The sequence below is a fragment of the Meles meles genome, chromosome 15 (assembly GCF_922984935.1).
Source record: "Meles meles chromosome 15, mMelMel3.1 paternal haplotype, whole genome shotgun sequence".
Lineage (NCBI taxonomy): Eukaryota > Metazoa > Chordata > Mammalia > Carnivora > Mustelidae > Meles > Meles meles.
Window position 1 is genome coordinate 76,496,259 of NC_060080.1, and position 1,153,433 is coordinate 77,649,691.

Here is a 1,153,433-nt window from a genome sequence, read left to right on the forward strand (position 1 = left end):
AACCCTGGGAGGGACCTGACACGCGCGCACTTCCAGCATGCTCGCAGCTAATGCCAGGGCCACCTGTGCCCGGAGCACACGGAGAAACAACTTGCCGGCGGGCCAGCGGACAAAATGTCTTCTCTCTCACCACCGAGAAGAGATTGATCAGCAACAGTCTGGCAGCCACGGAGTGGTGCTTGACTGTCAGGAAGATCAACAGCCAGGCAGGGCTTTGTCCACCCCCACAGGCCTCTCGTCCTCTTCTGCTCCAGAGTATAGGGAGGCAGGATGGGAGGAAAGACAGTTTGTTCAGCTTTGGAAGCTATATGCTGAGCTTGAGTTCCTTTCTACCTAGTAGCCTGGGCACTCCTAGGCTGCTTCCTCTGTGGCCGCTATGGAAGGCCATTCTCAACAACAGTGCTTGCTTCCCATGTTCCGGGATACAGGGCAGAAAGCGATGGAACACAAGCGAGTCACAGGGAAGTGACCACGTTTGGCCATGGAAGCTTGAAGGTGTGAAAGACCATCTCTTGCCCTAGGTTCCCTTGGTCAGAAACCTTTCAGCAACCACTCAGAGGACAGACAGGCAGGTCCATAGCAGGGATGGGGATCCCTGAGAGCCACTGTGGACCGAACCTGGTGGGCTCTTCACCACAATTCGCACAGACCAAGATACTGAGGTAAGACTTAGCATCCGTGGGTGTTTTGTGAACATAGGTTTGGATTCAGGTGTGACTTTTCAGACAAAGAAAAGAAGAAGAAAGGGAATAAGGCAAGAGAGGCTCAATCAAAAAAAAAGAGGCTCAAATCTAGAGAACATCCTGGAGGGAACCGGGTTGGGGGGATGGGTGGAAGAGGGGGTGGGGATTAAGAGGACACTTGCTGTGCTGAGCACTGAGTCATATACAGAACTCCAGAGTCCCTACTGTTCACCTGAAACGACGATAACACTGTACGTCAATTAGACTGTATTTTCAACAATTTCTTTGAAAGGTGGGCATTAGGAGATCAAAGATGAGATTTTGCTCTGAGAGTTTCACACTCAGGTCTCCTCAGGCTGAACGTAAATGTACATTAAAGATCAATGAGAAAGTCCAAAGACAGAAAGTGAAGTCTCTTGATATGGAAAGGCAAGTGCCGACCTCTGGGTTCGCAGGAAAGATACCTTCCTACGCTGTTGGCTGTTGTCAAAGCATTTCACTCACGTCCCCTTGGAGCTACGCTCCTCTGGTGTTTCCGTTCTCCTTGGTTGTGTGTCTTCGTGAAGTAGTTGGAGGAATTATTCCTATCCCGTGTTTCGTGGACTAAACCCCAGTTGGCTCTTTCTAGCCCCTGGAAGATGGGAGCTGGAGGGCCTTCTGGAAAACACTGCCCAACTGGATCTCTCATCGTTTTCCAGAGAAGGAAAGGGAGGCCCCACAAGGGCACCAAGGGCACAGTAACACAGAGGAGGTTCTCCTGACACCCGCTTCAGGATCCCAACTCACTGAGCAAGAGCGAAGAACCCCCACCCCCCCCACCCCGTTCCCTCCAGACACAATGGACGCAACACTGGAATGGGTCATTTCTCAGGAAAGGTGAAATGCGGTCAAACACGGAAAGATGCAAAATAACATCACTGAAAGAAAGCCCACTGTGATCCCCTGCCCTGCGTCTTAAGTCCCACCCATGCGTGAAGCCATCTGAGAATCACAGGGGAAGGGAGGGAAAACTGAATGGGAAGCCACCCGAGGGGGAGAAAACGGATGAGAGGCTCTTACCTAAGAAACAAGCAGAGGGTGGCAGGAGGGGAGGTGGGTGCGGGTATGGGGCCATTTGGGCAGGAGCATAAAGGAGGGCATGCGATGGGATGAGCACTGGGGGTGATACGCAACTCATGAATAATCGGGCACTACCTCAGAAGCTAATGAGGTACTGTAGGGTGGCTAACCGACTCTCAACCACCACCACCACAACAAAAACAACACAATGCAATCCAAGGTTCTGTGTTTTCTTGATGTGCAATGTGGAAAATACTGGATGATTTCTTTTCTTCCCTCAGGCAAGGAAAAGAGAGAGCCTACTACTCCTGAGGAGGCAACACTCTACCTGTTTCAGCCCTAAAGAGGTTTTCAAACATGCTTTCGCCAGTTGCAGTCCTCATGCCCTTCTAGTCAATTCGGAGCACTCTGGACAGGGGGTCAAACACTTTTGTTCTTCAAGGTGACTCACCCCAAGCAGGGAATATCCCTACTTGCCACAGGAGTTACCACAGGTGTGCCCCCTCCATCCCTGACAAGGGCCTCCCTACAACTTTTCCAGAGAGGTGGCATGAACACTAGTGGCTGGAAGCTGGATCCTGGATGACGTCCATCCCTTTGTTCACTTGTGGGATGACTAGGGGCAGGGTCTCCATCTCAGTCGTGGAGCTGCCAGAGCTCTCCAGCTCACCTTCAGACACGGCCCTCCCCTCTCTCCCATGGAAGAACCTGCAGAACTACGTGACCATGAACTGGGAACACACAACAAGGGTACAAAGGTCTTACCTGAATTCAGCTCAGCATGGCAATGACAGGCTGGTCCCTCTTGGAGGTTGCTCTCATTCGAGCCTTCTTGGCGACGGACTCCAGACAGTGGCTCACCATGAGACAGGGAGGAGAAGTTCCTCGGAGACAAGTGTCACCACACCACTGTCCTCACCCTCGGTCGTGGAAGAAGTCTGTGTCCCTCGTCGGGTTAAGAGACTCTTCCAACAGGACTGGAGCAGAGTGCAACAAAAGGCTCCCTTGAAGAAGGGCTGAGCATGGGGACACGTCCAGTCATATGTCTCACCGCTCCCATCACCACACAGGTGGTGCCCAATGTGGGCAGGGTACCATTTCCAGTGCACGGCTCCTGCTCGCCCACCGTACCTATTCCTATCATCACGCCATCGCGTCTGGTCAGGACCCCAGCATCAGGCCTGTGCTTCTCCAGTTCATGCTGCTGCCTGCCTCCACCCGTGAATGATCCTGTTTCACCTCTGAATTTGGAGCTCCACAGCATTCATCTTCATCTGCTTCACAAAACACGATTGGGCAAGGATTTCATGGAGACGACCTGCAAGGCACAGGATGGAAAAGAAAAACAAACTCACACACTGGACATTCAGAATACTTCAAGCCTTTGTGACTTGAACGACACGATCAACCAAGGGAAAGCACAGTCCAGAAGTCGGGAGAGCATGTTTGCAAACCATGTATCTGACAGGTTCTTAATATCCACTATACGGAGAGATCCCAGAAACTCAACAACAACAGAGAAACAAATCCAATGTGACGTGTGAATGTACAAATGGGGAAGAGACCTAACCTCAAAGCTATACGCATGGAAGGAAACTGGAAAAGATAGTTCCCATCACTCCGTTTTCGGGAAATCCTAATTAGAACAAGCAATGAGATACCATTACGCATCCATGAGGTTGACTCCGCACAGAAGAAGAAAAAGAGAACAAGACGAAACAAAAACAAAGTCTCAGGAGAAGGGGAAAGATCAAGTGTTGGCAAAGACAGAGAGAAGTAGGAACCTTGCTGATTGTGCGTGGCAGGAACGCTGAAGGGCATGGTTGTGAAATCAGTATGGCGGTTCTTCGCAGAAATCAACTTTAGTGGGACGCCTGGGTGTCTCAGTCTGTTGAGTGTCTGCCTTCGCCTCCAGGCCTGGTCCCAGGATCCTGGGATGGAGTCCCGCATCCAGCTCCTTGCTCAGCCGGGAGCCTGCTTCTCCCCTGCCTGCTCTGCCTGCCACTTCTCCTGCTTCTGCATGCCGCTTTCTCACGCTGACAAATGAATCAATAAAATGGTTTTTTAAAAAATCGACTTCAGAATTGCCATGTGTTTTAGCACTTGCCCTTCTGCACTAGATACCCAAACCGATGAACAGTATGGTCTTGAAGACTTATCTGAGCACACCTTTTCATGGCAGCATTGTTCCTAAAAGCTAGCCCAGGAACGCAATCCAAGCATCTGTCCAGGGAGGGACAGATGTTGTATAAACAGATGTTGGGATAGCATTCATTCTGTAAAGAGGACGGAAACATTGACGTGCACCACCCCATGGGCGCACGAACCTTGAGGATAGTAAGCTCAGTGAGAGGAGTATGCATGAAGATACCAACTTTGACTCCACTCTTGGGACCTACCTACAGTAGATTCCAAAGGAGGGAAAGGAGAATGGTGTTTGCCAAGGGCTGGAAGGAGGCGCTCATGGGCAAGGGTCTGGCTCCTGCTAAAGCGCTTTAGGTTGACAAGATGCAATGAGATGGGAAGGTGGGTTCCAGGGAGGTTGGACAAAGACATTCATGCTTTTAAGACATTTCGAATGTACTCCGTGAACTACGTGGACTTCGTGACCTAACAGTAAATGACACTGAGAAGCTGCACAGATGGAGAAATGAACACAGGACCGGTTCATCTGGCCCTTTACACCCTTTCCAGGTAGGTCCTATCTCAGCCATTCGACTTCAGCCATTTTCCTTGAGACAACATGGAACAAACAGAGTGTTGTCCTTCTGTGCCTACCTGCAGGTTTAAAAACAGAATTGCCCCGCCCGGGACCACTTTATGCGAGAAGAAGGTATTTTTCCGAGTTAATTTCTTGAGACCCTTCACTCCTTGATCATGTTTTGAAACAGAACCCAAATTGAACATTCTACTTCATCTGCTTGATTTTTCCTTCACTGATTTTCCACTCAGAATCCATTGTTGAGGCAAGGGGCTTGGATGTTCCTACGCCTATCAAAGTCTACCGACTGTAGCTTCTGCTGTTTCCAGTTTTGCTTACGTGTCATTCCTTGACCAAGTCAACTTTCCTGAGGCTCATTATGAATAGTAAAATATTTTGGGCCCCAGTTGTGTTGAAAGGATTGACACTGAGCACTGTGCACGTTTCAGCTACACAACAGAAGGATTTCATTTTCCCAGGCCCTAAAAGTCTGGATGACCAGACTAAGTTGAGTTCACTGCCATCCTCTCTTAGAGATAGAAAGAGAAAGGCAAGAGCAAAGAAAGGAAAGGTTCTTCTTTTGTGAGATGAGATCTCTCCAAATGGGCTCTCTTAACAACACCTCTCTAACACGCCACAGAGCAGTATGCACTGTAGTCATAAGGTTGGTACCTTACATCCCCCTTACAGCTTTCTCTGAAAAGGGGAAGTGGGTACCTTTGCACGATTCACTCCATCCCGGCCCCACCCTCTGCCCTCTGCTTCTGGTTCCTTCCATCTGAAGGCTTTTGCTGAGTTCGCGTCTCTCCTTTTCTCTTCTTGGTTTCAGAGGCCACCTAGAAGGGGAAAATATCCATCTGTCATCTATCGATAATACCCATCTATCCATCTATCTTTCTACGTATCTACCAATCTCTCCAACTATCTAAACTAGTATCTCTCTATCTATAGCTCCCTACCTACCTCCAGATAGTACTTGCCTTCCACGGTCTCACTTGTCTCCCTTGGCATAATGCTCGACAAGTCCATTCCTGGACACCTGAGGGACTCAGTGGGTTAAGCCTCTGCCTTCAGCTCAGGTCAGGATGTCAGGGTCCTGGGATGGAGACCTACTTGAGAATGCGCTCAGCAGGGAGAAGGTTCCCACCCTCTCTCTACCTGTCTCTCTGCCCACTTGTGATCTCTCTCTCGGACAGATAAATAAATAAAAACCTTTAAAAACAGAAAAAGCCCGTTAGTATTTTCACACTTAGCAGCATTTCCTCTCCTCATGGCTGATTTCCTCTCTTGATGGCTCCCGTTATTCAGGCGAACACTTCTTTATCCAGTCAGCACTAAAGGGCCCTGATGTTTTCGTTGTCTTGACTGTTGAAAACAATGTTTCTTGAACATGGGGGTGGGTGAAGGGCGTTCTTGGACATATTCCTTGGCTGTCTGTGGGTATGTTCCCAGACGGGGAACTCTGGGATCCTACGGTAGACTGTCTGTTTCTTTCTTTGCTTGTTTGTGTTTGCCAGGACCCTCCATACTGTTTTGCATAGTGACTCGTCCCAATGTGCATTCCCACTTTGGGTGTCCAAGGGTTCCCTGTTCTCCATATCCTCACCGGCATTTGTTGCCCTGATGTTCCCTGGGATCGCTAATCCAACTGATGCAAAGGGCTATCCCGGTATGCACCTGGTTGCATTTTTCTGATGCTTAGTCATGTTGAGCACCTTTTTCCCCTGCCCGTTCCTCATGTGTTTATGTCCTCTGGGAAAATGCGAGAGCACTGGACACTGTGTCCGGGGCCCAGCGACAAGACTCGTCTCCATGAGACCTTCAGGGTTGTCCCAGGCACATCCAGGGGTGGGTGCAGAAGCACTCTTCTGGCTGAGGTGAGGGTGCTGGACTAGGAAAGAGGACACTGTGGGAGTGGACAGAAAAGGAGGAAAGAGGGGTTTCTGTCATCCATTCTTTTGCCCTTAGAGCCTGGAGATTGTGCTCCTTTGCTCCTGTGACTCTGGAAGGCCCACGCTTGTGGGACTCCTTAACCACCCCCCCAACTCAAGAAAAACAAGCAAACAAAGAAACAAAGGCAAAAACACACCAAAAAATCAGCATCTCTTTCCTAGACTTTCTGGGGGCCTCAGGCTGTCCCAAGACAGCTGGAGAACAGGATGCAGAGCATACCCCATCCTCGGTACCTAGGCAGTACTGCTGGAGGACATGGAGCAGGAAGAGTCAGGTTGAGGCCCTTGTGGTGGTTCTCCTGTGCAGAAACAGCTTGGAACGTGGAGTGGCACGTCTCAATGCAATTGAGGCGCTTTCACGGGGAGGTGGGCTCCAAGACCATCTCAATGATTCATTCGCAAACTCTGCACTACAGCACTCCCCTATGCCAGGGACCTTGGTAGACTCAGGCACGGCACTGGAGATACCTAGGGCTCCTTCCCTTAGGGAGCCCACAGTGTAGAGATGGGCCAACGCATGAAACAGTGCCATGCGAAAGCAAAGAGCAAGCGTTCCATGTGACAAACGAAGTGTGCTCTGAAAGAAGGCTGCAGAGTCACTGGATAGAAAGGCCTGAGAGGCCTCGCTGGAGGTGTCAGTGCGGAGGACAGAATGAAAACAAGGGAGCTAGTCCCGCACAAGTCTGGCTGCCCTGTGTCATGCAGAAGGAAGGCACCTCTGCCTTAGAGCCTCACTACCAGAAGCTGGATTGGCCAGAAGAGAGGAAAGGGGCACCCAGTGTGGCTGGAGGGCAACTGGGAGCAGAGCAGAGGGGCGTGAGGAAGGCAGGGAGAGGGCCTGAGGCCTGGGAGACAGGTAGCGATCTCTTGTCCCTCGGGAACGGCATTGCCCCAATACCCTGCATCTTCAAACGCAAGGACCGAATGCCCCGCAGTTGTCGCAGAAGAGGAATGGAGGCACAATTTCGCATGCTTCCTCAACGTCACCATACTTCTGAGCCCGTGTTTGTGGCTGAGGCTGGACTAGCAGAGGCTTTTCCCCCAAGTTAGCACCCATCATTCGGGGAGCCATTCGACTCAGAGTCTGAGTTTCTGGGCGCATGTTGGCCTTGCCACTGCCACCGTTCCTGGCACTGTGAGCCTCGATGGATGGCAGCCCCAACCACCCCTGGGCTTCATTTTTGCTTCAGGGTGAGAGAAGAAAAAGGGAACCAGGGAGAAGGGGAACATGAGAAAAGTAACTAGGAAGTGCGAAACTCTTTGCATGACATCGAGAGAAGCACGAGGCATGCTATGTCATCACGTTGAGGACATCCCGTGGCTCAGAAGCCACTCGCTAGCCACCTAGAGCTTGCAGAGTGATGCCTCCACCACAGGTCAGGATCCTGGGAGCCACGGTGAAGGCTGCTCCCCTCATAGACCAGAACGAGGGAAAGAGATCTCATTCGAAATCTATGTGGGAAACAACTGAACCCTTTCACTACCGAGGATGACAAATTCTGCATCTTCGTGCATTTCCACCCCATCATGGTGCCCCAGCGTCATGACGCCAGGAGGGAAAGGGACCGTTCCAAAACGACACAAAGCCGGGACCCAGGCCTCCTGGGAGCGTTCCTCCAGGCCACGTCCCACCCCTTCCTGCAATTCTTCTGGCCTTCCGTGTGTGCCTCTGATTCCCGTGGTACCATCACACACATACCACAAATACGATCTCCATACACCCCCAAGATGTCCCAAGGAAGTGGATTCTCCCTGGTCCCCACTATGCACGTTGGGAATGTGGGCACTAGGTGAGACACAGAATGACTGAGGACACACAAGTGGGAAAGGAAAGGAAAGAGCACAAAGGTCTGACTTCAGCTCTGTCTCCTGAAAGGGAAGACCCAAGTGCCATTTCCAGAGAATGGTGCCCCTGGCATTTTGGGCTCATTGTGTACAGTCCCGGGGAAGAGAGGTCAAGAGTCAACTGAAGGGGTTATGGGGAGGTGTGACTGAACCAAAGGCCCCAGGTCTTAGAATCTTGAAAGGGTGACCTCACATCCTTCATGATAGGCCCCAACTGAAATTAGAACTCTGGTAACCAGGCACCCACTTTCAAAGGGCAACCTGCTCTCCAGCGCACTTGAGTGGAGACCTTCGACAGAACTCGATGTTCAGTTGTTGTCTTCCTACTTCCCGGGGCGCTGGGCCCAGGGGAGCCCAGAGCCAGAGACACGACTGCAGTTGCAGACAGCGCTTCAGACCTCTTCTCCGAAGCTTCTGGTCATGGGGCAGGAGACACCAACAGGTAACACAAGGCAGCTCTGGGCAGCCCACTGGAGAGCCGGCAACAACTGTGCTCTCATCTCAGCAGGCCCACACCACTTGCCCCCTACTGAGTGGGCGTGTGTGTGTACGCGTGCACGTGCGTGCGTGTGTGTGTTGTGTGTGTGTGTTTGTAGAAGTGGGGGCAGGGGATGAGGGACATGCCCTTCCTGGGCAGAGGCAAGCTGCCTGGTGTTGGAGGTTGGACCCATCTGTCATGTTCATACCCCAGGTCATAGCAGGCAGGATGAGAAGGTGAGGGCTGACACAATGATAAGGCTCACGGTAGTCATGAGCCTTAGAGTGTCCTCTGGCTACCTCCTTGCTCGATGTCTTTTCAGCCATCCCTCTTAGCCTGAACTGGAGAACACGGTGTCTAATGGGGGTGTCCCCTTGAGGCCATGTCCCGGGAGGCTGCTAATGGCTCTTGGCCCTGTGTCGATGGGGCCCTGCCTTTTCAGAGCTGCACCCCAGAGATTGCCAATGAGCTGACTGGGGACTTCAACGACTCCAACTCGCTGGACAAGGGTCAGGTGTCCCAGGCCACCCGGGATCAGTGCTGCTCTGAGGTGAGAATGGGAAGAGGGATCTCCACACCCAGGGCCCCCACGCAACTATGGGGACAAACCTGGGGCCTTCCCATAGTGTTTCCACGTGAGGATCCCACAGGCCCCGCCCCGAAGGAACCCAAACCTCCGCACATCTGCCACCAGCTATGGGTCAGGGAGGAAGACACTCTTCACCTACGCGGGACTGGGAGAGAATAGAGTGAATGTTTTCCGTGGTTTGGAGGGCGCTTGTTTGCTTTCCTTTGGCCTCGGGTTGCTTTTCACGAAGCCATGAGTATCTTTGCCTTTTCCCACTGGTTTTACGATTTTCCGGACTCAGGCCGGCTAACCTGTGGAGAACTGGCCACGCCCTTCTAAATCTTCATACCACACAGGGTGACTGAACCTACAAAAGGGACGGTGGGATCAAGCCATTCTATAGGTCTTTCTGGAATGTATCATCTCTCACAACACGTCGAATCCTAGGAGGTCCACCAGCTCACAAGCTGTTTCCCTCTAGGTCTTCACAGTCCCCCAGAAATCAGGTGGTCTGCCACAGGGACTCAGTCTTTCAAGGAACTTGAAAGTGGAACTTTCAAGGAACTGGGACTTGATTTGGTTGCCATTCCAGCCATGCTGCTAGGAACGGGCACCGTAAGTGTCCTTCAGATGATCTGGGTCGCTCCATCTGCCAGAACTTGGACCCAAAGATTGGGTGGAAGGCCTCTGGTGCCTCCTGGCCCAGGTAGCTGGCTCTGTCTTTTCAGAGCTCCACCCAGGACACCTGGCATGAGCTGCTGCAAGGCTTCAGCTACTGCATCTCCCTTGACAGGCAGCAGGGACCTCAGGCCGCCAACAACATCCAGGGCTGGTCTGGGGTGAGAACGGGTCCAGGTTCACGGCCAGTCTCAGGACCCGGAGATGATCAGGGCAAGGCCAGAACCCAGACGAGACACAACTGGCTGCCCTGCGGCCTGCCAAGGAAGGTGGTTTTCCCCTGAACCTCTCTGCCCCTGACAGCAACAGGCCAAGCCTCATCAGCACAGGCGAAATGCCATGCAGACCATGCTTTGGACAGTTCTCAGGCCCAACCCTGATGATCTTGAGCAGCCTTGGAGGTTCTCAGCCTCTCTTTTCTCCTCTCGACAGTAGGGCTCCTTCCTCATGACTCCAAGGCATTACATACAGCTCTTCATACAGGCAAGGAAGAGACAGACATGCTATTGTTGTCCAGCTAACAGCACGTGTTGAAGCCACCAGTCCATTTAAGCCTACATGGTCCTTTGGAAGCCTACACTCGCTTGGTTTAAGGTTTTCAGCCTAGAACCTTTTTTCTGGGTGGGCACTCAAGTCCCTCGTCTTGCACAAGTTCCCAAAGGGATGGGAGGATGCAGTCTGAACTCCAGAGCCTGCTCTTCCTGGTGTTTCACGGCACTGAAGGTGACTACGGTGCCCCCCCCCCCACAACCCCCCCACCCATTTGTCTGCCTGCTGGAGAAGGAATCATCCCTGTCCCTGGATGAGGTCTGCACGATGCTGGCGCTCAGAGAAGGCACGGTACGGAATTACGGACACTCCCTGCTCCCGTCCTTCCTGGATAGAAGCCTCTCCAACCGCACCACAATGTGCTCCATCTATCAGATGTTCATGTCAGCCCAGGAGGTCCTGCATCAGCAGTCCAACAGGTGAGTGCCCACCCCATAGTGAGCACAAGGGGGAGCCTTCCGTCTACGAGTTGTGTCTTGGGAATGTCACTGCACGTCTCTGACCATCCCTTTCCTCTCCTAAAAAGTGGGGGTATCGAGAGGATGAACCTCGTAGGGCGACTGGAGAAGTCATGGGATGAAACATGGCACGCGCTTCTCTGGGGCCCGGCTCTGTAGAAAGGGCTGCTGGATGTGCTGGGCATCTTCCCGCTTTACACTTCTCTGTCCGGGGAAGACGCCTTCAGGCTCAACCCATCACAGGCCTGTGGTCCTTCAGGGTCTGTGGAAAGGAAATGGAAAGCTGGCAGCTTTCCTACCGGCAAACGACCTCTGAGATGCCATCTAGCTGGTCCTGACTGGGGTCCTTTATGTGCCGAGATCAAGGGGACACTGGGAGCAGACAGAGCAGCTCGAGGGCCACTCAGGATTTGCAAAGCCTTCTTGGGGGTGATTTCGTCCAATCCTGGATCTTAAGCACCTAGGAATGCAGGCACTCTCTAGTCACCGAGAGCAGTGAGTGGGTAAAGTGGAGACAAGGTCTGGGTCTCAATTCTCGTCCGGGGGTCAGATAGGCACTCTCCACATCCTAAGCACGCATGTCTAGCGTTCATCAGATGGGGCATCTCTGTGATCTACTCTAGGGATGAATGGATCCACCTCTCCTGGGACCATGAGGATGCACTCTACCATCAAGGAAGAACAGGATAGGTCTTTGGGTGCCAAAGGAGGGCCCGCTGCCTCCACACAGCAGGGTGGGAGATGACAGGGGTTTTTGCTGGCGACGGAAGTTCAGAACCATGGATCTCCCGGAACTCTTGATTTCCACGGGAGAGCTTAGTGGGGCGGCTTCCTCTGAAGAAGCCAGTGAGCCCAAGAGAGCTGTGGACGGGATGCCAAGCGCTGTGGGAAGCAGAGCCCACTGTGGGCTGAGTTGGTGCCTACAACAGCCATCCCTTGGATGGTCCGTTCTTGCTCCGTCTGCCCCTATCCATGTCCACCTCCGCTGGCCACCACAAACAAGTGGGGCCAAGGACAGAAAGTGTGGGGACCAGACCACTCACCCGTTGGCCTCCAACCCAAGCCCAGATACCGGTCTGCACGGACGATGCATGACTGAGGGGCCAAAGGACAGACCTATGGGAGGTCCCTCGACCCACCTGGTCAGCAGTCAGCAAGGACAGCTCCAGAGGGGTTGGAAGTGGGCTGGGGCCATTCTGTGGGGCCCACACCGAAAGAATGGTGCTGTGGGAGGAGCATGGGGAGGGAAAGGCCAGGTCTCTGACTCTGCTCCACATATGACTTCCCCCAGCACTCTGTGTCCCATCTTGGGAACCTGGCCTGAGCAGACACGGCAGGATATCGGGCAGTCCCTGCACGGTGCCCACGTGGAGGTCAAGAGGGCCTACGTGCACCTCACGTGGCATGACTGGGACCTGAACACCCATGCCCCCGTTCTGCTGAGGCAGCGGGAACTTCTGCAGCTCACAGAGGCTGAGGCGGAGGGTAAGGGGCATTGCAAGCTGGGAAGGCCATCTGGGATGGGGCTCATGGGCTGGGTATTCCTTGTAAAGGCCATGGGATCTGTCCCGTGGAGGGAAAGGCACATGGAATGTCAGTGACGTGGCCGAACCCTTCCCTTTCTCCCACCCCCGTGTCGGCCATGCGACCCGTTCCGGCAGCTGAGCCAGCCCAAGAGACACCCACGGAGCGAGAGGCAAGCCTGGCTCTGCACCAGCCATCACCTTCAGGGTCCGAGCCAGCCTCCCCTCCACCGGCTGCTCCAGAACTGGAACAGGGGCTCCTGTGTTATGAATGGTCACCGGGTCCTGAGGCACAGACAGCTGGGCCTTCGGCTTGCCTGGGAGTTTTCGGTCCAGCTGTCCCACTTGCCACTGAGCCCACTCCAGCCGCAGAGGCGTCCTGCCAAGCCAAGAACCAGCTCAGGGAGAAGGAGCCTGACCTCCTGGACTTCCCTCCCAAGCTGGTGGCAGGGCAACTCACGTACATGGATGCGGTGAGCAGCTGGGCCCCCAGGGTAGGAGGGCAAGGCCGGCTTTGCTACTGCTCTCAGCTGCCCTATACCTGCTTTTCCCTGATGTGGACTCCTAGGATATAGGGCCATTTCTCAGCTGCAACCCTCACCAACCGTGGAAACCCATCAGGGTTTTGAGACCTGAGCTTTCACTGTCCAGCTGGGGACTGTGGAGACAGACACTGAGAAGGACTGAGGCAGAGGAACCACGTAGATGCAAGGAGTCAGAACCGAGACACCAAACATGGGGAGGCTCTGGTCCTTCGGGGGGAGGAGGGCAGCTCCCTGGGGGCAGTCACGACCATGGGTCGCCCACCCATCTGCCAGGGAACCTGAGCACCCTCCACCTGGAGGAGGCATCTCATGGGCCCTGAAGGACAGGCTAGACACGGAAAGCCGTGCTTTCAGCCACCACGTGAGAACGGGCACCTGAAAGGAGACAGGGACTGCAGGGGTGAGCATTTGGAGGAGAAGATGCCCCCTTGGGAGCACCACCTGGAGCGGTCCCCTGGACGTGGAAGGATCGGGGTGCACATGCCTTCCTCCCTTCCCGTGCCTCTCTTGGCTCCTGGGGCATCCTGCACTGGCTTCCCTCAGAGAAACAGAGTGGCCTGAAACCCAGGCTCTCTAAGCAGGCTCAGGCCACACGGGCAGCCTCCTGAGCTCCAGCTCTGACCTGGGACCCCTCGCCAGGACATGAGTCTTGCATGTGCGAACATGTGTGTGGCTCAACAAACCTCCCCCTGTCCCCTAGGAGCTGTTCAAGCAGGTGGTGCCCCATCAGTGCCTGGGCTCCGTCTGGTCCCGGAGGAACAGGCCTGGCAACGAGCACCTGGCACCCACAGTCCGGGCCACCATCGCCCAGTTCCATGCTGTGGCCAGCTGCGTCATCACCACGTGCCTCGGCAACCCAAGCATGACAGCCCGGGACAGGGCCGCGGTGGTGGGCCACTGGATCCGGGTGGCCAAGGTATGCTATGGGAGGCCCAGCTCCCTGAGGCTCTCCTGAGCCTCGGGAACTGCTCTTCTGTCTTTCTGCCTTCTCAGGGCTGAAGGCCCTGCTCCAAGACCTGTGGTCCCTAGGCTCTTCCTCCCGGGGCCATGCTGACCTTCACTCGCATGGCCCAACGTTGGGACCCTCGGTGCCTACGTGACTCCTTCTTGGCAGGGAGGGAAATATCCTCCCTCTCGCCAGCAGTGTTCCTCTTTAGGGCTGACCCGTGCCCTTCTGCAGCTCCCTGGACATCAGCTTCATCCCGCGGGGCGGGGGAGCCATAAACTGAGGGGGGCACTGAAGCTCTCGAGCATCTAGGGCTCCTGCTCTCCCACGGACAGCTCCTTCTCCTCCCACCCCAGGCCTGTCAGATGCTGGGGAACTACTCCTCCCTGCATGCCATCCTCGTGGCTCTGCAGAGTGTCTCCGTCCACCGCCTGAAGAGGACATGGGACAACGTTTCCAGGTGAGTAGGCTTCTCTCCAGGGAGGGTCCAGGATGGAGGCGGGGTCTCCCACAGGCCTGTCCTTTTCCCCCCCTCAGTCAGCTTGGACCTCCTGGGAGGCAGCAGACCCTGACCAAAGGACCTGGGCCTGGGGCTGCTTCTCTCAGCCTGCCTGGGGAACAGGCCACCATGCCTCCTGCTTGACAAATCCCATTTCCTCCATGCCCCACCCTGGGCTGAGCTGAATTCCCTATTTCCACGGGGTGACTGGGCAGCCACTGAACGCTCTGCCCATGGTTCCACCAAAACCCCACCCAAACCCAGCTGTTCCATTCAGCTGGGAAGGGACGCCCAGGAGGAAGCCCAGGAGAACTCCCTCCCACGTCCTCCAAAGACCTCAGTGCTCAGAGGAGCCCAGAGAAAACCCTCAGCCAGCCCGTTGGACATGTGGGGCTTCTCCAAGAAAAGGGCCTCGCACTCTACCCTGCCACCTTATGCCTGCCCTGAGCCTCCCTTCTTTCCCTCTCTTCAGGAAGAGCTGTCACACACTCTCGGAGCTCTGCAGAGAAGACAACCCCCAGGCCAGGAAACTACTCATCAAGGTAGCGCGGGAGGTGCAGGGCTACAAGGACAGGAGGGGTGTGAGGAGGCATGATCATGTGTGGATGAAGTAGGGAAGGGCCTGAGGCATTCCTCGGGGAGCGAGCGGAGGCCTTTGGCATGAATGTGCTCACAGCCTGGGCTGAAGACTCCCCCCTGGGGCTGGGACAAGCTGGTGCTGCCCATCCAGACTCCCTAGGCTAGATTTCAGGTCTCTCTGTGTCCATCGAGATGGTCCACATGGGGGCCCATAGGAACGCAGACAGCCCAGAGGACAGGCCTCTGCTCACAGATGGAGTGGGGATGGGTTGTGGGCCACAAAAATGATGATCCTAATAGGATCCTGAAGCCTCAGGAGACCCTAGGAGCTAGGTGGAGTTCTCCCTTCTGCCCATGAGAAAAGAGGCTCAGGGAGGTCAGGCTCCAAGCACCAGGTCCCACATGGACTGGACGGGGGAGCTGAGATTGTTCTCGAAGGACTCGTGGCACGCTTCAGGAGAATGGAGCGTCGGGATCAGCAGACGTAGGTCGGATGTCTAGGGTCTGAAGTCAAAGACGGTGGGTGCAAGGGGACTGAGGCTATTCGGCTCTCAAGGATCATGTCCTTGGCCCTCCAGGAGCGGCCCTCCAATAAACTTGCCACCCTGGTGAGGCGGCTGCAGAGAGCGCGGAAGGGGCTGCCAAGGAAGGTGAGTGTGCCTGGGGGACAGGGCCTCCAAGGTCAGGGGAGAGGGGATCTGGAGGGGAGAGGACGCTGGATGCCTCCAAATCAGGACAGGTGGGACAGGAGACTCCAGCTCCACCTCCTGTTGCCACAGTCCCTCCCTGTCTCCTTTCCAGGTGACCAGGAGGAAGTAGTCTAGCAGGCTGGGTAGAGAATGGATTTGTGGCTGGGGAGGGGCCCAGGGCTCCACACCCTGAGATTCTTGAATTTCAAAAAGCAGGCCCTGGAGGGGATTAGGAGGAGTCTGCTGTTCTGGGAGGGGGTGGGGAAAGGGACTCCAGGGGAAGCAACTAAGGGTCCTAGGCCCTTCCAGGTGGGAAAGTGGGCTGGGCCAGGACACTGAAGCCTTTTCAGGGGAGGGCCCCTGTGGGCACCACAGAGCAGGGACTCACCCCAAACCTACCCCTCATGACACAGGGTGTGGTCCCGTACCTCGGCACTTTCCTCACTGACCTGGGGATGTTGGATACTGCAATGGAGGACTACCTGGAGGTGGGTGAGCCTGAGGCTTGGGGAGGAGGGACCAGAGTCCTGAGGATTGGGAGCAGAGAGTCCCTGGACTGGGCCCTGAGCTCTGTGTCCTTAGGAATCCTCCCCTCCCGACAGCCTCACAGCTGCCCCTGGGAGCTGGGGTCTCTTGCCCATCTGCGTGCTGAGGGAAGGGCTTCTGCACCTAGACACGGGTGCCCACGACTGGTGAAGCCCCAGCGCATCCTGAAGGTGAAGCTGCGTGCGCTCTGTGTGAAGGGGCCGCAGCTTGTTCCCTCAGAGCTTGCCTGTCCGGGAGAGTGAAGTCAGGACCCTGCACCTCAGCCACACTTCAGCAGCCCAGCAGGCCCTGCCTGCCTGAGGCTTCGGCCGCTCCCTTCTATGCCCACAGAGTGCTGTGTGGCACCCTGGAGCCCTTTGACCAGCCCCACGTCTTCCTTTCTCTGCACCCCAGGGCTTGCCCTAGACCCCAGTCTCATTGTGTGTGTCTCAGCGGCCCCCTCCTGTGTCCTGGCCTAGGCGCAGCCTCTGAAGGGGTGGGTGTAAGGTGCTAGGACTGACCGGGGGGGCTCCTTCTGAAGGACAATGCTTGTCTGCTTTCCAGGGCAATGAGATCAACCACTGCAAAAAGAATAAGGTGAGCAGACGCGGCACTTGCCCTACGGAAGGGGAGGCAGCCCCTATCAGAGACGCCCCTGACAGGAAGGAAGAACTTTCCTTGCTCCATCCCCTGCCCTCCCCTCCATCTCCCATTTCCTGGCACAGGTTGCTAGGAAAGAAGTGGAAGACCCATCTAGTTAGTCAGCAGGGATCCAGAAAGGCCTCAAGGAGAACTTCGCCGAGGAGGGGCTAATTCTACTTGCCTCTGAGAATAGTTTGGGACCAGATGAAGCTGCATGCAGGAGGGTGGCCATGTGTGCCAAGACCCAGGACCGGTCCCCTGTCCCGCTGCTCAGCCCTCACCTGGCCCTGTAGCTTCCCCACCCAGGCTCGGTGTGCATCCTGTGCCTCTCTCCCCGCCCAGGAATACCGAGTCCTCACGGACATCATGCTGCTCCAGGCGGCGGCAGAGAATTACTGCCTAGAGCCCCAGCATCCATTCATGGCCTGGTTCTGGTCTGTGGAGCGGCTCAGCGAGGATGAGAGGTGAGGCCCATTCAGGAGCTGGCTGAGGGTCGGGGTGGACTCTTTGTGCTGGCCTCGCCTGGGATCCTCCTCCTAGGGCCCCCTTCCTTGCTGGGAAGCCAGACACCAGCTGTGGGAAAACCCTGGGAGGGACTCCTGAATGCAGGCTGCTGCTCAACCCACACGTGTCTCTCTGTCCTTAGCTACATCCTGTCCTGCCGGCTGGAGCCCCGGTCCTAGTTACCCAGCAGAACACAAGCACCAGGACAACTGGCTTCATGACACCATCAGAGCTGAACCCGTGGCCACTGGCCGAACAAGGATTGCACCTCGGCCCCTGGGCTACTTGTGGTGCGTGAGCCCCATCTGCTGCACAACACCCCTTCCTCTCACCTATAGACTTAGATTTTGGGGGGGGGGGGTTTGCAATATTTAATATAATTAAAAGGTTTTGATTTTACCAAAAAAAAAAAAACAAAAACAAAAACAAAAGTGATATGTTTGTGAGAACCCTAGGGATTAAAGTTTGTGTTACCAATAAAAAAAGAACAAGGGTTTTATTTTCTCCTCGTCCAGCCTACATGGGTGTTTGGTGCTTTTACAACATGTACAACATGTACAGACTCTCTTATTCATTCCTGAACTCGGAAATCTTACAGAGTCATCAGCTATTCAAAGTGGCAGGAAGGAGAAGAGCCAGCCCTCCTCACTACCTACTGGTGGCACCTCCAAATCCCGTTTCCCCAGAGGACAGGTTCATTTCAGTGTCAGGCATCTGGGCAAACAGCAGAGACAGCCCTCAGGACCCCCGAGATGGAGAGGTTGCAGGTCCTTCCCCAGGAAGGCAACAGACTCTGAACAGGAGAGTCCTTGAGAGTTCTTTCCCCTCCCCAGAACTAGGTGCTGCCCAGGAGAGGGGCTGCTTCTCTCCATTCTAAAGCAAGGAGGAGGATGTCTTGCTTCCTTTGGGATATGGTGTTTGTGTTGGTGCTTGTGTTGGTGTTGGTCTGGACCCAGTATTTGGGACTGACAGTTGTCGAGTTCAGTCTCTGGAATTGCATCAGCACTCAGTAGAGAACAACAACAACAACAAAATAAACAAACATGTAAAGAGATCCAATCCTGCCTGTGGAAGCTACAAAACCCGAGGAAGATATTCTGTAAATGGAAGAAGGGCAGGCAGGACATTCCGTCCTCAGCTTCCCTGTAGGCTCTCCAGGTTCACCCTTTCCCGAGAACGGAATCCTCCCAGCATCCTCATCCATGATGTCTGGATTCCTTTTCCCTGCTTCTTTTGGGTGTGGCTGGGGAATAAAACAAAAAGAAACTGGGGGGTGTCCTTTTAAGGCCATAGCTGAGCCTGGCTCTATTCACATCTATGCTGACCTAGGAGCTAGGATGTGCAGCCATCCTGCATTTCCGGATGCAGGTCTTGGCAAGGCAGTGGCGCCCTTCAGGCCCCACCCTCCTGGTCAGGTCCATGGTAGCCACTGCTCCCTGGCTGGGGTCTGATGGAGCAGAGATTGGTTCTCCCTTGCCAGGATGAAGGTTCATACCCTTGACCAGACGATCCCCACACTCTCCTTGCTGGCCTAGGGCACTGTCAGGTCCAGGTGGTTTTGAAGTCCCTGGTCTCCAACATCCACCAGGTGACACACCCAGGTTCCACTCACTTGTCTGGAATGGGGAACTCACCTGACCCGGTAGACCCAGACACAGATGGAATGTGAGCAGGGGAGAAGCATCTATCATGCAAATGGACGCGAAATGAAGCAAGGGTAGGAAGGCTTCTCTCCAGACACAACAGACTCTTCCAAAAGGGGGGGGAGGTAGGAAGACACAAAGAAGGACACGACTTCATCATAATGGAGACCGTGGAATAAGAGAGAACATCTGGAAATATTTAGGCACCCAACACAGGAGCACCCAAAGGCATCCAACACCTCACAACAGGCCTAAAGGAACCTTTGACAGCAATACCATACAGTGGGGGACTCTAACACCCCACATCTATTAATGGAGACATGATCCACACTGACAATCAACAAGGAATCAATGGCTTTGAGGGATGCAGTCGTTTGAACACATCGATGCAGAACCTTCCACCCTGAAACAGCAGAATCCGCAGTGCTTTCAAGTGCACCTGGAACATGCTCCAGAACAGACCACACGTTAGGGCACAACCCAAGTCTCAACAAACTCCAAAAGATGGATGTCATCCCACGCATCTTCTCTGAGCACGATGCTATGGAACTCCAAATGAACCCCAAGAGCACACCCGGAGAGACCATGAATCCATGGAGGTTAGATTACAGGCTACCCGACAAGGACTGGGTCAACCCAGAATCCAAAGAGGAAATCCACAATTACATGGAAGCAAAAGGACAAGCCAAGGGTCCCCAAACATGCGGATACAGCGCAAGGGAATCTCAGAAGACAGGATCCAGCACCACAAGGAAAATCCCCAATACCATAAGCTGACACAAAAGGACCTAGCTAAAGCACCACACAGAGGTCCTGAGCAGTCAGTCGCTCAGCCTGGGCGAGTTGGAGCTCCTGCTGTTGGGTGCATGCTTAGCTTCCAGCTCCCCTCTAAGTCCCAGCCGGGGGGGGGTGTTCTTCCCTTTCTTCCAGAACCATCCCCACCAGGGCCACTGGGGAATCAACCCTTCAGGGGACTCTCGGCAGAGAGATATGGCCAAAAAGGCCCAGGAAACAACCACCCCTTCCCCGCCGGTGGATCAAGGTGGCCAATTAGCTTTCCCTCTGTAGAACATTCCACAGTGCTTGTGGGGGGACGATCCTCTCAGGCTCTGACGCCCAGGGTTTCTCGGCAAAGGGCAGAGTCCGACTGAGTAACCCTGGGAGGGACCTGACACGCGCGCACTTCCAGCATGCTCGCAGCTAATGCCAGGGCCACCTGTGCCCGGAGCACACGGAGAAACAACTTGCCGGCGGGCCAGCGGACAAAATGTCTTCTCTCTCACCACCGAGAAGAGATTGATCAGCAACAGTCTGGCAGCCACGGAGTGGTGCTTGACTGTCAGGAAGATCAACAGCCAGGCAGGGCTTTGTCCACCCCCACAGGCCTCTCGTCCTCTTCTGCTCCAGAGTATAGGGAGGCAGGATGGGAGGAAAGACAGTTTGTTCAGCTTTGGAAGCTATATGCTGAGCTTGAGTTCCTTTCTACCTAGTAGCCTGGGCACTCCTAGGCTGCTTCCTCTGTGGCCGCTATGGAAGGCCATTCTCAACAACAGTGCTTGCTTCCCATGTTCCGGGATACAGGGCAGAAAGCGATGGAACACAAGCGAGTCACAGGGAAGTGACCACGTTTGGCCATGGAAGCTTGAAGGTGTGAAAGACCATCTCTTGCCCTAGGTTCCCTTGGTCAGAAACCTTTCAGCAACCACTCAGAGGACAGACAGGCAGGTCCATAGCAGGGATGGGGATCCCTGAGAGCCACTGTGGACTGAACCTGGTGGGCTCTTCACCACAATTCGCACAGACCAAGATACTGAGGTAAGACTTAGCATCCGTGGGTGTTTTGTGAACATAGGTTTGGATTCAGGTGTGACTTTTCAGACAAAGAAAAGAAGAAGAAAGGGAATAAGGCAAGAGAGGCTCAATCAAAAAAAAAGAGGCTCAAATCTAGAGAACATCCTGGAGGGAACCGGGTTGGGGGGATGGGTGGAAGAGGGGGTGGGGATTAAGAGGACACTTGCTGTGCTGAGCACTGAGTCATATACAGAACTCCAGAGTCCCTACTGTTCACCTGAAACGACGATAACACTGTACGTCAATTAGACTGTATTTTCAACAATTTCTTTGAAAGGTGGGCATTAGGAGATCAAAGATGAGATTTTGCTCTGAGAGTTTCACACTCAGGTCTCCTCAGGCTGAACGTAAATGTACATTAAAGATCAATGAGAAAGTCCAAAGACAGAAAGTGAAGTCTCTTGATATGGAAAGGCAAGTGCCGACCTCTGGGTTCGCAGGAAAGATACCTTCCTACGATGTTGGCTGTTGTCAAAGCATTTCACTCACGTCCCCTTGGAGCTACGCTCCTCTGGTGTTTCCGTTCTCCTTGGTTGTGTGTCTTCGTGAAGTAGTTGGAGGAATTATTCCTATCCCGTGTTTCGTGGACTAAACCCCAGTTGGCTCTTTCTAGCCCCTGGAAGATGGGAGCTGGAGGGCCTTCTGGAAAACACTGCCCAACTGGATCTCTCATCGTTTTCCAGAGAAGGAAAGGGAGGCCCCACAAGGGCACCAAGGGCACAGTAACACAGAGGAGGTTCTCCTGACACCCGCTTCAGGATCCCAACTCACTGAGCAAGAGCGAAGAACCCCCCCCCCCCGTTCCCTCCAGACACAATGGACGCAACACTGGAATGGGTCATTTCTCAGGAAAGGTGAAATGCGGTCAAACATGGAAAGATGCAAAATAACATCACTGAAAGAAAGCCCACTGTGATCCCCTGCCCTGCGTCTTAAGTCCCACCCATGCGTGAAGCCATCTGAGAATCACAGGGGAAGGGAGGGAAAACTGAATGGGAAGCCACCAGAGGGGGAGAAAACGGATGAGAGGCTCTTACCTAAGAAACAAGCAGAGGGTGGCAGGAGGGGAGGTGGGTGCGGGTATGGGGCCATTTGGGCAGGAGCATAAAGGAGGGCATGCGATGGGATGAGCACTGGGGGTGATACGCAACTCATGAATAATCGGGCACTACCTCAGAAGCTAATGAGGTACTGTAGGGTGGCTAACCGACTCTCAACCACCACCACCACAACAAAAACAACACAATGCAATCCAAGGTTCTGTGTTTTCTTGATGTGCAATGTGGAAAATACTGGATGATTTCTTTTCTTCCCTCAGGCAAGGAAAAGAGAGAGCCTACTACTCCTGAGGAGGCAACACTCTACCTGTTTCAGCCCTAAAGAGGTTTTCAAACATGCTTTCGCCAGTTGCAGTCCTCATGCCCTTCTAGTCAATTCGGAGCACTCTGGACAGGGGGTCAAACACTTTTGTTCTTCAAGGTGACTCACCCCAAGCAGGGAATATCCCTACTTGCCACAGGAGTTACCACAGGTGTGCCCCCTCCATCCCTGACAAGGGCCTCCCTACAACTTTTCCAGAGAGGTGGCATGAACACTAGTGGCTGGAAGCTGGATCCTGGATGACGTCCATCCCTTTGTTCACTTGTGGGATGACTAGGGGCAGGGTCTCCATCTCAGTCGTGGAGCTGCCAGAGCTCTCCAGCTCACCTTCAGACACGGCCCTCCCCTCTCTCCCATGGAAGAACCTGCAGAACTACGTGACCATGAACTGGGAACACACAACAAGGGTACAAAGGTCTTACCTGAATTCAGCTCAGCATGGCAATGACAGGCTGGTCCCTCTTGGAGGTTGCTCTCATTCGAGCCTTCTTGGCGACGGACTCCAGACAGTGGCTCACCACGAGACAGGGAGGAGAAGTTCCTCGGAGACAAGTGTCACCACACCACTGTCCTCACCCTCGGTCGTGGAAGAAGTCTGTGTCCCTCGTCGGGTTAAGAGACTCTTCCAACAGGACTGGAGCAGAGTGCAACAAAAGGCTCCCTTGAAGAAGGGCTGAGCATGGGGACACGTCCAGTCATATGTCTCACCGCTCCCATCACCAAACAGGTGGTGCCCAATGTGGGCAGGGTACCATTTCCAGTGCACGGCTCCTGCTCGCCCACCGTACCTATTCCTATCATCACGCCATCGCATCTGGTCAGGACCCCAGCATCAGGCCTGTGCTTCTCCAGTTCATGCTGCTGCCTGCCTCCACCCGTGAATGATCCTGTTTCACCTCTGAATTTGGAGCTCCACAGCATTCATCTTCATCTGCTTCACAAAACACGATTGGGCAAGGATTTCATGGAGACGACCTGCAAGGCACAGGATGGAAAAGAAAAACAAACTCACACACTGGACATTCAGAATACTTCAAGCCTTTGTGACTTGAACGACACGATCAACCAAGGGAAAGCACAGTCCAGAAGTCGGGAGAGCATGTTTGCAAACCATGTATCTGACAGGTTCTCAATATCCACTATACGGAGAGATCCCAGAAACTCAACAACAACAGAGAAACAAATCCAATGTGACGTGTGAATGTACAAATGGGGAAGAGACCTAACCTCAAAGCTATACGCATGGAAGGAAACTGGAAAAGATAGTTCCCATCACTCCGTTTTCGGGAAATCCTAATTAGAACAAGCAATGAGATACCATCACGCATCCATGAGGTTGACTCCGCACAGAAGAAGAAAAAGAGAACAAGACGAAACAAAAACAAAGTCTCAGGAGAAGGGGAAAGATCAAGTGTTGGCAAAGACAGAGAGAAGTAGGAACCTTGCTGATTGTGCGTGGCAGGAACGCTTAAGGGCATGGTTGTGAAATCAGTATGGCGGTTCTTCGCAGAAATCAACTTTAGTGGGACGCCTGGGTGTCTCAGTCTGTTGAGTGTCTGCCTTCGCCTCCAGTCCTGGTCCCAGGATCCTGGGATGGAGTCCCGCATCCAGCTCCTTGCTCAGCCGGGAGCCTGCTTCTCCCCTGCCTGCTCTGCCTGCCACTTCTCCTGCTTCTGCATGCCGCTTTCTCACGCTGACAAATGAATCAATAAAATGGTTTTTTAAAAAATCGACTTCAGAATTGCCATGTGTTTTAGCACTTGCCCTTCTGCACTAGATACCCAAACCGATGAACAGTATGGTCTTGAAGACTTATCTGAGCACACCTTTTCATGGCAGCATTGTTCCTAAAAGCTAGCCCAGGAACGCAATCCAAGCATCTGTCCAGGGAGGGACAGATGTTGTATAAACAGATGTTGGGATAGCATTCATTCTGTAAAGAGGACGGAAACATTGACGTGCACCACCCCATGGGCGCACGAACCTTGAGGATAGTAAGCTCAGTGAGAGGAGTATGCATGAAGATACCAACTTTGACTCCACTCTTGGGACCTACCTACAGTAGATTCCAAAGGAGGGAAAGGAGAATGGTGTTTGCCAAGGGCTGGAAGGAGGCGCTCATGGGCAAGGGTCTGGCTCCTGCTAAAGCGCTTTAGGTTGACAAGATGCAATGAGATGGGAAGGTGGGTTCCAGGGAGGTTGGACAAAGACATTCATGCTTTTAAGACATTTCGAATGTACTCCGTGAACTACGTGGACTTCGTGACCTAACAGTAAATGACACTGAGAAGCTGCACAGATGGAGAAATGAACACAGGACCGGTTCATCTGGCCCTTTACACCCTTTCCAGGTAGGTCCTATCTCAGCCATTCGACTTCAGCCATTTTCCTTGAGACAACATGGAACAAACAGAGTGTTGTCCTTCTGTGCCTACCTGCAGGTTTAAAAACAGAATTGCCCCGCCCGGGACCACTTTATGCGAGAAGAAGGTATTTTTCCGAGTTAATTTCTTGAGACCCTTCACTCCTTGATCATGTTTTGAAACAGAACCCAAATTGAACATTCTACTTCATCTGCTTGATTTTTCCTTCACTGATTTTCCACTCAGAATCCATTGTTGAGGCAAGGGGCTTGGATGTTCCTACGCCTATCAAAGTCTACCGACTGTAGCTTCTGCTGTTTCCAGTTTTGCTTACGTGTCATTCCTTGACCAAGTCAACTTTCCTGAGGCTCATTATGAATAGTAAAATATTTTGGGCCCCAGTTGTGTTGAAAGGATTGACACTGAGCACTGTGCACGTTTCAGCTACACAACAGAAGGATTTCATTTTCCCAGGCCCTAAAAGTCTGGATGACCAGACTAAGTTGAGTTCACTGCCATCCTCTCTTAGAGATAGAAAGAGAAAGGCAAGAGCAAAGAAAGGAAAGGTTCTTCTTTTGTGAGATGAGATCTCTCCAAATGGGCTCTCTTAACAACACCTCTCTAACACGCCACAGAGCAGTATGCACTGTAGTCATAAGGTTGGTACCTTACATCCCCCTTACAGCTTTCTCTGAAAAGGGGAAGTGGGTACCTTTGCACGATTCACTCCATCCCGGCCCCACCCTCTGCCCTCTGCTTCTGGTTCCTTCCATCTGAAGGCTTTTGCTGAGTTCGCGTCTCTCCTTTTCTCTTCTTGGTTTCAGAGGCCACCTAGAAGGGGAAAATATCCATCTGTCATCTATCGATAATACCCATCTATCCATCTATCTTTCTACGTATCTACCAATCTCTCCAACTATCTAAACTAGTATCTCTCTATCTATAGCTCCCTACCTACCTCCAGATAGTACTTGCCTTCCACGGTCTCACTTGTCTCCCTTGGCATAATGCTCGACAAGTCCATTCCTGGACACCTGAGGGACTCAGTGGGTTAAGCCTCTGCCTTCAGCTCAGGTCAGGATGTCAGGGTCCTGGGATGGAGACCTACTTGAGAATGCGCTCAGCAGGGAGAAGGTTCCCACCCTCTCTCTACCTGTCTCTCTGCCCACTTGTGATCTCTCTCTCAGACAGATAAATAAATAAAAACCTTTAAAAACAGAAAAAGCCCGTTAGTATTTTCACACTTAGCAGCATTTCCTCTCCTCATGGCTGATTTCCTCTCTTGATGGCTCCCGTTATTCAGGCGAACACTTCTTTATCCAGTCAGCACTAAAGGGCCCTGATGTTTTCGTTGTCTTGACTGTTGAAAACAATGTTTCTTGAACATGGGGGTGGGTGAAGGGCGTTCTTGGACATATTCCTTGGCTGTCTGTGGGTATGTTCCCAGACGGGGAACTCTGGGATCCTACGGTAGACTGTCTGTTTCTTTCTTTGCTTGTTTGTGTTTGCCAGGACCCTCCATACTGTTTTGCATAGTGACTCGTCCCAATGTGCATTCCCACTTTGGGTGTCCAAGGGTTCCCTGTTCTCCATATCCTCACCGGCATTTGTTGCCCTGATGTTCCCTGGGATCGCTAATCCAACTGATGCAAAGGGCTATCCCGGTATGCACCTGGTTGCATTTTTCTGATGCTTAGTCATGTTGAGCACCTTTTTCCCCTGCCCGTTCCTCATGTGTTTATGTCCTCTGGGAAAATGCGAGAGCACTGGACACTGTGTCCGGGGCCCAGCGACAAGACTCGTCTCCATGAGACCTTCAGGGTTGTCCCAGGCACATCCAGGGGTGGGTGCAGAAGCACTCTTCTGGCTGAGGTGAGGGTGCTGGACTAGGAAAGAGGACACTGCGGGAGTGGACAGAAAAGGAGGAAAGAGGGGTTTCTGTCATCCATTCTTTTGCCCTTAGAGCCTGGAGATTGTGCTCCTTTGCTCCTGTGACTCTGGAAGGCCCACGCTTGTGGGACTCCTTAACCACCCCCCCAACTCAAGAAAAACAAGCAAACAAAGAAACAAAGGCAAAAACACACCAAAAAATCAGCATCTCTTTCCTAGACTTTCTGGGGGCCTCAGGCTGTCCCAAGACAGCTGGAGAACAGGATGCAGAGCATACCCCATCCTCGGTACCTAGGCAGTACTGCTGGAGGACATGGAGCAGGAAGAGTCAGGTTGAGGCCCTTGTGGTGGTTCTCCTGTGCAGAAACAGCTTGGAACGTGGAGTGGCACGTCTCAATGCAATTGAGGCGCTTTCACGGGGAGGTGGGCTCCAAGACCATCTCAATGATTCATTCGCAAACTCTGCACTACAGCACTCCCCTATGCCAGGGACCTTGGTAGACTCAGGCACGGCACTGGAGATACCTAGGGCTCCTTCCCTTAGGGAGCCCACAGTGTAGAGATGGGCCAACGCATGAAACAGTGCCATGCGAAAGCAAAGAGCAAGCGTTCCATGTGACAAACGAAGTGTGCTCTGAAAGAAGGCTGCAGAGTCACTGGATAGAAAGGCCTGAGAGGCCTCGCTGGAGGTGTCAGTGCGGAGGACAGAATGAAAACAAGGGAGCTAGTCCCGCACAAGTCTGGCTGCCCTGTGTCATGCAGAAGGAAGGCACCTCTGCCTTAGAGCCTCACTACCAGAAGCTGGATTGGCCAGAAGAGAGGAAAGGGGCACCCAGTGTGGCTGGAGGGCAACTGGGAGCAGAGCAGAGGGGCGTGAGGAAGGCAGGGAGAGGGCCTGAGGCCTGGGAGACAGGTAGCGATCTCTTGTCCCTCGGGAACGGCATTGCCCCAATACCCTGCATCTTCAAACGCAAGGACCGAATGCCCCGCAGTTGTCGCAGAAGAGGAATGGAGGCACAATTTCGCATGCTTCCTCAACGTCACCATACTTCTGAGCCCGTGTTTGTGGCTGAGGCTGGACTAGCAGAGGCTTTTCCCCCAAGTTAGCACCCATCATTCGGGGAGCCATTCGACTCAGAGTCTGAGTTTCTGGGCGCATGTTGGCCTTGCCACTGCCACCGTTCCTGGCACTGTGAGCCTCGATGGATGGCAGCCCCAACCACCCCTGGGCTTCATTTTTGCTTCAGGGTGAGAGAAGAAAAAGGGAACCAGGGAGAAGGGGAACATGAGAAAAGTAACTAGGAAGTGCGAAACTCTTTGCATGACATCGAGAGAAGCACGAGGCATGCTATGTCATCACGTTGAGGACATCCCGTGGCTCAGAAGCCACTCGCTAGCCACCTAGAGCTTGCAGAGTGATGCCTCCACCACAGGTCAGGATCCTGGGAGCCACGGTGAAGGCTGCTCCCCTCATAGACCAGAACGAGGGAAAGAGATCTCATTCGAAATCTATGTGGGAAACAACTGAACCCTTTCACTACCGAGGATGACAAATTCTGCATCTTCGTGCATTTCCACCCCATCATGGTGCCCCAGCGTCATGACGCCAGGAGGGAAAGGGACCGTTCCAAAACGACACAAAGCCGGGACCCAGGCCTCCTGGGAGCGTTCCTCCAGGCCACGTCCCACCCCTTCCTGCAATTCTTCTGGCCTTCCGTGTGTGCCTCTGATTCCCGTGGTACCATCACACACATACCACAAATACGATCTCCATACACCCCCAAGATGTCCCAAGGAAGTGGATTCTCCCTGGTCCCCACTATGCACGTTGGGAATGTGGGCACTAGGTGAGACACAGAATGACTGAGGACACACAAGTGGGAAAGGAAAGGAACGAGCACAAAGGTCTGACTTCAGCTCTGTCTCCTGAAAGGGAAGACCCAAGTGCCATTTCCAGAGAATGGTGCCCCTGGCATTTTGGGCTCATTGTGTACAGTCCCGGGGAAGAGAGGTCAAGAGTCAACTGAAGGGGTTATGGGGAGGTGTGACTGAACCAAAGGCCCCAGGTCTTAGAATCTTGAAAGGGTGACCTCACATCCTTCATGATAGGCCCCAACTGAAATTAGAACTCTGGTAACCAGGCACCCACTTTCAAAGGGCAACCTGCTCTCCAGCGCACTTGAGTGGAGACCTTCGACAGAACTCGATGTTCAGTTGTTGTCTTCCTACTTCCCGGGGCGCTGGGCCCAGGGGAGCCCAGAGCCAGAGACACGACTGCAGTTGCAGACAGCGCTTCAGACCTCTTCTCCGAAGCTTCTGGTCATGGGGCAGGAGACACCAACAGGTAACACAAGGCAGCTCTGGGCAGCCCACTGGAGAGCCGGCAACAACTGTGCTCTCATCTCAGCAGGCCCACACCACTTGCCCCCTACTGAGTGGGCGTGTGTGTGTACGCGTGCGCGTGCGTGCGTGTGTGTGTTGTGTGTGTGTGTTTGTAGAAGTGGGGGCAGGGGATGAGGGACATGCCCTTCCTGGGCAGAGGCAAGCTGCCTGGTGTTGGAGGTTGGACCCATCTGTCATGTTCATACCCCAGGTCATAGCAGGCAGGATGAGAAGGTGAGGGCTGACACAATGATAAGGCTCACGGTAGTCATGAGCCTTAGAGTGTCCTCTGGCTACCTCCTTGCTCGATGTCTTTTCAGCCATCCCTCTTAGCCTGAACTGGAGAACACGGTGTCTAATGGGGGTGTCCCCTTGAGGCCATGTCCCGGGAGGCTGCTAATGGCTCTTGGCCCTGTGTCGATGGGGCCCTGCCTTTTCAGAGCTGCACCCCAGAGATTGCCAATGAGCTGACTGGGGACTTCAACGACTCCAACTCGCTGGACAAGGGTCAGGTGTCCCAGGCCACCCGGGATCAGTGCTGCTCTGAGGTGAGAATGGGAAGAGGGATCTCCACACCCAGGGCCCCCACGCAACTATGGGGACAAACCTGGGGCCTTCCCATAGTGTTTCCACGTGAGGATCCCACAGGCCCCGCCCCGAAGGAACCCAAACCTCCGCACATCTGCCACCAGCTATGGGTCAGGGAGGAAGACACTCTTCACCTACGCGGGACTGGGAGAGAATAGAGTGAATGTTTTCCGTGGTTTGGAGGGCGCTTGTTTGCTTTCCTTTGGCCTCGGGTTGCTTTTCACGAAGCCATGAGTATCTTTGCCTTTTCCCACTGGTTTTACGATTTTCCGGACTCAGGCCGGCTAACCTGTGGAGAACTGGCCACGCCCTTCTAAATCTTCATACCACACAGGGTGACTGAACCTACAAAAGGGACGGTGGGATCAAGCCATTCTATAGGTCTTTCTGGAATGTATCATCTCTCACAACACGTCGAATCCTAGGAGGTCCACCAGCTCACAAGCTGTTTCCCTCTAGGTCTTCACAGTCCCCCAGAAATCAGGTGGTCTGCCACAGGGACTCAGTCTTTCAAGGAACTTGAAAGTGGAACTTTCAAGGAACTGGGACTTGATTTGGTTGCCATTCCAGCCATGCTGCTAGGAACGGGCACCGTAAGTGTCCTTCAGATGATCTGGGTCGCTCCATCTGCCAGAACTTGGACCCAAAGATTGGGTGGAAGGCCTCTGGTGCCTCCTGGCCCAGGTAGCTGGCTCTGTCTTTTCAGAGCTCCACCCAGGACACCTGGCATGAGCTGCTGCAAGGCTTCAGCTACTGCATCTCCCTTGACAGGCAGCAGGGACCTCAGGCCGCCAACAACATCCAGGGCTGGTCTGGGGTGAGAACGGGTCCAGGTTCACGGCCAGTCTCAGGACCCGGAGATGATCAGGGCAAGGCCAGAACCCAGACGAGACACAACTGGCTGCCCTGCGGCCTGCCAAGGAAGGTGGTTTTCCCCTGAACCTCTCTGCCCCTGACAGCAACAGGCCAAGCCTCATCAGCACAGGCGAAATGCCATGCAGACCATGCTTTGGACAGTTCTCAGGCCCAACCCTGATGATCTTGAGCAGCCTTGGAGGTTCTCAGCCTCTCTTTTCTCCTCTCGACAGTAGGGCTCCTTCCTCATGACTCCAAGGCATTACATACAGCTCTTCATACAGGCAAGGAAGAGACAGACATGCTATTGTTGTCCAGCTAACAGCACGTGTTGAAGCCACCAGTCCATTTAAGCCTACATGGTCCTTTGGAAGCCTACACTCGCTTGGTTTAAGGTTTTCAGCCTAGAACCTTTTTTCTGGGTGGGCACTCAAGTCCCTCGTCTTGCACAAGTTCCCAAAGGGATGGGAGGATGCAGTCTGAACTCCAGAGCCTGCTCTTCCTGGTGTTTCACGGCACTGAAGGTGACTACGGTGCCCCCCCCCCACAACCCCCCCACCCATTTGTCTGCCTGCTGGAGAAGGAATCATCCCTGTCCCTGGATGAGGTCTGCACGATGCTGGCGCTCAGAGAAGGCACGGTACGGAATTACGGACACTCCCTGCTCCCGTCCTTCCTGGATAGAAGCCTCTCCAACCGCACCACAATGTGCTCCATCTATCAGATGTTCATGTCAGCCCAGGAGGTCCTGCATCAGCAGTCCAACAGGTGAGTGCCCACCCCATAGTGAGCACAAGGGGGAGCCTTCCGTCTACGAGTTGTGTCTTGGGAATGTCACTGCACGTCTCTGACCATCCCTTTCCTCTCCTAAAAAGTGGGGGTATCGAGAGGATGAACCTCGTAGGGCGACTGGAGAAGTCATGGGATGAAACATGGCACGCGCTTCTCTGGGGCCCGGCTCTGTAGAAAGGGCTGCTGGATGTGCTGGGCATCTTCCCGCTTTACACTTCTCTGTCCGGGGAAGACGCCTTCAGGCTCAACCCATCACAGGCCTGTGGTCCTTCAGGGTCTGTGGAAAGGAAATGGAAAGCTGGCAGCTTTCCTACCGGCAAACGACCTCTGAGATGCCATCTAGCTGGTCCTGACTGGGGTCCTTTATGTGCCGAGATCAAGGGGACACTGGGAGCAGACAGAGCAGCTCGAGGGCCACTCAGGATTTGCAAAGCCTTCTTGGGGGTGATTTCGTCCAATCCTGGATCTTAAGCACCTAGGAATGCAGGCACTCTCTAGTCACCGAGAGCAGTGAGTGGGTAAAGTGGAGACAAGGTCTGGGTCTCAATTCTCGTCCGGGGGTCAGATAGGCACTCTCCACATCCTAAGCACGCATGTCTAGCGTTCATCAGATGGGGCATCTCTGTGATCTACTCTAGGGATGAATGGATCCACCTCTCCTGGGACCATGAGGATGCACTCTACCATCAAGGAAGAACGGGATAGGTCTTTGGGTGCCAAAGGAGGGCCCGCTGCCTCCACACAGCAGGGTGGGAGACGACAGGGGTTTTTGCTGGCGATGGAAGTTCAGAACCATGGATCTCCCGGAACTCTTGATTTCCACGGGAGAGCTTAGTGGGGCGGCTTCCTCTGAAGAAGCCAGTGAGCCCAAGAGAGCTGTGGACGGGATGCCAAGCGCTGTGGGAAGCAGAGCCCACTGTGGGCTGAGTTGGTGCCTACAACAGCCATCCCTTGGATGGTCCGTTCTTGCTCCGTCTGCCCCTATCCATGTCCACCTCCGCTGGCCACCACAAACAAGTGGGGCCAAGGACAGAAAGTGTGGGGACCAGACCACTCACCCGTTGGCCTCCAACCCAAGCCCAGATACCGGTCTGCACGGACGATGCATGACTGAGGGGCCAAAGGACAGACCTATGGGAGGTCCCTCGACCCACCTGGTCAGCAGTCAGCAAGGACAGCTCCAGAGGGGTTGGAAGTGGGCTGGGGCCATTCTGTGGGGCCCACACCGAAAGAATGGTGCTGTGGGAGGGAAAGGCCAGGTCTCTGACTCTGCTCCACATATGACTTTCCCCAGCACTCTGTGTCCCATCTTGGGAACCTGGCCTGAGCAGACACGGCAGGATATCGGGCAGTCCCTGCACGGTGCCCACGTGGAGGTCAAGAGGGCCTACGTGCACCTCACGTGGCATGACTGGGACCTGAACACCCATGCCCCCGTTCTGCTGAGGCAGCGGGAACTTCTGCAGCTCACAGAGGCTGAGGCGGAGGGTAAGGGGCATTGCAAGCTGGGAAGGCCATCTGGGATGGGGCTCATGGGCTGGGTATTCCTTGTAAAGGCCATGGGATCTGTCCCGTGGAGGGAAAGGCACATGGAATGTCAGTGACGTGGCCGAACCCTTCCCTTTCTCCCACCCCCGTGTCGGCCATGCGACCCGTTCCGGCAGCTGAGCCAGCCCAAGAGACACCCACGGAGCGAGAGGCAAGCCTGGCTCTGCACCAGCCATCACCTTCAGGGTCCGAGCCAGCCTCCCCTCCACCGGCTGCTCCAGAACTGGAACAGGGGCTCCTGTGTTATGAATGGTCGCCGGGTCCTGAGGCACAGACAGCTGGGCCTTCGGCTTGCCTGGGAGTTTTCGGTCCAGCTGTCCCACTTGCCACTGAGCCCACTCCAGCCGCAGAGGCGTCCTGCCAAGCCAAGAACCAGCTCAGGGAGAAGGAGCCTGACCTCCTGGACTTCCCTCCCAAGCTGGTGGCAGGGCAACTCACGTACATGGATGCGGTGAGCAGCTGGGCCCCCAGGGTAGGAGGGCAAGGCCGGCTTTGCTACTGCTCTCAGCTGCCCTATACCTGCTTTTCCCTGATGTGGACTCCTAGGATATAGGGCCATTTCTCAGCTGCAACCCTCACCAACCGTGGAAACCCATCAGGGTTTTGAGACCTGAGCTTTCACTGTCCAGCTGCGGACTGTGGAGACAGACACTGAGAAGGACTGAGGCAGAGGAACCACGTAGATGCAAGGAGTCAGAACCGAGAGACCAAACATGGGGAGGCTCTGGTCCTTCGGGGGGAGGAGGGCAGCTCCCTGGGGGCAGTCACGACCATGGGTCGCCCACCCATCTGCCAGGGAACCTGAGCACCCTCCACCTGGAGGAGGCATCTCATGGGCCCTGAAGGACAGGCTAGACACGGAAAGCCGTGCTTTCAGCCACCACGTGAGAACGGGCACCTGAAAGGAGACAGGGACTGCAGGGGTGAGCATTTGGAGGAGAAGATGCCCCCTTGGGAGCACCACCTGGAGCGGTCCCCTGGACGTGGAAGGATCGGGGTGCACATGCCTTCCTCCCTTCCCATGCCTCTCTTGGCTCCTGGGGCATCCTGCACTGGCTTCCCTCAGAGAAACAGAGTGGCCTGAAACCCAGGCTCTCTAAGCAGGCTCAGGCCACACGGGCAGCCTCCTGAGCTCCAGCTCTGACCTGGGACCCCTCGCCAGGACATGAGTCTTGCATGTGCGAACATGTGTGTGGCTCAACAAACCTCCCCCTGTCCCCTAGGAGCTGTTCAAGCAGGTGGTGCCCCATCAGTGCCTGGGCTCCGTCTGGTCCCGGAGGAACAGGCCTGGCAACGAGCACCTGGCACCCACAGTCCGGGCCACCATCGCCCAGTTCCATGCTGTGGCCAGCTGCGTCATCACCACGTGCCTCGGCAACCCAAGCATGACAGCCCGGGACAGGGCCGCGGTGGTGGGCCACTGGATCCGGGTGGCCAAGGTATGCTATGGGAGGCCCAGCTCCCTGAGGCTCTCCTGAGCCTCGGGAACTGCTCTTCTGTCTTTCTGCCTTCTCAGGGCTGAAGGCCCTGCTCCAAGACCTGTGGTCCCTAGGCTCTTCCTCCCGGGGCCATGCTGACCTTCACTCGCATGGCCCAACGTTGGGACCCTCGGTGCCTACGTGACTCCTTCTTGGCAGGGAGGGAAATATCCTCCCTCTCGCCAGCAGTGTTCCTCTTTAGGGCTGACCCGTGCCCTTCTGCAGCTCCCTGGACATCAGCTTCATCCCGCGGGGCGGGGGAGCCATAAACTGAGGGGGGCACTGAAGCTCTCGAGCATCTAGGGCTCCTGCTCTCCCACGGACAGCTCCTTCTCCTCCCACCCCAGGCCTGTCAGATGCTGGGGAACTACTCCTCCCTGCATGCCATCCTCGTGGCTCTGCAGAGTGTCTCCGTCCACCGCCTGAAGAGGACATGGGACAACGTTTCCAGGTGAGTAGGCTTCTCTCCAGGGAGGGTCCAGGATGGAGGCGGGGTCTCCCACAGGCCTGTCCTTTTCCCCCCCTCAGTCAGCTTGGACCTCCTGGGAGGCAGCAGACCCTGACCAAAGGACCTGGGCCTGGGGCTGCTTCTCTCAGCCTGCCTGGGGAACAGGCCACCATGCCTCCTGCTTGACAAATCCCATTTCCTCCATGCCCCACCCTGGGCTGAGCTGAATTCCCTATTTCCACGGGGTGACTGGGCAGCCACTGAACGCTCTGCCCATGGTTCCACCAAAACCCCACCCAAACCCAGCTGTTCCATTCAGCTGGGAAGGGACGCCCAGGAGGAAGCCCAGGAGAACTCCCTCCCACGTCCTCCAAAGACCTCAGTGCTCAGAGGAGCCCAGAGAAAACCCTCAGCCAGCCCGTTGGACATGTGGGGCTTCTCCAAGAAAAGGGCCTCGCACTCTACCCTGCCACCTTATGCCTGCCCTGAGCCTCCCTTCTTTCCCTCTCTTCAGGAAGAGCTGTCACACACTCTCGGAGCTCTGCAGAGAAGACAACCCCCAGGCCAGGAAACTACTCATCAAGGTAGCGCGGGAGGTGCAGGGCTACAAGGACAGGAGGGGTGTGAGGAGGCATGATCATGTGTGGATGAAGTAGGGAAGGGCCTGAGGCATTCCTCGGGGAGCGAGCGGAGGCCTTTGGCATGAATGTGCTCACAGCCTGGGCTGAAGACTCCCCCCTGGGGCTGGGACAAGCTGGTGCTGCCCATCCAGACTCCCTAGGCTAGATTTCAGGTCTCTCTGTGTCCATCGAGATGGTCCACATGGGGGCCCATAGGAACGCAGACAGCCCAGAGGACAGGCCTCTGCTCACAGATGGAGTGGGGATGGGTTGTGGGCCACAAAAATGATGATCCTAATAGGATCCTGAAGCCTCAGGAGACCCTAGGAGCTAGGTGGAGTTCTCCCTTCTGCCCATGAGAAAAGAGGCTCAGGGAGGTCAGGCTCCAAGCACCAGGTCCCACATGGACTGGACGGGGGAGCTGAGATTGTTCTCGAAGGGCTCGTGGCACGCTTCAGGAGAATGGAGCGTCGGGATCAGCAGACGTAGGTCGGATGTCTAGGGTCTGAAGTCAAAGACGGTGGGTGCAAGGGGACTGAGGCTATTCGGCTCTCAAGGATCATGTCCTTGGCCCTCCAGGAGCGGCCCTCCAATAAACTTGCCACCCTGGTGAGGCGGCTGCAGAGAGCGCGGAAGGGGCTGCCAAGGAAGGTGAGTGTGCCTGGGGGACAGGGCCTCCAAGGTCAGGGGAGAGGGGATCTGGAGGGGAGAGGACGCTGGATGCCTCCAAATCAGGACAGGTGGGACAGGAGACTCCAGCTCCACCTCCTGTTGCCACAGTCCCTCCCTGTCTCCTTTCCAGGTGACCAGGAGGAAGTAGTCTAGCAGGCTGGGTAGAGAATGGATTTGTGGCTGGGGAGGGGCCCAGGGCTCCACACCCTGAGATTCTTGAATTTCAAAAAGCAGGCCCTGGAGGGGATTAGGAGGAGTCTGCTGTTCTGGGAGGGGGTGGGGAAAGGGACTCCAGGGGAAGCAACTAAGGGTCCTAGGCCCTTCCAGGTGGGAAAGTGGGCTGGGCCAGGACACTGAAGCCTTTTCAGGGGAGGGCCCCTGTGGGCACCACAGAGCAGGGACTCACCCCAAACCTACCCCTCATGACACAGGGTGTGGTCCCGTACCTCGGCACTTTCCTCACTGACCTGGGGATGTTGGATACTGCAATGGAGGACTACCTGGAGGTGGGTGAGCCTGAGGCTTGGGGAGGAGGGACCAGAGTCCTGAGGATTGGGAGCAGAGAGTCCCTGGACTGGGCCCTGAGCTCTGTGTCCTTAGGAATCCTCCCCTCCCGACAGCCTCACAGCTGCCCCTGGGAGCTGGGGTCTCTTGCCCATCTGCGTGCTGAGGGAAGGGCTTCTGCACCTAGACACGGGTGCCCACGACTGGTGAAGCCCCAGCGCATCCTGAAGGTGAAGCTGCGTGCGCTCTGTGTGAAGGGGCCGCAGCCTCTCCCTCAGAGCTTGTTCCCTCAGAGCTTGCCTGTCCGGGAGAGTGAAGTCAGGACCCTGCACCTCAGCCACACTTCAGCAGCCCAGCAGGCCCTGCCTGCCTGAGGCTTCGGCCGCTCCCTTCTATGCCCACAGAGTGCTGTGTGGCACCCTGGAGCCCTTTGACCAGCCCCACGTCTTCCTTTCTCTGCACCCCAGGGCTTGCCCTAGACCCCAGTCTCATTGTGTGTGTCTCAGCGGCCCCCTCCTGTGTCCTGGCCTAGGCGCAGCCTCTGAAGGGGTGGGTGTAAGGTGCTAGGACTGACCGGGGGGGCTCCTTCTGAAGGACAATGCTTGTCTGCTTTCCAGGGCAATGAGATCAACCACTGCAAAAAGAATAAGGTGAGCAGACGCGGCACTTGCCCTACGGAAGGGGAGGCAGCCCCTATCAGAGACGCCCCTGACAGGAAGGAAGAACTTTCCTTGCTCCATCCCCTGCCCTCCCCTCCATCTCCCATTTCCTGGCACAGGTTGCTAGGAAAGAAGTGGAAGACCCATCTAGTTAGTCAGCAGGGATCCAGAAAGGCCTCAAGGAGAACTTCGCCGAGGAGGGGCTAATTCTACTTGCCTCTGAGAATAGTTTGGGACCAGATGAAGCTGCATGCAGGAGGGTGGCCATGTGTGCCAAGACCCAGGACCGGTCCCCTGTCCCGCTGCTCAGCCCTCACCTGGCCCTGTAGCTTCCCCACCCAGGCTCGGTGTGCATCCTGTGCCTCTCTCCCCGCCCAGGAATACCGAGTCCTCACGGACATCATGCTGCTCCAGGCGGCAGCAGAGAATTACTGCCTAGAGCCCCAGCATCCATTCATGGCCTGGTTCTGGTCTGTGGAGCGGCTCAGCGAGGATGAGAGGTGAGGCCCATTCAGGAGCTGGCTGAGGGTCGGGGTGGACTCTTTGTGCTGGCCTCGCCTGGGATCCTCCTCCTAGGGCCCCCTTCCTTGCTGGGAAGCCAGACACCAGCTGTGGGAAAACCCTGGGAGGGACTCCTGAATGCAGGCTGCTGCTCAACCCACACGTGTCTCTCTGTCCTTAGCTACATCCTGTCCTGCCGGCTGGAGCCCCGGTCCTAGTTACCCAGCAGAACACAAGCACCAGGACAACTGGCTTCATGACACCATCAGAGCTGAACCCGTGGCCACTGGCCGAACAAGGATTGCACCTCGGCCCCTGGGCTACTTGTGGTGCGTGAGCCCCATCTGCTGCACAACACCCCTTCCTCTCACCTATAGACTTAGATTTTGGGGGGGGGGGGTTGCAATATTTAATATAATTAAAAGGTTTTGATTTTACCAAAAAAAAAAAAACAAAAACAAAAACAAAAGTGATATGTTTGTGAGAACCCTAGGGATTAAAGTTTGTGTTACCAATAAAAAAAGAACAAGGGTTTTATTTTCTCCTCGTCCAGCCTACATGGGTGTTTGGTGCTTTTACAACATGTACAACATGTACAGACTCTCTTATTCATTCCTGAACTCGGAAATCTTACAGAGTCATCAGCTATTCAAAGTGGCAGGAAGGAGAAGAGCCAGCCCTCCTCACTACCTACTGGTGGCACCTCCAAATCCCGTTTCCCCAGAGGACAGGTTCATTTCAGTGTCAGGCATCTGGGCAAACAGCAGAGACAGCCCTCAGGACCCCCGAGATGGAGAGGTTGCAGGTCCTTCCCCAGGAAGGCAACAGACTCTGAACAGGAGAGTCCTTGAGAGTTCTTTCCCCTCCCCAGAACTAGGTGCTGCCCAGGAGAGGGGCTGCTTCTCTCCATTCTAAAGCAAGGAGGAGGATGTCTTGCTTCCTTTGGGATATGGTGTTTGTGTTGGTGCTTGTGTTGGTGTTGGTTTGGACCCAGTATTTGGGACTGACAGTTGTCGAGTTCAGTCTCTGGAATTGCATCAGCACTCAGTAGAGAACAACAACAACAACAAAATAAACAAACATGTAAAGAGATCCAATCCTGCCTGTGGAAGCTACAAAACCCGAGGAAGATATTCTGTAAATGGAAGAAGGGCAGGCAGGACATTCCGTCCTCAGCTTCCCTGTAGGCTCTCCAGGTTCACCCTTTCCCGAGAACGGAATCCTCCCAGCATCCTCATCCATGATGTCTGGATTCCTTTTCCCTGCTTCTTTTGGGTGTGGCTGGGGAATAAAACAAAAAGAAACTGGGGGGTGTCCTTTTAAGGCCATAGCTGAGCCTGGCTCTATTCACATCTATGCTGACCTAGGAGCTAGGATGTGCAGCCATCCTGCATTTCCGGATGCAGGTCTTGGAAAGGCAGTGGTGCCCTTCAGGCCCCACCCTCCTGGTCAGGTCCATGGTAGCCACTGCTCCCTGGCTGGGGTCTGATGGAGCAGAGATTGGTTCTCCCTTGCCAGGATAAAGGTTCATACCCTTGACCAGACGATCCCCACACTCTCCTTGCTGGCCTAGGGCACTGTCAGGTCCAGGTGGTTTTGAAGTCCCTGGTCTCCAACATCCACCAGGTGACACACCCAGGTTCCACTCACTTGTCTGGAATGGGGAACTCACCTGACCCGGTAGACCCAGACACAGATGGAATGTGAGCAGGGGAGAAGCATCTATCATGCAAATGGACGCGAAATGAAGCAAGGGTAGGAAGGCTTCTCTCCAGACACAACAGACTCTTCCAAAAGGCGGGGGAGGTAGGAAGACACAAAGAAGGACACGACTTCATCATAATGGAGACCGTGGAATAAGAGAGAACATCTGGAAATATTTAGGCACCCAACACAGGAGCACCCAAAGGCATCCAACACCTCACAACAGGCCTAAAGGAACCTTTGACAGCAATACCATACAGTGGGGGACTCTAACACCCCACATCTATTAATGGAGACATGATCCACACTGACAATCAACAAGGAATCAATGGCTTTGAGGGATGCAGTCGTTTGAACACATCGATGCAGAACCTTCCACCCTGAAACAGCAGAATCCGCAGTGCTTTCAAGTGCACCTGGAACATGCTCCAGAACAGACCACATGTTAGGGCACAACCCAAGTCTCAACAAACTCCAAAAGATGGATGTCATCCCACGCATCTTCTCTGAGCACGATGCTATGGAACTCCAAATGAACCCCAAGAGCACACCCGGAGAGACCATGAATCCATGGAGGTTAGATTACAGGCTACCCGACAAGGACTGGGTCAACCCAGAATCCAAAGAGGAAATCCACAATTACATGGAAGCAAAAGGACAAGCCAAGGGTCCCCAAACATGCGGATACAGCGCAAGGGAATCTCAGAAGACAGGATCCAGCACCACAAGGAAAATCCCCAATACCATAAGCTGACACAAAAGGACCTAGCTAAAGCACCACACAGAGGTCCTGAGCAGTCAGTCGCTCAGCCTGGGCGAGTTGGAGCTCCTGCTGTTGGGTGCATGCTTAGCTTCCAGCTCCCCTCTAAGTCCCAGCCTGGGGGGGGTGTTCTTCCCTTTCTTCCAGAACCATCCCCACCAGGGCCACTGGGGAATCAACCCTTCAGGGGACTCTCGGCAGAGAGATATGGCCAAAAAGGCCCAGGAAACAACCACCCCTTCCCCGCCGGTGGATCAAGGTGGCCAATTAGCTTTCCCTCTGTAGAACATTCCACAGTGCTTGTGGGGGGACGATCCTCTCAGGCTCTGACGCCCAGGGTTTCTCGGCAAAGGGCAGAGTCCGACTGAGTAACCCTGGGAGGGACCTGACACGCGCGCACTTCCAGCATGCTCGCAGCTAATGCCAGGGCCACCTGTGCCCGGAGCACACGGAGAAACAACCTGTGCCCGGAGCAACGGAGAAACAACTTGCCGGCGGGCCAGCGGACAAAATGTCCTCTCTTTCACCGCCGAGAAGAGATTGATCAGCAACAGTCTGGCAGCCACGGAGTGGTGCTTGACTGTCAGGAAGATCAACAGCCAGGCAGGGCTTTGTCCACCCCCACAGGCCTCTCGTCCTCTTCTGCTCCAGAGTATAGGGAGGCAGGATGGGAGGAAAGACAGTTTGTTCAGCTTTGGAAGCTATACGCTGAGCTTGAGTTCCTTTCTACCTAGTAGCCTGGGCACTCCTAGGCTGCTTCCTCTGTGGCCGCTATGGAAGGCCATTCTCAACAACAGTGCTTGCTTCCCATGTTCCGGGATACTGGGCAGAAAGCGATGGAACACAAGCGAGTCACAGGGAAGTGACCACGTTTGGCCATGGAAGCTTGAAGGTGTGAAAGACCATCTCTTGCCCTAGGTTCCCTTGGTCAGAAACCTTTCAGCAACCACTCAGAGGACAGACAGGCAGGTCCATAGCAGGGATGGGGATCCCTGAGAGCCACTGTGGACCGAACCTGGTGGGCTCTTCACCACAATTCGCACAGACCAAGATACTGAGGTAAGACTTAGCATCCGTGGGTGTTTTGTGAACATAGGTTTGGATTCAGGTGTGACTTTTCAGACAAAGAAAAGAAGAAGAAAGGGAATAAGGCAAGAGAGGCTCAATCAAAAAAAAAGAGGCTCAAATCTAGAGAACATCCTGGAGGGAACCGGGTTGGGGGGATGGGTGGAAGAGGGGGTGGGGATTAAGAGGACACTTGCTGTGCTGAGCACTGAGTCATATACAGAACTCCAGAATCCCTACTGTTCACCTGAAACGACGATAACACTGTACATCAATTAGACTGTATTTTCAACAATTTCTTTGAAAGGTGGGCATTAGGAGATCAAAGATGAGATTTTGCTCTGAGAGTTTCACACTCAGGTCTCCTCAGGCTGAACGTAAATGTACATTAAAGATCAATGAGAAAGTCCAAAGACAGAAAGTGAAGTCTCTTGATATGGAAAGGCAAGTGCCGACCTCTGGGTTCGCAGGAAAGATACCTTCCTACGCTGTTGGCTGTTGTCAAAGCATTTCACTCACGTCCCCTTGGAGCTACGCTCCTCTGGTGTTTCCGTTCTCCTTGGTTGTGTGTCTTCGTGAAGTAGTTGGAGGAATTATTCCTATCCCGTGTTTCGTGGACTAAACCCCAGTTGGCTCTTTCTAGCCCCTGGAAGATGGGAGCTGGAGGGCCTTCTGGAAAACACTGCCCAACTGGATCTCTCATCGTTTTCCAGAGAAGGAAAGGGAGGCCCCACAAGGGCACCAAGGGCACAGTAACACAGAGGAGGTTCTCCTGACACCCGCTTCAGGATCCCAACTCACTGAGCAAGAGCGAAGAACCCCCACCCCCCCCACCCCGTTCCCTCCAGACACAATGGATGCAACACTGGAATGGGTCATTTCTCAGGAAAGGTGAAATGCGGTCAAACACGGAAAGATGCAAAATAACATCACTGAAAGAAAGCCCACTGTGATCCCCTGCCCTGCGTCTTAAGTCCCACCCATGCGTGAAGCCATCTGAGAATCACAGGGGAAGGGAGGGAAAACTGAATGGGAAGCCACCAGAGGGGGAGAAAACGGATGAGAGGCTCTTACCTAAGAAACAAGCAGAGGGTGGCAGGAGGGGAGGTGGGTGCGGGTATGGGGCCATTTGGGCAGGAGCATAAAGGAGGGCATGCGATGGGATGAGCACTGGGGGTGATACGCAACTCATGAATAATCGGGCACTACCTCAGAAGCTAATGAGGTACTGTAGGGTGGCTAACCGACTCTCAACCACCACCACCACAACAAAAACAACACAATGCAATCCAAGGTTCTGTGTTTTCTTGATGTGCAATGTGGAAAATACTGGATGATTTCTTTTCTTCCCTCAGGCAAGGAAAAGAGAGAGCCTACTACTCCTGAGGAGGCAACACTCTACCTGTTTCAGCCCTAAAGAGGTTTTCAAACATGCTTTCGCCAGTTGCAGTCCTCATGCCCTTCTAGTCAATTCGGAGCACTCTGGACAGGGGGTCAAACACTTTTGTTCTTCAAGGTGACTCACCCCAAGCAGGGAATATCCCTACTTGCCACAGGAGTTACCACAGGTGTGCCCCCTCCATCCTTGACAAGGGCCTCCCTACACCTTTTTCCAGAGAGGTGGCATGAACACTAGTGGCTGGAAGCTGGATCCTGGATGACGTCCATCCCTTTGTTCACTTGTGGGATGACTAGGGGCAGGGTCTCCATCTCAGTCGTGGAGCTGCCAGAGCTCTCCAGCTCACCTTCAGACACGGCCCTCCCCTCTCTCCCATGGAAGAACCTGCAGAACTACGTGACCATGAACTGGGAACACACAACAAGGGTACAAAGGTCTTACCTGAATTCAGCTCAGCATGGCAATGACAGGCTGGTCCCTCTTGGAGGTTGCTCTCATTCGAGCCTTCTTGGCGACGGACTCCAGACAGTGGCTCACCACGAGACAGGGAGGAGAAGTTCCTCGGAGACAAGTGTCACCACACCACTGTCCTCACCCTCGGTCGTGGAAGAAGTCTGTGTCCCTCGTCGGGTTAAGAGACTCTTCCAACAGGACTGGAGCAGAGTGCAACAAAAGGCTCCCTTGAAGAAGGGCTGAGCATGGGGACACGTCCAGTCATATGTCTCACCGCTCCCATCACCACACAGGTGGTGCCCAATGTGGGCAGGGTACCATTTCCAGTGCACGGCTCCTGCTCGCCCACCGTACCTATTCCTATCATCACGCCATCGCGTCTGGTCAGGACCCCAGCATCAGGCCTGTGCTTCTCCAGTTCATGCTGCTGCCTGCCTCCACCCGTGAATGATCCTGTTTCACCTCTGAATTTGGAGCTCCACAGCATTCATCTTCATCTGCTTCACAAAACACGATTGGGCAAGGATTTCATGGAGACGACCTGCAAGGCACAGGATGGAAAAGAAAAACAAACTCACACACTGGACATTCAGAATACTTCAAGCCTTTGTGACTTGAACGACACGATCAACCAAGGGAAAGCACAGTCCAGAAGTCGGGAGAGCATGTTTGCAAACCATGTATCTGACAGGTTCTCAATATCCACTATACGGAGAGATCCCAGAAACTCAACAACAACAGAGAAACAAATCCAATGTGACGTGTGAATGTACAAATGGGGAAGAGACCTAACCTCAAAGCTATACGCATGGAAGGAAACTGGAAAAGATAGTTCCCATCACTCCGTTTTCGGGAAATCCTAATTAGAACAAGCAATGAGATACCATCACGCATCCATGAGGTTGACTCCGCACAGAAGAAGAAAAAGAGAACAAGACGAAACAAAAACAAAGTCTCAGGAGAAGGGGAAAGATCAAGTGTTGGCAAAGACAGAGAGAAGTAGGAACCTTGCTGATTGTGCGTGGCAGGAACGCTTAAGGGCATGGTTGTGAAATCAGTATGGCGGTTCTTCGCAGAAATCAACTTTAGTGGGACGCCTGGGTGTCTCAGTCTGTTGAGTGTCTGCCTTCGCCTCCAGTCCTGGTCCCAGGATCCTGGGATGGAGTCCCGCATCCAGCTCCTTGCTCAGCCGGGAGCCTGCTTCTCCCCTGCCTGCTCTGCCTGCCACTTCTCCTGCTTCTGCATGCCGCTTTCTCACGCTGACAAATGAATCAATAAAATGGTTTTTTAAAAAATCGACTTCAGAATTGCCATGTGTTTTAGCACTTGCCCTTCTGCACTAGATACCCAAACCGATGAACAGTATGGTCTTGAAGACTTATCTGAGCACACCTTTTCATGGCAGCATTGTTCCTAAAAGCTAGCCCAGGAACGCAATCCAAGCATCTGTCCAGGGAGGGACAGATGTTGTATAAACAGATGTTGGGATAGCATTCATTCTGTAAAGAGGACGGAAACATTGACGTGCACCACCCCATGGGCGCACGAACCTTGAGGATAGTAAGCTCAGTGAGAGGAGTATGCATGAAGATACCAACTTTGACTCCACTCTTGGGACCTACCTACAGTAGATTCCAAAGGAGGGAAAGGAGAATGGTGTTTGCCAAGGGCTGGAAGGAGGCGCTCATGGGCAAGGGTCTGGCTCCTGCTAAAGCGCTTTAGGTTGACAAGATGCAATGAGATGGGAAGGTGGGTTCCAGGGAGGTTGGACAAAGACATTCATGCTTTTAAGACATTTCGAATGTACTCCGTGAACTACGTGGACTTCGTGACCTAACAGTAAATGACACTGAGAAGCTGCACAGATGGAGAAATGAACACAGGACCGGTTCATCTGGCCCTTTACACCCTTTCCAGGTAGGTCCTATCTCAGCCATTCGACTTCAGCCATTTTCCTTGAGACAACATGGAACAAACAGAGTGTTGTCCTTCTGTGCCTACCTGCAGGTTTAAAAACAGAATTGCCCCGCCCGGGACCACTTTATGCGAGAAGAAGGTATTTTTCCGAGTTAATTTCTTGAGACCCTTCACTCCTTGATCATGTTTTGAAACAGAACCCAAATTGAACATTCTACTTCATCTGCTTGATTTTTCCTTCACTGATTTTCCACTCAGAATCCATTGTTGAGGCAAGGGGCTTGGATGTTCCTACGCCTATCAAAGTCTACCGACTGTAGCTTCTGCTGTTTCCAGTTTTGCTTACGTGTCATTCCTTGACCAAGTCAACTTTCCTGAGGCTCATTATGAATAGTAAAATATTTTGGGCCCCAGTTGTGTTGAAAGGATTGACACTGAGCACTGTGCACGTTTCAGCTACACAACAGAAGGATTTCATTTTCCCAGGCCCTAAAAGTCTGGATGACCAGACTAAGTTGAGTTCACTGCCATCCTCTCTTAGAGATAGAAAGAGAAAGGCAAGAGCAAAGAAAGGAAAGGTTCTTCTTTTGTGAGATGAGATCTCTCCAAATGGGCTCTCTTAACAACACCTCTCTAACACGCCACAGAGCAGTATGCACTGTAGTCATAAGGTTGGTACCTTACATCCCCCTTACAGCTTTCTCTGAAAAGGGGAAGTGGGTACCTTTGCACGATTCACTCCATCCCGGCCCCACCCTCTGCCCTCTGCTTCTGGTTCCTTCCATCTGAAGGCTTTTGCTGAGTTCGCGTCTCTCCTTTTCTCTTCTTGGTTTCAGAGGCCACCTAGAAGGGGAAAATATCCATCTGTCATCTATCGATAATACCCATCTATCCATCTATCTTTCTACGTATCTACCAATCTCTCCAACTATCTAAACTAGTATCTCTCTATCTATAGCTCCCTACCTACCTCCAGATAGTACTTGCCTTCCACGGTCTCACTTGTCTCCCTTGGCATAATGCTCGACAAGTCCATTCCTGGACACCTGAGGGACTCAGTGGGTTAAGCCTCTGCCTTCAGCTCAGGTCAGGATGTCAGGGTCCTGGGATGGAGACCTACTTGAGAATGCGCTCAGCAGGGAGAAGGTTCCCACCCTCTCTCTACCTGTCTCTCTGCCCACTTGTGATCTCTCTCTCGGACAGATAAATAAATAAAAACCTTTAAAAACAGAAAAAGCCCGTTAGTATTTTCACACTTAGCAGCATTTCCTCTCCTCATGGCTGATTTCCTCTCTTGATGGCTTCCGTTATTCAGGCGAACACTTCTTTATCCAGTCAGCACTAAAGGGCCCTGATGTTTTCGTTGTCTTGACTGTTGAAAACAATGTTTCTTGAACATGGGGGTGGGTGAAGGGCGTTCTTGGACATATTCCTTGGCTGTCTGTGGGTATGTTCCCAGACGGGGAACTCTGGGATCCTACGGTAGACTGTCTGTTTCTTTCTTTGCTTGTTTGTGTTTGCCAGGACCCTCCATACTGTTTTGCATAGTGACTCGTCCCAATGTGCATTCCCACTTTGGGTGTCCAAGGGTTCCCTGTTCTCCATATCCTCACCGGCATTTGTTGCCCTGATGTTCCCTGGGATCGCTAATCCAACTGATGCAAAGGGCTATCCCGGTATGCACCTGGTTGCATTTTTCTGATGCTTAGTCATGTTGAGCACCTTTTTCCCCTGCCCGTTCCTCATGTGTTTATGTCCTCTGGGAAAATGCGAGAGCACTGGACACTGTGTCCGGGGCCCAGCGACAAGACTCGTCTCCATGAGACCTTCAGGGTTGTCCCAGGCACATCCAGGGGTGGGTGCAGAAGCACTCTTCTGGCTGAGGTGAGGGTGCTGGACTAGGAAAGAGGACACTGTGGGAGTGGACAGAAAAGGAGGAAAGAGGGGTTTCTGTCATCCATTCTTTTGCCCTTAGAGCCTGGAGATTGTGCTCCTTTGCTCCTGTGACTCTGGAAGGCCCACGCTTGTGGGACTCCTTAACCACCCCCCCAACTCAAGAAAAACAAGCAAACAAAGAAACAAAGGCAAAAACACACCAAAAAATCAGCATCTCTTTCCTAGACTTTCTGGGGGCCTCAGGCTGTCCCAAGACAGCTGGAGAACAGGATGCAGAGCATACCCCATCCTCGGTACCTAGGCAGTACTGCTGGAGGACATGGAGCAGGAAGAGTCAGGTTGAGGCCCTTGTGGTGGTTCTCCTGTGCAGAAACAGCTTGGAACGTGGAGTGGCACGTCTCAATGCAATTGAGGCGCTTTCACGGGGAGGTGGGCTCCAAGACCATCTCAATGATTCATTCGCAAACTCTGCACTACAGCACTCCCCTATGCCAGGGACCTTGGTAGACTCAGGCACGGCACTGGAGATACCTAGGGCTCCTTCCCTTAGGGAGCCCACAGTGTAGAGATGGGCCAACGCATGAAACAGTGCCATGCGAAAGCAAAGAGCAAGCGTTCCATGTGACAAACGAAGTGTGCTCTGAAAGAAGGCTGCAGAGTCACTGGATAGAAAGGCCTGAGAGGCCTCGCTGGAGGTGTCAGTGCGGAGGACAGAATGAAAACAAGGGAGCTAGTCCCGCACAAGTCTGGCTGCCCTGTGTCATGCAGAAGGAAGGCACCTCTGCCTTAGAGCCTCACTACCAGAAGCTGGATTGGCCAGAAGAGAGGAAAGGGGCACCCAGTGTGGCTGGAGGGCAACTGGGAGCAGAGCAGAGGGGCGTGAGGAAGGCAGGGAGAGGGCCTGAGGCCTGGGAGACAGGTAGCGATCTCTTGTCCCTCGGGAACGGCATTGCCCCAATACCCTGCATCTTCAAACGCAAGGACCGAATGCCCCGCAGTTGTCGCAGAAGAGGAATGGAGGCACAATTTCGCATGCTTCCTCAACGTCACCATACTTCTGAGCCCGTGTTTGTGGCTGAGGCTGGACTAGCAGAGGCTTTTCCCCCAAGTTAGCACCCATCATTCGGGGAGCCATTCGACTCAGAGTCTGAGTTTCTGGGCGCATGTTGGCCTTGCCACTGCCACCGTTCCTGGCACTGTGAGCCTCGATGGATGGCAGCCCCAACCACCCCTGGGCTTCATTTTTGCTTCAGGGTGAGAGAAGAAAAAGGGAACCAGGGAGAAGGGGAACATGAGAAAAGTAACTAGGAAGTGCGAAACTCTTTGCATGACATCGAGAGAAGCACGAGGCATGCTATGTCATCACGTTGAGGACATCCCGTGGCTCAGAAGCCACTCGCTAGCCACCTAGAGCTTGCAGAGTGATGCCTCCACCACAGGTCAGGATCCTGGGAGCCACGGTGAAGGCTGCTCCCCTCATAGACCAGAACGAGGGAAAGAGATCTCATTCGAAATCTATGTGGGAAACAACTGAACCCTTTCACTACCGAGGATGACAAATTCTGCATCTTCGTGCATTTCCACCCCATCATGGTGCCCCAGCGTCATGACGCCAGGAGGGAAAGGGACCGTTCCAAAACGACACAAAGCCGGGACCCAGGCCTCCTGGGAGCGTTCCTCCAGGCCACGTCCCACCCCTTCCTGCAATTCTTCTGGCCTTCCGTGTGTGCCTCTGATTCCCGTGGTACCATCACACACATACCACAAATACGATCTCCATACACCCCCAAGATGTCCCAAGGAAGTGGATTCTCCCTGGTCCCCACTATGCACGTTGGGAATGTGGGCACTAGGTGAGACACAGAATGACTGAGGACACACAAGTGGGAAAGGAAAGGAAAGAGCACAAAGGTCTGACTTCAGCTCTGTCTCCTGAAAGGGAAGACCCAAGTGCCATTTCCAGAGAATGGTGCCCCTGGCATTTTGGGCTCATTGTGTACAGTCCCGGGGAAGAGAGGTCAAGAGTCAACTGAAGGGGTTATGGGGAGGTGTGACTGAACCAAAGGCCCCAGGTCTTAGAATCTTGAAAGGGTGACCTCACATCCTTCATGATAGGCCCCAACTGAAATTAGAACTCTGGTAACCAGGCACCCACTTTCAAAGGGCAACCTGCTCTCCAGCGCACTTGAGTGGAGACCTTCGACAGAACTCGATGTTCAGTTGTTGTCTTCCTACTTCCCGGGGCGCTGGGCCCAGGGGAGCCCAGAGCCAGAGACACGACTGCAGTTGCAGACAGCGCTTCAGACCTCTTCTCCGAAGCTTCTGGTCATGGGGCAGGAGACACCAACAGGTAACACAAGGCAGCTCTGGGCAGCCCACTGGAGAGCCGGCAACAACTGTGCTCTCATCTCAGCAGGCCCACACCACTTGCCCCCTACTGAGTGGGCGTGTGTGTGTACGCGTGCGCGTGCGTGCGTGTGTGTGTTGTGTGTGTGTGTTTGTAGAAGTGGGGGCAGGGGATGAGGGACATGCCCTTCCTGGGCAGAGGCAAGCTGCCTGGTGTTGGAGGTTGGACCCATCTGTCATGTTCATACCCCAGGTCATAGCAGGCAGGATGAGAAGGTGAGGGCTGACACAATGATAAGGCTCACGGTAGTCATGAGCCTTAGAGTGTCCTCTGGCTACCTCCTTGCTCGATGTCTTTTCAGCCATCCCTCTTAGCCTGAACTGGAGAACACGGTGTCTAATGGGGGTGTCCCCTTGAGGCCATGTCCCGGGAGGCTGCTAATGGCTCTTGGCCCTGTGTCGATGGGGCCCTGCCTTTTCAGAGCTGCACCCCAGAGATTGCCAATGAGCTGACTGGGGACTTCAACGACTCCAACTCGCTGGACAAGGGTCAGGTGTCCCAGGCCACCCGGGATCAGTGCTGCTCTGAGGTGAGAATGGGAAGAGGGATCTCCACACCCAGGGCCCCCACGCAACTATGGGGACAAACCTGGGGCCTTCCCATAGTGTTTCCACGTGAGGATCCCACAGGCCCCGCCCCGAAGGAACCCAAACCTCCGCACATCTGCCACCAGCTATGGGTCAGGGAGGAAGACACTCTTCACCTACGCGGGACTGGGAGAGAATAGAGTGAATGTTTTCCGTGGTTTGGAGGGCGCTTGTTTGCTTTCCTTTGGCCTCGGGTTGCTTTTCACGAAGCCATGAGTATCTTTGCCTTTTCCCACTGGTTTTACGATTTTCCGGACTCAGGCCGGCTAACCTGTGGAGAACTGGCCACGCCCTTCTAAATCTTCATACCACACAGGGTGACTGAACCTACAAAAGGGACGGTGGGATCAAGCCATTCTATAGGTCTTTCTGGAATGTATCATCTCTCACAACACGTCGAATCCTAGGAGGTCCACCAGCTCACAAGCTGTTTCCCTCTAGGTCTTCACAGTCCCCCAGAAATCAGGTGGTCTGCCACAGGGACTCAGTCTTTCAAGGAACTTGAAAGTGGAACTTTCAAGGAACTGGGACTTGATTTGGTTGCCATTCCAGCCATGCTGCTAGGAACGGGCACCGTAAGTGTCCTTCAGATGATCTGGGTCGCTCCATCTGCCAGAACTTGGACCCAAAGATTGGGTGGAAGGCCTCTGGTGCCTCCTGGCCCAGGTAGCTGGCTCTGTCTTTTCAGAGCTCCACCCAGGACACCTGGCATGAGCTGCTGCAAGGCTTCAGCTACTGCATCTCCCTTGACAGGCAGCAGGGACCTCAGGCCGCCAACAACATCCAGGGCTGGTCTGGGGTGAGAACGGGTCCAGGTTCACGGCCAGTCTCAGGACCCGGAGATGATCAGGGCAAGGCCAGAACCCAGACGAGACACAACTGGCTGCCCTGCGGCCTGCCAAGGAAGGTGGTTTTCCCCTGAACCTCTCTGCCCCTGACAGCAACAGGCCAAGCCTCATCAGCACAGGCGAAATGCCATGCAGACCATGCTTTGGACAGTTCTCAGGCCCAACCCTGATGATCTTGAGCAGCCTTGGAGGTTCTCAGCCTCTCTTTTCTCCTCTCGACAGTAGGGCTCCTTCCTCATGACTCCAAGGCATTACATACAGCTCTTCATACAGGCAAGGAAGAGACAGACATGCTATTGTTGTCCAGCTAACAGCACGTGTTGAAGCCACCAGTCCATTTAAGCCTACATGGTCCTTTGGAAGCCTACACTCGCTTGGTTTAAGGTTTTCAGCCTAGAACCTTTTTTCTGGGTGGGCACTCAAGTCCCTCGTCTTGCACAAGTTCCCAAAGGGATGGGAGGATGCAGTCTGAACTCCAGAGCCTGCTCTTCCTGGTGTTTCACGGCACTGAAGGTGACTACGGTGCCCCCCCCCACAACCCCCCCACCCATTTGTCTGCCTGCTGGAGAAGGAATCATCCCTGTCCCTGGATGAGGTCTGCACGATGCTGGCGCTCAGAGAAGGCACGGTACGGAATTACGGACACTCCCTGCTCCCGTCCTTCCTGGATAGAAGCCTCTCCAACCGCACCACAATGTGCTCCATCTATCAGATGTTCATGTCAGCCCAGGAGGTCCTGCATCAGCAGTCCAACAGGTGAGTGCCCACCCCATAGTGAGCACAAGGGGGAGCCTTCCGTCTACGAGTTGTGTCTTGGGAATGTCACTGCACGTCTCTGACCATCCCTTTCCTCTCCTAAAAAGTGGGGGTATCGAGAGGATGAACCTCGTAGGGCGACTGGAGAAGTCATGGGATGAAACATGGCACGCGCTTCTCTGGGGCCCGGCTCTGTAGAAAGGGCTGCTGGATGTGCTGGGCATCTTCCCGCTTTACACTTCTCTGTCCGGGGAAGACGCCTTCAGGCTCAACCCATCACAGGCCTGTGGTCCTTCAGGGTCTGTGGAAAGGAAATGGAAAGCTGGCAGCTTTCCTACCGGCAAACGACCTCTGAGATGCCATCTAGCTGGTCCTGACTGGGGTCCTTTATGTGCCGAGATCAAGGGGACACTGGGAGCAGACAGAGCAGCTCGAGGGCCACTCAGGATTTGCAAAGCCTTCTTGGGGGTGATTTCGTCCAATCCTGGATCTTAAGCACCTAGGAATGCAGGCACTCTCTAGTCACCGAGAGCAGTGAGTGGGTAAAGTGGAGACAAGGTCTGGGTCTCAATTCTCGTCCGGGGGTCAGATAGGCACTCTCCACATCCTAAGCACGCATGTCTAGCGTTCATCAGATGGGGCATCTCTGTGATCTACTCTAGGGATGAATGGATCCACCTCTCCTGGGACCATGAGGATGCACTCTACCATCAAGGAAGAACGGGATAGGTCTTTGGGTGCCAAAGGAGGGCCCGCTGCCTCCACACAGCAGGGTGGGAGACGACAGGGGTTTTTGCTGGCGACGGAAGTTCAGAACCATGGATCTCCTGGAACTCTTGATTTCCACGGGAGAGCTTAGTGGGGCGGCTTCCTCTGAAGAAGCCAGTGAGCCCAAGAGAGCTGTGGACGGGATGCCAAGCGCTGTGGGAAGCAGAGCCCACTGTGGGCTGAGTTGGTGCCTACAACAGCCATCCCTTGGATGGTCCGTTCTTGCTCCGTCTGCCCCTATCCATGTCCACCTCCGCTGGCCACCACAAACAAGTGGGGCCAAGGACAGAAAGTGTGGGGACCAGACCACTCACCCGTTGGCCTCCAACCCAAGCCCAGATACCGGTCTGCACGGACGATGCATGACTGAGGGGCCAAAGGACAGACCTATGGGAGGTCCCTCGACCCACCTGGTCAGCAGTCAGCAAGGACAGCTCCAGAGGGGTTGGAAGTGGGCTGGGGCCATTCTGTGGGGCCCACACCGAAAGAATGGTGCTGTGGGAGGAGCATGGGGAGGGAAAGGCCAGGTCTCTGACTCTGCTCCACATATGACTTCCCCCAGCACTCTGTGTCCCATCTTGGGAACCTGGCCTGAGCAGACACGGCAGGATATCGGGCAGTCCCTGCACGGTGCCCACGTGGAGGTCAAGAGGGCCTACGTGCACCTCACGTGGCATGACTGGGACCTGAACACCCATGCCCCCGTTCTGCTGAGGCAGCGGGAACTTCTGCAGCTCACAGAGGCTGAGGCGGAGGGTAAGGGGCATTGCAAGCTGGGAAGGCCATCTGGGATGGGGCTCATGGGCTGGGTATTCCTTGTAAAGGCCATGGGATCTGTCCCGTGGAGGGAAAGGCACATGGAATGTCAGTGACGTGGCCGAACCCTTCCCTTTCTCCCACCCCCGTGTCGGCCATGCGACCCGTTCCGGCAGCTGAGCCAGCCCAAGAGACACCCACGGAGCGAGAGGCAAGCCTGGCTCTGCACCAGCCATCACCTTCAGGGTCCGAGCCAGCCTCCCCTCCACCGGCTGCTCCAGAACTGGAACAGGGGCTCCTGTGTTATGAATGGTCGCCGGGTCCTGAGGCACAGACAGCTGGGCCTTCGGCTTGCCTGGGAGTTTTCGGTCCAGCTGTCCCACTTGCCACTGAGCCCACTCCAGCCGCAGAGGCGTCCTGCCAAGCCAAGAACCAGCTCAGGGAGAAGGAGCCTGACCTCCTGGACTTCCCTCCCAAGCTGGTGGCAGGGCAACTCACGTACATGGATGCGGTGAGCAGCTGGGCCCCCAGGGTAGGAGGGCAAGGCCGGCTTTGCTACTGCTCTCAGCTGCCCTATACCTGCTTTTCCCTGATGTGGACTCCTAGGATATAGGGCCATTTCTCAGCTGCAACCCTCACCAACCGTGGAAACCCATCAGGGTTTTGAGACCTGAGCTTTCACTGTCCAGCTGCGGACTGTGGAGACAGACACTGAGAAGGACTGAGGCAGAGGAACCACCTAGATGCAAGGAGTCAGAACCGAGAGACCAAACATGGGGAGGCTCTGGTCCTTCGGGGGGAGGAGGGCAGCTCCCTGGGGGCAGTCACGACCATGGGTCGCCCACCCATCTGCCAGGGAACCTGAGCACCCTCCACCTGGAGGAGGCATCTCATGGGCCCTGAAGGACAGGCTAGACACGGAAAGCCGTGCTTTCAGCCACCACGTGAGAACGGGCACCTGAAAGGAGACAGGGACTGCAGGGATGAGCATTTGGAGGAGAAGATGCCCCCTTGGGAGCACCACCTGGAGCGGTCCCCTGGACGTGGAAGGATCGGGGTGCACATGCCTTCCTCCCTTCCCGTGCCTCTCTTGGCTCCTGGGGCATCCTGCACTGGCTTCCCTCAGAGAAACAGAGTGGCCTGAAACCCAGGCTCTCTAAGCAGGCTCAGGCCACACGGGCAGCCTCCTGAGCTCCAGCTCTGACCTGGGACCCCTCGCCAGGACATGAGTCTTGCATGTGCGAACATGTGTGTGGCTCAACAAACCTCCCCCTGTCCCCTAGGAGCTGTTCAAGCAGGTGGTGCCCCATCAGTGCCTGGGCTCCGTCTGGTCCCGGAGGAACAGGCCTGGCAACGAGCACCTGGCACCCACAGTCCGGGCCACCATCGCCCAGTTCCATGCTGTGGCCAGCTGCGTCATCACCACGTGCCTCGGCAACCCAAGCATGACAGCCCGGGACAGGGCCGCGGTGGTGGGCCACTGGATCCGGGTGGCCAAGGTATGCTATGGGAGGCCCAGCTCCCTGAGGCTCTCCTGAGCCTCGGGAACTGCTCTTCTGTCTTTCTGCCTTCTCAGGGCTGAAGGCCCTGCTCCAAGACCTGTGGTCCCTAGGCTCTTCCTCCCGGGGCCATGCTGACCTTCACTCGCATGGCCCAACGTTGGGACCCTCGGTGCCTACGTGACTCCTTCTTGGCAGGGAGGGAAATATCCTCCCTCTCGCCAGCAGTGTTCCTCTTTAGGGCTGACCCGTGCCCTTCTGCAGCTCCCTGGACATCAGCTTCATCCCGCGGGGCGGGGGAGCCATAAACTGAGGGGGGCACTGAAGCTCTCGAGCATCTAGGGCTCCTGCTCTCCCACGGACAGCTCCTTCTCCTCCCACCCCAGGCCTGTCAGATGCTGGGGAACTACTCCTCCCTGCATGCCATCCTCGTGGCTCTGCAGAGTGTCTCCGTCCACCGCCTGAAGAGGACATGGGACAACGTTTCCAGGTGAGTAGGCTTCTCTCCAGGGAGGGTCCAGGATGGAGGCGGGGTCTCCCACAGGCCTGTCCTTTTCCCCCCCTCAGTCAGCTTGGACCTCCTGGGAGGCAGCAGACCCTGACCAAAGGACCTGGGCCTGGGGCTGCTTCTCTCAGCCTGCCTGGGGAACAGGCCACCATGCCTCCTGCTTGACAAATCCCATTTCCTCCATGCCCCACCCTGGGCTGAGCTGAATTCCCTATTTCCACGGGGTGACTGGGCAGCCACTGAACGCTCTGCCCATGGTTCCACCAAAACCCCACCCAAACCCAGCTGTTCCATTCAGCTGGGAAGGGACGCCCAGGAGGAAGCCCAGGAGAACTCCCTCCCACGTCCTCCAAAGACCTCAGTGCTCAGAGGAGCCCAGAGAAAACCCTCAGCCAGCCCGTTGGACATGTGGGGCTTCTCCAAGAAAAGGGCCTCGCACTCTACCCTGCCACCTTATGCCTGCCCTGAGCCTCCCTTCTTTCCCTCTCTTCAGGAAGAGCTGTCACACACTCTCGGAGCTCTGCAGAGAAGACAACCCCCAGGCCAGGAAACTACTCATCAAGGTAGCGCGGGAGGTGCAGGGCTACAAGGACAGGAGGGGTGTGAGGAGGCATGATCATGTGTGGATGAAGTAGGGAAGGGCCTGAGGCATTCCTCGGGGAGCGAGCGGAGGCCTTTGGCATGAATGTGCTCACAGCCTGGGCTGAAGACTCCCCCCTGGGGCTGGGACAAGCTGGTGCTGCCCATCCAGACTCCCTAGGCTAGATTTCAGGTCTCTCTGTGTCCATCGAGATGGTCCACATGGGGGCCCATAGGAACGCAGACAGCCCAGAGGACAGGCCTCTGCTCACAGATGGAGTGGGGATGGGTTGTGGGCCACAAAAATGATGATCCTAATAGGATCCTGAAGCCTCAGGAGACCCTAGGAGCTAGGTGGAGTTCTCCCTTCTGCCCATGAGAAAAGAGGCTCAGGGAGGTCAGGCTCCAAGCACCAGGTCCCACATGGACTGGACGGGGGAGCTGAGATTGTTCTCGAAGGACTCGTGGCACGCTTCAGGAGAATGGAGCGTCGGGATCAGCAGACGTAGGTCGGATGTCTAGGGTCTGAAGTCAAAGACGGTGGGTGCAAGGGGACTGAGGCTATTCGGCTCTCAAGGATCATGTCCTTGGCCCTCCAGGAGCGGCCCTCCAATAAACTTGCCACCCTGGTGAGGCGGCTGCAGAGAGCGCGGAAGGGGCTGCCAAGGAAGGTGAGTGTGCCTGGGGGACAGGGCCTCCAAGGTCAGGGGAGAGGGGATCTGGAGGGGAGAGGACGCTGGATGCCTCCAAATCAGGACAGGTGGGACAGGAGACTCCAGCTCCACCTCCTGTTGCCACAGTCCCTCCCTGTCTCCTTTCCAGGTGACCAGGAGGAAGTAGTCTAGCAGGCTGGGTAGAGAATGGATTTGTGGCTGGGGAGGGGCCCAGGGCTCCACACCCTGAGATTCTTGAATTTCAAAAAGCAGGCCCTGGAGGGGATTAGGAGGAGTCTGCTGTTCTGGGAGGGGGTGGGGAAAGGGACTCCAGGGGAAGCAACTAAGGGTCCTAGGCCCTTCCAGGTGGGAAAGTGGGCTGGGCCAGGACACTGAAGCCTTTTCAGGGGAGGGCCCCTGTGGGCACCACAGAGCAGGGACTCACCCCAAACCTACCCCTCATGACACAGGGTGTGGTCCCGTACCTCGGCACTTTCCTCACTGACCTGGGGATGTTGGATACTGCAATGGAGGACTACCTGGAGGTGGGTGAGCCTGAGGCTTGGGGAGGAGGGACCAGAGTCCTGAGGATTGGGAGCAGAGAGTCCCTGGACTGGGCCCTGAGCTCTGTGTCCTTAGGAATCCTCCCCTCCCGACAGCCTCACAGCTGCCCCTGGGAGCTGGGGTCTCTTGCCCATCTGCGTGCTGAGGGAAGGGCTTCTGCACCTAGACACGGGTGCCCACGACTGGTGAAGCCCCAGCGCATCCTGAAGGTGAAGCTGCGTGCGCTCTGTGTGAAGGGGCCGCAGCTTGTTCCCTCAGAGCTTGCCTGTCCGGGAGAGTGAAGTCAGGACCCTGCACCTCAGCCACACTTCAGCAGCCCAGCAGGCCCTGCCTGCCTGAGGCTTCGGCCGCTCCCTTCTATGCCCACAGAGTGCTGTGTGGCACCCTGGAGCCCTTTGACCAGCCCCACGTCTTCCTTTCTCTGCACCCCAGGGCTTGCCCTAGACCCCAGTCTCATTGTGTGTGTCTCAGCGGCCCCCTCCTGTGTCCTGGCCTAGGCGCAGCCTCTGAAGGGGTGGGTGTAAGGTGCTAGGACTGACCGGGGGGGCTCCTTCTGAAGGACAATGCTTGTCTGCTTTCCAGGGCAATGAGATCAACCACTGCAAAAAGAATAAGGTGAGCAGACGCGGCACTTGCCCTACGGAAGGGGAGGCAGCCCCTATCAGAGACGCCCCTGACAGGAAGGAAGAACTTTCCTTGCTCCATCCCCTGCCCTCCCCTCCATCTCCCATTTCCTGGCACAGGTTGCTAGGAAAGAAGTGGAAGACCCATCTAGTTAGTCAGCAGGGATCCAGAAAGGCCTCAAGGAGAACTTCGCCGAGGAGGGGCTAATTCTACTTGCCTCTGAGAATAGTTTGGGACCAGATGAAGCTGCATGCAGGAGGGTGGCCATGTGTGCCAAGACCCAGGACCGGTCCCCTGTCCCGCTGCTCAGCCCTCACCTGGCCCTGTAGCTTCCCCACCCAGGCTCGGTGTGCATCCTGTGCCTCTCTCCCCGCCCAGGAATACCGAGTCCTCACGGACATCATGCTGCTCCAGGCGGCAGCAGAGAATTACTGCCTAGAGCCCCAGCATCCATTCATGGCCTGGTTCTGGTCTGTGGAGCGGCTCAGCGAGGATGAGAGGTGAGGCCCATTCAGGAGCTGGCTGAGGGTCGGGGTGGACTCTTTGTGCTGGCCTCGCCTGGGATCCTCCTCCTAGGGCCCCCTTCCTTGCTGGGAAGCCAGACACCAGCTGTGGGAAAACCCTGGGAGGGACTCCTGAATGCAGGCTGCTGCTCAACCCACACGTGTCTCTCTGTCCTTAGCTACATCCTGTCCTGCCGGCTGGAGCCCCGGTCCTAGTTACCCAGCAGAACACAAGCACCAGGACAACTGGCTTCATGACACCATCAGAGCTGAACCCGTGGCCACTGGCCGAACAAGGATTGCACCTCGGCCCCTGGGCTACTTGTGGTGCGTGAGCCCCATCTGCTGCACAACACCCCTTCCTCTCACCTATAGACTTAGATTTTGGGGGGGGGGGGGGGTTGCAATATTTAATATAATTAAAAGGTTTTGATTTTACCAAAAAAAAAAAAACAAAAACAAAAACAAAAGTGATATGTTTGTGAGAACCCTAGGGATTAAAGTTTGTGTTACCAATAAAAAAAGAACAAGGGTTTTATTTTCTCCTCGTCCAGCCTACATGGGTGTTTGGTGCTTTTACAACATGTACAACATGTACAGACTCTCTTATTCATTCCTGAACTCGGAAATCTTACAGAGTCATCAGCTATTCAAAGTGGCAGGAAGGAGAAGAGCCAGCCCTCCTCACTACCTACTGGTGGCACCTCCAAATCCCGTTTCCCCAGAGGACAGGTTCATTTCAGTGTCAGGCATCTGGGCAAACAGCAGAGACAGCCCTCAGGACCCCCGAGATGGAGAGGTTGCAGGTCCTTCCCCAGGAAGGCAACAGACTCTGAACAGGAGAGTCCTTGAGAGTTCTTTCCCCTCCCCAGAACTAGGTGCTGCCCAGGAGAGGGGCTGCTTCTCTCCATTCTAAAGCAAGGAGGAGGATGTCTTGCTTCCTTTGGGATATGGTGTTTGTGTTGGTGCTTGTGTTGGTGTTGGTTTGGACCCAGTATTTGGGACTGACAGTTGTCGAGTTCAGTCTCTGGAATTGCATCAGCACTCAGTAGAGAACAACAACAACAACAAAATAAACAAACATGTAAAGAGATCCAATCCTGCCTGTGGAAGCTACAAAACCCGAGGAAGATATTCTGTAAATGGAAGAAGGGCAGGCAGGACATTCCGTCCTCAGCTTCCCTGTAGGCTCTCCAGGTTCACCCTTTCCCGAGAACGGAATCCTCCCAGCATCCTCATCCATGATGTCTGGATTCCTTTTCCCTGCTTCTTTTGGGTGTGGCTGGGGAATAAAACAAAAAGAAACTGGGGGGTGTCCTTTTAAGGCCATAGCTGAGCCTGGCTCTATTCACATCTATGCTGACCTAGGAGCTAGGATGTGCAGCCATCCTGCATTTCCGGATGCAGGTCTTGGAAAGGCAGTGGTGCCCTTCAGGCCCCACCCTCCTGGTCAGGTCCATGGTAGCCACTGCTCCCTGGCTGGGGTCTGATGGAGCAGAGATTGGTTCTCCCTTGCCAGGATGAAGGTTCATACCCTTGACCAGACGATCCCCACACTCTCCTTGCTGGCCTAGGGCACTGTCAGGTCCAGGTGGTTTTGAAGTCCCTGGTCTCCAACATCCACCAGGTGACACACCCAGGTTCCACTCACTTGTCTGGAATGGGGAACTCACCTGACCCGGTAGACCCAGACACAGATGGAATGTGAGCAGGGGAGAAGCATCTATCATGCAAATGGACGCGAAATGAAGCAAGGGTAGGAAGGCTTCTCTCCAGACACAACAGACTCTTCCAAAAGGCGGGGGAGGTAGGAAGACACAAAGAAGGACACGACTTCATCATAATGGAGACCGTGGAATAAGAGAGAACATCTGGAAATATTTAGGCACCCAACACAGGAGCACCCAAAGGCATCCAACACCTCACAACAGGCCTAAAGGAACCTTTGACAGCAATACCATACAGTGGGGGACTCTAACACCCCACATCTATTAATGGAGACATGATCCACACTGACAATCAACAAGGAATCAATGGCTTTGAGGGATGCAGTCGTTTGAACACATCGATGCAGAACCTTCCACCCTGAAACAGCAGAATCCGCAGTGCTTTCAAGTGCACCTGGAACATGCTCCAGAACAGACCACACGTTAGGGCACAACCCAAGTCTCAACAAACTCCAAAAGATGGATGTCATCCCACGCATCTTCTCTGAGCACGATGCTATGGAACTCCAAATGAACCCCAAGAGCACACCCGGAGAGACCATGAATCCATGGAGGTTAGATTACAGGCTACCCGACAAGGACTGGGTCAACCCAGAATCCAAAGAGGAAATCCACAATTACATGGAAGCAAAAGGACAAGCCAAGGGTCCCCAAACATGCGGATACAGCGCAAGGGAATCTCAGAAGACAGGATCCAGCACCACAAGGAAAATCCCCAATACCATAAGCTGACACAAAAGGACCTAGCTAAAGCACCACACAGAGGTCCTGAGCAGTCAGTCGCTCAGCCTGGGCGAGTTGGAGCTCCTGCTGTTGGGTGCATGCTTAGCTTCCAGCTCCCCTCTAAGTCCCAGCCTGGGGGGGGTGTTCTTCCCTTTCTTCCAGAACCATCCCCACCAGGGCCACTGGGGAATCAACCCTTCAGGGGACTCTCGGCAGAGAGATATGGCCAAAAAGGCCCAGGAAACAACCACCCCTTCCCCGCCGGTGGATCAAGGTGGCCAATTAGCTTTCCCTCTGTAGAACATTCCACAGTGCTTGTGGGGGGACGATCCTCTCAGGCTCTGACGCCCAGGGTTTCTCGGCAAAGGGCAGAGTCCGACTGAGTAACCCTGGGAGGGACCTGACACGCGCGCACTTCCAGCATGCTCGCAGCTAATGCCAGGGCCACCTGTGCCCGGAGCACACGGAGAAACAACCTGTGCCCGGAGCAACGGAGAAACAACTTGCCGGCGGGCCAGCGGACAAAATGTCCTCTCTTTCACCGCCGAGAAGAGATTGATCAGCAACAGTCTGGCAGCCACGGAGTGGTGCTTGACTGTCAGGAAGATCAACAGCCAGGCAGGGCTTTGTCCACCCCCACAGGCCTCTCGTCCTCTTCTGCTCCAGAGTATAGGGAGGCAGGATGGGAGGAAAGACAGTTTGTTCAGCTTTGGAAGCTATACGCTGAGCTTGAGTTCCTTTCTACCTAGTAGCCTGGGCACTCCTAGGCTGCTTCCTCTGTGGCCGCTATGGAAGGCCATTCTCAACAACAGTGCTTGCTTCCCATGTTCCGGGATACTGGGCAGAAAGCGATGGAACACAAGCGAGTCACAGGGAAGTGACCACGTTTGGCCATGGAAGCTTGAAGGTGTGAAAGACCATCTCTTGCCCTAGGTTCCCTTGGTCAGAAACCTTTCAGCAACCACTCAGAGGACAGACAGGCAGGTCCATAGCAGGGATGGGGATCCCTGAGAGCCACTGTGGACCGAACCTGGTGGGCTCTTCACCACAATTCGCACAGACCAAGATACTGAGGTAAGACTTAGCATCCGTGGGTGTTTTGTGAACATAGGTTTGGATTCAGGTATGACTTTTCAGACAAAGAAAAGAAGAAGAAAGGGAATAAGGCAAGAGAGGCTCAATCAAAAAAAAAAGAGGCTCAAATCTAGAGAACATCCTGGAGGGAACCGGGTTGGGGGGATGGGTGGAAGAGGGGGTGGGGATTAAGAGGACACTTGCTGTGCTGAGCACTGAGTCATATACAGAACTCCAGAATCCCTACTGTTCACCTGAAACGACGATAACACTGTACGTCAATTAGACTGTATTTTCAACAATTTCTTTGAAAGGTGGGCATTAGGAGATCAAAGATGAGATTTTGCTCTGAGAGTTTCACACTCAGGTCTCCTCAGGCTGAACATAAATGTACATTAAAGATCAATGAGAAAGTCCAAAGACAGAAAGTGAAGTCTCTTGATATGGAAAGGCAAGTGCCGACCTCTGGGTTCGCAGGAAAGATACCTTCCTACGCTGTTGGCTGTTGTCAAAGCATTTCACTCACGTCCCCTTGGAGCTACGCTCCTCTGGTGTTTCCGTTCTCCTTGGTTGTGTGTCTTCGTGAAGTAGTTGGAGGAATTATTCCTATCCCGTGTTTCGTGGACTAAACCCCAGTTGGCTCTTTCTAGCCCCTGGAAGATGGGAGCTGGAGGGCCTTCTGGAAAACACTGCCCAACTGGATCTCTCATCGTTTTCCAGAGAAGGAAAGGGAGGCCCCACAAGGGCACCAAGGGCACAGTAACACAGAGGAGGTTCTCCTGACACCCGCTTCAGGATCCCAACTCACTGAGCAAGAGCGAAGAACCCCCACCCCCCCCCACCCCGTTCCCTCCAGACACAATGGATGCAACACTGGAATGGGTCATTTCTCAGGAAAGGTGAAATGCGGTCAAACACGGAAAGATGCAAAATAACATCACTGAAAGAAAGCCCACTGTGATCCCCTGCCCTGCGTCTTAAGTCCCACCCATGCGTGAAGCCATCTGAGAATCACAGGGGAAGGGAGGGAAAACTGAATGGGAAGCCACCAGAGGGGGAGAAAACGGATGAGAGGCTCTTACCTAAGAAACAAGCAGAGGGTGGCAGGAGGGGAGGTGGGTGCGGGTATGGGGCCATTTGGGCAGGAGCATAAAGGAGGGCATGCGATGGGATGAGCACTGGGGGTGATACGCAACTCATGAATAATCGGGCACTACCTCAGAAGCTAATGAGGTACTGTAGGGTGGCTAACCGACTCTCAACCACCACCACCACAACAAAAACAACACAATGCAATCCAAGGTTCTGTGTTTTCTTGATGTGCAATGTGGAAAATACTGGATGATTTCTTTTCTTCCCTCAGGCAAGGAAAAGAGAGAGCCTACTACTCCTGAGGAGGCAACACTCTACCTGTTTCAGCCCTAAAGAGGTTTTCAAACATGCTTTCGCCAGTTGCAGTCCTCATGCCCTTCTAGTCAATTCGGAGCACTCTGGACAGGGGGTCAAACACTTTTGTTCTTCAAGGTGACTCACCCCAAGCAGGGAATATCCCTACTTGCCAAAGGAGTTACCACAGGTGTGCCCCCTCCATCCTTGACAAGGGCCTCCCTACAACTTTTCCAGAGAGGTGACATGAACACTAGTGGCTGGAAGCTGGATCCTGGATGACGTCCATCCCTTTGTTCACTTGTGGGATGACTAGGGGCAGGGTCTCCATCTCAGTCGTGGAGCTGCCAGAGCTCTCCAGCTCACCTTCAGACACGGCCCTCCCCTCTCTCCCATGGAAGAACCTGCAGAACTACGTGACCATGAACTGGGAACACACAACAAGGGTACAAAGGTCTTACCTGAATTCAGCTCAGCATGGCAATGACAGGCTGGTCCCTCTTGGAGGTTGCTCTCATTCGAGCCTTCTTGGCGACGGACTCCAGACAGTGGCTCACCACGAGACAGGGAGGAGAAGTTCCTCGGAGACAAGTGTCACCACACCACTGTCCTCACCCTCGGTCGTGGAAGAAGTCTGTGTCCCTCGTCGGGTTAAGAGACTCTTCCAACAGGACTGGAGCAGAGTGCAACAAAAGGCTCCCTTGAAGAAGGGCTGAGCATGGGGACACGTCCAGCCATATGTCTCACCGCTCCCATCACCACACAGGTGGTGCCCAATGTGGGCAGGGTACCATTTCCAGTGCACGGCTCCTGCTCGCCCACCGTACCTATTCCTATCATCACGCCATCACGTCTGGTCAGGACCCCAGCATCAGGCCTGTGCTTCTCCAGTTCATGCTGCTGCCTGCCTCCACCCGTGAATGATCCTGTTTCACCTCTGAATTTGGAGCTCCACAGCATTCATCTTCATCTGCTTCACAAAACACGATTGGGCAAGGATTTCATGGAGACGACCTGCAAGGCACAGGATGGAAAAGAAAAACAAACTCACACACTGGACATTCAGAATACTTCAAGCCTTTGTGACTTGAACGACACGATCAACCAAGGGAAAGCACAGTCCAGAAGTCGGGAGAGCATGTTTGCAAACCATGTATCTGACAGGTTCTCAATATCCACTATACGGAGAGATCCCAGAAACTCAACAACAACAGAGAAACAAATCCAATGTGACGTGTGAATGTACAAATGGGGAAGAGACCTAACCTCAAAGCTATACGCATGGAAGGAAACTGGAAAAGATAGTTCCCATCACTCCGTTTTCGGGAAATCCTAATTAGAACAAGCAATTAGATACCATTACACATCCATGAGGTTGACTCCACACAGAAAAAGAAAAACAAAACAGAAGAAAACGAAACGAAAACAAAGTCTCAGGAGAAAGGGAAAGATCAAGTGTTGGCAAAGACAGAGAGAATTAGGAACCTTGCTGATTGTGCGTGGTAGGAACGCTTAAGGGCATGGTTGTGAAATCAGTATGGCAGTTCTTCGTAGAAATCAACTTTAGTGGGACGCCTGGGTGTCTCAGTCTGTTGAGTGTCTGCCTTCGCCTCCAGGCCTGGTCCCAGGATCCTGGGATGGAGTCCCGCATCCAGCTCCTTGCTCAGCCGGGAGCCTGCTTCTCCCCTGCCTGCTCTGCCTGCCACTTCTCCTGCTTCTGCATGCCGCTTTCTCACACTGACAAATGAATCAATAAAATGGTTTTTTAAAAAATCGACTTCAGAATTGCCATGTGTTTTAGCACTTGCCCTTCTGCACTAGATACCCAAACCGATGAACAGTATGGTCTTGAAGACTTATCTGAGCACACCTTTTCATGGCAGCGTTGTTCCTAAAAGCTAGCCCAGGAACGCAATCCAAGCATCTGTCCAGGGAGGGACAGATGTTGTATAAACAGATGTTGGGATAGTATTCATTCTGTAAAGAGGACGGAAACATTGACGTGCGCCATCCCAGGGGCGAACGAACCTTGAGGATAGTATCCTCCAGTGAGAGAAGTATGCATGAAGATACCAACTTCGACTCCACTCTTAGGACCTACCTACAGTAGATTCCAAAGGAAGGAAAGGAGAATGGTGTTTGCCAAGGGCTGGAAGGAGGCGCTCATGGCAAGGGTCTGGCTCCTGCTAAAGCGCTTTATGTTGACAAGATGCAATGAGATGGGAAGGTGGGTTCCAGGGAGGTTGGACAAAGACATTCATGCTTTTAAGACATTTTGCATGTACTCCGTGAGCTTCATGGACTTCATGACCTAACAGTAAATGACACTGAAAAGCTGCACAGATGGAGAAATGAACACAGGACCGGTTCATCTGGCCCTTTACACCCTTTCCAGGTAGGTCCTATCTCAGCCATTCGACTTCAGCCATTTTCCTTGAGACAACATGGAACAAACAGAGTGTTGTCCTTCTGTGCCTACTTGCAGGTTTAAAAACAGAATTTCCCCGCCCGGGGCCACTTTATGCGAGAAGAAGGTATTTTTCCGAGTTAATTTCTTGAGACTTTTCATTCCTTGATCATGTTTTGAAACAGAACCCAAATTGAACATTCTATTTCATCTGCTTGATTTTTCCTTCATTGATTTTTCCACTCAGAATCCATTGTTGAGGCAAGGGGTTTGGATGTTCCTATGCCTATCAAAATCTACCGACTGTAGCTTCTGCTGTTTCCAGTTTTGCTTACATGTCATTCCTTCACCAAGTCAACTTTCCTGAGGCTCATTATGGATAGCAAAATATTTTGGCCCTAGTTGTATTGAAAAGATTGGCACTGAGCACTGTGCACATTTCAGCTACACAACAGAATGATTTCACTTTCCTAGGCCCTAAAAGTCTGGATGACCAGACTTAGTTGAGTTCACCGCCTTCCTCTCTTAGAGATAGAAAGAGAAAGGCAGGAACAAAGAAAGGAAAGGTTCTTCTTTGTGTGATGAGATCTCTCCAAATGGGCTCTTTTAACACTTCTAACATGCCATAGTATTAACTGTAGTCATACGGTTGTACACGACATCCTTCTTTATCTTTCTCTTACAACTGGAAGTTTGTAGCTCTCCATGATTCACTCCATCCCGGCCCCACCCTCTGCCCTCTGCTTCTAGTGCCTTCCATCTGAAGGTTTTTGCTGAGTTCACTTTTCTCCTTTTCTCTTCTTGGTTTCAGATTCCACATAGAAGGGGAAAATATATCTTTCTTGTAGTATCTTTCTATATCTCTATCCCTGCATACACTTAGTATTGGCCTTCCTCTCTCTCGCTTATTTCATGTGGCTTAAAAGTCCAGGTGTCATCACATTTGCCATGATTTCCTTTCCTTATGAATGAATAATATCCTAATATAGATTTAAACTCATATTTACCCAGTCATCATTAATGGGCATGGTTGTCTACAGTGTCTTTTCTGTTGTAATCAATGCCTGATTTAGAAGAAGAAGAAGGAGGACGACGACAAGGAGGAGGAGAAATAATTGTCTTTGAACATCAAGGTGGGTGCACAGATTTCTTGAGCATATCCCTTGATTTTTTTTTCATTATTGTGTTATGGTAGTCACCATTAAATGTCATCATTCATTTTTGATGCAGTGTTCCAAGATTGTTTATGTACAACAACAAGTACTCCATGCAATATGTGCCCTCCTTAATAACCCCCACCAGGCTCACACATCCCCCCCTCCAAAACCCTCAGCTTGTTTCTTAGAGTCCACGTTCTCTCTTGGTTCATCTCTCACTCAGATTTCTCCCAATTCACTGTTCCTTTCCTCTTCCAATGTCCTCCATTTTAATCCTTAGGTTCCACAAGTGAAACCATATGCTGTTTTCTTACTCTGCTTGACTTCTTTCACTCAGCACCATTTCCTCCAGTCCCATCCATGTTGATGCAAAAGTTGGGTATTCATCTTTCCTGATGGCTGAGTAATATTCCATTGTATATATGGACCAAAGCTTCTTTATCCATCCTCTGTTGAAGGGCATCTTGGCTCTTTCCACAGTTTGGCTATTGTGGACATTGCTACTATGAACCTCGGGGTACATATGACCTTCTTTTCACAACATCTGTATTCCTGGGTTTTCTGTATGCCAAAGCCACTTGTTCATGGACCACATGGAGAAACAAGGTGTCAGCAGTCCAATCCAAAAATGTTCACCGCTTTCAGCACAAAATAGTGATTTATCAGCACCAGTTTGACAGCAACAAAGAGCCATTTGGAACGCCAAGGAAATGAACAGCCAGGACAGGGCTTTGTCCACACCTGCAAGGGTCTCCTCATGTTCTCTTCCTCAGGTGTCAATAGTTTATGGGTTTCATTAGGCCGGTGGCTTCCCTTTCTTGTGCCCTCGTGGATCTCTGTGGTGTGTGCAGAGCACAAACTCCTTTTAAGAGGGATGGCTGAAGCTGAACATGGGTAAGGTGAGAGCCTGAGTTCCTGAGTCAGCCCTGACACGTGGGCAGAGGCAGGCGCTGGTGGCCACCCTGTGTGTGGTGCACAGGGTTACTTGGAAATCCACATGAATGGGCTGGAGGAGCTTGTGAGAGTGGCATGAGGCACTGCTGCACACTACACTGATTTCCCAAAGGATTTTACAAGTGCTCACACAAGTTTTAACCTTAACCCTCTGGGTCCTTTATGAACAGTGAGATTATAGTCAGGCATCAGAACAGCCTAAGGGTGTAGCAGAAAGACAGGGCCTCATACCTGGCTCATGAGGTCTCTGGAGGGGTGAGGCTGGCTGGGTATAGATTTGGGACAAAGGAAACAAGGAACAAATGGGCTCAGGAGGAAAAAGAGCTGTAACCTGGCAATACAGTGGAAGGAAGAATACCATTGCACTGAAAACTGAGACTGGTTTCTGAGAGTGTCCTTAAAAACTCTGAACTAGAGAAAATGGTCTCAATCCAGCCCTCAGAGGGAAAACACACACCAAAAAAAAAAAAAAAGAAAGAAAGAAAGAAAAAAAAAGACATTTATGAAGGGCTCAGGAAGCCAGATGTTCCAGTGAACTGAGCATCAATCCACAGTTGGAATCTGGGAGGGAAAAACCACTGGGTTGGCCATGACCTGAGAAGCGACCTTAGACCAGTCACATTGCCTTTCATTTTCCTCATCTGCTGGGTAAAGAGGATGACTTTCAGTTCCAAAGTTAGCAGGCCTACAGCAAAATGCACTTCAAAATGTATACCTCATTCCGTTTTGTTTACAAAAGATAATTTGGGGGCATCTGGGTGGCCCAGTCAGTTAAGCCTCTGCCTTCAGATCAGTTCATGATACTAGAATCCTGGGATCAAGTCCCATGTCAGGCTCCATGCTCAGCAAAGAGTCTGCTTCTCCTTCTTCCTTTGTCTCTCCTCCCTGCTCATGCTCTCTCTAAAATATATCTATCTATATCTCTATAGATAGATAGATTTTTAAAGATAATTTGGAATCCTTGATGGATTACCTCTCTGTGAATGCCAAGTAGGGGATAGAATTTTCCAGAATAAGAGTCCCAAATGTGCCAAATACCACACCCCCTTATCATCTTTAGGAGAGACTTTTTTTTTTTTTTTTTTTTTTTTTTGGACAGACAGAGATCACAAGCAGGCAGAGAGGCAGACAGAGAGAGAGGAGGAAGCAGGCTCCCTGCCGAGCAGAGAGCCCGATGCGGGGCTCGATCCCAGGATCCTGGGATCATGACCCGAGCTGAAGGCAGAGGCTTTAACCCACTGAGTCACCCAGGCGCCCCTAGGAGAGAGTTTTTTTAAACAAACACCATTTGATGAGATTTTTTTTTTTAAAGATTTTATTTATTTATTTGACAGAGAGAGATCACAAGTAGACAGAGAGGCAGGCAGAGAGAGAGAGAGGGAAGCAGGCTCGCTGCTGAGCAGAGAGCCCGATGCGGGACTCGATCCCAGGACCCTGAGATCATGACCTGAGCCGAAGGCAGCGGCTTAACCCACTGAGCCACCCAGGCGCCCCCATTTGATGAGATTTGACACACAGACATCATCCTCAAAAGTTCCCTGATGCCCTTATAATCCTTCCCTCCCTCAACCATCCTGTCACCAGGTAATCACTGTTGCTTGATTGCTTCCTTGATTTGTTTATTTATTTTTGTGCAAGGGTGCTCTTTATTTTTTATTTAAATTCAACTAATTATTAGTTTCAGAGGTAGGGGCCACGGATTCCTCAATCTCATATAATACCCAGTGCTCATTACATCATGTGCCCTCCTAATGTCTATCACCCAGTTACCCTATCCCCCCACCCACTTCCCCTCCAGCAACCCTCAGTTTGTTTCCTATGATTAAAAGTCTCTTATGGTTTGTCTCCCTCTCTTTCATCTTCTTTCCTTCTTCCTCTCTTCCCCTATGATCCTGTTTTGTTTTATAAATTCCTAAGATGAGTGAGATCACATGATAATTGTCTTTCTCTGATTGACTTATTTTGCTTAGTATAATACCCTCCAGTTCCATCCACATCATTGCAAATGGAAAGATTTCCTATTTCTTGAAGGCTGAGTAGTATTCCCTTATATATACCACATTTATACCATTCCATGTATATACCACATCTTCTTTATGCATTCATCTGTCAATGGACATCTGGACTCTTTCCATGGTTTGGCTATTGTAGACATTGCTGCTAGAAACACTGGGGTGCATGTGTTCCTTTGGATCACTACATTTGTGTCTTTGGGGTAAATACCTAGTAGTGCAATTGCTGGGTCATAGGGTAGTTCTATTTTTAACTTTTTGAGGAACCTCCAAGTTGTTCTCCAGAGTGCTCTACCAGTTTGCATTCCCCCCAACAGGGCCAGAGGTTTCCCCTTTCTCCTCATCCTCACCAACATCTGTCATTTCCTGACTTGTTAATTCTAGCCATTCTGACCAGTGTGAGGTGGTATCTCATTATGGTTTTGATTGGTATTTCCCTGATGCCAAGTGCTACTGAGCATTCTTTCACGTGTCTGTTGGCCATTTGCTTGTATTCTTTGGAGAAATGTCTATTCCTGTGTTCTGCCCATTTCTTGATTGGATTATTTCTTTTTTGGGGTGTTGAGTTTGGTAAGGTCTTTATAGATTTCAGGTACTAGCCCTTTATCTGGTAAGACATTTGCAAATATCTTCTCCCATTCTGTCAGTTGTCTTTTGGTTTGGTCGATAGTTTCCTTTGCTGTGCAAAAGCTTTTCATCATCACGAAGTCCCAATAGTTCATTTTTGCCTTTGTTTCCTCTGCTTCCTGTCACTTTAATTTTGCATCCCCTGAATTTTATAGACATGGAATCAGGATGTACACTCTGTACAGTATGTCTTTTTTACTCACCATAATAATTTTCAGATTCAACTTTATTGTGTGCATCAATAGTTTGGTGCTTTTCGTTGAGTAATATACCACCATATGGATACACTAAAATTTGTTCATCCATTCACCTTCTGATGAACGCTTCAGTTTTGTCCAGTTTGCTTTTCTAGATTAAGCTGCTGAATAGTCATGTCCACATTTTGTATGGACATATACCTTCATTTCTCTGAAAATAGGAAACCTACAGAATGGGAAACATACCTTTTTAAGAATCTGCCAAATTATTTTCCCTAGTGGTTGTATCATTTTACACATCTATCCGCAGACTGGGACAGTTGCAGTTGCTTCGCATCCTTGCCAAAACTTGGTGTGGCCAGACATTTTAATGTTAATTATACTTGTAGATTTTGTAGTCGTGTCTCAATCTGATTTTCGTTTGCCTTTCCTTAATGACTAAGGATGTGGCACATTTTTTCATGCATATATTTGCCATTGTAAAACCTTCTTTGGGGAAGTGGCTGTTCGGGTCCTTTGCCCTTAAGAAAAAATGGATTGTTTTAATATAGAGTTCTAAGAATTGTTTATATATTCTAGATACAAGTCTTCTTCAGATATATGTTTTGTAAACATCTTCTCCCACTTCATGCCTCATGGAGGATTTTTGAGAATGAAGAAGTTATAGCTTGGAAGGTAGATGGTACTCCCAGTCTGGTGTAATTCATTCTAGAGTCTCTGGTCATTTAGTAGCTGCTTCTGCTGCCAGAGCTTCCTCCAATTCTCTCTCATCACAGTGACATGGAAACATCAGGTCATCTCCATTTAAAAACTGCAGGTCAGTTATGGCCTCCACTGCCCACACCACCTCATTTGAAACAATGGTTCCACATTTCCACAATTTTCTTCCTTGTTTGGTAACACATAGGAACTATTTTTTCCTCATATATCAGATTATTACATTGTATGTTTTAAGTACATGCAATGTTGTCAGTTATAGCTTAGTTGAAAAAAAAAAAAAGCAACCTGTAGCAGTTACGATAGCTGCATAACAAATGACCCCAAATCTTATAGTCCAAATAAACACCCTTTGTTATTGCTCAGAAGCCTACAGTTCTACAGATAGGAGGCAAGCGCCACTGATCTCAGGTGGGCTCTCTTACATGCCTGCAGTCATACGGAGTCCCAGTCTCTCTATTTGCAAGGTGTTCAGCAGAATTCAGCCCCCATATTAGTTAACCTGCTGTTTCTGTCCCTATGTTTTCAGTTCACTGCATTGTCGTACTAACATGGCTTCCAGCAGGCTGTGGGATCTCTCTTATGAGCTGCTGGGGTCGGAGGGTTTGTAGACCTCTAGGACTGTCTTGTTTGGATTCTCAGAGAGAAAGACCCTGAGAAAAAGATTTGAGTCTAAGTAGCTTATTCCAGGAAGTAGAGAAACGGAGATGGAAAAGAAGGTAGAGGTGCAGCCAATACAGTGTCTGTGTTAATGAAGAGGCAACCACTGCGGGAAACTGGAGCACTGTGCCACTGGGGATGTGCCTCCATATTGTCCCATCCAAGGGACAAAGAATGGAACCTTCGCTGAGGCTGAGAATCATCTGGTGAGAGGTACATGAGCTTCTTTCCTCCTTAATCAGGGCTTTGACTCTGAGGGTTCTCCCTCAAGGCTTTGCTGCAAAGGAGTTGCTGGCCCTGGAGGCTGGGTCTAGTCTGGCCAGCTAGGTTCCCATTGACCTATTTTAAGTCCACAACGAGTAGGCAACATCTGCCATGTTCAAGGACCTGGTGGGTAATCAGAGTGCAAAGGACTCAAACAATACCAGTAATAAGTCGACCTGTTTTCCTTCACAGCAGAATCATCTAAAGCCATTTTGGGGAGAAACCAAGGGGGCTGAATTTCTGCATGTAAGTGTGCCAGTAGTGCACTGGCTGTGCCTGTCATGGCTTTGCTGTGATCAGTAGGATGGAATGCCCATCAGAAGCCAGTACTCCATCATCTCGAGCATGCATCACCAAAGAGAAATCTGCTTTTCATGAAGCAGCAGATATTTTTAGTGATTTATCAGGAAATGCTTTGTTACATCGGATGACAGACAACTGCAGAACAGTAGAGAAATCTCTGCAGCCTCAAAATTTGAGAGTCTTTGAAGGAATTGAAGTTGAATGCAAGCAAGCTTAACAGTAAGAAGAGTCTACAATGCCCTAATTTCTCAGAAGATATTGTGTCAAAACTTGCACAACGTGGCTTCTAACCTAATGGGTTCACAAAATGAACAAGGGCTGTGACAAATCCCTGCTTCCAATCCACACAGTCTCGCCCAGACTATGACTAAATGTTTCTGGACCTGCATATTATTCTGCCTTTCAGGTTTTCACCATCTCACAAGGCTGTGTTGGACCACCATTTGGGCTCTTGTCCCCTCTCCTGCCTATCACCAGCCACACTTTCAATCTATTGTATAGATGGATACCAATCTGAATAACTTCTTAGGTTCCAGCAGCCTTAGCAGTCTCGACATTCACACACAGGTTAACTGATGAACACATTCATTTATTTCAGGAAGTAGTGTTGAAGGTATCTCTGTGACCAATATTAGGGGGCCAGCAAACACAAAGCCCCAATAAATATTTACTTACACTGTTTGACATGTGACCCACACACACTGCAGAGGACAATCTGCTTCACTGTTCACCAGTTTAAATGTTAATCTCATTCAGAAATACCCTCCACAGACACAGCCAGAACAATGTTTGACCAAAGTATCAGGGCATCCCAGAACCCAATCAAGTTGACACATAAAATTAACCATCCAAATATTTTTCATTTCTTCCATCATCCTCAAGTATGGAGGTGCCTTAGTTCATTAAATCAGTCTCTGTTCATGGATATCTGATGATTTTTCATCTTTTGTTATTTTAAGTAGCTCCACGATGAAGAGCCCTGTGCACACATATTCCATTTGTTTGCCCCTGCATGAGTGGTTCAGCTTCCCAATGGTGGACATTCTGGGTCAGCGGGTAAATGCATATATAATTGGCCTCCCTGGGGACTATACCATTTTGCATTCTACCAACAGTGCCTGAAAGCACTTGTTCCTAAGGAAACGGGGACCCATGTTTGGTCAAGAACACCACCATTCTTGGCTATGGAGATTGGTTTAGGACCAAGCTGGCCAAGAGGAGGGACTGATGAGAGTTTTTGTGGAAGCATGAGGACAGAGAAGCTGTCTCTCCCTGGCAATGGCTCAGCTAGCCATTGTAAACCTCCCGGCTCTAGGGGCAGCCACATACAGAAGCCTGGTCAAGAATGATACCAACAAAGATGTAGTGGCCAGAGAGACAGAAAGCACTGAATCCTGATGGATTAATAGAGCCTCTGGACCCAGCTGGTCCTGTATCACAGGCTATTCCTAAACTTTGTCAGTTACAAGACCAAAAACTCTGTTTTTACACATCAAATACCATTTCACTTTTATGTAGAATCTAAAAAATAAAACAAGCACAAAGTACAGGAAAAAAAATACCCATGAATTGAAACTAGGGGCTGCCAGATGGGAGGGTGTTTGGGGACAGGCAAAATGAGTGAAGGTGAGTGGAAGGTATAAGCTTCCAGTGATGGGATGAATAAGTCACAGGGAATATAGTCAGTGGAATTGTGATAGCATTGTATGGTGACAGATGGTAGCTACGCTTGCAAGCATCATGTATAAAATTGTCCACTCACTATGTTATACAACTGAAACTAATGTAAAGTGTGTATCAACTCTACTTCCATTTTTGAAAAGTTAAAATGAATCCATTTTCCTACAACCAAGAGAGTCCTACCAGATGCAGCATGCTGCACAAAACATGATCTCTGCCTTCACGTATATTTAGAATTGAAATGAAGACATGAAAAACAATGAGAACAATGTGAGACAGAGTGGTATCAGGTGCTGTACTTCGTTACAGACTGAGTGCCATGAGTCCTTCAGAAGTCAGAGGAAGGGCAGGCAGTGGGCCTTGATAGGATGTGGGTGGGTGGAACTTTGAAGAGCTCCATAATCCTGCGCCTGCAATTGGAAATCTGATATTGTCCAAGAACCAAAAGTTTTTTTAATCGTGTTGGGGCAAACTTGTACTCAAGGTGAAAGTACAGAAACTTTAAAATGCTGTCTTAGGGGATATGGCCTCAGACCCTTCCAAGGGTCATAGATGTGTCATATTTGATGGATGTACGGTTTTACACTTCCAACGTCTGAACTATTTAAATTCTGAAACACATTTGGCCCTACAGAGTGCCTAAAAGACTGTGTCTCCGTGTTTCGTGTGTCGGGGAAGTGAGGTGACATGTTTTCTGAGGCCTAGATATTGGGGTGGTTGCCAAGGAACCTAACAGGCATGACTTGAAAGGCACCCATCCCATGAGCAGCAGGGAAAAGATAGGATGCCTTAGGCAGTTTAGATGTACAAACAATCCAGTGTCTCCAGTCGATAAGTCTCTACTATCGCCCCAGTGATACCCAGTGGGACTGCTGGGTAAAACTAGTCAGACTATGACCTTTCCAAAGTTGCTTCATGAAGGGAGCAGGTGGGGAAACATCCAAGTTGGGCCACTCTCACTGGTCACATGGACACATGGCTGCCCATTCAGCGTGTGAGTGCCCATCTTCCAATTGACTCAAAAGTGCCAATAAAGTGCCATGTGCCATGTGCTGTTTCAGATCCTTAGCCTGAGGCAGGTCAACCCCTAAAGGCAGAGCCTGAGGAAAGGATTTGAGCCAGGTGGCTAACTCGGAGGGGGCCCAGGATTTGCTGGGGAAGTAAGGCAGGAACATCAATACAGGACTGATCAAGGAGTGAGCTACTGCTGAGGGTAGCTGGGACTCACTCCTGTTAAGAACCTCTAGGAGACTATATGGAGCATGCCTCAGAATTGCCCCACTGAGCAGGGAGGAAGGCAAGGAACCTATCCACCCACTGGCTGAATGCTGCACGAGGGGCAGTGTCTTCCACCCCCCAGGAGGAGAAAAAGGGAGAGGCAAACAGGTACTGGAGGTAGGTAGGAAGCTGTCAGGGTGCACAGAAACTGCCCACCAGCTTCAGGTGAGCACAAGGTGAGCTGAGAAGATGTGGCACATGATGTCTTCTTCAGGGATCCCACCAAGAGTTCCCACCCAACATTTGCTCACCTTGATTGGCCACACTGTTCAGTTGCCTCTCTTCTCTGGCCCCATAGAAGCCCCCTAGAGTCAGGAACTGTTTCCAATCATAGCTGTATCCTCCATGCCTAGCATTATGGGTGGGTCAGATCAACGTCCAGTTAGGATTTACCAAATGAGCAGATACCACTATATTTGTTTCAGTTTCTCCCTGGGTTCTTTATTCCAATCGTTTTCCACAGAGTGCACTTCATGTAAGATGGCAGTTTCCTCTGCTGCCACTGACTGAAGGCAGGGTTGGGAAAGAATCCATTCCATGTCCCCACATTAACCACATTTCACCCTCCCTCCAGATGCTACGGCAGGAGGCCTCTGTGGCTGGACTGAGTCATTGCCCAACTTCCTGCCCACCCCTGGCAGGAAGCAAACCTTTACTTTAGGTGCCTTCTCACTTACACTCTACACAATAGCTCTTACACTTGCCATCATAAAAGTCTCAGAGCTGGTTGGCTCTCTTTGGGTTTCCCAAGATAAGCAGACTCACTGCTGCCCAGCTGTCTGGCTGGTGCCTGGTCCTTGGGTAGCTTCATTCACCAGTTTTGTAGTGATGTAAAAGGAAGCTTTTTCTGTCCGTGTAGGATAAACTTAATCCTCTCAGCAGCGACTGATTCAAAACTTCCATACAGGCAGGGCCTAGGGACAGCCCTCTGTTTGGAAGGGGGATCAGAGGTTTTATAGAGAGCTACCTTAATATGGTAAGTGCCTCAATAACACTCAGGTGGTATGATAATTTGCAATGGCTTAATGGAGAGGTTGTTAGAGTACAGGGAGCTAAAGGATGCCATCACTTGGGCCCCTATTCCTTATGAATGAGATGCCCTACGATAGAATTGGTCATGAATGGGATGGGTGAGAGGCAGAGCAAAGCCAGAGAAGACCTCAGCGTTTAGCCACCGAAAATTCATGTGACCTCTGCTGGTTTTGTTTTTAGTAACATGAGTGTTTTTGCAGGCAAATCAGGTTAAATATCTGTTAGAAAGAAGAACCATCAGTCCTGAGCTTGGATGAGTATCTTTTGTTTATAGTGGTACAATTTTCAATAATTCCCCTGGTGCAGGTGCTGCCATCCAGATCCTCAGCCCCTCAGCTGCTGGCACTAGAGAAGTGCCTCCATCTGCCTAGCTGAGAAACTGTTTACCACATCGTTGACTGATCTGTGGAGATTTTGGAATTTGTAAATCCCTGTGTTTCCCTGAATGAAATCAGACATTGTGCCAGAAACTCACTGTCAGAGAGAAACATCTAATATTGGTAAATATTATTTACCTTATTTAGCAAATAAAAAGAGGCCAGAGTTCCCATCTCAAACCAAGACTCTTCCTCACAGGATGGATGCGACTGGGTGAAGTAATGAAAAGAATTCTTTCCTTCATCTACATGTGAATTTGGAAGTGGAATTGTGTCCTTTCACAAGACACCTAGGTTTCAAAACACAAAAGATAATATGCCTTTACAGGGTTGAAAGTATGTAAGTCTTAGTACGGTGAGGGGATGAGTCAGTGGCAGATAGGAGGCGTCCTGTGGGTGGATTTATTTTTTGCTCCCCTCTGTACTGCCAACATGGAGATGCCTTTTTTCACATAGCTCGGTCCCTGAGCTATGGCCATTTCAAACTATCCCTTGCAACAGTGCCAGTCTTTGGAATGTTGGAATTTGATGACTAGGAACTGTGACTACATCACACCACTTGTGTCCCTTTATGAGAGAAAATGTTGTAGTTCAAACATAAACCCTATGATTTCAAATATCTGGAGTATGGATACCCAAGGCAAGAAGCCAAGGTCATGTATAGAATACTTCCAACTTCAAATACTCCATCCTTTGTCTCCATAATCCACTGAAACATCTCAGAAATCCCAATATTCCAAATCCAGATAGTCAACCTTGAAAGAAGTCTGCAAGCATTAGATTAACTATATTCAAAAGTCACATCAGCTCAACAATGGATTTATGACTTATTGTCAACCATGTGCGTGTTAGCCCATATCCTTTATTTGTGACTGCTGCATTTACCTGGTGCATTTGGACTTTGTGTTTTGAATTACAAACCTTACAAACCTGTCACTGATCTAAATGCCTATTCAATTGTGGCTACAAATGGCAGAGAAACTGCTGCTGATGTGCACAGGTTGAAAAAATTTCCAAGTCTGTTTGTACATAGTTTAAATCGAAGAGGGTTTCAATATGATTCCATTATAATTTGCTCTACTAGTGTCAAAATGAGAGCAAAGAACAGAAGAGAAATTGTTTTAAGGTTGCTTTATGGAAGCAATTCACTCATCTGAAACAAGAAATGACACTGAGCATAATCAAAAGATAAAATTGCTAATCGTATGATGCCTGACGTGGTTCTTCATATTCTATTGAAAGACATTCAGTTAACTGTCAAGCCTGTTAATTCAAGTGCTACAGGACGGGCATTTCTTAAATCAGTGCCATCTGGTTGCCTCAGTTTCCCAAGTGAATATGAGTGGTTAGAGTGTATTCATCCATATTCCAGTCCATGCGAATCCACAGAGCATTGCCTCTACTCTCAACCTCTCCACTCGCTATCCAAGCCTCCTGCCATTTCGTCTTCTTGAAGTAAACCCTTCTCCTCTCTCCTCAGAATCCTCCAACAACTTCCCAGTGCTAAAGAAAATGGTCTGCACTCCTTAGGCTGGTGAGCTTGGGACATCTACCCAGTATCCACTGTTCATTCATGTCTTACAACACTGATTTTCTTCCAGGGAGCCATGCCCTGTTAGAAAATAGCATGTACCAGCCTCCCTTGCAGCCAGGGGTGGTCTATGAGCTGTACTGGAAACCCTGGGACTTCCTTAAGAAAACACTTTAAGGGAAGCTATTTCACCTGGACGGGCAGGGCCTATCATCCTTTTTTCTTCTCCTTCTCAGGATCAGGCCTATAACATGGACAAGATGGTGGAAGTTCCTACTACCAACAGATAGCCTCAAGGGTGGAGAATCAGAAAGGTAGATGGAGCACAGATCTCTGAAGCTGTCATACCAGTTCTAGAGAGCCAACATCTTGACTTCTTATCCATGAGAGAGTTACCACCCAATATACTGAAGCTACAGAATTTGGATCTCTGTTGTAGCTGCTGACCCAATTACTAATGGTAGGGTTGGCATGGAACAGTCTCTATACTTAGTGCTCTAAGCTTCCCTATCAGCTTTAGCATCACTTATTTCTCAATCCTACCTCAAGATCATTCCAAACAGGCACATATCTTGGATTCCTATATCCAGGTTTGCCAGCATGCTAGTTCCAGGGATCTGTATCTTCGACTTCCTCCCAGAGACAGTCTACCAAGCCTGGTTGCTTCTTCCACACAGCCTTTTAATTTTTTTTTTTTTTTAAGATTTTACTTATTTATTTGACAGAGAGAGATCACAAGTAGGCAGAGAGGCAAGCAGAGAGAGAGAGAGAGGAGGAAGCAGGCTCCCCGCCGAGCAGAGAGACCGGCGTGGGGCTCAATCCTGGGACCCTGGGATGATGATCTGAGCTGAAGGCAGAGGCTTAACCCACTGAGCCACCCAGGGGTCCCTCCACCCAGCCTTTTAACAGATAAAAAAGGGGGCAGTGATTTATTTTACATTTGGTGGATTTGAAAAAAGCTTTTTAATGATCTTCAGAGTATATGCACCAGGGATCAGGACAGGTGGACAGGCCCTGTTCAGGGGCAGGAAGTGGGGTCTGGCCTCAGCTGCTTCTGGGCACCTGGCAAGTCACCCCCTTGCTCCATTACTGGTCACAGTGATGGAGCACCTGGATGTGGTGGACCTTTATTTTAAAGTTGTGATCACTGCAAGATATTATCTCAGTCCCCAGTAAGTGAAAGATCTTTCACAAACAATGTCATGATTGGTGAGACTCCTCCCAGAGCCCCCGGTCATAGAAGTCAGGCTGTACCTGCTAACCTCAGTCTGTCTGAGCTCCCACCTGCTAAGAAAACCCCTTATCAAATAGACAAAAGCTGCTTTAAAGAAAAATGGGTCTGTGGGTGAATCAGCACTCTAGGTGAATGGCTACAGGGCTCTATTGTCTAAACAAAATGACAGGAAAAAAGGAATTCAATTGGATAATTAAGAGGTGAAGGGGATTAAGAGCACACTTGTGAGGAGTACTGAATAATGTACAGAAATGTTCATTCAGTATATTGTACACCTGAAACTCATATAACACTACATGGCAATTATACTAGAATGAGAATCGTTTTAAAGATTGTATTTGTTTATTTGTCAGAGAGAGAGAGAGCGCGCAAGCACAAGCAAGGAGAGCCACAGGCAGAGGAAGAAGCAGGCTCCGCTCAGAGCAAGGACCCTGATGCAGGACTCAACTTCAGGACTCTAGGATCATGACCCAAGCCAAAGGCAGACACTTACCCAGTTGAGCCACCCAGGCATCCCGAATTTCTTTTTTTCTCCCCCTTAACATGCCTGACACAATGATGAGGTTAGACTTTAAAATAGGATGAAAACAAGAGGCAAACTTTTAGTGATGTCACTTTAAGGTTTGGCTGATTTGTCACTTCGCTACTATTCTGCATAATCTTTATCAACCAATTGCTGTAACCTCTCTTTATTCAAAATAGGCATATTTTACATAAATGACAGGATTCAGTCTCTACCTCTCTTTCTCTTTGCTTTTACCCCTCTTTTTAATTTGTTAGTTCCTAATTTAAGGCTCTGTATAGAATAACTATTCAATAATTCTTTGAAAATAATCTTTGTAATTGAAATTCATACCACATTCAGAAGTACCATTAATCTATTTACAGGTGGGAAGCATGACCATCAGGTTTAATGAGTTGCCCTACGTCAGAAATTAAGTCTGTCTTTGAGATTTCAAGTGCATTACAATATTTTCACTGAGCCAAGTTTTTAATAGTGCTATCTGCTGAGAAACAGATGCACATCTGCAAACTCAAAGGTGTTTATTAATTTGTCTGCTTGCTTTCCTCTCCCTCGTAAGTAATGATATCAATCAGTAGTCACATTTATGAATATTCACTCATGCCCTCTATTTAATCACATGGAAGCCCTTTCTCAATTAAAAGCAAATGATCTACCATCTCTGTTTGTCTTATAGTGGGGGCCAGACTGCTTGCCAGGATTCCAGGGCCTTCAGTCTTGGACTTGGCAGGTCTGGTAAAGGTGAGGAGTGAGGAATGGAGGTGGACACAATGGGAGGGAAGAATGTTTACACAACTTCCCCGCAGAGTCCCTCTCTCCCAGGTGCAGAATCGCCATCAAAATCTGGGGAAACTAATCTGAAAAATCTGCATGTGCTGGGAGGAGTGTGTTCTCATGAGTGGATGTTGGTGCTTCTCAAGCAAAGGTTTCCTAAATCTGGCCACTGCAGAGTGTGAAGCTTGCCTGTTGACCCTCACTTACTCAACTGTATTATCAGGTCCTGACACACCAATTACAATAACACACAGTGGGTTTCGCCATGAAGGACTGTATCTAACACTGCTTCAGGTCCTCTGGGCCTCACCTGTTTCTTGGTCCAGCCACTGCAGACCCCAACTTCATTTTCACAGGTACAGTTCAGTAATGTTTGAGACTGGCCTTATTAAATGTCACTTGATTCCAATACAGCAATAAGCACTACCAACAAACAAATCTAGGAAAGCAATGGGATTATCCCTCCATTTCCTCACATTTAATCCTTTTCATACTATTTCCACTCCTTTTTAATTGAGAGGATCATAACAGAGCCTCACAAAAACCTGCTTCAGCACACCCCCAGGAAACACCAAAGGAAGGGGAAAGATCCTTAACCACTCGGGAGCCCCAGTGGAAACCCTCAAAAGGAACGGGGAGCTCAGTGTGGTTCTTCGGGAAGAACCCCCCAGTCCTTCCTATCCCTCCATCCCTCCTGCTGCCAACTCCCCCCCCCACCAGAGAACTAAGAGCCTTCCCAGACCTGCCTACACATCCAAGTGTAAATGAAGATGGTATCATTTGCTAGCTTACACAAATTCCCTAGACAATGGCATGAAATCATGAAAGGAGGATGCTCAAGATTACAGACTTATACAGAAAAGGGGGAAATAAGCATTCAAGGTGAACTTGACAACTTAAATAAAACAGAATTTTATAAATAGAATAGCGAGAACAAGGAAAATAAACTGGTCAGACATAAGACAGAAAACACTGACAAGGATAAATGTCATTAGTGATGCACTGTTACTTAAAAGCTAATATGACTCTGGTGATTTCACCTTCTAACAACTGCCTTGGTCCCTGTCCTCTTTCCCTCTTGGGATAGTTTGTAAAAATGCCACAAATTCTTCTTTAGCTGAAGCCACACCTTTGGATGACACACACCCACAAATGATTTGGGGCATCCAGTCCTTAGAAATATGACCCAGTTATGGCTGGAGAACCTCAGGCAGTCTCTGCTCTAAGGGATACAAGGAAACTCCTGGAGCAGAGCTGGACCCAGCCCATGGTGAAGCCAACCCCAAGCAACCACCAGCCAGAGACAGAACCACCCCAACCAATGGAGACTGGTGAGGAAGAAAAATAGACACTTGTTGCCATAAAGGCCTACGTAAGTCATGGGGTTTGGGAGGAACTGTTTTTCAACATTACTGTGGAAATGTTGATGGGGAAGAAGAAACTCACACCAAGCAGCTTCACCAGCCATGAAGGTCAGCAAGCCCATAAAGAGATGACCCCAAGAATAACATAGTAATGAAAAGCAGAAAAAATGGATCTGAATAAGAGACGCTGCCCACTGATACAAACTTTCTGTCAATGATAATCCATGCTAATCAGGGTGCAGGCAAGACTCCTTTTCCTGACACTGGCCAGTAGATTTTAGAACTTCCTGTGTGTGCAGCAGACTGTGCCAAGGGCAGATGAACGACCTGGAGCTTCATACCTGGTAAGGAGGTAAAATCCACACAGGGAAGCCCTTTTGAGACTCAGCGAGCAATCAGGTCATAAGACAGCAGGTATGCTGATTGTGCTTCAGTGCTAAATCAACACTTTTATTATCATCATTATTATGAAGGAGAAATATACATTTGAAAAATGCACCTATTGACAGGTCTAAAAATGTCCCTTGTATAGATTATATGCAAATACAAATCCAAGTGTGGATGAAATACTAACTACCTAGCAGATGAAAAGGTTCAGCTCAGTCCATCAGTGCTGTGAAAGGAGATATGGTCAAAGACATGGTGGGAGAAGGCTGGTGGAAAAGGGTGAATCAGGAGTCGGGACTAGTCATCCCCTAAAGTCAGCTTGCAGGGAAGGACACCTGGTGTGACACCACACCAACTAATACACCACCATGCAAAATTATTTCCAGTAAGTTCTGGAAAGCATTAAGAACTCAAAGAGAAAAGTCCAGAACAGTCTGGAACAGAAAAGAGTCCAGACTTTTCAAAGAGAAAGTCTGCAAGCACGCTTTTTCTGATGCCACGGCGACTTCAAATTTCAGAAAAACTCTCTCAAGTGCCATGTTTTCCATCTACATCCACTTTTAGGTATTAACATCACTGGACATATTTGACATGGAATTATTCCTGGAGTCATCCAGAAGTTAAGCAACAATGGACTGAAGATAACCCTTACCCCACCCCATGCCGACATAAGGAGATGTTCTCCTTGCTCCTGCCCAAAACCCAGCCCCTATTCCTCACCTCCCCACGAGATGCCTGACACCAGAATCAATAAATACACAACCATTAGACTAGACACACAACAGGGATGTCCCCTCTGGTCTTCCACTGATTTCCATCCATGTTCCTAGAAATCCAAGCTTCCCACATGACCAACACTTCTGACTGTCACTTCTATATGGCTCTGGGCATCACTTAATCTCACCCCAGCTTCCTAACTACAACCTGTCCATGCCCTAGATCCAATAAAGCTCACCAAATCCCCTCTCCTGCACCACATCTCTTCTGGCTCCACCTAAAACATGGAGTCCCTTGAGGGGACTGCTTCCCTGTAGACTGCCAGGTAAGTCTTTCATTATTCCTACACCACAACTGCCGGGCCTAAGAGGAGGTTGGCATCCTCCCTGCTCCACACTGCACTATCCAGACCATGGCAGTGCTTCCCCTCCCTCACACCAACGCTTCTTTGCTAGTCACACAACCAGTCTGCATGCCAACTAGCCCACCCACCCGAGCTGCACAGAGTCTTTTGCTCATCCCAGCATACTCTCAGAAGATTTCAGGGCCTGGCTCACTCTTTCTCTTGTAACTAGCACTGATTTCAGCATTTCCAAAGGTCATGCCTGACTTCCACACTGCAAGGAGGCTGTCCTCCACCCCCTGTCCCACCATGCAGGCATGCCCAAACCACAGCCTAGACCCAGGCACTGCTTTTCACCTCCCCACGTCTGGGGATCCTGTCACCTGCCATTTCACCTTGTCCCTGCCCACCCTTCTAGAAAGCTAATTCCAGCAACTCTTCAACCCTACCAGGTCCTTGAACCCAAAGACCCCACCATCTGGTCACTATTTATATAGGCTCAAGCCTTCCCTTCTTTTTTTCTCCTATTTGGTTTCCACAGCCCACCTTTTTAATCAGCCCTTGCACACTAACCCCCAATGCCCTCCCTTTCCCCTTTCTATATTCACTCAAGAGAACCCCAGTCTCAATTTCGGTCTTGAATCAATTCAATGTATTTATGTGCACACGGGCCATGTGCTAGACATAAAAAGGCATTTAATAATTGTTTGAAATATTGAATGCATATGTGAAAGAATAAACTTCATAAATATGTAACTTGTGATATATAATAAAAAGAAAATAAACACTTTAAATCCACCCACCCAACCAAGCATCCAAGCCAATCAGGCTTTTGTCCCACCATTCCAGCGACCCCCATCCACACTGTTCATCCAATTTACAGTCCTCTCCAGGGCCAACAGCAGATACACATGTGCCTGTATGCCCAATCACAACCAGGATGGCCCAAGAGAAGGAAAAGGCCCCAGAGCCCTGGCATAATGATTCTGAAGCATACTGGGGGCTAAACTATATATATTCCTCCTTGCAAAAAGTGAACCAAACTCCTCTTTTAGCTTTGCTGATAGCTTTACAGCCTGTTGTATATACCAGTTAGAGTGCAAAATTTTAAATTCTTCCCTAAAAATATACACTTATCCAAAATGTTACCATGATTGATGATTTACTTCCACAGATATTAAATCCATAGATTTACTTCATAGATATTCTCCATTTAAACTGAAAAGTAACAGTGGCCTAGAGAGACACTGTCCGTTTCCCTCCAGCCCCCCACCCTATCCATTCCCACAGTCAGAACTTTCCTCTTCCTAACAGAGCCCCTACCTGCACAGGGCTCATCCTCCCCCCACAAAGACATGTCCTTTCTGGAGGCTGGCCCTAGGAGGGAAGACCTGATGCTGCTGAGCCAATTAAAGAGTCAACACACCCCTTGCCAGTGATAGGTTTAGGCTCAAGCCTGTGACCTGGCACTTCAATAAGAAATGGGAAGAATTCTGATGGAGATGTCTGGAAAAGATTCATTGTTTTTAAAGAGACACAAAGACGAAGAATTCTGCCGAATGAATTAGCTGTCTCAGGGCTCATCCTAGCTTGGGGCTGCTTTTATAGGAGAAAAAAAAATTCTTATCATTTGCATTTCGGTTTTCTGTTACCTGCATCCAAAAACATCCTTGTAAACACCGAAATAAAACCTGACAGCTGAACAGGAAACAATTATCAGTTATGACCGAAGAAGTTGTAAAAGATAGCCATCCTACGAAAATGGATTACTTTCCTATCTTTATATTTAGAAGGTAAACTAGATGTAGAAAATAAAATTCTTACAAGCCAGGAAGATATTAACCCTTTGTTATCCAGGACTGACAATCCACATGTAAAAGTAATTCTATATAAAGATGGAACCCAATTACCTAGTGCTAAAGTTTTAAAAAGTAGAGCTACCTTGTTTAAATATTTTGACATACATTTCTCAAATATAGGATCCTAACATTTTCTTTTTAACTAATAGGGAGTACCAATATAATACACAACATAAATATACACCAATGATATACAATGTTTAAGTCAAATGTGCTTCTTAGACATTTTAATATATCTATACCTTCAGTAGGATCAATGCAAAATTGCCTCTGCTTCTCTTGATCTGAATTGGGGCTAGCCTATATTACAGTCAAAACCACTCATCAGGCAGTCACTGATAGAAATAAAACAACAGATAAAGCAGGAGCTAGCTGGTAACCTCTACCTGCACCCAGCTCCAACAACTAAGGAAGTACAAAAGTGATGATGAGGGCAGAGAGAGCCATCTTACTTACGTCAAATAATTATTAATAATTATAGTAATGGCTTACAAAAGAGCTTTGATTATATTAACTTAATTAAAACTCTAGTAGCCATAGGAAGCAGGTACCATCCTTATGGTGAGTGGAAGGTCAGAGAGGTTAGGTTAGACTCGAACCCAAGCAGTCAGGCTCCCACACTGCTCTGCCATATCAATATTAATGGGAAGTAATTGAGGAGATACGGGGAAGTATAACTGGAAAATGATTTTTTTTAAAGATTTTATGGATTCATTTGAGAGAGAGAGAAAATATGAGAGAGACAGAGACAGAGAATAGGAGTGGGGGAGGGGAAGAAGGAGAGGGAGAGGGGAAGAAGACTCCCTGCTGAGCAGGGAGCCTGACACAGGGCTGAATCCCAGGACTCTGAGATCATGATCTGAGCTGAAGTCAGATGCTTAACCAACTGAGTCACCCAGGTGCCCCCAAAACATGATTTTTCTTAATCATAAAGATCTGGTAGAAGTCACAGAACTAAAGAGCTGCTAAATCTAAAAGTGGGCCGACCCAGAAGTTGGTTTATTTAGGACACCAAAGTCAGCTTGCACGTGGAATGACCTTCCTCCTGGACAGGTTACAAAGGTGCTCTTTCCCCGAAGTACCTCAGCAAAGGCTGAAATGGCCTTCCCCAAAGGATTCTCTTTACATCTGGAAATCCATCACAATGTCCCCCAACCCGCCAGCAACTACAAACACGGCCCACTGTATTCCTTACACAAAAAGCCAAAGGCCTCTGGTCACCAAGTAGCCTCTTCTCACTCCCAGGCCTCAATCTGCTAGCAGCATGGGAAAGGCAGAAACCCACAACCTGAGGAATGGGTGGCAGATCATTTGTTATAGGAGTCTAGCGGAACATAAGAAAGCCATTTAAGTATTATGTAAGTCTTCACTTACTGATGTGGAAAAATGGCCAAGAAATGTTAAGTCAAAAGTCTAGGGTTAGACTGTGCCTAATGACCATTCAGGTAAAACTGTGTTTCTGTGTGCTACGCACCCAAGACAGACATGGACAAACAGGGGGAGAGACAGAGAGAGAAGAGGACGCACATAAGCAAGGGCAAGCATAGAAAACATGCTTACCAAAACTGGAACAATGGACATTAGGAGACTGCAGAATTTGAAGAGCTTTCTCATACTTCAATTACTTTTTTGCTTATTTGTATCATTCCAATGTTTACAATGAGTACATTAAATTTCATAGCCAACAAAACTATGCACAACATAAAGCCTTGAAGGCTTTATGCTAAATAAAATAAGTCAGATAGAGAAAGACAAATATGTACTCAATGATCTCACCTGTACATGGAGTAGAAAGAAAGAAAGAAAGAAAGAAAGAAAGAAAGAAAGAAAGGAAGGAAGGAACTGATTGATGCATTGGAAGAAAAATCAGACTTGCTGTTACCAGAGAGAGGAAGTAGGTGGGAGCGGGAACCAAAGGAAGGAAAAAAAAAAAAAGAGCTGCTAGAGTGTTTTGGAGAGATCTTTTTTTCAGCCATTTTTCAAAGCCTAATTCATAACAAAGGAAAGAACAACTCAGCAAACACAACACCAAACTATAATGTTCTCCAAACCTGTCTTAGTCTTTAAAACTGAAGTACATTCGGGGCGTCTGGGTGGCTCAGTGGGTTAAGCCGCTGCTTCAGCTCAGGTCATGATCTCAGGGTCCTGGTATTGAGTCCCACATCGGGCTCTCTGCTCAGCGGAGAGCCTGCTTCCCTTCATCTCTCTCTGCCTGCCTCTCTTGTGATTTTTCTCTGTCAGATAAATAAATAAAATCTTTAAAAAAAAAAACAAACTGAAGTACATTCAAGACCCACACAATATATTAAATAGTATTTTCACCAACACCAAAATGCCCCCCAAAAAGTAAATAACTTAAATTTCTTCTGTCCAACACCGTAATAAAACTGTTATAACACATATGTTGTAGATAATACCTTGTAATGACCTGTTTGGTATCTTTAGGGAAAGCTGTGTTTCTCTAATTGTCATTTACCAAAAAGTGCAGAAAAATAACAGAGCCAGGCAGAAAGAAATGATCTCTGCCCAGCCACTCAATAACTTGTGCTGGCCCAGGGACAAGCACATGCGTGACACCCCTGAGTGGAAAAGATGATGACATTACCAATCTTGACAAGTTCATATACAAGACCTGGTGGCCTTAGCACACATTCAGTCATGTTTCTTCATTCTGTGTAAACCTGGCACCAACAAGCAACTTCCAGAACACAATCTCCATCCGGGATTCCATCAGCTAGCAACAACAGTTTATAAAAATCAGGTCTTTTCAGGTTATACTGAGCCAGAGATCAAGACCCCCTCAGGTCTTTCCATTAAGAAACACAATATAAACTACAAATGGGGCCCTAATTAAGCAGGTTCCTGAAATGAAGCCAACCATTGGCTTCTCGTAGCAATCATTTATATAGATAAATTAATATTACCCTGACCAATCAATATTTTCCTGTGCTCATTCTTTTATAGCAGCTGGAAGATCTATCTCCATTTTTTGTCAACATCAGGGGTATTTTTTTAAGAGGGAGAGAGGGAGAGAGAGAGAGAGAGAGAGTGCCAAGGAGAGGAGGGGAGCGGGAGCAGAACCAGAGGGAGAGGGTGAGAGAGAAGCTTTTGCAGGTTCCATACCCAGCATGGAGCCTGACACAGGGCTCAATCTCACAACCTTAAGATCATGACCTAAGCCAAAATCAAGAGTCAGATGCTTCACTGACTAAGCCACCCAGGCATGCCAGGGGTACTATCTAATATATCTGCTTCTTGCCTCTTATAGATATTTGGGGTAACATAGCAAGCCCACCTCCATACTGTTACAAGCATGGGCTGCTGTGTGGGCCCCATTACAAGGCCCATGGCAGTCTAACTTTCCTGTCCCATGGGCTGCAGCCAGCCCGTCTTCTCATCACTGCTCACTGTCACAGTAAGGACAGACACAGACCATGTGTGCCCACCTTCTGCAAAACTTCCTCCTCCTATGGATTCCATGGCTACTCACTTCTCTTTTCCAGCACCACTTTTTTCCCTTACCTCTTCCTTTTCTGTCTCCAGTCACTGCTCAGTATTGGGGCCAAGGATCAGACTTTTAAAAACCAAGTCAAAAGAAAAGAAAGGCGTTCTTTACAAAGAAAGATCCTGAAGGTCAACTCAGGTCACTCCCCTGCTCATCCTCCCCCTGGGGCTCCCCATCTCACCCTTCAAATAAATAAATAAATAAATAAATAAATAAATAAACCCAAGTCCTCAGTGAGACCTACAAGCCCCACCTGGTCCTACCCTTTCCTCGCCCACCCCCAACTCTTCCAACTCTATTTAGACTTCCCTTAGATTATCAAGCGTATTGATGACTCAGTGGCTTTACATTTACAGTCCCCTCTGTTTGGAACACTACTCCCATAAATAATCCCAAACTGTTCCCTGCTCAATCCAGTTCTTGACACTAAACCCCTCTTCAGGGAGGCCTTCCCTGACCCTGCTATCTAGACCAGCATACACACTCCCCGACCAAGCTTCATTTTCCTATAATCACTACCCGAAATTATACACTTATTTGTTATTTGTTTATTATCCATCTTCCCTAATAGACTGGAAAATCTCATGACACTGGAGCTTCATTTGGCCCACAGCAAGCCCTCAGTATCTACGTGCAGAACAACTCCTAAAAAGTGTATAGTGTTTAACATAGAACTCAAAGAGTGGGAAATCCATTTATTAAAAGGGAAACCCTTACTTCCCTCCAATTAGATAAATCCTCCACTATAACTCCCACAGTTTTAAGTAAAACTTATAAAATGTCATGTAAGGTTTTTTCAATGACCTAGGATTATCAACACAAAAGTCAATGCTCTCTTGATATACATGGGCATGAGCAAAGATACGAACAGTACCGTTTTATGTGGGAATGTATCAGAATGCCTTTCCAGAACTACTTTCTCAGGAATATATGAGCCAGAATGAGATTCAGTCTCTAGGAACCGGGCAAATAATATGCAGGCCAGCTAACCAGAGTATACCATCTCCTACAGGAACAGGTCCATGACCCATGGAAAGCCAATCAGTGTGGTCTCAAGACCTGGAGCCCAGAGGGGCCACACTCTTCTCAAGGGTCACTAGCTTTCAGGGACCATCTCTCCTGTACCTGGCAGAGACAGCCTGACAATGAGGCAGAAGCACAGAAAAGAAACAAACACAGAGCCAAGAGTGGAAAGGAATAATTTTCACCAACAGGGAGGTCAAAAAAGAGAGTGAACGTGAGAATGGGTGGGTGTCCTGGACTCCACTTACATCCCTGTCAACAGTCATACATACTTCAAGCCAAATGTACCCCTGGAATAGTCGTGTGTATCACTAAATCCCCCCCCTTTGGAAGTTAGACTTTCTGCCACTTACAACCAAGAATCTTGACTCATACAAATAGGCAGCTAACCCTTGAACAATGCAGGGACTAGGGGTGTCTACTCCCTGCATTTAACTTTTGACTCCCCAAAATCTTAACTCATAACAGCCTATTGACCAGAAGCCTCACCAATAACATAAACAATTAACACATATTTTGTATACACATAATATGCACATGGTATGCTGTATTCTTACAATAAAGTAAGCTAGGGAAAAGAAAATGTTATTAAGAAAATCATGAGGAAGATAAAATACATTTACATTCCTGTAGTGTTATTATTAAAAAAAAAAATCACATAAAAGTGAACCCATGCAGTTGAAACCCGTTGTTCAAGGGTCAACTGTACTATCACTTGGGTGGATTTTAAATGATTTTAAAAAGAAAAAAAGATTTTAAAAAGAAAAAAAAAAAAATCCCCCAACTGGTTAAACACACACACAAGTAGTTTCCAGGGCTGGAGGGAGGAAAGAACAAGAGACTGCTTCATGGGTACAGGGTTTTCTGTTGGAGTGATGAAAATGTTCTGCAACTAGATAGAGGTGTGATGATTGCACAGTACTGTAAATGTTCTAAAGCCAGTGAATCATTCACTTTAAAATGATTAATTTTATATTATGTGAAATTTACCTCAACAAACAAAATTTTAAATGTGAAAACAATGCTGCAATGCATTTTTTAATCGCCTTTAAGTATACCTATCATCATTTCCTAGAAAAGGAAATTAAGCCAAATGATATGTACATTTTTAGCATATTAGCACATACTAACAAATTACTTTCCAGAGAGATCATACGAAATTAGAATTCTATCAAAGGTATATTGGAAAGAAAACACAGATAACCAGGATGAATCATGAAGGAAAAAACATACACCAGGCACCTTGGTGGTTCAGTGGGTTAAGCCTCTGCTTAGGACATGACCCCAGGGACCGGGATCAAGCTGTGCATCTGGCTTTCTGCTCAGCAGGGAGACTACTCCCCCCACCTCTCAGCTTGCCTCTCTGCCTACTTGTGATCTCTCTTTCTCTCTCTCTCTCTCTCTGTCAAATAAATAAAAAGTCTTAAGGGGTGCCTGGGTGGCTCAGTGGGTTAAAACATCTGCCTTCAGCTCAGGTCATGATCCCAGGGTCCTGGGATCTAGCCCCACATCAGGTTCTCTGCTCAGCAGGAAGCCTGCTTCCCTTCCTCTCTCTCTCTCTGCCTGCCTCTCTGCCTATTTGTGATCTCTGTCTGTCAAATAAATAAATCTTTAAAAAAATAAGTCTTAACACACACACCAGCAACTTTGCTAAAATAATAGGTAAATACATTCTAATTTGTAAGTTTATATATCCTAGAGAACTGAAGTGACATTTAAAACACTGGTTCTTGTCATTTCTTCACTTGTGACATATATATGTATAATTTAAACATTTGTTCTAATTTTTCCTGTTAATATAGAGGCGCTCTCTATGTACTGAGGATATAACTATATCCTGTTCTATAAATTTCAAATATTTTTCCAGTTCATTATTTACTTTTCACTTCAGTTAAAATGATGTGTCTGCTTGTGTACATATTTATTTTAGGCGCAGAAAGAGAGGATCAGAACCATTATCTCCAAAATAAACAGGTACAATATGACACACACGCAAACACACACACACACAAGATATTATTTTACTTCTACCCCAAAGTTCATCATAAGCTCTACTACAGCAAGCCTAAATAAACCAAACACATCCTTCTCTTATCAGACATAAAATTCATGGAAAATAGAGGTTTACACTGTTTGTCTGAGAAATATGACCGCATAGAAATAAAACACGTTAATCCCTTTCAGAAGTTGTAAAGAAGCAACATATGTCACCTGTTCTCCTCTCTTCCATGCTGTCTTAAAAATACTATCAAAGATCTCATTAAAAGAGTTTTCCCCAGTTAGAACCAGACCTTTTGGAGGGACAGTGACTCCGTTTCGGTTGCTGTATATTTAAAATTTTACAATAGTGTCTCTGCAATTTGGTTTCCATGAAAGAAGCCTCACCCAAGCCTATCCTTCCCAACAGCCCTCTGGTCAGGCTGTCCCTCTCCTCCCACCTCTTTGCCTAATCTCTTCTCCTTTTCGTCCACACTTCATCCTCTCTTACAGCTCTTCTCTTTGGGGTCAGAGGGGTGGGTGTGATAATGAGTGCATGTACACAAGGGAGAAGGTCAAGGGACTCTTTCAGGAGACCTTAATTCTTGGTCTCAAAACACTACTTTAATGATGGGAAACATTGGCTTGTGAAAACAATCATTGGGGCAGGAAGGCTTTTAGAAATTTTTCAAAATATCAGGTAGCTGTTAGTCTCCCAGAGACGTACACCTGCCTATTTGGAAATCACGTTTTGGGGTTTAATTTTTAAATAGTTGTTAATTCTAGACTTGGATTGCAAGCTCTGGCAACGCCAACACTGGGTATAGCACCTGGAACATATTCTGTCGGAATAAAAAATAGTTGCTAAACGAACAACAGGACCATGGAGCCAGCCGCCTCGATTCAAACCCTGCCTCTGTCACTTACCAGCTATGTCACCCTGGACAAGACTCTTAACCTCTCTGGATCTCATCCGTAAAATGAGGAGAATATTACCTACCCCATTTGGAGGACTGCCTGAGTTAATTCACGTAAAAGTATTTCTGGCAGTGCTGGGCACACGGAAAGTGCTGATTAAATGCTAATTATTACGATTACAAATAAAGAAGTCTGTTACCAAACGAATCAAGGTGAAGAAGCAGCTCTTCAAGTTCTCAGTGTATTTATCATCCAGGAGGAGAGATCCAGCAGATACAAAGCCAAAGGCCGTAAATGCCAAACACAAAGTTCAAAATGCCATGGGAATTCTGAGGAAATATCATCGCAGGGCAGAGGGATAAAGAAAGTTTATGTGGAAAATGTAGTGTCCTCATGCTGTCTCCTGAAAGGGTTTTCGATGGTAGGATGGACAACACCTCTGGGGAAAGGGATGGCGTGTCAGTTTGGGCTCCCTGAGAGGGGGCCCCAAGACATCATTACATGTGTAGGAGATTTATTGGGGGAACTGGCTGTGAAGGGGAAAAGGGAGAGACCTGAGAAGGCATGGGGAGGCTGAACCACAATGCAGGTCTGACCCCCTGTGAAGGAGACAGGGAAGGAGACAGGAGGGCGGGAAGGAAGGATCTCAGACTCCCAACTCAGTCCTAAGAGGGTCTTGACCAACACATTGGGAGTCCTCAAGCCAGAGTCGCCCTTCAGAGGCATCTGGATCTTGCATGAGTGGACCACAGTAGTATCCTCACTTGCTCAGTAACTGCAAATAGCCCAAGAGAAGCTCAGCTTTGGCTAAGAAGCGGTGGTGAATCCAGAGGGCAGAAGCTGGAGCCATCAGTCAGTCATGATCCCCACAGCAGAAGCCCGAGTGACACATGCTCATGGTCCCACGGTGGGGCACAGGCAGTGTCACTAGTACCTATTTGTCCTTGAAACCCTGGTTGACGTTCAGTGAATATGTGCCATCACTTAAAATCAAACGCAAGACGGTATCATAGGGCTCCTTATCTTTTTTAGGCTAAAGCACAGTAGCAATAGTGAAATGAAATATTTACTGTCACAAATTACAACTACTTTTAAAATACCTTTCAGATGTGGGTTCAGTTTCTAAAACAATACAAAAGACATAAAAATGGTTATGAAATCTCTCTTTCATAAAAATCACAGTTAAAAACTTGAAATGGACATTCAGATCTAAGTCAGAAACAAAGTCTGACTAAGAATCTAAAAGTCAGTCCTTTCTGAACTGCGAGCTTCAGGCAGCATATTGATCCAATGAGAATATAAGAAAACACTGCCAAAGGGCAAGGTGCCGCACAAATATGTATAATCCCAAGACATCTTAGGTGAGGTGAAGTGGCATTCAAGGCAAAAATGGAGAAGATCAAAAATACCCTTAACAACTAGAGCCACACCCAGCAGGACAGATGGTCCCACAGAGGAGAGGCATGAAGGAAAGAAGACCACTGAGAACACAGCACTTCCCTGGGCCCACCCACTGCACTCCGGGACAAATAGTCACTGAGTGGAAGGCCAAACAATATGTACACTCCCTAACTGTCCTTGTTTTACATATATATATACATTTCCTGGCTTCAGGCCAATTACTGAATGCATAAGTTAAATGCATTTATGAGAGTGTTCCCCCAAAGAACAACACTAATCAGTAACAGGTCTTACTGATTACAGTATTTCCTTTGTTTTAAGGCATGGGAGAGGGAACAGGACACCCTCAGTTCCTATTACTACACGGGCAAGAAAAGTGGCTCAGTTGCCAGGTCTACCTCTTACCTTCACAGAGAAAACACAAGCCATGACAAGAGAGTTCCCTCCACATCTAGGACCCCATTCTTAGTTCCTCCAAGTGGCCTTAGACAAAGTGATGTCCCTCTTGTCAAGCCTGATCTCTTGCCCCACACCCTTCACCCCACAGAAGGCCCCACCTTTCTCCATTTGTATTCCCCTTCTCTGCACTGCTTCTTCAATTTTGCTCTTTCATTAGTTCCTTCTTCTACATATACACACAAGCTCAATTGGCTCAGCTCTTAAAAAATAGAAAAAGCATATCCACATATACCCACCCAACTGCCCATCCTTGACCTGGGATTTCCTCCCTCTCTTTCTGGCATATCAATCTGTATTCTTTCCATTTCAAGACCCAGAACTATGACTCAAGCTAGCTGAAGCAAAAACAGAGTGTTACTGGCACCTGCAACCAAGAAACCCAAAGTTGGAGATGGCACAGACACAGCCGGACCTCTCGGCTCACAAAGGGTCTGCTGCACTCCTCTCACCTTCCATCTCTCTGCCCCGCTTCCCTCTCATTATGGATTCCATCTGAGGTAGGTTCCCTCCACGCTGGGGAAAGATGAACGCTGGCAGCCCATGCTACACCCTCAGGGTTTGCAATCCAGAACGTGGGAGCTCACACTCCCCTGGCACTCATGTTTCAAATCTCAGAAAGTCTGAGACTCTTGGGCCAATCATCAAGGGGGCAAAACCGGATCTGGCCCCTGACCTCTACTTAGGTCTTCCTGGTTCCCAACAACTACCACACCACAGGATAAAAGCCACTGGACACTTAACTCCATGGTGGCCACACCATTACCTTCACACAAGGTCCTCTCTCTGCAAACCCCTCATCCCCAATCTGTACCCTGGGGAAACCCCATATTCATCACTCCAAATCCACCTCAGACCGCATCTCCCTCAGGAAGCACTGGCAACCTCTCCAAGAGGCATAGGTTCTGGGATTCTGCCCTATTAATATCTGAATACACAGCACCCCCGAGAAGACAGACAGACAGACATAGACTCACACACACACACACACTCACTCATACATTGTTGAGAAAATGTGTATGGAACTGAAATTTCTTTTAAATCTGAAGACAGCATAGTTGTCTACTACTTTTATATAGTATTAATTTTACAGTACAATAACACATTCCTTCTTTAAAAAATTTTAAAATTTAAATGGAATCAATTTGCCATTTTGAAAGATAATTTTTTAAAAATAAACAATTCTCTACAGTTTTATCTGTAGAAAGGTCAGTATTCTAAACAGCCAGTAAAAGGATCCATGCCCAATTACAAGTAAAACACAAACAAAATCAGGGGAGCCTGGGTGGCTCAGTGGGTTAAAGCCTCTGCCTTCAGCTCCGGTCATGAACTCAGAGTTTTGGGATTGAACCCACATCTGGCTCTCTGCTCAGCAGGGAGCCTGCTTCTCTTCCTCTCTCTCTGCCTGCCTCTCTGCCTACTAGTGATCTCTGTCTGCCAAATGAACAAATACAATCTTTAAACACACACACACACACACACACACACAAAATCAAAATACAAGTTAAAAAAAAGGCTTACATCAGCCGCTGCCTTCGGCTCAGGTCGTGATCTCAGGGTTCTGGGATCGAGTCCCACATCGGGCTCTCTGCTCAGCAGTGAGCCTGCTTCCCTCTCTCTCTCTCTGCCTGCCTCTCTGCCTACTTGTGATCTCTCTCTGTCAAATAAATAAATAAAATCTTTAAAAAAAAAAAAAAAAAAGGCTTACATCAAAATATTCTGGACCTATCAATTAACTCTTTTCTCAGAATAAAAGGAGGAAGTCAGCCTTTTTCAGTTGTCCCAAACTACACATCTGAGCTCCATTGGACTTTTATCCTCAGTTCACACTTCCCTCATCAGAAGTCCAGACATCCCTGAGCCCGAGAGGCAGGGAGTAGTGTATTTCTGATACATACATCTGTGTCCAAAGTTCACCTCACGTTCCTGAGGTTACAAATATAAAATGTTAGTAACTGATGAAAAATTACGAAAGTGAGCATTATGACAAGGTGACTTTGCTTCAAACAAGGCTAAATGAGAGAGACAAAACAAAGATGTCCTGAAGAGCCTGAAATTACACCTCAGACTTTGCTCTAGTTGTAGAGTGTCCTTTGGCACTAACAGCCATGAGAATATTTTACCACCTGCTCAGCCTGCCCAAGGCCCAGAGAGGCCAATGAACAGGAAAACACAAAGGGAGTCTTTTTATCTTCTGCCATCCTGAAATCAAGTATAGCATCAAGTCTCCCTAGAAGAATCTAGTAAAATAGGCTAGGAAGAGAACAGCACAAGTCCAAGCGATATTTTTGGGAGACATGCAAAAACCCTAGGGCTTTTGTTTCTACATTAATATCCAGTGTGGTGGGTAAATATATTTTCTGATATATAAATATGCTTTTGGGTCAGATAACCAGCAGAGGTACAGCATGGCCTTTAGAATCAGGAATCCCAGCTCTGCCGCTAACCGACTGGGTGCTGACAGACAAGCAGTTAAGCTCATGAGCCTCAGTTTCTGCACCCTCTCAGTGGAGGGTAGGAACACTGTCTGCATCAGAGGTTGCGAGAAGATGTGATCGAACCAGGATGAAAATAAACAACCATACCATAGCTTTCTACCCTACTATTATGGTCCAGACCCCCCGTCCAACAACCTCCTAGACATCTCCACTTGGATCTTGCCCTTTTCGCAAAATCAGTGCCCCTAACACTAAATTTGTCTTTCCTTATCATTAGCCAGGATCTCCTCCTAACTCCTCTGGCCCTCCTCCTGGCACTCCCATTCTCCAAGATGCCTACCTCAAATGATCAAATTACACCAATGTGTCTATTGCTAGTCGGACTACAGTGCACATGGTAGTCTCAATCCTTGCTGCTAGCAGGCTCACTGGGAGCAACATTTAGGAAATGAGAGCAGTCAACTGAGTCATAAACATGTTCAAATCCAGCAGTTTGACTTCAGTGGAATCTGTCCTAAGGAAATGACACAAATTAGAGAAAAAGCTGTTTCCCAAGATGCTTAGAGCAGTATTACCAAGATCAGAGAAAAAAAGAAAGAAAGAGAGAAAGGAAGGAAACAATTCAGCCATCCAGGAAATGGTAAGCTAACTTACAGCACACAGTTTCAACAAATGTTTGTAGTTAATAAAAATGAGAGGAAAATGCGACTCATAAAATAACTTTAAATGGCAACATTTAAAATTGTAAGTGAGGGGCTCCTGGATGGCTCAGCGGGTTAAAGCCTCTTCCTTCAGTTCAGGTCATGATCCCAGGGTCCTGAGATCCAGCCCTGCATTGGGCTCTCTGCTGGGCGGGGAGCCTGCCTCCCCCTCTCTCTCTGCCTGCCTCTCTGCCTACTTGTGATCTCTCTGTCTGCCTCTCTGCCTACTTGTGATCCAGAGAGATCACAAGTAGGCAGAGAGGCAGACAGAGAGAGGAAGGGATGCAAGCTCCCCGCTGAGCAGAGAGCCCAATACAGGGCTCGATCCCAGGACCTGAGATCATGATCTGAGCCGAAGGCAGCGGCGGCCCAATCCACTGAGTCACCCAGGCGCCCCAATAAATAAAATCTCTTCAAAAAATTGTAAGTGAATTTGTCCCTACCTAAAGTAACAAATGCTTAAAAGGAAATAGACTAAAATGGTCCACTTTACTCCATCAATATGTAGAGAGCATTTGTGAGAGACTCCTCTCCACTCTGGTTCCAAATATTGGGACCAAGCCCTGATGTCACTCAATTTGCCTTGACTGAGGCCCCTTCTCCCAGATCTCTTCTGCTTCAGACTGATCACTCCTCGCCTAGCTTCAATAAACTTGTTTCATTACTTCACTGAGACAATCACTAGTTCCCACTGCCTTGGCCCTTTGAAATCCCACCCTCCTCTCCGTTCCCGGAGTATCTTATTTCAGACCCTTGTCATTTGTCTCTTCTTTCTCTGCCAGCAGTGTCACCCAACCCATCACCACCTACCCCCAATCCATTTTCCTGGCCCTGCTGACAGCCAGGCAGCTTGCAAATCTTATCATTTGACCTGCTAAGAGTTCTTCAAGAGGGCCCTCTCACCTGCAAAGTAAGATAGGAGCTTCCAACTCAGACAAACAGGACCTTTTGTGATCTGGCCCCCAAACTGCCTCAGCTTCTGCCAGTCAGGCTGCCACTCCTCTCCCCCTAGCAAGATCCCCCAGTCCAACTCACTGTCCTGTCCCTACCCCTGGCCTACATAGCACTCCAGTCACACATCTGACACTGTGAACACCCTCAGGGCAAGAACTCTACCACTCTTTCTCATGACCAATGTTACCCTGGGACTCCCCTACTGGACAGGAGGAAGGAGCAGGCTGGTGTACCTCACCTTTCTATACCATTGCCATGTGTATTTCCACGACCAGCTTCCATCTCCCCTTGCTTGGAACTGCCTTCCTGCTGCACTTCCCAAATGCTAACCTTGCTCTGTCCCGTATGCAGCCACTAGCCACATAAAGCTACTGAGCCCTTAAAATGCAGCTAGTGTAAAATGAGACGTGCTAGAAGTGTCCAACACACACTGGATTTCAAAGACTTGATATGAAAAACAGAACGCAAAAAATAGTAATATTTTATATTGGTTACCTGTTGATATAATACAGACTAGAGCTGTGGGATTCAATAAAATGCATTATTAAAATTAATGTCACCTCTTTCTTCTTACTTTCTTAAATGTGGCTACTAAAAAATTTGAAGTTACACATGTGGCTCAGTAGTCTAGCCACCCTTCAGGGATCAGCATGAGGAAAACCTTCCTCAAAAGGCCCTTCTGTTTGTGCTACCCTTCATGATCTTTTCTGACCCTTTGGAATCCTAAAATGGAGTCCAACATAGAAGCCACTATCTAATTACATACCATACTATATGCTTCATAGTACATCATTCTTCTTGCTACATCAATACCATTTATAGATGGGGATTTGTAGTAGGGACTCAACCTTTAATTAAACATGACATCTTTGCTGGAATAAGACAGCAACACACAGAATTTTTTTGGTTTCTGTTTTGTTTGTTGACTCATTTACTCTCCCATTGATGATTTCAACAATGCAGGGAGAACTGGAAGTCAGGGGACCTAATGGCTCTTTGGTCTACCTGTAACTAACACAACGCATATAGGCCATGTGCATATAGATCCATGGCTTGGCCCCTTGTAAGGTCTATCTGGTCCTCAGTCTCCACCCTTGTAAAATAAGGTTAATGATATCTGGCCAATACACAGTCAGATTAAAGTAGCTAAACAAGTTCTAACCGGAATGAGAACTACTCTACTTTCCACAGTTCGTTGGGTGTCTCGCAGTTGTGTTGTCTTTAACACAGACTAATTTTTTAGAAAGAGAGAACAACTTTACAGCAACTATCCAAATACCAAGGGTGGTGTGGGAAAGTACCTATCAAAGTACTTTTCCTAGTCTGTTCATGATGGAGGGCCAGTAATAGGAGAGGAAACTATTACATGCCTGCTGCAAGCTGAAGTCATTTATACCTTATACTCACAACAAATTTTACAAAGTAGACACGACCATATCCATCTGACAGAGTAAAGAAACTGAGGTTCAAAGACAGGCTAAGCAACCAGCCAAAGTGATGTTGCCAACGACTGGAAATCCAGGTCAGTGGTATCATCTTTGTAAAAAAGAACATCTTTATTACTGCTTGAAGACAAAATATGTGAAAATCAAGAGTATTACAAGAAATATGCAAATACAAATACAACAATAATGTCCATTCATTTCCTTCAAATAGTTTTCTTGCTCTTGGCTAATTCTTGTCTTTCAGGTCAAGAGGCCTTTTTTTTGTTTGTTTTTTTTAAGTAGCATCATGAACTCAATGAAATGAAAAAAGAAAGTTCCTCAAAATAAAATACTGCACCTTAAAGTGAAACCACAATTACACAGAATTGAAAATGAACTACTTTCTCAGAATGGTAACAATGTACTATGCATCTCTAAGAAACCAAACTCATCTAGGTTTAATTGATTCCGGCTTTACAAAATGGGGCCAACATATTCCTGCAGACTTGGACAGAACAAAAGTTCAAATTCCCTACCACAGAAACAGTCCCCAGAGTATCAAATCTGTTCCTTTATCAAGTGTCCCTGCAGTACCATTTATCGTCACTAGAAGAACTCTGCACAAGGCAACCTGTGTGAGCATGAGATTTTACTACAGGGAGGAGACAGGTCAGTTTACCAAGGACACCACACTTCACTTTCACAACTCTTGAAAACTAATCTCTCCTAACAGTAAGTAATTAATTTACATTCATTCCAAACTGAACGAGATAGTGTAAACCTCAAGGAATCCGAGATTGTAAATAACCTCACTTGGGAACCAGGGGTGTGTGTGTGTATGTGTGTGTGTGTGTGTGTTTCCTCAGAGGTACTTCACAGGGTATAAATAGAAATAATTAGCAACTTTTAATCTCATTAACAAGATCTTTATTTAAAATTCTCACATATAAAATGAATTATTTTATGTCCTATTTCCTCAAGTGTGTTTTCTACCTCATTTTACGAATAAAAAAGACATCCAGAGGAAACAGGGTGTCCTTTACTCAGCCTCCAGAAACACTAGGGACAGCACAGGTAGCACAGGTGTTTGGTCCTAAACCAAAGTTAAGACTAAGTAGGGAAGAAAATGGAAAACAGAACACAGCCTAGCAAAGCAGCCAGAGATCACATGCAGCAGGGGACAGGAAGCCTTGGGGACACTTCACAGCCACCAGGATGAGCTTCATCCCAGGTCCCCGCAGGCCCCCTGGGCTCCACAGAACCTCCAGCCAGCAGTCCCTAAAAACCAAAGGCGGCAAAGAACTATCACTGTCATCCTGGCAAGAAAGCAGCAGCAGCCTCCCTGAACCCAGGAAAGCCACCCCTCCCTCCACAAACAGGAGGAGCCCCCTTCACACCAACCACACAAGGAAGCCCAAGCGGCGAGACCCAAAATTAAAATAAAAATGAGGAGCGCGGGAAGATAGATGACAGCTCAATTAAATTTACACTGGGAGCGCTGGGAGGCTCCGTCTCTCTGAAGACTCCGACTCTAAAGTAAAAATAAAATTTAAGGGGAGGGAGCCCACTGAACTGAGAGGACAGTTCAGTTAAGTCTGGGCTGGGAACGCTACTTCGGGTGTCACAGTCAGAAATAAAAATTAAAAAGCGAGAGGGGGAGGTGTCAGTTTATGTTGTGTGTGAGTGTGTGTGCGTGTGTGTGCGTGTGTGTGTGCGTGTGCGCGCGCGTGTCTCTGTGTAGCACCTGGAGTGCAGGATTTGCCAGGGAGGGGAAAGTGGCGGCTCCGCCGGCCTTGAGGAGACCGGGCTCAAATCCGGGGTGAGTTTACGCTCTGGGCGGCAGGGCAGAGTCCGAGGTCCAGACTGCCCGCTGTCGGGAACAGTGCTGGGCCCCGGAAAGGAAGATCTCACAGCACCCCCCCCCCCCCACCCCATGCGATGGGCATCCCAGCCCCCACCCTCCCCCGGCCCACGTCAGGGCAGAAACCCCCGAACCCGGGGTCCCAGAGCGGGCCTCACCCAGCAGCGCCCGCAGGTGCTTCAAGCGCGTCAGCCCGTCCTTCTCGGGGTCCAGCACCTTCTGAGTGGACTTCTTCGCAACTCCGTGGCTCCTTCCAAAGAACATTCCGCCGCTACGGGAAACCGCCAGCTGCCGGGGCAGGGGCGCCTGCGCCCTGCCAATAACCACATAGGATCCGGGTCCCCTGTCGCGCGGACCCCTCGCCAACCGCCGGCGGTCGACCGCGGCCTTTGCCTGCGCCGCAGCCGCCGCAGCCGCCGCAGCCGCCGCAGCCGCCTCAGCCGCCGCAGCCGCCGCAGCCGCCTCAGCCGCCTCAGCGGTGGCTCCAGGGAGGAGAGGCGGGCGGGTACTGCGAAAGTTGGCGCAAAAAAGCTGTGTCCGCGCGGAATCGTCGCCGCCGCACTGCGGGAGATGGGAGTCAGCCCTTCGGACGCCGCGCGAGCGCAGCCCACACGAACCTGCCAACGGAGGGCGCTAGTTCGCGAGTTGGCTCTGAGCTCCTTCTTGCTCCTCCCCCCGCTGTGGGCGGCAAGGCCTCTCGGGAAATGTAGTTTTTCAGGAGGCGAGGTGCGGGGTCTTTCCAGAGTCCCCAAGCTGCTGGACAGCATCCGCCTGCCCCCTCCAGGAAGAGGCCCAGAGCTCCCAATGCTTCACTCCTTGCTCTGGACCACCAGCCCATTTTCCTCTAGTGCAACGTGAACCACAAGAACATCTCAGTAAGAAAAAGTCAAGGCTTTAAAATGCAAACTATTTTTCCTTTGACTTCTAGATTCACACAAAGGAGGGAGTCCGAGTCCCTTTGACCAAACTAAAATGAAGCTCCAGCTTCACATGAACATCAGTGGCTTTGGCAGCGGGAAGATCATCCTTAGACTCTGCGTGAGGAGTCCAGCGGGTACTCTTGGTTCCTGGGATCCAGCTTCACTGGGGTATGAGGTAGCCTTGCTCAGAGGACTCCTCGGACTCTTGTCTCTTGCTTTGTAGGAAGCGCACCCACCTTCGCTGTGTTGTGCAAGGTCCCACAGCAATCCAGTAGCAGAACCAGAAATAGAACTTGAGGGACCTGACTCTCAGGCTGGTATGCTTTTGCAGATTAGGTGCCTGAAACCTGGAGCAAGACTTTGAAATGGAAAATGGCCTGGAGATTTCTTACAAGAGATCTGTAGGAATATTTACTGGCCTCTCGATTCTCTGGATTCTCTGACGCTCCAAATATGGACATTTGAGCGAGTACTTAAGCTGGCTCTTTAAAATCATGGGCTTTCCGTCCACTTGGAGCACCATTTTTCTCACTCAAGGGAACCTGTAACTTGGGAGGAAACCCAAGAGATGTGACATAACTTTGTATTCTCATAACTAGCATAATATTTGACCTCCAGAAGCACTCGCTAAAAGTTTATTACAGAAAATGGAATAAGAGCTATTTCTATCTATGCTATTTTGACAACTCTAAAAACAGAAAGGCTCTAACAACTAGAAGAAATGTGTTTGCATGCCTGGATGATAGAAATGTCCACATCCGACCTGAGGAACATGGAATTGTGACTATTTCTTAGAAAAATGATTTTTATAGATGTAATTAAGGATCTCGAGGTAAATCATCTTTGATGATCTGGGTGGTCCCTAAATCTAATGACTGTCTTCTATTTATAAGAGACAGAAGAGGAGAAGACACAAAGAAGGCCATGTAAAAACAGAGGCAGAGATTGGAGTCATGTAGCCATAAGCCAAGTGATCCCTGGAGCCACCAGAAGCTAGAAGAAACAAGGGAGGATTCTGTCAGGGAGTTGTCCAGAGGGAGCACCAACACCTTGATTTTAGACTTACAAACTTAAGAAATCAGAAAATAAATGTCTGTTATTTTAAGCCACCTCGTTTGTGGTACTTTGTTGTAGCAGCCCTGGAAAATGAATACCACCAGATGCTGGAGACAACCCAGTGTGACTGTCTAGCAAGATCAGAATGACTGATATGGATTATAAGACTTTGAATAAACAAACATTCAGGAACCCATAATGATACTCAAAAGAATGCTTTGTGATGTCCTAGGTGGGTGTTTCCAGTAGAAAACATAGCATGTACCTTTGATGATTTGGGGCAGAGTTGGGTTTTTGTTTGTTTGCTTTTTTTTTGTTTTGTTTTTAGCTTATTTATTTGAAAGAGAGAGTGAGAGCAGGGGGAGAGGATGGGTGGAGGGAGAGGGGTAGGGACAGAGGGAGAAGGAGAATCAGTCTCCCTACTGAGCAGGGAGCCCCATCTTGTCTCTAGGCCAATTATCATCCAAGGACCCTGGGATCAGGACTTGAGCTGAAAGCACATGCTTAATGGGCTGAGTCACCCAGGCCCCCCTGGGTGGGCACTTTTTAAAAAGAAGATAATGTGAGAGCCCCAGGTGTTTAAGACCCTTTCTCAGTAACAAATGGGGAACCTGATATGAACTGGGTATGTGTTTCAAGATTCTAACCAGGGAAGAGTGCAGGGCTTTAGAGCTTTATAATTCCATCCATAGGTCACATACCAGAAAGGATCATGTTTTCCTGATGACAGAAAATTGAATTCACGTGTTCCAGAAGACAGAGCCCAAGAAACCAGGACTGAGTGCGGGAAATGAGAGACCAAAAGGTCCCAAAGAATGAGAGAAACACTTAGCAACTCTTGATGTTGTCTGCAGGAGAATTTCAGATTTTTGTTTTGTTTTGTGTAAATTGTATCCAATTTACACAAATTGGATACAATTTACACAAAATCAAACCAAACATATTTACTGAACAAGTCATACCATTAAACTGTGATGACCACATAGTTTTCTACTTCCCATTCTTTTCTATTTTGCAGAAAATTTTTGTATCGAGGGCCATGTGAAAACTGCAACTCCTGCCATTATTGATGTTAAATACTTATCAAACGATTCTACCATTCCTCATTCTTGGGCTTATACCCAGCACAGGCTCAGGGTCAGCAGTCAATCACTATTTGTGGAATAAACAAAATCATTTGTTCATTAATATCTCCATGAGCATTTTTCAGGAATGTTGTTTAGTACAATGTTTTCAATTTAACTAATGTGTTATGAATCCAAATGTTAAAATTCTACCCTTCTTCCCTCAAAATCTTTCTAAAATATAAAGAGACCTCCCTGTCTTCTTAAAGAGCTTATTCACTGTTTATGAAATCATAATCTGCCCCACCTATCCACTGTGATTCCCTTCAACTCCTCTTACATGGGTGTTGCTACCAGACACAAAGGAGAATGCCTGGTAGATCTTCCCCCATCTAATTTTAACCATTTCTTGCCCCCAAATTCTGTCTCTGCTATCAGAGATCATTTGTTTACCTTTTGAACATCCATACTGGAATGTTTCTGTATGTTTAGAACTGCCAATTCTTAGTTTCCAGATAGTCTAAAAGTTAAGGTATTTTACTTTCTAATTGTCACTCATCAGAGTTTTTCAGTTCAGAAGGATTTGGGGTTTCTTCAGGTTGACTAAATTATCTTGTGCCTGCACATCAGTCCTAGTTCTCATGATTATTCTATTAATTTTAATATGTGCAAAAATTCAACTTTTGATGCAAATTTTCCTATCAGATAAGCTCATTGTGCCTGTCCTCAGAAGTAAGATCTTTTTGTATGCTAGACACACTGTGGATCTTCACTTGGATATTGCCATAGAGAGCCAGCCCCAGTGAACTTCTGTGACATAGTCTATTTTTATTGATCTTTGCATACTTATTTTCTTAAAAAAAGACAGCTATGATCTAAAAAATTAAATTTTTATATCAACTCTTACCGTAAAATTTTGAATTCACTCAATATGTATGCTGTGCTCCTGAGAATCTGCATCTATCTAAAATTCATAAGAAAAAAAGGATGCCCCTCCCTAAGGATGAAATGCCAAACTCAACATCTAAGAAACAAGAAACCCAATGTCCTCATTTTCCAGATGCTATATTACTGTAGACACCAAAAACATATTTTTCTCCTCCAGAAAGATTTCCTAATAGTCTTTTCTTTCCAAATATCTGTTAAGTGAGGAGATTTAATATGTTAAACTTGATTATAAATCATTTTATATGAGAATTTCACTTTAGGACAGACTTGAAAAAGTTTTCAAAAATATACTAGCCATTTTGATATGTCTGATGGATGCTTGATAACAAAGAAATGCTTTAAGGGGAAAAAACCTAATCATTTTTCTAAATTTACTCAAGCAGATGTCTTTGCAGCTGTGCATTTCAATCACAATGTCATCTGCTTTGGATATATTTCCTTTTTCTTTCTTTTTTTCTTTTCTTTTTTTTAACATCAGAACAGTATTAACATTTCAGTGGCGAATCCTGGTAACACATCAACATTAGAAAAATGAAGGCCATAAGTAAGTATCATAGGACCTTTTATAAATTCAAAAAATTATCTTTGAATGATAACGTTGGAGAAATCAAGAATCATGGAAACTCTCTAGATAGTAAATACAACTTGCATAGAAGGACGATGTACAAAGGCTGGAGAGAGATGAAGTTTCATAGGTGAGAAGCCTGTGAAAACGTGCTCATGACCTCACCTCTTCCCCCATTACACAAAATGCCACTATTAGGTTTAATATTAGGTAAGATGTACTCCTTAATTTAGGACCAGGTGCTAGATTTTCTACAAATGAATGCAGGAGGAGGAGTCAAGATGGCAGAGGAGTAGCAGGCTGAGATGACATTAGGTAGCAGGAGATGAGCTAGTTTATCAAACCATTCCAAACACCTACAAATCCAACAGGAGATCGAAGAGAAGAAGAGCAGCAATTCTAGAAGCAGAAAATCAACCACTTTCTGAAAGGCAGGACCTGTGGAGAAGTGAATACACAGGAAGAGAGACCGTGGGGGGAGGGGCCGGCTCCCAGCAAGCAGCTGGGCAATGGAGCACAAAATCAGAACTTTTAATGTCTGCTCCACTGAGGGACATCACTCCAGAGCCTAAGTCGGGGTGAAGCCCATGCTGGGACAGCATGTTCTCAGGTCCTGCGGGATCACAGAAGGATCAGGAGTGTCCGAGTGTCACAGAGCTCACAGGTGTTAGAGCGGTGAAGCCAGTTACAGAAATGGAGCCAAGGAGTGAGTTCTTAACTCGGGGTTACCTTAAACTGTGATCCATGGGACAGTCAGGACACTGCTCTTTGAGTGGGGACCCCACAAGATCTGGGAAGACCCCCCTGGAAGAGTGCAGGGATCTGCTGGGTTTGGAGACTCCTGACAGGGCTGTGTGCCAGAGAGAGAGAAGCTTGGCCACAGGCTGGGTGAGCTCGGAGCATGGCCAGAGGCCAGGGAGACAGGAGTGATCGAGCGCTTTCCTCCGAGGGCGCACTGAGGAGTGGGGCCCCAAGCTCTCAGCTGCTCCAAGCCAGAGATTGGGAGACAGCCATTTCATTCCCATCCTCCAGAACTCTATAGAAAGCATTCAGGGAACAAAAGCTCCTGAAAGTGAACCCAAGTGGATTACTTAGCCCAGCCCCTGGTAAGGGCGGTGAAATTCTGCCTTGGACAAAGACAATCGAGAATCACTACAACAGGACCCCCCCCCCCCCCAGAAGATCAGCAAGAAATCCAGCCAAGACCAAGTTTGCTTACCAAGCAGAACAGTGGAATTCCAGAGGAGGAGAAAGCAAAACATGGAATTCATGGATTTCTCCCCCTGATTCTTTAGTCTTGCAAAGTTAATTATTTTTTTATTTTATTTTTTTCTTATGCTAAAATTTTTTAAAATTTTTAATCTTTCCTCTTTTATCATTTTTATCTAGTTTATCTTAACATTACATTTCATAAAAATATTTTTGAACCTTCATTAATATAAGCATATTTTACCTTTCATTGTATCTAACTTGACTTTTTTATACACACAAGGTTTTCTCTTCTAAAAAAAAATCTGGGATACAACTTCTTCTAATAGATCAAAATATACCATAATCAGGCACAGGGATTTGTTCTAGTCTCCAGCCTGAGAAAATTCTCTCCACTTTCTTTTTCTTTATACTTCAAACCAACTTATCTTATCCACTCCTATTTTAGAAATTTTCTTTTTAATTTCATCTTTTTAGTCATATTCCATCCCTTCTTCATGTTTACACTTATTTTGTGTATTTTGTTTGTGTATGCATATGTATATAAATATATATATGTATATAATTAATAATTCTATAATATATATAATTATATATAATTCTATAATAATTAATAATTATATATATATAATTCTATAAAATTTTGGAAGGTAGTTTCTTCTAAGAGACCACAATACTCCCAGAATTAAGTGGGTGACTCTGTGACTCTGTTCTCTTCACCAGTGTAATATATATATTTTCCTTTTTTTTTATATTTTTCTTTTTTTCCCCTGAACTTCTTTTTACCCCCTTTCTTCCCCCCACAATTTGGGGTCTCTTCTGATTTAGTTAAAGCATATTTCCCTAGGGTCTTTGCCACCTTTTTAATGTTTTACTCTCTCCTTCATATATTCTTATCTAGGAAAAAAAAAACAAGGCAGAAAACCTCACCACACACACACACACACACACACACACACAAGAACAAGAGGCAGTACCAAAGGCTAGGGATCTAATCAGTACAGACATAGGCAATATGTCAGATTTCGACTTCAGAATGACAATTCTCAAGGTGCTAGATAATAGAGAAACCGTGTCTGGAGAAATCAAACCCATTCTGGAGAGATAAAAGAACTAAAATCTAAGCAAGCTGAAATCGAAAAAGCTATTAATGAGGTGCAATAAAAAGTGAGGCTCTTACTGCTAAGGATAAATGATGCAGAAGAGAGAATTAGTGATATAAAAGACCAAATGACAGAAAATAAAGAAGCTGAGCAAAGAGAGAGAGAAACAACTACTGGACCACGAGGGGAGAATTCAAGAGATAAGTGATACCATAAGATGAAACAACGTTAGAATAATTTGGATTCCAGAAGAAGAAGAAAGTGAGAGAGAGTAGCAGAAGGTATATCGGAGAGAAATATTGTAGAGAATTTCCCTAATATGGCAAAAGCAACAAGCATCAAAATCAAATTTCCAAGAGGCACAGAGAACCCCTCTCAAAATCAATAACAGTAGGTCCACAGACCATCATCTAATAGTAAAATTTATAAGTCTTAGTGACAAAAAGAAAATCCTGAAGGCAGTCCAGGACAAGAAGTCTGAACTTATAATGGTAAAAATATTAGATTGGCAGCTGACTTATCCACAGAGACCTGGCAGGCCAGAAAGAACTGGCGTGATATATTCAGAGCACTAAATGAGAAAAACATGCAGCCAAGAATACCATATCCAGCTAGGCTATCATTGAAAATAGGAGGAGAGAAAAAACTAAACTAACAAACAAAAACTAAAAGAATTTGTCAACAACAAGCCAGTTCCACAAGAAATACTGAAAGGGGTCCTCTAAGCAAAGAGAGACCCTAAAATTAGTAGATCAGAAAGGAACAGAGACAATATGCAGTAATAGTCACCTTACAGGCATTACAATGACACTAAATTCATATCTCTCAACAGTTACCCTGAATGTAAATGGGCTAAATACCCCCAATCAAAAGACATGGGGTATCAGAATGGATTAAAAAAAAAAAAACCCCAAACCCATCAATATGCTGTCTACAAGAAAGTCATTTTATACCCAAAGTCTCCTCCAGATTTAAAGAGAGGGGGTGGAGAAGTCAAGATGGCAGGGAAGTAGGAGGAGGCGCCATTTCAACCTGTACCCTAAAGTGAGCTGATTACCTACCAAAGAATTCCAACCACCCATGAAATCAGCCTGAGATCAGAATTATACACGTCTGGATCTCTACAGGAGCAGAAGACGCCAGTGGGCAGGTAAAGTGGACTGGGAGCGCCAGACTGATATCAGAAGATAAACAAAAGGGGGAGGGAGCCACCAGAGGTGACTGATTGGAAAGTAATACCCCAATACGAGAGTGCCCTGCATCTGGGGACCAGCATTAACTTGGAGTCTGGTTGAAAGCACTCAAAAAAAAAAAAAAAAGAGCAAAAGATCGTGGGGGGAAATTGTGGGAATCAGGGGGTTAGGGACAGGGGCTTAAGACCCCAGACCCAGGACAGCCTCCCCTGGCACTGAGCCAGAGAGAGTGCGACAGAGCATATTGGTCCCTGAGCCATCAGCGCACCTGAGAACGCGTGGGGTCCGGCTCCCATGAGGGGCTGGGAGCCTCGCCAGACAGTGTTCCTGAGATGGGTGCGCCCCACACCCTCCCCTGGGAGAGGTGCTCACAGGCGCTAGCCAGGAACTCTCGGACCCAGAAAAATGAGGCACTCCCAGCCCAGGCCAGCAGGAAAATCTCAGTGTGTGATCGCTGCTTGGAACCTCTCTGGTGGTCTGGAGCTGCCCAAACAGCCACAGCTGCCGTGGATTTGGGTACAAGGAGGAAATCCTGCATCCCCAGGGACTGTGACTCAGAACCTACTCTGCCAGCAGCTCTGCAGAGCATTCTGAGGCTTCTCTCTGAGAGGGAGGTCGTGGTGCAGTTTGCAATCCTCTAAACCTCCAAGAACCACCAAACGCTGTCAAGTGAGAGAAAACAGATGAACAAACATAAAAACCTCCAGAGAACAAAAGCCTGAAAAAACTGGTTTCCCCAGAGCCCACCCCCTTGAGGGGCGCGAGAAGGCTTAACTCAGGGAATGTCATTGACTGAAAACCGACGTGGCAGACCCCTCCCCCAGAAAACCAACCAGGAAAGAAAAAAAAAAAAAAAAAAGACAACAAGAGAACAACCACCACTACTTCATAGATACAACTTTTATTTTTAACTAGTTCCCACTATTTTGGTTCATTTTTTTATATACAGATAGATAATTTTTTAACCTATTTACCATCACACTGAGATGTCCAGTACATCAAATTCCTTAATAACCTTCTGACCTGACTTTTTGATACATACACCCATGTTTTTCATTTGCTTTTCTACTTTTAATTTTTTTTTTAATTTTAGTTTGGTTTAGTCTAGTTTATTCTTTTTTAATTTGTATTTTCTAATATACATATAGACTTAAACTTCAAGGTAATCCCCTTTCCCCAATCAATGCTACCCCTATAGGTAAACCAATTTTAATCCCCTTTATCTTAGGAAAGTTGAGTCCTTTAACAAAGACATCAAGATACATCCAGGAAGAATCAAAATAACCTTCCTCACCCACACTGAGAATTTATAACCACTCTCCCATCTTTTCCTTCCGCAACTCTTTCTGTGTATTTGTGTTTGTCCTGATAGTATATAAATCTTATACGTGGCGTTCTTTTTGTCGAGGGAATTTCATTTTCTTGCTTTTATATGTAAATGTTTTCTTTCTCTTGTCATATAATTTTATCAGTCTTTTTGTTTGTCTGTTTTTGTTTGTATACCTCATGAATCTGACCTTGGGGACCAGTTGGGCTGAGCCTTCTCTTTTATCTTCCCTTTTTTTCCTGTCTCTCTCTCTCTTTTTATTTTTCTTTATTTTTCTTTTTTTTTTTTCTCTCATTTGGGTGGGGAATCCTGATTGCTCAGAAGCGTTCCAGAGTGCACCTTGAGTGCACCACAGTTGATACATCCAGCTACATCCGTTCAGTCATCTCTCACCAAAATGACTAGGAGGAGGAATACCCAACAGAAGAAAAATACAGAGGATGGGCCTTCTGCAACAGAGCTAATGGCTATCGGCATAGACAATATGTCAGAAAAGGAATTCAGGCTAATAATTATCCAGGCAATAGCTAGGTTGGAGAAAGCCATGGATGACCAAACAGAATTGATTAGGGCAGAACTGAAAGCCACCAGGGATGATGTTCACAATGCTCTCAGAGAGTTCCAATCTAATCAAAATTCTCTAAAAGCTAAGGTAACTGAGACAGAAGATAGAATTAGTGATCTGGAGGACAAACAGATAGAGAGAAAGGATCAGGAGGAAGCCTGGAACAAACAGCTCAGAAGTCACGAAAACAGAATCAGGGAAATAAATGATGCCATGAAATGTTGCAACATCAAAATTATTGGAATCCCTGAAGGAGAGGAGAAAGAAAGAAGTCTAGAAGATATAGTGGAAGAAGTTGTCTATGAAAATTTTCCCAATCTCACGAATGGAAACAGCGTTCATGTACTAGAGGCAGAACAGTTTCCCCCCAAGATTATAGATTCTTGAAAGTCCTTGCGACACCTCATAGTAAGAATGAAGAATTATAATTGTAGGCAGACCCTCTTGAAAGCAGCTAGGACAAAGAAGCTCCTTACATACAGAGGAAAGCCCATTAGAATAATGTCAGACCTGTCCACAGAGACCTGGAAAGCCAGGAAAGGCTGCAGAATATATTCAGGACACTAAATGAGAAGAACATGCTGCCAAGATTACTTTATCCAGCAAGGCTGACATTCAAAATGGATGGAGAGATAAAGAGTTTCCATGCCCGGCAAGGCTTAAAAGACTATGCAACCACCAAGCCGACACTGCAGGAAATATTAAGGGGGGGTTCTAGAAAAGAAAAAAAATTCTAAGAATATCATTGAACAGAAATATAGAGACCATCTACAGACAGAAAGACTTCAAAGGTAACACGATGTCAATAAAAAGGTATCTATCAAAAATCACTCTGTGTGAATGGCCTAAATGCGCCCATAAAATGACACAGGGTTGTAGATTGGATAAAATGACAGGACCCATTCATATGTTGTCAACTAGAGACGCATTTTGAACCTAAAGATACACCCAGACTGAAAGTGAAGGGATGGAGAAGCATCTTTCATGCCAATGGGCCTCAAATGAAGGCCGGGGTAGCGATTCTCATATCAGATAAATTAGATTTTAAACTAAAGACTGTAGTCAGAGATACAGAAGGACACTACATAATTCTTAAAGGGACTATCCACCAAGATGATCTAACAATTGTAAATATCTACACCCACATCACGGGACAGCCAATTACATAATAAAACAGTTAATCAAGATAAAGATTCATCTTGAAATGAATACATTAATAGTAGGAGATCTTAACATGCTTCTCTCAGTAATAGACAGTTCATCGAAGCAGAAAACAGCATTGAATGAAACATTGGACCAGATGAACCTCATAGATATATACAGAACATTCCACCCTAAAACAACAGAATACTCATTCTTCTCAAGTGCACAAGGAACCTTCTCCAGAATAGACCACATACTGGGTCACAAAGCAGGACTCAACCGATACCAAAAGACTGACATTATTCCCTGCATATTCTCAGATCACAATGCTTTGAAGCTGGAACTCAATCACAAGGAAAAGTTCGGAAGGAACTCAAACACCTGGAAGCGAAAGACCACCTTGCTTCAGAATGCTTGGATCAGGATGGAGAAGCATCGTTCATGCCAATGGGCCTCAAAAGAAGGCCGGGGTAGCGATTCTCATATCAGATAAATTAGATTTTAAACTAAAGACTGTAGTCAGAGATACAGAAGGACACTACATCATTCTTAAAGGGACTATCCGCCAAGATGATCTAACAATTGTGCATATCTATGCCCCCAATATGGGAGCACCCAATTACATAAGAAAACTATTACTCAAGATAAAGAGTCATATTGATATGAATACAATAATAGTAGGGGATCTTAATACGCCTCTCTCAGAAATAGACAGATCATCGAAGCAGAAAATTAATAAAGAAATAAGAGCATTGAATGAAACATTGGACCAGATGGACCTCATAGACATATACAGAACATTCCACCCTAAAACAACAGAATACTCATTCTTCTCACGTGCACATGGAACCTTCTCCAGAATAGACCACATACTGGGTCAGAAAGCAGGAGTCAACCGATACCAAAAGACTGACATTATTCCCTGCATATTCTCAGATCACAATGCTTTGAAACTGGAACTCAATCACAAGGAAAAGTTCGGAAGGAACTCAAACACCTGGAAGCGAAAGACCACCTTGCTTCAGAATGCTTGGATCAACCAGGAGATCAAAGATGAACTTAAACAATTCATGGAAACCAAGGAGAATGAAGACACTTCGGTCCAAAACCTATGGGATACAGCAAAGGCGGTTCTAAGGGGGAAATACATAGCCATCCAAGCCTCCCTCAAAAAAATTGAAAAATCCAGAATACACCAGCTGTCTCTACACCTTCAAGAACTGGAGAATCAACAACAAATCAAACCAACTCCACAGGCAAGAAGGGAAATAATCAAGATTAGAGCAGAGATCAATGAGGTGGAAACGAGAGATACAGTAGAACGTATCAATGAAACTAGAAGCTGGTTTTTTGAAAGAATCAATAAGATCGATAAACCATTGGCCACACTAGTCCAAAAGAAAAGAGAGAAAGCCCAAATTAATAAAATTATGAATGAAAAGGGAGAGATCACAACTAACACCAAGGAAATAGAAACAATCATCAGAAATTATTACCAACAGTTATATGCCAATAAGCTAAGCAACCTAGATGAAATACATGCATTCCTGGAAAACTATAAACTCCCCAAATTGGACCAGGAAGAAATTGACAGTCTGAATAGACTGATATCTAGTAAAAAGATCGAAGCACTGATCAAAAACCTCCCAAAAAACAAGAGCCCAAGACCTGATGGATTCCCTGGGGAATTCTATGAAACTTTCAAAGGAGAAATAACACCAATTTTCCTGAAGCTGTTTCAAAAAATTGAAGTGGAAGGAAAACTTCCAGACTCTTCTTATGAAGCCAGCATTACCCTGATCCCCAAACCAGGCAAAGAACCTACCAAAAAGGAGAATTTCAGACCAATATCACTGATGAATATGGATGCTAAGATTGTCAACAAGATCCTAGCAAACAGGATCCAGCAACACATTAAGAACATTATACACCATGACCCAGTGGGATTCATCCCTGGGTTACAAGGATGGTTCAACATTCACACGTCAATCTAATAAAACAAATCTATAAGAGAACAGAGATGAACCACATGGTCCTCTCAATTGATGCAGAAAAAGCATTTGACAAAGTCCAGCATTTTTAACGCCATTCCAATAAAAATTCCACTGGTACTTTCAAAGAACTGGAGCAAATAATCCTAAAATTTTTATGGAATCAGTAGAGACCCCGAATTGCTAAGGAAATGTTGAAAAACAAAAACAAAACTTGGGGCATCACGTTACCTGATTTCAAGTTGGACTACAAAGCTGTGATCACCAAGACACCATGGTACTGGCATATAAACAGACACATAGACCAGTGGAACAGAGTGGAGAGCCCAGATATGGACCCTCAACCCTATGGTCAAATAATCGTCGACAAAACAAAAAATATATATACAATGGAAAATAGACAGTCTCTTCAATAAATGGTGCTGGGAAAACTGGACATCCATTTGTAGAAGAATGAAATTCAACCATTCTCTTACACCATACACAAAGATAAACTCGAAATGGATAAAAGACCTCAACGTGAGACAGGAATCCATCAGAATACTAGAGGAGAACATAGGCAGTAACCACTTCGATATCAGCCACAGCAACTTCTTTCAAGATATATCTCCAAAGGCCAAGGAAATAGAAGAGAAAATGAACTTTTGGGACTTCATCAAGATCAAAAGCTTCTGCACAGCAAAGGAAACAGTCAACAAAACAAAGAGGCAACCCATGGAATGGGAGAAGATATTTGCAAATGACAGTACAGACAAAAGGTTGATATCCAGGATCTATAAAGAACTCCTCAAACTCAACACACACAAAACAGAGAATCATATCAAAAAATGAGCAGAAGATATGAACAGACACTTCTCCAACGAAGACATACAAATGGCTATCAGACACATGAAAAAATGTTCATCATCACTAGCCTTCAGGGAGATTCAAATTAAAACCACATTGAGATACCACCTGACACCAGTTAGAATGGCCAAAATTAGCAAGACAGGAAACAACGTGTGTGGGAGAGGTTGTGGAGAAAGGGGAACCCTCTTCCACTCTTGGTGGGAATGCAAGTTGGTACAGCCACTTTGGAGAACAGTGTGGAGATGCCTCAAGAAATTAAAAATAGAGCTTCCCTATGACCCTGCAATTGCACTGCTGGGTATTTACCCCAAAGATGCAGATGTAGTGAAAAGAAGGGCCATCTGTACCCCATTGTTTATTGCAGCAATGGCCACGGTCGCCAAACTGTGGAAAGAACCAAGATGCCCTTCAACAGACGAATGGATAAGGAAGATGTGGTCCATATACATGATGGAGTATTATGCCTCCATCAGAAAGGATGAATACCCACCTTTTGTAGCAACATGGATGGGACTGGAAGAGATTATGCTGAGTGAAATAAGTCAAGCAGAAACCATCATATGGTTTCTCTTATTTGTGGAGCATAACAAAGAACATGGAGGACATGGGGAGATGGAGAGGAGAAGGGAGTTGAGGGAAACTGGAAGGGGAGATGAACCATGAGAGACTATGGACTCTGAAAAACAACCTGAGGGTTTTGAAGGGCCTGGGGTGGGAGGTTCAGGAACCAGGTGGTGGGTAATCGGGAGGACACGTATTGCATGGAGCACTGGGTGTGGTTCAAAAGCAATGAATACTGTTACGCTGAAAAGAAACTAAAAAAATAAAAATAATATGAAACCCTGAATCGAAAAGATATATATTCTTCTATGTTTATTGCGGCATTATTTACAATAACCAAGATGTGGAAGCAACCCAAGAGCCCATCAAGAGATAATGGATGAAGTAGAAGTGATGTGTGTGTATTTCTGAATCAGAGAAAGATGAACACCATGTGATTTCATTTATATGTGGAATCTATTAATCAAAACAAATGAGCAAAGAAAAAAAGGGACAAATGACCAAAAACAAAAACAGAAACAAAACAAAACAAACCCTTAAATACAGAGAACAAATTGATGACTGCTAGAAGATAGATGGAAGAGAGTGGGTGAAATGAAGGGGATTAAGAATATACTTACTGTTGTAAGACTGAGGAATATGTAAAATCGTTGAATCATCGTATTGTATACCTGAAATTAATACAAAACTGTATGTTGATTATACTACAATTTAAAAAACAAAAGTGAGGCGTGCAAAACAATTTACCATGCTAAGGGACATCAAAGGAAAGCTGGGGTGGCAATCCTTATATCAGATCCATTAGATTTTAAGCTAAAGAGTATAATAAGAGATGAGGAAGGACAACATAACATACTCAAAGGGGCTGTCCAACAGGAAGATCTAACAATTTTAGAAATTATTTTTTTTAATTTAGTGACAGAGAAATCAGAAGTAGGCAGAGAGGCAGGCAGAGAGAGAGAGGGGAAAGCAGGCTCCCTGCTGAGGAGAGAGCCTGGTGTTGGGCTGGATCTCAGGACTCTGAGACCATGACTTCAGCCAAAGGCAGAGGCTTAACCCACTGAGCCACCCAGGGACTCTGAATATCTAACAATTTTAAAAAAATCTATGCCCCTAACATGGGAGCAGTCAACTATATAACCCAATTAATAGCAAAATCAAAGAAACACATCAACAATAATACAATAATAGTAGGGGACTTTAATACTCTCCTCACTGAAATGGATAGATCATCCATGCAAAAGATCAACAAGGAAATAAAGGCCTTAAATGACAAACTGGAACAGATGGACATCACAGATATATTCAGAACATTCCATCCCAAAGCAACAGAATACACATTCTTCTCCAGTGCACATGGAACATTCTCCAGAATAGATCACAGCCTGGGTCATAAATCAGGTCTCAACCGGTATCAAAAGACTGGGATCATTCCCTGCATATTTTCAGACCACAATGCTCTGAAGCTAGAACTCAATCACAAGAGGAAATTTGGAAAGAACCCAAATGCATGGAGGCAAAAGAGCATCTTTCTAAAGAATGAATGGGTCAAACAGAAATTAAAGAAGAAATGAAAAAATCCATGGAAACAAATGATAATGAAAACACAACACTTCGAAATCTGTGGGACACAGCAAAGGCAGTCCTGAGAGGAAAATATAGAGCAATACAAGCCTTTCTCAAGATACAAGAAAGGTCTCAAATACACAACCCAACTCTACACCTAAGGAAGCTGGGGATAGAACAACAAAGAAAGCCTAATCCCAACAGGAGAAGAGAAATAATAAATATCAGAGCATAAGTCAATAAAATAGAAACAAACAAACAAACAAACAAAGAACAAAACAATGAAACTAGGAGATGGTTCCTTGAAAGAATTAATAAGATTGGGGCACCTGGGTGGCTCAGTGGGTTAAAGCTTCTGCTTTCAGCTCAGGTCATGATCCCAGAGTCCTGGGATCAAGCCCCGCATCGGGCTCTCTGCTCAGCAGGGAGCCTGCTTCCCTTTTCTCTCTCTGCCTACCTCTCTGGCTACTTTGTGATCTCTGTCTGTCAAAAAAATAAATAAAAGCTTTTAAAAAAAGAATAAGATTGATAAACCTCTGGCCAGACTTATCAGAAAGAAAAGAGAAAGAACCCAAATAAATAAAACCATGAATGAAAGAGGAGATATCACAACCGCAAAGAAATACAAACAATTATAAGACCATATTATGAACAACTATATGCCAGCAAGTTTGGCAATCTGGAAGAAATCGATGCATTCTTCGAGACATATAAACTACCACAACTGAACCAGGAAGAAACAGAAAACCTGAACAGAACCATAACCAGTAAGGAGATTGAAGCACTCATCAAAAATCTCCCAACAAACAAGAGCCCAGGGCTAGACAGCTTCCCAGCAGAATTCTACCAAACATTTAAAGAAGAATTAATTCCTATTCTCCTGAAACTGTTCCAAAAAATAGAAATGGAAGGAAAACTTCCAAACTCATTTTATGAGGCCAGCATTACCTTGATCCAAAAACCAGACAAAGATCCCATCACAAAAGAGAACTACAGACCAATATCCTTGATGAGCACAGATGCAAAAATTCTCACCAAAATACTAGCCAATAGGATCCAACAGTATATTAAAAGGACTATTCACCATGACCAAGTGGGATTTATTCCAGGGCTGCAAGGTTGGTTCGACATTCACAAATCAATCAATGTGATATGGTACATTAATAAAACAAAGAACAAGAACCATATGTTACTCTCAATAGATGCTGGAAAAGCATTTGACAAAGTACAGCATTTTTTCCTGATCAAAATTCTTCAAAGTGTAGGGATAGAGGGCACATACTTCAATAGCATCAAAGCCATCTATGAAAAATCCACCGTGAGACTATCATTCTCAATGGAGAAAAACTGAGAGCTTTTCCGCTAAGTTCAGGAACATGGCAGGGATGTCCATTATCACCACTGCTATTCAACATAGTACTAGAAGTCCTAGCCTTAACAATCAGGCAAAAAAAAGAAAAGAAAAGAAAAGAAAAGAAAAGAAAAGAAAAGAAAAAAAGTAATTAAAAGCATCCAAATCACAAAGAAGAAGTTGACTATCACTCTTCGCAGATGATATGATACTATATGTGGAAATCCCAAAAGGCACCACTCCAAATCTGCAAGAACTTGTACAAGAATTCAGTTAAGTGTCAGGATATAAAATCAATGCACAGAAATCAGTTGCATGTCTTTACACCAACAACAGGACAGAAGAAAGAGAAATTAAGGAGGCAATCCCATTTACAGTGGCACCCAAAACCATAGGATACCCAGGAATAAACCTAACCAAAGAGGCAAAGAATCTATACTCAGAAAACTATAAAGTGTTCATGAAAGAAATTGAGACAAAGAAATGGAAAAATGTCACATGCTCATGGATTGGAAGAACAAATATTGTGAAAATGTCTATGCTACATAAAGCGATCTACACGTTTAATGCAATCCCTATCAAAATCTCATCCATTTTGTTCAAATATATGGAACAACTAATCCTAAAATTTATACAGAACCAGAAAAGACCTCAACTAGCCAGAGGAATATTGAAAAAGCAAGCCAAAGTTGGTGGAATCACAATTCCAGACTTCAAGCTCTATTACAAAGCTATCATCACCAAGACAGTAAGCTACTGGCACAAAACAGACACATAGATCAATGGAACAGAATAGAGATACAAGAAATAGACCCTCAACTCTATGGTCAACTAATCTTCAACAAAGCAGGAAAGAACATCCAATGGATAAAAGACAGTCTCTTCAAAAACTGCTGTTGGGAAAATTGGATGGCTCCATGCAGAAAAATGAAACTGGACCATTTCCTTACATCACACATGAAAATAGACTCAACATGGATGAAGGATCTCAATGTGAGAAAGGAATCCATCAAAATCTCTGAGGAGAGTACAGGCAGCAACCTCTTCGACCTCAGCCACAGCAACTTCTTCCTGGGAACATTGCCAAAGGCAAGGGAAGAAAGGGCAAAAATGAACTATTAGGACTTCATCTAGATCAAATCCTTTTGCACAGCAATGGAAACAGTTGACAAAACCAAAAGACAACTGGCAGAATGGGAGAAGACATATCAGACAAAAAGCTAGTATACAAAATCTATAAAGGGCTCAGCAAACTCAACACCTGAAGAACAAATAATTGAATCAAGAAATGGGCAGAGGATATGAACAGACATTTATGCAAAGAAGACATCCAGATGGATAACAGACACATGAAAAAGTGCTCCACATCACATGGCATCAGGGAAATACCAATCAAAACCACAATGAGATACAACCTCACACCAGTCAGAACGGCTAAAATTAACAAGTCAGGAAATGACAGATGTTGGGGAGGATGCGGAGAAAGGGGAACCCTCCTACACTATTGGTGGGAATGCAAGCTGGTGCAACCACTCTGGAAAATAGAATGGAATTTCCTCAAAAAAGTTAAAAAATAGAGCTACCCTATGCCCCAGCAATGGCACTATTGGGTATTTATCCTAAATATACAAATGTAGTGATCTGAAGGGGCATGTGCACCCAAAAGTTTATAGCAGCAATGTCCACAATAGCCAAATTATGGAAAGAACCTAGATGTCCATCAACAGATGACTAGATAAAGAAGATGTGTTATATATATATATACACATACATACATACACACACACAATGGAATAATATGCAGCCATCAAAAAAATGCAATCTTGGGGGGAGTCAAGATGGCGGAGAAGTAGGAAGAGGCACCATTTCAACCTATACCCTAAAGTGAGCTGATTACCTACCAAAGAACTCCGACCACCCATGAAATCAGCCTGAGATCAGAATTATACACGTCTGGATCTCTACAGGAGCAGAAGACGCCAGTGGCAGGTGCTCATAGGCGCTAGCCTGGAGATCTGGCATCCGGAAAAACCAGACATTCCCAGCCCGGGACAGCAGGAAAATCTCAGTGTGCGATCTCTGGTCCGAACCACTCTGGCGGTCTGGAGCTGCCTAGACAGCCACCACTGCCCTGGTTTTGGGTACAATGAGGAACTCCTGCATCCCCAGGGACAGTGACTCAGAACCCACTCTGCCAGCAGCTTTTGCAAAACATTCTGAGGCTTCTCTCTGAGAGGGAGGTCAGGGTGCAGTTTGCTCTCCTCTAAACCTCCAAAAACCATCAAAAGCTGTCAAGGCGAGAGAAAGCAGATGAAAGAACATAAAAACCCCCAGAGAACAAAAGGCTGAAAAAAACAGTTTCCTCAGAGCTCACCCCCTTGAGGGGAGCGGGAGGACCTAACTCAGGGAACATCATCGTCTGAAAACCCACGTGGCAGGCCCCTCCCCCAGAAAACCAACCAGGAAGGAAGAAAAAAAAAAAAAAAAGAAGACTACAAGAGAACAAACACCACTACTTCATAAATACAACTTTTATTTTTAACGCTTTACCAATATTCTGGTTCTTTTTTTTTATACATACAGATAATTTTTAACGTATTTACCACCACACTGAGATGTCCAGTACATCAAATTTTTTAATAACCTTCTAACCTGAACTTTTTGATAAATACACCCGTGTTTTTCTTTTGCTTTTCTAATTTTTTAATTCTTTTTTAATTTTAACTTAGTTTAGTCTAGTTTATTCTTTTTTAATTTTTATTTTCTACTATACATATAGAGTTAAACTTCAAGGTAATCCCCTTTCCCCAATCAATGCTACCTCTATAGGCAAACCAGTTTCTAATCCCCCTGTAACTTAGGAAAGTTGAGTCCCTTAACAAAAACATCAAGATACATTCAGGAAGAATCAAAATAACGTTCCTCACCCACAATGAGAATTTATAACCATTCTCCCAATTTTTCCTTCTGTCAGTGTTTCTGTGAATTTGTGTTTGTCCTGATAATATATAAATCTTATACTTGGGATTCTTTCTGATGAGGTTCTTCCCTTTTTTTGCTTATATATATATATATTTTTCTCTTGTCATATACTTTTATCAGTCTTTTTGTTTGTCTGTTTTTGTTTGTATACTTCACAAATCTTACCTTGTGGTCCATTTGGGCTGAGCCTTCTCTTTTATCTTCCCTTTTTCCTCTCTCTCTCTCTCTCTCTTTCCTTTTATCTTTCCCCTTTTTTTTCTTTCTTCTTCTCTATTTCTTTTTCTTTTCCTTTTTCTCTCATTTGGTTGGGGAATCCTGATTGCACAGAAGCGTTCCAGGGTGCACATTGACTGCACCACAATCGATAAGTCCAGCTGCATCTGTTCAGTCATCTCTTACCAAAATGACTAGGAGGAGGAATACCTAACAGAAGAAAAATACAGAAGATGGGCCTTCTGCAACAGAGCTAATGGCTATCGACATAGACAATATGTCAGAAAAGGAATTCAGACTAACAATTATCTGGGCAATAGCTACGTTGGAGAAAGCCATGGATGACCAAACAGAACTGATTAGGGCAGAACTGAAAGCCACCAGGGATGATGTTCACTATGTTAGGGCAGAACTGAAAGCCACCAGGGATGGATGTTCAAAATGCTCTCAATGAGTTCCAATCTAATCTAAATTCTCTAAAAGTTTGGGTAACTGAGACAGAAGATAGAATTAGTGATCTGGAGGACAAACAGATAGAGAGAAAGGATCAGGAGGAAGCCTGGAACAAACAGCTCAGAAGCCACAAAAACAGAATCAGGGAAATAAACAATTCCATGAAACTTTCCAAAGTCAGAATTATTGGAATCCCTGAAGGGGAGGAAAAAGAAAGAAGTCTAGAAGATATAGTGGAAGAAGTTGTCTATGAAAATTTTCCCAATCTCACGAATGGAAACAATGTTCATGTACTAGAGGCAGAGAGATTTCCTCCCAAGATTTTAGATTCTCAAAAGTTCTCACGACACCCTATAGTTAAAATGAGGAATTATGTTTCACGACAGGCCCTCTTAAAAGCAGCTAGGACAAAGAAGCTCCTTACATACAGAGGAAAGCCCATTAGTATGACGTCAGATCTTTCCACAGAGACCTGGCAAGCCAGGAAGGGCTGGCAAAATATATTCACAGTAATACATGAGAAGAAAATGCAACCATGAATACTCTATCCAGCAAGACTGACATTTAAAATGGATGGAGAGATAAAGAGTTTCCAAGACCAGCAAGGCTTGAAAGACTATGCAACCACCAAGCCGACACTGCAGGAAATATTAAGGGGGGTCCAATAAGAGAGAAAAAATCCTAAGAATATCATTGAACGGAAATATTGGAACAATCTACAGACAGAAAGACTTCAAAGGCAACACGATGTCAATAAAAACCTATCTCTCAATAATCACTCTCAATGTGAATGGCCTAAATGCACCCATAAAATGACACAGGGTTGCAAATTGGATAAAATGACAGGACCCATCCATATGTTGTATACAAGAGACCCATTTTGAACCTAAGGATACACCCAGAATGAAAGTGAAGGAATGGAGAAGCATCTTTCATGCCATGGGCCTCAAAAGAAGGCCGGGGTAGCGATTCTCATATCAGATAAATTAGATTTTAAACTAAAGACTGTAGTCAGAGATACAGAAGGACACTACATCATTCTTAAAGGGACTATCTGCAAAGATGATCTAACAATTGTGAATATCTATGCCCCCAATATGGGAGCACCCAATTACATAAGAAAACTATTACTCAAGATAAAGAGTCATATTGATATGAGTACAATAATAGTAGGAGATCTTAATATGCCTCTCTCAGAAATAGACAAATCATTGAAGCAGAAAATTAATAAAGAAATAAGAGCATTGAATGAAACATTGGACCAGATGGACCTCATAGACATATACAGAACATTCCACCCTAAAACAACAGAATACTCATTCTTCTCACGTGCACAAGGAACCTTCTCCAGAACAGACCACATACTGGGTCACAAAGCAGGACTCAACCGATACCAAAAGACAGACATTATTCCCTGCATATTCTCAGATCACAATGCTTTGAAACTGGAACTCAATCACAAGGAAAAGTTCAGAAGGAACTCAAACACCTGGAAGCGAAAGACCACCTTGCTTCAGAATGCTTGGATCAACCAGGAGATCAAAGATGAACTTAAACAATTCATGGAAACCAAGGAGAATGAAGACACATCGGTCCAAAACCTATGGGATACAGCAAAGGAGGTTCTAAGGGGGAAATCCATAGCCATCCAATCCTCCCTCAAAAAAAATTGAAAAATCCAGAATACACCAGCTGTCTCTACACCTTCAAGAAATGGAGAATCAACAATAGATCAAACCAACTCCACAGGCAAGAAGGGAAATAATCAAGATTAGAGCAGAGATCAATGAGGTGGAAACGAGAGATACAGTAGAACGTATCAATGAAACTAGAAGCTGGTTTTTTGAAAGAATCAATAAGATCGATAAACCATTGGCCACACTAATCCAAAAGAAAAGAGAGAAAGCCCAAATTAATAAAATTATGAATGAAAAGGGAGAGATCACAACTAACACCAAGGAAATAGAAACAATCATCAGAAAGTATTACCAACAGTTATATGCCAATAAGCTAAGCAACCTAGATGAAATGGATGCATTCCTGGAAAGCTACAAATTCCCAAAATTGAACCAGGAAGAAATTGACAACCTGAATAGACCGATATCTAGTAAAGAGATTGAAGCAGTGATCAAAAACCTCCCAAAAAACAAGAGCCCAGGACCTGACGGACTCCCTGGGGAATTCTACCAAACTTTCAAAGAAGAAATAACTCCAATTCTCCTGAAGCTGTTCCAAAAAATTGAAGCAGAAGGAAAACTTCCAGACTCTTTTTATGAAGCCAGCATTACCCTGATCCCCAAACCAGGCAAAGACCCTACCAAAAGGGAGAATTTCAGACCAATATCACTGATGAATATGGATGCAAAGATTCTCAACAAGATCCTAGCAAACAGGATCCAGCAGCACATTAAAAAGATTATCCACCATGACCAGATGGGATTCATCCCTGGGTTGCAAGGTTGGTTCAACATTCGCAAATCAATCAATGTGATAGAACAAATCAATAAGAGAAGAGAGAAGAACCACATGGTCCTCTCAATTGATGCAGAAAAAGCATTTGACAAAATCCCGCATCCGTTCCTGATGAAAACGCTTCAAAGTATAGGGATAGAGGGAACATTCCTGAATTTCATAAAATCTATCTATGAAAGACCCACAGCAAATGTCATCCTTAATGGGAAAGAGCTTGCAACCTTCCCGTTGAGATCAGGAACACGACAAGGATGTCCACTCTCACCACTCTTGTTCAACATAGTATTAGAAGTTCTAGCAACGGCAATCAGAAAACAAAGAGGAATAAAAGGTATACAAATTGGCAAGGAAGAAGTCAAAGTCTCTCTCTTCTCAGATGACATGATTCTTTACATGGAAAACCCCAAAGACTCCACCTCCAAACTACTAGAACTCATACAGCAATTCAGTAACGTGGCAGGATACAAAGTCAATGTACATAAATCAGTGGCTTTCTTATACACTAACAATGAAAATACAGAAAGGGAAATTAGAGAATCGATTCCATTTACTAGAGCACCAAGAACCATAAGATACCTGGGAATAAACCTAACCAAAGAGGTAAGGGACCTGTACTCAAGGAACTACAGAACACTCATGAAAGAAATTGAAGAAGACACAAAAAGATGGAAGACTGTTCCATGCTCTTGGATTGGAAGAATAAACATTGTTAAAATGTCTATACTGCTTAGAGCAATCTATACTTTTAATGTCATTCCGATCAAAATTCCACCGGTATTTTTCAAAGAGCTGGAGCAAATAATCTTAAAATTTGTATAGAATCAGAAGAGACCCTGAATTGCTAAGGAAATGTTGAAAAACAAAAACCAAACTGGCGGCATCACGTTACCTGATTTCAAGCTTTACTACAAAGATGTGATCACCAAGACAGCGTGGTACTGGCAGAAAAACAGACACATAGACCAGTGGAACAGAGTGGAGATCCCAGATATGGACCCTTAACTCCATCGTCAAATAATCTTCGACAAAACAGGAAAAAATATTCAATGGAAAAAAGACAGTCTCTTCAATAAATGGTGCTGGGAAAACTGGACAGTGATATGTAGAAGAATGAAACTCGACCATTCTCTTACACCATACACAAAGATAAACTCGAAATGGATCAAAGACCTCAACGTGAGACAGGAATCCATCAGAATCCTAGAGGAGAACATAGGCAGTAACCTCTTCGATATCAGCCACAGCAACTTCTTTCAAGATATGTCTCCAAAGGCCAAGGAAACAAAAGCGAAAATGAACTTTTGGGACTTCATCAAGATCAAAAGCTTCTGCACAGCAAAGAAAACAGTCAACAAAACAAAAAGGCAACCACGGAATGGGAGAAGATATTTGCAAATGACAGTACAGACAAAAGGTTGATATCCAGGATCTATAAAGAACTTCTCAAACTCAACACACACAAAACAGAGAATCATATCAAAAAATGGGCAGAAGATATGAACAGACACTTCTCCTACGAAGACATACAAATGGCTATCAGACACATGAAAAAATGCTCATCATCACTAGCCATCAGGGAGATTATCATTTGTCTCCCTCCTGATCAAGAAGATGGGATCAGGAGGGAGACAAATGATAAGAGACCCTTAATCTCCCACTGATCCATCCAGGTGCCCCAAGAAACCCTTAATCTCACAAAACAAACTGAGGGTTGCTCGAGGGTGGGGGATTGGAGAGGAGGTGGGTGGGTTATAAATGTAGATTATATGATGTCCACAAAAACTATTCATTTAAATGGAGAAGTCCATCACACAGTTTTACTTCTATATCTTGTAATTTTCTAGAAAAATAAATCTGAAAATAATTCTTAGAGAGCACCAATTCTTACTAATCATGACACAAGAATGCAAATTCTTTTACTAATCTACATGTAAATGTATGTCCTAAGTGGAGACTGCTTTTACCTGGTATTTCAGGCAAAATTCTCAGTTTTAAGCAACAGAAATTGATTGGCTATTTAGGTAAAGATGACTCATCCAGAAAATGCCAGGCTCCCAAAATCAATGGAAGGTTGGAGATGCAGTCCTGGAAACCAATGAGAAAATTAGATATAAGGCAGCACTGGGAGGCCTAGAAAAGTCATAGAGCAGAACACATGGGTCAGCATACCAAGACTTCCATGACAATGAAAGAACTTCCACCGTCCTATACATCTTCAAGTTCAAAGTCTCAAGAATATCCAGTTGGCTAAGTCTTAGATGGCTGCCTAGCTCATGCGTCCACCCACCTGGCTGCTCTGGGTCAGAAAATCTGAGGTGTTAATTCTCTTTGTATGTAGGACCTCCTCCACCAAGACACCTACACAGGATAAGAAATACCCTACCCTTAAAATAATGGGGTGTATTATTGGAGGAAGGGAAGTTGATGCTGAAGAGCTAAAATAACAACAATAAGGAGTAAACAATAACAAAGAAAATAACAAGGTGAATCATCATTTAGGATTCACTTGACATAAATTAACATATGCCCTGGAATATGAAAATGAACCACTCATTGGGTTGATCTGTAATTAAGATCTTGTATTTTATGAAGATGATTTGAAGACATAGTTTGCTGCTTTCAGTTAATCTTTAAGGAAGTCTTAGAGCTGATAGATTTTTTTTCCAGATGTTAACTGGGAAACTCCTGGTATCACTTAAACATAGGATATGTGTCAATTAGGCAATTATTAAAATCATCTTAGCTAATAACTGGAAAGAATTGAATCCTATTGTTGTTTGTTTAACCAAAATTGAATAATTCAAATACCACAGAGAACATTACTAAGTACTTCCCTTTATATTATTCTTCTTCTTTTTTTTTTTTTAATTTATTTTTTCAGCGTAACAGTATTCATTCTTTTTGCACAACACCCAGTGCTCCATGCAAAACGTGCCCTCCCCATCACCCACCACCTGTTCCCCCAACCTCCCACCCCTGACCCTTCAAAACCCTCAGGTTGTTTTTCAGAGTCCATAGTCTCTCATGGTTCGCCTCCCCTCCCCAATATCCATAGCCCGCTCCCCCTCTCCCAATCCCACCTCCCCCCAGCAACCCCCAGTTTGTTTTGTGAGATTAAGAGTCATTTATGGTTTGTCTCCCTCCTCTATGTCTTCATGTTCTTTCTTTTCTCTAAATTGATGTCCCCTCCATGAGACACAATTTCATCACGTTTTAAAGTCCTTCTGAGTAATGTTTTTGATCCAATCAGTAGACTTCACTGAGTCCCTACTCTGTGCTAGTTTATGCCCAGAACTGAAGTTACAAATAGAATGAGGACACAGTCTTGATCCTCAGAAAAGTCATAGTCTAGCTGAGAAGTCAGACATTGGCCTGAGCTAGAGAGCTCACAGTCTAATGCAGGAGATGGATACCTAAGTAGATAATAATAATTAACAATAGCGATACAGGCAGGACGTTATGGGAGATACCAGGAAGGACTGGGCAGTAGAGATGAGGGGAGGATCAGAGAAGGCTCACTGGAGTAGGTGACATCTGAACTGGGGAAAAGATCTCAACACACCACAGGCAGGGCAAGGAAGAAAACACAATGGACTGTGTGAAGATCACCAGAAGCAGTCTGGTTTTGTGTGGTTTCCCCTCAGATTTGTGCTTGTGGTTGTACTCAGTGTAATGTAGGGGTTGCAGAAATATGTGTATGTTTTTGTAACCTTATAAAAACAGAGGGCCAAGTGATAGTAAAATGTGATGATGCCAAAGCTGGAAGAGATTCTGTAGAAATAGGACAGGATGAGGTCAAAAGCAGAGGGTGTGAATCCCAGTCCTTCTCCCTTACTAGCTGTGTAATCTTAAGTGGGTAACTCAATTCTCCAAGCCTCAGTTTTCTTCATCTATAAAATGGAGAGAAACTCACATTAAGCTATTCATTCCAAGGAGTAAATGAATAGAGAAAGGTTGAACACAACGCTTGGTACAAAAATGTTGTTCATTGACTACTATTTTGTTTTTCTCTTCTCCTCCACTTCCAGAAAATACAAACAAGGCAATTTCTTCTTGCTAAGATTGTGTGCACTTGATTTCTTCATGTATCACCTAGGACGGGTTGACACAGCTGAGTTTCTCATGGTTTTACCTAATTGAATCTGAACACCATCAGAATAGGTCAAAGCAATATCCAAGAACCGTTTATTTCACACATTGGTGACATGTACTCTTCAGTAACAGGGGACGTATTCACGGATGCTGCCATCACACCAGGTTAGATGCTCCTTTCTGAATTGTCAGTGATACTGGATTAGGAATGTTGTCTAAGGGAAAAGACATAACATGTGACTCAGCAGGTTGTTTGGGGCATATTTTGCTTCCTCTGCTTTCTGTGAGACCAAACCCATGAAGAGTTTATGGGTCCTTTTCAAAAGTTAAAATCACAATTCAGATGATTATAAATCATGTTATAATAAATCAAATTAATGATTCTGCTATAACAGTCATAAAACAACAAAGTAACATCCCACAGTGTAAAAGGTTTGGTTTAAATAACCTATCCAAAAGATGCCAATTGAGGTTTTTCTCCAGCACTTACATGTTCATTTTTACATCAAATAATAAGCCCTTTTTCTGAGCCTCTTCACAAGTCAAGGTTCTTCTCATTCATTCATTGATTCAAAAAGCATTAATTGAGTTTCTTTTGCTGGGCAATTATTCTAGTCACTGAATGGGTAGAGATTAAAAAAAAAGACAAAATCCTTGTTACTGAGTTGCTGTCTGGTTGGGTAAACTATCTGAAGATGACACCTTACAAAATAATGTTGAAGCTATTTTTATTTTTATCTTTCAGAAAGTATTAAGAAAACCCCCTCCTTTCCATCGCTTTTGTAAAATTCTGCCCCACTCCACCTCAGCCCTGGTTGTGAGATTGCCTACTGTAGGTGCAGGCTAAATAATTCCACTGGATTGTCAAGGGTTATCAGCAAGGAAATCCTGGAGTCTTAGAACGTCTTGAGAGTAAAATGTTCCTGACAGATGTATTCCCTCAGAATAAAATGAAAAAAATAAGAATCAAAGTTGGTTAGTAAGTGGTTGTCACCAGCACTGGAGATGGAAAGACCAACCTGAATCTGACATGCTAGTGCTGGCAGCATTAGGGTGGCTGGACACTGCCATCTCATCCCAGTACCATTTTGCAAAGCAATTTTGTGCACCTTCTTCTGTTCAGTCCTCACCACAGCCCTTAAATCTGGGGTTCTTATTCCCATTTCACCTAGACTAAGAGAAGTTGTGTGACTGCCCTAGGTTATCCAGCTCGCAAGAAGCAGGTCAAAAGGACAAATCAGAGGGACTTAGATCAGCAGAGCTCAGGCATTAAATACCTAACTTGGTTGGCCTCTTGGCAGTTGGAGATCAAGATAGACCAGCTCAAAAAGAGTGGGATAAAAAAAAAAAAAAAAAAAAAAAAAAAAAAAGAGTGGGATAGACTCATGAAAGAGAATGTAAAGACTTGCCTGGGAACTGAAACCTACCAGGACTTTAGACTCTGACTTTCAAACCAGAGGTTACTTTAAAGTTCATCCAGAAAACTTTAGAATCTGGTCACTTCTCCAAATCTCTAAAGTTAATGAATAGTCCAGTTAGGTAAGAAGTTCCAGTGTCTTGACTCCTAGGCCAGTTCTCAACTTCACCACATTATTTGCTGGCTAGAAAGGTCAGTGGAAGTTCAACTGTTAGTAAAAACTTGAAGGAGCCTAGACTTATCTTTGACGGTAGTTGTTCTCAATGAACCAAACTCCCAGTGTTCATATACCCCTGCATTTTTCCTTTCCCTTTGAATCGAAGCTGATTCTGTGTTCTTCTTTAACCCATTGACCATAGAGGAAGTGACAGGGTACCAGTTTCCATGCTAAGCCTTAAAAGGGCCTGGCAGCTTTCTTTTTTGTACACTGGAAGAAGACAGTCACTGTGGAAGAAGTTTGACTATTTGGAGACTGCCCCCCCCGAGAGATATCTAATCTAGCCATATGGAGAGACCACACAGAGAAGAACTGAGGCCCCTGGCTAACAGCCTCAGCTGAGCTTTGAGCCAACAAGTTAACACCACCTTCCCAGCCATGAGAGTGGGGCCATCTTGCAAGTGCACCCTTGAGTCCAGGTCAAAACTATCAGCCATGTAGAGCAGAGTTGAACTGTCTCAGCCAAGTCTTACCCAAATTACAGGATTGTGAACAAATAAACAGAAAGGTTATTGGAGTGAGCCACCAAGTTTGGAGACGATTTGTTACATACCAGGAAGTAGCTACAACAGTGAAGGTATGTGCTGGTGGCTCCAAGAATCTGGAACTACCAAATTCGGAAGACTTATCTCCTTAGTTGGACAGAGCCACACACTGCATCCACTGGCTTATCTCTAACATCCTTCTGGTTCTAAAGATCTTTGAGCTTGTGACTCCCTATGACTCTTCCCTATGACTCTAAACAAGCCTGCTGTCTGCATGATAAAGAGATTGTTGCCCCCCAGAAGGTGACGGGCCTGACAGGGATTGCTTTTCTCAACAAGGGTTAGAAATGTAGGTGACAAGAAGGGAGGGAGACTGGTCTTCTAGAGGTAGAGGGATACAGAAGAAGAAGCTCCAAGAATTTGGGTGCTGGCAACAAGGAGATGAAACTCAGAGTTGGTCTCCATAAAGGACATTTGGGAACATTTACAGATTAATTAACCAGGCATCCATAGAAAAAGCACCGTGCAAGCCAGAGACAGGCAGGTCAACAGAAATTGACTTGAGAAAGTAACTTTTGATTCATTCAGTATTAGAGGAAGCACTTTAAAAACTACTGGACCTGGGGGAGTCAAGATGGTGGGGAAGTAGGAGGAGGCGCCGTTTCAACCTGTACCCTAAAGTGAGCTGATTACCTACCAAAGAACTCCAATCACCCATGAAATCAGCCTGAGATCAGAATTATACACGTCTGGATTTCTACAGGAGCAGAAGACGCCAATGGCAGATAAAGCAGAGTGGGAACATCGGACTGATATCGGAAGATAAACAAAAGGGGGAGGGAGCCACCAGAGGTGACCAATTGGAAAGTACCACCCCAATATGAGAGTGCCCTGCATCTGGGGACCAGCATTAACTTGGAGTCTGGTTGAAAGCACTCAAAAAAAAAAGCAAAGGATCATGGGGGGAAATATTGGGAATCGGGGCAGCTAGGGACAGGAGCCTAAGTCCCCAGACCCAGGACAGCCTCCCCTGGCGCTGAGTCAGAGAGAGTGCGGTGGAGAAATCAGGTCTTGGTCCCTGAGCCGCCAGGGCACCTGAGCCACCAACGAGCCCGAGAACGAGTGGGGTCTGGCTCCCTTGAGGGGCTGGGAGCCTGGCCAGATGGCAATCCTGAAATGCGAGCATCCCACACCCTCCCCTGGGAGAGGTGCTCATAGGTGCTAGCCTGGAGCTCTGGCATCCGGAGAAACCAGACATTCCCAGCCCAGGCCAGTGGGAAAATCTCAGTGTCCAATCGCAGCTTGGAACCTCTCTGGTGGTTTGGAGCTGCCCAGACAGCTGCCGCTGCCCTGGTATTGGGTACAACGAGGTGATCCTGCATCCCCAGGGACCGCGACTCAGAAGCTACTCTGCCAGCAGCTCTGCAGAGCATTCTGAGGCTTCTCTCTGAGAGGGAGGTCGGGGTGCAGTTTGGTCTCCTCTAAACCTCCTTTAAAACCATCAAAAGCTGTCAAGGCAAGAGAAAACAGATGAAAGAACATAAAAACCTCCAGAGAACAAAAGCCTGAAAAAAAAAACACAGTTTCCTCAGAGCACACCCCCTTGAGGGAGGCTGGAGAACCTAACTCAGGGAACATCATTGTCTGAAAACCCCCGTGGCAGGCCCCTCCCCCAGAAAACCAACCAGGAAGGAAGAAAAAAAAAGACTACAAGAGAAAAACCACCACTACTTCATAAATACAACTTTTATTTTTAACTCTTTACCAATATTCTGGGTTTTTTTATACATACAGATAATTTTTTAACCTATTTACCATCACACTGAGATGTCCAGTACATCAAATTCCAAAATAACCTTCTAGCCTGGACTTTTTTTTTTTTTTTTTTTTTTTTTTTTTTAGTTTTTTTAACTTTTTAAATCTTTTTAACTTTTTTTTTTTTTTCTCATTTTATTTATTTTTTCAGCGTAACAGTATTCATTCTTTTTGCACAACACCCAGTGCTCCATGCAAAACGTGCCCTCCCCATTACCCACCACCTGTTCCCCCAACCTCCCACCCCTGACCCTTCAAAACCCTCAGGTTGCCCCAACCTCCCACCCCTGACCCTTCAAAACCCTCAGATTGTTTTTCAGAGTCCATAGTCTCTTATGGTTCGCTTTCCCTCCCCAATGTCCATAGCCCGCTCCCCCTCCCCCAATCCCACCTCCCCGCAGCAACCCCCAGTTTGTTTTGTGAGATTAAGAGTCATTTATGGTTTGTCTCCCTCCCAATCCCATCTTGTTTCATTTATTCTTCTCCTATCTCCTACCCCCCCATGTTGCTTCTCCATGTCCTCATATCAGGGAGATCATATGATAGTTGTCTTTCTCCGATTGACTTATTTCACTAAGCATGATACGCTCTAGTTCCATCCACGTCGTCGCAAATGGCAAGATTTCATTTCTTTTGATGGCTGCATAGTATTCCATTGTGTATATATACCACATCTTCTTTATCCATTCATCTGTTGATGGACATCTAGGTTCTTTCCATAGTCTGGCTATTGTAGACATTGCTGCTATAAACATTCGGGTACACGTGCCCCTTCGGATCACTATGTTTGTATCTTTAGGGTAAATACCCAGTAGTGCAATTGCTGGGTCATAGGGTAGTTCTATTTTCAACATTTTGAGGAACCTCCATGCTGTTTTCCAGAGTGGTTGGACCAGCTTGCATTCCCACCAACAGTGGAGGAGGGTTCCCCTTTCTCCACATCCTCTCCAGCATCTGTCATTTCCTGACTTGTTCATTTTAGCCATTCTGACTGGTGTGAGGTGATATCTCATTGTGGTTTTGATTTGTATTTCCCTGATGCCGAGTGACGTGGAGCACTTTTTCATGTGTCTGTTGGCCATCTGGATGTCTTCTTTGCAGAAATGTCTGTTCATGTCCTCTGCCCATTTCTTGATTGGATTGTTTGTTCTTTGGGTGTTGAGTTTGCTAAGTTCCTTATAGATTTTGGATACTAGCCCTTTATCTGATATGTCGTTTGCAAATATCTTCTCCCATTCTGTCAGTTGTCTTTTGGTTTTGTGAACTGTTTCCTTTGCTGTGCAAAAGCTTTTGATCTTGATGAAATCCCAACAGTTCATTTTTGCCCTTGCTTCCCTTGCCTTTGCCGTTGTTCCTAGGAAGATGTTGCTACGGCTGAGGTCGAAGAGGTTGCTGCCTGCATTCTCCTCAAGGATTTTGATGGATTCCTTTCTCACATTGAGGTCCTTCATCCATTTGGAGTCTATTTTTGTGTGTGGTGTAAGGAAGTGGTCCAATTTCATTTTTCTGCATGTGGCTGTCCAATTTTCCCAGCACCATTTATTGAAGAGATAGCCTGGACTTTTTGATACATACACCCTTTTTTTCTTTTGCTTTTCTATTTAAAACAATTTTTTTTAATTTTAACTTAGTTTAGTCTAGTTTATTCTTTTTAATTTTTATTTTCTACTCTATATATAGAGTTAAACTTCAAGGCAACCCCCTTTCCCCAATCAATACTACCCCTATAGGCAAACCAATTTTTAATCCCCCTGTAAGTTAGGAAAGTTGAGTCCGTTAACAAAACATCAAGATACATCCAGGAAGAATCAAAATAACCTTACTCGCCCACACTGAGAATTTATAACCACTCTCCAACTTTTTCTTCTGCCAGTGTTTCTGTGTATTTGTGTTTGTCCTGATAGTATATAAATCTTATACGTGGGGTTCTTTCTGATGAGGTTCTTCCTTTTTTTTTGCTTATATATATATATTTTTCTCTTGTCATATACTTTTGTTTTATTTGATTATTTACAGCATAACTGTGTTCATTGTTTTGGCATCACACCCACTGCTGCATGCATTACGTGCCCTCCCTATTGCCCGCCACCTGGTTTCTCAACCTCCCACCCCCCCCTGCCCCTTCAAAACCCTCTGGTTGTTTTTCAGAGTCCATAGTCTCTCATGGTTCATCTCCCCTTCCAGTTTCCCTCAATTCCCGCTCCTCTCCATCTCCCCATGTCCTCCATGTTATTTGTTATGCTCCACAAATAAGTGAGACCATATGATACTTGACTCTCTCTGCTTGACTTATTTCACTCAGCATAATCTCTTCCAGTCCCATCCATGTTGCTACAAAAGTTGGGTATTCATCCTTTCTGATGGAGGCATAATACTCCACCGTGTATATGTACCACATCTTCCTTATAAATTCATCCGTTGAAGGGCATCTTGGTTCTTTCCACAGTTTGGCGACCGTAGCCATTGCTGCCATAAACACTGGGGTACAGATGGCCCTTCTTTTCACTACATCTGTATCTTTGGGGTAAATACCCAGCAGTGCAATTGCAGGGTCATACGGAAGCTCTATTCTTTTTTTATATATATATATATTTTTTTTTATTTGTTTATTTACAGTATAACAGTGTTCATTGTTTTGGCATCACACCCAGTGCTCCATGCAGTACGTGCCCTCCCTATTACCCACCACCTGGTTCCTCAACCTCCCACCCCACCCCCCCACCCCCCCCGCCACCCCTTCATAACCCTCTGGTTGTTTGTCAGAGTCCATAGTCTCTCATGGTTCATCTCCCCTTCCAGTTTCCCTCAACTCCCTCTCCTCTCCATCTCCCCATGTCCTCCATGTTATTTGTTATGTTCCATAAATAAGTGAGACCATATGATACTTGACTCTCTCTGCTTTACTTATTTCGCTCAGCATAATTTCTTCCAGTCCCGTCCACGTTGCTGCAAAAGTTGGGTATCCGTCCTTTCTGATGGAGGCATAATACTCCATTGTGTATATGGACCACATCGTCCTTATCCATTCATCCGTTGAAGGGCATCTTGGTTCTTTCCACAGTTTGGCGACTGTAGCCACTGCTGCAATAAACACTGGGGTACAAATGGCCCTTGTTTTCACTACATCTGTATCTTTGGGGTAAATACTGAGCAGTGCAATTGCTGGGTCATAGGGAAGCTCTATTCTTAATTTCTTCAGGAATCTCCACACTGTTCTCCAAAGTGGCTGCACTTGCATTCCCACCAAACATGTAAGAGTGTTCCCCTTTCTCCACATCCTCTCCAACACAGGTTGTTTCCTGTCTTGCTAATTTTGGCCATTCTAATTGGTGTCAGGTGGTATCTCAATGTGGTTTTAATTTGAATCTCCCTGATGGCTAGTAATGATGAACATTTTTTCATGTGTCTGATAGCCATTTGTATGTCTTCATTGGAGAAGTGTCTGTTCATATCTTCTGCCCATTTTTTGATATGATTCTCTGTTTTGTGTGTGTTGAGTTTGAGGAGGTCTTTATAGATCCTGGATATCAACCTTTTGTCTGTACTGTCATTTGCAAATATCTTCTCCCATTCCGTGGGTTGCCTTTTTGTTTTGTTGACTGTTTCCTTTGCTGTGCAGAAACTTTTGATCTTGATGAAGTCCCAAAAGTTCATTTTCGCTTTAGTTTCCTTGGCCTTTGGAGACATATCTTGAAAGAAGTTGCTGTCGCTGATATCAAAGAGATTGCTGCCTATGTAATCCTCTAGGATTCTGATGGATTCCTGTCTCACGTTGAGGTCTTTTATCCATTTCGAGTTTATCTTTGTGTATGGTGTAAGAGAATGGTTGAGTTTCATACTTCTACATATCGCTGTCCAGTTTTCCCAGCACCATTTATTGAAGAGACTGTCTTTTTTCCATTGAATATTTTTTCCTGATTTGTCAAAGATTATTTGACCATAGTGTTGAGGGAACATATCTAGGCTCTTCACTCTTTTCCACTGGTCAATGTGTCTGTTTTTATGCCAGTATCTTGCTGTCTTGGTGATCACAGCTTTGTAGTAAAGCTTGAAATCGGGTAACGTGATGCCGCCAGTTTGGTTTTTGTTTTTCAACATTTCCTTAGCAATTTGGGTCTCTTCTGATTCCATACAAATTTTAGGATTATTTGCTCCAGCTCTTTGAAAAATATCGGTGGAATTTTGATCGGAATGGCATTAAAAGAATAGATTGCTCTAGGCAGTATAGACATTTTAACAATGTTTATTCTTTCAATCCAAGAGCATGGAACAGTCTTCCATCTTTTTGTGTCTTCTTCAATATCTTTCATGAGTGTTCTGTAGTTCCTCGAGTATAGGTCCTTTACCTCTTTGGTTAGATTTATTCCCAGGTATCTTATGGTTCTTGGTGCTATAGTAAATGGAATCGATTCTCTAATTTCCCTTTCTGTATTTTCATTGTTAGTGTATAAGAAAGCCACTGATTTCTGTACATTGACTTTGTAGCCTGCCACCTTACTGAATTGCTGTATGAGTTCTAGTAGTTTAGGGTGGAGTCCTTGGGGTTTTCCATATAAAGAATCATGTCATCTGTGAAGAGAGAGAGTTTGACTTCTTCATTCCCAATTTGGATACATTTTATTTCTCTTTGTTGTCTGATTGCCATTGCTAGTACTTCTAATACTATGTTGAACAAGAGTGGTGAGAGTGGGCATCCTTGTCGTGTTCCTGATCTCAACGGGAAGGCTGGAAGCTTTTTCCCCTTGAAGATGATATTTGCTGTGGGTCTTTCATAGATAGATTTTATGAAGTTCAGGAATGTTCCCTCTATCCCTATACTTTGATCCTTTTTAATCAGGAACGGATGCGGGATTTTATCAAATGCTTTTTCTGCATCAATTGAGAGGACCTTGTGGTTCTTCTCTCTTCTCTTATTGATTTGTTCTATCACATTGATTGATTTGCAAATGTTGAACCAACCTTGCAACCCAGGGATGAATCCCACCTGGTCATGGTGGATAATCTTTTTAATGTGCTTCTGGATCCTGTTTGCTAGGACATTGTTGAGAATCTTTGCATCCATATTCATCAGTGATATTTGTCTGAAATTCTCCTTTTTGGTAGGGTCTTTGCCTGGTTTGGGGATCAGGGTAATGCTGGCTTCATAAAAAGAGTCTGGAAGTTTTCCTTCTGCTTCAATTTTTTGAACAGCTTCAGGAGAATTGGAGTTATTTCTTCTTTGAAAGTTTGGTAGAATTCCCCAGGGAATCCGTGAGGTCCTGGGCTCTTGTCTTTTGGGAGGTTTTTGATCACTGCTTCAATCTCGTTACTAGATATCGGTCTATTCAGGTTGTCAATTTCTTCCTGGTTCAATTTTGGGAGTTTGTAGCTTTCCAGGAATGCATCCATTTCATCTAGGTTGCTTAGGTTATTGGCATATAACTGTTGGTAATAATTTCTGATGATTGTTTCTATTTCCTTGGTGTTAGTTGTGATCTCTCCCTTTTCATTCATAATTTTATTAATTTGGGCTTTCTCTCTTTTCTTTTGGATTAGTGTGGCCAATGGTTTATCGATCTTATTGATTCTTTCAAAAAACCAGCTTCTAGTTTCATTGATACGTTCTACTGTATCTCTCGTTTCCACCTCATTGATCTCTGCTCTAATCTTGATTATTTCCCTTCTTGCGTGTGGAGTTGGTTTGATCTGTTGTTGATTCTCCAGTTCTTGAAGGTGTAGAGACAGCTGGTGTATTCTGGATTTTTCAATTTTTTTGAGGGAGGCTTGGATGGCTATGGATTTCCCCTTAGAACCGCCTTTCCTGTATTCCATAGGTTTTGGACCGATGTGTCTTCATTGTCCTTGGTTTCCATGAATTGTTTAAGTTCATCTTTGATCTTCTGGTTGATCCAAGCATTCTGAAGCAAGGTGGTCTTTCGCTTCCAGGTGTTTGAGTTCCTTCTGAACTTTTCCTTGTGATTGAGTTCCAGTTTCAAAGCATTGTGATCAGAGAATATGCAGGGAATAATGTCAGTCTTTTGGTATCGGTTGAGTCTTGCTATGTGACCCAGTACATGGTCTGTTCTGGAGAAGGTTCCATGTGCACATGAGAAGAATGAGTATTCTGTTGTTTTAGGGTGGAATGTTCTGTATATGTCTATGAGGTCCATCTGGTCCAATGTTTCATTCAATGCTCTTATTTCTTTATTAATTTTCTGCTTCGATGATCTGTCTATTTCTGAGAGAGGCGTATTAAGATCCCCTACTATTATTGTATTCATATCAATATGACTCTTTATCTTGATTAATAGTTTTCTTATGTAATTGGGTGCTCCCATATTGGAGGCATAGATATTCACAATTGTTAGATCATCTTGGTGGATAGTCCCTTTAAGAATTATGTAGTGTCTTCTGTATCTCTGACTACAGTCTTTAGTTTAAAATCTAATTTATCTGATATGAGAATCGTTACCCCGGCCTTCATTTGAGGCCCATTGGCATGAAAGATGCTTCTCCATCCCTTCACTTTCAGTCTGGGTGTATCCTTAGGTTCAAAATCGGTCTCTTGTAGACAACATATGGATGGGTCCTGTCATTTTTTCCAATCTGCAACCCTGTGTTGTTTTTTGGGCGCATTTAGGCCATTCACATTGAGAGTGATTATTGAGAGATAGGTTTTTATTGACATCGTGTTACCTTTGAAATCTTTCTGTCTACAGATTGTTTCTATATTTCTGTTCAATGATATTCTTAGGATTTTTTCTCTTTTATATGACCCCCCCTTAACTATTCCTGCAGTGTCGGCTTGGTGGTTGCATAGTCTTTCAAGCCTTGCTGGTCTTGGAATCTCTTTATCTCTCCATCTATTTTGAATGTTAACCTTGCTGGATAAAGTAATCTTGGCTGCATGTTCTTCTCATTTAGTACTCTGAATATATTTTTCCATCCTTTCCTGGCTTGCCAGGTCTCTGTGGAAAGGTCTGACGTTATTCTAATGGGCTTTCCTCTGTATGTAAGGAGCTTCTTTGTCCTAGCTGCTTTTAAGACGGCCTGTCGTGAAACATAATTCCTCATTTTAAGTATAATGTGTTGGGAGGACTTTCAAGCATCTATAATCTTGGGGGGAACCTCTCTGCCTCTAGTACATGAACGTTGTTTCCATTCGTGAGATTGGGAAAATATTCATAGACAACTTCTTCCACGATAACTTCTAGACTTCCTTCTTTTTCCTCCCCTTCAGCAATTCCAATAATTCTGATGTTGGAACGTTTCATGGCATCATTTATTTCCCTGATTCTGTTTTCGTGACTTCTGAGCTGTTTGTTCCAGGCTTCCTCCTGATCCTGATCCTTTCTCTCTATCTGTTTGTCCTCCAGATCACTAATTCTATCTTCTGTCTCAGTTACCCTAGCTTTTAGAGAATTTAGATTAGATTGGAACTCATTGAGAGCATTTTGTGCATCATCCCTGGTGTCTTTCAGTTCTGCCCTAACATTGAGAACATCATCCCTGGTGGCTTTCAGTTCTGCCCTTACCAATTTTGTTTAGTCATCCATGGCTTTCTCGAACCTAGCTATTGCCTGGATAATTGTTAGTCTGAATTCCTTTTCTGACATATTGTCTATGTCGATAGCCATTAGCTCTGTTGCAGAAGGTCCATCCTCTGTATTTTTCTTCTGTTGGGTATTCCTCCTCCTAGTCATTTTGGTAAGAGATGACTGAATGGATGCAGCTGGATTTATCAATTGTGGTGTAGTCAAGGTGCACCCTGGAACGCTTCTGTGCAATTAGAGTCCCCCACCCAAATGAGAGAAAAAAGAAAAGAAAAAAGAAATAGAGAAGAAGAAAGAAAAAGAAAAGAAAAAAGGGGAAAAAAGAGAGAGAGAGAGAGACAGGAAAAAGAGGGAAGATAAAAGAGAAGGCTCAGCCCAAATGGGCTCCAAGGTAAGATTTATGAAGTAAACAAACAAAAACAGACAAACAAAAAGACTGATAAAAGTATATGAATAGAGAAGTCAAGATGGCGGGGAAGTAGGATGAGGCACCATTTCAATCTGTACCCTAAAGTGAGCTGATTACCTACCAACCACTCCGACCACACATGAAATCAGCCTGAGATCAGAATTATAGACGTCTGGATCTCTCCAGGAGCAGAAGACGCCAGTGGCAGGTAAAGCAGAGTGGGAACATCGGATGATATCGGAAGATAAACAAAAGGGGGAGGGAGCCACCAGAGATGACCGATTGGAAAGTAATACCCCAATACGAGAGTGCCCTGCATCTGGGGACGAGCATTAACTTGGAGTCTGGTTGAAAGCACTCAAAAAACAAAGAGCAAAGGATCGCGGTGGGGTAAATAGTGGGAATCTGGGCAGTTAGGGTCAGGGACCTAAGTCCCCGGACCCAGGACAGCCTCCCCTGGCACTGAGCCAGAGAGAGTGTGGCGGAGAAATCAGGTCTCTGTCCCTGAGCCGCCAGTGCACCTGACCCGCCAGCGTGCCCGAGAACGAGTGGGGTCTGGCTCCCATGAGGGGCTGGGAGCCTGGCCAGATGGCAATCCTGAAATGCGTGTATCCCACACCCTCCCTTGGGAGAGGTGCTCATAGGTGTTAGCCTGGGGCTCTGGCATCCGGAAAAACCATACATTCCCAGCCCGGGACAGCGGGAAAATCTCAGTGTGCAATCTCTGATCAGAACCTCTCTGGCGGTCTGGAGCTGCCTAGACAGCCACTGCTGCCCTGGTATTGGGAACAACGAGGAGCTCCTGCATCCCCAGGGACAGTGACTCAGAACCCACTCTGCCAGCAACACTTGCAAAACATTCTGAGGCTTCTCTCTGAGAGGGAGGTCGGGGTGCAGTTTGCTCTCCTCTAAAACTCCAAAAACCATCAAAAGCTGTCAAGGCGAGAGAAAACAGATGAAAGAACATAAGAACCCCCCAGAGAACAGAAGCCTGAAAAAAACAGGTTCCTCAGAGCCCACGCCCTTGAGGGGAGTGGGAGGACTTAATTCAGGGAACATCATTGTCTGAAAACCCAGGTGGCAGGCCCCTCCCCCAGAAAACCAACCAGGAAGGAAGAAAAAAAAAAAAGAAGACTACAAGAGAAAAACCACCACTACTTCATAAATACAACTTTTATTTTTAACTCTTAACCAATATTCTGGTTCTTTTTTTTTTATACATTCAGATAAATTTTTAACCTATTTACCATCACACTGAGATGTCTGTCGAGTACATCAAATTTTTTAATAAACTTCTAACCTCAACTTTTTGATACATACACCCATGTTTTTCTTTTGCTTTTCTATTTTTTAAATTCTTTTTTAATTTTAACTTAGTTTAGTCTAGTTTATTCTTTTTTAATTTTTATTTTCTACTATACATATAGAGTTAAACTTCAAGGTAATCCCCTTTCCCCAAAAATGCTACACCTATAGGCAAACCAGTTTCTAATCCCTCTGCAACTTAGGAAAGTTGAGTCCCTTAAGAAAAACATCAAGATACATTCAAGAAGAATCAAAATAACCTTTCTCACCCACAATGAGAATTTATAACCACTCTCCCAATTTTTCCTTCGGTCAGTGTTTCTGTGAATTTGTGTTTCTCCTGATAATATATAAATCTTATACTTGGGGTTCGTTCTAATGAGGTTCTTTCCTTTTTTTGCTTATATATATATATATATATTTCTCTTGTCATATACTTTTATCAGTCTTTTTGTTTGTCTGTTTTTGTTTGTTTACTTCATAAATCTTACCTTGTGGTCCATTTGGGCTGAGCCTTCTCTTTTATCTTCCCTTTTTTTCCTGCTCTCTTTCTCTCTCTTTTTTTTCCTTTTTTCTTTTCCCTTTTTTTCTTTCTTCTTCTCTATTTCTTTTTCTTTTCTTTTCTGTCTCATTTGGGTGGGGAACCCTGATTGCACAGAAGCGTCCCAGGGTGCACCTTGACTGCACCTCAATCGATAAGTCCAGCTGCATCTGTTCAGTCATCTCTTACCAAAATGACTAGGAGGAGGAATACCCAACAGAAGAAAAATACAGAGGATGGACCTTCTGCAACAGAGCTAATGGCTATCGACATAGACAATATGTCAGAAAAGGAATTCAGACTAACAATTATCCAGGCAATAGCTAGGTTGGAGAAAGCCATGGATGACCAAACAGAATTGGTAAGGGCAGAACTGAAAGCCACCAGGGATGATGTTCTCAAAGTTAGGGCAGAACTGAAAGCCACCGGAGATGGATGTTCAAAATGCTCTCAAAGAGTTCCAATCTAATCTAAATTCTCTAAAAGTTAGGGTAACTGAGACAGAAGATAGAATTAGTGATCTGGAGGACAAACAGATAGAGAGAAAGGATCAGGAGGAAGCCTGGAACAAACAGCTCAGAAGCCACGAAAACAGAATCAGGGAAATAAATGATGCCATGAAACGTTCCAAAGTCAGAATTATTGGAATCCCTGAAGGGGAGGAAAAAGAAAGAAGTCTAGAAGATATAGTGGAAGAAGTTGTCTATGAAAATTTTCCCAAACTCACAAATGGAAACAACGTTCATGTACTAGAGGCAGAGAGATTTCCTCCCAAGATTTTAGATTCTCAAAAGTTCTCACAACACCCTATAGTTAAAATGAGGATTTATGTTTCACGACAGGCCCTCTTAAAAGCAGCTAGGACAAAGAAGCTCCTTACATACAGAGGAAAGCCCATTAGTATGACGTCAGATCTTTCCACAGAGACCTGGCAAGCCAGGAAGGGCTGGCAAAATATATTCACAGTAATACATGAGAAGAAAATGCAACCATGAATACTCTATCCAGCAAGACTGACATTTAAAATGGATGGAGAGATAAAGAGTTTCCAAGACCGGCAAGGCTTGAAAGACTATGCAACCACCAAGCCGACACTGCAGGAATAATTAAGGGGGGTCCAAAAAAGAGAAAAAATCCTAAGAATATCATTGAACAGAAATATAGAAACAACCTATAGACAGAAAGACTTCAATAAAAACCTATCTCTCAATAATCACTCTCAATGTGAATGGCCTAAATGCACCCATAAAACGACAGAGGGTTGCAGATTGCATGAAACGACAGGACCCATCCATATGTTGTCTACAAGAGACCCATTTTGAACCTAAGGATACACCCAGACTGAAAGTGAAGGGATGGAAAAGCATCTTTCATGCCAATGGGCCTCAAAAGGAGGCCAGGGTAGCGATTCTCCTATCAGATAAATTAGATTTTAAACGAAAGACTGTAGTCAGAGATACAGAAGGACACTACATCATTCTTAAAGGGACTATCTGCCAAGATGATCTAACAATTGTGAATATCTATGCCCCCAATATGGGAGCCCCCAATTACATAAGAAAACTATTAATCAAGATAAAGAGTCATATTGATATGAGTACAATAATAGTAGGAGATCTTAATATGCCTCTCTCAGAAATAGACAGATCATTGAAGCAGAAAATTAATAAAGAAATAAGAGCATTGAATGAAGCATTGGACCAGATGGACCTCATAGACATATACAGAACATTCCACCCTAAAACAACAGAATACTCATTCTTCTCAAGTGCACAAGGAACCTTCTCCAGAATAGACCACATACTGGGTCACAAAGCAGGACTCAACCGATACCAAAAGACTGACATTATTCCCTGCATATTCTCAGATCACAATGCTTTGAAGCTGGAACTCAGTCACAAGGAAAAGTTCGGAAGGAACTCAAACACCTGGAAGCGAAAGACCACCTTGCTTCAGAATGCTTGGATCAGGATGGAGAAGCATCGTTCATGCCAATGGGCCTCAAAAGAAGGCCGGGGTAGCAATTCTCATATCAGATAAATTAGATTTTAAACTAAAGACTGTAGTCAGAGATACAGAAGGACACTACATCATTCTTAAAGGGACTATCCGCCAAGATGACCTAACAATTGTGAATATCTATGCCCCCAATATGGGAGCACCCAATTACATAAGAAAACTATTACTCAAGATAAAGAGTCATATTGATATGAATACAATAATAGTAGGGGATCTTAATACGCCTCTCTCAGAAATAGACAGATCATCGAAGCAGAAAATTAATAAAGAAATAAGAGCATTGAATGAAACATTGACCAGATGGACCTCATAGACATATACAGAACATTCCACCCTAAAACAACAGAATACTCATTCTTCTCACGTGCACATGGAACCTTCTCCAGAATAGACCACATACTGGGTCACAAAGCAGGACTCAACCGATACCAAAAGACTGACATTATTCCCTGCATATTCTCAGATCACAATGCTTTGAAACTGGAACTCAATCACAAGGAAAAGTTCAGAAGGAACTCAAACACCTGGAAGCGAAAGACCACCTTGCTTCAGAATGCTTGGATCAACCAGAAGATCAAAGATGAACTTAAACAATTCATGGAAACCAAGGACAATGAAGACACATCGGTCCAAAACCTATGGAATACAGGAAAGGCGGTTCTAAGGGGATATCCATAGCCATCCAAGCCTCCCTCAAAAAAATTGAAAAATCCAGAATACACCAGCTGTCTCTACACCTTCAAGAACTGGAGAATCAACAACAGATCAAACCAACTCCACACGCAAGAAGGGAAATAATCAAGATTAGAGCAGAGATCAATGAGGTGGAAACGAGAGATACAGTAGAACGTATCAATGAAACTAGAAGCTGGTTTTTTGAAAGAATCAATAAGATCGATAAACCATTGGCCACACTAATCCAAAAGAAAAGAGAGAAAGCCCAAATTAATAAAATTATGAATGAAAAGGGAGAGATCACAACTAACACCAAGGAAATAGAAACAATCATCAGAAATTATTACCAACAGTTATATGCCAATAACCTAAGCAACCTAGATGAAATGGATGCATTCCTGGAAAGCTACAAACTCCCAAAATTGAACCAGGAAGAAATTGACAACCTGAATAGACCGATATCTAGTAACGAGATTGAAGCAGTGATCAAAAACCTCCCAAAAGACAAGAGCCCAGGACCTCACGGATTCCCTGGGGAATTCTACCAAACTTTCAAAGAAGAAATAACTCCAATTCTCCTGAAGCTGTTCAAAAAATTGAAGCAGAAGGAAAACTTCCAGACTCTTTTTATGAAGCCAGCATTACCCTGATCCCCAAACCAGGCAAAGACCCTACCAAAAAGGAGAATTTCAGACAAATATCACTGATGAATATGGATGCAAAGATTCTCAACAATGTCCTAGCAAACAGGATCCAGAAGCACATTAAAAAGATTATCAACCATGACCAGGTGGGATTCATCCCTGGGTTGCAAGGTTGGTTCAACATTTGCAAATCAATCAATGTGATAGAACAAATCAATAAGAGAAGAGAGAAGAACCACAAGGTCCTCTCAATTGATGCAGAAAAAGCATTTGATAAAATCCCGCATCTGTTCCTGATTAAAAAGGATCAAAGTATAGGGATAGAGGGAACATTCCTGAACTTCATAAAATCTATCTATGAAAGACCCACAGCAAATATCATCTTCAAGGGGAAAAAGCTTCCAGCCTTCCCGTTGAGATCAGGAACACGACAAGGATGCCCACTCTCACCACTCTTGTTCAACATAGTATTAGAAGTACTAGCAATGGCAATCAGACAACAAAGAGAAATAAAATGTATCCAAATTGGGAATGAAGAAGTCAAACTCTCTCTCTTCACAGATGACATGATTCTTTATATGGAAAACCCCAAGGACTCCACCCTAAACTACTAGAACTCATACAGCAATTCAGTAAGGTGGCAGGCTACAAAGTCAATGTACAGAAATCAGTGGCTTTCTTATACACTAACAATGAAAATACAGAAAGGGAAATTAGAGAATCGATTCCATTTACTATAGCACCAAGAACCATAAGATACCTGGGAATAAATCTAACCAAAGAGGTAAAGGACCTATACTCGAGGAACTACAGAACACTCATGAAAGATATTGAAGAAGACACAAAAAGATGGAAGACTGTTCCATGCTCTTGGATTGGAAGAATAAACATTGTTAAAATGTCTATACTGCCTAGAGCAACCTATACTTTTAATGCCATTCCGATCAAAATTCCACGGATATTATTCAAAGAGCTGGAGCAAATAATCCTAAAATTTGTATGGAATCAGAAGAGACCCAAATTGCTAAGGAAATGTTGAAAAACAAAAACCAAACTGGCGGCATCACGTTACCCGATTTCAAGCTTTACTACAAAACTGTGATCACCAAGACAGCGTGGTACTGGCATAAAAAGAAACACATTGACCAGTGGAAAAGAGTGAAGAGCCTAGATATGGTCCCTCAACACTATGGTCAAATAATCTTTGACAAATCAGGAAAAAATATTCAATGGAAAAAAGACATTCTCTTCAATAAATGATGCTGGGAAAACTGGACAGCGATATGTGGAAGAATGAAACTCAACCATTCTCTTACACCGTACACAAAGATAAACTCGAAATGGATAAAAGACCTCAACGTGAGACAGGAATCCATCAGAATCCTAGAGGATTACATAGGCAGTAATCTCTTTGATATCAGCGACAGCAACTTCTTTCAAGATATGTCTCCAAAGGCCAAGGAAACTCAAGCGAAAATGAACTTTTGGGACTTCATCAAGATCAAAAGTTTCTGCACAGCAAAGGAAACAGTCAACAAAACAAAAAGGCAACCCACGGAATGGGAGAAGATATTTGCAAATGACAGTACAGACAAAAGGTTGATATCCAGGATCTATAAAGATCTCCTCAACTCAACACACACAAAACAGAGAATCATATCAAAAAATGGGCAGAAGAATCTTTGCATCCATATTCATCAGTGATATTGGTCTGAAATTCTCCTTTTTGGTAGGGTCTTTGCCTGGTTTGGGGATCAGGGTAATGCTGGCTTCATAAAAAGAGTCTGGAAGTTTTCCTTCTGCTTCAATTTTTTGGAACAGCTTCAGGAGAATTGGTGTTATTTCTTCTTTGAAAGTTTGGTAGAATTCCCCAGGGAATCCGTCAGGTCCTGGGCTCTTGTTTTTTGGGAGGTTTTTGATCACTGCTTCAATCTCATTACTAGATATCGGTCTGTTCAGGTTGTCAATTTCTTCCTGGTTCAATTTTGGGAGTTTGTAGCTTTCCAGGAATGCATCCATTTCATCACAAGATCCTAGCAAACAGGATCCAGCAGCACATTAAAAAGATTATCCACCATGACCAGGTGGGATTCATCCCTGGGTTGCAAGGTTGGTTCAACATTCGCAAATCAGTCAGTGTGATAGAACACATCAATAAGAGAAGAGAGAAGAACCACATGGTCCTCTCAATTGATGCAGAAAAAGCATTTGACAAAATCCAGCATCCGTTCCTGATGAAAACGCTTCAAAGTATAGGGATAGAGGGAACATTCCTGAACTTCATAAAATCTATCTATGAAAGACCCACAGCAAATATCATCCTCAATGGGAAAAAGCTTGCAGCCTTCCCGTTGAGATCAGGAACACGACAAGGATGCCCACTCTCACCACTCTTGTTCAACATAGTATTAGAAGTACTAGCAATGGCAATCAGACAACAAAGAGAAATAAAAGGTATCCAAATTGGCAAGGAAGAAGTCAAACTCTCTCTCTTCACAGATGACATGATTCTTTATATGGAAAACCCCAAAGACTCCACCCCCAAACTACTAGAACTCATACAGCAATTCAGTAAGGTGGCAGGCTACAAAGTCAATGTACAGAAATCAGTGGCTTTCTTATACACTAACAATGAAAATACAGAAAGGGAAATTAGAGAATCGATTCCATTTACTAGAGCACCAAGAACCATAAGATACCTGGGCATAAACCTAACCAAAGAAGTAAAGGACCTATACTCGAGGAACTACAGAACACTCATGAAAGAAATTGAAGAAGACACAAAAAGATGGAAGACTGTTCCATGCTCTTGGATTGGAAGAATAAACATTGTTAAAATGTCTATACTGCCTAGAGCAATCTATACTTTTAATGCCATTCCGATCAAAATTCCACCGACATTTTTCAAAGAGCTGGAGCAAATAATCCTAAAATTTGTATGGAGTCAGAAGAGACCCCGAATTGCTAAGGAAATGTTGAAAAACAAAAACCAAACTGGCGGCATCACGTTACCCGATTTCAAGCTTTACTACAAAGCTGTGATCACCAAGACAGCGTGGTACTGGCATAAAAACAGACACATAGACCAGTGGAACAGAGTGGAGAGCCCAGATATGGACCCTCAACTCTATGGTCAAATAATCTTCGACAAAACAGGAAAAAATATTCAATGGAAAAAAGACAGTCTCTTCAATAAATGGTGCTGGAAAAACTGGACAGCGATATGTAGAAGAATGAAACTTGACCATTCTCTTACACCGTTCACAAAGATAAACTCGAAATGGATAAAAGACCTCAACGTGAGACAGGAATCTATCAGAATCCTAGAGGAGAACATAGGCTGTAACCTCTTCGATATCAGCCACTGCAACTTCTTTCAAGATAAGTCTCCAAAGGCCAAGGAAACAAAAGCAAAAATGAACTTTTGGGACTTCATCAAGATCAAAAGCTTCTGCACAGCAAAGGAAACAGTCAACAAAACAAAGAGGCAACCCACGGAATGGGAGAAGATATTTGTAAATGACAGTACAGACAAAAGGTTGATATCCAGGATCTACAAAGATCTTCTCAAACTCAACACACACAAAACAGATAATCATATCAAAAAATGGGTAGAAGATATGAATAGACACTTCTCCAATGAAGACATACAAATGGCTATCAGACACATGAAAAAATGTTCATCATCACTAGCCATCAGGGAGATTCAAATTAAAACAACATTGAGATACCACCTGACACCAGTTAGAATGGCCAAAATTAGCAAGACCGGAAACAATGTGTGTTGGAGAGGATGTGGAGAAAGGGGAACCCTCTTCCACTGTTGGTGGGAATGCAAGTTAGTGCAGCCACTTTGGAGAACAGTGTGGAGATTCCTGAAGAAATTAAAAATAGAGCTTCCCTATGACCCTGCAATTGCACTGCTGGGTATTTACACCAAAGATACAGATGTAGTGAAAAGAAGGGCCATTTGTACCCCAATGTTTATTGCAGCAATGGCTACGGTCACCAAACTGTGGAAAGAACCAAGATGCCCTTCAACGGATGAATGGATAAGGAAGATGTGGTCCATATACACAATGGAGTATTATGCCTCCATCAGAAAGGACGAATACCCAACTTTTGTAGCAACATGGACAGGACTGGAAGAAATTATGCTGAGCGAAATAAGTCAAGCAGAGACAGTCAAGTATCATATGGTCTCACTTATTTGTGGAGCATAACAAATAACATGGAGGACATGGGGAGATGGAGAGGAGAGGGAGTTGAGGGAAACTGGAAGGTGAGATGAAGCATGAGAGACTATGGACTCTGAAAAACAACCAGAGGGTTTTGTGGGGGGAGGTGGGAGGTTGAGGAACCAGGTGTTGGGTAATAGGGAGGCACATACTGCATGGAGCACTGGGTGTGGTGCAAAAACAATGAACACTGTTACGCTGAAAATAAATAAAAAAAACTAATTTTCAAAAATAAAAATGGAATGAAAAAAAAACCCCACTTTGAGATACTGCCTATGTGTGTTTTTTTGTTTTGTTTTGGTTTTTGTTTTTTTTTTAATTCATTGGATAAAACTAGGCCATATTCTGAGCACTGCTTCTGGATTAAGTTACTACTCATGGCAACTAATTTGAAGAGAAAAAAGAGTTAATTCTTACTGAGTATCTGCTGTGCCCTAAAATTTTACCTACCTTCCTTAAATTAAATTAAATTCCTAAAATTTTACCTACCTTCCTTAAATTAAATTAAATTCCTAAAATTTTACCTACCTCCCTTAAATATGCAGAACAGTTCCACTTTGTAGGACCATTACCCCAATATTATAAATGAAGACATAAGATGAAGGCAATCAAATAACTTGTCCTAAGGCAACCAGCAAATACATGGCAGAGACAAGATTCAATCCCAGATCTATCTTGTTTCAAAACCCATCCATGTTTCATCGTATCAGGCTTCTTTGACTGAAGTCTATTGAAAACCTGCTCTTAGTTAAGAATTCAAATCCTTTGTTCAGAAATGTAAGATGGATTTCTGAATCCCTTTTCATGTGCATCATGTCAATATTTTGGAAAGTATATCATGCTGAGATGTTTCTTCTTACATGTTATGATTTGTTGAATAGCCAGTAAATCAGGCACCTAATCTCATCTGCCACTTTAAGCAACAGTTTCCCAAGTGAGTGTTCTGGAAGTGTTCCTAGTGGAAGGAACTACAAACTTCCTTCTATCCTTGAGTTCTGTGGCAGGACCTCAGATTTCAACTGACATATCACACATTAAGAGCAATAACAAGCATATACACTTATTTACTATTTTTTAAAAGATTTTATTTATTTATTTGACAGAGAGAGATCACAATTAGATAGAGAGGCAGCCAGAGAGAGAGAGAGAGGGAAGCAGGCTCCCTGCTGAGCAGAGAGCCCGATGCGGGACTCATCCCAGGACCCCGAGATCATGACCTGAGCTGAAGGCAGCGGCTTAACCCACTGAGCCACCCAGACGCCCCTTATTTACTATTTTTGATGTGTATTTGAAAGTCCTCAGAAGAAAAATGAAGACCTGAAGAAGCTGCTGCCTTAAAAGCTTCTGTACCTTTATACACAAAGAACAATAAACTGTGGGCTGTGACAGGACAAAGGGGTTTGAGCTTGGGGCAGTAAATTGTGGGACAGTGAAAAGCAAATGCATGAGAGAAACAGATGGAAGATCAAGGGTGATTTTAGTAGTTCTGTTTGTCCAGGTCTATTGCAGTGTTGACTCCCAGTCTTGGGTGATACCATGTTGTCTTTCTTTAGAGGAAGGGCACCTTTCTCATGGGAAATATTATGATCAAGCACTTTTATGTAGAAAGGGAAGGTCAGAGAGTCCTTCTGCATCTACAATTTCTCAAGTACCTTTGGCTCAAAATAGGCACGATGCCAAGGCAGTGTATTTTGGGGTAGCATGCTCGGCTCCCCTTCACTACTTTTTGTTTGTTATGCTTTTTAGAAGTTGTGCCAGCAGAACGTGGCTCGACCATTTGTGTTTGATTACAAACAAGTAAGACAATGGTCAATTCAGGTTTTTCGAATATTTCAAAACCCAAGCAAATAAGCTAGTCTGCTTAACTTTTCCAGGTGTTCTTCCTTTTTTGTTGTTGTTGTTGTTAAACTAGGAATTAGTATGGTAATATTCCTGAGAGAAGAGACAAAATCTTACAACCGGAATCTAGCTGAAAATGATTATGAAATACAGATGGGGTCACATTTCCCAGAGCCTGGTTCTGGTTATAATGTTCTACTTCCCTCCAGAGATAATGCGTATTTGGCCAAAAGAAAAAATTCTCCCAAGTTATCATAAGTGGTTAGTCACTACAGCAACATTTAAAAATTCTTTAAAAACTACCAGAGCAGTGTTCAAAATTATATCTATATGGTTATAGATACAGATACAGGTAGAGGTAGAGATATAGATACTACTGCAGATCTAGACTTAGATACAGATACAGATATCACACACACACACACACACACACACACACACACACACACACACACACAAATGGGCCCAATAATTTGGAACTTACCTCTTAGTTTCAAAGATATAGTACTGGCATATTTAAACTAGACAAGGGTTGCATCTCCTTTAAGATGATAAAGAGGGATTCTTTCTTTTTTGTATGTTATTTTTTAATTTTTTAAATTTTTAATTAATATATAATGTATCATTAGTCGCAGGGAACAGGTCTGTGAATCACCAGGTTTACACACTTCATAGCACTCACCATAATACGTACCTTCCCCAATGTCCATAACCCAACCACTCTCTCCCTCCCCTCCTCCCCCTGGCAACCCTCAGTTTGTTGTGTGAGGTTTAGTGTCTCTTATGATTTGCCTCCCTCCCAATCTCATCTTATTTCATTTATTCTTTTCCTACCCCCCAACCCCTCTACGTTGTCTCTCCACTTCCTCATATCAGGGAGATCATATGATAGTTGTCTTTCTCTGACTGACTTATTTCACTAAGCACAATATCCTCTAGTCATATCCATGTCGTTGCAAATGGCAAGATTTCATTTCTTTTGATGGCTGCATAGTATTCCATTGTGTGTGTGTATGTGTGTTTATATACATATATATACATATAAATATATATATAAATATATATTTATATATAAATTATATCTATAAATATATAAACATATATATATATATATTCCATTCATCTGTTTATGGTCATCTAGGTTATTTCCATAGTTCCATAGTTTGGCTATTGTGGACATTGCTGGTATAAACATTCAGATGCACATGCCCCTTTGGAACACTATATTTGTATCTTTAGGGTAAATACCCAGTAGTGCAATTGCTGGGGTGTAGGGTAGCTCTATCTACAACTTTTTGAGGAATCTCCATGCTGTTTTCCAGAGTGGTTGCACCAGCTTGCATTCCCACCAACAGTGCAGGAGGTTTCCCCTTTCTCTGCATCCTCGCCAACATCTGTCATTTCCCGACTTGTTAATTTTAGCCATTCTGACTGGTGCGAAGTGGTATCTCATTGTGGTTTTGATTTGTATTTCCCTGATGCCGAGTGATGTGTAGCACTTCTTCATGTGTCTGTTACCCATCTGGATGTCTTCTTTGCAGAAATGACTGTTCATGTCTTCTGCCCATTTCTTGATTGGATTATTTGTTCTTTGGGTGTTGAGTTTGCTAAGGTCTTTATAGATTTTGGATACTAGCCCATTGTCTGATATGTCGTTTGCAAATATCTTCTCCCATTTTGTCAGTTGTCTTTTGGTTTTTTAACTGTTTCCTTTGCTGTGCAAAAGGTTTGATCTTGATGAAGTCCCAATAGTTCATTTTTGCCCTTGCTTCCCTTGCCTTTGGTGATGTTCCTAGGAAGATGTTGCTGTGGCTGAGGTCAAAGAAGTTGCTGCCTGTATTCTCCTCAAGGATTTTGATGGATTTCTTTCTAACACTTTTTCCTACATCCATTTTAAGTCTATTTTCATGTGTGGTTTAAGAAAATGGTCCGGTTTCATTTTTCTGCATTTGGCTGTCCAATTCCCCCAACAGCAGTTGTTGAAGAGACGGTCTTTTTTTTCCATTGGAAGTTCTTTCCTGCTTTGTCGAAGATTAGTTGACCATAGAGTTGAGGGTCTATTCCTAGGCTCTCCATTCGATTCCATTGATCTATGTGTCTGTTTTTGTTCTGGTACCATACTGTCTTAATGATGACAGCTTTGAAATAGAGCTTAAAGTTTATAATGGTAATGCCAATACTTTGGTTTTTGTTTTCAACATTCCTCTGGTTATTCGAGGTCTTTTCTGGTTCCGTATAAATCTTAGGATTATTTGTTCCATTTCTTTGAAAGAAGTGGATGGGATTTGATAGGGATTGCCTTGAATGTGTAGATTGCTTTAGGTAGCATAGACAGTTTCACAATATTTGTTCTTCCAATCCAGGAGCATGGAACATTTTCCATTTCTTCGTGTCTTCCTCAATTTCTTTCATGAGTACTTTATAGCTTTCTGAGGATAGATTCTCTGCCTCTTTGGTTAGGTTTATTCCTAAGTATCTTATGGTGTGGGGTGCAATTGTAAATGGGATTGCCTCCTTAATTTCTCTTTCTTCTGTCTTGTTGTTGGTGTAGAGAAATGAAACTGATTTCTGTGCATTGATTTTCTATCCTGACACTTTACAGAATTCCTGTACAAGTTCTAGCAGATTTGGAGTGGAGTCTTTGGGTTTTCCACATATAGTATCATATCATCTGCAAAGAGTGATAGTTTGACTTCTTCTTTGCCAATTTGGATGCCTTTAATTTCTTTTTGTTGTCTGATTGCTAAGGCTAGGACTTCTAGTACTATGTTGAAAAGCAGTGGAGATAATGGACATTCTGTCCTTTTCCTGACCTTAGCGGAAACCTCTCAGTTTTTCTCCATTAAGAATGATATTCATGGTGGGGTTTTCATAGATGGTTTTTATGATATTGAGGTATGTATCCTCTATCCCCACACTTTGAAGAGTTTTGATCAGGAAGGGATGCTGTACTTTGTCAAATGCTTTTTCAGCATCTATTGAGAGTATCATATGGTTCTTGTTCTTTCTTTTATTAATGTAGTGTACCACATTGATTGATTTGTGGATGTTGAACCAACCTTGCAGCCCTGGAATAAATCCCACTTGGTCGTGGTGAATAATCCTTTTAATGTACTGTTGAATCCTATTGGCTAGTTTTTGGTGAGAATTTTCGCATCTGTGTTCATCAAGGATATTGGTCTGCAGTTCTCTTTTTTGATGGGATCCTTGTCTGGTTTTGGGATCAAGGTGATGCTGGCCTCATAAAATGAGTTTGGAAGTTTTCCTTCCATTTCTATTTTTTGGAACAGTTTCAGGAGAATAGGTATTAATTCTTCTTTAAGTGCTTGGTAGAATTCCCCTGGGAAGCCATCTGGCCCTGGGCTTTGGTTTGTTTGGAGATTTTTTTTAAATTTTATTTATTTGACAGAGAGGGAGATCACAAGTAGGCAGAGAGGCAGGCAGAAAGAGAGAGGAAAGGAAGAAGCAGCAGGGAGCCCGATGAGGGGCTCAATCCCAGGACTCTGAGATAATGACCTGAGCTGAAGGCAGAGGTTTAACCCACTGAGCCACCCAGGCACCCTTGTTGGGAGATTTTTGATGACTGCTTCAATTTGCTTACTTGTTATGGGTCTATTCAGGTTTTCTATTTCTTCCTGGTTCAGTTGTGGTGGTTTATATGTCTCTAGGAATGCATCCATTTCTTCCAGATTGTCAAATTTGCTGGCATATAGTTGTTCATAATATGTTCTTATAATTGTTTGCATTTCTTTGGTGTTGGTTGTAATCTCTCCTCTTTCATTCATGATTTTATTAATTTGGGTCCTTTCTCTTTGCTTTTTGATAAGGCTGGCTAGGGGCTTATCAATCTAGTTAATTCTTTCTAAGAACCAGCTCCTAATTTCCTTGATGTGTTCTATTGCTTTTTGTTTGTTTGTGTTTATTTCTATTTCATTGATTTCTGCTCTGATCTTTATTATTTATCTTCTCCTGCTGGGTTTAGGTTTTCTTTGTTGTTTTTTCTCCAGCTACTTTTTGTGTAGGGTTAGGTTGTGTATTTGAGAATGTTCAACCTTTCTTGCATCTTGAGAAAGGCTTGTGTTGCTATGTATTTTACTCTCAGGTCTGCCTTTTTTGTGTCCCACAGATTTTGAACCATTTTGTTTTCATTACCATTTGTTTCCATGAATTTTTTTTAAATATTTTTTAATTTCCTGATTGACCCATTCATTCTTTAGAAGAATGCCCTTTTGTCTCTATGTATTTGGGTTCCTTCCAAATTTCCTCTTGTGATTGAGTTCTAGCTTCAGAGCATTGTGGTCTGAAATATGCAAGGAATGATCCCAATCTTTTGATCCTGGTTGAGACCTGGTTTATGACCCAAGATGTGATCTATTCTGGAGAATGTTCCTGCGCATTAGAGAAGAATGTGTATCCTGTTGCTTTGGGATGGAATGTTCTGAATATATCTGTGATGTCCATCTGGTCCAGTGTGTCATTTAAGGCCTTTATTTCCTTCTTGATCTTTTGCTTGGATGCTCTGTCCATTTCAGTAGAGGTAGTATTAAAGTCCCTTACTGTTATTGTATTATTGTCGATGTGTTTCTTTGATTTTGTTTACTAATTGGTTTATATAGTTGGCTGCTCCCTTGTTGGGGCATGGATACTTAAAATTGTTAGATCTCCTTGTTGGACGGACCCTTCGAGTATGATATAGTGTCCTTACTCATCTCTTATTATTGTCTTTGGCTTAAAATCTAATTGATCTGATATAAGGATTGCCACCCCAGCTTTCTTTAAATGTCCATTAGCATGGTAAATTGTTTTCCACCCCCTCACTTTAAATCTGGAGGTGTCTTTGGGTCTAAAATGAGATTCCTGTAGACAGCATATTGATGGGTTTTGTTTATTATCCATTATGATGCCCTGTGTCTTTTGATTGGGGCATTTAGCCCATTTACATTCAGGGTGACTATTGAGAGATATGAATTTAGTGCCATTGTATTGCCTGTAAGGTGACTATTAGTGTATATTGTCTCTGTTCCTTTCTGGTCTACACTTTTAGGCTCTCTCTTTGCTTAGAGGACCTCTTTCAACTTTTCCTGTAGAGCTGGTTTAGTGTTTACAAATTCTTTAAGTTTTAGTTTGTCCTGAGAGCTTTTTTATCTCTCCTCCTATTTTCAATGACAGCCTAGTTGGATATAGTATTCTTGGCTGCATGTTTTTCTTGTTTAGTGCTCTGAAAATATCATGCCAGTTCTTTCTGGCCTGCCAGGTCTCTGTGGATAAGTCAGCTGCCAATCTAATATTTTTACCATTGTATGTTAAAGACTTCTTGTCCCAAAGTGCTTTCAGGATTTTCTCTCTGTTGCTAAGACTTGTAAATTTACTATTGGATGACGGGGTGTGGACCTATTCTTATTGATTTTGAGGGGGGGTTCTCTGCACCTCCTGGATTTTGATGCTTGTTCCCTTTGCCATATTAGGGAAATTCTCTACAATAATTCTCTCCACTATACCTTCTGCTCCCCTCTTTCTTTCTTCTTCTTCTGGAATCCCAATTATTCTAATGTTGTTTCGTCTTATGGTATCACTTACCTCTCGAATTCTCCCCTCGTGGTCCAGTAACTGTTTGTCCCTCTTTTTCTCAGTTTCTTTATTCTCCATCATTTGGTCTTCTATATCACTAATTCTCTCTTCTGCCTCATTGATCCTAGAAGTAGGAGCCTCCATTTTTTATTGCACCTCATTAATAGCTTTTTCAATTTCAACTTGGTTAGATTTTCATTCTTTTATTTCTCCAGAAAGGGCTTTGATTTCTTCAGAGAGGGTTTCTCTGATGTCTTACATGCCTTTTTTGAGCCCAACTAGCACCTTGAGAATTGTCATTATGAACTCTAGATCTGACATATTACGAATGTCTGTATAGATTAGGTCCCTAGCCTTTGGTACTGCATCTTGTTCTTTTTCTGTGGTGAGTTTTTCCACCTTGTCATTTGATCCAGGTAAGAATATATGAAGGAGGGGTGCCTGGGTGGCTCGGCGGGTTAAAGCCTCTGCCTTCAGCTCAGGTCGTGATCCCAGGGTCTTGGGATTGAGCCCCACATCAGGCTTTCTGCTCAGCAGGGAGCCTGCTTCGCCACCCCCCCCCCACTCTTTCTCTGCCTGCCTCTCTGTCTACTTGTAATCTCTGTCTGTCAAATAAATAAATAAAATCCTTTTTTTTTAAAGAATATATGAAAGAGCAAATAAAATTCTAAGAGAGTGGCAAAGACCCCAGGAAAATATGCTTTAAGAGACCCCAAATCATGGGGGGAAGAAAATGGGTAAGAAGAAATTCAGAAAAAAAAACAAAGAAAAAATATAAAAAAGAAAATATATACATAGACTGGTGAATAGAACAGGGTCGCCCACTTAAAATTGGGAGTATTTGGTCTCTTTGAAGAAACTACTTCCTAAAATTTAAAGAAAAAAATTGAAAACGTAAATAAGGGTACACATGATGAAGGGATGGAATAGGAGTATAAAGATGATTTTTTTTTTAATTTCTAAAAAGAGCTGATAAGATAAGTTGGTTGGGAGATGTAGCTCAGGGCAGACTAAAACAAAGCCCTCTGCTAGATTTAGGGTATATTTTGATCTATTAGAAGAAGTTGTATCCCAAATTATTTTGGAAGAAAAAACCCTATGCGTATACAAAAAATAAAGTTAGATACAATGAAGGATAAAATATGATTATAATAATGAAGGTTCAAAAACGATTTTTTTTCCCATTTTATTTATTTTTTTTCGCATTTTATTTATTTTTTCAGTGTAACAGTATTCATTCTTTTTGCACAACACCCAGTGCTCCATGCAAAACGTGCCCTCCCTATTACCCACCACCTGTTCCCCCAACCTCCCACCCCTGACCCTTCAAAACCCTCAGGTTGTTTTTCAGAGTCCATAGTCTCTTATGGTTGGCCTCCCCTCCCCAATGTCCATAGCCCCCTCCCCCTCTCCCAGCCCCACCTCCCCCCAGCAACCCCCAGTTTGTTTTGTGAGATTAAGAGTCATTTATGGTTTGTCTCCCTCCCAATCCCATCTTGTTTCATTTACTCTTCTCCTATCCCCCTATCCCCCCATGTTGCTTCTCCATGTCCTCATATCAGGGAGATCATATGATAGTTGTCTTTCTCCGATTGACTTATTTCACTAAGCATGATACGCTCTAGTTCCATCCACGTCGTCGCAAATGGCATGATTTCATTTCTTTTGATGGCTGCATAGTATTCCATTGTGTATATATACCACATCTTCTTGATCCATTCATCTGTTGATGGACATCTAGGTTCTTTCCATAGTCTGGCTATTGTAGACATTGCTGCTATAATCATTCGGGTACACGTGCCCCTTCGGATCACTATGTTTGTTTCTTTAGGGTAAATACCCAGTAGTGCAATTGCTGGGTCATAGGGTAGTTCTATTTTCAACATTTTGAGGAACCTCCATGCTGTTTTCCAGCGTGGTTGCACCAGCTTGCATTCCCACCAACAGTGGAGGAGGGTTCCCCTTTCTCCACATCCTCGCCAGCATCTGTCATTTCCTGACTTGTTAATTTTAGCCATTCTGACTGGTGTGAGGTGATATCTCATTGTGGTTTTGATTTGTATTTCCCTGATGCCGAGTGACGTGGAGCACTTTTTCATGTGTCTGTTGGCCATCTGGATGTCTTCTTTGCAGAAATGTCTGTTCATGTCCTCTGCCCATTTCTTGATTGGATTGTTTGTTCTTTGGGTGTTGAGTTTGCTAAGTTCCTTATAGATTTTGGATACTAGCCCTTTATCTGATATGTCGTTTGCAAATATGTTCTCCCATTCTGTCAGTTGTCTTTTGGTTTTGTTAACTGTTTCCTTTGCTGTGCAAAAGCTTTTGATCTTGATGAAATCCCAATAGTTCATTTTTGCCCTTGCTTCGCTTGCCTTTGCCGTTGTTCCTAGGAAGATGTTGCTACGGCTGAGGTCGAAGAGGTTGCTGCCTGCATTCTCCTCAAGGATTTGGATGGATTCCTTTCTCACATTGAGGTCCTTCATCCATTTGGAGTCTATTTTCGTGTGTGGTGTAAGGAAGTGGTCCAATTTCATTTTTCTGCATGTGGCTGTCCAATTTTCCCAGCACCATTTATTGAAGAGGCGGTCTTTTTTCCATTGGACATTCTTTCCTGCTTTGTCAAAGATGAGTTGACCATAGAGTTGAGGGTCGATTTGTGGGCTCTCTATTCTGTTCCACTGATCTATGTGTCTGTTTTTGTGCCAGTACCATGCTGTCTTGATGATGACAGCTTTGTAATAGAGCTTGAAGTCCGGAATTGTGATGCCACCAACTTTGGCTTTGTTCTTCAATATTCCTTTGGCTATTCGAGGTCTTTTCTGGTTCCATATAAATTTGAGGATTATTTGTTCCATTTCTTTGAAAAAAATGGATGGTATTTTGATAGGGATTGCATTAAATGTGTAGATTGCTTTAGGTAGCATAGACATTTTCACAATATTTATTCTTCCAATCCAGGAGCATGGAACATTTTTCCATTTTTTTGTGTGTCTTCCTCAATTTCTTTCATGAGTAGTTTATAATTTTCTGTGTATAGATTCTTAGTCTCTTTGGTTAGGTTTATTCCTAGGTATCTTATAGTTTTGGGTACAATTGTAAATGGGATTGACTCCTTAATTTCTCTTTCTTCAGTCTTGTTGTTGGTGTACAGAAATGCAACTGATTTCTGTGCATTGATTTTATATCCTGACACTTTACTGAATTCCTGTACAAGTTCTAGCAGTTTTGGAGTGGAGTCTTTTGGGTTTTCCACATATAGTATCATATCATCTGCGAAGAGTGATAGTTTGACTTCTTCTTTACCAATTTGGATGCCTTTAATTTCTTTTTGTTGTCTGATTGCTGAGGCTAGGACTTCTAGTACTATGTTGAATAGCAGTGGTGATAATGGACATCCCTGCCGTGTTCCTGACCTTAACGGAAAAGCTTTCAGTTTTTCTCCATTGAGAATGATATTTGCGGTGGGTTTTTCATAGATGGCTTTGATAATATTGAGGTATGTGCCCTCTATCCCCACACTTTGAAGAGTTTTGATCAGGAAGGGATGCTGTACTTTGTCAAATGCTTTTTCAGCATCTATTGAGAGTATCATATGGTTCTTGTTCTTTCTTTTATTAATGTGTTCTATCACATTGATTGATTTGCGGATGTTGAACCAACCCTGCAGCCCTGGAATAAATCCCACTTGATCGTGGTGAATAATCCTTTTTATGTGCTGTTGAATCCTACTGGCTAGTATTTTGGAGAGAATTTTTGCGTCTGTGTTCATCAAGGATATTGGTCTGTAGTTCTCTTTTTTGGTGGGATCCTTGTCTAGTTTTGGGATCAAGGTGATGCTGGCCTCATAAAATGAGTTTGGAAGTTTTCCTTCCATTTCTATTTTTTGGAATAGTTTCAAGAGAATAGGAATTAGTTCTTCTTTAAATGTTTGGTAGAATTCCCCTGGGAAGCCGTCTGGCCCTGGGCTTTTGTTTGTTTGGAGATTTTTGATGACTGTTTCAATCTCCTTACTGGTTATGGGCCTGTTCAGGTTTTCTATTTCTTCCTGGTTCAGTTGTGGTAGTTTATATGTCTCTAGGAATGCATCCATTTCTTCCAGATTGTCCAATTTGTTGGCGTAGAGTTGCTCATAGTATGTTCTTATAATTGTCTGTATTTCTTTGGTGTTAGTTGTGATCTCTCCTCTTTCATTCATGATTTTATTGATTTGGGTCCTTTCTCTTTTCTTTTTGATGAGTCTGGCCAGGGGTTTATCAATCTTATTGATTCTTTCAAAGAACCAGCTCCTAGTTTCATTGTTTTTTTCTATTGTTTTTTCTGGTTTCTATTTCATTGATTTCTGCTCTGATCTTTATGATTTCTCTTCTCCTGCTGGGTTTAGGGTTTCTTTCTTGTTCTTTCTCCAGCTCCTTTATGTGTAGGGTTAGGTTGTGTACTTGAGACCTTTCTTGTTTCTTGAGAAAGGCTTGTACTGCTATATATTTTCCTCTCAGGACTGCCTTTGCTGTGTCACACAGATTTTGAACTGTTGTGTTTTCATTATCATTTGTTTCCATGAATTTTTTCAATTCTTCTTTAATTTCCTGGTTAACCCATTCATTCTTTAGAAGGATGCTGTTTAGTCTCCATGTATTTGGGTTCTTTCCAGCTTTCCTCTTGTGATTGAGTTCTAGCTTCAGAGCATTGTGGTCTGAAAATATGCAGGGAATAATCCTAATCTTTTGATACCGGTTGAGACCTGATTTCTGACCCAGGATGTGATCTATTCTGGAGAAGGTTCCATGTGCACTAGAGAAGAATGTGTATTCTGTTGCTTTGGGATGAAATGTTCTGAATATATCTGTGATGTCCATCTGGTCCAGTGTGTCATTTAAGGCCTTTATTTCCTTGTTGATCTTTTGCTTGGATGATCTGTCCATTTCAGCGAGGGGAGTGTTAAAGTCCCCTACTATTATTGTATTATTATTGATGTGTTTCTTTGATTTTGTTATTAATTGGTTGGTATAGTTGGCTGCTCCCACGTTAGGGGCATAGATATTTAAAATTGTTAGATCTTCTTGTTGGACAGACCCTTTGAGTAGGATATAGTGTCCTTCCTCATCTCTTATTATAGTCTTTGGCTTCAAATCTAATTGATCTGATAGAAGGGTTGTCACCCCAGCTTTCTTCTGATGCCCATTAGCATGGTAAATTGTTTTCCACCCCCTCACTTTAAATCTGGAGGTGTCTTCGCGTCTAAAATGAGTTTCTTGTAGGCAACATACTGATGGGTTTTGTTTTTTTATCCATTCTGATACCCTGTGTCTTTTGATTGGGGCATTTAGCCCATTAACATTCAGGGTAACTATTGAGAGATATGAATTTAGTGCCATTATTAGCCTGTAAGGTGACTGTTACTGTATATTGTCTCTGTACCTTTCTGATCTACTACTTTTAGGCTCTCTCTTTGCTTAGAGGACCCCTTTCAAGATTTCCTGGAGAGCTGGTTTGGTGTTTGCAAATTCTTTCAGTTTTTGTTTGTCCTGGAAGCTTTTTATCTCTCCTTCTATTTTCAATGATAGCCTAGCTGGATAGAGTATTCTTGGCTGCATGTTTTTCTCGTTGAGTGCTCTGAATATATCATGCCAGCTCTTTCTGGCCTGCCAGGTCTCTGTGGATAAGTCTGCCGCCAATCTAATATTTTTACCATTGTATGTTACAGACTTCTTTTCTCGGGCTGCTTTCAGGATTTTCTCTTTGTCACTAAGACTTGTCAATTTTGCTATTAGGTGACGGGGTGTGGACCTATTCTTGTTGACTTTGAGGGGGGTTCTCTGCATCTCCTGGATTTTGATGTTTGTTCCCTTTGCCATATTAGGGAAATTCTCTCCAATGATTCTCTCCAGTAGACCTTCTGCTCCCCTCTCTGTTTCTTCTTCTTCTGGAATCCCAATTATTCTAATGTTGTTTCGTCTTATGGTGTCACTTATGTCTCGAATTCTCCCCTCATGGTCCAGTAGCTGTTTGTCCCTCTTTTGCTCGGCTTCCTTATTCTCTGTCATTTGGTCTTCTATATCACTAATTCTTTCTTCTGCCTCATTTATCCTAGCCGTGAGAGCCTCCATTTTTGATTGCACCTCATTAATAGCTTTTTTGATTTCAACTTGGTTAGATTTTAGTTCTTTAATTTCTCCAGAAAGGGCTTTAATATCTCCAGAGAGGGTTTCTCTAATATCTTCCATGCCTTTTTCTGAGCCCGGCTAGAATGTTCAGAATCGTCATTCTGAACTCTTGATCTGACATATTACCCATGTCTGTGTTGATTAGGTCCCTAGCCTTCGGTACTGTCTCTTGTTCTTTTGTTTGTGGTGATTTTTTCCACCTTGTCATTTTGTCCAGATAAGAGAATATGAAGGAGCAAATAAACTACTAAAAGGGTGGCAAAGACCCCGGAAAAATGCGCTGTAACCAAATCAGAAGAGACCCCTAATTGTGGGGGGGAGAAAGGGGATAAAAACAGCTTCTGAAAAAAAAAAGAAAAAAAAAAAAGAAAGAAAAAAATTTAAAAAATAAAACAAATAAAAAATATAAAAAAGAAAGAAAAAATATATATATTTAGATGAACTAGTCAAGAAATGTTAAAAAAGAAAAGGGTAAAAGTTTAAAAAAAAATTTAGCAGAAGAAGAAAAAAGAAAAAAAATTGAAAAAAGAAAAAAAAATTGAAGTAGCCGCAAGACTAAAGAATCATGGGGAGAAAGCCATGAGTTCCGTGCTTTGCTTTCTCCTCCTCTGGAATTGCTCTGCTGTCTTAGGAATTGAATCTGCTTTCTCCTTGATAGATGAACTTCGTCCTGGCTGGATATTTTGTTGATCTTCTGGGGGAGGGGCCTGTTGTAGTGACTCTCAAGTGTCTTTGCCCGAGGCGGGATTGCACCGCCCTTACCGGCGGCCGGACTAAGTAATCAGCTCGGGTTCACTTTTGGGAGCTTCTGTTCCCTGAACGCTTTCCGTAGAGTTCCGGAGGACGGGAATGAAAATGGCGGCCTCCCAGTCTCCAGCCCGGAGGAGCCGAGAGCCTGGGGCCCCACTCCTCAGTGCGCCCCCAGAGGACAGCACCCAATCACTCCCGTATCCCCAGCCTCTAGCCGCGCTCCGAGCTCACCCAGCCCGCGACCAGTTCAAGGTAACCCCGAGCTGAGAGTTTAGTCCTCGGCTCTGTCTCTGCAGCCGGCTTCTCCGTTCTAATACCTGCGAGCTCTCCAACACTCCGACACCCCCGATCCTTCTATGACCCTGTGGGGCCTGGGGCCACGCTTGCCCCGTGTGGGCTTCACCCCGGTTTAGCCCCTGGAGCAATGTCCCTCAGTGGAAAAGACTTGTAAAAGTCCTGATTTTGTGCTCCGTTCCTCCACCGCTTGCCAGGAGCCGGCCCCTCCCCCCGTGGTCTATCTTCCCGTCGTTTTAGATTCACTTCTCCGCCAGTCCTACCTTTCAGAAAGTGGTTGATTTTCTGTTTCTAGAGTTGCTGTTCTTCTTCTCTTCACTCTCCCGTTGGATTTGTAGGTGTTTGCAATGTTTAGATAAGCTATCGAGCTGATCTCCTGCTACCTGATGTAGTCTCAGGCTGCTACTTCTCCGCCATCTTGACTCCTCCCCCCAAAAAACGATTTTTTTAATGAAAGGTATTGTTAAGATAAACTACGTTAAAAAGTTAAAAGAGGAAAGAGTAAAAGTTAAAAAAATAGCAGAAGGAAAAAATAAAATAAAATAAATTCTCTTTGCAAGACTAAAGGATCATGGGGAGAAAGCCATGAATTCCATGATTTGCTTTCTCCTCTGGAATTCCGCTGTTCTCCTTGGTAATTGAAGTTGGTCTAGGCTGGATTTCTTGTTGATCTTCTGGGTGAGGGGCCTGTTGTAGTGATTCTCAGGTGTCTTTGCTTGAGGAAGAATTGTACCACCCTTACCAAGGTCTGAGCTAAGTAATAAGCTCAGTTCACTTTCAGGAACTTTTGTTCCCTGAACACCTTCTGTAGTGCTCCGGAGGATGGGAATGAAAATGGTGGCCTCCCAATCTCTGGCCTGGAGGAGCTGAGAGCTCATGGCCCCACTCCTCAGAGCGCCCTCAGAGAAAAGTGCTCAATCACTCCCATCTCCCTGGCCTCTGGCCGTGCTCCAAGCTCACCCAGCCTATTACCAAGCATCTCTGTCTCTTGCACACAGCTCTGCCTGGAGTCTCCAAACCCCAAAGATCCCTACACTCTTCCAGGGGGCCTCCCCGGATCTTGTGGAGTCCATGCTCGTCGAGCAGTGGCCTGTGCCACGGATCACAATTTAAGGTAACCCCGAATTGAGAGCTCACTTCTCAGCTCCACCTCTGTAGCCGGCTTCCCTGTTCTAATACCTGTGAGCTCTGTGACACTCCAACACTCCCGATCCTTCTGTGACCCCGCGGGACCTGAGACCACGCTGTCCCAGTATGGGCTTCACCCTGGCTTAGCCTCTGGAGCTATGTCCCTCAGTGGAGCAGACTCTTAAAAGTCCTGATTTTGTGCTCCATTGGTCTTCCACTTTCAGGGAGCCGGCCCCTCCCCCCATGGCTCTCCTCCCATCACTTTGGATTCACTTCTCTGCTGATCCTACCTTTCAGAAAGTGGTCAATTTTCTGTTTCTAGAATTGCTGCTCATCTTCTCTTTGATCACCTGTTGGATTTGTAGGTGTTTGGAATCATTTGATCAGCTATCTAGCTGATCTCCTGCTGCCTGATATTAACTCAGCTTGCTACTTCTCCACCATTTTGACTCCTCCCTTGCCTGCCTGTTTCTATCTTATTTGTACACTAAGTTTATGTCCTCCAAAATCAAAGTTAATCCCATTTCCCACTTAAAATGCCAACATCCCAACACAGTTTCTTCTGATGTTTCAAACTCCCTTTCTTGCTGATGAGGAGTTTCTTTTCAATCTCTATTTTTCTTAATTTAAATCCAAGTAGCCATCATCAGTTTCAGATGTAGTGTTCAATAATTCAGCATTTGCATGTAACCCCCAGTGCTCATTACATCATGTGCCCTCCTTAATGCCCACCACCAAGTTACCACATCCCCCCACCAACCACCCCTCAGCAAACACCAGGTAGTTTCCCAGAGTCATGAGGCCCTCTTCGTTTCTCTTGCTCTGATTTCTTGCCATTCACTTTTCCCTCCCTTCCCCTATGATCCTCTGCATTATTTTTTATAGTCCACAGATGAATGAAACCATATGATAATTGTCTTTCCCTGACTTTTTTCACTTAGCAAAATACCCTCCAGTTCCATCCACATCAGTGTAAATGCTAGGTCTTCATCCTTTCTGATGGCTGAGAATAATCCATTGTATAGATGAACCACATCTTATTATCCATTCATCCGTTGAAGGGTATCTTGTCTCCTTCAACAGTTTGGCTATTGTGGACATTGCTGCTATGAACCCTAGGGCGCAAGTGTCATTTTTTTTTCACTACATCTGTGTCGTTGAGATAAATACCCAATAGTGCAAATGTTGGGTCATAGTGTAGCTCTATTTTTAACTTCTTTTTTTTTAAGATTTAGTTTATTTATTTCTTAGAAAGAGAGCAGAAGCAGGGAGAGCTGCAGACAGAACAGGCATAGCAGGCAGAGGGAGAAGCAGCCTCCCTGCTGAGCAAGGAGCCTGATGTGGGAATCCCAGAAACCTGGGATCATGATCTATGCTGAAGGCAGACACTTAACCACATGAACCACCCAAGTGTCCCTATTTTTAAGTTATTGAGGAACATCCATACTGTTTTTCAGAGTGGCTGTACCAGCTTGCATTCCCACCAATGGTGTAAGAGTGTTCCCCTTTTCCCACATCCTTCCCAACATCTGTTTTTTCCTGTCTTGTTAATTTTAGCCATTCTAACTGGTATAAAGTGGTATCTCATTGTGGTTTTGATTTGTAGTTCCCTGATGACAAGGGATGTAGAGTATTTTTTCATGTGTCTATTGATGATTCTATCAGGGTCTGTAAAAATAGGCTTCTAGATCCTATTCAGGATGAAAGGGTCCTGGAGTAAGGATCCTAGAACCTCGGTGAGGTTGATAAGTTCATCAAATATTGCCCAAATGCCAACTGCTTTGTTGACAAATATAGTAATATAATTATATAGGGAAGTATTTGACAATTATTTTCCAGCCAACACTTCAGAAATTAATTTACTTGTTCCCACATTTGGCACATGGTAAGTAGTGGTCATTCCTGGCACCTCATTATATAAATGAGCAACAGAAGGCATTTACCTTTGAAAAAAATAATTAAATTTAATTTTTTTGGTGTTCCAAAATTCGTTGTTTATGCACAACACCCAGTGCTCCATGCAATATATGCCCTCCATAATACCTTTCACCAGGCTCATGACACCCCATACCACCCCCCAAAATCTTCAGTTTGTTTATTAGAGTCCAGAGTCTCTCGTGTTTTGTCTCCCCCTCTGATTTCCCCCCAACTCACTTCTCTCCATCTCCCAGTGTCCTCCATGTTATTCCCTATGCTCCACAATTAAGTGAATCCACATGATAATTGACTCTCTTTTTGACTTATTTCACTCCGCATAATCTCTTCCAGTCCCTTCCATGTTGATACAAAAGCTGGGTATTCATCCTTTCTGTTAGAGGCATAATACTCCATGGTATATATGGACCATATTTTCTTTATCTATTCCTCTGTTGAAGGACATCTTGGTGCTTTCCATAGTTTGGCCACTGTGGCCATTGCTGCTATGAACACTGGGGTACAGATGGCCCTTCTTTTCACTATATCTGTATCTTTGTCGTAAATACCCAGTAGTACAATTGCAAGGTCATAGGGTAGCTTTTTTTTTTACTTTTTAAGGAATCTCCACACTGTTCTCCAAAGTGGCTGCACCAACTTGGATTCCCACCAACAGTGTAAGAGGGTTTCCTTTTCTCCACATCCTCTCCAACACTTGTTCTTTACTGTCTTATTAATTTTGGCCATTCTAACTGGTGGTTTTGATTTGAATCTCCCTGATGGCTAATGATGATGAACATTTTTTCATGTGTCTGTTAGCCATTTGTATGTCTTCTTTGGAGAAGTGTCTGTTCATATCTTCTGCTCATTTTTTGACATGGTTCTCTCAATTGAGGCAGAAAAAGGATTTGATAAGATACAGCATCCATTCCCGTTTAAAATGCTTCAAAGTCTAGGGATAGAGGGAACATTCCTCAACTTCTCAAAATCTATCTATGAAAAACCCACAGCGAATATCATCCTCAATGGGGAAAAGCTGACAGCCTTCCCTTTGAGATCAGGAACACGACAAGGATGTCAACTCTTGTCACTCTCTTCAACATAATATTAGAAGTCCTAGCAATAGCAATTAGACAACAAAGAGAAATAAAAGGTATTCAAATTGGCAAAGAATAAGTCAGACTCTCTCTCTTCGCAGATGACATGGTACTTTATATGGAAAACCCAAAAGACTCCACCCCCAAACTACTAGAACTCATACAGCAATTCAGTAACGTGGCAAGATACAAAGTCAATATTCAGAAATCAGTGGCTTTCTTATACACTAACAATGAAAACACAGAAAGGGAAATTAGAGAATCGATTCCATTTACTAGAGCACCAAGATACCTGGGAATAAACCTAACCAAAGAGGTAAAGCATCTATACTTGAGGAACTACAGAACACTCATGAAAGAAATCGAAGAAGAGGGAGGAGGAGTGAAGATGGCAGAGAAGTAGCAGGCAGACTACATCAGGTAGCAGGAGATCAGCTAGATAGCTTATCTAAACATTGCAAACACCTACAAATCCAATGGGAGATCGAAGAGAAGAACAGCAATTCTAGAAACAGAAAATTGATCACTTTCTGAAAGGTAAGACTTGTGGAGAAGCGAATCCAAAGTGACGGGAAGATAGACCGCAGGGTGAGGGGCCAGCTCCCGGCGAGGGGCAGAGCAATGGAGCACAAAATCAGGACTTTTAAAAGTCTGTTCTACTGAACAACATCGCTCCAGAGGCTAAACCAGGGTGAAGTCCACATGGGGTCAGCATAGCCCCAGGTCCAGCGTGTTCACAGAAGGATCAGAGGTGTCTGAGTGTCGCAGAGCTTGCAGGTATTAGAACAGGGAAGCTGGCTACAGAGACAGAGCCAAGGAGTGAGCTCTCAGCTCTGGCTTACCTTGAACCAGTCGCAGGCTGGATGAGCTCAGAGCGCGGCCAGAAGCCAGGGACACTGGAGTGATTGGGTACTCTTCTCTGAGGGCGCACTGAAGAGAGGGGCCCTGAGCTCTCGGCTCCTCTGGGCCGGAGACTGGGAGGCCGCCACTTTCATTCCCGTCCTATGGAACTCTATGGAAACCATTCAGGGAACAAAAGCTCCCGAAAGCGAACCCGAGCGGATAAAAGCCCTTTCTGGAGAAATAAAAGAACTAAAATACAACCAAGTTGAAATCAAAAAAACTGTTAATGGGGTGCAATAAAAAATGGAGGCTCTCACTGCTAGGAACAATGAGGCAGAAGAGAGAATTGGTGATATAGAAGATCAAATGACAGAGAATAAAAGAAGCTGAGCAAAAGAGGGACAAAAAGCTCCTGGACCACAAGGGGAGAATTCGAGAGGTAAGTGATACCATAAGATGAAACAACATTAGAACAATTGGGATTCCAGAAGAAGAAGAAAGAGAGAGGGGAGCAGAAGGTATAGTGGAGAGAATTGTTGGAGAGAATTTCCCTAATATGGCAAAGGGAACAAGCATCAAAATCCAGGAGGTGCAGAGAACCCCTCTCAAAATCAATAAGAATAGGTCCACACCCCATCACCTAATAGTAAAATTTACAAGTCTTAGTGACAAAGAGAAATCCTGAAAACAGCCTGGGAAAAGAAGTCTGTAACATACAATGGTAAAAATATTAGATTGGCAGCAGACTTATCCACAGAGACCTGGCAGGCCAGAAAGAACTGGCATGATATATTCAGAGCACTAAACAAGAAAAACATGCAGCCAAGAATACTATATCCAGCTAGGCTATCATTGAAAATAGAAGGAGAGATAAAAAGCTTCCAGGACAAACAAAAACTGGGAATTTGAAAACACCAAACCAGCTCTACAGGAAATATTGAAAGGGGTGCTCTAAGCAAAGACAGTGCCTAAAAGTGTAGACCAGAAAGGAACAGAGACAATATACAGTAACAGTCAATACAATGGCAATACAATGGCACTAAATTCATATCTCTCAATAGTTACCCTGAATGTTAATGGGCTAAATGCCCCAATCAAACACACAGGGTATCAGAATGGATAAAAAACCAAAACCCATCAGTATGTTGCCTACAAGAAACTCATTTTAGATGCGAAGACACCTCCACATTTAAAGTGAGGGGGTGGAAAACAATTTACCATACTAATGGACATCAGAAGATAGCTGGGGTGGCAATCCTTCTATCAGATCCATTAGATTTTAAGCCAAAGACTATAATAAGAGATGAGGAAGGACACTATATCATACTCAAAGGGTCTGTCCAACAAGAAGATCTTAACAATTGTAAATATCTATGCCCCTAACATGGGAGCAGCCAACTATATAAACCAATTAATAACAAAATCAAAAAACAAATCAACAATAATACAATGATAGTAGGGGACTTTAACAACCCCTTCACTCAAATGGACAGAACATCAAAGCAAAAGATCAACAAGGAAATAAAGGCCTTAAATGACACACTGGAACAGATGGACATCACCGATATATTCAGAACATTTCATCCCAAAGCAACAGAAAACACATTCTTCTCTAGGGCACATGGAACATTCTCCAGAATAGATCACATCCTAGGTCACAAATCAGGTCACAACCAGTATCAAAAGATTGGGATCATTCCATGGGATGGGATTGGGATATTTTCAGACCACAATGCTCTGAAGCTAGAACTTAATCACAAGAGAAAATTTGGAAAGAACCCAAATACATGGAGACTAAACAGCATTCTTCTAAAGAATGAATGGGTCAACCGGGTAATTAAAGAAGAATTGAAAAAATTCATGGAAACAAATGATAATGAAAACACAACTGTGGAAAATACATGGGACACAGCAAAGGCAGTCCTGAGAGGAAAATATATAGTGGTACAAGCCTTTCTCAAGAAAAAAGAAATGTCTCAAATACACAACCTAACCCTACAACTAAAGGAGCTGGAGAAAGAACAAGAAAGAAAGCCTAATATCCAAATTGGCAATGAAGAACTCAAACTCTCTCTCTTCGCAGATGACATGATTCTTTATATGGAAAACCCCAAAGACTCCACCCCCAAACTACTAGAACTCATACAGCAATTCAGTAACTTGGCAGGATACAAAGTCAATGTACAGAAATCAGTGGCTTTCTTATACACTAACAATGAAAACACAGAAAGGGAAATTAGAGAATCGATTCCATTTACTAGAGCACCAAGAACCACAAGATACCTGGGAAGAAACCTAACCAAAGAGGTAAAGGACTTGTACTCAAAGAACGACAGAACACTCTGAAAGATACAAAAGAAGACACAAAAGGATGGAAGACCATTCCATGCTCTTGGATTGGAAGAATAAACATTGTTAAAATGTCTATACTGCCTAGAGCAATCTATATTTTTAAAGCCATTCTGATCAAAATTCCACCGGTATTTTTCAAAGAGATGGAACAAATAATCCCAAAATTTGCATGGAATCAGAAGAGACCCCGAATAGCTAAGGAAATGTTGAAAAACAAAAACAAAACTGGTGGCATCACATTACCCGATTTCAAGCTTTACTACAAAGCTGTGATCACCAAGACAGCGTGGTACTGGCATAAAAACAGACACATAGACCAGTGGAACAGAGTGGAGAGCCCAGATATGGACCCTCAACTCTATCGTCAAATAATCTTCGACAAAACAGGAAAAAATATTCAATGGAAAAAAGACAGTCTCTTCAATAAATGGTGCTGGGAAAACTGGACAGTGATATGTAGAAGAATGAAACTCGACCATTCTCTTATACCATACACAAAGAAAAACTCAAAATGGATAAAAGACCTCAGCGTGAGACAGGAATCCATCAGAATCCTAGAGGAGACCATAGGCAGTAACCTCTTTGATATCAGCCACAGCAACTTCTTTCAAGATATGTCTCCAAAGGCAAAGGAAACAAAAGTGAAAATGAATTTTTTGGGACTTTGTGAAGATCAAAGGCTTCTTTTTGCACAGCAAAGGAAACAGTCAACAAAACAAAGAGGCAACCCACGGAATGGGAGAAGATATTTGCAAATGACAGTACAGAGAAAAGGTAGATATCCAGGATCTATAAAGAACTTCTCAAACTCAACACACACAAAACAGAGAATCATATCAAAAAATGGGCAGAAGATATGAACAGACACTTCTCCAACAAAGACATACAAACGGCTATCAGACACATGAAAAAATGCTCATCATCACTAGCCATCAGGGAGATTCAAATTAAAACCACATTGAGATACCACCTGACACCAGTTAGAATGGCCAAAATTAGCAAGACAGGAAACAACGTGTGTTGGAGAGGATGTGGAGAAAGGGGAACCCTCTTCCACTGTTGGTGGGAATGCAAGTTGGTGCAGCCACTCTGGAGAACTGTGTGGAGATTCCTCAAGAAGTTAAAAACAGGTTCTCTATGACCCTGCAATTGCACTGCTGGGTATTTACCCCAAAGATACAGATGTAGTGAAAAGTAGAGCCATCTGTACCCCAATGTTCATAGCAGCAATGGCCACAGTCGTCAAACTGTGGAAAGAACCAAGATGCCCTTCAACGGACTAATGGTTAAGGAAGATGTGGTCCATATACATGATGGAGTATTATGCCTCCATCAGAAAGGATGAAAACCCAACTTTCGTAGCACTATGGACGGGACTGGAAGAGATTATGCTGAGCGAAATAAGTCAAGCAGAGTCAAGTATCATATGATCTCACTTATTTGTGGAGCATAACAAAGAACATGGAGGACACGGGGAGATGGAGAGGAGAAGGGAGTTGAGGGAAACTGGAAGGGGAGATGAACCATGAGAGACTATGGACTCTGAAAAACAACCAGAGGGTTTTGAAGGGGCAGGGGGGGTGGGAGGTTGAGGAACCAGGTGGCGGGTAATAGGTAGGGCACATACTGCATGGAGCACTGGGTGTGGTGCAAAAACAATGAATACTGTTACGCTGAAAATAAATTTAAAAAAAAGGAAAGAAAGAAAGAAAAAAAAAGAAAGCCTAAACCAAGGAGGAAAAGAGAAATAATAAGGATCATAGCAGAAATAATGAAATAGAAATCAAAAAGACAATAGAACAAATCAATGAAACTAGGAGCTGGTTCTTTGAAAGAATTAATAAGATTGATAACCCCTGGCCAGATTTATCAAAAAGAAAAGAGAAAGAACCCAAATAAATAAAATCATGAATGAAAGAGGAGAGATCACAACTAACACCAAAGAAATACAGACAATTATAAGAACATAGTATGAGCAACTCTATGCCAACAAATTTGACAATCTGGAAGAAATGGATGCATTCCTAGAGACATATAAACTACCACAGCTGAACCCGGAAGAAATAGAAAACCTGAACAGACCCATAACCAGTAAGGAGATTGAAACAGTCATCAAAAATCTCCAAACAATAGCAGTAATGGCCACAGTCACCAAACTGTGGAAAGAACCATGATGCCCTTCAATGGATGAATGGATAAGGAAGATGTGGTCCATATACACGATGGAGTATTATGCCTCCATCAGAAAGGATGAATACCCAAATTTTGCAGCAACATGGACAGGACTGGAAGAGATTGTGCTGAGTGAAATAAGTCAAGAAGAGAGTCAAGTATCATATGGTTTCACACTTTTGTGGAGCATAACAAATGACATGGAGGACCTGGGGAGATGGAGAGGAGAAGGGAGATGAGGGAAATTGGAAGGGGAGATGAACCATGAGAGACTATGGACTCTGAAAATCAACCTGAGGGTTTTGAAGGGGCAGGGGGTGGGAGGTTCTGAATCCAGGTGGTGGGTAATCGGGAGGGCATGTATTGCATGGAGCACTGGGCGTGGTGCAAAAACAATGAATACTGTTACGCTGAAAAGAAATTTTTAAAAAGTGGGAAAAAAAATCTCCAAACAAACAAAAGCCCAGGGCCAGATGGCTTCCCAGGGGAATTCTACCAAACATTTAAAGAAGAGCTAATTCCTATTCTCCTGAAATTGTTCCAAAAAATAGAAATGGAAGGAAAACTTCCAAACTCATTTTATGAGGCCAGCATCACCTTGATCCCAAAACCAGACAAGGATCCCATCAAAAAAGAGAACTACAGACCAATATCCTTGATGAACACAGATGTGAAAATTCTCACCAAAAACTAGCCAATAGGATTCAACAGTACATTAAAAGGATTATTCACCACGACCAAGTGGGATTTATTCCAGGGCTGCAAGGTTGGTTCAACATCCGCAAATCAATCAATGTGATACAACACATTAATAAAAGAAATAACAAGAACCATATGGTACTCTCCATAGATGCTGAAAAAGCATTTGACAAAGTACAGCATCCTTTTCTGATCAAAACTATTCAAAGTGTAGGAATAGAGGGCACATACCTCAATATTATCAAAACCATCCATGAAAAACCCACCCAAATATCATTCTCCATGGAGAAAAACTGAAAGCTTTTCCATTAAGGTCAGGAACACTGCAGGGATGTCCATTATCACCACTGCTATTCAACATAGTACCAGAAGTCCTAGCCTCAGCAATCAGAAAACAAAAGGATATAAAGGCATCCAAATCGGCAAAGAAGAAGTCAAAATATCACTCTTCGCAGATGATATGATACTATATGTGGAAAACCCAAAAGACTCCACTCCAAATCTGCTAGAACTTGTATAGGAATTCTGTAAAGTGTCAGGATAGAAAATTAATGCACAGACATCAGTTTCATTTCTCTACACCAACAACAAGACAGAAGAAAGAGAAATTAAGGAGGCAATCCCAATTACAATTGCACCCAAAACTATAAGATACCCAGGAATAAACCTAACCAAAGGGGCTAAGAATCTATACTCAGAAAACTATAAAGTACTCATGAAAGAAATTGAGGAAGACACAAAGAAATGGAAAAATGTTCCATGCTCATGGATTGGAAGAACGAATATTGTGAAAATATCTATGCTACCTAAAGCAATCTACACATTTAATGCAATCCCTATCAAAATCCCACCCATTTTTTTTCTAAAGAAATGGAACAAATAATCCTCAAATTTATATGGAACCAGAAAAGACCTCGAATAGCCAAAGGAATATTGAAGAACAAAGCCAAAGTTGGTGGCATCACAATTCCGGACTTCAAGCTCTATTACAAAGCTGTCATCAGCAAGACAGCATGGTACTGGCACAAAAACAGACACATAGATCAATGGAACAGAATAGAGATCCCAGAAATAGACCCTCAACTCTATGGTCAACTACTCTTTGACAAAGAAGGAAAGAATGTCCAATGGAAAAAAGACAGTTCTTCAATAAATGGTGTTGGGAAAATTGGACAGCCACATGCAGAAAAATGAAACTGGACCATTTCCTTACATCACACATGAAAACAGACTCAAAATGGATGAAGGACCTCAATGTGAGATAGGAATCCATCAAAATCCTTGAAGAGAACACAGGCAGTAACCTCTTCGACCTCAGCTGCAGCAACATCTTCCTAGGAACATCACCAGAGGCAAGGGAAGCAAGGGCAAAAATGAACTATTGGGATTTCATCAAGATCAAAATCTTTTGCACAGCAAAGGAAACAATTAACAAAACCAAAAAGACAACTGACAGAATGGGAGAACATATTTGCAAAGGACATATCAGATAAAGGGCTAGTGTCCAAAATCTATAAAGACCTTAGCAAACTCAATACCCAAAGAACAGATAATCCAGCCAAGAAATGGGTGGAAGACATGAACAGACATTTCTGCAAAGAAGACATCCAGATGGCCAACAGACACATGGGAAAGTGCTCCACATCACTTGACATCAGGGAAGTACAAATCAAAACCACAATGAGATACCACCTCACACCAGTCAGAATGGCTAAAATTAACAAGTCCCGAAATGACAGATGCTGGCGAGGATGCGGAGAAAGGGGAAACCTCCTGCACTGTTGGTGGGAATGCAAGCTGGTGGCACCACTCTGGAAAACAGCGTGGAGATTCCTCAAAAAGTTGAAAATAGAACTGCCGTATGACTCAGCAATTGCACTACTGGGTATTTACCCTAAAGATACAAACGTAGTGATCCAAAGGGGAACGTGCACCCGAATGTTTATACCAGTAATGTCTACAATAGCCAAACTATGGAAAGAACCTAGATGTCCATCAACAGATGAATGCATAAGGAAGATGTGGTATATATATACACAATGGAATACTATACAGCCATCAAAAGGAATGAAGTCTTGCCATTTGTGACGACGCGGTTGGAACTAGAGGGTGTCGTGCTTAGTGAAAGTCAGTCAGAGAAAGACAACTATCATATGATCTCCCTGATATGAGGAAGTAGAGATGCAACATGGGGGGTTAGGGTGGTAGGAGAAGAATAAATTAAACAAGATGGGATCGGGAGGGGGACAAACCATAAGTGACTCTTAATCTCACAAAACAAACTAAGGTTTGCTGGGGGGAGGGGTGTTGGGAGAGGATGGTGGGTTTATGGACACTGGGGAGGGTATGTGCTATGGTGAGTGCTGTGAAGTGTGTAAACCTGGTGATTCACAGACCTGTACCCCTGGGGATAAAAATATATTATATGTTTATAAAAAATAAAATAAATAAATATAAAAAACAAAAAGAAAAAAATCGAAGAAGACACAAAAAGATGGAAGACCATGCCATGCTCATGGATCAGAAGAATAAACATTGCTGAAATGTCTATACTGCCTAGAACAATCTACACTTTCAGTGCCATTCCAATCAAAATTCCACGTGCATTTTTCAAAGAGCTGGAACAAACAATCCTAAAATTTTATGGAACCAGAAGAGACTCCAAGTTGCTAAGGAAATGTTGAAAAAGGAAATCAAAACTGGGGGCATCACGTTGCCTGATTTCAAGCTTTACAACAAAGCTGTGATCACCAAGACAGCATGGTACTGGCATAAAAACAGACACATAGGCCAGTGGAACAGAGTAGAAATCCCAGATATGGACCCTGAACTCTATGGTCAAATGATCTTTAACAAAGCAGGAAAGAATATACAGTGGAAAAATGACAGTCTCTTCAATATATTGTGCTGGGGAAATTGGACAGCTATGTGTCAAAGAAGGAAACTCGACCATTTTCTTACACCATACACAAAGATAAACTCGAAATGGATAAAAGACCTCAAGGTGAAGGAGGAATCTATCAAAATCCTAGAGGAGAACATAGGCAGTAACCTCTTTGACATCAGCCACAGCAACTTCTTTCAAGATATGTCTCCAAAGGCAAAGGAAACAAAAGTGAAAATGAACTTTTGGGACTTTGTCAAGATCAAAGTCTTCTTTTTGCACAGAAAAGGAAACAGTCAACAAAACAAAGAGGCTGCCCATAGAATGGGAGAAGATATTCCCAGATGGCACTACAGACGAAGCGCTGACATCCAGGATCTATAAAGAACTCCTCAAACTCAACATACCTTTGAAAATTTTGATAAAAATAGCTACTGAAGCTGGTTACCAATTAAGAAGAAAGAACTTTTGTTGAGCATATCTAGGACCTGACTTCATCCAGCTTCTGATTAAAACAGACTCATAATAGTCCTCGCATCTTGTGGGTGCACTGTGTCAGTGCATTTCTTCTCATTATGTGGATTAACAGTTTTTCCAATATTCAACATTTTAAAGCAGTTGCTACTCCTCAAATTGTATGAAAGCTTAACAGCTTTGTGGTCATAATTTTTGATCCTCAGAAACCTGTCTGCAGCCTTGGGATTGGCTTCCTGCAATATTCTCAAAAGGTGCATATAGTTCAGATTACCACACCACGAACTATATAGCAACTCATGTTTAAAAGCAGTATTGTTGGTAATCATTCATACAATTCTTTAAGAACGATTTTCACTGCTTAGGTGTTCTGGAGTTGGGCTCCTAAATAAAGGATAGAAATGAATAATAAACAAATATTAACAATATTTGAATAGGTCTCTGGATTCTGATCATTCCCTAGTTCCGGGAAATCAGCAGCACTTGAATCTTGGCTCCCCCATTATTTGGAATTTATACCTTTCAAAACATGCATAAAGTCTAAATCAAGGCTTATGCTTCACTGGTTATTTCAACCTGCACAGACTTTGTAATTGTTTTATCTGATAGCCATTACTCCTAGAACCATTTATTTGAAATACTTAATCAGAGACTCCTTCCTATTATCACTTAAAACTTTATATATGCCAGTTAAGTGTTCCCAAGATTGCAAGTTCCTTGAGGTCACTTCCTAGAAGCTTCTATTTTTTTTTGTACCACTTTGTCACTAAGCACAGTCCTAATTTCACAGTATATGCTAAAGTAAAAAACAATTAAAATTTCATCTTTTTCAGTGGGCAAGGGAGAAATGATAAATCCTCACTCTTCTTATTTGGAATAATGAGAAAAAAAGTATAGTGGAATGTTGACAGGAAATCTCCCTATTGCCTAGAAATTGATTCTAGAGCATGGATTAGTAAAAATTTTCCTCAACGATGGGACCAGACTCATTTCTTCAGGGCTTAATTAAAGGGAACAAAATCTACTGAACCAACTGTCTGCATCTATCATCTAATAACTAGTCATCTAGGTATTCTTTATCTACCCCTCATTAATCATCTGTATTTGAAAAAAAATCAATTAATTACTATTTCTCATCTGTTCATCTGTCTATTTATACCTAAAGGCTCAGGCATGGAGAAAGAAGAGGGAGTCTTTAGTTTCTTTGGCCTCGGCCTCATGGGGAATTATCTATTAGTTTTCAAAGATTATCTCATTCTTTCTCTAAAGTGTGAGGGGTGTGTGGATATGGTACTCCAAGAGAATCTCTTACAAAGTTTGAAAGATGCCATCAAAAAGGGACACTGCAGTTTATTTCCCATTTGGATACATGCTTAGTTGGTAGACTAGCCTAAGCCTGTATGAAAAGGATAGGAGAAAAAGGAGGAGAAGGAGGAAGGATGATGTATCCATGGGATCCCATGACATGTAGTTAGGTTTGAGCCAGCATGTTGACACTCCATCTAGGGCCTAAGAGTAAAAACTTTGGGGGTATACTTCTGGGGGTAGGATATAAAATAAAAAAGATATAGCCAGCTTTCCTCTGGAGAGCTATGCAGTTGGGAGGCCTTGCAGTGACTTCCAAGGAACTCACCCCTGTGTCCATAAGACCCAGCATGACCTGGCTGGTGCCATAGTCCTGACACCTGGGCACAGCTGGTCAGAGAAGAGATGACTATTGACAAAATGAAGACCACAACAAGAGTTGGATAAGTTTGGTTGTATTCACTATTTTCTTTCACTCCCCTCCCCAACAGCATCAACACAGAAGAAGAACAACACTTTGCAGCAAAGGGCAGAAGATGTGTCCCAGAAACATTCACCCACACACCCACGCACACTCATACACACACATTGTAAGGAGTGACCATCCCAGCTGAAGCCTGCTCTGGAGGTGGGGGAAGAGATGCATTTTCAACTAGACTGAGTATTGTTAATGGCCAAGATGTTAAGGGAAAAGAAAAGGGACTTGACTGAGCACAACTGAAAAGAATGATAGGGAAAAAAGTGTTTCATAGCTGTAACTTACTATGTAGAACCAGATGGAGGTTTTTATTTGTTTGTTTGTTTCTCTGTTTTCTTCTCTTTGCTCTTTCCTTCCTTCCTTTTCTCCTTTCTGTCTCTCTTCTTCTTATTTTTCTCATCTTTTGATAGATGTGTCCATAAACGTTCAACTACAAGTCTTTTCATGAAATCTGGTTGTCACTGCTAGGACCTGAAGTCTGTTAGAGGACCTAGGAGACATTTTCCCAGACTGGTTCCCCAGAAGAAAATAGGAGAGAATGGTTCAACTTTAAGAGATTTATCAACAAAGTGCTTTCAGGAAAGCTAGTCAGGGAGTGGGAAGGAATGGAGAAATCAGGCCAGAAGAGAGGAGGAAGCTGAACAAGAGTGATCTCAGGCATGGCTTTGCAGGAGCTAGCTTCAACCTGATCCTGCAGAGAACTATGGACTGTGGATTCTGCCTCTGATCATCCCCATCCAAGTCAAGTGAACTGGGACTGTCCTACCCCAAAGCTGGGAGTCACCAGTTAAGGGGCACCCATGGTGGAGGCGCTGGGGTAAATACCCAGAACATCTGGATATCTGCCCTGCAAAAGAGGGCTCCAGGAGCCCATAAGCAATCCTCTTATTGGGAAACAAAAGTTGTAAAAATGAGATCCAAGAGGATATGGACAGAGAATCAACATTATCTGCTACACACATTTACCTAAAATTTTAGTGGAAGAGTACTTGGAGAATGCTGGACCATGGTATACCTTGATTAGTTGTAAGCTGTGTCGCATGCACAAACACACACACACACACACACACACACACACACACACACACACACACACGAAGATGCACACACATTCATGAACACCTACCTGTACATATGCACACACACCGATGCACACACACACACACACATGCATACACAATGTTACTACTAATAAAGTATAAACACTTGTAAATTTTTAAATTAACTTGTTTGGATGTAAGATTTTCCCTATTGTAATGTCACTCTTACTAGCAATCCCATGTGTCTCCTGTATTGGGAGAGAAAGAGTTGAAGGTACAGCTGGAACAGAGAATGGCATGTAACTCAGGACTGCCTTATTTCCGCTGCTGTTCACCCTCGCAGGATCTTGCTATCGTGCTGATGATCGTTGTGGCAATTAGAAATGATTTAGAGCTTATGAGTTCTGGTTTTATAATTACTTTGGATTTTTAAAAAAAATCTATGAATAAATGTGGTTTTATTTCTAAATAAGCCTATAAGAAGGTGTACTGCTTGCTGGAAAAAATATGCCAAAAATCTTCACCGTAGTAGATCCCAGAGAGCAGCCTAGTGAAGAAGTAAGGCAGTATATACTAATGATTAGAAGTGTGCAGTTAAGCTGCCTAGGGTCAAATCCTGGTTTTGCTAATAATAAAATATATTTCAGTGGACAATTCAGTTAATTTGTTACACTTAAATACCCTCATCTATAAATAGGAATGAGACTGGTGCTTGCTTTATCAGGCTGTTGGAGATTAAAGGACATAATGTGGGAGGAGTGCTTCAACATGGTGCTACATAGAATAAGTGCTCCATACATGTTCAGTTTTATTAAGAACATAGTTTCAGGAGTTGGAAAAGCCTACATAATTCTCTTTGTGTCCTTGGACAGGTGAGCCCAAGTTCTTCTCAGTAAAGTGAAGATAATATTAGCATGACTGGATTTCTGTGGGGATTAAATGCATAATATTTGAAATCACCTGGCCAACCTGAATTCCTTAATAAGAGTCAGCTTCCCGTCCTTTCACTGATTACACCAATACTCTCCACAGACGAAGGAGAAATGGCTGTTACATCCTCAGCATGAACGTGTTCACATTCACTCTTTCATTCAATCTCTTTTGCATATGTACAACCGGAAGCCTACTTTAATCTTTTGACTTTGAGAAGGTGACAGCAGGGACCATTCTACCTCCAAGAAGATTTAATGTTGGAATACTCTCCCTTAAATAAAGCTGAGATTTGCATCCATCTAAACATAACTCTGTTATGTTATATCCTGGAGCAATATAAACTTGAACAGTTCTGGACTTAATTCAGTTGGCCATCAGAACTAAAAACTTTCCCTTAAATTAAGAACATACTAGGAGAGATGAAGGACTCATGGGTTCAGTAGCACATTAGGTGGAGCGTTTCCTATGCCTTGACTATAGCAAGGCTTCAAGTGGCCATGGAAGCCAGTGTATCCACAGAGTAGCCCAATCTGTCATATTCCCTTCAAAACTAGACTTTGGAGTCTGCTCTATAGCTTCTGGCTAGTTGGTCCTCAGACCTCATTCTTTTTTTGGTGGGCAAAGTAGTCTGAATTTTATTTAGCAGACTGAGTTGAGGTTGGGGTTGGATAATTAGATACTTTCTTCAGAAAATTGTTTAAATGGGGGAGAAGTTGCTTAGAGTATGAAGCATAAAATAAGCCATTAGTTTTATTCTCAGTTACATTAAGGTCTTAGAACAAAACATTTCACAGGGAGCAGATTCAGGGTCTCTATTTGAATTATATGGGCAGCTGGATGTAAAGTGGACAGCCTCTGTGTTAATGACTTCCAGCAATAGTGCGACAGGCAGGAGAGTGAAGGTATGCTTCCTGGTTCATCCCTGTCTTCCCAAATACCCATTTTTATTGCAGCATTATTCACAATAACCATAATGTGGAAACAATCAAATGTCCATCAATAGGAAAATGAATAAATAAAAGGTGGTATATACATACAATGGATTTATTGCACCTTAAAAAAAAGAAGGAATTCCTGTAGAGTGCAATAACATGGATTCCACTTACAAGAGGTATCTAAAATAGTGGAACACAAGAAGATAAAGGCCACAAAAGCAAACAGAAACATGTAGGAGGATATCAAACTAAAATATTTCAATGTAGTGATGCAAACCATCAACACAATGAAAAGTCAAACTACAGACAGAAAATATTTATAAGCCACATATCTGATAAGGAATTGATATCCAGAATGTACAATGAAATCAGACATCAAAATAAATAAATAAATGAAAAAACCCATATAAAAATGGGCAAAGGACCTGAACAGACATTTTCCCAAAGAAGATATACAAAATGGCCAAGAAGTACACGAAAAGGTGCCTAACATCACTCATCATCAAGGGAATACAAATCAAAACCACAATGAGTTATCATCTCACACCTGTTATAACATCAAAAAGCAAATGATAACAAATGCTGGTGATGATGTGGAGAAAAGGAAACCCTTGTGCAGTGTTGGTGGGAATGTAAACTGTTGCAAATACTATGGAAAATAGTAGGGAGGTCCCTAACAGTATGCAGTTAACAGTATGGAGGTTCCTAAGAAATTAAACACAGTACTATATAATCCAGTAATCCCACTTCTGGGTACATATCCAAAGGAAACAGAAGAATTATGTCAAGGAGTTACACATTTACTGCCAAGTTCATAGCAGTATTACTTACAACACCCAAGGTGTGGAAACAACCTAAGTGTCTGTGAACTCTTAAATGGATAAAGAAAATGTGCCATCTATATACAATAGGATATTATCCAGCCTTACAAAAGAAAGAAATCTTGTAATTTGTGACAACATAGATGAGACTAGAGGGCATTGTGCTACGTGAAATAAGCTATACAGAGAAAGATAAATACTACACGGTATCACTTATATGTGAAATCTTAAAAAAAAGTTGAAATCATAGAAAAAGAGGAGAGAAGTGATTGTTAGGCCTGGGAGTGGGGAAATAGGGAGAGGTTGGTAAAAGGCCACAAACTTTCAATTATAGAATGAATAAAGTCTGAGGATTTAATATATAATATGGTGACTATGATAACATTGTATTGTATAATTGAAATTTCCAGGGAAATTGAAATTTTCCAGGGAAAGTAGAGCTTAAATGTTCTCAGCAAGAAAAAAAAAGGGTAAATAAGGGAGGTGATGGATTAGTTAACTTAGTGGGGGAAACCCTTTCACAATGTTTACATATACCAAATCTTCTCATTTAATATCTTACAGTTTTGTCAATTATACCTCAATAAAGCTTAAAAGAAAACAGGAAAATATAAAGAGGAAGATAGTGGGAGAAGTGGTTTTCAAAGAGACATATTCCTTAACCATGCATTATGAAAGCTACGAATCAAGTGTTGACTACTTACAGATGATCAGGCTATGGGTGGGATATGGTGTTCAAACCAGAATGGTAAATGACATAAAAATAAGGCAACAACATAGAACAGCACTGAGCCTTTGACTCAGTATTCCCTACTGGATGCCCGGCCAGTCCCTGGCCCTACATGGGGTTCTGAGGAAGGCAAGGATCCTGTTCTCTGTGAAGGCACTTTCCGAGGCAGATCAATAGAGCACACCAGTTACACAGAATGAGGTCCCATGAGGGTTTAAAGAGCCCATTTTGAACTCAGTGGACAGCGGCCAGTCCAGCTCTCAGTGTCCTGCCAGACAATGCACTAGCTGGAACGTGAAGATGAAGAAGAGGTAGGGTGATGATGAGAGGTAAAGGGCACTGTTGTCCCAGAGAAAAAGTAAGAAAAGCCACAGACGTGATAACTGCCTGATGGTGAAGATCTCCAGGGGACGTTCTGGTGTCCACGTGGAATGTGAGACAGGAGCCCAGGCAGGGAGTTTGAATGAGCAACTCTGAGAGCTGCGGATGAGATTTTAAGTGGTCCTAAAGGACCCTTGGAGAGGCTTTAAAGGACCTGTCCAGTAAGGAACCTTTCAGAAGCAAATGGCCTTAAACCTCGTCCAAATGAATGTATTGACTCTTGCAAGTAAAAATGGGAAAGGGAAAAAAGGGAAGAGAAAACTGAAGCAAGTTAGAAGTTTAACACCACCACTACCACCCCCCAAACTAAACACCATATGTAAGCAGAGTGGGAAGGTTGTTGCCAGGAGATGGGTGGAAGGGGATATTGGGAATTAATCAAGGGGTGTAAAGTTTCAGTTACGTAAGACGAATAAGTCCAGAAATCGGCTATACAACATCATGCCTGTCGTTAACAGTACTGCAGTGTATACTTAATAATGTGCTGAGGATAGATCTCATGATCAATGTTCTTACCACAATTTAAAAAAATGAAATCTTTTGTATTGAAAACTCAATGAGAGCATCAGAAGAGGTTGCAAGGAAGGCCACAGCAGGAACCTCTGCTCTGCACTCACATTTTCCTCCTTTTTTTTCAGACAAAATGGAGTAATTTGACATTCTTGCATCCACCCTTTCAATTCCTGGTTCAGTCACAGACCAACATCTAAAGCTGTGTCATATGTCAAAGATGGGCACATAAATTAGTTGATTTTCTTCCCTTTCTCTGGCCTTGAACAATCTCTCCATTTTTTACCTCCATGATAAGAACAGGAAGGTACACTAGCCATCAGGGAGATTCAAATTAAAACCACATTGAGATACCACCTGACACCAGTTAGAATGGCCAAAATTAGCAAGACAGGAAACAACGTGTGTTGGAGAGGATGTGGAGAAAGGGGAACCCTCTTCCACTGTTGGTGGGAATGCAAGTTAGTGCAGCCACTTTGGAGAACAGTGTGGAGATTCCTGAAGAAATTAAGAATAGAGCTTCCCTATGACCCTGCAATTGCACTGCTGGGTATTTACCCCAAAGATACAGATGTAGTGAAAAGAAGGGCCATCTGTACCCCAATGTTTATTGCAGCAATGGCCACGGTCGCCAAACTGTGGAAAGAACCAAGATGCCCCTCAATGGATGAATTTATAAGGAAGATGTGGTACATATACACAATGGAGTATTATGCCTCCATCAGAAAGGATGAATACCCAAATTTTGTAGCATCATGGACGGGACTGGAAGAGATTATGCTGAGTGAAATAAGTCAAGCAGAGAGAGTCAAGTATCATATGGTCTCACTTATTTGTGGAGCATAACAAAGAACATGGAGGACATGGGGAGATGGAGAGGAGAGGGAGTTGAGGGAAACTGGAAGGGGAGATGAACCATGAGAGACTATGGACTCTGAAAAACAACCAGAGGGTTTTGAAGGGGCAGGGGGGGTGGGAGGTTGAGGAACCAGGTGGTGGGTAATAGGGAGGGCACGTACTGCATGGAGCACTGGGTGTGATGCCAAAACAATGAACACTGTTATGCTGTAAACAAACAAACAAACAAAAAAGAACAGGAAGGTAAATGGGATGACAGCTTTAAATTCCAAGGTTGCCTTGTCCAAACACACACACGCACACACACACACACACGGAAACGTGTGTTTTTATGTGGAAGTCTGTGGGAACTACTGATCTACCTGAAAGTGAAGGGCTTTTGTGCAGCCCCAATTGTTTCATCAAGCATACAGCAGCCTCAATGATTTCTTGCTTCCATCATTAAAGTGCAATCTTAGTCTGCATAAGGACATAAGAAATCTTTCTGTCTCCAGGACAATTTTTATAACTGTATTCCCATATCATTTGTCTTTGTTTTGTTTGTTTGTTTATTTGTTTTCCCCCTCATAATCCTCTTGCCAACGTCTGTTTTAAGGAAAGTGGGGTATCATAGACCATTAGGTGTTCGAAGGAGTCCTGGAGACTTCTTATCTAAGAAGGATAAAGATTTACGCTCAACATAGTCACACAATTATTAGCAACAGAACTGCTTTGAGATGCCAAGGTCTTAGAAAGTCCACTCTTCCTTCCAGACATACCCAGGCTGCTTCATTTGACTGTGTCACAAAATGACCCTTCTCTTGATAATACAGCTTTCTATTGCCTTCCGTGATTGCTCTGAATGCTCTGGGTAGAGAGCATCTAGATGTTCTCAGACATCTAGTCTGAGCATCTAGATGTTCTCAGACATCTAGTCTTCTCTCTCTTATCTTCTCTTGTATTAGGGCTGATAAGCCCAGAAATCACATCATACTTTCCCTTCCAGAAAACGTTTACACAGCCTTTTCTCCTAAGAGGCAACCTGGCCGCTCAGATGGAATCCATCTGTTTTCCAACTTCCATCCTATTCTTCTGCCTTCCTCAAAGCTGCTCCCACATTCCCTGTCCCTTGGTTTCTGCCTTTCTTAAAATCTGCCACAGTATTTCAGGATCCCCACATCACCACTAGCTTTGCTTTGAAGAAAACAAAGAGGACGGTCATGAGGACATTTTAAATTCCAGAACCTTATGAGATTCTCCCAAGTCCAGTTTCCAGTTAAGTTGACTCCTTCTGTATCCTGAGACTGGAGTTTCTCAAAGGCATCCTAATTTTCCCCATTTTCTGCATTTTTGAATATGGCATACCTACTCCTTCCCCCAGAAACCTCCTTTCTCTCTATATAAGACCAAAGAAGAAACTGGAGCAGGAAACAGGGCGCGCCTTTTAATGTACATTTCAGTATTCTCAGTGAGGACAGATATTGTGCCTTTAGACAATTTCCATTCTCTTCACTAAAGGAAACTAATAGTTTTATCTTCCTGCATATTTTGAAAATAAAATATTCTGATTTTTAAATGGAAAAAGGGAGCGTATTATACTTCTTCAAAAGTCAAAGGATATATAAGAAAAGTCTAGGTCCCAAGCAGTTCTGCCACAAAGAAATGTAAGTTTATTTAAACCATTATTTACTAAGTCTGTTGAACTGATGCTGGAATCTCTGGAACCTAGGCTGTCGGTGCATATTGACATCCTAAGCCATACGTGCCTAGAAACATTTGTCTACTATAAAGGCAGTGCTGTCTTGCTGTAAGTGTTTCCTTCCTTATAATCCCATGTACCTGAGCCACTCCTTCAGAAGATAATTTCTCTACCTGAAATGTTTAGTCTCATATTTGCTACACATAAGACATGACATGTCCCAGGTATTATTTCCACTAAACAAAGACATGTGGATGAAACAATATATTGATGAGAGAGTTTCTGACTGCAAGTGAAAAACCTCTCAACTCACAGTGACCTAAGCAATTAAAGGATTTTTGTTCCCCCCTAAGGCAAGAAGTCCTAAGGCACAGGGACTCTAATCCTGATTAATTCATCAGCTCTGTGACATCATCTAGGATTGGGACTCTCTCCATTGTTCTTGTCCCATCCTCAGCATTGCCACTGTGTCAAAGGCCAGCTGATCTCAGGGTCATACATATGCCATGCCGATATGAACAACGCAGAACAAGAGAAAAGAAAGGCCTCTTTAATAGAGGAAGTCATTGTCTTTCTATCAATCCCTATCAGGAAAAATCAGACCCTCCATAATCAGCTATCACTGCAGGTTGATAATTGAAGCAGCAAAGTTCAAGTCTCAAAAAATAATTGATTCTTAATCTCTTACTGGGCTGAATGTAGGCCAACTCCTTTCTCATTCTTTCAATCATGTTTCCTTAATTATCAATATAGGGTCTGATCTCCTCTCCTGCCATGGACTTCTCCTTTGTTCTACTTAAATACCACAAATTCCCTTCCCTGTCATTAGCCACTAGGCAATTCCTTTTTTTTTTTTTTTAATTTATTTACCCGAGAAAGAGAGGGAGAGAGAATGAGCAGGGGGGAAAGCAGAGAGAAAGAGGGACAAGTAGGCTCCTCGTTGAGCATGGAGCCCAATGCAGGGATTGATGTCAGGATCCTGAGATCATGACCTGAACTGAAATCAGGAGTCGGGCATTGGACCACCTGAGCCACCCAGGCTCCCCTGGCCACAAGACAATTCTTAAAGGAGGTCTTAGTTTATACCAGTGTACTAAAGAAAGTCTACAATTTTGATGTCTTATGGAAGTGGGACTTGATCAATCCCTAGCTACTGGCTGGTAGCTTCCTTCACCCTTCATCCATCATCCTTCAGCCTCCCCATGATGAATTATTAGGAAACAATAAGGTCTAATTTAAAATTCTTAGTCTGTGGTCTAATTTCTGAGTAAATGATGGAGCACAAACAGCACTGAGATTGTATCAGCAAGAAATGAGGAGAGACTATTTGGTCATCATCCAATAACACTTGTTGTAAGCATCCTGTTATCTGAGTATTAAGCACACAAAATTAATCAGTCCCTTGAAGATGCATGCTCATACCCACTCATGTGTACCTCCCTGAACTGCCTTGAACTCAAATGAGTACTTGGTAATGAGGAAGCATTGTTACCCTTCTGAGGCCCCAGCAACAAGGATCTCCAAGAACTGCTGACCATTAGAATGAGAATACCACTAAAAACTACTAGCATGTATTTATATTGTCGTTTGGGGTTTAAATAACACCAGCTTTAATTGTGCAAATATCATATGCTGTGCAACTATAAATAAGAGTTACTTCAGGGAAGAATATCCCAACCCAAATATTTGTAGCTGAAAACATACATTTAAAAAAGAACAAAAAGGGGGAGGAGTCAAGATGGTGGAGAAGTAGCAGCCTGAGACTACATCAGGTAGCAGGAGATCAGCTCGATAGCTTATCTAAACATTGCAAACACCTACAAATCCAACAGGAGAGCGAAGAGAAGAAGAACAGCAACTCTAGAAACAGAAAATCAACCACTTTCTGAAAGGTAGGACTGGCGGAGAAGTGAATCTAAAACGACGGGAAGATAGACCGCGGGGGGGGGGGGGGCGGCTCCCGGCAAGCGGCGGAGCAACGGAGCACAAAATCAGGACTTTTAAAAGTCTGTTCCACTGAGGGACATTGCTCCAGAGGCTAAACCAGGGTGAAGCCCACGCGGGGTCAGCGTGGCCCCAGGCCCCGCAGGGTCACAGAAGGATTGGGGGTGTCAGAGTGTTGGAGAGCTCGCAGGTATTAGAACGGAGAAGCCGGCTGCAGAGACAGAGCCGAGGACTGAACTCTCAGCTCGGGGTTACCTTGAACTGGTCGCGGGCTGGGTGGGCTCGGAGCGCGGCTAGAGGCTGGGGATACGGGAGTGATTGGGTGCTGTCCTCTGGGGGCGCACTGAGGAGTGGGGCCCCAGGCTCTCGGCTCCTCTGGGCCGGTGACTGGGAGGCCGCCATTTTCATTCCCGTCCTCCGGAACTCTAGGGAAAGCGTACAGGGAACAGAAGCTCCCAAAAGCGAACCGGAGCCGATTACTTAGTCCGGCTGCCGGTAAGGGCGGTGCAATCCCGCCTCGGGCAAAGACAGTTGAGAGTCACTACAACAGGCCCCTCCCCCAGAAGATCAACAAAATATCCAGCCAGGATGAAGTTCATCTATCAAGGAGAAAGCAGGTTCAATTCCTAAGACAGCAGAGCAATTCCAGAGGAGGAGAAAGCAAAGCACGGAACTCATGGCTTTCTCCCCATGATTCTTTAGTCTTGCGGCTACTTCAATTTTTTTTTCTTTTTTCAATTTTTTTTCTTTTTTCTTTTTTCTTCTTCTGCTAAATTTTTAAAAAACTTTTACCCTTTTCTTTTTTTAACGTTTTTTGACTAGTTCATCTAAATATATATATTTTTTCTTTCTTTTTTATATTTTTTTATTTGTTTTATTTTTTAAATTTTTTTCTTCTTTTTTTCTTTTTTTTTTCCAGAACCTGTTTTTATCGCCTTTCTCCCCCCCACAATTAGGGGTCTCTTCTGATTTGGTTACAGCGCATTTTTCCGGGGTCTTTGCCACCCTTTTAGTAGTTTATTTGCTCCTTCATATCCTCTTATCTGGACAAAATGACAAGGCGGAAAAAATCACCACAAACAAAAGAACAAGACACAGTACCGAAGGCTAGGGACCTAATCAACACAGACATTGGTAATATGTCAGATCAAGAGTTCAGAATGACGATTCTGAACGTTCTAGACGGGCTCAAAAAAGGCATGGAAGATATTAGAGAAACCCTCTCTGGAGATATTAAAGCCCTTTCTGGAGAAATTAAAGAACTAAAATCTAACCAAGTTGAAATCAAAAAAGCTATTAATGAGGTGCAATCAAAAATGGAGGCTCTCACGGCTAGGATAAATGAGGCAGAAGAAAGAATTAGTGATATAGAAGACCAAATGACAGAGAATAAGGAAGCCGAGCAAAAGAGGGACAAACAGCTACTGGACCATGAGGGGAGAATTCGAGACATAAGTGACACCATAAGACGAAACAACATTAGAATAATTGGGATTCCAGAAGAAGAAGAAACAGAGAGGGGAGCAGAAGGTCTACTGGAGAGAATCATTGGAGAGAATTTCCCTAATATGGCAAAGGGAACAAACATCAAAATCCAGGAGATGCAGAGAACCCCCCTCAAAGTCAACAAGAATAGGTCCACACCCCGTCACCTAATAGCAAAATTGACAAGTCTTAGTGACAAAGAGAAAATCCTGAAAGCAGCCCGAGAAAAGAAGTCTGTAACATACAATGGTAAAAATATTAGATTGGCGGCAGACTTATCCACAGAGACCTGGCAGGCCAGAAAGAGCTGGCATGATATATTCAGAGCACTCAACGAGAAAAACATGCAGCCAAGAATACTCTATCCAGCTAGGCTATCATTGAAAATAGAAGGAGAGATAAAAAACTTCCAGGACAAACAAAAACTGAAAGAATTTGCAAACACCAAACCAGCTCTCCAGGAAATCTTGAAAGGGGTCCTCTAAGCAAAGAGAGAGCCTAAAAGTAGTAGATCAGAAAGGTACAGAGACAATATACAGTAACAGTCACCTTACAGGCTAATAATGGCACTAAATTCATATCTCTCAATAGTTACCCTGAATGTTAATGGGCTAAATGCCCCAATCAAAAGACACAGGGTATCAGAATGGATAAAAAAACAAAACCCATCAGTATGTTGCCTACAAGAAACTCATTTTAGACGCGAAGACACCTCCAGATTTAAAGTGAGGGGCTGGAAAACAATTTACCATGCTAATGGGCATCAGAAGAAAGCTGGGGTGGCAATCCTTCTATCAGATCCATTAGATTTGAAGCCAAAGACTATAATAAGAGATGAGGAAGGACACTATATCCTACTCAAAGGGTCTGTTCATCAAGAAGATCTAACCATTTTAAATATCTATGCCCCTAACGTGGGAGCAGCCAACTATATCAACCAATTAATAACAAAATCAAAGAAACACATCAATAATAATACAATAATAGTAGGGGACTTTAACACTCCTCTCACTGAAATGGACAGATCATCCAAGCAAAAGATCAACAAGGAAATAAAGGCCTTAAATGACACACTGGACAGATAGACATCACAGATCTATTCAGAACATTTCATCCCAAAGCAACAGAATACACATTCTTCTCTAGTGCACATGGAACCTTCTCCAGAACAGATCACATCCTGGGTCACAAATCAGGTCTCAACTGGTATCAAAAGATTGGGATCATTCCCTGCATATTTTCAGACCACAATGCTCTGAAGCTAGAACTCAAACCCAAGAGGAAATTTGGAAAGAACCCAAATACATGGAGAATAAACAGCATCCTTCTAAAGAATGAATGGGTTAACCAGGAAATTAAAGAATTGAAAAAATTCATGGAAACAAATGATAATGAAAACACAACAGTTCAAAATCTGTGGGACACAGCAAAGGCACTCCTGAGAGGAAAATATATAGCGGAACAAGCCTTTCTCAAGAAACAAGAAAGGTCTCAAGTACACAACCTAACCCTACGCATAAAGGAGCTGGAGAAAGAACAAGAAAGAAACCCTAAACCCAGCAGGAGAAGAGAAATCATAAAGATCAGAGCAGAAATCAATGAAATAGAAACAAAAAAAAAAAACAATAGAAAAAATCAATGAAACTAGGAGCTGGTTCTTTGAAAGAATCAATAAGATTGATAAAACCTTGGCCAGACTCATCAAAAAGAAAAGAGAAAGGACCCAAATCAATAAAATCATGAATGAAAGAGGAGCGATCACAACTAACACCAAAGAAATACAGACAATTATAAGAACATACTATGAGCAACTCTACGCCAACAAATTGGACAATCTGGAAGAAATGGATGCATTCCTAGAGACATATAAACTACCACAACTGAACCAGGAAGAAATAGAAAACCTGAACAGGCCCCTAACCAGTAAGGAGATTGAAACAGTCATCAAAAATCTCCAAACAAACAAAAGCCCTGGGCCAGACGGCTTCCCAGGGGAATTCTACCAAACATTTAAAGAAGAACTCATTTCTATTCTCCTGAAACTGTTCCAAAAAATAGAAATGGAAGGAAAACTTCCAAACTCATTTTATGAGGCCAGCATCACCTTGATCCCAAAACCAGACAAGGATCCCACCAAAAAAGAGAACTACAGACCAATATCCTTGATGAACACAGACGCAAAAATTCTCGCCAAAATACTAGCCAGTAGGATTCAACAGCACATAAAAAGGATTATTCACCACGATCAAGTGGGATTTATTCCAGGGCTGCAGGGTTGGTTCAACATCCGCAAATCAATCAATGTGATAGAACACATTAATAAAAGAAAGAACAAGAACCATATGATACTCTCAATAGATGCTGAAAAAGCATTTGACAAAGTACAGCATCCCTTCCTGATCAAAACTCTTCAAAGTGTAGGGATAGAGGGCACATACCTCAATATTATCAAAGCCATCTATGAAAAACCCACCGCAAATATCATTCTCAATGGAGAAAAACTGAAAGCTTTTCCGTTAAGGTCAGGAACACGGCAGGGATGTCCATTATCACCACTGCTATTCAACATAGTACTAGAAGTCCTAGCCTCAGCAATCAGACAACAAAAAGAAATTAAAGGCATCCAAATTGGTAAAGAAGAAGTCAAACTATCACTGTTCGCAGATGATATGATACTATATGTGGAAAACCCAAAAGACTCCACTCCAAAACTGCTAGAACTTGTACAGGAATTCAGTAAAGTGTCAGGATATAAAATCAATGCACAGAAATCAGTTGCATTTCTGTACACCAACAACAAGACTGAAGAAAGAGAAATTAAGGAGTCAATCCCATTTACAATTGTACCCAAAACTATAAGATACCTAGGAATAAACCTAACCAAAGAGGCTAAGAATCTATACACAGAAAATTATAAACTACTCATGAAAGAAATTGAGGAAGACACACAAAAAAATGGAAAAATGTTCCATGCTCCTGGATTGGAAGAATAAATATTGTGAAAATGTCTATGCTACCTAAAGCAATCTACACATTTAATGCAATCCCTATCAAAATACCATCCATTTTTTTCAAAGAAATGGAACAAATAATCCTCAAATTTATATGGAACCAGAAAAGACCTCGAATAGCCAAAGGAATATTGAAAAAGAAAGGCAAAGTTGGTGGCATCACAATTCCGGACTTCAAGCTCTATTACAAAGCTGTCATCATCAAGACAGCATGGTACTGGCACAAAAACAGACACATAGATCAGTGGAACAGAATAGAGAGCCCACAAATCGACCCTCAACTCTATGGTCAACTCATCTTTGACAAAGCAGGAAAGAATGTCCAATGGAAAAAAGACCGCCTCTTCAATAAATGGTGCTGGGAAAATTGGACAGCCACATGCAGAAAAATGAAATTGGACCACTTCCTTACACCACACACGAAAATAGACTCCAAATGGATGAAGGACCTCAATGTGAGAAAGGAATCCATCCAAATCCTTGAGGAGAATGCAGGCAGCAACCTCTTCGACCTCAGCCGTAGCAACATCTTCCCAGGAACAACGGCAAAGGCAAGGGAAGCAAGGGCAAAAATGAACTATTGGGATTTCATCAAGATCAAAAGCTTTTGCACAGCAAAGGAAACAGTTAACAAAACCAAAAGACAACTGACAGAATGGGAGAACATATTTGCAAATGACATATCAGATAAAGGGCTAGTATCCAAAATCTATAAGGAACTTAGCAAACTCAACATCCAAAGAACAAACAATCCAATCAAGAAATGGGCAGAGGACATGAACAGACATTTCTGCAAAGAAGACATCCAGATGGCCAACAGACACATGAAAAAGTGCTCCACGTCACTCGGCATCAGGGAAATACAAATCAAGACCACAATGAGATATCACCTCACACCAGTCAGAATGGCTAAAATTAACAAGTCAGGAAATGACAGATGCTGGAGAGGATGTGGAGAAAGGGGAACCCTCCTCCACTGTTGGTGGGAATGCAAGCTGGTGCAACCACTCTGGAAAACAGCATGGAGGTTCCTCAAAATGTTGAAAATAGAACTACCCTATGACCCAGCAATTGCACTACTGGGTATTTACCCTAAAGATACAAACATAGTGATCCGAAGGGGCACGCGTATCCGAATGTTTATAGCAGCAATGTCTACAATAGCCAAACTATGGAAAGAACCTAGATGTCCATCAACAGATGAATGGATCAAGAAGATGTGGTATATATACACAATGGAATACTATGCAGCCATCAAAAGAAATGAAATCATGCCATTTGCGATGACGTGGATGGAACTAGAGCGTATCATGCTTAGTGAAATAAGTCAATCGGAGAAAGACAACTATCATATGATCTCCCTGATATGAGGACATGGAGAAGCAACATGGGGGCTTAGGGGGATAGGAGAAGAATAAATGAAACAAGATGGGATTGGGAGGGAGACAAACCATAAATGACTCTTAATCTCACAAAACAAACTGGGGGTTGCTGGGGGGAGGTGGATTGGGAGAGGGGGAGGGGGCTATGGACATTGGGGAGGGTAAGTGCTATCGTGAGTGCTGTGAAGTGTGTAAACCTGGCGATTCACAGACCTGTACCCCTGGGGATAAAAGTACATTATATGTTTATTAAAAAACAAATTGGAAGGGGAGGCGAACCATAAGAGACTATGGACTCTGAAAAACACCTGGGGGTTTTGAAGGGTCAGGGGTGGGAGGTTGGGGGAACAGGTGGTGGGTAATGGGGAGGGCACATTTTGCATGGAGCACTGGGTGTTGTGCAAAAAGAATGAATACTGTTACGCTGAAAAAATAAATAAAATGGAAGAAGAAAGAAAAACAAAAAGAAAAAAAAATGACCCAGATACAGATCATTTTTTGCCTGGATCAATCCAAGTGGCTTGAAATTTATTGGCACAATCCACAAACCTAAAAGATTTTGAGCTTAAAAACATGCAAGCCCCAGATGGTTTTATTGGCTCAGACATTTTTCCATGATTATATTTTGTCAGAAAAGTCACCTAAGAACATAGATAACACTGATTTAAGTCAGACTATTCCAAATATGTCCAAAAATGATTGAATCAAAGAGAAGAACACACCAATAATAAGTTGATGTTTCATTATGAAATGCAAGATGATCTGCGTAGTTCAATAAAACTTCAGGGCCAGAAATAACTGAAATGGTAGTGGATTACAGACACCAGCTTAACTTGATCCAAAAACTTATTGGGCAAATGATGGTTTAGGGATGATTCAGATGTTTCTAGCTTCCAAATATTTGCACTTAGAAAAATGGAAAATCTGTGTATGCTGTTTCTCCAAGTCCACCTGGCTGTCTAAAGCTGATAGCCAACAAACCAAAAGGGAGTGTTCCAGTGATAGAAGGAAATTAGAATTTTTGTTGGTTGTACACTTTTTTTTTGAGAAATTTGCTTATTGTCATCCTTATAGATTCATTAATTTTATAGTTTTAGAAAAACTACTTTCTTTTTTTAAAAGATTTTATTTATTCATTTGACAGACAGAGACCACAAGTAGTCAGAAAGGCAGGCAGAGAGAGTAGGGGAAGCAGGCTCCATGCTGAGCAGAGGGCCCGATGTGGGGCCCGATCCCAGGATCCTGGGATCACGACCTGAGCCGAAGGCAGAGGCTCTAACCCACTGAGCCACCCAGGCACCCCTAGAACAACTACTTTCAATTTTGGGGCTGAAGCTTGTTTTCTTCCTTCTGACCAATCTGTATTTTGTAGAGAGTTGGGCAAAGTGCTAAGTTTATATTAAATAAATTGCTCACTAAGATACACAATCCTAGTCAAAACTGAAAAACAAGGTTCATTTGCATTCCTCAGAGTCTCCAGAAAATCCACGGGTTCTCTCTTCTATGTCTTCTTTCAGTTTTGGCCAGCCAGTTTTGCTCTCTTAGCAAAATCTCTTCTTGAGGACGGACATACAGACATATACACATGTAATACCCACATAGTGTGTATATACAATGATGTTAGCCATTTATACCTTAGTCTTAATGGAGGTTTGCATTGAAAAATCTTTTAATAATTGTAAATTAAGAGGCTTTGCATTTTCTGTAAAATAAATATAATCCAAATATTTCTGGACATCACCAGTTTTTTTTTGGATGTAGGGCAATTTAATCACAATTACAGATTAAACATATCTTGTCCTCATCTGCTAACCAGGATCTGTGATATCCTGCCAATTCTTCTCCATCTGCCCCCTCAGCTCTAGCAAGTTTTCCTATGTGTTTGTGAACTGGTCCATCAGGCACAGTCACCACTGGACCATGTGTTGTGTTCCACTTTCTTCCTGCCCTGGCCTATGTCATCTTGGTCAATATCCTTTCCGCCTGGGATTCTGGCGTGCCTAACCTCTGCCATGGCTTGTGTGGCCTGCCAGGAGATTTCTAGTGCTATGCTGAGGGTCTGTTGTCAACGGTCCCAAACTTTGCCATCCTCATGTTGGTATTTTGGTAGAAAGGAAATGGTTCTCTCTATTATTGCGACACACTATTGCATCCAGAAATCCTAAACATAATACCTACATTAGCCTTATTTCTCTTCTTCCCGAGCACCCGTTTATCATTTCCCTCAATTTCTTTGGTTAAAATAAATAAGCAAGGTCGCTATTAACTGGATTCTTGCAGTCAGGCCCTAGAGAGAGTGTCTTCTGTCCCTGGGGCATTCATCATCTTGTAGGAAGACTGGTGCAAAACATACAAAAATAACTGTAGTAAAAGGATTAACATGTGATTTTAAAGTAGATATGCGATTTGTGGCACGGTAGTGGAAATGATTTTGGCTGATGGCGCTGAAGATTTGAAAGACAGAAAAGTACTAAACAAAGAAAAGTGGACCAGCAGCCTACTGAGAGTGGACTAGAAGGAAAAGAGGTAGGACATGCGGTGTTTACGGGGCGCACTAAGTCCTCTCATGCGGGGTCAGGTCACTGAAGGAAATACAACTCGAGCGTTCCTCTGTGACAGTTATGTTCATTACATTTTGTGCCATGTCCCCAGCTCAATGGAATTTAAAGTTGATGGTTCAGATCAAAATCTTTTAAAAGAGAAAACCTTTTAAAAGAGAAAGAATGTAATTACCACAAACTGCCCAGAACAGATTCCGGGTGATTTTTGAGATACTTGAGGATGTAAGACTGTGTTTTCACTCATGCTTGGTAGAAAGGTAAGACACTGGAAATGAGAGTAGGATTTATGTAATGCATAATACGGTGCTTTGCCAATGGTGGGTGCTCAGTAAATAGTCAAAGAAGAAAGGAATTGCCATAATAAAAGATTTTGCTTAACATGACCATGGCTTGCAAAACTGTGTTCTGCAAGGGATTTGGGACCATAGAGGTATCACCTAGACAAGGCCACCTTCCCCACACTTCCCCACACACATTCACACCCTTCAACTAGAAATTCACTTTTTTTTTAGAACTTCACTTTAATATATATATATATATTATATATATATATATTATATTATAATATAATATTATATATAGAGAGATTTCCTTTAAAGGAAATAAACATTCCATGAGTTAATTGATATTCTTACAATAATTGATATTCTTACAATAATTAAATTTTGTCCCCTAAAAAGGGACAAAGGGACAAAGAATACTTAAAACATTTTAAAAAAATTCCAAGGGAATTGTGAATCTACAAAATGCGCTAACTTGATTAAGAAAGATTTAAAGTAATATTGTCAGGACAGAGAGGAAAAGAAAATGTTATGGCAGGCAATAAGAATGATATATAAAAAAAGGTTATACTGGAGATTCATAGTAACAGAAAATACTAAATGATAATTTTATCTAATTTTTATAAGTTACCCACTGAACAAATGTTTTAAACAGTTAAAATTAAAATTTAGATTCTAACAAGTAAATATGGACTTCTGCAATGCTCACATTTTGTAATAGGCATTCATTGGGTAGGAATGCAGAATGAAAGAAAATCATTTTTAGACAGAAACAGATGTACTAATAGGGGGATAGTTAATAGTGTTGTACACCAAATGCTATTCTCAAAAAATCTCTGATCTTGAGAATGGGGATTCATGTACAGAGTACCTTGTGAAAGTGTACTATAGGCAGCTGGCCCGATGGAAGCCTTGATTAATGCCCTTTTGGGGGTGGTTAGAAGGAAAGAAATAATACATTTAAATGAGTAGGGGGAAGAAGTCTGGGAAGAGGATAAATTCTACAGTGGGAAATATTCAATGAAGGTAAAAACCAGATGGAAATAATAACCATATTAAGATTAGATTGGCCTATGGTAAGGCTAAGAAATCAAGTGATGATTTCCATGGAAAGCTGGTTTGTTGATCACAGCAGAGGGGGCAACTAATACCACAGGGAACCTCATGGAAAGGAGAAGAAAACAGTCAGGATGCAGAGGGAGAGGGAGAAATTGTGAGCAGGAATTTTTTTGGTGGTTTCTGCAGGAGAGTACAGGTGAGGCAGGGTGAACAGACTTGAGATGAGCGAGGCTGAATACTTTCAGTGGTCTCTGAGGCATAGGGACTATTCCTAGTTGTCTGGTATCTGCCCCTGTGGTACTTAGGGCAGGTGGATGAGAGCCTGATAAAGCAGACAGCTGGAGTGTGGGCCCTGGATTGATTGCTTTGTATTTGAAAAGCACCCTCACTGGCTTTTCCCTATCTACATCTAGGAATATCTTTATTAGGAATCAGCTAACCCTGGGAAAGGCAGTCCCTTTAGGGTCAGCAAGGCTCTGATGTCAAAGTGTCAGAACACAGAAAATAAAAGACGTGGCTAAGACAAGTATTCGCCCATCTTTACTGCAAAGTGTAAAATGCATTTTTAAATATGAAAAAATGGTTTTGATTCCTATTACTACTGATATGATTGAGATAGTTCAGTCCAAACTTCTTCATATTATCTTTCTGATCTGCCAACAATTTTTGTATCTTCCATCATTTTTATCCCATGTCTCCTGACTCAGAGGAAGAATCATCTCTACCCTAATTGTGTATATTGGTCTTCATCTTACTGCTTTAATGCCAATTCTAAAGCAATTTTCATGAATAATTCTCTCTTCATCTACATTTTGAATGTTCTTATTTTCTCATCTCTATAGTCCCATTCTCTTATGTTTAGATTTTTGCCCAATATCTTTTCCTCTGTAGGGCTGGCCCACCAGGCAATCACCATAGCACTCTTTTCCTTCACTGTCAAAATACTGAGAATTAGTCTAAACCTGTGGCCCCTGAGGCCTTGGTTTTACTCCTTAACCCCTTACAGTCTAGTTTCTACTCCACACACATACCTGTGTTATTGTGATCAATCCAGCAAAATTTCTATCCTTCAAATCCCCTTCTTTGTCTGCAGGATTTGAGGTTTTTGGCCTCTTGCTTCAATTGTCCTTTTCTTTTTTTTATTGTGGCATCAAATGATCTAGATTAAACTGCTAGGTCACTTCCAGTCTCTTCTTGGGGCTTCACCAATGCTCTCTACTTTCTCAAGTCCAGAGTCAGACTGCATTCCACCCACTCTAGGCATTTGTCCTGGGATTTCTCCTCATGACCTTGAACTTAATCTGTCTCATTCTGGTTACAGCACCCCCTCGCCTCAGTTGGCTCCTTCTTTGGTCTTTACTTCCTATCAAAGTTATCATCTCCCCCTGGCTCAACATGTTAGCCTCATCTTTGCATCCCTTAATTCTTTCATTTGCCATGTTATACCATTCGGTGAATCTTGCCCGCTCTGCCTCAGTGAGTGTCTTCACATTTACCTCTTGTTTTGCATGCTCGCAGCTGTCATCCCTGTATGAGCTGTTATTTACTGGCCCAAACTCTTAATTTGTCTCTATGTGTTCAGTTCCTCACTTTTTAGTAATAGTCTATAAGGAATGTTCTAAATTCCTGGCACGTTCGCAGCCTCACCATTTTGAAATTTGCCATTTTCAGTGCCTGCAAGGGTGCTTTCATTCTGTAACCCTTGCCCTAGCAGAGAGTCTTCATAAATAAAAAATCAACCCTAATTCTCAGACTCTTGATATTGGGGGGATTATCAATGAAAATGATAAAGCTGATGGTCGTAACATTCTCCTAAGTCCTCCAGTCCTTAAATCACTCTTGGAACTTTTACTTCCTGCTCCCTCCCATGACTGCTTGTGACAGCAACTGACAGAACAGCAGCAGCAGGCAGCCTCTGTATTTCCTTTCTGACTTCAGTTCAGAAGAGAGAAGAGTTGGCTTCTATCCTTGCTTGATTATCATTATCATGATAATGCATATTATTCCGTTCTTAAACTGACCAATGAGTAAGTAGACAGAACCCATTTTGAGTTAATGCCAAAGAAACTGGAAGCAAGATGTGAAGAACTGAATTAGAGTCCCTGCAGTTTGGGTTCTCACCAGCAGAGCTCCTGTCAATGACGCCTCCTCTCTGGTTGCAATTTAGATGTCAGAGCAGCAATAAGGCAACAGTGATGGGAAAGAGTGGATGCTCAGAGCAACCTGCACAGTCTGCAGAGGTCATGACTGGGCCCTGGTCGCCCCTTGGCGTACCTGGTGTCCTGTTGTAACAAGGGCTCCTTAGTTATAAAAAATAAATCACTACCTAAGTGACATGTGGTTGGGATTACTAGTTTTTGTCTTTGGCAAATTTACACGGAAGGGAAGTCAACCCACGTGGCCCAAAGAGAAGGGAATGGGGAATATTCTGACATGGCCCTCATCTTCTGGCAGCTTAAAATGGAGTGATGGTTAATTTCATGTATCAACATGACTGGCCACAGGGTATGCCCATTAAACATTATCTCTGGATGTGTGTATAAGAATGTTTCTGGATGAGATAAGCATTTGAATTGGACTCAGTAAAGTAGTATGCTTCCCCCAATGTGGATGGGCATTATCCAATCTGTTAAGGTTGTAAACAGAACAAAAGATGGAAAAAAGAGGAATTAGCCTGTTTTTGCTGCCTGTATCCCTGCTTGAGTTGGGACATCTCTCATTTTCTCTGGCACTGAGGGTTTAAACCATTGGCTCCCCTGGTTCTCATGTCTTTGAACTCGGACTGAAGTATACCACCAGTCCTCCTGGGTCTCCAGCTTGCAGATGGCAGAGTATGGGACTTCTCAGCTTCCATAATCACGGGAGCCAATTCATTCTAATAAATTTCCTTTACATTTACACTGCATGTATTATAAATATATTAAAGTAAAATTAAAATTTTATCAATCTCCTACTGATTCTGTTTCTCTGGAGAAGCCTGTTTCAAATAGATGTAATGGAGAAAGGACGATGTTTTTGAATAGAGATTCCTTTAGGAGCCATATGGAGGGTCCCTGTTAACCCACTCTATACTTCTCCCTGCTGAGTTTTCAGCTAATGTTCCTATTGCTCCTTGGCTGGTCTTTTACCAAAGAGCCCACCCAACTTAACATAGCCACTTCACTCTGGCATCCGAGGCTCTCCTTGCTGTCAAAATTCTTCTGATACCATAGAGTCTTCTAGAAACCCTTATATTAAACTTACAGAAGGTATGATCACTCAGTTGATCCACCTTAGACTTTGGGTAGACCATTTTTACAGCCCCTTTCTTACTCTATAGGTGAAGGAATAGAAACATACTGCCTACATGCATGTATGTATCACATGATGGCAAAATCACATACTACTTGGTTTCAATGCCACCACCACCAATACTTATTGTGTGACCTTGGGAAATTTATCTTCAAAATGAGACATACTAATAGCACTGACCTCACAATATTGGGTGAAGATGAATCAAGTTGAAAACTGTGTGTGACACAGTTTTTTTTGAAAAACTGTTTTTGAAACATCACACAGGGACATGTGCCTGAAGAACCTGTCACACACAGTCCTCCATCATCTGGCAGAAGTTTGCTTTCACTTCTCAGGTGTTTTCTCCCAGGCCCCAGAATTGGGCCTTGGCCGTCTTTGGGGTTTCACACAGAAGACATGTGTTAAGGTCAGCTTCCAAGCAGAAGAGGGAGTCATCAAGGGAAACTGCAAGATGGGGGAGAAAATCAGAGCACTAGAGGCAGACACAGGTGGGTTCAAATCCACACATGCCAGGTCATTCCATCTTTCAGAACCTCAGTGTTCTTATATAGAGCATAAGATTGTTGGGGTGCCTGGGTGGCTCAGTGGGTTAAGGCTCTGCTTTCAGCTCAGGTCAGGATCCCAGGGTCCTGGGTTCCAGCCCTGCATTGGGCTCTCTGCTCAGCAGGGGCCTGCTTCCCCCTACCCCTCTGCCTTCTTCTCTGCCTACTTGTGAACTCTCTCTCTCTCTCTCTCTGTCAAATAAATAAATAACATCTTTAAAAAATAAGATTGTTGTAAAGATTTGATAATGAGGCCTGTCCTTATGGTGTAACTTCTAGCGCTCAGGGAGAGCCTTCTCCTCTTCAAAGTACTCAATAGAGGGAGACATCCCTTTATCAGAACTAAGATTGATTCCAGATAATTTGATCTAGTGTTCTCTTTATCAGAAAGCAGGACACTCTGGATATAGACTCATTTTCTGTCTCTCTGACCAAGAAGGCTATTTCTTGCAAACCACCTGAAAAATCCCTTTGCCTCTTATGAAGCTAGTGTTTTATACCCAATTTGCTTTTCACATATGTAGCCAAATTCTCATGTTAAGATTTTTTTTAATTAAAAAAAGTCATGCCTACCTATTATCTTAGAGAAGCATCAAGCAATTCTGTTAGTTCTGAGAAATGCAGTATTACTTCTGGCATCTAAATAGAAATAGAGATTTCAAGACATATTTTCATGATTCCTCATGACCCCTCACAGTGTGTTACTGTTGAGATGTTCTCTGAGAACCAGTCCATAGTCAGTGGCTGCTTTTCTAAGACAAAAATCTCTGTGACCTCGATGTGACCTTTCACATCTATAAGGCAGCTACAATCCAAAAAGATCAAAGTACAGAAATACACACACACACACACACACACACACACACACACACACACACACACCTTCATAAACTAACACTGTCTGTGAGAAATTAGGTACAACTCGAGTGCCGGGATTATGCTCTTTTTACAACAGGTACTTGAAATTCTGGAGTGGACACAGCATGCTTTCAAAGCTCATCACATTGCAGAATTTAAAAGATGTGGAGTTAGATCTAAACACCCTCTATGGTACATGCTGAGTTCAGCTCTTTATTCAAGCCATGGGTACTGATTTTCTTCTTTCCATATTTTTAATGCCATCTCGATTTGGATACAAGGACTCTTGTGGGCTGAAATTGATTAGGACTGATGCTAAGAAAAATGATTAAGAAGGCAAAATTTATTTTTATTGACCTTTTCCATCTTTTTATCAACACCTTTTCTCCCATGCCAGCTGCTTACACTCCAGGTTTCTCATTGCCTTCATGATGTTTAGGGCCCCCATTGATACTGGACCATCCTCCCTGGAAAATACCTCATTTTACAGCCTTGTGAAATTTATCCATTGAGTGTGGCCATCTCTCTGCCCTTGCTTAGTGACAACTAACCACTATGATTTATGTCATCCATTCTGATTGGTTAGCGAGTACTTGTCTTAATCAGCTCAGGCTATTATATAACAAGATACCATAGGCTTGGTGGCTTTAAAAAGAGACATTTATTTCTTATCGTTCTGGATGCTAGGAAGTCCAAGGTCAAGGAACCCACAGATATATGGTGAGGGCACTTCCTAGTTTGTAAATGATCATCTTCCTGCTGTATCTTTACATGGCAAAGAGCAGAGAGGCAGAGGGGAAGAAATTGTCTGTCATCTATTCTTGTAAGGGCGCTAATCCCATCACAAGGCCTCCATGTTCATGACCTCATTACCTCCTAAAGGCCTCTCTTTCAAATACCATCACATTAGGGATTAATATGAATTTCAGGGCAACACAAAAACTCAGTCCACTGCAGTACCGCTATCTTAATGAGCATTTTCTCTCTCTTCACTCTCTGGCCCTTTAAAAAATTAAACTCATCCAACTCAAATTAATTTCTCTGAATTGTTCTGAATTTCTTCTAGGAAAAGGTACTCATTATTCTGTGCTCCTATAATACTTTGTATAGGTAGTCTATGCTATTGCTTATAAGACTTTATTTTATTTTTAAAATTATTTTCGGGGTTTCCAAGTCTTTTTTTCCCACTAAATACTGAAATTTTCAAAGACTAAAATGTCAGCTTTTTTGTTTTTATGTTTCCACTACCTAGCACAGAGTATGGCACTTTGTAACTATTCAATAAGTACCTGTGGAATATATACATACACACAGTAATGGGACTTTGAAGTCCTCTTGGTTCTCCTAAGCTAGCCAGTCTTCAAGAAGTTAAAGAGAAAACAGTCTGGTATTGATCAACATTAAAGGATACTTTGAGCAGATCGTTTTCCTCAGAAACCAGCCTGAGGGCAATGGCATGCTCAGAGTCATTGTCTTTTGTATCATACATACTTTATCATGAGCCTCGGAAATGACAGAGCTCACAACCACAGATCCCTTTGTTCCAACCTTGTTTCTCTGATCAGAGTGATTCTGTACTGTTGCTCTTTTGTACCAAAGAATATTTAGCTATGCAACGTTCCTACCCAAGGACTTCATATCCCAAATCCCCTGTGAGTCAACAATAGATTCTTAAACAAGGCAGAGAGGAAATATTTTGTCATAAAGTCTATTCACTGGCGGAGTCTTTTGTCCTTTTGGAAATTGACAGCCATCAGGGATTCTGAAATCTAGCCAGCTGGAGGGCAGAATGTTTGGGGGCTGCAGGCCTTTCTTCAGTGCCTCCTCCCTAGCACATCGCATCAGCAACCATCTATGCCACCATGTAGTAGGCTATGACCAAAAACATTCCACAGACTAAAATTACACTTCAAATTCAGATGAGAAGAATCCACGGAAAATGAGATATTCTCATTGTTCATACAAATGCAATTACCTGCCAGAGTAACAAGAAACTAAAGGATAATGCATCTCAGCCTTTCATCATCAAAATTGCCTTATTCTATGTCTTAACATGATGAGAAGAGCATGATGAAAGATATTTGTAGTGGCCCTACTGGATATTGTTTCCTGTTGTTATAGAGAACTATGTTAAATAACCACTTTTGTTATTTTTGTAGCCCAAAATATGTAATCACAAACATTAGATCTAGACTTTTGTGAGAAGCCAGACACATGCTAAGTTAGCCATGAAAAACTTTGATCTTCTTTGAACCATTTGCTTTGGCAGATGTATTTATATAACTCCTAGATATTTTCAGAAACAAATATAATGTGTTGAATTGTGTAATATTTGGGTTTGTGGCTAAGAAAGCCATAATATAGGTAAATGGATAGATATATGATAAAGCAAGTATAGTAAATGTTAACAGGGTAGAATCCAAGAGGTATGTATATGGATGCATAATGTCATATTATTTCAGCTTTGCTGTAGGTTTGATACTTTTCATAATAAAATATTGGAAAAAATATTGTTCATTAAAAGTAATACATTCCAGGGACACCTGGGTGGCTCAGTTGTTAAGCATCTGCCTTCAGCTCACGTCATGATCCCAGAGTCCTGGGACCAAGCCCCATATTGGGCTCTCTGCTCCTCAGGGATCCTGCTTTTCCCTCTCTGCACACCCCCCCCATCACCTACTGCTCCCCTGCTTGTGCTCTCTCTATCAAATAAATCTTTAAAAAAAGGTAATATGCTCCTTTAAAAAAAATAATACGCTTCTTGCAACTATACAAAGAGTATTAATACATCTTAAGAAAAAGTAATATTTTTATTTATCTACTACTAATTTAGGATGTATTCATTCATATTTTCCTTGTTAAACATAAATACAAAACACTCACAAATATAAGGATTTCATATCAAATAGGATGATAATGTATTGTATTTTGTAAACTGGTTTCCCACTTTATAAATGCATCATGGATATCTTGCCAAGTCAATTTATATAGATCTGTATCTATCACTTTCAAAAAGATGTACCTATCACATTTTAAAATGTGGACTAATTGGTTCAATTATTCAGTTATTGACAATAATTGAGCCTGTCTCCAGTTCTTTGTTGCCAAAAGCCATGTGATAAATTTCTTACATGTGTATCTTTAAATACTGGTAATTTTATATCTGGTATATAAAATACCAGATAAAATAAAAATAAAATAAATTAGATACAAAAATACTGGTATTTTAGATGTAATAAGTAAATAAGTAAATAAGTAGTTAGAAGTGGAATTGCTGTTCAGATGGGTATATATATTGTAAATTTTAATTAGCTCTGTCAGATAACTTTCTACGAAGGTTGTTTACAGTCCAGCCAAGAGTGAATAAGAATCTCTTTCCCCATATTCTCACCAGCACTAGAGATTACCACTTCTGGGCATTCTGAGGGTGATCATGGGATGTTTTAGGATTTTTTTTCCAGAAGAAACAAGAGTGAAGAATGAAGGTAACTCCAGAATAAATGGTTTATTAGGACCACACAGTTTATCAAAGCAGGAACAGATAAAGGAACTGTGGATTTCTAATTTGCAACATTTACTTCCTTTGTTTGAACACGCCCTGAAGACACTAATTGAAAGCACTTATGCTGATAGTTTTCATTTTTTATCAAAATAAAAAATGTTGTTATCTTTCAGCCAAATTCAGTTCTTTCCATCTCTTAGCTTCCTGAAATTTCAGCTTTATGACCCTAATGATAGGCAGTACGGTCATATACAGAGTGTAAAATATGAGTGATGCCTGAGTGTTCCATCATGTGAAAAGGGGCAGAAGTCTAACATACCCTCCTCTCATGCTGCTTCAAAAAGGGGGGGGCAAAGTGATGACATTTAACATGGAGAATGGTCATTAAATGTACCATCTGCTTGGAATAGAGCTTCCAAGCTCACATTACAAACGTAGGCAAATCTCTCCACTTACCTGTTTGCATTTTCCTTACATGTAAAGTGAAACTTTTACATACAAGGAAACTTATTGTTGGTTTTGAAACAAATTTTGGCCAAGCCTCTAGATAGTAAAACCCTATTTCAAAAGTATCCATCCTGTGGGTTGTGTGGGTGGCTCACTCAGTTAAGCCTCTGCCTACAGCTCCTGTTGATCCCAGGAACCTGATATCAAGCCCTCCATAGACCTCAGTGGGGAACCTGCTTCTCCCTCTCCCTCTGCCACTACCTGCCCTCACCACCAAACACCGCTCACTCTCTTGAATAAATAAATAAAATCTAACCAAAAAGATCTATCCTAAAAGAAAACAAAATGAGAAAAACCAAATATTTTGAAACAAGTCCTATTGCATAATATGTCTTAGTCTGATTCTATAATATTTGAGTAATTATGTTCCATTATCCTGAATTATATATTTTGACAGTATTTTTTTCCCATAGGATGGAAGCAGCTAGTCAAATACTTCACAACAAATGGCAAGGCAATTTAAAATATGTGCTCTTCCCCCATAAAATGGTATACAACCAGTTGACTCACAGATTAAACCACTGAAAAATGTTATTTTTATAGAACTCCTTAGTTAAAACATAAAGGGACCTATACTAAACATCCTTTCTTCTCTATATTGACCAGAAAGGGTGTTTGTTTGTTTTTAAATGTGACTTGGTTGGTAAATTTTCCCAGTGTCAGAGAAGCATAGAACCAATAATAAATAATGGCAGGCCCTACAAACGAATAATTGTTGGGTCCGTTGTCAAAGGACCGAGACTGAGACAAAGTGAAAGTTATGCAAAGCCTTATTCTATGCCAAGCATTAGAAGTTAGACTGACCAGCCAGGGAAATGAGGCTGAGACAAAGTGAAAGTTATGTAAAGCTTTATTCTATGCCAAGCATTAGAAGTCAGACTGAGTGGCCAGGGCCACCTCCAAAGAGAGCGACCACCCTTTGATCTTACAGGCTAGGTTTATAGGGCACAACCGCAGACATAAACATATGTGGCTTTAGCTGATTGGATGTCTCCTACCTGTGTGTTTTAGTAAAATTACCCGGAACCGATACTAGTAACTGCTGAGGTGTTTATTAAACAACAAAATGGCCTTGTTTTAGGTATGTGTTTTAGCAACAGTTGCCTGGAACTAGTATCAGTAACTGCTGAGGCATTTATTAAACAACAAAATGGCTACCAAGGCAACATGGCGTCACTATGGCTAAGTAGGCCTAGACAGGCCCTAGGGGTTTAACAGGTTATAACGTGGAATTGGCCCCAATATTCCCCCCTTTTCTTTGGTGATTAGTCAATTCTTTGACTCTTTCTGAACTGCAAGCCAACCAGGCTCCGGTGGGGGCCTTAAGCAAGTTAGTGAAGATAGTAGGGACCATTATGGTCCATTGGGCTGTTTTAGGCTGATGAGGGGTTTCCTGGCTGCTGCTGAGTAGGAACAGGGTTCCAAGTCCTGATGTCTTTTACTTTTACTGTTGTGGGGGTGGTCAGGATGACAGTGAATGGTCCCTTTCAGCGAGGCTTTAAGTTTTTATTCAGTGGCAGCATATCCAAACCAAGTTTCCAGGTTGGTAAGGATGTGTTTCCATCTCCATCTCTGTCTCAGTGTAGGCAGCTTGGATCCCTGTGTGGGCTTTTTTTGAGACAGACTCTAGTGCCTGTAGTGACTGGAGTATAGATTTATCAGTCATTTCCGCTAGGGCAACCTCTTGTAGCCATGCGCAGAGTGGAGGGAGTCTCCCAAACATTATTTTAAATGGGATTACCTTGTTTAAGTAGGGTGTACATCGTGCCCTAAGGAAGGCGCAGGGAAGGAGATCCACCCATCCACTGCCAGTTTCCAGAATTAATTTTGTCAAGGTCTCTTTAAGAGTCAGGTTTATTTTCTCTACTTGTCCAGAACTCTGGGGCAGGTAGGCACAGTGTAGTTTCCAATTAGTGCCCATGGCCTTGGTCAATACCTATGAGACTGAACTCACAAATGCAGGGCTGTTGTTTGAACCGATCACGAGAGGCAACACATACCTAGGAATTATTTTTCCTAGTAGCTTTTTTGGCTACTACTTCTGCCATCTCATGTTTGGCGGAAAAATTTCTACCCAGCGTGAAAAGGTATCTATAAAAACTAACATACATTTGTATCCAATAGGTTCTGTTATTATCCCTAGAGAATATTAGGTAAGATTGTCTAAGCGAGTTATTGTGTAACTTCTCTGAAGTTTACCGCAAGTTGTCTAGCTTAGGTAAACAAACATTTAAAGACAACAAAATTTAGAACTTAATATTCACAAAGGTGTGTTACTGAAACATAATTTTTCTTTCTAAAATAACCGTCATTTGCAGAGATAGCCAAATCAGGACTAATTTATTTGAAAAACAAGTCCAGTTTTAACAAACTTGGCCTAATTATTTACATAAGCTCAGCAAGAACAGTGAGTGATCATATAGATCTTTTAGAATCTGCTTTGCTGGAACTTTTTATAAGGAATCTCTAGGTTGAACTTGTAATAACCTCTCCAGGCCAGAAGCCAAACCAAGTACTTGCCATCAGATATGCCTGCAGTCAATTTGGGCAAATTCCTCTTTCTGACGTCCCCACAGTAACTTGAGTTTCCTGCATCTGCCAGGAGGTGTCATTCTTTACTTGCCTTGTGAGTCTGCTGGGAACTCTGTAAGCAAGGTACCAGGCCAACAGTTTCAAGGGGCTTTATGGCTCCAGGTTTTATAAAGTCAACCTTAGTTCCTTTAAGCTTTCTGGTCATATCTGAGTCTTTCTTAAATATGATATTCCAGTCAAATCCTGGGTAAAATAACCAGCGATTCCAATGGTGTCCTGTTGCAAGGAGAACAGATTCTTATTGAACTTATGCAAATGACTGATTGCCATGGAAGAAAGAATACTTGCTGAGACCTTTTGAGTTTTAGAGGGTTCTGATAGAGAGAAAAGTTGAATGCTTTGATTTGTTTACAAATGAATATTTTTACATCTCTGTTACAGAAACTTAAGAAAAAGTTTCCCTACTCTGGAAGAGCATACATCAGTTCGTCTAGTCCCATGTTACTAATTCTGGTTTAGTCTGAATGCAGCTTTTACTTAGTTCTGGAAATTCTTACCCATTTTAGTTCTAGGATTTTTAACATATCAAATACCTGCATTTGTCCTGAAATTCCTTTATATGAATCTCTTTTGAAGTAAGAAGTATTTTACAAGAGAATTAGAACAATTATAAGTAACAAAAACTCAGAATAAATATGGTTTTACAATTTAACTGGCAAGAAAATCAGGTTACTTCTGTGATGCATAATATTTCAATAATTACAATATCAAGTGATGATTTTATCAAAAGGTTAAAACTTTAGGGAATGCATAGAATTTCTATAATAGTTACAGCATTTACCCAAATGTAACCCCAGGTTTATCATTGGTTAACAGTACTTTCTGAGTAACTTAGCTTACCAAGGAAAAGCTTTATGAGTCAAAGAGATCTCATTTACAATTTAAATCTTGTTGACAATTGCTAAAATTTAAGTTTTAGTCTAGAATACATGGAGTCATTTTATGTGTATTTATCATTCTGATGTGCTACATTTTAAAACTCATTTTAATTTTAGTCTGTCCTGACTATGCCTAAGATTTCTTTTTTGAAGATTTCCCTTTATAAACCTTTTACAACTGTTTTGTTTTTTTTGGTTTTTTTTGCATCTAGGTTTTGTTCCAAGCCATTTTTTTCCCAAACAATTGTCTCATTTAGGACAAAATTATCTTTTATCAAAATGTATTTCCATTCCTTTATTCTAATGTATCTTTTTTACATATAGGGTTGTTTTCCTTACTTCCAACAGTCTTAGTTACAGTTAGCAGAATTTTTTATTCTTAGAAACACTTTGGTCTCTAGTGATGGCTAAGTATTAACCAATTGTGAACACTTACAACAGAATTCTATAGATGGCAAATTTATGGATCAGTTAAGCACAAAACATGCTTACCAACAGTTTTTTTGCAGTAAGAAGTCAAAAGCACAAACCTGGTTCCAGTAGTTAATGCTTTAGTATTTTATCCTATTTTGTTAAGACCTAGATGTCCAACAAATTTAATTCCATTTGTCATCCAAGCAAACCTTTAAAGTTTCAGGTTAACAGAGATTTTGAAGGCTACTTTAATAATTACCCATTAAAACTTTGAGACAGACAATTAAACATCAGTTCAGTTATTTCTTTGCTAACAGATTTTAACAAATAACATGAGCTTATTTGACCTTCAGTAAACTTTGATGTTTCACATTTACTGCTGTAACTTTAAAGACATGACTATCTTAATTAAACCAACAAACTTAACTTAGTTTAAATACTGATTTACGTTTCAGCTGGACCCACTCCACTTTTAATGTTTACCTGAGACACGGATGGGAAGATCTGGAGTGGGGAGTTTTAGGTCCAGGGGGTGCTCTTTTTGTTCCTTGACAGTGAAGAGAGAAGGAGCCATGGTGCAGGAAGCACCAAGGATGGTCTAGAGGCCAGTTATGCAGGCCGCACCCAAGCTGGTGCAGAAACAGAAGGGGGAGACAGAACAAAGTGCTGCCAGAAGGCAGAGAAAGGATTCCCAGTTTTAGAGCTCATCAGCTCCAAGAGAGGAGCAGATGCCATGCTTTCCCACCAGCACGGGGAGGGGCTAGGAAGTCCAGGTTGGGCCAGAGAAGGCAAGGAACTTCCCTGAAACAAAGGGAGTTTTGGCAGCTGCTTGGGAATATTCCTTAAAGTCTCTGTCTCGAGTTAGACTAACCACAGTTGGCTCCAGTTATAGCCATTAACACAAGAAATGAGCAAGGGAGAAGTCCCACATCTCTTAGGAGGAACGGAGAGATGAAAGTCAGAGTCCTCTTACTCTCTGTTTTCCCATTTCTTCAAACACAACAAACAGCACAACAGACAAAAAAAGACAAGACACAGACAACCACAGACCCAGCAGCCCTTACCCAGAACCTGCCGCTGGTAGGGATTTTCTTGGTCCCCTACAAACATTCACCTGTGGGGATTTTCTTGGCCCCCTACAAATGAGCAACACAACAGACAACAAAAAGACAAGACACAGACAACCACAGACCCAGCGGCCCTTACCCAGAACCTGCCGCTGGTAGGGATTTTCTTGGTCCCCTACAACCATTCGCCTGGGGGGACTTTCTTGGCCCCCTACAAATGAGCAACACAACAGACAACAAAAAGACAAGACAAAGACAACCACAGACCCAGTCTCCAGTGGGGATTTTCTCAGTCCCCTGCAACCACGCGCTGGTGGGGATTTTCTCAGTCCCCTAACAACCTAGGGGGACTCAAACCCCTTGGCGATCTACCAGAAGAGGGATGGGGCTTCCCCGCATTCACTCCAGCCCTGGAGAGCAATGCTGCATCCAGCTTCTCCCTGGTGGGCCATACCCTGGAGCTCCATAACCAGACAGACAGACCGGATCTCACAGAATAAAATCTGGAGGTCTTACCTCCGGACACTTTTCCCAGAAATACTGATGCTGGCTCAGTTCTCGGCCTTTGATCTCGGACGAGCCCCCAAATGCTGGGTCCATTATCAAAGGAACGAGACTGAGACAAAGTGAAAGTTATGCAAAGCCTTATTCTATGCCAAGCCAGGGGAACGAGGCTGAGACAAAGTGAAAGTTATGTAAAGCTTTATTCTATGCCAAGCATTAGAAGTCAGACTGACTGGCCAGGGCTGCCTCCGAAGAGAGCGACCACCCCTTGGTCTTACAGGCTAGTTTTATAGGGCACAACCACAGACATCTACATTTGTGGCTTTGGCTGATTGGATGTCTCTTACCTGTGTGTTTTAGTAACAGTTACCCGGAACTGATACTAGTAACTGCTGAGGCATTTATTAAACAACAAAATGGCTACCAAGGCAACATGGCATCACTATGGCTAAGTCGGCCCAGCAGGCCGTAGGGGTTTAACAGGTTTTAACGTGGAATCAGCCCCAACAATAATGATGCTAGTAATCAAAAAGCAAGCTAGTTGTTGAAGACTTTGAATGAATCAAAGTGGAGGAAATAATTCAAAAATTTCAGGTAACTAAGCACAGTTAGTGTTGATCATGGCTGTTCTCAGACTTCGAAAGAAAAAAAAAAGATTCACTTTTCTTTAGGCCTTATCTTCAAATTCTCAGGAACCCCAATGTCTAGGGAGTACTCAGACCTTTCCAAACATTCTAAATCAAGCACTCTGCAAAGAAAGTATAGCAATTTAGCCAGAACCCAAACCCTAGGGAATGGATCTTTTTATTTAATCACTAACAAAGCTGAAAACTTAATGTTTATATGGTATTAACTCAGTATATTGGATCATGGTCATTTACTATGTCACTTGTTCCCAAGAAGTAGGAATAGGTAGACTGGGGCTACCTGGAGCTCAGAATCATTTCTTACCCTTCCTTCAACAAGCACCCCATACACAAAAACTTGAATTCTGGGAAAGCCCTGGGATAGTCAGTTAGTTCAGCTGTTTTTGTTGTTTTTTTTTTTTAATTAAGTTGCTTAATTTTAATTCCAGTATAGTTAACATACAGTGTCATATTCATTTCAGGTGTACAATATAATGATTCAAAAATGCTATACATTATTCCTCGGTGCTCATCTGCTCTTCCAAGTCTTGTCCTGCTTTTGGACTGCAGTTAAGGAGAAACAGTCCTCTGTTTAACAGTCCTTAGTTAAATCTAGCCCTTTGGTTCCTAACTGAGGGTGATCTGGCAATACCCAGAGTCATACTTGGTTATCACAAGTGAAGAGTAGGTCTACCATTGGTATCTAGTGGGTAGAAGCCAGGGATCCTACTAACCATACTCTAACGTAGAGGATACTCCCTCTCAACAAAGAATTGTCAAGTCTAACTGTCAATATGTCAAGAATGAAGAGGTTGAGAAATACTCATCTAGCCCACAGGAGCTAGAATGTCATTGATAGGCTTAAGGCCAATTACATACTTAACTTCATCATCACCATTCTCTCATCCTCCTTCTCCCCCTCTCTCTGGCCCCTTCCCCTTCTCTCCCTTCCTCCTTTGCTTCAAATATGGGAGAGATAGAGTACTTAGTTACCAACTGGAATGATTCAAATAGTGCTATCACAGCTAACTCCTCTTTAGAAATAGGACTGGTTGGCCATTTATAAAATGTCTTAGTATCTGCATTTCTTGTGAGTTGAATGAGTAAGTTAAGTGAATAATTCCAGCTTAAAAATTCACTTTGGGCCATAACTATTTGAGCTGGCCATATTAATTATTATACAACTCAATAAAAGCAACTTAAGTATCCTCAGGTTAAAGTTATCTCAGGAAAAAAAACTCAAAGTAAAATTTCAAGCCAACCCCAAAAATGGATTTCAGTTTCTTTGTACACACATAAAAGATACATTTACTTATATTTTTTGAATGTGAAGAATCATTTAGGAAAAATTTTTATTTGGCTTGACTCTGGATTGATTCAACTAGGCCAAATAGCAAGAACCAAAATCCATGTAAATCTGTGGTAAAGACAAAAACAAGGCATTCTATGGTCCAGAAGTTTCTATTTATATTAAAAAAATAAAATAAAATAATAATTACTGACAACATTTGTGACATGGCTCATATGCGAAAAGGGCATTTCAGCTACATTTATGGAGAGACTGTATCATCTGAATCGTGCAAGTTTGGTCTTTGCTATAAAAGGAAAGTACAAAAGTATTTTTACTATTCTAAAAAGGCCTGGATTTTGCAGTAAGGCAACTTACTACAGAAATCCTACCTTGGATGTCAGAAGTTGAAAAGTAGTTGAAAAGAAGTTGAAAAGAAGTTGAAAAGACGTTCCTTTTAACGTCTTAAATTATATTCCTGCTATTATAATCTTGAACCACTCCCACAGCCATTCAGTACCAGCTGCATAATTTTTGGTACCAAGTACAAAATTAAAATATGGGGTTCAGGGTTCCTTGTTTAAAACTTCTTAAGAATTTCAAGATGACACAAGAGCATCAAATGAAGTATGGGGCCCTTCTAAACAACTGCATGTTACCTGGTTATGAAGCTACCTCAGCTTCCACCCCACTCCAACCACTTTTGGTGAGGTCAAGTACATAGAAATGCCCTTTCCAGCTGTTACCTGACAGGGCCTCCCCATTCAGTTAAACAGGTTCTGCACAGCACAGCAAAAGGGCATTCACAGCAGAGGCATTCTCTGAAATTGTGTGGCATGCCACCTGCATATTCTAATGTGCCAGCCCTCAACACCAGATACACATACTATACTCTTCTCTATTCTAGCAGAGAAAGTCATAATACATAACTACTACTTTGTCATCTCCCCCAAATGAGGAAGGATTCAGTTGATCTTTAAATTCAGTGACTCTTCAGTCTTTGACCTTGTGATTTGTCACCACAGAGGGTGTTTTGCAATTATTAAACTTTGGTTAAAAGACCATAAGAAAATCCCTTTTATTTTTCTCATAAACAGACATATACATTATGATTTTCCCAAAAGGTTGAAACATAAATGTTATAGGATCTCCATGACACGATCACCCATTTATAGACTATAGTTTTGTCATGATTTGCATATTACCTGAAGAAGCACTATTGTCTATGGGAGATTTCCTGTGTCGGTCGGAGGGAGTGCCCCATGAACACTGAGCTAGCACAGATTTAGAGAAACAGTAGAGCTGAAAGTGATCTAAGAAATGATCTTTTCCCATCCTCTCCTTAGATATATAAGGAACTGAAAACTGGGCTTGCCACAGGTCCTATAGGTAGACATTGGAAGAGTGAAGACTAGATCCTAAATCCCAGGGATCTTGATTTCAAATATAATCAGATTATAATGCGTATGCTTAACTCAGACCCATCCTGAGAAAACATGTTAAAGGCTTCTGTCAACAAGAGAAAAATCAATGTCTGTGAATAATGGTAGCCGTGACTCAGGTTTGACAGATGACATGTTAGAAGTTACCCTAGTCAGGATCGTGTGTACTCATATTATGGCTACCGCACCACTGCTAGGAATGAATGCTGTTTGTCACTGCGGTATATTAGCACCTTTGTTAAGCTTCCTTATGTGTTGTCACTGAAAACCCTCTCTGCGGGTGTTTGTAACAAGCTCATAAGCATTCCATTCATATTCAGACATCTGAAGCATTAAAAACTCTCAGCAAGATTGAGTCAAGATGGCGGGGAAGTAGGAGGAGGCACCATTTCAACCTGTACCCTAAAGTGAGCTGATTACCTACCAAAGAACTCCGACCACCCATGAAATCAGCCTGAGACCAGAATTATACACATCTGGATCTCTACAGGAGCAGGAGACGCCAGTGGCAGGTAAAGCAGACTGGGAGCGTCGGACTGATATGGGAAGATAAACAAAAGGGGGAGGGAGCCACCAGAGGTGACCGATTGGAAAGTAATACCCCAATACGAGAGTGCCCTGCATCTGGGGACCAGCATGAACTTGGAGTCTGGTTGAAACCACTCAAAAAACAAAGACCAAAGGATCGCAGGGGGAAATAGTGGGAGCCTGGGCGGTTAGGGTCAGGGACCTAAGTCCCCGGACTCAGGACAGCCTCCCCTGGCACTGAGCCAGAGAGAGTGCGGTGGAGAGATCAGGTCTCCGTCCCTGAGCTGCCAGTGCTCCTGAACACCAGCGCGCCCAAGAACGAGTGGGGTCTGGCTCCCATGGTGGGCTGGGAGCCTGGCCAGACGGCAATCCTGAAACGCGCGCGTCCCACAGCCTCCCTTGGGATAGGTGCTCATAGGTGCTAGACTGGAGCTCTGGCATCCGGAAAAACCAGACATTCCCAGCCCGGGACAGCGGGAAAATCTCAGTGTGAGATCTCTGCTCCGAGACTCTCTGGCAGTCTGGAGCTGCCCAGACAGCCACCACTGCCCTGGTTTTGGGTACAACGAGGAGCTCCTGCATCCCCAGGGACAGTGACTCAGAACCTACTCTGCCAGCAGCTCTTGCAAAACATTTTGAGGCTTCTCTCTGAGAGGGAGGTCGGGGTGCAGTTTGCTCTCCTCTAAAACTCCAAAAACCATCAAAAGCTCTCAAGGCGAGAGAAAGCAGATGAAAGAACATAAAAACCCCCATAGAACAAAAGCCTGAAAAAAAAAGTTTCCTCAGAGCCCACCCCCTTGAGGGGAGCTGGAGGACCTAACTCAGGGAACATCATTGTCTGAAAACCCACGTGGCAGGCCCCTCCCCCAGAAAACCAACCAGGAAGGAAGAAAAAAAAAAGACTCAAGAGAACAACCACCAATACTTCATAAATACAACTTTTATTTTTACCTTTTTACCAATATCTGGTTCTTTTTTATATACATACAGATAATTTTTTAACCTATTTACCATCACACTGAGATGTCCAGTACATCAAATTCTTTAATAACCTTCTAACCTGAACTTTTTGATACATACACCCGTGTTTTTCTTTTGCTTTTCATTTTTTTAATTCTTTTTTAATTTTAACTTAGTTTAGTCTAGTTTATTCTTTTTTAATTTTTATTTTCTACTATACATAAAGAGTTAAACTTCAAGGTAATCCCCTTTTCCCCAATCAATGCTACCCCTATAGGCAAACCAGTTTCTAATCCCCCTGTAACTTAGGAAAGTTGAGTCCCTTAAGAAAAACATCAAGATACCTTCAGGAAGAATCAAAATAACCTTTATCACCCACACTGAGAATTTATAACCACTCTCCCAATTTTTCCTTCTGTCAGTGTTTCTGTGAATTTGTGTTTGTCCTGATAATATATAAATCTTATACTTGGGGTTCTTTCTGATGAGGTTCTTCCCTTTTTTTTGCTTATATATATATATTTTTTTCTCTTGTCATATAATTTTATCAGTCTTTTTGTTTGTCTGTTTTTGTTTATATACTTCACAAATCTTACCTTGTGGCCCATTTGGGCTGAGCCTTCTCTTTTACCTTCCCCTTTTTTCCTATCTCTCTCTCTCTCTCTCTTTTCCTCTTTTCTTTTCCCTTTTTTTCTTTCTTCTTCTCTATTTCTTTTTCTTTTCTTTTTTCTCTCATTTGGGTGGGGAATCCTGATTGCACAGAAGCGTTCCAGGGTGCACATTGACTGCACCACAATCGATAAGTCCAGCTGCATCTGTTCAGTCATCTCTTACCAAAAGGACTAGGAGGAGGAATACCCAACAGAAGAAAAATACAGAGGATGGACCTTCTGCAGCAGACCTAATGGCTATCAACATAGACAATATGTCAGAAAAGGAATTCAGACTAACAATTACCCAGGCAATAGCTAGGTTGGGGAAAGCCATGGATGACCAAACAGAATTGATTAGGGCAGAACTGAAAGCCACCAGGGATGATGTTCACAATGTTAGGGCAGAACGGAAAGCCACCAGGGATGATGTTCAAAATGCTCTCAATGAGTTCCAATCTAATCTAAATTCTCTAAAAGCTAGGGTAACTGAGACAGAAGATAGAATTAGTGATCTGGAGGACAAACAGATAGAGAGAAAGGATCAGGAGGAAGCCTGGAGCAAACAGCTCAGAAGCCACAAAAACAGAATCAGGGAAATAAGCGATGCCATGAAACATTCCAACATCAGAATTATTGGAATCCCTGAAGGGGAGGAGAAAGAAAGAAGTCTAGAAGATATAGTGGAAGAAGTTGTCTATGAAAACTTTCCCAATCTCATGAATGGAAACAACGTTCATGTACTAGAGGCAGAGATATTTCCTCCCAAGATTTTAGATTCTCGAAAGTCCTCACGACACCTTATAGTTAGAATGAGGAATTATGTTTCAAGAGAGACCCTCTTAAAAGCAGCTAGGACAAAGAAGCTCCTTACATACAGAGGAAAGCCCATTAGAATAACGTCAGACCTTTCCACAGAGACCTGGCAAGCCAGGAAGGGATGGAAAAATATATTCAGAGTACTAAATGAGAAGACCATGCAACCAAGAATACTCTATCCAGCAAGACTGACATTTAAAATGGATGGAGAGATACAGAGTTTCCAAGATCGGCAAGGCTTAAAAGACTATGCAACCACCAAGCCGGACACAGCAAGAAATTTTAAGGGGGGTTCTATAAAAGAGAAAAAATCCTAAGAATATCATTGAACAGAAATATAGAAACAATCTACAGATAGAAAGACTTCAAAGGCAACACGATGTCAATAAAAACCTATCTCTCAATAATCACTCTCAATGTGAATGGCCTAAATGCACCCATACAAAGACACAGGGTTACAGATTGGATAAAACGACAGGACCCATCCATATGTTGTCTACAAGAGACCCATTTTGAACCTAAGGATACACCCAGACTGAAAGTGAAGGGATGGAGAAGCATCTTTCATGCCAATGGGCCTCAAAAGAAGGCCGGGGTCGCGATTCTCATATCAGATAAATTAGATTTTAAACGAAAGACTGTAGTCAGAGATACAGAAGGACACTACATCATTCTTAAAGGGACTACCCGCCAAGATGATCTAACAATTGTGAATATCTATGCCCCCAATATGGGAGCAGGCAATTACATGGGAAAACTATTAATCAAGATAAAGGGTCATATTGATATGAATACAATAATAGTAGGAGATCTTAATACGCCTCTCTCAGAAATACACAGATCATCGAAGCAGAAAATTAATAAAGAAATAAGAGCATTGAATGAAACATTGGACCAGATGGACCTCATCGACATATACAGAACATTCCACCCTAAAACATCAGAATACTCCTTCTTCTCAACTGCACATGGAACCTTCTCCAGAATAGACCACATACTGGGTCACAAAGCAAGACTCAACCGATACCAAAGGACTGACATTATTCCCTGCATATTCTCAGATCACAGTGCTTTGAAACTGGAACTCAATCACATGGAAAAGTTCAGAAGGAACTCAAACACCTGGAAGCTAAAGACCTCCTTGCTTAAGAATGCTTGGATTAACCAGGAGATCAAAGATGAACTTAAACAATTCATGGAAACCAAGGAGAATGAAGACACTTCAGTCCAAAACCTATGGGATACAGCAAAGGCGGTTCTAAGGGGGAAATACATAGCCATCCAAGCCTCCCTCAAAAAAATGGAAAAATCCAGAATACACCAGCTGTCTCTACACCTTCAAGAACTGGAGAATCAAAAACAAATCAAACCAACTCCACAGGCAAGAAGGGAAATAATCAAGATTAGAGCAGAGATCAATGAGGTGGAAACGAGAGATACAGTAGAACGTATCAATGAAACTAGAAGCTGGTTTTTTGAAAGAATCAATAAGATCGATAAACCATTGGCCACACTAGTCCAAAAGAAAAGAGAGAAAGCCCAAATTAATAAAATTATGAATGAAAAGGGAGAGATCACAACTAACACCAAGGAAATAGAAACAATCATCAGAAATTATTACCAACAATTACATGCCAATAAGCTAAGCAACCTAGATGAAATGGATGCATTCCTGGAAAACTACAAATTCCCAAAATTGAACCAGGAAGAAATTGAGAACCTGAATAGACCGATATCTGGTAACGAGATTGAAGCAGTGATCAAAAACCTCCTAAAAAACAAAAGCCCAGGACCTGGCGGATTTCCTGGGGAATTCTACCGAACTTTCAAAGAAGAAATAACACCAATTCTCCTGAAGCTGTTCCAAAAAATTGAAGCAGAAGGAAAACTTCCAGACTCATTTTATGAAGCCAGCATTACCCTGATCCCCAAACCAGGCAAAGACCCTACCAAAAAGGAGAATTTCAGACCAATATCACTGATGAATATGGATGCAAGGATTCTCAACAAGATCCTAGCAAACAGGATCCAGCAGCACATTAAAAAGATTATCCACCATGACCAGGTGGGATTCATCCCTGGGTTGCAAGGTTGCTTCAACATTCGCAAATCAATCAATGTGATACAACAAATCAATAAGAGAAGAGAGAAGAACCACATGGTCCTCTCAATAGATGCAGAAAAAGCATTTGACAAAATCCAGCATCTGTTCCTGATGGAAACGCTTCAAAGCATAGGGATGGAGGTAACATTCCTGACCTTCATAAAATCTATCTATGAAAGTCCCACAGCAAATATCATCCTCAATGGGAAAAAGTTTGCAGCCTTCCCGTTGAGATCAGGAACACGACAAGGATGCCCACTCTCACCACTCTTGTCAAACATAGTATTAGAAGTTCTAGCAACGGCAATCAGACAACAAAGAGGAATAAAAGGTATCCAAATTGGCAAGGAAGAAGTCAAACTCTCTCTCTTTGTAGATGACATGATTCTTTATATGGAAAACCCCAAAGACTCCACCCCCAAACAACTAGGACTCATACAGCAATTCAGTAATGTGGCAGGATACAAAGTCACTGTACAGAAATCAGTGGCTCTCTTATACACTAACAATGAAAATACAGAAAGGGAAATTAGAGAAATATTCCATTTACTATAGCACCAAGAACCATAAGATACCTGGGAATAAACCTAACCAAAGAGCTAAAGGACCTGTACTCGAGGAACTACAGAACACTCATGAAAGAAACTGAAGAAGACACAAAAAGATGGAAGACCGTTCCATGCTCTTGGATTGGAAGAAAAAACATTGTTAAAATGCTGTACTTCTTAGAGCAATCTATACTTTTAATGCCATTCCGATTAAAATTCCACAGGAATTTTGTCAAAGAATGGAACAAATAACCCTAAAATTTGTATGGAATCAGAAGAGATCCCAATTCACTAAGGAAATGTTGAAAAACAAAAACAAACCTGGCGGCATCACGTTACCTGATATCAAGCTTTGCTACAAAGCTGTGATCACCAAGGCAGCGTGGTACTGGCATAAAAAAAGACACATAGACCAGTGGAACAGAGTAGAGAGCCCAGATAGGGACCCTCAACTCTATGGTCAAATAATCTTCAACAAAACAGGAAAAATATGCAATGGAAAAAAGACAGTCTCTTCAATAATTGGTGCTGGGAAAACTAGACAGCGATATGTAGAAGAATGAAACCCGAACATTCTCTTACACCGTACACAAAGATAAACTCAAAATGGATAAAAGACCTCAACGTGAGACAGGAATCCATCAGCATACAGAGGAGAACATAGGCAGTAACCTCTTCGATATCAGCCACAGCAACTTCTTTCAAGATATGTCTCCAAAGTCCAAGGAAAAAAAAGTGAAAATGAACTTTTGGGACTTCATCAAGATCAAAAGCTTCTGCACAGCAAAGGAAACCGTCACCAAAACAAAGAGGTGACCCACGGAATGGGAGAAGATATTTGCAAATGACAGTACAGTCAAAAGGTTGATATCCAGGATCTATAAAGAACTCCTCAAAGTCAACACACACAAAACAGAGAATCATATCAAAAAAATGGGCAGAAGATATGAACGGACACTTCTCCAATGAAGACATACAAATGGTATCAGACACATGAAAAAAATGTTCATCATCACTAGCCATCAGGGAGATTCAAATTAAAACTACATTGAGATACCACCTGACACCAGTTAGAATGGCCAAAATTAGCAAGAGAGGAAACAACGTGTGTTGTGGAGAAAGGGGAACCCTCTTCCACTGTTGGTGGGAATGCAAGTTAGTGCAGCCTCTTTGGAGAACTGTGTGGAGATTCCTCAAGAAATTAAGAATAGAGCTTCCCTATGACCCTGCAATTGCACTGCTGGGTATTTACCCCAAAGATACAGATGTAGTGAAAATAAGGTCCATCTGTACCCCCAATGTTTATTGCAGCAATGGCCACAGTCGCCAAACTGTGGAAAGAACCAAGATGCCCTTCAATGGATGAATGGATAAGGAAGATGTGGTACATATACACAATGGAGTATTATGCCTCCATCAGAAAGGATGAATACCCAACTTTTGTAGCACCATGGACGGGACTGAAGAGATTATGCTGAGCGAAATAAGTCAAGCAGAGAGAGTCATGTATCATATGGTCTCACTTATTTGTGGAGCATAACAAAGAACACGGTAGACATGGGGAGATGGAGAGGAGAGGGAGTTGATGGAAACTGGAAGGGGAGATGAACCATGAGAGACTATGGACTCTGAAAAACAATCAGAGGGTTTTGAAGAGGCGCGGGGGGTGGGGGGTGGGAGGTTGAGGAACCAGGCGGTGGGTAATAGGGAGGGCACATACTGCATGGAGCACTGGGTGTGGTTCAAAAACAATGAACACTGTTAAGCTGAAAATAAACAAATAAAAATAATAATAATAATTAAAAAAATGTGGCATGAAGAGGATTTAGACTTGAATTGTATCCCTCCACTGGAGTCATATTACATTCCTTAGACCAATAGCTAAAAGTTGTAGCATATCAGACTTTTAGATCAATATAAAAATACTTCTTGAAATATGAGGCCTCCAGAAACAGGCTGCTTTTTTATAGTGACCAGGTAAAAGTCAACAGCCAGAGAATGTAGAGCAGGGGAGGTGACTGAGGAGTTTGGTTACATTTACAGTGGCATCAGCTTGTCTCTAACTGTCCAGTCATCACACTGCTTTATAAAGAGGTAAAAGACATATAGTGATGCTGATAATGTAAAGTATAGCCCTAAGGCCTGTGAATGTTGCAAAGATGAAAAAGACATAACTGCTACCTTGAAGTTACATATAATAAAATGTTAGAGTCTGTACCTGCAGAAAGTGATGGAACATGTGATGTTCTAAAACAAATACATGGCATAATAGAGTTAAATGTACTTCTTTCTATAGCCCATATAAGGAAAAGTAAAGACTACTACCATCTCAATCAAGACTATAAAACACGTGCAAATTGTGATAGACATTAAGAAAAATCTACAGATAATGTGTATTTATTAAAATTAAGCTAATTTAATGAACCAGAGATGGAATATAAAGCCTTTTCTCACTATTTACCAATTTCAATTTAAGTCATTATGTTAGGGTGGTAGGATTAGGTGGTTTGAGCCTTTTGAGTATGACTGTGAAGTATTTTCATTTAAAAACCTGTAGGATAAAGAAATGCTGCTAATTACTACGTATATAAGGGCAGGGTAAACATCCACTGGGCTGGGACACAATTAAAACTCCTGAACTCAAGGACAGAATTTAGTTCAGATCATTTGAATTAACAGCATCCTCCTTTGTAATTGTAAGATTGATGATTGACAAGATAATTAGTATATCTGGTAATCAAGGTAACAGTCTTTAAGATGTAATTAGAGTATATTCTGTTGCTTGGAATTCATGCCCAAAATGTTAAACTAATCTTCTCTACTTAAAGATGACAGCTGAATCTTAGGAAACTAGTATGTATAGGCTGTATTCCTCACTTCATAAATAGTAGAAGGCAATGAATAAATCAATACTAGTTATGATTATAGTTTTAGAGCGCAGTAAGGATGAAGCAACTACCCTTTTAGAAAGAGCATCAGTTTGAAAACTAAAACCCAATCAACTGTCTGACTCCATGTCACTCATATCTTTTCAATCAAACTTTTAGGTATTTATTAGAGACAAACTCAGGATACTTACAAATAACAAAGCTACTCTGGTAGCTTTTTTGTCTGGTGACCAAACAAAATGTCTGTCTATGGCAGCTTAGTCTCAGATTCATATAGGCCTAGTTTGCAGTCTGTGCTATGAGACGTAAACCTTTGACAACTTTTAGAGTAAGTATTTTTGCTTTGCCTGCACACTATATCTTTGGGTCATGGTGCTTTTCTGTTCCTTTGGAGAGACCCCTTACTCTGCTAACATACAGTCTGGGTGGGACTGTAGAATTTATATTCCAAACTTGCCTGTCATAGACTGAGTTCAAGGCCAAGATGGTCAATACCTATACATCATTCCTTGCAAAGTAATGACATATCTAAAGATAAGAATGTGAGCCAGCAAGGACAAGAAGAGTACTCTCCGTGGTTGATAAAATTGCTAAGTCAATGGTGGTCATTTTGCTACTGAGACAGCATACCCAGGAAAGTTAAGCCACCAAAAGTAAGCAGAGATGAGGCTTTATATGCAAAGAAGTACATAGAGAGCTCTGTAGCATTGCTTAAATTTCAAACCTATGTCTGCCCAAGAAGTTAGAATGACCCATCAAAATTCCTAGTAAAAAGATCAAAATACTCATTTGCTTAAGCAAGCAACAAGAGAATTTTTTTTCACTTTTTTAAAATTTCTTTTCAGCGTAACAATATTCATTGTTTTTGCACCACACCCAATGCTCCATGCAATACGTGCCCTCCCTATTCCCCACCACCTGGTTCCCACACCTCCCATGCCCCGCCCCCTCAAAACCCCAAGGTTGTTTTTCAGAGTCCATAGTCTCTCATGGTTCATCTCCCCTTCCAATTTCCCTCAACTCCCTTCTCCTCTCCATCTCCCCATATCCTCCATGTTATTTGATATGCTCCACCAATAAGTGAAACCGTATGATACTTGACTCTCTCTGCTTGACTTATTTCACTCAGCATAATCTCTTCCAGTTCCGTCCATGTTGCTACAAAAGTTGGGTATTCATCCTTTCTGATGGAGGCCTAATACTCCATGGTGTATATGGACCACATCTTCCTTATCCGTTCGTCCGTTGAAGAGCATCTTGGTTCTTTCCACAGTTTGGCGACCATGGCCATTGCTGCAATAAACATTGGGGTACAGATGGACCTTATTTTCACTACATCTGTATCTTTGGGGTAAATATCCAGTAGTGCAATTGCAGGGTCATAGGGAAGCTCTATTTTTAATTTCTTGAGGCATCTCCACACTGTTCTCCAAAGTGGTTGCACCAACTTGCATTCCCACCAACAGTGGAAGAGGGTTCCCCTTTCTCCACATCTTCTCCAACACACGTTGTTTCCTGTCTTGCTAATTTTGGCCACTCTAACTGGTGTAAGGTGATATCTCAATGTGGTTTTAATTTGAATCTCCCTGATGGCTAGTGATGATGAGCATTTTTTCATGTGTCTGAAAGCCATTTGTATGTCTTCATTGGAGAAGTGTCTGTTCATATCTTCTGTCCATTTTTTTATATGATTCTCTGTTTTGTGTGTGTTGAGTTTGAGAAGTTCTTTATAGTTCCTGGATATCAACCTTTTGTCTGTACTGTCATTTGCAAATATCTTCTCCCATTCTGTGGGTTGCCTCTTTGTTTTGTTGACTGTTTCTTTTGCTGTGCAGAAGCTTTTGATCTTGATGAAGTCCCAAAAGTTCATTTTCACTTTTGTTTCCTTGGCCTTTGGAGACATATCTTGAAAGAAGTTGCTGTGGCTGATAACGAATAGGTTACTCCCTATGTTCTCCTCTAGGTTTCTGATGGATTCCTGTCCCACGTTGAGGTCTTTTATCCATTTTGTGTATATCTTTGTGTAAGAAATGGTCGAGTTTCATTTTCTACATGTAGCTGTCCAGTTTTCCCAGCACCATTTATTGAAGAGACTGTCTTTTTCCACTGTATATTTTTTCCTGTTTTGTCTAAGTTTATTTGACCATAGAGTTGAGGGTCCCTATCTGGGCTCTCTACTCTGTTCCACTGGTCTATGTGTCTGTTTTTATGCCAGTACCATGCTGCGTTGGTGATCACAGCTTTGTAGCAAAGCTGGAAATCAGGTAACGTGATGCCACCAGTTTTGTTTTTGTTTTTCAGCATTTCCATAGCAATTCGGGGTCTCTTCTGATTCCATACAAATTTTAGGATTATTTGCTCCAGCTTTTGAAAAATACCGGTGGAATTTTGATCGGAATGGCATCAAAAGTATAGATTGCTCTAGGCAGTATAGACATTTTAACAATGTTTATCCTTCCGATCCAAGAGCATGGAACGGTCTTCCATCTTTTTGTGTCTTCTTCAATTTCTTTCATGAGTGTTCTGTAGTTCCTCAAGTACAGGTCCTTTAGCTCTTTGGTTAGGTTTCTTCCCTGGTATCTTAAGGTTCTTGGTGCTCTAGTAAATGGAATCGATTCTCTAATTTCCCTTTCTGTATTTTCATTGTTAGTGTATAAGAAAGCCAAGATTTCTGTACATTGACTTTGTATCCTGCCACCTTACTGAATTGCTGTATGAGTTCTAGGAGCTTGGGGGTGGAGTCTTTGGGGTTTTCCATATAAGGAATCATGTCATCTGTGAAGAGAGAGAATTTGACGTCTTCATTCCCAATTTGGGTACATTTTATTTCTCTTTGTTGTCTGATTGCCATTGCTAGGACTTCCAATATTATGTTGAACAAGAGTGGTGAGAGTGGGCATCCTTGTCGTGTTCCTGATCTCAATGGGAAGGCTGTGAGCTTTTTCCCATTGAGGATGATATTTACTGTGGGTCTTTCATAGATAGATTTTATGAAATTCAGGAATGTTCCCTCTATCCCTATACTTTGAACCGTTTTATTCAGGAATGGATGCTAGATTTTGTCAAATGCTTCCTGTGCATCAATTGAGAGGACCATGTGGTTCTTCTCTCTTCTCTTATTGATTTTTTCTATCACATTGTTTGATTTGCGAATGTTGCACCATCCTTGTAACCCAGGGATGAATCCCACCTGATCATGGTGGATAATCTTTTAATGTGCTGCTGGATCCTGTTTGCTAGGATCTTCTTGAGAATCTTAGCATCCATATTCATCAGTGATATTGGCCTGAAATTCTTCCTTTTTGTAGGGTCTTTGCCTAGTTTGGGGATCAGGGTAATACTGGCTTCATAAAAGGAGTCTGGAAGTTTTCCTTCTGCTTCAGTTTTTTGGAATGTCTTCAAGAGAGTTGGTGTTATTTCTTCTTTGCATGTTTGTAGAATTCCCCAGGGAATCTGTCAGGTCCTGGGCTCTTGCTTTTTGGGAGGTTTTTGATCAGTGCTTCAATCTTGTTACTAGGCAACAAGAGAATCTTGACTGAAACAAGCTGTCTAGTCTTTCTATGCCTTGATTTCCTACTTTGTAAAATTGAGTATGAAAGTTATCATTTTACAGAAATATTGAAGTTAAAACAATTAAAGTTTTACCCCTATTATTATGTGCGGTGACTCTATGGAATAAGTGTTAATTTTATGTCCAGTTTAAAGATGGGTAAAGTGAAGCTTGGAGAGGTTAAAGAATTTGCCCAAAGTCATTTATTAGTTGTGGTAATCAGCATTAATTAATGTAAAAAAAATCTCTATATGCCCTATAATGAAGATGCATTTCTTTCCTATACAAGTAGAAATACATTATCTAAACAGACGTACATTGATTAAAGAAATTTAATCAATAATAGACCAAATGGTTTCAAAGGTGAATTCTACAAGACTCTAAAGGTAGATTATATCTAGTCTCTACATTCTCTTTGAAAAGATGGAAAAAGAAGGAATATTTCCTCATTCTTTTTCAGCACTTTTAAAAAGATTTTATTTTTTGACAGAGGGAGACACTGTGAGAGAGGGAAAACAAGCAAGGGGTGTGGGAGAGGGAGTTGCAGGCTCCCTTCTGAGCAAGAGCCTGATGTGGGGCTCAATCCCAGGGCCCTGGGGTCATGACCTGAGCCAAAGGCGGACACTTAATGACTGAACCACCCAGGCACCCCTTCCTAACTTTTTTCTATGAGGGCAGATTACCTTACTATCAAACCAGACAAAGAAATTACAAGAAAACTACATGCCAATGTCTCTCATGAAAATAGATGCAAAAATCTTAACAAAATATTAGGAAAGTAAATACAAGAAGGTATGAAAAGAATTATACAGCATGAGATATTAGGATTTATCCCAGGGATGCAGGTAGGTATAATGTTCAAAAATCAATTAACATAATCCATTGTCTCAACAAGTTAAATAAGAAAAATCACATTATTGTATCAACAGATGTAGAAACATCATTTAACAAAATACAATACCCATTCATGACAAAACAAAGCAAACAAACAACAACAACAACAACAACAAAACCTTGGCAATCTAGAAGAGAAACTTCCTCAATTTGATAAAGAACACCTACAAAAAAATCTACAGCTAACATTATACTTACTGGTGAGAACCTAGTTTTCCCTCTAAGATAGGAAGAAGAAGGGAAGGATGTTCTCTCTTGCCACTCTTTCTCAACATTTTGGTGGAAGTCCTAGCTAATGAAATAAGACACGAAAAGGAAATACAAGGTATATAGACCAGGAAAGAAGAAATAAAACTGTCTTTGTTCACAAATGACATGATTTTTGAAGAAATAAATCCAAAAGAATTAATGAAGAAGCCTCCTGGAAACAATGAATTCTGGAATACTGACAATAAATTTTAAAAAATAAATTAAAACAAAAACAAAAGGACGAAGCCTCCTAGAATAAAAGACGTTAGTTGCAGGGTTTCAGAGTAGAAAGTGAATATATAAAAATAAATTGCTTTCTTATATACCAGAAATAAACAACTGACATTTTAAGATTTAAAACAATTCCATTTTCATTAGCTTCCCAAAAAGAAAATACTTAGGTATAAATCTTACAAAATACAAGATCTATATGAGTAAAACTATAAAACTCTGATAAATGAGAGAGGGGAGGAGGTAAGATGGCAGAAGTGTAGGGGACCTCATTTCATCTGGTCCCTTGAATTTAGCAAGATAACTATCAAATCATTCTGAACACCCATGAATTCAACCTGAGATGTAAGAAAAGAATACCTGGGACTCTACAAGTAGAAAAACAACACTTTTTGCAAGACAGGAGATCCAGAGAAGTGAATCTGAGGGGAGATGGGAGAGGGAACATAAGTAAGCCAGGTGTCAGAAAGTCATACAGCCCTGAAGTGCAAAATCAGAACCCTTAGAAGTCTGCTCTAGTGAGAGATATCCCTGCCTGAAAGCTGCTAAGGTGTTGAAATGGGGCAGAACCCTAGGTAGGACATTGTGGTCTCAGGATCCTGGAGTAAACAGAAATAAGGAGGTACCTGAGCTGGTAAAGTTCCCAAGCACCAGAGCAAGGAAGTTGGATACCCAAGAGGGTGTTTTGAGTTCGGTTGCCCATGTACTGCAAGCCACACCTCAATTAGGTAACCAGTTTCTGAGTGGGAACCATGCAAAGAACAGGAACACAGGGCCCCTCTGCCTTCCCCTGGGAGTAGTGGAGCAGGTTTGCACAGGACCAGGTAACAGCTTTCAGGGCAGGGACCTTGTAAAGGACAGTAATGGCGATCCTCTGTCTTCCCCCAGGAGGGCCAGAGTGGGTGCATGCGCAGTTCAGAGACCATTCTTCTTGCCAGGGCTCTACAAAGTGCAGTAGAAACTCAGGACCCTCCACCTTCCATGGAGAAGATCTGTGAGGGTGCATTCTGTAGGAGTTTGCAGAGTTTGGCACACACAAACGTGAAGACCATTTATCCCCAAGGGTTTACTGAAGAGAGGGGACCACAGTCTTTTAGCTCTGGGGCTATAGATTGGGGTGCGACAACTTTAATTTTGATCCTCTAAAGAGGCAAAGAAAACCTTCAGGAAACAAATGCTACACAGAGGACCAATTTACACTGAGCCCAGCCCTCTGGCAAGGAGTGGTGAAACTCCCCTCATGGCAAAGACACCTGAGAGGCGGTGCAGCAGGCCCCTTCTCCAGAAAACCCAACTGGAAGAACCGGTGCACAACAAGTTTATGGACCACATAGGACTGTAAAACTCCAGCACTACGGGAAAATAGTATATAGGAGTCATAGAATTAGAGTTCTTTTCTCAGGATTTGATTATCTTTCAGTTTAAAATTTTCCATTTCTTTACTCCTTTTGTTCCTTTCAACTAGTTTATTTTATCCATTCTTTGTTTTTTTTTTCCCCCATTTTATTTATTTTTTCAGCGTAACAGTATTCATTGTTTTTGCACAACACCCAGTGCTCCATGCAAAACGTGCCCTCCCCATTACCCACCATCTGTTCCCCCAACCTCCCACCCCTGACCCTTCAAAACCCTCAGGTTGTTTTCCAGAGTTCATAGTCTCTTATGGTTCGCCTCCCCTTCCAAATTTTTTTTTTTAATAAACATATAATGTATTTTTATCCCCAGGGGTACAGGTCTGTGAATCGCCAGGTTTACACACTTCACAGCACTCACGATAGCACATACCCTCCCCAATGTCCATAGCCCCCTCCCCCTCTCCCAATCCCACCTCCCCCCAGCAACCCCCAGTTTGTTTTGTGAGATTAAGAGTCATTTATGGTTTGTCTCCCTCCCAATCCCATCTTGTTTCATTTATTCTTCTCCTATCCCCCTAAGCCCCCATGTTGCTTCTCCAAGTCCTCATATCAGGGAGATCATATGATAGTTGTCTTTCTCCGATTGACTTATTTCACGAAGCATGATACGCTCTAGTTCCATCCACGTCGTCGCAAATGGCAAGATTTCATTTCTTTTGATGGCTGCATAGTATTCCATTGTGTATATATACCACATCTTCTTTATCCATTCATCTGTTGATGGACATCTAGGTTCTTTCCATAGTTTGGCTATTGTAGACATTGCTGCTATAAACATTCGGGTACACGTGCCCCTTCGGATCACTCCATTCTTTGTTTTTAAGTCTTTTTTTTTAACTTTCACTTTTTACCTTTACATTTAATAGATATATTCTTCATTTTTGGCTTCCTTTCACTTTATTCAATTATATATATGCAAGTTTTGGTTTCTTTACAATTTTGGGATTTGGTGTCCTCTAACACAGAGACCAAAATATTCTCAGGAACAAGTGGACCACAATGTTTTGTCCACCCTGGGAGATTATATTCTCTCTCTCACCCCCTCCTTTTTTCTTTTGCTTTTCTTTTTTGGTTTAGATCTCTTTGGATTTATCTACCAAGTACACAGTACTTTGCTTGGGTCCTGGTTGATATTCTTGATTCTGTTCACTCGTCCATCCATTCTTCTCTGGGTAAAATGACTAGAAGAAGGAATTCAGAATGAAAGAAACACCCAGAGGTAATACACTCTGCCACAGATCTAATCGATGTGGATATAAGTAAAATGTCAGAGATGGAATTCAGGATAACAATTAAAGTTACGAGCTGGGCTTGAAAAAAACATAAAAAGGCATTAGAGGATATCTTTGTGAAGAAATGATATCTAATCAGGTTGAAGTTAAAAATGCTCTGAGATGTGGTCTAAATTAGATGTTCTAACAGTTAGGGTAAATGAGGCAGAAGAGAAGTGACAACAAGACAAGATGATGGAAAGGAAGGAAGCTAAGGAAAACAGAGAAAAACAACTAATGAGGAGAGACTTCAAGAAATCAGCAATGCCATCAAAGTAAACAATTTCAGGGCACCTGGGTGGCTCAGTGGGTTAAAGCCGCTGCTTTCATCTCAGGTCATGATCTCAGGGTCCTGGGATCAAGCCCCACATTGGGATCCTTGCTCAGTGGGGAGCCTGCTTCTCTCTCTGCCTCTGCCTGCCTCTCTGCCTTCTTGTGCTCTCTGTCTCTCTTTCTGTCAAATAAATAAATAAATAAATAAATAAATAAATAAATAAAATCTTTTAAAAAAGGAAACAATATCAGAATTATAGGGGTCCCTGAGGGAGAAGAAAAAGAGAGAGTGCGCGAAGGTATGTTTGAGCAAATCACAGCTGTAAACTTCCCTAATTTGGGGAAGAAAACGGCCGTTCCTGTCCCAGAGGTAGAGAGGACCCTCATAAAACAAAAAAATAGATCAACACCCCATCATATAATAGTGAAGCTTTCAAATTTCAAAGATAAAGAGAAAATCCTGAAAGCGGCTCAAGACAAGAGGTCCCTTACCCACAGGGGTAGGAACATTAGACTAGCAACAGACCTATCAACAGAGGCCTGGCAAGCCAGTAAAACATGGCAGCATATACTCAGGGTACTAAATGAGGGAAAAAAAAAAAAACCCATGCAGCCAAGAATACTTTATCCAGCATGGTTGTCATTCAAAATGGCAGGAGAGACAAAGAGCTTCCAGGAAAGACAGAAACTGAAAGAATATGTGAGTACCAAGCCAGTCCTGCAAGAAATAGTAAGGGGGATCCTGTAAGCAAGGAGAGAGCCCAAGAGTAACATAGACCAGAAGGAAACATAGACAGTCTACATAAACAGGGATTTTACAGGTAATACAATGGCACTAAATTCATATCTTTCAATAGTTGCTCTGAATGTAAATGAGCTATATGTTCCAGTCAAAAGACAAAGGGTATCAGATCGGATAAGAAACAAGACCTATCCATATGCTGTCTACAAGAGACTCATTTCAGACCTAAAGTCACCTCTAAACTGAAAGTGAGGGTGGAGAACAATTTACCATGATCATGGAACTCAAAGAAAGCTGGGGTATCAATCTGCATATCAGGTAAATTCGATTTTAGACAAAAGGCTGTAGTGAGAGATGAAGAGGACACTGTATCATACTTAAAGAGTCTACCCAACAAGCAGATCTAACAATTATAAGTACTTATGCCAGTAATTTGGGAGCGGCCAATTACATCAATGAATTACTAACCAAAGTAAAGAACCCCATTAAAAATAATACATTAACAGTGGGGAACTTCAACAGCCCACTCACAGAAATGGACAGATATCTAAGCAGATCAACAAGGAATCAGGGCTTTGAATGATACCTGGGCTCTTTGGACTTCACAGATATACACAGAGCATTCCATCCTAAAGAAACAGAATACACATTCTTCTCAAGTGCACATGGAACTTCCTCCAGAATAGATCACACACTGGGTCACAAATTGGGTCCCAACTGATACCAAAAGACTTGGATCATTCCTTGCATATTTTCAGACCACAAGGCTTTGAAACTGGAACTCAATCACAAGAGGAAATTTGGACAGAATTCAAACACTTGGAGGTTAACGTGCATCCTACTAAAGAATGAATGGGTCAATCAGGAAATTAAAGAAGAATTTTAAAAATTCGCAGAAACTAATGAAATTAAAACACAACTGTTCAAAACCTTTGGGATATGTCAAAGGTGCTCCTAAAAGGGAAGTATATGGATTTCAAGCCGCCCTCAAAAAAATTTTAAAAATCTCAAATACACAAGTTCAAATTTCACTAAAGGAGCTGGAGAAAGGATAGCAAATAAACCCTGAACCAAGCAACAGAAGAGATATAATAACAGTCAGAGCAGCAATCAATGAAATAGAAACCAGAAGAACATTGGAACAGATCAATGAAACTAGAAGCTGGTTCTCGGAAAGAATTAATAAGAGTGATAAGCCTCTGGGAAGACTTATCCAAAAGAAAAGAGAAAGACCCAAATTAATAAAATCATGAATGAAAGGGGACAGATCACAACTAACATCAAGGAAATACAGACAATTTTAAGAACATATTATGAGCATCTATATAACAGCAGATTAGACAATCTGGAAGAAATGGATGCATTCCTGGAAACTTATAAACTACCAAGACTGAAACAGGGATAGGTAGAACATGTGAATGGACCAATAACCAGGAAGAAAATTGAAGCGGTAATCAAAAACCTTCCCAAAAAAACAAGAGTCCAGGGCCAGATGGCTTCCCAGGGGGATTATACCAAACATTTAAAGAAGAAAAAAATAAAACCTATTCTACTGAAGCTGTTTCAAAAATAGAAATGGAAGGGAAACTTCCAAACTCATTCTATGAGGCCAGCGTTACATTGATCCCAAAACCAGACAAAGACCCCATCAAAAAGTAGAAATACAGACCAATATCCCTGATGAACATGGATGTCAAAATGCCAAGATTACTAGCCAATAGGGTCCAGCAGTACATTACAAGGATATTCGCCAGACCAAGTGGATCTTATTCTTGGCTGCAAGAGTGGTTCAAGTGGTTTGAAGGGGTGGGGGGTGGGAGGTTGAGGGAGCCAGTTGGTGGGTATTATGGAGGGCACGCATTGCATGGAGCACTGAGTGTGGTGCAGAAACAATGAATTCTGTTACTCTGATAAGAAATTAAAAAAAAGAGTGGTTCAACATTCACAAATCAATACATGTGGTAGATCCATTACTAAAAGAAAAGACAGAACTATATGATCCTCTCAATTGATGCAGAAAAAGCATTTGACAAAGTAAAGTATCCTTTCTTGATTAAAACTCTTCACAGCATAAGGAGAGAGGAGACATAACTCAATATCACAAAAGCCATCTACAAAAAACCCACAGTGAGTATCATTCTCAGTGGGGAAGAACTGAAAGCTTTGCCCCTAAGATCACGAACATGACATGGATGCCCACTCTCACCACTGTTCTTCAACAAAGTACTAGAAGTCCTAGCCTCAGCAATGAGACAACAAAAAGGGGGGGGGGGGAAGAATTCAAATTGGCAAGGAAAAAGTCAAACTCTCACTCTTCATCGATGACACGATACTCTATGTGGAAAACCCAAAAGATTCCACCCCAAATTGGTAAACACATACAGCAATTCAGCAACATGGCAGGATACAAAAACAATGCACAGAAATCACTAGTATTTCTATGCACTAAAAATGAGGCTGAAGAAAGATAAATAAAGGAATTGGCCCCATTTACAATTGCACCAAAGACTGTAAGGTACCTAGGAATAAACCTAAGCAAAGAGGTAAAGAATCTGTACTCTAAAAATTACAGAACACTTATGAAAGAATTTGAGGAAGACACAAAGATATGGAAAAACATTCTATGCTCAAGGTTTGAAAGAATAAATATTGTTAAAATGTCTATGTTACCCAGAGGAATCTACACATTCAGTGCAATCCCTATCAAAATATCATTGACACTTTTCACAGAGCTGGAACAAATAATCATAAAATTTGTATAGACCCTATGTAGTTTTGTAAGAAGCTGTGAAACTGTCTTCCATTTTGCATTCTTACCACAACTAAATGAGAATTTCTGTTGCACATTATCATCAGATTTTAAGTGTCAGTGTTCTGGATTTTGGTCATTCTCATAGACATGAATTGATGTCGTTGTTGTTTTAATTTGCATTTCCCTGAGGAGCTTTATTGTGGAATATCTTTTCATATGCTTATTTTCCACCTGTATATCTTCTTTGGTGACGTATCTGTTAAGGTTTTTAGCTCATTTTTTCAGTCAGGTCATTGGTTTTCTTATTGTCAGTTTTAAGAATTCTTGGTATATTTTGGCTATTAGATGTGTATTAGATATGTATTTTGCAAATATTTTCTCTCAGTCTTTGGCTCATGCTTTCATTATTTCTGTGCCTTTCACAGAGAAGAAATTTTTAATTTAATAAAGTTCCGCTGATCAACTCATGGATTATATCTTTGATGTTACATATAGTAAGGTCAATGTCAAGCCCAAAGTCATCTAGATTTTCTTCTACGTTATATTCTAGGAGTTTTATACTTTTGTGTTCTACATTTAGGTAAGTGGTTCATTTGAGCTAATTTTGGTTAAAAAGTTAAGGTCTGGTTTTATTTTGTTTTGTTTGTTTGTTTGTTTGTTTTTTCCCCCCATATGTGCATGTCCAGTTGTTCCAGTACTACTTGTTGGAAAATGATCTGTCTTCCATTTTATTGTCTTTGCTCTACTGTTAAAGTCATTATCTTTATGTGAATCATCTGTTCTGTTCCATTCATATGTCTGTTCTTTCACTAATACTGTTTTGTATTAACTATTATAACTTTATACTAAGTCTTAAAGTCAGGTAGTGTTAGTTCTCCAGCTTTGTTCTTCTCCTTCAGTGTTGTGTTGGTTAGTCTTGATATTTTGCCCCTCCATATAAACGTTAGGATGATTTCTTAATGTCCACAAAATAAGCCTGGGATTTTGATTGCACTGAATATATAGATCAAGTTAAAAAAAAAAAGACATCTGGACAATATTAGGTATTTCTATCCATGAACATTTATTTAATTCTCCATTGATTGATTTCATTTATCAGTTTTTTTCTTTTATTCGAATTCAATTAGCCAACATAAAGTACATCATTAGTTTCAGATGTAGTATTCAGTAATTTATTAGTTGTGTATAACACCCAATGCTCATCACATCATGTGCCCTCCCTAATGTCCATCACCAAATTACCTGATCTCTGCACCCATGTCCCTAATGCCCATCACCAAATTACCCGATCTCTGTACCCATGCACAAAGCAACTTTGTTTCCTAGAGTTAAGAGCCTCTCATGGTTTTTCTCCCTTTCTGATTTCTTCCTATCTAGTTTTCCCTCCTTTCCCTTTTTTATCTTCTGCACTGTTTCTGATATTCCACATATGAGTGAAAATATATGATTATTGCCTTTTTCTGATTGACTTATTTCCCTTAGCATAATATCTTCCATTTCTGTTCACATTGATGTAAATGGTAGGTACTCATTCTTTCTGACAGGTGAGTAATATTCATATATATATGTATCACATCTTCTTTGTCCATTCATTTGTTGAAGGACATTTTGGCTCGTTCCACAGTTTGGCTATTGTGGAAATTGCTGCTATGAACATTAGGGAGCAGGTGCCCCCCCCCCACGTCACTACATCTGTATCTTTGGGGTAAACACCCAGTAGTGAAATTGCTGAGTTGTAGGGTAGCTCTATTTTTAACTTCTTGAGGGACCTCCATACTGTTTTCCAGAATGGCTGCACCAGCTTGCATTCCCTCCAACAGTGTAAGAGGGTTCCCTTTTTTCCACATCCTTGCCAACAGTTGTTGTTTCCTGTCTTGTTCATTTTAGCCATTCAAACTGGTGTAAGGTGGTATCACATTGTGGTTTTGATTTGTATTTCCCTGATGACAAGTGATGTTGAGCATTTCTCATGTGTCTGTTGGCCATTTGTAAGTCTTCTTTGGAGACATCTCTGTTCATGTCTTATGTCCATTTCTTGACTGGATTATTTGTTTTCTTTTTTGGGTGTTGAGTTGGTAGGTTTTATAGATCTTGGAAACTAGCCCTTTATCTGGTATGTCATTTGAAAATATCTTCTCCCATTCTGCAGGTTGCCTTTTAGTTTTCCGACTGTTTCCTTTGTTGTACAGAAGCTTTTTATCTTGATGAAGTCTCAATAGTTTATTTTTGCTTTTGTTTCCCTTACCTTTGGAGACATCCTTAGCAAGAAGTTGCTGTGGCCAAAGTCACAGAGGTTGCTGCCTGTGTTCTCCTCTAGGATTTTGATCTCACTTTGATGTCTTTCATCCATTTTGAGTTTACCTTTGTGTATGGTGAAAGAGAATGGTCCAGTTTCATTCTTCTGCATGTGGCTGCCTGATATTCCCAGCATCATTTATTTAAGAAATTGTTCTTTTTTCAGTAGATATTATTTCCTGCTTTGTCGAAGATTGGTGACCATAGACTTTAGGGTCCATTTTTGGGCTCTCTATTCTATTGCACTGATGTATGTGTCTGTTTTTTTGCCATTACCATGCTCTCCTGATGATCACAGCTTTGTAGTCTGGCTTGAAGTCAGGAATAGGCATGCCCCTACCTTTGATTTTCTTTTTCAACATCCCTCTGGCCGTTCAGGGTCTCATACTCTTACCATATAATCTAGCAATCACATTTCTTGGTATTACCCAAAGGAGGTGAAAACTTACATTCAAACAAAAACATGCACATAGATGTTTATAACATCTTTATTCATAACGGCTAAAACTTGAAAGCAACCAAGATGTTCTTCAGTTGGTGAATGGATAAACTCTAGTACATTCAGACAATGAAATATTATTCAACGTGAAATGAGCTACCAAGTCTTGAAAAGATATGGAAGAATCTTAAATGCATATTATTAACTGAAATACACCAACCTGAAAAGAATACATACTCTATGATTCAAATTATATTACAACCTGTAAAGGCAAAACTATGGAGATAATAAAAAGATCAGTGGTTGCCAGAGGTTTGAGGGAAGGATAGATGTACAGGCAGAGTACAGAATTTTTAGGACAGTAAAAACACTATAATAGTGGATACATATTATAATATATTTGTCCAAATCTAGAAAATGTACTACATTAAGAGCAGATCCTAATGTGTGAACTATGAACTTCAGGTGACAATGACAGGTTACTGTAAATTCATCAATTGTAACAAAATGTACCACTCCTTCCAGAGATGTTGATAGTGGGGGAGACTCTGCATGTGTGGGGGCAGAGAGAATATGAGAACTCTATACTTCCTGCTTAACTTTTCTATGAACTTAAAACTTCTCTAAAAAATAAGTTCCTTCTTTTTTAAAAGGGATATGGTCAGACTATATTTAGTTCAAGTTTTCTGCAATCCTTAAAATTCTCCAATCTTTCACAGAAAATTTACTTTTTGTTATCTTGAGTGTTACCCTATATTAGTAAAGAGTGAACCAATGATGAATAAATAGCCACATAGAAAGACTAGAAATTACTCTACAATCCAATATTTTATAAACCCAGTCCAAAGTAAGTCTTTTAATATCACCATTTTAGGATACCACTATAATCCTTCTTACATTCAGTTTGTTACAAGTAAGGTGTTCATATTTCTAATCCATGACATTCCTACAAATACCCACATACACGTTTCAACTTACCAGTGCCTACTCAACTTCTGCCACATTTTCCCACCAAATCCAGTCCTTGAGGAGACAGTCCATAGAATAAGAAGAGAAAACATTCCACTGAGCTGAATTCACCAATACGAGATGATTTTCTTCTATAAGTAACACTGACTTTCAAATAAGTGTAACTTTTCATTAGTAAAGGTTATTTTCTTTCTTTGTTTCCTTATTTCCCCCCACTGGGGAAGGCAATAAACTCATTTATTTATTTATTTATTTATTTATTTATTTATTTATTTAACAATTCAACCAGCAAAAAAGATTTCACTTTTATTTGAGAGTGAGTGAGAGAGAGAGCATGAGAAGCAGGAGGGTCAGAAGGAGAGAGACAAGGGAGCCTGAAGCTGGGCTTGATGCCAGGACTTTGGGATCATGACCTGAGGGGAAGTCAGATGCTCAACCTACTGAGCCACCCAGGCACCCTAATAAAAGTTATTTTCATGACTGATGTTTCATTCCAGAAATACACTTGATTTTTGCTCTGTAATTTTATTTTGTGGTTATATCTTTTTCATAATGATTTTTTCCCCATTTTATTTATTTTTTCAGCGTAACAGTATTCATTGTTTTTGCACAACACCCAGTGCTCCATGCAAAACGTGCCCTCCCCATTACCCACCATCTGTTCCCCCAACCTCCCACCCCTGACCCTTCAAAACCCTCAGGTTGTTTTCCAGAGTTCATAGTCTCTTATGGTTCGCCTCCCCTTCCAAATTTTTTTTTTTAATAAACATATAATGTATTTTTATCCCCAGGGGTACAGGTCTGTGAATCGCCAGGTTTACACACTTCACAGCACTCACGATAGCACATACCCTCCCCAATGTCCATAGCCCCCTCCCCCTCTCCCAATCCCACCTCCCCCCAGCAACCCCCAGTTTGTTTTGTGAGATTAAGAGTCATTTATGGTTTGTCTCCCTCCCAATCCCATCTTGTTTCATTTATTCTTCTCCTATCCCCCTAAGCCCCCATGTTGCTTCTCCAAGTCCTCATATCAGGGAGATCATATGATAGTTGTCTTTCTCCGATTGACTTATTTCACGAAGCATGATACGCTCTAGTTCCATCCACGTCGTCGCAAATGGCAAGATTTCATTTCTTTTGATGGCTGCATAGTATTCCATTGTGTATATATACCACATCTTCTTTATCCATTCATCTGTTGATGGACATCTAGGTTCTTTCCATAGTTTGGCTATTGTAGACATTGCTGCTATAAACATTCGGGTACACGTGCCCCTTCGGATCACTCCATTCTTTGTTTTTAAGTCTTTTTTTTTTAACTTTCACTTTTTACCTTTACATTTAATAGATATATTCTTCATTTTTGGCTTCCTTTCACTTTATTCAATTATATATATGCAAGTTTTGGTTTCTTTACAATTTTGGGATTTGGTGTCCTCTAACACAGAGACCAAAATATTCTCAGGAACAAGTGGACCACAATGTTTTGTCCACCCTGGGAGATTATATTCTCTCTCTCACCCCCTCCTTTTTTCTTTTGCTTTTCTTTTTTGGTTTAGATCTCTTTGGATTTATCTACCAAGTACACAGTACTTTGCTTGGGTCCTGGTTGATATTCTTGATTCTGTTCACTCGTCCATCCATTCTTCTCTGGGTAAAATGACTAGAAGAAGGAATTCAGAATGAAAGAAACACCCAGAGGTAATACACTCTGCCACAGATCTAATCGATGTGGATATAAGTAAAATGTCAGAGATGGAATTCAGGATAACAATTAAAGTTACGAGCTGGGCTTGAAAAAAACATAAAAAGGCATTAGAGGATATCTTTGTGAAGAAATGATATCTAATCAGGTTGAAGTTAAAAATGCTCTGAGATGTGGTCTAAATTAGATGTTCTAACAGTTAGGGTAAATGAGGCAGAAGAGAAGTGACAACAAGACAAGATGATGGAAAGGAAGGAAGCTAAGGAAAACAGAGAAAAACAACTAATGAGGAGAGACTTCAAGAAATCAGCAATGCCATCAAAGTAAACAATTTCAGGGCACCTGGGTGGCTCAGTGGGTTAAAGCCGCTGCTTTCATCTCAGGTCATGATCTCAGGGTCCTGGGATCAAGCCCCACATTGGGATCCTTGCTCAGTGGGGAGCCTGCTTCTCTCTCTGCCTCTGCCTGCCTCTCTGCCTTCTTGTGCTCTCTGTCTCTCTTTCTGTCAAATAAATAAATAAATAAATAAATAAATAAATAAATAAAATCTTTTAAAAAAGGAAACAATATCAGAATTATAGGGGTCCCTGAGGGAGAAGAAAAAGAGAGAGTGCGCGAAGGTATGTTTGAGCAAATCACAGCTGTAAACTTCCCTAATTTGGGGAAGAAAACGGCCGTTCCTGTCCCAGAGGTAGAGAGGACCCTCATAAAACAAAAAAATAGATCAACACCCCATCATATAATAGTGAAGCTTTCAAATTTCAAAGATAAAGAGAAAATCCTGAAAGCGGCTCAAGACAAGAGGTCCCTTACCCACAGGGGTAGGAACATTAGACTAGCAACAGACCTATCAACAGAGGCCTGGCAAGCCAGTAAAACATGGCAGCATATACTCAGGGTACTAAATGAGGGAAAAAAAAAAAAACCCATGCAGCCAAGAATACTTTATCCAGCATGGTTGTCATTCAAAATGGCAGGAGAGACAAAGAGCTTCCAGGAAAGACAGAAACTGAAAGAATATGTGAGTACCAAGCCAGTCCTGCAAGAAATAGTAAGGGGGATCCTGTAAGCAAGGAGAGAGCCCAAGAGTAACATAGACCAGAAGGAAACATAGACAGTCTACATAAACAGGGATTTTACAGGTAATACAATGGCACTAAATTCATATCTTTCAATAGTTGCTCTGAATGTAAATGAGCTATATGTTCCAGTCAAAAGACAAAGGGTATCAGATCGGATAAGAAACAAGACCTATCCATATGCTGTCTACAAGAGACTCATTTCAGACCTAAAGTCACCTCTAAACTGAAAGTGAGGGTGGAGAACAATTTACCATGATCATGGAACTCAAAGAAAGCTGGGGTATCAATCTGCATATCAGGTAAATTCGATTTTAGACAAAAGGCTGTAGTGAGAGATGAAGAGGACACTGTATCATACTTAAAGAGTCTACCCAACAAGCAGATCTAACAATTATAAGTACTTATGCCAGTAATTTGGGAGCGGCCAATTACATCAATGAATTACTAACCAAAGTAAAGAACCCCATTAAAAATAATACATTAACAGTGGGGAACTTCAACAGCCCACTCACAGAAATGGACAGATATCTAAGCAGATCAACAAGGAATCAGGGCTTTGAATGATACCTGGGCTCTTTGGACTTCACAGATATACACAGAGCATTCCATCCTAAAGAAACAGAATACACATTCTTCTCAAGTGCACATGGAACTTCCTCCAGAATAGATCACACACTGGGTCACAAATTGGGTCCCAACTGATACCAAAAGACTTGGATCATTCCTTGCATATTTTCAGACCACAAGGCTTTGAAACTGGAACTCAATCACAAGAGGAAATTTGGACAGAATTCAAACACTTGGAGGTTAACGTGCATCCTACTAAAGAATGAATGGGTCAATCAGGAAATTAAAGAAGAATTTTAAAAATTCGCAGAAACTAATGAAATTAAAACACAACTGTTCAAAACCTTTGGGATATGTCAAAGGTGCTCCTAAAAGGGAAGTATATGGATTTCAAGCCGCCCTCAAAAAAATTTTAAAAATCTCAAATACACAAGTTCAAATTTCACTAAAGGAGCTGGAGAAAGGATAGCAAATAAACCCTGAACCAAGCAACAGAAGAGATATAATAACAGTCAGAGCAGCAATCAATGAAATAGAAACCAGAAGAACATTGGAACAGATCAATGAAACTAGAAGCTGGTTCTCGGAAAGAATTAATAAGAGTGATAAGCCTCTGGGAAGACTTATCCAAAAGAAAAGAGAAAGACCCAAATTAATAAAATCATGAATGAAAGGGGACAGATCACAACTAACATCAAGGAAATACAGACAATTTTAAGAACATATTATGAGCATCTATATAACAGCAGATTAGACAATCTGGAAGAAATGGATGCATTCCTGGAAACTTATAAACTACCAAGACTGAAACAGGGATAGGTAGAACATGTGAATGGACCAATAACCAGGAAGAAAATTGAAGCGGTAATCAAAAACCTTCCCAAAAAAACAAGAGTCCAGGGCCAGATGGCTTCCCAGGGGGATTATACCAAACATTTAAAGAAGAAAAAAATAAAACCTATTCTACTGAAGCTGTTTCAAAAATAGAAATGGAAGGGAAACTTCCAAACTCATTCTATGAGGCCAGCGTTACATTGATCCCAAAACCAGACAAAGACCCCATCAAAAAGTAGAAATACAGACCAATATCCCTGATGAACATGGATGTCAAAATGCCAAGATTACTAGCCAATAGGGTCCAGCAGTACATTACAAGGATATTCGCCAGACCAAGTGGATCTTATTCTTGGCTGCAAGAGTGGTTCAAGTGGTTTGAAGGGGTGGGGGGTGGGAGGTTGAGGGAGCCAGTTGGTGGGTATTATGGAGGGCACGCATTGCATGGAGCACTGAGTGTGGTGCAGAAACAATGAATTCTGTTACTCTGATAAGAAATAAAAAAAAAGAGTGGTTCAACATTCACAAATCAATACATGTGGTAGATCCATTACTAAAAGAAAAGACAGAACTATATGATCCTCTCAATTGATGCAGAAAAAGCATTTGACAAAGTAAAGTATCCTTTCTTGATTAAAACTCTTCACAGCATAAGGAGAGAGGAGACATAACTCAATATCACAAAAGCCATCTACAAAAAACCCACAGTGAGTATCATTCTCAGTGGGGAAGAACTGAAAGCTTTGCCCCTAAGATCACGAACATGACATGGATGCCCACTCTCACCACTGTTCTTCAACAAAGTACTAGAAGTCCTAGCCTCAGCAATGAGACAACAAAAAGGGGGGGGGGGAAGAATTCAAATTGGCAAGGAAAAAGTCAAACTCTCACTCTTCATCGATGACACGATACTCTATGTGGAAAACCCAAAAGATTCCACCCCAAATTGGTAAACACATACAGCAATTCAGCAACATGGCAGGATACAAAAACAATGCACAGAAATCACTAGTATTTCTATGCACTAAAAATGAGGCTGAAGAAAGATAAATAAAGGAATTGGCCCCATTTACAATTGCACCAAAGACTGTAAGGTACCTAGGAATAAACCTAAGCAAAGAGGTAAAGAATCTGTACTCTAAAAATTACAGAACACTTATGAAAGAATTTGAGGAAGACACAAAGATATGGAAAAACATTCTATGCTCAAGGTTTGAAAGAATAAATATTGTTAAAATGTCTATGTTACCCAGAGGAATCTACACATTCAGTGCAATCCCTATCAAAATATCATTGACACTTTTCACAGAGCTGGAACAAATAATCATAAAATTTGTATAGACCCTATGTAGTTTTGTAAGAAGCTGTGAAACTGTCTTCCATTTTGCATTCTTACCACAACTAAATGAGAATTTCTGTTGCACATTATCATCAGATTTTAAGTGTCAGTGTTCTGGATTTTGGTCATTCTCATAGACATGAATTGATGTCGTTGTTGTTTTAATTTGCATTTCCCTGAGGAGCTTTATTGTGGAATATCTTTTCATATGCTTATTTTCCACCTGTATATCTTCTTTGGTGACGTATCTGTTAAGGTTTTTAGCTCATTTTTTCAGTCAGGTCATTGGTTTTCTTATTGTCAGTTTTAAGAATTCTTGGTATATTTTGGCTATTAGATGTGTATTAGATATGTATTTTGCAAATATTTTCTCTCAGTCTTTGGCTCATGCTTTCATTATTTCTGTGCCTTTCACAGAGAAGAAATTTTTAATTTAATAAAGTTCCGCTGATCAACTCATGGATTATATCTTTGATGTTACATATAGTAAGGTCAATGTCAAGCCCAAAGTCATCTAGATTTTCTTCTACGTTATATTCTAGGAGTTTTATACTTTTGTGTTCTACATTTAGGTAAGTGGTTCATTTGAGCTAATTTTGGTTAAAAAGTTAAGGTCTGGTTTTATTTTGTTTTGTTTGTTTGTTTGTTTGTTTTTTCCCCCCATATGTGCATGTCCAGTTGTTCCAGTACTACTTGTTGGAAAATGATCTGTCTTCCATTTTATTGTCTTTGCTCTACTGTTAAAGTCATTATCTTTATGTGAATCATCTGTTCTGTTCCATTCATATGTCTGTTCTTTCACTAATACTGTTTTGTATTAACTATTATAACTTTATACTAAGTCTTAAAGTCAGGTAGTGTTAGTTCTCCAGCTTTGTTCTTCTCCTTCAGTGTTGTGTTGGTTAGTCTTGATATTTTGCCCCTCCATATAAACGTTAGGATGATTTCTTAATGTCCACAAAATAAGCCTGGGATTTTGATTGCACTGAATATATAGATCAAGTTAAAAAAAAAAAGACATCTGGACAATATTAGGTATTTCTATCCATGAACATTTATTTAATTCTCCATTGATTGATTTCATTTATCAGTTTTTTTCTTTTATTCGAATTCAATTAGCCAACATAAAGTACATCATTAGTTTCAGATGTAGTATTCAGTAATTTATTAGTTGTGTATAACACCCAATGCTCATCACATCATGTGCCCTCCCTAATGTCCATCACCAAATTACCTGATCTCTGCACCCATGTCCCTAATGCCCATCACCAAATTACCCGATCTCTGTACCCATGCACAAAGCAACTTTGTTTCCTAGAGTTAAGAGCCTCTCATGGTTTTTCTCCCTTTCTGATTTCTTCCTATCTAGTTTTCCCTCCTTTCCCTTTTTTATCTTCTGCACTGTTTCTGATATTCCACATATGAGTGAAAATATATGATTATTGCCTTTTTCTGATTGACTTATTTCCCTTAGCATAATATCTTCCATTTCTGTTCACATTGATGTAAATGGTAGGTACTCATTCTTTCTGACAGGTGAGTAATATTCATATATATATGTATCACATCTTCTTTGTCCATTCATTTGTTGAAGGACATTTTGGCTCGTTCCACAGTTTGGCTATTGTGGAAATTGCTGCTATGAACATTAGGGAGCAGGTGCCCCCCCCCCACGTCACTACATCTGTATCTTTGGGGTAAACACCCAGTAGTGAAATTGCTGAGTTGTAGGGTAGCTCTATTTTTAACTTCTTGAGGGACCTCCATACTGTTTTCCAGAATGGCTGCACCAGCTTGCATTCCCTCCAACAGTGTAAGAGGGTTCCCTTTTTTCCACATCCTTGCCAACAGTTGTTGTTTCCTGTCTTGTTCATTTTAGCCATTCAAACTGGTGTAAGGTGGTATCACATTGTGGTTTTGATTTGTATTTCCCTGATGACAAGTGATGTTGAGCATTTCTCATGTGTCTGTTGGCCATTTGTAAGTCTTCTTTGGAGACATCTCTGTTCATGTCTTATGTCCATTTCTTGACTGGATTATTTGTTTTCTTTTTTGGGTGTTGAGTTGGTAGGTTTTATAGATCTTGGAAACTAGCCCTTTATCTGGTATGTCATTTGAAAATATCTTCTCCCATTCTGCAGGTTGCCTTTTAGTTTTCCGACTGTTTCCTTTGTTGTACAGAAGCTTTTTATCTTGATGAAGTCTCAATAGTTTATTTTTGCTTTTGTTTCCCTTACCTTTGGAGACATCCTTAGCAAGAAGTTGCTGTGGCCAAAGTCACAGAGGTTGCTGCCTGTGTTCTCCTCTAGGATTTTGATCTCACTTTGATGTCTTTCATCCATTTTGAGTTTACCTTTGTGTATGGTGAAAGAGAATGGTCCAGTTTCATTCTTCTGCATGTGGCTGCCTGATATTCCCAGCATCATTTATTTAAGAAATTGTTCTTTTTTCAGTAGATATTATTTCCTGCTTTGTCGAAGATTGGTGACCATAGACTTTAGGGTCCATTTTTGGGCTCTCTATTCTATTGCACTGATGTATGTGTCTGTTTTTTTGCCATTACCATGCTCTCCTGATGATCACAGCTTTGTAGTCTGGCTTGAAGTCAGGAATAGGCATGCCCCTACCTTTGATTTTCTTTTTCAACATCCCTCTGGCCGTTCAGGGTCTCATACTCTTACCATATAATCTAGCAATCACATTTCTTGGTATTACCCAAAGGAGGTGAAAACTTACATTCAAACAAAAACATGCACATAGATGTTTATAACATCTTTATTCATAACGGCTAAAACTTGAAAGCAACCAAGATGTTCTTCAGTTGGTGAATGGATAAACTCTAGTACATTCAGACAATGAAATATTATTCAACGTGAAATGAGCTACCAAGTCTTGAAAAGATATGGAAGAATCTTAAATGCATATTATTAACTGAAATACACCAACCTGAAAAGAATACATACTCTATGATTCAAATTATATTACAACCTGTAAAGGCAAAACTATGGAGATAATAAAAAGATCAGTGGTTGCCAGAGGTTTGAGGGAAGGATAGATGTACAGGCAGAGTACAGAATTTTTAGGACAGTAAAAACACTATAATAGTGGATACATATTATAATATATTTGTCCAAATCTAGAAAATGTACTACATTAAGAGCAGATCCTAATGTGTGAACTATGAACTTCAGGTGACAATGACAGGTTACTGTAAATTCATCAATTGTAACAAAATGTACCACTCCTTCCAGAGATGTTGATAGTGGGGGAGACTCTGCATGTGTGGGGGCAGAGAGAATATGAGAACTCTATACTTCCTGCTTAACTTTTCTATGAACTTAAAACTTCTCTAAAAAATAAGTTCCTTCTTTTTTAAAAGGGATATGGTCAGACTATATTTAGTTCAAGTTTTCTGCAATCCTTAAAATTCTCCAATCTTTCACAGAAAATTTACTTTTTGTTATCTTGAGTGTTACCCTATATTAGTAAAGAGTGAACCAATGATGAATAAATAGCCACATAGAAAGACTAGAAATTACTCTACAATCCAATATTTTATAAACCCAGTCCAAAGTAAGTCTTTTAATATCACCATTTTAGGATACCACTATAATCCTTCTTACATTCAGTTTGTTACAAGTAAGGTGTTCATATTTCTAATCCATGACATTCCTACAAATACCCACATACACGTTTCAACTTACCAGTGCCTACTCAACTTCTGCCACATTTTCCCACCAAATCCAGTCCTTGAGGAGACAGTCCATAGAATAAGAAGAGAAAACATTCCACTGAGCTGAATTCACCAATACGAGATGATTTTCTTCTATAAGTAACACTGACTTTCAAATAAGTGTAACTTTTCATTAGTAAAGGTTATTTTCTTTCTTTGTTTCCTTATTTCCCCCCACTGGGGAAGGCAATAAACTCATTTATTTATTTATTTATTTATTTATTTATTTATTTATTTAACAATTCAACCAGCAAAAAAGATTTCACTTTTATTTGAGAGTGAGTGAGAGAGAGAGCATGAGAAGCAGGAGGGTCAGAAGGAGAGAGACAAGGGAGCCTGAAGCTGGGCTTGATGCCAGGACTTTGGGATCATGACCTGAGGGGAAGTCAGATGCTCAACCTACTGAGCCACCCAGGCACCCTAATAAAAGTTATTTTCATGACTGATGTTTCATTCCAGAAATACACTTGATTTTTGCTCTGTAATTTTATTTTGTGGTTATATCTTTTTCATAATGATTTTTTCCCCATTTTATTTATTTTTTCAGCGTAACAGTATTCATTGTTTTTGCACAACACCCAGTGCTCCATGCAAAACGTGCCCTCCCCATTACCCACCATCTGTTCCCCCAACCTCCCACCCCTGACCCTTCAAAACCCTCAGGTTGTTTTCCAGAGTTCATAGTCTCTTATGGTTCGCCTCCCCTTCCAAATTTTTTTTTTAATAAACATATAATGTATTTTTATCCCCAGGGGTACAGGTCTGTGAATCGCCAGGTTTACACACTTCACAGCACTCACGATAGCACATACCCTCCCCAATGTCCATAGCCCCCTCCCCCTCTCCCAATCCCACCTCCCCCCAGCAACCCCCAGTTTGTTTTGTGAGATTAAGAGTCATTTATGGTTTGTCTCCCTCCCAATCCCATCTTGTTTCATTTATTCTTCTCCTATCCCCCTAAGCCCCCATGTTGCTTCTCCAAGTCCTCATATCAGGGAGATCATATGATAGTTGTCTTTCTCCGATTGACTTATTTCACGAAGCATGATACGCTCTAGTTCCATCCACGTCGTCGCAAATGGCAAGATTTCATTTCTTTTGATGGCTGCATAGTATTCCATTGTGTATATATACCACATCTTCTTTATCCATTCATCTGTTGATGGACATCTAGGTTCTTTCCATAGTTTGGCTATTGTAGACATTGCTGCTATAAACATTCGGGTACACGTTCCCCTTCGGATCACTCCATTCTTTGTTTTTAAGTCTTTTTTTTTAACTTTCACTTTTTACCTTTACATTTAATAGATATATTCTTCATTTTTGGCTTCCTTTCACTTTATTCAATTATATATATGCAAGTTTTGGTTTCTTTACAATTTTGGGATTTGGTGTCCTCTAACACAGAGACCAAAATATTCTCAGGAACAAGTGGACCACAATGTTTTGTCCACCCTGGGAGATTATATTCTCTCTCTCACCCCCTCCTTTTTTCTTTTGCTTTTCTTTTTTGGTTTAGATCTCTTTGGATTTATCTACCAAGTACACAGTACTTTGCTTGGGTCCTGGTTGATATTCTTGATTCTGTTCACTCGTCCATCCATTCTTCTCTGGGTAAAATGACTAGAAGAAGGAATTCAGAATGAAAGAAACACCCAGAGGTAATACACTCTGCCACAGATCTAATCGATGTGGATATAAGTAAAATGTCAGAGATGGAATTCAGGATAACAATTAAAGTTACGAGCTGGGCTTGAAAAAAACATAAAAAGGCATTAGAGGATATCTTTGTGAAGAAATGATATCTAATCAGGTTGAAGTTAAAAATGCTCTGAGATGTGGTCTAAATTAGATGTTCTAACAGTTAGGGTAAATGAGGCAGAAGAGAAGTGACAACAAGACAAGATGATGGAAAGGAAGGAAGCTAAGGAAAACAGAGAAAAACAACTAATGAGGAGAGACTTCAAGAAATCAGCAATGCCATCAAAGTAAACAATTTCAGGGCACCTGGGTGGCTCAGTGGGTTAAAGCCGCTGCTTTCATCTCAGGTCATGATCTCAGGGTCCTGGGATCAAGCCCCACATTGGGATCCTTGCTCAGTGGGGAGCCTGCTTCTCTCTCTGCCTCTGCCTGCCTCTCTGCCTTCTTGTGCTCTCTGTCTCTCTTTCTGTCAAATAAATAAATAAATAAATAAATAAATAAATAAAATCTTTTAAAAAAGGAAACAATATCAGAATTATAGGGGTCCCTGAGGGAGAAGAAAAAGAGAGAGTGCGCGAAGGTATGTTTGAGCAAATCACAGCTGTAAACTTCCCTAATTTGGGGAAGAAAACGGCCGTTCCTGTCCCAGAGGTAGAGAGGACCCTCATAAAACAAAAAAATAGATCAACACCCCATCATATAATAGTGAAGCTTTCAAATTTCAAAGATAAAGAGAAAATCCTGAAAGCGGCTCAAGACAAGAGGTCCCTTACCCACAGGGGTAGGAACATTAGACTAGCAACAGACCTATCAACAGAGGCCTGGCAAGCCAGTAAAACATGGCAGCATATACTCAGGGTACTAAATGAGGGAAAAAAAAAAACCCATGCAGCCAAGAATACTTTATCCAGCATGGTTGTCATTCAAAATGGCAGGAGAGACAAAGAGCTTCCAGGAAAGACAGAAACTGAAAGAATATGTGAGTACCAAGCCAGTCCTGCAAGAAATAGTAAGGGGGATCCTGTAAGCAAGGAGAGAGCCCAAGAGTAACATAGACCAGAAGGAAACATAGACAGTCTACATAAACAGGGATTTTACAGGTAATACAATGGCACTAAATTCATATCTTTCAATAGTTGCTCTGAATGTAAATGAGCTATATGTTCCAGTCAAAAGACAAAGGGTATCAGATCGGATAAGAAACAAGACCTATCCATATGCTGTCTACAAGAGACTCATTTCAGACCTAAAGTCACCTCTAAACTGAAAGTGAGGGTGGAGAACAATTTACCATGATCATGGAACTCAAAGAAAGCTGGGGTATCAATCTGCATATCAGGTAAATTCGATTTTAGACAAAAGGCTGTAGTGAGAGATGAAGAGGACACTGTATCATACTTAAAGAGTCTACCCAACAAGCAGATCTAACAATTATAAGTACTTATGCCAGTAATTTGGGAGCGGCCAATTACATCAATGAATTACTAACCAAAGTAAAGAACCCCATTAAAAATAATACATTAACAGTGGGGAACTTCAACAGCCCACTCACAGAAATGGACAGATATCTAAGCAGATCAACAAGGAATCAGGGCTTTGAATGATACCTGGGCTCTTTGGACTTCACAGATATACACAGAGCATTCCATCCTAAAGAAACAGAATACACATTCTTCTCAAGTGCACATGGAACTTCCTCCAGAATAGATCACACACTGGGTCACAAATTGGGTCCCAACTGATACCAAAAGACTTGGATCATTCCTTGCATATTTTCAGACCACAAGGCTTTGAAACTGGAACTCAATCACAAGAGGAAATTTGGACAGAATTCAAACACTTGGAGGTTAACGTGCATCCTACTAAAGAATGAATGGGTCAATCAGGAAATTAAAGAAGAATTTTAAAAATTCGCAGAAACTAATGAAATTAAAACACAACTGTTCAAAACCTTTGGGATATGTCAAAGGTGCTCCTAAAAGGGAAGTATATGGATTTCAAGCCGCCCTCAAAAAAATTTTAAAAATCTCAAATACACAAGTTCAAATTTCACTAAAGGAGCTGGAGAAAGGATAGCAAATAAACCCTGAACCAAGCAACAGAAGAGATATAATAACAGTCAGAGCAGCAATCAATGAAATAGAAACCAGAAGAACATTGGAACAGATCAATGAAACTAGAAGCTGGTTCTCGGAAAGAATTAATAAGAGTGATAAGCCTCTGGGAAGACTTATCCAAAAGAAAAGAGAAAGACCCAAATTAATAAAATCATGAATGAAAGGGGACAGATCACAACTAACATCAAGGAAATACAGACAATTTTAAGAACATATTATGAGCATCTATATAACAGCAGATTAGACAATCTGGAAGAAATGGATGCATTCCTGGAAACTTATAAACTACCAAGACTGAAACAGGGATAGGTAGAACATGTGAATGGACCAATAACCAGGAAGAAAATTGAAGCAGTAATCAAAAACCTTCCCAAAAAAACAAGAGTCCAGGGCCAGATGGCTTCCCAGGGGGATTATACCAAACATTTAAAGAAGAAAAAAATAAAACCTATTCTACTGAAGCTGTTTCAAAAATAGAAATGGAAGGGAAACTTCCAAACTCATTCTATGAGGCCAGCGTTACATTGATCCCAAAACCAGACAAAGACCCCATCAAAAAGTAGAAATACAGACCAATATCCCTGATGAACATGGATGTCAAAATGCCAAGATTACTAGCCAATAGGGTCCAGCAGTACATTACAAGGATATTCGCCAGACCAAGTGGATCTTATTCTTGGCTGCAAGAGTGGTTCAAGTGGTTTGAAGGGGTGGGGGGTGGGAGGTTGAGGGAGCCAGTTGGTGGGTATTATGGAGGGCACGCATTGCATGGAGCACTGAGTGTGGTGCAGAAACAATGAATTCTGTTACTCTGATAAGAAATAAAAAAAAAGAGTGGTTCAACATTCACAAATCAATACATGTGGTAGATCCATTACTAAAAGAAAAGACAGAACTATATGATCCTCTCAATTGATGCAGAAAAAGCATTTGACAAAGTAAAGTATCCTTTCTTGATTAAAACTCTTCACAGCATAAGGAGAGAGGAGACATAACTCAATATCACAAAAGCCATCTACAAAAAACCCACAGTGAGTATCATTCTCAGTGGGGAAGAACTGAAAGCTTTGCCCCTAAGATCACGAACATGACATGGATGCCCACTCTCACCACTGTTCTTCAACAAAGTACTAGAAGTCCTAGCCTCAGCAATGAGACAACAAAAAGGGGGGGGGGGGAAGAATTCAAATTGGCAAGGAAAAAGTCAAACTCTCACTCTTCATCGATGACACGATACTCTATGTGGAAAACCCAAAAGATTCCACCCCAAATTGGTAAACACATACAGCAATTCAGCAACATGGCAGGATACAAAAACAATGCACAGAAATCACTAGTATTTCTATGCACTAAAAATGAGGCTGAAGAAAGATAAATAAAGGAATTGGCCCCATTTACAATTGCACCAAAGACTGTAAGGTACCTAGGAATAAACCTAAGCAAAGAGGTAAAGAATCTGTACTCTAAAAATTACAGAACACTTATGAAAGAATTTGAGGAAGACACAAAGATATGGAAAAACATTCTATGCTCAAGGTTTGAAAGAATAAATATTGTTAAAATGTCTATGTTACCCAGAGGAATCTACACATTCAGTGCAATCCCTATCAAAATATCATTGACACTTTTCACAGAGCTGGAACAAATAATCATAAAATTTGTATAGACCCTATGTAGTTTTGTAAGAAGCTGTGAAACTGTCTTCCATTTTGCATTCTTACCACAACTAAATGAGAATTTCTGTTGCACATTATCATCAGATTTTAAGTGTCAGTGTTCTGGATTTTGGTCATTCTCATAGACATGAATTGATGTCGTTGTTGTTTTAATTTGCATTTCCCTGAGGAGCTTTATTGTGGAATATCTTTTCATATGCTTATTTTCCACCTGTATATCTTCTTTGGTGACGTATCTGTTAAGGTTTTTAGCTCATTTTTTCAGTCAGGTCATTGGTTTTCTTATTGTCAGTTTTAAGAATTCTTGGTATATTTTGGCTATTAGATGTGTATTAGATATGTATTTTGCAAATATTTTCTCTCAGTCTTTGGCTCATGCTTTCATTATTTCTGTGCCTTTCACAGAGAAGAAATTTTTAATTTAATAAAGTTCCGCTGATCAACTCATGGATTATATCTTTGATGTTACATATAGTAAGGTCAATGTCAAGCCCAAAGTCATCTAGATTTTCTTCTACGTTATATTCTAGGAGTTTTATACTTTTGTGTTCTACATTTAGGTAAGTGGTTCATTTGAGCTAATTTTGGTTAAAAAGTTAAGGTCTGGTTTTATTTTGTTTTGTTTGTTTGTTTGTTTGTTTTTTCCCCCCATATGTGCATGTCCAGTTGTTCCAGTACTACTTGTTGGAAAATGATCTGTCTTCCATTTTATTGTCTTTGCTCTACTGTTAAAGTCATTATCTTTATGTGAATCATCTGTTCTGTTCCATTCATATGTCTGTTCTTTCACTAATACTGTTTTGTATTAACTATTATAACTTTATACTAAGTCTTAAAGTCAGGTAGTGTTAGTTCTCCAGCTTTGTTCTTCTCCTTCAGTGTTGTGTTGGTTAGTCTTGATATTTTGCCCCTCCATATAAACGTTAGGATGATTTCTTAATGTCCACAAAATAAGCCTGGGATTTTGATTGCACTGAATATATAGATCAAGTTAAAAAAAAAAAGACATCTGGACAATATTAGGTATTTCTATCCATGAACATTTATTTAATTCTCCATTGATTGATTTCATTTATCAGTTTTTTTCTTTTATTCGAATTCAATTAGCCAACATAAAGTACATCATTAGTTTCAGATGTAGTATTCAGTAATTTATTAGTTGTGTATAACACCCAATGCTCATCACATCATGTGCCCTCCCTAATGTCCATCACCAAATTACCTGATCTCTGCACCCATGTCCCTAATGCCCATCACCAAATTACCCGATCTCTGTACCCATGCACAAAGCAACTTTGTTTCCTAGAGTTAAGAGCCTCTCATGGTTTTTCTCCCTTTCTGATTTCTTCCTATCTAGTTTTCCCTCCTTTCCCTTTTTTATCTTCTGCACTGTTTCTGATATTCCACATATGAGTGAAAATATATGATTATTGCCTTTTTCTGATTGACTTATTTCCCTTAGCATAATATCTTCCATTTCTGTTCACATTGATGTAAATGGTAGGTACTCATTCTTTCTGACAGGTGAGTAATATTCATATATATATGTATCACATCTTCTTTGTCCATTCATTTGTTGAAGGACATTTTGGCTCGTTCCACAGTTTGGCTATTGTGGAAATTGCTGCTATGAACATTAGGGAGCAGGTGCCCCCCCCCCCCCCCACGTCACTACATCTGTATCTTTGGGGTAAACACCCAGTAGTGAAATTGCTGAGTTGTAGGGTAGCTCTATTTTTAACTTCTTGAGGGACCTCCATACTGTTTTCCAGAATGGCTGCACCAGCTTGCATTCCCTCCAACAGTGTAAGAGGGTTCCCTTTTTTCCACATCCTTGCCAACAGTTGTTGTTTCCTGTCTTGTTCATTTTAGCCATTCAAACTGGTGTAAGGTGGTATCACATTGTGGTTTTGATTTGTATTTCCCTGATGACAAGTGATGTTGAGCATTTCTCATGTGTCTGTTGGCCATTTGTAAGTCTTCTTTGGAGACATCTCTGTTCATGTCTTATGTCCATTTCTTGACTGGATTATTTGTTTTCTTTTTTGGGTGTTGAGTTGGTAGGTTTTATAGATCTTGGAAACTAGCCCTTTATCTGGTATGTCATTTGAAAATATCTTCTCCCATTCTGCAGGTTGCCTTTTAGTTTTCCGACTGTTTCCTTTGTTGTACAGAAGCTTTTTATCTTGATGAAGTCTCAATAGTTTATTTTTGCTTTTGTTTCCCTTACCTTTGGAGACATCCTTAGCAAGAAGTTGCTGTGGCCAAAGTCACAGTGGTTGCTGCCTGTGTTCTCCTCTAGGATTTTGATCTCACTTTGATGTCTTTCATCCATTTTGAGTTTACCTTTGTGTATGGTGAAAGAGAATGGTCCAGTTTCATTCTTCTGCATGTGGCTGCCTGATATTCCCAGCATCATTTATTTAAGAAATTGTTCTTTTTTCAGTAGATATTATTTCCTGCTTTGTCGAAGATTGGTGACCATAGACTTTAGGGTCCATTTTTGGGCTCTCTATTCTATTGCACTGATGTATGTGTCTGTTTTTTTGCCATTACCATGCTCTCCTGATGATCACAGCTTTGTAGTCTGGCTTGAAGTCAGGAATAGGCATGCCCCTACCTTTGATTTTCTTTTTCAACATCCCTCTGGCCGTTCAGGGTCTCATACTCTTACCATATAATCTAGCAATCACATTTCTTGGTATTACCCAAAGGAGGTGAAAACTTACATTCAAACAAAAACATGCACATAGATGTTTATAACATCTTTATTCATAACGGCTAAAACTTGAAAGCAACCAAGATGTTCTTCAGTTGGTGAATGGATAAACTCTAGTACATTCAGACAATGAAATATTATTCAACGTGAAATGAGCTACCAAGTCTTGAAAAGATATGGAAGAATCTTAAATGCATATTATTAACTGAAATACACCAACCTGAAAAGAATACATACTCTATGATTCAAATTATATTACAACCTGTAAAGGCAAAACTATGGAGATAATAAAAAGATCAGTGGTTGCCAGAGGTTTGAGGGAAGGATAGATGTACAGGCAGAGTACAGAATTTTTAGGACAGTAAAAACACTATAATAGTGGATACATATTATAATATATTTGTCCAAATCTAGAAAATGTACTACATTAAGAGCAGATCCTAATGTGTGAACTATGAACTTCAGGTGACAATGACAGGTTACTGTAAATTCATCAATTGTAACAAAATGTACCACTCCTTCCAGAGATGTTGATAGTGGGGGAGACTCTGCATGTGTGGGGGCAGAGAGAATATGAGAACTCTATACTTCCTGCTTAACTTTTCTATGAACTTAAAACTTCTCTAAAAAATAAGTTCCTTCTTTTTTAAAAGGGATATGGTCAGACTATATTTAGTTCAAGTTTTCTGCAATCCTTAAAATTCTCCAATCTTTCACAGAAAATTTACTTTTTGTTATCTTGAGTGTTACCCTATATTAGTAAAGAGTGAACCAATGATGAATAAATAGCCACATAGAAAGACTAGAAATTACTCTACAATCCAATATTTTATAAACCCAGTCCAAAGTAAGTCTTTTAATATCACCATTTTAGGATACCACTATAATCCTTCTTACATTCAGTTTGTTACAAGTAAGGTGTTCATATTTCTAATCCATGACATTCCTACAAATACCCACATACACGTTTCAACTTACCAGTGCCTACTCAACTTCTGCCACATTTTCCCACCAAATCCAGTCCTTGAGGAGACAGTCCATAGAATAAGAAGAGAAAACATTCCACTGAGCTGAATTCACCAATACGAGATGATTTTCTTCTATAAGTAACACTGACTTTCAAATAAGTGTAACTTTTCATTAGTAAAGGTTATTTTCTTTCTTTGTTTCCTTATTTCCCCCCACTGGGGAAGGCAATAAACTCATTTATTTATTTATTTATTTATTTATTTATTTATTTATTTAACAATTCAACCAGCAAAAAAGATTTCACTTTTATTTGAGAGTGAGTGAGAGAGAGAGCATGAGAAGCAGGAGGGTCAGAAGGAGAGAGACAAGGGAGCCTGAAGCTGGGCTTGATGCCAGGACTTTGGGATCATGACCTGAGGGGAAGTCAGATGCTCAACCTACTGAGCCACCCAGGCACCCTAATAAAAGTTATTTTCATGACTGATGTTTCATTCCAGAAATACACTTGATTTTTGCTCTGTAATTTTATTTTGTGGTTATATCTTTTTCATAATGATTTTTTCCCCATTTTATTTATTTTTTCAGCGTAACAGTATTCATTGTTTTTGCACAACACCCAGTGCTCCATGCAAAACGTGCCCTCCCCATTACCCACCATCTGTTCCCCCAACCTCCCACCCCTGACCCTTCAAAACCCTCAGGTTGTTTTCCAGAGTTCATAGTCTCTTATGGTTCGCCTCCCCTTCCAAATTTTTTTTTTTAATAAACATATAATGTATTTTTATCCCCAGGGGTACAGGTCTGTGAATCGCCAGGTTTACACACTTCACAGCACTCACGATAGCACATACCCTCCCCAATGTCCATAGCCCCCTCCCCCTCTCCCAATCCCACCTCCCCCCAGCAACCCCCAGTTTGTTTTGTGAGATTAAGAGTCATTTATGGTTTGTCTCCCTCCCAATCCCATCTTGTTTCATTTATTCTTCTCCTATCCCCCTAAGCCCCCATGTTGCTTCTCCAAGTCCTCATATCAGGGAGATCATATGATAGTTGTCTTTCTCCGATTGACTTATTTCACGAAGCATGATACGCTCTAGTTCCATCCACGTCGTCGCAAATGGCAAGATTTCATTTCTTTTGATGGCTGCATAGTATTCCATTGTGTATATATACCACATCTTCTTTATCCATTCATCTGTTGATGGACATCTAGGTTCTTTCCATAGTTTGGCTATTGTAGACATTGCTGCTATAAACATTCGGGTACACGTGCCCCTTCGGATCACTCCATTCTTTGTTTTTAAGTCTTTTTTTTTAACTTTCACTTTTTACCTTTACATTTAATAGATATATTCTTCATTTTTGGCTTCCTTTCACTTTATTCAATTATATATATGCAAGTTTTGGTTTCTTTACAATTTTGGGATTTGGTGTCCTCTAACACAGAGACCAAAATATTCTCAGGAACAAGTGGACCACAATGTTTTGTCCACCCTGGGAGATTATATTCTCTCTCTCACCCCCTCCTTTTTTCTTTTGCTTTTCTTTTTTGGTTTAGATCTCTTTGGATTTATCTACCAAGTACACAGTACTTTGCTTGGGTCCTGGTTGATATTCTTGATTCTGTTCACTCGTCCATCCATTCTTCTCTGGGTAAAATGACTAGAAGAAGGAATTCAGAATGAAAGAAACACCCAGAGGTAATACACTCTGCCACAGATCTAATCGATGTGGATATAAGTAAAATGTCAGAGATGGAATTCAGGATAACAATTAAAGTTACGAGCTGGGCTTGAAAAAAACATAAAAAGGCATTAGAGGATATCTTTGTGAAGAAATGATATCTAATCAGGTTGAAGTTAAAAATGCTCTGAGATGTGGTCTAAATTAGATGTTCTAACAGTTAGGGTAAATGAGGCAGAAGAGAAGTGACAACAAGACAAGATGATGGAAAGGAAGGAAGCTAAGGAAAACAGAGAAAAACAACTAATGAGGAGAGACTTCAAGAAATCAGCAATGCCATCAAAGTAAACAATTTCAGGGCACCTGGGTGGCTCAGTGGGTTAAAGCCGCTGCTTTCATCTCAGGTCATGATCTCAGGGTCCTGGGATCAAGCCCCACATTGGGATCCTTGCTCAGTGGGGAGCCTGCTTCTCTCTCTGCCTCTGCCTGCCTCTCTGCCTTCTTGTGCTCTCTGTCTCTCTTTCTGTCAAATAAATAAATAAATAAATAAATAAATAAATAAAATCTTTTAAAAAAGGAAACAATATCAGAATTATAGGGGTCCCTGAGGGAGAAGAAAAAGAGAGAGTGCGCGAAGGTATGTTTGAGCAAATCACAGCTGTAAACTTCCCTAATTTGGGGAAGAAAACGGCCGTTCCTGTCCCAGAGGTAGAGAGGACCCTCATAAAACAAAAAAATAGATCAACACCCCATCATATAATAGTGAAGCTTTCAAATTTCAAAGATAAAGAGAAAATCCTGAAAGCGGCTCAAGACAAGAGGTCCCTTACCCACAGGGGTAGGAACATTAGACTAGCAACAGACCTATCAACAGAGGCCTGGCAAGCCAGTAAAACATGGCAGCATATACTCAGGGTACTAAATGAGGGAAAAAAAAAAAAACCCATGCAGCCAAGAATACTTTATCCAGCATGGTTGTCATTCAAAATGGCAGGAGAGACAAAGAGCTTCCAGGAAAGACAGAAACTGAAAGAATATGTGAGTACCAAGCCAGTCCTGCAAGAAATAGTAAGGGGGATCCTGTAAGCAAGGAGAGAGCCCAAGAGTAACATAGACCAGAAGGAAACATAGACAGTCTACATAAACAGGGATTTTACAGGTAATACAATGGCACTAAATTCATATCTTTCAATAGTTGCTCTGAATGTAAATGAGCTATATGTTCCAGTCAAAAGACAAAGGGTATCAGATCGGATAAGAAACAAGACCTATCCATATGCTGTCTACAAGAGACTCATTTCAGACCTAAAGTCACCTCTAAACTGAAAGTGAGGGTGGAGAACAATTTACCATGATCATGGAACTCAAAGAAAGCTGGGGTATCAATCTGCATATCAGGTAAATTCGATTTTAGACAAAAGGCTGTAGTGAGAGATGAAGAGGACACTGTATCATACTTAAAGAGTCTACCCAACAAGCAGATCTAACAATTATAAGTACTTATGCCAGTAATTTGGGAGCGGCCAATTACATCAATGAATTACTAACCAAAGTAAAGAACCCCATTAAAAATAATACATTAACAGTGGGGAACTTCAACAGCCCACTCACAGAAATGGACAGATATCTAAGCAGATCAACAAGGAATCAGGGCTTTGAATGATACCTGGGCTCTTTGGACTTCACAGATATACACAGAGCATTCCATCCTAAAGAAACAGAATACACATTCTTCTCAAGTGCACATGGAACTTCCTCCAGAATAGATCACACACTGGGTCACAAATTGGGTCCCAACTGATACCAAAAGACTTGGATCATTCCTTGCATATTTTCAGACCACAAGGCTTTGAAACTGGAACTCAATCACAAGAGGAAATTTGGACAGAATTCAAACACTTGGAGGTTAACGTGCATCCTACTAAAGAATGAATGGGTCAATCAGGAAATTAAAGAAGAATTTTAAAAATTCGCAGAAACTAATGAAATTAAAACACAACTGTTCAAAACCTTTGGGATATGTCAAAGGTGCTCCTAAAAGGGAAGTATATGGATTTCAAGCCGCCCTCAAAAAAATTTTAAAAATCTCAAATACACAAGTTCAAATTTCACTAAAGGAGCTGGAGAAAGGATAGCAAATAAACCCTGAACCAAGCAACAGAAGAGATATAATAACAGTCAGAGCAGCAATCAATGAAATAGAAACCAGAAGAACATTGGAACAGATCAATGAAACTAGAAGCTGGTTCTCGGAAAGAATTAATAAGAGTGATAAGCCTCTGGGAAGACTTATCCAAAAGAAAAGAGAAAGACCCAAATTAATAAAATCATGAATGAAAGGGGACAGATCACAACTAACATCAAGGAAATACAGACAATTTTAAGAACATATTATGAGCATCTATATAACAGCAGATTAGACAATCTGGAAGAAATGGATGCATTCCTGGAAACTTATAAACTACCAAGACTGAAACAGGGATAGGTAGAACATGTGAATGGACCAATAACCAGGAAGAAAATTGAAGCAGTAATCAAAAACCTTCCCAAAAAAACAAGAGTCCAGGGCCAGATGGCTTCCCAGGGGGATTATACCAAACATTTAAAGAAGAAAAAAATAAAACCTATTCTACTGAAGCTGTTTCAAAAATAGAAATGGAAGGGAAACTTCCAAACTCATTCTATGAGGCCAGCGTTACATTGATCCCAAAACCAGACAAAGACCCCATCAAAAAGTAGAAATACAGACCAATATCCCTGATGAACATGGATGTCAAAATGCCAAGATTACTAGCCAATAGGGTCCAGCAGTACATTACAAGGATATTCGCCAGACCAAGTGGATCTTATTCTTGGCTGCAAGAGTGGTTCAAGTGGTTTGAAGGGGTGGGGGGTGGGAGGTTGAGGGAGCCAGTTGGTGGGTATTATGGAGGGCACGCATTGCATGGAGCACTGAGTGTGGTGCAGAAACAATGAATTCTGTTACTCTGATAAGAAATAAAAAAAAAGAGTGGTTCAACATTCACAAATCAATACATGTGGTAGATCCATTACTAAAAGAAAAGACAGAACTATATGATCCTCTCAATTGATGCAGAAAAAGCATTTGACAAAGTAAAGTATCCTTTCTTGATTAAAACTCTTCACAGCATAAGGAGAGAGGAGACATAACTCAATATCACAAAAGCCATCTACAAAAAACCCACAGTGAGTATCATTCTCAGTGGGGAAGAACTGAAAGCTTTGCCCCTAAGATCACGAACATGACATGGATGCCCACTCTCACCACTGTTCTTCAACAAAGTACTAGAAGTCCTAGCCTCAGCAATGAGACAACAAAAAGGGGGGGGGGAAGAATTCAAATTGGCAAGGAAAAAGTCAAACTCTCACTCTTCATCGATGACACGATACTCTATGTGGAAAACCCAAAAGATTCCACCCCAAATTGGTAAACACATACAGCAATTCAGCAACATGGCAGGATACAAAAACAATGCACAGAAATCACTAGTATTTCTATGCACTAAAAATGAGGCTGAAGAAAGATAAATAAAGGAATTGGCCCCATTTACAATTGCACCAAAGACTGTAAGGTACCTAGGAATAAACCTAAGCAAAGAGGTAAAGAATCTGTACTCTAAAAATTACAGAACACTTATGAAAGAATTTGAGGAAGACACAAAGATATGGAAAAACATTCTATGCTCAAGGTTTGAAAGAATAAATATTGTTAAAATGTCTATGTTACCCAGAGGAATCTACACATTCAGTGCAATCCCTATCAAAATATCATTGACACTTTTCACAGAGCTGGAACAAATAATCATAAAATTTGTATAGACCCTATGTAGTTTTGTAAGAAGCTGTGAAACTGTCTTCCATTTTGCATTCTTACCACAACTAAATGAGAATTTCTGTTGCACATTATCATCAGATTTTAAGTGTCAGTGTTCTGGATTTTGGTCATTCTCATAGACATGAATTGATGTCGTTGTTGTTTTAATTTGCATTTCCCTGAGGAGCTTTATTGTGGAATATCTTTTCATATGCTTATTTTCCACCTGTATATCTTCTTTGGTGACGTATCTGTTAAGGTTTTTAGCTCATTTTTTCAGTCAGGTCATTGGTTTTCTTATTGTCAGTTTTAAGAATTCTTGGTATATTTTGGCTATTAGATGTGTATTAGATATGTATTTTGCAAATATTTTCTCTCAGTCTTTGGCTCATGCTTTCATTATTTCTGTGCCTTTCACAGAGAAGAAATTTTTAATTTAATAAAGTTCCGCTGATCAACTCATGGATTATATCTTTGATGTTACATATAGTAAGGTCAATGTCAAGCCCAAAGTCATCTAGATTTTCTTCTACGTTATATTCTAGGAGTTTTATACTTTTGTGTTCTACATTTAGGTAAGTGGTTCATTTGAGCTAATTTTGGTTAAAAAGTTAAGGTCTGGTTTTATTTTGTTTTGTTTGTTTGTTTGTTTGTTTTTTCCCCCCATATGTGCATGTCCAGTTGTTCCAGTACTACTTGTTGGAAAATGATCTGTCTTCCATTTTATTGTCTTTGCTCTACTGTTAAAGTCATTATCTTTATGTGAATCATCTGTTCTGTTCCATTCATATGTCTGTTCTTTCACTAATACTGTTTTGTATTAACTATTATAACTTTATACTAAGTCTTAAAGTCAGGTAGTGTTAGTTCTCCAGCTTTGTTCTTCTCCTTCAGTGTTGTGTTGGTTAGTCTTGATATTTTGCCCCTCCATATAAACGTTAGGATGATTTCTTAATGTCCACAAAATAAGCCTGGGATTTTGATTGCACTGAATATATAGATCAAGTTAAAAAAAAAAAGACATCTGGACAATATTAGGTATTTCTATCCATGAACATTTATTTAATTCTCCATTGATTGATTTCATTTATCAGTTTTTTTCTTTTATTCGAATTCAATTAGCCAACATAAAGTACATCATTAGTTTCAGATGTAGTATTCAGTAATTTATTAGTTGTGTATAACACCCAATGCTCATCACATCATGTGCCCTCCCTAATGTCCATCACCAAATTACCTGATCTCTGCACCCATGTCCCTAATGCCCATCACCAAATTACCCGATCTCTGTACCCATGCACAAAGCAACTTTGTTTCCTAGAGTTAAGAGCCTCTCATGGTTTTTCTCCCTTTCTGATTTCTTCCTATCTAGTTTTCCCTCCTTTCCCTTTTTTATCTTCTGCACTGTTTCTGATATTCCACATATGAGTGAAAATATATGATTATTGCCTTTTTCTGATTGACTTATTTCCCTTAGCATAATATCTTCCATTTCTGTTCACATTGATGTAAATGGTAGGTACTTATTCTTTCTGACAGGTGAGTAATATTCATATATATATGTATCACATCTTCTTTGTCCATTCATTTGTTGAAGGACATTTTGGCTCGTTCCACAGTTTGGCTATTGTGGAAATTGCTGCTATGAACATTAGGGAGCAGGTGCCCCCCCCCCCCCACGTCACTACATCTGTATCTTTGGGGTAAACACCCAGTAGTGAAATTGCTGAGTTGTAGGGTAGCTCTATTTTTAACTTCTTGAGGGACCTCCATACTGTTTTCCAGAATGGCTGCACCAGCTTGCATTCCCTCCAACAGTGTAAGAGAGTTCCCTTTTTTCCACATCCTTGCCAACAGTTGTTGTTTCCTGTCTTGTTCATTTTAGCCATTCAAACTGGTGTAAGGTGGTATCACATTGTGGTTTTGATTTGTATTTCCCTGATGACAAGTGATGTTGAGCATTTCTCATGTGTCTGTTGGCCATTTGTAAGTCTTCTTTGGAGACATCTCTGTTCATGTCTTATGTCCATTTCTTGACTGGATTATTTGTTTTCTTTTTTGGGTGTTGAGTTGGTAGGTTTTATAGATCTTGGAAACTAGCCCTTTATCTGGTATGTCATTTGAAAATATCTTCTCCCATTCTGCAGGTTGCCTTTTAGTTTTCCGACTGTTTCCTTTGTTGTACAGAAGCTTTTTATCTTGATGAAGTCTCAATAGTTTATTTTTGCTTTTGTTTCCCTTACCTTTGGAGACATCCTTAGCAAGAAGTTGCTGTGGCCAAAGTCACAGAGGTTGCTGCCTGTGTTCTCCTCTAGGATTTTGATCTCACTTTGATGTCTTTCATCCATTTTGAGTTTACCTTTGTGTATGGTGAAAGAGAATGGTCCAGTTTCATTCTTCTGCATGTGGCTGCCTGATATTCCCAGCATCATTTATTTAAGAAATTGTTCTTTTTTCAGTAGATATTATTTCCTGCTTTGTCGAAGATTGGTGACCATAGACTTTAGGGTCCATTTTTGGGCTCTCTATTCTATTGCACTGATGTATGTGTCTGTTTTTTTGCCATTACCATGCTCTCCTGATGATCACAGCTTTGTAGTCTGGCTTGAAGTCAGGAATAGGCATGCCCCTACCTTTGATTTTCTTTTTCAACATCCCTCTGGCCGTTCAGGGTCTCATACTCTTACCATATAATCTAGCAATCACATTTCTTGGTATTACCCAAAGGAGGTGAAAACTTACATTCAAACAAAAACATGCACATAGATGTTTATAACATCTTTATTCATAACGGCTAAAACTTGAAAGCAACCAAGATGTTCTTCAGTTGGTGAATGGATAAACTCTAGTACATTCAGACAATGAAATATTATTCAACGTGAAATGAGCTACCAAGTCTTGAAAAGATATGGAAGAATCTTAAATGCATATTATTAACTGAAATACACCAACCTGAAAAGAATACATACTCTATGATTCAAATTATATTACAACCTGTAAAGGCAAAACTATGGAGATAATAAAAAGATCAGTGGTTGCCAGAGGTTTGAGGGAAGGATAGATGTACAGGCAGAGTACAGAATTTTTAGGACAGTAAAAACACTATAATAGTGGATACATATTATAATATATTTGTCCAAATCTAGAAAATGTACTACATTAAGAGCAGATCCTAATGTGTGAACTATGAACTTCAGGTGACAATGACAGGTTACTGTAAATTCATCAATTGTAACAAAATGTACCACTCCTTCCAGAGATGTTGATAGTGGGGGAGACTCTGCATGTGTGGGGGCAGAGAGAATATGAGAACTCTATACTTCCTGCTTAACTTTTCTATGAACTTAAAACTTCTCTAAAAAATAAGTTCCTTCTTTTTTAAAAGGGATATGGTCAGACTATATTTAGTTCAAGTTTTCTGCAATCCTTAAAATTCTCCAATCTTTCACAGAAAATTTACTTTTTGTTATCTTGAGTGTTACCCTATATTAGTAAAGAGTGAACCAATGATGAATAAATAGCCACATAGAAAGACTAGAAATTACTCTACAATCCAATATTTTATAAACCCAGTCCAAAGTAAGTCTTTTAATATCACCATTTTAGGATACCACTATAATCCTTCTTACATTCAGTTTGTTACAAGTAAGGTGTTCATATTTCTAATCCATGACATTCCTACAAATACCCACATACACGTTTCAACTTACCAGTGCCTACTCAACTTCTGCCACATTTTCCCACCAAATCCAGTCCTTGAGGAGACAGTCCATAGAATAAGAAGAGAAAACATTCCACTGAGCTGAATTCACCAATACGAGATGATTTTCTTCTATAAGTAACACTGACTTTCAAATAAGTGTAACTTTTCATTAGTAAAGGTTATTTTCTTTCTTTGTTTCCTTATTTCCCCCCACTGGGGAAGGCAATAAACTCATTTATTTATTTATTTATTTATTTATTTAACAATTCAACCAGCAAAAAAGATTTCACTTTTATTTGAGAGTGAGTGAGAGAGAGAGCATGAGAAGCAGGAGGGTCAGAAGGAGAGAGACAAGGGAGCCTGAAGCTGGGCTTGATGCCAGGACTTTGGGATCATGACCTGAGGGGAAGTCAGATGCTCAACCTACTGAGCCACCCAGGCACCCTAATAAAAGTTATTTTCATGACTGATGTTTCATTCCAGAAATACACTTGATTTTTGCTCTGTAATTTTATTTTGTGGTTATATCTTTTTCATAATGATTTTTTCCCCATTTTATTTATTTTTTCAGCGTAACAGTATTCATTGTTTTTGCACAACACCCAGTGCTCCATGCAAAACGTGCCCTCCCCATTACCCACCACCTGTTCCCCCAACCTCCCACCCCTGACCCTTCAAAACCCTCAGGTTGTTTTCCAGAGTTCATAGTCTCTTATGGTTCGCCTCCCCTTCCAAATTTTTTTTTAAATAAACATATAATGTATTTTTATCCCCAGGGGTACAGGTCTGTGAATTGCCAGGTTTACACACTTCACAGCACTCACGATAGCACATACTCTCCCCAATGTCCATAGCCCCCTCCCCCTCTCCCAATCCACCTCCTCCCAGCAACCCCCAGTTTGTTTTGTGAGATTAAGAGTCATTTATGGTTTGTCTCCCTCCCAATCCCATCTTGTTTCATTTATTCTTCTCCTATCCCCCTAAGCCCCCATGTTGCTTCTCCAAGTCCTCATATCAGGGAGATCATATGATAGTTGTCTTTCTCCGATTGACTTATTTCACTAAGCATGATACGCTCTAGTTCCATCCACGTCGTCGCAAATGGCAAGATTTCATTTCTTTTGATGGCTGCATAGTATTCCATTGTGTATATATACCACATCTTCTTTATCCATTCATCTGTTGATGGACATCTAGGTTCTTTCCATAGTTTGGCTATTGTAGACATTGCTGCTATAAACATTCGGGTACACGTGCCCCTTCGGATCACTATGTTTGCATCTTTAGTGTAAATACCCAGTAGTGCAATTGCTGGGTCATGCGGTAGTTCTATTTTCAACATTTTGAGGAACCTCCATGCTGTTTTCCAGCGTGGTTGCCCCAGCTTGCATTCCCACCAACAGTGGAGGAGGGTTCCCCTTTCTCCACATCCTCGCCAGCATCTGTCATTTCCTGACTTGTTAATTTTAGCCATTCTGACTGGTGTGAGGTGATATCTCATTTTGGTTTTGATTTGTATTTCCCTGATGCCGAGTGACGTGGAGCACTTTTTCATGTGTCTGTTGGCCATCTGAATGTCTTCTTTGCAGAAATGTCTGTTCATGTCCTCTGCCCATTTCTTGATTGGATTGTTTGTTCTTTGGGTGTTGAGTTTGCTAAGTTCCTTATAGATTTTGGATACTAGCCCTTTATCTGATATGTCGTTTGCAAATATCTTCTCCCATTCTGTCAGTTGTCTTTTGGTTTTGTTAACTGTTTCCTTTGCTGTGCAAAAGCTTTTGATCTTGATGAAATCCCAATAGTTCATTTTTGCCCTTGCTTCCCTTGCCTTTGCCGTTGTTCCTAGGAAGATGTTGCTACGGCTGAGGTCGAAGAGGTTGCTGCCTGCATTCTCCTCAAGGATTTGGATGGATTCCTTTCTCACATTGAGGTCCTTCATCCATTTGGAGTCTATTTTCGTGTGTGGTGTAAGGAAGTGGTCCAATTTCATTTTTCTGCATGTGGCTGTCCAATTTTCCCAGCACCATTTATTGAAGAGGCTGTCTTTTTTCCATTGGACATCCTTTCCTGCTTTGTCGAAGATTAGTTGACCATAGAGTTGAGGGTTGATTTCTGGGCTCTCTATTCTGTTCCACTGATCTATGTGTCTGTTTTTGTGCCAGTACCATGCTGTCTTGATGATGACAGCTTTGTAATAGAGCTTGAAGTCTGGAATTGTGATGCCACCAACTTTGCCTTTCTTTTTCAATATTCCTTTGGCTATTCGAGGTCTTTTCTGGTTCCATATAAATTTGAGGATTATTTGTTCCATTTCTTTGAAAAAAATGGACGGTATTTTGATAGGGATTGCATTAAATGTGTAGATTGCTTTAGGTAGCATGGACATTTTCACAATATTTATTCTTCCAATCCAGGAGCATGTAACATTTTTCCATTTCTTTGTGTCTTCCTCAATTTCTTTCATGAGTAGTTTATAATTTTCTGTGTATAGATTTTTAGCCTCTTTGGTTAGGTTTATTCCTAGGTATCTTATAGTTTTGGGTACAATTGTAAATGGGATTGACTCCTTAATTTCTCTTTCTTCTGTCTTGTTGTTGGTGTACAGAAATGCAACTGATTTCTGTGCATTGATTTTATATCCTGACACTTTACTGAATTCCTGTACAAGTTCTAGCAGTTTTGGAGTGGAGTCTTTTGGGTTTTCCACATATAGTATCATATCATCTGCGAAGAGTGATAGTTTGACTTCTTCTTTACCAATTTGGATGCCTTTAATTTCTTTTTGTTGTCTGATTGCTGAGGCTAGGACTTCTAGTACTATGTTGAATAGCAGTGGTGATAATGGACATCCCTGCCGTGTTCCTGACCTTAGCGAAAAAGCTTTCAGTTTCTCTCCATTGAGAATGATATTTGCGGTGGGTTTTTCATAGATGGCTTTGATAATATTGAGGTATGTGCCCTCTATCCCTACACTTTGAAGAGTTTTGATCAGGAAGGGATGCTGTACTTTGTCAAATGCTTTTTCAGCATCTATTGAGAGTATCATATGGTTCTTGTTCTTTCTTTTATTAATGTGTTCTATCACATTGATTGATTTGCGGATGTTGAACCAACCCTGCAGCCCTGGAATAAATCCCACTTGATCGTGGTGAATAATCCTTTTAATGTACTGTTGAATCCTACTGGCTAGTATTTTGGCGAGAATTTTTGCGTCTGTGATCATCAAGGATATTGGTCTGTAGTTCTCTTTTTTGGTGGGATCCTTGTCTGGTTTGGGGATCAAGGTGATGCTGGCCTCATAAAATGAGTTTGGAAGTTTTCCTTCCGTTTCTATTTTTTGGAACAGTTTCAGGAGAATAGGAATTAATTCTTCTTTAAATGTTTGGTAGAATTCCCCTGGGAAGCCATCTGGCCCTGGGCTTTTGTTTGTTTGGAGATTTTTGATGACTGTTTCAATCTCCTTACTGGTTATGGGCCTGTTCAGGTTTTCTATTTCTTCCTGGTTCAGTTGTGGTAGTTTATATGTCTCTAGGAATGCATCCATTTCTTCCAGATTGTCCAATTTGTTGGCGTAGAGTTGCTCATAGTATGTTCTTATAATTGTCTGTATTTCTTTGGTGTTAGTTGTGATCTCTCCTCTTTCATTCATGATTTTATTGATTTGGGTCCTTTCTCTTTTCTTTTTGATGAGTCTGGCCAGGGGTTTATCAATCTTATTGATTCTTTCAAAGAACCAGCTCCTAGTTTCATTGATTTTTTCTATTGTTTTTTTGGTTTCCATTTCATTGATTTCTGCTCTGATCGTTATGATTTCTCTTCTCCTGCTGGGTTTAGGGTTTCTTTCTTGTTCTTTCTCCAGCTCCTTTACGTGTAGGGTTAGGTTGTGTACTTGAGACCTTTCTTGTTTCTTGAGAAAGGCGTGTACCGCTATATATTTTCCTCTCAGGACTGCCTTTGCTGTGTCCCACATATTTTGAACTGTTGTGTTTTCATTATCATTTGTTTCCATGAATATTTTCAATTCTTCTTTAATTTCCTGGTTGACCCATTCATTCTTTAGAAGGATGCTGTTTAGTCTCCATGTATTTGGGTTCTTTCCAGCTTTCCTCTTCTGATTGAGTTCTAGCTTCAGAGCATTGTGGTCTGAAAATATGCAGGGAATGATCCTAATCTTTTTATACCGGTTGAGACCTGATTTGTGACCCAGGATGTGATCTATTCTGGAGAAGGTTCCATGTGCACTAGAGAAGAATGTGTATTCTGTTGCTTTGGGATGAAATATTCTGAATATATCTGTGATGTCCATCTGGTCCAGTGTGTCATTTAAGGCCTTTATTTCCTTGTTGATCTTTTGCTTGGATGATCTGTCCATTTCAGTGAGGGGAGTGTTAATGTCCCCTACTATTATTGTATTATTATTGATGTGTTTCTTTGATTTTGTTATTAATTGGTTGATATAGTTGGCTGCTCCCACGTTAGGGGCATAGATATTTAAAATGGTTAGATCTTCTTGATGAACAGACCCTTTGAGTAGGATATAGTGTCCTTCCTCATCTCTTATTATAGTCTTTGGCTTCAAATCTAATGGATCTGATAGAAGGATTGTCACCCCAGCTTTCTTCTGATGCCCATTAGCATGGTAAATTGTTTTCCACCCCCTCACTTTAAATCTGGAGGTGTCTTCGCGTCTAAAATGGGTTTCTTGCAGGCAACATACTGATGGGTTTTGTTTTTTTATCCATTCTGATACCCTGTGTCTTTTGATTGGGGCATTTAGCCCATTAACATTCAGGGTAACTATTGAGAGATATGAATTTAGTGCCATTATTAGCCTGTAAGGTGACTGTTCCTGTATACTGTCTCTGCACCTTTCTGATCTACTACTTTTAGGCTCTCTCTTTGCTTAGAGGACCCCTTTCAAGATTTCCTGGAGAGCTGGTTTGGTGTTTGCAAATTCTTTCAGTTTTTGTTTGTCCTGGAAGCTTTTTATCTCTCCTTCTATTTTCAATGATAGCCTAGCTGGATAGAGTATTCTTGGCTGCATGTTTTTCTCGTTGAGTGCTCTGAATATATCATGCCAGCTCTTTCTGGCCTGCCAGGTCTCTGTGGATAAGTCTGCCGCCAATCTAATATTTTTACCATTGTATGTTACAGACTTCTTTTCTCGGGCTGCTTTCAGGATTTTCTCTTTGTCACTAAGACTTGTCAATTTTACTATTAGGTGACGGGGTGTGGACCTATTCTTGTTGACTTTGAGGGGGGTTCTCTGCATCTCCTGGATTTTGATGCTTGTTCCCTTTGCCATATTAGAGAAATTCTCTCCAATGATTCTCTCCAGTAGACCTTCTGCTCCCCTCTCTGTTTCTTCTTCTTCTGGAATCCCAATTATTCTAATGTTGTTTCGTCTTATGGTGTCACTTATCTCTCGAATTCTCCCCTCATGGTCCAGTAGCTGTTTGTCCCTCTTTTGCTCGGCTTCCTTATTCTCTGTCATTTGGTCTTCTATATCACTAATTCTTTCTTCTGCCTCATTTATCCTAGCCGTGAGAGCCTCCATTTTTGATTGCACCTCATTAATAGCTTTTTTGATTTCAACTTGGTTAGATTTTAGTTCTTTAATTTCTCCAGAAAGGGCTTTAATATCTCCAGAGAGGGTTTCTCTAATATCTTCCATGCCTTTTTCGAGCCCGGCTAGAATGTTCAGAATCGTCATTCTGAACTCTTGATCTGACATATTACCAATGTCTGTGTTGATTAGGTCCCTAGCCTTTGGTACTGTCTCTTGTTCTTTTGTTTGTGGTGATTTTTTCCGCCTTGTCATTTTGTCCAGATAAGAGGATGTGAAGGAGCAAATAAACTACTAAAAGGGTGGCAAAGACCCCAGAAAAATGCACTGTAACCAAGTCAGAAGAGACCCCTAATTGTGGGGGGGAGAAAGAGGATAAAAACAGGTTCTGAAAAAAAAAAAAGAAAAAAGAAAAAAAAGAAAAAATTTAAAAAATAAAACATAAAGAAAAAATATAAAAAAGAAAGAAAAAATATATATATTTAGATAAACTAGTCAAAAAACGTTAAAAAAGAAAAGGGTAAAAGTTTTAAAAAATTTAGCAGAAGAAGAAAAAAAAAAAGAAAAAAAATTGAAAAAAGAAAAAAAAAATTGAAGTAGCCGCAAGACTAAAGAATCATGGGGAGAAAGCCATGAGTTCCGTGCTTTGCTTTCTCTTCCTCTGGAATTGCGCAGCGGTCTTAGGAAATGAACCTACTTTCCTTGATAGATGAACTTCGTCCTGGCTGGATATTTTGTTGATCTTCTGGGGGAGGGGCCTGTTGTAGTGACTCTCAAGTGTCTTTGCCCGAGGCAGGATTGCACCGCCCTTACCGGCGGCCGTACTAAGTAATCGGCTCGGGTTCGCTTTTGGGAGCTTCTGTTCCCTGAGCGCTTTCCGTAGAGTTCCGGAGGATGGGAATGAAAATGGCAGCCTCCTAGTCTCCGGCCCGGAGGAGCCGAGAGCCTGGGGCCCCACTCCTCAGTGCGCCCCCAGAGGACAGCACCCAATCACTCCCGTATCCCCAGCCTCTAGCCGCGCTCCGAGCTCACCCAGCCCGCGACCAGTTCAAGGTATCCCGAGCTGAGAGTTCAGTCCTCGGCTCCGTCTCTGCAGCCGGCTTCTCCGTTCTAATACCTGCGAGCTCTCCGACTCTCTGACACCCCCGATCCTTCTGTGACCCTGCGGGACCTGGGGCCACGCTGACCCCGCGTGGGCTTCACCCTGGTTTAGCCTCTGGAGCAATGTCCCTCAGTGGAACAGGCTTTTAAAAGTCCTGATTTTGTGCTCCATTCCTCCGCCGCTTGCCAGGAGCCGGCCCCTCCCCCCGTGGTCTATCTTCCCGTCGTTTTAGATTCACTTCTCCGCCAGTCCTACCTTTCAGAAAGTGGTTGATTTTCTGTTTCTAGAGTTGCTGTTCTTCTTCTCTTCGCTCTCCCGTTGGATTTGTATGTGTTTGCAATGTTTAGATAAGCTATCGAGCTGATCTCCTGCTACCTGATGTAGTCTCAGGCTGCTACTTCTCCGCCATCTTGACTCCTCCCTCTTTCATTATGATTTTATCAAGTCACTGCTGGTTTCATAAAATAAGTTAAAAATGAGTCTGTCCTCCTATGGCTTTGGAGACAATCTGGGCAAGATTTGTATTATTTCTTCCTTAAATGTTTAATAGAATTCTTGTGAAGGCTTCTGGGCCTGGAAGTTTTTTTGTGAGTAAATTTTAAATTATAAATTTCATTTCTTTAACAAATACAGGGCTGTCAATGTTTTCTATTTCTTCTGTGTCAACTTGTATTTCAGTTTTGGTTTTCAAGGAATTTAACCATTGCATAAACATGTTCATAATATTTCATTATTAAGCTTTTCATTCTTACAGGATTTTTCACTTCTGATATTGTTAATTTGTCTCCATCGTCTTTCCTATCCTCTACCTCCTCTTCCTTTTCTTTTTTTCTGTTTAATCACCTTTGCAAGGATTTATTGATTTTATTACTCTATTTAAATAATTAACTTAGCTTTATTGATTTTTTTAAGATTTTGCCTTTTAATTTCAATTGATTTCCTACTCACCTACCCTTTCTTTTTATTTGTTTGGGTTTAACTTACTCTTTTGTTGCTAAGAAGCTAATAAATTTTTCTTTTATATTATAGGCATTTAAAGGTAGAAATTTCTTTCAAAGTTCTGCTTTTAATGTAGCACCCAGGGTGCCTGGGTGTCTCAGTTGGTTAAGTGACCTCCTTCAGTTCAGGTGATGATTTCAGGGTTCTGGGATCAAGTCCCACATTGGGCTCCCTGCTCAATGGAGAGCCTGCTTCTTCCTCTCCCTTGGCCGGCCTCTCTGCCTACTTACACTCTCTATCTCTCTGTCAAATAAATAAATAAATTCTAAATGTAGCCATTCTGGAAAACAGTATGGAGGTTCCTCAAAAAGTTAAAAATAGAACTGCCCAGCATTTGCAATACTGGGTATTTACATAAAGGACACAAAAATATTTATTTAAAGGCACACATGCACCATGATGTTTATAGCAGGATTATCAACAATAGCCAAATTATGGAAAGAACGCAAATGTCCATCAACTGATGAATGGATAAAGAAGACGTGGTGTGTGTGTGTGTATGTATATATATATTTATATATATATATATATTATATATATATATATATATATATATATATATCAAGGTATCCTATATATATATATATATATATATACAACTCAGCCATTAAAAAGAATGAAATCTTGCCATTTGCAAGGATGTGGATGGAGTTACAGTGTATTATGCTGAGCAAAACAAACTAGTCAGAGAAAGACAAATACCATATGATATCACTCGTACGTGGAAGTTAAGAAAAAAAAACAGGTAAACGTAGGGGAAAGAAAAAAAAAACACAGAGGAAAGAAAACCATAAGTCTCTCTCTCTTTTTTTTTTAAGATTTTATTTATTTGACAGACAGAGATCTCAAGTAGGCAGAGAGGCAGGCAGAGAGAGAGGAGGAAACAGGCTCCCCGCTGAGTGAAGAGCCCGATGTGGGGCTCTATCCCAGGACCCTGGGATCATGACCCGAGCCAAAGGTAGAGGCTTAACCCACTGAGCCACCCAGGCGCCCCCATAAGTCTCTTAACTATAGAGAACAAACTGAGGTTTTTCTGGAAGGGTGGTGGATGGGGGATGGGCTAAATGTGATGGGTGTTAAGGAGAGCACTTGTTGTGATCAGTGCTATATGTGGTATATGGTGGTATGTGTAAGTGATGAATCACTAAATTCTACTCCTGAAACCAGTATTCACTCTATGTCAACCAACTAGAATTTAAATAAAATCTTGAAACAAGCAAAAATAAATAAATAAAATCAATCTGACCCATATTGACTAGATAAAATTTACACCAATCAGTTCAGATAAAGTGTAGCGTACACAGACATATACCGAAGAAAAAAAAAAGACTTAAGATTACTTGGGGGAATAATTTTACATAGCATAAAATTATGCATATTTTATCCAGTCTTATATTTATACATAGTTCATATGAAGATTTGTAACAAAAAATAAGGGTAATTATATATAATATATAAGCAGTTAATATATATTATTACTTATAAACAAAATTAAATGTAAAAAATTAAAAATAAATGCATCTTACACATTTTGAGATTTTGTGTTGCTATTAACATGCCATTTAAAAAATTTTCTTATTTTACTCATGATTTCTTCAGTTCATGGTTATTTTGGAGTGTGTTACTTACTTTGCAAATATTTGGGGGCTTTCTAATATTTTAGTGTCAATGATTTCAAATTGAATTCTGTCCTGGTCATAGAACATATACTGTACTATTTTAATTATTTAATTTTTAAGATTTAACTATGTGGTTTAGGATATGGTTTATCTAGGTGAATATTCCACATGAACATACAAAAAGATTCATATTCTGCCATTGTTGGGAATAATGTTCTATGGATTACAATTATATAAAATTTGTTGAGTATATTTTTCAGATCTTCATTCTTACTGTGTTCTCATCTACTTGTCCTAATATTTGTTTATCCTTTCAATTCTGCCAACTCTTGCTTCATATAGTTTAAGGCTCTGTTATTATTAGGTACACAATTAATATTGTTGTATCTTCTTGATGAATTGACTCTTTCATTATGCAGTGTTCCACTTAATCTCTTGTAATGATCTTTGTAGTGATACCTAATATGTCTGACATTGATACAGCCACCAAAACCTTCTTGTCACTAGTATTTACATGAAATATGTTTTCTCCATCTTTTTAACTTGTGTCTTTATATATAAGGTGATCACTTATAAGCAGCATATGATTTTTTAATACTAATCATATGTGTCTTTTAAGTTTTTAATATTTATATGGGATATGATTATTGATTCTTAAGTTTTAAACTATTGGTTCTTAATTATAATATTTTAAATTGTGCTTAAGACTACTATTATGATGTTTCTTTTCTAGACCTTCTAGTTTGTTCTTTCTTTTTCTTTTCTTTTACTTCTTTGGATCAACTTTTTGTTAATCAGTTTTATCACCCCAGTGGTTAAAGTCTTTAGTTATATCTCATTGTCTTAATATTTTAATGGAGGCTTTTATGATAACACTATGTATCCTTTACTCATAAAAATCTAACTTTGATATTATGCCACTCAAAAAATAGGGTGTGAAAAACGTGCTATACTACAATTCAACTACCTCCTTCCTGTCTTTTGTGCTGTTGCTGCCATAGATAGTATTTGTACATCGATCATATAACCAACGCCCCATTATCATAATTATTTTTGCTTTAAGAAATTGCCTTAGTTTTAAACTTTAGGTTTAATTTTTTAAAAAGTATTTACACATACATTTTCCATTTCTATCACTCTATTCCTTCTACATATCCAACTTTCAGGATCTAAAGAATCCTTTACCTTGAAGAACCTCCTTTGATACGTCTGTAATGGTCTTTTACTGATGAGTCTCAACTTCTGATTATCTGAAAACATGCCTTCAAACTTCAGCTATGCACATAATTATCATCAGAACAACTTGATTTTCATCAAATACTTTAGAAATGTCACTCCATTTTCTTCTGGCTTTCATTTTGTTTCTGATGAGAAATCAGACATAATTTGTATCCTGGCTCCCCTGCACTAATGTGTTCTTATTCTCTTGCTGATTTTAATATTTTCTCTCTGTTTTGGATTTTAGCAGATTGATAATTATGTACCTGTGTACGTGTGTGTGTGTGTGTGTGTGTGTGTGTGTGTGTGTGTGTGATATGTGGTATGGAAGTTCATTCTATGAGAAGTATTCAATGAACTTCTGGGAACTACAGTTTCGTTATTTTAATTAAATTTAGAAAAATTGGGGGGCAACTGGGTGGCTCAGCTAATTGACTGTTCAACTTGATCTTAGCTCAGATTATGAGCTCAGGATCATAGGATCGAGCACTGTATCATTGGGCTCCACACTCAGAGGGGAGACTGCTTGAGATTCTCTCTCTCCCTCTCCCTCTGATCTTGCCCCCATCTTTCTAACATAAAAACAAATAAATCGTTAGAAATTTAGAATACTTTTAACCACTATTCATTGAAATATTCTTTTTTAATATGTTTTATTTATTTATTTATTTGACAGACAGAGATCACAAATAGGCAGAAAGGCAGGCAGAGAGAGAGGGAAGCACGCTCCCTGCTGAGCAGAGAGCCAGAAGGCAGAGGCTTTAACCCACTGAGCCACCCAGGCACCCCTGAAATATTCTTTATAAGACTTTTTTTCTGGAACCCAATTGTTTGTGGGTCTGCTCTTACTCACTACTTTTTCTTTTGGTTATGAGTCATATTTTCCCACTTTCTTGAATGTTTCATATGTTTTATTTGATTTCCAGGCATTGTGTTTAAAGGAACGGAGGATAAAGTCTGATTATTTTTTACCTTTTTTTCTAGGTAATTTAAGCCTTTTTCTCTGTTTGGCAATTAGAACAAATGGATAAGGATTTAGATTTTTTCAAATTTGGGTTGAGCTGGCACTGAGCCATATAGCATCAGTTAGATTGAGTTCACCTTTGGTTAACCCATTCTGCACTTTCCTATTCCACTGTTGTTAAGGCCTGACCACTTCGTTCCTGACAGCATTTGTACTAGATGGATGGGGTGGACCAAGCAGCTTTGGCCTATGTTTAGATTCAATATCCCACTGGTTCTGTTTCTCTAGAGAACTCTAATACAATGGCAAAAGCGATTGTTTTGCAGATGTAATCAAGTTTATAGTCAGTGGACTTTGGCTAGTCAAAAGGGAAATCCATTTAGGTAAGCCTGACCTAACTACATGAGCCCTTTAAAAGCAGAGTTTTCTCTAGTGAGCAGTGAAGGAGAAAGTCAGATTTCTGGCATGAGAAGGAGGTGAAACAAGGTTCTTGGCTTGAAGATAGCAGGGGCCTCATAGAAAGGACCTGAGAGCAGCCTCTAGAGGCTGTGAATAGTTCCCAGCTGACAACCAGCAAGGACATGAGGACTTCAGTCCAGTAACTGCAGGAAATGTAATTCTGCCAACAAGAATAAGCTTGGAAACAGATTCTCCCCTGTAGCCTCAGAACAAGAACTCAGCTCTGCCAGCATCTTGATTTGGACCTTATGAGACTCGGGGCAGAAAATTCAGCCTTGCTGTCCTGGGGTTCTCATGTAAAAGACTGTGAGCTAATGAATGCATGTTGTTTTAAGCCGCTAAGTGTGTGACAATTTGTTATACAGCAACAGAAAACTAATATACCCAAAACATAAAAATCAACTACACTACCAAGGATAAAAGTGGTTTGGGTAACGGCTACCTGGTTGATCTGAATACATACAGCACTACAAATTGCACATTTCAAAAACTACTAATCTCTCTGGTTTACTATTCAAAAGTCACTTGATGGGATGATCCAAAAAGTATCATGACCACATGGTGTTTAAAAAGTGCTTCTCACAAATCTCTACATATCTTTTTTTAATTCTCACACCTATACATATAAATTTATAATCAGTGGCATAAATTGTCAAGAATCTAGAGTGACACTGGCTGTCTAAGGGGTATTGAAGCCAAAGTAGCAGGATTTACCCCTCAGTAACTGACAAGGCAAAAAGTAAACTTGCTGGTATATGAGGTAACTTGTTAGAAGTTCACTCACAAAAACTGAATCTCTTTTAAAGATTTAAAGAATCTGGTTCTTAGGGACAAAATCGACCTCTGCTAGTACATATATATTCTGCACAGGTGTCAGAGTATTAGAAACTCAACATCCATCTTCACTTGTTTTGAACAACCTCCTGGTTTTACCTAAATTTTCTTACAAGAAGATCCTTAGTGAAAACCCAGGAGCACAGTCTTTTTTTTTTTTTCTTTTTAACATTTTGAAAGCATGTTTCCTTTTCAACATCAAGTTCTAGCTGTAAAGGGTGATCTGAAAAAAACAAATGCCCTCCTCAGAGCCTTGTTCACAAAAGTGTTTACCTAACTCTTCTCAACCTGCCACTAAAAAGCCTGGTGATTATGGATGGGGTACAAGAGCAAAGATTTTGGAGTCCACAAGATGTAAGTATAAATGCCAACTTTACCAATTATCAGCTGAATATATAACACCTCTGCATCTCAGTTTTCTTATTTAAGAAGAAATTCTTTTTAGAACCCAGATGAGGATTAAAGTCAGTTCACTGTTCTGATCGAATTCATTGAACCTTTTATTAGTATTTTTATCTGAAATCAAATTGTTTTGCTCTCGCCAGCTCATTCCAAGTTTCACCAAAAAACTCTTCAATTGCACTTACAAAAATGTTTTCTTTGGCTGTTGTTTATTCAGAACCTGTTGCTTTTGTCAGTAGTTCCTTTTATTCATTATCAAAGAATGAATAATAAAGTCCCCAGTATGAGTTAAGGACACTTTCTCTAATGAAGACCTGGTAGCTTAAAGTAAATTTGAAAAAGTATTTTAAACTTAATCCTCTAGTGTGACAGGGATATTTAGCATTTGGAGTAAAGGTTTTATTGGTCCAGGTCAGAGGTACCATAATATATTAACAACTTTTTCTGTATTTCAGGTGCTGTAACCACTTTCTACCAAATTCTGTTCAATGGTAATCACTGTTATAATGATATGGTAGTATTAATTTTCCAGACTTTATGATGTCCAGCAACTGTCCTTTTTGCACATGAAAACCATACTCACCAAGCTCTACTTTATGAGTCTGAAGTAGGCCATTCAATATTCTATAAATTCAAGGCAAGACCTTATTATTTATTCCAAATGTGACAGCATAGCTTTAGAGGTGGGCAGCCTCCACACAAGTCATCTGCTGATTCCCAAGAGTATGCATATCAGAAGCCAGCAAACTCCAAATTTGCCCTGAGTGCCAGCTGCATGAGAACTTCTCAGTTCTCAGATAGAAGGGTAGAGAAATTCCCTTCCATAATTATGGTCATGTGTATTCCAAGTGCATATATTCCATAATTATGGGCATGTGTATTCCAAGTGCATACCTGCATTAGTATGACTGAGCATTCTGGGATAATAAGTTAATGCTATCAAAATTCATTACATATTCCTAATATGCATAGCAATGCTTCTTAGTTTTACTATGTTAGGTCCCAAGCTCCAAGTCTGTGCTGACAAACTCCAGTGAGAATGGAAAGAGGTCTAGCCAGGAATGCCAGTAGATGTCCTAATAAGGCTTTGCAACATTTTGGGAAAGATGCTTTTGGTGATTGTACATACTGATAATTCAACATTAATATCAGGCAATCTTAATTTTCAATAAAAAAAAACTTTTCTGTTTTGGATGTAGACTTCTAAGTTATTTGTAAGACTATAAGGACAATTAACGCTAAAGGAAGAGCTAATTGCTGAGGGCCTACTTTGGCTTCAGACCTATTTTATTTGTCTGCAATTTAAACTTGAAAGACGTTAAGTAGCACTTGCACTGGCGGAGGCCTATTGCTTTCTTTTCTTTTTTTTTTTTAATTTATTTATTTTTATTTGTTTATTTACAGCATAACAGTGTTCATTGTTTTGGCATCACACCCAGTGCTCCATGCAGTACGTGCCCTCCTCATTACCCACCACCTGGTCCCTCAACCTCCCAACCCCCCCACCCCCCCGCCGCCCCTTCATAACCCTCTAGTTGTTTTTCAGAGTCCATAGTCTCTCATGGTTCATCTCCCCTTCCAGTTTCCCTCAACTCCCTCTCCTCTCCATCTCCCCATGTCCTCCATGTTATTTGTTATGCTTTCTTTTCTTTCTTTCTTTCTTTCTTTTTTTTTTTTAAAGATTTCATGTATTTATTTATTTGAGAGAAACAGGTAACAACAGAAATAGTGAGAGAGCACAAGAGGGAGGAGGGGGAGAAGCAGGCCTCCCGCTGAGCAGGAAGCCCAATGTGGGGCTTGATCCCACATGACCTGAGCCGAAGGTAGACGCTTAATTGACTGAGTCACCCAGGAGCCCCTGGCCTATTGCTTTTATACAGGATTTATTCACTTACATTCATTACTTTTATATTCATTACATTTTCTGACTGGTCCCTGAAGACAGTAGAGCTTGCTGCTCAGGTTCTAAATGAAGATCTCCTTGACAGGCCAAATATTTTCATCAGAGACAGACCAGGCAAGTGAAGGGGGCTCTGGATCTTTTGGGTACTTGTTCGTCAGACTCTGAAAAAACACAAGTGCAGGATCTTTTCAACATGGGAGGCTACCGCATAATGGGAAGTGTCTTGATTTGGGAGATAGGAAGTAGAGTTTCATTCAGCTATTCATTTAATCATCCAGTAATTCAGACGATCAATATGTATGCCTCCCCCTCCTTTCTTTTTGCAAATAACTCCCAAGCTTTATCACAAACAGAACCTTGGGGTAGATGGGCATGCCTAGCATGCTGTCATCTGCCCGCAGGATGCTGTCTGCTGTCAGGCCTTGAGCAAACAGCCGCTGCATGATGCCTGGTGGCACCTGCTCTTTGGTTTGGCTGGAGAGCATCAGTGACAACAACATCTGGTACCTCCATACTTTTGGAGGTTCACTGGGGTCATCGCAGGGTGAAGATCCCCCCTTCCTTCTCAATCCTCATGGTGCGAATGTTCACAATCTGCTGCTGCCAGTCCAGGGTACCCAAACTGCGCACAGGGTACCATTACTGGGATACAACAATGAACAAAATAATAATACTGATCTCCTAAGACTGTTGTAAGGATTCAGTTTGATAATGCATGTGTACTGGGTACAAATCTTTTCAGATTCCCTCGAATGCCTCCATTTGTCTTTCTCTTGATCAGTACCTCACCAAGCTGCACAGCCTCTCTGTGATTAAGTGAAATCCATACCCTTGGGTTCTGGCTTGCTGAATGGACACCACGCTGCTGGAAAATCCTACCTGAGGGTGAGAACCTGAGCTTCCAGTGGAGTAAGCTTCACCACTGAGAAATGAGATATGAAACGAGATGAGGCAGATAATTCTTCCTCTTTCTTTCTCCATGGACAGCTTCTGGCCCCCAAAGCCCTATTTTGCATCTCCACATAAAAGGAATAAAAGGAATTGCACTAGGCAATTTCTTTTTTTTTTTTTAATTTCCTTTCAGCGTTACAGTATTCATTGTTTTTGCACCACACCCAGTGCTCCATGCAGTACGTGCCCTCCCTATTACCCACCACCTGGTTCCCCCAACCTCCCACCCCCCGCCCCTTCAAAACCCTCTGGTTGTCTCTCATGGTTCATCTCCCAATTTCCCTCAACTCCCTTCTCCTCTCCATCTCCCCATGTCCTCCATGTTATTTGTTATGCTACACAAATAAGTGAAACCATATGATAATTGGCTCTCTCTGCTTGACTTATTTCACTCAGCATAATCTCTTCCAGTCCCGTCCATGTTGCTACAAAAGTTGGGTATTCATCCTTTCTGATGGAGGCCTAATACTCCATCGTGTATATGCACCACATCTTCCTTATCCATTCATCCGTCGAAGGGCATCTTGGTTCTTTCCACAGTTTGGTGACCGTGGCCATTGCTGCTATAAACATTGGGGTACAGATGGCCCTTCTTTTCACAATTTCTTAATGAGCCAAACATCTCTAAGATTCTCTAATTTTATGATTCCATTTGGACAGTCTCTTGTCTGAATAGGCTTCTTTAGAGGGGAGAAAGGAATTACCATTTGCTCTGCCTAAAGTTTAGTGCCAGGCACTGAGCGATTTACTTATATATATACATTATTTAGTTCTTAACATGCCCTGAAGGCAAGAATTATTTTTTCTAATAGGAAGAAATTAAGGTACAAGAGAGTAATAAACTGTCCAGTACACACAGCTATTAAGAGGCAAGCAAAGGTGAAAAGCCAACTGCCATGTCCAAAGCCCAAGCTCTCCCATTGTTTCATTTTTTATATTTTAATCCCCTTACCCTTCTCTTCTTTCCTCCATAAAAAATATCTATTATTCAGAAATCATTCACTGACCCACAGCTCCACAAATTTAATACCCCTTTAATTATTTACTTTTTGCCCCCATGGTCAAACATCTACTAATGTGGAGCTATAACTACTAGTTTAAATAGTACATGCAGCTGTGCCAAGGGTAACTGACACGTTTAAAAACTGCTTGACTTAGTACATCACAATATGCACCACAATTCACTTCCTGGATACAGTTCAACTGGTTCAATGTTTCATTCATTGTAGCAATAACATCCAGCAGTGTCTATTAACCAGCATATCTGTGCTTTGTAAGTACCTCCGTAAAACTGTTCATGAGTAATTCTCACACTTAAGAAAGACAAAGGATCTTTTTTCATTTTCAAAGAAAGCTTTCTTTATATTCACTTTTACTCTAAGCATAAGTTCATTTATTATATTTGAATAATTTAAAATCGGTAATGATACATGGACTAAAGTAAATCTATCTAATCAAAGTATGAAGTTATACCAATATACCACCCACTAACTTTACAAAGCATGACATGACATAGAAAGTTAAATCAAGGTGTTTGTGACACAAACAAATTGAGCTCCATTTTTTAATCATTAAATTATCTATATAATCATATTTTAACAACTTTTCCATGATACAGTTAAACACATCAGTGAGGAAAAAAATGTTTACATTAAGTATTAAACATAATGAAATGCTATCCTCAGAGCATAACTTAAATAAATGTCAGAAAAGTAAAATAATCTTATATATCTGTGGCTGTTTCCTACACACTGATTTAATAATTACAATTCTATTTTAAAATTGGTCTGGGGCGCCTGGGTGGCTCAGTGGTTTAAGCCACTGCCTTCGGCTCAGGTCATGATCTCAGGGTCCTGGGATCGAGTCCCGCATCGGGCTCTCTGCTGGGCAGGGAGCCTGCTTCCCTCTCACTCTCTCTGCCTGCCTCTCTGCCTACTTGTGATCTCTCTCTGTCAAATAAATAAATAAAATCTTTAAAATTGGTCTAAGTGTTGATTGGTTGGGATACATTGAATATCCTAGTTAAAATATTTGGTTATTGGAAACCTCCATAGGATTGCATTTTTGACCTTCTCCAATCATCTAAAAAGTCTTGGTGTCAAAAACTATAAGATAGCATAGAAAAACAATGCAGATAAGACAGAAACATGGTAACACATCTACAGTCCTTCACTTTTAATATAAACCAAGGAGTCTCATTACTAAACCAAATAAAAGCTTCCAAATGACCCCAGGTGGTCCCCAGAAGCTCAGCCAAGATTTCTAGCTCCAATATCTATGATGATACAGAGTTTCTACTGAAATGACCTCCAAATGGCTGGACACCCAGATACCAATACTCCATATCAAGACAGAACCCAAATTTAGTCTTTCACTTGGTGGGGGAAATAACACAATTACTTTTAAAGTGTTTTGTTTTACCCAGGGCCTTCTCATTACTGTTCTACCCATGGCTAATAAATGTGTTGATCAATATTTGTGGATTCTTTTTTCTTTTTTAATATTTGTGGATTCTTAACAGTCATAGTCAAAAACAAGAAGGAAAGTCCAAGGCAGATGAGGTTATCACCAAGCTTACACATCCCTCCTACTTATTCTCCCCAAGTTCCTGCATTCCAGAGTCCCAAGGCTTCCTGCCAGCTTTATAAGAATATTTTATTTCAGCCTTCCACCTAAGTAGAGGTTCCCAGATCAAGCTGTCGTAGGACACATTATTAGAGGAGCTGGTAGGTTATTAATTCATATATAAATAGATATAATGATTCATTTACTCATCTAGTTATTCAACAAATATGTGCTGAGCATCTCTTTGGCACCAGGCACCATGTTAGAAAAATATTATCATCACCAACTTAGTGAACACCATACTAAGAAAGATCAACCCTTAGTTATCCACAATCCCACTTTGCTGCATTTTTAAAGATGTACTTTGTAGATTGTTAACCCAAGGCATAGTAGACACTGACCAAAGAATTTTAAGCAGAAATATGCAAATTTAAATAAAAATGACTCTCCTTGAATTCTCAAATCCAAGGATACCTACACTTTCTCTCTCTCTAGAAAGTCAGCCTTGAACTTAGCACACAAATTGTTCAACAGTATGTTAAATGGAACTTGTCCTGTTACCTTGGGATAATTTTTTTAAGATTTCTAATTTATTTATTTGAGAGAGAGAATGTGAGAGGGAGAGAGAGAGAGAGAGCACACAAGCAGGGGGAGCAGCAGGCAGAGGGAGAAGCAGACTCCCCACTGAGCAGGGAGCCTGATGCTAGACTCGATCCTGGGACTCCAGGATCATGACCTGAGCTGAAGTCAGTTGCCTAACCCACTGAGCCACCCAGGTGCCCCTGTTGCCTTGGAATTTGAGATTAAGTCCTAAATGGGGCAAAAAGCAATAAATTGCCTTATATTATAAAAAGCTGTCAAATAGGGGCAGCTGGGCATCTCAGTCACTTAAGTGATTAACTCTTGATTTCAGTTCAGGCCATGATCTCAAGGTTGTAGGATCAAGCCCTGTGTTGTCTCCATGTTCAGCATGGAGTCTCCTTGAGATTCTCTCTCTCCCTCTGTCCCTCCCCTACTTGTGCACACTCTCTAGATCAATCAATTAATAAACAAATAAATAAATAAGTAAAATCTTACCCACAAGAGCTGCCCAATACATCCATGTGAATTAAGGATTCACAGAAACCAGTCCTAACCTCTGAACACCCCCAAAGAGCCTATATAAATAACTGACTAGCAATTCCTGGGTGAACCATTCAAATTAAGTAGTTACCAGGTCTTGGACACATTTTGACTTTTCTTCTCTCAATAGGGTGAAACAGAGAGGACTCTCCCCTTTTAAAGAAAGTAGGGAAGTTTCTGCAGACTACTCATGATAATTAGAAGGGCCAGAAGAAGACGCCCCTTTTCCTTTGATGTGAGTAAGCTGCAGTTCAAATGTCACCGTGAAAACATTCTTGGGAGACTTTGACATGCTTTCCTTGGTTTTGGAAAGCAACAGGGTATCTTGAAACTGGGGCCTGTCTCTGCCTTTTGGATTCTGAAGACGGAGATTGGCCAGAGTCATTGTGCCAGGGTGAGGAGGGGGAGCGGTTGAGGGAGTAGTGTGTGCTCTGATCATTTGGCAAGACCAGCTCAAAAGGACATCATGCAAACCCAAGCCATCTGGAAAGTACCTGTATTGGTTTGCTGTTACTAATGTAATGAATTCCACCAATTTCATGGCATAAAACAACACAAATTTGTTCTCTTAAGAGTTCTGCAGATCAGAAGGTTAAATGGGTCTGTAGGGCCACTTTCATTCTAGAGCTCCAGTGGAGAATCCGTGCCCTTGTCCTTTCCAGCTTCTACAAACTGCTTACATTCCTTGGCTCGTGTTCCTTTCCTACATCTTCAAAGCTAGCAGGGTAGCATCTTCTGTCTTCTCTGACCTCTCCTTCTGTCCTTATATGATCTCGATATGACTCCAGCCCTCCACCCTCCTCTTACAAGGACCCTTGTAATTACATTGGATCCACCTGGATAATCCAGGCTAAAGTCCCCCATCTCAAGATCCTTAACTTATTCACATCTGCAAAGCCGCATTTACCATTAACATTCAGATTCCAGGCATTAGGAAGTGGATATGTCCTGCCCAATGAGGCAGCTTGTTGGGTCATAGGGACCCCGCATTAAGAAGCTTGGAGGTATAACACTGGGGTGGATACGTCTCAAATGACTGAGGACAATATGACCCAAGTCAGACTCTCAGAGGACTTCCAAAGTACCACACAAATATGTCCCATGAAGGATCCAACAACTCACCCTCTGCCCTACAGAGACAATGCTGAATCTCAACAAGTCAAGAACCCCTTTGGTCAGACTTCTCCTTCCCCTTGGATGTCCCAAGGGTGATATTTGGGGTTGAGGTGAAGAATGAGGAGAAGTGACAGAACACAACAAGACAGGCCTTCTGGTCAGTCCTAAGACAACAGGAAGTGAGAGGCTATGATCTAAATGTGAGATCGATTCACACAACACTGGGGTAGTTTGACTACCCCAATGGGAGTCTCTTTTAATAAGGTGTGACCCTGCTAATATTGGAAAAGCATAAATTCTGCCAGCAAGGCAGCCAAGGGATAGGGAAACGGAAATCCAACAGAGAGTGTTGGAAGAGTAAGGTTGGAAAATAATTAGGCCCTTTCCTATTCATAGAAAACAGATTTCAGCCTATCCAACAGAGTGGTTCCAATGGGTTTTTTGCATATGGAGCCAAGTCTGTGGCTTTTGTTTTGTTTTGTTTTGTTTTCTGCCTATGATTTCCTAAGTGCACCTGCCTAGAAGCACTTTGCATCTCAGCTGCTACGTGGTCCACCTTTCCCGTACTTCGCAGCAAACTGACCATTCGAGATCGGCCTATACTCCTAATTATTCAGAGCATTTCCTAATTCTCTACATATATTAACCGGCACTGGGTTGATACTTATATGTTGTTCAGCAGTTGCTACACAGGCTTTGAAGTTATTTCAGCTTGGCATCACAGAGATAATCTGTCACTGATGTAAACTTGTATATTTACAATATTACAATTGCTGTCTTGTTATTTTTTCATTATTACTGTGTTTTCTGAGTCTCCCTCATTACCACGTGTATTGTTTCATTATTTACATTTTGAATGCTGTTATCTCTAAGGCTGGCAGCAGAAGCATTGAGATAATGACACGATGGCAAGAGAATTATCGAAATATGGATCTTCCTGCTTATGCTCAAATAAATTATTGTCGAGCTCTTCAGATGCTTCTTCTGGATCCTCATTAAGACGCTCATGGCCTTGGGGAATTATGGAGTATGAGCTGCCTTTGTCTAAGGATCTGAAGATACAGAAACAAAACTAGAGAAAGAGAAACCGATCAAGACTTGAAGTGAAGCACGTTCCTGATAGTAAGTAGCAGGGGATGTGAATGAAACATCCAGTGAAATATGTATTTAACAGAAACGGCCTTGAAAGAAAATGGTATTTGAAAGTCTGAAGGTAAAACAATGACTGAAATGCAGTCATTGACGTCATTGCAGGTGTTTTGTTTTGATTTAGGTATTGCCTGTTTAAAAAAAAAAAAAGAAGAGAAAGAAAGAAAGAGAGAAAGAAAGAAAGAAAAGCAGACAATGTCCATGGGACCTTACCACATGCCCTGGTTTAAAAGTCTACTACAAAACCATGCCTCCCATCTTGCTATTTTTATCGCTGACCTTCCCACTGAGCTTCAAATTCAAATATCTAACTGCAAATCTGATATTTACACTTGCCTGCCCATGGTCAACTCAAATATAATAATGCTAACTCAGAAACTTTTCTTCCCCAAAAGTCTTTTTACTCTCGTCCCCACTCCTCCAGTCTCAGTTCATGCTGTCATCATGTACTATACAAAATCCAAGACATTTTCTTCAACTCCTTTCTTCTCTTCCTGCCCTCATGGAGTTGGTCAAGTCCCATAGGTCCATCTGCAAGGTGCACCCTGAGCTCAACAATGGCTCTCTGCCTCCATGGAGAACACCCTTGCCCAAGACATCCTCATCTCTTAAGGTGCACCGCCTCTCACCAGAAGGGCCAAGATCCCTTCTTGCATCTCTGCCCACAGCAGCTAAACTTAACTGTACAAGACGTGCATCACGTCCTGTCTCTCTTCTGCTCTAAGCCCTGTGGCTTCTCATCACACTTTGAATAAAATCTACACCCTGTGCCATGGCCTGCAAAGCTCCAAGTGACCTGCTCCTGACCACCATTTAGATCACATCTCCTCTCATTCTCTCCAGCCGTAGTGGCATTCTTCCAGGTCACTCCTGCTTCATGCTCCCTGCACATGCTGACCCTTCTCTCTAGAATATTCTGCTTCCAGATCTATACATACATGGGTGACTGCTTCCAAACTCCTCAAGGAGAACTTTCAACTCCTCAGACACTCTCCCTCCTATCTGATACTCCTTCATGGTACCTATCACATTCTAAAGCATCTTGTCCACTAATTTGTCCTCTTTTTACCAGTTTTATCTCACTAGGTGAAAAGCTCCATCAAGGCAGTGATCTTGTCTCTTTTGTTCTCTCCATTGTATATCTACGGTCAAGTTTGGTGCCTATATCATAGCAGTCCCCCAATAAATATTTGTGAATAAATGAATGATTGGAATTCAAATTACTTGTGACTCAGTATCAGAGGCCCACACTGCCAGTCTTCTTAGTTATACCAAATGGGCTCAACTTAAGCTATCTTCCTGCATGTATGGAAGGATCCAAGTTGGAGATTTAATTTCCAAGTGGAGAGGTGGATGCTCACTGCCTTTTGCAAAGTCAGCATCTCAGGCTCTGTCTAACCACTTCATCACTCACCTATTATCATCATAGTGAGGGATGTGTGCCCCAGCTCCTGTTCTAGTGTGGGGAAGTCATCACCATTCTCTCTGCTACTAGGGCCCAGTACCGCCCTTTCTGGAATGCTTCTATTTGGTAACATTATTTCTCCTGACCTCTCTCTTTACAGATTGCCCAGCCATAGACAGATTAGATTTACTCTCTTCAGGCCCCAGTAAGAATGCCAGGTTTACTGGAAAGACAGAAATTTCTGTTTTGATACTATTGTTTCAGTCTTTTTTGATATCGTGCTGTGGTGATTGAGCATAGAATTTAGCTATACATTTGTGTTTATTTTTGAGAGGGGTTATATAAAGGGAGGCGAGTGAGTGACAGAATGTTTCTCAAAAAATGTTTCTTGAAGCCCTGCATTCTCTACCATTTAAATGACAAAAAGAAACCCAAAAAGTGTGTCATAAGCTCCTAAGACAGGTGTCACCCACATACGACCCATCTGTTTCTCCACAGATAAAACAAAATATTAAAAAAAATAAAACAAACGATGGCACCTCCTACAACTCACCAAAATCCCCAAAGAGTGGAGATAATGAAGAGTTCTTGAACTGTTTTCTTGGGAAGAAAAAATGTAATGCTTATCATACTTCTGAAGGTCAAAAAGTAGGTCAATAAACGCAGAACAACAAATATTAGAATAATAACAATACAGAATAATATAGAATCTGACTCTTCACAAGACACAAATGAAATGAGTTTCACAACTTAGACATCTGTAAACTATGAATAGAATTATTTGATCTAAACATGTCAGTTTCATGGGAAAGTACAATAATTCTGTGGTTGGGGGCAGATCTACATTTTTTGCAATAGAATTACTGCTGTTAAGAGTTCATATTTAGTTTGACACTTCCTATGGGCCAGGCATTATTGCATGTGCTTTCTGCGTGTTCATTCCTGTGCTCCTCACAAGCCCCTCCGAGCTGGCTAACAGTGCACGTCTTGTTACAGCAAAGACACAGAAGCACAGAAAGAGAAGCTTATGTCCATGGGTAGATGGTTCTCAGTAACAAGCTGGGGTTCAAACCCAGGCTATACTTGATTTAATCACCAAAGTAAGCTACCTGTACCCTACTGCTGGGGGTGGTAATCGGTGACATTTCCTGAGCCCTTCTGCTTTGCCATGCACTACAGAAAGACTGTTGTTGGTTTTCTATCACCTAATCTTTCCAACAGTCCTGACATGGAGGAAGTATTATTATAACCATGATTTAAAAGGGATGATGGTACGATTTTGCAGAAAGTTTCCCCCATACGCTCATTGCTAGAAACAACTTAGGTTTTGTTCAGTTTTGCAAGGCATCAGCAGTCACTGGCAGCTCAGAGCACTGTTTTCTTGTAGCCCCATGTAAGGGCTTCGACAAGAGAATTGCCAAGTACATGTTATTTCCACTTTTTTTTTTTAATGTAACCTCTATTTTTGCATCTAGGAAAAAAAAAACCTTAACCCCACCCCATTTTTAAGATTCTATTTATTTAGTTATTTATCAGAGAGAGAAAAAGAGAAAGCACAAGCAGGAGGAGCGGCAGGCAGAGGAAGAAGCAGGTTCCCCACTGAGCAGGGAGCCCTGCTGATATGGGGCTCCATCTCAGGATATTGGGATCATGACCTGAGCCAAAAGAAGATGCTTAACCGGCTGAGACACCCAGGCATCCCAAATTTTAACCGTTTATTCTTAACAGAGGCAGGCATATTTTTAAGGTGATGCTCCTAAGTCTTCTTGCTGCATAGGCCTGTCTGTGAGGTTATGTTTCTCATTCCAACCCAGCGTTAGGGCTGAAAAGCTCTCCAAAAGAAAGCTTAGACCTACCAAGAAGGTTCAATAATACCCCAATCTATGAGGCCGGCAAATCATAAAATATGAGTCCCTTCTTCAACTTAATTAATTGGACCATATAACAGAAACACTAACACAGGATTTTTACAGACTCCAACCAGTGAATCCTTTTCAAAGTGAGGCCTATAGTATACTTTTATTAGTCACAAATAACAAATGTAATGCAGACACCAGTCTCATCAGAATAGAAAAGAAATCTCTGGAGCCAACAGAAGAGAACTGGGAGTGCCATTAAACAGCAGTAACAGGGTGATTTAGCATCAATCACCATTAAGGGCAAATCATGCACACCTAATTTGGGAGATAAACTAATATAAAATTTGGGACTTATTACTTACAATCAAGAGTAAACACCTATTCCTTATGATTTGACAGGTACTGTTCTGAACCCTGCACAAATGAATGATTTCAAAATAACACACAGGGGGTGGTACAATTACATCTCACGTTACAGATTGGAAAACTGAGGCTTAGACAAGCCAAGTAAATTGTGCAGGATTATAAAGCCTGGAAGCAGCAGAACCAAATCATGATCCTACATTTTGGACATTACAAATGTTTAGTTAGTTGTGTTTTGTCAGCCTACAGTGACTTAAGTTGTAACATCACAGGCCGACCACACTGAACTTTCCGCAGTTCCCACAGCATGGCCGACACCTTCTCACCTTGGCACATTTCCCCCTGCAAGTTCTCCCTGCTTGGGCCACCTACCTCCGCCAACTCACTTTCTTTTTTGTAAGATTTATTTGTTTATTTTAAAGAGAGAGCATAAGTGAGTGAAGGGGAGGGACAAAGGGAGAGAAAGAGAGAGAATCTCAAGCAGACTCCATGCTGAGAACAAGATTGAGGTGGGGCTCCATCCCACAAACCCGAGGAGATCATGTCCTAAGCCAAAACCAAGAGCTGGACTCTAAGTGACTGCCCCACCCAGGCTCCCCTCTGCCAACACTTTTTCCTAAAATTTCAGCTTAAGTGTCACCTTGGGAAGGCTGCTATTATGCTAAACACTCCTGTCCCAGTCTTCTGCCAATGGCATGCTAAGTCATCCTTTCTCCAGCTTAACATGCATGATCCATTGTGTGCAAAAAAGGGAAACAATGGAATCAAATTGGCAACCTGGAGTGAGAAAGAAAACACTGATACCCAGAGCTATCATGGTCTTACACAGACAAATAGAAAGCTACATTCACCTAACTGTGGCTAAATACATTTGATTGTTTTCAGTCGCTGACTATCAGGTAATGTTTACACTATTTGTTTATTTTACAAATGCTTCGGGGTGAAGCTGTGATGAAATATGCATCCATTATTTATTTGAGTCTTTTGAGAGTCCGTGGCTCTTCCCTATTTCAGTCCAATTTAATTTCAGCAAGCAAAACAAAAAAACAAAAAGGCAACAAAAATGAAAAAAACATCATAAAGATAAGCGAAAATATTTTTTCCTTTCCTGGTGTAGGAAGAAATCAACTATATGGAGGTCTCTGGATGATCAATAACTTCTCCACCTCTTGCTTTTCTTGGGAGGCTTGTGAAATATTTATTGCGTTTCTTTCTAACAGCTTAAAAAAGTATCTTTCTCCTCCAGAGAATATTATTCTATGACCCAACTCATGTCCCACTGTTGCCTGCCTCAGCCGTGCTTGTAACTCCTGTCCCTTCACCTGACCCCGTCTTTCAATGCTGCCTTTGGGTTAACTTCTTCTGACAATTTCTCTTGCCCTTTGTTTAACCTGTTACACTCCTTATGGCTTCTCTTTCTTTGATGTGGCCCAAAACATATTATAAACCAGAGAACAGAAGCTCAACAATGCAATAGTTCACCTAAGAATCTCTGCAGTATTCTAACCAGGGCAGAGCCTAGCATAACTCTAAAGAAATGGAGAAAACCTAGACAAAGAGGGAGAAATCCCCATCCGTGTATCAACTCGATGGGTCAAGGAAACCATTCTTCAGAACCATATGGCTACTTTTTACCTGTGGACAAATGTTAGAGCAAACCAACCCCTGGGGGTACATCCAGTGATGAAAACCAGACAAGCTGACCACTGATCATCAGTGAGCCCGACTGGAGATTCAGATTTGAGAATCAATGACAAATTGATCCAAAGCAGATTTTTTTTTTAAATCCCAGAACTAAAAGCAAACAGATTCAGAAAATGATTTTAAAAATTATTCATTATTCACCCACCCCCCAACAAATGTATAAGAGGAATTGAGCATCTTCAAGGGAAACTTTATTTTGAATCAAGCTAATAGGACAATAGAGGAGAAATGAAAAATTGTCTGTCTTTGTGACAAATGCTGGTGAATGTTGAAAATGAAATGGATTCCTCAACTGAAGATGAAAGACTTAACCATTCACAGACTTAGTATTGTATATAATTGAGCAGAAAGAGAGAGAAAGAGAAGCAGGAGACAGGGTGTGAGGAACCAGGCCCTAGGGTATCAAGAGGCCCTGTTTAATTCAGATTGTACAGCTGAGCTACAGAATATCCTCAAGCAAGAGTCCCAACCTCTGTGACCAGATAGACTCATCAGCTGGGCAAGGCTAATTAGGACCATCCACCTTCCCCACCTAAAAAGCAGAGTTCATGTTAATTAACTTGGACATTTTGAACAACCTGAGCTCCACACACAAAAGGTGAAAGGGTATTTCGTGGTTGTTAGCAAAGACATGTGAAATTATTTGTCAGAAGGACCGAGACAGATCTGCCCTTGGGAGAGATCTCCCGTGCCACAGCACTGACCACACATTGTATATTTTTAAAGGAAAGTATCCCTCTAGCTCCACTCTCATTTCTTCTTCTGTCCCTCTTTCATTCTTGTCTCTCTCCTAAATATTCTTGTTCTCTGAGACTGTCACTCTCTTTTATGATTTTATATTGTCTTCTAAAAGCTAAGAAGCCACTTATAGTAAAATTTGATGGCCCTTCTTCCACATTTTCCCCATCCATCCAAAACCCCAACAGATACCTTGCATCTCTTCTCCCTCTCAATATGCCAAATGATATTTTTTAGTCATGTTATATTAGTAAACAAAACTCTCTGCTCTTCTCTAGTAATCCCATGAAACAGATTAAAATGGATGCATTTTTACATAGCATTGGCATCTAATTCTAGACAATTGAAAAAAAGAAAACCTGAGGATTGACACCAATGTCTTGTTTTGTGTTTTAGTGATTACACACACACACACACACACACACACACACACACACACACACAGAGGATACTAAAGAGTTGGCTTTAGAAACTGTCTTACTGGATGTTAGCCCTTGTGTTGCCTGGAGGCAGTATTGCTTTCTCTCCCCTCAAGTGCTTGTGAAGAGCAGTTCCACAGTGATCTGCAAACATACTTCACCTTCTCTGACTTTTGGAGAGTTCCTGGAGTCTTGTGTTTTAAAAGGTTGGGTTATAGATCAAAAGTGTACTGCAAAGGGCACCTGGGTGGCTTGGTTGATTGGGCGACCGCCTTTGGCTTAGGTTGTGGTCCTGGAATCCTGGGATCGAGTCCCACATCGGCCTTCCACCTCCATGGAGACTCTACTTCTCTCTATGACCTTCTTCCTTCTCATGCTATCTCTCATTCTCTCTTTGAAATAAATAAAAAATTTTTAAAAAATCTTAAAAATGTGTACTGCAAAGTTATTAGCTTAATATTTGAACTAGAATGGATTATCTGGTGTCCAATTGATAATTTGTCAGTAATAGATATAACAAGTCTAGCGGAAAAGGGAAAACAAGGAAGAAAAAAAGAAAACTTTTCAAAAAATATTATTTAAATAACTAGTTTTCTATAAAACCTTTAATTATTACTAACTAACTGAAGATGTTTTAGGATAGAACAAACTAGAAATCATAACTGTACCCACACCACAGTATGTAACCTTAGAAATCAAGTTTGAGGACATGTGAAAATTATCTTAGGGGAATCCCTTTAAAGTGTCATCATTACCCATTCACCAAGTTTATTCTGTTATAGAAATAATAATAAATTTACCTGTCAGTTAAACTTTAATTATGCATTTGACTACTCTGTTCCAGGTACTATAGTAGTTTCTGGGAATAAATCAATAAAAAGATGGCCTTTTATCACAAGTCCTTATGGTTTAGCCAGGGTGAAAGACAAACATGTGAACAATTTCAATACCACGTAGAAGGAATACACTTCTACATGCTTGCCTTTGCCGATTTACCCAAACCAGAGTTAGAGAAGGTACATGGGTAAGAAAAGGAAAGGCAGGGAAAACAAGTCTGCAGTGCCAGTGTTAGTGAATGATGAGTGTTTTAGTACACTTAGAGCATGAGTGTGACAGCTCACAAGCACAGAGCTGCAGAAGAAAGCACAGAACAGAGCACAGGGAGCCCTGAATGACACGAGAAGTAATTTTTACTGCAGATAATGGCAGGCCATGGTAATATCTAAGCAGTGAAATGATCAAATCTTGTTAGAGCTGCACTTGAGAAAGATCACTCTGGAGACAGCATGAAAGATCTATGTGAGAGACTGTCCCTTGAACACAAAAGATCCAAACATATGGGTTTTTACTGACACCTCCCTAAAACTCACAAAAAAGAAAAATGTAATAAAAATGGTGTGAAGCCAGGAGGACAAACAAAAAAGGGGAAGGAAATAGATTTTTGCATGATAGCAAGTCAGTGCAGAGAAAACTGAAGTCTAAATGCCTAACGGGAGGGACGGGAATGAGCATCAGGATGATTCACAGGAGAAGGCTAGCCTTAGCAAATAGAGACTCAAGGTGTTTGAGATGGAGGGGGGTGGAGAATGACATGGTTTAAAATAGGAGGATTGGTTGCAAACTTTGATGAGGAGTAATGAGATCTCCAGTCTGTTCCCAATCTGGAGGAAGGGCAGCTGTTTATTCTGTAGGGAAATGGAAGTGGAAAAGCTCTAAAATCAGCACCCCAAGATTTAGTATAGGGTGGACATAAGATCCACTGGATGCATTAGAAAACAGAAAAAAAAATCAGTGAAATTGTACATCTTAAAGAGATGAGAACCCTCTGATTCACAGAATACTGACTTCTTTCTGGAGAAAAGAAAACTTTCTGGAGAAAAGATAACTTCTTTCTAGCTAGCCTAGAAAAAAGAAATACAGATATCAATAGTTAGGACTTTCCAATAAACTGGTCAAATTTCCTTTACTCAATCTACATAAAGCCAACTCAATGGCAATAATCTCTCTCCACAACGGGAGCACACACACACACACACACACCCCTCCCACATAAACAAACTCATGATACAGAGCTTTCATATGACGTTTACTGCCTCAATGTTATGTAGGAAAAGAAAAGCAAGAAAACTACACATCCAGACATATGACAGAAGCCTCCTGCAAAAAAGGGAGGAAGGCAAAGGAAAAAAAAATAAGAAAGAATGAAAGGAAGAAAGAAGGAAACAAACAAACAAACAAACAAGGGAAAACAGAACTGAAGGAGGAAATATAAGAGAATACTTCAAAATGGAATCTATTATTTATATCCTAAGATAAAAGGTATTATACCCACGAAATAAGAAAAGAGCTTATAAAAATGGAACAGTATGAGAACATCAGATTAGAAATTCTGAGAATTAAATAGAATAAAATTATTTAAAGATAAAGCTAGAAAACTGTCCCAAATAAAAAACAAGACTATAGATAGAAAAGAGAGAGAGAGAGAGAGAGAGAGAGAGAGAGAGAACTGTGGAATACAGAGAGATTTATATTAGAGACACAAATAGCATTTCCTAGAACTGAAGAACATGAATTTCTTAACTAAAAGTATTATAGGAATGCTCAGGAAAATAGCTGAAAAGGCCCACACTAAGTTACACTATTGTAAAATTTCAAAATACAAGGGATATAGAAAAATTATTTACATCTTTCAGAGGAGGAACAATAAGTCACAGATAATGAAGAAGAGTAATGTGATCTCACCTATATGTAGAATCTAAAAAAGTTGAACACATAGAAACAGAGAGTAGAATGGTGGCTGCCAGGGGCTGGGTGTGGAGAAAATGGGGAGATGTTGGACAGAGGGTGCAAAGTCTCAGTTTTGCAGGGTAAAGAGGTTGTGGAAATTAATGTACAGCCTGGTGACTAGCGTTAATAATACTGCAGTGTGTACTTGATATTTGCTCAAAGAATAGAATTTCTCACAAGAAAAATAAGAGGTGATGGGTATGTAAATTAGCTTGATCATTTCACAATATATACAGATATCAAAATGTCACTACATTGTACATCTTACCAGTATACCATCTTTATTTGACATTATACTTCAATAAAGTGGAGCTAGGGATAAAAAAAGAGCAATCTGAAAGCATATGAAAGGAAATCAAGATTGGAGCCAACATCAGTAAAGTTGAAAACAGAAAAGTAATAATGAAAACATAAAAATAACAAAAAAATAACAAAAAAATAGAAAAAAAAGTAATCAATCAACTCAAAAAAAGATTCTTTCACAGGATCAAACAACTAATAAATCTCTATCTATCTACATTAGTACAGAAGACAGTGAAGATTCAAATTAAGAATGACATCACTACAGATAAAATAGATATTGAAAGAATAAGGAATACTATGAACAGCTTTACCCTAATAAATTCAATGACATAGTTGACATGGACAAATTTCTTGAAAGATACAAATTACCAAAGCTCACTCAAGAAGAAACAGCCTGAAGAACACCACATCTACTAAAAAAATTTTTAAATATCTTCTTACAAACAAAATTCCAGGCGCAGATGGCTATACTGGGTAATTCTATCGAGTATTTAAGAAAGAAATAAATGCGTTCTGCAGAAACTCTACCAGGCAACTGAAGAAGAAGCAACTTTTCAATTCATTCTATGAAGTCAATAGTATTCTGGTATCAAAACCATAAAGACATTTCCAGAAAAGAAAACTACCAGTAACACTCATGAACATAAATCTGAAAAATTTTACCAAAAATTTTAGTAAACTGAGCAAAATATAAAAGGTAGAACACACCACAACTGAGTGAGGTTTATCCCCAGAATGCAAAGCTGATTTAATATTCATAAAATCAATGAAATTTATTACATTAATAAGCAAAAAAAACCCCATGATCATGTCAATAGATGCAACAAAAACAATAAATGAAATGCAACACTTTTCTGATATAAATTCTCAGGAAATTAGAAATAAAAGAGAACTTCCTTGATCTAATAAAAAGCATCTATGAAAAATCTACAGCTAATATCATAAGTAGTAATGAAGGCTAAAGTCTTCCTCATTAAGATTACAAACAAAGCAAGGAAATCTGCTCTCCCTATTTCTATCCAACTTTGTACTAGAGGTTGTAGCCAGTGCAGGAAGATAAGTAACAGAAATAAAGGGCATCCAGATTAGAAAAGAGTAATAAAAGCTGTATTTATTTAGAAATGGCATGGTCCTATGTGGACCTATATGAAAGCCACTAGAATGAATAAATTAGTTTAGCAGGCTTCTAGGATATGAAATCAAAATTTCAAAAAAATCAGTTGTATTTCTATTTACTAAAAAACTCAGAAGTGGAAACTTTTAAAGGATACTATTTATAAAACATCAAAAATATGAAGTACTTCAGATAAATATATTAAAATATGTGTAAGATCTTTACACTGAAAAGCATAAAGCAATGCCAAGAGATATTAAGGAAAGCTTCATTTTTTTTTATTAATACTTTTTATTTTTTTTGACAGAGAGAAATCACAACTAGGCAGAGAGGCAGGCAGAGAGAGAGGAGGAAACAGGCTCCCCGCGGAACAGAGAGCCCGATGTGGGGCTCGATCCCAGGACCCCGAGATCATGACCTGAGCCAAAGGCAGAGGCTTTAACCCACTGAGCCACCCAGGCGCCCCAAGGAAAGCTTAAATTAATGGAGAGGTAAATTGTGTTCATGGATCAGAAGACTCAGCATTGTTAGGTTGGCAACTTCTGAAAACTGATCTATAGAGCCAAAGCAGTTCCATCAAAATCCCAAAGTGTATTTTTTTCTGGAAATGAAAAGCTGATTCAAAAATTTATATGGAAATGCAAATGACTTTTTATAAGCAGAGCAATTCTAAAGGAATGAACAAATGAACAAATTCTTATGACCTGACCTCAAGACCTATTGTAAAACTACGGTAATAATATCAGTTTGGGCTTGGCATAAAGGTAAAACAGAATAGAGTTCGGAAATACAATCACAGATATGGACAACTGATACAAAACAAAGGTTCAAAGGAAATCCAGTAGAGAAAGAATAGTCTTTCCAATAAATAGTGCTGGAGAAAACTGATTTTTGTCAATGTTCAAAATGAAAAGAGGAATGAAGAAAGGACAGTGTTTTCAATAAATAGGTTGGGAAAATTAGATATTCATATGCAAATAAAAATGAAATTAGTCCATAGCTTGCACCATATTTAAAAATAAAGTCAAAGTATACTACAGACTTCAATATAACACTAACACTAGTGTTGTAAGCCTTCTAGAAGACATAGAAAAGGTTTGCGACTTTATGTTAGGCAAAACGTTCTTATATACCACACAAAACACACACACACACACACACACACACACACACACACACACACACACACACGGAGCTTGGGTGGCTCAGTTGGTTAAGCAACTGCCTTCAGCTTAGGTCATGATCCTGGAGTCCCAGGATTGCGTCCAGCGTCAGGCTCCCTGCTCAGGGGGACAGTCTGCTTCCCCCTCTGACCTTCCCCCTTCTCATGCTCTCTCTCTCTCTCTCTCTCTCTCTCTCATTCCCTCTTTTTCAAATAAATAAATAAAATCTTAAAAGAAATACACACACACATGTATATACGCCTCATCAAAAGAGACTTCTGTTCTTCCAGAAAAACTGTTAGTGAAATGGCAACCCAATGTACTAAATTAGAAAAAGTATTTGAAAATCAAATATCTGCTAAAGTATTTGTATCCAGAATATATAAACTACTTTCATCACTCAATAAGAAAACAAAACAAAATAATAGAAAGTGGGCAAAAAATCTAGAGCCTTCAGCTCAGGTCATGATCCCAGGGTCCTGGGATGGAGCCCTACATTAGGGTCCCTGCTCAGCGGGGAGTTTGCTTCGCCCTCTGCCTGCTGCTCCCTCTGCTTGTGTTCTCTTTCTCTCTCTGTCAAATAAATAAATAAAACCTTAAAATTGATAATTAAAAAATAAAATAAAATAAAACCACAATGCGATAACACTAATATCTAAAATTGAAAGAACTTCCCATACCAAGTGTTGGTGGGAATATGAATTGACTGCTAAGAAAGGCAGTTTCATAAGAAATTAAATATGCATTTACCTTATAACACAGTAATTCCATTCCTAGGTATTTACCCAAAAGAGATGAAACCAAATACCCCAAGGCTTGTATGGGAATGTTCGTAGCAGCTTTTAGGGTAATAGTATAAAACTGGAAACAACCAAAATGTTCATCAATATGTGAATAGCTAAACTGTACTATATCCTTACAATGGAATATTGCTCAGCAACAAAAAAGAACGAGTTACTGACCCAACAACATAGATGAATCTCAAAATGACTACAAGTGAAAAAGAACCCAGAGCATATATAGTGTATGATTTCATGTATATAAAGTTCTAGAACATGTAAACTAATCTACAGTGACCTAGGCAGCTCAGTGGTGGCCTGGGTACTGATGAGGTAGATGGGGCAAAAAGGGGGATTAAGAAGGAACTCAAGAAAACGTTTGTGGATAATGGATATATTTACTTTCTTGATTGTAGTGATGGTTTCACAGGCATACAAATATGTCAAAACTTATCAAGCTGTATTCTCCAAACCTGTGCCTTTTATTTTAGGTCAATTTATTTATCTTTAAAAATTTTGAAAGACCTTAAAAATAGAAAAAGGAATTGAGTGAACAAGTTTTTATTAGAAAAAGAGAAGTCTCAAAATGAAAAGAACAGGAAGTTGTGACAATATCCAAATTGAAGGTGATGTCTTGTACTAAGTATTTAGCAAATAGAATGGAGAGCAGTAGACAAATTTTCAAATATTTATTGAACTTTAGTAATCAGGACTTGGTATTTGCTTGGTGGGGTAGTAGTGTGAAAACATCAATAAAGAACGATGTCAGGTTTGGGACCTGGGGATTCTAGTATAGGGACAAGAATTTGCATAAAAACATTAGGAATTTAATTGTCAATATATTGAATTTAAAATACACACGAAGGGCACCTGGGTGGCTCAGTGGGTTAAAGCCTCTGCCCTCGGCTCAGGTCATGATCCTGGGATCCTGGGATGGAGCCCCGCATCGGGCTCTCTGCTCAGCAGGGAGCCTGCTTCCCCCTCTCTCTCGCTCTTCCTGCCTCTCTGCTTGTGATCTCGGTCTGTCAAATAAAAACAAACAAACAAAACAAAACAAAACAAAACAAAACCACCTATAGAAATGCCCAAAAGGGGGCGCCTGGGTGGCTCAGTGGTTGAGCATCTGCCTTCAGCTCAGGTCATGATCCCAGAGTACTGGAATCCAGGCCTATATTGGCTCCCTGCTTGATGGGAAGCCTGATTCTCTCTCTCCCCATCTCCCTGCTTGTGTTCCCATCTCTCTGAATGTGTGTCTCTCTCTCAAATAAATAAGTAAAATCTTAAAAAAAAAAAAAAAAAAAGAAAAAGAAAAAGAAAGAAAAAAAAAAAGAAAAGAAATGCCCAAAAGGTAGCTGGGTAATGGGTCTGAAATTCCAAAGGGTGAGGTAGGATTTTAAGTCCTCACCAGACAGTTGATAACTAAAGCAAAGTATTAATTGGTGAGATCACCTAAGAAAAGTTGAGATATTATTTAAATGCTGAGTCCCAAACCCTGAGAGGTACTATGTGTATAACTGGGCAGAGCAGAGGATCTCATTATGTCAACAGAAATTTATTTTGGTAATTCCACTTTCAAAACATGTACTTAGACATCAAACTTCATCAATGTCAGAGAACTTTCAAATCCAAAAAATCAGTCTACAGTTGCTCGCCGTGAATTGGTAGACATTACGAACAGAATAAGCATTCCGCTATTAGTTGGGAGAAGCAATAGTTCTTAGTTATTGGTTGGGAAAAGTCTATGATGGACATTTGGTCATGCAAACAATTCAGCAGCCCCCCCAACATACACAAAATAACATCTGCACTTAGAATAATTCTCAATAAATGGCTCTCTTCTAGACTCTTCACTAATCATGATAGTTACGATCATGTGATTAAGAAGAAAAATTAGCAGAATTCCACACGGCATTTTTAGCCTCATAAATTTGAAATGAGAGAATTTTTCAACCCTATTCCTGTTAATATTTAACCTGCCCACACCGGGTATAATATTCCCTGCAACGTTTAAGTAACATACTTGGAGTTATTAAATACCAGTTTTGACCAGAACCAATATAATGACTTAAGATTCTTCATATTTGCTGAAATAGAAAAAAAATTAATCAAGTGACAGACATATAAATGTGCTATTATGTTTCCATGAAAGATAGTTCCATGTGTATTAAAAATATTGAATAGAAAAGCTATAATTTGGGGCTTATGTCTAAAGCTAAGTATGAAATCCTAAGTAAAATTGCAAATAAATTATATATTAACTACCAAGAAATATATCCCTTAAAGCTCATACATTTCATTCCTAGCAAAGTCCTAATCAGATTTAATTAACTCTTATTTCTAACAAGCTTGGCTAACTGGTTCACTGCCTAAAAGCAAATTAGATGTAATAAGCTGGCTGAAGACAAGACCTCATTTTGAGACACACACATTAACAGCAGCAAACTATGACGACAGATAAAAAAGAATGTGAAAGAAAAAAAGGCTTTAGAATGCAGAAATCAGAGTTCTAAAAGCAGACCAGTTGGTGGCCATTTAGCGTGGAGTAAGCAACCTTCTATAGCTCAGTAGTCTCTGATGGTAGCACCAGCCTCTGATGATTATATAGTCACCAAAAGGTTAAATATAGTAATATTATATGAAATTGATTTAAAAGATGTTTTAATAGAATTAAAATTGTTTAATAGTTATGATCCTTTGTTTACAAATCTTGCTTATGCAGTTTTGTTTTGTTTTGTTTTTTTTAAGACTTCATTTATTTGACAGACAGAGATCACAAGCAGGCAGAGAGGCAGGCAGAAAGAGAGAGTAGGGGAAGCAGGCTCCCCACTGAGCAGGGAGCCTGATGTGGGGCTCGATCCCATGACCCTGAGATCATGACCTGAGCCAAAGGCAGAGGCTCAACCCACTGAGCCACCCAGACACCCCTGCAGTTTGTTTTCTAATAATGAATGTTCTTCCTTCAAAATAAAACCCATTCATAAGTAATAATGTATCTCTTAAAAGATCTCTTCATGATTTCAAATACAAAGTACTTGTTAATTGACCCTCAGATGATCTCTTTGTGTGTGTTATTTAGAACTCCTTAACTTCTACCTAGCATCACAGTTATTTGTGTAGAATTGTTTTAGCTTGTTAGATTATTAGCTGCTTGAAGACAGAGAGCAAAAATCAGACCCTCTAATGGTGCCTGGGTGACTGTCAGTTAAGGGAACAACTCTTGAATTCAGCTGTGGTCATGATCTCAGGGTGGTGGGGTCCAGTCCCACACCAGACTCTGCACTCCATGTGAGCCTACATGAGATACTCTCCCTCTCTCTCTCTCTGCCCCTCCCCCAGCTCACACACTCTCTCTCCCTCAAATAAATAAATCTTTTAAAAAATCAGACCCTTGAGACACCTGGGGTGGCTCAGTCATTTAAGCATCTGCCTTTGGCTCAGGTCATGATCCCAGGGTCCTGGGATCAAGTCCCACATAAGGCTCCTTGCTCAGTAGGGAGCCTGCTTCTCCTTCTGCCCCCCCCCATCTTGTGCCCTCTCTCTCTCTCTCTCTGACAAATAAATAAAATCTTTAAAAAAGAAATCAGACCCTCTAGTTCATCTTTGTATCAGGTGCCGCCCCAACACGTTCTGCATTGCCTAAGATGCTGAAAGTGCTCAATAAAGAAAAAGACACACTTACGTCCCTTACTCTTTCAGTGACAATAAAGGGGGTCAAAACCTACATTTGGATAATACTGTAAAAAGTAAATTCACATAAAGAAATTAATATATTTAATCTCAAATTCAAGTTAACTAGGAGAAAAGTCAGTTCAAACAGGTGAATGAAGAAAAGTATAAATTATTGAATACCCTTAAGGAATTAGTGTAGACAGAGCTGTTGTCACTTCTTCATAAATTTTCAGAATGTACAGACTAAAATGTTTTGTTAATATCATATGTCACAGTAATTTTACGCTCTCAGGTCGATTGCAATTTGCATTTCATGTTGAGAAAATGCTTTAAAACAAAGTAATGTTAGGGTAATATGCTCCCTTACTAAATATTTTTAAATCTCTAATAATGGGGTCCAAAGTAAATTATTTTGTCCTGTATATATCATAAAGTCATAAATCTTCATTCTTTAAGGCAATTTTATTTAAAAGTTTATTTTATAGTCAAGAAATTGTTAAGCAGAATACTTTAACCTTTGAGAGACATTTATATAAATGTGGCATAACTCCTTTCTTATGACACTTTTATTTTGAAGAATATTTTCCTTATATCTATATTATATTCATGCTCAGGCTTAAGGCTCAATCGCAATATATTTGACATAACTTAGGCTTTATTCAGAAATAAATTAACAGTTGAACATCCTAAATTTCATAAAGATATCATATCTGATAAATTATCAAGCATTTTTTGATGCTTATAAAAATGCTATAAAGAGGGAGAGACTATATTTTAGTTACTAAGAGAATGCCATCTGACTGTAGTGTGCGACTTTGATATCTAGGTGTAGTTTTTGGGCTATAGAAAATGAGATGTTTTCTGAACAACAGACAAATCCTCAGGATTCAGTCACACTGGAAGATTAGAGGTTTCCTATGTATAACAGAAGGTTTTTTTTTTTTTCATATCTGAAGCTGGGACAACCAGTAAACATAATAAACATTCTAATGTAACTCATGGAGGAAAGTAGATAGCAAGATGTACAAATGTCAGAACTGAATCAGCCTGATAAGCAAATAGTCAATCATTTGTTATTACTTTTTGCTTGTTAAATCCAATAAGCTCTTTTGTTAATATAAGAATATAGGTGATCCTGTTTTGAAAAGATCATTATTAGAACAGGGCATTCACTCACTCCTTCGATACACAGTGCCTAAAATGTGTCAGTCAACTGTGCCAGAAGTAGAAAATATAAATACAAATATGACATTCTTTCCCTTACAAACTGCATGGAAAAAAATAGTTGAAACCTGGACTTTATTAAAATGCAAAGTTTCTTCTCCGCAGAAGATAAGGTCAAGAGAATGAGAAAACAAGCCACAGACTTGGAGAAAATATTTGCAAAAGACACATCTTATAAAGGATTATTATCTAAAATATACAAAGATTTCTTGAAACTCAACAATAAGAAAATGAACAACCTGATTAGAAAAAATGAGCAAAAGACTGAACAGATATCTCAACAAAGAAATATGCAAATGGAAAATAAACATAGGAAAAGATGCTCAACATAATATGGCATTAGGAAAATGCAAATTTCAACAACACTGAGCTGCCACCACATACCTATTAAAATGGCCACAATCCAACACACTGACCACACCAAATGCTAGCGAGGATATGGAGCAATAGCCTTCCCCAAATGCAAGTCGGCTGCTTGTCACTTGAAAGGCCAATCCTCAAGAGACAGGTTTTGCCTAGAAAGGAATGGGAGCTTTATTCAGGAGGCTAGCCACCTGCAGAGACAGACTCTTCTCCAGAGGCCAACTCCGAGGTTCCTACCTGGTACAGAGATTTTTAAAGAGTCTTAATCAGTTAAGGGAGTGACATTTCTTGATTACATTCAGACTCAATGATGCCAGTTCCAGATTTATCTCAGTGCTCAGAGGTTGTGCAAGAAGTTCTAGTCCCTTGGTACTCAAGGGCTGTGCAAGTGTACTCTGCTCTTTCTGCAAAGGAGGGTGAGGTCTACAGATGCACAAAGGAAGGTCAGTAAAGTCACCCACGTGACTTTAGAAAAGAAACACATTTTGCTAAGAGATTTCTGGGCTAATCAGAAAGCTAACGCGGCTTCAAATAAACCTGCTGGCCTCTGTGGCCTCAGAATGTTCTAGTCCTTCATTCCCCAAGGGCAGCTGTCTACAAATCTCAAAGAAAGTAAATTAGTTCTGTTACAGATCAAGGGCCTTAAGTCAGCAAGCAAGAAGTGTGTTAACTTGAAGCAAGTTAACCCTTAAGACCAGCTGGAGTGCTGTTACAAAAGGAATTCTCATTCATTGCAGGTAGAAATGCAAAATGGTTCAGACCATTTGTCAGTTTTCTTACAAAACTAAGCATATTCCCACCATGTGATCTGGCAATTATACTCCTTGATCTTTATGCAGATGAACTGAAAACTCATGTCTGCATAAAAACCTGCACACGGATTTAGAGGGTTTTGTTTATAATTGCCAACACTTGAAAGCAACTGAGCTATCCCTTCAGTAGGTAAATGAATAAAGTGTGATACATCCAGACAATGGAATATTATTTAACACTAAAAATAAAGGAGCTTTCAAGCCATGAAAAGACATAGAGGAAACTTAAATGCATATTACTAAGTGAGCTACGTATTGCATGAATCCAACTCTGTGACATTCTGGAAATGAGAAAACCATGGAGACCTTGAAAAGATCAGTGGTTACCAGGGGCTGTGCGGGAGAGAAGGATGGACAGGCAGAGCAGATCTTTGGGTAGCAAACCTACTCTGTATATTACAGTGGTAGATATTTGACATTATAGACCTGTCAAGACACACAGAAGGTACAGCACCAAGAGTGAACTCTAAGATAAACTATGCACATTGGTGATAATGATCTGTTAGTCTAGGTTTATAGATCATAAGAAATGTGCCCATGGTGAATGCAGGTGTTGATAGTGATAGGTTTTAAAAACATCATGCCTACACTAATCAAAAGAAAGACAGAGTGGCAATATTGGAATTAGACAAGATAGGATTTCAGAGCAAAGGAGTTTAGCAGGGCTAAAGAAAATGTCATTTCATAATGATAAAGGGGCCAACTAATCAAGAGGAGATAAGAAAGTTAAACACTTGTATACCCAAAAGCAAAGCATCCAACCACATGAGGCAAAAACTGAGAGAACTGCAAAAAGAAACAAATCCCAAACTTTAGTTAGACATCTTACCACCCCTCTTCAATTACTGATAGAACAAGTAGACCGAAAAACAGTAAGGACGTAGATTTGAACAGCACTGTTAAACTTGATCTAATTCACATTTATAAAGCACTCCACTCAACATCAACAGAATACGCCCTCTTTTCAAGTGTACACAGAACAGGTACCCAGAGGAAATACATTCTGGTTTGAGGAGAGTTGCATTTTTCTGCATGTGAAAGTAAGATGATTATTTTGTGCTGTTGGGACAGAAGGTGAGGTAAAGGGAGGGTTATGCAGAGAGAAGTCAGAGGTCAGAGCTTGATTCAGATACAATGGCCAAGGGACTTTCTGAGGCTAGAAAAATTTAATACCCAATTTCAAGTTATCTGTGTTGTATATGCCCCTTCCCTACACTACATAACCCCAAATCTCAGTGATTTTATTTATTTATTTATGTATGTATGTATTTATTTATTTATTTATTTATTGTATTCATAGCTGTCTCTGGTGAGCAGTAGGAGAAAAGCAGGGCAGAAAATAGAGAAGGAAATGCTCCCACGTCTAACTTGAAGCCAGGGCAGAGATAAAGCAGCCTCAAGACTCAGAGTAATGAGAATTCAGCAAAAGCAGGAAACTGCAAACACTAGCACAAATGTATCTGCAGAAATCCTGAGGGCATTGGACCTGAATAAAACATAATTGCAGAGTTTGACCTGACCCTATGCTATCCTGAGGCTGAGGAGCAGGGTGACCGCAGTGATCATCTGTGTTACATTTTTCTCTCCTCCCACCCACCACCATATGAGAAAAGAAACAGTATAAATTTAAATTCTGTTATGAATAATTCCAAAGCCCTCCACCTAAAAGGCAAAAGTGGCTGCAAATAGTTTTAAAATAATGATTCCATTACCTACCCACCACCCAGTTTAATTTGAGCATAGTATCTCAAGAGCTACAGCAACAAGTTGATGCCAGCAGTAAGATAAAAAATGAGAAACAATGTACGAAGTGTGCAGGGAGGGAGAGCAGACATGTGGACAAGGACTTAATTTTCAAGAGTGTGCCTGGAAGCTAAACCCAGGCAGGTGTTTATGTCTCTCTGCGCCCCACCCCCCATATTTAACATGTTTCAAATGATAGTATATAGGAGCAGAGAAATGCTAATCAAACTTTTTGGCTAATATAGCAGAAGGTAAAAGAAAACATGAGTTTTCGGATAGTCATAGTGAATTCAAATTGTTTTAAAACATCTTCATGGAGGGGGAGGGTTTGGAGACTCAGTCACCTAGAGAGTTCAAGGAAGATCTCTGATCCAAATTCTCTGCATTTGAATTTTTGAGAGATGCCAAATCTTGGTACCACTTGTCACATCCTACGAATCAATTTATTTGGTGCAAACTACCAAGTTCCATGGCCTCATTCCTTGGACCACAAGGCTGCCATGCAAAGGACATCTGCATGATCCAAGACCTCCATGATTAGCAGCTGCAATGGGACAGAGGTGACAATGAACCCAGGGCCCAGAGTAGGAAGGATCTTTCAACAGTCTGAAATCAGCATGTTACACTCTTATGTGCCCAGATACTACTCCATAAGGTGGTGACATTGTCTAGATTACTCACATTTGTTCCTTTGGTACCTGGCACCATGCCTACAGAGCTCAAGAAGGCGCTCAGCAGATAGTTGTAGAACCGGACGGAGGACACATTTGGAGTCTGACCAAGTCTGAAATACAAGAACAACAACAACAAATGTTTATGATCCTGGTCATGACTGAAGCTTCAACCTCTGCCTGATGGTAATAAATCAGGTGTCCCTCTGAGAGATGGAGCTGTGATTTTTCCCAGCTATCAAAGCAGAACAATTCTTTCAACTCCAGAGACATATGGTCAGCAAGGGTAGTTAATGCTACAGAGATGTAAGAAAGCATTTGTGGAGTTTTTTCTCAGCACAGTTTGTAACAAAGTTCAAATTGTAGGTCAACCTGTGAGGTAAGCAGAAGTCTTACAAATGACCTTTCTCTTTCTGTGCCTTTTTATCGTCCTCTCTCAGCCCTGACCCCCTATTCTCCTATTTTTCTAGGGCCCTCCTCCTCCCCATTCCTCTGCCTTCACCTAAATAAGCCAGAGCCACACAGCCAGCGGCCAGATGATACTAAACATTTTCTATTTTAAAAGAGAGCAGTTTGGTGAGCAGTTATGCCTAAGAACTTCATGGGTTATCCCTCTCAAATGTCTGTGCATTTGCAGTGGATGAAACCATTTTTATCTTAACTCAAGAGAGTGCATGAAAAGGGGATATTAGAGTAATCAATAAATCTGGATAAAAAAAATTTAAAGAGGAAAGCCTTATAGTATTTTATTCAATATACGACAATTTTTTTTTTCACTGAAACTAAGTAGAAGGAAAAGAAAAGCTATCTGTTTGATGTGGTACTTTCTACTGGCCTTAAGACATCTGATCCAGAAGAGCATTTTCAGTAGAACAGTAAGAAATCTCAATCAGATGTCTATTCATATCACAGTGAGTTTTATTCTGTCTTTATGAAAACTGCACAGAAGCTTTCATATGTGTGCTTCCTTATTCAACATTCACAGAAAATATAAATAATAATGTGCCTTTCAAAAAAAAAAAAAAAAACCAGACATGGTAGAGGATTCTCAAATTCCCCTTTGCTTTCAATTGTGGCTTTATCTCCTGCTCTCCCACCCACACATTATTTTTTTCATTACATCAACTACCCCCTAACCTTAACCAACCACACAAGGCTTGCAAAAACACAGCTCTCGGGAATCACGACTCTGAGTGTTATCAAGTAGGATGGCAGCAAGTATCCTGAGCCAAAAACATGAAAACCAGAACAATCTCTAACAGCAAGTTTCACGGCAATTAAAGATAAAATAGCTACCTAAGCCAAACCACAAAGATACATATTCCCTTCACCTCCTTACCCTGTAAAAGTTCAACTCTGATTCAACTCTCTCATCTGGTCATCGGGATTTCGCTGCTGTCCATCAAGTGAAGAAAGTTTTTAAAGTCTATTTGAATTATTTAATGTGTTTCCTTTTGAAACTCTTCATGTGTAATTTAACATTTAAATACACACTTCTGGGCACTGAGTAATAGAAAGTCACATATGTAGCAGATTTTCTCAAGAATGCTTGAGACCCATTTCTTTACTCCCTGGCATCAAGATGTCAGGTGGGGGCAGCATAGGGTTTGACTGAGGTGTGTCTGCTCACAAGCAGGTAGATTAATTTCTCTCCTTCATCTGATTCTTCTTTCACCAGTTTCCTTATCTTTGCCGCCTAAGATTCTATCAAAAGGTAATTTGCCATGGATTCTTTGAGATCATTTATTAACCACTCGCAGACAGATCTACAAAACCTCCTGCTTAAAACAGAGCAATCGATCTGCTTATTCTTAAGCTATGACCAGTTGCTGAATCTGCATCCATGACATAATTTTTGCTTGTTAAAACTACCTGCTTTATTTTGGTGGATTCACAGATTCATCAGTTTGAAAAAGAGACTATGAAAGACATCACTCATTCCTATAATTGAAGGGGTTCTCAGTTTATTTGGTCTATTATTCTAAAATCCATTTAATATACTCATCTAATTTCTGAATAGATATATGCCTGTTGGGTCACTGTTCCCAGTGAGGTATTTTCATAACTAACTGGGAGTGGTTGACCAGAGGACAAATGGAGAAGAAGCAGTCAGTAATTCTCCAGCTTGCTGTGGGAGTAAGTGAAATCTCTCTAATTGTCAGTTGTCTGTACAGTTATAAATGCACCCTTGTGTTGATCTCCTCGGGGATTAGGGGAAAGAATCTCCAAAACCTTTCTTGTTATTATTCTGGAAATAAAATATGCAATAAAAAGAGTACCTACATGGAAGTCCAAAAGTGTGATCCTAGCAACCAGGGCAGATTTGAATTCTGGGTCACATGGGTGAGCTTCCATTTCTTCCACTAGGAAACAGAAAAACTAACAGTGTCTACCCTGTGGTGTTTTGTAAAGATAGATTAAATTATATGAGGTGTATAGCTGAGTGACTGACACATAAATGCTCAGCAAAGTTAGGTTATTTTTAGGACATACTACTCTGCTAAAACATTTTTAAAACTAAGAAGAGAGGGGCGCCTGGGTGGCTCAGTGGATTAAGCCGCTGCCTTCGGCTCAGGTCATGATCTCAGGGTCCTGGGATCGAGCCCCGCATCAGGCTCTCTGCTCCGTAGGGAGCCTGCTTCCTCCTCTCTCTCTCTGCCTGCCTCTCTGCCTACTTGTGGTCTCTCTCTCTCTGTCAAATAAATGAATAAAATCTTAAAAAAAAAACAAAGAAGAGAAAGGAAATATGAAGAAAAAATTCTTGTGATTCCAAATATCATTTTTAGAAGATACAAGGAGGTCACTTCTAAATTTATTGTGCAATTCCCTCTTTCCCTCTGATCAAGCAACACATTTTACATGTGTTCTTAGGAAACATTGATCTCTTGGAAAGTGCCACCGTTAAACTGTAGAACTTAACAGAAATACTTCACAGTAGTTAGAGACAGTGACTACTTATCCAAATTCAGATCCTTTAGGAGAAAATCAAATACTGGAGCACAGTTTTTGGCAATTCATTACCACTGAAGTCTACTCTTGTTGCTCAATTGGAAACAAACAAACAAGCAACAACAAACAAGCAACAACAAAACCCAGAGCCTTTTGCTCCATTTTTCAGCTTTTTTGGGGGTGCCATCAGCAGGCTGAAAAAGAAAAAAGAAAAAAAGGCAGAAAAAGTACACTGGAACTCCAAGGCTGGGGATCATGACCATGTTTTTTGTTTGTTTGTTTTGTTTTGTTTTGTTTTGTTTTGTTTTGTTTTTTACTGATACTGGTCTAAGTCTCCATCCTCTTAACTAGATAAAATATAAGTATACGAAGTATGTTGGTAAGGAACAAAGTTTTTTGTTTGACATACAAAAGCATCACACTTTCATTTCCTTGCCTCTAAACATTCTGTCTGTTCATCAGCAAAGGAGAACATAAGATGACATGTGGCTATGTGATTTAAAAAAAAATGAGAATCTGTTTAATATCCATTTGGAGCATAACTCAATATCTGTATCTTTTAAAATACTGCAGGGTATGATGAGCAAACAAATCAAGCTGGAAAGGTAGTCCCTGGGAAATTTCCATTTTCTCAGGCTAAGTGGATTCCCCCAATTTCTCACTCTTCCTTAACTCAATAATTCTTTTCTCTTGCGCAGGTGATTTGCAGCCTTCAGGTGATGCATTCGAGAACACTGTGAACAAATCCCTTGTGTGCCTTCCCAACACTTTATCTAGGTTTTCATCTGTACCAGTTAACTCTGCATCAAACCCACAGAAAAAGCCAAATTGGAGTTTTCATACCAAGCGTACCTATAGGAATCAAGAAAACACATGAAAAAAACAAAGTTGCTATTGTAATAAGTAGAAAGGAGAGCACGCATTCTGTTCTACTGAGAATTAATATGTTTCTCCATTGTTCTTATTCTGAAACAGCTTTGTTGTAATTTGGCAAGGTTAAGGTATGTGCGAGTTTTCTTTCCCGGTTGGCCCATGAACAATTTTTATAATGCAAAAGGAACAAAGTGGAATTTGCAAGCTGTCTTACTACTACCCAGTATCTTGCTCTGCAGAGAACTCAGATGGCTACGCAACGGTTTTATTGTGTAATCTTGCTGTGAACAACATATAAACTATAATTTAACTGGGGTTTTTAATCTAAACAAATAAAAATTTTAAAAGAAGTAAACTATGATGTAGCTTCCAAATCAGCTATACTGGAATAAATATGTCTTCTCTGAAGTGCTATAACTTGGATCTGTGAGTCTCAGCCATGAAGAAGGTTAGGTTTTTATGTCCTCTCCTCTTACATTAAAATGGAATGTACTGGCGACCCCAGAGTTTGTGTGCATTGACTTCTAAGCAAATGTCTTCTACGTCAACTCAGACATTTCCTGAGTCACTTTGTAAGGTTATCAGTGATTTCAAATATTAGGACTTCTCTAAATTTGTACTCTTTTTAATTCTGATTTTATACATTTCAGTTATGCTTGTATCATAGAGTCAGATTTAAATTCTTTTCCTTCCTTGAAAACAGATTTGAAACTGCAGCATTGGGATTCCAGTGATCAATAAATAACTCTGGAAACCAAAGCAGAAATAATTGAAAGTGAACACTTCCCGTAAATATCTTCTTTGAAACCTAAAGTTTAAAAATACTGCCACAAGTATTTCTTTCAGATTGTTTAGATAATCAAACAAGGCCTTACAAAGAAAAATAAAAGTGAGATGAGAACATATTTGTTAATGGCTCAAATGGACCCCAAATGAGGAAGATTGAAAATACTTCATTAATAGGGCACCTGGGTGGCTCAGTCAGTTAAGCATCTGCCTTCAGCTCAAGTCATGACCCCAGGTTCCTGAGATTGAGCCCTGAGTTGGGCTCCCAGCTCAGTGGGGATCCTGCTTCTCCCACTCCCTTTGCCTGCCTTTCTCCTGTTTGTTCTCTCTCTCTCAAATAAACAAATAAAATCTTAGAAAAAAGAAGAAAATAATTCATTAATATATTCTGTTTTAGAGTGGTCATTATTCTATTGAAACTGAATTCAAGGATATAAAGAGTAACAAGACTGTTGAGATATAGATATAGATATAGATATAGATATAGATATAGATATAGATATAGATATAGATACACACACACACACACACACGTACTCATATACATATGTACACATATATTAAGCCACCAGTAAGCTATATACTCAAAGGAACTGAATTGTAAAGAGGGGTGAGCTCTTCTTCATGGATCTGGTTAGTTACACTTTCATCCATAGGTGGAACTGCTGTGTCTGGGCACAGTTAAGCAGAGTATCTTGCCTCCCAGAGGCCAGGGAGAGGGGAGGGTTGATATGCTGGGGAAGGAGAAGTCAACAAAACTTAGAAATCTCATGAACCTGCTTGAAGGACTGGAATCTAGAGCAGTTTCAGATGCAGAAATAGTTCCTCTCAATTGCCACTGATTCTACCACACAAGTTCTTTGGGGTTCAGGAGGCTCAGTGCTACGCTGGAAGGCAAGGAACAATCTCTTGCAGTCCTAATGGTGCTTAGATCCCAAAGTCTTACCAGAGAGAGTTGCTTGTAATACACATAGAACAGATTTTGCCCTGAGGACGTTTGACACATGAGGTCGACATGAGGTTTGACACAACTTGGTAAAGTTGTAACCTAGACTCTGATCTAGCTCAACTTCTGGCTGAATTTAAAAAAAGAAAAAGCATTCTCTTTCTCTAAGTATCTGGCAAAGGAAAAAGCAGGACATCTCTGGAGAAAAGATTTATTCTACTGTCTATGGGCCCTTTAAACACAGTATCTGCCATACCGTTTAAAAATTATGATACAGTTTTTTCAGTTAACAAAACCAAAAGACAACTGCCAGAATGGGAGAAGATATTTGCAAACGACATATCAGACAATGGGCTAGTATCCAAAATTTATAAGGAACTTAGCAAACTCAACACCCAAAGAACAAACAATCCAATCAAGAAATGGGCAGAGGACATGAACAGACATTTCTGCAAAGAAGACATCCAGATGGCCAACAGACACATGAAAAAGTGCTCCACGTCACTCGGCATCAGGGAAATACAAATCAAAACCACAATGAGATATCACCTCACACCAGTCAGAACGGCTAAAATTAACAAGTCAGGAAATGACAGGTGCTGGCGAGGATGCGGAGAAAGGGGAACCCTCCTACACTGTTGGTGGGAATGCAAGCTGGGGCAACCACGCTGGAAAACAGCATGGAGGTTCCTCAAAATGTTGAAAATAGAACTACCCTATGACCCAGCAATTGAACTACTCGGTATTTACCCTAAAGATACAAACGCAGTGATCCGAAGGGGCACGTGCACCCGAATGTTTATAGCAGCAATGTCTACAAGAGCCAAACTATGGAAAGAACCTAGATGTCCATCAACAGATGAATGGATACAGAAGATGTGGTATATATACACAATGGAATACTATGCAGCCATCAAAAGAAAGGAAATCTTGCCATTTGCGACGACATGGATGGAACTAGAGGGTATCATGCTTAGCGAAATAAGTCAATCGGAGAAAGACAACTATCATATGATCTCCCTGATATGAGGACATGGAGATGCAACATGGGGGGTTAGGGGGATAGGAGAAGAATAAATGAAACAAGATGGGATTGGGAGGGAGACAAACCATAAATGACTCTTAATCTCACAAAACAAACTGGGGGTTGCTGGGCGGAGGTGGGGTTGGGAGAGGGGGAGGGGGTTATGGACATTGGGGAGGGTATGTGCTATCGTGAGTGCTGTGAAGTGTGTAAACCTGGCGATTCACAGACCTGTACCCCTGGGGATAAAAATACATTATATGTTTACAAAAAAAAAAAAATTGGAAGGGGAGGCGAACCATAAGAGACTGTGGACTCTGAAAAACAACCTGAGGGTTTTGAAGGGTCGGGGGTGGGAGGTAGGGGGAACAGGTGGTGGGTAATAGGGAGGGCACGTATTGCATGGAGCACTGGGTGTTGTGCAAAAACAATGAATGCTGTTACGCTGAAAAAAATAAATGAATTAAGAATGAAAAAAAAATTAACTTCTACCTTGTTTAAACCACTATTATTATTTTAAGATTTCTGTTATTTTCAGATAAAGTTTAAGCATCACTATATATGAAATCAAAACAAGAATTTGGTTATATTCTCAAGTTAAAATACCTTTAAAGGAAAAAAAAAGTCTGAAGAAGATCAAGAGGATGTTTGTGGCTAGAAAATCAATACATACAATCTAGCATCCAGGAAGAATGCATGCCTTTTTGCTAAAATTTGTTTTGCATATTCAATCATAAACTACAATAACAACTAAAAAAAACATGGAAAAGTGCAGGAAAACCATCAGGTACTGTTGAATTTCTTCAGTAGTTTGGCTGTGCCACTTAAGTACACTTTGGGAAGATCCAGCTAAAGAAAACTAAAGTTCAAACGTCATGAGATAATTTGACGTAAGAGTGAGATTATTTGCTTAAATATAACAAAGTGACAGCAGATTTTTTGAAATTGTTGAAATACAGAGGTTCTATACACCAAAGTCTAACCTAGATTAATTCATAACTCCACTACTGACATGGATGGGAGATGAACATTAACAATGGGTGCCTGTGCACTCACAGGCATATGGTAATACACACCAATAGCTCTATCAAAGCACATATTTATTTTTCAGAGGAAAACCGCAATGAGGATCTTAACTTTTTTCAGTGGCTGAAAAGAGCTTATTCTATATTGAAATCTAAAATTCTCTGACAGACTGAAACAGAATTTCACAATGAAAGATTATATTTTTAACAAAATATTCTAATGCCTCAATTAAATGAAAACCTTGCCTACGGAAAGGCCAAAGTCCAATTGTTTTCCCAATAATCATTGAAAATACCGGATGAGAAGAGATTTTGACTTCTCCAGGTCCTACAATGCCTGGCCAGAGCTCCTAATAACATTTTAAGCCCAGCTACTGGATTGCCTAAACTGTACCTGGAAGAAAGAGTAAGGGTATATTGTGAATGACAGAGTTTACCATAAGGTAGAACACTATCTAAGTTATTAGCTACCCTAAACAGACTCAAATACCATAAAACTTATTTTAAAATAATGTGATTTAAATATTACTCATACATAAAATTACTTTATTTTATGATGAGTAAATTTCCCAGTCCTTCCATTATGTGTTTTTAATGGGAGATATTTTCTTAAAACTATAAGGCAAGCTTCTGAGTGGATGATCTTTTTGAAACTGTTATTTATTTTAATTGAAAAGATATCTGAAGGGTTTTCAATAACTGGAATGGTTCTCACCATTTTTCACCAAAGCTTTAAATTTATGTACCATTCTTAAATAAGGTCATCCAAAGATAAGTAATATCACATGCCTAACCAATGTCTGTCAACATTTAGAGGAATAAAGACTCTTGTTTTATATAAGAAGATAGAAAATAGGGTTTTAAAAGCACCATAATACTCATAACTGAAGCATATGTTTTGATGTGCCATCTTGTTAAAAAATGTAAGATGCCAAATACCTGCTTTCTGTATTGATTAATAAACATATGAATCCTAAAAAAAAATTATGATACAGTTTTTTTAGGAGAATAGGAGTCACGATTGAGATTTTTAAAGGAAGTTTACGGAAGCAAAACCACAGATGATTTGCATGTTAAAATTAGCATATAAGGATTAAAAAGCAGACTTTTAAAGAATTTAGAGGAAAAGATGGGGAACTTCATCAGAGAAATGAAGACTCCATAAGGAAACAAATGTAAATTCTAGAAGTAAAAGTGCAATACCTAAATTAATGATTTGTTGGATGGGCTTAACAGTCTAGATTCAGTAAAAGAAACAATTAGAAAACTTATAGACAGGCCAATAGAAATAATATCAACTGAACCACAGAATCGAAAAAAGAACTTTAGAGACCTGTGGGACAATAATTAGTGATCTTATATGTGTATAATTAGAATACTAGATAGAGAAAAGAGAAAGTCAGACTAAAGAATTATTTGAAGAGATTATTGCTGAGATTTTTTTCAAAATCAATGAAAGATCAAACTACTTTAGAAGTGAAGAAAAACAGGATAAATGCTAGGAAAACCATCCCTGGGTATATAACAGCTGCAGTCCTTAAAAACAAACAAACAAACAAACAAACAAGCAAATAAACAGAAAATCTAAATTTTCTAAATTTAACTCTAAATTTAGAATCTAAATTTTTTAGATATAAATTTAGATCTTAAAAAAGGTGACATGAAAATATCACAGTACATTTAGAGAAATAAAGATAAGAAGTAGAGCTGAGTACTCGTCAAAAATAATGAGAACAGGAAGAAACTGGATTGATACCTTAAAGCACTACAAGGCGGGGGGATATCAATCTAAAATTCCAGACTTCATAAAAACATCCTTCAAAATTCAAAGTGGAACTGGTATATTTACAGAAAAACAAAATCTGAGGCAATTGGTCACCAGTACATGGGCACTTCAAAAAATACCAAAAGAATTTGAGGGAAAAGGGAATTATTCTGGGCAGAAGCCTTGACCTTCAGAGAGGAAGGAAGAGCCCCAGAAATATACAATGTCATTTTCAATTTAAAATAATCTTTCTTTTTGGTTAAAGCAATTACAATTATGTATTACGGGGTTTGTAAGATATACAGAATATAGAAATGAAGTTATTTGCCCACACAATTAACAGAGAAACAAATTCAATTATGGTGGTTCACAGCTAGACATAATGGTGCTTTTAGTTATTCTGTTGACAAATTGACTTTTTTTCCCAAATTTTTACAATATTTTTATGTTAATAAATTTGCAAAGAAAATGAAAATATAATAATGCCTATAGTACAAAAAAGTGGAAAATAGAAATAAAGGTAATGTGATACAGTGAAAGAAAGTGAAAATATTGTTCTTACAGAACAATTTCCAAATGTACCTCCATCATTATTTCAAACAATAGTCTCTAGGGGATACTTCCAGATCTCTCTCACTTACATGTCCTTAAGAAATTTAGCTTTTCATGTATATTAAGATTCTTTCGGGGTACCTGCATGGCTCAGCCATTGGGTGTCTGCCTTGGGCTCAGGTCACGATCCCAGGGTCCTGGGATTGAGCCCTGCATCTGGCTCCCAGCTCCACGCAAAGCCTGCTTCTCCCTCTCCACTACCCCGGCTTGTGTTTCCTCTCTCGCTGTGTCTCTGTCAAATAAATGAGTAAAATCTGAGTGGTGCAGTTGGTTAAACATCTGGCTGTTGCTCTCAGCTCAGGTTTTGATCTTGGGGTCATAAGCTCAAGCCCCATGTTGGGCTCCATGCTGGGTGTGGAACCTGTTTGATCATTAACGATCCTTGTTGACGATGATGAAAATAAACTGGTTTTCCTACTCATTTTCTTCCATCAGATAGTGAGATAACTTCAACAAGCTCTCCTCTTCCTCTTCCATTTCTATTTCCAAACTTTTCAAATATGCATGGAGGATTCCTCATGTCTTCAAACATTTCCTTAATGATCCTTTAACCTTTGCCTTATCTTGAACACTGTTGTCCATAAAGACCCTACCACATATAGTTGTCTCAAGCAGAGAGTATTTTATCTCTCTGGTTTCTCATAGCTCATGTTTAAGAAGTAGGGCCATCCTGCTCTCTTTTGCTGCATCCAAACGCTATACATCCTTCTATTACAAGTTTGAGACCCATTGACAAATTGACTTTTTGACCGTATAGGGATTCATGTATCAAAATTTTGCCACATAGATCCCATATTGGGATTTGAATTGTCTTAGAAAATTAAAAAACTGTACCCCAGTCTGTTGTTACACAAATGGTTGTTCTGTCTTCCAAGGGGTTCATAGGTTTGGTAGGCGGAAGGATGTAAATGAGGTGACTGGTAAGAAAGGGGTGTAACATGGAAGACCTCACACAGTAGGGTTGGGCAGTTGAGGCTCCTGAGAGGCCTGGATTTGGGATGTGGCATGACCAGATAAGTGTTTTCTGAAGCCGATGCAATTTACGATCACCTCTTGAGTGTGGAGGAAGGCCACCCCATTTCTCAAGAGTTTCCCCCAACATTCCAATTCTTTGAATGATAGACATTCATTTTTATAAATTTCCCTTCATTTATTCATAATTATCACGCATTGGTCCACGGAAACCTCACAAACCTTTTTTTTTTTTTTTTTTTTTAACCCACATGGTTGTTCTTACATGAAAAACTTTCATTCTTACAGTTTTCCTCTCTGATTATCCCAGGGGTCTCAGACTGAGCTTCCAAGCTGAATGATTTTTCTCTTTCCATTACCTACTTCTATAAAAAGTTATACAGAGTTCCTTTTCCTTCAGAGACCTATTTAGTCATTTAAACTTTTGAGTTTTATATGCCTTTGATATCACCAGTGTTTATTATGATTAATTCATATGTGTGATGATTTCCTTAGTGATTTGAGGTCTTATTTGTGCTTTCTCTCTCCACTCTACCCCTTCTTCTCCCCCCTTCATGTTTCCCTTGGGTTGTTGAGTACTTCTCTTTTGTAGGTTTCTGTGGATCTTCCTGTATCATCTCATACTTATTCTTTTCTTCTTTCTCCCTCAGTTACTAACCCTTTCTCAACTATTAAAGCTTTCTTCTTATACAGACTCCAAGCAAATCTGTTTCTTTGGAGAAAGATATATCTAGTCTTTCTTCCTTATCAAGAACTTCATAATATTTTATTAAATATTCTAAAAAATAGCTTTCCACAATACCTTAGATGCCTCTAGGCTTGCTCCTCTGACAAGACTGCATGTCCTTGGCACAGGCCACACGTTCCTTTTTTATTACCATGACACTTTATGCTTGGCCAGGTTTCTCAGAGTGGCCGATTTGAATGGAACTATATGAATTTGTCCCAATTTACTATTCTTAAATTGTAGTTCTGGAGTGCCTAAAAGCCCCCAATATCTCTGAGACCAAAATTGTTTCCACAGTACTAAGACATTACTTGCTTTCACATTCCTCTTCTCCCACGAATGTATGCGGAGGTCCCTGGAGGCCACTTGACATGTGGTGACATCATTGCTCTATTGGCTAATGGACCTGGTACTTGTGTATTCTTGTTTAATCTCTAAAATTTTCAAAGGTAGTAGGATTGAGGTATAAACACTTGTGTTTTCAGATATTTACTTATCTATTCCTCAGTATTTCTACTATTCTCTTCCTACATATCTGTAAGGATATTTGTAAACTCTTTAGTCGGTAAATTATCATGGATGGAATTTTAAAGTTCTCCCCTCCCCTACATGGAAACACAAGGACAAGTACATACACTTTATGGTCTTGTTTTGCAATGATATTTCAGAATTGTTTTTAAAAGTTTTCTGAACTTTTAAGTTCATTTAATGTTATTTTATGACTCAAAAGTGTTTTATTCTAAAATAAAAATATTCAATTTTTTCTTATATTTCAGAATGGATCAGTGGCTTAAACGGGGAGATTAAAATAAACTTTCTCAAGCCACAGCTGCGTTGCCTATGATTAAAAGATGCTGACAATTATGAAACTGACATTCGAGTGTTAGTTCCCAGACACACCGAAAGGGGGGGGGGCACTCCAGAGAAGTTGAGGAAACTGTAATTAGGGAGAAAAATAAAAATAACAAAAGCTATCTTTATCTCAGCTCTGTAGATGTTGAAAATTTATCTTTATGTGTCTTATGCAACACTGCATCTAAAAATCTTTTTTTTTAGAGAGATAGAAAGCACAGGCACACATGAGCATGGGTAGGGAGGGGCAGAGGGAGAGAGAGAATCTTTAAGCAGACTCCACACGTTGAGCATGGAGCCTAATGTGGGAGTGGAACTCATGATCTTGAGGTCACAACCTGAGCCAAAATCCAGAGTTAGATGCTCAACTAAACCACCGTCACCCCAACACTGCATTTTTAAATGGAATTTTGGTGCCCACAGGGTCATTTTCAAACCATTTAGAGTTTAAAGGAAAAGCAATTACATATTTTAAATGCCCAAACCCAGGATCAATACATTTGTAAAATACTGTAGAAATGAATTAATGGAGAGCTTAAATGTCTCTGGAACAATGGCTCTCAAACTTTAGTGAGCATTTCAAAACTCAGTTGGCTCTTTGGGAGGCAGTTTGCTGGGTTCCAGTGCAAGACTTTCTGATGCAGTGTGCCTGAGGTGGGACTTGAGAGTTTTCTTTACCAGTTGGTTCCCAGGTGAAGCTGAGGCTGCTGGTCTGAGAATCTGGGAATCCCCAATCGAGAGCAATGATTCTCAATATTCAATGTGAGAAAAAAAATCCTTATGGAATTTAAGCCAAGTTCTGGGTGCCCATCACCTCCTACTCTACAGAATGATTGAATAGGTCTGAGTAGATCTGAAAAGGTTACAAATTTCAGAAGCTCTCCAGGTGATTCTGATGACAACACAAGGAGGACTTTGTTGAGCAGGTATTTAAAAATCTCCCCAAGTCATTTACACATTCAGTCAGGGCTAAGAACCAATGCTTTGGCACTCTCTTTCAAATGATCTGGAGGTACTTCCAAATAATTGGGCAATACTTCTAAACATTCCACAGTTTTTCTATCCTTCCCCTCTGCACCTGGAGCAGTTGGTCTGTGTCCCCCAACACACACACACAGACTACAGCCCTACAGTATTATCTGCCCTACAGCCTCCTCTCCCCAACCCCACCTCAACTACCACATCCATCTCCCCACTATTGGTTTGTAGGCATCTGATCCATGCTAAGCCATAAAGCTTGGGAGTTATTAGCAGCTCTTGACTACCCTGTGAATGAACCTTGTGCAAAAAAACAAAAACAACAACAAAAAACAAAACAGCAACAACAAAACAAAGGTAAGGAGCAAAAGAATAAAGATATCCCACAAGAAAGTGAAAGTAGGAGTAGTAGAATCCCTGGATACAGTTGTTACTGAGGCCTGGGTATAATCTGGTCTATTTTTGTTGAGACACCACATATCTTCCAAAAAATCTATACTTTTTTGTTTTCGTTTTTATTTTTGTTATGCTCATTTGACTTAGAGATGTATAACTTGCAGTCAAGAATTTAATGACATTATAGAAACACATGTAATCCCTCGTTGACAAGTCCCAATCCCCAGGACACCATCTGAAGGAGGGCAGATACTTTGTTGATAAGAAAAATGAGGCTCTGAAGGGTTAAGAAACAGGCCTGAGGTCACACAGAAAGATAGGGCCAAAAGTAGAAATGAAAATAGTTAACTGGTAAAATCTTTTTTTCACACTCCATAGCCTCTCCAAGCATTGGAGAAACAACAATATTGTTATTTAAAACAATAACCATGACTTTGATTTACCTAAAACTTTCAAAGGCAACAGAGTAGCTTCTTCTAAAGTAGTGTGCATAAAATCCTAAGCCAAACCTTGTGTTAACAAATGGGAATTTCCAATGATTATTTAGCTATTGCCAATCTAATGAATTAGACAATATGTTTGGGCTTGGCAGACAGACCTCTTCATGATTTCCAATCTTCCTGGGGAAAGGTCAAGTGCATTAGTGGCTTTCTGGAAAAAGAGTTCCTGAATAGCGTACCAAGTGTACTGTTAATGTCTGTGGAATCCACAAGCTGGTCACAATCCTTGCTGAACAAGAACTCAGGCACATGCCTTGGCTTTTATGGCACTTGAATAATGATATTCTACTTTAAAGAGTATAAGGGGTTTTTGAAATTCTGGTCTTATACCAAGTTTTTCCACTTCATGTAAAAGGAATCATTTATCCCTATCTATATGAAAGGGTGAAGAAACCATAGAGAAAGACAAAAGAAATTCTTCTTGTCTATAATTTTTCTATCTTCAAACATGACCTACTGTGTGAGATGTTGGACATACTCAGATGACGCCGTCAGAATTTTCAATTGCCAAAGTTGTCTTCTGAAAGCTGAACTTTTGTTATAAAAGAGATGTCTGTGAAAATGAGTAGATTCTGTAAAGTTACTAGTCATTTTCATTAATCTAAGTTTTCCAGATAAAATTTCAAAAACACCTAGAAAAATGTGTTGTAACAAAATCCCACAGTGATTTTCAAATGAATACAGGGGTGCCTGGGTAGCTCAGTGACTCAGTGGTTCAGCATCTGTCTTCTGCTCAGGTCATGATCTCAGGGTCCTGGAATGGAGCGCTGCACTGGGCTCCCTGCTCAGAGGGGAGTCTGCCCCCCCAAAACAATTAAAGAAAATATTTATAACTAACTAACTAAATAACTAACTAACTAACTAACTAAATAAATAAAATGAACACAAGGCACAAATTTCCACAATCATGTACCCCACACACAGAAAGAACAGTAGTGAGATTTTACCTCCAGAAAGATAAACTTTAGTGTAGGCAACTCAAAATATTGGGTGGTATGTGTGGATTGGAGGTTGTGTGTTATATAGGTAACTAGACGCTTTCACTGGGTGGGGGCAGCAGGGGGGGGGTTGCAAGGGAAGGAATTTTGATTAATTTGATCCCAGGATGATACCATGAAATTAGTCTCAGAAGTTTTTCCCTCTTTTGAAAGGAAAATGTAAGGAGGCTTTAGTAGTAATGAATATGACTTATAAACAGACTCCATAAATTTAAAAAGGAGCAGTTAAATATGAAAAACAGTTACCCTAATTGAACAGGCTTTGCTTTCTTCTGTTTTAAAAATATTAAAATTAAGAACGGTTCATTTCTATCTACATCTGTCTGGACTACTATTATAATATAGCCCAGACTGGGTAGCTTATAAACACCAGAAACTTACTTCTCACAGTTCTGGAGGCTGGAAGCCTGAGGTCAGGGTGCTGGCATCATCAGGTGGGGGATCTCTTCTGGGGCTCTTCTGGACCTTTCATACCTTCACATGGTGGAAGGGCTGTGGAGCTCTGTCAGTGCTCTCTCTCTTTTTTTAGTATTATATTTATTTATTTGACAGTGAGAGAGATCACAAGTAGGCAGAGAGGCAGGCAGAGAGAGAGGGGGAAGCAGGCTCCCCGCTAAACAGAGAGCCCGATTCGGGGCTCGATCCCAGGACCCTGAGATCATGACCTGAGCTGAAGGCAGAGGCTTAACGCACTGAGCCCCCCGGGCGCCCCTATTGGTCCTCTTTTATAAAGCCACTAATCCTAATCACTTCCCAAAGGGCCCACCTCCTACTACCATCACCTTGAGGGGCAGGTTTCCAACCATGAATGTGGGGGGCACAAACACTCAGATCATAGCAATTCCCTTTCAGTGTAAGGAGTAACAGTTGTCACGTACAGTGATGGTGCTGTGTGTCAGACTCTGTTCATATATTACCACAATAATCACCACCATCCTATAAGGTGATTATTATCCTAGTTTGTATTGGTACCTATTGCTGTGTAACTAACCCCCAATTTCATAGCTTAAAACAATAAGCATTATTATCTTGGAGTTACTTCTTGAGTTAGGAAATCAGGCACAGCCTAGCTGCATGCCTCTGGCCCATATTCCTGGCTCTCGGCAGGCTGCTTCACAGGCTGTTACCTGGAGGCACCAGCTCCCTGCCACATGGGCCTCTTGACTGGGCTGCTCACAGCTGGCACTTTGCTCCCCTCAGGGAAAAAGTTTTAAGAAAGAACAGGCATGCACCCCCAAGCAGGAAGCTGCAGTCTTTGTGTTCCCAGTGTTGGGAACAAAGTCCTAACACATCTGCCCTAATCTCCTCATCAGAAAGGGATCCTACAATCCTGTGCATCCTACAATCCAGAAGAGAGAACGACACAACACGGGTGTGCAAATACCAGGAGGTAGGGGTCTTGAGGCTCTCCTAGAAGCCGCCTATCCTAGAGTTCTTATTATTCTAATAGTTGAGGAAACTGAGGTGTAGAGGGAATAAAGATTTGCCCAAGGTCATTTGGCTGTTCTGTGATTCAAAAGGCATTCATTTCTAGGCTACTAGAGCTCAGAGATCAAGTTCTTGATCAATATGCAATGGAAAAAAAATACAATTTAAGAAATCCACTGTTTGTGGGGCGCCTGGGTGGCTCAGTGGGTTAAAGCCTCTGCCTTCGGCTCAGGTCATGATCCCGGGGTCCTGGGATTGAGCCCCACATTGGGCTCTCTGCTCCGCGGGGAGCCTGCTTCCTCCTCTCTGCCTGCCTCTCTGCCTAGTTGTGATTTCTCTCTGTCAGATAAATAAAATATTTTTTTTAAAAAAGAAATTCACTGTTTGATGGTAACCCCCCCTTTTAAAATTTATTTATGTTCAGCGTAACAGTGTTCATTGTTTTTACACCACACCCAGTGCTCCATGCAATACGAGCCCTCCCTAGTATCCACCACCTTGTTCCTCAACCTCCCTCCCACCCCCCGCCCCTTCAAAACCCTCAGGTTCTTTTTCAGAGTCCATAGTCTCTCATGGTTCTTCTCCCTTCCAATTTCCCTCAACTCCCTTCTCCTCTCCATCTCCCCATGTCCTCCATGTTCTTTGTTATGCTCCACAAATAAGTGAAACCACGTGATACTAGATGCTCTCTGCTTGACTTATTTCACTCAGCATAATCTCTTCCAGTCCCATCCATGTTGCTACAAAAGGTGGGTATTCATCCTTTCTGATGGAGGCATAATACTCCATCATGTATTTGGACCACGTCTTCCTTATCAATTCATCGGTTGAAGGGCATCTTGGTTCTTTCTACAGTTTGGTGACTGTGGCCATTGCTGCTATAAACATTGGGGTACAGATGGCCCTTCTTTTCACTATATCTGTATCTTTGGGGTAAATACCCAGCAGTGCAATTGCAGGGTCAGAGGGAAGCTCTATTTTTTTATTTCTTGAGGCATCTCCACACTGTTCTCCAAAGTGGCTGCACCAACTTGCATTCCCACCAACAGTGGAAGAGGGTTCCCCTTACTCCACATCCTTTCCAACACACGTTGTTTCCTGTCTTGCTAATTTTGGCCATTCAAACTGGTATAAGGTGTTATCTCAATGTGATTTTAATTTGAATCTCCCTGATGGCTAATGATGATGAGCACTTTTTCATGTGTCTGATAGCCATTTGTATGTCTTCGTTGGAGAAGTGTCTGTTCATATCTTCTGCCCATTTTTTGATATGTTTTGTGTGTGTTGAGTTTGAGGAGTTCTTTATAGCTCCTGGATATCAACCTTTTGTCTGTACTGTCATTTGCAAATATCTTCTCCCATTCCGTGGGTTGCCTCTTTGTTTTGTTGACTGTTTCCTTTGCTGTGCAGAAGCTTTTGATCTTGATGAAGTCCCAAAAGTTCATTTTCGCTTTTGTTTCCTTGGCCTTTGGAGACATATCTTGAAAGAAGTTGCTGTGGCTGATATCGAAGAGGTTACTGCCTATGTTCTCCTCTAGGATTCTGATGGATTCCTGTCTCACATTGAGGTCTTTTATCCATTTTGAGTTTATCTTTGTGTACGGTGTAAGAGAATGGTCGAGTTTCATTCTTTTACATGTAGCTGTCCAGTTTTCCCAGCACCATTTATTGAAGAGACTGTCTTTTTCCACTGTATATTTTTTCCTGTTTTGTCGAAGATTATTTGACCATAGAGTTGAGGGTCCCTATCTGGGCTCTCTACTCTGTTCCACTGGTCTATGTGTCTGTTTTTATGCCAGTAACATGCTGCGTTGGTGATCACAGCTTTGTAGCAAAGCTTGAAATCAGGTAATGTGATGCCGCCAGGTTTGTTTTTGTTTTTCAGCATTTCCTGAGCAATTCGGGGTCTCTTCTGATTCCATACAAATTTTAGGATTATTTGCTCCAGCTCTTTGAAAAATACCGGTGGAATTTTGATTGGAATGTCATTAAAAGTATAGATTGTTCTAGGCTATAGACATTTTAACAATATCTATATTTATTCTTCCAATCCAAGAGCATGGAACGGTCTTCCATCTTTTTGTGTCTTCTTCAATTTCTTTCATGAGTGTTCTGTAGTTCCTCGAGTACAGATCCTTTATCACTTTGCTTGGGTTTCTTCCCAGGTATCTTATGGTTCTTGGTGCTCTAGTAAATGGAATCGATTCTCTAATTTCCCTTTCTGTATTTTCATTGTTAGTGCATAAGAAAGCCACTGATTTCTGTACATTGACTTTGTATCCTGCCACGTTACTGAATTGCTGTATGAATTCTAGTAGTTTGGGAGTGGAGTCTGTGGTTTTCCATATAAAGAATGATGTCATCTGTGAAGAGAGAGAGTTTGACTTCTTCCTTGCCTATTTGGATACATTTTATTTCTCTTTGCTGGCTGATTGTCATTGCTAGGACTTCTAATACTATGTTGAAAAAGAGCGGTGAGAGTGGGCATCCTTGTCATGTTCCTGATCTCAACGGGAGGGCTGCAAGCTTTTTCCCATTGAGGATGATATTTGCTGTGGGTCTTTCATAGATAGATTTTATGAAGTTCAGGAATGTTCCCTCTATCCCTATACTTTGAACCATTTTAATCAGGAACGGATGCTGAATTTTGTCAAATGCTTTTTCTGCATCAATTGAGAGGACCATGTGGTTCTTCTTTCTTTTATTGATTTGTTCTATCACATTGATTGTTTTTTGAATGTTGAACCATCCTTGCAACCTTGGGATGAGTCCCACCTGGTCATGGTCATGGTGGATGATCTTTTTAATGTGCTGCTGGATCCTGTTTGCTAGGATCTTTTGCAAATCTTAGCATCCATATTCATCAGTGATATTGGTCTGAAATTCTCCTTCTTTTTAAGTTCTTTGCCTGGTTTGGGGATCAGGGTAATGCTGGCTTCATAAAAAGAGTCTGGAAGTTTTACTTCTGCTTCAATTTTTTGGAACAGTTTCAGGAGAATTGCTGTTATTTCTTCTTCGAAAGTATGGTAGAATTCCCAAGGGAATCTGTCAGGTCCTGGGCTCTTGTTTTTTGGGAGATTTTTGATCACTGCTTCAATCTCGTTACTAGATATCGTTCTATTCAGGTTGTCAATTTCTTCCTGGTTTAATTTTGGGAGTTTATAGTTTTCCAGGAATGCATCCATTTCATTTAGATTGCTTAGCTTATTGGCATATAACTGTTGGTAATAATTTCTGATGATTGTTTCTATTTCGTCGGGGTTAATTGTGATCTCTCCCTTTTCATTCATAGTTTTATTAATTTGAGCTTTCTCTCTTTTCTTTTGGATTAGTGTGGCCAATGGTTTATTGATCTTATTGATTCTTTCAAAAAAAATCTTCTAATTACAATGATACATTCTACTGTATTTCTGGTTTCTACCTCATTGATCTCTGCTCTAATCTAGATTATTTCCATTCTTGTGAGTGGCATTGGTTTGATTTGTTGCTGATTCTCCAGTTTTTTAAGGTGTAAAGACAGCTGGTGTATTTTGGATTTTTCCATTTTTTTGAGGGAGGTTTGCATGGCTATGTATTTCCCCCTTAGGACCACCTTTGCTGTCTCCTGTAGGTTTTGGGCCAAAGTGTCTTTATTCTCATTGGTCTCATGAATTGTTTAAGCTCTTCTTTGATATCCTGGTTGATCCAAGCATTCTTAAACAAGGTGGTCTTTAGCTTCCAGGCGTTTGAGTTCCTTCTGAACTTTTCCTTGTGATTGAGCTCCAGTTTCAAAGTATTGTGATCTGAGAATATGCAGGGAATAATATCAGTCTTTTGGTATCGGTTGAGTCCTTCTTTGTGACCCAGTATGTGGTCTATTCTGGTGAAGGTTCCATGTGCACTTGAGAAGAATGAGTATTCTGTTGTTTTAGGATGGAATGTTCTATATATATCTATGAGGTCCATCTGGTCCAATGTTTCATTCAATGCTCTCATTTCTTTATTGATTTTCTGCTTCGATGATCTCTATATTACTGAGAAATGGATGTTAAGATCTCCTACTATTAATGTATTCATATCAATATGAATCTTTATCTTGATTAATAGTTTTCTTATATAATTGGCTGCTCCCATATTGGAGGCATAGATATTTTCAATTTTTAGATCATCTTGGTGGATAGTCCCTTTAAGAATGATGTAGTGTCCTTCTGTATCTCTGACTACAGTCTTTAGTTTAAAATCTAATTTATCTGATATGAGAATCGCTACCCCGGCCTTCATTTGAGGCCCATTGGCATGAATGATGCTTCTCCATCCCTTCACTTTCAGTCTGGGTGTATCGTTAGGTTCAAAATGGGTCTCTTATGACAACATATGGATGGGTCCTGTCATTTTATCCCGTCTGCAGCCCTGTGTTGTTTTATGGGCGCATTTATGCCATTCACATTGAGAGTCATTATTGATAGATACATTTTTATTAACATCATGTTACCTTTGAAGTTTTTCTTTCTGTAGATTGTCTCCTTTCTGTTCAATGACATTCTTAGCACTTTTCCTCTTTTATATAAAACCCCTTAATATTTCCTGCAGTGTCGGCTTGGTGGTTGCATACTCTTTTATGCCTTGCCAGTCTTAGAAACTCTTTATCTCACCATCCATTTTGAATGTCAGTCTTGCTGGATAAAGTATTCTTGGCTGCATGTTCTTCTCATTTTGTGCCCTGAATACATCTTTCCAGCCCTTTCTGGCTTGCCAGGTTTGTGGACAGGTCTGATGTTATTCTGATGGGCTTTTCTCTGTACATAAGGAGCTTCTTTGTCCTAGCTGCTTTCAAGAGATCATGTCTACAATTATGATTTCTCAATTTTACTATCAGGTGACTTGATGTTTTTTTAAACTCTATAATGTTGGGGGGTGACCTTTCTGCCTTTAGTACATGAACGCTGGTTCCATTCACGAGATTGGGAACATTTTCATGAAGAATTTGTTCCACTATGTCTTCTAGACTTCTTTCTTTCTCCTCCCCTTCAGGAGGAGATTCTGACATCGGAATGTTTCATGGCATCATTTATTTTCCTAATTCTGTTTTCGTGGCTTCTAAGCTGTTTGTTCCAGGCTGCCTCCTGATCCTTTCTCTCTATCTGTTTGTCCTCCAGATCACTAATTCTATCTTCTGTCTCAGTTACCCTAGCTTTTAGAGAATTTGGATTAGATTGAACTCATTGAGAACATTGTGAACATCATCCCTTGTGGCTTTCCGTTCTGCCCTAATCAATTCCGTTTTGTCATCCATGGCTTTCTCCAACCTAGCTATTTCCTGAATAATTGTTAGCCTGAATTCCCTTTCTGACATATTAGCTCTGTTGCAGAAGGCCGGTCCTCTGAATTTTTCTTCTGTTGGGCATTCCTCCTCCTAGTCATTTTGGTGAGAGTTGGCTGAATCGATGTAGCTGGATGTATTGACTGTAGTGCAGTCAAGGTGCACCCTGGAACACTTCTGAGTAATCAAGAGTCCCCACCCAAACAAAAGATAAAAAGAAACAGAGAAAAAAGAAAAGAGAGAGAGAGACAGGAAAAAAAAAGAAAGATAAAAGAGAAGGCTCAGCCCAAATGGGCCCCAAGGTAAGATTTATGAAGTATACAAACAAAAACAGATAAATAAAAAGACTGATAAAAGTAGATGAGAAGAGAAAAAAAATATATATATATATAAGCAAGACAAAGAAAGAAAGAACTTCATCAAAAAGAACCCCAAGTATAAGATTTATATACTACCAGGACAAACACAAATACACAGAAACACTGGCAGAAGAAAAAGATGGGAGAGTGGTTGTAAATTCTCAGTGTGGGCAAGAACGGTTATTTTGATTCTTCCTGGATGCATCTTGTTATCTTTGTTAAAGGACTCAAGTTTCCTAAGATAAAGGGGGATTAACAATTAGCTTACCTATAGGGGTAGCATTGATTGGGGAAAAGGGATTACCTTGAAGTTTAACTCTATATGAATATTAAAAAGTAAAAATAAAAAAAAATAAACTAAAATAAAATTTAAAAAAATTAAAAAAATAGAAAAGTAAAGGGAAAACAAGGGTATATGAATCAAAAAGTTTAGATTAAAAGGTTATTATGGGGACGCCTGGGTGGCTCAGTGGGTTAAGCTGCTGCCTTCAGCTCGGGTCATGATCCCAGGGTCCTGGGATCGAGTCCCATATGGCCTCCTTGCTCGGCAGGGAGCCTGCTTCTCTCTCCACCTCTGCCTGCCTCTCTGCCTGCCTGTGTGCTCTCTCTCTCTCTCCTTCTCTCTGACAAATAAATAAAATATTTTTAAAAAAGGTTATTATGGAATTTGATGTACTGGACATCTCACTGTGATGATAAATAGGCTAAGAAATTATCTATATAAAAAAATTTTAAAAATGAACCAGAATAGTGAGAACGAATTAAAAATAAAAGTTGTATCTATGAAGTAGTGGTGGTTGCTCTCTTCTTGTCTATTTTTTTTTTCCTGTTGGCCTTCTGGGTAGGGGCCTGCTGCATGGGTTTTCAGGCAGTGTTGACTGAGATAAGTCCTCCTGCCCCCCTTAAGGGGGTGGGCACTGAGGAAACCAGTTTTTCAGGCTTTTGTTCTCTAGAGGTTTTTATGTTTGTTTGTTCATTTGTTTTCTCTCCCCTTGGCAGCTCTTGATGGGTTTTGGAGCTTTAGAGGAAAGCAAACTGCACCCAGACCTCCCTCATAGAGAGAAGCCTCAGTCTGTTCCCCTCTGGGTGCTGCAGAGCACATAAGTTCTCCCTTGGCCGCTGGCAGAACACATTCCCAGTCGCAGTCCCTGGGGACACATGAACTGTTGCTTGTACCCAAAACCACAACAGCGGCAGCTGTCTGGGCAGTTCCAGACCACCAGAGAGGTCCCAAGCAGTATTAGCACACTGAGATTTTCTCACTGGCCCGGGCTGGGGGGAGGGTGTTCGGCGGGACTCAGGCTCTGATACCATGGCATGGTGCGTGTGTGGGTACCACATAAAGGCTATGTTTCTGCTGGCTGGTGAGGCTCCCAGCCCCTCACAGGAGCCACACCCCATGTGCTCTCAGGCATGCTTGCTCATGGCTCAGGGAACAAGACCTGGCTTCTTCCAGCACTCTCTCTGGCTCAGCGCCAGGGGTGGCTGTCCTGGGTCTGGGGACTTAAGCCCCTGTCCCTAACCGCCCTGATTCCCACAATTTCCCCCAACAATCTTTTCCTCTTTCTGAGTGCTTTCAACCAGACTCCAAGTTAGTGCTGGTCCCCAGTTGCAGGGCACTCTCGTATTGGGGTATTACTTTCCAATGTGTCATTTCTGGTGGCTCTCTCCCGCTTTTGTTTATCTTCTGATACCACTACATTTTACCTGCCCACTGACATCTTCTGCCCCCATAGAGATCCAGACATATATAATTCTTTTTTTTTTAAGATTTTATCCATTTATTTGACAGAGATCACAGAGGGCAGAGAGGCAGGCAGAGAGAGAGGGAGAAGCAGGCTCCCCACTGAGCAGAAAGCCCGATGTGGGGCTTGATCCCAGCACCCTGGGATCATGACCTGAGCTTAAGGCAGAGGCTTTAACCCACTGAGCCACCCAGGTGCCCCAGACATATATAATTCTAATATCAGGCTGATTTCATGGGTGATCAGCGTTGTTTGGTAGGTAATCAGCTCACTTTAGGGTACAGGTTGAAAAGGCGCCTCCTCCTAGTTCTCCACCATCTTGTGTCCCAGGCTTCCCGCTCTTGAAGTCTAGGTGTCTATATTTAATACAGGTCCTCAAGGACCACTAATAATGTGAAGGAGGAGAAAATGTATTTCTCTTTAGAGAATGATATATCAGTAAAGAATCTGATGTGATTGTACCTCTTGTTATAATCCACTTTCTGTATTTCCAATACACTACTATATCTAATTCACCAAGTACTATTATTTGGAAAACTGTGTTATTTATTCTCAGTAAATTTCAGAGTAAACACTTGTCATCATTCCATTTGAAAATTAAAAGTGACAGTATCTATGAACTGCATAGCAAATCTTTACCACATAAAAATAAACATGAAAAATTAAATAGTTTATTTAGCTATAAAGATTTTAACATAAATAGCCACATGACATCTTCATATAATCATTTAATTTTAAATTATAAAGATATCATCATACTGAATTTGTACAACACAATTAAGTAGACCTGATATTACCAGGGCTTGGGGCCAAAGTTTTCTCTTTCCAATCCATTTTGCTCTATTCTTGTATTTCTGTTTTGAACTTTTTGGAGGAGAGCACATTGGGACTACTGAGCAGACAGGAAAGAAAGGGGATTTGTGTGGTGACAGAAGCCAGAAGTCAGCTTTGCTCACTCCTAACCGTAACCCTGCCCCTACTTATTGGTTTGCCCTCAAAAAAGTGTCAATGATTCTCCCCCTTGAGTTACTTGGCTTCTAATCATCCAGTCTTATGTTCACCATGAAGAAGAATAACATTTATTCAGCGCTAACTGAGCGCTTGGCCCATGCTTTAATTCTTATCACTACAATCTCAGGGGGTAGATGGTAGTATTATCCTCATTCCTACAGAGGAGAAAACTGAGGCTTCAGAGTCAATTAACTGGTCCAATTTCCTCAAAGTAGTGACTCGGCTGGAGCTCACTCTGTACCTATACTCTAAACTTGCTCACATACTTTTTGAGATGGTCACTGGAGACTAGGGATGTCATCCATGGGTCACAGTGAATGTTATTAAAAGGGAAACAAAGCTCTGATTTTAGGTTAATTTCATTAACAAACTATTTTACTGAAATCTTACATTCTAACATACCTATTCATACATTGCAAAAAGGTGAGTAGTATTCAGGTGAATTATGTAGTTAACAAGATGACACCCCACCTACAGGGCTGCCTCTGTGTCCTTTAAGAGTGATGTAAGGCAGGGAGAAAAAGAAAAAGGTTCTCCTCTATCATATTTTAAGTTGACCCATGAATCTCTACAATGAGATTTTCTGTGGTTTGAATATATACAATAAGGTATTTTTTTAAGATTATTTATTTATTTATTTATTTACCTGGAGAGAGAGAGAGAGAGAGAGAAATCACAAGCTGAGAGACAGAGAAGCAGACTCCCTACTGAGCAGAGAGCCTGATGGGGGGCTCAGTCTTAGGATTCTGGGATCGTGACCTGAGCTGAAGTCAGACACAACCCACCTATGTGCCCCCAGAATATTTCTTTAATTGCATCATTGTGTTTTCTCAACGAAACATCTAAACAAAATGGCATCTCTATTTTTTTTCCATTTTATTTATTTTTTCAGCGTAACAGTATTCATTGTTTTTGCACAACACCCAGTGCTCCATGCAAAACGTGCCCTCCCTATTACCCACCACCTATTCCCCCAACCTTCCACCCCTGACCCTTCAAAACCCTCAGGTTGTTTTTCAGAGTCTATAGTCTCTTATGGTTCGTCTCCCCTTCCAAATTTTTTTTTTTTAATAAACATATAATGTATTTTTATCTCCAAGGGTACAGGTTTGTGAATCGCCAGGTTTACACACTTCACAGCACTCATGATAGTACATACCCTCCCCAATGTCCATAGCCCCCCCCCCTCCCAATCCCACCTCCCCCCAGCAACCCCCAGTTTGTTTTGTGAGATTAAGAGTCATTTATGGTTTGTCTCCCTCCCAATCCCATCTTGTTTCATTTATTCTTCTCCTATCCCCCAACCCCCCATGTTGCTTCTCCATGTCCTCATATCAGGGAGATCATATGATAGTTGTCTTTCTCTGATTGACTTATTTCACTAAGCATGATACACTCTAGTTCCATCCACGTCGTCACAAATGGCAAGATTTCCTTTCTTTTGATGGCTGCATAGTATTCCATTGTGTATATATACCACATCTTCTTTATCCATTCATCTGTTGATGGACATCTAGGTTCTTTCCATAGTTTGGCTATTGTAGACATTGCTGCTATAAACATTCGGGTACACGTGCCCCTTTGGATCACTATGTTTGTATCTTTAGGGTAAATACCCAGTAGTGCAATTGCTGGGTCATAGAAGGTAGTTCTATTTTCAACATTTTGAGGAACCTCCATGCTGTTTTCCAGAGTGGTTGCACCAGCTTGCATTCCCACCAACAGTGTAGGAGGGTTCCCCTTTCTCTGCATCCTCGCCAGCATCTGTCATTTCCTGACTTGTTAATTTGAGCCATTCTGACTGGTGTGAGGTGATATCTCATTGTGGTTTTGATTTGTATTTCCCTGACAAAATGGCATCTCTATTATGAATAAATCCTAACCTCACCCTCTCCACCAAATTTTTAAAAGATATGCCTTACTTAAAGCCATTCATAAAATTTTAATGTTTTCTTGTTTTGGTGGGGGGAGGGCATTAGATTGGGTAACATTTCCATAAGTATGAGTGTTTTTGTTTTCCTTAGTTTTGCTCTTTTTCAGCATTTGATCCACCTGCCTGATCAGTAAGCTGTGAATGAAGCCAGAAACCTTGCCTTTAGCTTTACTTATGGTCGAAAAATGCAACAATATTTTCTATTTCACAAAAGCTGTTGCATGGCCAAACACGCACAGCCAAACTGCTATGACTTATCACCGCAACGTGACAGGTTCTTCTCATTCATTAAAATGATTTCCCACTGTTTTAAGGAAAGAGCTTAGACATTAAAGACAAATGTTCTATTTCTATATGTAGACTTTTTGTTTGTTTGATTCTTTTTTTATCCTCTGTCCTTTACAGCCAAGATTCAAAATTCTTGGTTCTGGAGTCTAGACTATTCACTCTCACATTAAGTTGTTTCAAGACATGTGCTCTACATTTGTTTCCTAGCATGCAAGTAGCCTGGGCATGTGCTTACTGAAACTCGTAACACCAAGGGATTTAGTTAGATCCATACAGCTTAGCAAATGTTTTGTTACAAAATCTGGGTAAAGATTGCAAAATAATGCTTTCTTCTTCTTCTTCTTCTTCTTCTTCTTCTTCTTCTTCTTCTTCTTCTTCTTCTTCTTCTTCTCCTTCTCCTTCTCCTTCTCCTTCTCCTTCTCCTTCTCCTTCTTCTTCTTCTTCTTCTTCTTCTTCTTCTTCTTCTTCTTCTTCTTCTTCTTCTTCTTCTTCTTCTTCTTCTTCTTCTTCTTCTTCTTCTTCTTCTTCTTCTTCTTCTTCTTCTTCTTCTTCTTCTCCTCCTCCTCCTCCTCCTCCTCCTCCTCCTCCTCCTCCTCCTCCTCCTTCTTCTTCTTCTTCTTCTTCTTCTTCTTCTTCTTCTTCTTCTTCTTCTTCTTCTTCTTCTTCTTCTTCTTCTCTTACCATTAGACAGCTTTTCAGGTTGTTTCTAGGCAAACTTTATTAAGAAATTGAATCAGGGGGTGCCTGGGTGGCTCAGTGGGTTAAAGCCTCTGCCTTCGGCTTAGGTCGTGATCCCAGGGTCCTGGGATTGAGCCCCGCATCTGGCTCTCTGCTCCGCAGGGAGCCTGCCTCCTCCTCTCTCTCTGCCTGCCTCTCTGCCTAGTTGTGATTTCTGTCTGTCAGATAAATAAAATATTTAAAAAAAAAGATTAAAAAAAGGAAATTGAATCAGTCAGAATAAATGTAAAAAAATTGAGGTCAGAAAATATCTTTCAGATGAATCTGAGAATACATCTTCACATCCATTTACATGCATTAACTGATGAAGATGAAGGTTCTGCCTCAGAATAAGAGAAATTCTGACACCAGAGGGCACAGTCACTCATATAGTCAAAAGAGGAGAATAGAAGATTTTCTCTCAGGAACATTGGATCTGGGGAAACATTGAGGAACAAAGCCATAATATTGCTTTGTATTCACATCCCAGTTCTACTTTTCCAGAACATTTTCACTCAGTATTGTCAGGCTTGTGTCAGAAATCCAGAGAGAAAATGGAAAATGATGATTACTTCATTTCCATTATAGATTAGTTGCCAAAGTTTCTTTTTTCTTTTGTTTGTTTCTTTTTTTTTTTTTTTGAGTTTGTTTAGTGGGACACAAGAGTAAAATAATGTTTACAGTGTCTAAATGTTAGAATCTTAGGGACTATCACCCAGAGTCACATTAAATTGAAAGGTATTTGGAAAGCACATTGCAATTCTAAAGAAAAGGCCACCCCTTCAACTCTGATCTTAAATGAAATTCTGAGAATGGACTAGAGACTGTCTTTTCCTTGCATTTTGAGATTTTTCATCATGTATGTGTTTTCATTAGAATTTTTGAGTCACCTCTTCTTTGAATTTTTTTGGCCTTGTATAAATTTTTGTGTTCATTTAAATTTGCTTTGAGTTCTTATTTATGTAGCTATGTACATTTACATGCATATCCATGGGATATATATGTACACATATCATATGTATCACTTATATGCACAAATACATATAAATGTATTAGTAAGAAATGGTTCCACGACCACTTCTCACTAGTGAATTAAACATTATTTCAGAGATTGCCTCTGTAACCTGTGAATACTTTCAGATAGTGCTTTATTCGCTCAATATAAATACATTCAATGAATGATTTTATTTGATCATGTATCAACACTAATGAAAACTAGATAAAACTCCCTAGTATCTACCCAGCAAACTGGGAATTAATGGTGCTTTTCTTTTTTCCTTTTTTTCTTAAAGATTGTATTCATTTATTTGACAGAGAGAGAGAAATCACAAGTAGACAGAGAGGCAGGCCGAGGGAGAAGGGGAAGCAGGCTCCCTGCCCAGCAGAGAGCTGGATGCTGGGCTAAATCCCAGGACCCTGAGATCATAATCTGAGCCCAAGGCAGAGGCTAAACACACCGAGCCACCCAGGCACCCCCAATGGTGCTTTTTTTTTGAAGATGACAAGGAGAATATTCATTGTAATTTAAGCAAGGTACATAAAAATCAACAGGACTCTAGGACACAGTTCCGTTAGAAATAAATTTTTATAAAGGACTGGTTAAAGGGAGATAATTTCCTTGTGAAAGATTTTACCATTCATCTAAATTAAATGATAATACTAGAATCAGTCTCATCCTGGATATATTCTCATCTCTCTTTTTTATGATCTAATGAAATATTTATCTTCAGTAATTCTCCAACCATTGAGCACACACATAACCTAGCTCTCCTCCCTCTCCTTTTTTCACACCCACCTTGGGTACTGAGTTTATTATTGAAATGCACATTACAGACACTTTTTCCAGCTTTATTGAGATGTAATTGACATATAACATAAGAATGCACCCCCAAGAAGGAAGCTACAGTCTTTGTGTAACCCAGCGTTGGGAAAAAAAGTCCTATCACGTCTGCTATATTCCCCTCATTTGAAGAGCCTCACTCTGTTCAATCTACATTAAGAAGAGAGAACAACACAAGTGTGCAAAAACCAGGAAGCTTCCTTAACTATTTAAATAACAAGAACTCCATGATAGGCAACCTCTAAGAGAGGCTCAATGACTGCTACCTCCTGGTGTTATATTTCAGTAAGTAAACTCAGAACCCAAAGTGAGTTTGAAAAAAGGAGACGGAGAACAGCAATGTTATGTGTGTACAATGTGATGACTTCATATATATTGTGAAATGATTACAATAAGATGAATTAACACATCCATCACTCCCTGAACTTGTGATTATGTGTGTACGTATGTGTGTGCATGTGTGTTAAGAACTTTGAAGATTTGCTCTCCTGGCAACTTTCAAATGTATGATAAAATATGGTTAACTAGAGTCACCATGTAATACATTACACCCCCAGACCTTTTCAAAATCTTATAAATTGAAATGTATAGACTTTGACGACCTTCACCCATTTCCCCCACCCCACTCCACCCCCACCCCTGGCAATCAGCAATCAACAAACGGTTCTATTTTCTTTTTTTTTTTCCATTTTATTTATTTTTTCAGCGTAACAGTATTCATTCTTTTTGCACAACACCCAGTGCTCCATGCAAAACGTGCCCTCCCCATTACCCACCACCTGTTCCCCCAACCTCCCACCCCTGACCCTTCAAAACCCTCAGGTTGCCCCAACCTCCCACCCCTGACCCTTCAAAACCCTCAGGTTGTTTTTCAGAGCCCATAGTCTCTTATGGTTCGCCTCCCCTCCCCAATGTCCATAGCCCGCTCCCCCTCTCCCAATCCCACCTCCCCCCAGCAACCCCCAGTTTGTTTTGTGAGATTAAGAGTCATTTATGGTTTGTCTCCCTCCCAATCCCATCTTGTTTCATTTATTCTTCTCCTATCCCCCAACCCCCCATGTTGCTTCTCCATGTCCTCATATCAGGGAGATCATATGATAGTTGTCTTTCTCCAATTGACTTATTTCACTAAGCATGATACGCTCTAGCTCCATCCACGTCATCGCAAATGGCAAGATTTCATTTCTTTTGATGGCTGCATAGTATTCCATTGTGTATATATACCACATCTTCTTTATCCATTCATCTTTTTTTTTTTAAATTTAAACAACTCTTTTTTTTTTTAAACATTTATTTGACAGAGACAGATCACAAGTAGATAGAGAGGCAGGCAGAGAGAGAGAGAGAGAGAGGGAAGCAGGCTCCCTTCTGAGCAGAGAGCCCTATGTGGGACTTGATCCCAGGACCCCGAGATCATGACCTGAGCCGAAGGCAGCGGCTTAACCCACTGAGCCACCCAGGCGCCCTCCATTCATCTGTTGATGGACATCTAGGTTCTTTCCATAGGACGAGGTTCTATTTTCTATAAAATCTGTTGTTTCACATTCCACATATAAGTGAAATTATACAGGATTTGTTTTTCTCTCTGACTTAGGTCACTTCGTGTAATGCCCTCAAGGTTTATGCATGTTGTTTTAAGTGGTAGAATGTTTTTCTTTTTGGTGGCTGAATATTCCATCCCATATACATTTTCATATAGTTCACTAATTAATGACTTTACTGACTGTGTTAGGCCTGATTCTCTGGTGGGGCTTGCTGATTAGGAGGGACTAGAGGCTGTACTCAGCAGTAAGCAGGGCTATAGATTTGCTATCCTGCCCTGCTGGGGCCGGTTAGATTAGCCAGCTGGGGATCCAAGCTGGACTGCCCGCTGAACTTCCTGGCCAGATAGGGCCATCTGCAGAGCCACTCACTGGGATCTCCACTCAGGCAGGCTGCAAGGAAGAAGACAATCCACCCAGACCTGAGTGCTGGCTGTGGTGAGCCCAACCTCCTTCTCCCTATCTCCCAGAGTGTCTCCAGGAGGCAAGATCTGAGGGGACCTCTTGAGAAGCATTCCACAATTCCAGGGGAGTTGTTGTTCACCTTAGATTCTCTCCCACTGGAGAAACTGTAGGCCCAGGGGGATCTTGATGTGGCTCTTGTGCTGGCCGGGGAGAGGGAAAACACCATCGGAGTGTATCAGCTCCCCTTCCCCACCTAGTGCTCTCTTCTTTGTCTCTGCTGTCAGCCTTACCCTTGGATTTGAGGATTTTCTCAATGGGGTTCTGTCTATGAATTGTCTAGGGTTTTCTTGTCAGGGGGACTGAAGTTAGGAACAACAGATGATACCATCTTGATGGTGTCATCATCTTTATTTATTTATTTATTTTCAAGATCATTCATTTATTTTAGAGGTGGTGGAAGAGGCAGAGGGAAAGGGCTAGAGTCCCAAGCATACCCTGCACTGAGCACAGAGGCCCACTCAGGGCTCATCCCACAACCGCAATATCACGACCCTACCCAAAACCAAGAGTCAGAATCTCAACTGACTATGCCGCTCAGGTGCCCCTTTACTCCCTTGCCATAATCTATTGGTCTGTGTCTTGCCGGGATGCCCAGCTAGATCTGACCCTCTCTGTGTTTCTCGTGTGCACAAAATTATCAAAAGTAAACAGAAGGTGGGAATGCAAGTTAGTGCAGCCACTTTGGGGAACAGTGTGGAGATTCCTGAAGAAATTAAGAACAGAGCTTCCCTATGACCCTGCAATTGCATTGCTGGGTATTTACCCCAAAGATCCAGATGTAGTGAAAAGAAGGGCCATCTGTACCCCAGTGTTTATTGCAGCAATGGCTACGGTCGCCAAACTGTGGAAAGAACCAAGATGCCCTTCAACGGATGAATGGATAAGGAAGATGTGGTCCATATACACAATGGAGTATTATGCCTCCATCAGAAAGGATGAATACCCAACTTTTGTAGCAACATGGACGGGACTGGAAGAGATTATGCTGAGTGAAATAAGTCAAGCAGAGAGAGTCAAGTATCATATGGTCTCACTTATTTGTGGAGCATAACAAAGAACATGGAGGACATGGGGAGATGGAGAGGAGAGGGAGTTGAGGGAAATTGGAAGGGGAGATGAACCATGAGAGACTATGGACTCTGAAAAACAAACAGAGGGTTTTGAAGGGGCGGGGGGGTGGGAGGTTGAGAAACCAGGTGATGGGCAATAGGGAGGGCACGTACTGTATGGAGCACTGGGTGTGATGCCAAAACAATGCACACTGTTATGCTGTAAATAAACAAATAAAAAAAAAGTAAATAGAAGCCAGATGATTCTTCCCTCCTCTCTCAGAGAGGGAAGGCAAGCTGAGCTCTAGCACCACAAAAGGGCAAAATCACACCGTCTCTTAACACTTGGACTCAAGCCAAGGTACAGCTTCAGGCCCCACCCCAGAGCCTATGAGAAGGCAGGCAGTTGGAAAGGCCAGAAGTCAGGCAGGCCAGGAAGGAAAGCAGGATGAAGACCACTTTCAGGGGAATAGGAAGTTGGTAATGAGACACACCTTAGAGCATTTTTCTTTTACCACAGACACATACCTCACCTTCTGACATCAGCCACATGACTTCATTCCTCTTAACACTTCTGAACATACCACACATATAGAGTGCAGATAGGGGAATAGAACATACTCCTTATGAGTCTACACTATTTTGAATAATCAGCAAGTTACCTTATATTTATTTTTTAAGATTTTATTTATTTATTTGAGACAGAAAGAGAGAGCACTAGAGAGAGAGACCAAGCACGAGTGGGGGTCAGAGGGAAAGAGAGAAGCTGAATCGCCACTGAGCAGGCAGCCTGATGCAGGGCTTGATCCTGGGTCCCCAGGATCATGGCCTGAGTGGAAGGCAGACGTTTAACTGACTGAGTCAACCCAGGTGCCCCTATATTTATTACTTTAAGGTGAGTTTAGCATTGAAATTCTGGACAGATTAAGAACAACAGTTTTGATAATTTCATGGTTTAGGATATTAACTTGAATTATTTGAATACAGAATAGGTATTCAATAAGTTTATTAATTCCTTAGTTTAAATACAGCAGGTAAAATCATATATCTAGATATCTATTAACAGTAAATAACCAGTATAAAATAGTTTATAAAGTAGGAGGTTTTCTAAGCTTTCAAAGCAAGCATTATGTCTATTGCATTAAATAATCTCCATTATTTTTATCAAAAGAAATTAAAAAATGTTTGTAAGATGGATGCTTTCTACATTTGGTTTTATTAGAAATTCTGGCTCAGAGAGCTGGGTGTCATAGACCACCATCCAGCTCAGTTAAATGTTTAAGAAATAAAACCTCAATCTAGTCACTCTGAACCTAGCAGTGCTCAGATTCTTCACGGAACAATTTTATTGTTTCTCCTTAACATCATGGAACAAGTTTACTACCTGGTACATAATGTCTTTTTCCTCAAGATTCTAAACATGTGTATAATAATGTTGGTCTTTGCCTCATCATATTTCTGATGTGAATCTAGACAAAATTTATGGCTAACACGTATTTCTAGGCTGGCATCTAATTAGTATTATGTAAGCTACGGTACAACCTAACTCAAACTAGAGTATTTTAAACTAAAATACATATCTTCCCAAAGTCTTATCTGTTAGGAAACCAATGTGTACTTTTAGTTGAATCATTCTTTACACCAGATGTATATTTATTTCAAAGTCAATGTATTTTTATTTGTTATGTTCTCACCACAATATATTATTTAAATGGTACTCCATTACTAATTTTGTGGGTACAAGAGAATTCCAGAAGATAATAAAATTTTTCAAAATTAAAGGTATTTAGAATTGACCAGGATCAGCACTTTACAAAATAGAATTACATGCACCACACAAGAAAAACAATTACCCACACATCCCATTTTCTCCCCTAATAAAATAAACAATGAATCTATTTATTACGAAGCAAATGGGAAGAGACAAAATAGCTCCTTATGCTTTTCAGGAAAGCCATAGATTCTGTAACCTTGTCATTCTCTCTCTCTCTCTCTCTCTGTTAAGGAGATGGATTTTTAAAAAAGATTTTATTTATTTGAGAGTGAGAGTGAGTGGGGGTGGGGGGCGGGGCAGGCAGACTGAGCAGGGCTGAGCAGGGAGCCCAATCCTGGGCTGGATCCCAGGATCCCAGGATCATGACCTGAGCCAAAGGCAGACACTTAACAGACTGAGCCACCCAGGCAACACTCTCTTTCCTTTTTAACCACAAGTTCTTATCATTTGAGTAGTTCTCCAAAGGTTAGAAAAGTGGAAAAGATGAGGTATTTTTATAGTTTATATTTTTATTTCTTAAGACAGTAGGTATACTTGTCTCACTGTGGAGAAACTAAAGTAAAACCAAGAGAAATAATGATGCCTGGCAGTTACTGAGGATCTATTATATGTCAGACACTATCCTAGACTCTTTACATCTGCTTCATTTGACTCTCCCCACAACCTTACAAGATAAATGGCAGCTTCTATTTTTACGGAAAATCAAACTGAGTATCTGAAGTTAAGGAAATGTTGAAGGTGGACTGTTAATTGGGGCCACCTGTCTGACCTCAAAGAAGATACTTCCTCTTCACTTTGTAATCTTGACTGTAATCTCTGCACTTCCCTTTAAAATATGGAACATAAGGGATAGCTTTGTAGCATGACACAATTTTGGGTCCAGGATATTTTCATATCCTCTTGAGACATCCAAACAACAGAGAAGATGGCGGGGAAGTAGGAGGAGGCACCATTTCAACCTGTACCCTAAAGTGAGCTGATTACCTACCAAAGAACTCCGACCACCCATGAAATCAGCCTGAGATCAGAATTATACACGCCTGGATATCTACAGGAGCAGAAGACGTCAGTGGCAGGTAAAGCAGACTGGGAGCATCGGACTGATACCTGAAGATAAACAAAAGGGGGAGGGAGCAACCAGAGGTGACCGATTGGAAAGTAACACCCCAACACGAGAGTGCTCTGCATCTGGGGACCAGCATTAACTTGGAGTCTGGTTGAAAGCACTCAAAAAACAAAGAGCAAAGGATCGCGGGGGGTAATAGTGGGAACCTGGGCGGTTAGGGTCAGGGACCTAAGTCCCCGGACCCAGGACAGCCTCCACTGGCGCTGAGCCAGAGAGAGTGCAGAGGAGAAATCAGGACTCCGTCCCTGAGCCGCCAGTGTGCCTGTACGCCAGAGCGCCAGAGAACAAGTGGGGTCTGGCTCCCGTGAGGAGCTGGGAGCCTGGCCAGAAGGCAATCCTGAAATGCACATGTCCCACACCCTCCCTTGGGATACGTGCTCATAGGCTCTAGCCTGGAGCTCTGGCATCCGGAAAAACCAGACATTCCCAGCCTGGAACAGCGGGAAAATCTCAGTGTGCGATCTCTGCTCCGAACCTCTCTGGCGGTCTGGAGCTGCCCAGACAGCCACTGCTGCCTGGTTTTGGGTACAAGGAGGAGCTCCTGCATCCCCAGGGACAGTGACTCAGAACCTACTCTGCCAGCAGCTTTTGCAAAACATTCTGAGGCTTCTCTCTGAGAGGGAGGTTGGGGTGCAGTTTGCTCTCCTCTAAACCTCCAAAAACCATCAAAAGCTGTCAAGGCGAGAGAAAGCAGATGAAAGAACATAAAAACCCCCAGAGAACAAAAGCCTGAAAAAAACAGTTTCCTCAGAGCTCACCCCCTTGAGGGGAGCGGGAGGACCTAACTCAGGGAACATCATTGTCTGAAAACCCACGTGGCAGGCCCCTCCCCCAGAAAGTCTCTCTCTTTGCAGATGACATGATTCTTTATATGGAAAACCCCAAAGACTCCACCCAAAAACAACTAGAACTCATACAGCAATTCAGTAAGGTGGCAGGCTACAAAGTCAATGTACAGAAATCAGTGGCTTTCTTATGCACTAACAATGAAAATACAGAAAGGGAAATTAGAGAATCGATTCCATTTACTATAGCACCAAGAACCATAAGATACCTAGGAATAAACCTAATCAAAGAGGTAAAGGACATGTACTCGAGGAACTACAAAACACTCATGAAAGAAATTGAAGAAGACACAAAAAGATGGAAGACTGTTCCATGCTCTTGGATTGGAAGAATAAACATTGTTAAAATGTCTATACTGCCTATCCTGAGAGGAAAATATATAGCGGTACAAGCCTTTCTCAAGAAACAAGAAAGGTCTCAAGTACACAACCTAACCCTACACATAAAGGAGCTGGAGAAAGAACAAGAAAGAAACCCTAAACCCAGCAGGAGAAGAGAAATCATAAAGATCAGAGCAGAAATCAATGAAATAGAAACCAAAAAAACAATAGAAAAAATCAATGAAACTAGGAGCTGGTTCTTTGAAAGAATCAATAGGATTGATAAACCCCTGGCCAGACTCATCAAAAAGAAAAGAGAAAGGACCCAAATCAATAAAATCATGAATGAAAGAGGAGAGATCACAACTAACACCAAAGAAATACAGACAATTATAAGAACATATTATGAGCAACTCTACGCCAACAAATTGGACAATCTGGAAGAAATGGATGCATTCCTAGAGACATATAAACTACCACAACTGAACCAGGAAGAAATAGAAAACCTGAACAGGCCCATAACCAGTAAGGAGATTGAAACAGTCATCAAAAATCTCCAAACAAACAAAAGCCCAGGGCCAGACGGCTTCCCAGGGGAATTCTACCAAACATTTAAAGAAGAACTCATTCCTATTCTCCTGAAACTGTTCCAAAAAATAGAAATGGAAGGAAAACTTCCAAACTCATTCTATGAGGCCAGCATCACCTTGATCCCAAAACCAGACAAGGATCCCACCAAAAAGGAGAACTACAGACCAATATCCTTGATGAACACAGACGCAAAAATTCTCGCCAAAATACTAGCCAATAGGATTCAACAGTACATTAAAAGGATTATTCACCACGATCAAGTGGGATTTATTCCAGGGCTGCAGGGTTGGTTCAACATCCGCAAATCAATCAATGTGATAGAACACATTAATAAAAGAAAGAACAAGAACCATATGATACTCTCAATAGATGCTGAAAAAGCATTTGACAAAGTACAGCATCCCTTCCTGATCAAAACTCTTCAAAGTGTAGGGATAGAGGGCACATACCTCAATATTATCAAAGCCATCTATGAAAAACCCACCGCAAATACCATTCTCAATGGAGAAAAACTGAAAGCTTTTCCATTAAGGTCAGGAACACGGCAGGGATGTCCATTATCACCACTGCTATTCAACATAGTACTAGAAGTCCTAGCCTCAGCAATCAGACAACAAAAAGAAATTAAAGGCATCCAAATTGGTAAAGAAGAAGTCAAACTATCACTCTTCGCAGATGATATGATACTATATGTGGAAAACCCAAAAGACTCCACTCCAAAACTGCTAGAACTTGTACAGGAATTCAGTAAAGTGTCAGGATATAAAATCAATGCACAGAAATCAGTTGCATTTCTCTACACCAACAACAAGACCGAAGAAAGAGAAATTAAGGAGTCAATCCCATTCACAATTGTACCCATAACTATAAGATACCTAGGAATAAACCTAACCAAAGAGACTAAGAATCTATACACAGAAAATTATAAAGTACTCATGAAAGAAATTGAGGAAGACACAAAAAAATGGAAAAATGTTCCATGCTCCTGGATTGGAAGAATAAATATTGTGAAAATGTCTATGCTACCTAAAGCAATCTACACATTTAATGCAATCCCTATCAAAATACCATCCATTTTTTTCAAAGAAATGGAACAAATAATCCTAAAATTTATATGGAACCAGAAAAGACCTCGAATAGCCAAAGGAATATTGAAGAACAAAGGCAAAGTTGGTGGCATCAGAATTCCGGACTTCAAGCTCTATTACAAAGCTGTCATCAGCAAGACAGCATGGTACTGGCACAAAAACAGACACATAGATCAGTGGAACAGAATAGAGAGCCCAGAAATCGACCCTCAACTCTATGGCCAACTAATCTTCGACAAAGCAGGAAAGAATGTCCAATGGAAAAAAGACAGCCTCTTCAATAAATGGTGCTGGGAAAATTGGACAGCCACATGCAGAAAAATGAAATTGGACCACTTCCTTACACCACACACGAAAATAGACTCCAAATGGATGAAGGACCTCAATGTGAGAAAGGAATCCATCCAAATCCTTGAGGAGAATGCAGGCAGCAACCTCTTCGACCTCAGCCGCAGCAACATCTTCCTAGGAACAACGGCAAAGGCAAGGGAAGCAAGGGCAAAAATGAACTATTGGGATTTCATCAAGATCAAAAGCTTTTGCACAGCAAAGGAAACGGTTAACAAAACCAAAAGACAGCTGACAGAATGGGAGAAGATATTTGCAAACGACATATCAGATAAAGGGCTAGTATCCAAAATCTATAAGGAACTTAGCAAACTCAACACCCAAAGAACAAACAATCCAATCAAGAAATGGGCAGAGGACATGAACAGACATTTCTGCAAAGAAGACATCCAGATGGCCAACAGACACATGAAAAAGTGCTCCACGTCACTCGGCATCAGGGAAATACAAATCAAAACCACAATGAGATATCACCTCACACCAGTCAGAATGGCTAAAATTAACAAGTCAGGAAATGACAGATGCTGGCGAGGATGTGGAGAAAGGGGAACCCTCCTCCACTGTTGGTGGGAATGCAAGCTGGTCCAACCACTCTGGAAAACAGCATGGAGGTTCCTCAAAATGTTGAAAATAGAACTACCCTATGACCCAGCAATTGCACTACTGGGTATTTACCCTAAAGATACAAACATAGTGATCCGAAGGGGCACGTGTACCCGAATGTTTATAGCAGCAATGTCTACAATAGCCAGACTATGGAAAGAACCTAGATGTCCATCAACAGATGAATGGATACAGAAGATGTGGTATATATACACAATGGAATACTATGCAGCCATCAAAAGAAATGAAATCTTGCCATTTGCGACGACGTGGATGGAACTAGAGCGTATCATGCTTAGTGAAATAAGTCAATCAGAGAAAGACAACTATCATATGATCTCCCTGATATGAGGACATGGAGAAGCAACATGGGGGGGTAGGGGGATAGGAGAAGAGTAAATGAAACAAGATGGGATTGGGAGGGAGACAAACCATAAATGACTCTTAATCTCACAAAACAAACTGGGGGTTGCTGGGGGGAGGTGGGATTGGGAGAGGGGGAGCGGGCTATGGACATTGGGGAGGGGAGGCGAACCATAAGAGACTATGGGCTCTGAAAAACAACCTGAGAGTTTTGAAGGGTCAGGGGTGGGAGGTTGGGGGAACAGGTGGTGGGTAATGGGGAGGGCACGTTTAGCATGGAGCACTGGGTGTTGTGCAAAAAGAATGAATACTGTTACGCTGAAAAAATAAATAAAATGGAAAAAAAAATGTCTATACTGCCTAGAGCAATCTATACTTTTAATGCCATTCCGATCAACATTCCACTAATATTTTTCAAAGAGCTGGAGCAAATAATCCTAAAATTTGTATGGAATCAGAAGAGACCCCGATTCACTAAGGAAATGTTGAAAAACAAAAACAAAACTGGCGGCATCACGTTACCTGATTTCAAGCTTTACTACAAAGCTGTGATCACCAAGACAGCATGGTACTGGCATAAAAACATACACATAGACCAGTGGAACAGAGTGGAGAGCCCAGATATGAACCCTCAACTCTATCGTCAAATAATCTTCAACAAAACAGGAAAAAATATTCAATGGAAAAAAGACAGTCTCTTCCATAAATGGTGCTGGGAAAACTGGACAGCGATATGTAGAAGAATGAAACTCGACCATTCTCTTACACCGTACACAAAGATAAACTCGAAATAGATAAAAGACCTCAACGTGAGACAGGAATCTATCAGAATCCTAGAGGAGAACATAGGCAGTAACCTCTTCGATATCAGCCACAGCAGCTTCTTTCAAGATATGTCTCCAAAGGCCAAGGAAACAAAAGCAAAAATGAACTTTTGGGACTTCATCAAGATCAAACGCTTCTGCACAGCAAAGGAAATAGTCAACAAAACAAAGAGGCAACCCACGGAATGGGAGAAGATATTTGCAAATGAAAGTACAGACAAAAGGTTGATATCCAGGAGCTATAAAGAACTTCTCAAACTCAACACACACAAAACAGAGAATCATATCAAAAAATGAGCAGAAGATATGAACAGACACTTCTCCAACGAAGACATACATATGGCTATCAGACACATGAAAAAATGTTCATCATCACTAGCCATCAGGGAGATTCAAATTAAAACCACATTGAGATACCACCTGACATCAGTTAGAATGGCCAAAATTAGCAAGACAGGAAACAACGTGTGTTGGAGAGGATGTGGAGAAAGGGGAACCCTCTTCCACTGTTGGTGGGAATGCAAGTTAGTGCAGCCACTTTGGAGAACAGTGTGGAGATGCCTCAAGAAATTAAAAATAGAGCTTCCCTATGACCCTGCAATTGCACTGCTGGGTATTTACCCCAAAGAACCAGATGTAGTGAAAAGAAGGGCCATCTGTACCCCAATGTTTATTGCAGCAATGGCTACGGTTGCCAAACTGTGGAAAGAACCAAGATGCCCTTCAACGGATGAATGGATAAGGAAGATGTGGTCCATATACACAATGGAGTATTATGCCTCCATCAGAAAGGATGAATACCCAACTTTTGTAGCAACATGGACGGGACTGGAAGAGATTATGCTGAGCGAAATAAGTCAAGCAGAGAGAGTCAAGTATCATATGGTCTCACTTATTTGTGGAGCATAACAAAGAACATGGAGTACATGGGGAGATGGAGAGGAGAGGGAGTTGAGGGAAACTGGAAGGGGAGATGAACCATGAGAGACTATGGACTCTGAAAAACAACCAGAGGGTTTTGAAGGGGCGGGGTGGGGGGTGGGAGGTTTAGGAACCAGGTGATGGGTAATAGGGAGGGCACGTACTGCACGGAGCACTGGGTGTGATGCCAAGACAATGAACACTGTTATGGTGTAAATAAACAAATAAACAAATAAAAAAAAGACATCCAAACAACAAAAACCAAAAGAATTCCTGTTTTCAGAGTATTCCAAGCTTCTGTTCTTCACAGTCCCAAACCCTCACCTCCTCATTAATACAGGAGTAGCATTATCACTTCTCTTTTGAGTTCAAGATTCCTGCCAATCATTCTCATACCTGGCACTCAATACTGAGAACATTTTCCTCGATCCTTCATTTCTGGGGTAGACATCTACACATTTTTGCTAACTTTTTTTTTTTTTTTTTTTTTTTACACTATCTTCTGAGTTAAGCATCTCCCTACCTGAATTTCAGCACAGTTAGCTGTCTTGTGGGTCTTTCCCAACAAGTTCAGGGGCAGAATGATTCCCCTGAGGGGCTGTTTTGAGTCATTATTTTTCTCAATTCCCAAAAGGAGAAGGTATGGCTAATATCACTCTAGGTGCAAGAGAGATGAGATAATTTATTACATTCAATGGATGTCTTAGGACATTAGGATCTAATGCCCCTCAGAACCCTGTTGACAAGGCTGGTAGACTGTCTTCTATTTAGGCTGTGTCCACTCTGCACACTTTCCTGGGATCACAGCATTTTCACAATGGTCAAGAAAATATTTCAAAATACCTCTGGGTTTTGTTTCCTCCTTTTATTCCTGTACCTTTTTACTTTAGTCAGTTAGGCACACTGTACTCATAGCCCTGGTACAGTCTTGTGACAAGATGCAAAAAAGAAGACATTTATGAGTCCCAGAGCTAGAGAGGATTCCACAGTATAGATAATGTGTCTTGGCAAGGCAGGCAAGGGATGAAGACCAGGGCAATAAAGCTTTTGCTATCCCTTCCCCAGAAAAGGAAGTGCCTCTGTTGGGTTCTGAGCAGAAAGGAGGACAAATACTGATTCTAAAAGCAGAGGAGTTTCCAAGCCCAGGTTCTGGACCTTGCATCTGTGTGTGAGTAAGAACTAAGAGAGAAAAGGTGGCTTGCAAAGGCAGGGCTCTTAGAAGATTTGCAAAATACCTGGCACCCCAAATGTTATTTGGAAGTAGGAGAGAGCCACTCTGGACCAGTGGAATGGACATCCCATTGGCTATGTCTCTGGACCCCTAACCAGTGACAACCTCACCTGTTCCCAGCAAACCCCAAACCTTAACACCATGTAAGATGCCAGAACTTACATAAAACTTTGTGGGGACAAGGATGTGAAACTCCAGGAAAAGCCAGGATTAATTTCCCTATTGATGGGACCCAATGAGGGCTGAAAGTAAAAGTTAAAACAAATGAAAATAATGCCTGAGTTTTGTGCCCAGGTCATACTCATGGTGGTCTTCAAAGCAATACCAGAATGTTAAGAGGGCAGACCTATTTCATTTGTTTTCTCTTTATGATTAAATTTCAACTTAGACAAGTAGTTTGCCACAGAAATAGGGAGCAGGCCTGGGACCCGAGTCTTCCTGGTTCAATTTATATCCTACTTACATTTTGAAAACTGTTTCACTGTTATATAGTTAACCCTGGCTCACCATGAAAAGAATCAGACAATGTGAAAAAATATCAGGATCTCAGTGAAAATCACCTAGAAATCACACCTTATTTACTATCCTTAAAGGCCTATCTCTGTGCATTCTTAGCTTACAGATATATGGATACACCATTATACAGGTAAGATGGCTCTCTAAATACTTTGAAACCTGTTTTCCCTCTCAGCAAGGCATTGTGAACATTTTTTCCATACTAATAAATTTAGATGTACATTGGCATAAATAAATATATATAAAGATGAAAAAAGGGTAAAAGATACCTGGCCAGGTAGATGTACATGTACGTTTTTAATTCAGTTCCATAATTATTAAGGACATTTTTTTTATTTGTTTATTTACAGCATAACAGTGTTCATTGTTTTGGCATCACACCCAGTGCTCCATGCAGTATGTGCCCTCCCTATTACCCACCACCTGGTTTCTCAACCTCCCACCCCCCGCCCCTTCAAAACCCTCTGGTTGTTTTTCAGAGTCCATAGTCTCTCATGGTTCATCTCCCCTTCCAGTTTCCCTCAATTCCCTCTCCTCTCCATCTCCCCATGTCCTCCATGTTCTTTGTTATGCTCCACAAATAAGTGAGACCATATGATACATGACTCTCTCTGCTTGACTTATTTCGCTCAGCATAATCTCTTCCAGTCCCGTCCATGTTGCTACAAAAGTTGGGTATTCATCCTTTCTGATGGAGGCATAATACTCCATTGTGTATATGTACTACATCTTCCTTATCCATGCATTTAAGGACATATTTTATGTCGAACATCATGCTAGGAGTTAAGAAAAGAGATGAATAGAATACAGATGCTGCCCTAGTGTAAGTCCCAATTTAGTAGGGGGAGCAGGGAAATGGAATCAGAACAGTGTAACCCCTGAATATAATAGGTGTACAGAATATGGCCTGCTGGATAATCTGCAACTTTGTTTGTATAGTACATGAATTGATGTTTCTGTCTACTTCTCTACTTCCCATTACTCAATTTCTATGCAGATTTTGCATACTGAGAGTCGTCTGTCCTCATTAAATGCTTCAGACTTCACTTTTTTTTTCTTTTTAAAGATTTTATTTATTTATTTGACAGGCAGAGACCACAAGCAGGCAGAGAGGCAGGCGGGGTTGGGGAGGAGCAGTCTCCCTGCTGAGCAGAGAGCCAGATGTGTGGCTCCATCCCAGCACCCTGAGATCATGACCTGAGCTGAAGGCAGAGGTTTAACCCACTGAGCCACCCAGGTGCCCCCATACTTAGCTTTTAATTTGTAATAATTCTCCAATAATTCACTTGTTAGATTTTATTAAAATATGAATAAGTGCACCAAATGTGTGAAATTCAATGATCATAATGAAGAAACAATATCTTTCATAACTAAATGACTAGAACACTTCTGTTAGCCACTTCACTTTTGCCACAACAGACAAAATTAGAATGTTAATGTATTGCAGGATGAATTATTTTGGAGTGTTATTTTGACATTTTGAAGGTCACTAATTCATGACTTTCTGTTTTATATAACACAGAACTGTGACACTGATGAATATTTCTGCCCAGCAGATCACAGAGGTAGCAGACGTATGATACTGATTTATGATACCTGCATATTGAGATGTATTTTATAGTTTATGTATGCCAGTTAACATTTGCTCAACATGCACAATGTCTTGTTATATTTGAGGATAGGAAACTTATGAACATACTGTGACCTAGGAATACTTACAGAAGAGAATTTATTAAGTAAAGTTTAAACTCATACAAATTGAATACAGAATTGAGTCACTTAAAATATGCAAAATAAATGTTTAGATTAGGTTATTGGGGAAAAGATTTCTGGAGGAAATGAATTGCCATTTGCATTTTGAAGTAATTAATAGATATAAACAAAGAAGAAAGTACACACACAGAGAAACAATTCAAGACATGCAATGTATGGCATAGTGGGTAGAGAAACTACTCTTCTGAGAAGTGTCCATCCGTTCTTTCATTCAATGGACATGCAATGAGCACAGCTTATACCAAGAACAGTGCTAGTCATGTAATACAACATTCCTGTCTTCAAGCTTATGGTTTCATGGAGGATATAGGCAGGTAAAAATATACCAGGACACAGGAGGGTTAAAAAAATTCAATTCTTTTCCCTGAACTGTAGGATACTGGTTGGAAACAGAGAAATTAAATTAGGATAATTGGCATTGGAGTGCCTACTAAGCATCAGCTAATAATGATGCTTATTGTTATTAATAATAATATCATAAAATGTTAATCATAATAATAATGTATAATAATACTTACACCCCATTCCTCTCCTTCCTTCTTCATCAACTTTCTCTAAAAAGAGGTCTGCATTTGTTGCCCAAGACCATGCATGCTATAACTCTATGCAATCAGGCTTTTGGGCCTGTACCTCTTATTATCCTATATAATCAGAAGTCCTCAAGGACTCCTTGGCTGCCCAGTCCCTAGGTCTTTGCTCACTCCCTGGATGACCCCTTTTTTAACCTCTACTTCTCTTCCAGAATACTTTCTTGGCATGCTTCCCTGTCACTGCAGAGACCTCTTGGGTCTCGTCTCAGTCCACTTCTTTGTTCCACCTCTCATTGCAGGCATTCCTTGCGTTCTGTATTTGGTCATTTCCTTTCTCTTACATATGTCCTCTCTCTCCTGACAGTGTCCTCTACTTTATGAGCCCCATTCTCTATAGGTGACTGCAAATTCTGTTTTTAGAATCCTAAATTTTCTTCAGATCCTCCAAGAACCAGCTTTTGCTTATGACATATTACCTAGGCAACTTCTATTAATCACGCTTTTATGTTTTATGTATTTTATGATCCTCTGACATCTGGGGCCTTGCTGACCAGGAGAGACTGCCCTCCCAGGATTAACTAATTCCTAGAGATTGAAAACAACTTGCCTTCCAACACTCCTTTGACAGAACAACCAATTCCAAGTTTCTACTCCAATGTGCCTCCTGTCAGGCTCCTGAAGCTTGGGACACTATTGCCTTGCCTTATATTATCCTAGGGCCAGGTACTAGAAACCTAGAAACAACTAGTATATTCAAACTGTCCAATCCTAAACCTACTTAGCCACCTAATCTTCCTTGCCCATTCCATCCCCTGAAAACTATAATAAAGGCTTTTGCCCATGCTTTTCCTGTGTTCCTTCTGCCTTCTGACCAAACCTGGTGCTTTCCCATATAGGCATGCCATGCTTCCTATTGCTAGGGATCTATGAATATAAAAACACTCATTCTCAATTCTATGTATATTAACACACCTGATTTAAACAAAGCCAAGGTACATTTTAAAACACAACTGAGTCTATACAGTTGAAAAGTAACTTCTCCTCCTCCTATATTCCCCCATGTTTGTATTAGTACCATGATTCTTGAATTCAAGAAGACCCAAAACTTCAGTCACTTTTGGCATCTCCTTCTCTCTTGCTGCATACACATTATTGCTTACACAACATCAACTATTATCTATACACAATTACATCTTCCTCTTTCCATTGACAAGGCCCTGATGCGATCTTCTATTGTCTTTCACTGAGATTGTGATAGTCTCTCAATCACGCTTCCTATTTCCTACTTCTCCCATGAATCCATTTTATAAAATGGGACCAGATTCATTTTCCAAAAGCCATCCCCATTCATACCGTCCAACTGTTCAAAAACCTTCAGTGCCCCCTCATTCCTCATCTACTGCATTAAAATCACATTCTTAGTCTAATTCAAAAGATAAAGTATAGTCCAAAACACAGAATAAGAGACAAGAGGAGCCAATGTCTTAAAATCTAAAGGGAAAACAATTTAATTGGATGATTATTATGAGCATCCATTTCCATGTTCCATTTAGTCAAAATATTTCATTAAAATGAAACACAAATAATCACATGTACCAGTATCATATTGCAGACAGAGGTAGAGACACTGCAGGACTAGACAGCCGTTTGTTTAGGAAAATCCAAAGGTGAAGCACAGTAGGGGTGGAAGGTCAAAGCCCCTCCTGCCTTTACTGATTCTGAAGCCCTCAGTGTGATTTTCAGGCTTTGCCTGTGTTCACTGATTCCATGTTTATGGGAAAACCTATCACTCTTCTCCAATAGATACCTCTCTATCCCTAAAGTCTAGAGATAATTTTGTGCTCAAACTGGAATACTATATACCTAGTCCAAACTATTTAGTAAAATCTCAAAACAGAGGAGCATCTGTTCACATGCAAAAAAATAATGGTCCATGATACAGTTTTCCATAGGAGTGTAGATGGACAACAGAGAGTGGCCTAGCAATTCGTATGTGTTGTCAAAACAATAAAACTATATTGAGTAATACAGAAATGCTTAAGTTCATACATGCATACTGTTATAGAGTATATGCTAGGAAAAACAAAAGTTCCCTAGAACCAAGCAAGACACTTGTTTTCCTTCTTTCCTTGATAGTCCCTTTTTTCCCCCTTAGCCCGACATGGGATACTATTGGTTATAAAGTTTCAGCTTTTATAACAGAAGGAGAAAATATGTCATAAACTATGTGGATGCTGAGATATACACTGAGCCCAACCTGGGCCAAAAACAAAACAAAACATGCCCCACTCCCTCTCCCATCTCAAACTCAAAGACTTGTGCTTTGCTGTAGCAAACCACTGTTGCACAGCATTGTGGCATTATATGACGGGGCAAGAGAGAGCCACACGAGAGAGGGGACAAGGTAGAAGTCTGTGATCTGTGATTGTCCTGAAGGCTAGCAATGCAGGAAGTCTGTCCTGAGCAAGTTGATAACTCCACATATTTTCAGAGGAGCCCGCAGCATCTGTACAGGTTCCTGCCTGCCATTTCAGGATTCCGGGATCACTTCCTGGAGTGCACAAAGGCATTTCATAGTCAAAATAATTCTTGGAACATATGGTTACACTCTCCAAAACTTCAGCCTAAAAAGTCAGGATGAACTTAAGTGAGAAGATTTAAAGCAGCAGGAATTCAAGTGTAGGTTTTTGTTTGTTTGTTTTTGTTTTTAATGTATTTTTAGAATGATCTCATAGTATCAGAGTGGATCTCATTTGAGTAAAGAAAAAAAATGAGACTTTTCTCATGATTATTGAAGGTATTATTAATGATTTTATTTAACATAGGGCATTTCTCTCATCCCAGGAAGCTGTCTTATCCTATTTACAAAGCCAGATGTATGTTGATTCATATTTTTTAAAAAGAAAGGAAAAGAGAGAAGGAGAGAGAACATGCCAAGGGATAAAAATCAGGTTTTTCTCTCTCTTTATAGATTTTAATTAACATCATCCATTTAATTTCATTGGGCACCTAGTATGGTGAAGATTACATTCAGTAAGTATAGACAAAATACAAAGTAAAATCATCAACCTTGACTTTAGGGATTAGCACCTAACTAGGAGACCAGTAGAAAAGTGGAAGGAAACTCTACCTATGGTAAAAGAGCACAGAAGAGGGGCATCTAGCGGTTTCTGGGGGAGGAGCTCCCTGAGCTTAATGTCTAAGGATATGAAAGAGTTAACATGGTGAGCAGAGAAGATAAGCTTTCCAGACAGGAGAAGAGCAAGTGCAAAAGATGGAACTGTATATGGAGAGCTTGTACTTGGATGTATGGGGTGGCTAGTAAATGAGCAAAGGTTTGGTCTCATCCCCAACACACTCTCAAAGTGCATGGGACTTGCCTGGGACATGTTTCTCAATGCCTACCCCATGGCCACAGACACATGCTTTTAAAATCAGATGTGCAGAGGTTATGAACCTTCCATGGTATAAGATCATTAGAGGAGCTTTTTATAAACTAAGTTTCCTTAGCCCCAGCCTCAAAGATTTTGCCTCACTAGGTCTGAGGTGGGACCTGGGGACAGTATCTCCCCAAATGATTCTAATGTTCAACCAGGGTTAAGAATCAACAGGGAAGATGTGGTCCACATACACAATGGAGTATTATGCCTCCATCAGAAAGGACGAATACCCAACTTTTGTAGCAACATGGACAGGACTGGAAGAGATTATGCTGAGTGAAATAAGTCAAGCAGAGAGAGTCAAGTATCATATGGTCTCACTTATTTGTGGAGCATAACAAAGAACATGGAGGACATGGGGAGATGGAGAGGAGAGGGAGTTGAGGGAAACTGGAAGGGGAGATGAAGCATGAGAGACTATGGACTCTGAAAAACAACCAGAGGGTTATGAAGGGGTGGGGGGGTGGGAGGTTGAGGAACCAGGTGGTGGGTAATAGGGAGGGCACGTACTGCATGGAGCACTGGGTGTGATGCCAAAACAATGAACACTGTTATGCTGTAAATAAAAAAATAAAAATAAATAAATTAATTAAAAAAAAAAGAATCAACAGGGAGCTGATGAATTTTAACAAGTTCCCAGGTGATGATTATGTTCATTACCTCTCTATGTTCATTGCTGCCCTGAAGCTTGTTGTTCACAAGTTCAACAACAGTCATCATCAAAGCAATTGTCTTCCAAGTGCAGTCCTTGGACCAGCAGTATCAGCACGACCTGAGTACTTCAAAATGCAAATTCCTAGGCCCCACCTAGACTTCCTGGATCAGAGACTCCACAGGTGAGCACAGGTTGTGCTGGAACAACCCTCCAGGTGACTCTGATATATTTAAGTTTGAGAACCACTCAGTAGAGAGAAATTGTTGTACTGGGTGCGTGCAGTGGGTGTCAGGGGAAAGAAGGGAAGGCGATGTACTACACACTTCTGTAGGTTGCTGCTCAAGGTATAACATTTTTATAATTTTTCTTGGAATGAGGCACATTTCTCCAAGAATTGCAAACCAAGAAAAATAAAACAGATGACAAATGATGCTTTTAACATGCCTTTTGCTTGTATTTGCCTTTCTACTGGCCATCCCATCTCCTTAAGGCATCCATAGCTTTATTTTTATTTATAAGAGCCAGGAAATGGTGAATCGTTAAAACATAAACTCTTCATGAAACTCTAGGCATATGTTTTCCACATTCTTACTTTTTCAAAATGCATTTGACTTGGCACATTGAATTTTGTCTCCCTAGGATTGCATTTTAAAAGTCAGGGAAGGAACCATACGGGGAAGTCAAGATGTTGGGGAAGTAGGAGGAGGCGCCGTTTCAACCTGTATCCTAAAGTGAGCTGATTACCTACCAAAGAACTCAGATCACCCATGAAATCAGCCTGAGATCAGAATTATACATGTCTGGATCTCTACAGGAGCAGAAGACGTCAGTGGCTGGTAAAGCACAGTGGGAACATCCAACTGATATTGGAAGATAAACACAAAGGGGGAGGGAGCCGCCATAGGTGACCGATTGGAAAGTAATACCCCAATACGAGAGTGCCCTGAGTCTGGGGACCAGCATTAGCTTGGAGTCTGATTGAAAGCACGCAAGAAAAAAAAAAAAAAAAAAAGGAGCAACGGATCACAGGGGGATAATGTGGGAATCGGGGCGGTTAGGGACAGTGGCTTAAGTCCCCGGACCCAGGACAGCCTCTCCTGGTGCTGAGCCAGAGAGAGTGCGGTGGAGAAATCAGGTATTGGTCCCTGAGCCGCCAGCGTGCCTGAGCAGCTAGCCCACCCGAGAATGCGTGGGGTCCGGTTCCTGTGAGGGTCTGGATCCTGGCCAGACGGGATTCCCGAAATGCGCGTGTCCCACACCCTCCCCTAGGGGAGGTGCTCACAGGTGCTAGCCTGGAGCTCTGGCATCCTGAAAAACCAGGCATTCCCAGCCTGGGCCATCAGGAAAATCTCAGTGTGCTATCACTGCTTGGAACCTCTCTGGTGGTCTGGAGCTTCCCAGACAGCCACCGCTGCCACAGTACTGGGTACAAGGAGGAAATCCTTCATCCCCAGGGACCGCGACTCAGAACCTACTCTGCCAGCAGCTCTGCAGAGCATTCTGAGGCTTCTCTCTGAGAGGGAGGTCAGGGTGCAGTTTGCTCTCCTCTAAACCTCCAAAAACCATCAAAAGCTGTCAAGGCGAGAGAAAACAGATGAAAGAATTAAAAAACCTCCAGAGAACAAAACCCTGAAAAAAACGGTTTCCTCAGAACCCACCCCCTTGATGGGGCCAGGAAGACTTAACTAGGGAACATCATTGTCTGAAAACCCACGTGGCAGGCCCCGCACCCAGAAAACCAACCAGGAAGGAAGGAAAAAAGAAAAAAAGAAGACGACAAGAGAAAAACCACCACTACTTCATAAATACAACTTTTATTTTTAACACTTTACCACTATTCTGCTTCTTTTTTTAAATACATATAGATAATTTTTTAAACTATTTACCCTCACACTGAGATGTCCAGTACATCAAATTCCTTAATAACCTTCCAACCTAAACTTTTTGATACATACAACCATGTTTTTCTTTTGCTTTTCTATTTTTTAAATTTTTTAAATTTTAATTTAGTTTAGTCTAGTTTATTCTTTTTTAATTTTTATTTTCCAATATACATATAGAGTTAAACTTCAAGGTAATCCCCTTTCCCCAGTCAAAGCTACCCCTATAGGCAAACCAATTTTTAATCCCCCTTTATATTAGGAAAGTTGAGTCCCTTAACAAAAACATCAAGATACATCCAGGAAGAATTAAAATAACCTTCCTTACCCACACTGAGAATTTACAACCACTCTCCCATCTTTTCCTTCTGCCAGTGTTTCTGTGTACTTGTGTTTGTCCTGATAGTATATAAATCTTATACTTGGGATTCTTTCTGATGAGGTTCTTTCTTTTTTTTTTTTTTTTTTGCTTTTATATATATATATATATTTTTTTTTCTCTTGTCATAGACTTTTATCAGGCTTTTTGTTTGTTTTTGTTTGTATACTTCATAAATCTTACCTTGGGGCCCATTTGGTCTGAGCCTTCTCTTTTATCTTCCCTTTTTTCCCTGTCTCTTTCTCTTTTTTTTTCTTTTTTCTTTTCTTTTCTTTTTTTTTTTTCTTCTCTATTTCTTTTTCTTTTCTTTTTTCTCTCATTTGGGTGGGGAATCCTGATTGCACAGAAGCGTTCCAGGGTGCACCTTGACTGCACCACAATGGATACATCCAGCTGCATCTGTTCAGTCATCTCTTAACAAAATGACTAGGAGGATGAAGGCCCAACAGAAGAAAAATATAGAGGATGGACCTTTGGCAACAGAGCTAATGGCTATTGACATAGAAAATATCAGAAAGGAATTCAGGCTAACAATTATCCACAAAATAGCTAGGTTGGAGAAAGCCATGGATGACCAAATGGAATTGATTAGGGCAGAACTGAAAGCCACCAGGGATGATGTTCACAATGTTAGGGCAGAACTGAAAGCCACCAGGGATGATGTACACAATGTTAGGGCAGAACTGAAAGCCACCAGGGATGATGTTCAAAATGATCTCAATGAATTCCAATCTAATCTAAATTCTCTAAAAGCTAGGGTAACTGAGACAGAAGATAGCATTAGTGATCTGGAGGACAAACAGATAGAGAGAAAGGATCAGGAGAAAGCCTGGAACAAACAGCTCAGAAGCCATGAAAACAGAATCAGGGAAATAAATGATGCCATGAAATGTTCCAGCGTCAGAATTATTGGAATCCCTGAAGGGGAGGAAAAAGCAAGAAGTCTCGAAGATATAGCGGAACAAGTTGTCTATGAAAATTTTCCTAATCTCATGAAAAGAAACAACGTTCATGTACTAGAGACAGAATGGTTCCCCCCAAGATTATAGATTCTCAAAAGTCCTAGCGACACCTGATAGCAAGAATGAAGAATTTTGATTCTAGACAGACCCTCTTAAAAGCAGCTAGGACAAAAAAGCTCCTTACATACAGAGGAAAGCCCATTAAAATAATGTCAGACCTGTCCACAGAGACCTGGCAAGCCAGGAAGGGCTGGCAAAATATATTCAGAGTACTAAATGAGAGGAACATGTAGTCAAGAATATTTTATCCAGGGGCACCTGGGTGGCTCAGTGCGTTAAAGCCTCTGCTTTCGTTCAGCTCAGGTCATGATCCCGGGGTTCTGGGGTCGAGCCCCACATCCGGTGTCTGCTCAGCAGGGAGCCTGCTTCCTCCTCTCTCTCTGCCTGACTCTCTGCTCACTTGTGATCTCTATCTGTCAAATAGATAAATAAAATCTTCTTTAAAAAAAAGAATACTTAATCCAGCAAGACTGACATTCAAAATGGATGGAGAGATAAAGAGTTTCCAAGACCGGCAAGGCTTAAAAGTCTATGCAACCACCAAGACGACACTGCAGGAAATATTAAGGGGGCTCTTATTAAAGAGAAAAAATCCTAAGAATGTCATTGAACAGACATACAGAAACAATCTACAGACAGAAAGACTTCAAAGGTAACACGATGTCAATAAAAACGTATCTATCAATAATCACTCTCAGTGTGAATGGCCTAAATGCACCCATAAAATGACATAGGTTGCCGATTGGATAAAACGACAGGACCCATCCATATGTTGTCTACAAGGGACATATTTTGAACCTAAGGATACACCCAGACTGAAAGTGAAGGGATGGAGAAGCATCTTTCATGCCAATGGGCCTCAAAAGAAGGCCAGGGTAGCGATTCTCATATCAGATAAATTAGATTTTAAACTAAAGACTGTAGTCACAGATACAGAAGGACACTACATCATTCTTAAAGGGACTATCCACCAAGATGATCTAACAATTGTAAATATCTACACCCGCATTATGGGGGCAGCCAATTACATAAGAAAACTATTAATCAAGATAAAAGGTCATATTGATATGAATACAATAATAGTAGGATATCTTAACATACCTCTCTCAGTAATAGACAGATCATCAAAGCAGAAATTAATAAAGAAATAAGAGCAATGAATGAAACTATGGACCAGATGGACCTCATAGACATATATAGTACATTCCACCCTAACACAACAGAATACTCATTCTTCTCAAGTGGACATGGAACCTTCTCCAGAATAGACGACATACTGGGTCAAAAAGCAGGATTCAACCGACACCAAAAGACTGACATTATTCCCTGCATATTCTCAGATCACAATGCATTGAAACTGGAGCTCAATCACAAGGAAAAGTTCAGAAGGAACTCAAACACCTGGAAGCTAAAGACCACCTTGTTTAAGAATGCTTGGATCAACCAAGAGATCAAAGAAGAACTTAAACAATTCATGAAACCAATGAGAATGAAGACACTTTGGTCCAAAACCTATGGGATAGAGCAAAAGTGGTTCTAAGGAGGAAATACATAGACATCCAAGCCTCCCTCTAAAACCTGAAAAACCCAGAATACACCAGCTGTGTCTACACCTTCAAGAACTGGAGAATCAACAACAAATGAAACCAACTTCAAACGGAAGAAGGGAAATAATCAAGATTAGAGCAGAGATCAATGAGGTAGAAACGAGAGATACAGTAGAACGTATCAACGAAACTAGAAGCTGTTTTTTGAAAGAATCAATAAGATCGATAAACCATTGGCCACACTAATCCAAAAGAAAAGAGAGAAAGCTCAAATTAATAAAACTATGAATGAAAAGGGAGAGTTCACAACTAACCCCAACGAAATAGAAACAATCATCAGAAATTATTACCAACAGTTATATGCCAATAAGCTAAGCAATCTAAATGAAATGGATGCATTCCTGGAAAACTATAAACTCCCAAAATTAAACCAGGAAGAAATTGACAACCTGAATAGAACGATATCTAGTAACGAGATTGAAGCAGTGATCAAAAACCTCCCAAAAAACAAGAGCCCTGGACCTGATGAATTCCCTTGGGAATTCTACCATACTTTCAAAGAAGAAATAACACCAATTCTCCTGAAGCTGTTCCAAAAAATTGAAGCAGAAGTAAAACTTCCAGACTCTTTTTATGAAGCCAGCATTACCCTGATCCCCAAACCAGGCAAAGAACTTAAAAAGAAGGAGAATTTCAGACCAATATCACTGATGAATATGGATGCTAAGATTTGCAAAAGATCCTAGCAAACAGGATCCAGCAGCACATTAAAAAGATCATCCACCATGACCATGACCAGGTGGGACTCATCCCAAGGTTGCAAGGATGGTTCAACATTCAAAAAACAATCAATGTGATAGAACAAATCAATAAAAGAAAGAAGAACCACATGGTCCTCTCAATTGATGCAGAAAAAGCATTTGACAAAATTCAGCATCCGTTCCTGATTAAAATGGTTCAAAGTATAGGGATAGAGGGAACATTCCTGAACTTCATAAAATCTATCTATGAAAGACCCACAGCAAATATCATCCTCAATGGGAAAAAGCTTGCAGCCCTCCCGTTGAGATCAGGAACATGACAAGGATGCCCACTCTCACCGCTCTTTTTCAACATAGTATTAGAAGTCCTAGCAATGACAATCAGCCAGCAAAGAGAAATAAAATGTATCCAAATAGGCAAGGAAGAAGTCAAACTCTCTCTCTTCACAGATGACATCATTCTTTATATGGAAAACCACAGACTCCACTCCCAAACTACTAGAATTCATACAGCAATTCAGTAACGTGGCAGGATACAAAGTCAATGTACAGAAATCAGTGGCTTTCTTATGCACTAACAATGAAAATACAGAAAGGGAAATTAGAGAATCGATTCCATTTACTAGAGCACCAAGAACCATAAGATACCTGGGAAGAAACCCAAGCAAAGTGATAAAGGATCTGTACTCGAGGAACTACAGAACACTCATGAAAGAAATTGAAGAAGACACAAAAAGATGGAAGACCGTTCCATGCTCTTGGATTGGAAGAATAAATATAGATATTGTTAAAATGTCTATAGCCTAGAACAATCTATACTTTTAATGACATTCCAATCAAAATTCCACCGGTATTTTTCAAAGAGCTGGAGCAAATAATCCTAAAATTTGTATGGAATCAGAAGAGACCCCGAATTGCTCAGGAAATGCTGAAAAACAAAAACAAACCTGGCGGCATCACATTACCTGATTTCAAGCTTTGCTACAAAGCTGTGATCACCAACGCAGCATGTTACTGGCATAAAAACAGACACATAGACCAGTGGAACAGAGTAGAGAGCCCAGATAGGGACCCTCAACTCTATGGTCAAATAATCTTCGACAAAACAGGAAAAAATATACAGTGGAAAAAGACAGTCTCTTCAATAAATGGTGCTGGGAAAACTGGACAGCTACATGTAAAAGAATGAAACTCGACCATTCTCTTACACCGTACACAAAGATAAACTCAAAATGGATAAAAGACCTCAATGTGAGACAGGAATCCATCAGAATCCTAGAGGAGAACATAGGCAGTAACCTCTTCGATATCAGCCACAGCAACTTCTTTCAAGATATGTCTCCAAAGGCCAAGGAAACAAAAGCGAAAATGAACTTTTGGGACTTCATCAAGATCAAAAGCTTCTGCACAGCAAAGGAAACAGTCAACAAAACAAAGAGGCAACCCACGGAATGGGAGAAGATATTTGCAAATGACAGTACAGACAAAAGGTTGATATCCAGGAGCTATAAAGAACTCCTCAAACTCAACACACACAAAACATATCAAAAAATGGGCAGAAGATATGAACAGACACTTCTCCAACGAAGACATACAAATGGCTATCAGACACATGAAAAAGTGCTCATCATCATTAGCCATCAGGGAGATTCAAATTAAAATCACATTGAGATAACACCTTATACCAGTTTGAATGGCCAAAATTAGCAAGACAGGAAACAACGTGTGTTGGAAAGGATGTGGAGTAAGGGGAACCCTCTTCCACTGTTGGTGGGAATGCAAGTTGGTGCAGCCACTTTGGAGAACAGTGTGGAGATGCCTCAAGAAATAAAAAAATAGAGCTTCCCTCTGACCCTGCAATTGCACTGCTGGGTATTTACCCCAAAGATACAGATATAGTGAAAAGAAGGGCCATCTGTACCCCAATGTTTATAGCAGCAATGGCCACAGTCACCAAACTGTAGAAAGAACCAAGATGCCCTTCAACCGATGAATTGATAAGGAAGACGTGGTCCAAATACATGATGGAGTATTATGCCTCCATCAGAAAGGATGAATACCCACCTTTTGTAGCAACATGGATGGGACTGGAAGAGATTATGCTGAGTGAAATAAGTCAAGCAGAGAGCATCTAGTATCACGTGGTTTCACTTATTTGTGGAGCATAACAAAGAACATGGAGGACATGGGGAGATGGAGAGGAGAAGGGAGTTGAGGGAAATTGGAAGGGAGAAGAACCATGAGAGACTATGGACTCTGAAAAAGAACCTGAGGGTTTTGAAGGGGCGGGGGGTGGGAGGGAGGTTGAGGAACAAGGTGGTGGATACTAGGGAGGGCTCGTATTGCATGGAGCACTGGGTGTGGTGTAAAAACAATGAACACTGTTACGCTGAACATAAATAAATTTTAAAAGGGGGGGTTACCATCAAACAGTGAATTTCTTTTTTAAAAAAAATATTTTATTTATCTGACAGAGAGAAATCACAACTAGGCAGAGAGGCAGGCAGAGAGGAGGAAGCAGGCTCCCCGCGGAGCAGAGAGCCCAATGTGGGGCTCAATCCCAGGACCCCGGGATCATGACCTGAGCCGAAGGCAGAGGCTTTAACCCACTGAGCCACCCAGGCGCCCCACAAACAGTGGATTTCTTAAATTGTATTTTTTTTCCATTGCATATTGATCAAGAACTTGATCTCTGAGCTCTAGTAGCCTAGAAATGAATGCCTTTTGAATCACAGAACAGCCAAATGACCTTGGGCAAATCTTTATTCCCTCTACACCTCAGTTTCCTCAACTATTAGAATAATAAGAACTCTAGGATAGGCGGCTTCTAGGAGAGCCTCAAGACCCCTACCTCCTGGTATTTGCACACCCGTGTTGTGTCGTTCTCTCTTCTGGATTGTAGGATGCACAGGATTGTAGGATCCCTTTCTGATGAGGAGATTAGGGCAGATGTGTTAGGACTTTGTTCCCAACACTGGGAACACAAAGACTGCAGCTTCCTGCTTGGGGGTGCATGCCTGTTCTTTCTTAAAACTTTTTCCCTGAGGGGAGCAAAGTGCCAGCTGTGAGCAGCCCAGTCAAGAGGCCCATGTGGCAGGGAGCTGGTGCCTCCAGGTAACAGCCTGTGAAGCAGCCTGCCGAGAGCCAGGAATATGGGCCAGAGGCATGCAGCTAGGCTGTGCCTGATTTCCTAACTCAAGAAGTAACTCCAAGATAATAATGCTTATTGTTTTAAGCTATGAAATTGGGGGTTAGTTACACAGCAATAGGTACCAATACAAACTAGGATAATAATCACCTTATAGGATGGTGGTGATTATTGTGGTAATATATGAACAGAGTCTGACACACAGCACCATCACTGTACGTGACAACTGTTACTCCTTACACTGAAAGGGAATTGCTATGATCTGAGTGTTTGTGCCCCCCACATTCATGGTTGGAAACCTGCCCCTCAAGGTGATGGTAGTAGGAGGTGGGCCCTTTGGGAAGTGATTAGGATTAGTGGCTTTATAAAAGAGGACCAATAGGGGCGCCCGGGGGGCTCAGTGCGTTAAGCCTCTGCCTTCAGCTCAGGTCATGATCTCAGGGTCCTGGGATCGAGCCCCGAATCGGGCTCTCTGTTTAGCGGGGAGCCTGCTTCCCCCTCTCTCTCTGCCTGCCTCTCTGCCTACTTGTGATCTCTCTCACTGTCAAATAAATAAATATAATACTAAAAAAAGAGAGAGAGCACTGACAGAGCTCCACAGCCCTTCCACCATGTGAAGGTATGAAAGGTCCATAGCCCAGAAGAGATCCCCCACCTGATGATGCCAGCACCCTGACCTCAGGCTTCCAGCCTCCAGAACTGTGAGAAGTAAGTTTCTGGTGTTTATAAGCTACCCAGTCTGGGCTATATTATAATAGTAGTCCAGACAGATGTAGATAGAAATGAACCGTTCTTAATTTTAATATTTTTAAAACAGAAGAAAGCAAAGCCTGTTCAATTAGGGTAACTGTTTTTCATATTTAACTGCTCCTTTTTAAATTTATGGAGTCTGTTTATAAGTCATATTCATTACTACTAAAGCCTCCTTACATTTTCCTTTCAAAAGAGGGAAAAACTTCTGAGACTAATTTCATGGTATCATCCTGGGATCAAATTAATCAAAATTCCTTCCCTTGCAACCCCCCCCCCTGCTGCCCCCACCCAGTGAAAGCGTCTAGTTACCTATATAACACACAACCTCCAATCCACACATACCACCCAATATTTTGAGTTGCCTACACTAAAGTTTATCTTTCTGGAGGTAAAATCTCACTACTGTTCTTTCTGTGTGTGGGGTACATGATTGTGGAAATTTGTGCCTTGTGTTCATTTTATTTATTTATTTAGTTAGTTAGTTAGTTATTTAGTTAGTTAGTTATAAATATTTTCTTTAATTGTTTTGGGGGGGCAGACTCCCCTCTGAGCAGGGAGCCCAGTGCAGCGCTCCATTCCAGGACCCTGAGATCATGACCTGAGCAGAAGACAGATGCTGAACCACTGAGTCACTGAGCTACCCAGGCACCCCTGTATTCATTTGAAAATCACTGTGGGATTTTGTTACAACACATTTTTCTAGGTGTTTTTGAAATTTTATCTGGAAAACTTAGATTAATGAAAATGACTAATAACTTTACAGAATCTACTCATTTTCACAGACATCTCTTTTATAACAAAAGTTCAGCTTTCAGAAGACAACTTTGGCAATTGAAAATTCTGACGGCGTCATCTGAGTATGTCCAACATCTCACACAGTAGGTCATGTTTGAAGATAGAAAAATTATAGACAAGAAGAATTTCTTTTGTCTTTCTCTATGGTTTCTTCACCCTTTCATATAGATAGGGATAAATGATTCCTTTTACATGAAGTGGAAAAACTTGGTATAAGACCAGAATTTCAAAAACCCCTTATACTCTTTAAAGTAGAATATCATTATTCAAGTGCCATAAAAGCCAAGGCATGTGCCTGAGTTCTTGTTCAGCAAGGATTGTGACCAGCTTGTGGATTCCACAGACATTAACAGTACACTTGGTACGCTATTCAGGAACTCTTTTTCCAGAAAGCCACTAATGCACTTGACCTTTCCCCAGGAAGATTGGAAATCATGAAGAGGTCTGTCTGCCAAGCCCAAACATATTGTCTAATTCATTAGATTGGCAATAGCTAAATAATCATTGGAAATTCCCATTTGTTAACACAAGGTTTGGCTTAGGATTTTATGCACACTACTTTAGAAGAAGCTACTCTGTTGCCTTTGAAAGTTTTAGGTAAATCAAAGTCATGGTTATTGTTTTAAATAACAATATTGTTGTTTCTCCAATGCTTGGAGAGGCTATGGAGTGTGAAAAAAAGATTTTACCAGTTAACTATTTTCATTTCTACTTTTGGCCCTATCTTTCTGTGTGACCTCAGGCCTGTTTCTTAACCCTTCAGAGCCTCATTTTTCTTATCAACAAAGTATCTGCCCTCCTTCAGATGGTGTCCTGGGGATTGGGACTTGTCAACGAGGGATTACATGTGTTTCTATAATGTCATTAAATTCTTGACTGCAAGTTATACATCTCTAAGTCAAATGAGCATAACAAAAATAAAAACGAAAACAAAAAAGTATAGATTTTTTGGAAGATATGTGGTGTCTCAACAAAAATAGACCAGATTATACCCAGGCCTCAGTAACAACTGTATCCAGGGATTCTACTACTCCTACTTTCACTTTCTTGTGGGATATCTTTATTCTTTTGCTCCTTACCTTTGTTTTGTTGTTGCTGTTTTGTTTTTTGTTGTTGTTTTTGTTTTTTTGCACAAGGTTCATTCACAGGGTAGTCAAGAGCTGCTAATAACTCCCAAGCTTTATGGCTTAGCATGGATCAGATGCCTACAAACCAATAGTGGGGAGATGGATGTGGTAGTTGAGGTGGGGTTGGGGAGAGGAGGCTGTAGGGCAGATAATACTGTAGGGCTGTAGTCTGTGTGTGTGTGTTGGGGGACACAGACCAACTGCTCCAGGTGCAGAGGGGAAGGATAGAAAAACTGTGGAATGTTTAGAAGTATTGCCCAATTATTTGGAAGTACCTCCAGATCATTTGAAAGAGAGTGCCAAAGCATTGGTTCTTAGCCCTGACTGAATGTGTAAATGACTTGGGGAGATTTTTAAATACCTGCTCAACAAAGTCCTCCTTGTGTTGTCATCAGAATCACCTGGAGAGCTTCTGAAATTTGTAACCTTTTCAGATCTACTCAGACCTATTCAATCATTCTGTAGAGTAGGAGGTGATGGGCACCCAGAACTTGGCTTAAATTCCATAAGGATTTTTTTTCTCACATTGAATATTGAGAATCATTGCTCTCGATTGGGGATTCCCAGATTCTCAGACCAGCAGCCTCAGCTTCACCTGGGAACCAACTGGTAAAGAAAACTCTCAAGTCCCACCTCAGGCACACTGCATCAGAAAGTCTTGCACTGGAACCCAGCAAACTGCCTCCCAAAGAGCCAACTGAGTTTTGAAATGCTCACTAAAGTTTGAGAGCCATTGTTCCAGAGACATTTAAGCTCTCCATTAATTCATTTCTACAGTATTTTACAAATGTATTGATCCTGGGTTTGGGCATTTAAAATATGTAATTGCTTTTCCTTTAAACTCTAAATGGTTTGAAAATGACCCTGTGGGCACCAAAATTCCATTTAAAAATGCAGTGTTGGGGTGACGGTGGTTTAGTTGAGCATCTAACTCTGGATTTTGGCTCAGGTTGTGACCTCAAGATCATGAGTTCCACTCCCACATTAGGCTCCATGCTCAACGTGTGGAGTCTGCTTAAAGATTCTCTCTCTCCCTCTGCCCCTCCCTACCCATGCTCATGTGTGCCTGTGCTTTCTATCTCTCTAAAAAAAAAGATTTTTAGATGCAGTGTTGCATAAGACACATAAAGATAAATTTTCAACATCTACAGAGCTGAGATAAAGATAGCTTTTGTTATTTTTATTTTTCTCCCTAATTACAGTTTCCTCAACTTCTCTGGAGTGCCCCCCCCCCTTTCGGTGTGTCTGGGAACTAACACTCGAATGTCAGTTTCATAATTGTCAGCATCTTTTAATCATAGGCAACGCAGCTGTGGCTTGAGAAAGTTTATTTTAATCTCCCCGTTTAAGCCACTGATCCATTCTGAAATATAAGAAAAAATTGAATATTTTTATTTTAGAATAAAACACTTTTGAGTCATAAAATAACATTAAATGAACTTAAAAGTTCAGAAAACTTTTAAAAACAATTCTGAAATATCATTGCAAAACAAGACCATAAAGTGTATGTACTTGTCCTTGTGTTTCCATGTAGGGGAGGGGAGAACTTTAAAATTCCATCCATGATAATTTACCGACTAAAGAGTTTACAAATATCCTTACAGATATGTAGGAAGAGAATAGTAGAAATACTGAGGAATAGATAAGTAAATATCTGAAAACACAAGTGTTTATACCTCAATCCTACTACCTTTGAAAATTTTAGAGATTAAACAAGAATACACAAGTACCAGGTCCATTAGCCAATAGAGCAATGATGTCACCACATGTCAAGTGGCCTCCAGGGACCTCCGCATACATTCGTGGGAGAAGAGGAATGTGAAAGCAAGTAATGTCTTAGTACTGTGGAAACAATTTTGGTCTCAGAGATATTGGGGGCTTTTAGGCACTCCAGAACTACAATTTAAGAATAGTAAATTGGGACAAATTCATATAGTTCCATTCAAATCGGCCACTCTGAGAAACCTGGCCAAGCATAAAGTGTCATGGTAATAAAAAAGGAACGTGTGGCCTGTGCCAAGGACATGCAGTCTTGTCAGAGGAGCAAGCCTAGAGGCATCTAAGGTATTGTGGAAAGCTATTTTTTAGAATATTTAATAAAATATTATGAAGTTCTTGATAAGGAAGAAAGACTAGATATATCTTTCTCCAAAGAAACAGATTTGCTTGGAGTCTGTATAAGAAGAAAGCTTTAATAGTTGAGAAAGGGTTAGTAACTGAGGGAGAAAGAAGAAAAGAATAAGCATGAGATGATACAGGAAGATCCACAGAAACCTACAAAAGAGAAGTACTCAACAACCCAAGGGAAACATGAAGGGGGGAGAAGAAGGGGTAGAGTGGAGAGAGAAAGCACAAATAAGACCTCAAATCACTAAGGAAATCATCACACATATGAATTAATCATAATAAACACTGGTGATATCAAAGGCATATAAAACTCAAAAGTTTAAATGACTAAATAGGTCTCTGAAGGAAAAGGAACTCTGTATAACTTTTTATAGAAGTAGGTAATGGAAAGAGAAAAATCATTCAGCTTGGAAGCTCAGTCTGAGACCCCTGGGATAATCAGAGAGGAAAACTGTAAGAATGAAAGTTTTTCATGTAAGAACAACCATGTGGGTTAAAAAAAAAAAAAAAAAAAGGTTTGTGAGGTTTCCGTGGACCAATGCGTGATAATTATGAATAAATGAAGGGAAATTTATAAAAATGAATGTCTATCATTCAAAGAATTGGAATGTTGGGGGAAACTCTTGAGAAATGGGGTGGCCTTCCTCCACACTCAAGAGGTGATCGTAAATTGCATCGGCTTCAGAAAACACTTATCTGGTCATGCCACATCCCAAATCCAGGCCTCTCAGGAGCCTCAACTGCCCAACCCTACTGTGTGAGGTCTTCCATGTTACACCCCTTTCTTACCAGTCACCTCATTTACATCCTTCCGCCTACCAAACCTATGAACCCCTTGGAAGACAGAACAACCATTTGTGTAACAACAGACTGGGGTACAGTTTTTTAATTTTCTAAGACAATTCAAATCCCAATATGGGATCTATGTGGCAAAATTTTGATACATGAATCCCTATACGGTCAAAAAGTCAATTTGTCAATGGGTCTCAAACTTGTAATAGAAGGATGTATAGCGTTTGGATGCAGCAAAAGAGAGCAGGATGGCCCTACTTCTTAAACATGAGCTATGAGAAACCAGAGAGATAAAATACTCTCTGCTTGAGACAACTATATGTGGTAGGGTCTTTATGGACAACAGTGTTCAAGATAAGGCAAAGGTTAAAGGATCATTAAGGAAATGTTTGAAGACATGAGGAATCCTCCATGCATATTTGAAAAGTTTGGAAATAGAAATGGAAGAGGAAGAGGAGAGCTTGTTGAAGTTATCTCACTATCTGATGGAAGAAAATGAGTAGGAAAACCAGTTTATTTTCATCATCGTCAACAAGGATCGTTAATGATCAAACAGGTTCCACACCCAGCATGGAGCCCAACATGGGGCTTGAGCTTATGACCCCAAGATCAAAACCTGAGCTGAGAGCAACAGCCAGATGTTTAACCAACTGCACCACTCAGATTTTACTCATTTATTTGACAGAGACACAGCGAGAGAGGAAACACAAGCCGGGGTAGTGGAGAGGGAGAAGCAGGCTTTGCGTGGAGCTGGGAGCCAGATGCAGGGCTCAATCCCAGGACCCTGGGATCGTGACCTGAGCCCAAGGCAGACACCCAATGGCTGAGCCATGCAGGTACCCCGAAAGAATCTTAATATACATGAAAAGCTAAATTTCTTAAGGACATGTAAGTGAGAGAGATCTGGAAGTATCCCCTAGAGACTATTGTTTGAAATAATGATGGAGGTACATTTGGAAATTGTTCTGTAAGAACAATATTTTCACTTTCTTTCACTGTATCACATTACCTTTATTTCTATTTTCCACTTTTTTGTACTATAGGCATTATTATATTTTCATTTTCTTTGCAAATTTATTAACATAAAAATATTGTAAAAATTTGGGAAAAAAAGTCAATTTGTCAACAGAATAACTAAAAGCACCATTATGTCTAGCTGTGAACCACCATAATTGAATTTGTTTCTCTGTTAATTGTGTGGGCAAATAACTTCATTTCTATATTCTGTATATCTTACAAACCCCGTAATACATAATTGTAATTGCTTTAACCAAAAAGAAAGATTATTTTAAATTGAAAATGACATTGTATATTTCTGGGGCTCTTCCTTCCTCTCTGAAGGTCAAGGCTTCTGCCCAGAATAATTCCCTTTTCCCTCAAATTCTTTTGGTATTTTTTGAAGTGCCCATGTACTGGTGACCAATTGCCTCAGATTTTGTTTTTCTGTAAATATACCAGTTCCACTTTGAATTTTGAAGGATGTTTTTATGAAGTCTGGAATTTTAGATTGATATCCCCCCGCCTTGTAGTGCTTTAAGGTATCAATCCAGTTTCTTCCTGTTCTCATTATTTTTGACGAGTACTCAGCTCTACTTCTTATCTTTATTTCTCTAAATGTACTGTGATATTTTCATGTCACCTTTTTTAAGATCTAAATTTATATCTAAAAAATTTAGATTCTAAATTTAGAGTTAAATTTAGAAAATTTAGATTTTCTGTTTATTTGCTTGTTTGTTTGTTTGTTTGTTTGTTTTTAAGGACTGCAGCTGTTATATACCCAGGGATGGTTTTCCTAGCATTTATCCTGTTTTTCTTCACTTCTAAAGTAGTTTGATCTTTCATTGATTTTGAAAAAAATCTCAGCAATAATCTCTTCAAATAATTCTTTAGTCTGACTTTCTCTTTTCTCTATCTAGTATTCTAATTATACACATATAAGATCACTAATTATTGTCCCACAGGTCTCTAAAGTTCTTTTTTCGATTCTGTGGTTCAGTTGATATTATTTCTATTGGCCTGTCTATAAGTTTTCTAATTGTTTCTTTTACTGAATCTAGACTGTTAAGCCCATCCAACAAATCATTAATTTAGGTATTGCACTTTTACTTCTAGAATTTACATTTGTTTCCTTATGGAGTCTTCATTTCTCTGATGAAGTTCCCCATCTTTTCCTCTAAATTCTTTAAAAGTCTGCTTTTTAATCCTTATATGCTAATTTTAACATGCAAATCATCTGTGGTTTTGCTTCCGTAAACTTCCTTTAAAAATCTCAATCGTGACTCCTATTCTCCTAAAAAAACTGTATCATAATTTTTTTTTAGGATTCATATGTTTATTAATCAATACAGAAAGCAGGTATTTGGCATCTTACATTTTTTAACAAGATGGCACATCAAAACATATGCTTCAGTTATGAGTATTATGGTGCTTTTAAAACCCTATTTTCTATCTTCTTATATAAAACAAGAGTCTTTATTCCTCTAAATGTTGACAGACATTGGTTAGGCATGTGATATTACTTATCTTTGGATGACCTTATTTAAGAATGGTACATAAATTTAAAGCTTTGGTGAAAAATGGTGAGAACCATTCCAGTTATTGAAAACCCTTCAGATATCTTTTCAATTAAAATAAATAACAGTTTCAAAAAGATCATCCACTCAGAAGCTTGCCTTATAGTTTTAAGAAAATATCTCCCATTAAAAACACATAATGGAAGGACTGGGAAATTTACTCATCATAAAATAAAGTAATTTTATGTATGAGTAATATTTAAATCACATTATTTTAAAATAAGTTTTATGGTATTTGAGTCTGTTTAGGGTAGCTAATAACTTAGATAGTGTTCTACCTTATGGTAAACTCTGTCATTCACAATATACCCTTACTCTTTCTTCCAGGTACAGTTTAGGCAATCCAGTAGCTGGGCTTAAAATGTTATTAGGAGCTCTGGCCAGGCATTGTAGGACCTGGAGAAGTCAAAATCTCTTCTCATCCGGTATTTTCAATGATTATTGGGAAAACAATTGGACTTTGGCCTTTCCGTAGGCAAGGTTTTCATTTAATTGAGGCATTAGAATATTTTGTTAAAAATATAATCTTTCATTGTGAAATTCTGTTTCAGTCTGTCAGAGAATTTTAGATTTCAATATAGAATAAGCTCTTTTCAGCCACTGAAAAAAGTTAAGATCCTCATTGCGGTTTTCCTCTGAAAAATAAATATGTGCTTTGATAGAGCTATTGGTGTGTATTACCATATGCCTGTGAGTGCACAGGCACCCATTGTTAATGTTCATCTCCCATCCATGTCAGTAGTGGAGTTATGAATTAATCTAGGTTAGACTTTGGTGTATAGAACCTCTGTATTTCAACAATTTCAAAAAATCTGCTGTCACTTTGTTATATTTAAGCAAATAATCTCACTCTTACGTCAAATTATCTCATGACGTTTGAACTTTAGTTTTCTTTAGCTGGATCTTCCCAAAGTGTACTTAAGTGGCACAGCCAAACTACTGAAGAAATTCAACAGTACCTGATGGTTTTCCTGCACTTTTCCATGTTTTTTTTAGTTGTTATTGTAGTTTATGATTGAATATGCAAAACAAATTTTAGCAAAAAGGCATGCATTCTTCCTGGATGCTAGATTGTATGTATTGATTTTCTAGCCACAAACATCCTCTTGATCTTCTTCAGACTTTTTTTTTCCTTTAAAGGTATTTTAACTTGAGAATATAACCAAATTCTTGTTTTGATTTCATATATAGTGATGCTTAAACTTTATCTGAAAATAACAGAAATCTTAAAATAATAATAGTGGTTTAAACAAGGTAGAAGTTAATTTTTTTTTCATTCTTAATTCATTTATTTTTTTCAGCGTAACAGCATTCATTGTTTTTGCACAACACCCAGTGCTCCATGCAATACGTGCCCTCCCTATTACCCACCACCTGTTCCCCCTACCTCCCACCCCCGACCCTTCAAAACCCTCAGGTTGTTTTTCAGAGTCCACAGTCTCTTATGGTTCGCCTCCCCTTCCAATTTTTTTTTTTTTTTTGTAAACATATAATGTATTTTTATCCCCAGGGGTACAGGTCTGTGAATCGCCAGGTTTACACACTTCACAGCACTCACGATAGCACATACCCTCCCCAATGTCCATAACCCCCTCCCCCTCTCCCAACCCCACCTCCGCCCAGCAACCCCCAGTTTGTTTTGTGAGATTAAGAGTCATTTATGGTTTGTCTCCCTCCCAATCCCATCTTGTTTCATTTATTCTTCTCCTATCCCCCTAACCCCCCATGTTGCATCTCCATGTCCTCATATCAGGGAGATCATATGATAGTTGTCTTTCTCCGATTGACTTATTTCGCTAAGCATGATACCCTCTAGTTCCATCCATGTCGTCGCAAATGGCAAGATTTCCTTTCTTTTGATGGCTGCATAGTATTCCATTGTGTATATATACCACATCTTCTGTATCCATTCATCTGTTGATGGACATCTAGGTTCTTTCCATAGTTTGGCTCTTGTAGACATTGCTGCTATAAACATTCGGGTGCACGTGCCCCTTCGGATCACTGCGTTTGTATCTTTAGGGTAAATACCGAGTAGTTCAATTGCTGGGTCATAGGGTAGTTCTATTTTCAACATTTTGAGGAACCTCCATGCTGTTTTCCAGCGTGGTTGCCCCAGCTTGCATTCCCACCAACAGTGTAAGAGGGTTCCCCTTTCTCCGCATCCTCGCCAGCACCTGTCATTTCCTGACTTGTTAATTTTAGCCGTTCTGACTGGTGTGAGGTGATATCTCATTGTGGTTTTGATTTGTATTTCCCTGATGCCGAGTGACGTGGAGCACTTTTTCATGTGTCTGTTGGCCATCTGGATGTCTTCTTTGCAGAAATGTCTGTTCATGTCCTCTGCCCATTTCTTGATTGGATTGTTTGTTCTTTGGGTGTTGAGTTTGCTAAGTTCCTTATAAATTTTGGATACTAGCCCATTGTCTGATATGTCGTTTGCAAATATCTTCTCCCATTCTGGCAGTTGTCTTTTGGTTTTGTTAACTGAAAAAACTGTATCATAATTTTTAAACGGTATGGCAGATACTGTGTTTAAAGGGCCCATAGACAGTAGAATAAATCTTTTCTCCAGAGATGTCCTGCTTTTTCCTTTGCCAGATACTTAGAGAAAGAGAATGCTTTTTCTTTTTTTAAATTCAGCCAGAAGTTGAGCTAGATCAGAGTCTAGGTTACAACTTTACCAAGTTGTGTCAAACCTCATGTCGACCTCATGTGTCAAACGTCCTCAGGGCAAAATCTGTTCTATGTGTATTACAAGCAACTCTCTCTGGTAAGACTTTGGGATCTAAGCACCATTAGGACTGCAAGAGATTGTTCCTTGCCTTCCAGCGTAGCACTGAGCCTCCTGAACCCCAAAGAACTTGTGTGGTAGAATCAGTGGCAATTGAGAGGAACTATTTCTGCATCTGAAACTGCTCTAGATTCCAGTCCTTCAAGCAGGTTCATGAGATTTCTAAGTTTTGTTGACTTCTCCTTCCCCAGCATATCAACCCTCCCCTCTCCCTGGCCTCTGGGAGGCAAGATACTCTGCTTAACTGTGCCCAGACACAGCAGTTCCACCTATGGATGAAAGTGTAACTAACCAGATCCATGAAGAAGAGCTCACCCCTCTTTACAATTCAGTTCCTTTGAGTATATAGCTTACTGGTGGCTTAATATATGTGTACATATGTATATGAGTACGTGTGTGTGTGTGTGTGTATCTATATCTATATCTATATCTATATCTATATCTATATCTATATCTCAACAGTCTTGTTACTCTTTATATCCTTGAATTCAGTTTCAATAGAATAATGACCACTCTAAAACAGAATATATTAATGAATTATTTTCTTCTTTTTTCTAAGATTTTATTTGTTTATTTGAGAGAGAGAGAACAAACAGGAGAAAGGCAGGCAAAGGGAGTGGGAGAAGCAGGATCCCCACTGAGCTGGGAGCCCAACTCAGGGCTCAATCTCAGGAACCTGGGGTCATGACTTGAGCTGAAGGCAGATGCTTAACTGACTGAGCCACCCAGGTGCCCTATTAATGAAGTATTTTCAATCTTCCTCATTTGGGGTCCATTTGAGCCATTAACAAATATGTTCTCATCTCACTTTTATTTTTCTTTGTAAGGCCTTGTTTGATTATCTAAACAATCTGAAAGAAATACTTGTGGCAGTATTTTTAAACTTTAGGTTTCAAAGAAGATATTTACGGGAAGTGTTCACTTTCAATTATTTCTGCTTTGGTTTCCAGAGTTATTTATTGATCACTGGAATCCCAATGCTGCAGTTTCAAATCTGTTTTCAAGGAAGGAAAAGAATTTAAATCTGACTCTATGATACAAGCATAACTGAAATGTATAAAATCAGAATTAAAAAGAGTACAAATTTAGAGAAGTCCTAATATTTGAAATCACTGATAACCTTACAAAGTGACTCAGGAAATGTCTGAGCTGACGTAGAAGACATTTGCTTAGAAGTCAATGCACACAAACTCTGGGGTCGCCAGTACATTCCATTTTAATGTAAGAGGAGAGGACATAAAAACCTAACCTTCTTCATGGCTGAGACTCACAGATCCAAGTTATAGCACTTCAGAGAAGACATATTTATTCCAGTATAGCTGATTTGGAAGCTACATCATAGTTTACTTCTTTTAAAATTTTTATTTGTTTAGATTAAAAACCCCAGTTAAATTATAGTTTATATGTTGTTCACAGCAAGATTACACAATAAAACCGTTGCGTAGCCATCTGAGTTCTCTGCAGAGCAAGATACTGGGTAGTAGTAAGACAGCTTGCAAATTCCACTTTGTTCCTTTTGCATTATAAAAATTGTTCATGGGCCAACCGGGAAAGAAAACTCGCACATACCTTAACCTTGCCAAATTACAACAAAGCTGTTTCAGAATAAGAACAATGGAGAAACATATTAATTCTCAGTAGAACAGAATGCGTGCTCTCCTTTCTACTTATTACAATAGCAACTTTGTTTTTTTCATGTGTTTTCTTGATTCCTATAGGTACGCTTGGTATGAAAACTCCAATTTGGCTTTTTCTGTGGGTTTGATGCAGAGTTAACTGGTACAGATGAAAACCTAGATAAAGTGTTGGGAAGGCACACAAGGGATTTGTTCACAGTGTTCTCGAATGCATCACCTGAAGGCTGCAAATCACCTGCGCAAGAGAAAAGAATTATTGAGTTAAGGAAGAGTGAGAAATTGGGGGAATCCACTTAGCCTGAGAAAATGGAAATTTCCCAGGGACTACCTTTCCAGCTTGATTTGTTTGCTCATCATACCCTGCAGTATTTTAAAAGATACAGATATTGAGTTATGCTCCAAATGGATATTAAACAGATTCTCATTTTTTTTTAAATCACATAGCCACATGTCATCTTATGTTCTCCTTTGCTGATGAACAGACAGAATGTTTAGAGGCAAGGAAATGAAAGTGTGATGCTTTTGTATGTCAAACAAAAAACTTTGTTCCTTACCAACATACTTCGTATACTTATATTTTATCTAGTTAAGAGGATGGAGACTTAGACCAGTATCAGTAAAAAACAAAACAAAACAAAACAAAACAAAACAAAACAAACAAACAAAAAACATGGTCATGATCCCCAGCCTTGGAGTTCCAGTGTACTTTTTCTGCCTTTTTTTCTTTTTTCTTTTTCAGCCTGCTGATGGCACCCCCAAAAAAGCTGAAAAATGGAGCAAAAGGCTCTGGGTTTTGTTGTTGCTTGTTTGTTGTTGCTTGTTTGTTTGTTTCCAATTGAGCAACAAGAGTAGACTTCAGTGGTAATGAATTGCCAAAAACTGTGCTCCAGTATTTGATTTTCTCCTAAAGGATCTGAATTTGGATAAGTAGTCACTGTCTCTAACTACTGTGAAGTATTTCTGTTAAGTTCTACAGTTTAACGGTGGCACTTTCCAAGAGATCAATGTTTCCTAAGAACACATGTAAAATGTGTTGCTTGATCAGAGGGAAAGAGGGAATTGCACAATAAATTTAGAAGTGACCTCCTTGTATCTTCTAAAAATGATATTTGGAATCACAAGAATTTTTTCTTCATATTTCCTTTCTCTTCTTTGTTTTTTTTTTAAGATTTTATTTATTTATTTGACAGAGAGAGAGAGACCACAAGTAGGCAGAGAGGCAGGCAGAGAGAGAGAGGAGGAAGCAGGCTCCCTACGGAGCAGAGAGCCTGATGCGGGGCTCGATCCCAGGACCCTGAGATCATGACCTGAGCCGAAGGCAGCGGCTTAATCCACTGAGCCACCCAGGCGCCCCTCTCTTCTTAGTTTTAAAAATGTTTTAGCAGAGTAGTATGTCCTAAAAATAACCTAACTTTGCTGAGCATTTATGTGTCAGTCACTCAGCTATACACCTCATATAATTTAATCTATCTTTACAAAACACCACAGGGTAGACACTGTTAGTTTTTCTGTTTCCTAGTGGAAGAAATGGAAGCTCACCCATGTGACCCAGAATTCAAATCTGCCCTGGTTGCTAGGATCACACTTTTGGACTTCCATGTAGGTACTCTTTTTATTGCATATTTTATTTCCAGAATAATAACAAGAAAGGTTTTGGAGATTCTTTCCCCTAATCCCCGAGGAGATCAACACAAGGGTGCATTTATAACTGTACAGACAACTGACAATTAGAGAGATTTCACTTACTCCCACAGCAAGCTGGAGAATTACTGACTGCTTCTTCTCCATTTGTCCTCTGGTCAACCACTCCCAGTTAGTTATGAAAATACCTCACTGGGAACAGTGACCCAACAGGCATATATCTATTCAGAAATTAGATGAATATATTAAATGGATTTTAGAATAATAGACCAAATAAACTGAGAACCCCTTCAATTATAGGAATGAGTGATGTCTTTCATAGTCTCTTTTTCAAACTGATGAATCTGTGAATCCACCAAAATAAAGCAGGTAGTTTTAACAAGCAAAAATTATGTCATGGATGCAGATTCAGCAACTGGTCATAGCTTAAGAATAAGCAGATCGATTGCTCTGTTTTAAGCAGGAGGTTTTGTAGATCTGTCTGCGAGTGGTTAATAAATGATCTCAAAGAATCCATGGCAAATTACCTTTTGATAGAATCTTAGGCGGCAAAGATAAGGAAACTGGTGAAAGAAGAATCAGATGAAGGAGAGAAATTAATCTACCTGCTTGTGAGCAGACACACCTCAGTCAAACCCTATGCTGCCCCCACCTGACATCTTGATGCCAGGGAGTAAAGAAATGGGTCTCAAGCATTCTTGAGAAAATCTGCTACATATGTGACTTTCTATTACTCAGTGCCCAGAAGTGTGTATTTAAATGTTAAATTACACATGAAGAGTTTCAAAAGGAAACACATTAAATAATTCAAATAGACTTTAAAAACTTTCTTCACTTGATGGACAGCAGCGAAATCCCGATGACCAGATGAGAGAGTTGAATCAGAGTTGAACTTTTACAGGGTAAGGAGGTGAAGGGAATATGTATCTTTGTGGTTTGGCTTAGGTAGCTATTTTATCTTTAATTGCCGTGAAACTTGCTGTTAGAGATTGTTCTGGTTTTCATGTTTTTGGCTCAGGATACTTGCTGCCATCCTACTTGATAACACTCAGAGTCGTGATTCCCGAGAGCTGTGTTTTTGCAAGCCTTGTGTGGTTGGTTAAGGTTAGGGGGTAGTTGATGTAATGAAAAAAATAATGTGTGGGTGGGAGAGCAGGAGATAAAGCCACAATTGAAAGCAAAGGGGAATTTGAGAATCCTCTACCATGTCTGGTTTTTTTTTTTTTTTTGAAAGGCACATTATTATTTATATTTTCTGTGAATGTTGAATAAGGAAGCACACATATGAAAGCTTCTGTGCAGTTTTCATAAAGACAGAATAAAACTCACTGTGATATGAATAGACATCTGATTGAGATTTCTTACTGTTCTACTGAAAATGCTCTTCTGGATCAGATGTCTTAAGGCCAGTAGAAAGTACCACATCAAACAGATAGCTTTTCTTTTCCTTCTACTTAGTTTCAGTGAAAAAAAAATTGTCGTATATTGAATAAAATACTATAAGGCTTTCCTCTTTAAATTTTTTTTATCCAGATTTATTGATTACTCTAATATCCCCTTTTCATGCACTCTCTTGAGTTAAGATAAAAATGGTTTCATCCACTGCAAATGCACAGACATTTGAGAGGGATAACCCATGAAGTTCTTAGGCATAACTGCTCACCAAACTGCTCTCTTTTAAAATAGAAAATGTTTAGTATCATCTGGCCGCTGGCTGTGTGGCTCTGGCTTATTTAGGTGAAGGCAGAGGAATGGGGAGGAGGAGGGCCCTAGAAAAATAGGAGAATAGGGGGTCAGGGCTGAGAGAGGACGATAAAAAGGCACAGAAAGAGAAAGGTCATTTGTAAGACTTCTGCTTACCTCACAGGTTGACCTACAATTTGAACTTTGTTACAAACTGTGCTGAGAAAAAACTCCACAAATGCTTTCTTACATCTCTGTAGCATTAACTACCCTTGCTGACCATATGTCTCTGGAGTTGAAAGAATTGTTCTGCTTTGATAGCTGGGAAAAATCACAGCTCCATCTCTCAGAGGGACACCTGATTTATTACCATCAGGCAGAGGTTGAAGCTTCAGTCATGACCAGGATCATAAACATTTGTTGTTGTTGTTCTTGTATTTCAGACTTGGTCAGACTCCAAATGTGTCCTCCGTCCGGTTCTACAACTATCTGCTGAGCGCCTTCTTGAGCTCTGTAGGCATGGTGCCAGGTACCAAAGGAACAAATGTGAGTAATCTAGACAATGTCACCACCTTATGGAGTAGTATCTGGGCACATAAGAGTGTAACATGCTGATTTCAGACTGTTGAAAGATCCTTCCTACTCTGGGCCCTGGGTTCATTGTCACCTCTGTCCCATTGCAGCTGCTAATCATGGAGGTCTTGGATCATGCAGATGTCCTTTGCATGGCAGCCTTGTGGTCCAAGGAATGAGGCCATGGAACTTGGTAGTTTGCACCAAATAAATTGATTCGTAGGATGTGACAAGTGGTACCAAGATTTGGCATCTCTCAAAAATTCAAATGCAGAGAATTTGGATCAGAGATCTTCCTTGAACTCTCTAGGTGACTGAGTCTCCAAACCCTCCCCCTCCATGAAGATGTTTTAAAACAATTTGAATTCACTATGACTATCCGAAAACTCATGTTTTCTTTTACCTTCTGCTATATTAGCCAAAAAGTTTGATTAGCATTTCTCTGCTCCTATATACTATCATTTGAAACATGTTAAATATGGGGGGTGGGGCGCAGAGAGACATAAACACCTGCCTGGGTTTAGCTTCCAGGCACACTCTTGAAAATTAAGTCCTTGTCCACATGTCTGCTCTCCCTCCCTGCACACTTCGTACATTGTTTCTCATTTTTTATCTTACTGCTGGCATCAACTTGTTGCTGTAGCTCTTGAGATACTATGCTCAAATTAAACTGGGTGGTGGGTAGGTAATGGAATCATTATTTTAAAACTATTTGCAGCCACTTTTGCCTTTTAGGTGGAGGGCTTTGGAATTATTCATAACAGAATTTAAATTTATACTGTTTCTTTTCTCATATGGTGGTGGGTGGGAGGAGAGAAAAATGTAACACAGATGATCACTGCGGTCACCCTGCTCCTCAGCCTCAGGATAGCATAGGGTCAGGTCAAACTCTGCAATTATGTTTTATTCAGGTCCAATGCCCTCAGGATTTCTGCAGATACATTTGTGCTAGTGTTTGCAGTTTCCTGCTTTTGCTGAATTCTCATTACTCTGAGTCTTGAGGCTGCTTTATCTCTGCCCTGGCTTCAAGTTAGACGTGGGAGCATTTCCTTCTCTATTTTCTGCCCTGCTTTTCTCCTACTGCTCACCAGAGACAGCTATGAATACAATAAATAAATAAATAAATAAATACATACATACATAAATAAATAAATAAAATCACTGAGATTTGGGGTTATGTAGTGTAGGGAAGGGGCATATACAACACAGATAACTTGAAATTGGGTATTAAATTTTTCTAGCCTCAGAAAGTCCCTTGGCCATTGTATCTGAATCAAGCTCTGACCTCTGACTTCTCTCTGCATAACCCTCCCTTTACCTCACCTTCTGTCCCAACAGCACAAAATAATCATCTTACTTTCACATGCAGAAAAATGCAACTCTCCTCAAACCAGAATGTATTTCCTCTGGGTACCTGTTCTGTGTACACTTGAAAAGAGGGCGTATTCTGTTGATGTTGAGTGGAGTGCTTTATAAATGTGAATTAGATCAAGTTTAACAGTGCTGTTCAAATCTACGTCCTTACTGTTTTTCGGTCTACTTGTTCTATCAGTAATTGAAGAGGGGTGGTAAGATGTCTAACTAAAGTTTGGGATTTGTTTCTTTTTGCAGTTCTCTCAGTTTTTGCCTCATGTGGTTGGATGCTTTGCTTTTGGGTATACAAGTGTTTAACTTTCTTATCTCCTCTTGATTAGTTGGCCCCTTTATCATTATGAAATGACATTTTCTTTAGCCCTGCTAAACTCCTTTGCTCTGAAATCCTATCTTGTCTAATTCCAATATTGCCACTCTGTCTTTCTTTTGATTAGTGTAGGCATGATGTTTTTAAAACCTATCACTATCAACACCTGCATTCACCATGGGCACATTTCTTATGATCTATAAACCTAGACTAACAGATCATTATCACCAATGTGCATAGTTTATCTTAGAGTTCACTCTTGGTGCTGTACCTTCTGTGTGTCTTGACAGGTCTATAATGTCAAATATCTACCACTGTAATATACAGAGTAGGTTTGCTACCCAAAGATCTGCTCTGCCTGTCCATCCTTCTCTCCCGCACAGCCCCTGGTAACCACTGATCTTTTCAAGGTCTCCATGGTTTTCTCATTTCCAGAATGTCACAGAGTTGGATTCATGCAATACGTAGCTCACTTAGTAATATGCATTTAAGTTTCCTCTATGTCTTTTCATGGCTTGAAAGCTCCTTTATTTTTAGTGTTAAATAATATTCCATTGTCTGGATGTATCACACTTTATTCATTTACCTACTGAAGGGATAGCTCAGTTGCTTTCAAGTGTTGGCAATTATAAACAAAACCCTCTAAATCCGTGTGCAGGTTTTTATGCAGACATGAGTTTTCAGTTCATCTGCATAAAGATCAAGGAGTATAATTGCCAGATCACATGGTGGGAATATGCTTAGTTTTGTAAGAAAACTGACAAATGGTCTGAACCATTTTGCATTTCTACCTGCAATGAATGAGAATTCCTTTTGTAACAGCACTCCAGCTGGTCTTAAGGGTTAACTTGCTTCAAGTTAACACACTTCTTGCTTGCTGACTTAAGGCCCTTGATCTGTAACAGAACTAATTTACTTTCTTTGAGATTTGTAGACAGCTGCCCTTGGGGAATGAAGGACTAGAACATTCTGAGGCCACAGAGGCCAGCAGGTTTATTTGAAGCCGCGTTAGCTTTCTGATTAGCCCAGAAATCTCTTAGCAAAATGTGTTTCTTTTCTAAAGTCACGTGGGTGACTTTACTGACCTTCCTTTGTGCATCTGTAGACCTCACCCTCCTTTGCAGAAAGAGCAGAGTACACTTGCACAGCCCTTGAGTACCAAGGGACTAGAACTTCTTGCACAACCTCTGAGCACTGAGATAAATCTGGAACTGGCATCATTGAGTCTGAATGTAATCAAGAAATGTCACTCCCTTAACTGATTAAGACTCTTTAAAAATCTCTGTACCAGGTAGGAACCTCGGAGTTGGCCTCTGGAGAAGAGTCTGTCTCTGCAGGTGGCTAGCCTCCTGAATAAAGCTCCCATTCCTTTCTAGGCAAAACCTGTCTCTTGAGGATTGGCCTTTCAAGTGACAAGCAGCCGACTTGCATTTGGGGAAGGCTATTGCTCCATATCCTCGCTAGCATTTGGTGTGGTCAGTGTGTTGGATTGTGGCCATTTTAATAGGTATGTGGTGGCAGCTCAGTGTTGTTGAAATTTGCATTTTCCTAATGCCATATTATGTTGAGCATCTTTTCCTATGTTTATTTTCCATTTGCATATTTCTTTGTTGAGATATCTGTTCAGTCTTTTGCTCATTTTTTCTAATCAGGTTGTTCATTTTCTTATTGTTGAGTTTCAAGAAATCTTTGTATATTTTAGATAATAATCCTTTATAAGATGTGTCTTTTGCAAATATTTTCTCCAAGTCTGTGGCTTGTTTTCTCATTCTCTTGACCTTATCTTCTGCGGAGAAGAAACTTTGCATTTTAATAAAGTCCAGGTTTCAACTATTTTTTTCCATGCAGTTTGTAAGGGAAAGAATGTCATATTTGTATTTATATTTTCTACTTCTGGCACAGTTGACTGACACATTTTAGGCACTGTGTATCGAAGGAGTGAGTGAATGCCCTGTTCTAATAATGATCTTTTCAAAACAGGATCACCTATATTCTTATATTAACAAAAGAGCTTATTGGATTTAACAAGCAAAAAGTAATAACAAATGATTGACTATTTGCTTATCAGGCTGATTCAGTTCTGACATTTGTACATCTTGCTATCTACTTTCCTCCATGAGTTACATTAGAATGTTTATTATGTTTACTGGTTGTCCCAGCTTCAGATATGAAAAAAAAAAAAACCTTCTGTTATACATAGGAAACCTCTAATCTTCCAGTGTGACTGAATCCTGAGGATTTGTCTGTTGTTCAGAAAACATCTCATTTTCTATAGCCCAAAAACTACACCTAGATATCAAAGTCGCACACTACAGTCAGATGGCATTCTCTTAGTAACTAAAATATAGTCTCTCCCTCTTTATAGCATTTTTATAAGCATCAAAAAATGCTTGATAATTTATCAGATATGATATCTTTATGAAATTTAGGATGTTCAACTGTTAATTTATTTCTGAATAAAGCCTAAGTTATGTCAAATATATTGCGATTGAGCCTTAAGCCTGAGCATGAATATAATATAGATATAAGGAAAATATTCTTCAAAATAAAAGTGTCATAAGAAAGGAGTTATGCCACATTTATATAAATGTCTCTCAAAGGTTAAAGTATTCTGCTTAACAATTTCTTGACTATAAAATAAACTTTTAAATAAAATTGCCTTAAAGAATGAAGATTTATGACTTTATGATATATACAGGACAAAATAATTTACTTTGGACCCCATTATTAGAGATTTAAAAATATTTAGTAAGGGAGCATATTACCCTAACATTACTTTGTTTTAAAGCATTTTCTCAACATGAAATGCAAATTGCAATCGACCTGAGAGCGTAAAATTACTGTGACATATGATATTAACAAAACATTTTAGTCTGTACATTCTGAAAATTTATGAAGAAGTGACAACAGCTCTGTCTACACTAATTCCTTAAGGGTATTCAATAATTTATACTTTTCTTCATTCACCTGTTTGAACTGACTTTTCTCCTAGTTAACTTGAATTTGAGATTAAATATATTAATTTCTTTATGTGAATTTACTTTTTACAGTATTATCCAAATGTAGGTTTTGACCCCCTTTATTGTCACTGAAAGAGTAAGGGACGTAAGTGTGTCTTTTTCTTTATTGAGCACTTTCAGCATCTTAGGCAATGCAGAACGTGTTGGGGCGGCACCTGATACAAAGATGAACTAGAGGGTCTGATTTCTTTTTTAAAGATTTTATTTATTTGTCAGAGAGAGAGAGAGAGAGGGCACAAGAGGGGGGGGGGCAGAAGGAGAAGCAGGCTCCCTACTGAGCAAGGAGCCTTATGTGGGACTTGATCCCAGGACCCTGGGATCATGACCTGAGCCAAAGGCAGATGCTTAAATGACTGAGCCACCCCAGGTGTCTCAAGGGTCTGATTTTTTAAAAGATTTATTTATTTGAGGGAGAGAGAGTGTGTGAGCTGGGGGAGGGGCAGAGAGAGAGAGAGGGAGAGTATCTCATGTAGGCTCACATGGAGTGCAGAGTCTGGTGTGGGACTGGACCCCACCACCCTGAGATCATGACCACAGCTGAATTCAAGAGTTGTTCCCTTAACTGACAGTCACCCAGGCACCATTAGAGGGTCTGATTTTTGCTCTCTGTCTTCAAGCAGCTAATAATCTAACAAGCTAAAACAATTCTACACAAATAACTGTGATGCTAGGTAGAAGTTAAGGAGTTCTAAATAACACACACAAAGAGATCATCTGAGGGTCAATTAACAAGTACTTTGTATTTGAAATCATGAAGAGATCTTTTAAGAGATACATTATTACTTATGAATGGGTTTTATTTTGAAGGAAGAACATTCATTATTAGAAAACAAACTGCAGGGGTGTCTGGGTGGCTCAGTGGGTTGAGCCTCTGCCTTTGGCTCAGGTCATGATCTCAGGGTCATGGGATCGAGCCCCACATCAGGCTCCCTGCTCAGTGGGGAGCCTGCTTCCCCTACTCTCTCTTTCTGCCTGCCTCTCTGCCTGCTTGTGATCTCTGTCTGTCAAATAAATGAAGTCTTAAAAAAAACAAAACAAAACAAAACTGCATAAGCAAGATTTGTAAACAAAGGATCATAACTATTAAACAATTTTAATTCTATTAAAACATCTTTTAAATCAATTTCATATAATATTACTATATTTAACCTTTTGGTGACTATATAATCATCAGAGGCTGGTGCTACCATCAGAGACTACTGAGCTATAGAAGGTTGCTTACTCCACGCTAAATGGCCACCAACTGGTCTGCTTTTAGAACTCTGATTTCTGCATTCTAAAGCCTTTTTTTCTTTCACATTCTTTTTTATCTGTCGTCATAGTTTGCTGCTGTTAATGTGTGTGTCTCAAAATGAGGTCTTGTCTTCAGCCAGCTTATTACATCTAATTTGCTTTTAGGCAGTGAACCAGTTAGCCAAGCTTGTTAGAAATAAGAGTTAATTAAATCTGATTAGGACTTTGCTAGGAATGAAATGTATGAGCTTTAAGGGATATATTTCTTGGTAGTTAATATATAATTTATTTGCAATTTTACTTAGGATTTCATACTTAGCTTTAGACATAAGCCCCAAATTATAGCTTTTCTATTCAATATTTTTAATACACATGGAACTATCTTTCATGGAAACATAATAGCACATTTATATGTCTGTCACTTGATTAATTTTTTTTCTATTTCAGCAAATATGAAGAATCTTAAGTCATTATATTGGTTCTGGTCAAAACTGGTATTTAATAACTCCAAGTATGTTACTTAAACGTTGCAGGGAATATTATACCCGGTGTGGGCAGGTTAAATATTAACAGGAATAGGGTTGAAAAATTCTCTCATTTCAAATTTATGAGGCTAAAAATGCCGTGTGGAATTCTGCTAATTTTTCTTCTTAATCACATGATCGTAACTATCATGATTAGTGAAGAGTCTAGAAGAGAGCCATTTATTGAGAATTATTCTAAGTGCAGATGTTATTTTGTGTATGTTGGGGGGGCTGCTGAATTGTTTGCATGACCAAATGTCCATCATAGACTTTTCCCAACCAATAACTAAGAACTATTGCTTCTCCCAACTAATAGCGGAATGCTTATTCTGTTCGTAATGTCTACCAATTCACGGCGAGCAACTGTAGACTGATTTTTTGGATTTGAAAGTTCTCTGACATTGATGAAGTTTGATGTCTAAGTACATGTTTTGAAAGTGGAATTACCAAAATAAATTTCTGTTGACATAATGAGATCCTCTGCTCTGCCCAGTTATACACATAGTACCTCTCAGGGTTTGGGACTCAGCATTTAAATAATATCTCAACTTTTCTTAGGTGATCTCACCAATTAATACTTTGCTTTAGTTATCAACTGTCTGGTGAGGACTTAAAATCCTACCTCACCCTTTGGAATTTCAGACCCATTACCCAGCTACCTTTTGGGCATTTCTTTTCTTTTTTTTTTTCTTTCTTTTTCTTTTTCTTTTTTTTTTTTTTTTTAAGATTTTACTTATTTATTTGAGAGAGAGACACACATTCAGAGAGATGGGAACACAAGCAGGGAGATGGGGAGAGAGAGAATCAGGCTTCCCATCAAGCAGGGAGCCAATATAGGCCTGGATTCCAGTACTCTGGGATCATGACCTGAGCTGAAGGCAGATGCTCAACCACTGAGCCACCCAGGCGCCCCCTTTTGGGCATTTCTATAGGTGGTTTTGTTTTGTTTTGTTTTGTTTTGTTTGTTTGTTTTTATTTGACAGACCGAGATCACAAGCAGAGAGGCAGGAAGAGCGAGAGAGAGGGGGAAGCAGGCTCCCTGCTGAGCAGAGAGCCCGATGCGGGGCTCCATCCCAGGATCCCAGGATCATGACCTGAGCCGAGGGCAGAGGCTTTAACCCACTGAGCCACCCAGGTGCCCTTCGTGTGTATTTTAAATTCAATATATTGACAATTAAATTCCTAATGTTTTTATGCAAATTCTTGTCCCTATACTAGAATCCCCAGGTCCCAAACCTGACATCGTTCTTTATTGATGTTTTCACACTACTACCCCACCAAGCAAATACCAAGTCCTGATTACTAAAGTTCAATAAATATTTGAAAATTTGTCTACTGCTCTCCATTCTATTTGCTAAATACTTAGTACAAGACATCACCTTCAATTTGGATATTGTCACAACTTCCTGTTCTTTTCATTTTGAGACTTCTCTTTTTCTAATAAAAACTTGTTCACTCAATTCCTTTTTCTATTTTTAAGGTCTTTCAAAATTTTTAAAGATAAATAAATTGACCTAAAATAAAAGGCACAGGTTTGGAGAATACAGCTTGATAAGTTTTGACATATTTGTATGCCTGTGAAACCATCACTACAATCAAGAAAGTAAATATATCCATTATCCACAAACGTTTTCTTGAGTTCCTTCTTAATCCCCCTTTTTGCCCCATCTACCTCATCAGTACCCAGGCCACCACTGAGCTGCCTAGGTCACTGTAGATTAGTTTACATGTTCTAGAACTTTATATACATGAAATCATACACTATATATGCTCTGGGTTCTTTTTCACTTGTAGTCATTTTGAGATTCATCTATGTTGTTGGGTCAGTAACTCGTTCTTTTTTGTTGCTGAGCAATATTCCATTGTAAGGATATAGTACAGTTTAGCTATTCACATATTGATGAACATTTTGGTTGTTTCCAGTTTTATACTATTACCCTAAAAGCTGCTACGAACATTCCCATACAAGCCTTGGGGTATTTGGTTTCATCTCTTTTGGGTAAATACCTAGGAATGGAATTACTGTGTTATAAGGTAAATGCATATTTAATTTCTTATGAAACTGCCTTTCTTAGCAGTCAATTCATATTCCCACCAACACTTGGTATGGGAAGTTCTTTCAATTTTAGATATTAGTGTTATCGCATTGTGGTTTTATTTTATTTTATTTTTTAATTATCAATTTTAAGGTTTTATTTATTTATTTGACAGAGAGAGAAAGAGAACACAAGCAGAGGGAGCAGCAGGCAGAGGGCGAAGCAAACTCCCCGCTGAGCAGGGACCCTAATGTAGGGCTCCATCCCAGGACCCTGGGATCATGACCTGAGCTGAAGGCTCTAGATTTTTTGCCCACTTTCTATTATTTTGTTTTGTTTTCTTATTGAGTGATGAAAGTAGTTTATATATTCTGGATACAAATACTTTAGCAGATATTTGATTTTCAAATACTTTTTCTAATTTAGTACATTGGGTTGCCATTTCACTAACAGTTTTTCTGGAAGAACAGAAGTCTCTTTTGATGAGGCGTATATACATGTGTGTGTGTATTTCTTTTAAGATTTTATTTATTTATTTGAAAAAGAGGGAATGAGAGAGAGAGAGAGAGAGCATGAGAAGGGGGAAGGTCAGAGGGGGAAGCAGACTGTCCCCCTGAGCAGGGAGCCTGACGCTGGACGCAATCCTGGGACTCCAGGATCATGACCTAAGCTGAAGGCAGTTGCTTAACCAACTGAGCCACCCAAGCTCCGTGTGTGTGTGTGTGTGTGTGTGTGTGTGTGTGTGTGTGTGTGTGTGTGTTTTGTGTGGTATATAAGAACGTTTTGCCTAACATAAAGTCGCAAACCTTTTCTATGTCTTCTAGAAGGCTTACAACACTAGTGTTAGTGTTATATTGAAGTCTGTAGTATACTTTGACTTTATTTTTAAATATGGTGCAAGCTATGGACTAATTTCATTTTTATTTGCATATGAATATCTAATTTTCCCAACCTATTTATTGAAAACACTGTCCTTTCTTCATTCCTCTTTTCATTTTGAACATTGACAAAAATCAGTTTTCTCCAGCACTATTTATTGGAAAGACTATTCTTTCTCTACTGGATTTCCTTTGAACCTTTGTTTTGTATCAGTTGTCCATATCTGTGATTGTATTTCCGAACTCTATTCTGTTTTACCTTTATGCCAAGCCCAAACTGATATTATTACCGTAGTTTTACAATAGGTCTTGAGGTCAGGTCATAAGAATTTGTTCATTTGTTCATTCCTTTAGAATTGCTCTGCTTATAAAAAGTCATTTGCATTTCCATATAAATTTTTGAATCAGCTTTTCATTTCCAGAAAAAAATACACTTTGGGATTTTGATGGAACTGCTTTGGCTCTATAGATCAGTTTTCAGAAGTTGCCAACCTAACAATGCTGAGTCTTCTGATCCATGAACACAATTTACCTCTCCATTAATTTAAGCTTTCCTTGGGGCGCCTGGGTGGCTCAGTGGGTTAAAGCCTCTGCCTTTGGCTCAGGTCATGATCTCGGGGTCCTGGGATCGAGCCCCACATCGGGCTCTCTGTTCCGCGGGGAGCCTGTTTCCTCCTCTCTCTCTGCCTGCCTCTCTGCCTAGTTGTGATTTCTCTCTGTCAAAAAAAATAAAAAGTATTAATAAAAAAAAATGAAGCTTTCCTTAATATCTCTTGGCATTGCTTTATGCTTTTCAGTGTAAAGATCTTACACATATTTTAATATATTTATCTGAAGTACTTCATATTTTTGATGTTTTATAAATAGTATCCTTTAAAAGTTTCCACTTCTGAGTTTTTTAGTAAATAGAAATACAACTGATTTTTTTGAAATTTTGATTTCATATCCTAGAAGCCTGCTAAACTAATTTATTCATTCTAGTGGCTTTCATATAGGTCCACATAGGACCATGCCATTTCTAAATAAATACAGCTTTTATTACTCTTTTCTAATCTGGATGCCCTTTATTTCTGTTACTTATCTTCCTGCACTGGCTACAACCTCTAGTACAAAGTTGGATAGAAATAGGGAGAGCAGATTTCCTTGCTTTGTTTGTAATCTTAATGAGGAAGACTTTAGCCTTCATTACTACTTATGATATTAGCTGTAGATTTTTCATAGATGCTTTTTATTAGATCAAGGAAGTTCTCTTTTATTTCTAATTTCCTGAGAATTTATATCAGAAAAGTGTTGCATTTCATTTATTGTTTTTGTTGCATCTATTGACATGATCATGGGGTTTTTTTTGCTTATTAATGTAATAAATTTCATTGATTTTATGAATATTAAATCAGCTTTGCATTCTGGGGATAAACCTCACTCAGTTGTGGTGTGTTCTACCTTTTATATTTTGCTCAGTTTACTAAAATTTTTGGTAAAATTTTTCAGATTTATGTTCATGAGTGTTACTGGTAGTTTTCTTTTCTGGAAATGTCTTTATGGTTTTGATACCAGAATACTATTGACTTCATGGAATGAATTGAAAAGTTGCTTCTTCTTCAGTTGCCTGGTAGAGTTTCTGCAGAACGCATTTATTTCTTTCTTAAATACTCGATAGAATTACCCAGTATAGCCATCTGCGCCTGGAATTTTGTTTGTAAGAAGATATTTAAAAATTTTTTTAGTAGATGTGGTGTTCTTCAGGCTGTTTCTTCTTGAGTGAGCTTTGGTAATTTGTATCTTTCAAGAAATTTGTCCATGTCAACTATGTCATTGAATTTATTAGGGTAAAGCTGTTCATAGTATTCCTTATTCTTTCAATATCTATTTTATCTGTAGTGATGTCATTCTTAATTTGAATCTTCACTGTCTTCTGTACTAGTGTAGATAGATAGAGATTTATTAGTTGTTTGATCCTGTGAAAGAATCTTTTTTTGAGTTGATTGATTACTTTTTTTTCTATTTTTTTGTTATTTTTTTGTTATTTTTATGTTTTCATTATTACTTTTCTGTTTTCAACTTTACTGATGTTGGCTCCAATCTTGATTTCCTTTCATATGCTTTCAGATTGCTCTTTTTTTATCCCTAGCTCCACTTTATTGAAGTATAATGTCAAATAAAGATGGTATACTGGTAAGATGTACAATGTAGTGACATTTTGATATCTGTATATATTGTGAAATGATCAAGCTAATTTACATACCCATCACCTCTTATTTTTCTTGTGAGAAATTCTATTCTTTGAGCAAATATCAAGTACACACTGCAGTATTATTAACGCTAGTCACCAGGCTGTACATTAATTTCCACAACCTCTTTACCCTGCAAAACTGAGACTTTGCACCCTCTGTCCAACATCTCCCCATTTTCTCCACACCCAGCCCCTGGCAGCCACCATTCTACTCTCTGTTTCTATGTGTTCAACTTTTTTAGATTCTACATATAGGTGAGATCACATTACTCTTCTTCATTATCTGTGACTTATTGTTCCTCCTCTGAAAGATGTAAATAATTTTTCTATATCCCTTGTATTTTGAAATTTTACAATAGTGTAACTTAGTGTGGGCCTTTTCAGCTATTTTCCTGAGCATTCCTATAATACTTTTAGTTAAGAAATTCATGTTCTTCAGTTCTAGGAAATGCTATTTGTGTCTCTAATATAAATCTCTCTGTATTCCACAGTTCTCTCTCTCTCTCTCTCTCTCTCTTTTCTATCTATAGTCTTGTTTTTTATTTGGGACAGTTTTCTAGCTTTATCTTTAAATAATTTTATTCTATTTAATTCTCAGAATTTCTAATCTGATGTTCTCATACTGTTCCATTTTTATAAGCTCTTTTCTTATTTCGTGGGTATAATACCTTTTATCTTAGGATATAAATAATAGATTCCATTTTGAAGTATTCTCTTATATTTCCTCCTTCAGTTCTGTTTTCCCTTGTTTGTTTGTTTGTTTGTTTCCTTCTTTCTTCCTTTCATTCTTTCTTATTTTTTTTTCCTTTGCCTTCCTCCCTTTTTTGCAGGAGGCTTCTGTCATATGTCTGGATGTGTAGTTTTCTTGCTTTTCTTTTCCTACATAACATTGAGGCAGTAAACGTCATATGAAAGCTCTGTATCATGAGTTTGTTTATGTGGGAGGGGTGTGTGTGTGTGTGTGTGTGCTCCCGTTGTGGAGAGAGATTATTGCCATTGAGTTGGCTTTATGTAGATTGAGTAAAGGAAATTTGACCAGTTTATTGGAAAGTCCTAACTATTGATATCTGTATTTCTTTTTTCTAGGCTAGCTAGAAAGAAGTTATCTTTTCTCCAGAAAGTTTTCTTTTCTCCAGAAAGAAGTCAGTATTCTGTGAATCAGAGGGTTCTCATCTCTTTAAGATGTACAATTTCACTGATTTTTTTTTCTGTTTTCTAATGCATCCAGTGGATCTTATGTCCACCCTATACTAAATCTTGGGGTGCTGATTTTAGAGCTTTTCCACTTCCATTTCCCTACAGAATAAACAGCTGCCCTTCCTCCAGATTGGGAACAGACTGGAGATCTCATTACTCCTCATCAAAGTTTGCAACCAATCCTCCTATTTTAAACCATGTCATTCTCCACCCCCCTCCATCTCAAACACCTTGAGTCTCTATTTGCTAAGGCTAGCCTTCTCCTGTGAATCATCCTGATGCTCATTCCCGTCCCTCCCGTTAGGCATTTAGACTTCAGTTTTCTCGGCACTGACTTGCTATCATGCAAAAATCTATTTCCTTCCCCTTTTTTGTTTGTCCTCCTGGCTTCACACCATTTTTATTACATTTTTCTTTTTTGTGAGTTTTAGGGAGGTGTCAGTAAAAACCCATATGTTTGGATCTTTTGTGTTCAAGGGACAGTCTCTCACATAGATCTTTCATGCTGTCTCCAGAGTGATCTTTCTCAAGTGCAGCTCTAACAAGATTTGATCATTTCACTGCTTAGATATTACCATGGCCTGCCATTATCTGCAGTAAAAATTACTTCTTGTGTCATTCAGGGCTCCCTGTGCTCTGTTCTGTGCTTTCTTCTGCAGCTCTGTGCTTGTGAGCTGTCACACTCATGCTCTAAGTGTACTAAAACACTCATCATTCACTAACACTGGCACTGCAGACTTGTTTTCCCTGCCTTTCCTTTTCTTACCCATGTACCTTCTCTAACTCTGGTTTGGGTAAATCGGCAAAGGCAAGCATGTAGAAGTGTATTCCTTCTACGTGGTATTGAAATTGTTCACATGTTTGTCTTTCACCCTGGCTAAACCATAAGGACTTGTGATAAAAGGCCATCTTTTTATTGATTTATTCCCAGAAACTACTATAGTACCTGGAACAGAGTAGTCAAATGCATAATTAAAGTTTAACTGACAGGTAAATTTATTATTATTTCTATAACAGAATAAACTTGGTGAATGGGTAATGATGACACTTTAAAGGGATTCCCCTAAGATAATTTTCACATGTCCTCAAACTTGATTTCTAAGGTTACATACTGTGGTGTGGGTACAGTTATGATTTCTAGTTTGTTCTATCCTAAAACATCTTCAGTTAGTTAGTAATAATTAAAGGTTTTATAGAAAACTAGTTATTTAAATAATATTTTTTGAAAAGTTTTCTTTTTTTCTTCCTTGTTTTCCCTTTTCCGCTAGACTTGTTATATCTATTACTGACAAATTATCAATTGGACACCAGATAATCCATTCTAGTTCAAATATTAAGCTAATAACTTTGCAGTACACATTTTTAAGATTTTTTAAAAATTTTTTATTTATTTCAAAGAGAGAATGAGAGATAGCATGAGAAGGAAGAAGGTCATAGAGAGAAGTAGAGTCTCCATGGAGGTGGAAGGCCGATGTGGGACTCGATCCCAGGATTCCAGGACCACAACCTAAGCCAAAGGCGGTCGCCCAATCAACCAAGCCACCCAGGTGCCCTTTGCAGTACACTTTTGATCTATAACCCAACCTTTTAAAACACAAGACTCCAGGAACTCTCCAAAAGTCAGAGAAGGTGAAGTATGTTTGCAGATCACTGTGGAACTGCTCTTCACAAGCACTTGAGGGGAGAGAAAGCAATACTGCCTCCAGGCAACACAAGGGCTAACATCCAGTAAGACAGTTTCTAAAGCCAACTCTTTAGTATCCTCTGTGTGTGTGTGTGTGTGTGTGTGTGTGTGTGTGTGTGTGTGTGTAATCACTAAAACACAAAACAAGACATTGGTGTCAATCCTCAGGTTTTCTTTTTTTCAATTGTCTAGAATTAGATGCCAATGCTATGTAAAAATGCATCCATTTTAATCTGTTTCATGGGATTACTAGAGAAGAGCAGAGAGTTTTGTTTACTAATATAACATGACTAAAAAATATCATTTGGCATATTGAGAGGGAGAAGAGATGCAAGGTATCTGTTGGGGTTTTGGATGGATGGGGAAAATGTGGAAGAAGGGCCATCAAATTTTACTATAAGTGGCTTCTTAGCTTTTAGAAGACAATATAAAATCATAAAAGAGAGTGACAGTCTCAGAGAACAAGAATATTTAGGAGAGAGACAAGAATGAAAGAGGGACAGAAGAAGAAATGAGAGTGGAGCTAGAGGGATACTTTCCTTTAAAAATATACAATGTGTGGTCAGTGCTGTGGCACGGGAGATCTCTCCCAAGGGCAGATCTGTCTCGGTCCTTCTGACAAATAATTTCACATGTCTTTGCTAACAACCACGAAATACCCTTTCACCTTTTGTGTGTGGAGCTCAGGTTGTTCAAAATGTCCAAGTTAATTAACATGAACTCTGCTTTTTAGGTGGGGAAGGTGGATGGTCCTAATTAGCCTTGCCCAGCTGATGAGTCTATCTGGTCACAGAGGTTGGGACTCTTGCTTGAGGATATTCTGTAGCTCAGCTGTACAATCTGAATTAAACAGAGCCTCTTGATACCCTAGGGCCTGGTTCCTCACACCCTGTCTCCTGCTTCTCTTTCTCTCTCTTTCTGCTCAATTATATACAATACTAAGTCTGTGAATGGTTAAGTCTTTCATCTTCAGTTGAGGAATCCATTTCATTTTCAACATTCACCAGCATTTGTCACAAAGACAGACAATTTTTCATTTCTCCTCTATTGTCCTATTAGCTTGATTCAAAATAAAGTTTCCCTTGAAGATGCTCAATTCCTCTTATACATTTGTTGGGGGGTGGGTGAATAATGAATAATTTTTAAAATCATTTTCTGAATCTGTTTGCTTTTAGTTCTGGGATTTAAAAAAAAAATCTGCTTTGGATCAATTTGTCATTGATTCTCAAATCTGAATCTCCAGTCGGGCTCACTGATGATCAGTGGTCAGCTTGTCTGGTTTTCATCACTGGATGTACCCCCAGGGGTTGGTTTGCTCTAACATTTGTCCACAGGTAAAAAGTAGCCATATGGTTCTGAAGAATGGTTTCCTTGACCCATCGAGTTGATACACGGATGGGGATTTCTCCCTCTTTGTCTAGGTTTTCTCCATTTCTTTAGAGTTATGCTAGGCTCTGCCCTGGTTAGAATACTGCAGAGATTCTTAGGTGAACTATTGCATTGTTGAGCTTCTGTTCTCTGGTTTATAATATGTTTTGGGCCACATCAAAGAAAGAGAAGCCATAAGGAGTGTAACAGGTTAAACAAAGGGCAAGAGAAATTGTCAGAAGAAGTTAACCCAAAGGCAGCATTGAAAGACGGGGTCAGGTGAAGGGACAGGAGTTACAAGCACGGCTGAGGCAGGCAACAGTGGGACATGAGTTGGGTCATAGAATAATATTCTCTGGAGGAGAAAGATACTTTTTTAAGCTGTTAGAAAGAAACGCAATAAATATTTCACAAGCCTCCCAAGAAAAGCAAGAGGTGGAGAAGTTATTGATCATCCAGAGACCTCCATATAGTTGATTTCTTCCTACACCAGGAAAGGAAAAAATATTTTCGCTTATCTTTATGATGTTTTTTTCATTTTTGTTGCCTTTTTGTTTTTTTGTTTTGCTTGCTGAAATTAAATTGGACTGAAATAGGGAAGAGCCACGGACTCTCAAAAGACTCAAATAAATAATGGATGCATATTTCATCACAGCTTCACCCCGAAGCATTTGTAAAATAAACAAATAGTGTAAACATTACCTGATAGTCAGCGACTGAAAACAATCAAATGTATTTAGCCACAGTTAGGTGAATGTAGCTTTCTATTTGTCTGTGTAAGACCATGATAGCTCTGGGTATCAGTGTTTTCTTTCTCACTCCAGGTTGCCAATTTGATTCCATTGTTTCCCTTTTTTGCACACAATGGATCATGCATGTTAAGCTGGAGAAAGGATGACTTAGCATGCCATTGGCAGAAGACTGGGACAGGAGTGTTTAGCATAATAGCAGCCTTCCCAAGGTGACACTTAAGCTGAAATTTTAGGAAAAAGTGTTGGCAGAGGGGAGCCTGGGTGGGGCAGTCACTTAGAGTCCAGCTCTTGGTTTTGGCTTAGGACATGATCTCCTCGGGTTTGTGGGATGGAGCCCCACCTCAATCTTGTTCTCAGCATGGAGTCTGCTTGAGATTCTCTCTCTTTCTCTCCCTTTGTCCCTCCCCTTCACTCACTTATGCTCTCTCTTTAAAATAAACAAATAAATCTTACAAAAAAGAAAGTGAGTTGGCGGAGGTAGGTGGCCCAAGCAGGGAGAACTTGCAGGGGGAAATGTGCCAAGGTGAGAAGGTGTCGGCCATGCTGTGGGAACTGCGGAAAGTTCAGTGTGGTCGGCCTGTGATGTTACAACTTAAGTCACTGTAGGCTGACAAAACACAACTAACTAAACATTTGTAATGTCCAAAATGTAGGATCATGATTTGGTTCTGCTGCTTCCAGGCTTTATAATCCTGCACAATTTACTTGGCTTGTCTAAGCCTCAGTTTTCCAATCTGTAATGTGAGATGTAATTGTACCACCCCCTGTGTGTTATTTTGAAATCATTCATTTGTGCAGGGTTCAGAACAGTACCTGTCAAATCATAAGGAATAGGTGTTTACTCTTGATTGTAAGTAATAAGTCCCAAATTTTATATTAGTTTATCTCCCAAATTAGGTGTGCATGATTTGCCCTTAATGGTGATTGATGCTAAATCACCCTGTTACTGCTGTTTAATGGCACTCCCAGTTCTCTTCTGTTGGCTCCAGAGATTTCTTTTCTATTCTGATGAGACTGGTGTCTGCATTACATTTGTTATTTGTGACTAATAAAAGTATACTATAGGCCTCACTTTGAAAAGGATTCACTGGTTGGAGTCTGTAAAAATCCTGTGTTAGTGTTTCTGTTATATGGTCCAATTAATTAAGTTGAAGAAGGGACTCATATTTTATGATTTGCCGGCCTCATAGATTGGGGTATTATTGAACCTTCTTGGTAGGTCTAAGCTTTCTTTTGGAGAGCTTTTCAGCCCTAACGCTGGGTTGGAATGAGAAACATAACCTCACAGACAGGCCTATGCAGCAAGAAGACTTAGGAGCATCACCTTAAAAATATGCCTGCCTCTGTTAAGAATAAACGGTTAAAATTTGGGATGCCTGGGTGTCTCAGCCGGTTAAGCATCTTCTTTTGGCTCAGGTCATGATCCCAATATCCTGAGATGGAGCCCCATATCAGCAGGGCTCCCTGCTCAGTGGGGAACCTGCTTCTTCCTCTGCCTGCCGCTCCTCCTGCTTGTGCTTTCTCTTTTTCTCTCTCTGATAAATAACTAAATAAATAGAATCTTAAAAATGGGGTGGGGTTAAGGTTTTTTTTTTCCTAGATGCAAAAATAGAGGTTACATTAAAAAAAAAAAGTGGAAATAACATGTACTTGGCAATTCTCTTGTCGAAGCCCTTACATGGGGCTACAAGAAAACAGTGCTCTGAGCTGCCAGTGACTGCTGATGCCTTGCAAAACTGAACAAAACCTAAGTTGTTTCTAGCAATGAGCGTATGGGGGAAACTTTCTGCAAAATCGTACCATCATCCCTTTTAAATCATGGTTATAATAATACTTCCTCCATGTCAGGACTGTTGGAAAGATTAGGTGATAGAAAACCAACAACAGTCTTTCTGTAGTGCATGGCAAAGCAGAAGGGCTCAGGAAATGTCACCGATTACCACCCCCAGCAGTAGGGTACAGGTAGCTTACTTTGGTGATTAAATCAAGTATAGCCTGGGTTTGAACCCCAGCTTGTTACTGAGAACCATCTACCCATGGACATAAGCTTCTCTTTCTGTGCTTCTGTGTCTTTGCTGTAACAAGACGTGCACTGTTAGCCAGCTCGGAGGGGCTTGTGAGGAGCACAGGAATGAACACGCAGAAAGCACATGCAATAATGCCTGGCCCATAGGAAGTGTCAAACTAAATATGAACTCTTAACAGCAGTAATTCTATTGCAAAAAATGTAGATCTGCCCCCAACCACAGAATTATTGTACTTTCCCATGAAACTGACATGTTTAGATCAAATAATTCTATTCATAGTTTACAGATGTCTAAGTTGTGAAACTCATTTCATTTGTGTCTTGTGAAGAGTCAGATTCTATATTATTCTGTATTGTTATTATTCTAATATTTGTTGTTCTGCGTTTATTGACCTACTTTTTGACCTTCAGAAGTATGATAAGCATTACATTTTTTCTTCCCAAGAAAACAGTTCAAGAACTCTTCATTATCTCCACTCTTTGGGGATTTTGGTGAGTTGTAGGAGGTGCCATCGTTTGTTTTATTTTTTTTAATATTTTGTTTTATCTGTGGAGAAACAGATGGGTCGTATGTGGGTGACACCTGTCTTAGGAGCTTATGACACACTTTTTGGGTTTCTTTTTGTCATTTAAATGGTAGAGAATGCAGGGCTTCAAGAAACATTTTTTGAGAAACATTCTGTCACTCACTCGCCTCCCTTTATATAACCCCTCTCAAAAATAAACACAAATGTATAGCTAAATTCTATGCTCAATCACCACAGCACGATATCAAAAAAGACTGAAACAATAGTATCAAAACAGAAATTTCTGTCTTTCCAGTAAACCTGGCATTCTTACTGGGGCCTGAAGAGAGTAAATCTAATCTGTCTATGGCTGGGCAATCTGTAAAGAGAGAGGTCAGGAGAAATAATGTTACCAAATAGAAGCATTCCAGAAAGGGCGGTACTGGGCCCTAGTAGCAGAGAGAATGGTGATGACTTCCCCACACTAGAACAGGAGCTGGGGCACACATCCCTCACTATGATGATAATAGGTGAGTGATGAAGTGGTTAGACAGAGCCTGAGATGCTGACTTTGCAAAAGGCAGTGAGCATCCACCTCTCCACTTGGAAATTAAATCTCCAACTTGGATCCTTCCATACATGCAGGAAGATAGCTTAAGTTGAGCCCATTTGGTATAACTAAGAAGACTGGCAGTGTGGGCCTCTGATACTGAGTCACAAGTAATTTGAATTCCAATCATTCATTTATTCACAAATATTTATTGGGGGACTGCTATGATATAGGCACCAAACTTGACCGTAGATATACAATGGAGAGAACAAAAGAGACAAGATCACTGCCTTGATGGAGCTTTTCACCTAGTGAGATAAAACTGGTAAAAAGAGGACAAATTAGTGGACAAGATGCTTTAGAATGTGATAGGTACCATGAAGGAGTATCAGATAGGAGGGAGAGTGTCTGAGGAGTTGAAAGTTCTCCTTGAGGAGTTTGGAAGCAGTCACCCATGTATGTATAGATCTGGAAGCAGAATATTCTAGAGAGAAGGGTCAGCATGTGCAGGGAGCATGAAGCAGGAGTGACCTGGAAGAATGCCACTACGGCTGGAGAGAATGAGAGGAGATGTGATCTAAATGGTGGTCAGGAGCAGGTCACTTGGAGCTTTGCAGGCCATGGCACAGGGTGTAGATTTTATTCAAAGTGTGATGAGAAGCCACAGGGCTTAGAGCAGAAGAGAGACAGGACGTGATGCACGTCTTGTACAGTTAAGTTTAGCTGCTGTGGGCAGAGATGCAAGAAGGGATCTTGGCCCTTCTGGTGAGAGGCGGTGCACCTTAAGAGATGAGGATGTCTTGGGCAAGGGTGTTCTCCATGGAGGCAGAGAGCCATTGTTGAGCTCAGGGTGCACCTTGCAGATGGACCTATGGGACTTGACCAACTCCATGAGGGCAGGAAGAGAAGAAAGGAGTTGAAGAAAATGTCTTGGATTTTGTATAGTACATGATGACAGCATGAACTGAGACTGGAGGAGTGGGGACGAGAGTAAAAAGACTTTTGGGGAAGAAAAGTTTCTGAGTTAGCATTATTATATTTGAGTTGACCATGGGCAGGCAAGTGTAAATATCAGATTTGCAGTTAGATATTTGAATTTGAAGCTCAGTGGGAAGGTCAGCGATAAAAATAGCAAGATGGGAGGCATGGTTTTGTAGTAGACTTTTAAACCAGGGCATGTGGTAAGGTCCCATGGACATTGTCTGCTTTTCTTTCTTTCTTTCTCTCTTTCTTTCTTTCTCTTCTTTTTTTTTTTTTAAACAGGCAATACCTAAATCAAAACAAAACACCTGCAATGACGTCAATGACTGCATTTCAGTCATTGTTTTACCTTCAGACTTTCAAATACCATTTTCTTTCAAGGCCGTTTCTGTTAAATACATATTTCACTGGATGTTTCATTCACATCCCCTGCTACTTACTATCAGGAACGTGCTTCACTTCAAGTCTTGATCGGTTTCTCTTTCTCTAGTTTTGTTTCTGTATCTTCAGATCCTTAGACAAAGGCAGCTCATACTCCATAATTCCCCAAGGCCATGAGCGTCTTAATGAGGATCCAGAAGAAGCATCTGAAGAGCTCGACAATAATTTATTTGAGCATAAGCAGGAAGATCCATATTTCGATAATTCTCTTGCCATCGTGTCATTATCTCAATGCTTCTGCTGCCAGCCTTAGAGATAACAGCATTCAAAATGTAAATAATGAAACAATACACGTGGTAATGAGGGAGACTCAGAAAACACAGTAATAATGAAAAAATAACAAGACAGCAATTGTAATATTGTAAATATACAAGTTTACATCAGTGACAGATTATCTCTGTGATGCCAAGCTGAAATAACTTCAAAGCCTGTGTAGCAACTGCTGAACAACATATAAGTATCAACCCAGTGCCGGTTAATATATGTAGAGAATTAGGAAATGCTCTGAATAATTAGGAGTATAGGCCGATCTCGAATGGTCAGTTTGCTGCGAAGTACGGGAAAGGTGGACCACGTAGCAGCTGAGATGCAAAGTGCTTCTAGGCAGGTGCACTTAGGAAATCATAGGCAGAAAAACAAAACAAAACAAAACAAAAGCCACAGACTTGGCTCCATATGCAAAAAACCCATTGGAACCACTCTGTTGGATAGGCTGAAATCTGTTTTCTATGAATAGGAAAGGGCCTAATTATTTTCCAACCTTACTCTTCCAACACTCTCTGTTGGATTTCCGTTTCCCTATCCCTTGGCTGCCTTGCTGGCAGAATTTATGCTTTTCCAATATTAGCAGGGTCACACCTTATTAAAAGAGACTCCCATTGGGGTAGTCAAACTACCCCAGTGTTGTGTGAATCGATCTCACATTTAGATCATAGCCTCTCACTTCCTGTTGTCTTAGGACTGACCAGAAGGCCTGTCTTGTTGTGTTCTGTCACTTCTCCTCATTCTTCACCTCAACCCCAAATATCACCCTTGGGACATCCAAGGGGAAGGAGAAGTCTGACCAAAGGGGTTCTTGACTTGTTGAGATTCAGCATTGTCTCTGTAGGGCAGAGGGTGAGTTGTTGGATCCTTCATGGGACATATTTGTGTGGTACTTTGGAAGTCCTCTGAGAGTCTGACTTGGGTCATATTGTCCTCAGTCATTTGAGACGTATCCACCCCAGTGTTATACCTCCAAGCTTCTTAATGCGGGGTCCCTATGACCCAACAAGCTGCCTCATTGGGCAGGACATATCCACTTCCTAATGCCTGGAATCTGAATGTTAATGGTAAATGCGGCTTTGCAGATGTGAATAAGTTAAGGATCTTGAGATGGGGGACTTTAGCCTGGATTATCCAGGTGGATCCAATGTAATTACAAGGGTCCTTGTAAGAGGAGGGTGGAGGGCTGGAGTCATATCGAGATCATATAAGGACAGAAGGAGAGGTCAGAGAAGACAGAAGATGCTACCCTGCTAGCTTTGAAGATGTAGGAAAGGAACACGAGCCAAGGAATGTAAGCAGTTTGTAGAAGCTGGAAAGGACAAGGGCACGGATTCTCCACTGGAGCTCTAGAATGAAAGTGGCCCTACAGACCCATTTAACCTTCTGATCTGCAGAACTCTTAAGAGAACAAATTTGTGTTGTTTTATGCCATGAAATTGGTGGAATTCATTACATTAGTAACAGCAAACCAATACAGGTACTTTCCAGATGGCTTGGGTTTGCATGATGTCCTTTTGAGCTGGTCTTGCCAAATGATCAGAGCACACACTACTCCCTCAACCGCTCCCCCTCCTCACCCTGGCACAATGACTCTGGCCAATCTCCGTCTTCAGAATCCAAAAGGCAGAGACAGGCCCCAGTTTCAAGATACCCTGTTGCTTTCCAAAACCAAGGAAAGCATGTCAAAGTCTCCCAAGAATGTTTTCACGGTGACATTTGAACTGCAGCTTACTCACATCAAAGGAAAAGGGGCGTCTTCTTCTGGCCCTTCTAATTATCATGAGTAGTCTGCAGAAACTTCCCTACTTTCTTTAAAAGGGGAGAGTCCTCTCTGTTTCACCCTATTGAGAGAAGAAAAGTCAAAATGTGTCCAAGACCTGGTAACTACTTAATTTGAATGGTTCACCCAGGAATTGCTAGTCAGTTATTTATATAGGCTCTTTGGGGGTGTTCAGAGGTTAGGACTGGTTTCTGTGAATCCTTAATTCACATGGATGTATTGGGCAGCTCTTGTGGGTAAGATTTTACTTATTTATTTATTTGTTTATTAATTGATTGATCTAGAGAGTGTGCACAAGTAGGGGAGGGACAGAGGGAGAGAGAGAATCTCAAGGAGACTCCATGCTGAACATGGAGACAACACAGGGCTTGATCCTACAACCTTGAGATCATGGCCTGAACTGAAATCAAGAGTTAATCACTTAAGTGACTGAGATGCCCAGCTGCCCCTATTTGACAGCTTTTTATAATATAAGGCAATTTATTGCTTTTTGCCCCATTTAGGACTTAATCTCAAATTCCAAGGCAACAGGGGCACCTGGGTGGCTCAGTGGGTTAGGCAACTGACTTCAGCTCAGGTCATGATCCTGGAGTCCCAGGATCGAGTCTAGCATCAGGCTCCCTGCTCAGTGGGGAGTCTGCTTCTCCCTCTGCCTGCTGCTCCCCCTGCTTGTGTGCTCTCTCTCTCTCTCTCCCTCTCACATTCTCTCTCTCAAATAAATAAATTAGAAATCTTAAAAAAATTATCCCAAGGTAACAGGACAAGTTCCATTTAACATACTGTTGAACAATTTGTGTGCTAAGTTCAAGGCTGACTTTCTAGAGAGAGAGAAAGTGTAGGTATCCTTGGATTTGAGAATTCAAGGAGAGTCATTTTTATTTAAATTTGCATATTTCTGCTTAAAATTCTTTGGTCAGTGTCTACTATGCCTTGGGTTAACAATCTACAAAGTACATCTTTAAAAATGCAGCAAAGTGGGATTGTGGATAACTAAGGGTTGATCTTTCTTAGTATGGTGTTCACTAAGTTGGTGATGATAATATTTTTCTAACATGGTGCCTGGTGCCAAAGAGATGCTCAGCACATATTTGTTGAATAACTAGATGAGTAAATGAATCATTATATCTATTTATATATGAATTAATAACCTACCAGCTCCTCTAATAATGTGTCCTACGACAGCTTGATCTGGGAACCTCTACTTAGGTGGAAGGCTGAAATAAAATATTCTTATAAAGCTGGCAGGAAGCCTTGGGACTCTGGAATGCAGGAACTTGGGGAGAATAAGTAGGAGGGATGTGTAAGCTTGGTGATAACCTCATCTGCCTTGGACTTTCCTTCTTGTTTTTGACTATGACTGTTAAGAATCCACAAATATTAAAAAAGAAAAAAGAATCCACAAATATTGATCAACACATTTATTAGCCATGGGTAGAACAGTAATGAGAAGGCCCTGGGTAAAACAAAACACTTTAAAAGTAATTGTGTTATTTCCCCCACCAAGTGAAAGACTAAATTTGGGTTCTGTCTTGATATGGAGTATTGGTATCTGGGTGTCCAGCCATTTGGAGGTCATTTCAGTAGAAACTCTGTATCATCATAGATATTGGAGCTAGAAATCTTGGCTGAGCTTCTGGGGACCACCTGGGGTCATTTGGAAGCTTTTATTTGGTTTAGTAATGAGACTCCTTGGTTTATATTAAAAGTGAAGGACTGTAGATGTGTTACCATGTTTCTGTCTTATCTGCATTGTTTTTCTATGCTATCTTATAGTTTTTGACACCAAGACTTTTTAGATGATTGGAGAAGGTCAAAAATGCAATCCTATGGAGGTTTCCAATAACCAAATATTTTAACTAGGATATTCAATGTATCCCAACCAATCAACACTTAGACCAATTTTAAAGATTTTATTTATTTATTTGACAGAGAGAGATCACAAGTAGGCAGAGAGGCAGGCAGAGAGAGTGAGAGGGAAGCAGGCTCCCTGCCCAGCAGAGAGCCCGATGCGGGACTCGATCCCAGGACCCTGAGATCATGACCTGAGCCGAAGGCAGTGGCTTAAACCACTGAGCCACCCAGGCGCCCCAGACCAATTTTAAAATAGAATTGTAATTATTAAATCAGTGTGTAGGAAACAGCCACAGATATATAAGATTATTTTACTTTTCTGACATTTATTTAAGTTATGCTCTGAGGATAGCATTTCATTATGTTTAATACTTAATGTAAACATTTTTTTCCTCACTGATGTGTTTAACTGTATCATGGAAAAGTTGTTAAAATATGATTATATAGATAATTTAATGATTAAAAAATGGAGCTCAATTTGTTTGTGTCACAAACACCTTGATTTAACTTTCTATGTCATGTCATGCTTTGTAAAGTTAGTGGGTGGTATATTGGTATAACTTCATACTTTGATTAGATAGATTTACTTTAGTCCATGTATCATTACCGATTTTAAATTATTCAAATATAATAAATGAACTTATGCTTAGAGTAAAAGTGAATATAAAGAAAGCTTTCTTTGAAAATGAAAAAAGATCCTTTGTCTTTCTTAAGTGTGAGAATTACTCATGAACAGTTTTACGGAGGTACTTACAAAGCACAGATATGCTGGTTAATAGACACTGCTGGATGTTATTGCTACAATGAATGAAACATTGAACCAGTTGAACTGTATCCAGGAAGTGAATTGTGGTGCATATTGTGATGTACTAAGTCAAGCAGTTTTTAAACGTGTCAGTTACCCTTGGCACAGCTGCATGTACTATTTAAACTAGTAGTTATAGCTCCACATTAGTAGATGTTTGACCATGGGGGCAAAAAGTAAATAATTAAAGGGGTATTAAATTTGTGGAGCTGTGGGTCAGTGAATGATTTCTGAATAATAGATATTTTTTATGGAGGAAAGAAGAGAAGGGTAAGGGGATTAAAATATAAAAAATGAAACAATGGGAGAGCTTGGGCTTTGGACATGGCAGTTGGCTTTTCACCTTTGCTTGCCTCTTAATAGCTGTGTGTACTGGACAGTTTATTACTCTCTTGTACCTTAATTTCTTCCTATTAGAAAAAATAATTCTTGCCTTCAGGGCATGTTAAGAACTAAATAATGTATATATATAAGTAAATCGCTCAGTGCCTGGCACTAAACTTTAGGCAGAGCAAATGGTAATTCCTTTCTCCCCTCTAAAGAAGCCTATTCAGACAAGAGACTGTCCAAATGGAATCATAAAATTAGAGAATCTTAGAGATGTTTGGCTCATTAAGAAATTGTGAAAAGAAGGGCCATCTGTACCCCAATGTTTATAGCAGCAATGGCCACGGTCACCAAACTGTGGAAAGAACCAAGATGCCCTTCGACGGATGAATGGATAAGGAAGATGTGGTGCATATACACGATGGAGTATTAGGCCTCCATCAGAAAGGATGAATACCCAACTTTTGTAGCAACATGGACGGGACTGGAAGAGATTATGCTGAGTGAAATAAGTCAAGCAGAGAGAGCCAATTATCATATGGTTTCACTTATTTGTGTAGCATAACAAATAACATGGAGGACATGGGGAGATGGAGAGGAGAAGGGAGTTGAGGGAAATTGGGAGATGAACCATGAGAGACAACCAGAGGGTTTTGAAGGGGCGGGGGGTGGGAGGTTGGGGGAACCAGGTGGTGGGTAATAGGGAGGGCACGTACTGCATGGAGCACTGGGTGTGGTGCAAAAACAATGAATACTGTAACGCTGAAAGGAAATTAAAAAAAAAAAAAGAAATTGCCTAGTGCAATTCCTTTTATTCCTTTTATGTGGAGATGCAAAATAGGGCTTTGGGGGCCAGAAGCTGTCCATGGAGAAAGAAAGAGGAAGAATTATCTGCCTCATCTCGTTTCATATCTCATTTCTCAGTGGTGAAGCTTACTCCACTGGAAGCTCAGGTTCTCACCCTCAGGTAGGATTTTCCAGCAGCGTGGTGTCCATTCAGCAAGCCAGAACCCAAGGGTATGGATTTCACTTAATCACAGAGAGGCTGTGCAGCTTGGTGAGGTACTGATCAAGAGAAAGACAAATGGAGGCATTCGAGGGAATCTGAAAAGATTTGTACCCAGTACACATGCATTATCAAACTGAATCCTTACAACAGTCTTAGGAGATCAGTATTATTATTTTGTTCATTGTTGTATCCCAGTAATGGTACCCTGTGCGCAGTTTGGGTACCCTGGACTGGCAGCAGCAGATTGTGAACATTCGCACCATGAGGATTGAGAAGGAAGGGGGGATCTTCACCCTGCGATGACCCCAGTGAACCTCCAAAAGTATGGAGGTACCAGATGTTGTTGTCACTGATGCTCTCCAGCCAAACCAAAGAGCAGGTGCCACCAGGCATCATGCAGCGGCTGTTTGCTCAAGGCCTGACAGCAGACAGCATCCTGCGGGCAGATGACAGCATGCTAGGCATGCCCATCTACCCCAAGGTTCTGTTTGTGATAAAGCTTGGGAGTTATTTGCAAAAAGAAAGGAGGGGGAGGCATACATATTGATCGTCTGAATTACTGGATGATTAAATGAATAGCTGAATGAAACTCTACTTCCTATCTCCCAAATCAAGACACTTCCCATTATGCGGTAGCCTCCCATGTTGAAAAGATCCTGCACTTGTGTTTTTTCAGAGTCTGACGAACAAGTACCCAAAAGATCCAGAGCCCCCTTCACTTGCCTGGTCTGTCTCTGATGAAAATATTTGGCCTGTCAAGGAGATCTTCATTTAGAACCTGAGCAGCAAGCTCTACTGTCTTCAGGGACCAGTCAGAAAATGTAATGAATATAAAAGTAATGAATGTAAGTGAATAAATCCTGTATAAAAGCAATAGGCCAGGGGCTCCTGGGTGACTCAGTCAATTAAGCGTCTACCTTCGGCTCAGGTCATGTGGGATCAAGCCCCACATTGGGCTTCCTGCTCAGCGGGAGGCCTGCTTCTCCCCCTCCTCCCTCTTGTGCTCTCTCACTATTTCTGTTGTTACCTGTTTCTCTCAAATAAATAAATACATGAAATCTTTAAAAAAAAAAAAGAAAGAAAGAAAGAAAGAAAGAAAAGAAAGCATAACAAATAACATGGAGGACATGGGGAGATGGAGAGGAGAGGGAGTTGAGGGAAACTGGAAGGGGAGATGAACCATGAGAGACTATGGACTCTGAAAAACAACTAGAGGGTTATGAAGGGGCGGCGGGGGGGGTGGGGGGGTTGGGAGGTTGAGGGACCAGGTGGTGGGTAATGAGGAGGGCACGTACTGCATGGAGCACTGGGTGTGATGCCAAAACAATGAACACTGTTATGCTGTAAATAAACAAATAAAAATAAATAAATTAAAAAAAAAAAAGAAAAGAAAGCAATAGGCCTCCGCCAGTGCAAGTGCTACTTAACGTCTTTCAAGTTTAAATTGCAGACAAATAAAATAGGTCTGAAGCCAAAGTAGGCCCTCAGCAATTAGCTCTTCCTTTAGCGTTAATTGTCCTTATAGTCTTACAAATAACTTAGAAGTCTACATCCAAAACAGAAAAGTTTTTTTTTATTGAAAATTAAGATTGCCTGATATTAATGTTGAATTATCAGTATGTACAATCACCAAAAGCATCTTTCCCAAAATGTTGCAAAGCCTTATTAGGACATCTACTGGCATTCCTGGCTAGACCTCTTTCCATTCTCACTGGAGTTTGTCAGCACAGACTTGGAGCTTGGGACCTAACATAGTAAAACTAAGAAGCATTGCTATGCATATTAGGAATATGTAATGAATTTTGATAGCATTAACTTATTATCCCAGAATGCTCAGTCATACTAATGCAGGTATGCACTTGGAATACACATGCCCATAATTATGGAATATATGCACTTGGAATACACATGACCATAATTATGGAAGGGAATTTCTCTACCCTTCTATCTGAGAACTGAGAAGTTCTCATGCAGCTGGCACTCAGGGCAAATTTGGAGTTTGCTGGCTTCTGATATGCATACTCTTGGGAATCAGCAGATGACTTGTGTGGAGGCTGCCCACCTCTAAAGCTATGCTGTCACATTTGGAATAAATAATAAGGTCTTGCCTTGAATTTATAGAATATTGAATGGCCTACTTCAGACTCATAAAGTAGAGCTTGGTGAGTATGGTTTTCATGTGCAAAAAGGACAGTTGCTGGACATCATAAAGTCTGGAAAATTAATACTACCATATCATTATAACAGTGATTACCATTGAACAGAATTTGGTAGAAAGTGGTTACAGCACCTGAAATACAGAAAAAGTTGTTAATATATTATGGTACCTCTGACCTGGACCAATAAAACCTTTACTCCAAATGCTAAATATCCCTGTCACACTAGAGGATTAAGTTTAAAATACTTTTTCAAATTTACTTTAAGCTACCAGGTCTTCATTAGAGAAAGTGTCCTTAACTCATACTGGGGACTTTATTATTCATTCTTTGATAATGAATAAAAGGAACTACTGACAAAAGCAACAGGTTCTGAATAAACAACAGCCAAAGAAAACATTTTTGTAAGTGCAATTGAAGAGTTTTTTGGTGAAACTTGGAATGAGCTGGCGAGAGCAAAACAATTTGATTTCAGATAAAAATACTAATAAAAGGTTCAATGAATTCGATCAGAACAGTGAACTGACTTTAATCCTCATCTGGGTTCTAAAAAGAATTTCTTCTTAAATAAGAAAACTGAGATGCAGAGGTGTTATATATTCAGCTGATAATTGGTAAAGTTGGCATTTATACTTACATCTTGTGGACTCCAAAATCTTTGCTCTTGTACCCCATCCATAATCACCAGGCTTTTTAGTGGCAGGTTGAGAAGAGTTAGGTAAACACTTTTGTGAACAAGGCTCTGAGGAGGGCATTTGTTTTTTTCAGATCACCCTTTACAGCTAGAACTTGATGTTGAAAAGGAAACATGCTTTCAAAATGTTAAAAAGAAAAAAAAAAAAAGACTGTGCTCCTGGGTTTTCACTAAGGATCTTCTTGTAAGAAAATTTAGGTAAAACCAGGAGGTTGTTCAAAACAAGTGAAGATGGATGTTGAGTTTCTAATACTCTGACACCTGTGCAGAATATATATGTACTAGCAGAGGTCGATTTTGTCCCTAAGAACCAGATTCTTTAAATCTTTAAAAGAGATTCAGTTTTTGTGAGTGAACTTCTAACAAGTTACCTCATATACCAGCAAGTTTACTTTTTGCCTTGTCAGTTACTGAGGGGTAAATCCTGCTACTTTGGCTTCAATACCCCTTAGACAGCCAGTGTCACTCTAGATTCTTGACAATTTATGCCACTGATTATAAATTTATATGTATAGGTGTGAGAATTAAAAAAAAAAAGATATGTAGAGATTTGTGAGAAGCACTTTTTAAACACCATGTGGTCATGATACTTTTTGGATCATCCCATCAAGTGACTTTTGAATAGTAAACCAGAGAGATTAGTAGTTTTTGAAATGTGCAATTTGTAGTGCTGTATGTATTCAGATCAACCAGGTAGCCGTTACCCAAACCACTTTTATCCTTGGTAGTGTAGTTGATTTTTATGTTTTGGGTATATTAGTTTTCTGTTGCTGTATAACAAATTGTCACACACTTAGCGGCTTAAAACAACATGCATTCATTAGCTCACAGTCTTTTACATGAGAACCCCAGGACAGCAAGGCTGAATTTTCTGCCCCGAGTCTCATAAGGTCCAAATCAAGATGCTGGCAGAGCTGAGTTCTTGTTCTGAGGCTACAGGGGAGAATCTGTTTCCAAGCTTATTCTTGTTGGCAGAATTACATTTCCTGCAGTTACTGGACTGAAGTCCTCATGTCCTTGCTGGTTGTCAGCTGGGAACTATTCACAGCCTCTAGAGGCTGCTCTCAGGTCCTTTCTATGAGGCCCCTGCTATCTTCAAGCCAAGAACCTTGTTTCACCTCCTTCTCATGCCAGAAATCTGACTTTCTCCTTCACTGCTCACTAGAGAAAACTCTGCTTTTAAAGGGCTCATGTAGTTAGGTCAGGCTTACCTAAATGGATTTCCCTTTTGACTAGCCAAAGTCCACTGACTATAAACTTGATTACATCTGCAAAACAATCGCTTTTGCCATTGTATTAGAGTTCTCTAGAGAAACAGAACCAGTGGGATATTGAATCTAAACATAGGCCAAAGCTGCTTGGTCCACCCCATCCATCTAGTACAAATGCTGTCAGGAACGAAGTGGTCAGGCCTTAACAACAGTGGAATAGGAAAGTGCAGAATGGGTTAACCAAAGGTGAACTCAATCTAACTGATGCTATATGGCTCAGTGCCAGCTCAACCCAAATTTGAAAAAATCTAAATCCTTATCCATTTGTTCTAATTGCCAAACAGAGAAAAAGGCTTAAATTACCTAGAAAAAAAGGTAAAAAATAATCAGACTTTATCCTCCGTTCCTTTAAACACAATGCCTGGAAATCAAATAAAACATATGAAACATTCAAGAAAGTGGGAAAATATGACTCATAACCAAAAGAAAAAGTAGTGAGTAAGAGCAGACCCACAAACAATTGGGTTCCAGAAAAAAAGTCTTATAAAGAATATTTCAGGGGTGCCTGGGTGGCTCAGTGGGTTAAAGCCTCTGCCTTCTGGCTCTCTGCTCAGCAGGGAGCGTGCTTCCCTCTCTCTCTGCCTGCCTTTCTGCCTATTTGTGATCTCTGTCTGTCAAATAAATAAATAAATAAAACATATTAAAAAAGAATATTTCAATGAATAGTGGTTAAAAGTATTCTAAATTTCTAACGATTTATTTGTTTTTATGTTAGAAAGATGGGGGCAAGATCAGAGGGAGAGGGAGAGAGAGAATCTCAAGCAGTCTCCCCTCTGAGTGTGGAGCCCAATGATACAGTGCTCGATCCTATGATCCTGAGCTCATAATCTGAGCTAAGATCAAGTTGAACAGTCAATTAGCTGAGCCACCCAGTTGCCCCCCAATTTTTCTAAATTTAATTAAAATAACGAAACTGTAGTTCCCAGAAGTTCATTGAATACTTCTCATAGAATGAACTTCCATACCACATATCACACACACACACACACACACACACACACACACACACACACACGTACACAGGTACATAATTATCAATCTGCTAAAATCCAAAACAGAGAGAAAATATTAAAATCAGCAAGAGAATAAGAACACATTAGTGCAGGGGAGCCAGGATACAAATTATGTCTGATTTCTCATCAGAAACAAAATGAAAGCCAGAAGAAAATGGAGTGACATTTCTAAAGTATTTGATGAAAATCAAGTTGTTCTGATGATAATTATGTGCATAGCTGAAGTTTGAAGGCATGTTTTCAGATAATCAGAAGTTGAGACTCATCAGTAAAAGACCATTACAGACGTATCAAAGGAGGTTCTTCAAGGTAAAGGATTCTTTAGATCCTGAAAGTTGGATATGTAGAAGGAATAGAGTGATAGAAATGGAAAATGTATGTGTAAATACTTTTTAAAAAATTAAACCTAAAGTTTAAAACTAAGGCAATTTCTTAAAGCAAAAATAATTATGATAATGGGGCGTTGGTTATATGATCGATGTACAAATACTATCTATGGCAGCAACAGCACAAAAGACAGGAAGGAGGTAGTTGAATTGTAGTATAGCACGTTTTTCACACCCTATTTTTTGAGTGGCATAATATCAAAGTTAGATTTTTATGAGTAAAGGATACATAGTGTTATCATAAAAGCCTCCATTAAAATATTAAGACAATGAGATATAACTAAAGACTTTAACCACTGGGGTGATAAAACTGATTAACAAAAAGTTGATCCAAAGAAGTAAAAGAAAAGAAAAAGAAAGAACAAACTAGAAGGTCTAGAAAAGAAACATCATAATAGTAGTCTTAAGCACAATTTAAAATATTATAATTAAGAACCAATAGTTTAAAACTTAAGAATCAATAATCATATCCCATATAAATATTAAAAACTTAAAAGACACATATGATTAGTATTAAAAAATCATATGCTGCTTATAAGTGATCACCTTATATATAAAGACACAAGTTAAAAAGATGGAGAAAACATATTTCATGTAAATACTAGTGACAAGAAGGTTTTGGGGGCTGTATCAATGTCAGACATATTAGGTATCACTACAAAGATCATTACAAGAGATTAAGTGGAACACTGCATAATGAAAGAGTCAATTCATCAAGAAGATACAACAATATTAATTGTGTACCTAATAATAACAGAGCCTTAAACTATATGAAGCAAGAGTTGGCAGAATTGAAAGGATAAACAAATATTAGGACAAGTAGATGAGAACACAGTAAGAATGAAGATCTGAAAAATATACTCAACAAATTTTATATAATTGTAATCCATAGAACATTATTCCCAACAATGGCAGAATATGAATCTTTTTGTATGTTCATGTGGAATATTCACCTAGATAAACCATATCCTAAACCACATAGTTAAATCTTAAAAATTAAATAATTAAAATAGTACAGTATATGTTCTATGACCAGGACAGAATTCAATTTGAAATCATTGACACTAAAATATTAGAAAGCCCCCAAATATTTGCAAAGTAAGTAACACACTCCAAAATAACCATGAACTGAAGAAATCATGAGTAAAATAAGAAAATTTTTTAAATGGCATGTTAATAGCAACACAAAATCTCAAAATGTGTAAGATGCATTTATTTTTAATTTTTTACATTTAATTTTGTTTATAAGTAATAATATATATTAACTGCTTATATATTATATATAATTACCCTTATTTTTTGTTACAAATCTTCATATGAACTATGTATAAATATAAGACTGGATAAAATATGCATAATTTTATGCTATGTAAAATTATTCCCCCAAGTAATCTTAAGTCTTTTTTTTTTCTTCGGTATATGTCTGTGTACGCTACACTTTATCTGAACTGATTGGTGTAAATTTTATCTAGTCAATATGGGTCAGATTGATTTTATTTATTTATTTTTGCTTGTTTCAAGATTTTATTTAAATTCTAGTTGGTTGACATAGAGTGAATACTGGTTTCAGGAGTAGAATTTAGTGATTCATCACTTACACATACCACCATATACCACATATAGCACTGATCACAACAAGTGCTCTCCTTAACACCCATCACATTTAGCCCATCCCCCATCCACCACCCTTCCAGAAAAACCTCAGTTTGTTCTCTATAGTTAAGAGACTTATGGGGGCGCCTGGGTGGCTCAGTGGGTTAAGCCTCTACCTTTGGCTCGGGTCATGATCCCAGGGTCCTGGGATAGAGCCCCACATCGGGCTCTTCACTCAGCGGGGAGCCTGTTTCCTCCTCTCTCTCTGCCTGCCTCTCTGCCTACTTGAGATCTCTGTCTGTCAAATAAATAAAATCTTAAAAAAAAAAGAGAGAGAGACTTATGGTTTTCTTTCCTCTGTGTTTTTTTTTCTTTCCCCTACGTTTACCTGTTTTTTTTTCTTAACTTCCACGTACGAGTGATATCATATGGTATTTGTCTTTCTCTGACTAGTTTGTTTTGCTCAGCATAATACACTGTAACTCCATCCACATCCTTGCAAATGGCAAGATTTCATTCTTTTTAATGGCTGAGTTGTATATATATATATATATATATATATATATATATATATATATACGGGATACCTTGATATATATATATATATATATATATATATAATATATATATATATAAATATATATATACATACACACACACACACCACGTCTTCTTTATCCATTCATCAGTTGATGGACATTTGCGTTCTTTCCATAATTTGGCTATTGTTGATAATCCTGCTATAAACATCATGGTGCATGTGTGCCTTTAAATAAATATTTTTGTGTCCTTTATGTAAATACCCAGTATTGCAAATGCTGGGCAGTTCTATTTTTAACTTTTTGAGGAACCTCCATACTGTTTTCCAGAATGGCTACATTTAGAATTTATTTATTTATTTGACAGAGAGATAGAGAGTGTAAGTAGGCAGAGAGGCCGGCCAAGGGAGAGGAAGAAGCAGGCTCTCCATTGAGCAGGGAGCCCAATGTGGGACTTGATCCCAGAACCCTGAAATCATCACCTGAACTGAAGGAGGTCACTTAACCAACTGAGACACCCAGGCACCCTGGGTGCTACATTAAAAGCAGAACTTTGAAAGAAATTTCTACCTTTAAATGCCTATAATATAAAAGAAAAATTTATTAGCTTCTTAGCAACAAAAGAGTAAGTTAAACCCAAACAAATAAAAAGAAAGGGTAGGTGAGTAGGAAATCAATTGAAATTAAAAGGCAAAATCTTAAAAAAATCAATAAAGCTAAGTTAATTATTTAAATAGAGTAATAAAATCAATAAATCCTTGCAAAGGTGATTAAACAGAAAAAAAGAAAAGGAAGAGGAGGTAGAGGATAGGAAAGACGATGGAGACAAATTAACAATATCAGAAGTGAAAAATCCTGTAAGAATGAAAAGCTTAATAATGAAATATTATGAACATGTTTATGCAATGGTTAAATTCCTTGAAAACCAAAACTGAAATACAAGTTGACACAGAAGAAATAGAAAACATTGACAGCCCTGTATTTGTTAAAGAAATGAAATTTATAATTTAAAATTTACTCACAAAAAAACTTCCAGGCCCAGAAGCCTTCACAAGAATTCTATTAAACATTTAAAGAAGAAATAATACAAATCTTGCCCAGATTGTCTCCAAAGCCATAGGAGGACAGACTCATTTTTAACTTATTTTATGAAACCAGCAGTGACTTGATAAAATCATAATGAAAGAGGGAGGAGTCAAGATGGCGGAGAAGTAGCAGCCTGAGACTACATCAGGTAGCAGGAGATCAGCTCGATAGCTTATCTAAACATTGCAAACACATACAAATCCAACGGGAGAGCGAAGAGAAGAAGAACAGCAACTCTAGAAACAGAAAATCAACCACTTTCTGAAAGGTAGGACTGGCGGAGAAGTGAATCTAAAACGACGGGAAGATAGACCACGGGGGGAGGGGCCGGCTCCTGGCAAGCGGCGGAGGAATGGAGCACAAAATCAGGACTTTTAAAAGCCTGTTCCACTGAGGGACATTGCTCCAGAGGCTAAACCAGGGTGAAGCCCACGCGGGGTCAGCGTGGCCCCAGGTCCCGCAGGGTCACAGAAGGATCGGGGGTGTCAGAGAGTCGGAGAGCTCGCAGGTATTAGAACGGAGAAGCCGGCTGCAGAGACGGAGCCGAGGACTGAACTCTCAGCTTGGGATACCTTGAACTGGTCGCGGGCTGGGTGAGCTCGGAGCGCGGCTAGAGGCTGGGGATACGGGAGTGATTGGGTGCTGTCCTCTGGGGGCGCACTGAGGAGTGGGGCCCCAGGCTCTCGGCTCCTCCGGGCCGGAGACTAGGAGGCTGCCATTTTCATTCCCATCCTCCGGAACTCTACGGAAAGCGCTCAGGGAACAGAAGCTCCCAAAAGCGAACCCGAGCCGATTACTTAGTACGGCCGCCGGTAAGGGCGGTGCAATCCTGCCTCGGGCAAAGACACGTGAGAGTCACTACAACAGGCCCCTCCCCCAGAAGATCAACAAAATATCCAGCCAGGACGAAGTTCATCTATCAAGGAAAGTAGGTTCATTTCCTAAGACCGCTGCGCAATTCCAGAGGAAGAGAAAGCAAAGCACGGAACTCATGGCTTTCTCCCCATGATTCTTTAGTCTTGCGGCTACTTCAATTTTTTTTTTTCTTTTTTCAATTTTTTTTCTTTTTTTTTTTCTTCTTCTGCTAAATTTTTTAAAACTTTTACCCTTTTCTTTTTTAACGTTTTTTGACTAGTTTATCTAAATATATATATTTTTTCTTTCTTTTTTATATTTTTTCTTTATGTTTTATTTTTTAAATTTTTTCTTTTTTTTCTTTTTTCTTTTTTTTTTTCAGAACCTGTTTTTATCCTCTTTCTCCCCCCCACAATTAGGGGTCTCTTCTGACTTGGTTACAGTGCATTTTTCTGGGGTCTTTGCCACCCTTTTAGTAGTTTATTTGCTCCTTCACATCCTCTTATCTGGACAAAATGACAAGGCGGAAAAAATCACCACAAACAAAAGAACAAGAGACAGTACCAAAGGCTAGGGACCTAATCAACACAGACATTGGTAATATGTCAGATCAAGAGTTCAGAATGACGATTCTGAACATTCTAGCCGGGCTCGAAAAAGGCATGGAAGATATTAGAGAAACCCTCTCTGGAGATATTAAAGCCCTTTCTGGAGAAATTAAAGAACTAAAATCTAACCAAGTTGAAATCAAAAAAGCTATTAATGAGGTGCAATCAAAAATGGAGGCTCTCACGGCTAGGATAAATGAGGCAGAAGAAAGAATTAGTGATATAGAAGACCAAATGACAGAGAATAAGGAAGCCGAGCAAAAGAGGGACAAACAGCTACTGGACCATGAGGGGAGAATTCGAGAGATAAGTGACACCATAAGACGAAACAACATTAGAATAATTGGGATTCCAGAAGAAGAAGAAACAGAGAGGGGAGCAGAAGGTCTACTGGAGAGAATCATTGGAGAGAATTTCTCTAATATGGCAAAGGGAACAAGCATCAAAATCCAGGAGATGCAGAGAACCCCCCTCAAAGTCAACAAGAATAGGTCCACACCCCGTCACCTAATAGTAAAATTGACAAGTCTTAGTGACAAAGAGAAAATCCTGAAAGCAGCCCGAGAAAAGAAGTCTGTAACATACAATGGTAAAAATATTAGATTGGCGGCAGACTTATCCACAGAGACCTGGCAGGCCAGAAAGAGCTGGCATGATATATTCAGAGCACTCAACGAGAAAAACATGCAGCCAAGAATACTCTATCCAGCTAGGCTATCATTGAAAATAGAAGGAGAGATAAAAAGCTTCCAGGACAAACAAAAACTGAAAGAATTTGCAAACACCAAACCAGCTCTCCAGGAAATCTTGAAAGGGGTCCTCTAAGCAAAGAGAGAGCCTAAAAGTAGTAGATCAGAAAGGTGCAGAGACAGTATACAGGAACAGTCACCTTACAGGCTAATAATGGCACTAAATTCATATCTCTCAATAGTTACCCTGAATGTTAATGGGCTAAATGCCCCAATCAAAAGACACAGGGTATCAGAATGGATAAAAAAACAAAACCCATCAGTATGTTGCCTGCAAGAAACCCATTTTAGACGCGAAGACACCTCCAGATTTAAAGTGAGGGGGTGGAAAACAATTTACCATGCTAATGGGCATCAGAAGAAAGCTGGGGTGACAATCCTTCTATCAGATCCATTAGATTTGAAGCCAAAGACTATAATAAGAGATGAGGAAGGACACTATATCCTACTCAAAGGGTCTGTTCATCAAGAAGATCTAACCATTTTAAATATCTATGCCCCTAACGTGGGAGCAGCCAACTATATCAACCAATTAATAACAAAATCAAAGAAACACATCAATAATAATACAATAATAGTAGGGGACATTAACACTCCCCTCACTGAAATGGACAGATCATCCAAGCAAAAGATCAACAAGGAAATAAAGGCCTTAAATGACACACTGGACCAGATGGACATCACAGATATATTCAGAATATTTCATCCCAAAGCAACAGAATACACATTCTTCTCTAGTGCACATGGAACCTTCTCCAGAATAGATCACATCCTGGGTCACAAATCAGGTCTCAACCGGTATCAAAAGATTAGGATCATTCCCTGCATATTTTCAGACCACAATGCTCTGAAGCTAGAACTCAATCAGAAGAGGAAAGCTGGAAAGAACCCAAATACATGGAGACTAAACAGCATCCTTCTAAAGAATGAATGGGTCAACCAGGAAATTAAAGAAGAATTGAAAATATTCATGGAAACAAATGATAATGAAAACACAACAGTTCAAAATATGTGGGACACAGCAAAGGCAGTCCTGAGAGGAAAATATATAGCGGTACACGCCTTTCTCAAGAAACAAGAAAGGTCTCAAGTACACAACCTAACCCTACACGTAAAGGAGCTGGAGAAAGAACAAGAAAGAAACCCTAAACCCAGCAGGAGAAGAGAAATCATAACGATCAGAGCAGAAATCAATGAAATGGAAACCAAAAAAACAATAGAAAAAATCAATGAAACTAGGAGCTGGTTCTTTGAAAGAATCAATAAGATTGATAAACCCCTGGCCAGACTCATCAAAAAGAAAAGAGAAAGGACCCAAATCAATAAAATCATGAATGAAAGAGGAGAGATCACAACTAACACCAAAGAAATACAGACAATTATAAGAACATACTATGAGCAACTCTACGCCAACAAATTGGACAATCTGGAAGAAATGGATGCATTCCTAGAGACATATAAACTACCACAACTGAACCAGGAAGAAATAGAAAACCTGAACAGGCCCATAACCAGTAAGGAGATTGAAACAGTCATCAAAAATCTCCAAACAAACAAAAGCCCAGGGCCAGATGGCTTCCCAGGGGAATTCTACCAAACATTTAAAGAAGAACTAATTCCTATTCTCCTGAAACTGTTCCAAAAAATAGAAACGGAAGGAAAACTTCCAAACTCATTTTATGAGGCCAGCATCACCTTGATCCCCAAACCAGACAAGGATCCCACCAAAAAAGAGAACTACAGACCAATATCCTTGATGATCACAGACGCAAAAATTCTCGCCAAAATACTAGCCAGTAGGATTCAACAGTACATTAAAAGGATTATTCACCACGATCAAGTGGGATTTATTCCAGGGCTGCAGGGTTGGTTCAACATCCGCAAATCAATCAATGTGATAGAACACATTAATAAAAGAAAGAACAAGAACCATATGATACTCTCAATAGATGCTGAAAAAGCATTTGACAAAGTACAGCATCCCTTCCTGATCAAAACTCTTCAAAGTGTAGGGATAGAGGGCACATACCTCAATATTATCAAAGCCATCTATGAAAAACCCACCGCAAATATCATTCTCAATGGAGAGAAACTGAAAGCTTTTTCGCTAAGGTCAGGAACACGCCAGGGATGTCCATTATCACCACTGCTATTCAACATAGTACTAGAAGTCCTAGCCTCAGCAATCAGAAAACAAAAAGAAATTAAAGGCATCCAAATTGGTAAAGAAGAAGTCAAACTATCACTGTTCGCAGATGATATGATACTATATGTGGAAAACCCAAAAGACTCCACTCCAAAACTGCTAGAACTTGTACAGGAATTCAGTAAAGTGTCAGGATATAAAATCAATGCACAGAAATCAGTTGCATTTCTGTACACCAACAACAAGACAGAAGAAAGAGAAATTAAGGAGTCAATCCCATTTACAATTGTACCCAAAACTATAAGATACCTAGGAATAAACCTAACCAAAGAGGCTAAAAATCTATACACAGAAAATTATAAACTACTCATGAAAGAAATTGAGGAAGACACAAAGAAATGGAAAAATGTTACATGCTCCTGGATTGGAAGAATAAATATTGTGAAAATGTCCATGCTACCTAAAGCAATCTACACATTTAATGCAATCCCTATCAAAATACCGTCCATTTTTTTCAAAGAAATGGAACAAATAATCCTCAAATTTATATGGAACCAGAAAAGACCTCGAATAGCCAAAGGAATATTGAAAAAGAAAGGCAAAGTTGGTGGCATCACAATTCCAGACTTCAAGCTCTATTACAAAGCTGTCATCATCAAGACAGCATGGTACTGGCACAAAAACAGACACATAGATCAGTGGAACAGAATAGAGAGCCCAGAAATCAACCCTCAACTCTATGGTCAACTAATCTTCGACAAAGCAGGAAAGGATGTCCAATGGAAAAAAGACAGCCTCTTCAATAAATGGTGCTGGGAAAATTGGACAGCCACATGCAGAAAAATGAAATTGGACCACTTCCTTACACCACACACGAAAATAGACTCCAAATGGATGAAGGACCTCAATGTGAGAAAGGAATCCATCCAAATCCTTGAGGAGAATGCAGGCAGCAACCTCTTCGACCTCAGCCGTAGCAACATCTTCCTAGGAACAACGGCAAAGGCAAGGGAAGCAAGGGCAAAAATGAACTATTGGGATTTCATCAAGATCAAAAGCTTTTGCACAGCAAAGGAAACAGTTAACAAAACCAAAAGACAACTGACAGAATGGGAGAAGATATTTGCAAACGACATATCAGATAAAGGGCTAGTATCCAAAATCTATAAGGAACTTAGCAAACTCAACACCCAAAGAACAAACAATCCAATCAAGAAATGGGCAGAGGACATGAACAGACATTTCTGCAAAGAAGACATTCAGATGGCCAACAGACACATGAAAAAGTGCTCCACGTCACTCGGCATCAGGGAAATACAAATCAAAACCAAAATGAGATATCACCTCACACCAGTCAGAATGGCTAAAATTAACAAGTCAGGAAATGACAGATGCTGGCGAGGATGTGGAGAAAGGGGAACCCTCCTCCACTGTTGGTGGGAATGCAAGCTGGGGCAACCACGCTGGAAAACAGCATGGAGGTTCCTCAAAATGTTGAAAATAGAACTACCGCATGACCCAGCAATTGCACTACTGGGTATTTACACTAAAGATGCAAACATAGTGATCCGAAGGGGCACGTGTACCCGAATGTTTATAGCAGCAATGTCTACAATAGCCAAACTATGGAAAGAACCTAGATGTCCATCAACAGATGAATGGATAAAGAAGATGTGGTATATATACACAATGGAATACTATGCAGCCATCAAAAGAAATGAAATCTTGCCATTTGCGACGACGTGGATGGAACTAGAGCGTATCATGCTTAGTGAAATAAGTCAATCGGAGAAAGACAACTATCATATGATCTCCCTGATATGAGGACTTGGAGAAGCAACATGGGGGCTTAGGGGGATAGGAGAAGAATAAATGAAACAAGATGGGATTGGGAGGGAGACAAACCATAAATGACTCTTAATCTCACAAAACAAACTGGGGGTTGCTGGGAGGAGGTGGATTGGGAGAGGGGGAGGGGGCTATGGACATTGGGGAGAGTATGTGCTATCGTGAGTGCTGTGAAGTGTGTAAACCTGGCGATTCACAGACCTGTACCCCTGGGGATAAAAATACATTATATGTTTATTTAAAAAAAAATTTGGAAGGGGAGGCGAACCATAAGAGACTATGAACTCTGGAAAACAACCTGAGGGTTTTGAAGGGTCAGGGGTGGGAGGTTGGGGGAACAGGTGGTGGGTAATGGGGAGGGCACGTTTTGCATGGAGCACTGGGTGTTGTGCAAAAACAATGAATACTGTTACGCTGAAAAAATAAATAAAATGGGGAAAAAATCATTATGAAAAAGATATAACCACAAAATAAAATTACAGAGCAAAAATCAAGTGTATTTCTAGAATGAAACATCAGTCATGAAAATAACTTTTATTAGGGTGCCTGGGTGGCTCAGTAGGTTGAGCATCTGACTTCCCCTCAGGTCATGATCCCAAAGTCCTGGCATCAAGCCCAGCTTCAGGCTCCCTTGTCTCTCTCCTTCTGACCCTCCTGCTTCTCATGCTCTCTCTCTCACTCACTCTCAAATAAAAGTGAAATCTTTTTTGCTGGTTGAATTGTTAAATAAATAAATAAATAAATAAATAAATAAATAAATAAATGAGTTTATTGCCTTCCCCAGTGGGGGGAAATAAGGAAACAAAGAAAGAAAATAACCTTTACTAATGAAAAGTTACACTTATTTGAAAGTCAGTGTTACTTATAGAAGAAAATCATCTCGTATTGGTGAATTCAGCTCAGTGGAATGTTTTCTCTTCTTATTCTATGGACTGTCTCCTCAAGGACTGGATTTGGTGGGAAAATGTGGCAGAAGTTGAGTAGGCACTGGTAAGTTGAAACGTGTATGTGGGTATTTGTAGGAATGTCATGGATTAGAAATATGAACACCTTACTTGTAACAAACTGAATGTAAGAAGGATTATAGTGGTATCCTAAAATGGTGATATTAAAAGACTTACTTTGGACTGGGTTTATAAAATATTGGATTGTAGAGTAATTTCTAGTCTTTCTATGTGGCTATTTATTCATCATTGGTTCACTCTTTACTAATATAGGGTAACACTCAAGATAACAAAAAGTAAATTTTCTGTGAAAGATTGGAGAATTTTAAGGATTGCAGAAAACTTGAACTAAATATAGTCTGACCATATCCCTTTTAAAAAAGAAGGAACTTATTTTTTAGAGAAGTTTTAAGTTCATAGAAAAGTTAAGCAGGAAGTATAGAGTTCTCATATTCTCTCTGCCCCCACACATGCAGAGTCTCCCCCACTATCAACATCTCTGGAAGGAGTGGTACATTTTGTTACAATTGATGAATTTACAGTAACCTGTCATTGTCACCTGAAGTTCATAGTTCACACATTAGGATCTGCTCTTAATGTAGTACATTTTCTAGATTTGGACAAATATATTATAATATGTATCCACTATTATAGTGTTTTTACTGTCCTAAAAATTCTGTACTCTGCCTGTACATCTATCCTTCCCTCAAACCTCTGGCAACCACTGATCTTTTTATTATCTCCATAGTTTTGCCTTTACAGGTTGTAATATAATTTGAATCATAGAGTATGTATTCTTTTCAGGTTGGTGTATTTCAGTTAATAATATGCATTTAAGATTCTTCCATATCTTTTCAAGACTTGGTAGCTCATTTCACGTTGAATAATATTTCATTGTCTGAATGTACTAGAGTTTATCCATTCACCAACTGAAGAACATCTTGGTTGCTTTCAAGTTTTAGCCGTTATGAATAAAGATGTTATAAACATCTATGTGCATGTTTTTGTTTGAATGTAAGTTTTCACCTCCTTTGGGTAATACCAAGAAATGTGATTGCTAGATTATATGGTAAGAGTATGAGACCCTGAACGGCCAGAGGGATGTTGAAAAAGAAAATCAAAGGTAGGGGCATGCCTATTCCTGACTTCAAGCCAGACTACAAAGCTGTGATCATCAGGAGAGCATGGTAATGGCAAAAAAACAGACACATACATCAGTGCAATAGAATAGAGAGCCCAAAAATGGACCCTAAAGTCTATGGTCACCAATCTTCGACAAAGCAGGAAATAATATCTACTGAAAAAAGAACAATTTCTTAAATAAATGATGCTGGGAATATCAGGCAGCCACATGCAGAAGAATGAAACTGGACCATTCTCTTTCACCATACACAAAGGTAAACTCAAAATGGATGAAAGACATCAAAGTGAGATCAAAATCCTAGAGGAGAACACAGGCAGCAACCTCTGTGACTTTGGCCACAGCAACTTCTTGCTAAGGATGTCTCCAAAGGTAAGGGAAACAAAAGCAAAAATAAACTATTGAGACTTCATCAAGATAAAAAGCTTCTGTACAACAAAGGAAACAGTCGGAAAACTAAAAGGCAACCTGCAGAATGGGAGAAGATATTTTCAAATGACATACCAGATAAAGGGCTAGTTTCCAAGATCTATAAAACCTACCAACTCAACACCCAAAAAAGAAAACAAATAATCCAGTCAAGAAATGGACATAAGACATGAACAGAGATGTCTCCAAAGAAGACTTACAAATGGCCAACAGACACATGAGAAATGCTCAACATCACTTGTCATCAGGGAAATACAAATCAAAACCACAATGTGATACCACCTTACACCAGTTTGAATGGCTAAAATGAACAAGACAGGAAACAACAACTGTTGGCAAGGATGTGGAAAAAAGGGAACCCTCTTACACTGTTGGAGGGAATGCAAGCTGGTGCAGCCATTCTGGAAAACAGTATGGAGGTCCCTCAAGAAGTTAAAAATAGAGCTACCCTACAACTCAGCAATTTCACTACTGGGTGTTTACCCCAAAGATACAGATGTAGTGACGTGGGGGGGGGGGCACCTGCTCCCTAATGTTCATAGCAGCAATTTCCACAATAGCCAAACTGTGGAACGAGCCAAAATGTCCTTCAACAAATGAATGGACAAAGAAGATGTGATACATATATATATGAATATTACTCACCTGTCAGAAAGAATGAGTACCTACCATTTACATCAATGTGAACAGAAATGGAAGATATTATGCTAAGGGAAATAAGTCAATCAGAAAAAGGCAATAATCATATATTTTCACTCATATGTGGAATATCAGAAACAGTGCAGAAGATAAAAAAGGGAAAGGAGGGAAAACTAGATAGGAAGAAATCAGAAAGGGAGAAAAACCATGAGAGGCTCTTAACTCTAGGAAACAAAGTTGCTTTGTGCATGGGTACAGAGATCGGGTAATTTGGTGATGGGCATTAGGGACATGGGTGCAGAGATCAGGTAATTTGGTGATGGACATTAGGGAGGGCACATGATGTGATGAGCATTGGGTGTTATACACAACTAATAAATTACTGAATACTACATCTGAAACTAATGATGTACTTTATGTTGGCTAATTGAATTCGAATAAAAGAAAAAAACTGATAAATGAAATCAATCAATGGAGAATTAAATAAATGTTCATGGATAGAAATACCTAATATTGTCCAGATGTCTTTTTTTTTTTAACTTGATCTATATATTCAGTGCAATCAAAATCCCAGGCTTATTTTGTGGACATTAAGAAGTCATCCTAACGTTTATATGGAGGGGCAAAATATCAAGACTAACCAACACAACACTGAAGGAGAAGAACAAAGCTGGAGAACTAACACTACCTGACTTTAAGACTTAGTATAAAGTTATAATAGTTAATACAAAACAGTATTAGTGAAAGAACAGACATATGAATGGAACAGAACAGATGATTCACATAAAGATAATGACTTTAACAGTAGAGCAAAGACAATAAAATGGAAGACAGATCATTTTCCAACAAGTAGTACTGGAACAACTGGACATGCACATATGGGGGGAAAAAACAAACAAACAAACAAACAAAACAAAATAAAACCAGACCTTAACTTTTTAACCAAAATTAGCTCAAATGAACCACTTACCTAAATGTAGAACACAAAAGTATAAAACTCCTAGAATATAACGTAGAAGAAAATCTAGATGACTTTGGGCTTGACATTGACCTTACTATATGTAACATCAAAGATATAATCCATGAGTTGATCAGCGGAACTTTATTAAATTAAAAATTTCTTCTCTGTGAAAGGCACAGAAATAATGAAAGCATGAGCCAAAGACTGAGAGAAAATATTTGCAAAATACATATCTAATACACATCTAATAGCCAAAATATACCAAGAATTCTTAAAACTGACAATAAGAAAACCAATGACCTGACTGAAAAAATGAGCTAAAAACCTTAACAGATACGTCACCAAAGAAGATATACAGGTGGAAAATAAGCATATGAAAAGATATTCCACAATAAAGCTCCTCAGGGAAATGCAAATTAAAACAACAACGACATCAATTCATGTCTATGAGAATGACCAAAATCCAGAACACTGACACTTAAAATCTGATGATAATGTGCAACAGAAATTCTCATTTAGTTGTGGTAAGAATGCAAAATGGAAGACAGTTTCACAGCTTCTTACAAAACTACATAGGGTCTATACAAATTTTATGATTATTTGTTCCAGCTCTGTGAAAAGTGTCAATGATATTTTGATAGGGATTGCACTGAATGTGTAGATTCCTCTGGGTAACATAGACATTTTAACAATATTTATTCTTTCAAACCTTGAGCATAGAATGTTTTTCCATATCTTTGTGTCTTCCTCAAATTCTTTCATAAGTGTTCTGTAATTTTTAGAGTACAGATTCTTTACCTCTTTGCTTAGGTTTATTCCTAGGTACCTTACAGTCTTTGGTGCAATTGTAAATGGGGCCAATTCCTTTATTTATCTTTCTTCAGCCTCATTTTTAGTGCATAGAAATACTAGTGATTTCTGTGCATTGTTTTTGTATCCTGCCATGTTGCTGAATTGCTGTATGTGTTTACCAATTTGGGGTGGAATCTTTTGGGTTTTCCACATAGAGTATCGTGTCATCGATGAAGAGTGAGAGTTTGACTTTTTCCTTGCCAATTTGAATTCTTCCCCCCCCCCCCTTTTTGTTGTCTCATTGCTGAGGCTAGGACTTCTAGTACTTTGTTGAAGAACAGTGGTGAGAGTGGGCATCCATGTCATGTTCGTGATCTTAGGGGCAAAGCTTTCAGTTCTTCCCCACTGAGAATGATACTCACTGTGGGTTTTTTGTAGATGGCTTTTGTGATATTGAGTTATGTCTCCTCTCTCCTTATGCTGTGAAGAGTTTTAATCAAGAAAGGATACTTTACTTTGTCAAATGCTTTTTCTGCATCAATTGAGAGGATCATATAGTTCTGTCTTTTCTTTTAGTAATGGATCTACCACATGTATTGATTTGTGAATGTTGAACCACTCTTTTTTTTTATTTCTTATCAGAGTAACAGAATTCATTGTTTCTGCACCACACTCAGTGCTCCATGCAATGCGTGCCCTCCATAATACCCACCAACTGGCTCCCTCAACCTCCCACCCCCCACCCCTTCAAACCACTTGAACCACTCTTGCAGCCAAGAATAAGATCCACTTGGTCTGGCGAATATCCTTGTAATGTACTGCTGGACCCTATTGGCTAGTAATCTTGGCATTTTGACATCCATGTTCATCAGGGATATTGGTCTGTATTTCTACTTTTTGATGGGGTCTTTGTCTGGTTTTGGGATCAATGTAACGCTGGCCTCATAGAATGAGTTTGGAAGTTTCCCTTCCATTTCTATTTTTGAAACAGCTTCAGTAGAATAGGTTTTATTTTTTTCTTCTTTAAATGTTTGGTATAATCCCCCTGGGAAGCCATCTGGCCCTGGACTCTTGTTTTTTTGGGAAGGTTTTTGATTACTGCTTCAATTTTCTTCCTGGTTATTGGTCCATTCACATGTTCTACCTATCCCTGTTTCAGTCTTGGTAGTTTATAAGTTTCCAGGAATGCATCCATTTCTTCCAGATTGTCTAATCTGCTGTTATATAGATGCTCATAATATGTTCTTAAAATTGTCTGTATTTCCTTGATGTTAGTTGTGATCTGTCCCCTTTCATTCATGATTTTATTAATTTGGGTCTTTCTCTTTTCTTTTGGATAAGTCTTCCCAGAGGCTTATCACTCTTATTAATTCTTTCCGAGAACCAGCTTCTAGTTTCATTGATCTGTTCCAATGTTCTTCTGGTTTCTATTTCATTGATTGCTGCTCTGACTGTTATTATATCTCTTCTGTTGCTTGGTTCAGGGTTTATTTGCTATCCTTTCTCCAGCTCCTTTAGTGAAATTTGAACTTGTGTATTTGAGATTTTTAAAATTTTTTTGAGGGCGGCTTGAAATCCATATACTTCCCTTTTAGGAGCACCTTTGACATATCCCAAAGGTTTTGAACAGTTGTGTTTTAATTTCATTAGTTTCTGCGAATTTTTAAAATTCTTCTTTAATTTCCTGATTGACCCATTCATTCTTTAGTAGGATGCACGTTAACCTCCAAGTGTTTGAATTCTGTCCAAATTTCCTCTTGTGATTGAGTTCCAGTTTCAAAGCCTTGTGGTCTGAAAATATGCAAGGAATGATCCAAGTCTTTTGGTATCAGTTGGGACCCAATTTGTGACCCAGTGTGTGATCTATTCTGGAGGAAGTTCCATGTGCACTTGAGAAGAATGTGTATTCTGTTTCTTTAGGATGGAATGCTCTGTGTATATCTGTGAAGTCCAAAGAGCCCAGGTATCATTCAAAGCCCTGATTCCTTGTTGATCTGCTTAGATATCTGTCCATTTCTGTGAGTGGGCTGTTGAAGTTCCCCACTGTTAATGTATTATTTTTAATGGGGTTCTTTACTTTGGTTAGTAATTCATTGATGTAATTGGCCGCTCCCAAATTACTGGCATAAGTACTTATAATTGTTAGATCTGCTTGTTGGGTAGACTCTTTAAGTATGATACAGTGTCCTCTTCATCTCTCACTACAGCCTTTTGTCTAAAATCGAATTTACCTGATATGCAGATTGATACCCCAGCTTTCTTTGAGTTCCATGATCATGGTAAATTGTTCTCCACCCTCACTTTCAGTTTAGAGGTGACTTTAGGTCTGAAATGAGTCTCTTGTAGACAGCATATGGATAGGTCTTGTTTCTTATCCGATCTGATACCCTTTGTCTTTTGACTGGAACATATAGCTCATTTACATTCAGAGCAACTATTGAAAGATATGAATTTAGTGCCATTGTATTACCTGTAAAATCCCTGTTTATGTAGACTGTCTATGTTTCCTTCTGGTCTATGTTACTCTTGGGCTCTCTCCTTGCTTACAGGATCCCCCTTACTATTTCTTGCAGGACTGGCTTGGTACTCACATATTCTTTCAGTTTCTGTCTTTCCTGGAAGCTCTTTGTCTCTCCTGCCATTTTGAATGACAACCATGCTGGATAAAGTATTCTTGGCTGCATGGGTTTTTTTTTTTTTTCCCTCATTTAGTACCCTGAGTATATGCTGCCATGTTTTACTGGCTTGCCAGGCCTCTGTTGATAGGTCTGTTGCTAGTCTAATGTTCCTACCCCTGTGGGTAAGGGACCTCTTGTCTTGAGCCGCTTTCAGGATTTTCTCTTTATCTTTGAAATTTGAAAGCTTCACTATTATATGATGGGGTGTTGATCTATTTTTTTGTTTTATGAGGGTCCTCTCTACCTCTGGGACAGGAACGGCCGTTTTCTTCCCCAAATTAGGGAAGTTTACAGCTGTGATTTGCTCAAACATACCTTCGCGCACTCTCTCTTTTTCTTCTCCCTCAGGGACCCCTATAATTCTGATATTGTTTCCTTTTTTAAAAGATTTTATTTATTTATTTATTTATTTATTTATTTATTTGACAGAAAGAGAGACAGAGAGCACAAGAAGGCAGAGAGGCAGGCAGAGGCAGAGAGAGAAGCAGGCTCCCCACTGAGCAAGGATCCCAATGTGGGGCTTGATCCCAGGACCCTGAGATCATGACCTGAGATGAAAGCAGCGGCTTTAACCCACTGAGCCACCCAGGTGCCCTGAAATTGTTTACTTTGATGGCATTGCTGATTTCTTGAAGTCTCTCCTCATTAGTTGTTTTTCTCTGTTTTCCTTAGCTTCCTTCCTTTCCATCATCTTGTCTTGTTGTCACTTCTCTTCTGCCTCATTTACCCTAACTGTTAGAACATCTAATTTAGACCACATCTCAGAGCATTTTTAACTTCAACCTGATTAGATATCATTTCTTCACAAAGATATCCTCTAATGCCTTTTTATGTTTTTTTCAAGCCCAGCTCGTAACTTTAATTGTTATCCTGAATTCCATCTCTGACATTTTACTTATATCCACATCGATTAGATCTGTGGCAGAGTGTATTACCTCTGGGTGTTTCTTTCATTCTGAATTCCTTCTTCTAGTCATTTTACCCAGAGAAGAATGGATGGACGAGTGAACAGAATCAAGAATATCAACCAGGACCCAAGCAAAGTACTGTGTACTTGGTAGATAAATCCAAAGAGATCTAAACCAAAAAAGAAAAGCAAAAGAAAAAAGGAGGGGGTGAGAGAGAGAATATAATCTCCCAGGGTGGACAAAACATTGTGGTCCACTTGTTCCTGAGAATATTTTGGTCTCTGTGTTAGAGGACACCAAATCCCAAAATTGTAAAGAAACCAAAACTTGCATATATATAATTGAATAAAGTGAAAGGAAGCCAAAAATGAAGAATATATCTATTAAATGTAAAGGTAAAAAGTGAAAGTTAAAAAAAAAGACTTAAAAACAAAGAATGGAGTGATCCGAAGGGGCACGTGTACCCGAATGTTTATAGCAGCAATGTCTACAATAGCCAAACTATGGAAAGAACCTAGATGTCCATCAACAGATGAATGGATAAAGAAGATGTGGTATATATACACAATGGAATACTATGCAGCCATCAAAAGAAATGAAATCTTGCCATTTGCGACGACGTGGATGGAACTAGAGCGTATCATGCTTCGTGAAATAAGTCAATCGGAGAAAGACAACTATCATATGATCTCCCTGATATGAGGACTTGGAGAAGCAACATGGGGGCTTAGGGGGATAGGAGAAGAATAAATGAAACAAGATGGGATTGGGAGGGAGACAAACGATAAATGACTCTTAATCTCACAAAACAAACTGGGGGTTGCTGGGGGGAGGTGGGATTGGGAGAGGGGGAGGGGGCTATGGACATTGGGGAGGGTATGTGCTATCGTGAGTGCTGTGAAGTGTGTAAACCTGGCGATTCACAGACCTGTACCCCTGGGGATAAAAATACATTATATGTTTATTAAAAAAAAAAATTTGGAAGGGGAGGCGAACCATAAGAGACTATGAACTCTGGAAAACAACCTGAGGGTTTTGAAGGGTCAGGGGTGGGAGGTTGGGGGAACAGATGGTGGGTAATGGGGAGGGCACGTTTTGCATGGAGCACTGGGTGTTGTGCAAAAACAATGAATACTGTTACGCTGAAAAAATAAATAAAATGGGGGAAAAAAAAAACAAAGAATGGATAAAATAAACTAGTTGAAAGGAACAAAAGGAGTAAAGAAATGGAAAATTTTAAACTGAAAGATAATCAAATCCTGAGAAAAGAACTCTAATTCTATGACTCCTATATACTATTTTCCCGTAGTGCTGGAGTTTTACAGTCCTATGTGGTCCATAAACTTGTTGTGCACCGGTTCTTCCAGTTGGGTTTTCTGGAGAAGGGGCCTGCTGCACCGCCTCTCAGGTGTCTTTGCCGTGAGGGGAGTTTCACCACTCCTTGCCAGAGGGCTGGGCTCAGTGTAAATTGGTCCTCTGTGTAGCATTTGTTTCCTGAAGGTTTTCTTTGCCTCTTTAGAGGATCAAAATTAAAGTTGTCGCACCCCAATCTATAGCCCCAGAGCTAAAAGACTGTGGTCCCCTCTCTTCAGTAAACCCTTGGGGATAAATGGTCTTCACGTTTGTGTGTGCCAAACTCTGCAAACTCCTACAGAATGCACCCTCACAGATCTTCTCCATGGAAGGTGGAGGGTCCTGAGTTTCTACTGCACTTTGTAGAGCCCTGGCAAGAAGAATGGTCTCTGAACTGCGCATGCACCCACTCTGGCCCTCCTGGGGGAAGACAGAGGATCGCCATTACTGTCCTTTACAAGGTCCCTGCCCTGAAAGCTGTTACCTGGTCCTGTGCAAACCTGCTCCACTACTCCCAGGGGAAGGCAGAGGGGCCCTGTGTTCCTGTTCTTTGCATGGTTCCCACTCAGAAACTGGTTACCTAATTGAGGTGTGGCTTGCAGTACATGGGCAACCGAACTCAAAACACCCTCTTGGGTATCCAACTTCCTTGCTCTGGTGCTTGGGAACTTTACCAGCTCAGGTACCTCCTTATTTCTGTTTACTCCAGGATCCTGAGACCACAATGTCCTACCTAGGGTTCTGCCCCATTTCAACACCTTAGCAGCTTTCAGGCAGGGATATCTCTCACTAGAGCAGACTTCTAAGGGTTCTGATTTTGCACTTCAGGGCTGTATGACTTTCTGACACCTGGCTTACTTATGTTCCCTCTCCCATCTCCCCTCAGATTCACTTCTCTGGATCTCCTGTCTTGCAAAAAGTGTTGTTTTTCTACTTGTAGAGTCCCAGGTATTCTTTTCTTACATCTCAGGTTGAATTCATGGGTGTTCAGAATGATTTGATAGTTATCTTGCTAAATTCAAGGGACCAGATGAAATGAGGTCCCCTACACTTCTGCCATCTTACCTCCTCCCCTCTCTCATTTATCAGAGTTTTATAGTTTTACTCATATAGATCTTGTATTTTGTAAGATTTATACCTAAGTATTTTCTTTTTGGGAAGCTAATGAAAATGGAATTGTTTTAAATCTTAAAATGTCAGTTGTTTATTTCTGGTATATAAGAAAGCAATTTATTTTTATATATTCACTTTCTACTCTGAAACCCTGCAACTAACGTCTTTTATTCTAGGAGGCTTCGTCCTTTTGTTTTTGTTTTAATTTATTTTTTAAAATTTATTGTCAGTATTCCAGAATTCATTGTTTCCAGGAGGCTTCTTCATTAATTCTTTTGGATTTATTTCTTCAAAAATCATGTCATTTGTGAACAAAGACAGTTTTATTTCTTCTTTCCTGGTCTATATACCTTGTATTTCCTTTTCGTGTCTTATTTCATTAGCTAGGACTTCCACCAAAATGTTGAGAAAGAGTGGCAAGAGAGAACATCCTTCCCTTCTTCTTCCTATCTTAGAGGGAAAACTAGGTTCTCACCAGTAAGTATAATGTTAGCTGTAGATTTTTTTGTAGGTGTTCTTTATCAAATTGAGGAAGTTTCTCTTCTAGATTGCCAAGGTTTTGTTGTTGTTGTTGTTGTTGTTTGTTTGCTTTGTTTTGTCATGAATGGGTATTGTATTTTGTTAAATGATGTTTCTACATCTGTTGATACAATAATGTGATTTTTCTTATTTAACTTGTTGAGACAATGGATTATGTTAATTGATTTTTGAACATTATACCTACCTGCATCCCTGGGATAAATCCTAATATCTCATGCTGTATAATTCTTTTCATACCTTCTTGTATTTACTTTCCTAATATTTTGTTAAGATTTTTGCATCTATTTTCATGAGAGACATTGGCATGTAGTTTTCTTGTAATTTCTTTGTCTGGTTTGATAGTAAGGTAATCTGCCCTCATAGAAAAAAGTTAGGAAGGGGTGCCTGGGTGGTTCAGTCATTAAGTGTCCGCCTTTGGCTCAGGTCATGACCCCAGGGCCCTGGGATTGAGCCCCACATCAGGCTCTTGCTCAGAAGGGAGCCTGCAACTCCCTCTCCCACACCCCTTGCTTGTTTTCCCTCTCTCACAGTGTCTCCCTCTGTCAAAAAATAAAATCTTTTTAAAAGTGCTGAAAAAGAATGAGGAAATATTCCTTCTTTTTCCATCTTTTCAAAGAGAATGTAGAGACTAGATATAATCTACCTTTAGAGTCTTGTAGAATTCACCTTTGAAACCATTTGGTCTATTATTGATTAAATTTCTTTAATCAATGTACGTCTGTTTAGATAATGTATTTCTACTTGTATAGGAAAGAAATGCATCTTCATTATAGGGCATATAGAGATTTTTTTTACATTAATTAATGCTGATTACCACAACTAATAAATGACTTTGGGCAAATTCTTTAACCTCTCCAAGCTTCACTTTACCCATCTTTAAACTGGACATAAAATTAACACTTATTCCATAGAGTCACCGCACATAATAATAGGGGTAAAACTTTAATTGTTTTAACTTCAATATTTCTGTAAAATGATAACTTTCATACTCAATTTTACAAAGTAGGAAATCAAGGCATAGAAAGACTAGACAGCTTGTTTCAGTCAAGATTCTCTTGTTGCCTAGTAACAAGATTGAAGCACTGATCAAAAACCTCCCAAAAAGCAAGAGCCCAGGACCTGACAGATTCCCTGGGGAATTCTACAAACATGCAAAGAAGAAATAACACCAACTCTCTTGAAGACATTCCAAAAAACTGAAGCAGAAGGAAAACTTCCAGACTCCTTTTATGAAGCCAGTATTACCCTGATCCCCAAACTAGGCAAAGACCCTACAAAAAGGAAGAATTTCAGGCCAATATCACTGATGAATATGGATGCTAAGATTCTCAAGAAGATCCTAGCAAACAGGATCCAGCAGCACATTAAAAGATTATCCACCATGATCAGGTGGGATTCATCCCTGGGTTACAAGGATGGTGCAACATTCGCAAATCAAACAATGTGATAGAAAAAATCAATAAGAGAAGAGAGAAGAACCACATGGTCCTCTCAATTGATGCACAGGAAGCATTTGACAAAATCTAGCATCCATTCCTGAATAAAACGGTTCAAAGTATAGGGATAGAGGGAACATTCCTGAATTTCATAAAATCTATCTATGAAAGACCCACAGTAAATATCATCCTCAATGGGAAAAAGCTCACAGCCTTCCCATTGAGATCAGGAACACGACAAGGATGCCCACTCTCACCACTCTTGTTCAACATAATATTGGAAGTCCTAGCAATGGCAATCAGACAACAAAGAGAAATAAAATGTACCCAAATTGGGAATGAAGACGTCAAATTCTCTCTCTTCACAGATGACATGATTCCTTATATGGAAAACCCCAAAGACTCCACCCCCAAGCTCCTAGAACTCATACAGCAATTCAGTAAGGTGGCAGGATACAAAGTCAATGTACAGAAATCTTGGCTTTCTTATACACTAACAATGAAAATACAGAAAGGGAAATTAGAGAATCGATTCCATTTACTAGAGCACCAAGAAACTTAAGATACCAGGGAAGAAACCTAACCAAAGAGCTAAAGGACCTGTACTTGAGGAACTACAGAACACTCATGAAAGAAATTGAAGAAGACACAAAAAGATGGAAGACCGTTCCATGCTCTTGGATCGGAAGGATAAACATTGTTAAAATGTCTATACTGCCTAGAGCAATCTATACTTTTGATGCCATTCCGATCAAAATTCCACCGGTATTTTTCAAAAGCTGGAGCAAATAATCCTAAAATTTGTATGGAATCAGAAGAGACCCCGAATTGCTATGGAAATGCTGAAAAACAAAAACAAAACTGGTGGCATCACGTTACCTGATTTCCAGCTTTGCTACAAAGCTGTGATCACCAACGCAGCATGGTACTGGCATAAAAACAGACACATAGACCAGTGGAACAGAGTAGAGAGCCCAGATAGGGACCCTCAACTCTATGGTCAAATAAACTTAGACAAAACAGGAAAAAATATACAGTGGAAAAAGACAGTCTCTTCAATAAATGGTGCTGGGAAAACTGGACAGCTACATGTAGAAAATGAAACTCGACCATTTCTTACACAAAGATATACACAAAATGGATAAAAGACCTCAACGTGGGACAGGAATCCATCAGAAACCTAGAGGAGAACATAGGGAGTAACCTATTCGTTATCAGCCACAGCAACTTCTTTCAAGATATGTCTCCAAAGGCCAAGGAAACAAAAGTGAAAATGAACTTTTGGGACTTCATCAAGATCAAAAGCTTCTGCACAGCAAAAGAAACAGTCAACAAAACAAAGAGGCAACCCACAGAATGGGAGAAGATATTTGCAAATGACAGTACAGACAAAAGGTTGATATCCAGGAACTATAAAGAACTTCTCAAACTCAACACACACAAAACAGAGAATCATATAAAAAAATGGACAGAAGATATGAACAGACACTTCTCCAATGAAGACATACAAATGGCTTTCAGACACATGAAAAAATGCTCATCATCACTAGCCATCAGGGAGATTCAAATTAAAACCACATTGAGATATCACCTTACACCAGTTAGAGTGGCCAAAATTAGCAAGACAGGAAACAACGTGTGTTGGAGAAGATGTGGAGAAAGGGGAACCCTCTTCCACTGTTGGTGGGAATGCAAGTTGGTGCAACCACTTTGGAGAACAGTGTGGAGATGCCTCAAGAAATTAAAAATAGAGCTTCCCTATGACCCTGCAATTGCACTACTGGATATTTACCCCAAAGATACAGATGTAGTGAAAATAAGGTCCATCTGTACCCCAATGTTTATTGCAGCAATGGCCATGGTCGCCAAACTGTGGAAAGAACCAAGATGCTCTTCAACGGACGAACGGATAAGGAAGATGTGGTCCATATACACCATGGAGTATTAGGCCTCCATCAGAAAGGATGAATACCCAACTTTTGTAGCAACATGGACGGAACTGGAAGAGATTATGCTGAGTGAAATAAGTCAAGCAGAGAGAGTCAAGTATCATACGGTTTCACTTATTGGTGGAGCATATCAAATAACATGGAGGATATGGGGAGATGGAGAGGAGAAGGGAGTTGAGGGAAATTGGAAGGGGAGATGAACCATGAGAGACTATGGACTCTGAAAAACAACCTTGGGGTTTTGAGGGGGCGGGGCATGGGAGGTGTGGGAACCAGGTGGTGGGGAATAGGGAGGGCACGTATTGCATGGAGCATTGGGTGTGGTGCAAAAACAATGAATATTGTTACGCTGAAAAGAAATTTTAAAAAAGTGAAAAAAAATTCTCTTGTTGCTTGCTTAAGCAAATGAGTATTTTGATCTTTTTACTAGGAATTTTGATGGGTCATTCTAACTTCTTGGGCAGACATAGGTTTGAAATTTAAGCAATGCTACAGAGCTCTCTATGTACTTCTTTGCATATAAAGCCTCATCTCTGCTTACTTTTGGTGGCTTAACTTTCCTGGGTATGCTGTCTCAGTAGCAAAATGACCACCATTGACTTAGCAATTTTATCAACCACGGAGAGTACTCTTCTTGTCCTTGCTGGCTCACATTCTTATCTTTAGATATGTCATTACTTTGCAAGGAATGATGTATAGGTATTGACCATCTTGGCCTTGAACTCAGTCTATGACAGGCAAGTTTGGAATATAAATTCTACAGTCCCACCCAGACTGTATGTTAGCAGAGTAAGGGGTCTCTCCAAAGGAACAGAAAAGCACCATGACCCAAAGATATAGTGTGCAGGCAAAGCAAAAATACTTACTCTAAAAGTTGTCAAAGGTTTACGTCTCATAGCACAGACTGCAAACTAGGCCTATATGAATCTGAGACTAAGCTGCCATAGACAGACATTTTGTTTGGTCACCAGACAAAAAAGCTACCAGAGTAGCTTTGTTATTTGTAAGTATCCTGAGTTTGTCTCTAATAAATACCTAAAAGTTTGATTGAAAAGATATGAGTGACATGGAGTCAGACAGTTGATTGGGTTTTAGTTTTCAAACTGATGCTCTTTCTAAAAGGGTAGTTGCTTCATCCTTACTGTGCTCTAAAACTATAATCATAACTAGTATTGATTTATTCATTGCCTTCTACTATTTATGAAGTGAGGAATACAGCCTATACATACTAGTTTCCTAAGATTCAGCTGTCATCTTTAAGTAGAGAAGATTAGTTTAACATTTTGGGCATGAATTCCAAGCAACAGAATATACTCTAATTACATCTTAAAGACTGTTACCTTGATTACCAGATATACTAATTATCTTGTCAATCATCAATCTTACAATTACAAAGGAGGATGCTGTTAATTCAAATGATCTGAACTAAATTCTGTCCTTGAGTTCAGGAGTTTTAATTGTGTCCCAGCCCAGTGGATGTTTACCCTGCCCTTATATACGTAGTAATTAGCAGCATTTCTTTATCCTACAGGTTTTTAAATGAAAATACTTCACAGTCATACTCAAAAGGCTCAAACCACCTAATCCTACCACCCTAACATAATGACTTAAATTGAAATTGGTAAATAGTGAGAAAAGGCTTTATATTCCATCTCTGGTTCATTAAATTAGCTTAATTTTAATAAATACACATTATCTGTAGATTTTTCTTAATGTCTATCACAATTTGCACGTGTTTTATAGTCTTGATTGAGATGGTAGTAGTCTTTACTTTTCCTTATATGGGCTATAGAAAGAAGTACATTTAACTCTATTATGCCATGTATTTGTTTTAGAACATCACATGTTCCATCACTTTCTGCAGGTACAGACTCTAACATTTTATTATATGTAACTTCAAGGTAGCAGTTATGTCTTTTTCATCTTTGCAACATTCACAGGCCTTAGGGCTATACTTTACATTATCAGCATCACTATATGTCTTTTACCTCTTTATAAAGCAGTGTGATGACTGGACAGTTAGAGACAAGCTGATGCCACTGTAAATGTAACCAAACTCCTCAGTCACCTCCCCTGCTCTACATTCTCTGGCTGTTGACTTTTACCTGGTCACTATAAAAAAGCAGCCTGTTTCTGGAGGCCTCATATTTCAAGAAGTATTTTTATATTGATCTAAAAGTCTGATATGCTACAACTTTTAGCTATTGGTCTAAGGAATGTAATATGACTCCAGTGGAGGGATACAATTCAAGTCTAAATCCTCTTCATGCCACATTTTTTTAATTATTATTATTATTTTTATTTGTTTATTTTCAGCTTAACAGTGTTCATTGTTTTTGAACCACACCCAGTGCTCCATGCAGTATGTGCCCTCCCTATTACCCACCGCCTGGTTCCTCAACCTCCCACCCCCCACCCCCCGCGCCTCTTCAAAACCCTCTGATTGTTTTTCAGAGTCCATAGTCTCTCATGGTTCATCTCCCCTTCCAGTTTCCATCAACTCCCTCTCCTCTCCATCTCCCCATGTCTACCGTGTTCTTTGTTATGCTCCACAAATAAGTGAGACCATATGATACATGACTCTCTCTGCTTGACTTATTTCGCTCAGCATAATCTCTTCAGTCCCGTCCATGGTGCTACAAAAGTTGGGTATTCATCCTTTCTGATGGAGGCATAATACTCCATTGTGTATATGTACCACATCTTCCTTATCCATTCATCCATTGAAGGGCATCTTGGTTCTTTCCACAGTTTGGCGACTGTGGCCATTGCTGCAATAAACATTGGGGGTACAGATGGACCTTATTTTCACTACATCTGTATCTTTGGGGTAAATACCCAGCAGTGCAATTGCAGGGTCATAGGGAAGCTCTATTCTTAATTTCTTGAGGAATCTCCACACAGTTCTCCAAAGAGGCTGCACTAACTTGCATTCCCACCAACAGTGGAAGAGGGTTCCCCTTTCTCCACAACACACGTTGTTTCCTCTCTTGCTAATTTTGGCCATTCTAACTGGTGTCAGGTGGTATCTCAATGTAGTTTTAATTTGAATCTCCCTGATGGCTAGTGATGATGAACATTTTTTTCATGTGTCTGATACCATTTGTATGTCTTCATTGGAGAAGTGTCCGTTCATATCTTCTGCCCATTTTTTTGATATGATTCTCTGTTTTGTGTGTGTTGACTTTGAGGAGTTCTTTATAGATCCTGGATATCAACCTTTTGACTGTACTGTCATTTGCAAATATCTTCTCCCATTCCGTGGGTCACCTCTTTGTTTTGGTGACGGTTTCCTTTGCTGTGCAGAAGCTTTTGATCTTGATGAAGTCCCAAAAGTTCATTTTCACTTTTTTTTCCTTGGACTTTGGAGACATATCTTGAAAGAAGTTGCTGTGGCTGATATCGAAGAGGTTACTGCCTATGTTCTCCTCTGTATGCTGATGGATTCCTGTCTCACGTTGAGGTCTTTTATCCATTTTGAGTTTATCTTTGTGTACGGTGTAAGAGAATGTTCGGGTTTCATTCTTCTACATATCGCTGTCTAGTTTTCCCAGCACCAATTATTGAAGAGACTGTCTTTTTTCCATTGCATATTTTTCCTGTTTTGTTGAAGATTATTTGACCATAGAGTTGAGGGTCCCTATCTGGGCTCTCTACTCTGTTCCACTGGTCTATGTGTCTTTTTTTATGCCAGTACCACGCTGCCTTGGTGATCACAGCTTTGTAGCAAAGCTTGATATCAGGTAACGTGATGCCGCCAGGTTTGTTTTTGTTTTTCAACATTTCCTTAGTGAATCGGGATCTCTTCTGATTCCATACAAATTTTAGGGTTATTTGTTCCATTCTTTGACAAAATTCCTGTGGAATTTTAATCGGAATGGCATTAAAAGTATAGATTGCTCTAAGAAGTACAGCATTTTAACAATGTTTTTTCTTCCAATCCAAGAGCATGGAACGGTCTTCCATCTTTTTGTGTCTTCTTCAGTTTCTTTCATGAGTGTTCTGTAGTTCCTCGAGTACAGGTCCTTTAGCTCTTTGGTTAGGTTTATTCCCAGGTATCTTATGGTTCTTGGTGCTATAGTAAATGGAATATTTCTCTAATTTCCCTTTCTGTATTTTCATTGTTAGTGTATAAGAGAGCCACTGATTTCTGTACAGTGACTTTGTATCCTGCCACATTACTGAATTGCTGTATGAGTCCTAGTTGTTTGGGGGTGGAGTCTTTGGGGTTTTCCATATAAAGAATCATGTCATCTACAAAGAGAGAGAGTTTGACTTCTTCCTTGCCAATTTGGATACCTTTTATTCCTCTTTGTTGTCTGATTGCCGTTGCTAGAACTTCTAATACTATGTTTGACAAGAGTGGTGAGAGTGGGCATCCTTGTCGTGTTCCTGATCTCAACGGGAAGGCTGCAAACTTTTTCCCATTGAGGATGATATTTGCTGTGGGACTTTCATAGATAGATTTTATGAAGGTCAGGAATGTTACCTCCATCCCTATGCTTTGAAGCGTTTCCATCAGGAACAGATGCTGGATTTTGTCAAATGCTTTTTCTGCATCTATTGAGAGGACCATGTGGTTCTTCTCTCTTCTCTTATTGATTTGTTGTATCACATTGATTGATTTGCGAATGTTGAAGCAACCTTGCAACCCAGGGATGAATCCCACCTGGTCATGGTGGATAATCTTTTTAATGTGCTGCTGGATCCTGTTTGCTAGGATCTTGTTGAGAATCCTTGCATCCATATTCATCAGTGATATTGGTCTGAAATTCTCCTTTTTGGTAGGGTCTTTGCCTGGTTTGGGGATCAGGGTAATGCTGGCTTCATAAAATGAGTCTGGAAGTTTTCCTTCTGCTTCAATTTTTTGGAACAGCTTCAGGAGAATTGGTGTTATTTCTTCTTTGAAAGTTCGGTAGAATTCCCCAGGAAATCCGCCAGGTCCTGGGCTTTTGTTTTTTAGGAGGTTTTTGATCACTGCTTCAATCTCGTTACCAGATATCGGTCTATTCAGGTTCTCAATTTCTTCCTGGTTCAATTTTGGGAATTTGTAGTTTTCCAGGAATGCATCCATTTCATCTAGGTTGCTTAGCTTATTGGCATGTAATTGTTGGTAATAATTTCTGATGATTGTTTCTATTTCCTTGGTGTTAGTTGTGATCTCTCCCTTTTCATTCATAATTTTATTAATTTGGGCTTTCTCTCTTTTCTTTTGGACTAGTGTGGCCAATGGTTTATCGATCTTATTGATTCTTTCAAAAAACCAGCTTCTAGTTTCATTGATACGTTCTACTGTATCTCTCGTTTCCACCTCATTGATCTCTGCTCTAATCTTGATTATTTCCCTTCTTGCCTGTGGAGTTGGTTTGATTTGTTTTTGATTCTCCAGTTCTTGAAGGTGTAGAGACAGCTGGTGTATTCTGGATTTTTCCATTTTTTTGAGGGAGGCTTGGATGGCTATGTATTTCCCCCTTAGAACCGCCTTTGCTGTATCCCATAGGTTTTGGACTGAAGTGTCTTCATTCTCCTTGGTTTCCATGAATTGTTTAAGTTCATCTTTGATCTCCTGGTTAATCCAAGCATTCTTAAGCAAGGAGGTCTTTAGCTTCCAGGTGTTTGAGTTCCTTCTGAACTTTTCCATGTGATTGAGTTCCAGTTTCAAAGCACTGTGATCTGAGAATATGCAGGGAATAATGTCAGTCCTTTGGTATCGGTTGAGTCTTGCTTTGTGACCCAGTATGTGGTCTATTCTGGAGAAGGTTCCATGTGCAGTTGAGAAGAAGGAGTATTCTGATGTTTTAGGGTGGAATGTTCTGTATATGTCGATGAGGTCCATCTGGTCCAATGTTTCATTCAATGCTCTTATTTCTTTATTAATTTTCTGCTTCGATGATCTGTGTATTTCTGAGAGAGGCGTATTAAGATCTCCTACTATTATTGTATTCATATCAATATGACCCTTTATCTTGATTAATAGTTTTCCCATGTAATTGCCTGCTCCCATATTGGGGGCATAGATATTCACAATTGTTAGATCATCTTGGCGGGTAGTCCCTTTAAGAATGATGTAGTGTCCTTCTGTATCTCTGACTACAGTCTTTCGTTTAAAATCTAATTTATCTGATATGAGAATCGCGACCCCGGCCTTCTTTTGAGGCCCATTGGCATGAAAGATGCTTCTCCATCCCTTCACTTTCAGTCTGGGTGTATCCTTAGGTTCAAAATGGGTCTCTTGTAGACAACATATGGATGGGTCCTGTCGTTTTATCCAATCTGTAACCCTGTGTCTTTGTATGGGTGCATTTAGGCCATTCACATTGAGAGTGATTATTGAGAGATAGGTTTTTATTGACATCGTGTTGCCTTTGAAGTCTTTCTATCTGTAGATTGTTTCTATATTTCTGTTCAATGATATTCTTAGGATTTTTTCTCTTTTATAGAACCCCCCTTAAAATTTCTTGCTGTGTCCGGCTTGGTGGTTGCATAGTCTTTTAAGCCTTGCCGATCTTGGAAACTCTGTATCTCTCCATCCATTTTAAATGTCAGTCTTGCTGGATAGAGTATTCTTGGTTGCATGGTCTTCTCATTTAGTACTCTGAATATATTTTTCCATCCCTTCCTGGCTTGCCAGGTCTCTGTGGAAAGGTCTGACGTTATTCTAATGGGCTTTCCTCTGTATGTAAGGAGCTTCTTTGTCCTAGCTGCTTTTAAGAGGGTCTCTCTTGAAACATAATTCCTCATTCTAACTATAAGGTGTCGTGAGGACTTTCGAGAATCTAAAATCTTGGGAGGAAATATCTCTGCCTCTAGTACATGAACGTTGTTTCCATTCATGAGATTGGGAAAGTTTTCATAGACAACTTCTTCCACTATATCTTCTAGACTTCTTTCTTTCTCCTCCCCTTCAGGGATTCCAATAATTCTGATGTTGGAATGTTTCATGGCATCGCTTATTTCCCTGATTCTGTTTTTGTGGCTTCTGAGCTGTTTGCTCCAGGCTTCCTCCTGATCCTTTCTCTCTATCTGTTTGTCCTCCAGATCACTAATTCTATCTTCTGTCTCAGTTACCCTAGCTTTTAGAGAATTTAGATTAGATTGGAACTCATTGAGAGCATTTTGAACATCATCCCTGGTGGCTTTCCGTTCTGCCCTAACATTGTGAACATCATCCCTGGTGGCTTTCAGTTCTGCCCTAATCAATTCTGTTTGGTCATTCATGGCTTTCCCCAACCTAGCTATTGCCTGGATAATTGTTAGTCTGAATTCCTTTTCTGACATATTGTCTATGTTGATAGCCATTAGGTCTGCTGCAGAAGGTCCATCCTCTGTATTTTTCTTCTGTTGGGTATTCCTCCTCCTAGTCCTTTTGGTAAGAGATGACTGAACAGATGCAGCTGGACTTATCGATTGTGGTGCAGTCAATGTGCACCCTGGAACGCTTCTGTGCAATCAGGATTCCCCACCCAAATGAGAGAAAAAAGAAAAGAAAAAGAAATAGAGAAGAAGAAAGAAAAAAAGGGAAAAGAAAAGAGGAAAAGAGAGAGAGAGAGAGAGATAGGAAAAAAGGGGAAGGTAAAAGAGAAGGCTCAGCCCAAATGGGCCACAAGGTAAGATTTGTGAAGTATATAAACAAAAACAGACAAACAAAAAGACTGATAAAATTATATGACAAGAGAAAAAAAAAATATATATATAAGCAAAAAAAAGGGAAGAACCTCATCAGAAAGAACCCCAAGTATAAGATTTATATATTATCAGGACAAACACAAATTCACAGAAACACTGACAGAAGGAAAAATTGGGAGAGTGGTTATAAATTCTCAGTGTGGGTGATAAAGGTTATTTTGATTCTTCCTGAAGGTATCTTGATGTTTTTCTTAAGGGACTCAACTTTCCTAAGTTACAGGGGGATTAGAAACTTGTTTGCCTATAGGGGTAGCATTGATTGGGGAAAAGGGGATTACCTTGAAGTTTAACTCTTTATGTATAGTAGAAAATAAAAATTAAAAAAGAATAAACTAGACTAAACTAAGTTAAAATTAAAAAAGAATTAAAAAAATGAAAAGCAAAAGAAAAACACGGGTGTATGTATCAAAAAGTTCAGGTTAGAAGGTTATTAAAGAATTTGATGTACTGGACATCTCAGTGTGATGGTAAATAGGTTAAAAAATTATCTGTATGTATATAAAAAAGAACCAGATATTGGTAAAAAGGTAAAAATAAAAGTTGTATTTATGAAGTATTGGTGGTTGTTCTCTTGAGTCTTTTTTTTTTCTTCCTTCCTGGTTGGTTTTCTGGGGGAGGGGCCTGCCACGTGGGTTTTCAGACAATGATGTTCCCTGAGTTAGGTCCTCCAGCTCCCCTCAAGGGGGTGGGCTCTGAGGAAACTTTTTTTTTCAGGCTTTTGTTCTATGGGGGTTTTTATGTTCTTTCATCTGCTTTCTCTCGCCTTGAGAGCTTTTGATGGTTTTTGGAGTTTTAGAGGAGAGCAAACTGCACCCCGACCTCCCTCTCAGAGAGAAGCCTCAAAATGTTTTGCAAGAGCTGCTGGCAGAGTAGGTTCTGAGTCACTGTCCCTGGGGATGCAGGAGCTCCTCGTTGTACCCAAAACCAGGGCAGTGGTGGCTGTCTGGGCAGCTCCAGACTGCCAGAGAGTCTCGGAGCAGAGATCTCACACTGAGATTTTCCCGCTGTCCCGGGCTGGGAATGTCTGGTTTTTCCGGATGCCAGAGCTCCAGTCTAGCACCTATGAGCACCTATCCCAAGGGAGGCTGTGGGACGCGCGCGTTTCAGGATTGCCGTCTGGCCAGGCTCCCAGCCCACCATGGGAGCCAGACCCCACTCGTTCTTGGGCGCGCTGGTGTTCAGGAGCACTGGCAGCTCAGGGACGGAGACCTGATCTCTCCACCGCACTCTCTCTGGCTCAGTGCCAGGGGAGGCTGTCCTGAGTCCGGGGACTTAGGTCCCTGACCCTAACCGCCCAGGCTCCCACTATTTCCCCCTGCGATCCTTTGGTCTTTGTTTTTTGAGTGGTTTCAACCAGACTCCAAGTTCATGCTGGTCCCCAGATGCAGGGCACTCTCGTATTGGGGTATTACTTTCCAATCGGTCACCTCTGGTGGCTCCCTCCCCCTTTTGTTTATCTTCCCATATCAGTCCGACGCTCCCAGTCTGCTTTACCTGCCACTGGCGTCTCCTGCTCCTGTAGAGATCCAGATGTGTATAATTCTGGTCTCAGGCTGATTTCATGGGTGGTCGGAGTTCTTTGGTAGGTAATCAGCTCACTTTAGGGTACAGGTTGAAATGGTGCCTCCTCCTACTTCCCCGCCATCTTGACTCAATCTTGCTGAGAGTTTTTAATGCTTCAGATGTCTGAATATGAATGGAATGCTTATGAGCTTGTTACAAACACCCGCAGAGAGGGTTTTCAGTGACAACACATAAGGAAGCTTAACAAAGGTGCTAATATACCGCAGTGACAAACAGCATTCATTCCTAGCAGTGGTGCGGTAGCCATAATATGAGTACACACGATCCTGACTAGGGTAACTTCTAACATGTCATCTGTCAAACCTGAGTCACGGCTACCATTATTCACAGACATTGATTTTTCTCTTGTTGACAGAAGCCTTTAACATGTTTTCTCAGGATGGGTCTGAGTTAAGCATACGCATTATAATCTGATTATATTTGAAATCAAGATCCCTGGGATTTAGGATCTAGTCTTCACTCTTCCAATGTCTACCTATAGGACCTGTGGCAAGCCCAGTTTTCAGTTCCTTATATATCTAAGGAGAGGATGGGAAAAGATCATTTCTTAGATCACTTTCAGCTCTACTGTTTCTCTAAATCTGTGCTAGCTCAGTGTTCATGGGGCACTCCCTCCGACCGACACAGGAAATCTCCCATAGACAATAGTGCTTCTTCAGGTAATATGCAAATCATGACAAAACTATAGTCTATAAATGGGTGATCGTGTCATGGAGATCCTATAACATTTATGTTTCAACCTTTTGGGAAAATCATAATGTATATGTCTGTTTATGAGAAAAATAAAAGGGATTTTCTTATGGTCTTTTAACCAAAGTTTAATAATTGCAAAACACCCTCTGTGGTGACAAGTCACAAGGTCAAAGACTGAAGAGTCACTGAATTTAAAGATCAACTGAATCCTTCCTCATTTGGGGGAGATGACAAAGTAGTAGTTATGTATTATGACTTTCTCTGCTAGAATAGAGAAGAGTATAGTATGTGTATCTGGTGTTGAGGGCTGGCACATTAGAATATGCAGGTGGCATGCCACACAATTTCAGAGAATGCCTCTGCTGTGAATGCCCTTTTGCTGTGCTGTGCAGAACCTGTTTAACTGAATGGGGAGGCCCTGTCAGGTAACAGCTGGAAAGGGCATTTCTATGTACTTGACCTCACCAGAAGTGGTTGGAGTGGGGTGGAAGCTGAGGTAGCTTCATAACCAGGTAACATGCAGTTGTTTAGAAGGGCCCCATACTTCATTTGATGCTCTTGTGTCATCTTGAAATTCTTAAGAAGTTTTAAACAAGGAACCCTGAACCCCATATTTTAATTTTGTACTTGGTACCAAAAATTATGCAGCTGGTACTGAATGGCTGTGGGAGTGGTTCAAGATTATAATAGCAGGAATATAATTTAAGACGTTAAAAGGAACGTCTTTTCAACTTCTTTTCAACTTCTTTTCAACTACTTTTCAACTTCTGACATCCAAGGTAGGATTTCTGTAGTAAGTTGCCTTACTGCAAAATCCAGGCCTTTTTAGAATAGTAAAAATACTTTTGTACTTTCCTTTTATAGCAAAGACCAAACTTGCACGATTCAGATGATACAGTCTCTCCATAAATGTAGCTGAAATGCCCTTTTCGCATATGAGCCATGTCACAAATGTTGTCAGTAATTATTATTTTATTTTATTTTTTTAATATAAATAGAAACTTCTGGACCATAGAATGCCTTGTTTTTGTCTTTACCACAGATTTACATGGATTTTGGTTCTTGCTATTTGGCCTAGTTGAATCAATCCAGAGTCAAGCCAAATAAAAATTTTTCCTAAATGATTCTTCACATTCAAAAAATATAAGTAAATGTATCTTTTATGTGTGTACAAAGAAACTGAAATCCATTTTTGGGGTTGGCTTGAAATTTTACTTTGAGTTTTTTTTCCTGAGATAACTTTAACCTGAGGATACTTAAGTTGCTTTTATTGAGTTGTATAATAATTAATATGGCCAGCTCAAATAGTTATGGCCCAAAGTGAATTTTTAAGCTGGAATTATTCACTTAACTTACTCATTCAACTCACAAGAAATGCAGATACTAAGACATTTTATAAATGGCCAACCAGTCCTATTTCTAAAGAGGAGTTAGCTGTGATAGCACTATTTGAATCATTCCAGTTGGTAACTAAGTACTCTATCTCTCCCATATTTGAAGCAAAGGAGGAAGGGAGAGAAGGGGAAGGGGCCAGAGAGAGGGGGAGAAGGAGGATGAGAGAATGGTGATGATGAAGTTAAGTATGTAATTGGCCTTAAGCCTATCAATGACATTCTAGCTCCTGTGGGCTAGATGAGTATTTCTCAACCTCTTCATTCTTGACATATTGACAGTTAGACTTGACAATTCTTTGTTGAGAGGGAGTATCCTCTACGTTAGAGTATGGTTAGTAGGATCCCTGGCTTCTACCCACTAGATACCAATGGTAGACCTACTCTTCACTTGTGATAACCAAGTATGACTCTGGGTATTGCCAGATCACCCTCAGTTAGGAACCAAAGGGCTAGATTTAACTAAGGACTGTTAAACAGAGGACTGTTTCTCCTTAACTGCAGTCCAAAAGCAGGACAAGACTTGGAAGAGCAGATGAGCACCGAGGAATAATGTATAGCATTTTTGAATCATTATATTGTACACCTGAAATGAATATGACACTGTATGTTAACTATACTGGAATTAAAATTAAGCAACTTAATTAAAAAAAAAAAAACAACAAAAACAGCTGAACTAACTGACTATCCCAGGGCTTTCCCAGAATTCAAGTTTTTGTGTATGGGGTGCTTGTTGAAGGAAGGGTAAGAAATGATTCTGAGCTCCAGGTAGCCCCAGTCTACCTATTCCTACTTCTTGGGAACAAGTGACATAGTAAATGACCATGATCCAATATACTGAGTTAATACCATATAAACATTAAGTTTTCAGCTTTGTTAGTGATTAAATAAAAAGATCCATTCCCTAGGGTTTGGGTTCTGGCTAAATTGCTATACTTTCTTTGCAGAGTGCTTGATTTAGAATGTTTGGAAAGGTCTGAGTACTCCCTAGACATTGGGGTTCCTGAGAATTTGAAGATAAGGCCTAAAGAAAAGTGAATCTTTTTTTTTTCTTTCGAAGTCTGAGAACAGCCATGATCAACACTAACTGTGCTTAGTTACCTGAAATTTTTGAATTATTTCCTCCACTTTGATTCATTCAAAGTCTTCAACAACTAGCTTGCTTTTTGATTACTAGCATCATTATTGTTGGGGCTGATTCCACGTTAAAACCTGTTAAACCCCTACGGCCTGCTGGGCCGACTTAGCCATAGTGATGCCATGTTGCCTTGGTAGCCATTTTGTTGTTTAATAAATGCCTCAGCAGTTACTAGTATCAGTTCCGGGTAACTGTTACTAAAACACACAGGTAAGAGACATCCAATCAGCCAAAGCCACAAATGTAGATGTCTGTGGTTGTGCCCTATAAAACTAGCCTGTAAGACCAAGGGGTGGTCGCTCTCTTCGGAGGCAGCCCTGGCCAGTCAGTCTGACTTCTAATGCTTGGCATAGAATAAAGCTTTACATAACTTTCACTTTGTCTCAGCCTCGTTCCCCTGGCTTGGCATAGAATAAGGCTTTGCATAACTTTCACTTTGTCTCAGTCTCGTTCCTTTGATAATGGACCCAGCATTTGGGGGCTCGTCCGAGATCAAAGGCCGAGAACTGAGCCAGCATCAGTATTTCTGGGAAAAGTGTCCGGAGGTAAGACCTCCAGATTTTATTCTGTGAGATCCGGTCTGTCTGTCTGGTTATGGAGCTCCAGGGTATGGCCCACCAGGGAGAAGCTGGATGCAGCATTGCTCTCCAGGGCTGGAGTGAATGCGGGGAAGCCCCATCCCTCTTCTGGTAGATCGCCAAGGGGTTTGAGTCCCCCTAGGTTGTTAGGGGACTGAGAAAATCCCCACCAGCGCGTGGTTGCAGGGGACTGAGAAAATCCCCACTGGAGACTGGGTCTGTGGTTGTCTTTGTCTTGTCTTTTTGTTGTCTGTTGTGTTGCTCATTTGTAGGGGGCCAAGAAAGTCCCCCCAGGCGAATGGTTGTAGGGGACCAAGAAAATCCCTACCAGCGGCAGGTTCTGGGTAAGGGCCGCTGGGTCTGTGGTTGTCTGTGTCTTGTCTTTTTGTTGTCTGTTGTGTTGCTCATTTGTAGGGGGCCAAGAAAATCCCCACAGGTGAATGTTTGTAGGGGACCAAGAAAATCCCTACCAGCGGCAGGTTCTGGGTAAGGGCTGCTGGGTCTGTGGTTGTCTGTGTCTTGTCTTTTTTTGTCTGTTGTGCTGTTTGTTGTGTTTGAAGAAATGGGAAAACAGAGAGTAAGAGGACTCTGACTTTCATCTCTCCGTTCCTCCTAAGAGATGTGGGACTTCTCCCTTGCTCATTTCTTGTGTTAATGGCTATAACTGGAGCCAACTGTGGTTAGTCTAACTCGAGACAGAGACTTTAAGGAATATTCCCAAGCAGCTGCCAAAACTCCCTTTGTTTCAGGGAAGTTCCTTGCCTTCTCTGGCCCAACCTGGACTTCCTAGCCCCTCCCCGTGCTGGTGGGAAAGCATGGCATCTGCTCCTCTCTTGGAGCTGATGAGCTCTAAAACTGGGAATCCTTTCTCTGCCTTCTGGCAGCACTTTGTTCTGTCTCCCCCTTCTGTTTCTGCACCAGCTTGGGTGCGGCCTGCATAACTGGCCTCTAGACCATCCTTGGTGCTTCCTGCACCATGGCTCCTTCTCTCTTCACTGTCAAGGAACAAAAAGAGCACCCCCTGGACCTAAAACTCCCCACTCCAGATCTTCCCATCCGTGTCTCAGGTAAACATTAAAAGTGGAGTGGGTCCAGCTGAAACGTAAATCAGTATTTAAACTAAGTTAAGTTTGTTGGTTTAATTAAGATAGTCATGTCTTTAAAGTTACAGCAGTAAATGTGAAACATCAAAGTTTACTGAAGGTCAGATAAGCTCATGTTATTTGTTAAAATCTGTTAGCAAAGAAATAACTGAACTGATGTTTAATTGTCTGTCTCAAAGTTTTAATGGGTAATTATTAAAGTAGCCTTCAAAATCTCTGTTAACCTGAAACTTTAAAGGTTTGCTTGGATGACAAATGGAATTAAATTTGTTGGACATCTAGGTCTTAACAAAATAGGATAAAATACTAAAGCATTAACTACTGGAACCAGGTTTGTGCTTTTGACTTCTTACTGCAAAAAAACTGTTGGTAAGCATGTTTTGTGCTTAACTGATCCATAAATTTGCCATCTATAGAATTCTGTTGTAAGTGTTCACAATTGGTTAATACTTAGCCATCACTAGAGACCAAAGTGTTTCTAAGAATAAAAAATTCTGCTAACTGTAACTAAGACTGTTGGAAGTAAGGAAAACAACCCTATATGTAAAAAAGATACATTAGAATAAAGGAATGGAAATACATTTTGATAAAAGATAATTTTGTCCTAAATGAGACAATTGTTTGGGAAAAAAATGGCTTGGAACAAAACCTAGATGCAAAAAAAACCAAAAAAAACAAAACAGTTGTAAAAGGTTTATAAAGGGAAATCTTCAAAAAAGAAATCTTAGGCATAGTCAGGACAGACTAAAATTAAAATGAGTTTTAAAATGTAGCACATCAGAATGATAAATACACATAAAATGACTCCATGTATTCTAGACTAAAACTTAAATTTTAGCAATTGTCAACAAGATTTAAATTGTAAATGAGATCTCTTTGACTCATAAAGCTTTTCCTTGGTAAGCTAAGTTACTCAGAAAGTACTGTTAACCAATGATAAACCTGGGGTTACATTTGGGTAAATGCTGTAACTATTATAGAAATTCTATGCATTCCCTAAAGTTTTAACCTTTTGATAAAATCATCACTTGATATTGTAATTATTGAAATATTATGCATCACAGAAGTAACCTGATTTTCTTGCCAGTTAAATTGTAAAACCATATTTATTCTGAGTTTTTGTTACTTATAATTGTTCTAATTCTCTTGTAAAATACTTCTTACTTCAAAAGAGATTCATATAAAGGAATTTCAGGACAAATGCAGGTATTTGATATGTTAAAAATCCTAGAACTAAAATGGGTAAGAATTTCCAGAACTAAGTAAAAGCTGCATTCAGACTAAACCAGAATTAGTAACATGGGACTAGACGAACTGATGTATGCTCTTCCAGAGTAGGGAAACTTTTTCTTAAGTTTCTGTAACAGAGATGTAAAAATATTCATTTGTAAACAAATCAAAGCATTCAACTTTTCTCTCTATCAGAACCCTCTAAAACTCAAAAGGTCTCAGCAAGTATTCTTTCTTCCATGGCAATCAGTCATTTGCATAAGTTCAATAAGAATCTGTTCTCCTTGCAACAGGACACCATTGGAATCGCTGGTTATTTTACCCAGGATTTGACTGGAATATCATATTTAAGAAAGACTCAGATATGACCAGAAAGCTTAAAGGAACTAAGGTTGACTTTATAAAACCTGGAGCCATAAAGCCCCTTGAAACTGTTGGCCTGGTACCTTGCTTACAGAGTTCCCAGCAGACTCACAAGGCAAGTAAAGAATGACACCTCCTGGCAGATGCAGGAAACTCAAGTTACTGTGGGGACGTCAGAAAGAGGAATTTGCCCAAATTGACTGCAGGCATATCTGATGGCAAGTACTTGGTTTGGCTTCTGGCCTGGAGAGGTTATTACAAGTTCAACCTAGAGATTCCTTATAAAAAGTTCCAGCAAAGCAGATTCTAAAAGATCTATATGATCACTCACTGTTCTTGCTGAGCTTATGTAAATAATTAGGCCAAGTTTGTTAAAACTGGACTTGTTTTTCAAATAAATTAGTCCTGATTTGGCTATCTCTGCAAATGACGGTTATTTTAGAAAGAAAAATTATGTTTCAGTAACACACCTTTGTGAATATTAAGTTCTAAATTTTGTTGTCTTTAAATGTTTGTTTACCTAAGCTAGACAACTTGCGGTAAACTTCAGAGAAGTTACACAATAACTCGCTTAGACAATCTTACCTAATATTCTCTAGGGATAATAACAGAACCTATTGGATACAAATGTATGTTAGTTTTTATAGATACCTTTTCACGCTGGGTAGAAATTTTTCCGCCAAACATGAGATGGCAGAAGTAGTAGCCAAAAAAGCTACTAGGAAAAATAATTCCTAGGTATGTGTTGCCTCTCGTGATCGGTTCAAACAACAGCCCTGCATTTGTGAGTTCAGTCTCATAGGTATTGACCAAGGCCATGGGCACTAATTGGAAACTACACTGTGCCTACCTGCCCCAGAGTTCTGGACAAGTAGAGAAAATAAACCTGACTCTTAAAGAGACCTTGACAAAATTAATTCTGGAAACTGGCAGTGGATGGGTGGATCTCCTTCCCTGCGCCTTCCTTAGGGCACGATGTACACCCTACTTAAACAAGGTAATCCCATTTAAAATAATGTTTGGGAGACTCCCTCCACTCTGCGCATGGCTACAAGAGGTTGCCCTAGCGGAAATGACTGATAAATCTATACTCCAGTCACTACAGGCACTAGAGTCTGTCTCAAAAAAAGCCCACACAGGGATCCAAGCTGCCTACACTGAGACAGAGATGGAGATGGAAACACATCCTTACCAACCTGGAAACTTGGTTTGGATATGCTGCCACTGAATAAAAACTTAAAGCCTCGCTGAAAGGGACCATTCACTGTCATCCTGACCACCCCCACAACAGTAAAAGTAAAAGACATCAGGACTTGGAACCCTGTTCCTACTCAGCAGCAGCCAGGAAACCCCTCATCAGCCTAAAACAGCCCAATGGACCATAATGGTCCCTACTATCTTCACTAACTTGCTTAAGGCCCCCACCGGAGCCTGGTTGGCTTGCAGTTCAGAAAGAGTCAAAGAATTGACTAATCACCAAAGAAAAGGGGGGAATATTGGGGCCAATTCCACGTTATAACCTGTTAAACCCCTAGGGCCTGTCTAGGCCTACTTAGCCATAGTGACGCCATGTTGCCTTGGTAGCCATTTTGTTGTTTAATAAATGCCTCAGCAGTTACTGATACTAGTTCCAGGCAACTGTTGCTAAAACACATACCTAAAACAAGGCCATTTTGTTGTTTAATAAACACCTCAGCAGTTACTAGTATCGGTTCCGGGTAATTTTACTAAAACACACAGGTAGGAGACATCCAATCAGCTAAAGCCACATATGTTTATGTCTGCGGTTGTGCCCTATAAACCTAGCCTGTAAGATCAAAGGGTGGTCGCTCTCTTTGGAGGTGGCCCTGGCCACTCAGTCTGACTTCTAATGCTTGGCATAGAATAAAGCTTTACATAACTTTCACTTTGTCTCAGCCTCATTTCCCTGGCTGGTCAGTCTAACTTCTAATGCTTGGCATAGAATAAGGCTTTGCATAACTTTCACTTTGTCTCAGTCTCGGTCCTTTGACAACGGACCCAACAATTATTCGTTTGTAGGGCCTGCCATTATTTATTATTGGTTCTATGCTTCTCTGACACTGGGAAAATTTACCAACCAAGTCACATTTAAAAACAAACAAACACCCTTTCTGGTCAATATAGAGAAGAAAGGATGTTTAGTATAGGTCCCTTTATGTTTTAACTAAGGAGTTCTATAAAAATAACATTTTTCAGTGGTTTAATCTGTGAGTCAACTGGTTGTATACCATTTTATGGGGGAAGAGCACATATTTTAAATTGCCTTGCCATTTGTTGTGAAGTATTTGACTAGCTGCTTCCATCCTATGGGAAAAAAATACTGTCAAAATATATAATTCAGGATAATGGAACATAATTACTCAAATATTATAGAATCAGACTAAGACATATTATGCAATAGGACTTGTTTCAAAATATTTGGTTTTTCTCATTTTGTTTTCTTTTAGGATAGATCTTTTTGGTTAGATTTTATTTATTTATTCAAGAGAGTGAGCGGTGTTTGGTGGTGAGGGCAGGTAGTGGCAGAGGGAGAGGGAGAAGCAGGTTCCCCACTGAGGTCTATGGAGGGCTTGATATCAGGTTCCTGGGATCAACAGGAGCTGTAGGCAGAGGCTTAACTGAGTGAGCCACCCACACAACCCACAGGATGGATACTTTTGAAATAGGGTTTTACTATCTAGAGGCTTGGCCAAAATTTGTTTCAAAACCAACAATAAGTTTCCTTGTATGTAAAAGTTTCACTTTACATGTAAGGAAAATGCAAACAGGTAAGTGGAGAGATTTGCCTACGTTTGTAATGTGAGCTTGGAAGCTCTATTCCAAGCAGATGGTACATTTAATGACCATTCTCCATGTTAAATGTCATCACTTTGCCCCCCCCTTTTTGAAGCAGCATGAGAGGAGGGTATGTTAGACTTCTGCCCCTTTTCACATGATGGAACACTCAGGCATCACTCATATTTTACACTCTGTATATGACCGTACTGCCTATCATTAGGGTCATAAAGCTGAAATTTCAGGAAGCTAAGAGATGGAAAGAACTGAATTTGGCTGAAAGATAACAACATTTTTTATTTTGATAAAAAATGAAAACTATCAGCATAAGTGCTTTCAATTAGTGTCTTCAGGGCGTGTTCAAACAAAGGAAGTAAATGTTGCAAATTAGAAATCCACAGTTCCTTTATCTGTTCCTGCTTTGATAAACTGTGTGGTCCTAATAAACCATTTATTCTGGAGTTACCTTCATTCTTCACTCTTGTTTCTTCTGGAAAAAAAATCCTAAAACATCCCATGATCACCCTCAGAATGCCCAGAAGTGGTAATCTCTAGTGCTGGTGAGAATATGGGGAAAGAGATTCTTATTCACTCTTGGCTGGACTGTAAACAACCTTCGTAGAAAGTTATCTGACAGAGCTAATTAAAATTTACAATATATATACCCATCTGAACAGCAATTCCACTTCTAACTACTTATTTACTACATCTAAAATACCAGTATTTTTGTATCTAATTTATTTTATTTTTATTTTATCTGGTATTTTATATACCAGATATAAAATTACCAGTATTTAAAGATACACATGTAAGAAATTTATCACATGGCTTTTGGCAACAAAGAACTGGAGACAGGCTCAATTATTGTCAATAACTGAATAATTGAACCAATTAGTCCACATTTTAAAATGTGATAGGTACATCTTTTTGAAAGTGATAGATACAGATCTATATAAATTGACTTGGCAAGATATCCATGATGCATTTATAAAGTGGGAAACCAGTTTACAAAATACAATACATTATCATCCTATTTGATATGAAATCCTTATATTTGTGAGTGTTTTGTATTTATGTTTAACAAGGAAAATATGAATGAATACATCCTAAATTAGTAGTAGATAAATAAAAATATTACTTTTTCTTAAGATGTATTAATACTCTTTGTATAGTTGCAAGAAGCGTATTATTTTTTTTAAAGGAGCATATTACCTTTTTTTAAAGATTTATTTGATAGAGAGAGCACAAGCAGGGGAGCAGTAGGTGATGGGGGGGGGTGTGCAGAGAGGGAAAAGCAGGATCCCTGAGGAGCAGAGAGCCCAATATGGGGCTTGGTCCCAGGACTCTGGGATCATGACGTGAGCTGAAGGCAGATGCTTAACAACTGAGCCACCCAGGTGTCCCTGGAATGTATTACTTTTAATGAACAATATTTTTTCCAATATTTTATTATGAAAAGTATCAAACCTACAGCAAAGCTGAAATAATATGACATTATGCATCCATATACATACCTCTTGGATTCTACCCTGTTAACATTTACTATACTTGCTTTATCATATATCTATCCATTTACCTATATTATGGCTTTCTTAGCCACAAACCCAAATATTACACAATTCAACACATTATATTTGTTTCTGAAAATATCTAGGAGTTATATAAATACATCTGCCAAAGCAAATGGTTCAAAGAAGATCAAAGTTTTTCATGGCTAACTTAGCATGTGTCTGGCTTCTCACAAAAGTCTAGATCTAATGTTTGTGATTACATATTTTGGGCTACAAAAATAACAAAAGTGGTTATTTAACATAGTTCTCTATAACAACAGGAAACAATATCCAGTAGGGCCACTACAAATATCTTTCATCATGCTCTTCTCATCATGTTAAGACATAGAATAAGGCAATTTTGATGATGAAAGGCTGAGATGCATTATCCTTTAGTTTCTTGTTACTCTGGCAGGTAATTGCATTTGTATGAACAATGAGAATATCTCATTTTCCGTGGATTCTTCTCATCTGAATTTGAAGTGTAATTTTAGTCTGTGGAATGTTTTTGGTCATAGCCTACTACATGGTGGCATAGATGGTTGCTGATGCGATGTGCTAGGGAGGAGGCACTGAAGAAAGGCCTGCAGCCCCCAAACATTCTGCCCTCCAGCTGGCTAGATTTCAGAATCCCTGATGGCTGTCAATTTCCAAAAGGACAAAAGACTCCGCCAGTGAATAGACTTTATGACAAAATATTTCCTCTCTGCCTTGTTTAAGAATCTATTGTTGACTCACAGGGGATTTGGGATATGAAGTCCTTGGGTAGGAACGTTGCATAGCTAAATATTCTTTGGTACAAAAGAGCAACAGTACAGAATCACTCTGATCAGAGAAACAAGGTTGGAACAAAGGGATCTGTGGTTGTGAGCTCTGTCATTTCCGAGGCTCATGATAAAGTATGTATGATACAAAAGACAATGACTCTGAGCATGCCATTGCCCTCAGGCTGGTTTCTGAGGAAAACGATCTGCTCAAAGTATCCTTTAATGTTGATCAATACCAGACTGTTTTCTCTTTAACTTCTTGAAGACTGGCTAGCTTAGGAGAACCAAGAGGACTTCAAAGTCCCATTACTGTGTGTATGTATATATTCCACAGGTACTTATTGAATAGTTACAAAGTGCCATACTCTGTGCTAGGTAGTGGAAACATAAAAACAAAAAAGCTGACATTTTAGTCTTTGAAAATTTCAGTATTTAGTGGGAAAAAAAGACTTGGAAACCCCGAAAATAATTTTAAAAATAAAATAAAGTCTTATAAGCAATAGCATAGACTACCTATACAAAGTATTATAGGAGCACAGAATAATGAGTACCTTTTCCTAGAAGAAATTCAGAACAATTCAGAGAAATTAATTTGAGTTGGATGAGTTTAATTTTTTAAAGGGCCAGAGAGTGAAGAGAGAGAAAATGCTCATTAAGATAGCGGTACTGCAGTGGACTGAGTTTTTGTGTTGCCCTGAAATTCATATTAATCCCTAATGTGATGGTATTTGAAAGAGAGGCCTTTAGGAGGTAATGAGGTCATGAACATGGAGGCCTTGTGATGGGATTAGCGCCCTTACAAGAATAGATGACAGACAATTTCTTCCCCTCTGCCTCTCTGCTCTTTGCCATGTAAAGATACAGCAGGAAGATGATCATTTACAAACTAGGAAGTGCCCTCACCATATATCTGTGGGTTCCTTGACCTTGGACTTCCTAGCATCCAGAACGATAAGAAATAAATGTCTCTTTTTAAAGCCACCAAGCCTATGGTATCTTGTTATATAATAGCCTGAGCTGATTAAGACAAGTACTCGCTAACCAATCAGAATGGATGACATAAATCATAGTGGTTAGTTGTCACTAAGCAAGGGCAGAGAGATGGCCACACTCAATGGATAAATTTCACAAGGCTGTAAAATGAGGTATTTTCCAGGGAGGATGGTCCAGTATCAATGGGGGCCCTAAACATCATGAAGGCAATGAGAAACCTGGAGTGTAAGCAGCTGGCATGGGAGAAAAGGTGTTGATAAAAAGATGGAAAAGGTCAATAAAAATAAATTTTGCCTTCTTAATCATTTTTCTTAGCATCAGTCCTAATCAATTTCAGCCCACAAGAGTCCTTGTATCCAAATCGAGATGGCATTAAAAATATGGAAAGAAGAAAATCAGTACCCATGGCTTGAATAAAGAGCTGAACTCAGCATGTACCATAGAGGGTGTTTAGATCTAACTCCACATCTTTTAAATTCTGCAATGTGATGAGCTTTGAAAGCATGCTGTGTCCACTCCAGAATTTCAAGTACCTGTTGTAAAAAGAGCATAATCCCGGCACTCGAGTTGTACCTAATTTCTCACAGACAGTGTTAGTTTATGAAGGTGTGTGTGTGTGTGTGTGTGTGTGTGTGTGTGTGTGTATTTCTGTACTTTGATCTTTTTGGATTGTAGCTGCCTTATAGATGTGAAAGGTCACATCGAGGTCACAGAGATTTTTGTCTTAGAAAAGCAGCCACTGACTATGGACTGGTTCTCAGAGAACATCTCAACAGTAACACACTGTGAGGGGTCATGAGGAATCATGAAAATATGTCTTGAAATCTCTATTTCTATTTAGATGCCAGAAGTAATACTGCATTTCTCAGAACTAACAGAATTGCTTGATGCTTCTCTAAGATAATAGGTAGGCATGACTTTTTTTAATTAAAAAAAATCTTAACATGAGAATTTGGCTACATATGTGAAAAGCAAATTGGGTATAAAACACTAGCTTCATAAGAGGCAAAGGGATTTTTCAGGTGGTTTGCAAGAAATAGCCTTCTTGGTCAGAGAGACAGAAAATGAGTCTATATCCAGAGTGTCCTGCTTTCTGATAAAGAGAACACTAGATCAAATTATCTGGAATCAATCTTAGTTCTGATAAAGGGATGTCTCCCTCTATTGAGTACTTTGAAGAGGAAAAGGCTCTCCCTGAGTGCTAGAAGTTACACCATAAGGACAGGCCTCATTATCAAATCTTTACAACAATCTTATTTTTTAAAGATGTTATTTATTTATTTGACAGAGAGAGAGAGAGAGAGTTCACAAGTAGGCAGAGAAGAAGGCAGAGGGGTAGGGGGAAGCAGGCCCCCTGCTGAGCAGAGAGCCCAATGCAGGGCTGGAACCCAGGACCCTGGGATCCTGACCTGAGCTGAAAGCAGAGCCTTAACCCACTGAGCCACCCAGGCACCCCAACAATCTTATGCTCTATATAAGAACACTGAGGTTCTGAAAGATGGAATGACCTGGCATGTGTGGATTTGAACCCACCTGTGTCTGCCTCTAGTGCTCTGATTTTCTCCCCCATCTTGCAGTTTCCCTTGATGACTCCCTCTTCTGCTTGGAAGCTGACCTTAACACATGTCTTCTGTGTGAAACCCCAAAGACGGCCAAGGCCCAATTCTGGGGCCTGGGAGAAAACACCTGAGAAGTGAAAGCAAACTTCTGCCAGGTGATGGAGGACTGTGTGTGACAGGTTCTTCAGGCACATGTCCCTGTGTGATGTTTCAAAAACAGTTTTTCAAAAAAAACTGTGTCACACACAGTTTTCAACTTGATTCATCTTCACCCAATATTGTGAGGTCAGTGCTATTAGTATGTCTCATTTTGAAGATAAATTTCCCAAGGTCACACAATAAGTATTGGTGGTGGTGGCATTGAAACCAAGTAGTATGTGATTTTGCCATCATGTGATACATACGTGCATGTAGGCAGTATGTTTCTATTCCTTCACCTATAGAGTAAGAAAGGGGCTGTAAAAATGGTCTACCCAAAGTCTAAGGTGGATCAACTGAGTGATCATACCTTCTGTAAGTTTAATATAAGGGTTTCTAGAAGACTCTATGGTATCAGAAGAATTTTGACAGCAAGGAGAGCCTCGGATGCCAGAGTGAAGTGGCTATGTTAAGTTGGGTGGGCTCTTTGGTAAAAGACCAGCCAAGGAGCAATAGGAACATTAGCTGAAAACTCAGCAGGGAGAAGTATAGAGTGGGTTAACAGGGACCCTCCATATGGCTCCTAAAGGAATCTCTATTCAAAAACATCGTCCTTTCTCCATTACATCTATTTGAAACAGGCTTCTCCAGAGAAACAGAATCAGTAGGAGATTGATAAAATTTTAATTTTACTTTAATATATTTATAATACATGCAGTGTAAATGTAAAGGAAATTTATTAGAATGAATTGGCTCCCGTGATTATGGAAGCTGAGAAGTCCCATACTCTGCCATCTGCAAGCTGGAGACCCAGGAGGACTGGTGGTATACTTCAGTCCGAGTTCAAAGACATGAGAACCAGGGGAGCCAATGGTTTAAACCCTCAGTGCCAGAGAAAATGAGAGATGTCCCAACTCAAGCAGGGATACAGGCAGCAAAAACAGGCTAATTCCTCTTTTTTCCATCTTTTGTTCTGTTTACAACCTTAACAGATTGGATAATGCCCATCCACATTGGGGGAAGCATACTACTTTACTGAGTCCAATTCAAATGCTTATCTCATCCAGAAACATTCTTATACACACATCCAGAGATAATGTTTAATGGGCATACCCTGTGGCCAGTCATGTTGATACATGAAATTAACCATCACTCCATTTTAAGCTGCCAGAAGATGAGGGCCATGTCAGAATATTCCCCATTCCCTTCTCTTTGGGCCACGTGGGTTGACTTCCCTTCCGTGTAAATTTGCCAAAGACAAAAACTAGTAATCCCAACCACATGTCACTTAGGTAGTGATTTATTTTTTATAACTAAGGAGCCCTTGTTACAACAGGACACCAGGTACGCCAAGGGGCGACCAGGGCCCAGTCATGACCTCTGCAGACTGTGCAGGTTGCTCTGAGCATCCACTCTTTCCCATCACTGTTGCCTTATTGCTGCTCTGACATCTAAATTGCAACCAGAGAGGAGGCGTCATTGACAGGAGCTCTGCTGGTGAGAACCCAAACTGCAGGGACTCTAATTCAGTTCTTCACATCTTGCTTCCAGTTTCTTTGGCATTAACTCAAAATGGGTTCTGTCTACTTACTCATTGGTCAGTTTAAGAACGGAATAATATGCATTATCATGATAATGATAATCAAGCAAGGATAGAAGCCAACTCTTCTCTCTTCTGAACTGAAGTCAGAAAGGAAATACAGAGGCTGCCTGCTGCTGCTGTTCTGTCAGTTGCTGTCACAAGCAGTCATGGGAGGGAGCAGGAAGTAAAAGTTCCACGAGTGATTTAAGGACTGGAGGACTTAGGAGAATGTTACGACCATCAGCTTTATCATTTTCATTGATAATCCCCCCAATATCAAGAGTCTGAGAATTAGGGTTGATTTTTTATTTATGAAGACTCTCTGCTAGGGCAAGGGTTACAGAATGAAAGCACCCTTGCAGGCACTGAAAATGGCAAATTTCAAAATGGTGAGGCTGCGAACGTGCCAGGAATTTAAAACATTCCTTATAGACTATTACTAAAAAGTGAGGAACTGAACACATAGAGACAAATTAAGAGTTTGGGCCAGTAAATAACAGCTCATACAGGGATGACAGCTGCGAGCATGCAAAACAAGAGGTAAATGTGAAGACACTCACTGAGGCAGAGCGGGCAAGATTCACCGAATGGTATAACATGGCAAATGAAAGAATTAAGGGATGCAAAGATGAGGCTAACATGTTGAGCCAGGGGGAGATGATAACTTTGATAGGAAGTAAAGACCAAAGAAGGAGCCAACTGAGGCGAGGGGGTGCTGTAACCAGAATGAGACAGATTAAGTTCAAGGTCATGAGGAGAAATCCCAGGACAAATGCCTAGAGTGGGTGGAATGCAGTCTGACTCTGGACTTGAGAAAGTAGAGAGCATTGGTGAAGCCCCAAGAAGAGACTGGAAGTGACCTAGCAGTTTAATCTAGATCATTTGATGCCACAATAAAAAAAAGAAAAGGACAATTGAAGCAAGAGGCCAAAAACCTCAAATCCTGCAGACAAAGAAGGGGATTTGAAGGATAGAAATTTTGCTGGATTGATCACAATAACACAGGTATGTGTGTGGAGTAGAAACTAGACTGTAAGGGGTTAAGGAGTAAAACCAAGGCCTCAGGGGCCACAGGTTTAGACTAATTCTCAGTATTTTGACAGTGAAGGAAAAGAGTGCTATGGTGATTGCCTGGTGGGCCAGCCCTACAGAGGAAAAGATATTGGGCAAAAATCTAAACATAAGAGAATGGGACTATAGAGATGAGAAAATAAGAACATTCAAAATGTAGATGAAGAGAGAATTATTCATGAAAATTGCTTTAGAATTGGCATTAAAGCAGTAAGATGAAGACCAATATACACAATTAGGGTAGAGATGATTCTTCCTCTGAGTCAGGAGACATGGGATAAAAATGATGGAAGATACAAAAATTGTTGGCAGATCAGAAAGATAATATGAAGAAGTTTGGACTGAACTATCTCAATCATATCAGTAGTAATAGGAATCAAAACCATTTTTTCATATTTAAAAATGCATTTTACACTTTGCAGTAAAGATGGGCGAATACTTGTCTTAGCCACGTCTTTTATTTTCTGTGTTCTGACACTTTGACATCAGAGCCTTGCTGACCCTAAAGGGACTGCCTTTCCCAGGGTTAGCTGATTCCTAATAAAGATATTCCTAGATGTAGATAGGGAAAAGCCAGTGAGGGTGCTTTTCAAATACAAAGCAATCAATCCAGGGCCCACACTCCAGCTGTCTGCTTTATCAGGCTCTCATCCACCTGCCCTAAGTACCACAGGGGCAGATACCAGACAACTAGGAATAGTCCCTATGCCTCAGAGACCACTGAAAGTATTCAGCCTCGCTCATCTCAAGTCTGTTCACCCTGCCTCACCTGTACTCTCCTGCAGAAACCACCAAAAAAAATTCCTGCTCACAATTTCTCCCTCTCCCTCTGCATCCTGACTGTTTTCTTCTCCTTTCCATGAGGTTCCCTGTGGTATTAGTTGCCCCCTCTGCTGTGATCAACAAACCAGCTTTCCATGGAAATCATCACTTGATTTCTTAGCCTTACCATAGGCCAATCTAATCTTAATATGGTTATTATTTCCATCTGGTTTTTACCTTCATTGAATATTTCCCACTGTAGAATTTATCCTCTTCCCAGACTTCTTCCCCCTACTCATTTAAATGTATTATTTCTTTCCTTCTAACCACCCCCAAAAGGGCATTAATCAAGGCTTCCATCGGGCCAGCTGCCTATAGTACACTTTCACAAGGTACTCTGTACATGAATCCCCATTCTCAAGATCAGAGATTTTTTGAGAATAGCATTTGGTGTACAACACTATTAACTATCCCCCTATTAGTACATCTGTTTCTGTCTAAAAATGATTTTCTTTCATTCTGCATTCCTACCCAATGAATGCCTATTACAAAATGTGAGCATTGCAGAAGTCCATATTTACTTGTTAGAATCTAAATTTTAATTTTAACTGTTTAAAACATTTGTTCAGTGGGTAACTTATAAAAATTAGATAAAATTATCATTTAGTATTTTCTGTTACTATGAATCTCCAGTATAACCTTTTTTTATATATCATTCTTATTGCCTGCCATAACATTTTCTTTTCCTCTCTGTCCTGACAATATTACTTTAAATCTTTCTTAATCAAGTTAGCGCATTTTGTAGATTCACAATTCCCTTGGAATTTTTTTAAAATGTTTTAAGTATTCTTTGTCCCTTTGTCCCTTTTTAGGGGACAAAATTTAATTATTGTAAGAATATCAATTATTGTAAGAATATCAATTAACTCATGGAATGTTTATTTCCTTTAAAGGAAATCTCTCTATATATAATATTATATTATAATATAATATATATATATATAATATATATATATATTAAAGTGAAGTTCTAAAAAAAAAGTGAATTTCTAGTTGAAGGGTGTGAATGTGTGTGGGGAAGTGTGGGGAAGGTGGCCTTGTCTAGGTGATACCTCTATGGTCCCAAATCCCTTGCAGAACACAGTTTTGCAAGCCATGGTCATGTTAAGCAAAATCTTTTATTATGGCAATTCCTTTCTTCTTTGACTATTTACTGAGCACCCACCATTGGCAAAGCACCGTATTATGCATTACATAAATCCTACTCTCATTTCCAGTGTCTTACCTTTCTACCAAGCATGAGTGAAAACACAGTCTTACATCCTCAAGTATCTCAAAAATCACCCGGAATCTGTTCTGGGCAGTTTGTGGTAATTACATTCTTTCTCTTTTAAAAGGTTTTCTCTTTTAAAAGATTTTGATCTGAACCATCAACTTTAAATTCCATTGAGCTGGGGACATGGCACAAAATGTAATGAACATAACTGTCACAGAGGAACGCTCGAGTTGTATTTCCTTCAGTGACCTGACCCCGCATGAGAGGACTTAGTGCGCCCCGTAAACACCGCATGTCCTACCTCTTTTCCTTCTAGTCCACTCTCAGTAGGCTGCTGGTCCACTTTTCTTTGTTTAGTACTTTTCTGTCTTTCAAATCTTCAGCGCCATCAGCCAAAATCATTTCCACTACCGTGCCACAAATCGCATATCTACTTTAAAATCACATGTTAATCCTTTTACTACAGTTATTTTTGTATGTTTTGCACCAGTCTTCCTACAAGATGATGAATGCCCCAGGGACAGAAGACACTCTCTCTAGGGCCTGACTGCAAGAATCCAGTTAATAGCGACCTTGCTTATTTATTTTAACCAAAGAAATTGAGGGAAATGATAAACGGGTGCTCGGGAAGAAGAGAAATAAGGCTAATGTAGGTATTATGTTTAGGATTTCTGGATGCAATAGTGTGTCGCAATAATAGAGAGAACCATTTCCTTTCTACCAAAATACCAACATGAGGATGGCAAAGTTTGGGACCGTTGACAACAGACCCTCAGCATAGCACTAGAAATCTCCTGGCAGGCCACACAAGCCATGGCAGAGGTTAGGCACGCCAGAATCCCAGGCGGAAAGGATATTGACCAAGATGACATAGGCCAGGGCAGGAAGAAAGTGGAACACACCACATGGTCCAGTGGTGACTGTGCCTGATGGACCAGTTCACAAACACATAGGAAAACTTGCTAGAGCTGAGGGGGCAGATGGAGAAGAATTGGCAGGATATCACAGATCCTGGTTAGCAGATGAGGACAAGATATGTTTAATCTGTAATTGTGATTAAATTGCCCTACATCCAAAAAAAAACTGGTGATGTCCAGAAATATTTGGATTATATTTATTTTACAGAAAATGCAAAGCCTCTTAATTTACAATTATTAAAAGATTTTTCAATGCAAACCTCCATTAAGACTAAGGTATAAATGGCTAACATCATTGTATATACACACTATGTGGGTATTACATGTGTATATGTCTGTATGTCCGTCCTCAAGAAGAGATTTTGCTAAGAGAGCAAAACTGGCTGGCCAAAACTGAAAGAAGACATAGAAGAGAGAACCCGTGGATTTTCTGGAGACTCTGAGGAATGCAAATGAACCTTGTTTTTCAGTTTTGACTAGGATTGTGTATCTTAGTGAGCAATTTATTTAATATAAACTTAGCACTTTGCCCAACTCTCTACAAAATACAGATTGGTCAGAAGGAAGAAAACAAGCTTCAGCCCCAAAATTGAAAGTAGTTGTTCTAGGGGTGCCTGGGTGGCTCAGTGGGTTAGAGCCTCTGCCTTCGGCTCAGGTCGTGATCCCAGGATCCTGGGATCGGGCCCCACATCGGGCCCTCTGCTCAGCATGGAGCCTGCTTCCCCTACTCTCTCTGCCTGCCTTTCTGACTACTTGTGGTCTCTGTCTGTCAAATGAATAAATAAAATCTTTTAAAAAAAGAAAGTAGTTTTTCTAAAACTATAAAATTAATGAATCTATAAGGATGACAATAAGTAAATTTCTCAAAAAAAAAGTGTACAACCAACAAAAATTCTAATTTCCTTCTATCACTGGAACACTCCCTTTTGGTTTGTTGGCTATCAGCTTTAGACAGCCAGGTGGACTTGGAGAAACAGCATACACAGATTTTCCATTTTTCTAAGTGCAAATATTTGGAAGCTAGAAACATCTGAATCATCCCTAAACCATCATTTGCCCAATAAGTTTTTGGATCAAGTTAAGCTGGTGTCTGTAATCCACTACCATTTCAGTTATTTCTGGCCCTGAAGTTTTATTGAACTACGCAGATCATCTTGCATTTCATAATGAAACATCAACTTATTATTGGTGTGTTCTTCTCTTTGATTCAATCATTTTTGGACATATTTGGAATAGTCTGACTTAAATCAGTGTTATCTATGTTCTTAGGTGACTTTTCTGACAAAATATAATCATGGAAAAATGTCTGAGCCAATAAAACCATCTGGGGCTTGCATGTTTTTAAGCTCAAAATCTTTTAGGTTTGTGGATTGTGCCAATAAATTTCAAGCCACTTGGATTGATCCAGGCAAAAAATGATCTGTATCTGGGTCATTTTTTTTTCTTTTTGTTTTTCTTTCTTCTTCCATTTTATTTATTTTTTCAGCGTAACAGTATTCATTCTTTTTGCACAACACCCAGTGCTCCATGCAAAATGTGCCCTCCCCATTACCCACCACCTGTTCCCCCAACCTCCCACCCCTGACCCTTCAAAACCCCCAGGTGTTTTTCAGAGTCCATAGTCTCTTATGGTTCGCCTCCCCTTCCAATTTGTTTTTTAATAAACATATAATGTACTTTTATCCCCAGGGGTACAGGTCTGTGAATCGCCAGGTTTACACACTTCACAGCACTCACGATAGCACTTACCCTCCCCAATGTCCATAGCCCCCTCCCCCTCTCCCAATCCACCTCCCCCCAGCAACCCCCAGTTTGTTTTGTGAGATTAAGAGTCATTTATGGTTTGTCTCCCTCCCAATCCCATCTTGTTTCATTTATTCTTCTCCTATCCCCCTAAGCCCCCATGTTGCTTCTCCATGTCCTCATATCAGGGAGATCATATGATAGTTGTCTTTCTCCGATTGACTTATTTCACTAAGCATGATACGCTCTAGTTCCATCCACGTCATCGCAAATGGCATGATTTCATTTCTTTTGATGGCTGCATAGTATTCCATTGTGTATATATACCACATCTTCTTGATCCATTCATCTGTTGATGGACATCTAGGTTCTTTCCATAGTTTGGCTATTGTAGACATTGCTGCTATAAACATTCGGGTACGCGTGCCCCTTCGGATCACTATGTTTGTATCTTTAGGGTAAATACCCAGTAGTGCAATTGCTGGGTCATAGGGTAGTTCTATTTTCAACATTTTGAGGAACCTCCATGCTGTTTTCCAGAGTGGTTGCACCAGCTTGCATTCCCACCAACAGTGGAGGAGGGTTCCCCTTTCTCCACATCCTCTCCAGCATCTGTCATTTCCTGACTTGTTAATTTTAGCCATTCTGACTGGTGTGAGGTGATATCTCATTGTGGTCTTGATTTGTATTTCCCTGATGCCGAGTGACGTGGAGCACTTTTTCATGTGTCTGTTGGCCATCTGGATGTCTTCTTTGCAGAAATGTCTGTTCATGTCCTCTGCCCATTTCTTGATTGGATTGTTTGTTCTTTGGATGTTGAGTTTGCTAAGTTCCTTATAGATTTTGGATACTAGCCCTTTATCTGATATGTCATTTGCAAATATGTTCTCCCATTCTGTCAGTTGTCTTTTGGTTTTGTTAACTGTTTCCTTTGCTGTGCAAAAGCTTTTGATCTTGATGAAATCCCAATAGTTCATTTTTGCCCTTGCTTCCCTTGCCTTTGCCGTTGTTCCTGGGAAGATGTTGCTACGGCTGAGGTCGAAGAGGTTGCTGCCTGCATTCTCCTCAAGGATTTGGATGGATTCCTTTCTCACATTGAGGTCCTTCATCCATTTGGAGTCTATTTTCGTGTGTGGTGTAAGGAAGTGGTCCAATTTCATTTTTCTGCATGTGGCTGTCCAATTTTCCCAGCACCATTTATTGAAGAGGCGGTCTTTTTTCCATTGGACATTCTTTCCTGCTTTGTCAAAGATGAGTTGACCATAGAGTTGAGGGTCGATTTGTGGGCTCTCTATTCTGTTCCACTGATCTATGTGTCTGTTTTTGTGCCAGTACCATGCTGTCTTGATGATGACAGCTTTGTAATAGAGCTTGAAGTCCGGAATTGTGATGCCACCAACTTTGCCTTTCTTTTTCAATATTCCTTTGGCTATTCGAGGTCTTTTCTGGTTCCATATAAATTTGAGGATTATTTGTTCCATTTCTTTGAAAAAAATGGATGGTATTTTGATAGGGATTGCATTAAATGTGTAGATTGCTTTAGGTAGCATAGACATTTTCACAATATTTATTCTTCCAATCCAGGAGCATGGAACATTTTTCCATTTTTTTGTGTGTCTTCCTCAATTTCTTTCATGAGTAGTTTATAATTTTCTGTGTATAGATTCTTAGCCTCTTTGGTTAGGTTTATTCCTAGGTATCTTATAGTTTTGGGTACAATTGTAAATGGGATTGACTCCTTAATTTCTCTTTCTTCAGTCTTGTTGTTGGTGTACAGAAATGCAACTGATTTCTGTGCATTGATTTTATATCCTGACACTTTACTGAATTCCTGTACAAGTTCTAGCAGTTTTGGAGTGGAGTCTTTTGGGTTTTCCACATATAGTATCATATCATCTGCGAACAGTGATAGTTTGACTTCTTCTTTACCAATTTGGATGCCTTTAATTTCTTTTTGTTGTCTGATTGCTGAGGCTAGGACTTCTAGTACTATGTTGAATAGCAGTGGTGATAATGGACATCCCTGCCGTGTTCCTGACCTTAACGGAAAAGCTTTCAGTTTTTCTCCATTGAGAATGATATTTGCGGTGGGTTTTTCATAGATGGCTTTGATAATATTGAGGTATGTGCCCTCTATCCCTACACTTTGAAGAGTTTTGATCAGGAAGGGATGCTGTACTTTGTCAAATGCTTTTTCAGCATCTATTGAGAGTATCATATGGTTCTTGTTCTTTCTTTTATTAATGTGTTCTATCACATTGATTGATTTGCGGATGTTGAACCAACCCTGCAGCCCTGGAATAAATCCCACTTGATCGTGGTGAATAATCCTTTTTATGTGCTGTTGAATCCTACTGGCTAGTATTTTGGCGAGAATTTTTGCGTCTGTGTTCATCAAGGATATTGGTCTGTAGTTCTCTTTTTTGGTGGGATCCTTGTCTGGTTTTGGGATCAAGGTGATGCTGGCCTCATAAAATGAGTTTGGAAGTTTTCCTTCCATTTCTATTTTTTGGAACAGTTTCAGGAGAATAGAAATGAGTTCTTCTTTAAATGTTTGGTAGAATTCCCCTGGGAAGCCGTCTGGCCCAGGGCTTTTGTTTGTTTGGAGATTTTTGATGACTGTTTCAATCTCCTTACTGGTTATGGGCCTGTTCAGGTTTTCTATTTCTTCCTGGTTCAGTTGTGGTAGTTTATATGTCTCTAGGAATGCATCCATTTCTTCCAGATTGTCCAATTTGTTGGCGTAGAGTTGCTCATAGTATGTTCTTATAATTGTCTGTATTTCTTTGGTGTTAGTTGTGATCGCTCCTCTTTCATTCATGATTTTATTGATTTGGGTCCTTTCTCTTTTCTTTTTGATGAGTCTGGCCAAGGTTTTATCAATCTTATTGATTCTTTCAAAGAACCAGCTCCTAGTTTCATTGATTTTTTCTATTGTTTTTTTTTTTTTTGTTTCTATTTCATTGATTTCTGCTCTGATCTTTATGATTTCTCTTCTCCTGCTGGGTTTAGGGTTTCTTTCTTGTTCTTTCTCCAGCTCCTTTATGCGTAGGGTTAGGTTGTGTACTTGAGACCTTTCTTGTTTCTTGAGAAAGGCTTGTTCCGCTATATATTTTCCTCTCAGGAGTGCCTTTGCTGTGTCCCACAGATTTTGAACTGTTGTGTTTTCATTATCATTTGTTTCCATGAATTTTTTCAATTCTTTAATTTCCTGGTTAACCCATTCATTCTTTAGAAGGATGCTGTTTAGTCTCCATGTATTTGGGTTCTTTCCAAATTTCCTCTTGGGTTTGAGTTCTAGCTTCAGAGCATTGTGGTCTGAAAATATGCAGGGAATGATCCCAATCTTTTGATACCAGTTGAGACCTGATTTGTGACCCAGGATGTGATCTGTTCTGGAGAAGGTTCCATGTGCACTAGAGAAGAATGTGTATTCTGTTGCTTTGGGATGAAATGTTCTGAATAGATCTGTGATGTCTATCTGTCCAGTGTGTCATTTAAGGCCTTTATTTCCTTGTTGATCTTTTGCTTGGATGATCTGTCCATTTCAGTGAGAGGAGTGTTAAAGTCCCCTACTATTATTGTATTATTATTGATGTGTTTCTTTGATTTTGTTATTAATTGGTTGATATAGTTGGCTGCTCCCACGTTAGGGGCATAGATATTTAAAATGGTTAGATCTTCTTGATGAACAGACCCTTTGAGTAGGATATAGTGTCCTTCCTCATCTCTTATTATAGTCTTTGGCTTCAAATCTAATGGATCTGATAGAAGGATTGCCACCCCAGCTTTCTTCTGATGCCCATTAGCATGGTAAATTGTTTTCCAGCCCCTCACTTTAAATCTGGAGGTGTCTTCGCGTCTAAAATGAGTTTCTTGTAGGCAACATACTGATGGGTTTTGTTTTTTTATCCATTCTGATACCCTGTGTCTTTTGATTGGGGCATTTAGCCCATTAACATTCAGGGTAACTATTGAGAGATATGAATTTAGTGCCATTATTAGCCTGTAAGGTGACTGTTACTGTATATTGTCTCTGTACCTTTCTGATCTACTACTTTTAGGCTCTCTCTTTGCTTAGAGGACCCCTTTCAAGATTTCCTGGAGAGCTGGTTTGGTGTTTGCAAATTCTTTCAGTTTTTGTTTGTCCTGGAAGTTTTTTATCTCTCCTTCTATTTTCAATGATAGCCTAGCTGGATAGAGTATTCTTGGCTGCATGTTTTTCTCGTTGAGTGCTCTGAATATATCATGCCAGCTCTTTCTGGCCTGCCAGGTCTCTGTGGATAAGTCTGCCGCCAATCTAATATTTTTACCATTGTATGTTACAGACTTCTTTTCTCGGGCTGCTTTCAGGATTTTCTCTTTGTCACTAAGACTTGTCAATTTTGCTATTAGGTGACGGGGTGTGGACCTATTCTTGTTGACTTTGAGGGGGGTTCTCTGCATCTCCTGGATTTTGATGCTTGTTCCCTTTGCCATATTAGGGAAATTCTCTCCAATGATTCTCTCCAGTAGACCTTCTGCTCCCCTCTCTGTTTCTTCTTCTTCTGGAATCCCAATTATTCTAATGTTGTTTCGTCTTATGGTGTCACTTATGTCTCGAATTCTCCCCTCATGGTCCAGTAGCTGTTTGTCCCTCTTTTGCTCGGCTTCCTTATTCTCTGTCATTTGGTCTTCTATATCACTAATTCTTTCTTCTGCCTCATTTATCCTAGCCGTGAGAGCCTCCATTTTTGATTGCACCTCATTAATAGCTTTTTTGATTTCAACTTGGTTAGATTTTAGTTCTTTAATTTCTCCAGAAAGGGCTTTAATATCTCCAGAGAGGGTTTCTCTAATATCTTCCATGCCTTTTTTGAGCCCGTCTAGAACGTTCAGAATCGTCATTCTGAACTCTTGATCTGACATATTACCAATGTCTGTGTTGATTAGGTCCCTAGCCTTCGGTACTGTGTCTTGTTCTTTTGTTTGTGGTGATTTTTTCCGCCTTGTCATTTTGTCCAGATAAGAGGATATGAAGGAGCAAATAAACTACTAAAAGGGTGGCAAAGACCCCGGAAAAATGCGCTGTAACCAAATCAGAAGAGACCCCTAATTGTGGGGGGGAGAAAGGCGATAAAAACAGGTTCTGGAAAAAAAAAAGAAAAAAAGAAGAAAAAAATTTAAAAAATAAAACAAATAAAAAAATATAAAAAAGAAAGAAAAAATATATATATTTAGATGAACTAGTCAAAAAACGTTAAAAAAAGAAAAGGGTAAAAGTTTTTTAAAAATTTAGCAGAAGAAGAAAAAAGAAAAAAGAAAAAAAATTGAAAAAAGAAAAAAAAATTGAAGTAGCCGCAAGACTAAAGAATCATGGGGAGAAAGCCATGAGTTCCGTGCTTTGCTTTCTCCTCCTCTGGAATTGCTCTGCTGTCTTAGGAATTGAACCTGCTTTCTCCTTGATAGATGAACTTCATCCTGGCTGGATATTTTGTTGATCTTCTGGGGGAGGGGCCTGTTGTAGTGACTCTCAACTGTCTTTGCCCGAGGCGGGATTGCACCGCCCTTACCGGCAGCCGGACTAAGTAATCGGCTCCGGTTCGCTTTTGGGAGCTTCTGTTCCCTGTACGCTTTCCCTAGAGTTCCGGAGGACGGGAATGAAAATGGCGGCCTCCCAGTCACCGGCCCAGAGGAGCCGAGAGCCTGGGGCCCCACTCCTCAGTGCGCCCCCAGAGGACAGCACCCAATCACTCCCGTATCCCCAGCCTCTAGCCGCGCTCCGAGCCCACCCAGCCCGCGACCAGTTCAAGGTAACCCCGAGCTGAGAGTTCAGTCCTCGGCTCTGTCTCTGCAGCCGGCTTCTCCGTTCTAATACCTGCGAGCTCTCCAACACTCTGACACCCCCAATCCTTCTGTGACCCTGCGGGGCCTGGGGCCACGCTGACCCCGCGTGGGCTTCACCCTGGTTTAGCCTCTGGAGCAATGTCCCTCAGTGGAACAGACTTTTAAAAGTCCTGATTTTGTGCTCCGTTGCTCCGCCGCTTGCCGGGAGCCGGCCCCCCCCCCCCCCGCGGTCTATCTTCCCGTCGTTTTAGATTCACTTCTCCGCCAGTCCTACCTTTCAGAAAGTGGTTGATTTTCTGTTTCTAGAGTTGCTGTTCTTCTTCTCTTCGCTCTCCTGTTGGATTTGTAGGTGTTTGCAATGTTTAGATAAGCTATCGAGCTGATCTCCTGCTACCTGATGTAGTCTCAGGCTGCTACTTCTCCACCATCTTGACTCCTCCCCCTTTTTGTTCTTTTTTAAATGTATGTTTTCAGCTACAAATATTTGGGTTGGGATATTCTTCCCTGAAGTAACTCTTATTTATAGTTGCACAGCATATGATATTTGCACAATTAAAGCTGGTGTTATTTAAACCCCAAACGACAATATAAATACATGCTAGTAGTTTTTAGTGGTATTCTCATTCTAATGGTCAGCAGTTCTTGGAGATCCTTGTTGCTGGGGCCTCAGAAGGGTAACAATGCTTCCTCATTACCAAGTACTCATTTGAGTTCAAGGCAGTTCAGGGAGGTACACATGAGTGGGTATGAGCATGCATCTTCAAGGGACTGATTAATTTTGTGTGCTTAATACTCAGATAACAGGATGCTTACAACAAGTGTTATTGGATGATGACCAAATAGTCTCTCCTCATTTCTTGCTGATACAATCTCAGTGCTGTTTGTGCTCCATCATTTACTCAGAAATTAGACCACAGACTAAGAATTTTAAATTAGACCTTATTGTTTCCTAATAATTCATCATGGGGAGGCTGAAGGATGATGGATGAAGGGTGAAGGAAGCTACCAGCCAGTAGCTAGGGATTGATCAAGTCCCACTTCCATAAGACATCAAAATTGTAGACTTTCTTTAGTACACTGGTATAAACTAAGACCTCCTTTAAGAATTGTCTTGTGGCCAGGGGAGCCTGGGTGGCTCAGGTGGTCCAATGCCCGACTCCTGATTTCAGTTCAGGTCATGATCTCAGGATCCTGACATCAATCCCTGCATTGGGCTCCATGCTCAACGAGGAGCCTACTTGTCCCTCTTTCTCTCTGCTTTCCCCCCTGCTCATTCTCTCTCCCTCTCTTTCTCGGGTAAATAAATTAAAAAAAAAAAAAAAGGAATTGCCTAGTGGCTAATGACAGGGAAGGGAATTTGTGGTATTTAAGTAGAACAAAGGAGAAGTCCATGGCAGGAGAGGAGATCAGACCCTATATTGATAATTAAGGAAACATGATTGAAAGAATGAGAAAGGAGTTGGCCTACATTCAGCCCAGTAAGAGATTAAGAATCAATTATTTTTTGAGACTTGAACTTTGCTGCTTCAATTATCAACCTGCAGTGATAGCTGATTATGGAGGGTCTGATTTTTCCTGATAGGGATTGATAGAAAGACAATGACTTCCTCTATTAAAGAGGCCTTTCTTTTCTCTTGTTCTGCGTTGTTCATATCGGCATGGCATATGTATGACCCTGAGATCAGCTGGCCTTTGACACAGTGGCAATGCTGAGGATGGGACAAGAACAATGGAGAGAGTCCCAATCCTAGATGATGTCACAGAGCTGATGAATTAATCAGGATTAGAGTCCCTGTGCCTTAGGACTTCTTGCCTTAGGGGGGAACAAAAATCCTTTAATTGCTTAGGTCACTGTGAGTTGAGAGGTTTTTCACTTGCAGTCAGAAACTCTCTCATCAATATATTGTTTCATCCACATGTCTTTGTTTAGTGGAAATAATACCTGGGACATGTCATGTCTTATGTGTAGCAAATATGAGACTAAACATTTCAGGTAGAGAAATTATCTTCTGAAGGAGTGGCTCAGGTACATGGGATTATAAGGAAGGAAACACTTACAGCAAGACAGCACTGCCTTTATAGTAGACAAATGTTTCTAGGCACGTATGGCTTAGGATGTCAATATGCACCGACAGCCTAGGTTCCAGAGATTCCAGCATCAGTTCAACAGACTTAGTAAATAATGGTTTAAATAAACTTACATTTCTTTGTGGCAGAACTGCTTGGGACCTAGACTTTTCTTATATATCCTTTGACTTTTGAAGAAGTATAATACGCTCCCTTTTTCCATTTAAAAATCAGAATATTTTATTTTCAAAATATGCAGGAAGATAAAACTATTAGTTTCCTTTAGTGAAGAGAATGGAAATTGTCTAAAGGCACAATATCTGTCCTCACTGAGAATACTGAAATGTACATTAAAAGGCGCGCCCTGTTTCCTGCTCCAGTTTCTTCTTTGGTCTTATATAGAGAGAAAGGAGGTTTCTGGGGGAAGGAGTAGGTATGCCATATTCAAAAATGCAGAAAATGGGGAAAATTAGGATGCCTTTGAGAAACTCCAGTCTCAGGATACAGAAGGAGTCAACTTAACTGGAAACTGGACTTGGGAGAATCTCATAAGGTTCTGGAATTTAAAATGTCCTCATGACCGTCCTCTTTGTTTTCTTCAAAGCAAAGCTAGTGGTGATGTGGGGATCCTGAAATACTGTGGCAGATTTTAAGAAAGGCAGAAACCAAGGGACAGGGAATGTGGGAGCAGCTTTGAGGAAGGCAGAAGAATAGGATGGAAGTTGGAAAACAGATGGATTCCATCTGAGCGGCCAGGTTGCCTCTTAGGAGAAAAGGCTGTGTAAACGTTTTCTGGAAGGGAAAGTATGATGTGATTTCTGGGCTTATCAGCCCTAATACAAGAGAAGATAAGAGAGAGAAGACTAGATGTCTGAGAACATCTAGATGCTCAGACTAGATGTCTGAGAACATCTAGATGCTCTCTACCCAGAGCATTCAGAGCAATCACGGAAGGCAATAGAAAGCTGTATTATCAAGAGAAGGGTCATTTTGTGACACAGTCAAATGAAGCAGCCTGGGTATGTCTGGAAGGAAGAGTGGACTTTCTAAGACCTTGGCATCTCAAAGCAGTTCTGTTGCTAATAATTGTGTGACTATGTTGAGCGTAAATCTTTATCCTTCTTAGATAAGAAGTCTCCAGGACTCCTTCGAACACCTAATGGTCTATGATACCCCACTTTCCTTAAAACAGACGTTGGCAAGAGGATTATGAGGGGGAAAACAAATAAACAAACAAACAAAACAAAGACAAATGATATGGGAATACAGTTATAAAAATTGTCCTGGAGACAGAAAGATTTCTTATGTCCTTATGCAGACTAAGATTGCACTTTAATGATGGAAGCAAGAAATCATTGAGGCTGCTGTATGCTTGATGAAACAATTGGGGCTGCACAAAAGCCCTTCACTTTCAGGTAGATCAGTAGTTCCCACAGACTTCCACATAAAAACACACGTTTCCGTGTGTGTGTGTGTGTGCGTGTGTGTGTTTGGACAAGGCAACCTTGGAATTTAAAGCTGTCATCCCATTTACCTTCCTGTTCTTTTTTGTTTGTTTGTTTGTTTACAGCATAACAGTGTTCATTGTTTTGGCATCACACCCAGTGCTCCATGCAGTACGTGCCCTCCCTATTACCCACCACCTGGTTCCTCAACCTCCCACCCCCCCTGCCCCTTCAAAACCCTCTGGTTGTTTTTCAGAGTCCATAGTCTCTCATGGTTCATCTCCCCTTCCAGTTTCCCTCAACTCCCTCTCCTCTCCATCTCCCCATGTCCTCCATGTTCTTTGTTATGCTCCACAAATAAGTGAGACCATATGATACTTGACTCTCTCTGCTTGACTTATTTCACTCAGCATAATCTCTTCCAGTCCCGTCCATGATGCTACAAAATTTGGGTATTCATCCTTTCTGATGGAGGCATAATACTCCATTGTGTATATGTACCACATCTTCCTTATAAATTCATCCATTGAGGGGCATCTTGGTTCTTTCCACAGTTTGGCGACCGTGGCCATTGCTGCAATAAACATTGGGGTACAGATGGCCCTTCTTTTCACTACATCTGTATCTTTGGGGTAAATACCCAGCAGTGCAATTGCAGGGTCATAGGGAAGCTCTATTCTTAATTTCTTCAGGAATCTCCACACTGTTCTCCAAAGTGGCTGCACTAACTTGCATTCCCACCAACAGTGGAAGAGGGTTCCCCTTTCTCCACATCCTCTCCAACACACGTTGTTTCCTGTCTTGCTAATTTTGGCCATTCTAACTGGTGTCAGGTGGTATCTCAATGTGGTTTTAATTTGAATCTCCCTGATGGCTAGTGTACCTTCCTGTTCTTATCATGGAGGTAAAAAATGGAGAGATTGTTCAAGGCCAGAGAAAGGGAAGAAAATCAACTAATTTATGTGCCCATCTTTGACATATGACACAGCTTTAGATGTTGGTCTGTGACTGAACCAGGAATTGAAAGGGTGGATGCAAGAATGTCAAATCACTCCATTTTGTCTGAAAAAAAAGGAGGAAAATGTGAGTGCAGAGCAGAGGTTCCTGCTGTGGCCTTCCTTGCAACCTCTTCTGATGCTCTCATTGAGTTTTCAATACAAAAGATTTCATTTTTTTAAATTGTGGTAAGAACATTGATCATGAGATCTATCCTCAGCACATTATTAAGTATACACTGCAGTACTGTTAACGACAGGCATGATGTTGTATAGCCGATTTCTGGACTTATTCGTCTTACGTAACTGAAACTTTACACCCCTTGATTAATTCCCAATATCCCCTTCCACCCATCTCCTGGCAACAACCTTCCCACTCTGCTTACATATGGTGTTTAGTTTGGGGGGTGGTAGTGGTGGTGTTAAACTTCTAACTTGCTTCAGTTTTCTCTTCCCTTTTTTCCCTTTCCCATTTTTACTTGCAAGAGTCAATACATTCATTTGGACGAGGTTTAAGGCCATTTGCTTCTGAAAGGTTCCTTACTGGACAGGTCCTTTAAAGCCTCTCCAAGGGTCCTTTAGGACCACTTAAAATCTCATCCGCAGCTCTCAGAGTTGCTCATTCAAACTCCCTGCCTGGGCTCCTGTCTCACATTCCACGTGGACACCAGAACGTCCCCTGGAGATCTTCACCATCAGGCAGTTATCACGTCTGTGGCTTTTCTTACTTTTTCTCTGGGACAACAGTGCCCTTTACCTCTCATCATCACCCTACCTCTTCTTCATCTTCACGTTCCAGCTAGTACATTGTCTGGCAGGACACTGAGAGCTGGACTGGCCGCTGTCCACTGAGTTCAAAATGGGCTCTTTAAACCCTCATGGGACCTCATTCTGTGTAACTGGTGTGCTCTATTGATCTGCCTCGGAAAGTGCCTTCACAGAGAACAGGATCCTTGCCTTCCTCAGAACCCCATGTAGGGCCAGGGACTGGCCGGGCATCCAGTAGGGAATACTGAGTCAAAGGCTCAGTGCTGTTCTATGTTGTTGCCTTATTTTTATGTCATTTACCATTCTGGTTTGAACACCATATCCCACCCATAGCCTGATCATCTGTAAGTAGTCAACACTTGATTCGTAGCTTTCATAATGCATGGTTAAGGAATATGTCTCTTTGAAAACCACTTCTCCCACTATCTTCCTCTTTATATTTTCCTGTTTTCTTTTAAGCTTTATTGAGGTATAATTGACAAAACTGTAAGATATTAAATGAGAAGATTTGGTATATGTAAACATTGTGAAAGGGTTTCCCCCACTAAGTTAACTAATCCATCACCTCCCTTATTTACCCTTTTTTTTTCTTGCTGAGAACATTTAAGCTCTACTTTCCCTGGAAAATTTCAATTTCCCTGGAAATTTCAATTATACAATACAATGTTATCATAGTCACCATATTATATATTAAATCCTCAGACTTTATTCATTCTATAATTGAAAGTTTGTGGCCTTTTACCAACCTCTCCCTATTTCCCCACTCCCAGGCCTAACAATCACTTCTCTCCTCTTTTTCTATGATTTCAACTTTTTTTTAAGATTTCACATATAAGTGATACCGTGTAGTATTTATCTTTCTCTGTATAGCTTATTTCACGTAGCACAATGCCCTCTAGTCTCATCTATGTTGTCACAAATTACAAGATTTCTTTCTTTTGTAAGGCTGGATAATATCCTATTGTATATAGATGGCACATTTTCTTTATCCATTTAAGAGTTCACAGACACTTAGGTTGTTTCCACACCTTGGGTGTTGTAAGTAATACTGCTATGAACTTGGCAGTAAATGTGTAACTCCTTGACATAATTCTTCTGTTTCCTTTGGATATGTACCCAGAAGTGGGATTACTGGATTATATAGTACTGTGTTTAATTTCTTAGGAACCTCCATACTGTTAACTGCATACTGTTAGGGACCTCCCTACTATTTTCCATAGTATTTGCAACAGTTTACATTCCCACCAACACTGCACAAGGGTTTCCTTTTCTCCACATCATCACCAGCATTTGTTATCATTTGCTTTTTGATGTTATAACAGGTGTGAGATGATAACTCATTGTGGTTTTGATTTGTATTCCCTTGATGATGAGTGATGTTAGGCACCTTTTCGTGTACTTCTTGGCCATTTTGTATATCTTCTTTGGGAAAATGTCTGTTCAGGTCCTTTGCCCATTTTTATATGGGTTTTTTCATTTATTTATTTATTTTGATGTCTGATTTCATTGTACATTCTGGATATCAATTCCTTATCAGATATGTGGCTTATAAATATTTTCTGTCTGTAGTTTGACTTTTCATTGTGTTGATGGTTTGCATCACTACATTGAAATATTTTAGTTTGATATCCTCCTACATGTTTCTGTTTGCTTTTGTGGCCTTTATCTTCTTGTGTTCCACTATTTTAGATACCTCTTGTAAGTGGAATCCATGTTATTGCACTCTACAGGAATTCCTTCTTTTTTTTAAGGTGCAATAAATCCATTGTATGTATATACCACCTTTTATTTATTCATTTTCCTATTGATGGACATTTGATTGTTTCCACATTATGGTTATTGTGAATAATGCTGCAATAAAAATGGGTATTTGGGAAGACAGGGATGAACCAGGAAGCATACCTTCACTCTCCTGCCTGTCGCACTATTGCTGGAAGTCATTAACACAGAGGCTGTCCACTTTACATCCAGCTGCCCATATAATTCAAATAGAGACCCTGAATCTGCTCCCTGTGAAATGTTTTGTTCTAAGACCTTAATGTAACTGAGAATAAAACTAATGGCTTATTTTATGCTTCATACTCTAAGCAACTTCTCCCCCATTTAAACAATTTTCTGAAGAAAGTATCTAATTATCCAACCCCAACCTCAACTCAGTCTGCTAAATAAAATTCAGACTACTTTGCCCACCAAAAAAAGAATGAGGTCTGAGGACCAACTAGCCAGAAGCTATAGAGCAGACTCCAAAGTCTAGTTTTGAAGGGAATATGACAGATTGGGCTACTCTGTGGATACACTGGCTTCCATGGCCACTTGAAGCCTTGCTATAGTCAAGGCATAGGAAACGCTCCACCTAATGTGCTACTGAACCCATGAGTCCTTCATCTCTCCTAGTATGTTCTTAATTTAAGGGAAAGTTTTTAGTTCTGATGGCCAACTGAATTAAGTCCAGAACTGTTCAAGTTTATATTGCTCCAGGATATAACATAACAGAGTTATGTTTAGATGGATGCAAATCTCAGCTTTATTTAAGGGAGAGTATTCCAACATTAAATCTTCTTGGAGGTAGAATGGTCCCTGCTGTCACCTTCTCAAAGTCAAAAGATTAAAGTAGGCTTCCGGTTGTACATATGCAAAAGAGATTGAATGAAAGAGTGAATGTGAACACGTTCATGCTGAGGATGTAACAGCCATTTCTCCTTCGTCTGTGGAGAGTATTGGTGTAATCAGTGAAAGGACGGGAAGCTGACTCTTATTAAGGAATTCAGGTTGGCCAGGTGATTTCAAATATTATGCATTTAATCCCCACAGAAATCCAGTCATGCTAATATTATCTTCACTTTACTGAGAAGAACTTGGGCTCACCTGTCCAAGGACACAAAGAGAATTATGTAGGCTTTTCCAACTCCTGAAACTATGTTCTTAATAAAACTGAACATGTATGGAGCACTTATTCTATGTAGCACCATGTTGAAGCACTCCTCCCACATTATGTCCTTTAATCTCCAACAGCCTGATAAAGCAAGCACCAGTCTCATTCCTATTTATAGATGAGGGTATTTAAGTGTAACAAATTAACTGAATTGTCCACTGAAATATATTTTATTATTAGCAAAACCAGGATTTGACCCTAGGCAGCTTAACTGCACACTTCTAATCATTAGTATATACTGCCTTACTTCTTCACTAGGCTGCTCTCTGGGATCTACTACGGTGAAGATTTTTGGCATATTTTTTCCAGCAAGCAGTACACCTTCTTATAGGCTTATTTAGAAATAAAACCACATTTATTCATAGATTTTTTTTAAAAATCCAAAGTAATTATAAAACCAGAACTCATAAGCTCTAAATCATTTCTAATTGCCACAACGATCATCAGCACGATAGCAAGATCCTGCGAGGGTGAACAGCAGCGGAAATAAGGCAGTCCTGAGTTACATGCCATTCTCTGTTCCAGCTGTACCTTCAACTCTTTCTCTCCCAATACAGGAGACACATGGGATTGCTAGTAAGAGTGACATTACAATAGGGAAAATCTTACATCCAAACAAGTTAATTTAAAAATTTACAAGTGTTTATACTTTATTAGTAGTAACATTGTGTATGCATGTGTGTGTGTGTGTGTGCATCGGTGTGTGTGCATATGTACAGGTAGGTGTTCATGAATGTGTGTGCATCTTCGTGTGTGTGTGTGTGTGTGTGTGTGTGTGTGTGTGTGTTTGTGCATGCGACACAGCTTACAACTAATCAAGGTATACCATGGTCCAGCATTCTCCAAGTACTCTTCCACTAAAATTTTAGGTAAATGTGTGTAGCAGATAATGTTGATTCTCTGTCCATATCCTCTTGGATCTCATTTTTACAACTTTTGTTTCCCAATAAGAGGATTGCTTATGGGCTCCTGGAGCCCTCTTTTGCAGGGCAGATATCCAGATGTTCTGGGTATTTACCCCAGCGCCTCCACCATGGGTGCCCCTTAACTGGTGACTCCCAGCTTTGGGGTAGGACAGTCCCAGTTCACTTGACTTGGATGGGGATGATCAGAGGCAGAATCCACAGTCCATAGTTCTCTGCAGGATCAGGTTGAAGCTAGCTCCTGCAAAGCCATGCCTGAGATCACTCTTGTTCAGCTTCCTCCTCTCTTCTGGCCTGATTTCTCCATTCCTTCCCACTCCCTGACTAGCTTTCCTGAAAGCACTTTGTTGATAAATCTCTTAAAGTTGAACCATTCTCTCCTATTTTCTTCTGGGGAACCAGTCTGGGAAAATGTCTCCTAGGTCCTCTAACAGACTTCAGGTCCTAGCAGTGACAACCAGATTTCATGAAAAGACTTGTAGTTGAACGTTTATGGACACATCTATCAAAAGATGAGAAAAATAAGAAGAAGAGAGACAGAAAGGAGAAAAGGAAGGAAGGAAAGAGCAAAGAGAAGAAAACAGAGAAACAAACAAACAAATAAAAACCTCCATCTGGTTCTACATAGTAAGTTACAGCTATGAAACACTTTTTTCCCTATCATTCTTTTCAGTTGTGCTCAGTCAAGTCCCTTTTCTTTTCCCTTAACATCTTGGCCATTAACAATACTCAGTCTAGTTGAAAATGCATCTCTTCCCCCACCTCCAGAGCAGGCTTCAGCTGGGATGGTCACTCCTTACAATGTGTGTGTATGAGTGTGCGTGGGTGTGTGGGTGAATGTTTCTGGGACACATCTTCTGCCCTTTGCTGCAAAGTGTTGTTCTTCTTCTGTGTTGATGCTGTTGGGGAGGGGAGTGAAAGAAAATAGTGAATACAACCAAACTTATCCAACTCTTGTTGTGGTCTTCATTTTGTCAATAGTCATCTCTTCTCTGACCAGCTGTGCCCAGGTGTCAGGACTATGGCACCAGCCAGGTCATGCTGGGTCTTATGGACACAGGGGTGAGTTCCTTGGAAGTCACTGCAAGGCCTCCCAACTGCATAGCTCTCCAGAGGAAAGCTGGCTATATCTTTTTTATTTTATATCCTACCCCCAGAAGTATACCCCCAAAGTTTTTACTCTTAGGCCCTAGATGGAGTGTCAACATGCTGGCTCAAACCTAACTACATGTCATGGGATCCCATGGATACATCATCCTTCCTCCTTCTCCTCCTTTTTCTCCTATCCTTTTCATACAGGCTTAGGCTAGTCTACCAACTAAGCATGTATCCAAATGGGAAATAAACTGCAGTGTCCCTTTTTGATGGCATCTTTCAAACTTTGTAAGAGATTCTCTTGGAGTACCATATCCACACACCCCTCACACTTTAGAGAAAGAATGAGATAATCTTTGAAAACTAATAGATAATTCCCCATGAGGCCGAGGCCAAAGAAACTAAAGACTCCCTCTTCTTTCTCCATGCCTGAGCCTTTAGGTATAAATAGACAGATGAACAGATGAGAAATAGTAATTAATTGATTTTTTTTCAAATACAGATGATTAATGAGGGGTAGATAAAGAATACCTAGATGACTAGTTATTAGATGATAGATGCAGACAGTTGGTTCAGTAGATTTTGTTCCCTTTAATTAAGCCCTGAAGAAATGAGTCTGGTCCCATCGTTGAGGAAAATTTTTACTAATCCATGCTCTAGAATCAATTTCTAGGCAATAGGGAGATTTCCTGTCAACATTCCACTATACTTTTTTTCTCATTATTCCAAATAAGAAGAGTGAGGATTTATCATTTCTCCCTTGCCCACTGAAAAAGATGAAATTTTAATTGTTTTTTACTTTAGCATATACTGTGAAATTAGGACTGTGCTTAGTGACAAAGTGGTACAAAAAAAAATAGAAGCTTCTAGGAAGTGACCTCAAGGAACTTGCAATCTTGGGAACACTTAACTGGCATATATAAAGTTTTAAGTGATAATAGGAAGGAGTCTCTGATTAAGTATTTCAAATAAATGGTTCTAGGAGTAATGGCTATCAGATAAAACAATTACAAAGTCTGTGCAGGTTGAAATAACCAGTGAAGCATAAGCCTTGATTTAGACTTTATGCATGTTTTGAAAGGTATAAATTCCAAATAATGGGGGAGCCAAGATTCAAGTGCTGCTGATTTCCCGGAACTAGGGAATGATCAGAATCCAGAGACCTATTCAAATATTGTTAATATTTGTTTATTATTCATTTCTATCCTTTATTTAGGAGCCCAACTCCAGAACACCTAAGCAGTGAAAATCGTTCTTAAAGAATTGTATGAATGATTACCAACAATACTGCTTTTAAACATGAGTTGCTATATAGTTCGTGGTGTGGTAATCTGAACTATATGCACCTTTTGAGAATATTGCAGGAAGCCAATCCCAAGGCTGCAGACAGGTTTCTGAGGATCAAAAATTATGACCACAAAGCTGTTAAGCTTTCATACAATTTGAGGAGTAGCAACTGCTTTAAAATGTTGAATATTGGAAAAACTGTTAATCCACATAATGAGAAGAAATGCACTGACACAGTGCACCCACAAGATGCGAGGACTATTATGAGTCTGTTTTAATCAGAAGCTGGATGAAGTCAGGTCCTAGATATGCTCAACAAAAGTTCTTTCTTCTTAATTGGTAACCAGCTTCAGTAGCTATTTTTATCAAAATTTTCAAAGGTATGTTGAGTTTGAGGAGTTCTTTATAGATCCTGGATGTCAGCGCTTCGTCTGTAGTGCCATCTGGGAATATCTTCTCCCATTCTATGGGCAGCCTCTTTGTTTTGTTGACTGTTTCCTTTTCTGTGCAAAAAGAAGACTTTGATCTTGACAAAGTCCCAAAAGTTCATTTTCACTTTTGTTTCCTTTGCCTTTGGAGACATATCTTGAAAGAAGTTGCTGTGGCTGATGTCAAAGAGGTTACTGCCTATGTTCTCCTCTAGGATTTTGATAGATTCCTCCTTCACCTTGAGGTCTTTTATCCATTTCGAGTTTATCTTTGTGTATGGTGTAAGAAAATGGTCGAGTTTCCTTCTTTGACACATAGCTGTCCAATTTCCCCAGCACAATATATTGAAGAGACTGTCATTTTTCCACTGTATATTCTTTCCTGCTTTGTTAAAGATCATTTGACCATAGAGTTCAGGGTCCATATCTGGGATTTCTACTCTGTTCCACTGGCCTATGTGTCTGTTTTTATGCCAGTACCATGCTGTCTTGGTGATCACAGCTTTGTTGTAAAGCTTGAAATCAGGCAACGTGATGCCCCCAGTTTTGATTTCCTTTTTCAACATTTCCTTAGCAACTTGGAGTCTCTTCTGGTTCCATAAAATTTTAGGATTGTTTGTTCCAGCTCTTTGAAAAATGCACGTGGAATTTTGATTGGAATGGCACTGAAAGTGTAGATTGTTCTAGGCAGTATAGACATTTCAGCAATGTTTATTCTTCTGATCCATGAGCATGGCATGGTCTTCCATCTTTTTGTGTCTTCTTCGATTTTTTTCTTTTTGTTTTTTATATTTATTTATTTTATTTTTTATAAACATATAATATATTTTTATCCCCAGGGGTACAGGTCTGTGAATCACCAGGTTTACACACTTCACAGCACTCACCATAGCACATACCCTCCCCAGTGTCCATAAACCCACCATCCTCTCCCAACACCCCTCCCCCCAGCAAACCTTAGTTTGTTTTGTGAGATTAAGAGTCACTTATGGTTTGTCCCCCTCCCGATCCCATCTTGTTTAATTTATTCTTCTCCTACCACCCTAACCCCCCATGTTGCATCTCTACTTCCTCATATCAGGGAGATCATATGATAGTTGTCTTTCTCTGACTGACTTTCACTAAGCACGACACCCTCTAGTTCCAACCGCGTCGTCACAAATGGCAAGACTTCATTCCTTTTGATGGCTGTATAGTATTCCATTGTGTATATATATACCACATCTTCCTTATGCATTCATCTGTTGATGGACATCTAGGTTCTTTCCATAGTTTGGCTATTGTAGACATTACTGGTATAAACATTCGGGTGCACGTTCCCCTTTGGATCACTACGTTTGTATCTTTAGGGTAAATACCCAGTAGTGCAATTGCTGAGTCATACGGCAGTTCTATTTTCAACTTTTTGAGGAATCTCCACGCTGTTTTCCAGAGTGGTGCCACCAGCTTGCATTCCCACCAACAGTGCAGGAGGTTTCCCCTTTCTCCGCATCCTCGCCAGCATCTGTCATTTCGGGACTTGTTAATTTTAGCCATTCTGACTGGTGTGAGGTGGTATCTCATTGTGGTTTTGATTTGTACTTCCCTGATGTCAAGTGATGTGGAGCACTTTCCCATGTGTCTGTTGGCCATCTGGATGTCTTCTTTGCAGAAATGTCTGTTCATGTCTTCCACCCATTTCTTGGCTGGATTATCTGTTCTTTGGGTATTGAGTTTGCTAAGGTCTTTATAGATTTTGGACACTAGCCCTTTATCTGATATGTCCTTTGCAAATATGTTCTCCCATTCTGTCAGTTGTCTTTTTGGTTTTGTTAATTGTTTCCTTTGCTGTGCAAAAGATTTTGATCTTGATGAAATCCCAATAGTTCATTTTTGCCCTTGCTTCCCTTGCCTCTGGTGATGTTCCTAGGAAGATGTTGCTGCAGCTGAGGTCGAAGAGGTTACTGCCTGTGTTCTCTTCAAGGATTTTGATGGATTCCTATCTCACATTGAGGTCCTTCATCCATTTTGAGTCTGTTTTCATGTGTGATGTAAGGAAATGGTCCAGTTTCATTTTTCTGCATGTGGCTGTCCAATTTTCCCAACACCATTTATTGAAGAACTGTCTTTTTTCCATTGGACATTCTTTCCTTCTTTGTCAAAGAGTAGTTGACCATAGAGTTGAGGGTCTATTTCTGGGATCTCTATTCTGTTCCATTGATCTATGTGTCTGTTTTTGTGCCAGTACCATGCTGTCTTGCTGATGACAGCTTTGTAATAGAGCTTGAAGTCCGGAATTGTGATGCCACCAACTTTGGCTTTGTTCTTCAATATTCCTTTGGCTATTCGAGGTCTTTTCTGGTTCCATATAAATTTGAGGATTATTTGTTCCATTTCTTTAGAAAAAAAATGGGTGGGATTTTGATAGGGATTGCATTAAATGTGTAGATTGCTTTAGGTAGCATAGATATTTTCACAATATTCGTTCTTCCAATCCATGAGCATGGAACATTTTTCCATTTCTTTGTGTCTTCCTCAATTTCTTTCATGAGTACTTTATAGTTTTCTGAGTATAGATTCTTAGCCCCTTTGGTTAGGTTTATTCCTGGGTATCTTATAGTTTTGGGTGCAATTGTAATTGGGATTGCCTCCTTAATTTCTCTTTCTTCTGTCTTGTTGTTGGTGTAGAGAAATGAAACTGATGTCTGTGCATTAATTTTCTATCCTGACACTTTACAGAATTCCTATACAAGTTCTAGCAGATTTGGAGTGGAGTCTTTTGGGTTTTCCACATATAGTATCATATCATCTGCGAAGAGTGATATTTTGACTTCTTCTTTGCCGATTTGGATGCCTTTATATCCTTTTGTTTTCTGATTGCTGAGGCTAGGACTTCTGGTACTATGTTGAATAGCAGTGGTGATAATGGACATCCCTGCAGTGTTCCTGACCTTAATGGAAAAGCTTTCAGTTTTTCTCCATGGAGAATGATATTTGGGTGGGTTTTTCATGGATGGTTTTGATAATATTGAGGTATGTGCCCTCTATTCCTACACTTTGAATAGTTTTGATCAGAAAAGGATGCTGTACTTTGTCAAATGCTTTTTCAGCATCTATGGAGAGTACCATATGGTTCTTGTTATTTCTTTTATTAATGTGTTGTATCACATTGATTGATTTGCGGATGTTGAACCAACCTTGCAGCCCTGGAATAAATCCCACTTGGTCGTGGTGAATAATCCTTTTAATGTACTGTTGAATCCTATTGGCTAGTTTTTGGTGAGAATTTTCACATCTGTGTTCATCAAGGATATTGGTCTGTAGTTCTCTTTTTTGATGGGATCCTTGTCTGGTTTTGGGATCAAGGTGATGCTGGCCTCATAAAATGAGTTTGGAAGTTTTCCTTCCATTTCTATTTTTTGGAACAATTTCAGGAGAATAGGAATTAGCTCTTCTTTAAATGTTTGGTAGAATTCCCCTGGGAAGCCATCTGGCCCTGGGCTTTTGTTTGTTTGGAGATTTTTTTTCCCACTTTTTAAAAATTTCTTTTCAGCGTAACAGTATTCATTGTTTTTGCACCACGCCCAGTGCTCCATGCAATACATGCCCTCCCGATTACCCACCACCTGGATTCAGAACCTCCCACCCCCTGCCCCTTCAAAACCCTCAGGTTGATTTTCAGAGTCCATAGTCTCTCATGGTTCATCTCCCCTTCCAATTTCCCTCATCTCCCTTCTCCTCTCCATCTCCCCAGGTCCTCCATGTCATTTGTTATGCTCCACAAAAGTGTGAAACCATATGATACTTGACTCTCTTCTTGACTTATTTCACTCAGCACAATCTCTTCCAGTCCTGTCCATGTTGCTGCAAAATTTGGGTATTCATCCTTTCTGATGGAGGCATAATACTCCATCGTGTATATGGACCACATCTTCCTTATCCATTCATCCATTGAAGGGCATCATGGTTCTTTCCACAGTTTGGTGACTGTGGCCATTACTGCTATTGTTTGGAGATTTTTGATGACTGTTTCAATCTCCTTACTGGTTATGGGTCTGTTCAGGTTTTCTATTTCTTCCGGGTTCAGCTGTGGTAGTTTATATGTCTCTAGGAATGCATCCATTTCTTCCAGATTGTCAAATTTGTTGGCATAGAGTTGCTCATACTATGTTCTTATAATTGTCTGTATTTCTTTGGTGTTAGTTGTGATCTCTCCTCTTTCATTCATGATTTTATTTATTTGGGTTCTTTCTCTTTTCTTTTTGATAAATCTGGCCAGGGGTTATCAATCTTATTAATTCTTTCAAAGAACCAGCTCCTAGTTTCATTGATTTGTTCTATTGTCTTTTTGATTTCTATTTCATTATTTCTGCTATGATCCTTATTATTTCTCTTTTCCTCCTTGGTTTAGGCTTTCTTTTTTTTTCTTTCTTTCTTTCCTTTTTTTTAAATTTATTTTCAGCGTAACAGTATTCATTGTTTTTGCACCACACCCAGTGCTCCATGCAGTATGTGCCCTACCTATTACCCGCCACCTGGTTCCTCAACCTCCCACCCCCCCTGCCCCTTCAAAACCCTCTGGTTGTTTTTCAGAGTCCATAGTCTCTCATGGTTCATCTCCCCTTCCAGTTTCCCTCAACTCCCTTCTCCTCTCCATCTCCCCGTGTCCTCCATGTTCTTTGTTATGCTCCACAAATAAGTGAGATCATATGATACTTGACTCTGCTTGACTTATTTCGCTCAGCATAATCTCTTCCAGTCCCGTCCATAGTGCTACGAAAGTTGGGTTTTCATCCTTTCTGATGGAGGCATAATACTCCATCATGTATATGGACCACATCTTCCTTAACCATTAGTCCGTTGAAGGGCATCTTGGTTCTTTCCACAGTTTGACGACTGTGGCCATTGCTGCTATGAACATTGGGGTACAGATGGCTCTACTTTTCACTACATCTGTATCTTTGGGGTAAATACCCAGCAGTGCAATTGCAGGGTCATAGAGAACCTGTTTTTAACTTCTTGAGGAGTATCCACACAGTTCTCCAGAGTGGCTGCACCAACTTGCATTCCCACCAACAGTGGAAGAGGGTTCCCCTTTCTCCACATCCTCTCCAACACACGTTGTTTCCTGTCTTGCTAATTTTGGCCATTCTAACTGGTGTCAGGTGGTATCTCAATGTGGTTTTAATTTGAATCTCCCTGATGGCTAGTGATGATGAGCATTTTTTCATGTGTCTGATAGCCGTTTGTATGTCTTTGTTGGAGAAGTGTCTGTTCATATCTTCTGCCCATTTTTTGATATGATTCTCTGTTTTGTGTGTGTTGAGTTTGAGAAGTTCTTTATAGATCCTGGATATCTACCTTTTCTCTGTACTGTCATTTGCAAATATCTTCTCCCATTCCGTGGGTTGCCTCTTTGTTTTGTTGACTGTTTCCTTTGCTGTGCAAAAAGAAGCCTTTGATCTTCACAAAGTCCCAAAAAATTCATTTTCACTTTTGTTTCCTTTGCCTTTGGAGACATATCTTGAAAGAAGTTGCTGTGGCTGATATCAAAGAGGTTACTGCCTATGGTCTCCTCTAGGATTCTGATGGATTCCTGTCTCACGCTGAGGTCTTTTATCCATTTTGAGTTTTTCTTTGTGTATGGTATAAGAGAATGGTCGAGTTTCATTCTTCTACATATCACTGTCCAGTTTTCCCAGCACCATTTATTGAAGAGACTGTCTTTTTTCCATTGAATATTTTTTCCTGTTTTGTCGAAGATTATTTGACGATAGAGTTGAGGGTCCATATCTGGGCTCTCCACTCTGTTCCACTGGTCTATGTGTCTGTTTTTATGCCAGTACCACGCTGTCTTGGTGATCACAGCTTTGTAGTAAATCTTGAAATCGGGTAATGTGATGCCACCAGTTTTGTTTTTGTTTTTCAACATTTCCTTAGCTATTCGGGGTCTCTTCTGATTCCATGCAAATTTTGGGATTATTTGTTCCATCTCTTTGAAAAATACCGGTGGAATTTTGATCAGAATGGCTTTAAAAATATAGATTGCTCTAGGCAGTATAGACATTTTAACAATGTTTATTCTTCCAATCCAAGAGCATGGAATGGTCTTCCATCCTTTTGTGTCTTCTTTTGTATCTTTCAGAGTGTTCTGTCGTTCTTTGAGTACAAGTCCTTTACCTCTTTGGTTAGGTTTCTTCCCAGGTATCTTGTGGTTCTTGGTGCTCTAGTAAATGGAATCGATTCTCTAATTTCCCTTTCTGTGTTTTCATTGTTAGTGTATAAGAAAGCCACTGATTTCTGTACATTGACTTTGTATCCTGCCAAGTTACTGAATTGCTGTATGAGTTCTAGTAGTTTGGGGGTGGAGTCTTTGGGGTTTTCCATATAAAGAATCATGTCATCTGCGAAGAGAGAGAGTTTGAGTTCTTCATTGCCAATTTGGATATTAGGCTTTCTTTCTTGTTCTTTCTCCAGCTCCTTTAGTTGTAGGGTTAGGTTGTGTATTTGAGACATTTCTTTTTTCTTGAGAAAGGCTTGTACCACTATATATTTTCCTCTCAGGACTGCCTTTGCTGTGTCCCATGTATTTTCCACAGTTGTGTTTTCATTATCATTTGTTTCCATGAATTTTTTCAATTCTTCTTTAATTACCCGGTTGACCCATTCATTCTTTAGAAGAATGCTGTTTAGTCTCCATGTATTTGGGTTCTTTCCAAATTTTCTCTTGTGATTAAGTTCTAGCTTCAGAGCATTGTGGTCTGAAAATATCCCAATCCCATCCCATGGAATGATCCCAATCTTTTGATACTGGTTGTGACCTGATTTGTGACCTAGGATGTGATCTATTCTGGAGAATGTTCCATGTGCCCTAGAGAAGAATGTGTTTTCTGTTGCTTTGGGATGAAATGTTCTGAATATATCGGTGATGTCCATCTGTTCCAGTGTGTCATTTAAGGCCTTTATTTCCTTGTTGATCTTTTGCTTTGATGTTCTGTCCATTTGAGTGAAGGGGTTGTTAAAGTCCCCTACTATCATTGTATTATTGTTGATTTGTTTTTTGATTTTGTTATTAATTGGTTTATATAGTTGGCTGCTCCCATGTTAGGGGCATAGATATTTACAATTGTTAAGATCTTCTTGTTGGACAGACCCTTTGAGTATGATATAGTGTCCTTCCTCATCTCTTATTATAGTCTTTGGCTTAAAATCTAATGGATCTGATAGAAGGATTGCCACCCCAGCTATCTTCTGATGTCCATTAGTATGGTAAATTGTTTTCCACCCCCTCACTTTAAATGTGGAGGTGTCTTCGCATCTAAAATGAGTTTCTTGTAGGCAACATACTGATGGGTTTTGGTTTTTTATCCATTCTGATACCCTGTGTGTTTGATTGGGGCATTTAGCCCATTAACATTCAGGGTAACTATTGAGAGATATGAATTTAGTGCCATTGTATTGCCATTGTATTGACTGTTACTGTATATTGTCTCTGTTCCTTTCTGGTCTACACTTTTAGGCACTGTCTTTGCTTAGAGCACCCCTTTCAATATTTCCTGTAGAGCTGGTTTGGTGTTTTCAAATTCCCAGTTTTTGTTTGTCCTGGAAGCTTTTTATCTCTCCTTCTATTTTCAATGATAGCCTAGCTGGATATAGTATTCTTGGCTGCATGTTTTTCTTGTTTAGTGCTCTGAATATATCATGCCAGTTCTTTCTGGCCTGCCAGGTCTCTGTGGATAAGTCTGCTGCCAATCTAATATTTTTACCATTGTATGTTACAGACTTCTTTTCCCAGGCTGTTTTCAGGATTTCTCTTTGTCACTAAGACTTGTAAATTTTACTATTAGGTGATGGGGTGTGGACCTATTCTTATTGATTTTGAGAGGGGTTCTCTGCACCTCCTGGATTTTGATGCTTGTTCCCTTTGCCATATTAGGGAAATTCTCTCCAACAATTCTCTCCACTATACCTTCTGCTCCCCTCTCTCTTTCTTCTTCTTCTGGAATCCCAATTGTTCTAATGTTGTTTCATCTTATGGTATCACTTACCTCTCGAATTCTCCCCTTGTGGTCCAGGAGCTTTTTGTCCCTCTTTTGCTCAGCTTCTTTTATTCTCTGTCATTTGATCTTCTATATCACCAATTCTCTCTTCTGCCTCATTGTTCCTAGCAGTGAGAGCCTCCATTTTTTATTGCACCCCATTAACAGTTTTTTTGATTTCAACTTGGTTGTATTTTAGTTCTTTTATTTCTCCAGAAAGGGCTTTTATCCGCTCGGGTTCGCTTTCGGGAGCTTTTGTTCCCTGAATGGTTTCCATAGAGTTCCATAGGACGGGAATGAAAGTGGCGGCCTCCCAGTCTCCGGCCCAGAGGAGCCGAGAGCTCAGGGCCCCTCTCTTCAGTGCGCCCTCAGAGAAGAGCACCCAATCACTCCAGTGTCCCTGGCTTCTGGCCGCGCTCTGAGCTCATCCAGCCTGCGACTGGTTCAAGGTAAGCCAGAGCTGAGAGCTCACTCCTTGGCTCTGTCTCTGTAGCCAGCTTCCCTGTTCTAATACCTGCAAGCTCTGCGACACTCAGACACCTCTGATCCTTCTGTGAACACGCTGGACCTGGGGCTATGCTGACCCCTTGTGGACTTCACCCTGGTTTAGCCTCTGGAGCGATGTTGTTCAGTAGAACAGACTTTTAAAAGTCCTGATTTTGTGCTCCATTGCTCTGCCCCTCGCCGGGAGCTGGCCCCTCACCCTGCGGTCTATCTTCCCGTCACTTTGGATTCGCTTCTCCACAAGTCTTACCTTTCAGAAAGTGATCAATTTTCTGTTTCTAGAATTGCTGTTCTTCTCTTCGATCTCCCATTGGATTTGTAGGTGTTTGCAATGTTTAGATAAGCTATCTAGCTGATCTCCTGCTACCTGATGTAGTCTGCCTGCTACTTCTCTGCCATCTTCACTCCTCCTCCCTCTTCTTCGATTTCTTTCATGAGTGTTCTGTAGTTCCTCAAGTATAGATGCTTTACCTCTTTGGTTAGGTTTATTCCCAGGTATCTTGGTGCTCTAGTAAATGGAATCGATTCTCTAATTTCCCTTTCTGTGTTTTCATTGTTAGTGTATAAGAAAGCCACTGATTTCTGTACATTGACTTTGTATCTTGCCACGTTACTGAATTGCTGTATGAGTTCTAGTAGTTTGGGGGTGGAGTCTTTTGGGTTTTCCATATAAAGTACCATGTCATCTGCGAAGAGAGAGAGTCTGACTTATTCTTTGCCAATTTGAATACCTTTTATTTCTCTTTGTTGTCTAATTGCTATTGCTAGGACTTCTAATATTATGTTGAAGAGAGTGACAAGAGTTGACATCCTTGTCGTGTTCCTGATCTCAAAGGGAAGGCTGTCAGCTTTTCCCCATTGAGGATGATATTCGCTGTGGGTTTTTCATAGATAGATTTTGAGAAGTTGAGGAATGTTCCCTCTATCCCTAGACTTTGAAGCATTTTAAACGGGAACGGATGCTGTATCTTATCAAATCCTTTTTCTGCCTCAATTGAGAGAACCATGTCAAAAAATGGGCAGAAGATATGAACAGACACTTCTCCAAAGAAGACATACAAATGGCTAACAGACACATGAAAAAATGTTCATCATCATTAGCCATCAGGGAGATTCAAATCAAAACCACCAGTTAGAATGGCCAAAATTAATAAGACAGTAAAGAACAAGTGTTGGAGAGGATGTGGAGAAAAGGAACCCCTCTTACACTGTTGGTGGGAATCCAAGTTGGTGCAGCCACTTTGGAGAACAGTGTGGAGATTCCTTAAAAAGTAAAAAAAAAAGCTACCCTATGACCTTGCAATTGTACTACTGGGTATTTACGACAAAGATACAGATATAGTGAAAAGAAGGGCCATCTGTACCCCAGTGTTCATAGCAGCAATGGCCACAGTGGCCAAACTATGGAAAGCACCAAGATGTCCTTCAACAGAGGAATAGATAAAGAAAATATGGTCCATATATACCATGGAGTATTATGCCTCTAACAGAAAGGATGAATACCCAGCTTTTGTATCAACATGGAAGGGACTGGAAGAGATTATGCGGAGTGAAATAAGTCAAAAAGAGAGTCAATTATCATGTGGATTCACTTAATTGTGGAGCATAGGGAATAACATGGAGGACACTGGGAGATGGAGAGAAGTGAGTTGGGGGGAAATCAGAGGGGGAGACAAAACACGAGAGACTCTGGACTCTAATAAACAAACTGAAGATTTTGGGGGGTGGTATGGGGTGTCATGAGCCTGGTGAAAGGTATTATGGAGGGCATATATTGCATGGAGCACTGGGTGTTGTGCATAAACAACGAATTTTGGAACACCAAAAAAATTAAATTTAATTATTTTTTTCAAAGGTAAATGCCTTCTGTTGCTCATTTATATAATGAGGTGCCAGGAATGACCACTACTTACCATGTGCCAAATGTGGGAACAAGTAAATTAATTTCTGAAGTGTTGGCTGGAAAATAATTGTCAAATACTTCCCTATATAATTATATTACTATATTTGTCAACAAAGCAGTTGGCATTTGGGCAATATTTGATGAACTTATCAACCTCACCGAGGTTCTAGGATCCTTACTCCAGGACCCTTTCATCCTGAATAGGATCTAGAAGCCTATTTTTACAGACCCTGATAGAATCATCAATAGACACATGAAAAAATACTCTACATCCCTTGTCATCAGGGAACTACAAATCAAAACCACAATGAGATACCACTTTATACCAGTTAGAATGGCTAAAATTAACAAGACAGGAAAAAACAGATGTTGGGAAGGATGTGGGAAAAGGGGAACACTCTTACACCATTGGTGGGAATGCAAGCTGGTACAGCCACTCTGAAAAACAGTATGGATGTTCCTCAATAACTTAAAAATAGGGACACTTGGGTGGTTCATGTGGTTAAGTGTCTGCCTTCAGCATAGATCATGATCCCAGGTTTCTGGGATTCCCACATCAGGCTCCTTGCTCAGCAGGGAGGCTGCTTCTCCCTCTGCCTGCTATGCCTGTTCTGTCTGCAGCTCTCCCTGCTTCTGCTCTCTTTCTAAGAAATAAATAAACTAAATCTTAAAAAAAAAGAAGTTAAAAATAGAGCTACACTATGACCCAACATTTGCACTATTGGGTATTTATCTCAACGACACAGATGTAGTGAAAAAAAAATGACACTTGCGCCCTAGGGTTCATAGCAGCAATGTCCACAATAGCCAAACTGTGGAAGGAGACAAGATACCCTTCAACGGATGAATGGATAATAAGATGTGGTTCATCTATACAATGGATTATTCTCAGCCATCAGAAAGGATGAAGACCTAGCATTTACACTGATGTGGATGGAACTGGAGGGTATTTTGCTAAGTGAAAAAAGTCAGGGAAAGACAATTATCATATGGTTTCATTCATCTGTGGACTATAAAAAATAATGCAGAGGATCATAGGGGAAGGGAGGGAAAAGTGAATGGCAAGAAATCAGAGCAAGAGAAACCAAGAGGGCCTCATGACTCTGGGAAACTACCTGGTGTTTGCTGAGGGGTGGTTGGTGGGGGGATGTGGTAACTTGGTGGTGGGCATTAAGGAGGGCACATGATGTAATGAGCACTGGGGGTTACATGCAAATGCTGAATTATTGAACACTACATCTGAAACTGATGATGGCTACTTGGATTTAAATTAAGAAAAATAGAGATTGAAAAGAAACTCCTCATCAGCAAGAAAGGGAGTTTGAAACATCAGAAGAAACTGTGTTGGGATGTTGGCATTTTAAGTGGGAAATGGGATTAACTTTGATTTTGGAGGACATAAACTTAGTGTACAAATAAGATAGAAACAGGCAGGCAAGGGAGGAGTCAAAATGGTGGAGAAGTAGCAAGCTGAGTTAATATCAGGCAGCAGGAGATCAGCTAGATAGCTGATCAAATGATTCCAAACACCTACAAATCCAACAGGTGATCAAAGAGAAGATGAGCAGCAATTCTAGAAACAGAAAATTGACCACTTTCTGAAAGGTAGGATCAGCAGAGAAGTGAATCCAAAGTGATGGGAGGAGAGCCATGGGGGGAGGGGCCGGCTCCCTGAAAGTGGAAGACCAATGGAGCACAAAATCAGGACTTTTAAGAGTCTGCTCCACTGAGGGACATAGCTCCAGAGGCTAAGCCAGGGTGAAGCCCATACTGGGACAGCGTGGTCTCAGGTCCCGCGGGGTCACAGAAGGATCGGGAGTGTTGGAGTGTCACAGAGCTCACAGGTATTAGAACAGGGAAGCCGGCTACAGAGGTGGAGCTGAGAAGTGAGCTCTCAATTCGGGGTTACCTTAAATTGTGATCCGTGGCACAGGCCACTGCTCGACGAGCATGGACTCCACAAGATCCGGGGAGGCCCCCTGGAAGAGTGTAGGGATCTTTGGGGTTTGGAGACTCCAGGCAGAGCTGTGTGCCAGAGACAGAGATGCTTGGTAATAGGCTGGGTGAGCTTGGAGCACGGCCAGAGGCCAGGGAGATGGGAGTGATTGAGCACTTTTCTCTGAGGGCGCTCTGAGGAGTGGGGCCATGAGCTCTCAGCTCCTCCAGGCCAGAGATTGGGAGGCCACCATTTTCATTCCCATCCTCCGGAGCACTACAGAAGGTGTTCAGGGAACAAAAGTTCCTGAAAGTGAACTGAGCTTATTACTTAGCTCAGACCTTGGTAAGGGTGGTACAATTCTTCCTCAAGCAAAGACACCTGAGAATCACTACAACAGGCCCCTCACCCAGAAGATCAACAAGAAATCCAGCCTAGACCAACTTCAATTACCAAGGAGAACAGCGGAATTCCAGAGGAGAAAGCAAATCATGGAATTCATGGCTTTCTCCCCATGATCCTTTAGTCTTGCAAAGAGAATTTATTTTATTTTATTTTTTCCTTCTGCTATTTTTTTAACTTTTACTCTTTCCTCTTTTAACTTTTTAACGTAGTTTATCTTAACAATACCTTTCATTAAAAAAATCGTTTTTTGGGGGGAGGAGTCAAGATGGCGGAGAAGTAGCAGCCTGAGACTACATCAGGTAGCAGGAGATCAGCTCGATAGCTTATCTAAACATTGCAAACACCTACAAATCCAACGGGAGAGTGAAGAGAAGAAGAACAGCAACTCTAGAAACAGAAAATCAACCACTTTCTGAAAGGTAGGACTGGCGGAGAAGTGAATCTAAAACGACGGGAAGATAGACCACGGGGGGAGGGGCCGGCTCCCGGCAAGCGGTGGAGGAACGGAGCACAAAATCAGGACTTTTACAAGTCTTTTCCACTGAGGGACATTGCTCCAGGGGCTAAACCGGGGTGAAGCCCACACGGGGCAAGCGTGGCCCCAGGCCCCACAGGGTCATAGAAGGATCGGGGGTGTCGGAGTGTTGGAGAGCTCGCAGGTATTAGAACGGAGAAGCCGGCTGCAGAGACAGAGCCGAGGACTAAACTCTCAGCTCGGGGTTACCTTGAACTGGTCGCGGGCTGGGTGAGCTCGGAGCGCGGCTAGAGGCTGGGGATACGGGAGTGATTGGGTGCTGTCCTCTGGGGGCGCACTGAGGAGTGGGGCCCCAGGCTCTCGGCTCCTCCGGGCTGGAGACTGGGAGGCCGCCATTTTCATTCCCGTCCTCCGGAACTCTACGGAAAGCGTTCAGGGAACAGAAGCTCCCAAAAGTGAACCCGAGCTGATTACTTAGTCCGGCCGCCGGTAAGGGCGGTGCAATCCCGCCTCGGGCAAAGACACTTGAGAGTCACTACAACAGGCCCCTCCCCCAGAAGATCAACAAAATATCCAGCCAGGACGAAGTTCATCTATCAAGGAGAAAGCAGATTCAATTCCTAAGACAGCAGAGCAATTCCAGAGGAGGAGAAAGCAAAGCACGGAACTCATGGCTTTCTCCCCATGATTCTTTAGTCTTGCGGCTACTTCAATTTTTTTTTCTTTTTTCAATTTTTTTTCTTTTTTCTTCTTCTGCTAAATTTTTTTTTAAACTTTTACCCTTTTCTTTTTTAACATTTCTTGACTAGTTCATCTAAATATATATATTTTTTCTTTCTTTTTTATATTTTTTATTTGTTTTATTTTTTAAATTTTTTTCTTTCTTTTTTTTTTTTCTTTTTTTTTTCAGAAGCTGTTTTTATCCCCTTTCTCCCCCCCACAATTTGGGGTCTCTTCTGATTTGGTTACAGCGCATTTTTCCGGGGTCTTTGCCACCCTTTTAGTAGTTTATTTGCTCCTTCATATTCTCTTATCTGGACAAAATGACAAGGTGGAAAAAATCACCACAAACAAAAGAACAAGAGACAGTACCGAAGGCTAGGGACCTAATCAACACAGACATGGGTAATATGTCAGATCAAGAGTTCAGAATGACGATTCTGAACATTCTAGCCGGGCTCAGAAAAAGGCATGGAAGATATTAGAGAAACCCTCTCTGGAGATATTAAAGCCCTTTCTGGAGAAATTAAAGAACTAAAATCTAACCAAGTTGAAATCAAAAAAGCTATTAATGAGGTGCAATCAAAAATGGAGGCTCTCACGGCTAGGATAAATGAGGCAGAAGAAAGAATTAGTGATATAGAAGACCAAATGACAGAGAATAAGGAAGCCGAGCAAAAGAGGGACAAACAGCTACTGGACCATGAGGGGAGAATTCGAGACATAAGTGACACCATAAGACGAAACAACATTAGAATAATTGGGATTCCAGAAGAAGAAGAAACAGAGAGGGGAGCAGAAGGTCTACTGGAGAGAATCATTGGAGAGAATTTCCCTAATATGGCAAAGGGAACAAACATCAAAATCCAGGAGATGCAGAGAACCCCCCTCAAAGTCAACAAGAATAGGTCCACACCCCGTCACCTAATAGCAAAATTGACAAGTCTTAGTGACAAAGAGAAAATCCTGAAAGCAGCCCGAGAAAAGAAGTCTGTAACATACAATGGTAAAAATATTAGATTGGCGGCAGACTTATCCACAGAGACCTGGCAGGCCAGAAAGAGCTGGCATGATATATTCAGAGCACTCAACGAGAAAAACATGCAGCCAAGAATACTCTATCCAGCTAGGCTATCATTGAAAATAGAAGGAGAGATAAAAAGCTTCCAGGACAAACAAAAACTGAAAGAATTTGCAAACACCAAACCAGCTCTCCAGGAAATCTTGAAAGGGGTCCTCTAAGCAAAGAGAGAGCCTAAAAGTAGTAGATCAGAAAGGTACAGAGACAATATACAGTAACAGTCACCTTACAGGCTAATAATGGCACTAAATTCATATCTCTCAATAGTTACCCTGAATGTTAATGGGCTAAATGCCCCAATCAAAAGACACAGGGTATCAGAATGGATAAAAAAACAAAACCCATCAGTATGTTGCCTACAAGAAACTCATTTTAGACGCGAAGACACCTCCAGATTTAAAGTGAGGGGGTGGAAAACAATTTACCATGCTAATGGGCATCAGAAGAAAGCTGGGGTGACAATCCTTCTATCAGATCAATTAGATTTGAAGCCAAAGACTATAATAAGAGATGAGGAAGGACACTATATCCTACTCAAAGGGTCTGTCCAACAAGAAGATCTAACAATTTTAAATATCTATGCCCCTAACGTGGGAGCAGCCAACTATACCAACCAATTAATAACAAAATCAAAGAAACACATCAATAATAATACAATAATAGTAGGGGACTTTAACACTCCCCTCGCTGAAATGGACAGATCATCCAAGCAAAAGATCAACAAGGAAATAAAGGCCTTAAATGACACACTGGACCAGATGGACATCACAGATCTATTCAGAACATTTCATCCCAAAGCAACAGAATACACATTCTTCTCTAGTGCACATGGAACCTTCTCCAGAATAGATCACATCCTGGGTCAGAAATCAGGTCTCAACCGGTATCAAAAGATTAGGATTATTCCCTGCATATTTTCAGACCACAATGCTCTGAAGCTAGAACTCAATCACAAGAGGAAAGCTGGAAAGAACCCAAATACATGGAGACTAAACAGCATCCTTCTAAAGAATGAATGGGTTAACCAGGAAATTAAAGAAGAATTGAAAAAATTCATGGAAACAAATGATAATGAAAACACAACAGTTCAAAATCTGTGGGACACAGCAAAGGCAGTCCTGAGAGGAAAATATATAGCAGTACAAGCCTTTCTCAAGAAACAAGAAAGGTCTCAAGTACACAACCTAACCCTACGCATAAAGGAGCTGGAGAAAGAACAAGAAAGAAACCCTAAACCCAGCAGGAGAAGAGAAATCATAAAGATCAGAGCAGAAATCAATGAAATAGAAACCAGAAAAAACAATAGAAAAAAACAATGAAACTAGGAGCTGGTTCTTTGAAAGAATCAATAAGATTGATAAACCCCTGGCCAGACTCATCAAAAAGAAAAGAGAAAGGACCCAAATCAATAAAATCATGAATGAAAGAGGAGAGATCACAACTAACACCAAAGAAATACAGACAATTATAAGAACATACTATGAGCAACTCTACGCCAACAAATTGGACAATCTGGAAGAAATGGATGCATTCCTAGAGACATATAAACTACCACAACTGAACCAGGAAGAAATAGAAAACCTGAACAGGCCCATAACCAGTAAGGAGATTGAAACAGTCATCAAAAATCTCCAAACAAACAAAAGCCCAGGGCCAGACGGCTTCCCAGGGGAATTCTACCAAACATTTAAAGAAGAACTAATTCCTATTCTCTTGAAACTATTCCAAAAAATAGAAATGGAAGGAAAACTTCCAAACTCATTTTATGAGGCCAGCATCACCTTGATCCCAAAACTAGACAAGGATCCCACCAAAAAAGAGAACTACAGACCAATATCCTTGATGAACACAGACGCAAAAATTCTCTCCAAAATACTAGCCAGTAGGATTCAACAGCACATAAAAAGGATTATTCACCACGATCAAGTGGGATTTATTCCAGGGCTGCAGGGTTGGTTCAACATCCGCAAATCAATCAATGTGATAGAACACATTAATAAAAGAAAGAACAAGAACCATATGATACTCTCAATAGATGCTGAAAAAGCATTTGACAAAGTACAGCATCCCTTCCTGATCAAAACTCTTCAAAGTGTGGGGATAGAGGGCACATACCTCAATATTATCAAAGCCATCTATGAAAAACCCACCGCAAATATCATTCTCAATGGAGAAAAACTGAAAGCTTTTCCGTTAAGGTCAGGAACACGGCAGGGATGTCCATTATCACCACTGCTATTCAACATAGTACTAGAAGTCCTAGCCTCAGCAATCAGACAACAAAAAGAAATTAAAGGCATCCAAATTGGTAAAGAAGAAGTCAAACTATCACTCTTCGCAGATGATATGATACTATATGTGGAAAACCCAAAAGACTCCACTCCAAAACTGCTAGAACTTGTACAGGAATTCAGTAAAGTGTCAGGATATAAAATCAATGCACAGAAATCAGTTGCATTTCTGTACACCAACAACAAGACTGAAGAAAGAGAAATTAAGGAGTCAATCCCATTTACAATTGTACCCAAAACTATAAGATACCTAGGAATAAACCTAACCAAAGAGACTAAGAATCTATACACAGAAAATTATAAACTACTCATGAAAGAAATTGAGGAAGACACACAAAAAAATGGAAAAATGTTCCATGCTCCTGGATTGGAAGAATAAATATTGTGAAAATGTCTATGCTACCTAAAGCAATCTACACATTTAATGCAATCCCTATCAAAATACCATCCATTTTTTTCAAAGAAATGGAACAAATAATCCTCAAATTTATATGGAACCAGAAAAGACCTCGAATAGCCAAAGGAATATTGAAGAACAAAGCCAAAGTTGGTGGCATCACAATTCCGGACTTCAAGCTCTATTACAAAGCTGTCATCATCAAGACAGCATGGTACTGGCACAAAAACAGACACATAGATCAGTGGAACAGAATAGAGAGCCCACAAATCGACCCTCAACTCTATGGTCAACTCATCTTCGACAAAGCAGGAAAGAATGTCCAATGGAAAAAAGACAGCCTCTTCAATAAATGGTGCTGGGAAAATTGGACAGCCACATGCAGAAAAATGAAATTGGACCACTTCCTTACACCACACATGAAAATAGACTCCAAATGGATGAAGGACCTCAATGTGAGAAAGGAATCCATCCAAATCCTTGAGGAGAATGCAGGCAGCAACCTCTTCGACCTCAGCCGTAGCAACATCTTCCTAGGAACAACGGCAAAGGCAAGGGAAGCAAGGGCAAAAATGAACTATTGGTATTTCATCAAGATCAAAAGCTTTTGCACAGCAAAGGAAACAGTTAACAAAACCAAAAGACAACTGACAGAATGGGAGAACATATTTGCAAACGACATATCAGATAAAGGGCTAGTATCCAAAATCTATAAGGAACTTAGCAAACTCAACACCCAAAGAACAAACAATCCAATCAAGAAATGGGCAGAGGACATGAACAGACATTTCTGCAAAGAAGACATCCAGATGGCCAACAGACACAGAAAAAGTGCTCCACGTCACTCGGCATCAGGGAAATACAAATCAAAACCACAATGAGATATCACCTCACACCAGTCAGAATGGCTAAAATTAACAAGTCAGGAAATGACAGATGCTGGCGAGGATGTGGAGAAAGGGGAACCCTCCTCCACTGTTGGTGGGAATGCAAGCTGGTGCAACCACGCTGGAAAACAGCATGGAGGTTCCTCAAAATGTTGAAAATAGAACTACCCTATGACCCAGCAATTGCACTACTGGGTATTTACCCTAAAGAAACAAACATAGTGATCCGAAGGGGCACGTGTACCCGAATGATTATAGCAGCAATGTCTACAATAGCCAGACTATGGAAAGAACCTAGATGTCCATCAACAGATGAATGGATCAAGAAGATGTGGTATATATACACAATGGAATACTATGCAGCCATCAAAAGAAATGAAATCATGCCATTTGCGACGACGTGGATGGAACTAGAGCGTATCATGCTTAGTGAAATAAGTCAATCGGAGAAAGACAACTATCATATGATCTCCCTGATATGAGGACATGGAGAAGCAACATGGGGGGATAGGGGGATAGGAGAAGAGTAAATGAAACAAGATGGGATTGGGAGGGAGACAAACCATAAATGACTCTTAATCTCACAAAACAAACTGGGGGTTGCTGGGGGGAGGTGGGGCTGGGAGAGGGGGAGGGGGCTATGGACATTGGGGAGGGGAGGCCAACCATAAGAGACTATGGACTCTGAAAAACAACCTGAGGGTTTTGAAGGGTCAGGGGTGGGAGGTTGGGGGAACAGGTGGTGGGTAATAGGGAGGGCACGTTTTGCATGGAGCACTGGGTGTTGTGCAAAAAGAATGAATACTGTTACACTGAAAAAATAAATAAAATGCGAAAAAAAATAAATAAAATGGGAAAAAAAATCGTTTTTGAACCTTCATTATTATAATCATATTTTATCCTTCATTGTATCTAACTTTATTTTTTGTATACGCATAGGGTTTTTTCTTCCAAAATAATTTGGGATACAACTTCTTCTAATAGATCAAAATATACCCTAAATCTAGCAGAGGGCTTTGTTTTAGTCTGCCCTGAGCTACATCTCCCAACCAACTTATCTTATCAGCTCTTTTTAGAAATTAAAAAAAAAATCATCTTTATACTCCTATTCCATCCCTTCATCATGTGTACCCTTATTTACGTTTTCAATTTTTTTCTTTAAATTTTAGGAAGTAGTTTCTTCAAAGAGACCAAATACTCCCAATTTTAAGTGGGCGACCCTGTTCTATTCACCAGTCTATGTATATATTTTCTTTTTTATATTTTTTCTTTGTTTTTTTTTCTGAATTTCTTCTTACCCATTTTCTTCCCCCCATGATTTGGGGTCTCTTAAAGCATATTTTCCTGGGGTCTTTGCCACTCTCTTAGAATTTTATTTGCTCTTTCATATATTCTTTAAAAAAAAAAGGATTTTATTTATTTATTTGACAGACAGAGATTACAAGTAGACAGAGAGGCAGGCAGAGAAAGAGTGGGGGGGGGGTGGCGAAGCAGGCTCCCTGCTGAGCAGAAAGCCTGATGTGGGGCTCAATCCCAAGACCCTGGGATCACGACCTGAGCTGAAGGCAGAGGCTTTAACCCGCCGAGCCACCCAGGCACCCCTCCTTCATATATTCTTACCTGGATCAAATGACAAGGTGGAAAAACTCACCACAGAAAAAGAACAAGATGCAGTACCAAAGGCTAGGGACCTAATCTATACAGACATTCGTAATATGTCAGATCTAGAGTTCATAATGACAATTCTCAAGGTGCTAGTTGGGCTCAAAAAAGGCATGTAAGACATCAGAGAAACCCTCTCTGAAGAAATCAAAGCCCTTTCTGGAGAAATAAAAGAATGAAAATCTAACCAAGTTGAAATTGAAAAAGCTATTAATGAGGTGCAATAAAAAATGGAGGCTCCTACTTCTAGGATCAATGAGGCAGAAGAGAGAATTAGTGATATAGAAGACCAAATGATGGAGAATAAAGAAACTGAGAAAAAGAGGGACAAACAGTTACTGGACCACGAGGGGAGAATTCGAGAGGTAAGTGATACCATAAGACGAAACAACATTAGAATAATTGGGATTCCAGAAGAAGAAGAAAGAAAGAGGGGAGCAGAAGGTATAGTGGAGAGAATTATTGTAGAGAATTTCCCTAATATGGCAAAGGGAACAAGCATCAAAATCCAGGAGGTGCAGAGAACCCCCCCTCAAAATCAATAAGAATAGGTCCACACCCCGTCATCCAATAGTAAATTTACAAGTCTTAGCAACAGAGAGAAAATCCTGAAAGCACTTTGGGACAAGAAGTCTTTAACATACAATGGTAAAAATATTAGATTGGCAGCTGACTTATCCACAGAGACCTGGCAGGCCAGAAAGAACTGGCATGATATTTTCAGAGCACTAAACAAGAAAAACATGCAGCCAAGAATACTATATCCAACTAGGCTGTCATTGAAAATAGGAGGAGAGATAAAAAAGCTCTCAGGACAAACTAAAACTTAAAGAATTTGTAAACACTAAACCAGCTCTACAGGAAAAGTTGAAAGAGGTCCTCTAAGCAAAGAGAGAGCCTAAAAGTGTAGACCAGAAAGGAACAGAGACAATATACACTAATAGTCACCTTACAGGCAATACAATGGCACTAAATTCATATCTCTCAATAGTCACCCTGAATGTAAATGGGCTAAATGCCCCAATCAAAAGACACAGGGCATCATAATGGATAATAAACAAAACCCATCAATATGCTGTCTACAGGAATCTCATTTTAGACCCAAAGACACCTCCAGATTTAAAGTGAGGGGGTGGAAAACAATTTACCATGCTAATGGACATTTAAAGAAAGCTGGGGTGGCAATCCTTATATCAGATCAATTAGATTTTAAGCCAAAGACAATAATAAGAGATGAGTAAGGACACTATATCATACTCGAAGGGTCCGTCCAACAAGGAGATCTAACAATTTTAAGTATCCATGCCCCAACAAGGGAGCAGCCAACTATATAAACCAATTAGTAAACAAAATCAAAGAAACACATCGACAATAATACAATAACAGTAAGGGACTTTAATACTACCTCTACTGAAATGGACAGAGCATCCAAGCAAAAGATCAAGAAGGAAATAAAGGCCTTAAATGACACACTGGACCAGATGGACATCACAGATATATTCAGAACATTCCATCCCAAAGCAACAGGATACACATTCTTCTCTAATGCGCAGGAACATTCTCCAGAATAGATCACATCTTGGGTCATAAACCAGGTCTCAACCAGGATCAAAAGATTGGGATCATTCCTTGCATATTTCAGACCACAATGCTCTGAAGCTAGAACTCAATCACAAGAGGAAATTTGGAAGGAACCCAAATACATAGAGACAAAAGGGCATTCTTCTAAAGAATGAATGGGTCAATCAGGAAATTAAAAAATATTTAAAAAAAATTCATGGAAACAAATGGTAATGAAAACAAAATGGTTCAAAATCTGTGGGACACAAAAAAGGCAGACCTGAGAGTAAAATACATAGCAACACAAGCCTTTCTCAAGATGCAAGAAAGGTTGAACATTCTCAAATACACAACCTAACCCTACACAAAAAGTAGCTGGAGAAAAAACAACAAAGAAAACCTAAACCCAGCAGGAGAAGATAAATAATAAAGATCAGAGCAGAAATCAATGAAATAGAAATAAACACAAACAAACAAAAAGCAATAGAACACATCAAGGAAATTAGGAGCTGGTTCTTAGAAAGAATTAACTAGATTGATAAGCCCCTAGCCAGCCTTATCAAAAAGCAAAGAGAAAGGACCCAAATTAATAAAATCATGAATGAAAGAGGAGAGATTACAACCAACACCAAAGAAATGCAAACAATTATAAGAACATATTATGAACAACTATATGCCAGCAAATTTGACAATCTGGAAGAAATGGATGCATTCCTAGAGACATATAAACCACCACAACTGAACCAGGAAGAAATAGAAAACCTGAATAGACCCATAACAAGTAAGCAAATTGAAGCAGTCATCAAAAATCTCCCAACAAGGGTGCCTGGGTGGCTCAGTGGGTTAAACCTCTGCCTTCAGCTCAGGTCATTATCTCAGAGTCCTGGGATTGAGCCCCTCATCGGGCTCCCTGCTGCTTCTTCCTTTCCTCTCTCTTTCTGCCTGCCTCTCTGCCTACTTGTGATCTCCCTCTCTGTCAAATAAATAAAATTTAAAAAAAATCTCCAAACAAACCAAAGCCCAGGGCCAGATGGCTTCCCAGGGGAATTCTACCAAGCACTTAAAGAAGAATTAATACCTATTCTCCTGAAACTGTTCCAAAAAATAGAAATGGAAGGAAAACTTCCAAACTCATTTTATGAGGCCAGCATCACCTTGATCCCAAAACCAGACAAGGATCCCATCAAAAAAGAGAACTGCAGACCAATATCCTTGATGAACACAGATGCGAAAATTCTCACCAAAAACTAGCCAATAGGATTCAACAGTACATTAAAAGGATTATTCACCACGACCAAGTGGGATTTATTCCAGGGCTGCAAGGTTGGTTCAACATCCACAAATCAATCAATGTGGTACACTACATTAATAAAAGAAAGAACAAGAACCATATGATACTCTCAATAGATGCTGAAAAAGCATTTGACAAAGTACAGCATCCCTTCCTGATCAAAACTCTTCAAAGTGTGGGGATAGAGGATACATACCTCAATATCATAAAAACCATCTATGAAAACCCCACCATGAATATCATTCTTAATGGAGAAAAACTGAGAGGTTTCCGCTAAGGTCAGGAAAAGGACAGAATGTCCATTATCTCCACTGCTTTTCAACATAGTACTAGAAGTCCTAGCCTTAGCAATCAGACAACAAAAAGAAATTAAAGGCATCCAAATTGGCAAAGAAGAAGTCAAACTATCACTCTTTGCAGATGATATGATACTATATGTGGAAAACCCAAAGACTCCACTCCAAATCTGCTAGAACTTGTACAGGAATTCTGTAAAGTGTCAGGATAGAAAATCAATGCACAGAAATCAGTTTCATTTCTCTACACCAACAACAAGACAGAAGAAAGAGAAATTAAGGAGGCAATCCCATTTACAATTGCACCCCACACCATAAGATACTTAGGAATAAACCTAACCAAAGAGGCAGAGAATCTATCCTCAGAAAGCTATAAAGTACTCATGAAAGAAATTGAGGAAGACACGAAGAAATGGAAAATGTTCCATGCTCCTGGATTGGAAGAACAAATATTGTGAAACTGTCTATGCTACCTAAAGCAATCTACACATTCAAGGCAATCCCTATCAAATCCCATCCACTTCTTTCAAAGAAATGGAACAAATAATCCTAAGATTTATACGGAACCAGAAAAGACCTCGAATAACCAGAGGAATGTTGAAAACAAAAACCAAAGTATTGGCATTACCATTATAAACTTTAAGCTCTATTTCAAAGCTGTCATCATTAAGACAGTATGGTACCAGAACAAAAACAGACACATAGATCAATGGAATCGAATGGAGAGCCTAGGAATAGACCCTCAACTCTATGGTCAACTAATCTTCGACAAAGCAGGAAAGAACTTCCAATGGAAAAAAAAGACCGTCTCTTCAACAACTGCTGTTGGGGGAATTGGACAGCCAAATGCAGAAAAATGAAACCGGACCATTTTCTTAAACCACACATGAAAATAGACTTAAAATGGATGTAGGAAAAAGTGTTAGAAAGAAATCCATCAAAATCCTTGAGGAGAATACAGGCAGCAACTTCTTTGACCTCAGCCACAGCAACATCTTCCTAGGAACATCACCAAAGGCAAGGGAAGCAAGGGCAAAAATGAACTATTGGGACTTCATCAAGATCAAACCTTTTGCACAGCAAAGGAAACAGTTAAAAAACCAAAAGACAACTGACAAAATGGGAGAAGATATTTGCAAACGACATATCAGACAATGGGCTAGTATCCAAAATCTATAAAGACCTTAGCAAACTCAACACCCAAAGAACAAATAATCCAATCAAGAAATGGGCAGAAGACATGAACAGTCATTTCTGCAAAGAAGACATCCAGATGGGTAACAGACACATGAAAAAGTGCTACACATCACTCGGCATCAGGGAAATACAAATCAAAACCACAATGAGATACCACTTCGCACCAGTCAGAATGGCTAAAATTAACAAGTCGGGAAATGACAGATGTTGGCGAGGATGCAGAGAAAGGGGAAACCTCCTGCACTGTTGGTGGGAATGCAAGCTGGTGCAACCACTCTGGAAAACAGCATGGAGATTCCTCAAAAAGTTGTAGATAGAGCTACCCTACACCCCAGCAATTGCACTACTGGGTATTTACCCTAAAGATACAAATATAGTGTTCCAAAGGGGCATGTGCATCTGAATGTTTATACCAGCAATGTCCACAATAGCCAAACTATGGAACTATGGAAATAACCTAGATGACCATAAACAGATGAATGGAATATATATATATATATGTTTATATATTTATAGATATAATTTATATATAAATATATATTTATATATATATTTATATGTATATATATGTATATAAACACACATACACACACACAATGGAATACTATGCAGCCATCAAAAGAAATGAAATCTTGCCATTTGCAACGACATGGATATGACTAGAGGATATTGTGCTTAGTGAAATTAGTCAGTCAGAGAAAGACAACTATCATATGATCTCCCTGATATGAGGAAGTGGAGAGACAACGTAGAGGGGTTGGGGGGTAGGAAAAGAATAAATGAAATAAGATGAGATTGGGAGGGAGGCAAATCATAAGAGACACTAAACCTCACACAACAAACTGAGGGTTGCCAGGGGGAGGAGGGGAGGGAGAGAGTGGTTGGGTTATGGACATTGGGGAAGGTACGTATTATGGTGAGTGCTATGAAGTGTGTAAACCTGGTGATTCACAGACCTGTTCCCTGCGACTAATGATACATTATATATTAATTAAAAATTTAAAAAATTAAAAAATAACATACAAAAAAGAAAGAATCCCTCTTTATCATCTTAAAGGAGATGCAACCCTTGTCTAGTTTAAATATGCCAGTACTATATCTTTGAAACTAAGAGGTAAGTTCCAAATTATTGGGCCCATTTGTGTGTGTGTGTGTGTGTGTGTGTGTGTGTGTGTGTGTGTGTGTGATATCTGTATCTGTATCTAAGTCTAGATCTGCAGTAGTATCTATATCTCTACCTCTACCTGTATCTGTATCTATAACCATATAGATATAATTTTGAACACTGCTCTGGTAGTTTTTAAAGAATTTTTAAATGTTGCTGTAGTGACTAACCACTTATGATAACTTGGGAGAATTTTTTCTTTTGGCCAAATACGCATTATCTCTGGAGGGAAGTAGAACATTATAACCAGAACCAGGCTCTGGGAAATGTGACCCCATCTGTATTTCATAATCATTTTCAGCTAGATTCCGGTTGTAAGATTTTGTCTCTTCTCTCAGGAATATTACCATACTAATTCCTAGTTTAACAACAACAACAACAAAAAAGGAAGAACACCTGGAAAAGTTAAGCAGACTAGCTTATTTGCTTGGGTTTTGAAATATTCGAAAAACCTGAATTGACCATTGTCTTACTTGTTTGTAATCAAACACAAATGGTCGAGCCACGTTCTGCTGGCACAACTTCTAAAAAGCATAACAAACAAAAAGTAGTGAAGGGGAGCCGAGCATGCTACCCCAAAATACACTGCCTTGGCATCGTGCCTATTTTGAGCCAAAGGTACTTGAGAAATTGTAGATGCAGAAGGACTCTCTGACCTTCCCTTTCTACATAAAAGTGCTTGATCATAATATTTCCCATGAGAAAGGTGCCCTTCCTCTAAAGAAAGACAACATGGTATCACCCAAGACTGGGAGTCAACACTGCAATAGACCTGGACAAACAGAACTACTAAAATCACCCTTGATCTTCCATCTGTTTCTCTCATGCATTTGCTTTTCACTGTCCCACAATTTACTGCCCCAAGCTCAAACCCCTTTGTCCTGTCACAGCCCACAGTTTATTGTTCTTTGTGTATAAAGGTACAGAAGCTTTTAAGGCAGCAGCTTCTTCAGGTCTTCATTTTTCTTCTGAGGACTTTCAAATACACATCAAAAATAGTAAATAAGGGGCGTCTGGGTGGCTCAGTGGGTTAAGCCGCTGCCTTCAGCTCAGGTCATGATCTCGGGGTCCTGGGATGAGTCCCGCATCGGGCTCTCTGCTCAGCAGGGAGCCTGCTTCCCTCTCTCTCTCTCTCTGGCTGCCTCTCTATCTAATTGTGATCTCTCTCTGTCAAATAAATAAATAAAATCTTTTAAAAAATAGTAAATAAGTGTATATGCTTGTTATTGCTCTTAATGTGTGATATGTCAGTTGAAATCTGAGGTCCTGCCACAGAACTCAAGGATAGAAGGAAGTTTGTAGTTCCTTCCACTAGGAACACTTCCAGAACACTCACTTGGGAAACTGTTGCTTAAAGTGGCAGATGAGATTAGGTGCCTGATTTACTGGCTATTCAACAAATCATAACATGTAAGAAGAAACATCTCAGCATGATATACTTTCCAAAATATTGACATGATGCACATGAAAAGGGATTCAGAAATCCATCTTACATTTCTGAACAAAGGATTTGAATTCTTAACTAAGAGCAGGTTTTCAATAGACTTCAGTCAAAGAAGCCTGATACGATGAAACATGGATGGGTTTTGAAACAAGATAGATCTGGGATTGAATCTTGTCTCTGCCATGTATTTGCTGGTTGCCTTAGGACAAGTTATTTGATTGCCTTCATCTTATGTCTTCATTTATAATATTGGGGTAATGGTCCTACAAAGTGGAACTGTTCTGCATATTTAAGGGAGGTAGGTAAAATTTTAGGAATTTAATTTAATTTAAGGAAGGTAGGTAAAATTTTAGGAATTTAATTTAATTTAAGGAAGGTAGGTAAAATTTTAGGGCACAGCAGATACTCAGTAAGAATTAACTCTTTTTTCTCTTCAAATTAGTTGCCATGAGTAGTAACTTAATCCAGAAGCAGTGCTCAGAATATGGCCTAGTTTTATCCAATGAATTAAAAAAAAAAAAAAAAAAAAAAACAAAACAAAAAAACACACATAGGCAGTATCTCAAAGTGGGGTTTTTTTTTCATTCCATTTTTATTTTTGAAAATTAGTTTTTTTTATTTATTTTCAGCGTAACAGTGTTCATTGTTTTTGCACCACACCCAGTGCTCCATGCAGTATGTGCCCTCCCTATTACCCAACACCTGGTTCCTCAACCTCCCACCTCCCCCCACAAAACCCTCTGGTTGTTTTTCAGAGTCCATAGTCTCTCATGCTTCATCTCACCTTCCAGTTTCCCTCAACTCCCTCTCCTCTCCATCTCCCCATGTCCTCCATGTTATTTGTTATGCTCCACAAATAAGTGAGACCATATGATACTTGACTGTCTCTGCTTGACTTATTTCGCTCAGCATAATTTCTTCCAGTCCTGTCCATGTTGCTACAAAAGTTGGGTATTCGTCCTTTCTGATGGAGGCATAATACTCCATTGTGTATATGGACCACATCTTCCTTATCCATTCATCCGTTGAAGGGCATCTTGGTTCTTTCCACAGTTTGGTGACCGTAGCCATTGCTGCAATAAACATTGGGGTACAAATGGCCCTTCTTTTCACTACATCTGTATCTTTGGTGTAAATACCCAGCAGTGCAATTGCAGGGTCATAGGGAAGCTCTATTTTTAATTTCTTCAGGAATCTCCACACTGTTCTCCAAAGTGGCTGCACTAACTTGCATTCCCACCAACAGTGGAAGAGGGTTCCCCTTTCTCCACATCCTCTCCAACACACATTGTTTCCGGTCTTGCTAATTTTGGCCATTCTAACTGGTGTCAGGTGGTATCTCAATGTTGTTTTAATTTGAATCTCCCTGATGGCTAGTGATGATGAACATTTTTTCATGTGTCTGATAGCCATTTGTATGTCTTCATTGGAGAAGTGTCTATTCATATCTTCTACCCATTTTTTGATATGATTATCTGTTTTGTGTGTGTTGAGTTTGAGAAGATCTTTGTAGATCCTGGATATCAACCTTTTGTCTGTACTGTCATTTACAAATATCTTCTCCCATTCCGTGGGTTGCCTCTTTGTTTTGTTGACTGTTTCCTTTGCTGTGCAGAAGCTTTTGATCTTGATGAAGTCCCAAAAGTTCATTTTTGCTTTTGTTTCCTTGGCCTTTGGAGACTTATCTTGAAAGAAGTTGCAGTGGCTGATATCGAAGAGGTTACAGCCTATGTTCTCCTCTAGGATTCTGATAGATTCCTGTCTCACGTTGAGGTCTTTTATCCATTTCGAGTTTATCTTTGTGAACGGTGTAAGAGAATGGTCAAGTTTCATTCTTCTACATATCGCTGTCCAGTTTTTCCAGCACCATTTATTGAAGAGACTGTCTTTTTTCCATTGAATATTTTTTCCTGTTTTGTCGAAGATTATTTGACCATAGAGTTGAGGGTCCATATCTGGGCTCTCCACTCTGTTCCACTGGTCTATGTGTCTGTTTTTATGCCAGTACCACGCTGTCTTGGTGATCACAGCTTTGTAGTAAAGCTTGAAATCGGGTAACGTGATGCCGCCAGTTTGGTTTTTGTTTTTCAACATTTCCTTAGCAATTCGGGGTCTCTTCTGACTCCATACAAATTTTAGGATTATTTGCTCCAGCTCTTTGAAAAATGTCGGTGGAATTTTGATCGGAATGGCATTAAAAGTATAGATTGCTCTAGGCAGTATAGACATTTTAACAATGTTTATTCTTCCAATCCAAGAGCATGGAACAGTCTTCCATCTTTTTGTGTCTTCTTCAATTTCTTTCATGAGTGTTCTGTAGTTCCTCGAGTATAGGTCCTTTACTTCTTTGGTTAGGTTTATGCCCAGGTATCTTATGGTTCTTGGTGCTCTAGTAAATGGAATCGATTCTCTAATTTCCCTTTCTGTATTTTCATTGTTAGTGTATAAGAAAGCCACTGATTTCTGTACATTGACTTTGTAGCCTGCCACCTTACTGAATTGCTGTATGAGTTCTAGTAGTTTGGGGGTGGAGTCTTTGGGGTTTTCCATATAAAGAATCATGTCATCTGTGAAGAGAGAGAGTTTGACTTCTTCCTTGCCAATTTGGATACCTTTTATTTCTCTTTGTTGTCTGATTGCCATTGCTAGTACTTCTAATACTATGTTGAACAAGAGTGGTGAGAGTGGGCATCCTTGTCGTGTTCCTGATCTCAACGGGAAGGCTGCAAGCTTTTTCCCATTGAGGATGATATTTGCTGTGGGTCTTTCATAGATAGATTTTATGAAGTTCAGGAATGTTCCCTCTATCCCTATACTTTGAAGCGTTTTCATCAGGAACGGATGCTGGATTTTGTCAAATGCTTTTTCTGCATCAATTGAGAGGACCATGTGGTTCTTCTCTCTTCTCTTATTGATGTGTTCTATCACACTGACTGATTTGCGAATGTTGAACCAACCTTGCAACCCAGGGATGAATCCCACCTGGTCATGGTGGATAATCTTTTTAATGTGCTGCTGGATCCTGTTTGCTAGGATCTTGTGATGAAATGGATGCATTCCTGGAAAGCTACAAACTCCCAAAATTGAACCAGGAAGAAATTGACAACCTGAACAGACCGATATCTAGTAATGAGATTGAAGCAGTGATCAAAAACCTCCCAAAAAACAAGAGCCCAGGACCTGACGGATTCCCTGGGGAATTCTACCAAACTTTCAAAGAAGAAATAACACCAATTCTCCTGAAGCTGTTCCAAAAAATTGAAGCAGAAGGAAAACTTCCAGACTCTTTTTATGAAGCCAGCATTACCCTGATCCCCAAACCAGGCAAAGACCCTACCAAAAAGGAGAATTTCAGACCAATATCACTGATGAATATGGATGCAAAGATTCTTCTGCCCATTTTTTGATATGATTCTCTGTTTTGTGTGTGTTGAGTTGAGGAGATCTTTATAGATCCTGGATATCAACCTTTTGTCTGTACTGTCATTTGCAAATATCTTCTCCCATTCCGTGGGTTGCCTTTTTGTTTTGTTGACTGTTTCCTTTGCTGTGCAGAAACTTTTGATCTTGATGAAGTCCCAAAAGTTCATTTTCGCTTGAGTTTCCTTGGCCTTTGGAGACATATCTTGAAAGAAGTTGCTGTCGCTGATATCAAAGAGATTACTGCCTATGTAATCCTCTAGGATTCTGATGGATTCCTGTCTCACGTTGAGGTCTTTTATCCATTTCGAGTTTATCTTTGTGTACGGTGTAAGAGAATGGTTGAGTTTCATTCTTCCACATATCGCTGTCCAGTTTTCCCAGCATCATTTATTGAAGAGAATGTCTTTTTTCCATTGAATATTTTTTCCTGATTTGTCAAAGATTATTTGACCATAGTGTTGAGGGACCATATCTAGGCTCTTCACTCTTTTCCACTGGTCAATGTGTTTCTTTTTATGCCAGTACCACGCTGTCTTGGTGATCACAGTTTTGTAGTAAAGCTTGAAATCGGGTAACGTGATGCCGCCAGTTTGGTTTTTGTTTTTCAACATTTCCTTAGCAATTTGGGTCTCTTCTGATTCCATACAAATTTTAGGATTATTTGCTCCAGCTCTTTGAATAATATCCGTGGAATTTTGATCGGAATGGCATTAAAAGTATAGGTTGCTCTAGGCAGTATAGACATTTTAACAATGTTTATTCTTCCAATCCAAGAGCATGGAACAGTCTTCCATCTTTTTGTGTCTTCTTCAATATCTTTCATGAGTGTTCTGTAGTTCCTCGAGTATAGGTCCTTTACCTCTTTGGTTAGATTTATTCCCAGGTATCTTATGGTTCTTGGTGCTATAGTAAATGGAATCGATTCTCTAATTTCCCTTTCTGTATTTTCATTGTTAGTGTATAAGAAAGCCACTGATTTCTGTACATTGACTTTGTAGCCTGCCACCTTACTGAATTGCTGTATGAGTTCTAGTAGTTTAGGGTGGAGTCCTTGGGGTTTTCCATATAAAGAATCATGTCATCTGTGAAGAGAGAGAGTTTGACTTCTTCATTCCCAATTTGGATACATTTTATTTCTCTTTGTTGTCTGATTGCCATTGCTAGTACTTCTAATACTATGTTGAACAAGAGTGGTGAGAGTGGGCATCCTTGTCGTGTTCCTGATCTCAACGGGAAGGCTGGAAGCTTTTTCCCATTGAAGATGATATTTGCTGTGGGTCTTTCATAGATAGATTTTATGAAGTTCAGGAATGTTCCCTCTATCCCTATACTTTGATCCTTTTTAATCAGGAACAGATGCGGGATTTTATCAAATGCTTTTTCTGCATCAATTGAGAGGACCTTGTGGTTCTTCTCTCTTCTCTTATTGATTTGTTCTATCACATTGATTGATTTGCGAATGTTGAACCAACCTTGCAACCCAGGGATGAATCCCACCTGGTCATGGTTGATAATCTTTTTAATGTGCTTCTGGATCCTGTTTGCTAGGACATTGTTGAGAATCTTTGCATCCATATTCATCAGTGATATTTGTCTGAAATTCTCCTTTTTGGTAGGGTCTTTGCCTGGTTTGGGGATCAGGGTAATGCTGGCTTCATAAAAAGAGTCTGGAAGTTTTCCTTCTGCTTCAATTTTTTGAACAGCTTCAGGAGAATTGGAGTTATTTCTTCTTTGAAAGTTTGGTAGAATTCCCCAGGGAATCCGTGAGGTCCTGGGCTCTTGTCTTTTGGGAGGTTTTTGATCACTGCTTCAATCTCGTTACTAGATATCGGTCTATTCAGGTTGTCAATTTCTTCCTGGTTCAATTTTGGGAGTTTGTAGCTTTCCAGGAATGCATCCATTTCATCTAGGTTGCTTAGGTTATTGGCATATAACTGTTGGTAATAATTTCTGATGATTGTTTCTATTTCCTTGGTGTTAGTTGTGATCTCTCCCTTTTCATTCATAATTTTATTAATTTGGGCTTTCTCTCTTTTCTTTTGGATTAGTGTGGCCAATGGTTTATCGATCTTATTGATTCTTTCAAAAAACCAGCTTCTAGTTTCATTGATACGTTCTACTGTATCTCTCGTTTCCACCTCATTGATCTCTGCTCTAATCTTGATTATTTCCCTTCTTGCGTGTGGAGTTGGTTTGATCTGTTGTTGATTCTCCAGTTCTTGAAGGTGTAGAGACAGCTGGTGTATTCTGGATTTTTCAATTTTTTTGAGGGAGGCTTGGATGGCTATGGATATCCCCTTAGAACCGCCTTTCCTGTATTCCATAGGTTTTGGACCGATGTGTCTTCATTGTCCTTGGTTTCCATGAATTGTTTAAGTTCATCTTTGATCTTCTGGTTGATCCAAGCATTCTGAAGCAAGGTGGTCTTTCGCTTCCAGGTGTTTGAGTTCCTTCTGAACTTTTCCTTGTGATTGAGTTCCAGTTTCAAAGCATTGTGATCTGAGAATATGCAGGGAATAATGTCAGTCTTTTGGTATCGGTTGAGTCCTGCTTTGTGACCCAGTATGTGGTCTATTCTGGAGAAGGTTCCATGTGCACGTGAGAAGAATGAGTATTCTGTTGTTTTAGGGTGGAATGTTCTGTATATGTCTATGAGGTCCATCTGGTCAATGTTTCATTCAATGCTCTTATTTCTTTATTAATTTTCTGCTTCGATGATCTGTCTATTTCTGAGAGAGGCGTATTAAGATCCCCTACTATTATTGTATTCATATCAATATGACTCTTTATCTTGAGTAATAGTTTTCTTATGTAATTGGGTGCTCCCATATTGGGGGCATAGATATTCACAATTGTTAGATCATCTTGGCGGATAGTCCCTTTAAGAATGATGTAGTGTCCTTCTGTATCTCTGACTACAGTCTTTAGTTTAAAATCTAATTTATCTGATATGAGAATTGCTACCCCGGCCTTCTTTTGAGGCCCATTGGCATGAACGATGCTTCTCCATCCTGATCCAAGCATTCTGAAGCAAGGTGGTCTTTCGCTTCCAGGTGTTTGAGTTCCTTCCGAACTTTTCCTTGTGACTGAGTTCCAGCTTCAAAGCATTGTGATCTGAGAATATGCAGGGAATAATGTCAGTCTTTTGGTATCGGTTGAGTCCTGCTTTGTGACCCAGTATGTGGTCTATTCTGGAGAAGGTTCCTTGTGCACTTGAGAAGAATGAGTATTCTGTTGTTTTAGGGTGGAATGTTCTGTATATGTCTATGAGGTCCATCTGGTCCAATGCTTCATTCAATGCTCTTATTTCTTTATTAATTTTCTGCTTCAATGATCTGTCTATTTCTGAGAGAGGCATATTAAGATCTCCTACTATTATTGTACTCATATCAATATGACTCTTTATCTTGATTAATAGTTTTCTTATGTAATTGGGGGCTCCCATATTGGGGGCATAGATATTCACAATTGTTAGATCATCTTGGCAGATAGTCCCTTTAAGAATGATGTAGTGTCCTTCTGTATCTCTGACTACAGTCTTTCGTTTAAAATCTAATTTATCTGATAGGAGAATCGCTACCCTGGCCTCCTTTTGAGGCCCATTGGCATGAAAGATGCTTTTCCATCCCTTCACTTTCAGTCTGGGTGTATCCTTAGGTTCAAAATGGGTCTCTTGTAGACAACATATGGATGGGTCCTGTCGTTTCATGCAATCTGCAACCCTCTGTCGTTTTATGGGTGCATTTAGGCCATTCACATTGAGAGTGATTATTGAGAGATAGGTTTTTATTGAAGTCTTTCTGTCTATAGGTTGTTTCTATATTTCTGTTCAATGATATTCTTAGGATTTTTTCTCTTTTTTGGACCCCCCTTAATTATTCCTGCAGTGTCGGCTTGGTGGTTGCATAGTCTTTCAAGCCTTGCCGGTCTTGGAAACTCTTTATCTCTCCATCCATTTTAAATGTCAGTCTTGCTGGATAGAGTATTCATGGTTGCATTTTCTTCTCATGTATTACTGTGAATATATTTTGCCAGCCCTTCCTGGCTTGCCAGGTCTCTGTGGAAAGATCTGACGTCATACTAATGGGCTTTCCTCTGTATGTAAGGAGCTTCTTTGTCCTAGCTGCTTTTAAGAGGGCCTGTCGTGAAACATAAATCCTCATTTTAACTATAGGGTGTTGTGAGAACTTTTGAGAATCTAAAATCTTGGGAGGAGATCTCTCTGCCTCTAGTACATGAACGTTGTTTCCATTTGTGAGTTTGGGAAAATTTTCATAGACAACTTCTTCCACTATATCTTCTAGACTTCTTTCTTTTTCCTCCCCTTCAGGGATTCCAATAATTCTGACTTTGGAACGTTTCATGGCATCATTTATTTCCCTGATTCTGTTTTCGTGGCTTCTGAGCTGTTTGTTCCAGGCTTCCTCCTGATCCTTTCTCTCTATCTGTTTGTCCTCCAGATCACTAATTCTATCTTCTGTCTCAGTTACCCTAACTTTTAGAGAATTTAGATTAGATTGGAACTCTTTGAGAGCATTTTGAACATCCATCTCCGGTGGCTTTCAGTTCTGCCCTAACTTTGAGAACATCATCCCTGGTGGCTTTCAGTTCTGCCCTTACCAATTCTGTTTGGTCATCCATGGCTTTCTCCAACCTAGCTATTGCCTGGATAATTGTTAGTCTGAATTCCTTTTCTGACATATTGTCTATGTCGATAGCCATTAGCTCTGTTGCAGAAGGTCCATCCTCTGTATTTTTCTTCTGTTGGGTATTCCTCCTCCTAGTCATTTTGGTAAGAGATGACTGAACAGATGCAGCTGGACTTATCGATTGAGGTGCAGTCAAGGTGCACCCTGGGACGCTTCTGTGCAATCAGGGTTCCCCACCCAAATGAGACAGAAAAGAAAAGAAAAAGAAATAGAGAAGAAGAAAGAAAAAAAGGGAAAAGAAAAAAGGAAAAAAAAGAGAGAGAAAGAGAGCAGGAAAAAAAGGGAAGATAAAAGAGAAGGCTCAGCCCAAATGGACCACAAGGTAAGATTTATGAAGTAAACAAACAAAAACAGACAAACAAAAAGACTGATAAAAGTATATGACAAGAGAAATATATATATATATATATAAGCAAAAAAAGGAAAGAACCTCATTAGAACGAACCCCAAGTATAAGATTTATATATTATCAGGAGAAACACAAATTCACAGAAACACTGACCGAAGGAAAAATTGGGAGAGTGGTTATAAATTCTCATTGTGGGTGAGAAAGGTTATTTTGATTCTTCTTGAATGTATCTTGATGTTTTTCTTAAGGGACTCAACTTTCCTAAGTTGCAGAGGGATTAGAAACTGGTTTGCCTATAGGTGTAGCATTTTTGGGGAAAGGGGATTACCTTGAAGTTTAACTCTATATGTATAGTAGAAAATAAAAATTAAAAAAGAATAAACTAGACTAAACTAAGTTAAAATTAAAAAAGAATTTAAAAAATAGAAAAGCAAAAGAAAAACATGGGTGTATGTATCAAAAAGTTGAGGTTAGAAGTTTATTAAAAAATTTGATGTACTCGACAGACATCTCAGTGTGATGGTAAATAGGTTAAAAATTTATCTGAATGTATAAAAAAAAAAGAACCAGAATATTGGTTAAGAGTTAAAAATAAAAGTTGTATTTATGAAGTAGTGGTGGTTTTTCTCTTGTAGTCTTCTTTTTTTTTTTTCTTCCTTCCTGGTTGGTTTTCTGGGGGAGGGGCCTGCCACCTGGGTTTTCAGACAATGATGTTCCCTGAATTAAGTCCTCCCACTCCCCTCAAGGGCGTGGGCTCTGAGGAACCTGTTTTTTTCAGGCTTCTGTTCTCTGGGGGGTTCTTATGTTCTTTCATCTGTTTTCTCTCGCCTTGACAGCTTTTGATGGTTTTTGGAGTTTTAGAGGAGAGCAAACTGCACCCCGACCTCCCTCTCAGAGAGAAGCCTCAGAATGTTTTGCAAGTGTTGCTGGCAGAGTGGGTTCTGAGTCACTGTCCCTGGGGATGCAGGAGCTCCTCGTTGTTCCCAATACCAGGGCAGCAGTGGCTGTCTAGGCAGCTCCAGACCGCCAGAGAGGTTCTGATCAGAGATTGCACACTGAGATTTTCCCGCTGTCCCGGGCTGGGAATGTATGGTTTTTCCGGATGCCAGAGCCCCAGGCTAACACCTATGAGCACCTCTCCCAAGGGAGGGTGTGGGATACACGCATTTCAGGATTGCCATCTGGCCAGGCTCCCAGCCCCTCATGGGAGCCAGACCCCACTCGTTCTCGGGCACGCTGGCGGGTCAGGTGCACTGGCGGCTCAGGGACAGAGACCTGATTTCTCCGCCACACTCTCTCTGGCTCAGTGCCAGGGGAGGCTGTCCTGGGTCCGGGGACTTAGGTCCCTGACCCTAACTGCCCAGATTCCCACTATTTACCCCACCGCGATCCTTTGCTCTTTGTTTTTTGAGTGCTTTCAACCAGACTCCAAGTTAATGCTCGTCCCCAGATGCAGGGCACTCTCGTATTGGGGTATTACTTTCCAATCGGTCATCTCTGGTGGCTCCCTCCCCCTTTTGTTTATCTTCCGATATCATCCGATGTTCCCACTCTGCTTTACCTGCCACTGGCGTCTTCTGCTCCTGGAGAGATCCAGACGTCTATAATTCTGATCTCAGGCTGATTTCATGTGTGGTCGGAGTGGTTGGTAGGTAATCAGCTCACTTTAGGGTACAGATTGAAATGGTGCCTCATCCTACTTCCCCGCCATCTTGACTTCTCTATTCATATACTTTTATCAGTCTTTTTGTTTGTCTGTTTTTGTTTGTTTACTTCATAAATCTTACCTTGGAGCCCATTTGGGCTGAGCCTTCTCTTTTATCTTCCCTCTTTTTCCTGTCTCTCTCTCTCTCTTTTTTTTCCCCTTTTTTCTTTTCTTTTTCTTTCTTCTTCTCTATTTCTTTTTTCTTTTCTTTTTTCTCTCATTTGGGTGGGGGACTCTAATTGCACAGAAGCGTTCCAGGGTGCACCTTGACTACACCACAATTGATAAATCCAGCTGCATCCATTCAGTCATCTCTTACCAAAATGACTAGGAGGAGGAATACCCAACAGAAGAAAAATACAGAGGATGGACCTTCTGCAACAGAGCTAATGGCTATCGACATAGACAATATGTCAGAAAAGGAATTCAGACTAACAATTATCCAGGCAATAGCTAGGTTCGAGAAAGCCATGGATGACTAAACAAAATTGGTAAGGGCAGAACTGAAAGCCACCAGGGATGATGTTCTCAATGTTAGGGCAGAACTGAAAGACACCAGGGATGATGCACAAAATGCTCTCAATGAGTTCCAATCTAATCTAAATTCTCTAAAAGCTAGGGTAACTGAGACAGAAGATAGAATTAGTGATCTGGAGGACAAACAGATAGAGAGAAAGGATCAGGATCAGGAGGAAGCCTGGAACAAACAGCTCAGAAGTCACGAAAACAGAATCAGGGAAATAAATGATGCCATGAAACGTTCCAACATCAGAATTATTGGAATTGCTGAAGGGGAGGAAAAAGAAGGAAGTCTAGAAGTTATCGTGGAAGAAGTTGTCTATGAATATTTTCCCAATCTCACGAATGGAAACAACGTTCATGTACTAGAGGCAGAGAGGTTCCCCCCAAGATTATAGATGCTTGAAAGTCCTCCCAACACATTATACTTAAAATGAGGAATTATGTTTCACGACAGGCCATCTTAAAAGCAGCTAGGACAAAGAAGCTCCTTACATACAGAGGAAAGCCCATTAGAATAACGTCAGACCTTTCCACAGAGACCTGGCAAGCCAGGAAAGGATGGAAAAATATATTCAGAGTACTAAATGAGAAGAACATGCAGCCAAGATTACTTTATCCAGCAAGGTTAACATTCAAAATAGATGGAGAGATAAAGAGATTCCAAGACCAGCAAGGCTTGAAAGACTATGCAACCACCAAGCCGACACTGCAGGAATAGTTAAGGGGGGGTCATATAAAAGAGAAAAAATCCTAAGAATATCATTGAACAGAAATATAGAAACAATCTGTAGACAGAAAGATTTCAAAGGTAACACGATGTCAATAAAAACCTATCTCTCAATAATCACTCTCAATGTGAATGGCCTAAATGCGCCCAAAAAACAACACAGGGTTGCAGATTGGAAAAAATGACAGGACCCATCCATATGTTGTCTACAAGAGACCGATTTTGAACCTAAGGATACACCCAGACTGAAAGTGAAGGGATGGAGAAGCATCTTTCATGCCAATGGGCCTCAAATGAAGGCCGGGGTAACGATTCTCATATCAGATAAATTAGATTTTAAACTAAAGACTGTAGTCAGAGATACAGAAGACACTACATAATTCTTAAAGGGACTATCCACCAAGATGATCTAACAATTGTGAATATCTATGCCTCCAATATGGGAGCACCCAATTACATAAGAAAACTATTAATCAAGATAAAGAGTCATATTGATATGAATAGAATAATAGTAGGGGATCTTAATACGCCTCTCTCAGAAATAGACAGATCATCGAAGCAGAAAATTAATAAAGAAATAAGAGCATTGAATGAAACATTGGACCAGATGGACCTCATAGACATATACAGAACATTCCACCCTAAAACAACAGAATACTCATTCTTCTCATGTGCACATGGAACCTTCTCCAGAACAGACCATGTACTGGGTCACATAGCAAGACTCAACCGATACCAAAAGACTGACATTATTCCCTGCATATTCTCAGATCACAATGCTTTGAAACTGGAACTCAATCACAAGGAAAAGTTCAGAAGGAACTCAAACACCTGGAAGCGAAAGACCACCTTGCTTCAGAATGCTTGGATCAACCAGAAGATCAAAGATGAACTTAAACAATTCATGGAAACCAAGGACAATGAAGACACATCGGTCCAAAACCTATGGAATACAGGAAAGGCGGTTCTAAGGGGAAATCCATAGCCATCCAAGCCTCCCTCAAAAAAATTGAAAAATCCAGAATACACCAGCTGTCTCTACACCTTCAAGAACTGGAGAATCAACAACAGATCAAACCAACTCCACACGCAAGAAGGGAAATAATCAAGATTAGAGCAGAGATCAATGAGGTGGAAACGAGAGATACAGTAGAACGTATCAATGAAACTAGAAGCTGGTTTTTTGAAAGAATCAATAAGATCGATAAACCATTGGCCACACTAATCCAAAAGAAAAGAGAGAAAGCCCAAATTAATAAAATTATGAATGAAAAGGGAGAGATCACAACTAACACCAAGGAAATAGAAACAATCATCAGAAATTATTACCAACAGTTATATGCCAATAACCTAAGCAACCTAGATGAAATGGATGCATTCCTGGAAAGCTACAAACTCCCAAAATTGAACCAGGAAGAAATTGACAACCTGAATAGACCGATATCTAGTAACGAGATTGAAGCAGTGATCAAAAACCTCCCAAAAGACAAGAGCCCAGGACCTCACGGATTCCCTGGGGAATTCTACCAAACTTTCAAAGAAGAAATAACTCCAATTCTCCTGAAGCTGTTCAAAAAATTGAAGCAGAAGGAAAACTTCCAGACTCTTTTTATGAAGCCAGCATTACCCTGATCCCCAAACCAGGCAAAGACCCTACCAAAAAGGAGAATTTCAGACAAATATCACTGATGAATATGGATGCAAAGATTCTCAACAATGTCCTAGCAAACAGGATCCAGAAGCACATTAAAAAGATTATCAACCATGACCAGGTGGGATTCATCCCTGGGTTGCAAGGTTGGTTCAACATTTGCAAATCAATCAATGTGATAGAACAAATCAATAAGAGAAGAGAGAAGAACCACAAGGTCCTCTCAATTGATGCAGAAAAAGCATTTGATAAAATCCCGCATCCGTTCCTGATTAAAAAGGATCAAAGTATAGGGATAGAGGGAACATTCCTGAACTTCATAAAATCTATCTATGAAAGACCCACAGCAAATATCATCTTCAATGGGAAAAAGCTTCCAGCCTTCCCGTTGAGATCAGGAACACGACAAGGATGCCCACTCTCACCACTCTTGTTCAACATAGTATTAGAAGTACTAGCAATGGCAATCAGACAACAAAGAGAAATAAAATGTATCCAAATTGGGAATGAAGAAGTCAAACTCTCTCTCTTCACAGATGACATGATTCTTTATATGGAAAACCCCAAGGACTCCACCCTAAACTACTAGAACTCATACAGCAATTCAGTAAGGTGGCAGGCTACAAAGTCAATGTACAGAAATCAGTGGCTTTCTTATACACTAACAATGAAAATACAGAAAGGGAAATTAGAGAATCGATTCCATTTACTATAGCACCAAGAACCATAAGATACCTGGGAATAAATCTAACCAAAGAGGTAAAGGACCTATACTCGAGGAACTACAGAACACTCATGAAAGATATTGAAGAAGACACAAAAAGATGGAAGACTGTTCCATGCTCTTGGATTGGAAGAATAAACATTGTTAAAATGTCTATACTGCCTAGAGCAATCTATTCTTTTAATGCCATTCCGATCAAAATTCCACCGATATTTTTCAAAGAGCTGGAGCAAATAATCCTAAAATTTGTATGGAATCAGAAGAGACCCAAATTGCTAAGGAAATGTTGAAAAACAAAAACCAAACTGGCGGCATCACGTTACCCGATTTCAAGCTTTACTACAAAGCTGTGATCACCAAGACAGCAAGATACTGGCATAAAAACAGACACATTGACCAGTGGAAAAGAGTGAAGAGCCTAGATATGTTCCCTCAACACTATGGTCAAATAATCTTTGACAAATCAGGAAAAAATATTCAATGGAAAAAAGACAGTCTCTTCAATAAATGGTGCTGGGAAAACTGGACAGCGATATGTAGAAGTATGAAACTCAACCATTCTCTTACACCATACACAAAGATAAACTCGAAATGGATAAAAGACCTCAACGTGAGACAGGAATCCATCAGAATCCTAGAGGATTACATAGGCAGCAATCTCTTTGATATCAGCGACAGCAACTTCTTTCAAGATATGTCTCCAAAGGCCAAGGAAACTAAAGCGAAAATGAACTTTTGGGACTTCATCAAGATCAAAAGTTTCTGCACAGCAAAGGAAACAGTCAACAAAACAAAAAGGCAACCCACGGAATGGGAGAAGATATTTGCAAATGACAGTACAGACAAAAGGTTGATATCCAGGATCTATAAAGACCTCCTCAAACTCAACACACACAAAACAGAGAATCATATCAAAAAATGGGCAGAAGATATGAACAGACACTTCTCCAATGAAGACATACAAATGGCTATCAGACACATGAAAAAATGTTCATCATTACTAGCCATCAGGGAGATTCAAATTAAAACCACATTGAGATACCACCTGACACCAATTAGAATGGCCAAAATTAGCAAGACAGGAAACAACCTGTGTTGGAGAGGATGTGGAGAAAGGGGAACACTCTTACATGTTTGGTGGGAATGCAAGTGCAGCCACTTTGGAGAACAGTGTGGAGATTCCTGAAGAAATTAAGAATAGAGCTTCCCTATGACCCAGCAATTGCACTGCTCAGTATTTACCCCAAAGATACAGATGTAGTGAAAACAAGGGCCATTTGTACCCCAGTGTTTATTGCAGCAGTGGCTACAGTCGCCAAACTGTGGAAAGAACCAAGATGCCCTTCAACGGATGAATGGATAAGGACGATGTGGTCCATATACACAATGGAGTATTATGCCTCCATCAGAAAGGACGGATACCCAACTTTTGCAGCAACGTGGACGGGACTGGAAGAAATTATGCTGAGCGAAATAAGTAAAGCAGAGAGAGTCAAGTATCATATGGTCTCACTTATTTATGGAACATAACAAATAACATGGAGGACATGGGGAGATGGAGAGGAGAGGGAGTTGAGGGAAACTGGAAGGGGAGATGAACCATGAGAGACTATGGACTCTGACAAACAACCAGAGGGTTATGAAGGGGTGGCGGGGGGGGGTGGGGGGGGTGGGGTGGGAGGTTGAGGAACCAGGTGGTGGGTAATAGGGAGGGCACGTACTGCATGGAGCACTGGGTGTGATGCCAAAACAATGAACACTGTTATACTGTAAATAAACAAATAAAAAAATATATATATATATATAAAAAAAGAATAGAGCTTCCGTATGACCCTGCAATTGCACTGCTGGGTATTTACCCCAAAGATACAGATGTAGTGAAAAGAAGGGCCATCTGTACCCCAGTGTTTATGGCAGCAATGGCTACGGTCGCCAAACTGTGGAAAGAACCAAGATGCCCTTCAACGGATGAATTTATAAGGAAGATGTGGTACATATACACGGTGGAGTATTATGCCTCCATCAGAAAGGATGAATACCCAACTTTTGTAGCAACATGGATGGGACTGGAAGAGATTATGCTGAGTGAAATAAGTCAAGCAGAGAGAGTCAAGTATCATATGGTCTCACTTATTTGTGGAGCATAACAAATAACATGGAGGACATGGGGAGATGGAGAGGAGCGGGAATTGAGGGAAACTGGAAGGGGAGATGAACCATGAGAGACTATGGACTCTGAAAAACAACCAGAGGGTTTTGAAGGGGCAGGGGGGGGTGGGAGGTTGAGAAACCAGGTGGCGGGCAATAGGGAGGGCACGTAATGCATGCAGCAGTGGGTGTGATGCCAAAACAATGAACACAGTTATGCTGTAAATAATCAAATAAAACAAAAGTATATGACAAGAGAATAATATATATATATAAGCAAAAAAAAAGGAAGAACCTCATCAGAAAGAACCCCACGTATAAGATTTATATACTATCAGGACAAACACAAATACACAGAAACACTGGCAGAAGAAAAAGTTGGAGAGTGGTTATAAATTCTCAGTGTGGGCGAGTAAGGTTATTTTGATTCTTCCTGGATGTATCTTGATGTTTTGTTAACGGACTCAACTTTCCTAACTTACAGGGGGATTAAAAATTGGTTTGCCTATAGGGGTAGTATTGATTGGGGAAAGGGGGTTGCCTTGAAGTTTAACTCTATATATAGAGTAGAAAATAAAAATTAAAAAGAATAAACTAGACTAAACTAAGTTAAAATTAAAAAAAATTGTTTTAAATAGAAAAGCAAAAGAAAAAAAGGGTGTATGTATCAAAAAGTCCAGGCTATCTCTTCAATAAATGGTGCTGGGAAAATTGGACAGCCACATGCAGAAAAATGAAATTGGACCACTTCCTTACACCACACACAAAAATAGACTCCAAATGGATGAAGGACCTCAATGTGAGAAAGGAATCCATCAAAATCCTTGAGGAGAATGCAGGCAGCAACCTCTTCGACCTCAGCCGTAGCAACATCTTCCTAGGAACAACGGCAAAGGCAAGGGAAGCAAGGGCAAAAATGAACTGTTGGGATTTCATCAAGATCAAAAGCTTTTGCACAGCAAAGGAAACAGTTCACAAAACCAAAAGACAACTGACAGAATGGGAGAAGATATTTGCAAACGACATATCAGATAAAGGGCTAGTATCCAAACTCTATAAGGAACTTAGCAAACTCAACACCCAAAGAACAAACAATCCAATCAAGAAATGGGCAGAGGACATGAACAGACATTTCTGCAAAGAAGACATCCAGATGGCCAACAGACACATGAAAAAGTGCTCCACGTCACTCGGCATCAGGGAAATACAAATCAAAACCACAATGAGATATCACCTCACACCAGTCAGAATGGCTAAAATGAACAAGTCAGGAAATGACAGATGCTGGAGAGGATGTGGAGAAAGGGGAACCCTCCTCCACTGTTGGTGGGAATGCAAGCTGGTCCAACCACTCTGGAAAACAGCATGGAGGTTCCTCAAAATGTTGAAAATAGAACTACCCTATGACCCAGCAATTGCACTACTGGGTATTTACCCTAAAGATACAAACATAGTGATCCGAAGGGGCACGTGTACCCGAATGTTTATAGCAGCAATGTCTACAATAGCCAGACTATGGAAAGAACCTAGATGTCCATCAACAGATGAATGGATAAAGAAGATGTGGTATATATACACAATGGAATACTATGCAGCCATCAAAAGAAATGAAATCTTGCCATTTGCGACGACGTGGATGGAACTAGAGCGTATCATGCTTAGTGAAATAAGTCAATCGGAGAAAGACAACTATCATATGATCTCCCTGATATGAGGACATGGAGAAGCAACATGGGGGGGTAGGAGATAGGAGAAGAATAAATGAAACAAGATGGGATTGGGAGGGAGACAAACCATAAATGACTCTTAATCTCACAAAACAAACTGGGGGTTGCTGCGGGGAGGTGGGATTGGGGGAGGGGGAGCGGGCTATGGACATTGGGGAGGGAAAGCGAACCATAAGAGACTATGGACTCTGAAAAACAATCTGAGGGTTTTGAAGGGTCAGGGGTGGGAGGTTGGGGCAACCTGAGGGTTTTGAAGGGTCAGGGGTGGGAGGTTGGGGGAACAGGTGGTGGGTAATGGGGAGGGCACGTTTTGCATGGAGCACTGGGTGTTGTGCAAAAAGAATGAATACTGTTACGCTGAAAAAATAAATAAAATGAGAAAAAAAAAAAAGTTAAAAAGATTTAAAAAGTTAAAAAAACTAAAAAAAAAAAAAAAAAAAAAAAAAAAAAAAAAAGTCCAGGCTAGAAGGTTATTTTGGAATTTGATGTACTGGACATCTCAGTGTGATGGTAAATAGGTTAAAAAATTATCTGTATGTATAAAAAAACCCAGAATATTGGTAAAGAGTTAAAAATAAAAGTTGTATTTATGAAGTAGTGGTGGTTTTTCTCTTGTAGTCTTTTTTTTTCTTCCTTCCTGGTTGGTTTTCTGGGGGAGGGGCCTGCCACGGGGGTTTTCAGACAATGATGTTCCCTGAGTTAGGTTCTCCAGCCTCCCTCAAGGGGGTGTGCTCTGAGGAAACTGTGTTTTTTTTTTCAGGCTTTTGTTCTCTGGAGGTTTTTATGTTCTTTCATCTGTTTTCTCTTGCCTTGACAGCTTTTGATGGTTTTAAAGGAGGTTTAGAGGAGACCAAACTGCACCCCGACCTCCCTCTCAGAGAGAAGCCTCAGAATGCTCTGCAGAGCTGCTGGCAGAGTAGCTTCTGAGTCGCGGTCCCTGGGGATGCAGGATCACCTCGTTGTACCCAATACCAGGGCAGCGGCAGCTGTCTGGGCAGCTCCAAACCACCAGAGAGGTTCCAAGCTGCGATTGGACACTGAGATTTTCCCACTGGCCTGGGCTGGGAATGTCTGGTTTCTCCAGATGCCAGAGCTCCAGGCTAGCACCTATGAGCACCTCTCCCAGGGGAGGGTGTGGGATGCTCGCATTTCAGGATTGCCATCTGGCCAGGCTCCCAGCCCCTCAAGGGAGCCAGACCCCACTCGTTCTCGGGCTCGTTGGTGGCTCAGGTGCCCTGGCGGCTCAGGGACCAAGACCTGATTTCTCCACCGCACTCTCTCTGACTCAGCGCCAGGGGAGGCTGTCCTGGGTCTGGGGACTTAGGCTCCTGTCCCTAGCTGCCCCGATTCCCAATATTTCCCCCCATGATCCTTTGCTTTTTTTTTTGAGTGCTTTCAACCAGACTCCAAGTTAATGCTGGTCCCCAGATGCAGGGCACTCTCATATTGGGGTGGTACTTTCCAATTGGTCACCTCTGGTGGCTCCCTCCCCCTTTTGTTTATCTTCCGATATCAGTCCGATGTTCCCACTCTGCTTTATCTGCCATTGGCGTCTTCTGCTCCTGTAGAAATCCAGACGTGTATAATTCTGATCTCAGGCTGATTTCATGGGTGATTGGAGTTCTTTGGTAGGTAATCAGCTCACTTTAGGGTACAGGTTGAAACGGCGCCTCCTCCTACTTCCCCACCATCTTGACTCCCCCAGGTCCAGTAGTTTTTAAAGTGCTTCCTCTAATACTGAATGAATCAAAAGTTACTTTCTCAAGTCAATTTCTGTTGACCTGCCTGTCTCTGGCTTGCACGGTGCTTTTTCTATGGATGCCTGGTTAATTAATCTGTAAATGTTCCCAAATGTCCTTTATGGAGACCAACTCTGAGTTTCATCTCCTTGTTGCCAGCACCCAAATTCTTGGAGCTTCTTCTTCTGTATCCCTCTACCTCTAGAAGACCAGTCTCCCTCCCTTCTTGTCACCTACATTTCTAACCCTTGTTGAGAAAAGCAATCCCTGTCAGGCCCGTCACCTTCTGGGGGGCAACAATCTCTTTATCATGCAGACAGCAGGCTTGTTTAGAGTCATAGGGAAGAGTCATAGGGAGTCACAAGCTCAAAGATCTTTAGAACCAGAAGGATGTTAGAGATAAGCCAGTGGATGCAGTGTGTGGCTCTGTCCAACTAAGGAGATAAGTCTTCCGAATTTGGTAGTTCCAGATTCTTGGAGCCACCAGCACATACCTTCACTGTTGTAGCTACTTCCTGGTATGTAACAAATCGTCTCCAAACTTGGTGGCTCACTCCAATAACCTTTCTGTTTATTTGTTCACAATCCTGTAATTTGGGTAAGACTTGGCTGAGACAGTTCAACTCTGCTCTACATGGCTGATAGTTTTGACCTGGACTCAAGGGTGCACTTGCAAGATGGCCCCACTCTCATGGCTGGGAAGGTGGTGTTAACTTGTTGGCTCAAAGCTCAGCTGAGGCTGTTAGCCAGGGGCCTCAGTTCTTCTCTGTGTGGTCTCTCCATATGGCTAGATTAGATATCTCTCGGGGGGGGCAGTCTCCAAATAGTCAAACTTCTTCCACAGTGACTGTCTTCTTCCAGTGTACAAAAAAGAAAGCTGCCAGGCCCTTTTAAGGCTTAGCATGGAAACTGGTACCCTGTCACTTCCTCTATGGTCAATGGGTTAAAGAAGAACACAGAATCAGCTTCGATTCAAAGGGAAAGGAAAAATGCAGGGGTATATGAACACTGGGAGTTTGGTTCATTGAGAACAACTACCGTCAAAGATAAGTCTAGGCTCCTTCAAGTTTTTACTAACAGTTGAACTTCCACTGACCTTTCTAGCCAGCAAATAATGTGGTGAAGTTGAGAACTGGCCTAGGAGTCAAGACACTGGAACTTCTTACCTAACTGGACTATTCATTAACTTTAGAGATTTGGAGAAGTGACCAGATTCTAAAGTTTTCTGGATGAACTTTAAAGTAACCTCTGGTTTGAAAGTCAGAGTCTAAAGTCCTGGTAGGTTTCAGTTCCCAGGCAAGTCTTTACATTCTCTTTCATGAGTCTATCCCACTCTTTTTTTTTTTTTTTTTTTTTTTTTTTTTATCCCACTCTTTTTGAGCTGGTCTATCTTGATCTCCAACTGCCAAGAGGCCAACCAAGTTAGGTATTTAATGCCTGAGCTCTGCTGATCTAAGTCCCTCTGATTTGTCCTTTTGACCTGCTTCTTGCGAGCTGGATAACCTAGGGCAGTCACACAACTTCTCTTAGTCTAGGTGAAATGGGAATAAGAACCCCAGATTTAAGGGCTGTGGTGAGGACTGAACAGAAGAAGGTGCACAAAATTGCTTTGCAAAATGGTACTGGGATGAGATGGCAGTGTCCAGCCACCCTAATGCTGCCAGCACTAGCATGTCAGATTCAGGTTGGTCTTTCCATCTCCAGTGCTGGTGACAACCACTTACTAACCAACTTTGATTCTTATTTTTTTCATTTTATTCTGAGGGAATACATCTGTCAGGAACATTTTACTCTCAAGACGTTCTAAGACTCCAGGATTTCCTTGCTGATAACCCTTGACAATCCAGTGGAATTATTTAGCCTGCACCTACAGTAGGCAATCTCACAACCAGGGCTGAGGTGGAGTGGGGCAGAATTTTACAAAAGCGATGGAAAGGAGGGGGTTTTCTTAATACTTTCTGAAAGATAAAAATAAAAATAGCTTCAACATTATTTTGTAAGGTGTCATCTTCAGATAGTTTACCCAACCAGACAGCAACTCAGTAACAAGGATTTTGTCTTTTTTTTAATCTCTACCCATTCAGTGACTAGAATAATTGCCCAGCAAAAGAAACTCAATTAATGCTTTTTGAATCAATGAATGAATGAGAAGAACCTTGACTTGTGAAGAGGCTCAGAAAAAGGGCTTATTATTTGATGTAAAAATGAACATGTAAGTGCTGGAGAAAAACCTCAATTGGCATCTTTTGGATAGGTTATTTAAACCAAACCTTTTACACTGTGGGATGTTACTTTGTTGTTTTATGACTGTTATAGCAGAATCATTAATTTGATTTATTATAACATGATTTATAATCATCTGAATTGTGATTTTAACTTTTGAAAAGGACCCATAAACTCTTCATGGGTTTGGTCTCACAGAAAGCAGAGGAAGCAAAATATGCCCCAAACAACCTGCTGAGTCACATGTTATGTCTTTTCCCTTAGACAACATTCCTAATCCAGTATCACTGACAATTCAGAAAGGAGCATCTAACCTGGTGTGATGGCAGCATCCGTGAATACGTCCCCTGTTACTGAAGAGTACATGTCACCAATGTGTGAAATAAACGGTTCTTGGATATTGCTTTGACCTATTCTGATGGTGTTCAGATTCAATTAGGTAAAACCATGAGAAACTCAGCTGTGTCAACCCGTCCTAGGTGATACATGAAGAAATCAAGTGCACACAATCTTAGCAAGAAGAAATTGCCTTGTTTGTATTTTCTGGAAGTGGAGGAGAAGAGAAAAACAAAATAGTAGTCAATGAACAACATTTTTGTACCAAGCGTTGTGTTCAACCTTTCTCTATTCATTTACTCCTTGGAATGAATAGCTTAATGTGAGTTTCTCTCCATTTTATAGATGAAGAAAACTGAGGCTTGGAGAATTGAGTTACCCACTTAAGATTACACAGCTAGTAAGGGGGAAGGACTGGGATTCACACCCTCTGCTTTTGACCTCATCCTGTCCTATTTCTACAGAATCTCTTCCAGCTTTGGCATCATCACATTTTACTATCACTTGGCCCTCTGTTTTTATAAGGTTACAAAAACATACACATATTTCTGCAACCCCTACATTACACTGAGTACAACCACAAGCACAAATCTGAGGGGAAACCACACAAAACCAGACTGCTTCTGGTGATCTTCACACAGTCCATTGTGTTTTCTTCCTTGCCCTGCCTGTGGTGTGTTGAGATCTTTTCCCCAGTTCAGATGTCACCTACTCCAGTGAGCCTTCTCTGATCCTCCCCTCATCTCTACTGCCCAGTCCTTCCTGGTATCTCCCATAACGTCCTGCCTGTATCGCTATTGTTAATTATTATTATCTACTTAGGTATCCATCTCCTGCATTAGACTGTGAGCTCTCTAGCTCAGGCCAATGTCTGACTTCTCAGCTAGACTATGACTTTTCTGAGGATCAAGACTGTGTCCTCATTCTATTTGTAACTTCAGTTCTGGGCATAAACTAGCACAGAGTAGGGACTCAGTGAAGTCTACTGATTGGATCAAAAACATTACTCAGAAGGACTTTAAAACGTGATGAAATTGTGTCTCATGGAGGGGACATCAATTTAGAGAAAAGAAAGAACATGAAGACATAGAGGAGGGAGACAAACCATAAATGACTCTTAATCTCACAAAACAAACTGGGGGTTGCTGGGGGGAGGTGGGATTGGGAGAGGGGGAGCGGGCTATGGATATTGGGGAGGGGAGGCGAACCATGAGAGACTATGGACTCTGAAAAACAACCTGAGGGTTTTGAAGGGTCAGGGGTGGGAGGTTGGGGGAACAGGTGGTGGGTGATGGGGAGGGCACGTTTTGCATGGAGCACTGGGTGTTGTGCAAAAAGAATGAATACTGTTACGCTGAAAAAATAAATTAAAAAAAAAAAAGAAGAAGAATAATATAAAGGGAAGTACTTAGTAATGTTCTCTGTGGTATTTGAATTATTCAATTTTGGTTAAACAAACAACAATAGGATTCAATTCTTTCCAGTTATTAGCTAAGATGATTTTAATAATTGCCTAATTGACACATATCCTATGTTTAAGTGATACCAGGAGTTTCCCAGTTAACATCTGGAAAAAAAATCTATCAGCTCTAAGACTTCCTTAAAGATTAACTGAAAGCAGCAAACTATGTCTTCAAATCATCTTCATAAAATACAAGATCTTAATTACAGATCAACCCAATGAGTGGTTCATTTTCATATTCCAGGGCATATGTTAATTTATGTCAAGTGAATCCTAAATGATGATTCACCTTGTTATTTTCTTTGTTATTGTTTACTCCTTATTGTTGTTATTTTAGCTCTTCAGCATCAACTTCCCTTCCTCCAATAATACACCCCATTATTTTAAGGGTAGGGTATTTCTTATCCTGTGTAGGTGTCTTGGTGGAGGAGGTCCTACATACAAAGAGAATTAACACCTCAGATTTTCTGACCCAGAGCAGCCAGGTGGGTGGACGCATGAGCTAGGCAGCCATCTAAGACTTAGCCAACTGGATATTCTTGAGACTTTGAACTTGAAGATGTATAGGACGGTGGAAGTTCTTTCATTGTCATGGAAGTCTTGGTATGCTGACCCATGTGTTCTGCTCTATGACTTTTCTAGGCCTCCCAGTGCTGCCTTATATCTAATTTTCTCATTGGTTTCCAGGACTGCATCTCCAACCTTCCATTGATTTTGGGAGCCTGGCATTTTCTGGATGAGTCATCTTTACCTAAATAGCCAATCAATTTCTGTTGCTTAAAACTGAGAATTTTGCCTGAAATACCAGGTAAAAGCAGTCTCCACTTAGGACATACATTTACATGTAGATTAGTAAAAGAATTTGCATTCTTGTGTCATGATTAGTAAGAATTGGTGCTCTCTAAGAATTATTTTCAGATTTATTTTTCTAGAAAATTACAAGATATAGAAGTAAAACTGTGTGATGGACTTCTCCATTTAAATGAATAGTTTTTGTGGACATCATATAATCTACATTTATAACCCACCCACCTCCTCTCCAATCCCCCACCCTCGAGCAACCCTCAGTTTGTTTTGTGAGATTAAGGGTTTCTTGGGGCACCTGGATGGATCAGTGGGAGATTAAGGGTCTCTTATCATTTGTCTCCCTCCTGATCCCATCTTCTTGATCAGGAGGGAGACAAATGATAATCTCCCTGATGGCTAGTGATGATGAGCATTTTTTCATGTGTCTGATAGCCATTTGTATGTCTTCGTAGGAGAAGTGTCTGTTCATATCTTCTGCCCATTTTTTGATATGATTCTCTGTTTTGTGTGTGTTGAGTTTGAGAAGTTCTTTATAGATCCTGGATATCAACCTTTTGTCTGTACTGTCATTTGCAAATATCTTCTCCCATTCCGTGGTTGCCTTTTTGTTTTGTTGACTGTTTTCTTTGCTGTGCAGAAGCTTTTGATCTTGATGAAGTCCCAAAAGTTCATTTTCGCTTTTGTTTCCTTGGCCTTTGGAGACATATCTTGAAAGAAGTTGCTGTGGCTGATATCGAAGAGGTTACTGCCTATGTTCTCCTCTAGGATTCTGATGGATTCCTGTCTCACGTTGAGGTCTTTGATCCATTTCGAGTTTATCTTTGTGTATGGTGTAAGAGAATGGTCGAGTTTCATTCTTCTACATATCACTGTCCAGTTTTCCCAGCACCATTTATTGAAGAGACTGTCTTTTTTCCATTGAATATTTTTTCCTGTTTTGTCGAAGATTATTTGACGATGGAGTTAAGGGTCCATATCTGGGATCTCCACTCTGTTCCACTGGTCTATGTGTCTGTTTTTCTGCCAGTACCACGCTGTCTTGGTGATCACATCTTTGTAGTAAAGCTTGAAATCAGGTAACGTGATGCTGCCAGTTTGGTTTTTGTTTTTCAACATTTCCTTAGCAATTCAGGGTCTCTTCTGATTCTATACAAATTTTAAGATTATTTGCTCCAGCTCTTTGAAAAATACCGGTGGAATTTTGATCGGAATGACATTAAAAGTATAGATTGCTCTAAGCAGTATAGACATTTTAACAATGTTTATTCTTCCAATCCAAGAGCATGGAACAGTCTTCCATCTTTTTGTGTCTTCTTCAATTTCTTTCATGAGTGTTCTGTAGTTCCTTGAGTACAGGTCCCTTACCTCTTTGGTTAGGTTTATTCCCAGGTATCTTATGGTTCTTGGTGCTCTAGTAAATGGAATCGATTCTCTAATTTCCCTTTCTGTATTTTCATTGTTAGTGTATAAGAAAGCCACTGATTTATGTACATTGACTTTGTATCCTGCCACGTTACTGAATTGCTGTATGAGTTCTAGTAGTTTGGAGGTGGAGTCTTTGGGGTTTTCCATGTAAAGAATCATGTCATCTGAGAAGAGAGAGACTTTGACTTCTTCCTTGCCAATTTGTATACCTTTTATTCCTCTTTGTTTTCTGATTGCCGTTGCTAGAACTTCTAATACTATGTTGAACAAGAGTGGTGAGAGTGGACATCCTTGTCGTGTTCCTGATCTCAACGGGAAGGTTGCAAGCTCTTTCCCATTAAGGATGACATTTGCTGTGGGTCTTTCATAGATAGATTTTATGAAATTCAGGAATGTTCCCTCTATCCCTATACTTTGAAGCGTTTTCATCAGGAACGGATGCGGGATTTTGTCAAATGCTTTTTCTGCATCAATTGAGAGGACCATGTGGTTCTTCTCTCTTCTCTTATTGATTTGTTCTATCACATTGATTGATTTGCGAATGTTGAACCAACCTTGCAACCCAGGGATGAATCCCATCTGGTCATGGTGGATAATCTTTTTAATGTGCTGCTGGATCCTGTTTGCTAGGATCTTGTTGAGAATCTTTGCATCCATATTCATCAGTGATATTGGTCTGAAATTCTCCCTTTTGGTAGGGTCTTTGCCTGGTTTGGGGATCAGGGTAATGCTGGCTTCATAAAAAGAGTCTGGAAGTTTTCCTTCTGCTTCAATTTTTTGGAACAGCTTCAGGAGAATTGGAGTTATTTCTTCTTTGAAAGTTTGGTAGAATTCCCCAGGGAGTCCGTCAGGTCCTGGGCTCTTGTTTTTTGGGAGGTTTTTGATCACTGCTTCAATCTCTTTACTAGATATCGGTCTATTCAGGTTGTCAATTTCTTCCTGGTTCAATTTTGGGAATTTGTAGCTTTCCAGGAATGCATCCATTTCATCTAGGTTGCTTAGCTTATTGGCATATAACTGTTGGTAATAATTTCTGATGATTGTTTCTATTTCCTTGGTGTTAGTTGTGATCTCTCCCTTTTCATTCATAATTTTATTAATTTGGGCTTTCTCTCTTTTCTTTTGGATTAGTGTGGCCAATGGTTTATCGATCTTATTGATTCTTTCAAAAAACCAGCTTCTAGTTTCATTGATACGTTCTACTGTATCTCTCGTTTCCACCTCATTGATCTCTGCTCTAATCTTGATTATTTCCCTTCTTGCCTGTGGAGTTGGTTTGATCTATTGTTGATTCTCCATTTCTTGAAGGTGTAGAGACAGCTGGTGTATTCTGGATTTTTCAATTTTTTTTGAGGGAGGATTGGATGGCTATGGATTTCCCCCTTAGAACCTCCTTTGCTGTATCCCATAGGTTTTGGACTGAAGTGTCTTCATTCTCCTTGGTTTCCATGAATTGTTTAAGTTCATCTTTGATCTCCTGGTTGATCCAAGCATTCTGAAGCAAGGTGGTCTTTCGCTTCCAGGTGTTTGAGTTCCTTCTGAACTTTTCCTTGTGATTGAGTTCCAGTTTCAAAGCATTGTGATCTGAGAATATGCAGGGAATAATGTCTGTCTTTTGGTATCGGTTGAGTCCTGCTTTGTGACCCAGTATGTGGTCTGTTCTGGAGAAGGTTCCTTGTGCACGTGAGAAGAATGAGTATTCTGTTGTTTTAGGGTGGAATGTTCTGTATATGTCTATGAGGTCCATCTGGTCCAATGTTTCATTCAATGCTCTTATTTCTTTATTAATTTTCTGCTTCAATGATTTGTCTATTTCTGAGAGAGGCATATTAAGATCTCCTACTATTATTGTACTCATATCAATATGACTCTTTATCTTGATTAATAGTTTTCTTATGTAATTGGGTGCTCCCATATTGGGGGCATAGATATTCACAATTGTTAGATCATCTTGGCAGATAGTCCCTTTAAGAATGATGTAGTGTCCTTCTGTATCTCTGACTACAGTCTTTAGTTTAAAATCTAATTTATCTGATATGAGAATCGCTACCCCGGCCTTCTTTTGAGGCCCATGGCATGAAAGATGCTTCTCCATTCCTTCACTTTCATTCTGGGTGTATCCTTAGGTTCAAAATGGGTCTCTTGTATACAACATATGGATGGGTCCTGTCATTTTATCCAATTTGCAACCCTGTGTCATTTTATGGGTGCATTTAGGCCATTCACATTGAGAGTGATTATTGAGAGATAGGTTTTTATTGACATCGTGTTGCCTTTGAAGTCTTTCTGTCTGTAGATTGTTCCAATATTTCCGTTCAATGATATTCTTAGGATTTTTTCTCTCTTATTGGACCCCCCTTAATATTTCCTGCAGTGTCGGCTTGGTGGTTGCATAGTCTTTCAAGCCTTGCTGGTCTTGGAAACTCTTTATCTCTCCATCCATTTTAAATGTCAGTCTTGCTGGATAGAGTATTCATGGTTGCATTTTCTTCTCATGTATTACTGTGAATATATTTTGCCAGCCCTTCCTGGCTTGCCAGGTCTCTGTGGAAAGATCTGACGTCATACTAATGGGCTTTCCTCTGTATGTAAGGAGCTTCTTTGTCCTAGCTGCTTTTAAGAGGGCCTGTCGTGAAACATAATTCCTCATTTTAACTATAGGGTGTCGTGAGAACTTTTGAGAATCTAAAATCTTGGGAGGAAATCTCTCTGCCTCTAGTACATGAACATTGTTTCCATTCGTGAGATTGGGAAAATTTTCATAGACAACTTCTTCCACTATATCTTCTAGACTTCTTTCTTTTTCCTCCCCTTCAGGGATTCCAATAATTCTGACTTTGGAAAGTTTCATGGAATTGTTTATTTCCCTGATTCTGTTTTTGTGGCTTCTGAGCTGTTTGTTCCAGGCTTCCTCCTGATCCTTTCTCTCTATCTGTTTGTCCTCCAGATCACTAATTCTATCTTCTGTCTCAGTTACCCAAACTTTTAGAGAATTTAGATTAGATTGGAACTCATTGAGAGCATTTTGAACATCCATCCCTGGTGGCTTTCAGTTCTGCCCTAACATAGTGAACATCATCCCTGGTGGCTTTCAGTTCTGCCCTAATCAGTTCTGTTTGGTCATCCATGGCTTTCTCCAACGTAGCTATTGCCCAGATAATTGTTAGTCTGAATTCCTTTTCTGACATATTGTCTATGTCGATAGCCATTAGCTCTGTTGCAGAAGGCCCATCTTCTGTATTTTTCTTCTGTTAGGTATTCCTCCTCCTAGTCATTTTGGTAAGAGATGACTGAACAGATGCAGCTGGACTTATCGATTGTGGTGCAGTCAATGTGCACCCTGGAACGCTTCTGTGCAATCAGGATTCCCCAACCAAATGAGAGAAAAAGGAAAAGAAAAAGAAATAGAGAAGAAGAAAGAAAAAAAAGGGGAAAGATAAAAGGAAAGAGAGAGAGAGAGAGAGAGGAAAAAGGGAAGATAAAAGAGAAGGCTCAGCCCAAATGGACCACAAGGTAAGATTTGTGAAGTATACAAACAAAAACAGACAAACAAAAAGACTGATAAAAGTATATGACAAGAGAAAAATATATATATATATAAGCAAAAAAAGGGAAGAACCTCATCAGAAAGAATCCCAAGTATAAGATTTATATATTATCAGGACAAACACAAATTCACAGAAACACTGACAGAAGGAAAAATTGGGAGAATGGTTATAAATTCTCATTGTGGGTGAGGAACGTTATTTTGATTCTTCCTGAATGTATCTTGATGTTTTTGTTAAGGGACTCAACTTTCCTAAGTTACAGGGGGATTAGAAACTGGTTTGCCTATAGAGGTAGCATTGATTGGGGAAAGGGGATTACCTTGAAGTTTAACTCTATATGTATAGTAGAAAATAAAAATTAAAAAAGAATAAACTAGACTAAACTAAGTTAAAATTAAAAAAGAATTAAAAAATTAGAAAAGCAAAAGAAAAACACGGGTGTATTTATCAAAAAGTTCAGGTTAGAAGGTTATTAAAAAATTTGATGTACTGGACATCTCAGTGTGGTGGTAAATACGTTAAAAATTATCTGTATGTATAAAAAAAAAGAACCAGAATATTGGTAAAGCGTTAAAAATAAAAGTTGTATTTATGAAGTAGTGGTGTTTGTTCTCTTGTAGTCTTCTTTTTTTTTTTTTTTTCTTCCTTCCTGGTTGGTTTTCTGGGGGAGGGGCCTGCCACGTGGGTTTTCAGACGATGATGTTCCCTGAGTTAGGTCCTCCCGCTCCCCTCAAGGGGGTGAGCTCTGAGGAAACTGTTTTTTTCAGCCTTTTGTTCTCTGGGGGTTTTTATGTTCTTTCATCTGCTTTCTCTCGCCTTGACAGCTTTTGATGGTTTTTGGAGGTTTAGAGGAGAGCAAACTGCACCCTGACCTCCCTCTCAGAGAGAAGCCTCAGAATGTTTTGCAAAAGCTGCTGGCAGAGTGGGTTCTGAGTCACTGTCCCTGGGGATGCAGGAGTTCCTCATTGTACCCAAAACCAGGGCAGTGGTGGCTGTCTAGGCAGCTCCAGACCGCCAGAGTGGTTCGGACCAGAGATCGCACACTGAGATTTTCCTGCTGTCCCGGGCTGGGAATGTCTGGTTTTTCCGGATGCCAGATCTCCAGGCTAGCGCCTATGAGCACCTGCCACTGGCGTCTTCTGCTCCTGTAGAGATCCAGACGTGTATAATTCTGATCTCAGGCTGATTTCATGGGTGGTCGGAGTTCTTTGGTAGGTAATCAGCTCACTTTAGGGTATAGGTTGAAATGGTGCCTCTTCCTACTTCTCCGCCATCTTGACTCCCCCCAAGATTGCATTTTTTTGATGGCTGCATATTATTCCATTGTGTGTGTGTATGTATGTATGTGTATATATATATATAACACATCTTCTTTATCTAGTCATCTGTTGATGGACATCTAGGTTCTTTCCATAATTTGGCTATTGTGGACATTGCTGCTATAAACTTTTGGGTGCACATGCCCCTTCAGATCACTACATTTGTATATTTAGGATAAATACCCAATAGTGCCATTGCTGGGGCATAGGGTAGCTCTATTTTTTAACTTTTTTGAGGAAATTCCATTCTATTTTCCAGAGTGGTTGCACCAGCTTGCATTCCCACCAATAGTGTAGGAGGGTTCCCCTTTCTCCGCATCCTCCCCAACATCTGTCATTTCCTGACTTGTTAATTTTAGCCGTTCTGACTGGTGTGAGGTTGTATCTCATTGTGGTTTTGATTGGTATTTCCCTGATGCCATGTGATGTGGAGCACTTTTTCATGTGTCTGTTATCCATCTGGATGTCTTCTTTGCATAAATGTCTGTTCATATCCTCTGCCCATTTCTTGATTCAATTATTTGTTCTTCAGGTGTTGAGTTTGCTGAGCCCTTTATAGATTTTGTATACTAGCTTTTTGTCTGATATGTCTTCTCCCATTCTGCCAGTTGTCTTTTGGTTTTGTCAACTGTTTCCATTGCTGTGCAAAAGGATTTGATCTAGATGAAGTCCTAATAGTTCATTTTTGCCCTTTCTTCCCTTGCCTTTGGCAATGTTCCCAGGAAGAAGTTGCTGTGGCTGAGGTCGAAGAGGTTGCTGCCTGTACTCTCCTCAGAGATTTTGATGGATTCCTTTCTCACATTGAGATCCTTCATCCATGTTGAGTCTATTTTCATGTGTGATGTAAGGAAATGGTCCAGTTTCATTTTTCTGCATGGAGCCATCCAATTTTCCCAACAGCAGTTTTTGAAGAGACTGTCTTTTATCCATTGGATGTTCTTTCCTGCTTTGTTGAAGATTAGTTGACCATAGAGTTGAGGGTCTATTTCTTGTATCTCTATTCTGTTCCATTGATCTATGTGTCTGTTTTGTGCCAGTAGCTTACTGTCTTGGTGATGATAGCTTTGTAATAGAGCTTGAAGTCTGGAATTGTGATTCCACCAACTTTGGCTTGCTTTTTCAATATTCCTCTGGCTAGTTGAGGTCTTTTCTGGTTCTGTATAAATTTTAGGATTAGTTGTTCCATATATTTGAACAAAATGGATGAGATTTTGATAGGGATTGCATTAAACGTGTAGATCGCTTTATGTAGCATAGACATTTTCACAATATTTGTTCTTCCAATCCATGAGCATGTGACATTTTTCCATTTCTTTGTCTCAATTTCTTTCATGAACACTTTATAGTTTTCTGAGTATAGATTCTTTGCCTCTTTGGTTAGGTTTATTCCTGGGTATCCTATGGTTTTGGGTGCCACTGTAAATGGGATTGCCTCCTTAATTTCTCTTTCTTCTGTCCTGTTGTTGGTGTAAAGACATGCAACTGATTTCTGTGCATTGATTTTATATCCTGACACTTAACTGAATTCTTGTACAAGTTCTTGCAGATTTGGAGTGGTGCCTTTTGGGATTTCCACATATAGTATCATATCATCTGCGAAGAGTGATAGTCAACTTCTTCTTTGTGATTTGGATGCTTTTAATTACTTTTTTTCTTTTCTTTTCTTTTCTTTTCTTTTCTTTTCTTTTTTTTGCCTGATTGTTAAGGCTAGGACTTCTAGTACTATGTTGAATAGCAGTGGTGATAATGGACATCCCTGCCATGTTCCTGAACTTAGCGGAAAAGCTCTCAGTTTTTCTCCATTGAGAATGATAGTCTCACGGTGGATTTTTCATAGATGGCTTTGATGCTATTGAAGTATGTGCCCTCTATCCCTACACTTTGAAGAATTTTGATCAGGAAAAAATGCTGTACTTTGTCAAATGCTTTTCCAGCATCTATTGAGAGTAACATATGGTTCTTGTTCTTTGTTTTATTAATGTACCATATCACATTGATTGATTTGTGAATGTCGAACCAACCTTGCAGCCCTGGAATAAATCCCACTTGGTCATGGTGAATAGTCCTTTTAATATACTGTTGGATCCTATTGGCTAGTATTTTGGTGAGAATTTTTGCATCTGTGCTCATCAAGGATATTGGTCTGTAGTTCTCTTTTGTGATGGGATCTTTGTCTGGTTTTTGGATCAAGGTAATGCTGGCCTCATAAAATGAGTTTGGAAGTTTTCCTTCCATTTCTATTTTTTGGAACAGTTTCAGGAGAATAGGAATTAATTCTTCTTTAAATGTTTGGTAGAATTCTGCTGGGAAGCTGTCTAGCCCTGGGCTCTTGTTTGTTGGGAGATTTTTGATGAGTGCTTCAATCTCCTTACTGGTTATGGTTCTGTTCAGGTTTTCTGTTTCTTCCTGGTTCAGTTGTGGTAGTTTATATGTCTCGAAGAATGCATCGATTTCTTCCAGATTGCCAAACTTGCTGGCATATAGTTGTTCATAATATGGTCTTATAATTGTTTGTATTTCTTTGCGGTTGTGATATCTCCTCTTTCATTCATGGTTTTATTTATTTGGGTTCTTTCTCTTTTCTTTCTGATAAGTCTGGCCAGAGGTTTATCAATCTTATTCTTTTTTTAAAAGCTTTTATTTATTTTTTTGACAGACAGAGATCACAAAGTAGCCAGAGAGGTAGGCAGAGAGAGAAAAGGGAAGCAGGCTCCCTGCTGAGCAGAGAGCCCGATGCGGGGCTTGATCCCAGGACTCTGGGATCATGACCTGAGCTGAAAGCAGAAGCTTTAACCCACTGAGCCACCCAGGTGCCCCAATCTTATTAATTCTTTCAAGGAACCATCTCCTAGTTTCATTGTTTTGTTCTTTGTTTGTTTGTTTGTTTGTTTCTATTTTATTGACTTATGCTCTGATATTTATTATTTCTCTTCTCCTGTTGGGATTAGGCTTTCTTTGTTGTTCTATCCCCAGCTTCCTTAGGTGTAGAGTTGGGTTGTGTATTTGAGACCTTTCTTGTATCTTGAGAAAGGCTTGTATTGCTCTATATTTTCCTCTCAGGACTGCCTTTGCTGTGTCCCACAGATTTCGAAGTGTTGTGTTTTCATTATCATTTGTTTCCATGGATTTTTTCATTTCTTCTTTAATTTCTGTTTGACCCATTCATTCTTTAGAAAGATGCTCTTTTGCCTCCATGCATTTGGGTTCTTTCCAAATTTCCTCTTGTGATTGAGTTCTAGCTTCAGAGCATTGTGGTCTGAAAATATGCAGGGAATGATCCCAGTCTTTTGATACCGGTTGAGACCTGATTTATGACCCAGGCTGTGATCTATTCTGGAGAATGTTCCATGTGCACTGGAGAAGAATGTGTATTCTGTTGCTTTGGGATGGAATGTTCTGAATATATCTGTGATGTCCATCTGTTCCAGTTTGTCATTTAAGGCCTTTATTTCCTTGTTGATCTTTTGCATGGATGATCTATCCATTTCAGTGAGGAGAGTATTAAAGTCCCCTACTATTATTGTATTATTGTTGATGTGTTTCTTTGATTTTGCTATTAATTGGGTTATATAGTTGACTGCTCCCATGTTAGGGGCATAGATTTTTTTAAAATTGTTAGATATTCAGAGTCCCTGGGTGGCTCAGTGGGTTAAGCCTCTGCCTTTGGCTGAAGTCATGGTCTCAGAGTCCTGAGATCCAGCCCAACACCAGGCTCTCTCCTCAGCAGGGAGCCTGCTTTCCCCTCTCTCTCTCTGCCTGCCTCTCTGCCTACTTCTGATTTCTCTGTCACTAAATTAAAAAAAATAATTTCTAAAATTGTTAGATCTTCCTGTTGGACAGCCCCTTTGAGTATGTTATGTTGTCCTTCCTCATCTCTTATTATACTCTTTAGCTTAAAATCTAATGGATCTGATATAAGGATTGCCACCCCAGCTTTCCTTTGATGTCCCTTAGCATGGTAAATTGTTTTGCACGCCTCACTTTTGTTTTTTAAATTGTAGTATAATCAACATACAGTTTTGTATTAATTTCAGGTATACAATACGATGATTCAACGATTTTACATATTCCTCAGTCTTACAACAGTAAGTATATTCTTAATCCCCTTCATTTCACCCACTCTCTTCCATCTATCTTCTAGCAGTCATCAATTTGTTCTCTGTATTTAAGGGTTTGTTTTGTTTTGTTTCTGTTTTTGTTTTTGGTCATTTGTCCCTTTTTTTCTTTGCTCATTTGTTTTGATTAATAGATTCCACATATAAATGAAATCACATGGTGTTCATCTTTCTCTGATTCAGAAATACACACACATCACTTCTACTTCATCCATTATCTCTTGATGGGCTCTTGGGTTGCTTCCACATCTTGGTTATTGTAAATAATGCCGCAATAAACATAGAAGAATATATATCTTTTCGATTCAGGGTTTCATATTATTTTTATTTTTTTAGTTTCTTTTCAGCGTAACAGTATTCATTGCTTTTGAACCACACCCAGTGCTCCATGCAATACGTGTCCTCCCGATTACCCACCACCTGGTTCCTGAACCTCCCACCCCAGGCCCTTCAAAACCCTCAGGTTGTTTTTCAGAGTCCATAGTCTCTCATGGTTCATCTCCCCTTCCAGTTTCCCTCAACTCCCTTCTCCTCTCCATCTCCCCATGTCCTCCATGTTCTTTGTTATGCTCCACAAATAAGAGAAACCATATGATGGTTTCTGCTTGACTTATTTCACTCAGCATAATCTCTTCCAGTCCCATCCATGTTGCTACAAAAGGTGGGTATTCATCCTTTCTGATGGAGGCATAATACTCCATCATGTATATGGACCACATCTTCCTTATCCATTCGTCTGTTGAAGGGCATCTTGGTTCTTTCCACAGTTTGGCGACCGTGGCCATTGCTGCAATAAACAATGGGGTACAGATGGCCCTTCTTTTCACTACATCTGCATCTTTGGGGTAAATACCCAGCAGTGCAATTGCAGGGTCATAGGGAAGCTCTATTTTTAATTTCTTGAGGCATCTCCACACTGTTCTCCAAAGTGGCTGTACCAACTTGCATTCCCACCAAGAGTGGAAGAGGGTTCCCCTTTCTCCACAACCTCTCCCACACACGTTGTTTCCTGTCTTGCTAATTTTGGCCATTCTAACTGGTGTCAGGTGGTATCTCAATGTGGTTTTAATTTGAATCTCCCTGAAGGCTAGTGATGATGAACATTTTTTCATGTGTCTGATAGCCATTTGTATGTCTTCGTTGGAGAAGTGTCTGTTCATATCTTCTGCTCATTTTTTGATATGATTCTCTGTTTTGTGTGTGTTGAGTTTGAGGAGTTCTTTATAGATCCTGGATATCAACCTTTTGTCTGTACTGTCATTTGCAAATATCTTCTCCCATTCCATGGGTTGCCTCTTTGTTTTGTTGACTGTTTCCTTTGCTGTGCAGAAGCTTTTGATCTTGATGAAGTCCCAAAAGTTCATTTTCTCTTCTATTTCCTTGGCCTTTGGAGACATATCTTGAAAGAAGTTGCTGTGGCTGATATCGAAGTGGTTACTGCCTATGTTCTCCTCTAGTATTCTGATGGATTCCTGTCTCACGTTGAGGTCTTTTATCCATTTCGAGTTTATCTTTGTGTATGGTGTAAGAGAATGGTTGAATTTCATTCTTCTACAAATGGATGTCCAGTTTTCCCAGCACCATTTATTGAAGAGACTGTCTATTTTCCATTGTATATATATTTTTTGTTTTGTCGACGATTATTTGACCATAGGGTTGAGGGTCCATATCTGGGCTCTCCACTCTGTTCCACTGGTCTATGTGTCTGTTTATATGCCAGTACCATGGTGTCTTGGTGATCACAGCTTTGTAGTCCAACTTGAAATCAGGTAACGTGATGCCCCAAGTTTTGTTTTTGTTTTTCAACATTTCCTTAGCAATTCGGGGTCTCTACTGATTCCATAAAAATTTTAGGATTATTTGCTCCAGTTCTTTGAAAGTACCAGTGGAATTTTTATTGGAATGGCGTTAAAAATGCTGGACTTTGTCAAATGCTTTTTCTGCATCAATTGAGAGGACCATGTGGTTCATCTCTGTTCTCTTATAGATTTGTTTTATTAGATTGACGTGTGAATGTTGAACCATCCTTGTAACCCAGGGATGAATCCCACTGGGTCATGGTGTATAATGTTCTTAATGTGTTGCTGGATCCTGTTTGCTAGGATCTTGTTGACAATCTTAGCATCCATATTCATCAGTGATATTGGTCTGAAATTCTCCTTTTTGGTAGGTTCTTTGCCTGGTTTGGGGATCAGGGTAATGCTGGCTTCATAAGAAGAGTCTGGAAGTTTTCCTTCCACTTCAATTTTTTGAAACAGCTTCAGGAAAATTGGTGTTATTTCTCCTTTGAAAGTTTCATAGAATTCCCCAGGGAATCCATCAGGTCTTGGGCTCTTGTTTTTTGGGAGGTTTTTGATCAGTGCTTCGATCTTTTTACTAGATATCAGTCTATTCAGACTGTCAATTTCTTCCTGGTCCAATTTGGGGAGTTTATAGTTTTCCAGGAATGCATGTATTTCATCTAGGTTGCTTAGCTTATTGGCATATAACTGTTGGTAATAATTTCTGATGATTGTTTCTATTTCCTTGGTGTTAGTTGTGATCTCTCCCTTTTCATTCATAATTTTATTAATTTGGGCTTTCTCTCTTTTCTTTTGGACTAGTGTGGCCAATGGTTTATCGATCTTATTGATTCTTTCAAAAAACCAGCTTCTAGTTTCATTGATACGTTCTACTGTATCTCTCGTTTCCACCTCATTGATCTCTGCTCTAATCTTGATTATTTCCCTTCTTGCCTGTGGAGTTGGTTTGATTTGTTGTTGATTCTCCAGTTCTTGAAGGTGTAGAGACAGCTGGTGTATTCTGGATTTTTCAATTTTTTTGAGGGAGGCTTGGATGGCTATGTATTTCCCCCTTAGAACCGCCTTTGCTGTATCCCATAGGTTTTGGACCGAAGTGTCTTCATTCTCCTTGGTTTCCATGAATTGTTTAAGTTCATCTTTGATCTCCTGGTTGATCCAAGCATTCTGAAGCAAGGTGGTCTTTCGCTTCCAGGTGTTTGAGTTCCTTCCGAACTTTTCCTTGTGATTGAGTTCCAGTTTCAAAGCATTGTGATCTGAGAATATGCAGGGAATAATGTCAGTCTTTTGGTATCGGTTGACTCCTGCTTTCTGACCCAGTATGTGGTCTATTCTGGAGAAGGTTCCATGTGCACGTGAGAAGAATGAGTATTCTGTTGTTTTAGGGTGGAATGTTCTGTATATGTCTATGAGGTCCATCTGGTCCAATGTTTCATTCAATGCTCTTATTTCTTTATTAATTTTCTGCTTCGATGATCTGTCTATTTCTGAGAGAGGCGTATTAAGATCCCCTACTATTATTGTATTCATATCAATATGACTCTTTATCTTGAGTAATAGTTTTCTTATGTAATTGGGTGCTCCCATATTGGGGGCATAGATATGCACAATTGTTAGATCATCTTGGCGGATAGTCCCTTTAAGAATGATGTAGTGTCCTTCTGTATCTCTGACTACAGTCTTTAGTTTAAAATCTAATTTATCTGATATGAGAATCGCTACCCCGGCCTTCTTTTGAGGCCCATTGGCATGAACGATGCTTCTCCATCCTGATCCAAGCATTCTGAAGCAAGGTGGTCTTTCGCTTCCAGGTGTTTGAGTTCCTTCCGAACTTTTCCTTGTGATTGAGTTCCAGCTTCAAAGCATTGTGATCTGAGAATATGCAGGGAATAATGTCAGTCTTTTGGTATCGGTTGAGTCCTGCTTTGTGACCCAGTATGTGGTCTATTCTGGAGAAGGTTCCTTGTGCACTTGAGAAGAATGAGTATTCTGTTGTTTTAGGGTGGAATGTTCTGTATATATCTATGAGGTTCATCTGGTCCAATGTTTCATTCAATGCTGTTTTCTGCTTCGATGAACTGTCTATTACTGAGAGAAGCATGTTAAGATCTCCTACTATTAATGTATTCATTTCAAGATGAATCTTTATCTTGATTAACTGTTTTATTATGTAATTGGCTGTCCCGTGATGTGGGTGTAGATATTTACAATTGTTAGATCATCTTGGTGGATAGTCCCTTTAAGAATTATGTAGTGTCCTTCTGTATCTCTGACTACAGTCTTTAGTTTAAAATCTAATTTATCTGATATGAGAATCGCTACCCCGGCCTTCATTTGAGGCCCATTGGCATGAAAGATGCTTCTCCATCCCTTCACTTTCAGTCTGGGTGTATCTTTAGGTTCAAAATGCGTCTCTAGTTGACAACATATGAATGGGTCCTGTCATTTTATCCAATCTACAACCCTGTGTCATTTTATGGGCGCATTTAGGCCATTCACACAGAGTGATTTTTGATAGATACCTTTTTATTGACATCGTGTTACCTTTGAAGTCTTTCTGTCTGTAGATGGTCTCTATATTTCTGTTCAATGATATTCTTAGAATTTTTTTTCTTTTCTAGAACCCCCCCTTAATATTTCCTGCAGTGTCGGCTTGGTGGTTGCATAGTCTTTTAAGCCTTGCCGGGCATGGAAACTCTTTATCTCTCCATCCATTTTGAATGTCAGCCTTGCTGGATAAAGTAATCTTGGCAGCATGTTCTTCTCATTTAGTGTCCTGAATATATTCTGCAGCCTTTCCTGGCTTTCCAGGTCTCTGTGGACAGGTCTGACATTATTCTAATGGGCTTTCCTCTGTATGTAAGGAGCTTCTTTGTCCTAGCTGCTTTCAAGAGGGTCTGCCTACAATTATAATTCTTCATTCTTACTATGAGGTGTCGCAAGGACTTTCAAGAATCTATAATCTTGGGGGGAAACTGTTCTGCCTCTAGTACATGAACGCTGTTTCCATTCGTGAGATTGGGAAAATTTTCATAGACAACTTCTTCCACTATATCTTCTAGACTTCTTTCTTTCTCCTCTCCTTCAGGGATTCCAATAATTTTGATGTTGCAACATTTCATGGCATCATTTATTTCCCTGATTCTGTTTTCGTGACTTCTGAGCTGTTTGTTCCAGGCTTCCTCCTGATCCTTTCTCTCTATCTGTTTGTCCTCCAGATCACTAATTCTATCTTCTGTCTCAGTTACCTTAGCTTTTAGAGAATTTTGATTAGATTGGAACTCTCTGAGAGCATTGTGAACATCATCCCTGGTGGCTTTCAGTTCTGCCCTAATCAATTCTGTTTGGTCATCCATGGCTTTCTCCAACCTAGCTATTGCCTGGATAATTATTAGCCTGAATTCCTTTTCTGACATATTGTCTATGCCGATAGCCATTAGCTCTGTTGCAGAAGGCCCATCCTCTGTATTTTTCTTCTGTTGGGTATTCCTCCTCCTAGTCATTTTGGTGAGAGATGACTGAACGGATGTAGCTGGATGTATCAACTGTGGTGCACTCAAGGTGCACTCTGGAACGCTTCTGAGCAATCAGGATTCCCCACCCAAATGAGAGAAAAAAAAAAAAAGAAAAATAAAGAAAAATAAAAAGAGAGAGAGAGACAGGAAAAAAAGGGAAGATAAAAGAGAAGGCTCAGCCCAACTGGTCCCCAAGGTCAGATTCATGAGGTATACAAACAAAAACAGACAAACAAAAAGACTGATAAAATTATATGACAAGAGAAAGAAAACATTTACATATAAAAGCAAGAAAATGAAATTCCCTCGACAAAAAGAACGCCACGTATAAGATTTATATACTATCAGGACAAACACAAATACACAGAAAGAGTTGCGGAAGGAAAAGATGGGAGAGTGGTTATAAATTCTCAGTGTGGGTGAGGAAGGTTATTTTGATTCTTCCTGGATGTATCTTGATGTCTTTGTTAAAGGACTCAACTTTCCTAAGATAAAGGGGATTAAAATTGGTTTACCTATAGGGGTAGCATTGATTGGGGAAAGGGGATTACCTTGAAGTTTAAGTCTATATGTATATTAGAAAATACAAATTAAAAAAGAATAAACTAGACTAAACCAAACTAAAATTAAAAAAAAAATTAAAAGTAGAAAAGCAAATGAAAAACATGGGTGTATGTATCAAAAAGTCAGGTCAGAAGGTTATTAAGGAATTTGATGTACTGGACATCTCAGTGTGATGGTAAATAGGTTAAAAAATTATCTATCTGTATATAAAAAAATGAACCAAAATAGTGGGAACTAGTTAAAAATAAAAGTTGTATCTATGAAGTAGTGGTGGTTGTTCTCTTGTTGTCTTTTTTTTTTTTTTTTTTTCTTTCCTGGTTGGTTTTCTGGGGGAGGGGTCTGCCACGTCGGTTTTCAGTCAATGACATTCCCTGAGTTAAGCCTTCTCGCGCCCCTCAAGGGGGTGGGCTCTGGGGAAACCAGTTTTTTCAGGCTTTTGTTCTCTGGAGGTTTTTATGTTTGTTCATCTGTTTTCTCTCACTTGACAGCGTTTGGTGGTTCTTGGAGGTTTAGAGGATTGCAAACTGCACCACGACCTCCCTCTCAGAGAGAAGCCTCAGAATGCTCTGCAGAGCTGCTGGCAGAGTAGGTTCTGAGTCACAGTCCCTGGGGATGCAGGATTTCCTCCTTGTACCCAAATCCACGGCAGCTGTGGCTGTTTGGGCAGCTCCAGACCACCAGAGAGGTTCCAAGCAGCGATCACACACTGAGATTTTCCTGCTGGCCTGGGCTGGGAGTGCCTCATTTTTCTGGGTCCGAGAGTTCCTGGCTAGCGCCTGTGAGCACCTCTCCCAGGGGAGGGTGTGGGGCGCACCCATCTCAGGAACACTGTCTGGCGAGGCTCCCAGCCCCTCATGGGAGCCGGACCCCACGCGTTCTCAGGTGCGCTGATGGCTCAGGGACCAATATGCTCTGTCGCACTCTCTCTGGCTCAGTGCCAGGGGAGGCTGTCCTGGGTCTGGGGTCTTAAGCCCCTGTCCCTAACCCCCTGATTCCCACAATTTCCCCCCACGATCTTTTGCTCTTTTTTTTTTTTTTTTTTTTGAGTGCTTTCAACCAGACTCCAAGTTAATGCTGGTCCCCAGATGCAGGGCACTCTCGTATTGGGGTATTACTTTCCAATCAGTCACCTCTGGTGGCTCCCTCCCCCTTTTGTTTATCTTCTGATATCAGTCTGGCGCTCCCAGTCCACTTTACCTGCCCACTGGCGTCTTCTGCTCCTGTAGAGATCCAGACGTGTATAATTCTGATCTCAGGCTGATTTCATGGGTGGTTGGAATTCTTTGGTAGGTAATCAGCTCACTTTAGGGTACAGGTTGAAATGGCGCCTCCTCCTACTTCCCTGCCATCTTGACTTCTCCACCCCCTCTCTTTAAATCTGGAGGAGACTTTGGGTATAAAATGACTTTCTTGTAGACAGCATATTGATGGGTTTGGGGTTTTTTTTTTTTTAATCCATTCTGATACCCCATGTCTTTTGATTGGGGGTATTTAGCCCATTTACATTCAGGGTAACTGTTGAGAGATATGAATTTAGTGTCATTGTAATGCCTGTAAGGTGACTATTACTGCATATTGTCTCTGTTCCTTTCTGATCTACTAATTTTAGGGTCTCTCTTTGCTTAGAGGACCCCTTTCAGTATTTCTTGTGGAACTGGCTTGTTGTTGACAAATTCTTTTAGTTTTTGTTTGTTAGTTTAGTTTTTTCTCTCCTCCTATTTTCAATGATAGCCTAGCTGGATATGGTATTCTTGGCTGCATGTTTTTCTCATTTAGTGCTCTGAATATATCACGCCAGTTCTTTCTGGCCTGCCAGGTCTCTGTGGATAAGTCAGCTGCCAATCTAATATTTTTACCATTATAAGTTCAGACTTCTTGTCCTGGACTGCCTTCAGGATTTTCTTTTTGTCACTAAGACTTATAAATTTTACTATTAGATGATGGTCTGTGGACCTACTGTTATTGATTTTGAGAGGGGTTCTCTGTGCCTCTTGGAAATTTGATTTTGATGCTTGTTGCTTTTGCCATATTAGGGAAATTCTCTACAATATTTCTCTCCGATATACCTTCTGCTACTCTCTCTCACTTTCTTCTTCTTCTGGAATCCAAATTATTCTAACGTTGTTTCATCTTATGGTATCACTTATCTCTTGAATTCTCCCCTCGTGGTCCAGTAGTTGTTTCTCTCTCTCTTTGCTCAGCTTCTTTATTTTCTGTCATTTGGTCTTTTATATCACTAATTCTCTCTTCTGCATCATTTATCCTTAGCAGTAAGAGCCTCACTTTTTATTGCACCTCATTAATAGCTTTTTCGATTTCAGCTTGCTTAGATTTTAGTTCTTTTATCTCTCCAGAATGGGTTTGATTTCTCCAGACACGGTTTCTCTATTATCTAGCACCTTGAGAATTGTCATTCTGAAGTCGAAATCTGACATATTGCCTATGTCTGTACTGATTAGATCCCTAGCCTTTGGTACTGCCTCTTGTTCTTGTGTGTGTGTGTGTGTGTGTGTGTGTGTGGTGAGGTTTTCTGCCTTGTTTTTTTTTTCCTAGATAAGAATATATGAAGGAGAGAGTAAAACATTAAAAAGGTGGCAAAGACCCTAGGGAAATATGCTTTAACTAAATCAGAAGAGACCCCAAATTGTGGGGGGAAGAAAGGGGGTAAAAAGAAGTTCAGGGGAAAAAAAGAAAAATATAAAAAAAAAGGAAAATATATATATTACACTGGTGAAGAGAACAGAGTCACAGAGTCACCCACTTAATTCTGGGAGTATTGTGGTCTCTTAGAAGAAACTACCTTCCAAAATTTTATAGAATTATATATATATAATTATTAATTATTATAGAATTATATATAATTATATATATTATAGAATTATTAATTATATACATATATATATTTATATACATATGCATACACAAACAAAATACACAAAATAAGTGTAAACATGAAGAAGGGATGGAATATGACTAAAAAGATGAAATTAAAAAGAAAATTTCTAAAATAGGAGTGGATAAGATAAGTTGGTTTGAAGTATAAAGAAAAAGAAAGTGGAGAGAATTTTCTCAGGCTGGAGACTAGAACAAATCCCTGTGCCTGATTATGGTATATTTTGATCTATTAGAAGAAGTTGTATCCCAGATTTTTTTTTAGAAGAGAAAACCTTGTGTGTATAAAAAAGTCAAGTTAGATACAATGAAAGGTAAAATATGCTTATATTAATGAAGGTTCAAAAATATTTTTATGAAATGTAATGTTAAGATAAACTAGATAAAAATGATAAAAGAGGAAAGATTAAAAATTTTAAAAAATTTTAGCATAAGAAAAAAATAAAATAAAAAAATAATTAACTTTGCAAGACTAAAGAATCAGGGGGAGAAATCCATGAATTCCATGTTTTGCTTTCTCCTCCTCTGGAATTCCACTGTTCTGCTTGGTAAGCAAACTTGGTCTTGGCTGGATTTCTTGCTGATCTTCTGGAGGGGGGGGGGTCCTGTTGTAGTGATTCTCGATTGTCTTTGTCCAAGGCAGAATTTCACCGCCCTTACCAGGGGCTGGGCTAAGTAATCCACTTGGGTTCACTTTCAGGAGCTTTTGTTCCCTGAATGCTTTCTATAGAGTTCTGGAGGATGGGAATGAAATGGCTGTCTCCCAATCTCTGGCTTGGAGCAGCTGAGAGCTTGGGGCCCCACTCCTCAGTGCGCCCTCGGAGGAAAGCGCTCGATCACTCCTGTCTCCCTGGCCTCTGGCCATGCTCCGAGCTCACCCAGCCTGTGGCCAAGCTTCTCTCTCTCTGGCACACAGCCCTGTCAGGAGTCTCCAAACCCAGCAGATCCCTGCACTCTTCCAGGGGGGTCTTCCCAGATCTTGTGGGGTCCCCACTCAAAGAGCAGTGTCCTGACTGTCCCATGGATCACAGTTTAAGGTAACCCCGAGTTAAGAACTCACTCCTTGGCTCCATTTCTGTAACTGGCTTCACCGCTCTAACACCTGTGAGCTCTGTGACACTCGGACACTCCTGATCCTTCTGTGATCCCGCAGGACCTGAGAACATGCTGTCCCAGCATGGGCTTCACCCCGACTTAGGCTCTGGAGTGATGTCCCTCAGTGGAGCAGACATTAAAAGTTCTGATTTTGTGCTCCATTGCCCAGCTGCTTGCTGGGAGCCGGCCCCTCCCCCCACGGTCTCTCTTCCTGTGTATTCACTTCTCCACAGGTCCTGCCTTTCAGAAAGTGGTTGATTTTCTGCTTCTAGAATTGCTGCTCTTCTTCTCTTCGATCTCCTGTTGGATTTGTAGGTGTTTGGAATGGTTTGATAAACTAGCTCATCTCCTGCTACCTAATGTCATCTCAGCCTGCTACTCCTCTGCCATCTTGACTCCTCCTCCTGCATTCATTTGTAGAAAATCTAGCACCTGGTCCTAAATTAAGGAGTACATCTTACCTAATATTAAACCTAATAGTGGCATTTTGTGTAATGGGGGAAGAGGTGAGGTCATGAGCACGTTTTCACAGGCTTCTCACCTATGAAACTTCATCTCTCTCCAGCCTTTGTACATCGTCCTTCTATGCAAGTTGTATTTACTATCTAGAGAGTTTCCATGATTCTTGATTTCTCCAACGTTATCATTCAAAGATAATTTTTTGAATTTATAAAAGGTCCTATGATACTTACTTATGGCCTTCATTTTTCTAATGTTGATGTGTTACCAGGATTCGCCACTGAAATGTTAATACTGTTCTGATGTTAAAAAAAAGAAAAGAAAAAAAGAAAGAAAAAGGAAATATATCCAAAGCAGATGACATTGTGATTGAAATGCACAGCTGCAAAGACATCTGCTTGAGTAAATTTAGAAAAATGATTAGGTTTTTTCCCCTTAAAGCATTTCTTTGTTATCAAGCATCCATCAGACATATCAAAATGGCTAGTATATTTTTGAAAACTTTTTCAAGTCTGTCCTAAAGTGAAATTCTCATATAAAATGATTTATAATCAAGTTTAACATATTAAATCTCCTCACTTAACAGATATTTGGAAAGAAAAGACTATTAGGAAATCTTTCTGGAGGAGAAAAATATGTTTTTGGTGTCTACAGTAATATAGCATCTGGAAAATGAGGACATTGGGTTTCTTGTTTCTTAGATGTTGAGTTTGGCATTTCATCCTTAGGGAGGGGCATCCTTTTTTTCTTATGAATTTTAGATAGATGCAGATTCTCAGGAGCACAGCATACATATTGAGTGAATTCAAAATTTTACGGTAAGAGTTGATATAAAAATTTAATTTTTTAGATCATAGCTGTCTTTTTTTAAGAAAATAAGTATGCAAAGATCAATAAAAATAGACTATGTCACAGAAGTTCACTGGGGCTGGCTCTCTATGGCAATATCCAAGTGAAGATCCACAGTGTGTCTAGCATACAAAAAGATCTTACTTCTGAGGACAGGCACAATGAGCTTATCTGATAGGAAAATTTGCATCAAAAGTTGAATTTTTGCACATATTAAAATTAATAGAATAATCATGAGAACTAGGACTGATGTGCAGGCACAAGATAATTTAGTCAACCTGAAGAAACCCCAAATCCTTCTGAACTGAAAAACTCTGATGAGTGACAATTAGAAAGTAAAATACCTTAACTTTTAGACTATCTGGAAACTAAGAATTGGCAGTTCTAAACATACAGAAACATTCCAGTATGGATGTTCAAAAGGTAAACAAATGATCTCTGATAGCAGAGACAGAATTTGGGGGCAAGAAATGGTTAAAATTAGATGGGGGAAGATCTACCAGGCATTCTCCTTTGTGTCTGGTAGCAACACCCATGTAAGAGGAGTTGAAGGGAATCACAGTGGATAGGTGGGGCAGATTATGATTTCATAAACAGTGAATAAGCTCTTTAAGAAGACAGGGAGGTCTCTTTATATTTTAGAAAGATTTTGAGGGAAGAAGGGTAGAATTTTAACATTTGGATTCATAACACATTAGTTAAATTGAAAACATTGTACTAAACAACATTCCTGAAAAATGCTCATGGAGATATTAATGAACAAATGATTTTGTTTATTCCACAAATAGTGATTGACTGCTGACCCTGAGCCTGTGCTGGGTATAAGCCCAAGAATGAGGAATGGTAGAATCGTTTGATAAGTATTTAACATCAATAATGGCAGGAGTTGCAGTTTTCACATGGCCCTCGATACAAAAATTTTCTGCAAAATAGAAAAGAATGGGAAGTAGAAAACTATGTGGTCATCACAGTTTAATGGTATGACTTGTTCAGTAAATATGTTTGGTTTGATTTTGTGTAAATTGTATCCAATTTGTGTAAATTGGATACAATTTACACAAAACAAAACAAAAATCTGAAATTCTCCTGCAGACAACATCAAGAGTTGCTAAGTGTTTCTCTCATTCTTTGGGACCTTTTGGTCTCTCATTTCCCGCACTCAGTCCTGGTTTCTTGGGCTCTGTCTTCTGGAACACGTGAATTCAATTTTCTGTCATCAGGAAAACATGATCCTTTCTGGTATGTGACCTATGGATGGAATTATAAAGCTCTAAAGCCCTGCACTCTTCCCTGGTTAGAATCTTGAAACACATACCCAGTTCATATCAGGTTCCCCATTTGTTACTGAGAAAGGGTCTTAAACACCTGGGGCTCTCACATTATCTTCTTTTTAAAAAGTGCCCACCCAGGGGGGCCTGGGTGACTCAGCCCATTAAGCATGTGCCTTCAGCTCAAGTCCTGATCCCAGGGTCCTTGGATGATAATTGGCCTAGAGACAAGATGGGGCTCCCTGCTCAGTAGGGAGACTGCTTCTCCTTCTCCCTCTGTCCCTACCCCTCTCCCTCCACCCATCCTCTCCCCCTGCTCTCACTCTCTCTTTCAAATAAATAAGCTAAAAAAAAAAAAAAAAAAAGCAAACAAACAAAAACCCAACTCTGCCCCAAATCATCAAAGGTACATGCTATGTTTTCTACTGGAAACACCCACCTAGGACATCACAAAGCATTCTTTTGAGTATCATTATGGGTTCCTGAATGTTTGTTTATTCAAAGTCTTATAATCCATATCAGTCATTCTGATCTTGCTAGACAGTCACACTGGGTTGTCTCCAGCATCTGGTGGTATTCATTTTCCAGGGCTGCTACAACAAAGTACCACAAACGAGGTGGCTTAAAATAACAGACATTTATTTTCTGATTTCTTAAGTTTGTAAGTCTAAAATCAAGGTGTTGGTGCTCCCTCTGGACAACTCCCTGACAGAATCCTCCCTTGTTTCTTCTAGCTTCTGGTGGCTCCAGGGATCACTTGGCTTATGGCTACATGACTCCAATCTCTGCCTCTGTTTTTACATGGCCTTCTTTGTGTCTTCTCCTCTTCTGTCTCTTATAAATAGAAGACAGTCATTAGATTTAGGGACCACCCAGATCATCAAAGATGATTTACCTCGAGATCCTTAATTACATCTATAAAAATCATTTTTCTAAGAAATAGTCACAATTCCATGTTCCTCAGGTCGGATGTGGACATTTCTATCATCCAGGCATGCAAACACATTTCTTCTAGTTGTTAGAGCCTTTCTGTTTTTAGAGTTGTCAAAATAGCATAGATAGAAATAGCTCTTATTCCATTTTCTGTAATAAACTTTTAGCGAGTGCTTCTGGAGGTCAAATATTATGCTAGTTATGAGAATACAAAGTTATGTCACATCTCTTGGGTTTCCTCCCAAGTTACAGGTTCCCTTGAGTGAGAAAAATGGTGCTCCAAGTGGACGGAAAGCCCATGATTTTAAAGAGCCAGCTTAAGTACTCGCTCAAATGTCCATATTTGGAGCGTCAGAGAATCCAGAGAATCGAGAGGCCAGTAAATATTCCTACAGATCTCTTGTAAGAAATCTCCAGGCCATTTTCCATTTCAAAGTCTTGCTCCAGGTTTCAGGCACCTAATCTGCAAAAGCATACCAGCCTGAGAGTCAGGTCCCTCAAGTTCTATTTCTGGTTCTGCTACTGGATTGCTGTGGGACCTTGCACAACACAGCGAAGGTGGGTGCGCTTCCTACAAAGCAAGAGACAAGAGTCCGAGGAGTCCTCTGAGCAAGGCTACCTCATACCCCAGTGAAGCTGGATCCCAGGAACCAAGAGTACCCGCTGGACTCCTCACGCAGAGTCTAAGGATGATCTTCCCGCTGCCAAAGCCACTGATGTTCATGTGAAGCTGGAGCTTCATTTTAGTTTGGTCAAAGGGACTCGGACTCCCTCCTTTGTGTGAATCTAGAAGTCAAAGGAAAAATAGTTTGCATTTTAAAGCCTTGACTTTTTCTTACTGAGATGTTCTTGTGGTTCACGTTGCACTAGAGGAAAATGGGCTGGTGGTCCAGAGCAAGGAGTGAAGCATTGGGAGCTCTGGGCCTCTTCCTGGAGGGGGCAGGCGGATGCTGTCCAGCAGCTTGGGGACTCTGGAAAGACCCCGCACCTCGCCTCCTGAAAAACTACATTTCCCGAGAGGCCTTGCCGCCCACAGCGGGGGGAGGAGCAAGAAGGAGCTCAGAGCCAACTCGCGAACTAGCGCCCTCCGTTGGCAGGTTCGTGTGGGCTGCGCTCGCGCGGCGTCCGAAGGGCTGACTCCCATCTCCCGCAGTGCGGCGGCGACGATTCCGCGCGGACACAGCTTTTTTGCGCCAACTTTCGCAGTACCCGCCCGCCTCTCCTCCCTGGAGCCACCGCTGAGGCGGCTGCGGCGGCTGCGGCGGCTGCGGCGGCTGCGGCGGCTGCGGCGGCTGCGGCGCAGGCAAAGGCCGCGGTCGACCGCCGGCGGTTGGCGAGGGGTCCGCGCGACAGGGGACCCGGATCCTATGTGGTTATTGGCAGGGCGCAGGCGCCCCTGCCCCGGCAGCTGGCGGTTTCCCGTAGCGGCGGAATGTTCTTTGGAAGGAGCCACGGAGTTGCGAAGAAGTCCACTCAGAAGGTGCTGGACCCCGAGAAGGACGGGCTGACGCGCTTGAAGCACCTGCGGGCGCTGCTGGGTGAGGCCCGCTCTGGGACCCCGGGTTCGGGGGTTTCTGCCCTGACGTGGGCCGGGGGAGGGTGGGGGCTGGGATGCCCATCGCATGGGGTGGGGGGGGGGGGTGCTGTGAGATCTTCCTTTCCGGGGCCCAGCACTGTTCCCGACAGCGGGCAGTCTGGACCTCGGACTCTGCCCTGCCGCCCAGAGCGTAAACTCACCCCGGATTTGAGCCCGGTCTCCTCAAGGCCGGCGGAGCCGCCACTTTCCCCTCCCTGGCAAATCCTGCACTCCAGGTGCTACACAGAGACACGCGCGCGCACACGCACACACACACGCACACACACACGCACACACACTCACACACAACATAAACTGACACCTCCCCCTCTCGCTTTTTAATTTTTATTTCTGCCTGTGACACCCGAAGTAGCGTTCCCAGCCCAGACTTAACTGAACTGTCCTCTCAGTTCAGTGGGCTCCCTCCCCTTAAATTTTATTTTTACTTTAGAGTCGGAGTCTTCAGAGAGACGGAGCCTCCCAGCGCTCCCAGTGTAAATTTAATTGAGCTGTCATCTATCTTCCCGCGCTCCTCATTTTTATTTTAATTTTGGGTCTCGCCGCTTGGGCTTCCTTGTGTGGTTGGTGTGAAGGGGGCTCCTCCTGTTTGTGGAGGGAGGGGTGGCTTTCCTGGGTTCAGGGAGGCTGCTGCTGCTTTCTTGCCAGGATGACAGTGATAGTTCTTTGCCGCCTTTGGTTTTTAGGGACTGCTGGCTGGAGGTTCTGTGGAGCCCAGGGGGCCTGCGGGGACCTGGGATGAAGCTCATCCTGGTGGCTGTGAAGTGTCCCCAAGGCTTCCAGTCCCCTGCTGCATGTGATCTCTGGCTGCTTTGCTAGGCTGTGTTCTGTTTTCCATTTTCTTCCCTACTTAGTCTTAACTTTGGTTTAGGACCAAACACCTGTGCTACCTGTGCTGTCCCTAGTGTTTCTGGAGGCTGAGTAAAGGACACCCTGTTTCCTCTGGATGTCTTTTTTATTCGTAAAATGAGGTAGAAAACACACTTGAGGAAATAGGACATAAAATAATTCATTTTATATGTGAGAATTTTAAATAAAGATCTTGTTAATGAGATTAAAAGTTGCTAATTATTTCTATTTATACCCTGTGAAGTACCTCTGAGGAAACACACACACACACACACATACACACACACACCCCTGGTTCCCAAGTGAGGTTATTTACAATCTCGGATTCCTTGAGGTTTACACTATCTCGTTCAGTTTGGAATGAATGTAAATTAATTACTTACTGTTAGGAGAGATTAGTTTTCAAGAGTTGTGAAAGTGAAGTGTGGTGTCCTTGGTAAACTGACCTGTCTCCTCCCTGTAGTAAAATCTCATGCTCACACAGGTTGCCTTGTGCAGAGTTCTTCTAGTGACGATAAATGGTACTGCAGGGACACTTGATAAAGGAACAGATTTGATACTCTGGGGACTGTTTCTGTGGTAGGGAATTTGAACTTTTGTTCTGTCCAAGTCTGCAGGAATATGTTGGCCCCATTTTGTAAAGCCGGAATCAATTAAACCTAGATGAGTTTGGTTTCTTAGAGATGCATAGTACATTGTTACCATTCTGAGAAAGTAGTTCATTTTCAATTCTGTGTAATTGTGGTTTCACTTTAAGGTGCAGTATTTTATTTTGAGGAACTTTCTTTTTTCATTTCATTGAGTTCATGATGCTACTTAAAAAAAACAAACAAAAAAAAGGCCTCTTGACCTGAAAGACAAGAATTAGCCAAGAGCAAGAAAACTATTTGAAGGAAATGAATGGACATTATTGTTGTATTTGTATTTGCATATTTCTTGTAATACTCTTGATTTTCACATATTTTGTCTTCAAGCAGTAATAAAGATGTTCTTTTTTACAAAGATGATACCACTGACCTGGATTTCCAGTCGTTGGCAACATCACTTTGGCTGGTTGCTTAGCCTGTCTTTGAACCTCAGTTTCTTTACTCTGTCAGATGGATATGGTCGTGTCTACTTTGTAAAATTTGTTGTGAGTATAAGGTATAAATGACTTCAGCTTGCAGCAGGCATGTAATAGTTTCCTCTCCTATTACTGGCCCTCCATCATGAACAGACTAGGAAAAGTACTTTGATAGGTACTTTCCCACACCACCCTTGGTATTTGGATAGTTGCTGTAAAGTTGTTCTCTCTTTCTAAAAAATTAGTCTGTGTTAAAGACAACACAACTGCGAGACACCCAACGAACTGTGGAAAGTAGAGTAGTTCTCATTCCGGTTAGAACTTGTTTAGCTACTTTAATCTGACTGTGTATTGGCCAGATATCATTAACCTTATTTTACAAGGGTGGAGACTGAGGACCAGATAGACCTTACAAGGGGCCAAGCCATGGATCTATATGCACATGGCCTATATGCGTTGTGTTAGTTACAGGTAGACCAAAGAGCCATTAGGTCCCCTGACTTCCAGTTCTCCCTGCATTGTTGAAATCATCAATGGGAGAGTAAATGAGTCAACAAACAAAACAGAAACCAAAAAAATTCTGTGTGTTGCTGTCTTATTCCAGCAAAGATGTCATGTTTAATTAAAGGTTGAGTCCCTACTACAAATCCCCATCTATAAATGGTATTGATGTAGCAAGAAGAATGATGTACTATGAAGCATATAGTATGGTATGTAATTAGATAGTGGCTTCTATGTTGGACTCCATTTTAGGATTCCAAAGGGTCAGAAAAGATCATGAAGGGTAGCACAAACAGAAGGGCCTTTTGAGGAAGGTTTTCCTCATGCTGATCCCTGAAGGGTGGCTAGACTACTGAGCCACATGTGTAACTTCAAATTTTTTAGTAGCCACATTTAAGAAAGTAAGAAGAAAGAGGTGACATTAATTTTAATAATGCATTTTATTGAATCCCACAGCTCTAGTCTGTATTATATCAACAGGTAACCAATATAAAATATTACTATTTTTTGCGTTCTGTTTTTCATATCAAGTCTTTGAAATCCAGTGTGTGTTGGACACTTCTAGCACGTCTCATTTTACACTAGCTGCATTTTAAGGGCTCAGTAGCTTTATGTGGCTAGTGGCTGCATACGGGACAGAGCAAGGTTAGCATTTGGGAAGTGCAGCAGGAAGGCAGTTCCAAGCAAGGGGAGATGGAAGCTGGTCGTGGAAATACACATGGCAATGGTATAGAAAGGTGAGGTACACCAGCCTGCTCCTTCCTCCTGTCCAGTAGGGGAGTCCCAGGGTAACATTGGTCATGAGAAAGAGTGGTAGAGTTCTTGCCCTGAGGGTGTTCACAGTGTCAGATGTGTGACTGGAGTGCTATGTAGGCCAGGGGTAGGGACAGGACAGTGAGTTGGACTGGGGGATCTTGCTAGGGGGAGAGGAGTGGCAGCCTGACTGGCAGAAGCTGAGGCAGTTTGGGGGCCAGATCACAAAAGGTCCTGTTTGTCTGAGTTGGAAGCTCCTATCTTACTTTGCAGGTGAGAGGGCCCTCTTGAAGAACTCTTAGCAGGTCAAATGATAAGATTTGCAAGCTGCCTGGCTGTCAGCAGGGCCAGGAAAATGGATTGGGGGTAGGTGGTGATGGGATGGGTGACACTGCTGGCAGAGAAAGAAGAGACAAATGACAAGGGTCTGAAATAAGATACTCCGGGAACGGAGAGGAGGGTGGGATTTCAAAGGGCCAAGGCAGTGGGAACTAGTGATTGTCTCAGTGAAGTAATGAAACAAGTTTATTGAAGCTAGGCGAGGAGTGATCAGTCTGAAGCAGAAGAGATCTGGGAGAAGGGGCCTCAGTCAAGGCAAATTGAGTGACATCAGGGCTTGGTCCCAATATTTGGAACCAGAGTGGAGAGGAGTCTCTCACAAATGCTCTCTACATATTGATGGAGTAAAGTGGACCATTTTAGTCTATTTCCTTTTAAGCATTTGTTACTTTAGGTAGGGACAAATTCACTTACAATTTTTTGAAGAGATTTTATTTATTGGGGCGCCTGGGTGACTCAGTGGATTGGGCCGCCGCTGCCTTCGGCTCAGATCATGATCTCAGGTCCTGGGATCGAGCCCTGTATTGGGCTCTCTGCTCAGCGGGGAGCTTGCATCCCTTCCTCTCTCTGTCTGCCTCTCTGCCTACTTGTGATCTCTCTGGATCACAAGTAGGCAGAGAGGCAGACAGAGAGATCACAAGTAGGCAGAGAGGCAGGCAGAGAGAGAGGGGGAGGCAGGCTCCCCGCCCAGCAGAGAGCCCAATGCAGGGCTGGATCTCAGGACCCTGGGATCATGACCTGAACTGAAGGAAGAGGCTTTAACCCGCTGAGCCATCCAGGAGCCCCTCACTTACAATTTTAAATGTTGCCATTTAAAGTTATTTTATGAGTCGCATTTTCCTCTCATTTTTATTAACTACAAACATTTGTTGAAACTGTGTGCTGTAAGTTAGCTTACCATTTCCTGGATGGCTGAATTGTTTCCTTCCTTTCTCTCTTTCTTTCTTTTTTTCTCTGATCTTGGTAATACTGCTCTAAGCATCTTGGGAAACAGCTTTTTCTCTAATTTGTGTCATTTCCTTAGGACAGATTCCACTGAAGTCAAACTGCTGGATTTGAACATGTTTATGACTCAGTTGACTGCTCTCATTTCCTAAATGTTGCTCCCAGTGAGCCTGCTAGCAGCAAGGATTGAGACTACCATGTGCACTGTAGTCCGACTAGCAATAGACACATTGGTGTAATTTGATCATTTGAGGTAGGCATCTTGGAGAATGGGAGTGCCAGGAGGAGGGCCAGAGGAGTTAGGAGGAGATCCTGGCTAATGATAAGGAAAGACAAATTTAGTGTTAGGGGCACTGATTTTGCGAAAAGGGCAAGATCCAAGTGGAGATGTCTAGGAGGTTGTTGGACGGGGGGTCTGGACCATAATAGTAGGGTAGAAAGCTATGGTATGGTTGTTTATTTTCATCCTGGTTCGATCACATCTTCTCGCAACCTCTGATGCAGACAGTGTTCCTACCCTCCACTGAGAGGGTGCAGAAACTGAGGCTCATGAGCTTAACTGCTTGTCTGTCAGCACCCAGTCGGTTAGCGGCAGAGCTGGGATTCCTGATTCTAAAGGCCGTGCTGTACCTCTGCTGGTTATCTGACCCAAAAGCATATTTATATATCAGAAAATATATTTACCCACCACACTGGATATTAATGTAGAAACAAAAGCCCTAGGGTTTTTGCATGTCTCCCAAAAATATCGCTTGGACTTGTGCTGTTCTCTTCCTAGCCTATTTTACTAGATTCTTCTAGGGAGACTTGATGCTATACTTGATTTCAGGATGGCAGAAGATAAAAAGACTCCCTTTGTGTTTTCCTGTTCATTGGCCTCTCTGGGCCTTGGGCAGGCTGAGCAGGTGGTAAAATATTCTCATGGCTGTTAGTGCCAAAGGACACTCTACAACTAGAGCAAAGTCTGAGGTGTAATTTCAGGCTCTTCAGGACATCTTTGTTTTGTCTCTCTCATTTAGCCTTGTTTGAAGCAAAGTCACCTTGTCATAATGCTCACTTTCGTAATTTTTCATCAGTTACTAACATTTTATATTTGTAACCTCAGGAACGTGAGGTGAACTTTGGACACAGATGTATGTATCAGAAATACACTACTCCCTGCCTCTCGGGCTCAGGGATGTCTGGACTTCTGATGAGGGAAGTGTGAACTGAGGATAAAAGTCCAATGGAGCTCAGATGTGTAGTTTGGGACAACTGAAAAAGGCTGACTTCCTCCTTTTATTCTGAGAAAAGAGTTAATTGATAGGTCCAGAATATTTTGATGTAAGCCTTTTTTTTTTTTTTTTTTAAAGATTTTATTTATTTATTTGACAGAGAGAGATCACAAGTAGGCAGAGAGGCAGGCAGAGAGAGAGAGAGGGAAGCAGGCTCACTGCTGAGCAGAGAGCCCGATGTGGGACTCGATCCCAGAACCCTGAGATCACGACCTGAGCCGAAGGCAGCGGCTGATGTAAGCCTTTTTTTTAACTTGTATTTTGATTTTGTGTGTGTGTGTGTTTAAAGATTGTATTTGTTCATTTGGCAGACAGAGATCACTAGTAGGCAGAGAGGCAGGCAGAGAGAGAGGAAGAGAAGCAGGCTCCCTGCTGAGCAGAGAGCCAGATGTGGGTTCAATCCCAAAACTCTGAGTTCATGACCGGAGCTGAAGGCAGAGGCTTTAACCCACTGAGCCACCCAGGCTCCCCTGATTTTGTTTGTGTTTTACTTGTAATTGGGCATGGATCCTTTTACTGGCTGTTTAGAATACTGACCTTTCTACAGATAAAACTGTAGAGAATTGTTTATTTTTAAAAAATTATCTTTCAAAATGGCAAATTGATTCCATTTAAATTTTAAAATTTTTTAAAGAAGGAATGTGTTATTGTACTGTAAAATTAATACTATATAAAAGTAGTAGACAACTATGCTGTCTTCAGATTTAAAAGAAATTTCAGTTCCATACACATTTTCTCAACAATGTATGAGTGAGTGTGTGTGTGTGTGTGAGTCTATGTCTGTCTGTCTGTCTTCTCGGGGGTGCTGTGTATTCAGATATTAATAGGGCAGAATCCCAGAACCTATGCCTCTTGGAGAGGTTGCCAGTGCTTCCTGAGGGAGATGCGGTCTGAGGTGGATTTGGAGTGATGAATATGGGGTTTCCCCAGGGTACAGATTGGGGATGAGGGGTTTGCAGAGAGAGGACCTTGTGTGAAGGTAATGGTGTGGCCACCATGGAGTTAAGTGTCCAGTGGCTTTTATCCTGTGGTGTGGTAGTTGTTGGGAACCAGGAAGACCTAAGTAGAGGTCAGGGGCCAGATCCGGTTTTGCCCCCTTGATGATTGGCCCAAGAGTCTCAGACTTTCTGAGATTTGAAACATGAGTGCCAGGGGAGTGTGAGCTCCCACGTTCTGGATTGCAAACCCTGAGGGTGTAGCATGGGCTGCCAGCGTTCATCTTTCCCCAGCGTGGAGGGAACCTACCTCAGATGGAATCCATAATGAGAGGGAAGCGGGGCAGAGAGATGGAAGGTGAGAGGAGTGCAGCGGACCCTTTGTGAGCCGAGAGGTCCGGCTGTGTCTGTGCCATCTCCAACTTTGGGTTTCTTGGTTGCAGGTGCCAGTAACACTCTGTTTTTGCTTCAGCTAGCTTGAGTCATAGTTCTGGGTCTTGAAATGGAAAGAATACAGATTGATATGCCAGAAAGAGAGGGAGGAAATCCCAGGTCAAGGATGGGCAGTTGGGTGGGTATATGTGGATATGCTTTTTCTATTTTTTAAGAGCTGAGCCAATTGAGCTTGTGTGTATATGTAGAAGAAGGAACTAATGAAAGAGCAAAATTGAAGAAGCAGTGCAGAGAAGGGGAATACAAATGGAGAAAGGTGGGGCCTTCTGTGGGGTGAAGGGTGTGGGGCAAGAGATCAGGCTTGACAAGAGGGACATCACTTTGTCTAAGGCCACTTGGAGGAACTAAGAATGGGGTCCTAGATGTGGAGGGAACTCTCTTGTCATGGCTTGTGTTTTCTCTGTGAAGGTAAGAGGTAGACCTGGCAACTGAGCCACTTTTCTTGCCCGTGTAGTAATAGGAACTGAGGGTGTCCTGTTCCCTCTCCCATGCCTTAAAACAAAGGAAATACTGTAATCAGTAAGACCTGTTACTGATTAGTGTTGTTCTTTGGGGGAACACTCTCATAAATGCATTTAACTTATGCATTCAGTAATTGGCCTGAAGCCAGGAAATGTATATATATATGTAAAACAAGGACAGTTAGGGAGTGTACATATTGTTTGGCCTTCCACTCAGTGACTATTTGTCCCGGAGTGCAGTGGGTGGGCCCAGGGAAGTGCTGTGTTCTCAGTGGTCTTCTTTCCTTCATGCCTCTCCTCTGTGGGACCATCTGTCCTGCTGGGTGTGGCTCTAGTTGTTAAGGGTATTTTTGATCTTCTCCATTTTTGCCTTGAATGCCACTTCACCTCACCTAAGATGTCTTGGGATTATACATATTTGTGCGGCACCTTGCCCTTTGGCAGTGTTTTCTTATATTCTCATTGGATCAATATGCTGCCTGAAGCTCGCAGTTCAGAAAGGACTGACTTTTAGATTCTTAGTCAGACTTTGTTTCTGACTTAGATCTGAATGTCCATTTCAAGTTTTTAACTGTGATTTTTATGAAAGAGAGATTTCATAACCATTTTTATGTCTTTTGTATTGTTTTAGAAACTGAACCCACATCTGAAAGGTATTTTAAAAGTAGTTGTAATTTGTGACAGTAAATATTTCATTTCACTATTGCTACTGTGCTTTAGCCTAAAAAAGATAAGGAGCCCTATGATACCGTCTTGCGTTTGATTTTAAGTGATGGCACATATTCACTGAACGTCAACCAGGGTTTCAAGGACAAATAGGTACTAGTGACACTGCCTGTGCCCCACCGTGGGACCATGAGCATGTGTCACTCGGGCTTCTGCTGTGGGGATCATGACTGACTGATGGCTCCAGCTTCTGCCCTCTGGATTCACCACCGCTTCTTAGCCAAAGCTGAGCTTCTCTTGGGCTATTTGCAGTTACTGAGCAAGTGAGGATACTACTGTGGTCCACTCATGCAAGATCCAGATGCCTCTGAAGGGCGACTCTGGCTTGAGGACTCCCAATGTGTTGGTCAAGACCCTCTTAGGACTGAGTTGGGAGTCTGAGATCCTTCCTTCCCGCCCTCCTGTCTCCTTCCCTGTCTCCTTCACAGGGGGTCAGACCTGCATTGTGGTTCAGCCTCCCCATGCCTTCTCAGGTCTCTCCCTTTTCCCCTTCACAGCCAGTTCCCCCAATAAATCTCCTACACATGTAATGATGTCTTGGGGCCCCCTCTCAGGGAGCCCAAACTGACACGCCATCCCTTTCCCCAGAGGTGTTGTCCATCCTACCATCGAAAACCCTTTCAGGAGACAGCATGAGGACACTACATTTTCCACATAAACTTTCTTTATCCCTCTGCCCTGCGATGATATTTCCTCAGAATTCCCATGGCATTTTGAACTTTGTGTTTGGCATTTACGGCCTTTGGCTTTGTATCTGCTGGATCTCTCCTCCTGGATGATAAATACACTGAGAACTTGAAGAGCTGCTTCTTCACCTTGATTCGTTTGGTAACAGACTTCTTTATTTGTAATCGTAATAATTAGCATTTAATCAGCACTTTCCGTGTGCCCAGCACTGCCAGAAATACTTTTACGTGAATTAACTCAGGCAGTCCTCCAAATGGGGTAGGTAATATTCTCCTCATTTTACGGATGAGATCCAGAGAGGTTAAGAGTCTTGTCCAGGGTGACATAGCTGGTAAGTGACAGAGGCAGGGTTTGAATCGAGGCGGCTGGCTCCATGGTCCTGTTGTTCGTTTAGCAACTATTTTTTATTCCGACAGAATATGTTCCAGGTGCTATACCCAGTGTTGGCGTTGCCAGAGCTTGCAATCCAAGTCTAGAATTAACAACTATTTAAAAATTAAACCCCAAAACGTGATTTCCAAATAGGCAGGTGTACGTCTCTGGGAGACTAACAGCTACCTGATATTTTGAAAAATTTCTAAAAGCCTTCCTGCCCCAATGATTGTTTTCACAAGCCAATGTTTCCCATCATTAAAGTAGTGTTTTGAGACCAAGAATTAAGGTCTCCTGAAAGAGTCCCTTGACCTTCTCCCTTGTGTACATGCACTCATTATCACACCCACCCCTCTGACCCCAAAGAGAAGAGCTGTAAGAGAGGATGAAGTGTGGACGAAAAGGAGAAGAGATTAGGCAAAGAGGTGGGAGGAGAGGGACAGCCTGACCAGAGGGCTGTTGGGAAGGATAGGCTTGGGTGAGGCTTCTTTCATGGAAACCAAATTGCAGAGACACTATTGTAAAATTTTAAATATACAGCAACCGAAACGGAGTCACTGTCCCTCCAAAAGGTCTGGTTCTAACTGGGGAAAACTCTTTTAATGAGATCTTTGATAGTATTTTTAAGACAGCATGGAAGAGAGGAGAACAGGTGACATATGTTGCTTCTTTACAACTTCTGAAAGGGATTAACGTGTTTTATTTCTATGCGGTCATATTTCTCAGACAAACAGTGTAAACCTCTATTTTCCATGAATTTTATGTCTGATAAGAGAAGGATGTGTTTGGTTTATTTAGGCTTGCTGTAGTAGAGCTTATGATGAACTTTGGGGTAGAAGTAAAATAATATCTTGTGTGTGTGTGTGTTTGCGTGTGTGTCATATTGTACCTGTTTATTTTGGAGATAATGGTTCTGATCCTCTCTTTCTGCGCCTAAAATAAATATGTACACAAGCAGACACATCATTTTAACTGAAGTGAAAAGTAAATAATGAACTGGAAAAATATTTGAAATTTATAGAACAGGATATAGTTATATCCTCAGTACATAGAGAGCGCCTCTATATTAACAGGAAAAATTAGAACAAATGTTTAAATTATACATATATATGTCACAAGTGAAGAAATGACAAGAACCAGTGTTTTAAATGTCACTTCAGTTCTCTAGGATATATAAACTTACAAATTAGAATGTATTTACCTATTATTTTAGCAAAGTTGCTGGTGTGTGTGTTAAGACTTATTTTTTTAAAGATTTATTTATTTGACAGACAGAGATCACAAATAGGCAGAGAGGCAGGCAGAGAGAGAGAGAGGAAGGGAAGCAGGCTTCCTGCTGAGCAGAGAACCTGATGTGGGGCTAGATCCCAGGACCCTGGGATCATGACCTGAGCTGAAGGCAGATGTTTTAACCCACTGAGCCACCCAGGCACCCCTTAAGACTTTTTATTTATTTGACAGAGAGAGAGAGAGAGAGAAAGAGAGATCACAAGTAGGCAGAGAGGCAAGCTGAGAGGTGGGGGGAGTAGTCTCCCTGCTGAGCAGAAAGCCAGATGCACAGCTTGATCCCGGTCCCTGGGGTCATGTCCTAAGCAGAGGCTTAACCCACTGAACCACCAAGGTGCCTGGTGTATGTTTTTTCCTTCATGATTCATCCTGGTTATCTGTGTTTTCTTTCCAATATACCTTTGATAGAATTCTAATTTCGTATGATCTCTCTGGAAAGTAATTTGTTAGTATGTGCTAATATGCTAAAAATGTACATATCATTTGGCTTAATTTCCTTTTCTAGGAAATGATGATAGGTATACTTAAAGGCGATTAAAAAATGCATTGCAGCATTGTTTTCACATTTAAAATTTTGTTTGTTGAGGTAAATTTCACATAATATAAAATTAATCATTTTAAAGTGAATGATTCACTGGCTTTAGAACATTTACAGTACTGTGCAATCATCACACCTCTATCTAGTTGCAGAACATTTTCATCACTCCAACAGAAAACCCTGTACCCATGAAGCAGTCTCTTGTTCTTTCCTCCCTCCAGCCCTGGAAACTACTTGTGTGTGTGTTTAACCAGTTGGGGGATTTTTTTTTTTTTCTTTTTAAAATCTTTTTTTCTTTTTAAAATCATTTAAAATCCACCCAAGTGATAGTACAGTTGACCCTTGAACAACGGGTTTCAACTGCATGGGTTCACTTTTATGTGATTTTTTTTTTTAATAATAACACTACAGGAATGTAAATGTATTTTATCTTCCTCATGATTTTCTTAATAACATTTTCTTTTCCCTAGCTTACTTTATTGTAAGAATACAGCATACCATGTGCATATTATGTGTATACAAAATATGTGTTAATTGTTTATGTTATTGGTGAGGCTTCTGGTCAATAGGCTGTTATGAGTTAAGATTTTGGGGAGTCAAAAGTTAAATGCAGGGAGTAGACACCCCTAGTCCCTGCATTGTTCAAGGGTTAGCTGCCTATTTGTATGAGTCAAGATTCTTGGTTGTAAGTGGCAGAAAGTCTAACTTCCAAAGGGGGGGGATTTAGTGATACACACGACTATTCCAGGGGTACATTTGGCTTGAAGTATGTATGACTGTTGACAGGGATGTAAGTGGAGTCCAGGACACCCACCCATTCTCACGTTCACTCTCTTTTTTGACCTCCCTGTTGGTGAAAATTATTCCTTTCCACTCTTGGCTCTGTGTTTGTTTCTTTTCTGTGCTTCTGCCTCATTGTCAGGCTGTCTCTGCCAGGTACAGGAGAGATGGTCCCTGAAAGCTAGTGACCCTTGAGAAGAGTGTGGCCCCTCTGGGCTCCAGGTCTTGAGACCACACTGATTGGCTTTCCATGGGTCATGGACCTGTTCCTGTAGGAGATGGTATACTCTGGTTAGCTGGCCTGCATATTATTTGCCCGGTTCCTAGAGACTGAATCTCATTCTGGCTCATATATTCCTGAGAAAGTAGTTCTGGAAAGGCATTCTGATACATTCCCACATAAAACGGTACTGTTCGTATCTTTGCTCATGCCCATGTATATCAAGAGAGCATTGACTTTTGTGTTGATAATCCTAGGTCATTGAAAAAACCTTACATGACATTTTATAAGTTTTACTTAAAACTGTGGGAGTTATAGTGGAGGATTTATCTAATTGGAGGGAAGTAAGGGTTTCCCTTTTAATAAATGGATTTCCCACTCTTTGAGTTCTATGTTAAACACTATACACTTTTTAGGAGTTGTTCTGCACGTAGATACTGAGGGCTTGCTGTGGGCCAAATGAAGCTCCAGTGTCATGAGATTTTCCAGTCTATTAGGGAAGATGGATAATAAACAAATAACAAATAAGTGTATAATTTCGGGTAGTGATTATAGGAAAATGAAGCTTGGTCGGGGAGTGTGTATGCTGGTCTAGATAGCAGGGTCAGGGAAGGCCTCCCTGAAGAGGGGTTTAGTGTCAAGAACTGGATTGAGCAGGGAACAGTTTGGGATTATTTATGGGAGTAGTGTTCCAAACAGAGGGGACTGTAAATGTAAAGCCACTGAGTCATCAATACGCTTGATAATCTAAGGGAAGTCTAAATAGAGTTGGAAGAGTTGGGGGTGGGCGAGGAAAGGGTAGGACCAGGTGGGGCTTGTAGGTCTCACTGAGGACTTGGGTTTATTTATTTATTTATTTATTTATTTATTTATTTATTTGAAGGGTGAGATGGGGAGCCCCAGGGGGAGGATGAGCAGGGGAGTGACCTGAGTTGACCTTCAGGATCTTTCTTTGTAAAGAACGCCTTTCTTTTCTTTTGACTTGGTTTTTAAAAGTCTGATCCTTGGCCCCAATACTGAGCAGTGACTGGAGACAGAAAAGGAAGAGGTAAGGGAAAAAAGTGGTGCTGGAAAAGAGAAGTGAGTAGCCATGGAATCCATAGGAGGAGGAAGTTTTGCAGAAGGTGGGCACACATGGTCTGTGTCTGTCCTTACTGTGACAGTGAGCAGTGATGAGAAGACGGGCTGGCTGCAGCCCATGGGACAGGAAAGTTAGACTGCCATGGGCCTTGTAATGGGGCCCACACAGCAGCCCATGCTTGTAACAGTATGGAGGTGGGCTTGCTATGTTACCCCAAATATCTATAAGAGGCAAGAAGCAGATATATTAGATAGTACCCCTGGCATGCCTGGGTGGCTTAGTCAGTGAAGCATCTGACTCTTGATTTTGGCTTAGGTCATGATCTTAAGGTTGTGAGATTGAGCCCTGTGTCAGGCTCCATGCTGGGTATGGAACCTGCAAAAGCTTCTCTCTCACCCTCTCCCTCTGGTTCTGCTCCCGCTCCCCTCCTCTCCTTGGCACTCTCTCTCTCTCTCTCTCTCTCTCCCTCTCTCCCTCTTAAAAAAATACCCCTGATGTTGACAAAAAATGGAGATAGATCTTCCAGCTGCTATAAAAGAATGAGCACAGGAAAATATTGATTGGTCAGGGTAATATTAATTTATCTATATAAATGATTGCTACGAGAAGCCAATGGTTGGCTTCATTTCAGGAACCTGCTTAATTAGGGCCCCATTTGTAGTTTATATTGTGTTTCTTAATGGAAAGACCTGAGGGGGTCTTGATCTCTGGCTCAGTATAACCTGAAAAGACCTGATTTTTATAAACTGTTGTTGCTAGCTGATGGAATCCCGGATGGAGATTGTGTTCTGGAAGTTGCTTGTTGGTGCCAGGTTTACACAGAATGAAGAAACATGACTGAATGTGTGCTAAGGCCACCAGGTCTTGTATATGAACTTGTCAAGATTGGTAATGTCATCATCTTTTCCACTCAGGGGTGTCACGCATGTGCTTGTCCCTGGGCCAGCACAAGTTATTGAGTGGCTGGGCAGAGATCATTTCTTTCTGCCTGGCTCTGTTATTTTTCTGCACTTTTTGGTAAATGACAATTAGAGAAACACAGCTTTCCCTAAAGATACCAAACAGGTCATTACAAGGTATTATCTACAACATATGTGTTATAACAGTTTTATTACGGTGTTGGACAGAAGAAATTTAAGTTATTTACTTTTTGGGGGGCATTTTGGTGTTGGTGAAAATACTATTTAATATATTGTGTGGGTCTTGAATGTACTTCAGTTTGTTTTTTTTTTTAAAGATTTTATTTATTTATCTGACAGAGAAAAATCACAAGAGAGGCAGGCAGAGAGAGATGAAGGGAAGCAGGCTCTCCGCTGAGCAGAGAGCCCGATGTGGGACTCAATACCAGGACCCTGAGATCATGACCTGAGCTGAAGCAGCGGCTTAACCCACTGAGCCACCCAGACGCCCCGAATGTACTTCAGTTTTAAAGACTAAGACAGGTTTGGAGAACATTATAGTTTGGTGTTGTGTTTGCTGAGTTGTTCTTTCCTTTGTTATGAATTAGGCTTTGAAAAATGGCTGAAAAAAAGATCTCTCCAAAACACTCTAGCAGCTCTTTTTTTTTTTTCCTTCCTTTGGTTCCCGCTCCCACCCTACTTCCTCTCTCTGGTAACAGCAAGTCTGATTTTTCTTCCAATACATCAATCAGTTCCTTCCTTCCTTCCTTTCTTTCTTTCTTTCTTTCTTTCTTTCTTTCTTTCTTTCTACTCCATGTACAGGTGAGATCATTGAGTACATATTTGTCTTTCTCTATCTGACTTATTTTATTTAGCATAAAGCCTTCAAGGCTTTATGTTGTGCATAGTTTTGTTGGCTATGAAATTTAATGTACTCATTGTAAACATTGGAATGATACAAATAAGCAAAAAAGTAATTGAAGTATGAGAAAGCTCTTCAAATTCTGCAGTCTCCTAATGTCCATTGTTCCAGTTTTGGTAAGCATGTTTTCTATGCTTGCCCTTGCTTATGTGCGTCCTCTTCTCTCTCTGTCTCTCCCCCTGTTTGTCCATGTCTGTCTTGGGTGCGTAGCACACAGAAACACAGTTTTACCTGAATGGTCATTAGGCACAGTCTAACCCTAGACTTTTGACTTAACATTTCTTGGCCATTTTTCCACATCAGTAAGTGAAGACTTACATAATACTTAAATGGCTTTCTTATGTTCCGCTAGACTCCTATAACAAATGATCTGCCACCCATTCCTCAGGTTGTGGGTTTCTGCCTTTCCCATGCTGCTAGCAGATTGAGGCCTGGGAGTGAGAAGAGGCTACTTGGTGACCAGAGGCCTTTGGCTTTTTGTGTAAGGAATACAGTGGGCCGTGTTTGTAGTTGCTGGCGGGTTGGGGGACATTGTGATGGATTTCCAGATGTAAAGAGAATCCTTTGGGGAAGGCCATTTCAGCCTTTGCTGAGGTACTTCGGGGAAAGAGCACCTTTGTAACCTGTCCAGGAGGAAGGTCATTCCACGTGCAAGCTGACTTTGGTGTCCTAAATAAACCAACTTCTGGGTCGGCCCACTTTTAGATTTAGCAGCTCTTTAGTTCTGTGACTTCTACCAGATCTTTATGATTAAGAAAAATCATGTTTTGGGGGCACCTGGGTGACTCAGTTGGTTAAGCATCTGACTTCAGCTCAGATCATGATCTCAGAGTCCTGGGATTCAGCCCTGTGTCAGGCTCCCTGCTCAGCAGGGAGTCTTCTTCCCCTCTCCCTCTCCTTCTTCCCCTCCCCCACTCCTATTCTCTGTCTCTGTCTCTCTCATATTTTCTCTCTCTCTCAAATGAATCCATAAAATCTTTAAAAAAAATCATTTTCCAGTTATACTTCCCCGTATCTCCTCAATTACTTCCCATTAATATTGATATGGCAGAGCAGTGTGGGAGCCTGACTGCTTGGGTTCGAGTCTAACCTAACCTCTCTGACCTTCCACTCACCATAAGGATGGTACCTGCTTCCTATGGCTACTAGAGTTTTAATTAAGTTAATATAATCAAAGCTCTTTTGTAAGCCATTACTATAATTATTAATAATTATTTGACGTAAGTAAGATGGCTCTCTCTGCCCTCATCATCACTTTTGTACTTCCTTAGTTGTTGGAGCTGGGTGCAGGTAGAGGTTACCAGCTAGCTCCTGCTTTATCTGTTGTTTTATTTCTATCAGTGACTGCCTGATGAGTGGTTTTGACTGTAATATAGGCTAGCCCCAATTCAGATCAAGAGAAGCAGAGGCAATTTTGCATTGATCCTACTGAAGGTATAGATATATTAAAATGTCTAAGAAGCACATTTGACTTAAACATTGTATATCATTGGTGTATATTTATGTTGTGTATTATATTGGTACTCCCTATTAGTTAAAAAGAAAATGTTAGGATCCTATATTTGAGAAATGTATGTCAAAATATTTAAACAAGGTAGCTCTACTTTTTAAAACTTTAGCACTAGGTAATTGGGTTCCATCTTTATATAGAATTACTTTTACATGTGGATTGTCAGTCCTGGATAACAAAGGGTTAATATCTTCCTGGCTTGTAAGAATTTTATTTTCTACATCTAGTTTACCTTCTAAATATAAAGATAGGAAAGTAATCCATTTTCGTAGGATGGCTATCTTTTACAACTTCTTCGGTCATAACTGATAATTGTTTCCTGTTCAGCTGTCAGGTTTTATTTCGGTGTTTACAAGGATGTTTTTGGATGCAGGTAACAGAAAACCGAAATGCAAATGATAAGAATTTTTTTTTCTCCTATAAAAGCAGCCCCAAGCTAGGATGAGCCCTGAGACAGCTAATTCATTCGGCAGAATTCTTCGTCTTTGTGTCTCTTTAAAAACAATGAATCTTTTCCAGACATCTCCATCAGAATTCTTCCCATTTCTTATTGAAGTGCCAGGTCACAGGCTTGAGCCTAAACCTATCACTGGCAAGGGGTGTGTTGACTCTTTAATTGGCTCAGCAGCATCAGGTCTTCCCTCCTAGGGCCAGCCTCCAGAAAGGACATGTCTTTGTGGGGGGAGGATGAGCCCTGTGCAGGTAGGGGCTCTGTTAGGAAGAGGAAAGTTCTGACTGTGGGAATGGATAGGGTGGGGGGCTGGAGGGAAACGGACAGTGTCTCTCTAGGCCACTGTTACTTTTCAGTTTAAATGGAGAATATCTATGAAGTAAATCTATGGATTTAATATCTGTGGAAGTAAATCATCAATCATGGTAACATTTTGGATAAGTGTATATTTTTAGGGAAGAATTTAAAATTTTGCACTCTAACTGGTATATACAACAGGCTGTAAAGCTATCAGCAAAGCTAAAAGAGGAGTTTGGTTCACTTTTTGCAAGGAGGAATATATATAGTTTAGCCCCCAGTATGCTTCAGAATCATTATGCCAGGGCTCTGGGGCCTTTTCCTTCTCTTGGGCCATCCTGGTTGTGATTGGGCATACAGGCACATGTGTATCTGCTGTTGGCCCTGGAGAGGACTGTAAATTGGATGAACAGTGTGGATGGGGGTCGCTGGAATGGTGGGACAAAAGCCTGATTGGCTTGGATGCTTGGTTGGGTGGGTGGATTTAAAGTGTTTATTTTCTTTTTATTATATATCACAAGTTACATATTTATGAAGTTTATTCTTTCACATATGCATTCAATATTTCAAACAATTATTAAATGCCTTTTTATGTCTAGCACATGGCCCGTGTGCACATAAATACATTGAATTGATTCAAGACCGAAATTGAGACTGGGGTTCTCTTGAGTGAATATAGAAAGGGGAAAGGGAGGGCATTGGGGGTTAGTGTGCAAGGGCTGATTAAAAAGGTGGGCTGTGGAAACCAAATAGGAGAAAAAAAGAAGGGAAGGCTTGAGCCTATATAAATAGTGACCAGATGGTGGGGTCTTTGGGTTCAAGGACCTGGTAGGGTTGAAGAGTTGCTGGAATTAGCTTTCTAGAAGGGTGGGCAGGGACAAGGTGAAATGGCAGGTGACAGGATCCCCAGACGTGGGGAGGTGAAAAGCAGTGCCTGGGTCTAGGCTGTGGTTTGGGCATGCCTGCATGGTGGGACAGGGGGTGGAGGACAGCCTCCTTGCAGTGTGGAAGTCAGGCATGACCTTTGGAAATGCTGAAATCAGTGCTAGTTACAAGAGAAAGAGTGAGCCAGGCCCTGAAATCTTCTGAGAGTATGCTGGGATGAGCAAAAGACTCTGTGCAGCTCGGGTGGGTGGGCTAGTTGGCATGCAGACTGGTTGTGTGACTAGCAAAGAAGCGTTGGTGTGAGGGAGGGGAAGCACTGCCATGGTCTGGATAGTGCAGTGTGGAGCAGGGAGGATGCCAACCTCCTCTTAGGCCCGGCAGTTGTGGTGTAGGAATAATGAAAGACTTACCTGGCAGTCTACAGGGAAGCAGTCCCCTCAAGGGACTCCATGTTTTAGGTGGAGCCAGAAGAGATGTGGTGCAGGAGAGGGGATTTGGTGAGCTTTATTGGATCTAGGGCATGGACAGGTTGTAGTTAGGAAGCTGGGGTGAGATTAAGTGATGCCCAGAGCCATATAGAAGTGACAGTCAGAAGTGTTGGTCATGTGGGAAGCTTGGATTTCTAGGAACATGGATGGAAATCAGTGGAAGACCAGAGGGGACATCCCTGTTGTGTGTCTAGTCTAATGGTTGTGTATTTATTGATTCTGGTGTCAGGCATCTCGTGGGGAGGTGAGGAATAGGGGCTGGGTTTTGGGCAGGAGCAAGGAGAACATCTCCTTATGTCGGCATGGGGTGGGGTAAGGGTTATCTTCAGTCCATTGTTGCTTAACTTCTGGATGACTCCAGGAATAATTCCATGTCAAATATGTCCAGTGATGTTAATACCTAAAAGTGGATGTAGATGGAAAACATGGCACTTGAGAGAGTTTTTCTGAAATTTGAAGTCGCCGTGGCATCAGAAAAAGCGTGCTTGCAGACTTTCTCTTTGAAAAGTCTGGACTCTTTTCTGTTCCAGACTGTTCTGGACTTTTCTCTTTGAGTTCTTAATGCTTTCCAGAACTTACTGGAAATAATTTTGCATGGTGGTGTATTAGTTGGTGTGGTGTCACACCAGGTGTCCTTCCCTGCAAGCTGACTTTAGGGGATGACTAGTCCCGACTCCTGATTCACCCTTTTCCACCAGCCTTCTCCCACCATGTCTTTGACCATATCTCCTTTCACAGCACTGATGGACTGAGCTGAACCTTTTCATCTGCTAGGTAGTTAGTATTTCATCCACACTTGGATTTGTATTTGCATATAATCTATACAAGGGACATTTTTAGACCTGTCAATAGGTGCATTTTTCAAATGTATATTTCTCCTTCATAATAATGATGATAATAAAAGTGTTGATTTAGCACTGAAGCACAATCAGCATACCTGCTGTCTTATGACCTGATTGCTCGCTGAGTCTCAAAAGGGCTTCCCTGTGTGGATTTTACCTCCTTACCAGGTATGAAGCTCCAGGTCGTTCATCTGCCCTTGGCACAGTCTGCTGCACACACAGGAAGTTCTAAAATCTACTGGCCAGTGTCAGGAAAAGGAGTCTTGCCTGCACCCTGATTAGCATGGATTATCATTGACAGAAAGTTTGTATCAGTGGGCAGCGTCTCTTATTCAGATCCATTTTTTCTGCTTTTCATTACTATGTTATTCTTGGGGTCATCTCTTTATGGGCTTGCTGACCTTCATGGCTGGTGAAGCTGCTTGGTGTGAGTTTCTTCTTCCCCATCAACATTTCCACAGTAATGTTGAAAAACAGTTCCTCCCAAACCCCATGACTTACGTAGGCCTTTATGGCAACAAGTGTCTATTTTTCTTCCTCACCAGTCTCCATTGGTTGGGGTGGTTCTGTCTCTGGCTGGTGGTTGCTTGGGGTTGGCTTCACCATGGGCTGGGTCCAGCTCTGCTCCAGGAGTTTCCTTGTATCCCTTAGAGCAGAGACTGCCTGAGGTTCTCCAGCCATAACTGGGTCATATTTCTAAGGACTGGATGCCCCAAATCATTTGTGGGTGTGTGTCATCCAAAGGTGTGGCTTCAGCTAAAGAAGAATTTGTGGCATTTTTACAAACTATCCCAAGAGGGAAAGAGGACAGGGACCAAGGCAGTTGTTAGAAGGTGAAATCACCAGAGTCATATTAGCTTTTAAGTAACAGTGCATCACTAATGACATTTATCCTTGTCAGTGTTTTCTGTCTTATGTCTGACCAGTTTATTTTCCTTGTTCTCGCTATTCTATTTATAAAATTCTGTTTTATTTAAGTTGTCAAGTTCACCTTGAATGCTTATTTCCCCCTTTTCTGTATAAGTCTGTAATCTTGAGCATCCTCCTTTCATGATTTCATGCCATTGTCTAGGGAATTTGTGTAAGCTAGCAAATGATACCATCTTCATTTACACTTGGATGTGTAGGCAGGTCTGGGAAGGCTCTTAGTTCTCTGGTGGGGGGGGGAGTTGGCAGCAGGAGGGATGGAGGGATAGGAAGGACTGGGGGGTTCTTCCCGAAGAACCACACTGAGCTCCCCGTTCCTTTTGAGGGTTTCCACTGGGGCTCCCGAGTGGTTAAGGATCTTTCCCCTTCCTTTGGTGTTTCCTGGGGGTGTGCTGAAGCAGGTTTTTGTGAGGCTCTGTTATGATCCTCTCAATTAAAAAGGAGTGGAAATAGTATGAAAAGGATTAAATGTGAGGAAATGGAGGGATAATCCCATTGCTTTCCTAGATTTGTTTGTTGGTAGTGCTTATTGCTGTATTGGAATCAAGTGACATTTAATAAGGCCAGTCTCAAACATTACTGAACTGTACCTGTGAAAATGAAGTTGGGGTCTGCAGTGGCTGGACCAAGAAACAGGTGAGGCCCAGAGGACCTGAAGCAGTGTTAGATACAGTCCTTCATGGCGAAACCCACTGTGTGTTATTGTAATTGGTGTGTCAGGACCTGATAATACAGTTGAGTAAGTGAGGGTCAACAGGCAAGCTTCACACTCTGCAGTGGCCAGATTTAGGAAACCTTTGCTTGAGAAGCACCAACATCCACTCATGAGAACACACTCCTCCCAGCACATGCAGATTTTTCAGATTAGTTTCCCCAGATTTTGATGGCGATTCTGCACCTGGGAGAGAGGGACTCTGCGGGGAAGTTGTGTAAACATTCTTCCCTCCCATTGTGTCCACCTCCATTCCTCACTCCTCACCTTTACCAGACCTGCCAAGTCCAAGACTGAAGGCCCTGGAATCCTGGCAAGCAGTCTGGCCCCCACTATAAGACAAACAGAGATGGTAGATCATTTGCTTTTAATTGAGAAAGGGCTTCCATGTGATTAAATAGAGGGCATGAGTGAATATTCATAAATGTGACTACTGATTGATATCATTACTTACGAGGGAGAGGAAAGCAAGCAGACAAATTAATAAACACCTTTGAGTTTGCAGATGTGCATCTGTTTCTCAGCAGATAGCACTATTAAAAACTTGGCTCAGTGAAAATATTGTAATGCACTTGAAATCTCAAAGACAGACTTAATTTCTGACGTAGGGCAACTCATTAAACCTGATGGTCATGCTTCCCACCTGTAAATAGATTAATGGTACTTCTGAATGTGGTATGAATTTCAATTACAAAGATTATTTTCAAAGAATTATTGAATAGTTATTCTATACAGAGCCTTAAATTAGGAACTAACAAATTAAAAAGAGGGGTAAAAGCAAAGAGAAAGAGAGGTAGAGACTGAATCCTGTCATTTATGTAAAATATGCCTATTTTGAATAAAGAGAGGTTACAGCAATTGGTTGATAAAGATTATGCAGAATAGTAGCGAAGTGACAAATCAGCCAAACCTTAAAGTGACATCACTAAAAGTTTGCCTCTTGTTTTCATCCTATTTTAAAGTCTAACCTCATCATTGTGTCAGGCATGTTAAGGGGGAGAAAAAAAGAAATTCGGGATGCCTGGGTGGCTCAACTGGGTAAGTGTCTGCCTTTGGCTTGGGTCATGATCCTAGAGTCCTGAAGTTGAGTCCTGCATCAGGGTCCTTGCTCTGAGCGGAGCCTGCTTCTTCCTCTGCCTGTGGCTCTCCTTGCTTGTGCTTGCGCGCTCTCTCTCTCTCTGACAAATAAACAAATACAATCTTTAAAACGATTCTCATTCTAGTATAATTGCCATGTAGTGTTATATGAGTTTCAGGTGTACAATATACTGAATGAACATTTCTGTACATTATTCAGTACTCCTCACAAGTGTGCTCTTAATCCCCTTCACCTCTTAATTATCCAATTGAATTCCTTTTTTCCTGTCATTTTGTTTAGACAATAGAGCCCTGTAGCCATTCACCTAGAGTGCTGATTCACCCACAGACCCATTTTTCTTTAAAGCAGCTTTTGTCTATTTGATAAGGGGTTTTCTTAGCAGGTGGGAGCTCAGACAGACTGAGGTTAGCAGGTACAGCCTGACTTCTATGACCGGGGGCTCTGGGAGGAGTCTCACCAATCATGACATTGTTTGTGAAAGATCTTTCACTTACTGGGGACTGAGATAATATCTTGCAGTGATCACAACTTTAAAATAAAGGTCCACCACATCCAGGTGCTCCATCACTGTGACCAGTAATGGAGCAAGGGGGTGACTTGCCAGGTGCCCAGAAGCAGCTGAGGCCAGACCCCACTTCCTGCCCCTGAACAGGGCCTGTCCACCTGTCCTGATCCCTGGTGCATATACTCTGAAGATCATTAAAAAGCTTTTTTCAAATCCACCAAATGTAAAATAAATCACTGCCCCCTTTTTTATCTGTTAAAAGGCTGGGTGGAGGGACCCCTGGGTGGCTCAGTGGGTTAAGCCTCTGCCTTCAGCTCAGATCATCATCCCAGGGTCCCAGGATTGAGCCCCACGCCGGTCTCTCTGCTCGGCGGGGAGCCTGCTTCCTCCTCTCTCTCTCTCTCTGCTTGCCTCTCTGCCTACTTGTGATCTCTCTCTGTCAAATAAATAAGTAAAATCTTAAAAAAAAAAAAAAATTAAAAGGCTGTGTGGAAGAAGCAACCAGGCTTGGTAGACTGTCTCTGGGAGGAAGTCGAAGATACAGATCCCTGGAACTAGCATGCTGGCAAACCTGGATATAGGAATCCAAGATATGTGCCTGTTTGGAATGATCTTGAGGTAGGATTGAGAAATAAGTGATGCTAAAGCTGATAGGGAAGCTTAGAGCACTAAGTATAGAGACTGTTCCATGCCAACCCTACCATTAGTAATTGGGTCAGCAGCTACAACAGAGATCCAAATTCTGTAGCTTCAGTATATTGGGTGGTAACTCTCTCATGGATAAGAAGTCAAGATGTTGGCTCTCTAGAACTGGTATGACAGCTTCAGAGATCTGTGCTCCATCTACCTTTCTGATTCTCCACCCTTGAGGCTATCTGTTGGTAGTAGGAACTTCCACCATCTTGTCCATGTTATAGGCCTGATCCTGAGAAGGAGAAGAAAAAAGGATGATAGGCCCTGCCCGTCCAGGTGAAATAGCTTCCCTTAAAGTGTTTTCTTAAGGAAGTCCCAGGGTTTCCAGTACAGCTCATAGACCACCCCTGGCTGCAAGGGAGGCTGGTACATGCTATTTTCTAACAGGGCATGGCTCCCTGGAAGAAAATCAGTGTTGTAAGACATGAATGAACAGTGGATACTGGGTAGATGTCCCAAGCTCACCAGCCTAAGGAGTGCAGACCATTTTCTTTAGCACTGGGAAGTTGTTGGAGGATTCTGAGGAGAGAGGAGAAGGGTTTACTTCAAGAAGACGAAATGGCAGGAGGCTTGGATAGCGAGTGGAGAGGTTGAGAGTAGAGGCAATGCTCTGTGGATTCGCATGGACTGGAATATGGATGAATACACTCTAACCACTCATATTCACTTGGGAAACTGAGGCAACCAGATGGCACTGATTTAAGAAATGCCCGTCCTGTAGCACTTGAATTAACAGGCTTGACAGTTAACTGAATGTCTTTCAATAGAATATGAAGAACCACGTCAGGCATCATACGATTAGCAATTTTATCTTTTGATTATGCTCAGTGTCATTTCTTGTTTCAGATGAGTGAATTGCTTCCATAAAGCAACCTTAAAACAATTTCTCTTCTGTTCTTTGCTCTCATTTTGACACTAGTAGAGCAAATTATAATGGAATCATATTGAAACCCTCTTCGATTTAAACTATGTACAAACAGACTTGGAAATTTTGTCAACCTGTGCACATCAGCAGCAGTTTCTCTGCCATTTGTAGCCACAATTGAATAGGCATTTAGATCAGTGACAGGTTTGTAAGGTTTGTAATTCAAAACACAAAGTCCAAATGCACCAGGTAAATGCAGCAGTCACAAATAAAGGGTATGGGCTAACACGCACATGGTTGACAATAAGTCATAAATCCATTGTTGAGCTGATGTGACTTTTGAATATAGTTAATCTAATGCTTGCAGACTTCTTTCAAGGTTGACTATCTGGATTTGGAATATTGGGATTTCTGAGATGTTTCAGTGGATTATGGAGACAAAGGATGGAGTATTTGAAGTTGGAAGTATTCTATACATGACCTTGGCTTCTTGCCTTGGGTATCCATACTCCAGATATTTGAAATCATAGGGTTTATGTTTGAACTACAACATTTTCTCTCATAAAGGGACACAAGTGGTGTGATGTAGTCACAGTTCCTAGTCATCAAATTCCAACATTCCAAAGACTGGCACTGTTGCAAGGGATAGTTTGAAATGGCCATAGCTCAGGGACCGAGCTATGTGAAAAAAGGCATCTCCATGTTGGCAGTACAGAGGGGAGCAAAAAATAAATCCACCCACAGGACGCCTCCTATCTGCCACTGACTCATCCCCTCACCGTACTAAGACTTACATACTTTCAACCCTGTAAAGGCATATTATCTTTTGTGTTTTGAAACCTAGGTGTCTTGTGAAAGGACACAATTCCACTTCCAAATTCACATGTAGATGAAGGAAAGAATTCTTTTCATTACTTCACCCAGTCGCATCCATCCTGTGAGGAAGAGTCTTGGTTTGAGATGGGAACTCTGGCCTCTTTTTATTTGCTAAATAAGGTAAATAATATTTACCAATATTAGATGTTTCTCTCTGACAGTGAGTTTCTGGCACAATGTCTGATTTCATTCAGGGAAACACAGGGATTTACAAATTCCAAAATCTCCACAGATCAGTCAACGATGTGGTAAACAGTTTCTCAGCTAGGCAGATGGAGGCACTTCTCTAGTGCCAGCAGCTGAGGGGCTGAGGATCTGGATGGCAGCACCTGCACCAGGGGAATTATTGAAAATTGTACCACTATAAACAAAAGATACTCATCCAAGCTCAGGACTGATGGTTCTTCTTTCTAACAGATATTTAACCTGATTTGCCTGCAAAAACACTCATGTTACTAAAAACAAAACCAGCAGAGGTCACATGAATTTTCGGTGGCTAAACGCTGAGGTCTTCTCTGGCTTTGCTCTGCCTCTCACCCATCCCATTCATGACCAATTCTATCGTAGGGCATCTCATTCATAAGGAATAGGGGCCCAAGTGATGGCATCCTTTAGCTCCCTGTACTCTAACAACCTCTCCATTAAGCCATTGCAAATTATCATACCACCTGAGTGTTATTGAGGCACTTACCATATTAAGGTAGCTCTCTATAAAACCTCTGATCCCCCTTCCAAACAGAGGGCTGTCCCTAGGCCCTGCCTGTATGGAAGTTTTGAATCAGTCGCTGCTGAGAGGATTAAGTTTATCCTACACGGACAGAAAAAGCTTCCTTTTACATCACTACAAAACTGGTGAATGAAGCTACCCAAGGACCAGGCACCAGCCAGACAGCTGGGCAGCAGTGAGTCTGCTTATCTTGGGAAACCCAAAGAGAGCCAACCAGCTCTGAGACTTTTATGATGGCAAGTGTAAGAGCTATTGTGTAGAGTGTAAGTGAGAAGGCACCTAAAGTAAAGGTTTGCTTCCTGCCAGGGGTGGGCAGGAAGTTGGGCAATGACTCAGTCCAGCCACAGAGGCCTCCTGCCGTAGCATCTGGAGGGAGGGTGAAATGTGGTTAATGTGGGGACATGGAATGGATTCTTTCCCAACCCTGCCTTCAGTCAGTGGCAGCAGAGGAAACTGCCATCTTACATGAAGTGCACTCTGTGGAAAACGATTGGAATAAAGAACCCAGGGAGAAACTGAAACAAATATAGTGGTATCTGCTCATTTGGTAAATCCTAACTGGACGTTGATCTGACCCACCCATAATGCTAGGCATGGAGGATACAGCTATGATTGGAAACAGTTCCTGACTCTAGGGGGCTTCTATGGGGCCAGAGAAGAGAGGCAACTGAACAGTGTGGCCAATCAAGGTGAGCAAATGTTGGGTGGGAACTCTTGGTGGGATCCCTGAAGAAGACATCATGTGCCACATCTTCTCAGCTCACCTTGTGCTCACCTGAAGCTGGTGGGCAGTTTCTGTGCACCCTGACAGCTTCCTACCTACCTCCAGTACCTGTTTGCCTCTCCCTTTTTCTCCTCCTGGGGGGTGGAAGACACTGCCCCTCGTGCAGCATTCAGCCAGTGGGTGGATAGGTTCCTTGCCTTCCTCCCTGCTCAGTGGGGCAATTCTGAGGCATGCTCCATATAGTCTCCTAGAGGTTCTTAACAGGAGTGAGTCCCAGCTACCCTCAGCAGTAGCTCACTCCTTGATCAGTCCTGTATTGATGTTCCTGCCTTACTTCCCCAGCAAATCCTGGGCCCCCTCCGAGTTAGCCACCTGGCTCAAATCCTTTCCTCAGGCTCTGCCTTTAGGGGTTGACCTGCCTCAGGCTAAGGATCTGAAACAGCACATGGCACATGGCACTTTATTGGCACTTTTGAGTCAATTGGAAGATGGGCACTCACACGCTGAATGGGCAGCCATGTGTCCATGTGACCAGTGAGAGTGGCCCAACTTGGATGTTTCCCCACCTGCTCCCTTCATGAAGCAACTTTGGAAAGGTCATAGTCTGACTAGTTTTACCCAGCAGTCCCACTGGGTATCACTGGGGCGATAGTAGAGACTTATCGACTGGAGACACTGGATTGTTTGTACATCTAAACTGCCTAAGGCATCCTATCTTTTCCCTGCTGCTCATGGGATGGGTGCCTTTCAAGTCATGCCTGTTAGGTTCCTTGGCAACCACCCCAATATCTAGGCCTCAGAAAACATGTCACCTCACTTCCCCGACACACGAAACACGGAGACACAGTCTTTTAGGCACTCTGTAGGGCCAAATGTGTTTCAGAATTTAAATAGTTCAGACGTTGGAAGTGTAAAACCGTACATCCATCAAATATGACACATCTATGACCCTTGGAAGGGTCTGAGGCCATATCCCCTAAGACAGCATTTTAAAGTTTCTGTACTTTCACCTTGAGTACAAGTTTGCCCCAACACGATTAAAAAAACTTTTGGTTCTTGGACAATATCAGATTTCCAATTGCAGGCGCAGGATTATGGAGCTCTTCAAAGTTCCACCCACCCACATCCTATCAAGGCCCACTGCCTGCCCTTCCTCTGACTTCTGAAGGACTCATGGCACTCAGTCTGTAACGAAGTACAGCACCTGATACCACTCTGTCTCACATTGTTCTCATTGTTTTTCATGTCTTCATTTCAATTCTAAATATACGTGAAGGCAGAGATCATGTTTTGTGCAGCATGCTGCATCTGGTAGGACTCTCTTGGTTGTAGGAAAATGGATTCATTTTAACTTTTCAAAAATGGAAGTAGAGTTGATACACACTTTACATTAGTTTCAGTTGTATAACATAGTGAGTGGACAATTTTATACATGATGCTTGCAAGCGTAGCTACCATCTGTCACCATACAATGCTATCACAATTCCACTGACTATATTCCCTGTGACTTATTCATCCCATCACTGGAAGCTTATACCTTCCACTCACCTTCACTCATTTTGCCTGTCCCCAAACACCCTCCCATCTGGCAGCCCCTAGTTTCAATTCATGGGTATTTTTTTTCCTGTACTTTGTGCTTGTTTTATTTTTTAGATTCTACATAAAAGTGAAATGGTATTTGATGTGTAAAAACAGAGTTTTTGGTCTTGTAACTGACAAAGTTTAGGAATAGCCTGTGATACAGGACCAGCTGGGTCCAGAGGCTCTATTAATCCATCAGGATTCAGTGCTTTCTGTCTCTCTGGCCACTACATCTTTGTTGGTATCATTCTTGACCAGGCTTCTGTATGTGGCTGCCCCTAGAGCCGGGAGGTTTACAATGGCTAGCTGAGCCATTGCCAGGGAGAGACAGCTTCTCTGTCCTCATGCTTCCACAAAAACTCTCATCAGTCCCTCCTCTTGGCCAGCTTGGTCCTAAACCAATCTCCATAGCCAAGAATGGTGGTGTTCTTGACCAAACATGGGTCCCCGTTTCCTTAGGAACAAGTGCTTTCAGGCACTGTTGGTAGAATGCAAAATGGTATAGTCCCCAGGGAGGCCAATTATATATGCATTTACCCGCTGACCCAGAATGTCCACCATTGGGAAGCTGAACCACTCATGCAGGGGCAAACAAATGGAATATGTGTGCACAGGGCTCTTCATCGTGGAGCTACTTAAAATAACAAAAGATGAAAAATCATCAGATATCCATGAACAGAGACTGATTTAATGAACTAAGGCACCTCCATACTTGAGGATGATGGAAGAAATGAAAAATATTTGGATGGTTAATTTTATGTGTCAACTTGATTGGGTTCTGGGATGCCCTGATACTTTGGTCAAACATTGTTCTGGCTGTGTCTGTGGAGGGTATTTCTGAATGAGATTAACATTTAAACTGGTGAACAGTGAAGCAGATTGTCCTCTGCAGTGTGTGTGGGTCACATGTCAAACAGTGTAAGTAAATATTTATTGGGGCTTTGTGTTTGCTGGCCCCCTAATATTGGTCACAGAGATACCTTCAACACTACTTCCTGAAATAAATGAATGTGTTCATCAGTTAACCTGTGTGTGAATGTCGAGACTGCTAAGGCTGCTGGAACCTAAGAAGTTATTCAGATTGGTATCCATCTATACAATAGATTGAAAGTGTGGCTGGTGATAGGCAGGAGAGGGGACAAGAGCCCAAATGGTGGTCCAACACAGCCTTGTGAGATGGTGAAAACCTGAAAGGCAGAATAATATGCAGGTCCAGAAACATTTAGTCATAGTCTGGGCGAGACTGTGTGGATTGGAAGCAGGGATTTGTCACAGCCCTTGTTCATTTTGTGAACCCATTAGGTTAGAAGCCACGTTGTGCAAGTTTTGACACAATATCTTCTGAGAAATTAGGGCATTGTAGACTCTTCTTACTGTTAAGCTTGCTTGCATTCAACTTCAATTCCTTCAAAGACTCTCAAATTTTGAGGCTGCAGAGATTTCTCTACTGTTCTGCAGTTGTCTGTCATCCGATGTAACAAAGCATTTCCTGATAAATCACTAAAAATATCTGCTGCTTCATGAAAAGCAGATTTCTCTTTGGTGATGCATGCTCGAGATGATGGAGTACTGGCTTCTGATGGGCATTCCATCCTACTGATCACAGCAAAGCCATGACAGGCACAGCCAGTGCACTACTGGCACACTTACATGCAGAAATTCAGCCCCCTTGGTTTCTCCCCAAAATGGCTTTAGATGATTCTGCTGTGAAGGAAAACAGGTCGACTTATTACTGGTATTGTTTGAGTCCTTTGCACTCTGATTACCCACCAGGTCCTTGAACATGGCAGATGTTGCCTACTCGTTGTGGACTTAAAATAGGTCAATGGGAACCTAGCTGGCCAGACTAGACCCAGCCTCCAGGGCCAGCAACTCCTTTGCAGCAAAGCCTTGAGGGAGAACCCTCAGAGTCAAAGCCCTGATTAAGGAGGAAAGAAGCTCATGTACCTCTCACCAGATGATTCTCAGCCTCAGCGAAGGTTCCATTCTTTGTCCCTTGGATGGGACAATATGGAGGCACATCCCCAGTGGCACAGTGCTCCAGTTTCCCGCAGTGGTTGCCTCTTCATTAACACAGACACTGTATTGGCTGCACCTCTACCTTCTTTTCCATCTCCGTTTCTCTACTTCCTGGAATAAGCTACTTAGACTCAAATCTTTTTCTCAGGGTCTTTCTCTCTGAGAATCCAAACAAGACAGTCCTAGAGGTCTACAAACCCTCCGACCCCAGCAGCTCATAAGAGAGATCCCACAGCCTGCTGGAAGCCATGTTAGTACGACAATGCAGTGAACTGAAAACATAGGGACAGAAACAGCAGGTTAACTAATATGGGGGCTGAATTCTGCTGAACACCTTGCAAATAGAGAGACTGGGACTCCGTATGACTGCAGGCATGTAAGAGAGCCCACCTGAGATCAGTGGCGCTTGCCTCCTATCTGTAGAACTGTAGGCTTCTGAGCAATAACAAAGGGTGTTTATTTGGACTATAAGATTTGGGGTCATTTGTTATGCAGCTATCGTAACTGCTACAGGTTGCTTTTTTTTTTTTTCAACTAAGCTATAACTGACAACATTGCATGTACTTAAAACATACAATGTAATAATCTGATATATGAGGAAAAAATAGTTCCTATGTGTTACCAAACAAGGAAGAAAATTGTGGAAATGTGGAACCATTGTTTCAAATGAGGTGGTGTGGGCAGTGGAGGCCATAACTGACCTGCAGTTTTTAAATGGAGATGACCTGATGTTTCCATGTCACTGTGATGAGAGAGAATTGGAGGAAGCTCTGGCAGCAGAAGCAGCTACTAAATGACCAGAGACTCTAGAATGAATTACACCAGACTGGGAGTACCATCTACCTTCCAAGCTATAACTTCTTCATTCTCAAAAATCCTCCATGAGGCATGAAGTGGGAGAAGATGTTTACAAAACATATATCTGAAGAAGACTTGTATCTAGAATATATAAACAATTCTTAGAACTCTATATTAAAACAATCCATTTTTTCTTAAGGGCAAAGGACCCGAACAGCCACTTCCCCAAAGAAGGTTTTACAATGGCAAATATATGCATGAAAAAATGTGCCACATCCTTAGTCATTAAGGAAAGGCAAACGAAAATCAGATTGAGACACGACTACAAAATCTACAAGTATAATTAACATTAAAATGTCTGGCCACACCAAGTTTTGGCAAGGATGCGAAGCAACTGCAACTGTCCCAGTCTGCGGATAGATGTGTAAAATGATACAACCACTAGGGAAAATAATTTGGCAGATTCTTAAAAAGGTATGTTTCCCATTCTGTAGGTTTCCTATTTTCAGAGAAATGAAGGTATATGTCCATACAAAATGTGGACATGACTATTCAGCAGCTTAATCTAGAAAAGCAAACTGGACAAAACTGAAGCGTTCATCAGAAGGTGAATGGATGAACAAATTTTAGTGTATCCATATGGTGGTATATTACTCAACGAAAAGCACCAAACTATTGATGCACACAATAAAGTTGAATCTGAAAATTATTATGGTGAGTAAAAAAGACATACTGTACAGAGTGTACATCCTGATTCCATGTCTATAAAATTCAGGGGATGCAAAATTAAAGTGACAGGAAGCAGAGGAAACAAAGGCAAAAATGAACTATTGGGACTTCGTGATGATGAAAAGCTTTTGCACAGCAAAGGAAACTATCGACCAAACCAAAAGACAACTGACAGAATGGGAGAAGATATTTGCAAATGTCTTACCAGATAAAGGGCTAGTACCTGAAATCTATAAAGACCTTACCAAACTCAACACCCCAAAAAAGAAATAATCCAATCAAGAAATGGGCAGAACACAGGAATAGACATTTCTCCAAAGAATACAAGCAAATGGCCAACAGACACGTGAAAGAATGCTCAGTAGCACTTGGCATCAGGGAAATACCAATCAAAACCATAATGAGATACCACCTCACACTGGTCAGAATGGCTAGAATTAACAAGTCAGGAAATGACAGATGTTGGTGAGGATGAGGAGAAAGGGGAAACCTCTGGCCCTGTTGGGGGGAATGCAAACTGGTAGAGCACTCTGGAGAACAACTTGGAGGTTCCTCAAAAAGTTAAAAATAGAACTACCCTATGACCCAGCAATTGCACTACTAGGTATTTACCCCAAAGACACAAATGTAGTGATCCAAAGGAACACATGCACCCCAGTGTTTCTAACAGCAATGTCTACAATAGCCAAACCATGGAAAGAGTCCAGATGTCCATTGACAGATGAATGCATAAAGAAGATGTGGTATATACATGGAATGGTATAAATGTGGTATATATAAGGGAATACTACTCAGCCTTCAAGAAATAGGAAATCTTTCCATTTGCAATGATGTGGATGGAACTGGAGGGTATTATACTAAGCAAAATAAGTCAATCAGAGAAAGACAATTATCATGTGATCTCACTCATCTTAGGAATTTATAAAACAAAACAGGATCATAGGGGAAGAGAGGAAGAAGGAAAGAAGATGAAAGAGAGGGAGACAAACCATAAGAGACTTTTAATCATAGGAAACAAACTGAGGGTTGCTGGAGGGGAAGTGGGTGGGGGGATAGGGTAACTGGGTGATAGACATTAGGAGGGCACATGATGTAATGAGCACTGGGTATTATATGAGATTGAGGAATCCGTGGCCCCTACCTCTGAAACTAATAATTAGTTGAATTTAAATAAAAAATAAAGAGCACCCTTGCACAAAAATAAATAAACAAATCAAGGAAGCAATCAAGCAACAGTGATTACCTGGTGACAGGATGGTTGAGGGAGGGAAGGATTATAAGGGCATCAGGGAACTTTTGAGGATGATGTCTGTGTGTCAAATCTCATCAAATGGGGGCGCCTGGGTGGCTCAGTGGGTTAAGCCGCTGCCTTCGGCTCAGGTCATGATCTCAGGGTCCTGGGATCGAGTCCCGCATCGGGCTCTCTGCTCAGCAGCGAGCCTGCTTCCCTCTCTCTCTCTCTGCCTGCCTCTCTGTCTACTTGTGATCTCTCTCTGTCAAATAAATAAATAAAATCTTTAAAAAAAAAAATCTCATCAAATGGTGTTTGTTTAAAAAAACTCTCTCCTAGGGGCGCCTGGGTGACTCAGTGGGTTAAAGCCTCTGCCTTCAGCTCGGGTCATGATCCCAGGATCCTGGGATCGAGCCCCGCATCGGGCTCTCTGCTCGGCAGGGAGCCTGCTTCCTCCTCTCTCTCTGTCTGCCTCTCTGCCTGCTTGTGATCTCTGTCTGTCCAAAAAAAAAAAAAAAAAAAAAAAAGTCTCTCCTAAAGATGATAAGGGGGTGTGGTATTTGGCACATTTGGGACTCTTATTCTGGAAAATTCTATCCCCTACTTGGCATTCACAGAGAGGTAATCCCTCAAGGATTCCAAATTATCTTTAAAAATCTATCTATCTATAGAGATATAGATAGATATATTTTAGAGAGAGCATGAGCAGGGAGGAGAGACAAAGGAAGAAGGAGAAGCAGACTCTTTGCTGAGCATGGAGCCTGACATGGGACTTGATCCCAGGATTCTAGTATCATGAACTGATCTGAAGGCAGAGGCTTAACTGACTGGGCCACCCAGATGCCCCCAAATTATCTTTTGTAAACAAAACGGAATGAGGTATACATTTTGAAGTGCATTTTGCTGTAGGCCTGCTAACTTTGGAACTGAAAGTCATCCTCTTTACCCAGCAGATGAGGAAAATGAAAGGCAATGTGACTGGTCTAAGGTCGCTTCTCAGGTCATGGCCAACCCAGTGGTTTTTCCCTCCCAGATTCCAACTGTGGATTGATGCTCAGTTCACTGGAACATCTGGCTTCCTGAGCCCTTCATAAATGTCTTTTTTTTTCTTTCTTTCTTTCTTTTTTTTTTTTTTTTGGTGTGTGTTTTCCCTCTGAGGGCTGGATTGAGACCATTTTCTCTAGTTCAGAGTTTTTAAGGACACTCTCAGAAACCAGTCTCAGTTTTCAGTGCAATGGTATTCTTCCTTCCACTGTATTGCCAGGTTACAGCTCTTTTTCCTCCTGAGCCCATTTGTTCCTTGTTTCCTTTGTCCCAAATCTATACCCAGCCAGCCTCACCCCTCCAGAGACCTCATGAGCCAGGTATGAGGCCCTGTCTTTCTGCTACACCCTTAGGCTGTTCTGATGCCTGACTATAATCTCACTGTTCATAAAGGACCCAGAGGGTTAAGGTTAAAACTTGTGTGAGCACTTGTAAAATCCTTTGGGAAATCAGTGTAGTGTGCAGCAGTGCCTCATGCCACTCTCACAAGCTCCTCCAGCCCATTCATGTGGATTTCCAAGTAACCCTGTGCACCACACACAGGGTGGCCACCAGCGCCTGCCTCTGCCCACGTGTCAGGGCTGACTCAGGAACTCAGGCTCTCACCTTACCCATGTTCAGCTTCAGCCATCCCTCTTAAAAGGAGTTTGTGCTCTGCACACACCACAGAGATCCACGAGGGCACAAGAAAGGGAAGCCACCGGCCTAATGAAACCCATAAACTATTGACACCTGAGGAAGAGAACATGAGGAGACCCTTGCAGGTGTGGACAAAGCCCTGTCCTGGCTGTTCATTTCCTTGGCGTTCCAAATGGCTCTTTGTTGCTGTCAAACTGGTGCTGATAAATCACTATTTTGTGCTGAAAGCGGTGAACATTTTTGGATTGGACTGCTGACACCTTGTTTCTCCATGTGGTCCATGAACAAGTGGCTTTGGCATACAGAAAACCCAGGAATACAGATGTTGTGAAAAGAAGGTCATATGTACCCCGAGGTTCATAGTAGCAATGTCCACAATAGCCAAACTGTGGAAAGAGCCAAGATGCCCTTCAACAGAGGATGGATAAAGAAGCTTTGGTCCATATATACAATGGAATATTACTCAGCCATCAGGAAAGATGAATACCCAACTTTTGCATCAACATGGATGGGACTGGAGGAAATGGTGCTGAGTGAAAGAAGTCAAGCAGAGTAAGAAAACAGCATATGGTTTCACTTGTGGAACCTAAGGATTAAAATGGAGGACATTGGAAGAGGAAAGGAACAGTGAATTGGGAGAAATCTGAGTGAGAGATGAACCAAGAGAGAACGTGGACTCTAAGAAACAAGCTGAGGGTTTTGGAGGGGGGGATGTGTGAGCCTGGTGGGGGTTATTAAGGAGGGCACATATTGCATGGAGTACTTGTTGTTGTACATAAACAATCTTGGAACACTGCATCAAAAATGAATGATGACATTTAATGGTGACTACCATAACACAATAATGAAAAAAAAATCAAGGGATATGCTCAAGAAATCTGTGCACCCACCTTGATGTTCAAAGACAATTATTTCTCCTCCTCCTCGTCGTCGTCCTCCTTCTTCTTCTTCTAAATCAGGCATTGATTACAACAGAAAAGACACTGTAGACAACCATGCCCATTAATGATGACTGGGTAAATATGAGTTTAAATCTATATTAGGATATTATTCATTCATAAGGAAAGGAAATCATGGCAAATGTGATGACACCTGGACTTTTAAGCCACATGAAATAAGCGAGAGAGAGGAAGGCCAATACTAAGTGTATGCAGGGATAGAGATATAGAAAGATACTACAAGAAAGATATATTTTCCCCTTCTATGTGGAATCTGAAACCAAGAAGAGAAAAGGAGAAAAGTGAACTCAGCAAAAACCTTCAGATGGAAGGCACCAGAAGCAGAGGGCAGAGGGTGGGGCCGGGATGGAGTGAATCATGGAGAGCTACAAACTTCCAGTTGTAAGAGAAAGATAAAGAAGGATGTCGTGTACAACCGTATGACTACAGTTAATACTATGGCATGTTAGAAGTGTTAAAAGAGCCCATTTGGAGAGATCTCATCACACAAAGAAGAACCTTTCCTTTCTTTGTTCCTGCCTTTCTCTTTCTATCTCTAAGAGAGGAAGGCGGTGAACTCAACTAAGTCTGGTCATCCAGACTTTTAGGGCCTAGGAAAGTGAAATCATTCTGTTGTGTAGCTGAAATGTGCACAGTGCTCAGTGCCAATCTTTTCAATACAACTAGGGCCAAAATATTTTGCTATCCATAATGAGCCTCAGGAAAGTTGACTTGGTGAAGGAATGACATGTAAGCAAAACTGGAAACAGCAGAAGCTACAGTCGGTAGATTTTGATAGGCATAGGAACATCCAAACCCCTTGCCTCAACAATGGATTCTGAGTGGAAAAATCAATGAAGGAAAAATCAAGCAGATGAAATAGAATGTTCAATTTGGGTTCTGTTTCAAAACATGATCAAGGAATGAAAAGTCTCAAGAAATTAACTCGGAAAAATACCTTCTTCTCGCATAAAGTGGCCCCGGGCGGGGAAATTCTGTTTTTAAACCTGCAAGTAGGCACAGAAGGACAACACTCTGTTTGTTCCATGTTGTCTCAAGGAAAATGGCTGAAGTCGAATGGCTGAGATAGGACCTACCTGGAAAGGGTGTAAAGGGCCAGATGAACCGGTCCTGTGTTCATTTCTCCATCTGTGCAGCTTTTCAGTGTCATTTACTGTTAGGTCATGAAGTCCATGAAGCTCACGGAGTACATGCAAAATGTCTTAAAAGCATGAATGTCTTTGTCCAACCTCCCTGGAACCCACCTTCCCATCTCATTGCATCTTGTCAACATAAAGCGCTTTAGCAGGAGCCAGACCCTTGCCATGAGCGCCTCCTTCCAGCCCTTGGCAAACACCATTCTCCTTTCCTTCCTTTGGAATCTACTGTAGGTAGGTCCTAAGAGTGGAGTCGAAGTTGGTATCTTCATGCATACTTCTCTCACTGGAGGATACTATCCTCAAGGTTCGTTCGCCCCTGGGATGGCGCACGTCAATGTTTCCGTCCTCTTTACAGAATGAATACTATCCCAACATCTGTTTATACAACATCTGTCCCTCCCTGGACAGATGCTTGGATTGCGTTCCTGGGCTAGCTTTTAGGAACAACGCTGCCATGAAAAGGTGTGCTCAGATAAGTCTTCAAGACCATACTGTTCATCGGTTTGGGTATCTAGTGCAGAAGGGCAAGTGCTAAAACACATGGCAATTCTGAAGTCGATTTTTTAAAAAACCATTTTATTGATTCATTTGTCAGTGTGAGAAAGCGGCATGCAGAAGCAGGAGAAGTGGCAGGCAGAGCAGGCAGGGGAGAAGCAGGCTCCCGGCTGAGCAAGGAGCTGGATGCGGGACTCCATCCCAGGATCCTGGGACCAGGCCTGGAGGCGAAGGCAGACACTCAACAGACTGAGACACCCAGGAGTCCCACTAAAGTTGATTTCTACGAAGAACTGCCATACTGATTTCACAACCATGCCCTTAAGCGTTCCTACCACGCACAATCAGCAAGGTTCCTACTTCTCTCTGTCTTTGCCAACACTTGATCTTTCCCTTTCTCCTGAGACTTTGTTTTCGTTTCATTTTCTTCTGTTTTGTTTTTCTTTTTCTGTGTGGAGTCAACCTCATGGATGTGTAATGGTATCTAATTGCTTGTTCTAATTAGGATTTCCCAAAAAAGGAGTGATGGGAACTATCCTTTCCAGTTTCCTTCCATGCGTATAGCTTTGAGGTTAGGTCTCTTCCCCATTTGTACATTCACACGTCACATTGGATTTGTTTCTCTGTTGTTGTTGAGTTTCTGGGATCTCTCCGTATAGTGGATATTGAGAACCTGTCAGATACATGGTTTGCAAACATGCTCTCCCGACTTCTGGACTGTGCTTTCCCTTGGTTGATCGTGTCGTTCAAGTCACAAAGGCTTGAAGTATTCTGAATGTCCAGTGTGTGAGTTTGTTTTTCTTTTCCATCCTGTGCCTTGCAGGTCGTCTCCATGAAATCCTTGCCCAATCGTGTTTTGTGAAGCAGATGAAGATGAATGCTGTGGAGCTCCAAATTCAGAGGTGAAACAGGATCATTCACGGGTGGAGGCAGGCAGCAGCATGAACTGGAGAAGCACAGGCCTGATGCTGGGGTCCTGACCAGACGCGATGGCGTGATGATAGGAATAGGTACGGTGGGCGAGCAGGAGCCGTGCACTGGAAATGGTACCCTGCCCACATTGGGCACCACCTGTGTGGTGATGGGAGCGGTGAGACATATGGCTGGACGTGTCCCCATGCTCAGCCCTTCTTCAAGGGAGCCTTTTGTTGCACTCTGCTCCAGTCCTGTTGGAAGAGTCTCTTAACCCGACGAGGGACACAGACTTCTTCCACGACCGAGGGTGAGGACAGTGGTGTGGTGACACTTGTCTCCGAGGAACTTCTCCTCCCTGTCTCGTGGTGAGCCACTGTCTGGAGTCCGTCGCCAAGAAGGCTCGAATGAGAGCAACCTCCAAGAGGGACCAGCCTGTCATTGCCATGCTGAGCTGAATTCAGGTAAGACCTTTGTACCCTTGTTGTGTGTTCCCAGTTCATGGTCACGTAGTTCTGCAGGTTCTTCCATGGGAGAGAGGGGAGGGCCGTGTCTGAAGGTGAGCTGGAGAGCTCTGGCAGCTCCACGACTGAGATGGAGACCCTGCCCCTAGTCATCCCACAAGTGAACAAAGGGATGGACGTCATCCAGGATCCAGCTTCCAGCCACTAGTGTTCATGTCACCTCTCTGGAAAAGTTGTAGGGAGGCCCTTGTCAAGGATGGAGGGGGCACACCTGTGGTAACTCCTTTGGCAAGTAGGGATATTCCCTGCTTGGGGTGAGTCACCTTGAAGAACAAAAGTGTTTGACCCCCTGTCCAGAGTGCTCCGAATTGACTAGAAGGGCATGAGGACTGCAACTGGCGAAAGCATGTTTGAAAACCTCTTTAGGGCTGAAACAGGTAGAGTGTTGCCTCCTCAGGAGTAGTAGGCTCTCTCTTTTCCTTGCCTGAGGGAAGAAAAGAAATCATCCAGTATTTTCCACATTGCACATCAAGAAAACACAGAACCTTGGATTGCATTGTGTTGTTTTTGTTGTGGTGGTGGTGGTTGAGAGTCGGTTAGCCACCCTACAGTACCTCATTAGCTTCTGAGGTAGTGCCCGATTATTCATGAGTTGCGTATCACCCCCAGTGCTCATCCCATCGCATGCCCTCCTTTATGCTCCTGCCCAAATGGCCCCATACCCGCACCCACCTCCCCTCCTGCCACCCTCTGCTTGTTTCTTAGGTAAGAGCCTCTCATCCGTTTTCTCCCCCTCTGGTGGCTTCCCATTCAGTTTTCCCTCCCTTCCCCTGTGATTCTCAGATGGCTTCACGCATGGGTGGGACTTAAGACGCAGGGCAGGGGATCACAGTGGGCTTTCTTTCAGTGATGTTATTTTGCATCTTTCCGTGTTTGACCGCATTTCACCTTTCCTGAGAAATGACCCATTCCAGTGTTGCATCCATTGTGTCTGGAGGGAACGGGGTGGGGGGGGTGGGGGTTCTTCGCTCTTGCTCAGTGAGTTGGGATCCTGAAGCGGGTGTCAGGAGAACCTCCTCTGTGTTACTGTGCCCTTGGTGCCCTTGTGGGGCCTCCCTTTCCTTCTCTGGAAAACGATGAGAGATCCAGTTGGGCAGTGTTTTCCAGAAGGCCCTCCAGCTCCCATCTTCCAGGGGCTAGAAAGAGCCAACTGGGGTTTAGTCCACGAAACACGGGATAGGAATAATTCCTCCAACTACTTCACGAAGACACACAACCAAGGAGAACGGAAACACCAGAGGAGCGTAGCTCCAAGGGGACGTGAGTGAAATGCTTTGACAACAGCCAACAGCGTAGGAAGGTATCTTTCCTGCGAACCCAGAGGTCGGCACTTGCCTTTCCATATCAAGAGACTTCACTTTCTGTCTTTGGACTTTCTCATTGATCTTTAATGTACATTTACGTTCAGCCTGAGGAGACCTGAGTGTGAAACTCTCAGAGCAAAATCTCATCTTTGATCTCCTAATGCCCACCTTTCAAAGAAATTGTTGAAAATACAGTCTAATTGACGTACAGTGTTATCGTCGTTTCAGGTGAACAGTAGGGATTCTGGAGTTCTGTATATGACTCAGTGCTCAGCACAGCAAGTGTCCTCTTAATCCCCACCCCCTCTTCCACCCATCCCCCCAACCCGGTTCCCTCCAGGATGTTCTCTAGATTTGAGCCTCTTTTTTTTTTGATTGAGCCTCTCTTGCCTTATTCCCTTTCTTCTTCTTTTCTTTGTCTGAAAAGTCATACCTGAATCCAAACCTATGTTCACAAAACACCCACGGATGCTAAGTCTTACCTCAGTATCTTGGTCTGTGCGAATTGTGGTGAAGAGCCCACCAGGTTCGGTCCACAGTGGCTCTCAGGGATCCCCATCCCTGCTATGGACCTGCCTGTCTGTCCTCTGAGTGGTTGCTGAAAGGTTTCTGACCAAGGGAACCTAGGGCAAGAGATGGTCTTTCACACCTTCAAGCTTCCATGGCCAAACGTGGTCACTTCCCTGTGACTCGCTTGTGTTCCATCGCTTTCTGCCCAGTATCCCGGAACATGGGAAGCAAGCACTGTTGTTGAGAATGGCCTTCCATAGCGGCCACAGAGGAAGCAGCCTAGGAGTGCCCAGGCTACTAGGTAGAAAGGAACTCAAGCTCAGCGTATAGCTTCCAAAGCTGAACAAACTGTCTTTCCTCCCATCCTGCCTCCCTATACTCTGGAGCAGAAGAGGACGAGAGGCCTGTGGGGGTGGACAAAGCCCTGCCTGGCTGTTGATCTTCCTGACAGTCAAGCACCACTCCGTGGCTGCCAGACTGTTGCTGATCAATCTCTTCTCGGCGGTGAAAGAGAGGACATTTTGTCCGCTGGCCCGCCGGCAAGTTGTTTCTCCGTTGCTCCGGGCACAGGTTGTTTCTCCGTGTGCTCCGGGCACAGGTGGCCCTGGCATTAGCTGCGAGCATGCTGGAAGTGCGCGCGTGTCAGGTCCCTCCCAGGGTTACTCAGTCGGACTCTGCCCTTTGCCGAGAAACCCTGGGCATCAGAGCCTGAGAGGATCGTCCCCCCACAAGCACTGTGGAATGTTCTACAGAGGGAAAGCTAATTGGCCACCTTGATCCACCGGCGGGGAAGGGGTGGTTGTTTCCTGGGCCTTTTTGGCCATATCTCTCTGCCGAGAGTCCCCTGAAGGGTTGATTCCCCAGTGGCCCTGGTGGGGATGGTTCTGGAAGAAAGGGAAGAACACCCCCCCCAGGCTGGGACTTAGAGGGGAGCTGGAAGCTAAGCATGCACCCAACAGCAGGAGCTCCAACTCGCCCAGGCTGAGCGACTGACTGCTCAGGACCTCTGTGTGGTGCTTTAGCTAGGTCCTTTTGTGTCAGCTTATGGTATTGGGGATTTTCCTTGTGGTGCTGGATCCTGTCTTCTGAGATTCCCTTGCGCTGTATCCGCATGTTTGGGGACCCTTGGCTTGTCCTTTTGCTTCCATGTAATTGTGGATTTCCTCTTTGGATTCTGGGTTGACCCAGTCCTTGTCGGGTAGCCTGTAATCTAACCTCCATGGATTCATGGTCTCTCCGGGTGTGCTCTTGGGGTTCATTTGGAGTTCCATAGCATCGTGCTCAGAGAAGATGCGTGGGATGACATCCATCTTTTGGAGTTTGTTGAGACTTGGGTTGTGCCCTAACGTGTGGTCTGTTCTGGAGCATGTTCCAGGTGCACTTGAAAGCACTGCGGATTCTGCTGTTTCAGGGTGGAAGGTTCTGCATCGATGTGTTCAAACGACTGCATCCCTCAAAGCCATTGATTCCTTGTTGATTGTCAGTGTGGATCATGTCTCCATTAATAGATGTGGGGTGTTAGAGTCCCCCACTGTATGGTATTGCTGTCAAAGGTTCCTTTAGGCCTGTTGTGAGGTGTTGGATGCCTTTGGGTGCTCCTGTGTTGGGTGCCTAAATATTTCCAGATGTTCTCTCTTATTCCACGGTCTCCATTATGATGAAGTCGTGTCCTTCTTTGTGTCTTCCTACCTCCCCCGCCTTTTGGAAGAGTCTGTTGTGTCTGGAGAGAAGCCTTCCTACCCTTGCTTCATTTCGCGTCCATTTGCATGATAGATGCTTCTCCCCTGCTCACATTCCATCTGTGTCTGGGTCTACCGGGTCAGGTGAGTTCCCCATTCCAGACAAGTGAGTGGAACCTGGGTGTGTCACCTGGTGGATGTTGGAGACCAGGGACTTCAAAACCACCTGGACCTGACAGTGCCCTAGGCCAGCAAGGAGAGTGTGGGGATCGTCTGGTCAAGGGTATGAACCTTTATCCTGGCAAGGGAGAACCAATCTCTGCTCCATCAGACCCCAGCCAGGGAGCAGTGGCTACCATGGACCTGACCAGGAGGGTGGGGCCTGAAGGGCACCACTGCCTTTCCAAGACCTGCATCCAGAAATGCAGGATGGCTGCACATCCTAGCTCCTAGGTCAGCATAGATGTGAATAGAGCCAGGCTCAGCTATGGCCTTAAAAGGACACCCCCCAGTTTCTTTTTGTTTTATTCCCCAGCCACACCCAAAAGAAGCAGGGAAAAGGAATCCAGACATCATGGATGAGGATGCTGGGAGGATTCCGTTCTCGGGAAAGGGTGAACCTGGAGAGCCTACAGGGAAGCTGAGGACGGAATGTCCTGCCTGCCCTTCTTCCATTTACAGAATATCTTCCTCGGGTTTTGTAGCTTCCACAGGCAGGATTGGATCTCTTTACATGTTTGTTTATTTTGTTGTTGTTGTTGTTCTCTACTGAGTGCTGATGCAATTCCAGAGACTGAACTCGACAACTGTCAGTCCCAAATACTGGGTCCAAACCAACACCAACACAAGCACCAACACAAACACCATATCCCAAAGGAAGCAAGACATCCTCCTCCTTGCTTTAGAATGGAGAGAAGCAGCCCCTCTCCTGGGCAGCACCTAGTTCTGGGGAGGGGAAAGAACTCTCAAGGACTCTCCTGTTCAGAGTCTGTTGCCTTCCTGGGGAAGGACCTGCAACCTCTCCATCTCGGGGGTCCTGAGGGCTGTCTCTGCTGTTTGCCCAGATGCCTGACACTGAAATGAACCTGTCCTCTGGGGAAACGGGATTTGGAGGTGCCACCAGTAGGTAGTGAGGAGGGCTGGCTCTTCTCCTTCCTGCCACTTTGAATAGCTGATGACTCTGTAAGATTTCCGAGTTCAGGAATGAATAAGAGAGTCTGTACATGTTGTACATGTTGTAAAAGCACCAAACACCCATGTAGGCTGGACGAGGAGAAAATAAAACCCTTGTTCTTTTTTTATTGGTAACACAAACTTTAATCCCTAGGGTTCTCACAAACATATCACTTTTGTTTTTGTTTTTGTTTTTTTTTTTGGTAAAATCAAAACCTTTTAATTATATTAAATATTGCAAACCCCCCCCCCAAAATGTAAGTCTATAGGTGAGAGGAAGGGGTGTTGTGCATCAGATGGGGCTCACGCACCACAAGTAGCCCAGGGGCCGAGGTGCAATCCTTGTTCGGCCAGTGGCCACGGGTTCAGCTCTGATGGTGTCATGAAGCCAGTTGTCCTGGTGCTTGTGTTCTGCTGGGTAACTAGGACCGGGGCTCCAGCCGGCAGGACAGGATGTAGCTAAGGACAGAGAGACACGTGTGGGTTGAGCAGCAGCCTGCATTCAGGAGTCCCTCCCAGGGTTTTCCCACAGCTGGTGTCTGGCTTCCCAGCAAGGAAGGGGGGCCCTAGGAGGAGGATCCCAGGCGAGGCCAGCACAAAGAGTCCACCCCGACCCTCAGCCAGCTCCTGAATGGGCCTCACCTCTCATCCTCGCTGAGCCGCTCCACAGACCAGAACCAGGCCATGAATGGATGCTGGGGCTCTAGGCAGTAATTCTCTGCCGCCGCCTGGAGCAGCATGATGTCCGTGAGGACTCGGTATTCCTGGGCGGGGAGAGAGGCACAGGATGCACACCGAGCCTGGGTGGGGAAGCTACAGGGCCAGGTGAGGGCTGAGCAGCGGGACAGGGGACCGGTCCTGGGTCTTGGCACACATGGCCACCCTCCTGCATGCAGCTTCATCTGGTCCCAAACTATTCTCAGAGGCAAGTAGAATTAGCCCCTCCTCGGCGAAGTTCTCCTTGAGGCCTTTCTGGATCCCTGCTGACTAACTAGATGGGTCTTCCACTTCTTTCCTAGCAACCTGTGCCAGGAAATGGGAGATGGAGGGGAGGGCAGGGGATGGAGCAAGGAAAGTTCTTCCTTCCTGTCAGGGGCGTCTCTGATAGGGGCTGCCTCCCCTTCCGTAGGGCAAGTGTCGCGTCTGCTCACCTTATTCTTTTTGCAGTGGTTGATCTCATTGCCCTGGAAAGCAGACAAGCATTGTCCTTCAGAAGGAGCCCCCCCGGTCAGTCCTAGCACCTTACACCCACCCCTTCAGAGGCTGCGCCTAGGCCAGGACACAGGAGGGGGCCGCTGAGACACACACAATGAGACTGGGGTCTAGGGCAAGCCCTGGGGTGCAGAGAAAGGAAGACGTGGGGCTGGTCAAAGGGCTCCAGGGTGCCACACAGCACTCTGTGGGCATAGAAGGGAGCGGCCGAAGCCTCAGGCAGGCAGGGCCTGCTGGGCTGCTGAAGTGTGGCTGAGGTGCAGGGTCCTGACTTCACTCTCCCGGACAGGCAAGCTCTGAGGGAACAAGCTCTGAGGGAGAGGCTGCGGCCCCTTCACACAGAGCGCACGCAGCTTCACCTTCAGGATGCGCTGGGGCTTCACCAGTCGTGGGCACCCGTGTCTAGGTGCAGAAGCCCTTCCCTCAGCACGCAGATGGGCAAGAGACCCCAGCTCCCAGGGGCAGCTGTGAGGCTGTCGGGAGGGGAGGATTCCTAAGGACACAGAGCTCAGGGCCCAGTCCAGGGACTCTCTGCTCCCAATCCTCAGGACTCTGGTCCCTCCTCCCCAAGCCTCAGGCTCACCCACCTCCAGGTAGTCCTCCATTGCAGTATCCAACATCCCCAGGTCAGTGAGGAAAGTGCCGAGGTACGGGACCACACCCTGTGTCATGAGGGGTAGGTTTGGGGTGAGTCCCTGCTCTGTGGTGCCCACAGGGGCCCTCCCCTGAAAAGGCTTCAGTGTCCTGGCCCAGCCCACTTTCCCACCTGGAAGGGCCTAGGACCCTTAGTTGCTTCCCCTGGAGTCCCTTTCCCCACCCCCTCCCAGAACAGCAGACTCCTCCTAATCCCCTCCAGGGCCTGCTTTTTGAAATTCAAGAATCTCAGGGTGTGGAGCCCTGGGCCCCTCCCCAGCCACAAATCCATTCTCTACCCAGCCTGCTAGACTACTTCCTCCTGGTCACCTGGAAAGGAGACAGGGAGGGACTGTGGCAACAGGAGGTGGAGCTGGAGTCTCCTGTCCCACCTGTCCTGATTTGGAGGCATCCAGCGTCCTCTCCCCTCCAGATCCCCTCTCCCCTGACCTTGGAGGCCCTGTCCCCCAGGCACACTCACCTTCCTTGGCAGCCCCTTCCGCGCTCTCTGCAGCCGCCTCACCAGGGTGGCAAGTTTATTGGAGGGCCGCTCCTGGAGGGCCAAGGACATGATCCTTGAGAGCCGAATAGCCTCAGTCCCCTTGCACCCACCGTCTTTGACTTCAGACCCTAGACATCCGACCTACGTCTGCTGATCCCGACGCTCCATTCTCCTGAAGCGTGCCACGAGTCCTTCGAGAACAATCTCAGCTCCCCCGTCCAGTCCATGTGGGACCTGGTGCTTGGAGCCTGACCTCCCTGAGCCTCTTTTCTCATGGGCAGAAGGGAGAACTCCACCTAGCTCCTAGGGTCTCCTGAGGCTTCAGGATCCTATTAGGATCATCATTTTTGTGGCCCACAACCCATCCCCACTCCATCTGTGAGCAGAGGCCTGTCCTCTGGGCTGTCTGCGTTCCTATGGGCCCCCATGTGGACCATCTCGATGGACACAGAGAGACCTGAAATCTAGCCTAGGGAGTCTGGATGGGCAGCACCAGCTTGTCCCAGCCCCAGGGGGGAGTCTTCAGCCCAGGCTGTGAGCACATTCATGCCAAAGGCCTCCGCTCGCTCCCCGAGGAATGCCTCAGGCCCTTCCCTACTTCATCCACACATGATCATGCCTCCTCACACCCCTCCTGTCCTTGTAGCCCTGCACCTCCCGCGCTACCTTGATGAGTAGTTTCCTGGCCTGGGGGTTGTCTTCTCTGCAGAGCTCCGAGAGTGTGTGACAGCTCTTCCTGAAGAGAGGGAAAGAAGGGAGGCTCAGGGCAGGCATAAGGTGGCAGGGTAGAGTGCGAGGCCCTTTTCTTGGAGAAGCCCCACATGTCCAACGGGCTGGCTGAGGGTTTTCTCTGGGCTCCTCTGAGCACTGAGGTCTTTGGAGGACGTGGGAGGGAGTTCTCCTGGGCTTCCTCCTGGGCGTCCCTTCCCAGCTGAATGGAACAGCTGGGTTTGGGTGGGGTTTTGGTGGAACCATGGGCAGAGCGTTCAGTGGCTGCCCAGTCACCCCGTGGAAATAGGGAATTCAGCTCAGCCCAGGGTGGGGCATGGAGGAAATGGGATTTGTCAAGCAGGAGGCATGGTGGCCTGTTCCCCAGGCAGGCTGAGAGAAGCAGCCCCAGGCCCAGGTCCTTTGGTCAGGGTCTGCTGCCTCCCAGGAGGTCCAAGCTGACTGAGGGGGGGAAAAGGACAGGCCTGTGGGAGACCCCGCCTCCATCCTGGACCCTCCCTGGAGAGAAGCCTACTCACCTGGAAACGTTGTCCCATGTCCTCTTCAGGCGGTGGACGGAGACACTCTGCAGAGCCACGAGGATGGCATGCAGGGAGGAGTAGTTCCCCAGCATCTGACAGGCCTGGGGTGGGAGGAGAAGGAGCTGTCCGTGGGAGAGCAGGAGCCCTAGATGCTCGAGAGCTTCAGTGCCCCCCTCAGTTTATGGCTCCCCCGCCCCGCGGGATGAAGCTGATGTCCAGGGAGCTGCAGAAGGGCACGGGTCAGCCCTAAAGAGGAACACTGCTGGCGAGAGGGAGGATATTTCCCTCCCTGCCAAGAAGGAGTCACGTAGGCACCGAGGGTCCCAACGTTGGGCCATGCGAGTGAAGGTCAGCATGGCCCCGGGAGGAAGAGCCTAGGGACCACAGGTCTTGGAGCAGGGCCTTCAGCCCTGAGAAGGCAGAAAGACAGAAGAGCAGTTCCCGAGGCTCAGGAGAGCCTCAGGGAGCTGGGCCTCCCATAGCATACCTTGGCCACCCGGATCCAGTGGCCCACCACCGCGGCCCTGTCGCGGGCTGTCATGCTTGGGTTGCCGAGGCACGTGGTGATGACGCAGCTGGCCACAGCATGGAACTGGGCGATGGTGGCCCGGACTGTGGGTGCCAGGTGCTCGTTGCCAGGCCTGTTCCTCCGGGACCAGACGGAGCCCAGGCACTGATGGGGCACCACCTGCTTGAACAGCTCCTAGGGGACAGGGGGAGGTTTGTTGAGCCACACACATGTTCGCACATGCAAGACTCATGTCCTGGCGAGGGGTCCCAGGTCAGAGCTGGAGCTCAGGAGGCTGCCCGTGTGGCCTGAGCCTGCTTAGAGAGCCTGGGTTTCAGGCCACTCTGTTTCTCTGAGGGAAGCCAGTGCAGGATGCCCCAGGAGCCAAGAGAGGCACGGGAAGGGAGGAAGGCATGTGCACCCCGATCCTTCCACGTCCAGGGGACCGCTCCAGGTGGTGCTCCCAAGGGGGCATCTTCTCCTCCAAATGCTCATCCCTGCAGTCCCTGTCTCCTTTCAGGTGCCCGTTCTCACGTGGTGGCTGAAAGCACGGCTTTCCGTGTCTAGCCTGTCCTTCAGGGCCCATGAGATGCCTCCTCCAGGTGGAGGGTGCTCAGGTTCCCTGGCAGATGGGTGGGCGACCCATGGTCGTGACTGCCCCCAGGGAGCTGCCCTCCTCCCCCCGAAGGACCAGAGCCTCCCCATGTTTGGTCTCTCGGTTCTGACTCCTTGCATCTACGTGGTTCCTCTGCCTCAGTCCTTCTCAGTGTCTGTCTCCACAGTCCGCAGCTGGACAGTGAAAGCTCAGGTCTCAAAACCCTGATGGGTTTCCACGGTTGGTGAGGGTTGCAGCTGAGAAATGGCCCTATATCCTAGGAGTCCACATCAGGGAAAAGCAGGTATAGGGCAGCTGAGAGCAGTAGCAAAGCCGGCCTTGCCCTCCTACCCTGGGGGCCCAGCTGCTCACCGCATCCATGTACGTGAGTTGCCCTGCCACCAGCTTGGGAGGGAAGTCCAGGAGGTCAGGCTCCTTCTCCCTGAGCTGGTTCTTGGCTTGGCAGGACGCCTCTGCGGCTGGAGTGGGCTCAGTGGCAAGTGGGACAGCTGGACCGAAAACTCCCAGGCAAGCCGAAGGCCCAGCTGTCTGTGCCTCAGGACCCGGCGACCATTCATAACACAGGAGCCCCTGTTCCAGTTCTGGAGCAGCCGGTGGAGGGGAGGCTGGCTCGGACCCTGAAGGTGATGGCTGGTGCAGAGCCAGGCTTGCCTCTCGCTCCGTGGGTGTCTCTTGGGCTGGCTCAGCTGCCGGAACGGGTCGCATGGCCGACACGGGGGTGGGAGAAAGGGAAGGGTTCGGCCACGTCACTGACATTCCATGTGCCTTTCCCTCCACGGGACAGATCCCATGGCCTTTACAAGGAATACCCAGCCCATGAGCCCCATCCCAGATGGCCTTCCCAGCTTGCAATGCCCCTTACCCTCCGCCTCAGCCTCTGTGAGCTGCAGAAGTTCCCGCTGCCTCAGCAGAACGGGGGCATGGGTGTTCAGGTCCCAGTCATGCCACGTGAGGTGCACGTAGGCCCTCTTGACCTCCACGTGGGCACCGTGCAGGGACTGCCCGATATCCTGCCGTGTCTGCTCAGGCCAGGTTCCCAAGATGGGACACAGAGTGCTGGGGGAAGTCATATGTGGAGCAGAGTCAGAGACCTGGCCTTTCCCTCCCCATGCTCCTCCCACAGCACCATTCTTTCGGTGTGGGCCCCACAGAATGGCCCCAGCCCACTTCCAACCCCTCTGGAGCTGTCCTTGCTGACTGCTGACCAGGTGGGTCGAGGGACCTCCCATAGGTCTGTCCTTTGGCCCCTCAGTCATGCATCGTCCGTGCAGACCGGTATCTGGGCTTGGGTTGGAGGCCAACGGGTGAGTGGTCTGGTCCCCACACTTTCTGTCCTTGGCCCCACTTGTTTGTGGTGGCCAGCGGAGGTGGACATGGATAGGGGCAGACGGAGCAAGAACGGACCATCCAAGGGATGGCTGTTGTAGGCACCAACTCAGCCCACAGTGGGCTCTGCTTCCCACAGCGCTTGGCATCCCGTCCACAGCTCTCTTGGGCTCACTGGCTTCTTCAGAGGAAGCCGCCCCACTAAGCTCTCCCGTGGAAATCAAGAGTTCCAGGAGATCCATGGTTCTGAACTTCCGTCGCCAGCAAAAACCCCTGTCGTCTCCCACCCTGCTGTGTGGAGGCAGCGGGCCCTCCTTTGGCACCCAAAGACCTATCCCGTTCTTCCTTGATGGTAGAGTGCATCCTCATGGTCCCAGGAGAGGTGGATCCATTCATCCCTAGAGTAGATCACAGAGATGCCCCATCTGATGAATGCTAGACATGCGTGCTTAGGATGTGGAGAGTGCCTATCTGACCCCCGGACGAGAATTGAGACCCAGACCTTGTCTCCACTTTACCCACTCACTGCTCTCGGTGACTAGAGAGTGCCTGCATTCCTAGGTGCTTAAGATCCAGGATTGGACGAAATCACCCCCAAGAAGGCTTTGCAAATCCTGAGTGGCCCTCGAGCTGCTCTGTCTGCTCCCAGTGTCCCCTTGATCTCGGCACATAAAGGACCCCAGTCAGGACCAGCTAGATGGCATCTCAGAGGTCGTTTGCCGGTAGGAAAGCTGCCAGCTTTCCATTTCCTTTCCACAGACCCTGAAGGACCACAGGCCTGTGATGGGTTGAGCCTGAAGGCGTCTTCCCCGGACAGAGAAGTGTAAAGCGGGAAGATGCCCAGCACATCCAGCAGCCCTTTCTACAGAGCCGGGCCCCAGAGAAGCGCGTGCCATGTTTCATCCCATGACTTCTCCAGTCGCCCTACGAGGTTCATCCTCTCGATACCCCCACTTTTTAGGAGAGGAAAGGGATGGTCAGAGACGTGCAGTGACATTCCCAAGACACAACTCGTAGACGGAAGGCTCCCCCTTGTGCTCACTATGGGGTGGGCACTCACCTGTTGGACTGCTGATGCAGGACCTCCTGGGCTGACATGAACATCTGATAGATGGAGCACATTGTGGTGCGGTTGGAGAGGCTTCTATCCAGGAAGGACGGGAGCAGGGAGTGTCCGTAATTCCGTACCGTGCCTTCTCTGAGCGCCAGCATCGTGCAGACCTCATCCAGGGACAGGGATGATTCCTTCTCCAGCAGGCAGACAAATGGGTGGGGGGGTTGTGGGGGGGGGGGGCACCGTAGTCACCTTCAGTGCCGTGAAACACCAGGAAGAGCAGGCTCTGGAGTTCAGACTGCATCCTCCCATCCCTTTGGGAACTTGTGCAAGACGAGGGACTTGAGTGCCCACCCAGAAAAAAGGTTCTAGGCTGAAAACCTTAAACCAAGCGAGTGTAGGCTTCCAAAGGACCATGTAGGCTTAAATGGACTGGTGGCTTCAACACGTGCTGTTAGCTGGACAACAATAGCATGTCTGTCTCTTCCTTGCCTGTATGAAGAGCTGTATGTAATGCCTTGGAGTCATGAGGAAGGAGCCCTACTGTCGAGAGGAGAAAAGAGAGGCTGAGAACCTCCAAGGCTGCTCAAGATCATCAGGGTTGGGCCTGAGAACTGTCCAAAGCATGGTCTGCATGGCATTTCGCCTGTGCTGATGAGGCTTGGCCTGTTGCTGTCAGGGGCAGAGAGGTTCAGGGGAAAACCACCTTCCTTGGCAGGCCGCAGGGCAGCCAGTTGTGTCTCGTCTGGGTTCTGGCCTTGCCCTGATCATCTCCGGGTCCTGAGACTGGCCGTGAACCTGGACCCGTTCTCACCCCAGACCAGCCCTGGATGTTGTTGGCGGCCTGAGGTCCCTGCTGCCTGTCAAGGGAGATGCAGTAGCTGAAGCCTTGCAGCAGCTCATGCCAGGTGTCCTGGGTGGAGCTCTGAAAAGACAGAGCCAGCTACCTGGGCCAGGAGGCACCAGAGGCCTTCCACCCAATCTTTGGGTCCAAGTTCTGGCAGATGGAGCGACCCAGATCATCTGAAGGACACTTACGGTGCCCGTTCCTAGCAGCATGGCTGGAATGGCAACCAAATCAAGTCCCAGTTCCTTGAAAGTTCCACTTTCAAGTTCCTTGAAAGACTGAGTCCCTGTGGCAGACCACCTGATTTCTGGGGGACTGTGAAGACCTAGAGGGAAACAGCTTGTGAGCTGGTGGACCTCCTAGGATTCGACGTGTTGTGAGAGATGATACATTCCAGAAAGACCTATAGAATGGCTTGATCCCACCGTCCCTTTTGTAGGTTCAGTCACCCTGTGTGGTATGAAGATTTAGAAGGGCGTGGCCAGTTCTCCACAGGTTAGCCGGCCTGAGTCCGGAAAATCGTAAAACCAGTGGGAAAAGGCAAAGATACTCATGGCTTCGTGAAAAGCAACCCGAGGCCAAAGGAAAGCAAACAAGCGCCCTCCAAACCACGGAAAACATTCACTCTATTCTCTCCCAGTCCCGCGTAGGTGAAGAGTGTCTTCCTCCCTGACCCATAGCTGGTGGCAGATGTGCGGAGGTTTGGGTTCCTTCGGGGCGGGGCCTGTGGGATCCTCACGTGGAAACACTATGGGAAGGCCCCAGGTTTGTCCCCATAGTTGCGTGGGGGCCCTGGGTGTGGAGATCCCTCTTCCCATTCTCACCTCAGAGCAGCACTGATCCCGGGTGGCCTGGGACAGCTGACCCTTGTCCAGCGAGTTGGAGTCGTTGAAGTCCCCAGTCAGCTCATTGGCAATCTCTGGGGTGCAGCTCTGAAAAGGCAGGGCCCCATCGACACAGGGCCAAGAGCCATTAGCAGCCTCCCGGGACATGGCCTCAAGGGGACACCCCCATTAGACACCGTGTTCTCCAGTTCAGGCTAAGAGGGATGGCTGAAAAGACATCGAGCAAGGAGGTAGCCAGAGGACACTCTAAGGCTCATGACTACCGTGAGCCTTATCATTGTGTCAGCCCTCACCTTCTCATCCTGCCTGCTATGACCTGGGGTATGAACATGACAGATGGGTCCAACCTCCAACACCAGGCAGCTTGCCTCTGCCCAGGAAGGGCATGTCCCTCATCCCCTGCCCCCACTTCTACAAACACACACACACAACACACACACGCACGCACGCACGCACGCGCACGCGTACACACACACGCCCACTCAGTAGGGGGCAAGTGGTGTGGGCCTGCTGAGATGAGAGCACAGTTGTTGCCGGCTCTCCAGTGGGCTGCCCAGAGCTGCCTTGTGTTACCTGTTGGTGTCTCCTGCCCCATGACCAGAAGCTTCGGAGAAGAGGTCTGAAGCGCTGTCTGCAACTGCAGTCGTGTCTCTGGCTCTGGGCTCCCCTGGGCCCAGCGCCCCGGGAAGTAGGAAGACAACAACTGAACATCGAGTTCTGTCGAAGGTCTCCACTCAAGTGCGCTGGAGAGCAGGTTGCCCTTTGAAAGTGGGTGCCTGGTTACCAGAGTTCTAATTTCAGTTGGGGCCTATCATGAAGGATGTGAGGTCACCCTTTCAAGATTCTAAGACCTGGGGCCTTTGGTTCAGTCACACCTCCCCATAACCCCTTCAGTTGACTCTTGACCTCTCTTCCCCGGGACTGTACACAATGAGCCCAAAATGCCAGGGGCACCATTCTCTGGAAATGGCACTTGGGTCTTCCCTTTCAGGAGACAGAGCTGAAGTCAGACCTTTGTGCTCGTTCCTTTCCTTTCCCACTTGTGTGTCCTCAGTCATTCTGTGTCTCACCTAGTGCCCACATTCCCAACGTGCATAGTGGGGACCAGGGAGAATCCACTTCCTTGGGACATCTTGGGGGTGTATGGAGATCGTATTTGTGGTATGTGTGTGATGGTACCACGGGAATCAGAGGCACACACGGAAGGCCAGAAGAATTGCAGGAAGGGGTGGGACGTGGCCTGGAGGAACGCTCCCAGGAGGCCTGGGTCCCGGCTTTGTGTCGTTTTGGAACGGTCCCTTTCCCTCCTGGCGTCATGACGCTGGGGCACCATGATGGGGTGGAAATGCACGAAGATGCAGAATTTGTCATCCTCGGTAGTGAAAGGGTTCAGTTGTTTCCCACATAGATTTCGAATGAGATCTCTTTCCCTCGTTCTGGTCTATGAGGGGAGCAGCCTTCACCGTGGCTCCCAGGATCCTGACCTGTGGTGGAGGCATCACTCTGCAAGCTCTAGGTGGCTAGCGAGTGGCTTCTGAGCCACGGGATGTCCTCAACGTGATGACATAGCATGCCTCGTGCTTCTCTCGATGTCATGCAAAGAGTTTCGCACTTCCTAGTTACTTTTCTCATGTTCCCCTTCTCCCTGGTTCCCTTTTTCTTCTCTCACCCTGAAGCAAAAATGAAGCCCAGGGGTGGTTGGGGCTGCCATCCATCGAGGCTCACAGTGCCAGGAACGGTGGCAGTGGCAAGGCCAACATGCGCCCAGAAACTCAGACTCTGAGTCGAATGGCTCCCCGAATGATGGGTGCTAACTTGGGGGAAAAGCCTCTGCTAGTCCAGCCTCAGCCACAAACACGGGCTCAGAAGTATGGTGACGTTGAGGAAGCATGCGAAATTGTGCCTCCATTCCTCTTCTGCGACAACTGCGGGGCATTCGGTCCTTGCGTTTGAAGATGCAGGGTATTGGGGCAATGCCGTTCCCGAGGGACAAGAGATCGCTACCTGTCTCCCAGGCCTCAGGCCCTCTCCCTGCCTTCCTCACGCCCCTCTGCTCTGCTCCCAGTTGCCCTCCAGCCACACTGGGTGCCCCTTTCCTCTCTTCTGGCCAATCCAGCTTCTGGTAGTGAGGCTCTAAGGCAGAGGTGCCTTCCTTCTGCATGACACAGGGCAGCCAGACTTGTGCGGGACTAGCTCCCTTGTTTTCATTCTGTCCTCCGCACTGACACCTCCAGCGAGGCCTCTCAGGCCTTTCTATCCAGTGACTCTGCAGCCTTCTTTCAGAGCACACTTCGTTTGTCACATGGAACGCTTGCTCTTTGCTTTCGCATGGCACTGTTTCATGCGTTGGCCCATCTCTACACTGTGGGCTCCCTAAGGGAAGGAGCCCTAGGTATCTCCAGTGCCGTGCCTGAGTCTACCAAGGTCCCTGGCATAGGGGAGTGCTGTAGTGCAGAGTTTGCGAATGAATCATTGAGATGGTCTTGGAGCCCACCTCCCCGTGAAAGCGCCTCAATTGCATTGAGACGTGCCACTCCACGTTCCAAGCTGTTTCTGCACAGGAGAACCACCACAAGGGCCTCAACCTGACTCTTCCTGCTCCATGTCCTCCAGCAGTACTGCCTAGGTACCGAGGATGGGGTATGCTCTGCATCCTGTTCTCCAGCTGTCTTGGGACAGCCTGAGGCCCCCAGAAAGTCTAGGAAAGAGATGCTGATTTTTTGGTGTGTTTTTGCCTTTGTTTCTTTGTTTGCTTGTTTTTCTTGAGTTGGGGGGGTGGTTAAGGAGTCCCACAAGCGTGGGCCTTCCAGAGTCACAGGAGCAAAGGAGCACAATCTCCAGGCTCTAAGGGCAAAAGAATGGATGACAGAAACCCCTCTTTCCTCCTTTTCTGTCCACTCCCGCAGTGTCCTCTTTCCTAGTCCAGCACCCTCACCTCAGCCAGAAGAGTGCTTCTGCACCCACCCCTGGATGTGCCTGGGACAACCCTGAAGGTCTCATGGAGACGAGTCTTGTCGCTGGGCCCCGGACACAGTGTCCAGTGCTCTCGCATTTTCCCAGAGGACATAAACACATGAGGAACGGGCAGGGGAAAAAGGTGCTCAACATGACTAAGCATCAGAAAAATGCAACCAGGTGCATACCGGGATAGCCCTTTGCATCAGTTGGATTAGCGATCCCAGGGAACATCAGGGCAACAAATGCCGGTGAGGATATGGAGAACAGGGAACCCTTGGACACCCAAAGTGGGAATGCACATTGGGACGAGTCACTATGCAAAACAGTATGGAGGGTCCTGGCAAACACAAACAAGCAAAGAAAGAAACAGACAGTCTACCGTAGGATCCCAGAGTTCCCCGTCTGGGAACATACCCACAGACAGCCAAGGAATATGTCCAAGAACGCCCTTCACCCACCCCCATGTTCAAGAAACATTGTTTTCAACAGTCAAGACAACGAAAACATCAGGGCCCTTTAGTGCTGACTGGATAAAGAAGTGTTCGCCTGAATAACGGAAGCCATCAAGAGAGGAAATCAGCCATGAGGAGAGGAAATGCTGCTAAGTGTGAAAATACTAACGGGCTTTTTCTGTTTTTAAAGGTTTTTATTTATTTATCTGTCCGAGAGAGAGATCACAAGTGGGCAGAGAGACAGGTAGAGAGAGGGTGGGAACCTTCTCCCTGCTGAGCGCATTCTCAAGTAGGTCTCCATCCCAGGACCCTGACATCCTGACCTGAGCTGAAGGCAGAGGCTTAACCCACTGAGTCCCTCAGGTGTCCAGGAATGGACTTGTCGAGCATTATGCCAAGGGAGACAAGTGAGACCGTGGAAGGCAAGTACTATCTGGAGGTAGGTAGGGAGCTATAGATAGAGAGATACTAGTTTAGATAGTTGGAGAGATTGGTAGATACGTAGAAAGATAGATGGATAGATGGGTATTATCGATAGATGACAGATGGATATTTTCCCCTTCTAGGTGGCCTCTGAAACCAAGAAGAGAAAAGGAGAGACGCGAACTCAGCAAAAGCCTTCAGATGGAAGGAACCAGAAGCAGAGGGCAGAGGGTGGGGCCGGGATGGAGTGAATCGTGCAAAGGTACCCACTTCCCCTTTTCAGAGAAAGCTGTAAGGGGGATGTAAGGTACCAACCTTATGACTACAGTGCATACTGCTCTGTGGCGTGTTAGAGAGGTGTTGTTAAGAGAGCCCATTTGGAGAGATCTCATCTCACAAAAGAAGAACCTTTCCTTTCTTTGCTCTTGCCTTTCTCTTTCTATCTCTAAGAGAGGATGGCAGTGAACTCAACTTAGTCTGGTCATCCAGACTTTTAGGGCCTGGGAAAATGAAATCCTTCTGTTGTGTAGCTGAAACGTGCACAGTGCTCAGTGTCAATCCTTTCAACACAACTGGGGCCCAAAATATTTTACTATTCATAATGAGCCTCAGGAAAGTTGACTTGGTCAAGGAATGACACGTAAGCAAAACTGGAAACAGCAGAAGCTACAGTCGGTAGACTTTGATAGGCGTAGGAACATCCAAGCCCCTTGCCTCAACAATGGATTCTGAGTGGAAAATCAGTGAAGGAAAAATCAAGCAGATGAAGTAGAATGTTCAATTTGGGTTCTGTTTCAAAACATGATCAAGGAGTGAAGGGTCTCAAGAAATTAACTCGGAAAAATACCTTCTTCTCGCATAAAGTGGTCCCGGGCGGGGCAATTCTGTTTTTAAACCTGCAGGTAGGCACAGAAGGACAACACTCTGTTTGTTCCATGTTGTCTCAAGGAAAATGGCTGAAGTCGAATGGCTGAGATAGGACCTACCTGGAAAGGGTGTAAAGGGCCAGATGAACCGGTCCTGTGTTCATTTCTCCATCTGTGCAGCTTCTCAGTGTCATTTACTGTTAGGTCACGAAGTCCACGTAGTTCACGGAGTACATTCGAAATGTCTTAAAAGCATGAATGTCTTTGTCCAACCTCCCTGGAACCCACCTTCCCATCTCATTGCATCTTGTCAACCTAAAGCGCTTTAGCAGGAGCCAGACCCTTGCCCATGAGCGCCTCCTTCCAGCCCTTGGCAAACACCATTCTCCTTTCCCTCCTTTGGAATCTACTGTAGGTAGGTCCCAAGAGTGGAGTCAAAGTTGGTATCTTCATGCATACTCCTCTCACTGAGCTTACTATCCTCAAGGTTCGTGCGCCCATGGGGTGGTGCACGTCAATGTTTCCGTCCTCTTTACAGAATGAATGCTATCCCAACATCTGTTTATACAACATCTGTCCCTCCCTGGACAGATGCTTGGATTGCGTTCCTGGGCTAGCTTTTAGGAACAATGCTGCCATGAAAAGGTGTGCTCAGATAAGTCTTCAAGACCATACTGTTCATCGGTTTGGGTATCTAGTGCAGAAGGGCAAGTGCTAAAACACATGGCAATTCTGAAGTCGATTTTTTAAAAAACCATTTTATTGATTCATTTGTCAGCGTGAGAAAGCGGCATGCAGAAGCAGGAGAAGTGGCAGGCAGAGCAGGCAGGGGAGAAGCAGGCTCCCGGCTGAGCAAGGAGCTGGATGCGGGACTCCATCCCAGGATCCTGGGACCAGGACTGGAGGCGAAGGCAGACACTCAACAGACTGAGACACCCAGGCGTCCCACTAAAGTTGATTTCTGCGAAGAACCGCCATACTGATTTCACAACCATGCCCTTAAGCGTTCCTGCCACGCACAATCAGCAAGGTTCCTACTTCTCTCTGTCTTTGCCAACACTTGATCTTTCCCCTTCTCCTGAGACTTTGTTTTTGTTTCGTCTTGTTCTCTTTTTCTTCTTCTGTGCGGAGTCAACCTCATGGATGCGTGATGGTATCTCATTGCTTGTTCTAATTAGGATTTCCCGAAAACGGAGTGATGGGAACTATCTTTTCCAGTTTCCTTCCATGCGTATAGCTTTGAGGTTAGGTCTCTTCCCCATTTGTACATTCACACGTCACATTGGATTTGTTTCTCTGTTGTTGTTGAGTTTCTGGGATCTCTCCGTATAGTGGATATTGAGAACCTGTCAGATACATGGTTTGCAAACATGCTCTCCCGACTTCTGGACTGTGCTTTCCCTTGGTTGATCGTGTCGTTCAAGTCACAAAGGCTTGAAGTATTCTGAATGTCCAGTGTGTGAGTTTGTTTTTCTTTTCCATCCTGTGCCTTGCAGGTCGTCTCCATGAAATCCTTGCCCAATCGTGTTTTGTGAAGCAGATGAAGATGAATGCTGTGGAGCTCCAAATTCAGAGGTGAAACAGGATCATTCACGGGTGGAGGCAGGCAGCAGCATGAACTGGAGAAGCACAGGCCTGATGCTGGGGTCCTGACCAGACGCGATGGCGTGATGATAGGAATAGGTACGGTGGGCGAGCAGGAGCCGTGCACTGGAAATGGTACCCTGCCCACATTGGGCACCACCTGTGTGGTGATGGGAGCGGTGAGACATATGACTGGACGTGTCCCCATGCTCAGCCCTTCTTCAAGGGAGCCTTTTGTTGCACTCTGCTCCAGTCCTGTTGGAAGAGTCTCTTAACCCGACGAGGGACACAGACTTCTTCCACGACCGAGGGTGAGGACAGTGGTGTGGTGACACTTGTCTCCGAGGAACTTCTCCTCCCTGTCTCGTGGTGAGCCACTGTCTGGAGTCCGTCGCCAAGAAGGCTCGAATGAGAGCAACCTCCAAGAGGGACCAGCCTGTCATTGCCATGCTGAGCTGAATTCAGGTAAGACCTTTGTACCCTTGTTGTGTGTTCCCAGTTCATGGTCACGTAGTTCTGCAGGTTCTTCCATGGGAGAGAGGGGAGGGCCGTGTCTGAAGGTGAGCTGGAGAGCTCTGGCAGCTCCACGACTGAGATGGAGACCCTGCCCCTAGTCATCCCACAAGTGAACAAAGGGATGGACGTCATCCAGGATCCAGCTTCCAGCCACTAGTGTTCATGCCACCTCTCTGGAAAAGTTGTAGGGAGGCCCTTGTCAGGGATGGAGGGGGCACACCTGTGGTAACTCCTGTGGCAAGTAGGGATATTCCCTGCTTGGGGTGAGTCACCTTGAAGAACAAAAGTGTTTGACCCCCTGTCCAGAGTGCTCCGAATTGACTAGAAGGGCATGAGGACTGCAACTGGCGAAAGCATGTTTGAAAACCTCTTTAGGGCTGAAACAGGTAGAGTGTTGCCTCCTCAGGAGTAGTAGGCTCTCTCTTTTCCTTGCCTGAGGGAAGAAAAGAAATCATCCAGTATTTTCCACATTGCACATCAAGAAAACAAAGAACCTTGGATTGCATTGTGTTGTTTTTGTTGTGGTGGTGGTGGTTGAGAGTCGGTTAGCCACCCTACAGTACCTCATTAGCTTCTGAGGTAGTGCCCGATTATTCATGAGTTGCGTATCACCCCCAGTGCTCATCCCATCGCATGCCCTCCTTTATGCTCCTGCCCAAATGGCCCCATACCCGCACCCACCTCCCCTCCTGCCACCCTCTGCTTGTTTCTTAGGTAAGAGCCTCTCATCCGTTTTCTCCCCCTCTGGTGGCTTCCCATTCAGTTTTCCCTCCCTTCCCCTGTGATTCTCAGATGGCTTCACGCATGGGTGGGACTTAAGACGCAGGGCAGGGGATCACAGTGGGCTTTCTTTCAGTGATGTTATTTTGCATCTTTCCGTGTTTGACCGCATTTCACCTTTCCTGAGAAATGACCCATTCCAGTGTTGCGTCCATTGTGTCTGGAGGGAACGGTGGGGGGGGGGTTCTTCGCTCTTGCTCAGTGAGTTGGGATCCTGAAGCGGGTGTCAGGAGAACCTCCTCTGTGTTACTGTGCCCTTGGTGCCCTTGTGGGGCCTCCCTTTCCTTCTCTGGAAAATGATGAGAGATCCAGTTGGGCAGTGTTTTCCAGAAGGCCCTCCAGCTCCCATCTTCCAGGGGCTAGAAAGAGCCAACTGGGGTTTAGTCCACGAAACACGGGATAGGAATAATTCCTCCAACTACTTCACGAAGACACACAACCAAGGAGAACGGAAACACCAGAGGAGCGTAGCTCCAAGGGGACGTGAGTGAAATGCTTTGACAACAGCCAACATCGTAGGAAGGTATCTTTCCTGCGAACCCAGAGGTCGGCACTTGCCTTTCCATATCAAGAGACTTCACTTTCTGTCTTTGGACTTTCTCATTGATCTTTAATGTACATTTACGTTCAGCCTGAGGAGACCTGAGTGTGAAACTCTCAGAGCAAAATCTCATCTTTGATCTCCTAATGCCCACCTTTCAAAGAAATTGTTGAAAATACAGTCTAATTGACGTACAGTGTTATCGTCGTTTCAGGTGAACAGTAGGGACTCTGGAGTTCTGTATATGACTCAGTGCTCAGCACAGCAAGTGTCCTCTTAATCCCCACCCCCTCTTCCACCCATCCCCCCAACCCGGTTCCCTCCAGGATGTTCTCTAGATTTGAGCCTCTTTTTTTTTGATTGAGCCTCTCTTGCCTTATTCCCTTTCTTCTTCTTTTCTTTGTCTGAAAAGTCACACCTGAATCCAAACCTATGTTCACAAAACACCCACGGATGCTAAGTCTTACCTCAGTATCTTGGTCTGTGCGAATTGTGGTGAAGAGCCCACCAGGTTCAGTCCACAGTGGCTCTCAGGGATCCCCATCCCTGCTATGGACCTGCCTGTCTGTCCTCTGAGTGGTTGCTGAAAGGTTTCTGACCAAGGGAACCTAGGGCAAGAGATGGTCTTTCACACCTTCAAGCTTCCATGGCCAAACGTGGTCACTTCCCTGTGACTCGCTTGTGTTCCATCGCTTTCTGCCCTGTATCCCGGAACATGGGAAGCAAGCACTGTTGTTGAGAATGGCCTTCCATAGCGGCCACAGAGGAAGCAGCCTAGGAGTGCCCAGGCTACTAGGTAGAAAGGAACTCAAGCTCAGCATATAGCTTCCAAAGCTGAACAAACTGTCTTTCCTCCCATCCTGCCTCCCTATACTCTGGAGCAGAAGAGGACGAGAGGCCTGTGGGGGTGGACAAAGCCCTGCCTGGCTGTTGATCTTCCTGACAGTCAAGCACCACTCCGTGGCTGCCAGACTGTTGCTGATCAATCTCTTCTCGGTGGTGAGAGAGAAGACATTTTGTCCGCTGGCCCGCCGGCAAGTTGTTTCTCCGTGTGCTCCGGGCACAGGTGGCCCTGGCATTAGCTGCGAGCATGCTGGAAGTGCGCGCGTGTCAGGTCCCTCCCAGGGTTACTCAGTCGGACTCTGCCCTTTGCCGAGAAACCCTGGGCGTCAGAGCCTGAGAGGATCGTCCCCCCACAAGCACTGTGGAATGTTCTACAGAGGGAAAGCTAATTGGCCACCTTGATCCACCGGCGGGGAAGGGGTGGTTGTTTCCTGGGCCTTTTTGGCCATATCTCTCTGCCGAGAGTCCCCTGAAGGGTTGATTCCCCAGTGGCCCTGGTGGGGATGGTTCTGGAAGAAAGGGAAGAACACCCCCCCCCCCCAGGCTGGGACTTAGAGGGGAGCTGGAAGCTAAGCATGCACCCAACAGCAGGAGCTCCAACTCGCCCAGGCTGAGCGACTGACTGCTCAGGACCTCTGTGTGGTGCTTTAGCTAGGTCCTTTTGTGTCAGCTTATGGTATTGGGGATTTTCCTTGTGGTGCTGGATCCTGTCTTCTGAGATTCCCTTGCGCTGTATCCGCATGTTTGGGGACCCTTGGCTTGTCCTTTTGCTTCCATGTAATTGTGGATTTCCTCTTTGGATTCTGGGTTGACCCAGTCCTTGTCGGGTAGCCTGTAATCTAACCTCCATGGATTCATGGTCTCTCCGGGTGTGCTCTTGGGGTTCATTTGGAGTTCCATAGCATCGTGCTCAGAGAAGATGCGTGGGATGACATCCATCTTTTGGAGTTTGTTGAGACTTGGGTTGTGCCCTAACGTGTGGTCTGTTCTGGAGCATGTTCCAGGTGCACTTGAAAGCACTGCGGATTCTGCTGTTTCAGGGTGGAAGGTTCTGCATCGATGTGTTCAAACGACTGCATCCCTCAAAGCCATTGATTCCTTGTTGATTGTCAGTGTGGATCATGTCTCCATTAATAGATGTGGGGTGTTAGAGTCCCCCACTGTATGGTATTGCTGTCAAAGGTTCCTTTAGGCCTGTTGTGAGGTGTTGGATGCCTTTGGGTGCTCCTGTGTTGGGTGCCTAAATATTTCCAGATGTTCTCTCTTATTCCACGGTCTCCATTATGATGAAGTCGTGTCCTTCTTTGTGTCTTCCTACCTCCCCCCCCTTTTGGAAGAGTCTGTTGTGTCTGGAGAGAAGCCTTCCTACCCTTGCTTCATTTCGCGTCCATTTGCATGATAGATGCTTCTCCCCTGCTCACATTCCATCTGTGTCTGGGTCTACCGGGTCAGGTGAGTTCCCCATTCCAGACAAGTGAGTGGAACCTGGGTGTGTCACCTGGTGGATGTTGGAGACCAGGGACTTCAAAACCACCTGGACCTGACAGTGCCCTAGGCCAGCAAGGAGAGTGTGGGGATCGTCTGGTCAAGGGTATGAACCTTCATCCTGGCAAGGGAGAACCAATCTCTGCTCCATCAGACCCCAGCCAGGGAGCAGTGGCTACCATGGACCTGACCAGGAGGGTGGGGCCTGAAGGGCGCCACTGCCTTGCCAAGACCTTCATCCGGAAATGCAGGATGGCTGCACATCCTAGCTCCTAGGTCAGCATAGATGTGAATAGAGCCAGGCTCAGCTATGGCCTTAAAAGGACACCCCCCAGTTTCTTTTTGTTTTATTCCCCAGCCACACCCAAAAGAAGCAGGGAAAAGGAATCCAGACATCATGGATGAGGATGCTGGGAGGATTCCGTTCTCGGGAAAGGGTGAACCTGGAGAGCCTACAGGGAAGCTGAGGACGGAATGTCCTGCCTGCCCTTCTTCCATTTACAGAATATCTTCCTCGGGTTTTGTAGCTTCCACAGGCAGGATTGGATCTCTTTACATGTTTGTTTATTTTGTTGTTGTTGTTGTTCTCTACTGAGTGCTGATGCAATTCCAGAGACTGAACTCGACAACTGTCAGTCCCAAATACTGGGTCCAAACCAACACCAACACAAGCACCAACACAAACACCATATCCCAAAGGAAGCAAGACATCCTCCTCCTTGCTTTAGAATGGAGAGAAGCAGCCCCTCTCCTGGGCAGCACCTAGTTCTGGGGAGGGGAAAGAACTCTCAAGGACTCTCCTGTTCAGAGTCTGTTGCCTTCCTGGGGAAGGACCTGCAACCTCTCCATCTCGGGGGTCCTGAGGGCTGTCTCTGCTGTTTGCCCAGATGCCTGACACTGAAATGAACCTGTCCTCTGGAGAAACGGGATTTGGAGGTGCCACCAGTAGGTAGTGAGGAGGGCTGGCTCTTCTCCTTCCTGCCACTTTGAATAGCTGATGACTCTGTAAGATTTCCGAGTTCAGGAATGAATAAGAGAGTCTGTACATGTTGTACATGTTGTAAAAGCACCAAACACCCATGTAGGCTGGACGAGGAGAAAATAAAACCCTTGTTCTTTTTTTATTGGTAACACAAACTTTAATCCCTAGGGTTCTCACAAACATATCACTTTTGTTTTTGTTTTTGTTTTTTTTTTTTTGGTAAAATCAAAACCTTTTAATTATATTAAATATTGCAAACCCCCCCCCCCCAAAATCTAAGTCTATAGGTGAGAGGAAGGGGTGTTGTGCAGCAGATGGGGCTCACGCACCACAAGTAGCCCAGGGGCCGAGGTGCAATCCTTGTTCGGCCAGTGGCCACGGGTTCAGCTCTGATGGTGTCATGAAGCCAGTTGTCCTGGTGCTTGTGTTCTGCTGGGTAACTAGGACCGGGGCTCCAGCCGGCAGGACAGGATGTAGCTAAGGACAGAGAGACACGTGTGGTTTGAGCAGCAGCCTGCATTCAGGAGTCCCTCCCAGGGTTTTCCCACAGCTGGTGTCTGGCTTCCCAGCAAGGAAGGGGGCCCTAGGAGGAGGATCCCAGGCGAGGCCAGCACAAAGAGTCCACCCCGACCCTCAGCCAGCTCCTGAATGGGCCTCACCTCTCATCCTCGCTGAGCCGCTCCACAGACCAGAACCAGGCCATGAATGGATGCTGGGGCTCTAGGCAGTAATTCTCTGCCGCCGCCTGGAGCAGCATGATGTCCGTGAGGACTCGGTATTCCTGGGCGGGGAGAGAGGCACAGGATGCACACCGAGCCTGGGTGGGGAAGCTACAGGGCCAGGTGAGGGCTGAGCAGCGGGACAGGGGACCGGTCCTGGGTCTTGGCACACATGGCCACCCTCCTGCATGCAGCTTCATCTGGTCCCAAACTATTCTCAGAGGCAAGTAGAATTAGCCCCTCCTCGGCGAAGTTCTCCTTGAGGCCTTTCTGGATCCCTGCTGACTAACTAGATGGGTCTTCCACTTCTTTCCTAGCAACCTGTGCCAGGAAATGGGAGATGGAGGGGAGGGCAGGGGATGGAGCAAGGAAAGTTCTTCCTTCCTGTCAGGGGCGTCTCTGATAGGGGCTGCCTCCCCTTCCGTAGGGCAAGTGCCGCGTCTGCTCACCTTATTCTTTTTGCAGTGGTTGATCTCATTGCCCTGGAAAGCAGACAAGCATTGTCCTTCAGAAGGAGCCCCCCCGGTCAGTCCTAGCACCTTACACCCACCCCTTCAGAGGCTGCGCCTAGGCCAGGACACAGGAGGGGGCCGCTGAGACACACACAATGAGACTGGGGTCTAGGGCAAGCCCTGGGGTGCAGAGAAAGGAAGACGTGGGGCTGGTCAAAGGGCTCCAGGGTGCCACACAGCACTCTGTGGGCATAGAAGGGAGCGGCCGAAGCCTCAGGCAGGCAGGGCCTGCTGGGCTGCTGAAGTGTGGCTGAGGTGCAGGGTCCTGACTTCACTCTCCCGGACAGGCAAGCTCTGAGGGAACAAGCTGCGGCCCCTTCACACAGAGCGCACGCAGCTTCACCTTCAGGATGCGCTGGGGCTTCACCAGTCGTGGGCACCCGTGTCTAGGTGCAGAAGCCCTTCCCTCAGCACGCAGATGGGCAAGAGACCCCAGCTCCCAGGGGCAGCTGTGAGGCTGTCGGGAGGGGAGGATTCCTAAGGACACAGAGCTCAGGGCCCAGTCCAGGGACTCTCTGCTCCCAATCCTCAGGACTCTGGTCCCTCCTCCCCAAGCCTCAGGCTCACCCACCTCCAGGTAGTCCTCCATTGCAGTATCCAACATCCCCAGGTCAGTGAGGAAAGTGCCGAGGTACGGGACCACACCCTGTGTCATGAGGGGTAGGTTTGGGGTGAGTCCCTGCTCTGTGGTGCCCACAGGGGCCCTCCCCTGAAAAGGCTTCAGTGTCCTGGCCCAGCCCACTTTCCCACCTGGAAGGGCCTAGGACCCTTAGTTGCTTCCCCTGGAGTCCCTTTCCCCACCCCCTCCCAGAACAGCAGACTCCTCCTAATCCCCTCCAGGGCCTGCTTTTTGAAATTCAAGAATCTCAGGGTGTGGAGCCCTGGGCCCCTCCCCAGCCACAAATCCATTCTCTACCCAGCCTGCTAGACTACTTCCTCCTGGTCACCTGGAAAGGAGACAGGGAGGGACTGTGGCAACAGGAGGTGGAGCTGGAGTCTCCTGTCCCACCTGTCCTGATTTGGAGGCATCCAGCGTCCTCTCCCCTCCAGATCCCCTCTCCCCTGACCTTGGAGGCCCTGTCCCCCAGGCACACTCACCTTCCTTGGCAGCCCCTTCCGCGCTCTCTGCAGCCGCCTCACCAGGGTGGCAAGTTTATTGGAGGGCCGCTCCTGGAGGGCCAAGGACATGATCCTTGAGAGCCGAATAGCCTCAGTCCCCTTGCACCCACCGTCTTTGACTTCAGACCCTAGACATCCGACCTACGTCTGCTGATCCCGACGCTCCATTCTCCTGAAGCGTGCCACGAGTCCTTCGAGAACAATCTCAGCTCCCCCGTCCAGTCCATGTGGGACCTGGTGCTTGGAGCCTGACCTCCCTGAGCCTCTTTTCTCATGGGCAGAAGGGAGAACTCCACCTAGCTCCTAGGGTCTCCTGAGGCTTCAGGATCCTATTAGGATCATCATTTTTGTGGCCCACAACCCATCCCCACTCCATCTGTGAGCAGAGGCCTGTCCTCTGGGCTGTCTGCGTTCCTATGGGCCCCCATGTGGACCATCTCGATGGACACAGAGAGACCTGAAATCTAGCCTAGGGAGTCTGGATGGGCAGCACCAGCTTGTCCCAGCCCCAGGGGGGAGTCTTCAGCCCAGGCTGTGAGCACATTCATGCCAAAGGCCTCCGCTCGCTCCCCGAGGAATGCCTCAGGCCCTTCCCTACTTCATCCACACATGATCATGCCTCCTCACACCCCTCCTGTCCTTGTAGCCCTGCACCTCCCGCGCTACCTTGATGAGTAGTTTCCTGGCCTGGGGGTTGTCTTCTCTGCAGAGCTCCGAGAGTGTGTGACAGCTCTTCCTGAAGAGAGGGAAAGAAGGGAGGCTCAGGGCAGGCATAAGGTGGCAGGGTAGAGTGCGAGGCCCTTTTCTTGGAGAAGCCCCACATGTCCAACGGGCTGGCTGAGGGTTTTCTCTGGGCTCCTCTGAGCACTGAGGTCTTTGGAGGACGTGGGAGGGAGTTCTCCTGGGCTTCCTCCTGGGCGTCCCTTCCCAGCTGAATGGAACAGCTGGGTTTGGGTGGGGTTTTGGTGGAACCATGGGCAGAGCGTTCAGTGGCTGCCCAGTCACCCCGTGGAAATAGGGAATTCAGCTCAGCCCAGGGTGGGGCATGGAGGAAATGGGATTTGTCAAGCAGGAGGCATGGTGGCCTGTTCCCCAGGCAGGCTGAGAGAAGCAGCCCCAGGCCCAGGTCCTTTGGTCAGGGTCTGCTGCCTCCCAGGAGGTCCAAGCTGACTGAGGGGGGGAAAAGGACAGGCCTGTGGGAGACCCCGCCTCCATCCTGGACCCTCCCTGGAGAGAAGCCTACTCACCTGGAAACGTTGTCCCATGTCCTCTTCAGGCGGTGGACGGAGACACTCTGCAGAGCCACGAGGATGGCATGCAGGGAGGAGTAGTTCCCCAGCATCTGACAGGCCTGGGGTGGGAGGAGAAGGAGCTGTCCGTGGGAGAGCAGGAGCCCTAGATGCTCGAGAGCTTCAGTGCCCCCCTCAGTTTATGGCTCCCCCGCCCCGCGGGATGAAGCTGATGTCCAGGGAGCTGCAGAAGGGCACGGGTCAGCCCTAAAGAGGAACACTGCTGGCGAGAGGGAGGATATTTCCCTCCCTGCCAAGAAGGAGTCACGTAGGCACCGAGGGTCCCAACGTTGGGCCATGCGAGTGAAGGTCAGCATGGCCCCGGGAGGAAGAGCCTAGGGACCACAGGTCTTGGAGCAGGGCCTTCAGCCCTGAGAAGGCAGAAAGACAGAAGAGCAGTTCCCGAGGCTCAGGAGAGCCTCAGGGAGCTGGGCCTCCCATAGCATACCTTGGCCACCCGGATCCAGTGGCCCACCACCGCGGCCCTGTCCCGGGCTGTCATGCTTGGGTTGCCGAGGCACGTGGTGATGACGCAGCTGGCCACAGCATGGAACTGGGCGATGGTGGCCCGGACTGTGGGTGCCAGGTGCTCGTTGCCAGGCCTGTTCCTCCGGGACCAGACGGAGCCCAGGCACTGATGGGGCACCACCTGCTTGAACAGCTCCTAGGGGACAGGGGGAGGTTTGTTGAGCCACACACATGTTCGCACATGCAAGACTCATGTCCTGGCGAGGGGTCCCAGGTCAGAGCTGGAGCTCAGGAGGCTGCCCGTGTGGCCTGAGCCTGCTTAGAGAGCCTGGGTTTCAGGCCACTCTGTTTCTCTGAGGGAAGCCAGTGCAGGATGCCCCAGGAGCCAAGAGAGGCACGGGAAGGGAGGAAGGCATGTGCACCCCGATCCTTCCACGTCCAGGGGACCGCTCCAGGTGGTGCTCCCAAGGGGGCATCTTCTCCTCCAAATGCTCACCCCTGCAGTCCCTGTCTCCTTTCAGGTGCCCGTTCTCACGTGGTGGCTGAAAGCACGGCTTTCCGTGTCTAGCCTGTCCTTCAGGGCCCATGAGATGCCTCCTCCAGGTGGAGGGTGCTCAGGTTCCCTGGCAGATGGGTGGGCGACCCATGGTCGTGACTGCCCCCAGGGAGCTGCCCTCCTCCCCCCGAAGGACCAGAGCCTCCCCATGTTTGGTCTCTCGGTTCTGACTCCTTGCATCTACGTGGTTCCTCTGCCTCAGTCCTTCTCAGTGTCTGTCTCCACAGTCCCCAGCTGGACAGTGAAAGCTCAGGTCTCAAAACCCTGATGGGTTTCCACGGTTGGTGAGGGTTGCAGCTGAGAAATGGCCCTATATCCTAGGAGTCCACATCAGGGAAAAGCAGGTATAGGGCAGCTGAGAGCAGTAGCAAAGCCGGCCTTGCCCTCCTACCCTGGGGGCCCAGCTGCTCACCGCATCCATGTACGTGAGTTGCCCTGCCACCAGCTTGGGAGGGAAGTCCAGGAGGTCAGGCTCCTTCTCCCTGAGCTGGTTCTTGGCTTGGCAGGACGCCTCTGCGGCTGGAGTGGGCTCAGTGGCAAGTGGGACAGCTGGACCGAAAACTCCCAGGCAAGCCGAAGGCCCAGCTGTCTGTGCCTCAGGACCCGGCGACCATTCATAACACAGGAGCCCCTGTTCCAGTTCTGGAGCAGCCGGTGGAGGGGAGGCTGGCTCGGACCCTGAAGGTGATGGCTGGTGCAGAGCCAGGCTTGCCTCTCGCTCCGTGGGTGTCTCTTGGGCTGGCTCAGCTGCCGGAACGGGTCGCATGGCCGACACGGGGGTGGGAGAAAGGGAAGGGTTCGGCCACGTCACTGACATTCCATGTGCCTTTCCCTCCACGGGACAGATCCCATGGCCTTTACAAGGAATACCCAGCCCATGAGCCCCATCCCAGATGGCCTTCCCAGCTTGCAATGCCCCTTACCCTCCGCCTCAGCCTCTGTGAGCTGCAGAAGTTCCCGCTGCCTCAGCAGAACGGGGGCATGGGTGTTCAGGTCCCAGTCATGCCACGTGAGGTGCACGTAGGCCCTCTTGACCTCCACGTGGGCACCGTGCAGGGACTGCCCGATATCCTGCCGTGTCTGCTCAGGCCAGGTTCCCAAGATGGGACACAGAGTGCTGGGGGAAGTCATATGTGGAGCAGAGTCAGAGACCTGGCCTTTCCCTCCCCATGCTCCTCCCACAGCACCATTCTTTCGGTGTGGGCCCCACAGAATGGCCCCAGCCCACTTCCAACCCCTCTGGAGCTGTCCTTGCTGACTGCTGACCAGGTGGGTCGAGGGACCTCCCATAGGTCTGTCCTTTGGCCCCTCAGTCATGCATCGTCCGTGCAGACCGGTATCTGGGCTTGGGTTGGAGGCCAACGGGTGAGTGGTCTGGTCCCCACACTTTCTGTCCTTGGCCCCACTTGTTTGTGGTGGCCAGCGGAGGTGGACATGGATAGGGGCAGACGGAGCAAGAACGGACCATCCAAGGGATGGCTGTTGTAGGCACCAACTCAGCCCACAGTGGGCTCTGCTTCCCACAGCGCTTGGCATCCCGTCCACAGCTCTCTTGGGCTCACTGGCTTCTTCAGAGGAAGCCGCCCCACTAAGCTCTCCCGTGGAAATCAAGAGTTCCGGGAGATCCATGGTTCTGAACTTCCGTCGCCAGCAAAAACCCCTGTCATCTCCCACCCTGCTGTGTGGAGGCAGCGGGCCCTCCTTTGGCACCCAAAGACCTATCCTGTTCTTCCTTGATGGTAGAGTGCATCCTCATGGTCCCAGGAGAGGTGGATCCATTCATCCCTAGAGTAGATCACAGAGATGCCCCATCTGATGAACGCTAGACATGCGTGCTTAGGATGTGGAGAGTGCCTATCTGACCCCCGGACGAGAATTGAGACCCAGACCTTGTCTCCACTTTACCCACTCACTGCTCTCGGTGACTAGAGAGTGCCTGCATTCCTAGGTGCTTAAGATCCAGGATTGGACGAAATCACCCCCAAGAAGGCTTTGCAAATCCTGAGTGGCCCTCGAGCTGCTCTGTCTGCTCCCAGTGTCCCCTTGATCTCGGCACATAAAGGACCCCAGTCAGGACCAGCTAGATGGCATCTCAGAGGTCGTTTGCCGGTAGGAAAGCTGCCAGCTTTCCATTTCCTTTCCACAGACCCTGAAGGACCACAGGCCTGTGATGGGTTGAGCCTGAAGGCGTCTTCCCCGGACAGAGAAGTGTAAAGCGGGAAGATGCCCAGCACATCCAGCAGCCCTTTCTACAGAGCCGGGCCCCAGAGAAGCGCATGCCATGTTTCATCCCATGACTTCTCCAGTCGCCCTACGAGGTTCATCCTCTCGATACCCCCACTTTTTAGGAGAGGAAAGGGATGGTCGGAGACGTGCAGTGACATTCCCAAGACACAACTCGTAGACGGAAGGCTCCCCCTTGTGCTCACTATGGGGTGGGCACTCACCTGTTGGACTGCTGATGCAGGACCTCCTGGGCTGACATGAACATCTGATAGATGGAGCACATTGTGGTGCGGTTGGAGAGGCTTCTATCCAGGAAGGACGGGAGCAGGGAGTGTCCGTAATTCCGTACCGTGCCTTCTCTGAGCGCCAGCATCGTGCAGACCTCATCCAGGGACAGGGATGATTCCTTCTCCAGCAGGCAGACAAATGGGTGGGGGGGTTGTGGGGGGGGGGGCACCGTAGTCACCTTCAGTGCCGTGAAACACCAGGAAGAGCAGGCTCTGGAGTTCAGACTGCATCCTCCCATCCCTTTGGGAACTTGTGCAAGACGAGGGACTTGAGTGCCCACCCAGAAAAAAGGTTCTAGGCTGAAAACCTTAAACCAAGCGAGTGTAGGCTTCCAAAGGACCATGTAGGCTTAAATGGACTGGTGGCTTCAACACGTGCTGTTAGCTGGACAACAATAGCATGTCTGTCTCTTCCTTGCCTGTATGAAGAGCTGTATGTAATGCCTTGGAGTCATGAGGAAGGAGCCCTACTGTCGAGAGGAGAAAAGAGAGGCTGAGAACCTCCAAGGCTGCTCAAGATCATCAGGGTTGGGCCTGAGAACTGTCCAAAGCATGGTCTGCATGGCATTTCGCCTGTGCTGATGAGGCTTGGCCTGTTGCTGTCAGGGGCAGAGAGGTTCAGGGGAAAACCACCTTCCTTGGCAGGCCGCAGGGCAGCCAGTTGTGTCTCGTCTGGGTTCTGGCCTTGCCCTGATCATCTCCGGGTCCTGAGACTGGCCGTGAACCTGGACCCGTTCTCACCCCAGACCAGCCCTGGATGTTGTTGGCGGCCTGAGGTCCCTGCTGCCTGTCAAGGGAGATGCAGTAGCTGAAGCCTTGCAGCAGCTCATGCCAGGTGTCCTGGGTGGAGCTCTGAAAAGACAGAGCCAGCTACCTGGGCCAGGAGGCACCAGAGGCCTTCCACCCAATCTTTGGGTCCAAGTTCTGGCAGATGGAGCGACCCAGATCATCTGAAGGACACTTACGGTGCCCGTTCCTAGCAGCATGGCTGGAATGGCAACCAAATCAAGTCCCAGTTCCTTGAAAGTTCCACTTTCAAGTTCCTTGAAAGACTGAGTCCCTGTGGCAGACCACCTGATTTCTGGGGGACTGTGAAGACCTAGAGGGAAACAGCTTGTGAGCTGGTGGACCTCCTAGGATTCGACGTGTTGTGAGAGATGATACATTCCAGAAAGACCTATAGAATGGCTTGATCCCACCGTCCCTTTTGTAGGTTCAGTCACCCTGTGTGGTATGAAGATTTAGAAGGGCGTGGCCAGTTCTCCACAGGTTAGCCGGCCTGAGTCCGGAAAATCGTAAAACCAGTGGGAAAAGGCAAAGATACTCATGGCTTCGTGAAAAGCAACCCGAGGCCAAAGGAAAGCAAACAAGCGCCCTCCAAACCACGGAAAACATTCACTCTATTCTCTCCCAGTCCCGCGTAGGTGAAGAGTGTCTTCCTCCCTGACCCATAGCTGGTGGCAGATGTGCGGAGGTTTGGGTTCCTTCGGGGCGGGGCCTGTGGGATCCTCACGTGGAAACACTATGGGAAGGCCCCAGGTTTGTCCCCATAGTTGCGTGGGGGCCCTGGGTGTGGAGATCCCTCTTCCCATTCTCACCTCAGAGCAGCACTGATCCCGGGTGGCCTGGGACAGCTGACCCTTGTCCAGCGAGTTGGAGTCGTTGAAGTCCCCAGTCAGCTCATTGGCAATCTCTGGGGTGCAGCTCTGAAAAGGCAGGGCCCCATCGACACAGGGCCAAGAGCCATTAGCAGCCTCCCGGGACATGGCCTCAAGGGGACACCCCCATTAGACACCGTGTTCTCCAGTTCAGGCTAAGAGGGATGGCTGAAAAGACATCGAGCAAGGAGGTAGCCAGAGGACACTCTAAGGCTCATGACTACCGTGAGCCTTATCATTGTGTCAGCCCTCACCTTCTCATCCTGCCTGCTATGACCTGGGGTATGAACATGACAGATGGGTCCAACCTCCAACACCAGGCAGCTTGCCTCTGCCCAGGAAGGGCATGTCCCTCATCCCCTGCCCCCACTTCTACAAACACACACACACAACACACACACGCACGCACGCACGCACGCGCACGCGTACACACACACGCCCACTCGGTAGGGGGCAAGTGGTGTGGGCCTGCTGAGATGAGACCACAGTTGTTGCCGGCTCTCCAGTGGGCTGCCCAGAGCTGCCTTGTGTTACCTGTTGGTGTCTCCTGCCCCATGACCAGAAGCTTCGGAGAAGAGGTCTGAAGCGCTGTCTGCAACTGCAGTCGTGTCTCTGGCTCTGGGCTCCCCTGGGCCCAGCGCCCCGGGAAGTAGGAAGACAACAACTGAACATCGAGTTCTGTCGAAGGTCTCCACTCAAGTGCGCTGGAGAGCAGGTTGCCCTTTGAAAGTGGGTGCCTGGTTACCAGAGTTCTAATTTCAGTTGGGGCCTATCATGAAGGATGTGAGGTCACCCTTTCAAGATTCTAAGACCTGGGGCCTTTGGTTCAGTCACACCTCCCCATAACCCCTTCAGTTGACTCTTGACCTCTCTTCCCCGGGACTGTACACAATGAGCCCAAAATGCCAGGGGCACCATTCTCTGGAAATGGCACTTGGGTCTTCCCTTTCAGGAGACAGAGCTGAAGTCAGACCTTTGTGCTCGTTCCTTTCCTTTCCCACTTGTGTGTCCTCAGTCATTCTGTGTCTCACCTAGTGCCCACATTCCCAACGTGCATAGTGGGGACCAGGGAGAATCCACTTCCTTGGGACATCTTGGGGGTGTATGGAGATCGTATTTGTGGTATGTGTGTGATGGTACCACGGGAATCAGAGGCACACACGGAAGGCCAGAAGAATTGCAGGAAGGGGTGGGACGTGGCCTGGAGGAACGCTCCCAGGAGGCCTGGGTCCCGGCTTTGTGTCGTTTTGGAACGGTCCCTTTCCCTCCTGGCGTCATGACGCTGGGGCACCATGATGGGGTGGAAATGCACGAAGATGCAGAATTTGTCATCCTCGGTAGTGAAAGGGTTCAGTTGTTTCCCACATAGATTTCGAATGAGATCTCTTTCCCTCGTTCTGGTCTATGAGGGGAGCAGCCTTCACCGTGGCTCCCAGGATCCTGACCTGTGGTGGAGGCATCACTCTGCAAGCTCTAGGTGGCTAGCGAGTGGCTTCTGAGCCACGGGATGTCCTCAACGTGATGACATAGCATGCCTCGTGCTTCTCTCGATGTCATGCAAAGAGTTTCGCACTTCCTAGTTACTTTTCTCATGTTCCCCTTCTCCCTGGTTCCCTTTTTCTTCTCTCACCCTGAAGCAAAAATGAAGCCCAGGGGTGGTTGGGGCTGCCATCCATCGAGGCTCACAGTGCCAGGAACGGTGGCAGTGGCAAGGCCAACATGCGCCCAGAAACTCAGACTCTGAGTCGAATGGCTCCCCGAATGATGGGTGCTAACTTGGGGGAAAAGCCTCTGCTAGTCCAGCCTCAGCCACAAACACGGGCTCAGAAGTATGGTGACGTTGAGGAAGCATGCGAAATTGTGCCTCCATTCCTCTTCTGCGACAACTGCGGGGCATTCGGTCCTTGCGTTTGAAGATGCAGGGTATTGGGGCAATGCCGTTCCCGAGGGACAAGAGATCGCTACCTGTCTCCCAGGCCTCAGGCCCTCTCCCTGCCTTCCTCACGCCCCTCTGCTCTGCTCCCAGTTGCCCTCCAGCCACACTGGGTGCCCCTTTCCTCTCTTCTGGCCAATCCAGCTTCTGGTAGTGAGGCTCTAAGGCAGAGGTGCCTTCCTTCTGCATGACACAGGGCAGCCAGACTTGTGCGGGACTAGCTCCCTTGTTTTCATTCTGTCCTCCGCACTGACACCTCCAGCGAGGCCTCTCAGGCCTTTCTATCCAGTGACTCTGCAGCCTTCTTTCAGAGCACACTTCGTTTGTCACATGGAACGCTTGCTCTTTGCTTTCGCATGGCACTGTTTCATGCGTTGGCCCATCTCTACACTGTGGGCTCCCTAAGGGAAGGAGCCCTAGGTATCTCCAGTGCCGTGCCTGAGTCTACCAAGGTCCCTGGCATAGGGGAGTGCTGTAGTGCAGAGTTTGCGAATGAATCATTGAGATGGTCTTGGAGCCCACCTCCCCGTGAAAGCGCCTCAATTGCATTGAGACGTGCCACTCCACGTTCCAAGCTGTTTCTGCACAGGAGAACCACCACAAGGGCCTCAACCTGACTCTTCCTGCTCCATGTCCTCCAGCAGTACTGCCTAGGTACCGAGGATGGGGTATGCTCTGCATCCTGTTCTCCAGCTGTCTTGGGACAGCCTGAGGCCCCCAGAAAGTCTAGGAAAGAGATGCTGATTTTTTGGTGTGTTTTTGCCTTTGTTTCTTTGTTTGCTTGTTTTTCTTGAGTTGGGGGGGTGGTTAAGGAGTCCCACAAGCGTGGGCCTTCCAGAGTCACAGGAGCAAAGGAGCACAATCTCCAGGCTCTAAGGGCAAAAGAATGGATGACAGAAACCCCTCTTTCCTCCTTTTCTGTCCACTCCCGCAGTGTCCTCTTTCCTAGTCCAGCACCCTCACCTCAGCCAGAAGAGTGCTTCTGCACCCACCCCTGGATGTGCCTGGGACAACCCTGAAGGTCTCATGGAGACGAGTCTTGTCGCTGGGCCCCGGACACAGTGTCCAGTGCTCTCGCATTTTCCCAGAGGACATAAACACATGAGGAACGGGCAGGGGAAAAAGGTGCTCAACATGACTAAGCATCAGAAAAATGCAACCAGGTGCATACCGGGATAGCCCTTTGCATCAGTTGGATTAGCGATCCCAGGGAACATCAGGGCAACAAATGCCGGTGAGGATATGGAGAACAGGGAACCCTTGGACACCCAAAGTGGGAATGCACATTGGGACGAGTCACTATGCAAAACAGTATGGAGGGTCCTGGCAAACACAAACAAGCAAAGAAAGAAACAGACAGTCTACCGTAGGATCCCAGAGTTCCCCGTCTGGGAACATACCCACAGACAGCCAAGGAATATGTCCAAGAACGCCCTTCACCCACCCCCATGTTCAAGAAACATTGTTTTCAACAGTCAAGACAACGAAAACATCAGGGCCCTTTAGTGCTGACTGGATAAAGAAGTGTTCGCCTGAATAACGGGAGCCATCAAGAGAGGAAATCAGCCATGAGGAGAGGAAATGCTGCTAAGTGTGAAAATACTAACGGGCTTTTTCTGTTTTTAAAGGTTTTTATTTATTTATCTGTCCGAGAGAGAGATCACAAGTGGGCAGAGAGACAGGTAGAGAGAGGGTGGGAACCTTCTCCCTGCTGAGCGCATTCTCAAGTAGGTCTCCATCCCAGGACCCTGACATCCTGACCTGAGCTGAAGGCAGAGGCTTAACCCACTGAGTCCCTCAGGTGTCCAGGAATGGACTTGTCGAGCATTATGCCAAGGGAGACAAGTGAGACCGTGGAAGGCAAGTACTATCTGGAGGTAGGTAGGGAGCTATAGATAGAGAGATACTAGTTTAGATAGTTGGAGAGATTGGTAGATACGTAGAAAGATAGATGGATAGATGGGTATTATCGATAGATGACAGATGGATATTTTCCCCTTCTAGGTGGCCTCTGAAACCAAGAAGAGAAAAGGAGAGATGCGAACTCAGCAAAAGCCTTCAGATGGAAGGAACCAGAAGCAGAGGGCAGAGGGTGGGGCCGGGATGGAGTGAATCGTGCAAAGGTACCCACTTCCCCTTTTCAGAGAAAGCTGTAAGGGGGATGTAAGGTACCAACCTTATGACTACAGTGCATACTGCTCTGTGGCGTGTTAGAGAGGTGTTGTTAAGAGAGCCCATTTGGAGAGATCTCATCTCACAAAAGAAGAACCTTTCCTTTCTTTGCTCTTGCCTTTCTCTTTCTATCTCTAAGAGAGGATGGCAGTGAACTCAACTTAGTCTGGTCATCCAGACTTTTAGGGCCTGGGAAAATGAAATCCTTCTGTTGTGTAGCTGAAACGTGCACAGTGCTCAGTGTCAATCCTTTCAACACAACTGGGGCCCAAAATATTTTACTATTCATAATGAGCCTCAGGAAAGTTGACTTGGTCAAGGAATGACACGTAAGCAAAACTGGAAACAGCAGAAGCTACAGTCGGTAGACTTTGATAGGCGTAGGAACATCCAAGCCCCTTGCCTCAACAATGGATTCTGAGTGGAAAATCAGTGAAGGAAAAATCAAGCAGATGAAGTAGAATGTTCAATTTGGGTTCTGTTTCAAAACATGATCAAGGAGTGAAGGGTCTCAAGAAATTAACTCGGAAAAATACCTTCTTCTCGCATAAAGTGGTCCCGGGCGGGGCAATTCTGTTTTTAAACCTGCAGGTAGGCACAGAAGGACAACACTCTGTTTGTTCCATGTTGTCTCAAGGAAAATGGCTGAAGTCGAATGGCTGAGATAGGACCTACCTGGAAAGGGTGTAAAGGGCCAGATGAACCGGTCCTGTGTTCATTTCTCCATCTGTGCAGCTTCTCAGTGTCATTTACTGTTAGGTCACGAAGTCCACGTAGTTCACGGAGTACATTCGAAATGTCTTAAAAGCATGAATGTCTTTGTCCAACCTCCCTGGAACCCACCTTCCCATCTCATTGCATCTTGTCAACCTAAAGCGCTTTAGCAGGAGCCAGACCCTTGCCCATGAGCGCCTCCTTCCAGCCCTTGGCAAACACCATTCTCCTTTCCCTCCTTTGGAATCTACTGTAGGTAGGTCCCAAGAGTGGAGTCAAAGTTGGTATCTTCATGCATACTCCTCTCACTGAGCTTACTATCCTCAAGGTTCGTGCGCCCATGGGGTGGTGCACGTCAATGTTTCCGTCCTCTTTACAGAATGAATGCTATCCCAACATCTGTTTATACAACATCTGTCCCTCCCTGGACAGATGCTTGGATTGCGTTCCTGGGCTAGCTTTTAGGAACAATGCTGCCATGAAAAGGTGTGCTCAGATAAGTCTTCAAGACCATACTGTTCATCGGTTTGGGTATCTAGTGCAGAAGGGCAAGTGCTAAAACACATGGCAATTCTGAAGTCGATTTTTTAAAAAACCATTTTATTGATTCATTTGTCAGCGTGAGAAAGCGGCATGCAGAAGCAGGAGAAGTGGCAGGCAGAGCAGGCAGGGGAGAAGCAGGCTCCCGGCTGAGCAAGGAGCTGGATGCGGGACTCCATCCCAGGATCCTGGGACCAGGCCTGGAGGCGAAGGCAGACACTCAACAGACTGAGACACCCAGGCGTCCCACTAAAGTTGATTTCTGCGAAGAACCGCCATACTGATTTCACAACCATGCCCTTCAGCGTTCCTGCCACGCACAATCAGCAAGGTTCCTACTTCTCTCTGTCTTTGCCAACACTTGATCTTTCCCCTTCTCCTGAGACTTTGTTTTTGTTTCGTCTTGTTCTCTTTTTCTTCTTCTGTGCGGAGTCAACCTCATGGATGCGTAATGGTATCTCATTGCTTGTTCTAATTAGGATTTCCCGAAAACGGAGTGATGGGAACTATCTTTTCCAGTTTCCTTCCATGCGTATAGCTTTGAGGTTAGGTCTCTTCCCCATTTGTACATTCACACGTCACATTGGATTTGTTTCTCTGTTGTTGTTGAGTTTCTGGGATCTCTCCGTATAGTGGATATTGAGAACCTGTCAGATACATGGTTTGCAAACATGCTCTCCCGACTTCTGGACTGTGCTTTCCCTTGGTTGATCGTGTCGTTCAAGTCACAAAGGCTTGAAGTATTCTGAATGTCCAGTGTGTGAGTTTGTTTTTCTTTTCCATCCTGTGCCTTGCAGGTCGTCTCCATGAAATCCTTGCCCAATCGTGTTTTGTGAAGCAGATGAAGATGAATGCTGTGGAGCTCCAAATTCAGAGGTGAAACAGGATCATTCACGGGTGGAGGCAGGCAGCAGCATGAACTGGAGAAGCACAGGCCTGATGCTGGGGTCCTGACCAGACGCGATGGCGTGATGATAGGAATAGGTACGGTGGGCGAGCAGGAGCCGTGCACTGGAAATGGTACCCTGCCCACATTGGGCACCACCTGTGTGGTGATGGGAGCGGTGAGACATATGACTGGACGTGTCCCCATGCTCAGCCCTTCTTCAAGGGAGCCTTTTGTTGCACTCTGCTCCAGTCCTGTTGGAAGAGTCTCTTAACCCGACGAGGGACACAGACTTCTTCCACGACCGAGGGTGAGGACAGTGGTGTGGTGACACTTGTCTCCGAGGAACTTCTCCTCCCTGTCTCATGGTGAGCCACTGTCTGGAGTCCGTCGCCAAGAAGGCTCGAATGAGAGCAACCTCCAAGAGGGACCAGCCTGTCATTGCCATGCTGAGCTGAATTCAGGTAAGACCTTTGTACCCTTGTTGTGTGTTCCCAGTTCATGGTCACGTAGTTCTGCAGGTTCTTCCATGGGAGAGAGGGGAGGGCCGTGTCTGAAGGTGAGCTGGAGAGCTCTGGCAGCTCCACGACTGAGATGGAGACCCTGCCCCTAGTCATCCCACAAGTGAACAAAGGGATGGACGTCATCCAGGATCCAGCTTCCAGCCACTAGTGTTCATGCCACCTCTCTGGAAAAGTTGTAGGGAGGCCCTTGTCAGGGATGGAGGGGGCACACCTGTGGTAACTCCTGTGGCAAGTAGGGATATTCCCTGCTTGGGGTGAGTCACCTTGAAGAACAAAAGTGTTTGACCCCCTGTCCAGAGTGCTCCGAATTGACTAGAAGGGCATGAGGACTGCAACTGGCGAAAGCATGTTTGAAAACCTCTTTAGGGCTGAAACAGGTAGAGTGTTGCCTCCTCAGGAGTAGTAGGCTCTCTCTTTTCCTTGCCTGAGGGAAGAAAAGAAATCATCCAGTATTTTCCACATTGCACATCAAGAAAACACAGAACCTTGGATTGCATTGTGTTGTTTTTGTTGTGGTGGTGGTGGTTGAGAGTCGGTTAGCCACCCTACAGTACCTCATTAGCTTCTGAGGTAGTGCCCGATTATTCATGAGTTGCGTATCACCCCCAGTGCTCATCCCATCGCATGCCCTCCTTTATGCTCCTGCCCAAATGGCCCCATACCCGCACCCACCTCCCCTCCTGCCACCCTCTGCTTGTTTCTTAGGTAAGAGCCTCTCATCCGTTTTCTCCCCCTCTGGTGGCTTCCCATTCAGTTTTCCCTCCCTTCCCCTGTGATTCTCAGATGGCTTCACGCATGGGTGGGACTTAAGACGCAGGGCAGGGGATCACAGTGGGCTTTCTTTCAGTGATGTTATTTTGCATCTTTCCGTGTTTGACCGCATTTCACCTTTCCTGAGAAATGACCCATTCCAGTGTTGCGTCCATTGTGTCTGGAGGGAACGGGGTGGGGGGGGTGGGGGTTCTTCGCTCTTGCTCAGGGAGTTGGGACCCTGAAGCGGGTGTCAGGAGAACCTCCTCTGTGTTACTGTGCCCTTGGTGCCCTTGTGGGGCCTCCCTTTCCTTCTCTGGAAAACGATGAGAGATCCAGTTGGGCAGTGTTTTCCAGAAGGCCCTCCAGCTCCCATCTTCCAGGGGCTAGAAAGAGCCAACTGGGGTTTAGTCCACGAAACACGGGATAGGAATAATTCCTCCAACTACTTCACGAAGACACACAACCAAGGAGAACGGAAACACCAGAGGAGCGTAGCTCCAAGGGGACGTGAGTGAAATGCTTTGACAACAGCCAACAGCGTAGGAAGGTATCTTTCCTGCGAACCCAGAGGTCGGCACTTGCCTTTCCATATCAAGAGACTTCACTTTCTGTCTTTGGACTTTCTCATTGATCTTTAATGTACATTTACGTTCAGCCTGAGGAGACCTGAGTGTGAAACTCTCAGAGCAAAATCTCATCTTTGATCTCCTAATGCCCACCTTTCAAAGAAATTGTTGAAAATACAGTCTAATTGACGTACAGTGTTATCGTCGTTTCAGGTGAACAGTAGGGACTCTGGAGTTCTGTATATGACTCAGTGCTCAGCACAGCAAGTGTCCTCTTAATCCCCACCCCCTCTTCCACCCATCCCCCCAACCCGGTTCCCTCCAGGATGTTCTCTAGATTTGAGCCTCTTTTTTTTTGATTGAGCCTCTCTTGCCTTATTCCCTTTCTTCTTCTTTTCTTTGTCTGAAAAGTCACACCTGAATCCAAACCTATGTTCACAAAACACCCACGGATGCTGTCTTACCTCAGTATCTTGGTCTGTGCGAATTGTGGTGAAGAGCCCACCAGGTTCGGTCCACAGTGGCTCTCAGGGATCCCTATCCCTGCTATGGACCTGCCTGTCTGTCCTCTGAGTGGTTGCTGAAAGGTTTCTGACCAAGGGAACCTAGGGCAAGAGATGGTCTTTCACACCTTCAAGCTTTCATGGCCAAACGTGGTCACTTCCCTGTGACTCGCTTGTGTTCCATCGCTTTCTGCCCAGTATCCCGGAACATGGGAAGCAAGCACTGTTGTTGAGAATGGCCTTCCATAGCGGCCACAGAGGAAGCAGCCTAGGAGTGCCCAGGCTACTAGGTAGAAAGGAACTCAAGCTCAGCATATAGCTTCCAAAGCTGAACAAACTGTCTTTCCTCCCATCCTGCCTCCCTATACTCTGGAGCAGAAGAGGACGAGAGGCCTGTGGGGGTGGACAAAGCCCTGCCTGGCTGTTGATCTTCCTGACAGTCAAGCACCACTCCGTGGCTGACAGACTGTTGCTGATCAATCTCTTCTCGGTGGTGAGAGAGAAGACATTTTGTCCGCTGGCCCGCCGGCAAGTTGTTTCTCCGTGTGCTCCGGGCACAGGTGGCCCTGGCATTAGCTGCGAGCATGCTGGAAGTGCGCGCGTGTCAGGTCCCTCCCAGGGTTACTCAGTCGGACTCTGCCCTTTGCCGAGAAACCCTGGGCGTCAGAGCCTGAGAGGATCGTCCCCCCACAAGCACTGTGGAATGTTCTACAGAGGGAAAGCTAATTGGCCACCTTGATCCACCGGCGGGGAAGGGGTGGTTGTTTCCTGGGCCTTTTTGGCCATATCTCTCTGCCGAGAGTCCCCTGAAGGGTTGATTCCCCAGTGGCCCTGGTGGGGATGGTTCTGGAAGAAAGGGAAGAACACCCCCCCCCCCCAGGCTGGGACTTAGAGGGGAGCTGGAAGCTAAGCATGCACCCAACAGCAGGAGCTCCAACTCGCCCAGGCTGAGCGACTGACTGCTCAGGACCTCTGTGTGGTGCTTTAGCTAGGTCCTTTTGTGTCAGCTTATGGTATTGGGGATTTTCCTTGTGGTGCTGGATCCTGTCTTCTGAGATTCCCTTGCGCTGTATCCGCATGTTTGGGGACCCTTGGCTTGTCCTTTTGCTTCCATGTAATTGTGGATTTCCTCTTTGGATTCTGGGTTGACCCAGTCCTTGTCGGGTAGCCTGTAATCTAACCTCCATGGATTCATGGTCTCTCCGGGTGTGCTCTTGGGGTTCATTTGGAGTTCCATAGCATCGTGCTCAGAGAAGATGCGTGGGATGACATCCATCTTTTGGAGTTTGTTGAGACTTGGGTTGTGCCCTAACGTGTGGTCTGTTCTGGAGCATGTTCCAGGTGCACTTGAAAGCACTGCGGATTCTGCTGTTTCAGGGTGGAAGGTTCTGCATCGATGTGTTCAAACGACTGCATCCCTCAAAGCCATTGATTCCTTGTTGATTGTCAGTGTGGATCATGTCTCCATTAATAGATGTGGGGTGTTAGAGTCCCCCACTGTATGGTATTGCTGTCAAAGGTTCCTTTAGGCCTGTTGTGAGGTGTTGGATGCCTTTGGGTGCTCCTGTGTTGGGTGCCTAAATATTTCCAGATGTTCTCTCTTATTCCACGGTCTCCATTATGATGAAGTCGTGTCCTTCTTTGTGTCTTCCTACCTCCCCCCCCTTTTGGAAGAGTCTGTTGTGTCTGGAGAGAAGCCTTCCTACCCTTGCTTCATTTCGCGTCCATTTGCATGATAGATGCTTCTCCCCTGCTCACATTCCATCTGTGTCTGGGTCTACCGGGTCAGGTGAGTTCCCCATTCCAGACAAGTGAGTGGAACCTGGGTGTGTCACCTGGTGGATGTTGGAGACCAGGGACTTCAAAACCACCTGGACCTGACAGTGCCCTAGGCCAGCAAGGAGAGTGTGGGGATCGTCTGGTCAAGGGTATGAACCTTTATCCTGGCAAGGGAGAACCAATCTCTGCTCCATCAGACCCCAGCCAGGGAGCAGTGGCTACCATGGACCTGACCAGGAGGGTGGGGCCTGAAGGGCACCACTGCCTTTCCAAGACCTGCATCCGGAAATGCAGGATGGCTGCACATCCTAGCTCCTAGGTCAGCATAGATGTGAATAGAGCCAGGCTCAGCTATGGCCTTAAAAGGACACCCCCCAGTTTCTTTTTGTTTTATTCCCCAGCCACACCCAAAAGAAGCAGGGAAAAGGAATCCAGACATCATGGATGAGGATGCTGGGAGGATTCCGTTCTCGGGAAAGGGTGAACCTGGAGAGCCTACAGGGAAGCTGAGGACGGAATGTCCTGCCTGCCCTTCTTCCATTTACAGAATATCTTCCTCGGGTTTTGTAGCTTCCACAGGCAGGATTGGATCTCTTTACATGTTTGTTTATTTTGTTGTTGTTGTTGTTCTCTACTGAGTGCTGATGCAATTCCAGAGACTGAACTCGACAACTGTCAGTCCCAAATACTGGGTCCAAACCAACACCAACACAAGCACCAACACAAACACCATATCCCAAAGGAAGCAAGACATCCTCCTCCTTGCTTTAGAATGGAGAGAAGCAGCCCCTCTCCTGGGCAGCACCTAGTTCTGGGGAGGGGAAAGAACTCTCAAGGACTCTCCTGTTCAGAGTCTGTTGCCTTCCTGGGGAAGGACCTGCAACCTCTCCATCTCGGGGGTCCTGAGGGCTGTCTCTGCTGTTTGCCCAGATGCCTGACACTGAAATGAACCTGTCCTCTGGGGAAACGGGATTTGGAGGTGCCACCAGTAGGTAGTGAGGAGGGCTGGCTCTTCTCCTTCCTGCCACTTTGAATAGCTGATGACTCTGTAAGATTTCCGAGTTCAGGAATGAATAAGAGAGTCTGTACATGTTGTACATGTTGTAAAAGCACCAAACACCCATGTAGGCTGGACGAGGAGAAAATAAAACCCTTGTTCTTTTTTTATTGGTAACACAAACTTTAATCCCTAGGGTTCTCACAAACATATCACTTTTGTTTTTGTTTTTGTTTTTTTTTTTTTGGTAAAATCAAAACCTTTTAATTATATTAAATATTGCAAACCCCCCCCCCCAAAATCTAAGTCTATAGGTGAGAGGAAGGGGTGTTGTGCAGCAGATGGGGCTCACGCACCACAAGTAGCCCAGGGGCCGAGGTGCAATCCTTGTTCGGCCAGTGGCCACGGGTTCAGCTCTGATGGTGTCATGAAGCCAGTTGTCCTGGTGCTTGTGTTCTGCTGGGTAACTAGGACCGGGGCTCCAGCCGGCAGGACAGGATGTAGCTAAGGACAGAGAGACACGTGTGGGTTGAGCAGCAGCCTGCATTCAGGAGTCCCTCCCAGGGTTTTCCCACAGCTGGTGTCTGGCTTCCCAGCAAGGAAGGGGGCCCTAGGAGGAGGATCCCAGGCGAGGCCAGCACAAAGAGTCCACCCCGACCCTCAGCCAGCTCCTGAATGGGCCTCACCTCTCATCCTCGCTGAGCCGCTCCACAGACCAGAACCAGGCCATGAATGGATGCTGGGGCTCTAGGCAGTAATTCTCTGCTGCCGCCTGGAGCAGCATGATGTCCGTGAGGACTCGGTATTCCTGGGCGGGGAGAGAGGCACAGGATGCACACCGAGCCTGGGTGGGGAAGCTACAGGGCCAGGTGAGGGCTGAGCAGCGGGACAGGGGACCGGTCCTGGGTCTTGGCACACATGGCCACCCTCCTGCATGCAGCTTCATCTGGTCCCAAACTATTCTCAGAGGCAAGTAGAATTAGCCCCTCCTCGGCGAAGTTCTCCTTGAGGCCTTTCTGGATCCCTGCTGACTAACTAGATGGGTCTTCCACTTCTTTCCTAGCAACCTGTGCCAGGAAATGGGAGATGGAGGGGAGGGCAGGGGATGGAGCAAGGAAAGTTCTTCCTTCCTGTCAGGGGCGTCTCTGATAGGGGCTGCCTCCCCTTCCGTAGGGCAAGTGCCGCGTCTGCTCACCTTATTCTTTTTGCAGTGGTTGATCTCATTGCCCTGGAAAGCAGACAAGCATTGTCCTTCAGAAGGAGCCCCCCCGGTCAGTCCTAGCACCTTACACCCACCCCTTCAGAGGCTGCGCCTAGGCCAGGACACAGGAGGGGGCCGCTGAGACACACACAATGAGACTGGGGTCTAGGGCAAGCCCTGGGGTGCAGAGAAAGGAAGACGTGGGGCTGGTCAAAGGGCTCCAGGGTGCCACACAGCACTCTGTGGGCATAGAAGGGAGCGGCCGAAGCCTCAGGCAGGCAGGGCCTGCTGGGCTGCTGAAGTGTGGCTGAGGTGCAGGGTCCTGACTTCACTCTCCCGGACAGGCAAGCTCTGAGGGAACAAGCTGCGGCCCCTTCACACAGAGCGCACGCAGCTTCACCTTCAGGATGCGCTGGGGCTTCACCAGTCGTGGGCACCCGTGTCTAGGTGCAGAAGCCCTTCCCTCAGCACGCAGATGGGCAAGAGACCCCAGCTCCCAGGGGCAGCTGTGAGGCTGTCGGGAGGGGAGGATTCCTAAGGACACAGAGCTCAGGGCCCAGTCCAGGGACTCTCTGCTCCCAATCCTCAGGACTCTGGTCCCTCCTCCCCAAGCCTCAGGCTCACCCACCTCCAGGTAGTCCTCCATTGCAGTATCCAACATCCCCAGGTCAGTGAGGAAAGTGCCGAGGTACGGGACCACACCCTGTGTCATGAGGGGTAGGTTTGGGGTGAGTCCCTGCTCTGTGGTGCCCACAGGGGCCCTCCCCTGAAAAGGCTTCAGTGTCCTGGCCCAGCCCACTTTCCCACCTGGAAGGGCCTAGGACCCTTAGTTGCTTCCCCTGGAGTCCCTTTCCCCACCCCCTCCCAGAACAGCAGACTCCTCCTAATCCCCTCCAGGGCCTGCTTTTTGAAATTCAAGAATCTCAGGGTGTGGAGCCCTGGGCCCCTCCCCAGCCACAAATCCATTCTCTACCCAGCCTGCTAGACTACTTCCTCCTGGTCACCTGGAAAGGAGACAGGGAGGGACTGTGGCAACAGGAGGTGGAGCTGGAGTCTCCTGTCCCACCTGTCCTGATTTGGAGGCATCCAGCGTCCTCTCCCCTCCAGATCCCCTCTCCCCTGACCTTGGAGGCCCTGTCCCCCAGGCACACTCACCTTCCTTGGCAGCCCCTTCCGCGCTCTCTGCAGCCGCCTCACCAGGGTGGCAAGTTTATTGGAGGGCCGCTCCTGGAGGGCCAAGGACATGATCCTTGAGAGCCGAATAGCCTCAGTCCCCTTGCACCCACCGTCTTTGACTTCAGACCCTAGACATCCGACCTACGTCTGCTGATCCCGACGCTCCATTCTCCTGAAGCGTGCCACGAGCCCTTCGAGAACAATCTCAGCTCCCCCGTCCAGTCCATGTGGGACCTGGTGCTTGGAGCCTGACCTCCCTGAGCCTCTTTTCTCATGGGCAGAAGGGAGAACTCCACCTAGCTCCTAGGGTCTCCTGAGGCTTCAGGATCCTATTAGGATCATCATTTTTGTGGCCCACAACCCATCCCCACTCCATCTGTGAGCAGAGGCCTGTCCTCTGGGCTGTCTGCGTTCCTATGGGCCCCCATGTGGACCATCTCGATGGACACAGAGAGACCTGAAATCTAGCCTAGGGAGTCTGGATGGGCAGCACCAGCTTGTCCCAGCCCCAGGGGGGAGTCTTCAGCCCAGGCTGTGAGCACATTCATGCCAAAGGCCTCCGCTCGCTCCCCGAGGAATGCCTCAGGCCCTTCCCTACTTCATCCACACATGATCATGCCTCCTCACACCCCTCCTGTCCTTGTAGCCCTGCACCTCCCGCGCTACCTTGATGAGTAGTTTCCTGGCCTGGGGGTTGTCTTCTCTGCAGAGCTCCGAGAGTGTGTGACAGCTCTTCCTGAAGAGAGGGAAAGAAGGGAGGCTCAGGGCAGGCATAAGGTGGCAGGGTAGAGTGCGAGGCCCTTTTCTTGGAGAAGCCCCACATGTCCAACGGGCTGGCTGAGGGTTTTCTCTGGGCTCCTCTGAGCACTGAGGTCTTTGGAGGACGTGGGAGGGAGTTCTCCTGGGCTTCCTCCTGGGCGTCCCTTCCCAGCTGAATGGAACAGCTGGGTTTGGGTGGGGTTTTGGTGGAACCATGGGCAGAGCGTTCAGTGGCTGCCCAGTCACCCCGTGGAAATAGGGAATTCAGCTCAGCCCAGGGTGGGGCATGGAGGAAATGGGATTTGTCAAGCAGGAGGCATGGTGGCCTGTTCCCCAGGCAGGCTGAGAGAAGCAGCCCCAGGCCCAGGTCCTTTGGTCAGGGTCTGCTGCCTCCCAGGAGGTCCAAGCTGACTGAGGGGGGGAAAAGGACAGGCCTGTGGGAGACCCCGCCTCCATCCTGGACCCTCCCTGGAGAGAAGCCTACTCACCTGGAAACGTTGTCCCATGTCCTCTTCAGGCGGTGGACGGAGACACTCTGCAGAGCCACGAGGATGGCATGCAGGGAGGAGTAGTTCCCCAGCATCTGACAGGCCTGGGGTGGGAGGAGAAGGAGCTGTCCGTGGGAGAGCAGGAGCCCTAGATGCTCGAGAGCTTCAGTGCCCCCCTCAGTTTATGGCTCCCCCGCCCCGCGGGATGAAGCTGATGTCCAGGGAGCTGCAGAAGGGCACGGGTCAGCCCTAAAGAGGAACACTGCTGGCGAGAGGGAGGATATTTCCCTCCCTGCCAAGAAGGAGTCACGTAGGCACCGAGGGTCCCAACGTTGGGCCATGCGAGTGAAGGTCAGCATGGCCCCGGGAGGAAGAGCCTAGGGACCACAGGTCTTGGAGCAGGGCCTTCAGCCCTGAGAAGGCAGAAAGACAGAAGAGCAGTTCCCGAGGCTCAGGAGAGCCTCAGGGAGCTGGGCCTCCCATAGCATACCTTGGCCACCCGGATCCAGTGGCCCACCACCGCGGCCCTGTCCCGGGCTGTCATGCTTGGGTTGCCGAGGCACGTGGTGATGACGCAGCTGGCCACAGCATGGAACTGGGCGATGGTGGCCCGGACTGTGGGTGCCAGGTGCTCGTTGCCAGGCCTGTTCCTCCGGGACCAGATGGAGCCCAGGCACTGATGGGGCACCACCTGCTTGAACAGCTCCTAGGGGACAGGGGGAGGTTTGTTGAGCCACACACATGTTCGCACATGCAAGACTCATGTCCTGGCGAGGGGTCCCAGGTCAGAGCTGGAGCTCAGGAGGCTGCCCGTGTGGCCTGAGCCTGCTTAGAGAGCCTGGGTTTCAGGCCACTCTGTTTCTCTGAGGGAAGCCAGTGCAGGATGCCCCAGGAGCCAAGAGAGGCATGGGAAGGGAGGAAGGCATGTGCACCCCGATCCTTCCACGTCCAGGGGACCGCTCCAGGTGGTGCTCCCAAGGGGGCATCTTCTCCTCCAAATGCTCACCCCTGCAGTCCCTGTCTCCTTTCAGGTGCCCGTTCTCACGTGGTGGCTGAAAGCACGGCTTTCCGTGTCTAGCCTGTCCTTCAGGGCCCATGAGATGCCTCCTCCAGGTGGAGGGTGCTCAGGTTCCCTGGCAGATGGGTGGGCGACCCATGGTCGTGACTGCCCCCAGGGAGCTGCCCTCCTCCCCCCGAAGGACCAGAGCCTCCCCATGTTTGGTCTTTCGGTTCTGACTCCTTGCATCTACGTGGTTCCTCTGCCTCAGTCCTTCTCAGTGTCTGTCTCCACAGTCCGCAGCTGGACAGTGAAAGCTCAGGTCTCAAAACCCTGATGGGTTTCCACGGTTGGTGAGGGTTGCAGCTGAGAAATGGCCCTATATCCTAGGAGTCCACATCAGGGAAAAGCAGGTATAGGGCAGCTGAGAGCAGTAGCAAAGCCGGCCTTGCCCTCCTACCCTGGGGGCCCAGCTGCTCACCGCATCCATGTACGTGAGTTGCCCTGCCACCAGCTTGGGAGGGAAGTCCAGGAGGTCAGGCTCCTTCTCCCTGAGCTGGTTCTTGGCTTGGCAGGACGCCTCTGCGGCTGGAGTGGGCTCAGTGGCAAGTGGGACAGCTGGACCGAAAACTCCCAGGCAAGCCGAAGGCCCAGCTGTCTGTGCCTCAGGACCCGGCGACCATTCATAACACAGGAGCCCCTGTTCCAGTTCTGGAGCAGCCGGTGGAGGGGAGGCTGGCTCGGACCCTGAAGGTGATGGCTGGTGCAGAGCCAGGCTTGCCTCTCGCTCCGTGGGTGTCTCTTGGGCTGGCTCAGCTGCCGGAACGGGTCGCATGGCCGACACGGGGGTGGGAGAAAGGGAAGGGTTCGGCCACGTCACTGACATTCCATGTGCCTTTCCCTCCACGGGACAGATCCCATGGCCTTTACAAGGAATACCCAGCCCATGAGCCCCATCCCAGATGGCCTTCCCAGCTTGCAATGCCCCTTACCCTCCGCCTCAGCCTCTGTGAGCTGCAGAAGTTCCCGCTGCCTCAGCAGAACGGGGGCATGGGTGTTCAGGTCCCAGTCATGCCACGTGAGGTGCACGTAGGCCCTCTTGACCTCCACGTGGGCACCGTGCAGGGACTGCCCGATATCCTGCCGTGTCTGCTCAGGCCAGGTTCCCAAGATGGGACACAGAGTGCTGGGGGAAGTCATATGTGGAGCAGAGTCAGAGACCTGGCCTTTCCCTCCCACAGCACCATTCTTTCGGTGTGGGCCCCACAGAATGGCCCCAGCCCACTTCCAACCCCTCTGGAGCTGTCCTTGCTGACTGCTGACCAGGTGGGTCGAGGGACCTCCCATAGGTCTGTCCTTTGGCCCCTCAGTCATGCATCGTCCGTGCAGACCGGTATCTGGGCTTGGGTTGGAGGCCAACGGGTGAGTGGTCTGGTCCCCACACTTTCTGTCCTTGGCCCCACTTGTTTGTGGTGGCCAGCGGAGGTGGACATGGATAGGGGCAGACGGAGCAAGAACGGACCATCCAAGGGATGGCTGTTGTAGGCACCAACTCAGCCCACAGTGGGCTCTGCTTCCCACAGCGCTTGGCATCCCGTCCACAGCTCTCTTGGGCTCACTGGCTTCTTCAGAGGAAGCCGCCCCACTAAGCTCTCCCGTGGAAATCAAGAGTTCCGGGAGATCCATGGTTCTGAACTTCCATCGCCAGCAAAAACCCCTGTCGTCTCCCACCCTGCTGTGTGGAGGCAGCGGGCCCTCCTTTGGCACCCAAAGACCTATCCCGTTCTTCCTTGATGGTAGAGTGCATCCTCATGGTCCCAGGAGAGGTGGATCCATTCATCCCTAGAGTAGATCACAGAGATGCCCCATCTGATGAACGCTAGACATGCGTGCTTAGGATGTGGAGAGTGCCTATCTGACCCCCGGACGAGAATTGAGACCCAGACCTTGTCTCCACTTTACCCACTCACTGCTCTCGGTGACTAGAGAGTGCCTGCATTCCTAGGTGCTTAAGATCCAGGATTGGACGAAATCACCCCCAAGAAGGCTTTGCAAATCCTGAGTGGCCCTCGAGCTGCTCTGTCTGCTCCCAGTGTCCCCTTGATCTCGGCACATAAAGGACCCCAGTCAGGACCAGCTAGATGGCATCTCAGAGGTCGTTTGCCGGTAGGAAAGCTGCCAGCTTTCCATTTCCTTTCCACAGACCCTGAAGGACCACAGGCCTGTGATGGGTTGAGCCTGAAGGCGTCTTCCCCGGACAGAGAAGTGTAAAGCGGGAAGATGCCCAGCACATCCAGCAGCCCTTTCTACAGAGCCGGGCCCCAGAGAAGCGCGTGCCATGTTTCATCCCATGACTTCTCCAGTCGCCCTACGAGGTTCATCCTCTCGATACCCCCACTTTTTAGGAGAGGAAAGGGATGGTCAGAGACGTGCAGTGACATTCCCAAGACACAACTCGTAGACGGAAGGCTCCCCCTTGTGCTCACTATGGGGTGGGCACTCACCTGTTGGACTGCTGATGCAGGACCTCCTGGGCTGACATGAACATCTGATAGATGGAGCACATTGTGGTGCGGTTGGAGAGGCTTCTATCCAGGAAGGACGGGAGCAGGGAGTGTCCGTAATTCCGTACCGTGCCTTCTCTGAGCGCCAGCATCGTGCAGACCTCATCCAGGGACAGGGATGATTCCTTCTCCAGCAGGCAGACAAATGGGTGGGGGGGTTGTGGGGGGGGGGGGCACCGTAGTCACCTTCAGTGCCGTGAAACACCAGGAAGAGCAGGCTCTGGAGTTCAGACTGCATCCTCCCATCCCTTTGGGAACTTGTGCAAGACGAGGGACTTGAGTGCCCACCCAGAAAAAAGGTTCTAGGCTGAAAACCTTAAACCAAGCGAGTGTAGGCTTCCAAAGGACCATGTAGGCTTAAATGGACTGGTGGCTTCAACACGTGCTGTTAGCTGGACAACAATAGCATGTCTGTCTCTTCCTTGCCTGTATGAAGAGCTGTATGTAATGCCTTGGAGTCATGAGGAAGGAGCCCTACTGTCGAGAGGAGAAAAGAGAGGCTGAGAACCTCCAAGGCTGCTCAAGATCATCAGGGTTGGGCCTGAGAACTGTCCAAAGCATGGTCTGCATGGCATTTCGCCTGTGCTGATGAGGCTTGGCCTGTTGCTGTCAGGGGCAGAGAGGTTCAGGGGAAAACCACCTTCCTTGGCAGGCCGCAGGGCAGCCAGTTGTGTCTCGTCTGGGTTCTGGCCTTGCCCTGATCATCTCCGGGTCCTGAGACTGGCCGTGAACCTGGACCCGTTCTCACCCCAGACCAGCCCTGGATGTTGTTGGCGGCCTGAGGTCCCTGCTGCCTGTCAAGGGAGATGCAGTAGCTGAAGCCTTGCAGCAGCTCATGCCAGGTGTCCTGGGTGGAGCTCTGAAAAGACAGAGCCAGCTACCTGGGCCAGGAGGCACCAGAGGCCTTCCACCCAATCTTTGGGTCCAAGTTCTGGCAGATGGAGCGACCCAGATCATCTGAAGGACACTTACGGTGCCCGTTCCTAGCAGCATGGCTGGAATGGCAACCAAATCAAGTCCCAGTTCCTTGAAAGTTCCACTTTCAAGTTCCTTGAAAGACTGAGTCCCTGTGGCAGACCACCTGATTTCTGGGGGACTGTGAAGACCTAGAGGGAAACAGCTTGTGAGCTGGTGGACCTCCTAGGATTCGACGTGTTGTGAGAGATGATACATTCCAGAAAGACCTATAGAATGGCTTGATCCCACCGTCCCTTTTGTAGGTTCAGTCACCCTGTGTGGTATGAAGATTTAGAAGGGCGTGGCCAGTTCTCCACAGGTTAGCCGGCCTGAGTCCGGAAAATCGTAAAACCAGTGGGAAAAGGCAAAGATACTCATGGCTTCGTGAAAAGCAACCCGAGGCCAAAGGAAAGCAAACAAGCGCCCTCCAAACCACGGAAAACATTCACTCTATTCTCTCCCAGTCCCGCGTAGGTGAAGAGTGTCTTCCTCCCTGACCCATAGCTGGTGGCAGATGTGCGGAGGTTTGGGTTCCTTCGGGGCGGGGCCTGTGGGATCCTCACGTGGAAACACTATGGGAAGGCCCCAGGTTTGTCCCCATAGTTGCGTGGGGGCCCTGGGTGTGGAGATCCCTCTTCCCATTCTCACCTCAGAGCAGCACTGATCCCGGGTGGCCTGGGACACCTGACCCTTGTCCAGCGAGTTGGAGTCGTTGAAGTCCCCAGTCAGCTCATTGGCAATCTCTGGGGTGCAGCTCTGAAAAGGCAGGGCCCCATCGACACAGGGCCAAGAGCCATTAGCAGCCTCCCGGGACATGGCCTCAAGGGGACACCCCCATTAGACACCGTGTTCTCCAGTTCAGGCTAAGAGGGATGGCTGAAAAGACATCGAGCAAGGAGGTAGCCAGAGGACACTCTAAGGCTCATGACTACCGTGAGCCTTATCATTGTGTCAGCCCTCACCTTCTCATCCTGCCTGCTATGACCTGGGGTATGAACATGACAGATGGGTCCAACCTCCAACACCAGGCAGCTTGCCTCTGCCCAGGAAGGGCATGTCCCTCATCCCCTGCCCCCACTTCTACAAACACACACACACAACACACACACGCACGCACGCACGCACGCGCACGCGTACACACACACGCCCACTCAGTAGGGGGCAAGTGGTGTGGGCCTGCTGAGATGAGAGCACAGTTGTTGCCGGCTCTCCAGTGGGCTGCCCAGAGCTGCCTTGTGTTACCTGTTGGTGTCTCCTGCCCCATGACCAGAAGCTTCGGAGAAGAGGTCTGAAGCGCTGTCTGCAACTGCAGTCGTGTCTCTGGCTCTGGGCTCCCCTGGGCCCAGCGCCCCGGGAAGTAGGAAGACAACAACTGAACATCGAGTTCTGTCGAAGGTCTCCACTCAAGTGCGCTGGAGAGCAGGTTGCCCTTTGAAAGTGGGTGCCTGGTTACCAGAGTTCTAATTTCAGTTGGGGCCTATCATGAAGGATGTGAGGTCACCCTTTCAAGATTCTAAGACCTGGGGCCTTTGGTTCAGTCACACCTCCCCATAACCCCTTCAGTTGACTCTTGACCTCTCTTCCCCGGGACTGTACACAATGAGCCCAAAATGCCAGGGGCACCATTCTCTGGAAATGGCACTTGGGTCTTCCCTTTCAGGAGACAGAGCTGAAGTCAGACCTTTGTGCTCGTTCCTTTCCTTTCCCACTTGTGTGTCCTCAGTCATTCTGTGTCTCACCTAGTGCCCACATTCCCAACGTGCATAGTGGGGACCAGGGAGAATCCACTTCCTTGGGACATCTTGGGGGTGTATGGAGATCGTATTTGTGGTATGTGTGTGATGGTACCACGGGAATCAGAGGCACACACGGAAGGCCAGAAGAATTGCAGGAAGGGGTGGGACGTGGCCTGGAGGAACGCTCCCAGGAGGCCTGGGTCCCGGCTTTGTGTCGTTTTGGAACGGTCCCTTTCCCTCCTGGCGTCATGACGCTGGGGCACCATGATGGGGTGGAAATGCACGAAGATGCAGAATTTGTCATCCTCGGTAGTGAAAGGGTTCAGTTGTTTCCCACATAGATTTCGAATGAGATCTCTTTCCCTCGTTCTGGTCTATGAGGGGAGCAGCCTTCACCGTGGCTCCCAGGATCCTGACCTGTGGTGGAGGCATCACTCTGCAAGCTCTAGGTGGCTAGCGAGTGGCTTCTGAGCCACGGGATGTCCTCAACGTGATGACATAGCATGCCTCGTGCTTCTCTCGATGTCATGCAAAGAGTTTCGCACTTCCTAGTTACTTTTCTCATGTTCCCCTTCTCCCTGGTTCCCTTTTTCTTCTCTCACCCTGAAGCAAAAATGAAGCCCAGGGGTGGTTGGGGCTGCCATCCATCGAGGCTCACAGTGCCAGGAACGGTGGCAGTGGCAAGGCCAACATGCGCCCAGAAACTCAGACTCTGAGTCGAATGGCTCCCCGAATGATGGGTGCTAACTTGGGGGAAAAGCCTCTGCTAGTCCAGCCTCAGCCACAAACACGGGCTCAGAAGTATGGTGACGTTGAGGAAGCATGCGAAATTGTGCCTCCATTCCTCTTCTGCGACAACTGCGGGGCATTCGGTCCTTGCGTTTGAAGATGCAGGGTATTGGGGCAATGCCGTTCCCGAGGGACAAGAGATCGCTACCTGTCTCCCAGGCCTCAGGCCCTCTCCCTGCCTTCCTCACGCCCCTCTGCTCTGCTCCCAGTTGCCCTCCAGCCACACTGGGTGCCCCTTTCCTCTCTTCTGGCCAATCCAGCTTCTGGTAGTGAGGCTCTAAGGCAGAGGTGCCTTCCTTCTGCATGACACAGGGCAGCCAGACTTGTGCGGGACTAGCTCCCTTGTTTTCATTCTGTCCTCCGCACTGACACCTCCAGCGAGGCCTCTCAGGCCTTTCTATCCAGTGACTCTGCAGCCTTCTTTCAGAGCACACTTCGTTTGTCACATGGAACGCTTGCTCTTTGCTTTCGCATGGCACTGTTTCATGCGTTGGCCCATCTCTACACTGTGGGCTCCCTAAGGGAAGGAGCCCTAGGTATCTCCAGTGCCGTGCCTGAGTCTACCAAGGTCCCTGGCATAGGGGAGTGCTGTAGTGCAGAGTTTGCGAATGAATCATTGAGATGGTCTTGGAGCCCACCTCCCCGTGAAAGCGCCTCAATTGCATTGAGACGTGCCACTCCACGTTCCAAGCTGTTTCTGCACAGGAGAACCACCACAAGGGCCTCAACCTGACTCTTCCTGCTCCATGTCCTCCAGCAGTACTGCCTAGGTACCGAGGATGGGGTATGCTCTGCATCCTGTTCTCCAGCTGTCTTGGGACAGCCTGAGGCCCCCAGAAAGTCTAGGAAAGAGATGCTGATTTTTTGGTGTGTTTTTGCCTTTGTTTCTTTGTTTGCTTGTTTTTCTTGAGTTGGGGGGGTGGTTAAGGAGTCCCACAAGCGTGGGCCTTCCAGAGTCACAGGAGCAAAGGAGCACAATCTCCAGGCTCTAAGGGCAAAAGAATGGATGACTGAAACCCCTCTTTCCTCCTTTTCTGTCCACTCCCGCAGTGTCCTCTTTCCTAGTCCAGCACCCTCACCTCAGCCAGAAGAGTGCTTCTGCACCCACCCCTGGATGTGCCTGGGACAACCCTGAAGGTCTCATGGAGACGAGTCTTGTCGCTGGGCCCCGGACACAGTGTCCAGTGCTCTCGCATTTTCCCAGAGGACATAAACACATGAGGAACGGGCAGGGGAAAAAGGTGCTCAACATGACTAAGCATCAGAAAAATGCAACCAGGTGCATACCGGGATAGCCCTTTGCATCAGTTGGATTAGCGATCCCAGGGAACATCAGGGCAACAAATGCCGGTGAGGATATGGAGAACAGGGAACCCTTGGACACCCAAAGTGGGAATGCACATTGGGACGAGTCACTATGCAAAACAGTATGGAGGGTCCTGGCAAACACAAACAAGCAAAGAAAGAAACAGACAGTCTACCGTAGGATCCCAGAGTTCCCCGTCTGGGAACATACCCACAGACAGCCAAGGAATATGTCCAAGAACGCCCTTCACCCACCCCCATGTTCAAGAAACATTGTTTTCAACAGTCAAGACAACGAAAACATCAGGGCCCTTTAGTGCTGACTGGATAAAGAAGTGTTCGCCTGAATAACGGGAGCCATCAAGAGAGGAAATCAGCCATGAGGAGAGGAAATGCTGCTAAGTGTGAAAATACTAACGGGCTTTTTCTGTTTTTAAAGGTTTTTATTTATTTATCTGTCCGAGAGAGAGATCACAAGTGGGCAGAGAGACAGGTAGAGAGAGGGTGGGAACCTTCTCCCTGCTGAGCGCATTCTCAAGTAGGTCTCCATCCCAGGACCCTGACATCCTGACCTGAGCTGAAGGCAGAGGCTTAACCCACTGAGTCCCTCAGGTGTCCAGGAATGGGCTTGTCGAGCATTATGCCAAGGGAGACAAGTGAGACCGTGGAAGGCAAGTACTATCTGGAGGTAGGTAGGGAGCTATAGATAGAGAGATACTAGTTTAGATAGTTGGAGAGATTGGTAGATACGTAGAAAGATAGATGGATAATCGCTTCTCGGCCTTTTGGCTAAGATCAAGTGTGAAAGATAGATGGATAGATGGGTATTATCGATAGATGACAGATGGATATTTTCCCCTTCTAGGTGGCCTCTGAAACCAAGAAGAGAAAAGGAGAGACGCGAACTCAGCAAAAGCCTTCAGATGGAAGGAACCAGAAGCAGAGGGCAGAGGGTGGGGCCGGGATGGAGTGAATCGTGCAAAGGTACCCACTTCCCCTTTTCAGAGAAAGCTGTAAGGGGGATGTAAGGTACCAACCTTATGACTACAGTGCATACTGCTCTGTGGCGTGTTAGAGAGGTGTTGTTAAGAGAGCCCATTTGGAGAGATCTCATCTCACAAAAGAAGAACCTTTCCTTTCTTTGCTCTTGCCTTTCTCTTTCTATCTCTAAGAGAGGATGGCAGTGAACTCAACTTAGTCTGGTCATCCAGACTTTTAGGGCCTGGGAAAATGAAATCCTTCTGTTGTGTAGCTGAAACGTGCACAGTGCTCAGTGTCAATCCTTTCAACACAACTGGGGCCCAAAATATTTTACTATTCATAATGAGCCTCAGGAAAGTTGACTTGGTCAAGGAATGACACGTAAGCAAAACTGGAAACAGCAGAAGCTACAGTCGGTAGACTTTGATAGGCGTAGGAACATCCAAGCCCCTTGCCTCAACAATGGATTCTGAGTGGAAAATCAGTGAAGGAAAAATCAAGCAGATGAAGTAGAATGTTCAATTTGGGTTCTGTTTCAAAACATGATCAAGGAGTGAAGGGTCTCAAGAAATTAACTCGGAAAAATACCTTCTTCTCGCATAAAGTGGTCCCGGGCGGGGCAATTCTGTTTTTAAACCTGCAGGTAGGCACAGAAGGACAACACTCTGTTTGTTCCATGTTGTCTCAAGGAAAATGGCTGAAGTCGAATGGCTGAGATAGGACCTACCTGGAAAGGGTGTAAAGGGCCAGATGAACCGGTCCTGTGTTCATTTCTCCATCTGTGCAGCTTCTCAGTGTCATTTACTGTTAGGTCACGAAGTCCACGTAGTTCACGGAGTACATTCGAAATGTCTTAAAAGCATGAATGTCTTTGTCCAACCTCCCTGGAACCCACCTTCCCATCTCATTGCATCTTGTCAACCTAAAGCGCTTTAGCAGGAGCCAGACCCTTGCCCATGAGCGCCTCCTTCCAGCCCTTGGCAAACACCATTCTCCTTTCCCTCCTTTGGAATCTACTGTAGGTAGGTCCCAAGAGTGGAGTCAAAGTTGGTATCTTCATGCATACTCCTCTCACTGAGCTTACTATCCTCAAGGTTCGTGCGCCCATGGGGTGGTGCACGTCAATGTTTCCGTCCTCTTTACAGAATGAATGCTATCCCAACATCTGTTTATACAACATCTGTCCCTCCCTGGACAGATGCTTGGATTGCGTTCCTGGGCTAGCTTTTAGGAACAATGCTGCCATGAAAAGGTGTGCTCAGATAAGTCTTCAAGACCATACTGTTCATCGGTTTGGGTATCTAGTGCAGAAGGGCAAGTGCTAAAACACATGGCAATTCTGAAGTCGATTTTTTAAAAAACCATTTTATTGATTCATTTGTCAGCGTGAGAAAGCGGCATGCAGAAGCAGGAGAAGTGGCAGGCAGAGCAGGCAGGGGAGAAGCAGGCTCCCGGCTGAGCAAGGAGCTGGATGCGGGACTCCATCCCAGGATCCTGGGACCAGGACTGGAGGCGAAGGCAGACACTCAACAGACTGAGACACCCAGGCGTCCCACTAAAGTTGATTTCTGCGAAGAACCGCCATACTGATTTCACAACCATGCCCTTAAGCGTTCCTGCCACGCACAATCAGCAAGGTTCCTACTTCTCTCTGTCTTTGCCAACACTTGATCTTTCCCCTTCTCCTGAGACTTTGTTTTTGTTTCGTCTTGTTCTCTTTTTCTTCTTCTGTGCGGAGTCAACCTCATGGATGCGTGATGGTATCTCATTGCTTGTTCTAATTAGGATTTCCCGAAAACGGAGTGATGGGAACTATCTTTTCCAGTTTCCTTCCATGCGTATAGCTTTGAGGTTAGGTCTCTTCCCCATTTGTACATTCACACGTCACATTGGATTTGTTTCTCTGTTGTTGTTGAGTTTCTGGGATCTCTCCGTATAGTGGATATTGAGAACCTGTCAGATACATGGTTTGCAAACATGCTCTCCCGACTTCTGGACTGTGCTTTCCCTTGGTTGATCGTGTCATTCAAGTCACAAAGGCTTGAAGTATTCTGAATGTCCAGTGTGTGAGTTTGTTTTTCTTTTCCATCCTGTGCCTTGCAGGTCGTCTCCATGAAATCCTTGCCCAATCGTGTTTTGTGAAGCAGATGAAGATGAATGCTGTGGAGCTCCAAATTCAGAGGTGAAACAGGATCATTCACGGGTGGAGGCAGGCAGCAGCATGAACTGGAGAAGCACAGGCCTGATGCTGGGGTCCTGACCAGACGCGATGGCGTGATGATAGGAATAGGTACGGTGGGCGAGCAGGAGCCGTGCACTGGAAATGGTACCCTGCCCACATTGGGCACCACCTGTGTGGTGATGGGAGCGGTGAGACATATGACTGGACGTGTCCCCATGCTCAGCCCTTCTTCAAGGGAGCCTTTTGTTGCACTCTGCTCCAGTCCTGTTGGAAGAGTCTCTTAACCCGACGAGGGACACAGACTTCTTCCACGACCGAGGGTGAGGACAGTGGTGTGGTGACACTTGTCTCCGAGGAACTTCTCCTCCCTGTCTCGTGGTGAGCCACTGTCTGGAGTCCGTCGCCAAGAAGGCTCGAATGAGAGCAACCTCCAAGAGGGACCAGCCTGTCATTGCCATGCTGAGCTGAATTCAGGTAAGACCTTTGTACCCTTGTTGTGTGTTCCCAGTTCATGGTCACGTAGTTCTGCAGGTTCTTCCATGGGAGAGAGGGGAGGGCCGTGTCTGAAGGTGAGCTGGAGAGCTCTGGCAGCTCCACGACTGAGATGGAGACTCTGCCCCTAGTCATCGCACAAGTGAACAAAGGGATGGGCGTCATCCAGGATCCAGCTTCCAGCCACTAGTGTTCATGCCACCTCTCTGGAAAAGTTGTAGGGAGGCCCTTGTCAGGGATGGAGGGGGCACACCTGTGGTAACTCCTGTGGCAAGTAGGGATATTCCCTGCTTGGGGTGAGTCACCTTGAAGAACAAAAGTGTTTGACCCCCTGTCCAGAGTGTTCCGAATTGACTAGAAGGGCATGAGGACTGCAACTGGCGAAAGCATGTTTGAAAACCTCTTTAGGGCTGAAACAGGTGGAGTGTTGCCTCCTCAGGAGTAGTAGACTCTCTCTTTTCCTTGCCTGAGGGAAGAAAAGAAATCATCCAGTATTTTCCACATTGCACATCAAGAAAACACAGAACCTTGGATTGCATTGTGTTGTTTTTGTTGTGGTGGTGGTGGTTGAGAGTCGGTTAGCCACCCTACAGTACCTCATTAGCTTCTGAGGTAGTGCCCGATTATTCATGAGTTGCGTATCACCCCCAGTGCTCATCCCATCGCATGCCCTCCTTTATGCTCCTGCCCAAATGGCCCCATACCCGCACCCACCTCCCCTCCTGCCACCCTCTGCTTGTTTCTTAGGTAAGAGCCTCTCATCCGTTTTCTCCCCCTCTGGTGGCTTCCCATTCAGTTTTCCCTCCCTTCCCCTGTGATTCTCAGATGGCTTCACGCATGGGTGGGACTTAAGACGCAGGGCAGGGGATCACAGTGGGCTTTCTTTCAGTGATGTTATTTTGCATCTTTCCGTGTTTGACCGCATTTCACCTTTCCTGAGAAATGACCCATTCCAGTGTTGCGTCCATTGTGTCTGGAGGGAACGGGGGGGGGGGGTTCTTCGCTCTTGCTCAGGGAGTTGGGATCCTGAAGCGGGTGTCAGGAGAACCTCCTCTGTGTTACTGTGCCCTTGGTGCCCTTGTGGGGCCTCCCTTTCCTTCTCTGGAAAACGATGAGAGATCCAGTTGGGCAGTGTTTTCCAGAAGGCCCTCCAGCTCCCATCTTCCAGGGGCTAGAAAGAGCCAACTGGGGTTTAGTCCACGAAACACGGGATAGGAATAATTCCTCCAACTACTTCACGAAGACACACAACCAAGGAGAACGGAAACACCAGAGGAGCGTAGCTCCAAGGGGACGTGAGTGAAATGCTTTGACAACAGCCAACAGCGTAGGAAGGTATCTTTCCTGCGAACCCAGAGGTCGGCACTTGCCTTTCCATATCAAGAGACTTCACTTTCTGTCTTTGGACTTTCTCATTGATCTTTAATGTACATTTACGTTCAGCCTGAGGAGACCTGAGTGTGAAACTCTCAGAGCAAAATCTCATCTTTGATCTCCTAATGCCCACCTTTCAAAGAAATTGTTGAAAATACAGTCTAATTGACGTACAGTGTTATCATCGTTTCAGGTGAACAGTAGGGATTCTGGAGTTCTGTATATGACTCAGTGCTCAGCACAGCAAGGGTCCTCTTAATCCCCACCCCCTCTTCCACCCATCCCCCCAACCCGGTTCCCTCCAGGATGTTCTCTAGATTTGAGCCTCTTTTTTTTTGATTGAGCCTCTCTTGCCTTATTCCCTTTCTTCTTCTTTTCTTTGTCTGAAAAGTCACACCTGAATCCAAACCTATGTTCACAAAACACCCACGGATGCTAAGTCTTACCTCAGTATCTTGGTCTGTGCGAATTGTGGTGAAGAGCCCACCAGGTTCGGTCCACAGTGGCTCTCAGGGATCCCCATCCCTGCTATGGACCTGCCTGTCTGTCCTCTGAGTGGTTGCTGAAAGGTTTCTGACCAAGGGAACCTAGGGCAAGAGATGGTCTTTCACACCTTCAAGCTTCCATGGCCAAACGTGGTCACTTCCCTGTGACTCGCTTGTGTTCCATCGCTTTCTGCCCAGTATCCCGGAACATGGGAAGCAAGCACTGTTGTTGAGAATGGCCTTCCATAGCGGCCACAGAGGAAGCAGCCTAGGAGTGCCCAGGCTACTAGGTAGAAAGGAACTCAAGCTCAGCGTATAGCTTCCAAAGCTGAACAAACTGTCTTTCCTCCCATCCTGCCTCCCTATACTCTGGAGCAGAAGAGGACGAGAGGCCTGTGGGGGTGGACAAAGCCCTGCCTGGCTGTTGATCTTCCTGACAGTCAAGCACCACTCCGTGGCTGCCAGACTGTTGCTGATCAATCTCTTCTCGGCGGTGAAAGAGAGGACATTTTGTCCGCTGGCCCGCCGGCAAGTTGTTTCTCCGTTGCTCCGGGCACAGGTTGTTTCTCCGTGTGCTCCGGGCACAGGTGGCCCTGGCATTAGCTGCGAGCATGCTGGAAGTGCGCGCGTGTCAGGTCCCTCCCAGGGTTACTCAGTCGGACTCTGCCCTTTGCCGAGAAACCCTGGGCGTCAGAGCCTGAGAGGATCGTCCCCCCACAAGCACTGTGGAATGTTCTACAGAGGGAAAGCTAATTGGCCACCTTGATCCACCGGCGGGGAAGGGGTGGTTGTTTCCTGGGCCTTTTTGGCCATATCTCTCTGCCGAGAGTCCCCTGAAGGGTTGATTCCCCAGTGGCCCTGGTGGGGATGGTTCTGGAAGAAAGGGAAGAACACCCCCCCCAGGCTGGGACTTAGAGGGGAGCTGGAAGCTAAGCATGCACCCAACAGCAGGAGCTCCAACTCGCCCAGGCTGAGCGACTGACTGCTCAGGACCTCTGTGTGGTGCTTTAGCTAGGTCCTTTTGTGTCAGCTTATGGTATTGGGGATTTTCCTTGTGGTGCTGGATCCTGTCTTCTGAGATTCCCTTGCGCTGTATCCGCATGTTTGGGGACCCTTGGCTTGTCCTTTTGCTTCCATGTAATTGTGGATTTCCTCTTTGGATTCTGGGTTGACCCAGTCCTTGTCGGGTAGCCTGTAATCTAACCTCCATGGATTCATGGTCTCTCCGGGTGTGCTCTTGGGGTTCATTTGGAGTTCCATAGCATCGTGCTCAGAGAAGATGCGTGGGATGACATCCATCTTTTGGAGTTTGTTGAGACTTGGGTTGTGCCCTAACGTGTGGTCTGTTCTGGAGCATGTTCCAGGTGCACTTGAAAGCACTGCGGATTCTGCTGTTTCAGGGTGGAAGGTTCTGCATCGATGTGTTCAAACGACTGCATCCCTCAAAGCCATTGATTCCTTGTTGATTGTCAGTGTGGATCATGTCTCCATTAATAGATGTGGGGTGTTAGAGTCCCCCACTGTATGGTATTGCTGTCAAAGGTTCCTTTAGGCCTGTTGTGAGGTGTTGGATGCCTTTGGGTGCTCCTGTGTTGGGTGCCTAAATATTTCCAGATGTTCTCTCTTATTCCACGGTCTCCATTATGATGAAGTCGTGTCCTTCTTTGTGTCTTCCTACCTCCCCCCCCTTTTGGAAGAGTCTGTTGTGTCTGGAGAGAAGCCTTCCTACCCTTGCTTCATTTCGCGTCCATTTGCATGATAGATGCTTCTCCCCTGCTCACATTCCATCTGTGTCTGGGTCTACCGGGTCAGGTGAGTTCCCCATTCCAGACAAGTGAGTGGAACCTGGGTGTGTCACCTGGTGGATGTTGGAGACCAGGGACTTCAAAACCACCTGGACCTGACAGTGCCCTAGGCCAGCAAGGAGAGTGTGGGGATCGTCTGGTCAAGGGTATGAACCTTTATCCTGGCAAGGGAGAACCAATCTCTGCTCCATCAGACCCCAGCCAGGGAGCAGTGGCTACCATGGACCTGACCAGGAGGGTGGGGCCTGAAGGGCGCCACTGCCTTGCCAAGACCTGCATCCGGAAATGCAGGATGGCTGCACATCCTAGCTCCTAGGTCAGCATAGATGTGAATAGAGCCAGGCTCAGCTATGGCCTTAAAAGGACACCCCCCAGTTTCTTTTTGTTTTATTCCCCAGCCACACCCAAAAGAAGCAGGGAAAAGGAATCCAGACATCATGGATGAGGATGCTGGGAGGATTCCGTTCTCGGGAAAGGGTGAACCTGGAGAGCCTACAGGGAAGCTGAGGACGGAATGTCCTGCCTGCCCTTCTTCCATTTACAGAATATCTTCCTCGGGTTTTGTAGCTTCCACAGGCAGGATTGGATCTCTTTACATGTTTGTTTATTTTGTTGTTGTTGTTGTTCTCTACTGAGTGCTGATGCAATTCCAGAGACTGAACTCGACAACTGTCAGTCCCAAATACTGGGTCCAAACCAACACCAACACAAGCACCAACACAAACACCATATCCCAAAGGAAGCAAGACATCCTCCTCCTTGCTTTAGAATGGAGAGAAGCAGCCCCTCTCCTGGGCAGCACCTAGTTCTGGGGAGGGGAAAGAACTCTCAAGGACTCTCCTGTTCAGAGTCTGTTGCCTTCCTGGGGAAGGACCTGCAACCTCTCCATCTCGGGGGTCCTGAGGGCTGTCTCTGCTGTTTGCCCAGATGCCTGACACTGAAATGAACCTGTCCTCTGGGGAAACGGGATTTGGAGGTGCCACCAGTAGGTAGTGAGGAGGGCTGGCTCTTCTCCTTCCTGCCACTTTGAATAGCTGATGACTCTGTAAGATTTCCGAGTTCAGGAATGAATAAGAGAGTCTGTACATGTTGTACATGTTGTAAAAGCACCAAACACCCATGTAGGCTGGACGAGGAGAAAATAAAACCCTTGTTCTTTTTTTATTGGTAACACAAACTTTAATCCCTAGGGTTCTCACAAACATATCACTTTTGTTTTTGTTTTTGTTTTTTTTTTTGGTAAAATCAAAACCTTTTAATTATATTAAATATTGCAAACCCCCCCCTCCCAAATCTAAGTCTATAGGTGAGAGGAAGGGGTGTTGTGCAGCAGATGGGGCTCACGCACCACAAGTAGCCCAGGGGCCGAGGTGCAATCCTTGTTCGGCCAGTGGCCACGGGTTCAGCTCTGATGGTGTCATGAAGCCAGTTGTCCTGGTGCTTGTGTTCTGCTGGGTAACTAGGACCGGGGCTCCAGCCGGCAGGACAGGATGTAGCTAAGGACAGAGAGACACGTGTGGGTTGAGCAGCAGCCTGCATTCAGGAGTCCCTCCCAGGGTTTTCCCACAGCTGGTGTCTGGCTTCCCAGCAAGGAAGGGGGCCCTAGGAGGAGGATCCCAGGCGAGGCCAGCACAAAGAGTCCACCCCGACCCTCAGCCAGCTCCTGAATGGGCCTCACCTCTCATCCTCGCTGAGCCGCTCCACAGACCAGAACCAGGCCATGAATGGATGCTGGGGCTCTAGGCAGTAATTCTCTGCCGCCGCCTGGAGCAGCATGATGTCCGTGAGGACTCGGTATTCCTGGGCGGGGAGAGAGGCACAGGATGCACACCGAGCCTGGGTGGGGAAGCTACAGGGCCAGGTGAGGGCTGAGCAGCGGGACAGGGGACCGGTCCTGGGTCTTGGCACACATGGCCACCCTCCTGCATGCAGCTTCATCTGGTCCCAAACTATTCTCAGAGGCAAGTAGAATTAGCCCCTCCTCGGCGAAGTTCTCCTTGAGGCCTTTCTGGATCCCTGCTGACTAACTAGATGGGTCTTCCACTTCTTTCCTAGCAACCTGTGCCAGGAAATGGGAGATGGAGGGGAGGGCAGGGGATGGAGCAAGGAAAGTTCTTCCTTCCTGTCAGGGGCGTCTCTGATAGGGGCTGCCTCCCCTTCCGTAGGGCAAGTGCCGCGTCTGCTCACCTTATTCTTTTTGCAGTGGTTGATCTCATTGCCCTGGAAAGCAGACAAGCATTGTCCTTCAGAAGGAGCCCCCCCCGGGTCAGTCCTAGCACCTTACACCCACCCCTTCAGAGGCTGCGCCTAGGCCAGGACACAGGAGGGGGCCGCTGAGACACACACAATGAGACTGGGGTCTAGGGCAAGCCCTGGGGTGCAGAGAAAGGAAGACGTGGGGCTGGTCAAAGGGCTCCAGGGTGCCACACAGCACTCTGTGGGCATAGAAGGGAGCGGCCGAAGCCTCAGGCAGGCAGGGCCTGCTGGGCTGCTGAAGTGTGGCTGAGGTGCAGGGTCCTGACTTCACTCTCCCGGACAGGCAAGCTCTGAGGGAACAAGCTCTGAGGGAGAGGCTGCGGCCCCTTCACACAGAGCGCACGCAGCTTCACCTTCAGGATGCGCTGGGGCTTCACCAGTCGTGGGCACCCGTGTCTAGGTGCAGAAGCCCTTCCCTCAGCACGCAGATGGGCAAGAGACCCCAGCTCCCAGGGGCAGCTGTGAGGCTGTCGGGAGGGGAGGATTCCTAAGGACACAGAGCTCAGGGCCCAGTCCAGGGACTCTCTGCTCCCAATCCTCAGGACTCTGGTCCCTCCTCCCCAAGCCTCAGGCTCACCCACCTCCAGGTAGTCCTCCATTGCAGTATCCAACATCCCCAGGTCAGTGAGGAAAGTGCCGAGGTACGGGACCACACCCTGTGTCATGAGGGGTAGGTTTGGGGTGAGTCCCTGCTCTGTGGTGCCCACAGGGGCCCTCCCCTGAAAAGGCTTCAGTGTCCTGGCCCAGCCCACTTTCCCACCTGGAAGGGCCTAGGACCCTTAGTTGCTTCCCCTGGAGTCCCTTTCCCCACCCCCTCCCAGAACAGCAGACTCCTCCTAATCCCCTCCAGGGCCTGCTTTTTGAAATTCAAGAATCTCAGGGTGTGGAGCCCTGGGCCCCTCCCCAGCCACAAATCCATTCTCTACCCAGCCTGCTAGACTACTTCCTCCTGGTCACCTGGAAAGGAGACAGGGAGGGACTGTGGCAACAGGAGGTGGAGCTGGAGTCTCCTGTCCCACCTGTCCTGATTTGGAGGCATCCAGCGTCCTCTCCCCTCCAGATCCCCTCTCCCCTGACCTTGGAGGCCCTGTCCCCCAGGCACACTCACCTTCCTTGGCAGCCCCTTCCGCGCTCTCTGCAGCCGCCTCACCAGGGTGGCAAGTTTATTGGAGGGCCGCTCCTGGAGGGCCAAGGACATGATCCTTGAGAGCCGAATAGCCTCAGTCCCCTTGCACCCACCGTCTTTGACTTCAGACCCTAGACATCCGACCTACGTCTGCTGATCCCGACGCTCCATTCTCCTGAAGCGTGCCACGAGCCCTTCGAGAACAATCTCAGCTCCCCCGTCCAGTCCATGTGGGACCTGGTGCTTGGAGCCTGACCTCCCTGAGCCTCTTTTCTCATGGGCAGAAGGGAGAACTCCACCTAGCTCCTAGGGTCTCCTGAGGCTTCAGGATCCTATTAGGATCATCATTTTTGTGGCCCACAACCCATCCCCACTCCATCTGTGAGCAGAGGCCTGTCCTCTGGGCTGTCTGCGTTCCTATGGGCCCCCATGTGGACCATCTCGATGGACACAGAGAGACCTGAAATCTAGCCTAGGGAGTCTGGATGGGCAGCACCAGCTTGTCCCAGCCCCAGGGGGGAGTCTTCAGCCCAGGCTGTGAGCACATTCATGCCAAAGGCCTCCGCTCGCTCCCCGAGGAATGCCTCAGGCCCTTCCCTACTTCATCCACACATGATCATGCCTCCTCACACCCCTCCTGTCCTTGTAGCCCTGCACCTCCCGCGCTACCTTGATGAGTAGTTTCCTGGCCTGGGGGTTGTCTTCTCTGCAGAGCTCCGAGAGTGTGTGACAGCTCTTCCTGAAGAGAGGGAAAGAAGGGAGGCTCAGGGCAGGCATAAGGTGGCAGGGTAGAGTGCGAGGCCCTTTTCTTGGAGAAGCCCCACATGTCCAACGGGCTGGCTGAGGGTTTTCTCTGGGCTCCTCTGAGCACTGAGGTCTTTGGAGGACGTGGGAGGGAGTTCTCCTGGGCTTCCTCCTGGGCGTCCCTTCCCAGCTGAATGGAACAGCTGGGTTTGGGTGGGGTTTTGGTGGAACCATGGGCAGAGCGTTCAGTGGCTGCCCAGTCACCCCGTGGAAATAGGGAATTCAGCTCAGCCCAGGGTGGGGCATGGAGGAAATGGGATTTGTCAAGCAGGAGGCATGGTGGCCTGTTCCCCAGGCAGGCTGAGAGAAGCAGCCCCAGGCCCAGGTCCTTTGGTCAGGGTCTGCTGCCTCCCAGGAGGTCCAAGCTGACTGAGGGGGGGGAAAAGGACAGGCCTGTGGGAGACCCCGCCTCCATCCTGGACCCTCCCTGGAGAGAAGCCTACTCACCTGGAAACGTTGTCCCATGTCCTCTTCAGGCGGTGGACGGAGACACTCTGCAGAGCCACGAGGATGGCATGCAGGGAGGAGTAGTTCCCCAGCATCTGACAGGCCTGGGGTGGGAGGAGAAGGAGCTGTCCGTGGGAGAGCAGGAGCCCTAGATGCTCGAGAGCTTCAGTGCCCCCCTCAGTTTATGGCTCCCCCGCCCCGCGGGATGAAGCTGATGTCCAGGGAGCTGCAGAAGGGCACGGGTCAGCCCTAAAGAGGAACACTGCTGGCGAGAGGGAGGATATTTCCCTCCCTGCCAAGAAGGAGTCACGTAGGCACCGAGGGTCCCAACGTTGGGCCATGCGAGTGAAGGTCAGCATGGCCCCGGGAGGAAGAGCCTAGGGACCACAGGTCTTGGAGCAGGGCCTTCAGCCCTGAGAAGGCAGAAAGACAGAAGAGCAGTTCCCGAGGCTCAGGAGAGCCTCAGGGAGCTGGGCCTCCCATAGCATACCTTGGCCACCCGGATCCAGTGGCCCACCACCGCGGCCCTGTCCCGGGCTGTCATGCTTGGGTTGCCGAGGCACGTGGTGATGACGCAGCTGGCCACAGCATGGAACTGGGCGATGGTGGCCCGGACTGTGGGTGCCAGGTGCTCGTTGCCAGGCCTGTTCCTCCGGGACCAGACGGAGCCCAGGCACTGATGGGGCACCACCTGCTTGAACAGCTCCTAGGGGACAGGGGGAGGTTTGTTGAGCCACACACATGTTCGCACATGCAAGACTCATGTCCTGGCGAGGGGTCCCAGGTCAGAGCTGGAGCTCAGGAGGCTGCCCGTGTGGCCTGAGCCTGCTTAGAGAGCCTGGGTTTCAGGCCACTCTGTTTCTCTGAGGGAAGCCAGTGCAGGATGCCCCAGGAGCCAAGAGAGGCACGGGAAGGGAGGAAGGCATGTGCACCCCGATCCTTCCACGTCCAGGGGACCGCTCCAGGTGGTGCTCCCAAGGGGGCATCTTCTCCTCCAAATGCTCACCCCTGCAGTCCCTGTCTCCTTTCAGGTGCCCGTTCTCACGTGGTGGCTGAAAGCACGGCTTTCCGTGTCTAGCCTGTCCTTCAGGGCCCATGAGATGCCTCCTCCAGGTGGAGGGTGCTCAGGTTCCCTGGCAGATGGGTGGGCGACCCATGGTCGTGACTGCCCCCAGGGAGCTGCCCTCCTCCCCCCGAAGGACCAGAGCCTCCCCATGTTTGGTCTCTCGGTTCTGACTCCTTGCATCTACGTGGTTCCTCTGCCTCAGTCCTTCTCAGTGTCTGTCTCCACAGTCCCCAGCTGGACAGTGAAAGCTCAGGTCTCAAAACCCTGATGGGTTTCCACGGTTGGTGAGGGTTGCAGCTGAGAAATGGCCCTATATCCTAGGAGTCCACATCAGGGAAAAGCAGGTATAGGGCAGCTGAGAGCAGTAGCAAAGCCGGCCTTGCCCTCCTACCCTGGGGGCCCAGCTGCTCACCGCATCCATGTACGTGAGTTGCCCTGCCACCAGCTTGGGAGGGAAGTCCAGGAGGTCAGGCTCCTTCTCCCTGAGCTGGTTCTTGGCTTGGCAGGACGCCTCTGCGGCTGGAGTGGGCTCAGTGGCAAGTGGGACAGCTGGACCGAAAACTCCCAGGCAAGCCGAAGGCCCAGCTGTCTGTGCCTCAGGACCCGGCGACCATTCATAACACAGGAGCCCCTGTTCCAGTTCTGGAGCAGCCGGTGGAGGGGAGGCTGGCTCGGACCCTGAAGGTGATGGCTGGTGCAGAGCCAGGCTTGCCTCTCGCTCCGTGGGTGTCTCTTGGGCTGGCTCAGCTGCCGGAACGGGTCGCATGGCCGACACGGGGGTGGGAGAAAGGGAAGGGTTCGGCCACGTCACTGACATTCCATGTGCCTTTCCCTCCACGGGACAGATCCCATGGCCTTTACAAGGAATACCCAGCCCATGAGCCCCATCCCAGATGGCCTTCCCAGCTTGCAATGCCCCTTACCCTCCGCCTCAGCCTCTGTGAGCTGCAGAAGTTCCCGCTGCCTCAGCAGAACGGGGGCATGGGTGTTCAGGTCCCAGTCATGCCACGTGAGGTGCACGTAGGCCCTCTTGACCTCCACGTGGGCACCGTGCAGGGACTGCCCGATATCCTGCCGTGTCTGCTCAGGCCAGGTTCCCAAGATGGGACACAGAGTGCTGGGGGAAGTCATATGTGGAGCAGAGTCAGAGACCTGGCCTTTCCCTCCCCATGCTCCTCCCACAGCACCATTCTTTCGGTGTGGGCCCCACAGAATGGCCCCAGCCCACTTCCAACCCCTCTGGAGCTGTCCTTGCTGACTGCTGACCAGGTGGGTCGAGGGACCTCCCATAGGTCTGTCCTTTGGCCCCTCAGTCATGCATCGTCCGTGCAGACCGGTATCTGGGCTTGGGTTGGAGGCCAACGGGTGAGTGGTCTGGTCCCCACACTTTCTGTCCTTGGCCCCACTTGTTTGTGGTGGCCAGCGGAGGTGGACATGGATAGGGGCAGACGGAGCAAGAACGGACCATCCAAGGGATGGCTGTTGTAGGCACCAACTCAGCCCACAGTGGGCTCTGCTTCCCACAGCGCTTGGCATCCCGTCCACAGCTCTCTTGGGCTCACTGGCTTCTTCAGAGGAAGCCGCCCCACTAAGCTCTCCCGTGGAAATCAAGAGTTCCGGGAGATCCATGGTTCTGAACTTCCATCGCCAGCAAAAACCCCTGTCGTCTCCCACCCTGCTGTGTGGAGGCAGCGGGCCCTCCTTTGGCACCCAAAGACCTATCCCGTTCTTCCTTGATGGTAGAGTGCATCCTCATGGTCCCAGGAGAGGTGGATCCATTCATCCCTAGAGTAGATCACAGAGATGCCCCATCTGATGAACGCTAGACATGCGTGCTTAGGATGTGGAGAGTGCCTATCTGACCCCCGGACGAGAATTGAGACCCAGACCTTGTCTCCACTTTACCCACTCACTGCTCTCGGTGACTAGAGAGTGCCTGCATTCCTAGGTGCTTAAGATCCAGGATTGGACGAAATCACCCCCAAGAAGGCTTTGCAAATCCTGAGTGGCCCTCGAGCTGCTCTGTCTGCTCCCAGTGTCCCCTTGATCTCGGCACATAAAGGACCCCAGTCAGGACCAGCTAGATGGCATCTCAGAGGTCGTTTGCCGGTAGGAAAGCTGCCAGCTTTCCATTTCCTTTCCACAGACCCTGAAGGACCACAGGCCTGTGATGGGTTGAGCCTGAAGGCGTCTTCCCCGGACAGAGAAGTGTAAAGCGGGAAGATGCCCAGCACATCCAGCAGCCCTTTCTACAGAGCCGGGCCCCAGAGAAGCGCGTGCCATGTTTCATCCCATGACTTCTCCAGTCGCCCTACGAGGTTCATCCTCTCGATACCCCCACTTTTTAGGAGAGGAAAGGGATGGTCAGAGACGTGCAGTGACATTCCCAAGACACAACTCGTAGACGGAAGGCTCCCCCTTGTGCTCACTATGGGGTGGGCACTCACCTGTTGGACTGCTGATGCAGGACCTCCTGGGCTGACATGAACATCTGATAGATGGAGCACATTGTGGTGCGGTTGGAGAGGCTTCTATCCAGGAAGGACGGGAGCAGGGAGTGTCCGTAATTCCGTACCGTGCCTTCTCTGAGCGCCAGCATCGTGCAGACCTCATCCAGGGACAGGGATGATTCCTTCTCCAGCAGGCAGACAAATGGGTGGGGGGGTTGTGGGGGGGGGGGGCACCGTAGTCACCTTCAGTGCCGTGAAACACCAGGAAGAGCAGGCTCTGGAGTTCAGACTGCATCCTCCCATCCCTTTGGGAACTTGTGCAAGACGAGGGACTTGAGTGCCCACCCAGAAAAAAGGTTCTAGGCTGAAAACCTTAAACCAAGCGAGTGTAGGCTTCCAAAGGACCATGTAGGCTTAAATGGACTGGTGGCTTCAACACGTGCTGTTAGCTGGACAACAATAGCATGTCTGTCTCTTCCTTGCCTGTATGAAGAGCTGTATGTAATGCCTTGGAGTCATGAGGAAGGAGCCCTACTGTCGAGAGGAGAAAAGAGAGGCTGAGAACCTCCAAGGCTGCTCAAGATCATCAGGGTTGGGCCTGAGAACTGTCCAAAGCATGGTCTGCATGGCATTTCGCCTGTGCTGATGAGGCTTGGCCTGTTGCTGTCAGGGGCAGAGAGGTTCAGGGGAAAACCACCTTCCTTGGCAGGCCGCAGGGCAGCCAGTTGTGTCTCGTCTGGGTTCTGGCCTTGCCCTGATCATCTCCGGGTCCTGAGACTGGCCGTGAACCTGGACCCGTTCTCACCCCAGACCAGCCCTGGATGTTGTTGGCGGCCTGAGGTCCCTGCTGCCTGTCAAGGGAGATGCAGTAGCTGAAGCCTTGCAGCAGCTCATGCCAGGTGTCCTGGGTGGAGCTCTGAAAAGACAGAGCCAGCTACCTGGGCCAGGAGGCACCAGAGGCCTTCCACCCAATCTTTGGGTCCAAGTTCTGGCAGATGGAGCGACCCAGATCATCTGAAGGACACTTACGGTGCCCGTTCCTAGCAGCATGGCTGGAATGGCAACCAAATCAAGTCCCAGTTCCTTGAAAGTTCCACTTTCAAGTTCCTTGAAAGACTGAGTCCCTGTGGCAGACCACCTGATTTCTGGGGGACTGTGAAGACCTAGAGGGAAACAGCTTGTGAGCTGGTGGACCTCCTAGGATTCGACGTGTTGTGAGAGATGATACATTCCAGAAAGACCTATAGAATGGCTTGATCCCACCGTCCCTTTTGTAGGTTCAGTCACCCTGTGTGGTATGAAGATTTAGAAGGGCGTGGCCAGTTCTCCACAGGTTAGCCGGCCTGAGTCCGGAAAATCGTAAAACCAGTGGGAAAAGGCAAAGATACTCATGGCTTCGTGAAAAGCAACCCGAGGCCAAAGGAAAGCAAACAAGCGCCCTCCAAACCACGGAAAACATTCACTCCATTCTCTCCCAGTCCCGCGTAGGTGAAGAGTGTCTTCCTCCCTGACCCATAGCTGGTGGCAGATGTGCGGAGGTATGGGTTCCTTCGGGGCGGGGCCTGTGGGATCCTCACGTGGAAACACTATGGGAAGGCCCCAGGTTTGTCCCCATAGTTGCGCGGGGGCCCTGGGTGTGGAGATCCCTCTTCCCATTCTCACCTCAGAGCAGCACTGATCCCGGGTGGCCTGGGACACCTGACCCTTGTCCAGCGAGTTGGAGTCGTTGAAGTCCCCAGTCAGCTCATTGGCAATCTCTGGGGTGCAGCTCTGAAAAGGCAGGGCCCCATCGACACAGGGCCAAGAGCCATTAGCAGCCTCCCGGGACATGGCCTCAAGGGGACACCCCCATTAGACACCGTGTTCTCCAGTTCAGGCTAAGAGGGATGGCTGAAAAGACATCGAGCAAGGAGGTAGCCAGAGGACACTCTAAGGCTCATGACTACCGTGAGCCTTATCATTGTGTCAGCCCTCACCTTCTCATCCTGCCTGCTATGACCTGGGGTATGAACATGACAGATGGGTCCAACCTCCAACACCAGGCAGCTTGCCTCTGCCCAGGAAGGGCATGTCCCTCATCCCCTGCCCCCACTTCTACAAACACACACACACAACACACACACGCACGCACGCACGCACGCGCACGCGTACACACACACGCCCACTCAGTAGGGGGCAAGTGGTGTGGGCCTGCTGAGATGAGAGCACAGTTGTTGCCGGCTCTCCAGTGGGCTGCCCAGAGCTGCCTTGTGTTACCTGTTGGTGTCTCCTGCCCCATGACCAGAAGCTTCGGAGAAGAGGTCTGAAGCGCTGTCTGCAACTGCAGTCGTGTCTCTGGCTCTGGGCTCCCCTGGGCCCAGCGCCCCGGGAAGTAGGAAGACAACAACTGAACATCGAGTTCTGTCGAAGGTCTCCACTCAAGTGCGCTGGAGAGCAGGTTGCCCTTTGAAAGTGGGTGCCTGGTTACCAGAGTTCTAATTTCAGTTGGGGCCTATCATGAAGGATGTGAGGTCACCCTTTCAAGATTCTAAGACCTGGGGCCTTTGGTTCAGTCACACCTCCCCATAACCCCTTCAGTTGACTCTTGACCTCTCTTCCCCGGGACTGTACACAATGAGCCCAAAATGCCAGGGGCACCATTCTCTGGAAATGGCACTTGGGTCTTCCCTTTCAGGAGACAGAGCTGAAGTCAGACCTTTGTGCTCTTTCCTTTCCTTTCCCACTTGTGTGTCCTCAGTCATTCTGTGTCTCACCTAGTGCCCACATTCCCAACGTGCATAGTGGGGACCAGGGAGAATCCACTTCCTTGGGACATCTTGGGGGTGTATGGAGATCGTATTTGTGGTATGTGTGTGATGGTACCACGGGAATCAGAGGCACACACGGAAGGCCAGAAGAATTGCAGGAAGGGGTGGGACGTGGCCTGGAGGAACGCTCCCAGGAGGCCTGGGTCCCGGCTTTGTGTCGTTTTGGAACGGTCCCTTTCCCTCCTGGCGTCATGACGCTGGGGCACCATGATGGGGTGGAAATGCACGAAGATGCAGAATTTGTCATCCTCGGTAGTGAAAGGGTTCAGTTGTTTCCCACATAGATTTCGAATGAGATCTCTTTCCCTCGTTCTGGTCTATGAGGGGAGCAGCCTTCACCGTGGCTCCCAGGATCCTGACCTGTGGTGGAGGCATCACTCTGCAAGCTCTAGGTGGCTAGCGAGTGGCTTCTGAGCCACGGGATGTCCTCAACGTGATGACATAGCATGCCTCGTGCTTCTCTCGATGTCATGCAAAGAGTTTCGCACTTCCTAGTTACTTTTCTCATGTTCCCCTTCTCCCTGGTTCCCTTTTTCTTCTCTCACCCTGAAGCAAAAATGAAGCCCAGGGGTGGTTGGGGCTGCCATCCATCGAGGCTCACAGTGCCAGGAACGGTGGCAGTGGCAAGGCCAACATGCGCCCAGAAACTCAGACTCTGAGTCGAATGGCTCCCCGAATGATGGGTGCTAACTTGGGGGAAAAGCCTCTGCTAGTCCAGCCTCAGCCACAAACACGGGCTCAGAAGTATGGTGACGTTGAGGAAGCATGCGAAATTGTGCCTCCATTCCTCTTCTGCGACAACTGCGGGGCATTCGGTCCTTGCGTTTGAAGATGCAGGGTATTGGGGCAGTGCCGTTCCCGAGGGACAAGAGATCGCTACCTGTCTCCCAGGCCTCAGGCCCTCTCCCTGCCTTCCTCACGCCCCTCTGCTCTGCTCCCAGTTGCCCTCCAGCCACACTGGGTGCCCCTTTCCTCTCTTCTGGCCAATCCAGCTTCTGGTAGTGAGGCTCTAAGGCAGAGGTGCCTTCCTTCTGCATGACACAGGGCAGCCAGACTTGTGCGGGACTAGCTCCCTTGTTTTCATTCTGTCCTCCGCACTGACACCTCCAGCGAGGCCTCTCAGGCCTTTCTATCCAGTGACTCTGCAGCCTTCTTTCAGAGCACACTTCGTTTGTCACATGGAACGCTTGCTCTTTGCTTTCGCATGGCACTGTTTCATGCGTTGGCCCATCTCTACACTGTGGGCTCCCTAAGGGAAGGAGCCCTAGGTATCTCCAGTGCCGTGCCTGAGTCTACCAAGGTCCCTGGCATAGGGGAGTGCTGTAGTGCAGAGTTTGCGAATGAATCATTGAGATGGTCTTGGAGCCCACCTCCCCGTGAAAGCGCCTCAATTGCATTGAGACGTGCCACTCCACGTTCCAAGCTGTTTCTGCACAGGAGAACCACCACAAGGGCCTCAACCTGACTCTTCCTGCTCCATGTCCTCCAGCAGTACTGCCTAGGTACCGAGGATGGGGTATGCTCTGCATCCTGTTCTCCAGCTGTCTTGGGACAGCCTGAGGCCCCCAGAAAGTCTAGGAAAGAGATGCTGATTTTTTGGTGTGTTTTTGCCTTTGTTTCTTTGTTTGCTTGTTTTTCTTGAGTTGGGGGGGGTGGTTAAGGAGTCCCACAAGCGTGGGCCTTCCAGAGTCACAGGAGCAAAGGAGCACAATCTCCAGGCTCTAAGGGCAAAAGAATGGATGACAGAAACCCCTCTTTCCTCCTTTTCTGTCCACTCCCGCAGTGTCCTCTTTCCTAGTCCAGCACCCTCACCTCAGCCAGAAGAGTGCTTCTGCACCCACCCCTGGATGTGCCTGGGACAACCCTGAAGGTCTCATGGAGACGAGTCTTGTCGCTGGGCCCCGGACACAGTGTCCAGTGCTCTCGCATTTTCCCAGAGGACATAAACACATGAGGAACGGGCAGGGAAAAAAGGTGCTCAACATGACTAAGCATCAGAAAAATGCAACCAGGTGCATACCGGGATAGCCCTTTGCATCAGTTGGATTAGCGATCCCAGGGAACATCAGGGCAACAAATGCCGGTGAGGATATGGAGAACAGGGAACCCTTGGACACCCAAAGTGGGAATGCACATTGGGACGAGTCACTATGCAAAACAGTATGGAGGGTCCTGGCAAACACAAACAAGCAAAGAAAGAAACAGACAGTCTACCGTAGGATCCCAGAGTTCCCCGTCTGGGAACATACCCACAGACAGCCAAGGAATATGTCCAAGAACGCCCTTCACCCACCCCCATGTTCAAGAAACATTGTTTTCAACAGTCAAGACAACGAAAACATCAGGGCCCTTTAGTGCTGACTGGATAAAGAAGTGTTCGCCTGAATAACGGGAGCCATCAAGAGAGGAAATCAGCCATGAGGAGAGGAAATGCTGCTAAGTGTGAAAATACTAACGGGCTTTTTCTGTTTTTAAAGGTTTTTATTTATTTATCTGTCCGAGAGAGAGATCACAAGTGGGCAGAGAGACAGGTAGAGAGAGGGTGGGAACCTTCTCCCTGCTGAGCGCATTCTCAAGTAGGTCTCCATCCCAGGACCCTGACATCCTGACCTGAGCTGAAGGCAGAGGCTTAACCCACTGAGTCCCTCAGGTGTCCAGGAATGGACTTGTCGAGCATTATGCCAAGGGAGACAAGTGAGACCGTGGAAGGCAAGTACTATCTGGAGGTAGGTAGGGAGCTATAGATAGAGAGATACTAGTTTAGATAGTTGGAGAGATTGGTAGATACGTAGAAAGATAGATGGATAGATGGGTATTATCGATAGATGACAGATGGATATTTTCCCCTTCTAGGTGGCCTCTGAAACCAAGAAGAGAAAAGGAGAGACGCGAACTCAGCAAAAGCCTTCAGATGGAAGGAACCAGAAGCAGAGGGCAGAGGGTGGGGCCGGGATGGAGTGAATCGTGCAAAGGTACCCACTTCCCCTTTTCAGAGAAAGCTGTAAGGGGGATGTAAGGTACCAACCTTATGACTACAGTGCATACTGCTCTGTGGCGTGTTAGAGAGGTGTTGTTAAGAGAGCCCATTTGGAGAGATCTCATCTCACAAAAGAAGAACCTTTCCTTTCTTTGCTCTTGCCTTTCTCTTTCTATCTCTAAGAGAGGATGGCAGTGAACTCAACTTAGTCTGGTCATCCAGACTTTTAGGGCCTGGGAAAATGAAATCCTTCTGTTGTGTAGCTGAAACGTGCACAGTGCTCAGTGTCAATCCTTTCAACACAACTGGGGCCCAAAATATTTTACTATTCATAATGAGCCTCAGGAAAGTTGACTTGGTCAAGGAATGACACGTAAGCAAAACTGGAAACAGCAGAAGCTACAGTCGGTAGACTTTGATAGGCGTAGGAACATCCAAGCCCCTTGCCTCAACAATGGATTCTGAGTGGAAAATCAGTGAAGGAAAAATCAAGCAGATGAAGTAGAATGTTCAATTTGGGTTCTGTTTCAAAACATGATCAAGGAGTGAAGGGTCTCAAGAAATTAACTCGGAAAAATACCTTCTTCTCGCATAAAGTGGTCCCGGGCGGGGCAATTCTGTTTTTAAACCTGCAGGTAGGCACAGAAGGACAACACTCTGTTTGTTCCATGTTGTCTCAAGGAAAATGGCTGAAGTCGAATGGCTGAGATAGGACCTACCTGGAAAGGGTGTAAAGGGCCAGATGAACCGGTCCTGTGTTCATTTCTCCATCTGTGCAGCTTCTCAGTGTCATTTACTGTTAGGTCACGAAGTCCACGTAGTTCACGGAGTACATTCGAAATGTCTTAAAAGCATGAATGTCTTTGTCCAACCTCCCTGGAACCCACCTTCCCATCTCATTGCATCTTGTCAACCTAAAGCGCTTTAGCAGGAGCCAGACCCTTGCCCATGAGCGCCTCCTTCCAGCCCTTGGCAAACACCATTCTCCTTTCCCTCCTTTGGAATCTACTGTAGGTAGGTCCCAAGAGTGGAGTCAAAGTTGGTATCTTCATGCATACTCCTCTCACTGAGCTTACTATCCTCAAGGTTCGTGCGCCCATGGGGTGGTGCACGTCAATGTTTCCGTCCTCTTTACAGAATGAATGCTATCCCAACATCTGTTTATACAACATCTGTCCCTCCCTGGACAGATGCTTGGATTGCGTTCCTGGGCTAGCTTTTAGGAACAATGCTGCCATGAAAAGGTGTGCTCAGATAAGTCTTCAAGACCATACTGTTCATCGGTTTGGGTATCTAGTGCAGAAGGGCAAGTGCTAAAACACATGGCAATTCTGAAGTCGATTTTTTAAAAAACCATTTTATTGATTCATTTGTCAGCGTGAGAAAGCGGCATGCAGAAGCAGGAGAAGTGGCAGGCAGAGCAGGCAGGGGAGAAGCAGGCTCCCGGCTGAGCAAGGAGCTGGATGCGGGACTCCATCCCAGGATCCTGGGACCAGGACTGGAGGCGAAGGCAGACACTCAACAGACTGAGACACCCAGGCGTCCCACTAAAGTTGATTTCTGCGAAGAACCGCCATACTGATTTCACAACCATGCCCTTAAGCGTTCCTGCCACGCACAATCAGCAAGGTTCCTACTTCTCTCTGTCTTTGCCAACACTTGATCTTTCCCCTTCTCCTGAGACTTTGTTTTTGTTTCGTCTTGTTCTCTTTTTCTTCTTCTGTGCGGAGTCAACCTCATGGATGCGTGATGGTATCTCATTGCTTGTTCTAATTAGGATTTCCCGAAAACGGAGTGATGGGAACTATCTTTTCCAGTTTCCTTCCATGCGTATAGCTTTGAGGTTAGGTCTCTTCCCCATTTGTACATTCACACGTCACATTGGATTTGTTTCTCTGTTGTTGTTGAGTTTCTGGGATCTCTCCGTATAGTGGATATTGAGAACCTGTCAGATACATGGTTTGCAAACATGCTCTCCCGACTTCTGGACTGTGCTTTCCCTTGGTTGATCGTGTCATTCAAGTCACAAAGGCTTGAAGTATTCTGAATGTCCAGTGTGTGAGTTTGTTTTTCTTTTCCATCCTGTGCCTTGCAGGTCGTCTCCATGAAATCCTTGCCCAATCGTGTTTTGTGAAGCAGATGAAGATGAATGCTGTGGAGCTCCAAATTCAGAGGTGAAACAGGATCATTCACGGGTGGAGGCAGGCAGCAGCATGAACTGGAGAAGCACAGGCCTGATGCTGGGGTCCTGACCAGACGCGATGGCGTGATGATAGGAATAGGTACGGTGGGCGAGCAGGAGCCGTGCACTGGAAATGGTACCCTGCCCACATTGGGCACCACCTGTGTGGTGATGGGAGCGGTGAGACATATGACTGGACGTGTCCCCATGCTCAGCCCTTCTTCAAGGGAGCCTTTTGTTGCACTCTGCTCCAGTCCTGTTGGAAGAGTCTCTTAACCCGACGAGGGACACAGACTTCTTCCACGACCGAGGGTGAGGACAGTGGTGTGGTGACACTTGTCTCCGAGGAACTTCTCCTCCCTGTCTCGTGGTGAGCCACTGTCTGGAGTCCGTCGCCAAGAAGGCTCGAATGAGAGCAACCTCCAAGAGGGACCAGCCTGTCATTGCCATGCTGAGCTGAATTCAGGTAAGACCTTTGTACCCTTGTTGTGTGTTCCCAGTTCATGGTCACGTAGTTCTGCAGGTTCTTCCATGGGAGAGAGGGGAGGGCCGTGTCTGAAGGTGAGCTGGAGAGCTCTGGCAGCTCCACGACTGAGATGGAGACTCTGCCCCTAGTCATCGCACAAGTGAACAAAGGGATGGGCGTCATCCAGGATCCAGCTTCCAGCCACTAGTGTTCATGCCACCTCTCTGGAAAAGTTGTAGGGAGGCCCTTGTCAGGGATGGAGGGGGCACACCTGTGGTAACTCCTGTGGCAAGTAGGGATATTCCCTGCTTGGGGTGAGTCACCTTGAAGAACAAAAGTGTTTGACCCCCTGTCCAGAGTGTTCCGAATTGACTAGAAGGGCATGAGGACTGCAACTGGCGAAAGCATGTTTGAAAACCTCTTTAGGGCTGAAACAGGTGGAGTGTTGCCTCCTCAGGAGTAGTAGACTCTCTCTTTTCCTTGCCTGAGGGAAGAAAAGAAATCATCCAGTATTTTCCACATTGCACATCAAGAAAACACAGAACCTTGGATTGCATTGTGTTGTTTTTGTTGTGGTGGTGGTGGTTGAGAGTCGGTTAGCCACCCTACAGTACCTCATTAGCTTCTGAGGTAGTGCCCGATTATTCATGAGTTGCGTATCACCCCCAGTGCTCATCCCATCGCATGCCCTCCTTTATGCTCCTGCCCAAATGGCCCCATACCCGCACCCACCTCCCCTCCTGCCACCCTCTGCTTGTTTCTTAGGTAAGAGCCTCTCATCCGTTTTCTCCCCCTCTGGTGGCTTCCCATTCAGTTTTCCCTCCCTTCCCCTGTGATTCTCAGATGGCTTCACGCATGGGTGGGACTTAAGACGCAGGGCAGGGGATCACAGTGGGCTTTCTTTCAGTGATGTTATTTTGCATCTTTCCGTGTTTGACCGCATTTCACCTTTCCTGAGAAATGACCCATTCCAGTGTTGCGTCCATTGTGTCTGGAGGGAACGGGGGGGGGGGGTTCTTCGCTCTTGCTCAGGGAGTTGGGATCCTGAAGCGGGTGTCAGGAGAACCTCCTCTGTGTTACTGTGCCCTTGGTGCCCTTGTGGGGCCTCCCTTTCCTTCTCTGGAAAACGATGAGAGATCCAGTTGGGCAGTGTTTTCCAGAAGGCCCTCCAGCTCCCATCTTCCAGGGGCTAGAAAGAGCCAACTGGGGTTTAGTCCACGAAACACGGGATAGGAATAATTCCTCCAACTACTTCACGAAGACACACAACCAAGGAGAACGGAAACACCAGAGGAGCGTAGCTCCAAGGGGACGTGAGTGAAATGCTTTGACAACAGCCAACAGCGTAGGAAGGTATCTTTCCTGCGAACCCAGAGGTCGGCACTTGCCTTTCCATATCAAGAGACTTCACTTTCTGTCTTTGGACTTTCTCATTGATCTTTAATGTACATTTACGTTCAGCCTGAGGAGACCTGAGTGTGAAACTCTCAGAGCAAAATCTCATCTTTGATCTCCTAATGCCCACCTTTCAAAGAAATTGTTGAAAATACAGTCTAATTGACGTACAGTGTTATCATCGTTTCAGGTGAACAGTAGGGATTCTGGAGTTCTGTATATGACTCAGTGCTCAGCACAGCAAGGGTCCTCTTAATCCCCACCCCCTCTTCCACCCATCCCCCCAACCCGGTTCCCTCCAGGATGTTCTCTAGATTTGAGCCTCTTTTTTTTTGATTGAGCCTCTCTTGCCTTATTCCCTTTCTTCTTCTTTTCTTTGTCTGAAAAGTCACACCTGAATCCAAACCTATGTTCACAAAACACCCACGGATGCTAAGTCTTACCTCAGTATCTTGGTCTGTGCGAATTGTGGTGAAGAGCCCACCAGGTTCGGTCCACAGTGGCTCTCAGGGATCCCCATCCCTGCTATGGACCTGCCTGTCTGTCCTCTGAGTGGTTGCTGAAAGGTTTCTGACCAAGGGAACCTAGGGCAAGAGATGGTCTTTCACACCTTCAAGCTTCCATGGCCAAACGTGGTCACTTCCCTGTGACTCGCTTGTGTTCCATCGCTTTCTGCCCAGTATCCCGGAACATGGGAAGCAAGCACTGTTGTTGAGAATGGCCTTCCATAGCGGCCACAGAGGAAGCAGCCTAGGAGTGCCCAGGCTACTAGGTAGAAAGGAACTCAAGCTCAGCGTATAGCTTCCAAAGCTGAACAAACTGTCTTTCCTCCCATCCTGCCTCCCTATACTCTGGAGCAGAAGAGGACGAGAGGCCTGTGGGGGTGGACAAAGCCCTGCCTGGCTGTTGATCTTCCTGACAGTCAAGCACCACTCCGTGGCTGCCAGACTGTTGCTGATCAATCTCTTCTCGGCGGTGAAAGAGAGGACATTTTGTCCGCTGGCCCGCCGGCAAGTTGTTTCTCCGTTGCTCCGGGCACAGGTTGTTTCTCCGTGTGCTCCGGGCACAGGTGGCCCTGGCATTAGCTGCGAGCATGCTGGAAGTGCGCGCGTGTCAGGTCCCTCCCAGGGTTACTCAGTCGGACTCTGCCCTTTGCCGAGAAACCCTGGGCGTCAGAGCCTGAGAGGATCGTCCCCCCACAAGCACTGTGGAATGTTCTACAGAGGGAAAGCTAATTGGCCACCTTGATCCACCGGCGGGGAAGGGGTGGTTGTTTCCTGGGCCTTTTTGGCCATATCTCTCTGCCGAGAGTCCCCTGAAGGGTTGATTCCCCAGTGGCCCTGGTGGGGATGGTTCTGGAAGAAAGGGAAGAACACCCCCCCCAGGCTGGGACTTAGAGGGGAGCTGGAAGCTAAGCATGCACCCAACAGCAGGAGCTCCAACTCGCCCAGGCTGAGCGACTGACTGCTCAGGACCTCTGTGTGGTGCTTTAGCTAGGTCCTTTTGTGTCAGCTTATGGTATTGGGGATTTTCCTTGTGGTGCTGGATCCTGTCTTCTGAGATTCCCTTGCGCTGTATCCGCATGTTTGGGGACCCTTGGCTTGTCCTTTTGCTTCCATGTAATTGTGGATTTCCTCTTTGGATTCTGGGTTGACCCAGTCCTTGTCGGGTAGCCTGTAATCTAACCTCCATGGATTCATGGTCTCTCCGGGTGTGCTCTTGGGGTTCATTTGGAGTTCCATAGCATCGTGCTCAGAGAAGATGCGTGGGATGACATCCATCTTTTGGAGTTTGTTGAGACTTGGGTTGTGCCCTAACGTGTGGTCTGTTCTGGAGCATGTTCCAGGTGCACTTGAAAGCACTGCGGATTCTGCTGTTTCAGGGTGGAAGGTTCTGCATCGATGTGTTCAAACGACTGCATCCCTCAAAGCCATTGATTCCTTGTTGATTGTCAGTGTGGATCATGTCTCCATTAATAGATGTGGGGTGTTAGAGTCCCCCACTGTATGGTATTGCTGTCAAAGGTTCCTTTAGGCCTGTTGTGAGGTGTTGGATGCCTTTGGGTGCTCCTGTGTTGGGTGCCTAAATATTTCCAGATGTTCTCTCTTATTCCACGGTCTCCATTATGATGAAGTCGTGTCCTTCTTTGTGTCTTCCTACCTCCCCCCCCTTTTGGAAGAGTCTGTTGTGTCTGGAGAGAAGCCTTCCTACCCTTGCTTCATTTCGCGTCCATTTGCATGATAGATGCTTCTCCCCTGCTCACATTCCATCTGTGTCTGGGTCTACCGGGTCAGGTGAGTTCCCCATTCCAGACAAGTGAGTGGAACCTGGGTGTGTCACCTGGTGGATGTTGGAGACCAGGGACTTCAAAACCACCTGGACCTGACAGTGCCCTAGGCCAGCAAGGAGAGTGTGGGGATCGTCTGGTCAAGGGTATGAACCTTTATCCTGGCAAGGGAGAACCAATCTCTGCTCCATCAGACCCCAGCCAGGGAGCAGTGGCTACCATGGACCTGACCAGGAGGGTGGGGCCTGAAGGGCGCCACTGCCTTGCCAAGACCTGCATCCGGAAATGCAGGATGGCTGCACATCCTAGCTCCTAGGTCAGCATAGATGTGAATAGAGCCAGGCTCAGCTATGGCCTTAAAAGGACACCCCCCAGTTTCTTTTTGTTTTATTCCCCAGCCACACCCAAAAGAAGCAGGGAAAAGGAATCCAGACATCATGGATGAGGATGCTGGGAGGATTCCGTTCTCGGGAAAGGGTGAACCTGGAGAGCCTACAGGGAAGCTGAGGACGGAATGTCCTGCCTGCCCTTCTTCCATTTACAGAATATCTTCCTCGGGTTTTGTAGCTTCCACAGGCAGGATTGGATCTCTTTACATGTTTGTTTATTTTGTTGTTGTTGTTGTTCTCTACTGAGTGCTGATGCAATTCCAGAGACTGAACTCGACAACTGTCAGTCCCAAATACTGGGTCCAAACCAACACCAACACAAGCACCAACACAAACACCATATCCCAAAGGAAGCAAGACATCCTCCTCCTTGCTTTAGAATGGAGAGAAGCAGCCCCTCTCCTGGGCAGCACCTAGTTCTGGGGAGGGGAAAGAACTCTCAAGGACTCTCCTGTTCAGAGTCTGTTGCCTTCCTGGGGAAGGACCTGCAACCTCTCCATCTCGGGGGTCCTGAGGGCTGTCTCTGCTGTTTGCCCAGATGCCTGACACTGAAATGAACCTGTCCTCTGGGGAAACGGGATTTGGAGGTGCCACCAGTAGGTAGTGAGGAGGGCTGGCTCTTCTCCTTCCTGCCACTTTGAATAGCTGATGACTCTGTAAGATTTCCGAGTTCAGGAATGAATAAGAGAGTCTGTACATGTTGTACATGTTGTAAAAGCACCAAACACCCATGTAGGCTGGACGAGGAGAAAATAAAACCCTTGTTCTTTTTTTATTGGTAACACAAACTTTAATCCCTAGGGTTCTCACAAACATATCACTTTTGTTTTTGTTTTTGTTTTTTTTTTTGGTAAAATCAAAACCTTTTAATTATATTAAATATTGCAAACCCCCCCCTCCCAAATCTAAGTCTATAGGTGAGAGGAAGGGGTGTTGTGCAGCAGATGGGGCTCACGCACCACAAGTAGCCCAGGGGCCGAGGTGCAATCCTTGTTCGGCCAGTGGCCACGGGTTCAGCTCTGATGGTGTCATGAAGCCAGTTGTCCTGGTGCTTGTGTTCTGCTGGGTAACTAGGACCGGGGCTCCAGCCGGCAGGACAGGATGTAGCTAAGGACAGAGAGACACGTGTGGGTTGAGCAGCAGCCTGCATTCAGGAGTCCCTCCCAGGGTTTTCCCACAGCTGGTGTCTGGCTTCCCAGCAAGGAAGGGGGCCCTAGGAGGAGGATCCCAGGCGAGGCCAGCACAAAGAGTCCACCCCGACCCTCAGCCAGCTCCTGAATGGGCCTCACCTCTCATCCTCGCTGAGCCGCTCCACAGACCAGAACCAGGCCATGAATGGATGCTGGGGCTCTAGGCAGTAATTCTCTGCCGCCGCCTGGAGCAGCATGATGTCCGTGAGGACTCGGTATTCCTGGGCGGGGAGAGAGGCACAGGATGCACACCGAGCCTGGGTGGGGAAGCTACAGGGCCAGGTGAGGGCTGAGCAGCGGGACAGGGGACCGGTCCTGGGTCTTGGCACACATGGCCACCCTCCTGCATGCAGCTTCATCTGGTCCCAAACTATTCTCAGAGGCAAGTAGAATTAGCCCCTCCTCGGCGAAGTTCTCCTTGAGGCCTTTCTGGATCCCTGCTGACTAACTAGATGGGTCTTCCACTTCTTTCCTAGCAACCTGTGCCAGGAAATGGGAGATGGAGGGGAGGGCAGGGGATGGAGCAAGGAAAGTTCTTCCTTCCTGTCAGGGGCGTCTCTGATAGGGGCTGCCTCCCCTTCCGTAGGGCAAGTGCCGCGTCTGCTCACCTTATTCTTTTTGCAGTGGTTGATCTCATTGCCCTGGAAAGCAGACAAGCATTGTCCTTCAGAAGGAGCCCCCCCCGGGTCAGTCCTAGCACCTTACACCCACCCCTTCAGAGGCTGCGCCTAGGCCAGGACACAGGAGGGGGCCGCTGAGACACACACAATGAGACTGGGGTCTAGGGCAAGCCCTGGGGTGCAGAGAAAGGAAGACGTGGGGCTGGTCAAAGGGCTCCAGGGTGCCACACAGCACTCTGTGGGCATAGAAGGGAGCGGCCGAAGCCTCAGGCAGGCAGGGCCTGCTGGGCTGCTGAAGTGTGGCTGAGGTGCAGGGTCCTGACTTCACTCTCCCGGACAGGCAAGCTCTGAGGGAACAAGCTCTGAGGGAGAGGCTGCGGCCCCTTCACACAGAGCGCACGCAGCTTCACCTTCAGGATGCGCTGGGGCTTCACCAGTCGTGGGCACCCGTGTCTAGGTGCAGAAGCCCTTCCCTCAGCACGCAGATGGGCAAGAGACCCCAGCTCCCAGGGGCAGCTGTGAGGCTGTCGGGAGGGGAGGATTCCTAAGGACACAGAGCTCAGGGCCCAGTCCAGGGACTCTCTGCTCCCAATCCTCAGGACTCTGGTCCCTCCTCCCCAAGCCTCAGGCTCACCCACCTCCAGGTAGTCCTCCATTGCAGTATCCAACATCCCCAGGTCAGTGAGGAAAGTGCCGAGGTACGGGACCACACCCTGTGTCATGAGGGGTAGGTTTGGGGTGAGTCCCTGCTCTGTGGTGCCCACAGGGGCCCTCCCCTGAAAAGGCTTCAGTGTCCTGGCCCAGCCCACTTTCCCACCTGGAAGGGCCTAGGACCCTTAGTTGCTTCCCCTGGAGTCCCTTTCCCCACCCCCTCCCAGAACAGCAGACTCCTCCTAATCCCCTCCAGGGCCTGCTTTTTGAAATTCAAGAATCTCAGGGTGTGGAGCCCTGGGCCCCTCCCCAGCCACAAATCCATTCTCTACCCAGCCTGCTAGACTACTTCCTCCTGGTCACCTGGAAAGGAGACAGGGAGGGACTGTGGCAACAGGAGGTGGAGCTGGAGTCTCCTGTCCCACCTGTCCTGATTTGGAGGCATCCAGCGTCCTCTCCCCTCCAGATCCCCTCTCCCCTGACCTTGGAGGCCCTGTCCCCCAGGCACACTCACCTTCCTTGGCAGCCCCTTCCGCGCTCTCTGCAGCCGCCTCACCAGGGTGGCAAGTTTATTGGAGGGCCGCTCCTGGAGGGCCAAGGACATGATCCTTGAGAGCCGAATAGCCTCAGTCCCCTTGCACCCACCGTCTTTGACTTCAGACCCTAGACATCCGACCTACGTCTGCTGATCCCGACGCTCCATTCTCCTGAAGCGTGCCACGAGCCCTTCGAGAACAATCTCAGCTCCCCCGTCCAGTCCATGTGGGACCTGGTGCTTGGAGCCTGACCTCCCTGAGCCTCTTTTCTCATGGGCAGAAGGGAGAACTCCACCTAGCTCCTAGGGTCTCCTGAGGCTTCAGGATCCTATTAGGATCATCATTTTTGTGGCCCACAACCCATCCCCACTCCATCTGTGAGCAGAGGCCTGTCCTCTGGGCTGTCTGCGTTCCTATGGGCCCCCATGTGGACCATCTCGATGGACACAGAGAGACCTGAAATCTAGCCTAGGGAGTCTGGATGGGCAGCACCAGCTTGTCCCAGCCCCAGGGGGGAGTCTTCAGCCCAGGCTGTGAGCACATTCATGCCAAAGGCCTCCGCTCGCTCCCCGAGGAATGCCTCAGGCCCTTCCCTACTTCATCCACACATGATCATGCCTCCTCACACCCCTCCTGTCCTTGTAGCCCTGCACCTCCCGCGCTACCTTGATGAGTAGTTTCCTGGCCTGGGGGTTGTCTTCTCTGCAGAGCTCCGAGAGTGTGTGACAGCTCTTCCTGAAGAGAGGGAAAGAAGGGAGGCTCAGGGCAGGCATAAGGTGGCAGGGTAGAGTGCGAGGCCCTTTTCTTGGAGAAGCCCCACATGTCCAACGGGCTGGCTGAGGGTTTTCTCTGGGCTCCTCTGAGCACTGAGGTCTTTGGAGGACGTGGGAGGGAGTTCTCCTGGGCTTCCTCCTGGGCGTCCCTTCCCAGCTGAATGGAACAGCTGGGTTTGGGTGGGGTTTTGGTGGAACCATGGGCAGAGCGTTCAGTGGCTGCCCAGTCACCCCGTGGAAATAGGGAATTCAGCTCAGCCCAGGGTGGGGCATGGAGGAAATGGGATTTGTCAAGCAGGAGGCATGGTGGCCTGTTCCCCAGGCAGGCTGAGAGAAGCAGCCCCAGGCCCAGGTCCTTTGGTCAGGGTCTGCTGCCTCCCAGGAGGTCCAAGCTGACTGAGGGGGGGAAAAGGACAGGCCTGTGGGAGACCCCGCCTCCATCCTGGACCCTCCCTGGAGAGAAGCCTACTCACCTGGAAACGTTGTCCCATGTCCTCTTCAGGCGGTGGACGGAGACACTCTGCAGAGCCACGAGGATGGCATGCAGGGAGGAGTAGTTCCCCAGCATCTGACAGGCCTGGGGTGGGAGGAGAAGGAGCTGTCCGTGGGAGAGCAGGAGCCCTAGATGCTCGAGAGCTTCAGTGCCCCCCTCAGTTTATGGCTCCCCCGCCCCGCGGGATGAAGCTGATGTCCAGGGAGCTGCAGAAGGGCACGGGTCAGCCCTAAAGAGGAACACTGCTGGCGAGAGGGAGGATATTTCCCTCCCTGCCAAGAAGGAGTCACGTAGGCACCGAGGGTCCCAACGTTGGGCCATGCGAGTGAAGGTCAGCATGGCCCCGGGAGGAAGAGCCTAGGGACCACAGGTCTTGGAGCAGGGCCTTCAGCCCTGAGAAGGCAGAAAGACAGAAGAGCAGTTCCCGAGGCTCAGGAGAGCCTCAGGGAGCTGGGCCTCCCATAGCATACCTTGGCCACCCGGATCCAGTGGCCCACCACCGCGGCCCTGTCCCGGGCTGTCATGCTTGGGTTGCCGAGGCACGTGGTGATGACGCAGCTGGCCACAGCATGGAACTGGGCGATGGTGGCCCGGACTGTGGGTGCCAGGTGCTCGTTGCCAGGCCTGTTCCTCCGGGACCAGACGGAGCCCAGGCACTGATGGGGCACCACCTGCTTGAACAGCTCCTAGGGGACAGGGGGAGGTTTGTTGAGCCACACACATGTTCGCACATGCAAGACTCATGTCCTGGCGAGGGGTCCCAGGTCAGAGCTGGAGCTCAGGAGGCTGCCCGTGAGGCCTGAGCCTGCTTAGAGAGCCTGGGTTTCAGGCCACTCTGTTTCTCTGAGGGAAGCCAGTGCAGGATGCCCCAGGAGCCAAGAGAGGCACGGGAAGGGAGGAAGGCATGTGCACCCCGATCCTTCCACGTCCAGGGGACCGCTCCAGGTGGTGCTCCCAAGGGGGCATCTTCTCCTCCAAATGCTCATCCCTGCAGTCCCTGTCTCCTTTCAGGTGCCCGTTCTCACGTGGTGGCTGAAAGCACGGCTTTCCGTGTCTAGCCTGTCCTTCAGGGCCCATGAGATGCCTCCTCCAGGTGGAGGGTGCTCAGGTTCCCTGGCAGATGGGTGGGCGACCCATGGTCGTGACTGCCCCCAGGGAGCTGCCCTCCTCCCCCCGAAGGACCAGAGCCTCCCCATGTTTGGTCTCTCGGTTCTGACTCCTTGCATCTACGTGGTTCCTCTGCCTCAGTCCTTCTCAGTGTCTGTCTCCACAGTCCGCAGCTGGACAGTGAAAGCTCAGGTCTCAAAACCCTGATGGGTTTCCACGGTTGGTGAGGGTTGCAGCTGAGAAATGGCCCTATATCCTAGGAGTCCACATCAGGGAAAAGCAGGTATAGGGCAGCTGAGAGCAGTAGCAAAGCCGGCCTTGCCCTCCTACCCTGGGGGCCCAGCTGCTCACCGCATCCATGTACGTGAGTTGCCCTGCCACCAGCTTGGGAGGGAAGTCCAGGAGGTCAGGCTCCTTCTCCCTGAGCTGGTTCTTGGCTTGGCAGGACGCCTCTGCGGCTGGAGTGGGCTCAGTGGCAAGTGGGACAGCTGGACCGAAAACTCCCAGGCAAGCCGAAGGCCCAGCTGTCTGTGCCTCAGGACCCGGCGACCATTCATAACACAGGAGCCCTGTTCCAGTTCTGGAGCAGCCGGTGGAGGGGAGGCTGGCTCGGACCCTGAAGGTGATGGCTGGTGCAGAGCCAGGCTTGCCTCTCGCTCCGTGGGTGTCTCTTGGGCTGGCTCAGCTGCCGGAACGGGTCGCATGGCCGACACGGGGGTGGGAGAAAGGGAAGGGTTCGGCCACGTCACTGACATTCCATGTGCCTTTCCCTCCACGGGACAGATCCCATGGCCTTTACAAGGAATACCCAGCCCATGAGCCCCATCCCAGATGGCCTTCCCAGCTTGCAATGCCCCTTACCCTCCGCCTCAGCCTCTGTGAGCTGCAGAAGTTCCCGCTGCCTCAGCAGAACGGGGGCATGGGTGTTCAGGTCCCAGTCATGCCACGTGAGGTGCACGTAGGCCCTCTTGACCTCCACGTGGGCACCGTGCAGGGACTGCCCGATATCCTGCCGTGTCTGCTCAGGCCAGGTTCCCAAGATGGGACACAGAGTGCTGGGGGAAGTCATATGTGGAGCAGAGTCAGAGACCTGGCCTTTCCCTCCCCATGCTCCTCCCACAGCACCATTCTTTCGGTGTGGGCCCCACAGAATGGCCCCAGCCCACTTCCAACCCCTCTGGAGCTGTCCTTGCTGACTGCTGACCAGGTGGGTCGAGGGACCTCCCATAGGTCTGTCCTTTGGCCCCTCAGTCATGCATCATCCGTGCAGACCGGTATCTGGGCTTGGGTTGGAGGCCAACGGGTGAGTGGTCTGGTCCCCACACTTTCTGTCCTTGGCCCCACTTGTTTGTGGTGGCCAGCGGAGGTGGACATGGATAGGGGCAGACGGAGCAAGAACGGACCATCCAAGGGATGGCTGTTGTAGGCACCAACTCAGCCCACAGTGGGCTCTGCTTCCCACAGCGCTTGGCATCCCGTCCACAGCTCTCTTGGGCTCACTGGCTTCTTCAGAGGAAGCCGCCCCACTAAGCTCTCCCGTGGAAATCAAGAGTTCCGGGAGATCCATGGTTCTGAACTTCCGTCGCCAGCAAAAACCCCTGTCGTCTCCCACCCTGCTGTGTGGAGGCAGCGGGCCCTCCTTTGGCACCCAAAGACCTATCCTGTTCTTCCTTGATGGTAGAGTGCATCCTCATGGTCCCAGGAGAGGTGGATCCATTCATCCCTAGAGTAGATCACAGAGATGCCCCATCTGATGAACGCTAGACATGCATGCTTAGGATGTGGAGAGTGCCTATCTGACCCCCGGACGAGAATTGAGACCCAGACCTTGTCTCCACTTTACCCACTCACTGCTCTCGGTGACTAGAGAGTGCCTGCATTCCTAGGTGCTTAAGATCCAGGATTGGACGAAATCACCCCCAAGAAGGCTTTGCAAATCCTGAGTGGCCCTCGAGCTGCTCTGTCTGCTCCCAGTGTCCCCTTGATCTCGGCACATAAAGGACCCCAGTCAGGACCAGCTAGATGGCATCTCAGAGGTCGTTTGCCGGTAGGAAAGCTGCCAGCTTTCCATTTCCTTTCCACAGACCCTGAAGGACCACAGGCCTGTGATGGGTTGAACCTGAAGGCGTCTTCCCCGGACAGAGAAGTGTAAAGCGGGAAGATGCCCAGCACATCCAGCAGCCCTTTCTACAGAGCCGGGCCCCAGAGAAGCGCGTGCCATGTTTCATCCCATGACTTCTCCAGTCGCCCTACGAGGTTCATCCTCTCGATACCCCCACTTTTTAGGAGAGGAAAGGGATGGTCGGAGACGTGCAGTGACATTCCCAAGACACAACTCGTAGACGGAAGGCTCCCCCTTGTGCTCACTATGGGGTGGGCACTCACCTGTTGGACTGCTGATGCAGGACCTCCTGGGCTGACATGAACATCTGATAGATGGAGCACATTGTGGTGCGGTTGGAGAGGCTTCTATCCAGGAAGGACGGGAGCAGGGAGTGTCCGTAATTCCGTACCGTGCCTTCTCTGAGCGCCAGCATCGTGCAGACCTCATCCAGGGACAGGGATGATTCCTTCTCCAGCAGGCAGACAAATGGGTGGGGGGGTTGTGGGGGGGGGGGCACCGTAGTCACCTTCAGTGCCGTGAAACACCAGGAAGAGCAGGCTCTGGAGTTCAGACTGCATCCTCCCATCCCTTTGGGAACTTGTGCAAGACGAGGGACTTGAGTGCCCACCCAGAAAAAAGGTTCTAGGCTGAAAACCTTAAACCAAGCGAGTGTAGGCTTCCAAAGGACCATGTAGGCTTAAATGGACTGGTGGCTTCAACACGTGCTGTTAGCTGGACAACAATAGCATGTCTGTCTCTTCCTTGCCTGTATGAAGAGCTGTATGTAATGCCTTGGAGTCATGAGGAAGGAGCCCTACTGTCGAGAGGAGAAAAGAGAGGCTGAGAACCTCCAAGGCTGCTCAAGATCATCAGGGTTGGGCCTGAGAACTGTCCAAAGCATGGTCTGCATGGCATTTCGCCTGTGCTGATGAGGCTTGGCCTGTTGCTGTCAGGGGCAGAGAGGTTCAGGGGAAAACCACCTTCCTTGGCAGGCCGCAGGGCAGCCAGTTGTGTCTCGTCTGGGTTCTGGCCTTGCCCTGATCATCTCCGGGTCCTGAGACTGGCCGTGAACCTGGACCCGTTCTCACCCCAGACCAGCCCTGGATGTTGTTGGCGGCCTGAGGTCCCTGCTGCCTGTCAAGGGAGATGCAGTAGCTGAAGCCTTGCAGCAGCTCATGCCAGGTGTCCTGGGTGGAGCTCTGAAAAGACAGAGCCAGCTACCTGGGCCAGGAGGCACCAGAGGCCTTCCACCCAATCTTTGGGTCCAAGTTCTGGCAGATGGAGCGACCCAGATCATCTGAAGGACACTTACGGTGCCCGTTCCTAGCAGCATGGCTGGAATGGCAACCAAATCAAGTCCCAGTTCCTTGAAAGTTCCACTTTCAAGTTCCTTGAAAGACTGAGTCCCTGTGGCAGACCACCTGATTTCTGGGGGACTGTGAAGACCTAGAGGGAAACAGCTTGTGAGCTGGTGGACCTCCTAGGATTCGACATGTTGTGAGAGATGATACATTCCAGAAAGACCTATAGAATGGCTTGATCCCACCGTCCCTTTTGTAGGTTCAGTCACCCTGTGTGGTATGAAGATTTAGAAGGGCGTGGCCAGTTCTCCACAGGTTAGCCGGCCTGAGTCCGGAAAATCGTAAAACCAGTGGGAAAAGGCAAAGATACTCATGGCTTCGTGAAAAGCAACCCGAGGCCAAAGGAAAGCAAACAAGCGCCCTCCAAACCACGGAAAACATTCACTCTATTCTCTCCCAGTCCCGCGTAGGTGAAGAGTGTCTTCCTCCCTGACCCATAGCTGGTGGCAGATGTGCGGAGGTTTGGGTTCCTTCGGGGCGGGGCCTGTGGGATCCTCACGTGGAAACACTATGGGAAGGCCCCAGGTTTGTCCCCATAGTTGCGTGGGGGCCCTGGGTGTGGAGATCCCTCTTCCCATTCTCACCTCAGAGCAGCACTGATCCCGGGTGGCCTGGGACAGCTGACCCTTGTCCAGCGAGTTGGAGTCGTTGAAGTCCCCAGTCAGCTCATTGGCAATCTCTGGGGTGCAGCTCTGAAAAGGCAGGGCCCCATCGACACAGGGCCAAGAGCCATTAGCAGCCTCCCGGGACATGGCCTCAAGGGGACACCCCCATTAGACACCGTGTTCTCCAGTTCAGGCTAAGAGGGATGGCTGAAAAGACATCGAGCAAGGAGGTAGCCAGAGGACACTCTAAGGCTCATGACTACCGTGAGCCTTATCATTGTGTCAGCCCTCACCTTCTCATCCTGCCTGCTATGACCTGGGGTATGAACATGACAGATGGGTCCAACCTCCAACACCAGGCACCTTGCCTCTGCCCAGGAAGGGCATGTCCCTCATCCCCTGCCCCCACTTCTACAAACACACACACACACACACACACACACACACACACACACACACAACACACACGCACGCACGCACGCGCACGCGTACACACACACGCCCACTCAGTAGGGGGCAAGTGGTGTGGGCCTGCTGAGATGAGACCACAGTTGTTGCCGGCTCTCCAGTGGGCTGCCCAGAGCTGCCTTGTGTTACCTGTTGGTGTCTCCTGCCCCATGACCAGAAGCTTCGGAGAAGAGGTCTGACGCGCTGTCTGCAACTGCAGTCGTGTCTCTGGCTCTGGGCTCCCCTGGGCCCAGCGCCCCGGGAAGTAGGAAGACAACAACTGAACATCGAGTTCTGTCGAAGGTCTCCACTCAAGTGCCCTGGAGAGCAGGTTGCCCTTTGAAAGTGGGTGCCTGGTTACCAGAGTTCTAATTTCAGTTGGGGCCTATCATGAAGGATGTGAGGTCACCCTTTCAAGATTCTAAGACCTGGGGCCTTTGGTTCAGTCACACCTCCCCATAACCCCTTCAGTTGACTCTTGACCTCTCTTCCCCGGGACTGTACACAATGAGCCCAAAATGCCAGGGGCACCATTCTCTGGAAATGGCACTTGGGTCTTCCCTTTCAGGAGACAGAGCTGAAGTCAGACCTTTGTGCTCGTTCCTTTCCTTTCCCACTTGTGTGTCCTCAGTCATTCTGTGTCTCACCTAGTGCCCACATTCCCAACGTGCATAGTGGGGACCAGGGAGAATCCACTTCCTTGGGACATCTTGGGGGTGTATGGAGATCGTATTTGTGGTATGTGTGTGATGGTACCACGGGAATCAGAGGCACACACGGAAGGCCAGAAGAATTGCAGGAAGGGGTGGGACGTGGCCTGGAGGAACGCTCCCAGGAGGCCTGGGTCCCGGCTTTGTGTCGTTTTGGAACGGTCCCTTTCCCTCCTGGCGTCATGACGCTGGGGCACCATGATGGGGTGGAAATGCACGAAGATGCAGAATTTGTCATCCTCGGTAGTGAAAGGGTTCAGTTGTTTCCCACATAGATTTCGAATGAGATCTCTTTCCCTCGTTCTGGTCTATGAGGGGAGCAGCCTTCACCGTGGCTCCCAGGATCCTGACCTGTGGTGGAGGCATCACTCTGCAAGCTCTAGGTGGCTAGCGAGTGGCTTCTGAGCCACGGGATGTCCTCAACGTGATGACATAGCATGCCTCGTGCTTCTCTCGATGTCATGCAAAGAGTTTCGCACTTCCTAGTTACTTTTCTCATGTTCCCCTTCTCCCTGGTTCCCTTTTTCTTCTCTCACCCTGAAGCAAAAATGAAGCCCAGGGGTGGTTGGGGCTGCCATCCATCGAGGCTCACAGTGCCAGGAACGGTGGCAGTGGCAAGGCCAACATGCGCCCAGAAACTCAGACTCTGAGTCGAATGGCTCCCCGAATGATGGGTGCTAACTTGGGGGAAAAGCCTCTGCTAGTCCAGCCTCAGCTACAAACACGGGCTCAGAAGTATGGTGACGTTGAGGAAGCATGCGAAATTGTGCCTCCATTCCTCTTCTGCGACAACTGCGGGGCATTCGGTCCTTGCGTTTGAAGATGCAGGGTATTGGGGCAGTGCCGTTCCCGAGGGACAAGAGATCGCTACCTGTCTCCCAGGCCTCAGGCCCTCTCCCTGCCTTCCTCACGCCCCTCTGCTCTGCTCCCAGTTGCCCTCCAGCCACACTGGGTGCCCCTTTCCTCTCTTCTGGCCAATCCAGCTTCTGGTAGTGAGGCTCTAAGGCAGAGGTGCCTTCCTTCTGCATGACACAGGGCAGCCAGACTTGTGCGGGACTAGCTCCCTTGTTTTCATTCTGTCCTCCGCACTGACACCTCCAGCGAGGCCTCTCAGGCCTTTCTATCCAGTGACTCTGCAGCCTTCTTTCAGAGCACACTTCGTTTGTCACATGGAACGCTTGCTCTTTGCTTTCGCATGGCACTGTTTCATGCGTTGGCCCATCTCTACACTGTGGGCTCCCTAAGGGAAGGAGCCCTAGGTATCTCCAGTGCCGTGCCTGAGTCTACCAAGGTCCCTGGCATAGGGGAGTGCTGTAGTGCAGAGTTTGCGAATGAATCATTGAGATGGTCTTGGAGCCCACCTCCCCGTGAAAGCGCCTCAATTGCATTGAGACGTGCCACTCCACGTTCCAAGCTGTTTCTGCACAGGAGAACCACCACAAGGGCCTCAACCTGACTCTTCCTGCTCCATGTCCTCCAGCAGTACTGCCTAGGTACCGAGGATGGGGTATGCTCTGCATCCTGTTCTCCAGCTGTCTTGGGACAGCCTGAGGCCCCCAGAAAGTCTAGGAAAGAGATGCTGATTTTTTGGTGTGTTTTTGCCTTTGTTTCTTTGTTTGCTTGTTTTTCTTGAGTTGGGGGGGGTGGTTAAGGAGTCCCACAAGCGTGGGCCTTCCAGAGTCACAGGAGCAAAGGAGCACAATCTCCAGGCTCTAAGGGCAAAAGAATGGATGACAGAAACCCCTCTTTCCTCCTTTTCTGTCCACTCCCGCAGTGTCCTCTTTCCTAGTCCAGCACCCTCACCTCAGCCAGAAGAGTGCTTCTGCACCCACCCCTGGATGTGCCTGGGACAACCCTGAAGGTCTCATGGAGACGAGTCTTGTCGCTGGGCCCCGGACACAGTGTCCAGTGCTCTCGCATTTTCCCAGAGGACATAAACACATGAGGAACGGGCAGGGAAAAAAGGTGCTCAACATGACTAAGCATCAGAAAAATGCAACCAGGTGCATACCGGGATAGCCCTTTGCATCAGTTGGATTAGCGATCCCAGGGAACATCAGGGCAACAAATGCCGGTGAGGATATGGAGAACAGGGAACCCTTGGACACCCAAAGTGGGAATGCACATTGGGACGAGTCACTATGCAAAACAGTATGGAGGGTCCTGGCAAACACAAACAAGCAAAGAAAGAAACAGACAGTCTACCGTAGGATCCCAGAGTTCCCCGTCTGGGAACATACCCACAGACAGCCAAGGAATATGTCCAAGAACGCCCTTCACCCACCCCCATGTTCAAGAAACATTGTTTTCAACAGTCAAGACAACGAAAACATCAGGGCCCTTTAGTGCTGACTGGATAAAGAAGTGTTCGCCTGAATAACGGGAGCCATCAAGAGAGGAAATCAGCCATGAGGAGAGGAAATGCTGCTAAGTGTGAAAATACTAACGGGCTTTTTCTGTTTTTAAAGGTTTTTATTTATTTATCTGTCCGAGAGAGAGATCACAAGTGGGCAGAGAGACAGGTAGAGAGAGGGTGGGAACCTTCTCCCTGCTGAGCGCATTCTCAAGTAGGTCTCCATCCCAGGACCCTGACATCCTGACCTGAGCTGAAGGCAGAGGCTTAACCCACTGAGTCCCTCAGGTGTCCAGGAATGGGCTTGTCGAGCATTATGCCAAGGGAGACAAGTGAGACCGTGGAAGGCAAGTACTATCTGGAGGTAGGTAGGGAGCTATAGATAGAGAGATACTAGTTTAGATAGTTGGAGAGATTGGTAGATACGTAGAAAGATAGATGGATAATCGCTTCTCGGCCTTTTGGCTAAGATCAAGTGTGAAAGATAGATGGATAGATGGGTATTATCGATAGATGACAGATGGATATTTTCCCCTTCTAGGTGGCCTCTGAAACCAAGAAGAGAAAAGGAGAGACGCGAACTCAGCAAAAGCCTTCAGATGGAAGGAACCAGAAGCAGAGGGCAGAGGGTGGGGCCGGGATGGAGTGAATCGTGCAAAGGTACCCACTTCCCCTTTTCAGAGAAAGCTGTAAGGGGGATGTAAGGTACCAACCTTATGACTACAGTGCATACTGCTCTGTGGCGTGTTAGAGAGGTGTTGTTAAGAGAGCCCATTTGGAGAGATCTCATCTCACAAAAGAAGAACCTTTCCTTTCTTTGCTCTTGCCTTTCTCTTTCTATCTCTAAGAGAGGATGGCAGTGAACTCAACTTAGTCTGGTCATCCAGACTTTTAGGGCCTGGGAAAATGAAATCCTTCTGTTGTGTAGCTGAAACGTGCACAGTGCTCAGTGTCAATCCTTTCAACACAACTGGGGCCCAAAATATTTTACTATTCATAATGAGCCTCAGGAAAGTTGACTTGGTCAAGGAATGACACGTAAGCAAAACTGGAAACAGCAGAAGCTACAGTCGGTAGACTTTGATAGGCGTAGGAACATCCAAGCCCCTTGCCTCAACAATGGATTCTGAGTGGAAAATCAGTGAAGGAAAAATCAAGCAGATGAAGTAGAATGTTCAATTTGGGTTCTGTTTCAAAACATGATCAAGGAGTGAAGGGTCTCAAGAAATTAACTCGGAAAAATACCTTCTTCTCGCATAAAGTGGTCCCGGGCGGGGCAATTCTGTTTTTAAACCTGCAGGTAGGCACAGAAGGACAACACTCTGTTTGTTCCATGTTGTCTCAAGGAAAATGGCTGAAGTCGAATGGCTGAGATAGGACCTACCTGGAAAGGGTGTAAAGGGCCAGATGAACCGGTCCTGTGTTCATTTCTCCATCTGTGCAGCTTCTCAGTGTCATTTACTGTTAGGTCACGAAGTCCACGTAGTTCACGGAGTACATTCGAAATGTCTTAAAAGCATGAATGTCTTTGTCCAACCTCCCTGGAACCCACCTTCCCATCTCATTGCATCTTGTCAACCTAAAGCGCTTTAGCAGGAGCCAGACCCTTGCCCATGAGCGCCTCCTTCCAGCCCTTGGCAAACACCATTCTCCTTTCCCTCCTTTGGAATCTACTGTAGGTAGGTCCCAAGAGTGGAGTCAAAGTTGGTATCTTCATGCATACTCCTCTCACTGAGCTTACTATCCTCAAGGTTCGTGCGCCCATGGGGTGGTGCACGTCAATGTTTCCGTCCTCTTTACAGAATGAATGCTATCCCAACATCTGTTTATACAACATCTGTCCCTCCCTGGACAGATGCTTGGATTGCGTTCCTGGGCTAGCTTTTAGGAACAATGCTGCCATGAAAAGGTGTGCTCAGATAAGTCTTCAAGACCATACTGTTCATCGGTTTGGGTATCTAGTGCAGAAGGGCAAGTGCTAAAACACATGGCAATTCTGAAGTCGATTTTTTAAAAAACCATTTTATTGATTCATTTGTCAGCGTGAGAAAGCGGCATGCAGAAGCAGGAGAAGTGGCAGGCAGAGCAGGCAGGGGAGAAGCAGGCTCCCGGCTGAGCAAGGAGCTGGATGCGGGACTCCATCCCAGGATCCTGGGACCAGGACTGGAGGCGAAGGCAGACACTCAACAGACTGAGACACCCAGGCGTCCCACTAAAGTTGATTTCTGCGAAGAACCGCCATACTGATTTCACAACCATGCCCTTAAGCGTTCCTGCCACGCACAATCAGCAAGGTTCCTACTTCTCTCTGTCTTTGCCAACACTTGATCTTTCCCCTTCTCCTGAGACTTTGTTTTTGTTTCGTCTTGTTCTCTTTTTCTTCTTCTGTGCGGAGTCAACCTCATGGATGCGTGATGGTATCTCATTGCTTGTTCTAATTAGGATTTCCCGAAAACGGAGTGATGGGAACTATCTTTTCCAGTTTCCTTCCATGCGTATAGCTTTGAGGTTAGGTCTCTTCCCCATTTGTACATTCACACGTCACATTGGATTTGTTTCTCTGTTGTTGTTGAGTTTCTGGGATCTCTCCGTATAGTGGATATTGAGAACCTGTCAGATACATGGTTTGCAAACATGCTCTCCCGACTTCTGGACTGTGCTTTCCCTTGGTTGATCGTGTCATTCAAGTCACAAAGGCTTGAAGTATTCTGAATGTCCAGTGTGTGAGTTTGTTTTTCTTTTCCATCCTGTGCCTTGCAGGTCGTCTCCATGAAATCCTTGCCCAATCGTGTTTTGTGAAGCAGATGAAGATGAATGCTGTGGAGCTCCAAATTCAGAGGTGAAACAGGATCATTCACGGGTGGAGGCAGGCAGCAGCATGAACTGGAGAAGCACAGGCCTGATGCTGGGGTCCTGACCAGACGCGATGGCGTGATGATAGGAATAGGTACGGTGGGCGAGCAGGAGCCGTGCACTGGAAATGGTACCCTGCCCACATTGGGCACCACCTGTGTGGTGATGGGAGCGGTGAGACATATGACTGGACGTGTCCCCATGCTCAGCCCTTCTTCAAGGGAGCCTTTTGTTGCACTCTGCTCCAGTCCTGTTGGAAGAGTCTCTTAACCCGACGAGGGACACAGACTTCTTCCACGACCGAGGGTGAGGACAGTGGTGTGGTGACACTTGTCTCCGAGGAACTTCTCCTCCCTGTCTCGTGGTGAGCCACTGTCTGGAGTCCGTCGCCAAGAAGGCTCGAATGAGAGCAACCTCCAAGAGGGACCAGCCTGTCATTGCCATGCTGAGCTGAATTCAGGTAAGACCTTTGTACCCTTGTTGTGTGTTCCCAGTTCATGGTCACGTAGTTCTGCAGGTTCTTCCATGGGAGAGAGGGGAGGGCCGTGTCTGAAGGTGAGCTGGAGAGCTCTGGCAGCTCCACGACTGAGATGGAGACTCTGCCCCTAGTCATCGCACAAGTGAACAAAGGGATGGGCGTCATCCAGGATCCAGCTTCCAGCCACTAGTGTTCATGCCACCTCTCTGGAAAAGTTGTAGGGAGGCCCTTGTCAGGGATGGAGGGGGCACACCTGTGGTAACTCCTGTGGCAAGTAGGGATATTCCCTGCTTGGGGTGAGTCACCTTGAAGAACAAAAGTGTTTGACCCCCTGTCCAGAGTGTTCCGAATTGACTAGAAGGGCATGAGGACTGCAACTGGCGAAAGCATGTTTGAAAACCTCTTTAGGGCTGAAACAGGTGGAGTGTTGCCTCCTCAGGAGTAGTAGACTCTCTCTTTTCCTTGCCTGAGGGAAGAAAAGAAATCATCCAGTATTTTCCACATTGCACATCAAGAAAACACAGAACCTTGGATTGCATTGTGTTGTTTTTGTTGTGGTGGTGGTGGTTGAGAGTCGGTTAGCCACCCTACAGTACCTCATTAGCTTCTGAGGTAGTGCCCAATTATTCATGAGTTGCGTATCACCCCCAGTGCTCATCCCATCGCATGCCCTCCTTTATGCTCCTGCCCAAATGGCCCCATACCCGCACCCACCTCCCCTCCTGCCACCCTCTGCTTGTTTCTTAGGTAAGAGCCTCTCATCCGTTTTCTCCCCCTCTGGTGGCTTCCCATTCAGTTTTCCCTCCCTTCCCCTGTGATTCTCAGATGGCTTCACGCATGGGTGGGACTTAAGACGCAGGGCAGGGGATCACAGTGGGCTTTCTTTCAGTGATGTTATTTTGCATCTTTCCGTGTTTGACCGCATTTCACCTTTCCTGAGAAATGACCCATTCCAGTGTTGCGTCCATTGTGTCTGGAGGGAACGGGGGGGGGGGGGTTCTTCGCTCTTGCTCAGGGAGTTGGGATCCTGAAGCGGGTGTCAGGAGAACCTCCTCTGTGTTACTGTGCCCTTGGTGCCCTTGTGGGGCCTCCCTTTCCTTCTCTGGAAAACGATGAGAGATCCAGTTGGGCAGTGTTTTCCAGAAGGCCCTCCAGCTCCCATCTTCCAGGGGCTAGAAAGAGCCAACTGGGGTTTAGTCCACGAAACACGGGATAGGAATAATTCCTCCAACTACTTCACGAAGACACACAACCAAGGAGAACGGAAACACCAGAGGAGCGTAGCTCCAAGGGGACGTGAGTGAAATGCTTTGACAACAGCCAACAGCGTAGGAAGGTATCTTTCCTGCGAACCCAGAGGTCGGCACTTGCCTTTCCATATCAAGAGACTTCACTTTCTGTCTTTGGACTTTCTCATTGATCTTTAATGTACATTTACGTTCAGCCTGAGGAGACCTGAGTGTGAAACTCTCAGAGCAAAATCTCATCTTTGATCTCCTAATGCCCACCTTTCAAAGAAATTGTTGAAAATACAGTCTAATTGACGTACAGTGTTATCATCGTTTCAGGTGAACAGTAGGGATTCTGGAGTTCTGTATATGACTCAGTGCTCAGCACAGCAAGGGTCCTCTTAATCCCCACCCCCTCTTCCACCCATCCCCCCAACCCGGTTCCCTCCAGGATGTTCTCTAGATTTGAGCCTCTTTTTTTTTGATTGAGCCTCTCTTGCCTTATTCCCTTTCTTCTTCTTTTCTTTGTCTGAAAAGTCACACCTGAATCCAAACCTATGTTCACAAAACACCCACGGATGCTAAGTCTTACCTCAGTATCTTGGTCTGTGCGAATTGTGGTGAAGAGCCCACCAGGTTCGGTCCACAGTGGCTCTCAGGGATCCCCATCCCTGCTATGGACCTGCCTGTCTGTCCTCTGAGTGGTTGCTGAAAGGTTTCTGACCAAGGGAACCTAGGGCAAGAGATGGTCTTTCACACCTTCAAGCTTCCATGGCCAAACGTGGTCACTTCCCTGTGACTCGCTTGTGTTCCATCGCTTTCTGCCCAGTATCCCGGAACATGGGAAGCAAGCACTGTTGTTGAGAATGGCCTTCCATAGAGGCCACAGAGGAAGCAGCCTAGGAGTGCCCAGGCTACTAGGTAGAAAGGAACTCAAGCTCAGCGTATAGCTTCCAAAGCTGAACAAACTGTCTTTCCTCCCATCCTGCCTCCCTATACTCTGGAGCAGAAGAGGACGAGAGGCCTGTGGGGGTGGACAAAGCCCTGCCTGGCTGTTGATCTTCCTGACAGTCAAGCACCACTCCGTGGCTGCCAGACTGTTGCTGATCAATCTCTTCTCGGCGGTGAAAGAGAGGACATTTTGTCCGCTGGCCCGCCGGCAAGTTGTTTCTCCGTTGCTCCGGGCACAGGTTGTTTCTCCGTGTGCTCCGGGCACAGGTGGCCCTGGCATTAGCTGCGAGCATGCTGGAAGTGCGCGCGTGTCAGGTCCCTCCCAGGGTTACTCAGTCGGACTCTGCCCTTTGCCGAGAAACCCTGGGCGTCAGAGCCTGAGAGGATCGTCCCCCCACAAGCACTGTGGAATGTTCTACAGAGGGAAAGCTAATTGGCCACCTTGATCCACCGGCGGGGAAGGGGTGGTTGTTTCCTGGGCCTTTTTGGCCATATCTCTCTGCCGAGAGTCCCCTGAAGGGTTGATTCCCCAGTGGCCCTGGTGGGGATGGTTCTGGAAGAAAGGGAAGAACACCCCCCCCCGGCTGGGACTTAGAGGGGAGCTGGAAGCTAAGCATGCACCCAACAGCAGGAGCTCCAACTCGCCCAGGCTGAGCGACTGACTGCTCAGGACCTCTGTGTGGTGCTTTAGCTAGGTCCTTTTGTGTCAGCTTATGGTATTGGGGATTTTCCTTGTGGTGCTGGATCCTGTCTTCTGAGATTCCCTTGCGCTGTATCCGCATGTTTGGGGACCCTTGGCTTGTCCTTTTGCTTCCATGTAATTGTGGATTTCCTCTTTGGATTCTGGGTTGACCCAGTCCTTGTCGGGTAGCCTGTAATCTAACCTCCATGGATTCATGGTCTCTCCGGGTGTGCTCTTGGGGTTCATTTGGAGTTCCATAGCATCGTGCTCAGAGAAGATGCGTGGGATGACATCCATCTTTTGGAGTTTGTTGAGACTTGGGTTGTGCCCTAACGTGTGGTCTGTTCTGGAGCATGTTCCAGGTGCACTTGAAAGCACTGCGGATTCTGCTGTTTCAGGGTGGAAGGTTCTGCATCGATGTGTTCAAACGACTGCATCCCTCAAAGCCATTGATTCCTTGTTGATTGTCAGTGTGGATCATGTCTCCATTAATAGATGTGGGGTGTTAGAGTCCCCCACTGTATGGTATTGCTGTCAAAGGTTCCTTTAGGCCTGTTGTGAGGTGTTGGATGCCTTTGGGTGCTCCTGTGTTGGGTGCCTAAGTATTTCCAGATGTTCTCTCTTATTCCACGGTCTCCATTATGATGAAGTCGTGTCCTTCTTTGTGTCTTCCTACCTCCCCCCCCTTTTGGAAGAGTCTGTTGTGTCTGGAGAGAAGCCTTCCTACCCTTGCTTCATTTCGCGTCCATTTGCATGATAGATGCTTCTCCCCTGCTCACATTCCATCTGTGTCTGGGTCTACCGGGTCAGGTGAGTTCCCCATTCCAGACAAGTGAGTGGAACCTGGGTGTGTCACCTGGTGGATGTTGGAGACCAGGGACTTCAAAACCACCTGGACCTGACAGTGCCCTAGGCCAGCAAGGAGAGTGTGGGGATCGTCTGGTCAAGGGTATGAACCTTTATCCTGGCAAGGGAGAACCAATCTCTGCTCCATCAGACCCCAGCCAGGGAGCAGTGGCTACCATGGACCTGACCAGGAGGGTGGGGCCTGAAGGGCACCACTGCCTTTCCAAGACCTGCATCCGGAAATGCAGGATGGCTGCACATCCTAGCTCCTAGGTCAGCATAGATGTGAATAGAGCCAGGCTCAGCTATGGCCTTAAAAGGACACCCCCCAGTTTCTTTTTGTTTTATTCCCCAGCCACACCCAAAAGAAGCAGGGAAAAGGAATCCAGACATCATGGATGAGGATGCTGGGAGGATTCCGTTCTCGGGAAAGGGTGAACCTGGAGAGCCTACAGGGAAGCTGAGGACGGAATGTCCTGCCTGCCCTTCTTCCATTTACAGAATATCTTCCTCGGGTTTTGTAGCTTCCACAGGCAGGATTGGATCTCTTTACATGTTTGTTTATTTTGTTGTTGTTGTTGTTCTCTACTGAGTGCTGATGCAATTCCAGAGACTGAACTCGACAACTGTCAGTCCCAAATACTGGGTCCAAACCAACACCAACACAAGCACCAACACAAACACCATATCCCAAAGGAAGCAAGACATCCTCCTCCTTGCTTTAGAATGGAGAGAAGCAGCCCCTCTCCTGGGCAGCACCTAGTTCTGGGGAGGGGAAAGAACTCTCAAGGACTCTCCTGTTCAGAGTCTGTTGCCTTCCTGGGGAAGGACCTGCAACCTCTCCATCTCGGGGGTCCTGAGGGCTGTCTCTGCTGTTTGCCCAGATGCCTGACACTGAAATGAACCTGTCCTCTGGGGAAACGGGATTTGGAGGTGCCACCAGTAGGTAGTGAGGAGGGCTGGCTCTTCTCCTTCCTGCCACTTTGAATAGCTGATGACTCTGTAAGATTTCCGAGTTCAGGAATGAATAAGAGAGTCTGTACATGTTGTACATGTTGTAAAAGCACCAAACACCCATGTAGGCTGGACGAGGAGAAAATAAAACCCTTGTTCTTTTTTTATTGGTAACACAAACTTTAATCCCTAGGGTTCTCACAAACATATCACTTTTGTTTTTGTTTTTGTTTTTTTTTTTTGGTAAAATCAAAACCTTTTAATTATATTAAATATTGCAACCCCCCCCCCCAAATCTAAGTCTATAGGTGAGAGGAAGGGGTGTTGTGCAGCAGATGGGGCTCACGCACCACAAGTAGCCCAGGGGCCGAGGTGCAATCCTTGTTCGGCCAGTGGCCACGGGTTCAGCTCTGATGGTGTCATGAAGCCAGTTGTCCTGGTGCTTGTGTTCTGCTGGGTAACTAGGACCGGGGCTCCAGCCGGCAGGACAGGATGTAGCTAAGGACAGAGAGACACGTGTGGGTTGAGCAGCAGCCTGCATTCAGGAGTCCCTCCCAGGGTTTTCCCACAGCTGGTGTCTGGCTTCCCAGCAAGGAAGGGGGCCCTAGGAGGAGGATCCCAGGCGAGGCCAGCACAAAGAGTCCACCCCGACCCTCAGCCAGCTCCTGAATGGGCCTCACCTCTCATCCTCGCTGAGCCGCTCCACAGACCAGAACCAGGCCATGAATGGATGCTGGGGCTCTAGGCAGTAATTCTCTGCCGCCGCCTGGAGCAGCATGATGTCCGTGAGGACTCGGTATTCCTGGGCGGGGAGAGAGGCACAGGATGCACACCGAGCCTGGGTGGGGAAGCTACAGGGCCAGGTGAGGGCTGAGCAGCGGGACAGGGGACCGGTCCTGGGTCTTGGCACACATGGCCACCCTCCTGCATGCAGCTTCATCTGGTCCCAAACTATTCTCAGAGGCAAGTAGAATTAGCCCCTCCTCGGCGAAGTTCTCCTTGAGGCCTTTCTGGATCCCTGCTGACTAACTAGATGGGTCTTCCACTTCTTTCCTAGCAACCTGTGCCAGGAAATGGGAGATGGAGGGGAGGGCAGGGGATGGAGCAAGGAAAGTTCTTCCTTCCTGTCAGGGGCGTCTCTGATAGGGGCTGCCTCCCCTTCCGTAGGGCAAGTGCCGCGTCTGCTCACCTTATTCTTTTTGCAGTGGTTGATCTCATTGCCCTGGAAAGCAGACAAGCATTGTCCTTCAGAAGGAGCCCCCCCGGTCAGTCCTAGCACCTTACACCCACCCCTTCAGAGGCTGCGCCTAGGCCAGGACACAGGAGGGGGCCGCTGAGACACACACAATGAGACTGGGGTCTAGGGCAAGCCCTGGGGTGCAGAGAAAGGAAGACGTGGGGCTGGTCAAAGGGCTCCAGGGTGCCACACAGCACTCTGTGGGCATAGAAGGGAGCGGCCGAAGCCTCAGGCAGGCAGGGCCTGCTGGGCTGCTGAAGTGTGGCTGAGGTGCAGGGTCCTGACTTCACTCTCCCGGACAGGCAAGCTCTGAGGGAACAAGCTGCGGCCCCTTCACACAGAGCGCACGCAGCTTCACCTTCAGGATGCGCTGGGGCTTCACCAGTCGTGGGCACCCGTGTCTAGGTGCAGAAGCCCTTCCCTCAGCACGCAGATGGGCAAGAGACCCCAGCTCCCAGGGGCAGCTGTGAGGCTGTCGGGAGGGGAGGATTCCTAAGGACACAGAGCTCAGGGCCCAGTCCAGGGACTCTCTGCTCCCAATCCTCAGGACTCCGGTCCCTCCTCCCCAAGCCTCAGGCTCACCCACCTCCAGGTAGTCCTCCATTGCAGTATCCAACATCCCCAGGTCAGTGAGGAAAGTGCCGAGGTACGGGACCACACCCTGTGTCATGAGGGGTAGGTTTGGGGTGAGTCCCTGCTCTGTGGTGCCCACAGGGGCCCTCCCCTGAAAAGGCTTCAGTGTCCTGGCCCAGCCCACTTTCCCACCTGGAAGGGCCTAGGACCCTTAGTTGCTTCCCCTGGAGTCCCTTTCCCCACCCCCTCCCAGAACAGCAGACTCCTCCTAATCCCCTCCAGGGCCTGCTTTTTGAAATTCAAGAATCTCAGGGTGTGGAGCCCTGGGCCCCTCCCCAGCCACAAATCCATTCTCTACCCAGCCTGCTAGACTACTTCCTCCTGGTCACCTGGAAAGGAGACAGGGAGGGACTGTGGCAACAGGAGGTGGAGCTGGAGTCTCCTGTCCCACCTGTCCTGATTTGGAGGCATCCAGCGTCCTCTCCCCTCCAGATCCCCTCTCCCCTGACCTTGGAGGCCCTGTCCCTCAGGCACACTCACCTTCCTTGGCAGCCCCTTCCGCGCTCTCTGCAGCCGCCTCACCAGGGTGGCAAGTTTATTGGAGGGCCGCTCCTGGAGGGCCAAGGACATGATCCTTGAGAGCCGAATAGCCTCAGTCCCCTTGCACCCACCGTCTTTGACTTCAGACCCTAGACATCCGACCTACGTCTGCTGATCCCGACGCTCCATTCTCCTGAAGCGTGCCACGAGCCCTTCGAGAACAATCTCAGCTCCCCCGTCCAGTCCATGTGGGACCTGGTGCTTGGAGCCTGACCTCCCTGAGCCTCTTTTCTCATGGGCAGAAGGGAGAACTCCACCTAGCTCCTAGGGTCTCCTGAGGCTTCAGGATCCTATTAGGATCATCATTTTTGTGGCCCACAACCCATCCCCACTCCATCTGTGAGCAGAGGCCTGTCCTCTGGGCTGTCTGCGTTCCTATGGGCCCCCATGTGGACCATCTCGATGGACACAGAGAGACCTGAAATCTAGCCTAGGGAGTCTGGATGGGCAGCACCAGCTTGTCCCAGCCCCAGGGGGGAGTCTTCAGCCCAGGCTGTGAGCACATTCATGCCAAAGGCCTCCGCTCGCTCCCCGAGGAATGCCTCAGGCCCTTCCCTACTTCATCCACACATGATCATGCCTCCTCACACCCCTCCTGTCCTTGTAGCCCTGCACCTCCCGCGCTACCTTGATGAGTAGTTTCCTGGCCTGGGGGTTGTCTTCTCTGCAGAGCTCCGAGAGTGTGTGACAGCTCTTCCTGAAGAGAGGGAAAGAAGGGAGGCTCAGGGCAGGCATAAGGTGGCAGGGTAGAGTGCGAGGCCCTTTTCTTGGAGAAGCCCCACATGTCCAACGGGCTGGCTGAGGGTTTTCTCTGGGCTCCTCTGAGCACTGAGGTCTTTGGAGGACGTGGGAGGGAGTTCTCCTGGGCTTCCTCCTGGGCGTCCCTTCCCAGCTGAATGGAACAGCTGGGTTTGGGTGGGGTTTTGGTGGAACCATGGGCAGAGCGTTCAGTGGCTGCCCAGTCACCCCGTGGAAATAGGGAATTCAGCTCAGCCCAGGGTGGGGCATGGAGGAAATGGGATTTGTCAAGCAGGAGGCATGGTGGCCTGTTCCCCAGGCAGGCTGAGAGAAGCAGCCCCAGGCCCAGGTCCTTTGGTCAGGGTCTGCTGCCTCCCAGGAGGTCCAAGCTGACTGAGGGGGGGAAAAGGACAGGCCTGTGGGAGACCCCGCCTCCATCCTGGACCCTCCCTGGAGAGAAGCCTACTCACCTGGAAACGTTGTCCCATGTCCTCTTCAGGCGGTGGACGGAGACACTCTGCAGAGCCACGAGGATGGCATGCAGGGAGGAGTAGTTCCCCAGCATCTGACAGGCCTGGGGTGGGAGGAGAAGGAGCTGTCCGTGGGAGAGCAGGAGCCCTAGATGCTCGAGAGCTTCAGTGCCCCCCTCAGTTTATGGCTCCCCCGCCCCGCGGGATGAAGCTGATGTCCAGGGAGCTGCAGAAGGGCACGGGTCAGCCCTAAAGAGGAACACTGCTGGCGAGAGGGAGGATATTTCCCTCCCTGCCAAGAAGGAGTCACATAGGCACCGAGGGTCCCAACGTTGGGCCATGCGAGTGAAGGTCAGCATGGCCCCGGGAGGAAGAGCCTAGGGACCACAGGTCTTGGAGCAGGGCCTTCAGCCCTGAGAAGGCAGAAAGACAGAAGAGCAGTTCCCGAGGCTCAGGAGAGCCTCAGGGAGCTGGGCCTCCCATAGCATACCTTGGCCACCCGGATCCAGTGGCCCACCACCGCGGCCCTGTCCCGGGCTGTCATGCTTGGGTTGCCGAGGCACGTGGTGATGACGCAGCTGGCCACAGCATGGAACTGGGCGATGGTGGCCCGGACTGTGGGTGCCAGGTGCTCGTTGCCAGGCCTGTTCCTCCGGGACCAGACGGAGCCCAGGCACTGATGGGGCACCACCTGCTTGAACAGCTCCTAGGGGACAGGGGGAGGTTTGTTGAGCCACACACATGTTCGCACATGCAAGACTCATGTCCTGGCGAGGGGTCCCAGGTCAGAGCTGGAGCTCAGGAGGCTGCCCGTGAGGCCTGAGCCTGCTTAGAGAGCCTGGGTTTCAGGCCACTCTGTTTCTCTGAGGGAAGCCAGTGCAGGATGCCCCAGGAGCCAAGAGAGGCACGGGAAGGGAGGAAGGCATGTGCACCCCGATCCTTCCACGTCCAGGGGACCGCTCCAGGTGGTGCTCCCAAGGGGGCATCTTCTCCTCCAAATGCTCATCCCTGCAGTCCCTGTCTCCTTTCAGGTGCCCGTTCTCACGTGGTGGCTGAAAGCACGGCTTTCCGTGTCTAGCCTGTCCTTCAGGGCCCATGAGATGCCTCCTCCAGGTGGAGGGTGCTCAGGTTCCCTGGCAGATGGGTGGGCGACCCATGGTCGTGACTGCCCCCAGGGAGCTGCCCTCCTCCCCCCGAAGGACCAGAGCCTCCCCATGTTTGGTCTCTCGGTTCTGACTCCTTGCATCTACGTGGTTCCTCTGCCTCAGTCCTTCTCAGTGTCTGTCTCCACAGTCCCCAGCTGGACAGTGAAAGCTCAGGTCTCAAAACCCTGATGGGTTTCCACGGTTGGTGAGGGTTGCAGCTGAGAAATGGCCCTATATCCTAGGAGTCCACATCAGGGAAAAGCAGGTATAGGGCAGCTGAGAGCAGTAGCAAAGCCGGCCTTGCCCTCCTACCCTGGGGGCCCAGCTGCTCACCGCATCCATGTACGTGAGTTGCCCTGCCACCAGCTTGGGAGGGAAGTCCAGGAGGTCAGGCTCCTTCTCCCTGAGCTGGTTCTTGGCTTGGCAGGACACCTCTGCGGCTGGAGTGGGCTCAGTGGCAAGTGGGACAGCTGGACCGAAAACTCCCAGGCAAGCCGAAGGCCCAGCTGTCTGTGCCTCAGGACCCGGCGACCATTCATAACACAGGAGCCCCTGTTCCAGTTCTGGAGCAGCCGGTGGAGGGGAGGCTGGCTCGGACCCTGAAGGTGATGGCTGGTGCAGAGCCAGGCTTGCCTCTCGCTCCGTGGGTGTCTCTTGGGCTGGCTCAGCTGCCGGAACGGGTCGCATGGCCGACACGGGGGTGGGAGAAAGGGAAGGGTTCGGCCACGTCACTGACATTCCATGTGCCTTTCCCTCCACGGGACAGATCCCATGGCCTTTACAAGGAATACCCAGCCCATGAGCCCCATCCCAGATGGCCTTCCCAGCTTGCAATGCCCCTTACCCTCCGCCTCAGCCTCTGTGAGCTGCAGAAGTTCCCGCTGCCTCAGCAGAACGGGGGCATGGGTGTTCAGGTCCCAGTCATGCCACGTGAGGTGCACGTAGGCCCTCTTGACCTCCACGTGGGCACCGTGCAGGGACTGCCCGATATCCTGCCGTGTCTGCTCAGGCCAGGTTCCCAAGATGGGACACAGAGTGCTGGGGGAAGTCATATGTGGAGCAGAGTCAGAGACCTGGCCTTTCCCTCCCCATGCTCCTCCCACAGCACCATTCTTTCGGTGTGGGCCCCACAGAATGGCCCCAGCCCACTTCCAACCCCTCTGGAGCTGTCCTTGCTGACTGCTGACCAGGTGGGTCGAGGGACCTCCCATAGGTCTGTCCTTTGGCCCCTCAGTCATGCATCGTCCGTGCAGACCGGTATCTGGGCTTGGGTTGGAGGCCAACGGGTGAGTGGTCTGGTCCCCACACTTTCTGTCCTTGGCCCCACTTGTTTGTGGTGGCCAGCGGAGGTGGACATGGATAGGGGCAGACGGAGCAAGAACGGACCATCCAAGGGATGGCTGTTGTAGGCACCAACTCAGCCCACAGTGGGCTCTGCTTCCCACAGCGCTTGGCATCCCGTCCACAGCTCTCTTGGGCTCACTGGCTTCTTCAGAGGAAGCCGCCCCACTAAGCTCTCCCGTGGAAATCAAGAGTTCCGGGAGATCCATGGTTCTGAACTTCCATCGCCAGCAAAAACCCCTGTCGTCTCCCACCCTGCTGTGTGGAGGCAGCGGGCCCTCCTTTGGCACCCAAAGACCTATCCTGTTCTTCCTTGATGGTAGAGTGCATCCTCATGGTCCCAGGAGAGGTGGATCCATTCATCCCTAGAGTAGATCACAGAGATGCCCCATCTGATGAACGCTAGACATGCGTGCTTAGGATGTGGAGAGTGCCTATCTGACCCCCGGACGAGAATTGAGACCCAGACCTTGTCTCCACTTTACCCACTCACTGCTCTCAGTGACTAGAGAGTGCCTGCATTCCTAGGTGCTTAAGATCCAGGATTGGACGAAATCACCCCCAAGAAGGCTTTGCAAATCCTGAGTGGCCCTCGAGCTGCTCTGTCTGCTCCCAGTGTCCCCTTGATCTCGGCACATAAAGGACCCCAGTCAGGACCAGCTAGATGGCATCTCAGAGGTCGTTTGCCGGTAGGAAAGCTGCCAGCTTTCCATTTCCTTTCCACAGACCCTGAAGGACCACAGGCCTGTGGTGGGTTGAGCCTGAAGGCGTCTTCCCCGGACAGAGAAGTGTAAAGCGGGAAGATGCCCAGCACATCCAGCAGCCCTTTCTACAGAGCCGGGCCCCAGAGAAGCGCGTGCCATGTTTCATCCCATGACTTCTCCAGTCGCCCTACGAGGTTCATCCTCTCGATACCCCCACTTTTTAGGAGAGGAAAGGGATGGTCAGAGACGTGCAGTGACATTCCCAAGACACAACTCGTAGACGGAAGGCTCCCCCTTGTGCTCACTATGGGGTGGGCACTCACCTGTTGGACTGCTGATGCAGGACCTCCTGGGCTGACATGAACATCTGATAGATGGAGCACATTGTGGTGCGGTTGGAGAGGCTTCTATCCAGGAAGGACGGGAGCAGGGAGTGTCCGTAATTCCGTACCGTGCCTTCTCTGAGCGCCAGCATCGTGCAGACCTCATCCAGGGACAGGGATGATTCCTTCTCCAGCAGGCAGACAAATGGGTGGGGGGGCTGTGGGGGGGGGGCACCGTAGTCACCTTCAGTGCCGTGAAACACCAGGAAGAGCAGGCTCTGGAGTTCAGACTGCATCCTCCCATCCCTTTGGGAACTTGTGCAAGACGAGGGACTTGAGTGCCCACCCAGAAAAAAGGTTCTAGGCTGAAAACCTTAAACCAAGCGAGTGTAGGCTTCCAAAGGACCATGTAGGCTTAAATGGACTGGTGGCTTCAACACGTGCTGTTAGCTGGACAACAATAGCATGTGTGTCTCTTCCTAGCCTGTATGAAGAGCTGTATGTAATGCCTTGGAGTCATGAGGAAGGAGCCCTACTGTCGAGAAGAGAAAAGAGAGGCTGAGAACCTCCAAGGCTGCTCAAGATCATCAGGGTTGGGCCTGAGAACTGTCCAAAGCATGGTCTGCATGGCATTTCGCCTGTGCTGATGAGGCTTGGCCTGTTGCTGTCAGGGGCAGAGAGGTTCAGGGGAAAACCACCTTCCTTGGCAGGCCGCAGGGCAGCCAGTTGTGTCTCGTCTGGGTTCTGGCCTTGCCCTGATCATCTCCAGGTCCTGAGACTGGCCGTGAACCTGGACCCGTTCTCACCCCAGACCAGCCCTGGATGTTGTTGGCGGCCTGAGGTCCCTGCTGCCTGTCAAGGGAGATGCAGTAGCTGAAGCCTTGCAGCAGCTCATGCCAGGTGTCCTGGGTGGAGCTCTGAAAAGACAGAGCCAGCTACCTGGGCCAGGAGGCACCAGAGGCCTTCCACCCAATCTTTGGGTCCACGTTCTGGCAGATGGAGCGACCCAGATCATCTGAAGGACACTTACGGTGCCCGTTCCTAGCAGCATGGCTGGAATGGCAACCAAATCAAGTCCCAGTTCCTTGAAAGTTCCACTTTCAAGTTCCTTGAAAGACTGAATCCCTGTGGCAGACCACCTGATTTCTGGGGGACTGTGAAGACCTAGAGGGAAACAGCTTGTGAGCTGGTGGACCTCCTAGGATTCGACGTGTTGTGAGAGATGATACATTCCAGAAAGACCTATAGAATGGCTTGATCCCGCCGTCCCTTTTGTAGGTTCAGTCACCCTGTGTGGTATGAAGATTTAGAAGGGCGTGGCCAATTCTCCACAGGTTAGCCGGCCTGAGTCCGGAAAATCGTAAAACCAGTGGGAAAAGGCAAAGATACTCATGGCTTCGTGAAAAGCAACCCGAGGCCAAAGGAAAGCAAACAAGCGCCCTCCAAACCACGGAAAACATTCACTCCATTCTCTCCCAGTCCCGCGTAGGTGAAGAGTGTCTTCCTCCCTGACCCATAGCTGGTGGCAGATGTGCGGAGGTATGGGTTCCTTCGGGGCGGGGCCTGTGGGATCCTCACGTGGAAACACTATGGGAAGGCCCCAGGTTTGTCCCCATAGTTGCGCGGGGGCCCTGGGTGTGGAGATCCCTCTTCCCATTCTCACCTCAGAGCAGCACTGATCCCGGGTGGCCTGGGACACCTGACCCTTGTCCAGCGAGTTGGAGTCGTTGAAGTCCCCAGTCAGCTCATTGGCAATCTCTGGGGTGCAGCTCTGAAAAGGCAGGGCCCCATCGACACAGGGCCAAGAGCCATTAGCAGCCTCCCGGGACATGGCCTCAAGGGGACACCCCCATTAGACACCGTGTTCTCCAGTTCAGGCTAAGAGGGATGGCTGAAAAGACATCGAGCAAGGAGGTAGCCAGAGGACACTCTAAGGCTCATGACTACCGTGAGCCTTATCATTGTGTCAGCCCTCACCTTCTCATCCTGCCTGCTATGACCTGGGGTATGAACATGACAGATGGGTCCAACCTCCAACACCAGGCAGCTTGCCTCTGCCCAGGAAGGGCATGTCCCTCATCCCCTGCCCCCACTTCTACAAACACACACACACAACACACACACGCACGCACGCACGCACGCGCACGCGTACACACACACGCCCACTCAGTAGGGGGCAAGTGGTGTGGGCCTGCTGAGATGAGAGCACAGTTGTTGCCGGCTCTCCAGTGGGCTGCCCAGAGCTGCCTTGTGTTACCTGTTGGTGTCTCCTGCCCCATGACCAGAAGCTTCGGAGAAGAGGTCTGAAGCGCTGTCTGCAACTGCAGTCGTGTCTCTGGCTCTGGGCTCCCCTGGGCCCAGCGCCCCGGGAAGTAGGAAGACAACAACTGAACATCGAGTTCTGTCGAAGGTCTCCACTCAAGTGCGCTGGAGAGCAGGTTGCCCTTTGAAAGTGGGTGCCTGGTTACCAGAGTTCTAATTTCAGTTGGGGCCTATCATGAAGGATGTGAGGTCACCCTTTCAAGATTCTAAGACCTGGGGCCTTTGGTTCAGTCACACCTCCCCATAACCCCTTCAGTTGACTCTTGACCTCTCTTCCCCGGGACTGTACACAATGAGCCCAAAATGCCAGGGGCACCATTCTCTGGAAATGGCACTTGGGTCTTCCCTTTCAGGAGACAGAGCTGAAGTCAGACCTTTGTGCTCTTTCCTTTCCTTTCCCACTTGTGTGTCCTCAGTCATTCTGTGTCTCACCTAGTGCCCACATTCCCAACGTGCATAGTGGGGACCAGGGAGAATCCACTTCCTTGGGACATCTTGGGGGTGTATGGAGATCGTATTTGTGGTATGTGTGTGATGGTACCACGGGAATCAGAGGCACACACGGAAGGCCAGAAGAATTGCAGGAAGGGGTGGGACGTGGCCTGGAGGAACGCTCCCAGGAGGCCTGGGTCCCGGCTTTGTGTCGTTTTGGAACGGTCCCTTTCCCTCCTGGCGTCATGACGCTGGGGCACCATGATGGGGTGGAAATGCACGAAGATGCAGAATTTGTCATCCTCGGTAGTGAAAGGGTTCAGTTGTTTCCCACATAGATTTCGAATGAGATCTCTTTCCCTCGTTCTGGTCTATGAGGGGAGCAGCCTTCACCGTGGCTCCCAGGATCCTGACCTGTGGTGGAGGCATCACTCTGCAAGCTCTAGGTGGCTAGCGAGTGGCTTCTGAGCCACGGGATGTCCTCAACGTGATGACATAGCATGCCTCGTGCTTCTCTCGATGTCATGCAAAGAGTTTCGCACTTCCTAGTTACTTTTCTCATGTTCCCCTTCTCCCTGGTTCCCTTTTTCTTCTCTCACCCTGAAGCAAAAATGAAGCCCAAGGGTGGTTGGGGCTGCCATCCATCGAGGCTCACAGTGCCAGGAACGGTGGCAGTGGCAAGGCCAACATGCGCCCAGAAACTCAGACTCTGAGTCGAATGGCTCCCCGAATGATGGGTGCTAACTTGGGGGAAAAGCCTCTGCTAGTCCAGCCTCAGCCACAAACACGGGCTCAGAAGTATGGTGACGTTGAGGAAGCATGCGAAATTGTGCCTCCATTCCTCTTCTGCGACAACTGCGGGGCATTCGGTCCTTGCGTTTGAAGATGCAGTGTATTGGGGCAATGCCGTTCCCGAGGGACAAGAGATCGCTACCTGTCTCCCAGGCCTCAGGCCCTCTCCCTGCCTTCCTCACGCCCCTCTGCTCTGCTCCCAGTTGCCCTCCAGCCACACTGGGTGCCCCTTTCCTCTCTTCTGGCCAATCCAGCTTCTGGTAGTGAGGCTCTAAGGCAGAGGTGCCTTCCTTCTGCATGACACAGGGCAGCCAGACTTGTGCGGGACTAGCTCCCTTGTTTTCATTCTGTCCTCCGCACTGACACCTCCAGCGAGGCCTCTCAGGCCTTTCTATCCAGTGACTCTGCAGCCTTCTTTCAGAGCACACTTCGTTTGTCACATGGAACGCTTGCTCTTTGCTTTCGCATGGCACTGTTTCATGCGTTGGCCCATCTCTACACTGTGGGCTCCCTAAGGGAAGGAGCCCTAGGTATCTCCAGTGCCGTGCCTGAGTCTACCAAGGTCCCTGGCATAGGGGAGTGCTGTAGTGCAGAGTTTGCGAATGAATCATTGAGATGGTCTTGGAGCCCACCTCCCCGTGAAAGCGCCTCAATTGCATTGAGACGTGCCACTCCACGTTCCAAGCTGTTTCTGCACAGGAGAACCACCACAAGGGCCTCAACCTGACTCTTCCTGCTCCATGTCCTCCAGCAGTACTGCCTAGGTACCGAGGATGGGGTATGCTCTGCATCCTGTTCTCCAGCTGTCTTGGGACAGCCTGAGGCCCCCAGAAAGTCTAGGAAAGAGATGCTGATTTTTTGGTGTGTTTTTGCCTTTGTTTCTTTGTTTGCTTGTTTTTCTTGAGTTGGGGGGGTGGTTAAGGAGTCCCACAAGCGTGGGCCTTCCAGAGTCACAGGAGCAAAGGAGCACAATCTCCAGGCTCTAAGGGCAAAAGAATGGATGACAGAAACCCCTCTTTCCTCCTTTTCTGTCCACTCCCGCAGTGTCCTCTTTCCTAGTCCAGCACCCTCACCTCAGCCAGAAGAGTGCTTCTGCACCCACCCCTGGATGTGCCTGGGACAACCCTGAAGGTCTCATGGAGACGAGTCTTGTCGCTGGGCCCCGGACACAGTGTCCAGTGCTCTCGCATTTTCCCAGAGGACATAAACACATGAGGAACGGGCAGGGAAAAAAGGTGCTCAACATGACTAAGCATCAGAAAAATGCAACCAGGTGCATACCGGGATAGCCCTTTGCATCAGTTGGATTAGCGATCCCAGGGAACATCAGGGCAACAAATGCCGGTGAGGATATGGAGAACAGGGAACCCTTGGACACCCAAAGTGGGAATGCACATTGGGACGAGTCACTATGCAAAACAGTATGGAGGGTCCTGGCAAACACAAACAAGCAAAGAAAGAAACAGACAGTCTACCGTAGGATCCCAGAGTTCCCCGTCTGGGAACATACCCACAGACAGCCAAGGAATATGTCCAAGAACGCCCTTCACCCACCCCCATGTTCAAGAAACATTGTTTTCAACAGTCAAGACAACGAAAACATCAGGGCCCTTTAGTGCTGACTGGATAAAGAAGTGTTCGCCTGAATAACGGGAGCCATCAAGAGAGGAAATCAGCCATGAGGAGAGGAAATGCTGCTAAGTGTGAAAATACTAACGGGCTTTTTCTGTTTTTAAAGGTTTTTATTTATTTATCTGTCCGAGAGAGAGATCACAAGTGGGCAGAGAGACAGGTAGAGAGAGGGTGGGAACCTTCTCCCTGCTGAGCGCATTCTCAAGTAGGTCTCCATCCCAGGACCCTGACATCCTGACCTGAGCTGAAGGCAGAGGCTTAACCCACTGAGTCCCTCAGGTGTCCAGGAATGGACTTGTCGAGCATTATGCCAAGGGAGACAAGTGAGACCGTGGAAGGCAAGTACTATCTGGAGGTAGGTAGGGAGCTATAGATAGAGAGATACTAGTTTAGATAGTTGGAGAGATTGGTAGATACGTAGAAAGATAGATGGATAGATGGGTATTATCGATAGATGACAGATGGATATTTTCCCCTTCTAGGTGGCCTCTGAAACCAAGAAGAGAAAAGGAGAGACGCGAACTCAGCAAAAGCCTTCAGATGGAAGGAACCAGAAGCAGAGGGCAGAGGGTGGGGCCGGGATGGAGTGAATCGTGCAAAGGTACCCACTTCCCCTTTTCAGAGAAAGCTGTAAGGGGGATGTAAGGTACCAACCTTATGACTACAGTGCATACTGCTCTGTGGCGTGTTAGAGAGGTGTTGTTAAGAGAGCCCATTTGGAGAGATCTCATCTCACAAAAGAAGAACCTTTCCTTTCTTTGCTCTTGCCTTTCTCTTTCTATCTCTAAGAGAGGATGGCAGTGAACTCAACTTAGTCTGGTCATCCAGACTTTTAGGGCCTGGGAAAATGAAATCCTTCTGTTGTGTAGCTGAAACGTGCACAGTGCTCAGTGTCAATCCTTTCAACACAACTGGGGCCCAAAATATTTTACTATTCATAATGAGCCTCAGGAAAGTTGACTTGGTCAAGGAATGACACGTAAGCAAAACTGGAAACAGCAGAAGCTACAGTCGGTAGACTTTGATAGGCGTAGGAACATCCAAGCCCCTTGCCTCAACAATGGATTCTGAGTGGAAAATCAGTGAAGGAAAAATCAAGCAGATGAAGTAGAATGTTCAATTTGGGTTCTGTTTCAAAACATGATCAAGGAGTGAAGGGTCTCAAGAAATTAACTCGGAAAAATACCTTCTTCTCGCATAAAGTGGTCCCGGGCGGGGCAATTCTGTTTTTAAACCTGCAGGTAGGCACAGAAGGACAACACTCTGTTTGTTCCATGTTGTCTCAAGGAAAATGGCTGAAGTCGAATGGCTGAGATAGGACCTACCTGGAAAGGGTGTAAAGGGCCAGATGAACCGGTCCTGTGTTCATTTCTCCATCTGTGCAGCTTCTCAGTGTCATTTACTGTTAGGTCACGAAGTCCACGTAGTTCACGGAGTACATTCGAAATGTCTTAAAAGCATGAATGTCTTTGTCCAACCTCCCTGGAACCCACCTTCCCATCTCATTGCATCTTGTCAACCTAAAGCGCTTTAGCAGGAGCCAGACCCTTGCCCATGAGCGCCTCCTTCCAGCCCTTGGCAAACACCATTCTCCTTTCCCTCCTTTGGAATCTACTGTAGGTAGGTCCCAAGAGTGGAGTCAAAGTTGGTATCTTCATGCATACTCCTCTCACTGAGCTTACTATCCTCAAGGTTCGTGCGCCCATGGGGTGGTGCACGTCAATGTTTCCGTCCTCTTTACAGAATGAATGCTATCCCAACATCTGTTTATACAACATCTGTCCCTCCCTGGACAGATGCTTGGATTGCGTTCCTGGGCTAGCTTTTAGGAACAATGCTGCCATGAAAAGGTGTGCTCAGATAAGTCTTCAAGACCATACTGTTCATCGGTTTGGGTATCTAGTGCAGAAGGGCAAGTGCTAAAACACATGGCAATTCTGAAGTCGATTTTTTAAAAAACCATTTTATTGATTCATTTGTCAGCGTGAGAAAGCGGCATGCAGAAGCAGGAGAAGTGGCAGGCAGAGCAGGCAGGGGAGAAGCAGGCTCCCGGCTGAGCAAGGAGCTGGATGCGGGACTCCATCCCAGGATCCTGGGACCAGGACTGGAGGCGAAGGCAGACACTCAACAGACTGAGACACCCAGGCGTCCCACTAAAGTTGATTTCTGCGAAGAACCGCCATACTGATTTCACAACCATGCCCTTAAGCGTTCCTGCCACGCACAATCAGCAAGGTTCCTACTTCTCTCTGTCTTTGCCAACACTTGATCTTTCCCTTTCTCCTGAGACTTTGTTTTCGTTTCGTCTTGTTCTCTTTTTCTTCTTCTGTGCGGAGTCAACCTCATGGATGCGTGATGGTATCTCATTGCTTGTTCTAATTAGGAATTCCCGAAAACGGAGTGATGGGAACTATCTTTTCCAGTTTCCTTCCATGCGTATAGCTTTGAGGTTAGGTCTCTTCCCCATTTGTACATTCACACGTCACATTGGATTTGTTTCTCTGTTGTTGTTGAGTTTCTGGGATCTCTCCGTATAGTGGATATTGAGAACCTGTCAGATACATGGTTTGCAAACATGCTCTCCCGACTTCTGGACTGTGCTTTCCCTTGGTTGATCGTGTCGTTCAAGTCACAAAGGCTTGAAGTATTCTGAATGTCCAGTGTGTGAGTTTGTTTTTCTTTTCCATCCTGTGCCTTGCAGGTCGTCTCCATGAAATCCTTGCCCAATCGTGTTTTGTGAAGCAGATGAAGATGAATGCTGTGGAGCTCCAAATTCAGAGGTGAAACAGGATCATTCACGGGTGGAGGCAGGCAGCAGCATGAACTGGAGAAGCACAGGCCTGATGCTGGGGTCCTGACCAGACGCGATGGCGTGATGATAGGAATAGGTACGGTGGGCGAGCAGGAGCCGTGCACTGGAAATGGTACCCTGCCCACATTGGGCACCACCTGTGTGGTGATGGGAGCGGTGAGACATATGACTGGACGTGTCCCCATGCTCAGCCCTTCTTCAAGGGAGCCTTTTGTTGCACTCTGCTCCAGTCCTGTTGGAAGAGTCTCTTAACCCGACGAGGGACACAGACTTCTTCCACGACCGAGGGTGAGGACAGTGGTGTGGTGACACTTGTCTCCGAGGAACTTCTCCTCCCTGTCTCGTGGTGAGCCACTGTCTGGAGTCCGTCGCCAAGAAGGCTCGAATGAGAGCAACCTCCAAGAGGGACCAGCCTGTCATTGCCATGCTGAGCTGAATTCAGGTAAGACCTTTGTACCCTTGTTGTGTGTTCCCAGTTCATGGTCACGTAGTTCTGCAGGTTCTTCCATGGGAGAGAGGGGAGGGCCGTGTCTGAAGGTGAGCTGGAGAGCTCTGGCAGCTCCACGACTGAGATGGAGACCCTGCCCCTAGTCATCCCACAAGTGAACAAAGGGATGGACGTCATCCAGGATCCAGCTTCCAGCCACTAGTGTTCATGCCACCTCTCTGGAAAAGTTGTAGGGAGGCCCTTGTCAGGGATGGAGGGGGCACACCTGTGGTAACTCCTGTGGCAAGTAGGGATATTCCCTGCTTGGGGTGAGTCACCTTGAAGAACAAAAGTGTTTGACCCCCTGTCCAGAGTGCTCCGAATTGACTAGAAGGGCATGAGGACTGCAACTGGCGAAAGCATGTTTGAAAACCTCTTTAGGGCTGAAACAGGTAGAGTGTTGCCTCCTCAGGAGTAGTAGGCTCTCTCTTTTCCTTGCCTGAGGGAAGAAAAGAAATCATCCAGTATTTTCCACATTGCACATCAAGAAAACACAGAACCTTGGATTGCATTGTGTTGTTTTTGTTGTGGTGGTGGTGGTTGAGAGTCGGTTAGCCACCCTACAGTACCTCATTAGCTTCTGAGGTAGTGCCCGATTATTCATGAGTTGCGTATCACCCCCAGTGCTCATCCCATCGCATGCCCTCCTTTATGCTCCTGCCCAAATGGCCCCATACCCGCACCCACCTCCCCTCCTGCCACCCTCTGCTTGTTTCTTAGGTAAGAGCCTCTCATCCGTTTTCTCCCCCTCTGGTGGCTTCCCATTCAGTTTTCCCTCCCTTCCCCTGTGATTCTCAGATGGCTTCACGCATGGGTGGGACTTAAGACGCAGGGCAGGGGATCACAGTGGGCTTTCTTTCAGTGATGTTATTTTGCATCTTTCCGTGTTTGACCGCATTTCACCTTTCCTGAGAAATGACCCATTCCAGTGTTGCGTCCATTGTGTCTGGAGGGAACGGGGGGGGGGGGGGGTTCTTCGCTCTTGCTCAGTGAGTTGGGATCCTGAAGCGGGTGTCAGGAGAACCTCCTCTGTGTTACTGTGCCCTTGGTGCCCTTGTGGGGCCTCCCTTTCCTTCTCTGGAAAACGATGAGAGATCCAGTTGGGCAGTGTTTTCCAGAAGGCCCTCCAGCTCCCATCTTCCAGGGGCTAGAAAGAGCCAACTGGGGTTTAGTCCACGAAACACGGGATAGGAATAATTCCTCCAACTACTTCACGAAGACACACAACCAAGGAGAACGGAAACACCAGAGGAGTGTAGCTCCAAGGGGACGTGAGTGAAATGCTTTGACAACAGCCAACAGCGTAGGAAGGTATCTTTCCTGCGAACCCAGAGGTCGGCACTTGCCTTTCCATATCAAGAGACTTCACTTTCTGTCTTTGGACTTTCTCATTGATCTTTAATGTACATTTACGTTCAGCCTGAGGAGACCTGAGTGTGAAACTCTCAGAGCAAAATCTCATCTTTGATCTCCTAATGCCCACCTTTCAAAGAAATTGTTGAAAATACAGTCTAATTGACGTACAGTGTTATCGTCGTTTCAGGTGAACAGTAGGGACTCTGGAGTTCTGTATATGACTCAGTGCTCAGCACAGCAAGGGTCCTCTTAATCCCCACCCCCTCTTCCACCCATCCCCCCAACCCGGTTCCCTCCAGGATGTTCTCTAGATTTGAGCCTCTTTTTTTTTGATTGAGCCTCTCTTGCCTTATTCCCTTTCTTCTTCTTTTCTTTGTCTGAAAAGTCACACCTGAATCCAAACCTATGTTCACAAAACACCCACGGATGCTAAGTCTTACCTCAGTATCTTGGTCTGTGCGAATTGTGGTGAAGAGCCCACCAGGTTCGGTCCACAGTGGCTCTCAGGGATCCCCATCCCTGCTATGGACCTGCCTGTCTGTCCTCTGAGTGGTTGCTGAAAGGTTTCTGACCAAGGGAACCTAGGGCAAGAGATGGTCTTTCACACCTTCAAGCTTCCATGGCCAAACGTGGTCACTTCCCTGTGACTCGCTTGTGTTCCATCGCTTTCTGCCCAGTATCCCGGAACATGGGAAGCAAGCACTGTTGTTGAGAATGGCCTTCCATAGCGGCCACAGAGGAAGCAGCCTAGGAGTGCCCAGGCTACTAGGTAGAAAGGAACTCAAGCTCAGCATATAGCTTCCAAAGCTGAACAAACTGTCTTTCCTCCCATCCTGCCTCCCTATACTCTGGAGCAGAAGAGGACGAGAGGCCTGTGGGGGTGGACAAAGCCCTGCCTGGCTGTTGATCTTCCTGACAGTCAAGCACCACTCCGTGGCTGCCAGACTGTTGCTGATCAATCTCTTCTCGGTGGTGAGAGAGAAGACATTTTGTCCGCTGGCCCGCCGGCAAGTTGTTTCTCCGTGTGCTCCGGGCACAGGTGGCCCTGGCATTAGCTGCGAGCATGCTGGAAGTGCGCGCGTGTCAGGTCCCTCCCAGGGTTACTCAGTCGGACTCTGCCCTTTGCCGAGAAACCCTGGGCGTCAGAGCCTGAGAGGATCGTCCCCCCACAAGCACTGTGGAATGTTCTACAGAGGGAAAGCTAATTGGCCACCTTGATCCACCGGCGGGGAAGGGGTGGTTGTTTCCTGGGCCTTTTTGGCCATATCTCTCTGCCGAGAGTCCCCTGAAGGGTTGATTCCCCAGTGGCCCTGGTGGGGATGGTTCTGGAAGAAAGGGAAGAACACCCCCCCCAGGCTGGGACTTAGAGGGGAGCTGGAAGCTAAGCATGCACCCAACAGCAGGAGCTCCAACTCGCCCAGGCTGAGCGACTGACTGCTCAGGACCTCTGTGTGGTGCTTTAGCTAGGTCCTTTTGTGTCAGCTTATGGTATTGGGGATTTTCCTTGTGGTGCTGGATCCTGTCTTCTGAGATTCCCTTGCGCTGTATCCGCATGTTTGGGGACCCTTGGCTTGTCCTTTTGCTTCCATGTAATTGTGGATTTCCTCTTTGGATTCTGGGTTGACCCAGTCCTTGTCGGGTAGCCTGTAATCTAACCTCCATGGATTCATGGTCTCTCCGGGTGTGCTCTTGGGGTTCATTTGGAGTTCCATAGCATCGTGCTCAGAGAAGATGCGTGGGATGACATCCATCTTTTGGAGTTTGTTGAGACTTGGGTTGTGCCCTAACGTGTGGTCTGTTCTGGAGCATGTTCCAGGTGCACTTGAAAGCACTGCGGATTCTGCTGTTTCAGGGTGGAAGGTTCTGCATCGATGTGTTCAAACGACTGCATCCCTCAAAGCCATTGATTCCTTGTTGATTGTCAGTGTGGATCATGTCTCCATTAATAGATGTGGGGTGTTAGAGTCCCCCACTGTATGGTATTGCTGTCAAAGGTTCCTTTAGGCCTGTTGTGAGGTGTTGGATGCCTTTGGGTGCTCCTGTGTTGGGTGCCTAAATATTTCCAGATGTTCTCTCTTATTCCACGGTCTCCATTATGATGAAGTTGTGTCCTTCTTTGTGTCTTCCTACCTCCCCCCCCTTTTGGAAGAGTCTGTTGTGTCTGGAGAGAAGCCTTCCTACCCTTGCTTCATTTCGCGTCCATTTGCATGATAGATGCTTCTCCCCTGCTCACATTCCATCTGTGTCTGGGTCTACCGGGTCAGGTGAGTTCCCCATTCCAGACAAGTGAGTGGAACCTGGGTGTGTCACCTGGTGGATGTTGGAGACCAGGGACTTCAAAACCACCTGGACCTGACAGTGCCCTAGGCCAGCAAGGAGAGTGTGGGGATCGTTTATCCTGGCAAGGGAGAACCAATCTCTGCTCCATCAGACCCCAGCCAGGGAGCAGTGGCTACCATGGACCTGACCAGGAGGGTGGGGCCTGAAGGGCACCACTGCCTTTCCAAGACCTGCATCCGGAAATGCAGGATGGCTGCACATCCTAGCTCCTAGATCAGCATAGATGTGAATAGAGCCAGGCTCAGCTATGGCCTTAAAAGGACACCCCCCAGTTTCTTTTTGTTTTATTCCCCAGCCACACCCAAAAGAAGCAGGGAAAAGGAATCCAGACATCATGGATGAGGATGCTGGGAGGATTCCGTTCTCGGGAAAGGGTGAACCTGGAGAGCCTACAGGGAAGCTGAGGACGGAATGTCCTGCCTGCCCTTCTTCCATTTACAGAATATCTTCCTCGGGTTTTGTAGCTTCCACAGGCAGGATTGGATCTCTTTACATGTTTGTTTATTTTGTTGTTGTTGTTGTTCTCTACTGAGTGCTGATGCAATTCCAGAGACTGAACTCGACAACTGTCAGTCCCAAATACTGGGTCCAAACCAACACCAACACAAGCACCAACACAAACACCATATCCCAAAGGAAGCAAGACATCCTCCTCCTTGCTTTAGAATGGAGAGAAGCAGCCCCTCTCCTGGGCAGCACCTAGTTCTGGGGAGGGGAAAGAACTCTCAAGGACTCTCCTGTTCAGAGTCTGTTGCCTTCCTGGGGAAGGACCTGCAACCTCTCCATCTCGGGGGTCCTGAGGGCTGTCTCTGCTGTTTGCCCAGATGCCTGACACTGAAATGAACCTGTCCTCTGGGGAAACGGGATTTGGAGGTGCCACCAGTAGGTAGTGAGGAGGGCTGGCTCTTCTCCTTCCTGCCACTTTGAATAGCTGATGACTCTGTAAGATTTCCGAGTTCAGGAATGAATAAGAGAGTCTGTACATGTTGTACATGTTGTAAAAGCACCAAACACCCATGTAGGCTGGACGAGGAGAAAATAAAACCCTTGTTCTTTTTTTATTGGTAACACAAACTTTAATCCCTAGGGTTCTCACAAACATATCACTTTTGTTTTTGTTTTTGTTTTTTTTTTTGGTAAAATCAAAACCTTTTAATTATATTAAATATTGCAAACCCCCCCCTCCCAAATCTAAGTCTATAGGTGAGAGGAAGGGGTGTTGTGCAGCAGATGGGGCTCACGCACCACAAGTAGCCCAGGGGCCGAGGTGCAATCCTTGTTCGGCCAGTGGCCACGGGTTCAGCTCTGATGGTGTCATGAAGCCAGTTGTCCTGGTGCTTGTGTTCTGCTGGGTAACTAGGACCGGGGCTCCAGCCGGCAGGACAGGATGTAGCTAAGGACAGAGAGACACGTGTGGGTTGAGCAGCAGCCTGCATTCAGGAGTCCCTCCCAGGGTTTTCCCACAGCTGGTGTCTGGCTTCCCAGCAAGGAAGGGGGCCCTAGGAGGAGGATCCCAGGCGAGGCCAGCACAAAGAGTCCACCCCGACCCTCAGCCAGCTCCTGAATGGGCCTCACCTCTCATCCTCGCTGAGCCGCTCCACAGACCAGAACCAGGCCATGAATGGATGCTGGGGCTCTAGGCAGTAATTCTCTGCCGCCGCCTGGAGCAGCATGATGTCCGTGAGGACTCGGTATTCCTGGGCGGGGAGAGAGGCACAGGATGCACACCGAGCCTGGGTGGGGAAGCTACAGGGCCAGGTGAGGGCTGAGCAGCGGGACAGGGGACCGGTCCTGGGTCTTGGCACACATGGCCACCCTCCTGCATGCAGCTTCATCTGGTCCCAAACTATTCTCAGAGGCAAGTAGAATTAGCCCCTCCTCGGCGAAGTTCTCCTTGAGGCCTTTCTGGATCCCTGCTGACTAACTAGATGGGTCTTCCACTTCTTTCCTAGCAACCTGTGCCAGGAAATGGGAGATGGAGGGGAGGGCAGGGGATGGAGCAAGGAAAGTTCTTCCTTCCTGTCAGGGGCGTCTCTGATAGGGGCTGCCTCCCCTTCCGTAGGGCAAGTGCCGCGTCTGCTCACCTTATTCTTTTTGCAGTGGTTGATCTCATTGCCCTGGAAAGCAGACAAGCATTGTCCTTCAGAAGGAGCCCCCCCGGTCAGTCCTAGCACCTTACACCCACCCCTTCAGAGGCTGCGCCTAGGCCAGGACACAGGAGGGGGCCGCTGAGACACACACAATGAGACTGGGGTCTAGGGCAAGCCCTGGGGTGCAGAGAAAGGAAGACGTGGGGCTGGTCAAAGGGCTCCAGGGTGCCACACAGCACTCTGTGGGCATAGAAGGGAGCGGCCGAAGCCTCAGGCAGGCAGGGCCTGCTGGGCTGCTGAAGTGTGGCTGAGGTGCAGGGTCCTGACTTCACTCTCCCGGACAGGCAAGCTCTGAGGGAACAAGCTCTGAGGGAGAGGCTGCGGCCCCTTCACACAGAGCGCACGCAGCTTCACCTTCAGGATGCGCTGGGGCTTCACCAGTCGTGGGCACCCGTGTCTAGGTGCAGAAGCCCTTCCCTCAGCACGCAGATGGGCAAGAGACCCCAGCTCCCAGGGGCAGCTGTGAGGCTGTCGGGAGGGGAGGATTCCTAAGGACACAGAGCTCAGGGCCCAGTCCAGGGACTCTCTGCTCCCAATCCTCAGGACTCTGGTCCCTCCTCCCCAAGCCTCAGGCTCACCCACCTCCAGGTAGTCCTCCATTGCAGTATCCAACATCCCCAGGTCAGTGAGGAAAGTGCCGAGGTACGGGACCACACCCTGTGTCATGAGGGGTAGGTTTGGGGTGAGTCCCTGCTCTGTGGTGCCCACAGGGGCCCTCCCCTGAAAAGGCTTCAGTGTCCTGGCCCAGCCCACTTTCCCACCTGGAAGGGCCTAGGACCCTTAGTTGCTTCCCCTGGAGTCCCTTTCCCCACCCCCTCCCAGAACAGCAGACTCCTCCTAATCCCCTCCAGGGCCTGCTTTTTGAAATTCAAGAATCTCAGGGTGTGGAGCCCTGGGCCCCTCCCCAGCCACAAATCCATTCTCTACCCAGCCTGCTAGACTACTTCCTCCTGGTCACCTGGAAAGGAGACAGGGAGGGACTGTGGCAACAGGAGGTGGAGCTGGAGTCTCCTGTCCCACCTGTCCTGATTTGGAGGCATCCAGCGTCCTCTCCCCTCCAGATCCCCTCTCCCCTGACCTTGGAGGCCCTGTCCCCCAGGCACACTCACCTTCCTTGGCAGCCCCTTCCGCGCTCTCTGCAGCCGCCTCACCAGGGTGGCAAGTTTATTGGAGGGCCGCTCCTGGAGGGCCAAGGACATGATCCTTGAGAGCCGAATAGCCTCAGTCCCCTTGCACCCACCGTCTTTGACTTCAGACCCTAGACATCCGACCTACGTCTGCTGATCCCGACGCTCCATTCTCCTGAAGCGTGCCACGAGTCCTTCGAGAACAATCTCAGCTCCCCCGTCCAGTCCATGTGGGACCTGGTGCTTGGAGCCTGACCTCCCTGAGCCTCTTTTCTCATGGGCAGAAGGGAGAACTCCACCTAGCTCCTAGGGTCTCCTGAGGCTTCAGGATCCTATTAGGATCATCATTTTTGTGGCCCACAACCCATCCCCACTCCATCTGTGAGCAGAGGCCTGTCCTCTGGGCTGTCTGCGTTCCTATGGGCCCCCATGTGGACCATCTCGATGGACACAGAGAGACCTGAAATCTAGCCTAGGGAGTCTGGATGGGCAGCACCAGCTTGTCCCAGCCCCAGGGGGGAGTCTTCAGCCCAGGCTGTGAGCACATTCATGCCAAAGGCCTCCGCTCGCTCCCCGAGGAATGCCTCAGGCCCTTCCCTACTTCATCCACACATGATCATGCCTCCTCACACCCCTCCTGTCCTTGTAGCCCTGCACCTCCCGCGCTACCTTGATGAGTAGTTTCCTGGCCTGGGGGTTGTCTTCTCTGCAGAGCTCCGAGAGTGTGTGACAGCTCTTCCTGAAGAGAGGGAAAGAAGGGAGGCTCAGGGCAGGCATAAGGTGGCAGGGTAGAGTGCGAGGCCCTTTTCTTGGAGAAGCCCCACATGTCCAACGGGCTGGCTGAGGGTTTTCTCTGGGCTCCTCTGAGCACTGAGGTCTTTGGAGGACGTGGGAGGGAGTTCTCCTGGGCTTCCTCCTGGGCGTCCCTTCCCAGCTGAATGGAACAGCTGGGTTTGGGTGGGGTTTTGGTGGAACCATGGGCAGAGCGTTCAGTGGCTGCCCAGTCACCCCGTGGAAATAGGGAATTCAGCTCAGCCCAGGGTGGGGCATGGAGGAAATGGGATTTGTCAAGCAGGAGGCATGGTGGCCTGTTCCCCAGGCAGGCTGAGAGAAGCAGCCCCAGGCCCAGGTCCTTTGGTCAGGGTCTGCTGCCTCCCAGGAGGTCCAAGCTGACTGAGGGGGGGAAAAGGACAGGCCTGTGGGAGACCCCGCCTCCATCCTGGACCCTCCCTGGAGAGAAGCCTACTCACCTGGAAACGTTGTCCCATGTCCTCTTCAGGCGGTGGACGGAGACACTCTGCAGAGCCACGAGGATGGCATGCAGGGAGGAGTAGTTCCCCAGCATCTGACAGGCCTGGGGTGGGAGGAGAAGGAGCTGTCCGTGGGAGAGCAGGAGCCCTAGATGCTCGAGAGCTTCAGTGCCCCCCTCAGTTTATGGCTCCCCCGCCCCGCGGGATGAAGCTGATGTCCAGGGAGCTGCAGAAGGGCACGGGTCAGCCCTAAAGAGGAACACTGCTGGCGAGAGGGAGGATATTTCCCTCCCTGCCAAGAAGGAGTCACGTAGGCACCGAGGGTCCCAACGTTGGGCCATGCGAGTGAAGGTCAGCATGGCCCCGGGAGGAAGAGCCTAGGGACCACAGGTCTTGGAGCAGGGCCTTCAGCCCTGAGAAGGCAGAAAGACAGAAGAGCAGTTCCCGAGGCTCAGGAGAGCCTCAGGGAGCTGGGCCTCCCATAGCATACCTTGGCCACCCGGATCCAGTGGCCCACCACCGCGGCCCTGTCCCGGGCTGTCATGCTTGGGTTGCCGAGGCACGTGGTGATGACGCAGCTGGCCACAGCATGGAACTGGGCGATGGTGGCCCGGACTGTGGGTGCCAGGTGCTCGTTGCCAGGCCTGTTCCTCCGGGACCAGACGGAGCCCAGGCACTGATGGGGCACCACCTGCTTGAACAGCTCCTAGGGGACAGGGGGAGGTTTGTTGAGCCACACACATGTTCGCACATGCAAGACTCATGTCCTGGCGAGGGGTCCCAGGTCAGAGCTGGAGCTCAGGAGGCTGCCCGTGTGGCCTGAGCCTGCTTAGAGAGCCTGGGTTTCAGGCCACTCTGTTTCTCTGAGGGAAGCCAGTGCAGGATGCCCCAGGAGCCAAGAGAGGCACGGGAAGGGAGGAAGGCATGTGCACCCCGATCCTTCCACGTCCAGGGGACCGCTCCAGGTGGTGCTCCCAAGGGGGCATCTTCTCCTCCAAATGCTCACCCCTGCAGTCCCTGTCTCCTTTCAGGTGCCCGTTCTCACGTGGTGGCTGAAAGCACGGCTTTCCGTGTCTAGCCTGTCCTTCAGGGCCCATGAGATGCCTCCTCCAGGTGGAGGGTGCTCAGGTTCCCTGGCAGATGGGTGGGCGACCCATGGTCGTGACTGCCCCCAGGGAGCTGCCCTCCTCCCCCCGAAGGACCAGAGCCTCCCCATGTTTGGTCTCTCGGTTCTGACTCCTTGCATCTACGTGGTTCCTCTGCCTCAGTCCTTCTCAGTGTCTGTCTCCACAGTCCCCAGCTGGACAGTGAAAGCTCAGGTCTCAAAACCCTGATGGGTTTCCACGGTTGGTGAGGGTTGCAGCTGAGAAATGGCCCTATATCCTAGGAGTCCACATCAGGGAAAAGCAGGTATAGGGCAGCTGAGAGCAGTAGCAAAGCCGGCCTTGCCCTCCTACCCTGGGGGCCCAGCTGCTCACCGCATCCATGTACGTGAGTTGCCCTGCCACCAGCTTGGGAGGGAAGTCCAGGAGGTCAGGCTCCTTCTCCCTGAGCTGGTTCTTGGCTTGGCAGGACACCTCTGCGGCTGGAGTGGGCTCAGTGGCAAGTGGGACAGCTGGACCGAAAACTCCCAGGCAAGCCGAAGGCCCAGCTGTCTGTGCCTCAGGACCCGGCGACCATTCATAACACAGGAGCCCCTGTTCCAGTTCTGGAGCAGCCGGTGGAGGGGAGGCTGGCTCGGACCCTGAAGGTGATGGCTGGTGCAGAGCCAGGCTTGCCTCTCGCTCCGTGGGTGTCTCTTGGGCTGGCTCAGCTGCCGGAACGGGTCGCATGGCCGACACGGGGGTGGGAGAAAGGGAAGGGTTCGGCCACGTCACTGACATTCCATGTGCCTTTCCCTCCACGGGACAGATCCCATGGCCTTTACAAGGAATACCCAGCCCATGAGCCCCATCCCAGATGGCCTTCCCAGCTTGCAATGCCCCTTACCCTCCGCCTCAGCCTCTGTGAGCTGCAGAAGTTCCCGCTGCCTCAGCAGAACGGGGGCATGGGTGTTCAGGTCCCAGTCATGCCACGTGAGGTGCACGTAGGCCCTCTTGACCTCCACGTGGGCACCGTGCAGGGACTGCCCGATATCCTGCCGTGTCTGCTCAGGCCAGGTTCCCAAGATGGGACACAGAGTGCTGGGGGAAGTCATATGTGGAGCAGAGTCAGAGACCTGGCCTTTCCCTCCCCATGCTCCTCCCACAGCACCATTCTTTCGGTGTGGGCCCCACAGAATGGCCCCAGCCCACTTCCAACCCCTCTGGAGCTGTCCTTGCTGACTGCTGACCAGGTGGGTCGAGGGACCTCCCATAGGTCTGTCCTTTGGCCCCTCAGTCATGCATCGTCCGTGCAGACCGGTATCTGGGCTTGGGTTGGAGGCCAACGGGTGAGTGGTCTGGTCCCCACACTTTCTGTCCTTGGCCCCACTTGTTTGTGGTGGCCAGCGGAGGTGGACATGGATAGGGGCAGACGGAGCAAGAACGGACCATCCAAGGGATGGCTGTTGTAGGCACCAACTCAGCCCACAGTGGGCTCTGCTTCCCACAGCGCTTGGCATCCCGTCCACAGCTCTCTTGGGCTCACTGGCTTCTTCAGAGGAAGCCGCCCCACTAAGCTCTCCCGTGGAAATCAAGAGTTCCGGGAGATCCATGGTTCTGAACTTCCATCGCCAGCAAAAACCCCTGTCGTCTCCCACCCTGCTGTGTGGAGGCAGCGGGCCCTCCTTTGGCACCCAAAGACCTATCCTGTTCTTCCTTGATGGTAGAGTGCATCCTCATGGTCCCAGGAGAGGTGGATCCATTCATCCCTAGAGTAGATCACAGAGATGCCCCATCTGATGAACGCTAGACATGCGTGCTTAGGATGTGGAGAGTGCCTATCTGACCCCCGGACGAGAATTGAGACCCAGACCTTGTCTCCACTTTACCCACTCACTGCTCTCAGTGACTAGAGAGTGCCTGCATTCCTAGGTGCTTAAGATCCAGGATTGGACGAAATCACCCCCAAGAAGGCTTTGCAAATCCTGAGTGGCCCTCGAGCTGCTCTGTCTGCTCCCAGTGTCCCCTTGATCTCGGCACATAAAGGACCCCAGTCAGGACCAGCTAGATGGCATCTCAGAGGTCGTTTGCCGGTAGGAAAGCTGCCAGCTTTCCATTTCCTTTCCACAGACCCTGAAGGACCACAGGCCTGTGGTGGGTTGAGCCTGAAGGCGTCTTCCCCGGACAGAGAAGTGTAAAGCGGGAAGATGCCCAGCACATCCAGCAGCCCTTTCTACAGAGCCGGGCCCCAGAGAAGCGCGTGCCATGTTTCATCCCATGACTTCTCCAGTCGCCCTACGAGGTTCATCCTCTTGATACCCCCACTTTTTAGGAGAGGAAAGGGATGGTCGGAGACGTGCAGTGACATTCCCAAGACACAACTCGTAGACGGAAGGCTCCCCCTTGTGCTCACTATGGGGTGGGCACTCACCTGTTGGACTGCTGATGCAGGACCTCCTGGGCTGACATGAACATCTGATAGATGGAGCACATTGTGGTGCGGTTGGAGAGGCTTCTATCCAGGAAGGACGGGAGCAGGGAGTGTCCGTAATTCCGTACCGTGCCTTCTCTGAGCGCCAGCATCGTGCAGACCTCATCCAGGGACAGGGATGATTCCTTCTCCAGCAGGCAGACAAATGGGTGGGGGGGTTGTGGGGGGGGGCACCGTAGTCACCTTCAGTGCCGTGAAACACCAGGAAGAGCAGGCTCTGGAGTTCAGACTGCATCCTCCCATCCCTTTGGGAACTTGTGCAAGACGAGGGACTTGAGTGCCCACCCAGAAAAAAGGTTCTAGGCTGAAAACCTTAAACCAAGCGAGTGTAGGCTTCCAAAGGACCATGTAGGCTTAAATGGACTGGTGGCTTCAACACGTGCTGTTAGCTGGACAACAATAGCATGTCTGTCTCTTCCTTGCCTGTATGAAGAGCTGTATGTAATGCCTTGGAGTCATGAGGAAGGAGCCCTACTGTCGAGAGGAGAAAAGAGAGGCTGAGAACCTCCAAGGCTGCTCAAGATCATCAGGGTTGGGCCTGAGAACTGTCCAAAGCATGGTCTGCATGGCATTTCGCCTGTGCTGATGAGGCTTGGCCTGTTGCTGTCAGGGGCAGAGAGGTTCAGGGGAAAACCACCTTCCTTGGCAGGCCGCAGGGCAGCCAGTTGTGTCTCGTCTGGGTTCTGGCCTTGCCCTGATCATCTCCGGGTCCTGAGACTGGCCGTGAACCTGGACCCGTTCTCACCCCAGACCAGCCCTGGATGTTGTTGGCGGCCTGAGGTCCCTGCTGCCTGTCAAGGGAGATGCAGTAGCTGAAGCCTTGCAGCAGCTCATGCCAGGTGTCCTGGGTGGAGCTCTGAAAAGACAGAGCCAGCTACCTGGGCCAGGAGGCACCAGAGGCCTTCCACCCAATCTTTGGGTCCAAGTTCTGGCAGATGGAGCGACCCAGATCATCTGAAGGACACTTACGGTGCCCGTTCCTAGCAGCATGGCTGGAATGGCAACCAAATCAAGTCCCAGTTCCTTGAAAGTTCCACTTTCAAGTTCCTTGAAAGACTGAGTCCCTGTGGCAGACCACCTGATTTCTGGGGGACTGTGAAGACCTAGAGGGAAACAGCTTGTGAGCTGGTGGACCTCCTAGGATTCGACGTGTTGTGAGAGATGATACATTCCAGAAAGACCTATAGAATGGCTTGATCCCACCGTCCCTTTTGTAGGTTCAGTCACCCTGTGTGGTATGAAGATTTAGAAGGGCGTGGCCAGTTCTCCACAGGTTAGCCGGCCTGAGTCCGGAAAATCGTAAAACCAGTGGGAAAAGGCAAAGATACTCATGGCTTCGTGAAAAGCAACCCGAGGCCAAAGGAAAGCAAACAAGCGCCCTCCAAACCACGGAAAACATTCACTCTATTCTCTCCCAGTCCCGCGTAGGTGAAGAGTGTCTTCCTCCCTGACCCATAGCTGGTGGCAGATGTGCGGAGGTTTGGGTTCCTTCGGGGCGGGGCCTGTGGGATCCTCACGTGGAAACACTATGGGAAGGCCCCAGGTTTGTCCCCATAGTTGCGTGGGGGCCCTGGGTGTGGAGATCCCTCTTCCCATTCTCACCTCAGAGCAGCACTGATCCCGGGTGGCCTGGGACACCTGACCCTTGTCCAGCGAGTTGGAGTCGTTGAAGTCCCCAGTCAGCTCATTGGCAATCTCTGGGGTGCAGCTCTGAAAAGGCAGGGCCCCATCGACACAGGGCCAAGAGCCATTAGCAGCCTCCCGGGACATGGCCTCAAGGGGACACCCCCATTAGACACCGTGTTCTCCAGTTCAGGCTAAGAGGGATGGCTGAAAAGACATCGAGCAAGGAGGTAGCCAGAGGACACTCTAAGGCTCATGACTACCGTGAGCCTTATCATTGTGTCAGCCCTCACCTTCTCATCCTGCCTGCTATGACCTGGGGTATGAACATGACAGATGGGTCCAACCTCCAACACCAGGCAGCTTGCCTCTGCCCAGGAAGGGCATGTCCCTCATCCCCTGCCCCCACTTCTACAAACACACACACACAACACACACACGCACGCACGCACGCACGCGCACGCGTACACACACACGCCCACTCAGTAGGGGGCAAGTGGTGTGGGCCTGCTGAGATGAGAGCACAGTTGTTGCCGGCTCTCCAGTGGGCTGCCCAGAGCTGCCTTGTGTTACCTGTTGGTGTCTCCTGCCCCATGACCAGAAGCTTCGGAGAAGAGGTCTGAAGCGCTGTCTGCAACTGCAGTCGTGTCTCTGGCTCTGGGCTCCCCTGGGCCCAGCGCCCCGGGAAGTAGGAAGACAACAACTGAACATCGAGTTCTGTCGAAGGTCTCCACTCAAGTGCGCTGGAGAGCAGGTTGCCCTTTGAAAGTGGGTGCCTGGTTACCAGAGTTCTAATTTCAGTTGGGGCCTATCATGAAGGATGTGAGGTCACCCTTTCAAGATTCTAAGACCTGGGGCCTTTGGTTCAGTCACACCTCCCCATAACTCCTTCAGTTGACTCTTGACCTCTCTTCCCCGGGACTGTACACAATGAGCCCAAAATGCCAGGGGCACCATTCTCTGGAAATGGCACTTGGGTCTTCCCTTTCAGGAGACAGAGCTGAAGTCAGACCTTTGTGCTCTTTCCTTTCCTTTCCCACTTGTGTGTCCTCAGTCATTCTGTGTCTCACCTAGTGCCCACATTCCCAACGTGCATAGTGGGGACCAGGGAGAATCCACTTCCTTGGGACATCTTGGGGGTGTATGGAGATCGTATTTGTGGTATGTGTGTGATGGTACCACGGGAATCAGAGGCACACACGGAAGGCCAGAAGAATTGCAGGAAGGGGTGGGACGTGGCCTGGAGGAACGCTCCCAGGAGGCCTGGGTCCCGGCTTTGTGTCGTTTTGGAACGGTCCCTTTCCCTCCTGGCGTCATGACGCTGGGGCACCATGATGGGGTGGAAATGCACGAAGATGCAGAATTTGTCATCCTCGGTAGTGAAAGGGTTCAGTTGTTTCCCACATAGATTTCGAATGAGATCTCTTTCCCTCGTTCTGGTCTATGAGGGGAGCAGCCTTCACCGTGGCTCCCAGGATCCTGACCTGTGGTGGAGGCATCACTCTGCAAGCTCTAGGTGGCTAGCGAGTGGCTTCTGAGCCACGGGATGTCCTCAACGTGATGACATAGCATGCCTCGTGCTTCTCTCGATGTCATGCAAAGAGTTTCGCACTTCCTAGTTACTTTTCTCATGTTCCCCTTCTCCCTGGTTCCCTTTTTCTTCTCTCACCCTGAAGCAAAAATGAAGCCCAGGGGTGGTTGGGGCTGCCATCCATCGAGGCTCACAGTGCCAGGAACGGTGGCAGTGGCAAGGCCAACATGCGCCCAGAAACTCAGACTCTGAGTCGAATGGCTCCCCGAATGATGGGTGCTAACTTGGGGGAAAAGCCTCTGCTAGTCCAGCCTCAGCCACAAACACGGGCTCAGAAGTATGGTGACGTTGAGGAAGCATGCGAAATTGTGCCTCCATTCCTCTTCTGCGACAACTGCGGGGCATTCGGTCCTTGCGTTTGAAGATGCAGGGTATTGGGGCAGTGCCGTTCCCAAGGGACAAGAGATCGCTACCTGTCTCCCAGGCCTCAGGCCCTCTCCCTGCCTTCCTCACGCCCCTCTGCTCTGCTCCCAGTTGCCCTCCAGCCACACTGGGTGCCCCTTTCCTCTCTTCTGGCCAATCCAGCTTCTGGTAGTGAGGCTCTAAGGCAGAGGTGCCTTCCTTCTGCATGACACAGGGCAGCCAGACTTGTGCGGGACTAGCTCCCTTGTTTTCATTCTGTCCTCCGCACTGACACCTCCAGCGAGGCCTCTCAGGCCTTTCTATCCAGTGACTCTGCAGCCTTCTTTCAGAGCACACTTCGTTTGTCACATGGAACGCTTGCTCTTTGCTTTCGCATGGCACTGTTTCATGCGTTGGCCCATCTCTACACTGTGGGCTCCCTAAGGGAAGGAGCCCTAGGTATCTCCAGTGCCGTGCCTGAGTCTACCAAGGTCCCTGGCATAGGGGAGTGCTGTAGTGCAGAGTTTGCGAATGAATCATTGAGATGGTCTTGGAGCCCACCTCCCCGTGAAAGCGCCTCAATTGCATTGAGACGTGCCACTCCACGTTCCAAGCTGTTTCTGCACAGGAGAACCACCACAAGGGCCTCAACCTGACTCTTCCTGCTCCATGTCCTCCAGCAGTACTGCCTAGGTACCGAGGATGGGGTATGCTCTGCATCCTGTTCTCCAGCTGTCTTGGGACAGCCTGAGGCCCCCAGAAAGTCTAGGAAAGAGATGCTGATTTTTTGGTGTGTTTTTGCCTTTGTTTCTTTGTTTGCTTGTTTTTCTTGAGTTGGGGGGGTGGTTAAGGAGTCCCACAAGCGTGGGCCTTCCAGAGTCACAGGAGCAAAGGAGCACAATCTCCAGGCTCTAAGGGCAAAAGAATGGATGACAGAAACCCCTCTTTCCTCCTTTTCTGTCCACTCCCGCAGTGTCCTCTTTCCTAGTCCAGCACCCTCACCTCAGCCAGAAGAGTGCTTCTGCACCCACCCCTGGATGTGCCTGGGACAACCCTGAAGGTCTCATGGAGACGAGTCTTGTCGCTGGGCCCCGGACACAGTGTCCAGTGCTCTCGCATTTTCCCAGAGGACATAAACACATGAGGAACGGGCAGGGAAAAAAGGTGCTCAACATGACTAAGCATCAGAAAAATGCAACCAGGTGCATACCGGGATAGCCCTTTGCATCAGTTGGATTAGCGATCCCAGGGAACATCAGGGCAACAAATGCCGGTGAGGATATGGAGAACAGGGAACCCTTGGACACCCAAAGTGGGAATGCACATTGGGACGAGTCACTATGCAAAACAGTATGGAGGGTCCTGGCAAACACAAACAAGCAAAGAAAGAAACAGACAGTCTACCGTAGGATCCCAGAGTTCCCCGTCTGGGAACATGCCCACAGACAGCCAATGAATATGTCCAAGAACGCCCTTCACCCACCCCCATGTTCAAGAAACATTGTTTTCAACAGTCAAGACAACGAAAACATCAGGGCCCTTTAGTGCTGACTGGATAAAGAAGTGTTCGCCTGAATAACGGGAGCCATCAAGAGAGGAAATCAGCCATGAGGAGAGGAAATGCTGCTAAGTGTGAAAATACTAACGGGCTTTTTCTGTTTTTAAAGGTTTTTATTTATTTATCTGTCCGAGAGAGAGATCACAAGTGGGCAGAGAGACAGGTAGAGAGAGGGTGGGAACCTTCTCCCTGCTGAGCGCATTCTCAAGTAGGTCTCCATCCCAGGACCCTGACATCCTGACCTGAGCTGAAGGCAGAGGCTTAACCCACTGAGTCCCTCAGGTGTCCAGGAATGGACTTGTCGAGCATTATGCCAAGGGAGACAAGTGAGACCGTGGAAGGCAAGTACTATCTGGAGGTAGGTAGGGAGCTATAGATAGAGAGATACTAGTTTAGATAGTTGGAGAGATTGGTAGATACGTAGAAAGATAGATGGATAGATGGGTATTATCGATAGATGACAGATGGATATTTTCCCCTTCTAGGTGGCCTCTGAAACCAAGAAGAGAAAAGGAGAGACGCGAACTCAGCAAAAGCCTTCAGATGGAAGGAACCAGAAGCAGAGGGCAGAGGGTGGGGCCGGGATGGAGTGAATCGTGCAAAGGTACCCACTTCCCCTTTTCAGAGAAAGCTGTAAGGGGGATGTAAGGTACCAACCTTATGACTACAGTGCATACTGCTCTGTGGCGTGTTAGAGAGGTGTTGTTAAGAGAGCCCATTTGGAGAGATCTCATCTCACAAAAGAAGAACCTTTCCTTTCTTTGCTCTTGCCTTTCTCTTTCTATCTCTAAGAGAGGATGGCAGTGAACTCAACTTAGTCTGGTCATCCAGACTTTTAGGGCCTGGGAAAATGAAATCCTTCTGTTGTGTAGCTGAAACGTGCACAGTGCTCAGTGTCAATCCTTTCAACACAACTGGGGCCCAAAATATTTTACTATTCATAATGAGCCTCAGGAAAGTTGACTTGGTCAAGGAATGACACGTAAGCAAAACTGGAAACAGCAGAAGCTACAGTCGGTAGACTTTGATAGGCGTAGGAACATCCAAGCCCCTTGCCTCAACAATGGATTCTGAGTGGAAAATCAGTGAAGGAAAAATCAAGCAGATGAAGTAGAATGTTCAATTTGGGTTCTGTTTCAAAACATGATCAAGGAGTGAAGGGTCTCAAGAAATTAACTCGGAAAAATACCTTCTTCTCGCATAAAGTGGTCCCGGGCGGGGCAATTCTGTTTTTAAACCTGCAGGTAGGCACAGAAGGACAACACTCTGTTTGTTCCATGTTGTCTCAAGGAAAATGGCTGAAGTCGAATGGCTGAGATAGGACCTACCTGGAAAGGGTGTAAAGGGCCAGATGAACCGGTCCTGTGTTCATTTCTCCATCTGTGCAGCTTCTCAGTGTCATTTACTGTTAGGTCACGAAGTCCACGTAGTTCACGGAGTACATTCGAAATGTCTTAAAAGCATGAATGTCTTTGTCCAACCTCCCTGGAACCCACCTTCCCATCTCATTGCATCTTGTCAACCTAAAGCGCTTTAGCAGGAGCCAGACCCTTGCCCATGAGCGCCTCCTTCCAGCCCTTGGCAAACACCATTCTCCTTTCCCTCCTTTGGAATCTACTGTAGGTAGGTCCCAAGAGTGGAGTCAAAGTTGGTATCTTCATGCATACTCCTCTCACTGAGCTTACTATCCTCAAGGTTCGTGCGCCCATGGGGTGGTGCACGTCAATGTTTCCGTCCTCTTTACAGAATGAATGCTATCCCAACATCTGTTTATACAACATCTGTCCCTCCCTGGACAGATGCTTGGATTGCGTTCCTGGGCTAGCTTTTAGGAACAATGCTGCCATGAAAAGGTGTGCTCAGATAAGTCTTCAAGACCATACTGTTCATCGGTTTGGGTATCTAGTGCAGAAGGGCAAGTGCTAAAACACATGGCAATTCTGAAGTCGATTTTTTAAAAAACCATTTTATTGATTCATTTGTCAGCGTGAGAAAGCGGCATGCAGAAGCAGGAGAAGTGGCAGGCAGAGCAGGCAGGGGAGAAGCAGGCTCCCGGCTGAGCAAGGAGCTGGATGCGGGACTCCATCCCAGGATCCTGGGACCAGGACTGGAGGCGAAGGCAGACACTCAACAGACTGAGACACCCAGGCGTCCCACTAAAGTTGATTTCTGCGAAGAACCGCCATACTGATTTCACAACCATGCCCTTAAGCGTTCCTGCCACGCACAATCAGCAAGGTTCCTACTTCTCTCTGTCTTTGCCAACACTTGATCTTTCCCCTTCTCCTGAGACTTTGTTTTTGTTTCGTCTTGTTCTCTTTTTCTTCTTCTGTGCGGAGTCAACCTCATGGATGCGTGATGGTATCTCATTGCTTGTTCTAATTAGGATTTCCCGAAAACGGAGTGATGGGAACTATCTTTTCCAGTTTCCTTCCATGCGTATAGCTTTGAGGTTAGGTCTCTTCCCCATTTGTACATTCACACGTCACATTGGATTTGTTTCTCTGTTGTTGTTGAGTTTCTGGGATCTCTCCGTATAGTGGATATTGAGAACCTGTCAGATACATGGTTTGCAAACATGCTCTCCCGACTTCTGGACTGTGCTTTCCCTTGGTTGATCGTGTCATTCAAGTCACAAAGGCTTGAAGTATTCTGAATGTCCAGTGTGTGAGTTTGTTTTTCTTTTCCATCCTGTGCCTTGCAGGTCGTCTCCATGAAATCCTTGCCCAATCGTGTTTTGTGAAGCAGATGAAGATGAATGCTGTGGAGCTCCAAATTCAGAGGTGAAACAGGATCATTCACGGGTGGAGGCAGGCAGCAGCATGAACTGGAGAAGCACAGGCCTGATGCTGGGGTCCTGACCAGACGCGATGGCGTGATGATAGGAATAGGTACGGTGGGCGAGCAGGAGCCGTGCACTGGAAATGGTACCCTGCCCACATTGGGCACCACCTGTGTGGTGATGGGAGCGGTGAGACATATGACTGGACGTGTCCCCATGCTCAGCCCTTCTTCAAGGGAGCCTTTTGTTGCACTCTGCTCCAGTCCTGTTGGAAGAGTCTCTTAACCCGACGAGGGACACAGACTTCTTCCACGACCGAGGGTGAGGACAGTGGTGTGGTGACACTTGTCTCCGAGGAACTTCTCCTCCCTGTCTCGTGGTGAGCCACTGTCTGGAGTCCGTCGCCAAGAAGGCTCGAATGAGAGCAACCTCCAAGAGGGACCAGCCTGTCATTGCCATGCTGAGCTGAATTCAGGTAAGACCTTTGTACCCTTGTTGTGTGTTCCCAGTTCATGGTCACGTAGTTCTGCAGGTTCTTCCATGGGAGAGAGGGGAGGGCCGTGTCTGAAGGTGAGCTGGAGAGCTCTGGCAGCTCCACGACTGAGATGGAGACCCTGCCCCTAGTCATCCCACAAGTGAACAAAGGGATGGGCGTCATCCAGGATCCAGCTTCCAGCCACTAGTGTTCATGCCACCTCTCTGGAAAAGTTGTAGGGAGGCCCTTGTCAGGGATGGAGGGGGCACACCTGTGGTAACTCCTGTGGCAAGTAGGGATATTCCCTGCTTGGGGTGAGTCACCTTGAAGAACAAAAGTGTTTGACCCCCTGTCCAGAGTGTTCCGAATTGACTAGAAGGGCATGAGGACTGCAACTGGCGAAAGCATGTTTGAAAACCTCTTTAGGGCTGAAACAGGTGGAGTGTTGCCTCCTCAGGAGTAGTAGACTCTCTCTTTTCCTTGCCTGAGGGAAGAAAAGAAATCATCCAGTATTTTCCACATTGCACATCAAGAAAACACAGAACCTTGGATTGCATTGTGTTGTTTTTGTTGTGGTGGTGGTGGTTGAGAGTCGGTTAGCCACCCTACAGTACCTCATTAGCTTCTGAGGTAGTGCCCAATTATTCATGAGTTGCGTATCACCCCCAGTGCTCATCCCATCGCATGCCCTCCTTTATGCTCCTGCCCAAATGGCCCCATACCCGCACCCACCTCCCCTCCTGCCACCCTCTGCTTGTTTCTTAGGTAAGAGCCTCTCATCCGTTTTCTCCCCCTCTGGTGGCTTCCCATTCAGTTTTCCCTCCCTTCCCCTGTGATTCTCAGATGGCTTCACGCATGGGTGGGACTTAAGACGCAGGGCAGGGGATCACAGTGGGCTTTCTTTCAGTGATGTTATTTTGCATCTTTCCGTGTTTGACCGCATTTCACCTTTCCTGAGAAATGACCCATTCCAGTGTTGCGTCCATTGTGTCTGGAGGGAACGGGGGGGGGGGGGGTTCTTCGCTCTTGCTCAGGGAGTTGGGATCCTGAAGCGGGTGTCAGGAGAACCTCCTCTGTGTTACTGTGCCCTTGGTGCCCTTGTGGGGCCTCCCTTTCCTTCTCTGGAAAACGATGAGAGATCCAGTTGGGCAGTGTTTTCCAGAAGGCCCTCCAGCTCCCATCTTCCAGGGGCTAGAAAGAGCCAACTGGGGTTTAGTCCACGAAACACGGGATAGGAATAATTCCTCCAACTACTTCACGAAGACACACAACCAAGGAGAACGGAAACACCAGAGGAGCGTAGCTCCAAGGGGACGTGAGTGAAATGCTTTGACAACAGCCAACAGCGTAGGAAGGTATCTTTCCTGCGAACCCAGAGGTCGGCACTTGCCTTTCCATATCAAGAGACTTCACTTTCTGTCTTTGGACTTTCTCATTGATCTTTAATGTACATTTACGTTCAGCCTGAGGAGACCTGAGTGTGAAACTCTCAGAGCAAAATCTCATCTTTGATCTCCTAATGCCCACCTTTCAAAGAAATTGTTGAAAATACAGTCTAATTGACGTACAGTGTTATCATCGTTTCAGGTGAACAGTAGGGATTCTGGAGTTCTGTATATTACTCAGTGCTCAGCACAGCAAGGGTCCTCTTAATCCCCACCCCCTCTTCCACCCATCCCCCCAACCCGGTTCCCTCCAGGATGTTCTCTAGATTTGAGCCTCTTTTTTTTTGATTGAGCCTCTCTTGCCTTATTCCCTTTCTTCTTCTTTTCTTTGTCTGAAAAGTCACACCTGAATCCAAACCTATGTTCACAAAACACCCACGGATGCTAAGTCTTACCTCAGTATCTTGGTCTGTGCGAATTGTGGTGAAGAGCCCACCAGGTTCGGTCCACAGTGGCTCTCAGGGATCCCCATCCCTGCTATGGACCTGCCTGTCTGTCCTCTGAGTGGTTGCTGAAAGGTTTCTGACCAAGGGAACCTAGGGCAAGAGATGGTCTTTCACACCTTCAAGCTTCCATGGCCAAACGTGGTCACTTCCCTGTGACTCGCTTGTGTTCCATCGCTTTCTGCCCAGTATCCCGGAACATGGGAAGCAAGCACTGTTGTTGAGAATGGCCTTCCATAGAGGCCACAGAGGAAGCAGCCTAGGAGTGCCCAGGCTACTAGGTAGAAAGGAACTCAAGCTCAGCGTATAGCTTCCAAAGCTGAACAAACTGTCTTTCCTCCCATCCTGCCTCCCTATACTCTGGAGCAGAAGAGGACGAGAGGCCTGTGGGGGTGGACAAAGCCCTGCCTGGCTGTTGATCTTCCTGACAGTCAAGCACCACTCCGTGGCTGCCAGACTGTTGCTGATCAATCTCTTCTCGGCGGTGAAAGAGAGGACATTTTGTCCGCTGGCCCGCCGGCAAGTTGTTTCTCCGTTGCTCCGGGCACAGGTTGTTTCTCCGTGTGCTCCGGGCACAGGTGGCCCTGGCATTAGCTGCGAGCATGCTGGAAGTGCGCGCGTGTCAGGTCCCTCCCAGGGTTACTCAGTCGGACTCTGCCCTTTGCCGAGAAACCCTGGGCGTCAGAGCCTGAGAGGATCGTCCCCCCACAAGCACTGTGGAATGTTCTACAGAGGGAAAGCTAATTGGCCACCTTGATCCACCGGCGGGGAAGGGGTGGTTGTTTCCTGGGCCTTTTTGGCCATATCTCTCTGCCGAGAGTCCCCTGAAGGGTTGATTCCCCAGTGGCCCTGGTGGGGATGGTTCTGGAAGAAAGGGAAGAACACCCCCCCCAGGCTGGGACTTAGAGGGGAGCTGGAAGCTAAGCATGCACCCAACAGCAGGAGCTCCAACTCGCCCAGGCTGAGCGACTGACTGCTCAGGACCTCTGTGTGGTGCTTTAGCTAGGTCCTTTTGTGTCAGCTTATGGTATTGGGGATTTTCCTTGTGGTGCTGGATCCTGTCTTCTGAGATTCCCTTGCGCTGTATCCGCATGTTTGGGGACCCTTGGCTTGTCCTTTTGCTTCCATGTAATTGTGGATTTCCTCTTTGGATTCTGGGTTGACCCAGTCCTTGTCGGGTAGCCTGTAATCTAACCTCCATGGATTCATGGTCTCTCCGGGTGTGCTCTTGGGGTTCATTTGGAGTTCCATAGCATCGTGCTCAGAGAAGATGCGTGGGATGACATCCATCTTTTGGAGTTTGTTGAGACTTGGGTTGTGCCCTAACGTGTGGTCTGTTCTGGAGCATGTTCCAGGTGCACTTGAAAGCACTGCGGATTCTGCTGTTTCAGGGTGGAAGGTTCTGCATCGATGTGTTCAAACGACTGCATCCCTCAAAGCCATTGATTCCTTGTTGATTGTCAGTGTGGATCATGTCTCCATTAATAGATGTGGGGTGTTAGAGTCCCCCACTGTATGGTATTGCTGTCAAAGGTTCCTTTAGGCCTGTTGTGAGGTGTTGGATGCCTTTGGGTGCTCCTGTGTTGGGTGCCTAAATATTTCCAGATGTTCTCTCTTATTCCACGGTCTCCATTATGATGAAGTCGTGTCCTTCTTTGTGTCTTCCTACCTCCCCCCCCTTTTGGAAGAGTCTGTTGTGTCTGGAGAGAAGCCTTCCTACCCTTGCTTCATTTCGCGTCCATTTGCATGATAGATGCTTCTCCCCTGCTCACATTCCATCTGTGTCTGGGTCTACCGGGTCAGGTGAGTTCCCCATTCCAGACAAGTGAGTGGAACCTGGGTGTGTCACCTGGTGGATGTTGGAGACCAGGGACTTCAAAACCACCTGGACCTGACAGTGCCCTAGGCCAGCAAGGAGAGTGTGGGGATCGTCTGGTCAAGGGTATGAACCTTTATCCTGGCAAGGGAGAACCAATCTCTGCTCCATCAGACCCCAGCCAGGGAGCAGTGGCTACCATGGACCTGACCAGGAGGGTGGGGCCTGAAGGGCGCCACTGCCTTGCCAAGACCTGCATCCGGAAATGCAGGATGGCTGCACATCCTAGCTCCTAGGTCAGCATAGATGTGAATAGAGCCAGGCTCAGCTATGGCCTTAAAAGGACACCCCCCAGTTTCTTTTTGTTTTATTCCCCAGCCACACCCAAAAGAAGCAGGGAAAAGGAATCCAGACATCATGGATGAGGATGCTGGGAGGATTCCGTTCTCGGGAAAGGGTGAACCTGGAGAGCCTACAGGGAAGCTGAGGACGGAATGTCCTGCCTGCCCTTCTTCCATTTACAGAATATCTTCCTCGGGTTTTGTAGCTTCCACAGGCAGGATTGGATCTCTTTACATGTTTGTTTATTTTGTTGTTGTTGTTGTTCTCTACTGAGTGCTGATGCAATTCCAGAGACTGAACTCGACAACTGTCAGTCCCAAATACTGGGTCCAAACCAACACCAACACAAGCACCAACACAAACACCATATCCCAAAGGAAGCAAGACATCCTCCTCCTTGCTTTAGAATGGAGAGAAGCAGCCCCTCTCCTGGGCAGCACCTAGTTCTGGGGAGGGGAAAGAACTCTCAAGGACTCTCCTGTTCAGAGTCTGTTGCCTTCCTGGGGAAGGACCTGCAACCTCTCCATCTCGGGGGTCCTGAGGGCTGTCTCTGCTGTTTGCCCAGATGCCTGACACTGAAATGAACCTGTCCTCTGGGGAAACGGGATTTGGAGGTGCCACCAGTAGGTAGTGAGGAGGGCTGGCTCTTCTCCTTCCTGCCACTTTGAATAGCTGATGACTCTGTAAGATTTCCAAGTTCAGGAATGAATAAGAGAGTCTGTACATGTTGTACATGTTGTAAAAGCACCAAACACCCATGTAGGCTGGACGAGGAGAAAATAAAACCCTTGTTCTTTTTTTATTGGTAACACAAACTTTAATCCCTAGGGTTCTCACAAACATATCACTTTTGTTTTTGTTTTTGTTTTTTTTTTTGGTAAAATCAAAACCTTTTAATTATATTAAATATTGCAAACCCCCCCCTCCCAAATCTAAGTCTATAGGTGAGAGGAAGGGGTGTTGTGCAGCAGATGGGGCTCACGCACCACAAGTAGCCCAGGGGCCGAGGTGCAATCCTTGTTCGGCCAGTGGCCACGGGTTCAGCTCTGATGGTGTCATGAAGCCAGTTGTCCTGGTGCTTGTGTTCTGCTGGGTAACTAGGACCGGGGCTCCAGCCGGCAGGACAGGATGTAGCTAAGGACAGAGAGACACGTGTGGGTTGAGCAGCAGCCTGCATTCAGGAGTCCCTCCCAGGGTTTTCCCACAGCTGGTGTCTGGCTTCCCAGCAAGGAAGGGGGCCCTAGGAGGAGGATCCCAGGCGAGGCCAGCACAAAGAGTCCACCCCGACCCTCAGCCAGCTCCTGAATGGGCCTCACCTCTCATCCTCGCTGAGCCGCTCCACAGACCAGAACCAGGCCATGAATGGATGCTGGGGCTCTAGGCAGTAATTCTCTGCCGCCGCCTGGAGCAGCATGATGTCCGTGAGGACTCGGTATTCCTGGGCGGGGAGAGAGGCACAGGATGCACACCGAGCCTGGGTGGGGAAGCTACAGGGCCAGGTGAGGGCTGAGCAGCGGGACAGGGGACCGGTCCTGGGTCTTGGCACACATGGCCACCCTCCTGCATGCAGCTTCATCTGGTCCCAAACTATTCTCAGAGGCAAGTAGAATTAGCCCCTCCTCGGCGAAGTTCTCCTTGAGGCCTTTCTGGATCCCTGCTGACTAACTAGATGGGTCTTCCACTTCTTTCCTAGCAACCTGTGCCAGGAAATGGGAGATGGAGGGGAGGGCAGGGGATGGAGCAAGGAAAGTTCTTCCTTCCTGTCAGGGGCGTCTCTGATAGGGGCTGCCTCCCCTTCCGTAGGGCAAGTGCCGCGTCTGCTCACCTTATTCTTTTTGCAGTGGTTGATCTCATTGCCCTGGAAAGCAGACAAGCATTGTCCTTCAGAAGGAGCCCCCCCGGTCAGTCCTAGCACCTTACACCCACCCCTTCAGAGGCTGCGCCTAGGCCAGGACACAGGAGGGGGCCGCTGAGACACACACAATGAGACTGGGGTCTAGGGCAAGCCCTGGGGTGCAGAGAAAGGAAGACGTGGGGCTGGTCAAAGGGCTCCAGGGTGCCACACAGCACTCTGTGGGCATAGAAGGGAGCGGCCGAAGCCTCAGGCAGGCAGGGCCTGCTGGGCTGCTGAAGTGTGGCTGAGGTGCAGGGTCCTGACTTCACTCTCCCGGACAGGCAAGCTCTGAGGGAACAAGCTGCGGCCCCTTCACACAGAGCGCACGCAGCTTCACCTTCAGGATGCGCTGGGGCTTCACCAGTCGTGGGCACCCGTGTCTAGGTGCAGAAGCCCTTCCCTCAGCACGCAGATGGGCAAGAGACCCCAGCTCCCAGGGGCAGCTGTGAGGCTGTCGGGAGGGGAGGATTCCTAAGGACACAGAGCTCAGGGCCCAGTCCAGGGACTCTCTGCTCCCAATCCTCAGGACTCTGGTCCCTCCTCCCCAAGCCTCAGGCTCACCCACCTCCAGGTAGTCCTCCATTGCAGTATCCAACATCCCCAGGTCAGTGAGGAAAGTGCCGAGGTACGGGACCACACCCTGTGTCATGAGGGGTAGGTTTGGGGTGAGTCCCTGCTCTGTGGTGCCCACAGGGGCCCTCCCCTGAAAAGGCTTCAGTGTCCTGGCCCAGCCCACTTTCCCACCTGGAAGGGCCTAGGACCCTTAGTTGCTTCCCCTGGAGTCCCTTTCCCCACCCCCTCCCAGAACAGCAGACTCCTCCTAATCCCCTCCAGGGCCTGCTTTTTGAAATTCAAGAATCTCAGGGTGTGGAGCCCTGGGCCCCTCCCCAGCCACAAATCCATTCTCTACCCAGCCTGCTAGACTACTTCCTCCTGGTCACCTGGAAAGGAGACAGGGAGGGACTGTGGCAACAGGAGGTGGAGCTGGAGTCTCCTGTCCCACCTGTCCTGATTTGGAGGCATCCAGCGTCCTCTCCCCTCCAGATCCCCTCTCCCCTGACCTTGGAGGCCCTGTCCCCCAGGCACACTCACCTTCCTTGGCAGCCCCTTCCGCGCTCTCTGCAGCCGCCTCACCAGGGTGGCAAGTTTATTGGAGGGCCGCTCCTGGAGGGCCAAGGACATGATCCTTGAGAGCCGAATAGCCTCAGTCCCCTTGCACCCACCGTCTTTGACTTCAGACCCTAGACATCCGACCTACGTCTGCTGATCCCGACGCTCCATTCTCCTGAAGCGTGCCACGAGTCCTTCGAGAACAATCTCAGCTCCCCCGTCCAGTCCATGTGGGACCTGGTGCTTGGAGCCTGACCTCCCTGAGCCTCTTTTCTCATGGGCAGAAGGGAGAACTCCACCTAGCTCCTAGGGTCTCCTGAGGCTTCAGGATCCTATTAGGATCATCATTTTTGTGGCCCACAACCCATCCCCACTCCATCTGTGAGCAGAGGCCTGTCCTCTGGGCTGTCTGCGTTCCTATGGGCCCCCATGTGGACCATCTCGATGGACACAGAGAGACCTGAAATCTAGCCTAGGGAGTCTGGATGGGCAGCACCAGCTTGTCCCAGCCCCAGGGGGGAGTCTTCAGCCCAGGCTGTGAGCACATTCATGCCAAAGGCCTCCGCTCGCTCCCCGAGGAATGCCTCAGGCCCTTCCCTACTTCATCCACACATGATCATGCCTCCTCACACCCCTCCTGTCCTTGTAGCCCTGCACCTCCCGCGCTACCTTGATGAGTAGTTTCCTGGCCTGGGGGTTGTCTTCTCTGCAGAGCTCCGAGAGTGTGTGACAGCTCTTCCTGAAGAGAGGGAAAGAAGGGAGGCTCAGGGCAGGCATAAGGTGGCAGGGTAGAGTGCGAGGCCCTTTTCTTGGAGAAGCCCCACATGTCCAACGGGCTGGCTGAGGGTTTTCTCTGGGCTCCTCTGAGCACTGAGGTCTTTGGAGGACGTGGGAGGGAGTTCTCCTGGGCTTCCTCCTGGGCGTCCCTTCCCAGCTGAATGGAACAGCTGGGTTTGGGTGGGGTTTTGGTGGAACCATGGGCAGAGCGTTCAGTGGCTGCCCAGTCACCCCGTGGAAATAGGGAATTCAGCTCAGCCCAGGGTGGGGCATGGAGGAAATGGGATTTGTCAAGCAGGAGGCATGGTGGCCTGTTCCCCAGGCAGGCTGAGAGAAGCAGCCCCAGGCCCAGGTCCTTTGGTCAGGGTCTGCTGCCTCCCAGGAGGTCCAAGCTGACTGAGGGGGGGAAAAGGACAGGCCTGTGGGAGACCCCGCCTCCATCCTGGACCCTCCCTGGAGAGAAGCCTACTCACCTGGAAACGTTGTCCCATGTCCTCTTCAGGCGGTGGACGGAGACACTCTGCAGAGCCACGAGGATGGCATGCAGGGAGGAGTAGTTCCCCAGCATCTGACAGGCCTGGGGTGGGAGGAGAAGGAGCTGTCCGTGGGAGAGCAGGAGCCCTAGATGCTCGAGAGCTTCAGTGCCCCCCTCAGTTTATGGCTCCCCCGCCCCGCGGGATGAAGCTGATGTCCAGGGAGCTGCAGAAGGGCACGGGTCAGCCCTAAAGAGGAACACTGCTGGCGAGAGGGAGGATATTTCCCTCCCTGCCAAGAAGGAGTCACGTAGGCACCGAGGGTCCCAACGTTGGGCCATGCGAGTGAAGGTCAGCATGGCCCCGGGAGGAAGAGCCTAGGGACCACAGGTCTTGGAGCAGGGCCTTCAGCCCTGAGAAGGCAGAAAGACAGAAGAGCAGTTCCCGAGGCTCAGGAGAGCCTCAGGGAGCTGGGCCTCCCATAGCATACCTTGGCCACCCGGATCCAGTGGCCCACCACCGCGGCCCTGTCCCGGGCTGTCATGCTTGGGTTGCCGAGGCACGTGGTGATGACGCAGCTGGCCACAGCATGGAACTGGGCGATGGTGGCCCGGACTGTGGGTGCCAGGTGCTCGTTGCCAGGCCTGTTCCTCCGGGACCAGACGGAGCCCAGGCACTGATGGGGCACCACCTGCTTGAACAGCTCCTAGGGGACAGGGGGAGGTTTGTTGAGCCACACACATGTTCGCACATGCAAGACTCATGTCCTGGCGAGGGGTCCCAGGTCAGAGCTGGAGCTCAGGAGGCTGCCCGTGTGGCCTGAGCCTGCTTAGAGAGCCTGGGTTTCAGGCCACTCTGTTTCTCTGAGGGAAGCCAGTGCAGGATGCCCCAGGAGCCAAGAGAGGCACGGGAAGGGAGGAAGGCATGTGCACCCCGATCCTTCCACGTCCAGGGGACCGCTCCAGGTGGTGCTCCCAAGGGGGCATCTTCTCCTCCAAATGCTCATCCCTGCAGTCCCTGTCTCCTTTCAGGTGCCCGTTCTCACGTGGTGGCTGAAAGCACGGCTTTCCGTGTCTAGCCTGTCCTTCAGGGCCCATGAGATGCCTCCTCCAGGTGGAGGGTGCTCAGGTTCCCTGGCAGATGGGTGGGCGACCCATGGTCGTGACTGCCCCCAGGGAGCTGCCCTCCTCCCCCCGAAGGACCAGAGCCTCCCCATGTTTGGTCTCTCAGTTCTGACTCCTTGCATCTACGTGGTTCCTCTGCCTCAGTCCTTCTCAGTGTCTGTCTCCACAGTCCGCAGCTGGACAGTGAAAGCTCAGGTCTCAAAACCCTGATGGGTTTCCACGGTTGGTGAGGGTTGCAGCTGAGAAATGGCCCTATATCCTAGGAGTCCACATCAGGGAAAAGCAGGTATAGGGCAGCTGAGAGCAGTAGCAAAGCCGGCCTTGCCCTCCTACCCTGGGGGCCCAGCTGCTCACCGCATCCATGTACGTGAGTTGCCCTGCCACCAGCTTGGGAGGGAAGTCCAGGAGGTCAGGCTCCTTCTCCCTGAGCTGGTTCTTGGCTTGGCAGGACGCCTCTGCGGCTGGAGTGGGCTCAGTGGCAAGTGGGACAGCTGGACCGAAAACTCCCAGGCAAGCCGAAGGCCCAGCTGTCTGTGCCTCAGGACCCGGCGACCATTCATAACACAGGAGCCCCTGTTCCAGTTCTGGAGCAGCCGGTGGAGGGGAGGCTGGCTCGGACCCTGAAGGTGATGGCTGGTGCAGAGCCAGGCTTGCCTCTCGCTCCGTGGGTGTCTCTTGGGCTGGCTCAGCTGCCGGAACGGGTCGCATGGCCGACACGGGGGTGGGAGAAAGGGAAGGGTTCGGCCACGTCACTGACATTCCATGTGCCTTTCCCTCCACGGGACAGATCCCATGGCCTTTACAAGGAATACCCAGCCCATGAGCCCCATCCCAGATGGCCTTCCCAGCTTGCAATGCCCCTTACCCTCCGCCTCAGCCTCTGTGAGCTGCAGAAGTTCCCGCTGCCTCAGCAGAACGGGGGCATGGGTGTTCAGGTCCCAGTCATGCCACGTGAGGTGCACGTAGGCCCTCTTGACCTCCACGTGGGCACCGTGCAGGGACTGCCCGATATCCTGCCGTGTCTGCTCAGGCCAGGTTCCCAAGATGGGACACAGAGTGCTGGGGAAAGTCTCCACAGTCCGCAGCTGGACAGTGAAAGCTCAGGTCTCAAAACCCTGATGGGTTTCCACGGTTGGTGAGGGTTGTAGCTGAGAAATGGCCCTATTTCCTAGGAGTCCACATCAGGGAAAAGCAGGTATAGGCCTGCTGAGAGCAGTAGCAAAGCCGGCCTTGCCCTCCTACCCTGGGGGCCCAGCTGCTCACCGCATCCATGTAGGTGAGTTGCTCTGCCACCTTTTTGGGAGGGAAGTCCAGGAAGTCAGGCTTCTTCTCTTTCAGCTCATTCTTGTGTTGGCTAGAAGCCTCTGGCGTTGCGATGTTCTCAGTGGCAGTTGGGATAGCTGGAGTGAAAACTTCCATACAAGCTGATGGCCTTGCTGCTGGGGCTTAGGACCTGTCACCCATACAGGACATGGGAGCCCTTGTCCGAGTTGTGGAACAGCTGAGGAATGGGAGGCTTGCAATGACCCTGAAGGTGAGGTAAGATGCAGAGCCAAGATTTCCTCTTGTTCCATGGGATGCCCTCTGGCTGGTTCAGCTGTTTGAATGAGTCACAGAGCTGACACTGGGGCTGGAGAAAGGAAAAGTTTCAGCGACATCACTGACATTGCATGTGCCTTTCCCTAAACAGTACAGATCCCATGGCCTTTCAAGGAATGCCCCAGCCCATGAGCCCCATCCCATATGGCCTTCTCCACTTGCAATGCCCCTTACCCTCCACCTCAGCCTCCTTGCGCTGCAGAAGTTCCTGCTGCCTCAACAGAATGGGGGCATGGTTGTTCAGGTCCCAGTCATGCCACTTGATGTGCACTTAGGCCCCTTGACCTGGACATGGGCACTGTGCCAGGACTGCCCAATACCCTGCAGTGTCTTCTCAGGCCAGGCTCCCACAATGGGACACAGATTGCTAGGCAGAGTCATATGTGGAACAGAGTCAGAGACCTGGCTTTTCCTTCCCCACGCTCCACCCACAGAGCCAATCTTTCTGAGTGGGCCCCACAGAATGACCCCAGCCCACTTCCCACCCCTCTGGAGCTGTCCTTGCTTATAGCTGACCAGGATGGATGAATGACCTCCCATAGGCAGGTCTTTTTCCTCCTCAGTCATGCATCCTCCATGCAGACCAGTATCAGGGATATATTAGAGTCCAATTGGTAAGTGGTCTGGTCCCCACATCGTTTCTCCTAGGCCCTACTTGTGGTGGTCATCGGAGGTAGACATTCAAAGGGGCAGGCAGAGCAAGAATGAACTACCCAAGGGATAGGTGTTTAAGGCACCAACTCAGCCCACAGTGGGCTCTGCTTCCCAGGGAGCTTGGCAGTCCATCCACAGCTCTCTTGGACTCATTGCCTTCTTCACAGGAAGCCTTCCCATTAAGCTCTTCCATGGAAATCAAGACTTCTGGGAGATCCATGGTTCTGAAAGTCCCTCCCCAGCAACAACGATTGTCATATCCCACCCTGCTCTGTGGAGGCAGCAGGCCCTACTTCAGGATCCAAAGACCTATTGTGTTCTTGTTCTTAGAGTGCATCCTCATGGTTCCAATAGAGGTGGATCCATTTATCCCTAGAGTAGGCCACAGAGATGGCCCATCTGATTAACTCCAGACCTGCATTCTTTGGATGTGGAGAGTGCCTGTCTGACCCTCGGACATAATTTAGACCCAGACATTTTCTCTACTTTACCCAATCACTGCTCTTGGTGACTCGAGAGTGCCTGCATTCCTAGGTGTTTAAGACCCATGATTGAATGAAATCATCCCAAACAAGATTTTGCAAATCCTGAGTGGCCCTTGGGCTGCTCTGCCTGTTCCCAGTCTCCTCTGAACTGGGCACTTAAAGGACCACAACCAGGACCAACTAGATGGAATCCAGAAGTCCTTTGCAAATAGAAAACCTGCCAGATTTCCATTTCCTTTTCATACACCCAGAAGGGCCACAGGCTTGTGAGGGTTGATCCTGAACACATCTTCCCTGGAGAGAGAAATGTTAACCATGAAGATGCCCAGCACATCCAGCAGCTCTTTTTACAGAGCCGGAGAGAGCCCCAGAGAAGCACATGCCATGTTTTCTCCCATGACTTCCTACAGTCGCCCTATGAGGTTCATCTTCTTAGCACCCCCACTTTTCAGAAGAGGGAAGAGAAGTTAAGAGAGGTGCTTTAACGTTCCTAAGACATACAACTAGTAGATGGAAGGCTCCCCCTTGTACTGTGTATGGAGTGAGCACTCACCTATTGAACTGCTGATCCAGGACCTGCTGGGCCTACGTGACCATCTGGTAGATGGATCACATCGTTGCGATGTTTGAGAAGCTTCTATCCCAGAAGGATAGGAGCAGGGAACGTACACAATTTTGCACTGTGCCTCTTCTGAGTGCCGGCATTGTGCCTGCCTCATCCAAGGACAGGGATGATTCCTTTTCCAGCAGGCAGACAAGGGCGGGTTTCGGGGTCAATGTAGTCAGCTTCAATGCCGTGAACCACCAGGAAGAGCAGGGTCTGGAGCTCAGACTGCATCCTCCCATCTCTTTGGGGAGTTGTGCTAGACAAGGGACTTGAGAGTCCACCCAGAAAAAGGTTCTATGCTGAAAACCTAAAACCAAAAGGTTTTAGGCTTCCAAACGACCATCTAGGCTTAAATGGACTGGTGACTTCAACACATTCTGTTAGCTGGACAGCGATAGCATATCTGTCTCTTCATAGCCTGTGTGAAGAGCTATGTGCCTTGGAGCCATGAGGAAAGAGCCCTACTGTAGAGAGGAGAAGAGAGAGACTGAGAATCTCCAACACTGCTCAAGATCATCAGCTCTGGACTTGAGAACTGTTCAAAGTATGGGCGGCATGGCCTTTCACCTATGCTGATGAGGCTTGGCCTGTTGATTTCAGGGGAAAACCACCTTCCTTGCAGGCTGCAGGGCAGCCAGTTGTGTCTAGCCTGAGTTCCGGCCTTCCCCTTATCATCTCTCGGTCCACACTCCTGGGTCTGGGCCCCATCTTCCCACCCCTGTGGCTTCTACTCCCTTCTACAGACCCCAGGGCAGAGGGAAGAGCTCCCACAGGAACTCTCCCCAACTGTGGGTCTGGCCTTCTGGGACAGACCTCCTCCAATCTGGGGATGGCTTCTTGGCACCTTCTCCTTTTGCTGAGGAGGATGGAGCCTTCAAGGAACCCCAGCCTGAGTACCCTAAACCTCAGGTTCCAGTGACCCCAGGGCTCCCAGGGATCGCTGATGGCCTTGAGCAAGCCCTGGCCCCCCACTGGGCTTGACTCTAGCTCTTCTCACTGGTCTGGGGCCCCAGTTCCTTTTGGTCACAAATGTCAAACATGCCCATGGCATCCTCCCACAGACCACAAGCTGCAAGGCAGTGGTAATGGACAGCCCAGCCAGTGGCTCTTCTGCTAGGGTGCCTGCCATGCCTAAACTCTCAGGTCTTACTGTAGCCCAGTGACCACAGACTGGGAATTGTTCAGAGATATATATATGACACCCAGATGGCAGATCTCAACAGGGGCAGACCTGGCCCTTAGCTTCACGCTGCACCACACTCCTGCTTCTGGTCCCTCCCCAACACCTGCACCTGCCTCGATGCCCTCCCCTTGGGAGCCTGCATTTGCCTGGCAGCTCCCCCACCATATAAGGGCCCAGCCAGGATGCATTGCGAGCCTCTTTCCATGGAGTTGGGTGGTCTTGGGCTCCTCCCTCCTCATCTCTCCCACCCCCCACCTGCACTTGCCCTTCCTGAGCAGGGAAGGAAGTTAGAGACCTGGACCTCTGGGTGACTTCCTCATGCTGAACCTGGGTCCCTAACTCACACATGCTTCCCCCAGGCTTCATCTGCACAAGGCTGGTGAGCAGGGGAGCCTCAATGCCTATCCATCTGATATGCCTTGACCTCACTGAGTCCTCACAGTGGAAATGTTGACTCACATTGAGGTCTTTTGGGGGCTGGGGTGTCTTCCTGTTGGCATGAAGCTGATAATTAGGAAGAAAAGTGGTCATAAGCAAGGCTGAAGGACACATTCATTCATTCAACACTTAGTATCCAGATCCTACTATGTGCTAGGCCCGAACCCTGATGCTGGCAATAAGTTTTATTTTTCTGTATACAGTAAACCTCCCGCAGCCCCGGTCCTCTGGTCAGAAACCTCTCGTGATTTTCTCTTTCATCTCTCCAGCCTGCCTATGCCATGACCATTATCTAGGGGTCTGAAGGAAGGTGTGTGGACGCCTCCAAGTCCAGGCAGCCCTCTTCATCCAAAGGCTCTTCCTTGTCTAAACCCCAGAATTTCCCTGCCTGGCAGCTCCTCAGTCCCACCCAACTCGGGAGGCCATGGGAAAACCGTAGGCTGGGGGGCTAGAGTGCAATAGGTAAGGCCCTGCTCGGCCCTGACAAGCTGGCAGCCTTGCCAAGGTCATGTGGCGTCTTGCGGCAGGGCAAGGGGAGGAGAGAGGCATGACCACCCACCATCCATTCCACACACTCGAGGGGCATGGCCCTTTCTGCAAAACGAATAAGCATTTCATCCCAGAGAGACCTCCAAGCCTCCATCTCCACCCATCACTGCAGATGGCTGCTGGCAACAGTGTGGTGTTCTCCAAAGCAGTGTCTGGCTTTCCAGCCTGGCTACAGATCCCAGAAAACTGGGGCAAGCCGCTGCCCAGTCACAGCCTCCGGGGGCCTGGAAGGCAGGATGGAGTGTACAGTGGGGAGCCTCCACCTCCCAGGCCTATGGAGGGAGGCTGTTGGGGCAGTTGGAGGAGCCAAGGGTGGGATCCAGACTGCCTGGCTCTTCAGTAGTCATGGCTTCTGCCATGTGGCCTTCTGCAAGCCACTCACCCTCTCGAGCCTCAGTCTCCTCCTCTGTAAAACCCGCAAAGAGAGGCCGACCACCAGGCTGAGCAGGAACAGTGGGACTACATGAATAGCATGGTGGGTTGGTGCTTATTCCCTCTGTAGTGGCCACCCAAGCCACCTGGTCAGACCACCCCAGAATCTCTGGTTAGTTTGTCAGAGTCTGAACGGCAGCGTCCAGGTGGGTATTGCTGGGGTGGGCACCCTCATTTGGGAAGAGATGGAAGTAGGGAGGTGAGAGGGTTGAGTTTGTGAGGACCCTTGAATGTCTCTTGGGAAAGGTTCATCCTGGAGGTAGCTAGGAACAGCGTGGAGGGGGGTGAACAGGGGCACCGTCTGTGTCCAACACCAGCGGTGGTCTCCAAGGTTGCATAGAAATTCTAGAATCAGCTGAACCTTGCTGAGCTTCACTCCCCGGGGCCAGGTGGATGTGGGGGGAGACAGAGGGGCCTTCCCAACCCCCTCAGATCTGAGGCCTCCCACCAAGAGTGTCAATACACCACCCTCATCATCACTCAGGTGTTTTGGGCATCTTTCCTCACTCTACATGGTCTGCCTATGGAAGCCCCGGGAGGGGCTGAAGGAGGTCGCTTGTGCTTCTTCTATGTTTTCAGCTCAGACATCCACTTTGGGTCCTGTCAGAGCTGAGGCAGGCCGGGTGGCCTCTGCATCCCCCAGAATATGGACCTGAGTCCACGTGTCCTCTGAATGATGCTGAGGATAATCCCTCCTACATGCGCACCCCCGCCTGCTCTTCCCAGATCCCACTCCATTCCCCCTCTCTCCAGGGCCTGCATTACCCCAAGTCCTCCCATGAGCCCAAGGATGGGTTGCTTGATCCATTGGCATCTCCATTTTACAGGTGAACAAATTAAAGCTTGGGGGGGTGGTGAGTCTTGTGTGCAGGGCCTTCTTCCCCCTGCAACCCCACCACAAGGGACAGAAGGTGAATCCACCATACCGTACAGTGGCCCAGAACAGGGCTCTGGACCTGAAGGGCCTGGGTTCAAATTATGCCTCTGTGCTTACCTGCTGTGGGACCTTTTGCTGGAAGGTTCCTCTGTTGGAGCCTCAGTTTCCTCTCTGCAGTAGGTGCCAGGATGAAGGACTTGAACACATCCATGGTGCACGTCTCAGTGTGGGTCCCGGGCTGCCTGCTAGGAACCCAAAGACTGTATGGAAACCCTACAAGGCAAAAGGGTATCTGGGAGGGTGGCCCAGGGTCATAATTGGGAGCATAAATGGGGTGGCGATGGTGTGGGTCTAGCAGCCCCTGGAGTAATGTTGGGAGCGACTGGCTGGAGGGACCAGGGACTCGAGCAAGAAGGGAGTCTGGGAGTTCCAGTTAGAGGGCAGGGCAGGGGCCAAGGCTCATTGGTGAGGAAAACCTCAGGTAGTTCTGTAAACCTGCAGAGACCTCAGGCCCAGTGACAGAGCCTCACGTGTGGCCAGGAGGGGTGCCCCGCAGAGGATCATTATGTGTGGGAAGGAGCTGGCCCCCCGTTCCCCTCCACCCTCTGCACCCTCCTTGTGCATCTCCCATGTGGGACCTGACTCACAGCTTCTAAGCCAGGTTTGCTTTCTGAGGGTGATAGCAGGAGCCAACGGGATGAAGCCTTTAAAAAACGAAGCTATTCAGAAATTTCCACTGGGGTGTACAGTGGAGCCCCGCCCCCAGGCACTCTGTTTCCTTCATACCTAGAGCCTTCCAGGCCTCTGGCCCCTCTGAAGATTTAGGAAGCCAGAGGCCACAGAGGATCCCCCTGGTTTTCCCCCTGCCCCAGCAAGGCCATGCATTCCCTAATTCCGAGGGTCTGTTGGTTTCATTGTAACTCATTTTTTCCCCAGCCAGTTACTTGGGATGCTCTGGGAATGAGTGCTTTGATTCTGGGCCAGATCACCTGGGTTCAAGTGTTCCCTGTGAAATGGGACAATGATAGAGCATCACAGGGTCACTAGGGTTGCTAGAGATGCTGTGGCAGAGGGTGGGCCACACAGACCACAGTCCCAGGGCTCTGTTGTGTTGCCTGGCTGTGCAGGGATTCCTAATCTCTCAGAGCATGAGCATGGAATGGGGCTTGCTTTGCTTAAAGGCTTTGGTAAGGAGGGCTCTGGGTATGGAGCCCTCATCCAATGCTTTAGTGTGCTTCTCGAAGTCTTCTGATTACCCACCAGCGAGCATCCTAGCTTATGTTTAAAAACAGAGCATATACTTGTCCTGGGAAACTCTAAGTTTCAAAACAGTTAGGGACAGAAGACCACTGAGTGTGCTCCAAGACTCATTTCACTGTTTCTTCCTCTTCATGCCTGTGAATGATGCATATTCTGTGTCCTTTGCTTATGCTTTATTTAAAATTCAGTATCACTCTTATGATTTAAGCATTTCTTCTGTGCTTCAATAAACATTTTTAATGGCTGTGTATGAGTCTCTCTGTTTAATCTCCCCCTGTGATCAGATATCTACATGATGTCCATTTCACTATTGCAAATAACAGTGGTGAGCGTCTTTTTTACACTAGTCTTTGCCTGAATGTGGGGGTAACTGTCTAAGGATAGCTCCTTTCAAATGTATGAACAGACCAAAGAGATCCTGCATGTCACACTTTTTTCTTTCCCTTCCTTCTCTGCTGGAGCCACACCTTCTCTTGTGGATGAAATTGTTGCTACTAGAACACCTGCCTCCCTGCATTCGTCGAGTTTAATCTAGTGCAGGTAGGAAACCAGTAAGTGCACCTGCTAAACCTGGGAGGAAAATGTCAGTTGATGGCTCTGGTGTGAGGGTCTGAGGGCCACTTCTTGCAGCCAAGTGCAGAGGCAAGCCAAGTGTGATGGCTTTTCTGCTGGTTCTGATACTCTTCCATCTCTGTGTCTCTGGCTGTCTTCTCTGGGCTGAAGTTATGGGAAGCCTGACCTCCAGCTCTCCCAGGCTACCCCTGCCTCTGTTTTTACTTTTTTATTTGTTACTTTTAGGTTATTGCTCAATTTCCAGAAGCAACAAGAGCACCCCAAATTCCAGGCATTGTTTCCAAAAAGTAAGAACTCCCATGTCTGTGGTGAAGGAGGTAGCCCTCCAAGGACTAACGGCAGAAATAATGAGGTTTCTGGTGGATTTCAGAAAACATTTGGGCTGAGGGGAAGCTCTTTGGAAATAAATGGAGGCTGTGCAATCTGCCTCTGCCCCAGGGGGATAGTCTGGCTCTGGTGGCTCAAACAGAGGCTGGAGACAAGGAGGATGGGAGGGAGGGTGGCAATTGGGCATGGGCTTCCAGACAGTGGAAAACATGCTGTGAGCCCTGGACCAGGGAGCCTCACCACCCAGCACCTGTCTCCTTACCTGCAAAATTCAAGTCACTGTGCGAGCTCGGCAGGTTGTGGGGCTTAGCTGTGCTAATGGGGCGAAACAGCCAGGATGGCAAAGGGCACCTGGGATGGCTCCAGTACAGGAGCAGCGATGAACAACATTCACTCATCCATTCAACAGATACTTATGAAGCTCCCACTCAGAGGCTGGGTGGGGAAGCCAGGGTCAAAATGTGTATTTGGAAGACTAGATCCCCATATCCCATAAGAAGAGATGCAAAAGGGTTTTTCAGAGCAAAGAGGCCTCTGGCCTCATCCTGTGCCCACCTCCTATCCCCCTGCCCTTTGGACCTCAGTCCCCCCCCCCCCCAACCCCGCTGCCCAGGGACAGGCTGGAGGATCTGTAAGAATCCTGACGCTGTACTTATGACCCTCCTGAGGTCTTCATCTGGTCATTGAATCATTTTCCTTGCAAGGAGATGGGGCTGGTTTGGTGAGGTGACATGCCTATCTGCCCCTCAAGACTGGGGATCTATAAGGGCAGGGATTGTGCACTGACAGTCACTCTGGTGTGGCCAGGGCCCAGCATGGGGCTGGCACAGGAGTGGTTTCCACAGGTATCAGGCACCTGCTACTGCTTAGTAAGGCCTGGGAGGCTCAGGGGTCAGACGTGAAGTCCCTCTGTGGGCTCTCAGAGGAGGCCCACATCTCCCCTCACATTGGCAGGCTGGCCAACACACTTTCTCTACACCGTATTACTGGGGAGGTATCAAGAACTCCCCAACAGGCCCAGAACGGGCAAAACCAGACAATTCTTTGCAACTAGCCATCACTGCCACTTACTCAGTCTCCAGTCCTCACACAACCTGGGAGGTGGAGGTACTATGTGCCTGATAGATGGGGAAAGGCTTCTGGACACCATCAAGGATGGGTCAGCCAGTCCTGGGCCTGGAACTGAGCCAAGGGAGCTGACAGCACATGCTGGTCTTCCTTCAGCAACAGCTTTGCAGCCCTCAAAGGAAAAACTGGGTTGAGCATCATTCTGGGGGTCTCGGGGTTCAGTCTGCATGAGGGAGGCTGGACGGCTTTGCCAAGGCAGTCAGCCGTGAGCAACAGAGCTGGGACTTGGCCCGGGCCACCCTAACATTAGTTGTCTCATTATTACGGAGGGGTGCTGGGAGGCACTGAGGTACTCACAGATGAGGGGAATGCAAGAGCACACATGGCTTATCTCACTCCTTGTATTTTTAATTCTTAGGCTCACTGAGGGTGTAAGTGACTGATGGGCCCTTGGGAAGGGCTCTGGGCTGGGGCAGGGAGCTGCGGGTGGGTGGCAGGGCAGGGGAGAGGGTGAGGAAAAGGCAGACAGAGGGTGTCACATGTAAATCTGTGGGCCATAATGTTTTTATCTTTTGTTTTGCTTTGCTTCTGGATTCAGAACAATGGTCGCTAGTCATTGTGGTGTTTTAAAACCCTAAGACTCAGAATGAAGGCTGGAGAGGACTTGGGAGAGTTGCCAGGAACACCATAAAGGTGGATTTATTAATTCTATTTATTACATAGCTAATTACGTCAGGCCTGAGGCAGTGTGTACTCTTCTGTAGGTGTTGTCCTAAAATAAGCAGGGGAAGGCATATTGGGGTTTGAAGGAAACTCAGCATTTTTCTTTAAAACCACCCAGAAACGTAAGCATTTGTAAAATGTTTATGTATTATATATTATGTATTATGCACCAAGCGCTGTAAGAGGTGTTAATATATTCTCTTAAGAGATTGCTTTTTTTAGTATTTTTCACCCCTCCTGCCATCATAACTAACAGGTGTAGAGAGTTTTCTTTTCTTTTTTTTTTTAACATTTTATTTTTTAAAAATTTTATTTGACAGTGAGCACAAGTAGAGGGAGAGGATGAAGGAGAAGCAGGCTCCCCACTGAGCAGGGAGCCAGATGCAGGGCTGGATCCCAGGACCCTGGACAGATGCTGTAATGAGGGAGCCACCCAGGCACCTTGTGAGAGTTTTTAGACCTAGGATGCAGGTAGGAGAAGCAAGCCAGGGGTTCCTTGGCCCAACACTAATGACCACGGCTCAGACAAATCCATCTTCCACTGCAGGCTTCCAGATACTCTGTGAAGGAGACATTCCCCTTCCTGTCCCTGACTGCTCTGCCAGTTCACAGCAGATCCATGTTTCTGACGGTTCCTCTTTGGTCATTCTGCCAGGGACAGCCAAGAGGGCTCCAAGCCTTGTGTGGAACCGAGGCCTGGGGGTCCCAGCCCTGAACGCTTTCCTCTGCCCTTGATGACCCCAGAATAGAACAATTCAGCGACTGTCAATCCATGCCAGGCAAGGGAACAAACACAGCAGTACACAAGATAAACTCGCTTTGGCCCCAGGAGCCTGGATTCCCCAAGGAGGGCTTCGCCTGGTCTCTGAAGGGGGATCCGTGGTTCCAAGATGGCCACGGGTGGAGCCCACCAGGTACAGAGGCCCCTGGCGGGTGTCCACGGGGGCTGGGCGGACCGGAAGATCCCCTCGGGCCTGCCCTCGCGGCTCCACTGTGCCCTGGGGAGAGAAAAGGGCCGGCCACACTGCACCGGGGCCGCGGCCGGCGGGCGAGCCGCCCAGGAGCGGCAGCGGGGCGAGCTTGGAGCTCAAGCAGAGGCGGCTAGGCGGGGGGCTGGGCGGGGGACGGGGTTCCGGGAGTCAGCCTGGCAGAAGAGCGGCGGTAGCCGGCAGGGGGCGCAGCCAGCCCCCTCGCAGGACGGGACTGAACAGGAGGCGGGGCGAGGGCGCGCGCGGCTGTTTGCCCCCCGCAGTGCGCGCACACCTGGCTGCTCCGCCCACCGCTTTCCGCGGGCCCCGCGAACTCGCCGCGCAAGTAGCACCTCCCTGGGAGGCAGGGGTTCCGGGCTGCCGGCGGAGGGCCCGGGGGATGGCGTCGGAGCCCGGCTGACTCCGGTACTGAGGGGCTCAGGCGGGAGTAGGGGCGGTAGGGAGGGAGGGAGGCTGGGGCGCCCCTGCCCGCTGCCACCTGCTGCTGCGTCCGCGGGAGCGGGAGGCGGGCCCGGGGGGCAGGTTCCTGGCGGCCTGGGTGCTCCCAGGCCCCACAGCCCTCGCTCCACCTCTCGGTACCCGGGGAGCGCGTGGGGCCCTACTGACATCGAGGGGCCCAGCACCAGTGAGCTCGTCTGCCCCCCGGAGAGACGCCTCTGCTGACAGGCTTCTTTTCCAGAACTTGATGGAAAATTTTGTCCCTCAGACTCGCCGGGCTCCCCAGCCCTAGGGGAGCTGGATCTGCCCGCGCAGGCTGGGCCCCCTCCACCTCCAGAGCCTTTTACCCAGGAGCCCCAGGATACCATTCCTTTCTGGCCCATAGACCCCTTCCCCCCACACCCACCCCTCCACTTTGGGGCTGCGACCACCCTGGGATCACTTCCATCTCCAGTCCCCTACCCCACAGGTCCTTGTCCACCTCCAGGCCTGACCCCTGGCCCCTCTCACCTCTGTTCCTGAGGCTAGTTGAGGAGGGTGGCATCTTTGGGACCTTAAGAGCAGGTCCCCTGGTCCTTCCTGACTTCCTTTTTTTTTTTTTTTTTAAGATTTATTTATTTGAGAGAGAGATAAAGAGCGCACCACAGAACACATGCAGGCACAGGTAAATGGGCCAGGCAGAGGGACAGAGAATCTCAAGCATACTCCCCACTGAGTGTGGAGTCAGGTGAGGCTTGATCCCAGGACCCTGAGATCATGACCTGTGCCAAAATGAAGAGTCAGATGCTCAACCAGCTGAAGACATCACTCCCCACCCCCTTTTACAGATGGGTTACATCTACGTACTGTTAGGTGCTTTGCCTGGACCTGGCTAGTCTTACAGCAGTCTTAGGACACTGTCTCTTGCCCAGTGTGTCTGTTCAGTACCAACCCATGCCTCAAGTATGGGAATGACTTCTTCCTGACTCCTTCTTAACCCCCTGTCCAGCCTGCATTGCCCACCCCCCTCCGGGCTGTCCTAGTTGTATATATTGGATGCCTGTAGATTGTGGGCTCCATCTCACCCAAATGAGAACATGGCTCAGGTTTATGAAGTGAAGATACCCTTTAGGAAACATTAAAGGACGTAGCATAACTGGTCCAGGGTCACCCAGCCTGTGAGAGGCATGGGTGAGATTCAGACTGCTCTGGGTCGCACAGCCATTTTCAGCTCATCTTAGTGTCCAACCTGGTCCCAGCAGTTCCTGCTCAGCACTTTGCTTTGTGCTGAGCTGGGCTTGCTTCCTGCTTGTGAAGCCATGTTCACAGTGTGTCCCCAGCCCACCCTCTCACATTCAGCATCAGTGCTGCCTTGGCTGGCCTCTGTTGATCGTGCCGTTCCTCTCCATCCCTCTGTCACCCCTCCGGTCCACTGTCCTACTGCCCTCTGTTCAGTGGGCCAAGTTCTGAGTTTCATGCCTGCACTTCTCTCAACTTGCTCTGTTGAAATCCTCTCTAACAGGGAGGACCTGATTATCAGAGCAGCTTGTTTTGGAATCTGTCTCCCCTGGGGGTCAGAGCTTCTGACCATCATGTCCCCAGCCTCAACACTGGGGATGCCTGCCCAGCCTATTGTGGGTGCTCGTGGAGCTCTGGGATCTTGGAGAAGATTTGCCGTGAAAATGGGCATTTATACATAATATGGAAGAGAAGATTTGAGGAAAATGAGTGGGTGTCATCTGGTAATGTTTGTGTTAGGATGGTTCTGAAATTTCTGGGCCCTGAGTTGTCAAAAATCCTAGATTGCCCAGCCGGAAGGACCTCAGGTAGATCAGCTGGGCTTCTCACCCCATTTGACAGATGAAATTGTCATCTGTCAAGTTGAGGCCCAGAGCTTTGTGCCACTGAGCAGGAGTGAGGAGAGATGTTAGTGACAGGAAGAAACCATAGGGTGAGCACAAAGTGGCTGAGCCTGGGCTTTGTTTATGCAAATGAGTTGCTAAAACAGTGGGCTTGAGGCTGCTCGCCCTATCTAGTGCCCAGCAAGAGGTAACACCAGCCCACACCTTCTGAGGGTTAACTCATGCCAGGACTGTTTCTCAATGTTTTATTTGTGGGCACCTGGGTGGCTCAGTTGTTCAGCTGAGGTTATGCTCCCAGGGTGCTGGGATCTAATCCTCACCAAGCTTCCTGCTCAGTGGGAAGCCTGCTTCTCCCTTTCACACTCGCCCTGCCTGTGTTCCCTCTCTCCCTGTCTCTCTCTGCCAGATAAATAAAATCTTAAAACAACAACACCACCAAAATACTTTATTTACCTGAAGAGATAGGGTCTATTATGGCTACCATTTGAATGCATGGCAATGTGGGCACAGGGGAGTTAAAGGAGTCCAAGGTCACATAGTTTGTAAGTGGAGGAGCCAAGATTTGAACGCTGGGCAGCCTGCATCCAGAATATTTTTGCCTCCAGAGCATTATTTTTCCCCCTTGTGTATGTGATTTTTAAAAACCTTTCCCCTGAATTCTAACATACAGAGACGTGTAAACATTGTTAAGCATGTAGTTTATCGATCATTACAAAGCTTAGGTTCTGAAGCATTGCAGCAAGCTGGGGTGGGCTTTGATGTCAGACCTGGTTGGAATCCAGTTTCTGGTGCTGCACGACTTTAGGTGACTTACTCAGCCTCAGTTTCTGCACTGAGTTTGGCAGCCTTGTGATGAGTAGAGCGTGTCCAAGAGCCTTGCAGGTTTGGTGCCAATAAATGCTTTTCTCTTCTTAATAATGAAGATTCTAAGTTGTGCTGATTTTGTTAAGTGGTTCGAATACCTTCCTCATTGGTCAGTTGCCTGTCAGTCACCTTGTAGGTACTTGTGATGAGTCACTTTGTTAAGTCATTATATGTAGCTGAAACACTTGGGAGTAGTCGGGGGACACCCCCGCTGCCCCCACGGCCCCTGCATTGAAAGTCTGTAATTTAAAATGTCCCACCTGTGCCTTTTTTTTTTTTTTTTTTTTTAATAACCACTTTGGGACAGTGAGAGTTACATGTCTTCTCCTTAGGGTTGTGACGGAGCCTTTGGGGCCCCGGAACAGCTTACTTCCAGTTTCTGTCTGGCATGCTGATGGGCCGAAACTTATTTTAACAACATTCCATCACATTCCAGGCACCTGGAAGGAGGAATATGTTGAACTTCTAGGAAATTATTTTTTGGAACTGTTTTTGTTTTTTTTTTTTAAGATTTTATTTATTTGACACAGAGAGAGATCACAAGTAGGCAGAGAGGCAGGCGGTGGGGGGGGGGGGCGGGGAAGCAGGCTCCCCGCTGAGCAGAGAACCTGATTCAGGACTCTATCCCAGGACCCTGGGATCATGACCTGAGCCAAAGGCAGAGGCTTTAACCCACTGAGCCACCCAGGCGCCCCTGGAACTGTTTTTATCCTGAGGAATAACCCATTTAAAAATCAAATGACTTTTATGGTTGGCTTTTCCACTCTACATAATGCAAACTGACCCGTTGTTTTCAGCTGCTTCTGCAGCAGTGGGAAGAGCAAGCCTGTGGGAGTCCTCCCCAGGTTGGCCCCAGCACAGAGCTGCATCATTCTACACACCCCTCATGCCTGTCTCCTTGTCTGTGAGGTGGTAATGATGGTGCAGGGAGCTCCGGGGGTTGTCATGAAGGTTACAGAGATGGGGGTTGTGAACTTTGAACAGCGTGCCTGACACACAATGCAGACCCGGTGAGCAGAGGCAGCTGCTCATGTTAATTGTTGATGCCGAGGCACAGGAGTTCCACAACAGCCTATGCCTTTCTTTCCTGGGTCCTTTTTGTCTCAGCCACCACTTTAGAGAAAGTGACTCAGCAAGGCTGGTGCTTGTGGAGCCCTCTACAAAGCCAGCTAATTCATGTGGGCGATGCCCTGGAGATTAGGGGGTTTTCCTGGGTGGTAGGACCCCATTTCAGAGGCTTAACTAGCCAGTTTCTCCTCACTGGTCCTGTCCTCCAGGGTCAAGATGAAGGCCTGCCAGGAGACTGGTGGTCTCACCAGAATTTTCCGCAGGAGGCATGAAGGACCCCATGGGGCCTCGTGTAGAATGACATGGGTGTTGGAGAGAGAACAGGTGGGACATCGCCTGTACCATCATGGGCTCAAACTGGCTTTCTTCCCATCTGGGAAATGGCAGAAGGCCGTGCTTTTTCACAGGAGGGATGAGGGTTTAGGGAGGTATTTGATGACTGTGTTGGGGCTGCGTGAGTAGCAGAGTTGACCAAAGGGCCTTGGAGTCACAAACTTGGGTTCAGGCCCCCGCTGCTGCCACATAAAAGTAGATCCCTTGGGTAAGCCATGGACCTCAGTGTCCTCTGTGCACTGGGGATAATACCTAGATGCAGGGCTGTAAGGGATGGATACAAAGCAGAAGGCCATATTAGGAGCTTAGAGCAGAGCCTGGTACTCACTAGATTGTAGTTTTATGGTGATACTCTGGCATCACTGGTGTTACAGACCTGGTCCTACCCTCTGGAAGCTTTGGCTGTGTGACAGGTGGCTTCTGAGACCGTGGCTAACAGAAAGAAGCGGTGTCTGTCTTTTCTTAAGATTAAGGGTACAGAGGGGCACCTGGTGGCTCAGTCATTGAAGCATCCAACTCTTGGTTTCAGCTAAGGTCATGATCTCCAGGTGGTGGGATTGAGCCCTGAGGTGTGCTCTGCACTCAGTGTGGAATCTGCTGGAGTTTCTATCTCCCTGCATTTGTGTGTGTGCGCTCTCTCTGTATCTCTGTCTCTGTCTCTCTCTCTAAAATAAATGAATTTGTAAAAATAAATAGATAATAAATAAATACATAAGTTAGTTAATTATGGGTACAGAAGTCAGTGATGGAGGTGAGAAATCAGGTGATGGGGCTGTGAGGAAGTTGCCTTGTGCAGCATCCAGAGAGGAGCTTAGATGGGGAGGGCTCCAGGGAGTAAATGCCCATGGGCAGGAAGCATCTTCAGGCAGATGAGTGTCAGAGGGTGTCCTCATGGGTGGGGAGCACCCTTTCTCCCTGAAGCTGCCCATGAGTGGAGGTGAGCCTGTGGGGACATAACTAAATCATTGGGGTTTAGCCTCCTAAGCTGTTAATTTATGAAGACGTGGTCAAGACCTTGTCCCACTGCTTTTTAAAGAGAAGTAAATTAAACTGTTGTTTGGGATGGCATTGTCTTCCAAAGGCTCATTCAGAGTCAGTGGCAGAGCTGCTGTGGGCTTTCCAACTTGTCTTGAAAGCCTGGTCCAGGCAGGGTGAGGGATATTCCCATCTCTTGGGGTCTCTTACCCTCTCTGCTTGTGGCAGAACGTGGTTTTGTGACTGGTAAATAAATAAAGAGGCATCTTGTGCAGATCCTTCTGCTCTTCGTCTGGCTGCGGTAGAGGAAGTTCCCATTCACTGGGCACAGACTGTGGTTGGACGGGCGGTGTGCCGGGGCTCTCGCCAAGCATTCTCCTTTTACATAATCCCCGACCAGACATGAGTTTTGTGGTGTTGCCACTTTCCTGCCAGCCAGGAGGGAAGTTGAGGCCCAGGAAAGTTACACTTTCTCGCTGTGGTAAGTGGCAGAGCCATGTCAGCCAGTCCAGGCCGTGGCTTTCAGGTCTGTTTGCTGTGAGCATTTCCTCTGGTGTTTCCAGCTTTTGGCCTGTTTGACCTGTCAGACTTTTGATGGTGTTTTGATAATTCTAATACTCTCCACATCGTGAGGGATTAGCTCTCCACTTTGTGCTAGAAATGTTTCTTGCTGTATTTTCCTTTTAATTAGAAAAAAAAAAAAGTCAAAGTCCCAAGTTTCTGCCCATTTGAATCTCCTGAGTCTCCCTGTTGTGAAGTGGTTGGGTTTGGGGATTTCTAGGGCAGGGGTGACATAGTTGGTGGTGGCTTTGCCCGGAGGAGCCCAGGGCTCAGGTCTCAGAGTGGGGACAGGAGCAGTGTGAACTGTGGCCTGAAAATGTGTTCCTCTGTGCTGAGGCGGTGCCCAGATTCTTTCAGAGGATGAACTGAGGTTTTGCTCAGTAGGTTAGAGAAACACTTGATGGAATAACACTGATAATTTTGCTTTTTATTCAGTCCTAATTTTGTGTTTTTGTTTTGGTGTAGTACAGTATCCTCTATGTTCTAAGAAAAAATTGGTAATCAATTCGTACAATATCACGATCTAATAATCCTTCCTCACTCACCGGGTCATATTTCAGGTTTTTACATACAGTTCCATCTGTTTCTGAATTCTGCTTTTTGATTCATTCCTTCATTTTTAAATTTCTTATTTTAAAGATTTTATTTATTTGAGAGAGAGAGAGAATGAGCTAGGGGCAGAGGCAGAAGGAGAAGGAGAGGGAGACTCCTTACTGAGCAGGAAGCCTGATGTGGGGCTCAGATCCCAGGTCCCTGAGATCAGGACCTGACTCAAAGGCAGACGCTGAACAGACTGAGCTACCCAGGTGCCCCTACATTCCTTCATATTTTTATTTTTCCTCCAGTGCTGCACTGTTTGGCTGGTTGCTTCGATTTCTGGGAGGGAGGGAGAGGACCCCCTCCCCTGTTCTTCTAACAAGTTTGCTTTTGCTGTGTTGACTGGAGAAGTGCCAGGCTTCCTGAAGGTGAATAGGACGACGGTTCAGTGACACCCAAAAGGCGGTGGCTATCATTGTTCCCACTGTGCTTCAAAACCTTCACCCACTGACTCTTGGATGATGGCAGCCACCAGCAAAGCTCCTGCACAGGACTGCTGCCTTGGGATCCTTTTCTCATGGTGCTGGACTTCATTCCCCCTGGGTAGCCAGTACAGCTAGGATTAGAACCTAGGAAAAGTCCCATTAGAACCCAAGAAACTGGGGCGCCTGGGTGGCTTCATCGATTGTCTGCTTCAGCTCAGTTTATGGTCTTAGGGTCCTGAGGTCAGGCCCTGCACTAGTGTCCATGCTGGCTGTGGAGCCTACTTAAACTCAAACAAACAAAAATCAGCCCAAGAAAGTACCATCCTTTGTGTTGTTCTATACTGTGGATCAGATTTTATTTTTCGTTTTTCCTTTTTTCTTTCTTTTTAAAGATTATTTATATGTCAGTGAGAGAGCACAAGCAGGGGGAGCAACAGGCAGAGGGAGAAACAGGCTCCTGCTTGGGCAAGGAGTCTGATGCAGGACTTGATCCCAGGACCCTGTGATCATGACCTGAGTCATGTTAGGCTGCTGCCTAACAGACTGAGTCAACCAGGCATCCCTCGGGATCAGACTTCAATAACCCTACCAGATTTCTTTAGTTTTGACATTTTAAAGGACAATGGAAGGTAGCTAAACCTACACTAGGGTTCTCCATCTGCTGGGGCTGTGCTGTCCAGGCCTGTGTGCCTCCTACCCCATCAGTTCCACCCATGTTTTAGCCAGAGAACTGTAGGCAGGTGTGTGTGTGTCACTGAAAGCTTTGACTCATCATTCATATCTTTATTGTAAGCTTATGATCTTTATTTTTCCTTTTTTTTGGGTAAGATTTTATTTATTTTTGTTTATGAGAATGAGTGGGGAGCAGAGGCAGAGGGAGAAGCAGACTCCCTCCCAGCAGGGAGCCTGACATAGGGCAAGATCCCAGGACCCCGGGATTATGACCTGAGCCCAAGGCAGATGCTTAACCAACTGAGCCACCCAGGCGCCTCTTTATTCTTCCTTTATTGATTACCTGCCTTTCTGAGGCAGCCTTCTACCTGGGATTTTATAACTCCACACTAAGCTATTCATCCACTAGGTGTGGCCTGTTTTGGGGTCATTCCTATACATTCTGGCTGTGCTGCTAAATGATTCTATGATCTTGGACTTTTTTTTTTTTTTAACCTCTCTGAGCCTTGGTGTCCTCTGTGGTAATGGGGATAATATGCTCTCTCGTAAATGTGTGGAGGGCCATGGCTGACTTGGATGTGGTTGGGGTCATCTCATGGCACATGGCATACACAATTTATCTTACTTCCTGTCTTGATAATGACATCTTGGTTTTCATGCTGTCTTAGAACAAGTAGAACTTGACTTACATGTAGGTTGTGAATTCATGTACTTTTGACAGAGGTGTTATTTTAGTTTAGTTTAGTTTAGTTTTAAGCAGGCTCCACGCCCAGTGCAGAGCCCAGTGTGGGACTCAAACCACCATGAGATCAAGACCCGAGCTGAGGTCAAGAGTTGGCCGCTCAACCAGCCTAGCCACCCAGACATCCCTTCTGTTTATCATTTTTCAAAAAATGTGAGAAACAAGTAACACTTTCTCTGCCTGGACCTGTCCTCACCTGCTGTGCTGGCCTGGGGGTCCCACATGTAATTGGTGTGGTGCTGGTGATGATGAGCAAGAGAGTCGTTAAGTCTTTTTACCCTAGCTGTTGTTGCACTATTACTTCACTTTATTTTTTTTTAATATTTTATTTTATATTGTGGTGATATATGCTAACACTGTAGGTTCTGGTCCTGCATTAAAACTTGGATATATAGGGCATTTTTCAAGGATTCATCCCTGGAAATACAGTATTTGTTTTTCTCTGTCTGACTTATTTTGCTTAGCACAATACCCTCTAGGTACATCCATACTGTTGTAAATATGAGGATCTCATCCTTTTTGATGGCTGACTAATATACCATTGTGTGTATGTACCACTTCGTCTTCTATTGCTGGACACTTGGGCTGCTTCTGTATCACGGCTATAGAAAAAAATGCTGCAGTAGGCTTAGGGGTGCATTTGTGCTTTCAGAATGTTGAGTCTGTTGTGTCAACTGCCACAACAGTCATGGGAACTCAGGAAGGGAGCCAGGTCCAGGAAGTAAGAGGAGGAGTGCAGCTTTAGGCGGTCTGAGTTGAGGTGTCTATGGGATTCGCAGGTGTAGGTTCTGGTTGGACAGTCAAAATGTAGGGTTGGGCGCTTGGGGGAAGAGAGATGTAATCATGCTGTTGCCAAGGGACATATTCCTTGTAGAGAGAGTGACAGTTAAGGATTTAGGGTAATTCCTTCTTTTCTTGGGCAGATAAAGAGGAAGGATAAAGGAGTAGTGGATAGAAGGGGAGGGACGTGGCTTTGATGTCAGGAATGAATTTTTGCACAGACGTCTAGAGAAGAGGGTTGCCTGGGTGGCTCAGTGGGTTAAAGCCTCTGCCTTCGGCTTGGGTCATGGTCCCAGGGTCCTGGGATCGAGCCCCACATCAAGCTCTCTGCTCTGTAGGGAGCCTGCTTCCTCCTCTCTCTCTGCCTGCCTCTCTGCCTAGTTGTGATTTCTCTCTGTGAAATAAATAAAATAAAATAAAGATGTCTAGAGAAGAGAGATTTCAAGGAATGAAATGTCAGCAATGTTCAATGATGCAAAAAGTTGCAGAGCAGCTTGATTAGGGGGTAGTGGTAGATTGAGGAGGTTGTCACTGAGTACTGAAAGAAAAGGCAAGGTGAGTAGTGGGGTCCTAAGCCAGACAGAGAGATAGAGTGACTGGGGGTGAGACCATGGAGGCCACACACAAGAATAGCCTTTTAGAAAGTTTGATGGTAAAGACAGATGATCATAACTCCAGGCATAGCTTGGCCAAGGGCGGGTTTTACAGGCTGTGTTTACCTATTTGCAGGTTGACTGAAGGGAGATGATGGATGGTGCATGGTTCTGGGGGATGTGGGTTGAGATGGGATCAGATATACAGAAAAGCATGCAGAGAGGAGTGTATGGATGCCCTGACTGCTTCTGTAGAACCCGAGGCCGACATTAGTCATGGAGGGAATGGAACGTGACTCAAGGAGATGTGCAGTCTCAGACACAGACCACGTGGCTCTGAGTCTTACAGGGCTCTCCTTGCCTCTGCGTGGCCCTTCTCACAGGGTTTAAGTTTTGAACAGTCCTTTTGTTGCTCTGGGTTTGGGGTGCAACTGGAGAGACAGAAGAGAGAGCAAGGGCTGAGGAAAGACTAAGAGGGCAGGAACTCACAGAGGGGAGTCTACTACCCTCTCTGCCTGCCCTGGTATGGGCTGTCTCCTGGCCTGGATGGACACGTGACCTGTCATTACTTCTTTTAAAAATGCATTTGGCTTTACCCTGCCAGAAAGCAACACATGTTTATTGAAAAATAGTTGGAAACCCCAGAAAAAGTGAAAGAAGAAAATAAGCACTCAGCTGAAGACAACCATTCAAAAGTTCTGGCACCTTTTCCTCCCAACTTTCACTGAAGTTGGACAGACAAATGTGCATATATGAAGTGATTTCTGGGAAAAACAAAAAAACAAAAAACCAAAAAAAAAAAAAAAAGATACCAACAACAAGAAAACAAAAAAGAGAACAAAGCAGAAGAAAATGATGTTCATTTTCTCCCTGAGGCTGCCCTTTCTCCATACTGCTACTTGGTTTTACTACCTGCTTTTCTCCCTGGGCTTTCCTGACAAAACATGGTTCCACTACTTTTTCCTTCTTCAAAGTGTTTGACAGAGTCATTTGCTTTCAACATGGAGTTTGAGCAAAATGGACTATTGTTTTAAAATAGTCTATCATGTATGCTGTAATATCTCATCCCGAGCATGATACAAATGCTGTGATAAAAGAGGAGATGCTTTGAAAGTGATCACCAGAGTTTTGAAATTCATTGGCATGATCCTTTTTTTGAGGGTCATAATTTGTTTAGTTTTTTCTGCTCCAGAGTAATCTTCACAGTCTTCAGTTGTTATGTGCGTTAGACACAGTATTAGCAGTACTGGCAGTAAAAATACTCCTGTCACCCTTTACAGCTACCATTTTACTAGTATCTCCTTACCACTGTAGCAGCTTTAAACCCTATTTCCCACCTGTTCATTCCTTTAAATGCCTTTTCTCTCTGGCTTTCCTTAAAACCTTTTTCTTAGTCTTTGGTGTTCTGTAGCTTAACCACAAAATGTCTAGTTGAAGATTTCTTGTCTTGCTTGGTAATTGTGCATTTCCTGTATTTCTGGATTTATCATTTCTGTAAAATGCTCAGCTGTTGTCTTCTGAAATGTTGACTCTGTCCTTCTGCTGTACTTCCCAGGATTCTTATCTAAACCTCCCATCTGTTGTCCATGTCTCTCGAGCTGGCATCCATCCTCTTCTTCCTCCTTGTGTTGCATTCTGGGGAATGTCTTCAATTCTTGTTTGCAGTGCGTGAAGTCCTGCATTTGGGGCTCATCTACTGCTCCACCATTCTGTTGTCTTTTACATCTCCGTGATTTTTGGTCCCTGTTTAACTTCCTCCAGTTCCGTGTTCACACTTGGCCCATTGCTTTTGATAGGCTCTTGATCCTTCTTCATTTTTAGACCTCTTTTGTGTTCTTAAGCAAGTAACATGTAATATTTCCTCTTCTGTATCTTGTCATTCCAGTATCTAAAGTCTTCATTTTCCCTCAGTCTGCTGTCTCTCACAGTGGCCTCATTTCTTGCATGCTCTGTAATGGGATTTTGAGACCAGATTTATTGGAACATAGATGTAATCTCTTTTAATTCTGTGTTTTTTCTGGAGGATTTGTCTTTCCTTTGCCAGGAGTCTGGGAGTGTTCTTGGTTGGGATCACTTTGGTTCCATTTGAGGGTCCTGATTTATTAAGGAAAGCTCAGGTTCAGTTCCCCCAACTTACCATGTGGTGGGAACTGGGGTCTGGAGGGCACAGACCTGTAGAGATCCTGCAGTGAAATTGGCATTTGTTCTCTGGCACCCTGATTTGTTTCTCTTGAGCTTGTTGCTTACAGATCAGGTTTTGGTTCACTTGTTTCTGCCACCTTCCTTCTTCCTGCTTCCTTTCCTACCATCCATCTTCTGAGTCCTTTGCTAGTTGTCCAATGTCTTCTAAAGCCCAGAAGTGTTTTGTGAATTCCAATTGCCGTCACTAATTACAAGTGATGTAGGAAGGAAGGCCAGAGCCAGACACTGTAATCCTCTACCTCCCATAGAGGAGATTTTAATACCCTCTCCTCGTGTCCAGAAATTCTAGGTTAGGGATGGAGTTATGGATACATTACCATCGACAGAGGATTAGTTGCCTATATAATAGAACAAGTATGCATTATTCTACTCTTCCTAAAACTTCCATTTTGCACAATAAATATGAATGAATAAGGAACCCGCATTACTTTTGTTTATGCAGATGTTCTCTTTCTGTTTCTGGCTTTAGCAGGTAGGTTGTAATTTGTATGGTTCATTCTGAAAATTGGGTAACTTCATTCTTATTTTCTACATGTTGGTGCCATATAAAGCGATGTTTATAGAGATTCAGAGGTAAATACTTATCAATGTATAAATAATTGGGGAAGGCTTCCTTTACAAAAGGTAGAATTATTAAGACCTGTTTAATCACAGAAGGGATATCCTGTAAAGATAGCCCATAAATAAAAAATGGATCAGAAGAAAGCAGAGAGAGGAGAGAGTTTGGAAGGAGCATGTGTAGGGATACCTGCTGCGTATCCCTGTAAGTCAGGGGCGATCTGGAAGGGAAGCCTTGTTAAAGGAGGCAGTAGTGTTTCAATGTAATGAGCTACTGGAAATCTCACAGTGCTCTGGTGAAGCAAGTGGTGTGCAATCAAGGCTGTCAGCCCAGTTGAAGTTGTGGCTTCAGGCAGCAAGCGAGCAGGCCTTTCGGTCTGCCTTTATCTCCAGTGGGAGCAACTTGTCCTCCTTGAAGTTGGCCTCCAGACACCTTTTCCTGTGGCTACACATCTGTGCATCACTGAGAATTTCTGTGGCTGCTGCTTTATGGGAATGTTTGTCAGTTTTGGGTTTTGTTTGTTTGTTTTGTTTTGTTTTTTACCGAGGTTCACTTGCTAACTTTACTCTTCTTTTAAAAATATGTTTCATCTAGGGGCACCTGGGTGGCTAAGTGTGTTAAGCCTCTGTCTTCAGCTCAGGTCATGATCTCAGGGTCCTGGGATTGAGTCCCACATCAGGCTCTCTGCTCGGCAGGGGCCTGCTTCATCCTCTCTCTCTCTCTCTGTCTACCTCTCTGCTTATTTGTGATCTCTCTCTGTCAAATCAATCAGTAAATCTTAAATATATATATATATATATCATCAGTCATTGCCGTGTATTTCAAATGGTAGTGGGGGATGATGGTGTGGGACCCCGTAAAATGAATTTACACTGCCATCTTACCAAAACATATGTGTTGTACAAAGCCATCCTGTGTCCCCCTTTGCTTCTGAAATGGATTCTCTCTTCCCAGCTATTATCAATGGAAGACGGGGTCTTTGTTGTTGTAGGTGACTTGTCCAAGATCACACAGCTTTCAAGGTTTAACTTTGGTCTGCTTGTAGGACCCATTTTCTTTGACTCAGTGCCATGCACCCTACCATGTAGGAGTCTCAATACTCTCCTGCTTTTGAAGCTGTACTCCACAGGCCACGTCTACCAGTACGTATCTATTCTTGTCTAGTTCACTCACTTATTACACACATTTACTGGTGCCAGCTACGTGTTTCAGGCACCTTTTTAGGTGCTGGAGATATGGCGGTGGGCAAGTCAGACACAGCCCCCTGCCCTCATTGAGCATGTTCCATTTCCTACTACTGGAAGCATCTACCAGGAACAGTGGACTTATGCCAGAAGTCCAGCAATGACATGAGTTCCAGAAAATTCTGAATGGCTCTTTGTGGAAGTGATGCTTTGGTGGCAGCCCTCAAGGTAGCTCCCTGCACAGGCAAAAAGGAGGGCTGGTGTAGAAATGCCTGATGAATGGGCTTCAAGGCCAAATAACTGAGCCAGGTCTCTAAGGTCTTATTTAGCTCTGAGATTTTTCAAGAACTTTACATGATACATGTGCATATTATAGTGACATAACAAAAACCCTAGTCAAAGCACACTGTAAATTTGGAGGAAGGTTGTCTTTGCATTGTTTTTGTGATTAACTGACAGTTGATGATACAGGCACTGTTGTAAGTCACTTAACCCTGTGCCAGCACTTTGTGGTAGATTCTTTTATCATCCTCATTTTTCAGAGGCTGATGTAAAGGGAGAAGTTCAGTAGTTCTCCACTGGCCACAGCTAAGCTGCAAAAAGCAGAGCCTGCATTGGAACCAGGCACTGTGGCCCCAGACTCCAACTCTTCACCCTTGGGCTTCTTGCAGCATGCCTGCTTCCTTGTCACTAAGAACCTGGTGCAGGAATTTAGCAGTACCTTTAACTTCTAGTTTTTCTTTCTAGAACTGAATCTGCATTGCAGTGCATCTCTGCATAAACATGTGTTTAATTTTGTCACCTTTAATTTTGTTTTTAGATAAGATCTGAAGGAGTCAAGGTGTTTCTTCTGTGGCTTCAAGCACTTCAGACAAACTGCAGAAGAGCAGATGCTGATTTTTGCTTGCCTCGTGCCTGGTTTCCCAGTGAACATGTCGTCCAGAGGGACCTGTACGGGGGAGACACTCATCAGTCCTAGCCCTGGTGTGGCGGATGGTGAGGAACATTTTAGCCAGCCTTACAGGTTGAAATGGCTCTGAAAGTTCTCTTGAGGGATTCCTCAGCTTGTCATGATCCTGAGTAGAAATCTTTATTTCATAGATAGGTTCAGAGGAGGAATTATCCCCTGCTGATGTTCACAGTAATGTCTTATAGACATTAGAATAGAAAGAATCAGAGCCTTTTTTATATGAAATGAGGACAGGAGACATCTACTGAAGTGGTGGAAACAGGAATGGAAGGCAGGAATCAGATGTTGGGAACAGCAGGAAATAGAGACACATCATGGATCTGGAGTGTTTTCTTGGCTGTGAATGAGATTTAAATCTGCCATCCAAAACTACTGTTTATTGTCCTCATCATGCTTGTTTCATGAGTGGACATTCATCTGCTCACCCAGCTGTGTATTTTCATGCTGCATTCATGGAAAGACAGTAGCTGCTTCTTGGGAATAGTCATGGCAGCCATCTGTGTCCCATGAGTTTTTAAGGAACTTGCCAGTTAGGGCCATTGATTGATTAATGCATATCACTTTATTGCCCAATGACAGGACCTTGATCCTTAGGCTGACCAAAGCAGAATTTGGCAGAGAGAAGAATGGTTTAGAGGGAGAGGTGGCTTCATGGGACTTTTTACCATATTTCTTTTTTTTTTTTTTTTTTTTTTTTGCATTTTTAGATAGTATTCTCAAACTTTTTTTTTTGTTTGTTTGTTTATTTACAGCATAACAGCGTTCATTGTTTTGGCATCACACCCAGTGCTCCATGCAGTACGTGCCCTCCCTATTACCCACCACCTGGTTCCTCAACCTCCCACCCCCGCGCCCCTTCAAAACCCTCTGGTTGTTTTTCAGAGTCCATAGTCTCTCATGGTTCATCTCGCCTTCCAGTTTCCCTCAACTCCTTCTCCTCTCCATCTCCCCATGTCCTCCATGTTCTTTGTTATGCTCCACAAATAAGTGAGACCATATGATACTTGACTCTCTCTGCTTGACTTATTTCGCTCAGCATAATTTCTTCCAGTCCCGTCCATGTTGCTACAAAAGTTGGGTATTCATCCTTTCTGATGGAGGCATAATACTCCATTGTGTATATGGACCACATCTTCCTTATCCATTCGTCCGTTGAAGGGCATCTTGGTTCTTTCCACAGTTTGGCGACCGTAGCCATTGCTGCAATAAACATTGGGGTACAGATGGCCCTTCTTTTTTTTTTTTTTTAAAGATTTTATTTATTTATTTGACACAGAGAGAGAGATCACAAGTAGGCAGAGAGAGAGGAGGAAGCAGGCTCCCTGCGGAGCAGAGAGCCCGATGCGGGACTCGATCCCAGGACCCTGAAATCATGACCTGAGCCGAAGGCAGCGGCTTAATCCACTGAGCCACCCAGGCGCCCCAACAGATGGCCCTTCTTTTCACTACATCTGTATCTTTGGGGTAAGTACCCAGCAGGGCAATTGCAGGGTCATAGGGAAGCTCTATTCTTAATTTCTTCAGGAATCTCCACACTGTTCTCCAAAGTGGCTGCACTAACTTACATTCCCACCAACAGTGGAAGAGGGTTCCCCTTTCTCCACATCCTCTCCAACACACGTTGTTTCCTGTCTTGGTAATATTGGCCACTCTAACTGGTGTCAGGTGGTATCTCAATGTGGTTTTAATTTGAAACTCCCTGATGGCTAGTGATGATGAACATTGTTTCATGTGTCTGATAGCCATTTGTATGTCTTCTTTGGAGAAGTGTCTGTTCATATCTTCTGCCCATTTTTTGATATGATTATCTGTTTTGTGTGTGTTGAGTTTGAGAAGTTCTTTATAGATCCTGGATATCAACCTTTTGTCTGTACTGTCATTTGCAAATATCTTCTCCCATTCCGTGGGTTGCCTTTTTGTTTTGTTGACTGTTTCCTTTGCTGTGCAGAAGCTTTTGATCTTGATGAAGTCCCAAAAGTTCATTTTCACTTTTGTTTCCTTGGCCTTTGGAGACATATCTTGAAAGAAGTTGCTGTGGCTGATATCGAAGAGGTTACTGCCTATGTTCTCCTCTAGGATTCTGATAGATTCCTGTCTCACGTTGAGGTCTTTGATCCATTTCGAGTTTATCTTTGTGTACGGTGTAAGAGAATGGTCGAGTTTCATTCTTCTACATATCGCTGTCCAGTTTTCCCAGCACCATTTATTGAAGAGACTGTCTTTTTTCCATTGAATATTTTTTCCTGTTTTGTCCAAGATTATTTCACCATAGAGTTGAGGGTCCATATCTGGGCTCTCCACTCTGTTCCACTGGTCTATGTGTCTGTTTTTATGCCAGTACCATGCTGTCTTGGTGATCACAGCTTTGTAGTAAAGCTTGAAATCGGGTAACGTGATGCCGCCAGTTTTGTTTTTGTTTTTCAACATTTCCTTAGCAATTCGGGGTCTCTTCTGATTCCATACAAATTTTAGGATTATCTGCTCCAGATCTTTGAAAAATACCGGTGGAATTTTGATCAGAATGGCATTGAAAGTATAGATTGCTCTAGGCAGTATAGACATTTTAACAATGTTTATTCTTCCAATCCAAGAGCATGGAACAGTCTTCCATCTTTTTGTGTCTTCTTCAATTTCTTTCATGAGTGTTCTGTAGTTCCTCGAGTACAGGTCCTTTACCTCTTTGGTTAGGTTTATTCCCAGGTATCTTATGGTTCTTGGTGCTCTAGTAAATGGAATCGATTCTCTAATTTCCCTTTCTGTATTTTCATTGTTAGTGTATAAGAAAGCCACTGATTTCTGTACATTGACTTTGTATCCTGCCACGTTACTGAATTGCTGTATGAGTTCTAGTAGTTTGGGGGTGGAGTCTTTGGGGTTTTCCATATAAAGAATCATGTCATCTGCAAAGAGAGAGAGTTTGACTTCTTCCTTGCCAATTTGGATACCTTTTATTCCTCTTTGTTGTCTGATTGCCATTGCTAGAACTTCTAATACTATGTTGAACAAGAGTGGTGAGAGTGGGCATCCTTGTCGTGTTCCTGATCTCAACGGGAAGGCTGCAAGCTTTTTCCCATTGAGGTGTTTTTTGCTGTGGGTCTTTCATAGATATATTTTATGAAGTTCAGGAATGTTCCCTCTATCCCTATACTTTGAAGCGTTTTCATCAGGAACGGATGCTGGATTTTGTCAAATGCTTTTTCTGCATCCATTGAGAGGACCATGTGGTTCTTCTCTCTTCTCTTATTGATTTGTTCTATCACATTGATTGATTTGCGAATGTTGAACCAACCTTGCAACCCAGGGATGAAAACCACCTGGTCATGGTGGATAATCTTTTTAATGTGCTGCTGGATCCTGTTTGCTAGGATCTTGTTGAGAATCTTTGCATCCATATTCATCAGTGATATTGGTCTGAAATTCTCCTTTTTGGTAGGGTCTTTGCCTGGTTTGGGGATCAGAGTAATGCTGGCTTCATAAAAAGAGTCTGGAAGTTTTCCTTCTGCTTCAATTTTTTGGAACAGCTTCAAGAGAATTGGTGTTATTTCTTCTTTGAAAGTTTGGTAGAATTCCCCAGGGAATCCGTCAGGTCCCGGGCTCTTGTTTTTTGGGAGGTTTTTGATCACTGCTTCAATCTCGTTACTAGATATCGGTCTATTCAGGTTGTCAATTTCTTCCTGGTTCAATTTTGGGAGTTTGTAGCTTTCCAGGAATGCATCCATTTCATCTAGGTTGCTTAGCTTATTGGCATATAACTGTTGGTAATAATTTCTGATGTTTGTTTCTAATTCCTTGGTGTTAGTTGTGATCTCTCCCTTTTCATTCATAATTTTATGAATTTGGGCTTTCTTTTCTTTTGGATTAGTGTGGCCAATGGTTTATCGATCTTATTGATTCTTTCAAAAAACCAGCTTCTAGTTTCATTGATACGTTCTACTGTATCTCTCGTTTCTACCTCATTGATCTCTGCTCTAATCTTGATTATTTCCCTTCTTGCGTGTGGAGTTGGTTTGATCTGTTGTTGATTCTCCATTTCTTGAAGGTGTAGAGACAGCTGGTGTATTCTGGATTTTTCAATGTTTTTGAGGGTGGCTTGGATGGCTATGGATTTCCCCCTTAGAACCGCCTTTGCTGTATCCCATAGGTTTTGGACCGAAGTGTCTTCATTCTCATTCGTTTGCATGAATTGTTTAAGTTCATCTTTGATCTCCTGGTTGATCCAAGCATTCTTAAGCAAGGTGGTCTTTAGCTTCCAGGTGTTTGAGTTCATTCTGAACGTTTCCTTGTGATTGAGTTCCAGTTTCAAAGCATTGTGATCTGAGAATATGCAGGGAATAATGTCAGTCTTTTGGTATCGGTTGAGTCCTGCTTTGTGACCCAGTATGCGGTCTATTCTGGAGAAGGTTCCATGTGCACTTGAGAAGAATGAGTATTCTGTTGTTTTCAGGTGGAATGTTCTGTATATGTCTAATCTGGTAGAAAGTTTCATTCAATGCTCTTATTTCTTTATTAATTTTCTGCTTCAATAATCTGACTATTTCTGAGAGAGGCGTATTAAGATCTCCTACTATTATTGTATTCATATCAATATGACTATCTTGATTACTAGTTTTCTTATGTAATTGGGTGCTCCCATATTGGGGGCATAGATATTCACAATTGTTGGATCATCTTGGTGGATAGTCCCTTTAAGAATTATGTAGTGTCCTTCTGTATCTGACTACAATCTTTAGTTTAAAATCTATTTTATCTGATATGAGAATCGCTACCCTGACCTTCGTTTGAGGCCCATTGGCATGAAAGATGTTTCTCCATCCCTTCACTTTCAGTCTGGGTGTATCCTTAGGTTCAAAATGGGTCTCTTGTAGACAACATATGGATGGGTCCTGTCGTTTTATCCAGTCTGCAACCCTGTGTCATTTTAGGGGTGCATTTAGGCCATTCACATTGAGAGTGATTATTGATAGATACGTTTTTATTGACATCGTGTTACCTTCGAAGTCTTTCTGTCTGTAGATTGTCTCTATATTTCTGTTCAATGATATTCTTAGGGTTTTTTTCTCTTTTATAGGAGCCCCCTTAATACTTCCTGCAGTGTCGGCTTGGTGGTTGCATAGTCTTTTAAGCCTTGCCGGTCATGGAATCTGTTTACCTCTCCATCCATTTTGAATGTCTGTCTTGCTGGATAAAGTATTCTTGGCTGCATGTTCCTCTCATTTAGTACTCTGAATATATTTTGCCAGCCCTTTCTGGATTGCCAGGTCTCTGTGGACAGGTCTGACGTTATTTTAATTGGCTTTCCTCTGTATGTAAGGAGCCTCTTTGTCTAGCTGCTTTTAAGAGGGTCTGTCTAGAATCATAATTCTCCATTCTTACTATCAGGTGTCATTAGGACTTTCGAGAATCTATAATCTTGGGGGGAAAACATTCTGCCTCTAGTACATGAATGTTGTTTCCATTCGTGAGATTAGGAAAATTTTCATAGACAACTTGTTCCACTATATCTTCTAGACTTCTTGCTTTCTCCTTCCCTTCAGGGATTCCAATAATTCTGACATTGGAACGTTACATGGCATCATTTATTTCCCTGATTCTGTTTTCATGGCTTCTGAGCTGTTTGTTCCAGGCTTCCTCCTGATCCTTTCTCTCTATCTGTTTGTCCTCCAGATCACTAATTCTGTCTTCTGTCTCAGTTACCCTAGCTTTTAGAGAATTTAGATTAGATTGGAATTCATTGAGAGCATTTTGAACATCATCCCTGGTGGCTTTCAGTTCTGCCCTAACATTGTGAACATCATCCCTGGTGGGGATGGCTTTCAGTTCTGCCCTAACATTGTGAACATCATCCCTGGTGGCTTTCAGTTCTGCCCTAATCAATTCCATTTGGTCATCCATGACTTTCTCCAACCTAGCTATTGCCTGGATAATTGTTAGCCTGAATTCCTTTTCTGACATATTGTCTATGTCAATAACCGTTAGCTCTGTTGCAGAAGGCCCATCCTCTGTATTTTTCTTCTGTTGGGCATTCATCCTCCTAGTCATTTTGGTAAGAGATGACTAAACAGATGCAGCTGGATGAATCGATTGTGGTGCAGTCAAGGTGCACCCTGGAACGCTTCTGTGCAATCAGGATTCCCCACCCAAATGAGAGTAAAATGAAAAGAAAAAGAAATAGAGAAGAAAGAAAAAAAAAAGAAAAGAAATGAAAACAGTAAAAAAAAAAAAAGAGGAGAGAGAGACAGGAAAAAAAGGGAAGATAAAAGAGAAGGCTCAGCCCAAATGGGCCCCAAGTTAAGATTTATGAAATATACAAACAAAAGCAGACAAACAAAAGGACTGATAAAAGTATATGACAAGAGGAAAAAAAAATATATATATCTATAAAAGCAAAAAAAAAAAAAAAAAAGGAAGAACCTGATCAGAAAGAACCCCAAGTATAAGATTTATGTACTGTCAAGACAAACACAAATACACAGAAACACTGGCGGAAGGAAAAGATGGGAGAGTGGTTGTAAATTCTCAGTGTGGGTGAGGAAGGTTATTTTGATTCTTCCTGGATGTATCTTGATGTTTTTGTTAAGGGACTCAACTATCCTAAGATAAAAGGGGATTAAAAATTGGTTTGCCTATAGGGGTAGCATTGATTGGGGAAAGGGGATTACCTTGAAGTTTATATGTATATTAGAAAATAAGAACTAAAAAAGAATAAACTAGACTAAACTAAATTAAATTTTAAAAAAATTTAAAAAATAGAAAAGCAAAAGAAAAACACGGTTGTATGTATCAAAAAGTTCAGGTCAGTAGGTTATTAAGGAATTTGATGTACTGGACATTTCACTGTGATGGTAAATAGGTTAAAAAATTATCTATATGTATTAAAAAATGAACCAGAATAGTGGTAAAGTGTTAAAAATAAAAGTTGTATTTATGAAGTAGTGGTGGTGTTCTCTTGTCGTCTTCTTTTTTTTTTTTTCCTTCCTTCCTGGTTGGTTTTCTGGGGTAGGGGCCTGCCACGTGGGTTTTCAGACAATGATGTTCCCTGAGTTAAGTCCTCCTGCCCCCCTCATGGGGGTGGGTTCTGAAGAAACCGTTTTTTTCAGGCTTTTGTTCTCTGGAGGTTTTTATGTTTGTTCATCTGTTTTCTCTCGCCTTGACAGCTTTTGATGGTTTTTGGAGGTTTAGAGCAGAGCAAACTGCACCCAGACCTCCCTCTCAGAGAGAAGCCTCAGAATGCTCTGCAGAGCTGCTGGCAGAGTAGGTTCCGTGTCACGGTCCCTGGGGATGCAGGAGCTCCTCGTTGTACCCAAAACCACGGCAGCGGCGGCTGTCGTGGCAGCTCCAGACCGCCAGAGAGGTTCCAAACAGCGATCACACACTGAGATTTTCCCGCTGGCCTGGGCTGGGAGTGCCTGGTTTTTCCCGGTCCGAGAGCTCCCGGCTAGCACCTGTGAGCACCTCTCCCAGGGGAAGGTGTGGGGCACGCACATCTCAGGCTCTGATCCCTCTGCGTGGGTCTAAGAGCGCCAGGCTAATGCCTGCCCGCACCTCTCTCAAGGGTGTGGTGCATGCGCAGCCCAGGAACGCCATCTGGCAAGGCTGCCAGCCCCTCACGGGAGCCGTACCCCACACATTCTCAGGCATGCTGGCAGCTCAGGCTGGCTGGCGGCTCAGGGACCAAGACCTGGTTTCTCTGCCTCACTCTCTCTGGCTCAGCACCAGGGGAGGCTGTCCTGGGTCCGGAGACTTAAGCCCCTGTCCCTAACCGCCCCGATTCCCACAATTTCCCCATGTGATCCTTTGCTCTTTTTTTTGAGTGCTTTCAACCAGACTCCAAGTTAATGCTGGTCCCCAGACGCAGGGCACTCTCATACTGGGGTATTACTTTCCAATCCGTCGCCTCTGGTGGCTCCCTCCCCCTTTTGTTTATCTTCCGATATCAGTCCAATGTTCCCACTCCACTTTACCTGCCCACTGGCGTCTTCTGCTCCTGTAGAGATCCAGACGTGTATAATTCTGATCTCAGCCTGATTTCATGGGTGATCGGAGTTCTTTGGTAGGTAATCAGCTCACTTTAGGGTACAGGTTGACACGGTGCCTCCTCCTACTTCCCTGCCATCTTGACCTACCCTAAATAGGAAAATAGTTTTAATTGAAAGATATGAATAAAAAATATAAATGGTTAATAAGCACATGAACAGAAGATAAATTCCACTAATACTTAAGGCAGTAGTGAGCTATCAGGCTTGCCCATTGCATAAAACAAAACATGTATTCAACCCACCTTTTGGAAACAAAAGTCACAGATAAGCTTCCAAAGAAAAATTTTCATTTCCATTTTAACATTATATTTACAGAATGCACCTTGTCATGCAATATGTGTTATGTTTTTACCACAACTCCTTGAGATAGACAGAATTCTCTCTAATTTAAAATTAAAAATGAGATGCAGTCTGATTGAATTCCTCAAGGTTAAAACACTGGTTAGAAATGCAAAACTAAGGACTGTAATTCCACTGCCAACAACAACATTCAGAGGTCACAGCTTTAGAGATGTGCTCTCAATCACTGGTGTGTTTTAGGATGCGTGCTGGTGTTGTGTAAAAAGCCCAGGGCGGGAAGAGTCAGGAAGCCGAAGATCGAGCCTTATTTCTCCTAACTAGTCCACCACACTACCATGGACTTTTATTTCCTCATCTGTAAACTGGCATTGGGTCGGACGTGATGACATTGCCAACGTTCCTTCTGGCTGTCACGGTTGATGTTTCTATACACCTAGTGACCATGTCACCAAAGGATCTTGTTTGCAACTTATTCAGCATGACTGTCGAGGTGTATTCTGAGCGTGTTGTTGTGCCTTTACAATGCCCTGTCCTTAGTGGGATGGGCTTCCTCAAGACTTTCCCAGGGCACCAAATCACATCTCATAATATTTAAAAGGGAGGACACTTGCCTACTTGGGATAGTCATGCTCACTTAGTTGAGATGCCTCTAGATGACTGTGTGGTATTATCTAAAGAATGTGGGGTGACTGAGCACTGGTGAGGACATGGCCTTCAAAGAATTCTGTTAATACCATGCTGGCAGAGAAGCACGGAGGGCAAACTCTTCCCCAGTCAAATCATCTCTCCTAGTTGAGCAGAATCCCTTCTCCCAGGAAGATTACTCCTTAGTGCTCTAGGAAAGATCAAGTAGTAGAGGGCACTCTGGCTTCCAGAGAGAAGGTACTCATGGATAGCCAGGTCTGGTGTACTGAGTGCTCAATGGAAGTGTGTACCACAGCAGACAAAGTTCTAGGGTGTCTGCCAGAGAGAATTTTATAATCTACATTAGAAGACAAATCCATATAAAGGAAGGAGGCAGGAGCTGAATCTGAGGCCCAATGAAATTCTTCATTGTGTATAAACATACACATACAATTTAGCCAGAATTTGAAGGGAAAACACAGAGCCATAGATTCTTCTTTACCAACTCCATACCCTCAACAGAAAGTGCTGACTGGAACACCTGACTGTTTTTAGCCATCAGTCTCTCTCTTGGATTAAATGAGGTCTCTGCTTCTTTGGTTTCTTGAGGTGTTCTAGTGAGGTTTGTTGCCTTCGTATGATGAAAAACTTAACACTTTTTAATATAGTTTAGTATAGTTTGAATACAGTTCAATATAGTTTGGATATAAATCTTGACTTTTCCTCCACTTGGCCTTTATGATACTATTTTCCTTCCAAGTGGCATTAAAGGAAATTTTATAAAAGAGAATTTTATTATTTTAAGACCCAAACGAAAGCACATTTAATTTTTTCTCACTGTTTTGGATGTACAGTCTTGTGAATTGTGAATTGTTTCCTTTCTGGGGAGATTTTGGCTTTATCTGATATACATTCATATCATTTAATAGTGAACATTTCCTAGAAGACTCATAATATTTTCTCAGTGGTTGAACATTCCATACATACAATTTATTCCTAACCCAAATACTCCCAGACTGCATGTCCCATATACTCACTGCAGTTGCCAACAGCAGACTTCTGCTATTTAATTTATGTGTTTTCAGAGAGAGGGGTGGAGCTTTTAAATCAGTCATTTAACACAAATACATTTAATTATTGATTTTTAGCAGTTTACATTACATTTAAGCTCAGTAACAACCTTCAGATTTCTTCCATGCAAAGCAAGAATGTTCCATGCCCTTGATTTAACCCCCTCTGAACCAGGTGCTTATCTACACTATTAGCAAAAGTATTTTACAACACACAGCCAATCCCTAGAGTTACTTCTCTCCACTATATCACCAAGGCACTCAAACTGAGGCAAGAGACAAATGGTAGTTAAGGGAAAGAGTATGGTGGGGCAGGTGGACTTCAGCACCCCAAAGAGAGACCTGACTCTTTAACAAGGGCAAGCATTTATTTAGAGCTCTTTCTTTTCCCTTGGTACCTCTTCACCCCCATGTTTGACCTGTTTTGAATAGTGAATTGACACCTTTCACTACAATGGAACTCAATAATTTAGGATGGAATAAAATATCACTGTCTATGATTTTCATTTTAAAATTTTAGGGGTGCCTTGGTGGCTCAGTTGGCTAGGCAGCTGCCTTTGGCTCAGGTCATGACCTCAGGGTCCTGGGATGAAATTCCATGTCAGGCTCCCTGCTCAGTGGGCAGTCTGCTTCTCTCTCTCCCTCTGCTTCTCCCCCTGCCTCTCCCTGCATGCTCATGCTCTCTCTCCCTCTCATCCTCCCTCTCTCTCAAGTAAGTAAAACATTTTAAAAAAAATAAGTAACATTTTAATTATTTTGCCCTTCTTATGAAATCCTTTGTTTATAAGACAATGCATTTATGTTTCATATTAGTTTAAAATACTTTAAGTGACCTTAGAAGATTGTCTCAATGTGGAAAGCAGAGCAACTATGTTTTTTTCTATTTGATACTGTTTCCTAGTAGGTACTCCATCAACAACAACTGTTCATCAGATAACTGCTAGAAATGCACTTTACAAAATAACCCATATAATACTTTCTCAGTATTCTGGTCCATCTGATGAGTGTTAAACATGCCAGCAATTCAAGTATTAAATAACTTGCTTCAGTCCAGAGTTGATGTCTTTCTCTTCAGGGCTGTATATGATTACATTATTTATTCTTCTAAATAAGGTCATCTTGTGATCCATTTTGTGCCCAAGAATCTCTACTCACCTAAAAGTTCAGATTTATTGGATCAATATATAAGGTTAAAGTTGTTCCACTACTTCCCAGCACAAGAATTTCTCCTCCTAGAGGTTCGGGTTATGCCTTGGATGCATTCCATGGAAGGGTTTTAATTAGCAATAATCGCGCCTCGGATAAACCTCATTGGGTACGATACTGCCACTGCGCAAAGCTTCCATGGAAGGGTTTTACATTTCATTCTTGACCTTGAAAGAACATGGGTATGAGAAAGGATTGTGGGTGAATTAATGAGGAAGGCAAAGTTCAATGAGAGTCTGAAAGCTGATCAAGTCTGCAGAAGTTACTTATTAGTCTGTGATTTTCCTTGGACCTCGGATTCAAAAGCTTTACAGTTTTCAGGAGGTACCGAACTCAATTTGTCTGGCCTTACAAGATGGTCTCCTGTTTCTTGCTCCCCATACAGTTTTTAATGGCACTTTAGAAAACTATGGTGATCTTTTGACCTCAACAGCTGGTAATGTAACAAAGCTGACTTTCGGATTTATAATGTATCTAAATATACTTTATAAGTATAAGACTAGCAGTGTCAAGCAAAGATTCAGAAGTATTTTATCATTTAAAAAATCCAGGAAAATAAAAAAAGTCAAATCATATCTAGTCATACATTTAAATAATTGCTTTTCTTTATAAAAATGCATTAAGAAATTGAGACAATGCCAGTAAATCTCCATATTTATTGTTGGCTATGGATTTTGCCCCCCAAAGTAATATATCAAAGCCCTAATGGCCCATGTGACTGTATTTGGACATTGGATTTTAAGGACGTAATGGCATCATAATGGTGGAGACTTAATCAGATGGGACTGATAGTCTTGGAAGAAGAGAAGGAGGCCTCTTTCTCTCTGTCTTTCTGTGCAAACAGAGGAAAGGTCATGTGAGGATCCAGTAAGAAGATGGCCACCTAAAAATGAGGAAGAGAGGCTTCATCAGAAACAGAACCCCAGGGGCGCCTGGGTGGCTCAGTGGGTTAAGCCACTGCCTTCGGCCCAGGTCATGATCCCAAAGTCCTGGGATTGAGCCCCACATCGTGCTCTCTGCTCAGCAGGGAGCCTGCTTCCCCCTCTCTCTCTGCCTGCTGATCTGCCTACCTGTGATCTCTCACTCTGTCAAATAAATAAATAAAAATCTCTAAAAAAAAAAAAAAAAACAGAACCCTGTCAGACCTTGAGCTTAGACTTTCCAGTCTGCAGAGCTACAGGAAAATAAATTTCTACTCTTTAAGTTATATAGTCTGTGGCATTTTGATATGGCGGCCCAAGCCTTCAGAATAGCTGTCATGTGGTTCTGTCTAGAATGCTTGGTTGTTGGCAAATCATGACGTGGAGCTCTAAAAAATCACTTTATTGGGTGGTCAGAAGGAAGTTCTAACCATGGTATAGCTCTAATTAGCATAAAACATTGTGAGATTAATATTCCAGGAATGTAAACCAAATGCATTATTTTAAACTAAACAATGGCCGAGTCTGTCTATTCACCACCAATGAAAGAGGATTCCTTAGGATTCATTTTGCCCAAGGTGGAGAGAGCTGCTCCCTGGAGAGAGCCTGGAGAACACTGTAGGAGAACTGTGCAGCTGTAACATTGTCAGGACCAACTTTCCTGGATTTGCAGAAGTTGTTCTGCCTTCTTCCACACAAGTAAGCATAGAGACAAACAGAAAACATTTACAGAAGTCAGAGATGATTACTAGAAACAAAAGAATGTATTGCATGGAGCACTGGGTGTGGTGCAAAAACAATGAATACTGTTACACTGAAAAGAAAAAAAAAAATAATGTAACTGAGTCATCATCCACAAGCACAGAGAAGCTAAAGCTTAAGTGACTTGCCCACAGTGCTCATTCACAGGAAATAGTCAAAATCTGCAGTCAAATGCTCTGCCACTGAGCTATGCCCCCGGAAATATTCAAAATCTGAAACCAAGTCTCTTGACTTCCATCATCCATGCTCTTACCCATCCACTGCACATAACTCCTCTCCCTACATGAAGACTATGACTGAGCATACAAAAATGTATGTCACAGATTACATGGCCTAACAAAATGCTTTGTGATATCATATAATGTGTGCGTGTTACTCAATGGAAAACAACCTGAAATATGAGATAATTTTTAACACTGAAGCCATTTCAAACAGCTGCATATTAGAGTGGAACTGTTTTCCTTCCTTTATAAATTATCTGGGAGGTGGACCAGTCGAATGGTCCTCATGTATATTCAGGAGAAGTCAACAAACGTATTTACTTTCCTTGGCTGGTTCTTATTTTGTTATCTCTTAATAGAGGTACATTCTTGAAGGAAATAGAATGATTTGGTTGTGCGATCTTTATTAAAATCATTTGTAAACACTCTTCCATAATGGAAAAGAAGCAACCTTGAAATAAACTAAAACACAGTTATTTTTCTTGACTGAAAATATGTGCCTAAAAAAGAATTTCAATTCACTTTCAACTATTAAGGATGCTATATTTTTTCAGTTTTATTGAGAAATAATTGACATACATTACTGTATAAGTTTAAGACCTACAATATGATGGTTTGACTTACACGTACCATGAAATGATAACCACAATAGGTTCAGCTAATGTCCATCATCTCCTATAAATACAATAAAAAGAAAAGAAAGGGGAAAAGAGGGAAATTTATTTTATTTGTAGCATAGGATCTTTGGGGAAGAAAATAAATAACAACAAAAAACATTCTCTGGTCAAGTATCATATGGTTTCACTTATTTGTGGAGCATAACAAAGAACATGGAGGACATGGGGAGATGGAGAGGAGAAGGGAGTTGAGGGAAAGTGGAAGAGGAGATAAACCATGAGAGACTATGGACTCTGAAAAACAACCTGAGGGTTTTGAAGGGGCGGGGGGGTGGGAAGTTGGGGAACTAGGTGGTGGGTAATAGAGAGGGCATGTATTGCATGGAGCACTGGGTGTGGTGCAAAAACAATGAACACTGTTACCTTAAAATAAATTACTAAATAAATAAATCATTCTCTGAATTTCTAAGATACTTAAGATTGCTCCAAATTTATAGTCTGAATTTAATAATACAGATTTTAATGTTAATTGAACCTGCTTTCCATTTAAAAACTCTTTGTCTCGAAGCAAAATCCACCACAGGTAATGACTTTCTAATTGTACTTTTTCATGTAGTTTGTAGTATCTAGGTTTTTTTGTTTGTTTTTCCATTTCCTCAGTAAACTGGCAACAAATGGTTATTTTGAACAATTCACATCTTGGCAATTTAAAATTTTGCTACAGAATCCATCAATAATTCCACTGGCTGCTCACAGGGAGTATCATATTCTCCAACAAATCTTGGGCAGCCAAGGGAGCACTTAGGTAAATTGTCTCACCTAACACCACAGCCCTGTAGTTCATAGTAGAAGATGAAAGCTGAAATCATAAAATAAAGGCTCAAAAGGGAGTCCGTTCACTCTGGGAATGATGTTGGACTGTAACAGATTTTCTAAGTTACCACACTAATAAGTAATGATTCTTGCTGCATGAAATAGTTCCCTTATGTGTTTTCTAAATTCCTGCAGTTGCACTTTATTGTGCATTTCCTCCCATTTAGTCCTCAGTAACAAATGAAGTTCCTCATTAGAGGAGATGAAGAGTGTTAGTCACCAACCTTTAAATAAGAAATTTTCATAGGCTTGATGATAGGTATTGTATATAATCTAAACATTTTATTCTCCACAATGAATAATCTCACTTCCCTGCATCTTTCCTCATCTACTCTTGTTTCAGAATCCCTTAGTTCACTCTGAGAATTGGAAGGAACAACAGATAAGGAATTGAAGGGTAAGGCTGTAGTCATGGTTCTCCACAAATTAACTGTATGCCCTTGGATAATATACTTCCACTTTCTGAGCTTTGTCATTAATGAAATGTGGAGTTTGGACACAATTATCTCTAACTATTCATCCATCTATAAAACCAAATTTCTGATGTCTCCCTGAAATCTGTCTAGTTCGTCCCTTTTAGTTAGGGAAGCTACAACTGGACACAGCACGCTGGTGCTGAGTACAGAAATTAGTTCATCACTGTGGCATGCTGTATTACTATCTCTGAATCCTGGCCTCATAATATTTTAAATTATTGGATGTAAGGGGTGAAAGAATTATTAATATCCATGTGGGGCTTTTCCAACAAATCTCCCTCAGCCTTACTAACTTTAAATTTTTTCAACTTTGTTTTTATGTGTATCAGCTAAAGACATATCTAATTAACATTCATTTTGTTTGCTACATATTATTTCCCAAACATACTATTTTATTTTGATAGTCTGGGCAGCCATAGACTAACAAACCTTTCCACCTGGCAGCAGTCATTTACTGCCATAATTATTATTCTCACAAATCAACAAGGAACATATTTAGCAGTGTCAGGGCTGGTGTTGGCCTCAGAGTAGTACCACCAATGTTGACACTGATCCTCTGATAAGTCCTCTCCGCAAAATGACCATGAGTTACGTGATCCACCCTAGACTACGTTCCCAATAGACTTATTTTTCATTTACCTACTTATTTGATTATATTTAAGACATACATGTTGTATTGATCTACTATTCTTGAGAGATAGAGAAGCAGCCTAAGCCAAGAAGGTGACACCTAGGAACCTATTTAGACTATATATGACAAAAGAAAACTTAGCATGGAAGGATAAAGGAAAAAAAACCAGAAATGCACCTAATTGAACTATATTAATTACTATACTAAATATGATCGGATTAAAATTGACAATAAAAAACAAAGATTATCAGAATGAATAATAATATAAGACCAAAATGTATGTTACCAATATTACACACTTATAATAAGAAAATTAACAACTTTGAAAGAATCAAAAGTTGGTTTTTCTGAAATATTAACAAGATTGATAAACTTCTATCAAAACTAATAATTTTTATGAAATCTTGCCATTTGCGGCAACGTGGATGGAACTAGAGCGTATCATGCTTCGTGAAATAAGTCAATCGGAGAAAGACAACTATCATATGATCTCCCTGATATGAGGACATGGAGAAGCAACATGGGGGGTTAGGGGGATAGGAGAAGAATAAATGAAACAAGATGGGATTGGGAGGGAGACAAACCATAAATGACTCTTAATCCCACAAAACTGGGGGGAGGTGGGATTGGGAGAGGGGGAGGGGGCTATGGACATTGGGGAGGGGAGGCGAACCATAAGAGACTATGGACTCTGAAAAACAGCCTGAGGGTTTTGAAGGGTCAGGGGTGGGAGCTTGGGGAAACAGGTGGTGGGTAATAGGGAGGGCACGTTTTGCATGGAGCACTGGGTGTTGTGCAAAAACAATGAATACTGTTATGCTGAAAAAAATAAATAAAATCGAAAAAAAAATTAAAATCAAGCAAAAAAATAAAAAGAAAAAAAGCCTGTTATTACTGTTGCCTTGTTTTATCACTTATCATTTAGTTTTCACAGTATCATTAAAGCCTCTGTGCCTCCAAAAAAAAAAAAAAAACTAATAATTTTTGTAAATGCCAAAATCAAGAATGAAAGCAGGACTATCACCACAGATCCTTAGAAAGAAAATAAGAAAATAAGCTATCAAAAGCTCTATGCCAACAATTTTGATAACATAGATGAAGTGGAAAAATTCTTTGAGAAATATTGTTTCCGAAGTGGATACAAGAAGATATATAATCTGAAGAAAAGTATCTAGGTTAAAGAAATTGAATTTGTAATTCAAAATTTTCTCAAAGAAAATTCCTTACTCAGACACCTGGCTCAGGGTAAATTCTATCCAACATTTAAAACAAAAAAATATATATCACACAAAACTTTTTGGAAAATAAGGGGGAAGGGATGCATATCAATGTGTTTTATATGGCCAGAATAATCTTTTTTTTATTTCTTTTCAGCATAACAGTGTTCATTGTTTTTGCACCACACCCAGTGCTCCATGCAACATGTGCCCTCACTAATACCCACCACCTTGTTCTCCCAACCTCCCCCCTCCCACCCCTTCAAGACCCTCAGGTTGTTCTTCAGAGTCCATAGTCTCTCATGGTTCACCTTCCAATTTCCCTCAACTCCCTTCTCTTCTCCATCTCTCCATGTCCTCCATGTTATTTGTTATGCTCCACAAATAAGTGAAACCATATGATACTTGACTCCCTCTGCTTGACTTATTTCACTCACCATAATCTCTTCCAGTCCTGTCCATGTTGCTACAAAAGTTGGGTATTCATCTTTTCTGATGGAGGCATAATACTCCGTTGTGTATATGGACCACATCTTCCTTATCCATTCATCCATTGAAGGGCATCTTGGTTCCTTCTACAGTTTGACGACCATAACCATTGCTGCTATGAACATTGGGGTACAGATGGCCCTTCTTTTCACTACATCTGTATCTTTGTGGTAAATACCCAGTAGTGCAATTTCAGGGTCATAGGGAAGCTCTATTTTTAATTAAGGCCAGAATAATCTTCTAACTGAAATTTGAAAATGACACTATAAGAAAAGAAATTATAGATCAATATTCCTCATGAACACACATACCCACACAAAACCTTAACAAAATCCAGCAATATATTCAAAAGATAATACATTATAAGCAAATAGCATTCACCTGAAGAATGTAATATTGGTTTAATACTTACACATCTATCAACTGAAATCACTGTATTAAACTAAATGAGAAACTCACCCAATAATTTCAAGAAGTATAGAAAAAGCACTTGACAAAACCCAACAAACTCAGCAAACCAGAAACAGTAGGAAACTCCTTAATATGATAAAGGACATTTATGAAAAACCTGTAGCTAACATCACACTTAATGGAGAAATATGGAATACTTCCACCAAGGAAAACATCAAGCTAAGGATGTTTTTTTTCACCAATCCTAGCCAATATTGTATTGATTCTAAGAAAAATTTAAACTGTCCTTATTTCAGACAACAGGATTTTGTATGAGGAGAATCCTAAGGAATTTAGGGGAGAAAAAAAGCAGAAACAACCCCCCAAACCCAAACCAAATATCTATTAAATGTAATAAATAATTATGTGAATTCAACAAGGTCACAAGATGTAAGATCAATATACAAAAAAAGAAAAAAATCAATTCTGTTTCTATATACTAGTGATAAATAGCCAGAAATAAACATTTCAAAATGATGGCAAAAATATGTGATATACTTAGGAATACATTTAATATAATATCTGCAAGACCCGTACTGTGAAAAATACAAAATACTAATGAGAAAGACAAATACCAATAAAGAAAAAAAAAGAAGAAGAATGAGATATGAACCAGATTCCTGTGTCCAAAGACTGAATATTGCTAAGATCCCAATTCTTCCATATTCATCTATAGATTCAATGCAGTTCCAACCACATACCCAGCAAGGCAGCTTTTGTTTTGATTTTTTTGGGAGGTTTTTTGGACAAGGTGAAACTAAAATTGATATTGAAAATGTAAATGGCCTTCAATAACGAAAACAACATTCCGAAAGAATAAAATTGGAGGATTTTCACTATATGGCCAAGAGTTCATATAAAGTTATACTTGAGAAAATGTGGTTTCCATGTAAGGATAGATAACAGATTATGGAATGATACAGAGAGTACAGAAATAGATTGTACATTTATGGTCAATATTTTTTTTCAAAGATGTCAATGAAATTTAATAGAAAAATAATTTTCCCCAATGGAAGATGCTAGATACATTAGATACTCACATATGTGTGTGTGTGTGTGTGTGTGTGTGTGTGTGTGTGTGTGTGTACACACACACATATATATATAAAACTATACACAAAATTAACTGGAAAAGGATTACAGACCTAAGGAAGAGGCTAAAATCAAAGCCTATAAAAGAAACAGCTGGAGAATATCTTTGTGAACTTAGGGAACAAAAACATTTATAAGCACTAGAGGGGCCGCCTGACTCGGTGGCGGCATTTTCCTGCTGGAGCAGAGACAAGGGAGACATTTTGCCCTTTTTGAAGGGATATAAATATCCTGTTCAAAGCTGTGAAGATGTGCTCTTCTAGAAAAATATGGCAGGGAAGTAGGAGGAGGCGCCTTTTCAAGCTGTACCCTAAAGTAAGCTGATAACCTACCAAAGAACTCTGATCACCCATGAAATCAGCCTGAGATCAGAATTACACACGTCTGGATCTCTACAGGAGCAGAAGACACCAGTGGGCAGGTAAAGCAGAGTGGGAACTTCGGACTGATACCGGAAGATAAACAAAAGGGGGAGGGAGCCACCAGTGGCAACCAATTGGAAAGTAATTCCCCAATATGAGAGTGCCCTGTGTCTGGGGACCAGCATTAACTTGGAGTCTGGTTGAAAGCACTCAAAAAAAAAAAAAAAAAAAAAAGAGCAAAGGATCGTGGAGGGAAATTGTGGGAATCGGGGCGGTTAGGGATGGGGCTTAGTCCCTGGACCCAGGAGAGCCTCCCCTGACACTGAGCCAGAGAGAGTGCGGTGGAGAAACAAGGTCTTGGTCCCTGAGCTGCCAGCGCACCTGAGAATGCATGGGGTCCAGCTCCTGTGAGGGGCTGAGAGCCTAGCCAGATGGCAGAACTTGAGACGCGTGCCCCACACCCACCCTCAAGAGAGGTGCGTGCCAGCCCGGAGCTCTTAGACCCAGTGCATGCCACCCAGCGCTCTTGGACCCGGAAGGACCAGGTCCAGCGTGGCACTCTCAGACCGAAAAGACCAGGCACTCCCAGCCGGACCAGTGGGAAAATCTCTGTGTGCGATCACTGCTTGGAACCTCTCTGGTGGTCTGGAGCTGCCCAGACAGCTACCACTGCTGTGGTTTTGGGTACAAGGAGGAGATCCTGCATCCCCAGGGACCGTGACTCGGAACCTATTCTGTCTGAACCTCTGCAGAGCATTCTGAGGCTTCTCTCTGAGAGGGAGGTCTGGGTGCAGTTTGCTCTCCTCTAAACCTCCAAAAACCATCAAAAACTGTCAAGGTGAGAGAAAAAAAAAACACAAACAAAAAAACATAAAAACATCCAGAGAACAAAAGCCTAAAAAACCAGTTTCCTCAGAGCCCACCCCCTTGAGGGGGGAGGGAGGACTTAACTCATGGAACATCATTGACTGAAAACCCACGTGGCAGGCCCCTACCCCAGAAAACCAAACAGGAAGGAAGAAAAAAACAAAAGACAACAAGAGAACAACTACCACTACCTCATAGATACAACTTTTTTTGTGTGTGTGTCTATTTCTTTCTTTTTTTTTCCATTTTATTTATTTTTTCAGCGTAACAGTATTCATTGTTTTTGCACAACACCCAGTGCTCCATGCAAAACGTGCACTCCCCATTACCCACCACCTGTTCCCCCAACCTCCCACCCCTGACCCTTCAAAACCCTCAGGTTGTTTTTCAGAGTCCATTGTCTCTTATGGTTCGCCTCCCCTTCCAAATTTTTTTTTTTTAAATAAACATATAATGTATTTTTATCCCCAGGGGTACAGGTCTGTGAATCGCCAGGTTTACACACTTCACAGCACTCACGATAGCACATACCCTCCCCAATGTCCATAGCCCCCTCCCCCTCTCCCGATCCCACCTCCCCCCAGCAACCCCCAGTTTGTTTTGTGAGATTAAGAGTCATTTATGGTTTGTCTCCCTCCCAATCCCATCTTGTTTCATTTATTCTTCTCCTATCCCCCTAACCCCCCATGTTGCTTCTCCATGTCCTCATATCAGGGAGATCATATGATAGTTGTCTTTCTCCGATTGACTTATTTCACGAAGCATGATACGCTCTAGTTCCATCCACGTCGTCGCAAATGGCAAGATTTCATTTCTTTTGATGGCTGCATAGTATTCCATTGTGTATATATACCACCTCTTCTTTATCCATTCATCTGTTGATGGACATCTAGGTTCTTTCCATAGTTTGGCTATTGTAGACATTGCTGCTAGAAACATTTGGGTACACGTGCCCCTTCGGATCACTATGTTTGTATCTTTAGGGTAAATACCCAGTAGTGCAATTGCTGGGTCATAGGGTAGTTCTATTTTCAACATTTTGAGGAACCTCCATGCTGTTTTCCAGAGTGGTTGCACCAGCTTGCATTCCCACCAACAGTGGAGGAGGGCACCCCTTTCTCCACATCCTCGCCAGCATCTGTCATTTCCTGACTTGTTAATTTTAGCCATTCTGACTGGTGTGAGGTGATATCTCATTGTGGTTTTGATTTGTATTTCCCTGATGCCGAGTGACGTGGAGCACTTTTACATGTGTCTGTTGGCCATCTGGATGTCTTCTTTGCAGAAATGTCTGTTCATGTCCTCTGCCCATTTCTTGATTGGATTGTTTGTTCTTTGGGTGTTGAGTTTGCTAAGTTCCTTATAGATTTTGGATACTAGCCCTTTATCTGATATGTCGTTTGCAAATATCTTCTCCCATTCTGTCAATTGTCTTTTGGTTTTGTTAACTTTTTCCTTTGCTGTGCAAAAGCTTTTGATCTTGATGAAATCCCAATAGTTCATTTTTTATATTTATTTTTATTTGTTTATTTACAGCATAACAGTGTTCATTGTTTTGGTATCACACCCAGTGCTCCATGCCGTACGTGCCCTCCCTATTACCCACCACCTGGTTCCTCAAGCTCCCACCACCCCCCACCCCCCTGCCGCCCCTTCATAACCCTCTGGTTGTTTTTCAGAGTCCATAGTCTCTCATGGTTCATCTCCCCTTCCAGTTTCCCTCAACTCCCTCTCCTCTCCATCTCCCCATGTCCTCCATGTTCTTTGTTATGCTCCACAAATAAGTGAGACCATATGATACTTGACTCTCTCTGCTTGACTTATTTCGCTCAGCATAATTTCTTCCAGTCCCGTCCATGTTGCTACAAAAGTTGGGTATTCGTCCTTTCTGATGGAGGCATAATACTCCATTGTGTATATGGACCACATCTTCCTTATCCATTCATCCGTTGAAGGGCATCTTGGTTCTTTCCACAGTTTGGCGACCGTAGCCATTGCTGCAATAAACATTGGGGTACAGATGGCCCTTCTTTTCACTACATCTGTATCTTTGGGGTAAATACCCAGCAGTGCAATTGCAGGGTCATAGGGAAGCTCTATTTTTAATTTCTTCAGGAATCTCCACACTGTTCTGCAAAGTGGCTGCACTAAATTGCATTCCCACCAACAGTGTAAGAGGGTTCCCCTTTCTCCACATCCTCTCCAACAGACGTTGTTTCCTGTCTTGCTAATTTTGGCCATTCTAACTGGTGTCAGGTGGTATCTCAATGTGGTTTTAATTTGAATCTCCCTGATGGCTAGTGATGATGAACATTTTTTCATGTGTCTGACAGCCATTTGTATGTCTTCATTGGAGAAGTGTCTGTTCATATCTTCTGCCCATTTTTTGATATGATTATCTGTTTTGTGTGTGTTGAGTTTGAGAAGTTCTTTATAGATCCTGGATATCAACCTTTTGTCTGTACTGTCATTTGCAAATATCTTCTCCCATTCCGTGGGTTGCCTCTTTGTTTTGTTGACTGTTTCCTTTGCTGTGCAGAAGCTTTTGATCTTGATGAAGTCCCAAAAGTTCATTTTTGCTTTTGTTTCCTTGGCCTTGGAGACATATCTTGAAAGAAGTTGCTGTGGCTGATATCGAAGAGGTTACTGCCTCTGTTCTCCTCTAGGATTCTGATAGATTCCTGTCTCACATTGAGGTCTTTTATCCATTTCGAGTTTATCTTTGTGTACGGTGTAAGAGAATGGTCGAGTTTCATTCTTCTACATATCGCTGTCCAGTTTTCCCAGCACCATTTATTGAAGAGACTGTCTTTTTTCCATTGAATATTTTTTCCTGTTTTGTCGAAGATTATTTGACCATAGAGTTGAGGGTCCATATCTGGGCTCTGCACTCTGTTCCACTGGTCTGTGTGTCTATTTTTTGCCAGTACCACGCTGTCTTGGTGATCACAGCTTTGTAGTAAAGTTTGAAATCGGGTAACGTGATGCCGCCAGTTTTGTTTTTGTTTTTCAACATTTCCTTAGCAATTCGGGTTCTCTTCTGGCTCCATACAAATTTTAGGATTATTATTATCTTATGGTTCTTGGTGCTCTAGTAAATGGAATCGATTCTCTAATTTCCCTTTCTGTATTTTCATTGTTAGTGTATAAGAAAGCCACTTTGTATCCTGCCACGTTACTGAATTGCTGTATGAGTTCTAGTAGTTTGGGGGTGGAGTCTTTGGGGTTTTCCATATAAAGAATCATGTCATCTGCGAAGAGAGTTTGACTTCTTCCTTGCCAATTTGGATACCTTTTATTTCTCTTTGTTGTCTGATTGCCGTTGCTAGAACTTCTAATACTATGTTGAACAAGAGTGGTGAGAGTGGGCATCCTTGTCGTGTTTGTGATCTCAACGGGAAGGCTGAAAGCTTTTTCCCATTGAAGATGATATTTGCTGTGGGTCTTTCATAGATAGACTTTATGAAGTTCAGGAATGTTCCCTCTATCCCTACATTTTGAAGCGTTTTCATCAGGAACGGATGCTGGATTTTGTCAAATGCTTTTTCTGCATCAATTGAGAGGACCATGTGGTTCTTCTCTCTTCTCTTATTGATGTGTTCTATCACACTGATTGATTTGCAGATGTTGAACCAAACTTGCAACCCAGGGATGAATCCCACCTGGTCATGGTGGATAATCTTTTTAGCGTGCTGCTGGATCCTGTTTGCTAGGATCTTGTTGAGATCTTTGCATCCATATTCATCAGTGATATTGGTCTGAAATTCTCCTTTTTGGTAGGGTCTTTGCCTGGTTTGGGAATCAGGGTGACGCTGGCTTCATACAAAGAGTCTGGAAGTTTTCCTTCTGCTTCAATTGTTTGGAACAGCTTCAAGAGAATTGGTGTTATTTCTTCTTTGAAAGTTTGGTAGAATTCCCCAGGGAGTCCGTCAGGTCCTGGGCTCTTGTTTTTTGGGAGGTTTTTGATCACTGCTTCAATCTCGTTACTAGATATCGGTCTATTCAGGTTGTCAAGTTCTTCCTGGTTCAATTTTGGGAGTTTGTAGTTTTCCAGGAATGCATCCATTTCATCTAGGTTGCTTAGCTTATTGGCATATAACTGTTGGTAATAATTTCTGATGATTGTTTCTATTTCCTTGGTGTTAGTTGTGATCTCTCCCTTTTCATTCATAATTTTATTAATTTGGGCTTTCTCTCCTTTCTTTTGGATTAGTGTGGCCAATGGTTTATTGATCTTATTGATTCTTTCAAAAAACCAGCTTCTAGTTTCATTGATACGTTCTACTGTATCTCTCGTTTCCACCTCATTGATCTCTGCTCTAATCTTGATTATTTCCTTTCTTGCATGTGGAGTTGGTTTGATTTGTTGTTGATTCTCCAGTTCTTTAAGGTGTAGAGACAGCTGGTGTATTCTGGATTTTTCAATGTTTTTGAGGGAGGCTTGGATGGCTATGTATTTCCCCCTTAGAACTGCCTTTGCTGTATCCCATAGGTTTTGGACTGAGGTGTCTTCATTCTCATTGGTTTGCATGAATTGTTTAAGTTCGTCTTTGATCTCCTGGTTGATCCAAGCATTCTTAAGCAAGGTGGTCTTTAGCTTCCAGGTGTTTGAGCCAATAGTTCATTTTTGCCCTTGTTTCCCTTGCCTTTGCCGTTGTTCCTAGGAAGATGTTGCTGCGGCTGAGGTCGAAGAGGTTGCTGACTGCGTTCTCCTCAAGGATTTGGATGGATTCCTTTCTCACATTGAGGTCCTTCATCCATTTTGAGTCTATTTTCGCGTGTGGTGTAAGGAAGTGGTCCAATTTCATTTTTCTGCATGTGGCTGTCCAATTTTCCCAGCACCATTTATTGAAGAGGCGGTCTTTTTTCCATTGGACATTCTTTCCTGCTTTGTCAAAGATGAGTTGACCATAGAGTTGAGGGTCGATTTGTGGGCTTTCTATTCTGTTCCACTGATCTATGTGTCTGTTTTTGTGCCAGTACCATGCTGTCTTGATGATGACGGCTTTGTAATAGAGCTTGAAGTCCGGAATTGTGATGCCACCAACGTTGCCTTTCTTTTTCAATATTCCTTTGGCTATTCAAGGTCTTTTCTGGTTCCATATAAATTTGAGGATTATTTGTTCCATTTCTTTTAAAAAAATGGATGGTATTTTGATAGGGATTGCATTAAATGTGTAGATTGCTTTAGGTAGCATGGACATTTTCACAATATTTATTCTTCCAATCCAGGAGCATGGAATATTTTTCCATTTCTTTGTGTCTTCCTCAATTTCTTTCATGAGTACTTTATAATTTTCTGTGTATAGATTCTTAGCCTCTTTGGTTAGGTTTATTCCTAGGTATCTTATAGTCTTGGGTACAATTGTAAATGGGATTGCCTCCTTAATTTCTCTTTCTTCTGTCTTGTTGTTGGTGTAGAGAAATGCAACTGATTTCTGTGCATTGATTTTATATCCTGACACTTTACTGAATTCCTGTACAAGTTCTAGCAGTTTTGGAGTGGAGTCTTTTGGGTTTTCCACATCATATCATCTGCGAAGAGTGATAGTTTGACTTCTTCTTTACCAATTTGGATGCCTTTAATTTCTTTTTGTTGTCTGATTGCTGAGGCTAGGATTTCTAGTACTATGTTGAATAGCAGTGGTGATAATGGACATCCCTGCCGTGTTCCTGACCTTAGCGTAAAAGCTTTCAGTTTTTCTCCATTGAGAATGATATTTGCGGTGGGTTTTTCATAGATGGCTTTGATAATATTGAGGTATGTGCCCTCTATCCCTACACTTTGAAGAGTTTTGATCAGGAAGGGATGCTGTACTTTGTCAAATGCTTTTTCAGCATCTATTGCGAGTATCATATGGTTCTTGTTCTTTCTTTTATTAATGTGTTCTATCACATTGATTGATTTGCGGATGTTGAACCAACCCTGCAGCCCTGGAATAAATCCCACTTGATCGTGGTGAATAATCCTTGTAATGTACTGTTGAATCCTATTGGCTAGTATTTTGGCGAGAATTTTTGCGTCTGTGTTCATCAAGGATATTTGGTCTGTAGTTCTCTTTTTGGTGGGATCCTTGTCTGGTTTTGGGATCAAGGTGATGCTGGCCTCATAAAATGAGTTTGGAAGTTTTCCTTCCATTTCTATTTTTTGGAACAGTTTCAGGAGAATAGGAATGAGTTCTTCTTTAAATGTTGGGTAGAATTCCCCTGGGAAGCCGTCTGGCCCTGGGCTTTTGTTTGTTTGGAGATTTTTGATGACTGTTTCAATCTCCTTACTGGTTATGGGCCTGTTCAGGTTTTCTATTTCTTCCTGGTTCAGTTGTGGTAGTTTATATGTCTCTAGGAATGCATCCATTTCTTCCAGATTGTCCAATTTGTTGGCGTAGAGTTGCTCATAGTATGTTCTTATAATTGTCTGTATTTCTTTGGTGTTAGTTGTGATCTCTCCTCTTTCATTCCTGATTTTATTGATTTGGGTCCTTTCTCTTTTCTTTTTGATAAGTCTGGCCAGGTGCTTATCAATCTTATTGATTCTTTCAAAGAACCAGCTCCCAGTTTCATTGATTTTTTCTATTGTTTTTTTGGTTTCTATTTCATTGATTTCTGCTCTGATCTTTATGATTTCCCTTCTCCTGCTAGGTTTAGGGTTTCTTTCTTGTTCTTTCTCCAGCTCCTTTAGGTTTAGGGTTAGGTTGTGTACTTGAGACCTTTCTTGTTTCTTGAGAAAGGCTTGTACTGCTATATATTTTCCTCTCAGGACTGCCTTTGCTGTGTCCCACAGATTTTGAACTGTTGTGTGTTCATTATCATTTGTTTCCATGAATTTTTTCAATTCTTCTCTAATTTCCTGGTTAACCAATTCATTCTTTAGAAGGATGCTGTTTAGTCTCCATGTATTTGGGTTCTTTCCAGCTTTCCTCTTGTGATTGAGTTCTAGCTTCAGAGCATTGTGGTCTGAAAATATGCAGGGATGATCCTAATCTTTTGATACCGGTTGAGACCTGATTTGTGACCCAGGATGTGATCTATTCTGGAGAAGGTTCCATGTGCACTAGAGAAGAATGTGTATTCTGTTGTTTTGGGATGAAATGTTCTGAATATATCTGTGAGTCCATCTGGTCCAGTGTGTCATTTAAGGCCTTTATTTCCTTGTTGATCTTTTGCTTGGATGATCTGTCCATTTCAGTGAGGGGAGTGTTCAAGTCCCCTACTATTATTGTATTATTATTGATGTGTTTCTTTGATTTTGTTATTAATTGGTTGATATAGTTGGCTGCTCCCACGTTAGGGGCATAGATATTTAAAATTGTTAGACAACTTTTATTTTTAATTCGTTCCCACTATTCTGGTTCATTTATATATATATATATATATATAAATTTTTTAAACTTTTTACCATCACAGTGAGATGTCCAGTGCATCAACTTCCATAATAACCTTCTAACCTGAACTTTTTGATACATACACCTGTGTTTTTCTTTTCCTTTTCTATTTTTTAATTTTTTTAAATTTTAGTTTAGTTTATTCTTTTTTATATTTTTATTTTCTAATATTCACATAGAGTTAAACTTCAAGGTAACCCCCTTTCCCAATGAATGCTAATAGGTAAACTAATTTTTAATCCCTCTTTATCTTGGGAAAGTTGAGTCCTTTAACAAAGATATCAAGATACATCCAGGAAGAATCAAAATAACCTTCCCCGCCCGCACTGAGAATTTACAGCCACTCTCCCATCTTTTTCTTCCGCCAGTGTTTCTGTGCATCTGTGTTTGTCCTGATAGTATATAAATCTTAAACTTGGGGTTCTTTTTGAGGAGGTTCTTCCTTTTTTTGCTTTTACATTATATATATTTTCTCTTCTCATATACTTTTATCAGTCTTTTTGTTTGTCTGTTTTTCTTTGTATACTTCATAAATCTTACTTTGGAGCCGATTTGGACTGAGCCTTCTCTTTTATCTTCCCTTTTTTTCCTGTCTCTCTCTCTTTTCTTTTTCTTTCCCTTTTTCTCTCATTTCGGTGGGGAATCCTGATTGCTCAGAAGCATTCCAGGGTACACCTTGACTGCCCCACAGTTGATACACCCAGCTACATCCATTCAGTCATCTCTCACCAAAATGACAATGAGGAGGAATGCCCAACAGAAGAAAAATACAGAGGATGGCCTTCTGCAACAGAGTTAATGGCTATCGACATAGACAATATGTCAGAAAAGGAATTCAGGCTAACAATTGGGCAGGCAATAGCTAGGTTGGAGAAAGCCAGGGATGACCAAACAGAATTGATTAGGGCAGAACTGAAAGCCATCCCCGACCAGTGATGATGTTCACAATGCTCTCAATGAGTTCCAATCTAATCTAAATTCTCTAAAAGCTAGGGTAACTGAGACAGAAGATAGAATTAGTGATCTGAAGGACAAACAGAGAGAAAGGATCAGGAGGAAGCCTGGAACAAACAGCTTAGAAGTCACTAAAACAGAATCAGGGAAATAAATGATGCCATGAAACATTCCAACATCATAATTATTGGAATCCCTGAAGGAGAGGAGAAAGAAAGAAGTCTAGAAGATATAGTGGAACAAGTTCTACATGAATATTTTCCCAATCACGCGAATGGAACCAGTGTTCATGTACTAGAGGCAGAAAGGTCTCCCCCCAAGATTACAGATTCTAAAAAAAACATCTAGGCACCTGATAGTAAAATGGAAAAATCATAATTGTAGATACAATCTCTTGAAAGCCACTAGGACAAAGAGGCTCCTGACCTACAGAGGAAAGCCCATCAGAATAACGTCAGACCTGTCCATAGAGACCTGGAAAGACAGAAAGGGCTGGCAAAATATATTCAGGGCACTAAAAGAGAAGAACATAGAGCCAAGAATACTTTATCCAGCAAGACTGATATTCAAAAAGGATGGAGAGATACAGAGTTTCCAAGATCGGCAAGGCTTAAAAGACTATGCAACCACCAAGCTGACACAGCAAGAAATTTTAAGGGGGGTTCTATAAAAGAGAAAAAACCCTAAAAATATCATTTAACAGAAATATAGAGACAATCTACAGAAAGAAAGGCTTCAAAGGTAACACGATGTCAATAAAAACATATCTATCAATAATCACTCTCAATGTGAATGGCCTAAATGCGCCCATAAAATGACACAGGGTTGCAGACTAGATAAAACGACAGGACCCATCCACATGTTGTCTACAAGAGACCCATTTTGAACCTAAAGATACACCCAGACTGAAAGTGAAGGGATGGAGAAGCATCTTTCATGCCAGTGGGCCTCAAAAGAAGGCTGGGTTAGCAATTCTCATATCAGATAAATTTTAAACTACAGACTGTAGTCAGAGATACAGAAGGACACTACGTAATTCTTTTTTTTTAGCACCTTTTTTTTTAATGTTTAACTTTTTTTTTTCATTTTATTTATTTTTTCAGTGTAACAGTATTCATTCTTTTTGCACAACACCCAGTGCTCCATGCAAAACGTGCCCTCCCCAATTCCCACCACCTGTTCCCCCAACCTCCCACCCCTGACCCTTCAAAACCCTCAGGTTGCCCCAACCTCCCACCCCTGACCCTTCAAAACCCTCAGGTTGTTTTTCAGAGTCCATAGTCTCTTATGGTTCGCCTCCCCTCCCCAATGTCCATAGCCCGCTCCCCCTCTCCCAATCCCACCTCCCCCCAGCAACCCCCAGTTTGTTTTGTGAGATTAAGAGTCATTTATGGTTTGTCTCCCTCCCAATCCCATCTTGTTTCATTTACTCTTCTCCTATCCCCCTACCCCCCCATGTTGCTTCTCCATGTCCTCATATCAGGGAGATCATATGATAGTTGTCTTTCTCTGATTGACTTATTTCACTAAGCATGATACGCTCTAGTTCCATCCATGTCATCGCAAATGGCATGATTTCATTTCTTTTGATGGCTGCATAGTATTCCATTGTGTATATATACCACCTCTTCTTTATCCATTCATCTGTTGATGGACATCTAGGTTCTTTCCATAGTCTGGCTATTGTAGACATTGCTGCTATAAACATTCGGGTACACGTGCCCCTTCAGATCACTATGTTTGTTTCTTTAGGGTAAATACCCAGTAGTGCAATTGCTGGGTCATAGGCTAGTTCTATTTTCAACATTTTGAGGAACCTCCATGCTGTTCTCCAGAGTGGTTGCACCAGCTTGCATTCCCACCAACAGTGGAGGAGGGCTCCCCTTTCTCCACATCCTCGCCAGCATCTGTCATTTCCTGACTTGTTAATTTTAGCCATTCTGACTGGTGTGAGGTGATATCTCATTGTGGTTTTGATTTGTATTTCCCTGATGCCGAGTGACGTGGAGCACTTTTTCATGTGTCTGTTGGCCATCTGGATGTCTTCTTTGCAGAAATGTCTGTTCGTGTCCTCTGCCCATTTCTTGATTGGATTGTTTGTTCTTTGGGTGTTGAGTTTGCTAAGTTCCTTATAGATTTTGGATACTAGACTTTTATCTGATATGTCGTTTGCAAAAAGGGACTATCCACCAAGATAGGCCCAATAGATACAATCTAACAATTGTAAATATTGTAAATATCTATGGCCCCAATATGGGAGCAGCCAATTACATAAGAAAACTATTAATCAAATAAAGAGTCATATTGATATGAATACATTAATAGCAGGAGATCTTAACACACCTCTCTCAGTAATAGATCATCCAAACAGAAAATCAATAAACAAAAGCATTGAATGACACATTGGACCAAATGGACCTCATATATATATATACAAAACATTCCACCCTAAAACAACAGAATACTCATTCTTCTCAAGTGCACATGGAACCTTCTCCAGAATAGACCACATACTGGGCCACAAATCAGGACTCAACCGATACCAAAAGACTGACATTATCCCCTGCATATTCTCAGATCACAGTGCTTTGAAACTGGAGCTCAATCACAAGGAAAAGTTCGGACGGAACTCAAACACCTGGAAGCTAAAGACCACCTTGCTTAAGAATGCTTGGATCAACCAGGAGATCAAAGAAGAACTTAAGCAATTCATGGAAACCAATGAGAATGAAGACACTTCGGTCCAAAACCTATGGGATACAGCAAAGGCAGTTCTAAGGGGGAAATCCATAGCCATCCAAGCCTCCCTCAAAAACATTGAAAAATCCAGAATACACCAGCTGTCTCTACACCTTCAAGAAATGGAGAACCAACAACAAATCAAACCAACTCCACACGCAAGAAGGGAAATAATCAAGATTAGAGCAGAGATCAATGAGGTAGAAACGAGAGATACAGTAGAACGTATCAATGAAACTAGAAGCTGGTTTTTTGAAAGAATCAATAAGATCGATAAACCATTGGCCACACTAATCCAAAAGAAAAGAGAGAAAGTCCAAATTAATAAAATTATGAATGAAAAGGGAGAGATCACAACTAACACCAAGGAAGTAGAAAAGATGAAACGGATGCATTCCTGGAAAACTATAAACGCCCAAAATTGAACCAGGAAGAAACTGACAACGTGAATAGACCAACATCTAGTAACAAGATTGAAGCAGTAATCAAAAACTTCCCAAAAAAAGAAGAGCCCAGGACCTGATGGATTCCCTGGGGAATTCTACCAAACTTTCAAAGAAGAAATAACACCTATTCTCCTGATGCTGTTTCAAAAAATTAAAGCAGAAGGAAAATTTCCAGACTCTTTTTATGAAGCCAGCATTACCCTGATCTCCAAACCAGGCAAAGACCCTACCAAAAAGGAGAATTTCAGACCAGTATCACTGATGAATATGGATGCAAAGATTCTCAACAAGATCCTAGCAAACAGGATCCAACAGCACATTAAAAAGATTATCCACCATGACCAGGTGGGATTCATCCCTGGGTTACAAGGATGGTTCAACATTCACACATCATTCAATGTGATAAAACAAATCAATAAGAGAAGAGAGAAGAAGCCCATGGTCCTCTCAATGGATGCAGAAAAAGCATTTGACAAAATCCAGCATCCGTTCCTGATTAAAATGGTTCAAAGTATAGGGATAGAGGGAACATTCCTGAACTTCATAAAATCTATCTATGAAAGACCCACAGCAAATGTCATCCTCAATGGGAAAAAGCTTGCAGCCTTCCCGTTGAAATCAGGAACAAGACAAGGATGCCCACTCTCACCACTCTTGTTCAACATAGTATTAGAAGTCCTAGCAATGGCAATCAGAAAATAAAGAGAAATAAAAGGTATCCAAATTGGCAAGGAAGAAGTCAAACTCTCTCTCTTCGCAGATGACATGATTCTTTATATGGAAAACCCCAAAGACTCCACCCCCAAACTACTAGAACTCATACAGCAATTCAGTAACGTGGCAGGATACAAAGTCAATGTACAGAAATCAGTGGCTTTCTTATACACTAACAATGAAAATACAGAAAGGGAAATTAGAGAATCCATTCCATTTACTAGAGCACCAAGAACCGTAAGACACCTGGGAAGAAACCTAACCAAAGAGGTAAAGGACCTGTACTCGAGGAACTACAGAACACTCATGAAAGAAATTGAAGAAGACACAAAAAGATGGAAGACCATTCCATGCTCTTGGATCGGAAGAATAAACATTGTTAAAATGTCTATACTGCCTAGGGCAATCTATACTTTTAATGCCATTCTGATCAAAATTCCACCGATATTTTTCAAAGAGCTGGAGCAAATAATCCTAAACTTTGTATGGAATCTGAATAAACCCTGAATTGCCAAGGAAATGGTGAAAAACAAAAACAAAACTGGCGGCATCACGTTACCTGATTTCAAGCTTTACTACACAGCTGTGATCACCAAGACATCATGGTACTGGCATAAAAATAGACACACAGACCAGTGGAACAGAGTAGAGAGCCCAGATATGGACCCTGAGCTCTATGGTCAAATAATCTTCGACAAAACAGGAAAAAATATACAGTGGAATAAAGACAGTCTCTTCAATAAATGGTGCTGGGAAAACTGGACAGCTATATGTAGAAGAATGAAACTCGACCATTCTCTTACACCATACACAAAGATAAACGCGAAATGGATAAAAGACCTCAACGTGAGACAGCAATCCATCAGAATCCTAGAGGAGAACATAGACAGTAACCTCTTCGATATCAGCCACAGCAACTTCTTTCAAGATATGTCTCCAAAGGCCAAGGAAACAAAAGTGAAAATGAACTTTTGGGACTTCATCAAGATCAAAAGCTTCTGCACAGCAAAGGAAACACTTAACAAAACAAAGAGGCAACCCACGGAATGGGAGAAGATATTTGCAAATGACAGTACAGACAAAAGGTTGATATCCAGGAGCTATAAAGAACTTCTCAAACTCAACACACACAAAACAGAGAATCATATCAAAAATTGGGCAGAAGACATGAACAGACACTTCTCCAATGAAGACATACAAATGGCTATCAGACACATGAAAAAATGCTCATCATCACTAGCCATCAGGGAGACTCAAATTAAAACTACATCGAAATACCACCTGACACCAGTTAGAATGGCCCAAATTAGCAAGATAGGAAACAACCTGTGTTGGAGAGGATGTGAAGAAAGGGGAACCCTCTTCCACTGTTGGTGGGAATGCAAGTTAGTGCAGCCTCTTTGGAGAACAGTGTGGAGAGTCCTCAAGAAATTAAAAATAGAGCTCCCCTATGACCCTGCAATTGCACTCCTGGGTATTTACCCCAAAGATACAGATGTAGTGAAAAGAAGGGCCATCTGTACCCCAACTTTCATAGGAGCAATGGTCACGGTCACCAAACTGTGGAAAGAACCAAGATGCCCTTCAACGGACGAATGGGTAAGGAAGATGTGGTCCATATACACGATGGAGTATTATGCCTCCATCAGAAAAGATGAATACCCATCTTTTGTAGCAACATGGATGAGACTGGAAGAGATTATGCTGAGCGAAATAAGTCAAGCAGAGAGAGTCAAGTATCATATGGTCTCACTTATTTGTGGAGCATAACAAAGAACATGGAGGACATGGGGAGATGGAGAGGAGAAGGGAGTTGAGGGAAATTGGAAGAGGAGGTGAACCATGTGAGACCATGGACTCTGAAAAACAACCTGAGGGTTTTGAAGGGGTGGGGGGTGGGAAGTTGGGGGAACAAGGTGGTGGGTATTACTGAGGGCACGTGTTGCATGGAGCACTGGGTGTGGTGCAAAAACAATGAACACTGTTATGATGAAAAGAAAAAAAAGTGATATATGTTTAAAAAAATAAAAAATAAAAAATTATTTATAAGTACAAGGCAAAATGGGAAAAGAAACTGATTGAAAAAACTTACCAAAATTCAAAAGATACTGTCACAGAAATGAAAAAGTAAGCCACAAGCTTGGGATACGATTTTCTCAGTGCATACACCTGACAACTTAAATAGGAGAGTATTTTTTAAAACTACAAATCTATAGTAAAATGATAATACCCAATAAAAACGGGCAAAAGTTTTGCACAGATACTTCCTAGAAGAGAATATATAAATTCCCAATAGGCATATGAAAATATGGGAATCACATAAAGGAAATGCAAATTAAAACCACAAAAAGATATCATTATACATCCATTAGGATGACTAAAAGTAAAAGTACCAAATGTCAGGAGAAATGAAGGGCAGTGGAATTACTCACACATTGCTGATGGGATAGTAAAAGAGTCTATCAGTAATGGAAAGCTGTTTGGCAATTTCTCATTAAGTTAAATATCTATTTAACATTTGACCCAGCAATTCCCTCCTAGGTACTAATATACACCCACCCCTCCCCTGCCAAAGATAACAAAAGTCCCCAAGAAGCCATGGAAAGGAATATTCACTGTAACTTTATTTATTAGAGCAAAAAATTGGAATCAAGCCAATTTGTCTATTAACAGAAACATAGATAAATTGGTAAATTCACACAATGGAATACCGTGCAGCAAGAAAACGGAACAAATTGCAAACACAGGCAATCACATAGATCAATCTGAACAACATTATACTAAACAATACACAACATTCAGGAACAGGCAAAACTAACCTATGGGGATAAAATAAAGAGCTTACCTGTTCCTTTCAGAAGAGAAATTGGGAAAGAGGTAAGGAAAATTTCAAAGGCACTGTTTCATAGCTTTCTTGGGACACTGATAACATGAACATAGGCATTGGTTAAAAGTCACTCATCTGGGGGCGCCTGGTGGCTCAGTGGGTTAAGCCTCTGCCTTCGGCTCAGGTCACGATCTCAGGGTCCTGGGATCAAGCCCCGCATCGGGCTCTCTGCTCAGCCCTCTGCTCGGGCTCTCTACTTGCCTCTCTATCTACTTGTGATCTCTCTCTATATCAAATAAATAAAATCTTAAAAAAAAAAGTCACTCATCTGTGCATTCAAAGTCTATACTTACTACTCTATGTAATTATACTTCAATAAAATAAAGGAAGAAGTCCTCCAATCCCCAAAGCTGTATGACCATGTCATCATGGACATGTATGATACAACTCAATCTATAGTTATGTTTGCATGTGTGCCTCTGAAGAAACCAGTCCATTTGACTGTATGGTAATGTGCTCTTCTGAATTGGATTTGAATGGATTTTTCTTAATGCCTTATAAAAGATACTATTTAGACAAGACAAAAATTAAAAGCCTTATATGCCAATGATCTCAGCATATCATGTAGTTGGATTTGTGAGTAAAAATTTAAAAATGCCTGTGGACGATCCAAGTCCTACAAAAATGGTTTAAGTGCCCAAAGCCCTGCATTTGTGAGCCAGCTGCTATAGGCAGGTAGAAAGTAGGCCATGGAGAATGTAGTTCTTCCTATTGATCTAAAACACAATCCAGGGGTGTCTGGGTGGCTCAGTTGGTTAAGTGACTGCCTTCAGCTCAGGTCATGATCCCAGAGTCCAGGAATCGAGTCCCACATCAGCCTTCCTGCTCAGCAGGGAGTCTGCTTCTCCCTCTGGCCCTCACCCCTTTCATATTCATGCTCTCTCTCTCAAATCAATAAGTTAAATATTTAAATAAATAATAAGGAAAGAAAGAAAAATAAAAACAAGTCATAAACCATGGCATATTAGAGCTGTACAAAATTCCAGAGGTCATGTGGGTCAGCCTCTAATTTTTCAGGTAGAAGCCTTGACACTCAGGTTATATTTGCTCAAGATCACAAGGATAGTTAGTGGTAGTCAAAATAAGTACACTGCCAACATCGTGTGAAGCCATTATGTATAGATACCTCTCATTGGTAAAATTACCCATGATTTTCAAAGTAAAAGCGAGTAGACCACCAGTGCATATACACCTCAGTAGAAGCATTGCATTCTGTATTTCCCACAATCCATTTAAAGCTTCCTTCCAGAGATCTTGGAACCAGATTTAGATCAGAGAGGAAAGAGTGAGTAACTAATGGTATTTGTCTGAGCCCATAAGCCTCCAGGGCTGACTCATGACTGAGAAAGGGTTTCATTGCAAGGACCCACATTTCAATTTCTTACAGCAGCTTTTCTGTAGAGGTTCTAAGATCAGACTGGGGAGTGCAATGCATCATTGAATTGAACCTGCCTCTGTTCCACAAGGTGAACACAATGGTTCATTTGCATTTAATTTAAGAAGTAATTGTATTGGGCTTTTTAAAACGATATAAGGATCATTTATATTTTCAAGATGTAAGCAAAATGCCACTCTCCAAACTGTAACTTTGTTTTTGTTACAGTTTGTTTTGTTTTTGTTTTTGTTTTTGTTTTTACTCCTGTGAAATTTTAGAAAACCTAGCGATCATGCTTGCAGCCCAAATTTCCTTTGGAGATAAGATTTGCGGTCAAATGTGCTGTTTCTATTTTAATACAAACTGATTTTCCTCATCATCGTGAAAGCACTCAGGGTCTTGTGTGTTGGGGTCAGGGAACAGTGTCTATCAGGGACCTGGAATTATCCAGTTTGCCCCTCTTTTGACTTCTGTTACACTGGCATCCAGACACTTGGGGCTAGTACTGAAAGACATCTGCACAATTTGAATTGCTGCTCCTGGGGTCTTCTCTTCATTCACCTGGGACTGTCTGAGGGCTGTGTGGTAAGTGCTACTGGCCTCAGCCAGTTTGAGGGACCTTAGGAAGTCTGACAGTCCATGGAGTGCTCTAGTGAGTGTGGTCCAGGGGGAGCTGCCCAGGCTCATTGATGCTGTACTCTCCAACTCTTTTGACCTGACTTTCCAGCCCCTCTGACTGGGAAGCACAGGCCAGGTAACACTCAACAATGCTGTTGAAAACGCAAACTGAGAACTCTGGGGAGAAGTAAAACTACGAACTTGTAAATGTGGAAGGCACCATTTAGGGAAAATTTCTGAAGATGTATGAATTGAGTGACAGCTAGTTAGCTTTTCCAGAAAATGAATCAAAACTGAATGACCTCCATTGTACATTGTAATAAAAAAGCCTCTCGTGGGATGCCTGGGTGGCTCAGTGGGTTAAAGCCTCTGCCTTCAGCTCAGGTCATGGTCCCGGTGTCCTGGGATCCAGCCCCGTCAGGCTCTCTGCTCAGCGGGGAGCCTGCTTCCTCCTCTGTCTCTCTCTGCCTGCCTCTCTGCCTACTTGTGATCTCTTTCTGTGTGTGAAATAAATAAAAAATCTTAAAAAAGGTCTCTCATTAGCATGCTAACCTTTCTAATTCCTGCTTTTTAATAAAAATAAATACATTCATATTCGCCTTATATTTTGTTCTTTCACATCATGCCAAGATTCCTGATGTACTATGGAATTTGGTTTGCAAGGTCTGTTTTCATTGTATATGAACTGGCATAAATGCCCCAGTGCCAACAGGTCAGCAGCCTTTAATGACCATATTTGACACAAAGCTAGACTTCTCTGTGTGGGCTCGATGACACAGGGGACTCCTAAGAGCAATCATTTGACTCCATAGCATTACTGTGACAATGTGAGAGCACCAGGAGGCATTCTCAGAGGAACTTGGAGGCTATAAGCTGGAACAACGTGTACTGGCAGAAATCCTCCATAAATATTTATTAAGATCAATGGCTACATGCAGTGTGCTGATGGTAGCTTTTTGTTCAGACTTAAAATTAAGATGAATTGTATAATTGATGTATTAGGAACTCTTCTCTGCTTATAAAGCACAGAACAGTCGTTCCTCCCTCCATATGACTCACACATCTTATTAGTTGCCAGACATTGCATCATAACACTTATACTTTCATTTAACCTATGGCAGTCTGTTGTACTTTGGTGACAGTGATGTGACCCACAGAAAGGTGCTGGATATGGGCCCAGATCAGTTGTGGTGAGTCATTTGACCTCTAGTTAGGTGGCTTGTTTTAAGGCGCTAACAGTTAGTTCCTAATCACATTCAACAACGCTCAATAAGGGCCAGCATTATGAATAGCAGTGCCCTTCAGAGAGGGTTCTTTGGAGGTTGGAGGAGAGAAGGAGGGTCCAGAGGACCCACATTACTAGAAGATGTTTATAGAAGACACGATTCTTGCTGGCCAGGGATAAAAGAGTAATTTTCTTTTCCACATATATGTGTTCAACAATTAGTGGTTGCAAGATCTTATGTGGACCTGCATTATCTTAGATATCCTTGAGTATTATTTTGAGCATTTCGGGTATACTTCCCAGAATGCCTTCTTCCCTTAAACAGGTGTCCTTCAGAGGAAAGAATGAGATTTGGGGGTTTAATGTATAGCCAGGTATAAGAAAATTTAAGTGGAAGGACATCTTAGGGTAAGAACATAAACTATTTTGAATAATTCATGCAAAGCAAAGAAAATAATTTTGCTCCCATTTCTGCAACAAAAAGGAAGAAAGAATTGATATTGTCGTATAATCTATAGTCTTTAACAGGTAAGACAAAAACTCATTGGTAAGTGCTACCCCTCCAGCAGAGACTATGTTTCTGCTGCAGTCAAATTGGTAGTGTCAAAAAAGACATGTTCCCCTCTAAAATCTGGTATAGAGCACTGATTCTCAAATCCTAGGTCTGGAATCACTAGTGATCTATTATAAGCCTTGTTCATGCATCACACACCATTGAAGTTCTAAAATAACTCAACTAAGGTACTTAACTTTTAAATAAATACTATAGACTGACCTGGACATCTCTTTAGAGGCAGTCTGACCTCTAATTCTGGATCTGGCATCCGAGAGAACAATTGTGGACTTTTTTCTTCACTGGTGGGCTGGTTGGTTTTATTTATGAAAGGAGTAGCCCTCTGCGGGATCTCATGCCAAAAGCTACTGCTATAGAAGGGTACCTGCACTTGAACGGTAAATGCTTTGAAACCTACAGTTTTTGTCTTTGCCTAAACTAATAAATCCTTTCAGTTCCATCTGGCCAATAATTTGGTTTCCTCACATTGAGTTCAGGGATAATAACGTAGTGACTAATGGGTGTTTTTAAGTTTTATCAATCAATGACTGCCTTTTCTATGAACAAACAGCAACCTCAACTAAATTTTCTTTCTTTTTTTCTATTTTTTTTTGCATTTCTATTTTTTTGTAGTTTCTTTTTTAATTTTTTTAACTTTTTTATAAACATATACTGTATTTTTAAAATATTTTATTTATTTATTTGACAAAGATCACAAGTAGGCAGAGACGCAGGCAGAGAGAGAGGAGGAAGCAGGCTCAGCATGGAGCAGAGAGCCTGATGTGAGACTTGATCCCAGGACCCTGAGATCATGACCTGAGCCAAAGGCAGAGGCTTTCACCCACTGAGCCACTCAGGCACCCCCATATACTCTATTTTTATCCCCAGGGGTTAAGGTCTGTAAATCGCCAGGTTTATACATTTCACAGCACTCACCATAGCACATACCGTCCCCAATGTCCATAACCCCACCATCCTCTCCCAACCCCCCTCCCCCCCAGCAACCGGCAGTTTGTTTTGTGAGATTAAGGGTCTCTTATGGTTTGTCTCCCTCCCTATCCCATCTTGTTTCATTTATTCTTTTCCTACCCCCCAAACCCCCCATGTTGCATCTCCACTTCCTCATATCAGGGAGATCATATGATAGTTGTCCTTCTCAGATTGACTTATTTCACTAAGCATAATACCCTCTAGTTTCATCCACATCATCACAAATGGCAAGATTTCACTTCTTTTGATGGCTGCAGAGTATTCCATTATAGATTTTATATACATATTTATTTATTTATCAATTCATCTATCGATGAACATCTATGTTCTTTCCATAGTTTGGCTATTGTGGACATTGCTGCTATAAACATTCAGGTGCACGTGCCCCTTTGGATCACTATGTTTGTATCTTTAGGGTATATATCAGTAGTGCAATTGTTGGGTCATAGGGTAGCTCTATTTTCAGCTTTTTGAGGAACCTCCATGCTGTTTTCCAGAGTGGCTGCACCAGCTTGCATTCCCACCAACAGTGTAGGAGGGTTCCCCTTTCTCTGCATCCTTGCCATCATCTGTCATTTCCTAACCTGTTAATTTTAGCCATTCTGACTGTTGTGAGGGGGTATCTAATTGTGGTTTTGATTTGTAATTCCCTGATGTCGAGTGATGTGGAGCAATTTTTCATGTGTCTGTTACCCATCTGGATGTCTTCTTTGCAGAAATGTCTGGTCATGTCCTCTGCCCATTTCTTGACTGGATTATTTGTTCTTTGGGTGTTCCGTTTGCTGAGCCCTTTATAGATTTTGGATACTAGCCCTTTGTCTGATATGATGTTTGCAAATATTTTTCCCATTCTGCCAGTTGCCTTTTTGTTTTGTTAACTGTTTACTTGGCTGTGCAAAAGCTTTTGATCTTGATGAAATCCCAATAGTTCATTTTTGCCCTTGTTTCCCTTGCCTTTGGTGATGCTCCTAGCAAGAAGTTGCTGCGGCTGAGGTTGAAGAGGTTGCTGCCTGCATTCTCCTAAAGGATTTTGATGGATTCTTTTCTCACATTGAGGTCCTTCATCCATTTTGAGTCTATTTTCATCTGTGGTGTAAGGAAATGGTCCAACTTCATTTTTCTGTATGTGGCTGTCCAATTTTCCCAACACCATTTGTTGAAGAGACTGTCTTTTTTCCACTGGACATTCTTCCCTGCTTTGTCAAACATTACTTGACCACAGAGTTGAGGGTCTATTTATGGGATCTCTATTCTGTTCCATTGATCTATGTGTCTGTTTTTGTGCCAGTACCATACTGTCTTGATGATGACAGCTTTGTAATACAGCTTGAAGTCCGGAATTGTGATGCCACCAACTTTGGCTTTCTTTGTCAATATTCTTCTGGCTATTTGAGGTCTTTTCTGGTTCCATATAAATTTTAGGATTATTTGTTCCATTTCTTTGAAAAAAAAATGGATGGTATTTTGATAGGGATTGCATTAAATGTGTAGATTGCTATAGGTAGCACAGACATTTTCACAATATTTGTTCTTCCAATCCAGGAGCATGGAACATTTTTCCATTTCTTTCTGTCTTCCTCAATTTCTTTCATGAGTACTTTATAGTTTTCTGAGTATAGATACTTTGCCTCATTGGTTAGGTTTACTCCTAGGTATCGTATGGTTTGGGGTGCAACTGTAAATGAGATTGACTCCTTAATTTCTCTTTCTTCTGTCTTGCTGTTGCTGTATAGAAATTCAACTGATTTCTGTGCATTGATGTTATATCCTGACACTTTATTGAATTCCTGTTCAAGTTCTAGCAGTTCTGGAGTGGAGCCTCTTGGGTTTTCCACATATAGTATCATATCATCTGCACAGAGTGATAGTTTGACTTCTTCTTTGCCGATTTGGATGCCTTTAATTTCTTTTGTTGTCTGATTGCTGAGGCTAAGACTTCTAGTACTGTGTTGAATAGCAGTGGTGATAAAGGACATCCCTGCTGTGTTCCTGACCTTAGCAGAAAAGCTTTCAGTTTTTCTCCATTGAGAATGATATTTGCAGTGGGTTTTTCATAGATGGCTTTGATAATATTGAGGTATGTGCCCTCTATCTCTACACTTTGAAGAGTTTTGATCAGGAAGTGATGCTGTACTTTGTGAAATGCTTTTTCAGCATCTATTGAGAGTGTCATATGGTTCTTGTTCTTTCTTTTATTAATGTAGTGTATCACATTGATTTGCAGATGTTGAAGCAACCTTGCAGCCCTAGAACAAATCCCATGTGGTCATGGTGAGTAATCCTTTTAATATACTATTGGATCCTATTGGCTAGTATTTTGGTGAGAATTTTCCCATCTGTGTTCATCAAGGATATTGGTCTGTAATTCTCTTTTTTTGATGGGATCTTTGTCTGGTTTTGGGATCAAAGTAATGCTGGCCTCATAAAATGAGTTTGGAATTTTTCCTTCCATTTCTATTTTTTGGAACAGTTTCAGGAGAATAAGAATTAATTCTTCTTTAAATGTTGGGTAGAATTCCCCTGGGAAGCCGTCTGGTCCTGGGCTTTTGTTTGTTTGGAGATTTTTGATGACTGTTTTTTTTTTTAAATATTTTATTTATTTGACAGAGAGAAATTACAACTAGGCAGAGAGGCAGGCAGAGAGAGAAGAGGAAGCAGGCTCCCTGCGGGGCTCGATCCCAGGACCCTGGTATCATGACCTGAGCCGAAGGCAGAGGCTTTAACCCACTGAGCCACCCAGGCGCCCCTTGATGACTCTTTTAATCTCCTTACTGGTTATGCGTCTGTTCAGGTTTTCTATTTCTTCCTGATTCAGTTGTGGTAGTTTATATGTCTCTAGGAATGTATCCATTTCTTCTAGAATGTCGAATTTGTTGGCATAGAGTTGCTCATACTATATTCTTATAATTGTTTGTATTTCTTTGGTGTTGGTTGTGATCTCTCCTCATTCATTCCTGATTTTATTTATTTGGGTCCTTTCTCTTTTCTTTTTGATAAGTCTGGCCAGGGGCTTATCAATCTTATTAATTCCTTCGAAGAACCAGCTCTTAGTTTCCTTGATTTGTTCTATTGTTTTTTTAGTTTCTATTTCATTGATTTCTGCTCTGATCTTCATGATTTCTCTTCTCTGCTGGGTTTAGGCTTTCTTTGTTGTTCTTTCTCCAGCTCCTTTAGGTGTAGGGTTAGGCTGTATATTTGAGACCTTTCTTGTTTCTTCAGAAAGGCATGTATCGCTGTATATTTTCCTCTCAGGACTGCCTTTGCTCTGTCCCACAGATTTAGAACCATTGTGTTTTCATTATCATTTGTGCCCATGAATTTTTTCAATTCTTCTTTAATTTCCTGGTTGACCCATTCATTCTTTAGAAGGATACTGTTTAGTCTCCATGTATTTGGGTTCTTTCCAAATTTCCTCTTGTGATTGAGTTCTAGCTTCAGGGCATTGTGGTCTGAAAATACGCACGGAATGATCCCAATCTTTTGATACTGGTTGAAACCTGATTTATGACCCAGGATGTGATCTATTCTGGAGAATGTTCCATGCGCACCAGAGAAGAATGTGTATTCTGTTGCTTTGGGATGGAATGTTCTGAATATATCTGTGATGTCCATCTGTTCCGGAGTGTTGTTTAAGGCCTTTATTTCCTTGTTGATCTTTTGCTTGGATGATCTATCCATTTCAGTGAGGGGAGTGTTAAAGTCCCCTACTATTAGTGTATTATTGTCAATGCGTTTCTTTGATTTTGTTATTAATAATTGATTAATAATTGATTAATCAATTGATTAATTATAATTAATTATAATTATAATTAATATATAATTGATTAATAATTGATTTTTAATAATTGATTAATAATTGATTTTGTTATTATATAGTTGGCTGCTTCCATGTTAGGGGCATAGATTTTTAAAATTGTTAGATCTTCTTGTTGGGCAGACCCTTTGAGTATGATATACTGTCCTTTCTCAACTCTTATTATAGTCTTTGGCTTAAAATCAAATGGATCTGATATAAGGATTGCCACCCAGCTTTCTTTTGATGTCCATTAGCATGGTAAATTGTTTTCTACCACTTTAAATCTGGAGGTGTCCTCGGGTCTAAAATGAGTTTCTTGTAGGCAGTATATTGATGGGTTCTGTTTTCTTATCCATTCTGATACCTGTGTCTTTTGATTGGGGCATTTAGCCCATTTACATTCAGGGTAACTATTGAGAAATATTAATTTAGTGCCATTGTATTGCCTGTAAGGTGACTGTTACTGTATATTGTCTCTGTTCCTTTCTGATCTACTACTTTTAGGGTTTCTCTTTGCTTAGAGGACCCCATTCAATATTTCCTGTAGAGCTGGTTTGGTGTTTGCCAATTCTTTCAGTTTTTGTTTGTCCTGGAAGCTTTTTATCTCTCCTCCTATTTTCAATGATAGCCTAGCTGGATATAGTATTCTTGGCTGCATGTTCTTCTCGTTTGGTGCTCTGAATATATCATGCCAGTTCTTTCTGGCCTGCCAGGTCTCTGTTGATCAGTGCGTTGCCAATCTCATGTTTTTACCATTGTATGTTACAGACTTCTTTTCCCAGGCTGTTTTTAGGATTTTCTCTTTGTCACTAAGACTTGTAAATTTTACTATTAGATGACGGGGTGTGGAACTATTCTTATTGATTTTGAGGGGGGTTCTCTGCATCTCCTGGATTTTGATGTTTGTTCCCTTGGCCATATTAGGGAAATTCTTAACAATAATTCTCACCAGTGTATCTTCTGCTCCTCTCTCTCTTTCTTCTTCTTCTGGAATCCCAATTATTCTAATGTTGTTTCATCTTATGGTGTCACTTATCTCTTGAATTCTCTCCTCATGTTCCAGTATTTGTTTGTCTCTCTTTTGCTCAGCTTCTTTATTCTCTGTCATTTGGTCTTCTATATCACTAATTCTTTCTTCTGCCTCATTTGTCCTGGCAGTAAGAGCCTCCATTTTTTATTGCACTGCATTAATAGCTTTTTTGATTTCAGCCTGGTTAGATTTTAGTTCTTTAATTTCTCCAGAAATGGCTTTTATCTCTCCAGGCAGGGTTTCTCTAATATCTTCCATGCCTTATTCAAGCCCAGCTAGAACCTTGAGAATCATCATTCTGAATTCTATCTGACATATTTCCAATGTCCGTATTGATTAGGTCCCTAGCCCTTGGTACTTCCTCTTGTTCTTTTTTTTTTTTTTTTTTTTGTGGTGATTTTTTTCCACCTTGTCATTTTGTCCAGATAAGAATATATGCAGGAGCAAATAAAATACTAAAAGGGTGGCAGAGACCCCAGGGAAATGTGCTTTAATGAAATCAGAAGAGACCACAAATCGTGGGAGGAGGAAAGGGGATAAAAAGAAGTTCAGGAAAAAAAGTTAAAAAAAGAAAATGAAAAAAGAAAAATATTAAAAATAGTACTAGAGGAGGGGAGTCAAGACGGCGGGGAAGTAGGAGGAGGCACCATTTCAACCTGTACCCTCAAGTGAGCTGATTACCTACCAAAGAATTCCGACCACCCATGAAATCAGCCTGAGATCAGAATTATACACGCCTGGATCTCTACAGGAGCAGAAGACGCCAGTGGCAGGTAAAGCAGACTGGGAGCGTCGGACTGATATCGGAAGATAAACAAAAGGGGGAGGGAGCCACCAGAGGTGACCGATTGGAAAGTAATACCCCAACACGAGAGTGCTCTGCGACTGGGGACCAGCATTAACTTGGAGTCTGGTTGAAAGCACTCAAAAAACAAACAGCAAAGGATCGCGGGGGGTAATAATGGGAACCTGGGCAGTTAGGGTCAGGGACCTAAATCCCCGGACCCAGGACAGCCTCCCCTGGCGCTGAGCCAGAGAGAGTGCGGCAGAGAAATCAGGTCTCCGTCCCTGAGCCGCCAGTGCGCCTGAACACCAGCGCGCCCGAGAACGAGTGGGGTCTGGCTCCGTGAAGGGCTGGGAGCCTGGCCAGACGGCAATCCTGAAACACGCGTGTCCCACACCCTCCCTTGGGATACGTGCTCATAGGCGCTAACCTGGAGCTCTGGTATCCGGAAAAACCAGACATTCCCAGCCCGGGACAGCAGGAAAATCTCAGTGTGCGATCTCTGCTCTGAACCTCTCTGGCGGTCTGGAGCTGCCTAGACAGCCACCGCTGCCCTGGTTTTGGGCACAAAGAGGAGCTCCTGCATCCCCAGGGACAGTGACTCAGAACCGACTCAGCCAGCAGCTTTTCCAAAACATTCCGGGGCTTCTCTCTGAGAGGGAGGTCGGGGTGCAGTTTGCTCTCCTTTAAACCTCCAAAAACCATCAAAAGCTGTCAAGGCGAGAGAAAGCAGATGAAAGAACATAAAAACCCCCAGAGAACAAAAGGTTGAAAAAAAAAACAGTTTCCTCAGAGCTCACCCCCTTGAGGGGAGTGGGAGGACCTAACTCAGGGAACATCATTGTCTGAAAACCCACGTGGCAGGCCCCTCCCCCAGAATACCAACCAGGAAGAAAGAAAAAAAAAAAAGACTACAAGAGAATAACCACCACTACTTCATAAATACAACTTTTATTTTTAACTCTTTACCAATATTCTGGTTCTTTTTTTTATACATACAGATAATTTTTTAACCTATTTACCACTACACTGAGATGTCCAGTACATCAAATTCTTTAACAACCTTCTAACCTGAACTTTTTGATACATACACCCGTGTTTTTCTTTTGCTTGTCTAATTTTTTAATACTTTTTAAATTTTAACTTAGTTTAGTCTAGTTTATTCTTTCTAATTTCTATTTTCTACTATACATATAGAGTTAAACTTCAAGGTAATCCCCTTTCCCCAATCAATGCTACCCCTATAGGCAAACCAGTTTCTAATCCCCCTGTAACTTAGGAAAGTTGAGTCCCTTAACAAAAACATCAAGATACCTTCAGGAAGAATCAAAATATCCTTCCTCACCCACACTGAGAATTTATAACCACTCTCCCAATTTTTCCTTCTGTCAGTGTTTCTGTGAATTTGTGTTTGTCCTGATAATATATAAATCTTATAATTGGGGTTCTTTCTGATGAGGTTCTTCCCTTTTTTTTGCTTATATATATATATATATTTTTATCTCTTGTCATATACTTTTATCAGTCTTTTTGTTTGTCTGTTTTTGTTTGTATGCTTCATAAATCTTACCTTGTGGCCCATTTGCGCTGAGCCTTCTCTTTTATCTTCCCTTTTTTCCCTATCTCTCTCTCTCTCTCTTTTTTTTTTCCTTTTTCCCCCTTTTTTTTCTCTCTTCCTCTCTATTTCTTTTTCTTTTCTTTTTTCCTCTCATTTGGGTGGGGAATCCTGATTGCACAGAAGCGTTCCAGGGTGCACATTGACTGCACCACAATCGATAAGTCCAGCTGCATCTGTTCAGTCATCTCTTTCCAAAATGACTAGGAGGAGGAATACCCAACAGAAGAAAAATACAGAGGATGGGCCTTCTGCAACAGAGCTAATGGCTATCGACATAGACAATATGTCAGAAAAGGAATTCAGACTAACAATTATCCAGGCAATAGCTAGGTTGGAGAAAGCCATGGATGACCAAACAGAATTGATTAGGGCAGAACTGAAAGCCACCAGGGATGATGTTCACAATGTTAGGGCAGAACTGAAAGCCACCAGGATGATGTTCAAAATGCTCTCAATGAGTTACAATCTAATCTAAATTCTCTAAAAGCTAAGGTAACGGAGACAGAAGGTAGAATTAGTGATCTGGAGAACAAACAGATAGAGAGAAAGGATCAGGAGGAAGCCTGGAACAAACAGCTCAGAAGCCACGAAAACAGAATCAGGTAAATAAACGATGCCATGAAACGTTCCAATGTCAGAATTATTGGAATCCCTGAAGGGGAGGAAAAAGAAAGAAGTCTAGAAGATATAGTGGAAGAAGTTGTCTATGAAAATTTTCCCAATCTCACGAATGGAAACAACGTTCATGTACTAGAGACAGAGAGATTTCTTCCCAAGATTTTAGATTCTCGAAAGTCCTCACGACTCCTTATAGTTAGAATGAGGAATTATGTTTCAAGAGAGGCCCTCTTCAAAGCAGCTAGGACAAAAAAGCTCCTTACATACAGAGGAAAGCCCATTAGAATAACGTCAGACCTTACTACAGAGACCTGGCAAGCCAGGAAGGGCTGGCAAAATATATTCAGAGTACTAAATGAGAAGAACATGCAACCAAGAATACTCTATCCAGCAAGACTGACATTTAAAATGGATGGAGAGATAACGAGTTTCCAAGACTGGCAAGGCTGAAAAGACTAAGCAACCACCAAGCCGACACTGCAGGAAATATTAAGGGGGGGTCCTATAAAAGAGAAAAAAATCCTAAGAATATCATTGAACAGAAACATAGAAACAATCTACAGACAGAAAGACTTCAAAGGCAACACGATGTCAATAAAAACCTATCTCTCAATAATCACTCTCAATGTGAATGGCCTAAATGCGCCCATAAAACGACACAGGGTTGCAGATTGGATAAAACGACAGGACCCATCCATATGTTGTCCACAAGAGACCCATTTTGAACCTAAGGATACACCCAAACTGAAAGTGAAGGGATGGAGAAACATCTTTCATGCCAGTGGGCCTCAAAAGAAGGCCGGGGTACCGATTCTCATATCAGATAAATTAGATTTTAAACTAAAGACTGTAGTCAGAGATACAGAAGGTCACTACATAATTCTTAAAGGGACTATCCGCCAAGATGATCCAACAATTGTGAATATCTATGCCCCCAATATGGGAGCACCCAATTACATAAGAAAACTATTAATCAAGATAAAGAGTCATACTGATATGAAGACAATAATAGTAGGAGATCTTAATACGCCTCTCTCAGAAATACACAGATCATCGAAGCGAAAATTAATAAAGAAATAAGAGCATTGAATGAAACATTGGACCAGATGCACCTCATCGACGTATACAGAACATTCCACCCTAAAACAACAGAATACTCATTCTTCTCAAGTGCACATGGAACCTTCTCCAGAATAGAACACATACTGGGCCACAAAGCAGGACTCAACCAATGCCAAAAGACTGACATTATTCCCTGCATATTCTCAGATCACAATGCTTTGAAACTGGAGCTCAATCACAAGGAAAAGTTCGGAAGGAACTCAAACACCTGGAAGCGAAAGAGCACCTTGCTTAAGAATGCTTGGATCAACCAGGAGATCAAAGATGAACTTAAACAATTCATGCAAACCAATGAGAATGAAGACACTTCGGTCCAAAACCTATGGGATACAGCAAAGGCGGTTCTAAGGGGGAAATCCATAGCCATCCAAGCCACCCTCAAAAACATTGAAAAATCCAGAATACACCAGCTGTCTCTACACCTTCAAGAAATGGAGAATCAACAATAGATCAAACCAACTCCACATGCAAGAAGGGAAATAATCAAGATTAGAGCAGAGATCAATGAGGTAGAAACGAGAGATACAGTAGAACGTATCAATGAAACTAGAAGCTGGTTTTTTGAAAGAATCAATAAGATCGATAAACCATTGGCCACACTAATCCAAAAGAAAAGAGAGAAAGCCCAAATTAATAAAATTATGAATGAAAAGGGAGAGGTCACAACTAACACCAAGGAAATAGAAACAATCATCAGAAAGTATTACCAACAGTTATATGCCAATAAGCTAAGCAACCTAGATGAAATGGATGCATTCCTGGAAAGCTACAAATTCCCAAAATTGAACCAGGAAGAAATTGACAACCTGAATAGACCGATATCTAGTAACGAGATTGAAGCAGTGATCAAAAACCTCCCAAAAAACAAGAGCCCAGGACCTGACGGATTCCCTGGGGAATTCTACCAAACTTTCAAAGAAGAAATAACTCCAATTCTCCTGAAGCTGTTCCAAAAAATTGAAGAGGAAGGAAAACTTCCAGATTCTTTTTTGAAGCCAGCATTACCCTGATCCCCAAACCAGGCAAAGACCCTACCAAAAAGGAGAATTTCAGACCAGTATCACTGATGAATATGGATGCAAAGATTCTTAACAAGATCCTAGCAAACAGGATCCAGCAGCACATTAAAAAAATTATCCACCATGACCAGGTGGGATTCATCCCTGGGTTGCAAGGTTGGTTCAACATTCGCAAATCAATCAATGTGATGGAACAAATCAATAAGAGAAGAGAGAAGAAGCCCATGGTCCTCTCAATTGATGCAGAAAAAGCATTTGACAAAATCCAGCATCCATTCCTGAGGAAAATGCTTCAATGTATAGGGATAGAGGGAACATTCCTGAACTTCATAAAATATATCTATGAAAGACCCACAGCAAATATCATCCTCAATGGGAAAAAGCTTGCACTCTTCCTGTTGAGATCAGGAATACGACAAGGATGCCCACTCTCACCACTCTTGTTCAACATAGTATTAGAAGTTCTAGCAATGGCAATCAGAAAACAAAGAGAAATAAAAGGTATCCAAATTGGCAAGGAAGAAGTCAAACTCTCTCTCTTCACAGATGACATGATTCTTTATATGGAAAACCCCAAAGACTCCACCCCCAAACTACTAGAACTCATACAGCAATTCAGTAACGTGGCAGGATACAAAGTCAATGTACAGAAATCAGTGGCTTTCTTATACACTAACAATGAAAATACAGAAAGGGAAATTAGAGAATCCATTCCATTTACTAGAGCACCAAGAACCGTAAGATACCTGGGAATAAACCTAACCAAAGAGGTAAAGGACCTGTACTCAAGGAACTACAGAACACTCATGAAAGAAATTGAAGAAGACACAAAAAGATGGAAGACTGTTCCATGCTCTTGGATTGGAAGAATAAACATTGTCAAAATGTCTATACTACCTAGAGCAGTCTATACTTTTAATGCCATTCTGATCAAAATTCCACCGATATTTTTCAAAGAGCTGGAGCAAATAATCCTAAAATTTGTATGGAATCAGAAGAGACCCCGAATTGCTAAGGAAATGTTGAAAAACAAAAACAAAACTGGCGGCATCACGTTACCCGATTTCAAGCTTTACTACAAAGCTGTGATCACCAAGACAGCGTGGTACTGGCATAAAGACGGACACATAGACCAGTGCAATAGAGTGGAGAGCCCATATGTGGACCCTCAACTCTATGGTGAAATAATCTTCGACAATACAGGAAAAAATATTCAATAGAAAAAAGACAGTCTCTGCAATAAATGGTGCTGGGAAAACTGGACAGTGATATGCAGAAGAATGAAACTTGACCATTCTCTTACACCGTACACAAAGATAAACTCTAAATGGATAAAAGACCTCAACATGAGACAGGAATCTATCAGAATCCTAGAGGAGAACATGGGCAGTAACCTCTTCGATATCAGCCACAGCAACTTCTTTCAAGATATGTCTCCAAAGGCAAAGGAAACAAAAGCAAAAATGAACTTTTGGGACTTCATCAAGATCAAAAGTTTCTGCACAGCAAGGGAAACAGTCAACAAAACAAAAAGGCAACCCACAGAATGGGAGAAGATATTTGCAAATGACAGTACAGACAAAAGGTTGATATCCAGGATCTATAAAGAACTTCTCAAAGTCAACACACACAAAACAGATAATCATATCGAAAAATGGGCAGAAGATATGAACAGACACTTTTCCAATGAAGACATACAAATGGCTATCAGACACATGAAAAAATGTTCATCATCACTAGCCATCAGGGAGATTCAAATTAAAACAACATTGAGATACCACCTGACACCAGTTAGAATGGCCAAAATTAGCAAGACCGGAAACAACGTCTGTTGGAGAGGATGTGGAGAAAGGGGAACCCTCTTACACTGTTGGTGGGAATGCAAGTTAGTGCAGCCACTTTGGAGAACAGTGTGGAGACTCCTGAAGAAATTAAGAATAGAGCTTCCCTATGGCCCTGCAATTGCACTTCTGGGTATTTACCCCAAAGATACAGATGTAGTGAAAAGAAGGGCCATCTCTACCCCAATGTTTATTGCAGCAATGGCTACAGTCGCCAAACTGTGGAAAGAACCAAGATGCCCTTCAACGGATGAATGGATAAGGAAGATGTGGTCCATATACACAATGGAGTATTATGCCTCCATCAGAAAGGACGAATACCCAACTTTTGTAGCAACATGGACGGGACTGGAAGAAATTATGCTGAGCGAAATAAGTCAAGTAGAGAGAGTCCAGTATCATATGGTCTCACTATTTGTGGAGCATAACAAAGAACATGGAGGACATGGGGAGATGGAGAGGAGAGGGAGTTGAGGGAAACTGGAAAGGGAGATGAACCATGAGAGACTATGGACTCTGAAAAACACCAGAGCGTTTTGAAGGGGCGGGGGGGGAGTTTGAGGAACCAGGTGGTGGGTAATAGGGAGGGCACGTACTGCATGGAGCACTGGGTGTGATGCCAAAACAATGAACACTGTTATGCTGTAAATAAACAAATAAACGAATAAAAATCTCTAATTGATCTGATATAAGCATTGCCACCCCAGCTTTCTTCTGATGCCCATTAGCATGGTAAATTGTTTCCACCCCCTCACTTTAAATCTGGAGGCGGAGTTTCTTCTCTATTCTCTATTCTCTATTCTCTAAAATGAGTTTCTTGAAGGCAACATATAGATGGGTTTTTTTTTTTTATCCATTCTGATACCCTGTGTCTTTTGATTGGGGCATTTAGCCCATTAACATTCAGGGTAACTATTGAGAGATATGAATTTAGTGCCATTATTAGACTGTAAGGTGACTGTTACTGTATATTGTCTCTGTACCTTTCTGATCTACTATTTTTAGGCTCTCTCTTTGCTTAGAGGACCCCTTTCAATATTTCCTGTAGAGCTGGTTTGGTGTTTGCCAATTCTTTCTGTTTTTGTTTGTCCTGGAAGCTTTTTATCTCTCCTTCTATTTTCAATGATAGCCTAGCTGGATAGAGTATTCTTGGCTGCATGTTTTTCTCGTTGAGTGCTCTGAATATATCATGCCAGCTCTTCCTGGCCTGCCAGGTCTCTGTGGATAAGTCTGCTGCCAATCTAATATTTTTACCATTGTATGTTACAGACTTCTTTTCCTGGGCTGCTTTCAGGATTTTCTCTTTGTCACTAAGACTTGTAAATTTTACTATTAGGTGACGGGGTGTGGACCTATTCTTGTTGACGTTGAGGGGGGTTCTCTGCACCTCCTGGATTTTGATGCTTGTTCCCTTGGCCATATTAGGGAAATTCTCTCCAATAATTTTCTTCAATAGACCTTCTGCTCCCCTCTCTCTTTCTTCTTCTTCTGGAATCCCAATTATTCTAATGTTGTTTTGTCTTATGGTGTCACTTATCTCTCGAATTCTCCCCTCGTGGTCCAGTAGCTGTTTGTCCCTCTTTTGCTCAGCTTCTTTATTCTCTGTCATTTGGTCTTCTATATCACTAATTCTTTCTTCTGCCTCATTTATCCTAGCCGTGAGAGCCTCCATTTTTGATTGCACCTCATTAATAGCTTTTTTGATTTCAACTTGGTTAGATTTTAGTTCTTTAATTTCTCCAGATAGGGCTTTTATATCTCCAGAGAGGGTTTCTCTAATATCTTCCATGCCTTTTTCGAGCCCGGCTAGAATGTTCAGAATCGTCATTCTGAACTCTTGATCTGACATATTACCAATGTCTGTGTTGATTAGGTCCCTAGCCTTTGGTACTGCCTCTTGTTCTTTTTTTTGTGGTGATTTTTTCAGCCTTGTCATTTTGTCCAGATAAGAGGATATGAAGGATCAAATAAAATGCTAAAAGGGTGGCAAAAACCTCAGAAAAATGCGCTGTAACCAAATCGGAAGAGACCCCAAATTGTGGGGGGGAGAAAGGGGATAAAAAGAGGTTCAGGAAAAAAAATTTAAAAAAATAAAACAAATAAAGAAAAAATATAAAAAAGAAAAGATATATATATTTTAGGTAAACTAGTCAAAAAACGTTAAAATAGAAAAGGGTAAAAGTTTTAAAAAATTTAGCAGAAGAAGAAAAAAGAAAGAAAAAAAATTGAAAAAAAATTGAATTAACCACAAGACTAAAGAATCATGGGGAGAAAGCCATTAGTTCTGTGCTTTGCTTTCTCCTCCTCTGGAATTCCGCTGCTGTCCCAGGTATTGAACCTGCTTTCCTTGAGAGATGAACTTCGTCCTGGCTGGATATTTTGTTGATCTTCTGGGGGAGGGGCCTGTTGTAGTGACTCTCAATTGTCTTTGCCCCAGGCGGAATTGCACCGCCCTTACCGGGGGCCAGACTAAGTAATCTGCTCGGGTTCACTTTTGGGAGCTTCTGTTCCCTGAACGCTTTCCGTAGAGCTCCGGAGGACGGGAATGAAAATGGCGGCCTCCTAGTCTCCAGCCCGGAGGAGCCGAGAGCCTGGGGCCCCACTCCTCAGTGCGCCCCCAGAGGACAGCACCCAATCACTCCCGTATCCTCAGCCTCCAGCCGCGCTCCGAGCTCACCCAGCCCGCGACCAGTTCAAGGTAACCCCGAGCTGAGAGTTCAGTCTTTGGCTCTGTCTCTGTAGCCGGCTTCTCTGTTCTAACACCTGCGAGCTCTGTGACACTCCAATATCCCCGATCCTTCTGTGGGAGCTGGGGCCATGCTGACCTCACGTGGGCTTCACCCTGGTTTAGCCTCTGGAGCAATGTCCTTCAGCGGAACAGAATTTTAAAAGTCCTGATTTTGTGCTCTGTTGCTCCGCCGCTTGCCGGGAGCCAGCCCCTCCCCCCACGGTCTATCTTCCTGTTGTTTTAGATTCACTTCTCCGCCAGTCCTACCTTTCAGAAAGTGGTTGATTTTCTGTTTCTAGAATTGCTGTTCTTCTCTTCGATCTCCCATTGGATTTGTAGGTGTTTGCAATGTTTAGATAAGCTATCGAGCTGATGTCCTGCTACCTGATGTAGTCTCAGCCTGCTACTTCTCTGCCATCTTGACTCCTCCCCCTATTGTTATTGTTATTATTATTATTATTATTATTATTATTAGGTGGACTCCTTAGGGATTTCTACATATAGTATCATGTCATCTGCAAGTAGTGACCATTTTCTTTTCCTATTTAGATTTCATATCTTTTGTGTGTGTGTGTGTGTGTGTAAATGGTTTGATGAGGGCTTTCAATGCAATGATGAATGAAAGTGGTAAGAGTGGGCATCTTTATCTTGTTTTTGTTGGTAGAGGGAAAGTCTCCAGCATTTCACCCTCAAGTATAATGTCAGCTGTGGGTTTTTCAAATAGGGCCATTGTTTGGTTGAGGTATGTTCCCTCAGTACCCAGATGGTTTAAGGTCTTTATTATAAATGCATATTGATCTTGTCAAGTGTTCTTTCTGCATCTATTGTAACAATCCTAGGATTTCTGTCTTTTATTTTGTTAAGGTGGTGTATGCTATTGGTGGATTTGCAGATATGGAATCATCCTTGCATCCCTAGAATAAATCCCACTGGATCATGTTGTGTGAGTCTCTTGATGGATTGTTGAATTAATGTTGCTGATAATTTGTTGAGGATTTTTTTGTATCTCTGTTCGTGAGGGATATTGGCCTCTCCTTTTCTTGTAGCATCCTTGTCTTCTTTTGGTAGCAGAGTACTACTGCCTTCATGAAATGAATTTGGATATATGCCTTTCTCTCCTTTTCTAAAAACAGTTTGGGAAGGTTGATATTAATTCTTCTTCTACTATCTGGTTGAACTCCTCAGTGAAACTGTCTGGTCTTCGGCATTTGTTTTCTGGGAGGATTTGATTATCAAATCAATCTTTTTACTAGTGATCAGTCTGTTCATATTTCTTTCTCTCTTCACAGTTCATTCTAGTTAGTTGTTAGGAACTTATCCATTTCTTCTAGGTTGTACAAGGTGTTGGCCTCTACTTACTTATAGTACTCTGTAATGATCCTTTGTATTTTTGTGATATTCCTTGTAATAGCTCAAGTTTCTTTCTTTTTTAAAAGTTTTTCACATTTTTAATTTAAATTCAGTTAGCTGAGGTATAATTTTTGATGTAATGGTCAATGATTCATTAGTTGCATGTAACATCCAGGGCTCATCACCACATGTCCCCTCCTTAATATCCATCACCAAACTACCCCACCCCCCAACTTACCTCTCCTCCAGTTTGTTTCCTATGATTAAGAGTCTCTCATGGTTTGTCTCCCTCTCTTATTTCTTCAAATTCAGTTTTCCCTCCCTTCCCCTGTAGTCCTCAACACTATTCCTTGTGTTCCACGTATGAGTGATACCATATGACTATTGTTGTTCTCTGCTTGATTGATTTCATTTAGCATAATCCCCTCCAGTTCTATCCATGTTGATGCAAATGGTGAGCATTCATCCCTTCTGATGGCTGACTCTTATTTGACTAAGTCAAATAAGAAAGCAAAAGAAAATTTGTAAGTACCTTGAAACAAATGAAAAATAGAACCTATGAAAAGTTATGGGATGCATAACCATTCATGGTACATATATACTATGGTATGATGTACCACATCTTCTTTATCCATTCCTCTGTTGAAGGACATCTCAGGTCCTTCCACAGTTTGGCTCTTGTGGACATTGCTGCTATGAACATTGGGAGCATGTGTCCCTTTGTTTCACTGCATCTGTATCTTTGGGGTAAATACCCAGGAGTGCAATTGCTGAGTTGTAGGTCAGCCCTACTTTTAACTTTTTGGGGAACCTCCATGCTGTTTTCCAGAGTGAATGCACGAGCTTGCATTCCCACCAATAGTGTAAGAGGGTTCCCCTTTCTCCATATCCTTGCCAACAGTTGTTTCCTGTCCTGTTAATTTTAGCCCTTCTAACTGCTGGAAGGTGGTATCTCATTGTGGTTTTGAATTCCCTGATGAGAATTGATGTGGAACATTTTTTCATGGACTGTTGGCCATTTGTGTGTCTTCTTTGGAGAAGTGTCTCTTTTTGTCTTCTGCCCATTTCTTGAGTGGTTTCATCGTTTCTTGGGTGTTGAGTTTGAGGAGTTCTTTATATATCTTGGATACCAGACCTTTATCTGTCATGCCATTTGCAAATATCTTTTCCCATTCTGCAGGTTGCCTTTTAGTTTTGTTAATTGTTTCCTTTGCTGTGCAGAAGCTTTTTACCTTGATGAAGTCCCAATAGTTCATTTTTGCTTTTGTTTCCCTGGCCTTTAGAGACATGTCTTGCAAGAAGTTGCAGTGCCCAAAGTTGAAGAGGTTGTTGTCTGTGTTCTCCTCTAGGATTTTGATGTGAGACAGGAATCAATTATCTTTCTTGCCTCATTGTATTTGAGCCCTCTCTTATTCTTGGTGAGTCTAGCCTAAAATTTGTCAGTTTGGTTTATCTTTCCAAAAAAGGCCCCTCATATTTTCATTGATATTTTGTCTTTTTAGTCTCCATTGGATTTATTTCCAGTTTCCTTTTTGTTATTTCCTTCTATCTACTGTTTTGGGGGTTTACTTTTTTCCCCCTCTACTTCTTTCCCATGTATATTAGGTTGATTATTGGAGAGCTTTCAGATGAGGACCTGAATTTCTATGAACTTCCTCCTTAGCGCTACTTTGGCTGCATCCCATAACTTTTCATAGGTTCTATTTTTCATTTCTTTCAAGGCACTTATAAATTTTCTTTTGATTTCTTATTTGACTATTGGTTGTTTACTAGTATGTTGTTGAATTTCCCCATATTTGTGACTGTCCCATTTTCTTCTTGCGACTGATTTCTACTCTCATACTATTGTAGTTGGACAACATTTGAACCAGAGTGTGAAGGGAGCATTCAGTTTAAAGGTTAGTTTCCTGGGGTATTATCTGAGGGCAGACCATGAATTTCATGGGGACGGAGGAAGGTTTTGTGAGACTGGGGGGGGGGTCAACCTTTATTAGAATGATTGATTACTACCATGCCAGCTGTGTACCACTGTTCACACTGTAGCCCTGATGGACATGTACTTCCTTAGAAATATTTTCCAGGAGGTGCAGGTTGGCCTTCTTTAACAGAAAGGTGCCATGCGGGTTCATGGCATGGCCCCAACTCATAAACCAGGATGTATGGTAAATTGGGGCATCAGAATCCGACTTTCTTTTGGAAGTGACAGGAACAGGGCATGGTGAGTTTCATGACAATAGCCAAGGTCCAGAGTGACCAACTGGGTGTTGGTGGTGGGTGGGGAAGTGGAGCCTGTGGTCTGTCTTATCAGAACCTGTGGAATTCAGGGACACTCCTGTCTGCTGAGTTGTGTGGAGACAGACAGCAGTCTCTGGCCAGGCATGAGGGTCACACTAGACTGCCACCAGAGGGGCAGTGTGTGGTGGGAGCCAGTGCACAGTTTCCATGAAAAGCAATCGGGATCTGGTGACTGATTCCTAGCAGCAGCATGGGGAGAGGAGGGCAGTGGTGCACACTTCCTAAGGTTGTGGTCAGCACTAAACTGGAGTCCACTGAAGTGAACAGTGCCTGGCACAGAAGGTGCCCAGTCACTATAGCTGTGGGCCCTGTGCCCATGGCACTTTCATGCCAGGAGCTCCCATGCTGCCGCCTCCTACTTTTTATCATTTTTTTTTTTTTTTTTACTTTTCATCATTATCATGGTCGTGAGCCTCTGCTCTTCCCCCATGCCCCCCAGGGTATTGATCCCCCCTCCAGCTGGCCCTCATCCTCTGTGCAAGCCGATGCCAGGGTAGACTTCTCAAGAGGCAGCTCTGTCAGTCCCCTGATGGAACACTTCCATCCATCCTCTGTGAGGTGAGGACGATGTGCTGCCCTGGAAGGAGGCTGCAGGTTCCCAATCTGGAGAGCCACATCTTCCTTTTCAGACTGGCCTGTCCTCCCCTCCGTCATCCTAAGGGAAGCTGTCGTCATTCCTCAGATAACAGCTCTGACCTTAAAAACGAATATTGTTTTCTGTTTCTCCATGCCTTAGTTCATCCATGGCACGTCTTTCAAACCTCTCAGAGGGTTTTCAGCAGTCCTTCAGGGATGTCTGCTCAAAGACAGGATGATGTTGGAGGGCCAGCCTTCCCTGCCACCACCCTCTGCATGTCCCTGAGCCCTGGAGCCAGCTGCCCCACTGAGTGCTGAGGGACCCAAGCCAGCCCACTCTGAGCCCAGGTTGTGTCAGCACTGTAGACTGATGTGTGCCAAGAGCGGTGGACAGGTGGCACGGGCCAGGTGCAGGCAGTTTCTCTTTCTATTCCTTCCCCTTTCTCCCTGCCAGAGGTAGCTCAGAGCAGCCTCCACACCCCACATCACAAGATCCCTTGACCTGTGCCTCCAGCATTCAGCTGGGGAACTTGGTGGCTTCCCGTTGCTTCTGTCTCCTGTACCTGTACCCATGGCAGTTCCTGGATCAGGGGAGGGATCATACGCTTGTCTGTACTTGACCCTCTTCCTTTCCCGCACTGCGCCCACCCACCTTTGTGTCTTCCATGAATGTACTTGGAAGCAAGCTCATCCACAGGAAATCTAGTAGCCCAATGGATCCAAGTAACAACCACTGAATTAGTGATCCAGGATAGAGAACAAACCAGCTCTGAAACCTGTTCCACACTCTGTGACCATCTCATACTTAAACAGACACAGTAATAACTTTCTGGATTATGACATGGCATCTTTCTCTACTTACACTCTCTGGAATGCATAGGTGCTGATCCTGTATGAAAAGGGACCAGGGCTCCTGTGGGCTAGGATTTGACAGGTTAAATATAAGAATTTAGTGAAATTTGAATTCGAGGCATAGAATGGATAAATACTGATGAGAAAATACTCCAAAGTAGGGCATATGAACATTGTGTATCAAAGCTTTTTCAAATAGGTTACTGAAAGAAAAATATTTTTTATTGTTTACTCAGTCGAGTTAGTATACAGTGTTAAATTAGTTTCAGGTGTACAATAGTGTGAGTCATAATTTTTTATATTACTCACTGCTCATCAAGACAAGTGTGCTCTTAGTCCTCTTCATCTATTTTACTCATCCCTCCATTCACCTCCCCTTTAGTATCCATCAGTTTGTTTTCTATTGTTAAGAATCTGTATTTTGTTGGCACCTGGGTGGCTCAGTGGGTTAAGTCTCTGCCTTCAGCTCAGGTCATGATTCCAGGGTCCTGGGATCGAGCCCTGCATCGGGCTCTCTGCTCAGCGGGGAGCCTGTTCCCCCTCTCTCTCTGCCTGCCTCTCTGCCTACTTGTGATCTCTCTATCTCAAATAAATAAATAAATAAAATCTTTTAAAAAAAAGAATCTGTATTTTGGTTAGTCTCTTTTTTCTCCTTTATTTATGTATGTTGTTTCTTCAGTTCTACACAAGAGTGACATCATATGGTATTGTCTTCTCTGTCTGACTGATTCCACTTAAGATAATCCTCTATAGATCCATCCATGTGGTTGCAAGTGGCAAGAAATCATTCTTTTTATGGTTGAGTAGTATTCCAGTGTATGTGTGTGTGTGTGTGTGTGTGTGTGTGTGTACACATCTTTGATCTCATTTAGCACTTTATCAATGGACACTTGGGTTGCTTCTATATTGTGATCTTTTAAATAATGCTGCAAGAAACATAGGGGTGCATGTATCCTTTTGGGTTGTTTTCGTATGCTTTGGGTAAAGACCCAGTAGTGCGGTTGCTAGATCCTAGGGTAGCTCTCTTTGTAATGTTTTGAGGACCCTCCATACTGTTTTCCAGAGTGGCTACAGCAGGTTGCTTTTCCACCAACAGGGCACGGGGGTTTCCCTTTTTCTGGCATCCTCCCAGCACCTGTTGTTGCTTGTGCAGTTGATGGGAGCCATTCTGACAGTATGTGGTAATATCTCATTATACTTTTGATTTGCATTTCCCTGAGCCTGGGTGATGGTGAACACCTTTTCATGGGACCATTGGCTATCTGTATTTCTTCTTTGGAGAAATGTCTGTTCATGTCTTTGGACTATTTTTTTTAAAGATTTTACTTGTTTATTTGAGAGACAGAGCTCACAAATAGGCAGAGAGGCAGGGAGAGAGAGAGAAAGGGAAGCAGACTCCCCACCAAGCAGAGACCCCAATGTGGAGTTCGATCCCAGGACCCTGGAATCATGACCTGAGCTGAAGGCAGAGGCTTTAACCCACTGAGCCACCCAGGCGACCCTGGACTATATTTTAACTGGATTGTTTGTTTTTGGGTGTTGAGTTGTATCCACTCCACATATTTTAGACACTATCCCTTTACTACATAGGATATTTGCAAATATCTTCTCCCTTTTAGTAGGTTGTCTTATTATTATTACTTCTTCCTAGCTCTTCTGTTGTGCAGAAATTTTTATTTTGATATAGCCCCAGTTTTTTATTTTTGCTATTATTTCCTTTGCCTCAGGAGACAGTCTAGAAAAATGTTGCTTGGTCCATGTCAAGAAGTTCCTATCTGTGCCCTCTTCTAGGATTTTTATGGTTTCAGGTCTTCCACTGAGGTCTTGAAACTGTTTTGAGCTTATGGGTCTGTATGGTGTAAGGAAGCAGAGTAATTGCATTCTTCTGTGAGTAGATGTCCAGTTTTTCCAGCACTGTTTGCTATAGAGACTGTCCTTTTCCTTTTCAATATTCTTTCCTGCTTTGTGGAAGACTAATTGGCCACACAATTGCGGGTTTATATCTGAGCTTCTCTCCTGTTCCCTAGGTCACTGTGTATTTTTGCGCTGGTGCCAGACTATTAGGATGACTACAGCTTTGTAGTATAACTGAAATCTGGAATTGTGACTCCACCAGCTTTGTTTTTCTTCCTCAACATTGTGTTGGCTGTTCAGTATCTTTGGTGGTTCCATACAGACTTTTAGGTGTGTTTGCTTGAGTTCTTTTTGTTTAACTGAATGTCAGTGAGCCAACTTATAGTACATCATTAGTTTCAGAGGTAGTGTTCAGTACTAGATCACGTGTGCATAACCCCCAGTTCTCATTGCATCATGTGCCCTCCTTAATGCCCATTAACCAGTTACCCCATCCCCCATCCACCTCCCCTCCAGCAACTCTCAGTTTGTTTCTGGAACTCTCATGGTTTTTCTCCCTCTCTGACAAATTCCCATTCCGTTTTCCCTCCCTTACTCTCTGATGCTCTGTGGTGTTTCTCCTATTTCACATATGAGTGAACCCATAGGCTCATTGTCTTTCTATGATAGGTTTATTTCGCTGAGCATAATACCCTCCAGTTCCACCCTCTACCTCCAGGTGGATGTGATGGTAAGTCTTCATCCTCTCTGATGGCTAAATAATATTCCATTGTAGATATGAACCACATCTACTTTGTCCATTCATCTGTCCATGAACATCTGGGCTCTTTTCATAGTTTGGCTAGAGTGGATAATGCTGCAATGAACACTGGGGGGGGGGCAGGTGCCACTACTTTTCACTAGATCTGTAACTTTGGGGTTAATACATAGTAGTGTGATTGCTGGGTTGTAAGGTAGCTCTATTTTTAAATTTTTTAAGTTCTGGGCAGTCTGCAAGATGGATTCTATCTCAGGAGTTCGGACTCCCATCGTCCCCGCTCCTATGGAGTTCCCCCATTGGACACAATGGCTCTTCCATGGAGATTCCCCAGGGCAACACTGGACTAGTCAGTGTCTTCAGGGTGTGCCCCCATGCCATATGATGCGGCAGATGGTCCATGAGCAATTCTGAACCCAAAGTTTCAGCTGTGCTGCCTTACTTGCACCCAAATAGCAGTGCCTGGGTCAGGCCTTCATGGCAACAGCTAAGCTGGCTCAGTGAGGACCTTGCCCAGGGCACTAGTCCCATGACACTGTGAGGGCACTCAGAGTCCACAGTGAAGTCAGGCAATACAACAAGGGATTCTATATCAGGGTAGATGATGTAAGGCACCCTTTCCCAGCAAACATGACAAAAAACATTTAAATGACAGAACAGTAAGAAGTTCAACATACTCTATATGATGGCAGTGATGGGAAAAGTGAAGGATGGGGTCAGGAAGGGGAACAGGAGTTCCAAGAGGCAGGCTGGAGTCGTCAGGGGGTCAGGAGTGTCTCGGGGATGAAGGGACAAGGAGGGTTATCACAGGTTCCAACAGGACAGTATCAGGGTGTGTGCTTGACCTGACCCATGACCCCCAGGGGCACTGGGGGCATTTTAGCTCCAGAGGATCTACAGAAATGCAAACTGTCCTAGGCAGAGCCTTCCTGGTATGTCTTCTTTGTTCCTGGGGGTGGCTCTTTCTCTGCTTCTGGAAGCAGTTGATTCTCCTTTGTTTTCCTCTGAGTGGCACTATTTGGTGTGGATTCAGTGCTGGTAGTTGACACAAATTCTTCATGCAAGGAAGTGGAATAGAAGCCATCCTTGTTTCCTAAGTAGACCTGAATGGATTCCATAATCATAGCCCTTTTCCAGGCCCCTGGGCCTTCACATGCTCTCCAAGTCCAAAATTTTACAAAACATCTTCTATTCTTAACAGGTTAATAGATTAGTTTTATTGTTAAAAAATTCAACAAAGTCACACTTTTCGTCACCTCTACCTTGATCTGTAAACATTGAATGAACAAGGTTTGACAGGATGAAGAAAGAATGGGCTTTGCAGTGGGGTTTGGGGCAATGTTTACTCACTGTTGCCACCATGTGGCCAATCTACCGACAGCACGTGGCCGAGTAGGTTCTGATTTACCGGACTCAAGGGAGAATAAGATGGAAGAAGGTTGGTCCCTGAATTCCTTAGCTCCCCAAAACCATCCTCTAATTTATGAGCAGTATTCTAAATCGAGTATCTCTTAACTAGATATTGGGTTTAGGGTCAGGGTCACGTTATATACATTAACTAGGGACAGCTTTTTGTAGGTCAATATTATCTGCCTAAGGGGTTTTTAAAAACAAAAAGATATAAGGGGAGAGGATATAGTCACCAAAGCACCGAGCACATGACCTCTTCCTGGAAATAGGTCACTAAACATAATGATCGTTTCATCTTAGCTGAGGACCAGGAGCTGGTCCTATAGGTACTTGGCAGGTATCATATGCGGCCAGCTGGCCATCTCCCCTATACAGCCACACCAAGCTAAGCACATCCTCTGCTCTGCTCAAGGGCAGCAAACAGATGGACCAGGTGCAGGTGGGACTCCCTCCTGTCAGGCATGCCTTGCTTCTGACAGGTAGAGAAGTGGACCAGCTCACAGGCACATGATGCGTTCCCTGCTATCAGCCTCCCCTTCCTGTCACCCTGGTCCTGAACATTTAGCTCCTGTGAGAACTTGGCTTTGCAGATTTCTGTGGATATTCCTATGTGCAGATCTGTGTTGCCTTTGTTTCCTGTCCTGGGGCTGGAGATGAAGGCAGGAGAAGTCATTCTACTCTGAAAGCAGCGAAAAGAAATATCAAGAGTGTTCTGCCCCTGGTACCTCAGATTTGAAAGCCATGGCCACCTATGTACTTTATGTTCTACACAATCAGATTTAGGGACTAACAGATGCATGTGACATGAAAGTGCACTGAAAGAAATCTCGTTACTGAACTTTTGCCTTGCAGAAGACAGTTTAGGGACACTGCCCCTCGACCACCCTGTCATTTCTGGTCTGGCCAAGGCCCAGTCACACTGACACATGCAGCCACACAAGGGCACAGCTGAGACATCCTCCTGGATCATCCCTCGTTCCTCTGCCACCCGCTCTGGCCGACACTGCACACCCCCAGTCCCGATCATCCCCTGTCATGGCACTTGTCACACAAGGCTGTCATTCAACATCTCTCTGTCTCTCCTTTTTGCGTGGAGTAGATCTCTCTCGCAGATGCTTAGCTGGGTAACAGGTGGGTGAATGGTTTGGGGATCTTTGGTCCTAGAACAGCAGGAATCCTTCAAAACCCTCATTGGCAAGGGGAGTCTCTGTCCCTCTGTGTGCCCCCAGCCTCGGTGGAACCTTGTGTTTAGACACACACTCACCCTCACAAGTTCACACTTACACTTCCATTTCTGAGCATCACTACCATGGAAATGACAGTGAGTTCCCTTTGGCCTGCAGACTTGTAGCCGGGCCATTCTAAGTATCAGTAGAGGAGGATGGAGATGGCATATGGCTCAAAGGATGGAAGTCTTGCCTCTGGGGGTGAGGACATTAGATTTGACCCAGAAGGTGCTACGTTCTACTTAAAGAAGGGACATGATCCTAGGATCTTTGAGACAAGGGATTAGTACAGATTTTCTGGAAAGTCTTCTGTAAAGATTTCCTGTTCAGCGTTGCAGTCCATGTGGTGTCTCTGATGATGACTCCACTCTTGCATTGTGGCTTGAAAGCAGCCACAGACCATGCACAACTAATGTTCCAGACACACTGGATTGAGAGAATAGGGGGGGAGGTCCCATTTGGCCCATGGGCGGTAGTTTCCCACATCCCAGGTCTGCAACATGATGGATGATGGGGGAGAGGGCTCTTCTTTTCCAGTGGCAGAGTGGGAAGACCCTGGGGTCTATTCTGCCTGGCCCTGGCCCCTGCACGTGAAAGGAAAAAAAGACAGTGACACTGTTCAAAAATGAAGGTCTCAGAAATCCCCCCCCCCTCATTTCTCTGTAGGTCTCACGATTCCCCCAACACGTTTGTCTGTGGTTGACTTCCATGTAGGTATTTCTTGGTTGAGTCAGTCCCCATTGCTTGTCAGGTATATCTTGTGGGCAGTTTTGTGGGGGAAGGGTTCAATGGGTGATGGCTATTAGGGAGGGCACTTGATGTGATGAGCTCTGGGTGTTCTCTGCAGGTGAGTAATCATGAAATCCTATCCCCAAAGCAAAGGAATGAACACTGCATGGAAACGAATTGGAATTGAAGTCAATGAAGAAAAGAAGAGGACCCTGTTCTGCCTCATGAAGAATGAGGTAAAAATGGCATGATTTTTGCTCTCTTCTTCTGTAGATGATCATTTTCAAACACACTGTGGTAGGATATGCTAGTTTCTTTTTGCATAAGGAGTCCTCAGAAAGCTGCCATGAAAGATTCAGATGTCAGAGCATGTCCATGTTCCACTGATACGTTCCTTCCTGTTTGCCCAGGTGCAAAGGTAAATGGAGAGAAATAGGACAGAAGAGGAAAGGAGATGTTAAGCATTCAGGAGGAAGTAGCCTTTTCTTGTTCTCATGAAAGACTTGAGCCCGTGTAATTTTAGAAGAAGGAGGGGGGGATCCCAGAGCTTGGTGGCAGATGGGAGTTCCAGGTCTGCCTAGAGCTGACAGGGGTTCCTGAGGTGAGCTGAGTGAAGGTTATGGCAGGCCCGATCTGCCAGTGCTGAGGGGGTTCCTTGGGGTGCTGAGTTGAGGGCGAGTGAGGTGGCATGTCAGGCTGTGGGTTTGTAGCCAGGGGGCTGCAGAAGGTGGGAGTGTCCTCAGGGAGGCATGCAGGTTTCTCCAGCTCTGAAAGGTTCTGCACAGCTCCAAATGGCACAGTTTCCATCTGGGTGGCAAGCAGATGCCTGGGATGTGGCTCTGGGGTCCCGAATCTGGAGGGCATGGGGGCCAGGCCTCTGGGGGTGAAACACTGACAACCCAAACTAGAGTCAGGGTTCAGACCTCAGTGCATGGCAAGTCTATCTGCCAGTGCTGAGGCTAGATCACTGGGGGCTGAGTGGAGGGTGTAGTTCAGATGGGCTGTCAAGTCCGGGTTTGTGGCCCAGGGGGCCGCCGAATACGGGGGTGGCCTCAGGGGTACATGCAGGTTTCTCCCACTCTGAGGGTTTTCTGCAGCTCCGAACGGCACAGTTTCCTCATGGGTCACAGGCAAAATCCTGGGTTGTGGCTCGGGGGTCCCCTATCAGAAGGCCTTGAGTCCCAGCCTCTGGGGACTGAAGCCTGAGAACCCAACCAGGTCATAGGGTTAGAGCCTAGGGGCATGATAGCTCATCTCCCAGTGCTGACATGGGCTCCATGGAAGACTGAGTAGAAGAAAGACTTGGTCGGCATTCAAAGGCAATCCTGGAGGATTCCCGGTTCCCATAGCACACCCCCAGTTCTCCTGAGTGTCCCCTGTATTGGCACTTGTCACACAAGGCTGCCATTTGTTGTCTTTTTATCTGTTATTTTTTACTTGGAGTTGATCTCTCTCAGAGATGCCTGGCTGTGTGACAGGTGGATGAATGGTTTCGGGATTATTGTCCTGGAACAGCTGGTGCCCTTCAGAACCCTGATGGGCAGCGGGAGTCTCTGTCCTCTGTGTGCCCCCAGCCTCGGTGGAACCTTGTGTTTTGAACAAGGGACTTGGGAGTCCTCCCAGATGAGGTTTGTTCTATGAACGTGGCTTCCTTCTGAGATCACTATGCAACCACATTGTGTGGCCATTCCTGTGGGACAGAAAGCATGCTACTGTACTGTATTCTCCTTGCACACTGTGGCCACCAAAAGAAAACACGCTCAGCCTCACAAGTTCACACTTACATCTCTGTTTCTGAATATCAGTACCGTGGAAACAACAATGAATTCCCATTAGGCTGCAGACCTGTAGATGTGCTATTCAAGGTGTTAATAGAGGAGGATGGAGATGGTGTTGTAGCTCAAAGGATGGAAGTCCTTGCCTCTGGGCATGAAGATATTAAAATTGACCCAGAAGGTGTTATGTTCAACTCAAAGAAAGGACATGATCCTAGGATGAGACCAGGGATCTGCTCAGACTTTCCTGGAAAGTCTTCTGTAAAGATTTTCTGTTCAGTGTTGCAGTCCATGTGGTGTCTCTGATGATGACTCCACTCTTGCATTGTGGCTTGAAAGCAGCCACAGACCATCCACAACTAATGTTCCAGACACACTTGACTGTGAGAATACGGGGGGAGGTCCATTTGGCCCATGGGTGGTAGTTTCCCATACCCTAGATCTGCAAGATGATGGTGATGGGGGAGAGTGCTCTTCTTCTCCAGTGGCAGAGTGGGAAGACACTGAGGTCTATCCTGCCTGGCCCCGGCCCCAGCATGTCAAAGGAAAAAAAGATGATAGTGACATTGCACAACAGTGAAGGCCTCAGGAATCCCCCCCGCCAATTCTTTTTTGACCTTGAGCTTCCCACAACACGTTTGTCTGTGGTTGAATTCAACATAAATATTGTTTAGCTGAATCAGTCCCCACTACCCTGTGTATATCTTGTGGGTTAGATATCACACTGACGTCATCTTGTTCAGGCTAAGACCACGAGCACATTTCAGGCCTCCTGAGTTAGCAGAAGATCTAGCATGTGTGGGCTTCAGGACGAGTCTGGTTGGGCCCACAGCAATGGTATGGAGCACCTGGCTTCCTGGGCCCTCTGTGGCACTGGCATGGGCCTGGCCTAGGCCACTTGTGCTGTCACTATGAGAAAGCCTAGCTTTTTCCATCATCCTCTACCCTGTCAGCATGTGGGTTTCCCACCAACTGTGTCTTTGCAGACAAATTCTGAGATGGTTTATGGCTTGGGACTCCATTGACATACAGAGTCTTGTTATAATCAGTGCCTGAGGTTTCTGTGGCCCTGACATGACCCTCGTTCCCAGAATATGCCCTGTGAAGAGTCCCATGAGAGTCTGGGAGTACAGGAAAGATGTTCAGGGACTGAGGCAGGATTGCCAGGGTGGTAAAGGAGCGCTGTGGTCGGATGGGGCATCAGAATCTGGGTTCGTGACCAGGAGGGCTACCGACATTGGTGGTGGCCTTAGGGAGGCATGCAGTTTCTCCCGTTCTGAGTTTTCCTGCAGCTCCCAAGGGCCCAGTTTCCTCCTGGATGGCAGGTGGAGTCCTGATGTATGGCTCAGGTGTCTCTAATCTCAGAGCTTGAGGGCTAGTCCTCTAGGATCAGAAGCCCGAGGAACCTAACCAGGGTTAGGGTTCTGCTTGGTGGCATGGCAGGCCCTACCAGCTGTTGCTGACGTGGATTCCCTGGGTGCTGAGTAAAGGGTGGGTTTTACCAACATTCGGAGGTGACAGGGACAACAGTGCTTTATCCCAGGCTTCAGGTGGTACTATGTGGGACCCCAGGCCAGGCCCAGGCACTCCCTGGAAGGACCCCGCCATTGGAAGACAGTTTTGTGGGGATTTCCGGCCAATTCTCACAAGAGTTCTGCCCAAATCCATATAGATTTGGGCAGAAACCTCGTGAGAATTGGCCAGCGCTGGGTGGCGATTCAGGACACGCGCTTGTGCCCTGCTGGGAGCGCTTTTTCCCTCAGTTCACTTTGGGGGTGTGAGGGACATGGAGCTGAGCCCACGTGGCTCCTTGGGGGCACCTGCAGAAGAAAGCTCCCTGAGGTAGATGTGAGGCAGGGGCGTGTATATTAGCTTCAGGCTCCGGGTTTTTTTTTTGTTTTGTTTTGTTTTGTTTTGGCAGAAGTGGGCGCCGAAGGTGAGGGTGGCCTGAGATGGGCATGCAGGTTTCTCCCACTCTGAGTGTTGCCCGCAGCTCCCAAGGGCATGGTTTCCTCCTGGGTGGCAGGAAGAGCTGTGCCATATGGCTCAGGGGTCCCCAAACTGGAAGGAGTGAGGGCCAGGCCTCTGGGGATGAAGCTTGTGAACCCAACCCAGGGTTTCAGTTCAGACCTGGGGAAAGTCAGGCCCTACCTGCCTGCCAGAGATGGGACATCTCGGGGGATGAGTAGAGGATGGGTGTGGAGGGCATTCCAAGACCTAGGCTGTGTGTGTACACCACGTTTAGAGTGTTTTCTCCCAGGCTTCAGACAATACCATGCGGGACCACGGGCTGGACCAGGCAGCTCCCCGGAAGGTCCCCGCCACTGGAGGTGTTCACAGGGGCTTTCCGGCCAATTGTCATGAGCTTTCTGCCCAAATCAACATCGATTTGGGCAGAAATCTTGTGAGAATTGGCTGGCACTGGGCAGTGACTCAGGCCACATGCTTGTACCCTGCTGGGAGTGTTTTTTCACTAGGTTCATTTTGGGTGTGTGTGGGACTGTGAGTCAGGCCCTCCTAGCTCCCTGTGGGTCCCTGCAGAATCAAGCTCCCTGGGGGCAGATTTGAGGAGGGGGTGCACATTAGCGTCAGTCTCCGGCCTTTTTGGCAGAAGGGGGTGCTGAAGGTGAGGGTGGCCTGAGGTGGGCATGCAGGTTTCTCCCGCTCTGAGTGTTTGCCCCAGCTGCCAAGGGCACGGTTTCCTACTGGGTGGCAGGCAAAATCATGCCGTATAGTTCAGGGGTCCCCAGTCTGGATGTTTTGAGGGTCAGGCCTCTGGGAATGGAAACTTGTGAACCCAACCCCGGGTTAGAGTTCAGGCATGGGGAAGTCAGGCCCTACCTGTCTGTGATGAGGCGGGCTCTCTGCGGGGCTGAGGAGAGAGAGGATTTGGCTGGCATTTTGAGAAGACCCAGGCTGCTTGTGCACATGGCTTTCAGAGTGCTTTCTTGCCAGCTTCAGGTGATACCATGCGGTACCCTGGGCCTGGCTGAGGCGGTTCCCCAGAAGGCCTCTGCCACCATAAGAGAGTTTGCTGGGGGCTTACGTCCAGTTCTCACGAGCTTTCTGCCCAAATGGACATTGATTTGGGCAGAAAGCTGAGGAGAATTGGCTGGCACTGGGCAGCGATTTGGGCTGCCCACTATGCCCTGCTGGGAGTGTTTTTTTTTTTTTTTTTCATTTTTGAAAATTTCTTTTCAGTGTAACACTATTCATTGTTTTTGCACCACACCCATGCTCCATGCAATACGTGCCCTTCCTATTACCCACCACCTGGTTCCCCAACCTCCTACCCCCCGCCCCTTCAAAACCCTCAGGTTGTTTTTCAGAGTCCACAGTCTCTCATGGTTCATCTCCCCTTCCAATTTCCCTCAACTCCCTCTCCTCTCCATCTCGCCATGTCCTCGATGTTCTTTGTCATGCTCCACAAATAAGTGAGACCATATGATACTTGACTCTCTCTGCTTGACTTATTTCACGCAGCATAATCTCTTCCAGTTCCGTCCATGTTGCTACAAATGTTGGGTGTTCAAACTTTCTGGTGGAGGCATAAAACTCCATCATGTATATGAACCACATCTTCCTTATCCATTCGTCCGTTGAAGGGCATCTTGGTTCTTTCCACAGTTTGGCGACCGTGGCCATTGCTGCTATGAACATTGGGGTACAGATGGCTCTTCTTTTCACTACATCTGTATCTTTGGGGTAAATACCCAGCAGGGCAATTGCAGGGTCATAGGAAACTATTTTTGATTTCTTGAGGATTCTACAAACTGTTCTCCAAAGTGGCTGCAACAACTTGCATTCCCACCAAAAGTGGAAGAGGGTTCCCCTTTCTCCACATCCTCTCCAACACACGTTGTTTCCTCCCTTGCTAATTTCGGCCATTCTAACTGGTGTACGGTGATATCTTAATGCGGTTTTAATTTGAATCTCCCTGATGGCTAATGATGATGAACATTTTTTTATGTGTCTGATAGCCATTTGTATGTCTTCATTGGAGAAGTATCTGTTCATATCTTCTGCCCATTTTTTGATATGATTATCAGTTTTGTGTGTGTTGAGTTTGAGAAGTTCCTTATAGCTCTTGGATATCAACCTTTTGTCTGTACTGTCATTTGCAAATATCTTCTCCCGTTCCGTGGGTTGCCTTTTTGTTTTGTTGATGTTTCCCTTGCTGTGCAGAAGCTTTTGATCTTGATGAAGTCCCAAAAGTTCATTTCGCTTTTGTTTCCTTTGCCTTTGGAGACATATCTTGAAAGAAGTTGCTGTGGCTGATATCGAAGAGGTTACTGCCCATGTTCTCCTCTAGTATTCTGATGGATTCCTGTCTCATGTTGAAGTCTTTTATCCATTTCAAGTTTATCTTTGTGTATGGTGTAAGAGAATGGTCGAGTTTTGTTCTTCTACATATAGCTGTCCAGTTTTCCCGGCACCATTTATTGAAGAAACTGTCTTTTTTCCATTGAATATTTTTTCCTGTTTTGTCGAAGAGTATTTGACCATAGAGCTCAGGGTTCATATTTGGTCTCTCCACTCTGTTCCACTGGTCTACGTGTCTGTTTCTATGCTAGTACCATGCTCTCTTGGTGATCAGAGCTTTGTAGTAAAGCTCAAAATCAGGTAATATGACGCCACCAGCTTTATTTTTGTTTTTCAACATTTCCTTAGCAATTCGGGGTCTCTTCTGATTCCATACAAATTTTGGGATTATTTGATCCAGCTCTCTGAAAAATACCGGTGGAATTTTGATTGGAATGACATTAAAAGTATAGATTGCTCTAGGCAGTATAGACATTTTAAAAATGTTTATTCTTCCGATCCAAGAGAATGGAATGGTCTTCCATCTTTTTGTGTCTTCTTCAATTTCTTTCATGAGTGTTCTGTAGTTCCTTGAGTACAGATCCTTTATCACTTTGCTTACGTTTCTTCCCAGGTATCTTATGGTTCTTGGTGCTCTAGTAAATGGAATGGATTCTCTAATTTCCCTTTCTGTATTTTCATTGTTAGTGTATAAGAAAGCCACTGATTTCTGTACATTGACTTTGTATCCTGCCACGTTACTGAATTGCTGTATGAGTTCTAGTAGTTTGGGGGTGGAGTCCTTGGGGTTTTCCATATAAAGAATCATGTCATCTGAGAAGAGAGAGAGTTTGACTTCTTCCTTGCCAATTTGGATACCTTTTATTTCTCTTTGTTGTGTGACTACTGTTGCTAGTGATCCTAGTACTATTTTTTTTATTCGTTTATTTGTTTATTTACAGCATAACAGTGTTCATTGTTTTGGCATCACACCCAGTGCTCCATGCCGTACGTGCCCTCCCTATTACCCACCACCTGGTTGGTCAACCTCCCACCCTCCACCCCCGCCCCTTCAAAACACTCTGGTTGTTTTTCAGAGTCCATAGTCTCTCATGGTTCATCTCCCCTTCCAGTTTCCCTCAACTCCCTCTCCTCTCCATCTCCCCATGTCCTCCATGCTATTTGTTATGCTCCACAAATAAGTGAGACCATCTGATACTTGACTCTCTCTGCTTGACTTATTTCACGTGGCATAATCTCTTCCAGTCCCGTCCATGTTGCTACAAAAGTTGGGTATTCATCCTTTCTGATGGAGGCATAATATTCCATTGTGTATATGGACCACATCTTCCTTATCCATTCATCCGTTGAAGGGCATCTTGGTTCTTTCCACAGTTTGGCGACTGTAGCCATTGCTGCAATAAACATTGGGGTAGAGATGGCCCTTCTTTTCACTACATCTGTATCTTTGGGGTAAATACCCAGAAGTGCAATTGCAGGGCCATAGGGAAGCTCTATTCTTAATTTCTTCAGGAGTCTCCACACTGTTCTCCAAAGTGGCTGCACTAACTTGCATTCCCACCAACAGTGTAAGAGGGTTCCCCTTTCTCCACATCCTCTCCAACAGACGTTGTTTCCGGTCTTGCTAATTTTGGCCATTCTAACTGGTGTCAGGTGGTATCTCAATGTTGTTTTAATTTGAATCTCCCTGATGGCTAGTGATGATGAACATTTTTTCATGTGTCTGATAGCCATTTGTATGTCTTCATTGGAAAAGTGTCTGTTCATATCTTCTGCCCATTTTTCGATATGATTATCTGTTTTGTGTGTGTTGACTTTGAGAAGTTCTTTATAGATCCTGGATATCAACCTTTTGTCTGTACTGTCATTTGCAAATATCTTCTCCCATTCCGTGGGTTGCCTTTTTGTTTTGTTGATGTTTCCTTTGCTGTGCAGAAACTTTTGATCTTGATGAAGTCCCAAAAGTTCATTTTTGCTTTTGTTTCCTTTGCCTTTGGAGACATATCTTGAAAGAAGTTGCTGTGGCTGATATCGAAGAGGTTACTGCCTATGTTCTCCTCTAGGATTCTGTTAGATTCCTGTCTCACGTTGAGGTCTTTTATCCATTTAGATTTTATCTTTGTGTACGGTGTAAGAGAATGGTCAAGTTTCATTCTTCTACATATCGCTATCCAGGTTTCCCAGCACCATTTATTGAAGAGACTGTCTTTTTTCCATTGAATATTTTTTCCTGTTTTGTCGAAGATTATTTCACCATAGAGTTGAGAGTCCATATCTGGGGTCTCCACTCTACTCCACTGGTCTATGCGTCTGTTATTATGCCAGTACCACGCTGTCTTGGTGATCACAGCTTTGTAGTAAAGCTTGAAATCGGGTAACGTGATGCCGCCAGTTTTGTTTTTGTTTTTCAACATTTCCTTAGCAATTCGGGGTCTCTTCTGATTCCATACAAATTTTAGGATGATTTGCTCCAGCTCTTTGAAAAATATCGGTGGAATTTTGATCAGAATGGCATTAAAAGTATAGACTGCTCTAGGCAGTATAGACATTTTGACAATGTTTATTCTTCCAATCCAAGAGCATGGAACAGTCTTCCATCTTTTTGTGTCTTCTTCAATTTCTTTCATGAGTGTTCTGTAGTTCCTCGAGTACAGGTCCTTTATCACTTTGCTTACATTTCTTCCCAGGTATCTTATGGTTCTTGGTGCTCTAGTAAATGGAATGGATTCTCTAATTTCCCTTTCTGTATTTTCATTGTTAGTGTATAAGAGAGCCACTGATTTCTGTACATTGACTTTGTATCCTGCCACGTTACTGAATTGCTGTATGACTTCCAGTAGTTTGGGGGTGGAGTCCTTGGGGTTTTCCATATAAAGAATCATGTCATCTGCAAAGAGAGAGAGTTTGACTTCTTCCTTGCCAATTTGGATACCTTTTATTCCTCTTTGTTGTCTGATTGCCGTTGCTAGAACTTCTAATACTATGTTGAACAAGAGTGGTGAGAGTGGGCATCCTTGTCGTGTTCCTGATCTCAACGGGAAGGCTGCAAGCTTTTTCCCATTGAGGGTGATATTTGCTGTGGGTCTTTCATAGGTAGATTTTATGAAGTTCAGGAATGTTCCTTCTATCCCTATACTTTGAAGCGTTTTCATCAGGAACGGATGCTGGATTTTGTCAAATGCTTTTTTGCATCAATTGAGAGGACAATGTGGTTCTTCTCTCTTCTCTTATTGATTTGTTCTATCACATTGATTGATTTGCGAATGTTGAACCAACCTTGCAACCCAGGGATGAATCCCACCCGGTCATGGTGGATAAACTTTTTAATGTGCTGCTGGATCCTGTTTGCTAGGATCTTGTTGAGAATCTTTGCATCCATATTCATCAGTGATATTGATCTGAAATTTTCCTTTTTGGTAGGGTCTTTGCCTGGTTTGGGGATCAGGGTAATGCTGGCTTCATAAAAAGTGTCTGGAAGTTTTCCTTCTGGTTCAATTTTTTGGAACAGCTTCAGGAGAATTGGAGTTATTTCTTCTTTGAAAGTTTGGTAGAATTCCCCAGGGAATCCGTCAGGTCCTGGGCTCTTGTTTTTTGGGAGGTTTTTGATCACTGCTTCAATCTCATTACTAGATATCGGTCTATTCAGATTGTCAATTTCTTCCTGGTTCAATTTTGGGATTTTGTAGTTTTCCAGGAATGCATCCATTTCATCTAGGTTGCTTAGCTTATTGGCATATAACTGTTGGTAATACTTTCTGATGATTGTTTCTATTTCCTTGGTGTTAGTTGTGACCTCTCCCTTTTCATTCATAATTTTATTAATTTGGGCTTTCTCTCTTTTCTTTTGGATTAGTGTGGCCAATGGTTTATCGATCTTATTGATTCTTTCAAAAAACCAGCTTCTAGTTTCATTGATACGTTCTACTGTATCTCTCGTTTCTACCTCATTGATCTCTGCTCTAATCTTGATTATTTCCCTTCTTGCATGTGGAGTTGGTTTGATCTGTTGTTGATTCTCCATTTCTTGAAGGTGTAGAGACAGCTGGTGTATTCTGGATTTTTCAATGTTTTTGAGGGAGGCTTGGATGGCTATGGATTTCCCCCTTAGAACCGCCTTTGCTGTATCCCATAGGTTTTGGACCGAAGTGTCTTCATTCTCATTGGTTTGCATGAATTGTTTAAGTTCATCTTTGATCTCCTGGTTGATCCAAGCATTCTTAAGCAAGGTGCTCTTTAGCTTCCAGGTGTTTGAGTTCCTTCCGAACTTTTCCTTGTGATTGAGCTCCAGTTTCAAAGCATTGTGATCTGAGAATATGCAGGGAATAATGTCAGTCTTTTGGCATCGGTTGAGTCCTGCTTTGTGGCCCAGTATGTGTTCTATTCTGGAGAAGGTTCCATGTGCACTTGAGAAGAATGAGTATTCTGTTGTTTTAGGGTGGAATGTTCTGTATACGTCGATGAGGTGCATCTGGTCCAATGTTTCATTCAATGCTCTTATTTCTTTATTAATTTTCGCTTCGATGATCTGTGTATTTCTGAGAGAGGCGTATTAAGATCTCCTACTATTATTGTCTTCATATCAGTATGACTCTTTATCTTGATTAATAGTTTTCTTATGTAATTGGGTGCTCCCATATTGGGGGCATAGATATTCACAATTGTTGGATCATCTTGGCGGATAGTCCCTTTAAGAATTATGTAGTGACCTTCTGTATCTCTGACTACAGTCTTTAGTTTAAAATCTAATTTATCTGATATGAGAATCGGTACCCCGGCCTTCTTTTGAGGCCCACTGGCATGAAAGATGTTTCTCCATCCCTTCACTTTCAGTTTGGGTGTATCCTTAGGTTCAAAATGGGTCTCTTGTGGACAACATATGGATGGGTCCTGTCGTTTTATCCAATCTGCAACCCTGTGTCGTTTTATGGGCGCATTTAGGCCATTCACATTGAGAGTGATTATTGAGAGATAGGTTTTTATTGACATCGTGTTGCCTTTGAAGTCTTTCTGTCTGTAGATTGTTTCTATGTTTCTGTTCAATGATATTCTTAGGATTTTTTTCTCTTTTATAGGACCCCCCCTTAATATTTCCTGCAGTGTCGGCTTGGTGGTTGCTTAGTCTTTTCAGCCTTGCCAGTCTTGGAAACTCGTTATCTCTCCATCCATTTTAAATGTCAGTCTTGCTGGATAGAGTATTCTTGGTTGCATGTTCTTCTCATTTAGTACTCTGAATATATTTTGCCAGCCCTTCCTGGCTTGCCAGGTCTCTGTAGTAAGGTCTGACGTTATTCTAATGGGCTTTCCTCTGTATGTAAGGAGCTTTTTTGTCCTAGCTGCTTTGAAGAGGGCCTCTCTTGAAACATAATTCCTCATTCTAACTATAAGGAGTCGTGAGGACTTTCGAGAATCTAAAATCTTGGGAGGAAATCTCTCTGTCTCTAGTACATGAACGTTGTTTCCATTCGTGAGATTGGGAAAATTTTCATAGACAACTTCTTCCACTATATCTTCTAGACTTCTTTCTTTTTCCTCCCCTTCAGGGATTCCAATAATTCTGACATTGGAACGTTTCATGGCATCGTTTATTTACCTGATTCTGTTTTCGTGGCTTCTGAGCTGTTTGTTCCAGGCTTCCTCCTGATCCTTTCTCTCTATCTGTTTGTTCTCCAGATCACTAATTCTACCTTCTGTCTCCGTTACCTTAGCTTTTAGAGAATTTAGATTAGATTGTAACTCATTGAGAGCATTTTGAACATCATCCTGGTGGCTTTCAGTTCTGCCCTAACATTGTGAACATCATCCCTGGTGGCTTTCAGTTCTGCCCTAATCAATTCTGTTTGGTCATCCATGGCTTTCTCCAACCTAGCTATTGCCTGGATAATTGTTAGTCTGAATTCCTTTTCTGACATATTGTCTATGTCGATAGCCATTAGCTCTGTTGCAGAAGGCCCATCCTCTGTATTTTTCTTCTGTTGGGTATTCCTCCTCCTAGTCATTTTGGAAAGAGATGACTGAACAGATGCAGCTGGACTTATCGATTGTGGTGCAGTCAATGTGCACCCTGGAACGCTTCTGTGCAATCAGGATTCCCCACCCAAATGAGAGGAAAAAAGAAAAGAAAAAGAAATAGAGAGGAAGAGAGAAAAAAAAGGGGGAAAAAGGAAAAAAAAAAGAGAGAGAGAGAGAGATAGGGAAAAAAGGGAAGATAAAAGAGAAGGCTCAGCGCAAATGGGCCACAAGGTAAGATTTATGAAGCATACAAACAAAAACAGACAAACAAAAAGACTGATAAAAGTATATGACAAGAGATAAAAATATATATATATATATAAGCAAAAAAAAGGGAAGAACCTCATCAGAAAGAACCCCAATTATAAGATTTATATATTATCAGGACAAACACAAATTCACAGAAACACTGACAGAAGGAAAAATTGGGAGAGTGGTTATAAATTCTCAGTGTGGGTGAGGAAGGATATTTTGATTCTTCCTGAAGGTATCTTGATGTTTTTGTTAAGGGACTCAACTTTCCTAAGTTACAGGGGGATTAGAAACTGGTTTGCCTATAGGGGTAGCATTGATTGGGGAAAGGGGATTACCTTGAAGTTTAACTCTATATGTATAGTAGAAAATAGAAATTAGAAAGAATAAACTAGACTAAACTAAGTTAAAATTTAAAAAGTATTAAAAAATTAGACAAGCAAAAGAAAAACACGGGTGTATGTATCAAAAAGTTCAGGTTAGAAGGTTGTTAAAGAATTTGATGTACTGGACATCTCAGTGTAGTGGTAAATAGGTTAAAAAATTATCTGTATGTATAAAAAAAAGAACCAGAATATTGGTAAAGAGTTAAAAATAAAAGTTGTATTTATGAAGTAGTGGTGGTTATTCTCTTGTAGTCTTTTTTTTTTTTCTTTCTTCCTGGTTGGTATTCTGGGGGAGGGGCCTGCCACGTGGGTTTTCAGACAATGATGTTCCCTGAGTTAGGTCCTCCCACTCCCCTCAAGGGGGTGAGCTCTGAGGAAACTGTTTTTTTTTTCAACCTTTTGTTCTCTGGGGGTTTTTATGTTCTTTCATCTGCTTTCTCTCACCTTGACAGCTTTTGATGGTTTTTGGAGGTTTAAAGGAGAGCAAACTGCACCCCGACCTCCCTCTCAGAGAGAAGCCCCGGAATGTTTTGGAAAAGCTGCTGGCTGAGTCGGTTCTGAGTCACTGTCCCTGGGGATGCAGGAGCTCCTCTTTGTGCCCAAAACCAGGGCAGCGGTGGCTGTCTAGGCAGCTCCAGACCGCCAGAGAGGTTCAGAGCAGAGATCGCACACTGAGATTTTCCTGCTGTCCCGGGCTGGGAATGTCTGGTTTTTCCGGATACCAGAGCTCCAGGTTAGCGCCTATGAGCACGTATCCCAAGGGAGGGTGTGGGACACGCGTGTTTCAGGATTGCCGTCTGGCCAGGCTCCCAGCCCTTCACGGAGCCAGACCCCACTCGTTCTCGGGCGCGCTGGTGTTCAGGCGCACTGGCGGCTCAGGGACGGAGACCTGATTTCTCTGCCGCACTCTCTCTGGCTCAGCGCCAGGGGAGGCTGTCCTGGGTCCGGGGATTTAGGTCCCTGACCCTAACTGCCCAGGTTCCCATTATTACCCCCCGCGATCCTTTGCTGTTTGTTTTTTGAGTGCTTTCAACCAGACTCCAAGTTAATGCTGGTCCCCAGTCGCAGAGCACTCTCGTGTTGGGGTATTACTTTCCAATCGGTCACCTCTGGTGGCTCCCTCCCCCTTTTGTTTATCTTCCGATATCAGTCCGACGCTCCCAGTCTGCTTTACCTGCCACTGGCGTCTTCTGCTCCTGTAGAGATCCAGGCGTGTATAATTCTGATCTCAGGCTGATTTCATGGGTGGTCGGAATTCTTTGGTAGGTAATCAGCTCACTTGAGGGTACAGGTTGAAATGGTGCCTCCTCCTACTTCCCCGCCGTCTTGACTCCCCTCCTCTAGTACTATTTTTAATATTTTTCTTTTTTCATTTTCTTTTTTTAACTTTTTTTCCTGAACTTCTTTTTATCCCCTTTCCTCCTCCCACGATTTGTGGTCTCTTCTGATTTCATTAAAGCACATTTCCCTGGGGTCTCTGCCACCCTTTTAGTATTTTATTTGCTCCTGCATATATTCTTATCTGGACAAAATGACAAGGTGGAAAAAAATCACCACAAAAAAAAAAAAAAAAAAAAAGAACAAGAGGAAGTACCAAGGGCTAGGGACCTAATCAATACGGACATTGGAAATATGTCAGATAGAATTCAGAATGATGATTCTCAAGGTTCTAGCTGGGCTTGAATAAGGCATGGAAGATATTAGAGAAACCCTGCCTGGAGAGATAAAAGCCATTTCTGGAGAAATTAAAGAACTAAAATCTAACCAGGCTGAAATCAAAAAAGCTATTAATGCAGTGCAATAAAAAATGGAGGCTCTTACTGCCAGGACAAATGAGGCAGAAGAAAGAATTAGTGATATAGAAGACCAAATGACAGAGAATAAAGAAGCTGAGCAAAAGAGAGACAAACAAATACTGGAACATGAGGAGAGAATTCAAGAGATAAGTGACACCATAAGATGAAACAACATTAGAATAATTGGGATTCCAGAAGAAGAAGAAAGAGAGAGAGGAGCAGAAGATACACTGGTGAGAATTATTGTTAAGAATTTCCCTAATATGGCCAAGGGAACAAACATCAAAATCCAGGAGATGCAGAGAACCCCCCTCAAAATCAATAAGAATAGTTCCACACCCCGTCATCTAATAGTAAAATTTACAAGTCTTAGTGACAAAGAGAAAATCCTAAAAACAGCCTGGGAAAAGAAGTCTGTAACATACAATGGTAAAAACATGAGATTGGCAACGCACTGATCAACAGAGACCTGGCAGGCCAGAAAGAACTGGCATGATATATTCAGAGCACCAAACGAGAAGAACATGCAGCCAAGAATACTATATCCAGCTAGGCTATCATTGAAAATAGGAGGAGAGATAAAAAGCTTCCAGGACAAACAAAAACTGAAAGAATTGGCAAACACCAAACCAGCTCTACAGGAAATATTGAATGGGGTCCTCTAAGCAAAGAGAAACCCTAAAAGTAGTAGATCAGAAAGGAACAGAGACAATATACAGTAACAGTCACCTTACAGGCAATACAATGGCACTAAATTAATATTTCTCAATAGTTACCCTGAATGTAAATGGGCTAAATGCCCCAATCAAAAGACACAGGTATCAGAATGGATAAGAAAACAGAACCCATCAATATACTGCCTACAAGAAACTCATTTTAGACCCGAGGACACCTCCAGATTTAAAGTGGTAGAAAACAATTTACCATGCTAATGGACATCAAAAGAAAGCTGGGTGGCAATCCTTATATCAGATCCATTTGATTTTAAGCCAAAGACTATAATAAGAGTTGAGAAAGGACAGTATATCATACTCAAAGGGTCTGCCCAACAAGAAGATCTAACAATTTTAAAAATCTATGCCCCTAACATGGAAGCAGCCAACTATATAATAACAAAATCAATTATTAATCAATTATTAAAAATCAATTATTAATCAATTATATATTAATTATAATTATAATTAATTATAATTAATCAATTGATTAATCAATTATTAATCAATTATTAATAACAAAATCAAAGAAACGCATTGACAATAATACACTAATAGTAGGGGACTTTAACACTCCCCTCACTGAAATGGATAGATCATCCAAGCAAAAGATCAACAAGGAAATAAAGGCCTTAAACAACACTCCGGAACAGATGGACATCACAGATATATTCAGAACATTCCATCCCAAAGCAACAGAATACACATTCTTCTCTGGTGCGCATGGAACATTCTCCAGAATAGATCACATCCTGGGTCATAAATCAGGTTTCAACCAGTATCAAAAGATTGGGATCATTCCGTGCGTATTTTCAGACCACAATGCCCTGAAGCTAGAACTCAATCACAAGAGGAAATTTGGAAAGAACCCAAATACATGGAGACTAAACAGTATCCTTCTAAAGAATGAATGGGTCAACCAGGAAATTAAAGAAGAATTGAAAAAATTCATGGGCACAAATGATAATGAAAACACAATGGTTCTAAATCTGTGGGACAGAGCAAAGGCAGTCCTGAGAGGAAAATATACAGCGATACATGCCTTTCTGAAGAAACAAGAAAGGTCTCAAATATACAGCCTAACCCTACACCTAAAGGAGCTGGAGAAAGAACAACAAAGAAAGCCTAAACCCAGCAGAGAAGAGAAATCATGAAGATCAGAGCAGAAATCAATGAAATAGAAACTAAAAAAACAATAGAACAAATCAAGGAAACTAAGAGCTGGTTCTTCGAAGGAATTAATAAGATTGATAAGCCCCTGGCCAGACTTATCAAAAAGAAAAGAGAAAGGACCCAAATAAATAAAATCAGGAATGAATGAGGAGAGATCACAACCAACACCAAAGAAATACAAACAATTATAAGAATATAGTATGAGCAACTCTATGCCAACAAATTCGACATTCTAGAAGAAATGGATACATTCCTAGAGACATATAAACTACCACAACTGAATCAGGAAGAAATAGAAAACCTGAACAGACGCATAACCAGTAAGGAGATTAAAAGAGTCATCAAGGGGCGCCTGGGTGGCTCAGTGGGTTAAAGCCTCTGCCTTCGGCTCAGGTCATGATACCAGGGTCCTGGGATCGAGCCCCGCAGGGAGCCTGCTTCCTCTTCTCTCTCTGCCTGCCTCTCTGCCTAGTTGTAATTTCTCTCTGTCAAATAAATAAAATATTTAAAAAAAAAAACAGTCATCAAAAATCTCCAAACAAACAAAAGCCCAGGACCAGACGGCTTCCCAGGGGAATTCTACCCAACATTTAAAGAAGAATTAATTCTTATTCTCCTGAAACTGTTCCAAAAAATAGAAATGGAAGGAAAAATTCCAAACTCATTTTATGAGGCCAGCATTACTTTGATCCCAAAACCAGACAAAGATCCCATCAAAAAAAGAGAATTACAGACCAATATCCTTGATGAACACAGATGGGAAAATTCTCACCAAAATACTAGCCAATAGGATCCAATAGTATATTAAAAGGATTACTCACCATGACCACATGGGATTTGTTCTAGGGCTGCAAGGTTGCTTCAACATCTGCAAATCAATGTGATACACTACATTAATAAAAGAAAGAACAAGAACCATATGACACTCTCAATAGATGCTGAAAAAGCATTTCACAAAGTACAGCATCACTTCCTGATCAAAACTCTTCAAAGTGTAGAGATAGAGGGCACATACCTCAATATTATCAAAGCCATCTATGAAAAACCCACTGCAAATATCATTCTCAATGGAGAAAAACTGAAAGCTTTTCTGCTAAGGTCAGGAACACAGCAGGGATGTCCTTTATCACCACTGCTATTCAACACAGTACTAGAAGTCTTAGCCTCAGCAATCAGACAACAAAAGAAATTAAAGGCATCCAAATCGGCAAAGAAGAAGTCAAACTATCACTCTGTGCAGATGATATGATACTATATGTGGAAAACCCAAGAGGCTCCACTCCAGAACTGCTAGAACTTGAACAGGAATTCAATAAAGTGTCAGGATATAACATCAATGCACAGAAATCAGTTGAATTTCTATACAGCAACAGCAAGACAGAAGAAAGAGAAATTAAGGAGTCAATCTCATTTACAGTTGCACCCCAAACCATACGATACCTAGGAGTAAACCTAACCAATGAGGCAAAGTATCTATACTCAGAAAACTATAAAGTACTCATGAAAGAAATTGAGGAAGACAGAAAGAAATGGAAAAATGTTCCATGCTCCTGGATTGGAAGAACAAATATTGTGAAAATGTCTGTGCTACCTATAGCAATCTACACATTTAATGCAATCCCTATCAAAATACCATCCATTTTTTTTTCAAAGAAATGGAACAAATAATCCTAAAATTTATATGGAACCAGAAAAGACCTCAAATAGCCAGAAGAATATTGACAAAGAAAGCCAAAGTTGGTGGCATCACAATTCCGGACTTCAAGCTGTATTACAAAGCTGTCATCATCAAGACAGTATGGTACTGGCACAAAAACAGACACATAGATCAATGGAACAGAATAGAGATCCCATAAATAGACCCTCAACTCTGTGGTCAAGTAATGTTTGACAAAGCAGGGAAGAATGTCCAGTGGAAAAAAGACAGTCTCTTCAACAAATGGTGTTGGGAAAATTGGACAGCCACATACAGAAAAATGAAGTTGGACCATTTCCTTACACCACAGATGAAAATAGACTCAAAATGGATGAAGGACCTCAATGTGAGAAAAGAATCCATCAAAATCCTTTAGGAGAATGCAGGCAGCAACCTCTTCAACCTCAGCCGCAGCAACTTCTTGCTAGGAGCATCACCAAAGGCAAGGGAAACAAGGGCAAAAATGAACTATTGGGATTTCATCAAGATCAAAAGCTTTTGCACAGCCAAGTAAACAGTTAACAAAACAAAAAGGCAACTGGCAGAATGGGAAAAATATTTGCAAACATCATATCAGACAAAGGGCTAGTATCCAAAATCTATAAAGGGCTCAGCAAACGGAACACCCAAAGAACAAATAATCCAGTCAAGAAATGGGCAGAGGACATGACCAGACATTTCTGCAAAGAAGACATCCAGATGGGTAACAGACACATGAAAAATTGCTCCACATCACTCGACATCAGGGAATTACAAATCAAAACCACAATTAGATACCCCCTCACAACAGTCAGAATGGCTAAAATTAACAGGTTAGGAAATGACAGATGATGGCAAGGATGCAGAGAAAGGGGAACCCTCCTACACTGTTGGTGGGAATGCAAGCTGGTGCAGCCACTCTGGAAAACAGCATGGAGGTTCCTCAAAAAGCTGAAAATAGAGCTACCCTATGACCCAACAATTGCACTACTGATATATACCCTAAAGATACAAACATAGTGATCCAAAGGGGCACGTGCACCTGAATGTTTATAGCAGCAATGTCCACAATAGCCAAACTATGGAAAGAACATAGATGTTCATCGATAGATGAATTGATAAATAAATAAATATGTATATAAAATCTATAATGGAATACTCTGCAGCCATCAAAAGAAGTGAAATCTTGCCATTTGTGATGATGTGGATGAAACTAGAGGGTATTATGCTTAGTGAAATAAGTCAATCTGAGAAGGACAACTATCATATGATCTCCCTGATATGAGGAAGTGGAGATGCAACATGGGGGGTTTGGGGGGTAGGAAAAGAATAAATGAAACAAGATGGGATAGGGAGGGAGACAAACCATAAGAGACCCTTAATCTCACAAAACAAACTGCCGGTTGCTGGGGGGGAGGGGGGTTGGGAGAGGATGGTGGGGTTATGGACATTGGGGACGGTATGTGCTATGGTGAGTGCTGTGAAATGTATAAACCTGGCGATTTACAGACCTTAACCCCTGGGGATAAAAATAGAGTATATGGGGGTGCCTGAGTGGCTCAGTGGGTGAAAGCCTCTGCCTTTGGCTCAGGTCATGATCTCAGGGTCCTGGGATCAAGTCTCACATCAGGCTCTCTGCTCCATGCTGAGCCTGCTTCCTCCTCTCTCTCTGCCTGCGTCTCTGCCTACTTGTGATCTTTGTCAAATAAATAAATAAAATATTTTAAAAATACAGTATATGTTTATAAAAAAGTTAAAAAAATTAAAAAAGAAACTACAAAAAAATAGAAATGCAAAAAAAAATAGAAAAAAAGAAAGAAAATTTAGTTGAGGTTGCTGTTTGTTCATAGAAAAGGCAGTCATTGATTGATAAAACTTAAAAACACCCATTAGTCACTACGTTATTATCCCTGAACTCAATGTGAGGAAACCAAATTATTGGCCAGATGGAACTGAAAGGATTTATTAGTTTAGGCAAAGACAAAAACTGTAGGTTTCAAAGCATTTACCGTTCAAGTGCAGGTACCCTTCTATAGCAGTAGCTTTTGGCATGAGATCCCGCAGAGGGCTACTCCTTTCATAAATAAAACCAACCAGCCCACCAGTGAAGAAAAAAGTCCACAATTGTTCTCTCGGATGCCAGATCCAGAATTAGAGGTCAGACTGCCTCTAAAGAGATGTCCAGGTCAGTCTATAGTATTTATTTAAAAGTTAAGTACCTTAGTTGAGTTATTTTAGAACTTCAATGGTGTGTGATGCATGAACAAGGCTTATAATAGATCACTAGTGATTCCAGACCTAGGATTTGAGAATCAGTGCTCTATACCAGATTTTAGAGGGGAACATGTCTTTTTTGACACTACCAATTTGACTGCAGCAGAAACATAGTCTCTGCTGGAGGGGTAGCACTTACCAATGAGTTTTTGTCTTACCTGTTAAAGACTATAGATTATACGACAATATCAATTCTTTCTTCCTTTTTGTTGCAGAAATGGGAGCAAAATTATTTTCTTTGCTTTGCATGAATTATTCAAAATAGTTTATGTTCTTACCCTAAGATGTCCTTCCACTTAAATTTTCTTATACCTGGCTATACATTAAACCCCCAAATCTCATTCTTTCCTCTGAAGGACACCTGTTTAAGGGAAGAAGGCATTCTGGGAAGTATACCCGAAATGCTCAAAATAATACTCAAGGATATCTAAGATAATGCAGGTCCACATAAGATCTTGCAACCACTAATTGTTGAACACATATATGTGGAAAAGAAAATTACTCTTTTATCCCTGGCCAGCAAGAATCGTGTCTTCTATAAACATCTTCTAGTAATGTGGGTCCTCTGGACCCTCCTTCTCTCCTCCAACCTCCAAAGAACCCTCTCTGAAGGGCACTGCTATTCATAATGCTGGCCCTTATTGAGCGTTGTTGAATGTGATTAGGAACTAACTGTTAGCGCCTTAAAACAAGCCACCTAACTAGAGGTCAAATGACTCACCACAACTGATCTGGGCCCATATCCAGCACCTTTCTGTGGGTCACATCACTGTCACCAAAGTACAACAGACTGCCATAGGTTAAATGAAAGTATAAGTGTTATGATGCAATGTCTGGCAACTAATAAGATGTGTGAGTCATATGGAGGGAGGAACGACTGTTCTGTGCTTTATAAGCAGAGAAGAGTTCCTAATACATCAATTATACAATTCATCTTAATTTTAAGTCTGAACAAAAAGCTACCATCAGCACACTGCATGTAGCCATTGATCTTAATAAATATTTATGGAGGATTTCTGCCAGTACACGTTGTTCCAGCTTATAGCCTCCAAGTTCCTCTGAGAATGCCTCCTGGTGCTCTCACATTGTCACAGTAATGCTATGGAGTCAAATGATTGCTCTTAGGAGTCCCCTGTGTCATCGAGCCCACACAGAGAAGTCTAGCTTTGTGTCAAATATGGTCATTAAAGGCTGCTGACCTGTTGGCACTGGGGCATTTATGCCAGTTCATATACAATGAAAACAGACCTTGCAAACCAAATTCCATAGTACATCAGGAATCTTGGCATGATGTGAAAGAACAAAATATAAGGCGAATATGAATGTATTTATTTTTATTAAAAAGCAGGAATTAGAAAGGTTAGCATGCTAATGAGAGACCTTTTTTAAGATTTTTTATTTATTTCACACACAGAAAGAGATCACAAGTAGGCAGAGAGGCAGGCAGAGAGAGACAGAGGAGGAAGCAGGCTCCCCGCTGAGCAGAGAGCCTGACGGGGCTGGATCCCAGGACACCGGGACCATGACCTGAGCTGAAGGCAGAGGCTTTAACCCACTGAGCCACCCAGGCATCCCACGAGAGGCTTTTTTATTACAATGTACAATGGAAGTCATTCAGTTTTGATTCATTTTCTGGAAAAGCTAACTAGCTGTCACTCAATTCATACATCTTCAGAAATTTTCCCTAAATGGTGCCTTCCACATTTACAAGTTCGTAGTTTTACTTCTCCCCAGAGTTCTCAGTTTGCGTTTTCAACAGCATTGTTGAGTGTTACCTGGCCTGTGCTTCCCAGTCAGAGGGGCTGGAAAGTCAGGTCAAAAGAGTTGGAGAGTACAGCATCAATGAGCCTGGGCAGCTCCCCCTGGACCACACTCACTAGAGCACTCCATGGACTGTCAGACTTCCTAAGGTCCCTCAAACTGGCTGAGGCCAGTAGCACTTACCACACAGCCCTCAGACAGTCCCAGGTGAATGAAGAGAAGACCCCAGGAGCAGCAATTCAAATTGTGCAGATGTCTTTCAGTACTAGCCCCAAGTGTCTGGATGCCAGTGTAACAGAAGTCAAAAGAGGGGCAAACTGGATAATTCCAGGTCCCTGATAGACACTGTTCCCTGACCCCAACACACAAGACCCTGAGTGCTTTCACGATGATGAGGAAAATCAGTTTGTATTAAAATAGAAACAGCACATTTGACCGCAAATCTTATCTCCAAAGGAAATTTGGGCTGCAAGCATGATCGCTAGGTTTTCTAAAATTTCACAGGAGTAAAAACAAAAACAAAAACAAAAACAAAACAAACTGTAACAAAAACAAAGTTACAGTTTGGAGAGTGGCATTTTGCTTACATCTTGAAAATATAAATGATCCTTATATCGTTTTAAAAAGCCCAATACAATTACTTCTTAAATTAAATGCAAATGAACCATTGTGTTCACCTTGTGGAACAGAGGCAGGTTCAATTCAATGATGCATTGCACTCCCCAGTCTGATCTTAGAACCTCTACAGAAAAGCTGCTGTAAGAAATTGAAATGTGGGTCCTTGCAATGAAACCCTTTCTCAGTCATGAGTCAGCCCTGGAGGCTTATGGGCTCAGACAAATACCATTAGTTACTCACTCTTTCCTCTCTGATCTAAATCTGGTTCCAAGATCTCTGGAAGGAAGCTTTAAATGGATTGTGGGAAATACAGAATGCAATGCTTCTACTGAGGTGTATATGCACTGGTGGTCTACTCGCTTTTACTTTGAAAATCATGGGTAATTTTACCAATGAGAGGTATCTATACATAATGGCTTCACACGATGTTGGCAGTGTACTTATTTTGACTACCACTAACTATCCTTGTGATCTTGAGCAAATATAACCTGAGTGTCAAGGCTTCTACCTGAAAAATTAGAGGCTGACCCACATGACCTCTGGAATTTTGTACAGCTCTAATATGCCATGGTTTATGACTTGTTTTTATTTTTCTTTCTTTCCTTATTATTTATTTAAATATTTAACTTATTGATTTGAGAGAGAGAGCATGAATATGAAAGGGGTGAGGGCCAGAGGGAGAAGCAGACTCCCTGCTGAGCAGGAAGGCTGATGTGGGACTCGATTCCTGGACTCTGGGATCATGACCTGAGCTGAAGGCAGTCACTTAACCAACTGAGCCACCCAGACACCCCTGGATTGTGTTTTAGATCAATAGGAAGAACTACATTCTCCATGGCCTACTTTCTACCTGCCTATAGCAGCTGGCTCACAAATGCAGGGCTTTGGGCACTTAAACCATTTTTGTAGGACTTGGATCGTCCACAGGCATTTTTAAATTTTTACTCACAAATCCAACTACATGATATGCTGAGATCATTGGCATATAAGGCTTTTAATTTTTGTCTTGTCTAAATAGTATCTTTTATAAGGCATTAAGAAAAATCCATTCAAATCCAATTCAGAAGAGCACATTACCATACAGTCAAATGGACTGGTTTCTTCAGAGGCACACATGCAAACATAACTATAGATTGAGTTGTATCATACATGTCCATGATGACATGGTCATACAGCTTTGGGGATTGGAGGACTTCTTCCTTTATTTTATTGAAGTATAATTACATAGAGTAGTAAGTATAGACTTTGAATGCACAGATGAGTGACTTTTTTTTTTAAGATTTTATTTATTTGATATAGAGAGAGATCACAAGTAGATAGAGAGGCAAGTAGAGAGCCCGAGCAGAGGGCTGAGCAGAGAGCCCGATGCGGGGCTTGATCCCAGGACCCTGAGATCGTGACCTGAGCCGAAGGCAGAGGCTTAACCCACTGAGCCACCAGGCGCCCCCAGATGAGTGACTTTTAACCAATGCCTATGTTCATGTTATCAGTGTCCCAAGAAAGCTATGAAACAGTGCCTTTGAAATTTTCCTTACCTCTTTCCCAATTTCTCTTCTGAAAGGAACAGGTAAGCTCTTTATTTTATCCCCATAGGTTAGTTTTGCCTGTTCCTGAATGTTGTGTATTGTTTAGTATAATGTTGTTCAGATTGATCTATGTGATTGCCTGTGTTTGCAATTTGTTCCGTTTTCTTGCTGCACGGTATTCCATTGTGTGAATTTACCAATTTATCTATGTTTCTGTTAATAGACAAATTGGCTTGATTCCAATTTTTTGCTCTAATAAATAAAGTTACAGTGAATATTCCTTTCCATGGCTTCTTGGGGACTTTTGTTATCTTTGGCAGGGGAGGGGTGGGTGTATATTAGTACCTAGGAGGGAATTGCTGGGTCAAATGTTAAATAGATATTTAACTTAATGAGAAATTGCCAAACAGCTTTCCATTACTGATAGACTCTTTTACTATCCCATCAGCAATGTGTGAGTAATTCCACTGCCCTTCATTTCTCCTGACATTTGGTACTTTTACTTTTAGTCATCCTAATGGATGTATAATGATATCTTTTTGTGGTTTTAATTTGCATTTCCTTTATGTGATTCCCATATTTTCATATGCCTATTGGGAATTTATATATTCTCTTCTAGGAAGTATCTGTGCAAAACTTTTGCCCGTTTTTATTGGGTATTATCATTTTACTATAGATTTGTAGTTTTAAAAAATACTCTCCTATTTAAGTTGTCAGGTGTATGCACTGAGAAAATCGTATCCCAAGCTTGTGGCTTACTTTTTCATTTCTGTGACAGTATCTTTTGAATTTTGGTAAGTTTTTTCAATCAGTTTCTTTTCCCATTTTGCCTTGTACTTATAAATAATTTTTTATTTTTTATTTTTTTAAACATATATCACTTTTTTTTCTTTTCATCATAACAGTGTTCATTGTTTTTGCACCACACCCAGTGCTCCATGCAACACGTGCCCTCAGTAATACCCACCACCTTGTTCCCCCAACTTCCCACCCCCCACCCCTTCAAAACCCTCAGGTTGTTTTTCAGAGTCCATGGTCTCACATGGTTCACCTCCTCTTCCAATTTCCCTCAACTCCCTTCTCCTCTCCATCTCCCCATGTCCTCCATGTTCTTTGTTATGCTCCACAAATAAGTGAGACCATATGATACTTGACTCTCTCTGCTTGACTTATTTCGCTCAGCATAATCTCTTCCAGTCTCATCCATGTTGCTACAAAAGATGGGTATTCATCTTTTCTGATGGAGGCATAATACTCCATCGTGTATATGGACCACATCTTCCTTACCCATTCGTCCGTTGAAGGGCATCTTGGTTCTTTCCACAGTTTGGTGACCGTGACCATTGCTCCTATGAAAGTTGGGGTACAGATGGCCCTTCTTTTCACTACATCTGTATCTTTGGGGTAAATACCCAGGAGTGCAATTGCAGGGTCATAGGGGAGCTCTATTTTTAATTTCTTGAGGACTCTCCACACTGTTCTCCAAAGAGGCTGCACTAACTTGCATTCCCACCAACAGTGGAAGAGGGTTCCCCTTTCTTCACATCCTCTCCAACACAGGTTGTTTCCTATCTTGCTAATTTGGGCCATTCTAACTGGTGTCAGGTGGTATTTCGATGTAGTTTTAATTTGAGTCTCCCTGATGGCTAGTGATGATGAGCATTTTTTCATGTGTCTGATAGCCATTTGTATGTCTTCATTGGAGAAGTGTCTGTTCATGTCTTCTGCCCAATTTTTGATATGATTCTCTGTTTTGTGTGTGTTGAGTTTGAGAAGTTCTTTATAGCTCCTGGATATCAACCTTTTGTCTGTACTGTCATTTGCAAATATCTTCTCCCATTCCGTGGGTTGCCTCTTTGTTTTGTTAAGTGTTTCCTTTGCTGTGCAGAAGCTTTTGATCTTGATGAAGTCCCAAAAGTTCATTTTCACTTTTGTTTCCTTGGCCTTTGGAGACATATCTTGAAAGAAGTTGCTGTGGCTGATATCGAAGAGGTTACTGTCTATGTTCTCCTCTAGGATTCTGATGGATTGCTGTCTCACGTTGAGGTCTTTTATCCATTTCGCGTTTATCTTTGTGTATGGTGTAAGAGAATGGTCGAGTTTCATTCTTCTACATATAGCTGTCCAGTTTTCCCAGCACCATTTATTGAAGAGACTGTCTTTATTCCACTGTATATTTTTTCCTGTTTTGTCGAAGATTATTTGACCATAGAGCTCAGGGTCCATATCTGGGCTCTCTACTCTGTTCCACTGGTCTGTGTGTCTATTTTTATGCCAGTACCATGATGTCTTGGTGATCACAGCTGTGTAGTAAAGCTTGAAATCAGGTAACGTGATGCCGCCAGTTTTGTTTTTGTTTTTCACCATTTCCTTGGCAATTCAGGGTTTATTCAGATTCCATACAAAGTTTAGGATTATTTGCTCCAGCTCTTTGAAAAATATCGGTGGAATTTTGATCAGAATGGCATTAAAAGTATAGATTGCCCTAGGCAGTATAGACATTTTAACAATGTTTATTCTTCCGATCCAAGAGCATGGAATGGTCTTCCATCTTTTTGTGTCTTCTTCAATTTCTTTCATGAGTGTTCTGTAGTTCCTCGAGTACAGGTCCTTTACCTCTTTGGTTAGGTTTCTTCCCAGGTGTCTTACGGTTCTTGGTGCTCTAGTAAATGGAATGGATTCTCTAATTTCCCTTTCTGTATTTTCATTGTTAGTGTATAAGAAAGCCACTGATTTCTGTACATTGACTTTGTATCCTGCCACGTTACTGAATTGCTGTATGAGTTCTAGTAGTTTGGGGGTGGAGTCTTTGGGGTTTTCCATATAAAGAATCATGTCATCTGCGAAGAGAGAGAGTTTGACTTCTTCCTTGCCAATTTGGATACCTTTTATTTCTCTTTATTTTCTGATTGCCATTGCTAGGACTTCTAATACTATGTTGAACAAGAGTGGTGAGAGTGGGCATCCTTGTCTTGTTCCTGATTTCAACGGGAAGGCTGCAAGCTTTTTCCCATTGAGGATGACATTTGCTGTGGGTCTTTCATAGATAGATTTTATGAAGTTCAGGAATGTTCCCTCTATCCCTATACTTTGAACCATTTTAATCAGGAACGGATGCTGGATTTTGTCAAATGCTTTTTCTGCATCCATTGAGAGGACCATGGGCTTCTTCTCTCTTCTCTTATTGATTTGTTTTATCACATTGAATGATGTGTGAATGTTGAACCATCCTTGTAACCCAGGGATGAATCCCACCTGGTCATGGTGGATAATCTTTTTAATGTGCTGTTGGATCCTGTTTGCTAGGATCTTGTTGAGAATCTTTGCATCCATATTCATCAGTGATACTGGTCTGAAATTCTCCTTTTTGGTAGGGTCTTTGCCTGGTTTGGAGATCAGGGTAATGCTGGCTTCATAAAAAGAGTCTGGAAATTTTCCTTCTGCTTTAATTTTTTGAAACAGCATCAGGAGAATAGGTGTTATTTCTTCTTTGAAAGTTTGGTAGAATTCCCCAGGGAATCCATCAGGTCCTGGGCTCTTCTTTTTTTGGGAAGTTTTTGATTACTGCTTCAATCTTGTTACTAGATGTTGGTCTATTCACGTTGTCAGTTTCTTCCTGGTTCAATTTTGGGCGTTTATAGTTTTCCAGGAATGCATCCGTTTCATCTTTTCTACTTCCTTGGTGTTAGTTGTGATCTCTCCCTTTTCATTCATAATTTTATTAATTTGGACTTTCTCTCTTTTCTTTTGGATTAGTGTGGCCAATGGTTTATCGATCTTATTGATTCTTTCAAAAAACCAGCTTCTAGTTTCATTGATACGTTCTACTGTATCTCTCGTTTCTACCTCATTGATCTCTGCTCTAATCTTGATTATTTCCCTTCTTGCGTGTGGAGTTGGTTTGATTTGTTGTTGGTTCTCCATTTCTTGAAGGTGTAGAGACAGCTGGTGTATTCTGGATTTTTCAATGTTTTTGAGGGAGGCTTGGATGGCTATGGATTTCCCCCTTAGAACTGCCTTTGCTGTATCCCATAGGTTTTGGACCGAAGTGTCTTCATTCTCATTGGTTTCCATGAATTGCTTAAGTTCTTCTTTGATCTCCTGGTTGATCCAAGCATTCTTAAGCAAGGTGGTCTTTAGCTTCCAGGTGTTTGAGTTCCGTCCGAACTTTTCCTTGTGATTGAGCTCCAGTTTCAAAGCACTGTGATCTGAGAATATGCAGGGGATAATGTCAGTCTTTTGGTATCGGTTGAGTCCTGATTTGTGGCCCAGTATGTGGTCTATTCTGGAGAAGGTTCCATGTGCACTTGAGAAGAATGAGTATTCTGTTGTTTTAGGGTGGAATGTTTTGTATATATATATATGAGGTCCATTTGGTCCAATGTGTCATTCAATGCTTTTGTTTATTGATTTTCTGTTTGGATGATCTATTACTGAGAGAGGTGTGTTAAGATCTCCTGCTATTAATGTATTCATATCAATATGACTCTTTATTTGATTAATAGTTTTCTTATGTAATTGGCTGCTCCCATATTGGGGCCATAGATATTTACAATATTTACAATTGTTAGATTGTATCTATTGGGCCTATCTTGGTGGATAGTCCCTTTTTGCAAACGACATATCAGATAAAAGTCTAGTATCCAAAATCTATAAGGAACTTAGCAAACTCAACACCCAAAGAACAAACAATCCAATCAAGAAATGGGCAGAGGACACGAACAGACATTTCTGCAAAGAAGACATCCAGATGGCCAACAGACACATGAAAAAGTGCTCCACGTCACTCGGCATCAGGGAAATACAAATCAAAACCACAATGAGATATCACCTCACACCAGTCAGAATGGCTAAAATTAACAAGTCAGGAAATGACAGATGCTGGCGAGGATGTGGAGAAAGGGGAGCCCTCCTCCACTGTTGGTGGGAATGCAAGCTGGTGCAACCACTCTGGAGAACAGCATGGAGGTTCCTCAAAATGTTGAAAATAGAACTAGCCTATGACCCAGCAATTGCACTACTGGGTATTTACCCTAAAGAAACAAACATAGTGATCTGAAGGGGCACGTGTACCCGAATGTTTATAGCAGCAATGTCTACAATAGCCAGACTATGGAAAGAACCTAGATGTCCATCAACAGATGAATGGATAAAGAAGAGGTGGTATATATACACAATGGAATACTATGCAGCCATCAAAAGAAATGAAATCATGCCATTTGCGATGACATGGATGGAACTAGAGCGTATCATGCTTAGTGAAATAAGTCAATCAGAGAAAGACAACTATCATATGATCTCCCTGATATGAGGACATGGAGAAGCAACATGGGGGGGTAGGGGGATAGGAGAAGAGTAAATGAAACAAGATGGGATTGGGAGGGAGACAAACCATAAATGACTCTTAATCTCACAAAACAAACTGGGGGTTGCTGGGGGGAGGTGGGATTGGGAGAGGGGGAGCGGGCTATGGACATTGGGGAGGGGAGGCGAACCATAAGAGACTATGGACTCTGAAAAACAACCTGAGGGTTTTGAAGGGTCAGGGGTGGGAGGTTGGGGCAACCTGAGGGTTTTGAAGGGTCAGGGGTGGGAGGTTGGGGGAACAGGTGGTGGGAATTGGGGAGGGCACGTTTTGCATGGAGCACTGGGTGTTGTGCAAAAAGAATGAATACTGTTACACTGAAAAAATAAATAAAATGAAAAAAAAAAGTTAAACATTAAAAAAAAAGGTGCTAAAAAAAAAGAATTACGTAGTGTCCTTCTGTATCTCTGACTACAGTCTGTAGTTTAAAATTTATCTGATATGAGAATTGCTAACCCAGCCTTCTTTTGAGGCCCACTGGCATGAAAGATGCTTCTCCATCCCTTCACTTTCAGTCTGGGTGTATCTTTAGGTTCAAAATGGGTCTCTTGTAGACAACATGTGGATGGGTCCTGTCGTTTTATCTAGTCTGCAACCCTGTGTCATTTTATGGGCGCATTTAGGCCATTCACATTGAGAGTGATTATTGATAGATATGTTTTTATTGACATCGTGTTACCTTTGAAGCCTTTCTTTCTGTAGATTGTCTCTATATTTCTGTTAAATGATATTTTTAGGGTTTTTTCTCTTTTATAGAACCCCCCTTAAAATTTCTTGCTGTGTCAGCTTGGTGGTTGCATAGTCTTTTAAGCCTTGCCGATCTTGGAAACTCTGTATCTCTCCATCCTTTTTGAATATCAGTCTTGCTGGATAAAGTATTCTTGGCTCTATGTTCTTCTCTTTTAGTGCCCTGAATATATTTTGCCAGCCCTTTCTGTCTTTCCAGGTCTCTATGGACAGGTCTGACGTTATTCTGATGGGCTTTCCTCTGTAGGTCAGGAGCCTCTTTGTCCTAGTGGCTTTCAAGAGATTGTATCTACAATTATGATTTTTCCATTTTACTATCAGGTGCCTAGATGTTTTTTTTAGAATCTGTAATCTTGGGGGGAGACCTTTCTGCCTCTAGTACATGAACACTGGTTCCATTCGCGTGATTGGGAAAATATTCATGTAGAACTTGTTCCACTATATCTTCTAGACTTCTTTCTTTCTCCTCTCCTTCAGGGATTCCAATAATTATGATGTTGGAATGTTTCATGGCATCATTTATTTCCCTGATTCTGTTTTAGTGACTTCTAAGCTGTTTGTTCCAGGCTTCCTCCTGATCCTTTCTCTCTGTTTGTCCTTCAGATCACTAATTCTATCTTCTGTCTCAGTTACCCTAGCTTTTAGAGAATTTAGATTAGATTGGAACTCATTGAGAGCATTGTGAACATCATCACTGGTCGGGGATGGCTTTCAGTTCTGCCCTAATCAATTCTGTTTGGTCATCCCTGGCTTTCTCCAACCTAGCTATTGCCTGCCCAATTGTTAGCCTGAATTCCTTTTCTGACATATTGTCTATGTCGATAGCCATTAACTCTGTTGCAGAAGGCCATCCTCTGTATTTTTCTTCTGTTGGGCATTCCTCCTCATTGTCATTTTGGTGAGAGATGACTGAATGGATGTAGCTGGGTGTATCAACTGTGGGGCAGTCAAGGTGTACCCTGGAATGCTTCTGAGCAATCAGGATTCCCCACCGAAATGAGAGAAAAAGGGAAAGAAAAAGAAAAGAGAGAGAGACAGGAAAAAAAGGGAAGATAAAAGAGAAGGCTCAGTCCAAATCGGCTCCAAAGTAAGATTTATGAAGTATACAAAGAAAAACAGACAAACAAAAAGACTGATAAAAGTATATGAGAAGAGAAAATATATATAATGTAAAAGCAAAAAAAGGAAGAACCTCCTCAAAAAGAACCCCAAGTTTAAGATTTATATACTATCAGGACAAACACAGATGCACAGAAACACTGGCGGAAGAAAAAGATGGGAGAGTGGCTGTAAATTCTCAGTGCGGGCGGGGAAGGTTATTTTGATTCTTCCTGGATGTATCTTGATATCTTTGTTAAAGGACTCAACTTTCCCAAGATAAAGAGGGATTAAAAATTAGTTTACCTATTAGCATTCATTGGGAAAGGGGGTTACCTTGAAGTTTAACTCTATGTGAATATTAGAAAATAAAAATATAAAAAAGAATAAACTAAACTAAAATTTAAAAAAATTAAAAAATAGAAAAGGAAAAGAAAAACACAGGTGTATGTATCAAAAAGTTCAGGTTAGAAGGTTATTATGGAAGTTGATGCACTGGACATCTCACTGTGATGGTAAAAAGTTTAAAAAATTTATATATATATATATATATATAAATGAACCAGAATAGTGGGAACGAATTAAAAATAAAAGTTGTCTAACAATTTTAAATATCTATGCCCCTAACGTGGGAGCAGCCAACTATATCAACCAATTAATAACAAAATCAAAGAAACACATCAATAATAATACAATAATAGTAGGGGACTTTAACACTCCCCTCACTGAAATGGACAGATCATCCAAGCAAAAGATCAACAAGGAAATAAAGGCCTTAAATGACACACTGGACCAGATGGACTCACAGATATATTCAGAACATTTCATCCCAAAACAACAGAATACACATTCTTCTCTAGTGCACATGGAACCTTCTCCAGAATAGATCACATCCTGGGTCACAAATCAGGTCTCAACCGGTATCAAAAGATTAGGATCATCCCTGCATATTTTCAGACCACAATGCTCTGAAGCTAGAACTCAATCACAAGAGGAAAGCTGGAAAGAACCCAAATACATGGAGACTAAACAGCATCCTTCTAAAGAATGAATTGGTTAACCAGGAAATTAGAGAAGAATTGAAAAAATTCATGGAAACAAATGATAATGAACACACAACAGTTCAAAATCTGTGGGACACAGCAAAGGCAGTCCTGAGAGGAAAATATATAGCAGTACAAGCCTTTCTCAAGAAACAAGAAAGGTCTCAAGTACACAACCTAACCCTAAACCTAAAGGAGCTGGAGAAAGAACAAGAAAGAAACCCTAAACCTAGCAGGAGAAGGGAAATCATAAAGATCAGAGCAGAAATCAATGAAATAGAAACCAAAAAAACAATAGAAAAAATCAATGAAACTGGGAGCTGGTTCTTTGAAAGAATCAATAAGATTGATAAGCACCTGGCCAGACTTATCAAAAAGAAAAGAGAAAGGACCCAAATCAATAAAATCAGGAATGAAAGAGGAGAGATCACAACTAACACCAAAGAAATACAGACAATTATAAGAACATACTATGAGCAACTCTACGCCAACAAATTGGACAATCTGGAAGAAATGGATGCATTCCTAGAGACATATAAACTACCACAACTGAACCAGGAAGAAATAGAAAACCTGAACAGGCCCATAACCAGTAAGGAGATTGAAACAGTCATCAAAAATCTCCAAACAAACAAAAGCCCAGGGCCAGACGGCTTCCCAGGGGAATTCTACCCAACATTTAAAGAAGAACTCATTCCTATTCTCCTGAAACTGTTCCAAAAAATAGAAATGGAAGGAAAACTTCCAAACTCATTTTATGAGGCCAGCATCACCTTGATCCCAAAACCAGACAAGGATCCCACCAAAAAGAGAACTACAGACCAAATATCCTTGATGAACACAGACGCAAAAATTCTCGCCAAAATACTAGCCAATAGGATTCAACAGTACATTACAAGGATTATTCACCACGATCAAGTGGGATTTATTCCAGGGCTGCAGGGTTGGTTCAACATCCGCAAATCAATCAATGTGATAGAACACATTAATAAAAGAAAGAACAAGAACCATATGATACTCGCAATAGATGCTGAAAAAGCATTTGACAAAGTACAGCATCCCTTCCTGATCAAAACTCTTCAAAGTGTAGGGATAGAGGGCACATACCTCAATATTATCAAAGCCATCTATGAAAAACCCACCGCAAATATCATTCTCAATGGAGAAAAACTGAAAGCTTTTACGCTAAGGTCAGGAACACGGCAGGGATGTCCATTATCACCACTGCTATTCAACATAGTACTAGAAATCCTAGCCTCAGCAATCAGACAACAAAAAGAAATTAAAGGCATCCAAATTGGTAAAGAAGAAGTCAAACTATCACTCTTCGCAGATGATATGATGTGGAAAACCCAAAAGACTCCACTCCAAAACTGCTAGAACTTGTACAGGAATTCAGTAAAGTGTCAGGATATAAAATCAATGCACAGAAATCAGTTGCATTTCTCTACACCAACAACAAGACAGAAGAAAGAGAAATTAAGGAGGCAATCCCATTTACAATTGTACCCAAGACTATAAGATACCTAGGAATAAACCTAACCAAAGAGGCTAAGAATCTATACACAGAAAATTATAAAGTACTCATGAAAGAAATTGAGGAAGACACAAAGAAATGGAAAAATATTCCATGCTCCTGGATTGGAAGAATAAATATTGTGAAAATGTCCATGCTACCTAAAGCAATCTACACATTTAATGCAATCCCTATCAAAATACCATCCATTTTTTTAAAAGAAATGGAACAAATAATCCTCAAATTTATATGGAACCAGAAAAGACCTTGAATAGCCAAAGGAATATTGAAAAAGAAAGGCAACGTTGGTGGCATCACAATTCCGGACTTCAAGCTCTATTACAAAGCCGTCATCATCAAGACAGCATGGTACTGGCACAAAAACAGACACATAGATCAGTGGAACAGAATAGAAAGCCCACAAATCGACCCTCAACTCTATGGTCAACTCATCTTTGACAAAGCAGGAAAGAATGTCCAATGGAAAAAAGACCGCCTCTTCAATAAATGGTGCTGGGAAAATTGGACAGCCACATGCAGAAAAATGAAATTGGACCACTTCCTTACACCACACGCGAAAATAGACTCAAAATGGATGAAGGACCTCAATGTGAGAAAGGAATCCATCCAAATCCTTGAGGAGAACGCAGTCAGCAACCTCTTCGACCTCAGCCGCAGCAACATCTTCCTAGGAACAACGGCAAAGGCAAGGGAAACAAGGGCAAAAATGAACTATTGGCTCAAACACCTGGAAGCTAAAGACCACCTTGCTTAAGAATGCTTGGATCAACCAGGAGATCAAAGACGAACTTAAACAATTCATGCAAACCAATGAGAATGAAGACACCTCAGTCCAAAACCTATGGGATACAGCAAAGGCAGTTCTAAGGGGGAAATACATAGCCATCCAAGCCTCCCTCAAAAACATTGAAAAATCCAGAATACACCAGCTGTCTCTACACCTTAAAGAACTGGAGAATCAACAACAAATCAAACCAACTCCACATGCAAGAAAGGAAATAATCAAGATTAGAGCAGAGATCAATGAGGTGGAAACGAGAGATACAGTAGAACGTATCAATGAAACTAGAAGCTGGTTTTTTGAAAGAATCAATAAGATCAATAAACCATTGGCCACACTAATCCAAAAGAAAGGAGAGAAAGCCCAAATTAATAAAATTATGAATGAAAAGGGAGAGATCACAACTAACACCAAGGAAATAGAAACAATCATCAGAAATTATTACCAACAGTTATATGCCAATAAGCTAAGCAACCTAGATGAAATGGATGCATTCCTGGAAAACTACAAACTCCCAAAATTGAACCAGGAAGAACTTGACAACCTGAATAGACCGATATCTAGTAACGAGATTGAAGCAGTGATCAAAAACCTCCCAAAAAACAAGAGCCCAGGACCTGACGGACTCCCTGGGGAATTCTACCAAACTTTCAAAGAAGAAATAACACCAATTCTCTTGAAGCCACTTTGGAGAACAGTGTGGAGACTCCTGCAGAAATTAAGAATAGAGCTTCCCTATGACCCTGCAATTGCACTGCTGTGTATTTACCCCAAAGATACAGATGTAGTGAAAAGAAGGGCCATCTGAACCCCAAAGTTTATTGCAGCAATGGCTACGGTCGCCAAACTGTGGAAAGAACCAAGATGCCCTTCAACGGATGAATGGATAAGGAAGATGTGGTCCATATACACAATGGAGTATTATGCCTCCATCAGAAAGGATGAATACCCAACTTTTGTAGCAACATGGACGGGACTGGAAGAAATTATGCTGAGCGAAATAAGTCAAGCAGAGAGAGTCAAGTATCATATGGTCTCACTTATTTGTGGAGCATAACAAAGAACATGGAGGACATGGGGAGATGGAGAGGAGAAGGAGTTGAGGGAAACTGGAAGGCGAGATGAACCATGAGAGACTATGGACTCTGAAAAACAACCAGAGGGTTTTGAAGGGGCGCGGGGGTGGGAGGTTGAGGAACCAGGTGGTGGGTAATAGGGAGGGCACGTACTGCATGGAGCACTGGGTGTGATGCCAAAACAATGAACACTGTTATGCTGTAAATAAACAAACAAACAAAAAAAAAAGTTTGAGAATACTATCTAAAAATGCAAAAAAAAAAAAAAAAAAAAAAAGAAATATGGTACAAAGTCCCATGAAGCCACCTCTCCCTCTAAACCATTCTTCTCTCTGCCAAATTCTGCTTTGGTCAGCCTAAGGATCAAGGTCCTGTCATTGGGCAATAAAGTGATATGCATTAATCAATCAATGGCCCTAACTGGCAAGTTCCTTAAAAACTCATGGGACACAGATGGCTGCCATGACTATTCCCAAGAAGCAGCTACTGTCTTTCCATGAATGCAGCATGAAAATACACAGCTGGGTGAGCAGATGAATGTCCACTCATGAAACAAGCATGATGAGGACAATAAACAGTAGTTTTGGATGGCAGATTTAAATCTCATTCACAGCCAAGAAAACACTCCAGATCCATGATGTGTCTCTATTTCCTGCTGTTCCCAACATCTGATTCCTGCCTTCCATTCCTGTTTCCACCACTTCAGTAGATGTCTCCTGTCCTCATTTCATATAAAAAAGGCTCTGATTCTTTCTATTCTAATGTCTATAAGACATTACTGTGAACATCAGCAGGGGATAATTCCTCCTCTGAACCTATCTATGAAATAAAGATTTCTACTCAGGATCATGACAAGCTGAGGAATCCCTCAAGAGAACTTTCAGAGCCATTTCAACCTGTAAGGCTGGCTAAAATGTTCCTCACCATCCGCCACACCAGGGCTAGGACTGATGAGTGTCTCCCCCGTACAGGTCCCTCTGGACGACATGTTCACTGGGAAACCAGGCACGAGGCAAGCAAAAATCAGCATCTGCTCTTCTGCAGTTTGTCTGAAGTGCTTGAAGCCACAGAAGAAACACCTTGACTCCTTCAGATCTTATCTAAAAACAAAATTAAAGGTGACAAAATTAAACACATGTTTATGCAGAGATGCACTGCAATGCAGATTCAGTTCTAGAAAGAAAAACTAGAAGTTAAAGGTACTGCTAAATTCCTGCACCAGGTTCTTAGTGACAAGGAAGCAGGCATGCTGCAAGAAGCCCAAGGGTGAAGAGTTGGAGTCTGGGGCCACAGTGCCTGGTTCCAATGCAGGCTCTGCTTTTTGCAGCTTAGCTGTGGCCAGTGGAGAACTACTGAACTTCTCCCTTTACATCAGCCTCTGAAAAATGAGGATGATAAAAGAATCTACCACAAAGTGCTGGCACAGGGTTAAGTGACTTACAACAGTGCCTGTATCATCAACTGTCAGTTAATCACAAAAACAATGCAAAGACAACCTTCCTCCAAATTTACAGTGTGCTTTGACTAGGGTTTTTGTTATGTCACTATAATATGCACATGTATCATGTAAAGTTCTTGAAAAATCTCAGAGCTAAATAAGACCTTAGAGACCTGGCTCAGTTATTTGGCCTTGAAGCCCATTCATCAGGCATTTCTACACCAGCCCTCCTTTTTGCCTGTGCAGGGAGCTACCTTGAGGGCTGCCACCAAAGCATCACTTCCACAAAGAGCCATTCAGAATTTTCTGGAACTCATGTCATTGCTGGACTTCTGGCATAAGTCCACTGTTCCTGGTAGATGCTTCCAGTAGTAGGAAATGGAACATGCTCAATGAGGGCAGGGGGCTGTGTCTGACTTGCCCACCGCCATATCTCCAGCACCTAAAAAGGTGCCTGAAACACGTAGCTGGCACCAGTAAATGTGTGTAATAAGTGAGTGAACTAGACAAGAATAGATACGTACTGGTAGACGTGGCCTGTGGAGTACAGCTTCAAAAGCAGGAGAGTATTGAGACTCCTACATGGTAGGGTGCATGGCACTGAGTCAAAGAAAATGGGTCCTACAAGCAGACCAAAGTTAAACCTTGAAAGCTGTGTGATCTTGGACAAGTCACCTACAACAACAAAGACCCCGTCTTCCATTGATAATAGCTGGGAAGAGAGAATCCATTTCAGAAGCAAAGGGGGACACAGGATGGCTTTGTACAACACATATGTTTTGGTAAGATGGCAGTGTAAATTCATTTTACGGGGTCCCACACCATCATCCCCCACTACCATTTGAAATACACGGCAATGACTGATGAAATATATATATATATATATATATATATATATATATATATATATATATATTTAAGATTTACTGATTGATTTGACAGAGAGAGATCACAAATAAGCAGAGAGGTAGACAGAGAGAAAGAGAGAGGATGAAGCAGGCCCCTGCCGAGCAGAGAGCCTGATGTGGGACTCAATCCCAGGACCCTGAGATCATGACCTGAGCTGAAGACAGAGGCTTAACACACTTAGCCACCCAGGTGCCCCTAGATGAAATATATTTTTAAAAGAAGAGTAAAGTTAGCAAGTGAACCTCGGTAAAAAACAAAACAAAACAAACAAACAAAACCCAAAACTGACAAACATTCCCATAAAGCAGCAGCCACAGAAATTCTCAGTGATGCACAGATGTGTAGCCACAGGAAAAGGTGTCTGGAGGCCAACTTCAAGGAGGACAAGTTGCTCCCACTGGAGATAAAGGCAGACCGAAAGGCCTGCTCGCTTGCTGCCTGAAGCCACAACTTCAACTGGGCTGACAGCCTTGATTGCACACCACTTGCTTCACCAGAGCACTGTGAGATTTCCAGTAGCTCATTACATTGAAACACTACTGCCTCCTTTAACAAGGCTTCCCTTCCAGATCGCCCCTGACTTACAGGGATACGCAGCAGGTATCCCTACACATGCTCCTTCCAAACTCTCTCCTCTCTCTGCTTTCTTCTGATCCATTTTTTATTCATGGGCTATCTTTACAGGATATCCCTTCTGTGATTAAACAGGTCTTAATAATTCTACCTTTTGTAAAGGAAGCCTTCCCCAATTATTTATACATTGATAAGTATTTACCTCTGAATCTCTATAAACATCGCTTTATATGGCACCAACATGTAGAAAATAAGAATGAAGTTACCCAATTTTCAGAATGAACCATACAAATTACAACCTACCTGCTAAAGCCAGAAACAGAAAGAGAACATCTGCATAAACAAAAGTAATGCGGGTTCCTTATTCATTCATATTTATTGTGCAAAATGGAAGTTTTAGGAAGAGTAGAATAATGCATACTTGTTCTATTATATAGGCAACTAATCCTCTGTCGATGGTAATGTATCCATAACTCCATCCCTAACCTAGAATTTCTGGACACGAGGAGAGGGTATTAAAATCTCCTCTATGGGAGGTAGAGGATTACAGTGTCTGGCTCTGGCCTTCCTTCCTACATCACTTGTAATTAGTGACGGCAATTGGAATTCACAAAACACTTCTGGGCTTTAGAAGACATTGGACAACTAGCAAAGGACTCAGAAGATGGATGGTAGGAAAGGAAGCAGGAAGAAGGAAGGTGGCAGAAACAAGTGAACCAAAACCTGATCTGTAAGCAACAAGCTCAAGAGAAACAAATCAGGGTGCCAGAGAACAAATGCCAATTTCACTGCAGGATCTCTACAGGTCTGTGCCCTCCAGACCCCAGTTCCCACCACATGGTAAGTTGGGGGAACTGAACCTGAGCTTTCCTTAATAAATCAGGACCCTCAAATGGAACCAAAGTGATCCCAACCAAGAACACTCCCAGACTCCTGGCAAAGGAAAGACAAATCCTCCAGAAAAAACACAGAATTAAAAGAGATTACATCTATGTTCCAATAAATCTGGTCTCAAAATCCCATTACAGAGCATGCAAGAAATGAGGCCACTGTGAGAGACAGCAGACTGAGGGAAAATGAAGACTTTAGATACTGGAATGACAAGATACAGAAGAGGAAATATTACATGTTACTTGCTTAAGAACACAAAAGAGGTCTAAAAATGAAGAAGGATCAAGAGCCTATCAAAAGCAATGGGCCAAGTGTGAACACGGAACTGGAGGAAGTTAAACAGGGACCAAAAATCACGGAGATGTAAAAGACAACAGAATGGTGGAGCAGTAGATGAGCCCCAAATGCAGGACTTCACGCACTGCAAACAAGAATTGAAGACATTCCCCAGAATGCAACACAAGGAGGAAGAAGAGGATGGATGCCAGCTCGAGAGACATGGACAACAGATGGGAGGTTTAGATAAGAATCCTGGGAAGTACAGCAGAAGGACAGAGTCAACATTTCAGAAGACAACAGCTGAGCATTTTACAGAAATGATAAATCCAGAAATACAGGAAATGCACAATTACCAAGCAAGACAAGAAATCTTCAACTAGACATTTTGTGGTTAAGCTACAGAACACCAAAGACTAAGAAAAAGGTTTTAAGGAAAGCCAGAGAGAAAAGGCATTTAAAGGAATGAACAGGTGGGAAATAGGGTTTAAAGCTGCTACAGTGGTAAGGAGATACTAGTAAAATGGTAGCTGTAAAGGGTGACAGGAGTATTTTTACTGCCAGTACTGCTAATACTGTGTCTAACGCACATAACAACTGAAGACTGTGAAGATTACTCTGGAGCAGAAAAAACTAAACAAATTATGACCCTCAAAAAAAGGATCATGCCAATGAATTTCAAAACTCTGGTGATCACTTTCAAAGCATCTCCTCTTTTATCACAGCATTTGTATCATGCTCGGGATGAGATATTACAGCATACATGATAGACTATTTTAAAACAATAGTCCATTTTGCTCAAACTCCATGTTGAAAGCAAATGACTCTGTCAAACACTTTGAAGAAGGAAAAAGTAGTGGAACCATGTTTTGTCAGGAAAGCCCAGGGAGAAAAGCAGGTAGTAAAACCAAGTAGCAGTATGGAGAAAGGGCAGCCTCAGGGAGAAAATGAACATCATTTTCTTCTGCTTTGTTCTCTTTTTTGTTTTCTTGTTGTTGGTATCTTTTTTTTTTTTTTTTTGGTTTTTTGTTTTTTTGTTTTTCCCAGAAATCACTTCATATATGCACATTTGTCTGTCCAACTTCAGTGAAAGTTGGGAGGAAAAGGTGCCAGAACTTTTGAATGGTTGTCTTCAGCTGAGTGCTTATTTTCTTCTTTCACTTTTTCTGGGGTTTCCAACTATTTTTCAATAAACATGTGTTGCTTTCTGGCAGGGTAAAGCCAAATGCATTTTTAAAAGAAGTAATGACAGGTCACGTGTCCATCCAGGCCAGGAGACAGCCCATACCAGGGCAGGCAGAGAGGGTAGTAGACTCCCCTCTGTGAGTTCCTGCCCTCTTAGTCTTTCCTCAGCCCTTGCTCTCTCTTCTGTCTCTCCAGTTGCACCCCAAACCCAGAGCAACAAAAGGACTGTTCAAAACTTAAACCCTGTGAGAAGGGCCACGCAGAGGCAAGGAGAGCCCTGTAAGACTCAGAGCCACGTGGTCTGTGTCTGAGACTGCACATCTCCTTGAGTCACGTTCCATTCCCTCCATGACTAATGTCGGCCTCGGGTTCTACAGAAGCAGTCAGGGCATCCATACACTCCTCTCTGCATGCTTTTCTGTATATCTGATCCCATCTCAACCCACATCCCCCAGAACCATGCACCATCCATCATCTCCCTTCAGTCAACCTGCAAATAGGTAAACACAGCCTGTAAAACCCGCCCTTGGCCAAGCTATGCCTGGAGTTATGATCATCTGTCTTTACCATCAAACTTTCTAAAAGGCTATTCTTGTGTGTGGCCTCCATGGTCTCACCCCCAGTCACTCTATCTCTCTGTCTGGCTTAGGACCCCACTACTCACCTTGCCTTTTCTTTCAGTACTCAGTGACAACCTCCTCAATCTACCACTACCCCCTAATCAAGCTGCTCTGCAACTTTTTGCATCATTGAACATTGCTGACATTTCATTCCTTGAAATCTCTCTTCTCTAGACATCTTTATTTTATTTTATTTATTTCACAGAGAGAAATCACAACTAGGCAGAGAGGCAGGCAGAGAGAGAGGAGGAAGCAGGCTCCCTACAGAGCAGAGAGCTTGATGTGGGGCTCGATCCCAGGACCCTGGGACCATGACCCAAGCCGAAGGCAGAGGCTTTAACCCACTGAGCCACCCAGGCAACCCTCTTCTCTAGACGTCTGTGCAAAAATTCATTCCTGACATCAAAGCCACGTCCCTCCCCTTCTATCCACTACTCCTTTATCCTTCCTCTTTATCTGCCCAAGAAAAGAAGGAATTACCCTAAATCCTTAACTGTCACTCTCTCTACAAGGAATATGTCCCTTGGCAACAGCATGATTACATCTCTCTTCCCCCAAGCGCCCAACCCTACATTTTGACTGTCCAACCAGAACCTACACCTGCGAATCCCATAGACACCTCAACTCAGACCGCCTAAAGCTGCACTCCTCCTCTTACTTCCTGGACCTGGCTCCCTTCCTGAGTTCCCATGACTGTTGTGGCAGTTGACACAACAGACTCAACATTCTGAAAGCACAAATGCACCCCTAAGCCTACTGCAGCATTTTTTTCTATAGCCGTGATACAGAAGCAGCCCAAGTGTCCAGCAATAGAAGACGAAGTGGTACATACACACAATGGTATATTAGTCAGCCATCAAAAAGGATGAGATCCTCATATTTACAACAGTATGGATGTACCTAGAGGGTATTGTGCTAAGCAAAATAAGTCAGACAGAGAAAAACAAATACTGTATTTCCAGGGATGAATCCTTGAAAAATGCCCTATATATCCAAGTTTTAATGCAGGACCAGAACCTACAGTGTTAGCATATATCACCACAATATAAAATAAAATATTAAAAAAAAATAAAGTGAAGTAATAGTGCAACAACAGCTAGGGTAAAAAGACTTAACGACTCTCTTGCTCATCATCACCAGCACCACACCAATTACATGTGGGACCCCCAGGCCAGCACAGCAGGTGAGGACAGGTCCAGGCAGAGAAAGTGTTACTTGTTTCTCACATTTTTTGAAAAATGATAAACAGAAGGGATGTCTGGGTGGCTAGGCTGGTTGAGCGGCCAACTCTTGACCTCAGCTCGGGTCTTGATCTCATGGTGGTTTGAGTCCCACACTGGGCTCTGCACTGGGCGTGGAGCCTGCTTAAAACTAAACTAAACTAAACTAAAATAACACCTCTGTCAAAAGTACATGAATTCACAACCTACATGTAAGTCAAGTTCTACTTGTTCTAAGACAGCATGAAAACCAAGATGTCATTATCAAGACAGGAAGTAAGATAAATTGTGTATGCCATGTGCCATGAGATGACCCCAACCACATCCAAGTCAGCCATGGCCCTCCACACATTTACGAGAGAGCATATTATCCCCATTACCACAGAGGACACCAAGGCTCAGAGAGGTTAAAAAAAAAAAAAAGTCCAAGATCATAGAATCATTTAGCAGCACAGCCAGAATGTATAGGAATGACCCCAAAACAGGCCACACCTAGTGGATGAATAGCTTAGTGTGGAGTTATAAAATCCCAGGTAGAAGGCTGCCTCAGAAAGGCAGGTAATCAATAAAGGAAGAATAAAGAGGCGCCTGGGTGGCTCAGTTGGTTAAGCATCTGCCTTGGGCTCAGGTCATAATCCCGGGGTCCTGGGATCTTGCCCTATGTCAGGCTCCCTGCTGGGAGGGAGTCTGCTTCTCCCTCTGCCTCTGCTCCCCACTCATTCTCATAAACAAAAATAAATAAAATCTTACCCAAAAAAAAGGAAAAATAAAGATCATAAGCTTACAATAAAGATATGAATGATGAGTCAAAGCTTTCAGTGACACACACACACCTGCCTACAGTTCTCTGGCTAAAACATGGGTGGAACTGATGGGGTAGGAGGCACACAGGCCTGGACAGCACAGCCCCAGCAGATGGAGAACCCTAGTGTAGGTTTAGCTACCTTCCATTGTCCTTTAAAATGTCAAAACTAAAGAAATCTGGTAGGGTTATTGAAGTCTGATCCCGAGGGATGCCTGGTTGACTCAGTCTGTTAGGCAGCAGCCTAACATGACTCAGGTCATGATCACAGGGTCCTGGGATCAAGTCCTGCATCAGACTCCTTGCCCAAGCAGGAGCCTGTTTCTCCCTCTGCCTGTTGCTCCCCCTGCTTGTGCTCTCTCACTGACATATAAATAATCTTTAAAAAGAAAGAAAAAAGGAAAAACGAAAAATAAAATCTGATCCACAGTATAGAACAACACAAAGGATGGTACTTTCTTGGGCTGATTTTTGTTTGTTTGAGTTTAAGTAGGCTCCACAGCCAGCATGGACACTAGTGCAGGGCCTGACCTCAGGACCCTAAGACCATAAACTGAGCTGAAGCAGACAATCGATGAAGCCACCCAGGCGCCCCAGTTTCTTGGGTTCTAATGGGACTTTTCCTAGGTTCTAATCCTAGCTGTACTGGCTACCCAGGGGGAATGAAGTCCAGCACCATGAGAAAAGGATCCCAAGGCAGCAGTCCTGTGCAGGAGCTTTGCTGGTGGCTGCCATCATCCAAGAGTCAGTGGGTGAAGGTTTTGAAGCACAGTGGGAACAATGATAGCCACCGCCTTTTGGGTGTCACTGAACCGTCGTCCTATTCACCTTCAGGAAGCCTGGCACTTCTCCAGTCAACACAGCAAAAGCAAACTTGTTAGAAGAACAGGGGAGGGGGTCCTCTCCCTCCCTCCCAGAAATCGAAGCAACCAGCCAAACAGTGCAGCACTGGAGGAAAAATAAAAATATGAAGGAATGTAGGGGCACCTGGGTAGCTCAGTCTGTTCAGCGTCTGCCTTTGAGTCAGGTCCTGATCTCAGGGACCTGGGATCTGAGCCCCACATCAGGCTTCCTGCTCAGTAAGGAGTCTCCCTCTCCTTCTCCTTCTGCCTCTGCCCCTAGCTCATTCTCTCTCTCTCTCAAATAAATAAAATCTTTAAAATAAGAAATTTAAAAATGAAGGAATGAATCAAAAAGCAGAATTCAGAAACAGATGGAACTGTATGTAAAAACCTGAAATATGACCCGGTGAGTGAGGAAGGATTATTAGATCGTGATATTGTACGAATTGATTACCAATTTTTTCTTAGAACATAGAGGATACTGTACTACACCAAAACAAAAACACAAAATTAGGACTGAATAAAAAGCAAAATTATCAGTGTTATTCCATCAAGTGTTTCTCTAACCTACTGAGCAAAACCTCAGTTCATCCTCTGAAAGAATCTGGGCACCGCCTCAGCACAGAGGAACACATTTTCAGGCCACAGTTCACACTGCTCCTGTCCCCACTCTGAGACCTGAGCCCTGGGCTCCTCCAGGCAAAGCCACCACCAACTATGTCACCCCTGCCCTAGAAATCCCCAAACCCAACCACTTCACAACAGGGAGACTCAGGAGATTCAAATGGGCAGAAACTTGGGACTTTGACTTTTTTTTTTTTCTAATTAAAAGGAAAATACAGCAAGAAACATTTCTAGCACAAAGTGGAGAGCTAATCCCTCACGATGTGGAGAGTATTAGAATTATCAAAACACCATCAAAAGTCTGACAGGTCAAACAGGCCAAAAGCTGGAAACACCAGAGGAAATGCTCACAGCAAACAGACCTGAAAGCCACGGCCTGGACTGGCTGACATGGCTCTGCCACTTACCACAGCGAGAAAGTGTAACTTTCCTGGGCCTCAACTTCCCTCCTGGCTGGCAGGAAAGTGGCAACACCACAAAACTCATGTCTGGTCGGGGATTATGTAAAAGGAGAATGCTTGGCGAGAGCCCCGGCACACCGCCCGTCCAACCACAGTCTGTGCCCAGTGAATGGGAACTTCCTCTACCGCAGCCAGACGAAGAGCAGAAGGATCTGCACAAGATGCCTCTTTATTTATTTACCAGTCACAAAACCACGTTCTGCCACAAGCAGAGAGGGTAAGAGACCCCAAGAGATGGGAATATCCCTCACCCTGCCTGGACCAGGCTTTCAAGACAAGTTGGAAAGCCCACAGCAGCTCTGCCACTGACTCTGAATGAGCCTTTGGAAGACAATGCCATCCCAAACAACAGTTTAATTTACTTCTCTTTAAAAAGCAGTGGGACAAGGTCTTGACCACGTCTTCATAAATTAACAGCTTAGGAGGCTAAACCCCAATGATTTAGTTATGTCCCCACAGGCTCACCTCCACTCATGGGCAGCTTCAGGGAGAAAGAGTGCTCCCCACCCATGAGGACACCCTCTGACACTCATCTGCCTGAAGATGCTTCCTGCCCATGGGCATTTACTCCCTGGAGCCCTCCCCATCTAAGCTCCTCTCTGGATGCTGCACAAGGCAACTTCCTCACAGCCCCATCACCTGATTTCTCACCTCCATCACTGACTTCTGTACCCATAATTAACTAACTTATGTATTTATTTATTATCTATTTATTTTTACAAATTCATTTATTTTAGAGAGAGAGACAGAGACAGAGATACAGAGAGAGCGCACACACACAAATGCAGGGAGATAGAAACTCCAGCAGATTCCACACTGAATGCAGAGCACACCTCAGGGCTCAATCCCACCACCTGGAGATCATGACCTTAGCTGAAACCAAGAGTTGGATGCTTCAATGACTGAGCCACCAGGTGCCCCTCTGTACCCTTAATCTTAAGAAAAGACAGACACCGCTTCTTTCTGTTAGCCACGGTCTCAGAAGCCACCTGTCACACAGCCAAAGCTTCCAGAGGGTAGGACCAGGTCTGTAACACCAGTGATGCCAGAGTATCACCATAAAACTACAATCTAGTGAGTACCAGGCTCTGCTCTAAGCTCCTAATATGGCCTTCTGCTTTGTATCCATCCCTTACAGCCCTGCATCTAGGTATTATCCCCAGTGCACAGAGGACACTGAGGTCCATGGCTTACCCAAGGGATCTACTTTTATGTGGCAGCAGCGGGGGCCTGAACCCAAGTTTGTGACTCCAAGGCCCTTTGGTCAACTCTGCTACTCACGCAGCCCCAACACAGTCATCAAATACCTCCCTAAACCCTCATCCCTCCTGTGAAAAAGCACGGCCTTCTGCCATTTCCCAGATGGGAAGAAAGCCAGTTTGAGCCCATGATGGTACAGGCGATGTCCCACCTGTTCTCTCTCCAACACTCATGTCATTCTACACGAGGCCCCATGGGGTCCTTCATGCCTCCTGCGGAAAATTCTGGTGAGACCACCAGTCTCCTGGCAGGCCTTCATCTTGACCCTGGAGGACAGGACCAGTGAGGAGAAACTGGCTAGTTAAGCCTCTGAAATGGGGTCCTACCACCCAGGAAAACCCCCTAATCTCCAGGGCATCGCCCACATGAATTAGCTGGCTTTGTAGAGGGCTCCACAAGCACCAGCCTTGCTGAGTCACTTTCTCTAAAGTGGTGGCTGAGACAAAAAGGACCCAGGAAAGAAAGGCATAGGCTGTTGTGGAACTCCTGTGCCTCGGCATCAACAATTAACATGAGCAGCTGCCTCTGCTCACCGGGTCTGCATTGTGTGTCAGGCACGCTGTTCAAAGTTCACAACCCCCATCTCTGTAACCTTCATGACAACCCCCGGAGCTCCCTGCACCATCATTACCACCTCACAGACAAGGAGACAGGCATGAGGGGTGTGTAGAATGATGCAGCTCTGTGCTGGGGCCAACCTGGGGAGGACTCCCACAGGCTTGCTCTTCCCACTGCTGCAGAAGCAGCTGAAAACAACGGGTCAGTTTGCATTATGTAGAGTGGAAAAGCCAACCATAAAAGTCATTTGATTTTTAAATGGGTTATTCCTCAGGATAAAAACAGTTCCAGGGGCGCCTGGGTGGCTCAGTGGGTTAAAGCCTCTGCCTTTGGCTCAGGTCATGATCCCAGGGTCCTGGGATAGAGTCCTGAATCAGGTTCTCTGCTCAGCGGGGAGCCTGCTTCCCCGCCCCCCCCCCCCACCGCCTGCCTCTCTGCCTACTTGTGATCTCTCTCTGTGTCAAATAAATAAAATCTTAAAAAAAAAAAACAAAAACAGTTCCAAAAAATAATTTCCTAGAAGTTCAACATATTCCTCCTTCCAGGTGCCTGGAATGTGATGGAATGTTGTTAAAATAAGTTTCGGCCCATCAGCATGCCAGACAGAAACTGGAAGTAAGCTGTTCCGGGGCCCCAAAGGCTCCGTCACAACCCTAAGGAGAAGACATGTAACTCTCACTGTCCCAAAGTGGTTATTAAAAAAAAAAAAAAAAAAAAAGGCACAGGTGGGACATTTTAAATTACAGACTTTCAATGCAGGGGCCGTGGGGGCAGCGGGGGTGTCCCCCGACTACTCCCAAGTGTTTCAGCTACATATAATGACTTAACAAAGTGACTCATCACAAGTACCTACAAGGTGACTGACAGGCAACTGACCAATGAGGAAGGTATTCGAACCACTTAACAAAATCAGCACAACTTAGAATCTTCATTATTAAGAAGAGAAAACCATTTATTGGCACCAAACCTGCAAGGCTCTTGGACACGCTCTACTCATCACAAGGCTGCCAAACTCAGTGCAGAAACTGAGGCTGAGTAAGTCACCTAAAGTCGTGCAGCACCAGAAACTGGATTCCAACCAGGTCTGACATCAAAGCCCACCCCAGCTTGCTGCAATGCTTCAGAACCTAAGCTTTGTAATGATCGATAAACTACATGCTTAACAATGTTTACACGTCTCTGTATGTTAGAATTCAGGGGAAAGGTTTTTAAAAATCACATACACAAGGGGGAAAAATAATGCTCTGGAGGCAAAAATATTCTGGATGCAGGCTGCCCAGCGTTCAAATCTTGGCTCCTCCACTTACAAACTATGTGACCTTGGACTCCTTTAACTCCCCTGTGCCCACATTGCCATGCATTCAAATGGTAGCCATAATAGACCCTATCTCTTCAGGTAAATAAAGTATTTTGGTGGTGTTGTTGTTTTAAGATTTTATTTATCTGGCAGAGAGAGACAGGGAGAGAGGGAACACAGGCAGGGCGAGTGTGAAAGGGAGAAGCAGGCTTCCCACTGAGCAGGAAGCTTGGTGAGGATTAGATCCCAGCACCCTGGGAGCATAACCTCAGCTGAACAACTGAGCCACCCAGGTGCCCACAAATAAAACATTGAGAAACAGTCCTGGCATGAGTTAACCCTCAGAAGGTGTGGGCTGGTGTTACCTCTTGCTGGGCACTAGATAGGGCGAGCAGCCTCAAGCCCACTGTTTTAGCAACTCATTTGCATAAACAAAGCCCAGGCTCAGCCACTTTGTGCTCACCCTATGGTTTCTTCCTGTCACTAACATCTCTCCTCACTCCTGCTCAGTGGCACAAAGCTCTGGGCCTCAACTTGACAGATGACAATTTCATCTGTCAAATGGGGTGAGAAGCCCAGCTGATCTACCTGAGGTCCTTCCGGCTGGGCAATCTAGGATTTTTGACAACTCAGGGCCCAGAAATTTCAGAACCATCCTAACACAAACATTACCAGATGACACCCACTCATTTTCCTCAAATCTTCTCTTCCATATTATGTATAAATGCCCATTTTCACGGCAAATCTTCTCCAAGATCCCAGAGCTCCACGAGCACCCACAATAGGCTGGGCAGGCATCCCCAGTGTTGAGGCTGGGGACATGATGGTCAGAAGCTCTGACCCCCAGGGGAGACAGATTCCAAAACAAGCTGCTCTGATAATCAGGTCCTCCCTGTTAGAGAGGATTTCAACAGAGCAAGTTGAGAGAAGTGCAGGCATGAAACTCAGAACTTGGCCCACTGAACAGAGGGCAGTAGGACAGTGGGCCGGAGGGGTGACAGAGGGATGGAGAGGAACGGCACGATCAACAGAGGCCAGCCAAGGCAGCACTGATGCTGAATGTGAGAGGGTGGGCTGGGGACACACTGTGAACATGGCTTCACAAGCAGGAAGCAAGCCCAGCTCAGCACAAAGCAAAGTGCTGAGCAGGAACTGCTGGGACCAGGTTGGACACTAAGATGAGCTGAAAATGGCTGTGCGACCCAGAGCAGTCTGAATCTCACCCATGCCTCTCACAGGCTGGGTGACCCTGGACCAGTTATGCTACGTCCTTTAATGTTTCCTAAAGGGTATCTTCACTTCATAAACCTGAGCCATGTTCTCATTTGGGTGAGATGGAGCCCACAATCTACAGGCATCCAATATATACAACTAGGACAGCCCGGAGGGGGGTGGGCAATGCAGGCTGGACAGGGGGTTAAGAAGGAGTCAGGAAGAAGTCATTCCCATACTTGAGGCATGGGTTGGTACTGAACAGACACACTGGGCAAGAGACAGTGTCCTAAGACTGCTGTAAGACTAGCCAGGTCCAGGCAAAGCACCTAACAGTACGTAGATGTAACCCATCTGTAAAAGGGGGTGGGGAGTGATGTCTTCAGCTGGTTGAGCATCTGACTCTTCATTTTGGCACAGGTCATGATCTCAGGGTCCTGGGATCAAGCCTCACCTGACTCCACACTCAGTGGGGAGTATGCTTGAGATTCTCTGTCCCTCTGCCTGGCCCATTTACCTGTTCCTGCATGTGTTCTGTGGTGCGCTCTTTATCTCTCTCTCAAATAAATAAATCTTAAAAAAAAAAAAAAAAAGGAAGTCAGGAAGGACCAGGGGACCTGCTCTTAAGGTCCCAAAGATGCCACCCTCCTCAACTAGCCTCAGGAACAGAGGTGAGAGGGGCCAGGGGTCAGGCCTGGAGGTGGACAAGGACCTGTGGGGTAGGGGACTGGAGATGGAAGTGATCCCAGGGTGGTCGCAGCCCCAAAGTGGAGGGGTGGGTGTGGGGGGAAGGGGTCTATGGGCCAGAAAGGAATGGTATCCTGGGGCTCCTGGGTAAAAGGCTCTGGAGGTGGAGGGGGCCCAGCCTGCGCGGGCAGATCCAGCTCCCCTAGGGCTGGGGAGCCCGGCGAGTCTGAGGGACAAAATTTTCCATCAAGTTCTGGAAAAGAAGCCTGTCAGCAGAGGCGTCTCTCCGGGGGGCAGACGAGCTCACTGGTGCTGGGCCCCTCGATGTCAGTAGGGCCCCACGCGCTCCCCGGGTACCGAGAGGTGGAGCGAGGGCTGTGGGGCCTGGGAGCACCCAGGCCGCCAGGAACCTGCCCCCCGGGCCCGCCTCCCGCTCCCGCGGACGCAGCAGCAGGTGGCAGCGGGCAGGGGCGCCCCAGCCTCCCTCCCTCCCTACCGCCCCTACTCCCGCCTGAGCCCCTCAGTACCGGAGTCAGCCGGGCTCCGACGCCATCCCCCGGGCCCTCCGCCGGCAGCCCGGAACTCCTGCCTCCCAGGGAGGTGCTACTTGCGCGGCGAGTTCGCGGGGCCCGCGGAAAGCGGTGGGCGGAGCAGCCAGGTGTGCGCGCACTGCGGGGGGCAAACAGCCGCGCGCGCCCTCGCCCCGCCTCCTGTTCAGTCCCGTCCTGCGAGGGGGCTGGCTGCGCCCCCTGCCGGCTACCGCCGCTCTTCTGCCAGGCTGACTCCCGGAACCCCGTCCCCCGCCCAGCCCCCCGCCTAGCCGCCTCTGCTTGAGCTCCAAGCTCGCCCCGCTGCCGCTCCTGGGCGGCTCGACCGCCGGCCGCGGCCCCGGTGCAGTGTGGCCGGCCCTTTTCTCTCCCCAGGGCACAGTGGAGCCGCGAGGGCAGGCCCGAGGGGATCTTCCGGTCCGCCCAGCCCCCGTGGACACCCGCCAGGGGCCTCTGTACCTGGTGGGCTCCACCCGTGGCCATCTTGGAACCACGGATCCCCCTTCAGAGACCAGGCGAAGCCCTCCTTGGGGAATCCAGGCTCCTGGGGCCAAAGCGAGTTTATCTTGTGTACTGCTGTGTTTGTTCCCTTGCCTGGCATGGATTGACAGTCGCTGAATTGTTCTATTCTGGGGTCATCAAGGGCAGAGGAAAGCGTTCAGGGCTGGGACCCCCAGGCCTCGGTTCCACACAAGGCTTGGAGCCCTCTTGGCTGTCCCTGGCAGAATGACCAAAGAGGAACCGTCAGAAACATGGATCTGCTGTGAACTGGCAGAGCAGTCAGGGACAGGAAGGGGAATGTCTCCTTCACAGAGTATCTGGAAGCCTGCAGTGGAAGATGGATTTGTCTGAGCCGTGGTCATTAGTGTTGGGCCAAGGAACCCCTGGCTTGCTTCTCCTACCTGCATCCTAGGTCTAAAAACTCTCACAAGGTGCCTGGGTGGCTCCCTCATTACAGCATCTGTCCAGGGTCCTGGGATCCAGCCCTGCATCTGGCTCCCTGCTCAGTGGGGAGCCTGCTTCTCCTTCATCCTCTCCCTCTACTTGTGCTCACTGTCAAATAAAATTTTTAAAAAATAAAATGTTAAAAAAAAAAAGAAAAGAAAACTCTCTACACCTGTTAGTTATGATGGCAGGAGGGGTGAAAAATACTAAAAAAAGCAATCTCTTAAGAGAATATATTAACACCTCTTACAGCGCTTGGTGCATAATACATAATATATAATACATAAACATTTTACAAATGCTTACGTTTCTGGGTGGTTTTAAAGAAAAATGCTGAGTTTCCTTCAAACCCCAATATGCCTTCCCCTGCTTATTTTAGGACAACACCTACAGAAGAGTACACACTGCCTCAGGCCTGACGTAATTAGCTATGTAATAAATAGAATTAATAAATCCACCTTTATGGTGTTCCTGGCAACTCTCCCAAGTCCTCTCCAGCCTTCATTCTGAGTCTTAGGGTTTTAAAACACCACAATGACTAGCGACCATTGTTCTGAATCCAGAAGCAAAGCAAAACAAAAGATAAAAACATTATGGCCCACAGATTTACATGTGACACCCTCTGTCTGCCTTTTCCTCACCCTCTCCCCTGCCCTGCCACCCACCCGCAGCTCCCTGCCCCAGCCCAGAGCCCTTCCCAAGGGCCCATCAGTCACTTACACCCTCAGTGAGCCTAAGAATTAAAAATACAAGGAGTGAGATAAGCCATGTGTGCTCTTGCATTCCCCTCATCTGTGAGTACCTCAGTGCCTCCCAGCACCCCTCCGTAATAATGAGACAACTAATGTTAGGGTGGCCCGGGCCAAGTCCCAGCTCTGTTGCTCACGGCTGACTGCCTTGGCAAAGCCGTCCAGCCTCCCTCATGCAGACTGAACCCCGAGACCCCCAGAATGATGCTCAACCCAGTTTTTCCTTTGAGGGCTGCAAAGCTGTTGCTGAAGGAAGACCAGCATGTGCTGTCAGCTCCCTTGGCTCAGTTCCAGGCCCAGGACTGGCTGACCCATCCTTGATGGTGTCCAGAAGCCTTTCCCCATCTATCAGGCACATAGTACCTCCACCTCCCAGGTTGTGTGAGGACTGGAGACTGAGTAAGTGGCAGTGATGGCTAGTTGCAAAGAATTGTCTGGTTTTGCCCGTTCTGGGCCTGTTGGGGAGTTCTTGATACCTCCCCAGTAATACGGTGTAGAGAAAGTGTGTTGGCCAGCCTGCCAATGTGAGGGGAGATGTGGGCCTCCTCTGAGAGCCCACAGAGGGACTTCACGTCTGACCCCTGAGCCTCCCAGGCCTTACTAAGCAGTAGCAGGTGCCTGATACCTGTGGAAACCACTCCTGTGCCAGCCCCATGCTGGGCCCTGGCCACACCAGAGTGACTGTCAGTGCACAATCCCTGCCCTTATAGATCCCCAGTCTTGAGGGGCAGATAGGCATGTCACCTCACCAAACCAGCCCCATCTCCTTGCAAGGAAAATGATTCAATGACCAGATGAAGACCTCAGGAGGGTCATAAGTACAGCGTCAGGATTCTTACAGATCCTCCAGCCTGTCCCTGGGCAGCGGGGTTGGGGGGGGGGGGGGACTGAGGTCCAAAGGGCAGGGGGATAGGAGGTGGGCACAGGATGAGGCCAGAGGCCTCTTTGCTCTGAAAAACCCTTTTGCATCTCTTCTTATGGGATATGGGGATCTAGTCTTCCAAATACACATTTTGACCCTGGCTTCCCCACCCAGCCTCTGAGTGGGAGCTTCATAAGTATCTGTTGAATGGATGAGTGAATGTTGTTCATCGCTGCTCCTGTACTGGAGCCATCCCAGGTGCCCTTTGCCATCCTGGCTGTTTCGCCCCATTAGCACAGCTAAGCCCCACAACCTGCCGAGCTCGCACAGTGACTTGAATTTTGCAGGTAAGGAGACAGGTGCTGGGTGGTGAGGCTCCCTGGTCCAGGGCTCACAGCATGTTTTCCACTGTCTGGAAGCCCATGCCCAATTGCCACCCTCCCTCCCATCCTCCTTGTCTCCAGCCTCTGTTTGAGCCACCAGAGCCAGACTATCCCCCTGGGGCAGAGGCAGATTGCACAGCCTCCATTTATTTCCAAAGAGCTTCCCCTCAGCCCAAATGTTTTCTGAAATCCACCAGAAACCTCATTATTTCTGCCGTTAGTCCTTGGAGGGCTACCTCCTTCACCACAGACATGGGAGTTCTTACTTTTTGGAAACAATGCCTGGAATTTGGGGTGCTCTTGTTGCTTCTGGAAATTGAGCAATAACCTAAAAGTAACAAATAAAAAAGTAAAAACAGAGGCAGGGGTAGCCTGGGAGAGCTGGAGGTCAGGCTTCCCATAACTTCAGCCCAGAGAAGACAGCCAGAGACACAGAGATGGAAGAGTATCAGAACCAGCAGAAAAGCCATCACACTTGGCTTGCCTCTGCACTTGGCTGCAAGAAGTGGCCCTCAGACCCTCACACCAGAGCCATCAACTGACATTTTCCTCCCAGGTTTAGCAGGTGCACTTACTGGTTTCCTACCTGCACTAGATTAAACTCGACGAATGCAGGGAGGCAGGTGTTCTAGTAGCAACAATTTCATCCACAAGAGAAGGTGTGGCTCCAGCAGAGAAGGAAGGGAAAGAAAAAAGTGTGACATGCAGGATCTCTTTGGTCTGTTCATACATTTGAAAGGAGCTATCCTTAGACAGTTACCCCCACATTCAGGCAAAGACTAGTGTAAAAAAGACGCTCACCACTGTTATTTGCAATAGTGAAATGGACATCATGTAGATATCTGATCACAGGGGGAGATTAAACAGAGAGACTCATACACAGCCATTAAAAATGTTTATTGAAGCACAGAAGAAATGCTTAAATCATAAGAGTGATACTGAATTTTAAATAAAGCATAAGCAAAGGACACAGAATATGCATCATTCACAGGCATGAAGAGGAAGAAACAGTGAAATGAGTCTTGGAGCACACTCAGTGGTCTTCTGTCCCTAACTGTTTTGAAACTTAGAGTTTCCCAGGACAAGTATATGCTCTGTTTTTAAACATAAGCTAGGATGCTCGCTGGTGGGTAATCAGAAGACTTCGAGAAGCACACTAAAGCATTGGATGAGGGCTCCATACCCAGAGCCCTCCTTACCAAAGCCTTTAAGCAAAGCAAGCCCCATTCCATGCTCATGCTCTGAGAGATTAGGAATCCCTGCACAGCCAGGCAACACAACAGAGCCCTGGGACTGTGGTCTGTGTGGCCCACCCTCTGCCACAGCATCTCTAGCAACCCTAGTGACCCTGTGATGCTCTATCATTGTCCCATTTCACAGGGAACACTTGAACCCAGGTGATCTGGCCCAGAATCAAAGCACTCATTCCCAGAGCATCCCAAGTAACTGGCTGGGGAAAAAATGAGTTACAATGAAACCAACAGACCCTCGGAATTAGGGAATGCATGGCCTTGCTGGGGCAGGGGGAAAACCAGGGGGATCCTCTGTGGCCTCTGGCTTCCTAAATCTTCAGAGGGGCCAGAGGCCTGGAAGGCTCTAGGTATGAAGGAAACAGAGTGCCTGGGGGCGGGGCTCCACTGTACACCCCAGTGGAAATTTCTGAATAGCTTCGTTTTTTAAAGGCTTCATCCCGTTGGCTCCTGCTATCACCCTCAGAAAGCAAACCTGGCTTAGAAGCTGTGAGTCAGGTCCCACATGGGAGATGCACAAGGAGGGTGCAGAGGGTGGAGGGGAACGGGGGGCCAGCTCCTTCCCACACATAATGATCCTCTGCGGGGCACCCCTCCTGGCCACACGTGAGGCTCTGTCACTGGGCCTGAGGTCTCTGCAGGTTTACAGAACTACCTGAGGTTTTCCTCACCAATGAGCCTTGGCCCCTGCCCTGCCCTCTAACTGGAACTCCCAGACTCCCTTCTTGCTCGAGTCCCTGGTCCCTCCAGCCAGTCGCTCCCAACATTACTCCAGGGGCTGCTAGACCCACACCATCGCCACCCCATTTATGCTCCCAATTATGACCCTGGGCCACCCTCCCAGATACCCTTTTGCCTTGTAGGGTTTCCATACAGTCTTTGGGTTCCTAGCAGGCAGCCCGGGACCCACACTGAGACGTGCACCATGGATGTGTTCAAGTCCTTCATCCTGGCACCTACTGCAGAGAGGAAACTGAGGCTCCAACAGAGGAACCTTCCAGCAAAAGGTCCCACAGCAGGTAAGCACAGAGGCATAATTTGAACCCAGGCCCTTCAGGTCCAGAGCCCTGTTCTGGGCCACTGTACGGTATGGTGGATTCACCTTCTGTCCCTTGTGGTGGGGTTGCAGGGGGAAGAAGGCCCTGCACACAAGACTCACCACCCCTCCAAGCTTTAATTTGTTCACCTGTAAAATGGAGATGCCAATGGATCAAGCAACCCATCCTTGGGCTCATGGGAGGACTTGGGGTAATGCAGGCCCTGGAGAGAGGGGGAATGGAGTGGGATCTGGGAAGAGCAGGCGGGGGTGCGCATGTAGGAGGGATTATCCTCAGCATCATTCAGAGGACACGTGGACTCAGGTCCATATTCTGGGGGATGCAGAGGCCACCCGGCCTGCCTCAGCTCTGACAGGACCCAAAGTGGATGTCTGAGCTGAAAACATAGAAGAAGCACAAGCGACCTCCTTCAGCCCCTCCCGGGGCTTCCATAGGCAGACCATGTAGAGTGAGGAAAGATGCCCAAAACACCTGAGTGATGATGAGGGTGGTGTATTGACACTCTTGGTGGGAGGCCTCAGATCTGAGGGGGTTGGGAAGGCCCCTCTGTCTCCCCCCACATCCACCTGGCCCCGGGGAGTGAAGCTCAGCAAGGTTCAGCTGATTCTAGAATTTCTATGCAACCTTGGAGACCACCGCTGGTGTTGGACACAGACGGTGCCCCTGTTCACCCCCCTCCACGCTGTTCCTAGCTACCTCCAGGATGAACCTTTCCCAAGAGACATTCAAGGGTCCTCACAAACTCAACCCTCTCACCTCCCTACTTCCATCTCTTCCCAAATGAGGGTGCCCACCCCAGCAATACCCACCTGGACGCTGCCGTTCAGACTCTGACAAACTAACCAGAGATTCTGGGGTGGTCTGACCAGGTGGCTTGGGTGGCCACTACAGAGGGAATAAGCACCAACCCACCATGCTATTCATGTAGTCCCACTGTTCCTGCTCAGCCTGGTGGTCGGCCTCTCTTTGCGGGTTTTACAGAGGAGGAGACTGAGGCTCGAGAGGGTGAGTGGCTTGCAGAAGGCCACATGGCAGAAGCCATGACTACTGAAGAGCCAGGCAGTCTGGATCCCACCCTTGGCTCCTCCAACTGCCCCAACAGCCTCCCTCCATAGGCCTGGGAGGTGGAGGCTCCCCACTGTACACTCCATCCTGCCTTCCAGGCCCCCGGAGGCTGTGACTGGGCAGCGGCTTGCCCCAGTTTTCTGGGATCTGTAGCCAGGCTGGAAAGCCAGACACTGCTTTGGAGAACACCACACTGTTGCCAGCAGCCATCTGCAGTGATGGGTGGAGATGGAGGCTTGGAGGTCTCTCTGGGATGAAATGCTTATTCGTTTTGCAGAAAGGGCCATGCCCCTCGAGTGTGTGGAATGGATGGTGGGTGGTCATGCCTCTCTCCTCCCCTTGCCCTGCCGCAAGACGCCACATGACCTTGGCAAGGCTGCCAGCTTGTCAGGGCCGAGCAGGGCCTTACCTATTGCACTCTAGCCCCCCAGCCTACGGTTTTCCCATGGCCTCCCGAGTTGGGTGGGACTGAGGAGCTGCCAGGCAGGGAAATTCTGGGGTTTAGACAAGGAAGAGCCTTTGGATGAAGAGGGCTGCCTGGACTTGGAGGCGTCCACACACCTTCCTTCAGACCCCTAGATAATGGTCATGGCATAGGCAGGCTGGAGAGATGAAAGAGAAAATCACGAGAGGTTTCTGACCAGAGGACCGGGGCTGCGGGAGGTTTACTGTATACAGAAAAATAAAACTTATTGCCAGCATCAGGGTTCGGGCCTAGCACATAGTAGGATCTGGATACTAAGTGTTGAATGAATGAATGTGTCCTTCAGCCTTGCTTATGACCACTTTTCTTCCTAATTATCAGCTTCATGCCAACAGGAAGACACCCCAGCCCCCAAAAGACCTCAATGTGAGTCAACATTTCCACTGTGAGGACTCAGTGAGGTCAAGGCATATCAGATGGATAGGCATTGAGGCTCCCCTGCTCACCAGCCTTGTGCAGATGAAGCCTGGGGGAAGCATGTGTGAGTTAGGGACCCAGGTTCAGCATGAGGAAGTCACCCAGAGGTCCAGGTCTCTAACTTCCTTCCCTGCTCAGGAAGGGCAAGTGCAGGTGGGGGGTGGGAGAGATGAGGAGGGAGGAGCCCAAGACCACCCAACTCCATGGAAAGAGGCTCGCAATGCATCCTGGCTGGGCCCTTATATGGTGGGGGAGCTGCCAGGCAAATGCAGGCTCCCAAGGGGAGGGCATCGAGGCAGGTGCAGGTGTTGGGGAGGGACCAGAAGCAGGAGTGTGGTGCAGCGTGAAGCTAAGGGCCAGGTCTGCCCCTGTTGAGATCTGCCATCTGGGTGCCATATATATATCTCTGAACAATTCCCAGTCTGTGGTCACTGGGCTACAGTAAGACCTGAGAGTTTAGGCATGGCAGGCACCCTAGCAGAAGAGCCACTGGCTGAGCTGTCCATTACCACTGCCTTGCAGCTTGTGGTCTGTGGGAGGATGCCATGGGCATGTTTGACATTTGTGACCAAAAGGAACTGGGGCCCCAGACCAGTGAGAAGAGCTAGAGTCAAGCCCAGTGGGGGGCCAGGGCTTGCTCAAGGCCATCAGCGATCCCTGGGAGCCCTGGGGTCACTGGAACCTGAGGTTTAGGGTACTCAGGCTGGGGTTCCTTGAAGGCTCCATCCTCCTCAGCAAAAGGAGAAGGTGCCAAGAAGCCATCCCCAGATTGGAGGAGGTCTGTCCCAGAAGGCCAGACCCACAGTTGGGGAGAGTTCCTGTGGGAGCTCTTCCCTCTGCCCTGGGGTCTGTAGAAGGGAGTAGAAGCCACAGGGGTGGGAAGATGGGGCCCAGACCCAGGAGTGTGGACCGAGAGATGATAAGGGGAAGGCCGGAACTCAGGCTAGACACAACTGGCTGCCCTGCAGCCTGCAAGGAAGGTGGTTTTCCCCTGAAATCAACAGGCCAAGCCTCATCAGCATAGGTGAAAGGCCATGCCGCCCATACTTTGAACAGTTCTCAAGTCCAGAGCTGATGATCTTGAGCAGTGTTGGAGATTCTCAGTCTCTCTCTTCTCCTCTCTACAGTAGGGCTCTTTCCTCATGGCTCCAAGGCACATAGCTCTTCACACAGGCTATGAAGAGACAGATATGCTATCGCTGTCCAGCTAACAGAATGTGTTGAAGTCACCAGTCCATTTAAGCCTAGATGGTCGTTTGGAAGCCTAAAACCTTTTGGTTTTAGGTTTTCAGCATAGAACCTTTTTCTGGGTGGACTCTCAAGTCCCTTGTCTAGCACAACTCCCCAAAGAGATGGGAGGATGCAGTCTGAGCTCCAGACCCTGCTCTTCCTGGTGGTTCATGGCATTGAAGCTGACTACATTGACCCCGAAACCCGCCCTTGTCTGCCTGCTGGAAAAGGAATCATCCCTGTCCTTGGATGAGGCAGGCACAATGCCGGCGCTCAGAAGAGGCACAGTGCAAAATTGTGTACGTTCCCTGCTCCTATCCTTCTGGGATAGAAGCTTCTCAAACATCGCAACGATGTGATCCATCTACCAGATGGTCACGTAGGCCCAGCAGGTCCTGGATCAGCAGTTCAATAGGTGAGTGCTCACTCCATACACAGTACAAGGGGGAGCCTTCCATCTACTAGTTGTATGTCTTAGGAACGTTAAAGCACCTCTCTTAACTTCTCTTCCCTCTTCTGAAAAGTGGGGGTGCTAAGAAGATGAACCTCATAGGGCGACTGTAGGAAGTCATGGGAGAAAACATGGCATGTGCTTCTCTGGGGCTCTCTCCGGCTCTGTAAAAAGAGCTGCTGGATGTGCTGGGCATCTTCATGGTTAACATTTCTCTCTCCAGGGAAGATGTGTTCAGGATCAACCCTCACAAGCCTGTGGCCCTTCTGGGTGTATGAAAAGGAAATGGAAATCTGGCAGGTTTTCTATTTGCAAAGGACTTCTGGATTCCATCTAGTTGGTCCTGGTTGTGGTCCTTTAAGTGCCCAGTTCAGAGGAGACTGGGAACAGGCAGAGCAGCCCAAGGGCCACTCAGGATTTGCAAAATCTTGTTTGGGATGATTTCATTCAATCATGGGTCTTAAACACCTAGGAATGCAGGCACTCTCGAGTCACCAAGAGCAGTGATTGGGTAAAGTAGAGAAAATGTCTGGGTCTAAATTATGTCCGAGGGTCAGACAGGCACTCTCCACATCCAAAGAATGCAGGTCTGGAGTTAATCAGATGGGCCATCTCTGTGGCCTACTCTAGGGATAAATGGATCCACCTCTATTGGAACCATGAGGATGCACTCTAAGAACAAGAACACAATAGGTCTTTGGATCCTGAAGTAGGGCCTGCTGCCTCCACAGAGCAGGGTGGGATATGACAATCGTTGTTGCTGGGGAGGGACTTTCAGAACCATGGATCTCCCAGAAGTCTTGATTTCCATGGAAGAGCTTAATGGGAAGGCTTCCTGTGAAGAAGGCAATGAGTCCAAGAGAGCTGTGGATGGACTGCCAAGCTCCCTGGGAAGCAGAGCCCACTGTGGGCTGAGTTGGTGCCTTAAACACCTATCCCTTGGGTAGTTCATTCTTGCTCTGCCTGCCCCTTTGAATGTCTACCTCCGATGACCACCACAAGTAGGGCCTAGGAGAAACGATGTGGGGACCAGACCACTTACCAATTGGACTCTAATATATCCCTGATACTGGTCTGCATGGAGGATGCATGACTGAGGAGGAAAAAGACCTGCCTATGGGAGGTCATTCATCCATCCTGGTCAGCTATAAGCAAGGACAGCTCCAGAGGGGTGGGAAGTGGGCTGGGGTCATTCTGTGGGGCCCACTCAGAAAGATTGGCTCTGTGGGTGGAGCGTGGGGAAGGAAAAGCCAGGTCTCTGACTCTGTTCCACATATGACTCTGCCTAGCAATCTGTGTCCCATTGTGGGAGCCTGGCCTGAGAAGACACTGCAGGGTATTGGGCAGTCCTGGCACAGTGCCCATGTCCAGGTCAAGGGGCCTAAGTGCACATCAAGTGGCATGACTGGGACCTGAACAACCATGCCCCCATTCTGTTGAGGCAGCAGGAACTTCTGCAGCGCAAGGAGGCTGAGGTGGAGGGTAAGGGGCATTGCAAGTGGAGAAGGCCATATGGGATGGGGCTCATGGGCTGGGGCATTCCTTGAAAGGCCATGGGATCTGTACTGTTTAGGGAAAGGCACATGCAATGTCAGTGATGTCGCTGAAACTTTTCCTTTCTCCAGCCCCAGTGTCAGCTCTGTGACTCATTCAAACAGCTGAACCAGCCAGAGGGCATCCCATGGAACAAGAGGAAATCTTGGCTCTGCATCTTACCTCACCTTCAGGGTCATTGCAAGCCTCCCATTCCTCAGCTGTTCCACAACTCGGACAAGGGCTCCCATGTCCTGTATGGGTGACAGGTCCTAAGCCCCAGCAGCAAGGCCATCAGCTTGTATGGAAGTTTTCACTCCAGCTATCCCAACTGCCACTGAGAACATCGCAACGCCAGAGGCTTCTAGCCAACACAAGAATGAGCTGAAAGAGAAGAAGCCTGACTTCCTGGACTTCCCTCCCAAAAAGGTGGCAGAGCAACTCACCTACATGGATGCGGTGAGCAGCTGGGCCCCCAGGGTAGGAGGGCAAGGCCGGCTTTGCTACTGCTCTCAGCAGGCCTATACCTGCTTTTCCCTGATGTGGACTCCTAGGAAATAGGGCCATTTCTCAGCTACAACCCTCACCAACCGTGGAAACCCATCAGGGTTTTGAGACCTGAGCTTTCACTGTCCAGCTGCGGACTGTGGAGACTTTCCCCAGCACTCTGTGTCCCATCTTGGGAACCTGGCCTGAGCAGACACGGCAGGATATCGGGCAGTCCCTGCACGGTGCCCACGTGGAGGTCAAGAGGGCCTACGTGCACCTCACGTGGCATGACTGGGACCTGAACACCCATGCCCCCGTTCTGCTGAGGCAGCGGGAACTTCTGCAGCTCACAGAGGCTGAGGCGGAGGGTAAGGGGCATTGCAAGCTGGGAAGGCCATCTGGGATGGGGCTCATGGGCTGGGTATTCCTTGTAAAGGCCATGGGATCTGTCCCGTGGAGGGAAAGGCACATGGAATGTCAGTGACGTGGCCGAACCCTTCCCTTTCTCCCACCCCCGTGTCGGCCATGCGACCCGTTCCGGCAGCTGAGCCAGCCCAAGAGACACCCACAGAGCGAGAGGCAAGCCTGGCTCTGCACCAGCCATCACCTTCAGGGTCCGAGCCAGCCTCCCCTCCACCGGCTGCTCCAGAACTGGAACAGGGGCTCCTGTGTTATGAATGGTCGCCGGGTCCTGAGGCACAGACAGCTGGGCCTTCGGCTTGCCTGGGAGTTTTCGGTCCAGCTGTCCCACTTGCCACTGAGCCCACTCCAGCCGCAGAGGCGTCCTGCCAAGCCAAGAACCAGCTCAGGGAGAAGGAGCCTGACCTCCTGGACTTCCCTCCCAAACTGGTGGCAGGGCAACTCACGTACATGGATGCGGTGAGCAGCTGGGCCCCCAGGGTAGGAGGGCAAGGCCGGCTTTGCTACTGCTCTCAGCTGCCCTATACCTGCTTTTCCCTGATGTGGACTCCTAGGATATAGGGCCATTTCTCAGCTGCAACCCTCACCAACCGTGGAAACCCATCAGGGTTTTGAGACCTGAGCTTTCACTGTCCAGCTGCGGACTGTGGAGACAGACACTGAGAAGGACTGAGGCAGAGGAACCACGTAGATGCAAGGAGTCAGAACCGAGAGACCAAACATGGGGAGGCTCTGGTCCTTCAGGGGGAGGAGGGCAGCTCCCTGGGGGCAGTCACGACCATGGGTCGCCCACCCATCTGCCAGGGAACCTGAGCACCCTCCACCTGGAGGAGGCATCTCATGGGCCCTGAAGGACAGGCTAGACACGGAAAGCCATGCTTTCAGCCACCACGTGAGAACGGGCACCTGAAAGGAGACAGGGACTGCAGGGATGAGCATTTGGAGGAGAAGATGCCCCCTTGGGAGCACCACCTGGAGCGGTCCCCTGGACGTGGAAGGATCGGGGTGCACATGCCTTCCTCCCTTCCCGTGCCTCTCTTGGCTCCTGGGGCATCCTGCACTGGCTTCCCTCAGAGAAACAGAGTGGCCTGAAACCCAGGCTCTCTAAGCAGGCTCAGGCCACACGGGCAGCCTCCTGAGCTCCAGCTCTGACCTGGGACCCCTCGCCAGGACATGAGTCTTGCATGTGCGAACATGTGTGTGGCTCAACAAACCTCCCCCTGTCCCCTAGGAGCTGTTCAAGCAGGTGGTGCCCCATCAGTGCCTGGGCTCCGTCTGGTCCCGGAGGAACAGGCCTGGCAACGAGCACCTGGCACCCACAGTCCGGGCCACCATCGCCCAGTTCCATGCTGTGGCCAGCTGCGTCATCACCACGTGCCTCGGCAACCCAAGCATGACAGCCCGGGACAGGGCCGCGGTGGTGGGCCACTGGATCCGGGTGGCCAAGGTATGCTATGGGAGGCCCAGCTCCCTGAGGCTCTCCTGAGCCTCGGGAACTGCTCTTCTGTCTTTCTGCCTTCTCAGGGCTGAAGGCCCTGCTCCAAGACCTGTGGTCCCTAGGCTCTTCCTCCCGGGGCCATGCTGACCTTCACTCGCATGGCCCAACGTTGGGACCCTCGGTGCCTACGTGACTCCTTCTTGGCAGGGAGGGAAATATCCTCCCTCTCGCCAGCAGTGTTCCTCTTTAGGGCTGACCCGTGCCCTTCTGCAGCTCCCTGGACATCAGCTTCATCCCGCGGGGCGGGGGAGCCATAAACTGAGGGGGGCACTGAAGCTCTCGAGCATCTAGGGCTCCTGCTCTCCCACGGACAGCTCCTTCTCCTCCCACCCCAGGCCTGTCAGATGCTGGGGAACTACTCCTCCCTGCATGCCATCCTCGTGGCTCTGCAGAGTGTCTCCGTCCACCGCCTGAAGAGGACATGGGACAACGTTTCCAGGTGAGTAGGCTTCTCTCCAGGGAGGGTCCAGGATGGAGGCGGGGTCTCCCACAGGCCTGTCCTTTTCCCCCCCTCAGTCAGCTTGGACCTCCTGGGAGGCAGCAGACCCTGACCAAAGGACCTGGGCCTGGGGCTGCTTCTCTCAGCCTGCCTGGGGAACAGGCCACCATGCCTCCTGCTTGACAAATCCCATTTCCTCCATGCCCCACCCTGGGCTGAGCTGAATTCCCTATTTCCACGGGGTGACTGGGCAGCCACTGAACGCTCTGCCCATGGTTCCACCAAAACCCCACCCAAACCCAGCTGTTCCATTCAGCTGGGAAGGGACGCCCAGGAGGAAGCCCAGGAGAACTCCCTCCCACGTCCTCCAAAGACCTCAGTGCTCAGAGGAGCCCAGAGAAAACCCTCAGCCAGCCCGTTGGACATGTGGGGCTTCTCCAAGAAAAGGGCCTCGCACTCTACCCTGCCACCTTATGCCTGCCCTGAGCCTCCCTTCTTTCCCTCTCTTCAGGAAGAGCTGTCACACACTCTCGGAGCTCTGCAGAGAAGACAACCCCCAGGCCAGGAAACTACTCATCAAGGTAGCGCGGGAGGTGCAGGGCTACAAGGACAGGAGGGGTGTGAGGAGGCATGATCATGTGTGGATGAAGTAGGGAAGGGCCTGAGGCATTCCTCGGGGAGCGAGCGGAGGCCTTTGGCATGAATGTGCTCACAGCCTGGGCTGAAGACTCCCCCCTGGGGCTGGGACAAGCTGGTGCTGCCCATCCAGACTCCCTAGGCTAGATTTCAGGTCTCTCTGTGTCCATCGAGATGGTCCACATGGGGGCCCATAGGAACGCAGACAGCCCAGAGGACAGGCCTCTGCTCACAGATGGAGTGGGGATGGGTTGTGGGCCACAAAAATGATGATCCTAATAGGATCCTGAAGCCTCAGGAGACCCTAGGAGCTAGGTGGAGTTCTCCCTTCTGCCCATGAGAAAAGAGGCTCAGGGAGGTCAGGCTCCAAGCACCAGGTCCCACATGGACTGGACGGGGGAGCTGAGATTGTTCTCGAAGGACTCGTGGCACGCTTCAGGAGAATGGAGCGTCGGGATCAGCAGACGTAGGTCGGATGTCTAGGGTCTGAAGTCAAAGACGGTGGGTGCAAGGGGACTGAGGCTATTCGGCTCTCAAGGATCATGTCCTTGGCCCTCCAGGAGCGGCCCTCCAATAAACTTGCCACCCTGGTGAGGCGGCTGCAGAGAGCGCGGAAGGGGCTGCCAAGGAAGGTGAGTGTGCCTGGGGGACAGGGCCTCCAAGGTCAGGGGAGAGGGGATCTGGAGGGGAGAGGACGCTGGATGCCTCCAAATCAGGACAGGTGGGACAGGAGACTCCAGCTCCACCTCCTGTTGCCACAGTCCCTCCCTGTCTCCTTTCCAGGTGACCAGGAGGAAGTAGTCTAGCAGGCTGGGTAGAGAATGGATTTGTGGCTGGGGAGGGGCCCAGGGCTCCACACCCTGAGATTCTTGAATTTCAAAAAGCAGGCCCTGGAGGGGATTAGGAGGAGTCTGCTGTTCTGGGAGGGGGTGGGGAAAGGGACTCCAGGGGAAGCAACTAAGGGTCCTAGGCCCTTCCAGGTGGGAAAGTGGGCTGGGCCAGGACACTGAAGCCTTTTCAGGGGAGGGCCCCTGTGGGCACCACAGAGCAGGGACTCACCCCAAACCTACCCCTCATGACACAGGGTGTGGTCCCGTACCTCGGCACTTTCCTCACTGACCTGGGGATGTTGGATACTGCAATGGAGGACTACCTGGAGGTGGGTGAGCCTGAGGCTTGGGGAGGAGGGACCAGAGTCCTGAGGATTGGGAGCAGAGAGTCCCTGGACTGGGCCCTGAGCTCTGTGTCCTTAGGAATCCTCCCCTCCCGACAGCCTCACAGCTGCCCCTGGGAGCTGGGGTCTCTTGCCCATCTGCGTGCTGAGGGAAGGGCTTCTGCACCTAGACACGGGTGCCCACGACTGGTGAAGCCCCAGCGCATCCTGAAGGTGAAGCTGCGTGCGCTCTGTGTGAAGGGGCCGCAGCCTCTCCCTCAGAGCTTGTTCCCTCAGAGCTTGCCTGTCCGGGAGAGTGAAGTCAGGACCCTGCACCTCAGCCACACTTCAGCAGCCCAGCAGGCCCTGCCTGCCTGAGGCTTCGGCCGCTCCCTTCTATGCCCACAGAGTGCTGTGTGGCACCCTGGAGCCCTTTGACCAGCCCCACGTCTTCCTTTCTCTGCACCCCAGGGCTTGCCCTAGACCCCAGTCTCATTGTGTGTGTCTCAGCGGCCCCCTCCTGTGTCCTGGCCTAGGCGCAGCCTCTGAAGGGGTGGGTGTAAGGTGCTAGGACTGACCCGGGGGGGGCTCCTTCTGAAGGACAATGCTTGTCTGCTTTCCAGGGCAATGAGATCAACCACTGCAAAAAGAATAAGGTGAGCAGACGCGGCACTTGCCCTACGGAAGGGGAGGCAGCCCCTATCAGAGACGCCCCTGACAGGAAGGAAGAACTTTCCTTGCTCCATCCCCTGCCCTCCCCTCCATCTCCCATTTCCTGGCACAGGTTGCTAGGAAAGAAGTGGAAGACCCATCTAGTTAGTCAGCAGGGATCCAGAAAGGCCTCAAGGAGAACTTCGCCGAGGAGGGGCTAATTCTACTTGCCTCTGAGAATAGTTTGGGACCAGATGAAGCTGCATGCAGGAGGGTGGCCATGTGTGCCAAGACCCAGGACCGGTCCCCTGTCCCGCTGCTCAGCCCTCACCTGGCCCTGTAGCTTCCCCACCCAGGCTCGGTGTGCATCCTGTGCCTCTCTCCCCGCCCAGGAATACCGAGTCCTCACGGACATCATGCTGCTCCAGGCGGCGGCAGAGAATTACTGCCTAGAGCCCCAGCATCCATTCATGGCCTGGTTCTGGTCTGTGGAGCGGCTCAGCGAGGATGAGAGGTGAGGCCCATTCAGGAGCTGGCTGAGGGTCGGGGTGGACTCTTTGTGCTGGCCTCGCCTGGGATCCTCCTCCTAGGGCCCCCTTCCTTGCTGGGAAGCCAGACACCAGCTGTGGGAAAACCCTGGGAGGGACTCCTGAATGCAGGCTGCTGCTCAACCCACACGTGTCTCTCTGTCCTTAGCTACATCCTGTCCTGCCGGCTGGAGCCCCGGTCCTAGTTACCCAGCAGAACACAAGCACCAGGACAACTGGCTTCATGACACCATCAGAGCTGAACCCGTGGCCACTGGCCGAACAAGGATTGCACCTCGGCCCCTGGGCTACTTGTGGTGCGTGAGCCCCATCTGCTGCACAACACCCCTTCCTCTCACCTATAGACTTAGATTTGGGGGGGGGGTTTGCAATATTTAATATAATTAAAAGGTTTTGATTTTACCAAAAAAAAAAAACAAAAACAAAAACAAAAGTGATATGTTTGTGAGAACCCTAGGGATTAAAGTTTGTGTTACCAATAAAAAAAGAACAAGGGTTTTATTTTCTCCTCGTCCAGCCTACATGGGTGTTTGGTGCTTTTACAACATGTACAACATGTACAGACTCTCTTATTCATTCCTGAACTCGGAAATCTTACAGAGTCATCAGCTATTCAAAGTGGCAGGAAGGAGAAGAGCCAGCCCTCCTCACTACCTACTGGTGGCACCTCCAAATCCCGTTTCCCCAGAGGACAGGTTCATTTCAGTGTCAGGCATCTGGGCAAACAGCAGAGACAGCCCTCAGGACCCCCGAGATGGAGAGGTTGCAGGTCCTTCCCCAGGAAGGCAACAGACTCTGAACAGGAGAGTCCTTGAGAGTTCTTTCCCCTCCCCAGAACTAGGTGCTGCCCAGGAGAGGGGCTGCTTCTCTCCATTCTAAAGCAAGGAGGAGGATGTCTTGCTTCCTTTGGGATATGGTGTTTGTGTTGGTGCTTGTGTTGGTGTTGGTTTGGACCCAGTATTTGGGACTGACAGTTGTCGAGTTCAGTCTCTGGAATTGCATCAGCACTCAGTAGAGAACAACAACAACAACAACAAAATAAACAAACATGTAAAGAGATCCAATCCTGCCTGTGGAAGCTACAAAACCCGAGGAAGATATTCTGTAAATGGAAGAAGGGCAGGCAGGACATTCCGTCCTCAGCTTCCCTGTAGGCTCTCCAGGTTCACCCTTTCCCGAGAACGGAATCCTCCCAGCATCCTCATCCATGATGTCTGGATTCCTTTTCCCTGCTTCTTTTGGGTGTGGCTGGGGAATAAAACAAAAAGAAACTGGGGGGTGTCCTTTTAAGGCCATAGCTGAGCCTGGCTCTATTCACATCTATGCTGACCTAGGAGCTAGGATGTGCAGCCATCCTGCATTTCCGGATGCAGGTCTTGGAAAGGCAGTGGTGCCCTTCAGGCCCCACCCTCCTGGTCAGGTCCATGGTAGCCACTGCTCCCTGGCTGGGGTCTGATGGAGCAGAGATTGGTTCTCCCTTGCCAGGATAAAGGTTCATACCCTTGACCAGACGATCCCCACACTCTCCTTGCTGGCCTAGGGCACTGTCAGGTCCAGGTGGTTTTGAAGTCCCTGGTCTCCAACATCCACCAGGTGACACACCCAGGTTCCACTCACTTGTCTGGAATGGGGAACTCACCTGACCCGGTAGACCCAGACACAGATGGAATGTGAGCAGGGGAGAAGCATCTATCATGCAAATGGACGCGAAATGAAGCAAGGGTAGGAAGGCTTCTCTCCAGACACAACAGACTCTTCCAAAAGGGGGGGGAGGTAGGAAGACACAAAGAAGGACACGACTTCATCATAATGGAGACCGTGGAATAAGAGAGAACATCTGGAAATATTTAGGCACCCAACACAGGAGCACCCAAAGGCATCCAACACCTCACAACAGGCCTAAAGGAACCTTTGACAGCAATACCATACAGTGGGGGACTCTAACACCCCACATCTATTAATGGAGACATGATCCACACTGACAATCAACAAGGAATCAATGGCTTTGAGGGATGCAGTCGTTTGAACACATCGATGCAGAACCTTCCACCCTGAAACAGCAGAATCCGCAGTGCTTTCAAGTGCACCTGGAACATGCTCCAGAACAGACCACACGTTAGGGCACAACCCAAGTCTCAACAAACTCCAAAAGATGGATGTCATCCCACGCATCTTCTCTGAGCACGATGCTATGGAACTCCAAATGAACCCCAAGAGCACACCCGGAGAGACCATGAATCCATGGAGGTTAGATTACAGGCTACCCGACAAGGACTGGGTCAACCCAGAATCCAAAGAGGAAATCCACAATTACATGGAAGCAAAAGGACAAGCCAAGGGTCCCCAAACATGCGGATACAGCGCAAGGGAATCTCAGAAGACAGGATCCAGCACCACAAGGAAAATCCCCAATACCATAAGCTGACACAAAAGGACCTAGCTAAAGCACCACACAGAGGTCCTGAGCAGTCAGTCGCTCAGCCTGGGCGAGTTGGAGCTCCTGCTGTTGGGTGCATGCTTAGCTTCCAGCTCCCCTCTAAGTCCCAGCCTGGGGGGGGGGTGTTCTTCCCTTTCTTCCAGAACCATCCCCACCAGGGCCACTGGGGAATCAACCCTTCAGGGGACTCTCGGCAGAGAGATATGGCCAAAAAGGCCCAGGAAACAACCACCCCTTCCCCGCCGGTGGATCAAGGTGGCCAATTAGCTTTCCCTCTGTAGAACATTCCACAGTGCTTGTGGGGGGACGATCCTCTCAGGCTCTGACGCCCAGGGTTTCTCGGCAAAGGGCAGAGTCCGACTGAGTAACCCTGGGAGGGACCTGACACGCGCGCACTTCCAGCATGCTCGCAGCTAATGCCAGGGCCACCTGTGCCCGGAGCACACGGAGAAACAACCTGTGCCCGGAGCAACGGAGAAACAACTTGCCGGCGGGCCAGCGGACAAAATGTCTTCTCTCTCACCACCGAGAAGAGATTGATCAGCAACAGTCTGGCAGCCACGGAGTGGTGCTTGACTGTCAGGAAGATCAACAGCCAGGCAGGGCTTTGTCCACCCCCACAGGCCTCTCGTCCTCTTCTGCTCCAGAGTATAGGGAGGCAGGATGGGAGGAAAGACAGTTTGTTCAGCTTTGGAAGCTATATGCTGAGCTTGAGTTCCTTTCTACCTAGTAGCCTGGGCACTCCTAGGCTGCTTCCTCTGTGGCCGCTATGGAAGGCCATTCTCAACAACAGTGCTTGCTTCCCATGTTCCGGGATACTGGGCAGAAAGCGATGGAACACAATCGAGTCACAGGGAAGTGACCACGTTTGGCCATGGAAGCTTGAAGGTGTGAAAGACCATCTCTTGCCCTAGGTTCCCTTGGTCAGAAACCTTTCAGCAACCACTCAGAGGACAGACAGGCAGGTCCATAGCAGGGATGGGGATCCCTGAGAGCCACTGTGGACCGAACCTGGTGGGCTCTTCACCACAATTCGCACAGACCAAGATACTGAGGTAAGACTTAGCATCCGTGGGTGTTTTGTGAACATAGGTTTGGATTCAGGTGTGACTTTTCAGACAAAGAAAAGAAGAAGAAAGGGAATAAGGCAAGAGAGGCTCAATCAAAAAAAAAGAGGCTCAAATCTAGAGAACATCCTGGAGGGAACCGGGTTGGGGGGATGGGTGGAAGAGGGGGTGGGGATTAAGAGGACACTTGCTGTGCTGAGCACTGAGTCATATACAGAACTCCAGAGTCCCTACTGTTCACCTGAAACGACGATAACACTGTACGTCAATTAGACTGTATTTTCAACAATTTCTTTGAAAGGTGGGCATTAGGAGATCAAAGATGAGATTTTGCTCTGAGAGTTTCACACTCAGGTCTCCTCAGGCTGAACGTAAATGTACATTAAAGATCAATGAGAAAGTCCAAAGACAGAAAGTGAAGTCTCTTGATATGGAAAGGCAAGTGCCGACCTCTGGGTTCGCAGGAAAGATACCTTCCTACGCTGTTGGCTGTTGTCAAAGCATTTCACTCACGTCCCCTTGGAGCTACGCTCCTCTGGTGTTTCCGTTCTCCTTGGTTGTGTGTCTTCGTGAAGTAGTTGGAGGAATTATTCCTATCCCGTGTTTCGTGGACTAAACCCCAGTTGGCTCTTTCTAGCCCCTGGAAGATGGGAGCTGGAGGGCCTTCTGGAAAACACTGCCCAACTGGATCTCTCATCATTTTCCAGAGAAGGAAAGGGAGGCCCCACAAGGGCACCAAGGGCACAGTAACACAGAGGAGGTTCTCCTGACACCCACTTCAGGATCCCAACTCACTGAGCAAGAGCGAAGAACCCCCACCCCCCCCCCCCCCCCGTTCCCTCCAGACACAATGGACACAACACTGGAATGGGTCATTTCTCAGGAAAGGTGAAATGCGGTCAAACACGGAAAGATGCAAAATAACATCACTGAAAGAAAGCCCACTGTGATCCCCTGCCCTTCGTCTTAAGTCCCACCCATGCGTGAAGCCATCTGAGAATCACAGGGGAAGGGAGGGAAAACTGAATGGGAAGCCACCAGAGGGGGAGAAAACGGATGAGAGGCTCTTACCTAAGAAACAAGCAGAGGGTGGCAGGAGGGGAGGTGGGTGCGGGTATGGGGCCATTTGGGCAGGAGCATAAAGGAGGGCATGCGATGGGATGAGCACTGGGGGTGATACGCAACTCATGAATAATCGGGCACTACCTCAGAAGCTAATGAGGTACTGTAGGGTGGCTAACCGACTCTCAACCACCACCACCACAACAAAAACAACACAATGCAATCCAAGGTTCTGTGTTTTCTTGATGTGCAATGTGGAAAATACTGGATGATTTCTTTTCTTCCCTCAGGCAAGGAAAAGAGAGAGCCTACTACTCCTGAGGAGGCAATTCTCAGGACACTCTACCTGTTTCAGCCCTAAAGAGGTTTTCAAACATGCTTTCGCCAGTTGCAGTCCTCATGCCCTTCTAGTCAATTCGGAGCACTCTGGACAGGGGGTCAAACACTTTTGTTCTTCAAGGTGACTCACCCCAAGCAGGGAATATCCCTACTTGCCAAAGGAGTTACCATAGGTGTGCCCCCTCCATCCTTGACAAGGGCCTCCCTACAACTTTTCCAGAGAGGTGGCATGAACACTAGTGGCTGGAAGCTGGATCCTGGATGACGTCCATCCCTTTGTTCACTTGTGGGATGACTAGGGGCAGGGTCTCCATCTCAGTCGTGGAGCTGCCAGAGCTCTCCAGCTCACCTTCAGACACGGCCCTCCCCTCTCTCCCATGGAAGAACCTGCAGAACTACGTGACCATGAACTGGGAACACACAACAAGGGTACAAAGGTCTTACCTGAATTCAGCTCAGCATGGCAATGACAGGCTGGTCCCTCTTGGAGGTTGCTCTCATTCGAGCCTTCTTGGCGACGGACTCCAGACAGTGGCTCACCACGAGACAGGGAGGAGAAGTTCCTCGGAGACAAGTGTCACCACACCACTGTCCTCACCCTCGGTCGTGGAAGAAGTCTGTGTCCCTCGTCGGGTTAAGAGACTCTTCCAACAGGACTGGAGCAGAGTGCAACAAAAGGCTCCCTTGAAGAAGGGCTGAGCATGGGGACACGTCCAGCCATATGTCTCACCGCTCCCATCACCACACAGGTGGTGCCCAATGTGGGCAGGGTACCATTTCCAGTGCACGGCTCCTGCTCGCCCACCGTACCTATTCCTATCATCACGCCATCGCGTCTGGTCAGGACCCCAGCATCAGGCCTGTGCTTCTCCAGTTCATGCTGCTGCCTGCCTCCACCCGTGAATGATCCTGTTTCACCTCTGAATTTGGAGCTCCACAGCATTCATCTTCATCTGCTTCACAAAACACGATTGGGCAAGGATTTCATGGAGACGACCTGCAAGGCACAGGATGGAAAAGAAAAACAAACTCACACACTGGACATTCAGAATACTTCAAGCCTTTGTGACTTGAACGACACGATCAACCAAGGGAAAGCACAGTCCAGAAGTCGGGAGAGCATGTTTGCAAACCATGTATCTGACAGGTTCTCAATATCCACTATACGGAGAGATCCCAGAAACTCAACAACAACAGAGAAACAAATCCAATGTGACGTGTGAATGTACAAATGGGGAAGAGACCTAACCTCAAAGCTATACGCATGGAAGGAAACTGGAAAAGATAGTTCCCATCACTCCGTTTTCGGGAATTCCTAATTAGAACAAGCAATGAGATACCATTACGCATCCATGAGGTTGACTCCGCACAGAAGAAGAAAAAGAGAACAAGACGAAACAAAAACAAAGTCTCAGGAGAAAGGGAAAGATCAAGTGTTGGCAAAGACAGAGAGAAGTGGGAACCTTGCTGATTGTGCGTGGCAGGAACGCTTAAGGGCATGGTTGTGAAATCAGTATGGCGGTTCTTCGCAGAAATCAACTTTAGTGGGACGCCTGGGTGTCTCAGTCTGTTGAGTGTCTGCCTTCGCCTCCAGTCCTGGTCCCAGGATCCTGGGATGGAGTCCCGCATCCAGCTCCTTGCTCAGCCGGGAGCCTGCTTCTCCCCTGCCTGCTCTGCCTGCCACTTCTCCTGCTTCTGCATGCCGCTTTCTCACGCTGACAAATGAATCAATAAAATGGTTTTTTAAAAAATCGACTTCAGAATTGCCATGTGTTTTAGCACTTGCCCTTCTGCACTAGATACCCAAACCGATGAACAGTATGGTCTTGAAGACTTATCTGAGCACACCTTTTCATGGCAGCATTGTTCCTAAAAGCTAGCCCAGGAACGCAATCCAAGCATCTGTCCAGGGAGGGACAGATGTTGTATAAACAGATGTTGGGATAGCATTCATTCTGTAAAGAGGACGGAAACATTGACGTGCACCACCCCATGGGCGCACGAACCTTGAGGATAGTAAGCTCAGTGAGAGGAGTATGCATGAAGATACCAACTTTGACTCCACTCTTGGGACCTACCTACAGTAGATTCCAAAGGAGGGAAAGGAGAATGGTGTTTGCCAAGGGCTGGAAGGAGGCGCTCATGGCAAGGGTCTGGCTCCTGCTAAAGCGCTTTAGGTTGACAAGATGCAATGAGATGGGAAGGTGGGTTCCAGGGAGGTTGGACAAAGACATTCATGCTTTTAAGACATTTCGAATGTACTCCGTGAACTACGTGGACTTCGTGACCTAACAGTAAATGACACTGAGAAGCTGCACAGATGGAGAAATGAACACAGGACCGGTTCATCTGGCCCTTTACACCCTTTCCAGGTAGGTCCTATCTCAGCCATTCGACTTCAGCCATTTTCCTTGAGACAACATGGAACAAACAGAGTGTTGTCCTTCTGTGCCTACCTGCAGGTTTAAAAACAGAATTGCCCCGCCCGGGACCACTTTATGCGAGAAGAAGGTATTTTTCCGAGTTAATTTCTTGAGACCCTTCACTCCTTGATCATGTTTTGAAACAGAACCCAAATTGAACATTCTACTTCATCTGCTTGATTTTTCCTTCACTGATTTTCCACTCAGAATCCATTGTTGAGGCAAGGGGCTTGGATGTTCCTACGCCTATCAAAGTCTACCGACTGTAGCTTCTGCTGTTTCCAGTTTTGCTTACGTGTCATTCCTTGACCAAGTCAACTTTCCTGAGGCTCATTATGAATAGTAAAATATTTTGGGCCCCAGTTGTGTTGAAAGGATTGACACTGAGCACTGTGCACGTTTCAGCTACACAACAGAAGGATTTCATTTTCCCAGGCCCTAAAAGTCTGGATGACCAGACTAAGTTGAGTTCACTGCCATCCTCTCTTAGAGATAGAAAGAGAAAGGCAAGAGCAAAGAAAGGAAAGGTTCTTCTTTTGTGAGATGAGATCTCTCCAAATGGGCTCTCTTAACAACACCTCTCTAACACGCCACAGAGCAGTATGCACTGTAGTCATAAGGTTGGTACCTTACATCCCCCTTACAGCTTTCTCTGAAAAGGGGAAGTGGGTACCTTTGCACGATTCACTCCATCCCGGCCCCACCCTCTGCCCTCTGCTTCTGGTTCCTTCCATCTGAAGGCTTTTGCTGAGTTCGCGTCTCTCCTTTTCTCTTCTTGGTTTCAGAGGCCACCTAGAAGGGGAAAATATCCATCTGTCATCTATCGATAATACCCATCTATCCATCTATCTTTCTACGTATCTACCAATCTCTCCAACTATCTAAACTAGTATCTCTCTATCTATAGCTCCCTACCTACCTCCAGATAGTACTTGCCTTCCACGGTCTCACTTGTCTCCCTTGGCATAATGCTCGACAAGTCCATTCCTGGACACCTGAGGGACTCAGTGGGTTAAGCCTCTGCCTTCAGCTCAGGTCAGGATGTCAGGGTCCTGGGATGGAGACCTACTTGAGAATGCGCTCAGCAGGGAGAAGGTTCCCACCCTCTCTCTACCTGTCTCTCTGCCCACTTGTGATCTCTCTCTCGGACAGATAAATAAATAAAAACCTTTAAAAACAGAAAAAGCCCGTTAGTATTTTCACACTTAGCAGCATTTCCTCTCCTCATGGCTGATTTCCTCTCTTGATGGCTCCCGTTATTCAGGCGAACACTTCTTTATCCAGTCAGCACTAAAGGGCCCTGATGTTTTCGTTGTCTTGACTGTTGAAAACAATGTTTCTTGAACATGGGGGTGGGTGAAGGGCGTTCTTGGACATATTCCTTGGCTGTCTGTGGGTATGTTCCCAGACGGGGAACTCTGGGATCCTACGGTAGACTGTCTGTTTCTTTCTTTGCTTGTTTGTGTTTGCCAGGACCCTCCATACTGTTTTGCATAGTGACTCGTCCCAATGTGCATTCCCACTTTGGGTGTCCAAGGGTTCCCTGTTCTCCATATCCTCACCGGCATTTGTTGCCCTGATGTTCCCTGGGATCGCTAATCCAACTGATGCAAAGGGCTATCCCGGTATGCACCTGGTTGCATTTTTCTGATGCTTAGTCATGTTGAGCACCTTTTTCCCCTGCCCGTTCCTCATGTGTTTATGTCCTCTGGGAAAATGCGAGAGCACTGGACACTGTGTCTGGGGCCCAGCGACAAGACTCGTCTCCATGAGACCTTCAGGGTTGTCCCAGGCACATCCAGGGGTGGGTGCAGAAGCACTCTTCTGGCTGAGGTGAGGGTGCTGGACTAGGAAAGAGGACACTGCAGGAGTGGACAGAAAAGGAGGAAAGAGGGGTTTCTGTCATCCATTCTTTTGCCCTTAGAGCCTGGAGATTGTGCTCCTTTGCTCCTGTGACTCTGGAAGGCCCACGCTTGTGGGACTCCTTAACCACCCCCCCCAACTCAAGAAAAACAAGCAAACAAAGAAACAAAGGCAAAAACACACCAAAAAATCAGCATCTCTTTCCTAGACTTTCTGGGGGCCTCAGGCTGTCCCAAGACAGCTGGAGAACAGGATGCAGAGCATACCCCATCCTCGGTACCTAGGCAGTACTGCTGGAGGACATGGAGCAGGAAGAGTCAGGTTGAGGCCCTTGTGGTGGTTCTCCTGTGCAGAAACAGCTTGGAACGTGGAGTGGCACGTCTCAATGCAATTGAGGCGCTTTCACGGGGAGGTGGGCTCCAAGACCATCTCAATGATTCATTCGCAAACTCTGCACTACAGCACTCCCCTATGCCAGGGACCTTGGTAGACTCAGGCACGGCACTGGAGATACCTAGGGCTCCTTCCCTTAGGGAGCCCACAGTGTAGAGATGGGCCAACGCATGAAACAGTGCCATGCGAAAGCAAAGAGCAAGCGTTCCATGTGACAAACGAAGTGTGCTCTGAAAGAAGGCTGCAGAGTCACTGGATAGAAAGGCCTGAGAGGCCTCGCTGGAGGTGTCAGTGCGGAGGACAGAATGAAAACAAGGGAGCTAGTCCCGCACAAGTCTGGCTGCCCTGTGTCATGCAGAAGGAAGGCACCTCTGCCTTAGAGCCTCACTACCAGAAGCTGGATTGGCCAGAAGAGAGGAAAGGGGCACCCAGTGTGGCTGGAGGGCAACGGGGAGCAGAGCAGAGGGGCGTGAGGAAGGCAGGGAGAGGGCCTGAGGCCTGGGAGACAGGTAGCGATCTCTTGTCCCTCGGGAACGGCACTGCCCCAATACCCTGCATCTTCAAACGCAAGGACCGAATGCCCCGCAGTTGTCGCAGAAGAGGAATGGAGGCACAATTTCGCATGCTTCCTCAACGTCACCATACTTCTGAGCCCGTGTTTGTGGCTGAGGCTGGACTAGCAGAGGCTTTTCCCCCAAGTTAGCACCCATCATTCGGGGAGCCATTCGACTCAGAGTCTGAGTTTCTGGGCGCATGTTGGCCTTGCCACTGCCACCGTTCCTGGCACTGTGAGCCTCGATGGATGGCAGCCCCAACCACCCCTGGGCTTCATTTTTGCTTCAGGGTGAGAGAAGAAAAAGGGAACCAGGGAGAAGGGGAACATGAGAAAAGTAACTAGGAAGTGCGAAACTCTTTGCATGACATCGAGAGAAGCACGAGGCATGCTATGTCATCACGTTGAGGACATCCCGTGGCTCAGAAGCCACTCGCTAGCCACCTAGAGCTTGCAGAGTGATGCCTCCACCACAGGTCAGGATCCTGGGAGCCACGGTGAAGGCTGCTCCCCTCATAGACCAGAACGAGGGAAAGAGATCTCATTCGAAATCTATGTGGGAAACAACTGAACCCTTTCACTACCGAGGATGACAAATTCTGCATCTTCGTGCATTTCCACCCCATCATGGTGCCCCAGCGTCATGACGCCAGGAGGGAAAGGGACCGTTCCAAAACGACACAAAGCCGGGACCCAGGCCTCCTGGGAGCGTTCCTCCAGGCCACGTCCCACCCCTTCCTGCAATTCTTCTGGCCTTCCGTGTGTGCCTCTGATTCCCGTGGTACCATCACACACATACCACAAATACGATCTCCATACACCCCCAAGATGTCCCAAGGAAGTGGATTCTCCCTGGTCCCCACTATGCACGTTGGGAATGTGGGCACTAGGTGAGACACAGAATGACTGAGGACACACAAGTGGGAAAGGAAAGGAACGAGCACAAAGGTCTGACTTCAGCTCTGTCTCCTGAAAGGGAAGACCCAAGTGCCATTTCCAGAGAATGGTGCCCCTGGCATTTTGGGCTCATTGTGTACAGTCCCGGGGAAGAGAGGTCAAGAGTCAACTGAAGGGGTTATGGGGAGGTGTGACTGAACCAAAGGCCCCAGGTCTTAGAATCTTGAAAGGGTGACCTCACATCCTTCATGATAGGCCCCAACTGAAATTAGAACTCTGGTAACCAGGCACCCACTTTCAAAGGGCAACCTGCTCTCCAGCGCACTTGAGTGGAGACCTTCGACAGAACTCGATGTTCAGTTGTTGTCTTCCTACTTCCCGGGGCGCTGGGCCCAGGGGAGCCCAGAGCCAGAGACACGACTGCAGTTGCAGACAGCGCTTCAGACCTCTTCTCCGAAGCTTCTGGTCATGGGGCAGGAGACACCAACAGGTAACACAAGGCAGCTCTGGGCAGCCCACTGGAGAGCCGGCAACAACTGTGCTCTCATCTCAGCAGGCCCACACCACTTGCCCCCTACTGAGTGGGCGTGTGTGTGTACGCGTGCGCGTGCGTGCGTGCGTGCGTGTGTGTGTTGTGTGTGTGTGTTTGTAGAAGTGGGGGCAGGGGATGAGGGACATGCCCTTCCTGGGCAGAGGCAAGCTGCCTGGTGTTGGAGGTTGGACCCATCTGTCATGTTCATACCCCAGGTCATAGCAGGCAGGATGAGAAGGTGAGGGCTGACACAATGATAAGGCTCACGGTAGTCATGAGCCTTAGAGTGTCCTCTGGCTACCTCCTTGCTCGATGTCTTTTCAGCCATCCCTCTTAGCCTGAACTGGAGAACACGGTGTCTAATGGGGGTGTCCCCTTGAGGCCATGTCCCGGGAGGCTGCTAATGGCTCTTGGCCCTGTGTCGATGGGGCCCTGCCTTTTCAGAGCTGCACCCCAGAGATTGCCAATGAGCTGACTGGGGACTTCAACGACTCCAACTCGCTGGACAAGGGTCAGGTGTCCCAGGCCACCCGGGATCAGTGCTGCTCTGAGGTGAGAATGGGAAGAGGGATCTCCACACCCAGGGCCCCCACGCAACTATGGGGACAAACCTGGGGCCTTCCCATAGTGTTTCCACGTGAGGATCCCACAGGCCCCGCCCCGAAGGAACCCAAACCTCCGCACATCTGCCACCAGCTATGGGTCAGGGAGGAAGACACTCTTCACCTACGCGGGACTGGGAGAGAATGGAGTGAATGTTTTCCGTGGTTTGGAGGGCGCTTGTTTGCTTTCCTTTGGCCTCGGGTTGCTTTTCACGAAGCCATGAGTATCTTTGCCTTTTCCCACTGGTTTTACGATTTTCCGGACTCAGGCCGGCTAACCTGTGGAGAACTGGCCACGCCCTTCTAAATCTTCATACCACACAGGGTGACTGAACCTACAAAAGGGACGGCGGGATCAAGCCATTCTATAGGTCTTTCTGGAATGTATCATCTCTCACAACACGTCGAATCCTAGGAGGTCCACCAGCTCACAAGCTGTTTCCCTCTAGGTCTTCACAGTCCCCCAGAAATCAGGTGGTCTGCCACAGGGACTCAGTCTTTCAAGGAACTTGAAAGTGGAACTTTCAAGGAACTGGGACTTGATTTGGTTGCCATTCCAGCCATGCTGCTAGGAACGGGCACCGTAAGTGTCCTTCAGATGATCTGGGTCACTCCATCTGCCAGAACTTGGACCCAAAGATTGGGTGGAAGGCCTCTGGTGCCTCCTGGCCCAGGTAGCTGGCTCTGTCTTTTCAGAGCTCCACCCAGGACACCTGGCATGAGCTGCTGCAAGGCTTCAGCTACTGCATCTCCCTTGACAGGCAGCAGGGACCTCAGGCCGCCAACAACATCCAGGGCTGGTCTGGGGTGAGAACGGGTCCAGGTTCACGGCCAGTCTCAGGACCCAGAGATGATCAGGGCAAGGCCAGAACCCAGACGAGACACAACTGGCTGCCCTGCGGCCTGCCAAGGAAGGTGGTTTTCCCCTGAACCTCTCTGCCCCTGACAGCAACAGGCCAAGCCTCATCAGCACAGGCGAAATGCCATGCAGACCATGCTTTGGACAGTTCTCAGGCCCAACCCTGATGATCTTGAGCAGCCTTGGAGGTTCTCAGCCTCTCTTTTCTCCTCTCGACAGTAGGGCTCCTTCCTCATGACTCCAAGGCATTACATACAGCTCTTCATACAGGCTAGGAAGAGACAGACATGCTATTGTTGTCCAGCTAACAGCACGTGTTGAAGCCACCAGTCCATTTAAGCCTACATGGTCCTTTGGAAGCCTACACTCGCTTGGTTTAAGGTTTTCAGCCTAGAACCTTTTTTCTGGGTGGGCACTCAAGTCCCTCGTCTTGCACAAGTTCCCAAAGGGATGGGAGGATGCAGTCTGAACTCCAGAGCCTGCTCTTCCTGGTGTTTCACGGCACTGAAGGTGACTACGGTGCCCCCCCCCACAACCCCCCCACCCATTTGTCTGCCTGCTGGAGAAGGAATCATCCCTGTCCCTGGATGAGGTCTGCACGATGCTGGCGCTCAGAGAAGGCACGGTACGGAATTACGGACACTCCCTGCTCCCGTCCTTCCTGGATAGAAGCCTCTCCAACCGCACCACAATGTGCTCCATCTATCAGATGTTCATGTCAGCCCAGGAGGTCCTGCATCAGCAGTCCAACAGGTGAGTGCCCACCCCATAGTGAGCACAAGGGGGAGCCTTCCGTCTACGAGTTGTGTCTTGGGAATGTCACTGCACGTCTCCGACCATCCCTTTCCTCTCCTAAAAAGTGGGGGTATCGAGAGGATGAACCTCGTAGGGCGACTGGAGAAGTCATGGGATGAAACATGGCACGCGCTTCTCTGGGGCCCGGCTCTGTAGAAAGGGCTGCTGGATGTGCTGGGCATCTTCCCGCTTTACACTTCTCTGTCCGGGGAAGACGCCTTCAGGCTCAACCCATCACAGGCCTGTGGTCCTTCAGGGTCTGTGGAAAGGAAATGGAAAGCTGGCAGCTTTCCTACCGGCAAACGACCTCTGAGATGCCATCTAGCTGGTCCTGACTGGGGTCCTTTATGTGCCGAGATCAAGGGGACACTGGGAGCAGACAGAGCAGCTCGAGGGCCACTCAGGATTTGCAAAGCCTTCTTGGGGGTGATTTCGTCCAATCCTGGATCTTAAGCACCTAGGAATGCAGGCACTCTCTAGTCACCGAGAGCAGTGAGTGGGTAAAGTGGAGACAAGGTCTGGGTCTCAATTCTCGTCCGGGGGTCAGATAGGCACTCTCCACATCCTAAGCACGCATGTCTAGCGTTCATCAGATGGGGCATCTCTGTGATCTACTCTAGGGATGAATGGATCCACCTCTCCTGGGACCATGAGGATGCACTCTACCATCAAGGAAGAACAGGATAGGTCTTTGGGTGCCAAAGGAGGGCCCGCTGCCTCCACACAGCAGGGTGGGAGACGACAGGGGTTTTTGCTGGTGACGGAAGTTCAGAACCATGGATCTCCCGGAACTCTTGATTTCCACGGGAGAGCTTAGTGGGGCGGCTTCCTCTGAAGAAGCCAGTGAGCCCAAGAGAGCTGTGGACGGGATGCCAAGCGCTGTGGGAAGCAGAGCCCACTGTGGGCTGAGTTGGTGCCTACAACAGCCATCCCTTGGATGGTCCGTTCTTGCTCCGTCTGCCCCTATCCATGTCCACCTCCGCTGGCCACCACAAACAAGTGGGGCCAAGGACAGAAAGTGTGGGGACCAGACCACTCACCCGTTGGCCTCCAACCCAAGCCCAGATACCGGTCTGCACGGACGATGCATGACTGAGGGGCCAAAGGACAGACCTATGGGAGGTCCCTCGACCCACCTGGTCAGCAGTCAGCAAGGACAGCTCCAGAGGGGTTGGAAGTGGGCTGGGGCCATTCTGTGGGGCCCACACCGAAAGAATGGTGCTGTGGGAGGAGCATGGGGAGGGAAAGGCCAGGTCTCTGACTCTGCTCCACATATGACTTCCCCCAGCACTCTGTGTCCCATCTTGGGAACCTGGCCTGAGCAGACACGGCAGGATATCGGGCAGTCCCTGCACGGTGCCCACGTGGAGGTCAAGAGGGCCTACGTGCACCTCACGTGGCATGACTGGGACCTGAACACCCATGCCCCCGTTCTGCTGAGGCAGCGGGAACTTCTGCAGCTCACAGAGGCTGAGGCGGAGGGTAAGGGGCATTGCAAGCTGGGAAGGCCATCTGGGATGGGGCTCATGGGCTGGGTATTCCTTGTAAAGGCCATGGGATCTGTCCCGTGGAGGGAAAGGCACATGGAATGTCAGTGACGTGGCCGAACCCTTCCCTTTCTCCCACCCCCGTGTCGGCCATGCGACCCGTTCCGGCAGCTGAGCCAGCCCAAGAGACACCCACGGAGCGAGAGGCAAGCCTGGCTCTGCACCAGCCATCACCTTCAGGGTCCGAGCCAGCCTCCCCTCCACCGGCTGCTCCAGAACTGGAACAGGGGCTCCTGTGTTATGAATGGTCGCCGGGTCCTGAGGCACAGACAGCTGGGCCTTCGGCTTGCCTGGGAGTTTTCGGTCCAGCTGTCCCACTTGCCACTGAGCCCACTCCAGCCGCAGAGGCGTCCTGCCAAGCCAAGAACCAGCTCAGGGAGAAGGAGCCTGACCTCCTGGACTTCCCTCCCAAGCTGGTGGCAGGGCAACTCACGTACATGGATGCGGTGAGCAGCTGGGCCCCCAGGGTAGGAGGGCAAGGCCGGCTTTGCTACTGCTCTCAGCTGCCCTATACCTGCTTTTCCCTGATGTGGACTCCTAGGATATAGGGCCATTTCTCAGCTGCAACCCTCACCAACCGTGGAAACCCATCAGGGTTTTGAGACCTGAGCTTTCACTGTCCAGCTGCGGACTGTGGAGACAGACACTGAGAAGGACTGAGGCAGAGGAACCACGTAGATGCAAGGAGTCAGAACTGAGAGACCAAACATGGGGAGGCTCTGGTCCTTCGGGGGGAGGAGGGCAGCTCCCTGGGGGCAGTCACGACCATGGGTCGCCCACCCATCTGCCAGGGAACCTGAGCACCCTCCACCTGGAGGAGGCATCTCATGGGCCCTGAAGGACAGGCTAGACACGGAAAGCCGTGCTTTCAGCCACCACCACCACGTGAGAACGGGCACCTGAAAGGAGACAGGGACTGCAGGGGTGAGCATTTGGAGGAGAAGATGCCCCCTTGGGAGCACCACCTGGAGCGGTCCCCTGGACGTGGAAGGATCGGGGTGCACATGCCTTCCTCCCTTCCCGTGCCTCTCTTGGCTCCTGGGGCATCCTGCACTGGCTTCCCTCAGAGAAACAGAGTGGCCTGAAACCCAGGCTCTCTAAGCAGGCTCAGGCCACACGGGCAGCCTCCTGAGCTCCAGCTCTGACCTGGGACCCCTCGCCAGGACATGAGTCTTGCATGTGCGAACATGTGTGTGGCTCAACAAACCTCCCCCTGTCCCCTAGGAGCTGTTCAAGCAGGTGGTGCCCCATCAGTGCCTGGGCTCCGTCTGGTCCCGGAGGAACAGGCCTGGCAACGAGCACCTGGCACCCACAGTCCGGGCCACCATCGCCCAGTTCCATGCTGTGGCCAGCTGCGTCATCACCACGTGCCTCGGCAACCCAAGCATGACAGCCCGGGACAGGGCCGCGGTGGTGGGCCACTGGATCCGGGTGGCCAAGGTATGCTATGGGAGGCCCAGCTCCCTGAGGCTCTCCTGAGCCTCGGGAACTGCTCTTCTGTCTTTCTGCCTTCTCAGGGCTGAAGGCCCTGCTCCAAGACCTGTGGTCCCTAGGCTCTTCCTCCCGGGGCCATGCTGACCTTCACTCGCATGGCCCAACGTTGGGACCCTCGGTGCCTACGTGACTCCTTCTTGGCAGGGAGGGAAATATCCTCCCTCTCGCCAGCAGTGTTCCTCTTTAGGGCTGACCCGTGCCCTTCTGCAGCTCCCTGGACATCAGCTTCATCCCGCGGGGCGGGGGAGCCATAAACTGAGGGGGGCACTGAAGCTCTCGAGCATCTAGGGCTCCTGCTCTCCCACGGACAGCTCCTTCTCCTCCCACCCCAGGCCTGTCAGATGCTGGGGAACTACTCCTCCCTGCATGCCATCCTCGTGGCTCTGCAGAGTGTCTCCGTCCACCGCCTGAAGAGGACATGGGACAACGTTTCCAGGTGAGTAGGCTTCTCTCCAGGGAGGGTCCAGGATGGAGGCGGGGTCTCCCACAGGCCTGTCCTTTTCCCCCCCTCAGTCAGCTTGGACCTCCTGGGAGGCAGCAGACCCTGACCAAAGGACCTGGGCCTGGGGCTGCTTCTCTCAGCCTGCCTGGGGAACAGGCCACCATGCCTCCTGCTTGACAAATCCCATTTCCTCCATGCCCCACCCTGGGCTGAGCTGAATTCCCTATTTCCACGGGGTGACTGGGCAGCCACTGAACGCTCTGCCCATGGTTCCACCAAAACCCCACCCAAACCCAGCTGTTCCATTCAGCTGGGAAGGGACGCCCAGGAGGAAGCCCAGGAGAACTCCCTCCCACGTCCTCCAAAGACCTCAGTGCTCAGAGGAGCCCAGAGAAAACCCTCAGCCAGCCCGTTGGACATGTGGGGCTTCTCCAAGAAAAGGGCCTCGCACTCTACCCTGCCACCTTATGCCTGCCCTGAGCCTCCCTTCTTTCCCTCTCTTCAGGAAGAGCTGTCACACACTCTCGGAGCTCTGCAGAGAAGACAACCCCCAGGCCAGGAAACTACTCATCAAGGTAGCGCGGGAGGTGCAGGGCTACAAGGACAGGAGGGGTGTGAGGAGGCATGATCATGTGTGGATGAAGTAGGGAAGGGCCTGAGGCATTCCTCGGGGAGCGAGCGGAGGCCTTTGGCATGAATGTGCTCACAGCCTGGGCTGAAGACTCCCCCCTGGGGCTGGGACAAGCTGGTGCTGCCCATCCAGACTCCCTAGGCTAGATTTCAGGTCTCTCTGTGTCCATCGAGATGGTCCACATGGGGGCCCATAGGAACGCAGACAGCCCAGAGGACAGGCCTCTGCTCACAGATGGAGTGGGGATGGGTTGTGGGCCACAAAAATGATGATCCTAATAGGATCCTGAAGCCTCAGGAGACCCTAGGAGCTAGGTGGAGTTCTCCCTTCTGCCCATGAGAAAAGAGGCTCAGGGAGGTCAGGCTCCAAGCACCAGGTCCCACATGGACTGGACGGGGGAGCTGAGATTGTTCTCGAAGGACTCGTGGCACGCTTCAGGAGAATGGAGCGTCGGGATCAGCAGACGTAGGTCGGATGTCTAGGGTCTGAAGTCAAAGACGGTGGGTGCAAGGGGACTGAGGCTATTCGGCTCTCAAGGATCATGTCCTTGGCCCTCCAGGAGCGGCCCTCCAATAAACTTGCCACCCTGGTGAGGCGGCTGCAGAGAGCGCGGAAGGGGCTGCCAAGGAAGGTGAGTGTGCCTGGGGGACAGGGCCTCCAAGGTCAGGGGAGAGGGGATCTGGAGGGGAGAGGACGCTGGATGCCTCCAAATCAGGACAGGTGGGACAGGAGACTCCAGCTCCACCTCCTGTTGCCACAGTCCCTCCCTGTCTCCTTTCCAGGTGACCAGGAGGAAGTAGTCTAGCAGGCTGGGTAGAGAATGGATTTGTGGCTGGGGAGGGGCCCAGGGCTCCACACCCTGAGATTCTTGAATTTCAAAAAGCAGGCCCTGGAGGGGATTAGGAGGAGTCTGCTGTTCTGGGAGGGGGTGGGGAAAGGGACTCCAGGGGAAGCAACTAAGGGTCCTAGGCCCTTCCAGGTGGGAAAGTGGGCTGGGCCAGGACACTGAAGCCTTTTCAGGGGAGGGCCCCTGTGGGCACCACAGAGCAGGGACTCACCCCAAACCTACCCCTCATGACACAGGGTGTGGTCCCGTACCTCGGCACTTTCCTCACTGACCTGGGGATGTTGGATACTGCAATGGAGGACTACCTGGAGGTGGGTGAGCCTGAGGCTTGGGGAGGAGGGACCAGAGTCCTGAGGATTGGGAGCAGAGAGTCCCTGGACTGGGCCCTGAGCTCTGTGTCCTTAGGAATCCTCCCCTCCCGACAGCCTCACAGCTGCCCCTGGGAGCTGGGGTCTCTTGCCCATCTGCGTGCTGAGGGAAGGGCTTCTGCACCTAGACACGGGTGCCCACGACTGGTGAAGCCCCAGCGCATCCTGAAGGTGAAGCTGCGTGCGCTCTGTGTGAAGGGGCCGCAGCCTCTCCCTCAGAGCTTGTTCCCTCAGAGCTTGCCTGTCCGGGAGAGTGAAGTCAGGACCCTGCACCTCAGCCACACTTCAGCAGCCCAGCAGGCCCTGCCTGCCTGAGGCTTCGGCCGCTCCCTTCTATGCCCACAGAGTGCTGTGTGGCACCCTGGAGCCCTTTGACCAGCCCCACGTCTTCCTTTCTCTGCACCCCAGGGCTTGCCCTAGACCCCAGTCTCATTGTGTGTGTCTCAGCGGCCCCCTCCTGTGTCCTGGCCTAGGCGCAGCCTCTGAAGGGGTGGGTGTAAGGTGCTAGGACTGACCCGGGGGGGGCTCCTTCTGAAGGACAATGCTTGTCTGCTTTCCAGGGCAATGAGATCAACCACTGCAAAAAGAATAAGGTGAGCAGACGCGGCACTTGCCCTACGGAAGGGGAGGCAGCCCCTATCAGAGACGCCCCTGACAGGAAGGAAGAACTTTCCTTGCTCCATCCCCTGCCCTCCCCTCCATCTCCCATTTCCTGGCACAGGTTGCTAGGAAAGAAGTGGAAGACCCATCTAGTTAGTCAGCAGGGATCCAGAAAGGCCTCAAGGAGAACTTCGCCGAGGAGGGGCTAATTCTACTTGCCTCTGAGAATAGTTTGGGACCAGATGAAGCTGCATGCAGGAGGGTGGCCATGTGTGCCAAGACCCAGGACCGGTCCCCTGTCCCGCTGCTCAGCCCTCACCTGGCCCTGTAGCTTCCCCACCCAGGCTCGGTGTGCATCCTGTGCCTCTCTCCCCGCCCAGGAATACCGAGTCCTCACGGACATCATGCTGCTCCAGGCGGCGGCAGAGAATTACTGCCTAGAGCCCCAGCATCCATTCATGGCCTGGTTCTGGTCTGTGGAGCGGCTCAGCGAGGATGAGAGGTGAGGCCCATTCAGGAGCTGGCTGAGGGTCGGGGTGGACTCTTTGTGCTGGCCTCGCCTGGGATCCTCCTCCTAGGGCCCCCTTCCTTGCTGGGAAGCCAGACACCAGCTGTGGGAAAACCCTGGGAGGGACTCCTGAATGCAGGCTGCTGCTCAACCCACACGTGTCTCTCTGTCCTTAGCTACATCCTGTCCTGCCGGCTGGAGCCCCGGTCCTAGTTACCCAGCAGAACACAAGCACCAGGACAACTGGCTTCATGACACCATCAGAGCTGAACCCGTGGCCACTGGCCGAACAAGGATTGCACCTCGGCCCCTGGGCTACTTGTGGTGCGTGAGCCCCATCTGCTGCACAACACCCCTTCCTCTCACCTATAGACTTAGATTTTGGGGGGGGGGGTTTGCAATATTTAATATAATTAAAAGGTTTTGATTTTACCAAAAAAAAAAAAACAAAAACAAAAACAAAAGTGATATGTTTGTGAGAACCCTAGGGATTAAAGTTTGTGTTACCAATAAAAAAAGAACAAGGGTTTTATTTTCTCCTCGTCCAGCCTACATGGGTGTTTGGTGCTTTTACAACATGTACAACATGTACAGACTCTCTTATTCATTCCTGAACTCGGAAATCTTACAGAGTCATCAGCTATTCAAAGTGGCAGGAAGGAGAAGAGCCAGCCCTCCTCACTACCTACTGGTGGCACCTCCAAATCCCGTTTCCCCAGAGGACAGGTTCATTTCAGTGTCAGGCATCTGGGCAAACAGCAGAGACAGCCCTCAGGACCCCCGAGATGGAGAGGTTGCAGGTCCTTCCCCAGGAAGGCAACAGACTCTGAACAGGAGAGTCCTTGAGAGTTCTTTCCCCTCCCCAGAACTAGGTGCTGCCCAGGAGAGGGGCTGCTTCTCTCCATTCTAAAGCAAGGAGGAGGATGTCTTGCTTCCTTTGGGATATGGTGTTTGTGTTGGTGCTTGTGTTGGTGTTGGTTTGGACCCAGTATTTGGGACTGACAGTTGTCGAGTTCAGTCTCTGGAATTGCATCAGCACTCAGTAGAGAACAACAACAACAACAAAATAAACAAACATGTAAAGAGATCCAATCCTGCCTGTGGAAGCTACAAAACCCGAGGAAGATATTCTGTAAATGGAAGAAGGGCAGGCAGGACATTCCGTCCTCAGCTTCCCTGTAGGCTCTCCAGGTTCACCCTTTCCCGAGAACGGAATCCTCCCAGCATCCTCATCCATGATGTCTGGATTCCTTTTCCCTGCTTCTTTTGGGTGTGGCTGGGGAATAAAACAAAAAGAAACTGGGGGGTGTCCTTTTAAGGCCATAGCTGAGCCTGGCTCTATTCACATCTATGCTGACCTAGGAGCTAGGATGTGCGGCCATCCTGCATTTCCGGATGCAGGTCTTGGAAAGGCAGTGGCGCCCTTAAGGCCCCACCCTCCTGGTCAGGTCCATGGTAGCCACTGCTCCCTGGCTGGGGTCTGATGGAGCAGAGATTGGTTCTCCCTTGCCAGGATAAAGGTTCATACCCTTGACCAGACGATCCCCACACTCTCCTTGCTGGCCTAGGGCACTGTCAGGTCCAGGTGGTTTTGAAGTCCCTGGTCTCCAACATCCACCAGGTGACACACCCAGGTTCCACTCACTTGTCTGGAATGGGGAACTCACCTGACCCGGTAGACCCAGACACAGATGGAATGTGAGCAGGGGAGAAGCATCTATCATGCAAATGGACGCGAAATGAAGCAAGGGTAGGAAGGCTTCTCTCCAGACACAACAGACTCTTCCAAAAGGGGGGGGAGGTAGGAAGACACAAAGAAGGACACGACTTCATCATAATGGAGACCGTGGAATAAGAGAGAACATCTGGAAATATTTAGGCACCCAACACAGGAGCACCCAAAGGCATCCAACACCTCACAACAGGCCTAAAGGAACCTTTGACAGCAATACCATACAGTGGGGGACTCTAACACCCCACATCTATTAATGGAGACATGATCCACACTGACAATCAACAAGGAATCAATGGCTTTGAGGGATGCAGTCGTTTGAACACATCGATGCAGAACCTTCCACCCTGAAACAGCAGAATCCGCAGTGCTTTCAAGTGCACCTGGAACATGCTCCAGAACAGACCACACGTTAGGGCACAACCCAAGTCTCAACAAACTCCAAAAGATGGATGTCATCCCACGCATCTTCTCTGAGCACGATGCTATGGAACTCCAAATGAACCCCAAGAGCACACCCGGAGAGACCATGAATCCATGGAGGTTAGATTACAGGCTACCCGACAAGGACTGGGTCAACCCAGAATCCAAAGAGGAAATCCACAATTACATGGAAGCAAAAGGACAAGCCAAGGGTCCCCAAACATGCGGATACAGCGCAAGGGAATCTCAGAAGACAGGATCCAGCACCACAAGGAAAATCCCCAATACCATAAGCTGACACAAAAGGACCTAGCTAAAGCACCACACAGAGGTCCTGAGCAGTCAGTCGCTCAGCCTGGGCGAGTTGGAGCTCCTGCTGTTGGGTGCATGCTTAGCTTCCAGCTCCCCTCTAAGTCCCAGCCTGGGGGGGGGGGGGGTGTTCTTCCCTTTCTTCCAGAACCATCCCCACCAGGGCCACTGGGGAATCAACCCTTCAGGGGACTCTCGGCAGAGAGATATGGCCAAAAAGGCCCAGGAAACAACCACCCCTTCCCCGCCGGTGGATCAAGGTGGCCAATTAGCTTTCCCTCTGTAGAACATTCCACAGTGCTTGTGGGGGGACGATCCTCTCAGGCTCTGACGCCCAGGGTTTCTCGGCAAAGGGCAGAGTCCGACTGAGTAACCCTGGGAGGGACCTGACACGCGCGCACTTCCAGCATGCTCGCAGCTAATGCCAGGGCCACCTGTGCCCGGAGCACACGGAGAAACAACCTGTGCCCGGAGCAACGGAGAAACAACTTGCCGGCGGGCCAGCGGACAAAATGTCCTCTCTTTCACCGCCGAGAAGAGATTGATCAGCAACAGTCTGGCAGCCACAGAGTGGTGCTTGATTGTCAGGAAGATCAACAGCCAGGCAGGGCTTTGTCCACCCCCACAGGCCTCTCGTCCTCTTCTGCTCCAGAGTATAGGGAGGCAGGATGGGAGGAAAGACAGTTTGTTCAGCTTTGGAAGCTATACGCTGAGCTTGAGTTCCTTTCTACCTAGTAGCCTGGGCACTCCTAGGCTGCTTCCTCTGTGGCCGCTATGGAAGGCCATTCTCAACAACAGTGCTTGCTTCCCATGTTCCGGGATACTGGGCAGAAAGCGATGGAACACAAGCGAGTCACAGGGAAGTGACCACGTTTGGCCATGGAAGCTTGAAGGTGTGAAAGACCATCTCTTGCCCTAGGTTCCCTTGGTCAGAAACCTTTCAGCAACCACTCAGAGGACAGACAGGCAGGTCCATAGCAGGGATGGGGATCCCTGAGAGCCACTGTGGACCGAACCTGGTGGGCTCTTCACCACAATTCGCACAGACCAAGATACTGAGGTAAGACTTAGCATCCGTGGGTGTTTTGTGAACATAGGTTTGGATTCAGGTGTGACTTTTCAGACAAAGAAAAGAAGAAGAAAGGGAATAAGGCAAGAGAGGCTCAATCAAAAAAAAAGAGGCTCAAATCTAGAGAACATCCTGGAGGGAACCGGGTTGGGGGGATGGGTGGAAGAGGGGGTGGGGATTAAGAGGACACTTGCTGTGCTGAGCACTGAGTCATATACAGAACTCCAGAATCCCTACTGTTCACCTGAAACGACGATAACACTGTACGTCAATTAGACTGCATTTTCAACAATTTCTTTGAAAGGTGGGCATTAGGAGATCAAAGATGAGATTTTGCTCTGAGAGTTTCACACTCAGGTCTCCTCAGGCTGAACGTAAATGTACATTAAAGATCAATGAGAAAGTCCAAAGACAGAAAGTGAAGTCTCTTGATATGGAAAGGCAAGTGCCGACCTCTGGATTCGCAGGAAAGATACCTTCCTACGCTGTTGGCTGTTGTCAAAGCATTTCACTCACGTCCCCTTGGAGCTACGCTCCTCTGGTGTTTCCGTTCTCCTTGGTTGTGTGTCTTCGTGAAGTAGTTGGAGGAATTATTCCTATCCCGTGTTTCGTGGACTAAACCCCAGTTGGCTCTTTCTAGCCCCTGGAAGATGGGAGCTGGAGGGCCTTCTGGAAAACACTGCCCAACTGGATCTCTCATCATTTTCCAGAGAAGGAAAGGGAGGCCCCACAAGGGCACCAAGGGCACAGTAACACAGAGGAGGTTCTCCTGACACCCGCTTCAGGATCCCAACTCACTGAGCAAGAGCGAAGAACCCCCACCCCCCCCACCCCGTTCCCTCCAGACACAATGGACGCAACACTGGAATGGGTCATTTCTCAGGAAAGGTGAAATGCGGTCAAACACGGAAAGATGCAAAATAACATCACTGAAAGAAAGCCCACTGTGATCCCCTGCCCTGCGTCTTAAGTCCCACCCATGCGTGAAGCCATCTGAGAATCACAGGGGAAGGGAGGGAAAACTGAATGGGAAGCCACCAGAGGGGGAGAAAACGGATGAGAGGCTCTTACCTAAGAAACAAGCAGAGGGTGGCAGGAGGGGAGGTGGGTGCGGGTATGGGGCCATTTGGGCAGGAGCATAAAGGAGGGCATGCGATGGGATGAGCACTGGGGGTGATACGCAACTCATGAATAATCGGGCACTACCTCAGAAGCTAATGAGGTACTGTAGGGTGGCTAACCGACTCTCAACCACCACCACCACAACAAAAACAACACAATGCAATCCAAGGTTCTGTGTTTTCTTGATGTGCAATGTGGAAAATACTGGATGATTTCTTTTCTTCCCTCAGGCAAGGAAAAGAGAGAGCCTACTACTCCTGAGGAGGCAATTCTCAGGACACTCTACCTGTTTCAGCCCTAAAGAGGTTTTCAAACATGCTTTCGCCAGTTGCAGTCCTCATGCCCTTCTAGTCAATTCGGAGCACTCTGGACAGGGGGTCAAACACTTTTGTTCTTCAAGGTGACTCACCCCAAGCAGGGAATATCCCTACTTGCCAAAGGAGTTACCATAGGTGTGCCCCCTCCATCCTTGACAAGGGCCTCCCTACAACTTTTCCAGAGAGGTGGCATGAACACTAGTGGCTGGAAGCTGGATCCTGGATGACGTCCATCCCTTTGTTCACTTGTGGGATGACTAGGGGCAGGGTCTCCATCTCAGTCGTGGAGCTGCCAGAGCTCTCCAGCTCACCTTCAGACACGGCCCTCCCCTCTCTCCCATGGAAGAACCTGCAGAACTACGTGACCATGAACTGGGAACACACAACAAGGGTACAAAGGTCTTACCTGAATTCAGCTCAGCATGGCAATGACAGGCTGGTCCCTCTTGGAGGTTGCTCTCATTCGAGCCTTCTTGGCGACGGACTCCAGACAGTGGCTCACCACGAGACAGGGAGGAGAAGTTCCTCGGAGACAAGTGTCACCACACCACTGTCCTCACCCTCGGTCGTGGAAGAAGTCTGTGTCCCTCGTCGGGTTAAGAGACTCTTCCAACAGGACTGGAGCAGAGTGCAACAAAAGGCTCCCTTGAAGAAGGGCTGAGCATGGGGACACGTCCAGCCATATGTCTCACCGCTCCCATCACCACACAGGTGGTGCCCAATGTGGGCAGGGTACCATTTCCAGTGCACGGCTCCTGCTCGCCCACCGTACCTATTCCTATCATCACGCCATCGCGTCTGGTCAGGACCCCAGCATCAGGCCTGTGCTTCTCCAGTTCATGCTGCTGCCTGCCTCCACCCGTGAATGATCCTGTTTCACCTCTGAATTTGGAGCTCCACAGCATTCATCTTCATCTGCTTCACAAAACACGATTGGGCAAGGATTTCATGGAGACGACCTGCAAGGCACAGGATGGAAAAGAAAAACAAACTCACACACTGGACATTCAGAATACTTCAAGCCTTTGTGACTTGAACGACACGATCAACCAAGGGAAAGCACAGTCCAGAAGTCGGGAGAGCATGTTTGCAAACCATGTATCTGACAGGTTCTCAATATCCACTATACGGAGAGATCCCAGAAACTCAACAACAACAGAGAAACAAATCCAATGTGACGTGTGAATGTACAAATGGGGAAGAGACCTAACCTCAAAGCTATACGCATGGAAGGAAACTGGAAAGGATAGTTCCCATCACTCCTTTTTTGGGAAATCCTAATTAGAACAAGCAATTAGATACCATTACACATCCATGAGGTTGACTCCACACAGAAAAAGAAAAACAAAACAGAAGAAAATGAAACGAAAACAAAGTCTCAGGAGAAAGGGAAAGATCAAGTGTTGGCAAAGACAGAGAGAAGTAGGAACCTTGCTGATTGTGCGTGGTAGGAACGCTTAAGGGCATGGTTGTGAAATCAGTATGGCAGTTCTTCGTAGAAATCAACTTTAGTGGGACGCCTGGGTGTCTCAGTCTGTTGAGTGTCTGCCTTCGCCTCCAGTCCTGGTCCCAGGATCCTGGGATGGAGTCCCGCATCCAGCTCCTTGCTCAGCCGGGAGCCTGCTTCTCCCCTGCCTGCTCTGCCTGCCACTTCTCCTGCTTCTGCATGCCGCTTTCTCACGCTGACAAATGAATCAATAAAATGGTTTTTTAAAAAATCGACTTCAGAATTGCCATGTGTTTTAGCACTTGCCCTTCTGCACTAGATACCCAAACCGATGAACAGTATGGTCTTGAAGACTTATCTGAGCACACCTTTTCATGGCAGCATTGTTCCTAAAAGCTAGCCCAGGAACGCAATCCAAGCATCTGTCCAGGGAGGGACAGATGTTGTATAAACAGATGTTGGGATAGTATTCATTCTGTAAAGAGGACGGAAACATTGACGTGCGCCATCCCAGGGGCGAACGAACCTTGAGGATAGTATCCTCCAGTGAGAGAAGTATGCATGAAGATACCAACTTCGACTCCACTCTTAGGACCTACCTACAGTAGATTCCAAAGGAAGGAAAGGAGAATGGTGTTTGCCAAGGGCTGGAAGGAGGCGCTCATGGCAAGGGTCTGGCTCCTGCTAAAGCGCTTTATGTTGACAAGATGCAATGAGATGGGAAGGTGGGTTCCAGGGAGGTTGGACAAAGACATTCATGCTTTTACGACATTTTGCATGTACTCCGTGAGCTTCATGGACTTCATGACCTAACAGTAAATGACACTGAAAAGCTGCACAGATGGAGAAATGAACACAGGACCGGTTCATCTGGCCCTTTACACCCTTTCCAGGTAGGTCCTATCTCAGCCATTCGACTTCAGCCATTTTCCTTGAGACAACATGGAACAAACAGAGTGTTGTCCTTCTGTGCCTACTTGCAGGTTTAAAAACAGAATTTCCCCGCCCGGGGCCACTTTATGCGAGAAGAAGGTATTTTTCCGAGTTAATTTCTTGAGACTTTTCATTCCTTGATCATGTTTTGAAACAGAACCCAAATTGAACATTCTATTTCATCTGCTTGATTTTTCCTTCATTGATTTTTCCACTCAGAATCCATTGTTGAGGCAAGGGGTTTGGATGTTCCTATGCCTATCAAAATCTACCGACTGTAGCTTCTGCTGTTTCCAGTTTTGCTTACATGTCATTCCTTCACCAAGTCAACTTTCCTGAGGCTCATTATGGATAGCAAAATATTTTGGCCCTAGTTGTATTGAAAAGATTGGCACTGAGCACTGTGCACATTTCAGCTACACAACAGAATGATTTCATTTTCCTAGGCCCTAAAAGTCTGGATGACCAGACTTAGTTGAGTTCACCGCCTTCCTCTCTTAGAGATAGAAAGAGAAAGGCAGGAACAAAGAAAGGAAAGGTTCTTCTTTGTGTGATGAGATCTCTCCAAATGGGCTCTTTTAACACTTCTAACATGCCATAGTATTAACTGTAGTCATACGGTTGTACACGACATCCTTCTTTATCTTTCTCTTACAACTGGAAGTTTGTAGCTCTCCATGATTCACTCCATCCCGGCCCCACCCTCTGCCCTCTGCTTCTGGTGCCTTCCATCTGAAGGTTTTTGCTGAGTTCACTTTTCTCCTTTTCTCTTCTTGGTTTCAGATTCCACATAGAAGGGGAAAATATATCTTTCTTGTAGTATCTTTCTATATCTCTATCCCTGCATACACTTAGTATTGGCCTTCCTCTCTCTCGCTTATTTCATGTGGCTTAAAAGTCCAGGTGTCATCACATTTGCCATGATTTCCTTTCCTTATGAATGAATAATATCCTAATATAGATTTAAACTCATATTTACCCAGTCATCATTAATGGGCATGGTTGTCTACAGTGTCTTTTCTGTTGTAATCAATGCCTGATTTAGAAGAAGAAGAAGGAGGACGACGACGAGGAGGAGGAGAAATAATTGTCTTTGAACATCAAGGTGGGTGCACAGATTTCTTGAGCATATCCCTTGATTTTTTTTTCATTATTGTGTTATGGTAGTCACCATTAAATGTCATCATTCATTTTTGATGCAGTGTTCCAAGATTGTTTATGTACAACAACAAGTACTCCATGCAATATGTGCCCTCCTTAATAACCCCCACCAGGCTCACACATCCCCCCCTCCAAAACCCTCAGCTTGTTTCTTAGAGTCCACGTTCTCTCTTGGTTCATCTCTCACTCAGATTTCTCCCAATTCACTGTTCCTTTCCTCTTCCAATGTCCTCCATTTTAATCCTTAGGTTCCACAAGTGAAACCATATGCTGTTTTCTTACTCTGCTTGACTTCTTTCACTCAGCACCATTTCCTCCAGTCCCATCCATGTTGATGCAAAAGTTGGGTATTCATCTTTCCTGATGGCTGAGTAATATTCCATTGTATATATGGACCAAAGCTTCTTTATCCATCCTCTGTTGAAGGGCATCTTGGCTCTTTCCACAGTTTGGCTATTGTGGACATTGCTACTATGAACCTCGGGGTACATATGACCTTCTTTTCACAACATCTGTATTCCTGGGTTTTCTGTATGCCAAAGCCACTTGTTCATGGACCACATGGAGAAACAAGGTGTCAGCAGTCCAATCCAAAAATGTTCACCGCTTTCAGCACAAAATAGTGATTTATCAGCACCAGTTTGACAGCAACAAAGAGCCATTTGGAACGCCAAGGAAATGAACAGCCAGGACAGGGCTTTGTCCACACCTGCAAGGGTCTCCTCATGTTCTCTTCCTCAGGTGTCAATAGTTTATGGGTTTCATTAGGCCGGTGGCTTCCCTTTCTTGTGCCCTCGTGGATCTCTGTGGTGTGTGCAGAGCACAAACTCCTTTTAAGAGGGATGGCTGAAGCTGAACATGGGTAAGGTGAGAGCCTGAGTTCCTGAGTCAGCCCTGACACGTGGGCAGAGGCAGGCGCTGGTGGCCACCCTGTGTGTGGTGCACAGGGTTACTTGGAAATCCACATGAATGGGCTGGAGGAGCTTGTGAGAGTGGCATGAGGCACTGCTGCACACTACACTGATTTCCCAAAGGATTTTACAAGTGCTCACACAAGTTTTAACCTTAACCCTCTGGGTCCTTTATGAACAGTGAGATTATAGTCAGGCATCAGAACAGCCTAAGGGTGTAGCAGAAAGACAGGGCCTCATACCTGGCTCATGAGGTCTCTGGAGGGGTGAGGCTGGCTGGGTATAGATTTGGGACAAAGGAAACAAGGAACAAATGGGCTCAGGAGGAAAAAGAGCTGTAACCTGGCAATACAGTGGAAGGAAGAATACCATTGCACTGAAAACTGAGACTGGTTTCTGAGAGTGTCCTTAAAAACTCTGAACTAGAGAAAATGGTCTCAATCCAGCCCTCAGAGGGAAAACACACACCAAAAAAAAAAAAAAAAAAAAAGAAAGAAAGAAAAAAAAAGACATTTATGAAGGGCTCAGGAAGCCAGATGTTCCAGTGAACTGAGCATCAATCCACAGTTGGAATCTGGGAGGGAAAAACCACTGGGTTGGCCATGACCTGAGAAGCGACCTTAGACCAGTCACATTGCCTTTCATTTTCCTCATCTGCTGGGTAAAGAGGATGACTTTCAGTTCCAAAGTTAGCAGGCCTACAGCAAAATGCACTTCAAAATGTATACCTCATTCCGTTTTGTTTACAAAAGATAATTTGGGGGCATCTGGGTGGCCCAGTCAGTTAAGCCTCTGCCTTCAGATCAGTTCATGATACTAGAATCCTGGGATCAAGTCCCATGTCAGGCTCCATGCTCAGCAAAGAGTCTGCTTCTCCTTCTTCCTTTGTCTCTCCTCCCTGCTCATGCTCTCTCTAAAATATATCTATCTATATCTCTATAGATAGATAGATTTTTAAAGATAATTTGGAATCCTTGATGGATTACCTCTCTGTGAATGCCAAGTAGGGGATAGAATTTTCCAGAATAAGAGTCCCAAATGTGCCAAATACCACACCCCCTTATCATCTTTAGGAGAGACTTTTTTTTGGACAGACAGAGATCACAAGCAGGCAGAGAGGCAGACAGAGAGAGAGGAGGAAGCAGGCTCCCTGCCGAGCAGAGAGCCCGATGCGGGGCTCGATCCCAGGATCCTGGGATCATGACCCGAGCTGAAGGCAGAGGCTTTAACCCACTGAGTCACCCAGGCGCCCCTAGGAGAGAGTTTTTTTAAACAAACACCATTTGATGAGATTTTTTTTTTTTAAAGATTTTATTTATTTATTTGACAGAGAGAGATCACAAGTAGACAGAGAGGCAGGCAGAGAGAGAGAGAGGGAAGCAGGCTCGCTGCTGAGCAGAGAGCCCGATGCGGGACTCGATCCCAGGACCCTGAGATCATGACCTGAGCCGAAGGCAGCGGCTTAACCCACTGAGCCACCCAGGCGCCCCCATTTGATGAGATTTGACACACAGACATCATCCTCAAAAGTTCCCTGATGCCCTTATAATCCTTCCCTCCCTCAACCATCCTGTCACCAGGTAATCACTGTTGCTTGATTGCTTCCTTGATTTGTTTATTTATTTTTGTGCAAGGGTGCTCTTTATTTTTTATTTAAATTCAACTAATTATTAGTTTCAGAGGTAGGGGCCACGGATTCCTCAATCTCATATAATACCCAGTGCTCATTACATCATGTGCCCTCCTAATGTCTATCACCCAGTTACCCTATCCCCCCACCCACTTCCCCTCCAGCAACCCTCAGTTTGTTTCCTATGATTAAAAGTCTCTTATGGTTTGTCTCCCTCTCTTTCATCTTCTTTCCTTCTTCCTCTCTTCCCCTATGATCCTGTTTTGTTTTATAAATTCCTAAGATGAGTGAGATCACATGATAATTGTCTTTCTCTGATTGACTTATTTTGCTTAGTATAATACCCTCCAGTTCCATCCACATCATTGCAAATGGAAAGATTTCCTATTTCTTGAAGGCTGAGTAGTATTCCCTTATATATACCACATTTATACCATTCCATGTATATACCACATCTTCTTTATGCATTCATCTGTCAATGGACATCTGGACTCTTTCCATGGTTTGGCTATTGTAGACATTGCTGCTAGAAACACTGGGGTGCATGTGTTCCTTTGGATCACTACATTTGTGTCTTTGGGGTAAATACCTAGTAGTGCAATTGCTGGGTCATAGGGTAGTTCTATTTTTAACTTTTTGAGGAACCTCCAAGTTGTTCTCCAGAGTGCTCTACCAGTTTGCATTCCCCCCAACAGGGCCAGAGGTTTCCCCTTTCTCCTCATCCTCACCAACATCTGTCATTTCCTGACTTGTTAATTCTAGCCATTCTGACCAGTGTGAGGTGGTATCTCATTATGGTTTTGATTGGTATTTCCCTGATGCCAAGTGCTACTGAGCATTCTTTCACGTGTCTGTTGGCCATTTGCTTGTATTCTTTGGAGAAATGTCTATTCCTGTGTTCTGCCCATTTCTTGATTGGATTATTTCTTTTTTGGGGTGTTGAGTTTGGTAAGGTCTTTATAGATTTCAGGTACTAGCCCTTTATCTGGTAAGACATTTGCAAATATCTTCTCCCATTCTGTCAGTTGTCTTTTGGTTTGGTCGATAGTTTCCTTTGCTGTGCAAAAGCTTTTCATCATCACGAAGTCCCAATAGTTCATTTTTGCCTTTGTTTCCTCTGCTTCCTGTCACTTTAATTTTGCATCCCCTGAATTTTATAGACATGGAATCAGGATGTACACTCTGTACAGTATGTCTTTTTTACTCACCATAATAATTTTCAGATTCAACTTTATTGTGTGCATCAATAGTTTGGTGCTTTTCGTTGAGTAATATACCACCATATGGATACACTAAAATTTGTTCATCCATTCACCTTCTGATGAACGCTTCAGTTTTGTCCAGTTTGCTTTTCTAGATTAAGCTGCTGAATAGTCATGTCCACATTTTGTATGGACATATACCTTCATTTCTCTGAAAATAGGAAACCTACAGAATGGGAAACATACCTTTTTAAGAATCTGCCAAATTATTTTCCCTAGTGGTTGTATCATTTTACACATCTATCCGCAGACTGGGACAGTTGCAGTTGCTTCGCATCCTTGCCAAAACTTGGTGTGGCCAGACATTTTAATGTTAATTATACTTGTAGATTTTGTAGTCGTGTCTCAATCTGATTTTCGTTTGCCTTTCCTTAATGACTAAGGATGTGGCACATTTTTTCATGCATATATTTGCCATTGTAAAACCTTCTTTGGGGAAGTGGCTGTTCGGGTCCTTTGCCCTTAAGAAAAAATGGATTGTTTTAATATAGAGTTCTAAGAATTGTTTATATATTCTAGATACAAGTCTTCTTCAGATATATGTTTTGTAAACATCTTCTCCCACTTCATGCCTCATGGAGGATTTTTGAGAATGAAGAAGTTATAGCTTGGAAGGTAGATGGTACTCCCAGTCTGGTGTAATTCATTCTAGAGTCTCTGGTCATTTAGTAGCTGCTTCTGCTGCCAGAGCTTCCTCCAATTCTCTCTCATCACAGTGACATGGAAACATCAGGTCATCTCCATTTAAAAACTGCAGGTCAGTTATGGCCTCCACTGCCCACACCACCTCATTTGAAACAATGGTTCCACATTTCCACAATTTTCTTCCTTGTTTGGTAACACATAGGAACTATTTTTTCCTCATATATCAGATTATTACATTGTATGTTTTAAGTACATGCAATGTTGTCAGTTATAGCTTAGTTGAAAAAAAAAAAAAAGCAACCTGTAGCAGTTACGATAGCTGCATAACAAATGACCCCAAATCTTATAGTCCAAATAAACACCCTTTGTTATTGCTCAGAAGCCTACAGTTCTACAGATAGGAGGCAAGCGCCACTGATCTCAGGTGGGCTCTCTTACATGCCTGCAGTCATACGGAGTCCCAGTCTCTCTATTTGCAAGGTGTTCAGCAGAATTCAGCCCCCATATTAGTTAACCTGCTGTTTCTGTCCCTATGTTTTCAGTTCACTGCATTGTCGTACTAACATGGCTTCCAGCAGGCTGTGGGATCTCTCTTATGAGCTGCTGGGGTCGGAGGGTTTGTAGACCTCTAGGACTGTCTTGTTTGGATTCTCAGAGAGAAAGACCCTGAGAAAAAGATTTGAGTCTAAGTAGCTTATTCCAGGAAGTAGAGAAACGGAGATGGAAAAGAAGGTAGAGGTGCAGCCAATACAGTGTCTGTGTTAATGAAGAGGCAACCACTGCGGGAAACTGGAGCACTGTGCCACTGGGGATGTGCCTCCATATTGTCCCATCCAAGGGACAAAGAATGGAACCTTCGCTGAGGCTGAGAATCATCTGGTGAGAGGTACATGAGCTTCTTTCCTCCTTAATCAGGGCTTTGACTCTGAGGGTTCTCCCTCAAGGCTTTGCTGCAAAGGAGTTGCTGGCCCTGGAGGCTGGGTCTAGTCTGGCCAGCTAGGTTCCCATTGACCTATTTTAAGTCCACAACGAGTAGGCAACATCTGCCATGTTCAAGGACCTGGTGGGTAATCAGAGTGCAAAGGACTCAAACAATACCAGTAATAAGTCGACCTGTTTTCCTTCACAGCAGAATCATCTAAAGCCATTTTGGGGAGAAACCAAGGGGGCTGAATTTCTGCATGTAAGTGTGCCAGTAGTGCACTGGCTGTGCCTGTCATGGCTTTGCTGTGATCAGTAGGATGGAATGCCCATCAGAAGCCAGTACTCCATCATCTCGAGCATGCATCACCAAAGAGAAATCTGCTTTTCATGAAGCAGCAGATATTTTTAGTGATTTATCAGGAAATGCTTTGTTACATCGGATGACAGACAACTGCAGAACAGTAGAGAAATCTCTGCAGCCTCAAAATTTGAGAGTCTTTGAAGGAATTGAAGTTGAATGCAAGCAAGCTTAACAGTAAGAAGAGTCTACAATGCCCTAATTTCTCAGAAGATATTGTGTCAAAACTTGCACAACGTGGCTTCTAACCTAATGGGTTCACAAAATGAACAAGGGCTGTGACAAATCCCTGCTTCCAATCCACACAGTCTCGCCCAGACTATGACTAAATGTTTCTGGACCTGCATATTATTCTGCCTTTCAGGTTTTCACCATCTCACAAGGCTGTGTTGGACCACCATTTGGGCTCTTGTCCCCTCTCCTGCCTATCACCAGCCACACTTTCAATCTATTGTATAGATGGATACCAATCTGAATAACTTCTTAGGTTCCAGCAGCCTTAGCAGTCTCGACATTCACACACAGGTTAACTGATGAACACATTCATTTATTTCAGGAAGTAGTGTTGAAGGTATCTCTGTGACCAATATTAGGGGGCCAGCAAACACAAAGCCCCAATAAATATTTACTTACACTGTTTGACATGTGACCCACACACACTGCAGAGGACAATCTGCTTCACTGTTCACCAGTTTAAATGTTAATCTCATTCAGAAATACCCTCCACAGACACAGCCAGAACAATGTTTGACCAAAGTATCAGGGCATCCCAGAACCCAATCAAGTTGACACATAAAATTAACCATCCAAATATTTTTCATTTCTTCCATCATCCTCAAGTATGGAGGTGCCTTAGTTCATTAAATCAGTCTCTGTTCATGGATATCTGATGATTTTTCATCTTTTGTTATTTTAAGTAGCTCCACGATGAAGAGCCCTGTGCACACATATTCCATTTGTTTGCCCCTGCATGAGTGGTTCAGCTTCCCAATGGTGGACATTCTGGGTCAGCGGGTAAATGCATATATAATTGGCCTCCCTGGGGACTATACCATTTTGCATTCTACCAACAGTGCCTGAAAGCACTTGTTCCTAAGGAAACGGGGACCCATGTTTGGTCAAGAACACCACCATTCTTGGCTATGGAGATTGGTTTAGGACCAAGCTGGCCAAGAGGAGGGACTGATGAGAGTTTTTGTGGAAGCATGAGGACAGAGAAGCTGTCTCTCCCTGGCAATGGCTCAGCTAGCCATTGTAAACCTCCCGGCTCTAGGGGCAGCCACATACAGAAGCCTGGTCAAGAATGATACCAACAAAGATGTAGTGGCCAGAGAGACAGAAAGCACTGAATCCTGATGGATTAATAGAGCCTCTGGACCCAGCTGGTCCTGTATCACAGGCTATTCCTAAACTTTGTCAGTTACAAGACCAAAAACTCTGTTTTTACACATCAAATACCATTTCACTTTTATGTAGAATCTAAAAAATAAAACAAGCACAAAGTACAGGAAAAAAAATACCCATGAATTGAAACTAGGGGCTGCCAGATGGGAGGGTGTTTGGGGACAGGCAAAATGAGTGAAGGTGAGTGGAAGGTATAAGCTTCCAGTGATGGGATGAATAAGTCACAGGGAATATAGTCAGTGGAATTGTGAAAGCATTGTATGGTGACAGATGGTAGCTACGCTTGCAAGCATCATGTATAAAATTGTCCACTCACTATGTTATACAACTGAAACTAATGTAAAGTGTGTATCAACTCTACTTCCATTTTTGAAAAGTTAAAATGAATCCATTTTCCTACAACCAAGAGAGCCCTACCAGATGCAGCATGCTGCACAAAACATGATCTCTGCCTTCACGTATATTTAGAATTGAAATGAAGACATGAAAAACAATGAGAACAATGTGAGACAGAGTGGTATCAGGTGCTGTACTTCGTTACAGACTGAGTGCCATGAGTCCTTCAGAAGTCAGAGGAAGGGCAGGCAGTGGGCCTTGATAGGATGTGGGTGGGTGGAACTTTGAAGAGCTCCATAATCCTGCGCCTGCAATTGGAAATCTGATATTGTCCAAGAACCAAAAGTTTTTTTAATCGTGTTGGGGCAAACTTGTACTCAAGGTGAAAGTACAGAAACTTTAAAATGCTGTCTTAGGGGATATGGCCTCAGACCCTTCCAAGGGTCATAGATGTGTCATATTTGATGGATGTACGGTTTTACACTTCCAACGTCTGAACTATTTAAATTCTGAAACACATTTGGCCCTACAGAGTGCCTAAAAGACTGTGTCTCCGTGTTTCGTGTGTCGGGGAAGTGAGGTGACATGTTTTCTGAGGCCTAGATATTGGGGTGGTTGCCAAGGAACCTAACAGGCATGACTTGAAAGGCACCCATCCCATGAGCAGCAGGGAAAAGATAGGATGCCTTAGGCAGTTTAGATGTACAAACAATCCAGTGTCTCCAGTCGATAAGTCTCTACTATCGCCCCAGTGATACCCAGTGGGACTGCTGGGTAAAACTAGTCAGACTATGACCTTTCCAAAGTTGCTTCATGAAGGGAGCAGGTGGGGAAACATCCAAGTTGGGCCACTCTCACTGGTCACATGGACACATGGCTGCCCATTCAGCGTGTGAGTGCCCATCTTCCAATTGACTCAAAAGTGCCAATAAAGTGCCATGTGCCATGTGCTGTTTCAGATCCTTAGCCTGAGGCAGGTCAACCCCTAAAGGCAGAGCCTGAGGAAAGGATTTGAGCCAGGTGGCTAACTCGGAGGGGGCCCAGGATTTGCTGGGGAAGTAAGGCAGGAACATCAATACAGGACTGATCAAGGAGTGAGCTACTGCTGAGGGTAGCTGGGACTCACTCCTGTTAAGAACCTCTAGGAGACTATATGGAGCATGCCTCAGAATTGCCCCACTGAGCAGGGAGGAAGGCAAGGAACCTATCCACCCACTGGCTGAATGCTGCACGAGGGGCAGTGTCTTCCACCCCCCAGGAGGAGAAAAAGGGAGAGGCAAACAGGTACTGGAGGTAGGTAGGAAGCTGTCAGGGTGCACAGAAACTGCCCACCAGCTTCAGGTGAGCACAAGGTGAGCTGAGAAGATGTGGCACATGATGTCTTCTTCAGGGATCCCACCAAGAGTTCCCACCCAACATTTGCTCACCTTGATTGGCCACACTGTTCAGTTGCCTCTCTTCTCTGGCCCCATAGAAGCCCTCTAGAGTCAGGAACTGTTTCCAATCATAGCTGTATCCTCCATGCCTAGCATTATGGGTGGGTCAGATCAACGTCCAGTTAGGATTTACCAAATGAGCAGATACCACTATATTTGTTTCAGTTTCTCCCTGGGTTCTTTATTCCAATCGTTTTCCACAGAGTGCACTTCATGTAAGATGGCAGTTTCCTCTGCTGCCACTGACTGAAGGCAGGGTTGGGAAAGAATCCATTCCATGTCCCCACATTAACCACATTTCACCCTCCCTCCAGATGCTACGGCAGGAGGCCTCTGTGGCTGGACTGAGTCATTGCCCAACTTCCTGCCCACCCCTGGCAGGAAGCAAACCTTTACTTTAGGTGCCTTCTCACTTACACTCTACACAATAGCTCTTACACTTGCCATCATAAAAGTCTCAGAGCTGGTTGGCTCTCTTTGGGTTTCCCAAGATAAGCAGACTCACTGCTGCCCAGCTGTCTGGCTGGTGCCTGGTCCTTGGGTAGCTTCATTCACCAGTTTTGTAGTGATGTAAAAGGAAGCTTTTTCTGTCCGTGTAGGATAAACTTAATCCTCTCAGCAGCGACTGATTCAAAACTTCCATACAGGCAGGGCCTAGGGACAGCCCTCTGTTTGGAAGGGGGATCAGAGGTTTTATAGAGAGCTACCTTAATATGGTAAGTGCCTCAATAACACTCAGGTGGTATGATAATTTGCAATGGCTTAATGGAGAGGTTGTTAGAGTACAGGGAGCTAAAGGATGCCATCACTTGGGCCCCTATTCCTTATGAATGAGATGCCCTACGATAGAATTGGTCATGAATGGGATGGGTGAGAGGCAGAGCAAAGCCAGAGAAGACCTCAGCGTTTAGCCACCGAAAATTCATGTGACCTCTGCTGGTTTTGTTTTTAGTAACATGAGTGTTTTTGCAGGCAAATCAGGTTAAATATCTGTTAGAAAGAAGAACCATCAGTCCTGAGCTTGGATGAGTATCTTTTGTTTATAGTGGTACAATTTTCAATAATTCCCCTGGTGCAGGTGCTGCCATCCAGATCCTCAGCCCCTCAGCTGCTGGCACTAGAGAAGTGCCTCCATCTGCCTAGCTGAGAAACTGTTTACCACATCGTTGACTGATCTGTGGAGATTTTGGAATTTGTAAATCCCTGTGTTTCCCTGAATGAAATCAGACATTGTGCCAGAAACTCACTGTCAGAGAGAAACATCTAATATTGGTAAATATTATTTACCTTATTTAGCAAATAAAAAGAGGCCAGAGTTCCCATCTCAAACCAAGACTCTTCCTCACAGGATGGATGCGACTGGGTGAAGTAATGAAAAGAATTCTTTCCTTCATCTACATGTGAATTTGGAAGTGGAATTGTGTCCTTTCACAAGACACCTAGGTTTCAAAACACAAAAGATAATATGCCTTTACAGGGTTGAAAGTATGTAAGTCTTAGTACGGTGAGGGGATGAGTCAGTGGCAGATAGGAGGCGTCCTGTGGGTGGATTTATTTTTTGCTCCCCTCTGTACTGCCAACATGGAGATGCCTTTTTTCACATAGCTCGGTCCCTGAGCTATGGCCATTTCAAACTATCCCTTGCAACAGTGCCAGTCTTTGGAATGTTGGAATTTGATGACTAGGAACTGTGACTACATCACACCACTTGTGTCCCTTTATGAGAGAAAATGTTGTAGTTCAAACATAAACCCTATGATTTCAAATATCTGGAGTATGGATACCCAAGGCAAGAAGCCAAGGTCATGTATAGAATACTTCCAACTTCAAATACTCCATCCTTTGTCTCCATAATCCACTGAAACATCTCAGAAATCCCAATATTCCAAATCCAGATAGTCAACCTTGAAAGAAGTCTGCAAGCATTAGATTAACTATATTCAAAAGTCACATCAGCTCAACAATGGATTTATGACTTATTGTCAACCATGTGCGTGTTAGCCCATACCCTTTATTTGTGACTGCTGCATTTACCTGGTGCATTTGGACTTTGTGTTTTGAATTACAAACCTTACAAACCTGTCACTGATCTAAATGCCTATTCAATTGTGGCTACAAATGGCAGAGAAACTGCTGCTGATGTGCACAGGTTGACAAAATTTCCAAGTCTGTTTGTACATAGTTTAAATCGAAGAGGGTTTCAATATGATTCCATTATAATTTGCTCTACTAGTGTCAAAATGAGTGCAAAGAACAGAAGAGAAATTGTTTTAAGGTTGCTTTATGGAAGCAATTCACTCATCTGAAACAAGAAATGACACTGAGCATAATCAAAAGATAAAATTGCTAATCGTATGATGCCTGACGTGGTTCTTCATATTCTATTGAAAGACATTCAGTTAACTGTCAAGCCTGTTAATTCAAGTGCTACAGGACGGGCATTTCTTAAATCAGTGCCATCTGGTTGCCTCAGTTTCCCAAGTGAATATGAGTGGTTAGAGTGTATTCATCCATATTCCAGTCCATGCGAATCCACAGAGCATTGCCTCTACTCTCAACCTCTCCACTCGCTATCCAAGCCTCCTGCCATTTCGTCTTCTTGAAGTAAACCCTTCTCCTCTCTCCTCAGAATCCTCCAACAACTTCCCAGTGCTAAAGAAAATGGTCTGCACTCCTTAGGCTGGTGAGCTTGGGACATCTACCCAGTATCCACTGTTCATTCATGTCTTACAACACTGATTTTCTTCCAGGGAGCCATGCCCTGTTAGAAAATAGCATGTACCAGCCTCCCTTGCAGCCAGGGGTGGTCTATGAGCTGTACTGGAAACCCTGGGACTTCCTTAAGAAAACACTTTAAGGGAAGCTATTTCACCTGGACGGGCAGGGCCTATCATCCTTTTTTCTTCTCCTTCTCAGGATCAGGCCTATAACATGGACAAGATGGTGGAAGTTCCTACTACCAACAGATAGCCTCAAGGGTGGAGAATCAGAAAGGTAGATGGAGCACAGATCTCTGAAGCTGTCATACCAGTTCTAGAGAGCCAACATCTTGACTTCTTATCCATGAGAGAGTTACCACCCAATATACTGAAGCTACAGAATTTGGATCTCTGTTGTAGCTGCTGACCCAATTACTAATGGTAGGGTTGGCATGGAACAGTCTCTATACTTAGTGCTCTAAGCTTCCCTATCAGCTTTAGCATCACTTATTTCTCAATCCTACCTCAAGATCATTCCAAACAGGCACATATCTTGGATTCCTATATCCAGGTTTGCCAGCATGCTAGTTCCAGGGATCTGTATCTTCGACTTCCTCCCAGAGACAGTCTACCAAGCCTGGTTGCTTCTTCCACACAGCCTTTTAATTTTTTTTTTTTTTTAAGATTTTACTTATTTACTTGACAGAGAGAGATCACAAGTAGGCAGAGAGGCAAGCAGAGAGAGAGAGAGAGGAGGAAGCAGGCTCCCCGCCGAGCAGAGAGACCGGCGTGGGGCTCAATCCTGGGACCCTGGGATGATGATCTGAGCTGAAGGCAGAGGCTTAACCCACTGAGCCACCCAGGGGTCCCTCCACCCAGCCTTTTAACAGATAAAAAAGGGGGCAGTGATTTATTTTACATTTGGTGGATTTGAAAAAAGCTTTTTAATGATCTTCAGAGTATATGCACCAGGGATCAGGACAGGTGGACAGGCCCTGTTCAGGGGCAGGAAGTGGGGTCTGGCCTCAGCTGCTTCTGGGCACCTGGCAAGTCACCCCCTTGCTCCATTACTGGTCACAGTGATGGAGCACCTGGATGTGGTGGACCTTTATTTTAAAGTTGTGATCACTGCAAGATATTATCTCAGTCCCCAGTAAGTGAAAGATCTTTCACAAACAATGTCATGATTGGTGAGACTCCTCCCAGAGCCCCCGGTCATAGAAGTCAGGCTGTACCTGCTAACCTCAGTCTGTCTGAGCTCCCACCTGCTAAGAAAACCCCTTATCAAATAGACAAAAGCTGCTTTAAAGAAAAATGGGTCTGTGGGTGAATCAGCACTCTAGGTGAATGGCTACAGGGCTCTATTGTCTAAACAAAATGACAGGAAAAAAGGAATTCAATTGGATAATTAAGAGGTGAAGGGGATTAAGAGCACACTTGTGAGGAGTACTGAATAATGTACAGAAATGTTCATTCAGTATATTGTACACCTGAAACTCATATAACACTACATGGCAATTATACTAGAATGAGAATCGTTTTAAAGATTGTATTTGTTTATTTGTCAGAGAGAGAGAGAGCGCGCAAGCACAAGCAAGGAGAGCCACAGGCAGAGGAAGAAGCAGGCTCCGCTCAGAGCAAGGACCCTGATGCAGGACTCAACTTCAGGACTCTAGGATCATGACCCAAGCCAAAGGCAGACACTTACCCAGTTGAGCCACCCAGGCATCCCGAATTTCTTTTTTTCTCCCCCTTAACATGCCTGACACAATGATGAGGTTAGACTTTAAAATAGGATGAAAACAAGAGGCAAACTTTTAGTGATGTCACTTTAAGGTTTGGCTGATTTGTCACTTCGCTACTATTCTGCATAATCTTTATCAACCAATTGCTGTAACCTCTCTTTATTCAAAATAGGCATATTTTACATAAATGACAGGATTCAGTCTCTACCTCTCTTTCTCTTTGCTTTTACCCCTCTTTTTAATTTGTTAGTTCCTAATTTAAGGCTCTGTATAGAATAACTATTCAATAATTCTTTGAAAATAATCTTTGTAATTGAAATTCATACCACATTCAGAAGTACCATTAATCTATTTACAGGTGGGAAGCATGACCATCAGGTTTAATGAGTTGCCCTACGTCAGAAATTAAGTCTGTCTTTGAGATTTCAAGTGCATTACAATATTTTCACTGAGCCAAGTTTTTAATAGTGCTATCTGCTGAGAAACAGATGCACATCTGCAAACTCAAAGGTGTTTATTAATTTGTCTGCTTGCTTTCCTCTCCCTCGTAAGTAATGATATCAATCAGTAGTCACATTTATGAATATTCACTCATGCCCTCTATTTAATCACATGGAAGCCCTTTCTCAATTAAAAGCAAATGATCTACCATCTCTGTTTGTCTTATAGTGGGGGCCAGACTGCTTGCCAGGATTCCAGGGCCTTCAGTCTTGGACTTGGCAGGTCTGGTAAAGGTGAGGAGTGAGGAATGGAGGTGGACACAATGGGAGGGAAGAATGTTTACACAACTTCCCCGCAGAGTCCCTCTCTCCCAGGTGCAGAATCGCCATCAAAATCTGGGGAAACTAATCTGAAAAATCTGCATGTGCTGGGAGGAGTGTGTTCTCATGAGTGGATGTTGGTGCTTCTCAAGCAAAGGTTTCCTAAATCTGGCCACTGCAGAGTGTGAAGCTTGCCTGTTGACCCTCACTTACTCAACTGTATTATCAGGTCCTGACACACCAATTACAATAACACACAGTGGGTTTCGCCATGAAGGACTGTATCTAACACTGCTTCAGGTCCTCTGGGCCTCACCTGTTTCTTGGTCCAGCCACTGCAGACCCCAACTTCATTTTCACAGGTACAGTTCAGTAATGTTTGAGACTGGCCTTATTAAATGTCACTTGATTCCAATACAGCAATAAGCACTACCAACAAACAAATCTAGGAAAGCAATGGGATTATCCCTCCATTTCCTCACATTTAATCCTTTTCATACTATTTCCACTCCTTTTTAATTGAGAGGATCATAACAGAGCCTCACAAAAACCTGCTTCAGCACACCCCCAGGAAACACCAAAGGAAGGGGAAAGATCCTTAACCACTCGGGAGCCCCAGTGGAAACCCTCAAAAGGAACGGGGAGCTCAGTGTGGTTCTTCGGGAAGAACCCCCCAGTCCTTCCTATCCCTCCATCCCTCCTGCTGCCAACTCCCCCCCCCACCAGAGAACTAAGAGCCTTCCCAGACCTGCCTACACATCCAAGTGTAAATGAAGATGGTATCATTTGCTAGCTTACACAAATTCCCTAGACAATGGCATGAAATCATGAAAGGAGGATGCTCAAGATTACAGACTTATACAGAAAAGGGGGAAATAAGCATTCAAGGTGAACTTGACAACTTAAATAAAACAGAATTTTATAAATAGAATAGCGAGAACAAGGAAAATAAACTGGTCAGACATAAGACAGAAAACACTGACAAGGATAAATGTCATTAGTGATGCACTGTTACTTAAAAGCTAATATGACTCTGGTGATTTCACCTTCTAACAACTGCCTTGGTCCCTGTCCTCTTTCCCTCTTGGGATAGTTTGTAAAAATGCCACAAATTCTTCTTTAGCTGAAGCCACACCTTTGGATGACACACACCCACAAATGATTTGGGGCATCCAGTCCTTAGAAATATGACCCAGTTATGGCTGGAGAACCTCAGGCAGTCTCTGCTCTAAGGGATACAAGGAAACTCCTGGAGCAGAGCTGGACCCAGCCCATGGTGAAGCCAACCCCAAGCAACCACCAGCCAGAGACAGAACCACCCCAACCAATGGAGACTGGTGAGGAAGAAAAATAGACACTTGTTGCCATAAAGGCCTACGTAAGTCATGGGGTTTGGGAGGAACTGTTTTTCAACATTACTGTGGAAATGTTGATGGGGAAGAAGAAACTCACACCAAGCAGCTTCACCAGCCATGAAGGTCAGCAAGCCCATAAAGAGATGACCCCAAGAATAACATAGTAATGAAAAGCAGAAAAAATGGATCTGAATAAGAGACGCTGCCCACTGATACAAACTTTCTGTCAATGATAATCCATGCTAATCAGGGTGCAGGCAAGACTCCTTTTCCTGACACTGGCCAGTAGATTTTAGAACTTCCTGTGTGTGCAGCAGACTGTGCCAAGGGCAGATGAACGACCTGGAGCTTCATACCTGGTAAGGAGGTAAAATCCACACAGGGAAGCCCTTTTGAGACTCAGCGAGCAATCAGGTCATAAGACAGCAGGTATGCTGATTGTGCTTCAGTGCTAAATCAACACTTTTATTATCATCATTATTATGAAGGAGAAATATACATTTGAAAAATGCACCTATTGACAGGTCTAAAAATGTCCCTTGTATAGATTATATGCAAATACAAATCCAAGTGTGGATGAAATACTAACTACCTAGCAGATGAAAAGGTTCAGCTCAGTCCATCAGTGCTGTGAAAGGAGATATGGTCAAAGACATGGTGGGAGAAGGCTGGTGGAAAAGGGTGAATCAGGAGTCGGGACTAGTCATCCCCTAAAGTCAGCTTGCAGGGAAGGACACCTGGTGTGACACCACACCAACTAATACACCACCATGCAAAATTATTTCCAGTAAGTTCTGGAAAGCATTAAGAACTCAAAGAGAAAAGTCCAGAACAGTCTGGAACAGAAAAGAGTCCAGACTTTTCAAAGAGAAAGTCTGCAAGCACGCTTTTTCTGATGCCACGGCGACTTCAAATTTCAGAAAAACTCTCTCAAGTGCCATGTTTTCCATCTACATCCACTTTTAGGTATTAACATCACTGGACATATTTGACATGGAATTATTCCTGGAGTCATCCAGAAGTTAAGCAACAATGGACTGAAGATAACCCTTACCCCACCCCATGCCGACATAAGGAGATGTTCTCCTTGCTCCTGCCCAAAACCCAGCCCCTATTCCTCACCTCCCCACGAGATGCCTGACACCAGAATCAATAAATACACAACCATTAGACTAGACACACAACAGGGATGTCCCCTCTGGTCTTCCACTGATTTCCATCCATGTTCCTAGAAATCCAAGCTTCCCACATGACCAACACTTCTGACTGTCACTTCTATATGGCTCTGGGCATCACTTAATCTCACCCCAGCTTCCTAACTACAACCTGTCCATGCCCTAGATCCAATAAAGCTCACCAAATCCCCTCTCCTGCACCACATCTCTTCTGGCTCCACCTAAAACATGGAGTCCCTTGAGGGGACTGCTTCCCTGTAGACTGCCAGGTAAGTCTTTCATTATTCCTACACCACAACTGCCGGGCCTAAGAGGAGGTTGGCATCCTCCCTGCTCCACACTGCACTATCCAGACCATGGCAGTGCTTCCCCTCCCTCACACCAACGCTTCTTTGCTAGTCACACAACCAGTCTGCATGCCAACTAGCCCACCCACCCGAGCTGCACAGAGTCTTTTGCTCATCCCAGCATACTCTCAGAAGATTTCAGGGCCTGGCTCACTCTTTCTCTTGTAACTAGCACTGATTTCAGCATTTCCAAAGGTCATGCCTGACTTCCACACTGCAAGGAGGCTGTCCTCCACCCCCTGTCCCACCATGCAGGCATGCCCAAACCACAGCCTAGACCCAGGCACTGCTTTTCACCTCCCCACGTCTGGGGATCCTGTCACCTGCCATTTCACCTTGTCCCTGCCCACCCTTCTAGAAAGCTAATTCCAGCAACTCTTCAACCCTACCAGGTCCTTGAACCCAAAGACCCCACCATCTGGTCACTATTTATATAGGCTCAAGCCTTCCCTTCTTTTTTTCTCCTATTTGGTTTCCACAGCCCACCTTTTTAATCAGCCCTTGCACACTAACCCCCAATGCCCTCCCTTTCCCCTTTCTATATTCACTCAAGAGAACCCCAGTCTCAATTTCGGTCTTGAATCAATTCAATGTATTTATGTGCACACGGGCCATGTGCTAGACATAAAAAGGCATTTAATAATTGTTTGAAATATTGAATGCATATGTGAAAGAATAAACTTCATAAATATGTAACTTGTGATATATAATAAAAAGAAAATAAACACTTTAAATCCACCCACCCAACCAAGCATCCAAGCCAATCAGGCTTTTGTCCCACCATTCCAGCGACCCCCATCCACACTGTTCATCCAATTTACAGTCCTCTCCAGGGCCAACAGCAGATACACATGTGCCTGTATGCCCAATCACAACCAGGATGGCCCAAGAGAAGGAAAAGGCCCCAGAGCCCTGGCATAATGATTCTGAAGCATACTGGGGGCTAAACTATATATATTCCTCCTTGCAAAAAGTGAACCAAACTCCTCTTTTAGCTTTGCTGATAGCTTTACAGCCTGTTGTATATACCAGTTAGAGTGCAAAATTTTAAATTCTTCCCTAAAAATATACACTTATCCAAAATGTTACCATGATTGATGATTTACTTCCACAGATATTAAATCCATAGATTTACTTCATAGATATTCTCCATTTAAACTGAAAAGTAACAGTGGCCTAGAGAGACACTGTCCGTTTCCCTCCAGCCCCCCACCCTATCCATTCCCACAGTCAGAACTTTCCTCTTCCTAACAGAGCCCCTACCTGCACAGGGCTCATCCTCCCCCCACAAAGACATGTCCTTTCTGGAGGCTGGCCCTAGGAGGGAAGACCTGATGCTGCTGAGCCAATTAAAGAGTCAACACACCCCTTGCCAGTGATAGGTTTAGGCTCAAGCCTGTGACCTGGCACTTCAATAAGAAATGGGAAGAATTCTGATGGAGATGTCTGGAAAAGATTCATTGTTTTTAAAGAGACACAAAGACGAAGAATTCTGCCGAATGAATTAGCTGTCTCAGGGCTCATCCTAGCTTGGGGCTGCTTTTATAGGAGAAAAAAAAATTCTTATCATTTGCATTTCGGTTTTCTGTTACCTGCATCCAAAAACATCCTTGTAAACACCGAAATAAAACCTGACAGCTGAACAGGAAACAATTATCAGTTATGACCGAAGAAGTTGTAAAAGATAGCCATCCTACGAAAATGGATTACTTTCCTATCTTTATATTTAGAAGGTAAACTAGATGTAGAAAATAAAATTCTTACAAGCCAGGAAGATATTAACCCTTTGTTATCCAGGACTGACAATCCACATGTAAAAGTAATTCTATATAAAGATGGAACCCAATTACCTAGTGCTAAAGTTTTAAAAAGTAGAGCTACCTTGTTTAAATATTTTGACATACATTTCTCAAATATAGGATCCTAACATTTTCTTTTTAACTAATAGGGAGTACCAATATAATACACAACATAAATATACACCAATGATATACAATGTTTAAGTCAAATGTGCTTCTTAGACATTTTAATATATCTATACCTTCAGTAGGATCAATGCAAAATTGCCTCTGCTTCTCTTGATCTGAATTGGGGCTAGCCTATATTACAGTCAAAACCACTCATCAGGCAGTCACTGATAGAAATAAAACAACAGATAAAGCAGGAGCTAGCTGGTAACCTCTACCTGCACCCAGCTCCAACAACTAAGGAAGTACAAAAGTGATGATGAGGGCAGAGAGAGCCATCTTACTTACGTCAAATAATTATTAATAATTATAGTAATGGCTTACAAAAGAGCTTTGATTATATTAACTTAATTAAAACTCTAGTAGCCATAGGAAGCAGGTACCATCCTTATGGTGAGTGGAAGGTCAGAGAGGTTAGGTTAGACTCGAACCCAAGCAGTCAGGCTCCCACACTGCTCTGCCATATCAATATTAATGGGAAGTAATTGAGGAGATACGGGGAAGTATAACTGGAAAATGATTTTTTTTAAAGATTTTATGGATTCATTTGAGAGAGAGAGAAAATATGAGAGAGACAGAGACAGAGAATAGGAGTGGGGGAGGGGAAGAAGGAGAGGGAGAGGGGAAGAAGACTCCCTGCTGAGCAGGGAGCCTGACACAGGGCTGAATCCCAGGACTCTGAGATCATGATCTGAGCTGAAGTCAGATGCTTAACCAACTGAGTCACCCAGGTGCCCCCAAAACATGATTTTTCTTAATCATAAAGATCTGGTAGAAGTCACAGAACTAAAGAGCTGCTAAATCTAAAAGTGGGCCGACCCAGAAGTTGGTTTATTTAGGACACCAAAGTCAGCTTGCACGTGGAATGACCTTCCTCCTGGACAGGTTACAAAGGTGCTCTTTCCCCGAAGTACCTCAGCAAAGGCTGAAATGGCCTTCCCCAAAGGATTCTCTTTACATCTGGAAATCCATCACAATGTCCCCCAACCCGCCAGCAACTACAAACACGGCCCACTGTATTCCTTACACAAAAAGCCAAAGGCCTCTGGTCACCAAGTAGCCTCTTCTCACTCCCAGGCCTCAATCTGCTAGCAGCATGGGAAAGGCAGAAACCCACAACCTGAGGAATGGGTGGCAGATCATTTGTTATAGGAGTCTAGCGGAACATAAGAAAGCCATTTAAGTATTATGTAAGTCTTCACTTACTGATGTGGAAAAATGGCCAAGAAATGTTAAGTCAAAAGTCTAGGGTTAGACTGTGCCTAATGACCATTCAGGTAAAACTGTGTTTCTGTGTGCTACGCACCCAAGACAGACATGGACAAACAGGGGGAGAGACAGAGAGAGAAGAGGACGCACATAAGCAAGGGCAAGCATAGAAAACATGCTTACCAAAACTGGAACAATGGACATTAGGAGACTGCAGAATTTGAAGAGCTTTCTCATACTTCAATTACTTTTTTGCTTATTTGTATCATTCCAATGTTTACAATGAGTACATTAAATTTCATAGCCAACAAAACTATGCACAACATAAAGCCTTGAAGGCTTTATGCTAAATAAAATAAGTCAGATAGAGAAAGACAAATATGTACTCAATGATCTCACCTGTACATGGAGTAGAAAGAAAGAAAGAAAGAAAGAAAGAAAGAAAGAAAGAAAGAAAGAAAGGAAGGAAGGAAGGAACTGATTGATGCATTGGAAGAAAAATCAGACTTGCTGTTACCAGAGAGAGGAAGTAGGTGGGAGCGGGAACCAAAGGAAGGAAAAAAAAAAAAGAGCTGCTAGAGTGTTTTGGAGAGATCTTTTTTTCAGCCATTTTTCAAAGCCTAATTCATAACAAAGGAAAGAACAACTCAGCAAACACAACACCAAACTATAATGTTCTCCAAACCTGTCTTAGTCTTTAAAACTGAAGTACATTCGGGGCGTCTGGGTGGCTCAGTGGGTTAAGCCGCTGCTTCAGCTCAGGTCATGATCTCAGGGTCCTGGTATTGAGTCCCACATCGGGCTCTCTGCTCAGCGGAGAGCCTGCTTCCCTTCATCTCTCTCTGCCTGCCTCTCTTGTGATTTTTCTCTGTCAGATAAATAAATAAAATCTTTAAAAAAAAAAACAAACTGAAGTACATTCAAGACCCACACAATATATTAAATAGTATTTTCACCAACACCAAAATGCCCCCCAAAAAGTAAATAACTTAAATTTCTTCTGTCCAACACCGTAATAAAACTGTTATAACACATATGTTGTAGATAATACCTTGTAATGACCTGTTTGGTATCTTTAGGGAAAGCTGTGTTTCTCTAATTGTCATTTACCAAAAAGTGCAGAAAAATAACAGAGCCAGGCAGAAAGAAATGATCTCTGCCCAGCCACTCAATAACTTGTGCTGGCCCAGGGACAAGCACATGCGTGACACCCCTGAGTGGAAAAGATGATGACATTACCAATCTTGACAAGTTCATATACAAGACCTGGTGGCCTTAGCACACATTCAGTCATGTTTCTTCATTCTGTGTAAACCTGGCACCAACAAGCAACTTCCAGAACACAATCTCCATCCGGGATTCCATCAGCTAGCAACAACAGTTTATAAAAATCAGGTCTTTTCAGGTTATACTGAGCCAGAGATCAAGACCCCCTCAGGTCTTTCCATTAAGAAACACAATATAAACTACAAATGGGGCCCTAATTAAGCAGGTTCCTGAAATGAAGCCAACCATTGGCTTCTCGTAGCAATCATTTATATAGATAAATTAATATTACCCTGACCAATCAATATTTTCCTGTGCTCATTCTTTTATAGCAGCTGGAAGATCTATCTCCATTTTTTGTCAACATCAGGGGTATTTTTTTAAGAGGGAGAGAGGGAGAGAGAGAGAGAGAGAGAGAGAGTGCCAAGGAGAGGAGGGGAGCGGGAGCAGAACCAGAGGGAGAGGATGAGAGAGAAGCTTTTGCAGGTTCCATACCCAGCATGGAGCCTGACACAGGGCTCAATCTCACAACCTTAAGATCATGACCTAAGCCAAAATCAAGAGTCAGATGCTTCACTGACTAAGCCACCCAGGCATGCCAGGGGTACTATCTAATATATCTGCTTCTTGCCTCTTATAGATATTTGGGGTAACATAGCAAGCCCACCTCCATACTGTTACAAGCATGGGCTGCTGTGTGGGCCCCATTACAAGGCCCATGGCAGTCTAACTTTCCTGTCCCATGGGCTGCAGCCAGCCCGTCTTCTCATCACTGCTCACTGTCACAGTAAGGACAGACACAGACCATGTGTGCCCACCTTCTGCAAAACTTCCTCCTCCTATGGATTCCATGGCTACTCACTTCTCTTTTCCAGCACCACTTTTTTCCCTTACCTCTTCCTTTTCTGTCTCCAGTCACTGCTCAGTATTGGGGCCAAGGATCAGACTTTTAAAAACCAAGTCAAAAGAAAAGAAAGGCGTTCTTTACAAAGAAAGATCCTGAAGGTCAACTCAGGTCACTCCCCTGCTCATCCTCCCCCTGGGGCTCCCCATCTCACCCTTCAAATAAATAAATAAATAAATAAATAAATAAATAAATAAACCCAAGTCCTCAGTGAGACCTACAAGCCCCACCTGGTCCTACCCTTTCCTCGCCCACCCCCAACTCTTCCAACTCTATTTAGACTTCCCTTAGATTATCAAGCGTATTGATGACTCAGTGGCTTTACATTTACAGTCCCCTCTGTTTGGAACACTACTCCCATAAATAATCCCAAACTGTTCCCTGCTCAATCCAGTTCTTGACACTAAACCCCTCTTCAGGGAGGCCTTCCCTGACCCTGCTATCTAGACCAGCATACACACTCCCCGACCAAGCTTCATTTTCCTATAATCACTACCCGAAATTATACACTTATTTGTTATTTGTTTATTATCCATCTTCCCTAATAGACTGGAAAATCTCATGACACTGGAGCTTCATTTGGCCCACAGCAAGCCCTCAGTATCTACGTGCAGAACAACTCCTAAAAAGTGTATAGTGTTTAACATAGAACTCAAAGAGTGGGAAATCCATTTATTAAAAGGGAAACCCTTACTTCCCTCCAATTAGATAAATCCTCCACTATAACTCCCACAGTTTTAAGTAAAACTTATAAAATGTCATGTAAGGTTTTTTCAATGACCTAGGATTATCAACACAAAAGTCAATGCTCTCTTGATATACATGGGCATGAGCAAAGATACGAACAGTACCGTTTTATGTGGGAATGTATCAGAATGCCTTTCCAGAACTACTTTCTCAGGAATATATGAGCCAGAATGAGATTCAGTCTCTAGGAACCGGGCAAATAATATGCAGGCCAGCTAACCAGAGTATACCATCTCCTACAGGAACAGGTCCATGACCCATGGAAAGCCAATCAGTGTGGTCTCAAGACCTGGAGCCCAGAGGGGCCACACTCTTCTCAAGGGTCACTAGCTTTCAGGGACCATCTCTCCTGTACCTGGCAGAGACAGCCTGACAATGAGGCAGAAGCACAGAAAAGAAACAAACACAGAGCCAAGAGTGGAAAGGAATAATTTTCACCAACAGGGAGGTCAAAAAAGAGAGTGAACGTGAGAATGGGTGGGTGTCCTGGACTCCACTTACATCCCTGTCAACAGTCATACATACTTCAAGCCAAATGTACCCCTGGAATAGTCGTGTGTATCACTAAATCCCCCCCCTTTGGAAGTTAGACTTTCTGCCACTTACAACCAAGAATCTTGACTCATACAAATAGGCAGCTAACCCTTGAACAATGCAGGGACTAGGGGTGTCTACTCCCTGCATTTAACTTTTGACTCCCCAAAATCTTAACTCATAACAGCCTATTGACCAGAAGCCTCACCAATAACATAAACAATTAACACATATTTTGTATACACATAATATGCACATGGTATGCTGTATTCTTACAATAAAGTAAGCTAGGGAAAAGAAAATGTTATTAAGAAAATCATGAGGAAGATAAAATACATTTACATTCCTGTAGTGTTATTATTAAAAAAAAAAATCACATAAAAGTGAACCCATGCAGTTGAAACCCGTTGTTCAAGGGTCAACTGTACTATCACTTGGGTGGATTTTAAATGATTTTAAAAAGAAAAAAAGATTTTAAAAAGAAAAAAAAAAAAATCCCCCAACTGGTTAAACACACACACAAGTAGTTTCCAGGGCTGGAGGGAGGAAAGAACAAGAGACTGCTTCATGGGTACAGGGTTTTCTGTTGGAGTGATGAAAATGTTCTGCAACTAGATAGAGGTGTGATGATTGCACAGTACTGTAAATGTTCTAAAGCCAGTGAATCATTCACTTTAAAATGATTAATTTTATATTATGTGAAATTTACCTCAACAAACAAAATTTTAAATGTGAAAACAATGCTGCAATGCATTTTTTAATCGCCTTTAAGTATACCTATCATCATTTCCTAGAAAAGGAAATTAAGCCAAATGATATGTACATTTTTAGCATATTAGCACATACTAACAAATTACTTTCCAGAGAGATCATACGAAATTAGAATTCTATCAAAGGTATATTGGAAAGAAAACACAGATAACCAGGATGAATCATGAAGGAAAAAACATACACCAGGCACCTTGGTGGTTCAGTGGGTTAAGCCTCTGCTTAGGACATGACCCCAGGGACCGGGATCAAGCTGTGCATCTGGCTTTCTGCTCAGCAGGGAGACTACTCCCCCCACCTCTCAGCTTGCCTCTCTGCCTACTTGTGATCTCTCTTTCTCTCTCTCTCTCTCTCTGTCAAATAAATAAAAAGTCTTAAGGGGTGCCTGGGTGGCTCAGTGGGTTAAAACATCTGCCTTCAGCTCAGGTCATGATCCCAGGGTCCTGGGATCTAGCCCCACATCAGGTTCTCTGCTCAGCAGGAAGCCTGCTTCCCTTCCTCTCTCTCTCTCTGCCTGCCTCTCTGCCTATTTGTGATCTCTGTCTGTCAAATAAATAAATCTTTAAAAAAATAAGTCTTAACACACACACCAGCAACTTTGCTAAAATAATAGGTAAATACATTCTAATTTGTAAGTTTATATATCCTAGAGAACTGAAGTGACATTTAAAACACTGGTTCTTGTCATTTCTTCACTTGTGACATATATATGTATAATTTAAACATTTGTTCTAATTTTTCCTGTTAATATAGAGGCGCTCTCTATGTACTGAGGATATAACTATATCCTGTTCTATAAATTTCAAATATTTTTCCAGTTCATTATTTACTTTTCACTTCAGTTAAAATGATGTGTCTGCTTGTGTACATATTTATTTTAGGCGCAGAAAGAGAGGATCAGAACCATTATCTCCAAAATAAACAGGTACAATATGACACACACGCAAACACACACACACACAAGATATTATTTTACTTCTACCCCAAAGTTCATCATAAGCTCTACTACAGCAAGCCTAAATAAACCAAACACATCCTTCTCTTATCAGACATAAAATTCATGGAAAATAGAGGTTTACACTGTTTGTCTGAGAAATATGACCGCATAGAAATAAAACACGTTAATCCCTTTCAGAAGTTGTAAAGAAGCAACATATGTCACCTGTTCTCCTCTCTTCCATGCTGTCTTAAAAATACTATCAAAGATCTCATTAAAAGAGTTTTCCCCAGTTAGAACCAGACCTTTTGGAGGGACAGTGACTCCGTTTCGGTTGCTGTATATTTAAAATTTTACAATAGTGTCTCTGCAATTTGGTTTCCATGAAAGAAGCCTCACCCAAGCCTATCCTTCCCAACAGCCCTCTGGTCAGGCTGTCCCTCTCCTCCCACCTCTTTGCCTAATCTCTTCTCCTTTTCGTCCACACTTCATCCTCTCTTACAGCTCTTCTCTTTGGGGTCAGAGGGGTGGGTGTGATAATGAGTGCATGTACACAAGGGAGAAGGTCAAGGGACTCTTTCAGGAGACCTTAATTCTTGGTCTCAAAACACTACTTTAATGATGGGAAACATTGGCTTGTGAAAACAATCATTGGGGCAGGAAGGCTTTTAGAAATTTTTCAAAATATCAGGTAGCTGTTAGTCTCCCAGAGACGTACACCTGCCTATTTGGAAATCACGTTTTGGGGTTTAATTTTTAAATAGTTGTTAATTCTAGACTTGGATTGCAAGCTCTGGCAACGCCAACACTGGGTATAGCACCTGGAACATATTCTGTCGGAATAAAAAATAGTTGCTAAACGAACAACAGGACCATGGAGCCAGCCGCCTCGATTCAAACCCTGCCTCTGTCACTTACCAGCTATGTCACCCTGGACAAGACTCTTAACCTCTCTGGATCTCATCCGTAAAATGAGGAGAATATTACCTACCCCATTTGGAGGACTGCCTGAGTTAATTCACGTAAAAGTATTTCTGGCAGTGCTGGGCACACGGAAAGTGCTGATTAAATGCTAATTATTACGATTACAAATAAAGAAGTCTGTTACCAAACGAATCAAGGTGAAGAAGCAGCTCTTCAAGTTCTCAGTGTATTTATCATCCAGGAGGAGAGATCCAGCAGATACAAAGCCAAAGGCCGTAAATGCCAAACACAAAGTTCAAAATGCCATGGGAATTCTGAGGAAATATCATCGCAGGGCAGAGGGATAAAGAAAGTTTATGTGGAAAATGTAGTGTCCTCATGCTGTCTCCTGAAAGGGTTTTCGATGGTAGGATGGACAACACCTCTGGGGAAAGGGATGGCGTGTCAGTTTGGGCTCCCTGAGAGGGGGCCCCAAGACATCATTACATGTGTAGGAGATTTATTGGGGGAACTGGCTGTGAAGGGGAAAAGGGAGAGACCTGAGAAGGCATGGGGAGGCTGAACCACAATGCAGGTCTGACCCCCTGTGAAGGAGACAGGGAAGGAGACAGGAGGGCGGGAAGGAAGGATCTCAGACTCCCAACTCAGTCCTAAGAGGGTCTTGACCAACACATTGGGAGTCCTCAAGCCAGAGTCGCCCTTCAGAGGCATCTGGATCTTGCATGAGTGGACCACAGTAGTATCCTCACTTGCTCAGTAACTGCAAATAGCCCAAGAGAAGCTCAGCTTTGGCTAAGAAGCGGTGGTGAATCCAGAGGGCAGAAGCTGGAGCCATCAGTCAGTCATGATCCCCACAGCAGAAGCCCGAGTGACACATGCTCATGGTCCCACGGTGGGGCACAGGCAGTGTCACTAGTACCTATTTGTCCTTGAAACCCTGGTTGACGTTCAGTGAATATGTGCCATCACTTAAAATCAAACGCAAGACGGTATCATAGGGCTCCTTATCTTTTTTAGGCTAAAGCACAGTAGCAATAGTGAAATGAAATATTTACTGTCACAAATTACAACTACTTTTAAAATACCTTTCAGATGTGGGTTCAGTTTCTAAAACAATACAAAAGACATAAAAATGGTTATGAAATCTCTCTTTCATAAAAATCACAGTTAAAAACTTGAAATGGACATTCAGATCTAAGTCAGAAACAAAGTCTGACTAAGAATCTAAAAGTCAGTCCTTTCTGAACTGCGAGCTTCAGGCAGCATATTGATCCAATGAGAATATAAGAAAACACTGCCAAAGGGCAAGGTGCCGCACAAATATGTATAATCCCAAGACATCTTAGGTGAGGTGAAGTGGCATTCAAGGCAAAAATGGAGAAGATCAAAAATACCCTTAACAACTAGAGCCACACCCAGCAGGACAGATGGTCCCACAGAGGAGAGGCATGAAGGAAAGAAGACCACTGAGAACACAGCACTTCCCTGGGCCCACCCACTGCACTCCGGGACAAATAGTCACTGAGTGGAAGGCCAAACAATATGTACACTCCCTAACTGTCCTTGTTTTACATATATATATACATTTCCTGGCTTCAGGCCAATTACTGAATGCATAAGTTAAATGCATTTATGAGAGTGTTCCCCCAAAGAACAACACTAATCAGTAACAGGTCTTACTGATTACAGTATTTCCTTTGTTTTAAGGCATGGGAGAGGGAACAGGACACCCTCAGTTCCTATTACTACACGGGCAAGAAAAGTGGCTCAGTTGCCAGGTCTACCTCTTACCTTCACAGAGAAAACACAAGCCATGACAAGAGAGTTCCCTCCACATCTAGGACCCCATTCTTAGTTCCTCCAAGTGGCCTTAGACAAAGTGATGTCCCTCTTGTCAAGCCTGATCTCTTGCCCCACACCCTTCACCCCACAGAAGGCCCCACCTTTCTCCATTTGTATTCCCCTTCTCTGCACTGCTTCTTCAATTTTGCTCTTTCATTAGTTCCTTCTTCTACATATACACACAAGCTCAATTGGCTCAGCTCTTAAAAAATAGAAAAAGCATATCCACATATACCCACCCAACTGCCCATCCTTGACCTGGGATTTCCTCCCTCTCTTTCTGGCATATCAATCTGTATTCTTTCCATTTCAAGACCCAGAACTATGACTCAAGCTAGCTGAAGCAAAAACAGAGTGTTACTGGCACCTGCAACCAAGAAACCCAAAGTTGGAGATGGCACAGACACAGCCGGACCTCTCGGCTCACAAAGGGTCCGCTGCACTCCTCTCACCTTCCATCTCTCTGCCCCGCTTCCCTCTCATTATGGATTCCATCTGAGGTAGGTTCCCTCCACGCTGGGGAAAGATGAACGCTGGCAGCCCATGCTACACCCTCAGGGTTTGCAATCCAGAACGTGGGAGCTCACACTCCCCTGGCACTCATGTTTCAAATCTCAGAAAGTCTGAGACTCTTGGGCCAATCATCAAGGGGGCAAAACCGGATCTGGCCCCTGACCTCTACTTAGGTCTTCCTGGTTCCCAACAACTACCACACCACAGGATAAAAGCCACTGGACACTTAACTCCATGGTGGCCACACCATTACCTTCACACAAGGTCCTCTCTCTGCAAACCCCTCATCCCCAATCTGTACCCTGGGGAAACCCCATATTCATCACTCCAAATCCACCTCAGACCGCATCTCCCTCAGGAAGCACTGGCAACCTCTCCAAGAGGCATAGGTTCTGGGATTCTGCCCTATTAATATCTGAATACACAGCACCCCCGAGAAGACAGACAGACAGACATAGACTCACACACACACACACACTCACTCATACATTGTTGAGAAAATGTGTATGGAACTGAAATTTCTTTTAAATCTGAAGACAGCATAGTTGTCTACTACTTTTATATAGTATTAATTTTACAGTACAATAACACATTCCTTCTTTAAAAAATTTTAAAATTTAAATGGAATCAATTTGCCATTTTGAAAGATAATTTTTTAAAAATAAACAATTCTCTACAGTTTTATCTGTAGAAAGGTCAGTATTCTAAACAGCCAGTAAAAGGATCCATGCCCAATTACAAGTAAAACACAAACAAAATCAGGGGAGCCTGGGTGGCTCAGTGGGTTAAAGCCTCTGCCTTCAGCTCCGGTCATGAACTCAGAGTTTTGGGATTGAACCCACATCTGGCTCTCTGCTCAGCAGGGAGCCTGCTTCTCTTCCTCTCTCTCTGCCTGCCTCTCTGCCTACTAGTGATCTCTGTCTGCCAAATGAACAAATACAATCTTTAAACACACACACACACACACACACACACACAATCAAAATACAAGTTAAAAAAAAGGCTTACATCAGCCGCTGCCTTCGGCTCAGGTCGTGATCTCAGGGTTCTGGGATCGAGTCCCACATCAGGCTCTCTGCTCAGCAGTGAGCCTGCTTCCCTCTCTCTCTCTCTGCCTGCCTCTCTGCCTACTTGTGATCTCTCTCTGTCAAATAAATAAATAAAATCTTTAAAAAAAAAAAAAAAAAGGCTTACATCAAAATATTCTGGACCTATCAATTAACTCTTTTCTCAGAATAAAAGGAGGAAGTCAGCCTTTTTCAGTTGTCCCAAACTACACATCTGAGCTCCATTGGACTTTTATCCTCAGTTCACACTTCCCTCATCAGAAGTCCAGACATCCCTGAGCCCGAGAGGCAGGGAGTAGTGTATTTCTGATACATACATCTGTGTCCAAAGTTCACCTCACGTTCCTGAGGTTACAAATATAAAATGTTAGTAACTGATGAAAAATTACGAAAGTGAGCATTATGACAAGGTGACTTTGCTTCAAACAAGGCTAAATGAGAGAGACAAAACAAAGATGTCCTGAAGAGCCTGAAATTACACCTCAGACTTTGCTCTAGTTGTAGAGTGTCCTTTGGCACTAACAGCCATGAGAATATTTTACCACCTGCTCAGCCTGCCCAAGGCCCAGAGAGGCCAATGAACAGGAAAACACAAAGGGAGTCTTTTTATCTTCTGCCATCCTGAAATCAAGTATAGCATCAAGTCTCCCTAGAAGAATCTAGTAAAATAGGCTAGGAAGAGAACAGCACAAGTCCAAGCGATATTTTTGGGAGACATGCAAAAACCCTAGGGCTTTTGTTTCTACATTAATATCCAGTGTGGTGGGTAAATATATTTTCTGACATATAAATATGCTTTGGGGTCAGATAACCAGCAGAGGTACAGCACGGCCTTTAGAATCAGGAATCCCAGCTCTGCCGCTAACCGACTGGGTGCTGACAGACAAGCAGTTAAGCTCATGAGCCTCAGTTTCTGCACCCTCTCAGTGGAGGGTAGGAACACTGTCTGCATCAGAGGTTGCGAGAAGATGTGATCGAACCAGGATGAAAATAAACAACCATACCATAGCTTTCTACCCTACTATTATGGTCCAGACCCCCCGTCCAACAACCTCCTAGACATCTCCACTTGGATCTTGCCCTTTTCGCAAAATCAGTGCCCCTAACACTAAATTTGTCTTTCCTTATCATTAGCCAGGATCTCCTCCTAACTCCTCTGGCCCTCCTCCTGGCACTCCCATTCTCCAAGATGCCTACCTCAAATGATCAAATTACACCAATGTGTCTATTGCTAGTCGGACTACAGTGCACATGGTAGTCTCAATCCTTGCTGCTAGCAGGCTCACTGGGAGCAACATTTAGGAAATGAGAGCAGTCAACTGAGTCATAAACATGTTCAAATCCAGCAGTTTGACTTCAGTGGAATCTGTCCTAAGGAAATGACACAAATTAGAGAAAAAGCTGTTTCCCAAGATGCTTAGAGCAGTATTACCAAGATCAGAGAAAAAAAGAAAGAAAGAGAGAAAGGAAGGAAACAATTCAGCCATCCAGGAAATGGTAAGCTAACTTACAGCACACAGTTTCAACAAATGTTTGTAGTTAATAAAAATGAGAGGAAAATGCGACTCATAAAATAACTTTAAATGGCAACATTTAAAATTGTAAGTGAGGGGCTCCTGGATGGCTCAGCGGGTTAAAGCCTCTTCCTTCAGTTCAGGTCATGATCCCAGGGTCCTGAGATCCAGCCCTGCATTGGGCTCTCTGCTGGGCGGGGAGCCTGCCTCCCCCTCTCTCTCTGCCTGCCTCTCTGCCTACTTGTGATCTCTCTGTCTGCCTCTCTGCCTACTTGTGATCCAGAGAGATCACAAGTAGGCAGAGAGGCAGACAGAGAGAGGAAGGGATGCAAGCTCCCCGCTGAGCAGAGAGCCCAATACAGGGCTCGATCCCAGGACCTGAGATCATGATCTGAGCCGAAGGCAGCGGCGGCCCAATCCACTGAGTCACCCAGGCGCCCCAATAAATAAAATCTCTTCAAAAAATTGTAAGTGAATTTGTCCCTACCTAAAGTAACAAATGCTTAAAAGGAAATAGACTAAAATGGTCCACTTTACTCCATCAATATGTAGAGAGCATTTGTGAGAGACTCCTCTCCACTCTGGTTCCAAATATTGGGACCAAGCCCTGATGTCACTCAATTTGCCTTGACTGAGGCCCCTTCTCCCAGATCTCTTCTGCTTCAGACTGATCACTCCTCGCCTAGCTTCAATAAACTTGTTTCATTACTTCACTGAGACAATCACTAGTTCCCACTGCCTTGGCCCTTTGAAATCCCACCCTCCTCTCCGTTCCCGGAGTATCTTATTTCAGACCCTTGTCATTTGTCTCTTCTTTCTCTGCCAGCAGTGTCACCCAACCCATCACCACCTACCCCCAATCCATTTTCCTGGCCCTGCTGACAGCCAGGCAGCTTGCAAATCTTATCATTTGACCTGCTAAGAGTTCTTCAAGAGGGCCCTCTCACCTGCAAAGTAAGATAGGAGCTTCCAACTCAGACAAACAGGACCTTTTGTGATCTGGCCCCCAAACTGCCTCAGCTTCTGCCAGTCAGGCTGCCACTCCTCTCCCCCTAGCAAGATCCCCCAGTCCAACTCACTGTCCTGTCCCTACCCCTGGCCTACATAGCACTCCAGTCACACATCTGACACTGTGAACACCCTCAGGGCAAGAACTCTACCACTCTTTCTCATGACCAATGTTACCCTGGGACTCCCCTACTGGACAGGAGGAAGGAGCAGGCTGGTGTACCTCACCTTTCTATACCATTGCCATGTGTATTTCCACGACCAGCTTCCATCTCCCCTTGCTTGGAACTGCCTTCCTGCTTCACTTCCCAAATGCTAACCTTGCTCTGTCCCGTATGCAGCCACTAGCCACATAAAGCTACTGAGCCCTTAAAATGCAGCTAGTGTAAAATGAGACGTGCTAGAAGTGTCCAACACACACTGGATTTCAAAGACTTGATATGAAAAACAGAACGCAAAAAATAGTAATATTTTATATTGGTTACCTGTTGATATAATACAGACTAGAGCTGTGGGATTCAATAAAATGCATTATTAAAATTAATGTCACCTCTTTCTTCTTACTTTCTTAAATGTGGCTACTAAAAAATTTGAAGTTACACATGTGGCTCAGTAGTCTAGCCACCCTTCAGGGATCAGCATGAGGAAAACCTTCCTCAAAAGGCCCTTCTGTTTGTGCTACCCTTCATGATCTTTTCTGACCCTTTGGAATCCTAAAATGGAGTCCAACATAGAAGCCACTATCTAATTACATACCATACTATATGCTTCATAGTACATCATTCTTCTTGCTACATCAATACCATTTATAGATGGGGATTTGTAGTAGGGACTCAACCTTTAATTAAACATGACATCTTTGCTGGAATAAGACAGCAACACACAGAATTTTTTTGGTTTCTGTTTTGTTTGTTGACTCATTTACTCTCCCATTGATGATTTCAACAATGCAGGGAGAACTGGAAGTCAGGGGACCTAATGGCTCTTTGGTCTACCTGTAACTAACACAACGCATATAGGCCATGTGCATATAGATCCATGGCTTGGCCCCTTGTAAGGTCTATCTGGTCCTCAGTCTCCACCCTTGTAAAATAAGGTTAATGATATCTGGCCAATACACAGTCAGATTAAAGTAGCTAAACAAGTTCTAACCGGAATGAGAACTACTCTACTTTCCACAGTTCGTTGGGTGTCTCGCAGTTGTGTTGTCTTTAACACAGACTAATTTTTTAGAAAGAGAGAACAACTTTACAGCAACTATCCAAATACCAAGGGTGGTGTGGGAAAGTACCTATCAAAGTACTTTTCCTAGTCTGTTCATGATGGAGGGCCAGTAATAGGAGAGGAAACTATTACATGCCTGCTGCAAGCTGAAGTCATTTATACCTTATACTCACAACAAATTTTACAAAGTAGACACGACCATATCCATCTGACAGAGTAAAGAAACTGAGGTTCAAAGACAGGCTAAGCAACCAGCCAAAGTGATGTTGCCAACGACTGGAAATCCAGGTCAGTGGTATCATCTTTGTAAAAAAGAACATCTTTATTACTGCTTGAAGACAAAATATGTGAAAATCAAGAGTATTACAAGAAATATGCAAATACAAATACAACAATAATGTCCATTCATTTCCTTCAAATAGTTTTCTTGCTCTTGGCTAATTCTTGTCTTTCAGGTCAAGAGGCCTTTTTTTTGTTTGTTTGTTTTAAGTAGCATCATGAACTCAATGAAATGAAAAAAGAAAGTTCCTCAAAATAAAATACTGCACCTTAAAGTGAAACCACAATTACACAGAATTGAAAATGAACTACTTTCTCAGAATGGTAACAATGTACTATGCATCTCTAAGAAACCAAACTCATCTAGGTTTAATTGATTCCGGCTTTACAAAATGGGGCCAACATATTCCTGCAGACTTGGACAGAACAAAAGTTCAAATTCCCTACCACAGAAACAGTCCCCAGAGTATCAAATCTGTTCCTTTATCAAGTGTCCCTGCAGTACCATTTATCGTCACTAGAAGAACTCTGCACAAGGCAACCTGTGTGAGCATGAGATTTTACTACAGGGAGGAGACAGGTCAGTTTACCAAGGACACCACACTTCACTTTCACAACTCTTGAAAACTAATCTCTCCTAACAGTAAGTAATTAATTTACATTCATTCCAAACTGAACGAGATAGTGTAAACCTCAAGGAATCCGAGATTGTAAATAACCTCACTTGGGAACCAGGGGTGTGTGTGTGTATGTGTGTGTGTGTGTGTGTTTCCTCAGAGGTACTTCACAGGGTATAAATAGAAATAATTAGCAACTTTTAATCTCATTAACAAGATCTTTATTTAAAATTCTCACATATAAAATGAATTATTTTATGTCCTATTTCCTCAAGTGTGTTTTCTACCTCATTTTACGAATAAAAAAGACATCCAGAGGAAACAGGGTGTCCTTTACTCAGCCTCCAGAAACACTAGGGACAGCACAGGTAGCACAGGTGTTTGGTCCTAAACCAAAGTTAAGACTAAGTAGGGAAGAAAATGGAAAACAGAACACAGCCTAGCAAAGCAGCCAGAGATCACATGCAGCAGGGGACAGGAAGCCTTGGGGACACTTCACAGCCACCAGGATGAGCTTCATCCCAGGTCCCCGCAGGCCCCCTGGGCTCCACAGAACCTCCAGCCAGCAGTCCCTAAAAACCAAAGGCGGCAAAGAACTATCACTGTCATCCTGGCAAGAAAGCAGCAGCAGCCTCCCTGAACCCAGGAAAGCCACCCCTCCCTCCACAAACAGGAGGAGCCCCCTTCACACCAACCACACAAGGAAGCCCAAGCGGCGAGACCCAAAATTAAAATAAAAATGAGGAGCGCGGGAAGATAGATGACAGCTCAATTAAATTTACACTGGGAGCGCTGGGAGGCTCCGTCTCTCTGAAGACTCCGACTCTAAAGTAAAAATAAAATTTAAGGGGAGGGAGCCCACTGAACTGAGAGGACAGTTCAGTTAAGTCTGGGCTGGGAACGCTACTTCGGGTGTCACAGTCAGAAATAAAAATTAAAAAGCGAGAGGGGGAGGTGTCAGTTTATGTTGTGTGTGAGTGTGTGTGCGTGTGTGTGCGTGTGTGTGTGTGCGTGTGCGCGCGCGTGTCTCTGTGTAGCACCTGGAGTGCAGGATTTGCCAGGGAGGGGAAAGTGGCGGCTCCGCCGGCCTTGAGGAGACCGGGCTCAAATCCGGGGTGAGTTTACGCTCTGGGCGGCAGGGCAGAGTCCGAGGTCCAGACTGCCCGCTGTCGGGAACAGTGCTGGGCCCCGGAAAGGAAGATCTCACAGCACCCCCCCCCCCCACCCCATGCGATGGGCATCCCAGCCCCCACCCTCCCCCGGCCCACGTCAGGGCAGAAACCCCCGAACCCGGGGTCCCAGAGCGGGCCTCACCCAGCAGCGCCCGCAGGTGCTTCAAGCGCGTCAGCCCGTCCTTCTCGGGGTCCAGCACCTTCTGAGTGGACTTCTTCGCAACTCCGTGGCTCCTTCCAAAGAACATTCCGCCGCTACGGGAAACCGCCAGCTGCCGGGGCAGGGGCGCCTGCGCCCTGCCAATAACCACATAGGATCCGGGTCCCCTGTCGCGCGGACCCCTCGCCAACCGCCGGCGGTCGACCGCGGCCTTTGCCTGCGCCGCAGCCGCCGCAGCCGCCGCAGCCGCCGCAGCCGCCTCAGCCGCCGCAGCCGCCGCAGCCGCCTCAGCCGCCTCAGCGGTGGCTCCAGGGAGGAGAGGCGGGCGGGTACTGCGAAAGTTGGCGCAAAAAAGCTGTGTCCGCGCGGAATCGTCGCCGCCGCACTGCGGGAGATGGGAGTCAGCCCTTCGGACGCCGCGCGAGCGCAGCCCACACGAACCTGCCAACGGAGGGCGCTAGTTCGCGAGTTGGCTCTGAGCTCCTTCTTGCTCCTCCCCCCGCTGTGGGCGGCAAGGCCTCTCGGGAAATGTAGTTTTTCAGGAGGCGAGGTGCGGGGTCTTTCCAGAGTCCCCAAGCTGCTGGACAGCATCCGCCTGCCCCCTCCAGGAAGAGGCCCAGAGCTCCCAATGCTTCACTCCTTGCTCTGGACCACCAGCCCATTTTCCTCTAGTGCAACGTGAACCACAAGAACATCTCAGTAAGAAAAAGTCAAGGCTTTAAAATGCAAACTATTTTTCCTTTGACTTCTAGATTCACACAAAGGAGGGAGTCCGAGTCCCTTTGACCAAACTAAAATGAAGCTCCAGCTTCACATGAACATCAGTGGCTTTGGCAGCGGGAAGATCATCCTTAGACTCTGCGTGAGGAGTCCAGCGGGTACTCTTGGTTCCTGGGATCCAGCTTCACTGGGGTATGAGGTAGCCTTGCTCAGAGGACTCCTCGGACTCTTGTCTCTTGCTTTGTAGGAAGCGCACCCACCTTCGCTGTGTTGTGCAAGGTCCCACAGCAATCCAGTAGCAGAACCAGAAATAGAACTTGAGGGACCTGACTCTCAGGCTGGTATGCTTTTGCAGATTAGGTGCCTGAAACCTGGAGCAAGACTTTGAAATGGAAAATGGCCTGGAGATTTCTTACAAGAGATCTGTAGGAATATTTACTGGCCTCTCGATTCTCTGGATTCTCTGACGCTCCAAATATGGACATTTGAGCGAGTACTTAAGCTGGCTCTTTAAAATCATGGGCTTTCCGTCCACTTGGAGCACCATTTTTCTCACTCAAGGGAACCTGTAACTTGGGAGGAAACCCAAGAGATGTGACATAACTTTGTATTCTCATAACTAGCATAATATTTGACCTCCAGAAGCACTCGCTAAAAGTTTATTACAGAAAATGGAATAAGAGCTATTTCTATCTATGCTATTTTGACAACTCTAAAAACAGAAAGGCTCTAACAACTAGAAGAAATGTGTTTGCATGCCTGGATGATAGAAATGTCCACATCCGACCTGAGGAACATGGAATTGTGACTATTTCTTAGAAAAATGATTTTTATAGATGTAATTAAGGATCTCGAGGTAAATCATCTTTGATGATCTGGGTGGTCCCTAAATCTAATGACTGTCTTCTATTTATAAGAGACAGAAGAGGAGAAGACACAAAGAAGGCCATGTAAAAACAGAGGCAGAGATTGGAGTCATGTAGCCATAAGCCAAGTGATCCCTGGAGCCACCAGAAGCTAGAAGAAACAAGGGAGGATTCTGTCAGGGAGTTGTCCAGAGGGAGCACCAACACCTTGATTTTAGACTTACAAACTTAAGAAATCAGAAAATAAATGTCTGTTATTTTAAGCCACCTCGTTTGTGGTACTTTGTTGTAGCAGCCCTGGAAAATGAATACCACCAGATAGATGCTGGAGACAACCCAGTGTGACTGTCTAGCAAGATCAGAATGACTGATATGGATTATAAGACTTTGAATAAACAAACATTCAGGAACCCATAATGATACTCAAAAGAATGCTTTGTGATGTCCTAGGTGGGTGTTTCCAGTAGAAAACATAGCATGTACCTTTGATGATTTGGGGCAGAGTTGGGTTTTTGTTTGTTTGCTTTTTTTTTTTTTTGTTTTTAGCTTATTTATTTGAAAGAGAGAGTGAGAGCAGGGGGAGAGGATGGGTGGAGGGAGAGGGGTAGGGACAGAGGGAGAAGGAGAATCAGTCTCCCTACTGAGCAGGGAGCCCCATCTTGTCTCTAGGCCAATTATCATCCAAGGACCCTGGGATCAGGACTTGAGCTGAAAGCACATGCTTAATGGGCTGAGTCACCCAGGCCCCCCTGGGTGGGCACTTTTTAAAAAGAAGATAATGTGAGAGCCCCAGGTGTTTAAGACCCTTTCTCAGTAACAAATGGGGAACCTGATATGAACTGGGTATGTGTTTCAAGATTCTAACCAGGGAAGAGTGCAGGGCTTTAGAGCTTTATAATTCCATCCATAGGTCACATACCAGAAAGGATCATGTTTTCCTGATGACAGAAAATTGAATTCACGTGTTCCAGAAGACAGAGCCCAAGAAACCAGGACTGAGTGCGGGAAATGAGAGACCAAAAGGTCCCAAAGAATGAGAGAAACACTTAGCAACTCTTGATGTTGTCTGCAGGAGAATTTCAGATTTTTGTTTTGTTTTGTGTAAATTGTATCCAATTTACACAAATTGGATACAATTTACACAAAATCAAACCAAACATATTTACTGAACAAGTCATACCATTAAACTGTGATGACCACATAGTTTTCTACTTCCCATTCTTTTCTATTTTGCAGAAAATTTTTGTATCGAGGGCCATGTGAAAACTGCAACTCCTGCCATTATTGATGTTAAATACTTATCAAACGATTCTACCATTCCTCATTCTTGGGCTTATACCCAGCACAGGCTCAGGGTCAGCAGTCAATCACTATTTGTGGAATAAACAAAATCATTTGTTCATTAATATCTCCATGAGCATTTTTCAGGAATGTTGTTTAGTACAATGTTTTCAATTTAACTAATGTGTTATGAATCCAAATGTTAAAATTCTACCCTTCTTCCCTCAAAATCTTTCTAAAATATAAAGAGACCTCCCTGTCTTCTTAAAGAGCTTATTCACTGTTTATGAAATCATAATCTGCCCCACCTATCCACTGTGATTCCCTTCAACTCCTCTTACATGGGTGTTGCTACCAGACACAAAGGAGAATGCCTGGTAGATCTTCCCCCATCTAATTTTAACCATTTCTTGCCCCCAAATTCTGTCTCTGCTATCAGAGATCATTTGTTTACCTTTTGAACATCCATACTGGAATGTTTCTGTATGTTTAGAACTGCCAATTCTTAGTTTCCAGATAGTCTAAAAGTTAAGGTATTTTACTTTCTAATTGTCACTCATCAGAGTTTTTCAGTTCAGAAGGATTTGGGGTTTCTTCAGGTTGACTAAATTATCTTGTGCCTGCACATCAGTCCTAGTTCTCATGATTATTCTATTAATTTTAATATGTGCAAAAATTCAACTTTTGATGCAAATTTTCCTATCAGATAAGCTCATTGTGCCTGTCCTCAGAAGTAAGATCTTTTTGTATGCTAGACACACTGTGGATCTTCACTTGGATATTGCCATAGAGAGCCAGCCCCAGTGAACTTCTGTGACATAGTCTATTTTTATTGATCTTTGCATACTTATTTTCTTAAAAAAAGACAGCTATGATCTAAAAAATTAAATTTTTATATCAACTCTTACCGTAAAATTTTGAATTCACTCAATATGTATGCTGTGCTCCTGAGAATCTGCATCTATCTAAAATTCATAAGAAAAAAAGGATGCCCCTCCCTAAGGATGAAATGCCAAACTCAACATCTAAGAAACAAGAAACCCAATGTCCTCATTTTCCAGATGCTATATTACTGTAGACACCAAAAACATATTTTTCTCCTCCAGAAAGATTTCCTAATAGTCTTTTCTTTCCAAATATCTGTTAAGTGAGGAGATTTAATATGTTAAACTTGATTATAAATCATTTTATATGAGAATTTCACTTTAGGACAGACTTGAAAAAGTTTTCAAAAATATACTAGCCATTTTGATATGTCTGATGGATGCTTGATAACAAAGAAATGCTTTAAGGGGAAAAAACCTAATCATTTTTCTAAATTTACTCAAGCAGATGTCTTTGCAGCTGTGCATTTCAATCACAATGTCATCTGCTTTGGATATATTTCCTTTTTCTTTCTTTTTTTCTTTTCTTTTTTTTAACATCAGAACAGTATTAACATTTCAGTGGCGAATCCTGGTAACACATCAACATTAGAAAAATGAAGGCCATAAGTAAGTATCATAGGACCTTTTATAAATTCAAAAAATTATCTTTGAATGATAACGTTGGAGAAATCAAGAATCATGGAAACTCTCTAGATAGTAAATACAACTTGCATAGAAGGACGATGTACAAAGGCTGGAGAGAGATGAAGTTTCATAGGTGAGAAGCCTGTGAAAACGTGCTCATGACCTCACCTCTTCCCCCATTACACAAAATGCCACTATTAGGTTTAATATTAGGTAAGATGTACTCCTTAATTTAGGACCAGGTGCTAGATTTTCTACAAATGAATGCAGGAGGAGGAGTCAAGATGGCAGAGGAGTAGCAGGCTGAGATGACATTAGGTAGCAGGAGATGAGCTAGTTTATCAAACCATTCCAAACACCTACAAATCCAACAGGAGATCGAAGATAAGAAGAGCAGCAATTCTAGAAGCAGAAAATCAACCACTTTCTGAAAGGCAGGACCTGTGGAGAAGTGAATACACAGGAAGAGAGACCGTGGGGGGAGGGGCCGGCTCCCAGCAAGCAGCTGGGCAATGGAGCACAAAATCAGAACTTTTAATGTCTGCTCCACTGAGGGACATCACTCCAGAGCCTAAGTCGGGGTGAAGCCCATGCTGGGACAGCATGTTCTCAGGTCCTGCGGGATCACAGAAGGATCAGGAGTGTCCGAGTGTCACAGAGCTCACAGGTGTTAGAGCGGTGAAGCCAGTTACAGAAATGGAGCCAAGGAGTGAGTTCTTAACTCGGGGTTACCTTAAACTGTGATCCATGGGACAGTCAGGACACTGCTCTTTGAGTGGGGACCCCACAAGATCTGGGAAGACCCCCCTGGAAGAGTGCAGGGATCTGCTGAGTTTGGAGACTCCTGACAGGGCTGTGTGCCAGAGAGAGAGAAGCTTGGCCACAGGCTGGGTGAGCTCGGAGCATGGCCAGAGGCCAGGGAGACAGGAGTGATCGAGCGCTTTCCTCCGAGGGCGCACTGAGGAGTGGGGCCCCAAGCTCTCAGCTGCTCCAAGCCAGAGATTGGGAGACAGCCATTTCATTCCCATCCTCCAGAACTCTATAGAAAGCATTCAGGGAACAAAAGCTCCTGAAAGTGAACCCAAGTGGATTACTTAGCCCAGCCCCTGGTAAGGGCGGTGAAATTCTGCCTTGGACAAAGACAATCGAGAATCACTACAACAGGACCCCCCCCCCCCCAGAAGATCAGCAAGAAATCCAGCCAAGACCAAGTTTGCTTACCAAGCAGAACAGTGGAATTCCAGAGGAGGAGAAAGCAAAACATGGAATTCATGGATTTCTCCCCCTGATTCTTTAGTCTTGCAAAGTTAATTATTTTTTTATTTTATTTTTTTCTTATGCTAAAATTTTTTAAAATTTTTAATCTTTCCTCTTTTATCATTTTTATCTAGTTTATCTTAACATTACATTTCATAAAAATATTTTTGAACCTTCATTAATATAAGCATATTTTACCTTTCATTGTATCTAACTTGACTTTTTTATACACACAAGGTTTTCTCTTCTAAAAAAAAATCTGGGATACAACTTCTTCTAATAGATCAAAATATACCATAATCAGGCACAGGGATTTGTTCTAGTCTCCAGCCTGAGAAAATTCTCTCCACTTTCTTTTTCTTTATACTTCAAACCAACTTATCTTATCCACTCCTATTTTAGAAATTTTCTTTTTAATTTCATCTTTTTAGTCATATTCCATCCCTTCTTCATGTTTACACTTATTTTGTGTATTTTGTTTGTGTATGCATATGTATATAAATATATATATGTATATAATTAATAATTCTATAATATATATAATTATATATAATTCTATAATAATTAATAATTATATATATATAATTCTATAAAATTTTGGAAGGTAGTTTCTTCTAAGAGACCACAATACTCCCAGAATTAAGTGGGTGACTCTGTGACTCTGTTCTCTTCACCAGTGTAATATATATATTTTCCTTTTTTTTAATATTTTTCTTTTTTTCCCCTGAACTTCTTTTTACCCCCTTTCTTCCCCCCACAATTTGGGGTCTCTTCTGATTTAGTTAAAGCATATTTCCCTAGGGTCTTTGCCACCTTTTTAATGTTTTACTCTCTCCTTCATATATTCTTATCTAGGAAAAAAAAAACAAGGCAGAAAACCTCACCACACACACACACACACACACACACACACAAGAACAAGAGGCAGTACCAAAGGCTAGGGATCTAATCAGTACAGACATAGGCAATATGTCAGATTTCGACTTCAGAATGACAATTCTCAAGGTGCTAGATAATAGAGAAACCGTGTCTGGAGAAATCAAACCCATTCTGGAGAGATAAAAGAACTAAAATCTAAGCAAGCTGAAATCGAAAAAGCTATTAATGAGGTGCAATAAAAAGTGAGGCTCTTACTGCTAAGGATAAATGATGCAGAAGAGAGAATTAGTGATATAAAAGACCAAATGACAGAAAATAAAGAAGCTGAGCAAAGAGAGAGAGAAACAACTACTGGACCACGAGGGGAGAATTCAAGAGATAAGTGATACCATAAGATGAAACAACGTTAGAATAATTTGGATTCCAGAAGAAGAAGAAAGTGAGAGAGAGTAGCAGAAGGTATATCGGAGAGAAATATTGTAGAGAATTTCCCTAATATGGCAAAAGCAACAAGCATCAAAATCAAATTTCCAAGAGGCACAGAGAACCCCTCTCAAAATCAATAACAGTAGGTCCACAGACCATCATCTAATAGTAAAATTTATAAGTCTTAGTGACAAAAAGAAAATCCTGAAGGCAGTCCAGGACAAGAAGTCTGAACTTATAATGGTAAAAATATTAGATTGGCAGCTGACTTATCCACAGAGACCTGGCAGGCCAGAAAGAACTGGCGTGATATATTCAGAGCACTAAATGAGAAAAACATGCAGCCAAGAATACCATATCCAGCTAGGCTATCATTGAAAATAGGAGGAGAGAAAAAACTAAACTAACAAACAAAAACTAAAAGAATTTGTCAACAACAAGCCAGTTCCACAAGAAATACTGAAAGGGGTCCTCTAAGCAAAGAGAGACCCTAAAATTAGTAGATCAGAAAGGAACAGAGACAATATGCAGTAATAGTCACCTTACAGGCATTACAATGACACTAAATTGATATCTCTCAACAGTTACCCTGAATGTAAATGGGCTAAATACCCCCAATCAAAAGACATGGGGTATCAGAATGGATTAAAAAAAAAAAAAACCCAAACCCATCAATATGCTGTCTACAAGAAAGTCATTTTATACCCAAAGTCTCCTCCAGATTTAAAGAGAGGGGGTGGAGAAGTCAAGATGGCAGGGAAGTAGGAGGAGGCGCCATTTCAACCTGTACCCTAAAGTGAGCTGATTACCTACCAAAGAATTCCAACCACCCATGAAATCAGCCTGAGATCAGAATTATACACGTCTGGATCTCTACAGGAGCAGAAGACGCCAGTGGGCAGGTAAAGTGGACTGGGAGCGCCAGACTGATATCAGAAGATAAACAAAAGGGGGAGGGAGCCACCAGAGGTGACTGATTGGAAAGTAATACCCCAATACGAGAGTGCCCTGCATCTGGGGACCAGCATTAACTTGGAGTCTGGTTGAAAGCACTCAAAAAAAAAAAAAAAAAAGAGCAAAAGATCGTGGGGGGAAATTGTGGGAATCAGGGGGTTAGGGACAGGGGCTTAAGACCCCAGACCCAGGACAGCCTCCCCTGGCACTGAGCCAGAGAGAGTGCGACAGAGCATATTGGTCCCTGAGCCATCAGCGCACCTGAGAACGCGTGGGGTCCGGCTCCCATGAGGGGCTGGGAGCCTCGCCAGACAGTGTTCCTGAGATGGGTGCGCCCCACACCCTCCCCTGGGAGAGGTGCTCACAGGCGCTAGCCAGGAACTCTCGGACCCAGAAAAATGAGGCACTCCCAGCCCAGGCCAGCAGGAAAATCTCAGTGTGTGATTGCTGCTTGGAACCTCTCTGGTGGTCTGGAGCTGCCCAAACAGCCACAGCTGCCGTGGATTTGGGTACAAGGAGGAAATCCTGCATCCCCAGGGACTGTGACTCAGAACCTACTCTGCCAGCAGCTCTGCAGAGCATTCTGAGGCTTCTCTCTGAGAGGGAGGTCGTGGTGCAGTTTGCAATCCTCTAAACCTCCAAGAACCACCAAACGCTGTCAAGTGAGAGAAAACAGATGAACAAACATAAAAACCTCCAGAGAACAAAAGCCTGAAAAAACTGGTTTCCCCAGAGCCCACCCCCTTGAGGGGCGCGAGAAGGCTTAACTCAGGGAATGTCATTGACTGAAAACCGACGTGGCAGACCCCTCCCCCAGAAAACCAACCAGGAAAGAAAAAAAAAAAAAAAAAAAGACAACAAGAGAACAACCACCACTACTTCATAGATACAACTTTTATTTTTAACTAGTTCCCACTATTTTGGTTCATTTTTTTATATACAGATAGATAATTTTTTAACCTATTTACCATCACACTGAGATGTCCAGTACATCAAATTCCTTAATAACCTTCTGACCTGACTTTTTGATACATACACCCATGTTTTTCATTTGCTTTTCTACTTTTAATTTTTTTTTTTAATTTTAGTTTGGTTTAGTCTAGTTTATTCTTTTTTAATTTGTATTTTCTAATATACATATAGACTTAAACTTCAAGGTAATCCCCTTTCCCCAATCAATGCTACCCCTATAGGTAAACCAATTTTAATCCCCTTTATCTTAGGAAAGTTGAGTCCTTTAACAAAGACATCAAGATACATCCAGGAAGAATCAAAATAACCTTCCTCACCCACACTGAGAATTTATAACCACTCTCCCATCTTTTCCTTCCGCAACTCTTTCTGTGTATTTGTGTTTGTCCTGATAGTATATAAATCTTATACGTGGCGTTCTTTTTGTCGAGGGAATTTCATTTTCTTGCTTTTATATGTAAATGTTTTCTTTCTCTTGTCATATAATTTTATCAGTCTTTTTGTTTGTCTGTTTTTGTTTGTATACCTCATGAATCTGACCTTGGGGACCAGTTGGGCTGAGCCTTCTCTTTTATCTTCCCTTTTTTTCCTGTCTCTCTCTCTCTTTTTATTTTTCTTTATTTTTCTTTTTTTTTTTTTCTCTCATTTGGGTGGGGAATCCTGATTGCTCAGAAGCGTTCCAGAGTGCACCTTGAGTGCACCACAGTTGATACATCCAGCTACATCCGTTCAGTCATCTCTCACCAAAATGACTAGGAGGAGGAATACCCAACAGAAGAAAAATACAGAGGATGGGCCTTCTGCAACAGAGCTAATGGCTATCGGCATAGACAATATGTCAGAAAAGGAATTCAGGCTAATAATTATCCAGGCAATAGCTAGGTTGGAGAAAGCCATGGATGACCAAACAGAATTGATTAGGGCAGAACTGAAAGCCACCAGGGATGATGTTCACAATGCTCTCAGAGAGTTCCAATCTAATCAAAATTCTCTAAAAGCTAAGGTAACTGAGACAGAAGATAGAATTAGTGATCTGGAGGACAAACAGATAGAGAGAAAGGATCAGGAGGAAGCCTGGAACAAACAGCTCAGAAGTCACGAAAACAGAATCAGGGAAATAAATGATGCCATGAAATGTTGCAACATCAAAATTATTGGAATCCCTGAAGGAGAGGAGAAAGAAAGAAGTCTAGAAGATATAGTGGAAGAAGTTGTCTATGAAAATTTTCCCAATCTCACGAATGGAAACAGCGTTCATGTACTAGAGGCAGAACAGTTTCCCCCCAAGATTATAGATTCTTGAAAGTCCTTGCGACACCTCATAGTAAGAATGAAGAATTATAATTGTAGGCAGACCCTCTTGAAAGCAGCTAGGACAAAGAAGCTCCTTACATACAGAGGAAAGCCCATTAGAATAATGTCAGACCTGTCCACAGAGACCTGGAAAGCCAGGAAAGGCTGCAGAATATATTCAGGACACTAAATGAGAAGAACATGCTGCCAAGATTACTTTATCCAGCAAGGCTGACATTCAAAATGGATGGAGAGATAAAGAGTTTCCATGCCCGGCAAGGCTTAAAAGACTATGCAACCACCAAGCCGACACTGCAGGAAATATTAAGGGGGGGTTCTAGAAAAGAAAAAAAATTCTAAGAATATCATTGAACAGAAATATAGAGACCATCTACAGACAGAAAGACTTCAAAGGTAACACGATGTCAATAAAAAGGTATCTATCAAAAATCACTCTGTGTGAATGGCCTAAATGCGCCCATAAAATGACACAGGGTTGTAGATTGGATAAAATGACAGGACCCATTCATATGTTGTCAACTAGAGACGCATTTTGAACCTAAAGATACACCCAGACTGAAAGTGAAGGGATGGAGAAGCATCTTTCATGCCAATGGGCCTCAAATGAAGGCCGGGGTAGCGATTCTCATATCAGATAAATTAGATTTTAAACTAAAGACTGTAGTCAGAGATACAGAAGGACACTACATAATTCTTAAAGGGACTATCCACCAAGATGATCTAACAATTGTAAATATCTACACCCACATCACGGGACAGCCAATTACATAATAAAACAGTTAATCAAGATAAAGATTCATCTTGAAATGAATACATTAATAGTAGGAGATCTTAACATGCTTCTCTCAGTAATAGACAGTTCATCGAAGCAGAAAACAGCATTGAATGAAACATTGGACCAGATGAACCTCATAGATATATACAGAACATTCCACCCTAAAACAACAGAATACTCATTCTTCTCAAGTGCACAAGGAACCTTCTCCAGAATAGACCACATACTGGGTCACAAAGCAGGACTCAACCGATACCAAAAGACTGACATTATTCCCTGCATATTCTCAGATCACAATGCTTTGAAGCTGGAACTCAATCACAAGGAAAAGTTCGGAAGGAACTCAAACACCTGGAAGCGAAAGACCACCTTGCTTCAGAATGCTTGGATCAGGATGGAGAAGCATCGTTCATGCCAATGGGCCTCAAAAGAAGGCCGGGGTAGCGATTCTCATATCAGATAAATTAGATTTTAAACTAAAGACTGTAGTCAGAGATACAGAAGGACACTACATCATTCTTAAAGGGACTATCCGCCAAGATGATCTAACAATTGTGAATATCTATGCCCCCAATATGGGAGCACCCAATTACATAAGAAAACTATTACTCAAGATAAAGAGTCATATTGATATGAATACAATAATAGTAGGGGATCTTAATACGCCTCTCTCAGAAATAGACAGATCATCGAAGCGGAAAATTAATAAAGAAATAAGAGCATTGAATGAAACATTGGACCAGATGGACCTCATAGACATATACAGAACATTCCACCCTAAAACAACAGAATACTCATTCTTCTCACGTGCACATGGAACCTTCTCCAGAATAGACCACATACTGGGTCAGAAAGCAGGAGTCAACCGATACCAAAAGACTGACATTATTCCCTGCATATTCTCAGATCACAATGCTTTGAAACTGGAACTCAATCACAAGGAAAAGTTCGGAAGGAACTCAAACACCTGGAAGCGAAAGACCACCTTGCTTCAGAATGCTTGGATCAACCAGGAGATCAAAGATGAACTTAAACAATTCATGGAAACCAAGGAGAATGAAGACACTTCGGTCCAAAACCTATGGGATACAGCAAAGGCGGTTCTAAGGGGGAAATACATAGCCATCCAAGCCTCCCTCAAAAAAATTGAAAAATCCAGAATACACCAGCTGTCTCTACACCTTCAAGAACTGGAGAATCAACAACAAATCAAACCAACTCCACAGGCAAGAAGGGAAATAATCAAGATTAGAGCAGAGATCAATGAGGTGGAAACGAGAGATACAGTAGAACGTATCAATGAAACTAGAAGCTGGTTTTTTGAAAGAATCAATAAGATCGATAAACCATTGGCCACACTAGTCCAAAAGAAAAGAGAGAAAGCCCAAATTAATAAAATTATGAATGAAAAGGGAGAGATCACAACTAACACCAAGGAAATAGAAACAATCATCAGAAATTATTACCAACAGTTATATGCCAATAAGCTAAGCAACCTAGATGAAATACATGCATTCCTGGAAAACTATAAACTCCCCAAATTGGACCAGGAAGAAATTGACAGTCTGAATAGACTGATATCTAGTAAAAAGATCGAAGCACTGATCAAAAACCTCCCAAAAAACAAGAGCCCAAGACCTGATGGATTCCCTGGGGAATTCTATGAAACTTTCAAAGGAGAAATAACACCAATTTTCCTGAAGCTGTTTCAAAAAATTGAAGTGGAAGGAAAACTTCCAGACTCTTCTTATGAAGCCAGCATTACCCTGATCCCCAAACCAGGCAAAGAACCTACCAAAAAGGAGAATTTCAGACCAATATCACTGATGAATATGGATGCTAAGATTGTCAACAAGATCCTAGCAAACAGGATCCAGCAACACATTAAGAACATTATACACCATGACCCAGTGGGATTCATCCCTGGGTTACAAGGATGGTTCAACATTCACACGTCAATCTAATAAAACAAATCTATAAGAGAACAGAGATGAACCACATGGTCCTCTCAATTGATGCAGAAAAAGCATTTGACAAAGTCCAGCATTTTTAACGCCATTCCAATAAAAATTCCACTGGTACTTTCAAAGAACTGGAGCAAATAATCCTAAAATTTTTATGGAATCAGTAGAGACCCCGAATTGCTAAGGAAATGTTGAAAAACAAAAACAAAACTTGGGGCATCACGTTACCTGATTTCAAGTTGGACTACAAAGCTGTGATCACCAAGACACCATGGTACTGGCATATAAACAGACACATAGACCAGTGGAACAGAGTGGAGAGCCCAGATATGGACCCTCAACCCTATGGTCAAATAATCGTCGACAAAACAAAAAATATATATACAATGGAAAATAGACAGTCTCTTCAATAAATGGTGCTGGGAAAACTGGACATCCATTTGTAGAAGAATGAAATTCAACCATTCTCTTACACCATACACAAAGATAAACTCGAAATGGATAAAAGACCTCAACGTGAGACAGGAATCCATCAGAATACTAGAGGAGAACATAGGCAGTAACCACTTCGATATCAGCCACAGCAACTTCTTTCAAGATATATCTCCAAAGGCCAAGGAAATAAAAGAGAAAATGAACTTTTGGGACTTCATCAAGATCAAAAGCTTCTGCACAGCAAAGGAAACAGTCAACAAAACAAAGAGGCAACCCATGGAATGGGAGAAGATATTTGCAAATGACAGTACAGACAAAAGGTTGATATCCAGGATCTATAAAGAACTCCTCAAACTCAACACACACAAAACAGAGAATCATATCAAAAAATGAGCAGAAGATATGAACAGACACTTCTCCAACGAAGACATACAAATGGCTATCAGACACATGAAAAAATGTTCATCATCACTAGCCTTCAGGGAGATTCAAATTAAAACCACATTGAGATACCACCTGACACCAGTTAGAATGGCCAAAATTAGCAAGACAGGAAACAACGTGTGTGGGAGAGGTTGTGGAGAAAGGGGAACCCTCTTCCACTCTTGGTGGGAATGCAAGTTGGTACAGCCACTTTGGAGAACAGTGTGGAGATGCCTCAAGAAATTAAAAATAGAGCTTCCCTATGACCCTGCAATTGCACTGCTGGGTATTTACCCCAAAGATGCAGATGTAGTGAAAAGAAGGGCCATCTGTACCCCATTGTTTATTGCAGCAATGGCCACGGTCGCCAAACTGTGGAAAGAACCAAGATGCCCTTCAACAGACGAATGGATAAGGAAGATGTGGTCCATATACATGATGGAGTATTATGCCTCCATCAGAAAGGATGAATACCCACCTTTTGTAGCAACATGGATGGGACTGGAAGAGATTATGCTGAGTGAAATAAGTCAAGCAGAAACCATCATATGGTTTCTCTTATTTGTGGAGCATAACAAAGAACATGGAGGACATGGGGAGATGGAGAGGAGAAGGGAGTTGAGGGAAACTGGAAGGGGAGATGAACCATGAGAGACTATGGACTCTGAAAAACAACCTGAGGGTTTTGAAGGGCCTGGGGTGGGAGGTTCAGGAACCAGGTGGTGGGTAATCGGGAGGACACGTATTGCATGGAGCACTGGGTGTGGTTCAAAAGCAATGAATACTGTTACGCTGAAAAGAAACTAAAAAAATAAAAATAATATGAAACCCTGAATCGAAAAGATATATATTCTTCTATGTTTATTGCGGCATTATTTACAATAACCAAGATGTGGAAGCAACCCAAGAGCCCATCAAGAGATAATGGATGAAGTAGAAGTGATGTGTGTGTATTTCTGAATCAGAGAAAGATGAACACCATGTGATTTCATTTATATGTGGAATCTATTAATCAAAACAAATGAGCAAAGAAAAAAAGGGACAAATGACCAAAAACAAAAACAGAAACAAAACAAAACAAACCCTTAAATACAGAGAACAAATTGATGACTGCTAGAAGATAGATGGAAGAGAGTGGGTGAAATGAAGGGGATTAAGAATATACTTACTGTTGTAAGACTGAGGAATATGTAAAATCGTTGAATCATTGTATTGTATACCTGAAATTAATACAAAACTGTATGTTGATTATACTACAATTTAAAAAACAAAAGTGAGGCGTGCAAAACAATTTACCATGCTAAGGGACATCAAAGGAAAGCTGGGGTGGCAATCCTTATATCAGATCCATTAGATTTTAAGCTAAAGAGTATAATAAGAGATGAGGAAGGACAACATAACATACTCAAAGGGGCTGTCCAACAGGAAGATCTAACAATTTTAGAAATTATTTTTTTTAATTTAGTGACAGAGAAATCAGAAGTAGGCAGAGAGGCAGGCAGAGAGAGAGAGGGGAAAGCAGGCTCCCTGCTGAGGAGAGAGCCTGGTGTTGGGCTGGATCTCAGGACTCTGAGACCATGACTTCAGCCAAAGGCAGAGGCTTAACCCACTGAGCCACCCAGGGACTCTGAATATCTAACAATTTTAAAAAAATCTATGCCCCTAACATGGGAGCAGTCAACTATATAACCCAATTAATAGCAAAATCAAAGAAACACATCAACAATAATACAATAATAGTAGGGGACTTTAATACTCTCCTCACTGAAATGGATAGATCATCCATGCAAAAGATCAACAAGGAAATAAAGGCCTTAAATGACAAACTGGAACAGATGGACATCACAGATATATTCAGAACATTCCATCCCAAAGCAACAGAATACACATTCTTCTCCAGTGCACATGGAACATTCTCCAGAATAGATCACAGCCTGGGTCATAAATCAGGTCTCAACCGGTATCAAAAGACTGGGATCATTCCCTGCATATTTTCAGACCACAATGCTCTGAAGCTAGAACTCAATCACAAGAGGAAATTTGGAAAGAACCCAAATGCATGGAGGCAAAAGAGCATCTTTCTAAAGAATGAATGGGTCAAACAGAAATTAAAGAAGAAATGAAAAAATCCATGGAAACAAATGATAATGAAAACACAACACTTCGAAATCTGTGGGACACAGCAAAGGCAGTCCTGAGAGGAAAATATAGAGCAATACAAGCCTTTCTCAAGATACAAGAAAGGTCTCAAATACACAACCCAACTCTACACCTAAGGAAGCTGGGGATAGAACAACAAAGAAAGCCTAATCCCAACAGGAGAAGAGAAATAATAAATATCAGAGCATAAGTCAATAAAATAGAAACAAACAAACAAACAAACAAAGAACAAAACAATGAAACTAGGAGATGGTTCCTTGAAAGAATTAATAAGATTGGGGCACCTGGGTGGCTCAGTGGGTTAAAGCTTCTGCTTTCAGCTCAGGTCATGATCCCAGAGTCCTGGGATCAAGCCCCGCATCGGGCTCTCTGCTCAGCAGGGAGCCTGCTTCCCTTTTCTCTCTCTGCCTACCTCTCTGGCTACTTTGTGATCTCTGTCTGTCAAAAAAATAAATAAAAGCTTTTAAAAAAAGAATAAGATTGATAAACCTCTGGCCAGACTTATCAGAAAGAAAAGAGAAAGAACCCAAATAAATAAAACCATGAATGAAAGAGGAGATATCACAACCGCAAAGAAATACAAACAATTATAAGACCATATTATGAACAACTATATGCCAGCAAGTTTGGCAATCTGGAAGAAATCGATGCATTCTTCGAGACATATAAACTACCACAACTGAACCAGGAAGAAACAGAAAACCTGAACAGAACCATAACCAGTAAGGAGATTGAAGCACTCATCAAAAATCTCCCAACAAACAAGAGCCCAGGGCTAGACAGCTTCCCAGCAGAATTCTACCAAACATTTAAAGAAGAATTAATTCCTATTCTCCTGAAACTGTTCCAAAAAATAGAAATGGAAGGAAAACTTCCAAACTCATTTTATGAGGCCAGCATTACCTTGATCCAAAAACCAGACAAAGATCCCATCACAAAAGAGAACTACAGACCAATATCCTTGATGAGCACAGATGCAAAAATTCTCACCAAAATACTAGCCAATAGGATCCAACAGTATATTAAAAGGACTATTCACCATGACCAAGTGGGATTTATTCCAGGGCTGCAAGGTTGGTTCGACATTCACAAATCAATCAATGTGATATGGTACATTAATAAAACAAAGAACAAGAACCATATGTTACTCTCAATAGATGCTGGAAAAGCATTTGACAAAGTACAGCATTTTTTCCTGATCAAAATTCTTCAAAGTGTAGGGATAGAGGGCACATACTTCAATAGCATCAAAGCCATCTATGAAAAATCCACCGTGAGACTATCATTCTCAATGGAGAAAAACTGAGAGCTTTTCCGCTAAGTTCAGGAACATGGCAGGGATGTCCATTATCACCACTGCTATTCAACATAGTACTAGAAGTCCTAGCCTTAACAATCAGGCAAAAAAAAGAAAAGAAAAGAAAAGAAAAGAAAAGAAAAGAAAAAAAGTAATTAAAAGCATCCAAATCACAAAGAAGAAGTTGACTATCACTCTTCGCAGATGATATGATACTATATGTGGAAATCCCAAAAGGCACCACTCCAAATCTGCAAGAACTTGTACAAGAATTCAGTTAAGTGTCAGGATATAAAATCAATGCACAGAAATCAGTTGCATGTCTTTACACCAACAACAGGACAGAAGAAAGAGAAATTAAGGAGGCAATCCCATTTACAGTGGCACCCAAAACCATAGGATACCCAGGAATAAACCTAACCAAAGAGGCAAAGAATCTATACTCAGAAAACTATAAAGTGTTCATGAAAGAAATTGAGACAAAGAAATGGAAAAATGTCACATGCTCATGGATTGGAAGAACAAATATTGTGAAAATGTCTATGCTACATAAAGCGATCTACACGTTTAATGCAATCCCTATCAAAATCTCATCCATTTTGTTCAAATATATGGAACAACTAATCCTAAAATTTATACAGAACCAGAAAAGACCTCAACTAGCCAGAGGAATATTGAAAAAGCAAGCCAAAGTTGGTGGAATCACAATTCCAGACTTCAAGCTCTATTACAAAGCTATCATCACCAAGACAGTAAGCTACTGGCACAAAACAGACACATAGATCAATGGAACAGAATAGAGATACAAGAAATAGACCCTCAACTCTATGGTCAACTAATCTTCAACAAAGCAGGAAAGAACATCCAATGGATAAAAGACAGTCTCTTCAACAACTGCTGTTGGGAAAATTGGATGGCTCCATGCAGAAAAATGAAACTGGACCATTTCCTTACATCACACATGAAAATAGACTCAACATGGATGAAGGATCTCAATGTGAGAAAGGAATCCATCAAAATCTCTGAGGAGAGTACAGGCAGCAACCTCTTCGACCTCAGCCACAGCAACTTCTTCCTGGGAACATTGCCAAAGGCAAGGGAAGAAAGGGCAAAAATGAACTATTAGGACTTCATCTAGATCAAATCCTTTTGCACAGCAATGGAAACAGTTGACAAAACCAAAAGACAACTGGCAGAATGGGAGAAGACATATCAGACAAAAAGCTAGTATACAAAATCTATAAAGGGCTCAGCAAACTCAACACCTGAAGAACAAATAATTGAATCAAGAAATGGGCAGAGGATATGAACAGACATTTATGCAAAGAAGACATCCAGATGGATAACAGACACATGAAAAAGTGCTCCACATCACATGGCATCAGGGAAATACCAATCAAAACCACAATGAGATACAACCTCACACCAGTCAGAACGGCTAAAATTAACAAGTCAGGAAATGACAGATGTTGGGGAGGATGCGGAGAAAGGGGAACCCTCCTACACTATTGGTGGGAATGCAAGCTGGTGCAACCACTCTGGAAAATAGAATGGAATTTCCTCAAAAAAGTTAAAAAATAGAGCTACCCTATGCCCCAGCAATGGCACTATTGGGTATTTATCCTAAATATACAAATGTAGTGATCTGAAGGGGCATGTGCACCCAAAAGTTTATAGCAGCAATGTCCACAATAGCCAAATTATGGAAAGAACCTAGATGTCCATCAACAGATGACTAGATAAAGAAGATGTGTTATATATATATATACACATACATACATACACACACACAATGGAATAATATGCAGCCATCAAAAAAATGCAATCTTGGGGGGAGTCAAGATGGCGGAGAAGTAGGAAGAGGCACCATTTCAACCTATACCCTAAAGTGAGCTGATTACCTACCAAAGAACTCCGACCACCCATGAAATCAGCCTGAGATCAGAATTATACACGTCTGGATCTCTACAGGAGCAGAAGATGCCAGTGGCAGGTGCTCATAGGCGCTAGCCTGGAGATCTGGCATCCGGAAAAACCAGACATTCCCAGCCCGGGACAGCAGGAAAATCTCAGTGTGCGATCTCTGGTCCGAACCACTCTGGCGGTCTGGAGCTGCCTAGACAGCCACCACTGCCCTGGTTTTGGGTACAATGAGGAACTCCTGCATCCCCAGGGACAGTGACTCAGAACCCACTCTGCCAGCAGCTTTTGCAAAACATTCTGAGGCTTCTCTCTGAGAGGGAGGTCAGGGTGCAGTTTGCTCTCCTCTAAACCTCCAAAAACCATCAAAAGCTGTCAAGGCGAGAGAAAGCAGATGAAAGAACATAAAAACCCCCAGAGAACAAAAGGCTGAAAAAAACAGTTTCCTCAGAGCTCACCCCCTTGAGGGGAGCGGGAGGACCTAACTCAGGGAACATCATCGTCTGAAAACCCACGTGGCAGGCCCCTCCCCCAGAAAACCAACCAGGAAGGAAGAAAAAAAAAAAAAAAGAAGACTACAAGAGAACAAACACCACTACTTCATAAATACAACTTTTATTTTTAACGCTTTACCAATATTCTGGTTCTTTTTTTTTATACATACAGATAATTTTTAACGTATTTACCACCACACTGAGATGTCCAGTACATCAAATTTTTTAATAACCTTCTAACCTGAACTTTTTGATAAATACACCCGTGTTTTTCTTTTGCTTTTCTAATTTTTTAATTCTTTTTTAATTTTAACTTAGTTTAGTCTAGTTTATTCTTTTTTAATTTTTATTTTCTACTATACATATAGAGTTAAACTTCAAGGTAATCCCCTTTCCCCAATCAATGCTACCTCTATAGGCAAACCAGTTTCTAATCCCCCTGTAACTTAGGAAAGTTGAGTCCCTTAACAAAAACATCAAGATACATTCAGGAAGAATCAAAATAACGTTCCTCACCCACAATGAGAATTTATAACCATTCTCCCAATTTTTCCTTCTGTCAGTGTTTCTGTGAATTTGTGTTTGTCCTGATAATATATAAATCTTATACTTGGGATTCTTTCTGATGAGGTTCTTCCCTTTTTTTGCTTATATATATATATTTTTTTCTCTTGTCATATACTTTTATCAGTCTTTTTGTTTGTCTGTTTTTGTTTGTATACTTCACAAATCTTACCTTGTGGTCCATTTGGGCTGAGCCTTCTCTTTTATCTTCCCTTTTTCCTCTCTCTCTCTCTCTCTCTTTCCTTTTATCTTTCCCCTTTTTTTTCTTTCTTCTTCTCTATTTCTTTTTCTTTTCCTTTTGCTCTCATTTGGTTGGGGAATCCTGATTGCACAGAAGCGTTCCAGGGTGCACATTGACTGCACCACAATCGATAAGTCCAGCTGCATCTGTTCAGTCATCTCTTACCAAAATGACTAGGAGGAGGAATACCTAACAGAAGAAAAATACAGAAGATGGGCCTTCTGCAACAGAGCTAATGGCTATCGACATAGACAATATGTCAGAAAAGGAATTCAGACTAACAATTATCTGGGCAATAGCTACGTTGGAGAAAGCCATGGATGACCAAACAGAACTGATTAGAGCAGAACTGAAAGCCACCAGGGATGATGTTCACTATGTTAGGGCAGAACTGAAAGCCACCAGGGATGGATGTTCAAAATGCTCTCAATGAGTTCCAATCTAATCTAAATTCTCTAAAAGTTTGGGTAACTGAGACAGAAGATAGAATTAGTGATCTGGAGGACAAACAGATAGAGAGAAAGGATCAGGAGGAAGCCTGGAACAAACAGCTCAGAAGCCACAAAAACAGAATCAGGGAAATAAACAATTCCATGAAACTTTCCAAAGTCAGAATTATTGGAATCCCTGAAGGGGAGGAAAAAGAAAGAAGTCTAGAAGATATAGTGGAAGAAGTTGTCTATGAAAATTTTCCCAATCTCACGAATGGAAACAATGTTCATGTACTAGAGGCAGAGAGATTTCCTCCCAAGATTTTAGATTCTCAAAAGTTCTCACGACACCCTATAGTTAAAATGAGGAATTATGTTTCACGACAGGCCCTCTTAAAAGCAGCTAGGACAAAGAAGCTTCTTACATACAGAGGAAAGCTCATTAGTATGACGTCAGATCTTTCCACAGAGACCTGGCAAGCCAGGAAGGGCTGACAAAATATATTCACAGTAATACATGAGAAGAAAATGCAACCATGAATACTCTATCCAGCAAGACTGACATTTAAAATGGATGGAGAGATAAAGAGTTTCCAAGACCAGCAAGGCTTGAAAGACTATGCAACCACCAAGCCGACACTGCAGGAAATATTAAGGGGGGTCCAATAAGAGAGAAAAAATCCTAAGAATATCATTGAACGGAAATATTGGAACAATCTACAGACAGAAAGACTTCAAAGGCAACACGATGTCAATAAAAACCTATCTCTCAATAATCACTCTCAATGTGAATGGCCTAAATGCACCCATAAAATGACACAGGGTTGCAAATTGGATAAAATGACAGGACCCATCCATATGTTGTATACAAGAGACCCATTTTGAACCTAAGGATACACCCAGAATGAAAGTGAAGGAATGGAGAAGCATCTTTCATGCCATGGGCCTCAAAAGAATGCCGGGGTAGCGATTCTCATATCAGATAAATTAGATTTTAAACTAAAGACTGTAGTCAGAGATACAGAAGGACACTACATCATTCTTAAAGGGACTATCTGCCAAGATGATCTAACAATTGTGAATATCTATGCCCCCAATATGGGAGCACCCAATTACATAAGAAAACTATTAATCAAGATAAAGAGTCATATTGATATGAGTACAATAATAGTAGGAGATCTTAATATGCCTCTCTCAGAAATAGACAAATCATTGAAGCAGAAAATTAATAAAGAAATAAGAGCATTGAATGAAACATTGGACCAGATGGACCTCATAGACATATACAGAACATTCCACCCTAAAACAACAGAATACTCATTCTTCTCACGTGCACAAGGAACCTTCTCCAGAACAGACCACATACTGGGTCACAAAGCAGGACTCAACCGATACCAAAAGACAGACATTATTCCCTGCATATTCTCAGATCACAATGCTTTGAAACTGGAACTCAATCACAAGGAAAAGTTCAGAAGGAACTCAAACACCTGGAAGCGAAACACCACCTTGCTTCAGAATGCTTGGATCAACCAGGAGATCAAAGATGAACTTAAACAATTCATGGAAACCAAGGAGAATGAAGACACTTCAGTCCAAAACCTATGGGATACAGCAAAGGAGGTTCTAAGGGGGAAATCCATAGCCATCCAATCCTCCCTCAAAAAAAATTGAAAAATCCAGAATACACCAGCTGTCTCTACACCTTCAAGAAATGGAGAATCAACAATAGATCAAACCAACTCCACAGGCAAGAAGGGAAATAATCAAGATTAGAGCAGAGATCAATGAGGTGGAAACGAGAGATACAGTAGAACGTATCAATGAAACTAGAAGCTGGTTTTTTGAAAGAATCAATAAGATCGATAAACCATTGGCCACACTAATCCAAAAGAAAAGAGAGAAAGCCCAAATTAATAAAATTATGAATGAAAAGGGAGAGATCACAACTAACACCAAGGAAATAGAAACAATCATCAGAAAGTATTACCAACAGTTATATGCCAATAAGCTAAGCAACCTAGATGAAATGGATGCATTCCTGGAAAGCTACAAATTCCCAAAATTGAACCAGGAAGAAATTGACAACCTGAATAGACCGATATCTAGTAAAGAGATTGAAGCAGTGATCAAAAACCTCCCAAAAAACAAGAGCCCAGGACCTGACGGACTCCCTGGGGAATTCTACCAAACTTTCAAAGAAGAAATAACTCCAATTCTCCTGAAGCTGTTCCAAAAAATTGAAGCAGAAGGAAAACTTCCAGACTCTTTTTATGAAGCCAGCATTACCCTGATCCCCAAACCAGGCAAAGACCCTACCAAAAGGGAGAATTTCAGACCAATATCACTGATGAATATGGATGCAAAGATTCTCAACAAGATCCTAGCAAACAGGATCCAGCAGCACATTAAAAAGATTATCCACCATGACCAGATGGGATTCATCCCTGGGTTGCAAGGTTGGTTCAACATTCGCAAATCAATCAATGTGATAGAACAAATCAATAAGAGAAGAGAGAAGAACCACATGGTCCTCTCAATTGATGCAGAAAAAGCATTTGACAAAATCCCGCATCCGTTCCTGATGAAAACGCTTCAAAGTATAGGGATAGAGGGAACATTCCTGAATTTCATAAAATCTATCTATGAAAGACCCACAGCAAATGTCATCCTTAATGGGAAAGAGCTTGCAACCTTCCCGTTGAGATCAGGAACACGACAAGGATGTCCACTCTCACCACTCTTGTTCAACATAGTATTAGAAGTTCTAGCAACGGCAATCAGAAAACAAAGAGGAATAAAAGGTATACAAATTGGCAAGGAAGAAGTCAAAGTCTCTCTCTTCTCAGATGACATGATTCTTTACATGGAAAACCCCAAAGACTCCACCTCCAAACTACTAGAACTCATACAGCAATTCAGTAACGTGGCAGGATACAAAGTCAATGTACATAAATCAGTGGCTTTCTTATACACTAACAATGAAAATACAGAAAGGGAAATTAGAGAATCGATTCCATTTACTAGAGCACCAAGAACCATAAGATACCTGGGAATAAACCTAACCAAAGAGGTAAGGGACCTGTACTCAAGGAACTACAGAACACTCATGAAAGAAATTGAAGAAGACACAAAAAGATGGAAGACTGTTCCATGCTCTTGGATTGGAAGAATAAACATTGTTAAAATGTCTATACTGCTTAGAGCAATCTATACTTTTAATGTCATTCCGATCAAAATTCCACCGGTATTTTTCAAAGAGCTGGAGCAAATAATCTTAAAATTTGTATAGAATCAGAAGAGACCCTGAATTGCTAAGGAAATGTTGAAAAACAAAAACCAAACTGGCGGCATCACGTTACCTGATTTCAAGCTTTACTACAAAGCTGTGATCACCAAGACAGCGTGGTACTGGCATAAAAACAGACACATAGACCAGTGGAACAGAGTGGAGATCCCAGATATGGACCCTTAACTCCATCGTCAAATAATCTTCGACAAAACAGGAAAAAATATTCAATGGAAAAAAGACAGTCTCTTCAATAAATGGTGCTGGGAAAACTGGACAGTGATATGTAGAAGAATGAAACTCGACCATTCTCTTACACCATACACAAAGATAAACTCGAAATGGATCAAAGACCTCAACGTGAGACAGGAATCCATCAGAATCCTAGAGGAGAACATAGGCAGTAACCTCTTCGATATCAGCCACAGCAACTTCTTTCAAGATATGTCTCCAAAGGCCAAGGAAACAAAAGCGAAAATGAACTTTTGGGACTTCATCAAGATCAAAAGCTTCTGCACAGCAAAGAAAACAGTCAACAAAACAAAAAGGCAACCACGGAATGGGAGAAGATATTTGCAAATGACAGTACAGACAAAAGGTTGATATCCAGGATCTATAAAGAACTTCTCAAACTCAACACACACAAAACAGAGAATCATATCAAAAAATGGGCAGAAGATATGAACAGACACTTCTCCTACGAAGACATACAAATGGCTATCAGACACATGAAAAAATGCTCATCATCACTAGCCATCAGGGAGATTATCATTTGTCTCCCTCCTGATCAAGAAGATGGGATCAGGAGGGAGACAAATGATAAGAGACCCTTAATCTCCCACTGATCCATCCAGGTGCCCCAAGAAACCCTTAATCTCACAAAACAAACTGAGGGTTGCTCGAGGGTGGGGGATTGGAGAGGAGGTGGGTGGGTTATAAATGTAGATTATATGATGTCCACAAAAACTATTCATTTAAATGGAGAAGTCCATCACACAGTTTTACTTCTATATCTTGTAATTTTCTAGAAAAATAAATCTGAAAATAATTCTTAGAGAGCACCAATTCTTACTAATCATGACACAAGAATGCAAATTCTTTTACTAATCTACATGTAAATGTATGTCCTAAGTGGAGACTGCTTTTACCTGGTATTTCAGGCAAAATTCTCAGTTTTAAGCAACAGAAATTGATTGGCTATTTAGGTAAAGATGACTCATCCAGAAAATGCCAGGCTCCCAAAATCAATGGAAGGTTGGAGATGCAGTCCTGGAAACCAATGAGAAAATTAGATATAAGGCAGCACTGGGAGGCCTAGAAAAGTCATAGAGCAGAACACATGGGTCAGCATACCAAGACTTCCATGACAATGAAAGAACTTCCACCGTCCTATACATCTTCAAGTTCAAAGTCTCAAGAATATCCAGTTGGCTAAGTCTTAGATGGCTGCCTAGCTCATGCGTCCACCCACCTGGCTGCTCTGGGTCAGAAAATCTGAGGTGTTAATTCTCTTTGTATGTAGGACCTCCTCCACCAAGACACCTACACAGGATAAGAAATACCCTACCCTTAAAATAATGGGGTGTATTATTGGAGGAAGGGAAGTTGATGCTGAAGAGCTAAAATAACAACAATAAGGAGTAAACAATAACAAAGAAAATAACAAGGTGAATCATCATTTAGGATTCACTTGACATAAATTAACATATGCCCTGGAATATGAAAATGAACCACTCATTGGGTTGATCTGTAATTAAGATCTTGTATTTTATGAAGATGATTTGAAGACATAGTTTGCTGCTTTCAGTTAATCTTTAAGGAAGTCTTAGAGCTGATAGATTTTTTTTCCAGATGTTAACTGGGAAACTCCTGGTATCACTTAAACATAGGATATGTGTCAATTAGGCAATTATTAAAATCATCTTAGCTAATAACTGGAAAGAATTGAATCCTATTGTTGTTTGTTTAACCAAAATTGAATAATTCAAATACCACAGAGAACATTACTAAGTACTTCCCTTTATATTATTCTTCTTCTTTTTTTTTTTTTAATTTATTTTTTCAGCGTAACAGTATTCATTCTTTTTGCACAACACCCAGTGCTCCATGCAAAACGTGCCCTCCCCATCACCCACCACCTGTTCCCCCAACCTCCCACCCCTGACCCTTCAAAACCCTCAGGTTGTTTTTCAGAGTCCATAGTCTCTCGTGGTTCGCCTCCCCTCCCCAATATCCATAGCCCGCTCCCCCTCTCCCAATCCCACCTCCCCCCAGCAACCCCCAGTTTGTTTTGTGAGATTAAGAGTCATTTATGGTTTGTCTCCCTCCTCTATGTCTTCATGTTCTTTCTTTTCTCTAAATTGATGTCCCCTCCATGAGACACAATTTCATCACGTTTTAAAGTCCTTCTGAGTAATGTTTTTGATCCAATCAGTAGACTTCACTGAGTCCCTACTCTGTGCTAGTTTATGCCCAGAACTGAAGTTACAAATAGAATGAGGACACAGTCTTGATCCTCAGAAAAGTCATAGTCTAGCTGAGAAGTCAGACATTGGCCTGAGCTAGAGAGCTCACAGTCTAATGCAGGAGATGGATACCTAAGTAGATAATAATAATTAACAATAGCGATACAGGCAGGACGTTATGGGAGATACCAGGAAGGACTGGGCAGTAGAGATGAGGGGAGGATCAGAGAAGGCTCACTGGAGTAGGTGACATCTGAACTGGGGAAAAGATCTCAACACACCACAGGCAGGGCAAGGAAGAAAACACAATGGACTGTGTGAAGATCACCAGAAGCAGTCTGGTTTTGTGTGGTTTCCCCTCAGATTTGTGCTTGTGGTTGTACTCAGTGTAATGTAGGGGTTGCAGAAATATGTGTATGTTTTTGTAACCTTATAAAAACAGAGGGCCAAGTGATAGTAAAATGTGATGATGCCAAAGCTGGAAGAGATTCTGTAGAAATAGGACAGGATGAGGTCAAAAGCAGAGGGTGTGAATCCCAGTCCTTCCCCCTTACTAGCTGTGTAATCTTAAGTGGGTAACTCAATTCTCCAAGCCTCAGTTTTCTTCATCTATAAAATGGAGAGAAACTCACATTAAGCTATTCATTCCAAGGAGTAAATGAATAGAGAAAGGTTGAACACAACGCTTGGTACAAAAATGTTGTTCATTGACTACTATTTTGTTTTTCTCTTCTCCTCCACTTCCAGAAAATACAAACAAGGCAATTTCTTCTTGCTAAGATTGTGTGCACTTGATTTCTTCATGTATCACCTAGGACGGGTTGACACAGCTGAGTTTCTCATGGTTTTACCTAATTGAATCTGAACACCATCAGAATAGGTCAAAGCAATATCCAAGAACCGTTTATTTCACACATTGGTGACATGTACTCTTCAGTAACAGGGGACGTATTCACGGATGCTGCCATCACACCAGGTTAGATGCTCCTTTCTGAATTGTCAGTGATACTGGATTAGGAATGTTGTCTAAGGGAAAAGACATAACATGTGACTCAGCAGGTTGTTTGGGGCATATTTTGCTTCCTCTGCTTTCTGTGAGACCAAACCCATGAAGAGTTTATGGGTCCTTTTCAAAAGTTAAAATCACAATTCAGATGATTATAAATCATGTTATAATAAATCAAATTAATGATTCTGCTATAACAGTCATAAAACAACAAAGTAACATCCCACAGTGTAAAAGGTTTGGTTTAAATAACCTATCCAAAAGATGCCAATTGAGGTTTTTCTCCAGCACTTACATGTTCATTTTTACATCAAATAATAAGCCCTTTTTCTGAGCCTCTTCACAAGTCAAGGTTCTTCTCATTCATTCATTGATTCAAAAAGCATTAATTGAGTTTCTTTTGCTGGGCAATTATTCTAGTCACTGAATGGGTAGAGATTAAAAAAAAGACAAAATCCTTGTTACTGAGTTGCTGTCTGGTTGGGTAAACTATCTGAAGATGACACCTTACAAAATAATGTTGAAGCTATTTTTATTTTTATCTTTCAGAAAGTATTAAGAAAACCCCCTCCTTTCCATCGCTTTTGTAAAATTCTGCCCCACTCCACCTCAGCCCTGGTTGTGAGATTGCCTACTGTAGGTGCAGGCTAAATAATTCCACTGGATTGTCAAGGGTTATCAGCAAGGAAATCCTGGAGTCTTAGAACGTCTTGAGAGTAAAATGTTCCTGACAGATGTATTCCCTCAGAATAAAATGAAAAAAATAAGAATCAAAGTTGGTTAGTAAGTGGTTGTCACCAGCACTGGAGATGGAAAGACCAACCTGAATCTGACATGCTAGTGCTGGCAGCATTAGGGTGGCTGGACACTGCCATCTCATCCCAGTACCATTTTGCAAAGCAATTTTGTGCACCTTCTTCTGTTCAGTCCTCACCACAGCCCTTAAATCTGGGGTTCTTATTCCCATTTCACCTAGACTAAGAGAAGTTGTGTGACTGCCCTAGGTTATCCAGCTCGCAAGAAGCAGGTCAAAAGGACAAATCAGAGGGACTTAGATCAGCAGAGCTCAGGCATTAAATACCTAACTTGGTTGGCCTCTTGGCAGTTGGAGATCAAGATAGACCAGCTCAAAAAGAGTGGGATAAAAAAAAAAAAAAAAAAAAAAAAAAAAAAAAAAAAAAAAAGAGTGGGATAGACTCATGAAAGAGAATGTAAAGACTTGCCTGGGAACTGAAACCTACCAGGACTTTAGACTCTGACTTTCAAACCAGAGGTTACTTTAAAGTTCATCCAGAAAACTTTAGAATCTGGTCACTTCTCCAAATCTCTAAAGTTAATGAATAGTCCAGTTAGGTAAGAAGTTCCAGTGTCTTGACTCCTAGGCCAGTTCTCAACTTCACCACATTATTTGCTGGCTAGAAAGGTCAGTGGAAGTTCAACTGTTAGTAAAAACTTGAAGGAGCCTAGACTTATCTTTGACGGTAGTTGTTCTCAATGAACCAAACTCCCAGTGTTCATATACCCCTGCATTTTTCCTTTCCCTTTGAATCGAAGCTGATTCTGTGTTCTTCTTTAACCCATTGACCATAGAGGAAGTGACAGGGTACCAGTTTCCATGCTAAGCCTTAAAAGGGCCTGGCAGCTTTCTTTTTTGTACACTGGAAGAAGACAGTCACTGTGGAAGAAGTTTGACTATTTGGAGACTGCCCCCCCCGAGAGATATCTAATCTAGCCATATGGAGAGACCACACAGAGAAGAACTGAGGCCCCTGGCTAACAGCCTCAGCTGAGCTTTGAGCCAACAAGTTAACACCACCTTCCCAGCCATGAGAGTGGGGCCATCTTGCAAGTGCACCCTTGAGTCCAGGTCAAAACTATCAGCCATGTAGAGCAGAGTTGAACTGTCTCAGCCAAGTCTTACCCAAATTACAGGATTGCGAACAAATAAACAGAAAGGTTATTGGAGTGAGCCACCAAGTTTGGAGACGATTTGTTACATACCAGGAAGTAGCTACAACAGTGAAGGTATGTGCTGGTGGCTCCAAGAATCTGGAACTACCAAATTCGGAAGACTTATCTCCTTAGTTGGACAGAGCCACACACTGCATCCACTGGCTTATCTCTAACATCCTTCTGGTTCTAAAGATCTTTGAGCTTGTGACTCCCTATGACTCTTCCCTATGACTCTAAACAAGCCTGCTGTCTGCATGATAAAGAGATTGTTGCCCCCCAGAAGGTGACGGGCCTGACAGGGATTGCTTTTCTCAACAAGGGTTAGAAATGTAGGTGACAAGAAGGGAGGGAGACTGGTCTTCTAGAGGTAGAGGGATACAGAAGAAGAAGCTCCAAGAATTTGGGTGCTGGCAACAAGGAGATGAAACTCAGAGTTGGTCTCCATAAAGGACATTTGGGAACATTTACAGATTAATTAACCAGGCATCCATAGAAAAAGCACCGTGCAAGCCAGAGACAGGCAGGTCAACAGAAATTGACTTGAGAAAGTAACTTTTGATTCATTCAGTATTAGAGGAAGCACTTTAAAAACTACTGGACCTGGGGGAGTCAAGATGGTGGGGAAGTAGGAGGAGGCGCCGTTTCAACCTGTACCCTAAAGTGAGCTGATTACCTACCAAAGAACTCCAATCACCCATGAAATCAGCCTGAGATCAGAATTATACACGTCTGGATTTCTACAGGAGCAGAAGACGCCAATGGCAGATAAAGCAGAGTGGGAACATCGGACTGATATCGGAAGATAAACAAAAGGGGGAGGGAGCCACCAGAGGTGACCAATTGGAAAGTACCACCCCAATATGAGAGTGCCCTGCATCTGGGGACCAGCATTAACTTGGAGTCTGGTTGAAAGCACTCAAAAAAAAAAGCAAAGGATCATGGGGGGAAATATTGGGAATCGGGGCAGCTAGGGACAGGAGCCTAAGTCCCCAGACCCAGGACAGCCTCCCCTGGCGCTGAGTCAGAGAGAGTGCGGTGGAGAAATCAGGTCTTGGTCCCTGAGCCGCCAGGGCACCTGAGCCACCAACGAGCCCGAGAACGAGTGGAGTCTGGCTCCCTTGAGGGGCTGGGAGCCTGGCCAGATGGCAATCCTGAAATGCGAGCATCCCACACCCTCCCCTGGGAGAGGTGCTCATAGGTGCTAGCCTGGAGCTCTGGCATCCGGAGAAACCAGACATTCCCAGCCCAGGCCAGTGGGAAAATCTCAGTGTCCAATCGCAGCTTGGAACCTCTCTGGTGGTTTGGAGCTGCCCAGACAGCTGCCGCTGCCCTGGTATTGGGTACAACGAGGTGATCCTGCATCCCCAGGGACCGCGACTCAGAAGCTACTCTGCCAGCAGCTCTGCAGAGCATTCTGAGGCTTCTCTCTGAGAGGGAGGTCGGGGTGCAGTTTGGTCTCCTCTAAACCTCCTTTAAAACCATCAAAAGCTGTCAAGGCAAGAGAAAACAGATGAAAGAACATAAAAACCTCCAGAGAACAAAAGCCTGAAAAAAAAAACACAGTTTCCTCAGAGCACACCCCCTTGAGGGAGGCTGGAGAACCTAACTCAGGGAACATCATTGTCTGAAAACCCCCGTGGCAGGCCCCTCCCCCAGAAAACCAACCAGGAAGGAAGAAAAAAAAAGACTACAAGAGAAAAACCACCACTACTTCATAAATACAACTTTTATTTTTAACTCTTTACCAATATTCTGGGTTTTTTTATACATACAGATAATTTTTTAACCTATTTACCATCACACTGAGATGTCCAGTACATCAAATTCCAAAATAACCTTCTAGCCTGGACTTTTTTTTTTTTTTTTTTTTTTTTTTTTTAGTTTTTTTAACTTTTTAAATCTTTTTAACTTTTTTTTTTTTTCTCATTTTATTTATTTTTTCAGCGTAACAGTATTCATTCTTTTTGCACAACACCCAGTGCTCCATGCAAAACGTGCCCTCCCCATTACCCACCACCTGTTCCCCCAACCTCCCACCCCTGACCCTTCAAAACCCTCAGGTTGCCCCAACCTCCCACCCCTGACCCTTCAAAACCCTCAGATTGTTTTTCAGAGTCCATAGTCTCTTATGGTTCGCTTTCCCTCCCCAATGTCCATAGCCCGCTCCCCCTCCCCCAATCCCACCTCCCCGCAGCAACCCCCAGTTTGTTTTGTGAGATTAAGAGTCATTTATGGTTTGTCTCCCTCCCAATCCCATCTTGTTTCATTTATTCTTCTCCTATCTCCTACCCCCCCATGTTGCTTCTCCATGTCCTCATATCAGGGAGATCATATGATAGTTGTCTTTCTCCGATTGACTTATTTCACTAAGCATGATACGCTCTAGTTCCATCCACGTCGTCGCAAATGGCAAGATTTCATTTCTTTTGATGGCTGCATAGTATTCCATTGTGTATATATACCACATCTTCTTTATCCATTCATCTGTTGATGGACATCTAGGTTCTTTCCATAGTCTGGCTATTGTAGACATTGCTGCTATAAACATTCGGGTACACGTGCCCCTTCGGATCACTATGTTTGTATCTTTAGGGTAAATACCCAGTAGTGCAATTGCTGGGTCATAGGGTAGTTCTATTTTCAACATTTTGAGGAACCTCCATGCTGTTTTCCAGAGTGGTTGGACCAGCTTGCATTCCCACCAACAGTGGAGGAGGGTTCCCCTTTCTCCACATCCTCTCCAGCATCTGTCATTTCCTGACTTGTTCATTTTAGCCATTCTGACTGGTGTGAGGTGATATCTCATTGTGGTTTTGATTTGTATTTCCCTGATGCCGAGTGACGTGGAGCACTTTTTCATGTGTCTGTTGGCCATCTGGATGTCTTCTTTGCAGAAATGTCTGTTCATGTCCTCTGCCCATTTCTTGATTGGATTGTTTGTTCTTTGGGTGTTGAGTTTGCTAAGTTCCTTATAGATTTTGGATACTAGCCCTTTATCTGATATGTCGTTTGCAAATATCTTCTCCCATTCTGTCAGTTGTCTTTTGGTTTTGTGAACTGTTTCCTTTGCTGTGCAAAAGCTTTTGATCTTGATGAAATCCCAACAGTTCATTTTTGCCCTTGCTTCCCTTGCCTTTGCCGTTGTTCCTAGGAAGATGTTGCTACGGCTGAGGTCGAAGAGGTTGCTGCCTGCATTCTCCTCAAGGATTTTGATGGATTCCTTTCTCACATTGAGGTCCTTCATCCATTTGGAGTCTATTTTTGTGTGTGGTGTAAGGAAGTGGTCCAATTTCATTTTTCTGCATGTGGCTGTCCAATTTTCCCAGCACCATTTATTGAAGAGATAGCCTGGACTTTTTGATACATACACCCTTTTTTTCTTTTGCTTTTCTATTTAAAACAATTTTTTTTAATTTTAACTTAGTTTAGTCTAGTTTATTCTTTTTAATTTTTATTTTCTACTCTATATATAGAGTTAAACTTCAAGGCAACCCCCTTTCCCCAATCAATACTACCCCTATAGGCAAACCAATTTTTAATCCCCCTGTAAGTTAGGAAAGTTGAGTCCGTTAACAAAACATCAAGATACATCCAGGAAGAATCAAAATAACCTTACTCGCCCACACTGAGAATTTATAACCACTCTCCAACTTTTTCTTCTGCCAGTGTTTCTGTGTATTTGTGTTTGTCCTGATAGTATATAAATCTTATACGTGGGGTTCTTTCTGATGAGGTTCTTCCTTTTTTTTTGCTTATATATATATATTTTTCTCTTGTCATATACTTTTGTTTTATTTGATTATTTACAGCATAACTGTGTTCATTGTTTTGGCATCACACCCACTGCTGCATGCATTACGTGCCCTCCCTATTGCCCGCCACCTGGTTTCTCAACCTCCCACCCACCCCTGCCCCTTCAAAACCCTCTGGTTGTTTTTCAGAGTCCATAGTCTCTCATGGTTCATCTCCCCTTCCAGTTTCCCTCAATTCCCGCTCCTCTCCATCTCCCCATGTCCTCCATGTTATTTGTTATGCTCCACAAATAAGTGAGACCATATGATACTTGACTCTCTCTGCTTGACTTATTTCACTCAGCATAATCTCTTCCAGTCCCATCCATGTTGCTACAAAAGTTGGGTATTCATCCTTTCTGATGGAGGCATAATACTCCACCGTGTATATGTACCACATCTTCCTTATAAATTCATCCGTTGAAGGGCATCTTGGTTCTTTCCACAGTTTGGCGACCGTAGCCATTGCTGCCATAAACACTGGGGTACAGATGGCCCTTCTTTTCACTACATCTGTATCTTTGGGGTAAATACCCAGCAGTGCAATTGCAGGGTCATACGGAAGCTCTATTCTTTTTTTATATATATATATATATTTTTTTATTTGTTTATTTACAGTATAACAGTGTTCATTGTTTTGGCATCACACCCAGTGCTCCATGCAGTACGTGCCCTCCCTATTACCCACCACCTGGTTCCTCAACCTCCCACCCCACCCCCCCACCCCCCCCGCCACCCCTTCATAACCCTCTGGTTGTTTGTCAGAGTCCATAGTCTCTCATGGTTCATCTCCCCTTCCAGTTTCCCTCAACTCCCTCTCCTCTCCATCTCCCCATGTCCTCCATGTTATTTGTTATGTTCCATAAATAAGTGAGACCATATGATACTTGACTCTCTCTGCTTTACTTATTTCGCTCAGCATAATTTCTTCCAGTCCCGTCCACGTTGCTACAAAAGTTGGGTATCCGTCCTTTCTGATGGAGGCATAATACTCCATTGTGTATATGGACCACATCGTCCTTATCCATTCATCCGTTGAAGGGCATCTTGGTTCTTTCCACAGTTTGGCGACTGTAGCCACTGCTGCAATAAACACTGGGGTACAAATGGCCCTTGTTTTCACTACATCTGTATCTTTGGGGTAAATACTGAGCAGTGCAATTGCTGGGTCATAGGGAAGCTCTATTCTTAATTTCTTCAGGAATCTCCACACTGTTCTCCAAAGTGGCTGCACTTGCATTCCCACCAAACATGTAAGAGTGTTCCCCTTTCTCCACATCCTCTCCAACACAGGTTGTTTCCTGTCTTGCTAATTTTGGCCATTCTAATTGGTGTCAGGTGGTATCTCAATGTGGTTTTAATTTGAATCTCCCTGATGGCTAGTAATGATGAACATTTTTTCATGTGTCTGATAGCCATTTGTATGTCTTCATTGGAGAAGTGTCTGTTCATATCTTCTGCCCATTTTTTGATATGATTCTCTGTTTTGTGTGTGTTGAGTTTGAGGAGGTCTTTATAGATCCTGGATATCAACCTTTTGTCTGTACTGTCATTTGCAAATATCTTCTCCCATTCCGTGGGTTGCCTTTTTGTTTTGTTGACTGTTTCCTTTGCTGTGCAGAAACTTTTGATCTTGATGAAGTCCCAAAAGTTCATTTTCGCTTTAGTTTCCTTGGCCTTTGGAGACATATCTTGAAAGAAGTTGCTGTCGCTGATATCAAAGAGATTGCTGCCTATGTAATCCTCTAGGATTCTGATGGATTCCTGTCTCACGTTGAGGTCTTTTATCCATTTCGAGTTTATCTTTGTGTATGGTGTAAGAGAATGGTTGAGTTTCATTCTTCTACATATCGCTGTCCAGTTTTCCCAGCACCATTTATTGAAGAGACTGTCTTTTTTCCATTGAATATTTTTTCCTGATTTGTCAAAGATTATTTGACCATAGTGTTGAGGGAACATATCTAGGCTCTTCACTCTTTTCCACTGGTCAATGTGTCTGTTTTTATGCCAGTATCTTGCTGTCTTGGTGATCACAGCTTTGTAGTAAAGCTTGAAATCGGGTAACGTGATGCCGCCAGTTTGGTTTTTGTTTTTCAACATTTCCTTAGCAATTTGGGTCTCTTCTGATTCCATACAAATTTTAGGATTATTTGCTCCAGCTCTTTGAAAAATATCGGTGGAATTTTGATCGGAATGGCATTAAAAGAATAGATTGCTCTAGGCAGTATAGACATTTTAACAATGTTTATTCTTCCAATCCAAGAGCATGGAACAGTCTTCCATCTTTTTGTGTCTTCTTCAATATCTTTCATGAGTGTTCTGTAGTTCCTCGAGTATAGGTCCTTTACCTCTTTGGTTAGATTTATTCCCAGGTATCTTATGGTTCTTGGTGCTATAGTAAATGGAATCGATTCTCTAATTTCCCTTTCTGTATTTTCATTGTTAGTGTATAAGAAAGCCACTGATTTCTGTACATTGACTTTGTAGCCTGCCACCTTACTGAATTGCTGTATGAGTTCTAGTAGTTTAGGGTGGAGTCCTTGGGGTTTTCCATATAAAGAATCATGTCATCTGTGAAGAGAGAGAGTTTGACTTCTTCATTCCCAATTTGGATACATTTTATTTCTCTTTGTTGTCTGATTGCCATTGCTAGTACTTCTAATACTATGTTGAACAAGAGTGGTGAGAGTGGGCATCCTTGTCGTGTTCCTGATCTCAACGGGAAGGCTGGAAGCTTTTTCCCATTGAAGATGATATTTGCTGTGGGTCTTTCATAGATAGATTTTATGAAGTTCAGGAATGTTCCCTCTATCCCTATACTTTGATCCTTTTTAATCAGGAACGGATGCGGGATTTTATCAAATGCTTTTTCTGCATCAATTGAGAGGACCTTGTGGTTCTTCTCTCTTCTCTTATTGATTTGTTCTATCACATTGATTGATTTGCAAATGTTGAACCAACCTTGCAACCCAGGGATGAATCCCACCTGGTCATGGTTGATAATCTTTTTAATGTGCTTCTGGATCCTGTTTGCTAGGACATTGTTGAGAATCTTTGCATCCATATTCATCAGTGATATTTGTCTGAAATTCTCCTTTTTGGTAGGGTCTTTGCCTGGTTTGGGGATCAGGGTAATGCTGGCTTCATAAAAAGAGTCTGGAAGTTTTCCTTCTGCTTCAATTTTTTGAACAGCTTCAGGAGAATTGGAGTTATTTCTTCTTTGAAAGTTTGGTAGAATTCCCCAGGGAATCCGTGAGGTCCTGGGCTCTTGTCTTTTGGGAGGTTTTTGATCACTGCTTCAATCTCGTTACTAGATATCGGTCTATTCAGGTTGTCAATTTCTTCCTGGTTCAATTTTGGGAGTTTGTAGCTTTCCAGGAATGCATCCATTTCATCTAGGTTGCTTAGGTTATTGGCATATAACTGTTGGTAATAATTTCTGATGATTGTTTCTATTTCCTTGGTGTTAGTTGTGATCTCTCCCTTTTCATTCATAATTTTATTAATTTGGGCTTTCTCTCTTTTCTTTTGGATTAGTGTGGCCAATGGTTTATCGATCTTATTGATTCTTTCAAAAAACCAGCTTCTAGTTTCATTGATACGTTCTACTGTATCTCTCGTTTCCACCTCATTGATCTCTGCTCTAATCTTGATTATTTCCCTTCTTGTGTGTGGAGTTGGTTTGATCTGTTGTTGATTCTCCAGTTCTTGAAGGTGTAGAGACAGCTGGTGTATTCTGGATTTTTCAATTTTTTTGAGGGAGGCTTGGATGGCTATGGATTTCCCCTTAGAACCGCCTTTCCTGTATTCCATAGGTTTTGGACCGATGTGTCTTCATTGTCCTTGGTTTCCATGAATTGTTTAAGTTCATCTTTGATCTTCTGGTTGATCCAAGCATTCTGAAGCAAGGTGGTCTTTCGCTTCCAGGTGTTTGAGTTCCTTCTGAACTTTTCCTTGTGATTGAGTTCCAGTTTCAAAGCATTGTGATCAGAGAATATGCAGGGAATAATGTCAGTCTTTTGGTATCGGTTGAGTCTTGCTATGTGACCCAGTACATGGTCTGTTCTGGAGAAGGTTCCATGTGCACATGAGAAGAATGAGTATTCTGTTGTTTTAGGGTGGAATGTTCTGTATATGTCTATGAGGTCCATCTGGTCCAATGTTTCATTCAATGCTCTTATTTCTTTATTAATTTTCTGCTTCGATGATCTGTCTATTTCTGAGAGAGGCGTATTAAGATCCCCTACTATTATTCTATTCATATCAATATGACTCTTTATCTTGATTAATAGTTTTCTTATGTAATTGGGTGCTCCCATATTGGAGGCATAGATATTCACAATTGTTAGATCATCTTGGTGGATAGTCCCTTTAAGAATTATGTAGTGTCTTCTGTATCTCTGACTACAGTCTTTAGTTTAAAATCTAATTTATCTGATATGAGAATCGTTACCCCGGCCTTCATTTGAGGCCCATTGGCATGAAAGATGCTTCTCCATCCCTTCACTTTCAGTCTGGGTGTATCCTTAGGTTCAAAATCGGTCTCTTGTAGACAACATATGGATGGGTCCTGTCATTTTTTCCAATCTGCAACCCTGTGTTGTTTTTTGGGCGCATTTAGGCCATTCACATTGAGAGTGATTATTGAGAGATAGGTTTTTATTGACATCGTGTTACCTTTGAAATCTTTCTGTCTACAGATTGTTTCTATATTTCTGTTCAATGATATTCTTAGGATTTTTTCTCTTTTATATGACCCCCCCTTAACTATTCCTGCAGTGTCGGCTTGGTGGTTGCATAGTCTTTCAAGCCTTGCTGGTCTTGGAATCTCTTTATCTCTCCATCTATTTTGAATGTTAACCTTGCTGGATAAAGTAATCTTGGCTGCATGTTCTTCTCATTTAGTACTCTGAATATATTTTTCCATCCTTTCCTGGCTTGCCAGGTCTCTGTGGAAAGGTCTGACGTTATTCTAATGGGCTTTCCTCTGTATGTAAGGAGCTTCTTTGTCCTAGCTGCTTTTAAGACGGCCTGTCGTGAAACATAATTCCTCATTTTAAGTATAATGTGTTGGGAGGACTTTCAAGCATCTATAATCTTGGGGGGAACCTCTCTGCCTCTAGTACATGAACGTTGTTTCCATTTGTGAGATTGGGAAAATATTCATAGACAACTTCTTCCACGATAACTTCTAGACTTCCTTCTTTTTCCTCCCCTTCAGCAATTCCAATAATTCTGATGTTGGAACGTTTCATGGCATCATTTATTTCCCTGATTCTGTTTTCGTGACTTCTGAGCTGTTTGTTCCAGGCTTCCTCCTGATCCTGATCCTTTCTCTCTATCTGTTTGTCCTCCAGATCACTAATTCTATCTTCTGTCTCAGTTACCCTAGCTTTTAGAGAATTTAGATTAGATTGGAACTCATTGAGAGCATTTTGTGCATCATCCCTGGTGTCTTTCAGTTCTGCCCTAACATTGAGAACATCATCCCTGGTGGCTTTCAGTTCTGCCCTTACCAATTTTGTTTAGTCATCCATGGCTTTCTCGAACCTAGCTATTGCCTGGATAATTGTTAGTCTGAATTCCTTTTCTGACATATTGTCTATGTCGATAGCCATTAGCTCTGTTGCAGAAGGTCCATCCTCTGTATTTTTCTTCTGTTGGGTATTCCTCCTCCTAGTCATTTTGGTAAGAGATGACTGAATGGATGCAGCTGGATTTATCAATTGTGGTGTAGTCAAGGTGCACCCTGGAACGCTTCTGTGCAATTAGAGTCCCCCACCCAAATGAGAGAAAAAAGAAAAGAAAAAAGAAATAGAGAAGAAGAAAGAAAAAGAAAAGAAAAAAGGGGAAAAAAGAGAGAGAGAGAGAGACAGGAAAAAGAGGGAAGATAAAAGAGAAGGCTCAGCCCAAATGGGCTCCAAGGTAAGATTTATGAAGTAAACAAACAAAAACAGACAAACAAAAAGACTGATAAAAGTATATGAATAGAGAAGTCAAGATGGCGGGGAAGTAGGATGAGGCACCATTTCAATCTGTACCCTAAAGTGAGCTGATTACCTACCAACCACTCCGACCACACATGAAATCAGCCTGAGATCAGAATTATAGACGTCTGGATCTCTCCAGGAGCAGAAGACGCCAGTGGCAGGTAAAGCAGAGTGGGAACATCGGATGATATCGGAAGATAAACAAAAGGGGGAGGGAGCCACCAGAGATGACCGATTGGAAAGTAATACCCCAATACGAGAGTGCCCTGCATCTGGGGACGAGCATTAACTTGGAGTCTGGTTGAAAGCACTCAAAAAACAAAGAGCAAAGGATCGCGGTGGGGTAAATAGTGGGAATCTGGGCAGTTAGGGTCAGGGACCTAAGTCCCCGGACCCAGGACAGCCTCCCCTGGCACTGAGCCAGAGAGAGTGTGGCGGAGAAATCAGGTCTCTGTCCCTGAGCCGCCAGTGCACCTGACCCGCCAGCGTGCCCGAGAACGAGTGGGGTCTGGCTCCCATGAGGGGCTGGGAGCCTGGCCAGATGGCAATCCTGAAATGCGTGTATCCCACACCCTCCCTTGGGAGAGGTGCTCATAGGTGTTAGCCTGGGGCTCTGGCATCCGGAAAAACCATACATTCCCAGCCCGGGACAGCGGGAAAATCTCAGTGTGCAATCTCTGATCAGAACCTCTCTGGCGGTCTGGAGCTGCCTAGACAGCCACTGCTGCCCTGGTATTGGGAACAACGAGGAGCTCCTGCATCCCCAGGGACAGTGACTCAGAACCCACTCTGCCAGCAACACTTGCAAAACATTCTGAGGCTTCTCTCTGAGAGGGAGGTCGGGGTGCAGTTTGCTCTCCTCTAAAACTCCAAAAACCATCAAAAGCTGTCAAGGCGAGAGAAAACAGATGAAAGAACATAAGAACCCCCCAGAGAACAGAAGCCTGAAAAAAACAGGTTCCTCAGAGCCCACGCCCTTGAGGGGAGTGGGAGGACTTAATTCAGGGAACATCATTGTCTGAAAACCCAGGTGGCAGGCCCCTCCCCCAGAAAACCAACCAGGAAGGAAGAAAAAAAAAAAAGAAGACTACAAGAGAAAAACCACCACTACTTCATAAATACAACTTTTATTTTTAACTCTTAACCAATATTCTGGTTCTTTTTTTTTTATACATTCAGATAAATTTTTAACCTATTTACCATCACACTGAGATGTCTGTCGAGTACATCAAATTTTTTAATAAACTTCTAACCTCAACTTTTTGATACATACACCCATGTTTTTCTTTTGCTTTTCTATTTTTTAAATTCTTTTTTAATTTTAACTTAGTTTAGTCTAGTTTATTCTTTTTTAATTTTTATTTTCTACTATACATATAGAGTTAAACTTCAAGGTAATCCCCTTTCCCCAAAAATGCTACACCTATAGGCAAACCAGTTTCTAATCCCTCTGCAACTTAGGAAAGTTGAGTCCCTTAAGAAAAACATCAAGATACATTCAAGAAGAATCAAAATAACCTTTCTCACCCACAATGAGAATTTATAACCACTCTCCCAATTTTTCCTTCGGTCAGTGTTTCTGTGAATTTGTGTTTCTCCTGATAATATATAAATCTTATACTTGGGGTTCGTTCTAATGAGGTTCTTTCCTTTTTTTGCTTATATATATATATATATATTTCTCTTGTCATATACTTTTATCAGTCTTTTTGTTTGTCTGTTTTTGTTTGTTTACTTCATAAATCTTACCTTGTGGTCCATTTGGGCTGAGCCTTCTCTTTTATCTTCCCTTTTTTTCCTGCTCTCTTTCTCTCTCTTTTTTTTCCTTTTTTCTTTTCCCTTTTTTTCTTTCTTCTTCTCTATTTCTTTTTCTTTTCTTTTCTGTCTCATTTGGGTGGGGAACCCTGATTGCACAGAAGCGTCCCAGGGTGCACCTTGACTGCACCTCAGTCGATAAGTCCAGCTGCATCTGTTCAGTCATCTCTTACCAAAATGACTAGGAGGAGGAATACCCAACAGAAGAAAAATACAGAGGATGGACCTTCTGCAACAGAGCTAATGGCTATCGACATAGACAATATGTCAGAAAAGGAATTCAGACTAACAATTATCCAGGCAATAGCTAGGTTGGAGAAAGCCATGGATGACCAAACAGAATTGGTAAGGGCAGAACTGAAAGCCACCAGGGATGATGTTCTCAAAGTTAGGGCAGAACTGAAAGCCACCGGAGATGGATGTTCAAAATGCTCTCAAAGAGTTCCAATCTAATCTAAATTCTCTAAAAGTTAGGGTAACTGAGACAGAAGATAGAATTAGTGATCTGGAGGACAAACAGATAGAGAGAAAGGATCAGGAGGAAGCCTGGAACAAACAGCTCAGAAGCCACGAAAACAGAATCAGGGAAATAAATGATGCCATGAAACGTTCCAAAGTCAGAATTATTGGAATCCCTGAAGGGGAGGAAAAAGAAAGAAGTCTAGAAGATATAGTGGAAGAAGTTGTCTATGAAAATTTTCCCAAACTCACAAATGGAAACAACGTTCATGTACTAGAGGCAGAGAGATTTCCTCCCAAGATTTTAGATTCTCAAAAGTTCTCACAACACCCTATAGTTAAAATGAGGATTTATGTTTCACGACAGGCCCTCTTAAAAGCAGCTAGGACAAAGAAGCTCCTTACATACAGAGGAAAGCCCATTAGTATGACGTCAGATCTTTCCACAGAGACCTGGCAAGCCAGGAAGGGCTGGCAAAATATATTCACAGTAATACATGAGAAGAAAATGCAACCATGAATACTCTATCCAGCAAGACTGACATTTAAAATGGATGGAGAGATAAAGAGTTTCCAAGACCGGCAAGGCTTGAAAGACTATGCAACCACCAAGCCGACACTGCAGGAATAATTAAGGGGGGTCCAAAAAAGAGAAAAAATCCTAAGAATATCATTGAACAGAAATATAGAAACAACCTATAGACAGAAAGACTTCAATAAAAACCTATCTCTCAATAATCACTCTCAATGTGAATGGCCTAAATGCACCCATAAAACGACAGAGGGTTGCAGATTGCATGAAACGACAGGACCCATCCATATGTTGTCTACAAGAGACCCATTTGAACCTAAGGATACACCCAGACTGAAAGTGAAGGGATGGAAAAGCATCTTTCATGCCAATGGGCCTCAAAAGGAGGCCAGGGTAGCGATTCTCCTATCAGATAAATTAGATTTTAAACGAAAGACTGTAGTCAGAGATACAGAAGGACACTACATCATTCTTAAAGGGACTATCTGCCAAGATGATCTAACAATTGTGAATATCTATGCCCCCAATATGGGAGCCCCCAATTACATAAGAAAACTATTAATCAAGATAAAGAGTCATATTGATATGAGTACAATAATAGTAGGAGATCTTAATATGCCTCTCTCAGAAATAGACAGATCATTGAAGCAGAAAATTAATAAAGAAATAAGAGCATTGAATGAAGCATTGGACCAGATGGACCTCATAGACATATACAGAACATTCCACCCTAAAACAACAGAATACTCATTCTTCTCAAGTGCACAAGGAACCTTCTCCAGAATAGACCACATACTGGGTCACAAAGCAGGACTCAACCGATACCAAAAGACTGACATTATTCCCTGCATATTCTCAGATCACAATGCTTTGAAGCTGGAACTCAGTCACAAGGAAAAGTTCGGAAGGAACTCAAACACCTGGAAGCGAAAGACCACCTTGCTTCAGAATGCTTGGATCAGGATGGAGAAGCATCGTTCATGCCAATGGGCCTCAAAAGAAGGCCGGGGTAGCAATTCTCATATCAGATAAATTAGATTTTAAACTAAAGACTGTAGTCAGAGATACAGAAGGACACTACATCATTCTTAAAGGGACTATCCGCCAAGATGATCTAACAATTGTGAATATCTATGCCCCCAATATGGGAGCACCCAATTACATAAGAAAACTATTACTCAAGATAAAGAGTCATATTGATATGAATACAATAATAGTAGGGGATCTTAATACGCCTCTCTCAGAAATAGACAGATCATCGAAGCAGAAAATTAATAAAGAAATAAGAGCATTGAATGAAACATTGACCAGATGGACCTCATAGACATATACAGAACATTCCACCCTAAAACAACAGAATACTCATTCTTCTCACGTGCACATGGAACCTTCTCCAGAATAGACCACATACTGGGTCACAAAGCAGGACTCAACCGATACCAAAAGACTGACATTATTCCCTGCATATTCTCAGATCACAATGCTTTGAAACTGGAACTCAATCACAAGGAAAAGTTCAGAAGGAACTCAAACACCTGGAAGCGAAAGACCACCTTGCTTCAGAATGCTTGGATCAACCAGAAGATCAAAGATGAACTTAAACAATTCATGGAAACCAAGGACAATGAAGACACATCGGTCCAAAACCTATGGAATACAGGAAAGGCGGTTCTAAGGGGATATCCATAGCCATCCAAGCCTCCCTCAAAAAAATTGAAAAATCCAGAATACACCAGCTGTCTCTACACCTTCAAGAACTGGAGAATCAACAACAGATCAAACCAACTCCACACGCAAGAAGGGAAATAATCAAGATTAGAGCAGAGATCAATGAGGTGGAAACGAGAGATACAGTAGAACGTATCAATGAAACTAGAAGCTGGTTTTTTGAAAGAATCAATAAGATCGATAAACCATTGGCCACACTAATCCAAAAGAAAAGAGAGAAAGCCCAAATTAATAAAATTATGAATGAAAAGGGAGAGATCACAACTAACACCAAGGAAATAGAAACAATCATCAGAAATTATTACCAACAGTTATATGCCAATAACCTAAGCAACCTAGATGAAATGGATGCATTCCTGGAAAGCTACAAACTCCCAAAATTGAACCAGGAAGAAATTGACAACCTGAATAGACCGATATCTAGTAACGAGATTGAAGCAGTGATCAAAAACCTCCCAAAAGACAAGAGCCCAGGACCTCACGGATTCCCTGGGGAATTCTACCAAACTTTCAAAGAAGAAATAACTCCAATTCTCCTGAAGCTGTTCAAAAAATTGAAGCAGAAGGAAAACTTCCAGACTCTTTTTATGAAGCCAGCATTACCCTGATCCCCAAACCAGGCAAAGACCCTACCAAAAAGGAGAATTTCAGACAAATATCACTGATGAATATGGATGCAAAGATTCTCAACAATGTCCTAGCAAACAGGATCCAGAAGCACATTAAAAAGATTATCAACCATGACCAGGTGGGATTCATCCCTGGGTTGCAAGGTTGGTTCAACATTTGCAAATCAATCAATGTGATAGAACAAATCAATAAGAGAAGAGAGAAGAACCACAAGGTCCTCTCAATTGATGCAGAAAAAGCATTTGATAAAATCCCGCATCTGTTCCTGATTAAAAAGGATCAAAGTATAGGGATAGAGGGAACATTCCTGAACTTCATAAAATCTATCTATGAAAGACCCACAGCAAATATCATCTTCAAGGGGAAAAAGCTTCCAGCCTTCCCGTTGAGATCAGGAACACGACAAGGATGCCCACTCTCACCACTCTTGTTCAACATAGTATTAGAAGTACTAGCAATGGCAATCAGACAACAAAGAGAAATAAAATGTATCCAAATTGGGAATGAAGAAGTCAAACTCTCTCTCTTCACAGATGACATGATTCTTTATATGGAAAACCCCAAGGACTCCACCCTAAACTACTAGAACTCATACAGCAATTCAGTAAGGTGGCAGGCTACAAAGTCAATGTACAGAAATCAGTGGCTTTCTTATACACTAACAATGAAAATACAGAAAGGGAAATTAGAGAATCGATTCCATTTACTATAGCACCAAGAACCATAAGATACCTGGGAATAAATCTAACCAAAGAGGTAAAGGACCTATACTCGAGGAACTACAGAACACTCATGAAAGATATTGAAGAAGACACAAAAAGATGGAAGACTGTTCCATGCTCTTGGATTGGAAGAATAAACATTGTTAAAATGTCTATACTGCCTAGAGCAACCTATACTTTTAATGCCATTCCGATCAAAATTCCACCGATATTATTCAAAGAGCTGGAGCAAATAATCCTAAAATTTGTATGGAATCAGAAGAGACCCAAATTGCTAAGGAAATGTTGAAAAACAAAAACCAAACTGGCGGCATCACGTTACCCGATTTCAAGCTTTACTACAAAACTGTGATCACCAAGACAGCGTGGTACTGGCATAAAAAGAAACACATTGACCAGTGGAAAAGAGTGAAGAGCCTAGATATGGTCCCTCAACACTATGGTCAAATAATCTTTGACAAATCAGGAAAAAATATTCAATGGAAAAAAGACATTCTCTTCAATAAATGGTGCTGGGAAAACTGGACAGCGATATGTGGAAGAATGAAACTCAACCATTCTCTTACACCGTACACAAAGATAAACTCGAAATGGATAAAAGACCTCAACGTGAGACAGGAATCCATCAGAATCCTAGAGGATTACATAGGCAGTAATCTCTTTGATATCAGCGACAGCAACTTCTTTCAAGATATGTCTCCAAAGGCCAAGGAAACTAAAGCGAAAATGAACTTTTGGGACTTCATCAAGATCAAAAGTTTCTGCACAGCAAAGGAAACAGTCAACAAAACAAAAAGGCAACCCACGGAATGGGAGAAGATATTTGCAAATGACAGTACAGACAAAAGGTTGATATCCAGGATCTATAAAGATCTCCTCAACTCAACACACACAAAACAGAGAATCATATCAAAAAATGGGCAGAAGAATCTTTGCATCCATATTCATCAGTGATATTGGTCTGAAATTCTCCTTTTTGGTAGGGTCTTTGCCTGGTTTGGGGATCAGGGTAATGCTGGCTTCATAAAAAGAGTCTGGAAGTTTTCCTTCTGCTTCAATTTTTTGGAACAGCTTCAGGAGAATTGGTGTTATTTCTTCTTTGAAAGTTTGGTAGAATTCCCCAGGGAATCCGTCAGGTCCTGGGCTCTTGTTTTTTGGGAGGTTTTTGATCACTGCTTCAATCTCATTACTAGATATCGGTCTGTTCAGGTTGTCAATTTCTTCCTGGTTCAATTTTGGGAGTTTGTAGCTTTCCAGGAATGCATCCATTTCATCACAAGATCCTAGCAAACAGGATCCAGCAGCACATTAAAAAGATTATCCACCATGACCAGGTGGGATTCATCCCTGGGTTGCAAGGTTGGTTCAACATTCGCAAATCAGTCAGTGTGATAGAACACATCAATAAGAGAAGAGAGAAGAACCACATGGTCCTCTCAATTGATGCAGAAAAAGCTTTTGACAAAATCCAGCATCCGTTCCTGATGAAAACGCTTCAAAGTATAGGGATAGAGGGAACATTCCTGAACTTCATAAAATCTATCTATGAAAGACCCACAGCAAATATCATCCTCAATGGGAAAAAGCTTGCAGCCTTCCCGTTGAGATCAGGAACACGACAAGGATGCCCACTCTCACCACTCTTGTTCAACATAGTATTAGAAGTACTAGCAATGGCAATCAGACAACAAAGAGAAATAAAAGGTATCCAAATTGGCAAGGAAGAAGTCAAACTCTCTCTCTTCACAGATGACATGATTCTTTATATGGAAAACCCCAAAGACTCCACCCCCAAACTACTAGAACTCATACAGCAATTCAGTAAGGTGGCAGGCTACAAAGTCAATGTACAGAAATCAGTGGCTTTCTTATACACTAACAATGAAAATACAGAAAGGGAAATTAGAGAATCGATTCCATTTACTAGAGCACCAAGAACCATAAGATACCTGGGCATAAACCTAACCAAAGAAGTAAAGGACCTATACTCGAGGAACTACAGAACACTCATGAAAGAAATTGAAGAAGACACAAAAAGATGGAAGACTGTTCCATGCTCTTGGATTGGAAGAATAAACATTGTTAAAATGTCTATACTGCCTAGAGCAATCTATACTTTTAATGCCATTCCGATCAAAATTCCACCGACATTTTTCAAAGAGCTGGAGCAAATAATCCTAAAATTTGTATGGAGTCAGAAGAGACCCCGAATTGCTAAGGAAATGTTGAAAAACAAAAACAAAACTGGCGGCATCACGTTACCCGATTTCAAGCTTTACTACAAAGCTGTGATCACCAAGACAGCGTGGTACTGGCATAAAAACAGACACATAGACCAGTGGAACAGAGTGGAGAGCCCAGATATGGACCCTCAACTCTATGGTCAAATAATCTTCGACAAAACAGGAAAAAATATTCAATGGAAAAAAGACAGTCTCTTCAATAAATGGTGCTGGAAAAACTGGACAGCGATATGTAGAAGAATGAAACTTGACCATTCTCTTACACCGTTCACAAAGATAAACTCGAAATGGATAAAAGACCTCAACGTGAGACAGGAATCTATCAGAATCCTAGAGGAGAACATAGGCTGTAACCTCTTCGATATCAGCCACTGCAACTTCTTTCAAGATAAGTCTCCAAAGGCCAAGGAAACAAAAGCAAAAATGAACTTTTGGGACTTCATCAAGATCCAAAGCTTCTGCACAGCAAAGGAAACAGTCAACAAAACAAAGAGGCAACCCACGGAATGGGAGAAGATATTTGTAAATGACAGTACAGACAAAAGGTTGATATCCAGGATCTACAAAGATCTTCTCAAACTCAACACACACAAAACAGATAATCATATCAAAAAATGGGTAGAAGATATGAATAGACACTTCTCCAATGAAGACATACAAATGGCTATCAGACACATGAAAAAATGTTCATCATCACTAGCCATCAGGGAGATTCAAATTAAAACAACATTGAGATACCACCTGACACCAGTTAGAATGGCCAAAATTAGCAAGACCGGAAACAATGTGTGTTGGAGAGGATGTGGAGAAAGGGGAACCCTCTTACACTGTTGGTGGGAATGCAAGTTAGTGCAGCCACTTTGGAGAACAGTGTGGAGATTCCTGAAGAAATTAAAAATAGAGCTTCCCTATGACCCTGCAATTGCACTGCTGGGTATTTACACCAAAGATACAGATGTAGTGAAAAGAAGGGCCATTTGTACCCCAATGTTTATTGCAGCAATGGCTACGGTCACCAAACTGTGGAAAGAACCAAGATGCCCTTCAACGGATGAATGGATAAGGAAGATGTGGTCCATATACACAATGGAGTATTATGCCTCCATCAGAAAGGACGAATACCCAACTTTTGTAGCAACATGGACAGGACTGGAAGAAATTATGCTGAGCGAAATAAGTCAAGCAGAGACAGTCAAGTATCATATGGTCTCACTTATTTGTGGAGCATAACAAATAACATGGAGGACATGGGGAGATGGAGAGGAGAGGGAGTTGAGGGAAACTGGAAGGTGAGATGAAGCATGAGAGACTATGGACTCTGAAAAACAACCAGAGGGTTTTGTGGGGGGAGGTGGGAGGTTGAGGAACCAGGTGTTGGGTAATAGGGAGGGCACATACTGCATGGAGCACTGGGTGTGGTGCAAAAACAATGAACACTGTTACGCTGAAAATAAATAAAAAAAACTAATTTTCAAAAATAAAAATGGAATGAAAAAAAAAACCCCACTTTGAGATACTGCCTATGTGTGTTTTTTTGTTTTGTTTTGGTTTTTGTTTTTTTTTTAATTCATTGGATAAAACTAGGCCATATTCTGAGCACTGCTTCTGGATTAAGTTACTACTCATGGCAACTAATTTGAAGAGAAAAAAGAGTTAATTCTTACTGAGTATCTGCTGTGCCCTAAAATTTTACCTACCTTCCTTAAATTAAATTAAATTCCTAAAATTTTACCTACCTTCCTTAAATTAAATTAAATTCCTAAAATTTTACCTACCTCCCTTAAATATGCAGAACAGTTCCACTTTGTAGGACCATTACCCCAATATTATAAATGAAGACATAAGATGAAGGCAATCAAATAACTTGTCCTAAGGCAACCAGCAAATACATGGCAGAGACAAGATTCAATCCCAGATCTATCTTGTTTCAAAACCCATCCATGTTTCATCGTATCAGGCTTCTTTGACTGAAGTCTATTGAAAACCTGCTCTTAGTTAAGAATTCAAATCCTTTGTTCAGAAATGTAAGATGGATTTCTGAATCCCTTTTCATGTGCATCATGTCAATATTTTGGAAAGTATATCATGCTGAGATGTTTCTTCTTACATGTTATGATTTGTTGAATAGCCAGTAAATCAGGCACCTAATCTCATCTGCCACTTTAAGCAACAGTTTCCCAAGTGAGTGTTCTGGAAGTGTTCCTAGTGGAAGGAACTACAAACTTCCTTCTATCCTTGAGTTCTGTGGCAGGACCTCAGATTTCAACTGACATATCACACATTAAGAGCAATAACAAGCATATACACTTATTTACTATTTTTTAAAAGATTTTATTTATTTATTTGACAGAGAGAGATCACAATTAGATAGAGAGGCAGCCAGAGAGAGAGAGAGAGGGAAGCAGGCTCCCTGCTGAGCAGAGAGCCCGATGCGGGACTCATCCCAGGACCCCGAGATCATGACCTGAGCTGAAGGCAGCGGCTTAACCCACTGAGCCACCCAGACGCCCCTTATTTACTATTTTTGATGTGTATTTGAAAGTCCTCAGAAGAAAAATGAAGACCTGAAGAAGCTGCTGCCTTAAAAGCTTCTGTACCTTTATACACAAAGAACAATAAACTGTGGGCTGTGACAGGACAAAGGGGTTTGAGCTTGGGGCAGTAAATTGTGGGACAGTGAAAAGCAAATGCATGAGAGAAACAGATGGAAGATCAAGGGTGATTTTAGTAGTTCTGTTTGTCCAGGTCTATTGCAGTGTTGACTCCCAGTCTTGGGTGATACCATGTTGTCTTTCTTTAGAGGAAGGGCACCTTTCTCATGGGAAATATTATGATCAAGCACTTTTATGTAGAAAGGGAAGGTCAGAGAGTCCTTCTGCATCTACAATTTCTCAAGTACCTTTGGCTCAAAATAGGCACGATGCCAAGGCAGTGTATTTTGGGGTAGCATGCTCGGCTCCCCTTCACTACTTTTTGTTTGTTATGCTTTTTAGAAGTTGTGCCAGCAGAACGTGGCTCGACCATTTGTGTTTGATTACAAACAAGTAAGACAATGGTCAATTCAGGTTTTTCGAATATTTCAAAACCCAAGCAAATAAGCTAGTCTGCTTAACTTTTCCAGGTGTTCTTCCTTTTTTTTTGTTGTTGTTGTTAAACTAGGAATTAGTATGGTAATATTCCTGAGAGAAGAGACAAAATCTTACAACCGGAATCTAGCTGAAAATGATTATGAAATACAGATGGGGTCACATTTCCCAGAGCCTGGTTCTGGTTATAATGTTCTACTTCCCTCCAGAGATAATGCGTATTTGGCCAAAAGAAAAAATTCTCCCAAGTTATCATAAGTGGTTAGTCACTACAGCAACATTTAAAAATTCTTTAAAAACTACCAGAGCAGTGTTCAAAATTATATCTATATGGTTATAGATACAGATACAGGTAGAGGTAGAGATATAGATACTACTGCAGATCTAGACTTAGATACAGATACAGATATCACACACACACACACACACACACACACACACACACACACACACAAATGGGCCCAATAATTTGGAACTTACCTCTTAGTTTCAAAGATATAGTACTGGCATATTTAAACTAGACAAGGGTTGCATCTCCTTTAAGATGATAAAGAGGGATTCTTTCTTTTTTGTATGTTATTTTTTAATTTTTTAAATTTTTAATTAATATATAATGTATCATTAGTCGCAGGGAACAGGTCTGTGAATCACCAGGTTTACACACTTCATAGCACTCACCATAATACGTACCTTCCCCAATGTCCATAACCCAACCACTCTCTCCCTCCCCTCCTCCCCCTGGCAACCCTCAGTTTGTTGTGTGAGGTTTAGTGTCTCTTATGATTTGCCTCCCTCCCAATCTCATCTTATTTCATTTATTCTTTTCCTACCCCCCAACCCCTCTACGTTGTCTCTCCACTTCCTCATATCAGGGAGATCATATGATAGTTGTCTTTCTCTGACTGACTTATTTCACTAAGCACAATATCCTCTAGTCATATCCATGTCGTTGCAAATGGCAAGATTTCATTTCTTTTGATGGCTGCATAGTATTCCATTGTGTGTGTGTATGTGTGTTTATATACATATATATACATATAAATATATATATAAATATATATTTATATATAAATTATATCTATAAATATATAAACATATATATATATATATTCCATTCATCTGTTTATGGTCATCTAGGTTATTTCCATAGTTCCATAGTTTGGCTATTGTGGACATTGCTGGTATAAACATTCAGATGCACATGCCCCTTTGGAACACTATATTTGTATCTTTAGGGTAAATACCCAGTAGTGCAATTGCTGGGGTGTAGGGTAGCTCTATCTACAACTTTTTGAGGAATCTCCATGCTGTTTTCCAGAGTGGTTGCACCAGCTTGCATTCCCACCAACAGTGCAGGAGGTTTCCCCTTTCTCTGCATCCTCGCCAACATCTGTCATTTCCCGACTTGTTAATTTTAGCCATTCTGACTGGTGCGAAGTGGTATCTCATTGTGGTTTTGATTTGTATTTCCCTGATGCCGAGTGATGTGTAGCACTTTTTCATGTGTCTGTTACCCATCTGGATGTCTTCTTTGCAGAAATGACTGTTCATGTCTTCTGCCCATTTCTTGATTGGATTATTTGTTCTTTGGGTGTTGAGTTTGCTAAGGTCTTTATAGATTTTGGATACTAGCCCATTGTCTGATATGTCGTTTGCAAATATCTTCTCCCATTTTGTCAGTTGTCTTTTGGTTTTTTAACTGTTTCCTTTGCTGTGCAAAAGGTTTGATCTTGATGAAGTCCCAATAGTTCATTTTTGCCCTTGCTTCCCTTGCCTTTGGTGATGTTCCTAGGAAGATGTTGCTGTGGCTGAGGTCAAAGAAGTTGCTGCCTGTATTCTCCTCAAGGATTTTGATGGATTTCTTTCTAACACTTTTTCCTACATCCATTTTAAGTCTATTTTCATGTGTGGTTTAAGAAAATGGTCCGGTTTCATTTTTCTGCATTTGGCTGTCCAATTCCCCCAACAGCAGTTGTTGAAGAGACGGTCTTTTTTTTCCATTGGAAGTTCTTTCCTGCTTTGTCGAAGATTAGTTGACCATAGAGTTGAGGGTCTATTCCTAGGCTCTCCATTCGATTCCATTGATCTATGTGTCTGTTTTTGTTCTGGTACCATACTGTCTTAATGATGACAGCTTTGAAATAGAGCTTAAAGTTTATAATGGTAATGCCAATACTTTGGTTTTTGTTTTCAACATTCCTCTGGTTATTCGAGGTCTTTTCTGGTTCCGTATAAATCTTAGGATTATTTGTTCCATTTCTTTGAAAGAAGTGGATGGGATTTGATAGGGATTGCCTTGAATGTGTAGATTGCTTTAGGTAGCATAGACAGTTTCACAATATTTGTTCTTCCAATCCAGGAGCATGGAACATTTTCCATTTCTTCGTGTCTTCCTCAATTTCTTTCATGAGTACTTTATAGCTTTCTGAGGATAGATTCTCTGCCTCTTTGGTTAGGTTTATTCCTAAGTATCTTATGGTGTGGGGTGCAATTGTAAATGGGATTGCCTCCTTAATTTCTCTTTCTTCTGTCTTGTTGTTGGTGTAGAGAAATGAAACTGATTTCTGTGCATTGATTTTCTATCCTGACACTTTACAGAATTCCTGTACAAGTTCTAGCAGATTTGGAGTGGAGTCTTTGGGTTTTCCACATATAGTATCATATCATCTGCAAAGAGTGATAGTTTGACTTCTTCTTTGCCAATTTGGATGCCTTTAATTTCTTTTTGTTGTCTGATTGCTAAGGCTAGGACTTCTAGTACTATGTTGAAAAGCAGTGGAGATAATGGACATTCTGTCCTTTTCCTGACCTTAGCGGAAACCTCTCAGTTTTTCTCCATTAAGAATGATATTCATGGTGGGGTTTTCATAGATGGTTTTTATGATATTGAGGTATGTATCCTCTATCCCCACACTTTGAAGAGTTTTGATCAGGAAGGGATGCTGTACTTTGTCAAATGCTTTTTCAGCATCTATTGAGAGTATCATATGGTTCTTGTTCTTTCTTTTATTAATGTAGTGTACCACATTGATTGATTTGTGGATGTTGAACCAACCTTGCAGCCCTGGAATAAATCCCACTTGGTCGTGGTGAATAATCCTTTTAATGTACTGTTGAATCCTATTGGCTAGTTTTTGGTGAGAATTTTCGCATCTGTGTTCATCAAGGATATTGGTCTGCAGTTCTCTTTTTTGATGGGATCCTTGTCTGGTTTTGGGATCAAGGTGATGCTGGCCTCATAAAATGAGTTTGGAAGTTTTCCTTCCATTTCTATTTTTTGGAACAGTTTCAGGAGAATAGGTATTAATTCTTCTTTAAGTGCTTGGTAGAATTCCCCTGGGAAGCCATCTGGCCCTGGGCTTTGGTTTGTTTGGAGATTTTTTTTAAATTTTATTTATTTGACAGAGAGGGAGATCACAAGTAGGCAGAGAGGCAGGCAGAAAGAGAGAGGAAAGGAAGAAGCAGCAGGGAGCCCGATGAGGGGCTCAATCCCAGGACTCTGAGATAATGACCTGAGCTGAAGGCAGAGGTTTAACCCACTGAGCCACCCAGGCACCCTTGTTGGGAGATTTTTGATGACTGCTTCAATTTGCTTACTTGTTATGGGTCTATTCAGGTTTTCTATTTCTTCCTGGTTCAGTTGTGGTGGTTTATATGTCTCTAGGAATGCATCCATTTCTTCCAGATTGTCAAATTTGCTGGCATATAGTTGTTCATAATATGTTCTTATAATTGTTTGCATTTCTTTGGTGTTGGTTGTAATCTCTCCTCTTTCATTCATGATTTTATTAATTTGGGTCCTTTCTCTTTGCTTTTTGATAAGGCTGGCTAGGGGCTTATCAATCTAGTTAATTCTTTCTAAGAACCAGCTCCTAATTTCCTTGATGTGTTCTATTGCTTTTTGTTTGTTTGTGTTTATTTCTATTTCATTGATTTCTGCTCTGATCTTTATTATTTATCTTCTCCTGCTGGGTTTAGGTTTTCTTTGTTGTTTTTTCTCCAGCTACTTTTTGTGTAGGGTTAGGTTGTGTATTTGAGAATGTTCAACCTTTCTTGCATCTTGAGAAAGGCTTGTGTTGCTATGTATTTTACTCTCAGGTCTGCCTTTTTTGTGTCCCACAGATTTTGAACCATTTTGTTTTCATTACCATTTGTTTCCATGAATTTTTTTTAAATATTTTTTAATTTCCTGATTGACCCATTCATTCTTTAGAAGAATGCCCTTTTGTCTCTATGTATTTGGGTTCCTTCCAAATTTCCTCTTGTGATTGAGTTCTAGCTTCAGAGCATTGTGGTCTGAAATATGCAAGGAATGATCCCAATCTTTTGATCCTGGTTGAGACCTGGTTTATGACCCAAGATGTGATCTATTCTGGAGAATGTTCCTGCGCATTAGAGAAGAATGTGTATCCTGTTGCTTTGGGATGGAATGTTCTGAATATATCTGTGATGTCCATCTGGTCCAGTGTGTCATTTAAGGCCTTTATTTCCTTCTTGATCTTTTGCTTGGATGCTCTGTCCATTTCAGTAGAGGTAGTATTAAAGTCCCTTACTGTTATTGTATTATTGTCGATGTGTTTCTTTGATTTTGTTTACTAATTGGTTTATATAGTTGGCTGCTCCCTTGTTGGGGCATGGATACTTAAAATTGTTAGATCTCCTTGTTGGACGGACCCTTCGAGTATGATATAGTGTCCTTACTCATCTCTTATTATTGTCTTTGGCTTAAAATCTAATTGATCTGATATAAGGATTGCCACCCCAGCTTTCTTTAAATGTCCATTAGCATGGTAAATTGTTTTCCACCCCCTCACTTTAAATCTGGAGGTGTCTTTGGGTCTAAAATGAGATTCCTGTAGACAGCATATTGATGGGTTTTGTTTATTATCCATTATGATGCCCTGTGTCTTTTGATTGGGGCATTTAGCCCATTTACATTCAGGGTGACTATTGAGAGATATGAATTTAGTGCCATTGTATTGCCTGTAAGGTGACTATTAGTGTATATTGTCTCTGTTCCTTTCTGGTCTACACTTTTAGGCTCTCTCTTTGCTTAGAGGACCTCTTTCAACTTTTCCTGTAGAGCTGGTTTAGTGTTTACAAATTCTTTAAGTTTTAGTTTGTCCTGAGAGCTTTTTTATCTCTCCTCCTATTTTCAATGACAGCCTAGTTGGATATAGTATTCTTGGCTGCATGTTTTTCTTGTTTAGTGCTCTGAAAATATCATGCCAGTTCTTTCTGGCCTGCCAGGTCTCTGTGGATAAGTCAGCTGCCAATCTAATATTTTTACCATTGTATGTTAAAGACTTCTTGTCCCAAAGTGCTTTCAGGATTTTCTCTCTGTTGCTAAGACTTGTAAATTTACTATTGGATGACGGGGTGTGGACCTATTCTTATTGATTTTGAGGGGGGGTTCTCTGCACCTCCTGGATTTTGATGCTTGTTCCCTTTGCCATATTAGGGAAATTCTCTACAATAATTCTCTCCACTATACCTTCTGCTCCCCTCTTTCTTTCTTCTTCTTCTGGAATCCCAATTATTCTAATGTTGTTTCGTCTTATGGTATCACTTACCTCTCGAATTCTCCCCTCGTGGTCCAGTAACTGTTTGTCCCTCTTTTTCTCAGTTTCTTTATTCTCCATCATTTGGTCTTCTATATCACTAATTCTCTCTTCTGCCTCATTGATCCTAGAAGTAGGAGCCTCCATTTTTTATTGCACCTCATTAATAGCTTTTTCAATTTCAACTTGGTTAGATTTTCATTCTTTTATTTCTCCAGAAAGGGCTTTGATTTCTTCAGAGAGGGTTTCTCTGATGTCTTACATGCCTTTTTTGAGCCCAACTAGCACCTTGAGAATTGTCATTATGAACTCTAGATCTGACATATTACGAATGTCTGTATAGATTAGGTCCCTAGCCTTTGGTACTGCATCTTGTTCTTTTTCTGTGGTGAGTTTTTCCACCTTGTCATTTGATCCAGGTAAGAATATATGAAGGAGGGGTGCCTGGGTGGCTCGGCGGGTTAAAGCCTCTGCCTTCAGCTCAGGTCGTGATCCCAGGGTCTTGGGATTGAGCCCCACATCAGGCTTTCTGCTCAGCAGGGAGCCTGCTTCGCCACCCCCCCCCCCCACTCTTTCTCTGCCTGCCTCTCTGTCTACTTGTAATCTCTGTCTGTCAAATAAATAAATAAAATCCTTTTTTTTTTAAAGAATATATGAAAGAGCAAATAAAATTCTAAGAGAGTGGCAAAGACCCCAGGAAAATATGCTTTAAGAGACCCCAAATCATGGGGGGAAGAAAATGGGTAAGAAGAAATTCAGAAAAAAAAACAAAGAAAAAATATAAAAAAGAAAATATATACATAGACTGGTGAATAGAACAGGGTCGCCCACTTAAAATTGGGAGTATTTGGTCTCTTTGAAGAAACTACTTCCTAAAATTTAAAGAAAAAAATTGAAAACGTAAATAAGGGTACACATGATGAAGGGATGGAATAGGAGTATAAAGATGATTTTTTTTTTAATTTCTAAAAAGAGCTGATAAGATAAGTTGGTTGGGAGATGTAGCTCAGGGCAGACTAAAACAAAGCCCTCTGCTAGATTTAGGGTATATTTTGATCTATTAGAAGAAGTTGTATCCCAAATTATTTTGGAAGAAAAAACCCTATGCGTATACAAAAAATAAAGTTAGATACAATGAAGGATAAAATATGATTATAATAATGAAGGTTCAAAAACGATTTTTTTCCCATTTTATTTATTTTTTTTCGCATTTTATTTATTTTTTCAGTGTAACAGTATTCATTCTTTTTGCACAACACCCAGTGCTCCATGCAAAACGTGCCCTCCCTATGACCCACCACCTGTTCCCCCAACCTCCCACCCCTGACCCTTCAAAACCCTCAGGTTGTTTTTCAGAGTCCATAGTCTCTTATGGTTGGCCTCCCCTCCCCAATGTCCATAGCCCCCTCCCCCTCTCCCAGCCCCACCTCCCCCCAGCAACCCCCAGTTTGTTTTGTGAGATTAAGAGTCATTTATGGTTTGTCTCCCTCCCAATCCCATCTTGTTTCATTTACTCTTCTCCTATCCCCCTATCCCCCCATGTTGCTTCTCCATGTCCTCATATCAGGGAGATCATATGATAGTTGTCTTTCTCCGATTGACTTATTTCACTAAGCATGATACGCTCTAGTTCCATCCACGTCGTCGCAAATGGCATGATTTCATTTCTTTTGATGGCTGCATAGTATTCCATTGTGTATATATACCACATCTTCTTGATCCATTCATCTGTTGATGGACATCTAGGTTCTTTCCATAGTCTGGCTATTGTAGACATTGCTGCTATAATCATTCGGGTACACGTGCCCCTTCGGATCACTATGTTTGTTTCTTTAGGGTAAATACCCAGTAGTGCAATTGCTGGGTCATAGGGTAGTTCTATTTTCAACATTTTGAGGAACCTCCATGCTGTTTTCCAGCGTGGTTGCACCAGCTTGCATTCCCACCAACAGTGGAGGAGGGTTCCCCTTTCTCCACATCCTCGCCAGCATCTGTCATTTCCTGACTTGTTAATTTTAGCCATTCTGACTGGTGTGAGGTGATATCTCATTGTGGTTTTGATTTGTATTTCCCTGATGCCGAGTGACGTGGAGCACTTTTTCATGTGTCTGTTGGCCATCTGGATGTCTTCTTTGCAGAAATGTCTGTTCATGTCCTCTGCCCATTTCTTGATTGGATTGTTTGTTCTTTGGGTGTTGAGTTTGCTAAGTTCCTTATAGATTTTGGATACTAGCCCTTTATCTGATATGTCGTTTGCAAATATGTTCTCCCATTCTGTCAGTTGTCTTTTGGTTTTGTTAACTGTTTCCTTTGCTGTGCAAAAGCTTTTGATCTTGATGAAATACCAATAGTTCATTTTTGCCCTTGCTTCCCTTGCCTTTGCCGTTGTTCCTAGGAAGATGTTGCTACGGCTGAGGTCGAAGAGGTTGCTGCCTGCATTCTCCTCAAGGATTTGGATGGATTCCTTTCTCACATTGAGGTCCTTCATCCATTTGGAGTCTATTTTCATGTGTGGTGTAAGGAAGTGGTCCAATTTCATTTTTCTGCATGTGGCTGTCCAATTTTCCCAGCACCATTTATTGAAGAGGCTGTCTTTTTTCCATTGGACATTCTTTCCTGCTTTGTCGAAGATGAGTTGACCATAGAGTTGAGGGTCGATTTGTGGGCTCTCTATTCTGTTCCACTGATCTATGTGTCTGTTTTTGTGCCAGTACCATGCTGTCTTGATGATGACAGCTTTGTAATAGAGCTTGAAGTCCGGAATTGTGATGCCACCAACTTTGGCTTTGTTCTTCAATATTCCTTTGGCTATTCGAGGTCTTTTCTGGTTCCATATAAATTTGAGGATTATTTGTTCCATTTCTTTGAAAAAAATGGATGGTATTTTGATAGGGATTGCATTAAATGTGTAGATTGCTTTAGGTAGCATAGACATTTTCACAATATTTATTCTTCCAATCCAGGAGCATGGAACATTTTTCCATTTTTTTGTGTGTCTTCCTCAATTTCTTTCATGAGTAGTTTATAATTTTCTGTGTATAGATTCTTTGTCTCTTTGGTTAGGTTTATTCCTAGGTATCTTATAGTTTTGGGTACAATTGTAAATGGGATTGACTCCTTAATTTCTCTTTCTTCAGTCTTGTTGTTGGTGTACAGAAATGCAACTGATTTCTGTGCATTGATTTTATATCCTGACACTTTACTGAATTCCTGTACAAGTTCTAGCAGTTTTGGAGTGGAGTCTTTTGGGTTTTCCACATATAGTATCATATCATCTGCGAAGAGTGATAGTTTGACTTCTTCTTTACCAATTTGGATGCCTTTAATTTCTTTTTGTTGTCTGATTGCTGAGGCTAGGACTTCTAGTACTATGTTGAATAGCAGTGGTGATAATGGACATCCCTGCCGTGTTCCTGACCTTAACGGAAAAGCTTTCAGTTTTTCTCCATTGAGAATGATATTTGCGGTGTGTTTTTCATAGATGGCTTTGATAATATTGAGGTATGTGCCCTCTATCCCCACACTTTGAAGAGTTTTGATCAGGAAGGGATGCTGTACTTTGTCAAATGCTTTTTCAGCATCTATTGAGAGTATCATATGGTTCTTGTTCTTTCTTTTATTAATGTGTTCTATCACATTGATTGATTTGCGGATGTTGAACCAACCCTGCAGCCCTGGAATAAATCCCACTTGATCGTGGTGAATAATCCTTTTTATGTGCTGTTGAATCCTACTGGCTAGTATTTTGGTGAGAATTTTTGCGTCTGTGTTCATCAAGGATATTGGTCTGTAGTTCTCTTTTTTGGTGGGATCCTTGTCTAGTTTTGGGATCAAGGTGATGCTGGCCTCATAAAATGAGTTTGGAAGTTTTCCTTCCATTTCTATTTTTTGGAATAGTTTCAAGAGAATAGGAATTAGTTCTTCTTTAAATGTTTGGTAGAATTCCCCTGGGAAGCCGTCTGGCCCTGGGCTTTTGTTTGTTTGGAGATTTTTGATGACTGTTTCAATCTCCTTACTGGTTATGGGCCTGTTCAGGTTTTCTATTTCTTCCTGGTTCAGTTGTGGTAGTTTATATGTCTCTAGGAATGCATCCATTTCTTCCAGATTGTCCAATTTGTTGGCGTAGAGTTGCTCATAGTATGTTCTTATAATTGTCTGTATTTCTTTGGTGTTAGTTGTGATCTCTCCTCTTTCATTCATGATTTTATTGATTTGGGTCCTTTCTCTTTTCTTTTTGATGAGTCTGGCCAGGGGTTTATCAATCTTATTGATTCTTTCAAAGAACCAGCTCCTAGTTTCATTGTTTTTTTCTATTGTTTTTTCTGGTTTCTATTTCATTGATTTCTGCTCTGATCTTTATGATTTCTCTTCTCCTGCTGGGTTTAGGGTTTCTTTCTTGTTCTTTCTCCAGCTCCTTTATGCGTAGGGTTAGGTTGTGTACTTGAGACCTTTCTTGTTTCTTGAGAAAGGCTTGTACTGCTATATATTTTCCTCTCAGGACTGCCTTTGCTGTGTCCCACAGATTTTGAACTGTTGTGTTTTCATTATCATTTGTTTCCATGAATTTTTTCAATTCTTCTTTAATTTCCTGGTTAACCCATTCATTCTTTAGAAGGATGCTGTTTAGTCTCCATGTATTTGGGTTCTTTCCAGCTTTCCTCTTGTGATTGAGTTCTAGCTTCAGAGCATTGTGGTCTGAAAATATGCAGGGAATAATCCTAATCTTTTGATACCGGTTGAGACCTGATTTCTGACCCAGGATGTGATCTATTCTGGAGAAGGTTCCATGTGCACTAGAGAAGAATGTGTATTCTGTTGCTTTGGGATGAAATGTTCTGAATAGATCTGTGATGTCCATCTGGTCCAGTGTGTCATTTAAGGCCTTTATTTCCTTGTTGATCTTTTGCTTGGATGATCTGTCCATTTCAGCGAGGGGAGTGTTAAAGTCCCCTACTATTATTGTATTATTATTGATGTGTTTCTTTGATTTTGTTATTAATTGGTTGGTATAGTTGGCTGCTCCCACGTTAGGGGCATAGATATTTAAAATTGTTAGATCTTCTTGTTGGACAGACCCTTTGAGTAGGATATAGTGTCCTTCCTCATCTCTTATTATAGTCTTTGGCTTCAAATCTAATTGATCTGATAGAAGGATTGTCACCCCAGCTTTCTTCTGATGCCCATTAGCATGGTAAATTGTTTTCCACCCCCTCACTTTAAATCTGGAGGTGTCTTCGCGTCTAAAATGAGTTTCTTGTAGGCAACATACTGATGGGTTTTGTTTTTTTATCCATTCTGATACCCTGTGTCTTTTGATTGGGGCATTTAGCCCATTAACATTCAGGGTAACTATTGAGAGATATGAATTTAGTGCCATTATTAGCCTGTGAGGTGACTGTTACTGTATATTGTCTCTGTACCTTTCTGATCTACTACTTTTAGGCTCTCTCTTTGCTTAGAGGACCCCTTTCAAGATTTCCTGGAGAGCTGGTTTGGTGTTTGCAAATTCTTTCAGTTTTTGTTTGTCCTGGAAGTTTTTTATCTCTCCTTCTATTTTCAATGATAGCCTAGCTGGATAGAGTATTCTTGGCTGCATGTTTTTCTCGTTGAGTGCTCTGAATATATCATGCCAGCTCTTTCTGGCCTGCCAGGTCTCTGTGGATAAGTCTGCCGCCAATCTAATATTTTTACCATTGTATGTTACAGACTTCTTTTCTCGGGCTGCTTTCAGGATTTTCTCTTTGTCACTAAGACTTGTCAATTTTGCTATTAGGTGACGGGGTGTGGACCTATTCTTGTTGACTTTGAGGGGGGTTCTCTGCATCTCCTGGATTTTGATGCTTGTTCCCTTTGCCATATTAGGGAAATTCTCTCCAATGATTCTCTCCAGTAGACCTTCTGCTCCCCTCTCTGTTTCTTCTTCTTCTGGAATCCCAATTATTCTAATGTTGTTTCGTCTTATGGTGTCACTTATGTCTCGAATTCTCCCCTCATGGTCCAGTAGCTGTTTGTCCCTCTTTTGCTCGGCTTCCTTATTCTCTGTCATTTGGTCTTCTATATCACTAATTCTTTCTTCTGCCTCATTTATCCTAGCCGTGAGAGCCTCCATTTTTGATTGCACCTCATTAATAGCTTTTTTGATTTCAACTTGGTTAGATTTTAGTTCTTTAATTTCTCCAGAAAGGGCTTTAATATCTCCAGAGAGGGTTTCTCTAATATCTTCCATGCCTTTTTCTGAGCCCGGCTAGAATGTTCAGAATCGTCATTCTGAACTCTTGATCTGACATATTACCCATGTCTGTGTTGATTAGGTCCCTAGCCTTCGGTACTGTCTCTTGTTCTTTTGTTTGTGGTGATTTTTTCCACCTTGTCATTTTGTCCAGATAAGAGAATATGAAGGAGCAAATAAACTACTAAAAGGGTGGCAAAGACCCCGGAAAAATGCGCTGTAACCAAATCAGAAGAGACCCCAAATTGTGGGGGGGAGAAAGGGGATAAAAACAGCTTCTGAAAAAAAAAAGAAAAAAAAAAAAAGAAAGAAAAAAATTTAAAAAATAAAACAAATAAAAAATATAAAAAAGAAAGAAAAAATATATATATTTAGATGAACTAGTCAAGAAATGTTAAAAAAGAAAAGGGTAAAAGTTTAAAAAAAAATTTAGCAGAAGAAGAAAAAAGAAAAAAAATTGAAAAAAGAAAAAAAAATTGAAGTAGCCGCAAGACTAAAGAATCATGGGGAGAAAGCCATGAGTTCCGTGCTTTGCTTTCTCCTCCTCTGGAATTGCTCTGCTGTCTTAGGAATTGAATCTGCTTTCTCCTTGATAGATGAACTTCGTCCTGGCTGGATATTTTGTTGATCTTCTGGGGGAGGGGCCTGTTGTAGTGACTCTCAAGTGTCTTTGCCTGAGGCGGGATTGCACCGCCCTTACCGGCGGCCGGACTAAGTAATCAGCTCGGGTTCACTTTTGGGAGCTTCTGTTCCCTGAACGCTTTCCGTAGAGTTCCGGAGGACGGGAATGAAAATGGCGGCCTCCCAGTCTCCAGCCCGGAGGAGCCGAGAGCCTGGGGCCCCACTCCTCAGTGCGCCCCCAGAGGACAGCACCCAATCACTCCCGTATCCCCAGCCTCTAGCCGCGCTCCGAGCTCACCCAGCCCGCGACCAGTTCAAGGTAACCCCGAGCTGAGAGTTTAGTCCTCGGCTCTGTCTCTGCAGCCGGCTTCTCCGTTCTAATACCTGCGAGCTCTCCAACACTCCGACACCCCCGATCCTTCTATGACCCTGTGGGGCCTGGGGCCACGCTTGCCCCGTGTGGGCTTCACCCCGGTTTAGCCCCTGGAGCAATGTCCCTCAGTGGAAAGGACTTGTAAAAGTCCTGATTTTGTGCTCCGTTCCTCCACCGCTTGCCGGGAGCCGGCCCCTCCCCCCGCGGTCTATCTTCCCGTCGTTTTAGATTCACTTCTCCGCCAGTCCTACCTTTCAGAAAGTGGTTGATTTTCTGTTTCTAGAGTTGCTGTTCTTCTTCTCTTCACTCTCCCGTTGGATTTGTAGGTGTTTGCAATGTTTAGATAAGCTATCGAGCTGATCTCCTGCTACCTGATGTAGTCTCAGGCTGCTACTTCTCCGCCATCTTGACTCCTCCCCCCAAAAAACGATTTTTTTAATGAAAGGTATTGTTAAGATAAACTACGTTAAAAAGTTAAAAGAGGAAAGAGTAAAAGTTAAAAAAATAGCAGAAGGAAAAAATAAAATAAAATAAATTCTCTTTGCAAGACTAAAGGATCATGGGGAGAAAGCCATGAATTCCATGATTTGCTTTCTCCTCTGGAATTCCGCTGTTCTCCTTGGTAATTGAAGTTGGTCTAGGCTGGATTTCTTGTTGATCTTCTGGGTGAGGGGCCTGTTGTAGTGATTCTCAGGTGTCTTTGCTTGAGGAAGAATTGTACCACCCTTACCAAGGTCTGAGCTAAGTAATAAGCTCAGTTCACTTTCAGGAACTTTTGTTCCCTGAACACCTTCTGTAGTGCTCCGGAGGATGGGAATGAAAATGGTGGCCTCCCAATCTCTGGCCTGGAGGAGCTGAGAGCTCATGGCCCCACTCCTCAGAGCGCCCTCAGAGAAAAGTGCTCAATCACTCCCATCTCCCTGGCCTCTGGCCGTGCTCCAAGCTCACCCAGCCTATTACCAAGCATCTCTGTCTCTGGCACACAGCTCTGCCTGGAGTCTCCAAACCCCAAAGATCCCTACACTCTTCCAGGGGGCCTCCCCGGATCTTGTGGAGTCCATGCTCGTCGAGCAGTGGCCTGTGCCACGGATCACAATTTAAGGTAACCCCGAATTGAGAGCTCACTTCTCAGCTCCACCTCTGTAGCCGGCTTCCCTGTTCTAATACCTGTGAGCTCTGTGACACTCCAACACTCCCGATCCTTCTGTGACCCCGCGGGACCTGAGACCACGCTGTCCCAGTATGGGCTTCACCCTGGCTTAGCCTCTGGAGCTATGTCCCTCAGTGGAGCAGACTCTTAAAAGTCCTGATTTTGTGCTCCATTGGTCTTCCACTTTCAGGGAGCCGGCCCCTCCCCCCATGGCTCTCCTCCCATCACTTTGGATTCACTTCTCTGCTGATCCTACCTTTCAGAAAGTGGTCAATTTTCTGTTTCTAGAATTGCTGCTCATCTTCTCTTTGATCACCTGTTGGATTTGTAGGTGTTTGGAATCATTTGATCAGCTATCTAGCTGATCTCCTGCTGCCTGATATTAACTCAGCTTGCTACTTCTCCACCATTTTGACTCCTCCCTTGCCTGCCTGTTTCTATCTTATTTGTACACTAAGTTTATGTCCTCCAAAATCAAAGTTAATCCCATTTCCCACTTAAAATGCCAACATCCCAACACAGTTTCTTCTGATGTTTCAAACTCCCTTTCTTGCTGATGAGGAGTTTCTTTTCAATCTCTATTTTTCTTAATTTAAATCCAAGTAGCCATCATCAGTTTCAGATGTAGTGTTCAATAATTCAGCATTTGCATGTAACCCCCAGTGCTCATTACATCATGTGCCCTCCTTAATGCCCACCACCAAGTTACCACATCCCCCCACCAACCACCCCTCAGCAAACACCAGGTAGTTTCCCAGAGTCATGAGGCCCTCTTGGTTTCTCTTGCTCTGATTTCTTGCCATTCACTTTTCCCTCCCTTCCCCTATGATCCTCTGCATTATTTTTTATAGTCCACAGATGAATGAAACCATATGATAATTGTCTTTCCCTGACTTTTTTCACTTAGCAAAATACCCTCCAGTTCCATCCACATCAGTGTAAATGCTAGGTCTTCATCCTTTCTGATGGCTGAGAATAATCCATTGTATAGATGAACCACGTCTTATTATCCATTCATCCGTTGAAGGGTATCTTGTCTCCTTCCACAGTTTGGCTATTGTGGACATTGCTGCTATGAACCCTAGGGCGCAAGTGTCATTTTTTTTTCACTACATCTGTGTCGTTGAGATAAATACCCAATAGTGCAAATGTTGGGTCATAGTGTAGCTCTATTTTTAACTTCTTTTTTTTTAAGATTTAGTTTATTTATTTCTTAGAAAGAGAGCAGAAGCAGGGAGAGCTGCAGACAGAACAGGCATAGCAGGCAGAGGGAGAAGCAGCCTCCCTGCTGAGCAAGGAGCCTGATGTGGGAATCCCAGAAACCTGGGATCATGATCTATGCTGAAGGCAGACACTTAACCACATGAACCACCCAAGTGTCCCTATTTTTAAGTTATTGAGGAACATCCATACTGTTTTTCAGAGTGGCTGTACCAGCTTGCATTCCCACCAATGGTGTAAGAGTGTTCCCCTTTTCCCACATCCTTCCCAACATCTGTTTTTTCCTGTCTTGTTAATTTTAGCCATTCTAACTGGTATAAAGTGGTATCTCATTGTGGTTTTGATTTGTAGTTCCCTGATGACAAGGGATGTAGAGTATTTTTTCATGTGTCTATTGATGATTCTATCAGGGTCTGTAAAAATAGGCTTCTAGATCCTATTCAGGATGAAAGGGTCCTGGAGTAAGGATCCTAGAACCTCGGTGAGGTTGATAAGTTCATCAAATATTGCCCAAATGCCAACTGCTTTGTTGACAAATATAGTAATATAATTATATAGGGAAGTATTTGACAATTATTTTCCAGCCAACACTTCAGAAATTAATTTACTTGTTCCCACATTTGGCACATGGTAAGTAGTGGTCATTCCTGGCACCTCATTATATAAATGAGCAACAGAAGGCATTTACCTTTGAAAAAAATAATTAAATTTAATTTTTTTGGTGTTCCAAAATTCGTTGTTTATGCACAACACCCAGTGCTCCATGCAATATATGCCCTCCATAATACCTTTCACCAGGCTCATGACACCCCATACCACCCCCCAAAATCTTCAGTTTGTTTATTAGAGTCCAGAGTCTCTCGTGTTTTGTCTCCCCCTCTGATTTCCCCCCAACTCACTTCTCTCCATCTCCCAGTGTCCTCCATGTTATTCCCTATGCTCCACAATTAAGTGAATCCACATGATAATTGACTCTCTTTTTGACTTATTTCACTCCGCATAATCTCTTCCAGTCCCTTCCATGTTGATACAAAAGCTGGGTATTCATCCTTTCTGTTAGAGGCATAATACTCCATGGTATATATGGACCATATTTTCTTTATCTATTCCTCTGTTGAAGGACATCTTGGTGCTTTCCATAGTTTGGCCACTGTGGCCATTGCTGCTATGAACACTGGGGTACAGATGGCCCTTCTTTTCACTATATCTGTATCTTTGTCGTAAATACCCAGTAGTACAATTGCAAGGTCATAGGGTAGCTTTTTTTTTTACTTTTTAAGGAATCTCCACACTGTTCTCCAAAGTGGCTGCACCAACTTGGATTCCCACCAACAGTGTAAGAGGGTTTCCTTTTCTCCACATCCTCTCCAACACTTGTTCTTTACTGTCTTATTAATTTTGGCCATTCTAACTGGTGGTTTTGATTTGAATCTCCCTGATGGCTAATGATGATGAACATTTTTTCATGTGTCTGTTAGCCATTTGTATGTCTTCTTTGGAGAAGTGTCTGTTCATATCTTCTGCCCATTTTTTGACATGGTTCTCTCAATTGAGGCAGAAAAAGGATTTGATAAGATACAGCATCCATTCCCGTTTAAAATGCTTCAAAGTCTAGGGATAGAGGGAACATTCCTCAACTTCTCAAAATCTATCTATGAAAAACCCACAGCAAATATCATCCTCAATGGGGAAAAGCTGACAGCCTTCCCTTTGAGATCAGGAACACGACAAGGATGTCAACTCTTGTCACTCTCTTCAACATAATATTAGAAGTCCTAGCAATAGCAATTAGACAACAAAGAGAAATAAAAGGTATTCAAATTGGCAAAGAATAAGTCAGACTCTCTCTCTTCGCAGATGACATGGTACTTTATATGGAAAACCCAAAAGACTCCACCCCCAAACTACTAGAACTCATACAGCAATTCAGTAACGTGGCAAGATACAAAGTCAATGTACAGAAATCAGTGGCTTTCTTATACACTAACAATGAAAACACAGAAAGGGAAATTAGAGAATCGATTCCATTTACTAGAGCACCAAGATACCTGGGAATAAACCTAACCAAAGAGGTAAAGCATCTATACTTGAGGAACTACAGAACACTCATGAAAGAAATCGAAGAAGAGGGAGGAGGAGTCAAGATGGCAGAGAAGTAGCAGGCAGACTACATCAGGTAGCAGGAGATCAGCTAGATAGCTTATCTAAACATTGCAAACACCTACAAATCCAATGGGAGATCGAAGAGAAGAACAGCAATTCTAGAAACAGAAAATTGATCACTTTCTGAAAGGTAAGACTTGTGGAGAAGCGAATCCAAAGTGACGGGAAGATAGACCGCAGGGTGAGGGGCCAGCTCCCGGCGAGGGGCAGAGCAATGGAGCACAAAATCAGGACTTTTAAAAGTCTGTTCTACTGAACAACATCGCTCCAGAGGCTAAACCAGGGTGAAGTCCACAAGGGGTCAGCATAGCCCCAGGTCCAGCGTGTTCACAGAAGGATCAGAGGTGTCTGAGTGTCGCAGAGCTTGCAGGTATTAGAACAGGGAAGCTGGCTACAGAGACAGAGCCAAGGAGTGAGCTCTCAGCTCTGGCTTACCTTGAACCAGTCGCAGGCTGGATGAGCTCAGAGCGCGGCCAGAAGCCAGGGACACTGGAGTGATTGGGTGCTCTTCTCTGAGGGCGCACTGAAGAGAGGGGCCCTGAGCTCTCGGCTCCTCTGGGCCGGAGACTGGGAGGCCGCCACTTTCATTCCCGTCCTATGGAACTCTATGGAAACCATTCAGGGAACAAAAGCTCCCGAAAGCGAACCCGAGCGGATAAAAGCCCTTTCTGGAGAAATAAAAGAACTAAAATACAACCAAGTTGAAATCAAAAAAACTGTTAATGGGGTGCAATAAAAAATGGAGGCTCTCACTGCTAGGAACAATGAGGCAGAAGAGAGAATTGGTGATATAGAAGATCAAATGACAGAGAATAAAAGAAGCTGAGCAAAAGAGGGACAAAAAGCTCCTGGACCACAAGGGGAGAATTCGAGAGGTAAGTGATACCATAAGATGAAACAACATTAGAACAATTGGGATTCCAGAAGAAGAAGAAAGAGAGAGGGGAGCAGAAGGTATAGTGGAGAGAATTGTTGGAGAGAATTTCCCTAATATGGCAAAGGGAACAAGCATCAAAATCCAGGAGGTGCAGAGAACCCCTCTCAAAATCAATAAGAATAGGTCCACACCCCATCACCTAATAGTAAAATTTACAAGTCTTAGTGACAAAGAGAAATCCTGAAAACAGCCTGGGAAAAGAAGTCTGTAACATACAATGGTAAAAATATTAGATTGGCAGCAGACTTATCCACAGAGACCTGGCAGGCCAGAAAGAACTGGCATGATATATTCAGAGCACTAAACAAGAAAAACATGCAGCCAAGAATACTATATCCAGCTAGGCTATCATTGAAAATAGAAGGAGAGATAAAAAGCTTCCAGGACAAACAAAAACTGGGAATTTGAAAACACCAAACCAGCTCTACAGGAAATATTGAAAGGGGTGCTCTAAGCAAAGACAGTGCCTAAAAGTGTAGACCAGAAAGGAACAGAGACAATATACAGTAACAGTCACCTTACAGGCAATACAATGGCACTAAATTCATATCTCTCAATAGTTACCCTGAATGTTAATGGGCTAAATGCCCCAATCAAACACACAGGGTATCAGAATGGATAAAAAACCAAAACCCATCAGTATGTTGCCTACAAGAAACTCATTTTAGATGCGAAGACACCTCCACATTTAAAGTGAGGGGGTGGAAAACAATTTACCATACTAATGGACATCAGAAGATAGCTGGGGTGGCAATCCTTCTATCAGATCCATTAGATTTTAAGCCAAAGACTATAATAAGAGATGAGGAAGGACACTATATCATACTCAAAGGGTCTGTCCAACAAGAAGATCTTAACAATTTTAAATATCTATGCCCCTAACATGGGAGCAGCCAACTATATAAACCAATTAATAACAAAATCAAAAAACAAATCAACAATAATACAATGATAGTAGGGGACTTTAACAACCCCTTCACTCAAATGGACAGAACATCAAAGCAAAAGATCAACAAGGAAATAAAGGCCTTAAATGACACACTGGAACAGATGGACATCACCGATATATTCAGAACATTTCATCCCAAAGCAACAGAAAACACATTCTTCTCTAGGGCACATGGAACATTCTCCAGAATAGATCACATCCTAGGTCACAAATCAGGTCACAACCAGTATCAAAAGATTGGGATCATTCCATGGGATGGGATTGGGATATTTTCAGACCACAATGCTCTGAAGCTAGAACTTAATCACAAGAGAAAATTTGGAAAGAACCCAAATACATGGAGACTAAACAGCATTCTTCTAAAGAATGAATGGGTCAACCGGGTAATTAAAGAAGAATTGAAAAAATTCATGGAAACAAATGATAATGAAAACACAACTGTGGAAAATACATGGGACACAGCAAAGGCAGTCCTGAGAGGAAAATATATAGTGGTACAAGCCTTTCTCAAGAAAAAAGAAATGTCTCAAATACACAACCTAACCCTACAACTAAAGGAGCTGGAGAAAGAACAAGAAAGAAAGCCTAATATCCAAATTGGCAATGAAGAACTCAAACTCTCTCTCTTCGCAGATGACATGATTCTTTATATGGAAAACCCCAAAGACTCCACCCCCAAACTACTAGAACTCATACAGCAATTCAGTAACTTGGCAGGATACAAAGTCAATGTACAGAAATCAGTGACTTTCTTATACACTAACAATGAAAACACAGAAAGGGAAATTAGAGAATCGATTCCATTTACTAGAGCACCAAGAACCACAAGATACCTGGGAAGAAACCTAACCAAAGAGGTAAAGGACTTGTACTCAAAGAACGACAGAACACTCTGAAAGATACAAAAGAAGACACAAAAGGATGGAAGACCATTCCATGCTCTTGGATTGGAAGAATAAACATTGTTAAAATGTCTATACTGCCTAGAGCAATCTATATTTTTAAAGCCATTCTGATCAAAATTCCACCGGTATTTTTCAAAGAGATGGAACAAATAATCCTAAAATTTGCATGGAATCAGAAGAGACCCCGAATAGCTAAGGAAATGTTGAAAAACAAAAACAAAACTGGTGGCATCACATTACCCGATTTCAAGCTTTACTACAAAGCTGTGATCACCAAGACAGCGTGGTACTGGCATAAAAACAGACACATAGACCAGTGGAACAGAGTGGAGAGCCCAGATATGGACCCTCAACTCTATCGTCAAATAATCTTCGACAAAACAGGAAAAAATATTCAATGGAAAAAAGACAGTCTCTTCAATAAATGGTGCTGGGAAAACTGGACAGTGATATGTAGAAGAATGAAACTCGACCATTCTCTTATACCGTACACAAAGAAAAACTCAAAATGGATAAAAGACCTCAGCGTGAGACAGGAATCCATCAGAATCCTAGAGGAGACCATAGGCAGTAACCTCTTTGATATCAGCCACAGCAACTTCTTTCAAGATATGTCTCCAAAGGCAAAGGAAACAAAAGTGAAAATGAATTTTTTGGGACTTTGTGAAGATCAAAGGCTTCTTTTTGCACAGCAAAGGAAACAGTCAACAAAACAAAGAGGCAACCCACGGAATGGGAGAAGATATTTGCAAATGACAGTACAGAGAAAAGGTAGATATCCAGGATCTATAAAGAACTTCTCAAACTCAACACACACAAAACAGAGAATCATATCAAAAAATGGGCAGAAGATATGAACAGACACTTCTCCAACAAAGACATACAAACGGCTATCAGACACATGAAAAAATGCTCATCATCACTAGCCATCAGGGAGATTCAAATTAAAACCACATTGAGATACCACCTGACACCAGTTAGAATGGCCAAAATTAGCAAGACAGGAAACAACGTGTGTTGGAGAGGATGTGGAGAAAGGGGAACCCTCTTCCACTGTTGGTGGGAATGCAAGTTGGTGCAGCCACTCTGGAGAACTGTGTGGAGATTCCTCAAGAAGTTAAAAACAGGTTCTCTATGACCCTGCAATTGCACTGCTGGGTATTTACCCCAAAGATACAGATGTAGTGAAAAGTAGAGCCATCTGTACCCCAATGTTCATAGCAGCAATGGCCACAGTCGTCAAACTGTGGAAAGAACCAAGATGCCCTTCAACGGACTAATGGTTAAGGAAGATGTGGTCCATATACATGATGGAGTATTATGCCTCCATCAGAAAGGATGAAAACCCAACTTTCGTAGCACTATGGACGGGACTGGAAGAGATTATGCTGAGCGAAATAAGTCAAGCAGAGTCAAGTATCATATGATCTCACTTATTTGTGGAGCATAACAAAGAACATGGAGGACACGGGGAGATGGAGAGGAGAAGGGAGTTGAGGGAAACTGGAAGGGGAGATGAACCATGAGAGACTATGGACTCTGAAAAACAACCAGAGGGTTTTGAAGGGGCAGGGGGGGTGGGAGGTTGAGGAACCAGGTGGCGGGTAATAGGTAGGGCACATACTGCATGGAGCACTGGGTGTGGTGCAAAAACAATGAATACTGTTACGCTGAAAATAAATTTAAAAAAAAGGAAAGAAAGAAAGAAAAAAAAAGAAAGCCTAAACCAAGGAGGAAAAGAGAAATAATAAGGATCATAGCAGAAATAATGAAATAGAAATCAAAAAGACAATAGAACAAATCAATGAAACTAGGAGCTGGTTCTTTGAAAGAATTAATAAGATTGATAACCCCTGGCCAGATTTATCAAAAAGAAAAGAGAAAGAACCCAAATAAATAAAATCATGAATGAAAGAGGAGAGATCACAACTAACACCAAAGAAATACAGACAATTATAAGAACATAGTATGAGCAACTCTATGCCAACAAATTTGACAATCTGGAAGAAATGGATGCATTCCTAGAGACATATAAACTACCACAGCTGAACCCGGAAGAAATAGAAAACCTGAACAGACCCATAACCAGTAAGGAGATTGAAACAGTCATCAAAAATCTCCAAACAATAGCAGTAATGGCCACAGTCACCAAACTGTGGAAAGAACCATGATGCCCTTCAATGGATGAATGGATAAGGAAGATGTGGTCCATATACACGATGGAGTATTATGCCTCCATCAGAAAGGATGAATACCCAAATTTTGCAGCAACATGGACAGGACTGGAAGAGATTGTGCTGAGTGAAATAAGTCAAGAAGAGAGTCAAGTATCATATGGTTTCACACTTTTGTGGAGCATAACAAATGACATGGAGGACCTGGGGAGATGGAGAGGAGAAGGGAGATGAGGGAAATTGGAAGGGGAGATGAACCATGAGAGACTATGGACTCTGAAAATCAACCTGAGGGTTTTGAAGGGGCAGGGGGTGGGAGGTTCTGAATCCAGGTGGTGGGTAATCGGGAGGGCATGTATTGCATGGAGCACTGGGCGTGGTGCAAAAACAATGAATACTGTTACGCTGAAAAGAAATTTTTAAAAAGTGGGAAAAAAAATCTCCAAACAAACAAAAGCCCAGGGCCAGACGGCTTCCCAGGGGAATTCTACCAAACATTTAAAGAAGAGCTAATTCCTATTCTCCTGAAATTGTTGCAAAAAATAGAAATGGAAGGAAAACTTCCAAACTCATTTTATGAGGCCAGCATCACCTTGATCCCAAAACCAGACAAGGATCCCATCAAAAAAGAGAACTACAGACCAATATCCTTGATGAACACAGATGTGAAAATTCTCACCAAAAACTAGCCAATAGGATTCAACAGTACATTAAAAGGATTATTCACCACGACCAAGTGGGATTTATTCCAGGGCTGCAAGGTTGGTTCAACATCCGCAAATCAATCAATGTGATACAACACATTAATAAAAGAAATAACAAGAACCATATGGTACTCTCCATAGATGCTGAAAAAGCATTTGACAAAGTACAGCATCCTTTTCTGATCAAAACTATTCAAAGTGTAGGAATAGAGGGCACATACCTCAATATTATCAAAACCATCCATGAAAAACCCACCCAAATATCATTCTCCATGGAGAAAAACTGAAAGCTTTTCCATTAAGGTCAGGAACACTGCAGGGATGTCCATTATCACCACTGCTATTCAACATAGTACCAGAAGTCCTAGCCTCAGCAATCAGAAAACAAAAGGATATAAAGGCATCCAAATCGGCAAAGAAGAAGTCAAAATATCACTCTTCGCAGATGATATGATACTATATGTGGAAAACCCAAAAGACTCCACTCCAAATCTGCTAGAACTTGTATAGGAATTCTGTAAAGTGTCAGGATAGAAAATTAATGCACAGACATCAGTTTCATTTCTCTACACCAACAACAAGACAGAAGAAAGAGAAATTAAGGAGGCAATCCCAATTACAATTGCACCCAAAACTATAAGATACCCAGGAATAAACCTAACCAAAGGGGCTAAGAATCTATACTCAGAAAACTATAAAGTACTCATGAAAGAAATTGAGGAAGACACAAAGAAATGGAAAAATGTTCCATGCTCATGGATTGGAAGAACGAATATTGTGAAAATATCTATGCTACCTAAAGCAATCTACACATTTAATGCAATCCCTATCAAAATCCCACCCATTTTTTTTCTAAAGAAATGGAACAAATAATCCTCAAATTTATATGGAACCAGAAAAGACCTCGAATAGCCAAAGGAATATTGAAGAACAAAGCCAAAGTTGGTGGCATCACAATTCCGGACTTCAAGCTCTATTACAAAGCTGTCATCAGCAAGACAGCATGGTACTGGCACAAAAACAGACACATAGATCAATGGAACAGAATAGAGATCCCAGAAATAGACCCTCAACTCTATGGTCAACTACTCTTTGACAAAGAAGGAAAGAATGTCCAATGGAAAAAAGACAGTTCTTCAATAAATGGTGTTGGGAAAATTGGACAGCCACATGCAGAAAAATGAAACTGGACCATTTCCTTACATCACACATGAAAACAGACTCAAAATGGATGAAGGACCTCAATGTGAGATAGGAATCCATCAAAATCCTTGAAGAGAACACAGGCAGTAACCTCTTCGACCTCAGCCGTAGCAACATCTTCCCAGGAACAACGGCAAAGGCAAGGGAAGCAAGGGCAAAAATGAACTATTGGGATTTCATCAAGATCAAAATCTTTTGCACAGCAAAGGAAACAATTAACAAAACCAAAAAGACAACTGACAGAATGGGAGAACATATTTGCAAAGGACATATCAGATAAAGGGCTAGTGTCCAAAATCTATAAAGACCTTAGCAAACTCAATACCCAAAGAACAGATAATCCAGCCAAGAAATGGGTGGAAGACATGAACAGACATTTCTGCAAAGAAGACATCCAGATGGCCAACAGACACATGGGAAAGTGCTCCACATCACTTGACATCAGGGAAGTACAAATCAAAACCACAATGAGATACCACCTCACACCAGTCAGAATGGCTAAAATTAACAAGTCCCGAAATGACAGATGCTGGCGAGGATGCGGAGAAAGGGGAAACCTCCTGCACTGTTGGTGGGAATGCAAGCTGGTGGCACCACTCTGGAAAACAGCGTGGAGATTCCTCAAAAAGTTGAAAATAGAACTGCCGTATGACTCAGCAATTGCACTACTGGGTATTTACCCTAAAGATACAAACGTAGTGATCCAAAGGGGAACGTGCACCCGAATGTTTATACCAGTAATGTCTACAATAGCCAAACTATGGAAAGAACCTAGATGTCCATCAACAGATGAATGCATAAGGAAGATGTGGTATATATATACACAATGGAATACTATACAGCCATCAAAAGGAATGAAGTCTTGCCATTTGTGACGACGCGGTTGGAACTAGAGGGTGTCGTGCTTAGTGAAAGTCAGTCAGAGAAAGACAACTATCATATGATCTCCCTGATATGAGGAAGTAGAGATGCAACATGGGGGGTTAGGGTGGTAGGAGAAGAATAAATTAAACAAGATGGGATCGGGAGGGGGACAAACCATAAGTGACTCTTAATCTCACAAAACAAACTAAGGTTTGCTGGGGGGAGGGGTGTTGGGAGAGGATGGTGGGTTTATGGACACTGGGGAGGGTATGTGCTATGGTGAGTGCTGTGAAGTGTGTAAACCTGGTGATTCACAGACCTGTACCCCTGGGGATAAAAATATATTATATGTTTATAAAAAATAAAATAAATAAATATAAAAAACAAAAAGAAAAAAATCGAAGAAGACACAAAAAGATGGAAGACCATGCCATGCTCATGGATCAGAAGAATAAACATTGCTGAAATGTCTATACTGCCTAGAACAATCTACACTTTCAGTGCCATTCCAATCAAAATTCCACGTGCATTTTTCAAAGAGCTGGAACAAACAATCCTAAAATTTTATGGAACCAGAAGAGACTCCAAGTTGCTAAGGAAATGTTGAAAAAGGAAATCAAAACTGGGGGCATCACGTTGCCTGATTTCAAGCTTTACAACAAAGCTGTGATCACCAAGACAGCATGGTACTGGCATAAAAACAGACACATAGGCCAGTGGAACAGAGTAGAAATCCCAGATATGGACCCTGAACTCTATGGTCAAATGATCTTTAACAAAGCAGGAAAGAATATACAGTGGAAAAATGACAGTCTCTTCAATATATTGTGCTGGGGAAATTGGACAGCTATGTGTCAAAGAAGGAAACTCGACCATTTTCTTACACCATACACAAAGATAAACTCGAAATGGATAAAAGACCTCAAGGTGAAGGAGGAATCTATCAAAATCCTAGAGGAGAACATAGGCAGTAACCTCTTTGACATCAGCCACAGCAACTTCTTTCAAGATATGTCTCCAAAGGCAAAGGAAACAAAAGTGAAAATGAACTTTTGGGACTTTGTCAAGATCAAAGTCTTCTTTTTGCACAGAAAAGGAAACAGTCAACAAAACAAAGAGGCTGCCCATAGAATGGGAGAAGATATTCCCAGATGGCACTACAGACGAAGCGCTGACATCCAGGATCTATAAAGAACTCCTCAAACTCAACATACCTTTGAAAATTTTGATAAAAATAGCTACTGAAGCTGGTTACCAATTAAGAAGAAAGAACTTTTGTTGAGCATATCTAGGACCTGACTTCATCCAGCTTCTGATTAAAACAGACTCATAATAGTCCTCGCATCTTGTGGGTGCACTGTGTCAGTGCATTTCTTCTCATTATGTGGATTAACAGTTTTTCCAATATTCAACATTTTAAAGCAGTTGCTACTCCTCAAATTGTATGAAAGCTTAACAGCTTTGTGGTCATAATTTTTGATCCTCAGAAACCTGTCTGCAGCCTTGGGATTGGCTTCCTGCAATATTCTCAAAAGGTGCATATAGTTCAGATTACCACACCACGAACTATATAGCAACTCATGTTTAAAAGCAGTATTGTTGGTAATCATTCATACAATTCTTTAAGAACGATTTTCACTGCTTAGGTGTTCTGGAGTTGGGCTCCTAAATAAAGGATAGAAATGAATAATAAACAAATATTAACAATATTTGAATAGGTCTCTGGATTCTGATCATTCCCTAGTTCCGGGAAATCAGCAGCACTTGAATCTTGGCTCCCCCATTATTTGGAATTTATACCTTTCAAAACATGCATAAAGTCTAAATCAAGGCTTATGCTTCACTGGTTATTTCAACCTGCACAGACTTTGTAATTGTCTTTATCTGATAGCCATTACTCCTAGAACCATTTATTTGAAATACTTAATCAGAGACTCCTTCCTATTATCACTTAAAACTTTATATATGCCAGTTAAGTGTTCCCAAGATTGCAAGTTCCTTGAGGTCACTTCCTAGAAGCTTCTATTTTTTTTTGTACCACTTTGTCACTAAGCACAGTCCTAATTTCACAGTATATGCTAAAGTAAAAAACAATTAAAATTTCATCTTTTTCAGTGGGCAAGGGAGAAATGATAAATCCTCACTCTTCTTATTTGGAATAATGAGAAAAAAAGTATAGTGGAATGTTGACAGGAAATCTCCCTATTGCCTAGAAATTGATTCTAGAGCATGGATTAGTAAAAATTTTCCTCAACGATGGGACCAGACTCATTTCTTCAGGGCTTAATTAAAGGGAACAAAATCTACTGAACCAACTGTCTGCATCTATCATCTAATAACTAGTCATCTAGGTATTCTTTATCTACCCCTCATTAATCATCTGTATTTGAAAAAAAATCAATTAATTACTATTTCTCATCTGTTCATCTGTCTATTTATACCTAAAGGCTCAGGCATGGAGAAAGAAGAGGGAGTCTTTAGTTTCTTTGGCCTCGGCCTCATGGGGAATTATCTATTAGTTTTCAAAGATTATCTCATTCTTTCTCTAAAGTGTGAGGGGTGTGTGGATATGGTACTCCAAGAGAATCTCTTACAAAGTTTGAAAGATGCCATCAAAAAGGGACACTGCAGTTTATTTCCCATTTGGATACATGCTTAGTTGGTAGACTAGCCTAAGCCTGTATGAAAAGGATAGGAGAAAAAGGAGGAGAAGGAGGAAGGATGATGTATCCATGGGATCCCATGACATGTAGTTAGGTTTGAGCCAGCATGTTGACACTCCATCTAGGGCCTAAGAGTAAAAACTTTGGGGGTATACTTCTGGGGGTAGGATATAAAATAAAAAAGATATAGCCAGCTTTCCTCTGGAGAGCTATGCAGTTGGGAGGCCTTGCAGTGACTTCCAAGGAACTCACCCCTGTGTCCATAAGACCCAGCATGACCTGGCTGGTGCCATAGTCCTGACACCTGGGCACAGCTGGTCAGAGAAGAGATGACTATTGACAAAATGAAGACCACAACAAGAGTTGGATAAGTTTGGTTGTATTCACTATTTTCTTTCACTCCCCTCCCCAACAGCATCAACACAGAAGAAGAACAACACTTTGCAGCAAAGGGCAGAAGATGTGTCCCAGAAACATTCACCCACACACCCACGCACACTCATACACACACATTGTAAGGAGTGACCATCCCAGCTGAAGCCTGCTCTGGAGGTGGGGGAAGAGATGCATTTTCAACTAGACTGAGTATTGTTAATGGCCAAGATGTTAAGGGAAAAGAAAAGGGACTTGACTGAGCACAACTGAAAAGAATGATAGGGAAAAAAGTGTTTCATAGCTGTAACTTACTATGTAGAACCAGATGGAGGTTTTTATTTGTTTGTTTGTTTCTCTGTTTTCTTCTCTTTGCTCTTTCCTTCCTTCCTTTTCTCCTTTCTGTCTCTCTTCTTCTTATTTTTCTCATCTTTTGATAGATGTGTCCATAAACGTTCAACTACAAGTCTTTTCATGAAATCTGGTTGTCACTGCTAGGACCTGAAGTCTGTTAGAGGACCTAGGAGACATTTTCCCAGACTGGTTCCCCAGAAGAAAATAGGAGAGAATGGTTCAACTTTAAGAGATTTATCAACAAAGTGCTTTCAGGAAAGCTAGTCAGGGAGTGGGAAGGAATGGAGAAATCAGGCCAGAAGAGAGGAGGAAGCTGAACAAGAGTGATCTCAGGCATGGCTTTGCAGGAGCTAGCTTCAACCTGATCCTGCAGAGAACTATGGACTGTGGATTCTGCCTCTGATCATCCCCATCCAAGTCAAGTGAACTGGGACTGTCCTACCCCAAAGCTGGGAGTCACCAGTTAAGGGGCACCCATGGTGGAGGCGCTGGGGTAAATACCCAGAACATCTGGATATCTGCCCTGCAAAAGAGGGCTCCAGGAGCCCATAAGCAATCCTCTTATTGGGAAACAAAAGTTGTAAAAATGAGATCCAAGAGGATATGGACAGAGAATCAACATTATCTGCTACACACATTTACCTAAAATTTTAGTGGAAGAGTACTTGGAGAATGCTGGACCATGGTATACCTTGATTAGTTGTAAGCTGTGTCACATGCACAAACACACACACACACACACACACACACACACACACGAAGATGCACACACATTCATGAACACCTACCTGTACATATGCACACACACCGATGCACACACACACACACACATGCATACACAATGTTACTACTAATAAAGTATAAACACTTGTAAATTTTTAAATTAACTTGTTTGAATGTAAGATTTTCCCTATTGTAATGTCACTCTTACTAGCAATCCCATGTGTCTCCTGTATTGGGAGAGAAAGAGTTGAAGGTACAGCTGGAACAGAGAATGGCATGTAACTCAGGACTGCCTTATTTCCGCTGCTGTTCACCCTCACAGGATCTTGCTATCGTGCTGATGATCGTTGTGGCAATTAGAAATGATTTAGAGCTTATGAGTTCTGGTTTTATAATTACTTTGGATTTTTAAAAAAAATCTATGAATAAATGTGGTTTTATTTCTAAATAAGCCTATAAGAAGGTGTACTGCTTGCTGGAAAAAATATGCCAAAAATCTTCACCGTAGTAGATCCCAGAGAGCAGCCTAGTGAAGAAGTAAGGCAGTATATACTAATGATTAGAAGTGTGCAGTTAAGCTGCCTAGGGTCAAATCCTGGTTTTGCTAATAATAAAATATATTTCAGTGGACAATTCAGTTAATTTGTTACACTTAAATACCCTCATCTATAAATAGGAATGAGACTGGTGCTTGCTTTATCAGGCTGTTGGAGATTAAAGGACATAATGTGGGAGGAGTGCTTCAACATGGTGCTACATAGAATAAGTGCTCCATACATGTTCAGTTTTATTAAGAACATAGTTTCAGGAGTTGGAAAAGCCTACATAATTCTCTTTGTGTCCTTGGACAGGTGAGCCCAAGTTCTTCTCAGTAAAGTGAAGATAATATTAGCATGACTGGATTTCTGTGGGGATTAAATGCATAATATTTGAAATCACCTGGCCAACCTGAATTCCTTAATAAGAGTCAGCTTCCTGTCCTTTCACTGATTACACCAATACTCTCCACAGACGAAGGAGAAATGGCTGTTACATCCTCAGCATGAACGTGTTCACATTCACTCTTTCATTCAATCTCTTTTGCATATGTACAACCGGAAGCCTACTTTAATCTTTTGACTTTGAGAAGGTGACAGCAGGGACCATTCTACCTCCAAGAAGATTTAATGTTGGAATACTCTCCCTTAAATAAAGCTGAGATTTGCATCCATCTAAACATAACTCTGTTATGTTATATCCTGGAGCAATATAAACTTGAACAGTTCTGGACTTAATTCAGTTGGCCATCAGAACTAAAAACTTTCCCTTAAATTAAGAACATACTAGGAGAGATGAAGGACTCATGGGTTCAGTAGCACATTAGGTGGAGCGTTTCCTATGCCTTGACTATAGCAAGGCTTCAAGTGGCCATGGAAGCCAGTGTATCCACAGAGTAGCCCAATCTGTCATATTCCCTTCAAAACTAGACTTTGGAGTCTGCTCTATAGCTTCTGGCTAGTTGGTCCTCAGACCTCATTCTTTTTTTGGTGGGCAAAGTAGTCTGAATTTTATTTAGCAGACTGAGTTGAGGTTGGGGTTGGATAATTAGATACTTTCTTCAGAAAATTGTTTAAATGGGGGAGAAGTTGCTTAGAGTATGAAGCATAAAATAAGCCATTAGTTTTATTCTCAGTTACATTAAGGTCTTAGAACAAAACATTTCACAGGGAGCAGATTCAGGGTCTCTATTTGAATTATATGGGCAGCTGGATGTAAAGTGGACAGCCTCTGTGTTAATGACTTCCAGCAATAGTGCGACAGGCAGGAGAGTGAAGGTATGCTTCCTGGTTCATCCCTGTCTTCCCAAATACCCATTTTTATTGCAGCATTATTCACAATAACCATAATGTGGAAACAATCAAATGTCCATCAATAGGAAAATGAATAAATAAAAGGTGGTATACACATACAATGGATTTATTGCACCTTAAAAAAAAGAAGGAATTCCTGTAGAGTGCAATAACATGGATTCCACTTACAAGAGGTATCTAAAATAGTGGAACACAAGAAGATAAAGGCCACAAAAGCAAACAGAAACATGTAGGAGGATATCAAACTAAAATATTTCAATGTAGTGATGCAAACCATCAACACAATGAAAAGTCAAACTACAGACAGAAAATATTTATAAGCCACATATCTGATAAGGAATTGATATCCAGAATGTACAATGAAATCAGACATCAAAATAAATAAATAAATGAAAAAACCCATATAAAAATGGGCAAAGGACCTGAACAGACATTTTCCCAAAGAAGATATACAAAATGGCCAAGAAGTACACGAAAAGGTGCCTAACATCACTCATCATCAAGGGAATACAAATCAAAACCACAATGAGTTATCATCTCACACCTGTTATAACATCAAAAAGCAAATGATAACAAATGCTGGTGATGATGTGGAGAAAAGGAAACCCTTGTGCAGTGTTGGTGGGAATGTAAACTGTTGCAAATACTATGGAAAATAGTAGGGAGGTCCCTAACAGTATGCAGTTAACAGTATGGAGGTTCCTAAGAAATTAAACACAGTACTATATAATCCAGTAATCCCACTTCTGGGTACATATCCAAAGGAAACAGAAGAATTATGTCAAGGAGTTACACATTTACTGCCAAGTTCATAGCAGTATTACTTACAACACCCAAGGTGTGGAAACAACCTAAGTGTCTGTGAACTCTTAAATGGATAAAGAAAATGTGCCATCTATATACAATAGGATATTATCCAGCCTTACAAAAGAAAGAAATCTTGTAATTTGTGACAACATAGATGAGACTAGAGGGCATTGTGCTACGTGAAATAAGCTATACAGAGAAAGATAAATACTACACGGTATCACTTATATGTGAAATCTTAAAAAAAAGTTGAAATCATAGAAAAAGAGGAGAGAAGTGATTGTTAGGCCTGGGAGTGGGGAAATAGGGAGAGGTTGGTAAAAGGCCACAAACTTTCAATTATAGAATGAATAAAGTCTGAGGATTTAATATATAATATGGTGACTATGATAACATTGTATTGTATAATTGAAATTTCCAGGGAAATTGAAATTTTCCAGGGAAAGTAGAGCTTAAATGTTCTCAGCAAGAAAAAAAAAGGGTAAATAAGGGAGGTGATGGATTAGTTAACTTAGTGGGGGAAACCCTTTCACAATGTTTACATATACCAAATCTTCTCATTTAATATCTTACAGTTTTGTCAATTATACCTCAATAAAGCTTAAAAGAAAACAGGAAAATATAAAGAGGAAGATAGTGGGAGAAGTGGTTTTCAAAGAGACATATTCCTTAACCATGCATTATGAAAGCTACGAATCAAGTGTTGACTACTTACAGATGATCAGGCTATGGGTGGGATATGGTGTTCAAACCAGAATGGTAAATGACATAAAAATAAGGCAACAACATAGAACAGCACTGAGCCTTTGACTCAGTATTCCCTACTGGATGCCCGGCCAGTCCCTGGCCCTACATGGGGCTCTGAGGAAGGCAAGGATCCTGTTCTCTGTGAAGGCACTTTCCGAGGCAGATCAATAGAGCACACCAGTTACACAGAATGAGGTCCCATGAGGGTTTAAAGAGCCCATTTTGAACTCAGTGGACAGCGGCCAGTCCAGCTCTCAGTGTCCTGCCAGACAATGCACTAGCTGGAACGTGAAGATGAAGAAGAGGTAGGGTGATGATGAGAGGTAAAGGGCACTGTTGTCCCAGAGAAAAAGTAAGAAAAGCCACAGACGTGATAACTGCCTGATGGTGAAGATCTCCAGGGGACGTTCTGGTGTCCACGTGGAATGTGAGACAGGAGCCCAGGCAGGGAGTTTGAATGAGCAACTCTGAGAGCTGCGGATGAGATTTTAAGTGGTCCTAAAGGACCCTTGGAGAGGCTTTAAAGGACCTGTCCAGTAAGGAACCTTTCAGAAGCAAATGGCCTTAAACCTCGTCCAAATGAATGTATTGACTCTTGCAAGTAAAAATGGGAAAGGGAAAAAAGGGAAGAGAAAACTGAAGCAAGTTAGAAGTTTAACACCACCACTACCACCCCCCAAACTAAACACCATATGTAAGCAGAGTGGGAAGGTTGTTGCCAGGAGATGGGTGGAAGGGGATATTGGGAATTAATCAAGGGGTGTAAAGTTTCAGTTACGTAAGACGAATAAGTCCAGAAATCGGCTATACAACATCATGCCTGTCGTTAACAGTACTGCAGTGTATACTTAATAATGTGCTGAGGATAGATCTCATGATCAATGTTCTTACCACAATTTAAAAAAATGAAATCTTTTGTATTGAAAACTCAATGAGAGCATCAGAAGAGGTTGCAAGGAAGGCCACAGCAGGAACCTCTGCTCTGCACTCACATTTTCCTCCTTTTTTTTCAGACAAAATGGAGTGATTTGACATTCTTGCATCCACCCTTTCAATTCCTGGTTCAGTCACAGACCAACATCTAAAGCTGTGTCATATGTCAAAGATGGGCACATAAATTAGTTGATTTTCTTCCCTTTCTCTGGCCTTGAACAATCTCTCCATTTTTTACCTCCATGATAAGAACAGGAAGGTACACTAGCCATCAGGGAGATTCAAATTAAAACCACATTGAGATACCACCTGACACCAGTTAGAATGGCCAAAATTAGCAAGACAGGAAACAACGTGTGTTGGAGAGGATGTGGAGAAAGGGGAACCCTCTTCCACTGTTGGTGGGAATGCAAGTTAGTGCAGCCACTTTGGAGAACAGTGTGGAGATTCCTGAAGAAATTAAGAATAGAGCTTCCCTATGACCCTGCAATTGCACTGCTGGGTATTTACCCCAAAGATACAGATGTAGTGAAAAGAAGGGCCATCTGTACCCCAATGTTTATTGCAGCAATGGCCACGGTCGCCAAACTGTGGAAAGAACCAAGATGCCCCTCAATGGATGAATTTATAAGGAAGATGTGGTACATATACACAATGGAGTATTATGCCTCCATCAGAAAGGATGAATACCCAAATTTTGTAGCATCATGGACGGGACTGGAAGAGATTATGCTGAGTGAAATAAGTCAAGCAGAGAGAGTCAAGTATCATATGGTCTCACTTATTTGTGGAGCATAACAAAGAACATGGAGGACATGGGGAGATGGAGAGGAGAGGGAGTTGAGGGAAACTGGAAGGGGAGATGAACCATGAGAGACTATGGACTCTGAAAAACAACCAGAGGGTTTTGAAGGGGCAGGGGGGGTGGGAGGTTGAGGAACCAGGTGGTGGGTAATAGGGAGGGCACGTACTGCATGGAGCACTGGGTGTGATGCCAAAACAATGAACACTGTTATGCTGTAAACAAACAAACAAACAAAAAAGAACAGGAAGGTAAATGGGATGACAGCTTTAAATTCCAAGGTTGCCTTGTCCAAACACACACACGCACACACACACACACACGGAAACGTGTGTTTTTATGTGGAAGTCTGTGGGAACTACTGATCTACCTGAAAGTGAAGGGCTTTTGTGCAGCCCCAATTGTTTCATCAAGCATACAGCAGCCTCAATGATTTCTTGCTTCCATCATTAAAGTGCAATCTTAGTCTGCATAAGGACATAAGAAATCTTTCTGTCTCCAGGACAATTTTTATAACTGTATTCCCATATCATTTGTCTTTGTTTTGTTTGTTTGTTTATTTGTTTTCCCCCTCATAATCCTCTTGCCAACGTCTGTTTTAAGGAAAGTGGGGTATCATAGACCATTAGGTGTTCGAAGGAGTCCTGGAGACTTCTTATCTAAGAAGGATAAAGATTTACGCTCAACATAGTCACACAATTATTAGCAACAGAACTGCTTTGAGATGCCAAGGTCTTAGAAAGTCCACTCTTCCTTCCAGACATACCCAGGCTGCTTCATTTGACTGTGTCACAAAATGACCCTTCTCTTGATAATACAGCTTTCTATTGCCTTCCGTGATTGCTCTGAATGCTCTGGGTAGAGAGCATCTAGATGTTCTCAGACATCTAGTCTGAGCATCTAGATGTTCTCAGACATCTAGTCTTCTCTCTCTTATCTTCTCTTGTATTAGGGCTGATAAGCCCAGAAATCACATCATACTTTCCCTTCCAGAAAACGTTTACACAGCCTTTTCTCCTAAGAGGCAACCTGGCCGCTCAGATGGAATCCATCTGTTTTCCAACTTCCATCCTATTCTTCTGCCTTCCTCAAAGCTGCTCCCACATTCCCTGTCCCTTGGTTTCTGCCTTTCTTAAAATCTGCCACAGTATTTCAGGATCCCCACATCACCACTAGCTTTGCTTTGAAGAAAACAAAGAGGACGGTCATGAGGACATTTTAAATTCCAGAACCTTATGAGATTCTCCCAAGTCCAGTTTCCAGTTAAGTTGACTCCTTCTGTATCTTGAGACTGGAGTTTCTCAAAGGCATCCTAATTTTCCCCATTTTCTGCATTTTTGAATATGGCATACCTACTCCTTCCCCCAGAAACCTCCTTTCTCTCTATATAAGACCAAAGAAGAAACTGGAGCAGGAAACAGGGCGCGCCTTTTAATGTACATTTCAGTATTCTCAGTGAGGACAGATATTGTGCCTTTAGACAATTTCCATTCTCTTCACTAAAGGAAACTAATAGTTTTATCTTCCTGCATATTTTGAAAATAAAATATTCTGATTTTTAAATGGAAAAAGGGAGCGTATTATACTTCTTCAAAAGTCAAAGGATATATAAGAAAAGTCTAGGTCCCAAGCAGTTCTGCCACAAAGAAATGTAAGTTTATTTAAACCATTATTTACTAAGTCTGTTGAACTGATGCTGGAATCTCTGGAACCTAGGCTGTCGGTGCATATTGACATCCTAAGCCATACGTGCCTAGAAACATTTGTCTACTATAAAGGCAGTGCTGTCTTGCTGTAAGTGTTTCCTTCCTTATAATCCCATGTACCTGAGCCACTCCTTCAGAAGATAATTTCTCTACCTGAAATGTTTAGTCTCATATTTGCTACACATAAGACATGACATGTCCCAGGTATTATTTCCACTAAACAAAGACATGTGGATGAAACAATATATTGATGAGAGAGTTTCTGACTGCAAGTGAAAAACCTCTCAACTCACAGTGACCTAAGCAATTAAAGGATTTTTGTTCCCCCCTAAGGCAAGAAGTCCTAAGGCACAGGGACTCTAATCCTGATTAATTCATCAGCTCTGTGACATCATCTAGGATTGGGACTCTCTCCATTGTTCTTGTCCCATCCTCAGCATTGCCACTGTGTCAAAGGCCAGCTGATCTCAGGGTCATACATATGCCATGCCGATATGAACAACGCAGAACAAGAGAAAAGAAAGGCCTCTTTAATAGAGGAAGTCATTGTCTTTCTATCAATCCCTATCAGGAAAAATCAGACCCTCCATAATCAGCTATCACTGCAGGTTGATAATTGAAGCAGCAAAGTTCAAGTCTCAAAAAATAATTGATTCTTAATCTCTTACTGGGCTGAATGTAGGCCAACTCCTTTCTCATTCTTTCAATCATGTTTCCTTAATTATCAATATAGGGTCTGATCTCCTCTCCTGCCATGGACTTCTCCTTTGTTCTACTTAAATACCACAAATTCCCTTCCCTGTCATTAGCCACTAGGCAATTCCTTTTTTTTTTTTTTTTAATTTATTTACCCGAGAAAGAGAGGGAGAGAGAATGAGCAGGGGGGAAAGCAGAGAGAAAGAGGGACAAGTAGGCTCCTCGTTGAGCATGGAGCCCAATGCAGGGATTGATGTCAGGATCCTGAGATCATGACCTGAACTGAAATCAGGAGTCGGGCATTGGACCACCTGAGCCACCCAGGCTCCCCTGGCCACAAGACAATTCTTAAAGGAGGTCTTAGTTTATACCAGTGTACTAAAGAAAGTCTACAATTTTGATGTCTTATGGAAGTGGGACTTGATCAATCCCTAGCTACTGGCTGGTAGCTTCCTTCACCCTTCATCCATCATCCTTCAGCCTCCCCATGATGAATTATTAGGAAACAATAAGGTCTAATTTAAAATTCTTAGTCTGTGGTCTAATTTCTGAGTAAATGATGGAGCACAAACAGCACTGAGATTGTATCAGCAAGAAATGAGGAGAGACTATTTGGTCATCATCCAATAACACTTGTTGTAAGCATCCTGTTATCTGAGTATTAAGCACACAAAATTAATCAGTCCCTTGAAGATGCATGTTCATACCCACTCATGTGTACCTCCCTGAACTGCCTTGAACTCAAATGAGTACTTGGTAATGAGGAAGCATTGTTACCCTTCTGAGGCCCCAGCAACAAGGATCTCCAAGAACTGCTGACCATTAGAATGAGAATACCACTAAAAACTACTAGCATGTATTTATATTGTCGTTTGGGGTTTAAATAACACCAGCTTTAATTGTGCAAATATCATATGCTGTGCAACTATAAATAAGAGTTACTTCAGGGAAGAATATCCCAACCCAAATATTTGTAGCTGAAAACATACATTTAAAAAAGAACAAAAAGGGGGAGGAGTCAAGATGGTGGAGAAGTAGCAGCCTGAGACTACATCAGGTAGCAGGAGATCAGCTCGATAGCTTATCTAAACATTGCAAACACCTACAAATCCAACAGGAGAGCGAAGAGAAGAAGAACAGCAACTCTAGAAACAGAAAATCAACCACTTTCTGAAAGGTAGGACTGGCGGAGAAGTGAATCTAAAACGACGGGAAGATAGACCGCGGGGGGGGGGGGGGGCGGCTCCCGGCAAGCGGCGGAGCAACGGAGCACAAAATCAGGACTTTTAAAAGTCTGTTCCACTGAGGGACATTGCTCCAGAGGCTAAACCAGGGTGAAGCCCACGCGGGGTCAGCGTGGCCCCAGGCCCCGCAGGGTCACAGAAGGATTGGGGGTGTCAGAGTGTTGGAGAGCTCGCAGGTATTAGAACGGAGAAGCCGGCTGCAGAGACAGAGCCGAGGACTGAACTCTCAGCTCGGGGTTACCTTGAACTGGTCGCGGGCTGGGTGGGCTCGGAGCGCGGCTAGAGGCTGGGGATACGGGAGTGATTGGGTGCTGTCCTCTGGGGGCGCACTGAGGAGTGGGGCCCCAGGCTCTCGGCTCCTCTGGGCCGGTGACTGGGAGGCCGCCATTTTCATTCCCGTCCTCCGGAACTCTAGGGAAAGCGTACAGGGAACAGAAGCTCCCAAAAGCGAACCGGAGCCGATTACTTAGTCCGGCTGCCGGTAAGGGCGGTGCAATCCCGCCTCGGGCAAAGACAGTTGAGAGTCACTACAACAGGCCCCTCCCCCAGAAGATCAACAAAATATCCAGCCAGGACGAAGTTCATCTATCAAGGAGAAAGCAGGTTCAATTCCTAAGACAGCAGAGCAATTCCAGAGGAGGAGAAAGCAAAGCACGGAACTCATGGCTTTCTCCCCATGATTCTTTAGTCTTGCGGCTACTTCAATTTTTTTTTTCTTTTTTCAATTTTTTTTCTTTTTTCTTTTTTCTTCTTCTGCTAAATTTTTAAAAAACTTTTACCCTTTTCTTTTTTTAACGTTTTTTGACTAGTTCATCTAAATATATATATTTTTTCTTTCTTTTTTATATTTTTTTATTTGTTTTATTTTTTAAATTTTTTTCTTCTTTTTTTCTTTTTTTTTTCCAGAACCTGTTTTTATCGCCTTTCTCCCCCCCACAATTAGGGGTCTCTTCTGATTTGGTTACAGCGCATTTTTCCGGGGTCTTTGCCACCCTTTTAGTAGTTTATTTGCTCCTTCATATCCTCTTATCTGGACAAAATGACAAGGCGGAAAAAATCACCACAAACAAAAGAACAAGACACAGTACCGAAGGCTAGGGACCTAATCAACACAGACATTGGTAATATGTCAGATCAAGAGTTCAGAATGACGATTCTGAACGTTCTAGACGGGCTCAAAAAAGGCATGGAAGATATTAGAGAAACCCTCTCTGGAGATATTAAAGCCCTTTCTGGAGAAATTAAAGAACTAAAATCTAACCAAGTTGAAATCAAAAAAGCTATTAATGAGGTGCAATCAAAAATGGAGGCTCTCACGGCTAGGATAAATGAGGCAGAAGAAAGAATTAGTGATATAGAAGACCAAATGACAGAGAATAAGGAAGCCGAGCAAAAGAGGGACAAACAGCTACTGGACCATGAGGGGAGAATTCGAGACATAAGTGACACCATAAGACGAAACAACATTAGAATAATTGGGATTCCAGAAGAAGAAGAAACAGAGAGGGGAGCAGAAGGTCTACTGGAGAGAATCATTGGAGAGAATTTCCCTAATATGGCAAAGGGAACAAGCATCAAAATCCAGGAGATGCAGAGAACCCCCCTCAAAGTCAACAAGAATAGGTCCACACCCCGTCACCTAATAGCAAAATTGACAAGTCTTAGTGACAAAGAGAAAATCCTGAAAGCAGCCCGAGAAAAGAAGTCTGTAACATACAATGGTAAAAATATTAGATTGGCGGCAGACTTATCCACAGAGACCTGGCAGGCCAGAAAGAGCTGGCATGATATATTCAGAGCACTCAACGAGAAAAACATGCAGCCAAGAATACTCTATCCAGCTAGGCTATCATTGAAAATAGAAGGAGAGATAAAAAACTTCCAGGACAAACAAAAACTGAAAGAATTTGCAAACACCAAACCAGCTCTCCAGGAAATCTTGAAAGGGGTCCTCTAAGCAAAGAGAGAGCCTAAAAGTAGTAGATCAGAAAGGTACAGAGACAATATACAGTAACAGTCACCTTACAGGCTAATAATGGCACTAAATTCATATCTCTCAATAGTTACCCTGAATGTTAATGGGCTAAATGCCCCAATCAAAAGACACAGGGTATCAGAATGGATAAAAAAACAAAACCCATCAGTATGTTGCCTACAAGAAACTCATTTTAGACGCGAAGACACCTCCAGATTTAAAGTGAGGGGCTGGAAAACAATTTACCATGCTAATGGGCATCAGAAGAAAGCTGGGGTGGCAATCCTTCTATCAGATCCATTAGATTTGAAGCCAAAGACTATAATAAGAGATGAGGAAGGACACTATATCCTACTCAAAGGGTCTGTTCATCAAGAAGATCTAACCATTTTAAATATCTATGCCCCTAACGTGGGAGCAGCCAACTATATCAACCAATTAATAACAAAATCAAAGAAACACATCAATAATAATACAATAATAGTAGGGGACTTTAACACTCCTCTCACTGAAATGGACAGATCATCCAAGCAAAAGATCAACAAGGAAATAAAGGCCTTAAATGACACACTGGACAGATAGACATCACAGATCTATTCAGAACATTTCATCCCAAAGCAACAGAATACACATTCTTCTCTAGTGCACATGGAACCTTCTCCAGAACAGATCACATCCTGGGTCACAAATCAGGTCTCAACTGGTATCAAAAGATTGGGATCATTCCCTGCATATTTTCAGACCACAATGCTCTGAAGCTAGAACTCAAACCCAAGAGGAAATTTGGAAAGAACCCAAATACATGGAGACTAAACAGCATCCTTCTAAAGAATGAATGGGTTAACCAGGAAATTAAAGAATTGAAAAAATTCATGGAAACAAATGATAATGAAAACACAACAGTTCAAAATCTGTGGGACACAGCAAAGGCACTCCTGAGAGGAAAATATATAGCGGAACAAGCCTTTCTCAAGAAACAAGAAAGGTCTCAAGTACACAACCTAACCCTACGCATAAAGGAGCTGGAGAAAGAACAAGAAAGAAACCCTAAACCCAGCAGGAGAAGAGAAATCATAAAGATCAGAGCAGAAATCAATGAAATAGAAACAAAAAAAAAAAAAACAATAGAAAAAATCAATGAAACTAGGAGCTGGTTCTTTGAAAGAATCAATAAGATTGATAAAACCTTGGCCAGACTCATCAAAAAGAAAAGAGAAAGGACCCAAATCAATAAAATCATGAATGAAAGAGGAGCGATCACAACTAACACCAAAGAAATACAGACAATTATAAGAACATACTATGAGCAACTCTACGCCAACAAATTGGACAATCTGGAAGAAATGGATGCATTCCTAGAGACATATAAACTACCACAACTGAACCAGGAAGAAATAGAAAACCTGAACAGGCCCATAACCAGTAAGGAGATTGAAACAGTCATCAAAAATCTCCAAACAAACAAAAGCCCTGGGCCAGACGGCTTCCCAGGGGAATTCTACCAAACATTTAAAGAAGAACTCATTCCTATTCTCCTGAAACTGTTCCAAAAAATAGAAATGGAAGGAAAACTTCCAAACTCATTTTATGAGGCCAGCATCACCTTGATCCCAAAACCAGACAAGGATCCCACCAAAAAAGAGAACTACAGACCAATATCCTTGATGAACACAGACGCAAAAATTCTCGCCAAAATACTAGCCAGTAGGATTCAACAGCACATAAAAAGGATTATTCACCACGATCAAGTGGGATTTATTCCAGGGCTGCAGGGTTGGTTCAACATCCGCAAATCAATCAATGTGATAGAACACATTAATAAAAGAAAGAACAAGAACCATATGATACTCTCAATAGATGCTGAAAAAGCATTTGACAAAGTACAGCATCCCTTCCTGATCAAAACTCTTCAAAGTGTAGGGATAGAGGGCACATACCTCAATATTATCAAAGCCATCTATGAAAAACCCACCGCAAATATCATTCTCAATGGAGAAAAACTGAAAGCTTTTCCGTTAAGGTCAGGAACACGGCAGGGATGTCCATTATCACCACTGCTATTCAACATAGTACTAGAAGTCCTAGCCTCAGCAATCAGACAACAAAAAGAAATTAAAGGCATCCAAATTGGTAAAGAAGAAGTCAAACTATCACTGTTCGCAGATGATATGATACTATATGTGGAAAACCCAAAAGACTCCACTCCAAAACTGCTAGAACTTGTACAGGAATTCAGTAAAGTGTCAGGATATAAAATCAATGCACAGAAATCAGTTGCATTTCTGTACACCAACAACAAGACTGAAGAAAGAGAAATTAAGGAGTCAATCCCATTCACAATTGTACCCCAAACTATAAGATACCTAGGAATAAACCTAACCAAAGAGGCTAAGAATCTATACACAGAAAATTATAAACTACTCATGAAAGAAATTGAGGAAGACACACAAAAAAATGGAAAAATGTTCCATGCTCCTGGATTGGAAGAATAAATATTGTGAAAATGTCTATGCTACCTAAAGCAATCTACACATTTAATGCAATCCCTATCAAAATACCATCCATTTTTTTCAAAGAAATGGAACAAATAATCCTCAAATTTATATGGAACCAGAAAAGACCTCGAATAGCCAAAGGAATATTGAAAAAGAAAGGCAAAGTTGGTGGCATCACAATTCCGGACTTCAAGCTCTATTACAAAGCTGTCATCATCAAGACAGCATGGTACTGGCACAAAAACAGACACATAGATCAGTGGAACAGAATAGAGAGCCCACAAATCGACCCTCAACTCTATGGTCAACTCATCTTTGACAAAGCAGGAAAGAATGTCCAATGGAAAAAAGACCGCCTCTTCAATAAATGGTGCTGGGAAAATTGGACAGCCACATGCAGAAAAATGAAATTGGACCACTTCCTTACACCACACACGAAAATAGACTCCAAATGGATGAAGGACCTCAATGTGAGAAAGGAATCCATCCAAATCCTTGAGGAGAATGCAGGCAGCAACCTCTTCGACCTCAGCCGTAGCAACATCTTCCCAGGAACAACGGCAAAGGCAAGGGAAGCAAGGGCAAAAATGAACTATTGGGATTTCATCAAGATCAAAAGCTTTTGCACAGCAAAGGAAACAGTTAACAAAATCAAAAGACAACTGACAGAATGGGAGAACATATTTGCAAATGACATATCAGATAAAGGGCTAGTATCCAAAATCTATAAGGAACTTAGCAAACTCAACATCCAAAGAACAAACAATCCAATCAAGAAATGGGCAGAGGACATGAACAGACATTTCTGCAAAGAAGACATCCAGATGGCCAACAGACACATGAAAAAGTGCTCCACGTCACTCGGCATCAGGGAAATACAAATCAAGACCACAATGAGATATCACCTCACACCAGTCAGAATGGCTAAAATTAACAAGTCAGGAAATGACAGATGCTGGAGAGGATGTGGAGAAAGGGGAACCCTCCTCCACTGTTGGTGGGAATGCAAGCTGGTGCAACCACTCTGGAAAACAGCATGGAGGTTCCTCAAAATGTTGAAAATAGAACTACCCTATGACCCAGCAATTGCACTACTGGGTATTTACCCTAAAGATACAAACATAGTGATCCGAAGGGGCACGCGTACCCGAATGTTTATAGCAGCAATGTCTACAATAGCCAAACTATGGAAAGAACCTAGATGTCCATCAACAGATGAATGGATCAAGAAGATGTGGTATATATACACAATGGAATACTATGCAGCCATCAAAAGAAATGAAATCATGCCATTTGCGATGACGTGGATGGAACTAGAGCGTATCATGCTTAGTGAAATAAGTCAATCGGAGAAAGACAACTATCATATGATCTCCCTGATATGAGGACATGGAGAAGCAACATGGGGGGGTAGGGGGATAGGAGAAGAATAAATGAAACAAGATGGGATTGGGAGGGAGACAAACCATAAATGACTCTTAATCTCACAAAACAAACTGGGGGTTGCTGGGGGGAGGTGGGATTGGGAGAGGGGGAGGGGGCTATGGACATTGGGGAGGGTAAGTGCTATCGTGAGTGCTGTGAAGTGTGTAAACCTGGCGATTCACAGACCTGTACCCCTGGGGATAAAAGTACATTATATGTTTATTAAAAAACAAATTGGAAGGGGAGGCGAACCATAAGAGACTATGGACTCTGAAAAACACCTGGGGGTTTTGAAGGGTCAGGGGTGGGAGGTTGGGGGAACAGGTGGTGGGTAATGGGGAGGGCACATTTTGCATGGAGCACTGGGTGTTGTGCAAAAAGAATGAATACTGTTACGCTGAAAAAATAAATAAAATGGAAGAAGAAAGAAAAACAAAAAGAAAAAAAAATGACCCAGATACAGATCATTTTTTGCCTGGATCAATCCAAGTGGCTTGAAATTTATTGTCACAATCCACAAACCTAAAAGATTTTGAGCTTAAAAACATGCAAGCCCCAGATGGTTTTATTGGCTCAGACATTTTTCCATGATTATATTTTGTCAGAAAAGTCACCTAAGAACATAGATAACACTGATTTAAGTCAGACTATTCCAAATATGTCCAAAAATGATTGAATCAAAGAGAAGAACACACCAATAATAAGTTGATGTTTCATTATGAAATGCAAGATGATCTGCGTAGTTCAATAAAACTTCAGGGCCAGAAATAACTGAAATGGTAGTGGATTACAGACACCAGCTTAACTTGATCCAAAAACTTATTGGGCGAATGATGGTTTAGGGATGATTCAGATGTTTCTAGCTTCCAAATATTTGCACTTAGAAAAATGGAAAATCTGTGTATGCTGTTTCTCCAAGTCCACCTGGCTGTCTAAAGCTGATAGCCAACAAACCAAAAGGGAGTGTTCCAGTGATAGAAGGAAATTAGAATTTTTGTTGGTTGTACACTTTTTTTTTGAGAAATTTGCTTATTGTCATCCTTATAGATTCATTAATTTTATAGTTTTAGAAAAACTACTTTCTTTTTTTAAAAGATTTTATTTATTCATTTGACAGACAGAGACCACAAGTAGTCAGAAAGGCAGGCAGAGAGAGTAGGGGAAGCAGGCTCCATGCTGAGCAGAGGGCCCGATGTGGGGCCCGATCCCAGGATCCTGGGATCACGACCTGAGCCGAAGGCAGAGGCTCTAACCCACTGAGCCACCCAGGCACCCCTAGAACAACTACTTTCAATTTTGGGGCTGAAGCTTGTTTTCTTCCTTCTGACCAATCTGTATTTTGTAGAGAGTTGGGCAAAGTGCTAAGTTTATATTAAATAAATTGCTCACTAAGATACACAATCCTAGTCAAAACTGAAAAACAAGGTTCATTTGCATTCCTCAGAGTCTCCAGAAAATCCACGGGTTCTCTCTTCTATGTCTTCTTTCAGTTTTGGCCAGCCAGTTTTGCTCTCTTAGCAAAATCTCTTCTTGAGGACGGACATACAGACATATACACATGTAATACCCACATAGTGTGTATATACAATGATGTTAGCCATTTATACCTTAGTCTTAATGGAGGTTTGCATTGAAAAATCTTTTAATAATTGTAAATTAAGAGGCTTTGCATTTTCTGTAAAATAAATATAATCCAAATATTTCTGGACATCACCAGTTTTTTTTTGGATGTAGGGCAATTTAATCACAATTACAGATTAAACATATCTTGTCCTCATCTGCTAACCAGGATCTGTGATATCCTGCCAATTCTTCTCCATCTGCCCCCTCAGCTCTAGCAAGTTTTCCTATGTGTTTGTGAACTGGTCCATCAGGCACAGTCACCACTGGACCATGTGGTGTGTTCCACTTTCTTCCTGCCCTGGCCTATGTCATCTTGGTCAATATCCTTTCCGCCTGGGATTCTGGCGTGCCTAACCTCTGCCATGGCTTGTGTGGCCTGCCAGGAGATTTCTAGTGCTATGCTGAGGGTCTGTTGTCAACGGTCCCAAACTTTGCCATCCTCATGTTGGTATTTTGGTAGAAAGGAAATGGTTCTCTCTATTATTGCGACACACTATTGCATCCAGAAATCCTAAACATAATACCTACATTAGCCTTATTTCTCTTCTTCCCGAGCACCCGTTTATCATTTCCCTCAATTTCTTTGGTTAAAATAAATAAGCAAGGTCGCTATTAACTGGATTCTTGCAGTCAGGCCCTAGAGAGAGTGTCTTCTGTCCCTGGGGCATTCATCATCTTGTAGGAAGACTGGTGCAAAACATACAAAAATAACTGTAGTAAAAGGATTAACATGTGATTTTAAAGTAGATATGCGATTTGTGGCACGGTAGTGGAAATGATTTTGGCTGATGGCGCTGAAGATTTGAAAGACAGAAAAGTACTAAACAAAGAAAAGTGGACCAGCAGCCTACTGAGAGTGGACTAGAAGGAAAAGAGGTAGGACATGCGGTGTTTACGGGGCGCACTAAGTCCTCTCATGCGGGGTCAGGTCACTGAAGGAAATACAACTCGAGCGTTCCTCTGTGACAGTTATGTTCATTACATTTTGTGCCATGTCCCCAGCTCAATGGAATTTAAAGTTGATGGTTCAGATCAAAATCTTTTAAAAGAGAAAACCTTTTAAAAGAGAAAGAATGTAATTACCACAAACTGCCCAGAACAGATTCCGGGTGATTTTTGAGATACTTGAGGATGTAAGACTGTGTTTTCACTCATGCTTGGTAGAAAGGTAAGACACTGGAAATGAGAGTAGGATTTATGTAATGCATAATACGGTGCTTTGCCAATGGTGGGTGCTCAGTAAATAGTCAAAGAAGAAAGGAATTGCCATAATAAAAGATTTTGCTTAACATGACCATGGCTTGCAAAACTGTGTTCTGCAAGGGATTTGGGACCATAGAGGTATCACCTAGACAAGGCCACCTTCCCCACACTTCCCCACACACATTCACACCCTTCAACTAGAAATTCACTTTTTTTTTAGAACTTCACTTTAATATATATATATATATATATATTATATATATATATATTATATTATAATATAATATTATATAGAGAGAGATTTCCTTTAAAGGAAATAAACATTCCATGAGTTAATTGATATTCTTACAATAATTGATATTCTTACAATAATTAAATTTTGTCCCCTAAAAAGGGACAAAGGGACAAAGAATACTTAAAACATTTTAAAAAAATTCCAAGGGAATTGTGAATCTACAAAATGCGCTAACTTGATTAAGAAAGATTTAAAGTAATATTGTCAGGACAGAGAGGAAAAGAAAATGTTATGGCAGGCAATAAGAATGATATATAAAAAAAGGTTATACTGGAGATTCATAGTAACAGAAAATACTAAATGATAATTTTATCTAATTTTTATAAGTTACCCACTGAACAAATGTTTTAAACAGTTAAAATTAAAATTTAGATTCTAACAAGTAAATATGGACTTCTGCAATGCTCACATTTTGTAATAGGCATTCATTGGGTAGGAATGCAGAATGAAAGAAAATCATTTTTAGACAGAAACAGATGTACTAATAGGGGGATAGTTAATAGTGTTGTACACCAAATGCTATTCTCAAAAAATCTCTGATCTTGAGAATGGGGATTCATGTACAGAGTACCTTGTGAAAGTGTACTATAGGCAGCTGGCCCGATGGAAGCCTTGATTAATGCCCTTTTGGGGGTGGTTAGAAGGAAAGAAATAATACATTTAAATGAGTAGGGGGAAGAAGTCTGGGAAGAGGATAAATTCTACAGTGGGAAATATTCAATGAAGGTAAAAACCAGATGGAAATAATAACCATATTAAGATTAGATTGGCCTATGGTAAGGCTAAGAAATCAAGTGATGATTTCCATGGAAAGCTGGTTTGTTGATCACAGCAGAGGGGGCAACTAATACCACAGGGAACCTCATGGAAAGGAGAAGAAAACAGTCAGGATGCAGAGGGAGAGGGAGAAATTGTGAGCAGGAATTTTTTTGGTGGTTTCTGCAGGAGAGTACAGGTGAGGCAGGGTGAACAGACTTGAGATGAGCGAGGCTGAATACTTTCAGTGGTCTCTGAGGCATAGGGACTATTCCTAGTTGTCTGGTATCTGCCCCTGTGGTACTTAGGGCAGGTGGATGAGAGCCTGATAAAGCAGACAGCTGGAGTGTGGGCCCTGGATTGATTGCTTTGTATTTGAAAAGCACCCTCACTGGCTTTTCCCTATCTACATCTAGGAATATCTTTATTAGGAATCAGCTAACCCTGGGAAAGGCAGTCCCTTTAGGGTCAGCAAGGCTCTGATGTCAAAGTGTCAGAACACAGAAAATAAAAGACGTGGCTAAGACAAGTATTCGCCCATCTTTACTGCAAAGTGTAAAATGCATTTTTAAATATGAAAAAATGGTTTTGATTCCTATTACTACTGATATGATTGAGATAGTTCAGTCCAAACTTCTTCATATTATCTTTCTGATCTGCCAACAATTTTTGTATCTTCCATCATTTTTATCCCATGTCTCCTGACTCAGAGGAAGAATCATCTCTACCCTAATTGTGTATATTGGTCTTCATCTTACTGCTTTAATGCCAATTCTAAAGCAATTTTCATGAATAATTCTCTCTTCATCTACATTTTGAATGTTCTTATTTTCTCATCTCTATAGTCCCATTCTCTTATGTTTAGATTTTTGCCCAATATCTTTTCCTCTGTAGGGCTGGCCCACCAGGCAATCACCATAGCACTCTTTTCCTTCACTGTCAAAATACTGAGAATTAGTCTAAACCTGTGGCCCCTGAGGCCTTGGTTTTACTCCTTAACCCCTTACAGTCTAGTTTCTACTCCACACACATACCTGTGTTATTGTGATCAATCCAGCAAAATTTCTATCCTTCAAATCCCCTTCTTTGTCTGCAGGATTTGAGGTTTTTGGCCTCTTGCTTCAATTGTCCTTTTCTTTTTTTTATTGTGGCATCAAATGATCTAGATTAAACTGCTAGGTCACTTCCAGTCTCTTCTTGGGGCTTCACCAATGCTCTCTACTTTCTCAAGTCCAGAGTCAGACTGCATTCCACCCACTCTAGGCATTTGTCCTGGGATTTCTCCTCATGACCTTGAACTTAATCTGTCTCATTCTGGTTACAGCACCCCCTCGCCTCAGTTGGCTCCTTCTTTGGTCTTTACTTCCTATCAAAGTTATCATCTCCCCCTGGCTCAACATGTTAGCCTCATCTTTGCATCCCTTAATTCTTTCATTTGCCATGTTATACCATTCGGTGAATCTTGCCCGCTCTGCCTCAGTGAGTGTCTTCACATTTACCTCTTGTTTTGCATGCTCGCAGCTGTCATCCCTGTATGAGCTGTTATTTACTGGCCCAAACTCTTAATTTGTCTCTATGTGTTCAGTTCCTCACTTTTTAGTAATAGTCTATAAGGAATGTTTTAAATTCCTGGCACGTTCGCAGCCTCACCATTTTGAAATTTGCCATTTTCAGTACCTGCAAGGGTGCTTTCATTCTGTAACCCTTGCCCTAGCAGAGAGTCTTCATAAATAAAAAATCAACCCTAATTCTCAGACTCTTGATATTGGGGGGATTATCAATGAAAATGATAAAGCTGATGGTCGTAACATTCTCCTAAGTCCTCCAGTCCTTAAATCACTCGTGGAACTTTTACTTCCTGCTCCCTCCCATGACTGCTTGTGACAGCAACTGACAGAACAGCAGCAGCAGGCAGCCTCTGTATTTCCTTTCTGACTTCAGTTCAGAAGAGAGAAGAGTTGGCTTCTATCCTTGCTTGATTATCATTATCATGATAATGCATATTATTCCGTTCTTAAACTGACCAATGAGTAAGTAGACAGAACCCATTTTGAGTTAATGCCAAAGAAACTGGAAGCAAGATGTGAAGAACTGAATTAGAGTCCCTGCAGTTTGGGTTCTCACCAGCAGAGCTCCTGTCAATGACGCCTCCTCTCTGGTTGCAATTTAGATGTCAGAGCAGCAATAAGGCAACAGTGATGGGAAAGAGTGGATGCTCAGAGCAACCTGCACAGTCTGCAGAGGTCATGACTGGGCCCTGGTCGCCCCTTGGTGTACCTGGTGTCCTGTTGTAACAAGGGCTCCTTAGTTATAAAAAATAAATCACTACCTAAGTGACATGTGGTTGGGATTACTAGTTTTTGTCTTTGGCAAATTTACACGGAAGGGAAGTCAACCCACGTGGCCCAAAGAGAAGGGAATGGGGAATATTCTGACATGGCCCTCATCTTCTGGCAGCTTAAAATGGAGTGATGGTTAATTTCATGTATCAACATGACTGGCCACAGGGTATGCCCATTAAACATTATCTCTGGATGTGTGTATAAGAATGTTTCTGGATGAGATAAGCATTTGAATTGGACTCAGTAAAGTAGTATGCTTCCCCCAATGTGGATGGGCATTATCCAATCTGTTAAGGTTGTAAACAGAACAAAAGATGGAAAAAAGAGGAATTAGCCTGTTTTTGCTGCCTGTATCCCTGCTTGAGTTGGGACATCTCTCATTTTCTCTGGCACTGAGGGTTTAAACCATTGGCTCCCCTGGTTCTCATGTCTTTGAACTCGGACTGAAGTATACCACCAGTCCTCCTGGGTCTCCAGCTTGCAGATGGCAGAGTATGGGACTTCTCAGCTTCCATAATCACGGGAGCCAATTCATTCTAATAAATTTCCTTTACATTTACACTGCATGTATTATAAATATATTAAAGTAAAATTAAAATTTTATCAATCTCCTACTGATTCTGTTTCTCTGGAGAAGCCTGTTTCAAATAGATGTAATGGAGAAAGGATGATGTTTTTGAATAGAGATTCCTTTAGGAGCCATATGGAGGGTCCCTGTTAACCCACTCTATACTTCTCCCTGCTGAGTTTTCAGCTAATGTTCCTATTGCTCCTTGGCTGGTCTTTTACCAAAGAGCCCACCCAACTTAACATAGCCACTTCACTCTGGCATCCGAGGCTCTCCTTGCTGTCAAAATTCTTCTGATACCATAGAGTCTTCTAGAAACCCTTATATTAAACTTACAGAAGGTATGATCACTCAGTTGATCCACCTTAGACTTTGGGTAGACCATTTTTACAGCCCCTTTCTTACTCTATAGGTGAAGGAATAGAAACATACTGCCTACATGCACGTATGTATCACATGATGGCAAAATCACATACTACTTGGTTTCAATGCCACCACCACCAATACTTATTGTGTGACCTTGGGAAATTTATCTTCAAAATGAGACATACTAATAGCACTGACCTCACAATATTGGGTGAAGATGAATCAAGTTGAAAACTGTGTGTGACACAGTTTTTTTTGAAAAACTGTTTTTGAAACATCACACAGGGACATGTGCCTGAAGAACCTATCACACACAGTCCTCCATCATCTGGCAGAAGTTTGCTTTCACTTCTCAGGTGTTTTCTCCCAGGCCCCAGAATTGGGCCTTGGCCGTCTTTGGGGTTTCACACAGAAGACATGTGTTAAGGTCAGCTTCCAAGCAGAAGAGGGAGTCATCAAGGGAAACTGCAAGATGGGGGAGAAAATCAGAGCACTAGAGGCAGACACAGGTGGGTTCAAATCCACACATGCCAGGTCATTCCATCTTTCAGAACCTCAGTGTTCTTATATAGAGCATAAGATTGTTGGGGTGCCTGGGTGGCTCAGTGGGTTAAGGCTCTGCTTTCAGCTCAGGTCAGGATCCCAGGGTCCTGGGTTCCAGCCCTGCATTGGGCTCTCTGCTCAGCAGGGGCCTGCTTCCCCCTACCCCTCTGCCTTCTTCTCTGCCTACTTGTGAACTCTCTCTCTCTCTCTCTCTGTCAAATAAATAAATAACATCTTTAAAAAATAAGATTGTTGTAAAGATTTGATAATGAGGCCTGTCCTTATGGTGTAACTTCTAGCGCTCAGGGAGAGCCTTCTCCTCTTCAAAGTACTCAATAGAGGGAGACATCCCTTTATCAGAACTAAGATTGATTCCAGATAATTTGATCTAGTGTTCTCTTTATCAGAAAGCAGGACACTCTGGATATAGACTCATTTTCTGTCTCTCTGACCAAGAAGGCTATTTCTTGCAAACCACCTGAAAAATCCCTTTGCCTCTTATGAAGCTAGTGTTTTATACCCAATTTGCTTTTCACATATGTAGCCAAATTCTCATGTTAAGATTTTTTTTAATTAAAAAAAGTCATGCCTACCTATTATCTTAGAGAAGCATCAAGCAATTCTGTTAGTTCTGAGAAATGCAGTATTACTTCTGGCATCTAAATAGAAATAGAGATTTCAAGACATATTTTCATGATTCCTCATGACCCCTCACAGTGTGTTACTGTTGAGATGTTCTCTGAGAACCAGTCCATAGTCAGTGGCTGCTTTTCTAAGACAAAAATCTCTGTGACCTCGATGTGACCTTTCACATCTATAAGGCAGCTACAATCCAAAAAGATCAAAGTACAGAAATACACACACACACACACACACACACACACACACACACCTTCATAAACTAACACTGTCTGTGAGAAATTAGGTACAACTCGAGTGCCGGGATTACGCTCTTTTTACAACAGGTACTTGAAATTCTGGAGTGGACACAGCATGCTTTCAAAGCTCATCACATTGCAGAATTTAAAAGGTGTGGAGTTAGATCTAAACACCCTCTATGGTACATGCTGAGTTCAGCTCTTTATTCAAGCCATGGGTACTGATTTTCTTCTTTCCATATTTTTAATGCCATCTCGATTTGGATACAAGGACTCTTGTGGGCTGAAATTGATTAGGACTGATGCTAAGAAAAATGATTAAGAAGGCAAAATTTATTTTTATTGACCTTTTCCATCTTTTTATCAACACCTTTTCTCCCATGCCAGCTGCTTACACTCCAGGTTTCTCATTGCCTTCATGATGTTTAGGGCCCCCATTGATACTGGACCATCCTCCCTGGAAAATACCTCATTTTACAGCCTTGTGAAATTTATCCATTGAGTGTGGCCATCTCTCTGCCCTTGCTTAGTGACAACTAACCACTATGATTTATGTCATCCATTCTGATTGGTTAGCGAGTACTTGTCTTAATCAGCTCAGGCTATTATATAACAAGATACCATAGGCTTGGTGGCTTTAAAAAGAGACATTTATTTCTTATCGTTCTGGATGCTAGGAAGTCCAAGGTCAAGGAACCCACAGATATATGGTGAGGGCACTTCCTAGTTTGTAAATGATCATCTTCCTGCTGTATCTTTACATGGCAAAGAGCAGAGAGGCAGAGGGGAAGAAATTGTCTGTCATCTATTCTTGTAAGGGCGCTAATCCCATCACAAGGCCTCCATGTTCATGACCTCATTACCTCCTAAAGGCCTCTCTTTCAAATACCATCACATTAGGGATTAATATGAATTTCAGGGCAACACAAAAACTCAGTCCACTGCAGTACCGCTATCTTAATGAGCATTTTCTCTCTCTTCACTCTCTGGCCCTTTAAAAAATTAAACTCATCCAACTCAAATTAATTTCTCTGAATTGTTCTGAATTTCTTCTAGGAAAAGGTACTCATTATTCTGTGCTCCTATAATACTTTGTATAGGTAGTCTATGCTATTGCTTATAAGACTTTATTTTATTTTTAAAATTATTTTCGGGGTTTCCAAGTCTTTTTTTCCCACTAAATACTGAAATTTTCAAAGACTAAAATGTCAGCTTTTTTGTTTTTATGTTTCCACTACCTAGCACAGAGTATGGCACTTTGTAACTATTCAATAAGTACCTGTGGAATATATACATACACACAGTAATGGGACTTTGAAGTCCTCTTGGTTCTCCTAAGCTAGCCAGTCTTCAAGAAGTTAAAGAGAAAACAGTCTGGTATTGATCAACATTAAAGGATACTTTGAGCAGATCGTTTTCCTCAGAAACCAGCCTGAGGGCAATGGCATGCTCAGAGTCATTGTCTTTTGTATCATACATACTTTATCATGAGCCTCGGAAATGACAGAGCTCACAACCACAGATCCCTTTGTTCCAACCTTGTTTCTCTGATCAGAGTGATTCTGTACTGTTGCTCTTTTGTACCAAAGAATATTTAGCTATGCAACGTTCCTACCCAAGGACTTCATATCCCAAATCCCCTGTGAGTCAACAATAGATTCTTAAACAAGGCAGAGAGGAAATATTTTGTCATAAAGTCTATTCACTGGCGGAGTCTTTTGTCCTTTTGGAAATTGACAGCCATCAGGGATTCTGAAATCTAGCCAGCTGGAGGGCAGAATGTTTGGGGGCTGCAGGCCTTTCTTCAGTGCCTCCTCCCTAGCACATCGCATCAGCAACCATCTATGCCACCATGTAGTAGGCTATGACCAAAAACATTCCACAGACTAAAATTACACTTCAAATTCAGATGAGAAGAATCCACGGAAAATGAGATATTCTCATTGTTCATACAAATGCAATTACCTGCCAGAGTAACAAGAAACTAAAGGATAATGCATCTCAGCCTTTCATCATCAAAATTGCCTTATTCTATGTCTTAACATGATGAGAAGAGCATGATGAAAGATATTTGTAGTGGCCCTACTGGATATTGTTTCCTGTTGTTATAGAGAACTATGTTAAATAACCACTTTTGTTATTTTTGTAGCCCAAAATATGTAATCACAAACATTAGATCTAGACTTTTGTGAGAAGCCAGACACATGCTAAGTTAGCCATGAAAAACTTTGATCTTCTTTGAACCATTTGCTTTGGCAGATGTATTTATATAACTCCTAGATATTTTCAGAAACAAATATAATGTGTTGAATTGTGTAATATTTGGGTTTGTGACTAAGAAAGCCATAATATAGGTAAATGGATAGATATATGATAAAGCAAGTATAGTAAATGTTAACAGGGTAGAATCCAAGAGGTATGTATATGGATGCATAATGTCATATTATTTCAGCTTTGCTGTAGGTTTGATACTTTTCATAATAAAATATTGGAAAAAATATTGTTCATTAAAAGTAATACATTCCAGGGACACCTGGGTGGCTCAGTTGTTAAGCATCTGCCTTCAGCTCACGTCATGATCCCAGAGTCCTGGGACCAAGCCCCATATTGGGCTCTCTGCTCCTCAGGGATCCTGCTTTTCCCTCTCTGCACACCCCCCCCATCACCTACTGCTCCCCTGCTTGTGCTCTCTCTATCAAATAAATCTTTAAAAAAAGGTAATATGCTCCTTTAAAAAAAATAATACGCTTCTTGCAACTATACAAAGAGTATTAATACATCTTAAGAAAAAGTAATATTTTTATTTATCTACTACTAATTTAGGATGTATTCATTCATATTTTCCTTGTTAAACATAAATACAAAACACTCACAAATATAAGGATTTCATATCAAATAGGATGATAATGTATTGTATTTTGTAAACTGGTTTCCCACTTTATAAATGCATCATGGATATCTTGCCAAGTCAATTTATATAGATCTGTATCTATCACTTTCAAAAAGATGTACCTATCACATTTTAAAATGTGGACTAATTGGTTCAATTATTCAGTTATTGACAATAATTGAGCCTGTCTCCAGTTCTTTGTTGCCAAAAGCCATGTGATAAATTTCTTACATGTGTATCTTTAAATACTGGTAATTTTATATCTGGTATATAAAATACCAGATAAAATAAAAATAAAATAAATTAGATACAAAAATACTGGTATTTTAGATGTAGTAAATAAGTAGTTAGAAGTGGAATTGCTGTTCAGATGGGTATATATATTGTAAATTTTAATTAGCTCTGTCAGATAACTTTCTACGAAGGTTGTTTACAGTCCAGCCAAGAGTGAATAAGAATCTCTTTCCCCATATTCTCACCAGCACTAGAGATTACCACTTCTGGGCATTCTGAGGGTGATCATGGGATGTTTTAGGATTTTTTTTCCAGAAGAAACAAGAGTGAAGAATGAAGGTAACTCCAGAATAAATGGTTTATTAGGACCACACAGTTTATCAAAGCAGGAACAGATAAAGGAACTGTGGATTTCTAATTTGCAACATTTACTTCCTTTGTTTGAACACGCCCTGAAGACACTAATTGAAAGCACTTATGCTGATAGTTTTCATTTTTTATCAAAATAAAAAATGTTGTTATCTTTCAGCCAAATTCAGTTCTTTCCATCTCTTAGCTTCCTGAAATTTCAGCTTTATGACCCTAATGATAGGCAGTACGGTCATATACAGAGTGTAAAATATGAGTGATGCCTGAGTGTTCCATCATGTGAAAAGGGGCAGAAGTCTAACATACCCTCCTCTCATGCTGCTTCAAAAAGGGGGGGGCAAAGTGATGACATTTAACATGGAGAATGGTCATTAAATGTACCATCTGCTTGGAATAGAGCTTCCAAGCTCACATTACAAACGTAGGCAAATCTCTCCACTTACCTGTTTGCATTTTCCTTACATGTAAAGTGAAACTTTTACATACAAGGAAACTTATTGTTGGTTTTGAAACAAATTTTGGCCAAGCCTCTAGATAGTAAAACCCTATTTCAAAAGTATCCATCCTGTGGGTTGTGTGGGTGGCTCACTCAGTTAAGCCTCTGCCTACAGCTCCTGTTGATCCCAGGAACCTGATATCAAGCCCTCCATAGACCTCAGTGGGGAACCTGCTTCTCCCTCTCCCTCTGCCACTACCTGCCCTCACCACCAAACACCGCTCACTCTCTTGAATAAATAAATAAAATCTAACCAAAAAGATCTATCCTAAAAGAAAACAAAATGAGAAAAACCAAATATTTTGAAACAAGTCCTATTGCATAATATGTCTTAGTCTGATTCTATAATATTTGAGTAATTATGTTCCATTATCCTGAATTATATATTTTGACAGTATTTTTTTCCCATAGGATGGAAGCAGCTAGTCAAATACTTCACAACAAATGGCAAGGCAATTTAAAATATGTGCTCTTCCCCCATAAAATGGTATACAACCAGTTGACTCACAGATTAAACCACTGAAAAATGTTATTTTTATAGAACTCCTTAGTTAAAACATAAAGGGACCTATACTAAACATCCTTTCTTCTCTATATTGACCAGAAAGGGTGTTTGTTTGTTTTTAAATGTGACTTGGTTGGTAAATTTTCCCAGTGTCAGAGAAGCATAGAACCAATAATAAATAATGGCAGGCCCTACAAACGAATAATTGTTGGGTCCGTTGTCAAAGGACCGAGACTGAGACAAAGTGAAAGTTATGCAAAGCCTTATTCTATGCCAAGCATTAGAAGTTAGACTGACCAGCCAGGGAAATGAGGCTGAGACAAAGTGAAAGTTATGTAAAGCTTTATTCTATGCCAAGCATTAGAAGTCAGACTGAGTGGCCAGGGCCACCTCCAAAGAGAGCGACCACCCTTTGATCTTACAGGCTAGGTTTATAGGGCACAACCGCAGACATAAACATATGTGGCTTTAGCTGATTGGATGTCTCCTACCTGTGTGTTTTAGTAAAATTACCCGGAACCGATACTAGTAACTGCTGAGGTGTTTATTAAACAACAAAATGGCCTTGTTTTAGGTATGTGTTTTAGCAACAGTTGCCTGGAACTAGTATCAGTAACTGCTGAGGCATTTATTAAACAACAAAATGGCTACCAAGGCAACATGGCGTCACTATGGCTAAGTAGGCCTAGACAGGCCCTAGGGGTTTAACAGGTTATAACGTGGAATTGGCCCCAATATTCCCCCCTTTTCTTTGGTGATTAGTCAATTCTTTGACTCTTTCTGAACTGCAAGCCAACCAGGCTCCGGTGGGGGCCTTAAGCAAGTTAGTGAAGATAGTAGGGACCATTATGGTCCATTGGGCTGTTTTAGGCTGATGAGGGGTTTCCTGGCTGCTGCTGAGTAGGAACAGGGTTCCAAGTCCTGATGTCTTTTACTTTTACTGTTGTGGGGGTGGTCAGGATGACAGTGAATGGTCCCTTTCAGCGAGGCTTTAAGTTTTTATTCAGTGGCAGCATATCCAAACCAAGTTTCCAGGTTGGTAAGGATGTGTTTCCATCTCCATCTCTGTCTCAGTGTAGGCAGCTTGGATCCCTGTGTGGGCTTTTTTTGAGACAGACTCTAGTGCCTGTAGTGACTGGAGTATAGATTTATCAGTCATTTCCGCTAGGGCAACCTCTTGTAGCCATGCGCAGAGTGGAGGGAGTCTCCCAAACATTATTTTAAATGGGATTACCTTGTTTAAGTAGGGTGTACATCGTGCCCTAAGGAAGGCGCAGGGAAGGAGATCCACCCATCCACTGCCAGTTTCCAGAATTAATTTTGTCAAGGTCTCTTTAAGAGTCAGGTTTATTTTCTCTACTTGTCCAGAACTCTGGGGCAGGTAGGCACAGTGTAGTTTCCAATTAGTGCCCATGGCCTTGGTCAATACCTATGAGACTGAACTCACAAATGCAGGGCTGTTGTTTGAACCGATCACGAGAGGCAACACATACCTAGGAATTATTTTTCCTAGTAGCTTTTTTGGCTACTACTTCTGCCATCTCATGTTTGGCGGAAAAATTTCTACCCAGCGTGAAAAGGTATCTATAAAAACTAACATACATTTGTATCCAATAGGTTCTGTTATTATCCCTAGAGAATATTAGGTAAGATTGTCTAAGCGAGTTATTGTGTAACTTCTCTGAAGTTTACCACAAGTTGTCTAGCTTAGGTAAACAAACATTTAAAGACAACAAAATTTAGAACTTAATATTCACAAAGGTGTGTTACTGAAACATAATTTTTCTTTCTAAAATAACCGTCATTTGCAGAGATAGCCAAATCAGGACTAATTTATTTGAAAAACAAGTCCAGTTTTAACAAACTTGGCCTAATTATTTACATAAGCTCAGCAAGAACAGTGAGTGATCATATAGATCTTTTAGAATCTGCTTTGCTGGAACTTTTTATAAGGAATCTCTAGGTTGAACTTGTAATAACCTCTCCAGGCCAGAAGCCAAACCAAGTACTTGCCATCAGATATGCCTGCAGTCAATTTGGGCAAATTCCTCTTTCTGACGTCCCCACAGTAACTTGAGTTTCCTGCATCTGCCAGGAGGTGTCATTCTTTACTTGCCTTGTGAGTCTGCTGGGAACTCTGTAAGCAAGGTACCAGGCCAACAGTTTCAAGGGGCTTTATGGCTCCAGGTTTTATAAAGTCAACCTTAGTTCCTTTAAGCTTTCTGGTCATATCTGAGTCTTTCTTAAATATGATATTCCAGTCAAATCCTGGGTAAAATAACCAGCGATTCCAATGGTGTCCTGTTGCAAGGAGAACAGATTCTTATTGAACTTATGCAAATGACTGATTGCCATGGAAGAAAGAATACTTGCTGAGACCTTTTGAGTTTTAGAGGGTTCTGATAGAGAGAAAAGTTGAATGCTTTGATTTGTTTACAAATGAATATTTTTACATCTCTGTTACAGAAACTTAAGAAAAAGTTTCCCTACTCTGGAAGAGCATACATCAGTTCGTCTAGTCCCATGTTACTAATTCTGGTTTAGTCTGAATGCAGCTTTTACTTAGTTCTGGAAATTCTTACCCATTTTAGTTCTAGGATTTTTAACATATCAAATACCTGCATTTGTCCTGAAATTCCTTTATATGAATCTCTTTTGAAGTAAGAAGTATTTTACAAGAGAATTAGAACAATTATAAGTAACAAAAACTCAGAATAAATATGGTTTTACAATTTAACTGGCAAGAAAATCAGGTTACTTCTGTGATGCATAATATTTCAATAATTACAATATCAAGTGATGATTTTATCAAAAGGTTAAAACTTTAGGGAATGCATAGAATTTCTATAATAGTTACAGCATTTACCCAAATGTAACCCCAGGTTTATCATTGGTTAACAGTACTTTCTGAGTAACTTAGCTTACCAAGGAAAAGCTTTATGAGTCAAAGAGATCTCATTTACAATTTAAATCTTGTTGACAATTGCTAAAATTTAAGTTTTAGTCTAGAATACATGGAGTCATTTTATGTGTATTTATCATTCTGATGTGCTACATTTTAAAACTCATTTTAATTTTAGTCTGTCCTGACTATGCCTAAGATTTCTTTTTTGAAGATTTCCCTTTATAAACCTTTTACAACTGTTTTGTTTTTTTTTGGTTTTTTTTGCATCTAGGTTTTGTTCCAAGCCATTTTTTTCCCAAACAATTGTCTCATTTAGGACAAAATTATCTTTTATCAAAATGTATTTCCATTCCTTTATTCTAATGTATCTTTTTTACATATAGGGTTGTTTTCCTTACTTCCAACAGTCTTAGTTACAGTTAGCAGAATTTTTTATTCTTAGAAACACTTTGGTCTCTAGTGATGGCTAAGTATTAACCAATTGTGAACACTTACAACAGAATTCTATAGATGGCAAATTTATGGATCAGTTAAGCACAAAACATGCTTACCAACAGTTTTTTTGCAGTAAGAAGTCAAAAGCACAAACCTGGTTCCAGTAGTTAATGCTTTAGTATTTTATCCTATTTTGTTAAGACCTAGATGTCCAACAAATTTAATTCCATTTGTCATCCAAGCAAACCTTTAAAGTTTCAGGTTAACAGAGATTTTGAAGGCTACTTTAATAATTACCCATTAAAACTTTGAGACAGACAATTAAACATCAGTTCAGTTATTTCTTTGCTAACAGATTTTAACAAATAACATGAGCTTATCTGACCTTCAGTAAACTTTGATGTTTCACATTTACTGCTGTAACTTTAAAGACATGACTATCTTAATTAAACCAACAAACTTAACTTAGTTTAAATACTGATTTACATTTCAGCTGGACCCACTCCACTTTTAATGTTTACCTGAGACACGGATGGGAAGATCTGGAGTGGGGAGTTTTAGGTCCAGGGGGTGCTCTTTTTGTTCCTTGACAGTGAAGAGAGAAGGAGCCATGGTGCAGGAAGCACCAAGGATGGTCTAGAGGCCAGTTATGCAGGCCGCACCCAAGCTGGTGCAGAAACAGAAGGGGGAGACAGAACAAAGTGCTGCCAGAAGGCAGAGAAAGGATTCCCAGTTTTAGAGCTCATCAGCTCCAAGAGAGGAGCAGATGCCATGCTTTCCCACCAGCACGGGGAGGGGCTAGGAAGTCCAGGTTGGGCCAGAGAAGGCAAGGAACTTCCCTGAAACAAAGGGAGTTTTGGCAGCTGCTTGGGAATATTCCTTAAAGTCTCTGTCTCGAGTTAGACTAACCACAGTTGGCTCCAGTTATAGCCATTAACACAAGAAATGAGCAAGGGAGAAGTCCCACATCTCTTAGGAGGAACGGAGAGATGAAAGTCAGAGTCCTCTTACTCTCTGTTTTCCCATTTCTTCAAACACAACAAACAGCACAACAGACAAAAAAAGACAAGACACAGACAACCACAGACCCAGCAGCCCTTACCCAGAACCTGCCGCTGGTAGGGATTTTCTTGGTCCCCTACAAACATTCACCTGTGGGGATTTTCTTGGCCCCCTACAAATGAGCAACACAACAGACAACAAAAAGACAAGACACAGACAACCACAGACCCAGCGGCCCTTACCCAGAACCTGCCGCTGGTAGGGATTTTCTTGGTCCCCTACAACCATTCGCCTGTGGGGACTTTCTTGGCCCCCTACAAATGAGCAACACAACAGACAACAAAAAGACAAGACAAAGACAACCACAGACCCAGTCTCCAGTGGGGATTTTCTCAGTCCCCTGCAACCACGCGCTGGTGGGGATTTTCTCAGTCCCCTAACAACCTAGGGGGACTCAAACCCCTTGGCGATCTACCAGAAGAGGGATGGGGCTTCCCCGCATTCACTCCAGCCCTGGAGAGCAATGCTGCATCCAGCTTCTCCCTGGTGGGCCATACCCTGGAGCTCCATAACCAGACAGACAGACCGGATCTCACAGAATAAAATCTGGAGGTCTTACCTCCGGACACTTTTCCCAGAAATACTGATGCTGGCTCAGTTCTCGGCCTTTGATCTCGGACGAGCCCCCAAATGCTGGGTCCATTATCAAAGGAACGAGACTGAGACAAAGTGAAAGTTATGCAAAGCCTTATTCTATGCCAAGCCAGGGGAACGAGGCTGAGACAAAGTGAAAGTTATGTAAAGCTTTATTCTATGCCAAGCATTAGAAGTCAGACTGACTGGCCAGGGCTGCCTCCGAAGAGAGCGACCACCCCTTGGTCTTACAGGCTAGTTTTATAGGGCACAACCACAGACATCTACATTTGTGGCTTTGGCTGATTGGATGTCTCTTACCTGTGTGTTTTAGTAACAGTTACCCGGAACTGATACTAGTAACTGCTGAGGCATTTATTAAACAACAAAATGGCTACCAAGGCAACATGGCATCACTATGGCTAAGTCGGCCCAGCAGGCCGTAGGGGTTTAACAGGTTTTAACGTGGAATCAGCCCCAACAATAATGATGCTAGTAATCAAAAAGCAAGCTAGTTGTTGAAGACTTTGAATGAATCAAAGTGGAGGAAATAATTCAAAATTTTCAGGTAACTAAGCACAGTTAGTGTTGATCATGGCTGTTCTCAGACTTCGAAAGAAAAAAAAAAGATTCACTTTTCTTTAGGCCTTATCTTCAAATTCTCAGGAACCCCAATGTCTAGGGAGTACTCAGATCTTTCCAAACATTCTAAATCAAGCACTCTGCAAAGAAAGTATAGCAATTTAGCCAGAACCCAAACCCTAGGGAATGGATCTTTTTATTTAATCACTAACAAAGCTGAAAACTTAATGTTTATATGGTATTAACTCAGTATATTGGATCATGGTCATTTACTATGTCACTTGTTCCCAAGAAGTAGGAATAGGTAGACTGGGGCTACCTGGAGCTCAGAATCATTTCTTACCCTTCCTTCAACAAGCACCCCATACACAAAAACTTGAATTCTGGGAAAGCCCTGGGATAGTCAGTTAGTTCAGCTGTTTTTGTTGTTGTTTTTTTTTTTAATTAAGTTGCTTAATTTTAATTCCAGTATAGTTAACATACAGTGTCATATTCATTTCAGGTGTACAATATAATGATTCAAAAATGCTATACATTATTCCTCGGTGCTCATCTGCTCTTCCAAGTCTTGTCCTGCTTTTGGACTGCAGTTAAGGAGAAACAGTCCTCTGTTTAACAGTCCTTAGTTAAATCTAGCCCTTTGGTTCCTAACTGAGGGTGATCTGGCAATACCCAGAGTCATACTTGGTTATCACAAGTGAAGAGTAGGTCTACCATTGGTATCTAGTGGGTAGAAGCCAGGGATCCTACTAACCATACTCTAACGTAGAGGATACTCCCTCTCAACAAAGAATTGTCAAGTCTAACTGTCAATATGTCAAGAATGAAGAGGTTGAGAAATACTCATCTAGCCCACAGGAGCTAGAATGTCATTGATAGGCTTAAGGCCAATTACATACTTAACTTCATCATCACCATTCTCTCATCCTCCTTCTCCCCCTCTCTCTGGCCCCTTCCCCTTCTCTCCCTTCCTCCTTTGCTTCAAATATGGGAGAGATAGAGTACTTAGTTACCAACTGGAATGATTCAAATAGTGCTATCACAGCTAACTCCTCTTTAGAAATAGGACTGGTTGGCCATTTATAAAATGTCTTAGTATCTGCATTTCTTGTGAGTTGAATGAGTAAGTTAAGTGAATAATTCCAGCTTAAAAATTCACTTTGGGCCATAACTATTTGAGCTGGCCATATTAATTATTATACAACTCAATAAAAGCAACTTAAGTATCCTCAGGTTAAAGTTATCTCAGGAAAAAAAACTCAAAGTAAAATTTCAAGCCAACCCCAAAAATGGATTTCAGTTTCTTTGTACACACATAAAAGATACATTTACTTATATTTTTTGAATGTGAAGAATCATTTAGGAAAAATTTTTATTTGGCTTGACTCTGGATTGATTCAACTAGGCCAAATAGCAAGAACCAAAATCCATGTAAATCTGTGGTAAAGACAAAAACAAGGCATTCTATGGTCCAGAAGTTTCTATTTATATTAAAAAAATAAAATAAAATAATAATTACTGACAACATTTGTGACATGGCTCATATGCGAAAAGGGCATTTCAGCTACATTTATGGAGAGACTGTATCATCTGAATCGTGCAAGTTTGGTCTTTGCTATAAAAGGAAAGTACAAAAGTATTTTTACTATTCTAAAAAGGCCTGGATTTTGCAGTAAGGCAACTTACTACAGAAATCCTACCTTGGATGTCAGAAGTTGAAAAGTAGTTGAAAAGAAGTTGAAAAGAAGTTGAAAAGACGTTCCTTTTAACGTCTTAAATTATATTCCTGCTATTATAATCTTGAACCACTCCCACAGCCATTCAGTACCAGCTGCATAATTTTTGGTACCAAGTACAAAATTAAAATATGGGGTTCAGGGTTCCTTGTTTAAAACTTCTTAAGAATTTCAAGATGACACAAGAGCATCAAATGAAGTATGGGGCCCTTCTAAACAACTGCATGTTACCTGGTTATGAAGCTACCTCAGCTTCCACCCCACTCCAACCACTTCTGGTGAGGTCAAGTACATAGAAATGCCCTTTCCAGCTGTTACCTGACAGGGCCTCCCCATTCAGTTAAACAGGTTCTGCACAGCACAGCAAAAGGGCATTCACAGCAGAGGCATTCTCTGAAATTGTGTGGCATGCCACCTGCATATTCTAATGTGCCAGCCCTCAACACCAGATACACATACTATACTCTTCTCTATTCTAGCAGAGAAAGTCATAATACATAACTACTACTTTGTCATCTCCCCCAAATGAGGAAGGATTCAGTTGATCTTTAAATTCAGTGACTCTTCAGTCTTTGACCTTGTGATTTGTCACCACAGAGGGTGTTTTGCAATTATTAAACTTTGGTTAAAAGACCATAAGAAAATCCCTTTTATTTTTCTCATAAACAGACATATACATTATGATTTTCCCAAAAGGTTGAAACATAAATGTTATAGGATCTCCATGACACGATCACCCATTTATAGACTATAGTTTTGTCATGATTTGCATATTACCTGAAGAAGCACTATTGTCTATGGGAGATTTCCTGTGTCGGTCGGAGGGAGTGCCCCATGAACACTGAGCTAGCACAGATTTAGAGAAACAGTAGAGCTGAAAGTGATCTAAGAAATGATCTTTTCCCATCCTCTCCTTAGATATATAAGGAACTGAAAACTGGGCTTGCCACAGGTCCTATAGGTAGACATTGGAAGAGTGAAGACTAGATCCTAAATCCCAGGGATCTTGATTTCAAATATAATCAGATTATAATGCGTATGCTTAACTCAGACCCATCCTGAGAAAACATGTTAAAGGCTTCTGTTAACAAGAGAAAAATCAATGTCTGTGAATAATGGTAGCCGTGACTCAGGTTTGACAGATGACATGTTAGAAGTTACCCTAGTCAGGATCGTGTGTACTCATATTATGGCTACCGCACCACTGCTAGGAATGAATGCTGTTTGTCACTGCGGTATATTAGCACCTTTGTTAAGCTTCCTTATGTGTTGTCACTGAAAACCCTCTCTGCGGGTGTTTGTAACAAGCTCATAAGCATTCCATTCATATTCAGACATCTGAAGCATTAAAAACTCTCAGCAAGATTGAGTCAAGATGGCGGGGAAGTAGGAGGAGGCACCATTTCAACCTGTACCCTAAAGTGAGCTGATTACCTACCAAAGAACTCCGACCACCCATGAAATCAGCCTGAGACCAGAATTATACACATCTGGATCTCTACAGGAGCAGGAGACGCCAGTGGCAGGTAAAGCAGACTGGGAGCGTCGGACTGATATGGGAAGATAAACAAAAGGGGGAGGGAGCCACCAGAGGTGACCGATTGGAAAGTAATACCCCAATACGAGAGTGCCCTGCATCTGGGGACCAGCATGAACTTGGAGTCTGGTTGAAACCACTCAAAAAACAAAGACCAAAGGATCGCAGGGGGAAATAGTGGGAGCCTGGGCGGTTAGGGTCAGGGACCTAAGTCCCCGGACTCAGGACAGCCTCCCCTGGCACTGAGCCAGAGAGAGTGCGGTGGAGAGATCAGGTCTCCGTCCCTGAGCTGCCAGTGCTCCTGAACACCAGCGCGCCCAAGAACGAGTGGGGTCTGGCTCCCATGGTGGGCTGGGAGCCTGGCCAGACGGCAATCCTGAAACGCGCGCGTCCCACAGCCTCCCTTGGGATAGGTGCTCATAGGTGCTAGACTGGAGCTCTGGCATCCGGAAAAACCAGACATTCCCAGCCCGGGACAGCGGGAAAATCTCAGTGTGAGATCTCTGCTCCGAGACTCTCTGGCAGTCTGGAGCTGCCCAGACAGCCACCACTGCCCTGGTTTTGGGTACAACGAGGAGCTCCTGCATCCCCAGGGACAGTGACTCAGAACCTACTCTGCCAGCAGCTCTTGCAAAACATTTTGAGGCTTCTCTCTGAGAGGGAGGTCGGGGTGCAGTTTGCTCTCCTCTAAAACTCCAAAAACCATCAAAAGCTCTCAAGGCGAGAGAAAGCAGATGAAAGAACATAAAAACCCCCATAGAACAAAAGCCTGAAAAAAAAAGTTTCCTCAGAGCCCACCCCCTTGAGGGGAGCTGGAGGACCTAACTCAGGGAACATCATTGTCTGAAAACCCACGTGGCAGGCCCCTCCCCCAGAAAACCAACCAGGAAGGAAGAAAAAAAAAAGACTCAAGAGAACAACCACCAATACTTCATAAATACAACTTTATTTTTACCTTTTTACCAATATCTGGTTCTTTTTTATATACATACAGATAATTTTTTAACCTATTTACCATCACACTGAGATGTCCAGTACATCAAATTCTTTAATAACCTTCTAACCTGAACTTTTTGATACATACACCCGTGTTTTTCTTTTGCTTTTCATTTTTTTAATTCTTTTTTAATTTTAACTTAGTTTAGTCTAGTTTATTCTTTTTTAATTTTTATTTTCTACTATACATAAAGAGTTAAACTTCAAGGTAATCCCCTTTTCCCCAATCAATGCTACCCCTATAGGCAAACCAGTTTCTAATCCCCCTGTAACTTAGGAAAGTTGAGTCCCTTAAGAAAAACATCAAGATACCTTCAGGAAGAATCAAAATAACCTTTATCACCCACACTGAGAATTTATAACCACTCTCCCAATTTTTCCTTCTGTCAGTGTTTCTGTGAATTTGTGTTTGTCCTGATAATATATAAATCTTATACTTGGGGTTCTTTCTGATGAGGTTCTTCCCTTTTTTTTGCTTATATATATATTTTTTTTTTCTCTTGTCATATAATTTTATCAGTCTTTTTGTTTGTCTGTTTTTGTTTATATACTTCACAAATCTTACCTTGTGGCCCATTTGGGCTGAGCCTTCTCTTTTACCTTCCCCTTTTTTCCTATCTTTCTCTCTCTCTCTCTTTTCCTCTTTTCTTTTCCCTTTTTTTCTTTCTTCTTCTCTATTTCTTTTTCTTTTCTTTTTTCTCTCATTTGGGTGGGGAATCCTGATTGCACAGAAGCGTTCCAGGGTGCACATTGACTGCACCACAATCGATAAGTCCAGCTGCATCTGTTCAGTCATCTCTTACCAAAAGGACTAGGAGGAGGAATACCCAACAGAAGAAAAATACAGAGGATGGACCTTCTGCAGCAGACCTAATGGCTATCAACATAGACAATATGTCAGAAAAGGAATTCAGACTAACAATTATCCAGGCAATAGCTAGGTTGGGGAAAGCCATGGATGACCAAACAGAATTGATTAGGGCAGAACTGAAAGCCACCAGGGATGATGTTCACAATGTTAGGGCAGAACGGAAAGCCACCAGGGATGATGTTCAAAATGCTCTCAATGAGTTCCAATCTAATCTAAATTCTCTAAAAGCTAGGGTAACTGAGACAGAAGATAGAATTAGTGATCTGGAGGACAAACAGATAGAGAGAAAGGATCAGGAGGAAGCCTGGAGCAAACAGCTCAGAAGCCACAAAAACAGAATCAGGGAAATAAGCGATGCCATGAAACATTCCAACATCAGAATTATTGGAATCCCTGAAGGGGAGGAGAAAGAAAGAAGTCTAGAAGATATAGTGGAAGAAGTTGTCTATGAAAACTTTCCCAATCTCATGAATGGAAACAACGTTCATGTACTAGAGGCAGAGATATTTCCTCCCAAGATTTTAGATTCTCGAAAGTCCTCACGACACCTTATAGTTAGAATGAGGAATTATGTTTCAAGAGAGACCCTCTTAAAAGCAGCTAGGACAAAGAAGCTCCTTACATACAGAGGAAAGAAAGCCCATTAGAATAACGTCAGACCTTTCCACAGAGACCTGGCAAGCCAGGAAGGGATGGAAAAATATATTCAGAGTACTAAATGAGAAGACCATGCAACCAAGAATACTCTATCCAGCAAGACTGACATTTAAAATGGATGGAGAGATACAGAGTTTCCAAGATCGGCAAGGCTTAAAAGACTATGCAACCACCAAGCCGGACACAGCAAGAAATTTTAAGGGGGGTTCTATAAAAGAGAAAAAATCCTAAGAATATCATTGAACAGAAATATAGAAACAATCTACAGATAGAAAGACTTCAAAGGCAACACGATGTCAATAAAAACCTATCTCTCAATAATCACTCTCAATGTGAATGGCCTAAATGCACCCATACAAAGACACAGGGTTACAGATTGGATAAAACGACAGGACCCATCCATATGTTGTCTACAAGAGACCCATTTTGAACCTAAGGATACACCCAGACTGAAAGTGAAGGGATGGAGAAGCATCTTTCATGCCAATGGGCCTCAAAAGAAGGCCGGGGTAGCGATTCTCATATCAGATAAATTAGATTTTAAACGAAAGACTGTAGTCAGAGATACAGAAGGACACTACATCATTCTTAAAGGGACTATCCGCCAAGATGATCTAACAATTGTGAATATCTATGCCCCCAATATGGGAGCAGGCAATTACATGGGAAAACTATTAATCAAGATAAAGGGTCATATTGATATGAATACAATAATAGTAGGAGATCTTAATACGCCTCTCTCAGAAATACACAGATCATCGAAGCAGAAAATTAATAAAGAAATAAGAGCATTGAATGAAACATTGGACCAGATGGACCTCATCGACATATACAGAACATTCCACCCTAAAACATCAGAATACTCCTTCTTCTCAACTGCACATGGAACCTTCTCCAGAATAGACCACATACTGGGTCACAAAGCAAGACTCAACCGATACCAAAGGACTGACATTATTCCCTGCATATTCTCAGATCACAGTGCTTTGAAACTGGAACTCAATCACATGGAAAAGTTCAGAAGGAACTCAAACACCTGGAAGCTAAAGACCTCCTTGCTTAAGAATGCTTGGATTAACCAGGAGATCAAAGATGAACTTAAACAATTCATGGAAACCAAGGAGAATGAAGACACTTCAGTCCAAAACCTATGGGATACAGCAAAGGCGGTTCTAAGGGGGAAATACATAGCCATCCAAGCCTCCCTCAAAAAAATGGAAAAATCCAGAATACACCAGCTGTCTCTACACCTTCAAGAACTGGAGAATCAAAAACAAATCAAACCAACTCCACAGGCAAGAAGGGAAATAATCAAGATTAGAGCAGAGATCAATGAGGTGGAAACGAGAGATACAGTAGAACGTATCAATGAAACTAGAAGCTGGTTTTTTGAAAGAATCAATAAGATCGATAAACCATTGGCCACACTAGTCCAAAAGAAAAGAGAGAAAGCCCAAATTAATAAAATTATGAATGAAAAGGGAGAGATCACAACTAACACCAAGGAAATAGAAACAATCATCAGAAATTATTACCAACAATTACATGCCAATAAGCTAAGCAACCTAGATGAAATGGATGCATTCCTGGAAAACTACAAATTCCCAAAATTGAACCAGGAAGAAATTGAGAACCTGAATAGACCGATATCTGGTAACGAGATTGAAGCAGTGATCAAAAACCTCCTAAAAAACAAAAGCCCAGGACCTGGCGGATTTCCTGGGGAATTCTACCGAACTTTCAAAGAAGAAATAACACCAATTCTCCTGAAGCTGTTCCAAAAAATTGAAGCAGAAGGAAAACTTCCAGACTCATTTTATGAAGCCAGCATTACCCTGATCCCCAAACCAGGCAAAGACCCTACCAAAAAGGAGAATTTCAGACCAATATCACTGATGAATATGGATGCAAGGATTCTCAACAAGATCCTAGCAAACAGGATCCAGCAGCACATTAAAAAGATTATCCACAATGACCAGGTGGGATTCATCCCTGGGTTGCAAGGTTGCTTCAACATTCGCAAATCAATCAATGTGATACAACAAATCAATAAGAGAAGAGAGAAGAACCACATGGTCCTCTCAATAGATGCAGAAAAAGCATTTGACAAAATCCAGCATCTGTTCCTGATGGAAACGCTTCAAAGCATAGGGATGGAGGTAACATTCCTGACCTTCATAAAATCTATCTATGAAAGTCCCACAGCAAATATCATCCTCAATGGGAAAAAGTTTGCAGCCTTCCCGTTGAGATCAGGAACACGACAAGGATGCCCACTCTCACCACTCTTGTCAAACATAGTATTAGAAGTTCTAGCAACGGCAATCAGACAACAAAGAGGAATAAAAGGTATCCAAATTGGCAAGGAAGAAGTCAAACTCTCTCTCTTCGTAGATGACATGATTCTTTATATGGAAAACCCCAAAGACTCCACCCCCAAACAACTAGGACTCATACAGCAATTCAGTAATGTGGCAGGATACAAAGTCACTGTACAGAAATCAGTGGCTCTCTTATACACTAACAATGAAAATACAGAAAGGGAAATTAGAGAAATATTCCATTTACTATAGCACCAAGAACCATAAGATACCTGGGAATAAACCTAACCAAAGAGCTAAAGGACCTGTACTCGAGGAACTACAGAACACTCATGAAAGAAACTGAAGAAGACACAAAAAGATGGAAGACCGTTCCATGCTCTTGGATTGGAAGAAAAAACATTGTTAAAATGCTGTACTTCTTAGAGCAATCTATACTTTTAATGCCATTCCGATTAAAATTCCACAGGAATTTTGTCAAAGAATGGAACAAATAACCCTAAAATTTGTATGGAATCAGAAGAGATCCCGATTCACTAAGGAAATGTTGAAAAACAAAAACAAACCTGGCGGCATCACGTTACCTGATATCAAGCTTTGCTACAAAGCTGTGATCACCAAGGCAGCGTGGTACTGGCATAAAAAAAGACACATAGACCAGTGGAACAGAGTAGAGAGCCCAGATAGGGACCCTCAACTCTATGGTCAAATAATCTTCAACAAAACAGGAAAAATATGCAATGGAAAAAAGACAGTCTCTTCAATAATTGGTGCTGGGAAAACTAGACAGCGATATGTAGAAGAATGAAACCCGAACATTCTCTTACACCGTACACAAAGATAAACTCAAAATGGATAAAAGACCTCAACGTGAGACAGGAATCCATCAGCATACAGAGGAGAACATAGGCAGTAACCTCTTCGATATCAGCCACAGCAACTTCTTTCAAGATATGTCTCCAAAGTCCAAGGAAAAAAAAGTGAAAATGAACTTTTGGGACTTCATCAAGATCAAAAGCTTCTGCACAGCAAAGGAAACCGTCACCAAAACAAAGAGGTGACCCACGGAATGGGAGAAGATATTTGCAAATGACAGTACAGTCAAAAGGTTGATATCCAGGATCTATAAAGAACTCCTCAAAGTCAACACACACAAAACAGAGAATCATATCAAAAAAATGGGCAGAAGATATGAACGGACACTTCTCCAATGAAGACATACAAATGGTATCAGACACATGAAAAAAATGTTCATCATCACTAGCCATCAGGGAGATTCAAATTAAAACTACATTGAGATACCACCTGACACCAGTTAGAATGGCCAAAATTAGCAAGAGAGGAAACAACGTGTGTTGTGGAGAAAGGGGAACCCTCTTCCACTGTTGGTGGGAATGCAAGTTAGTGCAGCCTCTTTGGAGAACTGTGTGGAGATTCCTCAAGAAATTAAGAATAGAGCTTCCCTATGACCCTGCAATTGCACTGCTGGGTATTTACCCCAAAGATACAGATGTAGTGAAAATAAGGTCCATCTGTACCCCCAATGTTTATTGCAGCAATGGCCACAGTCGCCAAACTGTGGAAAGAACCAAGATGCCCTTCAATGGATGAATGGATAAGGAAGATGTGGTACATATACACAATGGAGTATTATGCCTCCATCAGAAAGGATGAATACCCAACTTTTGTAGCACCATGGACGGGACTGAAGAGATTATGCTGAGCGAAATAAGTCAAGCAGAGAGAGTCATGTATCATATGGTCTCACTTATTTGTGGAGCATAACAAAGAACACGGTAGACATGGGGAGATGGAGAGGAGAGGGAGTTGATGGAAACTGGAAGGGGAGATGAACCATGAGAGACTATGGACTCTGAAAAACAATCAGAGGGTTTTGAAGAGGCGCGGGGGGTGGGGGGTGGGAGGTTGAGGAACCAGGCGGTGGGTAATAGGGAGGGCACATACTGCATGGAGCACTGGGTGTGGTTCAAAAACAATGAACACTGTTAAGCTGAAAATAAACAAATAAAAATAATAATAATAATTAAAAAAATGTGGCATGAAGAGGATTTAGACTTGAATTGTATCCCTCCACTGGAGTCATATTACATTCCTTAGACCAATAGCTAAAAGTTGTAGCATATCAGACTTTTAGATCAATATAAAAATACTTCTTGAAATATGAGGCCTCCAGAAACAGGCTGCTTTTTTATAGTGACCAGGTAAAAGTCAACAGCCAGAGAATGTAGAGCAGGGGAGGTGACTGAGGAGTTTGGTTACATTTACAGTGGCATCAGCTTGTCTCTAACTGTCCAGTCATCACACTGCTTTATAAAGAGGTAAAAGACATATAGTGATGCTGATAATGTAAAGTATAGCCCTAAGGCCTGTGAATGTTGCGAAGATGAAAAAGACATAACTGCTACCTTGAAGTTACATATAATAAAATGTTAGAGTCTGTACCTGCAGAAAGTGATGGAACATGTGATGTTCTAAAACAAATACATGGCATAATAGAGTTAAATGTACTTCTTTCTATAGCCCATATAAGGAAAAGTAAAGACTACTACCATCTCAATCAAGACTATAAAACACGTGCAAATTGTGATAGACATTAAGAAAAATCTACAGATAATGTGTATTTATTAAAATTAAGCTAATTTAATGAACCAGAGATGGAATATAAAGCCTTTTCTCACTATTTACCAATTTCAATTTAAGTCATTATGTTAGGGTGGTAGGATTAGGTGGTTTGAGCCTTTTGAGTATGACTGTGAAGTATTTTCATTTAAAAACCTGTAGGATAAAGAAATGCTGCTAATTACTACATATATAAGGGCAGGGTAAACATCCACTGGGCTGGGACACAATTAAAACTCCTGAACTCAAGGACAGAATTTAGTTCAGATCATTTGAATTAACAGCATCCTCCTTTGTAATTGTAAGATTGATGATTGACAAGATAATTAGTATATCTGGTAATCAAGGTAACAGTCTTTAAGATGTAATTAGAGTATATTCTGTTGCTTGGAATTCATGCCCAAAATGTTAAACTAATCTTCTCTACTTAAAGATGACAGCTGAATCTTAGGAAACTAGTATGTATAGGCTGTATTCCTCACTTCATAAATAGTAGAAGGCAATGAATAAATCAATACTAGTTATGATTATAGTTTTAGAGCACAGTAAGGATGAAGCAACTACCCTTTTAGAAAGAGCATCAGTTTGAAAACTAAAACCCAATCAACTGTCTGACTCCATGTCACTCATATCTTTTCAATCAAACTTTTAGGTATTTATTAGAGACAAACTCAGGATACTTACAAATAACAAAGCTACTTTGGTAGCTTTTTTGTCTGGTGACCAAACAAAATGTCTGTCTATGGCAGCTTAGTCTCAGATTCATATAGGCCTAGTTTGCAGTCTGTGCTATGATTCGTAAACCTTTGACAACTTTTAGAGTAAGTATTTTTGCTTTGCCTGCACACTATATCTTTGGGTCATGGTGCTTTTCTGTTCCTTTGGAGAGACCCCTTACTCTGCTAACATACAGTCTGGGTGGGACTGTAGAATTTATATTCCAAACTTGCCTGTCATAGACTGAGTTCAAGGCCAAGATGGTCAATACCTATACATCATTCCTTGCAAAGTAATGACATATCTAAAGATAAGAATGTGAGCCAGCAAGGACAAGAAGAGTACTCTCCGTGGTTGATAAAATTGCTAAGTCAATGGTGGTCATTTTGCTACTGAGACAGCATACCCAGGAAAGTTAAGCCACCAAAAGTAAGCAGAGATGAGGCTTTATATGCAAAGAAGTACATAGAGAGCTCTGTAGCATTGCTTAAATTACAAACCTATGTCTGCCCAAGAAGTTAGAATGACCCATCAAAATTCCTAGTAAAAAGATCAAAATACTCATTTGCTTAAGCAAGCAACAAGAGAATTTTTTTTCACTTTTTTAAAATTTCTTTTCAGCGTAACAATATTCATTGTTTTTGCACCACACCCAATGCTCCATGCAATACGTGCCCTCCCTATTCCCCACCACCTGGTTCCCACACCTCCCATGCCCCGCCCCCTCAAAACCCCAAGGTTGTTTTTCAGAGTCCATAGTCTCTCATGGTTCATCTCCCCTTCCAATTTCCCTCAACTCCCTTCTCCTCTCCATCTCCCCATATCCTCCATGTTATTTGATATGCTCCACCAATAAGTGAAACCGTATGATACTTGACTCTCTCTGCTTGACTTATTTCACTCAGCATAATCTCTTCCAGTTCCGTCCATGTTGCTACAAAAGTTGGGTATTCATCCTTTCTGATGGAGGCCTAATACTCCATGGTGTATATGGACCACATCTTCCTTATCCGTTCGTCCGTTGAAGAGCATCTTGGTTCTTTCCACAGTTTGGCGACCATGGCCATTGCTGCAATAAACATTGGGGTACAGATGGACCTTATTTTCACTACATCTGTATCTTTGGGGTAAATATCCAGTAGTGCAATTGCAGGGTCATAGGGAAGCTCTATTTTTAATTTCTTGAGGCATCTCCACACTGTTCTCCAAAGTGGTTGCACCAACTTGCATTCCCACCAACAGTGGAAGAGGGTTCCCCTTTCTCCACATCTTCTCCAACACACGTTGTTTCCTGTCTTGCTAATTTTGGCCACTCTAACTGGTGTAAGGTGATATCTCAATGTGGTTTTAATTTGAATCTCCCTGATGGCTAGTGATGATGAGCATTTTTTCATGTGTCTGAAAGCCATTTGTATGTCTTCATTGGAGAAGTGTCTGTTCATATCTTCTGTCCATTTTTTTATATGATTCTCTGTTTTGTGTGTGTTGAGTTTGAGAAGTTCTTTATAGTTCCTGGATATCAACCTTTTGTCTGTACTGTCATTTGCAAATATCTTCTCCCATTCTGTGGGTTGCCTCTTTGTTTTGTTGACTGTTTCTTTTGCTGTGCAGAAGCTTTTGATCTTGATGAAGTCCCAAAAGTTCATTTTCACTTTTGTTTCCTTGGCCTTTGGAGACATATCTTGAAAGAAGTTGCTGTGGCTGATAACGAATAGGTTACTCCCTATGTTCTCCTCTAGGTTTCTGATGGATTCCTGTCCCACGTTGAGGTCTTTTATCCATTTTGTGTATATCTTTGTGTAAGAAATGGTCGAGTTTCATTTTCTACATGTAGCTGTCCAGTTTTCCCAGCACCATTTATTGAAGAGACTGTCTTTTTCCACTGTATATTTTTTCCTGTTTTGTCTAAGTTTATTTGACCATAGAGTTGAGGGTCCCTATCTGGGCTCTCTACTCTGTTCCACTGGTCTATGTGTCTGTTTTTATGCCAGTACCATGCTGCGTTGGTGATCACAGCTTTGTAGCAAAGCTGGAAATCAGGTAACGTGATGCCACCAGTTTTGTTTTTGTTTTTCAGCATTTCCATAGCAATTCGGGGTCTCTTCTGATTCCATACAAATTTTAGGATTATTTGCTCCAGCTTTTGAAAAATACCGGTGGAATTTTGATCGGAATGGCATCAAAAGTATAGATTGCTCTAGGCAGTATAGACATTTTAACAATGTTTATCCTTCCGATCCAAGAGCATGGAACGGTCTTCCATCTTTTTGTGTCTTCTTCAATTTCTTTCATGAGTGTTCTGTAGTTCCTCAAGTACAGGTCCTTTAGCTCTTTGGTTAGGTTTCTTCCCTGGTATCTTAAGGTTCTTGGTGCTCTAGTAAATGGAATCGATTCTCTAATTTCCCTTTCTGTATTTTCATTGTTAGTGTATAAGAAAGCCAAGATTTCTGTACATTGACTTTGTATCCTGCCACCTTACTGAATTGCTGTATGAGTTCTAGGAGCTTGGGGGTGGAGTCTTTGGGGTTTTCCATATAAGGAATCATGTCATCTGTGAAGAGAGAGAATTTGACGTCTTCATTCCCAATTTGGGTACATTTTATTTCTCTTTGTTGTCTGATTGCCATTGCTAGGACTTCCAATATTATGTTGAACAAGAGTGGTGAGAGTGGGCATCCTTGTCGTGTTCCTGATCTCAATGGGAAGGCTGTGAGCTTTTTCCCATTGAGGATGATATTTACTGTGGGTCTTTCATAGATAGATTTTATGAAATTCAGGAATGTTCCCTCTATCCCTATACTTTGAACCGTTTTATTCAGGAATGGATGCTAGATTTTGTCAAATGCTTCCTGTGCATCAATTGAGAGGACCATGTGGTTCTTCTCTCTTCTCTTATTGATTTTTTCTATCACATTGTTTGATTTGCGAATGTTGCACCATCCTTGTAACCCAGGGATGAATCCCACCTGATCATGGTGGATAATCTTTTAATGTGCTGCTGGATCCTGTTTGCTAGGATCTTCTTGAGAATCTTAGCATCCATATTCATCAGTGATATTGGCCTGAAATTCTTCCTTTTTGTAGGGTCTTTGCCTAGTTTGGGGATCAGGGTAATACTGGCTTCATAAAAGGAGTCTGGAAGTTTTCCTTCTGCTTCAGTTTTTTGGAATGTCTTCAAGAGAGTTGGTGTTATTTCTTCTTTGCATGTTTGTAGAATTCCCCAGGGAATCTGTCAGGTCCTGGGCTCTTGCTTTTTGGGAGGTTTTTGATCAGTGCTTCAATCTTGTTACTAGGCAACAAGAGAATCTTGACTGAAACAAGCTGTCTAGTCTTTCTATGCCTTGATTTCCTACTTTGTAAAATTGAGTATGAAAGTTATCATTTTACAGAAATATTGAAGTTAAAACAATTAAAGTTTTACCCCTATTATTATGTGCGGTGACTCTATGGAATAACTGTTAATTTTATGTCCAGTTTAAAGATGGGTAAAGTGAAGCTTGGAGAGGTTAAAGAATTTGCCCAAAGTCATTTATTAGTTGTGGTAATCAGCATTAATTAATGTAAAAAAAATCTCTATATGCCCTATAATGAAGATGCATTTCTTTCCTATACAAGTAGAAATACATTATCTAAACAGACGTACATTGATTAAAGAAATTTAATCAATAATAGACCAAATGGTTTCAAAGGTGAATTCTACAAGACTCTAAAGGTAGATTATATCTAGTCTCTACATTCTCTTTGAAAAGATGGAAAAAGAAGGAATATTTCCTCATTCTTTTTCAGCACTTTTAAAAAGATTTTATTTTTTGACAGAGGGAGACACTGTGAGAGAGGGAAAACAAGCAAGGGGTGTGGGAGAGGGAGTTGCAGGCTCCCTTCTGAGCAAGAGCCTGATGTGGGGCTCAATCCCAGGGCCCTGGGGTCATGACCTGAGCCAAAGGCGGACACTTAATGACTGAACCACCCAGGCACCCCTTCCTAACTTTTTTCTATGAGGGCAGATTACCTTACTATCAAACCAGACAAAGAAATTACAAGAAAACTACATGCCAATGTCTCTCATGAAAATAGATGCAAAAATCTTAACAAAATATTAGGAAAGTAAATACAAGAAGGTATGAAAAGAATTATACAGCATGAGATATTAGGATTTATCCCAGGGATGCAGGTAGGTATAATGTTCAAAAATCAATTAACATAATCCATTGTCTCAACAAGTTAAATAAGAAAAATCACATTATTGTATCAACAGATGTAGAAACATCATTTAACAAAATACAATACCCATTCATGACAAAACAAAGCAAACAAACAACAACAACAACAACAACAACAAAACCTTGGCAATCTAGAAGAGAAACTTCCTCAATTTGATAAAGAACACCTACAAAAAAATCTACAGCTAACATTATACTTACTGGTGAGAACCTAGTTTTCCCTCTAAGATAGGAAGAAGAAGGGAAGGATGTTCTCTCTTGCCACTCTTTCTCAACATTTTGGTGGAAGTCCTAGCTAATGAAATAAGACACGAAAAGGAAATACAAGGTATATAGACCAGGAAAGAAGAAATAAAACTGTCTTTGTTCACAAATGACATGATTTTTGAAGAAATAAATCCAAAAGAATTAATGAAGAAGCCTCCTGGAAACAATGAATTCTGGAATACTGACAATAAATTTTAAAAAATAAATTAAAACAAAAACAAAAGGACGAAGCCTCCTAGAATAAAAGACGTTAGTTGCAGGGTTTCAGAGTAGAAAGTGAATATATAAAAATAAATTGCTTTCTTATATACCAGAAATAAACAACTGACATTTTAAGATTTAAAACAATTCCATTTTCATTAGCTTCCCAAAAAGAAAATACTTAGGTATAAATCTTACAAAATACAAGATCTATATGAGTAAAACTATAAAACTCTGATAAATGAGAGAGGGGAGGAGGTAAGATGGCAGAAGTGTAGGGGACCTCATTTCATCTGGTCCCTTGAATTTAGCAAGATAACTATCAAATCATTCTGAACACCCATGAATTCAACCTGAGATGTAAGAAAAGAATACCTGGGACTCTACAAGTAGAAAAACAACACTTTTTGCAAGACAGGAGATCCAGAGAAGTGAATCTGAGGGGAGATGGGAGAGGGAACATAAGTAAGCCAGGTGTCAGAAAGTCATACAGCCCTGAAGTGCAAAATCAGAACCCTTAGAAGTCTGCTCTAGTGAGAGATATCCCTGCCTGAAAGCTGCTAAGGTGTTGAAATGGGGCAGAACCCTAGGTAGGACATTGTGGTCTCAGGATCCTGGAGTAAACAGAAATAAGGAGGTACCTGAGCTGGTAAAGTTCCCAAGCACCAGAGCAAGGAAGTTGGATACCCAAGAGGGTGTTTTGAGTTCGGTTGCCCATGTACTGCAAGCCACACCTCAATTAGGTAACCAGTTTCTGAGTGGGAACCATGCAAAGAACAGGAACACAGGGCCCCTCTGCCTTCCCCTGGGAGTAGTGGAGCAGGTTTGCACAGGACCAGGTAACAGCTTTCAGGGCAGGGACCTTGTAAAGGACAGTAATGGCGATCCTCTGTCTTCCCCCAGGAGGGCCAGAGTGGGTGCATGCGCAGTTCAGAGACCATTCTTCTTGCCAGGGCTCTACAAAGTGCAGTAGAAACTCAGGACCCTCCACCTTCCATGGAGAAGATCTGTGAGGGTGCATTCTGTAGGAGTTTGCAGAGTTTGGCACACACAAACGTGAAGACCATTTATCCCCAAGGGTTTACTGAAGAGAGGGGACCACAGTCTTTTAGCTCTGGGGCTATAGATTGGGGTGCGACAACTTTAATTTTGATCCTCTAAAGAGGCAAAGAAAACCTTCAGGAAACAAATGCTACACAGAGGACCAATTTACACTGAGCCCAGCCCTCTGGCAAGGAGTGGTGAAACTCCCCTCACGGCAAAGACACCTGAGAGGCGGTGCAGCAGGCCCCTTCTCCAGAAAACCCAACTGGAAGAACCGGTGCACAACAAGTTTATGGACCACATAGGACTGTAAAACTCCAGCACTACGGGAAAATAGTATATAGGAGTCATAGAATTAGAGTTCTTTTCTCAGGATTTGATTATCTTTCAGTTTAAAATTTTCCATTTCTTTACTCCTTTTGTTCCTTTCAACTAGTTTATTTTATCCATTCTTTGTTTTTTTTTTCCCCCATTTTATTTATTTTTTCAGCGTAACAGTATTCATTGTTTTTGCACAACACCCAGTGCTCCATGCAAAACGTGCCCTCCCCATTACCCACCATCTGTTCCCCCAACCTCCCACCCCTGACCCTTCAAAACCCTCAGGTTGTTTTCCAGAGTTCATAGTCTCTTATGGTTCGCCTCCCCTTCCAATTTTTTTTTTTTAATAAACATATAATGTATTTTTATCCCCAGGGGTACAGGTCTGTGAATCGCCAGGTTTACACACTTCACAGCACTCACGATAGCACATACCCTCCCCAATGTCCATAGCCCCCTCCCCCTCTCCCAATCCCACCTCCCCCCAGCAACCCCCAGTTTGTTTTGTGAGATTAAGAGTCATTTATGGTTTGTCTCCCTCCCAATCCCATCTTGTTTCATTTATTCTTCTCCTATCCCCCTAAGCCCCCATGTTGCTTCTCCAAGTCCTCATATCAGGGAGATCATATGATAGTTGTCTTTCTCCGATTGACTTATTTCACGAAGCATGATACGCTCTAGTTCCATCCACGTCGTCGCAAATGGTAAGATTTCATTTCTTTTGATGGCTGCATAGTATTCCATTGTGTATATATACCACATCTTCTTTATCCATTCATCTGTTGATGGACATCTAGGTTCTTTCCATAGTTTGGCTATTGTAGACATTGCTGCTATAAACATTCGGGTACACGTGCCCCTTCGGATCACTCCATTCTTTGTTTTTAAGTCTTTTTTTTTAACTTTCACTTTTTACCTTTACATTTAATAGATATATTCTTCATTTTTGGCTTCCTTTCACTTTATTCAATTATATATATGCAAGTTTTGGTTTCTTTACAATTTTGGGATTTGGTGTCCTCTAACACAGAGACCAAAATATTCTCAGGAACAAGTGGACCACAATGTTTTGTCCACCCTGGGAGATTATATTCTCTCTCTCACCCCCTCCTTTTTTCTTTTGCTTTTCTTTTTTGGTTTAGATCTCTTTGGATTTATCTACCAAGTACACAGTACTTTGCTTGGGTCCTGGTTGATATTCTTGATTCTGTTCACTCGTCCATCCATTCTTCTCTGGGTAAAATGACTAGAAGAAGGAATTCAGAATGAAAGAAACACCCAGAGGTAATACACTCTGCCACAGATCTAATCGATGTGGATATAAGTAAAATGTCAGAGATGGAATTCAGGATAACAATTAAAGTTACGAGCTGGGCTTGAAAAAAACATAAAAAGGCATTAGAGGATATCTTTGTGAAGAAATGATATCTAATCAGGTTGAAGTTAAAAATGCTCTGAGATGTGGTCTAAATTAGATGTTCTAACAGTTAGGGTAAATGAGGCAGAAGAGAAGTGACAACAAGACAAGATGATGGAAAGGAAGGAAGCTAAGGAAAACAGAGAAAAACAACTAATGAGGAGAGACTTCAAGAAATCAGCAATGCCATCAAAGTAAACAATTTCAGGGCACCTGGGTGGCTCAGTGGGTTAAAGCCGCTGCTTTCATCTCAGGTCATGATCTCAGGGTCCTGGGATCAAGCCCCACATTGGGATCCTTGCTCAGTGGGGAGCCTGCTTCTCTCTCTGCCTCTGCCTGCCTCTCTGCCTTCTTGTGCTCTCTGTCTCTCTTTCTGTCAAATAAATAAATAAATAAATAAATAAATAAAATCTTTTAAAAAAGGAAACAATATCAGAATTATAGGGGTCCCTGAGGGAGAAGAAAAAGAGAGAGTGCGCGAAGGTATGTTTGAGCAAATCACAGCTGTAAACTTCCCTAATTTGGGGAAGAAAACAGCCGTTCCTGTCCCAGAGGTAGAGAGGACCCTCATAAAACAAAAAAATAGATCAACACCCCATCATATAATAGTGAAGCTTTCAAATTTCAAAGATAAAGAGAAAATCCTGAAAGCGGCTCAAGACAAGAGGTCCCTTACCCACAGGGGTAGGAACATTAGACTAGCAACAGACCTATCAACAGAGGCCTGGCAAGCCAGTAAAACATGGCAGCATATACTCAGGGTACTAAATGAGGGAAAAAAAAAAAACCCATGCAGCCAAGAATACTTTATCCAGCATGGTTGTCATTCAAAATGGCAGGAGAGACAAAGAGCTTCCAGGAAAGACAGAAACTGAAAGAATATGTGAGTACCAAGCCAGTCCTGCAAGAAATAGTAAGGGGGATCCTGTAAGCAAGGAGAGAGCCCAAGAGTAACATAGACCAGAAGGAAACATAGACAGTCTACATAAACAGGGATTTTACAGGTAATACAATGGCACTAAATTCATATCTTTCAATAGTTGCTCTGAATGTAAATGAGCTATATGTTCCAGTCAAAAGACAAAGGGTATCAGATCGGATAAGAAACAAGACCTATCCATATGCTGTCTACAAGAGACTCATTTCAGACCTAAAGTCACCTCTAAACTGAAAGTGAGGGTGGAGAACAATTTACCATGATCATGGAACTCAAAGAAAGCTGGGGTATCAATCTGCATATCAGGTAAATTCGATTTTAGACAAAAGGCTGTAGTGAGAGATGAAGAGGACACTGTATCATACTTAAAGAGTCTACCCAACAAGCAGATCTAACAATTATAAGTACTTATGCCAGTAATTTGGGAGCGGCCAATTACATCAATGAATTACTAACCAAAGTAAAGAACCCCATTAAAAATAATACATTAACAGTGGGGAACTTCAACAGCCCACTCACAGAAATGGACAGATATCTAAGCAGATCAACAAGGAATCAGGGCTTTGAATGATACCTGGGCTCTTTGGACTTCACAGATATACACAGAGCATTCCATCCTAAAGAAACAGAATACACATTCTTCTCAAGTGCACATGGAACTTCCTCCAGAATAGATCACACACTGGGTCACAAATTGGGTCCCAACTGATACCAAAAGACTTGGATCATTCCTTGCATATTTTCAGACCACAAGGCTTTGAAACTGGAACTCAATCACAAGAGGAAATTTGGACAGAATTCAAACACTTGGAGGTTAACGTGCATCCTACTAAAGAATGAATGGGTCAATCAGGAAATTAAAGAAGAATTTTAAAAATTCGCAGAAACTAATGAAATTAAAACACAACTGTTCAAAACCTTTGGGATATGTCAAAGGTGCTCCTAAAAGGGAAGTATATGGATTTCAAGCCGCCCTCAAAAAAATTTTAAAAATCTCAAATACACAAGTTCAAATTTCACTAAAGGAGCTGGAGAAAGGATAGCAAATAAACCCTGAACCAAGCAACAGAAGAGATATAATAACAGTCAGAGCAGCAATCAATGAAATAGAAACCAGAAGAACATTGGAACAGATCAATGAAACTAGAAGCTGGTTCTCGGAAAGAATTAATAAGAGTGATAAGCCTCTGGGAAGACTTATCCAAAAGAAAAGAGAAAGACCCAAATTAATAAAATCATGAATGAAAGGGGACAGATCACAACTAACATCAAGGAAATACAGACAATTTTAAGAACATATTATGAGCATCTATATAACAGCAGATTAGACAATCTGGAAGAAATGGATGCATTCCTGGAAACTTATAAACTACCAAGACTGAAACAGGGATAGGTAGAACATGTGAATGGACCAATAACCAGGAAGAAAATTGAAGCAGTAATCAAAAACCTTCCCAAAAAAACAAGAGTCCAGGGCCAGATGGCTTCCCAGGGGGATTATACCAAACATTTAAAGAAGAAAAAAATAAAACCTATTCTACTGAAGCTGTTTCAAAAATAGAAATGGAAGGGAAACTTCCAAACTCATTCTATGAGGCCAGCGTTACATTGATCCCAAAACCAGACAAAGACCCCATCAAAAAGTAGAAATACAGACCAATATCCCTGATGAACATGGATGTCAAAATGCCAAGATTACTAGCCAATAGGGTCCAGCAGTACATTACAAGGATATTCGCCAGACCAAGTGGATCTTATTCTTGGCTGCAAGAGTGGTTCAAGTGGTTTGAAGGGGTGGGGGGTGGGAGGTTGAGGGAGCCAGTTGGTGGGTATTATGGAGGGCACGCATTGCATGGAGCACTGAGTGTGGTGCAGAAACAATGAATTCTGTTACTCTGATAAGAAATAAAAAAAAAGAGTGGTTCAACATTCACAAATCAATACATGTGGTAGATCCATTACTAAAAGAAAAGACAGAACTATATGATCCTCTCAATTGATGCAGAAAAAGCATTTGACAAAGTAAAGTATCCTTTCTTGATTAAAACTCTTCACAGCATAAGGAGAGAGGAGACATAACTCAATATCACAAAAGCCATCTACAAAAAACCCACAGTGAGTATCATTCTCAGTGGGGAAGAACTGAAAGCTTTGCCCCTAAGATCACGAACATGACATGGATGCCCACTCTCACCACTGTTCTTCAACAAAGTACTAGAAGTCCTAGCCTCAGCAATGAGACAACAAAAAGGGGGGGGGGAAGAATTCAAATTGGCAAGGAAAAAGTCAAACTCTCACTCTTCATCGATGACACGATACTCTATGTGGAAAACCCAAAAGATTCCACCCCAAATTGGTAAACACATACAGCAATTCAGCAACATGGCAGGATACAAAAACAATGCACAGAAATCACTAGTATTTCTATGCACTAAAAATGAGGCTGAAGAAAGATAAATAAAGGAATTGGCCCCATTTACAATTGCACCAAAGACTGTAAGGTACCTAGGAATAAACCTAAGCAAAGAGGTAAAGAATCTGTACTCTAAAAATTACAGAACACTTATGAAAGAATTTGAGGAAGACACAAAGATATGGAAAAACATTCTATGCTCAAGGTTTGAAAGAATAAATATTGTTAAAATGTCTATGTTACCCAGAGGAATCTACACATTCAGTGCAATCCCTATCAAAATATCATTGACACTTTTCACAGAGCTGGAACAAATAATCATAAAATTTGTATAGACCCTATGTAGTTTTGTAAGAAGCTGTGAAACTGTCTTCCATTTTGCATTCTTACCACAACTAAATGAGAATTTCTGTTGCACATTATCATCAGATTTTAAGTGTCAGTGTTCTGGATTTTGGTCATTCTCATAGACATGAATTGATGTCGTTGTTGTTTTAATTTGCATTTCCCTGAGGAGCTTTATTGTGGAATATCTTTTCATATGCTTATTTTCCACCTGTATATCTTCTTTGGTGACGTATCTGTTAAGGTTTTTAGCTCATTTTTTCAGTCAGGTCATTGGTTTTCTTATTGTCAGTTTTAAGAATTCTTGGTATATTTTGGCTATTAGATGTGTATTAGATATGTATTTTGCAAATATTTTCTCTCAGTCTTTGGCTCATGCTTTCATTATTTCTGTGCCTTTCACAGAGAAGAAATTTTTAATTTAATAAAGTTCCGCTGATCAACTCATGGATTATATCTTTGATGTTACATATAGTAAGGTCAATGTCAAGCCCAAAGTCATCTAGATTTTCTTCTACGTTATATTCTAGGAGTTTTATACTTTTGTGTTCTACATTTAGGTAAGTGGTTCATTTGAGCTAATTTTGGTTAAAAAGTTAAGGTCTGGTTTTATTTTGTTTTGTTTGTTTGTTTGTTTGTTTTTTCCCCCCATATGTGCATGTCCAGTTGTTCCAGTACTACTTGTTGGAAAATGATCTGTCTTCCATTTTATTGTCTTTGCTCTACTGTTAAAGTCATTATCTTTATGTGAATCATCTGTTCTGTTCCATTCATATGTCTGTTCTTTCACTAATACTGTTTTGTATTAACTATTATAACTTTATACTAAGTCTTAAAGTCAGGTAGTGTTAGTTCTCCAGCTTTGTTCTTCTCCTTCAGTGTTGTGTTGGTTAGTCTTGATATTTTGCCCCTCCATATAAACGTTAGGATGATTTCTTAATGTCCACAAAATAAGCCTGGGATTTTGATTGCACTGAATATATAGATCAAGTTAAAAAAAAAAAAGACATCTGGACAATATTAGGTATTTCTATCCATGAACATTTATTTAATTCTCCATTGATTGATTTCATTTATCAGTTTTTTTCTTTTATTCGAATTCAATTAGCCAACATAAAGTACATCATTAGTTTCAGATGTAGTATTCAGTAATTTATTAGTTGTGTATAACACCCAATGCTCATCACATCATGTGCCCTCCCTAATGTCCATCACCAAATTACCTGATCTCTGCACCCATGTCCCTAATGCCCATCACCAAATTACCCGATCTCTGTACCCATGCACAAAGCAACTTTGTTTCCTAGAGTTAAGAGCCTCTCATGGTTTTTCTCCCTTTCTGATTTCTTCCTATCTAGTTTTCCCTCCTTTCCCTTTTTTATCTTCTGCACTGTTTCTGATATTCCACATATGAGTGAAAATATATGATTATTGCCTTTTTCTGATTGACTTATTTCCCTTAGCATAATATCTTCCATTTCTGTTCACATTGATGTAAATGGTAGGTACTCATTCTTTCTGACAGGTGAGTAATATTCATATATATATGTATCACATCTTCTTTGTCCATTCATTTGTTGAAGGACATTTTGGCTCGTTCCACAGTTTGGCTATTGTGGAAATTGCTGCTATGAACATTAGGGAGCAGGTGCCCCCCCCCCACGTCACTACATCTGTATCTTTGGGGTAAACACCCAGTAGTGAAATTGCTGAGTTGTAGGGTAGCTCTATTTTTAACTTCTTGAGGGACCTCCATACTGTTTTCCAGAATGGCTGCACCAGCTTGCATTCCCTCCAACAGTGTAAGAGGGTTCCCTTTTTTCCACATCCTTGCCAACAGTTGTTGTTTCCTGTCTTGTTCATTTTAGCCATTCAAACTGGTGTAAGGTGGTATCACATTGTGGTTTTGATTTGTATTTCCCTGATGACAAGTGATGTTGAGCATTTCTCATGTGTCTGTTGGCCATTTGTAAGTCTTCTTTGGAGACATCTCTGTTCATGTCTTATGTCCATTTCTTGACTGGATTATTTGTTTTCTTTTTTGGGTGTTGAGTTGGTAGGTTTTATAGATCTTGGAAACTAGCCCTTTATCTGGTATGTCATTTGAAAATATCTTCTCCCATTCTGCAGGTTGCCTTTTAGTTTTCCGACTGTTTCCTTTGTTGTACAGAAGCTTTTTATCTTGATGAAGTCTCAATAGTTTATTTTTGCTTTTGTTTCCCTTACCTTTGGAGACATCCTTAGCAAGAAGTTGCTGTGGCCAAAGTCACAGAGGTTGCTGCCTGTGTTCTCCTCTAGGATTTTGATCTCACTTTGATGTCTTTCATCCATTTTGAGTTTACCTTTGTGTATGGTGAAAGAGAATGGTCCAGTTTCATTCTTCTGCATGTGGCTGCCTGATATTCCCAGCATCATTTATTTAAGAAATTGTTCTTTTTTCAGTAGATATTATTTCCTGCTTTGTCGAAGATTGGTGACCATAGACTTTAGGGTCCATTTTTGGGCTCTCTATTCTATTGCACTGATGTATGTGTCTGTTTTTTTGCCATTACCATGCTCTCCTGATGATCACAGCTTTGTAGTCTGGCTTGAAGTCAGGAATAGGCATGCCCCTACCTTTGATTTTCTTTTTCAACATCCCTCTGGCCGTTCAGGGTCTCATACTCTTACCATATAATCTAGCAATCACATTTCTTGGTATTACCCAAAGGAGGTGAAAACTTACATTCAAACAAAAACATGCACATAGATGTTTATAACATCTTTATTCATAACGGCTAAAACTTGAAAGCAACCAAGATGTTCTTCAGTTGGTGAATGGATAAACTCTAGTACATTCAGACAATGAAATATTATTCAACGTGAAATGAGCTACCAAGTCTTGAAAAGATATGGAAGAATCTTAAATGCATATTATTAACTGAAATACACCAACCTGAAAAGAATACATACTCTATGATTCAAATTATATTACAACCTGTAAAGGCAAAACTATGGAGATAATAAAAAGATCAGTGGTTGCCAGAGGTTTGAGGGAAGGATAGATGTACAGGCAGAGTACAGAATTTTTAGGACAGTAAAAACACTATAATAGTGGATACATATTATAATATATTTGTCCAAATCTAGAAAATGTACTACATTAAGAGCAGATCCTAATGTGTGAACTATGAACTTCAGGTGACAATGACAGGTTACTGTAAATTCATCAATTGTAACAAAATGTACCACTCCTTCCAGAGATGTTGATAGTGGGGGAGACTCTGCATGTGTGGGGGCAGAGAGAATATGAGAACTCTATACTTCCTGCTTAACTTTTCTATGAACTTAAAACTTCTCTAAAAAATAAGTTCCTTCTTTTTTAAAAGGGATATGGTCAGACTATATTTAGTTCAAGTTTTCTGCAATCCTTAAAATTCTCCAATCTTTCACAGAAAATTTACTTTTTGTTATCTTGAGTGTTACCCTATATTAGTAAAGAGTGAACCAATGATGAATAAATAGCCACATAGAAAGACTAGAAATTACTCTACAATCCAATATTTTATAAACCCAGTCCAAAGTAAGTCTTTTAATATCACCATTTTAGGATACCACTATAATCCTTCTTACATTCAGTTTGTTACAAGTAAGGTGTTCATATTTCTAATCCATGGCATTCCTACAAATACCCACATACACGTTTCAACTTACCAGTGCCTACTCAACTTCTGCCACATTTTCCCACCAAATCCAGTCCTTGAGGAGACAGTCCATAGAATAAGAAGAGAAAACATTCCACTGAGCTGAATTCACCAATACGAGATGATTTTCTTCTATAAGTAACACTGACTTTCAAATAAGTGTAACTTTTCATTAGTAAAGGTTATTTTCTTTCTTTGTTTCCTTATTTCCCCCCACTGGGGAAGGCAATAAACTCATTTATTTATTTATTTATTTATTTATTTATTTATTTATTTAACAATTCAACCAGCAAAAAAGATTTCACTTTTATTTGAGAGTGAGTGAGAGAGAGAGCATGAGAAGCAGGAGGGTCAGAAGGAGAGAGACAAGGGAGCCTGAAGCTGGGCTTGATGCCAGGACTTTGGGATCATGACCTGAGGGGAAGTCAGATGCTCAACCTACTGAGCCACCCAGGCACCCTAATAAAAGTTATTTTCATGACTGATGTTTCATTCTAGAAATACACTTGATTTTTGCTCTGTAATTTTATTTTGTGGTTATATCTTTTTCATAATGATTTTTTCCCCATTTTATTTATTTTTTCAGCGTAACAGTATTCATTGTTTTTGCACAACACCCAGTGCTCCATGCAAAACGTGCCCTCCCCATTACCCACCACCTGTTCCCCCAACCTCCCACCCCTGACCCTTCAAAACCCTCAGGTTGTTTTCCAGAGTTCATAGTCTCTTATGGTTCGCCTCCCCTTCCAAATTTTTTTTTAAATAAACATATAATGTATTTTTATCCCCAGGGGTACAGGTCTGTGAATCGCCAGGTTTACACACTTCACAGCACTCACGATAGCACATACTCTCCCCAATGTCCATAGCCCCCTCCCCCTCTCCCAATCCACCTCCTCCCAGCAACCCCCAGTTTGTTTTGTGAGATTAAGAGTCATTTATGGTTTGTCTCCCTCCCAATCCCATCTTGTTTCATTTATTCTTCTCCTATCCCCCTAAGCCCCCATGTTGCTTCTCCAAGTCCTCATATCAGGGAGATCATATGATAGTTGTCTTTCTCCGATTGACTTATTTCACTAAGCATGATACGCTCTAGTTCCATCCACGTCGTCGCAAATGGCAAGATTTCATTTCTTTTGATGGCTGCATAGTATTCCATTGTGTATATATACCACATCTTCTTTATCCATTCATCTGTTGATGGACATCTAGGTTCTTTCCATAGTTTGGCTATTGTAGACATTGCTGCTATAAACATTCGGGTACACGTGCCCCTTCGGATCACTATGTTTGCATCTTTAGTGTAAATACCCAGTAGTGCAATTGCTGGGTCATGCGGTAGTTCTATTTTCAACATTTTGAGGAACCTCCATGCTGTTTTCCAGCGTGGTTGCCCCAGCTTGCATTCCCACCAACAGTGGAGGAGGGTTCCCCTTTCTCCACATCCTCGCCAGCATCTGTCATTTCCTGACTTGTTAATTTTAGCCATTCTGACTGGTGTGAGGTGATATCTCATTTTGGTTTTGATTTGTATTTCCCTGATGCCGAGTGACGTGGAGCACTTTTTCATGTGTCTGTTGGCCATCTGAATGTCTTCTTTGCAGAAATGTCTGTTCATGTCCTCTGCCCATTTCTTGATTGGATTGTTTGTTCTTTGGGTGTTGAGTTTGCTAAGTTCCTTATAGATTTTGGATACTAGCCCTTTATCTGATATGTCGTTTGCAAATATCTTCTCCCATTCTGTCAGTTGTCTTTTGGTTTTGTTAACTGTTTCCTTTGCTGTGCAAAAGCTTTTGATCTTGATGAAATCCCAATAGTTCATTTTTGCCCTTGCTTCCCTTGCCTTTGCCGTTGTTCCTAGGAAGATGTTGCTACGGCTGAGGTCGAAGAGGTTGCTGCCTGCATTCTCCTCAAGGATTTGGATGGATTCCTTTCTCACATTGAGGTCCTTCATCCATTTGGAGTCTATTTTCGTGTGTGGTGTAAGGAAGTGGTCCAATTTCATTTTTCTGCATGTGGCTGTCCAATTTTCCCAGCACCATTTATTGAAGAGGCTGTCTTTTTTCCATTGGACATCCTTTCCTGCTTTGTCGAAGATTAGTTGACCATAGAGTTGAGGGTTGATTTCTGGGCTCTCTATTCTGTTCCACTGATCTATGTGTCTGTTTTTGTGCCAGTACCATGCTGTCTTGATGATGACAGCTTTGTAATAGAGCTTGAAGTCTGGAATTGTGATGCCACCAACTTTGCCTTTCTTTTTCAATATTCCTTTGGCTATTCGAGGTCTTTTCTGGTTCCATATAAATTTGAGGATTATTTGTTCCATTTCTTTGAAAAAAATGGACGGTATTTTGATAGGGATTGCATTAAAATGTGTAGATTGCTTTAGGTAGCATGGACATTTTCACAATATTTATTCTTCCAATCCAGGAGCATGTAACATTTTTCCATTTCTTTGTGTCTTCCTCAATTTCTTTCATGAGTAGTTTATAATTTTCTGTGTATAGATTTTTAGCCTCTTTGGTTAGGTTTATTCCTAGGTATCTTATAGTTTTGGGTACAATTGTAAATGGGATTGACTCCTTAATTTCTCTTTCTTCTGTCTTGTTGTTGGTGTACAGAAATGCAACTGATTTCTGTGCATTGATTTTATATCCTGACACTTTACTGAATTCCTGTACAAGTTCTAGCAGTTTTGGAGTGGAGTCTTTTGGGTTTTCCACATATAGTATCATATCATCTGCGAACAGTGATAGTTTGACTTCTTCTTTACCAATTTGGATGCCTTTAATTTCTTTTTGTTGTCTGATTGCTGAGGCTAGGACTTCTAGTACTATGTTGAATAGCAGTGGTGATAATGGACATCCCTGCCGTGTTCCTGACCTTAGCGAAAAAGCTTTCAGTTTCTCTCCATTGAGAATGATATTTGCGGTGGGTTTTTCATAGATGGCTTTGATAATATTGAGGTATGTGCCCTCTATCCCTACACTTTGAAGAGTTTTGATCAGGAAGGGATGCTGTACTTTGTCAAATGCTTTTTCAGCATCTATTGAGAGTATCATATGGTTCTTGTTCTTTCTTTTATTAATGTGTTCTATCACATTGATTGATTTGCGGATGTTGAACCAACCCTGCAGCCCTGGAATAAATCCCACTTGATCGTGGTGAATAATCCTTTTAATGTACTGTTGAATCCTACTGGCTAGTATTTTGGCGAGAATTTTTGCGTCTGTGATCATCAAGGATATTGGTCTGTAGTTCTCTTTTTTGGTGGGATCCTTGTCTGGTTTGGGGATCAAGGTGATGCTGGCCTCATAAAATGAGTTTGGAAGTTTTCCTTCCGTTTCTATTTTTTGGAACAGTTTCAGGAGAATAGGAATTAGTTCTTCTTTAAATGTTTGGTAGAATTCCCCTGGGAAGCCATCTGGCCCTGGGCTTTTGTTTGTTTGGAGATTTTTGATGACTGTTTCAATCTCCTTACTGGTTATGGGCCTGTTCAGGTTTTCTATTTCTTCCTGGTTCAGTTGTGGTAGTTTATATGTCTCTAGGAATGCATCCATTTCTTCCAGATTGTCCAATTTGTTGGCGTAGAGTTGCTCATAGTATGTTCTTATAATTGTCTGTATTTCTTTGGTGTTAGTTGTGATCTCTCCTCTTTCATTCATGATTTTATTGATTTGGGTCCTTTCTCTTTTCTTTTTGATGAGTCTGGCCAGGGGTTTATCAATCTTATTGATTCTTTCAAAGAACCAGCTCCTAGTTTCATTGATTTTTTCTATTGTTTTTTTGGTTTCCATTTCATTGATTTCTGCTCTGATCGTTATGATTTCTCTTCTCCTGCTGGGTTTAGGGTTTCTTTCTTGTTCTTTCTCCAGCTCCTTTACGTGTAGGGTTAGGTTGTGTACTTGAGACCTTTCTTGTTTCTTGAGAAAGGCGTGTACCGCTATATATTTTCCTCTCAGGACTGCCTTTGCTGTGTCCCACATATTTTGAACTGTTGTGTTTTCATTATCATTTGTTTCCATGAATATTTTCAATTCTTCTTTAATTTCCTGGTTGACCCATTCATTCTTTAGAAGGATGCTGTTTAGTCTCCATGTATTTGGGTTCTTTCCAGCTTTCCTCTTGTGATTGAGTTCTAGCTTCAGAGCATTGTGGTCTGAAAATATGCAGGGAATGATCCTAATCTTTTGATACCGGTTGAGACCTGATTTGTGACCCAGGATGTGATCTATTCTGGAGAAGGTTCCATGTGCACTAGAGAAGAATGTGTATTCTGTTGCTTTGGGATGAAATATTCTGAATATATCTGTGATGTCCATCTGGTCCAGTGTGTCATTTAAGGCCTTTATTTCCTTGTTGATCTTTTGCTTGGATGATCTGTCCATTTCAGTGAGGGGAGTGTTAAAGTCCCCTACTATTATTGTATTATTATTGATGTGTTTCTTTGATTTTGTTATTAATTGGTTGATATAGTTGGCTGCTCCCACGTTAGGGGCATAGATATTTAAAATGGTTAGATCTTCTTGATGAACAGACCCTTTGAGTAGGATATAGTGTCCTTCCTCATCTCTTATTATAGTCTTTGGCTTCAAATCTAATGGATCTGATAGAAGGATTGCCACCCCAGCTTTCTTCTGATGCCCATTATCATGGTAAATTGTTTTCCACCCCCTCACTTTAAATCTGGAGGTGTCTTCGCGTCTAAAATGGGTTTCTTGCAGGCAACATACTGATGGGTTTTGTTTTTTTATCCATTCTGATACCCTGTGTCTTTTGATTGGGGCATTTAGCCCATTAACATTCAGGGTAACTATTGAGAGATATGAATTTAGTGCCATTATTAGCCTGTAAGGTGACTGTTCCTGTATACTGTCTCTGCACCTTTCTGATCTACTACTTTTAGGCTCTCTCTTTGCTTAGAGGACCCCTTTCAAGATTTCCTGGAGAGCTGGTTTGGTGTTTGCAAATTCTTTCAGTTTTTGTTTGTCCTGGAAGCTTTTTATCTCTCCTTCTATTTTCAATGATAGCCTAGCTGGATAGAGTATTCTTGGCTGCATGTTTTTCTCGTTGAGTGCTCTGAATATATCATGCCAGCTCTTTCTGGCCTGCCAGGTCTCTGTGGATAAGTCTGCCGCCAATCTAATATTTTTACCATTGTATGTTACAGACTTCTTTTCTCGGGCTGCTTTCAGGATTTTCTCTTTGTCACTAAGACTTGTCAATTTTACTATTAGGTGACGGGGTGTGGACCTATTCTTGTTGACTTTGAGGGGGGTTCTCTGCATCTCCTGGATTTTGATGCTTGTTCCCTTTGCCATATTAGAGAAATTCTCTCCAATGATTCTCTCCAGTAGACCTTCTGCTCCCCTCTCTGTTTCTTCTTCTTCTGGAATCCCAATTATTCTAATGTTGTTTCGTCTTATGGTGTCACTTATGTCTCGAATTCTCCCCTCATGGTCCAGTAGCTGTTTGTCCCTCTTTTGCTCGGCTTCCTTATTCTCTGTCATTTGGTCTTCTATATCACTAATTCTTTCTTCTGCCTCATTTATCCTAGCCGTGAGAGCCTCCATTTTTGATTGCACCTCATTAATAGCTTTTTTGATTTCAACTTGGTTAGATTTTAGTTCTTTAATTTCTCCAGAAAGGGCTTTAATATCTCCAGAGAGGGTTTCTCTAATATCTTCCATGCCTTTTTCGAGCCCGGCTAGAATGTTCAGAATCGTCATTCTGAACTCTTGATCTGACATATTACCAATGTCTGTGTTGATTAGGTCCCTAGCCTTTGGTACTGTCTCTTGTTCTTTTGTTTGTGGTGATTTTTTCCGCCTTGTCATTTTGTCCAGATAAGAGGATGTGAAGGAGCAAATAAACTACTAAAAGGGTGGCAAAGACCCCAGAAAAATGCACTGTAACCAAGTCAGAAGAGACCCCTAATTGTGGGGGGGAGAAAGAGGATAAAAACAGGTTCTGAAAAAAAAAAAAGAAAAAAGAAAAAAAAGAAAAAATTTAAAAAATAAAACATAAAGAAAAAATATAAAAAAGAAAGAAAAAATATATATATTTAGATAAACTAGTCAAAAAACGTTAAAAAAGAAAAGGGTAAAAGTTTTAAAAAATTTAGCAGAAGAAGAAAAAAAAAAAGAAAAAAAATTGAAAAAAGAAAAAAAAAAATTGAAGTAGCCGCAAGACTAAAGAATCATGGGGAGAAAGCCATGAGTTCCGTGCTTTGCTTTCTCTTCCTCTGGAATTGCGCAGCGGTCTTAGGAAATGAACCTACTTTCCTTGATAGATGAACTTCGTCCTGGCTGGATATTTTGTTGATCTTCTGGGGGAGGGGCCTGTTGTAGTGACTCTCACGTGTCTTTGCCCGAGGCAGGATTGCACCGCCCTTACCGGCGGCCGTACTAAGTAATCGGCTCGGGTTCGCTTTTGGGAGCTTCTGTTCCCTGAGCGCTTTCCGTAGAGTTCCGGAGGATGGGAATGAAAATGGCAGCCTCCTAGTCTCCGGCCCGGAGGAGCCGAGAGCCTGGGGCCCCACTCCTCAGTGCGCCCCCAGAGGACAGCACCCAATCACTCCCGTATCCCCAGCCTCTAGCCGCGCTCCGAGCTCACCCAGCCCGCGACCAGTTCAAGGTATCCCGAGCTGAGAGTTCAGTCCTCGGCTCCGTCTCTGCAGCCGGCTTCTCCGTTCTAATACCTGCGAGCTCTCCGACTCTCTGACACCCCCGATCCTTCTGTGACCCTGCGGGACCTGGGGCCACGCTGACCCCGCGTGGGCTTCACCCTGGTTTAGCCTCTGGAGCAATGTCCCTCAGTGGAACAGGCTTTTAAAAGTCCTGATTTTGTGCTCCATTCCTCCGCCGCTTGCCAGGAGCCGGCCCCTCCCCCCGTGGTCTATCTTCCCGTCGTTTTAGATTCACTTCTCCGCCAGTCCTACCTTTCAGAAAGTGGTTGATTTTCTGTTTCTAGAGTTGCTGTTCTTCTTCTCTTCGCTCTCCCGTTGGATTTGTATGTGTTTGCAATGTTTAGATAAGCTATCGAGCTGATCTCCTGCTACCTGATGTAGTCTCAGGCTGCTACTTCTCCGCCATCTTGACTCCTCCCTCTTTCATTATGATTTTATCAAGTCACTGCTGGTTTCATAAAATAAGTTAAAAATGAGTCTGTCCTCCTATGGCTTTGGAGACAATCTGGGCAAGATTTGTATTATTTCTTCCTTAAATGTTTAATAGAATTCTTGTGAAGGCTTCTGGGCCTGGAAGTTTTTTTGTGAGTAAATTTTAAATTATAAATTTCATTTCTTTAACAAATACAGGGCTGTCAATGTTTTCTATTTCTTCTGTGTCAACTTGTATTTCAGTTTTGGTTTTCAAGGAATTTAACCATTGCATAAACATGTTCATAATATTTCATTATTAAGCTTTTCATTCTTACAGGATTTTTCACTTCTGATATTGTTAATTTGTCTCCATCGTCTTTCCTATCCTCTACCTCCTCTTCCTTTTCTTTTTTTCTGTTTAATCACCTTTGCAAGGATTTATTGATTTTATTACTCTATTTAAATAATTAACTTAGCTTTATTGATTTTTTTAAGATTTTGCCTTTTAATTTCAATTGATTTCCTACTCACCTACCCTTTCTTTTTATTTGTTTGGGTTTAACTTACTCTTTTGTTGCTAAGAAGCTAATAAATTTTTCTTTTATATTATAGGCATTTAAAGGTAGAAATTTCTTTCAAAGTTCTGCTTTTAATGTAGCACCCAGGGTGCCTGGGTGTCTCAGTTGGTTAAGTGACCTCCTTCAGTTCAGGTGATGATTTCAGGGTTCTGGGATCAAGTCCCACATTGGGCTCCCTGCTCAATGGAGAGCCTGCTTCTTCCTCTCCCTTGGCCGGCCTCTCTGCCTACTTACACTCTCTATCTCTCTGTCAAATAAATAAATAAATTCTAAATGTAGCCATTCTGGAAAACAGTATGGAGGTTCCTCAAAAAGTTAAAAATAGAACTGCCCAGCATTTGCAATACTGGGTATTTACATAAAGGACACAAAAATATTTATTTAAAGGCACACATGCACCATGATGTTTATAGCAGGATTATCAACAATAGCCAAATTATGGAAAGAACGCAAATGTCCATCAACTGATGAATGGATAAAGAAGACGTGGTGTGTGTGTGTGTATGTATATATATATTTATATATATATATATTATATATATATATATATATATATCAAGGTATCCCGTATATATATATATATATATATATATATATGTGTGTATATATATATATATATATATATATATATATATATACAACTCAGCCATTAAAAAGAATGAAATCTTGCCATTTGCAAGGATGTGGATGGAGTTACAGTGTATTATGCTGAGCAAAACAAACTAGTCAGAGAAAGACAAATACCATATGATATCACTCGTACGTGGAAGTTAAGAAAAAAAAACAGGTAAACGTAGGGGAAAGAAAAAAAAAACACAGAGGAAAGAAAACCATAAGTCTCTCTCTCTTTTTTTTTTAAGATTTTATTTATTTGACAGACAGAGATCTCAAGTAGGCAGAGAGGCAGGCAGAGAGAGAGGAGGAAACAGGCTCCCCGCTGAGTGAAGAGCCCGATGTGGGGCTCTATCCCAGGACCCTGGGATCATGACCCGAGCCAAAGGTAGAGGCTTAACCCACTGAGCCACCCAGGCGCCCCCATAAGTCTCTTAACTATAGAGAACAAACTGAGGTTTTTCTGGAAGGGTGGTGGATGGGGGATGGGCTAAATGTGATGGGTGTTAAGGAGAGCACTTGTTGTGATCAGTGCTATATGTGGTATATGGTGGTATGTGTAAGTGATGAATCACTAAATTCTACTCCTGAAACCAGTATTCACTCTATGTCAACCAACTAGAATTTAAATAAAATCTTGAAACAAGCAAAAATAAATAAATAAAATCAATCTGACCCATATTGACTAGATAAAATTTACACCAATCAGTTCAGATAAAGTGTAGCGTACACAGACATATACCGAAGAAAAAAAAAAGACTTAAGATTACTTGGGGGAATAATTTTACATAGCATAAAATTATGCATATTTTATCCAGTCTTATATTTATACATAGTTCATATGAAGATTTGTAACAAAAAATAAGGGTAATTATATATAATATATAAGCAGTTAATATATATTATTACTTATAAACAAAATTAAATGTAAAAAATTAAAAATAAATGCATCTTACACATTTTGAGATTTTGTGTTGCTATTAACATGCCATTTAAAAAATTTTCTTATTTTACTCATGATTTCTTCAGTTCATGGTTATTTTGGAGTGTGTTACTTACTTTGCAAATATTTGGGGGCTTTCTAATATTTTAGTGTCAATGATTTCAAATTGAATTCTGTCCTGGTCATAGAACATATACTGTACTATTTTAATTATTTAATTTTTAAGATTTAACTATGTGGTTTAGGATATGGTTTATCTAGGTGAATATTCCACATGAACATACAAAAAGATTCATATTCTGCCATTGTTGGGAATAATGTTCTATGGATTACAATTATATAAAATTTGTTGAGTATATTTTTCAGATCTTCATTCTTACTGTGTTCTCATCTACTTGTCCTAATATTTGTTTATCCTTTCAATTCTGCCAACTCTTGCTTCATATAGTTTAAGGCTCTGTTATTATTAGGTACACAATTAATATTGTTGTATCTTCTTGATGAATTGACTCTTTCATTATGCAGTGTTCCACTTAATCTCTTGTAATGATCTTTGTAGTGATACCTAATATGTCTGACATTGATACAGCCCCCAAAACCTTCTTGTCACTAGTATTTACATGAAATATGTTTTCTCCATCTTTTTAACTTGTGTCTTTATATATAAGGTGATCACTTATAAGCAGCATATGATTTTTTAATACTAATCATATGTGTCTTTTAAGTTTTTAATATTTATATGGGATATGATTATTGATTCTTAAGTTTTAAACTATTGGTTCTTAATTATAATATTTTAAATTGTGCTTAAGACTACTATTATGATGTTTCTTTTCTAGACCTTCTAGTTTGTTCTTTCTTTTTCTTTTCTTTTACTTCTTTGGATCAACTTTTTGTTAATCAGTTTTATCACCCCAGTGGTTAAAGTCTTTAGTTATATCTCATTGTCTTAATATTTTAATGGAGGCTTTTATGATAACACTATGTATCCTTTACTCATAAAAATCTAACTTTGATATTATGCCACTCAAAAAATAGGGTGTGAAAAACGTGCTATACTACAATTCAACTACCTCCTTCCTGTCTTTTGTGCTGTTGCTGCCATAGATAGTATTTGTACATCGATCATATAACCAACGCCCCATTATCATAATTATTTTTGCTTTAAGAAATTGCCTTAGTTTTAAACTTTAGGTTTAATTTTTTAAAAAGTATTTACACATACATTTTCCATTTCTATCACTCTATTCCTTCTACATATCCAACTTTCAGGATCTAAAGAATCCTTTACCTTGAAGAACCTCCTTTGATACGTCTGTAATGGTCTTTTACTGATGAGTCTCAACTTCTGATTATCTGAAAACATGCCTTCAAACTTCAGCTATGCACATAATTATCATCAGAACAACTTGATTTTCATCAAATACTTTAGAAATGTCACTCCATTTTCTTCTGGCTTTCATTTTGTTTCTGATGAGAAATCAGACATAATTTGTATCCTGGCTCCCCTGCACTAATGTGTTCTTATTCTCTTGCTGATTTTAATATTTTCTCTCTGTTTTGGATTTTAGCAGATTGATAATTATGTACCTGTGTACGTGTGTGTGTGTGTGTGTGTGTGTGTGTGTGTGTGTGTGATATGTGGTATGGAAGTTCATTCTATGAGAAGTATTCAATGAACTTCTGGGAACTACAGTTTCGTTATTTTAATTAAATTTAGAAAAATTGGGGGGCAACTGGGTGGCTCAGCTAATTGACTGTTCAACTTGATCTTAGCTCAGATTATGAGCTCAGGATCATAGGATCGAGCACTGTATCATTGGGCTCCACACTCAGAGGGGAGACTGCTTGAGATTCTCTCTCTCCCTCTCCCTCTGATCTTGCCCCCATCTTTCTAACATAAAAACAAATAAATCGTTAGAAATTTAGAATACTTTTAACCACTATTCATTGAAATATTCTTTTTTAATATGTTTTATTTATTTATTTATTTGACAGACAGAGATCACAAATAGGCAGAAAGGCAGGCAGAGAGAGAGGGAAGCACGCTCCCTGCTGAGCAGAGAGCCAGAAGGCAGAGGCTTTAACCCACTGAGCCACCCAGGCACCCCTGAAATATTCTTTATAAGACTTTTTTTCTGGAACCCAATTGTTTGTGGGTCTGCTCTTACTCACTACTTTTTCTTTTGGTTATGAGTCATATTTTCCCACTTTCTTGAATGTTTCATATGTTTTATTTGATTTCCAGGCATTGTGTTTAAAGGAACGGAGGATAAAGTCTGATTATTTTTTACCTTTTTTTCTAGGTAATTTAAGCCTTTTTCTCTGTTTGGCAATTAGAACAAATGGATAAGGATTTAGATTTTTTCAAATTTGGGTTGAGCTGGCACTGAGCCATATAGCATCAGTTAGATTGAGTTCACCTTTGGTTAACCCATTCTGCACTTTCCTATTCCACTGTTGTTAAGGCCTGACCACTTCGTTCCTGACAGCATTTGTACTAGATGGATGGGGTGGACCAAGCAGCTTTGGCCTATGTTTAGATTCAATATCCCACTGGTTCTGTTTCTCTAGAGAACTCTAATACAATGGCAAAAGCGATTGTTTTGCAGATGTAATCAAGTTTATAGTCAGTGGACTTTGGCTAGTCAAAAGGGAAATCCATTTAGGTAAGCCTGACCTAACTACATGAGCCCTTTAAAAGCAGAGTTTTCTCTAGTGAGCAGTGAAGGAGAAAGTCAGATTTCTGGCATGAGAAGGAGGTGAAACAAGGTTCTTGGCTTGAAGATAGCAGGGGCCTCATAGAAAGGACCTGAGAGCAGCCTCTAGAGGCTGTGAATAGTTCCCAGCTGACAACCAGCAAGGACATGAGGACTTCAGTCCAGTAACTGCAGGAAATGTAATTCTGCCAACAAGAATAAGCTTGGAAACAGATTCTCCCCTGTAGCCTCAGAACAAGAACTCAGCTCTGCCAGCATCTTGATTTGGACCTTATGAGACTCGGGGCAGAAAATTCAGCCTTGCTGTCCTGGGGTTCTCATGTAAAAGACTGTGAGCTAATGAATGCATGTTGTTTTAAGCCGCTAAGTGTGTGACAATTTGTTATACAGCAACAGAAAACTAATATACCCAAAACATAAAAATCAACTACACTACCAAGGATAAAAGTGGTTTGGGTAACGGCTACCTGGTTGATCTGAATACATACAGCACTACAAATTGCACATTTCAAAAACTACTAATCTCTCTGGTTTACTATTCAAAAGTCACTTGATGGGATGATCCAAAAAGTATCATGACCACATGGTGTTTAAAAAGTGCTTCTCACAAATCTCTACATATCTTTTTTTTTTAATTCTCACACCTATACATATAAATTTATAATCAGTGGCATAAATTGTCAAGAATCTAGAGTGACACTGGCTGTCTAAGGGGTATTGAAGCCAAAGTAGCAGGATTTACCCCTCAGTAACTGACAAGGCAAAAAGTAAACTTGCTGGTATATGAGGTAACTTGTTAGAAGTTCACTCACAAAAACTGAATCTCTTTTAAAGATTTAAAGAATCTGGTTCTTAGGGACAAAATCGACCTCTGCTAGTACATATATATTCTGCACAGGTGTCAGAGTATTAGAAACTCAACATCCATCTTCACTTGTTTTGAACAACCTCCTGGTTTTACCTAAATTTTCTTACAAGAAGATCCTTAGTGAAAACCCAGGAGCACAGTCTTTTTTTTTTTTTTTCTTTTTAACATTTTGAAAGCATGTTTCCTTTTCAACATCAAGTTCTAGCTGTAAAGGGTGATCTGAAAAAAACAAATGCCCTCCTCAGAGCCTTGTTCACAAAAGTGTTTACCTAACTCTTCTCAACCTGCCACTAAAAAGCCTGGTGATTATGGATGGGGTACAAGAGCAAAGATTTTGGAGTCCACAAGATGTAAGTATAAATGCCAACTTTACCAATTATCAGCTGAATATATAACACCTCTGCATCTCAGTTTTCTTATTTAAGAAGAAATTCTTTTTAGAACCCAGATGAGGATTAAAGTCAGTTCACTGTTCTGATCGAATTCATTGAACCTTTTATTAGTATTTTTATCTGAAATCAAATTGTTTTGCTCTCGCCAGCTCATTCCAAGTTTCACCAAAAAACTCTTCAATTGCACTTACAAAAATGTTTTCTTTGGCTGTTGTTTATTCAGAACCTGTTGCTTTTGTCAGTAGTTCCTTTTATTCATTATCAAAGAATGAATAATAAAGTCCCCAGTATGAGTTAAGGACACTTTCTCTAATGAAGACCTGGTAGCTTAAAGTAAATTTGAAAAAGTATTTTAAACTTAATCCTCTAGTGTGACAGGGATATTTAGCATTTGGAGTAAAGGTTTTATTGGTCCAGGTCAGAGGTACCATAATATATTAACAACTTTTTCTGTATTTCAGGTGCTGTAACCACTTTCTACCAAATTCTGTTCAATGGTAATCACTGTTATAATGATATGGTAGTATTAATTTTCCAGACTTTATGATGTCCAGCAACTGTCCTTTTTGCACATGAAAACCATACTCACCAAGCTCTACTTTATGAGTCTGAAGTAGGCCATTCAATATTCTATAAATTCAAGGCAAGACCTTATTATTTATTCCAAATGTGACAGCATAGCTTTAGAGGTGGGCAGCCTCCACACAAGTCATCTGCTGATTCCCAAGAGTATGCATATCAGAAGCCAGCAAACTCCAAATTTGCCCTGAGTGCCAGCTGCATGAGAACTTCTCAGTTCTCAGATAGAAGGGTAGAGAAATTCCCTTCCATAATTATGGTCATGTGTATTCCAAGTGCATATATTCCATAATTATGGGCATGTGTATTCCAAGTGCATACCTGCATTAGTATGACTGAGCATTCTGGGATAATAAGTTAATGCTATCAAAATTCATTACATATTCCTAATATGCATAGCAATGCTTCTTAGTTTTACTATGTTAGGTCCCAAGCTCCAAGTCTGTGCTGACAAACTCCAGTGAGAATGGAAAGAGGTCTAGCCAGGAATGCCAGTAGATGTCCTAATAAGGCTTTGCAACATTTTGGGAAAGATGCTTTTGGTGATTGTACATACTGATAATTCAACATTAATATCAGGCAATCTTAATTTTCAATAAAAAAAAACTTTTCTGTTTTGGATGTAGACTTCTAAGTTATTTGTAAGACTATAAGGACAATTAACGCTAAAGGAAGAGCTAATTGCTGAGGGCCTACTTTGGCTTCAGACCTATTTTATTTGTCTGCAATTTAAACTTGAAAGACGTTAAGTAGCACTTGCACTGGCGGAGGCCTATTGCTTTCTTTTCTTTTTTTTTTTTAATTTATTTATTTTTATTTGTTTATTTACAGCATAACAGTGTTCATTGTTTTGGCATCACACCCAGTGCTCCATGCAGTACGTGCCCTCCTCATTACCCACCACCTGGTCCCTCAACCTCCCAACCCCCCCACCCCCCCGCCGCCCCTTCATAACCCTCTAGTTGTTTTTCAGAGTCCATAGTCTCTCATGGTTCATCTCCCCTTCCAGTTTCCCTCAACTCCCTCTCCTCTCCATCTCCCCATGTCCTCCATGTTATTTGTTATGCTTTCTTTTCTTTCTTTCTTTCTTTCTTTCTTTCTTTTTTTTTTAAAGATTTCATGTATTTATTTATTTGAGAGAAACAGGTAACAACAGAAATAGTGAGAGAGCACAAGAGGGAGGAGGGGGAGAAGCAGGCCTCCCGCTGAGCAGGAAGCCCAATGTGGGGCTTGATCCCACATGACCTGAGCCGAAGGTAGACGCTTAATTGACTGAGTCACCCAGGAGCCCCTGGCCTATTGCTTTTATACAGGATTTATTCACTTACATTCATTACTTTTATATTCATTACATTTTCTGACTGGTCCCTGAAGACAGTAGAGCTTGCTGCTCAGGTTCTAAATGAAGATCTCCTTGACAGGCCAAATATTTTCATCAGAGACAGACCAGGCAAGTGAAGGGGGCTCTGGATCTTTTGGGTACTTGTTCGTCAGACTCTGAAAAAACACAAGTGCAGGATCTTTTCAACATGGGAGGCTACCGCATAATGGGAAGTGTCTTGATTTGGGAGATAGGAAGTAGAGTTTCATTCAGCTATTCATTTAATCATCCAGTAATTCAGACGATCAATATGTATGCCTCCCCCTCCTTTCTTTTTGCAAATAACTCCCAAGCTTTATCACAAACAGAACCTTGGGGTAGATGGGCATGCCTAGCATGCTGTCATCTGCCCGCAGGATGCTGTCTGCTGTCAGGCCTTGAGCAAACAGCCGCTGCATGATGCCTGGTGGCACCTGCTCTTTGGTTTGGCTGGAGAGCATCAGTGACAACAACATCTGGTACCTCCATACTTTTGGAGGTTCACTGGGGTCATCGCAGGGTGAAGATCCCCCCTTCCTTCTCAATCCTCATGGTGCGAATGTTCACCATCTGCTGCTGCCAGTCCAGGGTACCCAAACTGCGCACAGGGTACCATTACTGGGATACAACAATGAACAAAATAATAATACTGATCTCCTAAGACTGTTGTAAGGATTCAGTTTGATAATGCACGTGTACTGGGTACAAATCTTTTCAGATTCCCTCGAATGCCTCCATTTGTCTTTCTCTTGATCAGTACCTCACCAAGCTGCACAGCCTCTCTGTGATTAAGTGAAATCCATACCCTTGGGTTCTGGCTTGCTGAATGGACACCACGCTGCTGGAAAATCCTACCTGAGGGTGAGAACCTGAGCTTCCAGTGGAGTAAGCTTCACCACTGAGAAATGAGATATGAAACGAGATGAGGCAGATAATTCTTCCTCTTTCTTTCTCCATGGACAGCTTCTGGCCCCCAAAGCCCTATTTTGCATCTCCACATAAAAGGAATAAAAGGAATTGCACTAGGCAATTTCTTTTTTTTTTTTAATTTCCTTTCAGCGTTACAGTATTCATTGTTTTTGCACCACACCCAGTGCTCCATGCAGTACGTGCCCTCCCTATTACCCACCACCTGGTTCCCCCAACCTCCCACCCCCCGCCCCTTCAAAACCCTCTGGTTGTCTCTCATGGTTCATCTCCCAATTTCCCTCAACTCCCTTCTCCTCTCCATCTCCCCATGTCCTCCATGTTATTTGTTATGCTACACAAATAAGTGAAACCATATGATAATTGGCTCTCTCTGCTTGACTTATTTCACTCAGCATAATCTCTTCCAGTCCCGTCCATGTTGCTACAAAAGTTGGGTATTCATCCTTTCTGATGGAGGCCTAATACTCCATCGTGTATATGCACCACATCTTCCTTATCCATTCATCCGTCGAAGGGCATCTTGGTTCTTTCCACAGTTTGGTGACCGTGGCCATTGCTGCTATAAACATTGGGGTACAGATGGCCCTTCTTTTCACAATTTCTTAATGAGCCAAACATCTCTAAGATTCTCTAATTTTATGATTCCATTTGGACAGTCTCTTGTCTGAATAGGCTTCTTTAGAGGGGAGAAAGGAATTACCATTTGCTCTGCCTAAAGTTTAGTGCCAGGCACTGAGCGATTTACTTATATATATACATTATTTAGTTCTTAACATGCCCTGAAGGCAAGAATTATTTTTTCTAATAGGAAGAAATTAAGGTACAAGAGAGTAATAAACTGTCCAGTACACACAGCTATTAAGAGGCAAGCAAAGGTGAAAAGCCAACTGCCATGTCCAAAGCCCAAGCTCTCCCATTGTTTCATTTTTTATATTTTAATCCCCTTACCCTTCTCTTCTTTCCTCCATAAAAAAATATCTATTATTCAGAAATCATTCACTGACCCACAGCTCCACAAATTTAATACCCCTTTAATTATTTACTTTTTGCCCCATGGTCAAACATCTACTAATGTGGAGCTATAACTACTAGTTTAAATAGTACATGCAGCTGTGCCAAGGGTAACTGACACGTTTAAAAACTGCTTGACTTAGTACATCACAATATGCACCACAATTCACTTCCTGGATACAGTTCAACTGGTTCAATGTTTCATTCATTGTAGCAATAACATCCAGCAGTGTCTATTAACCAGCATATCTGTGCTTTGTAAGTACCTCCGTAAAACTGTTCATGAGTAATTCTCACACTTAAGAAAGACAAAGGATCTTTTTTCATTTTCAAAGAAAGCTTTCTTTATATTCACTTTTACTCTAAGCATAAGTTCATTTATTATATTTGAATAATTTAAAATCGGTAATGATACATGGACTAAAGTAAATCTATCTAATCAAAGTATGAAGTTATACCAATATACCACCCACTAACTTTACAAAGCATGACATGACATAGAAAGTTAAATCAAGGTGTTTGTGACACAAACAAATTGAGCTCCATTTTTTAATCACTAAATTATCTATATAATCATATTTTAACAACTTTTCCATGATACAGTTAAACACATCAGTGAGGAAAAAAATGTTTACATTAAGTATTAAACATAATGAAATGCTATCCTCAGAGCATAACTTAAATAAATGTCAGAAAAGTAAAATAATCTTATATATCTGTGGCTGTTTCCTACACACTGATTTAATAATTACAATTCTATTTTAAAATTGGTCTGGGGCGCCTGGGTGGCTCAGTGGTTTAAGCCACTGCCTTCGGCTCAGGTCATGATCTCAGGGTCCTGGGATCGAGTCCCGCATCGGGCTCTCTGCTGGGCAGGGAGCCTGCTTCCCTCTCACTCTCTCTGCCTGCCTCTCTGCCTACTTGTGATCTCTCTCTGTCAAATAAATAAATAAAATCTTTAAAATTGGTCTAAGTGTTGATTGGTTGGGATACATTGAATATCCTAGTTAAAATATTTGGTTATTGGAAACCTCCATAGGATTGCATTTTTGACCTTCTCCAATCATCTAAAAAGTCTTGGTGTCAAAAACTATAAGATAGCATAGAAAAACAATGCAGATAAGACAGAAACATGGTAACACATCTACAGTCCTTCACTTTTAATATAAACCAAGGAGTCTCATTACTAAACCAAATAAAAGCTTCCAAATGACCCCAGGTGGTCCCCAGAAGCTCAGCCAAGATTTCTAGCTCCAATATCTATGATGATACAGAGTTTCTACTGAAATGACCTCCAAATGGCTGGACACCCAGATACCAATACTCCATATCAAGACAGAACCCAAATTTAGTCTTTCACTTGGTGGGGGAAATAACACAATTACTTTTAAAGTGTTTTGTTTTACCCAGGGCCTTCTCATTACTGTTCTACCCATGGCTAATAAATGTGTTGATGAATATTTGTGGATTCTTTTTTCTTTTTTAATATTTGTGGATTCTTAACAGTCATAGTCAAAAACAAGAAGGAAAGTCCAAGGCAGATGAGGTTATCACCAAGCTTACACATCCCTCCTACTTATTCTCCCCAAGTTCCTGCATTCCAGAGTCCCAAGGCTTCCTGCCAGCTTTATAAGAATATTTTATTTCAGCCTTCCACCTAAGTAGAGGTTCCCAGATCAAGCTGTCGTAGGACACATTATTAGAGGAGCTGGTAGGTTATTAATTCATATATAAATAGATATAATGATTCATTTACTCATCTAGTTATTCAACAAATATGTGCTGAGCATCTCTTTGGCACCAGGCACCATGTTAGAAAAATATTATCATCACCAACTTAGTGAACACCATACTAAGAAAGATCAACCCTTAGTTATCCACAATCCCACTTTGCTGCATTTTTAAAGATGTACTTTGTAGATTGTTAACCCAAGGCATAGTAGACACTGACCAAAGAATTTTAAGCAGAAATATGCAAATTTAAATAAAAATGACTCTCCTTGAATTCTCAAATCCAAGGATACCTACACTTTCTCTCTCTCTAGAAAGTCAGCCTTGAACTTAGCACACAAATTGTTCAACAGTATGTTAAATGGAACTTGTCCTGTTACCTTGGGATAATTTTTTTAAGATTTCTAATTTATTTATTTGAGAGAGAGAATGTGAGAGGGAGAGAGAGAGAGAGAGCACACAAGCAGGGGGAGCAGCAGGCAGAGGGAGAAGCAGACTCCCCACTGAGCAGGGAGCCTGATGCTAGACTCGATCCTGGGACTCCAGGATCATGACCTGAGCTGAAGTCAGTTGCCTAACCCACTGAGCCACCCAGGTGCCCCTGTTGCCTTGGAATTTGAGATTAAGTCCTAAATGGGGCAAAAAGCAATAAATTGCCTTATATTATAAAAAGCTGTCAAATAGGGGCAGCTGGGCATCTCAGTCACTTAAGTGATTAACTCTTGATTTCAGTTCAGGCCATGATCTCAAGGTTGTAGGATCAAGCCCTGTGTTGTCTCCATGTTCAGCATGGAGTCTCCTTGAGATTCTCTCTCTCCCTCTGTCCCTCCCCTACTTGTGCACACTCTCTAGATCAATCAATTAATAAACAAATAAATAAATAAGTAAAATCTTACCCACAAGAGCTGCCCAATACATCCATGTGAATTAAGGATTCACAGAAACCAGTCCTAACCTCTGAACACCCCCAAAGAGCCTATATAAATAACTGACTAGCAATTCCTGGGTGAACCATTCAAATTAAGTAGTTACCAGGTCTTGGACACATTTTGACTTTTCTTCTCTCAATAGGGTGAAACAGAGAGGACTCTCCCCTTTTAAAGAAAGTAGGGAAGTTTCTGCAGACTACTCATGATAATTAGAAGGGCCAGAAGAAGACGCCCCTTTTCCTTTGATGTGAGTAAGCTGCAGTTCAAATGTCACCGTGAAAACATTCTTGGGAGACTTTGACATGCTTTCCTTGGTTTTGGAAAGCAACAGGGTATCTTGAAACTGGGGCCTGTCTCTGCCTTTTGGATTCTGAAGACGGAGATTGGCCAGAGTCATTGTGCCAGGGTGAGGAGGGGGAGCGGTTGAGGGAGTAGTGTGTGCTCTGATCATTTGGCAAGACCAGCTCAAAAGGACATCATGCAAACCCAAGCCATCTGGAAAGTACCTGTATTGGTTTGCTGTTACTAATGTAATGAATTCCACCAATTTCATGGCATAAAACAACACAAATTTGTTCTCTTAAGAGTTCTGCAGATCAGAAGGTTAAATGGGTCTGTAGGGCCACTTTCATTCTAGAGCTCCAGTGGAGAATCCGTGCCCTTGTCCTTTCCAGCTTCTACAAACTGCTTACATTCCTTGGCTCGTGTTCCTTTCCTACATCTTCAAAGCTAGCAGGGTAGCATCTTCTGTCTTCTCTGACCTCTCCTTCTGTCCTTATATGATCTCGATATGACTCCAGCCCTCCACCCTCCTCTTACAAGGACCCTTGTAATTACATTGGATCCACCTGGATAATCCAGGCTAAAGTCCCCCATCTCAAGATCCTTAACTTATTCACATCTGCAAAGCCGCATTTACCATTAACATTCAGATTCCAGGCATTAGGAAGTGGATATGTCCTGCCCAATGAGGCAGCTTGTTGGGTCATAGGGACCCCGCATTAAGAAGCTTGGAGGTATAACACTGGGGTGGATACGTCTCAAATGACTGAGGACAATATGACCCAAGTCAGACTCTCAGAGGACTTCCAAAGTACCACACAAATATGTCCCATGAAGGATCCAACAACTCACCCTCTGCCCTACAGAGACAATGCTGAATCTCAACAAGTCAAGAACCCCTTTGGTCAGACTTCTCCTTCCCCTTGGATGTCCCAAGGGTGATATTTGGGGTTGAGGTGAAGAATGAGGAGAAGTGACAGAACACAACAAGACAGGCCTTCTGGTCAGTCCTAAGACAACAGGAAGTGAGAGGCTATGATCTAAATGTGAGATCGATTCACACAACACTGGGGTAGTTTGACTACCCCAATGGGAGTCTCTTTTAATAAGGTGTGACCCTGCTAATATTGGAAAAGCATAAATTCTGCCAGCAAGGCAGCCAAGGGATAGGGAAACGGAAATCCAACAGAGAGTGTTGGAAGAGTAAGGTTGGAAAATAATTAGGCCCTTTCCTATTCATAGAAAACAGATTTCAGCCTATCCAACAGAGTGGTTCCAATGGGTTTTTTGCATATGGAGCCAAGTCTGTGGCTTTTGTTTTGTTTTGTTTTGTTTTCTGCCTATGATTTCCTAAGTGCACCTGCCTAGAAGCACTTTGCATCTCAGCTGCTACGTGGTCCACCTTTCCCGTACTTCGCAGCAAACTGACCATTCGAGATCGGCCTATACTCCTAATTATTCAGAGCATTTCCTAATTCTCTACATATATTAACCGGCACTGGGTTGATACTTATATGTTGTTCAGCAGTTGCTACACAGGCTTTGAAGTTATTTCAGCTTGGCATCACAGAGATAATCTGTCACTGATGTAAACTTGTATATTTACAATATTACAATTGCTGTCTTGTTATTTTTTCATTATTACTGTGTTTTCTGAGTCTCCCTCATTACCACGTGTATTGTTTCATTATTTACATTTTGAATGCTGTTATCTCTAAGGCTGGCAGCAGAAGCATTGAGATAATGACACGATGGCAAGAGAATTATCGAAATATGGATCTTCCTGCTTATGCTCAAATAAATTATTGTCGAGCTCTTCAGATGCTTCTTCTGGATCCTCATTAAGACGCTCATGGCCTTGGGGAATTATGGAGTATGAGCTGCCTTTGTCTAAGGATCTGAAGATACAGAAACAAAACTAGAGAAAGAGAAACCGATCAAGACTTGAAGTGAAGCACGTTCCTGATAGTAAGTAGCAGGGGATGTGAATGAAACATCCAGTGAAATATGTATTTAACAGAAACGGCCTTGAAAGAAAATGGTATTTGAAAGTCTGAAGGTAAAACAATGACTGAAATGCAGTCATTGACGTCATTGCAGGTGTTTTGTTTTGATTTAGGTATTGCCTGTTTAAAAAAAAAAAAAAAGAAGAGAAAGAAAGAAAGAGAGAAAGAAAGAAAGAAAAGCAGACAATGTCCATGGGACCTTACCACATGCCCTGGTTTAAAAGTCTACTACAAAACCATGCCTCCCATCTTGCTATTTTTATCGCTGACCTTCCCACTGAGCTTCAAATTCAAATATCTAACTGCAAATCTGATATTTACACTTGCCTGCCCATGGTCAACTCAAATATAATAATGCTAACTCAGAAACTTTTCTTCCCCAAAAGTCTTTTTACTCTCGTCCCCACTCCTCCAGTCTCAGTTCATGCTGTCATCATGTACTATACAAAATCCAAGACATTTTCTTCAACTCCTTTCTTCTCTTCCTGCCCTCATGGAGTTGGTCAAGTCCCATAGGTCCATCTGCAAGGTGCACCCTGAGCTCAACAATGGCTCTCTGCCTCCATGGAGAACACCCTTGCCCAAGACATCCTCATCTCTTAAGGTGCACCGCCTCTCACCAGAAGGGCCAAGATCCCTTCTTGCATCTCTGCCCACAGCAGCTAAACTTAACTGTACAAGACGTGCATCACGTCCTGTCTCTCTTCTGCTCTAAGCCCTGTGGCTTCTCATCACACTTTGAATAAAATCTACACCCTGTGCCATGGCCTGCAAAGCTCCAAGTGACCTGCTCCTGACCACCATTTAGATCACATCTCCTCTCATTCTCTCCAGCCGTAGTGGCATTCTTCCAGGTCACTCCTGCTTCATGCTCCCTGCACATGCTGACCCTTCTCTCTAGAATATTCTGCTTCCAGATCTATACATACATGGGTGACTGCTTCCAAACTCCTCAAGGAGAACTTTCAACTCCTCAGACACTCTCCCTCCTATCTGATACTCCTTCATGGTACCTATCACATTCTAAAGCATCTTGTCCACTAATTTGTCCTCTTTTTACCAGTTTTATCTCACTAGGTGAAAAGCTCCATCAAGGCAGTGATCTTGTCTCTTTTGTTCTCTCCATTGTATATCTACGGTCAAGTTTGGTGCCTATATCATAGCAGTCCCCCAATAAATATTTGTGAATAAATGAATGATTGGAATTCAAATTACTTGTGACTCAGTATCAGAGGCCCACACTGCCAGTCTTCTTAGTTATACCAAATGGGCTCAACTTAAGCTATCTTCCTGCATGTATGGAAGGATCCAAGTTGGAGATTTAATTTCCAAGTGGAGAGGTGGATGCTCACTGCCTTTTGCAAAGTCAGCATCTCAGGCTCTGTCTAACCACTTCATCACTCACCTATTATCATCATAGTGAGGGATGTGTGCCCCAGCTCCTGTTCTAGTGTGGGGAAGTCATCACCATTCTCTCTGCTACTAGGGCCCAGTACCGCCCTTTCTGGAATGCTTCTATTTGGTAACATTATTTCTCCTGACCTCTCTCTTTACAGATTGCCCAGCCATAGACAGATTAGATTTACTCTCTTCAGGCCCCAGTAAGAATGCCAGCTTTACTGGAAAGACAGAAATTTCTGTTTTGATACTATTGTTTCAGTCTTTTTTGATATCGTGCTGTGGTGATTGAGCATAGAATTTAGCTATACATTTGTGTTTATTTTTGAGAGGGGTTATATAAAGGGAGGCGAGTGAGTGACAGAATGTTTCTCAAAAAATGTTTCTTGAAGCCCTGCATTCTCTACCATTTAAATGACAAAAAGAAACCCAAAAAGTGTGTCATAAGCTCCTAAGACAGGTGTCACCCACATACGACCCATCTGTTTCTCCACAGATAAAACAAAATATTAAAAAAAATAAAACAAACGATGGCACCTCCTACAACTCACCAAAATCCCCAAAGAGTGGAGATAATGAAGAGTTCTTGAACTGTTTTCTTGGGAAGAAAAAATGTAATGCTTATCATACTTCTGAAGGTCAAAAAGTAGGTCAATAAACGCAGAACAACAAATATTAGAATAATAACAATACAGAATAATATAGAATCTGACTCTTCACAAGACACAAATGAAATGAGTTTCACAACTTAGACATCTGTAAACTATGAATAGAATTATTTGATCTAAACATGTCAGTTTCATGGGAAAGTACAATAATTCTGTGGTTGGGGGCAGATCTACATTTTTTGCAATAGAATTACTGCTGTTAAGAGTTCATATTTAGTTTGACACTTCCTATGGGCCAGGCATTATTGCATGTGCTTTCTGCGTGTTCATTCCTGTGCTCCTCACAAGCCCCTCCGAGCTGGCTAACAGTGCACGTCTTGTTACAGCAAAGACACAGAAGCACAGAAAGAGAAGCTTATGTCCATGGGTAGATGGTTCTCAGTAACAAGCTGGGGTTCAAACCCAGGCTATACTTGATTTAATCACCAAAGTAAGCTACCTGTACCCTACTGCTGGGGGTGGTAATCGGTGACATTTCCTGAGCCCTTCTGCTTTGCCATGCACTACAGAAAGACTGTTGTTGGTTTTCTATCACCTAATCTTTCCAACAGTCCTGACATGGAGGAAGTATTATTATAACCATGATTTAAAAGGGATGATGGTACGATTTTGCAGAAAGTTTCCCCCATACGCTCATTGCTAGAAACAACTTAGGTTTTGTTCAGTTTTGCAAGGCATCAGCAGTCACTGGCAGCTCAGAGCACTGTTTTCTTGTAGCCCCATGTAAGGGCTTCGACAAGAGAATTGCCAAGTACATGTTATTTCCACTTTTTTTTTTTAATGTAACCTCTATTTTTGCATCTAGGAAAAAAAAAAACCTTAACCCCACCCCATTTTTAAGATTCTATTTATTTAGTTATTTATCAGAGAGAGAAAAAGAGAAAGCACAAGCAGGAGGAGCGGCAGGCAGAGGAAGAAGCAGGTTCCCCACTGAGCAGGGAGCCCTGCTGATATGGGGCTCCATCTCAGGATATTGGGATCATGACCTGAGCCAAAAGAAGATGCTTAACCGGCTGAGACACCCAGGCATCCCAAATTTTAACCGTTTATTCTTAACAGAGGCAGGCATATTTTTAAGGTGATGCTCCTAAGTCTTCTTGCTGCATAGGCCTGTCTGTGAGGTTATGTTTCTCATTCCAACCCAGCGTTAGGGCTGAAAAGCTCTCCAAAAGAAAGCTTAGACCTACCAAGAAGGTTCAATAATACCCCAATCTATGAGGCCGGCAAATCATAAAATATGAGTCCCTTCTTCAACTTAATTAATTGGACCATATAACAGAAACACTAACACAGGATTTTTACAGACTCCAACCAGTGAATCCTTTTCAAAGTGAGGCCTATAGTATACTTTTATTAGTCACAAATAACAAATGTAATGCAGACACCAGTCTCATCAGAATAGAAAAGAAATCTCTGGAGCCAACAGAAGAGAACTGGGAGTGCCATTAAACAGCAGTAACAGGGTGATTTAGCATCAATCACCATTAAGGGCAAATCATGCACACCTAATTTGGGAGATAAACTAATATAAAATTTGGGACTTATTACTTACAATCAAGAGTAAACACCTATTCCTTATGATTTGACAGGTACTGTTCTGAACCCTGCACAAATGAATGATTTCAAAATAACACACAGGGGGTGGTACAATTACATCTCACATTACAGATTGGAAAACTGAGGCTTAGACAAGCCAAGTAAATTGTGCAGGATTATAAAGCCTGGAAGCAGCAGAACCAAATCATGATCCTACATTTTGGACATTACAAATGTTTAGTTAGTTGTGTTTTGTCAGCCTACAGTGACTTAAGTTGTAACATCACAGGCCGACCACACTGAACTTTCCGCAGTTCCCACAGCATGGCCGACACCTTCTCACCTTGGCACATTTCCCCCTGCAAGTTCTCCCTGCTTGGGCCACCTACCTCCGCCAACTCACTTTCTTTTTTGTAAGATTTATTTGTTTATTTTAAAGAGAGAGCATAAGTGAGTGAAGGGGAGGGACAAAGGGAGAGAAAGAGAGAGAATCTCAAGCAGACTCCATGCTGAGAACAAGATTGAGGTGGGGCTCCATCCCACAAACCCGAGGAGATCATGTCCTAAGCCAAAACCAAGAGCTGGACTCTAAGTGACTGCCCCACCCAGGCTCCCCTCTGCCAACACTTTTTCCTAAAATTTCAGCTTAAGTGTCACCTTGGGAAGGCTGCTATTATGCTAAACACTCCTGTCCCAGTCTTCTGCCAATGGCATGCTAAGTCATCCTTTCTCCAGCTTAACATGCATGATCCATTGTGTGCAAAAAAGGGAAACAATGGAATCAAATTGGCAACCTGGAGTGAGAAAGAAAACACTGATACCCAGAGCTATCATGGTCTTACACAGACAAATAGAAAGCTACATTCACCTAACTGTGGCTAAATACATTTGATTGTTTTCAGTCGCTGACTATCAGGTAATGTTTACACTATTTGTTTATTTTACAAATGCTTCGGGGTGAAGCTGTGATGAAATATGCATCCATTATTTATTTGAGTCTTTTGAGAGTCCGTGGCTCTTCCCTATTTCAGTCCAATTTAATTTCAGCAAGCAAAACAAAAAAACAAAAAGGCAACAAAAATGAAAAAAACATCATAAAGATAAGCGAAAATATTTTTTCCTTTCCTGGTGTAGGAAGAAATCAACTATATGGAGGTCTCTGGATGATCAATAACTTCTCCACCTCTTGCTTTTCTTGGGAGGCTTGTGAAATATTTATTGCGTTTCTTTCTAACAGCTTAAAAAAGTATCTTTCTCCTCCAGAGAATATTATTCTATGACCCAACTCATGTCCCACTGTTGCCTGCCTCAGCCGTGCTTGTAACTCCTGTCCCTTCACCTGACCCCGTCTTTCAATGCTGCCTTTGGGTTAACTTCTTCTGACAATTTCTCTTGCCCTTTGTTTAACCTGTTACACTCCTTATGGCTTCTCTTTCTTTGATGTGGCCCAAAACATATTATAAACCAGAGAACAGAAGCTCAACAATGCAATAGTTCACCTAAGAATCTCTGCAGTATTCTAACCAGGGCAGAGCCTAGCATAACTCTAAAGAAATGGAGAAAACCTAGACAAAGAGGGAGAAATCCCCATCCGTGTATCAACTCGATGGGTCAAGGAAACCATTCTTCAGAACCATATGGCTACTTTTTACCTGTGGACAAATGTTAGAGCAAACCAACCCCTGGGGGTACATCCAGTGATGAAAACCAGACAAGCTGACCACTGATCATCAGTGAGCCCGACTGGAGATTCAGATTTGAGAATCAATGACAAATTGATCCAAAGCAGATTTTTTTTTTAAATCCCAGAACTAAAAGCAAACAGATTCAGAAAATGATTTTAAAAATTATTCATTATTCACCCACCCCCCAACAAATGTATAAGAGGAATTGAGCATCTTCAAGGGAAACTTTATTTTGAATCAAGCTAATAGGACAATAGAGGAGAAATGAAAAATTGTCTGTCTTTGTGACAAATGCTGGTGAATGTTGAAAATGAAATGGATTCCTCAACTGAAGATGAAAGACTTAACCATTCACAGACTTAGTATTGTATATAATTGAGCAGAAAGAGAGAGAAAGAGAAGCAGGAGACAGGGTGTGAGGAACCAGGCCCTAGGGTATCAAGAGGCCCTGTTTAATTCAGATTGTACAGCTGAGCTACAGAATATCCTCAAGCAAGAGTCCCAACCTCTGTGACCAGATAGACTCATCAGCTGGGCAAGGCTAATTAGGACCATCCACCTTCCCCACCTAAAAAGCAGAGTTCATGTTAATTAACTTGGACATTTTGAACAACCTGAGCTCCACACACAAAAGGTGAAAGGGTATTTCGTGGTTGTTAGCAAAGACATGTGAAATTATTTGTCAGAAGGACCGAGACAGATCTGCCCTTGGGAGAGATCTCCCGTGCCACAGCACTGACCACACATTGTATATTTTTAAAGGAAAGTATCCCTCTAGCTCCACTCTCATTTCTTCTTCTGTCCCTCTTTCATTCTTGTCTCTCTCCTAAATATTCTTGTTCTCTGAGACTGTCACTCTCTTTTATGATTTTATATTGTCTTCTAAAAGCTAAGAAGCCACTTATAGTAAAATTTGATGGCCCTTCTTCCACATTTTCCCCATCCATCCAAAACCCCAACAGATACCTTGCATCTCTTCTCCCTCTCAATATGCCAAATGATATTTTTTAGTCATGTTATATTAGTAAACAAAACTCTCTGCTCTTCTCTAGTAATCCCATGAAACAGATTAAAATGGATGCATTTTTACATAGCATTGGCATCTAATTCTAGACAATTGAAAAAAAGAAAACCTGAGGATTGACACCAATGTCTTGTTTTGTGTTTTAGTGATTACACACACACACACACACACACACACACACACACACACACACAGAGGATACTAAAGAGTTGGCTTTAGAAACTGTCTTACTGGATGTTAGCCCTTGTGTTGCCTGGAGGCAGTATTGCTTTCTCTCCCCTCAAGTGCTTGTGAAGAGCAGTTCCACAGTGATCTGCAAACATACTTCACCTTCTCTGACTTTTGGAGAGTTCCTGGAGTCTTGTGTTTTAAAAGGTTGGGTTATAGATCAAAAGTGTACTGCAAAGGGCACCTGGGTGGCTTGGTTGATTGGGCGACCGCCTTTGGCTTAGGTTGTGGTCCTGGAATCCTGGGATCGAGTCCCACATCGGCCTTCCACCTCCATGGAGACTCTACTTCTCTCTATGACCTTCTTCCTTCTCATGCTATCTCTCATTCTCTCTTTGAAATAAATAAAAAATTTTTAAAAAATCTTAAAAATGTGTACTGCAAAGTTATTAGCTTAATATTTGAACTAGAATGGATTATCTGGTGTCCAATTGATAATTTGTCAGTAATAGATATAACAAGTCTAGCGGAAAAGGGAAAACAAGGAAGAAAAAAAGAAAACTTTTCAAAAAATATTATTTAAATAACTAGTTTTCTATAAAACCTTTAATTATTACTAACTAACTGAAGATGTTTTAGGATAGAACAAACTAGAAATCATAACTGTACCCACACCACAGTATGTAACCTTAGAAATCAAGTTTGAGGACATGTGAAAATTATCTTAGGGGAATCCCTTTAAAGTGTCATCATTACCCATTCACCAAGTTTATTCTGTTATAGAAATAATAATAAATTTACCTGTCAGTTAAACTTTAATTATGCATTTGACTACTCTGTTCCAGGTACTATAGTAGTTTCTGGGAATAAATCAATAAAAAGATGGCCTTTTATCACAAGTCCTTATGGTTTAGCCAGGGTGAAAGACAAACATGTGAACAATTTCAATACCACGTAGAAGGAATACACTTCTACATGCTTGCCTTTGCCGATTTACCCAAACCAGAGTTAGAGAAGGTACATGGGTAAGAAAAGGAAAGGCAGGGAAAACAAGTCTGCAGTGCCAGTGTTAGTGAATGATGAGTGTTTTAGTACACTTAGAGCATGAGTGTGACAGCTCACAAGCACAGAGCTGCAGAAGAAAGCACAGAACAGAGCACAGGGAGCCCTGAATGACACAAGAAGTAATTTTTACTGCAGATAATGGCAGGCCATGGTAATATCTAAGCAGTGAAATGATCAAATCTTGTTAGAGCTGCACTTGAGAAAGATCACTCTGGAGACAGCATGAAAGATCTATGTGAGAGACTGTCCCTTGAACACAAAAGATCCAAACATATGGGTTTTTACTGACACCTCCCTAAAACTCACAAAAAAGAAAAATGTAATAAAAATGGTGTGAAGCCAGG

At 43.8% G+C, this 1,153,433-nt stretch overlaps 1 pseudogene; it reads right to left on the minus strand.

Annotated features, from left to right (window-relative positions):
• Positions 1-797,626: 797,626 nt before the first annotated feature.
• LOC123926217 lies at positions 797,627-797,781 on the minus strand (annotated as a pseudogene).
• Positions 797,782-1,153,433: the final 355,652 nt, after the last annotated feature.